This window comes from Lingula anatina, chromosome 2, assembly GCF_051362555.1.
Source record: "Lingula anatina isolate TDL-2025a chromosome 2, LinAna3.0, whole genome shotgun sequence".
Classification (NCBI taxonomy): domain Eukaryota; kingdom Metazoa; phylum Brachiopoda; class Lingulata; order Lingulida; family Lingulidae; genus Lingula; species Lingula anatina.
In genome coordinates this window covers 4,849,103-5,917,569 of record NC_141768.1, presented here as the reverse complement: position 1 = coordinate 5,917,569, position 1,068,467 = coordinate 4,849,103, and the positions used below count along the sequence as shown (strand labels likewise).

The 1,068,467-nt window shown below is 35.1% G+C and overlaps 91 protein-coding genes, 9 long non-coding RNA genes and 1 other non-coding gene across 195 annotated transcripts; 49 read left to right on the top strand and 52 right to left on the bottom strand.

The window, feature by feature from the left end:
* Positions 1-12,233: 12,233 nt before the first annotated feature.
* Positions 12,234-15,327, top strand: LOC106168312 (uncharacterized). Its single transcript, XM_013547335.2, has 2 exons — positions 12,234-13,336; positions 13,527-15,327. The coding sequence occupies exons 1-2, from the start codon at positions 13,009-13,011 to the stop codon at positions 13,727-13,729; spliced, it is 531 nt and encodes a 176-aa protein (XP_013402789.2). The 5' UTR covers positions 12,234-13,008; the 3' UTR covers positions 13,730-15,327.
* Positions 15,328-17,960: 2,633 nt separating this feature from the next.
* LOC106168111 (uncharacterized) lies at positions 17,961-27,736 on the top strand. Of its 3 annotated transcripts, none has more exons than XM_087004908.1 (5): positions 17,961-18,148; positions 20,686-21,032; positions 21,672-24,434; positions 25,917-26,266; positions 26,772-27,736. In XM_087004908.1, exons 4-5 carry the CDS (start codon positions 25,951-25,953, stop codon positions 26,972-26,974), a joined length of 519 nt encoding a protein of 172 aa, XP_086861034.1. In that variant the 5' UTR covers positions 17,961-18,148; positions 20,686-21,032; positions 21,672-24,434; positions 25,917-25,950; the 3' UTR covers positions 26,975-27,736. The 3 variants fall into 3 exon arrangements, with proteins under 3 accessions (XP_086861034.1, XP_013402506.1, XP_086861035.1); XM_087004909.1 differs by lacking the exon at positions 17,961-18,148 and adding an exon at positions 20,411-20,565; XM_013547052.2 differs by lacking the exons at positions 25,917-26,266; positions 26,772-27,736 and having other exon boundaries at positions 17,990-18,148; positions 21,672-22,877.
* Positions 27,737-28,713: 977 nt separating this feature from the next.
* LOC106176914 (bolA-like protein DDB_G0274169) lies at positions 28,714-33,001 on the bottom strand. The gene is made up of 7 exons (XM_013559501.2): positions 32,856-33,001; positions 31,642-31,745; positions 30,747-30,797; positions 30,491-30,542; positions 30,188-30,252; positions 29,815-29,883; positions 28,714-29,587 (listed from the first exon to the last, which is right to left on the bottom strand). Exons 1-7 carry the CDS (start codon positions 32,863-32,865, stop codon positions 29,507-29,509), a joined length of 432 nt encoding a protein of 143 aa, XP_013414955.1. The 5' UTR covers positions 32,866-33,001; the 3' UTR covers positions 28,714-29,506.
* Positions 33,002-33,056: 55 nt separating this feature from the next.
* Positions 33,057-39,230, top strand: LOC106176827 (dynactin subunit 4). Of its 2 annotated transcripts, none has more exons than XM_013559364.2 (14): positions 33,057-33,224; positions 33,528-33,598; positions 33,923-34,101; positions 34,556-34,599; positions 34,806-34,907; positions 35,098-35,162; positions 35,411-35,523; positions 35,803-35,912; positions 36,243-36,316; positions 36,499-36,553; positions 36,700-36,801; positions 37,494-37,591; positions 38,161-38,239; positions 38,406-39,230. In XM_013559364.2, exons 1-14 carry the CDS (start codon positions 33,096-33,098, stop codon positions 38,529-38,531), a joined length of 1,347 nt encoding a protein of 448 aa, XP_013414818.2. In that variant the 5' UTR covers positions 33,057-33,095; the 3' UTR covers positions 38,532-39,230. The 2 variants fall into 2 exon arrangements, with proteins under 2 accessions (XP_013414818.2, XP_013414819.2); XM_013559365.2 differs by lacking the exon at positions 33,057-33,224 and adding an exon at positions 33,312-33,434.
* Positions 39,231-39,991: 761 nt separating this feature from the next.
* LOC106176893 (uncharacterized) lies at positions 39,992-48,535 on the top strand. 3 transcript variants are annotated; one of them, XM_087004899.1, is made up of 15 exons: positions 39,992-40,178; positions 40,709-40,881; positions 41,213-41,301; positions 41,785-42,273; positions 43,542-43,727; positions 44,106-44,188; positions 44,506-44,644; positions 44,976-45,038; positions 45,613-45,810; positions 46,022-46,168; positions 46,477-46,548; positions 46,700-46,825; positions 46,980-47,220; positions 47,405-47,451; positions 47,640-48,535. In XM_087004899.1, exons 2-15 carry the CDS (start codon positions 40,737-40,739, stop codon positions 47,712-47,714), a joined length of 2,100 nt encoding a protein of 699 aa, XP_086861025.1. In that variant the 5' UTR covers positions 39,992-40,178; positions 40,709-40,736; the 3' UTR covers positions 47,715-48,535. The 3 variants fall into 3 exon arrangements, with proteins under 3 accessions (XP_086861025.1, XP_013414924.2, XP_013414925.2); XM_013559470.2 differs by having other exon boundaries at positions 44,973-45,038; XM_013559471.2 differs by lacking the exon at positions 39,992-40,178 and adding an exon at positions 40,321-40,535 and having other exon boundaries at positions 44,973-45,038.
* A 32-nt stretch (positions 48,536-48,567) lies between these two features.
* Positions 48,568-51,705, bottom strand: LOC106176894 (uncharacterized). Its single transcript, XM_013559472.2, has 7 exons — positions 51,566-51,705; positions 51,222-51,416; positions 50,544-50,591; positions 50,137-50,209; positions 49,521-49,546; positions 49,241-49,267; positions 48,568-49,052 (listed from the first exon to the last, which is right to left on the bottom strand). The coding sequence occupies exons 2-7, from the start codon at positions 51,306-51,308 to the stop codon at positions 48,846-48,848; spliced, it is 468 nt and encodes a 155-aa protein (XP_013414926.2). The 5' UTR covers positions 51,309-51,416; positions 51,566-51,705; the 3' UTR covers positions 48,568-48,845.
* On the top strand, positions 51,568-54,027 carry LOC106176852 (uncharacterized). The gene is made up of 4 exons (XM_013559397.2): positions 51,568-51,736; positions 52,168-52,215; positions 52,483-52,593; positions 52,897-54,027. The coding sequence occupies exons 1-4, from the start codon at positions 51,641-51,643 to the stop codon at positions 53,017-53,019; spliced, it is 378 nt and encodes a 125-aa protein (XP_013414851.1). The 5' UTR covers positions 51,568-51,640; the 3' UTR covers positions 53,020-54,027.
* Positions 54,028-56,053: 2,026 nt separating this feature from the next.
* On the top strand, positions 56,054-59,675 carry LOC106176863 (nodal). The gene is made up of 2 exons (XM_013559416.2): positions 56,054-56,458; positions 58,457-59,675. Exons 1-2 carry the CDS (start codon positions 56,188-56,190, stop codon positions 59,305-59,307), a joined length of 1,122 nt encoding a protein of 373 aa, XP_013414870.2. The 5' UTR covers positions 56,054-56,187; the 3' UTR covers positions 59,308-59,675.
* A 3,684-nt stretch (positions 59,676-63,359) lies between these two features.
* On the bottom strand, positions 63,360-66,270 carry LOC106161378 (uncharacterized). The gene is made up of 3 exons (XR_001238225.2): positions 66,016-66,270; positions 64,509-64,601; positions 63,360-64,102 (listed from the first exon to the last, which is right to left on the bottom strand). It is a non-coding gene; the product is annotated as an uncharacterized LOC106161378 (long non-coding RNA).
* Positions 66,271-67,031: 761 nt separating this feature from the next.
* On the bottom strand, positions 67,032-78,242 carry LOC106176910 (ras-related protein Rab-15). Its single transcript, XM_087005095.1, has 7 exons — positions 77,992-78,242; positions 74,386-74,446; positions 73,778-73,838; positions 73,478-73,555; positions 72,702-72,791; positions 72,436-72,501; positions 67,032-69,226 (listed from the first exon to the last, which is right to left on the bottom strand). The coding sequence occupies exons 1-7, from the start codon at positions 78,113-78,115 to the stop codon at positions 69,071-69,073; spliced, it is 636 nt and encodes a 211-aa protein (XP_086861221.1). The 5' UTR covers positions 78,116-78,242; the 3' UTR covers positions 67,032-69,070.
* On the bottom strand, positions 69,346-70,062 carry LOC147763349 (uncharacterized). The gene is made up of 2 exons (XR_015333121.1): positions 69,942-70,062; positions 69,346-69,787 (listed from the first exon to the last, which is right to left on the bottom strand). It is a non-coding gene; the product is annotated as an uncharacterized LOC147763349 (long non-coding RNA).
* Positions 78,243-78,847: 605 nt separating the features above from the next.
* LOC106176838 (sulfotransferase 1C4) lies at positions 78,848-82,776 on the top strand. Its single transcript, XM_013559383.3, has 6 exons — positions 78,848-78,992; positions 79,993-80,233; positions 80,425-80,745; positions 81,513-81,610; positions 81,732-81,903; positions 82,121-82,776. The coding sequence occupies exons 2-6, from the start codon at positions 80,062-80,064 to the stop codon at positions 82,228-82,230; spliced, it is 873 nt and encodes a 290-aa protein (XP_013414837.2). The 5' UTR covers positions 78,848-78,992; positions 79,993-80,061; the 3' UTR covers positions 82,231-82,776.
* Positions 82,777-82,945: 169 nt separating this feature from the next.
* Positions 82,946-87,429, top strand: LOC106176832 (sulfotransferase 1C4). The gene is made up of 6 exons (XM_013559377.2): positions 82,946-83,716; positions 85,358-85,573; positions 85,822-86,142; positions 86,355-86,452; positions 86,922-87,093; positions 87,271-87,429. The coding sequence occupies exons 2-6, from the start codon at positions 85,399-85,401 to the stop codon at positions 87,378-87,380; spliced, it is 876 nt and encodes a 291-aa protein (XP_013414831.1). The 5' UTR covers positions 82,946-83,716; positions 85,358-85,398; the 3' UTR covers positions 87,381-87,429.
* Positions 87,314-90,230, bottom strand: LOC106176831 (protein SHQ1 homolog). Its single transcript, XM_013559376.2, has 2 exons — positions 90,050-90,230; positions 87,314-89,701 (listed from the first exon to the last, which is right to left on the bottom strand). Exon 2 carries the CDS (start codon positions 89,690-89,692, stop codon positions 87,950-87,952), a length of 1,743 nt encoding a protein of 580 aa, XP_013414830.2. The 5' UTR covers positions 89,693-89,701; positions 90,050-90,230; the 3' UTR covers positions 87,314-87,949.
* Positions 90,231-90,317: 87 nt separating this feature from the next.
* LOC106176905 (DNA repair protein RAD51 homolog 1) lies at positions 90,318-94,559 on the top strand. The gene is made up of 10 exons (XM_013559493.2): positions 90,318-90,469; positions 91,134-91,213; positions 91,465-91,602; positions 91,756-91,873; positions 92,080-92,171; positions 92,378-92,472; positions 92,693-92,806; positions 93,040-93,169; positions 93,511-93,632; positions 93,838-94,559. Exons 2-10 carry the CDS (start codon positions 91,136-91,138, stop codon positions 93,959-93,961), a joined length of 1,011 nt encoding a protein of 336 aa, XP_013414947.1. The 5' UTR covers positions 90,318-90,469; positions 91,134-91,135; the 3' UTR covers positions 93,962-94,559.
* Positions 94,388-104,281, bottom strand: LOC106176906 (uncharacterized). 3 transcript variants are annotated; one of them, XM_087004850.1, is made up of 10 exons: positions 103,903-104,281; positions 102,560-102,810; positions 101,035-101,122; positions 99,267-99,460; positions 98,563-98,690; positions 97,728-97,909; positions 97,193-97,291; positions 96,741-96,889; positions 95,432-96,492; positions 94,388-95,212 (listed from the first exon to the last, which is right to left on the bottom strand). In XM_087004850.1, the coding sequence occupies exons 2-10, from the start codon at positions 102,693-102,695 to the stop codon at positions 94,886-94,888; spliced, it is 2,364 nt and encodes a 787-aa protein (XP_086860976.1). In that variant the 5' UTR covers positions 102,696-102,810; positions 103,903-104,281; the 3' UTR covers positions 94,388-94,885. The 3 variants fall into 3 exon arrangements, with proteins under 3 accessions (XP_086860976.1, XP_086860979.1, XP_086860978.1); XM_087004853.1 differs by lacking the exon at positions 103,903-104,281 and adding an exon at positions 103,130-103,252; XM_087004852.1 differs by lacking the exon at positions 103,903-104,281 and adding an exon at positions 102,954-103,085.
* A 12,768-nt stretch (positions 104,282-117,049) lies between these two features.
* Positions 117,050-142,458, bottom strand: LOC106176896 (caspase-7). 3 transcript variants are annotated; one of them, XM_013559475.3, is made up of 6 exons: positions 142,301-142,458; positions 140,740-140,788; positions 125,121-125,389; positions 119,501-119,676; positions 118,984-119,113; positions 117,050-118,648 (listed from the first exon to the last, which is right to left on the bottom strand). In XM_013559475.3, exons 1-6 carry the CDS (start codon positions 142,314-142,316, stop codon positions 118,401-118,403), a joined length of 888 nt encoding a protein of 295 aa, XP_013414929.2. In that variant the 5' UTR covers positions 142,317-142,458; the 3' UTR covers positions 117,050-118,400. The 3 variants fall into 3 exon arrangements, with proteins under 3 accessions (XP_013414929.2, XP_013414930.2, XP_013414931.2); XM_013559476.3 differs by lacking the exon at positions 142,301-142,458 and having other exon boundaries at positions 140,729-140,749; XM_013559477.3 differs by lacking the exons at positions 140,740-140,788; positions 142,301-142,458 and adding an exon at positions 136,997-137,215.
* Positions 132,834-140,253, top strand: LOC106176897 (fatty acid-binding protein homolog 9). 2 transcript variants are annotated; one of them, XM_087004240.1, is made up of 5 exons: positions 132,834-133,175; positions 137,212-137,384; positions 137,663-137,764; positions 138,733-138,803; positions 139,700-140,253. In XM_087004240.1, the coding sequence occupies exons 1-4, from the start codon at positions 133,106-133,108 to the stop codon at positions 138,778-138,780; spliced, it is 393 nt and encodes a 130-aa protein (XP_086860366.1). In that variant the 5' UTR covers positions 132,834-133,105; the 3' UTR covers positions 138,781-138,803; positions 139,700-140,253. The 2 variants fall into 2 exon arrangements, with proteins under 2 accessions (XP_086860366.1, XP_013414932.1); XM_013559478.2 differs by lacking the exon at positions 138,733-138,803 and having other exon boundaries at positions 132,855-133,175.
* Positions 142,459-142,541: 83 nt separating the features above from the next.
* Positions 142,542-146,813, top strand: LOC106176895 (cytochrome c oxidase assembly protein COX18, mitochondrial). The gene is made up of 5 exons (XM_013559474.3): positions 142,542-143,154; positions 143,754-143,904; positions 144,205-144,326; positions 144,672-144,797; positions 146,390-146,813. Exons 1-5 carry the CDS (start codon positions 142,597-142,599, stop codon positions 146,597-146,599), a joined length of 1,167 nt encoding a protein of 388 aa, XP_013414928.2. The 5' UTR covers positions 142,542-142,596; the 3' UTR covers positions 146,600-146,813.
* A 5,690-nt stretch (positions 146,814-152,503) lies between these two features.
* On the top strand, positions 152,504-157,012 carry LOC106176828 (plasminogen). The gene is made up of 10 exons (XM_087004239.1): positions 152,504-152,648; positions 152,828-153,030; positions 153,237-153,368; positions 153,605-153,783; positions 154,177-154,347; positions 154,548-154,658; positions 155,017-155,172; positions 155,463-155,581; positions 155,907-156,036; positions 156,281-157,012. The coding sequence occupies exons 4-9, from the start codon at positions 153,663-153,665 to the stop codon at positions 156,027-156,029; spliced, it is 801 nt and encodes a 266-aa protein (XP_086860365.1). The 5' UTR covers positions 152,504-152,648; positions 152,828-153,030; positions 153,237-153,368; positions 153,605-153,662; the 3' UTR covers positions 156,030-156,036; positions 156,281-157,012.
* Positions 157,013-157,160: 148 nt separating this feature from the next.
* On the top strand, positions 157,161-163,417 carry LOC106176845 (blastula protease 10). Its single transcript, XM_024075582.2, has 12 exons — positions 157,161-157,733; positions 157,840-157,893; positions 158,122-158,392; positions 158,647-158,785; positions 159,100-159,172; positions 159,455-159,655; positions 160,203-160,344; positions 160,657-160,776; positions 161,413-161,510; positions 162,422-162,555; positions 162,821-162,954; positions 163,203-163,417. Exons 1-12 carry the CDS (start codon positions 157,647-157,649, stop codon positions 163,361-163,363), a joined length of 1,614 nt encoding a protein of 537 aa, XP_023931350.2. The 5' UTR covers positions 157,161-157,646; the 3' UTR covers positions 163,364-163,417.
* Positions 163,418-170,103: 6,686 nt separating this feature from the next.
* Positions 170,104-179,017, top strand: LOC106176846 (protein SpAN). Its single transcript, XM_024075571.2, has 12 exons — positions 170,104-170,285; positions 170,830-170,883; positions 172,020-172,281; positions 172,479-172,617; positions 172,986-173,055; positions 173,545-173,748; positions 174,045-174,171; positions 175,814-175,933; positions 176,504-176,601; positions 176,905-177,041; positions 177,659-177,792; positions 178,022-179,017. Exons 1-12 carry the CDS (start codon positions 170,208-170,210, stop codon positions 178,180-178,182), a joined length of 1,584 nt encoding a protein of 527 aa, XP_023931339.2. The 5' UTR covers positions 170,104-170,207; the 3' UTR covers positions 178,183-179,017.
* Positions 179,018-180,920: 1,903 nt separating this feature from the next.
* LOC106176899 (protein SpAN) lies at positions 180,921-187,612 on the top strand. The gene is made up of 12 exons (XM_013559485.3): positions 180,921-181,122; positions 181,741-181,794; positions 182,871-183,132; positions 183,325-183,463; positions 183,745-183,814; positions 184,311-184,514; positions 184,742-184,868; positions 185,083-185,202; positions 185,662-185,759; positions 186,070-186,206; positions 186,607-186,740; positions 187,189-187,612. Exons 1-12 carry the CDS (start codon positions 181,045-181,047, stop codon positions 187,347-187,349), a joined length of 1,584 nt encoding a protein of 527 aa, XP_013414939.2. The 5' UTR covers positions 180,921-181,044; the 3' UTR covers positions 187,350-187,612.
* An 82-nt stretch (positions 187,613-187,694) lies between these two features.
* Positions 187,695-205,579, bottom strand: LOC106180454 (HHIP-like protein 1). Of its 10 annotated transcripts, none has more exons than XM_087005042.1 (11): positions 204,535-205,579; positions 201,821-201,906; positions 199,850-200,025; positions 196,426-196,569; positions 195,496-195,625; positions 194,389-194,531; positions 194,023-194,104; positions 193,516-193,613; positions 192,030-192,158; positions 191,391-191,509; positions 187,695-188,300 (listed from the first exon to the last, which is right to left on the bottom strand). In XM_087005042.1, exons 1-10 carry the CDS (start codon positions 205,510-205,512, stop codon positions 191,424-191,426), a joined length of 2,052 nt encoding a protein of 683 aa, XP_086861168.1. In that variant the 5' UTR covers positions 205,513-205,579; the 3' UTR covers positions 187,695-188,300; positions 191,391-191,423. The 10 variants fall into 10 exon arrangements, with proteins under 10 accessions (XP_086861168.1, XP_086861169.1, XP_086861171.1 ...); XM_087005043.1 differs by having other exon boundaries at positions 191,405-191,509; XM_087005045.1 differs by lacking the exon at positions 191,391-191,509 and adding an exon at positions 190,780-190,866.
* A 2,948-nt stretch (positions 205,580-208,527) lies between these two features.
* On the top strand, positions 208,528-210,121 carry LOC106176847 (melatonin receptor type 1A-like). The gene has a single exon (XM_013559392.3). The coding sequence runs from the start codon at positions 208,978-208,980 to the stop codon at positions 209,950-209,952; it is 975 nt and encodes a 324-aa protein (XP_013414846.3). The 5' UTR covers positions 208,528-208,977; the 3' UTR covers positions 209,953-210,121.
* A 4,792-nt stretch (positions 210,122-214,913) lies between these two features.
* LOC106176837 (uncharacterized) lies at positions 214,914-220,203 on the bottom strand. Its single transcript, XM_013559382.3, has 4 exons — positions 220,094-220,203; positions 218,922-219,186; positions 218,068-218,617; positions 214,914-217,772 (listed from the first exon to the last, which is right to left on the bottom strand). Exons 2-4 carry the CDS (start codon positions 219,180-219,182, stop codon positions 217,222-217,224), a joined length of 1,362 nt encoding a protein of 453 aa, XP_013414836.2. The 5' UTR covers positions 219,183-219,186; positions 220,094-220,203; the 3' UTR covers positions 214,914-217,221.
* Positions 220,196-226,689, top strand: LOC106176915 (serine/threonine-protein phosphatase 2A regulatory subunit B'' subunit gamma). Of its 2 annotated transcripts, none has more exons than XM_013559502.2 (12): positions 220,196-220,364; positions 220,631-220,758; positions 221,174-221,278; positions 221,800-221,912; positions 222,270-222,438; positions 222,970-223,014; positions 223,286-223,429; positions 223,910-224,046; positions 224,555-224,630; positions 224,836-224,973; positions 225,495-225,622; positions 225,946-226,689. In XM_013559502.2, exons 1-12 carry the CDS (start codon positions 220,316-220,318, stop codon positions 226,052-226,054), a joined length of 1,341 nt encoding a protein of 446 aa, XP_013414956.2. In that variant the 5' UTR covers positions 220,196-220,315; the 3' UTR covers positions 226,055-226,689. The 2 variants fall into 2 exon arrangements, with proteins under 2 accessions (XP_013414956.2, XP_086862397.1); XM_087006271.1 differs by lacking the exon at positions 220,196-220,364 and adding an exon at positions 220,371-220,518.
* A 15,515-nt stretch (positions 226,690-242,204) lies between these two features.
* LOC106176907 (glutathione peroxidase 2-like) lies at positions 242,205-244,864 on the bottom strand. Its single transcript, XM_013559495.3, has 2 exons — positions 244,489-244,864; positions 242,205-243,511 (listed from the first exon to the last, which is right to left on the bottom strand). Exons 1-2 carry the CDS (start codon positions 244,717-244,719, stop codon positions 243,158-243,160), a joined length of 585 nt encoding a protein of 194 aa, XP_013414949.1. The 5' UTR covers positions 244,720-244,864; the 3' UTR covers positions 242,205-243,157.
* A 412-nt stretch (positions 244,865-245,276) lies between these two features.
* Positions 245,277-258,720, bottom strand: LOC106176885 (phospholipase B1, membrane-associated). 3 transcript variants are annotated; one of them, XM_013559453.3, is made up of 14 exons: positions 258,549-258,720; positions 257,883-257,952; positions 255,077-257,527; positions 254,010-254,107; positions 252,529-252,592; positions 252,148-252,206; positions 251,714-251,781; positions 251,451-251,494; positions 250,256-250,376; positions 248,849-248,981; positions 247,788-247,948; positions 247,057-247,243; positions 246,411-246,503; positions 245,277-246,140 (listed from the first exon to the last, which is right to left on the bottom strand). In XM_013559453.3, exons 3-14 carry the CDS (start codon positions 255,141-255,143, stop codon positions 245,778-245,780), a joined length of 1,458 nt encoding a protein of 485 aa, XP_013414907.2. In that variant the 5' UTR covers positions 255,144-257,527; positions 257,883-257,952; positions 258,549-258,720; the 3' UTR covers positions 245,277-245,777. The 3 variants fall into 3 exon arrangements, with proteins under 3 accessions (XP_013414907.2, XP_013414908.2, XP_086862396.1); XM_013559454.3 differs by lacking the exons at positions 250,256-250,376; positions 258,549-258,720 and adding an exon at positions 250,070-250,187 and having other exon boundaries at positions 255,077-258,005; XM_087006270.1 differs by lacking the exons at positions 254,010-254,107; positions 255,077-257,527; positions 257,883-257,952; positions 258,549-258,720 and adding an exon at positions 252,864-253,175.
* A 147-nt stretch (positions 258,721-258,867) lies between these two features.
* Positions 258,868-260,228, bottom strand: LOC106176886 (uncharacterized). Its single transcript, XM_013559457.2, has 2 exons — positions 260,102-260,228; positions 258,868-260,005 (listed from the first exon to the last, which is right to left on the bottom strand). The coding sequence occupies exon 2, from the start codon at positions 260,002-260,004 to the stop codon at positions 258,991-258,993; it is 1,014 nt and encodes a 337-aa protein (XP_013414911.2). The 5' UTR covers position 260,005; positions 260,102-260,228; the 3' UTR covers positions 258,868-258,990.
* Positions 260,229-261,555: 1,327 nt separating this feature from the next.
* On the bottom strand, positions 261,556-262,997 carry LOC147763348 (uncharacterized). The gene is made up of 2 exons (XR_015333144.1): positions 262,696-262,997; positions 261,556-262,065 (listed from the first exon to the last, which is right to left on the bottom strand). It is a non-coding gene; the product is annotated as an uncharacterized LOC147763348 (long non-coding RNA).
* Positions 262,987-269,139, top strand: LOC106176830 (steryl-sulfatase). 4 transcript variants are annotated; one of them, XM_013559371.2, is made up of 6 exons: positions 262,987-263,100; positions 263,822-264,085; positions 264,755-264,877; positions 265,439-266,137; positions 267,245-267,529; positions 267,854-269,139. In XM_013559371.2, the coding sequence occupies exons 2-6, from the start codon at positions 263,824-263,826 to the stop codon at positions 268,195-268,197; spliced, it is 1,713 nt and encodes a 570-aa protein (XP_013414825.2). In that variant the 5' UTR covers positions 262,987-263,100; positions 263,822-263,823; the 3' UTR covers positions 268,198-269,139. The 4 variants fall into 4 exon arrangements, with proteins under 4 accessions (XP_013414825.2, XP_013414823.2, XP_013414824.2 ...); XM_013559369.2 differs by having other exon boundaries at positions 263,015-263,159; XM_013559370.2 differs by having other exon boundaries at positions 263,015-263,227.
* Positions 269,140-270,277: 1,138 nt separating this feature from the next.
* Positions 270,278-272,566, bottom strand: LOC106176857 (uncharacterized). Its single transcript, XR_001239790.2, has 2 exons — positions 271,921-272,566; positions 270,278-271,069 (listed from the first exon to the last, which is right to left on the bottom strand). It is a non-coding gene; the product is annotated as an uncharacterized LOC106176857 (long non-coding RNA).
* A 6,186-nt stretch (positions 272,567-278,752) lies between these two features.
* On the bottom strand, positions 278,753-279,118 carry LOC147763347 (ubiquinol-cytochrome-c reductase complex assembly factor 2-like). Its single transcript, XM_087007236.1, has one exon. It carries the CDS (start codon positions 279,116-279,118, stop codon positions 278,753-278,755), a length of 366 nt encoding a protein of 121 aa, XP_086863362.1.
* Positions 279,119-279,388: 270 nt separating this feature from the next.
* LOC106176854 (KATNB1-like protein 1) lies at positions 279,389-284,705 on the top strand. Its single transcript, XM_013559399.2, has 10 exons — positions 279,389-279,515; positions 280,119-280,280; positions 280,729-280,790; positions 281,125-281,212; positions 281,538-281,681; positions 281,989-282,158; positions 282,599-282,688; positions 283,292-283,393; positions 283,646-283,739; positions 283,996-284,705. The coding sequence occupies exons 2-10, from the start codon at positions 280,125-280,127 to the stop codon at positions 284,023-284,025; spliced, it is 936 nt and encodes a 311-aa protein (XP_013414853.1). The 5' UTR covers positions 279,389-279,515; positions 280,119-280,124; the 3' UTR covers positions 284,026-284,705.
* A 914-nt stretch (positions 284,706-285,619) lies between these two features.
* On the top strand, positions 285,620-318,149 carry LOC106176900 (uncharacterized). 3 transcript variants are annotated; one of them, XM_087004659.1, is made up of 47 exons: positions 285,620-285,721; positions 286,336-286,619; positions 287,068-287,286; positions 287,880-288,075; positions 288,612-288,853; positions 289,101-289,223; positions 289,528-289,697; positions 290,073-290,181; positions 290,553-290,645; positions 293,209-293,259; positions 293,798-293,872; positions 294,252-294,356; positions 294,573-294,644; positions 294,915-295,040; positions 295,632-295,856; positions 296,201-296,401; positions 296,759-296,935; positions 297,906-298,122; positions 298,514-298,668; positions 299,216-299,366; positions 299,806-300,008; positions 300,156-300,262; positions 300,634-300,759; positions 300,917-301,019; positions 301,272-301,421; positions 301,716-301,923; positions 302,272-302,369; positions 302,541-302,649; positions 306,361-306,531; positions 306,748-306,890; positions 307,145-307,231; positions 307,505-307,627; positions 308,071-308,538; positions 308,807-308,914; positions 309,171-309,291; positions 309,615-309,809; positions 310,132-310,297; positions 310,547-310,865; positions 311,065-311,316; positions 311,654-311,827; positions 312,218-312,382; positions 312,737-314,080; positions 314,374-314,664; positions 315,014-315,310; positions 315,819-315,922; positions 316,352-316,542; positions 316,841-318,149. In XM_087004659.1, exons 2-47 carry the CDS (start codon positions 286,428-286,430, stop codon positions 317,239-317,241), a joined length of 9,123 nt encoding a protein of 3,040 aa, XP_086860785.1. In that variant the 5' UTR covers positions 285,620-285,721; positions 286,336-286,427; the 3' UTR covers positions 317,242-318,149. The 3 variants fall into 3 exon arrangements, with proteins under 3 accessions (XP_086860785.1, XP_086860784.1, XP_086860786.1); XM_087004658.1 differs by having other exon boundaries at positions 285,634-285,841; XM_087004660.1 differs by having other exon boundaries at positions 285,634-285,899.
* Positions 291,166-292,916, bottom strand: LOC147763346 (uncharacterized). Its single transcript, XR_015332854.1, has 2 exons — positions 292,050-292,916; positions 291,166-291,552 (listed from the first exon to the last, which is right to left on the bottom strand). It is a non-coding gene; the product is annotated as an uncharacterized LOC147763346 (long non-coding RNA).
* Positions 318,150-323,411: 5,262 nt separating the features above from the next.
* Positions 323,412-327,430, bottom strand: LOC106176835 (peroxisomal 2,4-dienoyl-CoA reductase [(3E)-enoyl-CoA-producing]). The gene is made up of 8 exons (XM_013559381.2): positions 327,287-327,430; positions 326,537-326,605; positions 326,288-326,405; positions 326,060-326,129; positions 325,767-325,891; positions 325,265-325,358; positions 324,498-324,602; positions 323,412-324,125 (listed from the first exon to the last, which is right to left on the bottom strand). Exons 1-8 carry the CDS (start codon positions 327,361-327,363, stop codon positions 323,905-323,907), a joined length of 879 nt encoding a protein of 292 aa, XP_013414835.2. The 5' UTR covers positions 327,364-327,430; the 3' UTR covers positions 323,412-323,904.
* A 155-nt stretch (positions 327,431-327,585) lies between these two features.
* LOC106176872 (intraflagellar transport protein 140 homolog) lies at positions 327,586-350,785 on the top strand. Of its 2 annotated transcripts, none has more exons than XM_087005326.1 (30): positions 327,586-327,775; positions 328,288-328,438; positions 328,851-329,072; positions 329,624-329,754; positions 330,348-330,496; positions 330,893-331,068; positions 333,256-333,451; positions 333,769-333,917; positions 334,116-334,208; positions 334,422-334,532; positions 334,837-334,915; positions 335,206-335,425; positions 335,683-335,800; positions 336,058-336,206; positions 336,578-336,767; positions 337,052-337,183; positions 337,516-337,730; positions 338,112-338,289; positions 338,574-338,657; positions 344,446-344,552; positions 344,929-345,024; positions 345,271-345,403; positions 345,728-345,871; positions 346,085-346,213; positions 346,636-346,818; positions 347,081-347,287; positions 347,573-347,785; positions 348,055-348,221; positions 348,733-348,874; positions 349,383-350,785. In XM_087005326.1, exons 2-30 carry the CDS (start codon positions 328,295-328,297, stop codon positions 349,599-349,601), a joined length of 4,476 nt encoding a protein of 1,491 aa, XP_086861452.1. In that variant the 5' UTR covers positions 327,586-327,775; positions 328,288-328,294; the 3' UTR covers positions 349,602-350,785. The 2 variants fall into 2 exon arrangements, with proteins under 2 accessions (XP_086861452.1, XP_086861453.1); XM_087005327.1 differs by having other exon boundaries at positions 327,589-327,775; positions 328,269-328,438.
* On the bottom strand, positions 350,653-363,339 carry LOC106176873 (putative ATP-dependent RNA helicase DDX46). Of its 2 annotated transcripts, XM_087005336.1 has the most exons (22): positions 363,181-363,339; positions 362,617-362,907; positions 362,385-362,417; positions 362,107-362,206; positions 361,694-361,921; positions 361,065-361,136; positions 360,632-360,748; positions 359,953-360,018; positions 359,578-359,674; positions 359,001-359,121; positions 358,618-358,793; positions 358,136-358,336; positions 357,935-358,017; positions 357,620-357,784; positions 357,212-357,443; positions 356,851-356,950; positions 356,399-356,561; positions 355,820-355,969; positions 352,921-353,160; positions 352,474-352,650; positions 351,975-352,166; positions 350,653-351,458 (listed from the first exon to the last, which is right to left on the bottom strand). In XM_087005336.1, exons 1-22 carry the CDS (start codon positions 363,195-363,197, stop codon positions 351,411-351,413), a joined length of 3,069 nt encoding a protein of 1,022 aa, XP_086861462.1. In that variant the 5' UTR covers positions 363,198-363,339; the 3' UTR covers positions 350,653-351,410. The 2 variants fall into 2 exon arrangements, with proteins under 2 accessions (XP_086861462.1, XP_086861463.1); XM_087005337.1 differs by lacking the exon at positions 362,385-362,417.
* A 134-nt stretch (positions 363,340-363,473) lies between these two features.
* LOC106176877 (H/ACA ribonucleoprotein complex subunit 1) lies at positions 363,474-365,871 on the top strand. The gene is made up of 7 exons (XM_013559441.2): positions 363,474-363,555; positions 363,863-363,910; positions 364,175-364,264; positions 364,497-364,645; positions 364,772-364,831; positions 364,984-365,104; positions 365,270-365,871. Exons 2-7 carry the CDS (start codon positions 363,877-363,879, stop codon positions 365,425-365,427), a joined length of 612 nt encoding a protein of 203 aa, XP_013414895.1. The 5' UTR covers positions 363,474-363,555; positions 363,863-363,876; the 3' UTR covers positions 365,428-365,871.
* A 145-nt stretch (positions 365,872-366,016) lies between these two features.
* LOC106176874 (rho GTPase-activating protein 24) lies at positions 366,017-372,190 on the bottom strand. Its single transcript, XM_013559439.2, has 5 exons — positions 372,052-372,190; positions 370,498-370,854; positions 369,309-369,431; positions 368,658-368,781; positions 366,017-368,433 (listed from the first exon to the last, which is right to left on the bottom strand). The coding sequence occupies exons 2-5, from the start codon at positions 370,847-370,849 to the stop codon at positions 367,200-367,202; spliced, it is 1,833 nt and encodes a 610-aa protein (XP_013414893.2). The 5' UTR covers positions 370,850-370,854; positions 372,052-372,190; the 3' UTR covers positions 366,017-367,199.
* A 149-nt stretch (positions 372,191-372,339) lies between these two features.
* Positions 372,340-387,535, top strand: LOC106176904 (stress-activated protein kinase JNK). Its single transcript, XM_013559492.2, has 11 exons — positions 372,340-372,476; positions 374,893-375,208; positions 376,826-376,955; positions 378,558-378,616; positions 381,795-381,933; positions 382,262-382,427; positions 382,746-382,817; positions 383,079-383,389; positions 385,097-385,160; positions 385,691-385,765; positions 386,142-387,535. The coding sequence occupies exons 2-11, from the start codon at positions 375,090-375,092 to the stop codon at positions 386,216-386,218; spliced, it is 1,212 nt and encodes a 403-aa protein (XP_013414946.2). The 5' UTR covers positions 372,340-372,476; positions 374,893-375,089; the 3' UTR covers positions 386,219-387,535.
* An 885-nt stretch (positions 387,536-388,420) lies between these two features.
* On the top strand, positions 388,421-408,351 carry LOC106176902 (uncharacterized). Of its 6 annotated transcripts, none has more exons than XM_087005328.1 (19): positions 388,421-389,200; positions 392,823-392,906; positions 393,364-393,414; positions 393,732-393,899; positions 399,785-399,925; positions 400,203-400,248; positions 400,440-400,460; positions 400,926-401,002; positions 401,339-402,037; positions 402,369-402,491; positions 402,763-402,837; positions 403,128-403,238; positions 403,454-403,650; positions 404,012-404,074; positions 404,393-404,494; positions 405,634-405,783; positions 406,193-406,351; positions 406,671-406,776; positions 406,914-408,351. In XM_087005328.1, exons 1-19 carry the CDS (start codon positions 388,724-388,726, stop codon positions 407,331-407,333), a joined length of 3,270 nt encoding a protein of 1,089 aa, XP_086861454.1. In that variant the 5' UTR covers positions 388,421-388,723; the 3' UTR covers positions 407,334-408,351. The 6 variants fall into 6 exon arrangements, with proteins under 6 accessions (XP_086861454.1, XP_086861455.1, XP_086861456.1 ...); XM_087005330.1 differs by lacking the exon at positions 405,634-405,783 and adding an exon at positions 405,054-405,086 and having other exon boundaries at positions 388,428-389,200; XM_087005329.1 differs by lacking the exon at positions 400,440-400,460 and having other exon boundaries at positions 388,424-389,200.
* Positions 408,352-408,577: 226 nt separating this feature from the next.
* Positions 408,578-423,967, bottom strand: LOC106176849 (ubiquitin carboxyl-terminal hydrolase 31). Its single transcript, XM_087005335.1, has 10 exons — positions 423,039-423,967; positions 418,129-418,461; positions 416,158-416,363; positions 415,543-415,654; positions 414,497-414,681; positions 414,018-414,147; positions 413,624-413,746; positions 413,045-413,258; positions 412,431-412,679; positions 408,578-411,978 (listed from the first exon to the last, which is right to left on the bottom strand). The coding sequence occupies exons 1-10, from the start codon at positions 423,840-423,842 to the stop codon at positions 411,149-411,151; spliced, it is 3,186 nt and encodes a 1,061-aa protein (XP_086861461.1). The 5' UTR covers positions 423,843-423,967; the 3' UTR covers positions 408,578-411,148.
* Positions 423,968-423,980: 13 nt separating this feature from the next.
* Positions 423,981-428,953, top strand: LOC106176884 (methylated-DNA--protein-cysteine methyltransferase). Its single transcript, XM_013559452.2, has 4 exons — positions 423,981-424,156; positions 424,801-424,973; positions 425,322-425,479; positions 425,801-428,953. The coding sequence occupies exons 1-4, from the start codon at positions 424,121-424,123 to the stop codon at positions 426,073-426,075; spliced, it is 642 nt and encodes a 213-aa protein (XP_013414906.2). The 5' UTR covers positions 423,981-424,120; the 3' UTR covers positions 426,076-428,953.
* On the bottom strand, positions 428,503-443,747 carry LOC106176882 (polyprenol dehydrogenase). 2 transcript variants are annotated; one of them, XM_087005338.1, is made up of 7 exons: positions 443,567-443,747; positions 431,115-431,225; positions 430,656-430,724; positions 430,062-430,163; positions 429,712-429,925; positions 429,180-429,396; positions 428,503-428,849 (listed from the first exon to the last, which is right to left on the bottom strand). In XM_087005338.1, exons 1-7 carry the CDS (start codon positions 443,622-443,624, stop codon positions 428,649-428,651), a joined length of 972 nt encoding a protein of 323 aa, XP_086861464.1. In that variant the 5' UTR covers positions 443,625-443,747; the 3' UTR covers positions 428,503-428,648. The 2 variants fall into 2 exon arrangements, with proteins under 2 accessions (XP_086861464.1, XP_013414905.1); XM_013559451.2 differs by lacking the exon at positions 443,567-443,747 and adding an exon at positions 431,524-431,679.
* LOC106176865 (beta-1,3-galactosyltransferase 5) lies at positions 432,623-434,490 on the bottom strand. Its single transcript, XM_013559422.2, has one exon. The coding sequence runs from the start codon at positions 434,205-434,207 to the stop codon at positions 433,053-433,055; it is 1,155 nt and encodes a 384-aa protein (XP_013414876.2). The 5' UTR covers positions 434,208-434,490; the 3' UTR covers positions 432,623-433,052.
* On the bottom strand, positions 434,529-436,456 carry LOC106176859 (beta-1,3-galactosyltransferase 5). Its single transcript, XM_013559411.2, has one exon. It carries the CDS (start codon positions 435,942-435,944, stop codon positions 434,766-434,768), a length of 1,179 nt encoding a protein of 392 aa, XP_013414865.1. The 5' UTR covers positions 435,945-436,456; the 3' UTR covers positions 434,529-434,765.
* Positions 436,486-438,669, bottom strand: LOC106176860 (beta-1,3-galactosyltransferase 1). Its single transcript, XM_013559412.2, has one exon. The coding sequence runs from the start codon at positions 437,745-437,747 to the stop codon at positions 436,614-436,616; it is 1,134 nt and encodes a 377-aa protein (XP_013414866.1). The 5' UTR covers positions 437,748-438,669; the 3' UTR covers positions 436,486-436,613.
* Positions 443,748-448,328: 4,581 nt separating the features above from the next.
* LOC106176888 (uncharacterized) lies at positions 448,329-469,013 on the top strand. 6 transcript variants are annotated; one of them, XR_015332904.1, is made up of 4 exons: positions 448,329-448,498; positions 457,525-459,800; positions 468,003-468,116; positions 468,326-469,013. XR_015332904.1 is itself a non-coding variant. In XM_013559460.2 (2 exons), the coding sequence occupies exon 2, from the start codon at positions 457,530-457,532 to the stop codon at positions 458,922-458,924; it is 1,395 nt and encodes a 464-aa protein (XP_013414914.2). In that variant the 5' UTR covers positions 448,329-448,498; positions 457,525-457,529; the 3' UTR covers positions 458,925-462,211. The 6 variants fall into 6 exon arrangements, 4 of the variants coding, with proteins under 4 accessions (XP_013414914.2, XP_013414915.2, XP_013414916.2 ...); XR_015332903.1 differs by lacking the exon at positions 468,003-468,116; XM_013559460.2 differs by lacking the exons at positions 468,003-468,116; positions 468,326-469,013 and having other exon boundaries at positions 457,525-462,211.
* A 2,129-nt stretch (positions 469,014-471,142) lies between these two features.
* Positions 471,143-506,765, bottom strand: LOC106176891 (DNA ligase 1). Its single transcript, XM_013559466.2, has 24 exons — positions 506,548-506,765; positions 506,366-506,470; positions 502,638-502,863; positions 502,257-502,374; positions 501,094-501,311; positions 500,628-500,760; positions 498,497-498,559; positions 498,200-498,299; positions 482,345-482,452; positions 481,807-482,036; positions 481,507-481,571; positions 481,103-481,204; positions 480,353-480,521; positions 479,891-479,990; positions 479,636-479,721; positions 479,369-479,484; positions 478,467-478,673; positions 477,644-477,860; positions 477,352-477,434; positions 476,939-477,091; positions 476,413-476,610; positions 475,992-476,084; positions 474,985-475,079; positions 471,143-472,703 (listed from the first exon to the last, which is right to left on the bottom strand). The coding sequence occupies exons 1-23, from the start codon at positions 506,562-506,564 to the stop codon at positions 474,993-474,995; spliced, it is 2,994 nt and encodes a 997-aa protein (XP_013414920.2). The 5' UTR covers positions 506,565-506,765; the 3' UTR covers positions 471,143-472,703; positions 474,985-474,992.
* LOC106176892 (caprin-2) lies at positions 484,259-493,943 on the top strand. 3 transcript variants are annotated; one of them, XM_013559468.2, is made up of 4 exons: positions 484,259-484,493; positions 485,508-485,574; positions 490,838-491,072; positions 492,252-493,943. In XM_013559468.2, exons 2-4 carry the CDS (start codon positions 485,551-485,553, stop codon positions 492,791-492,793), a joined length of 801 nt encoding a protein of 266 aa, XP_013414922.2. In that variant the 5' UTR covers positions 484,259-484,493; positions 485,508-485,550; the 3' UTR covers positions 492,794-493,943. The 3 variants fall into 3 exon arrangements, with proteins under 3 accessions (XP_013414922.2, XP_013414923.2, XP_013414921.2); XM_013559469.2 differs by lacking the exons at positions 484,259-484,493; positions 485,508-485,574 and adding an exon at positions 487,388-487,649; XM_013559467.2 differs by lacking the exons at positions 484,259-484,493; positions 485,508-485,574 and adding an exon at positions 489,121-489,504.
* Positions 506,766-507,287: 522 nt separating the features above from the next.
* On the bottom strand, positions 507,288-510,794 carry LOC106176870 (MAPK regulated corepressor interacting protein 2). Its single transcript, XM_013559432.2, has 6 exons — positions 510,670-510,794; positions 510,480-510,555; positions 508,702-508,817; positions 508,355-508,408; positions 508,048-508,092; positions 507,288-507,856 (listed from the first exon to the last, which is right to left on the bottom strand). Exons 1-6 carry the CDS (start codon positions 510,719-510,721, stop codon positions 507,786-507,788), a joined length of 414 nt encoding a protein of 137 aa, XP_013414886.2. The 5' UTR covers positions 510,722-510,794; the 3' UTR covers positions 507,288-507,785.
* Positions 510,670-516,291, top strand: LOC106176867 (methyltransferase-like 26). Of its 6 annotated transcripts, none has more exons than XM_013559425.2 (9): positions 510,770-510,795; positions 511,713-511,839; positions 512,579-512,715; positions 512,973-513,060; positions 513,419-513,587; positions 513,854-513,913; positions 515,132-515,199; positions 515,535-515,613; positions 515,827-516,291. In XM_013559425.2, the coding sequence occupies exons 3-9, from the start codon at positions 512,586-512,588 to the stop codon at positions 515,878-515,880; spliced, it is 648 nt and encodes a 215-aa protein (XP_013414879.2). In that variant the 5' UTR covers positions 510,770-510,795; positions 511,713-511,839; positions 512,579-512,585; the 3' UTR covers positions 515,881-516,291. The 6 variants fall into 6 exon arrangements, with proteins under 6 accessions (XP_013414882.1, XP_013414879.2, XP_086862168.1 ...); XM_087006041.1 differs by lacking the exon at positions 510,770-510,795 and adding an exon at positions 511,007-511,195; XM_013559428.2 differs by lacking the exon at positions 512,579-512,715 and having other exon boundaries at positions 510,670-510,795.
* Trnag-ccc (transfer RNA glycine (anticodon CCC)) lies at positions 510,991-511,061 on the top strand. The gene has a single exon. It is a non-coding gene; the product is annotated as a tRNA-Gly (tRNA).
* Positions 516,292-516,635: 344 nt separating the features above from the next.
* LOC106176866 (hepatocyte growth factor-regulated tyrosine kinase substrate) lies at positions 516,636-529,711 on the bottom strand. 2 transcript variants are annotated; one of them, XM_087006036.1, is made up of 18 exons: positions 529,571-529,711; positions 527,932-528,016; positions 527,649-527,724; positions 527,267-527,359; positions 526,954-527,074; positions 526,577-526,698; positions 526,277-526,401; positions 525,681-525,762; positions 522,221-522,319; positions 521,899-521,919; positions 521,226-521,312; positions 520,493-520,705; positions 519,998-520,205; positions 519,465-519,637; positions 519,043-519,183; positions 518,494-518,749; positions 517,948-518,298; positions 516,636-517,722 (listed from the first exon to the last, which is right to left on the bottom strand). In XM_087006036.1, the coding sequence occupies exons 1-18, from the start codon at positions 529,605-529,607 to the stop codon at positions 517,544-517,546; spliced, it is 2,469 nt and encodes an 822-aa protein (XP_086862162.1). In that variant the 5' UTR covers positions 529,608-529,711; the 3' UTR covers positions 516,636-517,543. The 2 variants fall into 2 exon arrangements, with proteins under 2 accessions (XP_086862162.1, XP_013414877.2); XM_013559423.3 differs by lacking the exon at positions 521,899-521,919.
* Positions 529,712-529,838: 127 nt separating this feature from the next.
* LOC106176869 (ADP-ribosylation factor-like protein 16) lies at positions 529,839-532,285 on the top strand. The gene is made up of 5 exons (XM_013559430.3): positions 529,839-529,988; positions 530,231-530,289; positions 530,585-530,704; positions 531,026-531,141; positions 531,740-532,285. The coding sequence occupies exons 1-5, from the start codon at positions 529,859-529,861 to the stop codon at positions 531,912-531,914; spliced, it is 600 nt and encodes a 199-aa protein (XP_013414884.2). The 5' UTR covers positions 529,839-529,858; the 3' UTR covers positions 531,915-532,285.
* A 506-nt stretch (positions 532,286-532,791) lies between these two features.
* LOC106176871 (sodium-independent sulfate anion transporter-like) lies at positions 532,792-561,597 on the bottom strand. Of its 4 annotated transcripts, none has more exons than XM_013559433.2 (22): positions 561,449-561,597; positions 555,367-555,807; positions 550,116-550,218; positions 549,585-549,792; positions 548,362-548,447; positions 547,602-547,681; positions 547,374-547,428; positions 547,034-547,127; positions 546,092-546,270; positions 545,704-545,776; positions 545,251-545,362; positions 543,836-543,891; positions 543,191-543,331; positions 542,957-543,015; positions 542,424-542,495; positions 542,031-542,130; positions 541,756-541,823; positions 541,474-541,539; positions 540,967-541,054; positions 539,794-539,844; positions 538,448-538,480; positions 532,792-535,236 (listed from the first exon to the last, which is right to left on the bottom strand). In XM_013559433.2, the coding sequence occupies exons 2-22, from the start codon at positions 555,456-555,458 to the stop codon at positions 535,136-535,138; spliced, it is 1,917 nt and encodes a 638-aa protein (XP_013414887.2). In that variant the 5' UTR covers positions 555,459-555,807; positions 561,449-561,597; the 3' UTR covers positions 532,792-535,135. The 4 variants fall into 4 exon arrangements, with proteins under 4 accessions (XP_013414887.2, XP_086862164.1, XP_086862165.1 ...); XM_087006038.1 differs by lacking the exon at positions 561,449-561,597 and adding an exon at positions 561,219-561,395; XM_087006039.1 differs by lacking the exon at positions 538,448-538,480.
* A 4,823-nt stretch (positions 561,598-566,420) lies between these two features.
* Positions 566,421-578,089, bottom strand: LOC106176908 (sodium-independent sulfate anion transporter). The gene is made up of 19 exons (XM_013559496.2): positions 577,868-578,089; positions 577,557-577,684; positions 575,018-575,120; positions 574,488-574,698; positions 573,901-573,986; positions 573,530-573,609; positions 573,237-573,291; positions 572,878-572,971; positions 572,480-572,661; positions 572,164-572,236; positions 571,795-571,845; positions 571,509-571,625; positions 569,441-569,581; positions 569,261-569,319; positions 568,827-568,898; positions 568,439-568,519; positions 568,157-568,253; positions 567,536-567,672; positions 566,421-567,211 (listed from the first exon to the last, which is right to left on the bottom strand). Exons 2-19 carry the CDS (start codon positions 577,655-577,657, stop codon positions 566,873-566,875), a joined length of 2,079 nt encoding a protein of 692 aa, XP_013414950.2. The 5' UTR covers positions 577,658-577,684; positions 577,868-578,089; the 3' UTR covers positions 566,421-566,872.
* A 6,323-nt stretch (positions 578,090-584,412) lies between these two features.
* Positions 584,413-588,389, top strand: LOC106176909 (leucine-rich melanocyte differentiation-associated protein). The gene is made up of 7 exons (XM_087004246.1): positions 584,413-584,523; positions 585,864-585,964; positions 586,202-586,333; positions 586,543-586,677; positions 586,990-587,116; positions 587,457-587,541; positions 587,812-588,389. Exons 1-7 carry the CDS (start codon positions 584,428-584,430, stop codon positions 587,889-587,891), a joined length of 756 nt encoding a protein of 251 aa, XP_086860372.1. The 5' UTR covers positions 584,413-584,427; the 3' UTR covers positions 587,892-588,389.
* Positions 588,390-589,397: 1,008 nt separating this feature from the next.
* LOC106176834 (methionyl-tRNA formyltransferase, mitochondrial) lies at positions 589,398-594,890 on the top strand. The gene is made up of 11 exons (XM_013559379.2): positions 589,398-589,532; positions 590,217-590,745; positions 591,157-591,220; positions 591,730-591,872; positions 592,013-592,135; positions 592,541-592,643; positions 592,805-592,880; positions 593,221-593,309; positions 593,619-593,691; positions 594,045-594,145; positions 594,454-594,890. Exons 2-11 carry the CDS (start codon positions 590,357-590,359, stop codon positions 594,595-594,597), a joined length of 1,305 nt encoding a protein of 434 aa, XP_013414833.2. The 5' UTR covers positions 589,398-589,532; positions 590,217-590,356; the 3' UTR covers positions 594,598-594,890.
* Positions 594,843-596,840, bottom strand: LOC106176858 (protein NATD1). Its single transcript, XM_013559410.3, has 3 exons — positions 596,627-596,840; positions 596,187-596,314; positions 594,843-596,028 (listed from the first exon to the last, which is right to left on the bottom strand). The coding sequence occupies exons 1-3, from the start codon at positions 596,808-596,810 to the stop codon at positions 595,903-595,905; spliced, it is 438 nt and encodes a 145-aa protein (XP_013414864.3). The 5' UTR covers positions 596,811-596,840; the 3' UTR covers positions 594,843-595,902.
* Positions 596,841-597,006: 166 nt separating this feature from the next.
* Positions 597,007-608,480, top strand: LOC106159819 (synaptic vesicle glycoprotein 2C). Of its 3 annotated transcripts, none has more exons than XM_013536220.3 (12): positions 597,007-597,166; positions 598,829-598,882; positions 599,029-599,190; positions 600,730-600,892; positions 601,477-601,598; positions 602,050-602,207; positions 602,485-602,568; positions 602,822-602,926; positions 603,289-603,377; positions 603,598-603,830; positions 604,055-604,214; positions 606,604-608,480. In XM_013536220.3, the coding sequence occupies exons 1-12, from the start codon at positions 597,103-597,105 to the stop codon at positions 606,785-606,787; spliced, it is 1,578 nt and encodes a 525-aa protein (XP_013391674.2). In that variant the 5' UTR covers positions 597,007-597,102; the 3' UTR covers positions 606,788-608,480. The 3 variants fall into 3 exon arrangements, with proteins under 3 accessions (XP_013391674.2, XP_086860369.1, XP_086860368.1); XM_087004242.1 differs by lacking the exon at positions 597,007-597,166 and adding an exon at positions 598,011-598,575; XM_087004243.1 differs by lacking the exon at positions 599,029-599,190.
* A 1,323-nt stretch (positions 608,481-609,803) lies between these two features.
* LOC106161755 (uncharacterized) lies at positions 609,804-614,772 on the top strand. Of its 3 annotated transcripts, XM_087004244.1 has the most exons (5): positions 609,804-609,964; positions 610,612-610,674; positions 612,716-612,892; positions 613,169-613,352; positions 614,011-614,772. In XM_087004244.1, exons 3-5 carry the CDS (start codon positions 612,817-612,819, stop codon positions 614,558-614,560), a joined length of 810 nt encoding a protein of 269 aa, XP_086860370.1. In that variant the 5' UTR covers positions 609,804-609,964; positions 610,612-610,674; positions 612,716-612,816; the 3' UTR covers positions 614,561-614,772. The 3 variants fall into 3 exon arrangements, with proteins under 3 accessions (XP_086860370.1, XP_086860371.1, XP_013394232.2); XM_087004245.1 differs by lacking the exon at positions 610,612-610,674 and having other exon boundaries at positions 609,887-609,964; XM_013538778.2 differs by lacking the exons at positions 609,804-609,964; positions 610,612-610,674 and adding an exon at positions 612,385-612,503.
* Positions 614,773-615,778: 1,006 nt separating this feature from the next.
* LOC106161753 (ankyrin-repeat and fibronectin type III domain-containing 1) lies at positions 615,779-624,801 on the bottom strand. The gene is made up of 11 exons (XM_024075378.2): positions 624,651-624,801; positions 623,829-623,921; positions 623,571-623,654; positions 622,844-622,949; positions 622,388-622,523; positions 620,164-620,277; positions 619,661-619,876; positions 619,075-619,241; positions 618,065-618,366; positions 617,701-617,801; positions 615,779-617,381 (listed from the first exon to the last, which is right to left on the bottom strand). The coding sequence occupies exons 1-11, from the start codon at positions 624,709-624,711 to the stop codon at positions 617,205-617,207; spliced, it is 1,557 nt and encodes a 518-aa protein (XP_023931146.2). The 5' UTR covers positions 624,712-624,801; the 3' UTR covers positions 615,779-617,204.
* Positions 624,802-626,351: 1,550 nt separating this feature from the next.
* Positions 626,352-663,683, bottom strand: LOC106159831 (uncharacterized). 8 transcript variants are annotated; one of them, XM_087003298.1, is made up of 24 exons: positions 663,437-663,683; positions 659,067-659,143; positions 657,536-657,646; positions 656,547-656,703; positions 652,032-652,168; positions 650,694-650,765; positions 646,418-646,577; positions 640,769-640,977; positions 640,398-640,505; positions 639,777-639,975; positions 639,397-639,478; positions 638,594-638,909; positions 637,044-637,244; positions 636,397-636,478; positions 632,476-636,116; positions 632,201-632,272; positions 631,891-632,012; positions 631,430-631,593; positions 630,995-631,086; positions 630,660-630,759; positions 628,295-628,376; positions 627,936-628,050; positions 627,480-627,620; positions 626,352-627,222 (listed from the first exon to the last, which is right to left on the bottom strand). In XM_087003298.1, exons 1-24 carry the CDS (start codon positions 663,528-663,530, stop codon positions 626,875-626,877), a joined length of 6,882 nt encoding a protein of 2,293 aa, XP_086859424.1. In that variant the 5' UTR covers positions 663,531-663,683; the 3' UTR covers positions 626,352-626,874. The 8 variants fall into 8 exon arrangements, with proteins under 8 accessions (XP_086859424.1, XP_086859426.1, XP_086859427.1 ...); XM_087003300.1 differs by having other exon boundaries at positions 638,600-638,909; XM_087003301.1 differs by having other exon boundaries at positions 639,840-639,975.
* Positions 663,684-663,696: 13 nt separating this feature from the next.
* LOC106159830 (ral GTPase-activating protein subunit beta) lies at positions 663,697-686,337 on the top strand. 7 transcript variants are annotated; one of them, XM_087003306.1, is made up of 30 exons: positions 663,697-663,865; positions 664,327-664,586; positions 664,968-665,169; positions 665,606-665,770; positions 666,021-666,254; positions 666,559-666,819; positions 667,076-667,228; positions 667,424-667,627; positions 667,901-668,130; positions 668,523-668,665; positions 669,126-669,229; positions 669,540-669,665; positions 670,132-670,338; positions 670,554-670,921; positions 671,413-671,460; positions 672,589-672,621; positions 675,604-675,714; positions 676,016-676,193; positions 676,373-676,464; positions 676,751-676,875; positions 680,617-680,799; positions 681,001-681,073; positions 681,484-681,657; positions 681,816-682,131; positions 682,381-682,404; positions 683,700-683,786; positions 684,222-684,341; positions 684,793-684,931; positions 685,339-685,452; positions 685,777-686,337. In XM_087003306.1, exons 2-30 carry the CDS (start codon positions 664,383-664,385, stop codon positions 685,898-685,900), a joined length of 4,542 nt encoding a protein of 1,513 aa, XP_086859432.1. In that variant the 5' UTR covers positions 663,697-663,865; positions 664,327-664,382; the 3' UTR covers positions 685,901-686,337. The 7 variants fall into 7 exon arrangements, with proteins under 7 accessions (XP_086859432.1, XP_013391685.2, XP_086859434.1 ...); XM_087003307.1 differs by having other exon boundaries at positions 663,698-663,789; XM_013536231.2 differs by lacking the exon at positions 672,589-672,621.
* Positions 686,338-687,354: 1,017 nt separating this feature from the next.
* LOC106159836 (E3 ubiquitin-protein ligase pellino homolog 2) lies at positions 687,355-712,498 on the top strand. 2 transcript variants are annotated; one of them, XM_013536258.3, is made up of 10 exons: positions 687,355-687,544; positions 688,270-688,506; positions 695,563-695,692; positions 706,199-706,300; positions 707,411-707,608; positions 707,917-708,102; positions 708,378-708,476; positions 709,086-709,307; positions 709,644-709,759; positions 710,011-712,498. In XM_013536258.3, the coding sequence occupies exons 1-10, from the start codon at positions 687,525-687,527 to the stop codon at positions 710,135-710,137; spliced, it is 1,437 nt and encodes a 478-aa protein (XP_013391712.2). In that variant the 5' UTR covers positions 687,355-687,524; the 3' UTR covers positions 710,138-712,498. The 2 variants fall into 2 exon arrangements, with proteins under 2 accessions (XP_013391712.2, XP_086861723.1); XM_087005597.1 differs by lacking the exons at positions 687,355-687,544; positions 688,270-688,506; positions 695,563-695,692 and adding an exon at positions 704,823-704,975.
* Positions 697,919-702,010, bottom strand: LOC106159838 (uncharacterized). 2 transcript variants are annotated; one of them, XM_013536259.2, is made up of 5 exons: positions 701,722-702,000; positions 700,916-701,068; positions 700,412-700,536; positions 699,546-699,672; positions 697,919-699,209 (listed from the first exon to the last, which is right to left on the bottom strand). In XM_013536259.2, the coding sequence occupies exons 1-5, from the start codon at positions 701,819-701,821 to the stop codon at positions 699,145-699,147; spliced, it is 570 nt and encodes a 189-aa protein (XP_013391713.1). In that variant the 5' UTR covers positions 701,822-702,000; the 3' UTR covers positions 697,919-699,144. The 2 variants fall into 2 exon arrangements, with proteins under 2 accessions (XP_013391713.1, XP_013391715.1); XM_013536261.2 differs by lacking the exon at positions 699,546-699,672 and having other exon boundaries at positions 701,722-702,010.
* LOC106159835 (zinc finger FYVE domain-containing protein 1) lies at positions 712,239-720,174 on the bottom strand. The gene is made up of 11 exons (XM_013536257.3): positions 719,139-720,174; positions 718,374-718,884; positions 717,765-717,973; positions 717,450-717,547; positions 716,923-717,025; positions 716,483-716,583; positions 716,119-716,239; positions 715,674-715,844; positions 715,160-715,340; positions 714,845-714,952; positions 712,239-714,549 (listed from the first exon to the last, which is right to left on the bottom strand). The coding sequence occupies exons 1-11, from the start codon at positions 720,048-720,050 to the stop codon at positions 714,320-714,322; spliced, it is 2,745 nt and encodes a 914-aa protein (XP_013391711.2). The 5' UTR covers positions 720,051-720,174; the 3' UTR covers positions 712,239-714,319.
* Positions 720,175-720,317: 143 nt separating this feature from the next.
* Positions 720,318-728,136, top strand: LOC106159840 (RNA polymerase-associated protein RTF1 homolog). 2 transcript variants are annotated; one of them, XM_013536265.2, is made up of 17 exons: positions 720,318-720,496; positions 720,907-721,026; positions 721,329-721,458; positions 722,029-722,206; positions 722,513-722,718; positions 723,002-723,212; positions 723,394-723,492; positions 723,664-723,754; positions 724,003-724,085; positions 724,263-724,458; positions 724,627-724,704; positions 724,957-725,078; positions 725,353-725,488; positions 725,778-725,864; positions 726,246-726,284; positions 726,710-726,833; positions 727,373-728,136. In XM_013536265.2, exons 1-17 carry the CDS (start codon positions 720,416-720,418, stop codon positions 727,474-727,476), a joined length of 2,085 nt encoding a protein of 694 aa, XP_013391719.2. In that variant the 5' UTR covers positions 720,318-720,415; the 3' UTR covers positions 727,477-728,136. The 2 variants fall into 2 exon arrangements, with proteins under 2 accessions (XP_013391719.2, XP_013391720.2); XM_013536266.2 differs by lacking the exon at positions 726,246-726,284.
* Positions 727,592-740,361, bottom strand: LOC106159841 (BBSome complex member BBS1). Its single transcript, XM_013536267.2, has 15 exons — positions 740,182-740,361; positions 739,616-739,779; positions 733,959-734,048; positions 733,487-733,611; positions 733,152-733,198; positions 732,806-732,914; positions 732,491-732,622; positions 732,054-732,160; positions 731,685-731,805; positions 730,953-731,181; positions 730,518-730,676; positions 729,843-729,976; positions 729,340-729,474; positions 729,046-729,132; positions 727,592-728,861 (listed from the first exon to the last, which is right to left on the bottom strand). The coding sequence occupies exons 1-15, from the start codon at positions 740,226-740,228 to the stop codon at positions 728,775-728,777; spliced, it is 1,773 nt and encodes a 590-aa protein (XP_013391721.2). The 5' UTR covers positions 740,229-740,361; the 3' UTR covers positions 727,592-728,774.
* LOC147763345 (uncharacterized) lies at positions 734,370-736,657 on the top strand. The gene is made up of 3 exons (XR_015333027.1): positions 734,370-734,521; positions 735,550-735,619; positions 736,193-736,657. It is a non-coding gene; the product is annotated as an uncharacterized LOC147763345 (long non-coding RNA).
* A 21-nt stretch (positions 740,362-740,382) lies between the features above and the next one.
* LOC106159842 (glycine N-acyltransferase) lies at positions 740,383-744,611 on the top strand. 4 transcript variants are annotated; one of them, XM_013536271.2, is made up of 6 exons: positions 740,383-740,467; positions 740,989-741,127; positions 741,409-741,525; positions 742,054-742,162; positions 742,693-742,819; positions 743,451-744,611. In XM_013536271.2, exons 2-6 carry the CDS (start codon positions 740,996-740,998, stop codon positions 743,872-743,874), a joined length of 909 nt encoding a protein of 302 aa, XP_013391725.2. In that variant the 5' UTR covers positions 740,383-740,467; positions 740,989-740,995; the 3' UTR covers positions 743,875-744,611. The 4 variants fall into 4 exon arrangements, with proteins under 4 accessions (XP_013391725.2, XP_013391723.2, XP_013391724.2 ...); XM_013536269.2 differs by having other exon boundaries at positions 740,422-740,713; XM_013536270.2 differs by having other exon boundaries at positions 740,453-740,639.
* Positions 744,612-746,214: 1,603 nt separating this feature from the next.
* On the top strand, positions 746,215-749,734 carry LOC106159839 (glycine N-acyltransferase-like protein 3). Of its 2 annotated transcripts, none has more exons than XM_013536264.2 (5): positions 746,215-746,464; positions 746,898-747,017; positions 747,393-747,504; positions 747,963-748,089; positions 749,063-749,734. In XM_013536264.2, the coding sequence occupies exons 2-5, from the start codon at positions 746,898-746,900 to the stop codon at positions 749,478-749,480; spliced, it is 777 nt and encodes a 258-aa protein (XP_013391718.2). In that variant the 5' UTR covers positions 746,215-746,464; the 3' UTR covers positions 749,481-749,734. The 2 variants fall into 2 exon arrangements, with proteins under 2 accessions (XP_013391718.2, XP_013391716.2); XM_013536262.2 differs by having other exon boundaries at positions 746,215-746,468.
* Positions 749,735-749,952: 218 nt separating this feature from the next.
* On the bottom strand, positions 749,953-751,759 carry LOC147763344 (protein SPATA45 homolog). The gene is made up of 2 exons (XM_087005596.1): positions 750,746-751,759; positions 749,953-750,452 (listed from the first exon to the last, which is right to left on the bottom strand). The coding sequence occupies exons 1-2, from the start codon at positions 751,005-751,007 to the stop codon at positions 750,430-750,432; spliced, it is 285 nt and encodes a 94-aa protein (XP_086861722.1). The 5' UTR covers positions 751,008-751,759; the 3' UTR covers positions 749,953-750,429.
* A 361-nt stretch (positions 751,760-752,120) lies between these two features.
* LOC106159849 (uncharacterized) lies at positions 752,121-758,314 on the bottom strand. 2 transcript variants are annotated; one of them, XM_087005593.1, is made up of 2 exons: positions 758,169-758,314; positions 752,121-757,057 (listed from the first exon to the last, which is right to left on the bottom strand). In XM_087005593.1, exon 2 carries the CDS (start codon positions 755,496-755,498, stop codon positions 753,279-753,281), a length of 2,220 nt encoding a protein of 739 aa, XP_086861719.1. In that variant the 5' UTR covers positions 755,499-757,057; positions 758,169-758,314; the 3' UTR covers positions 752,121-753,278. The 2 variants fall into 2 exon arrangements, with proteins under 2 accessions (XP_086861719.1, XP_086861720.1); XM_087005594.1 differs by having other exon boundaries at positions 752,121-755,496.
* A 1,579-nt stretch (positions 758,315-759,893) lies between these two features.
* LOC112041497 (serine palmitoyltransferase small subunit A-like) lies at positions 759,894-761,670 on the bottom strand. Its single transcript, XM_087005595.1, has 2 exons — positions 761,496-761,670; positions 759,894-760,936 (listed from the first exon to the last, which is right to left on the bottom strand). The coding sequence occupies exons 1-2, from the start codon at positions 761,611-761,613 to the stop codon at positions 760,767-760,769; spliced, it is 288 nt and encodes a 95-aa protein (XP_086861721.1). The 5' UTR covers positions 761,614-761,670; the 3' UTR covers positions 759,894-760,766.
* Positions 761,671-762,935: 1,265 nt separating this feature from the next.
* Positions 762,936-783,288, top strand: LOC106164187 (broad substrate specificity ATP-binding cassette transporter ABCG2). 3 transcript variants are annotated; one of them, XM_087004767.1, is made up of 20 exons: positions 762,936-763,174; positions 764,002-764,207; positions 764,609-764,668; positions 764,954-765,068; positions 765,536-765,688; positions 766,203-766,360; positions 766,710-766,861; positions 767,429-767,518; positions 767,907-767,963; positions 768,930-768,962; positions 769,278-769,341; positions 769,565-769,670; positions 770,168-770,233; positions 770,559-770,644; positions 770,967-771,056; positions 775,079-775,200; positions 775,688-775,842; positions 781,709-781,798; positions 781,994-782,058; positions 782,201-783,288. In XM_087004767.1, exons 1-20 carry the CDS (start codon positions 763,157-763,159, stop codon positions 782,349-782,351), a joined length of 2,037 nt encoding a protein of 678 aa, XP_086860893.1. In that variant the 5' UTR covers positions 762,936-763,156; the 3' UTR covers positions 782,352-783,288. The 3 variants fall into 3 exon arrangements, with proteins under 3 accessions (XP_086860893.1, XP_086860892.1, XP_086860894.1); XM_087004766.1 differs by lacking the exon at positions 762,936-763,174 and having other exon boundaries at positions 763,851-764,207; XM_087004768.1 differs by lacking the exons at positions 762,936-763,174; positions 767,907-767,963 and having other exon boundaries at positions 763,851-764,207.
* Positions 771,404-773,708, top strand: LOC147763343 (uncharacterized). Its single transcript, XR_015332867.1, has 3 exons — positions 771,404-771,703; positions 772,266-772,331; positions 772,685-773,708. It is a non-coding gene; the product is annotated as an uncharacterized LOC147763343 (long non-coding RNA).
* LOC147763342 (uncharacterized) lies at positions 773,068-775,056 on the bottom strand. 2 transcript variants are annotated; one of them, XR_015332869.1, is made up of 4 exons: positions 774,345-775,056; positions 774,177-774,234; positions 773,712-773,886; positions 773,068-773,463 (listed from the first exon to the last, which is right to left on the bottom strand). It is a non-coding gene; the product is annotated as an uncharacterized LOC147763342 (long non-coding RNA). The 2 variants fall into 2 exon arrangements; XR_015332868.1 differs by having other exon boundaries at positions 774,177-775,056.
* Positions 776,580-779,833, bottom strand: LOC106159855 (uncharacterized). Its single transcript, XM_013536283.3, has 5 exons — positions 779,642-779,833; positions 778,474-778,624; positions 778,222-778,260; positions 777,867-777,999; positions 776,580-777,325 (listed from the first exon to the last, which is right to left on the bottom strand). The coding sequence occupies exons 1-5, from the start codon at positions 779,642-779,644 to the stop codon at positions 777,160-777,162; spliced, it is 492 nt and encodes a 163-aa protein (XP_013391737.1). The 5' UTR covers positions 779,645-779,833; the 3' UTR covers positions 776,580-777,159.
* A 3,472-nt stretch (positions 783,289-786,760) lies between the features above and the next one.
* On the bottom strand, positions 786,761-801,410 carry LOC106159817 (DNA mismatch repair protein Mlh3-like). The gene is made up of 17 exons (XM_087004588.1): positions 801,012-801,410; positions 800,429-800,653; positions 799,784-800,010; positions 797,389-797,529; positions 793,326-797,207; positions 793,008-793,100; positions 792,480-792,683; positions 790,318-790,394; positions 789,979-790,065; positions 789,630-789,693; positions 789,353-789,424; positions 788,728-788,853; positions 788,274-788,404; positions 787,986-788,009; positions 787,769-787,847; positions 787,365-787,522; positions 786,761-787,136 (listed from the first exon to the last, which is right to left on the bottom strand). Exons 2-17 carry the CDS (start codon positions 800,641-800,643, stop codon positions 787,029-787,031), a joined length of 5,688 nt encoding a protein of 1,895 aa, XP_086860714.1. The 5' UTR covers positions 800,644-800,653; positions 801,012-801,410; the 3' UTR covers positions 786,761-787,028.
* A 133-nt stretch (positions 801,411-801,543) lies between these two features.
* On the top strand, positions 801,544-810,898 carry LOC106159850 (uncharacterized). Its single transcript, XM_087004589.1, has 4 exons — positions 801,544-801,685; positions 803,939-805,024; positions 806,343-806,942; positions 809,442-810,898. The coding sequence occupies exons 2-4, from the start codon at positions 803,957-803,959 to the stop codon at positions 809,688-809,690; spliced, it is 1,917 nt and encodes a 638-aa protein (XP_086860715.1). The 5' UTR covers positions 801,544-801,685; positions 803,939-803,956; the 3' UTR covers positions 809,691-810,898.
* A 2,536-nt stretch (positions 810,899-813,434) lies between these two features.
* Positions 813,435-847,531, bottom strand: LOC106159833 (uncharacterized). 2 transcript variants are annotated; one of them, XM_013536246.2, is made up of 6 exons: positions 847,384-847,531; positions 847,093-847,267; positions 846,315-846,384; positions 845,161-845,720; positions 830,486-830,548; positions 813,435-815,429 (listed from the first exon to the last, which is right to left on the bottom strand). In XM_013536246.2, exons 2-6 carry the CDS (start codon positions 847,165-847,167, stop codon positions 815,304-815,306), a joined length of 894 nt encoding a protein of 297 aa, XP_013391700.1. In that variant the 5' UTR covers positions 847,168-847,267; positions 847,384-847,531; the 3' UTR covers positions 813,435-815,303. The 2 variants fall into 2 exon arrangements, with proteins under 2 accessions (XP_013391700.1, XP_086859904.1); XM_087003778.1 differs by lacking the exon at positions 830,486-830,548.
* Positions 847,532-850,699: 3,168 nt separating this feature from the next.
* On the bottom strand, positions 850,700-886,271 carry LOC106159851 (serine/threonine-protein kinase Nek9). Of its 2 annotated transcripts, none has more exons than XM_087004935.1 (24): positions 886,087-886,271; positions 885,640-885,817; positions 885,211-885,263; positions 884,905-884,975; positions 884,330-884,435; positions 883,962-884,011; positions 883,384-883,465; positions 882,915-883,084; positions 882,493-882,604; positions 882,156-882,230; positions 881,797-881,859; positions 881,184-881,328; positions 880,387-880,587; positions 880,007-880,053; positions 877,707-877,862; positions 877,056-877,164; positions 876,111-876,278; positions 875,750-875,923; positions 875,230-875,289; positions 868,009-868,163; positions 867,090-867,218; positions 864,195-864,275; positions 862,880-862,933; positions 850,700-853,586 (listed from the first exon to the last, which is right to left on the bottom strand). In XM_087004935.1, exons 1-24 carry the CDS (start codon positions 886,234-886,236, stop codon positions 853,428-853,430), a joined length of 2,748 nt encoding a protein of 915 aa, XP_086861061.1. In that variant the 5' UTR covers positions 886,237-886,271; the 3' UTR covers positions 850,700-853,427. The 2 variants fall into 2 exon arrangements, 1 of the variants encoding a protein (XP_086861061.1); XR_015332910.1 differs by having other exon boundaries at positions 853,425-853,586; positions 862,747-862,933.
* Positions 872,648-874,318, top strand: LOC106159852 (hyaluronan and proteoglycan link protein 3-like). The gene is made up of 3 exons (XM_087004936.1): positions 872,648-872,805; positions 873,242-873,314; positions 873,957-874,318. Exons 1-3 carry the CDS (start codon positions 872,722-872,724, stop codon positions 874,235-874,237), a joined length of 438 nt encoding a protein of 145 aa, XP_086861062.1. The 5' UTR covers positions 872,648-872,721; the 3' UTR covers positions 874,238-874,318.
* A 558-nt stretch (positions 886,272-886,829) lies between the features above and the next one.
* LOC106159825 (selenoprotein N-like) lies at positions 886,830-893,118 on the bottom strand. The gene is made up of 8 exons (XM_013536227.3): positions 892,433-893,118; positions 891,710-891,820; positions 890,663-891,021; positions 890,238-890,386; positions 889,504-889,745; positions 888,983-889,192; positions 888,651-888,820; positions 886,830-888,266 (listed from the first exon to the last, which is right to left on the bottom strand). The coding sequence occupies exons 1-8, from the start codon at positions 892,838-892,840 to the stop codon at positions 888,152-888,154; spliced, it is 1,764 nt and encodes a 587-aa protein (XP_013391681.2). The 5' UTR covers positions 892,841-893,118; the 3' UTR covers positions 886,830-888,151.
* Positions 893,119-893,193: 75 nt separating this feature from the next.
* LOC106159823 (echinoderm microtubule-associated protein-like 6) lies at positions 893,194-911,185 on the top strand. Its single transcript, XM_013536224.3, has 36 exons — positions 893,194-893,509; positions 893,887-894,046; positions 894,526-894,624; positions 894,989-895,243; positions 895,687-895,822; positions 896,213-896,414; positions 896,644-896,781; positions 897,038-897,294; positions 897,681-897,893; positions 898,133-898,309; positions 898,645-898,861; positions 899,131-899,317; positions 899,759-899,864; positions 900,080-900,173; positions 900,552-900,652; positions 900,999-901,201; positions 901,532-901,771; positions 901,971-902,172; positions 902,446-902,538; positions 902,839-902,970; positions 903,305-903,573; positions 903,875-904,076; positions 904,354-904,477; positions 904,678-904,780; positions 904,941-905,070; positions 905,382-905,651; positions 905,892-906,112; positions 906,384-906,541; positions 906,900-907,014; positions 907,650-907,838; positions 908,521-908,690; positions 908,919-909,081; positions 909,380-909,483; positions 909,726-909,879; positions 910,201-910,301; positions 910,576-911,185. The coding sequence occupies exons 1-36, from the start codon at positions 893,310-893,312 to the stop codon at positions 910,598-910,600; spliced, it is 5,910 nt and encodes a 1,969-aa protein (XP_013391678.2). The 5' UTR covers positions 893,194-893,309; the 3' UTR covers positions 910,601-911,185.
* Positions 910,684-912,641, bottom strand: LOC106159829 (uncharacterized). Its single transcript, XM_013536230.2, has 2 exons — positions 912,189-912,641; positions 910,684-911,845 (listed from the first exon to the last, which is right to left on the bottom strand). Exons 1-2 carry the CDS (start codon positions 912,528-912,530, stop codon positions 911,684-911,686), a joined length of 504 nt encoding a protein of 167 aa, XP_013391684.2. The 5' UTR covers positions 912,531-912,641; the 3' UTR covers positions 910,684-911,683.
* Positions 912,642-912,684: 43 nt separating this feature from the next.
* Positions 912,685-919,800, top strand: LOC106159824 (putative transcription factor p65 homolog). 2 transcript variants are annotated; one of them, XM_013536226.3, is made up of 12 exons: positions 912,685-912,802; positions 913,983-914,087; positions 914,390-914,622; positions 914,805-914,953; positions 915,197-915,288; positions 915,471-915,608; positions 916,481-916,579; positions 916,857-916,951; positions 917,086-917,224; positions 917,473-917,562; positions 917,915-918,022; positions 918,665-919,800. In XM_013536226.3, the coding sequence occupies exons 2-12, from the start codon at positions 913,994-913,996 to the stop codon at positions 919,198-919,200; spliced, it is 1,773 nt and encodes a 590-aa protein (XP_013391680.2). In that variant the 5' UTR covers positions 912,685-912,802; positions 913,983-913,993; the 3' UTR covers positions 919,201-919,800. The 2 variants fall into 2 exon arrangements, with proteins under 2 accessions (XP_013391680.2, XP_013391679.2); XM_013536225.2 differs by having other exon boundaries at positions 912,709-912,926.
* Positions 919,759-930,867, bottom strand: LOC106159826 (tRNA pseudouridine synthase Pus10). The gene is made up of 18 exons (XM_013536228.2): positions 930,779-930,867; positions 928,485-928,634; positions 928,119-928,286; positions 927,797-927,918; positions 927,339-927,450; positions 927,002-927,063; positions 926,793-926,838; positions 926,551-926,624; positions 926,210-926,295; positions 923,429-923,554; positions 923,167-923,223; positions 922,965-923,041; positions 922,715-922,770; positions 922,378-922,495; positions 921,006-921,049; positions 920,743-920,841; positions 920,330-920,429; positions 919,759-920,160 (listed from the first exon to the last, which is right to left on the bottom strand). Exons 1-18 carry the CDS (start codon positions 930,815-930,817, stop codon positions 920,116-920,118), a joined length of 1,581 nt encoding a protein of 526 aa, XP_013391682.2. The 5' UTR covers positions 930,818-930,867; the 3' UTR covers positions 919,759-920,115.
* A 246-nt stretch (positions 930,868-931,113) lies between these two features.
* Positions 931,114-934,668, top strand: LOC106159827 (uncharacterized). Its single transcript, XM_013536229.2, has 4 exons — positions 931,114-931,392; positions 931,693-931,743; positions 931,954-933,033; positions 933,279-934,668. Exons 1-4 carry the CDS (start codon positions 931,114-931,116, stop codon positions 933,327-933,329), a joined length of 1,461 nt encoding a protein of 486 aa, XP_013391683.2. The 3' UTR covers positions 933,330-934,668.
* Positions 934,435-936,403, bottom strand: LOC106159820 (uncharacterized). The gene is made up of 2 exons (XR_015332663.1): positions 935,340-936,403; positions 934,435-935,162 (listed from the first exon to the last, which is right to left on the bottom strand). It is a non-coding gene; the product is annotated as an uncharacterized LOC106159820 (long non-coding RNA).
* A 1,608-nt stretch (positions 936,404-938,011) lies between these two features.
* On the bottom strand, positions 938,012-963,853 carry LOC106160722 (uncharacterized). Of its 4 annotated transcripts, XR_015332897.1 has the most exons (9): positions 963,697-963,853; positions 962,796-963,097; positions 962,312-962,447; positions 961,986-962,150; positions 960,558-960,687; positions 960,110-960,315; positions 959,552-959,783; positions 956,152-959,014; positions 954,308-954,456 (listed from the first exon to the last, which is right to left on the bottom strand). XR_015332897.1 is itself a non-coding variant. In XM_087004846.1 (7 exons), exons 2-7 carry the CDS (start codon positions 941,798-941,800, stop codon positions 938,673-938,675), a joined length of 1,551 nt encoding a protein of 516 aa, XP_086860972.1. In that variant the 5' UTR covers positions 941,801-941,802; positions 956,152-956,167; the 3' UTR covers positions 938,012-938,672. The 4 variants fall into 4 exon arrangements, 3 of the variants coding, with proteins under 3 accessions (XP_086860972.1, XP_086860970.1, XP_086860973.1); XM_087004846.1 differs by lacking the exons at positions 954,308-954,456; positions 959,552-959,783; positions 960,110-960,315; ... (3 more) ...; positions 962,796-963,097; positions 963,697-963,853 and adding exons at positions 938,012-938,922; positions 939,219-939,375; positions 939,601-940,180; ... (1 more) ...; positions 940,975-941,187; positions 941,534-941,802 and having other exon boundaries at positions 956,152-956,167; XM_087004844.1 differs by lacking the exons at positions 954,308-954,456; positions 956,152-959,014; positions 959,552-959,783; ... (4 more) ...; positions 962,796-963,097; positions 963,697-963,853 and adding exons at positions 938,012-938,922; positions 939,219-939,375; positions 939,601-940,180; ... (2 more) ...; positions 941,534-941,802; positions 942,456-942,556.
* Positions 942,804-954,456, bottom strand: LOC106159846 (epoxide hydrolase 1). The gene is made up of 8 exons (XM_087004848.1): positions 954,308-954,456; positions 952,313-952,611; positions 951,862-951,997; positions 951,342-951,506; positions 947,336-947,465; positions 946,918-947,123; positions 946,342-946,573; positions 942,804-944,755 (listed from the first exon to the last, which is right to left on the bottom strand). Exons 2-8 carry the CDS (start codon positions 952,604-952,606, stop codon positions 944,521-944,523), a joined length of 1,398 nt encoding a protein of 465 aa, XP_086860974.1. The 5' UTR covers positions 952,607-952,611; positions 954,308-954,456; the 3' UTR covers positions 942,804-944,520.
* LOC106159847 (lysocardiolipin acyltransferase 1-like) lies at positions 963,736-968,859 on the top strand. The gene is made up of 5 exons (XM_013536276.2): positions 963,736-963,981; positions 965,124-965,325; positions 967,302-967,414; positions 967,637-967,787; positions 968,224-968,859. The coding sequence occupies exons 1-5, from the start codon at positions 963,736-963,738 to the stop codon at positions 968,709-968,711; spliced, it is 1,200 nt and encodes a 399-aa protein (XP_013391730.2). The 3' UTR covers positions 968,712-968,859.
* A 411-nt stretch (positions 968,860-969,270) lies between these two features.
* Positions 969,271-975,805, bottom strand: LOC106159848 (CAAX prenyl protease 2). The gene is made up of 9 exons (XM_013536277.2): positions 975,682-975,805; positions 974,267-974,369; positions 972,959-973,039; positions 972,107-972,167; positions 971,898-971,956; positions 971,522-971,630; positions 971,199-971,270; positions 970,921-970,983; positions 969,271-970,719 (listed from the first exon to the last, which is right to left on the bottom strand). Exons 1-9 carry the CDS (start codon positions 975,789-975,791, stop codon positions 970,514-970,516), a joined length of 864 nt encoding a protein of 287 aa, XP_013391731.1. The 5' UTR covers positions 975,792-975,805; the 3' UTR covers positions 969,271-970,513.
* On the top strand, positions 975,805-978,932 carry LOC106159844 (uncharacterized). The gene is made up of 2 exons (XM_013536272.2): positions 975,805-975,925; positions 976,090-978,932. The coding sequence occupies exon 2, from the start codon at positions 976,258-976,260 to the stop codon at positions 978,655-978,657; it is 2,400 nt and encodes a 799-aa protein (XP_013391726.2). The 5' UTR covers positions 975,805-975,925; positions 976,090-976,257; the 3' UTR covers positions 978,658-978,932.
* A 1,352-nt stretch (positions 978,933-980,284) lies between these two features.
* LOC106159834 (ankyrin-repeat and fibronectin type III domain-containing 1) lies at positions 980,285-1,068,144 on the bottom strand. Of its 10 annotated transcripts, none has more exons than XM_087004842.1 (27): positions 1,067,707-1,068,144; positions 1,063,099-1,063,143; positions 1,062,547-1,062,644; positions 1,051,212-1,051,352; positions 1,043,153-1,043,371; positions 1,019,816-1,019,976; positions 1,014,266-1,014,412; positions 1,005,729-1,005,850; positions 1,004,370-1,004,398; positions 1,003,228-1,003,341; positions 1,002,892-1,003,034; positions 1,001,318-1,001,428; positions 996,885-996,963; positions 994,729-994,832; positions 994,375-994,490; positions 989,804-989,882; positions 988,356-988,469; positions 987,416-987,604; positions 985,409-985,522; positions 985,082-985,187; positions 984,664-984,799; positions 984,273-984,386; positions 983,718-983,933; positions 983,179-983,345; positions 982,557-982,864; positions 982,142-982,242; positions 980,285-981,854 (listed from the first exon to the last, which is right to left on the bottom strand). In XM_087004842.1, exons 4-27 carry the CDS (start codon positions 1,051,316-1,051,318, stop codon positions 981,126-981,128), a joined length of 3,825 nt encoding a protein of 1,274 aa, XP_086860968.1. In that variant the 5' UTR covers positions 1,051,319-1,051,352; positions 1,062,547-1,062,644; positions 1,063,099-1,063,143; positions 1,067,707-1,068,144; the 3' UTR covers positions 980,285-981,125. The 10 variants fall into 10 exon arrangements, with proteins under 10 accessions (XP_086860968.1, XP_086860969.1, XP_013391701.2 ...); XM_087004843.1 differs by lacking the exon at positions 1,067,707-1,068,144 and adding an exon at positions 1,063,315-1,064,100; XM_013536247.3 differs by lacking the exons at positions 1,062,547-1,062,644; positions 1,063,099-1,063,143; positions 1,067,707-1,068,144 and adding an exon at positions 1,053,517-1,053,667.
* Between the last annotated feature and the right edge of the window lie 323 nt (positions 1,068,145-1,068,467).

Here is a 1,068,467-nt window from a genome sequence, read left to right as displayed (position 1 = left end):
AGTTGGGCAAGTGCAATTTAAAAGGAAATCTAAGGAAACTTTCAGTCATAGTTTCACGTCTCCAGACCGATAGAAATAAGTTCGACAAGCTCCGAATCAAACTAACCTAGCACATCTAGGGTCCCTGTTTTATTACTTTTTAATTACTGTTGATTTCTTTCTTTATTGGATGGTACTTAAGTATAAAAAGTGAAAGTAATGAGGCAAGTCAAAATAATGCAAATATTACACAATACGTGTGAGTCACAGACGTAGTTCAAATGTTCAGTTTTGTGGAATGGCCCTAAATGCAATAAGCCTCTTCGCTTTAAATGTTTTTGAAATTGTGCAACATTTAGGTGTTTAATAACGATTAAACGCCTCAAAGACATCAATCAAAAGAAGAAAAAACTTATTCTAGTATTAGATATCATAATCTATCAATTCTGTCACATTCACTCTTATGCGAGAATGGTTTCGGTCACAACTCCTCAACTAAAATAAGCCTTACCTGTTATTATTTACATATTTAGTCGCTCATCGCGGTGCGACCTGTCTTCCAGAATAGTCAGTTATTAGTCGGGCGACAAAAAGTAAACACTGGAGGAAGTGTGAAGCTTTAAAGGGTGAAAAAAAGGTACACCAAGTTTGTAATGCTTTTCTTCTTTATCACAAAAAACTGACCAATTTAGATGATGTAGCATGTTATGATTTTAAACTTTTGTTCCAAGGACAAGTTTTTAAGTGTAAGGGCATAAGTTTACATGTTGATTACACAGTCAATTTTTGTGTTAGATGAGACTTTGGCGTGGCGTGCCGCACAAGAGGGTTTTTTTCAAGGCCAACCAAGGGTTTTAAATGATTAGTATACTTTTCATGTAACAACACACGCATACGTACGCACGCACATTGCAATGAGTATCTAAATTTACAATGATTATTAGACACTGATATATATAACAAATATTGCGTATATGCTCTCTACTTTCCCCAGTGTGCCGTTTGTTTATACGTTATACCACAACTACATAAAACCTATATTTTTTTACATTTAAATTATAAAGCAGTTGATTTATGAACGATATATTTGCTATAGAAAGAGAAATAGCAAACGTGATATTGCGGGAGTCATTTGAACTCACCTGCTCTGCTGTGAAAGATATGCATCAGAAAACATCTGCAATAAAACTTCCAAACTCTTAATAGAGTAAATAGATCCAAGTGAATGGGAAGAGCATAACGACTGTGGTAACTTTATAGTATATTTATTTCGTAATATCACGACTTTGTTGTAAGGCAAAGCTCAACCCCGATACAAGCTGAGCCAGAACTTCGGACAAGCCAACAAAGACGTGCTTACAAGTGATTTAAACTAAACCTTTTCTTCTGTAATGTGTAATACATCAATTGCATTTTAAGAGCTTGTCAGTTCTCAGAATTAAGCTAAAATTCTCGAACAATTTTCAGATTTCAGAACCTCCACCCTGTCCGTGTTGCTGTCCAGCATGCAATTTGAAGTTTGTTTGCAGAAACCCGACGCCCAGTCACGCCATTCTTCTCCTGAAAATTGAATAAGTGCGTTTCCGTGGTTTATCGCTGGGACATGAAATAATGATGAAAATAAGGGAAAGAATAAATACTGCTATTAAAAATTTGTAATCAGGTTCCCGATGCCCAGTGACGCACATTGTCTTCTGACAATTGAACAAATGCATTTCCTGTGGTATATCGTTTTGACATGAAATAATGATGGTGATGATAAAGGTAAAGGAGGAAAGTGAAAATTAATAATACATGTAACTGTTCGAGCATTTTTAAAATTCTGCTCATTGTATGATGTTTAGATTCTGCCTACGGATCTGACGTTCATTTACGGTAAATGGACCATAATTTTAAAAATTGAAATGGTTTCTGGGCTGCGTTCACATGAAAAATCTATTTTCTAAAAATCTATTTGCGGTATCTTGTGATCACGGTCTGTGCCCTGAATACCCCGCGGCGTAATTACTGGCAGCGCCGAGAATTTATTACAGCTTTGCAAGTAACTGGCTCGCGCTGCCCGTAATTACGCCGTGGGGTATTCAGATCACAAGATACCGCAAATAGATTTTTAGAAAATAGATTTTTCATGTGAACGGAGCCTTTGTCTTTGTAAACATTCGTATTTACTTCCGTTACTTTAAAGAGTGGTAATTGAGCATTTTGGAATTTTAAACCTGTTAAAAAAGATTTAAAGCATTTTTCACGATCCACATTTATAAATTGCATTTTCAATCAAGCTTTTTCTGTTTTTGAATGGATCACAAAATTCTCTCTTGTAGGCGAGTTTTTAATATCTCTTGGAATAAATTTAGGTGAATCGTCTTCTATATGATACCAATGCCGTCTTTCACTTTCCACAATTTTCGCGATATAATATAAAAATTATAATCATTTTTGACAATTTTTGTTTTACACTCCCGCAAATTGATTCATATCTTACGACCTAAATATTTTGTATAAGGTAAAATTTTGGGTAAAAAGAACCACGTAATCCGAAGATTATCAAATTGTGAAACAGCCAATTCTCAAATGTATTATTCAATTAAGTGCTTCTCCATCTTTAAAATGTTGATATCGCCTACTCTATAAAACCCTCTAAGCAAATAGGTTTAGAATGAATTAAAATTAATACGTAACCCTGACGGCCAAGTTTCTTAATATATTTACTGTATGATGGTTCTCTTGCATTCGTTTGTTTGTTTATTTTGTCTTGCCGTTCAAATTTATATTAAACAAGACCGCTTAATCATGATTCTGATAATTTCGAATGAAAAAAAAAACAAACAAACAAACAAAAAACAATAGTACTAATATGACCTGAAATGACACTTTCTAATATTCTGACTACCCCTAAATGCACCAAAATGTCTCTGTATTGTACTGAATTGAGACACCGATGGCAATTCCATAATGGTAATCGTTCACTTAAAAAATAATGCACTCTTCTTAGGCTGAATAAAATGATTCGAGTTTTTTGTTTTTTTCACCGACTATAAAGGGGCATTGATGGACAGTTTTCTATACGATTTTGTGATTTTAGTGATGAAATAAACCCCCTTTCTGTATCTACATATGCGATGACATTGTACGCATGCACATTTTATTTATTTATTTATTTGTTTGTTTTTTTAAAGTATTTTATAAATTTCACACCGCAATAGTGAAATTTGGCCGCATTTAGAACAATGGACTAACTAATCCGTGGGGCAGATATGGCGACCCACTAAAAAGCTTGTCGCCTTATTCGCTAATGATACTGAATGGATTCCCCGTGGGGCAGTAATCAAGTGGGTCGGCCATATTTGACCCTCAGACTAGTTAGTCCTCTGTTCTGAATGCGGCCTTACTTAACATCTTTATATGGTGTGTTTTTAGATTTAAAAATGAAATTGATAGTACATACACTTTTTTTTTTAGAAATCCTACACCCACCAACAATTTACCACCTATCTCCTCTTCAACTGAATCCACCTGTACCACGTCACCCCAAAATTGAACAGATTCGCCCCACCTGTCACCCCTATAATAAGTAGTCTCATCACTCCTGGAACTGAATGGAATGGTCTTACCTGTCACCCCTCAAAATAAATAGACTCGCCCCACATTTCACCCCTCGCACTGAATGCTCTCACCCCACCGGTCACCCCTCGAAATGAATGACCTCGCCCCACCTGTCACCTCTTGAAATAAATAGACTTTCCCCACGAAATTAATATTATAATTAGTATATGTATTATTATTTAAGGCAAAAATGACTGCATCAAATAGGTAGACTCGTGTTTTTGGACATAAATCGACTTAGGTAGATCAAACTCGGTGCTGAGGGTAATCATGTTCTCTCCAGTAGCGGACTAAAGAACGCGTTTCGATTTATTGTCCACTGAGAGAGTATACTAATTTGTAGCTGTCGTCTCATGTGGCGATGAGAGTATTGATCCACTGGTCATCAGCAACATTCTACTCTATATTGAACTGATCTCAAAGTGATATTCTTAGGGATTTTTTTTCTCCCTTGAGATGTATGCTTTAATGCGTGCATTATCAACAAACAATAATAAAAAAAAATGGTGCTGACTTCTTCCCAAGTTTGGTTTATCAAGGCCCGTTGTGTTCTATCTCAGGTATTGGAATATTGTTCAATAATGTATTGAACTAAGATCCGCTTTGCGTATGATCTGTTGCCGATGAGTGCTCGTGGGTATAAGGCGTTAGTGTCGGTACTCCTAATAGAGTTAAGCACTTTGACGTTCTTCTGACTGCTCAGTTCAATTATTAAAGACCTATGCCGTTTGACTGGCAACTAAAACACAAAGGATAGAGCTCAGTGAAGAATGCTTTATGATGAAAAAGAAAGGGAAGATTGCCGGTTGGATGAGTGAAGGTACACAGTTATTTTTTTCTTCTGTGAGGGGCGTGTCCTTATTAGTTATATCATCACTAAATATCACGATGAAATTTATTCAATAGAAAAACCATGTTTACCTATTGTTTCTTTTGTTTGTCACTTTACAGTAGTTTTCTTTAATGTAACTTCCATATACAGCTGGAAAATGTTTCTATTTTACTTTTTCAATTTAAAAAACGCTTCAATGATTTCAGAAATTTGAATGAGATATAAATCTGTAACCCGGAGGCCGTCAGTTTTTCAGTGAACAACATATGATAGTTTTCCTTGGTTTTTTACCCCCGAGTGTAGAGAAGGTACTCGGTATTTTACCACTCTTGAACGAAATCATTGTGTCAGCCGCTGAAGAAAAAACTGCCAACGTTAGAAACGTTAGAAACAGAGTTAAAACGTGCTCCGCGGCGCAACAGAAGACAACGCAATGCTTACAGAAGCAGAAACAAGATTATTCACTGCATTGCTTCAAGTTGCAAAGGTCTGCCTGCAAATGTTAATGTATTTTATTATTTTATAGTGATTTTACCCATCAAATAGCACTGGCGCATAAAATTCGTTTTGAAAACCTCTTTCTTTCGTGGACTGGCTTAGGCCTAGTAACCGGTTGTATTCATTCCTTAATTTATAACAAAAATGCACTTTTTGGGTACTTTCATTCTTTGAAAAGGTGCGTCTGGAAGATATAAGCGCAGTTGACTTTTTCAAAAAAGGTAGTTTAACAGAGGTTCCCTTAACGATCTTGTATGCTGAGTCTTATTTGCAGTGAAAAGTCATCACAGTGAATTAACTTAAATGTCCAATTTAAGTACAATATACATACACTAACCCGCATTGACACTGGTCAATAAAGCACCAGCGTAACAAATTAGGAAAACAAACCAACATGACTTCTGGCCAGCGTGGTGGCGTCAAGTAGTTTTTTACCAATTTGTTACGCTGGCGCTTTATTGACCAGTGTCACGTTAATTCTGAAAAACGATCATTATGGTGTTATAGATAACTGCCAAATATTTTTTTAATCTGATATTAACGAACTGACCACTGTCCCTGCACTATGAAAATATACGTTGAAAAGGTATAGGAATGAAGACCCCTTTCCACAAACTTATGCCCGCGCGTCGCACTTTATACTTTCAAGTCTTTAAACTTTAAGCAGTTTCAGCCAAAAAATCTTAAAATCCTCAAAAAGTTGTTAATCAAATTCCACTTTATATCTATATAGAACATCAGTGACACCCTCGAGAACATTTAAACTTCTTAGCAAAATCTGTGGTTTATGGCAGAGAAACTAATTCTCAAAAGTTTGAAAAAAGAACAACATATCACAATATCATTACTAGGAACGTTTTAATCAGATTTGTTGTATTTCATAAAGTACGACTTAAGATACTGGGTAACAAAATATCTTTATACATGTTTGAGCTCAGGGAGATTTTTCTCTTTTCTGGCTCTGATTGCTGGCGATTGCAATAAGGCGTGAAGTAACGAAAATCAATTTAACATTTGTAATAAGACGCAAAATCCTGTGTTGGTCTCCAGCAGTGCTTGATACTTATTGGTCAATTCAGTGGTATATTGGTTCCTATCTAGCCCTTTTACTTTGAGTACAATTATGTAACTTATATCTTTCCAATAGTCGAGTTAACTATGCTGTCGGTCCATAACAGCGATTGATGTTAGGGTCATTCCACAAATTCTCATGTCCGTAACGCACATATTTTGTGCAAAATTTGCAAAACTGTTTTATGACAGTTTTTAATTACTGTTCATTTTTTTTCATAATGGAGGGTACTATAGTAGAAAGCAGAAAAGATAATGGAGAGCGCAAGGATCATGTAAATATTACACCAAATGTGCATCAATAATGGGATTCAAAGGTTCATTTTTAGAAAAAATGATCCATCAGTGTTTTAATAATATATTCATTATTATTTATTTATTTATTTATTTATTGTGAGAAATATACAATAATGTCTTTACTTTTGGTAACACAGCCAGATTCGAACTCTATCACTGAACTTCCCTTACTATACTTAACTTATATTGCAAAAATGCTTTTATCTTCTCATATTCTAACGCGATAAGAAACGTATGGCTAATACAAATTTAATATCCGAGACCTCACAATCTGGGCCTCGCACCGCCCTTGTCTTGGAACCGATCGATTCAATTACAGTCCACGGAGGTAATACGTTATGTCCCCTTGGAATAAAATACAAAAACCAAGAACATATTTGATAGAGACCAAGTATATTCTACGTAACTTAGAGTACCCTAGGGGCGTGCAGTAGAACAATAAGACATGGACTATATGACATTGGGTTCGATGCACTGACGCACTGTCCAGATGATTTTGGATATTGTGCTTGATCTAGGCCTTTAGGTCAAAAGTTCACATAAGTGCGGCACGTTTTGAATTTTGTTTTAATTCCCATCACTTCATAGTCATTTACGTAATATTTTTCTGTAAGTTAGACTAAGTAACCAAAACAAGAAACTGACAACAAGACGCACTTGCGGTGCATATAGTGTGACCCAGAACTTGTATACAGGGATAAAAATAACGATATACAAAAGGAAAGAAAATAAATGCTAAATATGTAAATTGAACTATTTGAAAATAACATACATGCCATGAATATTACAACTATAAAATTTTGTTGAAATCTGGTGCCATCTTTATGTTTTTTCCATTGCTATTCCTATCAAATTGTATATTTTTAGAACAAGCATGCCACTGCGCCAAACTGTTAAAACCTACACAGCATTATAGCACAATTACAAACGTAGCATATGCTGATAGTTTTTGACTTGCAATTTATTGTCAATATTGGTCGCAAAACCTAATGCTAATTGCCTTCGGCTATAAGAGATAACACTAAATTCGTCTGAGATCGTACTCATGTTGACTATTACTCAGCCTTGATTACCTATGATGTCCATGTGCATGTTTTTGTAAGACATATATATTATGGAAACATGACAATAACGTAAAACCTTATCCTAGGTCTTGACAGCAATTACTTGGAAAAGGGAAAGAACATGTGGGATTACGTTAACGTTAAAAGATTTGCTACAATAATTGCGACTATTACTTTCGATAAGACCTGTTTGTGAAATCAAATAAAAATGCTGATTATAAAGAAATTGTATTGCTGAGGAATTCAGATTATGAATGCCATGTCTTATCAATTTTCAAAACTTACAGTCTTACACGTAAGAGAGCAGTTCATATAGCAACATGTCATGTCTTAGCAAGTGCATTCGATCTCCTGAACCCTGCATCGATTCTGAGTAGGAGTATTGCAGTATGTACACAGCAGTAGGAGAAACAAGCGGAACCAATTTATGAGGTTATCGGGCGGGTGGAAAAATATATCCTACCGAACTTTAGAGTTCAGGCAATGCACCATAATGCAAAGCAGGGGCGGATCCAGGATTATTTGAAGGGGGGTCCGCGGATGCGAAGCCGACGATAAGACCTTGGCGTGTGGTTCGGGGCACGCTGAAGGGCCCCGGAATTTTTTGGTATTTTAGAGGGCAAACGGTGCCATTTGGTACAGTTCATGACTATGATTCAGCTAGTCAAAATTCTAATTTCAAGAGGGGACCATTCGTGTGATTTTTTTTCAGAAATCGAAGGGAGGGTCAGGACCCCCCTGACCCTCGCCCAAATCCGCCACTGCAAACAGACCAGAATGCAGAAAACCAATATATCACAATTTCTAAGAGATAATAGGTGGGACTGACTCGCTTGATTCCTGCAGTGCGTTCTTGAACTGTGACTTTGAACCGGTGTACTCTTAGTGTGCCCTGTCAGTAGCCATCGGGGAATTTTTTTCTAAATAACGTGAGAATATATAACTGATTGATAATGTTCCCAAGACATTTGACCCACGTCCAAGCTGAGACTGAGAGAGTTTTTAAAGATGCCCTGGGCGCTCATCGTTAGCTTAAAGTAAAGCAAATCCGGTAGAAGTTGTACCCCAGCGTTCGAAAATAATGTTCAGTTTGAAGTAAAATCCAATAATTTAAAAAAAAGCCCAAAGATCTCATACATTTCGAATTATTTCTTATTTCTTATATGATTTTTTAATCATATTAAAATATGAATATATACATATATAGAATGAATTTGCCATATTATTAGATACTAATAACCAGGTCTATAAAACAATATGTGAGTATATCGATCAAAATTAAAACCAGAGCGATTGCGTCAGATGTTCTGATACATGTAGGGCAAGTTTAGAAAACGGGCGCAATATGAAGAATTTTATATGATTTGTAGAAATAACATTTACGAATTAAATTACTTAAGAAATAAAGAAGAAAAAACAAGATTAAATCAACAAAATCTTTTTGGGCAGAGATTGGTATGGGCAGTCATGATGGGGTTTGATATTCATGTAATTGATCTGGCTATTTACATCGAAAATCATCGAATACAGTGTGTTTAAAATGTATACATTTATTAGCCTTGTTGTAAAGGAAAATATAAAAAAAAAGGTAATATAACGTAGCGAGGCAGAAATGTGAAAAGTTCACATAGCTTATCTCTTTCTTAACATCATCTGACAGATACATTAAGATCTCGTTGCGGTTTTGGGTTTGATGCTTAGTTGCATACCAATGAGTCGATAATAGCGTCTCTATGACATCGAATCACATTAGGATATTTAGCCAATTTTTCTGTCTGGAAAAAGAAATCCTTGAACTACCTGTAATCTATCAATTGCAAGGTTTTATACTAACCTACTGAAACGGTACACAGAAATGTTTTTGGGTGGAAATCCCAATTTCTGATTACGTAAATTCAGCTGTGGAACAATGCGCTGTGAAAAGATTGATGAATGCGGTTGTAGAGAGGTGGCTCAAAACGTTTTTCTCATAAAACATGGTTCTATACAAGAGGCAATAGTCTCTTATTGTCTGCTTGTGTTTTGATTTTTTTGTGCCATGTAAATATTCTATATAATAAATGTGTGTTTGTGTGTGTGTGTGTGTGTGTGTGTGTGTGTGTGAGAGAGAGAGAGAGAGAGAGAGAGAGAGACAGAGTTTGATAACTGCAATAATGACGCTAATTTCACACAGTATTTTACTTGCCAAATTTCGTTTTGTGTTAGCAACTGTCATTGCTGTCAGAATTAAAACCAAATGCAACTTATTAGTCTTAATGGATAAAAATTGTAAATTGCGATAAGGGTGTTACGAATCTAATATCCTGGGAATAGAACACGTGCTCTTTATTTAGAAGTCCAAGCAAGTCCCTTTGCAAATTCAACTGACTGGCATATCTAGTGCCGGGAAGAGACTAAATCAGTCAGCTGTCTGATCGGTCTGATAGATGTGCATCTTCTGTGATTCCTTTGGTTTTATACACAGCGAAATTACAATCGTATTTCCCATGTATTTATCCAGGAATTTACACATGGGATGAAAGAAGACTTTAGAGAGAGTAAAAGCTTAGCCTAGATCTTAGCAATTATCCATTGTACTACGTATTAGGGGAGTGATCCTGAAATATGGTCTTCCCAAGGTATTACTACACGTAACAAGGGAAGTTTACTGTCGAATGAAAACTGCATGTAAACTTTCTAGTCACAATGTGACTGTTTATACGAATGGTAGATGGTAGTGTTGAGTCCTTATTTTCAGCCATTCCTTAGTTAAAATAACAAATAATAAAATTTCATTTACCGTTAAAAAGTATTTTTACGTATGTCGCCCTTGAAAATCAAGAATACTTTCAGAGTGTATGAACTCATTATTTATTTCAAAACGAAATTGACAGTGGCTGCAGTATGCAGTATCATAACTCTGAACAGATCTCACAGTCAATTTCACCGTACAAGTTTATTCAAGAAAACCATAGATAAACTTAAATAGTGATACTGGAAATCCATGCACCTTCAATGCCAAATATAAGGGTTTTCGATTTTTCGCGTATCTCGCAACAATTTTGTCAGGGATGTGGGTGGATTAAAAACCCTTGATGATATTTTTGCCTTAAGAGTCGGCTGGAGTATCTGTCTTTAACTATCTCCTTTCCTTTCTCAGCAAACTAAAGCAACATATCCGACAGCAGACGCAGAGACAAGAAAATGCCAGTCAGTCTCTCCGTGTCCTTATGCGTTCTCGTGTCCACATGCCTAATAGCGACCCTTGTCTGAGATGGAAGACTAAAATTCCATCAACTGACGCCCTAGCAGACGCTGCTGTCGTTATCACCCTATATTGGCCGCTGCATTTATAGATCAATCATTGTTTGAGTCACAGCAACCAATCTAGAAGGCAATTAGGGTCGTGATATTTCTGAATGCGTTGTGACTTTCTATTGCATCGATGTTAACATGGGCATGCATAGAGACAGGCAATGTTTGCCAAAATTCACCGATATCGCGTCGCCATATTACATGATATTAGAATCGCACTGCTGAATGCTGCAAAAATACCGTGTTACATATACCGGAAATATTCATAGTCGCCTTGAAGCGAGACAGTTTCTCTTCTCTGGGGAGTTTTTTTCGTTTAGAAACCATTTCCAAGCTTCTGAGTCAGAACGCACATTAGTAACATAACACAATTAATATTTTTTTCTCGGAAAATTTTTTTCGCTCAGACAACTTAAGGTGAACTAATCTGTCAGTTGTTCCCTGTGTTACTTCTTTGTCAGTGATGAATGATAGATAATGCCTTAAAATATAGGCGCACAAAATAAGCATTATCGATTATTACACAACCAAGGTATCCTTAATTTGCAAGCTAGTTAATTATACAACAATAATATTCGAATGTAATCGATCTCACTTTTAATTTAGCGAGAAAAAAATCATGCTACTGATTTTCGGACTTCATAGGAATGACAGTCGTGATAAAAAGGCTTGACTATCAGACCGGCAATTTTTGTAATTTACACTTATGAGTGTCTGTCTGTGTATGCACTGGTCAACTTAACCGCGTAACCAATTTTGCATCTCCGGATTCTTAAATGTGCACTTTGTAAACAGCCGTAATGTTGCTCATTTTATCATTGGCAAAGTAATGACCGTGAAGCCTTTTATTCCATTTCACTTCCTCTTCTCTTGATAACGTGTCTAACATATACGGATCTGATGGTTTAATAAACAAAAATTTTGAAATATCACTCGCTCTGAAGCGTACTGGCCTATGGCCTCAACCTAGACGACTTCGTGAAAGGCAATAAATTTTTATCTTACACAGTACATCGAAAAGAACACGTTGATTTTTGATCAGTAATTCCAGCAAGGTCCCCGTCAGAATAGATGACATAAATCTAGATAATTCCAGTACATAATCAAACAAAAGTATTAGAAATGGTCGCACATTGTCACTTTATGACAGACAAAAATGCACAAATCACTCTTAATTCCGTAAAGACTGTTCTCTCTTCCTGTCTCTAATATCGAATGTTTGACATATACAGGATAATTTAAAATGCAATCATTTTGATAATTCCCTCATGTCGACGCGTTCTGGTTCACGGCCTGGTCCGAAGTGATATTGGTGATGTGTCAGCCTGTCAACCCTTGTATGGTCGAGAGGATATCAGCTATAACATGTTTATTCTTAATCAATAATTCCAGCAAGGTCCGGAGAAAAGGAAACGATAGAAATCCAGATTGTTCTTTCTTTTGAAGACATGACGAAATTAGGAGATACATTTATTTAATTTGGGTATATCTGTACATCGCGTGTGTGTGTGCGTGTGTGTGTGTGTGTGTGTGTGCATGCGTGTGTGTGTGAGGGGGAGTTTTAATGTTAATATTACTATTTTTGAAGTTGGTTGTCGAAATACGTGACATGACATCAAATGTTCCATGACAAATTAACGTCAACGTGACCGCGCGCGCTTAATTCCAACCTGGCGTCACGCTTTGAGCCTTGGCGTGAAAAGTGTAAATCAAATAGCATCCCTTTAACGAAATCCTGCCACTGGTTATTTATCGTTTTCAAATCCACACAAATTGCCATCCCGATGAATTGAGTCTTTATTTGAACGTCAATATTTCTTATCCCACTTCGTAAGGACGACTGTTAATCATCGGAGTGGAGGACTGAAGGAAGTAGGATGAAAGTACCTTTCATCAGTGATTCTCTGTGTGCGATTACGAGTTAACCAGGAGGCCTCTGACGTGTGATTGTACAACTTGATTCGGTCTCGTAACTGATTAAAGGAGGGCGTGGAACGTGGAAAGAATTGGAATAGGCCGCTTTACAGGGAAATCAGATGTGTCTCTCCCGAGTTAATATGACGTGTGGGATTTAGATTAAAATATTCAGTTCTTTTCTTAGAATTGGGTTTTCGCTACGTTGATTTGAGTGGAACATCCATGAAACCAGATAGCTATGTAGACAGTTGGGATAGAAAGAAGGGCGGATTAATTTATTTTCATTTTACAAGCCTAATAGTTTCATTTGCAGATACTAACCCGCACTCAATTTCACCTCCGAGCTGAACATTCTCCCGCTATTTTCATAGGCGGCTCCGTGAGTGGCAATGAACAAGGTACACCTCGTGGTTCCTGCACACCTCGTAATCGTACCGTCAGTTTCATTTTCATATGGCTGTGTTTGGATGGTTTTCAGGGCAATCCGAAGTACGTCGAGAAACAGAACAACTGTGCAACGATCTTGAAGCAACACAACAAGACTACAAGAAATTCCGTTTGCTGGTGGAGCAGCTACATAGGGAATACGTGGAATCCAAAGAGCTAGATTTCTTTAGACGCTATAGGCAACTAAAAAGCATGATTAAAAGGACAGTGACCCATCTTAGGTTGTCAAATGGAGGGGACGCGTTATCAAGCGGATTAAAACAGATGTGCAGAGACTTTGTGCGGCAGAAGGATACGAGTGCCGCCGCTCAAAGAATTGAGGAACGCTATAAAGGTTTTTCTTTCTTTTGTTTTTTTATTTAAACTATTCAGATGACATTTTATGTACCTTTAGTTTAATAATGGCGTAAGGTGAGCATCGCATTAACTTTAATGAAAATTTAAGATACTAGTTTTTATTATTGCATGCAAAATATTTGAATACAAATATTAGTTTTTAATTTAAATCAATGTTTCCACTTCAGATCTTTCTGACGATGCCCTTTTAGAGCAAAACGTTGAGATACAAGAACAAATAACGGACACCAAGCGAAAAACGGATATAATAAAAGACCTTATTCACGAAATGGAGGTCCAATATGAAGAATCTAAGCGGTACATGGCTATACAAAGATACCGCCTAATGAAGGGAATGATAAAAGAAGTCATCAACAGTCGATTCCTTTAGCTGCTTTTCAGAAGGCGTTAATAATTCTGAATATGGAAAGAAATACAGAAAAAAGACAGGATGTTACAGAATGTGAGCTGTCTGCAGGTTCGTTTACTCAAACCTGAAACTGGCATAATGGTGGAAAAACGAAGAATTGGTGGAAAGGAAATTCCAGGGGAAAGATTGCAGTAAGCGCTATCTGTTCGCGTGTTTTGATAGGCAGTGATTTCTCATAATGAAAGCCGATTTTTCTTATTTTCAATTCAACAAGGACCGGGGCGCTTACATTATCGTGCTAGGATGCAAACAGCTTATAGCAACATTCAGAACTGCAAAATGAAATTGGTTTAACCTCTTGACGGGGAAATCAATACATCGTATATTGGCTCCAAATAGGGAAGACTATGGACGTCTAAGGACCCGAGGACCGTTTTCTCCATAAAAGTCCTGCCCAGCGACATGGAGATGAATTCAACCTGAAACTGTTAAAGACGAGCCGCCTACTTTTTGGAATTCAAACAGTAGTCATATTGATTTTTTTATGCATGCGAGGCCAGGGCCCAGCTGACTGTACGGATTAGAGAGTGAAAAGTTGCTCGTTTTCGAATCTCCCCTGTGTATGTGCTTTATGAGAGCCCCTCGGCGTTTACACCTTACCACACCATCCGATCAATCCATATATTATTAATATACTACCGGTTTGCTAGATCTCAAAGCACATGTTGATAGTTGTGATCATTAATTTGCCCATTCTCTCTTCCAGAAATTGTTACTGGAGACCAGTGGCGCATAGGTAATTTCCCCCTTTCTATTTGCAAAACAAGAACTTGTGCAATGGGATTTCAGATATATCTATAGGTTATGTTACGTAAGGGGGAGCAATGTTTGATGTTAAACGTTGTACATTATCTCGGTAACATGGGACAGAAATCTTGCAGAACATCATATAATTGGAAAGGTCTTGCGGATTAAGTTCAATACCGAGTTCGCAAACTGATCGTAGATATCAAGGCGGCATATCTTGCTGAAGATGCTGTGTAATTATTGGTTTCTGTTTCTAGATGCGTACCAATTAGCAATAATGAAATCTGTGCTTTATATGAATGTCCGTTGCCATACTGAATTTGCACGAAATCCTGCAATTAACTCACATCTCAATGATGATGGTAGGATTTTGTTTTAATGTGATGCCACTAATGTGCATTCTTGGGGCGTATCAGACGAAACCCGGTACCCTTTTTAAATGATAAAAGAAAAAAAAGGGCATCGATTCCTCTCATACGTTTTGTCAAAAAAGCTCCAAGTAAAACCGTTTTTGGTTCTAGATTAATTTGTTTCTTTTCCGAAACTAAACAAAGATGGTTGACTGGAAAGCTGGCAAAGTAGAGCCGTCTCTCTGATATATTACCGATTTTTAAACTTTATTTTTTAATAACACCCCCCGCACACACACACACACACACACACACACACACACACACACACGTCTACTGGCTTAAGTGCAAAAAATGTGAAATCGTCAGCCCACCTATCAGTCTCATAAACAAGTCATGTCATACAGTTAAGATGGCAAGCATATGCTGAAATAAACGGGTATTCTACCTCTGGCTTTGAAACTGAGTGCCACTGGGGTATTTTCTCCTTGGGACTTAGGTTTAGTGCAGAGCATCACTATTCCTCGACGGTCAAGCCTGCTAAAAACCAAGATTTTAGACCTACCTTTATTCTATCGGTGTAATAACGCTTCAAGAAAAAGGATTACATTTTAATTTTTCCAAACAAATCTTGAAAATTGATAACTATTAATATTATATAATATGTAGCGTATTTTTAAGAAGACTAATTCATGAAAAAAAGGCGATCGAAATTTGAGATCTCATATGTAAGGATCTTATTAGTGAATCATCTGGCAAAACACAGCTAGATAGACTGTATATGAATGGATAACGTTAACTTGACGTTTGGGCAGTGGGGGGGGGGGGGGGGGTATCGCGATTAAAATCCGTTTTCAGAGAATTTCACGATGATAGTTCTGCACTCTTATGTCTGTCAGTACTATTAGATCGATCTTGTTATCCTTTGAACAGCCTTGCCAAGTGTAGTAAAAAGTTGAACCAGTATAACAATATTTTGACAACATAACCTTAATAATAATAATGACCGGAAAATAAAGAAAATGCATCGATCAGTCCTGTTTTCTTTATCAAAAATGTGACATATAGTTCAAATGAATTTCTTTTATGATCCTAGTATTAAAATTGTTTGCAAGGATTGACGAGTCTTAACAGTCATGACAAAAATGTATAATTTGTCACTATGCGTTTAAAATCTTAATATTCTGTCGTAAAAAGATCGAAATTCGTGTCGTAAGGCTAATAATAAGCATTTCAGCCCTATTACCTCAAGAAAATTGTTAAGAATGCTCATAGATCAATACGTCTGCCAAATCACCTCCAGAAAAAGATCAAGGTTAAATAAGAAAATCAAGAGTCTAATCTTGAAGCAACGGGCTTCGATCTAGACAACGCTCCCACAAAAGACAATTTGTGGTAGTTTAAATGCCTTAAATGACTGCATCATGCTGCGGGGTATATTTTTCTCCGTCTCAAGGGCAAATAACAATATTTGTAAGTACCTAAATTACTACCGCTGCTCAAAAATTGCATTTCTATTGCGTCGTGAAAATACTACTAGGAATATATGCTACCGTACTAACTAGGGCAATTAAAAAAAAAATAACGTCAAACGCGTGTTTTATACACCATGTTGGAGGTTCAAAAGGATAATGGTCAGAATGATCTTGAAATTGATGAGAATCTCAAGAAATCAGATTTTTTCTCGACTTGCAACCATAACTGTCAAAAGTAAATAAGCAGATGGACGATAATAGATCGCCCTCACCTTTCGCGCTTGTCATTTACTTCCACGACGTTCAGTTTCATTTGTAGGAGCTCGGCCTACACACATTTCTATCTGTCATTTAAAACCATTTCTTGTGCATTTCTATTTCTTTTGGTTTACAAATATAGCTACAGTCCCAACAGAAGGACACCTTCTCCTTATATCTCTGGTTAATGACTTCTGTGCTCTATTTCTTTGGCCTAAATCACGTAATGGGTATTTGTAATCGATACATCTCTCTCGATCACAAAGTGATAGCGTTCGAAGTGATAACGGGTGTTTTAATGCCCGAGATCTTTCATATTCCACTATTGTATGTAGTCAACCTAAATCAAACTAAAAACAAGACGTACCAGGAGATATTTTCAATCACGCATATGTGTTATGTAATGAAGAGAAAATTGGGAGTGTGCGACAAATCAGATTAAGTTTTGGCAACTTACGATATTGAAATAAATAAATAAATAAGTTACAACAACAACAATAATAATAATAAATAGACTTACGGCACTGAACATGAAAAAGGGAGCAAATAAGAAAAAAAATGAAAACGATTTCTTTAAATGAGGACATGATCGAAAACTTTGTAGTGTTACCGTTTTAAGTTTCTCAGAACTGACACCGACCAGCACATGCTTTGCTGAAATGACACAGTGACTTCACTGTCACCCAGGGTACAGGGGCGGAGCCTGGATTTTTTGAAGGGGGTGACGGTATGGAATGCCAGGATCGGATTGCGAGGTCGGAGAAGCCCCCCCCCCCCCCCAAAAAAAAAAAAAAAAAAAAAAAAAAAACTTGGTGGGGGGTTCGGGGCCCACTCAAAGCCCCCCTCCCCCACAAAACATGCTTTGGAGGGCAAACGGTGCCAATTGGTACAGTTTAGAACTATTATTCAGGTAGACGCTTTTTGGTTTGAGCTTTATTTTTCAAAAACCAAAGTGTGGGCAGTCTTAATTCTGATCCCCCTAAATCCGGCGCTTGGGTAGACTGCCAAACAAAGCTATGTGTGGAATCTCTCCTCGAACCGTGGTGTGTTATATTCTACCTGTGGCGGCTGGTAGCCTCTCGTCAATCTAGACGACCTGATACGTCCACTCTATGTGTAGTTTCACTGAAGCGTGACCACTGCTACTATGCTAGGATTACTGTTGAGTGATTAATATTCTCAAGAGTCAAAATACCTGTAGCATTGCCTCGCAAGATGAAAATTACTGTTTTTCGGTCTAAAAAAGTAATAAACTAATAAAAAACTTGAAACATCTCTCTACTACTAAATAGTTTTATCTATTTTCTATTCTACAATATATATTACTTTAACCCAAAGATACTTAAAATCACTAATCTAAACAACTGAAACAATGGCAAGTATACACACAACCCCCCGTTATTTACCAACAAACGGAGTGCTAATGATAATAATATGATGATGGGCTGGATTCCTCAGGTAACACCAAGGGGGCAGCACTTGAAAAATGACCTGGTTTTCACTTGATAGAGGATAAAGGAACATTTTCAGTTACACCCAAGCTGGCTATGGTAAGTACATTACATTAGTCTCTGAATGCTCATATGGTTTATGAATTAAAGTACAGTAAGAAATACACTAGGTTGATTTCAGTAGCACTCTATATAAATCAGTATGAATAAGGCAGAAAATATATTTATAGCTCTGTAAAAAAGTGTGAATGAGATAACTTGCATGGGAAAGATATGTACGGTCTTCTTTAAAAGTAGAAGCATAAAACCTAGGTATTTTGATCCCTTTTCTGTGTACATTTAGAATAGATGAATTTGCTGAAGTTCAGATAGAAGGAATAAATACATCTGGCTTAACAGTTGTCCATTTTAAGACAGACAGACAACGCAATGAACTCATAAAAAACACATTCTATTTGGACATTCCTGAACACAGGGTATTATTAATGGTATTCTCACTGACCTGACACACTTGTAAACAGCTGACATCTTTATTTACTGTCGCTGCATACTATCTTACACTGACTATAAACAGAACAACCTCCCATAGAGTATTCCTGTCCAGTAGCTTTACATGTACATGTATACTGAATACAAATGATGAATATTGTGGTGGACCCTGCTAGGCAGGTTTAACATATCACACATTAGTTGCCCTTTAAAGCTGGGTGAAAAAACAAAAATAAACCCAAACTGGTTTAGGTCCAAGACATGTGCCACCAGAGGATGGTATCCATTTATTGTATTGGGCAGGTGCTACTGCTGCATATATCACAGTGATATGCATCTAAAATGTTCAAACCACGAAAAGATATAAATTTGTATTATGTTTTTCTAAAGAAAGAAGGCACTTGGTTGACTAACCCAATAATACAAATATGTATAAATTGGTCAAATAGCTTTAAATCTAATAGCCTGTTTGTTTTTAGTTCATGGCATCTTTCCCTGTACCAAAGTTATAAAATGTCTTCAATGTGGAAAGATTTAGAGATGAAATCATGTCAAACTATGACAGAAAGGGAATGTGTAACAAGACAGTGCAAGGTGTTGTCATATTGCCATATATCATCCTATTTTCTATTTAGATTGGCCATGTCCAAAGGCATGTTGTCCCCTTTTGTAAGTAATGAAAATATACTCCCTGTTCACAGGCATATAACATTAATAGTCATAGATTACATTGTTACATATAGCTGTTCACTTAGCTTAAGCCAAGATTTCAAACTAAATAGTTGACTGAATGTTTATAATGAGTTTAAATATGGATAATATAGTCTGTAAGTGGTAGAAACTTGTCCACCACATGAAAAATGGTTCACTGTGATTTCATTATACTGTAATCCCATACTGTATGTTGTCCCTTTCACATGAAAAAATGTAAATTTTATACAGGAAATATTTTGACAGCTGAAGTTTTTGATTACTCAAGAGCTGCTTTAACCTTTCAACAACCCCAGACCTTAATTCATTGAATATGACAGAAAAATGTTATGAAATTAATTTTGATAGTGAAAAAGGGTCAGAATAAGTTCCTAAATTAATTAGCTTCATTTAGTAATATAAAAGTAACAGCAAGCAATATCTCTCAGCTTTACCACTGCCATAATTGTTAATTTGTTAATTTAATTGGCACAACAGTTAGAACATATATGGAAAATATTGATATGAGATAATAAGATACAACCACTATAAATCTTCATGTTTTTGCATCATACCCTGGTTGACTTTAATGTCACTAAGTAATGTTTTGAGGGAGATACAAATGGCTATTATTGACTTCAGCTTTGGCATCTAATTTGTGTCATTTGTGCAGTCCAGATTTGCTTGGATTACTCGCTTTTATCTCTGGGTTATAAAGTAACAAGATTTCACACACACACACACACACACACACATTCACAAAATTTAGAGAGAGCAAAGGTTTTTCTGAACGTAAAATAAATGGAAAAAATTATGACTTGCTCAACAACTACCAGATTGTACAAACACTTATGGAACTATGGATGATCATATAATACCATTAGAAGAACTTTCAAATGTCAAATAGTCTGGATCAATCTCATAGCAAAATTAATGCTTGGAACAACACTGCATGGATTATTCATGAAAATGCAGTTTGTTAAAGATGTATGACCATCATTTCTGCCTATTGCCACCCTGAGTTTCAAAGCCTCTGTTATTACCACTAGCTCAGTGCTGCACAGCACCTTATTGCCTATCACAAAGGCTGATTTCCAATGTACAGTGAGCCTCGGGGTGCCAGCTTTGGCCTCCTTACCAATGCTACAGTATGATTCAAAATCAGTCATTCTGCAACAGCTTGCATATACACAATGCAATTTAATGCAGGAAGATATTGGTTTCAAGTGAATGAAGTATTCTGCTGATGAGATTTGCATGTTGTGGATATTTCTCTCCATTATGTGGTATTTAAAGTAAGATCTGTTCATTTTATGGAGATATAGAACAGCACTGAGGTAAGATGAAGTTCATTTGAAACAGAAGCTTTTCCATGTCTCAAATATTATTTTATCTATCTTGTGCCATTATGACTGTTATAATTATACATGATACATTTCCATTTTCATTTTTTCTAGATGGTTGCTTTGGTTTAGGAAGCAGAAGCTCATCATGGGAAAGACAGAAGAAGCAGCTGCAAGAGTCCATGTGGAAAGAGATAAGCTTGAAGCACAGTACAAACAATATAAAACATTGATAAATGAATTGTCACAGCATTACCAGACAGCAAAATGTGGTGCCTTTCTGGACAGATACGAAAAACTAAAGGACATGATTAAAGCCTGCTATGAAGGTTTTGAAAAGGTGAAACAAGAAAATATCCGAGCTGCCACCAGGAGTGGGGGATTAATGGGAGCAGCCATGGCACTAGCTGAAACAGAACGCCAAGTGGAAGAGAGAGAAATACTGATTTTAAAATACAAAGGTACAACAAAGTCATGTTCACAGTTTTACAAAATTTGGCAGGAAATAGTCTTTATGACATATCATGGAACAACCAAACTTTTTTTTTTTTGAGAGACTGAGGTCTTCAACTCTTGAGGCATTCTGGTTGTATGGTTAAATCAATTAGTTCAATTAAAGATATGGTTTAATAGTCCACCACAATACAGTAGCTATTGGACACCCATTGCTTACTTTTTGTAATACAGGACTAGCATTTCCATTTAGGTAAACACCTACTGTCCTGTCTTGTCAGAGTGATTATCTATTTATTACATAGCTGTCTGGAAGCTAAGACCAACTTCGATTTAAAGTTCTTTTGTGAGACCAATCCCTGCTGTCAGCAATTAAGATGTCACATACATTTCCTTGGTCTAAGTTAGAACATTTGTGAACATGACTTATATTGAGAATGGCTTTTCTCCTAACTGGTTGGTTGGTGAAAACAGATGATACGTGTACTGCTACTGCATAAACTTCTGCTAGCACATAAAAAAAATTTACTGCTTCATGATTTTTTTGTACTTTTTTAACATCAAGCTCCTCATAGGCATATTTAAGTAAAACCCATCTGTCAAATGCAATGACATTTTATCAAGTACATTAATGTTTTATTTTACAGAAAACTCCAAAGAAGAGGTACGAGCACTCACTGAAAAAATGGAATCTCAAGTTAAGGATTATCGAAAGAAAGTATTGCATATTAAGAAGCTGATTGAAACCATGCATGAGAACTATGAGGCATCCAAGAGCCAGTTTCCTAAACAGAGATACGAGACCATGAAAAACATAGCTAAAAGTGTGTTCAGTGATCCAAATATTTGACAGAAGTACTAAATTTGCATTTCTTTGTCAGAAGGGATCTGTTTTATATAATATATCAACACAAAAACAAGCAAAAAATGTCAGTGTATAAATATGTGTATATATATTTATGTATAACAACCTTTCTTTCAGCAGAATGTTGTCCAGAAGCTTTCTATTCAACTCTTGATCAAATAACATTTATACAAAGAAACATTTTGAGGGGATATCAATTATTAAGACAGGTCGACCATCTCTCAAGATCACCAGGTGATAATGTTTAATGTTGTCACTTTTATAAGGAGGTCTGTCACAAGTTGTTTTTCACTTATTTGTGATGGAGGCTTCACTCAGACTGAACATTAGATGTACGTTTTTTATTCAAGCTGACATGTGTGAATTAAAGCACTGGTATATTATGAAGAACAATTTGAGGATATGTGATAAAAAAGGTCAAGTTTGAAGTGGCAACTTTAAATTTTCCAGTTGATATAAAAGGAAATAATGAAAAAAAAAAGTTGGCAAATAACAATCCTATGGCACTGAGTAACAACAAAACAGGAGCAAACAAGAAGAGATTTGAATACAATTTATTCAGATACATGTAATATGATTGACAGAAACTTCAGGACCCTGGAGTCTTATTGTCCAGAGTTTCATGGAACACTGTTAGAGAGTACATACTGTATATAAGTATTTCAATTAAATGACATAGTGACTTTCCTGTCAGACTGCCTCTCTCCAAAAACAAAAACAAAAGTTATTTATGGAATCTCTCTTTGAAAGTTCATTAAGTGGTGTTTTTGTAGTATACTACCTGTAGGTACATATAGCTACATGTAACATCCTATGAGATCTGATATACCTACCCATTCATGGAAGCATGGGAACTGACTTTTATTCTAAAAAGTATAAATGTCTGTAACTCGCAAGATGAGGATACTGTTTTAAATATCATTTTCACTTTTTCAACTTTTTAAAACTTTCTAACCCAAATAAAAAAGATTTTGAGCAAAAGCATAAAGACTTTTTTGTTAACAGAGACCCCAGATAGCATGCCGCTAGACTTGCTAGAGCCCTGACATTAGGGCCCCTGCCACTAAGTAGTTATCCTTTGTGCTACAGTTATAGTTGGTCTGCTAGTGACAGTGGCAGTAGACCAATGTCAGACCAACTGGTCAGCTGCACATTTCTGCTTCGAACCCAATGCTGGACTAATCACAATGAACAGTTGTCCCAACTGCACACTGCTATCCATTGCCAGCAAGCTGTTAGGTAGCCCGGCCACTCTACTCTTCATACTATCTGGGCTGTATATATTTACTGTTTATAGATTAACAGATAGTTAAGTGACATATGTACAGTTACAAACACAAAATTGTTCCTAAACTTTTCATGGTAGTTTACTAAGTTATCAAAAAGTGAAACAGTACTGATTCCCTTGTATAATTATAACAATTACAGACAAAACAATGTTTACAAAATGGGCCATTGAAAACAAATACATGTGCTCAACTAGAGACAACAGTATTAAATAAAATCCTGATTACACTGACCTAATTAAGCATTACTTTTTAGACAACCAAGCATTATTTTTAAAGAGAATGTTTACACTAGATAGCAAAGCTGGCACACAGCAAACAAGGCAGCAAAGCTGTCACGTGTACAGACATTAAACAGATAATAATGATAGTGCACAATATACATGTTGGGTTGTCAATTTTGATGCAATACAAGATGTATAAAATTTAAACTGTGTACTACTAATAACATGGACATTCAGAAAAAGTAACTATAGCTCGGGGCTTCAGGTCTATGGCAGTTCAAAGACTTGCAATGGAAATGACAATATTGTAAAATGACAATTGTATAACTTAAACAAAAATAATCCAATAGGGCAGGTTTTGTAACTAGAGCTGCAATTAAGTCTTACAATTATTACAGAAAGTTTGAGGATAATAAGTAGCAGGATTATCCATTATTCTGTCAATTGTGTTTATGGTGAAAAGTGCAAAGCAATGATGACAACGGCAACAATAACAGACACTGGTGATAGCTACTAGTATGTAAAAACATTGTAACAATATCTAAAAATAAAAAAAAAACGAAAATGCATATGGGCCATATTGGCAATGTGCATGCAAAAAAAGAAAAAAAAAACTTTTATAAAAATATTCTGATCATGCTGATTTTTGAAAGGAACCCTTAAGCAAACAACTCTACTTATTAAATGTGAAGTTAAACAAGAAATGGTTTGGTAGTTATTATGAGTGATATTTTGGATGGCATCAGTAACAACGCAGAAAAACAGTGATCAGAATATATATATTAAAATGGAAGCAACACTGTAATCAACCCTGAACTGGCTTGACAGAGACTTTGCAGCAAAAGTGTACAGTAGTCCCAACTCGTAGACATAGTACTATCTGTTATTTCCCAAAGTAGTAGGTGCCAGTGGTATGATGATGATGATGGCCTGGATTTTGCAAAAAACACCAAGGGGGCAGCACTTCAGAAAATGACCTGGTTTTCACTTGATAGAGGGTCAAGGGACATTTCCAGTTACACCCAAACTCTTATGGTAAGTATTGGTATATAATATTAGTCTCTAAATACTCTTTTTGTGTATGTATTTAACTACAGAATGAAATACACTGTCTGATTTAATGTTTGGATCAGTATGGATAAGCCAGAAGACGTCAAAGTCTGCAAGAAGTTGTTGGACTTACAGCAACTTTTTGCTCTGAAGTTAAAACATTGTGCTACATGCATCTAGGATGTAAACTAGTAGCTCTACAGAAAGTGTAGATAAGATAACTGCAAAAGATGCACATTAGTTTAGCAGGGCCCAGTTTCATCAATGCTGGATAACTCTGTATCATAGTTATCCCTGTCTGTTGGATAAATTGGCTACCCTCTGGATCCTTTGTATTAAGTAGTGTTTCACAAAAGCTGGATAACACCACAATAAGTATCCAGTGAAGAAGAAATTTGTTTATTACCACATTCAAAGAATTGTTCCCATAATGCAACATAGTTACTATAAACATCATAAAAGCCATGATAGTTGCTAACAAAACATTTATCCATTCCATATTTGGAAAAAAAGTATACCCATAATACCCTTGTTTTGCTGTTGATGTCTCTAACATTCTGCAAGATGGCCAACTACAAAAGACAGAGAAATTACTTCTGTTTAATTTGATTATCCTTATTTATGTGCGTGTTGCATTGAAATCCTTTAATCTCAAATGTTTATGAAATATTTATAAATGTAATGCCAAGGAAATTTGCCATTTTCACCAGCAAGTTTGCAGATTTATCCTATCTCCTTGAACTGTACAACTTAACTATCTGTTCATAAAGTGTCGTTTTAGCAATATCTTACATGTGCCTGTAGCTAACATCCTATGTCAAACGTGGAAAAGCACTACAAAACAGGCCAAAGAAATGCATGTATTAAACTAGAGACACCAATATTAAATCTGGATTGGCTGATTTATCCTATGAAAAGCACCATCCATGATGATCCAATGATGAAACACAGATATCCTCTGGATAGGTTGTTTGGATTTAAGGGGCCAAACCAACCAAAAACACAAATTTAGCTTTTCTAGTAGTAGAACTTGTGCAGCACTTATATTTGTTTAACTGTTTATGTAATATGTCCTTATTTACTTATTACTATAATTGTGTCAAACATTTGCAACATTTACATTTTGTGATTTTTTAATATAATTATTCAGTTTTTTTAATCAACAATAAACTAATGTTTAAGCCCGACAGTGATCTTGGTTTTTATAGTACATGTGTACATAAATGCACATTTTAAGAAGGTGTCCAGTGGATGAAAAATGGCATGATGAAATCAGTACAAAGTGTAAATTTATCACCATCATGTAGTATTTTAAAGCAGCATCTGTTTATTTTTCTGGTGATGAACAGCATATGTTGAGGTAAGATGAAACTAATTTCGTGACAAAATAATTTTGATATTGAAAATATTTTCTCTCATTCATGTAATTCCTATTGTATAATATCATAATATATTTTTATTTTTCAGCTGGTTGTTGTGATCTAAGGAACAGGAGCTCATCATGGGAAGGACAGAGAACACAGCTGCAAGAGTCCATGCAGAAAGAGATCAACTTGAAGCAAAGTACAATCAATATAAAGCACTGGTGGATGAATTGTCACAGCATTTCCAGAGAGCAAAACATGGTCTTCCCATATGCAGATATAGACAACTAAAAGACATGATAAAAACCTGCTATGATCACTTTCAGAGGATGGAACAAGAAAGTAGCGGAGCTGCCACTGAAAGTGTGGGGATGCTGGCAGGATCCAGGGACCTAGCAGAAAAAGTACAGCAACTGAGAGACAGGTCAATGCTGGCTGCAAGATACAAACTAGGTACAATATTGCCATCTTCACGATCTGCCCAACTTTGGCTGGAACAAAAAATTAATTTTGATTGGCACCAGGCCCATAGCCAGCAATTTCAAAAGGCGCGGGGGGGGGGGGGGGGGTATTTTCTGAAAAAGTGGACTTTTAACCGTGAAACCTTCTTGTACCTGAATCCTCTCCTGGCTACGGACCTGGGTACATGTACATACATGTATCAGCATGTGAGCTTTTGAGTATTAAAAAGAGCACACTCCAGTTAGAAATTCTGCCCAATCATAGAAAGTGAACTTGTGAAGGGAATTCAATGTCTTGTAGTGTAATTATTGTAAGACTTTTCAAAACATACTGCTACAGATGGAACTTTTGAAATATAATACTTGATATAAAAAGGCCTTACATGGTTTCATGATCTTCTAAAACATTTCACTGAGCTCAACACAGGCAGACACAATAAAAAAAAAAAACATTATTCAAATGATGACATTATTGCATCATCAAACTTATTTTGCAGAAAACTCCAAAAAAGAAGTACAGGCACTCACTGTTAACATGGAAATGGAAGCAAGTGATTATCAAGAGAAAATATTGCATATCAAGCAGCTGATTGAAGCCATGTATGAGAACTACGAGGCGTCCAAGAGCCAGTCTCCTAGGCAGAGATATAGCACCATGAAAAACATAGCTAAAAGTGTGTTCAATGATCCAAATATTTGACAGAAGTACCTTTAAGTAAGAGTTTTGCCCTTGCTTGTCAGAAGGAATGATTATCTATGTGTACTATAATACTGGTATGCAAATGCAAAGACTTGGATCCATGTATGTGTATAGAAAGGTTTTTATTTTCAACAGACCTAGCTATGTGAATTATGTCCAAGAACCTGCCATTCAACTCTTGACCAAATAATATATAGAGTAACATTCCAGGACGATCTTGTCCTATGACAAAGCAACAGAAACCTCATCAATCAATCATATATTTTTAAAATTAGTTACATTCCAAGTGCTTTTCTAGTTTATAATAATTTTCCACTGCAGTTGCTTTTTTGGGGTTATTATTTTTCATCATTTAAAGTGACATTGATGCCAGCATTGTTTTCACCATTCAGTAAGAAAATTGGACGCTTTCTCTTTTTGGAAATTTGTGCAAATCATAACGAGCATAGAGGAGACAGAAAAGAAATTAAAAATTCTTATTAGCAAAAACCGTGTTTATTATAAGTAATGGTATCGATGCCTTAAATATTTTGTACCTTTCTCCTAAATCATAAATTAACAATGAGTGAATAATGTTAAGGTCTAATTTAAGTTTTTCATAGTGATATGCATTATACATTTACACAGATGCTATCAAGTTGAAATTAATTCACAAGTAATCATAAATATTCTTTGTTGAAAATGGCTTTTATGAGTTTTTTCTGGGTGAGGCAAAGCTTCACTATCGCACGTCACGTCCAATAAACTATGCTATCAAAATAATTTGGATCTCATGTCCTATTTAAGTAGTCATAATTATAGTAACCCACTGCAGGACATTTGGCTTCATGAGTCATTTCAAAATTTGTCAAAAAGCAATTTGGGATAAAGATATAGCTGAACATCACTCTCAGCTGAACAATTTCAAGAAACATGTCTTTCTCTGCACTCTTTCATTAGATTTCCATTCATTTTCTCCCTTGGGCAATATCTTTTACATTTGCAAAGGGGAAACATATTTAGACAAATGATGTTTTTTATCACAACAATCACTTTTATCACGCTGTGTGTCGCAGGCATGTTCCTGGAATAATCAAGTTCTCAGATTAGCAGTGGGTGCAAAGTCTAGCCATACTGTTCAGAGCCATAATGAAACTACTAATTTAAGAGTACTTGGAGTGAGTTTTATCTACAGATTATACTGCATGACACCCAAGGGCTCTGAAATGCCTTCTGAGCAACCTAAAGCTGTTGTGTGGCCAGCATTACATGTATCTTGTAAGCGTTTATAGAAAACAAGAACTAGCACAATTGCTTTCTCTCTCAGCGAAAACCCAGGACTTAACAGTCGATGAATTTAATGAGTACAATTAGAAATGAATGTACAAATGCAAGGTATAATATAATATAACACAAATCAACAAGAATCTATTTCTATACCTTGACTTAAATAACCATCTTGCATTTACTTCATCTGAAAAAAAGTTCAAAACAAAACAAAATATGCTGCTTATGCATCAAATCACAATAAGGAGAGGAATGACAGCACCATCTGGGCAAAGTCAAACCAACTTGAACCAATCAGACTGCTAAATAAAATTTTGTTGCCAGCTTTGATGTAATCTACACCTTTTTCTTTGCACATCAAGTGTTACAGTTATCAACCATTTTAATTGAAATTTACATTAAATTATTTCCCTTCACAATGAGTGCTTTATTAAGGCCATTGCTTACAGTACAAAATAATGACAAACACAATGTTTGCTCTATTCTATAACCCATTTTTTTCTTTATTGTGAGTCTTCTTTTTTTCCTTAGACAACAAATGAACAAAAATCATCAAATAATAAACATTTATTATTCATTCATTCAATCAATTCAATATGTGTTCACCGGAGATATTTATCCTTGGTTAAAAAGCATAGTAATAAAAGATAGTATGAAGGGTTTGTCATTACTTTAAAAAAATCCTTCTACCAGAGGTAAAGGCATGCACTATGTACTACCAACTGATTTCATAAGAAAACATCCTTTTTTTAAAAAACAAAAATCGGTGTCACCAATAACATATCAAGATACTTTATTCCTCTTTTTTTCTATATTTTAGCCAAGAATGTATATTTCAGAACATTACATTTCTCATTTTCTTTATTGACATATTATACATAAAATGGCCACAGACTGAAGACAGATCAGACTTCATTAATAAACATCATCATCATCATTTTCACTGATCAGTCTTCATTCCTGATTACACTAGAACCAATAAAGTTGAGCTGATAGCCAGATATGCTGCTGAACCAGTGACATCCAAGACAAGTGGTACTCTCTACCAGGGTATCAGATATTATAGGGAAATCTTGAAAAAGAGAATGAAATGACTGTCTATTTATCTAAAGACATTTGTGAATATCTTGTGAAAAATCAATCTGTTGCCCTGGTAGAGGGTACACAAGTGGCACCTTCGCCGTGTGGATCTTTTACATCCATATTTCAGTATCAGCCAGTGGTGGATATGTAGTTGACACTGTGAAAATCGTTTACTGTACAGGGTCAAATCCCGAAACCTCCCAGGCAGGTGGGAGATTTACCTATGTCAACATCCTGATTCTTCCACTGTGATGGAGCTTTTGCCTGTATATAAGCAAATGGATACACTGACTTAAATAAGTAGATGTATATAATTGTAAAATTTCTTTATACATTAAATGAGAAGCATGTATTTTCTAGTCCTTTTCATAAATAAATTTTATGGCTTTTATGCTGAGGCCTGACCATACAGAGTACATATGTGCTTTTTTCTTTGTTTTTTAGAATACATGGTTAAACCATTTTATTTCCTTCAGTATCAGAACACTCACAACTATAGCCAGTGCATGAATGTGTGTGCTGAGTTCTTCTTTGAGGGCATCATTTATCAGCCGGTGTCTCTACAGGATAAAAAAACATAATTATGTATCATTGTCAAAGAACTTTTCCATTCTTCCCACAAACACTTCGCTTCATTCATTCAGTAATGTTGACTATAACAATAAGCGTTACCAAGCTCCCATAATCATGTATGAAAACCAAGCTTATTGCGCCCTTGTAAGTATAATTGAACTTCAGAGAAGTCTTATATATTGCATTTGTAAACTGTTATCTGACAGAGATATAATTAAGAATTTCTGGTTCCTTGGGTATGTTAGCATGCTTTGTAATAATTAAGAGGCTATAAAATAAATAAATGCTGACCTTGATCATGGGTACATTTTCAAATTTTTCTGACACTACCAAAATCCTGAAGTGCAGTTCTGATCCTAAAAGACAAAACATCTATATTAAAAAAAAAAAAAAAAAGAAAGAAAGAAAGAAAATGGAAATTGCATTCAGTTTTGTTTATCAAAGAAGCAGGTGTGCAACACTTAAAATACATGAACAATTTAAACTAATAAAATTTATAAAACACATTCTCATATTAAATAAATAAAAAATAAGGACATCTTTTTCTTTAAATACTGACAAGCACATGGATATTCCACACACTCTTAGTCTTACCTTTTGGTACCTTGTGCATATAGCTCTCATTTATTATCTCAAAATGGACTGGCTGTAATGAAAAAAGAGGCACTTTGTAACAGAAACAAGATACCATGAATATCAATGGCTTTAATGGGATTAGTTACACAGTATATTTTACATTCAGCAATTTATCAAATTCTTTTTATGCATACTTTAACTCTCTTGTGGACTTTCAAATCAGTATTACTCTGTGCAACAATTTTGTGTAACAATAACTAAAATATATATTAACCTCAAAAGCTTCAGCCAACTTCTTCCTGATTAATGACTCCACTGGCTTTTCCTGAAATAAAGTCAATATTTTAAGTAACAATACATTTGTAATGCAGTGTATGAAATAAGCAGTGGCTCATTGGCCCAAAGCCACACATTTTAAAGAGGGGGGAAATCTGCATCTTTCTAGCCTTAGGAGTCAGTGCCATTATGCACTTATAAGCAATTGAAGATAACCAGAACTTGAGTCAAATTAAGCATGCAGTTATTACTAGTACAAGTTACACTTTGCTTTTTTAAAATCTCTTTTTTTTTTTTTGGGGGGGGGGGGGGGGGGAATAAGGTGTAAAGATTTCTGTGCAAAATAAACTAAGACAAAATATTGAGTTTATCTCCAAAAAAATGCAATATTGAAGCTTTGAAAATTTGAGCTGATATATTCCAAGCTGGGTTATTAATTCTTTGGTCTACTGCCTAGGTGACAAGAGAAGAAATAAAGGCATTTCTAACACTTTAATACATTTTCATTTATTGCTAATTTCAAGAGTAAATTGCTAAGTGCCAGTGGTAACATATTCTTGATATCTTATAAACGGATTAGGCATTTACTAACACTGCCCGCATTTCTTTTAGCACTAACACCCATATTAACCACATAATCCACAAATTAGCCAGCACTACCAGAGCAGATGGATGTTTGTGCTAGGTATCACTTTGTTGGTGCTAAATAATTGTACAGTACGTTGGTTAATTTGTGGGTTTTGTTGGTAATACAGGCATTTGTGCCAAAAGATCTGTGGGCAGTGTTAGTTAATGCCTAATTTGTTATAAGGCCTGTCTCACATGTTTTACATAAATACATGTACACCCCCTCCTACACCAAAACACAAAGACACACTGTTGATTCCACTTACATGCTCCATTGAGCTCTGTGAGATTCCAGCTGAGCATAATCTTCTAATCACCTGCAGATTGCACACACAAGGCACTCGCCCTAAGGTAACAAGTTGTTTTAAACCTGCAAAAAAAAAAAAAATAATAATAATAATAAAATAAAATAAAATAAAATAAAATAAAATAAAATAAATAATAATAATAATAATAATAATAATAATAATAATAATTGATATGTAGTACTACGTAGAAATTTGAATGGAATGTGGCACAAGCATGACAGTCAGTCGTCACCTGACAGATAGAGGTAGAAAAAGCACATAGCCTGTATTTAACCATTATAAATAGAGTGATGATACAAGAGCCAAAACTGAAATGCTGCAGATAAGGTAGTACTGTCATCATTACAGACTGAGAGTGCATTAATCAGATTCAAGACCCAGAAAGCAAGAAGGCAGTGGTTGGGCAAACAATGTTGGCTCAGTGTTTTGAAGGCGGTGGTTGGAATTCAAACCAATGAGCCAACGTTGGTCATCCAACCCACCCAATCTTGGGCCAATATCATGCCAATTGCATCCTGCTGTCTAGTGACTGGCGTGTAAGTCAATTTGAGATTACCATGTACATGATGTGCTGTATACAATACAGAGGCAGTATAAAAAGACGCATATACAGTAATAAAGGCTATACTGACAGTATATGAAATTCAGCTAAAAATAACAAACCAGAGTGTTTTGTTTTCTTTTTTTAATTAATTTTGGCAATATGGTAGTCTAGCATGGTTATTTAAAACACTGCTTTATGTGGTTTTCATGTTCACATGGGTTCAAGTTGTAAAAACTAAAAATCCCCCCAAAATAGCTTGCAATTTCTCATTGCATTTAGACCACTTGAAAAAAAAAAAAGAAAATAAATAAAATGATAAAAATCAACATTGAAAATCCTGCAATCAGGCATAATCCTGAAAATTTCATACCATGTACTACATGTATTCATGGTGACAGGAGAGCGTACTAATAGGCTGTAATAGGAATAATAGGAATTGCCAGTGCAATATATATAGGCATAAATAGTAAAATGAAATCAAGGAAAAACAATGGTTTTCGTCGTTTTATGATCAATTCTGTGTTGCCGTGAATTATTACAAAAAAGTCAATATGCATCTAACCTGCTTTCTGTGGTGTGTGCATTTGTATGAGAGAGAGAGAGAGAGAGAGAGAGAGAGACTATTTACCCAAACTCATTAAAACAGATGAAGTAGAGACTAGTCACAAATAGTTTTAATCCTAGTGCACAACCATGTCAACAATCCATGCTGAATCTGACATATATTGGTGAAAATAGCTATCTCAAGGTCAGCTTAAGGTCAGATATTCATTTTCCATCAAAACATTTGATTGGCTCTGTTTCATGTACTGGCCAATCACCATATACTTTACAGACTCGGGTGCGGTTTTTTTTCCGCAGAGAAAAGATGGCTTCCTTCATCGATGTGGAACGAGTGAAGCTTCGGTGTTTTTGTGGGTCGAAAGCCCCTCTCTGTAAACTTTATTTTTGCAGACATTGTCTGAAGTTGCGATGTGGAGATTGTGTTTTGCACGAGGTAAGTTCATACGCAATGAACATTTGATAACCGTCGAGACTAGCGTAGATTCACACATTCTCTCTTTTTGAAGTCTTCTAAAATGTCCTCTCTATAATTAAAACGATGAGATTAAATGCCATTGATTAGACATAGCAACTTATATATCAAGAGCATGCCAGTGTACAGAAACAAGTGGGCCATGCAGTAATTTAATCACGTATTTTAAAAGTGAGAATTTTCATTCAGATATTGCTGATTTTTATTCTTTTTTCAAAAACATGACTCTTGTAATTATCATATTTTGTAACTTTTCTATTTCAGGTTGATTCTCATTACTGCCCCAATTGCCTAGAAAATATGCCATCAGCTGAAGCAAAGTTAAAGAAAAATCGGTAAGAGCCACTGGATGGAACTGTATTACAGAAGTATAAATTTAAAACTAATGTTCACATTTTCCCCAAACTAAACCTCATATTGATTCTATGTATGCATGCAGCATTTCATGCCAGAAAGCATGGTGAAACTGTTTTTTTAACCGTGAAGACTCAAAAACTTATTATTTGAGAATTAACATGAATGTTCAATCATAATTTCACATTTCTTTATGCTGTTCATCCCATGTAGTTAAACATAGAACTCACTCTGACTCACAGTCAGATGTTTTTAATGTATGGCTGAAGTGTGTACTAATGAATGAAAATTTTCATTTTTTTTAGCTGTGCCAATTGTTTTGACTGCCCCAGCTGTATGCATACACTGTCAACTAGAGCCAGTAGCCAGGCTGTCCCTGACCCTGATGACCCTTCCAAAGTCACAGCCAGGAAAGTGTACTACTTGGCCTGTGGTTTCTGTCGCTGGACTTCCAGGGATGTAGGCATGGCAGATCAGTTGGTTGGTAGGTAGAAGAATTGGCTGTTAACTTGGAACACTCTTTGATTATGTTGACACATATAGTATTGCAGTATGCATTTTGCTTTGACAAGTGGATCAGTGGAATAAGTGGCAGTAGCCTGACATTGTGGACAATGTGCTTACTTTGAACATTATTATGATGGATTTGAACAACAGTCAGAGACAGAGTGCCTTTTTTGACAAACAATTACATTCACCTAGACTTACTTTAGGATTATTTTTTTCAGTACACAAGCGAATTTAAATCAAATTAAAATGTTGAAATGAATTGAGGGTGAATCTGGCATAATATTATACAGATGTTTATATTTTCCTTTTTCAAATAGGAATGTTTACCTTTTAGTCAATTTTCTAATGCAAGAGACAACCTACGGCTTGGTTTTATATGTTGATGATTTTATGAAAAACAACATTTCAAGTTAAATTTGTACTTTCAGCCTCTGGTGGATGGCAAGACCAAGAAAATCCTAATGCTCAAAGGGTGTGTATGAGTTCCATTGAAAATAAATCAATTTGCTCATTAGTGTCACCTACTTCTGAAACCTTCCAGCATGTGTTTTATATGTATTGCTGTTGTAAATTTTTAATTTACATTTGTTTGTCTTTCATGAGTTCAATTGCATATGATCAGAATTAAATCTTTTGTTGAAATTCTTGCTAAAAGTAAATTATTTGGATATCTTATAGATTGCAACTCTGCAAGATTATTATCGTCAACTTGCCCAGAGGGAAAAACAGGAGAGGGAAAAGAAGAAATACACTAGGAGGAGGGGTTACTTCCATTTCTCTGTATGTCACTATTCATCACATACTCATATAACAAATGTGTAAAGTGTATATCAAATGATTGTATCAAACATGTGGATTGTAAAGTGACGGAAATATAAGTCCAGAAGTGAGAAGGAAAAGATGATGCCACATATAGGATATAAATATTTGCTCCATGCTAAAAATTTTTATTCTTTTTTATTAATTGCAGGATAAATATGGACTGACTTCAGTGGCTGCCAAAAGAAGAGGCCTTATGTCAATGGCCAGTCTTAAGTGAGTGAACTTTGCCATCTGAATATATTTGCAAAACCATAGGCCTTATGTCAATGGCCAGTCTTAAGTGAGTGAACTTTGCCATCTGAATATATTTGCAAAACCATATTAGTGTTGGTTCAGATTCATATATATGCTGACTCAGTTGCATGTTATATTTAAAAAATGACTGTTGTGTGTGATATACAGTTTGTGTCTTTGCCCAAAACTGATATAAAATATTCACTGCATTTTTATTCAATTTTAAGTCTGAAAGAAGGAGAGGAAAACCAAACCTTAACAGTCCCTGCTGCTGAACCTTTGACTGATGTTGAAGCTCTTCCAGATAGTATTTATACAGAGCCGTTGGTGCTAGAAAAAGGTACCTGTTATAAACTTATAAACAGATGTGTATTTAATAAATGTGAATATAATAAAGGAGTCTCTCATTCATTCATTGCTCAAGAGTTGAGCTCAAGTTGGAGAGTGTTATATTGAATATTAATCATATTGCACTCGATCCCTATCTGTCATGGCATAATTTTCTTTGAAAATAATGGGAGCATCAATTTTAAAGGAGATAATTCTTCATAAGAGGTAATGTCATTTGAATTGAGTTATTACTATGAAATGAAATGGAGACATTGTTCTTTCTTTTTAGTGAGTACTCTTAGTCAGTCTCTGGCCAACCCTGAATATCAACCGATGGCTCGTGGTGATCTGTACCCACGACATAAGCATTTACTAGTCAGGAGATCACAGAGGTGCAGGGTAAGTGCCCTTGTTGTAGTAAGTCAACAGATGTGCTAGGTTGTTGACTGTAAAATAGGTAATAAGTCCATAATTTCAGCTATGGAATTGGAAAATAGTTGGTTTTATTCAGCAATATGTAACTATTATGTCAAAAAAATATCAGGCAGTATTTTAGCTTGAGAACTTTTGATCAAAAAAGCAAAAAAGTTTGTATGAACACTCATCTGAGTTGCTCACAAATTTTATTTTTTGAATTAGAATGTTGTTAATTATTCAAATTAAGAATTTTTTTGTTTTATTGACTGTCAACTTGATAACAATGATTAATTATCCTGCATTATTTTTCAGGAGTGTGAACACAATCTAAGCAAGCCAGAATTCAATCCTTCTTCCATTAAGTTCAAGATACAGTTAGTTGCATTGTGAGTATTGTCATTTTTAATTGAATTTTTTTCTAAAAGTTAGTAGAATAAGGTCAGATATTAAGAGCAGTGCATATTAAGGATTGGTTCCCTGACCGTCACTGTAAGAAGATAATTCCCAGTTTGGGTATTTTTTGACAAAAACAAAGTCTAAGTACATGAAAATTTTTTTGTATTTTTAGGCAACATGTTCCAGATATAAGGATGATGCCCCTACCAAAGTTGGTGTATCAAAAGGTGAGTATGGCAATCAGCAATGTGTATGTCCTAGGATGTTTTCATGCTAGTTGGTTATTAAGGCAGTTATATTATGCACTCCTTAACCTTTACCTCTATGCCTAATAATTTTAGTTGATTGTATATATCCAATGATGTTCTTGCAGGAATGTCAAATAATATTGACACTAATAAACCCAGTGGAAAACCCTACCAAAGTCACACTTCTACCCATGGAGAAAACTGAAGAATCTGAAGACACTGCAACAGTATGTATGGCCTTGAAAATGGAAGTAAAAAGTTCATTTTGAAATGTTAAATGCACTCTGCTTGCATATGAAAATTTCCAACAGTCATCTTCTTATCCTGAAGAGCTTATTATATTTACTAATTCAGACCTTACAGATGATAAAAGCCCTTAAATAAATGTTTATGTGAAGTGTTCAATAAATGTTTATCTGAAGTGTACCTAGCGTAGTTATTATCTACCTAGCCTTATCAGGTGGCCATGACAGTTTGTAACGTTTGTGTAATACACCACACAGGGCCCTTGGCCACAGGCCCCATTTTCTTGTTTGTTTTATGTAGTAAAAAATAATCTATGCCCAGTGAAGGTCAGGGAAGGGAATCATTTAAAAGTTGAATAAATGAATTAAATAGATAAAATCATTGAATCCAAGTGCATGGGACAGCTTGAGTAATGATTTGTGAGTGGAAGAAAATGGCTTCTCTCCAGGGAAAATTCATTTTGGCTGGTAAATCCCGTGCTGAGTGCCTTTAAGTGAAAGTGTTACCTCACTTAGTACAGAAGGATACTTTATACATTATTTTAATGATTTTACTATGACTTGCAGTTTATCTACTAATTATTAATGAAGTTAAAAAAATATATAAGAACCTGGATTTACGAGAAGTTAGTAAACAAAGTAACACTTCTAAGAACTTCATTTTTTTTTTTTAGATTGTCCTCCCTGAAGCTGAACTAGCTCTAGCAGCTAGGGATGATGCTGCTGAATATGGTGAAGGAACTGATCAGCAAGACTTCCAGGATGACCCTAAGTAAGCTTTTGAAAATATTTTTTACTGAGAAAATGAAAAAGGATTCATAATAGAAGAAAGATTGAACAAGTAACATAAAATCTTAAAGGAATCAAGTCTGGATTTTAATTGCACAGACATTTTTGAATTTGATAAATGAAAATAAGACTTTGTTCCCATTAACCAATCATAGATGCTGGATCGTTCTAATTACTATCGTTAATTATGACTATTGTTAATTACCCCCTAGCAGCTTGAGTAGCAGCCAGACATTCAAGACGCTTACACTGAATGCAATTTAGTGCGAATCCCTGCAGAGTTAGATCAATCCAGTTAGTTCATTGGGCTTATGGGAACACTCCATAAGATTATCATTGTTCTTGCCCTTGAGACATTTGGGATTAAATATTAACAATTTGTCTTATGTCAGGCACATGTTATATATATATATATATATATATATATATATATATATATATATATATATATATATATATATATATATATATATGTATGGAGAGCACTAGATTATACCCACACTGTATTGTAAAAATTTAAAAAATTAACTGACTACTTTGATGTCTTTTCAGTGTGGTTGTATGGCGGAAGGCTAACAAGATCAGGTTCACTGTGAAGGTGATACCACAAAAAGCTGTTGGAGATGTCAAAGTGAGTTGTTTTTTTTTAAGAATATTTTAGAGGCAATTATTGTATGAGAGAATATTATTGTTTATTGTATCTTATTGATATTAAGGGTATTACGGCAAAAGTTTTCACAGATGTTTATGAGGTGTAAATATTTCCCAATTATGGCAAACTTCTTTTGTTTTTGCAGGTTTCTCTTCTAATGAAGTACGACTACAAGAACATGACTGGAGCTCTCCAGGCAGAAAAGAAAGAACCACAAATAGCATCCTTAGAACACCAAGTTTTTCTCAATTTTGGACCAGTTAGTGCTTAGTTGAGCATTCTTGGTTTATTCACAAACAGCTTTGCTTTAAGTTGTCTTTACTGCATTGCATTTGATGCATTTATGAATTAATTTATTTAACTAAATATCATGGATATGATTACTGAGGGAATTTCCTGGTTTCAGGGAATTTTACCATGATTCAGCCACATCTCTGAATATTTAAATAGGTGTTATGGTCTCTGTGTCTTTCCTATCATGTTCCAAAGTTAGTATCTGTTTCTATATGAAAATGTATGTAGAACTTTTATTGGTTGAAAGAAAGACAGTTACAAAACATTTGTGTGTCTTTATATGAAAATTGTGTTGGGGAGTTTAATGAAAAATATTGCAGGTGATTTTCATAAAAACAACTTATTTGTTGGAAGAACCATGCTACATAAATTGTTGCAAGTCCTGTTAAGTGTTATGCACAACATTCTTCATTAAAATATAGACTTGTCCTTATTACGTGCTTTTAGGATGGAATATTTGATAATTTTAGTATACATATATAAGATGTGTTACCTCAGCATGGTACGGCAATTGTTTCTGGTGGTTTTTATAGAAAGCTCAAGTGGTATTACTATAAAGTGCATATTTCAGTCGTCACTGACTTAGTAAAATTTAAATGATTGTGACTTGTCAGTCTTTATAGGACAGCCAGCTTTTCATATAAATGTAATAAAGAAAAACATATTTGTCAAAAAATTACCTTTTGTTGTTGTTTGTACAGGGTCTCTTTGGCATTTATACAGTCTATATATATATATATATATATATATATATATATATATATATATATATATATATATATATATATATATATATATATATAGACTGGTCCATTTTGACATGCTGTTTTGCAGAAAGGTGATATTGATTGATGTGTTTAAAATTCAAAAATTGAAATTTTGGCAATGATGCCATCTTGTGTGTGGATTATTTCAACTGTCAATATCATGTATTATCAGATCTCAAGTTCGCGGATATACAAATGTAGAATGCTCTACGCTCATTGTATGGGCATATTTAAAGGGATAATAACTCTTTGTATGAGATCTATATTTCACAATAAAAACATTGTGAACAATTCAAAGAAATATTATATATTCTGTTTTATCACAAAAACAGCAGTTATAGCTATTTATTCTGATATCTGAGCTTGTCTTCAGACCACGTGACCTCCATTGATGGCTATATATACTCTGCTATAATCTCTTAAGAGATTTTAACAAAAAAAAAACTTTTTAGAAAAAAGCTAGGGACTAACTTTGAATGTAAAAATTTATTCATTAACCATTGGTAAGTATGGGAAAATTGTTGTTTACTCCAGGAAAATTCATTTTTTGGCCAAAACGAAGAGTTATTATCCCTTTAAATGTTGTTACCAGTCTGATGAAATATAAAAATTTGAAACCACTATTTTTAATATATTAGAACAGGCTCAAGGTAGAAATAAGAATAAAGAGGCTATTGCGATGTGCAATTAAGCGAGGTGGGAGGTGTGTTGGAAATTAAAGAGGGAAATTCCCTTGCCTCGTTTTCGCTAATTTGAAAGAGAAAATGGCTGGTTCATATCCCGATCTGTTCAGTCGTGACGCACGAGGAAATATCGCTGATGTCCTTTAAACGGGGTCTCCAAGAAACTTAAATGGGGTAGGTGAATATATAAAGATTGATTGCATGTAACGCATAAATAAAGAACTGCATTTAGATCGGACGTTTTAGATACTGACAATCTTTCAATTTGACCCGACCAAACGACGCACTTTGTTTACGGTTACGAGAGTTGGGGAATTACCGATTACTAACAAATAGTTTTCAGTGACTAGTATTCTTTTTATGGTGCTCAGTAATGGAAACATGTATATGTAACTTATCACGTTTCAAGGAATTGGCCACAAATTTTCGACGCAAATACAAATAGACAAATTAGAAAATACACATGTATGTGCCGTGGGGAATCCTGGTTTTTATCTTTACAAATGGCAAATGACAGTATCATAAATAAAGGTACGTTAATGTATCCATTTGAATACGTCGGATAATTCAATATTCCGGCATATGGCTGACGGGTCTTTCATATAGATAAAATGTTTCTATAGAAGACACGAAATTTTCAACGGAAATGAAAATGCTATCTGTTTTATAAGCATATTTGAGATTTGCTTTATCAAAATTTCCAGGAACGTCTAAGGCTACAACAGCGGCATTATGGCATCAAAACCCAGAGAAAACATATTAGGCAAAGAAGTGGAGACCGACATGAACAATTATGAAAAGTTGAAAAACAGATACGACAAACAAGTTGCAGAAAATCAGGTTTTGAGAGCAAAACTGAAAGGTTATGAGACTCTAGGTATGGATATTTTCTCTTGTCACTTTTATTACATTTCTGTTTATTTATTTTATATCAAGTATTGTCAACAACTTATTGTATTCAATAATGCCTGTACACAAAGAGAAATGTGGCATGGTCATTTAATACTCATGTGTACAGTTGAATATACGGTATAATAGTGAAATGTATTTTGCTTGAACATTTTAACATCTGTTTTATGTGTCTCATAATTATGAGAAGCGGACATTGTTTTAGATTAAGTCTAAATTTTTGTACTTTTCCCTGTAATTGAAATATTTACACAATAAATTGTAATACTTTTGTCCATTTAAAAATAAAACTTAATCAGGTCAACTGCATCAAGATGCCAAGAATGAATTAAAAGCATACAAAAAGAAGTATGGACCTATCACAGAAGTTGATAAAGCTTATCAGAAGGTACTAGTAATGTTCTAGATGAAATAAAATGCACATACTCACTCTGTTCTCTAAAGTTAAGTTAAATCAAAATGTACATATACATGTATGTATTTTTTCTATCAAAATAATGTTTTTTATTATGATTGATATTAAATTTATCCACATAAATATAATGATATTTAAACTCTTGCACCGTAGTTTTTAAATAATGGGATCTATAGGTAGCATACAGTACTGTAGATGCTTTAATGGCATAAGGTGGGTAAGAATATGTATGACAGGACAAAAAAAAAAAAATTGATCTGGAAAGAGCATTTGGATACAATGTTTTGAGTGAGCAAATGAATTAAAATGTACCTAGGATATGGAGCGAAAATATCAAATTTTTTATCTAAATATTTTTATTTCAGTAGTTTGTAACTGCATTTCAAGATTTACTTATTCAACAGTGATTGTCACACATCAGTAAGGTGATGATAAATGTTAATAAATGTTTTATAGGCTAGATCCCAGAGTTCATCAGCAGATGCTCAGTGTGGCAGTGATCCTTCAGGTTCAGGCCACAGTGGTCATACAGTACAACAGGAGAAAGAGCCAGCAGGTACAGCCACTGCCTCCTCCTCAGCAAGTGGTTCTGTCATTTCCCAGCCATCTGGTACCAGTCAGCCTAACGGCCATCCAGCCAAACTGAAGCCTAGAAGTCAGCTTAAGAAACTCTCTGAAGAAGTTGAAGAGGACTCTGACTCTCTCACAGAAGCTGAACTAGAAAATGAAAAAAAGAAAAGTTCGGGTGACCATTCTGCAGAACATCTTGGATTTATCCTTCCCTCCATGTCCAGTGGTCTGAGTATCTCCAGTGGTGAACTACACACACCTAGCCAGCCTGGCAGTAGTGGACAGTCAAGTGACCAGCTAGCAGCTCAAGGCGGGGCTGAAATTCAAGGAAATGACCAAATGCCAGGGTCATTTGATCGATTGCAGCTGGCACAGGTATGGTTTGCAACATACTCTTGCACACAAAAAAAAGTGACTGTATGATAATGATAATCAAAGCCTCGTACCATCTATGTTTATGCCTTTGTCATGCCAATCTATCCACTTTAATATTCTTTCCAGTGCTGCTGTGAACAGTTAAGGAGATATTGTTATTTGTATCTCCTTGATGAACACCCTTTGATCTTGATTTCCTTTGACAGTGTGTGTAGTTTCACTGTTACAGAGCTACCAGTATATATATATACATATCTTTGAGAATCTCAATGTATCCATCCTCAGTCCCTTGGTTTTTTAGTGATTCTAATAAGAACTGCGCCTCAACCACCTCAGGTTTGCAGATGATATCATAGTGGTAGCAGATGGTCCAAACAATCTTCAGACAACACTACAGGCCCTAGCAGATGAAAGCCTCAGATGTGGTTTAAAAATGAACACAAGTATGACAAAAATAATATTTGGACCACTAACCATCCCTTGTACAATAAAGGTCAACAACAAGGAGATAGAAGCAGTAGAAGAGTATGTTTATCTTAGGCAAAGATTCAGCCTCGGCAACAGAACACTGGAGAAAGAAGTCCAAAGAAGAATAAATGCAAGATGGGAAGCATTTACAAAGCACCAGACATGTTCAAGAGCAACCTCCCTACCTGCCTGAAAAGGATAGTGTTCAATGCATGTGTTTTGCCAGATGTCATCTATGGTTGAGAGACGTGGACAATGAATGCATCCATGGAACAAAAGCTACAAGTAGCACAGAGAAACATCAGGGTAAGAGAGAGGATGACCATAAACTAAATAAGAGAACAGACCAAAGTGAAGGATGTGCTACTTGCAATGAAAGAAATGAAATAGAGATGGGCAGGACATCAAAGATGACAGATGGACAATAAAGCTGACAGAATGTACACCAAGATATGGACATAGGAAACAAGAGAAGCCTCGTAAGAGATGGACAAATTCTATGATTACTGGAAAAAAAAAAAAACTGGAAGTGTGAAGCCCAAGACAGAATACACTGGAAGAAGCATGCTGAGGTCTTTGTCCAACAGTGGAACACTTTATGCTGTGAATGATAATAATAATGATGAATACTTCTTTGAAAATTGTCATTACTCATTTGTTACTTAATGTTATTTGTAGTCTCTTTTCTTTTGTTTGCAGCAAAAGTTTATCCAAATTGTAACTTTGATTGACTTGCATATATGTATCTGATACTTTGTTATGTTATTAATCTTTATAGTGAAAATCATTTTATATTTCAGTCTCTGCACCAGTCTGGAAGGACATTGTCCTTACCAGAAAGCATTGAGGTATCAATGCATGTGCCTCAAGTTGCCACAGTTCTCCACAAATTTACTGGAAATGGAGATGAAACAAGTGTTGCCATGGACCTTGCCAGGATCTCCCTTCACATGGTTAAAGTAGAAAAAGAGAACAAACAGTACAAGGTGAGAAAATGATTGCCTAAGTTAAATTGCAAAATACATATGTTTGAGAAGTCGGTTTAAATGTGACGTGTTATATTAATATGTGGAATTTGAAATTTTCAGATTTTCTCAACCAAGTTTTATTTTTCTTGAGGAGGTTATACACACAAGAGTAAGAATGCCTTGTATTCGGTTATAATGTATAATTAGGTAATATAAATCTAGTCCAAAAAAAAAAAGATTATCCAATTCCTTTGCAGACCAAGTTTTATCTAATCAGTTTTAAACAAATCAGAATTATCAGTGTGAATACATTTGCTTGCTATACCAACATACGCTAATGATTAACATTTAGTTGCATTTCAGTTAGTGAACAATACTTCTTTGTCTTTATCTCAGAGCCTTGTATCGGCACTATCTGCTGAAAACAGTGACTTGAAAAATAGGATACCTGAAAGGGATAGGACCATAAACGAATTGAGGTTAGTGATATAAACTATGGTTGATGCAGGTTGTGATAGAATTTATGAACTGATAATTGAGTGAGATGAGTTTTTTAAGCTTGATCAAAATTTTGTTTGATTCAAGATAGAAAAAATTTTTGAGTTTCAGCTGCTACAAAAGGAAGACAAAAAAAACAGTTCCACAAGATTTATTCAAGATAAATGATAATTAATGTGTTACACATATACTGCATAAATCTGAAAATAGATGTAGAGTCCACTAATTTAAATGCAAATAACTTTGTCTTTAGAAATATTTGACTGAACAACTGCTCATTTCTGACTCTGTCTTAAAGGCAAGAGAATGGTAAACTGAAGCAGACAGTTATCAAACTTCAGCAAGAACGGCATGCACGGTCTACAAGTTCACTGGCATCTGATGATTGGGTTACGGTTACCAAGCAAGGAGAATCTGAAGAGGAACAAGCTCAAAGGGTAAGATTAAGTTAAGTTAAAACCATATGTGAAGCTAAGTCAAGTGGTCTTCATGAACTGGATTTTGGCATTTCTTCTCACTGTACGAGAGTTTGACTGGTAGAATATCATGATGCTGCATCACTCAAACAGCAATGCTTCCTTTAGATTGCTCAGTTTAAGTATTAGCACATTGAGCTGTCAGTGGGAGTACAGATAGTTTTCATGGAATTGTTATGTTAAAACATTTTCAAATATGTCCTCATTGATAAGCTAAAAACAATGAACCAAGACTGTGTTATCTATTTTAACATTAATTTATTATCATCATCTTTATCATTTTTTGTAGCAGTCTCATACAGAGGTGCAAGCATTGGAGCGACGACTTGCAAAAATTGTCAGCCAGAGAAATGAGGTAAACTTACAAATCAAATTCTGTTGTTCTTTTCATGGGGTAGAAGAGGGGAAAATAATTAAGAGCTGATTAATTTTGGCAGTTAAGCATGGCAATAGTAATAGTGGGTAACAACATTCCGCTTGCAGGGGGAAAATCAGAACTGAAAACTTGCTGGAAAAATAAGAATATGCATATTCATACAATACTTATAAATGTGACGAAATTTTATTAATTAAGTCAACAACTTTTAGTTGATAACTAAAACCTTATACTGGGCAGTATCCTTTCTGCATCCCTTTTTGTGTGACCATGAAACTGGCATTGCTGTGGTCGAAGAAAGGAGGCACAAGCACCCCTTTGATTGCAGAATGAATGCTCAATGATTCGCCAGTAATCTGCACGTAAAGTATTATTTTTTTAACTCTCAAATGGGGCCATACTATAGAATTCAGAAAGGACACCATCCAGTGTAAAGGGGGCTTAAGCAGGTCATTCACCAGTCAGTATTTCATTTCTTGTTAGGGATATTATTACTCATGTAATACAGTTACAACAGCATGTTTAAGGGATTTCCCTTATTCCTTTTCTGCAGTTGCTTGAAGTAAACCACAAATGGTCAGCAGACTATGGAAAACTACAGCAAGAATACCAACAAGAGGTGCTGCAGCTAGGACAACAGTTGAATGAAGCCCAACAACAACTGGCTGCACATGTCAGCATGGAGGGCAAGAGGCAGAGAGACATTGATTCTTTACTTTTGTCTGCAAAAAAGAGAACAGAAATTGAGGAGGTGAGGGTAGATTTTGAAGAGCTTGAATCGTTTGAATTTTTTGTTTTATATAACACATATAAGGTGGAATTAAAGTTGACAATAGGAAAGTGAACCCAGGCTTTACACATTTGTATTGTAATCATCAACTAAAATATGGACTGAATAGTTTTTGCATTAGCTGTAATTTGATTGTATGTCTTTAAACATGCATTTTTTATTCTTCATCAAGACTGCAAAGGAGGAAGCGTTGCAGTTATTGCACTTAGAAAGACAGAAGAGACAAACTCTTGAAGAACAACTGCGTGTCATTGGTAGTGGTGTTCAGCAAACTGGGAGAGAGGGTAAACCTTGGGATGGACTCGCAAGGAGGAACAAGGTTAGATATCTCTGTCTATTTGTCTTTTTATTTTTTTCTCAAAATTTTCAAGACTTGTGTTGACTATCACTCTAAGAGACTGGTTCTGTTAAAGAAATAGTTGTATTTTGAACTTTGTACATGAAAATACTATGTTGTAGGATGGTTCACTTTTGGGTGATCATTATCTGAATTTGGTTAAAGAGATATATTTGTTAAGACCCATGGAGGAGATTGTACTCATACAAACCTCAAATAGATGATTGAAAAAAATAGCTAGATTGACATTATCTGCACATACCTAGTGTTTCATAATCAACTTCCCACAGATTCAAACTGGGTCTGCCAGCAGCTCTGATGTTGAGTCTATGAGAAATGAAATCACAGCACTTCTACAGCAGGTTAGTGTGCATGTTTTTTTTAAAGAAATGACATAATGGCATTCTTAAAAATGTTATACTCATTATTAAAAAGGGAAAATTAAGACCATGCTCATATTGATAGGAACAATTGGGAAGTATGACTGATAATAGATTCATTTTTTCCTTACAGGTTGCCATGTTCAGGGAAGACTTTGAGCAAGAGAGACGAGACAGAGAAAGGATTCAAGCCGAGAAAATTTCTTTAGAAGAAGCAAGTGATCGCTTGAAAGAGCAATTGACAAATAGAGATCAGAAGGTAAGTCAAATGATATTAGAAAATCATGACATCATAAGGGGAATTTAGTTGAACATCAAGAGAAGTGTTCAACTTTTAGTGTAGCACAACATATTTATGACCAATACTTCTTAATTTAATAATATTCAATAAAATGTAACACATGTTCTCTCAGGTTGAAGACTTGGAAGAGGAAGTTACTTTGAAAAGAGATCAGGTCCGATTACTGGAGCGCCAGATTCGTGACATGCAGAATATCCAGCAGTCTGGGCCCTTAATGGCTGGTGGACGCAGTGTCAGCACAGGGTCAGCAGCATCACAGAATAAGTGGCCTTGCCAGAGCTGCACATATCTCAACGCCTCCTCACGCACTGTGTGTGAAGTTTGTGGCTCCACTAGAAGCTATCATGGTTCAGGTACAATGTCTAATTTGGCTTAGTAAAATACATACAAGATTACATTAAGCGCAGATTAGGAAGCAGCTGCATACAATTTCCTACCATTTATTGATGTTTGAAATTAACAATATGTTTTTCAGTTAAATCAAAAGTTATCCAAGCCTCAGCCCATGGTTGTACATATGTTTAATCTTTTTTCTAGGTTACAGAAGCAGCAGTTGCAGTCAAATCCCAGCATCAATTCCTCAGGTACAGTAGTCCTAAAGTTAATTCAGGACTTGTAATCGTTACTTATTTGTAATTTGATAGGGATCTTAACTTTGAGGATCTATCATTAAACACTGACTGGTGTAATCAAATGCGCCCCATTTTTTGTTGCTGCTTTCAACAAAATTCATGATAACACAGTAATGTCACATTTTATTTCCCTATTTTAGCGTCGTCTACAGCCACGAGGAGAGGATGTGATGGATGAGGTATTTGAAGATAGTTCTCCATTCATTGAGGAATAACCTGGATTGAAGGTGGATTTCTTCAGAGTGAAGATAATTCCTTGTATATGGGATGTACTTTATATAGACTAGCTGTGTCTTTTCAACTAGAATTGTGTATAGGACCATCACAAATATTGAAATCATTAATGTTACATTTATGTTACCCATTGTATTTATTTAGGAATACTTTTTAAACTGTGAATATTACAGTAAGGCTCTTTTTTTTTAAGGAAACCTTTGAAAATCTGCTAGCTTTAAATTTGTAAAATGGTTTTTGATATAAACAATCTGTTGGAAAATTCAAGGATCATATTAACATTTTCTTATCAAAGGTGCACTCACAATTTCAGTGATAAAGGTATGTCTTATTATTTTAGGAAGACGGACATATATAGTAATCTTTCAAACCTTGCTTTGAGGAAGTTAAGAAAACTATACTTAAAAGAAATGGAAATTTGTAATATGAATTTGTTGTAATGTAAAGTTTTCACAGAAGGATTTTGAAACAATTTTAATGAAGTTCATTAGTCTAAAAGAATTCATAGAACATATGTTTGCTGTCCAGTTGATTAGTCCAACTTTTAATGCCATGGTACAAACAAAGTGGCAGGTGAGTACATGTGCCAACTTTTTATTCAAGATATAACATCAGTGAAATTGCCTTCAAAAAGATTTGTCATAGAGTTGCGATTAAATTGTATGGGATATAATTAGGTGAAAACAAAGTTTAATTCAATTGGCACACTAAGTTATTTTAAGTTTCACTTTTTAAATAAGCACACATTTTGGTTTATCTTTGGTACTCAACATTATGAAGATGTAATAAAACTATCCATTTAGCTATTTGTAATTTACTAAAAGAGTCAAGATATTTGACTACACATTTATTGTAAGCTTTTTAACATAAACATTTATAATTATATTTACAATTAAATACTAAATCACAAGTGTATGACAGTAAGTTTCAACTTGTATAGAAAAGAATAAAATGAAATCTTTCTCTGTGCACAGAAAAACGTGCAGAATGAACTACAAAAGCATCTCGTGCTGTATCATAAAATGGAAAAAAGTTAATGATCTTCAGCAGTTGGTTTTAATAGTGCATACAAGCTTGAGCCAATTGATTTCTTAGACATCAAAAGTGATTTTTCAAAAACTAGGAACAGTTGTGACATCTTGCTGCATCATATGTCTTGTTGTCATGTTATGGTGAGCAGTTGTATTGATCCTAGGGGGCGCTGGGGTGGGAATGTCATTGTGTACATACTGAACATTGAAAACGTAGATTTCTGTGGTGATGCACTGGAAGACTATCACTGCACACACCAAAATAATGAACCAGATTTTATCTGAAGCCTGAAAAAAAATGAGGAAAAAAACAGATGAAACTATTTTTTCAAGTTTAGAGGAGAACAAGATTATCTGCTATTTTTGAGATAAAACATCTATATGGTACCTACTTGAAGAAAAAATGTCTAAAAATTGATCTTAAATAAATTCTTTATAATGTGACATGGAAACACAAGTTCACGTAAAGTACCTACCAGGTCACCTTTCCTATACCACCATGTCTTCAAATGAAGGAAAGAAAATGTCAATACAATTTAAATTTTAAAAAATAATAGTTCATAAATACAACACCATTACAACTAAAAAAATAATGCAAAACACAAAATGTAATCATGCATAAAGGTTTGCTCATACAGATTTTGTAATAATGAAATAGCATGTATAACATAATAAGAGAAACTGTTACAAATTTTTTCAAAATTAAAGGAACAAAATTATGAGATCAATTTCCTATTATGTATTCAAGAAACTTACCACAACAGCTCCAACAAAAGTACTTACTGAAAGTTAAAAAAAGAGTTAATGTACCTAAAATTGCTATTCACTAAATTAAAAATAAAATAAATTTTCATCAGTAACAATTGTAACAGATATCTGAAATATTTTATAAATGGTGTTTATGTAATAAAGTGTATTTTTGTAATTTAAAATCATTAATCTTGATAAAATACAAGATTGCAATAGGCAAGGAACTTCAATTTGTACAAGTTTACTGCATTTCAAAACACCTAACGATTATCATACAAAGAAGGTAGATTTTGATGATTTTTTTCCCTTTTTTTTAACTTTGCAAGTTTTTTAAAATATCAATTTCTAATGTATACATGGATGATATTTTTCTGACTACCGGCAGATTTTTTATTTTTTGGGAGTCAAAATTATCATTGGCCTAGGTGGACCCTTATTTTCCAACTTTTTCACTAAATGGCAGTATCATCCCATATTAATTGAAATGTATAATTGTAAATAAAAATGCACATTTATATAACTTCACTTTTAATTTATACTTTACTGTATCTTTGAACTATGTAAAATTTGTTTGCAGCTAGATAATAATAATAATAACTCAAATACTAACTACAGTACTTACTTAATAAATTTGTAGCCATCAGGTAAAATGTATTGTTTTTAGCACCAGTCACCAGACAGATAATGAAAGCAATCTGAAAGATAATAATGTGGATTTTGTACCGACTACCAAGCTTAACACTAAATTATTTTAAAGCTCCAAAATTAAAATTAATTAATAATGATTCATATTACTCTTGGAAAAACATCTATGATAGCACCATAGAAAAAGTTAATATGATAATAGTACATTTTAGAAATATCATTATATGGCAACATGTTAACTTTAAAAAATTCATCACTCTATAAATTAAAAAAAAATCAGGTATAAACAAGCTGAAATTTTACCATCACATTCAAACAGCAAGAGACAATGCTATAATTTTAACATGTTACAAAAACACATTGAAAGTGAATAATAATACTTACTATAACCATAAGGCATGTCACGACACCAAACACTTTTGAGCCATAAATCTACAAATAAATTTCAGATTTTACTCGTACATCTGTCAGTTGAATATAGTCATTAAACTTACATCTTACTGTCATATAGCACAAATAATTGTCTTAGATATTCTTCCCTCTGACTTCATGCTTTATGTCAAATACCTACAGTATATACAAAAGCATTTACAAAATCACTGCTCTGTTTTCATTAAGGGTGGATGAATCCATTAATTACCTCTTTTTACTATTATACAGTATATATATAATTTTATGTCTTCAACACTGAAATTTTGTCTCATGATGTCAATTAATAGTGTTACTCCCCTTGACTCGATACAAAATAATTCGCCCCTCTAAACCGAGTTAATTTTTTGGTTTATGCTTACTTTGGGCAACTTCCTGATTCAGATTTCAACTTTAATTTAAAAACTTTAAATTTCTTTTAATATTTTTCAAAAAGATTGTGATATACAGCATATATATGAACCACCCCCGGCTTATATGTCATGCAGCATTTTCCCATTAGTTAGATATCTAAACAAACAATCTAAATCTATTGATAAACGCAAATATAAGTCTTCCAAAAATTTTGTCAAAATTTCCTGTATTTAAAATCAAATGATGAAAATTACTCTCTAGCAACGGGGTTGTACTCACAAGTGTTGGTGAAACGTCGTGGTAAATGGCATTTACATCTGTTGATGTTGCTTTGGCTGTAGATTTTGGGACAGCAGTTTCATCCATTTTTAGTAACTTTTATAACGACCGCTTCAACTCTGAACATCACACCTTGATACCTTGATCAAGTTGATGTTTATATCACATGACACTCCAGTTCATCGCTAGATGTCACTACAGTCAAACAGCAGATTGTATCAAAACACTGTATCTTATACCGTTTTTATTTAATAATAGACATTATTTTATTACTAAGCATAATAAACAATATTTATTTGCAGCTTTAACTGATCAACATTAACTAAATTTAATTGATTAGTTACTGGATTGGCTTGGTTGACAGCTACATCTTCCGGTGGACTAGGGATGTCAAGGAGTTGTTCCGCTGTCAGCTGAAAATGGACGCGGATACAGAGAAAACTCAGATCGTCGGCGCGGGTAAAGCTACATCTGCAGGCCCGCTATATCATGACAGTACGCAGACTCCTCTAATGGTAATACACGCTATATCAAACCCCATGCAAGACAAAATGCTTTTAAAAGTTCTTATATATGCGGAAGTTCATAATGACATGTGACCCGGTTGAGAAGAACAAACATTCATGTGTTAACACTCTTACTTACTATCTCAGATTTGTACTGTTTGTGATAACACGTGAATTTTCATGCCACACTTTCTTTGAGTTTCTACTCTTTTTAATCATCTACATGTCACCAATATTTACTTGGTAACTTAAACTACATATGTACTGTACATGTAGCACAGTGACCGTTCACCGTCAAATGACGTTCAAAGTCGGGTGAAAATGAACAAGTATGACGGTATATGAGACACTAGCAGTGCAGTTTTGAGACTTCTTAAGCCATGATTAAGATATTTGCTAGTAAGTTTTACATTTTTGAAGTGTACTTCTTTTGCTTTCAGAGGGGTTTGCAACTTACATTTGTGTCTCTTGTGGTGCTGATGGTTTTGGTAAGATTAATATTATATTATATATATGTCTTCTCAGATTTAAATTATGTGATACATACAATATCATTTTTGCTCTCAGAAGTTTGTGACCAGTTTCATAACTTTGGTGTGAAGCTGGTAAATCATAATTGTTAAAAAAATAATATATGAAGTTACCTCCTCTGGAAAAATCAGCCTTAATTCTGTCTTTAATGAATTAATTTAAAGAATATCTTCAAAAATTATGTTCAGAACCAAAAGTATGAATGCTTCCTATTCATATTTCAGATAAGCATTATTTTGAGTATTGCTCAGAGCGTCCAAGTCCCCATGAACACTGGTGTGTACTTGCTGCTAGGAATAAGCCTGCTGGGGTTTGCTGTTATTGAAGTGATTTTGGTGAGGATGAAGTATTTCCTTGTTATAAATAGTATGCATTTTGACCCTAGCTGAAGTATGTTACAATTTGCAGTTATATTTATCCATCAGCAATATTATATTATATTATATTATATTATATTATATTATATTATATTATATTATATTATAATATATTATATTATATTATATTATATTATATTGTAGTGAATTTATTACCATTATAAAATGACTGGAATACATTACAGTACATATTCTATAGCAAAAATCAAGTTTCAATACTTTTTTTCATGTGTGATTTTAAATTGTATTTTTGTATTTCAGATTGTATTCATTCGCCAAGGTGAGCTTCCCAAAGAAAGAATGTGGTTTTTGTATGTTGTTGGATTCTGCATTCTATTAGAGGCTATTTTTACGGATATACTTCTTTATCAGCAAGGAAAATAAGAGAGTGGGAGGCAGCTATTCTGATAGTGTCACCATATTAGTTGGAAGGACTTGGATTTGCAGGAATGGACTGATTTACACCCTTTGTATCAGCTGTTGACTATTTAGCTGCTTTTATAAAGGGTGTATGATTTTCAAAAATCTTCCAAACATTTACTGTGATTTGCAATATGCAGGGCATATTGCATCTTTTAAAGATATTTAAAAGTGGTTTTGTAAAATAGTTAAAAAGATGAATGAGAAAACAGTACTTATTGTGAAATACAAAGTATAAGTTGCCTGCACTGTGTCTCCTTTTGATTATTAGTTGAGATATTCCAGTGGTAGGAACTTGTTGGAAAGGAAATCATTGAGTTGAACAAGCATCAGTATGAGTTGTGGAGTATAATATTGTAAGTGCACCCCTGGGCCCAGTTTCATCAATACAGGATAGCGCTATATGCTGTGGATAACACTATCCATCAGATTAAATTGTTATCCTCTGGGCAATTATGCTGTGGGTAAAGTAATGTTTAGTTAACAGCAAATTCTTATTTTTGTCTCAGATATTGCTTTCCAGTGGTTAAAAAAGGCTGCTGTCCTCAAGATAACTGTCCAGTGGATAATAATTTTATCCAAAGGATAGTGTTATCCATAGGATAACCACTATCCAGGGTTGATGAAATGGGGCCCAGTAGAGCAATCTTTCACACTGAAGTGACATTTGCATTGGAACTGATGACATGTTCCCATTGCCAAATTTGCTTAAATTTTCATTCCACACAGAGGAATTCTTTATTATGAAACATGAGTCTCGTAAATGATCAACTATTACCATGATTTGGTATTTGATTTCACTTTTGGATTATACTGTTAAGTCAAATTATTTTTATAACTGTTTCGTATGCATAATTGACTGATTTGCAAAGAGATTCATTGTCTACTACATGTACAGTAGGTTCTACTTGCTGTTCATCTTTACAAAATTTGTATTTTGGTTGAATGTGAATAAAATATATATTTCTGTAACATTGTGATTGATTAAATGTTTCAATACACTGCATTGTCTTTATAATCAAATTATACAGCAATCGTTTATCAGTTATTTTACTAGTAGATAAGATATTGTGATTAAATTTGTATGGATAAATATTTGAATGTTATCTTTGCCCTCCAAGTGCAAATTTACAACAAATATTTGGGAATTGATGACAGTGGATTATTAAATAAAATGATGAATAAACAAATGACCAGAAAAAAATGAAAAATTTGCAAACCTTTCTAACTGGACAGAGATTACCTTTTGTCGAGGACGACTGGGGGATACACATTTACCGGGGTATGACATTGGAGCGTCTCCTGCCGTAGTTTCTGCATCATGTCACCGTGACCCAGACGAATAGATCTGTGCTAAAGGTACGAAACCATTGATGAAAATATGGGCATGGATCAACGTAACTAGGTAAACAATTCGTGAGGTGTATTTCACGTGATCGTTGCTTAATACAGCTGTACTGGTACGGCGAAGGACGCAACACGACATCACATACTACATTATAATGAAAAAACATCTGATTGGATTTATTTCAGAGAAAGGGAGTTTTAATAATTAATTACGTACATGTGACATGCCAAAATAGGTACGTCTATTAAAAAAGTACGCTGGTTGATTTAAATCATTTTTGTTAAAAATGAAAAGCATTATTTTTTTAGTTTGTTAAGCAAAGTTTAATTCAAAACGTCTACATTATATGAATTAATTAGGGAATACCCGGAATGAAGTAGTAAAAAAACGAAGGGATCACAAGAGAATGATTTTAATGACGCACGTCAAATACGCGGTAATGCAAATAGCTTGGTCTCACTGAAAATTTTAGTTTCTCAAATTTGTGTTTTGAGTCTCATATGATTATTTTGGTGTTCCCTTTGAAAGTGGTTTTAAACGGAGTTTCATTTTATTAAGCAGATTTCAATAGAATACACATCCGAGACGTACAATGTACCTTTTTTTGCAGGACACATCTGCATATGTGCAACTATTTTGTGCTATTTTATAGATTTATAACAATTTTAAGTCTTAAAAGACTTGTACTTGATGGCAGTAGCCCGGTTCTTTTACACAAAGCAAAACATAAAAAGCTATTTTCTTTCAAGAAAAAAATCAGTTTCATAGCAGTTCTTTATCAGTTTGAGTTGGCACTTCATCTGCTTTAGTGTGATAAAGAGAGTCCCATATGGGATTGACACAATATCTTCACACGTTATTTGCACATATTTCTCGCCATGTTGTACTTCTTTTATCTGATTGTTGATCCTGTGCATTATCCCAACGTTGGGAGGTCTCTACGGAGTTGGCCCCCCTTGCTTAATAGGCTCTAAGTTCTTATGTTGTCACAGTAATTAATTTATTTGTAGAACCATGGAATTATGACAGTTAATGCACTCTTAAGTACACTTCTGACCACCGGGCTTGAGAGCTTGAAGTGTGTCCTTTATTTAGTTTCGGGTGAAACAAACTTGCCCTTGATGAGAACGCTTGACATCACTTTGCCATACAGTCCCGCCTTGTGGAATTGTGCATGAGCTAAAAAAAGGTATACAGCAAAATGCGCTTTTGTTTTTCAGTGGACGCGTAATTGAAAAAAAGCACAATGGTTGAGTGGGAAGTGCTGTGCAGCTGTTTTCAGTAAACAGTGCGACAAAGCGTTCGCTGATCTAGGAAATGGAGAGGGCGGGACCCCTGTTTTCCCAGGTGGGGTGCCTTGAATCAGGTGGAAACTATGGCTGCTTTGATTGCGGGATGCCTGTTAGGCTAATGAGGATAGGGTTTCATCAGTCTATTTAAATTTCACGCTTCTTAAGTTTCCCCTTTTCTCTGTCAGTGGTTTAAAGAAAATAAAAACTTTTCTTCCCGTCCGTCCGTGTCTCACATAGTGCGCTGAATCACAACAATAAAGTAGATTAATCGATAAACAATCGAGTAGATACGGGTATCAAAATTTGCATAATCAAGGGGTAATACGGCTTATGATCCGCACTATAAGTAGGAGCATTTTGGCCATTGTCAAAACAATTTAGGTTCCGTAAGCAAATGATGCGGAAGGATCGGGGATAAATGTTTTCGCAATATTCCCAGACAGTCTAATTGCAATCCTGAGCTCGTTCCAGACGTCACTCGCGGAAGTGAAAATGTCGTACATCTCTGCAAAGGCAATTCTCGTGATTTTGACCCTTTTATGCGCGACCAGATACAAGACAACAGGCGCATCTAATCCAGATGATGTACTTCTTAATTCCAATGACGTTTTGGTCATGAGCTATACACGCGCTAATGCAAAATTTTTAATAGATGTGTTTAAAAATCTACAGGAGGGACAAAGCTTACCACAAGCATCGGGTCATAAGGATGTCGAAAAGGGCATAGCTTTTGCGGACACCATCAGAAGCTTTTCTGCATCAGGTAACAATTTTTAATTTTCATTGAAAATCTCCCTCTGACGTTTGTTTATGTTTCAAGTGTTTTCTTAACGTACACGTGATTTTACACACATGACGAATACAATAGCATCAACTATAAGGCAACAGGCAGTGGCCGTAGAAATGTCTATTACCGTGATATGATATAGAAATCAAAACTCTGCAATCGTTTATGGATTCCACTCAAAGTCACTTTTACTTCAATTTTGGTTGAATCCTTACTACATTGAAATTAAAATCCATTTCAAACATCATTTGCAGACACAAAATAGCTTGACGATGAGTTTTTCATGAGTGTAGATCACTGTATTAATATTCGGATAATTAGCACGTGTTTTTTATTCAATTGACCTGACTTAATTGTTAAGTTAATTATGAATTGACTTCCTTTTAGTCAACAAATACTGTAATTTGCAATAATTGGTTTTATTGATGTCGTTCCTATTCGTCAAATGTCGGGACTAATACAGAAACTCAACTTACCATGTAAACATAGTAATTATAACGAATCAGTTTGTTAAATTTAAATTGTTAATTCGGGAAGAATGCATCCGATAAATCCATAAATGGAATTATTTTCAAAACGTTTTGTAATTACACACTTTGATAGTTATTTACTTGACAAATTAAACTACTTACTTTTTGTAGAGTAAAGAAGCAGAAGTTTTAAAAAATCACAGAAAGCCAACAATGTTAACATGTAACATTAAAGCTAAATAGGTTATTATTATTATTATTATTATTATTATTATTATCAGGCACATAGTCGGGGGGGGGGGGGGGGGAGTTCTGGGGGTTCGACCGAGTCTTCCTTTTTGCCGGGGAAAAGGTCTGCTCTGGGTAAAAACTGATCTTGTAACACGAAGGTTTCGTGGTAAAAGGTCCACTTTTTTTTTTAAAAAAAGCCCCCCCCCCCTTTGAAATTCTTGGCTACAGACCTGGTTATTAAGGTAGCTCGAGGTGCATACCGACAAATGTACATCACAAACACTATGTATGTGGAGGGAAGTCTTATTCAGGAAAGATTTTCTCATCAGGTGTATTGTGAAGTTAATTAAAAATCGACCCTTACTTTTGATGTAATTAGTATTTAACTGAAAATTGATTTTTGCATGATATATGTGCCCTATTTGATTTTGTTAATAAGATAATTTTTCTAATTAACGGTCGAATATTCGAATGAAATATCGACCTTTTATTTAGTGTAAATTGCCATCTTCTGAATATTGATATAATTAATCACATACAACCTACGTTAAGCAATGCGATTGTAGGAGTTAACTATATGAACGTGGGAGAACTTAATTTTCAAATCGACCCCTCTCATTCACTGTTAATTATGATCTCACGAAAATTGATTTGCCTATTGGCCTACGAGCCCTACCGTGCATATCGCGTTGAACAGTTTCACATCTAAACGAGCAGACGAACTTTTGAATAAAAAGTCCAAAACATGCGTACAATTGATTATTAACCGCGATGAGATCAGACCTCAAAATTTTCGATTTTCAATAATTTAATTATCCTATTCGACCACCAAAGATGACATTTACGGAAGTTCAAAGCATAAGAGAAGAATAAATTTGCTTTAAAATCTAAAAGTTTAAAATCTAGTTTGTGATGAAGATTAGAACGTGTTATCGATAATACCACCTGTTTCACACCTAGGCTAGTCAACAATCCTATGCATACAGTGTGCTGGTGGTCTTGAAGACTGGATACATCTCACTTGGTTGATGAAGTGGGAAAAGCCTCTCCTCATTAGCATGATATAGAGAATGACAACGATATTCACCTTTTCACAGTCCTTCATCAACCATCCTAGGACCCATAAAACTAGTGTGATGGGTCCTTGGCCCACGTAAAAAAATCGTCGCGTAGTTTTGATAAAAGACGAAACCCCAAGTTTATAAAAAGCGAAAAAATTGAACACAAATATCAAATGAATATATTTGTAATTTCTATTCTTCTCAATATTTAGGAAACCAGACAGATGACGATGCCGGTGAGGTGACATTCGTCCTCAGCAAATTCCACATTCCACAAGAAGAGCACATAAGACTGGTCGAGTTGCGTATTCCATCACACGAGATCGCCAATGATTCTCTGCCCAAGTACAAAACTGACATAGAAGTCTCTGCGGGCGAAAAGTTGGATTTCATCAAAAGAAAGCGATCTCCGGGCAGAAGAACAGTCAATGGAGATGTGGTTTTTACGATAACTCCTCTGATAAAGAAGTGCCTTTCCAGCATCAAAAATATCACTGCAACAGACGTGTATCTCAAACTCCGTGCCTTAGGGGAATCTGCAAGCATTCTTCCCCTTAGCAAAGCGAGGGAAGCTGTCATAGTGGTGTATTCAGAAGACCACGCATTTTTCAAAAACTTCCAGAGAGCCGCTAATTCCAGGCCAGCTCGCTCTGCGCCGGAGTCAAAATTCACCGGGCGAAAGGGGAGGCGTGGAAGAAAGCGCAAAGACAGAAGGAAGAACAGGACTGAATACAAACACCCCACAGAGATAAGTCCCTGCACAAAGCATGATTTTTATGTAGATTTCAGTGACATTGGGTGGGATCAGTGGATCGTGTTTCCGAAGCGTTTTAACGCTCATTTTTGTTATGGACAGTGTCGCCCGCACCAATCGCATACCACCCCACCCAGCAACCACGCCATTATGCAGGGTTTGGTCAGCTGGGTCCATCCTGATGATGTCCCCATGCCGTGTTGTGTGCCCACGAAACTGAAACCTCTCAGCATGCTGTATTACGAGCACGATGAGATAGTTGTACGGCATCATTCAGATATGGTTGTTGACGAATGTGGCTGTCGATAGATTATTTATTTACCTGTGATATTTTGTCTTGTGGTTTGAATTTCAACGCTCGTTTCCCTATTCTTACAGCCCTATTACCAAGGTTACTATTATGAACAAATCCACTGGGTCATTTCATGAATTGAATTTCAAGAATTCATTGATAAAGGAAGTGTTAAGCTACAAAATATTCATATCTAAGTCATATTTTATTTTCTAATGCCTTAGACGTGCTACGCGTGAAATATATCAATAATTCAAACTGAGTGCCTTTTCCTTGGCGTTGAATAAATAATGACTGCTGGGACATGGGAACATGTGAGGATTGTTATTGACTATTTAATCAAATGTTATTTAAAACGTTATTAAAATATTTATTTGATGGAAAATGGTTTTGTGTTTTTCTTTCGTTTAAAAAGATTTTTGCAACACTGAACACATTTTAAATGACGAAACAACCTTTGGTATATTCCTATCGATTTCAATTGAAGACGGCTTGTTGTCACAAAGATTAAATAAACTAAGATGATATTGAAATAAAATAAAGTAATAATGTTCACTTGGATCCGATTTGAGCATTAAATATTACATTTTACTTACATTAGCCGAAAACATTCCCTACGAAAACATAAGCAGCAGTTGGGGACTATTAGGATTTTCGTTGCGATGCAAATGGCTTTCAGTTTCAAGGACCCAGAATGATTAGAAAGCTTTCGCATTTTTCAGTACTTTAAGTTATAAAATTTGTAACAGCAGAAAATGGAAATAAAAGGTTAATCTCACCCCACGCATTCACAACTATCGACACTGTTACGAGCTTTGGGGATCTTTGGGCGCAATTAAGTCTGTAATATTGCTTTAGTTGATCTTTGTTGAACGCAATCGGTCGATTTAATGAACGACAGATCTAGATACACTGGTTCCACTTCACAACGGTATCAGATACATCTCCAAAGCCCGCATTGAAATTAATATGTTTACGAGCGAGACACTGAATATATCTTTGCAACAGCTGTGTAATGATTCATGCATTATAAACCCATTATGATATTTACAACGGCAGATTTAACCCACACTAGACATTAAAGGACAATGTTCATGTAAAAATCCATTTCTTGAATTTTGAAGATACAGCACTCAATCTATACACTAGAGGTATGTTTTAATCGATTCCCGCCATTTAAAAATTATAAAAACAATCTATTAGTAGAAAAAAAAGCGTTTTAGTAAACCTCACCTCAATATGCAAAAATGAAGCAACAGATCTGGGTCACGTGGTACTGTGACGACAATCACGATAAAGGTCTATCACCCCATTCTCATAGATTAGATCGACCTACATTGGATCGACCTAACTCCCTGGGGGTTCACGCTAAATAGCTGTCAGCCGGGCGAACACGAAAGTTAATTACCCCTTAAAGCTTGTAGTAGGCGGGGACGGACACTTAAGGGGGATTATCTGACAGTAATCTAGTGAGACTCCCCGCGGTGATAGATCGATCTAAAAGTTGTGAGAACAGAGCCTATGAGACCCAACTGAGCTGCATAGTGCTTACAGACGGAGAAGTTAAGGAAAGTTGTGTTGAACGGAGTTGAGGAATTTGCGTTATGCCTCGGTGTGTTGCCGTGGGATTCACCAAAATTGCAGCTCTCGTTGACAATCTTTCTTTGTCTGTGACGGTCTTCTGTGACTTACTTATTAACTTTGGTGACAATAGTTGCGATGCTCTAGATCATGGTCACCTCAGGTGGTTTAGATCATATCAAGAGCTGGTAGTCTTTCAGATTAACTGTCATCAGTTGGCAAACTTACTGATTGCTGATGCATTTTAAATGCATTGTAGTTGACCAAAAGCTCGTTTACAACAAACCTGTTAATTATGCACCGCTGCAATTCCCAAGCCAGGTAATAACAGGTATGAAACTCGTCTTGGTGGGCTTTCATATTTTTCAATATATCTCATTTATTTCATGGGGTTATTTTATTGGTATTTGTAAATGACGTTAAATATCAATACTTAAACAATTAAGTTCAAACACGGTCGCGAACATTAATAAAAGAAATTGCTCTCAGGGTATCTTGAAGCTTCCGTGGAAGAAAACGTGTTGAGGAAAAACAGGAAAAAGAGCGTTATATTAAAGAAAAAATGGGAACTGCTATAATAAAATGGTTCGTTATCCTAATTCGTTTATGCTTTGAAGATTTGTTTCTGAAGATTATTTCATCTGAAATATTAAATAATTTAAAAGATTGATTATTTTATAACTTGAAACGCAAATTCTGCGTCAGTACGCAATTTTTTTTTGCAAATTTGTAAGCTTATAACACCGTGCTATAAAGATCTACTCAAGAAAAAAATTTGCTTGGGTAAAACTGAGTACGGAATGAACTGGAGACACTTGGCTTGTCATTAAGTTTACACGAAAATATGTCAGGTAACTTTATACCGTCTTTGAAAGAGTAAAGATTGAAAGATAATTTTAGACAAATTTTGACGGGGGAAATACCTACAAAGAGTAATGGGCTATTTCGCCAACATCTTGTTGAAAATTTAACACTGCAATTCTATTCAAATAAGCTAAGGAACTAATTGCTAAATTAATACTCTCATCACATAACAGGGGGGTAACCAGACCTGCAAAAATTGTACGCACATATTTAAAAAGATTACAAGCACATACAGCAAAATGTAGACTTACGCAAAACATGAAGGACAGCGTAATCACAGCAAATGTACCTCATATAGTAGCTTAATTTCCATTAATAATAAAATCATCATTTAAGTCAAAAATATTCTTGCGATTTAATAACTATTTTAATTTACCCAGAACGGTATATTTATTTTAAAGGCGGTTAACTGAAATATAGTTTTATGATTTGTTTGTGAAAATTGCCCATGTCACCCTGTTAGTTTGGAGGTCTAAGCTGGATCAAGTCCGTGTTAAAATTCCTATGAAGTTGTGCAGGAAAAATTCTTCCTTTCTTTCTCTAGCTCCTCGATAAACCTGGTGTTCTCCCAGGCTACGGGAGCTGCGCTTTGTAACTAACTAACTAAGGTAGATTTTTACCTGAGATAACTGAAGTAAAGCTTAGATAGAGAGTGCGTTCGATACAAGCAAGGAGTTATAACAGAAGGAGATTACACGCAAGCCTCTCTATTGTCCGATGTCTGTTACGGTGGGCGGAGCTAGCTACGGGGGGCCTCCGGTCTCAAGGTTTTGTCTGCGTCGCTCTCCTCCGCTTGGAGATAAATTTCATATGCGTTATTTCGCGTTAGAATTCGAGATCAGTAATGTTAAAGCGCAGCTGTATGCTGACGATTTTTTTCACAGGTAATTATTTGGACGATGTGCTGGAAGGGAACGATATCATAGAAAGCGATTATAAGGTGGTGACTGAGGATGGTCGCCATGAGCTTTTTTTAGTCGGTGATAGATGGCTTTTTTATGGCACAGCCCGGTGAAAAATCACCAAGGAGAAGTCAAGAAAACGTCCCAACTGTGGTTTGTGAAAATGACGTTCAAGTGAACGTCTGTCCTCACTGCCAAAGGACATAATATTAATACATTAACGTTTGGACCCTCCTGCCCTTGGGTCCCATAAACATATACATTGTGACAGTGCCTACGCTTTGTGTCTGGTTTTAAATTTCTTAAAGTATTTTTTCTCTCACTCGGTATAATTTTAATATTATAATGCATTTAATTAAAATTTTAATCCAAGGTTGAGGCAATGCCACGACAAGTCAGTTTACTGAATACTCGTTATAAATTTCTTTATCTTGGAAATTTCCCTTTTTTTCAGGATTATTTGACACGTACTAACACTGTTCATATTTGTCGGTAAACAAGTGCACAGTGCTTTACATTAAGAATAATTTTTATTCATTCATAAATATATTTATGTACAAAATATATCAGAAATTTTAGTATTCACTGAGCTCTTTAAAGTGAAACAAATAAAGATGAGAATATTGAATTTCAAACTATTATCTACTATATTAACTTAAAATATCTTTTAAGTCAACTCTATACTCAAGCACTCTATACTCTATACTCATGAAAGTAGCATCTGTGAGTAAAACCATTTTATTATATCAATAGAAGAACAAAAACAAAAATTTTACACATAAGCAGTAATAAATGAAGTCATAAGAATGATTAAGTTGCTACAGTTTTCCAGTTTTATGCAGTCTATGATGGCATTTTTTTCAACCGTGCAAATAGAAATAATTATATTCTTTTTTATCTGACTTGCTGATACCAGTCTGTGCCAGATACTATTCCACTTACAGGCCAGCAAGGTCTGAGAATCTAATGGGCCGAATGAAAAAAAAAATCCTAGAAGATAAAGTGGTTAATTCTTACAAATAGGATGAAAAACATGGGATTTTCAAAAGGTTATTTTAGATCAAGACAAAACTTAGTAAGAACATTTATAAAATGTAACAGCTGAAAAAATTAACTGGTAAGTAAGCAGTAAGTGACTGCTTTAAAGAAATTTCACTGAAACAGAAATTTCACTGGCAATCAGGTAGACTGTTATACCATGGCACTCAACAATTTATATATAGGTTTTGAATTTTTTTCCGCGTAACAGTAACATAAAATTTATGTCCACTTTTGCAATGTATAGAGTCAGTTAGGTGACTGAAAATATTTTAAAATGTCATAAAGGAGCACTATTAATTTAATGCAATCTCTGTTGGCCAGTCTTATCCAGTTTCTTCTCCAAAAAGGACAACTCAAGTGAGAATTTCTTCAGGGCCTTTTCTTCTGCCTTGCTAATGCCATGCCACTCAGAAAAGAGAGAAACCTGTAGGTTAGAAAAAAAAACATAATAATAGCATTATGAACTACTAGTATCCATGTAGACATTATGGAATTATGCAGTGAAGTTTAATGTGTCTTGTTATGACTTGACTGAAATAATGTTCACCACATAAATGAACAATTTACAACTAAATTTATATAGAACATCAAGATTCATGATCACAAGCTAATAACCCCAAGAAATTGAAAGAAATTGTACTTATTACAAGAAATTATTTAAATCCGCCCTGGTCCCTACTCTTCTGACAGGACAAAAAGGGGATTTCAGAGAGGCTGGTTGCTAAAAGGAAAATGCCCAAGGTTGTTGTATTTTGAAAAAAAAATTAAAAAGGGTACTGTTGTTAGTGAATGTTTAATGCATCTTAGGCATTATGACAAAAGTAACTTACCCCAGACACACTGACCTCCTTTTTTCATTGACATATTTTAATTTTTTCCAGCCTGACCATAATTCATATATTCAATGCAGCCTTCTCCCATATCTATAATAGAAAAAAAAACTTGAGTAGTGTTAAGATATGCATGTCAAATTCATTATCAATTTTGAGAGAATTTGTTTCAACACTACAAGATGAAATATTTAATTTCAAGTAATGAATAAACCTTAATAGAGTTCTATTCTTTTGTAACCACCAAGGCAAAGCTTCTTTCTTAAAATGAACTGAAACATCCAAGCTTGCCACCTAACATGCCAAAGTAGTGAAGTATAATTTAAGTAGAGAAGCAAGTACCCCTTAATTATAGAGGTGTCTTACACAATAAGGTGCGTCTTACACACCTCGACTCAAAGAGAGATGTGTAGTGAGATAACAGGTACAGTAAAGTAATTGGTGGAGCCTAGGTGAACTTAAAACCTTAAGACTTTAAATTAAGAAGCACCAGGATTCATGTGTTCTTTTTTCAAAGGTTTAATATGAATTAAAACATATATATGTAAAAAGAAGACTAAATAAGTTAAAAAAAACTATACCATAGACACTGTGAAGTCAAACTTCCTGTTAGAGCGCCATGATGGAAAATGCTGGGTGGAGGCAAAATTTTCCAGTCAAAAAAACTGAGCACTTTACTTTAACAACAAAGTTACCACTCCAAAGCCACCCACCATGGTGAGAAGAAAAATGATGACCAACTGTCATGATAAGTCTTTTTAGATTTAGACATGAAAAAGGTAAAGGCCAAAATGGTACATTTACCCATAACACTAGAGTAAAAAATTGGTATTCTGAACAAATCGGGTTATTTTTTTCAAGAAATATTGGAGCAGTATCCATGCAATATATACCACGCCACGACCAAGATGTTCAAGAATCTAAACACACCAAATTTTTATATAATCTTGCATTTGAAAAGTACAAAAAGCGGTAAGGCTTTTGGCCGTAACAAGCGTAACACTTTTTGATCGGAACTCATGAAAATTGTCAATTGTCGTATCCAAGCTAGACCACATGTAAAATCACAAAAAAAAACAATACTGCTCAAGCAAGTGTGTTGCACACATAACAATTAGTTAAATTTTATGACTGTCATGTGACACAAGTTTCAAAAAGTAGGAGGAAAATGTCTTTTGGAGTAATTTTTTTTCGAAATATTAACAAGATGGCGGCTTAAGCATCTGCTTGTTATTCGGCTACTGAAAGTGCACCTAAGTTTTATTCTTTGCTATTGCCACAAATTACTTAACAATTGCAACTGTATAAAGACCAAACTTTCTTCATCTGATACTATATTTATAGGCACTTGTTATGAGTGGGAAATATTTTTCGTGCAATATTTATTCTCCACACACCACCTCGCGAGATCAACGTGTAGCTGGACACTTACACAGTGAGACCCTACGACATAAAAGTTGCAATTTATCTTCATATTTCGTGTAGTTATGCATTTAAAAGCACTTACCTGTTTTTTGAAAACCTTGTCCAACGTAATATCATATAAATTCTGTATTTCTCTCATTTTTTAGAAACTTGGGACTCCGTTTCTGTTTCTGTCCTCAAAAATCAACAGACGAAGGCACAGATACTAACAAACGAGATTTAAACGAGAGTAGCAATTAAGCGTAACAGAGATAGGCATCCATTGTTCTCTGGGTTCTATTCATTCCGACCAATGAGAGACCGTAATACGGGCTCCGCCCCCACGCGTGTAATCTCCTTCTGTTATAACTCCTTGATACAAGCAAGACAAACTGAATGCCATTTAACCCTCTAATTAAGAGGTAAAGGAAGTTCCAGTTAGATGGATGATTAAGATAGGACTTGTAAAGGTAACGGGCATTGTTTACCTCAGTTTAATAAAAGTATGCAAGACGGAGTGTCAGCGGTTTAATAAAATAAATTGAATTTCACAAATAACATGGACCTCATATGCAATAATCAACATTTCCCTTAACTCATTCAAATGCAGTGTTTTATACAACTTGGGATAACCATAATGAATTGCTTGTTAAAGAAATGACCAGACGGGAAATGGTTTTACACAGCTTCACGAGGATTTAGACCCCTCGGGTAAGAGATTGAATGAGTATAAACTTTTATCAGAAGCCAGAGAAGTCATCTTACAGGTAGACAATGCAGCTCAGTTTGACAGCTAAGCACGCTCTGTTCTCCAGTGGCTCGATTGTCGTCATTGGACCACGTGACCACGTAGCTCATTAACTCCCAGGCCGAGCAAATAGGACGTTTTTTAAAGCCAAAAATTTACAAAATGAGCTTTTAATTTGTGTATTTGGATAAAGATATCGTTAGTTGGGCATGTTTTCTGAAGAATATATTCCGTTCAGGCCATTCTGACGGCATGAAGCAAACCCTTTAAACTATTATTTCAGATAACTTTAAATTTAAAAAAAAAAGGAAAATATAAGAACGTGTGCTAAGGTACTTCATAGTGTAATTCTTCATCATGAAAAAAAAAAGTTTCCTCTTTTATGCCTTTATTAGACGTAAAACCAAAGCAGGAACTAGTAATTGCACTTCATATTTAAATTGTAATCTAAAAGTTAGAGATCCATTAATCAGCTGTATGCTTTAGCTTTTAAGCATATGTCAAATAAGAGTATATGTGCTACATTAAGAATGAACACCGTTACAATAGAGAAGTTCTACCCGAGTTTTAGAGTTAACTGGGAATAAACCTCTAGTATCAGTGTGCCCCTGCCACTTCCATTAATGGCATACTGATGGTAGATCTACATTGTAATTTATACTAAAGGCCAAATGAGTGATGACATCAATTCTAAACTCTCGATGGAGTAGAATTTTTTTCATGAATTAGCAAGAGACATATCTGTGAGTTTCTAGTGAAAAACCAATCTGTGGTAGAGGGTATTGTAAAGTATCCAGTTAACTCTGAAAGTCAGACTGAGAATTTTGGTTACACAATACAGAAAAAAATATATGTAATTTAATATATTGCCTGTACTAGTAATGTGTATACCAACAAGTTAATAAAAAACTTTATACAAGCTTATTTCTTAATTATATGGAATGTGAAACATTCAGCAATTAAATCAGTTTTGCGGTCATTTCAACTAATGTTGGCACTTGTTATTAAAAGCTGAAACTCTCACCAACGCACAACTTTGTTAAGAATGTCTTTTGAGGAATGAAACTCTCAGATTTTATCAAGAGTGATAACAATTTAACAAAAAGAAAACAATAACAATAATATGCATAGAGAAAAAAGCAACCTCACTTTCTGAACTTGATCTTGCTAGAGAGAGTAATAAATACATCTTTAAGATGGTATGATTCTTTTAAAAATAAAATATCAATTCTCACAACTATCTATTCATATTATTATGTATATAAAGCACCAGCTAAAATCACAGTATTTACAAATACCTACATTCCAAAGCTTTGCATAAATACTAATAAATTTTGATTAAGCAGTTGTTTAATAAAGCTGAAAGCAATCAACATTTTTTCAAAACCATTTTTAACTAAAAATGTTCCACTCTCACAAATAGTTTTTATTCATGACCAACCCTTGACAATAAAATGTCTGGGGAGTCAACATAAGTCCTATATATAATCTACCCAGTGATAATTCATTCTGATAAAAATTATTGTTCTGACCCACCCTAACAAATTCCTTCACCAATGTCTAATTGCACAATTGGTAATATGGAAGCAGACAACTGTCTCCAATGCCTAAACCTACACCAAATGCCAATAATTACAGCATAGTGATCATAATATATAATCAACTCACCTGGTTAATATAAAAAAATAAATATCACATTTGATTCAGATCCTTTAGATACAAAACCCCCACAGCCATATTTTAAAATAGTTTTTAAAAGTAACACCTTCTATATATATATTTCTACATTTATGACTTTCTCAAAACATTAAAATGTTTTTGAGATTCTATCAACTATTTAACAACCTTCACAAAAAGAGTATTTAAAAATAGTGAAGAGAATAACATCTGAAACATGTTTTTTAAACTTTAACTGAAAATCGTCATGTTTTTGAGATTTTGGCAACTTTTGAAGAGAACTTTCACGGAGAGATAAAATCAGTTTAGAGTCAGCTGAGGTTTATTCAATACCATCACAAGACAGCAATTTCAGAGATAAAAAGCCCTCATGCTGGCAAAAAGAAAAGACTTTTAGGCTTATCTACTTGCTTGAACCATACATGTCTTACTATAAAGTCTTGCTTATTTTTACATTTGAAATGACTGTTATCTCAGCTTTAATATTTCTTATTGAAATGTTTTAAAATTATTCAACTTTACTACTTTCTTATTAAGTACAGCCAACATAATTGATATATCATAAAAAAAAAAAAAAAGATTCTGAAACAGATTTACCCCAAATTTTCATAGCCAACTCTGTCAGGAATGCTGTTAAAAATGCAACTTCTTTTCAACCTCTCTTGTCAAAGGTGTCCTTTTGCCACATTGAATACAACTGTCCTACATCATAAAATAAATATTATCCTCTATATCACAATATAACACAGCACCAATTATTCTTCCCTTCAGATTCATTCTGTATCAGCTGACTAGTGTCGTTTGTAATCGTGTACATGTCCAGATCTACACAAACAGTCTCACGAGCCTTTTGACACTTGGTAATTTGTTGTGCGAGACTTGCAAAGGCCTACAGTAAGATAAAATTTAATATGAAAGAAATTAACAAAGAATACATTTCAATTTAGGAGTTGGAACAAGGTGTAACATTAAACATTATAATTAAAATATATATAATATATTTATTCCAACTAGAGGATCAGAGAGGCGATACCGCCTCCGAATATTGTACCACCAGCTGGAGCAAGCGCATTCGTATAGACCCCCACATATACAAAATAAGGAACACAGCCACCAGTCTTGTGCTTGCCAAGCTGTAAAAATGCAATCAACAAGAATTTTCAAAATATGCAAAAAATATATATATAACTAAAAATGGTACAATCAAAGTTAAGTTCATCGTAACGTAGGTCAAAGGTCAATTCCAAGGTCACAGTAAATTGCCAGTATATGACTTCCTATTCAACTTCAATAGTAACTATGGGCCTATCTCTGCCAGGTTTGGAGTTAAAAGAGAAAGAAATTAGCAGAGTTCAGTTCATGATAATAAGTAGGTCAAAGGTCAATTTCAAGGTCACACTTAGATTGCCAGTATATGACTTCCTATTCACGTTCAATAGTAACTATGGACCTATGGACCTATCTCTGCCAGTTTTGGAGATAAAGGGGAAGCAAAATATGCAAAGTTCAGTTCATGGTGAAAAGTAGGTCAAAGGTCAATTTTAAGGTCACTTTTAGATTGCCAGTATATGACTTCCTATTCAACTTCAATAGAGACTATGGACCTATCTCTGCCAGTTTTGGAGATAAAAGGGAAGCAAAATTTGCAAAGTTCAGTTCATGGTGAAAAGTAGGTCAAAGGTCAATTTTAAGGTCACATTTAGATTGCCAGTATATGTCTTCCTATTCAACTTCAATAGTAACTATGGACCTATCTCTGCCAGTTTTGGAGATAAAAGGGAAGCAAAATTTGCAAAGTTCAATTCATGGTGAAAAGTAGGTCAAAGGTCAATTTTAAGGTCACATGTAGATTGCCAGTATATAACTTCCTATTCAAGTTCAATAGAGACTATGGACCTATCTCTGCCAGTTTTGGAGATAAAAGGGAAGCAAAATTTGCAAAGTTCAGTTCATGGTGAAAAGTAGGTCAAAGGTCAATTTTAAGGTCACATTTAGATTGCCAGTATATGACTTCCTATTCAACTTCAATAGTAACTATGGACCTATCTCTGCCAGTTTTGGAGATAAAAGGGAAGCAAAATTTGCAAAGTTCAGTTCATGGTGAAAAGTAGGTCAAAGGTCAATTTTAAGGTCACATTTAGATTGCCAGTATATGACTTCCTATTCAACTTCAATAGTAACTATGGACCTATCTCTGCCAGTTTTGGAGATAAAAGGGAAGCAAAATTTGCAAAGTTCAATTCATGGTGAAAAGTAGGTCAAAGGTCAATTTTAAGGTCACATGTAGATTGCCAGTATATAACTTCCTATTCAAGTTCAATAGAGACTATGGACCTATCTCTGCCAGTTTTGGAGATAAAAGGGAAGCAAAATTTGCAAAGTTCAGTTCATGGTGAAAAGTAGGTCAAAGGTCAATTTTAAGGTCACATTTAGATTGCCAGTATATGACTTCCTATTCAAGTTCAATAGAAACTATGGACCTATCTCTGCCAGGTTTGGAGAAAAAAGGGAAGCAAAATTTGCAATGTTCAGTTCATGGTGAAAAGTAGGTCAAAGGTCAATTTTAAGGTCACATTTAGATTGCCAGTATATGACTTCCTATTCAACTTCAATAGTAACTATGGACCTATCTCTGCCAGTTTTGGAGATAAAAGGGAAGCAAAGTTTGCAAAGTTCAGTTCATGGTGAAAAGTAGGTCAAAGGTCAATTTTAAGGTCACATTTAGATTACCAGTATATGACTTCCTATTCAAGTTCAATAGAAACTATGGACCTATCTCTGCCAGTTTTGGAGATATAAGGGACTAAATGTTATAATTTTGGAGTTACCATAATGTGCCATAAATTTCCTACAGAAAAAATTAATTAAAATAAAGAAAAGGTCATTTTGGTCAAAATTCTTAAAATGGGAGGTGCTCTGAAGTTCCAGATGTTCAAATTTGATGAAATAATGTCATTTTTGACCACTAGTTGTCTGCTTTGCCAAGCCTTATGTTTTATTTTTCTGGAGTTCAAAATTTATTATCCATTACCGTACTGCACATTTTGCTTTCACCACCAGTATGTACTTTTTGATACAGCGTAACTCGAAAACGGTATGGAATACAAAAAAACGGAGACCACCCCCAGTGTTGGGCTTTACATGCTCTACAAAATGCAAAAAAGAATGGGTGTCTAGCATTAACGGTTCCCAAATTAGAGACAGTTTTAAGTTTTGATATCTTATGGACGCTACTCCCGTGAAAATGCACCGATTGACCCCAAATTCACGGAGATGAAAGATGACCCGAAGGGTAACACTTTCCATTAATATTATTAGTTAAGTCTGTGTGGTATCTGAATAAGGCCGCAAATAATTTTTTTTTCGGCAAAAATTTTGTTTTTTTGAAAATTTTGGCCTGTTTGACCTTGAAATAAAGGTCAAAGGTCAAATCCAAGGGCATATATGAAATCTACACATATGACTTTTGGAAAGCTATCTGTAGAAATTTTTCCCATAATTCCTTCCGTAGGGGAGATAATTAGCATTTAATTTTGCCATTTTTGGACAAGGGTGCATTGCAATGAGTGCCACACCTAGACCCCAATACCGACAAAGCCCAAATTTTACGTGGAACGAGTTGAGATTATAGGTGACCTAAATCCAAGAGATGGGTATGGAGGCCCTTACCGTCTAGGAGGAGAAGCGGTAACGGTGACTTGGCGGCGGAGCCGCAGGAGCCGGCGGAGCGGCAGGAGCCGCAGGAGCCGGCGGAACATACGGGTCGGGACTAAAACCATGTGTACCGCCAGCGCCTACGCTGGTGGTACAATAAACCACTCATTTCTCAAAGCCTATCAAAGACACACTCATTCATGGCAAAACTATATTAAAAAATACAAAATATATCAATCAGGAAAACTTCTTGGTTAAGATCTTAAAATCATATCGTAAAAATGCCATGATGATTCTAAGCAAATTTTAAAACATTATATATGATTCAATCATTACAAAAATTATACATGTGAGAGCATACAAAATTACGGCATACCACACAATAAGGAAAATTTATGTGGGTTACATTGTGTACAACCCAAGCATAGTAAAGAAAACTCTTACCAGATCAATATTCTCCCTTGATTTGGCACTTGTTTCACAGAATTCTATATTCAGGTCCCTGGCAAGCTGTGAAAAGATCAATGATATCACTTACTGAGCATCTCTAATAAACATCTGTAACTATTAAATAGCAATCAACAAAAGCCACCAAATATATTTGCTATGCTGGGGGACAGTACCTTCCTGTCTAAGTTGTTTATATAAATTTATTGAAATGATCAAGATTCTTTCCTTCTTCTTCACAACTTTTTAATATGATTACTAACCCTAATTCCCTGCTCTCTGGTCACTTTTCTTCTCTTTGCTTTATCACTTTTATTGCCGAGTAGCATTACACTAACATTGCTGTCAGCAAACTGGAAAGAGATACGAGATCAAATGATTTTCACTCAGAGGTTTAAATATCAGTGACTCTGAAAAATAAATAATTAAGACTGTGAAGATATCTTTATGATCTCCTTTACATATATTCTCAAAAAGGTTGGCTATGATAAGGATTTGCTATTCTGAAATATGCGTAAAGGTACAGAGAGAACCAAAGATAGCCAACAAAGTACAGTACACAATTTGCCAGTGGGTAATGATTTTGTAAAAACTGCATTGTTCTTCACTAAAATACTCAATATGCATAAAAATGTTTTAATAGGAGGGTGAGTTTCACATTATGTTGCGCTAAGTTTAATTCTTAGTTGTTATCTTAAAGAATTACTCATGTGTGAAATCTGCACGGATCGCGAAAAATGCAAATAAAAGAGAGCCTCCTTCAATACGTTTCTTTGGCAAGGATGTCAGTACACTCCCCGATTACACAACTAAAGCATGCTTTGCCTAAATATCCTTTTTAAGAATATTGAACCATTGTCCTAGTGAACCCTTCATAATAGCAAACCCTTCATTGTAGCAGCAGATCTTAGAGCAATTTTCTGCATTTTTCAGAATAGCATACATCACAAACAGCTAACATCCTCTAAAGTCATATTTCCAGGAATGTGTTGGGTTGGGCTGACTTATCATTTTACCATTCTATTTGATTTCCACTCACCTCCCGTGTGAAGTTTAACCATTTGGTAATGTTATAAAATGAAGTAGGATTGGTAATGTCATACACCAAGAAAACGCCCTGGAAAAGTTAATATACTTATTCAGTGCTCATTTACACATACATTTCAACCCAATACCAGATATGTGTTAAATGTACTTAAAAATTTAACTCAGTCACTTAAATTATTCAATTTCAAAGTAAGATGATGCACTTTTAATAAGAATTTAACAGATGCAATTTTCTTATAAATGTAACAGATGTTTAAAAAACAGTCTTTTAAGTGGTGCTTATACCCTGTACCTGTGCTCGCCTATAATACTGTTTTGTAATAGTCTCATAGCGTTCTTGTCCAGCTGTATCCCTGAAAAAATAAGACAAATAATTATTATAATGCTGGGGTAGCGCTAACACTCGCCAATTTAGCCAAATGCTAAAACTGACTGAAATTGGCTAAAGAAAAAGGGCTATATTTGACATGTTTTAGCCAAATTATAACCATTTTGATAACAAATTGACAAAAGTGTGGTGATATGGCTAAGCGAAAAAAATTGCTAGCGCTACCCCAGATAATGCCTGTGTATTTTATGGAAAACTTGGAATATGAATGTACAGGCTTATAGTATGACACTGGTGCTGTAAATAACATCATTTTTATGGTGGTACTTAATAAATGAAAGGGTCCAAGCATCATAAAGTTTAACAAAACAGAAGAAAAGAGAAGCTACAGCTAATAGTCTCTAAGATAACTTTGTCCACTGTACTCATTGATAAATCTGTGCACCCTTAATGGGGAAGAAAGCAGACATTCAATGCAAAATGTTGCGACATACTGACATTTCTTTGCCTCATACGAGTGCAGAAAATCATGTAATCTAAGTAGACCGACATAAAATGGACCTTTAACTCACCAAACTTGAATTCTGACTTTGAGGTCATCAGACAGAATGGTCCGGAGCTTGAAATCAATCCCTGAGAGAATAAAAGAATAAAGTTTAGTGCATGAACTTGCTGAAATGTTAACGTACATTGAAAAGCTGAAGGATCACATACCTGTGGTTCATCAAAGTGGCAAAAAGCTAGCTTTAAGATCAAGATTCATTTGCAACAAGACTGAATAAATAGTGACTAGGAGATGTATGGAACAGCTATAAGGAGTCCAAAACGCAGAGTTAATAGGTGGTTTTGTAGTATTATTGTTACTCAGATTGGTACAACATCCTACCCGAAAAAAGTCACCATTGTAGATCAATTTTTGCAAAAAATTTAAATAAGTTGCATATCCAGACAAACACATAACCTAAGTTAAACTAAAAGTAACTGCAAGATTGGATCCGTGTCTATTGTACTTTTTGGCTATAAATAAACAGTGCCATATAAGGTTGACTTCTCACTTGGTAAACACTAGATTTTGACAGTCAACAATGTACATATTGACAGACCAGTCAAAGCAAATTGTAAAAACAACTTTTAGCTTGACTCCAACATTCAAATAAAGACAAGAAACAGCCTCTTTAATGTGACCTCCGACTTAAATCAACAACAATTAAGGCAAATACTTCTGTAGTTTTGGTATCAATAATTGAAGGTCAATAACATATCTTGCCAATACTTGTGCAGTATTTGTATTTGCAGTATAAAATAAAAGCCATACACACAATTTTCAACCTTCAGATCCTATTCTGTATTTGTGACATTTCAAGCAGTAAATCATTGTTTTCTAGTGTCACATTTATTATTGTTCACCAGCTGTGGAGATAACTTGGTGCAACGGGTACCTGTTGCTATATTAAAGGGATAATAACTCTTCGTATGAGATCTATATTTTACAATAAAAACATTGTGAATAACTCATAGAAATATAATATATTCTGTTTTACCACAAAAACGGCAGTTATAGCTATTATTCTGATATCTGAGCTTGTCTTTAGACCACGTGACCTCCATTGATGGCTATACTCTGTTAAAATCTCTTAAGAGATTTTAACAAAAAAACAAACTTTTTAGAAAAAAACCAGGGACTAAATTTGAATGTAAAAATGGATTCATTAACCATTGGTAAGTATGGGAAAATTGTTGTTTACTCCAGGAAAATTCATTTTTTGGCCAAAACGAAGAGTTATTATCCCTTTAATTTAGTGTGTGCCAGCCTTGTATTCAAATAAAACAGGCTCTTTTTTTTTTAAAATATGCATCTTACCACACAAACTATGTGGCATGATACCATCTGGTCATGTTTTAAAATGCAATTATACATCACTAATTTAAACAACAGATGGTGCCCATTTTATGACACAAGCTCTGTTTACAGTTCATGGAGGTGACTTTCTAACCTACGACACAGCAAATCAATTACATTGCATGCAGGAATGTTACAAATGCAATAGATTTCTTCTGGACTAGGATGACACCTGTGCCAAACTAGAATTAAAAGTGGAAATTCCTCTATCTTGAAATTAGACACTTGGCACCAACAGATAGATCATCCCATTTAAGTGTCAGGCTACTCTTTTTTTTTCTTTTTAAATGCCAAAACCACAAAAACTGGCCTTTTAAAGGCCAACAACTATGAAAACCACAGTCAATACAATATTTCAGATGACCTGTGTTTATTGTTTAGATATAAGAAATTTTATTTCACTTTTTTCCTTTCAGTTGTAACTGATTTTTGTTATTATTTTTATTTATTTTTTTTTAGGGGGGGGGGGATCAAACTTATCTAAAGAGAAAAATAAAGTTATAATGGGAACATCTGCTGTGGTCTGATTTTCATTGTGTCACTGTTTTGGTGACCCCAATTTACATGTCACCATCCTTAGGGCAAAGTAAGCCTGCTGAACCTGTCTACAGAGTGCTTCTTGATTATAATTTAGGCAACATGGAACATGGAACTATCTGTGGACTACTTCCCTGGCACTGTCATGGGGTCAAACATGGCTTTACACTGAATGCAGAGTACTTATAATTCCGAACAAATGAACAATTCTTTCAATCATTGTCATTGGCATGATTATAGAAATACATGCATAATTTAACTTGCTGATTACCCTTGCTATTAAGGATCATAAAATATAACACAGTGCACAGATGACTTAAAGGATTTATATGCAAAGTACAGTTGTATATCCTAATATATGATTTTTTTCTTAGTTTCATCAAATCATTTAATATACCTTAAGGCAACCACAATAGAAAACCATACCTTAAAATGCTATTACCCAGACTTCCTTCATATAATTTATCAATAATGAAAATGATGTGCATAGTCAACACGTCAATTCAAGACAGGTTACAATGATTAGATTGTGTAATCATTATGGTGTCATGAATTGCTTTTCACCTCTGAGAATATATAGACAGGTACCATTTACCAGTTTACTGATACCTTACCCTCCCTCCCCCTTCTCATTTTAAGTTGGTAAAAGTTGTTGTTGTTGTCATTTTACAAATAATTGCTATATGCTGTAACTTGACTTGGAAATCTGAATCAACTTAGTCATATCCAGTAAGCAATGCATCAAATGGAATGGAACTATAGACATAACAGTCTAGAATGGATAGTTTTTTTTATCAAAACCACAGGCACAATATCATTAAGATGAACAACCCAGACTAAGTGCCATATTAATGGGGGATTATTTTTCCTCGTGAATGATATCTAACCACTCAAATATTAAATGCACAGCTCTTTTTAAGTCAGTATGTGTTTGTGTTCAAGACTCGGGCCATATTTATGTACAGACGGCAGGTAATCAGAATAGAGAAAGAAAACCATAAGGTAGACAAGGTTTACTTAAAAAGCATACATCGAAGCTGGGTTTTGTGATGTATGAAAAGAAAAACAACCACATAAAACTAGCTCTCCAGATTTAAGGAAAGTCTATTAAATATTTACATGACCTGTTTATCTGATTATAATGGCATTTGCTTTTTAAAGAGGCTCCCATATAGAGTGTTTTTTCAGTGATGTACACATAAAGCACAATCTGTTTTTCCAAGTTTCTTGCAATGTTTCTCCCCCTCCACTTCCAAGTCCCCAAACATCTAAATTTGCATTTACCAGTACACTCATGAAGTTAGATAACAATATACCATAGAAGCAACTGCGATTCTGCAAAATATTAAACCAATCAAATTAACAGGTTGCCCATTGTCATCGATTGTATTTTTTAATTGTCAGTTCACCAGAAAATAGGGGAATATAAATTTAACTGTTATATGAACAGTCACATGTTATATGTATCCGGCACCAAAAATGAATGGAACTTACCTGTATATGAACATGGAAATGATTTACCGGTAACGGTACAGTACATGTACATCAAAATTTATGTGTTTCTTTAAGTTCTTATTTGACCCACATACTGTAAAGGTACTGTATATGTGTAAGTCCAATGTGCTTAGTCAAAACGAAAAACACTGTAGCTGCACTATTTCTGTGAAACCGAAACCAGAAAATCAGCAAAGCAAAAGTGGAGTGCAAGTGTGTTTTACTTAAAGTACATATGTATACTCACCGATTGTAGAGAGATGGTCATTATGAAATTCATCCTCAGCGAACCTACATATCAAGCACGTTTTCCCAACACCTGAATCTCCGACAAGAAGTACTTTGTACAGTACATCGTACTGTTTCGCCATTGTTCACTGTTTCTTTCATCTCATTGTTATGGGTTAAGTTACAAAGGTGTTAATCCTACACCTTGACGAGAAGCTAGGTAAGTGTGCTTAGGTTACCGGAAGCACTAGCGCAAACCACGCAGAGCACATGTATAAAGATTCTGATTGGCTTAAAGTTTTAACAGCAGACGAATTATGACAGCTAGGTAGCAGGTCGTCAAGTGTATTATCTACGGGAGTAGGCCTAGATGTCAGACTATTGGATAATGCAAATTAACATAATTGCTTCTCCCTTTTTGAATAAGAAAATACCTTATTATTAGCCCTTTCTTGTTCTTGACAAGCATTTTGTCAGTGTAATGAACATGAAAAGCACATGTTAGAGTCGAGCTTTGCGAAGCGTGGAAAATCTCTGTCAAAAAGTGAAAGAATGTTAAGCGATGATAAGGAGAACAAGAAATTATTGCAATGGCTTTTTTTGACACAACGGACACAATTATAATTTATGGACCCAAAATATTGTTGATCTAATTTCCAGATTTACATTGTTCAGCTCAAGCTTAAAGCATTTTCAAGAACGTTAATTCAATGATGTAGGCCTAATAATATAATGGTCTTTTGACACATGCAGTTTGCCTTTTACGCTAAGCCTTGGCCTCACATTTATGTCCTGTTCATGAGTATCGTAAACATATTTATGAGTATCGTAACAACGTCAGCTTTAGAAATTTACCAAAGTAAATAAAATGTTTAGATTACCAGCTGCAAATTCGGGTCACCTACATTATCGTACATGTAGTAGGTTTCCTGTCCCTGAACTGTGAGTAGGCCTACTTTGCATAGGCAAATTGGGTTCCAAGCTTGCCCTAGAAATGTCTGCATGAAAACAGTAAACAAGGTGAGCATTACATGTGTAGGGACCAATATCTGTTAAAAGAGTGGTTTTAACTTCAGTCTTATTTGCCTGTGTCCGTATGAAGCATGTCAGTTTTACAGTTAGGCCTACGCCAACCCCCATCCTTGTTCGTCTAGTATGCGTATTTCAGACATGGAGCATTTTAACCGTCGTTTTACCAGCCCGTAATACTTCAGCGTGATGGCAAATACTCGTAGACCCACACTAGATACATGTATTCATGTAATCAGCAAGTTATCCCGGTTTCCATTAACCGTTACAGAAACGGGAAGCGTATGATGGAAATTAGATGAAAGTCACTGTCAGCCATCCTTAGTATGGAATGTCAGTTAACGGCAATAGGGCCTACACTCCTGGCTGGATACGACAGAGGCATGCTGATATTAAAGAGGTGCAGTGACCTCTTTTACTCAGGATGCTGTGTGTACTTAATTTTGAAACTGGTAGCCAAAGCCAAGACGTTCAGAGTGTGGTGCCTTGGATACTTCACCGCCATGGCAATCGCCCCCTCCCGCCTCAATAGACGTGAACAATTATGAATTCTTGGTCCATGTATAGAGTACAATTTAGTTACATTATGCAACATTCGACAGTATCGCCTACTACAGGTGATACATGTACGATTCACTGGACGCATTCCTTAGTATTCTAAATGTACATTTATTTAGTCAGTTGCAACAAATTATTTTGAGTAAGTTAGACTAGGCAGGTCTATATGCGTAAATAGGGCCTACAGTCAATGCCCTTGAAGTCAAAAAAGTACGAAAGTACGAAACAATTATAATGGCATCATGCAAATCACTTTGCCGATGCTCTGAGTCAATAGATTTGGGATCTGTAGCGGAAATCTAATTGTGTTTCTTGAATAACTATGGGATTGTATGGAGTATTGGGTACATGTAGCGGTCGACACACAACTACACATGATCTAACAGACTCCAGCTACGCACGTACTACTACCACAACTGTGTGTTCATTTTAGGTCAAGTTGGTATCAATTGCACACCACGCAGTTACACCTGGGACGCCAGTACTGTGATAAAAGTTGGATATGGCTGGTGAAATGATAAACGGCATGTTGCTGTGCAGGTGTCGCGGCCACCTGTGGCCCACCATGGAACTATGGCCCAAGGGGTATGACTGGAACAAATGGTTTGAGGAGTTGGACAATAACTTTACTGCCAGACCTGACGACCTTTATATTGCATCTTTCCCCAAATCTGGTAAGTCAGTTATTCAGGATTTTTTAAAGGCAGAAGTGACGTGGTAAGATGGGTCTCGAAATCAATAATATCCTACAAAAATTAAACCTTCACTTTGGTATGTACCGTATAATAGCTATTACAATATGGATTATTTGTTTGTATACCCCTCTCTCTTTCTCTTTTTCTTTTTTCTCTTCTTCGTTATACAGGTCATCACTGGTCTTTCGAGTTCATCAACATGATATACAATGGCAATGCAGACAGCGTGAACAAATCAAAACTAGAAAACTTCTTTGAAATGCATGAGATAAGAGAAATCGAAGAAATGTCCTCCCCGAGAATACTCATGACCCATTTACCCTATGATACCATGCCACAGGATGTATTCAACAAGAAATGCAAGATTATCTGCATCATGCGGAATCCAAAGGACGTGTGTGCGTCTCACTTCAACCACGTTCGCGGGATAGCAGAGTATAAATATGATGGGGACTGGAACCATTTCTTTGAGCTTTTTCTGAAAGGAGAAGGTAGCTTAATAGTAATACAACTGGAGATAAATGCTAATTATAAATATGATTAGGCCTATAAGACTTTCACATGATATCTTGTAATTTTCTCCTTTATCCTTTAACAACGGCTGCATGATATGTTCACTTTTTACATGAGTGAAAGCTTGCAGAGCTAAGCTTTTCTTATCAGTTTAACGAAAAAAGTATCCATATGAATTGCAGCAGTAGTGCGATTTATTCATGGAATCTTCGCTATTTTGATTCAATTCGCGTTGCCAATGCGTCGTTGGGCTTGGTCTTTTGAAAGCGGTATAAAATGTTGCTTAACATTTATGCAGTTCAGTGCCATGATCTGAACAATTTGCGTTGTCGTCTTTATATTCCTTCACCTGGGTTTCTATTATCTAAGGCCCCATTCCCATAAAGACACCATCGGTCTACGTGGATCGACCCAACTCTCGCTAAGTGCAATCAGCTTATTTGAATGACATGCCGCCTTTTGTTTCCAAAGTACTCGTATAATCACCAGTTTTATTGTATTCTTCTTAACGCCAGGAGGAGGCGTGTTAATCTGTTAGCCGATTGCACTCAGCGAGAATCCCCATCGAGTTGGGTCGATCCACGTAGACCCATGGCGTTAATGGGAATGCACCCCTAGGAATAAGGGTGACTCCACTCTGTTCAGCTTGGGTTCTACATCATCTTTACAGGTATGCTTGGAGTCACCAGGAAAGCGTCAAACTCAGGGTGAATGTTATGCAAAATATTATTTTTCTATCTTTTAGTTGAAAACGGCCCTTGGCTCAGTCATGTAAAAGATTGGTGGACACACTGCAAAGATAACCCAAACGTTCTTTTCCTGAAATACGAGGACATGAAGCATGTATGTATCAATAATTATACAAAATTTGTTGCAACAATTAGATATAAGTTCCAAAATCACAATAGGAAAGTCAAAATTCAGTCTGCTTATCATGATGTAGATCTATGATGATATATTTCAGGATCTATTTGCTAATATCAAACGGGTGGGAGAATTCCTAGGAAAAACGTACGACGACGATCTTTATCGTAAAATGGCGGAGAACTCTAACTTTGATGTAATGAAGAAAAACGCAAAAGCTAAGGAGCTTCCAGGGATATTCAAAACAACAGATGGCACTTTCTTTCGCAAGGGTTTGTAATGGCGTTCTTAAATTTTATGCTGTCCGTTTTAGACGGATGGAAGATGGGTTAGCGTATTTAAATTTACTATAAAAGGTGTTAAAATCTCTGTTCCATCTTTGCCCGCCAAACTAAACCATTTTATTATTTCTTTCCTTGGCGAATGTTGAGGCTAAGATTGTTTTTCATCTGACACATCATATGGTTATATATTTGCATTTATTTGCAGGGAAAATTGGCGACTGGAAGAACTACTTTACTGTTGCACAAAATGAAAGATTCGACGCTGTTATAGAAAAAGAACTGAAAGATACTGGACTGAAATTCCAATATGAGTGACGATACAGTCACCCGTATGAGAGCATGAAGGCGGGTGATCTTTGTGTGCACTCACCAGATACAAGTCTGGAAGGATATCGTGCGTTCTGCAGAAAATAACAACTTACAATCATACTAGCGGGGAAGCAGTTTTAAAAAAGGTGCTTTATATGTTCTTAAGTTGCAATTTTTCAGTATTTTTGTTGCAGGAGTAGCTTCCTTCGCTCGCGAAGGCAAATTCTTTAAGAAGGAAAATATTAAGAATGTATTGCATTGAAATGAACAGCGGGCCTGTTGATATTAATGGCAGTTCAGTCAGAAAGTTAAATGTGAAATAGACATTTGATATAGAAAAAAAAATACTGAACAGAATATCGTGATAGTAAAAGAACTAATCCGGTTTGTTATTTGGGTAGTAGGCCTATATTGATGAGGCTAGATTTTTTGGACAAGCAGCACACATCAGTTAGCACATTCTGATTTCTCAACAACTGCAATATTGTCAATACCACAAACACATCGTTCATCGCCTATTTCTTGAAATAAATTGAAATCTTAATCATTCAATCACTTATTGCATTCTTGGTAAATGAAGCATTCGACGTTTAACGTTATTTTCCTTTCAGCACAAACGGTGTATTAACTTCAAACTTATTTCCCGTATTAAAAAAATTGATAATTGTTGCGTGGATTAATGGATCTAAGTACGCCAGCTTAACAAATTGAGACTTCTTATATTTAACCTGCAGTGAGACATTCAACTTCTTAGTTTTGTATGACCCCTCTCCACACAAACACGCACAATCGCCAGATATAGGCGGACCTATCACCTAGCATATATATGTGTGAATGGGGCAGTGTGGCTTACTAAAATCACTGCAGATGGCGAGACAAAATACGAGAGAACACCGAGGGATGTCTTTCAACTTACCTCTCCCAGCTGGCATCAACTAAATGTGTAGCATTGATGAATAGGCATTTTACAATTCGGAAACAAGAACACTTTTCCGTGGTCCTATATGATGTAAGCGGTCGCAATAAAATTCAAAGCTAAACGTTTGCTAGGTCAAAAATATCAATGTGAAAAAAAACCCACCGTCTTTTAAATTTGAAAATTGGACGGTAATTTCCTGTATGATATTGGTTTTCTGCAGATATGATTATCTGGACTGAAAAGTAAATATATGAGCGCATGCACTGCGCAAGCTAGGTTTCCAGGATAGAATTCAAAGACCATCGATCGATATTTCTCTTTGTCTCAAGTCGATTACTCTCCTTGATACCCGGAATCATTCCGGGCAGATAGCTTCGAACTGAGATTTATACTTGCATAAGATTTGTATTCAAGACGACTTGATGAAATTGCGCAGTGTGCATAAGCCTTTAATGAAATCGGGCCATCTCTCAGAGAAGAGAGAGAACATGTCAGTGTTGCGGTGACGCACAGGCTACAAGCTGCTGTGTCCAAACCCTTATTGCGACAGTACAAGTGGCTTTACTTCATCAGGTAAGTGATGACATGTAATCTGTTATTTTACTGAATATAAAATATTAAGGAGCACGTGGATCTACGGTTTGGCTCCTGTAGTATGTTACCAAATTCACACCAAGGGGAATCGTATTGTTGTGTTTTAAAGGTTGTGGCATGCTGCAATATAAGCATTGTCAGAGTTAAGATGTTCTTATCATATGAGGTGTATGCCCTTTAATAATATAAATTTTAATATTTTGAAGACAAATGAGTTACATTCATTATGATGAAAAAATCTATACGCTATTCTGCAGTATGGAGGGTTTCATAATAAAACGTAAAAACGAACCGACGAGCATGTGAATGGCCTCATTAAGAACAGTGGACTAACCAGTCCGAGGGTCAAATATGGCCGACCCACTTGAATACTCCCCCACGGGGTGTCTATTCAGTGTCTATTAGCGGATTAGACGGCAAGCTTTGTAGTGGGTCGCCATATTTGACCCTCAGACTAGTTAGTTCACTGTTCTAAATGCGGCCTATATCGGCCTCCCTAGATAACAACCTAGTGAAAATCTGTATCTGGTTGCAATTTGCAATTCACTGGTTGCAATCTGCCAAGGTATCAGTGTTACTGGTTGCAATCTGCCAATATATCAGCGTTATTGGTTGCATGCAGTCTAACTGGTTGCAATCTGCCGTGGTATCAGTCTAACTGGTTGCAGCGAGAGTTATTGAGATATGTTGTTGTATACATCAGTAGTAGGCGTACTTTCGTTTATGTCTTCTCTATATTTGTATGCATCTTTTACTGACGTGATAAAATGAACATGACCTTGACTTGTAAAAATGGCTTTTTTGCACCGGCTTTTGTCTGCATAAATCAAAACAGATTTGCTTGTTTTGTTTCACTTAGTACTCTACACCCAGTTTGGTGCAACGTTCAAAACAAATCGAAATGTTTGAATAGAACACTTATGCCGCTCATACAATAACACGCGTGCATATCCACACAAGCGGACGCCCAAGTGCACATAAAATTACGTACGGTAACTAACATGTGTTATCTCTTTCCAATAACCGACCTTTAATAGCTCCGACCTTATGTTCTGTCCGTCATCTCGATCATCGGTGCAAAATAATTTCTTTTCAATCAATAAAACCAGGGTCTGGATGAGTTCGACTTTAATTAGAAACGCTGCAAAACGTTTTGACGTGCTTACGAATAAAGGACAGAAATTATCTTTCATATTATTCCCTCGTCGTATAACTGGAAAGAAAATGTGAATGAAGGTTTTGCATCCTGTTCGTGATATAATGTATTTACTTTCTAAGCTCAAGTACTCTTCTCTGCCGTTAAAACGCAACCCTGGAGCTTCAGTAATGATGCTTAATTTCAATAACGATCTGGGTGTCTGTCAAATCAATTCACCTGAATTGAAATTGAATGTAAGGATGAACAAAGTTGACGTGCAAATTAAACCCTTGCTTATAGTAGTAGATTCAATAACATAAAAGTACAAATGCAATGTTGTTAATCAAAACGTGTTGATAATCGGAGAGTCAGCCCGAGGCACACACGCTCGCGCCCACAAATAATAAATAAATAAATAAAATAAAAGGGTCTTATTAGTAATCAACATTACCAGGAAATTTAAATATACCTTTACCTTTCAGCACTTGTTTTTCGTAGCAGCGGCTGGTCGAAGTGTTTGAGCATGGCGGAAGGGGAACATATAAATGGCATATGGCTAGTGCGCTATCGTAACCATATTTTACCTACCATGGAAGTATGGCCCGAAGGGTATGGTTGGAAGAAATGGTTTGACGAAGCCGAAACAAAATTCAAAGCTCGCCCTGATGACCTGTACATCGCTTCTTTTCCGAAATCGGGTGGGTAAATAGAAAACCCCTATTTTACTTTCTTGTGCTTTACATTGAAAAAAAAAAGAAAGAAATCGTGAAAGTCTCATACTATTGAATACATCTGATTTTGTATTTATCCAGAAACATATGATTTTCTTCTATTTATTCTATTTCTTGCACTGTATAAATTTATTGATAAATAACAATAAAATAGTAAAAACATAACTCAAAGGTTAAAGATCATATTCAATTTCATACATTTTTCATGTTTTCAGGCCACCACTGGTCCTTTGAATTTGTCAACATGCTTTACCAGGGAAACGCACACAGTGTTAACAAGTCCAAGCTCAATAATTTCTTTGAATTAAGAACCATTAAAGAAATTGAAGACATGCCCTCCCCGAGAATCCTTCTAACGCACCTGCCATACGATCTTATGCCACGTGACATATTTGAGAAGAACTGTAAAATCATATATATCATGCGAAACCCTAAGGACGTGTGCGTCTCTCAGTTTCACCACGTTTCTGGAATAGCGGAATACAAGTATGACGGCGATTGGGATCATTTCTTCAAAGTTTTTCTGAAAGGAGAGGGTACGTTGGCTATACTAATAAAATGTTCTTAACTTCTCACCTTGGAGAACTATGCTTCTTAATACAAACCGAAATCAATCGTAAAATATATTTCTTGAATTAAAAAAAAGTTAATAAAGCAGTAGTATAAAATCAAATAGAAAGATTACAACGAAGCAAAGCATACATTATCACTTTATATATAATTGTACTTATAACTATGAAATTTTCAGTGGATTATGGTCCATGGTTTAAGCATGTGAAGGATTGGTGGAAACTGAGACAAGAATATGACCATATGATGTATGTACACTACGAAGAACTCAAAAAGGTAAAGCATATGTATATATGTAAGAAAAAATTGTCCTAGCGGGCCTTCAGAGGTTTCAGGCGCGGAGCAAACTCTCTCTCTCCCTTCCCACAACATGCACACTCCCTTTATAATAAAATGTCATACTTTACTCGCCCTTTCCCAAGAGGGAAGAAAAAGTGAAGAGAGGAGTGCTTTATATTGCTGCAAATGCCCATAAGCACATTAAACAGTGGGAAAATGTTTTCCTTAATAATAGGTGTCGTTGGGGATGGGCAACACCCATCAGAGACATCTCCATCTTGATATTCTGGGCCTGCAAGTGACATCGAACCCTTCCCTCTCCTCTCAGTCTGTTATCCTTGACCTGCCAGGTATTTTGACCCCCCCCCCCCAACCCCTACCCCTATTCCCTCGGTTATCCTGGATCTGCAGTGATATCGTTTGTTAATTTTTAGTTTTGTTTAACTTTTTCATTAATTCATTTCAGTGTCTACCAGCGCAGATCAAGAGGATAGCAGAATTCATCAATAAAACACACGACGAACAAATGTACCTTAACATCGCTAACGCATGTACTTTCGAAGCTATGAAGAAAAATGCTCAATTCAAAGAACTACCAGGAATCTTCAAAACAAAGGAGGGAAGCTTTTTCAGAAAAGGTAATTTTATCACATTGAATACCATGCCTAAAACACGTTGGAATTAAGAAGCAGTACAATAGAATTTTTATTTATTTAGTTATTTATGAACATGTATAAATGGCGATATGTTAACCCAACCAATATTGTAAAAGCTTGTGCATGAAAATGATACATGATGTTAATTGCACTTTTTAGGTCAAGTTGGCGACTGGAAAAACACTTTCACTGTGGCACAGAATGAAGAGTTTGATAAAGCATTTAAAAGAGAAATGGAAGACTGCGACATACAATTTACATTTGACTGACAGTAACAAATAGCAGAAAAGCACAAATAGGATGGTTTCATTATGACATTTTTCAACAATAGACACACATCTTACATGTCAAACACGTTATACATATTAGGTATCACTGAGAAATTATATTCTTTCACAATATTACCCGCCTAAGTGCATAACACATTTTGTCCAGAAGTCCTTCAATTTTAGCTCATATTTGCATGTAAACATCATCCTCATTTTAATATGAAATTAACTATTTGTAACAAAATTAACATGCTTCAGCAAGATACACAGCAGGTGTCCCTCAAAACATCCATGTAAACAGCTATGTTATGGATTTGAATGAATTGTTTTCACATAGAAACGAATGTAATTTTAAAATAACTTTTTGTATATGGCACATAATTTACACCATATTTGTATACATGTGCTATTTATGTATTGTTTGCAAACAATGCACTGTTCATGTTTTAATAACATTTTACATGATAGACCAAAATGCCACTTGTAAGCACATGATTCTACTATCATTTAAATGGATTAGCTAGATGAATAGAGTTCAGCACTATGAGGCATAAATATATTATTGCTAATTAAATCTCTTCAATAAGTGGTGTTCTCTTTGGTTCACTTTCCTGAACAACACCAACATAAACTTCATCTTCACTACTTGATCCAGCTGGACAGATGCTGGTTAAAACCTCAAGTACAGACTTTGAACTGTGTCCTGTACCAGACACCTCAGATTGGTCTTGCTTGCTGCAAGGATTGGTTCCAATACTCATTGGAGTGAAAACTGCCATATTTTCAGGAAGTTTTACAGAAAGCATGGCTTTTTTAGAGGCATGTGAGTTAATATTTACAGAGTCTGATTCATCATTGCTTACTACTGCACTGCTGACACTTTCACTTTCACTTTCATCACTGCCTATCTCAGTGGTATCCGACTCCTCTAAACTAGAGCTTTCTTGGTCATTCTCAGGACTGGATAACCTGCCAGATGAACTGGCATTTAAAGACACCTGTGCCAGCCCCTGGGCCAAACCATCACTTTCCTCCTCCTCTTCTTCTTCTTGGACCATTTTGGCAGCCTGCTCAAGCTCTACCAAATCCAAGTCAACGTCACTCTTGTTCACCTTGATTTCCTTTAAAGAATGAAATACAGAAGCTATTTGTTTTTCACTTACAGATTGTACCCAAACACAATAGTCAGTGATGTACAAATCATTTAAAATGTAACACAAGTCACTATTAGCAAAAATTTTGTGAATTTCCAGAAGGCATTTTAGTATCCTATTTCTGCCACTCTTGAATATCATCAGTGTGTCCTTTAGGACTTTACGGCTTAGATCCCAGTTTCTAAACAGTGGAAAACACAAACTTCTTCTAAAACTTGTCAACACAGTGTTTTGAATACTTTGGTGCACTCCCAACCAAGACAAGGTACTACTGATTTTTCTGATGGTCCAGGCTGACTCCACTGTGCTTTCTCCTTCTGTTGTTCTATGATTATAAGCAAATGCATAGATAATATCTATTAGGGCCAAAAGAACTTGCACAAGTTCAGTTTTGTCTAACAAATATTGCTTCCTTGGAAGCTGCTTCATTCTCTCTTTTTCTTCTTCAGTGAACTCCACAGGGAGCTCTGATTCATCTTTGTACCAGACAGGCCGGTATGATAAAATGGGTGTCAGCTGATCATCATTTTGAAATAAATCAAAAAGATAGTGATTCTCATCAAAATGTGCTTTCTCTGAAGAAGTCATCAATTTTGATCTTTCATTCACTGGGACAGAATCAGGATCTCTCAGATCAACAATAACCAGCATTTCCTCCTGAAGTCTCTTGAATATACCTTGTCTCCTATTTGCAAATCCATATGTTGGCCCATTTAGGCAAACACCTCCTTCAACAAAAGGTTTTTGGGGATACTGCCAGTCAAAATCTTCAAACATGGTCGCATCATCCAATGTATCATCACCAGAAGCTGATATGTCTTCTCCCAAAACTTCCATGGCTGGGAGACTAGCACTGCTTTCTCCCTTTGGTGCAAGAAGCTTGGTTAACATATCCAGACCCTCAAACCACTGGCCTGGGACTTCTTTTGGAATCCTGATGGTGAAGGAGCTAGATTCAGCCTCATACTGAGCAGTTTCCCGACCATCCTCTACAACATTGCCAGGTAAGGTGAGACGCAGATAATAAGGTTGAGAATAAAATTTAACTTCATTTTCTTCGATGAAAATTTCAGTTTCTGAGACTTTGGCAAATGGGACTCTCACAATAAGTATGAGGAAAGTTTCATCCTGTGACAGCTCAAAAGCAGGAGTCAGCATGTTGACAGACTAAAAATCAGAAAGATAAATAAATTCATCGCCATAAGAACAGTTTAATACACTATTTAAGTCTTGTAAATCTTCTAAGTTACAAATTATTCAATCTTAAATGCATCTTTTGACATTAAATAATATCCTAGCTGTGTCCATAAGGATGGTTTTTAACCAGCTAGTCTACTCTAATTTTTGTTGTTGCACATCTCTAAAATTTTCACAATCTTGTAAGACTATCATTATTTGTGTAGTCTATGGAACATATACATGTAAGTACTACCAACCAAATGCTACAATACATAAACAATGTCGTTGGTTGTAACGTGTTGGTGTGATTTACACTCCAGGGTTACTTAAATATACCTGCAAGTGACATTAAATAAACCAAACGCCGTGGTGTGTACTCTCAATGGGTTTCTGGCTGTAATCGTTATCACTTCTTATGGCAAACATATAAATTGTAAGTTAATGCAGACCAGCGCATTCACCCAGATTCACTCAGGGGTAATGATTCACTTCCAGGGCGCTGCCATCTTTATTTCATCCCGCACTGAAGGCATTTTATGTGAAAATTAAAACATTAATTTAGTTTTAAAAATCCATATAGGAATAGGAATAATTGCCTTAAAATACACCTTAAAATTTGACGTGTTTTGTGCAGAAAAACAAAAGAACAATATTTCAAAAACTTTTAAATGAGGAGAAACAGATACGAGGTTTCATGACGTCACTCTATTGGCGGGTTAACTCGGTTTAGTACGGATCTGACAAACACCAAGTTAGGTTGGTTTTCACAAATGTTTTTGTTTATTTTACAAACTTAAGCTCAAGGAAATAATCATACCTGTTATTTAACTATTTTCCACCGTTAATGGTTATTATGGTGCTTTAGATAGCACCACAGGCTTAGGTTGTTTTTTTTTTTTTTTTCAAAATTCTGCATGCATCAGCTTGCATGTCGACATTTGTTGTATAACTTCAGTATATCGCAGTATATGGTTGCAAAATAGGGATGTCTGAAGTGAGACTCACATCATTCTGTCGTCCTTAGTATAAAATACTGACAAAGATATGGATCGTTTTGGTGGATTACTGCTCTTTTTTATGGAAATGCAAGAGTTTAGATTTTGCGTGAACTGATTAAGTGAGGAATTCCAGATAAGTTATTGGGTAAGGTGTTCCTCGTGTGCTACCTCCCCCGTGTTTCTGGATTGCCAAAATTTGAGTTGCGTAAAACACAATTCAAACACTGGTACATAATTGGTGAATGCCTTTTGAACAAATACAATATAAACATGCAGATTCTGCCCTGGTTTGGTATCTCAAATTCTTCATAGGGGCAGACGGAGGTCATTTTCTGGGTCTAAGGGTTTATGCATAGACACATATGGCAACTTACCTGTTTGACTAAAATTTATTAAAACCGCTTTTTAACTTTTTTCACTAGCAATGGCGATGCAAGTAGAACGACAAGAGGAAAGTATTGAGGAAGATATTTTGGGACCACTTCCACTTAGTAGGCTTGAGGTTAGTGTGCTATTTATGATATGAATTTCTTAAAAAATGCAAAATGAGGATTCTCGTATATAGATAACCATTGTGTTGTTCTTTTTATTGTATCATTATATGTAAGATTTTTGTTATCTGTTACACTCAAACAAAAAAACAAAAAAGAAATCTTAAGTTTTATGTGCTCCATTCAGAAATATAATTCATTCTTCCTAATATACTCATGTCCAACTTTGCCATGTCTTCTAATTGATTCTTTTTTTTCACAGACAGTTGGTATAAGTGCAAATGACATAAAGAAGTTAGAAGAAGCAGGCTACTACACTGTGGAAGCTGTGGCCTTTGCTCCAAAGAAGAGTATTATTACCATAAAGGGCATCAGTGAGGCTAAGGCAGACAAGATTCTGGTAAGTTTGTTCATGATTTTTGCATAATGTGTATTCCTTTTTATCCTTGTAATGGTCCAAATATAATTTGAGTAAAATTCGAACTGTAACAAGCTTCTAATGCATCTTTCTGTCCTTAATTATTACATTAATCCCACTTTGGTATTAATATAGGGTGAAGCTGCTAAAATGGTTCCAATGGGATTCACCACTGCAACAGAATTCCACCAGAAGCGCTCAGAGATTATACAAATAACAAGTGGATCAAAAGAATTGGACAAATTATTACAAGGTCTGTGAATAACAAACTTTACCTTTCATTTTTGAAATGTGCATTGCTTATATATTTAAAAAAAGTTCTTTTGTTCATAATGATTCCATTCAGCATTTCTTTGTAATTAGCCCATTTGGTAACAAATAAGAAGGTCACAATTTTTCCTTCTTTTTTCTCATTGCTTTTATTGTGATCCAGAATTGATTGTGATGATTGCATTTTAGGTGGCATAGAAACTGGTTCAATTACAGAAATATTTGGAGAGTTCAGAACAGGAAAGACTCAGCTCTGCCACCAGTTAGCTGTTACTTGTCAGGTAATAAAAAAAGAAAATTACATGGCAATCATCCATCAGACATTTGAATAATATGGGTTGATGGAACTGACCATTGTTTACATGTGTGCTGGCTTGAAATCCAAGTAAAGCAGTAGTTTCCCTTAGATTTTCCTTTTATGGATGCAGTAATATATTATGTCCACTTGTCTATTTTACACTATTTAATTTCTATTAATTTATTACAGCTTCCAATAGACATGGGTGGTGGAGAGGGGAAATGTTTGTATATTGACTCTGAGGGAACATTTAGACCTGAAAGGTTATTAGCAGTAGCAGAAAAGTAAGCTAAATGGGAAGTTTTAACTTCAGAATTATCTTTTGTTAGTCTCAAAAAGAAACCAGCTGCCAGGTCATAATTTAATGATTAAATCAATCAGAAATTTTTGGACATCGACAATCTTACGAAGTCACTGAAATTATGGTGTATGCTAGTTGTGTGCTGAGTTCAATCTTGAAATTGTATACAGTAAAATGTTTATAACTTGATTATTTTCTCCTAGGTATGGGCTGTCAGGCAGTGATGTGTTAGACAATGTTGCCTATGCCAGAGCTTACAATACTGACCACCAGACACAGTTACTTATTCAAGCAGCAGCCATGATGGCAGAGTCCAGGTAGGTTTATCTTAGCCCGCCCCTCTCACCTCACCTCCCCTCCCCCAAGGCATAGACCTTGTGAGGTTCTTAAGTTCAGCAAGAAATATAAACATTAAGTATGCTTCTGGTGAACTTATTTAAGGGGGATTATCATTTTGAGATATGGCCAGATTTAGGGAAGGATAAGAAGTCTTACTAGATAAATATGGCTTTGAGACATTTTCAAGCATGATTTTCTTTTCCTTTTCCAGATATTCCCTCCTTATTGTAGACAGTGCCACAGCCCTGTACAGAACAGACTACTCCGGCCGAGGAGAGTTGTCAGCCAGACAGATGCATTTAGCACGGTTCTTGAGGACACTTCTCAGACTGTCAGATGAAGTAAGTTGAAATATCTGCAAATTGTGGTTTTGTTACAAAGTTCTGAGATAGGTCTTGTAAAAGGTTATTAAAAAGAACATGCTATCCTTAAAAGATATGTAGGTTCTTATATTTGATTCTTTCTATCAACGTAACTTGCTAAATGTTAAAGATTATATACCTTGGATAAAGAAAATAAAAGATCTTTTCACCAAATATTTTGCCAATTTATCACTGCTTTGACTCAGCAGTTTGAAGTGGCTTAAAATTTCCTTAAACTTAATGCTGAATTGAGATGTTTTATCACAGTTATTTAATCACTGAATAAAAATAATTTGCATTATAATGGTTCCTATTTCCAGTTTGGGGTAGCAGTGGTGATAACAAATCAAGTTGTAGCCCAGGTGGATGGGGCAGCCATGTTTTCTGCAGATCCAAAAAAGCCCATTGGTGGCAATATCATTGCACACGCTTCTACTACCAGGTCTGTGTCAACCAAAGATAGATAAATACTGTTAATTTCTTACCAAAGTTATACCTGCAAACAATCTTTGTTTCCTGTGTTAGAACTATATTTGAACTGTAAAAGTGTTGACATACACAAATGCTGTAAAAATTTCAATTAGTTCAATTTGGTAGATGTTTGTCATGTTTATGAAAGTACATATTATTGATATTCTCTTCTTCAGATTATACCTTCGCAAAGGCCGTGGAGAGACCAGGATCTGTAAAATTTATGACTCCCCCTGCTTGCCAGAAGCTGAGGCCATGTTTGCCATTTATGCTGATGGGATTGGAGATTCAAAAGACTAAATAGGACTCCAAAGACATTAAACTTTCTAAGATGTCAATGGAAAGCGATTTCAAATTGGAAGTCATGCAGTTTTAATCTACACCTTTGAAAAGGAATCATGGGGATGGGTCCTGAATGGAGAAAATGTTAATAACTGCAAATGGATTGACATATTTACTTTGGTGTTGTGTCATATATTAGATTGACAGACAAAAGAAACATCTGGCAGAGTTGGAACTAGAACAGATCTTGAAATTCTTTTTGATATCATTGCAGCAGAAGGTTGCTGCTTTTTTCCTGACAGTTTGAATGAGAAAATCTTTCTTTATGGAAGATGAAAATGTGCAATTATTCTATGTAAGAGTATATCACTTTTTGTTAATATTTAGCCAATAGTATTAAAATATAGAATTGATTTTCCAGGTATATGTAGTGTGAGAATACCATTGAAAGCTTTGGTCTATTTTAAGGAAACAGTTATGCAAATTTTTATTGAAATATAAAAAAATGATTGGTGCAAAAATACAGTGCCCATTGTATATATAACTATCAGTGTTTCACAAACCTGTAAATTTTATGTTGCCTATAGAGTCTAAAATAAACTTTCTTTTTCATTAAGTGACTTGTATATCTGTAGCAGAAAATGACAGTTGTTAAAACACATAGCATCTAAATTTTCATTGTAAATGATCTAGGTGGAAGATGGTGTCAAAAAAAATTGTAATTAGAAAGCTTAGAAAAGGCACCATAATTTGACACATTGCTATTATCACATTATTTCAGGGATCAGAAGGCCCTCAAACAGTAAACTTTATAAAATCCTTAATTGTTAAGTTAAAAATGAGCCATATATGGAGAGGTAGAGTATTTTTATATCCTGATAAGTTCTGTATTGGTATACATTTATAGGCTTCTGTATAGTTCTGGACAACGATGGAAGTTCTCTAATGAACTCTGGCTAATGCAGTATGTGGTCTAGGCTTGTAACCTCCGCTAGGTGGAGCTAAGGAATGGTCACGCCCACCAAGACTTGATGCCGGTCGGTTGTCATGAGAAACTCCCAGTGCCGTAGCGGTGCGGGAAGGGGGCGCTGCAGTGCCTGGCGGTAGCGGAAGCATTGGCGGAGCCCCAGCAGTGACCGGTCTCTTTGCTATGATGTGGCGTCGCACGTGCTGGTGATGCTGTGGATCCACGTGAACGCCTCTGGGATACTTGCACGGCTTTGTACGTACGTACACCGTACCACCAGGGATGGGGATTGTTTTAGCCTCCTTAAATGTACCAAAACAAATACCAATGGTTTTTGTTGAAATGCATTTTTAAGTTTTTAATTTATCACATTACCATTATTCTAATCAAATGGATTAATAATATCTGAAATCACCTATATTATGATCGCAATAAAAGAAATGTAATTAATTGCTGGGGACCAACAATGAGGAACAAACCATCGCATAATTTTAACGTTTTTAACATCTTAAAAAATATACCTTAATCTCAAATCTTCGCAGCTCCGTAACGCGGGCAACATTTCTCTTGTGTTCCTCCTGCTTGTTGTAGAAATTCTTCAGTCTCTCCTCGAGAGAACTTAAAATATGCCCACTAGTTTCATAGTCAAAATAATCATCTTCCCCTTCGCTGCTGGCGTTACCATTTAATTGTGTAGCCTTGAGCAGCGCCACAGAACTAGTGTTTTCCTTGCTCCGATCAGGGCTTGAGCAAACCATCTTTAGAGAGGATCGTCTGCGCTGGTAATTGTCTATTTCGCGCCATGCGTTCTCCATGGATCCAGATGCTACAGAGTCATTGTCGTCATTATTTGGGGTAGTCAAGAAAAACCCTTTTCCTGATTTTGGTCCATTATCAGATTTCGTGCCCTCACCCCATGCAACAGTCTTTTGTTGATTGCCGACATTGCTGATAGCAGTAGCAGCCGGTGTGGTACCCGACCCAAGCGCTCGCATTCTCTCGTTAGCTTCTCGAACTTGACTCACTATACTCGGTGGCTCTATTTTCATTTGCTCCAACTCTCGTCTGCTCCTCACGCGACGACGGGGCATCCGTGCACGCGATAAACGAGTATCAGCGTCATTGAACCTGGAAGATTGCTTATTAGCTCTTTTTACTGCTTGGTCTCTTTCACGCTCTTTGAGTTTCACTTTCGATTTATGCCTGTAGTACACAGAGTCTGGTACACTAGGCTCTATTAATGGAACTTTTCCTTCAATGAACAAACCGACCAACTGCTTCATGAATAATTTTCTTTTCTTTTCTTCCTCCGACTCATCTCCGACCAGGGTAATCTTTGGTTTATCTTCTTCGATTTTCGCTTCAATGAATTTTAGAAGAGGAAGCTGGCTGCCCTGGGATGACGATAGTCGACATTTCACCTTGTGCTCTACGATTTTTTTGAGCACTTCGTGAGTAAATGGATTTTTCTTGCCGACTAATCTGTCATAGTTTTTCAGATCTAGTATAAATGCATGAACGTCCGAATTGCACTTAGCTGTCCCAAAGAAGGTGCTCATGTTCATTACGAGTTCAATGTCACCTGAAAAAAAGTGGAGACATGAATGAGAATTGCTGCAATAAATGCACTTTAAACATATAGTCATAACCAATTTCTTATCTTTTGTGACTATGAGGACTTTATTTTGGTTCATCCACATTTATTGAGAAGAATTTTAAAGCAAGGCGTCAATGCCTGTCAATGGCACATAAATAAGAGACCTTCCTAAAAGAAACTATGTGATACAACCATGTCGAAAATTAAATATATTGTGTTAATTAACCTCCTACCTATCATTTCCCCTTGTCCAAGAAAACACAGATCTACAGTTTTGGTGTTTATTCTTCTCTCTGCGGCAGCATAGCCTTCTTTCCTGCGCACGCGTATTTGGTCCTGAGTGACATTTTCTATAACCTTTGGTTCATCTTTGTCTGTGTCACTAAAACAAATTATGGTACCAGGATGATAAAAGTTGTTTAAGGTTTGTAGACAAGTATTCTGATTTTTTAAATAGAGGATTTTGTATAAGGCTCAATTTGCACTATTTGCCCCAAGATTCTGCTTTCTAAAAAGCAGAAATTGCTAATGTAATTGATTCTTATATACTGTGCAATGTATGAGTGATATGAATAAAGAAAATGGTAAAAAAACATACTGACTATCCTGGAAGAGAAAAATGTGACGACAGAAAGAATATGACTGGCTAAATTAAAATAATTCTAATAATTAACATTACACTTACGGTATAATTCCTGCTTCAATCAAATGGTTCTTTTTCCGAAACAATTTGTAGTAGCTTGCTTCATGGAGGCCCGGCTTTGTGATTAATGTTACCTGCCCCCTAAAATCATCACAAAAATATATTTTTCTATCAGCAAATTACATCTAATCGCAGTCAAAAAGGAATGTGTGAAACAGACTTCATAAGTTTGTGGAGACTAGAGAGGTAAATATTCTCTTTTGATAGAGACTTTTCAGTTGCTATATTTAGGAGGCTTAACGAGGATGCTTTAGCACTTATCTATAATGGTGCTGTCAGGTAAAGAGGAAAGTCGATTTACTGGATAAAGAAATTAAAATTGTAACCAACGTGTCGTCTGTGTTTACAGCAACAGGGTTTATTTCATTTGATTTGCCAATTGTTTACGCTTAAAGAAAAAATGCTGATCAGTGTATTTCCTAGCAAGTGTACGGATATATTAAACATGCACCCGTTTAAGTTGCGTCTGTTTTAACCTGGTTTTAAACAATTTTGGCATTTATGTCAACGCATATACCTTATTATGAAAATAATGCCAAACATGGTTTCACCCTGGTTGGTGATAACGGAGTCGTACGCGTATTTCTCCTTCCGTAAACTCATCTCCAAGAGACGTTTAAATTTTGGGCTCCATGATTTGAACAACACACTGTTGTCAATAAATTCTCGGATTTCTCTGTATTCTTCTTCTTTTTTCGCCTGAAATAAAAGGAAATGACCAGGCCGTGTGAATAACCTGCTGGAACCAAAGAAAAGCTATGAATGAAGGACAGCGGTATATTTCATAAAACTATTTGCATAAACATCAGACACTCCCTACATGAAACTTAAAATACCCATTAACATTATTCGTCATTGATTGGTGATGATATTGGTATGACTGTTACAAAACAGTGCGATCAATATTGAGAATAGAGTTCAGTCAAGATGACCCAGGATCGATTTCATTAATTAAGGGGAATGTAGATTGATTGTCTCTTTGACCTCCCCTTAGAAAGAACAAACTTGATGCTGGAATAAAGATACGGGTATGAAATTCAACGCTCTTGCGTGCGTGTCAATACTTTTCAGTTTTGCCTTGAAATAATGAAGTGCTTTTCGATTTTTCTTGTCAGAAACGAAACTTTGTCACATTATTCCGCGAACGAAAACGTGTCAACTTATTTTCACCAATGGTAAATTTTAAAAGATAATTTTATTTTGGAACTGATAAAAGCAAAACCTCACTTCTCTAGACAGTAGCACATATCATCTCCATTTTTTGTTATCAAATTTCAAGATTGATTAATGTATCACAGGCGTTTTAGAAGTTAATTCAGGTGTTTTTATTTGCTCAACACCTCCAGTCTTACCTTGAGCGTGCTGTCAAACAGCTCCTTAGATATCACAAGAAGGTCCGTGTTTTCGTCTGCTATGATGGTAGCATTTCTGACCGAATCTTCCGTCATCAGGGCAACTTCGCCAAAGCTTTTCCCCGCCGCTTCATAAAGAAAAGAAAGCTAATTAGTGGAGGACAAAGTGGACGGTGTTCTTGTATATCAAACACGTTCCAAGACGGGGAATGGGAACGTTGTTGAACGCGGTATAAACATGGGTATTATCTGCATAAGCCTCCAGTGTTAAGAATACCGCAAGGTTTACAAGCACCATGGCGACGAGATAGGGGAATCTTCTTCGGTGTCTTGGTATCTGATACCAGTTTAAATTGAATAAAGACCTGCAGACGACTCCTGCACAATGGAGTATAACAATAGGTTATGTATCGTAGTAAGGATGATTTTTGGAGTATTTTTAAACACTTTTTTAATTTATGTAGCAAATTATGTAGTTCAGGGTTGGGCAAATATTTGCTGACTCTACTTTCACCAGGGCCCGATCACGTAAGTGTCACTTGGCACTCCTTCATTAAAATAACTAATAGCTGATAATATTGATTTATTGAATGCATTTCCATGTATACTTATCACTTTTTAAACCAAAAAGGCATATTACTAAAATAAAAAGATTGATAACACAAAGTTAAAAAAACTACCATCTTTCAAAAAAGGCGACTTACGGAAATTAATAATGAAACGCCCAAATTTTGACCTATCAAGTTTCTTCTTTTTCTTCTCTTTGTTTTTGCCCAGAAGATCGTCCATCTGTTCCAGGAGACTCTTGGATTCTTCAACCTTCGCCGGTGGAGGGTCGTCATCTGACTTTGTAGTATCGATGTACACTGCTGTAGAACCAGTAAGAGTGATGTAAAACCTTTAAAAAATACACAGAAAAATAAGTCTCGTCGGCCATGATGTAAGAATGTATAGAGTTTTTTGAATAACTCGAGTAGGCCTACATTCAATAAAACCGATGCAGCGTAAAGCTGTATTGATGTTAAAAAATGGAGATTGTATTCATTGTCTGTTGGCTTCTTTTCCGTTCGTGATAGAAGGATAAAATGATACTTAAAGTAGGCCTACATTATTGTCAAGTTCGGGAACAGGTTTGGAAACACATCGATAATTCCCTGTATCATCCTAAGTAATCAGCTGATCCTACTGGCATATATATCCAATTTTAAAATTTTTAAAATGCCCCGAAGTCACATTTTCTAAGCTACATGTACTTAACTTTCTCAATTCAGATCTTTTAAACGATTTAACCCCTCAAATAAAAGTACCTGGTGTCAATATATATATATATATATATATATATATATATATATATATATATATATATATATATATATATATGCACAGGAAGACATGGCAGTCTAAAAGGCAGGTTTAAAAGGTTTAAAACTAAATTATTAAACTACAAATGGCATAAAACATTGAATCCAAGTTCAGAGACGAGTCGAGCTATGATTTGTGAGTATGAGAAAATTACTTTTTCTCGATAGTGATTCGATTCATACTGTAGATAGGTTAGGATAGGATAGTATACATTAAGGAGATATCTTTTATTCGGTCTGTGGATTTTTTATGTACATACATAGTCTTTTCTTCGTACGTCATTGTTAAAATAATCGCCAAAATCAGCATTAGCACGATTCTGTGCACGGTGATATCCACCAACCACTGTTATTAAAATCGGCTTAAGATATGACACTCCGTAAACAAATCTTATTGGTAATATAAATATCAAACTTAATGCTGTCATACAACTGATAGCAGGGTAAATATAAAATTGAGACATCGAAAAAATACGGCACCATGGTTTAATTCAGGTGAATTGTGTAATGTACACTTAATTGAGCCCCCTTTGATCATGATTGATCGGTTCTCCACCTTCATCAAACACTAATAGCGATCGCTTGATGTTATGCAATTATGACCTTGCATTGAGCATCATATACCTTGACATAATCTCATCTCGTCTTTTAATTAGATAAACAGATTGTTAACGGGACGTGAGGAATTAAAAAATGTAAAAAAAAAACACTTCAACCATTTTCCAGTAATGATATTTACCATCCACAGACCAATTACCCCCCAATTTTTTTGTTTAAGATTCGTTTATGGGATTTCTTTCTGTCACTTTAAAAGAAAGTCTGCATACAGTATTTCTAGTTAATGGGTCTTATGAACAAGATGAGTGTCACGTCTTTCAGTAACTTCGTTTCTTTCATACTATTAACTAAATTATAAATTTCTAACTGGACTGAAATTTGCATTCCATGTGTTACCTACCAACTTTGCAGATTCCGTTCGATTTTTATTATTCGTTGATGCACTAATTAGTTAAGTTTTGTTTATCTTTTAAAATGTGCCTAATGGAGTTTTCTTAATTAGCACACTGAATGACCGCAAGTCTTTCATAACACAAGAACGCCATAAATATACCTGTCTCCGATTTCTCCTTGAGTAATGATGACATCATCCCGGACACAGAATTGGTGTTCACAGCGTCTTACAATCTCCATCAGTACCCCTGAAAAGAAATGATAACAATTATTTAAATCTATCTAAGTGGCATGGGTCAGGTTAATTGTCTTGTCATGTCTCTATCATTAAGATATTGAATGTTATATTGAACTCGAGAATTCAAGAAAAGAAGGAGAATTCCCATTAGATGAATGATAAGTATTCTTTTGGCTATCATATGAAAAGAGAAAGAGAAAAGAGCCTGTTGTGTGAATGAAAATGTCCTGGCAGAGGGAAATGTTTTCTTAAGCCAAAACAATAGCAATATTTTGTCGCAAAAATTCAATATTTTAATATTAAAATAACATGTGTTGCACTTATGCTAGGATAGAATGAGATTTATGTGTCCTAGAACTGGAATATATAAAACCGTTGCTCTGCCTTATAGCAATTCTAGCAGTTAGTTGACGGCCCTTGAACCGATTCTGTGACACAGTGACTGTGGTAGAGAAAAAAGGAACATGCTAATTACAAAATTATTATCAATGACTTCACTGTAAAATCTCTGGCCTGATAAAATTAAATGCATACATTTTAAAAGCCATACGATGTTGATGTGTTTGCTCCTCACATTATGGCGGAAACGTTTTTGTATTTCTTATTTACTCTCCTTATTAAATATCACCGACTGTTTGAGCTTTACAAAGTTACCTAGGCATTAACGCCAGGAGCAGCCCGAGGGTGCGTTGTTTTGAAGGGATAAGGTGTGGCCTATTCTCTCTTTTAAACCATGAGAGTTTACACGTCAGCAAAAGTTACCGTATGATGTCGAGACAACACCCGGGCACACATTGCACGATGAGTGGAGGAAGATTAAGTCGACATTCTAATATTTGTTTTTACGGTCTATTATCCAATTTTGGTTTGATCAAACACTGTTAACAACCCGAGTATAAGGGTATTTTCAACTTCTTCTTTTTCTTCCTATGTTTTCGTCCTTAGCTACAACACGATTCTGGTGAAAAAAGTACTTCTTATCTCCTTTAATAATATACGTCCTAAAAGACATATTGTTTACTCTCATGTTCTTTTATGTAATCAGTTCAACTTGAACCAAGACTGATGATAAACGATTTCGTTTCTTTAATGCAGCCATGAAAGATTTTTCTTTTGGGCAATATAGGTATGGAATAGTGAAGATTTTATTAACCACATACCTAGGAGATGTTGTTTCATGCGTTTAATATAAAAAATATAGGATACAATAATATTCATCAATTATTTGACAGACAGTACTATCAGGTTCCATAAACTATCGATAAAACAGGAATGTTATTTGACGATTTGGCAAGCATTAGGTAATATTTGTAAACCGTGTGTTGACGTTTTACAAAACACTTAACGTGCGCAAGGAATTGTTTACCTATACCTGAAGTTAAATACTTGACAGGTGAGATAAATATAAGGAAAAATATACCTCCCGGCTGATTATACTAAACCTTACCTTTCTCCACATCCTCAAAGAGAGGACTCTTCTTCCGAAGCCACGGCAGGACGATTTCTATTTCCGTGTCTCTCCTATCTTTCGGTTCTTGTTTAATAACACTAATGACACGGTCCACCATGTGTACTCCGGCCATGGTGGGCGGTTGTTGGAATCCCTATTATCTTGATGAATCCTTTTTTTACGTCTTCTACATGAGAACTGTCTCTTCTTGTCCCTCCGGCTTTCGTTGTTTTTTCGTAATTTCTAATCTACAAATAGAGATAGTGCTTTCACACGTTTTGATATACACCGTGTAGCTAAGATTAAAGTGTACCAGATAAGAAATTAAAGAGACATGTTTGGATTAAAACGCAAACTTCAGAACAACCTGTCACCCCTAGTATGGATCTACCTTGTCACTTGTTAAAACAGTCCCATTTTTTCCTCATAATACTACATGACAATAGCCGAGTTACCAACGGTGCCAACGCTCCCAAGCCAAGTGCACTTATAGTAAATGTCACAGTGTATCGCATTAAAGTTCTCGGACTGACAATTGAAACACACAATGAAGTAATGGATTTTTACCCCGATGAAGAACAAAAACTGTCGATACATCAAGACTTGTACTACATTGTTTTGACTATTGAATCAGTATCCAAATACGCACGGTGATCAATGCGGTCTCCTGGTACCAAAGTCGCTACATCGACGAGTACTTACAGCCCCTCCCGTGCCAGTTGATTGGGCACTTACGGATGAATTGCTTAACAAATATACAAAGACGTAAGGCAGTCTGTCCGATTCTCACTTTATGATCACAAAATTCATATAATGATGTTCCGAACAAATACGATGTCTCCGTATGTTAATCGCTTATAAACTTTAATGAAATCGACACATAATTTTGTTAATGACAGAGAATCAAAATCTTACAATCAATTTTCTTTTCTTTACCCATACCTTATTGTTTCACATGTTCACAGTACACGCTTGCTGCTGTGAAATTTATTTTATTTTATTAAATTTTCTTTATTTTTAAATTACGTTTAACTTATCACTATATTGACCGACTCTCTTGGTGGATCTCTCCCTCTGTCGCTCTCTCTCCAAAATTATTATTTTTTATTTTCTTATTATCGTTACCAAGCAACGATGTCAGTAGCCACCCTTTCAGTCTACAAAACACAACTGAAGTTCTGATTTTACCAAGAATCATATCAATGGATTATCTAAAAGTAAATACTGGTAATATAGTTGATCAATTCTCACTTCGATTTGTACTCCTGATTAAGAACACTGATTCAAATAAAAAAATATGCTCCAGGATAATTAGAAATGTCAGCATGATCGGTACGTACCTCACATTACTATTATAACTCCGAGGTACATGAAGTTCCATGCATTTTCGCCTGCTCTCCTCAGTAAGGCGGGGTGAACTGTGAAATGGGACGGCGACTTTGTCGCGATGAGAAAAGAAATGCCACTTAATTCGTCTTTTCAAAAACCGGCATTAAGCAAAAGCCCTTTTTAACTATTTCACCATGTCACCGGGGTCTGTCAAAGCTTTACTTGATTGCTTACTTTGGGTCCGTGCCTCCCCTGTTTGCATGATTTCATATTAGGCCGCTCAAATAAACCTAAGTGTGTACACTGTGTCGATCATTGCTTCAACACAAACATATGATCATAATGGGCCATTTCATCCTCCATTTGTGTAATCCATCGAAGAATGGAAGTGTATATTTGTTTAATTGCCGGAGTTTCTACTAATGGATCGTGGACCACCATTGCATGGGTTCATAATGGCAGGGCACTTGATAGAATACAATGTTCCGCGAGGTAGACACGTTTGGCGGCCTGAGGGAGAAATAAAATTGTTAAGAATTATGAAAGCCATTAAATATTTTCATACCCTAAATTAGCCATAGCATTATTTTTCTAAAGGTGTACTGGTTATTAACAGTTGATCTTTCCCACTTGGGCACACCAACGGCATGTTTCACAACTATAATTGGCTTGAAATGAATGCCCCTTTTGTCCTGCCACCCGCTTTCTCTTCTTTGGTATTGACTAATTGAAAGTCTGTTTAAATAATTGTTATATAATTCCAACCGAAGTTGAATATTTCGTCTTTGACTTCGTGTAGGCCTATAATAGTTTCAGGAACTTTTTAATTGCCATTTATATTTTACTCCGGTGGCAAAAATAAAATAATGCTTTGGCTCCGTTCACATGGAAAAGCTATTTTCTAAAAATCTAAAAATCTATTTTCGGTATCTTGTGATCACGGTCTGTGCCCTGAATACCCCGCGGCGTAACGCTGGCCGCCCCTCCAGCTTATGTATTTTTTTCCTGATGATTCTTTTTCTTTTTCTTCCGCTATGGTTATTCCAATTCTTTCACCTTGTCTCCGGTCGTCGGGTGACCAGATTTTTTCCTTAATATTGAATTGGTGTAGCCCTTTTCTGGGCCAGTATTTTCTCCGGCCGTCGGGAGACCGAAGCCGCAAAGTTTTTCGTGCACGATCTGTATCATTATTTATATAAGTCAAGGGTAGTATTTTTGCCTGGTTTGCTTAGTATTATGTTTTTCAGCTTAAGTTCTTTAAATAGGAGGTTATTTTCAAACCTGCTGATTGTTTTTATGCCCAGAAAGAATAGTCTGCTTGATATATATTCAATGTTGACCAGCTCGTGCAGAGTTGTAATTCGGGGTCCATTGGAAGTTTGAGTGCCATGCGTAGCGCTCTATTTTGAATTTTTTGTAGATCGTTCAGCCTAATTAGGAAAGGAGGGGCATAAAAAGACAAAGCTTGTGCCTGATAAAAGGAGTAGAGGCAACGCAACTTTTGTAAAAAATCAAAAGTTTTCTCTCTGATAATCCCACAAAAAATGCAGTACATACGGAGTTAGCTTTAGCTCAGTTTAAGTTCAAGATCGTGGCACCAATATAAGGACTTTCAACTGAAGAGAAAGGAGATATAATTGTCGAAGCAGATGTAAACTTTCTGAAGTATACCGTATTTTTATGCAAAAGGTAATTTGCTAAGTCCCACGAGAGCCCTCACTCGTTCTCGTCTCGTGGCATCCCGATTCAGGGTCCAGGTCGTTGTTGTGACGTGCCTCATCCGGGACTCGAACCCGTGACTTTGCGTTACCAAGGTTGATGACGCTTTGGCTGTCTCATTTGCATCCATGCACGCTACCGACTGCTCCGTGACTGACCAGCCCAACCTCCGTACGTGCGAGTTTCCTCTTATAGTAATCAATCGCAATTTTGAAAAATTAATTCTGGCAAAAAATGACACAGTAGATACCGGGACTCGAACCAGAGTCCGAATTCCTGCCTGTCTGCAAGACAGCAGAGTTACCACGCAGCCACGACAGCTTCGTCGACAAGAGACGATCAGATGGAAACTTTCAACCTTGTCACGGAGAGCGCCAGATTGGATGTACATGTGTAGATCTGCTATCCCAATCGATAATCCGGGTGCCGCATTTCATCCCACGAAACCCCAGTCCCAGACATGAACGGTATTTTTTAGTGCATGATGCACAGGAAGTCGTGTTTGAGAACCCGACACGGAGCTCGGAGTTTGTTTTATACTAAGATTTAGTTTGGATTTACCCATGATATTAAAGAGTCCACAGGGATCAGATGCGGTTCACAACAGGCGTGTTTTACTTTTAGCAAGAACCTAAGAGGAGAGAATAAAAAAAAAATTCAAGTGTTTAATTACTGGTGCGATTGCAGTGATGGTAATTTTGAGTAAAACATATTTGGCACATAATTCTGCCGAGGAGATATCGTTTTTCTACCGAACACGGTTAACAGGTCAGGCCCGTAGCCGGAGGGGGGGGGGGGGGGGGATCGAAAGGACTGCCCCTTTTGCTGGGAAAAGGTCCACTCTGGGTAAAATTTGAGCTAGGTACATGAAGTTTTTTATGGGAAAAGGTCCACTTTTTCAGAAAAAGAACCCCCCTTTTGAAATTTCTGGCTACGGGCTTGCAGGTGGTATGACCTGCTGTTATACGGGAAAAGCTTTAGCTCAGTTTAAGTTCAAGATCGTGGCACCAATATAAGGACTTTCAACTGAAGAGAAAGGAAATATAATTGTCGAAGCAGATGTAAACTTTCTGAAGTATACCGTATTTTTATGCAAAAGGTAATTTGCTAAGTCCCACGAGAGCCCTCACTCGTTCTCGTCTCGTGGCATCCCGATTCAGAGTCCAGGTCGTTGTTGTGACGTGCCTCATCCGGGACTCGAACCCGTGACTTTGCGTTACCAAGGTTGATGACGCTTTGGCTGTCTCATTTGCATCCATGCACGCTACCGACTGCACCGTGACTGACCCGCCCACCCTCCGTACGTGCGAGTTTCCTCTTATAGTAATCAATCGCAATTTTGAAAAATTAATTCTGGCAAAAAATGACACAGTAGATACCGGGACTCGAACCAGAGTCCGAATTCCTGCCTGTCTGCAAGACAGCAGAGTTACCACGCAGCCACGACAGCTTCGTCGACAAGAGACGATCAGATGGAAACTTTCAACCTTGTCACGGAGAGCGCCAGATTGGATGTACATGTGTAGATCTGCTATCCCAATCGATAATCCGGGTGCCGCATTTCATCCCACGAAACCCCAGTCCCAGACATGAACGGTATTTTTTAGTGCATGATGCACAGGAAGTCGTGTTTGAGAACCCGACACGGAGCTCGGAGTTTGTTTTATACTAAGATTTAGTTTGGATTTACCCATGATATTAAAGAGTCCACAGGGATCAGATGCGGTTCACAACAGGCGTGTTTTACTTTTAGCGAGAACCTAAGAGGAGAGAATAAAAAAAAAATTCAAGTGTTTAATTACTGGTGCGATTGCAGTGATGGTAATTTTGAGTAAAACATATTTGGCACATAATTCTGCCGAGGAGATATCGTTTTTCTACCGAACACGGTTAACAGGTCAGGCCCGTAGCCGGAGGGGGGGGGGGATCGAAAGGACTGCCCCTTTTGCTGGGAAAAGGTCCACTCTGGGTAAAATTTGAGCTAGGTACATGAAGTTTTTTATGGGAAAAGGTCCACTTTTTCAGAAAAAGAACCCCCCTTTTGAAATTTCTGGCTACGGGCTTGCAGGTGGTATGACCTGCTGTTATACGGGAAAAGCTTTAGCTCAGTTTAAGTTCAAGATCGTGGCACCAATATAAGGACTTTCAACTGAAGAGAAAGGAAATATAATTGTCGAAGCAGATGTAAACTTTCTGAAGTATACCGTATTTTTATGCAAAAGGTAATTTGCTAAGTCCCACGAGAGCCCTCACTCGTTCTCGTCTCGTGGCATCCCGATTCAGGGTCCAGGTCGTTGTTGTGACGTGCCTCATCCGGGACTCGAACCCGTGACTTTGCGTTACCAAGGTTGATGACGCTTTGGCTGTCTCATTTGCATCCATGCACGCTACCGACTGCTCCGTGACTGACCCGCCCACCCTCCGTACGTGCGAGTTTCCTCTTATAGTAATCAATCGCAATTTTGAAAAATTAATTCTGGCAAAAAATGACACAGTAGATACCGGGACTCGAACCAGCGTCCGAATTCCTGCCTGTCTGCAAGACAGCAGAGTTACCACGCAGCCACGACAGCTTCGTCGACAAGAGACGATCAGATGGAAACTTTCAACCTTGTCACGGAGAGCGCCAGATTGGATGTACATGTGTAGATCTGCTATCCCAATCGATAATCCGGGTGCCGCATTTCATCCCACGAAACCCCAGTCCCAGACATGAACGGTATTTTTTAGTGCATGATGCACAGGAAGTCGTGTTTGAGAACCCGACACGGAGCTCGGAGTTTGTTTTATACTAAGATTTAGTTTGGATTAACCCATGATATTAAAGAGTCCACAGGGATCAGATGCGGTTCACAACAGGCGTGTTTTACTTTTAGCGAGAACCTAAGAGGAGAGAATAAAAAAAATTCAAGTGTTTAATTACTGGTGCGATTGCAGTGATGGTAATTTTGAGTAAAACATATTTGGCACATAATTCTGCCGAGGAGATATCGTTTTTCTACCGAACACAGTTAACAGGTCAGGCCCGTAGCCAAGGGGGGGGGGGGGGGGGGGATCGAAAGGACTGCCTCTTTTGCTGGGAAAAGGTCCACTCTGGGTAAAATTTGAGCTAGGTACATGAAGTTTTTTATGGGAAAAGGTCCACTTTTTCAGAAAAAGAACCCCCCTTTTGAAATTTCTGGCTACGGGCCTCCATGTGGTATGACCTGCTGTTATACGGGAAAAGCTACTGAATCAAAACAAGTTGGATCGCTTTCCTTGATAGGCCTGTTCTGAACGTTCCTAGTTAGATGACTTCAGATGCTTTAATTTTCATTTTGTTTTGCACTGAGATAACGTTTGGTTTCACCTTTGACGTTACAGAGCACGGTGAGATGCACAGCTGTTCAAACCTCGGCGGTTTTAGTATTGAGTAGTCTTTACTCTTTCAAATGTCGACTGCGGACTTGCCCCGGGTACTGCATGAACATATGAACAGTCTTGAGAAGCAAAGGCCCAAGATAGGAAAGGAGGGGCATAAAAAGACAAAGCTTGTGCCTGATAAAAGGAGTAGAGGCGACGCAACTTTTGTAAAATGTCAAAAGTTTTCTCTCTGATAATTCCACCAAAAAGATAGCACATTTTGATGAAATGCAGAACATACGGAGTTAGCTTTAGCTCAGTTTAACTTCAAGATCGTGGCACCAATATAAGGACTTTCAACTGAAAAGAAAGGAGATATAATTGTCGAAGCAGATGTAAACTTTCTGAAGTATACCGTATTTTTATGCAAAAGGTAATTTGCTAAGTCCCACGAGAGCCCTCACTCGTTCTCGTCTCGTGGCATCCCGATTCAGGGTCCAGGTCGTTGTTGTGACGTGCCTCATCCGGGACTCGAACCCGTGACTTTGCGTTACCAAGGTTGATGACGCTTTGGCTGTCTCATTTGCATCCATGCACGCTACCGACTGCACCGTGACTGACCCGCCCACCCTCCGTACGTGCGAGTTTCCTCTTATAGTAATCAATCGCAATTTTGAAAAATTAATTCTGGCAGAAAATGACACAGTAGATACCGGGACTCGAACCAGCGTCCGAATTCCTGCCTGTCTGCAAGACAGCAGAGTTACCACGCAGCCACGACAGCTTCGTCGACAAGAGACGATCAGATGGAAACTTTCAACCTTGTCACGGAGAGCGCCAGATTGGATGTACATGTGTAGATCTGCTATCCCAATCGATAATCCGGGTGCCGCATTTCATCCCACGAAACCCCAGTCCCAGACATGAACGGTATTTTAGTGCATGATGCACAGGAAGTCGTGTTTGAGAACCCGACACGGAGCTCGGAGTTTGTTTTATACTAAGATTTAGTTTGGATTTACCCATGATATTATATGGTGGTATAGTTTGTTATATCCATCAGTCTATACCATTTGAAAGGCTTAGCTGGGCACACCATGATCAATTTGAGACCCTGTGGATCAGACTCAACCCACAGAGAATGCCTAGACAGTTCAACCCACTAGTGGTTGGATGTATTTACCATCCACCAGATAGCAACCATAATGACATGGTCCAACATCTGCTTGAAACACTTGATACAATAAAAACAAAGTATGTGAATGCTGGAATAATTTTGACCGGAGACTTTAACCATCTGCCTGACAAATTGCTCATTAAAAGCCAAAGATTAAAACAACTGGTAAAATGTCCTACACATATGAACTCCACCTTAGATCTTGTTTATACCAACATGCAAGATTACTATCAGAGCCCAGTCCATTTGTCTCCTATTGGCTTGTCTAAACATGAAACCATCTTAGTGAAACCTGTCGCATCACAAATGTTACAATCAGCCAGGAAATGTAAGGTGACTGTCCGAAAATACCCACTTTCAAAACGAATTAGTTTCGCAGATGCCATTCAAAACATCCACTGGGATGAACTATACCACAGTGACTGTGTCCATCAGCAATGTGATATGTTTTATCAGACCTTGCATAACTTAATAGAAACCCACTTCCCCACCAAGGTTGTGACAAGGAGTACACATGACAAGCCTTGGGTGACAGATGAGTTTCGTGACCTAATCATCCAACGCCAGCGTGCCTTTCAACTGAAGGACCCTGAATTTAGAAACCTTAGAAACAAAGTAAACCAAGAACGCAAACGGTTACAAACGGTCTACTACAGAACTCAGATTGAAGAGGCAAAATCGTCAGACCCAGGGAAATGGTGGAAAGGTATCAATAACATCATGGGTAAATCTCAAAACAGTGCCTCTCTGACCACCATGGCCAACCATCTCCATGAGGGGGATATGGAAGCACTTGCACAAAACATCAACAACTTCTTCCAGTCCATTACTTCTCACCTAGACCCCTTAGATGAGACGGACTTCCATGATGTTAACATTCCCTCACAGTACCAGCTCACAGTAGAACAAGTGGAAAGATCTCTCATTAATATTAACACAAACAAGGCATCCGGTCCTGATAATATACCGAACTGGATTCTCAAAGACTTTGCTGGAGTTCTCGGTGCACCAGTATGTGCAATCTGGAACAATACCATACGTCAAGGAAAGCTACCAACAATCTGGAAATGTGCCAATGTAGTGCCACTGCCTAAAATTAAACCAGCACTGAGCGTGGAAAATGATTTAAGACCTGTTTCCCTAACACCTATCCTCAGCAAGGAATTGGAAGCATTCATTTTTACATGGCTGTGGGAGATACTAGGACCACATATTAAGAAAGATCAGTTTGGCAATGTTAAAGGTTCCTCCACCACAATGGCCTTAATCGAGCTATTTGACACCTGGGCCAAGGCCAGTGACACTCATGGGGCACAGTCTCGGGTTTTATTACTTGATTTTAGAAAAGCGTTTGATTTAATAGACCACAATATTTTGCTAGGCAAGCTTTGCAGCTATGGAGTACCTCCAGTATTACTCAGATGGGTCCATGCCTTTTTACTAAATAGACAGCAACGGATCAAGTGTGGATCAGTAATGTCACAATGGTGCCATATTCATGGGGGCGTGCCCCAGGGTACAAAATTAGGACCTCTCCTTTTCATTACAATGATAAATGACATGGAATGTTTTTTACCAGCAGTAAAATATGTGGATGACACTACAGTTTATGAGACAGTTCACCAACCATCTCCAAGGGAAATAGAACAAGGTGCCAAACCTACACAATCTAAACTTCCCATAGCAGCCTCAAACCTATATGAATGGACAAAACAAAATAACATGCTAATCAATCCTAAAAAAACTGTTGAACTGTTTATCTGTTTCAGTAAAAACCCTACTGTACCTGATAACCTAATAATTGATGGTATAAAAATCGAACAAGTTTCACATGCCAAACTGCTGGGAGTTCATATCAGTTCTAATTTGAAATGGGACTTACATATAGAAAAAACTCTCTCAAAAGCTGCATCCAGACTGTATTTCTTATGCATGGTCAAACACGCTGGGGTGCCGAGACATGACCTCTTACAAATTTATAAAAGCAATCTCAGACCAACACTTGAGTACGCTTGTCAGCTATGGCATGCTGGAATTACCGCACAGCAATCTAAAGCCTTAGAGAACATCCAAAAAAGGGCTCTTCATATTATATACCCTGAACTCACTTACAACGAAGCAATGGACATCACTGAATTACCTACCTTGAAATCTCGGCGTACTGACTTATGCAAAAAATTATTAAATGAGATAAAACTGTGTACACATAGATTGAACCATCTTTTACCTAACACTCGTGTCATAGAAAAGGACCTAAGGAATGTTTATAGATATGTTTTACCAAAATGTCGGACAAAAAGATATAGAAACACTTTTATCCCATACTGTTTATATACGTGTCAATGATCTAGGTCTATCCATTAACTTTTAGCTTTTGAAAATAACAACGAATCACCATTTTTAACCTCATTATTGGTTTTATAACTTAGAATTTATCTTAAAGCTCTATTTTAGTACTACATCTTTATACTTTTATACATATACATTCAATATATGTCTTATATATTGCAAAGAACACAATAAACCTTTATTATTATTATTATATTAAAGAGTCCACAGGGATCAGATGCGGTTCACAACAGGCGTGTTTTACTTTTAGCGAGAACCTAAGAGGAGAGAATAAAAAAAAAATTCAAGTGTTTAATTACTGGTGCGATTGCAGTGATGGTAATTTTGAGTAAAACATATTTGGCACATAATTCTGCCGAGGAGATATCGTTTTTCTACCGAACACGGTTAACAGGTCAGGCCCGTAACCAAGGGGGGGGGGGGGGGGGGGGGATCGAAAGGACTGCCCCTTTTGCTGGGAAAAGGTCCACTCTAGGTAAAATTTGAGCTAGGTACATGAAGTTTTTTATGGGAAAAGGTCCACTTTTTCAGAAAAAGAACCCCCCTTTTGAAATTTCTGGCTACGGGCCTCCATGTGGTATGACCTGCTGTTATACGGGAAAAGCTACTGAATCAAAACAAGTTGGATCGCTTTCCTTGATAGGCCTGTTCTGAACGTTCCTAGTTAGATGACTTCAGATGCTTTAATTTTCATTTTGTTTTGCACTGAGATAACGTTTGGTTTCACCTTTGACGTTACAGAGCACGGTGAGATGCACAGCTGTTCAAACCTCGGCGGTTTTAGTATTGAGTAGTCTTTACTCTTTCAAATGTCGACTGCGGACTTGCCCCGGGTACTGCATGAACATATGAACAGTCTTATGTAAAAAATCAAAAGTTTTCTCTCTGATAATGCATCCCGATTCAGGGGCCAGGTCGTTGTCGTGACGTTCCTCATCCGGGACTCGAACCCGTGACTTTAGTAATGTTGTCGATCGCGTTCTAGTGTGTCGCATCATTCACATCGACCGCCCCAATACGTTATATCATGATGGGGACATCAGAATACTTCCCTTCCTTAAGGCAGTCACATTGTTGGTTAAATTAATTTAAAAAAAAACATGGATGTCATGAATTGGGACTTAATTAACAGTAAGTGTTTAACGAAAATTCTTTTGATAAAGAGTTGTGTGAAAGACCGCACCATACCCATTTTGTATTTATTGTGATAATAGTGAGCCATTCTAACAATCAGACATGAAACAAATACTATATCAAATCAAACACACATTATTTCATTATCCAACACTGCATAACATACATTTTCTTGTGCCTCAATAGATTCCTTCAAGCCCCTTTGCACTGAATAGAAAGGTGACCATGAATCTGGCCAGGTGGCGGAGGCTCAAGGGATCGATAAGATCAAATCATTTATTTTATAATGAGCATTAGTAGTTTCAGTAATACAAGAACTAATTTAACAAGGCAGCAAAGCTGTCAAATGTACAGACAAAAAAACAGAAAAAAAAGATGCAATATAGGTCATTTTGTCAATTTTGATGCAATAATATATGCTTATAATAGCACAGTCAGTCAACACTGATTTTTAATCATGCACAACAGGTAACATGGTCAATAACAGGAGCAGATCCAGAGATATTTTCTGACAGTATTCCAAAGTATCTTTGTTGATCCATCCTCCATTTTGATGGTCTTCCAACAGAAACCCGTAAATATAAACTTTAAAATCTGACTGTCTTCCAGGAGACCCAGAAAATGGTCTCAATCAATCCCCTTCAATAAGATTACAGTTTCAGGACCATGAGAGTTAAAATTCACATGATGAAAGTCCCAATATATGAAAAATGATGACAGTGCATAAAATAATATTACAGCGTGTTTAAAGACATAAATACCAATACAACTGCTTATGTGGAAATACTGAAAATGTGCAGAGCCTCAGGTGGATGGGAGTTAAAAATCACATCTTAAAAATGCCAGTGTTGGAGAAAAAATTAAAAAGAAAACAACAAAAATATAATTCCAATGAAGCTGCTATTCACTGCTTCCTTATTATGGACACTATGTTATCTAGCAGAGAGCTTAACCTTTGGGAGTTTACAGGGAAATATCAACAAGTGTGCTTTATGAAATTTCATTTAATGGCCGCTTAATTAGGCAAATGAGTTTATAGCAATGAAATTAGCCTAGTGAATACCCAAGGGGAATTTACAGACTGACCACACAAATTTGTCTATCAAAGGTCTTCAGGTCCATAAGTCACACCTTAAGAAAAGCAGAAAACAATAATGCACAAAATAAAACAGGAGACTACCAATTCTGATGCAATAATACATTATGTTTAACTGCACAGTCAACATCAAATTTTAATTATGCACAACGTACAGGTAACACTGATGAAAGTAAAAGCATAAGGCTCCAGGCCCATCAGAGTTCAAGGCTTCGTTCACATGCAATGTCTATTTTCTAAATTCTATTTTCTATTTGCGGTATGTCTTATGATCATGGTCTGTGCCCTGAATATCCCGCGGCGTAATTACTGGCAGCGCGAGCCAGTTACTATAAGTTACTATAAGTAACTGGCTCGCGCTGCCAGTAATTACGCGGCGGGATATTCAGGGCACAGATCGTGATCATAAGATAGCGCGAATAGAAAATAGAATTTAGAAAATAGACATTGCATGTGAACGAAGCCCAAGTTTACAATTAGAAAGTGCCAGAATGAGAAAAATGAAAATTTCACAAAAAATTCATAAATTTAATAAAAATGATAATCCAATAGAGCTGGTTCTCTTATATGAGCTGAATGTCAATCCTAAGAATCATTTTTGTAAGAATAGTAAAAAAATAGAAAGTAACACTTTACTTTACATAATATTAATGGTAGCAGAGCACAAAGTTGGTTTTTTGTCAATTTTGATGCAACATTACATAATGATTAACTAATTAAATACCACCAATTTTAAAATATCTACTTTTAAAAACATGGACATTAAGAAAATTTGATTACCACTGGGCTTCATGCCCAAGGGAGCTCTAAGTCCCACACTGAAAATTGCAACATGTGAAAGATAAAAATTTTCACAAAAAAAACTGTATTACTTCCAAACAATTAATTAATGAGACAATTTTTCAACTGAAGCTGAATTTCAGTCCTATGTTTCTTTCCTGTAAGTGTGAGAAGAGCAAGTGACATGGTTTTCCTTTCACCACCACTACGGAGGCAGGGTTTTGTTCAATTTTGATGCAATATTACACAATGCTTAACAGCATAATAACCATAAATTTTTTAATAATAAAATAAAAGTATCATGGATATTCAGAAAATGTGACTAGCCTATAGAGTTCAGAGTCATACAGTGAAAATCCCAAAATGTAAACAAGAGAAAACTGTATTGAAAGAGTTTATTTCCATTTTCAACACCTTTTTTACATAAAGCAAAATAATCAATTTATTGTCATTTTTATATTATCAATCAAAAAATATGTTGTAAAATCAAAAATATCAATAGAACAATTATAAATGTCCAACTTGCTCCATTCTGAAATTCTGAACATAGTGAATGGTTGAATCTGACAAACTGTAAAGATATGTGTTTTTTTTCCATTTTGGTCACTTATTAAACAATACACAATATCAGGTTTACCATCATTTTTTTATAATCAACTAACAATGTTGTTAAGATGCAGAAAATGTCAAAAGAACAACTTAACATATCTAATTAGTTCAAAAATGAGACTGTTAGCATGCCTGAGAATTAAATTTGAGGAAAAAAAAACACTTATATACAAAAAAAGGTATAACTTCACCAAACCTTTACTGATCAAGCTTATTTTCAAAACTTAATCTGTATTTCAGTAATACTGATCACTACTGTGAATTTCAAGACAATTGGGCAATCGATTTTCCTTAAAATGTGTTATAGGTGTTGCATATATGCTGAAAAAAAGTGAAAAAACAGCAAAACTTTTATAAAAATGCTCTGATCATGCCAATTTTCAAACTTGACTTGCGTATTATAGATATTCATCAATTCTGTAAGTTTCATGCCAAAAGATAAAATGGTTTTTCAAATATTGTGTTATCGGTGTTGCATAAATGCTGAAAAAAGTGAAAAAACTGCATAACTTCAATATAAATGGCCTGATCATGCTGATTTTCGAACTTGACCTGTGTTTTAAGAATATTTATCAGTTCTGTAAGTTTCAAGCCAAAAGGTAAAACGGTTTTTCAAATATTGTGTTATCGGTATTGCATAAATGTTGAAAAAAGTGAAAAAACTGCATTACTTCCATATTAATAGCCCGATCATGCTGATTTTCGAACTTGACCTGCGTATTATGAATATTCATCAGTTCTGTAAGTTTCAAGCCAAAAGAAAAAATGGTTTTCCACTTATCGTGTTATCGGTAAAAGTGCACGGCGACGGCGACGACGGCAACGACAGCGACAACGGCGACGGCGACGACAGACGCAGGTGATGGCTATATGTACAGACACATCTGTGTCTGTACATAAAAATGCCTTTTACAGTGCAATACATCTGAAAGAAAGAAAAAAAAAACAATACTTGTATCTAATAACATTTTATTGAGATCTTTGGGTCAAATTTTTCATATCACAACACATTTTCAAGAACTCAAATACATACGATTTCATTTCTGTAAAAGAAAAGAGACAATAAAGAAAGATTTTCTTGCTTTGAGATTAAATATACATCTATCAGTGTTAAAACTCAGATTATATCATTCATGCAGTAACACAGTTCTTATAAACATAACTTATGAAGTATAGATCATTTTTAAATATTATGATTAAAATTGGTAGTGGTAATTGTCAAATAAACAAGGGAAACTGGTTGTTAAGGTATGTAAATATGGATAACTCCGTCCAAAGGATTCCTCTGAAAAGCAATAGACAAACTAAAAGCATGCTTTTAAATGCCCCAAATCATTAAAACAACAAAATGCACCAGACATTCTAAAACAATGTCAGTCCCTAACAAATTCTGTTTCAACAAATACATAAAGTGTATATGTCAGTAAGCACTGACTAGATTATGTAAGCATGATTTGAGTATAAATATTTAAAAGTCATGCAGTTTCACTGCTGCATTATATATAGAATATTATATAAATAAATCAATGGCATCATCATAGTTTAACCAACAATTGAAACTTCATAAAATCAACACATTGTTGTATCACGTAAAATTTGTACATTAAACAATGTCCCCACAATGCTTATAGCACATTCTGATTACACAGTGCTTACAAATTGCACAGCTTTAAAAAGGCCTATAAAGTTTTTCAACTTTTAGACAAATTTCACAGAAGTGGTCATTGACCATTTAACAATTTTCTTGAGCAGTTACTAAAATGCTTTTGGTATTGTGTCTAAAATGCATTTATCCCCAAAACAAGATCTCCTCTTTTGCATTGAGTCAAATCAATACAAAGCAAATATATATTTGTCCAAAATTGTACAAAATGTTTAAAAAAATTCTCAAAAGCTCTGAAACTTGGGTAAAAAAAAGGTGTGTATAAATGTCTTGAAAGGAAGCTGGTGAATTAATGACTGGACAGACTATCTGGAGCACATTTTGGTAAACAAGGAAGATACGTATCAATAAACCTTTTTTTATCATACTTGTATAATGCAATCATATGTGCTAAAAAAAATGCTAGGGATAACCAAGATTTTTTTCAGCCTGAATACAGCTGTTATACTCATACCCTGTGTCAGACACTAACTCCACTGCAACAGTTATTAAAATGTATAAAAAGGAACAAAACAGTTCTATAGCTAATGCATAAAAGATATGTGTATAAATTATTTGAAGGAAGCTGGTTACTTTGAATGACTTGACAATATAATTAACTCTGATCACATGTCGCCAAGGATGACAAAATGAGTAAAAGCTAAGAATAATCAAGATATTTTGGTCTGAAATAGACAAACTTAGTGAGCCTGGACACAATAGTGGGTATCTGCTTCATCCCGCTGTTGTACTCGTACCCTGTGTCGGAGGCAAACTCCTCAGCAACGACCTTGTTTACCAAGGTCATCATCTGCAGCAGCTCCATCTCTTGGTGGAACTCCTTCAACACTAGCACCAGACCCTGCACAAACCAGGAGCCATCTACAGAGTTCCTCCATGAGTAATAACCTGGAAAGATAAAAAAATTCTTGGAATATTTCTTTTATATATCAGACATCAGTTTGCCTCAATGAGCCACCACTCCCAGAGCATTACAAAGTTATCAGAATACTTGGCATCAGAATACTTAATTATTGAATAGCAAAATAAATAAATAAATAAATAAATAAGATTAATGGAAATTTGGGCAGCTGTTTAACACCAGTCTTCCACTATCTATAGATGTCACCTGATGTGTATAGCACAACTTAATTCAGACTAATAGACTAGTAACTCTCTGAGGTCCATTAATGCAAGAGACCAGTGGGCTAAACAGTCTGGGTATGTTCCTCTTCTGCTCTTACCAGGTGCCACAGAATATGCCACCATGTAGTCTGCCTCTGTAGGAATACGCCGGACTTTGGGCTCAGTGGCACTATCTGTCTCATCCAATGGGATATCAACACCCTCATCATTCTTCTTTCCACGACAGGCCTATAACAAGGTACAGAGAAATCAGTCCAAATAAAGGTTAATATAACATCAATTATTTGTAAGATATGGCGGAAATCAGTGCCTGTCAGTTTTGAGTCTATGAGCGCATTCTCAGAGATTTAGATCGATCCAACTAGATCGACCTAACTCCCTGAGGGTTCACACTAAATTGCTGTCATACGACCGCGCATGGAAGTTAATTACCCCCTTACAGCTTTTAGTAGGCGGGACAGACATTTAAGTCGGCTAAGCTGACAGTAATCTAGTGAGACTCCCCACGGGGATAGATCGATCTAAAATATGTGGGAATGGGGTCTATGTCATTGAAATGAGTGCCACCTGTTTTTGTGTAATTCTTTAAATAGGAAAAAATATGAAACTGCCCACCTGTATAAAGAACAGCTTAGGCTTCCCAGCCAGTGATAAACACTTGTCTCCCTTGAAAAAACTTAGCAGTAAATCTATGGATATGAGGCCATTGGTCCCATATATCCGTCCCTCTATACCATGGCTTAGGAACGCACAGGCAAAACAGTCAGCATCAGAGTGGTCCTCCTGGGCAGCTACAATGAAATTGACAAAATTAAAACAGTAATCATGTTGCCACAATACAAAACAATACAATACAATACAGTGTCTTATCTTAGACTGTATTGGATTAGGAAAGACACTGTATTGTGTTGTGTCAGTACAATTCAATGTCACACCTAACACAATGCCCCCATTACATCAAATGTAACAAGATATACTGCTCAAGAGCTCCATATACATCTCGCCCAGTCATTTCCTTGTCCATTTCACCCAGCCATTTCTTTGTCCATCTCGCCCAGCCATTTTTTTTGTCCATCTCACCCAGCCATTTCCCTGTCCATCTCACCCAGTCATTCCCCTGTCCATCTCACCCAGCCATTTCCCTGTCCATCTCACCCAGCCATTTCCCTGTCCATCTCACCCAGCCATTTCCCTGTCCATCTCACCCAGTCATTCCCCTGTCCATCTCACCCAGTCAATCTCTATATGGGTCCCAGCAATCCCTTAGTTTTGATTTCAGCCCTACAATACTATTCACTTAAAATTTAACTCAGCATCAGTAGTGAAGACAAATAAACACACATTCAATGCAATTCCAAGTCACACATAACACAATTCTTCCCTCCATTTCTCTTCTGCATAAAAGTATAAGCTGAAATAAAGTCAACCAATAGCAAGGACACTATATCCCTATGAAAGTCTACAAAGTCACCCAATGTGTAGTGCTATCATGGCATCAAGTGTATATTCCTTTATTTTAACAAGTGATCAATCCATGATGTGAAAGTGTTATTTGATTATTTTTTGAATATCATTTAACATTACTGCTCTTCATTTATTTTTTTGTTTGTTTTTGGGTGAGGGGTTTAATTCAAACATGCTGATGAATTAAATGCTGAATGAACAGTAAGCCTTTTCATTACACATAAATATGTATAATTAAGTTGGCAGCTGATTTTCCTCATGCTTGATCATTTATTATTTATTTCTAGATCATTAACCGCATCTCAAAATGATTTAATTTTCAATCCACTAAAAGATGAAATCAAACCTGAACGCTCAATGCATGTTTATCAGCTACAGCCCAGTAATACTGAGGCAATGTGCAGATAAACTGACACAGTATTTCATTTTTTTCAACAGGCAACAGTTCTATCTTATAGATAAACATTACTCTGATGTCAAACAGGATCACAGTTTATCTCAACAAATTTCCTGTGTGGTTGTTCACCCAATATGGTGGTCTTGGCAACCATTACCAAACCAACACAGGCATCTGGATTGTTGGTGTTATAAAAAACACATTTGAGTGCTTGGTAACAGAACTTATCGGGTGACTTATGGGCTATGTTACATAATTTTTGGAAGCAGACTATATATCACATTATGCTTAAAAGCCAGACTATGACTAATCTTTCAGGGATGTCTGACATAAATTAAACCCTTTGGAAAGAACTTTCAAAATCAAATCTGTGATAAATTAAATACCTTTTAAAAGAGCTTTCTTACTAAATCCTTACCTTTAGGTTGAAATATAAAAATATAAAAGATAATATCTCAAAGGCAGAGCCAATAAGTTTGATTTTTACTGGTTTTATTAGTTCTTATGAGTGGTTTTTGTTTTTGTTGTTGTTGTTAGTTCTATTTACACATTATCAATGAATTTCGGAAATAAATGTAATTGTACCCAAGAAACAATTAGTGCCTTATCTAAAGGATAAACAACTTCCATGGCAATACTTTCAATTAGACAAAAAAAAAAAAAAGAAAAAAAAAAGAAAGATGAAAAACTTAATTTACTGCACTACATGGTGATCAAAATCAAAATCATCAAAATCTCTCCTGCAATGGACAGACCCCCCCCCCCCCCAGTCAGCACTAAAAACCTTCATGCACTGCAAAAAACTTTGCATTTGTGTCTTCTGTGCATACCTTAGGTGAACACCCAGACAGACTACAGTAATTTACTCAGTCTTATCAAGTTAGTGCATGCACCAACAGATTAAATCAGAATTGATTTTGGCCTTAATTTCCTCGCAGTATATGTCTTATCCAAAATCCAGACATATTATGTATCAATGGGAGCCAAGGGGCCATTTTGCATCCTGTCATGCACATATTTTCCAGGGTCTGCTAACAATTTTCATCCAATGACATAAGAAGTAAATTATTGTAAAATTCAATGAACTTAGTATTGATTGATATTTTTTATAAAAAGCAGGCAGGAGATTTATAGGAAATTAAACAGGGGTAAGAGTATTAATGAGTGAGATGCTAAAATTCATCACTAGAGTTCATAGACAATTCATAAATGCACATTTAACTGACCTTGCTTTGGTGGAAAATTCCAGGAAATTAGCTCCTGCTTATACCTGTTAAAAATACCCCCCCCCCCCAAAAAAAAAAAAAAAAAAAAAAAAAGACCACTTTAGACTGACCTAGCTTACGTGAAAAATTTAAGGAAATTATTTCCTGCTTATACCTGTGAAAAACATCCCCCCCCCCCCACACACACACACACACACACAAAAACTCTTCCAGTTTGCACAGATTTACAAGTAGCACTGTGCACAGTAATATAAGTGTCAGTGCATTTGCACTTCCTAGGAAAATCTAGTTCAACTGCATAACTCCTACAAGACTTACACCTCAAATATATTCTCAAAACCTGGTCTGAGGTCCAGGGGGCTTCTCACTGACCCTGCCCTATAGATACTAGTAGAAAAAGTTTGTCATATGGGACCTGTTCTACATAATAACTGTTATAAGCAGAAAATTGATCTTAGAAAAAATGTTGTTGGATATTAGCTAGGCTGCATTTCAAGAAAGATATAGAAGGTTATTAACCTCATTTTTTGGTCTCAGGACTAAGCCCCAAGAGCAAACTGTGAATGTGAGTGATACTTAAAGTTGAGACATTAGTATATTTAGGTATGTAAAAACATTCACTGTAGACCAATCATTTGAAAAAATAATTTTTAATATCACAAAGTCAACTTCACATATAATCAGTTATGTGATCTAAGCCCAAAAACTTGAGACTTTTTATGGGGACACATTTAAATTTTCAGCCATTCTCAGTACATGCAGCTCTATGCCATGTGTCCAGACAAATACATGGTCATGACTCTTTTCTTTTAGACAGAAGCTGTTGAATTATGATATGTCCACCATTGACATGCACTAAATCTAATCTTCCTGTTGCCTACTCACTTGAGCTGGGTCTTTAAGCTGAGCTGGTTTGAACCAATTGGAAACCCGCCTAATGGCATGAGCCAAGTGAGGTGAATTGCCTTTTTACCCCAGACACTAATGCCATATGATAATGCATAGTACAATGGACAGGCTGAGCACCTTAATTGGATGTGATTTAAACCAACTTTGAGTCTGCTAGCACAATAATCATTGTGGATTTAATGGAGTGTGACTGGTTAATGAAGATAAGCAAAATATCAATAAAACATGCTTAATGAAAAGAGGCGATGTACTTCAGAGAGTCTGGATGGTGTAAAGCATATGCACAGTGGTCATCAATTCATATATACAGACATTGTGAGGACAACTTACTGTGTCTTTATTTTCTGGTCATGAGCACATTGCTGCTACTATCTGTCAACCCCATACTTGCCTGTCCCCAGAACTGTCAAACAGGTGGTTGTTTTTGTTAAAAGTTCCTGGAAAGCTTAATTTGTTTGGTATAAATGCCAGTCCTAATGTGAACCCAGAATACTTGTAATAGTTTTTTATAACAAATAATGTAATTTATTGTGCACATTTCTGTAATGTTTGCTTGTTATGGCAAAATCATATTTCTATTTAACTTTCATCTCACTGGAAGATTTTGTATGGTTCAAATGCTGATTAAGTTCCAAATTAAGTATTAACAGACTTTCAAGTTTGCATTGTTTCACTAAGATTTGTCTTTAAATTTCAAAGCGCTTGCAGACATGTAATACTTGTAATGCTTGCACCATAATAGACAACCCATGTATCTGTTTTAGTTCTAATTTGCAGGAAAGAAGATACAGGCAAAATGCACACAGAAAAAAAGTATAAAAAAAGTATGACTACCAAGTACCACCAGGTTTTGATTCACTCTTGATTCCAAGTGAATCACTGAAAAAAATGTAGATGGTAAATGTTCTGGAACTGATGCAGTAATACATCATACAAACCACAGTCTCATTACACAATAATTAATATTGAGTAATTGGCAATCGATACTTTTTTCATTTCAGTAAGTCCATTGTTATGTTGAAAAAGTGAGTCAAGAAAAAATATCCATCCCTTATCAATCATTTCTGATACAAATTACTTTTATTAAAACTTACAAAAAAAGTAGACTGAAGAACCCTTTCCTGTTGTAAAACAAGTATAAAATAATTGCCTGAAACTGACTAAAAGATGATTCTTATTTAAAGAACCATTACATGAAACTGGAAAGAATGTCAGAACTTGAAACCAGGATCCTTTGCCTAAAACCAGATGGGACTTAGTCTCTCAATTATCAAGCCTTTATCACACTAATTTATCTACTTCAACTTTCACCTCCTTTCAATCCACAATTCCACAAATTCTATTCTAGCATTTTGAGGCCAAGATTTCATGTAAGGGGTACATATGACAAAGTTAGCAGGTACTAAAAACTGCATTAACTTTAAGTCATTGAGTTGCAGAGCTTATCTAAATATGATCTTTTTCATGTTAACTTTTTGTATAAAATACCTACTAAAATTATGAAATTTATTATTTCAAAATATAATTTGGCAAACTTTGAAAGCACTGACTGGGTAGTTAAAAATGAAACAGCTCAAATATTTCATTCCATGCTCACTGAAAATTTCATCAATTTATCAATATAGATAGATCACCAATACTTTGTGTTTGCCTATAAAGATGTCACCCTCACACCCACTGAAAAGTCTTGTGGCTATGGAGGCAAGCAGTTGATAATGGGCAATACCTACTAAAACTGGACAAAGAACAGCATACTGGTGATACTGGAGCACAATAGTTGGCAAAATCTGAGGCTTAACATATGGATCGATGACCAGCCACTTGCAAGCATAACTTCAAGCTCTTTCAGGCTGTTATCTCCCCCCCCCCTCCCCCCCCCAAAAAAAAAAAAAAAATCCCCCCTCTGGTGGTGTGATTGACAACTTTCCCTAGAGCAAGTTTCACAAAAGATCTAAGGGCTCATTCCCATGAAACTATCAAGTCTGTACATATAAAGCATGACTACTAAGTACCACTCTTTGATTCACTCTTGATTCCAAGTGAACCACTGAAAAAAATGTGGAAAACTAAACCTGAATCTGTAAACCTCCTACTACCATTACCCCCAACTACTCAGAGTATTCCCTTTCTTCCAATTTTTCCCATGATTTTTTCCCATGATATCTTTCTTTCTCCCTCTGTTTTCAACCTTATTCCCAAAATGAATCCCTTTTCCCCAATGATGTCAGCATACATGTACCTTGCCTCATTACGGACATCATCTCCATAGTGCTTAGATTGTCATAACGGGTGACTTCAAATCCCAGATCCATGAAAAGGTTTGCCAGTGCTCCTGCATCTACATCAGTCCCTATCCTTTCACCTTGTTCCGTTTTCTCCTCAAAGTTACAGTTGTTGACGATGATGGCCATTCCTCTTCTCGCATGTTTGAAGTTGTACTCCAAGTTGCCTTCTAGAGCCCTTCTAGTTGGTTCTGAAACTTCTACTTTGGGCTCTCCTGCAGGTACTCTGTAGTAAAAATTACGCATTTTAAGGAAACACATAAAAATGGAGTACAATAATATGTATAACAAAAAGATTCTGTACAAAAAAAAAAGGAAAAAGGAAAGAAGGTGACAGGAAGAAATAAAAAACTTGGGATCAAGGAGATTCAGGTTGTTTTTTTTTTTTTAATCTTAGTTCAAACACATAAAATCTTTATTGGGACAGCTATAAAAACAGGTTAAAAACAAGGCAGCAAAGCTGTCAAATGTACAGACAAAAAACAGAAAATAAAGATGCAAAAAAAAGGTCATTTTGTCAATTTTGATGCAATAATAAATAATGCTTATAATAGCACTGTCAGTCAACACTGAATTTTAATTATGCACAACAGGTAACATGGTCAATAACAGGAGCAGATCCAGAGATATTTTCTGACAGTATTCCAAAGTATCTATGTTGATCCATCCTCCATTTTGATGGTCTTCCAACAGAAAAAAAAATAGATAGCAGTCAATATAAACTTAATAACCTGTCTTCTGGAAGACCCAGAAGATGGTCTCAATCCACCCCTTCAATAAAATTACAGTTTCAGGACCATGAGAGACCAAAGTCATATGATGAAAGTCTCAATATTTGAAAAATGATGACAGTGAATAAAATAATATTATATGATGTTTAAAGACATAAAAAACAATACAATTGCTTATGTGGAAATACAGAAAATGTGCAGAGCCTAGAGTAGATGAGAGATAAAAGTCACAAATGCAAGTGTTTGAGAAAAAATTGTAAAGGAAAACATAACAAAACTAGAAAACCACGGAGAGTGCAGACCTCTGCCAAGGCAGCAATTGTTGATTATTATTGATTATTGATTGATTACTGAGCCAGACCACCACTACAAACCAATCATTGTCCTCTTTGGCCCAATTCTGACAGTTCCTGAAAATTTCAGCAAAATTGGTCCATAACTTTTTGAGTTATGTTCATGACAGATAAACAGGGGTGAAAATATAACCTCCTCCTAGGTAAATATAATTTCAATGAAGCTGCTATTCAAACTTTTAATCTTTGATTATATATATTATCAATTAATGCAGGTTAATATATATAATAACCTGCATAATTATCACTGCTTCCTTATTATTAATCTAGCAGAGAGCTTAACTTTTGGGAGTTTACAAGGAAATATCAACAAGTGTGCTTTATGTAATCTCCTTTAATGGCCTATCAATTAGGCAAATGGCTTTATAACTCAGAAATTAGCTAAGTGATACCTAAGGGATATTAACAGACTGACCCTCTCAAAGGTCTTTCAGGCCCATAAGTCACATCTTAAGAAAAGCACAAAACAATTATGCACAAAATAGGAGACTACCAATTCTGATGCAATAATACATTACGTTTTACTGCACAGTCAACATCAAATTTTAATTATGCACAACAGGTAACAACGACGAAAGTAAAAGCATAAGGCTTCGGGCCCATCAGAGTGCAAGTTTATACTTAAAAAGTGACAGAATGAGAAAAATGAAAATTTCACACAAAATTGCATAAATTCAATAATAAATGATAACCCAATTGACCTGGCTTTCTAATTTGAACTGCATGCCAATCCTAAAAATCATACTTGTAAGTTAAAAATAATAATAAGTAACACTAATGTTTGCAGTAGCAATGCAAAAACATTGTTGTAAATTTTGATATAACATTACATAATAAATTATACAATAATTATCACCAATTTTTGATTTAATATTGACAATAAATAGCATGGACATGTAGAAAAATTTGATTACCATTCGGCTTCATGTCCATGGGAGCTCTGAGTCCCACAATGAATATGCCAAAAAGATAATGAATATTTCACTCAAATGTATAACTTCCAGAAAAAGAAACCAATTAGACTGCTTTTCCAACTCATTCTGCATTTTAGTCCTGTGTTTGTTTTTTTAAAGGTTTGACAGTCATAACACGGTTTTCCCATAATGGTCATCATGGCAAAGGTCTGCAGGCTTGAACATGCCAATATGTGAAAAATTAAATTTTCACAAAAAAATGTTTAACTGCCAGAAAAAATTACCAAACAGACTGCATTGCCCACTGAAGCTGTATTTCAGCCCTATGTTTCTTTCCTGTAAGTTTGAAAACAGCAAGTGACATGGTTTTTCTTAAATGGTCATCATGGGAGCAGTGCCCAAAATAGGGGTTTCTTCAAATTTTGATGCAATATTACATAATGTTTAACAGCATTATGACCATCAATTTTTAATCATAAAATATTAATATAATGGATATTCAGAAAATGTGACTAGCAAAGGTCTGCAGGCTCATGGAACTTCAAAGTCACATCCTAAAAATGCCAAAATGTAAACAAGACAGCACTGTCCTGAAATGGGTTTATTTCCATTTTTAACACTTTTTTAACATAAAACAAAATAAACAGTTTGTTGCCATTTTTATATGACCAACTAAGAAAATTGATGAGATGGGAAAAATATCAATAGAACAGTGTTAAATGTCCAATTTCCTCCATTCTGAAATTCTGAACATAGTGGATGATTGAATCTGACAAACTGCAATGATATGAGTTTATTTCCATTTTTGACGCTTTATTACACAATACACGATAACAAGTTTACCATCATTTTTACATAATCAATTAACAATGTTGTTAAGATGCAGGAAATATCAAACAAACACTTTTACTTATCTTATTATTTAAATAATGAGACTGTTAACATGCCTAAGAATTGAATCTGAGGAAATGTGAAAAAACAGCATAACTTCTAAAATAAAGGCCCAATTATGCTGATTTTCGAACTCAACCATCGTTTTAGTTAGTTTGACTACTCCTGTGAGTATAATGACAATTGGCCTATCTGTTTTTCTTATATTGTGTTATCAGTGTTGCATATATGCTGAAAAAAGTGAAAAAACAGCATAAATTCCCTTTAAATGACCCAATCATGCTGATTTTCGAACTTCACCTGCGTATTATGAATATTCATCAGTTCTGTAAGTTTCAAGCCAAAAGGTAAAATGGTTTTCCACTTATTGTGTTATCGGTGCTGTATATATGCTGAAAAAAGTGAAAAAACAGCATAAATTCCCTAAAAATGACCCAATCATGCTGATTTTCGAACTTGACCTGCGTATTATGAATATTCATCAGTTCTGTTAGTTTCAAGCCAAAAGGTAAAACCGTTTTCCACTTATCGTGTTATCGGTAAAAGTGCACGGCAACGGCGACGACAGACGCAGGTGACGGCTATATGTACAGACACATCTGTGTCTGTACATAAAAACTAACAGATTGATAAAATTAAAATAGACAAAGCACCAAAACATACAGTAGTAACAGAGAGAGAGAGAGAGAAAGAGAGTCAAGCAAATAAATGGCCAAACAAAAAGACAGACCCAAAAAAGAGGAGCAGCAATATTTTGATGTATTACACGATAGCTGATTACTGAACAACATTTCGACATCTCAAGGGGCTCATAAAGCTATGCCATAATCACATTTATTACAGACTCAGCACAAGCGAACAAACAAGTGTTGTTTGATGAAGAAGACTACAGTCCCACAGAGACCGCACTGTAAACCAATAGTCAATGTGTATGCCAGAGACATTTCTGCTTAGTTTACTTCTGGATTGCTCCTTCTAAGGCTGAAACAATACAATTCTCAGAGACACAAAACATTTTTGAGTGTTTTTCTTCTGTCTCTTTTTTTCTTTTGAATGCAGTACCTCCAGCATACATAGTTTTATCTATATTACCATTTTCATTTCTTTCTTCATACATTTATGTGCATTTTCCTTTAAGATGTGAGTCAAGCAATCCTTGGAATTTGAGATGACATATTCCACATTTTTTAGTTAAAATGTGCACAAAATAAAGGAACTTATAATGATATGCATATTATCATCGTTAAGGCATATATACTAGTAAATTGATTGGTTCAGTTAACCAAATAATTCACTGAGTAGTTGACTAGCTGAGCCCTAAGACCCCAGGTGTCCCCACAGTCTGGTGAGCAGCAGACAAACACAGCTCTGTAAACACAATTTATTGCCTGGTTTACAACTCACTTCAACTGTCTTCTTCATGTGTACTAGGAGCTTTAAGGTTCAGCAAATAAGGGTCTTAGAATCACAGAAATGTCAAAGTGACCTGATATAGTACTTAATTTTAAAGTAATTAAATTATGACTCAGATGATTAACCATAAAATCAAATGACCAGTGGTATAGTATTATTTTATTCTTCTCTCGCCTGAATGTTCTTAGTGTAATTTTCAGTTCACGCACGCACACATGAACACACTAAATAAATAAATAAATAAATAAATAAATAAATAAATAAATAAATAAATAAACCATTTACATCCCCGACAATTCAGTCCCCTCTGGTGTTAAACAGTAATCATATATAACCCATACATTGGCCTTGCACACTGATCAGGTCTTGATACTGCTCTTCTAATAAGAAGGTTGCCCGTGCCATGTCTAGGACAAATGAGATATTAAGACAACTAGAATCAGGATTGCTTCCGACATCTCTAATTCTTGGAAAGTCACCGGATAATTACAAGGAATCAATCATCGTTAACTGTCCCTTCTGGGAATTCTTGTGAAGCAGAAAAAGTTTCTCTAGTAGTGCTATATTGGGAATAACACATAAGATGTGCAATTAGGTTTGATTTATTTTCCAATGCTAGATCAATTACATGTGATCATCACAAATGTGTGGCTGCTTTTGTCTACTCACTAATTGATATGGTTCAACTATTATACAGCTATTATAACTTTTATATCAAATCCAGTACCTCTTTGATCTTAGAGGAAAAAAATTCTTGAAATCATTTTTTTTACCCTTGTATCCATCCCCCAAAGAGCTTAAACTGCAGATAAGAGTAATCTTCTAATATTAGAAACATATTTAAAGAACTTCTGTTAACATTTGTCTAGGTGAATTATTAACAAAGTTATATATCACAGATATTAAGAGCACCTTGAAAATAGATATTTGAGAAAAAAATGAGTAGTAATTAACTTTTTATAAAAGCATTTAAGCTTATATAAACTGTTTTCTTAGCCAGCAAATTTAAGGAAGGCAATCCTTCTCACATAGCAAAGACCTTAAATTGGTATTGATAAAAATATGGAATTTCAGTCTAGATTGGATTTAGTATACAACTTAACTAATTAACCTGTAACCTTAATAATAACAAACCTATGAAGTGCATCAGATTTGAAAATTTCAGAAAAAGTGGTAGTTTTTTGCATTACCTAAACAGATAGAGAGAGACAGGAGATTAATGTGAAGACCATGCTGTTTGACCATGTAATCAATTACATCATACTTAAAAGAGTGACTAAATGTCAGATAACAAGAGAACATATGGTGAAATTGGGCTTCCATTTATACTCATATGTTTAAATTAATAAATACCAAAAATGCCAAAATCTTATCTTTTTAGTATGAGGTAACAGAGTGCTTCATCATTAATCACTGCCATCTTTGACAATTGATTTTTCTAATCTTTGTTATTTCTCAAAGCTAAAACAATATCATGCTCATGACAAGCTTAGAACTTGAGCTTTTACCTATCATATCATGCAGCCACTTGTGCGTAGTGCATGTGCGCGTGCACACACACACACACACACACACAATGAAACTAGAAGATCAGGGCCCTGTAACTCGAAAGCAGCGCTTATTGCGAATAGTGATATGACATAGAGGCTACAATGTATTATATAGGGCTAGTATGGGCAAGTTATGGAATCGAGATGCTTGCACTTGGTTGTAATGCACGGTGCTTTCGAGTTATGGGCCCAGAGCGATGATATAGATGCCAGGTATTGTACCACCAGTGAAATGAGCTCATTCATGTGGATGTACCTGTGCAGATCAGTAGGTTAAATGTCACATTCAAGGTGATATTAAGACTGCCAATGTATGATTTCCTATTCAAGTTCAATAGTTACTATGGGTATGTCTCTGTCAGTTTTAGAGATATAAAGGCCTGAAAATTTGCAAAGTTCAGTTCATGGGGAAAAGTATAGTAGGTTAAGGGTCAAATTCAAGGTCATATTAAGATTATATATGTGACCTCCAATTCGAGTTCAATGGTCACATGTATGTATCTCTGGTAGGTTTGTAGTATTTCACATTTTATTTTGTGCATTGTGACAACCATCACACCTAAAGGCAAATCACTGACAGAACCCAATATCTAGGAGGTTCAAGTTGAGGTTATTTGTGATCTAATTTAAAGGGATGGGACAGAGTAGAGGCCTTTGTAGTCTAGGAGGAAAAGGCAGTAACAGTGACTTGTATCTGCCAACATGACACGTAGCCAGAGAAGCCACACTGGTGGTATTAATTAAATCATGCCAAGGTAAATTTTTTTACAGAATCTATTCAAAGAATTAGGAGCATGAAAAGTTTATAATTTCAATTACATTTTGAAAACATTTTGTTCAATGTCAATTTTACCTCATCCATGTGAAAAAATTAACAAATTTATTATCTGAACTATTTCTAATACTTTCTTTTATTCCAAGTGACATTTTTTCCAGTACATCTCTCCACTATGAGCCTCTATACATGGATGGTTTCTTCTCAATTACTCAGTAATATAATTCTGTTGTTTTAAACAGAAAAGGATACATAACTGTCATCAATCACAAAAACAACTTCAACTTTATTTTGGAAATAAAAATTCAATCCCAATGCCTGTGAGGTAGTACTTTTGTATTAAGTAAGTTAGACTTGCGTTGTAGTCAGAACACATATGGAATAGCATGTACATATAGTGCACATAATTGTCTGATAACCGTTTTCTTCACCTGGAATCAACACTACATTATGTGAGAGGAAAGGTTCAAAACAATTCCTCAACATCTGACATACTGTTAATAGAAAGCGATCCAGATCACTGGCATTCCATCTGGTATGAGAGATAAAGGATGAGGAACAAAAATGAATACATTTTTCTTCATCAAGTAACACAGATAAATGTCAAAAGCCTGCCAAATGCAGTTTTCCACTATCCTTCAGTGTGAAGGAGAGAGAGAGAGAGAGAGTGATAGAGAAAGAAAGAGAAAGAGAAAACATTATCTAGAATGCTGCCTGATAACTGCACATCATACTCTAATTCACCTGTGAAATTATTGGTATTACATAAGTCATGACTGACTCATAAAACATCTGTGGTATTGTCACTTGATTTTTCTCTTTCATTACTTGGAACTATAAGAAAAATACTCCCTTTATTCATTAAGTTGCAGAAAGTGAAAGACTTCCAGTACACAAATAAAAAAATCCCTGCCCTTCCCTCCAGGTGCAATCCTCTGAATCACCTTAGACAACGAAAGTACTTGTTCACCAGATTGTCAGTAAATCAATGGGTTGTGGCAATATTACATCCTTTCTTCTCAACACATGAATGCAGACTTGGAAAACCAACCCGATAATTGCATGTATCCCAAGCATAATAGTGATGATGTCAGGCAAAAAATCAGCGGCCTGGCCTATCACAGCAGTTGAATTTGGCGTACTACACTGCTAGGCATTTATAAAGCTCCTAGAAAACTCTAGGAAACCAGTCGATCAGTAGAAGCACCTGCACTGGGTTGTGTGTATTGATTCTTGGAGCTTACGCCACAGTGATCTCTCTCAGCACTGCCTGTGATAACTTAAAACCACACAATTATAGCCGACAACACTCAACATGACTCAATTCCTGGGAAAATGGAACTTTGTTTCTGTGGAAAATTTGGATGTATTTATGGATTCTCTAGGTAAGGGGCTGATTTCTACAATGTTTTGTATAGTAGTGTAAAATTTAATGAAAACATAAGCGTGAGGTTATGATCCAATAAATAATTTAAAATTATGATTGTTTGTTCAGACTTATAATTACAAAGTAAACATTCCTCTTAATATTTCAACAATTTCTTTAAAAATGTATCAAATGATGAGGCAGTAACTGCATGAGCTCACGCCCACATCTCCAAACTTGTCTTGATAAAAAATTGTTACGTAACTAAGATGTATATAGCAACTTGGTTGTCTTCAATTTTTCTTCTAAATGCTTTCTAAAAAATAGACAATATAAGCAACATATTACATTAAATTAAAAATGACAATAACAATGTACAATAATATAAGTAAAAGCAAGTCAGTGAATCAAGCAGTAGCTTCACTGGGCAGAGAAAAAAGGCACAGTGGAATAGAGTTAATTGTTATCTCTTTCATAGTACATTTCCCGTGTCTCTGAATACACCACTTTCGCTTTTCTATACAATGCTTTCAGAATTATAAAATCTTTGTTCTGCTTCTGGCACTTACAATGCATAACTGTCAAAATCCCAGACATGGAATGGATGAGCTGTCAACTTTGTCTGATCATGATTCAGAGGGGAGTAAAAATCTTGTTTGATTCTGCTTCTCTTTCTGTAATGTCTCATTAGACAATATGTTTTCCTTCACTAGTCATGCAAATCTCAATTCAAATTGTCAATAAACATAAGCTACATTAGCGTATTAAAGACCTCATTAGGATTAGCCAGGATTCCAAATCTTATTTTGTAGCAGCATGGCATGCAGCATGTTCACAACCATGCTAACCCAAGTCGCATTTTCAGGTAATTTATGTCAGCCTTACTCAGTACAACCACTCTCAGCAGGCTGCCTGATCGTGACTAACTGACCACTGGTAGCAAAATCAAGTCTCTGTATCTGCATGTCCACTGTGACATACACTGAGGTTTGTCACATAATCTGGCTTCAGATAACCTGCTAGGACGGGACATGTGTTCTTTGGTAGGTTCAAGAGAGTGGACATACGATTTGAGATCCAAAACATTTATTGATGTTTAAAGGAATCCCATGTGATCAATCACCATGGGGGTTCTACATTCAAACAACTCATTAATTACAATTTTTTTCATCTTTTTAATTACTTGCAGAATTATGTTTTCAGAGTGAACTCACTTTCAAGAACTTCTGAATCTTCCTCATTACTAAAACATCATTATTGGAAACATATCAAATAACTTTTGTTTTAATTGAATGAGTAATTATCATAACTCTGGTGATTTCAGCTGGTTTATTTCAAGTTTGACTTGGTCTAAATGTGAACACAACTTTATACTGTTTATGCTGTTCAGCAATTGCATATCTAAAATACAAGCACACTATTTCATATGCAATATCACCTTAGTCAAAATTGTTTCTCATTTTTCAAAATTTCTTTTTATTCCTGAAATTGTAATAATGCTAATTAACGTAAGAATCAGAAAGGATCTAGAGCTGTCTGATGTAAAACTAACTGGGGAAAGCTTTTCCTCAGTTCTGACTGCTCATCAGTTTCTCCAGTATAAATGATCTTTTCCCATATAAGATAACCTTCTGCAGGAGGTGGCAACCAAAACCCCATCATATCTGGCAAACAACTCATAGTAATACTAGAGATATACTTAGGGTTACACTCAATATACGCACAAGCCTCGCTTCTTGACCCGCTTTTTACACAAATGCCTTGTTTGATGCAAGGCGCGTTACTCACATCATATATCTTTTGTAATGCATTTAGATAGTGGTGAAATATGGAGCATAAAATCAGCGTAACAGCATTAGGCTTTTCCCACATCACATGTATTATACAGGAGATGAAAGATTTCCAAAAATGTCTACAAATGATCAGCTAGTCTAAGAATAGTTTTAATTTTTTATACAAATAACTTTTTGATTTTGGGTTTGTGTTCATTATATAACACAAACTTACACACCCACTAGACAGCACATCTACAATTAATGCAGTCTGACGATCTCCCTCTGACATTCTGACAAAAATAAATATCACGAGGCAATTACACACCAAAGAACAGCATATTTTCATGTCAAATCCTGATCTCACAACCAACTTATAAAACAATCACGGCAAAGACAGCAGTCTTAACAGAACTGTTGATAAGCAGGGGCTCAGCTATATATGTGGCATATCAAATCACTCAATCATCAACATTTTTATGTATTCTTTACAGGCAGTTTCAGATGGATTCCCATCATCACTTAAACTGAATAGTATTCATCATGTGCATCATACAGATGTCTGTTAAGACTAATGCTATTTGTACATGTTATCGTTTCTTTGCCCCCCAGTCATAATCGCTCAGGCCACTTGGGGTCAAGTTTACTTAACCGATACTAACAATTTGTAGGAGCTATTTCAGGTTTTCTGACCAATACTCGCCAATACTGGCCACGGAAATCAATACAACTAGTTGGCATGTTTGTAGCTCAGCTGCTTGGAAAAATACAAAGTGTTTAGTACCTGATAGATATTCATTAATGTAGACAGTAAATGTAATCAATGTGAACAAAATCAGGCCCATAGCCAGCAATTTAAAAGGGGAGGGGCCACTCTGTCTTAAAAAGTGGGCCTTTTACCATGAAGCCTGCATGTACCTAAAACAATTTATAACCAGATCAGACCTTTTCCTGGCAAAAAGGGTGGTAACTTTGAGTCCCCCACCCCTTGAATCCAATTGGCTATGGGTCTGTATATAAAAAGTGCTCTGTATATCATGAGGTAGAAAAAAACTGATGAAAAATGATTTCAAAATATGCAAATGAGTTCACAATTTAACTGTTTTGACAATAACTGAAAATTACACTAAGTATTTTTATTTCTTTTTTTCACTAAAATAGTGTAGAATATATATATAATTTTTTTTTAAAGTCACTCCATTAAATAATGCTCTGAACACTTTCAAGAACTAAAGCAAAATCATATGCTGCAATATTTCTTTAGCAAGTTCACGTAAATGTAGAAAGAGCAGTTAACATGATCAAAAGTGACATACAGAAGCATTTAACAGGTAGAGAGCTTACTCTTTTAAAACTGAACATAGCTCAGGTTAATAAACATGACTAGGTGGAGCAGTATATTTATGTCTGAGATAATCAGCCACAAATGTTCTATAACCTGCAGCGTACATTGAAGAAAAGGTTGTATAACACTGTGTTCAGCTTTTGAACATGAAAATACAGCCTCAGTAGTTCTGGAGCATTCTTTCTACAGCTTGAGATAAAACATGATGCATCATTAGCAAAATGTTTTAAGCATAAAAATGAGTAACATGGTTCAAATTCTTCTTCTTTCACCTGTCTCCTGACTATTCCATTGTGAATACACATTTAGCCAAAGGCTGGATACTTATAAGGCAAATCCTCTCCAGCTAGGGAGGGTCCATACCTTCTACTGGGGACAGGCTTAGCAAAATAATAATCTGGGGGGAATTAAAGATGAGACATGATTCATGCCTCAAACTTGCTACCACCATTTAAGAGCAAGAGTCCCCAGCTCCACCTCTGAACACTTTTTATATATCCACCTGGGGTTATCATAATAGATTGTCTTTGTTCCCATGTATTGCTCATAAAAAACAATTGATCAATCCATTTTGATAATTGAAATAATGGAAACAGTTGTGATGTGTACATAAAAGACATGTATAGGCCTAGCTCCGGTGAAGATGAGATAGCATAACTACATGTAATAATTATATATAAGTACAACACACCTCATCAAGCTGTTTGATTGCAATTAACTCACCACAGGGAGCAAACTTATTCCTCCATTGCTATGCCAATTTCTACCATAATTGAGATACAAGTAAGTCATATGCTGTTAGATTGGTTTCTGATGGTTCACTTAGAATAATAAGGTAATAGGCTATTTGCTGAAGTGGGCCATGCTACTTAAGTAAGGCTGACCCATCTTCACTGGGAACACATCTTCACTGGCAATAAAACCATACAATATTTTAGGTACAAAACCTGAGGTCCGCGAGTTCATGCAGAACACCAACCCAGACATGGAGTATTCACAAGAGGGAGATGAGTGGGTGATGACTATACACATTCCTGGCTCTACTAAGGTCACAAAGTTCAAGCTAGGGGAACCCTTTGATAACACAACACTAGATGGCATGCCAGTCAAAGTGAGTGTTTTCTATCAGGTTTTTACTGATAAAAAAAAACAAAGCAAATCACTTTATCATGTCACTTAATAAGTGTGAACTTAAAAATAGTAATGAAATTATAATAATAATTACACAAAAGGAAAGGTTTTATCAACATACAAATGGTAAAAAACAGTAATTTTGTTAATTAAATGACACTTTTAATTGTAGATTTTTAAATCTTATACTTGTGAAACCATAAGCTTTCAACTTTTATGGGTTACAAGATTTTCAAAACAAAATTGTTTTTATTTCAGAGTACAGTTACATTAAAAGACAACAAGCTTAGTGAAACCTATTCTGCTGATAATGGCAAGGTAGATCTCACAAGAGAAGTCAATGGTAACCAGCTTATTTCAGTAAGTAAAAAAATTCAAATCGGAAATGTTTTCAAACAAAAGAATTATAGTTTTTCTCCAGATAGACTAGTCAAGAAGTTCAGAAGAAAGTAATGTTTTTGAGTCACCACCCGATGCAGCATGTACCCCCCTCCAACCCCCCCACCCATAACCTCATTTCTCATTGGGTCATACTGGTGGTGTCCAATGTTTCAATCTATATATAGACAGTTAATCCCCTATACAGCATGCACTCTTCAATGCAGTATAAAATATTAGAAACAGAATCAGGAACAGGTTAGGAGGGGCATTTCCATTAGACTCCCTCGTTACAGATTTGTATAAAAATAAATGAAAATTTCACAAAACTTTTATTAAGTAAAAGAAAATTATCAAAGTGTTGTTTCTTTCATATATCAATTCAGTATAATTAAAAGTATTCTATCTACCTTTGAAAATACCCCACCCCAAGTCGTAATTTTTTACCAATTTCCCAGTAACAATTTTGTTTAAGAATTCCAATCAATTTCATGATGGATGACCAAAGACATTCAAATCACTTATATGTCCATTTTCATTTTCAGTCAGTCCTTATGTCCTTTCTTTACCATCTTAGGAATACATTTTTGTTCTCTAGATGACCTTATCTGAACAATTACAAAGTGCTATACATCAGCTTACAGATCAGTCTGATGGTTAGACAAAACTGACAGCCATGAAGGGCATAAGTATGGTTATAACCTTATCAACTGCACATTTATAAAACAAAAAGGACTTGATGAAAAAAATTCAGTCAAGATAACTACATATACAATGTCTATTCATGATGGAAAATAACACTGGACTATTTATTTGCACTCAGTGGACACAATATAATTGAAAAAACAACAACAACAACAAAAAAAAAAAAAAAACAGAATCTGTATTCAGCTGTTATAAAGAAATCATTTGTATGAAAATTATTGTCTCTGCTGACCTGCTTATTTCAGAATTTCCTGGCTAAAAAGAAAAAAAAAAAAATGCCAGCACTGCCATGAGGGTTAGGTTGATCTATCATTAGGTAATAAAGATTCAATACGGAAAACTGTCAGAAACGATAAGCTGTTCTCCCTCTCATTTCCAAGGCTAGTCATGAACACATTTCACAGTGATGGTATTGTAATGGCACTAAACATTGTGCTTAGCATTTAGAAGCCAGCATCTTGGGAGGGAGGGGGGGGGGGACAGGATGGATGGGAATTGTGTCCTTATATCACAAACCATTCTTTTTTTGCTCTGATTACATTTATTATATGTTCTTTTGGTATTTATGTATCTCTCTTGGTCTTTCTCTTTAAAAGTGAAATAAAAACTGTAACATTTATCATGCTTCTGGTTTGTTTTTCTATACACAAAAGCAGAATAAATTTGCTGAGCCAGACAATAGCCTAAATACAATTTGTGGCAATAAGAGTACATCTCTTTTTTTATTTTCTAATGGGAATTTTTCCATGTTCAGAGTACTTACAAAACAGTTCAACACAGAAAAATATTCAGATCTACATGAATGACAGGGCATCACTGCAGACAGGTTTTCAGCAGGCTGCAGTTATGTTTCTAAATATAGTTACATGTATATCAATGCATATATGTTTCATGGATAACCTTAGAGAGAAAGACTATTGATACTCAAGTGAAAAGAAGATAAAAACAGTCTGGCTGTAAAACTCTAGATATTGGCCACAGCGCTATGTTTTGACTTAGGAATAACAGTACAGGAACTTATTACCATAGTTGACTTTTGAGGAAGAGGGCAGGGGGCATATAGAAATCACTCCGCATTTTTTAAAAACATGTAATATGCAATTCACCAAGGTAGTTTGCTTTTGAGAAATAACACTATTATAGAGTACCATTAGATGTATAACCAGCTCTTAAGCTGCAGTTTCTCATATTGATGTTTCATTTGTCTTACAGATTGCCTGGCACAATGATGTCAAGTGCACATGGATACACAACAAGGCATGAGCAATGGATAACTTTGGATATTATTTTTCTGGACAAATGACAGATATTGCTTATTTTTTGTATCTTAAAGAAAGAGGCAACTGGAAATAATAGAGGGGTTATTCTCAGAGGAGATAACAAATGAAAATTGTGATGATGATTGGACTGCAAAACATGAATAACATTTTAATGTGGCGCTATTCAATAGTGACTGTTTTAAACTTTATGTGTGTAGTAATGTGATAGATCAAGGCTTAAAGTCATTCTAGGTAAAATAACTGTATGATTGTAACTGTGTATTCAAACTGTAGAGCAAAATATTAAATGCTATTATTTAATTTGTTCTCTTCTCATCATTGTGTCTGTGGAGAAATGATTTCATTTTATCTCTCCTAGTGCAATTATTGTTAAGCAGATTTACAATAAACTAAATCAGCTCCTCTAATACAATGCTATATTGTCACAGGCAGTTCTGTATGGAATGTGTGCATTTTTATTAAAAAAGAAAATATGCTTCAAGATAAGCTTCTTCTTTTTTCTTTTTATTTCACAGTTACATCTGAGGGAAAAATTATTGCCAAGACAATCACGAAAAAGCTCTATTGGCTTCAATATACTTAAAAAACTAAATGGCATTTTAGACCTTTTGGTATTTTCATGAAATATAATTAAGTCCACTAAGATCTATGAAAGCCACTGTTGAGACCAATTTTAGTGAATTTTTTAACATCAGCAGTACTTATATATTTATTATTGTCTTAATTTCAAAAACAGCTTATTAAACAAATTTTCTCTACAGACATTTGTACAAAATACATGTATAAAATTAATTCATTATCACAGCACTTTAAATAACAATTGTTACAACACATACATTGACAGTTTATCAAAATTGAAAACACAAAAGCCTATCAATTCTTATAGTAACTCCCAATTCAGTATTTAAAAAAAACGATATAAACAACTATATCAATAAGCCAGAGATGCATAAATTAATACCATTTGCATACCCAAAAGGCCCTCCTGATGTATCCACTGTGTTCACGGCAGTAGCTGGCTCTGAAACAGAAGTAACATTGTGAAAATTTATTAACACTAGCAATACATGTACAACCAATGAGCTGTATAGTAGCAATCATTTAACTAAAAACTGTAGCTCTGCATATAAATGAAATCACACCTCCTTTGTCATTAATTATTTAGTAAAAATCATTTCGTGTAAGGTCTCAATGCCTTAATATGCATTAAAATGAATACTGGCACATTTAGGTTTGAATTCAATGCTCTAAGTTACCCAGTGTGAATAAAAGCGCTCAGTGATTTCAAATACAACTTGTGACAGTTTTTGAGACCTACCAGTAGTTTTCATGTTTGACAGTAAACGTATAATACCCAAACTAATCTTAGCTTTAACAATTATATCAAGTTTTTATTTATTTATTTATTTAATGGTGAAGGTTGACCAGGGCATTAAACTGCATCTAGATGCTATTAATGGATCAGCAATTCATGCAGAGGCACTTTGACCACTGCTACAATGCACAGCGCAACATAATATATTCTGACAAAACTTCTTTTTGGTTCCACTGCAAGGTGTTTTTAGAAAAAAAGTATTGGTAACTGATATACATTTCCTTTAACTTATAAATATAAAGTTATGTAATGTAAATAGCTGAATAGACAGAATGACATGCCTCTGGCACTTGATCCTACTTATGACTTTAAATTTACTCAGGTCATTAAAAATCTAAATAGGAAGCAGGAGTGGAGCCTGAGGGGTCTACCTAAATTGCGCAATACACCGCAATACAGCGCAACACAGCGCAATACTCTTGAAAAAAACAAGTCCAGTCACAAGTTAACATGGGAAACGGTCATTCCAAACAAAATAGGCTGATATAAGAGCAAAATATGTTACTAAATAATTAAACGCCTTGATAAAACTTAAGAAATTGGCACCCTTTGTTTATCGTCGGGTCAATCACCATGTTGACTAGTGTCTCTTCTTGGCCAGTAATACTGTCAAAAAGAGCCACAAGCCAACATGGCTGCCAACCCAACGATATTGAAGTAGCGCCGATGTGTTAGTTATATCAATGATATCAATAATCTAGTCAATTATTTTGCTTTTATATCACCTTATTTTGTTGAGAATGATCGTTTTCTGTGTTTACTTGCAACTGGACCTGTTTCTTTTTTTTTTTTTTTTTTTTTTTTTTTCTTTTTTTTTTTTTTTCCAAGTGTATCATGCTGTGTAGCGCTGTATTGAGGTGTATTGAGCAATTTAAGCAGACCGGAGCCCGAGTTATGTAGCACTAGCAGATCAGGTAAAGAGCGAGTCAAGGACCAGAACTACAACATCAGGTAGTGACATTGCCGCTGTTGGTAGATTAAGTTTTAGAAGGAGTGGATTAGTTTCTATGATTCCGACCTAATACTCCGATGTACATGCAGCTATGCAGCGGTCTGTAATAAACATACAGATTACAGTAGTTATACTTGTGCTACGGCGCAGGTAATAAGAAAAAATGTATCGAGTATAACGAAAAATAAATAAATACAAGCTCATACTTTCTGCACTCTCCATCAGCGTGCTGTTCTTTTCTGGTGCTCCGTGGCAATCTTTGGTGTTCTGCTTGCTAAAAAGGGACCCTATTTTGATTAAATTGAAGTGAAACCTTCGTTTGTTTCTCTTTCAGGAAGTATATTTGCTTCCCGTCTCCAAAATCCAAAGAGTGCCAAGAAGAGCCTGACAAGAAGACTAAAGGAGAGGGAAATGCAAGTGGGCACATTTATCAGATGAATAATGTGCAGCTAAGACATGTGTCTTTTCTATTACTAATTTAAACTTTAATAACATTACATGTATGATACATATTATGTACAAATCGACTACAATAACCATGGGTATCGTAGTAAATGCCCACCGGCATTTTTCTGCAAGAGGAAAGTTGACATTAACGAAACATACAAAATTACTCAAGAATAGCCGTATTAGTGCTGGTTTTTCACACCAAAGGGATCTTAGTAACTGCCATGTATTAGGTGTTTCTGTACAGCCGGTTCTGCATTCCTACCAACAAAAAAGGACTTTAACAAACGGTTCATCTGGACATCCTCTCAGTGGTCTGTCGAAATTGTTCAACCCAGAGACGAATCCATGCGTTGATTTTGGTATCAGGTATTTGGAATGGGTACACGATGTAACAGGATTGCCATGGTGGGGCACCATTATATCAGCTGCAATAATTGCTAAACTGTCCATATTCCCTCTCTTCTGGTATTCTGTATACAAGAGGGCCATATATCAAAGTGTACACCAAAAACTTGCTGTCAAAAGGCAACTGGTGGATCAGAACCTTTATCATATGCAGCGGGTCATGGGGTTTTCTGATAAAGAAAGAAAACAGGAGCTAGAAGATAGTGTAAGTTAATTGTAGGTAAAACGACCTACATGAGTGAATTATCCCTTTGATTTCAAGTTCACAGTAACAGCATTGCTTGATCAGGTTCACAACATTTATCTTCTGAAATACTAAGTTACAGTTCTGTTGTACTGAGATATCCCTACATGGTGGCCTCAACATATTTAAAGGTATACTGTAAGTGTTTGATTTTTTCCCCAGAATCACAATTTCTATGTCTACATACCCTGCAAAGCTTCTTATCATGACTGTAATCTTTCCCAATGTAAAATACTTCAATACTACAGTATATAACACCTCAAACATAAGTGCCTGATGCTAGTTCCATCTGAAATGTACAGGAAGACGTGGGGTCTTAAATGACTGGCCAGTCACTTAGAAATAAATCTTTGACAAGAAAAAGGGATAAAGCATGATTTAAAGTACATGGACAGGTCGAACTATGATTCTTGAGTAGAAGAAAACTGTTTTTTTTTCCTCACAAAAAGATTCATTTTGATAGGTAAATCCCATATTTAACAATAGCACAATCTTATATTTACAGTGTTTCTTAATTGACAGTTAAATGGAGCTCTGTTATTGTAATATTATTTATTTAGTTTAAGACATTAAGAAAAGACCACTACGAGAAATACATGGTCCACCCCCTACAACCAACCCTTGCTATGCTGATCCAAGCCTCACTGTGGTTCTCTATGAGTGCAGCACTGAGGAATATGAGTGGATTACCCCTTCCATTCACAGGAGAAAGTAAGGAGTTATTGGTGCATAATATATTAAGTTGGAATGAAAAATTACTAGTTTCACTTAGAATTTGTACAATGTGGTGTGTGTGTGTACGTGTTCATGCATGTGCAGGTGTGCCTATGTTTCTGTATATGTTGCAATGGCACAAAATTCTAAAGATTTGGGTCATTTTTTGCTCAGACTGTGAAGCAGAAAAAAATAGAGTCATGTCCATGACTGTGAATCACTGTGATCAAGCAAATGAGAGTTATTTTTCAGTGTGTCAGGGTGAAAAATCACTACCTCATGTGTTATCTATTTTAGGGGGGTTGTTTGAGCCAGGGTTTGCTGAAGGAGGAGTGGCATGGTTCCCAAACTTACTCCTCCCAGATACATCTATGGCTCTAGGTCTGATCACCTTTTCCATCCTTATCATCACTAGTCAGGTATGCTGCCATTGTTTTCCACCTTAGATTAAGACCAGACAAAAACATGGTCTGTAACAGTTTTATCTTTTATGGCTGAAGATTTATATCAGAGTGCAAGAGCTTTTGGAGCAAATGTAAAAGGATCCAGTTGTATCACTTGGTAATTGTTTTTGTATATAGACAAAGCAAAAAGGACTCGGCTGTTTTAAAACAGAACTTGTTTGTACATATGCAATACACATTAAGTTTTCAGAATATTTTAGAAGATAAATTTAGCTTTCCACAATGTAGATTTAAATTTGATTGTGGTACAGATATGTTATTTTGAAAATGTAGATTTATGATGCTGTGATAATTTTTCAGATGTCCATTTTAACAACAAGACAGAGACTACAGGGACGTCCAATGCCATTAGTGGTGAAGACAGTATCTGTTTTTGGTCATCTTGGAGCAACTTGGCTACTGTATCTTTCTTCAATATTACCTTGTGTAAGTGTAAAATAGTTTTGCTATGTGTTGTGGTCAGCAGGGCAGAAAAAATGCATTAAATTATTCACTTTGCAGTTTAGTAAGAAATAGACTGTTGTTTTATTTAATGTCTCATATTCACTTTCATAAAAGAACTTCGTATCAAAAGTTGTTCTAACCTTTAGACCTAAAATTTTAGACTGTTTACTTTCACTCAAGATAAAATAGCACTGTGAAAATTTTTTGTCATTATAGAGATATTCCTTCAAATTCCAGACTCAAAAACCCCCATAAGTGTAGTTTTAAGTCACTTTTTTTTTCCTTCACTTGGCTTCAGCAGAGCAAATAGTTGCATCCATGTTTTCTGTTGTCTCTAAACAACTCTGCTTAAGGAGGGGAGGAGTCTGCTTTCAGAACAGTGGACTAACTAGTCCAAGATTCAAAGATGGTCAACTCACTTGAATACTTCCCCACGGGGAATCTGTTCAGTGTCTATTAGCAGATTAGATGGCAAGCTTTTTAGTGGGTTGCCACGGACTAGTTAGTCCACTGTTCTGAGTGTGGCCTTAAGGCCACACTTTTTTATTTTTATGGATGACATCCTCTGGGTACCCCAAAATCGGTGCGAGAGGGCGAAAAAAAAAAAAAAAAACAGTCCAAAAAAAAAAAAAAATGCTTAAGTAAAGGAATGCTGTCAGTACACAGCTGGAAACACAAATTTAACCACAGAAACACGTATCAAACTAACAATATGTCTTTATCCATGCTCTCAAAATATTAAAGCATTGTGAATACTTCGTAGAAATGTAAAAAAAAGTCATGAATTGATATACTTCATATTACCAAATCTATTTAAGGTTATTTCATGCATTCATTTGGTATAGCAATCAATAAAACAAATATCAATCAAACAGTGTGTCTTTATTTGTATTCTCAGAATATTAAAACATTTTGAACACTTCACAGAAATGTTTAAAAAATGATGCAAAGATATGCTTAATACTACCAAATCTATTAAAGGTCATTTCAGACGATGCCATTTTGTCAACTTCAACTCACACAAAGCAGCTAAACTGTCAGGTGGCCTGTCCGACCTTCAGCCCACCAAATACCTCGACGCCCTTGTCGACCCTTTTTTCGCTACAGAAAACCTGGTATTAATGTGCTGCTTTATACAGAATGTCACAGAAATGTTTCGGCCGCCGCCAGCCTTTCGCACAATTGTAAAAAGGTGATATCTCCATGCCCAATATCAATGGCATACCAATCCAAAACGATGGCTCCCATTCTCTTTATGACTTTTATTGTTGTGTAATTTGAAAGTAATCCTAGAGATGAATTTGACAGCAAAGTGGCCGCATTTCCACGTGGCGAAAATACGCATGCGCAGAAAGCTCATTTCCTTGCAAATTCAATAACAACGTTTGCGACAACCGACTTCGTTGGGGGCTGGGGGGGGGGGGCTTTTTTTTTTTTTTTTTTGGAGAACGGGCGAAAATCCATGCGCGCGCAGGATGTCATCCATAAAATTAAAAAAGTGTGTCCTAATCATGTTTAGTGTTAGTTAAAATTATTCAAGTTAAAATTCAGATGTATTTTTTTTTTCTTTTCAGAGCATGACTTTATACTGGGGTGTATCTGGAGGATGCTCACTTATTCAGAACCTGGTCTTTCTCTCCCCCAGGGCACTCAATATCCTGAAAATTCCAGTGATGTTTCCTAATCCTACACCATATAAATCTTTGATGACAGAAGCCAAGCACCTTTATCTGAAACCATTTCTACCACAATCTAAAACACCTAAGAAAAATGAGAGAAGTTGAAGGCAGTCAGTCATTTGTTTCATACATATTTATAACAACACTTATACATATTAGTCTAGTGGGATTTCCACAAAAGATGAATAGTAGGGGCATTTTGGGGTAAAAGTTGGGAACCAGGCTTATAAGCATAATTTTGGGATGCTGAATCCGATTTACCCGGTTCCCAAGCGAAATTTTGTGTTTTTAACGGTCTAATTTGCAAAAAAAAACAAAATGGCCGCCAGATTTCCTATTTTCTGCAATATCTCTGGAACTAGACAGGCAAATATGACAAATGAACTGTCTTTACCTATATTTTCAGGGTCGAGGAACATTATTAAGATGTTTCTGTTAGAATTAGATTTACGCAATTTTCCTAAATATGCAAATTAGGTTCGCCATTACTGAAAAACCGTTTTACTTCTGTATCTCTGTAACTAGGCAAGCAAACATTACAATTGAAGTGTCTACACCTATGTTCTCAGGGTCAGGGAATGTGATAAATCAGATTTCTTGTCTGATGGGTAGCACTGACTTTGCGAATCGTGTCCGAGTAGCACTTTTTATTGTTTCTTCCCTGTATTTGTCAAACACAAGTCAATCTGCTGATAGTTAGAACCTACCTTCAGAACTGCTTTTACGTTAACTAGGCAAGCAAACATGACATATGAAGTGCCCATACCCATGTTTTCAGCGTAAGTTAAAGTGATTAAGACATTTTCACTATAATCAAATCAGCAATGAGTGCTTCACTGTTACACTGTAGCAATTATTCGAATCTGAATTGAATTTTGCAATTAAATACTGCGCTTCCATTGGGATGTAAACATATTGGATCACACAACTACCCCTTTTACCTAGATTTAAAAAAGATCACCTTATTAATGCAATGGAGCGATTTGCTGAATCAAGTAATTCATGTGACGCACTGTACAGACTTGACATTTAAAATGGATTTTTTTTCAAACATATTTTCTTTGATTTTTTCCCATATATTAGTAATGGATGAAAAAAACACTTGTTATCATGTTCGATATGGCTTTAATAAATCAACCCGTGTGAATACATCATCAAAAATTTCATTTAAATGCGTATTCAAATCAGCGTTATAAACAGCGCATGGATAATTTTATAGCTGATAACAACGAGGTATTAAATTCTTATGAACTCGATATTATCAAGAATATCAATTGGTAAGGATTTTCTCTCACACAAAAGAATCATCAAGACAAATGTGAAAAATGGAAACTGATAACAACGCGTGCAGCCTCTTGTAGCTGCAACCAGAGCCCTCACTCGGCAAGGGATCCATGCAGAGAGGTTTCTGAGAGTATGATCCAGTATTGTGTTACACGCATAAGTCAGAGCTTGCCTAAGCTTGTGCCGATTTGTAGGCTGGACGGGTAAGATCTTGATTCTGCTAGCCATTTATGCCCACAGGTTTTCTATAGAATCCATGTCAGGGGAATTTCGTCGGCCAAGGCAACTGGTTTACCTCTTGGTTTTGCAGAAAAGCAGTTACTGCATGGGCACGGTGTGGTCGGGCATTGTCATCTTGCAGGATGAAGTTGTCCTGGAAGTACCTTCTTGCAAACTGCAAGCAACTATTCTCTAAAATGTCCCTGCATTTTATCTGGTTGAGGTTTCCGTCAATTGCCACCAATAGTGTTTTGGCTCCAGCGTGGAAACTGGCCCATACACAGATACTGCCACGGCCACAAGTCACTGTAGTGTGACACAATCCTCGTGCAGTAACTCGTCTGGAAACCTACTGACTCTGATTCAGCCATCGCGTGGTGACACTCAAACCCTGCCTCATCTGTAAAAATCTACATGAACCCAGTGCTGTGCCTGGAACTGCAAATGGCGTCTAGCCCACCATGCTGCTCTGTTCATAGAGTTAACCAGCTAAAAGTAGCCTTACATTCACTAGATTTCTTGAAACATGCTTTTGAATGGTAATTTGCCACTCATTTTGTACAGCAAGAGTTGTCTTTGTCCGGTTGTTGCGACATAACCGCAGAAGCAAGCGGTCTTCCCTTCTGGTGGTGACTTTAGGACGTCCTGGCCGTGGTCTCTGTGTTAATGCACCAGTCTGGGCGTGTTTCTGTAAGACGTTAGAAACTGCTCCCTGGGACACATTCAGCTGTCTGGCAATAGCAGTTTGCTTCTGTCCATTCTGGCATAATGCAACAATAGCGTGGCAAGTTGCTGCCGTTAGTTCACATACCGTAAGGTCAGCTAAGAGTCTGCAAAATATCAAACTCTTCTGACTGGACGTTGCCGAAATATAGAGACTTATTCTGCAGAACTGCTTCCCTTTTATACGCATTCTGTAACCAGCCAAAGAGGACTGCTCAGAGAAACTGCCACATATTACGTAATATAACCGCGCTTCAGAGAAAGCAGCTTAATGAACAATAACCAGCACACCTGGCTACACATATACCTGATCACAATTGTCGTTTGTGATCAATTTTTTTAAAAAGTTAATTTATTATCAACGCTTTGCTTTTGAATTAAAATATTCCATATTAAATGTCAATATGTATGTGTATACTTCATGTACACGATGACATCTCACCTCATTCATTTCAGCGATTTTTCCATTAGTTTATTACTGGTTATCCATTGGTATCGTTTCATTTTAATTAACAAAATTTCTTGAATTTTAGCTTTAATCTTCTGATATTCTATTGAATCCAATTAAATGATTGACGATACGGAAAACATTTCTGTGTTAATAGCAAGTCTGAGCAGTTTCTCAAGCTTCTAAACGATTTCGTTGAGACCAAATCTGTAACAGAAAGGTAAACAGAAGACATATTCTGCCCTGATGAAATTAAACTGGGGGGGGTGTCAAGGGGGCCCTGACCCCCCCCCCCCCCCCCCCACCTTCGAATTCTGCCCCCCCCCCCCTTGAAATTATAATTTTGACTAGCTGAATCATAGTTGTAAACCATACCAAATGGCACCGTTCGCCCTCTTAAATACCAAAATTTTTCGTGGCCCTTCAACAGGCCCCTTCAACAGGCCACCCGTTGCCAAGTAGGGGGGGGTCGGCTTTGCATCCGCGGACTCCTCCTTCAAATAATCCTGGATCCGCCTCTGCTCACCTTGCCTTGTAATTGATGGGAAAGCACTGGCAATTTCACTGGGAAAGGCTGACAATGCAGTGACCTTTGGTAGATTGGCTGACACGTACGTAAGAGCACTTCTGAAGGCAGGTTCTAACTTTCAGCAGATTGACTAGTGTTTGACAGATACAGGGAAGAAACAATAAAAGGTGCTACTCGGACACGATTCACAAAGTCAGTGCTACCCATCAGACAAGAAATCTGATTTATCACATTCCCTGACCCTGAGAACATAGGTGTAGACACTTCAATTGTAATGTTTGCTTGCCTAGTTACAGAGATACAGAAGTAAAACGGTTTTTCAGTAATGGCGATCCTAATTTGCATATTTAGGAAAATTGCGTAAATCTAATTCTAACAGAAACATCTTAATAATGTTCCTCGACCCTGAAAATATAGGTAAAGACAGTTCATTTGTCATATTTGCCTGTCTAGTTCCAGAGATATTGCAGAAAATAGGAAAGCTGGCGGCCATTTTGTTTTTTTGCAAATTAGACCGTTAAAAACGCAAATTTTCGCTTGGGAACCGGGTAAATCAGATTCAGCATCCCAAAATTATGCTTATAAGCCTGGTTCCCAACTTTTACCCCAAAATGCCCCTTACCTCTTATGCAGAGCCTTTTTTCGAAAATCTCACTAGACTATATTTATAAATGTATAAAAAAGGAATTTGTGAAAAAAAAATTTTCCTTTTCAATAAAAAAGCTACAATAAAAAAGAGCAGGATGCCTAAACTTTGACACACTTTTAACCTATTTGGGTCTTGTTGTCGTGTTAAAATATGATTAACACGTTCATTATGAAGACTTTTAAACAGCAAAATGTTTTTAACTGGTGAAATATTCACATTCTGGTATGCTGTCAAAGACGGTAGCGATGTAATGGCCAAATCGCAACATCACTAACTTATCTTTCTTCGAATTATGTCTAAAATTTATTATGTCCAAGGTTGTACGGTTAGCTGAATGAGCGAGCTGTCTTAAGATTCTCCAGATCTTGGCCAGTGACATAGATGTAGGGATCAGTTATAGTCTGTTAATAGATATGCTGATCTCTTGAAAGCCCAAAAAAAAAACGTTTTATTGAAATACATTTGAAGGGATAACAACTCTTCATATCAGATTCAAAAAACCCACATTGTAAACAGCACAGAAATATTATAATAGTAAATTCTATTTTTAATTACCACCAAAACGGCGGCAATTACAATTATTCTGAAACCTGTGCTTGCTGTTGGACCACTTGGACCTTCATAGATGGCTTTAGAGATTATTACAGTAATCACACTATAAAAAAAATCAATGGGCTAAGTTTGATATTCATTAACTATTAGAAAGTATAGGGAAATTATCGTTCCCCCAGGAAAATACGTTTTATGGCACTTATCCTGCCAAAATGAAGAGTTGTCATCCCTTCAACACTCTTTTTTCTTTGTTAACTCATATTTTCACCAAATTAAGTTTAACACCTTTTTGTCTACTTTATACAGCCTGGTAAAAATACAAACAAAACGTGTAGCACTACAGTTTCATAAATTAAACGGTGACATCCAGTGTCCCAAAGTGTTGCCGCACAAGATCAAAACGTAACGTCCGCCGCGAAATAAACTTGGGTTGCCTGCGTGGCAAGGAAGATTCCACCACCGTTGCAATGCTTTGGAATTATGTTAAATGAGCACTTTGGGCTGTGGAAGATGTGAAAAAATAGTGAATATGATTATATTTTTATGTGTAATATTATACAATCCACACTGAGGGACATATAGTGATAAAATTATTGTGGTTGGCTTGAAAAAAGGAGCGTACAACACCTCCAATCTCCTTATAAGAGATGCACCGTCAGAATTTGGTTAAAAAAACAAAGCAATATGATGAAATCAACTTTTTGTCTCTAAATATGCCTGATGAGTGTTCCCTACATTGTATCACCCGGATACGTCTAGTGCGCCTCCGGGAACCGTAGAAGGAAATAGTACGACATCAGGTATTAGTGGTATTATTATTATTTTTTTTAAGATCCGGTTCATCTAGGCCTGTACTGTTTTATTTATTGAACGTTTATCAGCTCAAAGTCACCTTGGTCGTTTCATGTCACAGAGAACGAGTGTACATAATACTCCTCTGCCGCCTGAGTAAATCATTTACTGTTTTATTGTACGTTAGTTGACACGTAAACAGCGCGATGAGGATTTTATGCATTTTGGGACTTGCAACGACTGTTTTTGTAGTTACTGAGCCTGTTTCAAGCAAACTACTTGAAAATGTGAAGGTAATAGATTATGCTTTTGAATGCTGTTAATAAAAAAACTGAAACAAGCACGTTTTTGAATATCTTCAAACCTTCAGAATGTTTCTATTTTTTATTCTCTCAAATTTCACTCATTATTTTAGGCGATCTTGTAGTTAGTAACATAAAGCATATATTATGATGTAAGGTGTATAAAGCTTGTGGAAATTACTTCCAGATCCCAGAGCTCAGACAGCCAGGAACCGGAGGTGAAGTAATGGTTATCACCTTGGCGGCCCAATGTTTTAAGCTGGGTCTATTTAGCAGGGGTGTGGAGGGGAGGCCGCCAAAGTTCTGTGATGCTTACAGTTATGGGAGCTGTAGTTTAATTTTTAGATGATAGCAAAATATACTTTCCTCTGCAATAATGTGAACATGTCTAAATTATTGCGATTTTTGAGACCTCTATAAATGTTTTTTTCAATAAAGCTGGCTATTTCTTTAAAAAAAAGACTTACAGTGAACGAGAAAATAAGATTAAATAGATATGAGACCATTTAAAACATGAAACTATTGATGTAAAATGTTTGGGGCGATAACCATGCCCATGATATTGTTCAGAAAATATTTTTAAAAGGTGTTTATCAAACTGATGGACGATATGGTATTTTTCAGAAAATATTCAGTCCGCCGGTCAGACCAAGAATGTAAGTGTAACTACAAGCAAAATAAATGCTCGAAACAAAATTAAAATAGATAGGCATATGTATCCCACTGTCAAAAAGATGAACATATATCAGCACTGCCTAAGATTCATGGGGTGTATATTTTTGTTAAAAAATATCAGCAAAGCGCCATATAACGTGTTTGAAAAAATAACTTGCAGGTAAAAAGATCGTCAAAATCGTTAGTGGATGGAATTGAATTCGACGGCGATCAAGAGGGGAGGATAGTGAAGCGAGGAACAAGGGACGGAGAGACGGGGAGAGGGCGAACACGACGAACACGGCCAACAAGGCCAACAAGGCCAAGTCGCCCCACACCGTCTACACCCTCCTATGAAACAATCGAGAGCGGCCAGATAATCAGGTAAACCGGGATGTCAAGACGGTCTGTTTCTTATTACATGTACCAGTATAAATTAAATCGTTTGTGATCGTTTTTTAGGTGCAGTCTTGGGGCACATCAATAACAAAGTTATTAATTTGTTAGAAAAGAGAAACATGTACATCACATAGAATAATTTCAAGGTATTTTGCCTCTTTTTAAACGGTTTGTAATTAACTGTACTGCAGACTTCGAGGAGGGACCACGTCACTGGCGGGTCGCGTGGAGGTATTTCTAGGAAGCAGATGGGGTACTGTATGTGACGATGCCTGGAACGTGGAGGATGCTCATGTTGTATGTAGGCAACTGGGCTATGACAGGTAGCCTACGTGTGTTATATTTCTATTGTTGGACACGTTATCATCTGTAAAATCTTATGAGAATTGACATTTGAATGTCATAGTGAATGTTTTAAAACTTATTTGTAAATCTTATTGGTTGATATGACGTTGTTGTGACTTCAAGTAAAATGTTTACTTAAAAATGAATAAATTAAACCCCTTGATAAATATTTTTGAAAAAAAACATTTTATATTAACCTTTATTTTGCCCTTAGAGGTGCAGAAGAAGCAACAGTTGGTGGAGTGTTTGGACAAGGACAGGGTGAAATATTGATGGACAATGTCCAGTGTTTCGGCTTTGAGTCCAGTCTTCAGAGCTGTTCGCATATCCCGGCAGCGGGACATGACTGTAGCGTCACTGAGACTGCAGGGGTCACATGTCTGCCCAATGAAGGCAAGTTGCAACCGCTATGTTGGTATTGTTTTAAATCAGATAATTGTCTTTTTATTTCTTCGAAAGGATTGCATGGTTTGATACATGTATACTGGCTATATTAACGTGAGACTCGACTCGGTCAGAATCCTGTGAAAATGACATATTATTAAAGATTTGACTTATCAAAATGTGTAGTTAATGTTACCAACGTGAGTTCCAGGAACTTCATGACACCGATTTTGATGAAGCGATATTTTGAATGAAAAATGGCAAACAGCGGGATACATTATGGATATCATATACCGAGTACATTCTCATTTGGTAGCGTAATTGCACCTAATATACTGAGAACTTAATTAGGAAATAAGTTTTTTTTTTTTTTTTGTTTTCACCATGAACAGTATTTTCCAGGCTGTGAAGATGGCTGGTTCGGGGCAAATGGCGTGTGTTACAAATTTGTTGAAAATCCTGCAAACTTCAGACAGGCCACGAAAATGTGTATTAGCTTACAGGCGCGCCTTGCAATCATAGAATCACAAAAGGAAAACGACTTTTTATCAGAGTGGTTGAAAACAAATACAGGTGGATGAATTTTATTGAAGTCCAGTGATCTCTAAACTCTGCCATAATTTAAACTGGTTTTAGTCGATTTAATTCGATGTTGTCACAAGGCCATTTCTTTTAAAAACGTTGAAATAAAGTTGAGAACCAACATCTGTCAAACTTTAACAATGCGTAATTTTTTCTGCTGGTTCTAACCCTTATTTTGGAAAATATAATAGTTATGGGACCATGGTTTATTGGCGGGAGGAGGAAAGGAGGAATAAGAAATGCAAAATGGAACTGGGTCGGAGCGTATCGCCCTGACATGAAGTTCAGCAAATGGTTGCCAGGTAATCGAATATTTTGTGGGTAACCCTTCAATTAGTAAAAAACGGCTTATATAATGCATTGTAACAGATAATGATTAAGTTGGAGAAACTTAAAATTCATTGGTTGAGGTTGAGAATTCATGATACATGGTTGAACAGAACCAAGTTTTATCTAAATTGTAAAGTTCGGCCTCGGAGCAGTCTAGCGGCCAATATTGTGAATCCTCACTGAGGCAGGAGATGAACGTGTGTAAAACTACAATATTTCATTATAAACTGTTAAAACTTAAGTTGCAAAACAAGTCCTGGCATATCAATAGAGTAACAGCAGTTAGTTGGGGTAATGACATATCTGGATTTTTTTTTTTTTTCATCTCAGGAGCTGGCCTTGCAAGGAATAAAAAATGTCTGGTGATGCAAGACAGGGTCGCTGGCGAGAACGGGGTGGAATATGAACTGGACTATTTCTACTGGGATTCAGCAAGCTGTAACAAGCCTCTGCCGTTTATCTGCCAAAAGGTGGCAGTGTCATCAGGTAGGGCTGTGATCTCGGGTGGCCGTGCATTGTTTGGAACTTTTCATGGAAAAATGGTGTGGTAAGATTTATAAGCTGATTGATTAAGTTCTGTGCCAATAATCAAAGTATTCTTCTTGTTATTGACGATAAAACGATTAAAAAGTCAGACTTGACGACCAACCGTCACCATATGAATATACTAGACTTCAAAGTTTACATACTTGATCTAAATGAGAGGCAAATACTAATAACGCAAAGTGCCGAAATAAAACTTTGTATGACAGACTGCGTTCTCTAATAAACTTCAGACTGCTATGAAGGCAATGGTGAAAATTACCGTGGACGCGTCTCTCGAACAGAAGATGGGACGCTTTGTGAAAACTGGAGCAACGCTACAGATATCAATCCTACAACACACCCTTTTGCGGTTTGTATCATTCATTTCTGACGATGTAGTCTTTTGAGTTAATAAAAGCCCTCTTTAGCTGTGGTAACACTGTTTTAAAGAAATAATATTTTGTCTCGAAAAGTTGTTTTATAACAAATCGACTGAAATATCTTTAAAATGTATCGAAACGTGGTTTTGTTCCTTATCCCTTGTGAAAAGTTCTTTTAAAATTGACAGATACAATTTATCTGTGTTTTTTATGTCTATCACTCTTAAAAATGCCCTGTGCAAATTTACGTGTATGTATGTATGCATGTATGTATGTATGTACTATTCAATGAAGAGCTGTTCTGATATTCGGTAGGGTCTTGGTGATCACAACTTTTGCCGTAATCCTGACTCTGACCAGCGTCCGTGGTGTTACGTCAATGTGGAGAAACATAAATATCTGTATTGTGCGGTGCAGCCGTGTTCTTCCTCTGCCTAGATACCAGGTGAAATTAATTTTTTTTTTTTTTTGTTATACAAAACTACCTTATGTTCATGCTAGACTATAATGTATGTTAGCTTTTGCTTTGTTACTTTCAAAATCTTAAAATGTAGGCTTTTAGATTAGGTAGTTAAAATGCAACAGAGAGCAACCAATTCTGGTTCACATGCATTTTTTTTTTCATAATTTGAATATAGGAGTTCTGTTCAGACTCAGATTTTGTTTGAATTGCTATATATTTTTTTCAGGTGCATAGCGGAAACGAGGGTATTTGCAAGATGGGCGATACCATTAAGAATATGTCGCTATTTAGGGAAAAGACAACTTTGTATTGATGCCAGTTTTAGAAGAGATTTTGCTACGACGCAAGAAATCTTTTCATTATGTAAATTGTGTCTCTTGTACGCCTAGTAAACTCTGTGTGTTGGAAATGCAAGCGTCGAGTTATTTTTACGCTCATACTCTACATTTTGACAATACCACGTTATCAGAGAAGTACATCTCAGCGAACAGCGGTCAACTGGGTAAATTGACTGAACACGCCTTGCACTCGCTGATAAAGGATTTTGCTAAAGAAATCTGGGGCAAGCCTAAAATTCATCTGTTAAATAGTATACAAGGACAATTTACTATACTATAATATGTGGGGCACAAGAACTAAAAAATTGCTTAAATTTGACTCGTTTTTTTTTTTTTTTTTTTTTTGGGGGGGGGGGGGGGGGGAGGGAGGAGGGAATAGGGGAAATGTGTGCCTATATAACCGTCTCCGTTGCGCAGCGGTATAGTGTCTGGGTTCTAAATAATTCTTTTGCACTTTTGTATATTATCGTTAAAATGACAAGTTGAGCAGATCATTACATTGTTTGCAGAGTGAAATAATCAAAGTGTATTATAGCTTATTATAACTAAGTTCTGCTGATAATTCAAGCATGATAATTTGTGAACCATATGTTTTAATGATATTAAAATTTGGTCCATGGTATAGTCTCTGGATTCTTAATTATTCCGATTATATGGTTGTCACAAAAAAGCGAAAGGGGGTGGGGGGCGCATTAGCTAAATATTGTACCCAGGTCCTCTGAGAGTTTAACATATGATGCCCAGCTGAATTCAATGAAGAGATAGCAGTAAATAATGACACACGGAACGATTTTCTGCTATACATAGATTTGACTAGTGTTTCATAAATCTAGTGTTTCATAAATCGTCTATTTTGGTTGGGCAAATCACCCCAACATCTGCCGTTCATGAAATGTACTCGAAATGAGAGCTTTTTCCGTTTTTGTTAGACATAAGTACAAGAATGCCATGTCTCTTTCTCCGTGCTTGACGAGAAAATGAAGGAGACAAATCTTTTTCTCATCATATCCAAGATCAATTTAGAGTGCTAATTTCCCATGTCTTTGTTTGAAATGCGATTTATTGCTTAACACTTATTGTAATGTTATGTCACTTTATAATACGTTAATCATTCACACAATACGCATACCTTTTCCTTCTTTTTGCACGTCTATAAAAACCTCATGAGGAAGCTATGTAAATCGCGCAACAGAGTTCCTTTGATAGTGCGCGTTTGAAGGGCACGTTGGCTGACCGTTCGTGAGAAAAGAATTTATGGCAGGAATGGGTCGCCTCCGCGGGAAATTATCTGAACTCACTTCAGCACTGGTATTGTTTTCGTTTGTCGCAATTGTTAATTCGGTAAGAAACATTCATTTTCTATTCCTGATTCGTTTACATAATTTGCAATTTAAGTGACTATTTATGTTTAATAAAGCCATATTATAGAAGACATTATCTCATTTAGGCTCCTTTGACCGCCACGCAGAAGGAGGAGAGAATTCTGGAGGATTTATTCAGGGTATCTTCATCTTCTAAATACACTGATAAACTTTAAAATGAGATAAGCTTCGACAATTGTGGTTTTAAGTATTGCAAGTAACAAAAATTATCAAGCCTATCTCACAACTGCAGTAATTGAAAGAAATTTTTATAATATCATGACTCCCAGAACTCTCAGTTTCTTTTATGTAATATCAATTTATTGTGTGAGTGGTTTGTATGATTGTTATCAGTTAAATGTTTGTAGAAAAATAGAAACATAGCCGGGAAGTCGAAGCCAAGAGCTTACGCTACTCAATCCATCGTGGAGACAATCCCGGGTCAGTTTGAAGGGGACTTACTGTTAACAACAGAACAAGCAAAACACATCGAAACGGAGACCGGCAGAAATGCCCCAACATTTATTAGAAGGAGAAGGAGAAGTTTACGTTCAGTTAAATCCAAGAGAAAAGCAATCCAAGACATCACCAGCCTTTGGCCCCAAGGGGAAGTGCCTTACGTGTTCAGTAAAAGTATAAGTGAGTTTCTAATATATTATGCAACACTATTGTATATACTGCAGATTATACAACTCTTTTCAAATGTTATGCAGGCCAATTAACAGGGTCACTCCGAATCGGTTTTCATCGTTTTTGCGATTCCAACCAATGGATCAACACGTATATAAAAAGATAACTTGGTTCTACAGCATTAAATATTGCAACGTTTTAAGATAATTTTCAGTTTATGTTTACTTACAAAAATAATACAAGTTTGCATGTGTTGTACACAGCTCCGCAGGTCCAAGAGAACGTCAAGAAAGCAATGGGGCATTGGGAAAAACATACGTGCGTTCGCTTCAGTCCATACAGCGAAAAACTGGCGGGTGTCCTTGGACATGATGATTTTATCGACTTCTTTAAAGGCAACGGGTAAGCAATTGTTTGGCATTCCATGAAGAATGTTAATGTCAGTAGTTGTTCATTGCTTATGTTTGTGTTTCAGAGGAAGCAGGGGACAGATTCAAAAATCATAAAAAAGGAGGAGGGGTCTATTTTACAAGTGTTTTGACAATGCTTTCAGTTATGTGAGGTTTACTTTATGCTAACATTTGCATCATTATTTACCTTGTTTATTTATTTATTTATTTATTTTTGTGTGAGAATGTGTGTGTGAAAATGCTTTATACTTGATTTAAATGTGCCACTTAAATGAAAAACTCTTTTTGATTAAATACTCTTTGCAGGTGTTATTCCTTCGTAGGACGGGTGCGCAATGGTAAACAAGAAATTTCAGTGGGGACATACTGTGATGATTTGGTATGTTATTTTTCCGAAATATGCCCATATATGTATAATCAGTTCTTTGCTTTATCTATTTTTTATCCCAAAGAAACTCTGCTTATTTTTTATCAGTTCACCTACACTACCTTCAAGAATAACCGGTTCTGACCACGAAAGTATAAGTTCTACTGCCATGCTCTGACACACTTTAAAACCCATAAATGTCCCCGCGGTGGTTAACTTTGAGAATCTTATCGATGTATCACTTTCAACTTGAGCGCTTTTCATTCTAATCCCTCACTATTTTTCCGCTGGTAGGGTACAATGGTCCACGAACTAGGGCACGCACTGGGGTTCTACCACGAGCAGTCACGCCCTGATAGGGACTTTTACGTCGAAGTTAAGGCAGAGAACATAAAGCCAGGCAAAGAAGGAAACTTTGAGATGTACAGCCGATCAAAAGTTTCAGATGAAAATATCCCGTATGACTTGGGCTCAATTATGCACTACGGCGACACCGTACGTATCTAGAAATTGTAATGGTCAAAGAGTTGCTTGTGTGTGAGAAGTGTGATCTTGTCATATTCTTATAATTAGATCTTAAAAGGAGTCGTAGCACGAATGCGTCGAGGCAGAGGGTAAAATAAGTAAAAATTTACTTAGCTGTGCTTTACCCCCTGCCAGTATCCTTAGTTCTTGATTTTTTCTCAATATTTCTAGACCTGCATCTCTACTAACAAATTGGTGAAACGCAGGTCCGTGCGGGCTTTATATGTATTGTGTGCTACCACGGAGAATACCAAGGTCTTTGGGGCAGGAGCACCTTCTGGCATTAGACTACTGAAATTGAGTAAACTTTACGGAAAAGGGGAGTCGTATTGCCCGCCTTGTACAACGCCTCTCTTGATATAAGGGAGGTTACTCACCAAAGTTACACGATTTTGATCATATCTAAGGTTTCAACTGATTCAACAATTCAGTCTGATGGTTGACCTTTCCGTCACGTACATGTATCACATAAAATTACGAGGAGCTAAATTCAATGCAATGTTTAACTGTTTTGTAGGAATTCGCGACTAACAAAAGTATCATTGAAGGCAAAGCCACGTTGGTGACCAAGGACAAGGAGATGCAAAATGTCATAGGACAGAGACTAGGGCTTAGTTTCTATGACATTAAAACGGCTAACGAATTGTACAAATGTAACGGTGGGTAAAACAAAAGTGTTCTTGTATTTGTAAAATTTTACTTACATAACATCAAGCAAGTGAATTTTTACGTAACGATCTTCTGTCTTATTTTCATTATAACATTTTCTTCAATTTTTTTCAGATGAGTATAGTAAACTTTTTGCTAGTTGCCACCTTTCTGTTTTTTTTAAACACTAATTATTTTTGCCAAACAAGGTTTATACGATTAGCAATATCAAACATTACGAATTTCCTTGCGTTTTATACTTCAGTATACTGAGATTTGTACTACATTTGTGATTTGTAAGATATTATACATCTTATCTCCAGAGCACTGTGAGTCTCACATTCAGTGTGAGAACGGTGGGTTTATTGGTCCTGATTGTAACTGTAAGTGTCCAGAAGGACTGGGAGGACCTTATTGTACAGATGTGGCTAAACCCAGTGGCAGTAAGTTCTAAGTTTCTTCCACAGACCAATTACAGACTATTACAATCAAATCATAGACTTATTCCGAACAGTAATAAATAAATGACAATAAAATAAATGATAAAATTACTAAATAAACAAAGTAAGTAAATAAATAAGATAATGAATAAATAAATGACTAACAATATTTTCAGAGGAATGTGGGGAAAAACACTAAACGGGATAACGCAGTCATGCGAATTTTTCATTTATTTACTTAACAAAAAGTAATTAAATAAATAAAATGATAAGTAAATCAATAAAATAGGTAATAATAATAAAATGAAGAAGAAAGGATGTAAATTGTCAACGTCACACACGTTGAGTTTCGTTTTTATACAAACCTCGTTTCCAGTCCACGGTAGTCATTGTCAGTACTCTAAAAGTCAGGCTGGCATGACTCTTTTCATGCCCGGTAGACTGTGAGCATTTCATATTTTAATTTTTAAATCAGGAAAACTTTGACTTGCAATTAAAAAACACGAAAAGAGATAACACATTCATAAGGATAAGTTTTTTTCCAAACAATATGAAATCATCTCAGCTGTGAAAGGCAAATTTGAAATGTTTACTATTTTTTCTGTAGTTCCATCTGTAATCCAATGACCTTTATTTCAGTGTGTGGAGGGGTGTATGAGACATGCCAAGGGACGATTCAGACACCCAACTGGCCTGATAACTATTTGAACGAAACTACCTGTTATTGGTTTATCAAAGTAAGTGGTTTTAGCAGTGTAAAAACTTCTTACTAAGGAGTGTCTGGAAAGAAAATGATAGGTGAAGTGTAACAAATACAATCCGCTTCAGAACCCGAGAGTTGACTACATTGTCACTGTCGAAAGCATAAATTAAACATGGCATAGGCGCATTGGTTGCTTCTTTTAAAGATTAAAAACTTTAACTCTAACTGCAGCTTTTATAAAACTTCATGAAAATCTTACTGCTTTAGTTGCAAGAAATAATTATCATCATCTTTACTATTGAAAAAAGTGTAGGCAGTTTAAACTGTGAATGCTAAAGTGAAAAGCTACAGGTAATTCAGCGGATGTCTTTTGGTCAAATAAACGTTTACGACAGTGAAACGTGTACGACATGCTTCTCAAATAGGATGATATCGATGTCTTTGTGACCCCCAGTGTCCTTAAATTTCCTTTGATACTCCACCATTTAACCAGGTTTAAAACCCGTTAAATCTTACCTGCTTGGTGAATATTTCGATTTACCTAAGAAAACTGTCATAAAATGAAAATTCATGCGCATTTGTAAACAGATATTGTTGTTCACAGTCATGTCTGTGAAGTGTTCCATCAATTATTTGGCTTGAAAGTTTAGTGGCGTGGAGTGGAGTTTTCGGTTTTCTCTAAGATGTATTTCGTATATTAACCTCAGTTTTTCATAGGGTTGCATTCCTTAAATGTATCCTTTGAGTATGTCATCCTTCATGTGTATGATATTTAAATACCATTCATGAACATCAATGAACACATAAAGGCAAGGGAAAAGTCGTATTGAACTTACTTTCCATAAAATAAACGCGTAGTGATAATAAAACTAAGAGCTGTAGAAATTAATAGTATCAGTGACATGGTTTAATCATAATGCTACCTAATACACTGGTAAAATCCAGGCTCCACGTGGCTCTAGTATTGAGGTGACCTTCAGCTATTTCAACCTTGAAGACGATATCCTGCACGGACGCCAAAAGTGTGGATATGACTGGGTCGAAATTAGGAAATTTGGACCGGAGAAAGTGGGACCAAGGTATGCGTTGATGCTTCTGTTAAAAATATATTGTTGACCAACTGGTTTTATAATCATTATTATTTTGGTTATTAAAAAACCAAGAGGAGTCGACTTTTTAAGAGAAAAGAGAAAAGTCTCTTTAAATGCCGGTGTCTAGCATAAAGATATTACACGTTTTGTACATGGTATTCGTAACATCGTATAATAGAAGGCATATTTACAAAGGACTTTTCTTCATCAATTACGAGTTCACTGTCACGTTACTGAACTGCATTAATTTCAGGTACTGTGGCAATCAACTGCACGAAACAACTGCCACCTACAATGTCAGCAGTCTGCTGATAAAGTTCTCGTCAGATGATTCCTATACTTACAAGGGGTTTCAAGCCACATATAGAGTTATACAGAAGAGAACAGGTACTGCAGAGGACCTGTTTTTTTCCATAATGTTTTCTCTCGTGGTCCTGTGGTTGGAAAAAATTTCGATTGACTTTTTTCATGATTTATGTAATTTCTGTACCAACACAAATTTTATTCCTGTTTGAATATATGTGTTTCATCATTTTTCAACTTTGTTTCCGGTAGCATACGTGTGATAATACATATTTACAGTCAAATGAATTATTGAAAATACGAAGCACATTAGTTTTCCATTCTTTTATCAGGGAGTTGGGGTCCTTACAGCGCCTGGACTCAGTGCCCTGTCAGTTGTGGCGGAGGAATACAAGTACGCATGCGCTCTTGCCTCCCAAGCGGAACCATCTGCTCTGGCAAAGATTTGGATTTCAGGAAATGCAATGAACACCCTTGTCATGAAGAAATTTAGGACTGAAATGATGGAATTATATAAATCTAGAAAACTAAGGACCTAAAGACATTACATTCAGGGTGCAGTATGCATGGGATCCCCAGTGATCTCAAACGGAACCACTATTGTCAAAATGGAACTTTTTATCAATTCAGTTATACAGTAGGCCTACTTAAAAGATATAATTAATATCTAAAACATGATGATTGTATAAAGAGTGTTGAGACGTGTTGAAACGTTAAGCATTGGCAATTTAATTAAAGCAGTTTTGCAAATGAAAACGGTAGGCCTACACATTTTCACTTGCCTGTAAGATATGGGCCTTCATGTTGGATCAGATTATTTTGACGATAAATCGATTTCAACCACCCCAGGTTTCACTTGCTTCTCAGTCAGCATAAAAATAGTGTGAAAAACAAGAATCATTCATAAATATTGTAATTAAATAGAGTTTTTGTGGTGGGGGGGGGGGGGGGGGATAATGGACACTTCAAGAGTCCTGATAAGATTTTAAAACGTCATAGAGAAGTCATAGATTTTTACCTCTTATTTCTTGCATGAGAATGGCTAATATTTCATTATATCGAACATTTTCATGTCATTGAAATGAACGGCCTATGTTTCAGCCTGAGGAGAGGGGTATTTTTTACCTCCATGACCTCTGAATATAGTAGGCCTAGCATTAATAAATAGGTGAACTCCACAAAGCAGCATTACCTGTGTTGGTTAGTTTCTCTTTACAAGCAAAAACTAACTTGCCACCGACTTCTGCTTCTTTTAATGTTCTGAAACGCGTGGTGTTTTAGAGTACAAACAACCATCCTGCTCTTTTTTTTCTTTCACCAATTGTGCACTAGAACGGGCGTCGTTTCAGATGCATTTTGATACGGGCCTTTCGCCGAATAGTGCGTTGATTTGGTATGGACAGATGTTATACAGTTTTTTGTGCCATACAACGTGAACAGACATGAAATTGCCCCTGGGAATGACTTAATAGTGACTTGGTGTAGCAAGAAATACAAATATAAGAACCATTTGGTAGAGCTGTATGCACTTGACCCATCATTCTTAACCGTCTCAGCTGGCACGAATAACCTTGCTCTACGTGTAACCCTTTTATCAATGTTTAAAATATTAAAGTACATATAGAGCCTATTAATTATTTGTGATAAAAGGTGTATGCATATAGATGCTCATGTTATCTTCGCAGAAAGACATAAAAATTTCAAAACTGTTCGCGATTAAAACACCACCTAAATACAATTTTTACTGAAAAATTATGTTAAAACCTTGTTCTTTCACCATCCACGTCGTGGTGGCTCTTTTTTTACCTTTCTTAACACCAATATGGCGTAGATTAAGTAACACTGGAAAAACTTGATCCATGATTGCCAATGTAGAGAGGGAGGTTGACTTTGCTTGTTTGCTAGCATAACTTTTAGATTTTCTTCACTAGCAATATACAGACTTGACATTTAATATGGAATATTTCAGTTTCGAAGGTATGTCTAGGTAAAAATGCATTCTTTTTTCAAAAAACTCCGATCTCATATAAGAAATGTGAATGGAGAAGTGTGTAGTCAGGTGTGTCGCTTCCAATTAACTGAACACCAGGTTTGTTGCGCTGCTGCATTACTTAATATGCAGTGATTTAATTGGGTAGTGCTCCTTTGGGCAGGTCAAAGCTTGGCTTTGGCAAAGCATGGTTCTGTCAAATAAGTATCCATATGTCGGCAACTACTGCATAGAAGAATTCGAAATTTTGCATGCGAGTGGTCGGTTTTGCAAGGTGTAAAATGAGCTATGCAGTGCTCTGCATATTTGTTAATCTGTGGCAGAATGTCGCGAAAAATACAGACATTGCCGGACAGATAATTGTGCCAAACGAAACGGTCTGCACAGTTTTAAAGAGTAATGCCCAGACTGATGTACCTACACAGAGGCTACAACCAATGTATTGAAATTTTACCACCAGGGTACAGGACCCACTGTCTGTCGGGATATGCTATTGCAACTAAACAAAAACCACCCAGTCCGTTCAGAATTAGGGGTAAATTGCCACCAAAACGCATTTTTCAAGGCCCTTAGCGAACACCAAACTGGTTTTAGCTGGTTAGAATACCAGACGACCTCAGGGGAACCCACTGTAAACAGCAAAACATCGTTGTATGTTTCTCTAATGAATTGGGGACCCTGATCGTTTCTGAGTTGAACACTGAAACCTCTTGACTTTCGTTACTGAGGTCAGCTTTTACTTGTACCGCTCATCCAGTCAAAACAGAGTTTAAAGACATCCAGAAGAGGCCAACGACGAAGCGTGTGCCGCGTCTAAAGTGACTAAGGTCATTAACAGCGTCAGTAATTGGAGTGGATACCACATTGGTGCCAAAACACCAATGATGGTCATCCACGAAAACCTGAACCAGATCGAATAAAGGAATAATCTGAGAACCACTTGACTATCATTTGATAGGGGGCACCTTAGGAACAATTTTAGGTTGCACGGTGAAATTCCCGGTACACACATAGCACTTTTAATAGCAGATTACTTACAGAACCAAGGGAATGAGCAGCTACCTTGGTAATCAAAATCGCCATATTTGAACCACATAGACAATATGTGGGTAGGCCATTACTCGCCGAATCAATGGCCTACATTTCCTACAACAAAACTGGACAAATTGGACAGATTTTGACCGATGCCTGGAATGTTATTCCAGATTGAACTCTAAAAACCTAACCCAAGGAATGCCTTGCCACTTGAGAGCGCTGGCAGCAAACAGAAGAGGTCAAGCGTAACAGCGACCGTTACTGTGACTAGACACTGACATGGAGGTTCTTTGTGAGGCGTGTAACTCTTTAACAGAAAATAATTTGGAAAATATGGAGATCCAAAATATCTCTTTTAATTGTTGTTGTATGACATAGAATAGGCAATGTGTTTTTGTTTGCTTCTCTGGCGAATTCCATGAATGAACTGATGTCACAATGACATCAAAGAGTTAATTATAAGTTATTAAAACACGATTTCAATCCGTATTTTCATTTATCAGTCAGCAAAATAGAAAAAAACTGATGAAAAATGATTTGGAAAAAAATATTCCATATTAAATGTCAAGTCTGTATTTTTCGCAAGTAAAATGTTCATGTTGTCTTCTCTAGCACAATCTATCCACCTATCAAGGTATCGACCACAGATTTGTTAGACCTACCCTTCTTCGCTGCCAGTAGATTATTTGACAATGCTTATTGTTATTGTAGGAAACGTTATGCATAAATTTTATATTGACGATTAAGCTGTTATGTGTCCATATATAACACAATTTGTTTCTATTTCGTTAAATTTCGTTGATACTGTTTTTACCGTTGGCTTTCTTTCTTTGTTTCTTTATTTGTAAAACCTAAAATTAAATAAATAAAAAGTGACATCAATAAATAACTAGAGAAGCACTCCGAGAGCGCAGACCTCCGCCAAGGCGGAAAGTCTATAATGATTTAGTTTTTTTATTTTATTTTTTTTTTTTTATTATTGATTGATTATTGATCCGGATGACCACCAAAAATTAATCATCTGTTCCTTGGCCAACTTCTGACAGTTTCCGAAAATTTCATCAAAATCGATCCATAACTTAGTTTTTTCTATTTTTGATTATTGATTATTGATTATTGATTGATTATTGATCCAGATCACCACCAAAAAATAATCACTTCTAAGTTAACCCATTTCTGACCTACCCTGAAAATTCCATCGCAATTCATCCATAACATTTTGAGTTATGTTGATGACAAACAGACAAACAGACAGACAAACAAACAGGGTTGAAAACATAACCTCCTTGGCGGAGGTAATAAACTACTGAAATACTAGAAAACACGAACAATTAAATACTTTACTTCATTACTTACATTTTGATGCTATCTGCCATGTCCGTACATATTTTGTCTACTGCTATCTACTGCCCCTCCTTTGATGTAGCTACTCTTTATACTCTAAATCACGTGTTTCAACATATAAACGTTAACTCTGACCACATGGTCATGTGACTTGGTGCACTTACAATTATTTTACTTGTTTCCACCAAAGACAACATTATCAGCAGATATTTTTATTTCAATTTAATCACGATACAATGTTATTTCCAATCACCTGGTGATGTGAAAATAAAAGGAATTGATTAAAAAATAAATAATAAAAAAATTGTGTGGATTCTTTATTTGCTCTGTTTACTTGTTGCCGGCTTTACAGGCATTTAATCTTGCAAGTGTTTTATGGTTTTTGTACTTCTCAAAAATCAAAGTCCTGTTGTTAATGTGTCAGATGTATACCATCTTAACGAATATCATTATAAGGCGAAGTAACTTAATCCTATTGAAGACATGAACACATTTCTGCAACATAAATTGGGGTTTAGAACATGACGGCGCTTCCCTTCTACCCGCCTTAAGGGGTCTAGGATATTAAAAATACGTCTAAAACTCGATTTTTAGTTTTTTATACGTTAGAAATAATCAATTTTGTATCTAATACTCAATTAAGTTATATTTGTGAAACACGGACTAAAAATATACATTTGGACGAGTTTTTCTACCTGTCCTGACTGGTACGGGTGGCAGGCTTTAGGCTCCGCCTCCGTTGTCAAGCACCGTTACTATGGGGGCGGAGCAAGAATGGTTGTCTTACTTCTTAAGCTGTTACGCGTGCCCTGGCAGCTCATAAGTCTTACGTCAGCTAAGCAGACCACAGTTATATACACAGTCATGGGAAGAAAGAAAGTCGTGAGAAAACGGATGAGCGAGGAAAGCAAGAGAATTTTGAAAGAGAGTGCTTCTGGTGGATGGAGAAACCCCGCGGTAAAGACTCGAGATCACACTTGAACTGCTGAGTATTCGTACAACGTCTAGGGTTGTCAGAAAAAAATCGTTAGGCAATCATTTTATGCACAATAAAGATTGTAATAGCAAGCAAGTTTTAAAGTAATATTGCCACCCAAAACATTTTCAAATTCGCATATTACGGTCTTGGCACTCTGTGGCATCATGGCATATACGTACCCACATTTGGCCATTTCTCGGAGTAAATCTTGCTTTACTTTCTCAATTTTCGCGTCTTGGTGTGTAGAGCGGCGCCCACGCACGACGGGTGGCATTGTCCTCTGCTGGCACACCAAGTAATCCTCTTTTTGTTTGTAAGCGCTTCCTTAGACACTTCCTAGACAGTGCACAGACTCCTACTGCGTCAGGCACAATTATGATTAATTACGTCAGTGAAACGAGAGTAGGCAGACCTACTCAGCTGTCAATCATTTCCCAGGGAAGAGCGACTTTCGTGGTACGAATAAGTTTGCGTACAAAAGTAAGATTTTCTGGCATCTAGATAGAAACAAACAACCCAATTTTAACACGTAATGGTGTATAGACCTTCCCGATCAACAAGATGATAACAGGTAAGGTGGAGGTGCAATTATTTTGCTTAAATAGCCCAATTACCTGAGCAAAATGGTTTAGGAGCGATTTCTCAGCTTTGAAGATTGATAACATAGTCTAAACTTCAATCCCCATATCTCATTCTGTAACTGTCAGATTGACATAAAATTTGATGTGTCTCTGTTTCAGTATAATATCTAGTCGTCTGAGTCTTGGTTTTTGGATTGACCTTTTATTTTTGAAGTTATTAATACTGAAATTGGAAGGTCCATATATATTTCGTAAAATTCACGTTTTATCAAAATAAAATCAAAAGTAAAAATAAAAAGAGAAAATCCTGACAGAGTTTAATGGAGTTTGTGCTAACCTTTAGATAGCTATTTCAATCGTATTAATAGGGCTTTTTGTTTAAGAGAAATTCTTGATTAAAAAAAAGACAATTTTAGCCTCAAAACGCTGATATTACGTCACTCGTGTTACACTGTGACTACAAACTTTGAAAAATTGTTTGGCTTGCTAGACCTTTTCTTTAAGTTAATAGGAAATTTCATTAGCTGCATTAGTTTTGGACTTTTTCGTTAATATCCAAGATCCCTTAATATCCTTGTCACTGCTTCAGTGACGACGGCCACCACATACTGACATGGCAGAAAGTCAACTTTCGGACTTTGTTATAATGGCTTCGTAAGAAAAGTGACCAAGCCGGTTGTTGTGAGAGGGTTGGTCCATTGGCCCATTCCTAGTTCTTAAAGTGATAAGTGTGAGTTAATTTAAACTTCCCGGCGGAACTTACAAAATATATGACGCTACAGAAGAGATGTGCAATTATTTCTGTCGTATTTCGCTCTAAAGCGGGAAAGAAAAGGACATATTTTCAGCAACATCATGACAAATTTCCTGTCAGAAAACAATAAATTCCAAGCTCAATGAATCCAATTTGTTGACTTTGGCATTTTTTGTGCAATTGACACTTGTATCTTATTTGAAAATCACCGTTAATTTTTTTCTTGAGAGGTCCAAATTTTATGAAAATCTTTGGATTCCTGTCAACTAAACAATTTCAATATCGGTCCTCCTTCAGCTGTAACTAGGCATATGAAGAGGCGGATTGTGGCTACATTTTGTTAACCTGAAGAGTTACAGGCACCACGTAGTTGTTTGAGCGTTTGATGAGAATAAATGAATAGCATATCACTGCTTCTCTTACGCAAAAGAGAAATTGATGGGTCTGATTTGGTGCTTTCAAAACTGAAATACGTATTAGTCGTATGATGCAATTAAACTCTTGCTATTTGCACAAGAGAAATCATATTGTTCCCTATTTAAACATTCAGGAGAGTATGGTCTATAAAAACAAACGTTAGGAGGTATTTTGAATTAGATTTGAGTAGAAAGAAAGCCGACAGGTTGCGTTCAAGATATTCCACAATTCAGAAGTATGGGAAAGCCAGAAAACGGGTTTCGCGTCTTGGTCATGGCATCTCTTCTGTTGGCACTGATTGCAGTTTGTAATACGGTAAGTTGACAAATTTACCTCCTTTCTCTAATAACATATTTTTCAGGAACAACAATTATGCTGTAAAAGATGTTTTTTCGATCTTCATTATTTCTTAATGGAGATGCTTTAACAGTTGTTAACGATATGAGAAACAAGTTGGTAGAAGTATTAAGATATGTATGTAAATCTTATATAACGTAAAAAAAATAATTAAAAGAAAGGTTATACTATATGGAGTTTTTGCCCAATTTAATTTTTTTCTCAAAACAATCTTTCTACTTACGTTCCTTCACTTGGATTCGATGTTCTGTAACATCTATAATTTAAACTTTTTTGGAAACGATTAATTTAGAACGCTTTGTCTTCTTGACATTTTAAAAGGAAATATCGACTTTAGGTCATTTTCTTTTAAGGGCTCATCGTTCAAAGGTCTGAATTGATAAAGTTTATTACTTTTGCAGGATATTTAGACAAAATATGACTTTGCGAATTTCAAAACGTGTATAGTTTAGATTTATCAACAAGCCATATCAATGTTTTATTGTGTGACATTGCATTCCAGCTATCGTTGGCCGAAGCACAAGATGAAGAGAAGAAACTGGAGGAACTTATGAGGGTAATCTTTTTTGTTTTATTATTATTATTATTATTACAGAACACATTTTTCCAATATAAAATAGTTGAATAACAGAAAATTGACAATACTGATGATGCCAATTCGTTTCTTGTTCCTTTGCGCTTAAAAACACGCTTATTGAAAATGGAGCATAGGTATGTTTAGTCTGACCATATAACGCAGGGAATTATATCGGATATAATTCCCTGGTCTGACTTTGAATAATTGTTTTCCGAGAGGTTTTCAAATTTGATACCGATATTTGGTTAAAGGATCTTGTGAGTGCTTCTTTTCACAAACTTCACATACTTTATAAACTACTTCTCACCTATCACTTGATGAATCTGTAACAGAGAACTAGTCTTACTGGTGATTTTCCGTTGTTTCATTACCTGAATCTGAACAATAAATATACGCATCCTAGTGTTATCAACAGTGACGAACATAGAGCGTAAGAAAAACTACAGATTTTTATTTTACAATCATAATATAAATCATAGACATTACGTGCCTGAATAATAAAATGCACATGTCTTAGTATTATCATACGGTGACGGACATAAAACATTCCTTGTAAGAATGACTACGACGACCAAAGAAACGCAGATTTTGTACACGTAAAAGCAATAGAAAACAACGATGACAATGACCGGTGGTCAAATAGGAATACATTACGTAACACAGAGTTTAATGATAACAGAAAGAAAGAGGGTGGATCAAGGATTTAACTGTTACAAATCATACTCTTCACTGAGAGCCAATAATAATAATTATTATTATTTATTGCAAATAAAAATTGGAAAAGAGAAAGAAAAGTAACTATAATACGTTATGACATTTAAAACATAAAAGAATACCTACTATACTATATTTTCCTCTAGCGCTATCACCATGCTTGGTTCTGTAGGTGTGTATGTTCCGGTTACAATATGAGTCGATATATTATTTGCTCTTGTATGTCGCATACAGTGGATGCCCAGCAGTTGTAACTGACTTATTCCACGACTGGCGCTATAGAATGAACTCACCGAAGTGTATGAAAAGTGAAACAATGAACCTCTAAATAACAATTTCCTAATTGATTGAATAAAAATACAACTCGGTAAATTTGTATGTCAGAATGCGTGTTATTTCAGGTGAAAGAAAACAAGACCGGGAAGACCAAACCTCGATTATATGCTACACAGCACCAGGTAGAGACCCTCCCCGGTCAGTTCGAAGGCGACTTGTTGATAACACCAGAACAAGCTGATCACATTGAAAAGGAAACCGGCAAAAATGTCCCCGCTTTTTTTCGCAAGAAAAGGTCATACGTCGCACAAAAGAGAAAAGCAATGAGTGACACCAACAGCCATTGGAAAATGGGGATTGTGCCTTATGTGTTCAGCTCTTCTATAAGTATGTCAAATTTAAACATTAATTGAAAATCGTGGTTTATCTGAATATCTTACTAATGAAGCTTTCCATCGAAATCATTTGACGCCCTGGTGAACAAATTTTTAGCAAATCTTCCTAAAATTTTATATTCACAATTTGCAACAGTGAAGTGAACCTTTTTCTGTGGAAAAATTCTTTTTCTATTTCTAAATATTCAGCTCCCCAGGTCGAGGAAAAGATCAAGAAAGCTATGAATCACTGGGAAGAACACACTTGCATTCGTTTTAGGCCTTATACAAGTGCTCTGATGCAGTGGCTGCAACATGATGATTATGTGGATTTCTACAGTGGCCACGGGTACGTACGATTTCGTCCTTCTTAATGACAGATCAGGTAAACCAATCCTTACTTTGTGATTGATTATAAACCTACGATCATGCTGATGGGCACCTTTTTTCTAAAGTACACTAGATGCTCCGTAGAAAACTGAAGCTCATGAAAAAAATAAACCACATAGAATATAATAAAAAGAAATGCATGGAAGATCGTTTGATACGATGAATAAGGTCGTAAGTAAAACCAAGCCCTGGTGTGTCCTAAGTTTAATACATATAATATGATACCATTTTAGGCAGTGGTACTACCAGAAATCTTGAAACAGACCAAAATATTAAGTTTGCAAATGCTGCACCATTTGATACACACACAATTTATTCATATTTTAGGTGTCACTCTCACGTCGGTCGAATCGGTGGAAAACAGGAAGTTTCGATCGGCCTAGGGTGTGATACCATGGTAAGTGTATTGAATTTGTTGAGGTCGACGGTAATTTTAAATAGTATATAGTTTCAGCACATTCGGTGCATATTCTTTGTATATAAACCTAATTATTTACCATACACACAACGACATGTCTTGAACTGTCACTTATCTCGACATTTTATGATGATATTGTTGATTCAGATATTTCTATTTCAAGTCATGTAGCTTTAAGATGCCTGTTATGGCATTTAATTTATAACATTACTACTACATGTAGTGCTACTTATGTGAAGATACATGTTAAATTAGGTTAAAATGTTGAAAGTTTTGTATTGTAAATTGACCAATGTAAAAAAATATTAATTATGTGATGTTTTTCTATTTCAAGATTTGTCTCTTTACATATGTTACTTAACACATCTTACAAATAACTAGCAGTTTTTTTTTTTTTTTTTCATATTTCAGTTTAGTTTTAATGTCTTATGGATAAATTGTGTGTGTATCGAATTTTCATATTTTCAGTTGGGTACTATAGTTCATGAGATTGGACATGCTTTGGGCTTCTATCATGAACAATCCAGACCTGACCGTGATAGTTTTGTCAACGTCAAGTTAGAAAACGTGTTACCTGGCCACGCAAGTAACTTTGAGAAATATGACCACAATGAAATCAACGATGCAAATATCCCCTATGATCTTGGCTCGGTGATGCACTACGGCGGCAGCGTAAGTATGAGAAAATATTCTCTCTCTCTCTCTCTCTCTCTCTCTCTCTCGTGTGTGTGTGTGTGTGTGTGTGTGTGTGTGTGTGTGTGTGTGTGTAAAAAGAGACAAACAGACAGAGAAGGAGGGGGATGAGGAAAGGCATGTATTTCGAATTGCACTATACCTATACTTACAATGCAAGTACTAAAAATACTGCTATATGACACTCGTCATAGCTGTTGGTTACAGATGATAATAGGTTAATACGAATTCAACTTTTTATAATAATATGTTTTAACTTTTATGATTAATGAAAGGAATTTGCCAACGGTGACAAGCTGACTGTGGAGACACGTGACAAGGAGATGCAGAACGTGATCGGACAAAGAATAGGACTTAGTTTTTACGACATCAAGCTGGCTAACCAAATGTACAAATGCGATGGTGAGTTCACAAACCATATTCGTATTTTTAGACTTTTTTTGTGTCGCCGTACAGTAAATAACGATCAATTTCTAATACAGAGGGGTGACTAAAGTGTTCCACCATCTGAATGAATGGTGCGTTATGTGACATAGGGGGGGGGGCTTTCTTAAAAAGTTTTTTGTGGTTTACTGCACTTGTAACAAGTGATGAATATTCATCCATTTGCACTAAAAAAGGGTGCCATCGAAGGTGTAACGCCCTTCTGACTGTCAAGTTGCTACTATGGTGAAGGTACGTAAGGGCAGATCCAGGATTATTTGAAGAGGGATCCGCGGTGCGAAGCCGACCCCCCTAAATCCGCCTCTGGGTACGGAAGCTCACAAATGAAGGATGAAAAATTGTTTTTCTGAGGGAGGAGGGTATAGATGTCCTCCAGATAGCCTTCAGATATGGTGTGCCTGGTCAGACTGCACACATATATAGGGTTTTTGCAGAAGGATGGCGGACACTGGTGATGCCCATATGTCACCACGGAGCGACCGTCCGAAGTTGACCAGTGCCAGAGACGACAGGCGTTTTTTATGCTCTCAAGACGTAGGAGATGTGGTCTGTGCAGCAAAATCACTTTGCAACGGTCGCGCAAAATTTACAGGTTGAGGTTAGCGAAGAAGGTTCCATGCTACGGAAATTCATACCAGGGTTGCTTAGAGGAAACCACACCTGACCTTGGTTAACAGACGAAGAAGAGTGGCATGGGATGCAAGAACCATTGCATGTACCGTAGGTCGGAACTGGCGCCATTTTTAATTTCTGCTGAGACCGTGGGTGCCAGAGAATATGCACTTCTTCGCTAGGTAGTCCACTTCAATAATGATTTGGGGTGCATTGGTTTCTAAAGAATTTGTGAACTGTGGTTGATGCATGGAAACCTGAACCACGAGCGTTTCACTGAAATTCTGGAGCAGCGCCTTTTATCATCGTTAGAAAACATCTTTGGGAACAGGAATCATCCTTTCATATTCTAAGATGATATCGCTACACAGGGCCAGGTCTAAACAAGTATGACATAACCAGCATGGCATCACACGGTATATTGGGCTTCCTAATCACCAGACGCAAAACCCATGTGGAATGAGCAAATCAAGTGGCAAAGGATCGCCCCTTTACTGAAAACGCTCTAAACCCAAAGCGTCTTCAGAGCCTGCGCCAACATAGCCCCCAGAAGATAACTGAACCATTACCATTCTATGCCCAAAAGAGTGGTGGCCATATTGAGATCGCGTGGCTATCCTGCAAAACATTAATAATGACATATTTTTTACATGTTACTTGCGTAATGTAAGGATACACACTGGTCTGTTAGGGACTATTCCCAGACTCTATCGTACTAACTTTGAATCGATCTATCTCTACGAAAATAGCTAAATTGCAATCAACTTGAGTGACTTTGATGTCTGTCATACCCACTGAAGCTGCTAGGGGGTAATTAATTGTCGTTTAGCAGCTTCAGTAAGCGTGCCAGACCTCTAAGCATTTAAGCTGAAAGCAATTTAGCGAGAAACCCCTTGATGCAATTTGGTGCATAAAATCAAGGAATGTGGATAGAAAAACCGTTCTGTCTATTGGTATGAGAAATTAATTTTTTTTAAATCCTTTTCAGCAAACTGTAATTCCAACATCAAGTGTGAGAACGGTGGGTTTATTGGTCCTGATTGTAACTGCAAGTGTCCACACGGACTGGGCGGGCCATTTTGTAACGACATCAGTAGAGCGGACGTCCGTAAGTAAATTTCCACAACTGAATAAAGACAATGACATTATTATTATTATTATTATTATTATTATTATTATTATTTATTTTGAGTCTAAAATCCAAATTTTTTCAGCAGACTTTACAATACAACGTGAAAAAATAATAGAAAGGCTAGTAAAAGGGGTGACAGGTTATAATACCTATCACAGCCCTCATTTCCCTGATGAAGTCTGACTGTCATCAGATAAAATATTGGCTGGTAAATAAAAGTGAATTTTTATAGCTATTGGTAAAAGAAACTCTGTTGGTTGCTAGTAAAAATAATCGATTAAAACAGAAAAAATGATTAAAACAAATAATGTAGAAATTAAAATGTTGCCTGATCACTCACTTTAAAAAGTGATCATGATTTATAAGAACTTATTCATTTTTAAATAGATAAGTCTTGAGATCCCTTTTAAAAGTAGCCGGAGAGTCTATCCTACGAAGTCAAATAGGCAATAAATTCTATTCCCTTAGTGCAGCTCCTTTGAAAGAATTGTCACCATATGGATAATTAAGAAAGAAATAAAACGACTTACTAAATTTACTTTGCAGCATGTGGTGGTGTGTATGCTGCCAGTGAAGGCACAATTCAAACTCCTAACTTCCCTGGCAATTACATGGATTCAACAGCATGTCACTGGCTTATTAAGGTGCGGTTTGAAGTATTTTTCAATTATTATTAGTAAAACTTTATTGAGTCATATTACTGATATATTTACACTGCATTTGTAAATATGGTCTGTCTGATTAATGCCAGCTCTACAGATATCAAGGGTCATATACAGATATGCATCAGCTGAAATATTGTTTGTCTAAAAGTAAAAAATTTTAATATTTTTCATATTCGGTAATAAGAGATCACATACTTGTTAATCAAAATTTTGGTTCGACAGAGCGTATTAACAATGTGCTTCGACAAACATTTATCGAATTGAAAAACATCCTTTTTACAGGCCCCCATCGGATCTAAAATTCAACTGACGTTCCAACATTTCGACATTGAACTAGACCAGCTTGCCAACGGACGCTATGAATGCGGTTTTGACTGGGTGGAAATTCGAAAATATGGACCTGAAAAAGCAGGACCAAGGTATGCAATGGTCAATATGCTAAGGGTGCTTTCCCAGAGATTTAGATCGATCTAAAGATTAAGTTTTAGATCGACCTAACTCCCTGGGGGTTCAAGCTAAATTGCAGTCAGCCGAGCGGGCACCATAGTTAATTACCCCCTTACAGCTTTTAGTAGGCGGGACAGACGCTTAAGCCGGCCAAGCTGACAGTAATCTAGTGAGACTCCCCACAGGGATAGATCGATCTAAAAATCTATGGAAATGGGGTGTAAGTCTGCATATACAATACAAAATACTAGTAAAGTGTTTTTAAAAAATTAATGTAAAAGGAAAAATAATTGAATCAACGAACTGAATCAAATTATTCAGTGTCACGACCATAAGCTGTTGTCAAGATATTTGTCAACAACTTTTCAGCATTATGTGCAAATACAATAAATTTATCAATCAAAAAATGTGTCAATAAGTAAACAAAACATTTAAACTATTAGGTATTGTCAAGATAATACGCCGCACATAAGAATTACAAATCTAACAGTATTTTCTAATTATGAAAGTATGAAGCTTGCAGAACAACAGGAAACTCTGGAGAGTGTATGATGCTGGCTGTGTCTTCAGTTCTATTTTGTTTTCTCAGGTACTGTGGTAAGCAAAAGGAAGGACAGACAGATACATACAATGTTAACAACCTGCTGATTAAATTTGTCTCAGATTCTTCTTCAAACAACCAGGGTTTCCAGGCAAAATATAAAGTCATACCGGGTACACAAGGTAGGAAATATGTCTGCAGTGAGAAATGTTAGGCTTTGAGTATTATGGTCCTTTCAATTTTTTCTTTTAGACGTAAAAATATTTTAAATATATAATTTGCAAAATGTTAATTTTGATTATGACAACAACATTTGTTTATTCATTCTTTTTTTTTCTAATAGCTGCAAAAAAAACCATCTTTTCATGTACAATTATGATTATGTTTCTCTTTTTATTTACCCGTTTTCAGCTGATAGTGCTGGAGGTTGGACAGCATTCAGTGCCTGGACGCAGTGTCCTGTCACCTGTGGTGGTGGAATACAGGTACGCATGCGCACCTGCCTCCCCCCTGGCAACACCTGTCCCGGCAAAGATTTGGAATTTCTGAGATGCAACGTTAACCCTTGTTAAGGTATTCATTTCTGCCAAGGAACCGCGTGAATTCTGCATATTCTCAAAAGGACATCGTTGAACTTTTCCAATGGTCCCCAAACTTTCTTCCTAAATGTTTCTTCAGTTACCATGCAATGTTAACATTGGCAAAAGATTGCATTTGCCGACGACCACCAGTAAATTTTCATTTCTGACAAAAGGATTTGATGAAGGTCTTGGGAAGAAAGCTTAAGAGCGACTAATAAGTCTAATAATTTCAAAATTTCATGTGTGGTACAGATATGTTCCCAATACTCTCAAACAGAACCACTATTGTAAAAATGGAACTTCGTTCAATTCAGTTATTAGCAGTAGACCTCCTTAAAATATATTAGTAAAATCTAAAACATGACGGCAAACAGGGAGTGGTGAGACTTCTGCTTACATTTAGAATTGACAGTTTTATGTAGGCAGTTTTGCAAACGAAAACAGCCCACATTCTCACATGCCTATTAGAGATGGGCCTTAATGACGGATCAGATTATTTTGACGAAAAATCCATTTCACCTCAGGTTTCACTAACTTTGAAATGAGCCAAAAAATGCGAAAAAGAATTCTGTAATCAACAGATTTTTTGTTGGGGGATAGGGGAAATGGGTACTCTATGATTCCTGATAACAATCTAAAGCATGATCACAGATATTGTTTTTTCTCTCTTACTTCCAACAAGAAAATGGTTTATATTTATTATATCAAGCATTTTCTTGTTATGGAAATGAGCTGCATACATTTCAGGCTGAGAATCGGAGTGTCTTTACTTCCATTACCTCTTTGAATATAGTAGTATTAATAAATAGATGAGCATCACGTAGCAGCTTTGCCTGTGTTGTTTAATTTCTCTTTGCTAACATAAGTTTGCCTGCCACAGCTCTCTGCTTTTACAAGTATGTATGTGATAAAAGATGCACGCCTGTAGATGATCATGTTCTCTTCGCAGAACGAGGAATAAAACTACTAAAATTCCTCCTACAAACATTTTTACTGAAACATCGTGTACTAAACAACCTTGTCCTTTCACCATTTAGCTCGTGGTGGCCCTTTTACAATACTTAACATCAATATTGCGTAGACTATGTTACACCGACAAAACTTGAGCACGTGCCATTCATGACTTTAAACGTAACTACACGTACCGTACAATGTTGATAGTAAGGACTGCCTTTGCTGGCACAATGTTTAGAATGTCTTCACTAACAAACTCTTATTTTTCTCATGTACAATGTTAATATTGTCTTCTCTAGCACAGTCTTACTGTTGACTTCATGGGTTACTCTTCACATATTTGCTAGAACCACACTCCTTTGCTGCCAGTGGATTATCTGACAATGCACTTGTTTCCACCAAAGTCAACATTATACGCAGATATCTCAATTTCAGTCTAATTACGATACAGCGTAATTTTCAATAGAAAACGCCTGAGAATGCTGACAATAAAAGGTATTGATTTTTATTGAAAGACAAAAAAAAAAAAAAAAAAAAAAAAATGCGTGGGTGTCAAAGTATGCACCACCCGTGGATTGGTTATTTACTTTGTTTACTCATTATCGGTATTACGTAAATTTTATCTTGCAGGTGTTTTATGGTTGGTGTATTTCTCTAAAATCTAATCCTTGTTGTAAAAGTGTCAGACGTATATCACGTTACCCAAAATATTAATAAACACCACTACATGGCGTACACTGTAGTAAAGTAATCCTTGAGGACATGAATCACATTTACATGTAGTATCATAAGGCACCGAGGCGTCTTAAGTCCATTTCATTGATCACGGTATAAGGAAAGTTGTGAATTTAATATCAGATTATTCACTAAAACTACAACCAAACACTTAAGTATCTGTAAAAAAACTGTTGTGCCTCTAACAATCAAAATTTATATGATCTTTAAAAAAACACACATTTCTGCAACATAAATTGGGGTTTAGAACATTGACGACGGCGTTTCCCTTCTACCCGCATTAATATCCTTGTCGCTGCTTCAGTGATGACGGCCACCATGTACTGACATGACAGAAAGTGAACGTTCGGACTTTGTTATAATGGCGTCGTAAGAAAAGTGACCAAGCCGGTTATTGTAAATAGGTTGATCCATTGGCCTAGTCCAAGTTTTTACAGTAATTAGGGTGTGTTAATTTAAACTTTCCGGCGGAACTTGCAGAATGCATTACGCTACAGAAGGGATATGCAATTATTCCTGTCGTATTTAGCTCAAAAAGCGGGAAAGGAAAAACCATATTTTCAGCAACATCATGACAAATTACCTGTCAGAAAAACAATGAATTCCAAGCTCAATCAATCCAACTTGTTGACTTTGGAATTTTTGCACAAATTGACACTTGTACCTTATTTGAAAATCAGCGTTAATTTTGTTTCTTGAGAAGTCCAAATTTTATCAAAATCTGCGGATTCTTGTCAACTAAATCATTTCAATATCGGTCCTCCTTCAGCTGTAACTAGGCATATGAAGAGGCGGATTGTGGCTACTTTTTGTTAACCTTAAGAGTTACGGGCACCACCCAGTTGTTCGTGCGTTTGATGAGAATAAATGAATAGCATATCACTGCTTCTCTCATACCAAGGATCAATTGATGGGTCTGATTTACCGCGTCCATAACTGAAATACGTATTTGACGTATGATGCAATTAAACTCTTGCTATTTGCACAAGGGAAGTCATATTGTACCCTATTTAAACATTCAGGAGAGCGTGTGTCTATAAAAACTTACGTTAGAAGGATTTTTGTATTAAAGTTTGTTCGTAGAAAGAAAGCTACGGCTGACCAGTTGCGCTCAGGATATTCGACGATTTCGGACACGTTGAAGCGGGCGTGAGATTTTCAACTATGGGAAAGCCAACAAACGGATTTCGCGTCTTGGTCACGACATTTCTTCTGCTAGCACTGATTGCAATTTGTAATGCGGTAAGGTGACGACTTTCCCTCCTTTTATTTATAATATATTTTTCAGGAATAAGATAAAGCTGTTAAAGATTTATTTTTCGATCTTGATTATTTCTCAATCAACATGTTCAACAGTTGCTAACGATCTAGACAACAAAATACGAGCGGTATTACGGTATGTATGTAAATCTTATACGTGAAAAAATGAAAAAAAAAAATTAATCAAAAGAGAAGTTTAAGTATTCTATACGTTTTTTTTCAAACTTTATTTTTCCGGAAAAGCAAATTTCCCTTCTCACGAACCTTTAGCCGTCCCGTTACAGCACTTGGATTCAATTTTTTGTGACATTTTTAAACAAAACAACTTAGTTCTTTCTTAACAGCTTAGTTTTAAATGTACCCCGATTTATTAAAACTGATATGACATTTCAAAGGGAAGAGAAATATCGACTTCAAGTGCTTTTCTTTTAAGAATTTTATCGTTCTTGAGATCTTAATTGAGAAAGAGTATCATCTTTGCATGACATTGAGACAAAGAAATATGACTTTGAGACATTTGAAAACGTGTACAGTATTTATTAATTTATTTATTTATGAGCATGACATATTATTGTTTTATTGTGTGACATTGCATTCCAGCTATCGTTGGCCGAAGCACAAGAGGAAGAGAAGAAACTGGAGGAATTAATGAGGGTATTTTTTGTTTTTCTATACCTTAAATTATTATTTTATTTTCATTTTCTTGCTTGGAAAATTAGTATTACTGGAAAACATTTTTTATGATTGATAATTGAAAAGAAAAGCATACCGATACGTTGATGTTTCTGAATCATTTCTACGCATTTCTACGCTTAGAAAAAACCTTATGAAAAATTGTAGCATTATATTATCTTATATGTACTTAAAATAATTATTTTTTGCGGCACTCTTTTCAAATCTGATATCGATGTTGGCTATAGGAATTTGCGAGTGCTTCTTTTCACAAACGGCACATACTTAATAAATTACTAATCGGTTCAATTTCTCACCTATCACTTGATGAATGGTCTTATTAAATCAAATGAATTAGTCGACACTCAAAATCAGGGACACCGTTTGACTGAATACAAACAGTATCAGTGTAATAAAGTCATAAACTGAAATTGATCTACTTTTATCAACTTAGCCGTATTTACAGTAGACCCCGTGTAATGATAAAGGCGCGAATTGGGCTTAATAGTTTCCAAGGCGGCTCCTTCTTACTTATACCATGAAGAATAGGAAAATAATCATGTTGTCCTGATGAAGGTAACCTCAGTTCACCCGTTGTTGTGGGTAAGCAAAGTCGGATCATCAAAAAATTTCGAGTTTCCATTTTCATATATACCAATTTATCAAATCAAAACGAAACTCCTCCTCACCCCCCCTACCCGTTAGACCCCATTTCCATAGATTTTAGATCGATCTATCCCTGTGGGGAGTCTCACTAGATTACTGTCAGCTTAGCCGGCTTTTAAACGTCTGGCCCGCCTACTAAAAGCTGTAAAAGGGTAATTAACTATGGTGCGCGCTCGGCTGACTGCAATTTAGCGTTAACCCCCAGGGAGTTAGGTCGATCTAAATCTTAATCACTGGATCGATCTAAATCTCTGGGAATGCACCCTAAGGACTGAATCACGATGTATGAAAGAGTTGACTCTGGCATGGGTTGGCTGGGAAAACAGGGGAAGGAGGGAGGGGGGAAGTGGGCAATCGGTACGGTTTGTCTTTTAAAATTCGGGCCATTTCAGGTGAAGAAAAACAAGCCTGGAAAGAACAAACCTCGATTATATGCTACACAGCACCAGGTAGAGACCCTCCCCGGTCAGTTCGAAGGCGACTTGTTGATAACACCAGAACAAGCTGAACGCATTAAACAAGAAACAGGCAAAAATGTCCCCGCTTTTTTTCGCAAGAAGAGGTCATACGTCGCACAAAAGAGAAAAGCAATGAGAGACACCAACAGCCATTGGAAAATGGGGATTGTGCCTTATGTGTTCAGTTCTTCTATAGGTTTGTCCGAATTTAACATTTATTGAAACTTGTGTTTGTCTGAATATTTACATGTGAATCTTTCAGTCAAAATGATTTGACACCCTGGTGAACATACTTTAACATATCTAGCTAATACCTTATTTTCACTATTTGTAACAATAAATTAAACCTATTACAACGAAAACAATTTTTCTATTTTCTATTATTTAGCTCCCCAGGGCCAAGAAAATATCAAGAAAGCCATGAAGCACTGGGAAGAACACACGTGCATTCGTTTCAGGCCTTATACAAGTGCCCTGATGCAGTGGCTGCAACATGATGATTATGTAGACTTCTATAACGGGACCGGGTATGTATGATTTCATCTTCCTAAAAGACAGAACAGGTAAGTCAATCCTTACTAAATATGGGTTGCTGTAAACCTACGATCATGATGAGCGGTCCCCTATTCTTAACTACACTTCATGGTATATAAAAAAAGGATGTGAATAGCGAAACTGCGTGTATTTGGAAATACAAAGTGCAGGTACGAAAACAAAGATGCGTGTCATAAGTGAAAAATAAAAGAACTATTTACTGACTTAATAAAGGTGAAAGAAAAATAAAACTGGAATTTTTAAAATATTTTAGGTGTCACTCTCACGTTGGTCGAATTGGTGGAAAACAAGAAATTTCGATCGGCCTATATTGCGATTCCATGGTAAGTGTATTAAATTTGTTGAGGTCGACAATAATTTTAAGTAGTATCGTTTAAGCGCATTCAGGACATGTTCTAAGCATATAAACCTAATTATTTACCATACACGCAACGACACGCCTTGGACTGTTACTTATCTCGACGTTTCGTGGGAATTTTGTTGACTTAGGTATTTCTATTTTCTACTCATCCATCTCGCCTTTACGTTCCAAGGGTCTGTTAATTTTAACGGAATTACTACTAATGTTAGGTTATAGAATCAAAAGGAATGAAAATAGAATCAAAATAGAATCAAAAGGTTGAGTTTTGCATTGGAAATTGTTGAAGCAAAAAAAATTCAGTTATGTTTTTCTGGCTCCTAGCCCAAGATATGCCTCTTTAGATATGTTTCTTGTAGGAAAAGTTTCTCATGACAAAAAAAAAATTTGGGGGGCTTTTTTACGATTTTACGAGTCTTATTTTAATTATATCGATCTCAGTGCATCTTTTCATATTTCAGTTGGGTACTATAGTTCATGAGATTGGACATGCTTTGGGCTTCTATCATGAACAATCCAGACCTGACCGAGATAGTTTTGTCAACGTCAAGTTAGAAAACGTGTTACCTAACAGAGTCGGAAACTTTGAAAAATATGGCCGCGATGAAATCGACGATGGAAATGTTCCCTATGATCTTGGCTCGGTGATGCACTACGGCAGCAGCGTAAGTATTGAGAAAATATTTGCACTGAGAGAGAGAGAGAGAGAGAGAGAGAGAAAGAGCAAAAAGGAGCAGAAATGTATTTGGAATTAGCACAATCAAACTGCAATCCATCCTTTGACCTGAAATATGTTTCCTCGTCTTAACTCTTGCTGACAGAATGAAACAAGCTTTATATGGATTTTACGTTTTCTAATGATACATTTATTTAAACTTATGATTAATAAAAGGAATTTGCCAACGGTGACAAGTTGACTGTGGAGACACGTGACGAGGAGATGCAGAATGTGGTCGGACAAAGAATAGGACTGAGTTTTTACGACATCAAGCTGGCTAACCAAATGTACAAATGCGATGGTGAGTTCACAAGACATATTCGTTTTTATCTTTTAGATTTTTTTCTTGAGGCGCCGTACAATGAATAACAGTTAATTTCTCATAAATTGCGTTGTTTCTCATTATTAACTTCTTAATCTAATTTGATGTATAGAATCAAGGCATGTGAATAGAAAAACTGCGCAGTCTGTTGGTATGAGAAATGACTCTGAACTATGAATAAAATCATTTTCAGCACACTGTAATTCCAACATCAAGTGTGAGAACGGTGGATTTATTGGTCCTGATTGTAATTGCAAGTGTCCACACGGACTTGGCGGGCCATTCTGTAATGACATCAACAGAGCGGACGTCCGTAAGTAAATCCGAATTCCGAATTACTGAATAAGGCAAACTGTAACGAAATACAGTTATCCAGCGGACGATATACAGTGCAGCTCGACGATGTGTGTGTGTGTGTATGAGTGTGAGAGAGAGAGAGAGGGAGAGGGGGAAAGAGAAGAAAATTATTGCACACTATAGGCTAAACAAAAATTTACGCAGCAGAACTGAAAGAACGTAGTCATGAAGCGGTATTTTTTCTTCTTTCGCTTCTATCTAACATCATTATCGTCATATCATTTGGAAAAGCTAAACTGTTCTACTTCTGAAATGAACAAGGTAGATTTGACCATATTTGTTTGGTTTGGTCTATTTATTATTATTATCTGTAATGGATGCCGATATCTGTTATTTCCGTTTTGTTAGTTAATAAAATTTGTAATTTATGGATAATAAAGAAAGAAATTAAACTAATCCTACATTTACTTTGCAGCATGTGGTGGTGTGTATGCTGCCAGTGAAGGCACAATTCAAACTCCTAACTTCCCTAGCAATTACATGGATTCAACAACCTGTTACTGGCTTATTAAGGTGCGGTTTTAAGTATTCTTCAATTATTTTAATTAAAACTAAATCGAGTCACAATACTGATATATTTATGTTGTATTCGCATATATGATCTGTCTGATTAATGCCAGCTCTACAGATATCAAACGTCATGTACAGATATGCATCAGCTGAAACATAGTTTGTAAAAAAAATAAAGCTTGATTTTAATATTTTTTGACATTCTTTAATAAAAGATAACATATTTGTCAGTCAAAATTTGGTGCAAGAATGTGCCTTAACAGTGTGCTGCGACAAACGTTTTGTTCAGCTGAATATTTTATCCTTTTCATAGGCCCCCATCGGATCTAAAATTCAACTGACGTTCCAACATTTCGACATTGAACTAGACCAGCTTGACAACGGACGCTATGAATGTGGTTATGACTGGGTGGAAATTCGAAAATATGGACCTGAAAAAGCAGGACCAAGGTATAAAATGCTCAATATGTCTGCAATTACGAAATTGAAATGAAATGATGGGAAACACTGGATGAAGGAAAAATAATTAAATCACCGAATTGAACAATATAATGCCAAACACATTAGCTTTTGTCAAGATACAGTACTTGTCAACTTAGGGACTTCTGTATAATCTGCAATTACAATAAATTAATAAATAAGTAAAATTAAGTTAGACAATTAATAAACAACATTATACATGTAAGATATTGTCAAGATATTTGTATATCCAAGAATTACACAACACATTAGAATTACAAGTTTAGTAGTATTTTTTTCATGAAGAAAGAAAAAGCTTGCAGAACAACAGGGAACTCTCTGGGGAGTGTATGTTGCTGGCTGTATCTTCAGTTCTATTATGTTTTCTCAGGTTCTGTGGTAGGCAAAAGGAAGGACAGACGGAAATCTACAATGTCAACAACCTGCTGATTAAGTTTGCCTCAGATTCTGATTACAACAACCAGGGTTTTCAGGCAAAATATAAAATCATACCTGGTACACAAGGTAGGAAATATGTCTGCAGTGAGAAATATCAGGATGTAAGAAATTGATGAACCTAATTTTTTTCCCCTTAAATTTATCAAACATAAATCACCTTTTTTATAATCTGGGGGGGGGGGTGTAGGTGGAAAGAACAAAGTAACCTCCCCCCACCTCCACCATTATCTTCATTTTCTCAACAAACATTTTACATGTAAGTAGCCAGTTGGCATTGTATTTTAATTGTTAAAACAATTTTACTTATATGGCTTTTGTAAGTTTAATTATGAACTTATAATTTGAAAAATGTTATTTCTGATAACAACAAGGACATTAGTTGTTTATATGTTCATTTGCTTATCCATTATAAAGGGAAATATTATAATATAAAGGGAAAATAAATTATATTTTTAAAACGTACATTTCGAGTATGTATCTCTTTATTTATTTATTTTTATTTATTTGTTTTTAGGAGCAAGTGCTGGAGGTTGGACAGCATTCAGTGCCTGGACACAGTGTCCTGTCACCTGTGGTGGTGGAATACAGGTACGCATGCGTACCTGCCTCCCCCCTGGCAACACCTGTCCCGGCAAAGACTTGGAATTTCTGAGATGCAATGTTAACCCTTGTTAAGGTATTCATTTCTCCCAAGGGATAGTGACAAGGAACTACATGAATTCTGCACTTTCTCAAAACAATATGTCACTTAACTACAAGATTTTGTTGTAGAAATCGTTTTTTATCTAGATTTTAAGTGTACAAATCAAAAATCTCATTATTTCAAGTGAAAAGTGACTATTAGGAAGGCATGAAGACTGATACTGTTCGGGTGTGGCACTAGTGGTACCTTACCATGTTTTTATGAACCTCCAAAAGTTGAAGATGAAATCAAAGCTTCTGATTTTTTCCATATTAAATGATACCTGTCATATGGTGCATTTAGTAGTGAAGAATAAAATTAGTTCTGCAAGAAAAAAATTATCCTATTTGACTCTCATTTATTTAGTCCCAGTTACCATTAATACATACATATTTGTATCACAAATTTAGAACATCCATATAATATTAATAATAGAAGAAACTTTAAATATCAGATGCCAGATATTTAATTAAAAGATAAGATTGTGAGATTCTAAAAAAAATATTTTTTCAGATTGATACATCTTATTTGTTACAAAAAACAATAGTTACAAACTACTCTCCATTAAAATAAACTCCATTTTGTTGCATTTCAAAATTGCATAAAATATGTATATATTTTAAATTGTTATTTCTTTAATGATATGTATTCAATATGTACTTTACATGTAGCACCAAGGTTGTTTGTACAGCTTATGCACAAATATTACACAAAAAAATTGAGATTACCATTTTTGTAGCTCTCTGGATACATAAAAATGCACAAACTTATATTCAGCTTGTATATAGTCCCACCGAAATTCCAATCAAATTACTATAACAGCTATTAAAAATATACAACTTTAGCAGCTTGCTTTCATATACAGATAAAGATCATTCTGGATATTTGGACCATCAGCACCAATAAGGATATTTTGACCCCAGGACTAGATGCTGAATTAGCAGCTGAAAAAAAGGGAGAATTAAGACTTTACAACCAACTTCTATCCACAAAATCATTTGAAGATATCAAAAAAATAAATGAACATAGTATTATAAAGCTTGAAATTCATCATTAAAAATCACATTACCTTTAGCTGACAGAGTTCACATAAAATCAAGTCTTATATCTCATAATGTCATAGAGTCATCTAATATTCAATATACATATTTTACACATACACTGGTATGCAATATACATTGAGTTGAAATCAAGTTTTCATTAAAATTTTGCATATGAGTTAAAAAAAAAACTCTAAATCAAAGAATTATGACTCAATAATTTGTATTCTTAAGGAATTTAAAATAAATAATGTTCCCTGATAAGTTTTTGTACCTAGTGAATTAATCTAAAAAAACTATCAACTACAATCAAATATATATGCTACGCAATTGTTGTTAGTTCAAGGCTCCCCGAGTTTCAGAGTACTGTACATCACCAGGATTTTCAGACCAATCAAAGAACTTTCCAGTAGCTGTGTTTTCTTTCAATATCTCAGTAATACGTATAGCTGGTGCATACCGGCTATAGAAGAATTCCCAGTAAGTTGTGAACTTTAGGAAAAATGGCAGTGATCTTATCCCTTTTCTACCCAGCTTATGTTTCCTTTTATTGTTTCAGGTAGGGCAAGTGTTTTTGCTTAATTAAGGCTGCATTAAAAACAACAGACTGACTAGTCCGTGGATCAAAAATGGCCAACCCACTTGAATGCTTGCTGTGTAATCCCTGCGAGGAATCTATTCAGCATCTATTAGGGAATTAGATGGCAAGCTTTTAAGTGGGCCACCATATTTGATCTGGGGACTAGTTAGTCTGCTGTTGTGAATGTGGCCTAAGACTGCATTCACATCGAGTTGAGCGATGGATCTACAAAGTCATGAACTAAATATGGCGGATGTACATGAAAGACAAAACCGCCTAATCTTTTAATAGTCTCTCCACCTCTCATACGTCTCCCCACGTGTCGTCCCTGCGGGGGTACAGTCATTAAATCTCGGCTCCATTGGGACGACACATGGGGAGGCGTATGAGAGGCGGGGAGACTATTAAAAGATTAGGCGGTTTTCCTTTCATATATGTCCGCCATATCTAGTTCGTGACTTTGTAGATCCATGGCTCAACTCGATGTGAATGCAGTCTAAGAGAACTTGGAAACTCAGGGGGTACCAAATTAGTGAGCCTCGACACTTCATCTTATGAATGTGCAATTAGCAGTATTAAAATATGTTACACTACACTTTGGCACAATATGATAAAAGAACATATGTTATGCATATGTAAGATACACTAAGTAGACAGTCTGTGCATTGAAGGTTGGGATGAAAAAGAAGAATAATAAGACTGTTAGTTGTTTCAGCAAAATGTTAATATCCACACTTCATTTCAACCTATCCATCAAGCTCCAAGTCACAAAATCATTGTACTTTTATTTTTGTTTATTTATTCATTATCATTTTTTTACAACAAACGGTGCCATGAGGTTCCTGGGTTTTATGATATTTGTTTTTTAAGCCAGCATTAAATGCAGCCACACTTAAATGATATGGTCTGGCATTTAAAAAAACTACTTCAATATCTGAAGCTTCTAATCATGCTCTACTTAACAGTATCAAATGCACTATCAAACATTTACTCCACATAAGCAAAACAGTTTTTGCATCCAGAATTGTTCAAATCTCAAAATAAAAACTGACAAGCATTCAAAAAAAAAAAAAAAAAAAAAAAAGCATACAATCATAAAGAGTGACTTGGAGCTTTTACCTTAGTTACAGCTACAGTCCCAGTTGTCAGTAAATCTTAACATATATCCTTACTCCCCACACTGAAAAATTAGGCAGGATGTGGATTAACTGCACAGGATGTGGATGTGCAGTCAAGGATGTGAATTAACTGCAGGGAAGTTTCCATTAAATAAGGTTTTGGCTGCCAAAGGGTATATTAAGTACTGAATTTTATAGACAATATCATTTAGTGGATTGCAAAAAGTTATGATAATCATAGTCATAGAACAAAACTTAGTGTATTTGAAAGCATTCTGTATCCAATGCCATGCAGTTATCACATAGGTTACAGGCCAGCAGTAAATTATTGGATCAAGGCACCCGAGACATTTCTACTATTAGCATAGGAATATATCTTCTCCAGTACAATAATGTAGGTTTACTGGCTGAAGGAAAGTTGCCATCAAAGCTCTGTAACTCAGTTATGACTTTATTGCTCAAATATCTTTGTAACAATTAGTAAATTTACAGCAAATACAGAAATGAATGATCCCATCCTTTTTTTCTTAGAAATATTTAAGCCCCTTACAATGCTTTGGCATAAGTAATAATCCTTGACCCTTTTATATCATAAGCATCAAAAACATAAAAAAGAGCCTGACAAAAATAAAGCCTTGGTGAGATTTGCACAAAATCCAATAACGGATTAAAAACTTGTATGTACTCAAAATCAAAACCAATCTCAGAAATCATCTTTGGTTCTTTCTTTTGGGCCACCTCATAAAATGAGGGAACCAATACCAGTTAGGAACTGAAACATAACAAGAGCAGTGCTGCACATAAAGAGGCACCAATGTCATTGTAAGGAGGAATACAGCTTCCCTGCCCCCCCCCCCCCCCCCCACATACCCCCAACCCACCATCCTGGATACACCTCTATATTAGGAAAAAGAGTATTCATGGCTGCAGTGGAAATACAACGTATTTATATCTAATGAAGTATTATTTCCCTAATTTGCATTGTGCTCTTTAATCCCACTATGAAAATAAAAATGCAATTTATTTTTTTATGTTCATAAGGCCCAGCTTTTGCAGATGTTCAGGAAAAAAATTAAGCACCTCTATAAAATTCTTATCCCATTCTAAATTACGTACAAGGCTACAGCTAATCCACAGCTGAATAAAACTATTGTTTCTCCATATACGCCTTCATTATCACACAATCTTTATTCACTGTGTGTGCTATTTACCCCATTCTACAGTATCTACAAGACTAGACCTTGTCTACACTATCCTACACAAGTACTATAATATATAATTATTCTTTGGTTTCACCTTAATTCACCTACATGTCAATGCCACAGTAGATTAAACATAAAATATGTACGTGTCCATGTAACATCTGATCATGCCATACAAACGTGAGTATGGTACATAGTAACATTTCCTTAAACCTGAAAATATGACAACAGTTATTTACTTTGGTCCTCCTCTATTTCCCAATCTTCTCCCTCTGTTCTACACATTATCAAGAAATAATTAGTTTCCCAACTAAACCCTTTATTCTGCAGGTATATTCCCAAGATATATATATATATATATATATATATATATATATATATATATATTCTCGGGTAGATCTAACTACTGTCCTTTCCACTACAGCCACCAGAAATCTCTATAAATGGAGGATTCTTACAGGTGAGAAATTACAGGTGAGCAATAAATTAACATTTATATGCATGCTGTCATTCAAACAAAGGTTAGTATACTATATGTTGCATGCAAGTTTAAATCAATCATTAAAAAATAAAAAATCAAAATTTACAACCATGCATATACCAATTAAGAAATATATCAATGTGTTGTGATTATAACAGAGGTGGGTATGTAGACACAAATAATGTGTTCATTTTAATGTTTTAACAGTGATTAAAATCATTATAAAATGGACTCTAATAATTGCGTTTGTACCTGGCTTTTTCTTTTTAACTGTTGTGCTAGTAACTTTTGGAGTTGTTCCCTCTTTTGACAGCAAAGTGGAAGTTATTGTTGTTGGTTCAGTTGTTTCTTCCTGAGGAGGAACTGTTATGTTCCCTTCTTCTGTACAATACATTACAGATTCTTATCATTACCAATTATGCAATGCCAGTTCCAAATGGTTAGAAATAGCACACAATTCAATCCTGTATCCAATGTAAACTGACATGCATAAAAAAAGCCAAAAAAGCATCAAATTTTGAATCTCAATAATTTTCCTAGTTCCCTGTTACTCTTGCATGTTAAGTCAGCTTTAAGAATGCATCCAAATTATTGCAGACTGTCTTCCCAAACCAGGCCATAATTATAGTGCATGATATTTCAAATCTCAAACAATTATATTTAAAATGATTTGACCATGTTCCCCATGTTCTTATCTATATGTTATCAAAATTTCCATTTCTAAATAAATGGAAAATCGATCACCAACAGCACATCTTTTTCCCAAAATTATCCAAGTACATACAGTAGGTCAGAGCACCCTTCTCCCCCCCCCTAAAAAAAACTTATTTTAAAGCAAAAGTTATCATGTACTTGTTAATCCATTAGATCTGTTAGATATATAATTCAACACTTTAACAGTTAGTCAGTAGATATGAGTAGCCCTAAAATTAATACCATACCCTTAGTAACTTGAAATGACTTCGCCTTCCAGAGCAAATTCTACCAGAATGACATAAGCATCATAAATAACTAGTTTTAGCATATATAATTAGTGGTACGTAGTAGTTATGAAGTCACTTACTGGAGGTGGGGGAACAAAATATTATGGGGTCTATGAATATAGTTTGTATTTGTTTCTTATCCAATACACATTTTTTCATAGACCCCTTAACACTCCATACCCACTCCCCCCAGTAACTGAATGTATAACAGATTCATCATGTCACTGAGCATTAATTTGAATAATAATAACAATAATAATAATAATAATAAGGAACACTTTGCTGACTATCAGTCTTACAAGTACAGCATATACATGTAGTACCTGCTGTGAGCCTCAGTTTAATAAATGGCAGTATTCAATGCAACAGGAAGCAGAAAAACCAAGGTGAAAAAACTAGACAAATCTGCTCAGTGACAAGATAAATATAATATTATGTGGTTAAAATAGATATCTATATGTTATTAAAGATGTTAATAAAAATATCCAGGTACTATAACTAGACTTAAACATGTCTACTGATCAACATGAATACAAATATCAAAAAAGTACCATTGAAAATATACACAAACATTTTACCGAAAGTTCAAAATATATAAAATATTAATTTTTCATTTAAAATGACACTATTGTAAGTCAGCCAAAGGTGTTTATTGCAAAACATATTTTAGTTGTAGTTACAAATAGAAAAATCTATAAAAACTATATTGAAAAAAGACATGACTGAGGCTGTGATCATATTGAATCCATACTTACGTCTTGGTACATTAGAAGCAAAGGTGACATCTGGTGTCAGTTTGACAGATCCTGCTGTATACTCTCTGGAAGACTCGCATTTTTCTGGATTTCCTCGCCTGGATTAATTAAAAGACTAGCTTTTATATTTCTAACAATAATCAAAGATTGAATTCGTAATTCATGAAAACACTTAAGTCAAATAAGAAAAAATATTTCAACACAATTAAATATGTGGAATAAAGAAAAAAGGTACTTTAGGTAACTAAGAAAATATCTGGCTGCTTGTAACAACTAACTTTATGAACAAACACACAAACACACTGATGAATACACTGACACATTTGCATATATATACACACATACACACATACAGAAAGACCCACAGGTTCATACACACATTCACAAACATGCACATTACCACCCACCCACCCATCCACACACATGCATGCACTCACACAATCCCAAACATGCACATAAACATAAACATAAACACACACACACACACACACACACACACACACACACCTGCCAGGGTCTACTATCCTAAACAGCTTCCCATTTTGTACAGTAGTGCTGGCAAAGTTGGTGGACAACATGTACATCTCACCTGCAGAGGAAATAGGGATGAACATATTATGGGAACATCTCATACAAAATGTAACTCTTTTTCAAAATAAATCTGTCAAACATCTTAACAGGACATCTCACCTGTAGAAGACATAAGGATGAACATATGGTCGAGAACCTCTTAGGCAAAATTTAATTTTTTTCAAAATAAATCTGTCAAACATCGTAACACTGTGTACAAAACAGCTGAATAAATACTCATAAAATGTTAAAAGAAAGTTGTGTACATTAATATTAAAACTGCTGTTACAGTTGAGTTTTTACCAATTTCATCTTCACCAAAGGAGATGATATACTTGGGGTAAGTGCTGACAAGGCCATTCAGACATTTGTCAGGGCCACACATAAAAATTTGCTTGTTCCTCCATTGATTTGTTCCACGGTCTTCTTCTAATTTGAATATTTTCCTGGAAGAATCCATGAAGCATAAATTCACTTGAAGATTTTGTTCTAAGTAGCTACAGACTATAGACATGTAATGACTCTTATAAATCCTTTTAGTAATCCAAAGGTTGAAGATAAAAGTTAAAAAAAAAATTATAATATTTTTTATGTGAAAGAGTATAAAGCAATGTACGTAGCATAGTCACAGATGACAAATCATCATTAATGCTATTTTTGTCTAAATGAAAATGTGCCATAATTCAATACACATATTTCAATAACTTATGGCCCTATTTCACACAGACCACGAATCCCACGAATGGCCATGAATTGACAAATTTCACTATTCGTGGTTGAATCGTAATCAGTACGTGAAGTTCTTAACAGATTCTTATATATTCGTAGTCAGTTATTGCACTTCTTGACCAACAGGAATTGGTGGCAAAAACTTTGATGCCCCTATTTCACACAGACCACCAATCCCACGAATCGCCAGGAATTGAAAATTTCAGGAATCGTGGTTGAATTGTAATCAGTTCGTGAAGTTCTTAACAGATTCATATATAATCGTAGTCAGTTCTTGCAATTCTTGATCAAGCGGGAATTCGTGGCAAAAACTTTGAGCTGTTCAAAGTTTTGGCCACGAACTCCCGATTCCAAAAAGTCGTAGTGAATTTCTGGACAATATTCGTGCGATTCCAGCCGAATCCCACGAATATTCGTTACACTATCGCACCTGTATCGTAACTGAAGCGTAGAGCGTGTCGAATTAGACCAGAAAATTGGCAAAATCTCACGAATCCTCACGAATCCTGAAATTTGTTAATTCCTGGCGATTCGTGGGATTCGTGGTCGGTGTGAAATAGGGGCCTTATACAGACTTATATGTACCAAAATTAAAGTGCATCTTCACAAGAGGATGGTCAGGAAGACTGCGAAGTAGAATCTAAAACTACTAAAATATTTTAAGAAATCACTTCACCGCACCCGTTCATAAAATCCCCATACACGTAAGCCCCCTGTAGGTTGGGATTCATGCATCCTCGGTAAACATGGCCACCAGTGACAGATTTGCCAACACTGTGGCTGTATGCATGGATGGGAAGAACTTCTGGTCCTGGAAGAAAAAAAAAATCAATTACATGACCAATTCCATGTCACTCTCTTGCAAAATTGCCAAACCTCTCAAATTGGAAGTACCATTTGTATACTGCTTGATGTGAAAAGGACGAATGTTTCACATAAACAAATTTGAAAAATATACACATATAATACTGATGATTGGCACCTATATACAGTAAGCACTAAAACTTCTTTCAAGCAAGATAAAGACTTCAGGATCCCTTATTGGGTACCAGCAATGCATAAAATGTTGTTGCCACTCAAGTTAGGTCAACAGAACTTGATCCACCATCTCTGGCAGCAGTCCCATTGCCATTAGTTCACCAAAGTAAAGAAATCTAATCCATCTGTTGTCCAACTAACTGCCAGAGAAAATACAGCAAGTTGTGTGCTGTGATGAGTTAATCATTATCAAATTTAACTGCAGAGATGGTTTTGTTAAATTACTTTTTCTCATTTGGCTTGAAAACAGCCTTAAGGCATTAATTTATTTTAAAAAGTAAAACAAATCCTCTCTATTTTATGTGAAAGATATAGGTAATTACATGTGATATGTGTTATAAGATTTCTCACACTAATGCTCAGTAAGAGGTGGATGTTCATCCGTCTCTAAAAAGGGTCAATAACCTCAGTAATCGGCAAAAAACTAAGAGATGCATTTGACTCAAGGTCAGTTACCTCAGTAATCATGAATATGAAGAAAACAACTTACTTGTGACTTTCACCTCAACTAGTCATACTTTTAATGAAATGTAAATAACCTACCAAAATGTTTAACGCATCGCTTATGCTTACCCATTTTTCCACATTTGTCTTGTTTATAACATTCAAAGCCCTCTCTTCCATTCCAGCCGTAATTGCCTCCTTTTTCAATAAGGTCAATCTCTTCGTACGCAGATTGCCCAACATCACCACAGATGATTCGGCCTTTGCCATAACCTGAAGATATCAAGAAGACAAAATGTTATATTTCAAGCACATCTTGATACAATACACGGAAATTACATGAATCACAGTTCTTATTGCTGACAATTTTCATTTAATATGTATATAACAATCTGACCAATTATTCACTTGCCAACAAGAAGTATTATAAGTGGTTTGAGCAGTAATATGCTTTATGAAGAAACTTATTCAATCTGTCATGTTAACCTTCGTTATCATTGTCCTTACAGAAAAAAAAAGGTTCCTGGCTTGTCAACTGTAGGAAGTTGTTGAATGATATCATTATTGCCTTCCTGCACTTTACTGTTTCCTCAAAGTGACATTTAATGTGCGACTTAGTTCACATCAGGGCTAAATTAGACTTAACATTGACTAACTGACAGATCTGTTAATGTGGGAAGTATAAGATGGATTCCTTCAAATAGTCTATAGTACAGCCTAGCTTGTGATTATAGCAGTGTTGTTTTTATACACAGCAATAAAACTCCTGAAGTTAGAACAACCTCTTTGTTTATATGTTTGCCAATGGCAATACACGCAAATATTCAGGAAAAGAAGAAAAATTTAAGTCACAGGGAGTAAATAATGGGCATTAATAACTCAACAAAATGAGTTTTGATCTTGCTTTCCATACATTTTTCTAAGTGCCTAATGCCAAAGTCACCTTATTCATCAATTTAAAACACTGTAACCAAACACATGTTACTAGATTACTTTTTAAATTTCTGTAACTCCTAATGAAGCGTAAGTATTGGTACTTCTCACCATAATAATACATGTATATGATCTTGAGCTTCAATTTTTTGCAAATAATGAAGTTAAAATGTCTTAAACATGGCGTACTAAAGTCATGTGATGGTTATCATACACAAAATGCATTTTATCAGTGTTTTATCTTAATAAAAAAAGTCACCCTTTCTACTTAAACCTAAATTTTTACTTCTTCACACCTCTTAAACTCCTCAAGGGAACAAAGGCAGGTGATTTGAATATTTTTTTTATTTAAATAGGGTGCTTAGGGCCACCTTTATGCAACTTATCAAACATAAAGTATATTCAATTGGGTGGCATACTGTTGTTTGATATATTTTTCAAAGTCTTAATGGCCAACAAAGTTTTAATCTTTTTTTCCAAGAGATGTCATTATTTTATTGCAACTATAAATTTGGTAGGTCAACAAGCAAAGCTGGATGGTGAATCACATCTAAATCATTTTTTTAAGTGTTTATGATAAGGTGTACTTTTTCCATTAACAACCTACACATATAATAAAATCTATCATATTTGAAAAACAAAGGATAAGTGCAGTCTTCTTTGAGAATCAAATGACTTCTATCATTGAAGGGATCTTCTGCATTTAAAGTATAATATTACTACTGACAAGTCTATAAATCAACAAACAATCTCTTTTAGGGCAACAAAATATTTTTGGAAGCAAGACTATCAACCAGTGCTTTAAGTTCGAGAACTTAATAACAAAGCCTCCTTAAATCTGGGCGGTGACATTTGAAGTCACCTGCAATTGAATTCAAAAGTACCAATACAGCAGAAAATTGCTAGGCTGTCTTCACTTTTTGGCAAAATCTCAGTGCCCTTGACACTATTACACTGCAAGGGGTAAGAACATTTATAACAGCAAATGAAATGAAAAAAACATATATTGTGACCTGGGAACTAGCCACCAAAGTAACATACAAAAGAAATATTTACAATCAGCCAAAATGTGACTGATTTGTGGAACACACTTGGTGAAGGGAAATAAATCATTGCTAATATTATATGTATAGACACATATATAATGCCCTTGTGCATGCAACTTAAATGACTTGGTCACAGAATCCATAATGTTGTTCTGGTCAGTAAATTTAAGGTATTCAAAATCTAAGATGTTGTGCTTAATTTATAGCTTGATATTTTTTATTTATTTTTTGTAACTAATAAATAGGATAAAAACAATGAAATACTCCACTTTTGAAACAAAGTAAATAAACAAAAATGTTTCTGTTAATTTGCAGGAAGTACAGATAAGAGGTATACATGTACCAGTTTAAAATTTTTCCACCGTGTCATTTTAAACTGTTTTTTTTTTATCACAATTAGTGACTACTATGTGTTCTAATGTAAAGTAACTTCAATTAAATGGGTAATCTTCACATTAGGCAGAACTCACGATTTACATATAAATTTATGACAATGCAACTTGTTCCAAATGATCGACCAATGCCCTCCCCAAATTATACCAGTAGTTACTACATGAAAATACAGGTAAATTGGCATCTTGCTGTTTGATAAGAATTACACGTTTCCTGTCTCTCTCTCTAAGATTAAAACTTGTTTTTGACTGAACAAGTGCAACGTCCTGTTTCTACTGCTTTCATAAGCAAGCTGATAACATCAGGTGAGGCCGTCACTTTCATAACCCAAGTGCTGCACACTCAAGTGCACATCAGCAAGCTCTGGGCAGCCCTTTATGTCTGGGGCAATCAACTTGCATAAATGGTCTGACTACACAAATAAACCTAGAATAATCTAGCCGACTTGCCAGGAAAAATCCATAAACCCATGAAATATTCATTCCAGATTGGAGCAGTTGTCCCAGCCTTCAGCTATTGGTATTCCTCAACTGAAATCTTTTTAACTTTAATAATTTTTATGGTGTATATTGTGGATTATTCCTACATTTTGTATAAAAAAAGGTAAAGGGATTATATTTTTATTATATTCCCCACCAAATCTAATTTTTCTTGACAAAAAGCAATTTTCTGCCACTCAAGCATCTGTGCACTTTGATTCAAAGTTTTATACCATATCTAATTAGATAATTTAGTTCTAAATGGCTAGCCAATCAATTATACTGCAATTATACTCCTGTACATTTCAGAACGATATATCAACATAAGTTACCTTAATTTCAAGGAGTTTATCATTTTTAAAGCCTAAAGTGGAGAAGGCAAATCTCTGTGCAAGATAGGTAGACAAAGAAAATGTGACTTGGGTACATAACATATGCAAATAGTATACCTTTAAGTTCAGTTGGTGTCAGATGAAAAAGGTTAAACAGTCAGTGTAATTTTGCAGATGAATTGAAAAAAAAACAATAATATCAAGTCATCAGAGTGATATCTTCAGTTTAATGCTGCAAAACATGACAATAATGACCACCCTGAAATCAAAAAATATCTCACCATCACAATAACATGAGCCTCTGGCACTCCTATCTCCACTAACAGATGCAATCACTTTGTAAAAATACACCTTTTAAAACAAGTTATACCTTTGTCATCCCCTCTGTCTTTGCCACATCTCCAGATATTACGTATGCCATAGGCATATATTTCTGGTCGAGCTCCCGCCTCACTCACAAAGGGGTTGTCTATTGGAATACCATATGGAAGGCCCCCAGTGGTGGAATCCACATCAATTCGAAGCACCTTGCCCAAAAGGGTGTCTCTAAAAAGATTACATATCCACTTTCAAGATATGACTATAGTTAAACATTATAGCAAAGGCTCTATTTTCCTGTAATATAAATCTTGATCATAAAAAATAGATCCTTTGTCATATTTTAGTTAAAACTAACTGCAACTGATTTTTAATTTATAAATTATAATTGCCTTAAGTTATTTGAACACAAATTTTATACATACTTGAAGATGAATAGGACTGCATTGTTTAAAAAATAAATAAAAAGTCCTAGTCTATTTGACTTTTGACTTCTGTAAACAAATTATTGTAGCAGAGACCATGTTATAGCAAATTTTTTCTACAATAAAAAGTTATATCAAACACCACACTAACAACAAAACGTTTATACTTTAGAGACTTTTAACATTTTATTACTATTAAAACATCTCAGACTGAAATCAATTTACAAATTTTTGAGTAATTATTTTAGGCTTTCATACTTAAAGATTGTGTTGGGAAATCAAAAACAAATGGATTTTGTTGAATTATAATGAAAGTTAATCTTACACATACAGACTCTCACATTTCATCAGATAACACAGCAGTGCACAGTTCCATACAAACATGACACATAATTGAAATATTTTTTATGAACTTCACTGCTAATTATAAAATTAATGTAACCAACCCACACCATTTTTTGCATTCATCACAAAATCTTTTTCTGAAATACTTGGAAAAAGACAATACTGCTTTTAGAAATACAAGTAATAATGACACATTTAAATAATCAAAACTTGCAAAAAAAAAAAAAAAAAAAAAAATACAAGGAAAAAAAGAAAGAAAAACTTGTCATTTCTTTCTTGCTTACCCTTAGTAGTCACAGTGATAAAAAATAGTCAACCCTATTATGTGAGTTAAGACTAATTTCCTGTGCCTAATATTATGCCCGAAGCCTCCAATTGTCATATCTATTGATAATGAGCATAAAATGATAATATAAACTTATACCATCAATAGATTAGCTTCGGGATTTTTTTACATCTAAGTAATTCAAATAATAAACAGAGAAGCAGAAAAAAAATCCAGCAGTCATAAAACTAATTTATTGCAAAAGTCTGTGAATTAGCTTCACCGTAAAATAATATAATGGCTAAGGGCATATTGAATTCATTAGTATTGTGAATACTGGTCTACAATCAACCTGAATTGCAGAGCTCTTAATCTGACTCTCCTCCCAATCTTATCTGAAGGAGAACCACCAAACAGCTAATTAACAACCAAACAGTTGTAGTTTTGATTTAAAAACTGATACTTCAGTATGCATATTTTAGATGATTCACAAACACATACAATGTGTGATATGACTTTTAAATGACCCAGCACACCCTTACCGTCACTTATCAAATAATTGAAAAAATGAGTAGCAATTGTTTGCCAGTTTACAGAATTTCTTATATACCCTAAAACCCAGATTGTCTACAATATGTTATTAAACAATGTTCCTGCAGTATCATATGTCAATGTCACGTCATCTCTACTGAATTATAAAAAAATTATCATTGACTAAGCAAGTGATTTGAACTACATCTGTATACCTTAATATTATCATTTTTTGCGATTAAATCTTGCACCTTTAAGTTATATATATAATAGGATATATAATATATATATAGGACACAGAACGTATATACTTGTATACTAGGTCACAGGTTATATCTCACGAATATCTATCATTGCATGTAGCCCTTTAGCTGGTACATGTAATTGTCATTTTAATGTTCCTTCTTATCTTAACTTTCAATTTTTGAAAATATTTTTTGATGAAATGTTCACATACTTGCGTTGTCCATTGTTCTGTGGATCTCCTTGTGACCCTCCATCACCAACAAAGAGATACAGATAACCATCATCTCCAAACAACATCTGAAACCAAAAGAAAACAACTGATAAATATTTCTAATTCAAAGAAAATAACTGACAAGTTTATCTTGAAATATTAAATGACATTCCTTAAAGGGTATATAGTTTTACTGGAACTGTCTTTGCTAGTTTAAGTAAGGATTTTGAAATCATCATTCCAATTTAAATGTAATGCAGCCATTTGCATTATATTGAGAAAAGTTGAAAATTGGAGAGTTCGGCATGTATCATATTAAAAAAAAAGGAAAATGTGGTCTTTTAATGTTTTAACTTTTAGGATGTTCTGTGTACAGTACATTTTTTTTTACAAAATAATATATTTGAAAATCATAAATAAAAAGCTGTAGTTCTAAATAATATAATTAGTTTGCTAAAAATACATTTCATGACATATGGCTCAAAGAATAAGATAAATGTCCTTATTTGCAAAAAAAAAAAAAAAAAAAAAAGGGAATTTGTTTAATCAAACTCATTGATAATAAACATTTTTTCAGCTTTTACAGTCAAACCACTCATATTGACCATCAAGGAAAGTAACTTTTCACCTTCATGAAAATAATAACCTTTTACGACACTTGAATTCAATCAAAAATCCATTAATCTATGGGAAGTGCATATAAATGGCAATTTGGAACCAGAACCTGCAGTAAATGTTGACAGAGTGACAAAGCAATTTTTTGTCTCTTTGCTGATATATAAAGTTTTTCAGAACTGTGTGCGTCCACAAACCATTAGTTGCCCTGCCCATGCTGGAACAGTGCACCTGAGAATCCATGGTCAAGTGCTTGCCATATTTGATCTGCGGACTAGTTAGTACACAGGTCAACTGGTTGTGAACACAGCTTTAAAGCATTGTTATGTTTTGAAGAAGATAATGATCATTGAAAACCAATTAAACGAATGTCATGAAACACGAGTTACCTATTAGCAACACGTTAAGTATCATTATAGACAAGTTTCTTGGTTGGAAATTTTTTTTTCACTTTCAGGTCAAGGATATGCACAGCAAAAATCTTTGACAGATGGAATTTTGAGAAAAAGACATGAAAAAGAGAAAAAAGCCATTGTGACCTGCTTTCAAATAAATGAATCAATCAGTGAGCTATTACATAATCAATAAACCACTAAATACCAGCATTGGTTTCACTTGTATCAACTTCCTACATGTTTAAACTTTTCACTTTCTGCACAAAATTGAAACTATTCCTCACATATAAAGTGATGAACAGTCTTCCATCTGAAAACAAGTCAACATCCAACAATAACAGAGAAAAGGGAATAAGCCCAATGGCAATAAAGTAATTCCATACATGAAGGGGGAAACCTAATTATGTGAAATATACCTTTGCCAAACACTGAGTAAATGTTTGTTTTCAACCACACAGAACTCTTAAACAGGTCCTGTATCACCCTAAAGACAAGAGGGGTAAAAAAGATATCAAAACTGTAGTCTACTATATCAAATGCCAGGGGAACAAGAAGGACTGTTACTTTGATAATGAACACATCAGGCAGGCAGAAAGAACACCGAAATCTAGGGTCACGGAAAACAAAAGACTGAGCTCCATCACTGCAGACCTTGTCTCTAAACACATTCACTCAGAGAAACAAGGGCATCAGATCCTGCGGGAGACGGTAAAAAATTGGACAAGAACCCATTATGATGATAAGAGAGCCAGCCTGAGGGTAGTTATGGAGGAAATTTACATCCATGCGTTCAAACCAAGCCTGAACTCATTCCAGGGGTCTTTCGGAAGATCAGAATTTTTACGTTTATATTGACAGGCATCTAATTTTTTTTTTCAGAAGACGGTCAAAAAATGGAGGATAGATCAACAAAGATAATTTGGCAGACTGTCAGAAAATATCTCTGAATCTGCCCCTAGATGCAGGGGGAGACACCAAGTGTTACATATATGGGACTGCACTATAATTACTTATTCTCTGACCACAGGGTGTGCTAGTAGTCTGTTACAAAAATATTGTACTGCACCCTGTGCAATTTCACATAATTAACAGGAATGTGTTCCTTGCCAGACCAGACATACCCTTTGTATATGTCAGTGGAAGTGATTTCACATTAAGTGCTGTAGTGCACATCCCTGTCTATATTGCGTAATACAAGTCTAGCATGGCCCTAGACTTATTCCATATGCTAGCCGAGTGATTACATCCAACCTCACAATTATCCTCTTCTGCTGCTGAGCCACCATTCAGATTGGGGGTGTTTTCAAACACCCCATTTCCATAGATTAGATCGACCTACTTTAGATCAACCTAACTCCCTGGGGGTTCACGCTAAATAGCTGTCAGCCGGGCAGACACGAAAGTTAATTACCCCCTTACAGCTTGTAGTAGGCGGGACGGACATTTAAGTCGGATTATCTGAAAGTAATCTAGTGAGACTCCCCGCGGGGATAGATCGATCTAAAATCTATGGGAATAGAGCCTAACAGGGGTGTATACTAGTAATTTAATTTTGCATACTATTTCAGAGGCACCTGATATCAGATAATTATAACCAATGCACTGGCGAATAAAGCTCAGTCTCATAATCAGGCATAGTTACACACATTGAGGAAGGTAACTGTGTGACTGCAAACTTTATTTAGTCTAGTAAATATACTCTACCTCGCCCCCATTATGATTACTATAAGGTTCCTGTATTTCCAAAAGTATTCTTTCAGTTTCTCTATCCGCCTTGTTCATGTCAGAAAGAGAGGCTTGCATTTCACTTATTCGAACATACTGGTTGCGACTTTTCAGAACAGAGTAATATATGTAAAATTTTCGATTGACACTGAAACTTGGATGGAAGGCCAAACCAAGGAATCCCCTTTCATCCCCAAGCCGTGAAGAAGTCAAAACTTTGTCCTTTATATCCAGAAAAGGTTCAGCCAATCTTGATTTGTTGGTGAAGTATATATGGACAAGCCCCTTTTGTTCTGCTACAAAGAGTCTTTTTGTTCCGTCCATGGGTGATCGTGCCAATAGGGGGTTGCCTAGTCCTCCAGCGATCTCTTCCAGACACAAGCAGTCTTCTTCATTTCTGAAAGCACTCACAATATCTGAATTAAGTACAGAGTTTGTGAGAAGGTCCGGATAGCAGTAGTCTACATCAAAAAGACTCATTTTATTGCAAAAGTTATTGGCACTGTCTAGCGTGGCTAAAACTTCCTTGTCGCTCGTTAAATACTTGACCGAGTCTCGGCATTTCGAGTAAAACTGCTGGCAATAACTGGTGCACATGCCGGGCATAGAACGAGGTATTAGTTTAGTTTCTGCATCATACAAATGAGCTGCATAGGGTGAGCACTTTTGACAGAGAATCTGCTTTGCAAAGTCAACACACGCGCCCAAACCATTGTTGTTTAATTTTTGAACAACCTGTTTATAAAAATCCCCCAGTTCTTTGTCCTGAGCCGGTGTACAACATCCAAAATCGGTGTACTCTGGACAAAACCCTAGCCTGCTGCCGGGTTCGAATGGAGGCCTTGAGTCGAGGCACTGCGGGTGACACGAACACATTGATATCCAGGATAAAATAAGTAAAAGTAATATGGTTGAATTACCGCCACGACCGGGAGGACATCCTGTCGTCTTCGCCATTGTGGCAAATAGTGCCGACTACATGTGCGACTCTCCCCATTTATGTTTACTTCCGTGATTTATTTACTTGACGCCAGGTAGCGGTAGGCATCAAGATAATGAAGTGCCATTCGCGCACTTCTTGTGCGATAAATCGAAGTTCACAGCAGGGCACTTATATCACTGCACAAATTGTTTTAGTTTTTAGCTTTAGTATTTATCAACTTACAGAACCGGAGAGCGTCATTTTATTTTAACTTTATTTTAAAAGTTGTAAGTGAGGATCGAGCTCTCTGTAAATGAAGATTGTGTTAGATATAATACCCATACTCCGTTTCTTCTCTACCACACTGTAAATAGAACCGATATGTTTGTCTTCTCCATTTCCGTTAAATCTACTATTTTAGTGGCGGATTTAGAGGACTCCCCCCCTTCAGTTTCTGAAACATATATCGCACCAATATTCCCCTCTCGAAATTAGAATTTTGACTAACTAAATTATAGTTCTAAACCGTACAAAAGGGCACAGTTTGCTTTCCAAAACACCAAAAATTTTTCGGGGTCCTTAAAGCAGGCCCCGAACCCCACACCAAGGGGGCGATGGTCAACTTCGCATCAGAATCCTGTCGTTCCAGATCCCCCTTCAAATAAACCTGGATAAGCCGGGGCCGTAGCGATAGTCCGAAGGTTCAATAGTCCGAAGGTTCATTGGTCCGAATGTTCACTATAGAACATTCGGACCAATGAACCCTTGATTAAAAAATCGATAAAAATGTTACCGCTTTTCGGACCAATGAACCTTCGGACCAATGAACCTTCGGACTATCGAGACGCCCCCGATAAGCCTCTGATAAGATATGTCTCATATGTATCATTTGAATAATTTTCACAAATCTTTTGAAGACAACTTCCCTCTTTTGTTCCATAGGGCCTATCTATTTTATTGTAACCTAATGTATGCAGTTAAAAATAGGCGTTGGCTCACCAGAAGTTGGAGGCAACTAACAGTTATTAAAAACACAGTTGACGCATGTATCGATGGATAACAAACTCGGTATGACAATATTAATGTTACAAAGAGGAATGTGCATTGTAGAAACATACGTGCGCGCATGTAGGCCTATGACGTCGCACGCACTTTGCGCCAACGGACAGCAAACAACGTTAACAACAACATGAATAGCAACAATCTGCATGCAATTTGGTAACGTATGTATCGGTGACGTATAAGTATTATTACTGATGCATCTCTGAAGAGTTCTTAATCCCCGAAGAAGGCCCAGGCGCCGAAAATTTGGATTATGGAACTGTAAAGTAGATATTCAGAGATGCATCAGTAATAATACTTATATTTTCCTTAAGATCTATACGGTGAATTAACATGTATCGGTAACGTATGTATCGATACATACGTTACCAAATTGCGTGTAGATTGTTGTTGTTGTTTACCGGGTACGTTGTTTAATTGTTGTCTGTCGGTGCAACTATACGTCAGTGCGTGCGACGTCATACATGTAGGCCTACGCACGTTTGTTTTTACGTCGGACATTCCTCTTTGTTAGATTGCCCTACAGAGTTTAATATCCATCGATGCATACATTGCCTATGTTTTTAATAACTGTTAGCTGCTTCCAACTTCTAGTGAGCCAACATCTGTTGTATGTATTTTACTGTATTTTACTAAGAGTGCAGTGTTAGTCGAAAATATATTGAAATTGCTTTGCTGCGCATTTAAGAATACAATATTTGTTTTGGAGAAGCTGTAGGGCACAACCGCCGGCTTTACTTAGGTCCTCGTCGAAAAAAGATCAAATTTTGTACTTTTCACATGCATGCATGTATTCCTCCTTCCCTCCTGCTACAAGAACTTTGACACGGTGTCAAAAGCTGTCTTAGCGATAGGCCTATCGCTTGCTTTCAGTTCTATTTCACACTTATCCACAGAAGCAATACGAAGATCTTATTAGAAAAAAACTTGAACATGTACGTTACTAACAACACATCAGGGAAAGATTACATTAAAAGGATAACTCTTCGTTTTGGCCAAAAAATGAATTTTCCTTGAGTAAACAACAATTTCCCCATACTTACCAATGGTTAATGAATCCATTTTTACATTCAGTTAGTCCCTGTTTTTTTTCTAAAAAGTTTGGTTTTTTGTTAAAATCTCTTAAGAGATTTTAACAGAGTATAGCCATCAATGGAGGTCACGTGGTCTAAAGACAAACTCAGATATCAGAATAATAGCTATAACTGCCGTTTTTGTGGTAAAACAGAATACATTATATTTCTATGAGTTATTCACAATGTTTTTATTGTGAAATATAGATCTCGTGCGAAGAGTTATTATCCCTTTAAATATGCACTAAAGAGAACTTAAAAGATTACATGGAATATTCACGAAAAAGAACTTAAAAGATTACATGGAATATTCACGAAAGAGAACTTAAAAGATTACATGGAATATTCACGAAAGAGAACTTATACAGAGCCTAAAACTAGCAAAAGTAATACTAAAAAAAACTGCTAGATACTTAAGCTAAATGTGGTTACAAAAGTTTTCTTATTTAACAAATTAAAATATTAATGGGATATCAGAACCTACTTGGTGCTACATTGAACAAAATACCCGACCTTGGGTTGACCTTTCAGGGCCGTAGCCTGAGCAAAATGCCAGGGGGGGCAGTAAGCGGACACGAGGGGGCGAAGCTACCGAGGGGGGGAGGGTGTGGTGTGTAAAATTCCAAATTCCAGGGGGGGCAGCTGCCCCCCCCTGCCCCCCCCGGAGGCTACGGCCCTGCCTTTCAACAAGATCTATGTAAAAACAGGTCGGGGACTATCACAGGACAGCGTATGATTTGTTGTCCAGTAAATTAATCTATCAACCTCCGGTTCAAAACGTTATTGCGATGATATTTCTCGTCAATGTCGTCATATAACCGAAAACAAAACATTATTTCTCATGATTGATTATAGAGATGAAATGAATCGCACGTGCTTCGGGATAAACATCCAATTCATTATTTCATGCTCGTTGATTTTTCAAAAAAGAAGTTGATAAAGTAGTCAGCTTAAATATTGAAACACCTGCGTCAATGCATTGATCGGTGTCCAGTGTTCATCACGAAATGAAAACTTCCCCAGAATTACTTGAGGCATCTTTAAAAACATCTTTAAAAGGAAGTTGCGCTTTTCGTTTTTGGCATTTTTCTGAAGTTCAGCAACACTGTCTACTGGCGTCGTCACTGTGAAAAGACCGGCATATTCTTACTACTTTCCAGCTCGGTTCTAATTTCCGTATAACTGATCCTTTTCTAATGCGAAAGGTTATATGTAACAAACTAGCGAACAGCTTAGAAGCGCCGGACTCAGCGTTGTTTTATCGATTGTATGACACGTTGTATGATCATGAGTGACAGTAATTTGGACTCGAAACAAGTGAGAAAGTAACAGTGAAATATTCAACTGAGCATCCTACTTGCTGAAATGGATTTTAATTCAACAATGAATTCCACAGGAATGAGACAGACGGTTGAAAACCGCTATCCTCAAATTGCCATGTTCTGTTTGCTAACAGTTATCGGAACGATTGGAAACGTTTTAATTATTGGTGCCGTTTTAGTAGAAAAGCAACTTTGGCGTCGACATAATGTATTTATTGTTAATTTGGCAGTGGCAGACCTCCTTGTGAGCGGAATTCATATGCCCTCTGCCATTCTGACATTTGCATTTGGGGAAACTGTTTTTTCAAAGCCTGGGTGTATTTTCTTGGCTTTCTTGGAATCTGTGGCTTGTGGAGTTTCGCTGATGTCACTTATGCTGATTGCAATTAACCGCTATTTGTTTATCTGTGAGTACCACAGGTACGCTAAAATCTGCACCGGGAGACTTATTACTGCTGCGGTCGTAGCGTCCTGGGTAACCGTTGCTGTGCTCATAGCGTTTCCACCTCTTGTAGGGTGGGGCAATTATGGCTATGACGCGAAGACTGAGGACTGCATCGTCGATCGAACGGCCGATTTGATATACAACATTTACGGAACAGGTGTCTTCATAATGGTTCCTCTTTTATTCACATTTTTCTGCTATTTCAAAATTTTTCAAACTGTCTACACACAGCGAAAGGCAATGAGGAATCACGTCGGATTTTCAGGGAGACAGATAAGTAAGAAGGACATAAAACTGATAGTGACTTTACTGGTTGTACTATTAATGTTCGTATTATGTTGGGTTCCCTTCGTAGGGGCGGTGCTGTTCGATGGTGTAAGGGACATGGCCCCCTCGGACGTGTACCTATCTGCCGCCTGGCTGGCTATGACAAACTCTTGTATAAACAGTTTTATTTACGGAGTAGCAGACCCAAATTTCAGACAAGGATATAAAAAGATTTTACTTTGTTGTCAGACGAAATCTAGTCGTGTAGGCACCACTGACACCACTCCGCCAGCTCCAACTGCCTGACTGAAATGAATCTCTCTTTCCAAAAGGAAAGTGTATAATTTAGATTTAAAGAAGAAAAAGAAAAAATCGAATGAACGTTTTGTGACCTTTTGTGGTGGCTCTGTTTGAAATGTTATGTTCAAACGTTAAAAGCTGTTTAGATATGTGAGCATTCAAGTTGAGTTTTGAAAATAGGGATGAGATTTTTAATGAGAAAAAATCAAGTGTATGTTGACCTAGGCGAAAAGTCTCCTTTTCCTTGGTAGGAAAGGCAACTTTACAGGTAGATTGTTAATCGCTGTCTCAGCCTGTCTGTATTCTATAACTCTATAACTTAAATCTGATGCATATGGCCAGTTTCGTCATTTTCGAGCCATCAAAAAATTAAGCACTCGAATATCTGGGAAAAAGTGTCTCCGAGATTTGAAAACAAAGAAGCCGACTCCATTCAGATCTGAAACACAAGCCTGTGACAACCTTCCCCTTATAACGGGGGTTGCGTGTGGCTGGCATCTTGTGCAGCAATTTGACTGCCTGCGTTGATGAGACTGAACCAAGATGACACGAGATATATATGTGCCATGCAACCCTATGGGGAATGGGGAGTTAGAATACCGCCATTAGGCGTCAACTCATTAAATTGTGACAGAGAAAAGCATTTATCCATTTACTCCCAACATATCTGTGAGGTAAATTTTATGACATTTGAAAGGGAAATATTATCAACAACACACTTTTTTCTCCTCTGCTTTGCGGTAATATGCACAAACTACGCATCTTGTTGGCTGTCTCGTCATCTCCGAGTCCGAGCAATCTAAGATCTATTCGCAGATAATGTCTCTGGCTATTTCGTGACACAATTCTCTACTCGTAGCAGAGAAAATTGTCATAAATTTATTATTAGGCAGCGCCCTGTCCGTGAATACCTACCGAAAAAAATCTGTGGCCCTGGTAGAGAGTCCCCCGGGTCTGCGAGTGACGCTTGAGCGCAACCCTTAATAATTATGTTGCTGTGTTCTGCAGAAGATCGCCTGGTGGGAATATGTAGGCTTTAAAATGTACAATGTAATTCCGACCAACCACGCTGGTAAATCACTCTTGTATAATGTTTGTGTAGTATGTTGAAACGAACACAGGGATTATCTCTGATAAATCATTTGCTATCTATAGGATAGTATTTATTATTAATGATAATATTATCAACCTGTCTTTCTGTATTTCAGCCTGTATTTCTCTATTCACAGCAGAGAAAACTGTTAGACCCCATTTCCAGAGATTAGATCGATCTACTTTAGATCGACCTAACTCCCTGGGGGTTCACGCTAAATAGCTGTCAGCCGAGCGGACACGAAAGTTAATTACCCCCTTATAGCTTGTAGTAGGCGGAACGGACATTTAAGCCGGATTATCTGACAGTAATCTAGTGAGACTCCCCGCGGGGATAGATCGATCTAAAAGCTCTGGGAATACAGCCTTAAAATTTTATAATAGGTAGCGCCCTGTCCGTGAATACCTACTGAAAAAAATCTGTGTCCCTGGTAGAGAGTCCCCTGGGTCTCTAAACTGCGAGTGAAGCTTGAGCGCAACCCTTAGGCTTCGTTCACATGCAATGTCTATTTTCTAAATTCTATTTTCTATTTGCGGCATGTCTTATGATCACGGTCTGTGCACTGAATATCCCGCCGCGTAATTACTGGCAGCGCGAGCCAGTTACTTATAGTAACTTATAGTAACTGGCTCGCGTTGCCAGTAATTACGCGGCGGGATATTCAGTGCACAGACCGTGATCATAAGATAGCGCGAATAGAAAATAGAATTTAGAAAATAGACATTGCATGTGAACGAAGCCTTAATCAGGGGCGGATTGAGGCCGTCTTCTGGGTCTTCCAGAAGACGGTTACATATTCAAGTTCACATTGTCGGGTATCTATTTTTTCTGTCGGAAGACAGTCAAAAATGGAGGATGGATCAACAAAGATTATTTGTAAGACTGTCAGAAAATAGCTCTGGATCCGCCCCTGTTAATAATTATGTTGCTGTGTTCTACAGAAGATCGCCTGGTGGGAATATGTACGCTTTAAAATGTAATTCCGTCCAATCGCGCTGGTAAATCACTCTTGCATAATGTTTGTGTAGTATGTTGAAACGAACACAGGGCTTGTCTCTAATATTGCTATCTATAGGATAGTATTTATTATTAATGATAATTACCAACCTGTCTGTCTGCCTTCATAAATCCATCCTCAACTTTTGACATCGCCGTGCACTTTCCTCTCGTTACCACAATAAAAGTAAACTATTTATTGTTCTCCGACTTACAGGAATGTTTCATAGGACCAAGGAGTTATAACAGTTATAACTGTTATAACTCCTTGATAGGACTAATGCAGGGGCGTAACCAGACCATTTAAAATTGTACGCACAGATTTTGAAAATTCCCAGGTACGATTATATTCCGTGAAAAATACACTGAATTTATGGAGAATAATATCATGGTTGGCTCAAAAAATTGTACGCACAGTGCATCCGTGCGTATGCCTGGTTACGCCCCTGTAATATACAACTAGAGTTTGAAAAACCAAGCTTATGTATAATGACGTATTTTAAAATATTTGATTTTTCACAAAACATTGGTATTTTCTAGGTATGACTTTGAAATTCCTCGGTCTAGTGTCCTGTGCTAGTTACACTTTTTGAATGACCACCATATCAGGAGTAGTAGCGCGTAATTAGCGCATACACTGTGCGCATACAAAATTTTCTCAAAGTCATATTTTCTGTCTAAATGTCCTGCAAATCTTCTGATCTTTCCCAATTCAGACCTAAAAAAACTATAAAACCCTTCAGATAAAAATACCTAATGTCAATAGTTCCTGCTGGAAAGTGCAGGGAGACATGGCGACCTAAAAGGTGTCCCAGTCATTTAAAATTAAATCATTAATTAAAACAAGGCAGCAAAGCTGTCAAATGTACAGACAAAAAGCAGGAAATAACAAAATAGGCTACTGTCAATTCTGATGCAAAAGTACATTATGTTAAACTGCAAATTCAACATCAAATTTTAATTATGCTCAACAGGTAATACCAATGTAAGTAAAATGTGAAACAAGCATAAGGCTTCAAGCCCATGGGAGTTCAAGTTCACACTTTGAAAATGTAAAACTTCCAGAAAAAGAAGTCGATTAGACTGCTTTTCCAACTCAGGCTGCATTTTAGTCCTGTATTTCTTTTTTGAAAGTTTGGCAATCATAAGTAACATGGTTTTCCCATAATGGTCATCATGGCAGCAGCACCCAAAATTGTGTTTTCTCCTATTCTGATGCAATTTTACATAATGGTTAACTGCATAATGACAATCAATTTTTAATAACAAAATATATGTATCATGGATTTTCAGAAAATGTGACTAGCCTGGGTCTTCAAGCATGTGAAACTTCAAAGTCACACCTTGAAAATGCCAATATGTGAAAAATTAAATTTTCACAAAAAACTGTTTAACTGGCAGATTGCATTGCCTACTGAAGCTGTATTTTAGTTCCATGTTTCTTTCCTGTAAGTTTGAAAACAGTAAGTGACATGGTTTTTCTTAAAAGGTAATCATGGGAGCAGTGCCCAAAATAGTTTTTTTTTCAAATTTTGATGCAATATTACATAATGTTTAACAGCATAATGACCATCAATTTTTAATAATAAAATATTAGTATCATGGATATTCAGAAAATGTGACTAGCAAAGGTCTTCAGGCCCATGGAACTTCAAAGTCACAACTTGAAAATGCCAAAATGTAAACAAGACAGCACTGTTCTGAAATGTTTTTTTCCCCATTTATAACAATTTTTAACATAAAACAAAATTAACAGTTTACTGCCATTTTTATATGATCAACTAAGAAAATTGATGAGAAAAATATCAATAGAGCAGTGTTAAATGTCCAATTTCTTCCATTCAGAGATTCTGAACATAGTGAATGATTGAATCTGACAAACTGCAATGATATGAGTTTATTTCCATTTTTGAAACTTTATTACACAATACACGATAACATGTTTACCATCATTTTTACAAAATCAACTAACAATGTTGTAAAGATGCAGGAAATGTCAAACAAACACTTTCAAGTATCTTATTAGTTTAATAATGAGACTGTTAACATGCCTAAAAATTGAATCTGAGGAAATGTGAAAAAACAGCATACCTTCTAAAAGAATGGCACGATTATGCTGATTTACAAACTCAACCTGCATTTTAGTAAAATTGACCACTCCTGTGACTTTCATGACAATTGGCCCATCTGTTTTTCTTATATCGTGTTTACAGTGTTGCATATATGCTGAAAAGTGTAAAAAACAGCATAACTAGCATAAATAACTAGCATAAATAACTAGCATGAATAGTGGCCCGATCATGCCGATTTTCGAACTTGACCTGCGTTTTAGTAAGATTGATTACTCCTGTGAGTTTCATGACAACAGGCCTATCGGTTTTCCTTGAAATGTGTTAACAGTGTTGCATTTATGCTAAAAAGTGAAAAAACAGCATAAATTCTACAATAATGGCCCAATCATGCCGATTTTCGAACTTGATCTGCGTTTTAGTAAGACTGATTACTCCTGTGAGTTTCATGACAACAGGCCTATCGGTTTTCCTTGAAATGTGTTAACAGTGTTGCATATATGCTAAAAAGTGAAAAAACAGCATAAATTCTACAATAATGGCTGTGTCTGTACATAAAAAATGCATTAAAGTGCAGGGACAAGTCAAGCAACGATTCGTAAATAGGACCCCCCCCTCCTCGGGAATTTTTTAATATTGCATTACAGTTGAAAAAAAAAACTTTTGTGCACTTTGATTGTTACATTGGTTGTCTATTATAATGTCATTGCTTCTATCAGTTTTGACATTTATAATATATATCTTGCTCCTTTGTGTTTATTTATTTTTTTTATATTATTTTGGGGTTGCTGGTTATTCACTATTGAAACTGATCTTTTACATTTTTTTAATACCAGGTTAAACTACATACTAGAAATACCAAACAACTATCAGACAACCCGACGTAAAAAAAAATTAATAATAAATAAATAAATTAATTAATTAAGAGGATTATTTTAATTTGGTGAAGTACTCCAGCAAGTATTTTCATTACTTTTCAGTGACAGCAATTATTTTCCTACACTGTGTAGTTCCATGACTACACTGAGTTCTAATAAAGGATAGAAACATCTCCCTTTGTTTAATTTCACAAATGGTGCTAACTTAACTATGATAACAAAAATGACACTGCCACATTACTTTGAGTACCACAAATGTTCATATTAACCTTATTTTTATGCTAATTTTGATAATGTAAATGCTTAAATCTTAATGCAGCAACTCACAATAAAAATTGCATGTGACACAAACTGTTTTGTCATAAAATACTAGGAACAATCCTACATCAATCAAGTATTAAAGTAATTTCCAAAAATGTTTATCAAAATGACATAGATTAACAATTCTTTCCATTTTACAACAAATTGAAAAAAATTGTACAACAAAAATGATTCCATCGTTGTTCCAATGGATTTGCTTTTGGAGTTTATTGCACACATTTTGAAAATGTTTGAGATATCCAGACCTCCTTTAACATACACATGGGCAGAGCAGTAAGGACCTTGTGCTGATCAATCCATTTTCACAGAAATTGATTAAGCTATGATTGCACCTGCAACAAAAAGGCCAATCCATCACCATCATTATCCCCCAATCTCTTACAGCTGAACAGAAACAAAGCTGTCAAAAAGGTAAAACATTAATGAACATGTCACCAAGTTCAATGTACTTTGTATATAGAAAGATAATTTCTTGAAGTGCATTGCAATTTCCTCACAGGTCGAGATTGATTTCCTGGACCCTTCTAGGCATAGGCATTGAGAAATGCCTCTCAGGTTCACAAGTAAACAAAAGTTGTGTCAAATCAATTAATCATCTGCAGTCAAATTCTCTATAATAATAATAAGAATGTTTATTGAGCACAAATTTGTTAACTTTGCACAATTGTTTACCCTCAACACTATAAATGACTTAAATAATAATTTTAATAAAATAAATAATTATACAGTGAAAACTCTAACAATCACAGTGACTATAACATAAAGGAAACTGCAATCATCCATAACTCAATAACAAGGTACATAACATGCCATAGGGACTGTTTTTGCCTCTGGTTGACATAAGGACAAATCATCCTAAAATATGTTGTATAGCTGATTTCATTTGTATGGGTATCTTAATGTCCTTCAAGTCAGCATAAATTGTATAAAGCAAAGCGAAAGTATTTTTGAAGAGATGGAGGGTGGGAGGGTGTCATTTTAAAGGCAGAAAACATCTGATATAGTTCAGGGGTGGATGGATACTGTCTTCTTGGTCTTCTGATGTCACTTAAAATGTGGAACGCGTCTGATATAGTCCAGGGGTGAATGGATACTGTCTTCTTGGTCTTCTGATGTCACTTAAAATGTGGAACGCGTCTGATATAGTCCAGGGGTGGATGGATACCGTCTTCTTGGTCTTCCGGAAGATGGTTGGAATTTTTCAAGTTTAAGTTGAAGGAAACCTATTTTTTTCACGAAGACGTTCAAAAATGGAGGATGGATTTACAAAGATATTTTGGAAGACTGTCAAAAAATATATCTAGATATGCCCCTGTATATCACAAATATTTCTAACATTTACTGAAAGCATGGGACTCTAAGTCTGTTATGAGGGGTTTCCAAAGAAAAATGTAGGACACTCTGACATAACCTAGGACCTCCTGAATTGAGACTTATAATTCGTTAAGATGGCTATTTGACTTAGAAACAATGGAGCCTTTAGTAACAAAATACCTGGTGGTTCTAATAAAAATAATTTTCAGTCTTATATAGTCTAAATGCAAACAAAGACAAACTTTTAGTCAAAGGCCATCTTAGCTAAACAGAATGTCTTAGTCACAAGATATCTAACATCAGTTCTTCAGTTTTGAAACTAAGCAAGGAGTTCAGAAACCTTATTTGCTTGGATGCCGATTTCACCATGGTGGCTCTGTGGTATTTTGATAAGTCAAATAGATACGATTTGGCTAATTCTGCCTGAAATTCATTAGACTGCCCTCTGAAACTTTCAGGGCTTAGCAAAGATTTTCAACAGAACAAGCAAGAAAAAATTAAGTTACTGAAAAAAAAAAATAATAAAAAGACAAACACTCTCTTAGTGACAATTTTCTCTAATGAATACAAAACTCCAACATCCCTGTATAGAGGAAAGTGTTATTTACATGGCATTAAATGTTCGTTTCCTATATCTGCTCTTTTTTCTTTTTTTGGTGCAATGTTTTGTGTCGACAACTTTTTGACAATTTTTTGTCATATGCCCACCTTTCAAATCCTTTGAGTTGAAGCAAACATTAGGCTTCTCTTTTAATTCTTGCTCATGCAATGAAGGCAGAAGTTTCAATGTCTTTGTATTTTCTGGATGCAAAATATGTTTGACAATCATTTCTTGGTAATCATTTTCTACATGAGCACTACTGTTAGATCTTAAACCAAACTGACACACCCTTATATGTTTATAACAGCTATCAAAAACTTGCGTGCTCCTGTTACAGTATGGACACAAAAAGAGCCTAAGGACAGGTTTCTCTGAAGGAGGAAATGGGTGATGTCCCTTCTGTTTCCAATGTTGTCGTAACTTTTTTCGGTTCTTAAAAATCTTATCATTATCACACTTGGTGCACTGTAAATGCTTCAGTCCTAAGGTCTGGACATTCAGGATACGACAAATGGCATAACACCCTTGAGGTGCATTGTTGGCTTCTACTTCCCCTACAAAAAGAAATGAAACTGATCTTAAATGTAACACAAAACAAAGTTAAGCAGTGAATGCTGCAAAAGAAATATACATCAATATGGAAACTATATTGTAATGAACAGGTAGGAAGCATCTTTGCTATGCTGCAAGGATTTTTTCGTTGCATTCATTGCTCTAGAAAATAATATCATTGACAACACTTATATATCGTTTCATTATCAAACACTTATTTTTACATGCATTGCCTGGACTTAAAACATACATTACAAATTGAAAAAGAAAAGTTCAAATATGAAAACAACAATTTACTTTGATGTCTCTCTTGGTAATGGATACTGCACGTAAAGATGTCCTCAAAAATACTAGAACACTCTGGACAGACAGCCACTAATGCTTGACATCTGGCACTTTGGTTGGTTACAGCCATCTTTTTGACTACAAACATCAGGACTGGCTCCTCGAGATCTTGGCGTTCTGACTGAATAACTTGCCCATCATGACTTAGTGAACGGGCTTTATACAAACTGGCTGAGAAATGAGCATTCTCTTTCAAATGTGTTTCTGCCTGACGATAGTGACGTGTAGAAAATGGGCAGAAATCACATTTGAAGCAAAAGAATATATGACCATTTTCTGTGCTATTTATACTGCTTGAACCAGTGACTGGGCCATTGACAACTCTTGGTTCGTTTCCATCTGGTAATTTGTTACGGATAGTCCTCTGTAAGGGAACATGTGTGTCAGTTTTATGTCTTTTGGCACTGGGTTCAACATCTGATCTACCACGATCACTGTCATCAATGTGTTTTCTTTTCCCTTTCATTGACTCGCTCAAAGTTGTTTCCATCTTCCCTGGTTTCTGAAGAATTATAAAGTTTAAAATCTATTTACAAAAAACATGGTCATTTCCCGTTGGGCCTTTCAATTTGTTTCCACAGTACATTATTTTCCTCAACTTTAAACCTTTTTTGTCTTTTACCCCCCCCCCCCCAAAAAAAAAAAAAAAAAAAAAAAATACTGTGTCTTGGTCAACTACCAAATTCAATAGTGAATCATCTTCTTTGGAACTTTACTTAATAAATTATTTTTAGAAAAATATATGAAGGTTGCATGAAATAAGTAAATAATTACCGTGATCACTTATACATTGTATACATACTTACCTTCTCACTATTTGTGTTACTCCCAGGTTTTGAATCCATGGTGTTGCTCTCTTCTCTAGAGAGATTCCAGTGTGTAGTCGGATCCTTGTTCCTATATTTCTCATAATACGGAACTCCAAATCCTAATTTGTTTTTTATTTTCTGGAACCTACTACTGCAGCTTCTTTCCATGTGAAAAATCAATTTTTCCCTGGCTCGGAGGAGTTGGTTGATGGGATAGGGGCCATTGTACTCTAAAGGTGGGTACTTGTTGTTCATCATGATTCTGAAATAAAAAACTTTTGAGTCAACATAAGGTAACGTGCCATGAACTTCATACTGAGGAAATTAAAATAAGGAAAATATTATTTTGTTCAAGTTTCACGACATGGGAGGTGCTTAGAACTTATAGACATTGAAATTCAATGAAATTCTGTTATTCTGGACTGAAGTTCATCACTAGGCCTTTTGTTACGTTTTTCCAATGATCTCTGTGTCAGTTACTATATGGTATAACATGAGACTTGGTAATTGAGACCTGAGAAATATAGGTTTCTTACCCCGAGCATTATTGTTTTAGCCCAATGTTTCAAGATAACAATCGGTATACATTTGGCTTGGGATGCAACAATACTGAACATTTGGTTCTGATTTATTGTACAGGTACGGGACCGAACCACCAAACTTTTGTGATAAAACAGATTTCAATTTTTACGTATTTGCATCAGTAAAATGCGGCATACTACACTAAGTACATGTGCTGCGTCTATGCGTCTCGACATTAAAATGCTACAGTACGTACAATGTACTTAGCAAGAGCCCTCACAGAATTGGACCAAACCAACTAGTAACAAGTGTCTACATGAATGGGGTCTTAACTTCAATATAGAACTTGTTTTGTATGGCCGGTTAAGTCTGGAATTAATTAAGATTAACTAAGTAGTTAAGATAGTCTGGGACAAGCCCTTGCGACTGAATTGGGCCTCCGGGACCTAACCAGAGGGTTTGGGGATGGGAGTTCATTCCAGGCTCCAGGAAAGAAACAGTGGACAGACCACCGTTTTCGTCTTTCTCTCAAAGTGATAATAAATTTCTTTATTACACACGCCCCGATATCTTTCTCGGTATCAGTATTCTAATGAGATTGTAGATGCAGGATACTGCTAAAATGAAATTGCCCAGATACTACATACCGCTGTTTTCTTTTCCCTTTCCACTGAGTCTATAAAACCGGAAGGACACGAATCCAGAAACTTTTGTTACGAGCGATCTTATTGGATAGCAGTGCCTGATTAGTTCTTGCCGCTGTTGCAGAAAGAACGGTGATGATTGAAGCTGCTTCGGTTTAAACATTTATATTTGTACTATTGTTCATTTGAATTCACGATGTTGGTCTGATTGCAGAAGGTCCTAACATGAGCTCTACTCTCACGAATACATTGAAGGCATACGTGGAGAGAAAACGTGAGTATTACATTTGCAGTTCGTTTCTCACAAAGTTGGGACAGATTACGTGTCCCACTTTTCCACTCTTGATGTTCGAATGCATAATTTAGCTCATGAAATGGGGTCTACTTCTACAAATAAGTTAAAGGCACATTAAACCTGGAGAGGAAAAGTAAGTGAACAATTGTGAACTATGTGTCATTCATATAGAACCATGAATAAAATGATAAGAAATGACTGTTTGAAATTTAAATTTTATAAGTTGTACCTGGCGTGACTTTCAGAAAAGAAGTCCAGTGCAGAATCCAAAGAAGAAGAGAAAGAGCATTTTAAGAAACTTTACACAGAATGGAAAGGCCCATCAAAATACAAACAAGACAGTTATCAAAAGATCCCCAAGTTCTATTATAAGGTTTGTTAGCAGCAGTATTTTTTATGAAGACATGTAGATAAAAGAAAATAATTTTATCAGTCAAATTCTGTATTTTGTTTATTTAAAATTCTCAAATTCTGTATGGTTATATTAGGCTTGATGCCTGCATATTCTTAATAACTCATCTTTTTGTTTATAATTTTTATTAGTATTTGATACTTATTTTCATTCTTTAAGGCATTATATTGGATTACAAAAAAATAAACACACTGTAATGCAATGTGTTGCATAATTTGTTGCTTGAATATCCTAGAAATAAGATTTTATGAACAATATTTTAGGCATTGCAGTTGGGTAAATTTGATACACTGATATGTGGACATGAAGAGAAAACACTGAATTGTTTCAACAAAATTGACATCATTATTAAAGGTTAACATTTTTGTATTCATAGTTACCATCAGAAGACGAAATTTTACTCCAGAAGCTCAGGGAAGAATCTCGTGCTGTATTTCTTCAAAGGAGAAGCAGGGAGCTTCTTGACAATGATGAATTACAGGTAGGTCTGATTAACTTTCTTCCTTAAGACAGGATGAGCACAGTGAGACTAAAAACAATACTAAGTCAAACCTGTGAAGTAAGTGCCCAGTAAACCATGACTGATTGGCCTTTGTTCCTTTTTTGCAGTTATAGGTTCTATTGTTAAAATGGTTTAAACCAGTTTTCAATATAGAAATTCAAAAGTGAATAGTCAAACTACTTTTTTTTACCTTGTTTCATTTGCGAAGTTTAAAATTGTCAGTTTGCTGTTTTGATATTTGCAACACATAGGAGTATAACTGGGGAGGGGGGGGCACTTTGCAGTACCTCACCTTATTGTGTCATCTGCTTTCAGTCTGCATTATGTTAACAGATACATTTGCTAAAGGGTGAAGCTATCTCTGATTCAATTTCTTCCTTTTGTCTATGTAACACCTGCTGATGGAACAGCCCGAGTGTTGCCCACAGATGACAGATCATCTGAGCACTTATTACTTGACTTAAAATAACTGTTCTAAATCTAGACTATCTATCCTGCAGGGTCTGTGGTTCTTGCTGGACAAGCACCATACACCCCCTATGGTGGGAGAGGAGCAGATGATCAACTTTGAAGATTACCTGAAGGTTGGAGAGCAGGCAGGACCCAAGTGCAAGTTGGTATTTCTGAGATAATGCTGGGTTTTCTCAATGGGTTGCAATGTATAGACTCACTCATGGACAAATAAATAAAATTATTATTGTTATCATTTTTAGTTAGACTTTTTATGTTGTTGTGAGCAACCTAAAATTATACTTTGGTGCAAAGTTTCCAAGTGTCACAATTTGGCTGTCCATGTGTAGCAAATCACAACTGCAGTTACTAGTAATTTCCTTTCCTTCTGAAATAATCTGTATTGTTATCTGTATTGTTTAAAATCTGCTGTGCCCCAAGTCACTGTGAACCTAACTTTGCAGTTTGTGAAAAAACATTTTAAGGGGGTCTAATGGTGACATTTATTTTTGCATTTCAGGCCATTTTTCACAGCCATTGTGTTTGCCAAATTGTTGCAGACAGATCCTTATGGCAGAATCTCAATAATGCAGTTCTTCAACTATGTGATGCGGAAAGTTTGGCTGCACCAGACCAGGATAGGTCTGTCTCTGTATGATGTTGCTGGACAGGGATATCTAAAGGAATCTGTATGTATTACTGTACAGTATTTAGTGGTATTTTCCTCTCTGAATAATGTTTTTTCCCATTGAAATATTTTTACATGTCTTCATACCAGAGATTGAAAAAGATTAAAAAATAAAAGGAAAAAAAAAGCACAGTGTCTTAACTGCATTGAAGTGAATTTTAAAGTAGGATTTTTTGTGGGTGTAGCATTGGTGGGTGAATTATGTGACGGATATATAGTGATAACAATCTTATGACAAGGAGACCAGTGTATTTGGGACTGTGTGGAGAAAATCAGTATTTGACCAAAATTGAAACATACGGGCATCTTAAGACCACCAGATGACAGAAAATCCCAAAGTTGTGTCTCAGACATGTTAACCTCTGTTTAGTTTCTGTTGTTGTCTGGCATTGTTTTGTCTTATCCAGAAAAAGCGTATGTTTCACACTTAATGGTTATGGTGTGAATTGAAATGATTAAACGTAAAATGTTTGCAGTACTTATTTTGACTTCATTTATCCATGAATTGATTTTGAAATTTATCTATTTTTAGGACCTTGAGAATTACATTTTAGAACTAATACCCACATTACCACAGGTAGGTTTTTTTTAAACTAACCATAATCAGTATTTTCACTATTAAGCCCCACCTCCAAAAAACAGTATAATGCAATCTCCCCCTCTCAAATCCCTAAGATAATAATGAGTTATGTTAAAACTGATTCAATATCTGCTCAATAGTCAAATAATTCGAATTCAGATTACTTCCTGATGAATAAGTATTCATTATAATGGCTGTTTGTAAAAATAGATATACTACAAATGTTTTGTTCATTTTTCATAAGCGCTGTTTGGTATATTATTTGCAGCTTGATGGACTTGAGAAATCCTTCTACTCATTTTATGTGTGCACTGCTGTGCGGAAATTCTTTTTCTTCCTGGATCCACTGCGGACAGGAAGAGTGAAGATTCAAGACATTCTTGCCTGTAGCTTTTTAGATGATCTGTTAGAGGTAATTAAAAAATTGAAAGCTTTTGAAAAAATAATTATTTGCATTTAACTTGAAAGTCAGGTGAATTGTTAACAAAAAGTGAACCCCGCAGTAATATTGTGTCATGATTAAAATTGTGAATTTTTTACTTTTAGGCATATTTGTTAATATTTTAATTGAAAAAAAGTCAACATTTTATGTAAGGTGACAGATACTAGATGTCCAGTTTTAATGGATTCAATGACGAAGCAGTGTCCACAGGGGGTGATTGACTTTCATGTGCACCTGGCTTCTGGAAGTTTTTTCACTTCATTTTGAGTGTAACTGTATGCACAGGAAAGTTAATCATGCTATGGAGGCCTGTCATTCACTGAATCTGATTTCATTAAGTGAAAGATCACACAGAGTTAGATTAGTCTACCTAATTACATTGTGAATGCGCCCCTAGTTTCAGTACAGGTTGACCAGTGTTATGGAGTCATTCCTCCTCTCATTTTGTAGTTGCGAGATGAAGAGCTGTCCAAAGAGATGCAGGAGTCAAACTGGTTCTCTGCACCATCTGCTCTCAGGGTGTATGGCCAGTATTTGAATTTAGACAAGGATCACAACGGAATGCTCAGTAAGGAGGAACTGGCAAGGTAAGACTGGGCAGGTCACACCTATCTAAAAAGTGATTTCACATATCTGTTTAAGGGCGTATTCCCAGAGCTTTTAGATCGATCTGTCCCCACGGGGAGTCTCACTAGATTACTGTCAGATAATCCGGCTTAAATGTCCGTCCTGCCTACTACAAGCTGTAAGGGGGTAATTAACTTTCGTGTCCGCTCGGCTGACAGCTATTTAGCGTGAACCCCCAGGGAGTAAGGTCGATCTAAAGTAGATCGATCTAATCACTGGAAATGGGGTCTAAGGCTCGACTCTATTTAAACTAGCTTGAAATTAGACTTCAATTAGTCTGTTATATTTACCATAAAGCACTTTATCGAAATAGGTTTAAATTCAGGCACACACATCATGGAAATGTAGAGATTGTTACTATGCCAATGATGACAGTAATAGTTTTACTTACCAACAAAATAAGGTTCAACTTTTTTCAGTGTCATCCTCACCAATCTCAATCTTACCTGCTGGTTTCTTTTCTGATAGGTATGGCACAGGGACTTTGACCGATGTATTTTTAGACCGGGTCTTCCAAGAGTGCCTTACATATGATGGAGAAATGGTAAGTCATTCAAAGGTCTATATAAAAATAAGTCATTCAAAGGTCTATATATGGTATTAAATGATATAAACTACCTACTTTACCATTTGCTAAAAATTGTCTGTTACCACTTTTTGAAAAGTGATGGTGTTTATAATGAAATTTTGTCAGTGCTCACTGTTTTCTATACGTCTTAGTAGTTTTAGCTCTAATTTTTTCAATTCAGGACTACAAAACATACTTAGACTTTGTACTTGCCCTGGAAAATAGAAAAGAGCCACAAGCATTGCAGTACCTGTTTAGGATCTTAGATGTCCAGGGAAAAGGAGAACTGATTGTGTTTTCATTAAATTACTTCTTTAGGGTGAGTGTAGTATAAAAAAATGTTTTTGTCAGTGTATCCTTTTTCTTTACCCTGAAATGATTGACTTTTCTATGCAACATTATATATGTTTCCAGTCAAGTTAGGTAGAATCTAAATCAGCACAATCCATTTCAGCAAATTTATTGGCTTTGATGAACACAGGCATTCTAGTTGAGATTGAATGCCATTGGATGGGTCTTTTTAAATGTGATCTTATTGTGATGAGATGACCTGTCGAGATGGGTAGCATGGATAAAGATCTACCCTACTTGCCTGGAAGCATGCTAAGTGTTGAACAAATGGAGTGGACTTAATACGTAATATCCCGTTGTAATTTTTTGGTCTGTGATGCTAGATAGTGGAATTTATTGTTAATTTTTAAAAAAACTTTGCATGCTGTAACATTTTATAAAAGGCATGTGAAGTACGTGTACTTACCAGAGTAGATGGTTGAAGTTGTTCTAATAACTTATAAATACTCAGATTTGATGAAGCAGAATCAAGACACCTGCTATTTTTAGGCTATTCAAGAACAAATGAAGTTGCATGGACAAGAGCCAGTGTCTTTTCATGATGTTAAGGATGAGATCTTTGACATGGTGAAACCTGCCGATCCCCTCAAAATAACTCTGCAGGATCTTATAAACAGGTAATGGTTGTCTTTGTGTGATGTAAAATTAAAGTCATATGAGTTTGGTCAGACTTGGACAACTTTCAGGTTTCTTCAGGATTACATTTTTGGTTGTTCCACCAAACAATGTTGTATGTTTAATATAAACATCAAATTGTATTTAAATGTTAGAGTTTTTAAATGAAATTCATAGTTGGTTGCTTGAAAACCTCGTATGTAATAAGACGCTTGTATTATTCTAGCTGATGCAATTAATGACTACCACAGCATACATATCCCATGTAATGTCTTCCTTTACAGCTCACTTTTAACTTATTCAAAAATTCATATTTTGTCTTCAGCGGACAAGGAGATACAGTGGTCAGCATACTGATAGATTTGAATGGATTCTGGACATATGAAAATCGGGAGGTACTTGTAGCAGATACAACAGAGGAGGCTGAAATTTAAGCTCCAAGCCCTTTAATGGGAAGTAAATATTAAAAGAATGAAGATTGAGGGAGGCTCCCCTTTGTCCAGCCATTGTCCCAGTGTTTGCTGCTCAAAGAATGAGGTTTTCTGACCAAAGAAGAGAAATTCTCAGCTCAAAGGTTGCATGCCCTACATATTTCAGGTCTTGTATTGCATGCTTAAACTGTATTTTTCAGGGTTGCCAATATTGTTTTTATTGTGTTGTTCACAACATGATAACACTTGTAATGCTAGTGAATTAATAACAAAGAACATGTGAAATATGCATTATTGTGTATAGTTGGCAGCCCTTATTACACAAGCAGTATACAGAGATTGTCACTGCTTCATCTGCATGCAGTATTTAGTGTGTGATGTCCATGTGAATGAATTAAACATCATAGAGTCCTTGGTACTGTAATACAAAGCTGACTTGGAACTGTTAATATTGAAAATTTCTGACAAATTGTGAATGGTTAATTAGAGTTATGTTGGAGATGTTTAAAGAATTCCATGTTGAATGATTTTCTGATAGCAGACAGTTAATTTATTAATTATTTAATTAATTTATTGATGGTTATTTCACATGCTTTTATTTGAGTGTTTAAATTTGATAAAAATTGCATGGAACTGGCTTTCATCCTGTTTTTTTTCTTGGATTGTTGACCTTGCCTGGCATGGCTTGTTTTCCTTTGGCCTTCTCTATATTTTTTAATGCAGAGGTTTATATCTTTACAAATGACAAAGGAAGATGTACCCTCTGACTATGGCTTTACGAGATGTGTTATGTGTAGTATTTTCATGCTGGCCTCCATGTACTATGCCTGTATTATGTTTTCTAACTGGGGCCTCTTGTCACCCAGAATCACATTGTATTCCCTTTTGCAGAGAGGCATTGACCAATTCCTTGCTGTACCTTTGCTTGAATATAACAAAGCCGCCATTGTCGTAATGAAGTTTCACTGTAGCTTTGGATATGAGGAAGGGATCAGAAGTGCCCCTATCTTAATTACCAGTCCCCGCAGGCTCTTTTGTTCCCCTGGTGTCAAACAGCTGGCCTAGTTTCCTGAAGTCTAAGTCTCTAGTTGCTCCACCAGCAGCAATTGCTTCATTACTGAGCCCTCCCAAGTTGCTTTTATTATTTCATAAAGTAGCTGAAGATGGGGATGCTGAAGTGAAGTACCTTGCTATGGGTTTCTTGGGGTATTTGAAAACCCTACATCTCATCCCTACAACTCATCTTTGGTCTCCTTTGTTAGACTGATAGTTCTGTGCTTCCTTTATCTTTGACATTAAATCATTGCATAATGGCTATGAAAAAATGTCCTCTCTCTCTCTTCTCTTCTCTCCTCCAAGGCCTTGTCTCTCGGCCTCCAATTATCGTTCTTCTGTGAGACGCTAATATCCTGATTAACTCTTAAAATTGTTCCTGAGACATGTTAACTGTTCTGTTGCTTCTGTTTGTGCGTTTACTAAGTCAAGGTCCTGGTGAGCTCACCACTTAAGTTTTTTGCCATTACAGGTCTTTACAGGGAACTTGTTTTATATCTTTCACTGAGAAACTGGAAGAATAGTGCCGTAAGGGATGGATTATTAGGAAAAGCTGAATTGCCTGTCAGTTCATAAAAGTCTTGTAAAAAAGATTCAATTTTATCATAAGTGTGGTGTGTGCTTGGAGCAGGTGCTGCCTCGACATACTTGTTTAGGTCAGCCATGAGGCGATTGGCAGCTTGATTCTTTGGATGTATGTTGAGTGTGATGCTCTTGTAAAGCTGACTCGACGTAGATTGGGCCCCTTGTACCCAAATGCCTAGTCTTTCAATAGGCTGCTGAGTTGCCAGTTTGGCGGTATTGATTGAAACAGGATGAACACCTGTGGGAGTAGTTGCAGATGCGAAAGTTGCAGTAGTTGTCGGCATTCCATGTATTGCAAGTGGGTTTGGTTTGGAGGAGAAAAGTGTTTTGGGGAGCCATGGTCACAAATGCAATTTCTGTAAGAATTACACTGTCACAGACTTCCCACTTGCATTTAAGGGCAGCCCTTTTCATCCAGAACCATTCGTCATAGAGACGCCAATTTGTGATTTTATTGGTATACATTTTCTAGTATACAGTTTTGGTAAGCAATGAGGTTAACTGTTTCAGATGGAAATTTCTGTGCATACACAGCCTTAAATACTCCAAAACCAACTAGCCACTGGAAGATTGAGGGTGTTCTTGGGAGCATTTGTGGGGTTGCTGGGGACTGTATACTTCCTGGCAACAGTTGTGAAACCGTTGTCTTGAAAACATTTTTAACATTCAGTTTCTTCTGTAGTGCTGATAGTTATGATGACGGCAATCAAAAAACAAGTTTTGTTCAGGCTGTGGTTATTATATTCTATGAAGAACAATATAACTGACAGCATAAAAAAGAATAAGAATTAGAAAGTAAAAAATCATTTAATTTGCAAGTTAACATTAACTTATCCTTATAATATTAAAACAGAGGTGTTGCACATGCTCTGTTGCTTCTGTATCCAAAAGTCTTCTTTATTTGGTAATTATCTTTGGAAGGAGTTGCTGGGATTTTTTTTCCTGTGAGCCTATTTCTCTAATCTTTCTGAACTTTGAATCTGTGGTTATGAAATCTTAATCTTCTCTCTTGGTGGTCACGTTTCTAATGGCTGTGCTACAATTCAAACATAAAAAACAGTAAGATCTGTTGAGTACAAACTCTGTAATGCCTGAGCAGCAGTAGGTCCTTTCTTGAAATTTACATTAAGCCCTACTCTTCTGTAACCCTTTTCCCTAAACTCAAAACTGTATGCAGCAAAGACAGACCTCACTTTGGTTTGTTTGAACTGACATCTTTATGATCTGAGTGAAAGTAATTTTGAGTTTTTTTACTTTGAAATTCTGTTTCAGTGACCTTATTTTCATCAATTCAGTTAATTGGCAAATGTGTGAGTTGCCTCACAATCCTGGTGCCATGATAAAACCAGCCAAGTCCAGACACCCAAGCACACTCGGCTTGCTTTAGAAATTATGTGGACCACAGCTTCAGTATCGGAGTATTTCTTTTTGTAAATCAAAACGCTGGTTTTGACTGACCTGTTCATCATGCCCCGCAAAAAAATTTTCTCTCGGACCAGAAGACATTGTGTCAGAGCTGTGATATAATTGGGCATCTTACCCGCATAATCTTGATTTTCAGGGGTGTTAAAGAAGTAAGGGAAATAACCCATTGTAAGGGATTCATCTAGTCCAAATGTGGCTGGGAGTTTGTTGAGCGCCATGGGGAGAAAGCTGTAGGAATCTAAAACGGTAATTTTCCCCATCTTAATAGGAAGCACTTTGGCGCCTCTTAGTATCACCTCAAGGGTGATACACTGGTCCTTGAGCCATTTCAGAAGGAAAAACCTGCTGTAACCAGACATATTGTGTACCAGCAACACCGCTCCATAATGTATGATCATTTCCCCATCATTATCCTCCACGTGGTAATCATCACCTTCCTGAAATGATGGACCCCCACATTCGTAATTCATATAAAGACTGATGGCTTCGTCCGACAGGGCCTTTCCTTCGACCATCGTGGCCCACACCCACCGTAGAGTGAGTCCTATGGTGCTCTTTATGTCCTCGTCGGTCCTCAGGGCACCATGCTGGTGGATTGGTAGCTTCCTATCATCGCCTAGTGCCGGGTCAATACCAACTGCCACACCTGCTTCCCAGGTGCCATTGAACACAGGAAGGTCAACGTTCCAAGGCATGATTCTAAAAGCAGGACATAATTTAATTACCGATAATTACTAAAGTTTGGAATCAAATCCACACAGTTTGTCAACGGATTTGGACATTCAGGCATTCTTCTGGACCCCCACATTTCACCGTTTATCACAAGCGACCTTTGTCATTCTTTTCCTTTTACCCTGTTTCTAACCAAAAAAACTGGTCTTCAAATATCCACTGAAAGAAATCATCAGCACAATTTGGAGCCTTAAACACATTTCCATTTTAGCCACATAGTTCACATGTACTGGTAGGGGTTACGTCTAAATTCAGACAGTGGGCGACCACAAGGTTATGAGTATGGACATGCAATGGTTGCGCCTCAAAATAAAGAAAAAATATGAAAGGACGTTTTGAGCCAGGTTCGATCTTCCCAATGAAATTGGCAGAAGCATTCTCATTGATGTAATGAAGCAAATTGTCTTCATCATTATCACTGATATCTTTCTCAATTTGCATGTAACATGAGTGACCATCCTCAACAAACTTATGACAAGCACTGCACTGGTAAGTGTTACACTTGTTTTTCTTCTCATCAATGATCGACAAATTAGGTGCACTTTTTACTGAGAAAAAAACCTTTAACAGGCAGACCATTTACCAGTTTCTTGGGTCCATCCCTGTTCGTATCTTTCGCAAAAAGGTTACGCTTTTTATTAAATCTTGTCGTATTTCCAACTTTTAATTGTACCACCAGCGTTAGCGCTGGCGGTACACATGGTTTCGGTCCCGTCCGGATCGTTCCGCCGGCTCCGCCGGACGGCTACCGTTACCGCTTCTCCTCCTAGACGGTAAGGGCCCCCGTACCCATCTCATGGATTTAGGTCACCTATAATCTCAACTCATTCCACGTAAAATTTGGGCTTAGTCGGTATTGGGGTCTGGGTGTGGCACTCATTGCAATGCACCCTTGTCTAAAAATGGCAAAATTAAATGCTAATTATCTACCCTACGGAAGGAGTTATGGGAAAAATTTCTATAGACGGCTTTCCAAAAGTCATATGTGTAGATTTCAAATATACCCTTGGATTTGACCTTTGACCTTTACTCCAAGGTCAAATGGGCCAAAATTTTCAAAAAAATGAAATTTTTTACGAAAAAAATTTTTTTTGCCCCGTTATTCAAACACCACACAGACTTAACCAATAATATTATTGGAAGGTGTTACCCTTCAGGTCATCTTTCATCTCCATGAATTTGGGGTCAATCGGTGCATTTTCACGGGAGTAGCGGCCATAAGATACCGAAACTGAAAACTGTCTCTAATTCGGGAACCGTTAATGCTAGAGACCCATTCTTTTTTGCATTTTGTAGAGCATGTAAAGCCCAACACTGGAGGTGGTCTCGGTTTTTTTGTATTCCATACGGTTTTCGAGTTACGCTGTATCAAAAAGTACATATTGGTGGTAAAAGCAAAATGTGCAGTATGGTAATGGATAATAAATTTTGAACTCTGGAAAAATAAAACATAAGGCTTGGCAAAGCAGACAACTTGTGTTCAAAAATGACATTATTTCATCAAATTTGAACTTCTGAAACTTCAGAGCACCTCCTATTTCAAGAATTTTGACCAAAATGACATTTTCTTTATTTTAATTAATTTTTTCTGTACGAAATTTAAGGCACATTATGGTAACTCCAAAATTATAACATTTAGTCCCTTATATCTCCAAAACTGGCAGAGATAGGACCATAGTTACTATTGAAGTTGAATAGGAAGTCATATACTGGCAATCTTACTATGACCTTGAAAGTGACCTTTGACCTACTTTTCACCATGAACTGAACTTTGCAAATTTTTCTTCCCTTTTATCTCCAAAACTGGCAGAGATAGGTCCATAGTTACTATTGAACTTGAATAGGAAGTCATATACTGGCAATCTAAATGTGACCTTAAAATTGACCTTTGACCTACTTTTCACCATAAACTGAATTTTGCAAATTTTGCTTTCCTTTTATCTCCAAAACTGGCTGAGATAGGTCCGTAGTTACTATTGAACTTGAATAGGAAGTCATATACTGGCAATCTAAATGTGACCTCAAAATTGACCTTTGACCTACTTTACACCATGAACTGAATTTTGGAAATTTTGCTTTCCTTTTATCTCCAAAACTGGCTGAGATAGGTCCGTAGTGAATATTGAACTTGAATAGGAAGTCATATACTGGCAATCTAAATGTGACCTCAAAATTGACCTTTGACCTACTTTTCACCATAAACTGAACTTTGCAAATTTTGCTTCCCTTTTATCTCCAAAACTGGCAGAGATAGGTCCATAGTTACTATTGAACTTGAATAGGAAGTCATATACTGGCAATCTAAATGTGACCTTGAAATTGACCTTTGACCTACTTTTCACCATGAACTGAATTTTGCAAATTTTGCTTCCCTTTTATCTCCAAAACTGGCTGAGATAGGTCCATAGTTACTATTGAAGTTGAATAGGAAGTCATATACTGGCAATCTAAATGTGACCTTGAAATTGACCTTTGACCTACTTTTCACCATGAACTGAACTTTGCAAATTTTGCTTTCCTTTTATCTCCAAAACTGGCAGAGATAGGTCCATAGTTACTATTGAACTTGAAAAGGAAGTCATATACTGGCAATCTAAATGTGACCTTAAAATTGACCTTTGACCTACTTTACACCATAAACTGAATTTTGCAAATTTTGCTTTCCTTTTATCTCCAAAACTGGCTGAGATAGGTCCGTAGTTACTATTGAACTTGAAAAGGAAGTCATATACTCAGAGATGCTAGTGGGGTCCGGAAAGAAAACCTGAACTTTTTTTTGGCAAAGACGGGGGGGGGGGGGGGGGGGGGTACAAATTGATTATGAAACAATTACTATATTTCAAATTTTATTTAATAAATATATTGCAATATATGTCATCACAACTTCATGGTAATTTTCAACAGTTGTTTCCAAGGATAATCTTGACATTGACAAGATGGAAGTGCCATCAGTACATGAACACCTACCACCCATAGTAGACAGTAGGCCTAATGATCCCTCACGTAAGCTTGATAATCACCAGCATGATAATGATAGTCACTAAATATTAATCCCTTTCATTTATCATTTTCAAAGATTGGTAATGGCTTTCGTGGTAATGCCCAAGCAACAAAAATGTGTAAAGACAACTACGTGCTTTGGCATGCTTAGTTGTTTTAGCATGGTTTTTCAGAGCTTTTTTACCACTGCTTCCGTACCGGATCACGTCGTTGCACCATACACACCAAGCTTCTCCGGGGGACTTTCGCTTCCGAACATAGGTAGAAAAAAAATCGTCATTATTGTCCTTTTCCTCCAGCCAACTCCAACTAAATCTATTTTTGACAGTAATGTCGATGTTTCTAATATCGTCTGTTCCCCTCTCCGCGAAATCCATTTAGTTTGGTTTAGTTCAAAATTCCGCGCACGCGGTGTCAAAACTTTCCACATGGGTGCCGACATTAAAGCCTACATTTCCAACCAATCAAGCGCCATAAATAAATCACGTGCTACGGTTGTGACTAGATATTGTGTTGAAACGCAGCTCTGTCGCAATGGTTGAAATGCGACGTTCCTCTGACGCATCGTTCGTCCAGTCCGCGACCACGTTAAAAACGAGAATTCCGGAACAAAATATAGTACCAGAAAATTTTATAACTGGACGCAAAAAAACCGGAATTCCGGTAAAAACCGGAAGACTAGCATCCCTGTATACTGGCAATCTAAATGTGACCTTAAAATTGACCTTTGACCTACTTTACACCATAAACTGAATTTTGCAAATTTTGCTTTCCTTTTATCTCCAAAACTGGCTGAGATAGGTCCGTAGTTACTATTGAACTTGAATAGCAAGTCATATACTGGCAATCTAAATGTGACCTTGAAATTGACCTTTGACCTACTTTTTATCATGAACTGAACTCTGCTAATTTCTTTCTCTTTTAACTTCAAACTTGACAGAGATAGGTCCATAGTTACTCTTGAACTTGAATAGGAAGTCATATACTGGCAATTTACTGTGACCTTGAAATTGACCCTTGACCTACCTTACGAAGAACTTAAATTTGATTGTACCATATATATTTTTTGCAATAGTTTAAAAATTCTTGTTGATTGCATTTTTACAGCTTGTCAAGCACAAAACTAGTGGCTGTGTCCCTTATTTTGTGTATGTGGGGGTCTATACGAATGCGCTTGCTCCAGCTGGTGGTACAATATTCGGAGGCGGTATCGCCTCTCTGATCCTCTAGTTAAAAACCTGTCTTCATTCTTGGTTACTTTTGCCACAAACAGTCCTACATACATCGTAGACCATTCTAGTGAGGAAGGTGTCAGGGACTAACGCATGGTTCTGTTCATCCACGTCTTTGCGAAAATCTTCCAGCGACGATGATGATTGAAAGAATGTATGGATTCTCTTGCTGCTTCAGTTTTTGTGTCAGTAACTTGTATGCCTTCAGTATTGCCTCATGACTAACAGCAGCTTTTGCCCTGGTGAAGTAAATATGTACCGAAACTGCCCAGTCGTCCATACACATATCCATATATGAGGCACTGTTTTGTGGAATCCTGCTCGTCACTTCAAGAGTGTATGCCAACTGTCGCACCCTGTAAAAGTAATAAAAAGAGAAAATTCCTGTTACAACAGATATTGTTATTATAACAGTTGGTAGGGAAATGAAAATTGAAGGGTATGACAACATAGCGAAATCTTCATCCACTGCTTGATCTAGCCTGGAAGAATAAACTATTTTATTATTTTTCAGCAATGTAGCAGTTTTATTCGAAGTCAACGCTAAAATCATTTTCTTTACTCACAATCTTAACAAAGTTTTGGGTACCCCATGCCTACATATTATTTCATCAAAAAGCAATCTTGCAATGGTAGGTGCTGTAATGCTGGGTACCGGGAACACTTCCGGCCATCCAGTTAAACTGTCCATGAATGTTACCAAATTCTTAATCCCTCGACTTGTAACTGGCAGAGATGTTATCCAGTCAAAAGACAATCTATCAAAGCTGCCTTCCAAGGGCAAAGGTAACAATGGAACCCTAAAATCTTTTGGAAGGTTTTTCTTTTTCAAGCATTCAACACAAGAACACACATAATCAACAACATCTGCAAACTGACCTCTCCAAATATACTTCATTCTTAATGCCAAATATGTTTTTAACACCACCCTGACCAATTGTGGTATCATTGTGTAAACTAGACAAAACTTTGTACTTCAGCTTGTCTGGAATTACAAGTTGTAAATGACCTGATTTGGTCGATTTCCTTCGTTTGGAGACATAAATATGACGTAAAAAACGTCTATCATCACGTAATCTCCGATTTCTAACAACAAGCCTCGAGCTTCTTTGCTACTAAGTGGTAGTTCATCTGATGTCAAGTACGCAATAATTGACGCAAGGTTATATCTTCACGCTGGAGTTTTAACAATTCTTCTTTTGAAACAAATGACTGGAAATCTTGACATTTCAACAAGCAACCTGTTTTCTTTGTCTTTTCTTTAATTGCTAAAAGTATTCCACACTTATCTGATCTTTTGTCACTCTTTTTAGAGTTGAGATGGCATCTGACGTCCGTGTTTTGTTCAAACATGTGTCATTTGGAATCGAACTCTGCGCTGGGTCAAAAAGATTGTATAAGTCTAATTCTTCATCGTTTTCCATGTCATAAGGGCGGCGGCTAAGCGTGTTTGCATTTGCATGTATTTTCCTTTTCTGTATTCAATAGGGAGGACAAAGTCATCCATCAACACAGTCTTCCACGCAGTTGTTTTTGTGACAATAATCATTTATGGCTATCATGGTCTGTGATGACTTTGAATTTTGAATGCCTAAGGTAAATATCGAAATATTTTATACTTTGTACATCTGCTAATCCTTTTATGTGATGGGATAATTTTTCTTGTGTCTTTTTAAACCTCTCCCGGCATAAGCAATGACTTTTTTTACCGTCTTGTATTCGTGATAAAACCTTTTATGCAAAGTGTTGTTTTCCTATTCCTCTGATATCCCGCCAAGTGTCAGCAATTAGTTTTTCTTGCTATTCCACCCTTCGCTGTAGATTTTTCTCAGTTTCAGAGATAGACGTTACAATCTCTGGCTTATCTTTCTCAACCAGTATAGTTGCAATCATTGAGCCTAGTCTCGCATGATTCTCTGCTTCTTCTAAAGAGAAAGGGTTCTGTGTAATGACAAAACGTTTAATTTTGTTCCCTAACCCTCTCACGAAATACAGGAGTCTGTCATCAGCGCTTTTATTAAGCAGAGAAAGAGGGTGTCACATATCCACAATATAAACCTCAATAGATTCATTCTCTTTGTTTTCTTTCCCAGAGTTTGTGTTCTCTAGTCCATTTTGAAATTTGCCTGTCGAAATTGTTTTGAAATTCAGTTCTAAGGATATCATAACTCGTTTTTCTTTTGTCAGGCAATTTGGATAACCATATTTCAGCAGGACCTTTCATGTATAGCATAAAAGCGTTCAATTCCTTATCTGGGGAATACTTATTTAAATTGCAGTAATTTTTTAGCTTCGTGAGCCATAATCGTGCATTTTCCGTGGAAAAGCCAAAGAATGTATCGATGTTTGGGCCAGCAGAAACTGAAGTTGGTTTATTGTTTAATTCTGTTAGTTGTCTCTGAACTGCATGTAATATCTAATTTCATGTGGATATCTTCTAACTGGTCTCGAATATCTTAAAAATCGAAAGGTTCTTCCTTACCTTTCATTTCTTTGTTTGTCCCATTGTCATCTTTTCGGATAGAATGTGTTTGCATCTGGGTGTCTGTCTGGTGACTGGTCTTTCTCTATCTGACATTCATGTCAAAAGTCTCTTTCTCTTTTTGCATCCTCCACCATATGTGATGAAGGTATTGACTTTGTCTTACTTGTTACATGAGGTAAGAACTAAATGACTTTCATGTTCCTTCACATCCTTTATTATCACTTTCTAACTATGCTATCTACAATTTATTTCTCTCCATTCAACCTCTTACATCGTTCTCTCTCGTTTACATTAAATTCTGTGCTTAAGTACAACGAGGTCATGTCAATCAAGTTACTCTACAAAACACTCCCTTCTCTTTATTCATTTGTGGCTGTCAATTACTAACATTACAATAAATATATCTCTGTGGGGATTCTCAATAAGCTGCAGACAAAGTAATCTGCTTAATACACCGATCCAGCAGAGTGATTGACACCATTGTTTTAGCCAATGAACAGTATAATTAATGTCACGTGATAAATTTGTGAAACAGTCGCCATCTTGCCGGACAAACACTCATCAGTCCGGTGCATCAGATTTCTGGATTTTTTTCACAGTAAACACAACAAAATCACAGAAAGGTGCAGATGTCACAAGCAACTGCCCTTGTACTTGATAGTAATAGTCATGAGTATGTGAAAGATGGATATTCCCATTATTTTCAACTAAACAAAAGTGAAGTAATGCTAAGCAATCAGAAATAGATTTATCTCTACCAGTATATGGACACTTTATCTCAATAATACCAGTAATACTTTTATCACAAAGTTTTCCATCAGGTGAAGCCCCTAAAAATGAAAAGGCAGGGTTTACTACCAGACCACAATCATGTATGTGTACAGATGCATATTCTGAGGTGTATGCAACTTTGGCTAGAGGCTCATGGGTTTTGCCATAAGTAGTAGCAGTTGATGTAAAAAAAACACTCATCAAAAATTGATGAAACAAATTTATCTGTAAAATCTTTTTTCCTCTTAAGGATTTTATTGAACTGAGAAGCAGTTATTCTATTTTTTCTAGCACTAAACCATGAATCACATGCTGCTTGTCTGGTGGTATTACTTTCAAGCTTGTAGCAATCATCAAGGGTCATTGGCACTACAGCATTACACTAACAAACAGAATTAAGAATTTCAAATTAGTTGCAAGAAAAATTCCTATAAGTTTATTTCGTTCAATAAATGAAATATGGTTTGTTTGTGCCATTTTTCACAAATTTCCAAAATGTTTTAGTAAAGAAATAATCCACATTTTGTGCATTGCGTGTTGGATTGCTGTATCTCTGTAAAATAAAAGTACTAAACATCACAGGTAGTTTATCTTGTTATATTTTTCTTACATGTCACACATACTTAATGTAAAGTCCAAAATAATAAGGTACCTCAGTAGTTATTTGCTTGGTTCAATAATTGGTTGGTGTTGGTGGCGAGAGCGGGAGTCACCCTGTGTTGCTCGAGCAGTAACACCTTGACAACCGAGCGGTACGACAAATTGTTAAAATACTGAGATGAATACTTGAGCAAGGTTGGCAATTATTGAAGGTGGGGCCAATAAAGACGCCAAAGGGGAATGGGATGTTTAGCAGAGTGGAAGATGTAGTAGGTAGGTAATAAGGATGTTGAAGTGCAGGGAGGGTTGGTGGGTTAAAATCTCAACTATCCTGTTGTTGTATTGCAGTAGGTTGAGAGATTGATAGAGGAATTTTTGGAGGTAAATAACTAAAAAAAATATTGAAAGCAACTTGCCACCGAGGAAAGGTAAGGGGGGAGCTCTTTTTGGTGACAGGGGCCAAAATAATGGTGAGGCTGCCGTCCGCGTCTGTTTTCTTTTGTTGGACAAATTGCTCGTCTTCAATAGTGTCAAAAGGTGTGAGTGTGTTAGATGTGTGGGGTAGTAGGTCTCTTAGTGACACGTACTCATTGTCCCATATCTTTTGACGCAGGTTCTTGGGTATGTGGTGGTCCAAAGGGGTGGAGTGTAATGGTTGCCTACCTTCATTGTACTGCCCTATGGACCCGAGTGACCATCCTGGAGTGGTTGTGCATACGACCACTTGTTCCCCTGCGGGGCGGAATCTATCTGATGGGTGAAATTGTCCTGTATGAATGGGAGGGCCCGTGTACCCCCAATTTTGTGGTGTTGGTATGGGGCCTTGGCTGTTTGGTTGGGAAGCTGTGGCATTGCTCTGCAGGAAGGTGGATGTGCTCCCTGTGGCTGGCATCTCTGCTCTCTAAGCCCGAAGAGATCAGAGATGTGATCAAATTGCAATATCCTCTGGTACTGGTGTTCCAGTGCCCTCTACTTCCAACTCCTGACTTAAGTCTTTAAAAATCCCATCTGCTGCTGTGCAAGTAGTAAGTTGATTTTCCCCCCTAGTAGATGGCTGTGTGAATTCTGCCAGTAACTGGGAGCAGTCCACCTGGCCCTCGTCATCGGGCACATGATCCATTTGAGAAACCTAACAACACTTCAGTTGGTTTTCTTCTTTTATTTTCTAAGAACACTTTAAAAAGTCACATGTATCTGTATCTGGAACCAGCTACTTTTCTATTACTATACATTGTCTGCTGCACTCTATGCTGCTTACTCTACAATGTCTCTGGCTATCTTGCTGTATTCTAAGCTGCTGTACTTCTAACTTAAAGCTTGAAACTTAAACTCTAGACAAAAACTGACAGACACTGCATAGGGCAGCTCTGTTTCTACATTTTCCAGAGTGGACGACCATGATTGGTTGTCTGTTGATTCTTGTCTATTATGAAACCCACAGCTAAGGTGAAGGCTAGCATTGTTCGCTTCTGTGATAGATTTAACCACCATCGGTAAATTATCCCCAAAGAGATACTCTGTAACTGGTGTCGCGGCCGACCACAGATGTCGATACCCCTGCACTATGGCAAATTTTAGATTCTCCCTTCTCTTCTGGTTAAGGGAATTGTTGGTTTGTGACTATAATCTAAGGCTGTCGCCAACGAGTTGCACCAAATCCTTGGGTTCAACAGCCTCACGTTGAGTGTCCAGCTTGTGTAACAACTGAATGAGGGGAGTCATTCCTCTCAGTACACAATCTTGTACATTGGCCAAAATGAGGTAAAGGCTATGTAAAATCGTTACACTACCAGTGGCACCCCATATTCATGAAAGCTTATTCTTAGTATAGTACATGACGGTATATTTGATATTGCCAATTTGTCACAGATTGTGTTTCATTGTAAAACAACATATTCTTATCAATTTTTGCTGTAGTTCATGTATTCCAAAATTCTGCAGTATAGTGTGAAGTGTATGGAAGAAATGATAAGACATTCCAGTTTTTTATAATAAATTATTAAGTCAACACACTATCAGAAGAGACAAATTTGAAATTCACTATGTATGGGGTTTAATATTTTATTCATTTGTGTATTTGTATATTGTACATATGTGTTTTGTTGTTAAATTTTATTTATTGCAATAAAACTTTTATGTTAAAAGAAGCATTCTCAGTTTTACATCATAAATGATCTTAGATTCTTCAATTTATCCACAGGTCCTAGAATCAGTGAATCATTTTTTCTTTTTTTTTTAATAATTGAACAAATGTGCTATAGAATAGAAGTTAATTCACATAAGAATGTTGATTACTGACATTTGAGTAGTCTGACCCACATTCATTGGTCTAAAAGAAAATTTTAGAGGTAATCTGTTGTAGCACTATTGCTGGTGAAAATTAATTGCTATTGTTCTGCAATTCAGACGATTAGAGACCCTTAAAAACACCTTAGCTCTGCCATGGCTGCTGTTACATCCTGTATTTTCAATTTCACTTGATATTTGAATGCAAATTTGAGAACTTTGATAATTTCATTTCTTACTAACTTAAAGGTTGTTTTCCTTGCTGAAAATCAATGTACAAAAAAATCATCAGATTGTACCCATTTTGGAACATATGGCCTGTGTTTTAGTACAGCAGATTTTCATGTTAAGTTTGAAACATTGACTTTGTGCAAACTGACCTGGTACTATTGTAATATGGTGATTTGAGTGCAGAAAGGTTAATGACCCTGTTAACTCAAAAAAAATTGTTTACCTGCTGCTCAGCGAATTGTGCTTATAGTCTTTATTTTACTTATTGTTGGGAAAGATGTACCGTGTAATCTTTGAAAGCAGTTAATATTTTTAGATAACATTTTATGCAGAAAGGTAACAATATTTTAGGTCTACTTTGAAACTTTGTAAAGCAATAAACATAACTCTGCTTTCAGACAACACACTTTGATGATGGATCAATGTACAAACCCTACACAACTACATGCCTGCCCTAATGAGATTAACAAATTTCATAACCACTAATCCATGATATGTAACAAGTTAAACAAGATGCCCTTATTTTAGCCGAATTGAAAGTTTTTTTTTTTTTTTTTTTTTTTTTTTTTTTTTTTTTTTTAGAAGATGGCATCTAATGGACAATTCTATTTACATGATCTTTGAGGAGTTAAGGGGAAAATTTCACATTTGAATGGTGTTGTTTAAGTTACTTTTATTTATTAATTGACAATTTGTTCTTTGAATGATAAACTTTCCATCTGGATGTCTTATAGGTTATTTCAGTAATTTCCTGTTTGAATTATTGATTTAAACACATTGCATGTCAGAGTGACTGGTATACACACTGACATTCTATAAAATTAATGGTCTACAACAAACTGCTCAGCTGTTCATGTAAGACTACTATATATGTTTAATTTGAAATAGAAAAAAGTGCATGAGAATAACAGATGGCAATCATTCTATATGGGCAAGCTAGCTAGCTGTGAATGCATTAAGACAAGCATATTATTCACAGTCACACTGCATACATTACACACCAGGCTGTTTTTTCATTACCCAGGGAATCATTACTGACTTTGACCTCTTAAAAGCAAACCTGCACTTATACTACCACTTGAAGATTGTTTGGGCATCAGAAAAAATTCTTTATTTTCATTTTGTACTATTTAATTTCAGCTAAAATAAAGTGCACTTGGACTGTCCAACTCAACATGCACGGTCATTGCAATTTATTGATTTCATTACATAATCACATAATCTACATCGAAGGTGATAATCATATATTAAGCTCTACAGGAATGATGATCAGCAAAATGCACTAATAATCAGTGACTCAGCAATAAGTTATAAAATCAGATTTCTGCAATCCTGTGGTTTCATAAGTAAAGACATTAATGGTTGCCAACCAGCCATCAAAATGTCACCGAAGCCCTAGAGAACAACAGTGATTCAGCAATATTACTTTTTTTTCCAAGTCACCTGACTTATGTTTGATGTTTCATTTCCTTCACTTTATGTCATGTTAAAGATTAGATCACAAGAAAAGGGAAATAAGGATTAGACTCATTGTGACCAAATGTTATCTCACGAACCAGATTTCAGAATGTTATAATTTCAAATATCTTGGTTATGAAAGATAATTAATGGGCAGAAAGGACAAAAACCTGGCAGCTAGGTATTTCATGAAATATTGCAGCAATTATGTAACTTGTCCATTTTCTAAAAATGCATAACTTGAGTTAATGTAAAAGCAGGCATCAAAAACATTCAAGCAATAAGTCAGTGATGGTAAAATCAATTACAATTTATTGGTCAAAAACCTACAAGCAATAAGTCAGTGATCATAATATCAATTACAATTTTATTGGTCCACCATCATTGCAGCATGAGGTTGTACCATGGCGTGTCATAACCCAGTGTGGTCAGTTTGTGACACCGTCCAGTGTCCCCTGACCTGTATGGCTTTGGGTGGACACCTTCATACACACAATACTTCCACACTGGGCACACACTAATATTGTACAACAGGATGCTGTCAACTGTGTACAGCCATTGAGGCACATGAATGAGAATTTAACCAGATGACACAAATATGTGGATAATACACACAATGATTCAATCACATAAACAATTTAGTGGCATTATCAAAAGCTCAGTGACATTGCAGTTGAAGAAATCCAGCTTCATATTTCAGCACATCACAAATCTCACAATGCCTCTTAAATAAATAGTTATATCTTTTGTATAAATTGATACATTGTAAAAACTTAACTTCAAGCACTTAATTATCTTGGGAGCAGAATTGAGTAGAAACTGAGAACCATTGTAAATACCGCCTGTAAAAATCTCTTATTTATAATAGTGTAATGTAAACTATGGACTTAAAAACTAAAACAGTTCACTATAAAAATCCTAGATAATATCATTGCGTAGAAGTGTATCAAATACTGTAGCCTTGAGAAAATTCTTGGAAATAAACACCCGGTATATAAAAATCACTTTAAAGCAGTATGTGAGATAACAGGATGTAGCAGCTGTTCATTAACAAGAAACTCGAGGGCAAAAGTCTAAAACACAAAATGTGGATTTTTGAAATCATGCACATCACTTCATCTCGTGACTATATTTACCAATAAAACAAAGCTATGACACTTTTTTTCATTCATCAAATACAAATTTTAAGATATCATCAACTAAGATATAAGCATTCAATTTTTTTATCTGTCTTTACGCAAGTTCGAATTACAAGTTGTGCAGTTTTATAAGCTCAGCAATGTCATAACCAATGTTACAGGTTTGGAACTTTCGACTGTAACGTTTGTATGGTTTTCCATCCGGACCAATCAAAAATTTTTCAAAATTCCATGCAATGTCTGATCGTGTGACAGGCTCCCAAATGATAAGTTTAGCGTTGCTTATAAATTCTGTTGGTTCGTCGGAAGGATATGTCAGTGATTCTCGAAGGAACTGAAAGATGGGATGGGCATCCTGTCCATTCACAAGAACTTTGTCAAAGATTGGAAAGTTTGGTTCAAATCCATTTCCAGGGCGCACATGCTTCAAGGAATTTAGGATTTCCTGGCCTGAGGCGTTCTCCTAAATAAAAAGGAATTATTCAGTGTCTATGATTTTTTTTTAATTTGAAATAAATGTTTCTGAAACTGAGCATTACGTATGCAATTAGATCTCTAAAAACATGTCATTCTAAAAGCCTTAAAATTCTATTTGCATGTGACTCATTTAGTGTATGCAGGTAAAAACAGTCATAAGCAAATAAAGTTTGCCCAATGAGGACAATTGGGATATTTTCTATCATTTTACATTATGAGTAAAGTACTAGAATATTATGATTTTGAAAACCACATCAGTCCTGTTAGGTGGAGATCCACAGTTTCCATTTATGATCAAGACAGTCAAGAATTACATTTATACATGTGATCATTGTCTTTTACATACATCTGAATACATACATATATGAGCAACTCTAGGGTCATTTAGTAGCAAAATACATTCATTAAATTTGAGGGTAAACTGGACCAAATAATGCTCACTCTTTCAGAATACACATTCACATAGTGATATACATACACTTTAAGCTTTTGCAGATTTATATAAATTTACATAATAAATCTAAAAAAGCAAAAGGTACTTGTACTTGGCAAACATGTATGCTTAAGTGTTTGCCTCGAGCTGAACTTGTTGAAACCACTTTACTTTATCTTGTGCAAACAAAGTTCTGTAAGGATTGGTCTATCGTGCATGCTTTCCTAATGGTTTTGCTCAGACTGATAAGGTATTTTTTGCAGGCTGAATATGCCTGCTTCTCTGACCTCCGGAACTATATGTGGTATTAGATTTTAAAGAAAACAATATATTCAAATATCTCATTAATTCTAAACGTTTGTTCGTTTTTGGTATAAGCGTTTTATAATAAAAGAGGGGGCAACGTCCTACTATTGATTATTTAGCAGTGATCACGCCAGCTGTTCATGTTACAAAACTTGATAAGATTTTCTAAAGAATCTAGAAGTCAAGGTGAAATCGATTTAACATTTTAACGGAAATAACTTTACCTGGTGACCAAACTGATTGCACGGGAATCCCAAGACAACGAGCTGACCTTTGAATTTGGAGTTCAACTCGTTCATCTGGGTAAAATCCCGTACAGTCGTGCCTCACAAGGAGGCGACGTTTTCCACCAGAATCACTTTGCCCTTGTAGCGGCTCATGTTGATATCTTCACCAGACAACAGCTTTGCTGAGAAGTCGAAAAAGTTTCGAATTTTCACTGGACTTCTTGCCATGATTGTGTCCCTTTCTCCCTCGCGAAGTTTTCGCTGACGGCTTTCGGCAGACTGAGAGAGATACCGATTGACTCTTCCTCTTATACAAATTTTCACTTTCGTTAACAACACAACAACGGCGAGATGGCAGCACTTGCTGATGTACCTGTAGTTACGACAAGACGCGCCAAATTCGAGCTTTCACCTGTGCTGCCGTCTTTCTCGCCCCGTTGCTTTGGGTCAAGAAATGTCTAGGGGTGGTGGGATCGATTAGAAAGAAGCAGTAGCAAGCTAAAGAAAAGAAGTTATTCATGTGATTTTTGGGAAAGCTTTCATTTAAAACTTTCATTAGAAACAACTTATAATCTTGTGGTAATTATATGCTCAATTTTTTTTCATTACAAATTTGTCGCGTAAGAAAGTTGCCCAACACAATAATTTATCATTATCAACCATTGCTTTCGACTTTAAAGTGTAATGTCAACTATTTTTTAAAAATAAATACCATTTTTGAGTGCAATTTTATTAATGATTTCTATGCACTTGGAAGCAGCTGAAATTAATAAAAACAATAATAATACCATTCTTGAATACAATTTTATTTCATGTGATTTCTTATTTGAAAGCTGAAGTAATTGATAATAATACAATAATTATACTGTTCTAACACTTTATTATTAATTCTCTGGGTTTTACAATCCTGGTAATAGTTCAGTATATCTTAACTTAGCCAGTACAGTCATTATTTTTCTTGTTATTAATGCATCAAATAAGACACTAACACAATCAATGAGCAGACCTTCTAATGTTGGTTATCACAGAAAAATGTGATTCAAAATATTATCATACTATGGTAAAAAGCATAGACAAATGTTATGCCCAATAAGGACACTAAGAAGTAAACAATTTGGTTCAAATGTCTTTCAAGTACATGAAAATAATATCACTGGTACCTGATTTCATTTAGATCACAGTGGGTGAGTATTTAATCCTTTGAATGATGCAATAAGTCCAGTTCCAAACTTTAAATCCATTTGAATGCTTCATCATCAATGAAAACTTCAACACTAATATCTCAATCAAGCAGCTGGATTGGGTTGAAGAAGGGCCCGCCTCTCACCACCAGTTCTAAGCTGATACTTGCGATAAAGAACACCTGCCACCAACAGAGCACCGAGCAGTATGCCGGCTCCTACGGCGCCGATGATGATCCCAGTTCCATGAACTCCCTGAGAAGTATTAGTATCTGCAGCCGTCAACTGATCGTAACTCTTTCCAGCTCCGTTGCCAGCCATGCTCCCCACCATGGCATTGCTCTGAACACTCTGCAGGAAAGATGGGTTGCTGTTCTTCTTAGTGTAGAAGTATGGGTTAGCATTTGTAGGGCACTCCAGTGCTTCCCCAACCCTCCATTCTGTACGTTTCCCACCTACTGGCTCCACCTGATATATGAAAATGAAAAAGAGGTATTATATATATATATATATATATATATATATATATATATATATATATATATATATATATATTAATTTAGATATCTAAAAACTCAGTTTGATAAATATGAAACTGTAATATGATGTATTGTACAAAAAAGTCATTAAAGATCTTAATTTTTTACTGAATTTCTTTTCAAAATAAGATGGCATTTATCTCTTTCCACATTTTTCTCAAATTGACCCCAATTCGGGATTATCAGAAATAAATCTGACCATGTTGTTCCACAGGGCTTCTGCCATGGCTGCCTGACCCTTGCCACTGAGATGAAAGCAGTCGGCTGCTACAAAGCTGGAGTCAGTAGAACCCTGTAAGTTTAAATGAAACTTAATTCAGACTATAATTGACAGGTGTAACTTTTACTTGCATTAACATACAGATGATCAATTTAGCTAATATGTATACCTTGAATGTTAACATACAACTTTTTTCAAACTTTTACTCCTGTTGTCACAGTTTGCACTAAATGGCTGTGTATATATCTGGTTAATTCAACTGAAGTTCAGGCCTGCAGGCCAAGAGTACATCTGTTACAATAATAATAATGATCTGGCCAACTGTCTATATCCAACATGTAAAAAATGTTTCCATTTGAAGTATACAATAAAACATGGTAGTCTATGTGACTGACCTGTCATTTTCAAGGAAATTATTTAATTAAAATGGTATAAAACATTCAATCTAGAACAGGCTGAGCAATGATTCAAGAGTAGGAGAAAATTGCTTTTATTTTGGGAAAATAAGAATTGGCTGGAATATTCTTATAGGATACTTTTTAGCATGATTTATTAAAATTTATATTGAAATTTTTTTTTTCTTGGAAAGATCTATTAAAATACCACATCAACATATCCAACTAACATCTGCATGTGTAGGGAACATTGTATTTCTGAAGAAAGGTTGGACCACCACTGTGAAGTCATCTCTGGTATCATATCTACCACTGTCGGCTAATGCATTCAGGTTTTCACCATATTTTTTATTTGCCCTTTTCAATGCCTCAAGTGCAGCTTCACTTTTTGGAAAAGCTGCACAATCACATGTAATGCTATGAAAGAAAATAATAAAGATTATTTTACTTTTTTCTCTTTATAGAAAATATAGTTTGTACATACAAAGATGTTAAAAGTATTAAAATGAAATAAGATTTAATCTATTAAAATATTAGACATTTAAAGTGAACATCTTTAATAAACACTTATAATAATATAAGACAGTTATAATGTACATATTAGTACTTAGTATTTGGATACAGAAAAATTTTATTTCTATAACTCCAGTGCTATTATAATTTATATTCTCATAAATTCAGTCACTAATGTGTCAAAATAAGTATGATTCCTTATCTTCAAATACCCATGTGTTTTTGCAGTGTATGTGGTTTTTTATCATCTCTTATCTTTTTTTTAACAAACCCTATCCTTGTTTCAAGGAAACCAAAGATTTCTTTCAAGTATAATGTTTTTTTTTTCAACAAAAAGACTATTTTGTCATTTTCTGGCATTATTATACCTGTGTGAAGAGAGAGTTGCACTTTAATACATGTAGTACATACATAATAATATCATGCTACACAAAATTATGTTAATTACCTATGGACTATATTACACAGCAGGTTTAGGTTCAGTTGCTCAATAAGTTCAACTTGGAAAACTTCCACAAGATTGACAAAGGCTCTGGGAACTTCCTGATGTAGAATGTCCAGGGCATTCCGTATGTCTGTAATGTACTGTTCTGGACTTTGGGCTCCATCCTGAAAGATACCATAACAACCTATACCAAAATGTCAGTTCACACAATGACTGCATGCCCTGCACCAAAATTGGCCTAACTTCTGTAATCACACATATTGATGCAGTTGAGAAACCTTGTTAATTTTAATCATTAAAATAAAGTTTTGTTTTACCAATTACTGATGAATAATTTCATATAAAGTAAACCATGGAGGACTAATGACCAAAATATTTAAGATATCTGAAAATCTGCTGAATGTGGACAAGTTGTCCTCCTGGCTGACTCCAGTGCCAGTGCTGCTATTAAGTAATAATACATCTTCTAGATTTATACTGTCCATAGGCCTTGTGACCGATTTGGACCCAGGTTATTAGAAAAAACTTCAGATGAATTAATACTAGTAAGTAGACCTAGATATATACACTTGTAAAAGGAGCTTTCTACATCCCAGTTAATAAATTAAAGAACCATAATTTAGTAGTATTTACGTCTAAACAAAGGTTAGAATGACTTTTCACATTTATGAATTTAGTATGATGAATAATAGTGTTTAAGGTAATAGTGGCTCTGGCATATATTAATTTTTTTTTTTTTTGGGGTGGGGGTGGGGGGAGGCCTCCTTTAAAATGGAGACTTCTGCTTACATTTTAAGGATGTGTGTGCACAAGCAGAAGTGTCTATATGTGCAGGGGCCACTATGAAATACAGCATGAATAAGTAATGTATTCCTCCATGGTCTTTTCATCATTATTGTGCATCATGTGCACGGTATATAATCTTTCAATTTTCTTTGTAAAAAGTTAAGTGAAAAAACAAATTTAAAGTGAAACTTTAATAATCACTTCCTTAAACACCATGGGATGTACATGTACCTGTATCATTCTGAAGGAAATACCACTATTTATAAAGTGTTACTCACTGGGTCTTCACAGTAACTACACAGGTTGTTGCCTCCGATGAACAAAGTAATAACTTTCCAGTCAGTGGCGTAACTACTTCCCAGCATGCTCTTCATTCTAGACACCAACTTCCTCGCTTGATCTGGCATATGACTGGATAGAGAAGACTTTGTTTTCATTTTATTTTTAAATGCTAAGAAAAATGTTGACACAAATTAATATCTAGTCATGCTTTTTTAACAAAGATTATTAATTTTGTGAATTTTTTTAGAAATTGATCAATATTTTGGAATATATATATACCTAAATAGCAAAAGAATTCACATTATGGAAATTAAATTGTTGGAGTCATTCACTTCTGCTCTCTATCTAACAAATAATAAAACCCTAAAAGTTAAAGGGATAACAACTATTCGTATGATGTCCATGCTTCACAATAAATACATTGTAAACAACTTATAGAAATATAATAAAGTCTGTTTTACCACCAAATGGTGATTAACACAATATTTTGGAATTTGTACTTGCCATCACACTTGACCTCCATAGATGGCTACACTGTAATAATCTCTTAAGAGAATATTACAAAAAACCAAACTTTTTAGAAAAAAAACAGGGATCAAAATGGATTCATTAAATATTGTTAAGTATGGGGAAATTGTCCTTTACCCCAGGAAAATCCATATTTTGGCCAAAATGAACAATTGTTATCACTTTAAATTTATGATTAAAAGGACAACTACCCCAGGAAAATCCATATTTTGGCCAAAATGAACAGTTGTTATCACTTTAAATTTATGATTAAAAGGACAACAGTAGTTAATTATAATTATTAATTTCACAAGGTGACATTCCCCTCATACAGGTAATAAACTAGAAACCAAAAGCAAAACGAGTATGTTAAAAAAAAAAGAGACCAAAAATAAAACCACATCCCTATAGCTGCATACAACTGCTCCCTCCAATCCATACAAAAGTTAAGAAAAACGTTGGATAAATTAATGTATTAATCATAATCATATGTGCCTCATGATAAATAAATAAATAAAAGGGAAATATCCTTCACAGAATTGTTCCAGGTCCTGCCTGAGTAACTTAATTGCACCCATCTCCAGTTGCATGCTTAGGAAAGGCAGCTTACTTGAATTGGCATTAGGGCTAAGTGTTGCACAAATGTGCTAGGAAGAGAGGTGCAGAAACTACATACCTTGCCATGGGGGGAGAGCAGGCAAAGAATTTACCTTGTTTTATCTCCACCTTTTGCCACATTTAATCGAGCATAAGGACTATCATTGTCTCTTGACAAGGTCTTCTTTATACTAAAACCCTTTATATTGGGGTTATACTGCTTAAGTATATCTGAAATGAACAGAAAACTTGGATTATTAAAAGAACAGTCTCTTTATCAGACACAGAAAACTGTTTACCTTGATTCATCTCCAGCACGTGCTGCATTTAAACGGGACCTGGGGTTGTCCACACCTATTATACTTATTGTCTTTTTAATGCTGAAGCCTTTGATATGAGGGTTATACTGTTTAAGCAAGTCTGAAAAAGTGAAAATTGTTATTTAAAAAATATCAACAAAGCAGAATGCAGGTGTGGGTGGGTGTGTTCAAACCTCGTTCAAACCATCAAGAAACATTTTCTTCAGACACAGAGTAAACGCTGTCAACAGTCATAATCTGTTTAGCCAGTGTTAATGTGCATTAAGAATTGCAATAGTAAAGTTCCAAGAAAAATTTAGTTGCTAAAATTTTCAGTGATAAAGATGCACACAAGTATGATGTTGAAATGACTAAATGCCACATCATATACCCAACCTTTACACATAACAACTCAGTTGTCACTTTCTAATAATGAGGATCAGACTTTTAACTGCAGATAAGATAAGTGGTAGTAAAGGTTAAAACATCATCAACAATGGGTCAAAAATCAAAAATGGTACACAAAAAGCAAAATCAGAAGAAATTTTTATAAAGGTACTTTATACTGTATTTACCCACCTAAATGAACTTTTTATGGAGTAATTTTCTGTTACCCACGAATCATTGCCTAATATGGACCTGCACTTGAAATTTATGTTTTATTCCATTTTTAATGAAATACTGTTAGTTCATAATAACTGGCCAGTCATTTAGAATGCCATGTCTTCCTATACATTTCAAAAGGAAGTATATTGACGATAGGTACTTTTATTTGAGTGGTTTCATAGTTTTTCAGCTCTGCTGAATTAGGAAAGATTTGTAGCTTTGCAGGACATGACTCAGAATATTTTATGAAGCATAAAGTATATCTTTAATCATCATCTAAGCAGTAATAATTTATCTACGTGCACCATGATGTATCAGTCCAATCATGATAATAATCATAATGATAAATCAGATGACAAGCAGATTAACATTATCTTCCCTGATCTATGTACCAACATGCGTCTAGACAGGTGACTCTAGTCACATGAGTGCTAAGTTCCCTTTTCATATGTTTCTGTTTATTATTACTACTTGTAGAGCTTAAAGCTCATGGATTATATTTATCATTATTAATTCTTATTATCTCAGGCACAAACACACACAGAGAGAGAGAGAGAGAGAGAGAGAGAGAGAGAGAAACAATACGTACTTGGAAGAGTGATCACTGAGTGGATATCTTCATCTCCACCAATGCTGAAGTAAGAAAAGATCTATTAACAAATTGGCAACCAAATCCCATTGTTCTTAAATAATGAATCCCCAGTCTGCCATATCTACAGCAAATTGAATGGAATAAGTAAAATATGTTTAGGATACCATAAAACATAATTTACTGAAAAGGTAACTTCACATTAGACTAAAAAATTGGTGGTTAAGATGGGACAAAGTTATGGTGTAATTTAAGACTTCTACCTCCACGACACGCCTCTCCAACCAAAAAGGTCCCCAACTACAGTCAGAGCATGGATCCCTGTACCAGCCTGAAAATTGCATCAATATTTCATTATTGATAAAGGACACAATAAAAAACTTTGAATGAAATAGTCTGACATCAGGCAGATGGCATAGGGACCCTTCCTTTGCTTTAGATTTTAGATCCCCTGTATTAAGCTATTTGGTTTCAGTGTGACAGTGAAAGTTATAAAATTTTGTAGTGGGCAAAGTCATACAACGTAATCTTAACAAAGCGAGCCAAGTGTCAGGAAAAAGTATATCATTGTCTTGTATACTGTTGTTTTACTTTCAGCTTTTTCTAGTATTTGTCTAAAACCTTTGATGAGAAGTAGGGTTCAGTTGTTTTCGCTATTATTCAATTATTTAATCAAGATCAATGTTGATCAACTTACAGTCAAGGAATCCCCCATGGCTGCCACAACCTGGATGTCTGATGGCCTTAACTGGTGTACTGAAATAAAGAGGAAAAAATGTTTTGAAGAAGTACATATTTTTAATAAACTTACACAATATATGTCCTTGACAAAAAAATATTACCCATAAAAAACAACAATTAGGAACATATAGTGACTCATTTTTTCATCTTAAAGTAGCTTGAAAATTCATAACTATAAAATTATCTATGCACTTTTGAAAAGATTAATTTTTAAAGTGACTGAAAGAGTACTACATGTATTTTTTTCTTCACATTAAAATTGCAGCACAAATTTCTCATGTGACAAAACATAAATCAAGTTATCATTTAAATCAAGCCTTTAAAATAAAAGCCTAACCTGAGGTTGGCACTGAAGGAGATGGATCAATAGCAGCACAAGGGAAATGACTCATACCACCACTCTGAAAAGTCAGTCAATGAGAAAATTAGTTCATTTTAAATATCTTGATTCATCTTCCAACACACATGAGACCTAATGTATTTAATTTATAGGAGTACGTAGTACATTGGAATTTGTTCTATATATGCATTATAGTGAAAACAGGCTGAAATGACCAATGGCCTATTGTAAACTAAAATGTAAAAAATACAATTCATTTTTTAAACGATACCATCATATTTCCATGATTAAAGGTCTCCGACCAATAAAAATTTAACTATACATATATATACCTGTATGTACTGAAAGAGACAAATAAAGATGTTTTAAAACCAAGTGGACAGTGAGTGTATAACAGTCATCACAAGTCAAGATAAGTCTCTTCCCTCAAGGCAAAAGCAGCGGTCAAAAACCCAACTTATTATGCAATTTTCTGACTTATGCAATTTTCCCATCAATATTTACTCCTCTTTTCATTTTCTTTTATTTTGTTTGTTTGTTTCATTCAAGTTGCTAGAAATAATATACTTCTCCTGCAAATCATGGTATAATGGACACACAATAAGGATCTATTCTGATGGAAATTCATCTGTGTAGTCAGGATATGATTCAAGTATTAAACTTTTCAATTTCTACACTAAAAATAGACATTTTTATGACATCACACTGAAGAAGATCACGGATGTGATCGAAAGCTCTGTCAGGTATAGTATTTTTAGTGTAGAAATTGAAAAGTTTAATACTTGAATCACACAATATCTAATGTATCTTTTTATATTCTTTATTTATTTTATTTATTTATTTTTTTTTGTAATGGTTAGGTTTCATAGTTAAAATATGATAAATAAATGCAAACCAAATTGACCTCCTGTGAACAATTTCATTTCCATTATTTTATGTTATGAAATCAAAACAGATGAGTCGTGATCACACCTCTGCAGTGACAGTTTATATTTCAGTTTCCCTTATTTTGTCATCATATCACAAGTTATCATGCCTGTGGTCCAAATGCAGGAGATCATATGACATATCTCATAAAAAATGAAAGTCACTTAAATAATATCAGGATGGTAGAACCCCCCCCCCCCCCCCCCCCTTTGACCTATCTTGAGTTTTTAAACATTTCAAGACACGCAATGAGTGTTAGACCTTTATATAGAAAAAGTGAAATTTTCCTGGAATTTGGAAATTTTAACTTTCCCTTGATCATCAGGTACACCATATCCCAAATCATTGACAAGTTTGTTCTTTTAGTTGCTCTTCTAATGAAGATTGAGCCTAACTTATTATACTCATAGGAAAGTACATTTATAGATATTTTTTTTCAATGAATACCACTCATCTACTAAGTACATCTGCGCAGCTTTAATAATATTCAACTGCATTTCCCTAAAATGAAGTCATCCAGTTTCATTGAGATATTTTAAATTTGTACCTACCAGCTTGTCCTTCTGCTGTGCAGCAGATAAAAACTGACTTGTCAAGGTTGCATTGCTGGCAATTAGATCTACCACCTGGTACCACTTCTCTGTAAAATCTGCAAGTTGATGTATTGTCAAATACTTTACGACAAGTTATTACAGCAAATGTGAATGATATAGGGGTAAATGAGTGATCACTTGAAAACAGGTATTCTGAATGAATACCTATATGTCAAATCCATGTACAATCACAGGATTTGCAAAGGAAAAGGATCAAACACAAGAAAAGGGCAATATTTTCAAGAATAAAATTCTTTCATTATGTTATTCATCATAAGCTTAATTAATTAAAAAAAAATAATAATAAAAAAAATTTAAAAAAAAAATCAAGTTTGTCCATTAAACTAGGGTATTACCAAATAGCTGTGACCTATCAAATTAACCCAGTCCTATTGATCTAGTTTATTTATCAACTAGTCCAAAAATGAAACAAGATGATAGTGTTATCTTATATAAGCACAAGATAGTAATGTACTAAGAGCTGCTCATGACACGTGTGGTATCACGAGAGTAATAAACTGATAAAGAGTGAACGTTGCTATTTTTATTATACAGTTCATTATGCATTTCTTCTTCTTCTAGACAATTTTTCCCTATCTACACAGGATTTTACCAAATAATTTTTGTGATGCAAAGCCAACAATACGGATTATCCTACATTTCTTCAAAATAAAGAAACTATAAGACTAGTAAAAAAAACTCCTTCTATCCCTAATTCCAACATTTCAATTTCATTAGGCATGTGGTTTTTTACAATTATTTTCAAGTCTTGTTTTGTGATTTTAATAAAAATGTTTATTGCATTAAGGTATTCTCCAAGGTACAGTGGGTTAATTAATCATTTAAAAACTAAATTTCAAATTTAAATTTAAAAAATACAAATTCATAATACAGGTACCATGCAGTAGTTGCATTACTACACACTGTTATCAATAACTGATCAAAAAATAAATAAATAAATAAATAAAAAATTGTTTTTTAAAATTGAACTTTTTATTTGAAAAATAACCTGAAAACATTCTTACCTTTACCAGATGTGCAGGCTACAAACAGAAATCCCAGCAAAAGGGTCTGCACAGTTATGCCCATCATATTTCACACCTCTACACAGTATGGTGGGCTTTTTCCTTTGGTTTCTCTGATATATACTACATTGTGCACATCACTGGGTAATATTTAACTTCCTCATTGGACCTCTGTGACAAAGCTTACATGTTATCTCGCCATCAGCTGGCCAGGACGTTATTTATGTTTAATCCGTTACTGCTCATGAAGGTGCAAATGGTCACTTGCCAGTGTTGACAAACATGTGACTTAATTCCAGTATTAACTGGGTCAGTGTAGATATGCAGGTAAATGTAGTTCAAGAATGTGTTCACATTAGTCATAAAAGGGAAACCATACGTATATTGTAAATAGTTGTAAACATTTTTATGATAACCATTATTTTTCAAACTTTATATGCTTTATTGTGAAATTGTTAATTTTGTTGCTGCAACTTGTTATGTTATATCACTTCATATTCAAAAGACCATTCAAAGGACATTGGACAAATAATAGCCTATTGACTAGGTCAGTCTACCCTGTTACATCACCTACACTTGGACAATGGTGTCACATCACATGCCTGGATGGGGGGTTCTCATTGGCCAAAGGTTGCATAATGATGGAAGTGTCAATGTCAAGGCACAATGTCTAGAGGCAGCCAGTTAACAAAACGGATATTTTTTGTAGTCATTACTTAGTGTGTATAGACAAGCTTTTTAATATTTAAACAAGGAAACATCAACAATGACAAGTTTTTTTTCTGTGGAGTTTATTGGGCTAGCCTTGGAATTCCATAACATTAATTGAAAATAATCTATTTAGACAGAACTTATGTAGAATACTTATGCATTTGTAATTTAAGGTATATCATCCACATTTCAAAACATCCCAAACTCAATATTTTTTTGTTTACATAAATTGCAAAGCTACTTTTCATTCCCAATTTAGACCTAAAAAAATAAAATACACAGTTAAAGTACTGTCAATATTTCATCAAAATGTTTTAGAATGTATGGTTACTCAAGTAACATGACAGTCATTTAGAATTATTTTATCAGAAATTGCATAAAACCTCAAATCCAAATGCAGGGAAAGTTCAAGCAATCATTTGTCAGAGAAAAAAAATTTGGGATAATTGAGTGGGAAAGAAAATCCTAGATGGGATACCTTAAATGTGGAGATAAATGTACATAGAGGCCGTTTTTTTTTTTTTTTTTTTAGATTTCTGAGGAAGGTCAGATAAGGCAGACTCATATAAGCACTGTTAAATTATGCAAGATCCAGTTTTCCAATTTGACTGAAAATTTGATAAAACACACTGCCTACATCTAAGTGTGGTCCCCTTTTTCTCATAAAAATTACTGCATCTCCAACCAATACTCAGTCCACCTTAACTGACCCAATTACAGAACTTCAAAAGATAAAAAATTTCATTAGGAAGACTGTGCATCTCCTTTAACTGAAGTTTTTCAATTAAAAATTCACAAAAGACATTATTCAGTTCATAGTTTATTCATGAATATTAAACAAAATGTTATGTACATTTATTGACAATTAAACTGTTCTTATCAACTGAATATCTGAATTATTGGCAATTCACTTTGATCACAATAGAAAGATATCTCACAAGCAAGTGCTTCATTTTCCTTTACCCCACTGATCCAGTAGTCCTTCTATGGTGATCAGTTATGCATCTTCATAATTCAAGCATATATAATTTATCTCTGTATCATAGTAAGGATATTTATCTTTCAAGAAATACTATGGAAAAAATCTCATGAGAAAAACTACAAGAAACCACTGTACCATTTCATAAGTACATGCTCTTTACAATGCTCAAGCCTGCTCCACATTTACGTAATACAAATTCAAATGCAAAAAGCCAAGTTGATATCAGTTCAACATTTAAGAACAACTTCTAAATCAACTCCACTTTTACACCCATGCAAAGAAGTTCAGCATTGAAACTGATATACGGTATACCTATCCTTGATAATGAGCAAAGTTTTTCTTTTTTTTTTTATCAAAAATGCAATGCACACAAGTGTAAATATATTCTATTATAATACCCCAGACATCCACTTCTCACTAGAACCTCTGCATCTCAAATACATGTTATCATAACTTGTTATTCTTTCACAAGGTTCCAAATGTTCCTTCTTGCTTTCCACGTGTAGAATGTCTAACATTTCTTTGATAACGTTGCTCAGGCTAAACCGTCAGCTAACCAACTAATAGCTGGCAAATTATTATTTGTCAGACAATCTGAGATTACTTCATTCCCATTAACACTCAAAATATGTGAAAATAGCGTCTTCAACACTTAATTGCACGAATGCTCCTTGCAGTACTTACTTGCAATACTTACAACCACTCTGCCAAGAATGGTGAAATCCAAAAAATACTGGTTCTCAGTTCTGCATGAAAGACTGCAGCCATGAAAAGGAACAATGGCAAGCCCATTACATGGTCCCACTGTTAATTCCATTCACAAAACACCCCCTCCCTAAAGTTTACTTTCATATATATCTTTAACTGTATTTCACTTCTGGGAGTTCTTAACATAATCCTATTATTATTAGCACATTTAAGTTTATCTTCATATGGCATGATAATGAATAACAAAACATTAGGCAGTTCTGATACATACAATTACAAATTTGATCAGTTTTTGTGCAAATGTCATATTTGACAGGTACTTCTTAATGCTTTAGATGTGTTGTGTGTTTAATAAATAGAAAATATGCATCAACAGAGGGATGATAATTGAATCAGACACCTTACCATCATAGAATGTATGTGGTAAAATATTAAATCTTAATCGCTTCCCAGAAACTTTTTATGGCCTCTTCACCTGAAAAAGAAAAGAAAAAACAAATGAATCACAATAAATTTTACAAGTTGAATCCAGAAGTGAGCTCAGAGATGATCCAAATGTTTGCTGCCAATTATGCAACAAGATTTTTTTTTTGTTAAGTCAGAGCTCACTACTGGCAACTCCCAGCAGCCAATGATGTTGAATTGTTTAAATATCAATTCAAACTTAACAGAGGCCACAAAGGAGTCCTGAAGTTGATATTCTTTTGTATGAGATTTGTGTGAATTGTGAAATAAAATTTGAGATGTGGTCATGTCAGTGTTATGTGGTGAATTGCAAAGTGTTTTTTTTAACTATCTGCCTGTCAAAAATGTTCCACAATTAAAATCTACAACCATATCATCTTTGGTGTCATAAACGCTTTCATTATTTCAATATTTTAAAACAATTGTGCCACTTTGCTTTCTTTAAGGGCTTATAATTTTCTATTGTGACTAGGTGTATACCACAGCCATCAATACTTGTCAATTTAAAGCCATTCAGAGTCGAAATAGACCAAGACTGTAAACCCTTAAACCAAAGAAAAATGACCTCACAAAATAAATCAATATAAACACAGAAATGATACGGACCATTGACCATGGTTATACTACACCATAATGTGTTCCTCCTTACATCATTTGAAGTTCTTAGCAGACATTTTCCAGCTGTAAAGTAAACATGAAATTGTTCAGTTCTGGTTCTGTTTCTCCCCAAACCAGGGTGAATGTACAAAAATAGAAAAAGCCTGTGAAAGTAATATACCAAATCTCACATTAATCATCAATATCATCTTTGAAGGTCACCCCTCCCCCATTCCACACCAGCCTATTAATTCCTAACTAGGGCGGGCAATGTGAGAAATGATACACACTACACAAGGCAAGGGTACTTATAACTTCAGTATAACCGTTTCTTTTTTTTTTTTCTTTTTTTTTTCTTTTTTTTTTTTGAGTCTGTCAATCATTTTAGAAACATATAAACAATACTGACATTTTAGTCGCCATACTTAGCCTTCTACTCTGACTAAATCAGTCAAGAATCCACCACTATGATGTCGTCTTTGTCACATTTTCTCTTCCTCGCTCCTACAGAATTTTCACTACATGTTGCACAGAATTCCAAAGACACGTGACCCTTAGATACATGTAAACAAACTCCTGCTGGATCCTGCTCATTGTTGTTATTGTTGCTGATGCTGGAACTGGGAATGGTTTCTTCCCTCCCCTGACTCTCTGAATTGTTATCCATCTTCTGTCTCTTATTGGCTCTTGTTGCGCGGGTCAACTGTTGTGGAGATGCGGTTTTGTTGTTCTCCTTACTCTCCTTTCGGGCCGGAGCTGGCACTGGACTTTCTTCATTAGGCAGTTGTTCCAAGGATGTTCCAAATCGTACCCCAGGGGTGTTGTGGATGTTTTTCAGCAAACCTGACAGAGCACTTTGATTGGCGATGACACTTTGTAGATACTGTACTTCAGAACTCAATGTCTTTACAGTGGACATTAAACTTTCCACTTGATTCATCAATGTTTCATTCTGGCTTTTTAGTTGCTGATTTTCATCTTGTAGTCCCTCCACATACTTCTTTCTCTTTTGTCTATTTTCTCTGGCAGCAATAGCATTCTTTGATGCACAGAGCCTCTGCGGGGGTAGTGGGTTTTGGTTGACAGGGACTTTAATTAAGCTACCCTGGTTAGAATTAGCATTGCCAGGCATAATGCTATTAACTGTGTGATACTGGACTGGGCTGGTAGAAGAATCAGGTTGTCTCTCCTTGTCACTTATAACAAGTTTGAGTAAAGAAGCCTGGCCATTTTCATCTGTTTGTTCGCCGCTTAGGTACTTCAAAAATTCTCTCTCTTCACTAGCGCTCATTTTGACTTGAATAACCTTGGTCTTCTGGTCAGTCATTGAATGCACATTCTGAAGGGTGTTTTCACCACCAACTTGCTTGGCGACACCGGTTATTTCTGGGAAAAGGTCGCCGACATCAGAGGCAAGGTAAACGTCATCATGTGATGAGCAAGAACCGTCAAAGGAGTTCTCCATGCTATCAAAAAGAGAAACGGAAGTTTGTGAAAATAACATGCTCTTGTTAATCTTCAGTTCTTTGAGAGCTTTCAAGCTGTAATAATTAAGAATTTACCTCTTACGACGTCTTTCTCTGTCAAAAACACTATCTGCTTCTTCCTTTGTTCCGCAGCCTTTAGGTAACAATGGCGGTAAAACGCTCGAGCAACGTTCTCGTATTGTGATTGGATACTTCACCGGATGTATTTATTAGCCCAATGTAGGATCTGTACAAAAACAAGCACTTTTATTTCATAAATAATTTTTAAAAAAACTTTTATTAATTTCATTATTTTTTGATACCAGACTGTATTTTCTTTACCAAAAATACCAAATAATACCAAAAATAAAGAAATATTCTCATTTACCCATTATTAACCGATTACAGTGACGTCATATTTGCTCCGTAACACTAGTCCCGCGGCCATGCTGGAGGGAATGAACGACGGGGAATAGTAGCGTAAATATAGGTAAACCAAATAAAATAAAGTAAACTTCATATCACGATCAAGGACACCAAAGGGAAAAGGATATATACAAGCTGAGGCTTCAGCTGATCAGCGGGATCGACCGATATGAACTCAAGACAGTCTAAAAACGTGAAATCCTACTAAATGCTACTTACCCAACATCGTGTTGTCAGAAGATAGTTCAGTTATCTTGTACTTCATTTTTCTTGTTCATTGGGTAATAACAGTTATAGTTTGAGAGAGTTTAATGTATAATCATAAGTTTAACCATAAATAGAAGCAACTGTTTTCATAAAGGATAGATATAAAAAATTTGAGCTGATCATTAGGATAAACCCTTGTGGATTCAAGGAAGAATGTGATTGTCTTATGACATGAAATATTGCTGTTAGTTATGACTTATCTTTACATCGTGAAGCTGTCAGAAATTATTTCAGCATTCTTGTACTTCATATTGGTTCATTAGAAAGTACATGTAACAAGACTGTTGTTCATTCATATAAGCAGCATTGTTAGCATTTTATTATTAGTTCAGTCATTCACAGAAGCATTTGTTAGGCACTATAAATATCCTCAAACCTCAGTTTAAGTGGGACTTAGAGAATGGGAATTTGCCATGGGACTATACACTTGATATCAATGGAGCAATAGAAACTATGTCAATGATGAAAAAGACGTGTCCTTTGTATCAAAATAAAGCTGGTGAGTTGTGTTGTAAATAAGTTTTCAAAATACATCTACTGTCATAAAAAGTATTGTATCAAACTGATTTTATAAAATTTTATATACCATTTGCATTGAGAATATTTTGCTAGGTATTCAGTGAACAAAATTCATGTATTTTAAATTTACTTTAAAACTGCAATATCAGGTATTTGTTGTTCTCTTTTTTAATGTAAAGCCTAACTACATGTATATTGGGGATTTTCAGATGCTTTTGTTTATACAGTACAGAAGTAAAGTATGCAGAACATTTGCTCTATACCATCATCAACTTTTTAAATTATTTCAGCATTCTTGTACTTCATTTTGGTTCATTAGAAAGTACATGTAACGAGACTGTTGTTTGAGAGAGTTTAATATTCACCATGAATGCAACCATTCATATAAGCAACATTGTTAGGATTTTATTATTATTCAGTCATTCACAGAAGCAAGGCATTTTTCACAATCATGTATTTATGATGTCCAATGTAAAATAATAATTCAGTTCATGAATTGATTTCTGCAACCATTTGCTTAAACAAATAGGAAAAGTGCACATTTTGTATGAATAAAAGTGAACATGAAATGCTGAGTTCTGAGTGTCGCTTCAATTAAATAACTCCTGTCATGCACTGGATTTCACTCTCCTGATGTTCAGATCCTGTCTCCTCAGCTGGTCACAGAGATCTAGGAATATTTTTTGCTGCTTCTACCTTGTGTGTCATCTAGCTGCCTTTTGTACCTGTCATCAAAAGCTTCCGTTTTTTTTTTTTTTTTTTTTTTTTTTTTTTTTTTTTTTTTTTTTTAATAATAATTTACTTGCACCCAATCAGTGTGGCTTGGTGGGAAATGCCTGATCAATTTCCTACATGTAGATCTAAATTAATAGAAAGATAACAATAGTGATTTGTATTCATATTATAACTTACAACATTACAGTTGAAAGGAGCAGAATTTAACATTTTTACAGAGGAAAGTGCAAAATTATTTCATGAGGTTATTAAAGTTATATGTCAATTACACCTGAGGTAGAATTTACTTGCAAAATAAAATTACTCTTATCACTACACCAAATCGAAAATTAAGCCACTAACTTCCAAATACACTTCATACAGGTAATTGATTTAATTGGCCCAGCTCAGCTGTGTACAGTACAAATATAGCCTTGACACTAATTGGGAATAATGCTAACCAGGTATAAAAGAGGTAGGTGACAGCCGATAAAATCTAGAGAGCACCGTAACTGATAACAAATTACACCCAAGGCAATAGGTGAGTCTTCATTAAAGTCGAAACCCTGCCTGGGTATTTCCACACGTTTTAACAAATTAACACACTCTCCATCCACACTTTTTGGGCACTACTTTAAATATATACGTGCGCCCCAAACGTACACACCTAGGTCTTTGGTGTTCTACTGTTTTTTCTTTTATGGTAAATCTGCACAGTTGGCTCTTCATTCTTTGCTATAAAATAAATTAGTTTTATCCTTTACTTTTCCGAAGAGTCTTGATTCAAAGCCACCTCGCCGTCTCTCCTCCGTTTATGGTTTTAGTTCCTTCACCATGGATTTTTACCACTGCAGGCAGTCTGTGAACGCTTGTAAAGTAAGTTACCTTCTCTCGATCAAATACCCTGCAGTAATTCATCATTTTGCTCGGTTAAATATGAAAAAAAATACAGAAAACGAAAACTGAACTACAGACATGGCTTGTTCATGCGCAGCAGACGATTCCGGTCTCCCTCCAGTATGGCTGCCGTTTGTTTTGATGACGCAGGCTCTAATGGGTCAATATTCCAATGGGCAGGTATCAAATCGAAGGACTGATGATTATCAACACTGACATGTAGGACTTTGGTCATTCAGAAGGGCTATCAACAAGAAAGAAAGGGGAGGGAGGTGGGCAGTTAATGCACGTTGTCGCGAACCCCTTGGATCCCATTAAGCAAAACCCGAAGGTGTATATACTGTACAGGGGTGTACATAAATGAACATTGTACACGTACATCTACTAACATGTACTAACGTTAGTTTTACTAGCACTGAATCTGTAAATATTACATTAATCGTACATGTTTTATGTTTCAATTTGATACATTAGAATGAGCAATTTTACAATCTACATTAAGCAAACTGTTACAGCCAATAGAGGCCGTGAAGCTGAGAGTGAGGGGGTGGGGTAGGGAAAGGGCATCCTCAATCAGAATAACTAGTATCTAAGGCATGACGCTGGATTATTTATCAAAATTGAGGTACCGTACCTGGTGTATACATCAATTTCAATATCTTATAATCTAAATCATTTTTATGACTATACTTCTATTGCTGAGATAATGCACTTGAAAAGTATCCAGTGTCTTATGCCAAATTAATTACCTCGTGAAAAATCAATTGTTCCCATTCAGGTATTATGCAGCATGTTTTTTCTTCGTGTTTTGACATTTTGGATAAATATGTGAAAAAATGTGTTTCTACATTGTATGTCAAAATATTGTTGAATATTTGACATTTAGGATAATGAGAGACACATATGTAGTTATAGACAAGTTACTAATATTTTAAAAGCCGAGCATTTTAATACAAATACCAGTATGCTGAAATTTTTTTTTTCATATTTCAGGAATGGATGTCCTACAGTTACTTTCCATCTTTGTCAGCATCTGTATTGCAAAAGGCAAAGAGAAACTACCAAACATAGTGATATTTCTGGCTGATGATCTTGGAATGGGAGATGTTGGCTGCTTTGGTAACACCACCCTGAGCACTCCTCATATTGACAGTATAGCTAGACAAGGGGTAAGGCTAACCCAGCACCTCACTGCAGCACCCACTTGTTCCCCCAGTAGAGCAGCTCTACTGACAGGAAGGCTGCCAAAAAGATATGGTTGGTAAACCAGGCGTCTACATGTAGATGTTTCACAAAACATTGACAAAATGACTATTTAGGGTGCATTCCCATAGATTTTAGATCAATCTATCCCCATAGGGAGTCTCACTAGATTACTGTCAGATAATCAGGCTTAAATGTCCGTCCTGCCTACTACAAGCTGTAAAGGGGTAATTAACTTTCGTGCACGCTCGGCTGACAGCTATTTAGCGTGAACCCCCAGGGAGTTAGGTCGATCTAGTTGAATTCATCTAATCTCTGGGAATGGGGTCTTAGTCAAAAGCGGTCTTAAGGACCTTAAGGTCTTAAGTTGAGAACTTGTGAAACACAGTTGAGTGGAGATTATTTTCAACATTGCCAGGGGCGGATTCAGAGATATTTTCTGACAGTCTTCCAAATTATCTTTGTTGATCCATCTTTCATTTTTGACCGTCTTCCGACAGAAAACATTAGATGGCTGACAATGTAAACTTGAAAATCTGACCGTCTTCCAGAAGACCCAGAAGACAGCCTAAATCCGCCCCTGATTGCCTTCACCTATACAGAGTATTTTTCAGGTATCATGGACAATTAATGCCATGATAAATGTAAAAACTGTAAATATTATAGGTTGATTGATCAGACTAGTTTATTATTTACTCTATTTGCTTTTTCTTAATCTTTCAGGTTTTGATTCTCCATTGAGAATGACTATCATTCCATTTGTGGCCTGCACCTCTGGGTTGCCTAGTGATGAAGTGACATTTGCAGAAATTGCCAAACAAGCAGGATACAAGACTGCTTTTATTGGTGAGTATTTTGCAAATGTTATAAGCCTGCAAGAAAAAAAAACAGTTAAAACTTCTGTGCATATTTTGACAAATGTTGCTGTATAGTGTACTGTGTGTTATTGTCAATAAGATAAAGGTTAATTGTATCAAAAGTAGTCTCTTTAGTTAAATGGACAAGAAGATGTTGGATTTTGTGTAAAACTTCCATCCTGTTTTATCACTCTCTTTTCCCAACCCTGGTAACTTTTTTGTGCTAGTATCTACATGTACTGTGTGGCTATTATCTATAGGTCCTAATTCACTATGGTATGTAAAAATAATAAGTACAGTATGAGTTAGCAAGGTATAGCATATGATGATGTGATGTATGTAAGTATGATGTATGAGTGGATGCCAGGCGCACCTTGCTGACAAGTGTTTAATCTAACTTAATTTTACCAAGACAGTCCAAGAGGCATTAAATAATTTGTGGAGTGCATGTATGTGGGATACACCATTTCTGTGATTTAAAAGTTCTTGACATCAGCTGAGATATGAATGAGAAATGTTTTTATTTGTACGTGATCTTTGTGTATTACAGGCAAGTGGCATGTTGGTACCTACTGTGACAATACAGGGGATCCTTGCCACCATCCACTACGACAAGGATTTGATTACTTCTACGGACTACCACTCACCAACCTCAAGGATTTTGGTGATGATGGAAACTCTGTCATTACCACTTTTAGACCAACAGTCAATTATGAGATTGCATTTTATTTCTTCATCGCAGTTGCAACAATTGTAATCTTCAAAAGAAAAAATCTGTTGGGTTTTTACACTAGCACAGTTTCAATTATAATTTTAACTGTATTTATGCTGTATGTTGTGTTTTTTGTAAACAATATCAAAATGCTCAACAGCATATTGATGAGAAATTATGAAGTCATAGAACAACCTGTGCACCTGGAGACAATCACCAAAAAATTGGTTCAAGATGGACGCCAGTTCCTCCAGGAACAAGCTAAAGGTGACCAGCCATTCTTGCTCTTCATGTCATGGACTCAAGTCCACACTGCACTGCGTACATCTGAGGAGTTCTATGGTAGCAGTCAGCATGGACTATATGGGGATGCTGTACAGGAGTTAGACTGGGGAGTTGGGCAGGTGCTTGAGACATTAAACACACTTGGGCTCCAGGATAATACTTTCATTTATTTCTCCTCTGACAATGGGGGTCATGTTGAGGAAAAAGGTCTTGATGGGAGCAGGCAAGGAGGATTTAATGGAATCTACAGAGGTATGTATATTTATGTCAGTTATTGGAGATTTTATAATTGAGAGAATATATTTCAGATTATATAATGAGAAATTCGCTTTACATGAGCAGGGGAAATTGTATTTATGTCTACGGGCATCCATCATGATCATGGCCTTCCTGTGCCTTGATGTGCATTGAAGATTATAGTACTGAACTTGTTATCATCATTAATCAATATAGGATTTCATTTTAAACCAACTCCTGAAATTATCCAGATTTCCAATTCAATAAAGTCACTGAACATGAAAAAAGGGGGAGTACTATGAAAATAATTATTATTGATATTTATGAACCCATGTTCTGAATGACCCATGCATTAGATGCTTTAGTGTTGTCATTTAGGATCAATATGGCTTTTATCTACTGCAAACAGTTGTACCAAAAACATAATACAGTATAATCATTGCAGGATCTGATAATGCCATCTACAGAAATATGAAATAATCTATGCCTCTTTGCAAGTAACCTGTCACTTCCTCGCCCAGCTTGTAATTTTAATGTAATAAAATAATAGATTTATACAATGTATGTACAGTACTATTTCACATTGGATTTTGTAATTCAACAGGCTTCTTAGCAGTATAGTGTTTGTGCAGTCTCATAAAAATACTTAAAACAGATTAAATGTGAGAGATATAATACTGATGTCCCACACTACTTTAATAGTAGCAAACTACAGCATGGATGACTGTACATTGCATCCTAATGGAAGAATGTAAGGTGGGGTGGGTAGGGGAGGGATTCAGTGTCCTTTCCTCTTTTTGAAAAATTTCAGATTCAGACCCTACCATTAAAGCCTACAAAAGTCATATTGTCTCACATTTTCTGAAATCTTCACGGACACCTTTTGGATACCATGGACCTGGATTCAGCTCATTAGTGATCCAGAAAAAAAGGCCTATTAAAAATGATGGATACAGTAGCATGGGTCAATATACAGCCATATGTAGGCATCTTGTCTTCTCACAGTCAAATCAAAACAGAATTGACCTTGGAGCTATTTTGTGAACAAAATTCTAAGCAATCTCAGAAATGCCCACATGGTTGCTTATAACGTACTTATCTAAAATGTTTTACAAAATTCAGGTGGCAAGCTTCAGGGCAGCATGGATGGTGGCATTAGAGTACCCTCAGCTGTCATGTGGCCTGGTCAGTTACCAGCAGGAGTGTCCATAGAAGAAATGACCAGTCAGATGGACCTCCTCCCAACACTGGCTCACATGATGAGGCAGTCTCTTCCTGGATCTACTGAGCTGGATGGAAAGAACCTGTTGCCATTGTTGAAGGGGGAGAAGAGAGTGAGTCCACACCAATTTCTCTTCCATTACTGTGCCCAGGACCTTCATGCTGTCAGATATCAGCCAAGAGATGGTAAGGGTGCTAGTACTGGTCAGGTTGTTTCAGCAATGTGTACATGTACATGTATTTAATCTTTTCCAATTGTGGATTGAAGAATGAAACATTTTTGTAATAAAGATTTTAATGGAGGATGAATTAATGCAAGTGTGTCTGAGAAAATTATAATTGTTTTGTTAACTGTCTGGTTCAAGACAGTTAAAAATATCCAAGCTTATTTTTGCTGAATTGCATTTCATATGTTGCACCAGCATTATATGATTGTAAGATTGAATATCTGTGTTGCTGATTCATGCATTCTGAATGTGAAATCATATTTATGTACATCTTTTCTTGTAGGCTCTGCCACCTGGAAGTTGATATATGCTAGTTACAACTGGTTACCAGGAACAGAAGGCTGTGGATACACATGTAGTTGTTATGTTGATGCAGTATGGCACAGCCCACCATTATTATATGACGTCAAGAGTGATCCATCTGAGAAAACAGCTGTGTCGCCATCTACAGCCCAATACCAGAATCTGTTGGCCATTATTACCAAGGCTGTTGCAGAGCATTCAAAGACATTTGCATATGTAGAGAGTCAGTTCAGTACACCAAAGCTTTTGTGGAGGCCTTGGCTACAGGATTGTTGTAATTTTCCTTATTGCAACTGTGCTGATAGTATGCATCAAATTAATTGATATGTTACAGTAATGAGCATACCAAGATGTACTAGTCCTGTAACATGCTCTGACCAGAGTGATACATTGTGCTTCCATTCCAGTAATCCTACATGCAGACCAGTATCAATTTAAAACAAAGGTGTCTGGAATGTATGACCATTCCTGTTTAAAGCTACACTACCTGAAATTTAAGCTTTGCAAAGATGGCTGGTATTTTCTATGTCTACGTATCCATATCCTTCCAGTTATAAAGGGATGAAACTGCTCAAATCAACTGAAATGTACAGGAACACATAGTGGTCTAAACAGGGGAAACATTTCATTGCTAGTTCATAAAAAAAAACAATGGCTAGATCAATGATTTGTGAGTAGGAGAAAATTCCTTTTTTTTTCAAGAAAAATCAATTTTTCAAAATAGCATATCATTAGCATGGTGTACACTGAATTTAAAACAATATTTGTTATAAATTAAGATTTTGTCATAATTAACTGTGCGTTAACAAATATTTTTTGTTTCAAAGTAATCCCCAAGTATTAAGTTCACTTAAAGTTATATATACGGAACATATCTCTTTATGAAATTTAAATTAAAAGAAGATATATTTATTTAGCCATATGCTCACAAACGCACAGGAACTCTTTTTTTTTTTTAAGGAAATGTGGCTGAAGTCTGATCGACAAGAATTTTGTCATTTATTGTAAAATGACAAAATCAATATAAATCCACACATATGATGATTTTCATTCTAAACTTTTAGAATAATTTCCATTTGTGTTATAAAACCAGTCGTTATTGATTGAAATGATCATTGAAATAAATAAGAGCTACATGTAATAATGCAACTTATCTATTTACTATTGTAACTTCTGCATTCATGTACTTATATATTGTACATGTCAGTGTCGTGAAAGCCATGTGACAAACTGAATTAAATACAGATTATTTTTGCAAATCGTTTTTCATCAGGAGTGATGTAGTTCCAAACAAACTATTATTTTTTATGCAGTCAGCTCAATTATCGGTGTTTCGGTCGCGCATTTTTGACTTTCAGCTAATTAAGGTACACTAAACGCTTTTAAAATGTCCCGATGTCCAATGTCTACATATTCTGCAGAGCTTCTTATCTTTGCCAATTCTGATTTTAAAAAGATACAATCCCTCAAACAAATAACCTGTTGTGGATACTGTGTTTTCTTCTGAAATGTACAGGAAGACCTGGTGGTCTAAATGTCTGGTCAGTAATTTTAAAAAATTAAACTATTTGATGAGAAATGGTTTAAAACATCAAATCCAAGAGCGGGGACGGGTGGAGCAATAATTTGAGAGTAGTAGATTTTTTTCCAAAATAAATTCTATTTGGAACGAAACTTCCGGGTAGGATACCTAAATTAAAAGGGAATGTTGACAAACGGAGTAGATTAGAACCGAAATAGACAAATTGACGTCACGGGGCGAATTTCAAGAGGTCTTCTTTAGGTAACGACTTGTCCTTACGAGATTAATTCATAAAATCTTGGTTAGCTACATTCAAATAAAGATGGTTTTATTAAGCTTCCTAAAGTTGATTTACATGGTCCAAGGGGCGATAAAGGTCACTGTGCAATCTGGTCGCTTGGTGATGGCGATCAGTCTTTTCATAGAAGATAGTTGAAGTTAGACCGGTCGTGCCTTAAATCTCTCACAGACCTTGACAAACTAATATCAATGCCGCTCAAAATGAATGTAAATCTTTCAGAAGTGAAAAGCGTAGGGATTGTATGAATTCCCCTTAATTTCCTTTTAACGAGATCACAAACTTACGAATATAATTAATGTGAAAGAAAAATGCGACGCTTTACTGACTAGAAAGAGCTTAACAACCGTTTCATGATAAGTTCTTTGTCGTGTTCATAATGGATAGATCGCGTGATCTAAATTTCGGCTAAAACACTGTGCGCCCGGCTTGCGCAGTTACTTAAAAGTGATTTAAGTTTTGGTCGATAAATTTATCCGATGTGATTAGATTTAAGTTTCCACAATCATTTAGAATATCAAACGGAGTATCTCACGTAGGCGCGTCACCAAAATGACGCATATCAGCTAAACAAAACGTGTAACTTAGATTATCGCCCATTTTATTATCTGACAAACAAAGTGGACTTAAAGCTGAAGTCCTTTATGACTTTATCATGGCGAGAAAAGTTCGTATGTCGGGAAAGACACAACCATTGTTCCGGTATAATGCTTCATTGTGATTGATAATCCACCATATGTTCACTTGACAATGTGGAAACTGGTTGCATACCACTTGCTGCGTGAAAGATCGATGTTAATATTTTGCTAACTGGATCATATTCTAGGACGTCTCATTAATTATTTTATATTTGTATTTCTGTGTCAGGTCCCCGATTTAGTCTTTGCTTTTTCGTGTTCTCTACAATATGTTGGCATTTGATCTTTTTTCCTTTCAGGTAAAGGCGGTGTCTTTTTCTTTATTTTTCTAAGTTCTCTTCGTACTTCACTAGTTTCTTTTCGTAAGAGCACTTCGCTCATTTTTTTCTTTTTATTGAGCATTTTCTCGTCGTGTTCGAGCTTTTTCTCTAGAATGTTGTTAGCGTGTCTCGTTCTTTGGGTCGCTGCAGCGTCCATAGCTGTGAAGATGTCTAATTCCAGGTTTGGGTTGTCGGGTGAAGGCATTGGTGCGTTATAATTCATTTTCAAACCTCAAACTCCAAATCGATTCATCTAAAATCAGAATATACCTGTCTTCTCTAAAAAACAAAATTCCGGTAATATTCCTAGAAACGTCAATTGCGTATGCGAGGAGTAGGGATTATTTGTTCTGTCGTCTGCCAGCCATAACAGTCGTATGCTTAAAAACGTCATCTCAGTTAAATCGTCATTTCTTTCCTGAAAATATAAAATTAATCATGAAGTAAAATTTTAAAATTGCAAAAACATATATAAAAACACAAAATTGAATAAGTCGGTGGTCATGACATGCGATTTTACCTAGCGAAGAAGATTCCACAGTTTCTGACCAACGTTTATGCTAAACACGTTTCTCACACGATGTGGCTGAAATTAAGTACAATCGAAACAGTGTACGACATTTTATGGATATATTTTTCAAAATGGCAAACACACTGAATAAGAAACGTCCTAAATATTTAAAATAAAAAGTATGCTCACTCGCGCCTGAATTCCACCCCCTCTAAATCATTTGTGGGGGAAGGAACAGGGAAAGGGGGGCGGGGTTGGTCCTCTTGTGGTGCACATTAACACTCATTTGTTTTGTCAGGATGTAGGCTAGATATGTGATCATGTTACAGAGAAATGGGTCAAAGTTACGCATTCTGCACATGTTTATGGCAGAATCGTTTTGGCCTCCTCGAAGATCTGTTTTTGGCGAAAAGAATTTTGATGTACATTTGAAGGTCAGCTATGCTGTTCCGCTTGCACTCGATCGTTATTTGTTCCACAATATCCCGAATCAGTTTCCTCAAATTCTTTGACTTCACCAATGCCTATGTTTAGAGCCTATAAAATTTCCCAGTGAAAGTGTAGTATATCTTTCTTTGGTTCATTTCAGTATAGTCTGCACAGACTAATATCTCGTAACAAGTACAACACAGGCCCGATAGGCTAAGTGATCTTATCCAATGTGATAACACACTCGGGTACAACAGAAGGCCTGCAATGCCCGCAATATGTAGAACACTCAAACGAACATATAGTTACTCATACTTAGAAAATCTTACCTCTCTGGCTCCAAGTAATGTAAGACCAGTCTGTCAATCGAGTGTGACTGCCCTTGTTCTAGCAAGCAAGATCTGTTCAGATTCTCTTCACGTGACGTACGTAGGCCCACTTGTCTGATTTTAATCTATTGCCATGACGCCAAGGATTGAAAAAAGTGGTAGCACTTCTGCGGGAATTGTTCTTCTTGTAAGTCTACTGTAAATACGGTGACTGGGACCATTACCAGTAAAGTGTGGATTCTCCACAGCTAATCAATACAACCCTACGGGAAGATCTTCAAGTTACACACAGCGTGTTATTATTAGCATTATTATAGTCCGCTGCAGTCTGCATCTAGTCTGTTGCTACGGGATTGGATACATAAGAAAACTTTGCGCTATTCAGGCCATTGAAAACACTGTGGAGAAAAATAATTCACTGTCATTTACTCAGGGGTAGGAGATTAACGAGGGATTTTGCGAAGTGCAATCAACCGGGATTTAGTGCTCCTTATAGTTTTTATATGGAAATACGATCCCCAATCTCTTATCATTTAAGTTATAATAATGCACTTGAAAAATATAAATCTGCCTTTCATTCCCTTAAGTAGCCCTTTTTAGAAGAGGGTTAATCGTTGCTACATTTTTCTAGTGGATTATGATTATTTAAAAGATTTATTTCCTTGGCAAATCTGATATACCTGGTGTCGTTGCTACACGACATTGATATTGTGTTTATGTGTTATTATTAACTTTAGGGATATGCCTTATCTAAGGATTTCCCTAACACACTTTCCTTTACGACTCAGACAAATAGTAGCGCAGTATAGGAAACATTAATTTTAACAAGGTGCTCACCACGTTGCACCTTTGCACCTGTAACAAGTATTTGCGACCCATTTCCCCATCTTTTATTCATACACGGGCTTCGTGTATTTGTTAAACACAAACTTTTTTTAAAAAGAACTTAAGTATCATAAAATGGCGGTCAAGTGTTAAGGTTACAATCGTTCTCGTGTACAAATTAAAGTATGAAACTTCCGAACTCGTACGTATTTTGTAAACCTTTTTTCTTTTGAAAATCGAATAAAAATCTCAATTTTGATGACCGCAACACCACACATACTCAATCAGTGCTCAGTAGGTCTAGGGCTTCTACTTGTCCGACTGGATTACGTGGATTGCTGGCGCTCTGCAATTCGAATTGGTGTATGTATCACTTTAAGTTTTGGAGAGTCTGCTCCCCTGTACTTGTCCCAAACCGTTGAAGGTTCTTAATAGACGACATACCGATTGTAATACTGCTAGAAATTTAATTAAACCGATTATCTAGCTGTTAAGGGAGATTTCACAGGCGCGCATACACACCAAACGTTTCTTGCTTTTTTACTGACGATAACGAAACAATAACAAGCATCTTGACGACATTTTACAATCGTTTGGTGAAATATTCAGCGAATATTTCCAACGAGTCTTTTTTATTTCTCGAGTAATTGCATCGTCGTTCACTAAATGCAGTAGTGATTATTCTACACCATAGCTAACGCAATTTGGTCAATGGCAGTTTCCACCTGACTGTGAGAGGAGCAGAATTTGTCGCACCCGTCACAATTTCGGAACGTATCCTTATCGCTTCTTATCCTTTCTCTAATCGGTCAGAACTGATATGGAGCGTATATTCAGTTGTGCTGATTTACACCCCAGACCAAGGAGACTTACACAAAACTAATACAACAATCGTAGAGTTTTCGTGGTGAAAGAAGTAAATTTTAAAACACTTAGATGTAAGTGTGCAGAATGCATTTCTTGTACGTAGCGTATTTTTATAAGATCTCTCTCTCTCTCTCTCTCTCTCTCTCCCTCTCTCTCTCTCAAGTGGTCTGTTAAGTCCCCTGATCACCCGAAAACCTATTTCCGAATGCCATCTTGATCAATGGGCACTACAAACACTGGGTATAGATGTTTTGGCTGCAAACCAAGTCAAACAAGCATTACTGATTTTCTTTCTTTCTTCTCAAAGAACTTGTAAAAATATGCGAATGGGAATACAAACGATCGCTGTACAAAACGTTACTTTAGGTCACCCGTGAAGAAAAGAAAGCCATGACTTATTGAACACTTTTTCAGTTTGTTTGGACAAGCTCAATAGACTCTTAGTGAATTATTTACACTGTTTGTGATTGTAGCCACAAAATTGCTAATCATTAAGTGTCACAAAGGCAGGTACATTAGTCAGTGGCATGTAACCAAGAGGTTGATACATGTTGCAGGGTGCGGGTGGACCAGGGGGATGAAAAACCAGTTCCTTAAAAATTAAGGTAGGTAGACGAGATATTATCTCTATCTTTGGCAATACATTTCATTTCTGTCAAAGAGCTCGTCATTTTGGTATACAATGTTCACTTTCTTCGATTTTACTTATTCTTGGTGATTTAATGTGTTACAAAAACCTTTTTGTTAACTGTTAGAATACAATTCATCTTTGTTTCACCCCAAGGTAAGTTTATCTGTGCTACATGTAGGCCCCTACATGTGATATTTTTTAAATTAAATATAATCATTATAACTACATGACAAAGGTTTTATTTCAATTTTATAAAACTTCGCAGTGTGTTAACGACGTGGTTTTAACGTTAACATTTATCCGGGGTACTTGTTGCAATTTCTATATAAATTAAAACTATGTATATATATATCCCACATGTGCGCCTAGAATTTTTACAAGTGTTGATCTTTGTGCAAAACACCTTCTAGTTTACAGTCAGAAAAGGCGTTAATACATTAGCAGGAAATAGAGGGTATTATACAAACCGTGTGAGGCCACATTACCCGACAACTAACTTCTTATGATTTATAGAAACTGATATGTGAGTTTACCGATACGTATTCAGTGTCACGCTGACAGTTTAATGAAATTTCTCCATAGTGACAGCAAACAATGGGACTGATCCTTTGTGTGCTCCAGAACGATTTCTTGAAAGAACTTATCACCGGGTGATTTTTGCCTTTAACATTTAAAGCGATAAAGACTGAGCTGGAAAATGAGATCGATCTTGTTGAGATCAACTGAACGTAAATTAACATATTACGTGTTTGTCTACATAAGTCCGGGGTTCAGAACGAGCATGGTTTAGTCTTGATATCGCCTGTTGGTATTTTACTCAGGGGTGGGTTAATATTTACTGTGTCTCTGTAAGTGTAGTGTATATTCAACTGTGAGTGTTTATCTAGCAGAAGATCCGATCTGGGGGCTTGATACGGAAGAGTTTATGAAAGAAAGAGAAGGAGGTGTATTTCCGAGCAAATAATGAAATCTGGTATGGCCGCAAGTAAATACCTTTGACAGGTTCGGCGTGCCATGGTTATGTTAATAATCTACCTCGCAAAGTTACACCTGTCTTACAAGGCTAATAAGCCACGTATGCGTCTTGCCGACTTAACCAAAGGACGTGCATAAAGCAGTAGGTATTAGTTTTCTTCGTGAAAAAGTGACGACTATCTGAAGAACTACAGTTGCTATGTATTCTGGACCAGTAGGGTGACGCCGTATATATAACTTATGTTTTCAGACAGAATTCAAAGCTGTTTAAAAGATTGAAAAAATGAGCAAAATACACATTCACGACTTACTGTTATCGTGGGTAGACTTTAAAAGCACTTTTGCAAAAGGGCAAGCAAACACATTGGGGGGTTGTGGGTATTCTTTTGACAACAAATTATGGTCGCTTATGACTTTTTGGACATTTTTATTACACATCTATGAGTCGTTGCTGGTAAAGTCAGCATTAAGTCAAAACTTAGATTTGATCACATGAAAATTGCAAACCTGAGAAAGAAGTTACACATTTACACCGTGGCTAATGTGGATAATGTAAAAGCTGTTCTGTTACATATATTTGATGGGAATTCTTTTTTTTTTTTTTTTTTTTTCAGCTCAATATCTCCGAAGTGGTGGACGTTCAAACAATGCCCGGACCAAGTGTAAAAACATCCAGAGATTTCGAATCTGTATTGGTGAAGAAAAGTCTCCGAAATTCCGTCCGAACTCGAGCCATGAACTCTCGAGAGAAGAATCTTTTAGAAGAAAAACTATTGAATTTGGAGAGAGCTACAAATCGCACTAATGGCCTTATTCGCAAAGAGATCAATAACCTTATGCACGAACTCAGTAACGCCGAACATTACAAAGTCAAAGAAGAAAATGCTGAGTCGCCTGTAAACACGGAAAGTAATCGGGATAGTGACTCGGAGGAGGATGAAACAACAAGTAGTGTCCAAGATGCTTCAGAAAGTGGGTCCGAAAATAGAATATCTTGTATCGAGAGCTTTCTAGAACCCGACAAACTGATTTCAAACCGCATCTTGCCCGCTTGCAAATTGAATTCTACAAAGCTTTTACCTTACGTGACTTCTGCTACAATTTCGGGAAAGTCCAGGGATCGGGAAGAACGTCGGGACACGGGGCACAGGTGTAAATACGGTTTGACCAAAGGAGAATGCGTTCATTTCCCGTGTATTTTGCCTAAAACTTATACAACGTTAGGGTACAGGTTAACTGGGGAACCAGTGTCTCCTTGGGAAACGACGCCACGTGTGTTTTCCCCACCAAGAATTTCATATCTCGGAAAATCGGGAGAGGTCGACTTTCCCAAGAAAGAAAAGGCAGTGCAAGGCGTGTTTAGAGACCTGAGGGAGAAAAACAAAGCAAATAAACCTCAAGACAGAGCGGTCAGGTATGGGGAGTCGATATCCCGCCATAAACTGTTGAATCCTGTTAGACCTGTGCCGGCAGAAAAGATACAATTATCGTTAACTTGAGAAGAGAGAGAGGGAGACTACATATTAATTAGCCAGGAAAAATGGCCAATTTTAACGCCAAATTTCCCGAGAAAGAATTAAGAAGAGATATCTAAAGCACTCATTTTTCAACATTTTCTGTTTGAAAATGAAACTTATAAAACTTATCCTGGGCAGTATGACTGGGATGGCCAATTTAGACGGTGTAATAATAATAATAATAATAATAATAATAATAATAATAATATTATTATTATTATTAACAATCAATTGGATTGTACAGTGAAATTGTTACAGAAATTAATTAAATTAATTAAGGGCAGTTTGACAATGACAGAATTCTAAAGGGTTACAGATCGATTTACATTTAAGTTTATCCCGACATATCTTCAATGCGAGAAAAACAGTCAATGGGATCTGAAGTTATTTTTCACTCCAAACAAAATGGTTTCAGGGAGAACAAATGGTGCAAATTATTCAATAAAACGTATTAAAAACCCTTTATCCTCGTCAGTGGCCCGAAATACTTGTCTCATACGGTTTTCTAAATCACTTAACAAAGCTCCGTTCGTCTTCCCTTCATTATCAGTTGTAGTGCGCTACCCTCATTTTTCTGCCAGAACATTAAAATGTTTTAAATGTGGTATACCTATGTGGGGTTATGCATATCAAATTTAAACGTCGTTTTCTTTTCTCTTTTACAGCCCTTATGGTATACCAAAGCAAAAACTGTTCAGAGAATAATGATCCATATATCCTTTTGAAGTTTCAGATATTTAGGACTCGAAAACGAGATTTTTCACCAATTTTTTATAAAGGGAATATCTTGATGAACTAGAGTAAAATTGCTAAATTTCTCGGAAATTTTCTTTTCTTTACGACCTAAAGCGTATTGCGTGTCTTTAAAGTGATCTTATGAGCTACTGTCGATATCTTTTTTATACATAACCGATTATGGAAAAGTTAAATTTTGGATGACGGGACGTTTCGTCAAAACCGTCCACGCACTTCAATCTTTGTGCGTTTCCGTTTTATTCAGTATTAAACCATATCTCTTGTGTGCATGTAGCTTATAAAGTCGTATTAAAAAAAGAGTGGCTATTTATCTTGAAATCAACTTTTCTACCCTATTAACATTAATTTAAATGTCTTTAGAACTGACAAGCACAGCACCCTAAATAACACCTAAACGATACAAGACGGTCATGCCACCTAAGGAATTTTAACTTTGCTTTAATATAACACTTAGCTCAATCTCAGTCTTATATGCATTTTCCAACCATAAATCGCAACGCCCTAAGGAGTTTGTATTGTTACCTAATTAGTCCATTTGTGCAAACACAGGTTATGTATGAGGTATGCGACACTCGTTAGTGTTATGGTATTGTCATTTCTAAATTAAGAGAAAAGATGCATCAAACATGGTGATTGAATTGCATTTCAATTCAGAAAAATAATGACATATGGAAAATAAAAGCAGTCAGTTTTACCAATAATTTAATAACTTTGCAGTGATAGGCACCCAATTTCCAGTAAAAGTAATAGATTTGCAGTTAACATTATATTTACACTCCTTTCAAAAAAAGAAAAAAAACTTGTTATCTGCAAGGTGTGTTCATAGCAATCACATCTTTTCTGGCAAAATGAATTCATTACTTCCATTGCAGAAAGCTTTTTGTCAGAATTGTCTGATCACTGAAAACCATGTGCTGAGAGTGTCCATGCTCTGGTAGGAAACATCTAATAGATGATGATGGCACTGGTTGTGTGGTACAAGTCAGAGTTACATTGTCCTACTATTATGCTTTCTTCAAAGTTAACTCTTAAGATGTTATTCCCAGCAACTTGACTACCCATCATGGAGTTCCACTTTCATTTTATGTGTACATGTAGAATCTTTCCAATAATCCTCATCATGTGCAACTGGTCTTCAATAATGGCAAGCAATGTTATCTCATATGGCATAAGGCAATAGGTCTGTTTTTATTTTTTGCCTGAATAGAAATCGTGTTTTTAAGTGTTAAAACATTCCCACTCATAATTCACTCTCTGTCTATTATTTTTCGTTAACAGTCTCTTCTTTTTGTACTTTTATCAATTTATCTATCGTGTCCTTATCACCATAATTGCCTAAAATAAACTCGTTTGATGTGCCTTGTTTCAGAAGCTCAAGTTCCTGTCCAACTGAACCGGTTTTTGCAGCATAAGGATATCGCTTTCTAAATACGTCTTTATCAATCATCAGTAGAGCATCTAACTTTCTTTGGCAAGCTTCTTCGTCATGGATGCGTGTAGCTTCCCCTTCTCTGAAAGCCGCCGCTACTCTTTGTCGTATGTGTATGGCTAAGTCTCTTCCAAGCTTCTTTTCATCTTTTGGGAAATTTCTACATACTTGAAGAAATGCTCTGTACTTCGACCCCATTGTATTTACGTTGAAATTTCAGTGCACTTCTTCGAATATTATGTATTTCTCTCTAAGTTTCATAACCACGATTTCGAATCATTTCAGTTTCGAGTCTTCAAATAAATAAGAGTAACGAAGAGCTGCACTTCATATTTTTTATTCACTGTAGATATTGTCAGCTAATCACTGACTCAACAAACTTACATATGCAATGGTTCAATCAATAAAGTCAGTACGTTACTCTACACATATAATGCCTTTAATTTAACACCAACCACCAATTAGCGATTGAGACTATCTTGAAATGATTGACCAATGAAAACCGAGGCAATTTTTTAAACCCAAAACACGCAACAAATCAATCATTGAAAGAGTCCGATAAATTGGAAGTCATAAGCTTTCAGTCTTCAAAATTGTAAGTATAAAAAAGTTGGTGTATAGCTCGCAGCAAGCTAAAAGCAAATTGTGTTTCTATTAAGTATTTGTTCGAATTTTCTTGCCAGTTTTAATATATTTTGTAAACAAACAAAAACATGCAGGTATATGAAATAAAATGTTACTTACAATTAAGATTGGTGTACATTTGCATTAGCACCTACAGGGAAAACATTAAACTGCAAAGGGAATCCCAAAACTGTGCCCAGTGCATGAATGTAAAACAGTTTTATGGGAATAATTGTTTACTTTTGTTAATTGTTATATTGACTCATTGAGATCTCTTTATTTATGCCCATTTTCATTGTAACATATAATCTACAGCTCAAAATTGGAGGATAATATCAAAAAAAAAAAAAAAAAAAAAGACTGTAGTCAGTCCAAAAATTGATTGATCAATAACAAATAAGTAACAATTTGTAAAATGTGAAATGTTCTTAATTTTGCTAAACAATTCCAATATGTGTTTAACACAATTTTTAGTAATTTGTATTATGAATATGATGCCTCTTTCTCGTCCATTTATCATCCAGTGTTTGACCTATATGTACGTTAATTTAACATTTAAAATTATTCTTATAAGGATGAAATGGCTGCTCATCCACCACAAAACCCTGGTCTTATTAATGCTGGAGCAGGCTACCTGAAATGGGATGTTTTTAAGAACAAATATGTTTGGTTGAGTAAGGAAGAGGTGGAATTTGCACGTATCAAAAAAGAGGTGGCAGCTAAAAGAGCAAGCAAGGTTGGTATATCTTTGGGCCCATGTATCCAGTCAGTTCACAGTGCCTTTATTAGCACAGTTAAATTATCTCATTGTCCATGTATATATACATGTAGCTCGGTAGTTCATGAACATTACATGTTATTAGCACAGTTAAATTATCTCATTGTCCATGTATATATACATGTAGCTCGGTAGTTCATGAACATTACATGTTAAGATTAGCTCACCAAATCAAATCTAATCCCTCCCTTAATTGTCCTCCCTACAATGAAGCCAACTGCTGGGAATGGCATGAAGCTAACTTCAGCTCTTTAGAATGTTGAACCAAGGAGTTTCTCCTTGGTTGAACATTCTTGTTAGAAGAAAAACTTACTATGTATTTCAATACACTTATCATGGAATTTATAATTATAAAAAGGCCACAGCTTACAGAGTTTTTTTTTTTTTGTTGTTGTTGTTGTTGTAGAGGAAATCTGGAGAACCAAATCCCTATGAGGCAAACCTTGTTAATGAAATGAAGAAAATAAAGTAAGTGATAACGAATAATTTTATTTATGTGATGAAATGCATGCATATTAGAGGGCCATGTAATGAATTTGGATAGAAGTCACTGTTTATGTGATACATCCAACCTGAAAGGCACATGTGGGACAAAAACTAATGGTACAAAATGCTTCATAGAATAAATTTTGGTCACATTTTTTATATTTTTCTTGGAATGTCAAATGTGTAGCATTTACATATATTATACAAACAAGAGACAAGCATGTACACCATCACATCTAGTCATATAACATTGTGCTTAAACTCTTAATCCTGAGTGTACTACATATACTTTACATTGTTATATGTCATTCCAAAGGTTGAATCAGGGAAAGCCTTTATCTTACAAGGTCCAGGGAAAGAAGGGTATCCGTCCACTTGCTGCACACAATGCAAGAGGCAGTAAGGTAAAAATGGAGCAGAAAGATAGCATTGTAATTTGATATTTAAATGGTAACTTTTCAGTGTGTGTGCGTGTGTGTGTGTGTCGTTGAGACTATTAAGAATATGGAATAATGTTAAAGTACATTTCATTTACAAAACAATTGTTTCTTACATATATATATATCAGAAACAATTGTTTTATATATATATATATATATATATCAGAAACAATTGTTTTGTAAATGAAATATATATATATTCATTAAATGGTTATCATTATATAATTTATTAAAAATGATTGTCCTATAACTAAGCATTTGCCTTATGTTTAAACTGCATATCTTAAAGGAGAAAGCCCCATGTCATCCAGCTCAGTGGCCAGTCAGTGAGAACCATCAGCAGTATGACATAGCATACGCCAAGGAAAATATGCCCATTGGATTGCAAGGAGAAAAGGGGGATGGTACTTTTGGCAGGGAAGATGTGGATGAGGTAGGACCCAAGAAAAAAATGCAATTTTAGATATGGTGTGAGTGTTTTTGTTTCTATTATGTGTATTTTCCCCCAAATTAAAAAAAAAATGAAAAATTAAAAAACTGAAATGTTTAACAGAATCTTTGTCTGTATAACATATATATATATATTTTAGACACAATTCCTACTTCTGGTTATATTCTTTTTCCAAATATTTTATGAAACGGTTTAGAAGCAGTGCATAGTCAAGACAAACATTTTAAGATACTAAGAATTTCTCCCATCTTAAACATAGCTTTAATCAGCTTCTCTCATTATTTCATAGTTATTAGCGGGCCACACTCAGATGCTGAATGTATTGAATGTAAGGCTACTCCGCCTAAGAGCTGCCCAGACAATATGGCATCAGCAGGGTGCGTCAGATGTAGTCTCCTATCTGCAGAAGATCAATAATGATTCTGTGACTGTGGATATCCTGCCTTATTTAACCAAGTGGTATGAAAGATAAATTGATGCATATAAATTTAGTCAACATGTGATAAAACTTTTAGTACAGTTAAAATTGAAAAGTACCCCTTTTCCTTGTTATTAAGCAAGACAGTGTAATAGGTCCATGGGCATATGGGGGAGGGGGGGTTGAAAAAGCCATCATTTGGCCTGGACAGGTCAGTCCACTTTTTCAGAAAAAAAGATGACCACTTTGAAATTGTTGGCTCCAGACCTGGGACTTGTGGTGATTTAATATGTAGAAATATGTACTCTTATATTTTGTATATTATATTATCAAATTTTTTCTCAGATGATTCTCCAAAAAGTGATTTTAAAACCCGTTTTTCTAGCAATGTCCAAGTATATTTGATGTGTCCTGAAATATAAATTTATTTATGTGGACAGTTATATTTGTACACCTTTATACCATTGTAACACGGTTTCAGTATAAGAGATGACTGGAGGCCCCTGTCTATGGGAGCTTGCATGGACCTGTTACCTTCATTGAAGAAGCTGCTGACAAGCAAGTTTGAGGAGTAAGTAGCATACCCACACCCCTGTATATTTGATGAATACATTTTGCAGTATTGTAGAGAGAGAAGGGTAGGGACTGTCTGTTGATAAGCAGTATTTAGAACAAAGGTAACTTATACTTAAAGCATTGTACTGGATGTCATAAGAAGTCATCATCATCATTGGGTGCCATCCACTCTCAGCAGGTTGCCCATCTTGTTCTTGGTCTACCTTGTCATTAGAAGTACAAATTGTTTAATATGAAATTCAGAAATTACCACAGTAAAGTGGTCAGTGGTCTAATCTAGCCCACCCGATATGTTTTTAATTTCTAATGTAAAGTGCCTAATCTTATTCAGTATTGCAAAATGTACTTGTATTAAATAATTTTGATAACTTTTTTTGAGTACCTTGACCTCTTTGCCCTTGTCTTTATGGTACCACTGTGAAATAAGAAAGTTAAAGGAAGGGGCATCCATAATTGATCCACATGTATGATGCTATCAATTAAATTATTTCTCTCTCATTAGACAAGTTATGAATATGCTGAAAATACTGTGATTGTCAATAAACAGGCCTGTGCATTGTAACTGCTATTAATAATAATAATGCTTTTTCATCTACAGCTACATCATAAGCAGCTTAGATTTCATTAGAGCAGTTCTTAAGAAGTGGTGGAAGGAGATCTCCAGTGATCATAATCAGAGCGGAATGATGCTTAGAAGCAGGTGGATGCCTTTTATTTATATGAGTCAAATCAGTGGTAGATTATTGTCTAAGAAAATTAACTAAATGTACAAAAACATCATAATGTCGAACAACTTGAACTTGAATTGAACTTGGTAAGAGTGATATTGTTTTCCTGTAGTTTATTGTTCACCAGTTAAACTGGTAACACTTACTTGTTTGATTTCTTACAGGATTTTTATTTGGTTATTAATACTTATTAGTTGAATAAAATTATCCGCTTATTTACCAAGGAGTGTGATTGGTGTGTATACATCCCTGAAGGCTATGACTGATATTGTTGATAAACTATCTGAGAGAACAGATAGAACTGGAGAGAGAGCCAGGGTAAGTCTGGACAAAAAGGGGACATTGAATTTATAGTTAGAATAGGCATTTTTATATCTTGCAAGCAATTAGGTTGATAGAACATGTAGAAAAACTAGAATTGCCAGTAATGATGTAGATTAGTTCATTGATTTGCATCATGAATTTTATTTGTAAAAATATCGTAGATTGATGAAATGGCTAAAAATGATACAGGTGTGGAATATGTTGACACATCTTTGCATGTAAAATTTTTATCATAACCTTGTATTTTCAGCTTGTTCAAGTCTTCCTGAAACAGTTGTGAAGTCCAGTTTGTTAGATGTAAAAGTAAGCATCAGGAGAGATTTGATAAGCTTTGCCATAGTCACTGAAAACTTGAAGGCTGGATCACCCATTTGGGAAAAAACAGCTCATGTCCGTCCTTTATACAGATTTTCCATAAACCATAACCTGCTTGGTTGTTTAGGACAAAACGACTAGATGTGTATAGTGTGTGAATGTGTGCATTATGTCAGTTTATGTGATCTCATAAATTATCTTGGTACCTTTGGTACTCCATAGTGGTGGATTTATACCTTTTTTTGGTGTAAATATCTTTGAGAAATCTTTACATAGTAAGATTTAGACACTATTATCAACACATGAATGTTATAGCATTAGAAAAATTCACATTTGTTATATTCAAAATCATGGTGGGGAGGAGTATTTTGTGAATATTACATAAATATTATTTGAATTTTCTTAAAGAAAAAAACAAGCCACATACATATAACTTGTTACAGAGTATGCAATCAATTTATTGCCAAGACGTACAGAAAGTGTGGATGCTTTTTAATACTTGTCTGTGAAAATATGCTTAAACATGTTATAAAAAGAAGAAATGCAGAACTTCTTCATGCTGTTCAGTGATAGTCTGCATATTTATTCATAAATTAGTTTCAAATATGCAAAAAAAAAAAAAAATAATAATAATAATAACATGTATGGTCAGTTATATATATATATATATATATATATATATATATATATATATATATATATATATATATATATATATATTTTTTTTTTTTTTTTGATAAATCACACAAACCTGCTCAAGATTTTGTATGCACATATATTCTAATTTTTACATCTTTATATCCTATTTTGTCCCTTATCCATATTTGTCCAATAAACTGATTTATTTGAATGAATTGATTTATTGTTGATATGAAAAAAAAATCTTCAAATACTACTGAAGTGATTTATTTTTCATCACTTAAAGTAACATCAAAGGTGAATATATTTTGACTTCCCTGCCAACTTGAAACGAAAAAAAAAATTATAACTATTGTACAACATATCAAGTGATTCAGAAATTGAAAGGGAAAAAAAATTGCAAACACAGATGGATGACAATGAAGTGTTTTTAAAATAATATTTTTTCTGAGAATACCATTTATATATACCAGTGCCATTCGTCAGAATTAAAAACAAAGACAAATAAAGAATGTCTGGTTATAAGTCTTAATCTCAAATTAATAATATAAATGATTATAATACTTATATATTGAGATGTGCGTTAAAAGACTACCGTAAAGCCGAATTTCATTATGAGAGCTACAATTAAAATCAATCAATATATGTATACATTTTTGTTTTGTCTTGTACGCTGGTGGAGAGCAAGCCTCCACCTGTTGCAGTTAATGACACTCTGCTTCGCGGAGGCCAAGATAAGCAATTCCTTGTTAAAATGTCTATTTTAATCATATAAACATGGTACTTTAAAACCTTTTCTTTATAAAATCGTAAAATAAATATTTGATTTAGAAAATTATCCACAAGTTAGGTCAAGCATAAAATACTGTAATACTGAATTGAGATTTAGCATGTCTTGAATCTAGCTCTTCGAAAAAGGGCAAATACTTGCCATTCATTTGTTTGGTTGATTTCACTGTGCGTGCTGGTCGCGAAGGAAAATTGAGCTTATTTTATATTGAAATTGCAGCATGGAAACAGTGGTACTTTATTTTATTTAAAGTGGTTGAAATAAGCCGTAGATAATATGCAATGTATTCCTTTAAACATAATTGATTTTGCATCACTCGGACACACTTTGGGACTGGAAAATTGGGTTTCAAGTAAGGGAATGTTCATATTGATTTCAGCTTCGACAAAGTAATCCGTTCTAAGATACATGTATGTTTGAGATAAACAGTGAGCTTCGTGGAGTATAATTCATTTTATGTAGGGTTTATGATTACCTCATTGTAAGGCCTTATTTTGCCTCAGTGGATTTAGGAAATAATGTTTTTGGATTTAGTTACCAGTACAGATTAAACATGTTGTTAGTGGTATTACATAACTTAATTGACTCAACTGTATGTGACTCTGCGGCATATATGATTGCGAAGACATATGACTGTTGCTTTGAAAACTTTGATATGATAATGTTAATGGATTTAATGCATTCTATTTATTGTGTACTTAGTGAGCACTAGGAAAATATGACTACAAATTAATCAAAATTAATATTAGTGTGAAAATTTTTTCCAGTTTCAGTTGTAGAGTGAAGTATAAATGATATTTCAAAACTTCTAACACTCATTCGATAAAAAAGAACATTACTTTTCAGAATGGTTGGGCATCCATCAGAATGAAATCTCTACCGAATAAAAATTGTTTGAATTGCTGAGTTGATGCCAGTGTGAAAGAGTGGAGTTCATAATGGAGGAAAGGCAAGAAGAAGCTAACACAGAGGTACATATACCTGCAAATGGAGGTGAAGAGGGAGCAGTTGAGCAGACAACATACACAGAAAGTGGATACACTCAAGATGGTGACCAAGTCTTGCTTAGCTGGAAAGCTTTGTATGAAAATCTGGAGGTCAAAGAATATTATCCACTGAAGAAATTTGCTGTAAGTACATGTACATTGTACTGTATTTGGATTCCTACAGTGTAATAGGTTGCTGACATTTTGCAAGTGGCTTAAGATGTTTTTCTGTTGCAATCAAAGAAGTGAATAAACATCTTAGATTTATGTTTGCAAGGTGCAAATAGAATAAAATAGGATCTGACATATGATTTTACAGGATTCACTGCAGATAATATATACAGTATAAGCGCCCACCTCCACCCCATTCAATTGGGTCATATTTAAGATTATAAAATGATAGATTGAATTTTAGGTTTCTTCCTCCATAGAATTCTGAATGCTATCCTGCTGATTAGTGATTTAATTAGCCAAAAATGTGGTGCCCCATGTTCCAAGGTAAAAGTTTTTAATACCAGAAATAGAAAACAACTTTTAAAAACTGGCCTTGCAATTTAAAATGCTGCTTTATTTTTGTATGTTTTTCTTACAGGCATTGTTGAAAAAGCTTTCTTCTTCATTATCCCAAGCTGCCCAGCTAACATTTGACTTCAGTGGCATAGAGCAATTAACGGACCTGGTGTTCTGTGTTATGGACGAGGAGTTGAACACCCTCAGGAAAGGAGTCAAGGCTGTGCACTTCAATGGATGCATCCATCTTACAGACGTGGGAGTGTTCTTTCTGGCCAAGGCTTTTCAGGATTTAGAACATGTGAGTTTCAGTAGGTTGCACACGTACACATGCACACACACTGGAATCAAAGAGATAATAAAAACTACAAATTCCATGCTTGTTTAATTGTTACTTTGCAGCCTTGAGTAGAACTGACTTTGATTTAAACTTATAATAAGATATGTGGAACTTTTTTTTGTGAGTTTTGTGTGTACTGCAAAAGTTGACAAAACCTGTCAGTTGAAATAAAAAATCAGTTTTGGTTACTAAACATCAGATTGTCATTTGAGGTGTTACTTAATATCTGACCTCATTACTCACACACATAAATGAATCGATGTCCTAACATAAACACATGTATGCACACACTCAGTGGTGGATTTTCACCTGATACATGCACATGGAGACATGCTGAAACTGTCTGTCCAATCTTTCATGACTGGCAAAATTTCTCTGGACTGGTAAAAAATTGTACTTAGTCTATTAGGTCCGGCATATTTTTCATCACTGCCGGTCCAAATGTCTGGCAGTTCTGAAAAGTTTGCAGCATGTCTGAATGTCTGACATGTACAAAAAAAAAAAAAACATGTTGATTTCAATTTTGGTTCTTAAACACTGTTATATCTTTCAAGGTTTCCTTTGATGGCTGTCCCCACCTGACAGATGAGTCCCTGAAGTACCTGCAGTTGTTCTGCACAGGGTTACAGCATGTCAGTGTGTCAGGGACCAGTGTGGGCTATATACCTACCAGCATAGGAAACACCTGCAAGATTACTGTTGATGGGTGCCCACTGTATGATCCTGCACAGTATGATAACAGCACATTCAGTAAGCTGTTCATTTATATAGCATCTCTCCTATAGACTGAGATTGGTCTGCAGGACCCTGAGTGTCAGAGTTTACTGGAAGCCTGTTTCTGTATGTACAGTATGTCTTTGCAGTGTCTATTGATGGTCTCCAGTAAACTGTGGGACTCAGGGTGGTCTTCAGCTACTGATCCAGAATTCTCTATGTACAGTAATGCTATGAACTCAGAGAAGGAATAAAGAATTTAAAGAATTTTACCTATGAGTATGGAGCAGTGGAATTTATTTGACATCATTATTTTGTAATCTTTTTCTATTGTCTTAAATGCATCAGTATGTGGTTTAAGGTTTGAAAGTAACAAATTGGAAGTTTTTTGCTATTGCTTTAGAATATAACAAACCTACACAATAATAATTATTTTTTGGAATACTAAATTGTTAAAACAATAAAAAGTAATTCAATTTGTCAATACACATATCAATAATAGATGTCCAGTAATTTACCTCAATGTATCACAGTCAGTGTCAATTTGATGAATTAAATACCCAATATTTCAGATGAATGTCAACGTGAGAGTCAAGGACATGAGAGAAAACTAGTGGTGTTCAGGAGGCAAGACTGTGATTATAAGTTCACGGAATTTTTGAGGACAGGAAAATTTGAGCGCTGTGATAATGAACAAGAATTAACACAGTTTGGTAATGATTATCTATCAAATTTTTCCCTGTCAAATTCCAATTCCGTTTCTGAAAATGATGTGGAGTTCCTCTTGAATGTGATTGAAACTAAGGGATATAGTGTAAGTGAAACATGTTTTGTTGTGATACCTTTATAGTATGTGCATCTTTGTAATGTATTGTAAAAATTTCTAATGTACTGTGATCTAAAAATTCTTGTAAAATATTTTCATGGGTATGAATATAATTGATTACATCATCTCTTAGAATATATCTTTCTGTCAGTCAATTTGAATGAAACCTGTTTTAATGATATGCCCCAAATATCAATTTTTATGAAAATAATGAGTAATTCTTTTTTTTCTCTAGATGTCCTCAGACAGTGTTCCATTTACAACTGAGAGTGCTGCTTTTGTTCTTCTCATAGACTTCAATTCAGCTGATGATTTACAGTTGAAAATTATGAACAAGATTGATGTTATCAGAGGACATGTAAAATATACATAATTTTTCTATTTATTCCATTTTTAACAGAGTGAAGCTTGTTTAAGTCTAAGTTAAGGCCCGACCACATTGTTTTTGCATGCCTTTGGTTATTTTACAGTGTTTACCAAAATGTCTTTCTCCTAATTTTTAGAATTAAGCATTGACAGCCAGATATAGACCAGTTGGCCTCAATAAGCAAATTTCTTTGTGAGAAAACTTAAACATTTTAGAAATAAAAGAGAAAAATATATAAATGAATAAAACATGGCTTGTCGAATTCAGACTATGAGTAGGGTTATTTCATTTCTAGGTCAACCATGCTCCCATAATGATTGTGATCCTCTATGAGGACTCCCCTGGGCAAACAACTGCTGGTTCCATTGAAGAACAAATATCCCGTCTTAACCTGGATCTGGATGCACAACTGAAGCAGACGGCAGAGAGCCTAAAGCAGCATTTAGCAGCAGAGCATTGGAGCAAGTGAGCTACACATTGACTTATATATAAAATGAATATCATTGTCCCTCATCATTTCCAGTTTATGAAGATATTTATTGCTTATAATTTGTTAAATGTATTCAGTGTCTAATATTGATATAAACATTAGATATGAGGCCATATATTTTTTGTAACAACGGCTTTGCAGTGGTTATAAGATATTTTAATGATAAAATAACTTGGCAAAACATGCCAGTTTTTTTTATAGATATATCAAAATAGGAGACAAAGTAAACTATAATGATTATATAATTAAATTACAAGTTAGTGACATATCTATTATGATTATCATTGCTTACATGTTTATAAGCTTGTGATATTTCTAAACTATTATGATATGGTGGTGTTTTTTTTCAGAGTTAATGAAGAGGACTTTGAATATCAGGAAAGATACAAACGTTCCCTTTATACTGCTGAGAGTAGAACTGTATACACGATGGTTTCTGTGGATGTAAAAACATTAAAGGTTAGGATTGTTAGAATCAATTGCAACTCACATTATTTTAATTTAATGTAGAAAAGAAGTTTGCACATTTTGTTAAAATGGTTTTTCCAAGTTTAATCCCAGATGGATAAAAAACTTAGTATGCATTTTAATGTCTCAAGAATTAACCAGAAAAGTTCCATGGAATTTAACTCAACACTGCAAATTTTAAAACTTAATATTTGTAACATCCCTATATAGGTACAACAGTACAACAATCAAAGTGCAATGCTGGAATTATGCATTTCATTGTTTCTCTTGTAATCTCTCAGAAAAAACAATTAATTACACTGCCTTTGCCAACATTTTGCCTTGGATTTTAATAAATGTAATTTTCACCTCTTTATTTGTAGATGCAAGTATATGGTCTACAAAGCAATGTGATTGAGGAAGGCCAGGCTACAAGCAAGGAAAAAGAACTAAATGAGTTTCTTACAAATCACTGGGTGGGTATTCCTGTTGGGATAAAGATAAATAAGTTTGGTTTAATCCAACAAATCTAAATTGAAAGTCAATTTCTAGTTGATTTCCCTCTGATGCCTTTATTATTAGAAAATTTCAGAAAGTGGAGGCAATGTTTAATCTGTCATTCTTTGCTAGTGGTTACAAAATGTTGAATTTGACCGAAAATTTCAAACTTTCTCTGGGAAACTGTAATTTTGCGATGTGATAGCTACACCATCACAGTTTATCATTTCATAAAAAGGGAAACAGCAGCTGCCCTTTTTAGGGCACACAGGAGAGTTGAACAGCTATACCCACCAAATCCAAGACGCGTTACCCTGGGTAATATATTTTGCACAAACTAATGAAAGTCTAATGGAATGTTTTCAGTTTTAGTTTAAATCATAAGGGGGTGTTGTCTCAATGCTTCAAAACTGGTTTTGAAGAATTTAATCCACATTTCATAATTAATAAAAATGGTGAATATGTGGGTCACGGTTACGTTATTGACGCGGGTACAAAAACTTTTTATAATCATGTAAATAATAACAATATTTTTGCTATTATCCATACACACTTCATTCATGAGGGGCACACCACTTTCACATGCTTTTAAAATGGAATTGACAAACACAGAGGAATAATGCACATATTTTATTTACTGTAACTCTGTCATATGGGACACACACTGAACAAAGTTCATCTAAAGAATGTTCCAGATTGTAGTTTTTTATCAGAACTATTATTTTTTTATTATTATTTTAACACAATAAAGTTCAGTTAAATACAAAATTTAACAAAATGAAGTTCAGTGTAACACAAAGTTCATAATTATAACATTCTTCCTGACATATGTAGACCAATGGTGATATCTGTTCTGTGCTCACTAAGGCATCCACCCTTGGGATTCTGAAAAAAAATCACACAAAGAATCTGTTAACTCTGATAACGAACAATGGATAACCTAAGATCACAAATAGTTTATTGCTTATTCAAGCAAAGTACAGTGCATTATGAGTGGCAAACACGCATTACTGAGACACATTTTCTTCACCCATTTTCGGTGCTTCATTGCGTAACGCCTAAGTGTTGCTAGTAATCCATTATTGCTGTTTTTACAGACGGTTAAATTTTAAACGCACGGAATACAGTGTAGCAGCTTAATTTAAGACAAAACTAAAAAAAAGTAATTCAATTTCGATGATTGAGTTTTCGAGAACAAGAGAACATGAATACGGTATCACCGCGTCACCATGTTCAATATGACCTTTAGTCCCCCATGTGAAACAGACGCAAAACGAAAGTTCAGACGAAGTCACCCTACTTATAGAATGGTAAAAATCAATCGGTACACAAATATGTTGAAACAATTGAAGAAAAATGAAACGAAACTCATTATTTCTCACCTTCATACAAAGAAGATCCCAATAAACAATCCTGTGACGGTTAAATCGAGGGAATTACACCTGTGCCCTGCATCCTATCTCGACAGCGTCATTGCGTGACGTTATCAGAATGGACCACCCGCCAGTTTGAGCTGGATTTTTTAGTGTGTAAAAGAAGCCATTCGTGTGTAGACGTCATCAGTTAGTGAGTATGGAAGAAGATCGCTATCGATGTATAATTTTCACGCGGCATTTTAAAGTCGTCTGATAAGAATCGATCTCTGAAGTTTCAGCTTTGCGAACGTAATATTGGGACGCGGTGAAGAAATATCGACCTTGCTGAGCAATAAATGTGAAATTCTTAAGAAAACTGATATTATCATGGATTTCGTGACACAAACTAACCGAAATACTACTTTGGACGATTGAACAGTTTTAATACGGAAAGATAGGATTAGATGAAATTTTCATCGGGGTGGGACACCGCATGTATCGTAAGTTAAGCTAATTTTGTGATCATTTTTCAGTGACTTCAAATAAATTTTTATTTAAATAACCATTTGCACATTCTGTTTATTATATCTTCTTGCAGTAGGTGTATTCCCTGCTTCAGTAATTCATTCAAACCCTAAACAAACTGTTCCTAAATAGAGGTAGGGTCGAAATTCCACAAAAAAAGACGCCATTTTGAGGGTAATTTCGATATATTTTCTGCTTTTTCTCTTCTTTTGCTTTTATAACAATATCCTCCTTGCTCATGCAGCTTCTTTGATTTGTTATTGAAACATACACAACGATGTCATGAGAATTTGGTCGGCTATCTAAATTTAAATAACATTCTTGTTATGGTCCCCCCGCAGTGCACCACTAGCAAAGAATGACTGTAATATACTTTATTGATTAAAAGAAACTAAAGTGTAAGGTTGCTGACTGTACAGTATAATTTTATGCTTAATCTACATATTCTTCATATTCTTTATATATTTATGACATGCATTTGGAGAACTAAAACATCATTTATTCTGTGTGCCTATTACACATATCCAGATAGCTAACATGTGCATATTCTTGCTATTCTGAATGTTGTTACTTCACTTATATCAGGACCAGCTAGTAAGGAGCAGTAAACATAAACCCAATAAATAATAACTATTTATTTTTTTAATTGTATCTGTTACAGAATAGAGCAATGGATAAGCTTCAGAGTTTAGCCAAGTCTGATATATCTGAGGTAAAGTACAATTGCATTCACACCAGGTTGCACTTTAAAGATACTTGTCAAAATGTTATTGATTCTGTTGTTTGAGGGTGCGTTAAAGTTGCAGTCAGATTTTCATAAGGATTCTCATTTAAGTTATTTACAGTCGTTGTATAGAAGTGACATGCATTTTTCATGGTATAACATTTATTTTATTTTCATTGTATTGTATTACCCAGGCTGCATTCAGAAGAGATGATCCTCAAACTAACTGGTTGCGGAACAAATATTTTCAACCCCTTTGAAAGTGATGCTGCTAATCTCCTTGAGGCCTCCCCACTTACCACATGGCCTGCAGGAGCCTATGAATTAGATGATTTAAATTTCGGCTCTGAGGTTTAATTGCTAGGATGGCACATGTTGAAGTGGGGAGCCCATTAAGGCATTGTTTTTAAGTGGGTCGGCCATATTTAATCCATGGATCAGTTAGTAAGTGGATCAACTTGTTCTAAAAGCATTATAAGAGTTTATTCTTAATGAAATGATTTATAGATACTTTTCTATCTTTTAGCTAAAGTCTTATTCTAAACCACCAGTTGCCGTACTTGAATGCACAAGGGCATTGTGTATTCTTTTAAATCAGAGAGTAAGTAGGTTCTTTTGCATAAATGCATGTCTGTCATGTTGGTTGTAAGTGATGAAGACTAGAGTAAAAAAGGGGAGAAATTTAGATTTTTTTTCCCCTTATCGATGACACATTTGATGATATTCTTTAATGGATAGATATTTTTTCACTTTTAAGTACTAAATTTTCAAATATGAATTTTTTATTATATATTTATTATAAGATTAGTATTAACAGCAAGCAAGAGAGAATTGACTCTCTCTCTCTCTCTCTCTCTCTCTCTCTCTCTCTCTCTCTCTCTCTCTCTCTCTCTCTCTCTCTCTCTCTCTCTCTCTCTCTCTCTCTCTCTCTCTCTCTCTCTCTCTCTCTCATATTAACACATTTTCATTGCTTTTGGTAGCCCAAGACAGTAGAAGATAGCAGTGATGCTAGTAAATGGTGGCCAACAGCAAAGAAACTTATCTCAAGTTTTTCCTTCCTGAGGGATATGCATTCTTATGAACTGGTAAGGTTTTAGATGTTGACGTACATTTTTTTCTCAAAACTTTGGCAACTTTGTTTATGATAATACCAGGTTGGATAATTTAAATATCCACATTATAAGAAAGCAGTTGTGATGCATTTCAATATAATTTAATGTATGTATTCCCAAGACTCCAGTGTTTTTAAAAAATATATATTTGAATAATGCACCTCATTTTGTGAAAATATTTTATTTTAGGACACTGTTACAGAAGAGCAAATGGCAGAAATTGAGGCGTATATCAATGATGAAAGATTCACTGAATCAAAGGTAGGAGTTTGGTTAATTTATCAAAAATTTTCTTGATATTGTGAAATCCAAATATTATTTTTATTAGACAGCATTTGGTTCTCCTTGGAAATTTTAGTTGAATAAAAGAGAACACTAAAATGCAAATTGTTTGAATAAAAACCACTGAGATGCTTTCTCATTATTTGAATCATTTACTCTTATCTAAAAGAATAAAGGAAATAGAAAATAAAAGTTATTGGTTCTTTTAGTAGTTTGTGTAAAAAATATTTGATTGCTTTTGTTTTCCAGATTGCTGTAGTATCAAATGCAGGTGTAGCTTTTCATGTGTGGGTGCATGCTGTATATGCCTATGGGAAGATAAAATACGCAACATCTAAAGAATCCAATGTGTCGAACATCATAGAATATGGACAGGTATTGCACTTTAAACTCATTTTAACACCTGTTATGGATGTGCTCATTACCATACTACAGCACACACAATTACGTGTACAAACACCTGAAAATTAAATAAGACAGGAGGTGTACTGTAGCATAGAGGAATGTGTGCATTCGTTCACACACACACACGCACACACACACACACACACACACATGCATGCATGCACCCACACATGCACGCACACACACACACACACACACACACACACACACACAGATATCTATTGTGTTAACTATCCTTTTCTTTCTGTAATTAATTTAATAGACTTTGATTTAGGCTTGGGACCATCTGATAGTACCTTATTTATCCTTCATATCTTCTTTTGTAATAAACTATATAGCCATGTGTCAAACTAAACTTTATTTTTTTATTTAAATTGTGTAGTAATCATGGGGTCAAAAATGGAAAACTTGATAAAATTTGATAAAAGAAGTTTAAGATGATCTCTTTATTCTGTTCGATTTTAAAACTTTTATACATAAAATTAATGGTTGCTGACACCACCCCTTACATGCATATGGTTATGTCATTTTAAAGTATTTGTTAATGTCACTCTGTTTCAGGGTGCAGCATTTTTGCTGTCAAGACTATCAGCATTATGCTCAAATGCTGTTGGAATGAATTTTGAGCAAAGTTTAGAGTTCTCTGGACCATTTATGGATATTTCAAAGGCCCTCCCAAACCACAGAATATGCTCACTGGACAAACTGGTGTCAGAGTTGAAGGAGAAACCATTTGGTGCTAATCCGGCAGCTTATGCTCAGGCACTCAGCAGGCTTGACAGAATGGTAAGTAACCATTTAAATGAGAAAACTTAACTGATATTTTGGCAAATGAGATCCAGTGCAAATAAACTCTTGTCAAGTAGTGAATTGAAGTGTATTTTATTAGAATACTACCAGGTATGATATCTGTTTATACTGAGTAAATGGTAGCAATCAGTAGATGGATGGATGGATGTACATGTATATGGTTAACAGAAAAATCACTCTCATTACAAACTAGTTTAAAATAAGTTTATGTCAGATTTTTGAATTTGTTTTTTCTGTAATACACTCTTAAATTATAGTATTACACTCTTAAATTGTAGTTATAAATATATTTTGTTTCCCCTTCTTTTTTATTTTTTTAGGGCAAAGTAGTTTTTCTGAAAGACACACCTGAACAATATGTTGTGACTGACATCCAGTGGTTTCTGAACCTTAGTGCACAATTGTACAAAATTGAGGGCTTTAAGAATTTAGGACGCATCAAATCTTTGTCAGCAGAACAAAGCCTTTTGAGAATGGCTGATCTGCGAAATGTAATTGGAGAACTTGCAACTGATGAAGAGGTTGGTTATTTTTATTTGATACATTGAAGTAATATTCAGTAATTGGAATGGAAATAGAAGAAACATGGAAATACATAGAGATGCATGAATTCTAGAAAAGAAAGGGATTTTACATTATAAGAAAAGAGGGGGAGGACTGAAAGTAAAAACAAGGTGTATGACTTAAAATTCTGAATGGTTAATAAAAGTTCTTATTTACATTTGTTCAAATTATCATATCAGTAAGAAGTATTTTTGCCTGATAGAATATGTTCTAAAGGAGATTAGAATGTCACATTTCTATCTGATAAAGACATTGCACTTGGTACATTTTCTAGTAAACATAATTTACAGTACAATTCATATTTTTTTCCATAGTTCTCTCATTGGATGAGCATTATGTTCCATGATGGAGGCATGTTTAAAATTCCATATTGTCGTCTGCATCCAGAAGACCCTCCATTCCTCCTGGCGTCATTTGTGCAACTGCAGCCAAAACCATACTTGTACCTTGATGGTGCATCTAAAGATAGACTTTCAGAAAAATATTTTCATGTAAATATGTGTGCATTGTAACAGCAAACACAACTAGCATAACTTAAAGTAATATCCTTATGATATATCTGTCTGATAATTTTTTTAATTTCTTACATGCATAGTTGACAATATTGCATCCATATTAAGATTTAAAAATTAACACACCTTTTGTTTCCTACGTGCTTTCCTATAATCACCACCCTGAGCTTCAGAGCTAACTTGACACTAACCTTTTCACTGTAGCCTATCTCCATCGTGTCAAGTAACCTCTGACCAGATTCGAGTGCCCCCGCCGCCCGCCAATCAAATTTAAAGCCCGCACTCAATGACTCATTGAACGATCTAGCCAATGAACGCGAACGAGTCAAAGCGCGCTTTGTTCAAATCCGGACCAATCAAAGATAAGGCTGAATATCAGGGACTTGCCGTAACCTGTGGGCAGCACGCAAAATACATCATCCCTCAGTAGATAATGATGCAGGGCATCATACTGCTCTGGTTTCAATTCCGATATACTCCATGCTTTCTTTGTGTACGGTTATGCACTCGGAACCACTCGGAACTACTCGGATGTCTCCGCACTCGACAATAACTATGTTGTTAGTATGGAGCTTGCGGAATCAGCCGAGGATTGCCGATTGACGATCAACCAATCAGCGTTTTCACCAAACTTTGGTGAAAATTTTTGAAACATGGATTCGATTGGCTTATATAAAATAGGTCAAACTATTTTCGTCAGAGGTTACTTGACACGATGGAGATAGGCTACAGTGAAAAGGTTAGTGTCAAGTTAGCTCTGAAGCTCAGGGTGATAATCACCAGCTTTTCTGTATTTTACTCAACAGCAGGAGGCATTTAAATATGTTAATCTTATTGCATTCAGCAAGAGTCCCCATGGAGTTAGCGCAAAACTAGCAAGATTAGTATGAACAATTAATTGTGAATGCACTTTAAAAGTATGTTACATGAAAAATTCCTTTTTTTTCAGGAAAACTATTTTCCTCACTTGAATTCCAAGGATTACAATCCAGAAGACCTGAGAGTGAGCTTGAGTTACAGGTTTACAAATGGCTACTCGGGTTCCTTGCTTGGCAGAATTATCTCTGACTGCTTGTTGCTAGGTGATGTGATGTATATCTGGTCCGCTGGTGTCTTGTGCAGAAAAGGAGCAATGGAAATCCTCATAAAGAGGAATGTGCATGCTGGTAAGAAGATGAGATGAATCATACTGAAAAAATCTTCATTTTGTATTGAGACCTGTAGAATATACCTTTGTGTAATATGGCTGTTTTGAACAGCATCTCTGCCATCTTGATCACGAAATGAAATTTTCTTTTTGTATTAGTACATAAGACCTAATGAGGTAATTAGGTCTTTTTAGGATTCATTTGAAAAAATTATCTCTTATTGTGAAATTAAAATTTGGCAGCTATCCTGCTGATACTGACAATTTATGAATACTTAGTACATGGTTTCTTAATTGTATCCTAAATAAACCATACAACATTGGTACTCCTTGGGAGTTATAGTATAAGTTTGGTAGCATGCACATCAGTATTGATTTTTGACAAAAAATTTGCTATGGATATCTTGTAGTCATGGTAACCAATCAATTTGACATCGAGGCCAGATGCACGTGTCCACCTGGTGGGCAGAAGAACATAGTGTTAGACTACATCTGGGCTACTCTCAGCACATACTTACTGATTGTGGATTATCATATTAGCAGGCACCCAAGTCTACATGTTAAGGTAATGAAAATGAAAATGCAACTGTTTTTTTTATAACATATTTTATTCCAATTTAAAAAAGATATAGTTAGGTATATGATTTTTTCCAGTGGGATCTAAAATTGAAATATAACTTTCCCTTGTCTTTTAATTAAATTTGAATTAAAAAAAAATAATCAAAGCAACTTGCTAAACAAACTTAATTTCCAAAATAAATTTATTCATAAAAAATTGTGACAAATTGCCAATGGTTTTGTCATTTGATAGCAATAAATTATCTAGGACTAATTTGGTGTTAAAGGTGTAAATAAGGTGTTAAAGAGGTGTATTAAGTTTGGTTTTCTATGTTAATATAAGAGACATAAAGTTCTCAACCTAATTTTCATTTCCCCTTTACCATCCATGATCAGTGTAGAGTGCAATTTGGTAAACACTTTTGGTATTTGTTTTATTTCTCACTTGAGATGGATTTTTAACAGAGTTTTGTATGTTTTAGTTTTCAATTGTGCTTAATTTCTCTCTTTTGGTGAAAATTTGACTAAGCTCCATGTGTGTTTGTGTTTTTCAGATCACCATTCCCTGCCAGGGTAAATGTGCCTCGGAGGCAACACCACACTTATTCTCTCCAACAGAGTTTCCCAAAAGTCTGCAGACATCACACTTTCCAGTCTGTCCTAATCAGATCTGTGGAACCACATGTGAACTGAAACTCATGCACAGTACGTACTGTTTATGATTAAAAATTAACCAAGACTTTCTAGTACCTGTCAGTTGGAGTTTGAGATAGTTAAATCCCCATTCACAGGAAACACAAGAGTTGGGGTTGGACTGATGAATACTTTATTTTATTACAGTGTGAGAATTATTGAAACTTTGTCATAGAAGGCCTACATTCCCAACTTTCCATTGTGGGCTAGATACTGAAAAAAAAAACAGTCTACTTAAGTTGATATGTTGTTTGATATGGAATCAGAAAGAGAATAAAACAAGATAACATAATAATTTTATGTTTGAAATGTAGGGAACCTGGACATAAAACGACGACAGTAGTGTTTTAACCCCCTAAAACCTGATACTTTTATTCATCATTTCCATATTATCAGCCTTTTCTTCCCATGTGATTCCAGATTACCAACCCTTCCTTCTATATCATTCCAGATTACCAACCCTTCCTCCCATACCATGACTGGTGTGAGAGTTACGACCCCCCTCACAGCTGCTGCTGGTGTGACCACTGCCTCAGCAAGGGTGGCCAGTGTCCACAAAATCACATAGGGAGCACCTGGAGGTGCAACTGTGCTGCTATTGGCTGGAAATGTGCCAACTGTGGAATTTGTAGAAGATGTGTGGCCAAATTGTGGGTATGTCAGTTAGACACTCCACACATCCATGAATACTAGTATATATGTCACAGTATTTTTGTTCCTACGGTTAGATTAACTGGATTAATGTATAATTATATAGAAGAGATTAAATAGCACTATATGTATGAAATTTGTTATTTTCAGAAAATGCAGAGTAGTCTAAGCCCATCGTTCATGGCTCAGCACCAAGATGAGCAAGGCCAAAATTTTCAGGGGACATTGATAGATTTCAACCTACTGAGAAAGAAGAGGTATTTGAAATATAAAATGACACTAGTAAGAAATTGAGTGTCCCTGAAAAAGATAAAGACCCATGTCCTGTATTTAAAGGGATTGTTTTGTTATTGTCAGACGTGCATTTGATGAACATGTGATGAACAGAAAAAAATTCAAACTTTGATGAAGATGATAAGATGTGTTATTAAATGTAGTCTGTCATTGCTGCTGGAGTGAAGTATATGTTCTTGTTGTGACATTTTTTCTGCAGTAACTATAAAATTGAAAGATTTCAATTTTATTTGAATCTCAGCCACATAATCAATTTACATTTATACTTACATGAAACACTTCTAGAAGATAAGAGGACACACTATTTTATTTCAATGTTTGGGGTTTTTTTCAGCATGGCTTCTGAAGAACACTTTTCTATAAAACATCCAGGTGTTTTATCTCATGATTACCAGACATCCATTTATCTCACTGTGTTCAAACCAGGGTCAATGGTGTTGCAAGTGGTAGAGAAACAAAGGTACATAATGAATTTGATTTGTTTGGTGAAAATAAGAACATGCATTTATTTGTTGAACTGAAATGAATAGTTCCTCACTGAAATGTTTTTAAGAATTAAAAAATGGTAAAAACAAATGTATAAAATACAGATTCTCATATTTTCTTTGGTCCTGTAGCACTGATGTCATTGCAAGTGTCAGCCTTGAAGCTGGAGAAGTTTCCACAGGTGACAAGATAAAGCTACAGGTGACAGGTGAGCAGCTGGATGAAGACCAACAGGTAAGCAAAGTTTAAAAAACTATAAAGAGAAAACCTAGAGCTACAAACAGATAATGCTGTTCAGTAAGAGGTTGTTTTTATGTTGGTCTTTCAATAATGTCCAACAAAAACAGTTGTTGCCTATATTACAGACAAATAAAAAAATGTTTATACTTGAATCAATAGAAAGAGTCAGTTTGAACAACTGTTTTTCCTCAATCAGAATGAGAATTTTATCAGCCATTGACAGTTTTTGTATTCATATACTTTAAGAGTTTCCAGCCTTATCTTGAAGTACTTGTGAATGATAGGAAGACATTCTCTGGTCTTATACCAAGTGGTTGTGGATTGAAATTTCAAGCCACAGAATCATCTTCCACAACAGATCTACCTGTAGTGACCTTGCACTGGCCAACTGTACCTGTAAGTTTGCCCTTGGCTCATATTTTTGAAATTTTACAACTCAGATTTTTTTTGCTTATTGCTGGGAGGTAGTGTCTTTTTATGTTAATCAATTTTTTTATGTATCATAATGCAAGTGGCATTTGCTTGTTCCCACTTTCTAGCAAATAATCCACTCCTGTTGGACTGTTAAAAGCCTTAGATGGTGATGATGGAGATTTTTATGCCTTCCTTGGGAAGCAGAATGATTGAAAATGAACTTTAATTCCATTTAAAATGTCTAGTAAGATATTAAAATACTTTTTTTTTTTTCAGGTGGTGACTAGTCGCCACTTCTCTCCTGGTCAGCTGGTTATGTTCAAAACATCCATTGGTAGCCAATGGGCAGTGTCTGAGGTCCAGCAGGTGTCCGATGACCAGCTGGTAGCTGCAGATGGACTCACAGGAGAGATCAGTGCTGGACAAGTGAGTCCAGTTTTGACTCCAACTGGAGATGCAAATATCATTATATCAGAAACCAGAGGTAAGTGAAAAATTTTATTTCAATATTTTAAAGTGAAAGATAGAAAATGAACCTCATCACTTTAGAGATAAGTGATAGGTGCGTTTCCTGTCTTTGTACTCCTATAATATTGTATGGAATGCATAAAATTAAGGATGCTACTCTTCATATTTGATTGTTGAATTTTTTATTGGATAATATTAAAATTATTTAAGATTTTTATTGATCGAATTCATACAGCATATTGTTTTGAAACCTCTCGAATATTTCCATCATTCTTAATTTTTGTTTCTGGTGAGGTCATGCCATACCTAAAAAATCTTTGATTTTATGCACATGTATAATTTATTTTCAACCATTGTGTTACAGACATGGTACGAGATAGCAGGCAGCTGTACAAATATCTGGATAAACAAAAAGGCTTGCCAGCACCATTTGGCTTGTTCCCTAGAGTACAACAACAAGAGGTCTGTACAACAATTTTATACTTCTTTTTTTCAAGTATGTTTTTTTTTTTTTTTTTTTTTGAGTAATTTTCTTTCAAATTATTTCAGATTGATTAAACCAGAGACCTTTTTTTCTGAAGTTGACAATTAGACTAAGTTATATTACATATGTTTTTATCTCTACACATTTAGCCACAGGTGTCAGCACTGTCCATTCACAAGCGATGGCTGCAGCTTGACATCCAGTCCTGGACTGAAGAGGGCGCCAGGTATTGCACAGTGAATCATTACCATCCAGCAGGTATAAGCATTGTGGTGTATTATTCATATTTAACAAATATTGGATTCTTTTGATTTCATTTATGTAACATTATTTTGTTATGATTGTCTGAATATTAATTTTCAAAGGTAAAAAAAATGCATTATTGGGAAGAGTTTTTGACCTTAGAAATTAAGGAATACATGAAGGAAATGCATACTGGGTGCAAGAATGCACAATGAGATATAGACTGACTAACAGACAAAACAATGATAAAAACAATGATAAACTTGTGAATACTAAAAAATTATATTTATCCATTTTTATGTACAGACACAGATGTGTCTGTACATATAGCCATCATCTGCGTCTGTCGTCGCCGTCGTGCACTTTTACCGATAACACGATAAGTGGAACACCGTTTTTGCTTTTGGCTTGAAACTTACAGAACTGGTGAATATTCCTAATACGCAGGTCAAGTTCGAAAATCAGCATGATCGGGCCATTTTTAGGGAAGTTATGCTGTTTTTTCACTTTTTTCAGCATATATGCAGCACCGATAACACGATAAGTGGAAAACCATTTTACCTTTTGACTTGAAACTTGCAGAACTGATGAATATTCATAATACGCAGGTCAAGTTCGAAAATCAGCATGATCGGGTCACTTTTAGGTAATTTATGCTGTTTTTTCACTTTTTTCAGCATATATGCAGCACCGATAACACGATAAGTGGAAAACCATTTTACCTTTTGACTTGAAACTTACAGAACTGATGAATATCCATAATACGCAGGTCAAGATCGAAAATCAGCATGATTGGGCTATTTTGAGGGAATTTATGCTGTTTTTTCACTATTTTCAATATAAATGCAACACTGATAACACAATATAAGAAAAACGGATTGGCCAATTGTAATTATACTCACAGGAGTGGTCAATCTTACTAAAACGCAGGTTGAGTTCGAAAATCAGCATAATCGGGCCATTATTTTAGAAGTTATACTGTTTTTTTCACATTTCCTCAGATTCAATTCTTAAGCATGTTAACAGTCTCATTATTGAACTAATAAGATACGTAAAAGTGTTTGTTTGACATTTCCTGCATCTTTACAACATTGTTAGTTGATTTTGTAAAAATGATGGTAAACTTGTTATCATGTATTGTGTAATAAAGTGTCAAAAATGGAAATAAACTCATATCATTGCAGTTTTTCAGATGCATTCATCCACTATGTTCAGAATCTCAGAATGGAGTAGTTGGACATTTAACACTGTTCTATTGATACTTTTTCCATCTCATCAATTTTCTTCATTGGTCATATAAAAATGGCAGTAAACTGTTTATTTTGTTTTATGTTAAAAAAGTGTTAAAAATGGAAATAAACCCATTTCAGAACAGTGCTGTCTTGTTTACATTTTGGCATTTTCAAGGTGTGACTTTGAAGTTCCATGGGCCTGAAGACTTTTGCTAGTTACATTTTCTGAATAACCATGATACTAATATTTTATAATTAAAAATTGATGGTCATTATGCTGTAAAACATTATGTAATATTGCATCAAAATTTGAAGAAACCCCTATTTTGGGCAGTGCTCCCATGATGACCATTTAAGGAAAATCATGTCACTTACTGTTCTCAAACTTACAGGAAAGAAACATGGGACTAAAATACAGCTTCAGTAGGCAATGCAGTCTGTTTGGTAAATTTTTCTGGCAATTAAACAGTTTTTTGTGAAAATTTAATTTTTCACATATTGGCATTTCCAAGGTGTGACTTAGAACCTCCACGGGCTTGAAGACCCATGCTAGTCACATTTTGTGAAAATCCATGACACTTATATTTTATTATTAAAAATCGATGGTCAGTATGCTGTTAAGCATTATGTAATGTTGCATCAAAATAGAAGAAAACACAATTTTTGGTGCTGCTGCCTTGATGACCATTATGGGAAAACCGTGTTACTTATGACTGTCAAACTTTCAAAAAAGAAACACAGGACTAAAATGCAGCCTGAGTTAGAAAAGCAGTCTAATTGGCTTTTTTTTCTGGAAGTTATACATTTTAGTGTAATATTCATTATCTTTTTGGCATATTCATTGTGGGACTCGGAGCTCCCATGGACATGAAGCCAAATGGTAATCATATTTTCTACATGTCCATCCTATTTATAGTCAATAAACAAAAATTGGTGATAATAATTCTCTAATTTATTATGTAATGTTACATCAAAATTGACAACAATCTTTTTGCACTGCTACTGCAAACATTATGAAAAGAAAACTGTGCTACTTATTATAATTTTAAACTTACAAGTACGATTTTTAGGATTGGCCTTCAGCTCATGAGAAAACCAGCTCTATTGGATTATCATGTTTATTGTATTTATGCATTTTTTTGTGAAATTTTCATTTTTCTCATTCTGGCACTTTCTAAGTATAAACTTGAACTCTGATGGGACTGGAGCCTTATGCTTTTACTTTCGTCTGTGTTACCTGTTGTGCATAAGTTGATGTTGACTGTGCAGTTAAACATGATGTATTATTGCATCAGGATTGGTAGTCTCCTATTTTGGGCATTATGGTTTTGTGCTTTTCTTAAGGTGTGACTTATGGGCCTGAAGACCTTTGAGTGGGTCAGTCTGTAAATTACCCTTGGGTATCACTAGATTAATTTCAGAGTTATAAAGTCATTTGCTTTAATAGGCCATTAAATGAGATTAGGCAAAGCAGACTTGTTGATATTTCCCTGTAAACTCCCAAAGGTAAAGCTCTCTGCTAGATTAATAATAAGGAAGCAGTGATAATTATGCAGGTAAATTTTGTTTAATATTGCAAATAAGTTATATATATATATATATATATATATATATATATATATATATATATCAAACTGGAAGATTAAATGTTTGAATAGCATCTTCATTGGAATTATATTTACCTCAAGCTCTGCCAAGGGGGTTATATTTTCACCCCTGTTTGTCTGTCATCCACATAACACAAAAAGTTATGGACCAATTTTGCAGAAATTTTCAGGAACTGTCGGAAGTGGGCCAAAGAGGACAATGATTAATTTTTGGTGGTGGTCCGGATCAATAATCAATCAATTATCAATAATAATCAACAATTGCTGCTTTGGCAGAGGTCTGCACTCTCAAAGTGCTTTTCTAGTTTTGTTGTTTTCCTTTATAATTTTTTCTCAAACACTTGCATTTGTGACTTTTAACTCTCATCTGCCTGGGGCTCGTCAGATTTTCTGTATTTCTACATAAGCAGTTGTATTGTTTTTTATGTCTTTAAACATTATGTAATATTATTTTATGCACTGTCATCATTTTTCAAATATTGAGACTTTCATAATGTGAATTTGAACTCTCATGGTCCTGAAACTGTAATCTTATTGAAGGGGTGGATTGAGACCATCTTCTGGGTCTTCCGGAAGACAGTCAGGTTATTAAGTTTATATTGACTGGTATCTATTTTTTTCTGTTGGAAGACCATCAAAATGGAGGATGGATCAACATAGATACTTTGTAATACTGTCAGAAAATACCTCTGGGTCTGCTCCTGTTATTGACCATGTTACCCGTTGTGCAAGATTAAAATTCAGTGTTGACTGACAGTGCTATTATAAGCATTATTTATTATTGCATCAAAATTGAATGACCTTTTTTGCATCTTTATTTTCTGTTTTTTGTCTGTACATTTGACAGCTTTGCTGCCTTGTTTATTGTTTCATTTATTAATCCTCAGTATTGGAGCAGTGTTTAAACTACAGACTTCAACACCCCAATGTTCTGGACACTGGCTACAGTATTGTCCTGCTCCCTGCTTATCAAAATGGCCTGATGAAGTGGACACAGCCAGCCAGACATGACATCCACAAAAATGACCACTATGCAGTGGACATCAGGTTTGGATACAGTAAGTAGTAATTTTTTATAATGGTTAATTAAAGTTTTTTTTTGTTCTGTAAATTTGTTTAGTTAATTGATAACAACACAAAAGAAATAGATAACTTGATTTAATTTTTATTTATGCTGTGTGTTTGTTTAATTTTTTCTTGAATAACTTTATGACTATAAATTAATGTAATATGTGATTCTCTTATTACTGCCATGGATTTTTTATGTCTTTCAGATAAAATCCTTGAGATCCATGAAAACCTGTTTCTTATACGTGCATTGAAGCACCAGAAACTGGACAGAAAGGAGTTTTTGCTGTTGTTTGAAAGTCACTTGTCTCAGTTGCTCTTCAATTATGATAAACTGTATAGATCGAGGGTAAGCTAGTTTTTAAGATGCATTCAAAGTTGAGTTACAAGTGAAAACAGTTTTAATTTGAAAAAGGGACAATGGAAAAATAAATTGTGTCTCCAAAATTAATCCCTTCTCTCTCTTTCTCTCTCTCTCTCTCTCTCACCACCACGACGACCACCACCAATGCCCAATCATTAAAATCTGGTGACTTACCTGTTAGAATACATGAACTTGCCTGTATACATATAATATATCATCTAATATTGATTCTGTTCCAGCCTGTTATACAAAACAAACAGTGGTTGTTTCCAGAAGATGTACTTAAAGAAGAAAGCTTTAAGCCCTATGATTTACCTGACCCTGTGGTAAGTCATGTGACTGCATAACTTCTTTCAAATTTGTCCCAATAGCTGGATTCAAACTGCTATCTCTACATGTTAGAAAAATGCTTGAAAACAATATTTTTAATGTATCTCTTGTCACAGGGTTCATACAAGCTTGAAAAGTACTTGAATTTAGCTCTGCGATTTAAAGCCAGTTTGTGGTCTTGAAAAGTACTTGAATTAATTGGCACAATCCGTGTATCAATGAATTTAAGTTTTTGAAATCTAACTGTCAGTGGTCTTTTTCTTGTATAGTTCAGAGAAGGGTTGGATAGTATTGTCAGTGTGTATAGGGCAACAGGGCTTCTGTTAGCTGCAATAAATGCCAAAACTGCAGATCTCTTTGAGAGCCGAAAGCTTGACAATGGCAAACCTGTGGTAAGTTGCAGCCATTTTTACACAAGGAAAAATATACTCACATAGTTTGAAATAAAACTTAGACCCCATTCCCACAGATTTTAGATCGATCTATCCCTGTGGGGAGTCTCACTAGATTACTGTCAGCTTAGCCGGCTTAAGCGTCTGTCCCACCTACTAAAAGCTGAAAGCTGAAAGGGGGTAATTAACTCTAGTGCGTGCTCGGCTGACAGCTATTTAACGTGAACCCCCAGGGAGTTATGTCGATCTAGTTGGATCGATCTAAATCTCTGGGAATGCGCTCTTAGTTAAGGTTGGATCTCTATATTTGTTTAAAACAATGTCCTTTTTTTGCATTCACTATCATGTCATTGTGCAGTTTTCAAATCAGTTCATATCAAATACAGTTCAACACTGACTGACCAAATTAATTATCTAGTGGACACCTTTTTTTATCATTTTAGGTCAACCCAGATGTCATCCAGTTAGACAACTCTCTCCAGAATGCCTTGACCAAAATACCTGATTACAGGACTCTGGACATTGACTTTGAGTCTGACAGTGTGGCAGTAACTGATCTCCAACATCTACAAGTATCTAGCAGTGGGCTGAAGATACCAGATGAACAACTGCCCTTTAAGTGTGGTTCTCTGATCACACTCACCTTGAAAATGACAACGTCTGATGGTCATGCCCTTCCTGAAAGTTTTGTACAATTGAAGGACTCATTGCGGACCTTGAAGTTGACAGACAATCCACTGGAGAAGTTTCCAAGGTTCCTTACTGAGTTTACCAGTCTCTCTGTGCTGGTCCTGGCAAATACCCTGATACAAGAGGTTCCAGATGATATTGGAAATCTTTTGAATCTCACAAAACTTGACCTAACCCATACATTGGTTAGCAACCTTCCTCCAAGTTTTGCTAAACTGAAGGTGGGTGTGAATTATAAAGTATTTTAATGTATTATAATAACTGATTCATTCTTTTAACTCTTTGATGGAGAACAAACAGATAAAGCTACGTTCAGATGAACAACATAAACACTTATCCTACATGTTGTGTGTTTTAGCATGTCTTCATGATCTAACCTCAGTTAATTATTTTCTCCCAAATATGTTGAAAATATGTATACATTCATTTAACATGCACACTTTTACTGGGTGTCAATACAAGTACATGTGTATCAATAAAATATTTCAGAATCTGCGTCAGTTGCATATCAAGGGAATAAAACTTCCCTTCAAAGACCCGCTCCATTGCACTGCTTTCCTGGAGCATGATGTGCAGGCATACAGTATCAAAGATAAGGTAAGTTAACATGAGAGTTGGTAATTGGTTGAATATAATGTGTTTGAGACAATTATTAATCATTCAGCTTACAAACATACACACACATACATACACACAAAGATTTTTCGCTTCCATTTTTGGACTGACAAATAATATCTGTCAGTAGATGCAATTACTATGGCAATGTTTCAAACTCTTTGTGGCTGTTCATTGACTTAAATTGCGAGTTAAATTCATAAGTGGGTATTCAGTGATATTTATCTTCTTATTCTAGTTTGATCAGCTGTCCAGACTGGTGAAGCAGTATGATGCTGACAACAAGGGGGTTCTCACAGGTCAAACTTTGGCTGATTTCAGAAAAGAAGCATTCAGTGTGTTCCCAAGATTTAAACCAGGTAAACTAGCTGGCATTACACATGTAAATCTTGCAAAGTCCAGAAATTATTGTTTACTACGTTACCTTATGAATATATTTCAATCTGTCATAGTATCATGGGGTTCAAAATAACCTCCCTTTTTGCGGGGAAAAGGTCCTCTCTGGGTAATATATTGTCTAGGTAAACAAAGGTTTCATGGCAAAAAGTCCACTTTCTCAGAAAAATAACCCCCTTTTAATATTGCTGGCTATGGACCTGATGCTTGAGCGGTTTGAAATTTCAATTAGTAGATACATAGAGCTATATCTCACTAAACATAACCTGTTTGTATTCATAACCAGGGCCTGGGTGTGAGGGGGGCTTCCCAGAGGTTCTGTTCCACTGTACCAAGCTTCGTTCCCTGAGTTTCTGTCGCACAGCCATCCAGTTTCTACCTGATGGTATTGAGAGGTTATCTCACTTGGAAGAGCTGAACTTGGACCACAACCCTTACCTGGAGTCTCTGAGCCCCAAAGTGGGAAAACTACCCTTGCAGAGTAAGTGCATGCTATTGATTATAAATGTTTTAGAGTAGTATACAGTGTTCATATTGGTGAACTTGGCATTAAGTTGTTTTGGCTTGGTCAGCAAGGTCTGTATATGTGTTTTTGTGTGTGTGTGTTTTATAGAGTACCATTTTGTAAAATTGTTTTTTAGAAAACATGCAATTGGATGGTTTTTGCTTTTGATGTTTAAAAATATAATTAAACAGTTTTCAAAATAATTTTGCAGTTAATTGCATGTTAAGCTCTTGGTATTACTTATTATTGATTTATAATTCAAACTTACATTTTCTAATGGTGAAATATTTGTTGTTAGAATTGATGCTGGAAAGCTGCCCGCGTCTCTCCACACCACCACCAGAAATAATCCATCGTGGAGCAGCACAGACCATTGCCTACATGAAAAGACTTCAGATGGGTTCCATGAAATACAACAAAACCAAGTTGATGTTTGTGGGGCTGGGTGGGGCTGGAAAAACAAGGTAATAGTGGACGGAGAACCCATTGTACTTTAGGCTTTAACAATATCTTGGTAATTACATTAGATACTGGGAATCTTCTGTGTCATACAGAATACCGCCAGTTTTTAAAAAGACATCTTAAATTTGTTAATAATGAAGGTGTGCTTGTACTGCATGTTTGAACTTTCTTTAATTTATACCTCAATCACTTAGAACAATATCATTTTTATTTAATAGTTAAAATAGTAAACATCTTGTCACATTTTCCAGCCTGATGCGTTCATTGATGAGCAATGACTTCAAATCTAGCCAAATCGAAGGTGAAGCCATTACTGACGGCATAGACATCAACATGTGGACAGTCAAGCATGGAGACCAGGAACCCATCACATACAGTGTGTGGGACTTTGCTGGCCAGACACTTTACTACAACACCCATCAGTTCTTCTTGTCAAAGAGAGCCATCTATGTTCTGGTGTGGAACACTAGGCTAGGTTATGAGCATGCAGGATTGGACTTTTGGCTCCATTCCATAGCCTGCCATGCACCCAAAGCTCCAGTGTTTATTGTTGGCACTCATGCTGATAAGGTATTTTAGCCATATAATTTAAAGTGAAATGATTTATAGAAGTTAAAGCTTACTCTTTCCACATAATCTGCTAGCATTTCTTAGCTCCTAAATTTTTATTAGAAAGTTGACAGTGACTTGTTATTTGTTGACTAGTTTTTCTTCTCATATCAAGCTTTTCAGAAAACTAATTTTGATATTATAAATTTCCATCACTTAGATTGCTAAGGCAGATATTCCATCAGAGAGCATCGAAAAGAAGTTTCCATCCATTGCTGGGTTTTACACTGTGAGTTCATTGACTGGCCAGGGCATCGATTCTCTCCTAGATGAAATCATTAATGTCACAATGAAGCAGTCTTACATTGGGAAGCAGTTTCCAATCCCTTGGATCAAATTCGAAACAGCCATAATGAAGCAAAGAGGCACCAAGAGTGTTCTTTTGTGGCAAGAGGTTCAAAACTTGGCAGAGGTAAATGGGATTAAATTATATATAAAGCGATAAAGAAGGAGCCTTGGGATAAAATACCATGAAAAAATTGTGTCTGAATACTTGACTTTTTGAGAAAATATTAAAACAAAGCAAAAAAAAATTGTCATTCTAGACCTACATTTATGGTACTTACTGACTGAAAAAATTGTAAGTTTCGCAAAAAAAAAAAAAAGAATAAATAAATAAATAAAAATAAAAATAAAATAAAAAATAGCCCCCTCACATCTGAAATTGCCAACTTCAAGCCTTGTTTATAGCAGCCTGTCCTGTATAGGACAGAAGACATATGACAGAGTGGCTATACATGTATTTCCAGATGCAAGGCATTCATGAGGCAGAAGAAGTCACACAGGCTGTTGGATTTCTGCATGACCTGGGCACACTGCATCACTTTGAGAATGAATTCTTAAGTGACAAAGTGGTGATTAACCCACAGTGGATTGTGGATGTCATGGCATGTATTGTGTCTGTACACAACTCGGTGATTAAGGTAAGACAGGCATGACCGATTGTGCACCCAACACTGTTTTTCATTTAGACTGTCTTTAGGCTGTGGTGATAACTCACTAAATTGGAATCAAGTTGATTTAAGATAATTTCCTAAAACAATATTTTATTAAGCATTACTATTGATATATGAAGAAGATGATTCAGGGGATCTATAAGAGTATATCATATGAAAAGCATGCTTTTCAGCACAAAGTATAAAAAAAGATAGTGTGAGATCATGTTATATATTAAAATGAAAAATGATTTTTCTGTTCATTTACTGCAACTTCAATAAGGTAATGGTTTTGTTGCACTCAGAAGTACTCTCTGAACCTCTACTGATATACTACTATGACATAATTGAATAATTGAATAATACATTTTTTCTAAGGATGGTCGTCTGCAACACTCTGATATTGGAGTCATATGGAAGGACTATCCAGAAGACCTTCACCAGTGGCTACTGAAACTGACTGAAGTCTTCAACCTGACATTCCCATTGTCAGAAGAAGAGACCAGCATTGTTCCCTGTTTACTGCCTCAGAAACAACCCCAGGTAAAGATATGATACACAAAGTTTGCACAGATAAAATCCAAGCCATGTCATTTTTGTAAGACAGGCCAGTTTAAATAACAACAAAAATAATCCAACACTAGACCTAAATGTCATACTGAAGAAGACATAAGATTTTAGTATTTTACTGAACTCACTTAGAATTTGATTTAAAGGGAAAATTATCAACAGCCCTTTCCTTAATGGCAATATTGTACCACCTTTGTGAGCACTGGCAGTAGTCATGGTTTTACCCCCAACCCGTCTTGTCTGCCAGCTCCCATATATTCTCTTAAATTAGTATTTGAGAACCATGATGTGGAAATTTGTCAATGGCACTCTGTTACTTCTCTTCAGATTGACTGGCCAGAGAAGATGGATAAAGATGAACGAGAGTTGAAGATAATTTATCAGTTTGATTACCTGCCCGCTGGACTGTTCAACAGAGTTCAAGTTCGTCTCTCAGAGTTCTCTGATACCTCTGCCATGTGGAAGACAGGCTCCATCCTCCAGAAGAATGGCCACCTTGCACTTCTCTCCCAGCAGGACAACAACCAGGTTTTGGTGAAGGCTCAGGGAGTGCGGCCTGAGAACTTCCTGCTTTTAGTGCATGAAATATTTGAGGGCCTCATTGAAGAATCATTCCAGGGTGTTTCATATGAATACCTGCTGCCCTGTATGGATTGTCTGCGAAGCGATGCTAAGGACCCTACCCTGTTTTCATCCAATGTTCTTCATAGAGCTATTGACAAAAAAGCCCTGTTCCTGCAGTGCCACAATTTTTTCCACACCCTGTCCATAGCAGAAGTCCAAGCCAACATGCCGCCCGACTCCGATGACACCTTCGATCTCAACTTTCAAGACACTGTGAGAGACCTTAATAGTCTGCAGGACAAGCTTGGTTATGATGCCTGTTTCTTGTTCTGTAAGCAAGACCTGGAGAAGACAGATGGCTGTGATGCTGCACCAATTTGCGATATTGAGGCAAGATTAGTGAAAGCAGGATTCAAGTGTTGGCTGCCAGAAGCGACGCAGACTCCAGATGCAGAGCTTGTTGCTACTGAGATCCAAACATCCAAGGTGGCCTTGATATTTATTTCCTGTCAGTTTGTGAAAGATTCCGAGTGTCAGAGGTTATTTCAGTATGTAAATGACAGCCTGAAGAAACCCTTTATCTTGCTGATGGTTGATCCTAACAGAGATTGGCTGAAGTCTGATATTGGTATGCAGGTGGCAGAGAAGGTCTACCTTAACTTCAGTCGCCCTTCCTTGTTTGAGGAAAGCATGAAAGAACTTTTCAGTAAATTACGCTTGAAAACAAAGAAGAAGAAGGGGGTTAGTGTGGCATCTGATTGCTTTATCAGTTATTGCTGGACCAATTCAGCATCAGCACTGAAAATGGGTCAGGTCTTTAGACCAAAAGAGGGTGCCATTGGGAATGGAGATCCACGTGAAATCAAGGAATTTCTGGAGAAGAATGGGATCAACTGTTGGCTGGATGTGGAGAGAGTTGGAGAAAATGGACTGTTTGAGGATATCGCTGAAGGTCTGAAGAACACCAAGGTTGTGGTTGCCTGCGTGTCTGATGAGTATGCCCTATCTGCCAACTGCCAAATGGAGTTCCGTTTTGCCCATGTAGCTTTAAGAAAACCCATCATCCTAGCTGTAGTTGGGACTGGTTTCCAGTGGGCTGCTACTGAAGTAAGCTTGATAGAAGTTTATATAGATAGATATGACAAGAACAAAAAAGGACAGATACAAGTTCATAAAAAATGTTCAAATGATATTTTTAAGAATATTTATATTGAGCATTGTACATGTAGTACAAGTGTCTTTGAATGTTTTTTGGGAAATTTTTGTACACACTGGATTTTTCAAAGTGTAATTTTGAATCAGCAGGTTTGACAGAAATATCACCATATGATAGGATCAGAAAACAAAAAAATCTAAACAACATCTGTTGCAATATCTATTCTCATCATCTCTCATTTAAGGTTGGCATGCTGTCCCTGGGATATCACAAGTTCAACTTCCAGGCACCCAGCGAGACATCACATGATCAGTTGTTGTCTGCCGTTAGAGAACAGATCCAGGCAACGAAGGCAGAGGAAGCAGTGAGCCACGTACCTACTTCATCCAAAACTTCCGCCAACCCAAGCTCTGCCTTCCAGGAATTGTATGAGCTGGCCCAGAGGAAGATACTGAGGCAGATCTCTGGTTATGTGGATGATGCATACCCAAGGCTGTTCCTCATTGACTTATGTGACAACCAAAGTGAAGGGCAGGTGAGGATGGGTATCTGTAGAATGACCATGCATTTAAGGGACCATTCACAATGAATTTTGTTTACCCAGCTAATGTGCACTAACTCCACAGGGACCTTTGCTGAATGCAAGTATTTTAATAAAACAGACTAACACGCCTCCTCTTGTTTCCAGTGTGCACAATGGTAGATCTCTAAAAACACAAACAGAATATTTTAAAATTTCTTTGTGGGTAAATACATACTTAAGTTTGATTTTATCATTTACTATAAGTAAGGTAGCAGCTAAGTGTTTGTGGCAATTTTTTTTTTCATAAAAAATAATTTGTCTAATTACATCCATATATCCATCCATTTTCTCTAAACTCTAGAACCGACCAGAGTCTGACACAGAGGTGGCTGGCACTGATGAGTCTCCTAAAGAGGTGTTGAAACCTACTTCAGATAAAGTCCAGTACTGCCTGCGGCTCCTGTGTGAATACGAGGGCGGCTGGCACTGTGAAGGAAAACCAGTGGCAATTCCATTAGTGGGAGAATACCTAGACATGTTCTTCCCACTGACCTCGCCTTACTTGGCCAGGATTATGACAGTGATAAAACACAGCAGTATTGACCTGAATTGTTTCCATGGTGTCCAAGGAGAACACCTGTTGGACATGCTGGAAAAGGTAAGAAGCATAGGGGCAAGTTTTTAAAGGTCTAGAAGCATAAAGATATTTTATTTTTTGGTGTTATTTCAAACACCTCAAGAAATAACTTAAAATTCAACTACAAAGAGTTGTATCAGGCCATTTTGTGGTCAATTATGATGCCTAATTTGTTTGTACTCTGGCAATGTTGAGGATATAGAAGAATCCTAAATATAACTGTTAGTTAGAGTATGATTGATGTTTGAGACTAACACAAGAAGGGCAACCAATCACCATACCAAACTTTTAAACATTTATACAAAATCTGTTAATTTTCTTTTTTTGTTTCAATTTGAGACACTTGTAGTAAAGATTTGTACAAGTAAAGGGGATTAAATTAATAAGATTTATTGACTTTAAATTCAAGATTTAAATACTTGTAGATAAGCAGTACAATGCCTCAAAAAAGATAAAAGAATACAAAGGGGTAAATACACTAGCTGGGAGTATTAACAACAAATTATTTCATGTCCTATATCATTTGTAGAATGCTGGAGTTGTGGACGTGGAGAGTATGAAGCCAGTGTATACATACTTGAGACAATTCCTTATCAACAGCGATTTGGACAAAACTGCTGGAGGACTAAGAAGGTATGGCCACTACAGTTTTTGTCAACATTATTATTACTGTGCAGTGGTTGAAAGAGTAGGAAAATGTGGCTTGTAAGTGCCATTATTGTTTCTGTCATAATTAAATGGGTTCTCTCCAGCTCCTCTCCCATCATTCTCCCACAAGAGGATGTGAGCATATTTTTGAATGAATAAAATAATTATATAATGCTAACTGGAATATATCTCTGTATGTCATCTGAAATATTAATTTTACAATTTATTAAGTGCATTATTTGGGAAATAGTATTAGATTATGAATGAATGGTTTAGGAACACATTGTTTATTTTTATGACAATTGGATAACTACTTCTGCTGCATATTTTGCCATTAGTATGGAATTAGATGAAGTGCAGGAATTACTCACTTTAAATAAATACCGTCAACTTGTTTTTTTTTCTCTATTACAGATGTCAGCTGGCCAGTGGAAAGATAGTATGGCTGTGCCCAGAGCACCAGGAACTGCCCCGTGTGAGTGTTCTCCATTACGACACGTCTGACTTCCCACTGCAGACCCCCCACTCCTTGCTTCATTACCTCAAGCTGCTCTCCACCCAACACATGCTGAAAACTAGTAGTGAAGAAGCAGGCTTAAAACCAGGTAAGTGAAATTATTTTTCACAGATTTTTTTCTGTGCATAACCATCAAAAGTAAGTTAATTCTTAAGATGGTTTGGCATCGACATCAATCTTTAAATATAGATTCAGAACTGTTGACTGGGAAAAAAAAAGTGGATTTTTCTTCTTTCCCAACTGCTCTGTAACAATGTATCAGTACTTTTTACCCTGCTTTCAACGTGCCTTTCGTTCATTTATTTGTCTTTTATATTTGTTCTTACCATTCTGCACAGAAACACAGCTTGTCCACTTGACTCATCACATTCAATTCACTATTTCAGATAAAACAAATGCTCCAAGAAGCAAGACCCAAATAAGCCAGAGTGGAACCTCAGTTGTTGGTCACAACTCCCAGCATCAGCCACTGTCTGTGGCAGAGCCAACTCAACGGGATCCTGTACCCAATCATGTACCAAGCCCTGTACCTAATGATGTATCCCATCCTGCAGCTGAGACGGAAGAACCAGCGAACATCTCCCAGATCGGAAACAATCCTCCAGATGTCCATACCTCTGCCCAAGGTGATACACTTCCTAATGGTGATGCAGAGATCACAGAGCCCAGGAACACCCTAAACATGTACAGGAACGCCAAGGCTGCCAAAGACTTTGAGAAACTGCGTAAAGAAGTGGCTGCAGTTAGCCAGTTTTCCAAAGGAAGTCAAGCTTGTACTATCATTTAAAATCACAGCACAGAAAAGTTTCCTTAAAATGTTCATCAGTGTTTCATGTAACCATTCATAGAAAAAAATACTCTGTGAAAGTGAAATTTATTGCATCAGTTTTAATGTGAGTGTGATGGTCATATAAAAGCCATACAATTTAAGCTGTGTCTTCACAGGATCAGGTATAGCAAACAAGATTTGGTTTATTTTTACAGCATCAGTTCTAAAAAATTGTGCATGGCAACTCATCTAAGTTTTGAGTGTGAATACACTGTACCTGTATTGATAGAAAAAATATCTCAACTGGATTTTTAAAATATTTATCCTTAACTCTTGATGTTATCAGAAATGTGATAGTATACTATGCAAAGATTATTTTAGTTTTTACAAGTTTTGTTGAGTTTTATATCTGTCCATACAATAAGCAGAGGTGCAATGATTATCTAAGTCAGCCTTATGTCTATTGTTAGCAATAATATGTCCATAGTATATGTATTTAAGTGATATTAGTTTTTCTAATTCCCTATTTCTATCCTACTTTTCTTTATGTATATAAATATATATTTCTTGTGATACACTACTGTTATTTGTATTGCAGCACATGAGGTTGCATCTATACACTTTTTGGAAAGATGTTTGAATTAAGTGCACATAATCTAGATTTGTTATCTTTATATATTATTACACATATACTGTTGTGGTGAATCTGTGGAAAATATATACATCTGAGTCACAGTTTTAGACATTTATTCTACAAAGGTATTCATGGAATTATTTTCTTGAAAGTAACAGTCAAAATCGACGTTTACTGTGACTGCTGTCCGTCCAAGATATTATTTTTTTTAGACTATTCACATTATATATTTGAATATCTGTGATGTTGCGCATATATTTTGTAGTGAATAAAATTTTATCAGAGACTAAAAGGAATTTCTCTTGTTGCTTTCAGGACAGTCTAAATTGTAAAGATTTTTCTGACTAACCCATTATCAGAATGGCTATTATTAACCTGAGTCTAGTAATAAAAATAATTGAAAGAAAATGTTAACACTTATAACAGCAGTCTTGCATAACAACAGTGATATAAAACAATGAATGAATGCTCGTTAGGATTAGAAGTCCCCATTTAGTTTTCATTTTAAACATGTCAACAAATTAAATCCCACCACATATTAAGTATACCATATTTTTCTCAACTTTTAAATGGTATTTTAGATATGTTTCCACTAAGTTGACATAATATCTCATGAAAATATCGCATCTTTCATATAACCATCTGCTCCTATTATATCTTGTACCACTTTAACCAAAGGGTAATTGATTTTTCTTTTCGGCCCCATGAAAACTTTAACAAGGCAGCAAAGCTGTCAAATGTACAGACAAAAAACAGAAAATAAAGATGCAAAAAAGGTCATTTTGTCAATTTTGATGCAATAATAAATAATGCTTATAATAGCACTGTCAGTCAACACTGAATTTTAATCTTGCACAACAGGTAACATGGTCAATAACAGGAGCGGACCCAGAGATATTTTCTGACAGTATTACAAAGTATCTATGTTGATCCATCCTCCATTTTGATGGTGTTCCAACAGAAAAAAATAGATACCAGTCAATATAAACTAATAACCTGACTGTCTTCCGGAAGACCCAGAAGATGGTCTCAATCCACCCCTTCAATAAGATTACAGTTTCAGGACCATGAGAGTTCAAATTCACATTATGAAAGTCTCAATATTTGAAAAATGATGACAGTGCATAAAATAATATTACATAATGTTTAAAGACATAAAAAACAATATAACTGCTTATGTAGAAATACAGAAAATGTGCAGAGCCCCAGGCAGATGACAGCCTGCCTGGGGCTAAAAGTCACAAATGCAAGTGTTTGAGAAAAAATTATAAAGGAAAACAACAAAACTAGAAAAGCACTTTGAGAGTGCAGACCTCTGCCAAGGCAGCAATTGTTGATTATTAGTGATAATTGATTGATTATTGATCCGGACCACCACCAAAAATTAATCATTGTCCTCTTTGGTCCACTTCCGACAGTTCCTGAAAATTTCTGCAAAATCAGTCCATAACTTTTTGTGTTATGTGGATGACAGACAAACAGGGGTGAAAATATAACCTCCTTGGCAGAGCTTGAGGTAAATATAATTCCAATGAAGCTGCTATTCAAACTTTTAATCTTCCAGTTTGATATATATATATATATATATATATATTTAAAACTTATTTGCAATATTAAACAAAATTTACCTGCATAATTATCACTGCTTCCTTATTATTAATCTAGCAGAGAGCTTTACCTTTGGGAGTTTACAGGGAAATATCAACAAGTGTGCTTTACATAATCTCATTTAATGGCCTATTAAAGCAAATGACTTTATAACTCTGAAATTAATCTAGTGATACCCAAGGGTAATTTACAGACTGACCCACTCAAAGGTCTTCAGGCCCATAAGTCACACCTTAAGAAAAGCACAAAACCATAATGCCCAAAATAGGAGACTACCAATCCTGATGCAATAATACATTATGTTTAACTGCACAGTCAACATCAACTTATGCACAACAGGTAACACAGACGAAAGTAAAAGCATAAGGCTTCAGGCCCATCAGAGTTCAAGTTTATACTTAGAAAGTGCCAGAATGAGAAAAATGAAAATTTCACAAAAAATGCATAAATACAATAAACATGATAATCCAATAGAGCTGGTTTTCTCATGAGCTGAAGGCCAATCCTAAAAATCGTACTTGTAAGTTTAAAATTATAATAAGTAGCACAGTTTTCTTTTCATAATGTTTGCAGTAACAGTGCAAAAAGATTGTCAATTTTGATGTAACAATACATAATAAATTACAGAATAATTATTACCAATTTTTGTTTATTGACTATAAATAGGATGGACATGTAGAAAATATGATTACCATTTGGCTTCATGTCCATGGGAGCTCCGAGTCCCACAATGAATATGCCAAAAAAGATAATGAATATAACACTAAAATGTATAACTTCCAGAAAAAGAAGCCAATTAGACTGCTTTTCTAACTCAGGCTGCATTTTAGTCCTGTGTTTCTTTTTTGAAAATTTGACAGTCATAAGTAACACGGTTTTTCCATAATGGTCATCAAGGCAGCAGCACCAAAAATTGTGTTTTCTTCTATTTTGATGCAACATTACATAATGCTTAACAGCATAATGACCATCGATTTTTAATAATAAAATATAAGTGTCATGGATTTTCACAAAATGTGACTAGCACGGGTCTTCAAGCCCGTGGAGGTTCTAAGTCGCACCTTGGAAATGCCAATATGTGAAAAATTAAATTTTCACAAAAAAATGTTTAATTGCCAGAAAAATTTACCAAACAGACTGCATTGCATACTGAAGCTGTATTTTAGACCCATGTTTCTTTCCTGTAAGTTTGAGAACAGTAATTGACATGATTTTTGTTAAATGGTCATCATGGGAGCAGTGCCCAAAATAGGGGTTTCTTCAAATTTTGATGCAACATTACATAATGTTTAACAGCATAATGACCATCAATTTTTAATTATAAAATATTAGTATCACGGATATTCAGGAAATGTGACAAGCAAAGGTCTTCAGGATCATGGAACTTCAAAGTCACACCTTGAAAATGCCAATAAGTGAAAAATTAAATTTTCACAAAAAACTGTTTAATTGCCAGAAAAATTTACCAAACAGACTGCATTGCCTACTGGAGCTGTATTTTAGTCCCATGTTTCTTTCCTGTAAGTTTGAGAACAGTAAGTGACATGATTTTCCTTAAATGGTCATCATGGGAGCAGTGCCCAAAATAGGGGTTTCTTCAAATTTTTATGCAATATTACATAATGTTTTACAGCATAATGACCATCAATTTTTAATTATAAAATATTAGTATCATGGTTATTCAGAAAATGTGACTAGCAAAAGCCTTCAGGCCCATGGAACTTCAAAGTCACATATTGAAAATGCCAAAATGTAAACAATACAGCACTGTTCTGAAATGGGTTTATTTCCATTTTTAACACTTTTTAAACATAAAACAAAATAAACAGTTTACTGCCATTTTTATATGACCAATGAAGAAAATTGATGAGATGGGAAAAGTATCAATAGAACAGTGTTAAATGCCCAACTTCCTCCATTCTGAGATTCTGAACATAGTGGATGAATGCATCTGACAAACTGCAATGATATGAGTTTATTTCCATTTTTGACACTTTATTACACAATACATGATAACAAGTTTACCATCATTTTTACAAAATCAACTAACAATGTTGTAAAGATGCAGGAAATGCCAAACAAACACATTTACGTATCTTATTAGTTCAATAATGAGACTGTTAACATGCCTAAGAATTGAATGTGAGGAAATGTGAAAAAACAGCATTACCTTTTAAAATAATGGACTGATTATGCTGATTTTCAAACTCAACCTGCGTTTTAGTAAGATTGGCCCCTCCTGTGAGTATAATGACAATTGGCCAATCTGTTTTTCTTATATTGTGTTATCAGTGTTGCATATATACTGAAAAAAGTGAAAAAAAACAGCATAAATTCCCTATAAGTGACCCGATCGTGCTGATTTTCGAACTTGACCTGCGTATTATGAATATTTATCAGTTCTGTAAGTTTCAAGCCAAAGGGTAAAACAGCTCTTCATTTATTGTGTTATCAGTGTTGCAAAAATGCTGAAAAAAAGTGAAAAAATAGCCTAAATTCACTAAAAATGACCCAATCATGCTGATTTTCGAACTTGACCTGCGTATTATGAATATTCATCAGTTCTATAGGTTTCAAGCCAAAAGGTCAAATGGTTTTCCATTTATGGTGTTATCGGTGCTGCATATATGCTGAAAAAAGAGAAAAAATAGCCTAAATTCACTAAAAATGACCCAATCACGCTGATTTTCGAACTTGACCTGCATATTATGTATATTCATCAGTTCTGTAAGTTTCAAGCCAAAAGGTAAAATGGTTTTCCACTTATCGTGTTATCGGTGCTGCATATATGCTGAAAAAAGTGAAAAAACAGCATAAATTCCCTATAAGTGACCCGATCATGCTGATTTTCGAACTCGACCAGCGTTTTATGAATATTCATCAGTACTGTAGGTTTCAAGCCAAAAGGTACAATGGTTTTCCACTTATCGTGTTATCGGTGCTGCATATATGTTGAAAAAAGTGAAAAAACAGCATAAATTCCCTAAGAGTGACCCGATCATGCTGATTTTCGAACTTGACCTGCGTATTATGTATATTCATCAGTTCTGTAAGTTTCAAGCCAAAAGGTAAAATGGTTTTCCACTTATCGTGTTATCGGTGCTGCATATATGCTGAAAAAAGTGAAAAAACAGCATAAATTCCCTATAAGTGACCCGATCATGCTGATTTTCGAACTCGACCAGCGTTTTATGAATATTCATCAGTACTGTAGGTTTCAAGCCAAAAGGTACAATGGTTTTCCACTTATCGTGTTATCGGTGCTGCATATATGTTGAAAAAAGTGAAAAAACAGCATAAATTCCCTAAGAGTGACCCGATCATGCTGATTTTCGAACTTGACCTGCGTATTATGAATATTAATCAGTTCTGCTAGTTTCAAATCAAAAGGCAAAATGGTTTTCCACTTATCGTGTTATCGGTAAAAGTGCACGGCGACGGCGACGACGGCGACGGCGACGACGGCGACGGCGACGACAGACGCAGATGATGGCTATATGTACAGACACATCTGTGTCTGTACATAAAAAGCCCTCCTCCCACCATGACTGCATGTAAACTCTACACAGCCTACATTGTGCTAGTTGCAGGTGGTTGTGCTCTTCATAAACTGGCAGGGAATCTTATCTTTTTATTTTATCATTTAATTGCTTTAAATATTTTTTCCTGAAGTTAAAACCTTTAAATGACAAACCTAAACAAAATTTCAGTAAAAAATCACATTCCAGGCAAACGAGCGAAATCACAGACAGGAGCTGAAATGGCTCTAATTTGCATGATTGTGTTTGTGGGCTTTCTGATTTGGCTATGTATTTGGTTGAAATTCTAAGTTATGCATTCAATAAGACTTGCCTTTATTGGGGTAAATCGTCAGAGTTGATGCAGAATTAACACCGATGAATACAAGTTGCCATATATTCTTCAAGATATCACACAAACCAATATCTATTTGTAAAAGCTATTATAAACACTTTATTTATAATTAATCATTATAAAATATTCATCTGTAACATATTACAGATACAAAAGTAAATTCAAGGATATATTCTAACAAAGGTGAGTTGAATCTTAAATCAAGTTATTGAAATTGAAATCTTTTCAAACACTTTTAGCAATCCATATTTTTCTTACCTAATATCACAATAATAATCACTTGCCTATGTTTATTCATATGGACCCTCTGATTATTGCACATTTGTTATTTTAAAACTACTCAAAAGAAACAATTACAGTGGTGCACTTTATTTAGAATTTTTAAACATTTTCAAATCTTTAAGATTTGTGAAGTGTTGCACCAAAGAGGAAGATTTAGTCTTCCAGTCAATTCAGAAATTACATAAGTCACTCAATTTTTCTTGCATATTTGTATTTTAAGAAAATTTTGATGGCTTTTAAATTTATTTATCTCAAAATGTTCCTAAAATGGCCAATTTCATCACCTATAATTTACTCTGCTGGGCCTTCATAGCTTGCATGGCATAGTTGAAACTATTTGCTGAGCTAAGCCAGGCTCCTCCATCTACGACCAGGCAGATCCCAGTGATCCAGGATGCAGCATCACTGACCAGGTATACTACAGCATTTGCTATCTCCACTTTTTCTCCTACTCGTTGTAGAGGGATGTCCATGAACCTGGCTGCTGCCCCAGGTGCGTTACCACCTTTGATAAAGCATAATAAAGTTATTTGTACCTATGAGGAAGCATATATTTTTCTAAATGTTTGGGAAGTTTTTATTGATCTTTGCCTGCTTTACTTTTTAATCACCTGTACATTTTTTTTTGTTTAATAAGGTGGGGGGGGGGGGGGGGGGGGGGGTTGGGGGGAATCAACAAAACAAAATCTGAATAGCAAAGATAAAGATAATGCCTCACATTGTTCTCAAAAATTACTACAAACTGAAAATTATATCTGATTCAATCCTAACAACATTTGGACATTTGAAATAAAAAATAAAATATTTTATGGAATGCAAACAGCCTGGCTGAATACAGAGTAAGGAATTGATAATATTGCACCATCTCCATTCTTACCAAGTTTATTAAAGCCTAAAGTATCAGCAATAGGACCTGGTGCCACAGATACCACCCGTACCTTGTCTCTACCCCACTCACATGCCAGATGTTTGGTCATAGCATCTGGAAGAAATTTACTTCAAATATGCATAAAACTTCTGTTGGTTTACTAAAAATGACTAAATTATGATCATAAGTTTTTCTTAAAAATACATTTGAACTCAAATTTTTGCAATAAAACCCAACCAAATGCCACCATATAATTTCAAACAGTATGACCTAAAAATAATGAAGTGTATCATTTCATATTTCCCAAAAAATGATACCTGAATGGGTATTTTCTGCATTCTTACTGTACTATTCATTACATTGATCATTTCAGCAACTCATTTAACTGCACATCCAAAAGTAATGCGCCATACTTTACTACATCATTTGGTTTTTTTTTACGAAATGGCCAGGCTGATAAGTATATAGGTCAATTTATGACCAGAAAATTGAAGAAGGGGCAGTTTAAAAAGTATTTTATGGGTGATCAGGTGATTAATTTGGTTATGCCATAAAAGAAACAAGTACCTGTATATGTGGTTCATTTGTTTTGAAGGGAATCTCTTCAAATGTAACTTTATGGGTAGGAGACACTACAGCAGGAACAACATTTCTCAACAGATTTAAACTCAATTTTTGGTAAATGTGGTTTTGTTACAAATAATATGTGAAAATCGTTCCTATTACTAGTGAAAAGAAAACAATCCAATTTCATAAAACATGCAGTGTCGACCAACCTATTGCGGCCTTGGCTGAGCCTGCATGTGTCTGGAACACCTGGCCCTTGTAGTGAAGAGTGGCAGTAATGTTTACAATAACACCTCCATGGTTCTGAAAAAAAAAATGTTATGAACAGTTTTTGGACTTCAAAATATCAAGAATATTTTCTCAAAATTTCAACTCAACCACTACTAGATTCTTGTCACTCAGATTAAAAAAAATCATCTTATTAACTAAGTTAAACTGAAAAAAAAAATTAAGTAAATAAAAGATAGTAAAAACATAAAAATACATGAAAATATGTATTTTCTGAAACAAATTTTTACTAACAAAACTCAATTTAATGTTCACTTTTTCAAACTGTGACCTACAAGCATATTTTACATTTTAACCAAAACTACCCAAAAAATTTATTTTTCACCAATTTACACCAAAAAGTCCATAATTTCTAAATGAGACTAAACTGTGTGCAGCATTCATAAAATGATTAAACAGTATTTTAAACCCATGTTGGCATACCTTCATACACTTGTCATAAACTGCTTTTGAAGCGTAGAAAGTACCATTAGCATCAATGTCCATGACAGTTTTAAATCCATTGAATGAAAGGCTACTGGCTGGACAGAGGAAATTACCAGCAGCACCTGTATATTGCAATCTTAATTATAAACATGTCATTAATATCATAGCAGGGAGTTTTCATGCAAATGGAAAAAAATTTGAATTTTAAAATTAATGCAGTTAACTTAGAGATAAAACTTTTAATTGATAAGTTATTATATGTCTACCCTTATTATAATGGTATAACTTACTATTAACCAAAATATCGATCTTCTTGAAAGTCTGCATGGTCAGGTCCACAGCTTCAACAATTTCTTGTGGCTTGGAAAAAAATAAGCAGATATTATCTCCCAGTTTCTGATATTTGGCCTCTATAGACTACCTGGCATCTAAAGATAATCTACCACTACTTTCCATATTACAAATGATTTTTTTCTTAACTAAACAAAAAGTGAAACAACTGTTCAGTATGTTCTCACCTTTCTAACATCCATCTTTATTGGAAGACATTTCCGTCCGGTTGCATCTTCCAATTTCTTGGCAGCTCTCTGAAGTCTGTTTAAATCCCTACTGGCTATGACAGCATTGCAACCATGCCTACAGTGCATCATGATGTAGTATCTTAGTTTTCATGACAAAAGGGGCATATGCTGCTTAAAAGGAAATCATCCATAAATTAGTTAGAGTGCACAGATATTTATAAGGTCACATTCTGTAGCTATTCTTACCTCATTAATATCTCCGTTATGGTAAAACCTATACCGCTACCTCCACCAGTCACAAATGCAACCTTATCCCTACAAAACATTTTAAACTTCTTTTCATTGTACAAAAAATATGCATACATGAATTAAGAGAATTTTTATCATTAGCAAGATGCTAAACAATGTTCCATATACATAAAGCATATGGGTAAGGTATTTTATAGGCATGTGAAGCAGCACTTCTTCCCATAGCAGAAAGATGGTATCAGGCATTTATCATTAGAAGAACGATAATACAATTAAGGTTCATTACCAACTTTTAAAGTGAACATAAGAAATTTAATAGATGGTTGAATTGAATACATATTAGTTATTTTAACAAAGACTAAAATATTTTCTTTTTCCATTCATCTGTGATGTCAGTGTAGGAAAAGTATGGGCAAACATCCGACTGGGGGGGGGGGGGGGGGCGGGTCCACCTTCAGGGCTCTGCCTTTAAAAATTGACAGGTCGGAATAAGGGTTCTCTGTTGTTTTTCTCCCGTTTATCTTCATAGTTTTTTTTCTTGAGCTACTTTTTTCACTTCACTAATATTTTGATTCTGATTTATTTAATATAATCAGGATATGACCGATATAAATTTTGATCCAATTCTTGAATTTGAACTTTGTATTAAGAATCAGTCCATGAACGTAGCGTAGACTTCATGAAGATCCATTTGAATCATTTTGAAAGGCTCGTATCTAACAGTATAAATAACAACACATAAGTAACCTTAGCAAGTCTCTCTGAAAAACATATGCATAATTTTGTTCCACGGAGGATTCGAGGTTGCCTCCTTCTGCTGACATCTTTCCGTGCTGACAGAGGTCAAAGGTTGGTCTGGTCAGGTGCTTTCGTTTTAAGAAAAATATTTACTAAAAACGAAAGACTATAACGCCTATCAAGTGAGAAATCAGCTGCACACACACATAAATTTAGTCTACGAAACAGAAAAAATATGGAAAATAGGAAGGTTATTGATAAATATTTTTTACGGAAAAGCACGAAGGCAATGACCTACATCCGGGCTTGTCAAATATTTTCAAAATGGTGGTAGTCAAATGCCGAGAAGTCTAAATGGAGCGGTACATTACCTTGTTATTTGGATGTTTAGGAGTCTGATCGTCAAAGGAGTAATACATTTAGTTAGTTGATGTACCCAGAAGAATTCTGCTTGTGTTTGTATTTTGAATTTTTCTAAAATATCGGATAAAACAGTAGGTAAGTGAGCGTTGCTATAGTACACATTCCCGCTGATCGAGTGATGATGGCACTAATGCGAAGTGACACTGACAGTGACATATTATCATTTCATAACTTCCATAGGCATGGCACAACTGTTTATAACAATATATCATACACTTTAATCAATCAGATTGATTGTTTCTTACGTGCTTTAAAGTAAATTTTGGTTTCTATTTGTCATTATTTTCTGAAATTTATTTCTGCAGATTCTGGTTAAATTATGGTCGAATGAAAATTTCAGTGAAACATGTATGGATTTTGGAAACAGTTAAATTTTTATTGTGGCCTAAAGAAACTCTTAAATGTTTGTGATATATTTGTAGATAAAATCTCAATTGTCCTTCATATGAAACTGGTGTGGCAACAGTTCTGTTTCTCATTGTTAAATAATCTTTATAACATTGAAAAAAATAATTAAAAAGTTGAAGAAAAACTGAACAAATAGATTCGTTCATCTTTCATGGTACAGAGAAAACACTGGGTTTCAGGTAGAAGATGCCTGTGTACTTTGATCTCAAAGTGCACTCCACACCTGGTGGTGCCAATGCTGATATTCAGTGGCATAAGACAAATCCACTGTTAGCTGTTGCTTCATACAACCAAACAAAAGGAGGATTTGTCAATCTCTATCACGATGAAGTAAGTCATTGAAAGATGGTCCTTATAGGATAAAACAAAGTTAGAAGAGTGCAATGTTGCATGTTTCAATTTATTTGATGCAGGATATAGATTTATTTTTCTTACATCTTTGAATGAAGTAGTGCTTTATAGGTTTTAGTACTAACAAGGGAACAATTTATAATATTTGTTATCATTGATAATTATATAAATATGGAGAGTGAGGTTATTATGAAAAAAAAATGATTGCTGTAAATGAAATCTTTCAGTTTACCAAACCTTTAACCTGAATGTTGTAGAAACTTGAAATGAATGAAAATAGCTCAACATTAAAATAACAGAATTCCAACAAACTGCTCTGTGATCAGCATAAATAATAAATTGGCATAATAGTTTAAAGTGTCTTTAATATTTATGTAAATCATATTCCCAGGGAGAACACATCCCAGAGGCAGTGCTTCAAAGGTCCCTGCCTCCTACTGTACTGGCTTGGCATCCCAGTAAAAAAGTAGTGGCAGTGGGTTGGGAGAGTGGAGAGATTCTCCTATGGAGTGAGCATGACAAGGAATTAAATGAAGCGATCCGCCTCCATAAGTCTGCAATTACTGTGTTAGACTGGAGCTCGAATGGATCAAGACTAGTATCAGGAGATGCAGTAAGTGTTAAACTTAATATTCCGTTTCTATATTGTTTTTCAATGGCTGGATTGTTTGCTACCTAAGAGCGTTATGAGATTTATGGTCTTTTTATAAGGTCTGTTCATTAGTGCCAGAATGCACCCTATTATTTTTATAATGATTTTTAAAAATATTTTGAAAGGATTCATTTTTGATTTTTAACAGGCTTTGCAACTGATTGGTTTAAGCATTTATGTTACAAAATGTCTTTCTTCTTACTGAAGATAGTCACTGACAAAACATATTAGAGGAGATATGAAATGGTTATCAATAAAAGATACTGTCAGTAAACAAGATTACCACCCCATGGTTGTTCTGTCTATCTCATGTTGTATAGGAGATTGTGTTATTAGGTGGACTCAATGAGTTTATTGTTGCTACCAATTTTCTAAACTTGATGTTTTTAATTTTGAATTTAATTTTTGCCCATGTCAATCAGGTAAAATTAATTTTTAAACTAACAAATGTTTGGAATTAACTTTGGAAATGTTGCTCATATAGATCAAAGAAATATTCTAATTCCTTTCAGAGTGGTTTTGTGATAGTGTGGAAAGTTGATCATAGAGGTCGCCTGCAGTCTACACCTCTGTGTCAACATAACCTGGAGGAAAGTCTCACAGCCTTGATCTTTAAACCACCACCTCCCACTGATCCAGCAATGTATGTTGTTTTCAGTACTGCATATCATTATTTTTTCTAACAAAATCCTTCTGCATTTCCACTGGGAAAAGTTTTAATTATAGTTAAAATTAATAGAAATTCTTTATTAGTAGATCTACTCGTCATAATTACACTATAAAAAATGTTTCTGTGGTGTTATAATTTAAAAGTATTTCTAATATAGATGGGATAAATATAATATGGCTGTGGTAACAAGGTCACATGGGCTTGTCTCAGAAAAATAATTTGACTGAATCAATACTTGCATGAGCAGTGCAATATTGACACAAAAATATAGTATTTCTCAGTTTTCTAAGCAAAAGTGAAGGATTTTTCAGCAGTTTGTTAGTAGTTTATTGTGCTATAGTGGGCTTAGCTTACTGCAGATGCCATAACCTCTTTAAATGTAGGTCTAAAACATGTGGAACAATTATATTCCCAGAACATGAGGTACAACCTTAGAGGTATAAATCCTCATTCTGGGGGCCTCAAATTAACTTTGGATAAATGGTGTATATAGCTCAATGTTTAGATCAATGGATAGGAGAGATATATTTAGTTGGTTGATGTACATCCCTTTTGCTTTCTGTCAGGGATATTAATGTCTTAGCAAGAGCTGCAGTCAATGGAGATGAAAATGCATTAGACATGTTTCAGTGGAGAAAGGGAGGAAAAAACAAAATAGTTAATCCTTACCTTGGTGGAACAGAAGCACTGGGGTTCTTTGTTGCAGGGGATAAGGGTATGTATGTCAGTTGATTTGGGGGTTAAATGTTTTAAAATATTGGTGCTTGGTGTGACACATTGGTTCCATTTATAATCTGATTAAATTAGCACTGATTCAAATAGAAGTACTTACTCCCATGACCAGATTGCCTAGGTAGAATGGGTGCCTCTTTGAATCTGCATGGTTGTCCCGAGTTATCTTCTAAAATACTCCTGGTCTAGTTATGAATGCAGCTACAAAAACCATTGTGGAAAAACAGTTTATGTATAAATTGGTATTTGGTTAAATATTAGTTGCTATAACAAGTAATAGAGGTTGATTTGTAAGAACAATTATTTAAACAGAAAAGGACCTTTGTTGTAGTTACTTTGGTTGACATTAAGCTTATGAGTTTTCCTCACCATATTCCAGGCGGTGTTTATTATGTCAATGAAAATGGAAAGTCTGCTCAAGCTTTTCAAGCTGACGATCCAATCAGAAAGCTGATATATTATGAAGAAAAGAATATTTTGGTGACTGTGACAGATACACTTATGTTATATCAGCATTCAGTCAATCAAGAAGGAGAGACTAAAGAAACCATGAAGGTGATTATTTAATTTTTTTTTCACTAGCTTATATATTTATAAATAAAAAGTTTTTAGTATTATGTTTTTATGTACAGACACAGATGTGTCTGTACATATTGCTGTCACCTGCGTCTGTCGTCGCCGTCGCCGTCGGCGCCGTGCACTTTCCTTGTAAACACGATAAGTGGAGGGCAGTTTTACTTTTTGGCTTTATATTTACAGAGCTGATGAATATTCATAAAATGCAGGTCAAGTTCGAAAATCAGTATGATCGGGCAGTTATTGTAGAAGTTATGCTGTTTTTTCACTTTTCAGCATATATGCAACCCTGTAAACACATTTTAAGGAAAACCGTTAGGCCTGTTGTCATGAAACTCACAGGAGTAATTAATCTTACTAAAACGCAGGTCAAGTTCGAAAATCGGCATGATCGGGCCACTATTTTAGTAGTTATGCTGTTTCTTCATTTTTCAGCATATATGCAACACTGTAAACACAATATAAGAAAAATAGATTGGCCAATTGTCATTAAACTCACAGGAGTGGTCAATCTTACTAAAACGCTGGTTGAGTTCGAAAATCAGCATAATCGGGGCATTATTTTAGAAGTTATGCTGTTTTTTCACATTTCCTCAGATTCAATTCTTAGGCATGTTAACAGTCTCATTATTGAACTAATAAGATACGTAAAAGTGTTTGTTTGACATTTCCTGCATCTTTACAACATTGTGAGTTGATTATGTAAAAATGATGGTAAACTTGTTATCATGTATTGTGTAATAAAGTGTCAAAAATGGAAATAAACTCATATCATTACAGTTGGTCAGATGCATTCATCCACTATGTTCAGAATCTCAGAATGGAGGAAGTTGGACATTTAACACTGTTCTATTGATACTTTTCCCATCTCATCAATTTTCTTCATTGGTCATATAAAAATGGCAGTAAACTGTTTATTTTGTTTTATGTTAAAAAAATTGTGAAAAAATGAAAAAAAAAAAAAAAAAAAAAAAACATTTCAGAACAGTGCTGTCTTGTTTACATTCTGGCATTTTCAAGTTGTGACTTGGAAGTTCCATGGGCCTGAAAACCTTTGCTAGTCACATTTTCTGAATATCCATGATACCTTTATTTTATTATTAAAAAAATTGATGGTCATTATGCTGTTAAACATTATGTAATATTGCATCAAAATTTGAAAAAAACCTATTTTGGGCACTGCTCCCATGATGACCATTTAAGAAAAACCATGTCACTGTTCTCAAACAGTACAGTAAATATATATATAGATGTGTCTGTACATATTGCCATCACCTGCGTCTGTCGCTGTCACTGTCACTGTCGCCAGCACCGGCACCGTGCACTTTCATTGTAAACATGATAAGTGGAAGGTAGTTTTACTTTATGGCTGTATATTTACAGAGCTGATGAATATTCATAAAACGCAGGTCAGGTTCAAAAATAAGCATGATCGGGCCATTATTTTATAAGTTATGCTGTTTTTTCACTTTTCAGCATATATGCAACACTGTAAACACATTTTAAGGAAAACCGATAGGCCTGTTGTCATGAAACTCACAGGAGTAATTGATCTTACTATAACACTATGCTGTTAAACATTATGTAATGTTGCATCAGAATAGAAGAAAACATAATTTAGGGTGCTGCTGCCATGATGACCATTATGGGAAAACCATGTTACTTATGATTGCCAAACTTTCAAAAAAGCAGCCTGAGTTGGAAAAGCAGTCTAATTGACTTCTTTTTCTGGAAGTTATACATTTTCAAAGTGTGAACTTCAACTCACATGGGCCTGAAGCCTTAAACTTGTTACACATTTTACTTACATTGGTATTACCTGTTGAGCATAATTAAAATTTGATGTTGAATTTGCAGTTTAACATAATGTACTTTTGCATCAGAATTGACAGTAGCCTTTTTTATTTCCTGCTTTTTGTCTGTACATTTGACAGCTTTGCTGCCTTGTTAAATACATTAGCAATTTTAGCTTGCTATCAAAGTAATAAGAAAAGAAAGGCATTTAGTAATACATTAAAATGACATATTTATATACGTAAAGTGTGTTACATGCCAATAACATGTGCACGATGAGCTTATGTTGAAAAACTGTCAAGTTGCATGGTTGGTGTGCAAATATACAATACAACTTTTAATATTGTTATATTTTCCAATTATTTCTACCAGGCAAAATTGAGTGGTAAAACAGAGGAACCAGTCATAATTTTAGCTGGAAACGGGGTATTGGCAATGGCTACTGGGGAAACAGTTCTAAGAATGTGGGATCTAGAACGAGATGAGAACTTTGTCCTGTCTCTGGAAGGCCACAATGGATATGACCCCACAGAGGTCATCAACTGTGTAGCTTACTGTGCTGAGAAGGGTTAGTGTGTGTTTGCTTTGGTATGAAGTGGGAGGAGATTCACTGTTGTGGATACCTTTGATAATAAAGTAACTTCACAATTGTTACACCATGAGAACAAAGCGTGCTATGTTCTGTGTTAAAAGGAAAAAGTACCCTAGTTGAATTGGTTTTTAGTTCATAAGCTAGATCATATTCATTATAGTTGCAGATAATGGACAGTAAGAAGCTCTGTTTAAGACATCTTGTTGTGCATCAGATGCTATTTAAAACAAATTCATTGCAGTGCTACAATGGTTTTAGAATAACATTGATGGTGTGTGCGTCATTTGTTATAGGTATCCTTGCTGGTGGCACTAGCAATGGTAACATTGCCATGTGGAAGTATTCCACTGAAACAGACACTGGAGCGAGCGCACAGGAAGCTGAAGCAACATGGAAGCTTCAGGCCCCTTCAAACCTTGATGGAGTCATAACACAGCTTAGAGTAAGCATTCCTCTTCCACTAGCAACAATGATGTTTTTCAAACAAATTAAATTCTTTTTTTGATAGATTTTTGAAAAATTCATGTCGCTGTTGTTTAAAAGAAGGAAACATTTTATTAGCAATTTCCCTGCTCATATTTATCATGATTGTGACTTGTGAGGTGAAACTTAAAGAGGCATATTTAACATATGTTTACAGTGGGGTACCTCTAAGAACCTTCTAGCTGTGAATGCTGTGGAGAATGTGTATGTTCTCAGTGAACAGGTGATGAGTGCACATTTCCAGGACCAGGTAAGATTAACACTATTGAAATATTACAGCAGCCACACTTGTGATTTATGTTGGCTTCTGTATATATTCATTGTAATTAACATAACATGCAACATTCTTTATAGATAATGAAATTATAGGCCCTGTTCAAATTTTGTGTTCACCACTTAGCCTAGCCCAGATGAATATACATTCATATATTTATGTGGCACATATAAATTTTTACCTCTTCAGACATCTGTAGTTCAGACAGGTCCATGTCAACTGACGTTTGATTTCTTTGGATCAAACACTTATCAAGATCTCAAAACTGATATTCAAGTCAAGGGAGTTTTTACAAACAAGGTAATAATTATATCTGTATTTTTGACTTAACTTTTAATGACATTTCTGGAAAAAGTGATTGTTTTTGTATCATTTAACAGTCGATGTTATTTTGTTGTCTTATTCACATTGGCGAGCATAGTTGCTCATGTCATATTTTTGTAATGCCAAACAGATTTCTGAAAATTTGTACACAGAAAGTGAAAGTTTAATTTTAATGAAAAACAGTGATTTTAGTTAAAACTATATAAACATTACTTACTTTTCAACAACATGCTGATGCACACCATTCCTCTTCTTTTAATGTTTAATGTTCTACTTCTAGGACCATGTAGCAGCTTGGAATGGAAAGAAATTAGTGGTATATGAGTTTTCATCAGACAAATCATTGATAAAGGCATCAGGTAAGTTTACATCTAGAAGGAAAACTAAACTATACTAATATATCAGGAAAAGTGGCACTAATGTAAAAAAAAAGTAATATGAGAATAAAGTGAAAGTAACCTTTACACCTTTTATCCTTACAAATGACTTTAAATTAAATTCTTATGCTTTGTAACTATTTTTAAACTTTTGATGTTGCTGTTTTTTATATTGTTGAAAGAAATCAAAGTGTGTTGATAATTTCATTGAAAGCACTTTATGAAGATCATGCAAATGTGAGAGGAAATCGAATTATCTTTTCATCTCCCAGGTACGTTCAACACAGAGTCTACCCTGGTGTGTTTATATGAACAAAATGTCTACACTGTGGAGCCTGGCAAGGTTCAAGTACGCACATTCCAGGGCACAGTGAAACAGCTGCTGAACTTCACAGAGGTGGAAGGGGACCCTGTCTGCATGGATATCTGCACTAACTTTCTTGTGGTTGGCACAGACAAGGGGACAGTGAAGGTGTTTGACTTGTCACGAAGGTGAGTTTGATATCAGCAGTAATGTTAAAAAGGTAAATTGTCTCTTAAGAAACTAAACATGATTTTCTACGTATGAGGTCTGATGATTATATGAGAAACAGTAAAAATCCATTTCACCATATCAGCTATAATGTTTCATTTTGCTCTAACAGATACAGGCATTGTAAAGAAAAATGTATGAAAAGAGTAACATGATGATGGGTAATTACTTTGTTCTTAGACTATGTAAAGTAATCAGATTTTTTATTATTCAACAGAGAAGCAAAGCAGCATGGTAACCCTAAATCTCTACCAGATGTTATTCAAGGTTTTGGTTCTTTAGTCTCCGCAAAGTGCAACTGCAATGGCTCAAAAGTCAGCTTTATCTGTACCAAGGTAAAAGAAACATGCTAATATAAAATAAGCCTTCTAAGGCTGCGGAAGAGATCACTTATTGAAGTTTTACTCTTTTAAAAAGTAATCAATGTCTGTGACTTTGGTGTTAAAATGCACCGTGTACCATGTGTACCATAGTAGTTTTATTTAGATACAGTCTGGTATGTACATACCTTACATTCTGTGCTGTACTTCATATACATGAAACTGCAATGAACAAATAAGAGAACAGATAAATACTTTATTTGTGATCCCAGGCTGATGGTTTACCAGACCCCAAACTGTACGTGTGGGATATAGAAATGGACACAATCCAGTATTTCAACTTTGAGACAGGGAGGGGAGAACAAGATGAATTATTTGCACAGTCCACAGCTGATGGAGAGGAGGCATCAGAGGTTGACAGGTAAATGTGAAGCAGGAATAGTTCAAGCTGTTCCAAACTAAGTGAATCACACCAAGACCGAATCAAAGTTTTTTTATATATTGTATGCAGTTTATTAATTATTTTCATTGTTTATTTGTGAACAGTGACAGGTCTAGAGGAAGATAGATACTTGTCTTTAAAACAATTACATGTAGAAAATCTGCCCCTCCACACACATATGGATTTGTGTATTGAACTGTAACACATAATTTCCCAGTATCATGATTAACTGGGTTTACATTTAGATTCAGAACAAATCATTTACATATGATATATTTCCCAAATTTTTAAACACATGTAAGGATAGTTAGGGTTATAAAAGTAATATTATTGATCCATCTTACTTGTAGAGGTAAAGCTCAAGCTGCACATGACATAGCTCTTCATTACCCCGTCTCTCAGTACTGGGATCCTCAGGAAACAAAGCTTGTAGTCTGTGAAACCAAGTCACTGCAGCAACCACAGAAAGACACGGAAAACAAAGAAAAGGAGGACGGATACAGGAAAAGATTTGAAGCCAAGCAGGCAGCTATTAACTTGGTAAGTTACAGTTGCTATTTGGCCACTGTGAAAAAAGCTGCATTGTATTGTACGGCATTTATTTATATTAAGTGGTGTCCCGCAATGGTAGTGAAGTATATGTACTCATTTCTTCAAGCTAAATTCATCTGTGTTTAAGATCACTGTGCACTTGCCATCCACACCACTCCATTCATATATAGAATTACAGATATTAATCTTTTCATCCACTTTGACATGACAAGAGTGCCTTCAAATTCTTTCTATTATGCTGTGTAGAAATTGATTTCTTATTTTACCTGCAGACCAAGAGCATGGCAGTGTCTTTGTTTGTGACACCTGAGAATGGAATTCTGATGCAGGACAGTTTTGTCATCAGCTCAGCCTTCAGTGCTCTGGTGGGAGTGGAAGTGCCATATTATTTCTTTTCAAAGAAGGTAACGGAGAAACACATATTTATCAGTTACAGAAAAATCACAAGCACATTTGTGTGTGCAAATTAGCTTGTTGAGGAAGGCTTTAATATAAGCATACCCACGTGGATTTGAAAAAGTCACATAATTTCAGATTATTAGTGTTGACTTGCAAAGTTATAAACCCGTCTTAGATGTAGTTCATGTAAGAGTTGTCTGAATATATATTTGAAGAAACATCTTTTGTATTTAAGTAAATTCCTCAGTCACTCCTGCCATGTTGTAGTACAAACACATGTGCAAACTTACTGTAATATTTAAGAATTTGCTAACAAAGCACAACACCTGTTTTCCAGTCAGAGGACTCTGTTGAAGAGACCACATTTACACCCCGTCCACAAGTGGCAGCTTCAGCTAATCATCTCAAAATGTTAGCCGGGCGCACGATGAGGGATTTCATAGGGCTGGAACACAGTGATAAGAATGCACGGGATGCCATGCTGAACTTCAGCTATTATCTCACTATTGGGAACATGGATGAAGCCTTTAAAGCTATCAAGTTAATCAAAAGGTACACATTTTCATGCAGTTTTAATCAAAAGAAAACTTATGTTTATTTGACTTAGATAACAACTTAGGTTTTTGATAGGGTTTTGACAAAAGTAATTTGCAAGTAACACTGTACTTCAAATTTCTTGTGATAGATAAGCATCAGCATTAGTTTTTATCTGTTTTGCATGGTCAATTCAATATTAATATGAAAAACTTCCACAGAAAAGAATATATTGTAGTTTAAAATATGCTGTCATTGCCATAGTTGATTTTAATTGGAATAATCAAGAAACAAATTTTATACAGAATTTTAAACAAATGGCAAGAGATTGGAATGAAAAAAAATAGAGTAGGATATAACCAGAAGCCATTACAGCCTTTCTCATAAACCAAATTTTAGTGAGTCAGTCTGGGAGAACATGGCCAAGATGTGTGTAAAAACAAGAAGGCTTGATGTAGCTCAGGTGTGCCTAGGAAATATGGGTCATGCAAGAGGAGCCAAAGCTTTAAGAGAGTCCATGAAGGAGCCTGAGATAGATGCTAGAGTGGCAGCTTTAGCTCTGCAGTTAGGACTTTTGGTATGTTAAAATACATTTCTATACCTTGCTGCTCCAATATTTTCTTTTGTCTACCTATTTTAGGTATTGAAAGGGCAATTCTTGTGAACATAATACTTATATTCTAAAAAATATTTCATAACTTTTCTTATTTTTTTCTCTGTCTATAACTAGTAATTATCTGTCATGGCAGCAGTGTGTAATGTGCTGTATTTACAGAATTTTTGCATTTGTACATGAATATCATGTTTTGTAAAACCCTTTGAATTCCTGTTTTGAAATCATGCCAAATGTCTTTTCTTTAGGATGATGCAGAAAGATTGTTAAAGAATTGCAAGCGATATGATCTTTTAAATCAGCTGTATCAGGCCTCGGGACAGTGGAACAGAGTAAGTGTAATAATTTAATTATTGGTATGCATCAGGCATATATGACATTGTAAAAGTTTATTATATGACATATCTCACCAATTAATCATTAAATTTATATTTAGAGTGTTTTTGTACCACCAGCGTTAGCGCTGGCGGTACACATGGTTTTAGTCCCGTCCGGTCCGTTCCGCCGGCTCCTGCGGCTCCGCCGGCTCCGCCGCCATGTTACCGTTACCGCTTCTCCTCCTAGACGGTAAGGGCCCCCATACCCATCTCTTGGATTTAGGTCACCTATAATCTCAACTCGTTCCACGTAAAATTTGGGCTTTGTCGGTATTGGGGTCTAGGTGTGGCACTCATTGCAATGCACCCTTGTCCAAAAATGGCAAAATTAAATGCTAATTATCTACCCTACGGAAGGAATTATGGGAAAAATTTCTACAGACTGCTTTCCAAAAGTCATATGTGTAGATTTCAAATATGCCCTTGGATTTGACCTTTGACCTTTATTTCAAGGTCAAACAGGCAAAAATTTTCAAAAAAATGAATTTTTTTACGAAAAAAAATTTATGTGCGCTGTTATTCAGACACCACACAGACTTAACCAATAATATTATTGGAAAATGTTACCCTTCAGGTCATCTTTCATCTGTGTGAATTTGGGGTCAATCGGTGCATTTTCACGGGTGTAGCGGCCATAAGATACCGAAACTGAAAACTGTCTCTAATTCGGGAACCGTTAATGCTAGAGACCCATTCTTTTTTGCATTTTGTAGAGCATGTAAAGCCCAACACTGGAGGTGGTCTCCGTTTTTTTGTATTCCATACGGTTTTTGAGTTACGCTGTACCAAAAAGTACATATTGGTGGTGAAAGCAAAATGTGCAGTACGGTAATGGATAATAAATTTTGAACTCTGGAAAAATAAAACATAAGGCTTGGCAAAGCAGACAACTTGTGGTCAAAAATGACATTATTTCATCAAATTTGAACTTCTGGAACTTCAGAGCACCTCCCATTTCAAGAATTTTGACCAAAATGACCTTTTCTTTATTTTAATTAATTTTTTCTGTAGGAAATTTATGGCACATTAAGGTAACTCCGAAATTATAACATTTAGTCCCTTATATCTCCAAAACTGGCAGAGATAGGTCCATAGTTACTATTGAAGTTGAATAGGAAGTCATATACTGGCAATCTTACAGTGACCTTGAAATTGACCTTTGACCTACTTTTCACCATAAATTGAACTTTGCAAATTTTGCTTCCCTTTTATCTCCAAAACTGGCAGAGATAGGTCCATAGTTACTATTGAAGTTGAATAGGAAGTCATATACTGGCAATCTAAATGTGACCTTAAAATTGACCTTTGACCTACTTTTCACCATGAACTGAACTTTGCAAATTTTGCCTCCCTTTTATCTCCAAAACTGGCAGAGATAGGTCCATAGTTTCTATTGAACTTGAATATGAAGTCATATACTGGCAATCTAAATGTGACCTTGAAATTGACCTTTGACCTACTTTTCACCATGAACTGAACTTTGCAAATTTTGCTTCCCTTTTATCTCCAAAACTAGCAGAGATAGGTCCATAGTTACTATTGAAGTTGAATAGGAAGTCATATACTGGCAATCTAAATGTGACCTTAAAATTGACCTTTGACCTACTTTTCACCATGAACTGAACTCTGCTAATTTCTTTCTCTTTTAACTCCAAACCTGGCAGAGATAGGTCCATAGTTACTGTTGAAGTTGAATAGGAAGTCATATACTGGCAATCTAAATGTGACCTTGAAATTGACCTTTGACCTACTTTTTATCATGAATTGAACTTTGCAAATTTTGGTTCCCTTTTATCTCCAAAACTGGCAGAGATAAATCCATAGTTACTATTGAACTTGAATAGGAAGTCATATACTGGCAATCTTACTGTGACCTTGAAATTGACCTTTGACCTACTTTTCATCATGAACTGAACTTTGCAAATTTTGCTTCCCTACACTCCAAAGTTACGCTGTATCAAAAAGTACATTTTGGTGGTTAAAGCAAAATGTGCAGTACGGTAATGGATAATAAATTTTGAACTCCGGAAAAATAAAACATAAGGCTTGGCAAAGCAGGCAACTTGTGGTCGAAAATGACATTATTTCATCAAATTTGAACATCTGGAACTTCAGAGCACCTCCCATTTCAAGAATTTTTACCAAAATGACCTTTTCTTTATTTTAATTAATTTTTTCCGTAGGAAATTTATGGCACATTATGGTAACTCCAAAATTATCACATTTAGTCCCTTATATCTCCAAAACTGGCAGAGATAGGTCCATACTTTCTATTGAACTTGAATAGGAAGTCATATACTGGCAATCTTACTGTGACCTTGAAATTGACCTTTGACCTACTTTTCACCATAAACTGAACTTTGCAAATTTTGCTTCCCTTTTATCTCCAAAACTGGCAGAGATAGGTCCATAGTTACTATTGAAGTTGAATAGGAAGTCATATACTGGCAATCTAAATGTGACCTTAAAATTGACCTTTGACCTACTTTTCACCATGAACTGAACTTTGCAAATTTTGCCTCCCTTTTATCTCCAAAACTGGCAGAGATAGGTCCATAGTTTCTATTGAACTTGAATATGAAGTCATATACTGGCAATCTAAATGTGACCTTGAAATTGACCTTTGACCTACTTTTCACCATGAACTGAACTTTGCAAATTTTGCTTCCCTTTTATCTCCAAAACTAGCAGAGATAGGTCCATAGTTACTATTGAAGTTGAATAGGAAGTCATATACTGGCAATCTAAATGTGACCTTAAAATTGACCTTTGACCTACTTTTCACCATGAACTGAACTCTGCTAATTTCTTTCTCTTTTAACTCCAAACCTGGCAGAGATAGGTCCATAGTTACTGTTGAAGTTGAATAGGAAGTCATATACTGGCAATCTAAATGTGACCTTGAAATTGACCTTTGACCTACTTTTTATCATGAATTGAACTTTGCAAATTTTGGTTCCCTTTTATCTCCAAAACTGGCAGAGATAAATCCATAGTTACTATTGAACTTGAATAGGAAGTCATATACTGGCAATCTTACTGTGACCTTGAAATTGACCTTTGACCTACTTTTCATCATGAACTGAACTTTGCAAATTTTGCTTCCCTACACTCCAAAGTTACGCTGTATCAAAAAGTACATTTTGGTGGTTAAAGCAAAATGTGCAGTACGGTAATGGATAATAAATTTTGAACTCCGGAAAAATAAAACATAAGGCTTGGCAAAGCAGGCAACTTGTGGTCGAAAATGACATTATTTCATCAAATTTGAACATCTGGAACTTCAGAGCACCTCCCATTTCAAGAATTTTTACCAAAATGACCTTTTCTTTATTTTAATTAATTTTTTCCGTAGGAAATTTATGGCACATTATGGTAACTCCAAAATTATCACATTTAGTCCCTTATATCTCCAAAACTGGCAGAGATAGGTCCATACTTTCTATTGAACTTGAATAGGAAGTCATATACTGGCAATCTTACTGTGACCTTGAAATTGACCTTTGACCTACTTTTCACCATAAACTGAACTTTGCAAATTTTGCTTCCCTTTTATCTCCAAAACTGGCAGAGATAGGTCCATAGTTACTATTGAAGTTGAATAGGAAGTCATATACTGGCAATCTAAATGTGACCTTAAAATTGACCTTTGACCTACTTTTCACCATGAACTGAACTTTGCAAATTTTGCCTCCCTTTTATCTCCAAAACTGGCAGAGATAGGTCCATAGTTTCTATTGAACTTGAATATGAAGTCATATACTGGCAATCTAAATGTGACCTTGAAATTGACCTTTGACCTACTTTTCACCATGAACTGAACTTTGCAAATTTTGCTTCCCTTTTATCTCCAAAACTGGCAGAGATAGGTCCATAGTTACTGTTGAAGTTGAATAGGAAGTCATATACTGGCAATCTAAATGTCTTATCATGAATTGAACTTTGCAAATTTTGGTTCCCTTTTATCTCCAAAACTGGCAGAGATAGGTCCATAGTTACTCTTGAACTTGAATAGGAAATCATATACTCACTCGGAACTACTCGGATGTCTCCGCACTCGACAATAACCTCGGACGTAATACGGAGGCAGCCATATTTGATTGTTGATTGTTGGGAAGGAACTACTTTCAACCTCGCGCTAATTTAAACCTAATTCTTTCAACGCCTGTATCTATTTATCCTTTAAATCAAAGTCAATCTTAGTGCATTGTTTGGCAAACTGTAAAGCATCATAAAAATCAGGGATATTGACAGCCATCTTTATGAGCGTAATGATCGATTGAGTGAGAAGGCATTTCCGGCGGACAAAATGCATGGATTTGGTGCATATTTCTCCGCCTATCACATCAGAGGTTAGTATGGAGCTTGCGGAATTGGCCGAGGATTGCCGATTGTCATATACTGGCAATCTTTCTGTGACCTTGAAATTGACCTTTGACCTACTTTTCATCATGAACTGAACTTTGCAAATTTTGCTTCCCTTTTATCTCCAAAGTTATGCTGTATCAAAAAGTACATTTTGGTGGTTAAAGCAAAATGTGCAGTACGGTAATGGATAATAAATTTTGAACTCCGGAAAAATAAAACATAAGGCTTGGCAAAGCAGGCAACTTGTGGTCGAAAATGACATTATTTCATCAATTTTGAACATCTGGAACTTCAGAGCACCTCCCATTTCAAGAATTTTTACCAAAATGACCTTTTCTTAATTTTAATTAATTTTTTCCGTAGGAAATTTATGGCACATTATGGTAACTCCAAATTTATAACATTTAGTCCCTTATATCTCCAAAACTGGCAGAGATAAGTCCATAGTTACTATTGAAGTTGAATAGGAAGTCATGTACTGGCAATCTTACTGTGACCTTGAAATTGACCTTTGACCTACTTTTCACCATGAACTGAACTTTGCAAAATTTGCCTCCCTTTTATCTCCAAAACTGGCAGAGATAGGTCCATAGTTTCTATTGAACTTGAATATGAAGTCATATACTGGCAAATTAAATGTGACCTTGAAATTGACCTTTGACTTACCTTTCACCATGAACTGAACTTTGGAAATTTTGCTTCCCTTTTATCTCCAAAACTGGCAGAGATAGGTCCATAGTTACTTTTGAACTTGAATAGGAAGTCATATACTGGCAATCTAAATGTGACCTTGAAATTGACCTTTGACCTACTTTTTATCATGAATTGAACTTTGCAAATTTTGGTTCCCTTTTATTTCCAAAACTAGCGAGATATGTCCATAGTTACTATTGAACTTGAATAGGAAGTCATATACTGGCAATCTAAGTGTGACCTTGAAATTGACCTTTGACCTACTTATAATCATGAACTGAACTCTGCTAATTTCTTTCTCTTTTAACTCCAAACCTGGCAGAGATAGGTCCATAGTTACTATTGAAGTTGAATAGGAAGTCATATACTGGCAATTTACTGTGACCTTGAAATTGACCTTTGACCTACCTTACGATGAACTTAACTTTGATTGTACCATTTTAAGTTATATATATTTTTTGCGTATTTTGAAAATTCTTGTTGATTGCATTTTTATAGCTTGTCAAGCATAAGACTGGTGGCTGTGTCCCTTATTTTGTGTATGTGGGGGTCTATGCGAATGCGCTTGCTCCAGCTGGTGGTACAATATTCGGAGGCGGTATCGCCTCTCTGATCCTCTAGTTTAATTCTTGTGTTTGGGTTTACATTTAATCTCACAATTCGGACAATGCTTATCCCACAGGCTTTAGAAACTGCAGAAATGTATGACAGAATTCACTTGAGGACAACTTATTACAACTATGCGAAGTATTTGGAGGCCAAAGGAGACATCAAAGCTGCCATTCCAAAGTAAGCCCCCTTCTTTAAAGGTGTCTGCAATCTTTATCAGTCATTGTATACAACAAGTATTTTTGAGAAAAGATTTATGTTGTAACTTGTAAGGCCTAGAATCTTGTTCAATTTATTCAAAGGTGGGATGCTCTTGAAATATAGTCATCATTACCTGTCAAGTCTTCTATTTGGTAAATGTATATGCTTGTCACCTCTGCCAAATGTACATAGGAATTTATTGCCTTTGAAGATATTTAAATTATTGCTAGTAATACAACTAATGTCTGTATAGTCTTGCCAAGTGGATCTTATAATGATGATGATGGTAATGATGATGATATTATGGTATAACTCCGCCATTATGTTCTTAATATCCAACCCATTTTTTTTCCAGCTTTGAAAAGTCAGATACACACAGGTTTGAAGTGCCAAGGATGCTGTTTGAAGAAACTTCTGAATTGGAAGCATACATAATGAGGACCAAAGACAAGTAAGTGCTTTTGTTTTTGAATTGTTTAATAGAATAAACGCTCAAAGAGAAATCATAAGCAGTTGATTCTTGTTACTAGGAAGAAGTGGAATGACCTTTCAAAAATGTCTTATGAAATTATTTCTTTTCATCTGAAAAAAAACTTGAAGCACATTTAAAATGAGTTGTCCAAATGCATGTTATTAATTTAGATCATTTTCCACTTTACTGATAAATGGAAATAATGGTGTAATCTTTTCATTTCAGAGCACTGCGTAAGTGGTGGGCCCAATACATGGAGAGTACAGGGGAAATGGAAACTGCTCTTCAGTTTTATGAAGCAGCTCAGGACTTCTTATCACTAGTCAGGGTTTACTGCTACTGTGGTAACCTGGACAAGGTGGGGAATGTTTTGATTTTAATGTACTTGTATGTTACTGACAACTCACTGAATTAAAGAGAGTAATAAGAATATTAAAGGAACCATATTCCAGGCTGTAAACTTATGTTAGAAAAAAAATACAAAGGATACATTTTTCTTAGGCCCTCCATCACACATATCTGTCCTTAAATCTCCATTTTCTGCTATATATTTTCATAAAATGTACAAATTAAATCTTGTCTAAATATGAATAAGTTACTTTCACAATGAAAAGAAATTGACATCACTAAGTATAAAATGAACTTCCATGTTTTTATCTTGATATAATTACTTGACATCCAGGCAGCAGAAATCTGCAATGAAACTGGTGACAGAGCGGCATGTTATCACTTGGCAAGGCAGTATGAAAACCAGGAGAACATCAGGGAATCCATCCACTTCTTCACCAGAGCACAGGCATATGGAAATGCCATCAGACTCTGCAAGGTATGGCAGTCATAATCTGCTAGGTATTTTAAATTGAAATGTTTAGATAAAGTTTGACAATGAAATGTTTCCTTTTATTCCTTTTCCATATCCCTGACTAAAAACTAATTAATGAATGCCAAATAATGATTCATGGAACATTAAAAATTAATGTCCACCTTATCATTAAAGACCATTTGTAATTAACACAAATATTTCTTTGCAAAATTTAAGGAAAATGGCCTAGAAGATCAGCTGATGAACTTGGCCTTATTAAGTAACCCACATGACATGATGGAGGCAGCCAGGTATTATGAGGACAAGCCAGGGTGCCAGGACAAGGCTGTCATGCTGTACCATAAGGTAAGTAGTAAACTGTGAATGAAATGGTGAAGGGAGATGGGATAGTGGAAGGTGGGGGGGAGGGGGGGGTGGAGAGTGAGTGATTGAGAGTGGGGGGTGTGAGTCTGGTGAGGCACAAAACAGTCTAAGCTCACTCTATCATTAATTTAAACTTTGCTACATAATAGAAATGCTTCAGTCCAATTAGTAAGACATCTATTTTCTTTGGTGGAAATATCAAAAATGATATTCACTTTTCACTGACAGATTAATTTAGAATTTATAAAGTTCTAATGGGAATGATATTTGAGTAGAATAGCATGGGTAATTTTTTGGCAATTTTTCTCATTTGTTGGTTATTTTGTTTTATAATTATAACCAACTTTACTATATTTTTTGCACATCATTCAACAACACAACTGACAGATTTCTTTTTACTTCAGTCTGGCAACTTCTCCAAAGCACTAGAGTTGGCCTTCACTACCAGGCAGTTTGGTGCTCTGCAGCTCATTGCTGGGGACCTGGATGAGAAGACAGACCCTGAACTGTTACAGCGCTGTGCTGATTTCTTCATGGAAAATGGACAGAATGATAGAGCTGTGGATTTACTGGCAATTGGAAAGAGGGTGAAGCCAATTTTATCTATCTCATTTTATTGTTTTTTTTTTACTTATGTGACTCTCACATGCTTTCATTTCTTTAGAAGTTCTGGTATTTTTTTTTTTTTTTTTTTTGCATAATGTAAAGAAAAAAATCTGATACAGCCTCTTTTCTTTACATATCTGTTACTTATGTAAGTGAATGGTAAATAATCAGACGAATAATATTGTAGCTCTGGAAAATCATTCATTCAATTTTAACCCTGTTTAACCTTTATAACTGTTGTAGTACTGGGAAGCATTAAAACTGTGTGCCCAGCATAATGTGCCCATGACGGAGGAACTGGGAGAGAAACTGACCCCACCCAAAGCCATGGCTGAAAATGAACAAGAGGAGAGAACCAAAGTACTGGAGGGAATTGCAGAGATCTGCCTGCAACAAAGACAGTATCACATAGCTACAAAGAAATACACACAGGCTGGAAATAAGATTAAGGTAAGAGCTATGAAACCTCTTTCCACAGTGACAATTAAAAGTAAACTTAGTAAATGTTAAGTGAGCATTTACTTTTGTAGTATTTAACAAAAAGCATAATTTTCTCTATTTTTTGAAAGTTTTTTTTTAAACACAGAGTGAGCTCTTTATCTTATCCTTATTCAATTCACGGGATTGTTTGTATTTATCTATTCTGAAAACACTAATTATATCATCTTTTTACTTGGAATCAATATCTAAAGCCTGCTTCCCATAAGTTAATATTGTCCTTCCCTTGTTGTACAGGCCATGAAAGCACTCCTTAAATCTGGTGACACAGAAAGGATAGTGTTCTTTGCTGGAGTGTCCAGACAGAAGGAGATCTACGTGATGGCAGCCAACTATTTGCAGTCCCTAGACTGGAGGAAAGACCCAGAAATCATGAAGAATATCATCGGGTTCTACACCAAAGGCAGGGCACTAGATCTACTGGCAGGCTTTTATGATGCTTGTGCACAGGTAAAAACTGGTTGTATTGATATAGATATGATAAAATATTTACATGATTGCATTTTACTTTTATTTATAATACAGAAGAACTGTTTGTCATGAAAGTATAATAAATTAGTTTCACAGTATTCCTCTACAAAATTGGAAAGGAGTTGACTGCAGTGGAAAGGGTCATTTCCTAAACATCAATAACTTATTTTCCATTCTGTTATGAACTGAATTTTAGAAATGCATGTCAAAATGTGTGCAAAGACTGAGAGGTATGTTTTCTCCATAAGGTTGAAATTGATGAATACCAGAACTATGACAAAGCTCTGGGTGCCTTAAACGAAGCCTACAAGTGCATGGCCAAGGCAAAGATGAAGAACCAGTCTCTGCAAGAGGAAAAGCTGGCTGCTTTTAAACAGAGGATAAATCTCATTAAGAAATTTGTGCAAGCTAGAAGGTATGTGGATATTATTGTACAAATACTGTTTTTAAAATATTACACCCCATTTCCATAGATTTTTAGATCAATCTATCCCTGTGGGGAGTCTCACTAGATTACTGTCAGCTTGGCCGGCTTAAGCGTCTGTCCCACCTACTAAAAGCTGTAAGGGGGTAATTTACTATGGTGCCCGCTCGGCTGACTGCAATTTAGCTTGAACCCCCAGGGAGTTAGGTCAATCTAAAACTTAATCTTTAGATCGATCTAAATCTCTGGGAAAGCACCCTTACTCAACATTTATGGTATTTTAATACCATACTTAAAAGTATATTTTACTTATCTTTTTGTATTAAGTTCAACCATTTAAATAATTTTATATTAATATCACCTTTTAGAAAAATTCTTTTGGAAATATCACTTGTGCACAGGGTTCCTTCATGACCTATGCTTCATGAATGGAATAGGTGAAAGTGATACATGGGTGGATGATTTTAGAATATTTGATAAATAAAAGTATCACCAATTCCAGAGTGTATGATGAAGATCCAGATGAGGCAGTGAAGCAGTGTCAGGTATTGCTAGAGGACCCAGACCTGGACAGTGCTGTCAGAATGGGAGATGTCTATGGTTTTACTATTGAACACTATGCCAGGAAGGAGAAATGGAAAGCTGTAAGAATAGCCATAACATTGACATAGTAGTTTTAGCATTACCACTGGTGTTAATTTTTATTTAATTTTTTGAGCAAAATCATTTTCACTGAAACATTAGTTTGATAAATAAGTTTTTAATCTTTATTTACTGTTTAAAAACCATAAAGTTGTTCTCGTTAACAAAGACATTGTATTAATTTACAAGACCGCTTTATGTTGTAGAGCAAAGCCTTTCAAAATGTATTTTTGAGAAAAAAATATTAAATATTAACTGTTGATATGGGGAGGTTTGAAACAAATGATTTGGTGTCAATATAACAAAAGAAGTGTTACATCAGATAACTGGTTTTAAGATTATTTATACGATATGTGCATTTATTACTTATGACAAAGTCATAATTTGAATAATTTGTGATTTCATTTTTCTCCACAGGTATTTCCCCTTGTCATTTGCAATTTTTTTTTTATGAATTAAAGAGCTAAATAATAAGTGATATTTCTTATAAGATATAAATATTTACCACAGGCTTACTCAACTATGGAGGAGATGCGCAACAAGATTCCCACAGTCAATATGGCATACTATGTAAACATGAGGACAATAGAGGCCATCCATCAGGCACTGGACATTCCACTAGGACGTGGTATCGGAGCTGAGAGGACAAATGGAGTTCGTAGCGCATCACCAGAGGAGGATGGAGAAGAGTTTGTGGAGGAAGAGGTCGCTGATTTCACTGAGGATTAGTTGTCTTTATTATGAGATGAAGAGGACATGAAGTTTGTGGAAGAATAAATATCTGCCTTTACGAGGTTAAGAGTTTTTCATTATTGGAGTAGGATGATCAACTTTGTGGAAGAAGAGGCTGATTTTCTGCTGATGTGTTTATTTCTTAAAGTAATATTTATTGTAGTTTAATTTAACTGGAATTTAGCTGAAACCATCCACCCAGGTATGTAAATAAAAACAAATTGAATTTTCATGCCAGGACCATTTTGATAAAAGTTTTCAATCCATGTCCATAATGCACTTTGTGCACGTGATGTTCTTCTATACACCGTCCATAAATACGTCCTTTTTGAAAAGGGTGGCATTTCACCATTTTCAGTGGTATTCATGATAGCACATAAGTGGACTTTTATAAGAACAACAATTTGAATCCTGAAGTCTGTGACTTCTTGTTTAAAGCTTATCTCTCATTCTTTACCTCTAATGAACTGCAATGTGTATATTTTTAAAAACAATAATGATTTTAAGTTGAATGAGCCAGTTATTGATTGGCTGCTTTTTTCTACTATGAAAACAATATATTTTGTTAAATGGAAATCCTTGAAAGGTTCAAAATTTTCCACCACGAGTTAGAAGGGTGCAGGTGGACTTTTTTGGGATTATAAGAATTAAAGTACACTACAGTATAATGCTGAACAAAGGAAGGAACAAAAATTGAAATATATGAGGAGTGAAAGGAAAGCAAAAGTTGTAGCTGCAGACTAAGGCTTGTAGGTCTTGTTTTTATGAAAACATTTATAGATGTTTAAATTATCCTGATCTCATGTCAGTCATATTGTATACACATTTTATGTGGATTTTCAACACAAGTGCTCTTCATTATTAAATGTTTTATGTCCTTTTAAATGTACTTTAAAATCAGTTATATGGCAATCCATTTTCTTGATTTTTTTCCTTGAAATTGGAGATAATGTTTGATCAAGTTTCTGATAATTTGTTTAGAAGTAGTAGTTCATTTGTGAAATATGTCACAACTACTCATGAATAGCCGTAAGGATGAAATGAAGAATCAATATTACTACCATTTATATAAATCTACAAATTCTACAAATACTATTCAAGACGTGTGTAAATATAAAATTGTAAATTTTGTTGTAAATACAAATGTTTACAAGTGTGGTGAAATAAAATCTTAATTTTTAGACAGCCTTTTTCATGATGTGCACATGGAATAAAAACAGCTTTAGAGATTAAAGAATCATTCCTCTTCTTAGAAGTCTCAAATGCTATTATTAAATTAGGGCTTATATGATATATCCTAGAATATTATTTGATGAGACCCACATATCCAATGAATATATATAATGCTTAGATTTATATATGTACATTTTATTACATATTTTCCTGTGCACTGGTTATCTACATGACACAATAAAATCAAATGTTTACAAAGCCCAAATCATCTTCAAACAATGATAAGTCTTCATCTGGACGCCAAGTAAGATTTATGAGATATTTTTAGTCTTGTGGATCTTATCCAATAAAATTATACCGGGACATCCTTACCCCTAAATGATCATAAAAAGACACAAATAAAATCAATTCTGAAGTTCATTTCTGCAGCTATTTTTGAAGAACACAGTTTGGATTTCGCCTATTGTAGGAAACTGAGATCAGTCAAACTTGGGCAGTATGCACACATCATTAATCTACAAAATATTAATTCTGAAATATGTGAAGTATATATTTCTATAAAAATGTTATGGAGAATTTTAAAATAAAATTCCTGTAGATTTGCTGGAGAATCTTCTGCACTGTCCAACCTTATCATAGAACCTTGTATCTGCCTCTGTTGATTGGTTGATAAGAATTTTGCTGAAAAAATAAGAAGAATACACTGATAATATAACTGATATGAGCAATTGTTTACAACATCCTATTTGGCTTAATTTTAAAATTTTGTTCTAAATTGACATACTGTTCTTGAAGTATCACGTATTTAAATTTCTCATACATCTTACAATATTTTTGGAGATTGAAAATGATAAATAAACCAGCTGCAACAACATGTGAGAATTTCAATAATCTTTGTCTCCATTAAATAACACAATACGGGGGGCTAGGGTGCAGATAGAGCCATTTTCAATTTATCTTTTACACTACTCAGATTGCCAAAATAATAATAATAATAATAATAATAATAATAATAATAATAATATAAAACTATGAATATTTCTGTGCTCTATTACACATTAATAAAATGATTGTGTGAGATCCCTTTAAGAGCAAAAACAGGTACAGGTAACTCTCATGTTCTTGTTTCTAAAGGGATCAAACAACCATTATAAGAATAAGATGTTGACCACTGGGACAAAATGTCCATTCACTCACCAGTCTAACCAGCTCCTCCTTGATCAGCCTGGTGATCTCTGTCTTAGCCTTCTGTATGGACAGCTCACTGGTGGCCTCTATAGCCAGGTATAGCTTGCGCTCCTCTTCCTTAGGTAGTTTACCTGGAGGGAAGTATGTCCCACGCACTGTGATACCTGCCTCTGAGTACTCACAGATCTGAGCCAGGGCTTCCTAATATCAACAAGACCAAGAAAGAGTTATCATAACATCAAGTGGAACAGGTTGCCAGCATATATTTTGTCATAAATGTTATGACACTTGTAATAACTAAACAAATTTCCATATAAACTGATGGCAAAGCACTTGCAGAAGCAGGGTTATAGCAAGTGAATGTAAGAACTGGGAAATGTATAATTGTTTTTCCTATTTCTATTTTCTTAACTTGGAATATCTGCGTAAAGAACTAGTAGGGGAATCCTAAGAACAATGTAACCCCTCCCCTCTTCTCTTGGGTTCTTATATTATAATTTCCTTTTACCTTAGAGGTGACTTTCCACCTGGCAGTCTGTGGGAAGTCATTGATCTCCAGCTCCAGTTCATATCTCTTAAATGTTTCTCCCTGCTGCTCCTGTCCCTCTTTCTCTTCCTCTGCAGGAGGACGGTACCCTATCTTAGCATTGATCTTCTCTGCCATCTGCTCTGCTATAGTCTTGGCCTGAATAAAGATAAAACTACTGTATATATTCTACTACAATGTATTTTTAGTACCTCAAAGTGCTGAAGGTAATATTACTAAATCTAACTTTACAACATGATGGTCTAAGTGACACCCAAATTCATTCAAATTTGTGTAGAATAAAATTTTATAACCTTTAAAACATTTGTTAAATTTCTTCATTATTTTTCTAAAATAAGACACATAGGAAAAATCATTTATAAATAAATATGCCTAAAATTAAATAAATTTCACAATAATTCTTCTTACAGAGACTTGAGGTGCCTGAGATGGTAGTCCCTGTAAGATGGATGCAGCAGCCTGCTGTGTAATATCTTGTGCCTCCGCTCCCAGGTTTTTCTGCCTGTTGATCATGGAGGCCAGTCTCTTGGCCAGCTCCAGTTTCTGTTGGTTGGACGCAGTGGGCTGGGCCTGCTGGTTAATCATGGGCTGGTGGACATCGGTCACTCGGGTCTTACTGGCAAACATGTCTTCAATCTGCTGGTCAATCTGAAGACAGAAACAGAATGGGGTTTGTAGAATGTGGGTAAATGTGCTTGAATTCATGAACAGGAATTACTTTATAGTTATAAAAAGTCTTGAAAAAAATTTAAACATCTGCATTTTGTTATGAATGGGGTTCGGTACCTGACAACATACTCTGTCCAAAAAGAACTAGAGGATCAGAGAGGCGATACCGCCTCCGAATATTGTACCACCAGCTGGAGCAAGCGCATTCGTATAGACCCCTACATACACAAAATAAGGGACACAGCCACCAGTCTTGTGCTTGACAAGCTGTAAACTTGCAATCAACAAGAATTTTCAATATATGCAAAAAATATATGAAACTAAAAATGGTACAATCAAATTTAAGTTCATCGTAAGGTAGGTGAAAGGTCATTTTCAAGGTCACAGTAAATTGCCAGTATATGACTTCCTATTCAAGTTCAATAGTAATGATGGACCTATCTCTGCCAGGTTTGGAGTTAAAAGAGAAAGAAATTAGCAGAGTTCAGTTCATGATAATAAGTAGATCAAAGGTCAATTTCAAGGTCACACATAGATTGCCAGTATATGACTTCCTATTCAATTTCAATAGTAACTATGGACCTATCTCGCTAGTTTTGGAGATAAAAGAGAACCAAAATTTGCAAAGTTCAATTCGTGATAAAAAGTGGGTCAAAGGTCAATTTCAAGGTCACACTTAGATTGCCAGTATATGACTTCCTATTCAAGTTCAATAGTAACTATGGACCTATCTCTGCCAGTTTTACAGATAAAAGGGAAGCAAAATTTGCAAAATTCAGTTCATGGTGAAAAGTAGGTCAAAGGTCAATTTCAAGGTCACACTTAGATTGCCAGTATTTGACTTCCTATTCAAGTTCAATAGTAACTATGGACCTATCTCTGCCAGTTTTGGAGATAAAAGGGAAGCAAAATTTGCAAAGTTCAGTTCATGGTGAAAAGTAGGTCAAAGGTCAATTTCAAGGTCAGAGTAAGATTGCCACTATATGACTTCCTATCCAAGTTCAATAGTAACTATGGACCTATCTCTGCCAGTTTTGGAGATAAAAGGGAAGCAAAATTTGCAAAGTTCAGTTCATGGTGAAAAGTAGGTCAAAGGTCAATTTTAAGGTCACATTTAGATTGCCAGTATATGACTTCCTATTCAAGTTCAACAGTAACCATGGACCAATCTGTGCCAGTTTTGGAGATAAAAGGGAAGCAAAATTTGCAAAGTTCAGTTCATGGTGAAAAGTAGGTCAAAGGTCAATTTTAAGGTCACATTAAGATTGCCAGTTTATGACTTCCCATTCAACTTCAATAGTTACTATAGACCTATCTCTGCCAGTTTTGGAGATAAAAGGGAAGCAAAATTTGCAAAGTTCAGTTCATGGTGAAAAGTAGGTCAAAGGTCAATTTCAAGGTCAGAGTAAGATTGCCACTATATGACTTCCTATTCAACTTCAATAGTAACTATGGACCTATCTCTGCCAGTTTTGGAGATATAAGGGACTAAATGTTATAATTTTGGAGTTACCATAATGTGCCATAAATTTCCTACAGAAAAGATTAATTAAAATAAAGAAAACATCATTTTGGTCAAAATTCTTAAAATAGGAGATGCTCTGAAGTTCCAGATGTTCAAATTTTATGAAATAATGTCATTTTTGACCACAAGTTGTCTGCTTTGCCAAGCCTTATGTATTATTTTTCCAGAGTTCAAAATTTATTATCCATTACCGTACTGCACATTTTGCTTTCACCACCAATATGTACTTTTTGATACAGCGTAACTTGAAAACCGTATGGAATACAAAAAAACGGAGATCACCCCAAGTGTTGGGCTTTACATGCTCTACAAAATGCAAAAAAGAATGGGTCTCTAGCATTAACGGTTCCCGAATTAGAGACAGTTTTCAGTTTCGGTACTTTATGGCCGCTACTCCCGTGAAAATGCACCGATTGACCCCAAATTCACGGAGATGAAAGATGACCCGAAGGGTAACACTTTCCAATAATATTATTGGTTAAGTCAGTGTGGTGTCTGAATAACAGGGCAAAAAAAATTTTTTTTGTAAAAAATCTCATTTTTTTGAAAATTTTGGCCCGTTTGACCTTGAAATAAAGGTCAAAGGTCAAATCCAAGGGCATATTTGAAATCTACACATATGACTTTTGGAAAGCTGTCTGTAGAAATTTTTCCCATAACTCCTTCCGTAGGGTAGATAATTAGCATTTAATTTTGCCATTTTTAGACAAGGGTGCATTGCAATGAGTGCCACACCTATACCCCAATACCGACAAAGCCCAAATTTTACGTGGAACGAGTTGAGATTATAGGTGACCTAAATCCAAGAGATGGGTTAAGGGGCCCTTACCGTCTAGGAGGAGAAGCGGTAACGGTGACTTGGCGGCGGAGCCGCAGGAGCCGGCGGAGCCGCAAGAGCCGCAGGAGCCGGCGGAGCCGCAGGAGCCGGCGGAACATACGGGTCGGGACTAAAACCATGGGTACCTCCAGCGCCTACGCTGGTGGTACAATAAATAACCAATGACTTTTACAACTTAAAGAAACAAAATGGAACATTTTTTTTTTTTTGCTTTCTTCAGCCATGCTATATCATTTCAGTTATTGGTGCAAATTTTCAAAACCCAAAAAACTTACATCAATACCAGCATCTTCTTCATCTGAGTCTTGCAATCCTAGAGCAGCTTTCTGTAACTTCTTTCTCTCGTCCGCCAGGTGGGCCTCCGTCTCGTCAAACTTGAAACCTTTCCCCCTGAAGCCACTGCTGCTCTTGATCTTTTTGCCTTCCTGATATATGACAAAAATATTACTTTTGAAAGAAAATGTTGAGTAAAGAAAGGTTATTTGGAAATTGAACACAATGGGTCTGTTAAGTGTGATCTAAATATTCAAACAACTTATTTCAGGTTAGTACATAAAATTTCCAAAAAGAGACACTAAAAATAATTAAGAGATGAATATAATTCCCTATTTCTGAAAAAATGCAGGGCTGTTATTAAAACATATGTGTCAATAGTAGAGAAAGTATTCCACACCTCATCCAAGATGTTCAACTCATTAATAACATTTCTATTTTACAACATAAAGAGGTTTTAAAAAATCTTACGTCATTTGCCTCATTGGAAAAAAACCTTAACATCTTTACAATGAGATTGTCCTAGAAATAACATCAATACACAGATACCTCAATTTTGTGGGTAAATTTCTGACACTTACTGCTTCTGCTCTAGCCTTGTAATCGTCCCATAACTTCTGCAGGTCTGCAGGCACCACAGCTCCAGACTGTTCAAGTGCCTTGATGATGTCATTGGCATACCTCTCCTGTTCAGGGGTGATAAAGGTATACGCAAAACCTTTGTTTCCTGCTCGGCCAGTTCGCCTGTGGTGGTAAAATAAAATGTATAGAAAATTTCAATGAGATATTTTAAAAGAAAGAGAAATATGTACATCAAATAATTTCATTAACAATTAATCAATATTTAAAAATATGAAACCAGATATTAAACAGTTGAATAGATTAATAGGGAAAGTTAACAATGTAAAAAAATAATAATTCATAACAAAAGCTAACAATTAAATATTCTGGTGGATAAATTCCATTTCTCTTTCCATGGCTTCGCAAGAAATTAAAATAAGTATTTTAAATATCTCATACTGTAAGCACTCACCCGCATCTATGTACATAGTCTTCATAATGATTGGGACAGTCATAATTAACCACTAATATAAGATGCTTCACATCCAAGCCACGAGCTGCCACTGAAGTTGCTACCTGTAAAAGATAGAAAAATTAAATGAGTCAATTCTAATTTCTTCAATTTCAGAGTTGGAATCAGTTGGATAACAAAAAAATCACCTTGTGATTATACTCAAATAATTCTATAACCAGTACATAACATACCATGGCATAACTTTTCAAGTCTTTTATGTTCCACGGTAATCTTTGTGAACAAAGCAGAAAATAATGGCACCAAAATTATCCTTTAGAGCAAGTTGTGTTCATACAAAGTAATACAATCAGAATAATACTTGCCAGCAATTTAACATTCCCCTGCTTGAAGTCCGTGATGGTGCTGTCCCTGTCATACTGGTCAATACCTCCATGGAGACTCATACAGGGATAGGAGTGTTTCATCAGGTTCTTCATTAGCTCATCAGCATGTTCCTGCTTGTCCACAAACACCAGGACACTGCCCTGTTCCTGATAGACCCCCAGCAGTTCTAGCAGTTTGAAGAACTTGCTGTCATCATCTATGACCACCTAGATATAAATCAGACTATCATGAGTATTTGAAGACTTTAAAATCAAGCTGATTCATTACTTAAATAAAATTTGTGAAAAATATTTTATAATGTCAAATTAAACCTGTCAAACTAATGAGCAATGTACATTATTTAAGGGAAAAAATTTTGCCATTAAACATTGTTCCTACTCACAACATGCTGTTCTACATCCTTGCACACAACACTTCTTCCTCCAACCTGGACTTCAATGGGCTTGGTAAGGATCTTCCTGGCAAGGGCCTCCATCTGGCGAGGAAACGTGGCTGAAAACATCACAGTTTGGCGATCTGGTCTAATGTTGTCCACTATGCGCATCACCTTATCAGAGAAATGGAAAAACAATGGTGAAACATAATATTGATACAAGTAAGCTTCCCCATCTACTTACAGACTAAAGTCAAAAACCAACACATGTAATGAGAGCAATGTATCAAATTGTTAGTTCTGTTCTTCATTTAGATATCTTACCTGTGGTTCAAAGCCCATATCAAACATTCTGTCTGCTTCATCCAGTACAACAAATGTGCAACGCCGGCAGTTGGTAACTCTGCCTGAAAAGAGCAATAAATTGATGTCTTCACTAGAATATAGACAGAATAAAATTCTATTAATCACACATTAATCCAGAAATAGTTTTTTCATGGTCCTTGTCATATTATCTATTCTCACCATTGTTAGCTGCCAGCATGTCAATCATTCTTCCTGGAGTGCATACAATGATCTCGGCACCTCTTTTCAGCTCTGCTATCTGCTCTGAGATACCTGTTCCTCCATATACACACACTGCCTGCAGGCCAAGGTTTTTGGTGAATTTTTTACACTCTTTGGTAATCTGCATGGCTAGTTCTCTAGTTGGAGTCAAAATTATAGCTGAAAAAAAAGATGACAAAAATGAAAATATTCATAAACTTACATCTGAGTCAAGAAATAACTTCAATCTAAAGTGACAATTCTTCAGGTCTCATTTGCTCAGACTAAATTACAGGTAATACCTGTTATTTATTTTTTCCTAATTTATAAAAAAATGTTTCATTAAGAACCTAAAAACATATTGTCAAAAGGCACACCAAAAAAAGGAGTCACTTTGATAAACAGAAAAAAAGGACCTAAAAACCATCACACAGACTGTTCATCCTTTTCCAGTGTCTTACCTATAGATCCATCTCCTTCCTCCAAAGGTGGCTGATCCAGCACATGCCTCAACATGGGCAGTAGAAAGGCCAGAGTTTTCCCACTACCAGTCTTGGCGATCCCTATCACATCTCTTCCTGACATAATGGCAGGGATGGCTTGAGCCTGGATTGGGGTGGGCTTTTCATAGTCATACCTGCAGATTTGTAAAACATCTTGAAATATCAACCAATGGAACTGGTAAGAATAAACTGTATTTCTATGGAGTGCAAGAAAACTGATACTTTTTGTATTTAGTATAATGAGGAAGATGAGTGTGTTTGTCTGTAAGTACAGTGTGCATGCGTGCAAGAAAGTGTGCGTGTGTTAGAAAAACAAAACACTGCGTAAGTAAATTGCATACCTCTTTAAACATTCCATGATCTTTTTGCTCACACCACACTGAGCCCAGTTCCTAATAGGTTTAGGACAACCTTTGCCCCTGACTTTAATTCCCTCTAACTCATCTCTTAGCTGATCTACCTCTGAAAGGAAAAGAATGTGAATATAAAATTCAAGAACTGGTACTAACTGCAGTAAATAATACAAATACAAAAATGTACATTAACTAGTAAAATACACAAAAACAGTCACAGTCAGGGAAAGACATCAGACAAACATGGAAAGCTACCTTTAAGAGACCATTCCCACAGATATCTAGATCCAACTATCCCCCTGGGGAGTCTCACTAGATTGCTGTCTGCTTACCAGCTTAAATGTCTGTCCTGCCTACTAAAAGCTGTAAGGGGGAAATTAACTTTCGTGCGCGCTCGGCTGCCGGAAGCTGACAGCAATTTAGCATGAAACCCCAGGGGGAAATTAACTTTCTTGCGCGCTCGGCTGCTGGAAGCTGACAGCAATTTAGCATGAAACCCCAGATGGATCGATCTAAATCTGTGGGAACCCAGTCTAAGATATAGTGATCACCCATCATGCCCTACCTTCCTGGCTCATTTTTGTCAGTTCTGGCACTTCAACATAAAAGTCTTTCTTGAAAGGTCCATAGTATATTTTGGAATGATCTATGGCCAAAAATTCCTTTAAAAGATAAACAACAGAGATATATGATATTATATGATATAAACAGTCATGTAAAAAGCTCATCTCAGTATCATATCAATTTGAAAATATCTCTATTTTAATTTTGCTTAATTCTTTCATACACATTTTGAAAGAGTGATGTATTGCCCATTGCTGCATTTTGTTCAACATTTTACACTAAGGATCAGCTGGATTAGGCACATAATAGAAACTGTAATAATACATATAAAATAACTAAAGAGGTGTGGTACAGTTACACAGATAAACAATCTCACCTTTTTCTTTTTCTGCATTCCTGCAAACATTTCTTCCACACCCTCCTCTTCCTCCTCTGATGAGTACTAAAACAATGAATCATGTTCCATAACTAACTGCATCCAAACAAACAAATGAGCAAATATTTAACACTTTTGCTAATGTAGAGGCAGTTGACAGTTCAATCATTGCCACTACTAAACCCAACCAAATGCATATAGCATAACTTAAAAAATACCAAAGGCTACTGTCTTATACTTCCAAATAAATGATATTTGAACAGATATATTCTGCTTCCTTTCTTTCTTTGCTTTATGTATTAACTTGGTCATTTTCTCCAACCCTGAATTGAATACTTTTGTTTTTGCATACCCAGCAGTTATGCTATGTACACAACTGCCTCATTTGGCAGACTTTCATGAACTGGAGGGATGGATAAATAGGTTATGACCAGAAAATTGAAAACGTGCATTTCTGACTGACAAAGCGATAAATTTGGTTTTTCCTTTGGCATGTTGACTTTATTCGCGTCATATAAGAAACTAATAGAAGTGAATTATATGCATTTCAGGGAATCTACACTCATTTCATATGTAACTTTTAACAATTTCAATAAACAGAATAAATATATCAGGAAAACTTCAACACAACTTGAATACATATATTGGTTATGAATCATGTTTCACTGAAAAAAATCACCTCCATGGCATCTATGTTGCTTTCCATCAACTCTCCTTTCTTCTTGGCTGGGTCATCTTTGGACTTGGCCACTGCTGTCACAAAAGTCACTTTACTCACAGGTTCACTTACACTGGCCTACAAATACAACACATCATCAGAGTTGCATCTAATATGTATATGATGCACAAACAAATTCAGAAGAAAATGAATGAAAATTAAATAAATAAAATTTGTATTTTATAGCAAAGACTCAATGCACTAGGTAATGTACCAAGTAACCTTTGTATTATGATTCCTTGATCACACATCTTTGTGATCTATTTATTTTTCATCAATTTTTCTGTATCAATTATTCAAAATTTCCCATCAGTTTAAAATGCTGAAATGCTCTTCCAAAATGTGACCTAAACTGAAGTACTAAAGATATCATAAAGCAAATCAGAACATTTACCCCTTTAGTTCCTGCTTGATTGCCAGCTCCTGTCAGGTTTGATTTCACATGTTTGACTTCATCATTTACTTGCTGAAAACATGAATAAATATACTAAATGGAAAAGCAGTTCATTTTCATATATTGACAACAAAATCAATAGTGATTTGACTCATTATAAATTGTTGCAATTGTTTGTAACTAGACTATGTGAATGAGGAGGGGCAGTTCAAAGTCAAAACTAAGAATGTTGTACATATAAATTAAATCAACTGCAAGTTTTAATGGAATGTCTTCAAAAACACACTTATGAAGGAGTTGCAGGGAGTATGGTAGCTATAATATTTTTCACATGTTCATTCTATATCTATTATTTGTCACAGTCTAGCAACTGTCAGAAAAGAATATAATTTATACAATGTATCACCATAATAAGTATTTAAGAAGAGCCAAAGAATATAAATTTTATCACACTTCTGACTTCCAATATAAAAAAGTAAATCACTATTGTTCTAAATGTTTTTTTTTACTCTTAGAGCTGTATCTTTAAATTGTCTAATAATAATAATAATCTTTTGTCACATTTGTACTTCTAGAAATTGAAAATACATCCTGATACATCGATCTTCAAGTAAGAACTTTAAATTTACCTGCATGTAAGCATCAAGAGGGTCTATTTCATCCTCATCATCAGCACCATTTTCTTGCTTAACTTCCTCTTCTTCATCATCTGCATCATCCTCCAAGCTCCAGGTTTTGCTAGGAGGGGCAATATTTATTTGTGGCAACACAATGGTTTTCTTTCTATCCTCTCGCCATTTTTCTATCCTCTCTCTTCGTTTTTGCATTTCGTCTTCCAATCTTTTTTGCTCAGCTTCCTAAAAAAATATTACAGACTGACTGACTACAAACAGCGAGTTATATAAAAAAAACTGTTGAAGTAATTTATAAAATTGAGTATTAAAAGATACTGTAACAGTAAGTAGACAAAGGCACAGACATTTCACTGTGGCACAGTGTTATTTGATCATGTTTTTAAAAAATTCTGTAGATCATTCTATACCTTATCCATGGGCTCATCTTTCACTTTTATGGCTCCTTCAATAACTTTCTCTGGAGTTTTGCTACGAGACTTTTTATTCCTTTCCCTGCTTGTCGATCTCCTGAAATATTGGATATCTTTACAATTTTCCCCTTTTTCTTTTAACGCTAAACAGTCGAAGCAAGATACCTTCTTATCAATATCTTCTCAAAGAGGTAAAATATACATCAAGCGCAACCCAAAAAAGCACCAGAAAGATACCCATAATTGTCATGAAAATTTACATTCAGTGATCCTACCTGTTTTTGGTAAGCAAACTTGGTTCTGGTGGTCTAAAATGAATTAAGAGTGTGTTTTTTTCCAGCATAAAAAGTTTAACTGCATATATTTAGGATATGAAAAAGTTACATTTTTAAACAGCACTGAATCTACTTTTTATTCTTCAAGTTGCATACTTAAGGAAAAAATGAGTAGGTTAACTTTTTAAAAACTGGTATTTAAACAGTGACTGTAATTTGAAGAAAGACTTACTTTCTGTCTCTGTCTTTGTCTTTTTCTCTGTCTCTGTTTTTATCTCTATCCCGATCACGATCTCTGTCTCTTTCTCGATCTCTTGACCTGGACCTTCTTGACCTCTGAGTTCTTTCTCTTGAGCGTGATCTTCTGGATCTGTCTCTGTCCCTGCTTCGCGAGCGCCTAACTCTCTCACGACTTCGAGATCTTCTTGTACGTGATTTAGGGGATCTTGATCTACTTTTTCTCTTTTTACTTCTGTCTGGAGACCGCGACGTACTGCGAGACCTAGACCTCTTTCTGTATGATCTGAAGTACATGTAGATCATGCAGCAGGAAAGATTATAAAACACGTAGACTAAAATATTTAATCACCAAGTCGTTTTCACAATTACCGAAATTTAATCCCAAATACAGCAGCTTGTATACTTTTCAAAGTACACTGTTCCATCGACCAATAATTCAAACTAGTCTAGACAAAGCAATTCTTTTCCAATGTCATGAAGATGTAGTCAAATCTGAGAACACAGGTTTTTATTGTGGACAGGTTGAGGCATCTTAATATAAATTATGACAACTCACCTGCCTTCACGTGGCATCCTTAATGAATCTAAGTTACAGTCTAGATAGAAATGTTAAATACACCTAATTAAAGAGGCATAAACCAGTATTCTTAAATTATTTCATTTCCCCGGCACCGAATACGTTGTTGTGTGAATGCCAAAAATTGGTACGATATAGATAACGACATAGCATTTGAAAATAGTTTGATAATAAAAATGCCATAAAAATATTTCTTGACAAAACACCCTTATTTAAGCAAATAATATAGCTCGTCTGATATTTTGTTTAACTATGTTAAATATACTTTACATAGTTAATTATCGGGGAAATGCTCGTTTACTCAAGTACCCACCACCCGCAATATAGAGCACAACGTGGTTTTTCAGAAATAAGGTAACAAATATTATATATGTTGATGTAGTTAATCGTTGATTGTAAGATAGATGGGACAGAAAAGTTATATAGTAAATATAAAGTAAAACAGAATAAAGAAGGTACACCTTAGTAGAGCAGCTGATCACTGCTTGAAAACATTTACCCAACATAAATAGTACAAAGTGAAGCTTCAGACTCGCCGCTCGGGCCAAAAAAAACAAAAAAAAAAAAACAACTAAATTTTAGGCTAAAATACAACGATCTGATCTACCATTTATGTTGTTAGCATATGTTTATTGCAAATTAAAAAAATTTGAAATTTTAGGGAAAAGGTCAACTATGAGTTTTAGAGGCCGAGGAGGTGGTGGCAGAGGTAAGTTAACCATATATTTGATCATTCATACCATTATAGACATAACATAGTGAATTGCGGTCATGCACTTATTTATCAGAAATCTCGAAAATGCACAGGGTGAATAAAAGCATATTTTAGCTATATCGACAGAATAACCAAATAAAATTGTTTTAAGTGTTCATATTTTTAATTGTAATTTCTGTTTACATTTTACAAATTTTCACAAGCCAATTTTAGTGAGCTATCTTTTCAAACATCATGACACATATTCTATTTTTCTAGGTGGATTCAGAGGGGGAAGAGGTGGTGGTAGCAGAGGAGGTGGTAGAGGTGGTTATCAACAAGACTATGGACCACCAGAACATGTTGTAGGTAGGTTAAGTGAAACTGTCAAAATTTCAGGTTCCCAAAATCTTCCTCAAAGCCAGTTATTCATCGGCTAAATAATCTGGATGCTGTTGATCTAAGTGTTTTTTAAAACCTTGTTAAGTTTGTTTTATATACAAGACATAAATGCTTGCATTTTCTAGGGAATACTTTTAAAAAGGGTATTTACAGAGAAATAATTTCAACAACCTATAATATTTCTACAAATTTATTTCAGAACTTGGCCAGTATATGCAGCCATGTGAAGATGATATAGTTTGCAAGTGTACCAATGAAAAAATTCCATATTTCAATGCACCAGTATATTTAGAAAATAAACAGCAAATCGGAAAAGTGGATGAAATATTTGGACCAATCCGTGACTTTGTATCCTTTTTTGCTATAAAATCTAAGTTTATGTAACTGTCATTATTGGCTTTTGCATGCATTTACTGAAATATTTTGCTTATTATGTGAAATTGACAATTTGTTATTCCTTGACAGAAATTTCAGTTTTTCTCCGTGAAACTGTCTGATGACATGAAGGCAAAGTCATTTAACACAGATCAGAAAGTGAGCTTTTTTGTTGATGCATATGTAGTGATTATTATATACATAGTGAACTTAATAACAAAAATGTTCTTTTCTTTCATGTATATAGAAAATTGAATATTGTGTCTGCTTAATAGTGTTCAGTTTGAAGATATTATGTTTGTTATTTTCAGTTTTACATAGACCCATACAAATTACTCCCACTAGAAAGGTTCCTACCCCAACCTAAAGGTGCTGGAGGAAGAGGCAGGGGTAGAGGTGGGAGAGGAGGAGGAAGAGGGGGTGGAAGAGGAGGCAAGTATTGTTTGCAACATTATGTTTAAAAGAAATGCTTACAATAACAGAACTGCCATCAGGAGAATAAACATGTAAATGCTTCAAAGCAGAGAAGACTGCCAGTTTACCATTGTTGGAATAGATGTCAGAATGCTTAATTATATCTTGTGGCATTTATTTTAGGTGGCAGAGGAGGGAGAGGTGGCTTTGATCGAGGTGGGCGAGGAGGTGGATTTCGTGGAGGCAGGGGAGGAGCACGAGGAGGATTTGGTAGAGGAGGAGGAGGGGGTGGATTTAGAGGAAGGGGAGGAGGTGGATTCAGAGGAAGGGGTGGATATTGAAAGGACAAGGTGCCCCATTTTAAAGATGTGGACCTTTTTTAGGTATCAACAGCAAGAGATACATTTCCATACTGCCATGGATAATCCTCTCGACTTATTTTATGAAATGACAACAAACCTCTGAAGTAGTTGATGAAGTACACCATTCTGTGCAGATAGTGGTGTGCAAATGGAAGTGTAAGATATGAAAGTGATACAAATGGTCTTACTTTAGGAAACAATTGCTGCTGTTAGATGGAAAGAGTGAATATGCAAGGAATAGAGAAAAATAATGAAGGGAATCATAGAGAATAACCTGTGGTCTCTTTAACATTGCTCCTCAGTTTTAATAATAGTAATGTTGTAATATCAGATTTCCAGCAATAGATGGAAGAATCTTGTATTTTTGTATGAAATATCATTTTACTGTAACTTGTACAAATGAAAGTAAAAAGTATCAATGAATTTTTTTTGTCTTTTTTGGAATGGCATAACCCTCCCCACCCCACCCAACTTCCTTAATACTCTTGCCTCAAAACAATCCAGTAACGTGTATATTTTTTCCTGAAAATTTGTGAAGTTACACATGAAGTATACTTATAAACAATAGTTTAAAATGGCATAAATGTTTATTTTTCTTCATAAAATATTACCTTATAGAACTGTTTATGGACTACAGATCTGATATCATTAAGCATTGTAATAACAATGTATTAATGTACATATTCTGGAAACAGTTTATCATTTAAAAAACATGTTACTTGAATTAACTAAGTCTCAAATTGATTATCTCAAAAGAAAAAAGTTGCCATCGTCTTTCTATTGAAAGTATAACAGACCTATGCTGATTCCTTAACTATGGATTTGTCTCTCAAAATAAATGTGGGATAAACATGGCACTGTTAAACTCAATACATAAATGGTTAAGATTATTTTTTTAGTGTTTTTGTTATCGCATTAGTCATTCAATCAAATAAGCAGAATGGTAAAAAAAAAACGACTAGGAAATGTATCCTTCCTTGCAACAAATAAAACTGGTAACCCTAATTACATATACTCTTAACATTAGACTTCATAAATTTTGACTCTAAATAAGACTAAATATCAGGACTATTGGTAGATGAAAACAACATAAAACCAATAAGAGACTACAAAATTCTTATATAAAATAGCTCATTTATTAACTGATATTTCAAAAGCAAGTCCTAAATTGTCCAGTTTATTTACATGTGAAAAAATTGTATCAAAATTCTCTCTTATCTTAATGTTTCAATTTGATCTCATATGGCTCTCTCTCTATAAGTGGTAGCTTTCAAAATATTGTGGAAATGGGAAGCAATATTAGTACAATGATAGTCAAACATCTTCAAACCAGCACCCTTCAGTAATGCACATAACATTTAAATGATATTCAAAATATCTAACTACACAAGTATGATCTAGTACGTAAAGTCCATTATATATGAATGTTCTTTGTTTTAACTTCAGATATACAACACTGAAATAGAATAATTTTCAATCAAAATTTATAGACCAGTTGTGATGGTCTTTAAATATTTTATCATAGGAAGACAATTATGTAATGGTCAACACTGAAAAAATTGCTAATTTATAGCAGTGCCTAAATATATGTTTGAAAAATATAATCCAATTTCTCAATTGTTATATATGAGTTTAATAATGAGTTTACAAATCTAAACTTTTACACATTTTAAAAATACGTTAGCAAATGCAATAGAATTAATATCTCCTGAGTGTACAAATGTTTGGTGTTACAAATACTGGCTGGCTAACTACTGCAACTCGTACTTCATCTGGTATTCTTGCAGTTGTGTCTGCAACTGCACCACTCTTTCCACAGTGTCTGCTCTTGCCACTCGTTCCAAGTCAATTTGAGCTTGCATATCTTGTATACGGAGGTCATGTTTGGATTTCATGTCTAGCAATTGTGCCTTAAGAGCTTGTATTTGTTCTTCATAGTCTGTTCGCTGTTTCACCAATTCATCTTTTAATGCCTTGACTTGAATCTGTAGTACCTCCTGTGAGGGTGTCACTTTCTCTGACATGAGACTGGCATGTCCGCGTGAAGTCCTGGGCTTTGGTTGAGGTGGTAATGTTGGCTTTTCATTTACCTCTGCCCCATTTTGATTATTCAACTTTGCACTATCATTTCCTTTGTCTCCTCTATTATCTAGACATAGTATAGCTTCATCATCAACATAAAATGTGGAGGACTGGTGATGCTTAGAAGACTGGTTGACCTCTTTGACTGGAGAAGGTGCTTGAACATCGCCTCCATCCTCATCAACGTCCAATTCTTCAGATGCCTCCCAACTCAGCACTTCATTGCTGTGACTGACTGGACGTTCACTGGACATGACTGCCAAAGGCTGCTGCAGTTCAGAATTACCAGAGAAATCAAGATCCAGCAAATCCATTGTGTGGGATGGTAAAGTGCTGATAGCCGATTGATGCTGACCAGTGGTCAACTGTTCGTTTATATTAAGCAGGTCCTCTGTTGGGACCAAGTCACCAGAGTCATTGTAGTCAAGGATGAAAATGTTATCAGCACGCTCAATCAAAATGTGAGCTATTTGTTGTGTTAAAGTAGCATTCCCCATAAACCCAAAAGCAGTTGTGTCTTCACTCCTGGCAATATTGGGTCCAAGAACAGTGGCAAGATTGCTGATCCCCATCTTGTTGACTTCTGAGTATCTGCTGACCTCTTGGAAGAAAGTACAGACATATTTGAGAAGATTGTAGTTAAATGGTGGAATTTCTTTCAGCAACTCTGCTGCTTTTTCTGTAGCCTCGTCTTCAAGTCCACACTGGAATTTAGAAGCTAAGCTAGCAAGCATCAGGAATTGGTCCCCTGGTATGAGTGGTTCTGGGAGCTCACGCAGGTACATCTTGAGCAACGAAGCAATGGAATGAACATCGACATTTTCTAGATCAAACTTGTCAGGTGCTTCACAAGTGTCAAACTTCTCCTTTAGTTCTTTCAAAACAGAAGATCTTCCTGGGAGTCTAAAAAGAAGGATAATTTTTACAAAAATTGATACTAATATCACAAAATGGTAGTAGATTCCAGATTCAAAGAAACATATCTAATTTACGACTAGTTCTGCACATTTTTGTTGACATGTTATGTGAAAAAGACAAGAGACATCCCATTAAATTTGGATATCAAACAGATCATTTTGCAGTGCCTGTGCATGTATGTTTGTGCTCATGCATGGATGGAAAAATACCTAAATATTCCCTCTGTATCCAACCCATGCTCCCTAAGAAAATCCACACATTTTCTCACTACATCAGGGACATGTCTGTTTGGAGGATGCTTCATGGTTTCTGGTAAACTCTGCCCAAATATACCTAAAACAAACAAGCACATGTCTGTTTTAATGTTTTAAACTACCACTATTTATCACAGTATGACTCAATCTTTTCAATGGGGAAAATTATCAATTTTGCAGATACATAATTTCTGAATTATTGAAAATATATTTCTGCGTAGCATCTGTGGTGCTTTTTCTGCATATAATAGAACTATAAGGTAGCCTGCTTTCAGTTTTGTTGTTACCACTCAATAGGAATGTTCTAATTTTTAGAATTTATGACTTGAAAAATACAGTATCTATAAAATTCACAATTGCTCCCACTGAAAAGATCGAGTTATTACTGTATATAACACTGTAAAAAATATAACAAGAGAAACATTAGCTTAATGTGTCAAATAGACATGAAATCAGCACAAACAGATTTATTTTCTATAATAGCAATGGACTTTTTCCATTTATATACAAATATTAACCCTTTACAATTGCATAACAATAAATATGAGATTGTATTTATAGCCTCAGATGGCAAACAAAAAACTACAATAACTATAATACACTTACCACCTCCCTTGTAGCCATATATTACTCTTCTTACTACACTAATCCAAGATTGTCTATCTTCATCACTATCTGCCCAGAGTGGATAGGTTTCATGTGTTGTTGTCATGCGTGTCTGACCTGGGCCTAGGAAACCAGATAATATATGTTATAAGAGAACTGTAATATTGACCTAGTGTTGGGATAAAGTCACTTGCTGGCAAGTTCTTTTTAAACTATATGAATAATTAAAAATATTCTTATGTACAGGGTGTTGTGGTACTGCATCCTTTTAAGAGAGCATTTCCAGAGATTTAGATCGATCTTACAAGATCGACCTAACTCCCTGGGAGTTCACGTTAAATTGCAGTCAGCCAACCGCGCACGGAAGTAAATTACCCCCTAACAGCTTGCAGTAGGCGGGACAGACCTTTAAGCCGGATTATCTGACAGTAATCTTGTGAGACTCCCCACGGGGATAGATCGATCTAAAATCAATGGGAATGCACCCTTAGTCTGCAAGTACAGATTGTGAGTTATCACATGTATGTCTGAGACATCATGACTGTCACAGATATAGGGAAACTGCCTGTCCAACAGTTTATGACTTCTCAAAATGCCAGAGGACCTGGAAGATTTTTGATATCACAGGTCCTCTAGACTGACAAGGTTCATGTGTGGGAGAACCTGCAGATTTTTCGTAGTGCAGGTCCTCCAGACCTTCAGTATCTGCAAATTTTATCCCATGTCTGAAGACTTTCTATATATAGTTAAAAAACTGAAAGTTTAAGTATTGACATCACCTGTCGTGTGCCCCTGTGGCAACTAGTCACCAAAGTATGAACAAGCACTGCAAACTTTCAATTTTATATTCAGGGTAAAAGTATAACATTTGATTGCTCAATATATATGAATACAATAAATCAAGTAAACTGACATGTTAAGTTATGCTGGTTATTATAAACAAAACTATATTTCCATGTAAGTATGTTGTTTCATCTAGAAAATGTTAGGTTTAACAAAATATGAAGACTCCAATGTTAAAATATTCATGCTTTCGATCCAGCAATTACATCTTCCACCACACAGTGGCTATATTGACTCTTTGTACCACAAATATTTCCATGGCTTTCACATATGGATTACAAAACTGATTTAAAATATTCAATCATTCAAGCTTTGACTTGAATGACAAGAATACTAAATATCTTACCAGGGATCACCTCCAAAAGATACTTCCCAGGATCATCAAAGTTGTAAGGAATTTCCTTGATTCTGTTTCCAGGAAGAAAGATCTGTCCCATGAGCTTACTCTGATCTTCCTTAGTGTAGTAATACAAGAAATGACCCCTGAGAACAAACCATCTCTTCTGCCAGTTTTTCACCAAACCACCTTGTTTCCTTAGCCAACCTGACTTGAGGATGTTCTGTGAGGAGTTGGGGCTGAGTGGGGGTACAGGGGGAGCAGGTGCCTGTCTGGAAGGCTTCAGCCCAGCAGAAGCTCTATCTCCAAGAGTTTTAAGAAATGAGCGCTGCCTCTGAGGAGTTGCTGCAGCTCCTGACATCTTACCTGGAATGGAAAAGTGCCATATGACTTAATTTTTTACAAGACATATTGCTGCTAAACTTTAAGGGATAGTAAATAGATAACTTAAGCTTTTTTCTTCTGACTTTTCCAACAAAGGCATTGGATTTACTGCATAAATATGACCTAATTTTACAAAGGCTGACACCTGATACACCATGCAGGTTATCTGAATTAATAATGCTGAAACCTGGATATCTAGTGATTATAAATATTTTATCTTGGTTACAAAATGGAATTATTATATGGATTGCTTTCACTATGTTTGAAAACATCAATTGAGCTCTAAAAACTATACTGAAACTGATCTTTTTTCTTAAGGGTATATATTTTATTATGCATATATGTGAAGTTTTGCTTCTATTATTTAATAGCAACTATGGCATATATGTAATATACATAAGTCCTAAATTTAAAAACAATTACAAATTCACTTTATTTTGACAAAAAATACCTCCGATCACTTTTTCAGAGAGTAATAATAGTAGTAGTAGTGGCAGTAGTACTTATTTATTTCAGAAGAGATATACAATTTTATAACACTAAATATGCTATCAGAGAAAAAAATCTTCTCCAAAATAAAAAAAGACACCCTAGACCACTGTAACAAACTGTAATAAACATTTAAAAGATGCAAAAAACTACAATAAACATTTAAAAATTGTAAAGTGTAATAATCATTTAGAAAATATTTAACTTAAAGACAGAAAATGGCAATTTCTAACTAATTCAAAGTCCATTATGGGAAGAGTCAGTACATTTAGCATATACATTGTGGCAGATCTCCTGTTCCCAAAAAGCTGATATAGATACAAATTTCATTTTTGGATAGGTACAATGGCACAGGATTATGATATCAGGCACTGTCTGAATCATTTGACTTAAAATGTAATATTTTGTATAATATTCACAGTCTCAGAACAACTATACAAAGGAAGCCATAAATGCAAATGTTACTTTATCAGCTTGTCGACTCTTAAGCAGTACTTATCACATTCACAGTCCAAGATCCAATACAATGACAATGTTAATTGTCAATGTGGTTAAACTTAAATGAATGAACATTAAATTTTTATTCTAATTCTACAGTCTAAACGAAACGCATACTAAGAGTTGGACATTCAATATCAATTTTGTTCTAAATATAAAATCATTGTCAGGATGCAATCAGACAAAACTAACCTGCTCAGTGGTGAATCTCCAATCAATTTTGTAAACAACATTTAATCACTGCAGTTCGATGTATTCAGTCATCTCTGTTGACTCACATCTTCCGTATTTCCTACACATGAATTGATGACGTCATCCGTGAAGGTCAAAAAGCCGGTCTATTTTTTAATATTTCTTAATAATATGAGCGTCAATAAGATATCTGATTGTTGCAAATAGCATATTTGTCCAAATAAAGCCATCTTCTTTAATGCGTATTCAATATATTTCCAATAAATATTTCTCCAACAGCACAAAAAGTGATGACGTAGACACATACTATGATAAATTTACCCAGAAATGGTTTTGCGAATTCCCAGTAAATATTTTAGGAGAGAAATGGTTATCACACAGATGCCTATATAACTTGCAGGTTATTCCAGAATATTAACAAAAAGGTAAGCTTAAGATTAAGATATAGCTAGGGCTCTTCTTTTAATATCTAATATATATCCAGGATGGGAATCGCAACACCGAGTGAAACTAGTTAAACGCGAAAGTAGTGGCAGCAGCGGCACCGTCGACAGGACTATCATCAGTATAACTATAGTAGTAGCAGTATATGTAGATGATTATATTAGTTATAAGTGCAGGGGTTTACAAACACAGATAACCCAGCAGTATCGTAGTGGATACATTCTTGGCGATCGACCGAACTTGACAGCCTGTCGGTGTCAAAGGCAAACTGACAGTGGTCGGGTTGGCAAGAAGAAATTGTTGTGCCAACTTTGACTGAAGACGATATTGTACTTTTTTAAAATTCTTAATACATATGAAAAAATCTTCATATGCGTCTTTTTTATTTTTAAAAATGACATCCCCTTTTCTGAAGCGTTTTTTTCTTCTCCGTACATATCAACCGAGGTGGGACTTTTCAAAGTTGTGGACTTGGCTCTGTATCTTCATAGGGATCCACCAAGAGTAGATTAAACATTTCTATTATACTTTCAAGAATATGTCAGTGAGGAAGTAGTTAGATAAATTAATACCTAAGTCCTTTGTCCTTTGATAGTTAATCTAAAGTTGGTTGTGTTTAACAGGTATAACATCTCTCTCAGATTGCAGCTGAACAAATTTTGCCTCAATACAATGTACAGTTGGAATGACTGTCATTTTATTGTATTTAAGCAGTAAGTTGATAATGAATTAAAATATTTATAAAATATTCATAAAAGGGCACAGATCAAATACTTGCCAGTAAACCGGTAGTGCATTCTTGGGGTGGTGATTGCTTGAACAGAGTATCTTACCAGGTATTCTTTGTTCTTTTTTATCATCACCCAGTTTATCCAACCCCAATTTGATCAATACAAAATATAAAGTTACAAGCCCAACATGGTCAATAAAAAAAAATAAAATTTAAAAGTAATGACAATGGTTCCGTACATTTAGAATAACAACCTAAGAAAGTTTCACATTAAAAGTGAGGTATCAAATCTTTTTTATGGCAAGGTTTTTATTGATGGCTGCTTGTTTATATGAAAACAAAATATATTAATTTGCACTTGTAATGTGATTTTACTTTAAGGTTTGTACAGAGTACTTTGCACTTTTGTTATCACAATCAAGTACATGGAGAAGGGAACCTCTTGGCTTTACTTAACAATGATGTGCACTCAAGGATGCTGTTTTAAAGTTTTATAAAAAACATTTTACACTGAAGTGGATTGATAGTTGATCATTTATCATATCACACAAAGATAAATTAAAGATACTGTATATTTTACTGTTTCTTATGCTTATTAATGCTAATGTTGATTAAACTGAAATAGTTTGTGAACAGTAAAATTCTGTGTATATTATCCTATTATAATACACTTAAGATATAGACCCAACCATTCATAGTCAATTGTTTCTCATGATCGGCATTCAAACATTGCAGCAACCTTTTATGTATTTTTAGTTAAAGTGCTTCAGTGAGATAGAGGAAGTGTAAACCATATGAACATTGCATCAGTAAATGCAGGTAGAAAAAGAAACTATTCAGCTGTTGAAGTTAGCTGAGAGTATCACTTGATAGGACCAGTTATTTGTGAAGGCTGGACTTGAAATTGCTGCATCATGATACACCTGTTTCGATACATAATTTTTTTCATTTGGCCTATTTTAGTGTTCATGACTTTTGAGTTGGTTTTTGTTGAATCAGTTAACCTTTATACCATATTTGCCATATGGTTGAAAGGCATTACATGAAAAATGGGTAATTTACTTCTTTATAAACATTCTAAAACATTGTGCACACTAAAGACTTTATAGGTAAAATAAAACAATATATCAATGAATCATAAAAATATTTCAATCCAATTATTGATATTGTTGTTGTTGTTTTGGAGTATTGCAAATTTTTTATTATAAAAACTGTTACTTTTCATTTATCCGTCTTTGATGAGATACAGGTAGAAAACATTGACGTTTTATGTGGGCTGACCTGTTTCAGACACTGCTTTTAATCCCATTGTAAAACTGACATTGGAAAAGATAATTGAGCCAATTTCCCTCTACTTGCTTAAAATGTGAATGCAATGAAAAGATTAGCTGAGATTGTTTATAGAAGTAAAGAAGTATGCACTGCATGAGCTATTATATTTCATACCCAAACTTGCAAAGCTTTTACCTTACCTGGCTATTCAGATTAAGTGTTTACATGATACAATATCTAATAATCTTCACTTTTCTCTTTTTGGGAAACTATTAATTTATTAAGCATGATCATGTTATTGTGCATAATTTGACCTTGTAAGCCATGACAATTTTTACACATTTATTATTAGCAACACAATGCATTGTATTAATGACTCTCACTTTTTTTTTCAGATAAACGCACCTAAATGGCAGCATTAGTCTCTGCAAGTTGTGAAAAGCAATACATCGTAGTGTTACAGTAGAAGAGCTAAGAATATTGACCAAGATTGCAATAAGAAATAAATATATATATATACACATATATATATTCCATCACCATTGAATCACTGTATATAGCTGTGCTCTTTGACTTGATCCGAGCCATTAGAATGAGTGGCAAGAATCCCAATCAGTATACTACTGTTGAAGTAGGAGACTCTACTTTTACAATCTTGAAACGCTACCAGAATCTCAAGCCCATTGGCTCAGGTGCACAAGGGATTGTGTGGTAAGTTACCTAGGTTACAAGTGGTTACCTTAAGCATCTTTATGGTATAAGGCCATGTCAAATGAGTAGGCCTTAAATGCTTGAAAATATAAGGTGTATTTTTGTAGACCATGAAAATGACTTAACAAGTTCTTTGGATGTCTTGAACTTTAATATGCTGGTATATACACTTTAAAAATGCAGTGAAAATGCCATGTTTCTCTATACCTGAAGTAAAGTTCCTCTGTTTGTCTTTTTTAAAGTTACTTAAAATGAAGAATATTGATATAGTCTCTAAAAATGGTAATTCATTTTATTGGCATATTTAGAAGCTGTGAAATAGTGATATTATTTTGGGTGTAAAAAAATCAACATATTGAGTCTTGTTAGAGGAAATCTACAAGTCTAAAGTCGGCAAGAATTTCTTTACATTCTGACTCCCTATGGCATACATGTATATATATATATATAATTTTGACCTGAACAATCATAGATTTCCAAGAATAATCCATGTTGTAACTACTAGTTCGCCAGGATGAGCTCTCACAAAACCATTTCTTTATGGGATTAATATAGTTATTTTGACCTACTCCATTAGAATTTCTTTTAGAATGACCATCTCTAATATCTTTCTCATTTCAAGCTCCTTGTTATTGATCTTCTCTCCTGTTCACACCTACATTTTTGTCTGTGGATACAAAGTAAATTGTACAAAATTTCCTGGCATTTCCTGCCATGATAACAATTATATGTGCCTTAAATGTATCATTTTACATAGATATTTAGTTCTGCAAGGTATGCAGTGTGTTTTTTTTTTTAATTCAAATTGAGAATTCCATAATTTGAATACAGTTGTATGCAACTTACTTCAGAGTTCAGCTGCTACAGTGTGTTGTGCAAGCCTGAAAACACATAAATATACACCATATATTACCTTTGCCACTGTCATATAATCTTTGACATGTAAAACATAATTAGGACTGGTGTCAGCAACTAGTCACCATATTACTGACGTAATTCAAAACAAGGATTACCATAAAATTTATGGGAGAAGTGATCATGAAATGTAGACCTTGAAACCCTGTATGTATAAAATTGATAATGATTAATTAACTGGTATATGGCATTACCTTTGAGATGGACATACAATTTTGTCAGAAATGTCAGACAAGGATGTTTTGGTATAAACTGCAGAAATTAAGATGGGAATGATAAATAAACTTTAATTGAACAAAATACTCCTAAGATTTAGCTATAACAAAGTATGCTTACATATTGCATTTAGTGCTGTGACCCAGTTTGTTCAGAAGCAAGCTCTATTTTCCAACAAATCCTTTTCTGATGTAGTATTATATGTAAATTGAATCATGAAAATTTTTGTTCCCTGTTTTCACACTGATCGTGTTTGTTCAGTGTTTTGCCTAGCAGTTTGTCTCTCCTTTCTGTTTGCGTGTTCTGATTGAGCAAGACCTTTCTTGACAGAGTTCTTTTCTTTTGTTCCTCAGACTGTCGTTTAATTTCTGAATCCATGTAGACATGCATCCAATTACTTTCAGTACTGTCTGTTCCCTGTATATCTGCCATTCCCTAATGTTAAACAGTCTTATCATGTATTGTGATTTTTCTTATCTTTATCAGTGCTGCCAATGATTCCGTCACAGGACAAAATGTGGCAATTAAGAAGTTGAGTAGACCCTTCCAGAATGTTACCCACGCCAAGAGAGCCTATAGAGAATTTGTTCTCATGAAGCTAGTGAATCACAAGAATGTAAGTATGGGTTTTTTAATTGTGTGTTGTTCAAAGTAGAAAATTGCTTGCTAGAGTTTGAAAAAAAAAAGAGTACAACTTTGGAGAAAAATTCCACACCTGCAATCCTTGATGGGATATCTATATCATGTGTTATGTAAGAAAGAATATATTACTAAGAATTTGAAGCCTCAATCATTTTCATAGAAAAGGACATGATCAGTTCATTACCTGAAATTTAAGGATCCTTGCAATTAGCACCGAATTATAGAACACTCTTATTCAAGTATGTTAAAATGACTGGTCTAGTTTAATGCAGTAATCTAGCTATTTTAACCACAGAAATTCACCTTATTGATGGGACCAGGGCCATATGTTAGCCTAACATTTGTTATTGCAAATTTTTGTCTGGAATGACATTTTTTTCATGCTTATAATCTCCCTGTCAATACAAAACTTCATTCATCTGTAGAAAGACAACACACTGACCTTTCCAAGTCAAGATTGGCCAATAGCATGTTGTTTGCTGCAGTGAAGCTTTTTCCCATCAGTAATGAAGTCTATTGATTAGAAGAAAGCAGCCAGGCTTGAATAGTGATAATAGCACTGTAAAAACTCTTTCGCACCCTTGAGGGGTCAGTTTTAAGATTAATTGCTTTCAAATATACGTAGCAATATCCAAAAAGAAGGATTCCCTGGTGTTGTTTTTTAATCATGACTTGAAATATTAGCTTATTAAGGACCCTATACATTTTATACCCTATTTAAAATACATTCTTTGTTGAACTGTCAAAAGGATTACCAAGCAGATACAGATGATGAGGATGTTAAACACTTAAATGTTTTATGCAAATAAGATACACGAACAACATTTCAATCTGTGTAAAAAATTATTCAGGGACAGAAAGTGCTATGATTAAATTACAACTAAAATTATTTTAAGTGATATAATTTATATGTGAAGCTGTTCCAGATGCCAGAAAAATAGACACTTTGATTAGATCTGTCATGGTGCTCTTAAATCTGTCATGATAATATGAACCTAGTGTGAACTTTTTGGGATGAAACTCATCAGAAAAGGCGACAGTCATGTATATGCTGTTCAACATCTTTTTTCCACAGTATAACACTCATTGCATGATTTTTTAATTAACTTTCTGTTCTCTCCCCTTCTCTTGGGATACTGTTCATATTGGATTATAGTAGTCAGCCAGCAAGTGACATTGATTTCTTGGAAAAAAAAAGTTAAATATAGATTGATTTCCTGTGCTATGATACCCAGTGTGGCATGTCTTTTGGTGAATTGTTAGCGTGATACTGTGTCAGTGTGAGACGACGGTTGTTTCCAGGTAATATCAACATGCTTAATGCTCATAGGAATGAGGTGTGTGTGTTTTCTCCAATATTCAAACACTGAATTTCACGTTAATTGAAGGATCGAGAAAAGTGGTCATTGATCAAGACACATCTTTCGCGATTGCATGTGCTGAATACATTTTATTTAAGCTAATGAACATCGCGTGCAGCCTAATTAGAGGGGCTGGTGAGAGTGATTGTTCTGGATTACCATAATTGGTTCACAACTTGTGTTTATGCTTAATTAAATGCATATTGCTTTTTCAGATCATTGGTCTCCTGAATGCATTTACACCACAAAAGACCCTAGAAGAATTCCAAGATGTGTAAGTGTGTCTAGTCCCAGTCATATTGAATGTTTTTTGTTTTGTTTTTTTTAATTTACTTTATGATAGTTTAGGCTAGGCTAGTTTGTGGAATTTTAATCAAATCCCAAATATAATTTACAGAAACCAGAAAATGAATTTTTTTTTTTTTTTTGAAATCATTGATTTGTCAATAAATTTGAAGTGTAGCTTAAACAAAATTCAGGCCAATGTCTCTCCAAAAAGGTGACAGTTTGCCCTTTGGAAAAAGAATGAGTCCTGTTATTTTTTTCAGCAACATTTTAAGCCAATCTTGTATAATCATAAAAGCTTTTTTAAATCCAGGCTCTCAGTGAAAAAAAGACAAGGGGTGTTATTTCAGTTTTTTTAAGTCCTTTTGTGACTGATATAAACACTTAATGGGCTTTAAGTACAAGATTCTTTCATCTGTCTTTTCAATTTTAATTCAGTTAGCAAAGTGGTTTATCCAATGGGTGGTTTTCAATGTTAAATAAGAAGAAATCCAATTTTGTGAAAATTATTTGGAATAATTTCCATGAGACCCATTCTGAAGAAACGTATTGAAAGATGAGCTGGGATAACCCCTAGGATACATAGTTTATCCTCTTGTGATGAGTTTTTAATCATATTTGACAAAGCACAGACAACACTACAGAATGGAAAATCCCATATAAATGCACCGGCTGAGCAATTAATGTGGAGATAGTGTTCAAATTAGTCTTGTTTTGTGCACCTTGTTACTTGGAAAGAAACACCAAATTCACTACAATAACAGCCATTCCATTTCACATCAATTGCAATAACTCACAAAGTGGACGCAAGATACAATTATTGCCTAGAAAAATAGCATATTGCATATGGCCTGCAGAGGGGAATTGTTTGTCTTTTGCTGTAGTACGTGCCAAATGTATTGGGTGTGGAATTTCAGAAAGAATGGTTGTCAATAATGATAGACTGAGCTCATATACAGACATATTTTGGTTTCCGTCTTCTTTTTGATTTTTCATCTATGTATCTGTTAGGTGTAATGTTACAAAGAACTGATGGAAACACCTTTTATACCCAACCACTATCCAAAAAGTAGAGACAAAAATATTTTACTCAAAAGATAAAAACCAAGTGTCATCAAGTGCACTTATATATATTTACATGGAGAAAATTAGAAAGTGAAGACCTTTTTTGAATCACACACGTGCTTGAATCATGTCAGAAGCATCGGCATCATTGCGAAACCCTTCATGACAGCAGAGAAATGATGGACATGCCCTACAGTCATGAGTCAGGCACATCAAAATGTCAAGAAATGTGGCTTACTCTAGGAGTCATTTACTCTTCTGAGCAGCAAACCAATTGCACATTGGCCATATACAATCTAATCTGTGCTGAATCACTCTCAAAATGCATTTATATAGATAATTGATTTGTTTTCTCTCTTGTACGTGCCTCTGCAATACCATTGCTTGATGGAAAAGTTTTGTATTGTATCACTACATTTAAATGGTTTAGTGTGCTTGGGACATTAGAATTTCTTTATGCTTATGTAGTGCTGGTATAAATCATATGGCCAAACGTTGTTAACAGAAGCACCAAAATTGAATCAATGATATGATTTCTATCTCACATTTACTGCTTGGCACAGGGAAGGTTATTGTAAATTCCTAATGAGAGTATGATCTATTGCATTAATCTCTGTCAGTTTTGTCTGCAGAGGCTTGTCACAAAAGAAGGTCTAACAAGGTATGGGAAAGTTCAGTTTGGCCATACACTGTTAATGCAATGTAATTTTTGTTTCAATGGTAGGATACCAACAGAGACTTCATGTATGTCTATGGACAATACTAAGCTTTTAATGTCCATTCCATTTTCATACTGGCCAAGCATATCCTGAATGAGGTTGATCCAATTATTGTGAAATTATATTATTTATACATGATCCTGGTTTAGGTATTGTTATATGATGTGGCCCCTTTTAGGATTGTGGAAATAATTATTGAAAGCATTTTCAGTGTATCATGAGGAGTAGTGTGCCAATCGATGGTGACCTCAGAAAATGTTATTGATTGTCTTAGGATTCTCCACGTGAGTGACTAGACAAGTGCTCTTGGTGCTTATATACATTAAGAAGTACTTTTTACATCAACTTCTAAAATAATAAACACTGTTTTTTATTGGGAAGATGATGGTGAGTCCCCATTGTCATTTGATATACATGTTTTTTATATGTCTGTAATGACAGGTCTCAGACAGTTTAGCAATGGTTGTGGCAGGTGAACTATTAGGTAAAGGTATCAGGAGAATATCCTAGTAAATAATTCAAAGATAATGTCATAATCAAAAGAACAATTGTTTAACAAGTGAGCATATCCAATTTTGACACATGCCAAAAAAAGACAAAAAAGTACTATTTTTCATCATTCATCAATTTGGTAAAAATGTTTTATTTAGCAGGACTTCTAGATCTACCGGATGAATATCTGTATTATTAATATTTATGAAGGTTAAAAAATCACAGTAGCACAAAAGAAAGGGAGTCTAATTGAAAAGTTCAAGGTCAGAGATTGATCTCTCCCTTCACTACCAGGTATCATGGTTTTCATGTCTTGGCTATTAAGTGGAAATCAATATTCAGTCTGTGGATTCTTGTTCTTAGGAAAGCCCACTGGACACTGCCCAAGTGGAGCTCAGTGGCACAGCACATATGTGGGTGCATTGTGTATGGGACGGTTCTCTGGCGTTCTATATATATCACATTAACCACAATGGATCAATAGTTGACCCTTTAAAAGTTCCTGAGTTCTGAAGTCCAGAATATATTTAATATCTTTTTTATTGTTATTATTAAAAAGTGGTCTGTTAGTTATAAAAAGCAAATGATTGACTTAAAGTTTTTTTAAATTATTTTTTTTGGATTTGTAAATTGATTGGATATAATATTTTGATTATTTTCAAATAAATAGCCAATTTTAAGTTGATATAACAAGTATATTCATTGGCAGTAAGTTGAAATTAAGAAATAAAAAGATTTATCTTTAAGGAATACTGCAGAGATACAAATATGTGCCAGCAGATAAAAAGTGTTATTTCAATGAAAAAAAAAATGAAAAAGAAAAATTTTGAATACCTTGTATATGATGTTTGAAATTAATGGAGCTATTAATGAGTATCTTTTCTGTTGCAGTTACCTAGTGATGGAGCTGATGGATGCCAACTTGTGTCAAGTTATTCAGATGGACCTAGACCACGAGCGCATGTCCTACCTTCTCTACCAGATGCTGTGTGGAATAAAGCATCTACACTCTGCAGGAATTATACACAGGGTAGGTCTGCTCACTGGAGAAGATGGAGAAATTTGGTGTGTTTATTAATTGAGAGAAATATCAATATCAACTTGAACTGGATATTTTTGTTGAATAGTAGATAGGAGAAGTGAGATGCACTGTTTTTTTAACAATATATCGACTATAAAGATGAATAATAATGTGTCATAGCTTTAACTCTTATTATTATGATAAAATGTGAATTAGGGTTTAAGTACCTTCCCCAGAAGTCATATATATTACTAAAAGATATTGTCCATTTAATGGGATCTATCCACAGTTTTTATCTTGAGGGGGAAATAAAATTCTTTATCTACATCTATTTCAGGACCTAAAGCCAAGTAATATAGTAGTCAAATCAGACTGTACATTGAAGATTTTAGACTTTGGTCTAGCCCGTACTGCAGGGACAAGTTTTATGATGACCCCCTATGTGGTCACCAGGTATTACAGAGCTCCAGAAGTCATTCTAGGAATGGGGTATAAAGACAATGGTAAGGCATCAAAGAGATATTGTTTATTTTTCCTTTATGTTTTATTGAATATATTTGCCAATTGCTGAAATAATTTTTTTGTCATCAAAATGTTCAGAATTATTTTTATTTCTTTAATTGAAATTGGCTCATATTAAATTAATTGGCTCATGAACAATTATGCTTCTACTTTTGGCCAGTAGATTCTTGGACCTATTCTTGGACTGAAGTTTTAGGCACAGAGTGTACATGTATTATAATTTTTAAACTAATAAATGTTATATGATTATAATAGATAATTATAATGATATTCCTTATCTTGTCTTTTTAATTCTTCAGTCGACATCTGGTCAGTGGGATGTATTATGGGAGAGATGATACGAGGAGGTGTGTTGTTTCCAGGAAGTGACCGTATCCTTGTAATAGATTATGATTTCTAACATTACCAGTGTATGAAATATGTACACATTTTACATGTTATTTATACATTCAAAACATTACAGTTATCTCAGTATGGTGCCACATATTGATGTTTAACACATTGACAAAAAATGAGATGTTGTTTCATGCTTGAGGTTTTAGTTTTGACTTTCGCATCGTACATCTTGTTAGTGGATGTACCAACACTTTATTTGAACCTGGTTGAATTATTGAACTTAACCATCTACTCAGACATAGACCAATGGAATAAAATCATTGAACAGTTAGGAACACCTTCACAAGAATTTATGAAAAGGTTACAGCCAACAGTTAGGAATTATGTTGAAAATAGACCAAAATACCCAGGATACTCTGTTGAAAAACTCTTCCCTGATGTGTTATTTCCGCCAAATAGTACTGAACATTCTGGACTGACAGCTTCAATGTCTCGGGATTTGTTATCCAAAATGATAGTGATAGACCCAGAGAAAAGGATATCTGTTGATCAAGCATTAATGCACCCGTATATCAATGTCTGGTATGATGAGAATGAAGTCAATGGGGTAAGTGGGGCTGCTTGTGAGGATTAATAAAAAAAGTCACAAAAATTAAATTGTTAAAAAAGTAAAGCATTTCAAAAAAATCTAAACGTGTTTTTACCTGTGAGGGATAATGTTTCAACCCTTCATTAAAGGACCCTGATCACATGGTTGAATCATCATTGAGAGAAGATGTCGTGTTTCATAGGTAAAAACACATTTAGTCTTCTTAGAAGCAGTTTACTTTTTTGTCATCACTAGTCAAGAAACGATGAAAATCCTATTTCGCCATAAGAATTAAGTTGTCCAGTTGTGTATGCCAGATAGGTAAGTCCTCAGTCACAGTTCTATTTCAGCACAAATATGGTTTTAATAATTTTCTGATGATAAGGAGAAACATTATTTTATGAGCAAATGTGAATGCACAAAATATTCCGCTGTTAATTTGCAATACACACAGGTGTAAAGAGATGGATAACCTCTATTACCAGGTATATTGATATTCATAGTTTCCTTAATAACTTCTTTTGTCCAATAATGTGCATGTTGATCAAATCAGGATTTCTTCATTCTTTGGCTCCATTTTATAGGTAGACTAAGATGAATGATACAGGTTATGATTAGGTTGATAACCCCATGACCACCCCTCATAAGGTTTAGCTTTAAATAATCTCCTGAGGTCATGCATTAACTGATGTGAAATAATGTTGCCATTTTGTAAAAAGTGCTGATCTTGTCTTGGTTCCACTAGGGCTGTGCATAGTTTTAATGAAGTAAGGTGAATTTATTAAACATTGTGACACCAGCTTACCAGGTTTTATAATCCCCAAAACTACTTATATGGTGTGCATTAAAAATATGTATACCAAAGACTTGCATGGGAAATGTGACATTTAAAAGTAAATCTGTGTAAAGAGATAAAGCAGGCTATTGGAGTAAAAATGAATGTTTTTGTTTAGCCTGATTGACCCTCCACCGTTTCCTGTATACAGATAAACAAAATTCTAAGTTTAAATTAAGAATGAAATATACATTCTGGAAAACTTATATTCCATAAATAGAAAACTGGTAGAAAGTTTATACCAGTTATGGTGATGAAAGATAGGTATTATATTTTTGAAATATAAGGAAGCTTCATGAAAATTTTCCATCAGAAATATTCAAGAATTTGTTGAAGCACAGTATGGGAAGTAAGCAACTGTGGACACTTAGAGGCTCAAGCATGTGAATGATCAATATATTGAATAAAAGTACTTGTGATTTAGCATTGGTTTATGGGATAAAGATGTAATAATAGATGCCTGTTTGTTGCCTCAGTGGACTAAGACATATTTTATAGATGTTATCATCCTTTCTTAGAGTACCTTTTTCTTGGATGATCAGTTTTATGTACAGCTGGCACATTTTCTTCTTCCCATTTATACACAGCAGTTGCCAATATTATCACTTTTCACAGTAACTGTGGAAATAGTTGTGAAGAATCATCACTTGGCAGATTTTATGAATCATATATCTGAATTTAAAAGATATGTTTACCCATATAAATGAAACATTAAAATGGTTAATGCAATCAACGTAATATAAACATAATTTGTACATTTTCCATTATTGTAGTAGACAGCAATTTCCTAAATCTGTTTTTTCATTATAATGTATGTAGGAGCCTTTAAAGTGTTAAGGCAAAACCTAAACAGTCAATATATGTTCAGTATTATTATCTTTCTGTTTTAGCCATCTCCAATGCCATATGACCACACTGTTGATGAAAGAGAGCATTCAGTGGATGAGTGGAAGGGTAAATAGAACTTTTGATAATGATTTTTCACCGTAAGCTATTACCTGGTTTAACTTTCCTTTCAGCCATACTGCTATGTGTTGGGCTATATCAAGAATAAGAGTAAAATATATTAAATTTTCTGTAACCAAATTAGAAAAGCTGGAATTTTTATGCTGTAGTGGTCCTGTATTATATAAACATTTTATTTGCTGGTATTTGAATACCCTGCCATATAATAGATCATTTCTTGATTAAAATTACAGACTTGACAAGCTTGTTAAGATTATTTGAAAAAAAAATACTAAACATTAGTGAATAATTATCTGTATAGATTAGCTGTCATGATTTCATAGATCTAAATGGTATGGCCACTATTTTTTGTTATGAAATAAGAGTGTATAAGACATTTGCAAAAGCCTTTGTTCCCAACCATGGACACTGTTCAAAACCATGATTATTACTGAATATCTCCCAGGAGTCCCAATTAATTCTTATAAATTTAAATTAATGAGATTGATGAAATTTTGAATGTCTCATTTTTCTTTCAGAGTTGATCTATAAGGAGGTTGTAGCCTTTGAAAACAGGAATAACCGTGTAGGCTCTATGCACAATCATACGCAAGGTAGTGACACTGTTAATGAATACAATCTGTTGATTGATCTTAAAACACTATTTGGAATACAGGCCAATAAATTGCATTGACATAAAAATCCTAAGTGTTAGTAATGAAGACATTTTTTTACAACATTATGCATGTGTCTATATAGTACTTCTGCCTCAGACCAGGCACCTAACTGCTTGTAAAGATTTACTACAATGTAAAGATTAAGAGGTAAAAATCTCTCATATTTTTTAATGTTTTCCATGTGGCATAAGTAGCCTTATCAGAGTTTAGGCTGATGGACTTCAATGAAAGAAAGATATTTAAAGAGAAAATGTCCCTGTGTGTTATACCTAGGTTCCTTGATTATACTAAAATTTTCTTTCATTTTTACCAGATGGCGGTGCCACAAATTGTTCAGGTGCTTCGGGAGGATCATCTTCAGCCTCTCCTAGTCAAAACAGGAGGCGATGATCCTAGATTTGAGGGCCTATACAGATAATGAATGTGCTGTACAGGCTTGCAAGCTCATAAGGATACAGATAAAAGGGATAGTGTGGGTACAAGCAGGCAGGCAACCTGCTGTGAGTACAGGCCTGGGGACTAGGGTGGTTTTTAAAAGCAAGATAGGAATGGTATACATCAAGGAAATGACAATTTCTATCATGCTGTGAGTGATTTGTACCCTTCAATTGACCAGCTCTATTGAAGTTCTCTGTGATGAACTTTTCACAGTATGGATATGTTTAAAAATGATTCACTAAGTTGTTGTTGACTTGCTAAGATTCAGGCATTTATGAATATATTTAAAAGATGGCAGCATCTTACAGTTTCAAGTGCGTTGAGGTTTTCTAATGCTTTGCTTCATGACTTGAGTGCATAGAACTTCAGAGGGATATGATCCTAAATGATGATGATGAACAAAAAAATGTAAACTTAAAAAACATAATTTGCAGAGAAAAAAAAATGAAGTCTGTAAACAAAAATGGTTTGTGTAAGTGGGATATAATTGTGTTTTTTGTTGTATTAAAGTCAAGATTGTGAAACAACAGAATAATTTGAAAGTCCAGTTTGGTTATGAAATTTACATTTTGAAAGGGTTTTGTTGTTTGTTGTCTACCCACAAAAATATTCAATTTTGTTGTCTACCCACAAAAATATTCCATAGGTTAATAGTGCCAAGTTGCTCCACTGACATTTCAGCTGCATACAGTGCAAACCTCAGTTCTTAGAAGTCTTCCTGCATATTATTTATTCATTTAAAGAAGGAAAATGCACTGAAAGGTGCAAAAATTATTTTAGTTTTGCATGTCTCTTTTTTGTCTGTTCCATGTCCTAGCACACAGCAAGTTTGCCCTCCTGAAATGGAATGTAATTTTTGCATTAAATTTTCTAATTTTTGAACTGGTTTGCAGGCAGCATGTAGAAGAAAACTGTGTTGGTTCTTTATAATTTGTGACTAAAATTTCTCATTACAAATTAAAGCAGTTGCATATGTTTTGTGTTACTTTTTTGTCTGGAATTTGATTACACACCAAATTTTTAGAAAGTTCAGGAATACTGGAGCATTTTCAAATTTTTAGAAAAAAATGTTAATGCACTCCAATCTAGCTCTGATGTTGTGGTGGACAGGGATTAAATGGAATATTAATGTTTCAGATAAATTTTGTAAAAGAACACACTTCTTTGTCCATCTTCTTTTTCACTGCCTTACAATATTGATCACACATATGATGTCTGCTTTCTTTGCAGGCCACCACTGAAATTCAATAAATTGAGTCTGCATTTTCAGGGGACTTGGTATTTTTGTTTGGTTTTTCACCATGCTTGTTAAGTCTCAGTATGTTACAAAATGACACAATGTACATCATAGTGAAAAATGTAGTTAAAATAATCCAAACATTTGAATAGCTCTTCAAATGAGAATTTCAAAGACCTGCAGTTTTCATGTTCTTGTTATAGTAGTGCAGGATTTGGATTGTAAACATAGACAAGATGAAAGTAAAAAGGTATTATCCGTTAGAAGATATATTAAAATAGCATTCTCTTGAATAATGAATTATTGACCAATAATTTAATTGTTGATTAAAGCTTAAATCTCAACTAATAACAGCATCGAATTTTAAAACCTGTAGGAATTAGTGTTGTAAATTATGTAGATCTAGCAATTTGCATTCTGGACCTGCTTTATTTCAACTCTGTTGCAATCATGATTGTGTTTGAGGAGCCCTTTTGTATGCATGTGAAGAAGTAGAGGGGAAGGGTAAACCCAGCAGGATCCAACAAAAATATTTAAGATTTTAACGCGAAAAATGGCCCAGCTCCACCCTGTCTTAGTTAATTTTATTATTTATGAAAAGTCTAGGCTTGGTTTTCAGTTAAAATTAAGAAAAATATGCACCACTTTCTCATTTTGAGCTGAATTTTGGACATTCATATTTGTAAAAAAAGCTTTTAAGATTTATCGAAACAGTTGTCAATTTAATTTTTATTAAAATAACACGTGTTTAATAGCACTCGTCTTTTTACCTGATGGTGAGCTTTAATTTGATGACCGCTCCGCCTGTGTTCATAGAGTGGTAATTCTTTTCTCCCTGGAGGTAAGAATATTTTCGCGGGATGTGACGTCATCCGCTTCATGTTGTCAAGAACAACCCGTCTGTGTTTGTATTTCTCCGACGAAATAGTTCACTAAGATTATCATTATTACCAAAGTTAGAATTAAAGTTAAACTTAGTTATGAAGGAAACAGTTTATTTATGGTTATAAGATTATGTTTCATCATATATCTTAACGTATATTGGATAATCTGAATTTTAAAAACAACTTGGCAACTGCGGAGGACCATCTAAACAGGCGTGACAAGGCCGACACCACTGCACATCATGTGGGTTTGATAATTTCGCGTTATACAGGCCTACACAGATCACATTGACAGCTTTGATACAGCCACCAATACTGCCGGAGTGAAGGAGCAAAATGACGACCACTCTGAGTTTACCTCAGATGGTAGATCTGGCTCTGGGAACACCAGAGGTAGGGTCGGTTAACTTCAACGTACTTCACACCCTTCTACATGCGATGCTCAAGAGATTGGACATCACGGATGTCAAAGCCGACATAAACAAAATCGACAAAGAATTTCTCTCGACCAGTTTAGAGAGAGATGTTGTTGACAACAAAGAAACGGAATCGGAGTCTGAAGGTGCAAAAGACTTTGGGAGTGAGAAGGACTCCGCCATATCTATCCCTCCCCAACGTTCACACTATCATCAGCTAGAAGCTAAACTAGCGAGGTTGGAACATCAAATAGATCAACTGAATTCTTTACCAACTAACTCGGATTTATTTGACCGAGCTAGAGGGAGTGGGGACAAACCAAGACCCGTGGCTGACATGTGGCAATATATGCAGTTGAACAGAAGAGTAGATGCAAATGAAGAAGGGATCGGAAAGGTGAGTTTGAAATAGAATTGGAAAGCTAGATTTCAGGTGGTTTTTTTTTATTTTAATTTTTATTTTTGGGAGGATATATATATGCCATCTGTCATAACATGATGATAATTAAGGCACAGGATACCATTCGAGACTGGCTGAGTAAAGTCCAGTACTAGTTGTATGTATTACATGTCGTTGTTTTATGCCATCTTTAATTAAGGTAGTGTCACACTTGGATGATAGGTCTAACGTATGAGAAATAATCACCCACATGCAGAGAAATGCAAGGGATTTGTAAGACTTACAATGTATTGGTCTGGATTTTGCAAGCAAGCGATGTATGTTTGCATCCATGCTTTTGGTGGGAGATGAAAGGTTTGAGCATGTTCAAAAACAATTTTATACACTAATTTTTGTGTTTGTTTTCATAAAGTGAAAAAAGGGATGATTTCATACACCCCAAAGTTGTGCGTATATTCAATTTTACATATGATACTCATATGTACCTCTTTATGCTTTGGTGTGGCAGAGCCTTTACATCTTAATATAGAGTCTATCAGCTAGCAACATTTATGTACAGAGTTTGAAATATTGTATTCATCTGTAATTTACAGGTCCATATTCTTTTCATAATATGCAAAGTTGGCCACCAGTTAAATACTGTAGTCTGTGATTTAGTCTCTTAATTCCACAGGTGAAATTAGACATAAAAGCATGTGATGATTATTAGCAATAATTACTTAATGTAAATGGAAAAAGTAAAAAAAAGTAGAAGAATGTGTTAAACGCAAACTACCACATTCCCTCACCTATAAACCCTACATTAATTTTAACAGTTAAAATGATATACTTTAATATAGTTAAAGGTGCTCTTCTGAAAAGGCATATTTATTCATTTTTATATTTTTTTATATACATTTTATATTTTACTTAGTTTATATTAATTTTTTTTACACTTACTGATCTTCATTATTTGCTATTGTAAAAAAGTTACAAAAGTTGAAGTTGCAGTCTGTAAAAATTGCTGCAGCATTTCTTAATCAATGTAAGCTGTCCTGGAGAGCTCAATTATTAATCTTTGAATGATCGGGTGAGTAGTTTTACTCAAGAAAGCAAGTTAAGCCAGGGTTTTACATTCAAAATAACAATGGCAGACCTTAAGAATAAACTTTTGATGTTTTCTCTCAACAACTCAGAACTAAAGCAGCATATTCATAACAAAAGTGCCAAATGTTTGTGGTCGCAGGGATTATTGTTCCACTGTGAAAATGCCAAACTTTCAGAATTGTGAAGATAATTGTTAAAACATTATGGTGATATTTGCCTTTTAAAACTGCAATTTTAAATTTTTTCAAAAGTTCCATTTTTCTTTTTAATAGGGGTGTTTTAATTTGATTTAAAATTGATGACATAATTAGTTTGATAATTAAGAGCAACAATTGATGTTTTTGATTAAAATCATATTTATTTTATACTTTTTCTAAAAGTCTGTTTTATATATGATATTGCTAGCCCTTTCTTTGGAATGGCATTTGTGTATATTTCAATTGGAAGTGGAAAAGTCAAACATTCCATATAACTAAATTTCACCAATATGATATTATTAATTTCAACAGGTGATTGTGTATATTATTAGTTTTTATATTTTCCCTGAAATGTTTGGAAATGATCATTTATAAAATCAGAATGAATGAATATTTGCTTTGTAAAAAAAGAGCAATATTGATGTAGTAAGCATTTTAAAGTCTAGCATGGTTACCTGAAAATGCTCATGAATAATTTGTAAAGAAACACACCTTTACTTTACACAGAGCACAAATGACTAATTGATCCTTGAAGCTGCTTGGTGGTGTTTGGGTTGTCTGTTTTTGCAAAAAAAAAAAAAAAAAGCCTTTACATTCTTTATTAACCCACTCATCGAAAGAAAAGTTTTCAATTTGTGACTGTTTGTTTTGCCTGTAGCATTTGTTAGGCATGTTTGACACTGACTAATATTAGACTGGAGAATCAAAAAAGAAATGAAGCAAAAGATTAACATTTTTTATTTCCCTTTTGCATCTGCTTTAGATGCAATTTAATCAAGAGTCACTTTGTCAAGATTTTCATTTGAAACTATATTTCTATTTGGTCCTAAGGTTTGGCAAATTTAATGGTAATAAGGGTGTCCTGGGAAGAAATCCCTCCCTTGTTTGCAAAAAGTTGAATGATCAGGTGATGTGGAATTTGACATATTAGGTGTATGTAAATATTTTAGACAAGTTCTTCAAGGGGGGTTGCTGAATAAGAATTCTCCAAAGTGGCTTACCTTTAGTGGATTATCAGTGGATTATGACGTCTGAGTCAGATAAGCAGACTAGTCGTAATAACCCTTTCACTGAAGCCACTTTATTACAAATCCTCCATTGACATAAGCATTCTTTACAATAGGTTTATTGCTTCTCTTAAAAAATGAAACTTTAATGCATCTACTTGACTGTAGCTATTTGGACATTTTGGCAGTTCTATTCAAATAATTTGCAAGGCAAGGGACCAGAATTACAAAAGAAACCAGACAAATTCATTTTAAGAATTACTTTCTGTGATGGAGTGAATGGTTGTCTGATATGTAGAACCAATTTAGCTGCTTTCACAAGGCTGAGTTGTCTTGCTCTTGCTAGTTTTTGTAGAAAAAAATTTGGTATTATTATATATATATGAATGGTGTATTAAGACTATTTTTCCCACGCGCATTTTTCAAAGAATTTTCAATTTTTTAAAACTGTTTACTGCTCATTGTTGAGTAAATTGATATACTTTCGAAAACCAGGTATAAGGAGGATTTTTTTTTAATTTCAAACAAAAATGTTTGATTTTTATTAATTCATTTTTGAAACAAGTGAAGTGATATATCATCATATAGTCTACTCTTAGTCTCTTACTAGAGCTCAACTGACACGATTTGTTTACTTGATCAAGAACAAATAAGAACTGTTTAGACAAGCTTTGGACTCATCTGTAGATTAAACAAAATACAGAGTGACTTTTGTTATATGTGTTTGATGGATGTTAAATATAAGAAATTATCAGACGTTCTTCTCTCTGAGAAATGGAACTTTTCACATCCACTCTGCATGACCTCCGACAAGCAATAAGCTATAGATCCATGTTGTACTGGTGATTGTTATTAGTTAATGCAGTGCAAATGTATTGATAAACAAACAGTTACAACTTAAATAATGTATTTAATAACAGAAACACAGCTGCAGTGCATTGACCATGAAATATTTAAGAACATTGTCAAAACATGGTTGCGAAAGTTTGTGGGATACAAACTGGGATTATGTTTTTATATATATGATATTATTAAAATAATAACTGATTTCAGTTAAATACATTAAAAGAAAATTAAATGGCACATGAGAACTTTTGTCACCCTATAAATGGAGATATTAAATAGGAAGTGTTTATAGGTCCACTTTTTGAGTTTATCTAAACCATCATGATTGTATTAAATTAAAAATGGCAAGGCATAATTCTTTAATTCACAATTTTCTATCTACAATCTTCATTTCATTTTATTTTGTTGTCAAATTCTTGCAATCAGAGAAAAGTTTGTACTGATGCTAATCTTTAATTACAAGTATATATTTCATCTTTTCAGCTTATGACCATTGTTGAAGACTTGATGAGAGAACTGCAGGAAATTCGAGATTTCCAGGCCAAGCTAAAGGAACAGCTAGATAATGTAAGCCATATTATTTCATTTAATCACCCCCCCCCCCCAAAAAAAAGGAGGAAAGAATGAACAATTTTTTTTCTGAGCTTGCCATTTGATTTATTTTGCTCAATTACTTTTATGACTTATTTTATTATATATCATAAAAGAAAAAGATAAGAACAATCTGCTTACAGCTTTAAAGAATGGTCCCCTAAAAAAGAAACCATAGGCTAACACTGGTACACCTAAACTTGTCTTTTGTTGGTAAAATTGTTGATGCTGTCTTTTAAATATGAAAGGAATATGGCAGACATGACATACTGGGGGATTTTTTTTCTTTGGAGCAGATAATTCACACATGCTTCTACTTTTTTGTCATAAATATGCTACCCTAGAAGATAAGATGGAAACTAATTAAGAAAATGAATGCATGAATGCCAGTGTAGATGAAGTGTGTAATTGTTAATTTATTTTTCCCTTGTAGTTGAACTTAGAAGATCTATTAAAAAGACTGAAAGACCTTGAAACTCTAACAGTAAGTATAATTGAAAACATGTCTGTGGGTAAAATATATAAAGATTGTATCCTTAAGAAAAAAGACAAATAGGTACATACATTTACTTTATCCTTTTTATTAATAAGTCAGTTGCAACTGTAAAAAAAGTTACGCAACCAAGCACTGAGATATAAAAATTAATAATTGCTTTTTATAATTTTTTTATAACCTAAACCTGCTGGAAAGTAATTAAAGTAAACTAAGAACTAATACTAATCTAAATTGACTTGCCAAACCTAATCTTATATACATATGTATGTAGCTTATTCTAACAAAATGTCCTTTTTGTTTATTAGAATGAACTTAATGACAAGTTCCTAATGCTGCCTCTGCCTGAAGAATTTGTAACTTGGGCGGGACTTGAAGATGCCTTGAATGGAGTCCGTAGGGACTTTGCCAACGCACAGCAACCTCAAGAGAGGATTGTCATAGAAATGTCTAGTCAAACAGAAGTGCCACAGACAGTAAGTAGAGACAATGGCTGATTTCAGTAGTTCAGTAGTGTAGTATCAGAAGAGAAACCTCACAAATTGGCAAAGTAATAGTGGATCAGGGGCTTCTCTCATGAAGCCCTTTAGGATATTAACATCTTGTTAGGGGATTTATTCACCAGGGCTTCATTTTATATGCACAGTAAGTTTAGCAAATGACAGTTTTATAACAAATGTTGCTGACAATGATTTAATGAAAATGACCCTTATATCATCATTGTCAGATTTTCAGATTATGATGTAGTCTTCTTTATCAAAACGTACCATATGCATATTATTAAGCTGAAAGTATGACAGAAAGAATAAGCTTAGCCTGTTTTAATGCGAGAGTTATTGCCCATTTAAGCATGAAACTTGGGTGTTTGCTGTATTTTACAAACAATATGTGAGATTCCTTAGAAGTTGTGTTGATGTTATTGTCCTTTATTACCTGTACGACTTGATGATGTCTACTTTATGCAAACACATGACCTATCACAATGAAAAATCATTGATTTTTAGCTGATATTGATTAGAGATAATGAAGCACACCAAAACAAGACTGAAAAGTTGTATACAACAAAAAAGTACAATAGACTGATTATCATAGTGGATTTGATTGTACTTGTATCCACCCAACGTGTGTTGCTATAGCTCCTTTTTCACTCCCCTTCATTTATTACCTGCAATCCTGCATTCAATTTTAGCCTGTACAATCAAGACCAACATCAGCAGCGAAATCTTTATCTCGACCAAACTCATCACGGCCTGCTTCAGCAGTAAGTCATTGGGAGAATCTGTTTTATTTTTTTTTTCTTTTCAGAGAGTCTTTTATATTCGAGCTGCATGTTTTATTTGTTTTTCAGATTTTGTTTCAGTTTGGGTAATTTTTGTATAGCATGATTATTTAGATGACTTACTGATTGGTTTAGCATTTGATCTAGTTTTATTGTACCACCAGCGTAGGCGCTGGCGGTACACATGGTTTTAGTCCCGACCCGTATGTTCCGCCGGCTCCTGCGGCTCCGCCGCCAAGTCACCGTTACCGCTTCTCCTCCTAGACGGTACGGGCCTCCATACCCATCTCTTGGATTTAGGTCACCTATAATCTCAACTCGTTCCACGTAAAATTTGGGCTTTGTCAGTATTGGGGTCTAGGTGTGGCACTCATTGCAATGCACCCTTGTCCAAAAATGGCAAAATTAAATGCTAATTATCTCCCCTACGGAAGGAATTATGGGAAAAATTTCTACAGACAGCTTTCCAAAAGTCATATGTGTAGATTTCAAATATGCCCTTGGATTTGACCTTTGACCTTTATTTCAAGGTCAAACGGGCCAAAATTTTCAAAAAAACAAAATTTTTGCCGAAAAAAAAATTATTTGCGGTCTTATTCAGCCACCACACAGACTTAACTAATAATATTAATGGAAAGTGTTACCCTTCGGGTCATCTTTCATCTCCGTGAATTTGGGGTCAATCGGTGCATTTTCACGGGAGTAGCAGCCATAAGATATCGAAACTGAAAACTGTCTCTAATTCGGGAACCGTTAATGCTAGACACCCATTCTTATTTGCATTTCGTAGAGCATGTAAAGCCCAACACTGGAGGTGGTCTCCGTTTTTTTGTATTCCATACGGTTTTCGAGTTACGCTGTATCAAAAAGTACATATTGGTGGTGAAAGCAAAATGTGCAGTACGGTAATGGATAATAAATTTTGAACTCCGGAAAAATAAAACATAAGGCTTGGCAAAGCAGACAACTTGTGGTCAAAAATGACATTATTTCATCAAATTTGAACATCTGGAACTTCAGAGCACCTCCCATTTCAAGAATTTTGACCAAAATGACCTTTTCTTTATTTTAATTAATTTTTTCTGTACAAAATTTATGGCACATTATGGTAACTCCAAAATTATAACATTTAGTCCCTTATATCTCCAAAACTGGCAGAGATAGGTCCATAGTTACTATTGAAGTTGAATAGGAAGTCATATACTGGCAATCTAAATGTGACCTTAAAATTGACCTTTGACCTACTTTTCACCATGAACTGAACTTTGCAAATTTTGCTTCCCTTTTATCTCCAAAACTGGCAGAGATAGGTCCATAGTTACTATTGAAGTTGAATAGGAAGTCATATACTGGCAATCTAAATGTGACCTTAAAATTGACCTTTGACCTACTTTTCACCATGAACTGAACTTTGCAAATTTTGCTTCCCTTTTATCTCCAAAACTGGCAGAGATAGGTCCATAGTCTCTGTTGAACTTGAATAGGAAGTCATATACTGGCAATCTACATGTGACCTTAAAATTGACCTTTGACCTATTTTTCACCATGAACTGAATTTTGCAAATTTTGATTCCCTTTTATCTCCAAAGTTACGGTGTATCAAAAAGTACATATTGGTGGTGAAAGCAAAATGTGCAGTACGGCAATGGATAATAAATTATGAAATCCGGAAAAATAAAACATAAGGCTTGGCAAAGCAGACAACTTGTGGTCAAAAATGACATTATTTCATCACATTTGAACATCTGGAACTTCAGAGCACCTCCCATTTCAAGAATTTTTACCAATATGACCTTTTCTTTATTTTTATTAATTTTCTGTGTAGGAAATTTATGGCACATTATGGTAACTCCAAAATTATACCATTTAGTCCCTTTTATCTCCAAAACTGGCAGAGATAGGTCCATAGTTACTATTGAAGTTGAATAGGAAGTCATATACTGGCAATCTAAATGTGACCTTAAAATTGACCTTTGACCTACTTTTCACCATGAACTGAACTTTGCAAATTTTGCTTCCCTTTTATCTCCAAAACTGGCAGAGATAGGTCCATAGTCTCTATTGAACTTGAATAGGAAGTCATATACTGGCAATCTACATGTGACCTTAAAATTGACTTTTGACCTACATTTCACCATGAACTGAACTTTGCAAATTTTGATTCCCTTTTATCTCCAAAACTGGCAGAGATAGGTCCATAGTCTCTATTGAAGTTGAATAGGAAGTCATATACTGGCAATCTTAAAGTGACCTTAAAATTGACCTTTGACCTACTTTTCACCATGAACTGAACTTTGCATATTTTGCTTCCCCTTTATCTCCAAAACTGGCAGAGATAGGTCCATAGTTACTATTGAACGTGAATAGGAAGTCATATACTGGCAATCTAAGTGTGACCTTGAAATTGACCTTTGACCTACTTATTATCATGAACTGAACTCTGCTAATTTCTTTCTCTTTTAACTCCAAACCTGGCAGAGATAGGCCCATAGTTACTATTGAAGTTGAATAGGAAGTCATATACTGGCAATTAACTGTGACCTTGGAATTGACCTTTGACCTACCTTACAATGAACTTAACTTTGATTGTACCATTTTTAGTTATATATATATTTTTTGCATATTTTGAAAATTCTTGTTGATTGCATTTTTACAGCTTGTCAAGCACAAGACTGGTGGCTGTGTTCCTTATTTTGTATATGTGGGGGGTCTATACGAATGCGCTTGCTCCAGCTGGTGGTACAATATTCGGAGGCGGTATCGCCTCTCTGATCCTCTAGTTTCATATATATTGATTCACTTCAGGGTGCATTTTGGCCTCTTTCTTAAATAACTGTATATTAAATGAGACAGCGTGACTGTACAATTTTCTACTTTTTTAAATGAATTTATAGTGTTAAAAAGTATTTGTGGTGCTCAGTTTCTGTTTTAAAATGAAACCCTATCATTAATCTCTTTAACATAAGGGCCATTTTAGAGCACTTTTCTTTTGTAATGTCTTTTTTCTCCAAGCCTGCTTTTACCCCTTTTAAAGTTTTTCCTCTTCAAGCTAATAAGTTCAAAAGAGTAACTTCACTGTTTAATTGGAATTGGAGAGTTAAAGATGCATACAAAGTCAATTTTTTGTCACAAAAACCAACCAAATGCCAGCATATAGTTTCAAGTAGTATAACTAAGAGAATTACCAAAAGGCATTGTTTAATTTTACTCGAAAATGATGTTTGAACAGATTTTTCTGCTGGCATTCTAAGCTGTATGTCACTGAAGTAGGTTAAATTTACAACCATAAATTTAAAGAAAGGAGCAGTCTAAAGGTCTTTTATGGCTGATCGAGTGATCTATTCAGTTTATCCCTTGGCATGTCGAATTTATTTGAGCCATATAAGAATCTAGTAGAAGTGGTTTACATGTGTTACTGGGAATCCACACTCCACCGATGCTCGGTTCGTATGTACCTTTAAAAAAGATATGGAATGAATAAGATATAATACTGAAGGCAAAATATGCAAAATGGCTTTTCTGTTTTAAGAACTGAATGATATAAACCTTCATTTATTTATTTATTTTTACAAATTATCAGAAATCAGCAAGGAGCATTAGTTCACCACATGTATCCAGACCTACATCAGCTAAAGTTGTAAGTGGTGTGATATTGTGTGTTTCTCAGGATTAAGATTTCACTTTTATTTTCATGACATTCTATTATATTTTTGTTTATTTTAGATGTTTTTTTTTTTTTTTCATGCAACATCTATCAGTATTAAGTGGCTTGCTGAAGACAATTTGAACATCTCTGTCTTTCTCTCTCTCTTTCTCTCTCTCTCTGATATGTATCTTTTTAAAAGCCATCAGTAATTTTTCTCATTTTGTTTATTTTCATCTAATATTGGAGAATGCAAGCGGAGTTTCGTTTACACAGTTTAATTTATAAAGAAGGCGATACAAATTTGACAAATATATTTGTTGCTCAGGCTAAACCAAGACCCAAAACGGCAATCCCAGCCCAGTCCAGACCTAGTTCTGCAGGCTCCAGTGCCTCGGAGTTTGATATGGTACCAATACTACTGGAGATGCATATATGATTCTTTTATTTCTCTGCATGAACTGCATGAGATTCTTATATTATCAATTTCATTTATTTATTATCCATATATTTTTAAGAAGCATTATAATATGAAAAATGTTATTCGAATCATTTATTTCAGGGTTTGATTTTGTGGTATTTTTTTAAGACATTATTTGTCAATTTTTACTTTTTACTTTTTTTTCTAAGTTTTGGAAGAGAATTTTTGCAGAAAATGTTCTGCTGAATTTTTTTTGTTTTGATACATAAATTTAGTTGTAAAAAGCATGATTCAGATTGGTTTGCATTTTGAAAAAAAGACAAAATCTACCTCCCTAGTGAGTATTGGCTGTTTAATTCTGAATCTGATACTTTGTTTTGGTCTTACTTTGAAGTTCAAATTATTTGCAGAAAAACAGTTAATTGACCTTGGCTGTTGAGATATTATTCATTAGATTAATCTGAATTAAAGGCTATGCCTAAATGCCTATTCTGTTGGCAGGAATTTGTACCAATACATACATTAGGGAAAAGATGTGTTTTCATACTGGCTAGACCATGTTTTTCTCACATTCTTCCATTTTTGTGTGGGAGTTTTCTTGTGGGAGTTTTCATTGAAGAGAAAGCTATAAATTGTTGTTACAGGATGAGCTGTTATCACTTTTATTTGTTTAACTAAATGAATAGTTTCTTTTTCTGAAATAATGCTGTGTGTTTATAGAGAAAGCAATGAATGCATTCTCATGTAAAATAAAACTCAGAGGGGGCCTCTCAGACTTCTTGTTACCATTGATTATCCATGCTTTTAGCAGTCATGGAATAAGTGTCCATGTTGACAGTCAATGTGTAAACATTTCATTTTTTATTCCAGGTAGCACTCTGCATAGAAATATATACTGAAAGTTAAGCAGTGTGTTTTAAGGTTTTTAAAATGGCTAATTTTAGTGTGTCAATGGAAATATCCAAGCCAAGGTAAATGTGAAACATAAAAATCAAGATGATTTGTCTCATCGTTCCAGGTTTCTCGCCCAGTGTCTGCCAGACCTATGTCTGCAGTTAGTTCAACAGGTCCGTCCCAAGATCTGGCAGATATCCTGGAGAAGTTGGGAACACTTGGAGAAAGACATGATAAGCTGGAAGACAGGGTAGACATTATTGAGGTAAGAACAGAGATAAATGTATTAAATATTGGTGATTAATACATGTGTAAGTCATGTGTTGACAATGAAATTTAAATCCTGTTCAGTGTCACATTTGATGTTACATCCTCACAGCAGAATTGGTTTTAATAACCCCATCGGTATAAAGCTGCAATCAGAATGGTATTATGAAAACATCATTTGTGTGTGTAAATATATTTGACTTAAATAACAATAACATTTATGACTGGCTGACAAGTTTTTCAAACTTTTTTTTTTTTTTTTTTTGCAATTTCAGGAAGAATTAAAAAAGAAAGCAGACAAAGATGCTTTAGCAGGTCTAAGTAAGTATCTTTTGAAGTACTTAAACTGTTTGCACTATTACACGTTATCCAATATGATCTTTCCTTTTATGAGATATTGTACATCAATTGTATCCAGTTTTGATAAGAATCAGGGCAAATGTCTGTGTTAATTGTATTGCTTGTAGGTGTAGAATGATATTTAAACTTACTTTTTATTATTACTTTTAAAGTGAAAACTGCTAAAGGAATAAGTAAGTTGAAACTGTGGTGTTCAAATCTTCTCACATGATATGCATTATTTTATTTTAAGGAATATTTGAGGTTTGGAATTAGAGTTCTTTAAATGATTATTTTTAACACTGACACTTGACTATTTTTTGTGTATTTAATTTTAGATTCGTGAATAAAATCTTTAACCTTAATTTTTTATTTCATGCATTAAAGTTTATTCTTTTCATTTTATTCCCACTGGGATAGTATGTCTTGTTTGATATTATAAGTGGAAACTATTTTAAAAAAACGAGCCTTATATGATCTTGTATGTGAGTACAAATTATGTGTAAATTTAATCACATTAAGATCATTTTTTGTTGCAAATATCATCATGTATCTGATTTAAGTAACACAGGAACACCATAACTTATGTGAGTGCTTTCATAAAATTGTGCCCTAAATATCAGAAACATGAAAAATAATGAATGTGTTGATTTATGCAGGTATTCCAGATGATCTCTTAGAAAAAATCCAAAACCTCAAGGATGAGCTGGATGCATTATACAAACTGAGAGAAAAGGTAATTTTTCATTCACTATCAAAATGGATATTTGCATTTGTTAAATTCCAGGTGGGAGTAAAAACCTGGGCTCTCTTGAAAAATGATAGAAATAGATTTTTTTAAAGCTATCGCTTGACACTTTGCATCTTGCTTTTATTTCTAAGCTTTCCTGTAATTCATCATCTTATATTTTCCAATTAATAAGATTTTAAATCTGTACATCGGTATATTTCCATCTTGTGCTTATTTTCAACTTTCTGTTAAATCTCAATACTAAATCTACCTGAATAGGTATGTGTGTCTTTCCTATCTGCTTGATATACTGTCTTCCTTCTCTTTTATTTCTTCTGCTAGCTTTTTGCAGCTGAATACAGATTAACAACATTAGAAAACTGTATACCTAAAGACACTATGCGTGAGAGCAAATTACATTTAGCACGTAGTGTAGAACATCTTGAGGAGAAGAGTATAAAAGACAGTAAGGATGTTGTGGATGCAGGGGAAAAAGAAGAAGATAAAAGTGTGAGGTCTGGAGCTTCTCTTCAAGCAATCAGATCCAGAAAACAGCTGATCAAAAAAGAACAGTTGGATGAGCTTTTGATGAAGATTGATAATCTTGAGGAAGAAGTCCACTTGCTGCAAAGTCTCATGGAGAAAGAAGAAAGTGAAGATCTTACATCTGATTTGGCACCCTCCTCTCCCTCACGACCTCTCTCAGCTCCAACCAGATCAGACCATTCACTAGATTTTACAGCCACTCCTGACAGCGGTTTCACATCACAATCAACTTTTGAATTACTGTCTCAGAACTTTACAAAGAAACTTGAAGAGCATGCAAGGCATCAGGACTCCTTAAAGCAAGGTCTTGCCCAGCAGTCCTCTGACATTAAAAATCTTGGGAAAAAATTGAACCACCTTGGAGGAGAAATTAATAAACAGTTGGCACATTTAAGACAGAAAGTAGAAAATGTTGAAAAAGAACTAAAGGATTTATTTAGCTATGTTGATGAGAGTTTACAGGCGCGTGGAGGAAGTAGTGACTCTGGAAATTTGGTCAGTTGTATACATGTCACATGTATAATCATATATGAAATGTTTGATTACTGAATCAGATGTTTGAGTACTGTCCCCACCCCCCTGCAGTTATACTAAGACAAAATATATAGAGAGTGTAACTGATTTCCTAAATAGAGTGATTGTTGTTTTTTTTTTAATTAATTTTCTGTATTTAAAAATGTACTTAACTTTCCTTTTATGAGTAAATTGCAAATTTAAAAGGTTTTGTCAACATTGTGCTATCAACTGTAGCTTTAATTCAGTTTTGAATAAAATTGTATTGGGAATGCTTTTGTAAATATCATTAAAACTTTTTGTTTGATTTTAGGACAGTGAAGCCATCACTAGAGCACAGAAAGCCATTTTAGATTTACAGGCTGAGGTGGAGAAGCTCAATGGCACAACAAATTTCCTCATGGATGAAAACACCAACAGACAGAAACAAATAGAGGTAATTTCCACAAGAACCATATTTTTAATGAGTATTGTTTTATTCTGTTATGGACACTCAGAAATAATATTAAAAACGCCAAGTTGAATTATAATTATTTTTCAAGATATTAAAACAGAACTGTAGAAAGAGTGCTTTGTGTTTGCTTCATATTTAGAAAAATTCTGACAAGCACTATTATAGAATTTAATCATGTGTAGCAACCTTGCATGACAGAAATGCCTGATAAACTTTTCAACACTTGATCAGCAACATCTTCTTTATATTGTAGAACATTTACTTGGTTACTAATCGCCTTGAGGAGACCAAGGCCGACAAAGAATATGTAGACACTGAAGTGGATGTGGTAAGTTAATCCAAGTGATATTGTATTTATTTATTTATTTATTTATTTATTTATTTATTTATTTATTTATTTATTTATTTATTTATTTATTTATGAAAAACCTTAATGAGTATTAGTTCAAATTAAGAGATCTTCAAACATATATATGTCTATCAATTATTGTGACCAATTCCAAGTCTTTTTTTTTTTTTTTTTGTTCAGTTGATGTAAAATGAAGACATTTATGGTAATAACTAATGCTCAGTTTGTTATAGAATGACTTTACAGCTATATGTTTTTCACATTTTTAGAAAGCAGACAAGAAATCAGTTGAAGGAAAAGTGAACAGGAGTCTGTTTGACAGCACATGTGCCGAGTTGAACAAGATGATCAATGATCTCTTAGAGAAACTGGCAGCTTATGTAAGTACTGTGGTAATTTTATTTGAAGCCTTTTCAATGATGTATTACATATTTAGTTTTGGTTTTGGTATTTAACCATGCTAGCCATTCTGTTTTGTATGTTTTATATAGCAATTGATTAACTTGTACAAGTTACCTTCTTTATGAAGATAAATGATGCTCCTGGCTTTCCATAACTGATTTGAATTTGACATTTATGAATCATGTGACTTCAGGAGGAAGCTTGGAAGAAGGCCCATGGTACCCTCAGTGATGATGTGGAGGGCAAGCTGGACCGCATGGAGCTGGATGCCCTCAAAGATTACATAGATGCCAAGCTCAAGGCACTGAATAAGAAGATGAATGCCACACAGGCACATGACATGGTCTCTCAGTTTGGAATATCTGACGATGATGCTGCTGGAATAAGAAAGTGAGTAGCAGTCTTTGTTCAGGGGGAGAGAATCTTGTATTTCAACTTTCAGGTTTTTATGGAAGTATCAAGAATTTTGGTTCATGTATTATATCAAAATAGACTTTTAAAGACTTTTAAAATGTTTACTTACTGTACATGAATCAAAAATGTAAGGACTGTCAGTTGTAAACTAATCATTTAGTAAAAACCTCAGGTGGGGGTGAAAACATGGGCTTTCTTAATGTAGCTTTTTCAAACTGTGGCAGTGTATATAAGTTTTAAAGCAAAATGCACCCTTACTATTAAATGATATTTTATACTTCTCACATGAACATTTGACAATATACAAATATTTGACACAATACAAAATATATTCCAGACAACTTGTTACCAGATTCCACTGCATAAGCTGTGATAGACCAGTGGACATGAACCCTGCACAGTATGTTTTTTGTTTAAGTCATCTTGTAAACATAGTAGCTTACTTTTTTAATAGTTTAAAAAGGAAAACAAATACTGAAATTTAATGAGTAACCCATTATACATGTACATGTATATAATTTGAGCATTAAACCTTGGTTTTTATTTTTCATTCTTTTCTTTTTGTACAAAAAGTAAATAATGATCAATTTGACAAGTGTAACCAGGAGATAAATGAATTCCAATATGATCATTTTCCTTTTTTTTTTTTTTTCAATTTAAAAGCATTCCATTTTATTTTCAGAATAAAAATCAATACGTAAATTCCATCTTGTTTCAGGCCTATACCATCCCTGCCAGCACCAGGTGCTCTACCTCCTACACGGTCCCCAAGACCCTATACAACATTTGAACTGGAGCAAATAAGGCAACATGCTAAAAGGTACATATATCCTGTGTGATTTTGTCAATTATGCAGCGTCTCTATAACTAGGGTGTACCCTTATATTGATGTTGATATTTTATGTTGAATACAACTGTTTATAGAATTGTATGCAAGCTTATTATTAATTATTTCAGGCTTTACCTCTGCTTTGGTATTTTACATATAATATGTCATTTTATTGTACAGCTTGTAGATATTATGCAATTTAGTTTAATGAGATACATGTACTGTGGTCATTACTCACAAGATCCTTGTCTCTTTTATTTCATTATTACTTTTTTTCTTCAAAATAATTAAATTTTAATTTCTAATGAAAACAAATTTTTTGCTGCAAACCCTTTCTCAGGAATTAGTAACTAAAAACTGTTATAAAAATATTATAAATTAATTTTGCTCAACTTATGTGAGTGATTACCATATGTGCATTTGACTTAAAATAGATGAAGTTAGAACTGTTCTGCTGGCTTATTTTTGACTGTGTTTTACCATTACTAGCCCTAGAATTTTTAGACGCAATTTTTTTATCAGATTCTTTGTACTTATCCACATATTTCAGCTTGGGAAATGGGAAGGTCTATTATAACAACAGGTAACTGCATGCCACGTGTCTGGTAGATGGTGGTTGGGATCAGTTTGGTTATTTGCCCTTTGTTTTTGTTTTTATTTGAATCATCCTGGCATGTTTTTTTCCTTTTAAAATAATCTTTGAAAATGTTATGTCTAACTTTGTGTTAAGAGACCTATTGTGCATGGTGGTGAAAAAAAGTGTTAATTGTGATCATCTTTTCCAAATATTTGTGAAAATCTAAATTGCATGATTCCAATGTGACAAACCACATTTCCCTTCTTATAATGAACAACCATGATTACAATAATAATTACAACCTGCAGCCAGCTTCTGTCGTTAATTGCATGTTACCTGAGATACTATCTCAACTCCAGCCATATACAGAAACTGTTTCTTCCTCAAAATAACTTGTTTACCACAAACGTGTATAATTCCCAAGAACCTGACTACCTATTGCACTTGTTGAAACATTCAGCTAACAGAACATTCTTTGATTCTTTTTCTTTTATTCTTATTATTTTCATTGTTCTCTTTCCTTTGCATTTTGCTTCATCTGCCTGCTTTCCAGACCTTACTTTTCTGGTAGAAATACTACCAACTTTGAACGTGCCTTGGCTCAGCGACATCTTGCACAATTGCGAAAGCATGATCTGCGTTCTTTTAAAGTTCACTTTGGAAAACCCCTCCTTCCTGAGACTACTAGAATTTACTATTCTTAGTAAGCCTACTTTCTTTTTTTTTTTTACCTTAACTAAGCAATATGATAAGAAATGGACTCAGAGCAGAAGCATACTATAATGAACAAAGTTACATATTTCTTTTCTTTTGACTATAGTGCATTGTACTGAACTAAATTATTCTTCAATACAAGAGTTGGACTAATGTTGATGTGTATTTTGGAGAGGCTTCTTGTTTGTTTATTTTATTTTGTTGCCATGCACCCTGAGTTACAAGTGTCTACTGGAAACTCTGCTCTACAGCCACTACCACGTAGCTGGTTACAGAACTCAGCTTTCAATAGTCTGATACTCAGGGTGAATTGACGGTTTTGGATGCATTTCCAGCCGTATTGGAACACTTTAAACCTATTGTGCTATTTAAAGTAAAACCCATTCTGTCTCCTCCAGTATGATGGGACCTGATGGGGTGGACTACTACGCCACGACGCGTTCCTGCGGTGGCAACCATACTACCACATTCCCACACAGGCGTATGACCAGGATCACCAACACTAAGGACATCTACAGGGAGGAGGAGATACCAGCAGCGTATCTCGCACTTTCAAGGTAAACACAATGAGTCAGTTTTCTCAAAGGATGGATTTAACAGAGATTAAATTTTAGTTGCCTGTGCACAGACTCCCAAAACATCCATTATAATAAGATATTGAAAAATGCTAAACTCCCTCTTTGTCTGTTTCATATGTGCTTTTATTTGTAGAAATTTCAGTTATCATTTTCATGTACCATATTACCATCTGTTCTGTCTTGACAGTCAGTAGAACAACAATAAGTAAATTATTGGGAATCTTAGTAAAATTTTTTCTACTCTGATTCACATGGAAACGTTTTCAATATTATGTGTATGCATCACTTCATTTTCTAGAGAGGAGAGAGATATCAAGGGGTCAGATGGACATGTTTACAGAGGCAGGCTGGACCCCAGGAGCCAAATAGAGGCCAGGCTACCAACACATTTACAGGCACAAGAGGTGAGAATCATACAGATTCAGTTGTGGCACATCCTCAAATGTTTTAATACTACTAGCACTGCAACTGTTATTGTCATATTGTAACAGTATTTGTTAAAATGGTCCTCGCACATTTATATTTTCTCCCTTCTTTCTAGACTGCCCCTGCTGCCCCCGCTGCACCATCACGTAAGATGCAAACCAGCCCACCCGGTCGTAACCCACGCACGGTGCGTCCTCCCCCAAGCTCTGCGGCATCTAGTCGCAGGCCGCAGTCCTCTGGTTCTGGAGGTGGTGAACGTCCAACAACCGCACGTCCTTCTTCGCGCCCAACCTCGGCACATCCAGGGTCTTCTCGCCCTCAGTCCGCGCACACACCACAACCTCACCCAACACCCCAACCCCCAGAGGAAGCACCACACCAGCCATCACCACCTCCCCCTCAGATACCAACTGAAGCCTTTGCAGAAGCCCCAGCAGAGCAGCCAGCTGAGGCACAGCAACCACAGTCCACTGAACAAAATGTTCCAGTTCCTGAGCAGCCTGCAGAAGAGGCAGAGGAAATTCCCAAGGAATAAAAGGACATTGGTTTTGTTTTTTAATGTTGGAAAATGACATGTTACATTGTTCTAAAGCCTGCTTGGTCAGGAGTGTCCTTTTATGAATACAATTATGTCATGCTCATGAATTTTTTGGATATATATTAAAGTTCAGTCTTACATTTTCTCTAAATGTTGCTGTAAATTGACAAATGTGGCTGCTGTGCAGTGGATTTGGAAACTTGGAAACATTTACTATTTAAAATGTTTTAATGGGATTGGTTTGTCAAGTCACTTAACTGTTAGACAATCGACTGAACTTCTGCTCAAGTCAAAAATGAGCTTTGAACCAAAAAATGTAAATGTTAACTGCACTGTACATAAAGCACTCAAAACACAGATCATCCTTTTGGTTGATTTGTAATTCTATTGTCTACTTGATTTCCTTGCATATGTTCCTTTTTTCACTTTTTTTAATGCAAGATGATGGCCATGTGTAAATTTGAGTTTATAAATATGATAGGAACTGTCAATTTGATGCTTTTGTAGTAAAACATTAGTATTGAAAATTAGGTGTTCCAGTTTGAAACACAGGGCATAATATATTAGATATGCACAAGTGCAATGTTCCAGTTACAAACAGCATTACTTTCATTGGACTGAGAAAACTACATTTTTTGATTTCAGATTTTAAGACATGATTTTGTATTGAACAGAAAAGCATAAATGTAGCGATGAAGTGAATTTTTTGCAAATGCTTGAAGAAATTGTGATTCTGATATCTTATTTAAATTGTTCACTCGTGTTGTGATCACAGCTCACAAGTTAAAACAAATACAAATTGATCCAATCCATCCAACAGTTCTGCATTCTACAGTGAGAATCAAAGTAGTATAATTTGTGCCACAGTATTCTACGCATTTGTTTCTTCCTTTATTATTAAAGTTGCACTGTGATATGAAACTTAATGGGCCTAGGTGTAGGTTTGTGATCTTTATACCTAGTGAATTTGAAATGACTGATGATCAAAATAAATATCTTTCTTACTCAACAAAAATACATGTTCAATTTTCTTGTATATGTATACTAATGCTCCTTTGTTAATGTGACAGGCTGAAATAACAGCAGCCGATGCATGTTCTTAAGATTTCACCCAATCCAATTACCCCACCCACTTAAAAACACAGCAACACAACTTGCATCATACAAATGGCTAACACACCCTTTAATCTAACAAACCTCACATACTACAAAAAGAAAAAATAAAACAAAAAACACGGCAGTTCAACTAAAATTAAAAACTTTTATTAGCTCATCAGCTAAGCATAGATTATTTACAAGAAATATACAAACATTGAAATCCACTTCTCACTGGAGCTTACACAACCAATTATCAACTTGCACAACCACTAACGATCTGAACCTTTGACATTCTATCTTCTAATAATGAATAAATCAACATCCACCATGGATGTGACACTGCATACCAGATGTGGTTACACAGGAGACATTTCTAAAACAAGACACAGGCATTGGATACCTGCCATTATAATTTGGTGTGCAATGACATTCAGTGGATTTAATTACAGCTCAGGCAATATAACACAATGTTCAGTGCTCTTAAACTGTCTGGGAGATCACCTGTGAGAATATTTCTGGGGTAATTCCAACTCTTATAGTAACCATTCATCCAGTTTTACAGGGAGATATATTTTTCCAAAATTTTTACATCCATCTTGGTAACAAAATAGTAATTCTACTTATAATTTAACAGTGAATATGGTATCCATTCATGTATTTTAATTGCAGAGGAATTCATACCTAAATTAGTCAACTTTCACTTCACAATTGTTGCAACTAAATAATAGAGATGTTTACAGAGATATATACAATCTAAGTGCATATCTTACAAAATAAAATACATTCATACAGTTATGCCTTTGGTTCTCTGGGTAACAGACTTGAAATATCTGGGTGCTTCTCAAGCCTTGACCCTATAAATGACAAACCCAGGTAAACAGTGGAAAACATAGGGTGAAAGATTGCTAACATATACTCAATCCCAAAAGACATAAAGACAGAGCCCATTCTGATAGAGCCCATTCAGTGTGAGGAACAGAGAAGGTCAAAACTTTTAGGTACATGAAATAATGTCAGCAAAAATATTGTGTAAAAATGAAAATAAATGAAATGAAAACTGTACTACAGAAAAATAATGATCCTCACAAATAGTTAAAAATCATCTTTAAAAAGCAAAGGCCACATAAATACAAGCTTGTCAATGCCAAATAAGAACCAACTCCAGACAAGGTTTCAAAATATTTACACGTTTTTAAAAATAACATGAATTTCTCTACTCTTACAGAGATTTTTTTAGGCATGTCTGTTTCATTTTTGCAAATAATAATTTACAGTACATTCAAATATAAGAGATAATCTTCGTTCAGGGACTGTAATTCTTATCCATTGGACATCCCTTTGTAGCAATGTAAGAACTCAGTGCTCAATTAGACCATTCCACCTTTGGTCTGATTTTAGGCAAACCTCCAATATTAAATTACAATAATTCAAACATGCAACATCTTTCAAGATGCCATTTTCTTTGACACCTTTTTTCTTAAGTTATGTGAACAGCCAGGGCCCAACAATGCCACTGCTCTGCTGTAACAAGCACCTAATTTATTTTTAACAACAATTTTTCCATAGCTGTCACACGAAAAACAATCAAAACCATTAAATGGTTTAACTTTAAAGAACAAGAACACTGAAAATACATCAGTTTCAATGCTAATATTTTATCTGTTTTGGTCGGTCTCCCAGTTGGCAAACATCCCGGCCTCCAAACAGTAATGAAATGTTAATAACAGTTGGAAACTTAACATTAATAAACAGTTTATCTGTTTATAATCAGGGATTTGTGTCTACACAGTAAAATACAGCACCTATGACTTAAGTCATAAAAAAATTGATGTGGATCTTCTCAGTTAGAGGCAAAAGACAGATGAACCTGTGATATTCATTACAGATAACATTTCTGACACAATCTGAAATAGCAATAACGGAATATTCACACCTTCAAACTTCCTGCAAAAGGAGTCAGGAAATGAATTCAGATCAAAATGACTTGGGAGAAGTGAAAAATCATGAATTTTAGCACCATCCTGAAAACTAACTCAAAGAACCAGCAATCTATCATTTAATTACATCTTGGATTTCTCAGCTTCTAATCCTTGTGGGTAATAATATTTCATGTTTTTTCTGAATTGAATTTTGCATTTCATACCCATGTCAATATAGGAACAACTAGCAAATCTTTGTTATCATACAATGCAAAAATACATCAAATCAATTTGTACTTGTGGAATATTCTAAAGTAAATATTGAGAGAGAGCACAACACAAAATATTGAGAAAGAGCTTCATCAATGGCTAGACCATTCTTTGTGTCCAATCATTTAAATTTCAACTTTCTTTTTTAACCAACCCAACTGTTTTATTCTTAAATTTTATATAACAGAATTAAAACAGTTTGTGTCACATCATATTATAAACCATACAACTATTTCATTAAACACAAATATTCAAATATGTACAATTCCATAATATAACATAATATGTTAAGGTCATATGACACTGTAATGTACTCAAAAGACCATTGTTGCTCTTCCTGTAACAAGGGCAAACAGAATTAAAATGCTCCTAAATCAATAATGCTATCCATTCTAGTCTTCTTTGTATCAAATGAGCTGCCCTTACTAAAAATATATACATAATTCATATTGGCAAGTATAATGAAACCAAGTAATGGTTGAAACAACGCACACACTTCACAAAATAAATGAATCCTGTCCTCACTTACACACACGATTCATGAAATAAGGCATAGTTCACTTTCTTTGGTCTTTGGTTCCCTTTCTGTAACTGATCTCCTTCACGGCTATCACTGGAGGCATCTAGGCTATCTCCTGTAGATTTGAACCTCCTCAGTGTGGCATCTACAGGACCATTCCTGTCTGTATAGACACCACCAGACATTGCACTCGACTTGCTACGCGGCAGCTGGGGGGACCTGAATTGAGTGCTGTGGTTTCTAGATCCCATGTGCTGGATGCCATTTTGAAGAGGCCTCGCTTGAGAGCTGCCTGCATTTTTCACCAGATCCTGAGGAGGTTCTTGTTTGGGTCCACTGTTATTTTGGTTAATGGGTGGCCTTGCTTTGAAGGAGGAGAACGTAGTTTGCTTTTCAGGCAGAGGTTGTCTTCCAGGCAGGGCTGCTTGCTTCTGACCCACCTCCTCCTCACTATGTCCATTCACCACAACATATGGCTGCTGCTGAGACGACGCAGAGCTGAAATTTTTGTTTATATTTGAGGACTTGCTCCCAACACTGTTGGTGGCAGCTGCTGTCCCTTTCACTTTGGATGGAGACTGTGGCTCTACTGACAAAGACTTCTGTGATTTTGTAGGCGATCTCTTCTGTGAGCTGGAGTCGGATGTTCGATGTTCCTTTGGGGATTTGGCTGGGGATTGTGATCTGCTAGAAGGTGGCGTCATACCATCTTGCTGGGCAAGCGGAGCTGAGAGGTCAAGTGGAGACACCGTACCGCTCTTAGACTTTGGCCTCCTCATAGTTGCATAAGCAGCAATGTTTCTGCGCTCCTCAGAGGTAAGACCTGCATTGTCGTCTGAAAAATAAATTATCAGTAGAAAATAAGTCAAGGAAATCACAACAGTTAAAAGAGAAAAAGAGTCAAGGCAATTGGAAGAGTTGAATGATTTTGCAATTTAACTCTGAAGAGGTTGAGACATAAACTTCATAAAGTAAACGGATCATAAATTCAATAATGTTACTTTCAATATTTTTCTTTGGCAAATCAATTCTTTCTAAGCACTGTAACTTTTTCACGTTACAAATTACTACTTGGTTAAACAAAAGGAAATCTGGCAGCAAATATAACATTTCTGACTCAAATTCGTACTACACCCACTTCTCTCTCTCTCTCTCTCTCTTACGCACGCACACACGCACGCACACGCGCACGCGCGCGCACACACACACACACACACACACACACACACACACACACCACTACCTTTGCAAATAATATACACACAGCATTACACAATTGTCACTCACTGTCAAGTAAGTTCTCTTCAGATTGGCTGGCACTTCTTGGCTTGAACTGGAATGGCTGCATCCTGTAGACCCAGTGCTCTCCACCAGAGGAGCTACTGGAAGACCCACAGGAGTGGTGGTTGCTGAATGTACGTCTTTGGTAGAACAGTAAGTAGGCAGCTGAAGTCACTGTTTGGTCCTCACGGATCTGACTGACATGAGTGTCATCAAAGGAATACCACAGGTCATCTGCCGGATTCTTACAGAATGCTGATGAAATGGAAAGAACATAAATTATATTGTAACAGATTTAGGATCCAGAAATAAGAGATTAACAGTTACAGTAACTCTTATAAACACATCTGGTTTATGCAAGTTTTAAAGAAACACATTACAAGCCAGAACTTAACCAAGCATATTGATATATTATATTCAAATTCAATGTTGACCAATGTTTAAACAGTTCAAACATTACATCAAATTTCAATAATAAACTGCAGTCCTATCCTGTAGTTGTTTTCAAAAACAAAAATTAAAAAATATGCCAAAACTTAACACAGTTTATCATTAAACATATGTCATTAATATGGCATTTAACAATATAAATTAGTATTTTTCTATCTTTAAACAGTTACCTGTGTAATGGCCTCCTGCCATGTTGCCATAGTGATTACAGACAGCATACAGATCATAAACATAATCCTCAGGACAGGGACAGTGTTTCCTGTGGCGTCTCCATGGAGACCACTGTGACTGATTGGTTGTCTTCCGTACCACATGTGTGCTCATGTCCAATCCAGTCACTGGAAACTCCACCAATGTCGTCATCTTCACACGCTTCATGCCAACCTACAAATATGATGTACTGATAATTTACTGATACTTCTTAAGAGACCTTTGGCCATAGATGAAAAAAAAAAAAGCAATACCAAATTTACTTGGGTCCAACCTGCTGACGGAAAATACACCAAAATTTTCTTAGTCAAATAACACTCAACATGGCCACATAAACAAATCTTCTTAATCAAAAATCTAGTAAGGTTTATTCATCACCCTTATGCAACAACATGCTTTGATTTTTCTACCTTTAAATATCATCCTTAAATCCATGCTTAGGTTACATTAGTTTTGTATACATGTTTAACATACAGTAATGCTATAAGTAGGTTCAATATAAAAATGGGATCAAGTAGACAAAACTCCAAACACCATACCTGCTTGAACCTCTTCAGATGTATCACCAGGATATCAGGCAGAGACCAGAGGCTCAGTTTCTTAATGGTGCCTTGCTGGAGTTTCTTACAGGTAGGGCAGTTCCAGGCATCCTCTGCTCCAAGCTGTCGACAATTTCATATGGATAATTACAATTTGCTCTCAAGAAATGCATCTCTTTCAAATGATTTACAAATCTCTATAAACAATGTTTATAACAATTAATGAATTATTTCTTAATTGTGGATTTGTGGATTCTAAAATATTTTTAAAAAAACATTCACAGCAAAAAGGTGCAATATTATCCCATAGCATATTTAATGAAATGTAATCAACTGCACTGAAAAATGATACAAAGAATGATCTAATTGTCATAAGAGATAAAAAACACATTACCTTTTCTTCCTTAGTGTATAAAGAAAAGCACTGCTCCAAGTTGGCCACAACAGCTTTGTTCTGTGCCTGCTTGGCCTGCTGTACACTAGCATGCTCCTGTATGCTATCTCCAGGGCTGCTGGTGATCAGACTGAAGCACAAGACAGAGACACACAAATACATACATGTGATACAGTAAAAAAGAAAAAAATAATGATGGATATTAAATATGAATTGATATCTTGATCTAAGATGCTCCAAGTTTCCTGAAAACAAATCTAACAGTATCTCTTAATTGGAATAACGAGGGAAATATATACTATCAAAACCAAATACAAAGCCATGTTCAATAAATTTTACCAAAACTGAAACAAAAAAATAACCAAATAACCAAATAATAATAATAATAATAATAATACGTCACTCTGTGTCAAAATTTAATAGAGACTGGTATGTTTACCTTGTTCCTTGACAAAAATTTCCCTTGCTGATGAACTCACCTGGCTTTGGTCTCTGGTTCCCATTCAGCCACCAGTTTCAGATGCTGGGGTCCAGCACTGGGCAGATGGTGGGTCAGGGCCCTGTCCACAGTTGGCATGTAGAGGGGGTGGTCTACATCATGGGGTAAGTAACACTTGCCGGCAATGCCATCTACAACACGCAGTCGGAATAAAGGGCTGTCCTTCTAAAATAAAGAAAACCCAGCACATGTTATTTATACAAATTATTTCTAATGAACTTAATCTAACAAGTCACATCTATCAAAATTTAAAAATTTTTACAATATATATTATACCCTGTCAAATTGATACAAAAATACACGGGTCAAATTCTGCATAAATCAAGTACAATTATTCTCAAAAAGCAATTTTTCTATGAAAATAATGTGGTTTCATGACAACACCAGACAGCTCATTTTATTCTCAAGTCAGCAGGCAGTAAGGAAATCACAGCAACGGATCTCAGTTTCCTCAGTACATGTGCATCAAACACTTAATTACAGATTGTTAGCATGTCTAGATTTCAGGTTAATCCTTACCACTGTGGCTTCCTTTTCCTTATACAAAATGTAATATTCTAGGATTCGGCATTAATGTTATACAGCGGGATTTTAATATTCATAACTTAGACCATAATACCAGGATAAGAAAATAGCTTTTTCTAGGTGCTTTCCCTTTTCCCCTGGATAGAATCTTTTTATCTTTTCTATCTGTTGCAGATGTTTTAAAGTTTGGCTTCAATGTGTACTTAACACTGACGAGGGTATCTAGTCTTCTTTTTTTACAAATGCAAGTATCTTCATGTAATCCATTATTATCAATTAACCATTTCATGATAGTAGTGTTTTAGCTGCCAAGATTTAATACTGAATATGAGTAAGGATTCTGATATAAAAAATCATTTATTGAAGGTAAAAACATGGTAAATATGAAATTTACCTTTCCAATGACCCTCAACCCCCATCATTTTTTTACCTGGGTCCATATCACCAGAAACCATTAAGGATTGAAACTGAAACCGCACACTGGTCAGGTATCTCACTCACCTGGATCTGGACTCCTTCCTTAATGCTGTCAGCTAACAGATTCAAGATCTCCTCCTGGAGTTCTTCAAATGTTGACTCCCTGTCCACCATGAGCACCTGAGGGCTGCCAAACCTAGGAATTTGAATGATTCAAGAGTGAATCAATGTTTTAATGATCAATATGGGTATATACGTGGTTTGGCAGAGTTGGGAAGAGGCTTCTTCCTGGTGGACTCTGCTATTATTAAGTGGGCCAGATTGTTGAATGGCAACAGCGAGTAGTTTAAGGAATGCAGAGGCTGTCACCGAGAGTCATATAGATTGAACAACCTTGACAATTCTAAGAAATACGGATACTTGAACCGCGGTTGTCTGTAACTAATACATTCAAGTAATATATTTTCAAAACTTCAAAAATCAGTACAAACCATTCAATTTTCAAAATATTAACACACTCTCATGAGATAACCCATTTTTCATTCGTACTGGTATTACATAACGAGATACAATTTATTAATATACATACACAGCTGACACAGTTGCTAAAAAAAAATAAGGTAACAGACATTCTAAATCATTTGGTGTGTGTATATATATATATATATATATATATATATATATATAAGATGTCCTCACCTCCTCCCTGTAGACACAGGACCCTGTCTGTTCACAAGGAGAACCATAAGATGTTGGGCCGTCAGCTGTGCCTGTCTGGACTTGTCCACTGGTGCTGAGGGGCACTCTATGGCGTATAGATTGACAGACTCATGGATATCAGACAGGGGTTGATCATCATTAAATGTCCGATGAAAACCATCAAAGTAGATTTCTGTCAGCACAATCTAGAAAAGGAAAATGAGAAATATATTAAAATGAAAATGTGTCATTTTACAGTGTGGAAGCCAGTTACCACATTTTGCAGTATGACCAAATATCTATTTCCTATTACATAAACAAAAACAAGGTGTACTGTAAACAGTGATCAATTTATATATCATTCATTAATAATATTTTTTCACACTACTGGAAGCTCATCCATTATGAGATAAAAAGCATACATTGTTTGTTTAATTGCATGTTTTAAAAAGCCATGTTACTTTAATTACATGTAGATTAAGCCAGGGGCTTAAAACAATTCAACTTAAATCACAGGAAATTAATAAGCTAAACTTTTTAGAAATGTAAAACTGTTCAAAAAATCTTTAATACTGTACACAATATAAACACCATGACATCAAATATACCATATCACTACTGACAATTAGTACCTGGTTACTAGAGAACTAATACTACCTACTTAGGTGGATTAAATCAAATAGTCTATAAGGTAAAGTTTCTTTAATAATTAAAGATATATCAGTCATTTAAATGGGTGTTTTCTTTGATTTATGATCATTTATTTCAGTATCTAAAGTGTATTCAGCTACAAATTATGCCCAATCATAAAATCATAAAAATCTGTTATCAGTCAAATCCAGAATGAAGGATAATGTCTTATTATAATGCCAAACCACGCAACTGACTAGTGACAATAGATTCTGATTGCAGTTTTCCAATCTTGCCAACTTCACTTTTTTCTATTATCTAAAACATTCAGCATGACTGTATTAAAGGAATTAGTAGAATATTTTCATTCTTTGCAGTTCATCACTGTATTTTGCCATCAAGAACCACTGAAAACATTTTAACTTTTTTTTTTCTTTTTAGCCATGAACATAATTTGAAACTTTTTCTTAGATATGGCATAATTCCATCATAGGACAAAAACAAATTGAATCCTAAATTACCCTTAATTTTCATCCTATTCCTCCTCACTTTGAAGTGAACAAGTGCTCACTCAATATACATAAAATTGATTTATTGCATTGAATGCTGTCATACAATAATAAATTCTTGTTAAACACTTGAAAAACAAATAAAACCAAGTTCTTATTGAATCCATAGTCAAGAGGTGTATAGTGTTGACATTTGCTTAAATAACAGGGTGACACAGCCCAGCATTTATTGAAAACATTCTTTTATGGTTTGTAAAGTAAACACTATGTCATTGCTTGTTTGTTATAGCTTGTTAGTTATCACAGCAAATAATGTGGTGTGAATCATCAATAGGACGTATCTAAGGTCAACTTTTTACATACTTATACCAGTGAGGTGCTGACGTAAACAGTTCAATACAGGTCTTTTTTTTTTTTTTTTTTTTGTAAACTGAGGGATACTGTCAAAGCTTAAATGATTTTTTGACTAAGCTGTTGAAGTTAGAGGATTTTTACTAACAGCATTATGATGACCATATGTATATGCATCTGCCCTAACAATTACAGGAATTTTCAAAAGAAGTAAAAAGAAATTCTCCCCTGCACCCCTACACCACCCCTTTCATGGCTGATATCTGCATTTTAATGAAATAAAATCTCAAAAGTGATTTAAAAGAACCTAAATATAAAAAATAATTTAAAATAATTTTTTTAAGTCCTTCAAACAATTGTAAGACTTATTGACTATCTTGTGGGTTAAAATAGTACGTCTCTCCTCATCAAAAAATATTTCTCAATTTATCAGTTATTCTGCTAAGAATATAACATTAAATTACTTTTCAGGTGTACCTACCTGTTGTGGCTCAATGCCTGTCTCAGTTGAAAGAGTTTCCCGCAAGTCTTGTACAGTACTGCCCACTTCCATGGTAAGCCCAATCCGTACCTGCTTGGGACGTGCATCTAAATAGACTATGGTGACATAGACGGGTCTCGTTGTCTTCTGTGGAATTGGCAGGGATACACACAGGAATGGATCAAAAGTGTTGCTCTGCTGTGAGCATCGTGGACAGCGTAACGAGGAGCGATAGAGAGCTTGAAATAGTTCATACACAAAACTGTTGTTACAGCGATTGTGACTGGCCAGGGCTGCCTCTGCAGCTTGCTCTTCTGTCTTGTAGTGACTGCTCTGAAAATTCATATAAAAACTGTTGGTTAATTTTATCATTTAATTTCTCGTTGATCTTGATCCATTTATATTAACACATCTTTTAAAAGTTCCAAATGCTGTAGGAAAAAAATATTTGTTTGGCATCATAAACTACATTAATTCATAAATCTCAGCCTTTTTTCTGGTTCTTTTATGTAGTATTTGTGTGCAGGTTGTGATCTTAATTAATCCCTCTTTAAAAAGTGATTGTGTAATGTTTGTTTTGGCAATGTGCCCACATGAACCAAGAAATAATGCTTTTTCACTTCATACAAGAGTCATTCAACAGTGTTTTTCTCATATTTTAATATGTTTAGAAATATCTTTTCATTTCTGACATTTCTATTCCCACAAATTTATTTCAAGAAATTTCAAGTGAGCTGAAAAAAAAAAACCCTTTCCCTTTCTTTTTTTAATAAGTACAATGAAAAAATGAGAATATCTTTCATCAAAAGCTATATGCCAAAGACAGAATATATCTGTTGAGGAAATGGGCTAACAGACGGCACTCAACTTCAAGCAATAAACCCCTTTAAACCCCCTTTACACTGGCCGGCGTCCTTTCTGCGTCCTTTGTGCGACCATGAAACTGGCCAGGACGCCGTCGGACGCTCAAAGAACGCACAGTGATCGCCAAGGTCGCACAAAGAACGTTCAAGCATCGCCGAGGACGCCATGGACGCCGCGAAGTTTTGAGCATGTTCAAAACAATCGCAGAGAGAACGTGATGGAGGATGGTCGCTCAATGGACGCAGAAAGGACGCACAAGCATCGCCGTGGTCGCAGAGAGAACGCACAAGCACCGCCGCGGTCGCAGAGAGGACGCACAAGCATCGCCGCGGTCGTAGAAAGGAGGCACAAGCATCGCTTTGGTTGCAATATGAAAACTTAAAGATCGTCCAGTGTTCGACACATAGAACGTTATTTTTTTTCACTCTCAAACGGGGCCGTGCTGAGGTATTTTTCACCAGACAGGAATTCTAAGGGCAACAGTGGTCTCATATCAGTCTTCGATTGTTTTCCCCCCTAAAATTCATGAAACGATCCATTTTTTTTTTTTGAGGTAATTATAAAACGAATATTTTGCCTTTTTTACAAGATGCATTAATTGTCAGAACTTTTTGCTGAATGCTTCATTTGAAAACGGATTCAAACATTCTATGTCGTGTCAGTCATACTTTCTCGTTTTCGGCGCCTGTCCATCCTTCTTATAAGGAAAACAATGAGCATCTGGCTGATTATCAGTCCATGCAGACCTTGCATCACTATAGTTTAAAGCGTTTTTTTTCCCATTTATTTGTTTTGTGTGCTGGAAATGTTCTTTATTCAGGGCCGTAGCCTGAGCAAAATGCCAGGGGGGGCAGTAAGCGGACACGAGGGGGCGAAGCTACCGAGGGGGGAGGGTGTGGTGTGTAAAATTCCAAATTCCAGGGGGGGCAGTTGCTCCCCCTGCCCCCCCGGAGGCTACGGCCCTGTTATTGGATGACCTGGTTAGAACCGATGAAAAAATATAAGTTAGAATATAGAGAAGGACGCCCAAACAACGCTCATCGGTCAAGCAGGATGCAGAATGATCGTAGAATAGACGCCACTGATCGCCGATGAAGGTACAGAGAACGCAGCAAGAATGCTCAACGGTCGCTCAAACATCGCAATGGATGTCTTGGGTTGCACAGGGGACGTACAGTGGAGGCAGACAGGTTGCTCGCAGTTTTACAGGTAAAAATAAGATTCGGTCGTTCAAAGGACGCACAAGGGACGCAGACGCCTTTACACTGAGACACGATTTAATTGCTTTGGCGACCGTTGAGCGTCCTGACCACATTTTTGAACGCAGAAGGGACGCAGAAAGGACGCCGTCCAGTGTAAAGGGGCCCTTAACAAAAAGGCTATGTGCAATATGAGAAAATGAAATGCTCCATCACTCAGCTATGTTATCACTAGCCTGACCTGTGATGTTGATTGTGTAATACCTGTCAAACTGAATAGACAGCTGGACCCTAATCTGGACCAAGGCCAAGCCAAGGTTCACATATATAGGAATATTGTGCCTTCAAAGGTGGGCTACTCAGACCCGCCTATTCCCTCACAAAATAAAATGCATTCTTTTACAAATAAGATATGTAAGAAAAATGAGTTCAGATTTTTTTTTTACTTTATTGTGCAACTGACTCATGTTAAAAAAATGTTTTGATGTAAAAAATCTTCATCATTTAAGAACAGCAAAAGTATTGCTCACAAAGACCCACACAGTCCTCCTCTTACATGTTGTAGTACTTCATATAACATTTGATAGCTGATAAAGAAGATAGTGATACTGACAGTGAGTTGATTAATCCTATTATCTACCTGTACCAAATCAATAACATTACCTCCAAAGTTAATGAGTTGTTAAGACATGATTTGTAAGATACCAAACAAGAGACTGACTGATGACTAATATGTCAATTATACACCTGAAGTAATAAAGTACTCAGTGTTAAGGTAAGCAATTTTCTAGGGCATATTCTGGCAAAGTACTTGAAAGAAAATAATGCAGTGCCCTATGTACTTTACTCTTATAAGAGTCAAAAGTATGCCTTGAGCTCCAATTGCACCTGACATTTAGATGTTAGGACTTTATCCTTTCCTTAGTCTGCCAGGATAGCACTAACACAAAAATGCTAGTAAAATTAGAGCCTGCCAGTAAAATAGTAATGTCGTGTGGTAGCTAAAGACTGTTCCTGCTATGGACTTGTGTCTTACATCCTGGTGTCATGAACTTAAATGCCAGACAAGAGGAAGTTTTTAGAACAAACTGTTTAATTACATAAAACCTGATATTAAAAAAATGTATTTCCTTGTGTAATACAAAAGCGATGATATCCTCAGAAAATTAGTAGCTTGTCAGTTTTTTTTTCAAGAAAATCCCACAAACCATGTACCCATCCAACATAGACCCCAAAAAAGTAAAAATATATGTAAGCCCTTGCTTTTCATAATATCATCAACAATGTCAGAACATATGGCTACTTGTTTGAATAATTTTGATAGGTACCCTATCTTTATGAGACTCTTAGATCCTTGTTAAAGTAGAGATGGTATTTTTTTCAATGTTTTTACATTCTTAGAAGTTGACTCTGTTATTTTTTTCCTAGTAAGTTTATATTTTATCAGAGACCAGTGGCTTAAGTAGTCTTATCAACATCACCAACACTGTTATCATTCAGGTCATCACTTTCTCATTCACTAAAATGAAGGTCACTTGAATAATTAGCACTGTGCCTTCATGTGACTATTACCATTACACCACGACCCCAGCTAATATGTCTTTTACATTAATTTGTCTTTAATGAGATGCTTCAAATTCCTGTATTACAGACAGTGCCATCACAGGCAACAAATGTCAAGGTTTAAACTATATCCAGTAGTTTCCCACACTAAGATGACTTTTATAAATAGCTACAGCACATGTTTTAAAACATGTGCCATTCCCAACATTAAAGACTTGACAGGGAATTAACTATTCCTTTTTGGGCATACCAGAAAAAAAATATGTTCTAAAACTAAAGCAAAAAGATACTACAACTGTAAACATATCACTTGTATATATCTTAACAGTAACAGGGAAAGGGAACTTTGTAAATGTCAAAGTCACATAACACTATAATATCAATTTCTGTAGACCATCATGCAATCAGTCAAAATATAACAACATCTAGGATGGCATACATAACCCCTTGGGATAGGATTGCATTTACTGCATCTGTTACTAACACACACACACACACACACACACACACACACACACATACACACACAAACACACACACACACACCAATAAAATAAGTAAGAAAATATAATTACTTATTTACATTTTAATGTTATACAGTATTTGTCACATAATTAATGTTGTTTCTTATTTATATTTTGTAAGGGCAAATTTTTATTTGAAAAATTTACTTCAACTGAGAAAGAAAAAAAATATGAAAAATTTTTTTTTCTCATTTTACCCCATCTGCTGCACTATCTATTTCATTTTGCTTTTTCAACCTCTATTGTTTACAGGGTGCCATTTACGTGACTGACACGTTACTCCATCATAGAAAATCAATAACTAACAAGAACATTCTCTCACTCTTTATCCCCAAGTGTAAGGTTTGTGTGGTATACATGCAATATTTTCCAGAACCTAATCTGGAAATTTTTGTTGTATGATGCAGACAGTGTTATCTAATAAACAGACAAGGCAAATATCCCTGGGCCACCAATAATGTAGATTGTATACTGTTACTAGTATGTATGTCTGCAGCATCACATATTCTGCATCTACCATACTGTAATTTAATGTGGAATTGCAACTTAGTTATTATGTAAAGACGTCCAAACATTGGATATTTTTTATTTACATCCTACATACTGATGTATTTAATATATTCACTTTATTATCAAAGCTGTTGCCAATAATGAATACCTGCATTATTATATAATTTAGCTTGTTGCAAGAATAAAATGTTTATAACACATCGTTTAACACAGTTAAAGCAAGTCAGTTTTATACTAAAAGTAAATTTACCTTTAACTGTTTATACTTCTTCTTGGGAGCAATGTTCAAGTCCTCATGAAGCTTGTCAAGTAACCACATAAGAAACTCCTGTGCATCATGCTGCGCATATCCTCTGTACTGAGTCCCATATTTCCCTATCACAGATTTGAATTCACTGGACACTTCTGGAGTATACTGGCAAGTCCAAATGCTTTTCAACAACACAGCTAACTGATCTGTTACTTCGCCTTTGGTTCCAAACCTCTTTGAGCTGTATTTGTTATGCCTTCCTATGTCTTCTTTATACTGGTCTGTCACAAAGTACTCAGCAAGAATATCGGTGTTGCTCAGACACTGAAGTACAGCGTTCATGAAACAAGTGTTGCCGTGATTCTTTAAGCCTGATACCCCTGGGGTGAAGCCATTCTTTTGGTTAATATAAGGTGAGTGGCCATTTGGACGGGATGGATGTAAAGTACTGTCAACAGTATCGGAACTTCTTCTTCCGCCTGCACCAGTCACAATGTCACTGGTGGCACTGCTAGTGTTTTTCTTTTTAGCGTACACTGGCAGCATACGCTTCATAAATTTTACGAAATTACCAAATGATTTTGATGGCTTGAAACCCTTCCTCTTGTTCTGTACGTAATTGTGTACCTCAACAGAGTTCTGCCGGTCAAGACTCTGTGTCTTTCCAACACCAGAAACACTTTGGCTCACCTGGGGATGACCTTCTTGGAGGGGGGCGCCGGCAAACCCTCCCTCGTCCTCGTCATCCTCTAAAACGTCACCATCAGAAGCAGCACGTTGTCGACTGGGAACTTTTGTACTCATATCTTTTTGTTGAAACCAAATTACATCGAATGGAATGGATAAATGAGACGAAACGCACAAACAAACATCGTTTCCCTCACCTTTATTCAACCATGTTTGCGGTGCACTATGGGGTATGTTGAAAACGAGGTTGTTTACACGAGAGAATAACGCGGGAAGTAGGCACAGGTTTCCCTTTTCAAGGCACAAAAGTGCTGTAGTTTTAAAAACTGAAGTGGCAACTCTAGGTAAAGTGTTTGGGCTTCAGGATGAAAGCCTAAAACATCTTAAATGCCCTTATGATAAAAAGATCCTGTTCAAAAGCCTTAAAAAAAGTAAGTATACTTAATTATCTCGCATATCAGTTATATTTTGCAGTCTGCAGAGCAGGGTTCCACTTTCCGTTATTAGTTAACTGCAGTACTAGTACAAGCAAACAAGCCCACCTACACTGGACCCTTCATGTCTACTCAAACTGTCCCCGAATCGTATGGTTTAGCAAAGAAGAGTTAAGTGGATAAATGAATATACTTCACCTCTTGTCCTGTCAACTTGATTGCCCCGGCTAAAGAGCAAAGTGAATATTAAGAAAGGAGTCCCTGATTTCGGTGTAGTTTGAGACACCTAGAGGTTGAAAAGACACATAATGACTAATGTGTTTTTGTTTCACCCCTTTAGAGTTGCTATTTAGGAACAATAGTCCTAACATGCCTCTTGGTTTCTCTTCTGAGGCACAGCTGAAACAAAACGTACTAATAGGACTTGGGTTGTGCCATTCCAGTTTTTCCCTTCTGTAACATACTAGTATCCTTCCAGACCTATACAGTAGCACACTCGCTGCAAAGTTTTTCCTTTCTTTTATAATATAGAAGATTAAGAAAATGAAGTATGAAAATAAAATTATGCTTCAACCTGACTTTCTTGAACTACATGTAGGTAAATATTTAGTAGTTTTAATTTAAATGTTTCTTTGTTACAGAGACCTATTATGCCACTAGGTGCTATAAAGAGCAAGTGCCAGTATGGTCCTACAAACACATATATCCTTAGCAGCCCCATTGGGAACTTTGAAGTCATCTGCTGTCAAAATGGAATCCATTCTATGGGCCAGATCAAAGAAATCACTGATGAAACATTCAGAGTTGAGAAGGGGTAAGGTAACCTGCGTATTTGATCTGAGGACTAGTTAGTCCACTGGTCAACAGATTTTAAAAGCAGCATTATTCTAACTGTGGGGCAATTTAAATCTTAAGTACTAAGATTTTTTTTTAATTTTACAATAACTTTAACTTCCAGGGAGAATAAGCACAAACTGACTCCTATCATTGAGATATTTTAGGCATTTTATTCCATAGATCATCTAATACCTGAATTTGTGTACATAATTAATAGGAAATAGGATTGATTTTGCCTCTTATGTATGTTAAGTACTTTCCCATCAAAGAGAAAGGTTTTCAGGAGTTTTATTTTAGACTTAGACCACTGTTGCCTTACTTTCAGGAAAGAAGTCAAGATTCTGTCTCAGTTGTACAAGGATAATGGGTACATTTATACACCACTGATCAAGCTGTGCCAATGGCTACAAATCTACTTTACGGGTGGTTCTGAAGTGAAATCTCTTCCTCTCCCTTCCATTTGCTTTGCGTCATTTAAGGAAGGTAATATAAGTATTCATTCTATTTATTTCTCAAAATGTATAAACTGTTGGATACTGTTATTCGTTATAAAATTGTGCTGTTTAGTTTCATGTTTTAAAAATTTTTGCGACTTAAAAAAAATTTGCCAGTTTAATCTCACAAAATCATAGCTTTCATGGATAATGCTTGTATGTAAACATGGTTTTTTAAACTAAAAAAAAGCCTTAATAATCTAACTGAACTGTTTTTTGTATGGGATTTGTTTTGAATAGATTATTATGATAAAGATGGGTGTCAGTGCAAAATGTCGATACTTCTTGAAAATTATTTGTCATGATTCAGGCACATTCACAGGAAAAGTATGGAAAACCTTGGCTGAGAAAGTTGGCTTTGGAGAAACGGTGTCATATGGGAAATTGGCGAATCTCTGTGGGAGTCCCCATGGGTCTAGAGCTGCTGGACAGGCAATGAGAAACAACCCTATTCAGATCATTGTGCCGTGTCATAGGGTGATATTAAGTAGTGGACAGATTGGAAACTACACTGGTGGCTGCAGAAATAAAGTGAAAGCATGGTTACTGGAACATGAAGGATCATTTCCACCAGAAGTGAAATAAAGGAAAAACATGATACCATAGCTCAGTGATTTGGTTAAACATGTATGTGAAGGCATTTTGTATTATTTTTAGTTGATAAATAATCTTGAGGCAAATAAGATGGCATAATAAACAGATATTTTGACATTTTGTTAACATGGGTGTACAAATTTGTAACACTTTATTTAAATGTAATTTTTCATATTTGGTATAATTTATCATAACCGCTGTGGTTTTCTTTCAAAAGATAAGGAATGGTGAACTGAGGTATATGCACCATCATCTATGGTCTAAAAGTCAATTCAGCAATTCTGTTTATTACCACAAATGAAATATTATATCAACTTCATAAACATCAAGAAAAATATGTTTGAAATAAAAAAAGAAAACAATAACTGGGACCATTTTAAATCATTGATAAGTTTATCACAGCTGTAGCTTTTTTCCTTCAAGATATGGAATGGAAAATTAGGAAGATTTTTCTTTTTATTTTTCATTAGTACTTCATTGATTGTTTCACAATGAGTCATACATACTGTCACGGTGCTTTTTTTTTCTTATTATGTATAATTAGTACCACCAGCGTGTACGCTGGCGGTACTCATGGTTTTAGTCCCGACCCGTCTCGTCCGGCTCCGTTGGCTCCGCCGGCTCCGTAAGCTCCGCCGGCTCCGCGTACTGGCGCCGGATACAAGTCACCGTTACCGCTTCTCCTCCTAGACCGCAAGGACCCCTGTCCCCATCTCTTGGATTTAGGTCACATATAACCTCAACTTGAACCCCCAGGTTTTTTTGTCTCAGTCGGTGCATTAACCTGGGCATGACGCTCGTTGAAATGCACCCTTGTCAAAATTTTTGAAAATTCAATGCCAATTATCTACCCAACGGAAGGAATTATGGGAAAAATTTCTACAGACGGCTTTCCAAAAGTCATATGTGTAGATTTCAAATATGCCCTTGGATTTGACCTTTGACCTTTATTTCAAGGTCAAACAGGCCAAAATTTTCAAAAAAATGAAATTTTTTACAAAAAAAAAAATTATTTGCGCTGTTATTCAGACACTACACAGACTTAACCAATAATATTATTGGAAAGTGTTACCCTTTGGGTCATTTTTCATCTCCGTGAATTTGGGGTCAATCGGTGCATTTTCACGGGAGAAGCGGCCATAAGATACCGAAACTGAAAACTGTCTCTAATTCAGGAACCGTTAATGCTAGCGACCCTTTCTTTTTTGCATTTTGTAGAGCATGTAAAACCCAAAATTGCACGTGGTCTCCGTTTTTTTGTATTTCATACGGTTTTCGTGTTATGCTGTATTAAAAAGTACATTGTGGTGGCACATTATTGTAACTCAGAATTGTAACATTATATCTCCAAAACTGGCAGAGATAGGTCAATAGTTACTATTAAAGTTGAATAGGAAGTCACATACTGGCAATTTAACAGTGACCATAAAATTGACCTTTGACCTACTTTTCACCATGAATTGAACTTTGCAAATTTTCGTTCCCTTTTATCTCCAAAACTGGCAGAGATAGGTTCATAGTTACTATTGAACTTGAATAGGAAGTCATATACTGGCTATTTACTGTGACCTTAAATTTGACCTTTGACCTACTTTTCACCATGAACTGAACTTTGCAAATTTTCATTCCCTTTTATCTCCAAAACTGGTAGAGATAGGTCCATAGTTACTATTGAACTTAAGTAGTAAGTCATATACTGGCAATTTACTGTGACCTTAAAATTGACCTTTGACCATCTTTTTACTATGAACTGAACTTTGCAAATTTTCTTTCTCCTTTATCTCTAAAACTGACAGAGATAGGTCCATAGTTACTATTGAACTTGAATAGGAAGTAATACACTAGCAATCTGTGACCTTGAAATTGACCTTTGACCTACTTTTTATGATGAACTGCTTTTTGCATGTTTTCAGGCCTTTAAATCTGCAAAATTGGCAAAGAAATGCCCATGGTTGCTATTGAACTTGAATAGAAATTCATATACTGTACTATGATATTGAAATTGACCTTTGACCTACTTTTTCACCATGAACTGAGCTTTGCATATTTTCTTGCCTCTCATATCTTTAAAACTAGCAGAGATGTGCCCCTTGTTGCCCCTAGGTTTTCTCTTTTGTCAGCATATATGCACCATTGGCAACACTTTTCAAGGAAAACCAATAGGCCTTTTGTCTAGAGAATACAGGAGTGATCAAGGGTAGGAAAATGCAAGTCAATTCGAAAATCTGCTTGATTGTACCATTGTTTGTTATATTTTTTTGCATATTTTGAGAACTCTTATTGATTGCATCTTATAGAGCTTGTCAAGCACAAGACTGGTGATGGTGTCCCTTTTTGGAGGGGGGGGGGGTCCATACGAATGCGCTTACTCCAGCTGGTGGTACAATATCCGGAGGCGGTATCGCCTCTCTGATCCTCTAGTTATATTAGGGTGCTCTTATCAACTGTGCTCATCCTATGAAAACACTGTATTAATAACAGATGATTTATTTATTACTGGGGTACTTTTTTTTACTTAAGTGAGTTACAACACAATTATCACATAATTCAAGTTCTACATTCTGTTAAGTGCATGTACTAGGCCAATTCACATCTAAATGAAGCACGTCACATGTCTTGTGCCACAGTTCTTCTTGTAGATAGACATTTTGAGATAAGTGACTTGATTTTGCATTTGTACAATTAAAGAAGTATCTTCCTCCTTGACCTTCAACTTCACTCGACAGCGCAAGGTGAACTGAGGTATATGCACCATCTTCCATGGTCTGAAAGTCAATTTAACAAGTATTTTTATTCCCACAAATGAAATGTTATATCAACTTCATAAACATGAAGTAACATAAATTTGAAATAAAAAAAGATAAAAATACTGGTTCTGTTTCCTTTAAATTAAAAGAAAGCTATCTTGTGGCAACACAAATAATCATTTATGCCTCAGTTGATCCACATCTTTTGCATCTGTTAGAGTGACTCAAAATTGCTGTATAGGATATATCAAATATACACAATGCTATTATCATTTTCATTCAATTATTTTGATTCAAATAGAATAATTTGAATAAAAAGTAACTGTTTCCAGAAGAAAAAAATCTTACCCATAAAATGCCTAATGCTGCTGCCGGTCTGACAAGAAAACACTTTACAAAGCCAGAGACATACTTGAAAAGTCCAGAACTGACCACCCCAGGATCAGCAACATTGACTGTGATGTAGTGGCCATCCCTGTTCAGCTGGCGTTGGAGGTAGTATGTTGCCATGACAACAGCCAGTTTGGAATGCATGTATGCAGCATGAGCAGAAAAATTTTGTTGTCTGCAATACAATTTGAGAATAATTGTCTTGGGGTTATGTACTAGTGCATCTTTTTTTTTTAAGCAGAAATTTAGCTGCTGCTCAACCCCACCAAATTTTAACACTGGGTCTGCACAAATGTCAGGGCCTTCTGGCCTCTGTCAGTGTCTTGACCTGTTGTGCAGAGAATTCCCATGACCACTACCAACAAAAAAACTTGCAATATTGTAATTAATTTTATCTAAAGCACATGTTGTATAATATTCATAAAATTACTTTTTTGTTTATTTAATATCCCCCCTTCCAAAAATGTTTCAAAGAATAAAAAATACTCACTCCTGGTTCAAGTTATCTAAATCAGCAGGCATGTCTGACACATAGTGTACTGAGGATGCCACATTGATCACTCTGCTATAGGAATGTAGCTGTCCAGTGGTCTTCAGTTTCTCCCACAATAGACTGGTCAAGAGGACATGGCCTAAATAATTGACCTGCAACTGCAGTTCAAACCCATCTACTGTTTTTGTATATGGAGGGAACATCAACCCAGCTGAAAATAAAAGCTCTAAGTTGATTTTAAAAATTTAAATAATACACCCTTTGCATATAATAAATATCCATCAAGCATTAGGAGACAAATGTCTGTTAAAAAATATTTAAATAAAGCAAAGTTCTACAACACCTACCATTGTTGATTAAGATGTGAAGAGGGCACTTCTTCTGTAAAAATGCATCCACAAAATTTCTGATAGACTCAAGGGATGATAGATCTAAATGTAAAAACTCAACTGCAAGAAAAAAGAATGAAAAGTGCTTATAATTGACTTCCACAGTTAGTTTTATTATACGAAGTTTTAATGTGTAAAAAAAAACAAATGGATCACAAGGACAAAGAATCTAGGTGTAGTAAAGGATTTCTTAGCATGCCAATCATTTTCATCACCCATTAAGAGCAGGGTAACAAACAAATTAAAACCCGTAATACTAAGAACTAGAAATATATTAAAATTTTGTAATCCACAACTTTGCACATAGGAATCAGCTTAAAAAATATCCTTCCGAGATTTAAAGACCACCAGAAATCCACCATTACAAACAACATGGTAAGCTTTAAAAAGAAAGATGCAGGGTTGTGTTGATTTCGGAATGTTTCAAATCCACTATGTTACAATGTTTGATAAATGCACAAGGCCAACATAATGTGAATTCTACAAAGGTAATGTACTCGGTATAATGCCTCAATATCCATGTGTTCCAATTATGTTATTTTTGTACCTTACCTTTAGCCTCTGGCATTTCATGTTTTATTTTCCTTATTGCCTCTTCAGATTCAGAAAGTTTTGGAGAAGCTGCAATAAGACCTGGCATTGTTGAGTATTTATGTAAAACTTACAATATCATATTTACTTTACTTTTAATGCAATGCTAAGGCTCCAGTAGCAAAAAGTTCTCGCATTAGCACTCCTCCAGTGCATGTCAGAAACTGTAAAAGGAGCTAGTGCTAAGGCATGGATTTCGTGCTACAGCTCCAAGAACAATCATTCGTAAATGAAATAACAGAAATGTAATTGCCATTCCCAAATAATACCAGTGAATCATGTACAGGCTAAAACATCCCATTTTTCTGTATGATAGTTATCCATAATTTTGCAACAAATCATCAACATGAAATATGTTTACTAAGGATAATTTTAAGCACTTCCTAAGTAAATTAGAGCTAAGAAGTGATCACTCCTCACCAATGATAACTTGAACACCATGTTTTGCTAGCTGTTTACTAATATGATATCCAATGCCTGATCCCCCACCTGTCACGATCGCCACTTTACCTCTGTTGCTGCCTTCAATGCCTAGGAAAAACAATTGATCATATTACAAGAATTTTACATGGTTTAATCGGGCACGTTCGCACTGCCACGATGCCAATGTTAAAGTAGCACAAAACCCATGCCCTAACGCTATCAGCACATCCGCTACATCTCATTAACCGTAAATAAGAGCGTTAATGCATGAACTTCGTGCTAGTTTTGTATTAGTGTGCTAGTTTTGTATTAGTGTTGCACGGTGAAGTAAAATGAAAGAAAAGCCGGTTAACTTATACGCGCACATCTCGATTAATTCATTGATTTTGTGATTTCACAGTGTTACCTGTAGGCTTCCTTATTTTAGATGTATACTGCTTTAACAAATATGCGGCTGCTAAAACGTAAACCTTGAAAATACTGCACAAAATGTAAGCGTAACATGCGAGCCTTTTGAGGAAGCCCATGATTTTCTTGATTCAAAACGAGGCTGGGAATTCCCTCCCCTTTCAAGACAAGACTGCACGGTATATCAATCTACTATTATACACGATGGAAACGTAACGCGTATGATTTCGTTTGACACACACAAAGTAATTTTATAAAAAAAAAAAAACAAAAAATAACTGAAATTACCATATTCACAAACCTAACATCAACTTCTATATAAGGCCAAGATGCTGCAGTACTGTCGCTGTTCCAGCATCACTGTATTTTGTGCTATGCTATTAACCCATTGTAGCCCTCGTCATCAAAACAAACGGCAGCCATACTGGAGGGAGACCAGAATCGTCTGCTGCGCATGATCATGTCTACATGTACAATTTAGTATTTTATTTCTGTGTTTTCTTTGATATTAAACCGAGTAAAATGATGAATTACTGCAGGGTATATGATAGAGAGAAAATAACTAATTTAACAAGCGTTCACAGACTGGTATGTTTCACCGCTCAGCCGTAAATCAATTCAAGCGGGTTTACGGATTATCATCATGAGGAAAAACATCCAACGATTATGTATCCGTTGCATTGCTACTTCGCGTGCTAAATTTATGTTAAGTTAATTCATTACCTAACAAAGTAGTTGGTGAATATCGTGCATTCACCTGTCTATACTAAATGGACCTTTAACTTAAGTTGATGTGTTTGGACGTAAATGCATAATAAATGAAAACGAAAAAGAAAGATTCTCTCTATCTAAAAATCAAACGTAAAGATATAAGACAATAAAAAACCCGTATACTGTTTATATTTATTCTATAGATAATCAGTACAATAAAACTCATTTTAATTCACATTTTGTGTACTCTATTTTTTTTAGAATTATATATATAGGGCCTATATATATATAATTCTAAAAAAAAAAGTTGGGGTAACTCCCCGTTATAACATCGGTCACTGTTTTTATCTCTTTTAGACAAATTGAGAAATTAAGAGGGAGAATATGCTAGTATATATCTACTATTATACACGATGGAAAATTAAGAGAGAGAATATATATAGGCCTATATATATTCTCTCTCTTAATTTCTCAATTTGTCTAAAAGAGATAAAAACAGTGACCGATGTTATAACAGGGAGTTACCCCGACTTTTCAGAAAAGGATGTGTGATAATTATCATAAAAGAGTGACAATCTTATGAATATTGCTTTGAAAACAGTCAACTGCTCTTATTATATGCGCTTACATAGAGCGCTAACTTAGAAGTATTTTTATCTTTGGCATTTGCTGACGATATAAGTCCTCCATTTTATTGCAAGTAATCATCGTAGCTGATCAATAGGACGTGGTACAAAGTACTGACTGTAGAAACACAAAACAGGTTGCAAACGTAAATAGCATATAGTCCATAAACTAATTCAGCACTTATTAACTTTATAGAGGTTTTGGTATAATTCTGGATTGAACAACTCCACTATTCGTTGTGCTGCAGTTTGACAGTTGCTTGTACGTAAGTAGCATCAGGTCAGATAATAGACGTTCGTTTGGCGCATCCAAATGTAACGCTATCGTTTTCATTGGCACTCGTTTGCATGCGTTTTCATTGAGCTTAACAGAAAACTTTCTTGAGAAGACGAAATAAAATTCGCTTATATGGCGGATATAATTGATATTTGCGAGGATTCCTGTGATGAATACGTCTTCAATGGGGATCAAGGATACATGTTTTGCAGAGGCCAACAAAGTTCTAGATACGTCGGAGGACATGACATATGCGCCGCCCATTAAGTACGGAGGAAAGGTCGAAAAGGGGAAATCTGTCCTAGAAACTCCCCATCTCCCTCCCCTTATGACGACCGAGTGTGGGTTGTAATACCCTAAAAGAACCCCTTCTGGTTTCAACTGACTTAACCTGGCGTAAAGGCGTGAGGTCATCATTAAGATGTCGTCGTCTACCTTCAAAATAAACAGATCGCGTTCACAATGGTCATTAGCCCACCGTAAGATTGACAGAGATTTCAAAACCAGATTTTCGTATGTGTCTAGAAAGTCATATTGTATTATGTCATGGTGTTCCTGACTCTCCAATATCAGGTCTTCATCCCAAGCTGTGGTATTTTGACGACCAAATATGAAACAAAGTCTTACGTCTGATTTCTTGGGTGCTCCCCAAGTTTTGCGAATGACACTCCTAAGATGTATGTTTTTATACTGAGACAGAACCACCATTAAAAGTGTCACGTTTCCTTGACATTTGTTCCTCGGGGAAATAAGTAGTTTGTGGTCCAAATTATTAACTATATATGGTTGTCTTCTGAAGACTGCTTTAATATCATCTTTCCTGTACGCACGCAGCTCCTTCAGTTGTTTTCCCGTATATTTTCGCGGACTTGATCCTTCCAATGCGCTGGTTCTAGCAGACTCGTCAAGCGGTGAACCGACTGTGTCAACCAAGAGCCATTTGTCGGGAAGCCGTTCCCAAGAATTCTGTTTGTAGGAACTGGATATATTTGGGGTCAGCAAAATGAATAAGGAAAAACAGAATGACAGAAATACAATGACAAAAAACGTAGACTTAATCCAACGCATAGCCCTAGATGATGATGCTCACTAATGGTGCCCTGTGTCCCAGTTTTCACCGCTTAATGTTTCATTTTATGTGCTTAATACGAGCTTCTTCAGACGATGACGTTGTCTACATTTTATGCACAAGCACCAGCAATATGCTTAATTCCTAGGGAACTATAAGACAAATTGTGGTTTTCATATTCGTTTGCGTTATATTTTCTTCTTTTACGACTGCATGCACAGTGTGAGCTATATGGGTTTATGTCGCATGCACACATTTTGAATTACTACTTCATGTTTACGTTGAAAAAAAAAAATAAAAGAAAAAACACTTTCACACTATATGTCGTTTATTTTTAGGTTAGTTTATTTAGTTAAAATTTACATAAACAATACATTTTCAGAGAGCATGCATATATTTATTTCGTATAAAATATCCATAAATACCCAAGTGTTGCCTGTTTTGTCTCAGTGATCTAATTGTGTGTAACATGTACTGTACAAATTCAAATATATGTTGAGTGTGTATGGAATTGTTTGATATTTTCTTAATTTACATTCAAAATCTGAAGAGATAGTTCATAATTTCGGATTGGATTCATTTAAGGCATGTGGTTTAACCCAAGACTGAACAACTTTTTTCTTGCAAGTTGATAATTCCGTGTAAGTCATCATCATAAAATCGGCGAGAGAAAGATTTCCTGGTTCTTCCAAATGTAAAGTGATTGTTTTCTGGGGTAATCTCTGACAAGCAGTTTTGTAAGCTTTCAAATAGTATTTTCTCGCAAAAAGGAAATATGGATCCTTTATATGATGCACGTTGGTGATATTAGCCAGGATGCCGGTTATATAAGCGTCTTCCACCTGGATTAAGGGGACGCGTCTGGCAGCGTTCAGCAAGGTTTCTACAACATCTTGTGACATGACGTATGCCATGCCAGACAAATACTTCGGGAATTTAGAAAATGGAAATTCATCAAAAGGAACTTTCCATTTGCCTCCCCTGAGTACCATGGACTTTGGGTTCGTATAACCTAGAAGGACGCCCTCAGGTTTGAGTGAGGAAAGTCTGGAGTACAGGTTCGGTGTCATCAGCAAGACATCATCGTCGACTTTTAATACAAAATCTGCATTTTTGCAGTGTTCATTGGACCATCGCAGCATTGACAGAGACTTGTAAATTAGATTTTCGTAAGTATCTTTAAAGTCGTACTGTATGATGTCCTGATACTTTTCGCTCTCTAGCCTAAGGTCTTCATCCCAAAGAGCGGTCTTTTGCCGACCGAATATAAAATATGTCCTCACGTCTAAACCATCGTATTTGCCTCCCCAACTTTTTCGTATTACGTTTCTTCGATCAGTGTTTGAATATTGGGAAAGAACCATCACTAACAGAACAACTTTCCCTTTACAGTTCTCTCTCGGGGAAATCAGAAGCGCGTGGTCTAAAGGATTCACGATGTAAGACCGAGTTCTTAGGAAAGCATCATTATCATACTTCTTTAAAGTCGATCCGTCTATCTTCTCTTCTCGCAAGAATGAATTCTCTTTCGTTGCTTCAAAATGAAGATATTCAGACGCGACAGAAGAACGATGGCTTACTTTCATGTCAGCAGGTAATTCGTGTTCATTTCTCACACGTGACAGGGAATCACCAGATTCCCTAAGAGTTGTTGAAAATATAAAGAAAGCGAATAACCAAATGCCGACACCGCAAAATGCACATTTCAGACGCCGTATTCTCCATTTGCTTTTCATCTTGTTGAGTAGTGGCCCGTACCTGCTAAATGTGTTTTTAGGTCCATATAAAGGAATGTGCCTCAGTGTGGCAGTACATGTAGCACGCCTGAGCTGGAATGGCGTGCATTCTTTTTTCTTAATTTGAGGTTTCTCTCAATGTCTATATTAAAAGTACGATTGTTTGCAGTTCATGCTTATAACTAGTTTATATTGATACACCATGTTTCTTCCCGTTCATCTTTCTTTCTATTATGTGAAAGTTATCAACAACTGAAAATATAAGGATATTAGTTTAATCCTTCAATACTTACTTTAAATTGCTTTATCAAAGTGTAGAGGAAATAAATCAACGTCACTTACTTTTATGGTCACATAAAATTAACACCTTTCATGAAGAGCAGACACTGGAAACAATTTACTGACAAAGTGAACGAAGATTACCCTTTTTTAGTTTTGGTACTAGTAATCACACAAGTTCAATTTTAAGTGCGAAGCATTTTCAACAAAATTGTCACAGCATCATTGCTATTGTAGGGCTAGTCCCTTAAGCATATGGCTATTGTAAAAATAATTCTATTTAAAGAGATTTTGTGGGTCATAAAGACACGTTTTACTTTATGTATTTATTATTTAGCATATGGAAGATAGGAAAAAGGTGGCATTCATTTGTAAAAAAATTACAGTAAATTAGTGTTGTCTCCATGGCGGTTTGGGTCCGTAAAGTGCTTGTAAACGCTGTACTTCTCTATAACACTTGTTGACTAATAACATAAGTTTAGATATGGAATGTTCGTCTGGAGCACCTAAAAGTATAGCTAATACACTCCCATATGATTTTGAACATATGGTACTTTGGATTTCTAGGTTTTCATGTGCGAATTGAGTCAGGAATTGGCCATCTGAAAAAATAGTGATGCCAGTGATCTTTGCTAAAATGCCTGTGATGAATGCGTCCTCAATTGGAAGTAGAGGGACGCGTTTTGCTGCCTCAAATAAAGTTTCCGCCACATCTAGGGACATGATGTACGCGCCTCCTGCTATATACGGAGGAAATTCTGAAAAAGGGTATTGGTCACGTGTCACAAGCCATTTCCCATCGCGTAAAACAGTGTAGTGTGCATTATAGTGTCCTCTCAGGATTCTCTTGGGGTACAGTCTTTCGAAATAGCTATGGAGTCTGGAAGTCATGATAAATACATCATCGTCGACTTTCATCACAAAATTGACGTTTTTACAGTGGTCAGTTGCCCACCGGAGAATAGACAGGGATTTCAAAATCAAATTAGAATAAATATCTGGAAAATCGTATTTTATAATGTCCTGATATTTTTGACTCTCTTCCTCTAGACGGTCGTTCCATTTCTTAGCACTCTGTTGACCAAATATGAAAGCAATTCGAACACCTTCTGGTTTTTCTAATGTGGAAGCCCAAGTGTTCCTTATTGTTTTTCTCCTAACTAGGTTTGTGAATTCTGATAGGACTACTATTAAAATAGTCACGTCGTTCCCACAAAAGTCTCTTGGCGAAATCAAAAGAGAGTGATTCAATGGGTTAATTATTGAAGATCTCGTTGTAAAGAAGTTCTTCTCTGTTTCGAAGTCGAGGATTCGATCTTGTTGTCGGTTCTCTCGTTTTTCGTTGTCATACAGTGTACCTTGAAGTGCCGTTTGTATAGAGCTTTTACCACGATGCCCATCAGTGTTTGTGAGTCCATGTTTATCAAAAGGTTTGTGATAAAGAATCCAAGAAATCAAGAAATATGAAACTAGGATTGATAAAAACGACAACACTAACTTTTGTGTTAATTTCAGCCGTCTCATCCCTCTATGTTATATGAACCTGATTGCCAGAAATACAACATGGAGGATAACAAAAATGGCCTCCCCTTACGTCAAGGCAGTCACGTTAACATTTACCAACTGTAGGGTTGATAATGTTTAACTTTTATGTGTGAGCATAGAATTAATTTTGGATTTAAGGTAGTATCGCTAACCACTGATTTTATTGATATGTAAATTATAGTACATTACAAGGTTGTAAGAAAGTCTTTAAAATTTGAAAAATTCAAATAGTCCTCTTCGATTCTCAAAACAGAAAAAAAATAATACCGAAAAAAGAAATTATTTGTAGTTTAATTGGTCGTGTATTTCATATAGTGGTCCAGATTAAACAAAGATGATAGAGAATATATGCACACGAAAACGGTAAAACGAGCCGCTGCAAAACATTGGGTGAACTCCAAGATACTTTTAGCTGAGGTAAAAACGCATATGGGCATATACATGTATATGTGTTGTGGCCTAGTCCGGCCTCACCTCTCGTAATCTATGTGTGCAATATTACAAAATTAGACATATATTGAAGTCGTAGTTGAAATGACTTCATACTTTGATACTTAATTTTCCCCACCTGACACCCCTCAGCTAACTGTTGTTTTGGGCGTAACTGGGAACGCATCATGTTATACAAGTTGTCTGAATAATAAATATTGCAATTACTTTGCTATCCTTCGTTTTTGTCACTTTCATATTGTTTAATTTAGTCATATTTCCGGGTGATTCCTATGTAATTATATGATTATAGTAGTCATATTCTATGTTGTCACGTTAGACACTTGAGGAGAGTTTGTTAGTTCAGCACTTCTCCACCCTGAGTAAGTTTCTTCTCATGTATGTGTGTGATTTGTCATGGGGATTACTTGAAAGAAAGAAACAATCACGTACATAGCTTGGATAATCAGAGCACATTTTACACAACCAGTGTAGAATGTTGCTGCGTTGTGCAGCCTTCTAGATCCAAGAAAGTTCTGTTCATCTGGTATACCAAGGAACGTTCCTCAAAAGTGACCACCATAATGGCCACCGTATCATGAGATACCCTATCACATGTTCGCTGTTTATACTTCGGAAAATAGTCACGTAGTAAGAAATTAGAATCTTGAGTGAGAGGAATCGATTTAATGTGTGCTAGGATGCCTGTAATGAAGACGTCTTCCACCGGCAGCAGTGGTACGTGTCTGGCAGCGTTCAGCAGCGTCTCAGCTACATCAGACGATAAAACATAAGCACCGCCTGCCACATACGCAGGGAAAAAACTGAACGGATAATCTGAATAGGATATGTTCCATTTTCCCTTTCTTACGACTAAAAATGCGTTATTGTACGTCCCGTATATTATACCCTTTGGTTCCAATTTTCGCAGTATGGCATAAAGCCTTGAAGTAATTATGGTGATATCGTCATCAACTTTTAAAATAAATTGGGCATTGGGGCAGTTTTCTCGAGCCCATCTCAAAATTGAAAGGGATTTTAAAGTCAAATTTCTGTAAGAATCCTTAAAATCATATTGTATAATATCTCCGAATGTAATGCTTTCCTCCATTAAGTTGTTATTAAATGACTCTGTGGTTTGTTGACCGAAGATGAAGACAAGGCGGACGTCTGGTCGTTTGGCCAAGTTTCCCCACGATTGCCTTATAGCACGCCTTCTGTTGACGTTACCGTACACCGACAGAACCGTTATCAAAAGTTTCACTTGCCCGCGACACTTTCCGGATGGTGATATCAGCAGTTCATGATCGAACCTGTTTACAACATGGGGTCTCATTTTGAAATATGTGTAGATGGTGTTCTTTCCAATTGTAGTCAACATTTCCCCAGCAATTGATCCACTTTTGATTAAATAACGTCCTTTGAAAGCGCCATTAATATATGACGACTCGAATGGAATCTCCCGGAAAATTGAAACAGACTCATTGTTAAATGGCGTCACAGTTAATATTATGAAAAAACACATCCAGCAAACAAATCCAACCAGAATACACTTCAGATAACGCATGGTGTCCCTGGTATCTGATAGTATTATAGGGTTTGGTATTCAATCCCTGGCATTCTTTTATACTGTGCGTAGCATTTCACATTACCTGGCTATCATTTCGTAATGTGACCATCAAGACTTGGTAACGGGTGGCCTTAACTAGTTTTCAAAGACAGTGAATCCAAACTATGAACTGCTGTGAGGTATGCCTGGATAAAGTGAGCTCGACAAAGAAAAATAGCATGTGGGAATGTTGCGATTACAACAAAAACGCTGACAGCAACTTATTTTATCCGCGCCGTTGAGGTCAACACAGGCCTTATTTTTTTTAATGTAAACAAATTAAAATTCTACGAAATCGCATTCACAATATAGAGACTTTTTCAGGTTTGCAAACAGATTAATGCAAAAGTGAAGCTTACTTTTTCAAATGGAATTTGATGCAATTGCAGGTTTTAAAAAGTGCATATATGACATGCAATGAATCTTGCAATTTCTCAATAATATTTGCTTTAGTAAAACCTATGAAAGCATTGCTTATTTCTTATGAAAGAATTGCCCACGTTGTCCGCATGATATCACTTAAATAGACAGTATTTTTTACCATGTAACCACTAACAAAAAAAAAATTGAGAGCAGGTGGGTGGAATGCATGTAAATGAACAGAGATGCCGAATCGTGAAGCACAAACATGTATTTAACCTAAGATCTAATAAACATCTGTTAAATAAACATCTTTTATTTAAGCGAGACAAAAAGAGAGTCAAAACCTTTGGGCTGTTATCTTTACATATTACAAAGCACTCCTTCATTTATAAGCACTATCCTTAAGTCAACCTGGACTGTACGAAAGGTGACGAGTACATTAGAACTGGAATGCTGGGTCAAAGTTTCCAATATCTTATTAGCTAGGTGCTTCTTTCAGTGGAGCACAGCCAAGCACACACACACCATATATTTGATTGAATATGACCCACTATGTCAGAAAAAAGTGAATGTGCTGGAACAAACATGTAGATTATCATACATTTGAATATACTGGTAAATACTTTTATCAGCTCCACAGATGGAAGAGCCTAATTTTCAAGTGTCAGGGGGTAATTAAGCCAAGCGCACGCGAAAGTTAATAACCCCTAGTTACTCAAGGAGGCGTATCAGACATTTCAGCTGATTACACTGAATGCAATTTAGCGACAATCCCCGGCAGAGTTGGATCGATAGAGCTGGTACGATGTTTGAATGTGAACGCGGTCTTAGATTTCATGTTGACTCCACTGAGTACCATTTAGGATGTATGGGCCCGGAGGTGGACTATTTGAGCAGGCAGGTTGGCAGCACTTGGGCTGACCTTCCTGGTTTGGTGCTTTTGTTTTGTTCGTTTTTTGGAGGGTTAACTCTACCAGAATTGCACTGAATTTTGATCAGTAACTAAAACTACAGATGAGCCAATGAATGCTGTGCTGTTTAATCAGAGAAATGTACCATATCTGATATCACATGAAAAAAAAAAAAAAAAACGAATGAAAAAATAATAAATTGCTCGCGAACTATTTAAGGTAAAAATTCTCTTTATTCAACAAAACATTTTAATTAAATTTCCCTTCGACGTATGAGAAACTTTTGTGACACAGAAATCTTGTTTTCATCAAAATAAGACAAGGAATACTTATGCCCATTCCTCTGACTCTTAAGTGCAGTTCTTTTTATACAGGTTATACGAAATAAATGAAACAAATATATATTGGATATATGCCTCAGATTATATCAAGTGTAAACATATGTTGTAACTAAAGCAATTACAACATATGTTTACACCATTAATACTCTGCTCTTTCGCTGATCGAGCCTCCAACATGACTGGTATTAATCAAACAGCAATGATACTTCACGTATATATTGAACAGGGAAGGGGGTGGCGTGGGTGAAAGACAATCAACTTTTTTTCCGACTGACAATTCCGGTGAACACAATCGATCAAATAAAACGTTAACAGCCTTGTCAAAAGGGCAGCAGCAATATTAAAAACTCTGTAAGTCTGTAAACTTTATCGTTCTTCATAGTAGGCCCTATTTCAAGGGATTTAAAATATTTTTGGTGATTTATTTAAAGTAAATTAACGGTGCACATTATTTAAATCCGGAGCAGACATAAGAAAACAACATTTAACGTATGACTGTTATCTCATAAAGTATGTATATACATATGTACACGCAGAGGACAAATTGACTTCGACAGCATACATAAGCATGTTATATGGCGACAATAATATAGTGACCCACACACGTAGATAAGTGGAGCTATGATTTGTGAGTGGGAGAAAAGTACATTTTTTCTCTCTAGGAAAATCAGATTTGTCGCAGAAACACAGTTTCCAGTTTCCAGTGGATATAGGTCGACACCACTTAGTACAACCTAACTTTTTACGACCAATCACCTATTTAAGCCTACAAAAGGTAGCTAAAGTTATCACTCTGTTGTCCATTCCATTGCTATTATAAATTAAGGAAAGTCGCGTGCCGTTAGTTTGGATTCTTATTTTGAGCTAATCAAGTGCAATCAAGCGGCCTGTTGAAATGGTTCGTAAAAACTGGACCTGCCTACACATGATTTCCACTTATTGGGTTTTAGAGAGGTTCTCTGCCACAAATTACATTGGCAGTAATCATTTTACAAAGGACCGCACCTCCTGCTAACCAGGACTTCCATAGTTTCAGTAATTGTATGGCGGAGGGAAGTGGAGCGATAGATGATACATTGTTATTGCATACTCTCTTATTTAAAGGTTGCTGTTCTTGATACTACACTACCTAACATTTTCTGTTATTTTTTAAATATTTCTTATCATCATCATAATAATGTTTTGTTGTTGTTGTTGTTGTTTTTTTTTACTTTTAATATATTGAGTTTTATTTCTTTTTGTTTGTTGCCAGTATTGTGCTATCTGCCCCGTCTTACCTACTCGGCTATTGATTCAACCGGCGCTCTGTAGAAGGCAGAATCAATTGCGCGTTTTTCCCTTGAGGTATTAAGTCACCGGGAATTCCTGGGAAAATCACTAGAACGACAGAATTTATTGACGAATTGGATAATTATTCTTCGCTTGTTCATGATTTCTCTTAACAAATGCATTTTAGAGAAAGTCACGGATTTCATTTTAGATTAAAGGGAAGAGGATTGCAGCTCATAATTTAATATATCATCCGTTGTTCTGTCACGCAGAAGTTGTTTGTCACTAATGTAGTTAGGTAACGCCCCCTTACACACGTGACTAAGAGATTGGTATTAATGGATACAGTGAGATAAACGTAGACAAAGCCAAACTTATTTTTGGAAATGCGTACCCTGGGATCGATTTGAACCTCAAAATTCATCATTACCCAGTGAGATAACATATCTATGAATACATCACAGTATATACATAGAAAAGATAAATACAACAGCAAGCATGATTTGACTCCCCAACCATGCTGGTGTCTTATAAAATGAATAAGGCGCGGGTAAAGAAGTATAAATCTCAAACGTAATAGAGACCTGGCCTGAACCCGCCACACCAAACCACATGTATTTTAATAGCACACGCTACAGGTTGGCTTTTCTTAATTCCAATACAGGTCAATGCCACTCCATATAAAGTGCTCTGTACTTTTATCCGCGGGACCAGTTTCATTACAGTCATTAGCCCATTATAGAAGTCAATCGATTCGACTCTCCGGTAATTTTTTTTATGCTGATCATTTTTGTTGTCATATTTCATTTTTTCAAAGGGGTAATTGAGTCAGCGTGGCGAACCTTATTCATATGACTTCTTTAGTGATCAACTGACCTCCCTTCGGATTCAAAACAGCTATCGCACGTGTGATCAGTGGATCCATTTCGTCCATAAACCATTCTGCTGTTCTCCAATGGATATATTTGCACTAGCGGAAAGAACGCAGCTTAAACGATTGAAACCGCTGGTGCAGAAGTCGAAGATAGGGCAGTTGCTATTTTCAGCTCTAGCTCATTGTGTTGTTATTTTGTGCATAAAACTCCCAATTTGCGTCAGCAAATGACGAGATAATTTGTGAAAAGGTATCCAACTGATAGGGGGGCTCCGCAAAAGTTCACACATCACTCGCCCGAAACACCTTTCGCATTTTCTGTTATCATAAACAAACGGGATTGAAATTGGCACTAATTTTCAACGAAAACCACCACTGCCTTTCAACGTACAATACACATGAAACAGACATAGATTTTCCTTCAACTATATGTGCCATTTTGCCATTTTTATGTTACTTAAGCTATAATTTTCTGTTCCGAAACACTTAGCTACATTGCAATTAATTTAGATTAAAACTATTGCAGTAGGTTTGTCGGCATTTGCTATTATAAGCAGTAGTTTCCTGGGAAGCCAGGGGTGAAATAAGGTCGTACAATTTCCAGAAACAGTGCCTGCCAAGGTTATTGTCTACGACAATAACTGATAATAAAATCGTAAAAGTGAGAGACAGGCAGGCAAACAATTAAGTACCCTGAGACACTGGCCGTTCCATTCTTCTACCAACCCTCTACCAGGGACACAGATTGACTTTTCACAGGATATTCACAGATATGTCTTTAGATAAATAGGCGGTCATTTTACTATCTCTGGATTTTCCCATTTTCCCCAATATGATCTGCCACCCTAGTGAAGGGTATCCTCTACCTAGCATGCGCTTTTCGTCACTGTTTTAATAGGGAACGATGTGAATGAAGATTTCGAGTCGTTTTGACACCCCAACCCCCCTGCGTGTTGTATTATACGCTATATACCGTGTATTGGGAGAGAGGGAAAAATAGGCGGGTAGGTTTGCCAAAGCTCCAAAACCTTCCTTTTGATGAAAATTGTTTTTATTGGTGAAGGTAATGAAGACATCAATATGACGTCAAACATTCAACAAATAAAACACGGACGCATTTTTTACATTCTAATATCAGGATAGGTAAATACGCACTTTGGTATTGATCATGCACGTAAAATGTATATCTGTCACCAAAGAAACACTGCTTTCAGTCTTTATCACTGGATCACTTGTTGGTTTTCTGAGAAAATGGTTATTATGTTGTATGGATTGATGGCGTGATTGCAATAAAGAGACTGGATCTAATATCTTGTTTGAATCGTTCCTTTTTTTATGTACCGAGACACAGGAATGTCAGTACATATTGTAATGTTTTGCACCGGATCAGGAGTCGAAGTCGAAGTCAAAGCCAGAGCAAGAGCCAGAGCGGAAGTCGGGACCGTTTACATTGATGCATTTTGTTATCGTTTTAGTTCAAACTTACGGTGCTTATGCTAACTTGCTGCCTTAGACGTAAGCGAAGTTCGAGATTTGGGTCTTTTCTGTACCACCCAAATGCCTGAATTTATTTCCTAAAATACCGATCAGGCTCAATAATGCGTATGATAAGATTATTGTTCTTAACGTTTTAATGATGATTTTTGATCGATAATTTTGATCTTATTAGTGATATTTTTGACTGCGTGGACACCTTATCATCCAAATTATCTCTTCATTTGTGACAACCTTCTTCGATACTTGTGGGTCTATTATGTCGGCCAAGTTTCAGACAGAATATAAGCATTTCATTCTTTAATTTTTTTCGATAATTATTTTACTATAAATTTGGTCTTGTGTTCGATAATTTTGCAAGACTTAAGGTTGGATAGCTCTCTTCTTTATAATTTTTGGTGTCATATGCAAGGCTATGGTCCATTCCACAGTTTTTTTACTTAATATGGAATGGAGACAGGTTGTCTGTGCATTTACCAGCTTTGGCTGACTTTTCATTAAGTTACCATTTCGTCTCTTAGTTCGTGTGGGTTATGTAAATGATAGGCCATCAAGGCAGCCTCGGGAAGAAGTAGTTGACGTAAGTTGTAACTTAAGTAGAGGACACGTTATATAAAGTAGTAATTTTTTCTCAAATCACACGCGCTCTGAACTATTTCGAGTAACGAGATGTAAACAATAAAATCTTCGAGTTCAGGTGATGGCACAAATATGACAGGGAACCGAATATTAAAAACAGGCAAATTACGTTAAAGTGGGACTCCTGGTTCCAAAGCGAAGATCAGTTCTTTGGCAACTCACTGGGATGTCATCTATTTTAATAGAATATAATTAAAGAACCAAGGTTCCGTTTTTTGAAGTACATCTTACATTAGTTATTAGTAAGAGAATATTTGTAGGAATAACACACATTTTCCTCTCACAGACATCGTCTTGTTATACTCTCAAAAACATTGAACTTACTTCGGAAATACGGTGAAAAATCTCAGATAGTGAGTGGTTTACGACAAATTGCTAGTCTAATGATAATGACCAAAAGACTGTGCTCTAAGAATCAATGAATGAAATGAATGTACGTTTACATTGTTAGAAGATCGAAGGCACTAGTTGTGTCTATGTGATTCCGTGCATACTGGTTCCTTAATCACATAAACCAAGAACGAGAATTGATCAATCTGACATTTCGCTTTAAACTTTCTACCCGCTTGTGCGCAGTGTAAAAGCCACTGAATCAAGATATCTGCTTAAGGAATAGGTAGAAATTACCATACACGTTTATGAGAAAAACGCGAATACATAAATATTTTAAATCGAAATCAAGTGATAGCTATGTTTTTCTTATCAAGTAGAAATATCATATTAATTCGTATTTGTAAGTAAAGATGTTACAAAACCGAGTACTAAGTACCCAAGGTAAAACATGCACTTCACCAGCGATATGATGATTTATGTACATACTCGGTACGGACTTCTCCGAACTTGTATACTCGAGTTGGGATTACGCCATTGATTAATTCTAAATAGCAAGAGCTATATAGTTTAAAAATTCATGTAATGTGCATTTAATTAATTCATTTGATGCGGTCAATTAAAACAGCTGATTCTTCCCTTATTATCTGACAGCTGATTAACTAGCACCGTTACTTTACGTGGATTTTTAGCCGATTACCATGCAGTTGATAACCAAATATATCGCAGAAGGCCTGAGAATAGGCTTATAGTATTTCAGCAGATCCCATATCCCATTTTAGACAGCTGGAAACTGGCAATAACAGGACCTGCTCCTCTGACCCAAAAATATCAAATATATATATGTGACGTCATAATGTCCCGGTTTAAAAACCTTGACTTACTTTCTTTCGAGACCACAATCATTTTCAAAAAAAAAAAAAAAAAAAAAAAAAAAAAAGTTTTAAAAGAAAGATCAAATTTTAATTAGACTCTAGTAATATACAACGAACAGATGTACATGCGAACGTGCGTGCGTTTGAGCGAGCTCAGGCGAAAAACTCATAAAACTGGATAATATTTCCAGTTAAGTAACATTTGTGTGGACTTTTGTATCTAAATAAAAAGTAATGAGACATCCATTGATTGATTGGTCGTTATGCAAATAAAATGATTTCTCAGTAGCCTTCATTCAATGCACTTTTAGGACAATAACATTGAATCCAGTACAAATAATTGTATAGTTCAATTACTTGCAATGTAGCCTATGTAGCCCTGTGTGTTTAATCGTTATGAGAAATAAATGGATTGATTCAAACCTATAGTATATACCTACAGACTCTATGTGCGTTGTTAGCTCTGTGTGTGGGATGACCCTTATACACTGACAATGTTGCCCTCATCATTTTTACATACACACGTGCGACACAATGCCTTATTAAACAGCAACATCCAATACGAACTCACGTCAAACTGCCAAGCCTGTACAAAGTCTCCTTCCAAGACATTAGCATTAAATTGACTTGGCAGCTTTTGCCAGTAATTCAAGGTCAAAACGACGGAGCTTTTCTTTCCACTGTTATCGTGGATGGTAAGCAAAACCGAGTATTGAACCTGTAAGCCTTCAAACTGTTCAGTAACGATCTGGCTACATACGTAGGCCTACATGTAGAGTATGATTAAAATAAGCTTACTAGTGCAGCTGTATAAACTCAATTTATGTTCGCTGAGAAGCGAAACTACGTGATGAAGATTGATACGAAATCAATCTCCCATCTTCTAAGATAACTTACACGTGCATTAAGGATCAAAATGGATCAACAGGATGGATGCCAGTTACCCAACCTACACAGGCCTATAGAGGCTGTGAGAGGTCTAGAAATAGGCCACCATCATAAATGAAAGTATTAAAATTGCCTAAAATTAGACAACCATCCTATTCATTCCAAGTAAAGTATTGACATATACGGCCAGGATGCTGGTAAACAATCGTCCAACGCGCTAAATGATCGATAAGCACTACCAAACAACTAAAATGATTATTACCTAAAACGTCAGACCTACTAAACAGCTGATCATAGTCACTGCAGTAACTGGCTACATGACCGCGTGGTCGCAACCGGATGTGTTTCCACAAAAACAAAGTAATCCTCTCATTGCCATATTTAACTTATAGACAACGGTTGGTTTTTGGTAATCTATCAACAACGCATATTTCCAATTATTTAGATAGAATATGTATTTATTAGTCCGACCAGATGTCAATGATACTCAACAGAACATTTGAAAACCTTGCAACTGTGTAAAAGCGGATGAATCTTGTGGTTGCGTGCTGCGGCCTCATAAACATCTGATCAGCTGCAGCTGCTGGCGTTTTGTACTGTGACCGATCTGCCGTCTACATATACAGCAGAGAGCTTTTATACTTTTGTACAGCATTTAAGACTTAACGTAACCAGACCATTTCATCAACAGTGATCTACATGGGCAATGTAAGTAGTTGACAGTCATAAACAGAGATCTTTATATATTGATCGTACAATGAGATGTTAGACGTACGGCTGTCTAATGGTTGGATGCCGGCGGAGTTACGTACATATGGAATCCATATGTTACCATAATTCAATGGGACTTTTTGGTGACACGCGTAAAAAAGATCAAGCCAACTTCCCGGTGGTGTGTTCAGCTGATATGGCACATAAATTCTACTGATATTACAGTTCAGCATATTTTCATTTTCTATTTAAATCCATGTTTTAATATAGCTCCGGTAGATAAAAAACAGCAATATTTACATTTTTATCGTCAGTAATGGGTAAATCCATCTACCTGGTAAGCTAACAAGGAAACAGGCATAAGTAAAATACCGCAGACGTTGTAATTTGCTTGAGTGCGCGACCTTAATGTGGTTATTTAAGCTGGATACCTTCGAAATGTTTTTCTTCTAGTTTGGGTTTGGTTCGATTTAATATCAGCTAAGTAGTGTTATGACGCAGGCTGGTATTAAAGCTAGAGGGTTATCGACAAGACTATTTCGGTCTCCGCCGTGTGCCGCATTCTATGCTGTATTAAATGCGTTATCGGTTGGCTATTTATCATACGGTGGGTATCACCTGTGCTACAGTATACACATTGTTTGTCTCATATTTTTTAATGGTTCACTGTTGATGAAATCCATCCCTTCGAGTTGGTTCAGTCGCTTTTATAAGCAACAATACTAGGCAACCCCAACAATGCACTATCGTTGCATCCACTCTTATTTACATTTTGGAACAAAGTCCACGGTAAAGTGCATACTGCATTTCTGATTAAATTTCATGTGATTTCGATTAGAGTGATTTTAACTACTGCTTTTGTATAAATTTAGTTTAGGACGAATATGTAATTATCATGTGAAAGTGAGCTACCCGACATCGTCTGATGAACACACGCAGTCATTTTAGAAGAGAGGTTGCCGATATCTACTGAATGAGACGGCGGGTAAGAAACTAGAAGTGGCCAGGCTCGGTTTGGCCTCTTGACTTATCGAGTAAGTCACATGTTTCTTACTTTTGCTGACCCTATTTACTGCAATCAGCAACGGTATATATTATAGCTGGATGCTACAACAGTATGAGCTATTTTCACAACAGTATCGAACCGGTGTCCTACCAGTCGATATATCTTCGACCATAACGGCACGGTTTGTGGATAGTAGGTTGTGCGTAATTTGGAGACATGATGTATCGAAATATCACAATACTTGAATAGTTTTTGTTCTGTATAATGAACAAGTGGAAAGAAAATTTTCTGTACCTATAGTAACAGGCGGTGTTTGCTATGGTATCGGTTTCACCTTTTAAGCAAAGAAAAAAACCTTGCTTGTTAGAAAAAACGAACAATTTGTAATGTCAAATGAATAATTCTGCCACTCTTCGGATACATTTTTATTCAAGCTAAATTCAAGCTATTTTCACCGTTGATTACTCATATTTAAGCAAAATCGTTTTCCATTTTCTACCAGTCTGATTATCTCATATAGTTTGCCTGTTGGGAATGAAATCACTGACATCAATGCCAGCAAGTAATTTTGGATTACATGTGGCGTGCAGTGCTATTATTATTCCACAATTGAACAACTAAATGAAAGTTAAAGCGGTGAACTTTGCCGACCTTGGGGGAAGGTAGATAAGACCAAGACAATGCTGTCACTTATTAAGCGCACCGGTTTAGGTACCATGAAGGTATTGGACCCGTTAGACGAGCAATCTACAGTTGTGTTTCAGATATAGAAGAGATATGCCCATTGGACGTTCTGGCTGTTGAAATTGAATTTGGATACTTGAACCATTTCCCGTTCTTTCAAATTGATCGCCACTTCCAGCTTCTAGTGACGTCATTAGTGACGAATTTTAATGCGACTGTATTGACCCCTCAGTTCAAAATCATTGGCATTTTATGAAGGTTTTATGATGAAATGGGGGAATGCTTCCATACGAATAATTTACACTTTACCTTAACGAAACGCTTCTTACTCGTGCAGAAACCCAGGTAAGACAAATGTTCAATTACTTTTAAGAAACCCGCAATGTTTCTAATGACAAAAATATATTACTTCACCGAATGCCATGTTTATGCTAATAGATTTAAGGCCTTGGCAATGAGAATCAGACATAATTCCTTTATGAGGAAATGCATTGATATCTTGTCTGTAGTTAACGTCACTTACGCGAGGCGTTTTAGTTCTTAATTGCGGAGAATGAAACAAACTCATAAATAGTCACTTTAACGTGCAACAGCGGAAAGCAGGACTCGTCAGCTGAAAAACGTTTAACTGTAGCGATGGAAAAACAAAAATTCCTCGGCAGCAGACGGGAAAAGACATTCAGTAGTCGTTAGTTTTACTAGCGGCCAAAGGAATCGACACTTATTAGGCAATCCTGCTCTGAACACCGCATGACAACATTACAATCGGTTGACCTTTAAAACGCTACCTTTGCATGTTGCACAACCGTTCACAAAGCTGTTGCGTTCACCATCCCTTAACACGACCGTTAGACAACCTGATAAGACGGGGATGAGGATGACATCTGATTAAGGCCCTATTAGGCTTCAATTAAGACATTTCTTAAACGTTTTATCTAATGCGGCAATTACCCTAGGATTAACATATCACTCGACTTGTTGCCTGACATGGTTAAGGCGTGACGATATATCTTTGAGGCTGGTCCGTTGATAAACGCTGTCCATGGCATTCGCATTTTGAATGCTGATAATTCTGATTCTAAGAATTAAAAGTCTTAGGACGTGATCATGAAGGTGAATGTTTTCGGCTGGTCTATTATATTTCAGATGTTTATCTCTTTTTTTTTAACTGAACTACCTCACATATACGTTCAGTCAAGGCCATTGTAAATGAAGATAAAGTGAATCTGGAGTGTATGAAGTAGGCGATTTATGTTGAAAGCTAACGACTCCACCTTCGAGTAAAAATAAAAAACTGAATGCCTTTGGCGACCAGAACTCGCTATTAAAGGAATCAGAATATCGGATTTTTGTGTTTATCCTCTCGACTTGCTAAGGAAATGAAACGAATAAACCCGACGCTGTACTCACATGTGGTTAGATTTGTTTAGAGTGCTGTCAGCTTTCTGTTTTAATTCCATTCGCTTGCTTTGGTAATTTTTAACCTGGATTATATATTGGACGCGTGTTTTCTATCCCGATATCTCTGATCAACGAAAAACCACGCACCGATATTACAGGTAATGTGTAAAAGCCGCTCTCCCTCTCTCTTCTCCTAAACAACTGCTCACCTTTACCTGTACAACGCAGGATATCTGGAATGCGTGCGTAGTTTGTGATTGGAAGCATACTTAACACACTGATGGTAAATGCAGGTATCTGATGACTCCTCATGTGGCCCTTTTTTGGGGGGCAATGCAGCAAGCGAAGCGAAGTGTTTCATTTCTATACATAAACTTTATCATTGTTCTTGTTAAGTGACACATGTACAAGAAAACGTCGATTCCAAATGCACAATTTCTCATATGATGATTCTCACAACGCTGCTTTTCTTCTTCTGTCTGTCTGAGAATTAGCAAATCCATGTCGCATATATGCATCTTTTTTACTGATCAAAACACTGGATGAGAAGGCAATGATCGATCAGTAACATTGCTGATATTGCATCGTCGAATTCAATACAGCGTTAGGTGGTAGAAAGTACGGGTTGCCGATAAATAAATGTTTTATCACATGTAGCTAAGTATGCGGTAGAGGGTCTTGTGGAATATCTATGGCATGCCAAATACCATTATTAAAAAGCTCTTTGCACGTTTTTTTAATTAAAATAATGGAGCCAGAAGAAAGTGGGGAATTATTGGATTTTGAAGTAAGAGATAAGCAATTGTCCTTGGCAAATTGAAATCAGATTTGTTTCGATTTTATGGTACAACAAGACTTACACACTCTAATGGCAGAGCTTGGGACGCCTCCTCTCATCTTACCCCGCCTTCGTCACAGACTTGGCGTATGTTAAAAAATTTTACCCAGACATTTTTATCATCATCTTTCATCAGGTCACTTCCCCTTGCACTCGGTGACTATGCCATTTAAACACACACTACTGCATCTATTACATACATTACTTTCGAAGAGACGTTTTTTAAATGGGAAGGCATAATCATTTTTTATTCCTGTCTGCACGCATGACCATTGAATTCACCAGCATGACGACATAGGCAGAACTAAAGCATGACGAACAGATCAGACGTTTCCCTAATTCTACCCTGCTCCTTGGGGTTGTCAGTTAGTTGAAACGTGATGAGCATTTTTGGAATTAAAGAAGCACTGACTTGAATATACTCCTTAGGTTTTTATTCAAAACTCCATCGAAAAGTTTCAATAAATGTACTTGAAAAAAGTGACCAGATAGCTACCGATATAGTCAAGTTTCATAGAATCAATAGCTGTTGTTAAAAGAAAAAGGATCATTGGTATACCTAAGAGAATAACTCAGCGTTCATGGTTCCGTGAGAGACTGAACCATCTTGCCGCGAGGGGTGCCCAAGCTCGGAGTTCCGTCCCTCCAATGTGGGTCCAAAGCGTCGGTGTGAAATAAATAATCATTAAAAAAAAAAGCTGATGATCGAGGCCAGCTTTCAGTGGACTCTGAAACTCGGTGTGGATGGCTGTAATTAAACCCCTATCTTATCTGCACTACACATACCGTGTAATTTCAACACCGTAATATCTTGTAGACATCAGCATAGGGAAATCAGGACGTTAACAATTGAAATTAAAGAGAATCAGCCGAGAGGCCGTGGGGACGGTAAAACTTATCGCTTCAAAGGCTTTAATGGCTGGGATTAAGATAAAACCAAGGCATCTAATTGGAACCCAGATGGTATCTGAAGGAACCTATGTTACCTGATGTTAACTCGCTGCTTCGTGGTTACATGTATCCGTGTTAGTTACCAAACAATTAGTGAAAAACTGCGACCAAAGCTATGACGCTAATTGGAGTATAAGAGGAAAAAACAAGGAAATATAGACGTCTGAAATTACATATTTGGTATTCTCGAATCTTATAGGTTGGGATTCATTATCCAAGGGGAAATGGGTTTATTATTGGCCTAAAACGCTCTGCCCATGTCCACAGTTACTCTCAATGAAACACTGAACGTGCTTATCAGTCAGAAACGAATTACCAAATAAAAAGCCTGGATTTCAGTCGCAGTTTGGGCTAAGTATCTCCTGTAAGGTGTAAGAGAACACGATTATTAAGTAGTCTATCAAAATATATTCAATGTAGGTCTCCGTGACTGCTAATGTGAGGATAAGCAATGAATTTGCACAAAACCTGAAAGTTTAAACCCGCATTTTATGTCACTTAATATACGATCCAAAGCCAATATATGTCCCCAAAGGAAAAAAAGGAAAGCGAAAAGAAAAAGTACACGCAACTTAAAAGTTCATAGCCAAGTTTCAACTGTTGAGGACTATTTAGATTTTGTGACGCCTGTGTTCGTGCGTCTTACAACTGTGCCTGACATGCTCACTCACGTAATAAAGATAAAATGATTAATCAATTTGTTGTTGAATAATGATTATTTCTCCAATTAGAATTAAGCAGGATGTATTGATAGATCTGTTTTTATCGGCAAGTCGCATACATGGAGAAGGAAGTTCGAGACCTCGATACGGTGTGTGTGTGATTTTTAGATTTAAAAAAGATGTTAACCATTTTATAAAATGAGAGCTACATATACCCTACCCTTTCCCTGTTCAATAGATACAGATATTGCACCCACTTCACTTTAGGAACACGCCGAGTCTGTTAGCATGCATTAACTGATTTACACTGTGGAGCCCAAGTTGTTTGTTCCCTCTCCCATCTGTTGTTCAAGTGGGAGATCATGATCAGCGAGTGTACTTGGTCACACTTACTATCAGCTGGTACATCTTGCATTTATGTACTTATTCCCAGCATCATTTTTTAAAACATCTACACCTCTGTAAATGTAGGTAAAGGGTACCTATCAATCTTAACGAAAGGCCACGTCGTTTTGACTAACATTAGTATGATTTAAGAAAGTTTATGTACTGGTTTTATATGCTATTTTATTCAAATAATCGTACCTTTATGTACATTATCTATAGACACAAGTGTCGTTTGACGACAGAATTGCTAAGCAGGGCATTATGAATATTCAGAGTCGCATTCATTCGAGCATACATTGATCTTATGCTTGGCGCACGATAGGCTCATTTCTGCGGCAATGTTTCTGCCCACTGCTTCGGTTAAGTAACCTTTTTTCTATGAAGATGTCGGGTACTGATATAATTTAACAATTTGACTCGTAAATATACGCCGCTCAAAAAATACTGTTAATATTTGCATATGCAATCGTTTTTACGACTCCCTGACATAATTGTGTAATTAGATCAAAAGCACAACTCGCACGAAAGGATACAGATTGTGTAAGCACAACAGAACGAGAAAAACAAGCTGCATGAGTATATATATAGTTGGTTAGTTGATGGGGTTTCTTAATCGGAATTAACTTCTGTGATTCAGTTAATAAGTCAAGGAATGGTTAGTTTGCTCTGCATGGATTTTCGTGCTCAGGATGCGTCATCATATAGTTTAGATGGAATACGATTCACTCTACGAGACGGATGGTAATTTCCACATCTTTCTATGTAAAAAAGCAATCAGTAATGCTGCATTGCAGCCTTACGCAGCGTTTTTCACATCAACACGCAACTGACTCAGGGTACAGCAATTTGAAAATGACAGGACGAATAGATTGCTACATTGTTTCCCGTCTCTCTACTAGCTTCTGTTTCTTCGTATGACAAAACGAATGGATTGCCTCATTGTTTTCTGTGCCTCAACTTTAGCAACCGTTGTACTTCGTGTCGTTCCTCTCGTATGACAAAATGAACAGATTCTCTCATTGTTTTCTATTCTGTGTTGGCCTAATACAGCTATTGTGCCCCCGCCCCCTCCATGCATCTTGACATATAGCTTGTCACCTTGTTTTGCGTCACAACTGTCAGCTACTGTGTCCCTTCCGTGAGAGATGAGAAAACGTTTGTCAAGTTCTTCTCTTGCATGACATTGCGACCAGTTTGTCACAATGTCTTTGACTGTTCTTCTACAAAAGCAAAGGGTGTTCCACCACCCTGTATAACATAATGTAAGAAGGATTAGATTGTGATAATGTCTTCTTCTGCCACTAGCAGTTATTGAAACTCCCCCCTCCCCCCTACCACCCACCAATCTCACCATCTATTATAAATCAAACGTGTGTCGCATCATCATATTTTCTTTCGCATAAAAATCGGACGGACAAGTTGATCGCTGCCCGGTCTTGCACAGCTGTTGTCACCCCATCCTACACCACAACCTAAAAAGACATGCGTAACAGGCAGAAAAAGGCCGTCACATTGTGCCTGTTTTTTATTTTTTAATTTTTTCACTGTAAACCCCCCAAAACCCCCTCCCACTCGATATATCAGGAAGAACATATAGTCTATGGCCCGCTACTTAAACCACTGTATATTTCCATCCACGTCAGACAACATCGCGATGATGCTTGCCTCGCATGTTATGCACCCGGTCTGCGTACGAGATAAGCCACCGAGATACGTCATACTAGAAGGCCTTAGGCTACGGGCTTTGCCCTTAGAGCAAAGGGGCATAGCCACGACTTGATCGCGCTATCTTCAGTCGGGTCGGACAGGGGGCGTTGTTTAGTCCCGTAGGGAATAGCAAGGAATAAAAACGAGCTGTAGGAGAGTTGAAGATTTATCGCAATTTGTGTTTATTTGAATTTATTCGGTGAAACGGAGTCTTTTCTCAGCGGTTTTACTTTCCACCAAATGATGCAGTAGATATACCTTTGTATCGGAACCATATTTTTCTTGTAAGTGAACATTACGATGTAGATTTTAGTCGGACAAACGCCACGATTCTCTAAAATTGAATTTTGTGACGGGTTACACAGGCGTAAGTCGGCAATATAGATTTTGAATTAGTAATGGCATTTTGCATACGTCATAACTTATGCGTTATTGAAGAGACGTATGTTTGTTCATTCATAATTACAGTTATGACGGCAAAGAAAATGATTTATAGTTTATATTGTGTGTTTGTCCACATCAGCGATAGGAAATGACAAAATGCGTAAAACTTAGTGTAGCACATAAGGCATCCGGGATATACCAGGTTACGGACAGAGGCGAATTTAGTTGAGCAGAATACCGGGATATGCCCCTGAAAAGAACGACGTCAGTAGTTCATCCGATAACATAATGTGTCGATATCTTTTTAATTTCTGTTCTTTTCATAGCTTGGGAATTTTCACTATAATAACTCAAGTTACGATGAATGCTTTGACTCCAAATTATGATATCATCTCCCGACGTCGCTCTCTGAAATAACATACGAATTGTATAGTGTGCAAAAACTTACAAAAAGCCGTATTCATCATCATCCACAAAGCCTTCAAAATAATCGGCTTTCACCAGCATACACGGTACATGTTGGTGAGCATTTTACATTATCATACACTGTAGCAATTTATGTGAGAAAATCATGCTTATTACCCACGGCCACCATACTTCGGTATACCGATAACAAGGCCTTATAATGAAGGTGGGAGTATAACGGGTTTTCGTCATCGGATTGGTGGAGTCTCTGCTGTATTCAGCTATTTCTCACCAAGTTACTGAAGATCGTCTTTAGTTTAAAGGCAACACGTCGGTATCACATTAGGTCCATTACAAGTAGACGGTTTGTGTTCACACCGTTGGTTTAGTGTGGTTATTTCTAGTTTATCCTGGTCGGTGTCTATATATTGCGCGTGTAGAATTCCTATTCAACCGAGTTGTACTGCGAATAGCTTGCTCGGCTGCCTATTACATTATGTAGAATTATGACTTTTTTTACCTTTTTGAATGTATTCAGGTAAAGGTTATCACGGTCATCTCAAGTGTAGGAAATAATTTCTGTTTTATTTCATTTCAGAGATAATGTCTCTTTCAAGCAGACAACAGTGTTTTCATTCTTCCCAGCCGTCTGCAGCTTCGGCGAGGGGGCTGATTCAAGGTCTGCAGCTTTCGCTGCCTCTTCACTCATATCAGGATGATCTTCAGCAGCAACAACAACAATTACAGCAGCAACAACAACAAGAACAGTACCAACAACACAATCAGCAAACCTCCCACTATCACCACCAGCAGCAGCAACAGCAGCAGCAGCAGCAACAGCAACAGAAGTCTCCCCAGTCGTCCCCTGTAACAGTTATGGACCCTCACGACGTATTTGCCAGCATGCAAGTGGAGGTCTCAGTGGCTCTCAACTTCATACTGTCGTACCTGTACAACAAACTCCCACGGCGCCGAGTTAACTGTTTCGGCGAAGAACTTGCCAAAGGGTTCCACAAAAAGTTCGAAGGGCACTGGTACCCTGACCAGCCGTTTAAAGGATCGGCGTTTCGTTGTATCCCTGTGAATGGAGAAAAGGTGGACCCGACCATCATTCAAGCTGTATACAACAGTGGTCTAACGACGGAAGAGGTGTTCACCTATCTGCCAGAAGATCTGACCATCTGGATCGACCCAGCCGAGGTGTCGTACAGAGTGGGAGAAAAGGGCGTCGTCAAGATTTTATATTCAAACAAGCGCGACACGGACCTGTTGGAAGGGCCAGACAAGGAACTTCAGACGTCCCTCTTCAGTTCAGACACACAGACTTTCAAGACGATCGACTCCCTGTCCGCGTCTGTAGGCAACATCAGCATCTCGCCCACCACCCCAACAGCGTCTGGTGGATGGCCAAACACAGCGTCCCCTGCCGCTTCTCCAACGTGGCCCGTGAGTCCAGTGAGCCCTCCCAGTAGCACGACCATCTTTAACCCTTTCATTCCTCGAGTTCAAGGTCCCACGTTTACAACGGCTGCTTTCGCACAGACCAAATTTGGATCGACAAAACTGAAGAGCATTACCAAGCGTCCGACGCGACTGTCCCCAACCGAATTTCAACAAAAACAACACACCTCCGCAGTGCCACCGCCGGCATGCACTGCCCCAGGGTTCCCGCGATCTCGCTCTCTCTCGCCACGAGAGGCCCGTGATCCGCGCCAAGATTTTTTTCTTCGCGACCAACAAAAACGGCTTCAGATGCTTCAACAGCAACAGCAGCTCTTGCAAGGTTTGGCGTCTGCAGGAGCGGGGACCACGGACAACTTCAATACCATGAATCCAGCAATGATGGGCTTGGGGTTGCCATTTGGAGACCCGCTCCTGTTGCAGGGCAACGGTATGGTGCCAAACCTTGCATCTCCGGATGCTTCCAAGACCCTTCTGGATCTTGCCGCCGCTGCTAACTACCCAGGCCAGTTGAGTCATCTTCTCTTGGCTAACTAGACATGTTCTTCTTGGCAACTATGACGACAGACCGAAAAAAAGGATGGTCGTGTTAATATAGCGTTTCTTAATTTTTTCATAACAATCATTTTGAGACTAGTCATTTTGTTTTGTTTTTTATATATACATATATATATATGAAATCTGCTGTTTACTGTGATATAGAGATAGCCACATACCCTCTATTTGTAGAACATATATAAAAACAAAAAAATGCGTCCTAGTTTAAGGGATTTTCATTATAGAAGGTGCTATAGAACTTGACTGAGACGAATGCCTTTATTCATATCCTCTGCTGAATATAAGAAAGCGTCGGATTGGTAAGATTTACAGCACTGCATCATGTGTAGACTTCAATCGCAGAGTTTCGGGAGAAACCAATCAGCGAAAATAAACCTCTTAAATTTCTACGAAAGCTAACAAGCTAGCAATTCCCGGAAAACTACAGTAAATAGATATTGCCTCTGGATGACTGATATTAACGAAAGCATTTTTGCAAAGGTCACTGTATCCAGACATTGCGCTGCATGTTACTGTCGGGATATCACTGAAGTAGAGAGTCTACGATTGCCATTTTACTGCGCTACAGTTTATGCTAATGTCGAGATTCAAAATGGCGGTCTTTCGTTTGGGAAGATGCAGAAGAATTAGTACCGACATCCGTCAACAGACTATGAACGGTAGCATTTCCTGTCATAATTGACTTGTGCCGCTACTAAATTTTCATTATTTGCTGTTACCTCCAGTTTTACTAGATAACCGAAAACTGCAAAGAAATTACCCTGTAAGCCAAAACCGGATAGGGGGCTAGGAGGGGCATATAACACGAAGCCAAAATATACAAAATGTTGCAATTTGCGACTTCAGTACATGCTGGTAGGTGTTACGTGATTTCGTTATGAACATATGTTGTCGTGTGGGTTCACTTCTTTTTTGTTCAAGTTAGTTGAGGGTGTACATACAATGTTGTAAAAGTGGCAATTAAGGCAAGATTGGAAAAGATAATCCCTTTACCTCCACCCTTCACTTGTGTCGTGATTGATAACGTTTTTATTAGGTGCACTTATGCGATATTTATTGGACGTTACGTTTGTTAAAAAATCTTCATTTTTCTAAAGAAATTGGTTTTATATATTTATTGCTGCTTTTAAAGGGACCTTTGCCACAGCACTTAGGAATGATCATGTAATGTTTTAAGAGCTATAGATATATGCAAATATAGTCACTTACAAAATAGTATTATTATAATTTTAATATCATTGTTAATGTATTATGACTACAGTGTTCAGCTGTATACTAATAAGGAAAAGGTACAATATTTTTTCATGATAGTGAGTATTTAATATAGATAATTTATGTTTGTGTACATAAGATGTCACTTTAAAGTAACTGTTGATCATGTTATTATCGTTTCTACGGCGTTTTTCGGGGACAAAGACGTATATCTTTTTTACTTCGTTGATCGATAAGGGCGGAGTTTCAGCTTTATATGTGTACTCCTGCACAAACATTTATATACATATACATACATATATTATAGAAATTGACTGAGATAAAAGGTGTGAATTTCAAATATTAAGAGCTAGATAATATATGTGGATTGCTAGACTTTTCCACTCGTTGTTGTGTAACGACTGTGCAATAAGTGATGATTACCCTGGTTTGACTATACATTTATATACATATATTCAAGCGGTCGCCAAGCTTATCTGTATCATATATAGATGTCCCAGGCACAGGACTATTTTATATTCTTTATAACGGGGAAACATTTTCATTGGGGCAAGGTGCTAATTTTTGAGTAATGCATTTGTTAAAACACGACTACTGCATGTATTAGCATACGTTAGAGTAATGTTTATGTTGACGAAAATTGGGAGGAACAACAAAAGTAAGAAAGAACTGAAAAGCTGTCAGTAAGTCATCTGTTTGGTAGCGACATTCTCCCGTAGTGATAGGGCACGAGTCGGGGATCTGTGGTACGTGTGGTTGTATTTATCTCCACCAATTGATTTTTACTGTCGGCCTTTGATTACAAAGCTATAATTAATTAATCAAAACTCAATAGTTCAACATTCCAAAGGCGGATGGATAGTCTGCGTGATAGAATATAAATACTACATTAAAACCGTTAATGCAGCAACAATATGTAGCAAAAGCGGGGGATGGTTCCTTTATGTATGTTAATGTCAAATAATATGGTAAGGAGGATGCACACCTCTGTAGTAACCTACGTATATCAATAATCAGCTGCCACAATATTTCACATACTGTATATGTATTGCATTATTAAGTCAAGAGCTGGTCTGATCAATGCACACTTTGGGGACTATTCACACAAGACATAATACAGATCGTTTCTAGTTAGTTGAATACGTTTATGCTGTGTAGGTTATGTTGATCGTAATCTATCCCCTAGGGTTCATCATATGAGCCTTGGTTTAGAAAGTTGCAAAAAATCAGTTAGAACAGCCTGCTTGGACAAACCACGAACCATAAGGGCTGGATGCTTTTTTACGGACGCTTATGATTGTGAACGAATGTAAGTGGTTCATAAATTAATTAGGACCGATCTGAATTAAGCCTGGTGTAAACGAGCTTCCAGTCAGTTTGGTTGTGTGTAACTCGCTATAACTATTTTCAGTTTACAACTGATCGTGAAAGTCCATCAAAGGAAGACAATATAACGACATGCGACGTAAACAGGCTGTAGTGGTAGTGGTAGTGGGCAGACAACAGAGAAATTGGATTTGTTGTCTAAAGGCGAGTTATTCAGACGGCTCGTTAGAATAGGTAGCGCTGAGATAGGCAACCCAATGTACCTGGAAACGCGGCAGTAAGATATGCTGTAAACCTTGTTAAGTTTTTTAAAACAAACCTCAGGCTGGCACTGTTCCTACCAATTAAGTACGTTGGAATTGTAAGCAATGTTCTTTATGTTCGTGTTTTTTTAAGTATAAAGTACATAATTACGTGAAAAGAAATAAAAAAATTCTAGTTTTCTATATTCATTGTAAACTTAAAAAATCAATGGGTTCTCTTTTTTTAAATATTGACTGACAACAGTTCCTGGCACTAATCTTTCCAAGGTTACTCGGGCACTTTTCCGTGGATATAAGCTTTTCATAGTGTCGGAAAAAGCTTCTACGTAATAGTTCCTTCTGTTTAGCCTATGGCATCGTTCTTCTGCATAACTGTCTTTATCTTATACCCGTTTGTCACCATTAAGATGATGTTTATATTGCTACCTATTTTTAAGTTTGTAATAAAACAAATTTGTGCAATCATGGGCAGTTTGTGGTTAGTAAATGTCGTGGCGGTAACCAGACAACTCGTAAGAAAAGAGCTGGAATAGTCGACTCATGCTTTTGAATTAGAGTTTATGTGTATTCGCTTATACGGAAAAAAACAGTTTAAAGCATCACCTAAACAGATGAAAATATGAATGCGACCGACTCCGGTAAAAGGAGAATACCACAAAAATCAAATCGAAGGACCAGACATCCAAATAAAAATTCCTTCAAAGACATCTCTACTTATGCCAATAATGCACGCGCACCAATTGTCTCTTCTCTGTCAAAAACAACAACATCGTCAACAATGAACAATACATTAACAAGGCTGCACAGTCGAGCAAATTACTCCTGAACACGATACTACAAGACGGACTTGAAGGAAAATTTCATGTTGTGCTGTTGAGGTGAAACATGTCCTTGTTAATTTTTTAATTGTCTGTTTAAAATATGTCTGAAATGATGGTTCATTTTACACAGGATATAACCTGGTTACGTGTTAAGAGATAAAGAGACCCCAGACACTCACCAAAGACCTCGCTTTGAATTTTGTTTGCGATACATGCATTTTTTTTTTTTTTTTTTTTTTTTTTTTTTTTTTTTTTTTTTTTGAGTGCGTGTTGTTTTATCAAAAGTTTCGAAGATCAAGGTGATTTCTTTAACACTGACATGTTTTGGTGTTGTATTTCATCTCTGTAAACTGTGGTTATTGATTTTGTCTTATTCGGCAAAATAACACACTTGGGTACATTTTTGAAGACACCCACATGTACTATGTTTCCATAAACAATGCTTTCTTCTCCCGAACAAATGACAGTAACAATAGAGGCGAGTGTAGCCTGTCACTTTAATCGATTTGATGTTGTTCTAGCAATATATCATTTGGCTGTTCTAGGTTTTGAACCCTTTACAGCTTAACAACACGCGCAAACGGCGCTATTAAGATATCTTAACTGTGGCTTATCCCACTAGACTGCACAAAGACCTATATTTATATCTAATACGTGACGAAAGCGAGTTGGTCACGGGCACTGCCTCGCGCACAATGCCTAAAAGAGGCGTATCTTTCACGGGTTTGAATCACACACACATGTATTGGAGAAGGACGTTTCCACTCAAAAGTCATTCAGACCGACGCTGAGTCGATCTAGAATCTGTTTAACATGTTGACTGCAAAGAGAGTTACTGGTAAAGAGAGTTGACTGCAAAAAAGTTGTTCACTTGATCATGCTGCGCCAATAATCTGAAAAGCTCCACTATTTAAACCCATCTGTACTTCGCTTTAGAAATGTCGAAAAATAGAGATGATGTGAACGCGCTCTGCTCAAATATATCAAAGTTTTCACTTGTCAAATGGACAGTGCGTGTAGTTCAAATTGTTAGCTGGATCTGATAGCTATTCAAAAGATAACAGCGCCAATTTGTCATACTGTGTTCTACTGTAACAAAACTTTGACTCGGTTCTTTTGCTCAATTTTCAAAACTGCCTAATGTGTAGTTGATAGATCCATCCGCTCACGTACAAAAATGACAAAAGTAACACTTGTACCTGAGAAGGAGCCATCCAAATCTTACACACCATAACACTCTGATGACATCTTAATAAATCTACTTGACAATTTGACTAAAATAATAAATAACGAAAGTATTAGACATACTTTCTCTTAAAAGTTTGAAATGGGGTAGTTAGTTGATTCAACACAGCGTGCGCGCACACACCAACTTTTCGGTCACGTACAGTTGAAAATTTTAGCGGCTTAGGCAAACATGCAATAAATTATAAAATGAATAATTTAAACACCCTGTACTAAAGATGTTTGCACTCATCTTCGAGTATGTGTGTCAGAGATGCACTGATATGACTCTCTGTGTCGACCACGTTCACACGTGATTCAAACGAACTGGTTTGGTCTAAAATACGCAAATAGGGCTTCCACTAACAATGCAACAATCTTTTGGATGAATACAAATGATAAAATGCTGCGCATGGAGATATGTTACGTTGATATCCGCTTAGTTGAAAATACCAAGAAGTTGTCTCTACAACTTCTTGAAAACGCGCTTACTGATGTCATTTGCATCTGCCTCTCTACCGGAGGCGAGTGTGAATGCGGATTCTGCGAAATTTGATGGACGAGGGGCATTGGGTATAGTGCTCGCTGTTACGGCATATTAGATGCGCTGTCATTTAGGGAAGAGTCCAGTGATGTATTAGGTTTGTTTAATTACTACTTGGTCTTAGGAAAATTATTAGCTCTTCGATTAATCATGGATAGGCGTGGTGAATCATTCTGTTAATCATGCCTTCGTAAAGAATTGACTCTCTGTTACATGAAACATAAATCATGAAGAGGAAAAAGGAGGCGGCAGGGAGCAAAAAGTGTTCTTTCATTCAAGTCATTGATAGATCCGTTGCTTTCGTTAAACTTACATAAAATACAATATATGATCTAGAAATGTGTTTTTAAAGGTGTACATTACAGAAGTTTAACACGACTTTCTCCTATTATACAATTTTGAAAACTTACACCATCTCGCAAAACGTTTTAAGTTCATTCTGTTTATATGATCCTTGAAAGAGAATGTCAATTACTCGAGATTAGAATGCCAGCTTAAATGACGCACTGTCAAGTGTCGATTTCATTCACGTTCAAAATCAGTCATACGAAGAAAATCGAAAACCATCGAATTTATGAGCCATAATTTCTACCCCAGTGGGAGTGATTTCCCAAGAAGCTCTTGGCAAAGACAAGGAGTGTAGGTGAAGCGGTCGTTCTCCCTTGGAGATCAACTCGTTATTGATTGTAAACGACCTTGACATAACGGTGATTGGATTTATATAGCTTATGTATTTGTGTGTCCTAATTTTTATTATGAATAAGAAAAGCAAATTGTGATCACCAAGCGTTTTTATTTTCATATATGCCAAGTTTTGCTGTTATCGAAGCAATGCAGCATTTTTGATATTTGCATGTTTTTCTAGTAAGAATGATTAATTTTCTTATATCGTGCTGCATTTATGTAGGTTTCTTACTGTAAGGATTATAATGCCTGATCAGTATTTGCTGTGGTAGTGTTTTGTTGCCATCGTGGATGTCTATGTAAGTAACATATATATAATTATATTATCGTGCACTAGAGCTGCAATACGTAAATCCTCCGTGCGATAAAAATCCCAATACCATGATCATCGGATTTATTAGATTCCAATAGGCCAAGATTCAAAGATAATTAACAGCCCCCACAAAAAATGTCACAGTCACGGTATTTTTGTCTGTGCAGTTCACTAATTGGAGGGAAATGCGCACTAACGGAATCGAGAACATGAACAAAACGGTCAATGACGACATGGCGATCCCTGCATTTCTTACACAATATTACTGTTGGGAATAAGTGTGAATTTACACAGCTGCACTATCACCAATTTCCAACCACGACCACGAAGGAAGCGCCCCCATAGACAGCAATGATAGACAGATGTAAAATGACTTCCGATTCATTTTATTTGACGTGTTTGTAATCATATTGTCGCCTGCCGAGCAGCACCCCACCTTTGCATAAGGGCACCACTTGTACTCCGGTGCCCCGCTGCTGTACTTATGGGCGAATGATCATTATGCCGTCATATAAAACTGAACAGGCTTAATTTCCCCTGTCTGAATGTACTGTAGGTATTTTTCAAGGTGCACGCAGGAAAACGGGGGCGTGCCATACCTGCAGCAATTGCAACAATAATACACTAGCTTCATGTGTTCAACCCACCCACATCCAAGCTGTATAAATCCACAATTTGATCAAGTTGTTTGCATCTTTTTCATCGCGGTCGATGAATACTAGTTACAGAAAAAGGAGTTCATGAGCTAGTCGTAAAATAATCTAAAGTAAATGTACCCACTGCTTTAGCAGCTGAATAGCTAATGTAGCATCCTTTCACAAGGCAAACCTTATTTACGTTTTATCAGTTATCCACCGAGCATCATCAGTGTTAAAAAATTCCACGTAATTCGCCCTCATTCCATTCCATTACATTTAATAACGTATGTGTGAAAATGGCGTAAATAATAAAATGTGGCTCATGCTAGAGATTGTTTTCAGAGCAGAGCAGAGCCTGCACAAATTTGGAGAAATGGCGGTATAAACAGGGATAAACACAAGGGATATGATATAAAAAAAGCAATTTCGAAATTAGCAGTAGGCGTTCTCGTTGCAAACGGAAGCTTCCATTTAATGCTGCCTGCTAAATAAGTCGTTTCCTGAGATGAGCAGGTTTCCCTACATCCTGGAGTTCACAAATTAGAAAATTTTAGAAATTACGGGTGTGGGGGTGTTGCACCAAGCGGCCACCTATGAAAGGGATAAATGGCTTTTGTTACAATCTTGTAAGATTACGGCTTCTCATTGTCACAGCATGTTCATGTGCATTGTGCTAAGATGTAACTTAGTCCGTCAACAATGTCTAGGGTTGATATATTTTTTTTCCATGGAACTAATAAATCAGATTTTTTTCAAACTTGGATATAGATGCCCAACCTAGAATTCTCTTGGGATTTTATTTCAGTTTTAGACGTTTGATATAGCGTTTTGTGCAACAATCGAAAATTCTATAATTCGTAGAATTGTTTGGATTCGCTTTTAGGACAGGAAAAAAGTTAACTGGATATATTGTTTTTGGAGGAAATAAACTGCTTACAAATCGAACAATGTTTTCCATAATGCCCCCGCATGTGCAGATAATGGAATCAGAATTCTGTATGGTTTGTTCGTCTGGTGAGCACCAGGACCTCTGAAAATCGAGTCTTCACACCAATCTGCTGTCAGATCAACAAATGTTACAGTTGACAAGACAGATAGTACGTTTATCATTATAGAAAACATGTGCGACACATTTTAAATAACAAATAGCAAATATTTTGAAAAAGAAACACGATCTATGGTAGCAATCAATTTACAGTGCAAAGATAACGCGTTTATCAAAACGGACACAATGGTGCAAATCGAAACTCCGGAGCTGTGTAGAAAAGGGGCATTTAAGATGACTTCAAACGAAAAAAAAGCAATGTTTTTCTTGAAACTCCAAGCGTGCCAAGATCGATCAACTTACAAATTACTTGAACTTTAAAATCCTTCCCTGACGTCATGATCTCGGAAATACTCCAAACTCGATCGCTTCGTCGGGAGCATCATTATCACCGAAACGAATGGATAGTCTCTCAGAATTGATTAAATTTTTTCTCAGCTTTCGAATGTACGATTGAGGGGACAATGAAAGTGGCAGTGACAACTCGACGGTATACCAGTGCAGCAAGCCGATTTAACTCCTGCTCAGATTAAACTCAGGTGTAGTTTGGTCTAGGCAAAAATTTACTCCTGGGGACAAACTCTACCCGGGGATGTAAAAGGACAGTTTCTGTGCCAGCATGTTTGTTGGTGCATGTGGACACAATGTAAATTCACAATGTAAAGGACGTAATCGTCCGAGGTTATGCTTCCCACGATCCAACCAGCCGAAACTTTTTCAGTTTTATTGACACCATTGAATTACAGCTTCAAACGCAAATTGTCAGGGGTAAAACGCTGCTGTGAGGTTTATCGTTTCAACTTGAAAGTGACCTCTTGAAAAACGTTTAATTCAAGTATGTGACAAGCTTGGCAAGCTTTCGTAGATCGTCTGGTGGAATAGTTCCATTTTGTCCAATTTCAAAGCACGACCAAAACAATAACCACTAAATAACTGAAATTTGATAAGAGACTCTAAAAGCCAGGGAAAATGTTTTTTTTTCACTAGATGGCGCACGTGGTCCAGAAATGGCGTGGGTTTAATGGACCTACGTTACAGAACTTACATCTACACTTCATTCGGTACCCAGGAAGTTGGAGGAAAAATACAATCAAGCACGAGGTTTTCTCCCCCACCCAACACTTACAAAAATTCAGAGGAAAAAACGTCTGAGTAAAGCAAATATGGATTATCGGATAACGGGCCGCCCATCCGGGGGGTGGAGGGATCAAAGAGAAAATGACGTGGGGCTACATAATTATTGGTCAACTTGTTCGATATCTTAAAGCAATTAGTTTTTCTTCATTTTTTATATATATTTTTTATTTTAGATCCGATATAGATGTCATGGCATGGCGTCCAATGTCCAATACATGAGTTCGCCAAGAAATATGGAGTTTCTTAAGCGGTGGACTTAAATATTTGAGTGGTAACAGTAGGTTCAAGACGAGAATAATGATGTGACTCCAGGTGACTGCGGCAGTCTGACGGTTTCATGTTAAACCTTATTAATGCCTGTAGTTCATTTGTTCAAAACCAAGGCTCATTTAATATCTTTCACCACTTCATTTCCACGTGTTACTTTACTGCTTGTGCTCTGTGCTTAGAGAAAAAAGGGAATGAAGATAATTATTGCGTAGGAAAACGTGGGTCTCTTTGGCAAGGATAATAAAAAAGCGTAGGATTAAGAGCACCGTCAATTCTTTACTTCACCTGTACTTGGCAGCATATTATTCTGACGATATTATTATCCTCAAGTCTTGTCTGAAAGCTGTTAATAAAGATGTTAGTAAAAAAGCTTTCTCGAATGCATTTGGCCGTGTGACACATAAGACTATGCTTGTACGACAGTTTTTGTTGCTCCCAGGAAATAAAAAAATAATTTTTTGTTGTTTGATAACCATGTTGCTTTTAGTAGCGATGGAGAGGGTCACCTTGGCAACCTATGAACAAATTAGCCTTCTCGAGTAATGCTTAGTTATGCATGTAGCAAAATAATAAAGCAATAATGTAATTGTTTTTTCTCTATTTTTAGATAGGCTTTCTTTCGGTTTTCTTTTGTAACCATCTGTTTGAAAGACACGCTTGGCCTTTTTTCAAATCAATTCTTAGAAAAAATAAAATCGATGTATTAGTGAAAGCACTTGCTTTTGCTATTTGAAGAAGGAAACTTACAATATTCTTTAAGTAGTCATCTATAATACATGTACCAACGACCAGAATTCATTTTACAAAACCAATCTTACGAAACACTTAATTCGTAAAATAATCATAGACCAATATCTTGTAACTTCAGGCTCAAGTCACGATTCCCGTCATAATACTTAATTATGAAATTAACAAAATACTCTTTGGGGCTCTTTGCTAGTGTATCATCACCGTGGGAATAATAAATCACCTAAAATTTTATATGACATGATAACATGAAGGAACAATGGTATTTTCTAATTTCATGTCGATACTGTCAAAATATTTTGTATTTATTCAGTTGTTCCTTTCTTAAACAAATATTAGTAGGCCTTTGGGCACGATAACGGGCAGCCGTAATCAAAATACTTTGAATAAAAACTAAAACAGTTCGTTTAAAAGCGTTTAGAGGACAGTCGCCCGTGTACGAACATATATTTTATCAACGGAGAGCCCTTCCGCAGGCACATAGGGCACTTTAAGAACAACTTGATCCGCAGACTACGGCGTATCAACTATGGATCAAATATGACCGACCCATTTAAAAGCAATGCCGCCAAATCCCCTAATGGACTCCCTGCCTCACTTTTCAATGCAAAACGCAGTGAGGGAATCTCAAGTCACCATCAGTTTACCATCTCTCCAACCTATTTTTTTATCACCTGTTTATGCAATGGACCTACCGCAAGTACCGACAAATTTTTATGAAAATAAGCATATCCATTAGACTCTGAGTGTCAAAATATAACTCCAGTAACTTACGTTAATTTACCATACTAGTAAACACCTTAACAATTATGGTCTTATGCCTAGCAACGTGCTTTATACACCTCTTCCCGGACAGCTGCGTTCTAGATATTTTTTGCAAGGTTCATTTGTCTGCTTACGCATTTTGGCTCACTGCTGGTTTTGGTATTTTTTTTTCTCACGTGATCATGCTTTTTTGTGGGGGTTATTTGAATTTTGAGGGTCTCCATGTATCAAAATGTCAAGACAAACGTCTTCCTTAACCGCAATCTGCAAACGTGGAAATATCTCCATAGGTAGCACATCAATAAAAAGTTGATGCGTGCCTCAAGACCGACGTCTATTTTTTCCTCACCCTGGACCATCATTTCTCTTTTGATGTTTCATGGGCAGATTTTTTTCCAGGTTGCAGTCTCGGAATGAATATACATGCATTTTTAACAACCGTCACCGAAATAAAAAATTCAACTTCTTCTGTCCTTAGAAATACGCACATGTAGTGTCAAGCAAATAGTCAACGCTTCAACACTACCATGTACAGAAACTGATGTTGGTTGTCGGTCTTTTTCGTCGATTTCCCTTCCCTTTCTATTTTCGACCCAAACTCAAAACTGTGCATAGCAGGCTTTGCTGACTTGCCATTCAAACCAGCCAGTATCACACCGTCTGCAATAAGAAGAGTGCACCTCAGGAGATTTTTCTTGGGCTAATGAGTGTATAAAACCCCCGAGCAATCAAGGGATAAGTGCAAGAGATTTAGAGCCCAAATCACATTGGTATTCTATTGTTTCCAAGACCATGGGATTTTAGCCTATACATGCACTGAGTAAATCCCACTAAAACGTGCTTCTCTGAAGCTTTAACTTGGTTGCGTCTTTTAAGTTAATCAATCAAGCCTTTATTTGAAATTTGAAAAACGTGACTTAAAACTAAGCAAACCTCAGTTGTACCTAGGTATTCAGAAATGATTTCAGAAAAAACAAATGTATGAACTAGGTTTTAAAGTAAATCCCCAGTTTAAAATTGGTTTTTAGAAAAAAAAAAAAAAACATATTGAGTGGAATTACACACATCAATGGACACTCCTATTCTTTATCCAAAGAAATATTCTTCATCACAACCTCCAGTGAAATAATTTTTCAAGTTTTCCCACTTACAGCAGGCAATAACTTCTTTCCTTCACGAAAAAAAAAAAAAAAAAATTAACATCAATCTTCTTTTGTTAAAATTTTAATAGCATTGCTTGGTAAATTTAATGTACATTTACATAGTAACAAATATTTGTAAAACCACACTTTCAACAAAAATTGCATTTCTGTTACATAAATGGTGCAATAAGTAATATAATCTCCATAAATCTGTTTTAAATGTGTATACAAAATCAGACTTCAAAACCCGACATTAACTTGCATTGAAAAATTTACAAGATAAACTCATATCAAGTCTGGATTCCTAAACACAACTATGACAATGTCAATTGAAAACCTTTATATATGCCTGGCACATGTTCAAGTTCATTTTAAAGTTCCATTAAAAATGGTCAAGATAAACTTCAAAACTGTAGAGATCTTTCTACTGCTAAATTTCCATCTTCCTCTCCAACTGGCCTACATGACTTCTCAGTGATCCAGGTGCTTTTATCATGTAACCCCCCCCCCCCCCTTGCATAACACTCTTCATGCTGTTAACTATTATCACCAAACCATAATAAGTTGGATGGCCTTTTCTTTTATACAGGCATGTGTACTGCTGCAAAGCTATCATCCAAAACCTAACCAGCTTCAATCTAAGCTTGTCTTGGAATGCATGCAGCCTCTTGTGTAGAGTCAAATTCTTGTATTGCTCACACTATACAACTGAATAAAGATTATAACACTAGAGCTCCCAAAACATGTTTCTATCTATCATTGTCCTTACAGCATACAGGGAAATCATATACATAGCTTTCAAATGTACAATTTCTAGACTTGAAAAATATAATTTACTTAGTTATCTATTCCTGCTGAGGTCTAAAATATTTTCAAATAATGACACATCAAAAATGCCCGCCTTTAAAATTAACATGCATCTGTGACAAAGAAGAGAATATAATTCATGGATATATTCAACAACTGGTATATTCTGCAAACAGTATTCCATAAATTAATGCTAACAGTAATGGTAAACTTTCAATATGGGATTTCCAGACCTCACACAACAGCAAGTGGTATTTGACATGCTAATCTTTATTTCCTCTAACTTAATCCAACTTAACAAATTATCACTTTTTGAATTTTTTTCACAAACACATCACATCACAATCAAATGTGCATCTTGCTCTGTTCCCCATCTCACAAAAGAACTTAGGTTGAATTTCTATTGCAGCCAAGCACAGCCAAGTTGTGTTTAACAAGAACATAAATGAAAGCCTACCTTTTTAAACCTTATATCAATATTGCATTGTATTGACAGTTGACAATGATGGTGACAAAAGCCTTCTCAGGTACATCCATTGCTTGTGAAAACACTTAGATTAATATTGCATATCTGACTCAGCAGAGTCCAAATAAGCAATAAATTGACTGCATTATCTCATGTATGACCGGCTTAACTAAGAAAATGTAATCACTTTTATCGGGACCTCCTACTTATGTTGCTATAATAGTCTGTGCATATACCTTCATCATAGTTTTTCTCTCAAACCCACGTAAAAAGAAATCAATGATGTCCATCACTGTTGTTGAGTTTTAATGTGATCTTGCTTGTTTGTCCGATTCTCTGATCTCCATTCAATTTCTGTAAAAAACAAAAATGAAATGCTACTTGAATGCACCTACTGACAACAACATCAGACTGGTCACAAATGCTTGAAATGCCAGTGGACCTGCAAGATTTTTGATACTGCAGGTCCTATGGACTGGCAAGGTTTATTTGAAAATACAATACATAATAATACATTGCAAGTAAACACAGACTTAGAAAAACAGAATACTAAGTTTGGACCAGCACAGAATTGGGAGAACCTGCAGACTTCTTGTATAACAGGTCCTTGTTATATATATATATATATATATATATATATATATATATATATATATATATATATATATATATATATATATAGTTATATTTATGTTATATATATAAATATATATATATATTTATATATATAACATAAATATAACAATATTTATGTTATATATATAAATATATATATATATATATTGGACCCTCAGTATCTCCACAGACTTCCCCATGCCTGCAACATGGACTGTTTAGTAATAAGTGGAAGAGTTCTATTTAATATTAGCTTTCAGTACACATAAAGAAGATTTAAAGCTGTGTGTGATGACTGACAACGTATAATTATGTAACCAGTTACTACTGTAACGTAATGACTTTTCTAGTCTGGAAGATGCTATTAGCAACATAATACAAATCTTTCTCTCTCCCTCTTTTTATTTCAAGGTAGAGAAGGTAGAGGTACAGACAAATTAAAAAAAAGGTCTAAAACCCCTTTAGGGAATGAACCATATTAAAAAGGATTTCACATTGAAAAACTACCCTTTGCTTTGGGAACTTCAAACCTTTGGCATCTTTAAAACGAACATCTCTATAATCAAACAACTTACAAATGTCACTGAATTTTATCATCCATATCACATCAGCATATATCTATATGTATCCCCTTGCTTCATTACACATACATGCACAGGTGCTGGCACATATTCACACCTAACCAAACAGCTTTCAATATAATTATCAATAAACCCGTTCTTAACAGATGACACACCTGTCGGTAAAAAATGGAAAAAATACCCTTTTGTGTTGATGAAAACCTGGAAACTAGGTGCTAATACCTCTTGCACAGGTTGTTTCAAATTGAAAGAAATTCTACTGTAAAATGTATAAAGGGATGAATTCCTAGTTCTGTTTTATGGTTATGAAAGTTTGCATGTCATAACACATAAAACACATCTGAGGTTGTAGAAAACCTCACAAAGGTGTCAACTGCGTGAGATGAACATTAGATAACCTCAAAACGCAATAGCTGTAATAAATTGGGTGAAAAAAACTACCAAATTATACAAGAGGATATGTAACCTGGCAATAGTTGCCTCAATGAAAAAAAAAACTGTTACCCATTATGACAAAACAGTTGTGAAATTACACCTTGAACAGATGCTTTTTGATATATCTAAATTTGCTCTTGCAAAGGTTATAAGCAGTCAGTCTGTTGGCAACAGTGCCATGTATCTTTATAAAGAGAAGAAATAATAGTTGATCTTTTCCCTAGGTTGTCATTCCAAGGCCCTTTGACAATGACAACTTGTATTACTTATTATGATTTATGGTGCTTAGGGTGCAATGTATAATTTAGGAGTATATTGTGAATTCATATCACAACTGAATTAACCAAATTCATTGCTTTGTTAATGCATCATAAAATATAATGAAGAATATTTCATGTCTGCAGGAAAAAGCTCCTAAATTGACGATATTGTTAATGTTATGTGTCATGCAAACATTCTGCATTGTATGCTTATACATTTCCTCAATTCTGTCCATTTCATTTAACACCAAAGCTGTACTAAAAAAACAGCTCAAATATACCCACATTCACTTATCAGATTTTCCAATTAAACTAAAAAATAGGAATTCCTTTAAAAAAAATCCTCCATCCATCATTTAAAAACAGACAACATAAAAAAAATTAAGGTCATATATATATATATATATATATATATATATATATATATATATATATATATATATATATATATATATATATATATATATATATATATATATATATATATATGGTGGATCTCTCATATAATTATATGCACAAAGTAACCATTAGAAATGAAAAAAACTTGGCTTCATTTGTTTTGACAAGAACCTTTCCAAATTATATCAGATATACAAGAAACATGAGTGGAATTTGATTCATGCAGAAGATCTTACTTGGGATAAGTGGTAGAAAGTATACTCCAGAATATGTTCTACTAAATATAACACAAAATATTAAGTAAAAATACAAGGTAATTGATAGCTGATCTATTAATTAACATACCAATTTACTTAGTAAAAATCTTCTTCTCCTTCTTCTGTTTTTCCTTCTGTGTTCTGATTTTTTATTTGCTGCTGGTTTCTATACAGTTCAGAAACCTAAATAAAAAATAAGAAAAAAAAATTGACGATTCCAATGGAGATGGCTTTGGGCATTCAAACATTAATAACCTTAAGCTTGTAACATATTGTGGATACATGCTTATTTGCTTGAAGTAATAATCCACAGTTGCAGCTTGCAAAAATCTACTGAACAGCTCTTGAATTAATGAAAAATACATGGCTTTAATATGTGGTCCAAAGAAGAATCAAACTACTAAATAGCCAATGTAACAAAGATATCTCACACAGGATTTATAACATCTGTTATTTATACAGTATATTTTGCAAACCAGCTTCATCCTGCCAAACAAACAGTCTTAAAAATTCAGCTATATGCCATTATATTTGTGCATATCTTTTATGTGGGACACATTAGACAAAATGTTGCACATTATAATTTACCAGTATTCAGCATTGTAAATATAAAAATAAAAGCCAGTGCCATGTGGGGCACCCTACCTAAATGTAGTCTGAATACCATTTTATATGCTGTAAATTATCATTTCAACCTTTCAAAGAATGCAGTGCCTTTGAATTAACTATCAATGTTGAAAACATTCTTGTGTGTTATAATATATTTGTGTTCAAAATGATATAAATGTGATTCTCTTCAGCTGCTGTAAATTTTTACATCAGGATGCAGAGCTTGGTTTCTTGTACTTCACATTCTAGTGCAGAACAATTTATATACAAATCAAAATGCCATGCCAAGTAACATGTATAAAATAATGAAATATTTTAATTTTTTTTTTTACTTTTTTTTTTTGGGGGGGGGGAGGTTGGGGGCTTAACTATATATTTGGAGATTGATAAGAATTCCATTGTACACATAACTGGCAAAACAGGAGTATATATTCTTTAGGTCAAATTTTTCAACAAACTGATGGATTAAAAAAAAATATTATGTACCTGGTTACTAGATGTGGCCTCCTCTGGCTTTTTGTCATCCCGAATTCTCAAGAATCGAGGAAAGCGAAGAGAGATTCCCTTCTCTGGGTCAACCTTTGGTTAAATGTATAAAACAATGTAACACATTTCGGTTAATTTGTCTTCTTCATTATTCACATTTATGAATGGGACTTGCACTTTAAAACTCACATAAAAAGTCATGCCATAAGAATATTACAGTAGTAGTAATTAACTGATATTGAACTGAAACACACATGTCCCAAAATATCAAAACTATCTACTTTTCCTTTCACCTTCCATATTCATGCCACTGACAGAACAGTGAAATGTCTGATAATATTCAAACCTAGCCTCAGAAGTTCAGATTTTCAGACAGTTTCTTGAATTTTATAAATGCCCCATTACAAAAAAAGTTCCGTACCAAGCCTGCAGCAGCAGAGTGGACAGGTGAGATGGACAGGTCAGCGGCCTTGACCTCCCAGACTTGGACAGCATCAAACCAGTGGTCAGGGTCAAGGCTACTGTCACAGCGGTAATATGACCGGGGCTTGTCTATTACATGCTGCTTTAAAGAAGCATTGTGTTGGTCCAGGTCATCATCTTTAAACCCAGTACCAATCTGCAAAATATGAGGATAATGTCATTTTCAAGGAAACCTACTGCTCAAGAAAACATTTGTATTGTATTATTGGATTCAATTTGAGTTCAATAGGGTTCCAAAATTCATAGGCTCAATATTACCACAAGAAGCAGAATACATATTGCCTTAAAACAATTTAAAGATGTTGATTTAAAGTAGTCTAGGAAAAATTGATAGATATATGAAAAAAAAAAATCTTTAAAATTTTAGCAATTTCACATCAACACTAGTTGTTTACTTGACATGCGGATTTATAAATGCAGTTCTTTGCTTTTAAAAGATCTCTGAGACATAAATGCTAACTCACTTTACAAATAGTTTGATATTCTTCATTTTCCTCATCATAGCAAGCCAACAAGAATCCACCATATTTTCCTGCTCTTTTCCCAGTGCCATGGTAGCCTCCTATAACTACCAGATCCAGAGTGTCACCAACTCCCTCTAAATAATCCTTCTTTAACTGAAATAACAAAAATCATCATTTTAAAATCAACCAAAAATATTCAATTAAGATTTAATGATCATCAAATATGTACTGTTTAAGATCTTGTTTCATTATAGTTGTCCACACACGTTATAAGAATCCCAATGCAAAAGCCACTTTTCTATCAGTAGTAAAGCTCAATTTACATAAATTTCTAATTTTGAAACACATTTAATAGACAGCAAATCTGTCTCCACCATAAATAACAAATTGTAATTCTCTGACCAGATAAATACCTTCAGCCAATTATGGGAGCGCTTGGCAATTTCATAAGTAGCGTCTACATCTAGTGTTTTTACCATAAGTCCTTCACAGTTTCCTGGGTAAAAAGGACGTAATTATAGACAGCAAATGAAGCACAACACCTCTGTGATTAAAGTAGAAGACTAATGGAAAAAGGCTTCAGAAAGAACATCAGTGCATTCATGTGGGGCTAAGATGCCACGTACGAAATATGAAATGATTAAAAATTATTGACAATCTTGAAGATGCTTTTTTCTCTCTCCCTTAATGAACAAAATCCTATACCTTTTATAGACTCTTCCAGAAATTCTCCTATTTGGTCAGTATCTTTGGAATCTAAATGAGTGGCAAACATGAATTCTCCTTCGACTTCTTTGAATGATTGGTGCAACAGCTCTCTCCGTCTGCTAAATGGTTCCTTCACCAAGGACTCTCCATTGAGGTAGAGAAGGTCAAATGCATAGACACACACTTGGACTTTGATTTCTGAGGCATCTGCATCCTAAAGGAACATTTTAGATTTTATGATCGGTTTCTTTTTTTGAATATGTCTGAATATGTCGCATTATGAAAAAACATTAAATTGTCAGTGATTCTTTAACATTTAAAGGTACATACGAACCGAGCATCGACAGAGCGTGGATTCCCAGTAACACATGTAAACCACTTCTACTAGATTTTTATACGACTCAAATAAATTTGACATGCCAAGGGATAAACTGAATAGATCACTCAATCAGTCATAAAAGAGCTTCAGACTGCTCCTTTCTTTAAATTTTTGGTCGGAAACTTAACCTACTTTCGTGACCTACGTATCTGCCCCATTGACATACAGCAGAAAAATCCGTTCAAACATCATTTTCGTGTAAAATTAAGCAATGCCTTTTGGTAATTCTTTTAGTTATACTACTTGAAACTATATGCTGGCATTTGGTCGTTTTTTTGTGGCAAATAATTGACTTTGAATGCATCTTTAACTGCTCATTCTTGATAAAAATGTTTCCATCAATTTATATAAATCAGTATAGATTAAGTCTTCTTAGCATGAATATCTGAAGTAAGATCAAACAAAAGACCATTGGCGGATAAACCATGTCTGACACATTACCTTTCTCTTTCTGGTACTGAGAACTTGGAATGGTAAAATACTTTTTTTCTCCTGGTCCCATGCCACTGCCTCACTGTCCAGTATACATGTCTGGACACTGGGCAGCATACAGGACTTCATGCGGCCTATTATATCTGGATACTTGGATGTATTGTCCTCAGAATTCCTGCTGTAAATGTTTATTTCACCTCCCTCTCGGACATGAATCTGGTAAAAAAAATGATAATAGTGTGCAAAACAGCTTGGCAAATAATATGTAAATTCATTTGAGAAATAGAATGATAAAAAAATTGACATTTATTGAAACATAATAATCTAACCAGACAAAAAATGCTAATTTCATATCTATCAATTTACTTTCAGTTTCAATCTGGTTTTTACCTTGGTTTGAAAAGTGAGTTACATATGATAGGAGTAAGTTAAATCAAGGTTTTAGGAGATAAAAAAAGACTAAAACCACAAATTAATTTAACCTAGGCTACGTTCACAACCAAGTTGATTTGCTGACTAACTGATCCTTGGATCAAATATGGTGCAACCCAATTGAAAGCATGCTACATATTCTCCTAATGATTTAAAGATTAAATTGCTCTGCCCCTGCAGAGATGGTGCATGTGGGAGAGGGGGCATCCATTACAAAATTATGTGGCATGCTTTCAAGTCTGTGTCATATTTGATCCACGGATCAGTTAGTCAGCAGTTCAACTTCATTGTAGATGCAGCCTTTGATGTTCTTGTCAATGTTTAATGTGTGAACCAGAATCTTAAATGAGAGATAGAGAGAACAATTTGTCCTACTTCGTCCTATTGTTTTTCAAAACATTCAACTCAAAATAGAACTCCAGAGAAAAAAATAAAAAATCATAAAAATGGTTAAAAAAAAACACACACAACAAACACACCTGAGCTCTTTCTCCATCATATTTATATTCACAAGTGAAGGCAGCTTCTTCAAACCTTCTGAACACTTCACTCACTCCCTTAGTTGGATGAGCCAACATAGGTTTTAATGGTATACCTAAAATGAAAAATATGGATGATTTAATTACGTGATGAGGCAAGCCTTTTCTTAAATACAAAATGCACAGCTATGCAAAATTTGAAATTGAAGCTTCTACGTGCTATACCTACTTTTCTTTAAACTTCTAAATCAATCATAGTCTAAATACCTGGTGTAAGTTTACAGTGTTTAGGCAGTTCTTCCAGTCCTTCTTTCAGTAGTACTGGGATGATTTTATCATATGTTGGACATTCACTGAAATTTGTCAATAAAGCGTTCAAGTAAGTAACACAGACTTTCTTTTGAAAATGTTTGTACATGCACAAGTAAATTGTAGGAACCAAAGCCTGGGTTTAATCACAATTTCAGATTTTGGAAAAAAAAGATGAATAAAAAGTTACAGAGTGAAGGAAAAAAAGAGTACCAGTATGTTGTTTTGATAATCAATGCAGCATCATCCATCTTTTTCTTAAATTTTTCTGCTGAAATGCCATTACTTGCATCTAAGATTTCTGGGGGATATTCTGAAAAGGTAAAGAATGGAATTTTATAAAAAATGTTTTTTTTGGGGGAAAACCTGATTTGCAAGCACATTTCAGAAAATAAACTCAGTCTATTCAATATCAATTTTCTAACATATGTAGTGTATTTACAAAATAATATGTTAAACAGAGCTACTTTAAAAACAATCATCACAATAAGACCACAAACATGAATTTAACTCTGGATTGGCAACATAACATACCTGACATAAAGATCTATGATTAGCGTATTACCAGTAATAGAAAAATAACATCTTACATCTGAAAAAAAAAAAAAAATGGACAGAATATATCTAAAAGCACAGAGCTAGCAACCCTGCTTATCTTGGCTGTCCTCAAGTTACCTTGCCCTGGTGGTGTCAGCACTACAGCATGAGCCAGCGCCACCAGCACAGACTGCTCCGCCAAACCAATTCGTAATTTGCCTCCGAGTGACCTGATCAAATACCGGGCCTCGGAGAAACGGCAGGCAACAAACATCCCCTTGATTTTGTCTATCTTTTTGGACATGACCTAAAATTTTGGTGAGAAGATGTGGGTAAAAAACAATATGCACCAACAAAGCTTTGATTTTTTTTCATTTTTCTAGACTTAATAAGTTTGTCTTTTTTAACCAGATTTAAGTAATTTAGAATCATGGCAGTAGCTCCCCAATTCATACTACATATTTTTATCCTGAACTAAAAGCTAATAATTGTAATATTTATTGGCTGAGACACAAAGTTCAGCTTGCCAACCACAAAATCTTTCAAATGCTATATTATTAATAAACCATATGCATTATCCTTACGTGCCAAAGGTTTCATATGATACACAAATATCAATTATATATAACACACTGATAAAAAATAAGGAGCCCACTCAGTTTTATCTGAGTACTGTACCCTGGGAATCATATCCTGCTATGATCACATTTAACACGAGTCTCAGACCAGATTATACAAATACAAATGTTGTGAAAAATGACTAACTTAGACAAAAAGAAAATGAGAAGCAAACACTTCTTTATTACCACTTTATCTCTGATTCTGAGAAAAATAAGTCATGCCTAAATGAAATGTGACAAAGCAACACAACTGCCTCCCAACACTTACTGAGTTACCAGACATGGTGGCAATTTCTTTTAGTCTAGTAAACACAGTAGATGCCATCAACTTTGCTGGAGCAAACATTGTCCTCTGGTTACTGCGACTTGCCTTAAAAATGAAACCAAGTGCTACTGGTACTATCAAATACTTCACACAATCAATAGTGCTATTTGAGTAAAAGGGCAAATCTTACACTCTTTTGGTTCTTGCCAAATAAAGAAGACCTCTTACTTCTTCAAGCTAGAGAATATTTTAAAAATTCTTTTTAACAAGATGAGAAAACAACTATGGGTACCTAAGGTCCTTACATAAATAAATAGGTAGGAAAATTAATCTATTGACTTGTTGTCAAAATGCTCCATATAAGAGAGCACATTTCTGAATCTCACCTATCACATTTTAAAACCTACCTCAGCAACAATTCCCAAGTCTCCCTTTTCTTGTGCATCAGCTTTAACTTTGTCTACACCTCTGCCTAAAACACAGAAAATTATTGATTAATAAATATATCTCTGAAACATGATTTAGTATGTGATAATATGTCTCATCATAGCATAAACTTAGATACCTTTTTTAAATTTAAATTTATTATCTTTTTTTTTAAATAAAAAAAATTAAGTCTGTTTTTCAGTATGCAAGGCGAGTTGTGGTCTTCATTGGGGGGAAGTGATGTAATAAATCAACATATTATCAAATTAAACCCTTCTCACCTGTGGCTTGGGCAATAGCTTTCATGAGGACAGTTTCTCCAATTCCCAACTCCACCCCTTCATAAGCAGGGGCTAACTTATTCAGGCACAGATATAAACATGGAAGAAGATCGTCAGGGGACAGGACTATGACAGAACGGAAGAAGTTTGCAAGAATCTCGACAATTTTCAATCTGGCTGTAATACTTTCAATTGCTTGGAATGTCTTGGCACAAGCCAAATATGGAACCCTGAAACCACATAGTGATATTCATATAAACATACAAACATAAAATACTGTGGAGTCTCAAAAGTTAAAACAGATTTTAACCTTGAATTCTCCACTTTTAAAAAAAATATCTTGAAGAATCTTAAGGAAAGGGTTTTTTTTTCAATCCCATATCTAGATAAAGAGGAAGCATTGTGAATGCTAATATCTTCTATCAATTTTAATTTCTAATTTATTCAAAATACAACTTGTGTTGAACATTCAGTCTTTTATCTTTTACTTATATTTTATTTTGCAAAAGAGTTAACGAGGTTCTATCTTTTTCCATACTTTTCTCCTTTCTTCCAGAAGGCATCATTGATGGGATGATAATTGGGCTTGCTGGGGTCATAGTTACTGCCATCCCCTGCACTCTTGTCTCCAAACCCAGCAAAGCCACTGAAGTGGAAACAGTGCAACTGGTTAAAGGTATATGTACTATACAGAGTTTCCCCACGAATAAAAATTTTCTTTAGAAATTACCACAAATCAAAATTTTCTTTAGAAATTACTAGAAGATTATCTCATAATAATAATAATAATAATAATAATAATAATAATAATAATAATAATAATAATAATAATAATAATAATAATAATAATAATAATAATTTAGTTCTAAATGACTAAGACTGCCTTGTCTTCCTGTACATTTCACAGGAAAAGATCTAGATCAGGTTATTTAATTAGGGGCATATTATCCATGATCGAAAATGTCCTAAGTAATATTTGCTATCACTACACAGAAACTAAGCTTTTCAAATTCATACCTTAAAAATGAAAAAAAAAAACTGCTTTTTTTTTTTTAGAAATATTCAATTTGGCAGAAAAATCTGGATACCTTTAAATAATTCCAAATATAATGTGTCTCCTTTTATTTGCTGTAAGTACAGTACTGTTTTTCAACCCCTAATTAAATGAATCACTAAAATGCTCATCAGAACTTGTTTATGTCAACACGTTCATTTGTTTGTTATTTAGCACAAATATTTTTTCTCTTTTTAAAAAAGAAAAAAAAAGGTTTCAAATCATTGTCATGTGATATCATGATAATATAATAATAACACTTAAATAAAGCAAAACATTTGGATGTTGCTGTGTAAGTTAAAAAGGGCAATTATGAATCATCAATAATCAATCAAACGTAATCTGACATTTTAGCTACCTGAGCAAACATATATTAACATGTCTTCTCATATATTTAAGAAAGCAAATTTGCAAAACTTTCATCCAAATTGACAAGAACAAAATTTAACAAAACCAATAATCTAAATAAATTGACTTGCTTTATACATGGTGGCATGTTAGTTAAAAGTTGAATGCTAACATTTCAGGTATCAAGTGAAAAAATATTTTTTCTCAGCTACAAATATTTTTTCAACCTGCTGCAGCAAGCAAGCCAAATTCTGATCTGTAAATCCATCATAAATAGCCTGCCACAGAAAGTCTACCAGTAACAAATAGGCATAACCTCAAAATTCTTCCCTGTAAGGCTGCTGCCTTATAATTTCCTGTCTACTCTTTATTCTGTACAATGCACCCCTGTGTCAGGACCAAGACCATTCTTCACACACACTTATTGTTGAAGGAGATGTACAGTGACATTCAATTTTCCATTTTCTGATCAACACAAAAAGAGCTAGCAACAAATCTGAAGGCGTGGATAGCTCACTCTAATGAAAAAATTGTCTCCCCCCAGTGTACCCATTTAGTAAATTTGAGCCTTTCGTGAAAAGCCCTCTTATCAAGTTGATTAACCTTACACCACCATTCATATCAAAAGTAAAGAAAATCCACTTAGCACTTTAATGACTACTTCATTTACTCTCTGTCACTTATGTCAACAAAGCAAACTGTCCTTACAGCATGTAAAATGTGTTTACTGTTCAGAAGTGTTTGTTAATATTTATGGAGGCAATTGATCAACACCTTTCTCCACCAAGTTTTCGTTTTTCAGGTGACTAGCTGTCTGACCTTGGTGTGTTCGGCAGTGAGCGCCTTCTGTTCAACTCTTAGCACGTTCCAAGTGCATTTTATTTGTATTGTTGCCTTCACTTAGTGCCTAGTTCTTCACTGAGCAGCCAAACTTCAGAAATCACCAGTAAATAACCTTTAACGTTTTAAATATTCAATGAAAACATAAAAAATATTTTTAAAATATATCAAAATTTCACCAACATTCTACGATCTATTTTTTTTCAAACCTGATTCGTAGTTTTTAATCTTTCACTTGAATAGTTTTAAAAGAAATAACTGAAATGCTAGGTATAGGGTTGAAAATACACAGGGTGCAACCACTTTCACTGTGATTTACAATACCTGAAAAAGAAAAATGTCAAAGGAATAAGATAAAGCTTTTGAACTGGAGTTTACTTTTCCATCATTCTAGATTCTAGACGATTTCAAGTTGTATCAAATGAAGATTTTACCTGACTTTACAGTAAGTACATCTAGCATTTAACTTGGGTCAATTTTTGGGCATGCTATAAACTGGAAGTTTTGATTGACAAGATCTGTCCCTTAAGTATGGGAGGTTCCGATTCAAGTCACTGCTGACAGGCACAAAATATCTCAATTTTCATCTCAACAGTTTTCATCAAAGCCAATGTGTGACATGTCACTATCCCAGTAAGCGATATTATTTCAGACAATTTGACCTTCCATCACAAAAACCACCTTTTCAAAAAGTTCAATCTTCTAAGAGGATAAAACTTCATTCAGAAGGGTTGAAATGTCAATCATGAAATGCATGAAGTGAATTGTTTGAGGCAGTAAACTATTTAGCATAACTAAAGACTTCATGGTGTATAAGCATTACTGAATCTATTCTCATTCTCCGATATTAAGTAATAAAGCCATCTCAGTTTCACCACCACAAGTTCATTACATTACATAGGGGATTAACTATAGAAATTAGAAGAATATATCTCACTAAAATGAAAATACTGTGATAGCCCTATTAAAGACCTGTACATTTTGCCTTTTGGGCAAATTACACAAGAATCATTGTGGGCATTAAATTAATACTGAATTGTATCCAAAAACAGTTTAGTAGCAGGGAGAACAAAATTTAATGCAGATGGGTAATTTCAAGAGTTGGCTAAGAAATTAGATTCTGTTCATCACTTATTAGGAAAATGAAGTACATCCATTAACAGCTTATAGTGTCTTCATAAGGATAACAGTACTTAAAATTTTCTTCAATCTATCCATTTTTTTTTTTTGGGGGGGGGGGGGGGGGCAAGGGAGGGGGAGGGGCACAAAAGGCAGACATAAGCAACTTTAAGCTCTCTGGCTGCCAATGTTTGGTTACCTAAGTGAGCAAGTCCACCGTCTCTAGTCTTGTAAGATATGTACACATCCAGTATATTACACATGTTGTTTTCTCAATTTGCACCGTACTAACTTCAGGAGTAATGGAATATAATTCATGCAGTACATCTTGTTAATACAGGATTAGGGACCACTTGAGAGGCAAGGAACACAAAGTGCACACGATGGATGCAGCAGGATCTAGGAAGGTAAAAAAACTTCATATTTTGATTTTCTTTCTTTTTCATATCGGTGATGGTGCCTCTTTTAGGTAACTTGTATCTATGCTTGTAATTGTGTTATTCAAGCAAAACCTATTTTAGTTGATAATTTTTTTAATGCTTTTTAAATTAAAATTGAGATTATACCAAGCATACTAAAATTATATGAAGTTTTTATTTCAGTACTGCAATTAAAACATCTGCTTTAGACTGAAATAATACCATTTTGAGAAGTTTCTTGTACTTAATTTATAATCATACAGACCAAATTCTATATTAAGGCAATCACTATAGAAAATAATTAACACTAGTTAACTGAGTATCTTTCTTTAAAAAGGTGTGGTGCAAAAGAAGACCAAAAACTCTAACATTTCCTTTTTCTTTCTAAAAACATAAAGTAAACAATTATCACTAAAAGTCATTTCAAAATCCACCTGAATTATTAAGTAGACTTACTTATGGATTATCTACTTCTTCAAGGGCTTAATTATATTTTTCTCAAAGACTGATTTATCATTGTAACTGTCAGTCCAAGTTCTGTACCGTGTGTTTAACACTGCTTCTAACAGCAGGGGCAGCACTGAGTCAGCACACTGACTTCATACAGCATTCAAGTACATGGATAGAATGGGAAGAGCAAAGTGCCTGGTCTAATTTTTACTCAAATTCATTTTTGGATGAGGAAAGAATAGGATGAATGTGATATGAAGAACTTCAAAAAGTTTATTTTACACATACTGGGTTTATGCTAACTTCATTTGGCCATTTTGCATGATCACATTTAAGACCAAATTAAAATTTTGAATTAAGGCAATAATAAACTGATACAATAAATAAATGAAAAATATATAAAACGTCTTTCCTTTAAAAAGCCCTTTCTGATAGATATATGACTGTACTTTACACAGCATTCTGTCTTGTGTACACCAAATATATATAAATCTTGAACCAGATTCTAATGCTACATTCTAACAACAATGAAATAAATTTCATAAATACCTAAGTCAACAAAAAATCACAAAGGTTTTTCAATATTTTAAAGAATAATATTTCCAAGATATGAATCTCACAAAAATGTTTAATTAATTCTGACAAAAAGAGCAAATTTGAATTTGTGAAACAAAATAGTTTCTTTTCAACCAATTGATACCTTTACAGGGATGAGACCAGTCCTCACTGAAAAAGTAGGAAAATTGGCCAGGGGTCCAGGGTACACATCTCACAAGAATGACCCAAATGACCCTGAAAAAGTCGGAATTCCGACAAAAGTCAGAAAAGTCTCATCAGTGCTTTAAGAAGACAATCTTGGACCGCCCGATGAGGTTCAAGTATCCCAATACCTCATTATCAACGGACTGTCTGTAATGAGTGACAGTTGCTCACCTTGATACTGATGACAGGGAGGTTCAAAATTTAGTACACATTTTTCCTGTACAAAATCTGGTTTAATTATTTTGTTACTTATCAACTTGCTTGGGATGAGCAATAAATAAATTAAATAAATAAATAAATATTTCTATCAGTGAGGTGAAAATTTGTCATTTAATAGCACTTGATATTAAAATGTCAATCATTTTTAAAATTCAAATTTTAAATGACTACGAGAGAAAATCTGGCTAATATATCCCCTAAGTCACACGGCTGTAGTACAAAGCCAATTTCATTCAACACCCAAAACAAAATAGTAAACTTCACAAGTGCAATGATGTGAACTGTATTTTGACAACTCACTCCATAATGTCCGCTCTCTATCCATCCCACAGAGCAAAACAATCACAACAAAGACCCTAGATCTAGCCGTTGACTCAAAGCCAGCAGATTTTCTCCCAAATTAAGCACGTAATATGCGTTGTAAGCCAAGGCTACTACTACTGAATGAATGAAGGAAAAGCCATTCAATATAAACCCCCTTTGGGCTGCTAATGATAAGTATCCCCTTTGATAAAAGAAGAATGCCTTTTCGAACTTTTCTCATTTTACTACGTGCAGTGTACGCTGTTGGGATAGATTTTCTTTTCTGCAGGAGTCTGGAAATCAGATGAGACTTTTACAGCAGTCATATGGTAAGCCGTGCCTATTTTACCTACTTCCTCGATTTTTTTTTCTAAAAATTAATCATTTCATATAACATAATCAGATCACAGGTAGCAGGAAATCATCTGCTTTAGTCTATATTTGGTGTTTTTAAATGAAGCTTCTACACTACGTGTTCTGTTTAGACTGATGTGATCAACTATGATTGAAAACATGACAAATTCTTTATAAATAAGCTATAACAAAAATAGTTAAGGGTTTACACTACAATTGTTAAAATTTTCTATTTAAAAAATTAGTTTACTAATACATAATAATATACTGTAATTAAACCCATTCCAGTAAGTTAGCATGAAATAATAGACAAAATATAAATGATGGTTATAATTTCTAAAACTCAAAATTTTTTTGCATAAATTTTTTACCATTAAATTCTGCATGTATGGATCATCCAATTTTGCATGTGCTGATGAAAGATTGAAATTTCTCAAAATGTCAGATTTATTTCCAAACTTTGACATATCTATTGATAAAGTGCACTTTTCTTTAGTAAATTTTTTTGCAGGCAACAAAGAAATAATTTTAAAGTTCGTGAAAAAAAGGAAACTTACATCCTGGATTGCTTCTCTAGTGTAGTGTCAAAATAAGAATATCATATATTTGCTCTTCAATCAAACTAAATTCATGAATAACTTTTTGCCATTTATGAGAATTTCATAAATGTTAGCATAAGCCAAGTATCTGACATTTCAGAAGTATGAACAAATCAACACACTGTAAAGCATTTACTTCTTCTCTTTCAACTAAGACCACATCTAACACCAGGCATTTAAGAATTCCACAGAACAGATGGGAACAGGCTTGGTAATGTGCCTGCTATTAGCATCAACTAAACCAAAAGATACTTCTAATTAGCAATAAGAAGGTAAAAAGCAACCTAAAAATATGCTACAAACGTCTAATCTCATAGAAAAAATAAGTTCAAGCTACTTTCAACAAACCCCACACATTTATTCTTTGATAGGCTCTGACACAAACTAATAGATGTGACCTCAGCCATTTTAGATGTCTTAATACCCTTTGATCAATAGACTGACTGTTCATTATCTATATTCAAAACTTGTCAAAAGATAAACAGTGGTTGAGCGCAATTTTTTTAAAGGATCACGCACATGTCCTTGAGGCAAAAAACCAAGACAAACCCTTCTCTTATTTCTTGACAGTTAAGAAATTTCCAGAAATGAGCAGCACGTCTCATCACTATAAGATTCTCCTGAGAGCTTTAAACTGTTATTAAATTTTAAAGTCAAATTTAATTAACATTCTTGCCTTGGTCAAATCCTTTAAGCCCTCAGGGCTGGGATACAAATGATAATTTCCTATGCAATGAAGATTTTGTAATGGCAGCACTGGAAAATACTAGTCTTGTTAATGCTAAAGTTACTGAAAAGTTTTGCACATCACTACTCATATTTGCAAATCTGTATTAGCACAATAACCTTTTCTTAATAGTGTTATAGATCTCAATTTAAGTTAATTGCCATAACATTCCTAAACAAAGATCAAAAGGTTATGCCCTTTTTATAAGGAAAAAAGATGCTCTACATATACTCTTTTTCTTGGAGTCGATGCAAATTACCATAATAACTTCTGGGCTACTGCAAAAATCCATTTTGATTTCCCAAGAGAGGAGTTTACCTCCAGCTTTCAAGACAGTTGCACACACTACTTGTTACTTGGATGCTTGGTAAGAGGTACGAAAAGCACCTAGTTTTTTTTGGTAAGGACTTTGATGTACATATTACATGTAAGACACATGTAGACTCCTCCAAGACATCTACTTCAAGCGGGGATGAAATTCTAACTGCTATGGCAGAGCCAATGGTAAGATAAAATGGTATGGTGATGAATTTTACATTCTTAAAAATATTTATTCTTGGGACTACTTTGTCTCTGAAACGTTCTTGGACTGAAATACATGAAATGATATATTTTCATTTTATTATATGTAATGCCAGACAGGTAACGTGATGTCAGAGACATCTATTAATTCACAGGCAATTTCGGTAACTTCACGTAATAACTTTTTACTGTAGTCTGTAACTCCTCATAATACGTTGGGTAAAGTCTAAAGAGGCAGAGTAGGCTTGTTTACTATTCTGATTTAGAACCCATTGATTAGGAAGTTCATGAAGCCATTGTCTTGGTTAGATACTAAAGGGTGTAATATTCAACATATCGTCAGAATATACCTGAGCAAGTGACGAGTGAACATCAAATGATTGAAACTGGTTATTGTTGTCAGCATTGGATTTCCTCATAGCGATTTACATGTAACTATTTTGACCACGAACTTGGAAGGTAATATTTTCGTGTTATCCAAACTAAGGCTTCGTTCACATGCAATGTCTATTTTCTAATTCCTATTTGCGGTATGTCTTATGATCACAGTCTGTGGCCTGAATATCCCGCGGCGTAATTACTGGCAGCGCGAGCCAGTTACTATAAGTTACTATAAGTAACTGGCTCGCGCTGCCAGTAATTACGTGGCGGGATATTCAGGGCACAGACCGTGATCATAAGATAGCGCAAATAGAAAATAGAAATTAGAAAATAGACATTGCATGTGAACGAAGCCTAAAATTCTTCAACTGTGTCCGTATTTCGAGCCTATTTCTAAATTTGATTCATAGCTAAATTTTGCGCGGTTCCAGACAGTGAAGTGCAACTTTTACAGAATAGATACAAAGAAGAATTAGTAAAATAGCTCCTTGGCAGTTTAATATCATATGGAATGCTGTGAAAAAGATGTAATCAGATGAAAGAACACAAATTGAGTTTGGGTGCAAGCATGATGAATAAATGGCATAAAATTCAGCAATTGCATCTTACTGATCTGGATCCTTGCAATGCTTTTTCAAAGTTTCTCCTCTCACTTTGATCAAATCTACCCGTGGATAGGTCAAAATCGGTGACTTTAATTTCAAAAATACCACATTTTCAACAACAGGAAAAGTGGGTCTTAGTCAATGACTTTATCAAAAAGACTTATCTTCAGATAACAAAGGCTTTCTCTAGTTATCAAAAGACTTTCTGTAGTCATTAAAAGCACATCTCTTTTTTTTTACCAATAAACTGACCATTTCCTAATTCCAAGCCAGTGGTACACCTGTCAGAGATAAAAAGGCATTTTTCTTGTATTCATTTTTCTTTTCAGGTTCTGTCATACATTTTCAATGTGTCCCTGGTGCTCCTCTGCGCCAACTGCTACACAATCACGGATGCATACAACAGCAAGAATGAAATAACAAAAGATGTGTGTGGTTGCCTTCAGGGTCCCCCTGGGATTCCTGGAACACCTGGAGTGCCAGGGATGTATGGGCATAGAGGCGAGGCGGGGAGTAAGGGAGAGAAGGGGGAAAAAGGAGAGGAAGGACCATATGGATTGAAAGGTATAAAATTAATCTGATCTGTTAAAGAATCTATTGTTCATTATGCATCATTTATCATTATATTTTAATACCACCATAACTCTTCTGTCTTTTAAAAAAAATGTGGCCTGATCAATCCTTTATCAAAATCTCAAAAGGATATACAGAGTTTCAGTAAAAATTTTGCCATTAATAGGAACATATTGCATAATGCTTATTCATGCTGTATCTGGAAGTACTTGAACGATATTCATGTAGTTGCCTTGGTTTGAAAGTTATGAGTCAAGTCATTCATTGAAAAAAAATTCTAGCAGACTGATGTAAGGGGAAAAAACATATTTCCTGCACACCCTCTGCATTAATAAAAAAGGATCCGTTATATTCCTGGAGGGGAGAAGGAGGTTTTGATTATGTTTATAGGAATAAACTTTTCAAAAGTGAAAGTTGAGGAATAAAGTTGTTATATACATCTGGAAATACAAATTTCCCTTCCGGAACCAAATGTAGTAAACATGAATCATTTCTCAATAAAAGATTAATTACAGCATGCCCATGCTATCTTTGCAGTAAATTACACACTCCTCTTGAGTATTCTGACATTTTTCCAGGTAAACTATTTAATTACCGAATACATATCACCAAAAGGAGTTTTAAGTCACACATGAAGTCAAAGTTTTGCAACTAAACCCCACCAAATGCCACCATTTATTTTCAAACAGCATACCTTAAAGAAATACCAAAGGATATTGTCTTATATTTCCCCCAAAAATGATAATGATTTCATTGGCCACATATATAATTATACTTAAATGAATTCATTAATTCATTCACCACCACTCCTCTTTTGTTATAAATAAATAAATAAATAAATAAATAAATAAATAAATAATAGTAATAGTAATAAATATATGGTGTGAACAATCTGTTATCAAAATCTCAAAAGGATGACTTCATTCCACGGTAAATTTCGTGTAACTAAAACTCTGAATACAGATTTAAGCACTCTTTAGGTTTTTTGTGCTCAAAATCATTTGCAATCTTGATGATAATCATAGAAAACAATTATATATACATTATTGTAATCCAATAGATGGTAAAAATAATACACAAACACCGCAAATTAAAATCAGGTGATTTCACCCATTGTAAACGGTGTGTTTTGTGTCCCCATGAAACTACCATTTAATGTTCTAATTTTAGGTGAAATAGGTTTTGATGGACCTATGGGGCCACCAGGTCCAGAAGGCAAGCGTGGCCGACGTGGAAGTAAGGGAGATCAAGGACCACTGGGAGAGCCTGGAAAAATTGGACAAAAGGGTGAAAAGGGAGACACCATCATCCATAACCCACGAGTTAAAAAAATTGCATTTTCAGTGTCCAGAAGTCAGAAGCTGGGACCTGTGTTGCAAGACACTCCTGTGACTTATGATAAAATTTTCACCAACGTTGGCAACAGTTTTGAAGAAAGCTCCTCCCACTTCATATGCAAAGTCAATGGGACCTATCTCTTCCATGTTCACGTCCTGGGCCAGCCCAAAAAAGATGCTTTTGCGTGGATAATGAAGAATAAAATCCACCAGGTGGCTATGCATGGTGATGGGAGAGCTGGTCATGGCACAGGTAGTAATACCATCATACTCTCCCTTCGACAGGATGACCATGTTTGGGTCAAACTGGTCAAGGAATCGGCGGTCATGAATGACTACACCACTTTCTCAGGTCATTTAATTTTTGATGACTGAGATGTTCTGAACAGTAATGAAATATTTTTCAGGTCACTCTTCAGCTGACCAGGAGATTTTTGGGGTTTAATGTAAAATTATAAGGTAAATTCTTTACCATAAATATTCAGTTTTAGATTGCACAAACTTTTAGGAATTCAAGGATGAGTGAATGTTTTAATAAACAAATATCTAGTCTTTAAGCTGAAGGTGGCTGGTATTTTTTGCTTCTTTATTTCAATCTATCTTCTGAACATCACCAAGGTATTGAACTATGTATCCGCAGCAATAAACTGTTCTGTCAGTATATTTTTAAAATATCCTTATTATTTTTTGAAAACAAGTATTTTCTTTACATTTACCCAGATTGTGGCTGGGTAGATCAGTAGTTTTGTAGATGAATTTACTGTTTCAACACTATATTATAACCAACATTTCGACTCTTTTCCGTGGAAGGAAAATAAAGGCAATACCAACATATGAAGTTTTTATTATTTATTACTGTGTAAGAACCTTTTAGATGTCTAGTATTGATGTGCATTTCAGCAAGTAACATCGTTTCCTACCTGACCAATGACTATGAATCAATGCTCATATACAGTGGTCGGAATAATTTTGTTTCCGTTGTACACCGGTGTAACCACGTTCGAAATGTTTTAATCCCTATCTTGTGAATAGAAGGGGGCGGACAAACAATGGAGGGCCGTATAAATCCCTTCAAAATTCGAACGCACAAACACAATAGCTTAGGTGGAATAACACAATACTTAATACGAGTGAACCCCATGACGCCGGTTTCTGTGGCCCAGCGCGAGCGTGACAATCCGCTGTAACTAGGTGTAATTAACAGCAGGATACATCAGCCAGAAGGTCCCTATTGTTTGTTGCGGCGATAGGATTATAGCTTGAAGAGGCTAAACCCATGCTAAGGCGTGCCACGCGAAGCGAACTGTCCTTTTGTTCACTAGTTTGGCACGCGCAGCTGGTTTTTAGTGTTGCTAACAAACTGCTAGTTAAATTTGTTATCAGTTATTTCATCCTATATGAAATTTCCGCAGTCAAAAATTGAACTAATTATTGTTTGTTTGGTTGAAATGCATGAGCGTCAGCATCAATCTGTCTCAAAAAATTCCTATTGCATTAATTTATAAATGTATAATTTATTTATGTACTTACGCTTTAATTTGAAATATCTGCATTCAAGCGTTCAAGTATTTATAAAACATGAATGATAATGAAAGAGGAATAAGGAAATAACATATTACTTATATTATGCTTATATTATAATATTGAAATTAAATGAGGTGCATTGACATAGGCGCAATGACAATCCAACTACAACGTGCCACAGGGGGAAGTCTGGCTGTATGATCATACAATATACGAAAGTACGGTCAATTAAAAGTGTAAATCATCAGTTAAATAGGAGGGGGTCTTACTATGGTCGCTATCTATTGTTAAACCCGACTGTTATTGTCTCTCGAACAAGCTTAAAGCATGCCTATACAATTACTGTGTCTCCGGCTGCCGTTCAGAAACACCATGTCGAACGTATTTTGCTACAGTGAGAAACATGGTACACTAGCGACTTGTTTTAGATCACTCAAGAAAGGATGCATACGTGCGACACCAGAGGAAAAACAATCAAGTATGCGTCTGATCCATTAATAGTAATTGCACAGTGCATGTTACTAGACCTTTTTTCTAACTCAGTAGTTAGGAATAGGATGTTTGGATAAAAAGCTTCTATTCAACTCGCTTAGACCTAGGGCGTGATGCTATCATCCGATGAAACACGTAACTGAACCCTCTACCTGAACCTGAAGTCCCTTTATCTGAAACAAAAACTGCCCCTTGAACATGTCCATTTTTTAATCGTCAAATGATTTGTGATTTCATTGAACGTCTTTGATCGAAAGCTTTCAAGTGACAATAACCGAACCATGTGTTGATTATTTATTAAAGCGTAATTAAGTTTATTCAACATGATCTATTTTGTAAACGATACTTGCCAAGATTGAGCTTGGATTGATCACCGTCACTATTTAGCTACTCGCCTATAATGCGTGCTGAACGACAGACAACTTAAAAATATTATCTGTGTAACTGTGCAAATGAACGCATTTAGTTAAAATATAACAAAGCCGGCATTTAATCCATCGAACATATTTATATTTGTTCTTTTTAAACCAGTGTAAGGTTAACGCCAAATCAAAGCAAGCCTTGCAGACTGGTTTTGTTTAAACTGTCGTGCATCAAGTAAAGCTAAGTAAAGCCTGTTTCTACTTCGCAGTGTTCATCCCAGCCATAAAACTGCATGAAGGATAACAAGACTCCGTAGACCTGTGCTTCAGGTTTCCAGGAGTCCCGTGTAACACAATAATATCGAAGGCCTGAGAGTAATACATATATGAGGCCGTGTATGAAAGATTTAACAAATTAGAAATTCAAGAATTTAAACATGCTAGGTACATGCACATCACTTAATAAGTCATTTCACAAAAATCGCATCTAATTGTTTAGATTAACCTTCACTTTTATTGATCTCATCCCATTGACTCAACCACCTAAAAAAAATATAGAGAACATGAGGAAAAGTAACACGTTTACATGCAGGCGAAGGAGTTATACTTCAATATTAATCGCGAACAATATCAACAGCGACTAAAGACCGTTGCCTGTCTTTCACACTTTTACACAAACACACGAAGGTTTAATAAAGGGAGTCGCGGCGCGATATCTATCTCTTTCATTCGAACAAGCAAAGGGCTGACCCGAAGTAAGCTTTCTATACTAATGTCCTTTTTATTGTGTATTGTAATTACTCTACTTGCTCGCCTCCATTGTCTTGTAAAAGTGACAAAGAATGTGTTGTATTCACACACGAGATGAAAGAACTCCTTTACCTTAAGTTGCATAATGTCTTTCTCAAGGTTATAATCAGTGTGAAGAGGGTGTCTTGCCTCATTTAAAACGGGTGTTGTTCTTCATACTGGTTGTTGCTTAACTTATGCTAATCTTAAACTTTTATGTACCAATATGGTTTTAATAAATCGCTAAAATTATTAATTTAATGAACATTGTGTATCAAACGTTTTGATACGATTTAAATAAATGGACGAGGAGGATTACGGTATTAGGTTCTATTTACCTCTGGCTTTAACTTCGCCCTGCTATATAAATGAACAAATGTTGCAGATCGTAACAAAAAACTTTCTTATAGTGTTTTATGACATATATGATTTACACATTTGATAGTGAAACACTCCTCGACTTTAACGAATCACCTAACGTAAACTGTCTACCCGCGCTCCCCGAAAAAAACTGTTTCTTTTAATTTTGAAATGAATTGCTTTTAAGGCAAAGAAGTCCATTAAACCCTTTAGTCTCAATATCATTGTACAGCATGTTGTAATCGATATTTAAAAAAGTTAATTTTTGTACTCCGCTTTCATCGAGGATACCTCAAGTTGAGGTTACAATTACGTCGCTCGCCTATGCTACTGGAATATATATTTAAGGACAAATTAAGCTTTGTAAAGTCCCTATTGTCACACACCATAGATACTTTATTTTGTCTTGAATGAAAAAATAGCCTCAGATTATCGTTTTGTGCTTAAACCTTTCATTACTTGAACCAAGATCTGTACTATAGCTACCAAGACGTACATGCATCAAGTTGGGTCTGCTGGGGGAGGGGAGCATTTAAATGATAAACGAGGAAGTCTACCTGCAAAAGCAGCAGCAGTGGTTTAAATAATCGCTATCTAGACTCCTTTTTCTTTGACAGCAACATAAAAAGTGTTTAGGGAGAAAGTCACACAAAGACCCGACGTTGTTTTGTCTTCAGCATTTCCTCTTCCTTGTTATCTGCAATTACTATCGTCAATTAATGAAATCGAGAAAGCAATTAAGTGACGGCACATTGAATATAGTCACTAGGTGCATTTCGCTGAGTGTTTACAAGATCTAGCGACACATTTTATCGCCACGCGTTCTAGTTTGATTAGTTTAGAAAATTAAACAGTTACTCTGTCGGCTCTCCGTCATTGCTATGAATCTGACATCGAATTTAGTCCAAAATATTAGTAAATTCAGAATTATTAGCTAAAACGTAAATTGCCCTAATTTGTCAGATAATCAAAAATGCCGGTGATCCACGCGGAGGGTACGCTTTCCTGAAGGTAGCGGCGACGAACGGCGACGATATTTTTCTGAATAGTGAACCTTTATTAGTTACGAAAAGCCCCCTTTTCAACAGGCGCGTTTTATTAATTACTTCATGTCACAAAGTTAATTTATACAGGCAAAACTTTATTTTAAGGAAATAGTTTCACGAAATGAACGAGAGTAAAATATTAGTCGGCACAAATATAAGGCATACAACAATGAGTCATGTTATGGATCATGTTATGGGCCATGTCGGATTATAATGGCATACCTTTATGCAAAACAGTCTATCGTTTCTTCCACCGCGAGTCCCTTTATTTAATGTAATGTATTACTCATTACCCGTTTCATTTGACACTCTCTCTTTTTATCTCCCTTCCCCTTTCTCTTGTTAGAAGGAGGGTACATAATTAAGCACTCAAAATCTGCACCACCAATCCTCAGAAAAACAGAAGTCAACGAACGAGTGGGCTGATCCACAACATCTGACACAGCAGAATGAATCAAATAACAGCTAGCACAAATTTATATGCAGTTAGCTATAGTGTCACTACATACATAATCAGCTGCACGCGCGAAGCTGTTGAACAAAAGGATAGTTCGCTACGGGAGACCGTTTGTTTACATAAGTACTCTAAGGGGGCGTGGCTACCCAGGCGACCAAGCGATTAGGCTAGTTACTATATGCCGTCAACAATCGTTTAGCGACCCTATCATTATACACTCTCTCTATTGTATTTTCCACCGCATTAATCGCAGTGTAATCTTCAAATGGTCCACGGGGTAAATGTACACATTCTTAATCCGAGTACGGTAAGGCTGTGTTCACATCAGAGGCAACTCATACCAGAAATCAGACTAACTGACATCATCAGATGACCAAATTTTGACCCCCCCCTCCCACACACACACACAAACACATGCATGAGCACACACCATATTTTAAAATCAAATCCTGGTGCTGTGATGTGGTCAGTTAGGTTATTCTCTCTTGAGTCATAATAGTTAGGAAACCTGGAGTCCTTCATTGTGTAACATTGCTTTAAATGAAATATTACAGATTAATAGTGAACAGGAGTGCAGGCCAATTTCATTTTATAGTTTGTCCTACTTTTAACCTGCTTCAAATCTGATAAAGTGATAAAATATAAGAGAGGTTTGACCTTCCAAACAGCTAGTGGTTTAACCAAGATAAAGTCTAGTTATAGGTAACCACCCTTGAAACTAGCATGTGGAAAAAAACTCTTAGTAACTCACCTCTTCGCTGCAGGCTTATCAGGCGTTTTATCTGTACTCTTTGTGTTCTCTTCAATTTTCTTTTCTTGCGTTGGTTCTTTTTTTGAATTGGTTTTTGGTGCTAGTATGAAATAAGGTAAATTATGTTATCTGGTGGTTTAAGTAGTATAGGCTTGGTTCTTACTCATTATTAAACTGAATTTCTCTATCAAAATGTTTTTCAAACAGAAACTAAAATCGATGATATCTGCAGAATAAAAATAGTAACATCCCCTTTTTCAAATTATTTTGGGATTTAAGAAATAAAATATTTCTTACCAAAGAAACTGTGTAACTCTTGCTTTACTACCTTCTTTTCTACTTCTTTTTCCTCTGATACAACTGAAAAATCAAATATTAATCTTAAAATAACTGAAAATGGATACCAAACAGGTAGCATTTAAATGGTTATACATAACTTGTATCTTATCAAAAAAATTAAATGTAAATAAACAACAAGGCAGCAAAGCTGTCAAATGTACAGACAAAAAGCAGGAAATAACAAAATAGGCTACTGTCAATTCTGATGCAAAAGTACATTATGTTAAACTGCAAATTCAACATCAAATTTTAATTATGCTCAACAGGTAATACCAATTTAAGTAAAATGTGAAACAAGCATAAGGCTTCAGGCCCATGGGAGTTCAAGTTCACACTTTGAAAATGTAAAACTTCCAGAAAAAGAAGTCAATTAGACTGCTTTTCCAACTCAGGCTGCATTTTAGTCCTGTATTTCTTTTTTGAAAGTTTGGCAATCATAAGTAACATGGTTTTCCCATAATGGTCATCATGGTAGCAGCACCCAAAATTGTGTTTTCTTCTATTCTGATGCAATATTACATAATGGTTAACAGCAAAATGACAATCAATTTTTAATAACAAAATATATGTATCATGGATTTTCAGAAAATGTGACTAGCCTGGGTCTTCAAGCCTGTGGAACTTCAAAGTCACACCTTGAAAATGCCAATATGTGAAAAATTAAATTTTCACAAAAAAACTGTTTATCTGGCAGATTGCATTGCCTACTGAAGCTGTATTTTAGTCCCATGTTTCTTTCCTGTAAGTTTGAGAACAGTAAGTGACATGGTTTTTCTTAAAAGGTAATCATGGGAGCAGTGCCCAAAATGATTTTTTTTTCAAATTTTGCTGCAATATTACATAATGTTTAACAGCATAATGACCATCAATTTTTAATAATAAAATATTAGTATCATGGATATTCAGAAAATGTGACTAGCAAAGGTCTTCAGGCCCATGGAACTTCAAAGTCACAACTTGAAAATGCCGAAATGTAAACAAGACAGCACTGTTCTGAAATGTTTTTTCCCCCATTTTTAACAATTTTTAACATAAAACAAAATTAACAGTTTACTGCCATTTTTATATGATCAACTAAGAAAATTGATGTGATGAGAAAAATATCAATAGAGCAGTGTTAAATGTCCAATTTCTTCCATTCTGAGATTCTGAACATAGTGAATGATTGAATCTGACAAATTGCAATGATATGAGTTTATTTCCATTTTTGAAACTTTATTACACAATACACGATAACATGTTTACCATCATTTTTACAAAATCAACTAACAATGTTGTAAAGATGCAGGAAATGTCAAACAAACACTTTCACGTATCTTATTAGTTTAATAATGAGACTGTTAACATGCCTAAAAATTGAATCTGAGGAAATGTGAAAAAACAGCATACCTTCTAAAATAATGGCACGATTATGCTGATTTACGAACTCAACCTGCATTTTAGTAAAATTGACCACTCCTGTGACTTTCATGACTATTGGCCCATCTGTTTTTCTTATATTGTGTTTACAGTGTTGCATATATGCTGAAAAGTGTAAAAAACAGCATAACTAGTAAAACAGTGGCCCGATCATGCCGATTTTCGAACTTGACCTGCGTTTTAGTAAGATTGATTACTCCTGTGAGTTTCATGACAACAGGTCTATCGGTTTTCCTTGAAATGTGTTAACAGTGTTGCATATATGCTAAAAAGTGAAAAAACAGCATAAATCCTACAATAATGGCCCGATCATGCTGATTTTCGAACTTGACCTGCATTTTATGAATATTAGTCAGCTCTGTAAATATAAAGCCAAAAAGTAAAACTGTCTTCCACTTATGGTGTTAACGCTGAAAGTGCACGGCGACGGCGACAGCGACGGCGACATGATCGGCGACGGCGACGACAGACACAGGTGATGGCAATATGTACAGACACATCTGTGTCTGTACATAAAAAGGAAACTTGTCATTCAAATGTTTGATTAATTTTTAATGAAAAATGTTTTAATCCATATGGAGATCATGTTCTTATATTTAAATTAAATCACAACAACACAATAAATGGAATGTTTATGCTATGAGAATTAAAACCTATTCAATTCAGTTACCATTTCTCTCCTTGTCATTTCCTGAATCTTCTTTCTTTTCTTCCTTTACTTTCTTTCCTTTATCTTTCTTCTCTTGAGGTGATTTTTTAGATTTTGGCCCTTTCTTTTTATTAGGTGGAGACTTCTCTTTCACCTAAAACACTTAATCAGTTAGGTCCACCCAAAAATTTTTTTGAGTTTGATTTAAAAAACATCTCCGAATTTCAGGATTTAAGAGATTCCTGTACATCCCCAAACTTAAAATTTAATTGAACAAGTAGGAAAAATATCAGGGATAAAAATGTAGAATACTTATTTGTAAACAATCTTAATTTTTCTCCAAACAGGAAGTAATTCCCTGGAATTGTTACTATTTACTTTCAACTGGAGATTTAAAGTAAACAAGTTTCACTTCATGATAAAATTTTGCAGAAAAAAAAACAACCACACCATTTTCATAACCTGTACCAATTGTAAACTGACATACTTGCTCCTCCATTTCCACATCCTGGTCTTCATCAGGGGGTTTCTTAGAGACTTTGGCTTTTCCTTCTGGGGTGGCAGATTTACTCTCAGCTTTGTCATTTTTCTCCACATTATTAGTGTCATTTGCTGTTTCTTGGTCCAGTTTAGACTTTTTGTTGCCAGAGTCAGATTCTAGTGGTTTGTCTTCTTCAAGTTTACGCTTCTTCATATGTTTTCTTGCTAAATTAAACAGAAATTACAATGTTAAAGGGATAATAACTCTTCTTATGAGATCTATATTTCACAATAAAAACATTGTGAATAACTCATAGAAATAAAATATATTCTGTTTTATCAGGGAAAAAACGGCAGTTATAGCTATTATTCTGATATCTGAACTTGTCTTTAGACCACATGACCTCCACTGATGGCTATACTCTGTTAAAATCTCTTACTAACTTTGAATGTGAAAATGGATTCATTAACCATTGGCAAGTATGGGAAAATTGTTGTTTACTCCAGGAAAATTCATTTTTTGGCCGAAACGAAGAGTTATTATCCATTTAAGTTTTTTTGAAGTGCCCAGTAAAAATTTTACTTTAGAACAGCTTTTAATAATTACTTCTTTCTCTAAACTCTCTGATTTCACATTTTCAGCTTTAAGAGAAAGTGCTTGTGCACAAAGGCATGCAGTGTTTGTCACTTAGGAAAATTAATTGATAAGTAGCTGGACTGAGTGTCTGACTGGTGGAAAAACTTCTGAAAGTTGTCGACCCCGGGCAGACAGTCCAGCATTAATTTCGAACACTGCAAGCATGCATGTAAATGCTTAACAAGCCTGGTAATGGCTCAATCGTTTCAAGCAGGAAAGTTGTGAATTTTACAGATACTGTATTTTTCTAAATATTGAATTATAAAATGAGAACATTCCTATCCAGTGGTAGCAACACAGTTGAAAAGCAGACTATCTAACCGTTCTTAAAAAAAAACGTTCTTAGTAAAAGCACCAAAATGATACACAGCAATGTATTTTTTAAAGATTCAAAAATTATGTATCTGAAAAATTGATAATTTTTCCCTGTTGAAATGATTGAGCCATTACTGTATTTGCCATCTTATGGACCTATTGCCCCTAAAACACCTTGTCACATTAAGACCTATGTTGCACTATGTTCGACTAGTCACCTGTTTTCCTCATTGGTATACCATGTGGAGATGCCACAGCAGGACTGGAAGAGCTGCAAGACGCTTGGCTCAGAGGTTTGGGTGGGGATCCTACCACCTCCACTTTGTCATATTTGTCCTAAAATCAGTCAAAAATGGTAAAATTGTTCACAAATAAACTATTGAAATTAAAAACCAATTTACAAAGATTTTTCCATCAGGATCTTTAAAGATCATCAAATGTACTTTTTAGCCTGTATTACATCAGCTTTAAGTCAATTATCTTTCTACGAAATCGATCCATTTTTGTTGAAATTTTAGGAAAAAAAGAATGTGTATGCACATAGTGATATCTTGCAAAAACATGATACACCTCTGAAGAGAAGACTGATGAATAAATACCTCTACATCATTTTTTATCTCTTCCTTCTTTTCTTTTTCTTCCTTGGGATTTTCTTCATCTTTTTTTTCTGGAACTTCCATTGGAATATCCTTCTCTTCCTCTTCCTCATCATCACTCTCAATAATTCTTCTTCCTTTCTTGTTCTTGGCCCGACTTTTCAGGGGCGAATCCTGGTCTTTGGAAGGGCTATGATTTTTTTGTTTTAGGGGTGATTGTGGTTTTTGACTGGAGTAGAAAAAATGTTGGTACTACATATAAAAATGTAAATAGCTATGCAGGCAAGGCATCATAACACCCTGTGTTACAAACTATTTGGGCTATAAATGACCAGATCTTGGGAAAGGGTGTGTCCTCCATCACACTTTAAAAGTATCCCAGACAGCCTCAGTAATCTGGCCCACGTCTGGCTCAGATCTGGCAACGTCTGGCAATATCTGGGCCAGATTTTGCCAGACACTTGCCAGATCTGGGCCAAGTCTGGCAAAGTCTGGCATTTATGCCACATTTTGCCAGACACTTGCCAGATCTGGGCCAAGTCTGGCAAAGTCTGGCATTTATGCCACATTTTGCCAGATGCTGCCCAGACTTGGGCCAGATATGGTACTTTCATTTTCAATTTTTATTTTCTATTTATTAATTTTTTATTGACCAGTGAGCTGAATGCATTGAACTGACGTCATTTGATAAATTTTGATTTAATTTATCTCTGTCTCTTTTCTTCAAAGTCCCCTCATAAGTGTGCTATTTGTTTAATTTGACTTGACATTTGAATGAATTCACTGTTCTAAAACTTTTTTGAACTACTCGTTCCGCTGTTGTAAGATTCCGCTTTTTATGCTAAGCCGGTCAAGGACCCGGTTGTAGCGTTTCTTAGAGTTATGGATATGAAAAAAGCACAAGCGTATCAAACTGATACAATTCGTTGAGTGATTTGATTCGTGATGCGATTTATTTCGAAGGCATCAACACTGGCGACGAGGATTAACACTAGTGCAAAACTGTGAGCCAACTTTCTTTGAAAAAATGGAGGAAAAATGTGAAATTACGGAATTCGAACCGTACAGAAGTCCGGAGACATTAGGCCCTTTAGGGTCACGCTCGACGCGATGGCTAGACAGTTTTAACCTCTTCGCTGACGGAAAAGATTGATCTTTTCAAAACCAACGGACGGCATGAATAATGAACAAAGATAGAAAATTAAAAATACATGACAGAGGAGACGCGCGCTTATGTTGTATTCAGCAGGGACAGGTGTACAAGATATTTTCAGGACTCTCCCAAACACAGGTTAGAAACATGAATATACATAAGACAGTTAACGCTTTGAATGAAATTGGAACACCAGAAACTGTGAGTATGATGAAACCGAAGTTATTTGACAAACTAAGCCAGTCTAAACATTACGAGTTTAGACATGAAAAACGAAGTAGAAACTCCCTGACTGAGAAAACATGGAACGTTGGATCACTTTGCAAAAGTCTGCAAAACTGAAACTATTATTCATGTAAATGACAGCTTTGAACATGATAATCCAGGAGTGCATATACATTTGGTGTGGGAACCAATGCAATATACACAGAAGACATGGAGGAAATAGAGGAGGTGTTAATCTCAGTGTATTACCAGATTCAGGTGCATATTGTAATATCATTGATGAAAATACATGGAGAATGCTGAAATCCAAGAAAAATAAATGTGGCTCTTGTGGAGGACCAGAAAACAAACAGTATTATTCATACACGTCTGAGAAACCTTTAAAAGTGAAGGGAACATTTAAATGGGGCGTAAAGGCAAGCAAAGAAAGAGACCAGTAGTAGTGAAAGGACATGGGATTTGATATGAGTTGATTAGTTTTGAGAATTTTCAGTGTGGTTTAAGGAATAAAAGTTGGAGTTCATATGCTATTCTGCAAATGTTTGAAAAGACATTTTAAAGACCGAACTGTCAATTAACATGTTTTGAAAGAAAGGAAGGGATGTTGTGTTTTGACTTGACATTTGAATGAACTTTTGTTAACTTTGTAGAGTTACTTGTTCCATTGTTGATTCCTTTAATAATTATAAGCTTGTCAAGGAGCCGGATGTATCATTTCTTAGTGTTATGGATTTGAAAAAAGCGCAAGCATTGCAAACTTGTTCAATTCATTGAGTGATTTGATTCGTGATGTGATTTAATTCAAAAGCATTGATACTGGGGATTGTTTTTGTGCACATGTAATTCTCTTTAAATTGTACATCTATATCTGTGCTGGAGTATACATATTTTTTTTTCAGAATTTACATGTATGTACAGTACTGTAGCCAGCATGCAAGTTGAATTGAAACAGTTACTGCATGGTTATTTATAATTTTGTTATAACTCTCCATCATGTAAAAAACAATGTTTTTTCATTCATTATTAAGGATTTATTCATTACAAAACTATATTCATTAGTGATTATTATTATTAATGATATGTTTGAATTAGTTTAAAAATGACAATGTATAATATTATTTAGGTTGAGGTGTGCAAAAATATTTCCCCCTCAAACCCCTCCCCCCCCCCCATGTACATGCATAATTAATTACAATTTTTGTAATTTGTGTTAATTCAGATTCGATGAGCAGCTTTGTGTTGAAAAAAAAAATTGTTGTTATAACTGTGTTCTTTGCATGTATGTAAGTGACATTTCCTCCTGTTAAGTGTCTGTATATTTGCCTTTTTGCAGTGTAGTTTTTTTTTTCAAACATACATTGTTTTGTACAAAAAGACAAGGAGTGACCCTTAATTTGTTACATGTTAGTTGCCAGCAAGGTTATATAATGTGTAATAATTTTGTTTAGGGTTTTAGTACAGAATAAATACTTGAATCTTGAATCTTGTATGTCTTTTTTTATAGTAATCTTATTGAATAATTAAAAATAATTAAAAAAAAAAAAAAAAAAAAAAACAATCTGGGCCATATGTGGTCCATATCCGGCCCTAATCTGGCCCACATCCGGCATGCCATACCTTTGCCAGATATTGCCAGATCTGGGCCAGATCTGGCCACATGAGCAAATGTGAAATAATAAAAAAAAAACAATCTGGGCCATATGTGGTCCATGTCTGGCCCTAATCTGGCCCATTTAAATATGATCTGGCCCACATCTGGTCCACATCTGGCATGCCATACCTTTGCCAGATATTGCCAGATCTGGGCCGACATCTGGCCACATGAGCAAATGTGGACTGGGCCAGATGTGGCAATGTCTGGGCCAGATCTGGCCCAAACATTGCCACATCTGGCCCACATCTGGCAAGCCATACGTGGGCCATACCTTTTGCCAGACGTTGCCAGATCTGGGCCAGACGTGGGCCAGATCACTGAGGCTGTCTGGGATATCATTTGCAAATATCATTTTGTATTGTTTCACAAACCAGTTTGATAACGACTTATGCTTTTTATTCCAACTATGCAGTAGTGTTAGCAATTATAAGCAGCATTTGTCATTGATGCTACAGGTAGTCATGAGAGTTTGTAACACAGTGTGTTATGAGACCTTACCTGGGCACCTTGTAGTAAAGCCCAAAACTGAGACAAGACAAGGTCAGGTGCAATCAAGCTCTTTCTTCTTTTACTTGCACATGAGGATGTTAAGCAAATATAAGTTTTTTTTTCGAAGGGATGAGATATTAAAGAGAGAAGTATGCTATGTAACGGTAAATTCTAAATACATCGTTCACATTAACTACTGTCACAGTGTACCTCTTAGTAGTGCTGTTAACATTCCCTTCCTTAGGCTTTGGCTTCTGAGAAGGAACACCCGCATTTTCATCCTTCGCTTTTGGCCTCCCAGGTGAGAAGAACGATCTGAAAAAAATTGGCAACATTACACATATGTTCTCTTAGATAACAGCAAAATGGAACGTCATTGTAATTGTACTTACGTGATGGATTTTTGCATTTTGATGCTGTATATTATTGCTTGGTTTCGCGCCACTTCACAAGGTCAAGGACGTAGCAAAGCAAATCTCCTCTAGCAAAAGAGTTTTCTGCAAGGAGGCAGCACCGCACGGCTTCGATCATAACAGGAAAGATTCAAAAACGTTAGACCACGGTGGAAGTGAAGAACAAAAGACTCGGACGTGGTGTAACTCGGATAACTGCACGTCTCGAATGAATGCGTTATAACCCGCTAATGGGCCCGTGGTCTAAATAAGATAGACCCCTCGTCAGCGAGGGTTATGTGACATCCACTCGTGCTACGCACTCGTGTATGCCACATAACCCCCGCTGACTCTGGGTGTATCTATTACATACACGCCTTTAAAAAACTCACACGAAAATAGACTAAAAGCGAGATCAAAGGGGAAACATTACTTATATATATTTTCCATTCAATTTGTTAAGAACCGTTCACTTTACGTAACATGAATGTCTTTAATCCTGAGAGACGACGCTCGTAAGGTACGTGCTGCCACCTTTCACTGTCCTAAGCAGCAGACGCGGTGCAACAACTTGTACCAATCAATTTTCATATTCGGTGAGATTGACGGTCCTCCCCCCAAATTTGTTTTTATTAATAAAATTTACAAATCAAAGTTTTACGAAGCACACGCGTGTGGAGTCAAATCAATAACAGGGAAAAACGCAAAACCGATTGCCTTGCGGCACCAATAACAACAACTTTTCTCAATTGCATATTTATGTACAAATGTTATGTTACATCAATTTGCCACATTGATCTGTGCATAGCACACACTGGCAGTGATCCTAGTGGTAAATGCTATAATAAAACATTACTCCTTCTCCAACAAGGAACAATTCAGTATATATGTAAAAAATAACAATGTAGAATTTGTAAATAACCGTCTTCATAGTGGTGAAATAAGAAATGGGCAAATCCTTTTCAGTGTCCAGTTGGACACGTCCCTCTAGTACCATTTAAAACCCTAAACCGAGTTTTTTTCTCTTTTTTTGGAAATGTGCAAATACCAAAAAACTGACACTCCTGGATTCACAAATTCGTATTGCCAACATGGATTTGATGAACTTGTCTTACAGTCTGCTGTACTAAGTAACGTTGTCTTTAAGAGAGAGTCATCTTGGAACTTGGATAGTCTATATACAACTTCTTGTACAAATTTCATTTATTATGTAAAATTGATCTAAGTCTCAGCCTTCCTCAGGACGACTGGTGTATTTTTTCTAGTGTTCTCTTGCCCCACCAAGATTCCAAATCAAAAGGCTCAAAATCTGAAAGTATAAAGAAATTGTCATTTACACTTGAAACTTACATCTCATAACAAAAGCAAGCACACTTACTATTGAAAAACAAAACAAGGAACGATTCCTGGCATTGGACTAGCAAAATGTTATCATTTCTTGTGTTTACAAAGGACAATTTAACATAAATTTAAGTGAAACATTTATGTGCACTTTCTCACCTGATAATTTAGGATTTGGAGTTTTCTCCTGATAAAAAATAGGCCCTGAAATAAGACAATAAAATAATTACATGTTCTCAATAAGGAACCAATAATAGAGCACATTACTATATTTAACAATTTTCTTTTTGTATTATTATTATTTTTTTTTTTTGGGGGGGGGGTCATCTTTTTTTTTCTATCATATGACATAAATACTACTTCAAGTTAAACAGGCACAATTATTGCCTTTGTATATTTTTATAGGATCTTAAATCTTTAACACCTACTTTTTCATGATAGTGAGAAAAAAGCAACACACACTTACCGTCTTTTCCCGACTTCTGACTCATTTCAATTTCTCTCTGCACTTGCTGCCATGCTAGGGAAAGAAAACAATTGCAAAAATAAAATCACATGTGAGATATCGAGTTGAATGTAAAAAAATAATAGTGACAGATTTATTTCCAACAGTTTTTCATGTAACATTATCTTAATAGCAAAAGATAAACATTGTAAGTTCTTTGATTCAAATTTGGAAATGAAGTTACATACATTGCACTCACTTTATAGCTACTTCATGCGAATGCCAGTAGATGCCCAGAATATACAATACAGACATTTGCTTGGCTTGCTCCCATTTCCTTTTGTGTCTTTACTCCATCTAAAACTCACCTTGCAGTAAGAATTTGACATTATCTTCATGGTGGGGAGTCACCGGCTCTGGAGCCGTTCTTGTTACGGGTCTCACAACCGCAGTCTTTTTGTCATTAAACAGGGGCCTTGGAGACCTACAAATTACAATTCAAAATATAATTACCTATCTTCTTAATAACCACAATAATTATATATATATATATATATATATATATATATATATATATATATATATAATTATAATTATATATAAATGAAGTGACTAATGAATAGCAGGTGAAAAAAGACAGGAGGAGAACTTTTCTTTCAGGGGACCTGCACTACAAGAAATCTGCAGGTCCTTCTTATTCTGTGCTGGTCCAAATGAAGTATTTTATTTCCATTTGTTTACATGTAATTTATTTTTATTTATTTCTTTTCACATATATGTTTCCGACCCAGAGGGTCTGGTTTATCAAAAATCTTGTCATTCTCAAGTGTCCGTGACCCATGCCTGGATGAAAAAGGCAGGTGAGAGAAAAATTTTAATTGGATATAAATGTAAATTCAAAGAACACAAACTACTGTCATGTACTCACATGACCCTTGGAACTGTCATTTTCAATTATTTCAGGCCAGAAAAGGCACAAAGCCAATATTATTGTAACGGACATTTCAATTCAGCACAATGCTGCACGAATCAAGTGGCAACACAGTGCACATAACTTTATTGTTCTCTTCTATTCAACCAAATCAAACATGCCAATACTGGGCGTACTGCCATTTTAGTGCTGAATCATATGTCCACTTTCAAGCAATTTATACTTTGAATTTCACAATTGTTCGGGTATTTAACTGAAAATATACAAAACCTTAAGGGTTTCATTGCTTTTTGCTCATTACAAATTGAAACATTCAATAGATGAGAACCAATTTAACAAATAAAGGCACAAACTCAAACACCTCAGTCAAGATTGAAGAAACCATTTAAAGGTTATCATGCTATCTTAAATTCTGTTGAAATTGGCAAGTGAAGGGTTTGTAGAAGATAGCCTCTATTTCCTGCTACCAAAACAAATTCTGACATTTGCCTTTGGACCAACAAGGTCCAGTAAAACTTAATGTTATCTACATGTGCTGGAAACATTTCAAGGGTGTCAAAATATTTAAAAGCTTTCTTGGAATGGTGATCTGCAAAGTAGCGTGAAGGGCAAGGAGGTTCTATGGTATTTACCTTTAACTAACCTGTTATTATCAGTGGTATTTACTGAATTGAAGTGCAACAGAAAAAGCTTTAAGGTGAGACTGATAGTAATAGATAAATACATAACATAGTCAACTTCTGTTTTTGAAGCCAACAGTTTGGTTCACGGGTAAAAATTGCCAAATAGCAAATGGACTGGAAAGTGAAATCACTTGCACCGGTTCTACAAATGGAGGTGTTATGAAACAATTTTGCACTTACATAAAGCAGGCAATTAAGCGTGAAATACAACAAAAAGGTAGAAAGCTGCACATAGCAATGTTGGAGTTTAACATTCTCGTATAAAGGTCTTATCCTGCTAACCTGAGATTGCACAATTTCGCTGCCCTATCTGACATTTATATGCACATTCCCTGCTTGTTTACCTTTACAGAAACAGCTGATATGATTCCTACACGTGGAGGATTGCATCAGGTGTGTGGCGATAAGCGAAGTGCTCAAGATTTTTCTACCAAATATAAGTTGTCTTTTGCAACTAACTCATTCAAGGTTATGATACTTCGACCAATTTATTCAGTCTGTGTGTTTGTTCACTTTGAGAAGGCATACTTACGTCATTGGAGCGGGGCCCGAAGGCTCACGCTTTGCTAGGTCTCGACTTTCAACCCTGTCGATCAGCTGCGTCGGCCCTAGAAATCGAAAGAAAATGGCTTAAAAACGGTCTACGAACTTCAATTTTTCACTATGCCAATTTTTATGACTTGACGAGCCCTATGAAACGTGCAATTTGTAATTTCACATACCTCTTCTTGGGTGAGTTGAAATTTTAGTGGAGCCTCTTGTCAAAGCATACATATCCTCGTGCCAGTAACATTAATCTGCGCAGTGATTTGCGCATCCACATCCGGGTACCTGCTTAGCAACTGGAGGTGAGAGTGCGCTTAGCTGGAGAATAATAGCGACATTTGTGGTTGATCGTTTGTTTTATTGTTTGATGAATAATGATTATTTGCTATGAATGTGTTTCGGTCATATTTAATGGATAGTAAACGGTAGAGTCATATACAAAAATAAGGATATATAGCATTATTATATACTTTTAAAAATCTCGCAATGACCTAAAGGCGCCGCTGGTGTAGTGGTATCATGCAAGATTCCCATTCTTGCGACCCGGGTTCGATTCCCGGGCGGCGCACGTACGATTTTTTTTATTTTTCGTAAAAATGTTAACAAACATTTTTAATGCGTTAAGTCATGCACATGTAAATGCAAAAGTCGATGGTCACATCGCCTGACGTAGCAAATCAAGACGGAGAGTCGGCAAAGAATGTGAGCATTATTATTAATTAATATGTAGGCCTTTGCACAATGAAGACGCGCAGAACCTACCCACGTACTGTACAAACAGCTACGGAAAAACAATAGTATGACTTATCATTGAAAGATTTATTGCAAATTGTTAAAAACTTATCAGCAATGTATGTATTTAAGCTAAAATATAAAATTAACTGAAAAATAAAATAAAGAACAAATGCCCCCATATATATTGGTATATATATATATATATATATAGGCCTACCACTGTTGGCCTGTGCATGTGTGTGTGTGTGTGTGTTAGTGTGTGTGTGATTAGTATAATGTCATAGCCCTTTTATTTTGTAAAAAAAAAAAAACATTGTTATTTTTATTATTATTCTAATTACAGAATGTTTGTCCTGTCGAAGCAAGGACCTGCATCCACAGCTATCATCCCCCCAGAAATGCATACAATGTACATAGATTTTTTTAAAAAGTTGCTATTCTCTCTTCCTCACTGAAAGCATATTTCACCTATTTTATTAATCAGTGTAACATGCCTGTGGTCAACACTGACTGGACAACAGCAGGAGAGAAAAATAAAGGACCAATTTTACAAGTGCTGAAAGAGCACAGTGACCAGGAGAGAAGGTTGTTTGCTCTGGAAATTGCTTCAGGTAAATCACCAATGATATAATTCCATGAGCAGGTATACAAACACTTGAGTTAAAGTTTTTATTAAAGAAATATTCATTAGAGGTAATTTTCTGAGTATAAGCCACAGCAGATTTGATATTTAATTTTTTTTAAATTTGAACTTTATTTCATTTTTACTTAATTAAACTTTTGTGATATAGTTATTGCCTCTCATTCTTTCCATGATAACGCAAATGTTTGGTGGGTACTAGTGTAGAGACATATAGATATAGTACAATATGTGGCTTGAGGGACGCTTCCAAGTATTATTTTTTCCCTATGTACATGTGTATACACTTTTTTACATACAGACAATGTAAATATTTCTAATCATTTCATGCATGTATGTATGTTTTTCTTTTATATTATTAATTCTTTGGCATTTATATTTGCAACATTTGTCCCTTTATTGCTAAACCATTAGTTTCTTTTACTTAATATTTATGAGTTAGAAAATTAGGATGGTTGGTTAATTTTTACAGAAGATTTTTGATATTTGCAATCCTGTGGTCCAGTGTATTCTTTAATGCAATCAATCCAGTTCTAATTCCCTTCCATCTTGCATCCACATCATAAAATCTTTTTGTCTAAATTACTTTATGTAATATCTCTATGTATACCTACCTTGACATCCAGTTTTGTTCTAGTGCCCACCCCCTCCCCCCTTTTTCATTAGTGAAATCCTGTATCCTCCTGTGAAAGTTTCAGTGATATTTTCAGCTTAATCATGTCTTCTCGTGCTGCTGTGAATGTGATGAGGTCAGCTGCAGCAGAGAGAAACAAAGACCACATTCTTCAAGTACTCAAGGAACATTTAGTTTCAGACAGTAGGCTTTTTGCTCTAGAGGTTGCTTCAGGTACTAAAATTGTGCCTTCTTTTTCAGGAACAAAATTTTTGAATTAAAGAGAGAAGAAAGTTGATAATGGTGCTTTAAATAACATGCTTTAATTACTTAATGACAGTGCACTATATTGCATTGTGTTTAAACAATAACATTTGAGTGGAGGATTGCATAGCCACAAAGATTGTTTTTTTTAGCATTGCCAATTTCTATATTTTGATAATCATCATCAGTCTTCATATGTTTTTAATGAAGTTCTTTTTTTTCCCTAGGACCAGGACAACATGTAGTGCATTTTGCAGAACACATGCCAAATGTCACATGGCAGCCATCAGAATGTGACAAAGACTCATTACAAAGGTAAATGCATGGATCTCTTTCAGTGATCAACTTGGGAGTTGTCCTAAACGCTCCAAAACTCCTAGATTGTATGGAAGTACTAGTATAATATCTATGAAAATGAACATTTTATGGTTAGATCATGCAGAATGCATAAGATTTTGTCAAAGAGCTTGAGTGACTTATTTAAGTATGGTCAGTTCCCCTACAAAAAGAATACTTGCATAAGTTTCACAGTATTACTAGAATTAGAACATTTTTTGATATTTTATACTTTGCTTTTACAAGTTGGCCAGAGAAGCTCAAACACACAAACCTGAGCATACTCAGAGCTAACTTAGTATAAATAACTTTTTTTTAATGATTTTTCCCTTCACAGTATAGCAGGATACATAGCAGCTAAAGAATCAAAGAATGTGCTGCAGCCAGTGTTCATTGATGCCTCGCAGCCTCTGTCCAAGTGGGCAGGAGGGAGCTTGATACCACAGTCTTGTGATCTGATAGTCAATATCAACATGATTCACATATCTCCCTGGAGTGCCACAGAGGTAACGAATAACTGTTTATATCTTACCTGAAATTACAACATAATATGTAGTTTTGCAAATTGAAATGATATTGTTTACTCATCAGTGTCCACATTAAGTTAACCAGTAAAACACACATACACATGCACATGCATGCACACATACACATACCCTGATGTACCCATGAAATGTCATGAAGATGTAATCAGAAATTAAACCTACACAAGTGAAATTTTTATGCTGAGATTTTTTAAAGGAAAGGATAAGTTAATTTTTTTATTATCTAGGGTTTGTTTAAAGCTGCAGGAGTTTTGCTTAAACCAGGTGCAATAATGGCAACCTATGGGGTAAGCTTTTATTAATATCTTATGTTTTGTTGAAAAATACTAATTACAAAAATTGGATTATCAAATAGCTTATTATACCACAAAGGATTGGGGCTTGGGGGGGGGGGTACAGGGGGCAGTGACTTTACCTTTCTCCCCATCATTAGCTTAATAATATCTAAAAATATTTTTCTTTACAGATAGTATTTTAGAAAATTTTGGTCTTGTTTTGCAACCATAACCCTTTTACTGAACATGTACATATAACTACAGGGTCTTCTTGCAGAAGCAGTTGTCCACCACACCTGGAGACTTAAATTATTAAGTCTCATTTAATACGGTGCACAAGAAGATTTGTGCATGTGACCATAGGTTGCAACTCTGGTTGGTCAATTTATAGCACACTTTTTTCTCACTTGTTGCTTGCACTGGCTTTTTTGTTCTTTTAATTCTTTGACTGGCCAATACACTAATATTGACAAATAGTCGAGAATATTAAAATTTCACAGCTTACCCACCCTGCCCCTCACATTCTTTATTGTTAAAGGTAAAGTTGGATTAGCCTGCAAAAAGGTTACTAGGGTAAGCCATACATGTAGTTGTTACTGTAAGTTATGTATGTATTTTCTTTTTCATTTTGTGGCTGGATTACTTAAAATATGCATTTTCCTCATGAAACAATGTTCTTTGGCTCTTGCTATGCCCCTTTACATTGGCTTCCAATTTAGCTTGAGGATGCATTCTTGGCCTTATGCTTTTTTAAAAATGTGATTAAGTAAGAATATATTGGGTATATCACAGGTGAAATTATGCAGCACTGTACATAGTTTATTGGAATAGTTTCGCAGTTGCACAGCAATATTTTTTTATAAAGATAATTTTTTTTTTCAAATTTATAGTAGAATACAATGCAAAAGTTGCTTTGTAGTCAGTAATTATTAACAGTTTAATTGTAAGCAGTAATAAGAACTGTTAACCCATTTGTCTGTTGTTTTAAAGGATTCTTTTCTTTTAAGAAAAGAATTAAAATTTTTCAACTGAGGCAGGTTATTTGTACATTGGTACTTAACCTTTAGCTGGATTTTTTTCACATGCAATTATATGGTATCAAAGAAAACCAAACACTTTTATCCCTCATGTTCCACTTTTCTCCCCCTCAACATAATCATAGATCTGCTTGTGATAATATATTGCTTATATCTATGTGAGAACATTTTAGAAAAGAATCTTTCTTTTCAGCCTTACATGATCAATGGAATGTTGACACCAGAAAGCAATGTGAGATTTGATCAAAGCCTTAAAGAAAGGTAGTTGGGAAGAATAATTCCTTTTTGCTATTGATAGAAATTTTTCAGAGGTAAAATAGATAAATGTGACATAGAGAATTTTTTATTTCAGATCAATTTTTGTTGTAAAGGGTCCTTACATGGGAATGAATATGAAAAAAAACTTGCACATCTAGTAAAATCTCAATTCTGTGTCTAAAATCTCTAATATAAATGTGACTGTCATAAATGTTACAAATGTTCTGACCAGCATGGAATTTCATAGGTGAGTACTAAGTAATTTTAAATGATAAAAATCAAGTAAAACTGTCAGATCTTGTAAATTCTTCAATTTAGCTGATTGATTTTCATTTCAGGTGTCCTGAATGGGGTATAAGAGATACTGCTGATCTGGAGAAATTAGCCAAAGAGAATGCATTGACTTTAGAAAAAATGGTAATGCTAACAAATCCTTGAAAATTTCAATTTTGTTTTAGATGCATAAATGTGGTCATATTAAGTGACACCATGCCAACAACTGTTTATTAGGATCGGATGAAGTATAAACAAAAATTACCAATTTTTCCCTCAATTGCTCAAAATGTAACTTTGTTGTGCACTCAGTATTTTTTGTGAGGTTTGCAAATTTTGAGATCTTTATATTTCCAGGTGGACATGCCAGCTAATAACAAAGTATTGCTGTTCAAGAAAACCAGTCAATAAGAAAATCTATACATTCCAGCATTAATTTAGAGAGACAGCATTAATTTAGAAAGACAGCATTAATCCAGAGGATGAAGACATGATCATGATGATTGATGTTCATTTTAAGACAAAAAATTATATGCAAAATACTTGTGATATTATTCAATATAAACAGACACAAGAGGCAGGATGTAATACCAACAGTTTTGTAAGAACATTGATCAGCTAAACCTAGAATGTCTATTAATTTTACATTTATTTATATACAAGCACATTAATTTTTCTTTTGACTCAAAATCAACTTTAAACATTTGTTATTGCATTTTGAACTCTGTATTATTTATAGTTCTACATTCAATTTGCAAATATAGCCGTTTCTAATTTCTTTTATCTAAACAATAAAATTTGCAAATATTTTGGATGAAAGCAGAGATGAAAATGGACTTAATCTTGCTAATGCCAGCACCAAGGGTGCCTAGATCTAATTAGGGGGTTCAGGAGGCAGAAATATATCTCCCAAATATTTGGAAGACTAATATCTGTGAAACACACTTTTCGAGATGTGAAATAGTTGTTTAACATAAGTTTTTTTCATTTGTCAAATTTTCTTTTTAGATCTGTAATGTTCTAAGCCCAGGTGTTTGACATTTAAATATTTGTAGTAACCCAAAATTTACACCAATCTATCATTATGATGGAGCGTGTTGTGGAGCGGAGTGTGTTGTTGCGTGCACAAATAAGCCACTGATATGACCAACACTAAAACATAAAAGTTACTTTTGTAATGTTTATTCATAGGCATTTTGTATGGTGTACATTTTGCAACTTGTACAACAAAATCAGTTGAGCAGGGTCCTGTTTGTCCATGATTCTGCTGCATATTAGTATTGCCTAATAACCATAACATTTTATAACATCTAAAATTAAGCTTATCTCATCTTTTTCAGTGTTAAAGAGTGGTTTAGAGATTAAATTTTAATAATGCTGACACTCATTTTACTCACACTGGTCACAGTAGTATTATGATGTGCCAACTTGAATTATTAGTGGGCTATCATTTGTGAAAAGCTGATGTACCAATATTTGGAATTTGACTAAACAAAGTAGTAACAAATTTAAATATTAACTGAATCAAAACACTGGAGTGATTATGTTAAACAGAGCCCAGCTTGATGAATACATTCATACATACAAAAATCTGCCACATTAAAATACAGACCCAAAACTTTCACTTCATTTTAATCAAATATTAAAATTTTGTCTGACCAAGAAAAAAAGCAAAATCCAAAACCACATTTTCACAAATCATAGAAATCTGACAGGTAAGTTTCTTTTAAAGCACAAGAATAAAGATTCCATTAAACAATTCCCACCAGCCATCCTTTTTTCACAATGCTGTGCTCAATCTGGCATATAAAGTGCAATATAAATCTTACTTCTCAGAAAGAATACACCCAACATATATAATATTACCTTGCTAATGTTAATTCATAATCTTCATTTTACTTTTTATTGGAGTGTGCCAATTATAATCTATAAACATACATTATTTTCCATAATAACAGTGTTCCACATACTATTATATAAACCAGTTAACTTGCACATACGATGTGGACCATCAAAAGCAACCCTTCACTAAAGTCTCACAACATCAAGTATATTATATTATATTTATCTATGTCTAATCAAATGAAATCAGTTCTGCCTCTCTTGGTTGTGGCTGTTGTTGTGGTGGTTGTTGCTGAGGAGGAGGTCCACCTTGTTGGTAATGTTGTTGTGGAGGTTGCTGATACTGTCCCATGGCTGGCATGTAACCCTGGGGCTGGCCCTGGTTGTTGCCTGGCAAAGCATTGGCCATACCTGAGCAGGAAAGGATTAATTAATAAAACAATAAATCAATCAATAAATTAATTAAACAATTAATTAATTAATACCTATTTCTTTTAAATGTCAATTTTCTACTTTGACTATCACTATTAGTGCACCTTTATAACTTCATTCCTTTTATTATAAATAATAAGATTGTATATATTCTAGTGCATGTTACTGTTTCATACTTCAGCTCATAGTGTCAAGTGGCCTTACTTTGCATGTTATAAGAGTTGTACTCTGGCCCTCCAGGATGCCCATATCCCTGGGGAACTGGACTGGGGGCACCATGCCCCCCACTCACAGCCCCTCCACCCACAGACTGTGGAGGCTGGCCAGTATACATAGGCTGCTGCTGGCCCACAGTGGGTGGTGGCTGGTAAGATCCTGATGGGGGCCCCTGTGGGGGTGGACCCTGCTGGTAGGGTGCTGGTGCAGTCTGAGCAGGTGGCATTCCAGCCTGGGCCTGGTAACCTTGTAGTCCCTGGCCCTGGGGTGTGTACATCTGCTGGGAACTGACTGGGTTGTAGGGTTGGTTAGCCATGGGGGGCTGGCCTGGAGGAGCAGCTGTATTGGTTAAACCAAAATCATTAAGTAAAATACCTCTACAAATGACAATATAATGCTCTTTTCAAAGCAACTATTATTGCTTTCTATTTATGTGGAACTTAGCTTTCAGAAAATTAAACTGTTTTCAAGTGTGGTTAGAACCTAAAACTCGTCTGAGACAGGTAGAGTTAGTCAGAATACCAAAATCTGTACCTTGTGATCCCATAGGTCCTTGAGGTCCCATGGGAGGTTGGGGTCCTTGTCCTCCAGGTCCCCCAGGACCCCCGGGAGGCCCCATGTGTGGTGGTTGTCCCACCATGCCAGGTGCTGGCCCAGGACCCATGTGTTGTGGGGGTGGGGGCTGACCATAGGCACCAGGCTGCTGCTGCTGGTGGTGCATCATGTGGACTGGGGAGCCCTCTGCTGAACCACTGCTAGGATAGCCCTGGGGAACTTGTTGTGCATAGGGCTGGAAATTAACAAAACATATAATACATATGTATATAACATAACAGTAGTTGAAAACACAAGTGTTAAAGACAATATGTTGTAGTCATACATTTTAAACATGATAGTGATTGGAAGGAGTTCATAAACAGCAATTTATGGATGCCAATGCTTCTACTCTTGCAGACTCGTATTAAGCAGTGCCATTTTTTAAACTAATGTTCATGCATGTATCTGTGTGTGTTATACAACTTGCCCATAACACTCATATATACACATATGTAGGTGCGCCTGTATAAAAGTGATGTGACTTACCTGATTATACTGTCCAAACTGCCCATATTGCATTTCCCTCATCTGTACCATCTGTTTCTGCTGAGCAAGTCTCATGTTCATCAGTCTATCCTGTTCCTGCATACGCTGCAGTGCCAGCTGGCGCTGATACTCGAGATATTCCTGAAAGATATGATTGCAAAACTGTGACAGACTCAAAAACAAAAGAATCCATGAGGAGAAAATAAAACAAATATGCTGGTAATAAATTTGACATAATGAATTTCTGCTCTGACATGTAATGGTTTCTTTGAACCTTTGTAAAAAATATCCTTTCTTTTTTTACTTAATTGTGCTTTGAGTCACCACTGCAAAAATAGTTATTTGATAAATCTTAAATAATAAATAGACATTTAAATTGTAACATTTAGTAACGTGTATGTATAAAGATTACAAATACTCACATGTTTCTTTTGTCTCATAATCTCTAATTTCTGTTGCATCTGGATCTGTCTTTGTCTTTCCCTCTCTTCTGCCTCTCTTCTCATCTTCTCCTTGTGGTCCTCACGCAGAGCATCCAGTGCATCTCTTGCTTCTTTCAACTGAGTCAGCTTGTCTTGAAGAGCCTCATAATGGGCTATTCAAGGGGTTAAAAAAAAAATCAAAAAACTATGTTCACCTGCTTAATATGTAACTAATTAAACTTTTTTATAATCTTACTCAAATGATATTGTTAGACAAAAATACCTTAAAAACTATATACAGCAAGATCCAATGAAGAACTCATTTCAGGAATGATAATACATATTTTTCACATAAACAAAATACATAAAACAGACATGAACCCAAGTTATGTAAAACTTTATCTTAACATATCACAAGACCAATTTTTACTGCATTAAAAATCTCAAAATTCCTTGAAAGGAAAAAGCTTATATTCTGATAAATAACAGACAATTGGGACAGCCTAGGGCCAGTCCTCAGCTGATCTACTCACCTCTCAGATCCTCTTGTTGACTCATGTGCTTCATCAGCTCAGGGTGCATGGCATTGATGGTCATGAACAGTGTCTGGACAGCAGAGTCATTGGCTATGTTACGGCCACGCATGGAGTCACTCTTCATACGATTCACAAAGATCTCAATACTGCTTCTCAGGGCATTCAGGAACTGGTCCTCGTCATTTGTCTCTCCATTCTGGTATTGCTTCAGATAATAAATGAAAATTTAGGTTAATTTTGACAAAACATATAATATATACATTATTTTTAACAGATATTAACTTTAAATTTAACCTATAGGAAACTTAATATTCATACTCATTTCTCCATTTTTTAAAAAAAACCATTCTGTGCTGTAATGCAGCTTACAAAAATCAAAATTTCTGTATAACTGATTTTCCTTCTTTCTTCAATTTTTGATCTACTTGCAAGAAGCAGACCTTAATACCTAATATTCTACACTACTGAACACTGAAAAGGAGAACTTCTCACCTCCTGCACCTTGGCTATGTTGGACACCTTGGGTTCAGCGGCTGGGGCAGGAGCACTGGGCTGGGCTGTGGAAGCACCTGTCCCACTGGCCGCTGAGGAAGCACCACCCTGCTGACTACTGCTTTCCTGTCTCTTTTCCCAGTAGTTTCTGTTCAGATACCTGGCCAGTTCAGGGTCCATCTCACCAGCATCAAACACTGGAGCCGACACAGTCTGGAACAGAAAATTAATCCAGGTGTTATTGACCCAACAGCTTTGATCAGAAATGGACCAACCACAACTGACCACACTGCACAGAAACCTCTTTGGTTTACATGTTGAGCAATTTCAGATGCTTGTCTAGTTGTGACTGCTCCAAAACAACTTCAAGTATGCTGGACTGTTAACTGTAACTTGCCAGTATCAGACATAGTCCTAGCAAGGATTGTATGGTGATCAACCAGCAAAAGCTATTTGAAAATGTGTAGCAAAAACAAAACAATGAGTCAGTGTGCAAGTGACTGATTGATTAATACTGTGTATACAAAGCAACTTGGTTAATGTATGTATCTGATTTGATATAGATAGCAACAGTGGGACCGATAAATATTCATAAAGGGAGATAACATTTTATAAAACATCAATCATAAACTTCAGCAAAATTATAATGTAGTTTTGGAAAAATGTTTTGCATTATTTTTTTAAAGCTACAGAAGATAATGTTAAGGGTTTGTGAAGAAAATTGTTTACTTACAACAGGCTGTTGGTAAGAGGCGTTTGAAGCACCAGTGCCTGAGGAAGAACTGTCGGAATAGCCATAAGATTTTCTCAGTTGGTCTCGCTGAAAGATAGCATCATTGTTGTCAAATCATTGTTCTGATATTATTTTACAAAAATCAACAACAATTAAGAGTACTGTTATTTAAATTAATTATAATCAAATTTGAAATATTTGTTCATTCATCTGGATAGAAAAAATTATCTTATCTGTCAAGTTCAGTAGCTAAGATATATTTTAACAGCTCACTGTTGTTATTACACTGTGTGATATTGCACATAAATATCCTGTTTTATTGTTAATTTATTGTAGTAAGACAATTAGATAATGTGCTTGTCTAACAATGTCTCTGACTTACATTTGTTGTGTTAGAAACTTAATTGACATTTAAATCTCCACTATATGGGAGCTAACTGTACAGTAAAAGCCAAAGAATGAACAGAAAATAATTAAACTGTGTCATCTTTATCAAATAAAAAAGTAGCTGCACAGTCAAACCTGATGTGAAGAAATATTATATTCATGACAAGGTGTTTTTCTGGCAAAATAGAAATCAAAAATAGAGGCCACAACAATTTTGGAAGTGTCATGCCATACCACAGATGTGAAAAAAATATGCAGATTCTAACAAAAGTGTATCTAGACTTACAGTTCCCGATTTCTTTTGCTTCTGCAATTCAGTGTAATAGTAGAAAAATATCCATATTTAATTAGTGTTGTTAATAAAATAGTTACAATGATAAGGTCAATAGAAAAACTTGTCAAGGGAAAAATATGCTGGAGGCTTAAAAATAAAGATTTCATTTTCTGATTTACTATGAAGTTTTCAAAATAGGCTTGGATGTTCAAAAACCATGTTCCCCTTACTCAGTCAACTAGTTGATTTTCTTCCCAGTAAACTATAATAGTCAACCTTTTCAAGTTGAAATCAATCTTGAGAGACTAATTAATTGAATGCGATGCCTACATACCTGTCTCTCCTTATTCTCTGCTTCACTCTTGGACAAGGCAATGGCAAGCTGCAATTCCTCCTCTTCCTGCAACTCCTGCTCTGACTTGGCTGGTGGTGCCTTGAACAAAATAAGTGTACTCTTACAAATGACAAACACATTAATCTGGCATGATGTATGTGTGGGAGGGGGATTGCAACCAATTTATAATTATTGACTGTTTGTTTTCTCTTTCATTCATCAATAGAAAATTATTATTTCAAAGTCAATCGATAAGCCACTCCCCACAAAAAAGTAAAGATACTGATATCTATAACTGGTGTGCAAGAAGCATATGGATCCATGAACATAAGTTTTCAAAGTTTGATTAGTCCCCAACATGTAATTAAGCTATGAGAGGGGGGATGGGTTACCACCTTTTACAAGTTTGCTTCCAACAGTTTGGAAGCCTCAATGTTAAATGGTCGTCAGTGGCAGGGCCATCTCTTATTTAACAGATATGCTTTTTGTAACTGTACTGTTTGGTGTAAAAAGAAACACATACTAAAAAAAAAGCGGAACAATGTTAAACTTTTGAAATACTACATAGTGCAACTGAGCCATCTTACCATTTACTCATTGTGCATTGCATACCTAAAAATCAATTAGCTTAAAACATTAAGCACTAAAATCACCACTTTCTTCTGTCTAGACTTTTTTTTATTAAATGGATATTCACAATGACACATCCAAAAGCATAAACAATTGAAAGAAGAAACTGAATGGAGCTGTTATCATGAAATCTATACCTCTAACCAAGGAGTTATAACAGTCTGTTATAACTCCTTGCTCTAACTGAAGATAAAATCACCCTGGGTCAGCCAGTTTCTGGATTACACAAAGGGACAATGGAGGGACATTGATCAGGGAAGCTAACAAATGAGGGGACATACTGCTTTAGCATGACTGCACAGACCCTAAATGTATTTGCCAACATGATAAAACAAGTTTAAGTCCTTTATTTTGAAGTTGTAAATGCGTATGAAATATAAGTACACCATAAAGTCAAATGTAATGACATCTTTATTTCTGTTGAAAATCTTTAACAATTCCTGGAACAGAAATATCCTTAATGTTTTAACATATTTGCTGATTTATGAAGTAGTAATTACTTTGGCATCTATGTAAGCGACAGAACACAGTGCGTTTCCTTGGTCTATGATAATGCAAAAGACTTCCCACCTTTACGCTTGTATTGATTTACACAGGCCAAACATATATGCCGTTTTCAAGCAATTCCTTATCGTTAAGCAGTTGTTCTAATTTAGCATAGGATCCACATTAGTTATAGATAGGTAACCCTTCAGAAAGAATTCTTTTCTCATGCATCACCTTACATTTTGACATAATTATAACATATACCTACCCTGTACCAAAGCTACAGAATGATTTTCCACTAGATATACACAGATATGTCTCTGGTTAATTCTATACAATTATTTTTGTACTGTTCAGCAGGGATTCATGTATGGCTTCCAGTTTTAGTATGGAGTAACATTTACATAAACTTTGTTTTTACTAAAATCAATTTACCTTGTTGCTAAATCATGTACAGTCTGCCACTAATTAGTAATGAGAGATTAATGAAGAATGATATATTTCAGCTCTCCAGTACAGTGTTTAAGTCTTTTTAGTTCATGTGCAGTACAATGCTGACTTTCTTAAATAGAAAAATTGTTGAATTTCTTTTGTTTACAGAAAGAGCTGAGTACGCTGACACAGACAGGTCTAAAAGTATGTACTGAAAACCAACCTTCATCAAGTAAATCAAGTTTATTACAAAATTATGTTACCCAAACAGCCAATATACATAAATTCTACACCTTCTACCTGTCTTTTATTAAGGTTACCACGTCCTGCTTTGTCAAGTCCACAAACTAATCTATCACTTAGTCCATTAATAATCACTAACTTTGTCCATTAAACCTACCGTTTTCTTCCACATGTTCACTTCTACTATGTCCAGCTAGTTTACAACCAGTACAGCTATTGACCTAGTTATGTTATCAAACAATCTCCAATGTATTGAAAATCAAAGGCAGCCCTGGTGCTGTACAGTGAATAATACATATGCCTTATGTTCAACAGATCTATAAATAGCAAAATGGGAAACTGACTCACTCACCTGCTTTGTCATGTGACCTGCTATGTCATGCTATGTTGACTTTGCAAGCCGGCCATTGACTATAAATTAAGCTTTTAGGACTTTCTACTTCTTGGCACAATCAAGCCATTCAGACAATCAATTTAAATTCAAAAGAATTCAGCAAAAGCCTCTTAATGGGAATTTTATAGCACCATAATGCTATAGATTTTACATTATAAAATGTTTTAAAACCAGAGTTAACATGTGAATATCTAATTCCATATTGATCAATCAAGATGTTATTATTATACACTATTTCTTGTCAATTCCAGATGTATAAGAAAGACATTTTCTAAAAGAAAAATATCTTTGTAAAAAAAGAATAAGATAAAAAAAAGCTAAATGTTGTACAACCCAAAAAATGGGGAATATGCAAAATCTCAAAAATCTTTCTCTTTCTCTCTGTGTGTGTGTGTGTGTGTGTGTGCGTGTGTGCATGCGTTCTTAAATGCATAAGGGCAAATTCTATGCAAAAAATTATCAAACGACACCTACTTTAATCAAATTATATATATTTTTTCTATTAATGGCTATTGGCGACTCCACCTCATTATGCAAATATATTTTTCAGATGCCACTGAAAGCCTCCAATCATGATTTTTATTTCCATATTTCCATTATGTTGTTATAAACATGGTACACTTAAGTTATATAATGATCAATAAGAAAGCATCTTTATTTGATATAAATAATGTGCCCCTATGGTTATAAAAATTGAAATCTTTAGTTACATTAAAGACAGACAATATATGAAATGTTATTCACAAAAAGTTTATGGCAAAGAAAATAGTCAAGTCCTACACTAATAATAACAATAATAATACCACTCATATCCCACCAGGAAAATTATTTTCTTAAATTACAACATTTAACCTTTTATAATAATTTAGTAAAAACTGAAACATTGGTTGATTTTACTTTTATTTCAGAATCAATCCCTAGTCTAAAGGTTGTTGTTGTATTGTTACAAACAAGTTACCCAAATTAGGTATTCTAAGTAATATTTAGCAAGATTATCAATCTAAGAATTACTGTGAGCAATAAAGAAATAAAAACATTTCACCACCTTGTTCAATTCAGCAAAATAAACCATTGGCAGTAAAAATACTTCAAAGAAGAGAGGCTCAGAATGGGGCAAAATACTACATACCAAATTGAAAAAACATCAAAGTCAACAGCCTAAATACTTAAACTCTCCTTACTGAAACTAATATGCACAAGGCAGGGGTAACCTAAACAAGTGTAGTAAATTTTGGTTTAAACAGCCCCTGTCTCCCCACACCATAGTATTCTTACCTGAGATTGTTTGGATAGAGGACTGGAGAGGTACTCCGATGGGAGAGAACCTTCATCATCACTCTTCTTAACAGATGAAGGCCTGAAGTTTTAGAAATGTGAAAACAGATTTATGTCTAATCATAGATCAAGTCTTTGTTAAACCATTTAAAATTCAGCCACTACATCAAATACAGTATTATCAAAAATTTGCAGCTGACAAATGCTTTCTCAATTTGAGATTGCAATTTTTTGCTTTTGGTAGGCTGTTTTTTTTTTTTTTTTTTTTTTTTTTTGACAAATTCCACATGTTCCACCAAAATAATATTGACTTGGAAAAATTTATGTTTCTTATATTTTCTATCTATCAAGAAAAATCATTATCCACATTTGTTGAAACATTTTATGTGCTACAGTGTTGCCAGCAAATGTTTCATGAATCAGACCTCTTACATAAGGGGTCACGAAATGTTTACAGATACTAGAGTTCAGGGTCTCAGGTACAAAGCTAAGGCTACTGAATTCTCAAGTAGTACATAATGCACAACTGTATAAAAACATTCAAGCTTCTAGGAAAATATATCAAAATTGACATAAGTATCCTATATATTACTTACTTGCCCAGCTGCTCATGGCATGTATCACACACACGAACTTCTTTTTCAATCCCAAATTTGGGAATTATGGAATTTTTAGATGAACATTTGCCACAGAACACTTGACCACAGTTTCTACAATGATGCTGAAAAAATGATTTTGACTATTAGAACTATATCTTTACCAACTGTTATAATTTTTAAGATGCGAATTATTTCCTTGAATAGCACAGTGCAATGAAACTTCAACTCGAGTCATACAAACTGAAGAGATAAACACATTATGTATAAGAATGCTTTTTATCTAGATCCATGAATTACCTTTCTATTAAAAGTGTTAAATGTGACTCTGCACTTGAAGCAAACTTCTCCATCCTTCCACTCAGGAGCCTTCTCTGATACAAACATGGCATCAGATTCCTTTAAAGTAGGGAACTTGTAGCCTAGCAAAAAATACAGATGAAAATATTGGCACCTTAAAAAACAACAGTTCCATGAATTTCAAAGTTGAAGTTTATAAATCAACCTGAACAAGAAGTGAACAGTGCTTAAATCCATGTTTTTTTAAACCTATAGAGATTTATAGTAATTAATAAAAAAAGTTGTATATAGTAAATTCTGAATACCCCAGCACACAACACAGCTGATGAAATTCATTTCCAAGTTCTATATAGTACATAACTTGAAAATAAACTTACCTTCCATTTTCATCAAGTGGTAAGTATCCTGCACTGCTTTTAGAGTTGGATCATTGCGGAATGCATGGGACCAGACTTGAACCAACTCTAACACTTTGCCCTTGACTGGATCTGGTCTCTTCTACAAAAGAAAGCAGTTTAAAATAATTCCATTTTAGTTATAACTGAATAAATCATTTGATCTTAGTGCTGTTTTAACCCAATAGCATTCCTCTACTAAGAGATCAAATGCACTTGCACCATTATATTCTCAGTTTAATTGATATGTCAAGTACAAGTTCATGCATAAGGATAACTTATTAAGTTTTTATACCTTAGCTTCATCCTTCATGAATTCCATGAACTCCTTTGTGGCTACTTCCTTATGTATTGTATCTCCACAGTTCTTCACCACTGATTCCAAGGTCTGAATAGAAATATTATCCATATAATATTAAGTACAACATGTTGTAATGTCTGTCCATCCCCTTCCTCCACTCCCCCATCTTTTTCTCACTCAGAGTTTTTTCTTTCTATCTTTTCTATCTTTTTTTTTATCTAAAAATTTCTCTCGTGAACCTCTTTATCCAAATAGCACAGTTATCAGTTTGATATAAATTCACTTTAGCTAAGCAATCTATAAAAACACAACTGAGGGCCTTTTAAATTACTGACAGCTAAATATTGTCAATTAATTTATTTAACAAAAAAATCACCTGAAGTGCAAACATGGCCACATGAGGGTTTTCTGCTTGAACTTTTTTCTTCATTCGCAGTATTGCTTCCTTTGGTCTACAAGAAAAAAATTCAAAACTGAAATTGTTTTTTAACTCCTATTATTCTAAAATATCTAATTGATATGAAACTGAGTGTCAAATGAATGGGCTACTGGGGTCATCAAAAACATCACAGTTTTTAAATTTAAATGTTCAATGTCCACCATTCTATATTATATTATATTATATTAAAAAAGTAACAAATGCTGCAAAGACTACTTACTGTATGTCATTTTGACGAATTAAATCACAAATTTGCAGGATGGCATCCCAGTCTGGTTCCAGCAGTAGCTGACTTGTGGCCTTGTCTGAAATATTCATTTGGACAGTTGAAAAAATGCATGTTAACCTAACCACACATATGCTTTGTAAAAACTTTCTTTCATCAGCTTTTCTTTTTTCTTTACTTGTAGATATATTGCAGCAGTATAGACACAATTCCTTGAATCTATATCCTGCCCGGCACAGGTAATATCCATCTGCACTCATACCAGTTAAGCCGTCGTGAAATCATACACATGATTTCTCTGATGACAAACAGACTTCTTAGGAGAGAAATTAGACAAAAAATTTTTCCCCACCCTGAAACCAACTATTGTATGCTGCTCATGGGACCTATATTGAACTCGATTCTTTACACAATGTTGCTTGTTGGAGGGAAAAATACTGCACCATCCTTCCGGGTGTTGACAAGCAGTACATGTACTGTAGATATTACCTTACTCACAGTTCTAGATGGAAAAGCTGGTTGGCTTTACAGGAGTGTGCATGTTGAGGACAGGAGAGGTAGAAGAGGTATAATTTTAGTGTGTAAACTAGTGTTGTCGCTTATGACAACAATTTGCGTTTACAATCGTATCACTAGTCAGCTTTGTATTATTATGCAAATCATTTACTCTGTATATATACTGTATGCAGCAGTTCTGGGCGCGGCCACGTTGTATTTGACGAGCGAAGGCTCAGGTCGTCGAGACTGAAGTTTTAGTAGGCAAAATTTGTGGATCAACATTTGGACGGGAAAGCCACATTTCTCTGTACGTATTGTATTCAATTCTATTGTTAATCATTTGCACAACATTTCCATTTCTTATGATTAATTTATTATTTCTTTTTATATTTGTATTCAATTTGTTATATTTGTGTATTTTGTATAATTAGTTTGGTATTTATCTTTCATTATTTTGTTATTTTTAGTTTCACCATATCCATGTCAGTGTGCGTGAAATAAAGTGTGAACATTTCCCGTTGTTTGTTTGTTTGGTGTGGGATCCGCAACAACTAGTCTTTACTTTTAATTTTCTGAGGCCTTTGCTTTCATGCATAAGCACAATGTAGATAATATATCAAAATCCTTACTGCAGGTATTTCGTGCTAGCAGATTTCAGACCTTATTGCCTGACAGGGCAAGTGCTTGAGAATAGTTTACATCAAAAATATTAGAGAAATCCTCCATTGGGTGGACGTCCTAGCTGAAAACAACTTCTACACATTTTTTATTCATAACTTAGCACATTCAGTACTTATTAATAATAAATAAGAATGCTACTGCATGGATGTTCCTAGCAATTATAAAACAAATATTCACTTACAGCTAAACAACTTAAATCTAAACAAATTGCAATTAGAACGAAAGAGTGGAAGTGACCTCATTCTGTAATTCTGCACCATAATGGTGTCTTTAAATAACTTCATGCATCGACAACATTAATATTCGATCAGATAGACTTTGACACTGACCTGATTATGAATATGTCAAAGAATCCGATTCTTGTGAAAAAACCGGCTCCTTAATTTATGAAAATAATTCATGTCTGGCCCCTAAAACGACTTGCTTGGGAAACAAAATAACGCAAATAACTTACCTAAGGCTTTGTCAAACGGCGCTGTTGATCGAAACATATCTTACTCTTGGCTAAGCTAAAATGACTCAAGGATGAAAGACAGTGATAAGATGGCGATTCCCGAAGTGATGTCATTCATTGGGCCGCAAATGTCATAACAAAAATATTACTTATAATAATTTCTCCCTGTGTGCTTTAAAGGCAAATGTCACTGAAAATTCAACTGTGATATGGACCGAAAACTTTTCTAAATATACTGAAAGATAATAACAGTAAATTTGTTAAATACATAAGCGGTTGACCTTTTGTATGACCTTGCAGCTGGTGTCAATCACAGTAATCATTCCTGTTCCTGTGTTGTTCTTATGTTTTGTGAGGATGACTCTAGTCCTAGGTGCCTCGGGTGTAGGAAAAACGTTACTGCTAAAAAGGCTAAGTAATATCCTTTTTAATGTTATGTTCATTACCTCTGTGGTGAGAGTCATAAAGGCTTTTAGGGCGTAAGACTGTATGAAAGTTTAATAACAATGAAAGTGAAATTTCTTTCACCGATTTCGACGTGTGACTATATCTACATGTAAGTTAGATGTTGTGTTTGGGGGAAAGGGTATATTTTTACGTAACAGTATTTAGAAATTCAGTGCCCAGGCAAATATGCCAATATTTTCTTAACTAACCTAAGTTGTTCAAGCAAGGGGACATACACGGATCTTGAAGAACCACCATCTACAATTCCCACAGTAAGTACTGGTATATAGTAAATACATTTTAAAATGATCTCTGAAGTTGAGAGGATATTTTATATAAAGGATGACCTTGCTACATAACAAGTGTAAGCAGAGATCAAAATTGATAATACTTAATAAATTATAACCCACAGAAATCCCATTAAAGGTACAGTAAATTGGAGAAAGTACCAGTAGAAGACTAAATCTTCCTTACATGTACATACTACATACATGTATTTATAGCAATTCTCTTATGATAATCTATCACTGTCACAAACTGCCAATGTGTACTTTTCTTTTGTTTCAGGTAGGCACAAATCTAGTTAACATAAGTATAGGAAGAAAACATGACATCACACTAAGAGAAATGGGGGGTTGTATGGGACCAATCTGGAAGAATTATTTCAAGGAGTGCAGTGCTCTTATAGTAAGAATCCCACCATACTTGTATGGTATCAGTTTAGTGACTTTTTAAAATGAATTACCTGCAAGTGGTTTTCTCTTGGACCTTCATTCTGTATGGCAAATTGTGTTTTATCCATTACTTATTAGCTTCCTTTTGACAAAATTTAGTAATTATATATGCACTAGCATTTTTAGCCAAATAATTATTTTTGTCATGTCAGTGACAATTTTATGAAATTATGTCTAATCTTCCTTTGTTTGAAATATCTTTAATATTTAGAGTAAACGTAAGTATGAACCTGTAGATATTTAACACATTAAAATATATTTTATTATTTCACAGTTTGTAGTTGATGTGTCAAACAGAATGCAGGTGTCTGCCTCTTGTATACAGCTGCTAGAAGCTTTAACTAACGGAGATGTGCAATTTGTTCCCGTCCTTCTCATACTCAACAAAATGTAAGTTATCTTTAACCACTCACACTTCAGCTCTGTGACAACAGAGTATGACATTTGCAAATTTTTAAAAGGATAACATCTGTTCATTTTGACCAAAAAATGAATTTTCCTGGGGTAGACAACAATTTTTCCATATTTACCAATACTAGTTAATGAATCCATTTCTACATTTGAAGTTAGTCCCTGTTTTTGTTTTTTTTTAATAATCTCTTAAGAGTATAGCCAGCTATGGAGGTCACGTGGTCCAATGACAAGCACAGATACCCGAATAATTACTATAACTGCCGTTTTGTAGTAAAATAAAATATATTTCTATGAGTTGTTTACAATGTATTTAAAGTGAAATATAGATTTCATACGAAGAGTTATCCCTTTAATATCAGATGACCAATGTTAGCAGCAGTCTCATGTTTCTCATTTAAAGAAGAGATAGGTACAGCAGATAAGTGTATTCAGAGTTTATATCTACAAAAAAACTAAAAATTAAACTTTGTAATCTTTTGCTGGTTGAGGCATTTACTGTATATATTCATGTCTGCATGCCTGGGAAGTTAGGAAATTTCTATAAATCAAATTATGTAAATGAATTCACTTTCAGAGACATGCCAAATCCTATGACCAGGACAGAACTTGACACAACGTTTCAGCTGAAGAGTATCCTTGGTGCTGCTAAGCAGGATATTAGCATAATAGAAGCTAGTGCAAAAGACGGGCAGGGGCTGGAAGAGATAGTCAAGTGGCTTCAACAACACTGTAAAGAGATAGTTGGCTGATGGGGATTCAGGCGTTTAGTCTCCAGGTGCCAGCAGTAAAGAAGAAGAAAGAAAAAGAGGGAGAGAAAGGACTGCATAGCTGTTCCCTGCTAGACCTGTTCAGTTCATTTTCTCCTTCCTTGGATAAAAAAACAAAATTTTTGCATATTGTTGAAGTCTCGTGCCCTTGGCTTACAATTTGATATTGTTTGTAAGTTTATAATCCTGAAGAAGTCAAAGTTTTGTAAATTATCCTCAGACTGGTTTTTACACAAATTTAACTTTGGCTTTTATCTCCATTTTTTAGTCGATATTCTTCAAAGAAAAAAAAAAAGCATTTCTTATACTTGATATTTTGTATTAGAAAATAAATACAAAACCATATATCTTTTTTTTTGTGTGTGACTAAAAATGAACTTACCTTGTGGTAATTATAGGTTGTATAAAAGGGTAAATGACAGATTATTTTTTCCATAGAAAGCAAAGCACAGGTTCCATTATGAGTTATAAATTTCATTATTTAGGAAACATTTCATCCAAACTAGGCTCCTTGTTTAAGCAGATTCAGCAGTCATGGTCACGCCTTAACATGAAATGTTAATTTATCAATGTTTGAAGTTATTTACATACATAGTATGGCAAAGCATAGGAAATCTCATTAGTGACTGAGAAAACCAATTGGGCTATTATCAGGATAAAATTTTTATGTACCATTCAATTAAAGGAAACTAATACTTAAGGCAATCTGAAAGTTGCCAACCCTTTACATATGTATTCCCAACATTTTTCCTTTGCAAAGTATCTCTTTGTTATTGCATTTATGGGCATATTCTGTTTATTATATATTGTTGTGTTGCAACCAAGTGGCCCCTTTATTTAACAACATGGACAATACAAAAATGTTGCAGCAATTTTAATGTATCACAGATTTTTAACTTTGATTTGGCATTATACTATAAGAAAATCAACCTTACAATGTTAATGAGTTATTATCATTTCATGTGACAAGACCCCTGTGACTTTGGCATTCATAAATGCAACTCTATCACATAGATACAATATAAGGTGTAAGTAATCACTTTAAAACATCACTGAAATAAATTTAAAATTGGGATTGATATCAGTTAAAACTACTGGACAGTTTTCATAAAATGCTTAATACAGAATAAATAATACGATAAATTTAAGTAAAATATTAGTTTTTATTGTGATGGTATTTGAAACACTAAGACTGGGTTCCCACAGATTTAGATAGATCCATCTGGATTGAGCTAACTCCCTGGGGGTTTATGCTAAATTGCTGTCAGCCAATCGCGCAGGAAAGTTAATTACCCCCTTACAGCTTTTAGTAGGCGGGACAGACATTTAAGCTGGCTAAGCTGACAGCAATCTAGTGAGACTCCTCACAAGGATGGATCAATCTAAAAATCTGTGGGAATGCAGTCTAAGATAAAACCATGAGGGTAGAAACAGCAATAACACAGTTCCCCCCTTTCCTCACTGTGCAGAACAGAGTAAATAAAAATCATTTGACAATAATCAAAACCAGTTATAAAATGTGTTTGAGTAGTTGTTTTTTAGCAACACTTATAATAATATCTTAGAATATTTCCCTGTAAGTTTAATAAAAATGTCCTTAAACCAAAATTTAACCCACCTACTGTCATCTATGTTCCCTTACATCTAAACCTAACCTACTTTAAACTAAGAGCAATGTTAGGACTTTCCCAGTGTGGCAAGTATTTGCACATACATATATATATATATCTAGAAGCAAAATGTTTCTTAATAGGTGATTGTTTGTACTGCCTACCTGCTAGAAGGATTATCACCTTGTATTACGGCAATTACTCGGATCTTTTCAATTGGCGAATTATCAAACTTTCAGATACATTATTTTATAATCACAAAAATTATATGATTTTATTGCATCTGTGGCTCTTTTACTGCATAGAAAAGTAGCCTGCTTTTTAATTTTGTTGCTACCACTCAATAGGAATATTCTGATTTTAAGAAATTATGACTTAAAAAATACAGTATCTGTAGAATTTACAATTTTTCCTGTTGAAAAGACTGGGTAATTAGCGTACTCAAAAGATATGCGAAAAATGATAAAAACATTCTACAGAAAATTAAAAAATAGAATTTTTCTTTTTAATTATTTTTAAAAAATGTGAGTTCATATTCCTGTTAATTATCAATTCTGAATGTTCCATTCCATAGCTTGGCTAATGTGACTGCATTCTTATAGATGTTAATGTACAACCTTGTTTACATCGACAGCAGCTATCAAAATGGCTTAAAACTGTTTTAAAATGTTTATCTGGAACCCTAACTGTTTTCAAAAAAACTTATCGATTTCCTATCCCCATTGACCCTAGACTGATGTTACAATTATCAATATCATAATGATAAGTTATTTTTGCTTAAGAGAAATAATGAATAAATACTTCTTTCACAATCATCCAGAAGTATTTAAATAAATATATATTAAAAACTTACTAAATAATTTATTTAAATTATGACATAAGTATACAATGGAATAGTGGTTAACTAAAGTGTAATTCTGCTTTAAAATACTTGTTTGGAAATCTACCTGTTTTTGTAATTGCTGGTCATTTTAAATAGATTTATGACATTTTATTTGACTGAAAGAGCAATGCCAATAATTAATGACCAACTGTCATTCTGTTCACAGCAAAGATGCAAACTTGAAGTGTCAGAAAATGTAATCTGAAACTGTTGTTCCCCAGGATTGCCACTTCAGTGAGTTATAAACCAATATAATCCACACTTTTGCCTGTCAAACACATTACAGCACATGCCTCTCACATGGAGAACTGCACACTAGCAAATGGTCCTGAAGCGATTGCATATTTTGATATCAGAGTCTTTGATAACTGGTGTACACTGCCTTTCATTAAAATAATAATAATAATAATAAAATGTTTATTGGAGCCTTTATTTGGCCCTCTTACAACTGTCATAGCTCAGAGAGTGCATGTGCTCACTTTGTACACAGAGTACACTAGTTTTTAGAACTTGTCTCCATAATCTATTTTCAGTAATGATAAAATATTTTTTCATCAGTGATTTTATGGATCCCCTCAGTGGTTCTCCAAGTGTGCATCAACATCTATAGCCCAAGCACCAGTCATTTGAAAATTGTCTTACAGTGTATGCATACTGCTGAACATAAAAAAAGCACAGTTTTGACCCGGTTTCTTTTATGTTTCTTCTTCCTACACAAGAGGGGAGATGGAGGTAGCAGACTTGTCAATGCCATTAATTTGTTCAGGAATCTCAATCACATGAGGTCCAACCGATCCAACGTCTCTATTTACTGAAAAATTCAAATAAAACAAATTTGTAGCAAATTTTTACAATAAGAGGATGAACATTCTCCATCCAAAGAATATCTACTGAAAATAGTTTTAGGTTTCTTTCTGTATATAGCATTTGATCATACAAGTTTGCAGCATACACTTTCCATTTAGAAAGAGCACAGAAATGAAAGTAATAGGGACGAGTTTACAGCTAACAAAATGAGGAAACCATCAGGTGAAAAAAAAAATTTTTTTTGAATAGTCAAGTGGTGAGATTCACATTTTTTCTACAATGACCTAGTGTCTCAAGTATGGCAATGTGCAATACCAACATTTAAATATCACCAAAGCAAACTGTGTATCTGTTGTTAGTCACAATACTATCTATTTTATCAATTTACATGAACATTGTCCTAATAAAATGGACTTGTGCCATTAAATCAAGCAGAATAAATAAATGCAATAAATCAAGAAGAAAGTGTTACAAATTTTTAGATGCCAATACCACAAAAAGAGAACATGCAAGGAGAAAAACAGACATTAATACAATAGGATCAATAGTAGAAACCAACATATTGACCATGCATTTACAGGTTTATAGTAAAGTGAAAAGCTAGAGCCATGTGTACACCTACCAGTACCATGCATGCATGTACGTAGTTTTGCCAATTTAAAAGGCAATGGTATACAAACCCATGCATTGCTGTACATATGACTAACATAAACACATCACTCTAGTTTAACAGCACCAGTTAAAACTATCTACCAATGAGTGTTAGATAATACTAAAATAGATGTTATAGCAGACTTGTGTTAGAGGCGACCACACAATAGATAGTGTGTTAGAGGAGACAGCAAACACCAGTTGTCAGTCAATAAGTGTGCTAGCTGACACTCAAACACATTCTCATACCTTACCATGCATAAAATAGTTCATCAAAGCAAGGGTAAAACTGCACAGTATATATCTAAGCCTATAATATGTATTTTTCAAAAATTATATAAAAGTGAAAACATAAACATGTTTAGTAATAAATAATAATAAGCATGCATGCAGACCCTCCTTTTTACTACATTGTAACATTACAGTAGTTTTCAAAAATATGTAGGTAATAAGTAAATTGGTCTACTTTGGACATCTGAAAATCGTGTTTCACTTTCTGAAGAGTGTAAGTCTCCAGGGCTACCCACATCCTTTTTCTTAGCATTCCAAGCTTTATGTAAAAGACCTTAAGATGGTCTTCTAATTTGAATATTTATCAGTTATATGTGAGAGTGGATTACATTGCTAGTAAGTGCAAACAAACTTTTTTTTAAAACCCTGCTTAAAGTTAATTTGATAAAGAAAATATAATGCATCAACTACCACAAGACACACATATATAAAATTATATTAACCAGGTTGTTAACAAAATAGATAATTGACAGCACAATGAAAATTATAACTAATAACAAGGTAGAGAAAACAGATGAAATGTGAACCAAAGCGTTTAACAATTATAATCGCACACAAGACAAAAGTAGATGTTATGTAAAGAGTAAATGCTAGTGCAAAAAAAAAAAAAAAAAAAAAAAAAAAAAAAAATACAGAATACCATAATGCATTTTACAGCAGAGTAGTACAAATTATAATACAGAGAATAAATAAATAAATAGAGAGATATTAAGCAGAATATAAATATATATAATAAAAGAAAGTTAGCTAGTATAAAATCCAAACAAACCAGAAAGACAGTAAAAACTTAAGCAAACAGGAAACATAACATACAGAGTACCTGATCCAAAGAAACACAATATATTAAAAAACAAGACAATACAAATTTGTTAAGTGTTATATTTCCAACACAAATAAAAATTTAAAAATAACAAAACATTTTCAGAATACAGTTATTTATTCTAAAAAAATCTTCTGCATATACACAGGTATCTGGCATTAGTAAAGCAATTTAACCTTGTAGAGTAAAAAAAATTAAATACCCCCATAAAAATGGTATACTTTTTCTCTAAATCCACACTCACTACAATCACAACCAAATAATGTGCCACACATTTGGACATCTTCATTCCCTCTAAAAAGTTTGTAAAATAATAAATGCTGATATCCACTTGAAAATATCCAGTCTTGATAGGAATATCCACTGTTATCTGTGTAAATCTATATAATTCTGGTTCTTGGTTCAAGTGTTCCTCGACAGGCATCCAGTAAATATGGGTCTTATTAAGAGTTCAATCTGTAACGTTTGAGTCATACCCCTGCAAGTTTGCATAATACTATGGTGACGCTTTAGTAAGCTGACTTCAGTAATTCACAGATGACCCCAAGAAATGTAAAACATACATTAGCATAATACTTTGGATTCTAGATGCTAAGTAATTTTTTCTTTCACAATGTCAAAAATTAAAGCATCAGCTATCATAACAAGATTAGATATGTAAAGCTATTTTTCAAACCACTATAAACAAAACCAATGTTATACATAATGCATAATAAAATAAAATCTTAGTTTAATTTTCACAAAGAGGGAGATAATTAAGGTTTGAATTCTTTAAAATTGCAATAAATACTACAATTTTATCAATTTGATTTAGCATTCATAAAAATACACCACTGTGAAGCATTAACAGCAATTTCAGAACAGAAATAGTAATATGAGTAGTTTTCAGATCTTAAAGCAAACAATATAGAGCATATTATAGAGTAGAGCATATTATATAGAAATCCAGGAACCTCTTCTTTTTAAACATAACTTTCATACAATGTTGTTCAGAAAAATTTACATCACAAAAAAGTCCAGCAATTAATCACTCAGGTATCATTAAGTGCACTGTAGAGGGTGCAAAACTTATTGGACTAATAATGATTGGCATGTAATCTAAACTAAAGTTGCTTTAAAGTTGCTTTAAATATGGATTCAATTTTAGATAATATTAAATGCACCTTGACTAATCACTATGAAGGTATACATTTCTATTCACACAATGCCTACTTTGTATCTGACAGGATTCTACATTCTTTAAACAAAATATATGATAAACATCATATGATAACAACTTGTACATAACTGTGGCAGTTCACAACCTGAGGTTCATAACCAATCAATATCATTTCTACTGAAGTGAAACAACATGAATTAAATAGACAGTTGCAAATGTGAGAATTCTAGGCATTAGAAGTGTTAAAATAGCACATAAATCATTCTAAAGTTCATCAAAAATATTGCAACTTACTTGACATATATCTAGACGGTGTTGCACTCCTTTCTGAAATTTAAGATTTCAACCTCATAACAACAGCTGTGTTCTCAGAAAACAGGTTATAGAATGTTTATGAATATACAGAAACAATGAAGTCTGCTTATTTGGCATAATTTTCAACAAAAAAAGATAATACCCTGTATCACATTTTATAGAATCTCCTTTTTCTGAAAAGTTAAGCATCTACCAACTATTCAATACTATTCTTTTCCTTTGAAAAACTTGGGAATAACATAAAATCACATTATTTTAGAGTATTACAACAGAACAAAGAATCATGCTCTGTCATGCATATTATATATAATAAAGAAACATGTTGAAAGGACCACTCACAGGAAAACAAAAACAAAAAAATCTGTTTTAGTGCACAGAAGGGTAAACCAGAACTATGTATGAGAAAAACAAAAATCTGTCAAAAGCAACATCATCTAGGAAACTATTACTAAACAAGACTAGCAGTTAATAGGTCAGAACATTACCTGCTCCTGTTTATATATAGTGAGCAACATGCAAATATTATATAAAGTGATCTCAAAACAGGGTATTTTAAACAAAAAATATCAATTTTTGCTAAATTTTGATATAAGTTTTTATCACTGCTTTCTATATGAGACATAAATCTCAATGACATAATCACAAGGGTTTCTGAACAAAAAACTAATTTCTGAATTACTAATAGTCACCCATAACTTATCACATATCTGTTTTATACAGATGTATATATATAATTAGGTTGCACCTGCAAGGAAAGTCATAGGAGCTCAACCATGAAAGCTATCATTCTGAGATTCTTTTTGAGAGAATTAGACAAAATTTGGTTTGATTAAAGCAATGCACAAAATAGTGGCCATTTTAAGTGGTGCAAGTATAATTCAATGCCAGATTTCCAATCTTATGCTTTAATCATGGAATATTTCATAAACATAAAATTTTTTAATGCAAATGAGGGAAAATTTAACACAGATGTGAACCAGGAGCTTGCAATGGTTATAGGCACTCAATTCATGTGGCATCTTGACTTTGCTTATGCACATGCGAATTGGCATCGTGGAGGTGAAGATTCTTGCTATACATTAGTATGGTATGGCCATTAGCCAACTTTCAGGCAGTGCATGCTTATAATGCAGATTTGTAAAGCTAATCTCAACAGAATGTTTCTCAATATCTCTACAGCCAATGATTTTGATTCATGGTTGACAGTGTTATTGCTATAAATTATATCCAGATAACTTTTAACAATTTATAAAAAAAGACTGGCTGCAAGACAATAAAGAAACACACTGGAATTACAAGAAAAAAAAGCTGAAACTATATAATACCATCTGTAACATTAGAACTATGTGCTCGAGCCAACAGAGGCTTTTTTTCTTCTGAAAGTAGAAATGAAATAAATATAGATTATACAAGGCATATAGGGAAAAGGCACTACTGTGAAAATAATATCTATACATAATTAATATGTGGCACCTGATGTAAGCATACACAATGCTTGTTTCCATTAAATTAACTTTAAATAAAAGTGACAGCTGTACTGTTCTTAAATTAAATATCCCCACTGGTAAAGACAATGAGCATAAAAACTCCAAACTATACCAATAACATGTTAAATATATAATTATATGTGTATATATATATACATAAAGATAAATATATAAACAACTTTAAAATGTGCCACTATAAAATAATTTTATACCCCTTTATATAACTAACCACAAAGTTGGGAAGCCCTTAAATATTTTCCATCAATACCTAGCAGTGCTGTAAAATCATTTAGCAGATATTGGCAATTAGCTAACATTATGTCTTTGATATACCATCATATGCATATCCACAATATCAATTAATCAGTGTGAAACTGTATAACTAATATTGAAAACTCTGTGGTTAAAAACCACTTCTCTAACTTGTGAGTTCTACTGTATATGGCACAGGTAACTGTTGCAATACACAACTACACATAAAACTTTGTGCTTTTCAAACAGGTATCACTAAATTTGTTCATATGTAGAGGCCATTAAATATTTTATACAGATAAATTTTGTCACATGGGTATTTGATTATAAGTACTCCCTTATGAAGCCCATGTTTATAAACAACAATGTATTCCATAGAGAAATGAAATGGACAAACAGATAATCTTTTAATTTGATCAAATCAGTCCATTTCCCAGATTTTCATCCCACACAAAACCCCCAATGTTAAAACTAAGTATGTAAATATAAATCAACTGCTAAGTAACATTCTAGTTCTTAAGTATTGCAAATTCTGTGCGTTGTTCTAAACATTAGAGAGACCACCAGACCCCACCATTCCTACCACCTAACTAGCCTCGTTAACAGCCTGAACTGCATAGTCATCATTCAATGCAGCTTTGTCTTTTGCTAAGTTATCATCATCCACAACAATGACAGTGGGATTGTTCTCCATTTCTTGTAACAATGGCATGCCTACATGTTGATCACCATTAGATTTGTCACTCATTTCATACTGACCACTCAGAGCCTGCTCAGCCTCCTCTATGGTGTGGAAATGTGCAAATTCAGGGATTTTTGCACTTTCTACAATTTCAAGTATCTCCGGCTGGAATAGAAAATAACATATCTACTTAGTATGATAGTGAGCATTTTAAAACATGAGAATGAGCTATGTGACAAAAATTGCAGCAATGAAAGACTTTGACCACGTTTTCAAATCATTTAAAATGCATAATACACTTGAGGTAGACATAAACAACTTGATTTAGTTTCAGTTATAATATCCAAAAAAGAAAAAAAAATGAAAATTCATCATTCTGGAACAGACTGCTGAACATGTCCACAGCAGAAAAAATATATTTCTATGTGCAATGCAAACTAGCCATACTTCAGTTATCTTAGTAATAAACCTTTTGCTCAGAATATTTGCAAATTTTCAAATAAAAAATAAGTAGTATTGCATACCTCATACTATCCTCTTATTCAGTGATTATGCCTAAAATGATGTAGAGTTAATTTACTCACCCTCATGCCTGCAAATGCTATCTGCACCTTGTGCTTTTTACAGTCTTCATATAATCTTTCCACCAACTGAAATAAAAATCAAATAAGATCATCAATGCTTTTGTGCATTTTTGAGAAAAATGTTAATGAAGATCTGTTTTTAAGATACTGGTTTTGCAAATAGTTATTCTTAAAAAGTCCATTTAACTTAACTGATATCACACTGCCAAGGTAAATTTTTTTTCTACATAGTCCAATACAAGAATCTGTTCTACCTTTGATAATGTTCATTCACAATCTTACCTGCACTGTTGTATAATCTACTCCAGATACATGAGCGAAATCAAATACAACACTTCTTGGGGTTTCACCTGAAATTCATTTTTTTATCAATTATTATACCAATACAATGATAAAGATGACTTTTACTCTACATATCTGAAAATGTGGGTTTTTATTCCTTTCCCTTCCCTTTTAAATCAAGCCCCTATAACTAGCATTAGTTGTTCTTTTTTTTCAACTATTTCATTCATGTTCTAGTCAAGAGACAGGTATTATAAGCACTCCTTTTGTCTTACCTATAAGTGCTCTGGTATATATCTTATCTCTTACATATTCTACACCAGGGAACTTCAAGCCTTGGTCTGGCTGCACCAACATGATGTCTTTACTACCCATCTAGGGTTCAAATGCATAAAACACACTGAAGATTAAATTCTTAAAAGAAACTAAAAAAGTGAATTCAACATAAATCATAAATGCTACATTAGAATGATGAGAGATAAAAGTTAAATGTTCAATAACAATGAGAAGAAATAAACACCAAAAAGAGCAGCATGGCTAAATTAATGATCATTTTTTGCATGTCTCATCACAATGGAGACTTTGAATACTAAAAAAGACACATTATCAAGCAATGTATTGATAAAAAAGACGGCATGATTTCAACAAAGGGCTACAGATTTACCCACCTTGACGTGTGGCCTTGCCATGGGGTACAGGACAATCATCAAGGACAGACCAATGCCAATTAGGATACCATACTACAACATAAAAGTTTGATGTTTTTTCCAAGTGAAAAGTGATGGTATTCTTTATGATAAGGTCTGCTAATCAAGCATGGCTTTATTAACCCCTTCTTTAAAAAGAAAGTGATTCTTGTACAGCCAATCAAAAAAATCTGCATTTTACCATTCATGAAACCAAAACACTGTTATACCTGCAACGATTTACTATTCAACACAAGTATTTTGTAAAGTACATCACAAACTGTGCTCCACAAAGAGAACAAGACCAGCTTTCTTCTGATTCATCAATTGTGCTTTTCTTTCACTCATCACATGCCATGTGTTCTGCATATAAAACAACCTGTTTTACATACAACAGAATGCTTTTGTTTGAGTGACTCATTAAGGAATGCATGACACAAAGTTGTAAAGAGAGAAAAGTAAAACCATTTAGTATGCATAACCTTAAGTCTCATGATAAACTGCATTTCACCTACCTCTATTCCCAGGATAAAGGACATGATAAAAGTGGAAAACAGGGGAATGATGTCTAGCTCTGGAATATATAAAGAACACTGTTACTGCTCAAAATATTTTCTACTAATGAAAAAAAATAATTTTTTTAAATTAACCACTGTGACTTTGAAGAACTTTCTATATTTTTCATTTTGAAACATATTCAACCACAATTTAAAGTGAATTCCATACACGACAAGAACACCAAGACTCACTTTTAACTCTCCATAAAGTCAAGTAGATCTTCCAATCAAACATGTCTAAGACAGCAGTGATGATGACTGCAGCAAGGGCAGCATCAGGAATGTAGTAAAACAACGGGGTAAGGAGGGCGAGGGCAAGCACCACCAAAAGACCTAAAATATGCATATAATTTTATCAGTTAGAATATAATTGCATCAAAATACTGGGGAATAATAGTGAAGGGAAGCAAGCTCATTCTGTACAGCAAAACAAGAACAAATGTATTGTATACTTAACATTGTATTTCATAAATCCAATATTCCTATGTCAACTCATAAATTGAAGATTACTCACCTTTATGATCACTTCACTAACATTTATTTCTCTTTTACAGTATAATAAAAACATTCTGTCAAATACAATTTTCAAGAAAAGTGGCACAGCCTTACAATCAAATATCATTTAAGAACTTCTTATCCAAGATAAAATTGACTCCTTATCATAAAAAGAGAAGTATTCATCAACTATGTACAAATAAAACAAGATTCAATGTTAATACCAATATATTTTTCAAGTGCTTAGAGCTAAAAAAAAAATTTAATTCCCACAGGCAGGTATTACACAGTTTAAATCAGCAGGGTGAAGTAGAAGTATACCCAAAAGTTCAGTGAACTTACCTGTAAAGATACCACCAGCAGGTGTTCGTACCCCACTAGCAGAGTTCACGGCAGTTCTACAAAGCAACATAAAACACGTTTCAAGCAATTGTTTCAAACCCATACTCAATTAAATAAAGCAGCAGAATGCTCTATACTTTTAAGATCTGCAATTTTTTAGATACAGCTTTCATAAATGAAAAAAAATTGATGTAAAAGATAATCTTAACCTGTTTTGAAACACTATTTTAATCAGCAAAACTTGCTCTTTACTTTAATTGAAAATCTTAATGATGCATTGAAAGTCACATTTTTGCCACATTTTTGCGACTAAATGCCACCATATAGTTTCAAACAGTAAAACTTAGAGAAGTACCAAAGGAGGTTGTTACATATTTCCCAAAAAATGATATGTGAACAATTTTTTTTTTTTGCTTTCTTTCTGTGCTATCAATATCGTCAGAAGTCTTGTTTGAATAAGTACGCAATTGGGCATGCAGCTATACATCCATACATGGCGATGGGAGTAAGTGATGATTATGCAATTCGTGTTCAGTACTAGGTCTATAACTGACCTCTATGAACTGGAGGGTCAGAAATTAAATAGGTCAATTTACGACCAAAAATTGGAAGGTGCAGTTTTAAAGTTATTTTTGGGCAGAATGTCATGTCGACTTTTTTTTACTCATATATGAAACTAGTAGAAGTGATTTATAAGCGGTACTGGAAATCTAAGCTTGCTTTATATGTACACTGTTTGGTAAATGATTTGGAACACTGGTAATAACTCTGACCCATAAATAATAGTCAACATCATTTATCATGACACTGATATCTATGAGGGAGCAAGGACAGATAACCTTAATCTATGCAGAACAACTACTTATAAAAGGCTGCTTTAAACTTTTCACTGCTCAAATTGTTGCTTTAACTAGGACCCTGCTTTGCCATATATTATCTATGCTTGGTACTTTTTGATGTATTTTTTTTTTAATTCAGAAAAGTGTTCTTAATGCAATTACAGGATTTTATCCAAGACCAATAGTTTGCCAGGAACAAATCCACTCAACAAGAAAATTAAGAATCTACAAATAAATGTAACATATATATAGCTGCCCTAACACTTGTTGGAAAAAACCTGCCAAGCACCTGGTGGTACAGTGCACAAAGGGGAAATTTTTGTTTGCAAATAAAAGTGTTTGCCTTTTATATGGCTGTACTTAAAACAAATGCAGCATAATAAACAATTTCATTTATTGAGCTACATTATTATTATTATTGATTGTTTGTTTGGACCAAGTAGACAAAATTTTTAATAATTCAGTGACAAACTGAAATAGATTTTATTGATTTTAATTACCAACACCAAAATAAATATTATGGCACCAAAATAAATATTATCCACCTGCCAATAAGCTAAATGGCCCAAACAATACCTTGAAAAACTCCCAGTTATTGGATAGGAGCTAACAAAAGAGCTCAAAAAGTTGGCGGCACCCATGGCAATCAATTCTTGATTTGGCTCAATAGAGTAGTCATTTTTTCTTGCTACAAAATAGAAACAAAGTCCTTATCTTGGTGTTAATTTCATCACTGCAGTTATCATCAGAGTAATTTCAGCTTAAATCTATATATACCAACATAAACCAAAACTCAATTTTTTTAATTCAAGTTATCAAATATATGAACCTCAATAAATTTACAAAGGAGATATTTATCAGCGGAAATCCAATGAATGCAAACTGAGTTTATGACTAAAATGTAATAATGTTTTATCTACAGCAAACAACAGCAGAGTTGCATACTTATCTACAAGCCAGGCTGATTTGATGGAATCAATAAAAGAGTGTGCTCATAAAAAGTAGAGAAAGTCTGAAAGCTGCCATTACCAAAGGCTTTTCCTATTGCTATGGTCTCCAATAGCCCAATCAGAGGAATAATTGCAAATCCTGCTCCAATATTCTAAAGAAAAAGATATTAAAAATAACACTGAAATAGCTTTGAACATACCATTTCTTTAGCACCATATGTCTAAAATTATTCAACAATAAAAATGAAATAAGAAAAATATCATATTGGATAACGTCACAGTAACACGGTTAACCAGCTATAAATCAATTAATCTTTCAACATCATCATCAGTGCTCATCGTCCCGTGTGGGACATAAGGCCACAATCTTTCAACATACAAACATGTTATTCTCCTTGGTACAATTAATTAAATTGAATTTGATCTTTTACCATCATTTACAGATCATAACCAAGCAACACCCTTACCTGAAATAACTGACCAGTTCCTATAGTTTCATTGGGACTAATTTGCAGGGTAAAATTGGGCAATTTAAATGGGGGAAGGCCCTCCTGGATATTTCCAGTCAGACTTAGGACATCTATGTCTTTAGCTAGGAGAGCTGCAGCTATGCCAGCCGCAGCCACCACCACAACTGCATTGCGGGCTAAATACAAACAGGAAAGAAGTGTTCAGTATGTCATGTTGAGAAATTTGTCTACTTTTCATATCCTACATCATCTTTCATCTCTCAAAAGTTTGTGTAGGAAGTGAAAAGTTAAAATTTTTCTCAACATGGTTGACAATACCATACAGATTCACTTTCATCAGAGTGCTCAGTATAGTTATAAGAAGACAAACATTCGGTTTCCAAACCAATCACTAGTGTGTCTGAAATGGTCTTATTCTGCAGTTTCAGATCACAAATGATCTTATGTGGTCTTAATCAATGAGTAAGACTGACTAGAGGATACCTCTCCTCACAATGGGGGAATGTGTGACTGGAGACAATAGCATATTAACAACTGGAAGTCAGTCCAATCATAGTCTACCTCATCCAGGTTAAGTTCACTTTTGATCTTAAATGCAGAGTCAGTCCATGGTAAGACCATTTCTTTAATTATTAAGACCATGTAAGATTGTTTGTGATCTCAAATTGCAGATTTATACCATTTCAGGTGCACTAGTGAATGCTATTATTTTTGCTGCAGGAATTTCTCAGAAAGAAAAAGGTATGAGAAATCTTTTTAAACATGGAAACCCAATTTGCTTAAAACACTTTTTAAGTTTATAATTTCGGTGGCAACTACAAATTGAGTGAAATTATCAGAATTTTTACCAGTAATACCTACCAAAACAAAATATTATTACCTGATGTTGAGGGTAAAATGATTATAAAATATAAAGATGACAAAGTTTTAATATTCTACCTGTGCCAACCAGCCATAAAATCTTCCTGGACACTTTGGTGCTCATTGGGAGTACGACCCCTTCTTCATCATCATATTTAAGGTCTTTTATAAACTGAAACAAAAAGAGGCTTATTACATCAAACTTAACCATGGCATGAGGAACTGCCGTTAGTAATGATGGTGGCGACAACTGTCTCCTTTAATACATCATGCTGCATGCAATGTGTTATTAAGATTTAGTAACAAGGCAACCAAGCTAAAAGAATGCAACACACATCTTCACTGACATATCTACTGTAAAAAGCAACAATAGTGTATAAACTGAGATTACTTAATATATTTGCTGAGGTGAACAAACCTTAAGGATCACAAGTATCACCATACTGCAGAGGCCCATTACAAGGTCCCATATACTGAAATATTAAATAATGACTTCATTAATGAAACATGTCAATAAAACATACATTCAATTACAACACATTACCCTGTTTTCTTCTAAAATATACAAATATCCATTAAAATAATTCATTGAAGACTTCAAAGAAATTTTTTTTAATTGCCATTATCTTCACTAAATGCACCTTACTTGGTCTCTGGAATTTTCCGGAATGTTTCATAAACCATATGTAAAAAATCTCGAGGAATGCCTTTGAGGCCTAGTAAGTTCTGAAACATCAATGCAACACAATTCACAAACATTTCTACAATTCTAATTAAAGTAGCAATATCATTTTCAAGTCAGAATAACCTCTACATGAGCAGATAATTGACAAGCAGTTGACACCTGTAGGCATGATTTATGACCAATGAGAAGCAATCCATCAAACATACGAATGGAGTCCAAGTATGTTACACCTAAAATGATTACTGTTCTTTTTTCTTATTTTCATATCACTGGACCCAGTGCCAATGGTAGCAAAATAAATTTGAACTGGTCAATGACCACTTCAGATGAAGACAGACAATACTTTGTAGCATAAGGCTTTGTTCACATGCAATGTCTATTTTCTAAATTCTATTTTCTATTCGCGGCATGTCTTATGATCACGGTCTGTGCCCTGAATATCCCGCGGCGTAATTACTGGCAGCGCGAGCCAGTTACTATAAGTTACTATAAGTAACTGGCTCGCGCTGCCAGTAATTACGCGGCGGGATATTCAGGGCACAGACCGTGATCATAAGATATCGCGAATAGAAAATAGAATTTAGAAAATAGACATTGCATGTGAACGAAGCCTAATTGAGGCATATTATTCCTACTGTTTTATTGTAACATAATGTATTATTATGAATAAAACACCCAATGATTAATTAAACTGATTATATTCAAGGGTTTCAATTGATACCTTGAGCTGACCAAATGCAATGGTAATGGATGCCGCTGACGTGAATCCATTGATTACTGGGAAGGATATAAACTGGACGATAAAACCTGAAATACCAGATAATATCAGCATCAGCTACTGAGTATTACAAATATGCCATCTTTTGTTACACATTAAAGCTTATTTTTAATCATAAAACTGAAATATCAGATAAAACCAGTATGAACAATTTTGTGGCGGAAATATCCACACTTTCCTTGCAGGCAAAGTCATTTTTACATAATCGATAAGCACTATGTTCCACTGTGTTGCTGGCAGTGGATCTATCTAATACCAGTGTGGTGAGCTTACTAAGAAATTCCATGAGTTAGCATCTGATAACAATTATGTAATTAATTTTATCACTTACAGGCAGTTACTGAGCATTACAAAAAGCAAATCAAACTGAAACACATCAACTTTTGTGTCACATCCTTCATGTCTTTTCTGTCTTTCAATTTGAAAAAAATCACTTCATGCCATCCTCCATCCCCCAATTACAAAATGCATGAACTCCACAGAATAAATCAAGAATTGTAAAAATACAAACTACTTAGAGGGAAACCGTAAAAATATTAGAATATGTTTGTATTCAATATTCTTTTACTAGGATTCATGACAAACAAATAACACTCTGAAGCTAAGTCAAAGGCCTTATTCAAATTCTACTTCTTGTCTAAAATATTAAAAATATAATTTATTGTATTGTAAGTAAATTCGTGTGATATTCAAATAAGGGAAGTTTCAGGGAACTGATCATGTAGACTCCAAAAATACCTATTTCTTAAGAGCAGGTCTATCAGCATTGCAAAGTCTACTGAATGAACACATACTACAGACAAATTCTATGTAAAGTTTCAGCTTTGATAAAACTAAGTATGGGAGAGAATTTTGCCATCACCCTGTACTAGGTACCCTGGATACACTGAGCACAGCGTTAACAGTCACTAACTAACACAGACATAAAAACATAAGAAGGCAATTAAATTATGACACATGTTAATGTAAATTAAAATATTTGGTATAATATGATTGATAATACAATACCTTTAGGCTGTAATGTTCAGAATTACTACAGTATTATTATTCATATGATATAACCAAAGAGAGCAATTTGAATTTTAATGAAAAAAACATTCCACAGGCCCCAAAGCAAACTGCAAAACTGAATAAAATCATTGTTTCTGTTTATTAAAATGCATTACCTAAATGTAAGAATCCCATAATCATCTGGATTATCCCAGCAAAGAATGTTAATATGATGGCATTGGTTGCATTGTGTGGAAGCCATTCAGTCTGTCCAAAATCTGCTGTCATAAGAGACATGATGGCGGTTGGTCCCATAGTAATGTCTTTCGATGTTCCCAGAAACGTGTACACAAAACAACCCATGAAGGCAGAGTATAACCCATACTGAAAAGAAATAATTGATTTTTTTAATGAAAATGTCATAAATCACATAATCATTCACAAAATGAAACATGTTATATTCAAAATTCAAATTGCTCATTTATTGTGCTAGCTGTTTAATTTCTTCAACTACTCTTAATCATATGGAGTTCAAGTAAAGAGTGGAAAAAAAGCTTTTTAAAAACCATTGATGTCTTATAGCTTGTGCCACTGTATTTTTTATACTTATTTTATCTGATATAGTTGCCAACTAGTGTTTTCATGCAAAATATGATCACCAGACAAAGAAAATCTATGAAATTAAATTAACAATATGGATGGCTTACCTGTGGTGGAAGCTCAGCAATTTGTGCATAGGCTAGTCCCTGTGGTAGAACTGTCAAACCCACTGTGAGACCTGCAATGACATCTCCTTGCAAATGTTTCAGCCTAGAAAATATAGTTAAACAAAAAAGAAGTAAACAGAAGTATTTCCTTTTTTTTTTTTTTTTTTTGCTGATTTGAAAACTTTTGGGAAGAAAATTTTAATCGGACATGTGCTAGCTTATTGGAGCCTGCTTTGGACTTTCGGCCAAAATGTCATCATTTTACTCCATCAATTACTTCTGTGCAGTATAACTGGGTTTCATATGGGCACACACACACGCACACACACACTACATCAGACACACCTACATCTTATGGTGATCAAGTATATGAAGATTCTACTTTTTCCATGTGAGTGACAGAAATTAACAGAAGGAAATGGCCAGACAAGATCATCATAGTGTCCAAAAACATCTTTTAAACAGTTGTTGTTTGACTCTGTATAGAATTGGAGCACCTTAAATATCAGGCATTCAAGTACAAAACAAGATTGGGCTTAAAGATAAAGTGAAAAGTATAAGATACAGACAAATAAGATCTCACACTTTACAAATATAAACTTTGTGATTTTGACACTCTTATTACAAAATGTATATACTAGGTATTGGGAAGAATTTAATCAATTTACCAGTTAGGACTGTCATTTTACACTGAAAGGTAAAAATTCCAAAGAAATTGTATGATTCATTCCAGTCCTTATTAGAAACACTTTCCTTAATGGTTAAAGTGTCCTAAGACAACATTTCATGTGTTAATATATACATCACCTACATATCACTCAATAAAAAAGCACTGCCCTCATCAAATCACAGAAACCCACAATTTCCAAACTGTTCTTTAAATTTATATTATAAATGTCCATCAATGTTATCAACTACTGTGACAATTTTCACTTGTCAATGACTAGTTTATAACAGCTATGTAGCAAAACAATCAATCCCCTACACCTGAAACATTGATGACATGCCAGCTGATTCAACATATATACACATATATATATATTCACCTGTTACTGCTAGCTACAATGTTTATACAGAGTAACATACTATTAATTTATTTATCTTAACACCTGGCACTCAATTTGCCATTCATCTTAGCATTTTTGCTATTGTAACAGACGGACTCTCTGGTTGTGTAAAATTTTATTGCTACAACTAAAATTTTCACCCCTGATCTTATTCAAGGGCGTTTATAAAGAGTGCTGGATATACGTCTTGGTCTGAAAACACATAGAAACAGACAGATGAACAGCAACTTCAGCACTATTAGAAAATACCGCGTCAATGCCTTTTATAATGTGAAGTCACGTGGCAAAGACGCGGGAAGACAGAACAAAGGGACATAGACAAAAGAACAGACAAAGATCTAATTGTTTCAGAGGATAAACCTGCTCTATTCTCTTGTATGCATTTTCACAAATTGTTGATACATTGGCACCAGTGTCTAATAAGGCTGAAAAAGAACATTTGTCAATAGCAATTATACATTCATTAGAATCGCCCACTAAATTTGGAGTATTTTTAACAACCTTTGGAGATTTTGAGTCTGTTGCACTGGCTAAACAGACTCTTTGGAGTTTAAATGAGCACTAATGTCTGCTCTACACCCAACAGCAACATGACCAGGTTGTCCACATCTGAAACAAATAATTTCTTTTGATGCATTGTTTATCTGGCTATTCCTGTTGGTTACTGAAAAAGAACGTTGACCTGAAAAGGAAGAATAAGTACGACCTCTTCCTCTTCTATAGCCACGGCCTTGGCCTCTACCAATACCTCTGGTACGTGGAATTCTATCTGAAACGTGAACTGATTCTTGACCAGAAGACATTGCAGCATTATTTTCCAATGCATTAAAGCGTTTCTCTATTCTATCAAATCTACTATTGATCTGATTAATCATGCCTCTTAGTTCACAATCATTGGACTTAGTCTCTGCAGTAGTCTGCTTCACATGAACAGATTTTATGTTTTTATTCTCCGATGGTAAAAGTCCTAACTCACTTTCTATTTTCCGGGACTCGACTCTCAATTGATCAAAAGTCAGCTCTGCATCCAGTTTATGTCTCAACGCCTCTTTAAGTGGCTTATGCAGTCCACTCCAGAACTTTATACGTAGCATGTCATTCCTGGAGTCTGTAGACATAATGTGATCATCTAGCGCACGGTATAAAATATCTTCAAGTCTGCAACCCCATTCAGCCACGCTCTCACCTTCCTTTTGATTCGCGCTGTAAAACTTCGAAAGAAGATTTTCTCGATCTTCTACTGCACCGTATATGCCCTTGAATTTAGCAAGAATTTCATCTAAAGTGCAATTTATTCCCAATCTTTGCACGATCTTTGCAGCCTCTCCTCTTAAAGATTTTTTAACCGCGGTGGAGACCACATGCTCGGGAAAAACACGTCCACTACGAAGAGAATTGACCTCAAAGCACCAAGCTTCATATGTGGCATCTTTATTAAAATCACCAGAGAAAATTGTGAGTTTGGGCGCGGTATAATATGGAGGAGGCATATATTCTCGCGACTGCGAATATGTACTACGTTCACCACGTTCTTCGCGTTCATGACCTCTTACGTACTCTTCCATCCACTGCTCAAGGTGGTCAGAATCTGGGTTCGCATCAAGTGCTTCAAACGCGGCAACAAGTTTATCTTTCTCTTTATCAGACATTCGCGTACCCCCAGTAGCCATGTCTTACAGAATTGTAAATACCAGATAGCCAAGCAAAAGTATAAATTCAAATTGAAATTTCAGCAGTCTTAAGAGTAAAACCACTCTGGGCAAAGCTAATACGGATGAACCGAAATGGGTTTGAAACATAAAATAATAAAAAGTATGAATGCAAAGAAATGAAGTAAACCAATGAAATGATGTGAAATCAATGAAAGGAAATCAAAGAACTCAAAATGAATGTAACAATAAAAGTTGAATAGAACTCAACTGGAAAATCATATACTAAAATAAGCAGATTTTTTTAACTAAAGAAATCAATAGCTTGGGAAGAAACTGTAAAGAAAATTGGAACTAAATTTTGAGGAAATAAGAGAAAAGCAAATCAAGATATTCTACAAGGAATAAAAATTAGGGTTAGCCGTTTAGTATATTGTAATGAAAAATAAATTTGAACCTAAACTGATAAATTAAACCAAAGAGGTATACTCACAATAAACTAATTGAAATAATAAACAAATTGAAAATAATTTGGTGTAATGGAACTAAATACTAATGGAACTAAATTAACTGAATAACCACAAAATAATCAACTAAATAAAAAAACAACATCTCAACTAAAGAATAATCCAATTAAATAATGATAAATAAAAGCAATGGGGTAATTAGTAAGCAACTAAAATGTTTTAAATGTAAATTACCCTAGACAGTTTTTCTTTTAATTTAATGTATATAATCTTATTTGAACAGAAACAACTTTCCTTTAATCAAATTGCAGCACAGACATTAAAAAACACAAGTAATCTGGCCGATTAATCTATCAACAAATAGACTTAAATTTTAGAAATTTAAATGGAGGAATAAACACACCTGACAATAGCTGAATAAATGATGGTTATCTTCGAGCCAAAAAAATCTTTTAAACAAATCTGAGGTTTATTTGAATCAATGCCTGTGTATAGTACGAAAAAAATATATATCAAACTATCAATGAAAATAAATGCGTTTAATGAAATGAATGTCTAAAACATGTAGAGTCACACTCAGTTACGTCAAAATAACTTACAGTCTTCACAATAATGTGACGATCCTGAGATATTCGTGACGAACGAAATTCGTAGTCTCCAAGCTACCAAACCATGTATAAATGTCACAGAAAATGTTCCTAGTAGAATGGCTCACAACACAGTCTAAAAAGAATCGTCCTGAATGATCATCTAAGGTAAGTAACTCGGCATTCACAACCGAGGGGAAGTATGCAGGCACAGTCCTCCGTGAACGATGTCCTGAGACAATCCAGATAGGCCAGTGACAGTTTATATGCACAGTCCAGGTATAGGTCATACAAACACAACGGTGTCGGTCAATATGGTCCGAAGACGGTTTACACGATCCACCACTTAGTGTTCACAATTACACACATAGAGATGTCCGATGTCCACTACTCACACCGAGTCAGTGACGTTGATAATGAGACCCCGATTCATCGGCCAAACCGCCTAGCCTTGTTATAACAGGTAGACGTACAGTGGACTAATCGTAGTCGTTTGCAGTCGATTGACATGTAGGGGTCCCGGCTCGCGGCACCATTTGTAACAGACGGACTCTCTGGTTGTGTAAAATTTTAGTTGTAGCAATAAAATTTTACACAACCAGAGAGTCCGTCTGTTACACTATGAAACTTGAAAGCCTTCATATCACATTTTTTTATACTTTTAGACAAAATCAGCATGTAGTTGTATACACGCCTTCACATCACCAAAAATCAAACTATGACACGTTGTTCATAGACAAAATAAAAAATGACTTTTTAATTATGTCTAACTGACCGATGAAAACATAAATTCTTTCAAAATTGTCCCATGAATATCTTAAATAACTGGGTCAGTACTTATATCCCTACTTTCCAGCTGTATTATCTTCAAGTACAATGTTGCCCTATCAAACATGAACGATAAGATATTGTGACACATTTTGATGAGCAAAGTTTGACCTGCCTTTGAAGATGCTGTTATCTACATTCTACATTCCCAACTTAAAACTAAACATATTTACAGAAAGCAGTTTTTCTTATATACATTTCCACAGCTCAACTGATATTTTCAATACATATATTTATTTAGACCCCTGATGACAAATGAGGTATTGACAAGGACCACATACTAGTCACTGTATCAGCTGGCACTTGGATAAAAGAGATAGATCGACTCTATACACATTTTGCAAACAAGGAGGATCAAACGATTTATCTTATCTTAATATATATGCACTGAAATGTGGAGAATGTTCACTGAACCCCCTCCCCTGCAAATTCTATAATCCCCTTATCATATATGCTATCTGATACTCTTACGGAATATTCTTCTTACATAATTCAACAGTGACTTTTGGCATAAAAAATTATGCAGGCATTATAAAAAAGAACAATCTTAATGTGAATTGAATGTTAAATTAAATTCTACTGTAAAATAATGATTTGTATTAGTGAGGAGTTTTTATTTTGATAATTATTAAATGATGACTCCAAAGACTTACCTATATTTTGGTAACCATGTTATGATTGGAAATCTTCTCTTTAAAGTCTTCACAGAAAAAGCTTCCTTGCAGTATTTCTTAGTAGCATCCATTTCATTCCAGTCTGCTCAACCACTGTGTAAAAGTTAATAAGTGAACCAGTTTCAAAACTGATTACACTAATAACTAATTGGGTGAAAGACAGTAATTAATGTCTCCCAAGAAAAACAAAATTCCCAAAAGAAACACGCCAGAATGCAAGTGGTATGTTGCCTCGTCAATATAAATGGTCAAACGTGTTTCTGGCCCCTGGTGACGACTTGTCCCTCAGGCTGGACCCCTGCTACTGATAACTTGTGAATTCTTTGTACAACCTTCCCACTGGGAGCTCCCTCCGTCACCACCTGCCAGGAACAAGTAGGCCTGTACCAGGTCACCAATGTAGCATGATGCAAGTCATCTCTGGAAAGATAAAGTTGTTTATCCAGATTAGGGGGCTTTTGGTCTAGGAGTACTACCCTGTGTACATTATTTTCAACATAGAGCACTACCCGCCACTGCTACTGTGGCATGATGTGATGGAATAGCTGTTTCCTTTTTTGGAGAGGTAATAAAAAATAAGACACTGAAACTCTTACCAATTTTTAAAAAGCAACCAATTGTTAAAAGTAGCAGACTCTGTAGGGGAATGTAACTCCATATATACAGATTTAGGAGGCCTTTGTAAAGAGCGGAAGAAAGCTGTTTCCTTTTGGAGGTCTGCTCCAGCCTATGAAAACTTTTTTTAAAAAATAATTTATGAACATGACATGGGCCATAGGCAGAGAAACATGTTTGCAGGGGATGGGGGTGCAGCTGCTGGGGGAACTAGGACTACAGTGACTGTGATCCACACCCCCCATGAAGCCACACACACACACACACACACACACACACATGCATGTACAAGCATGCACGCACACACACACAGAATATCTCAAGCATATCAGCATCTTATAGTTACCAAATATCTGAAGCTTAGACTATTCTTTCTTATGCTATTGAAAGTGACTGACCCCCCCCCCCCCCCCCACACACACACACCAACAGAATAGAGCCATGTTGACATAAACTTTTGCTGCAATCTTAATCACTGCAAAAAGCATGTCAAAAACTGAGATTAAATTTTTTTAATGCCATGACTATTAAACCTAATTTTTGACCTCAAATTCACTCACAAACACAATGCCGATGACGTGATGAAATTATGATTCATACATCTTACAAAATACTTATGACAAATCTTCATTTATTCTTAGGTGTTAAAAAAAAATTAGAACGTTTTCTTAATAAGCCCACTTAAAATCTGTCTATGGCATGACTTGTTTAAGAAACGATCTACATAGCTTTATGCCCACGTGTTTATAAAAATCCAATCATAAAAATAATACATTTGTGTAAGATAGGATTTTTATATATTACACATTAGATACATGCTACATATAATTATAAATGGTTTATTGACTGAATAAGCATTGAAAAAAAAACTGAAATAAGTCTATGCCAAAAACTATTTAGCCTGCTGGCCCTGCAAGAATCCAATGGCCTACAGTGGAATAAATTGGCCATGTAAAAATTTTATATTACGTACTTTTACTGGACCATCTTTTATTTTATGGACTATAATATGTTACATGAACACTAATATTTTATTTTTTCTAGTCAAATTCCGTATCCAAAAGCAAAAAAAAATCACTCATATAGAATATATTTAGTGCAGGTAGGTGTAAAAGTTAATGACTGTGAACATAAATTATGAGAAAAGTACAGTCACACCTGTGCAGGTAGGTACATCTGTTCAAATTAAGAATACTAGGACAATATAAAACAGCTAAATCAACATTTCCAACTGTAAGAAGGCATATTTTGTCATCAAACTTTTCAATTGCTTGTTCTTCTTCAGATAAGACAACCAAATGAATAATATATTGATTAGAAAACAGACATTATGTCACTATATTACAAGGTTTCAAAAACAAGATCGCCTTGTTAAACCATCTGCTACTAATCAAATACAGGCAAGAAAGTTAAAGTCCATTGCATCAAGAGCTTTTGATTGTTCAAAAAGCTAATAGCCATTATCCTGGGTTTTAGTTTCATTGATCTTTGAACAAATCAATGGAGACTCTAATGAAAAGCCATTTGTTCCAAGAGATGAGCATAAGAACTATGACTTTAGGAGTAAAACTGAATTATGTACTCCATGTAACAGAGAATTGTAAAAAAAATAATACCCTGCTATAACATAATCTATAATATATAATAATATAATGGAAACAAATCTGAGTCAAACTGCATTATCTGATCAAAATGAACTTTTCAGAGATGCCAAATTATTTGAAAAAATTAGCATGCTTGTATATGACACTCATATCTATATTTGTCCAAATCATAACTAAATACTTCAAGCCTTGTCAAAGGGAGTATAGAATAAATAAGAAAATCTTCCCAGAAGCAACCATCCATCACATAAGGGTTCTAAATGCTAGAAAATATTCCAATTTGGACAGCCTTCAGCTGTAGGCAGTTATCAGAGCCACCACATGTATTAAAATCAATATGAAGTCCACAAGTAGGCAGGATGACAGTAATCGATGGAAGATTAATGATGCTCACGTCAATGAATTCTTTGGGCTTGTTGAAATTAGAACACTTATTATGACATCAGAAAGAGGTGCATCTAGCAAAATGTGAGTTCATTAAAAATTAGGTGTTTTTCAGCACCGAAACAGCCAGAGATAAAATATTTTAATTTCCTGTTGTTAATAAGCAAGCATCATTGAGGACTGGCTACAGAAGAAAAGATCTCCACTATTTAAAAAAAAAGCATAGCAAAACACAAATGGGTAACAAAATAGGTATTTTTTTTTCAGTCTGAACATAATTTTGGATATGCAAGTAATATATTTCACACACTAAAAATTATCTAAAGATTTTTTTTGTAACAAATTTGATCCTTATTTTGTCATTTAAAACTAAAAACTAAATAGTGCAAATCATGTTTGACATCAATTGTCTCTTCCCCTATGGAAAGAAAAATACAATGGGCAAAAAAATGAGCTTCAAAGTTGTTTTCTTTCATCTTATGTAACAATACACTGATAAGCAGACAACAAGATAACTACTGTTAACTACTAGAAAATCTAAAGAAAAATATCATTATTTTTAGTTTTATGACTGCTTCGAATCGTATGTAATGATGGATATATCTCAAGGACCAAATCATCATAAAGACAGAATGTTCTAATCAAGGTGAATATATAGCTTACTCATTACATAAGTCATGAAATTGGACTGGTTTCACAAAAGAACAATTTTCACTGGTATTTGTCAGTGCAGTTCTTTGCATCTTCTGCCATGTTGAAAGTATTCAAGTTTAAGTCATTATATTGGCATTGGTGGACACAAAACTCAACTCCAGATCACAAATGGCAATTATTGATTACGAGGCCTTCACAGTTTTGGTCTTTCAGTGAAGATCAACTTTGGACTGCTATCTATCACTATCTGTATCATGATGTGCATGTGACAATCAGCCGATTCAAGATACAAGGTTAAGTTTACATTTAACCATGTACTGGGTGACCAATGATAGGTATTCAAACAAAAACTATTTTAACAGTTTAAAATAATTTAAAAATACTAAGAGGATTGATGTAGACTTTCTATATAGTTTTATAATGGGAACATCACTTACTGGGGCATAAAAATGAATAAAATGATGTTTTGTAATTATTTCCAGTTATTTCTGAGCATTTTGGGATATTTCAACAAAGTGTTAACATTACTGGTACAAATGTAGATCTCTGTCCTTTATTATGTGTACTACAACAGAAACATGTTGAACACATTTTGCTTTGGGTGGAGATCTACACCAGTGATGCCACCTGCCTCTTACATTAACCCCTGAAGTGATCAAAATGTGCAAAAAATGACTTCAAATGAAAAGGGATGATTACTTTTAAATATATAATTGTATACGTCTCACACTGGATAATGTATTCAGGTGTTATATGGTTTGTCTATCAAAACTGATTCACACCTGGACCACACAAGGGCTGCATCACATGTCATGTGTAAACATTCCTTATAATTTTGGTCAACTGTTAAGCTTAGAAAAGCATTCATAAATGTATACTATGTGACAACACAGGGATAAGATATATGCCAAGCCTTGGGTGATGGGGGGACTGTTTATTTTAGGGACAAGGGTTCAATGTCACCCTAAGCCCCCTACTGCGACTGTGGTATTACTCTCAAAATATGTAAAGAATTAAGATTATCAGTGCAGATTTGCACCTGTAAAGATTTATAGATGGAAATATTTGGTCAGTAAACTGTTTTCAGTATCTCTTAAATTTATATATTCCAAATAAATGCAAGTGACTTAAATCACCAATAGTGCAACCTTGACACAGAAGGAGGGGAGATATTGGCTTTAGAGTTAAACATTTACAAATGAGAGATAAAGTTTGATGAAAATGGAATCCTCTTATATAATCACCTGCTAAATTTATTCACTTTACACCAGGTTTAATAGAACAGAATGACTAGAAATTAATTTTTCATTTTGTTTCTTTTTGAAATATGTACCAGTACGATCTTAAATTAGCCATAAACAAGATATGAATTTCGCTAACACAAAAAAGTAAACATATAAAACTGATTTTTTTCTTTTTATCTTTCATAAAAAATATAAAAGTGTTTTTTTTCTTCTTTTTCTTTCATTAAGTTCTTGAATTAAAGTTATACAAAGATAAAACTATGATTTTTGATCATGTAATTTTTCAAGTTAGATATTCAGAGCAAGGATATCATTCTACAGGATGAGACATATGTTTAAAGGCCCAACTACTGCATTTCCCTTCCCTTAAAGATCCATATCTTGAAGGGTCTGATTTTAACAAATTAAAAATCCTTGCACTTAAGTAAGCAGCATTATTATATAAAATTTGAACTCAAAATAAATTTGGCTTAAGTTTTTGCATCAATTGGCCATAACAATTACCACAACAATAACCAGCAATAACAGCAATTAAGCTACAGTGGCAATAGCAGCAAAGTCTGCAAGATGATTGACCTGACATTGAATCTGTCCGAAGTTCTATAATTCTTTTCAGAAGAAAAAAGGATTTATATATAGCAAATGTTTCCCTTTCAATTTGTTTCATACTAGATACACACTAGCAAAATTTCTTGCCAAATACCAAGAATCTGACTTGAGAAATCAGAAAAAATTTTGATTTTTTATGGAAGCAAAAAAAGAAAAAAAAAGGAAAAGAGTTGGCATGACTTTGTCAAATATCCTGCAAACTTAGAAAAAAACCATATGATAATTATCACATTTTTAGTTTTCTTCTTCACGATTTTTACATGGAACTTTATGCCAGCTAAATGTTATGAGAGCCACGGCCACTGCTAGAGTGAAAATTTGCTGTGATCTTATTTGTCAAAGAGCTTGAAAATTACTTAATAAATAAATAAAATAAAAAAATTAGTACATTTTCAGTCACCACAGTCCACATAAGTTAATTTTGATTGACATTAATTAAAATGGGAGGATTAATGGGTGGGGGAATACTGCAAAAGTACCCTTTTTCAGTAACTCAGTGCTATTCTAGTTAGAACTTACGAGTATACATTAGGTTGTTGGCAAATCAGATTTCACAATGAAGACATATGCCCACAGCATATTGCCATTTTAAACTGCTGATTGCTGTGGTTAAAGTGGACAATATATTTAACGCCATAAACGATTTCCTAATTATTAAAGATTTGAAGGGGTAAACAAACTGCAGTTGTGCCTATGAAAACATTCTTGCAAAGCTACTCACAACCGATCTAGCTGCAGATTGGAACGTAGTATACAGCATGGAAAGGCACAGTTTGTAGTAGCGCTGACTGCGGTATCAACATCAACGTCGACGTAGCACAACGTAAACACTAGTAACACCAACAGGACAAGTCACGGTGCAGGTCTTGTGATATCAACAAATCTAACCAGAGTGTTAATGCACAATTTTCACATTGCCCAAAATGTAATCTCATTCGCTATTTTACTCACCGGAGCACTAATAAGAACTGGGTCCACACAAAACACCGGTGTCTGACAGCCTCCTACTCCACAACGTCAACAGGCTACAGCACCTGCTCGACCCAGTGCGCATGCGTCTTTACGCAAGACAGCCTACAGGTTCCACACCAAGACGGCGACTCGTAATGTGCTCGTTTTTGCTAATATGAACGACCGGCATCTCTTCAAACCGTTTACAGACAAGGGTGATGTGTTTTGATTACCTCAGCGTATACATTTGGAATGACTTTCAATTTCGTCATGTGGCTTGCCCTGTCGCTGCCATCAGTGGTGACATCTCGATTGCACTTGCACTTTCAAGTTTCAAAATCAGAACACTCATAACAAACCAGGGGTCATTTACATTACCAAAGACGAGCATAATCACCATTGAAAAATAAAACACTATCTTTATTTTAATAAAAATGCTGTCATTCAACTCCCATTCTCTAGGCCTTTCTGAATATAATGGAAGTAAGTTTTTTTTACATTTATCAGCATACATGTGTACAGTACCCCATACTACCAGTAGTACTATGTACGAGTATGTACAGTGTATATTTTTTCAACTCATTTATTGTACGTAAAGATAACTCATTAAACCATAAAAATTCACTGTAATTTTTGTTTGAATAATTTTTTATTCCCACGAGTGACCTACTCGGCTAAATATAGTGGGGCATAATCTCTAAATGCAGAACTTGTAAAATCTAGATGAAAAAAGTTGTAGTTTATACTGAACTGAAACATATACGTATTTGCACAAAGCTTGCAGACAAAAAACAGATACCATAATTACATTTGTACAACTGTCCTGAATTTCTTTTTTTAAATGTATTTTTCTCTTGGGGGGCGGGCATGACCTTGTGATTATTTCACTTATTCCCCAAAAAATAATCACATCTGCATTATGAATATGGGATCATGAGAAATAACATGCAGTTGACCTACAGTATAACTTGATATGGGAAATGGAATAATCCACTGGTGTTAAAAAAGGCCTTTGCCTTGTCACCTTAAAATGATCACTGACCACCTACATGTACCAGTGTCTTCAGGGTCGCAGGTAATGGATCAAAACCATATCTTGTTACATGTATGTGCAAAGAGCATATCCTCTCACACATGTACATCTTTTAAAAGTACTTTCTTGTGACACTTAACCTATTGCTATCAGAGGTTACTGCCACAGATGCTTAAAATTTGCAAATTTATTTCTGTAGCTTATGCAATATGGCATGTGCCTCTGATAATGTACAGCACAGCCATATAAAAACGTGAAATATAAACTGAAAACCTTGAATTAAAAAAAAATTAACAAGTAAAATGGTATTCATAACATACATATATAAATAAAATTAGATATTAAGAAAAATAAACCATAACATTTAATACAGGCAACAATTTGCTACATTGTTATTATTGTTAAAACGATTAGGATAGAGGGGTTATATAATAAAAGCGGCCTTGTTTGGCCAAATCACAAACAATCAGTACTCCTTGTTGCCTTCTTTCTTGCTATGAATGAGACCATAAAAGTTCGTGGTACACTGAGATGGAGGAGACATAAATAAATATTCTTGAAATGATATGTCAGTGATGGGTGCAGCACAGTCCCTTTTCTGAAAGGCTAACCACAAATACTTAATGAAAGACCATTCCCAGAAGCTATCGTACTAACTTTGGATCAAACTATCTCCAAGGGGATCCTCACTTAATTTGCAATTAACTTAAGCGGCTCAGACTGCATTCCCACAGATTTTAGATCGATCTATCCCTGTGGGGAGTCTCACTAGATTGTTGTCAGCTTAGCCGGCTTAAATGTCTGTCCCGCTTCTAAAAGCTGTAAGGGGGTAATTAACTTTCGTGCTCTCCCGGCTGACAGCAATTTAGTGTGAACCCCCAGGGAGTTAGGTGGATCCAAATAGATCGATCCAAATCTGTGGGAACCCAGTCTTAGATGTCTGTCACGGGTAATTAACTATTGTTTAGCAGCTTTAGCAGTTGTGCCAGACATCTTAGCTACTTAAGCTTAAAGCAATTTAGCGAGAAACCCCGTGGAGATGGACCGATCCTGTTAGATCAATCTAGGGATGGGAACACTTAGTAAGTGCTATCATATTATCATTGATGCATTATTACTGTAAATCAGGCTGACAAATTTAACTTTGTTGCTGAAATGCTCAAAGATTTTGCAACTTCTTTTAGCATTCTGAGTAGAGACTGCTACCCTGGTTGGTATAAAAAAACCAAGCTACAAGGAAGTATATTTAATTACAACATTTTTTTTATAAATTCTGCTTTTTTGTGCCTACCTTTTTTAATACTTAGCCAGTGTGTTCTTATGTGACATCTAGCTGATGTGGAACATTTTTCTGTCTCCATTTGATTGTTATAGGATATGTGAGTTCTCTGAGCCAGCCCAGAAAAATAATGAAATGCTTGACATTTCATCTCTTGCCAGCATCCAATTTGAATAAAATGTCATGATGTATACTTACGTTAAAGGTGTTATATTGCAAGGGGAATGTGAGACAATGGAAGGTACAAATCATGTTTTTTTTTCTAAATTTAATTTCTTGCATGGTAGACTAGTGTCAATAACACATATCACATAGACAGACACTGTGTGCCTATTCCAGACAGGCCTCAAGGACACCCAGTTTTCACACTTGCATGTAAAAAACATATGTTATAAACTCAGAGTGGCAAGATATCCATCTCAGCAACCTGATCAAGTTTCTAAAAAAACTCACCAAACATTTACAGGGCAAGCTCGCACTTATTTGTGAGTTTGACTGAAAACTATAAAACTGATGTCATAGACTGCCAAAGTATAAAGGCAAGCTGGATTGTCTGATATACATGAAAAAAAAAACCCAATAACCACTCCACCTTATGCAGCTTTTCACTGAAAAAGAATTTTTAGCTGACTTCCCTCCTAGATCAAATACAGAAGATTCAAATGATCTTCTTGATCAATGTGGCATATAACACAATGGTTGATCGCTGTCTAACTGAAAGTGAACTACATGTAAGACTTGTTGATGTTGAATGTCATTGATATTTCAGAGTTACAAGACATGCTCCACCACCACTACCACCACTGGTCAAATTGGCAAGTATCATGTCAAATAGTATGACTTTCAGTAAATTGAAAGAATGTGATGGGTCAACTAATTTTGATCATTTTATAGTTAAATTTAGTTTAGTTACCCAAAAGTTAACTTACTTATCCCTTTCTCTTTGCGGTCTTTCGCTACCTTACACGCCTTGCATCATATCAAACCTATCTCCTGGAACTTGGCCTGCAGGGGCAGACAGAATTAAGCATTCCTCTGGGTCTTCTGGAAGAAGGTCAGAATTTTTTTGTTTACATTGACAGGCATTCAACTTTTTCTGTTGAAAGATGGTCAAAATTGGGGGATGGTTTAACAGATATAATTTGGAAGACTCAGAAAATATCTCTGGATCTGCCCCTGCCTGGTCTTCGCCAAGTTGCTATGTTACCAGTAACCAAGCATTAACTCCTTTAGGTGACCATAATGTGCAGAAAATGATTTCAATTGAATAGGGATGATCATTTTTTAGAAATATAATTGTAAACTTTTCACATTAGATATTCAGGTGTATTCAGGTGTAGTTATAAGGTTTGTCTATGAAAGTGATTTACACCTGGACCACACGAGGGCTACATCACATGCCGAGTGTAAACATATTCCTATAATTTTGGTTGGCTGTTTGCTGTGGTCATGCATGTACATTATGTGACAACATAGGGATAAGATATATACCAAACCTTGGGTGATGGGGGGGGGGGCTGTTTATTTTAGGGACAAGGGTTCAATGTCAACATAAGCCCCCTACTGCGACTGTGGCATTACTCTCAAAATATGTTTAGACTTAAGATTATCAGTGCAAATTTGCACCAGTAAAGATTTATAAATGAAAATATTTGGTCACTAAACTGTTTTAAGTATGTCCTAAATTATAAATTGACTTCAGTCATTTGAAAGTGCAATCTTAAAACAGCAGGAGGGGAAATGTTGCTTTAAGAATTAAACTATTACAAACTAGAGATAAAGTCTCATAAAATATAATATAATCAGCTGCTAAATTTATTCCCTGAATGCCAGGTTTAAATGAACAGAATGGCTAGCAATTAATCTTTCACTTCATTTGTTTATGTACTAGTACACTCTTACAACCCATTTCCATACTTTGATAGATCTAACAGGATCGATACATCTCTGAGGGGTTTCTCACTAAATTGCTTTTAGCTTAAGCAGCTCTGATGTCTGGTATGCCTACTGAAGCTGTAAGGGAATAAAAAAACTATCATTTAGCAGCTTCAGTAGGCGTGCCAGACATCTTAGCCACTTAAACTGAAAGCAATTTAGCGAGAAACCCCTAAGAGATGGATCGATCCTGTTACATCGATCTAGGTATGCGAATGGGGTCTTAAATTAGTCATAAACAAGATACAAATTTTGCAAACACACAAACTTTAATATTTATTTGACTTTTTTCTTTTATTTTGACAAATATTTATTAATATTTTAAAATTAAGCATAAAAGATTTACAAAGATATATACTATGATGCAAAATTTTGTTATCATGTTTCAAATTAGATATATAGGATGAGACATAAATGTTTAAAAAGGCCCAACTACTGCATTTTCCTTCTCTTAAAGATCCTTATCTTGAAGGATCTGACTTTCATTAATGAAAATCCTTACCCTAAAGCAAGTAGCATCATTATATCAAATTTGAATCCAAAATAAATTTGGCTTAAGCTTTTTGCAGCGATTGGCCATAGCAATTACCATGGCAATGACAGTAGCAATAGCAGTAAAGTCTGCAAGTTGATGGACCCCACATTGAACCTGCATCCTAAGTTCTGTATTCTTTTTTTCAATGTCACTTTTCTGAGGTCAGCAAAACAGAATATTGACTGAAATCTAAAGTTGATAATTGTTTTATTATATAATTCAATACGATGTATTTATTCCAAGGATATATTTTCCATAAACTTGCAGAACTTAATTTTTCTGCTTAAAAAATTATAATTTTACATACAATTGATATACAATATTTATAAAACATATACATTGCTAAGCATAACAATTTTATTAATAAGCAAGTTTATTAGGCATTTATGAAATAATTGTCTTATATACCCAATATAACTTTAAATTATTTATCTCTTACAACACATTAATGGAGGAATACAGAAATTGCAAAATTGCAGCAAATGTAAAACATAATATGTATAGTCTAGTACCATTGTATGCTTCAAGTTTAATTGAAGCTTGTCAGAAATCATAGCCAACTGTAATCCAAATAAAAGATATTCCACAAAAATATCACCAAATAGCCAGAATAGAATCAATTTTACAAAGTCAAGAAAAATTTCAAATATAATTCGATTGTCTGTTCTCTGTGTCTTTGTCTTCATTGCAAGTCACATCTTCAATTGAACCATCAAAGGCTTTGTTGTCATATTCTTCTTCCCCGACTTCAGAGGGGTCTTGTGTGGAAACATCACTCGCTGAACTGCTGAAACGGCTTTGTTCTTCCAGCTGTATTATACTGGAAACTCTGTTCAGCTGTTCCAAGACACCTTTGCTGTCATCATTTTTAAGTTCTTCCATGCGTATTGTTTTGAAGATGTCATCCATTGCATCTTGAGTATTAATAAAATGTTTAAAACCCTCAATTTCTGCTGCCTTCACCATTTTCAAGACATTGTCCTGAAATGTAACATAGAAATTTCTTATTGTATATAAACACCTGAATATATTTCAGAAATGCAACATACCAGGAAATCTACATGTATTTGTTTCATTTTCAACTTGTTAAAATGCTATATGAAGAGGACCCTTAACAGAAAAGAAATCAGCAACAAACTATGCAATATAATAATTTTGTTGTATTTGTGTCACTCTAAATTCTTTTTCAATTCTAAAGCATGATCACACAGTCATGTTTAAAAGTTACAGAGTTGATCTTTCTGATTATGAACTTTCGAGCTATATCAGATATAATTAACTTATGAACTAATAATTAAGTCTTACCTGCATTCCAACAAAAGCCAAATGTAAGCACTTATGGTTTCCAAAATCTTGGTAAATGCTTTTCACAAAGTTAACAGCACTAAAATCAACATCCCAAACTTGAGAAAAATCTATGATTACAGATTTAGGATGAGCAGCTGAAAAAAGAAGACAAAACAAAATATAAGCATGCTTTCTAAAAAAATCATTTCAAAGAGATGCAACATTGAAAACTCTTTTTAAGCACATTAATTTTGTAGCATTTGAGTCTGTGGAATGTATATGTGACAAGTATAAGATGGTGTCATTTATGAATGAAACCTGTTATTTATTTGTTTGTTTGTTTGTTTGTTTGTTTGTTTGTTGACAGTCATGTTATCTTTTGCAAAATAGCGGTGTGACTTTTTACAGCTGTCTATATAAACTAGAGTATTACTTCAAATATTGCTGTGAAACATAATGACATTTTGTCTGCTAAAGAGCCCATTAAATTGCAAGAAGTTAGGCTATGGTTATGATGAAGCTTAATATCAACTATCAAATTAGTTTAATATCAATAAAGTACATGTAATAGTATGGTTAACATTTTAAAATTATGTTCAATATAACAAGAGTTGTGGAATTATAACATGATCAACTTACATAATAAAGCATGATTGTTTATCTTATCTCTTAGGTATTCCACACCAGGAAACATAAGACCTGCCTTCGGTGCCAGGATTAGAATCATTTCTTGTTGCTAGTCACAAAAAGAAAATTTAATCAAATGCATCATAAGTTTCTCCTTTTTAGTTTATACTATTTCTGATAAAAAATAATGATGACCCAAAGTTTTTTTTTTTTTTTTGACATTGAAAATTGCAACCATCCTTTAGTAAAATGTTGTCAACCAAAAGTAAATGATTTATTAAAATAAAATCTTACCAGATTTGTTATTATAGACTTAATAGGTCCTCTTTTCTGTGGAAGGTCAGCCACATTGTGAATTTCAGTGACAATGTTGTGCTTGAAAAATTATAAAACAAACATTGTTAGTGCCATAAGGTATACCGATATTCAACTACTGACCCTTAAAAAACAAAATAATTTTTGAATGACTTTCCAGTGTTGCTGATATTAATAAATTGATGCTAGAAAGCTCATATAAAATCAATCTGTAAATATTTCCCTCCATGATCTTATGAATCTTCTACACATAATAATTTATCATGTAAATTAGTTCTACAGTTCAATGATAAATTAATAATACAGTTAATCAAATAAACTGAGGTTTAGATTATAGAATTTCACAACAAATATCATGATCACTTACTGTCAACCTTGGCCTTATCATTGGATACATGAGAAGACACAATGAAATGGCAGAGCCAATAAGCAGTCCATACTGAAATAAATTATACATAATCATTGTTTTTTTTTCTTTTTTAAAAGATTTTATGTATTTATCTTATTATTCTTTTTTTTATAAAACCCAGGTTCTTTTTGAAAAAAAAAACTTATGATAATCACAAATGTTATTAAAATCTTTTGTAAATATTGTCACAATGATTTTTCCTGTCTGTATATTAGTCATCCTTACTGTGTACTAATTTTTAAAACTCATTAAACCTAAATTGTAAGCAAAAGAATGAAGTAAGCTCTTGTCTTGGAAATTTCAACATATAGCTTAATTTTTGATGTTAATATATACATAATCCATAAAATTACATTTCCCAAAGTAAGTAAATGAAAAAAAAAATAGATTACCTCAACGCCTATTGCCAATGCAAACACAAATGTTGCCACAAGTGGTAACAGGTCAATCTCTGAAAACAAAAAAGGATTTGATTTAGATAAGATTTAAATCTGGCCTAACTGAATAATTTTGGAAGTTTATAAATTCAGACATACAATGTGAGTGATGATGAGCATTTTCTGAAGGCTTACTTTTGACTCTCCAAAGTTCAATAAGAATGTGGACTTCAATCATGTCAACCACTGCACAAATGATCACAGTTGCAAGGGCAGCATCAGGAATGTAGTAGAAGTATGGAGTCAAAAATGCCAAAGCCAGCACCACAATGGTAGCTGAAAAGAGAAGTGAAAGTATATTTATTCTTTCCTTATAGTAGCCTTAAAGGGTTCTCTAGTATCTCCTTGGTATATCCTGATACATATATTGTATATTGATTGTTGCCACTGATATAAATTATATATATAAAGCTGCCTTGAGACAAGTGCGCCAAAAAACTGTTGATGAAGTCCATACTAGAGGAAATTATTCATACAGTACTTAGTCCAGTTAGGGTATTCAAAGCTCTGACTTTTGATTTTTTGTTTTTCATGCTTTTTGTACAATACTACACATTTAAAAAATATTACACTTTTTGGATGGTTACAATTACTGATATATAAAACAGCTAGTGCTTAACCTAGTGGGACATAATCACTAAATGTTGAGCTTGTGAAATCTGGATGAAAAAAAAGTTTATACTGAACTGAAAGATATTTGCACAAAGCCTGCAGACAAAAAAATACCATAATAATTATTACATCTGTACAACTGTCCTGATTTGTATATGTTTACATGTATTTTTTGAGAGGTCCATGACCTTGTGATTATTTTATTTACTTGAAAAATATAATCAAAAAGGAACATAGTCCACTGGTGCTTAAAAGGCCTTTGCCTTGTCACCTTAAAATGATCACTGACCATCTACAATCTCTACATGTACCAGTGTCTTCACGGTCGCAGGTAATGGATCAAAACCATATTTTGTTACATGTTCATGCATAGAGCATATCCACTCACATGTACATCTTTTAAAAGTACTTCCTTGTGACACTTAACCTATTGCTATCAGAAGTTACTGGATCAGCTGCTTCAAGTTTGCAAATTTGTGTTTTTATTTCTGTATCTTATGCAATATGGCATGTGTCTCTGATAATGTACAAGACATTGATTTATATAAATAAACATGAAATAAGCTGTATATTCTGAGATACTTGAATTTAAAAAATGTAAAAAGCAAAATGGTATTCATAAAATACATACATAAATAATATTAGATTTTGAAAAAAATAAATATTCTTCAAATGACATGTCAGTGATGGGAGCAGCACAGTCCCTCTTCTTAAAGGCTAACCATAAAATCTTAGCAATTGCTATCATATATGATCATCACTGTTACTGTACATCATTGTCAAATTTAACTTTGTTGCTGAATTGCTTTAAGTTCTTGCAACTTCTTTTAGTATTCTGAGTAGAGACTGCTACCCTGGTTAATATAAAAAGGTCACGCTATAAGTAAATAAGGAAGTGGATTTAATTACATTTTTTACAAATTCTATCTGCTTTTTTTGAAATTACCTATTTTAATACTTAGCCAGTGTTGTCTTATGTGACATCTAGCTGATGTGAAAACATATTATGTTTGTCTCTGTTTGATTGTTATAGGATATGTGAGATCTTTGAGCCAGGCCAGAAAAATAATGAAAATACATGACATTACGTCTCTTGCCAGCATCCAATTTGTATAAATTATCATGATGAATACTTAGGTTAAAGGTGTAATGTTGCAAGGGGAATATGAGTTGATGGAAGGTACAAATCATTGTTTCCTTTTTTTAATTTTATATCAAGCATGGTGGACTAATGTCAATAACACATATCACATAGACAGACATGGGGTACATATTCCAGTCAGGCCTCAAGGACACCCAGTTTTTACAAATCTCACCTTCACATAAAAAGAAATTTATTATAAACTAAAAGTGGCAAAATATCCGGGCATATCCCACCACAACAACCTGATCAAATTTCTTATAATAAAACATTTTCACCATTAACAAACACATTTATACATAGCAGCCAAGCTGAAATCTATTTACAAGCTTGACTGAAACATTTAAATTACATGTTTTAAAGTGTCACATAAGGCAAACAGGGTTTTCAAATATAAATGAATAAATGCAAAAAGAAAGAAAGAAAAAAAACTAGCATAGAAAAAAATACCTGTAACCACTCCACCTAGCGGTGTCCTGACCCCACTCTGTGAATTGACTGCACTTCTGGAGAAACTAGCAGTGATGGGATAGGCAGACACAAAACTACCAAGAATATTGGCAGCACCTTCAACAGAAAAATGAAGACATTAAAACTATTTCAATCTTTGGGTGTGTAGTTTTCACTTGATGTTTTACAAGGAAACGGTAAACCTCATTTCAACGAGATAGACTTAGATTAACTCAAAGCTTTCAATGCATTAACTTACTATCGGTTGATGAGTTCTTTCATTTACCTGTAGCTATGAATTCTTGACTGGGATCAATCCTGTAATTGTTCTGCCTGGCTGTAAAATAAAATGTTACTTATTATTTATTGTTTATAATACCAATATTTCTTTTGCATATGGATGCACCTATTGTTTATGAATCTCAACTTATGATTTCTTAATCAACCTAGATTAAAATAATGAGCAGTATTTCAACTTTTAAATAGTGTTCAGTTGTATATATATACAGCTAAAAAAATTCAAAGACATGATGCTTAGAATCTAAATCATATTTTGAAAAAACTTTACTATTTTATGCAAGATGGTGTTTTAGGAGAAATATAAAAGAAAAATTTGCATTTTCAAATATCAAAGACAATTTTCAAAAGAACTTACAGAAGGCTTTTCCAATTGCAATAATCTCAAGTACAGCAACCAAAGGAACAACAATGAAACCAGCACCTATGTCCTGTTAAAATTAAAAATTATTACCACAATAATCTTACAGAAGACAATAATAATCAAGATTTGATAATATTGATGCTATATAATCTTCATAATCTAGATTAGAACAAAGTGACAAAAATACATCCAATTTTACCAACAGATTTTTTTTTGTCTTAAAATACTAGTACATTTATCAACCAAATCTTTAAACAATCAGAAATATTTGACTAAAGGCAAATGACAAAGAAATAAAACAGATACTCACTGCACATATTGCTCCAAATGAAACAGTGCGATTCTGACTGGGAATTTCCAAAGTGGTATTAGGGAACTTAAAGGGTGGTAGTCCAGATTTCAACTCTCCAGTGATGGTTATCACATTAATCCCATGTGCCATCAGTCCATAGGCCATCCCAGAACAAGTGATCACAACAATGGCATTACGAGCTGGAAAGTTGGGGGAAATGTAATGTTTTATTTATAATTACAATGGGCTTATTTACTGTTAGTAATACTATTCAAATTAAGTTGGATCACAAAATTCAAATACATATCTTTTGTCAAAATGTAAATCAAAAATCATGAAAAGCATATTTTGGAGAATAACTTTTATATTTTGGCAGGTGGGTTTTTTATAAATATTAGGAAATAGTGTTCATTTACATGTTCCAATAAACCATAATGCTTTCTTCAATGCCGATTTCTTCTTAGTAATTGTGCCATCGTCTTCTCCTTTGAATTTCAGAACCTTCAATTGCTGCAAATGTATGATCAATGCAATTCAAATGATACCATATCTTAAAAAGTGGCAAAAACATTATGTTATTCAGTCATTTAAAAATGGGCAGTAAAATATTCAAAAAATGATTTTCTAAAACTCTCAAACATTTATCTATATATATTCAAATGGGCTTTTAAGCATAAAGAACATTATGTACACAAAAACTAAAGTGAAACATTCATCAAATTTTAATCTTTGTTGCTCTCGCTGCTTCCAAAACTTTTTTATCCCAAAATCTCACCTTCAGAAGAGTCAATATGACGATGCAGGATATACCAAGAATCAAATCATAAATACTGAAAACACAAAAATGATGAGCTTGGAGAGATAAATCATTTTAGTTGGATACTACACCTGACAATTGCTGTGTAGCTAAGCACAGGTATATAAAATGTTGTTTTTGTTCATTGTTCAAATAGAAGGAGATTGATCTTAGATAAGTAGTAGTGTAGTTTAAATTTGTCTCTATTCATAACTTTTTCTATTAGTATAAAATGCAAAGTATTATGACAAATTAATTTTTTTAGATCTTACTTAGTAGAATGTATATCTTCAAAGATATCAATCAGCCCTGGGAAGAATTCACGGTCCACATTTTTCAACCCAAACAATTTCTGAAAAAATAATACATATTAGTAATCAGTAATATTTAATTAAAGTAATATTTAATTTAATGTATCAGAAGCATATAGTATTAATGAAATTACTTAAAATATAAATATTTTGTTGCCTGGGTATAATACTGAATGATTTTACATTTAAAAAATAATTTCCTTCTTACCTTATATCTACATACTACTACATATTTACATGCAAATTTACACAGACGAATATTAACACACAAATTTACAAATATTAACATACAATTTTACACAGAGAATTATTTGATCTTCAATTTTATTTACCTTCAACTGTGACTGTGCAATAGTGACAGCTGCTGCTGAGGTGAAGCCACTTATCACTGGCAATGACACAAAGTTCACAACAAAACCTGAAAAACCACAGACAGTGCATGAATAATTTATTTTTAACTACAACTAGACAGGAAAGATTGTAAATGTAAAGATATCAAATAGGAAAAAAAATTGCAACAATTAATTTAAAAAAATTAATTAAAAACTTTTATAAAAAAGTTTGCCCTTCATTAAACAAAACCAATCAGCAAATTTAAAGTAAATGAAAAAAAAACAGTTTGGTACTTATTGGGTAAACATCATCAAAACATAAGAAAACACCAAAAAAAAACTATAACTTTTGTACTTGCACTAGATATCATATCATGCTGATTTTTAAAAAATAACCTGCCTTTTTACAAAAAAATATATATATATTATCTGACAGGTATGATGTGAACAAAAGGTGTGTTAAACAGCGACAGTGGTGATGTCATGGATAAATAGTGACTGTTTTGAATGCAGTAATCTGTAAACAGACAGCATCATAGAGCCAGGTTGACCCAGCCTGATTGGAAACACAACTTGATATGACTAACCCATGTTAAGTATGCCCAACAGTAGCTGCACTATTCCAGCAAAGAAAGTTAGGATAATGGCATAAGTTGCATCATGTTTAACAGGTGCTCTGGTCGTGGCAAAAGAAGCTGTTAACAACGACACCACTGCTGCTGGACCTAAAGCTGCATCTTTGGAAGTCCCCAGAATACAGTAGACAAAACCTCCAATCATTGCAGTGTACAGACCAAACTACAACAAAATATGATAGATGTTTATTTTAAAGGTATGATAAAAACATAAACCACGTTTGCATGTCAAATAAGAGTGCTTGTAATCACAGACTTTTTTCATCTTGAATCACCCATTAATCAATTCAAAAAAAAAAAAAACTTGCCTTGCCTGCTTATACAGAATGTACTGATGAGGTGACAGTTCAATTTTGTGAGACAAGTGAAATTGTTTTCAAGAATTCCAAGAACATGAAATAAATGACTGAATAAATTAAGTATGGATAAAAGAAAGTAATAAACAAAGTGAAAGACCAGGAAATAATGAGAAATAAAGTTACCTCCACAGGAAGTTCCGCCAGTTGGGCATATGCCAAAGCTTGGGGCAATACTGTCAGACCAACTGTAAAGCCTGCAATCAAGTCACCCTGGAGATGTGGAAGCCTAAAAATATATTTAATAATGATAATAATAATATTTTATTAAGATTGCATCCCAGTGAGTTAAAAGTTGTAAATAAAACGATAAGAACATTGCAATAATAATAAAATGCTACATGTTTCAATGAAACTAAGTTAAAAGACTGCTACTTGAGCTTCATATTTTAACAGTATGTTTTTTTTTCTGCACAAAGTGAGCAGTTTATAAAGAAACACAATTACTGAGTCTTTTAGATATGTCTCACATTCCATTTTAATTACTTAATGAGAATATTTCTATTTACCAAAATATAGTTTGCATTTTAATAGCAAAGTCCCTTAATCAGATAGATTGCATTTTAGGAAAGGAATGCTTTCAGACATAGAGATCAGAAAAACTATTTCATAATAAGTCAACCTACAGACTAGTCAAATTCTTGAGATTTTGTCTTCCTCTGCAACTTAAGTTTTAAATGATTCACGTATATAGTTACATGTTTATTTGCTGTGAGTTTGGTTCAAATGGCAGGTGATACATTCCAAGCTGACACCTTCTTTGTCAAAATCACTATACCAAGGTTACCTGGCAAAGGCTTTCTGATTTCAGTCTCCCATTTATAATGAATTATTGCATACTTTCAAGTTTATCTCAGAAATCTTGTACTAAGTGTGCTATCTTGATAATATCAAAAATCTCAACTATTCCATTGGTTATGGTCCTTAAAATATTCTAATAATTTGGTTTCCAAGTTAAAACACAAAATGACATTGGAATATGTTGCTATGCAATTTTTATCCAATAATTTGTTTTGTCCCACAAAGCATATTATGAAAAGGATTACATTATTAATTTGATCATGCAAAAATACAATAAAATTATCACCAATCACTGGAAAAATATCATCATCTTTGATGAAATGGCATGAAATAGCTAATTTTTTATCAATTCATAAAAAAGACTTCAAAACAAAGCAATTGCTATTGAAGTCTTTCAAAGTTTTTTTCTGTGCAGTTGCTGAATGGAAGCAAAAAAAAGGGTACTTAAGAGACAAACAATTCTATGCACATAGAGCTAAGAGCTTAGAATGTTAACCATGCACAAAGTAATAAAGTGTTACGTGTATATAAGCATTACAAATACAAATCCGGCCCAGAATATAAGAAGTTCATTGTGTCACTGACTAATTCTGCTTTGTGGTTAGCTTCAGTGTTTCATGCAAACAAATTGGCTGGCAATATTCAATGCATCAAATGCTTTGGCCTGAAGATATTCCTGGTTGAGATTTTTATTGCAGTCTTTTTGTATGACTTAATCACAATAAATGCCAATACAACAATGTTTAAGTCAACATCTGAATAATGCCTGAAAGGAAATTCAAGGCACTTAAATTTCAGGAGTTATAACCAACTTTATGCAATGACAATCATTCTAACCATTATAAACATTGATTTCAGGTTTGATAATATCATTGATAATATAAAAAGCATGACTTCTGCTTATTTGAAAAACTAGAATGTAGGCAAATCTAGAATTTAACTTTGGCATCTGATATAAAAATGTACTGCCGAAACAAGAAAGATGATACAACTTAATGGGTAGCCAACTGGGGCCTTCAATTTCAATCTTATTTGTTATTAGCAATATCACAGTGGCGGATTTAGGGGGGTGTCAGGGGGGTCCAGACCCCCCCTCCAATTTCTGAAAACACACCAATGGTCCTCTCTTGAAATTAGAGTTTTTACTTGCTGAATCTTAGTATTAAAACGTACCAAACGGCTCCCTTCACCCTCTAAAATGCCAAAATTTTTCGTGGCCCTTCATTGGGCCTGAACCCCACGCCAAGGGGGTTGGCTTTGCATCTGCAGACCCCCCTTCAAATAATCCTGGATCCACCCCTGTTTTCATACAATTTCCCTCAATATTATACTTGATAAGCAGCATTTAAAAAAGACATTGCTGAGTCTTGTTTGTTTGTGATTTTAAAATTTCTAAATTAAAATAACAGAGATTATCATTTTAATACCAAATATCTAAAATCTACCATTTAGATTGATCACAACACACATACAGGGGTATACTGATACAAGTGTGGGTTGCCAAGCAATGAGAAAAAAACAAATTACATAACAATTGTTGATTTTGTTCACTGTGAAACCTATGTGAGGCCTTCCATGATGACAATAAAAAGAAGAAAAGTTTATTGCACTTTAATTTATACACCAGAGAGAGCGGGTGGCAATGTACCTTTAGATAGAAATACTGTTCATAACATAGAAATACAGAAAATAAAATAAAAACAATGATGAATACTAACTCTAAAATATTCCATTGCAAATCACTGATAGTAAATTTTGGTTTGTGCTGAATACTGTAACAGCAATGTTTCTTATTTCCATAGATCAGATACTTTGGATGAGTGAATGATGATGAATGAATGTAAAAAACGCTGCCCATACTTACCTGTACTTGGGTATCCATGTTATAATGGGAAGTTTCTTCTTCCAGTTCTTCACGGTCCAACAATTTTTGCAGCATTTTGTGACTGGGTTTGGTACAGACATAATTCTCCAAGCTCTGTCTTCAACAATCTAAGTAAAATAGATTACCAATGATGTAAATAGGATTCTTCATCCTATGTTTTTGTAGCACTTAAAATTATATGACAGTGGTTATGAAAACTGATGTTTTGTATAATGAAAAGTGCATATGCAATTTTATAAATAAACGATGAAAAATAAATGAATTGCATAGAAAGAAAACACTATACTTACACTAAATCTCTAAAAAGCACCTTTTTCTTTCACCCCTTTGAGAATTAAATGATGACGAAATCTATATCCTTCCACTAAAAAATTAAATAGATGCTCATTTAACTTATGCTGATTTTTACACAAGGAATCTCATTTAGAAGCTCTGATGCATGACTGTGAGTTCTTGTTGCAGAATAAGGTTGCCCAGGGCATCCAACCCTTATATACCCAACCCAGGCCGATTCAACTGCAACTGAGATAAGCTGTACGAAAATGCTCTCCTTTTTTTTTTTTTTTTTTTACCATGTGACATTCCCTAGCATGATGTCATGTTTTAAAGGTATGGTAAAGTACATTAACTACGTCACCACAACTGGGTCTATCAAAGAAAAATGCCGACATTCATGGTTTTTTAAACAGTAAATGTTAAGGAAATTGCAATAAACAATATGTTTTTTTCAAAGATTTACAATTTTTTTCAGAGAAGAATGTGATGAAGTATTATTAACCTTCAGGACAACAATTTCAAAACAATACATGGAGTGAAAAAAGGTACATGTGATTAATGACTGAAACTTAACTGATTCTAATGCAGTTAAATGGTATCAAAAGAATGAACATTCTGTTAAACCATTCATACCTTTTGTTTTTATGGAAATTTTTATGGAAATTGTTTTCAGTTTTGGCACAGTCATCTTGAACCCTCGATCCTGTCTCACCACACACAAATGTGGGGTGCGCATGGACCTCATCCAAATTACAACATGTAAACTTGTATCAATTACGTATACATCTAGCACAAACTAACTTAGACTTAATTAAACTGTTTTTTTGTTGAATCACAGGCACAGTGGTTAACCCATGGGTACATTACAGAAATTGTGGGGTTTGAAGACAACTATGGGATTTTATGTACTTTCAGACACTTTTTAAAACTTTTTTCTTCAATAGCATCTCAGTTTGTATGGGCCTATTAGACTCTTACGCCAGTGACAATTTAACATACTATTTACCCAAGTCTGATTACAAAAACCAGTGTTTCACAATTTGTCTAGATTTTTATTTTTCATTTGTTTTCTGAAATGTACACAATCATCATCCACATACCAAAAAATGTGTTTTCTTAAAAATAAAGCACACAGATTTAGAAGTCTATCATTAAAAAAATTAAAAAAAAAACATTATTAAATATTAGCTATGGTTTTTAATAAGTCCTTGAAATCACCTGTTTATCCTGAAATTTAGGTCCCATTCTTCTTACAACAAACTATACCTGTGTAATGTTAGATAGACATGATGGCAGTTACCTTCAAGTAAACAACAACAAAACTGTTTTTCTTTTTTGCTCAATGACCTGGCTGTTTATTTATGGTGTCTTTACTAGTAATAAAACATCAAGAAAGGGTTTCTGCATACTTGCAAGTTGATAAAATTACTTTTATATATTTGCTTAAGCAATGCACACAATTTCTGGTTGAACATTATACTCACTAATCTATCAGAATTTCTTTGAAACATACATATTGTTTCATTTTTGTTTTTTTTATTTTAATGGAAAAAAGTGGCATCTTCTTTTATCATGACAAAGGTGCCTGGAATCTGGAAACTGGGCCAGCCTTTATGCCCATTTGCTGAATAATTTGGACCAAGCTAACTACAAGTAAACAACCACAAAACTGTTTTCTTTTCTTTTTGCTAAGTGGCCTGGTTAATTGTTTATTAATGGTGTCTTAACAAGTAAGCCAACAAATATAAAAAAAAGAGTACAAGGAGAAAGTTATAGGCATTTGCGCACTTTTGTACAACGAGCTTGAGAGCTGGTGGTACACATGGTTTAAGTCATGACCCATCTAGTCTGCTGGCTGCAGCCGGCTCCATGTCATGTCAGCCAATACAAAGAAAGATTAAGCTCATTCAAGTTAAATGGTAGCCATGGATGTATCTGTTTTAGTTGTGAATACTCTAGTTATAATTACTTTTATTCAATGGCATAAGCAATGAACACAGGATCTGGTAGGGAATATTCACAAATTTTTTCAGAATTTCTTTGAAATCTGGGTATATTTATTTTATTTAGCAAAGTGGCACCTTCTTTTACAAAGAACAATGCATGTGAAATTTGAAAATCTGGACCAACATAGGTCATACAGGTCTTACTACTCCATACAAATCCAATCTAACTGCTCAACAGACACAAAGATTAAGCATTTATACACCTAATTCTGTTTATGAAGATAAGCATGTTGCCAAAAAATTGATGCATTTTCTGCTTTACTTGGGTTTACAAATAGAGACAGTGGACTGTGTTAGTCATGCATATACTACCTAGACATAAACTGCAGAAACCCCCAGAATATTTCAAATTTCTTGATCCATTATTTAGCCTTATATGTACATTGTACTATAAACAGTATAAATCCCCATAAATCACATGTCAAATCACCCAGGTAAGTGTAATTCCAGGTATGTTTCACAATTCAAAACATTACCAGATAACCAAGTATAGGCATGCAAAATGGGCGAATACTAAATTCAGAGATAATACAATGTTTCATTACAATCACACTGCAAGATAACCAAGTTTGGGCATGTGATTCAATAAAAACAAATTCCAGTGATACTCAGAATGGTTTTGTTACTCACAGCTATTTAGGAATTCTGTTATGTTGGTTTTTGCATGCAGATCATCATTTATCCTCTTTCTGACTTGAAAAATTGTTTCAAGGGGGAATTTTTTCCTTTTCTTTACTTTTCTTTGTTTATTTATTTATTTAACATTTTGAAAAAGTAAACATCCATATATATAAATACAATTAAGCATTTGTTGCTTTGCATTAAATGTCATTTTTCTCTAAATGAATCATAACATGCAAGAATTTTTCTGGTCATGTCCATTATGAAAAATGATATTATGACTCAAATGAAAGCAAAAAACTTTGCATGTTTCACAATCTATGACTACACTCTTTATTGAATGTATTCATTTATCATATATACCTGGTTCTGGGTGCTTGAAGGCCTACAATACACATGCAAGCAGGTTATTTGTACTGCCTGCGGTATTCATCTGGCCTTGCAGGGTGATTGAAGGAAAAGGATAAACTAATAATGGACCCTCAGAATGGAAAAAGCAATAACTTTGTAATACTGCTATCCCCAAAAGATTTATCTTTCAAAAATAACTAGGGAGTTAGGGTTGGCCAACTGTTTTGAATCACTTTACGAGGTTCTTGGTATATTTTTGTAAAACATTACAGCTAGATGACTTGGAATGACCTCCATTTTTTTTCTTTTCAGCTATGGTTCAAAATGACTTTCAAGTTCAAAATGGGGTGGTAACCCTATAAAATAGGTAAATGTGGTAAATTTTTCCCCCTTCTTTCACCAAATAGTAGCTAGGTTAACTGAAATCTGTGTTCATCAAAATGATATGTGCATATACTGCCATAGTTAAAACACAAAGTACATGTAGATCTTAATTATACCACTCTAGACAAGCTAGCAGTCCACCTATCAAACATCTGGAGTTTTGCAAAGGTGCTCAAAACGATGGTAGACTGAAAAAAACATGCATGCTTAAGTGTGGGTAAAGTGTTTTTAATTTTCCCAGGTTGTTGCTGTGTTATGGGGAGTGTCTGGATATAGTTTACCTCAGGAAAATTATATTAGTTACATATGAGTTTTTGCAGTTTTGGGCATCTTTAATCCTTTTCACTTTTTTCAGTTGAGACTGTATATATATATATATTTTTTTTTCAAAACGGGCCCTCTCGAGGAAATCAAAATACTGTTGATTCTTTCCTTATTGCTTTAAGCTAGGGCCCTATTGGTGGGTCCTAGTGTAATGAAAGGCAAAATACACGCCCGTGTTCGTAGAATCATTGCTACTGGTTGTGCCACATAAATTTGTGATGTCACATCTGTAGCATCGGGGCCGTAGCGATAGTCCGAAGGTTCAATAGTCCGAAGGTTCAATGGTCCGAATGTGCATTGAAGGTTCATTGGTCCGAAGGTTCGATAGTCCGAAGGTTCATTGGTCCGAAGGTTCATTAGTCCGAAGGTTCGATAGTCCGAAGGTTCGATAGTCCGAATGTAGGCCCGCTGTATAAGTGTATAGTGAATTACATGTACAGGGGCGGATCCAAGATTATTTGAAGGGGGGTCCGCGGTTGCAAAGCCCCCACCCCCCTTGGCGTAGGATCTGGGGCCCGCTAAAGGGCCCCGAAAATTGTTGGTGTCTCAAAATGACCACCTATTTATCTAGAGACACATCTGTGAATATCTGTAAAAAATCTATCAGTCGCCCTGGTAGAGGTTTTAAAAGTTAGGTCTGCACGGGCAAAAATAACGTCAATACTAGCATATTACATTAGTTACAAAAAAAAAAAAAAAAAGAAAAGAAAAAACAGATCTTGATGTTTTTCATGGGATTGGAAGTTGACGATATTTAACTGCAAAGGTTTATTTTGTAAAATCAAATGGAAATTTTCTCACGAGTCACAAGTGTATCTACTTTTTGCAGAGTACGTTTTTCTTCGTTTAAATGAATTTGTTACAAAGACAGCATTTTTGATGTTGTTCATCAGATTAGAAGTTTAACTGTTTTAGAATATTTCAACATGTTCAAACTGCCTTCTCACTTGTATTTTACGTTTAATAAATAAATAAATAAATAAATAAATAAATAAATAAATAAATAAATAGGCCCACCGGGTTGATATGGCGTTGCCACATTTCTATTCAGATTATAAACGTTTCAGCACCTTCAGTATTGCTGGGGAAGAGGGGGTGGAATTAAATATGTATTACTATTTGTGGATATTTGAGCATTGTATTCTGATACAATTTTTATGTTTAAAGGCCTAGTAAGGGAAAAGCTTGTTTTCGTAAATGCTCGTAATTTTTGTTTATATGCCAAGTTTACACTCCAGTTAATTCATCCTCATCCCTATGAGTAATAGGCCTACAATACTGCTGGCGGAACGGCTGTTTTTTTTTTTTTTTTTTTTTTTTTTTTTTTTTTGGGGGGGGGGGGGGGGAGGGGAGGGGAGTGGGCTGTGCGAACAACAACATAGTTTGTTTGGAAATGCAATTATTCTATAACTTTTACATAATTTAAGAAATGTGTAGGTTAGAAGAATTTGAATTCTAATCATAGTATCTTAAGACATCGTAAGAAAATGTCATTATAGGCGTCCTCTCATTTTATGCGTTCCAATCTTTATTCAATATTTCATGTGAAACATGTATGGTGTTCATGAGTTGGAAAGGGTAGCCATTGCATATCCCCAAACTTCCCCACATTGTAAAGAGTAGTTCACGGAAACAATACGACCTATATGGATAATTTTCACGTGCGTTTCGGTCGCACTCAAAACGAAATGATAAAGATTCTAGAAGCTGAGTTCACACGAAAGTTAATCACCCCCTAGCAGCTCCAGGATTGCTAACAGGGGCGGATCCAGAGATATTTTCTGACAGTCTTCCAAATTATCTTTGTGGATCCATCCATTTTTGACCGTCTTCCGACAGAAAAAGATAGATACCCGTCAATATTAACTTGAAAATCTGACCGTCTTCTGGAAGACCCAGAAGACGGCCTAAATCCGCCCCTGGCTAATCTGATTGCAGGCTACAGTGAGAATCCTGGTGGAGTTGGATCAATCTACGTAGAATGATAGTTTCGTTGGGAACGCACCCTTAGATTCCGTTTGTAATTATAATTCTTAAAATCGAAGAACATCTTAAAATGTTTCGGACTATCGAACCTTCGGACTAATGAACCTTCGGACTATCGAACCTTCGGACTAATGAACCTTCGGACCAATGGACCTTTAATTTTCGGACTAATGAACCTTCGGACCAATGAACCTTTTTGATGAAAATCTGATGAAAAATTTACGAATTTTCGGACCAATGAACCTTCGGACCAATGAACCTTCGGACTATCGAGACGCCCCCGTAGCGTCACTGTAAACTGGTAGATTTGTTCCCTTGACAGATCTTGACTCTGAGATAATATCAGATATATTCTGTCTGGAGTTATTTCCATAGCAATATCTAGCACTTTATAGCAGTGTGAACAGTCGAACTTGTTTTTAAAAATAAAAGTAATGATAATCATAAGTATAGCACAAATGCACACCGGCCAACGCACACAATTAACACGCACGTCACATACACGAGACAGCTGGGATCAACGAGGTCTCAAAGAAGAAAGTGGCTTACCCTAATGCTACATAGTCGAATTACTCATTTTACGTTTACCATCATAGAGTACGCAAGTGGTTCTAATGAACCGTGTTTGTGAGCGTAGAGCAAACCGAAGTTAGGAACGTAACGTTCATATTTGCTGTAATTTAGATTTTATATTCAGTTTGATATTTTGCTGAGGTCATGGTGGTCTTTACTCTATTTTATTCCTGCGCAACCAAAATACGTTTTACCTCTCCTAATGTGAGGTTATATTTTGAATGGTGCTTCAGAAATAATCATCTGGCCTCTTGAGTACAGGCTGTTATTAGGAACCAAGCACAGGTTTACACGTGCTCTCATTTCCGAAATAGGTCATCAGTCATGTGATGTCAACAAGCGGAATGGCCGAGAAGGAAGAGGAGCAGAATAGAGAAAGTAAAAATGCCGAAGAAACCGTGGCAGTAACAGTTCAAAATGGTCAGGTAAGTACCTCATTTAAACCAAAAATATATGTTAGATATCATGAAACATTATGAACTATGTCTCTGACATGTGAGCTGACTGTATTCCAAAAACAATTTTAAAAATTACATTCGTTAAAAAATTTCCTACAAGGGACCTTTGACCGGCTTAATTATAACTATTTTCGGCCTTACATGCTCTGCTTCAGTTAGCACGAAATTTCATGCGTTTGCACTCTTTTTTTATTGTCTCTTATATGTGCTCTTTGTATAAATAATTAAAATTTGACTATTTGAACGACTTTGATTGATACGCCTTGCAAGCAGCTAAACTTATCTTTCTTGGTGAAGGATTTGCCTAAGGACTTGCTCTGCTACTGACTTACTTGCAGTAACTTATTAGCAGACCAACACCTTACAATGAAGAAACAAAGGATTTGAATAACAAACATTGTTTTGACCTGACAGACTTTTACGTGATACAGAGACACAAAAACATCAGCTCACAATAATTCTCAGCATCTTACTACTGTATGAATATAAGGATCGATGTCACGTACTGCAAGAGCCAGTAGAGGTCAATAATTGGATGAATATGCAAAGCAAACAGCATTGTTTCAACTGATACTCCCCAGATTGTTCTGGTATTTGTGCACATGCAGTTACATCCATACATTGGAGTGATTATGCCATGCGCACACAGCACTAGAAAGGCTTAGTGGCTTTAGTGGGCTTTTACGAACTTGGGTGATGGATAACTTTAAGTGATTAAAGCATGGACCATACTAGTAGAATATGTTCAAGGCACAAGAGGGTTGGTATCTGATGCACTGAGCACACAGGCAGTCATGCACAAGCTGATATGAGCCAGATATATATATCTGCTTTATACTTACGTAAGAGTTTATTTTTTAGTGTAAGCTGAATCATTATCAAGGTGAACTCTTCACTCACTTATGTAAGGGAGTGCTTAGGGATCATATCCACTTCCTAAAGTCAATTGTATATGTAGTCATTACAATATTGCTGTAGGCTGTTGACTTGTTAATCAATGTACAACCTCAAGTACATATTTTTTGTCATTATCTAAATCCACCGCACCCCACATCACCATTTTTCTTTTTAATGATTATTTTTCTCATCCCTCCTCCCCCCTACCACTTAAATTTGTATCTTGGACTCCCTTCAAGATCCAATTCGCACAGTGGGCATTGCTACTTTCCTAAAATATTTTTGGCTTGTATTCACTTTACTAGATTATTTCAATAATAATTTTAATAATTAAGATTTGATAATAGTGATGTTTTCTGTCTTTTTACTCATGCATTTTATTTCAGCTTGTATATTGTTTCTACTTCCAGCTTTCCTTCATGGGTTATGACTGTGACAGAATTCCTGACCATCTGGCCAAATCATATGGTGCTGTGACAAGGACATTAGACTTAAGCTTTAATAGAATCAGGTGATTTAAACATATTGTATCACCATTCAGAAATAAACTATTTAGGTACCTTAGGATATGAATGAACATTAAATAAAGTCATTTTATTTAATTTCACGTTAGAATTTCAATGGGCAGAGTAAAATTGCATGGATTTTGATCGATTAGAAAAAAGTTTGAGAATTATAATTACGAACAATTTCAAAAACTTATGATGTAATGTGAATTTTTAAATATTTGCCATTTACTTAATTTTAGTACTCTGGATGGACTAGAAAATTTTCCAAATTTAGAAGAACTTATCTTGGACAACAATGAAGTTGATGACAGCATTAATATCCCACAGATGACAAAACTTCATACAATCAGCCTAAATAAGAACAGAATATCCTTTGATCAAAATGCAATATGATTGGATGTTTGAATGTGTTAAATAAGATTATAAGTACTATATGAAATCACCATTTATTTCATTATGGAACTTTCATCTAGATTTGACTACTTATATTAATTTGGATCTTTAATTCTTTTCTTTAAAACAAGAAAAATAGGTTTAAATTCCTTATTTGGCCATCTTTCTTTAACTTATATAACATATCAGATTTAGAAAGCCTTCTGGAACAAATCAACAAGAATTGCCCCTCACTAACATTCCTCAGTTTACTAGGAAATGTGGCATGCCCAAATCAGCTGTCAAGTTTAGACAAGGATGATGACGATTACAGGAGATACAGGTGAGTTGTTTATGTAGATGGCATTGAAATATTGTTTGTCATTGTAAGGATGTTTCAATAAATAATCAAAACATTTTTTTTTCATTTTTGTATTAGAACAGAAAAATAACTTGAATATTCGTTATCTGTAAAGTTTTCAACTATTTTTTTGACAAATTAAAGCAACTTGAGAGCAAATCATAGATATTACAAATTACATCATATGTTAAATCACTTTTTGCCATGAAGTTAAAAGTTGACTGTGTTCCAGAATGTAGATTTTGCATCATCAGTGAACACTTCTGTTGGATACATTTTCTTACCATTTTGTAGAATGTATGTATTGTATCGTGTACCTCGTCTAAAGTTTCTGGACTCATCACCAGTCAAAGAAGCAGAACGGGCTGAAGCAAAGAGGCAAGGTGCCTTCTTGAGTGTTGTTCGTCCAGCAGATACAGAGGTTGGTGAATTTTTTATATTGCCATATATAATAATAATCACAACTTCGCCTAATAAATTGTTTTTTTTCTGTTAAAGGCCCCAAAAGAAGACATTATCTTCTTTGAAATTTGCACATTTTTAAATTTTGGGTTTTGTTCTAATTTTGACCAGTTACATTGCTATTAGCTCTTGTTCACTGTGTCAAATGAGAAAGTATTGTAAGAGGCCTACTGACAAACCTAATGAATGAATTCAAAAGTAAAAGTATGACAAATGCCTGGAATATTTGTATTAAATGTTAGTACACTATTTTTGTAGCCCATAATATGTATATTAAATGTTAGCATGCTACTTTGTAGGATGATAACCCAGATATGGAAAGTCCTACAGCATCACAGTACACACCCCTCTCTACATCCCTGAGAGAGGGAGGGGGGAAAGGAGGTAAAATTAAGATATGGTTATCTTATTACAAATATCTTTTTACTTGAAAAGGAAAAGAAACCACTTGTTATTTGAAGAAAGTATAAATTTCACTATTTTTTATTAATTGTTATACACTTTTTGCATATTTTGTAAGAGTTTGCATTCATCCAAATATGTCAGCAAACTTGTAGACTCTTATGTCTAAATGTGGTTTATGTTCAACATTTGACCTCTAAAATGAAAAGCACCATTGACTAATAGATCTTTCTGTTTTATTATTGTTTACAGGTGTCCTTGGAGTTAGCAAGTATGTGTACTATGGGAGGCATTCAGAGGGTAACAGATTTATCAAAAACAACGACTTATGAAGACTTGTGCAATTAAGTTGAAAGATGAACAGTTTTGAAAATGTATAATCTGACCAACAGATTGATTCATTCTGAAGAGGGTCAAGTTGAAATGCTGATAAACTTGTTTTGCGTTGAGTGTACTTAAAACATGAATCAAATTAGTGCCTAATGAATCATTGTCAGTTTCCATCTTATAGGAAGAAATAGTTTTTTTTTTACATTATTAAAACTTTGTCTTTTTTTAGTGCAACCAAATAAACAGTTGCTTTGCTTTAAGATAAAAAGTTTTGTACAACTAAAAAACTCAAAAGTTTTAAGTAAGGTAATACTTAAGATACTTTGTGCTTTGAAACAATAACATGCACTGTACATATGCACATTTTTGTACTTTGTACTGTAAAATTTTTTTCATTTGCTTGGTATCAGTGGGTGCGGTATGTGCTGATGGTGTCTTCACATCATTATGTAACCAAGGAGAGCTTTGCAATCTAAATAAACTTAGGTCAAATGAGTTTATTTTGATTTTTAGTTTTATAGCTATATTATGATAATTTATATGCCTAACTTATGAGTGTTAATTAACTTATGAGTGTTTATGAAATGTCTTGGCAACAGTGCATTTCCCACTTATTCTTTGACCAGTGCTTACATTTGAATGTTCTTAATGACATAAAACAAATGATGAAACATATTTGAACTTTGTTTAATAAACATTGAATATAATTGACATTAAATCTCCCTAGTTTATACATACATCATATGTTATATAAGTGCACATTTTCTTTGGAAACTTTTTTATGCCCAAAGGTAAATTTTATTTTAAATTGTGAAATCGCAACCATTAAGTTGCAATTTTTAATGTAGTGGAAACACAAGAGAGGCATACTGCTTTGAGACTGCCCATAAGCTATTAAGGTCATTTCCATGCATGTGCTATATCAATCTTCCACAAGGGGATGAGGCATTAAAGGGATGAGTGCTATAAATGAACGATATGCCTGAAGTAATCTTATAAAACTTAATCATCATCTCCTGACGAACTTTGCAACCTCTCCACCATCAGACTTTTTTGACAGGGCTGCAGACATAAGTCGATGCCGAAAACTGAGGAAAAACATGCGGCAACTATTCCGAGAGTTAGGGTGAATTAAAGGGATGAGTGCTATAAATGAAAGATATGCCTGAAGTAATCTTATAAAATTTAATCATCATCTCCTGACAAACTTTGCAACCTCTCCACCATCAGACTTTTGAATCATGTGCAGTTCAAAGCAGGAATGGTTTAAGGAATTTCTCATTTTCCCTGATTGAGGATGGGGAATCCCCTCCCCCCCCCTCCCCTTAATATATGGTATCACCTATCACCAATATTAAAACTCCTTGATCAATCACCAGGATTAAAACAAGTCAATTACCAATAAATGAAAGCAATCAGCCTTTGGCAAGAATCACTGTAACGCTATTGAACTCTATTGCTATGTTTTCACGAATCATGCAGGTTTTTGGGAAGGTAAATTATTAGAAGTACGTGTTATCGGTGACTAGTTATTTCCCATCTGCAACCATCTGCACGTTTCGTAAGTTGGAAAGGACACTACTGTTACGGCTTCTTTTTCACATCCAATCGACATTTTGTAATTTAGAAATTCGTTTTGCAAGGTATGTGTGCATATTAACTTGTGTATTATACAGTTGTCTATGTCATATACATGGTTTAGAAATAATAATAATACACAAAAGCGGATACCAAAAACTAGATTTTTACCTCGTTCACCCTAACTCTCGGAATAGTTGCCGCATGTTTTTCCTCAGTTTTCGGCATCGACTTATGTCTGCAGCCCTGTCAAAAAAGGCGCGCCTCATGGATATTTTGCTGATAACTGACAAATAGAGTAAAATTTCATACACAATAATTTCTAAAGGGGCACCGAAACAAATATTTGATATTTTAAACAGATTTCAGTTATGATACCTTGAAATTTAGGTATCATAATGATATTTTTCACTGTGGAACCATACTACATTGCAGAACTGCATACATATTTGACATAAAAATCATTCTCATGCCACCCTTGGGTTATTTCAAGATTGAATTAAATAACTCGAATAATTATTTTGGGGAAAAATTCTGTGCAGCTTTTCATTCTTGTTATAATGACCAGACGTACCTTTTTGGTCAAACATACATATACCTTTATTGACGTGACACATATGTATATGTAAAAAGTTTTCAATTAAATTAGGTAATGCTGCTTAACTTGTTAAAAATGTTAATAGAATGAAGAGTTAATTGTTGTGACAGTTGTTTATTTGAAAATTTGTGGATACATCTTGTTTTACCAGATAGCTGCTGAATGTGTGCCTGCCATATGAGCTGGGATCTGCTTATAACCCTGCACAGTCAAGTCCTCTATTCGTTGAATTACAAGAAAACAGCCAGTTGATTACATTGATGTCAACAAGCCAACAGAAAAAAACACAATATGTTCCACTTGCGGATGTCTGTTAAAACTTCCTTACCATGCTGTATGCAGATAAGGACATTACCAAAAAACAATCAAACTGAAGTGTATCTGCTTCAATATGGTTCCAGAAATATTGTTCAAAAACTCGCCTACTCTGGGTTTCAACTCCAAGAAGGTGTAAGAAAATCAACTGGACTTTTCCCAAGAACATTTGGTTTTTTAACACCTAGAAGAGGCAATAAAGGATTAGTTCCTATTGAATTATGTGGCAAGAGGTTTTGCAGTTCATGCACATTTGTCAACAAGAAAGTACCAGTCTCTTTTCGTGTAGAACCTCCTTGGAGAATTTTATTTATTGGAACTGATGAATTTTCTTTGGAAACTTTAAAAGCATTGAATGATGCAAGGTGAGTTTTTGATCTCGAAAATGTATGACCATCAAGTTTTCAATCAAATCTATGAGAATTAATCTGATTTTTTTTTTTTTTTTACGCAACTGATAGCTTACTAAATGACTGTTAAAGGTATTCTATTTAGGACTTTGATACTTAATCAAATTTTCCTCAAGAAAAAATAAACAGTTTTCTTTTACACACAAACCATTGCACGATCCAGAAATATGCAGGATATTGAAACAAATATATGACTTTGGGCCCATTTGGGGCATTGTAAAACATTTAAAGACATTATGTAGGCCTATGCCTTTAAACACTGATCTTATTTCTCATCAGAAGCAGATTCATAGGGTTGTCGTATCTATTTTAAGTGCAGTCATCATCTTTTTTATGAACTATTATAACTTTTTATATTTTTTTCAGATTAAGGGATAATCATACCCTAATAGAACATTTAGATGTAGTTGCTCTAAAGTTGAAGAAACCTGTAAGTATCATTCAATTGAAGAATAAATCAGTACTTTGTTTCTAAGTGACCATTTCCACAGATATTTGGATTGATGTATCTCCCTGGGGAGTCTCACAAAATTGCTAAAAACTCAACCGGCTTAAAATCTGTCACGCCTAGTAAAGCTGATTCGGTAGGCGTGACATACATTTAAGCTGATTAGTTGATAGCAATTTAGTGAGACTCCCCAGGGAGTTAGACAGATCTGGATGGATTGATCTAGGTATAGGAACCCAGTCTTACAGTGTTCTCTTGCAAACTGTTAAAGAGGCTGTTCAGTATAGTTTAGGTAGCAGTAGCTACTGGGGACTCTATAGGGACTCACTGAGTGATTTACAAACCTCTTGTTTCCAGTGTACTTGTATAGTCACCTGCTTCTATGTGTTCTACTCAAAGCTAGAAGGAATATTAGAATATTAATGAGATTTGTATTTGGTGTATATTCGATGACCGTAATGAGGGTCAGTATTGAAAAATTTCTTTTACAGTGCCCTGTGAGAAAATATGCAGATGAAAATGGATTAAATGTCTCAGACTGGCCAATTGGAGACAAACACAACACATATGATGTAGGTGTTGTCAGCTCTTTTGGAAGGCTGATTCCAGAGAGGGTTATACACATGTTTCCTTAGTAAGTAAAACTAATAAAGGATTCTTAGATTTCATGAATAAGCAGTTGTGATATTTGAGTGTATTGTAAATGAAAGGTGTTTCCATTTTAATTTTACATTTAAAGAAAATGCAATTTAAACTTGTAATAATTTTTTCCAGTGGTATTCTGAATGTCCACCCCAGTATACTACCGAGGTGGCGAGGTGCTTCACCTATAGCACATTGTCTGCTTCATAATGATGCAGTGACTGGGGTCACTATTACAGAAATAAGACCAAAGCAGTAAGTGTTGTGGAATCACTGAATAATGTGAGGTAATGGGGATCACCCCAAATAGCTTTAAACAAGGGTGTCAGTCTGTGTTGCATCATATGAGACTAAAAAACACAATGATCTGATATCCAGTCCTCTTTGCTTTCCAAATTGTTTTGATTTCATGTTGTGAACATGATTAAGTGTGATGCAACTCAGAAAAGTTCATTGATATTTTTTACCTATATTCCCTTGCACTATCTCATCAGTGCGGTTGTTTTCTGAGTATTAAGTACATAGAATTTGTTATCAGTCTTATTATGGATTGTAAGCTTATTGAAGTCAACATGTTATAATCTGTAAATGAGAAGAAAAAGTACTTTTCTAGATATTGTGATATTAACTTTTCATTATATCTATTTTTTTCCATTCTAGCTTTGATATTGGGCCTATACTTATATCTGAGAAGATTTCAGTTCCACCAAAGATCACTCGAGCCCAATTAGAAAAAACCTTGGCCATCAGAGGAGGACATTTGGTAATTCATCTTGCTACAAGTACTGAAGAACTGTATTTTGATTCATAAAATAATGACAAAATAAATTAATAAATGGTTACATATTAATCTGAAGTATACTACTTAGTTTCAAGTTTACTATATATACTGTATATATAACATTGCTAATTGTTTATTTTCAGCTTGTGGAGGCTTTGTCTGATTTGCATTGGTTGGAGAGATTTGAGAGTGAGCAAGACCCATCAAGAATAACTTATGGTACTTTTTTATAAAATATATAAAGCACTCCATAACACTGAAACTTACAGCTGAGAAAAAGTGCTTTGATTTGCACCACAGTGTATTTTGATTTCACTTTTGGTCAACTCTTGTCTTCTAAGGGTCATTTTAAGCAAATAAATCATTGTTTGACTTTTGAAATATTGGAATGTAAATTGTTTTTAGTCATTCATGTTTACATTTTGTAAACACGCACACAAACATACACATGGGGTAATTTAATTTTTCTTGTGCACATGGGGTAATTTTATTTTTCTTGTTTTATTATTTTCTATATATATGTGAATAACTATGACTCTGAAATGCTTTTAAATTACAGCCCACAAGTTACATTCAGATTTGGCTAAAGTAAACTGGGAATGGAGTATGGCAGAAATCTTTAGGAAATACAGGGCTCTGCATGATCTGGTATATATTATTAGTAATTACAGTGGGATTTTCTCCCCAAATGACCTGTGCCTATATCCTAAAGGCATGTTGTCTCTTTAACATAACCAAATCCTTTTTCACACTGCTTGAAAATGGAATAAATATATCTACTTATTCATTCTAGAAGAATTTCATTGTTAATTATCCTCAAACATGCTAATGCATGTATTACTTGGATTATGACTAGAAAAAGCTCACCATCCTTTGCCAGATGGAGGAGTTAGACGATGTTGTTTTTATCACACCAATATTTGGTCTATGAAATAAACTTCAGTTGTTCATTTTCAGATGGATTTAAAAAGTCAATATCGAGGTCGAACTATTAAATTCAGAAACATGGTGGACATAGATGAAATAGCTGGTATGCATCATATGACAGTTTTTGAAAATATTAACAACAGTTTGGATTAGGCTAGCACAATTGCCAATCTGCATCAAAAACCTGCTTATTAGTTAGTCAGAAAGTTTTCATTTATGATAGATCCTGAAATTTGATTTACCTGTTGACTGTTTCGACTCTTCACTCTGACAGACTTGGACAAAAGAAAGAAATATTAAGATAGTCTTTGTATTTTGGCTTCTTTATGAAGGTAGACAGTTACAGATAATGCAATACTTCTCATGCTGCAACACTAACACAAACGTTCTTGACCTCTTGTATGTGCCGCTGTATTATTGAATAAGAAGTATAGTTACATAAACTTAAAATTACAGGTCAGATTTCACGGATAGAAGAACATGATGGCCACAGGTCTCGCCCCCCTGGGTATGCCCTTTTCATCCCCTGGGCAAAAACAGTGTGTGTGAAATGTGGAGTAAGTTGTGTATTTTTACAATTGTCACCACCAATTGAAGCTTTATTTGTGGCTTCGACTCCTTTGTGAACTGTATTTTGTTAGTTTGTGCTTTGACCTAAAGCAGTTTTAGTTTAAAAGCAATTTTGGCATCCAGAGAAATGGTGCAACTTTTTTTATTAATTAAAATTCTTAAATAAGATCATTGAAATTCTTGTTTTAGCTGCTTTTACCTTTGAGTTTTTTTTTTTTTTTTTTTTTTTTTTTTTTCAATTTGTGAGTGGTATTTGATTTTCACTCTACTTAAATGTTACTTTTCTGTATTTCAGGACGGATGGGTAGGATTCAAGACTGTTATTTACAGGAAAACTTTGCCAGCATCCGAGTTTTACAATGGCTACTTGCAATCTGAAAAATCTGAACCTTTGTTTTATGGCGAACCTGAAAAACTTAAAATGGTTCATGCCATTTGACATTTGCTTAAGATTGCCTTTGCTGGATTTTCAGTCCTCTCAGTAGTTGTATATAGATTACTTTTACAGTGGAGGATTCATAGTTTTACATTACCCAAGTCTTTTTGGGATGTTTTTTGTTAATGTGTCATCTAAAGGATATAACATGAATTGTTTGCCGTAATTGGTTGGGATTATCAACATAAAGAAATGTTCAGAGTGAAACTGTCAAGACTCAAAATTAGTTTGAAATTGAAAAGACTGCATCCGATATCTGTTAGTATTTATTTCAGATAAATTATTTCAAATATAAATCAGTGTTTCATTCTTATTTTATAAGGAATAAAATTATAAGAAATGTCAAGTATCAACTGAACAAACACATGCAACATGTACTATTTAGACAGTTTCAGTGCACGCATGGAAGACATACAATTATATTCTTGTTGCTACTGCACAAATGTGTTAAGCACCATATCTACATTAGGACAACAGTTAGTATTGCTCCATGCTAAAAGACTAAATTTATGTGTGTCTTCATAAATAGTTTCTTAACATGTAATTATCCATTAAAATACTTGTAATGAATTAGTTCTAACTGATAGACTGACTAATAACCACAATAAAAATCAGTATTGCAACAAAAATTGCTATCACTAAGGTATGCCACAACTTATTAAATGTACTGCATCTTCTTCACTTTACAAGAGCACTAAAAACTATTGGAAGGGTGGCAAAATTAAGATATTTCAGTCATAAAACAGTTCCTTATAATGCCCTCTGCAGTAAAAATATTTTTAATTTTTGTCTTACAAAAATAATCTTTGATATATACACAATATAAAATGTAAATATATAATGCTCCTAGTATGCCCTTTTCTTACAAACTGTTCAGTGAGAGCTAATAGGGCACAAAAGTGAGATTAGAAGTGGACAGGATTTTGCAAGATTTCATCACTTCCTGGGACATGTAAGATATTGCGCAACGTTCTGATGGTCAAACAAACAGCTGTCAATATGGTTTTCTGCTTTTTTTTAGGGGGGGGGGGGGTAGTCACCAAAGTAGCAGGAAAAGCTGTTCAATCTTTTTTTTTTCGGTTCCCTGTAGATAATCTCAAACAGGGCAAATGGGAAAGACTGAGTGGGCAGGTTTTGACAATCACTTGAGCGAACTGATGCCGTGCATAACTGTGCTGTCCCTGGAGGTGGGTGCATTCCACAATAACTTCCAACATTAGTGGTATTATTGCCCACATGCAAACAAGACTTCGATGCCCTATGCAAATAAATTATTGTCAGTTTGCGGGCCACGTCTTTCTGAAAATGCTATTTCCCAACTGGAACATTTCTTGAGTAATACTGTGGAAGTTTGTTGTCTTCAAGATATTTCTGTAAGTAAGTACAGCTCAGTCTCATTTTTGCATCTTGTTCCACTACAAAATCAAAGGCAGCCTGAAACAAATATTCAAACAATTACTTTTTTGTTTTTTTCAGAGATTTTGTGGTAAAAATTTTGCCACCATATTCAGTGACAAGTGATACCCTTATATAATCTCACAATATTTGATTTCATATTATTCACAAAATGAAAAGAAAAAAGTGGAAAATACCTTTGCTAAAAGTTTAGCTATTCCTTTTCCTCTAAAGACCGGTGGAACTTCTGTGTGATATAAATCATAGAATCCATCTCTTATGATGTCATACTGCAATAATGCTTTATTCTCACTGTTTGCACCATCTGCAAGAAGGATAAACTAATGAATCTTAAGTAACATTACATTTTAATTCATAGTTTATTCCACAATTAATTTATACATGTAAAACCAAAAAAAGTCAATGAAAGAGTTTAAATGTGTTTAAAAAAGCAAAAACTGGTTTTATGGTTTAATATTGAGATTAGGGACAATGAAAGCAAAGCTGATATTACTCTCCCATTACGTTGGTCAAACCGAGCCAAAAATTACCCTTGAAACTCAAAATGTAGATCTACAGTGTACTAGCCAGTGCCCAGCGCCAGTGGTCAACTTCAAGTTCAAAGTGCACATTTTACCTTCCGAACGTATTTTGATGTAGAATTCTTTCTTTGCCTTGTCATGACCGACGACATAAGGCATCGTCGCTGCATTAGCTTCAGCCTGAGATATCGAATTACTCATAGCAACTCGCTGAATGTTGTTTGCCTGTATCAAAAGACGGGCATTTTTTGCTAAGAAAAGCGGCCGTATGCTATTCATCGCATTTGGTTAATAGGTCAAGGTCAAGCTGATATGCGTAATAATCTCATCTAATCATTTTGAAAGAAAGGTTATTGTACGAAATTACGAAATTGATATAAGCAGGATATATTTAGCAGTGATTCGAAATCTCCTGCTGAATAAAATCTTTGGAATCAGCCATTCAATTTCATATGCTATGAATGAGATTTTAATGTTTAGGTTTGGAGAGTAACAAAGGCCATTTCACTCAGAAGAGGGTGATATAAGGGTTCATCTTTGATATGTGTTTGAAAACAAAATATGTATAAAGATGGACTTGCGGAAAGACGAAAGCGATGGCCTCCTGGAAAATGATTGGTATCAAGAAACAAATGGTATATAATTTACTTCCGGTTTTAGAATAATATAACGTTATCTTCACCAGATTTTAATCGAACTCATTTATTTACATGTGGGCCCCTCGCATGACCTTATTATATTGATGCCAATAAAGTCACTTGTTGATATGCATGCTCCCTGTGACTGATATGTATATAGTCCCAATATATCTAGATAGTATTTCCCTGATTTTGGTTGACCAGCGATTACATTCTCATTTTTGAAAGGCATATATGTTTTATAAACAACATCTTAAAATTAATAAATGAATTGCCATACAGATTTATTTGAGTAGCCAAGACATTTTTCAAAGTCACAAATTAGTTTAGAAAAGATGTTGAATATCAAAGAGTTAAATGGCGGTGGTGGGGGGGGGGGGGGGGTACTGCAAAAGTGCCAGATTTTTATCTTCACATATTTATTGATATGCATACTAAAATGTATATGTAACTTCCCTGTACACTGTTTATAGGGACCGCACACTTTTTCTAATTAAGCAGACACACAGAGATATCTACATATGAGTATGAATAAACCATTACTAGTAATTTTTAAAAGCTATCTCTTTCAGGTCAAAAGTTACTGATTTTTTTGTTTTACAATATATGCCACTATTTCAGCCACCAGTTTAAAAAATGGGTCAAAAGTTGAGCCACTCAATTTTCATCTTCTTTATAATGCCATAGAAACCTGAAATTTGTAACATAATAAGTACGAAGTAGGGCATTATTAACACATAGTTAAATTTTTGATACAAAGATTTCCCCAATCAGAGTAATGTCACTGAGATGTGTATGTAAAGTAGGCAATGTGATAGAATTTTGGCTCACAGATGTGTGCAATATGACAAACACAAATTGATACAATTCATCTTCCAAAGCATATACTAATGTAGAACTGGGACAGTTGTGTGTAAACGAACAACTAGCGCCTATTATCCTCTGTGATCCATACTGGTTAGCACAAAAACCATGTAATATACCAGTATCCCTTATATTCCTGCATATTTTACAAGGAAAATTGCAGTGCACTTTCTCTGCCGAACAATATATAAAACAGTCATACCAGCAGTATATACTGATGCCATGGCTGCTTTGTACATATTTATTTAATATATATGGCTTCCATTATAGGGCACCAGTTTTAAATTACATGTATTTGGAATTACATCACATTTAGTGCATGGACATCTATTAATTAGAGTTCACATTCATGGTCTGTGGAAATTTGTGAACTTTCAACATTGGTTTTTAGTCTGTGGACCCTCATTCACTTTCATTGGTTACCTTCGGTTTAATATGTTTACCCTTGATCAACAGTTCCATTTTGTATGGGAATATTTTCACTGCACATGTAATGAAGCAAAGATTACAGCAGCAGCAGATGTATGAAACATTTAGCAATTGTAAGTAATTTAATTAGGAACACAGCAAATTTAATAGAAATATATGCATGTTGCTATGCTGAGTCAGGTGCAAATTTTCTAATTAGAGTACTTTTACACTGATAGATAACACCCTGAGCTTCTGGATATTGGAGACATTGCTGCTATGGTCCTCAGCATAACAAAGTTAGTGGGATTGCTTGAAATGTATATTACTATGCTGTTATGATCTGCTATTCATGGTGACTGATAAATCTTTCAACTGAAATTTCAGGTGATCAACCAGCAGATTTATCTTACACTTTTGAAGAAGCACTCCATGAGACAGGTAAGAATTATATATATTTGATTTTATGTTGATTGGTTGGACGTCAGGCTATCTGCCCATCTATAGTATAACAAAATTGGCATTTTATGCATCTTTTATTCATGTAAACGACAATTACCAAAGTATATATCATATTTGATTGATAGGTTATGGATGCTTCCACATCTACTTACTACTACTGTGTGGCTGGGCTGTCTCCAGTGATGCCATTGAAGTTCTGTGTATCTCTTTTGTCCTCCCATCTGCTGAGATAGACCTCAATCTGTCAACAAATGACAAAGGATGGCTAACAGCTATTATATTTGTTGGTAAGCTTTTTAAAGTTTTGATTATTTTTATCATAATAGAATGATTTTCAGTTATCAGTGAATTAAAAATCAAAGTTCACTCATACAAATAGTTTCATTAGATTTAATTAGAAGATGTAATCCTCAGACTTTGATAAAACCTTGCATCAGAGCCATTTTCACAAGAAATATGATATATGTTTTTTTGGTAAAGACCGTATGAATCCAAACATTAGCTAAATGTCATATAGACACTTTAAAAAAATGCTTTTTATAGTAATTTTAGTAATTTGGTGCCCTTGAAATATGATGTTGACTTGGCATTAGTTTTATTTTCCTGAAAACTAAATTATTTTTACAATCCATTACTTTACTTTTCAACAGATTCAAAGCTATTGTCCCAGCATCATACTCTAATCACAACGTTTTGTGTGAGTAAACATAGATATAGAACTTATGTGTGTTTGTTGACTTATGAATTGACCCAACTCAGACAACACTTCTTAAGCATGACTTTGCAGTATTCTACAGCATATTGTTCTGTGCTGAACTTTCGCATTATGAGCATTATTATTAAGTATCAGTTAAACTTTAGTCTGTGGATGGTATAGATAAACCTTCCATCAGATATTACTGCATTTGGCCTTCCTTGGACATAGGTGATAAACCAGTTTGAAAAATTATTCTTTAAAATGGAATCGGGTTGCATTTGTTATCAGTGCTTGAAATAATGTATTGAATTGTCACCTCCACCCTTTCCATTTATTCAGGGAAGTTGTGCATCTGAAATAAATTTCTAAAGAAATTTCTTAGTTTTTCTCAAGACAAGTGAAATTCAATTTCATCTTTCACCACTATGAGCTTCTTTGAATGAACTTAGATTTCTACACTGTAATGACTACACATCTAGCAACTTTAAAGCATATAAATTGTTGCCAGTCACATAAATAACTAGTAAGCTTTGTTTATGCCACCATGAATTGTTGTTAGTATCATATCTTTTGTTAACATCACCCGCAGGAAAGTATTGAACACTTAAGGCCTGCCATTTGCAGAAACTAAAACAGAAAAAAGACCCAGTGACTGCATTTGTCAGCATTTGTTATAGCTTTTAGGACTCTGGATCACCATGAGAATTGTATACTTATTATCTTATGTTTATTTATTTATTTATTTTCATTTATTTATTTATTTATTTTTTGTCCGCCTTTTTTTTAGAAATGCAATGGTGAAAGTGATTTTGAAACATTATTTCTAGCTCAAAATTGGGATTTATGTCAAGTCTATTTTCATGAATATAAAGTCTGTGATATTAAAACTACTTGTGCTGAATGGCCTTAGTCGGTGTATAATCATAAATAAGTAGCTAGATATGGACATTGATATCCTTGTCTTACATGAAAATTTCACGTGCAAGAAGTAAAAAAGTTCAAAGAATCTGTTGTTTTGCATGATCAAATGATGTTTCTTAGTATTATCTTTATGTGTTTATGTAAAGTAAACAACATTTCAATTCTAAATTAATTTGATGATTTATACATCAATGTTCTTATCACCAAGGTATGCTGTTGGGAGGCTACTTCTGGGGCTCTTTAGCTGATAGTTATGGAAGAAGGTCTATCCTGCTGTGGTCTCTTACTGTCAATGGACTGGGTGGCCTCTTATCAAGTTTTGCACAACGATTTGGAGTTTTTCTTCTGTTCAGGTTCATCAGTGGTATTGGGTAAGTTACATTTTGGATCTATCTTGGATCCTAGGTTATGTTCATTGAAAATCATATTAAAATATTTTCATTAAACTGGTTTTACAAATTGTAAAATGAGTTTCTTAAGAGAATCTAGAGCAAAGCACAAAAGAAAAACCTTGTGAGGACTGGAATGAGCAAAAATTGTCAAAACACATTGATTGATTAAACTTGATAAACCTATGATATCCCACACAGTTAATGTGGTTGACATGCTTTAACGGGCTGTACAAATATAGAAGACTGTAAAAGATTCTTAGTGAAATGCAAGTTAATAAACAAAGATCTATAGCAGGCTTTGTTAAGCTGTACAAATTTATAATAATGAGAAAGATTCTTTATTAAATACAACTTAGTAAACCAAGTTCCATAGCAGTCTTTGCTAAGATCAACATTTTTTAATCAACAGGCCCCTGGGCTCAGACTTTATAGTATCACTAACATACAAATTCTATCTGCATGTTTTGTTCAAGACCAAGGCAATATGCTGAGCGTGCAAGATACTTATATTATAGTTAAATACTTAATCTGAAAATAATAACATACAAGTTGTTACTTTTTAGGGTTGGTGGCAGTATAGCTGTGATATTTTCCTATTTTGTGGAGTTTCAACCAAAGGATAAGCGTGGCACAATGATTAGTGTGCTGGCCACTTTCTGGATGGCTGGCAATATTTTTGCTGCAGGTAGGCTAAGGCAGTTAAAATCTAAGCTTAATATGTAAGTAAAGGCTAGACAACAAATATACGTACACTATACAAAAAGCCAACCTATCTTTTTACCAAACAACCATACTCAGTAAATTTAAACTTTAACAAAGGTAATGTTTGGCAGTTAAAGAATGAACAAGATATGTGTAACATGACAACAGTGTTCAGAATGTATGTATGTATACAAACCCATGCTGTGTCTGTAAACGAAAAAAAAAAATTATTATTCTCAAGTAAGCCATGTTTCCTATTGTCTAGCAGACCCCCCTCCCAGGTCTCATCTCGTATTAAATGTATTCAGAAAGTTAAGCATTAAGTTATATTAAATTAAACAGCGTACCACACCTCTGTGGATGAAATTCTTTCTTCTAAATTAATAAAATCTGTTTGTCTCTTGCTTCACTTGATCTGATGTTTGTCTCTGTAGGTTTAGCCTGGGCTGTGATACCGCACAAGTTTGGGTACTTCTCACCCAGTTTTATCTTTGACAGCTGGAGAGTGTTTGTGGTGTTATGTACACTACCTAGTTTTTCATCTGCCTTGATGTACATTCTCATGCCAGAGAGCCCCAAGTTTCTTATGCAGGTATATCTTACAAGTCATGCTTTCATTAAAAGTAACTTAATTTCCAAAGTAAGTATTTCTCAGGATGCACATGAATATATATGTGCATGTGTATGTTACTGTATATTCTTGTGTGTGAGTTATATGTAGTGTTAGATTCTGTTATTTGATATTCAAACACTTAAAAGTGAAACGGTGTTTTGTGTCAGATGGTATAACATTTGATAGATAAAAATAACGGAGATGTGCCTTGAAGTACATCATGGTTGCACGTATATTATCAGTATTCTTATATCAGGTGGGAAAGGAGCGGGAGGCTTTACTGGTTTTTCAAAGGATGTACTGTTCAAATAATAGAAAAACAATCCCTACAGACTTCAGGGTAAGTGTGAATTCCACTTTTCCAGCCTTTTTGTTGGATTCATCATATCAACTTTGGATGGAAAGGATTTTGTGGGTACCAACTGTCTAAGTGTTGAAATGAAAGCTGTAAATAATACTGGGCTGTAACAAAAGAAATAAGGAATATCAAAAGGAATAAAAGGAACATCATCTCGTTCACTGTAAAAGGGGCCACCAAGACCTTTTTAAGATTTTAGTGTGTGTTTGTCTACAAAGCTGCTTTTATTTTTCAGATAAGAAAATTAAGAGACGTTTCAAGACATCAATCAGATTCAGATGTACAAATAATAGATGTCAGAAATAAACCATGTGGTAAATTTAGAGCTAGTGCTGTTAAGGTAAAATATATTTTTGGAATGAAAGACAGTCATATTTTTATCTCAGAGTAATTGCCAAACTTACCATTGTGGTGCTTATCATAGATAATTCTTGGCATATGATAACTAGTAATTGCCACATATATTGAAATGAATTGAACAGTGAATATGTAATGAAATGTAGTGATTGCCATTGATACATTCTTGTCCATAAATTCATTTAGAAATTTCTTTTCATTTTTAATGTTTTTAATTTTTTTTAGAAAGTGAGCTGATTACTGATTTTAAAAAGGATTACAACTTATTTTTTCAATCTGTGTTATGCATCTATCTTTTTGAAAAATATCAACATCAATTTTTGTTAAAAATCAAACATGTTGCAGGTGTTAGAACACACAGCACAGTTGTTCCAACCTGGACAAAAGAGAATCACTTTAATTGTGGCAATGATCAGTTTCACGTTAGCCTTTGGGTGAGTCTGGTATTGTTCTTTGTAATTTCACGTCCTTTTGTAAGCACTTCAACATTTCAAAATGATCGAAATTATCGAGTAAAACCTGCTAGAATATATTTCTAAAAACTGATGAACAGGATTAAATAATCGTTTTTAATTAAATATTTTATGAGCAGGCGAGTCCGTGTAGTCACAAATGATTGTATGACTTATGGTTTTAATTGTTTTATGTTTTCAGCTACTATGGTCTCTGGATGTGGTTTCCAGAATTGTTTAAAAGAATAGAACTTCATGGAGGGTCAGCATGTGAAAATATAGGAGTACAGCCAAATGGTACAAACCACTCCACCCACGAGAAAGGTTCAAGCACTGGGATCTTCTTTGATGGGTTCATGACGGCTTTGTCAAATCTTCCTGGGAATTTGCTTAGTATTCTTTTAATGGACAGAGTTGGAAGAAAATTCTTGTTGTGTAAGTAATACCTAAATTGTGTAACATAACAAGTTTTTTGTATTTGGTTTTGGAATGACATCTAAGGGAAATGGCACATAATAACTTTATTTGTTTATGCTGTTGGAATATATCTATTCTTTTTATTTTACTTTTAACAAATTACTTTATAAAATCATTATTATCTTATATTTTATTTTGAATGTCAACTGCATCCTGTTGAAAAGTATTTTTGTGTATTTCAGCTTCTAGCATGGTTATATCAGGCATCAGTGTTTTCTTCATCTGGTTTGTAAAGAACAAGACGGAGAGTTTGATCATGTCCTGTATCTTTGGTGGAATATCTACTATAGGATGGAATGCACTAGATGTATTGAGTGTAGAACTCTTTCCAACACATTTGAGGTAAATATTAAGCAAAATTAGGCATTTTATAGTATTCTGTTGTTTGAATAAATCAGTATTTCAAGGTTGTGAGCAGATATTGTCAGTTTAAAATAGATAAAATGTGATGTATTATTTCAATTATTAGTACCACCAGCGTATACGCTGGCGGTACTCATGGTTTTAGTCCCGACCCGTCTCTAAAGCTCCGCCGGCTCCTGCGACTCCGCAGTCGGGCTCCGGAAACAAGTCACCGTTACCGCTTCTCCTCCTAGACCGCCAGGACCTGTGTCCCCATCTCTTGGATTTAGGTCACATATAATCTCAACTTGAACACCCTGGTTTTTTTGTCTCTGTCGGTGCATTGGCCTGGGCTTGACACTTGTTGAAACGCACCCTTGTCAAAATTTTTGAAAATTCAAGGCTAAATATCTCCCAATCCAAAGGAATTATGGGAAAAATTACTACAGAAGTCTGACCGAAAGGCATATGTGGAGATTCCAAATATGCCATTGAATTTGACTTTTGACCTTTTTTTCAAGGTCAAACAAGCCAAAATTTTCTAAAAATGGGAATTTTCTGCCAAAAAATATTTGTTTGTGCTATTTTTTGGAAACTACACAGATCTAAGCTCTCCTGTTATAGTGAGAGGTTACAATTGGGGACTCCTTTCATCTTTGGGAGTTATGGGTCAATCAGTGCAATTTCACGGGAGAAGCAGCCATTAGATACCGAAACTGAAAACTTGCTTTTATTCTGGAATGGTAAATGCCAGAGACCTTTTGTTCATCACATTTTGTAGAACTTGTCAAGTGCAATACTGGGGGTGATGTCCATTTTTTTGTTTTCGATATGGTTTAGGCATTGCGCTATATCAAAAATTACAACATTGCAATATTCAGTGGGGAAAATGTTAAATATTCCAAAATTAGCAGAGATATGCCCATAGTTACTATTGAACTTCAATAGGAAGTCATATACTGGTAATCTAACTGTGACCTTGAAATTGACCTTTGACCTACTTTTCATGATGAACTGCACTTTGAAGTTTTCTGATCTTTATATCTCCAAAACTGGCAAAGATACGCCCATAGTTACTATTGAACTTGAATAGGAAGTTATATACAAGTAATCTAACTGTGACCTTTAAATTGACCTTTGACTTACTTTTCACCATGAACTGAACTTTGCAAATTTCCCAGCCCTTATATCTCCAAAACTGGCAGAGATACACCCATAGTTACTGTTAAACTTGAATAGGAAGTCATATACTGGCATTCTTATTGTGATCTTGAAATTGACCTTTGACCTACTTTTCAACACGAACTGAACTTTGCTAATTTTCTATCCCTTATATCTCGAAAACTGGCAGAGATAGGTCCAAAGTTACTATTGAACTTGAATAGGAAGTCATATACTGGCAATCTTACTGTGACCTTGAAATTGACCTTTGACCTACTATTTATGATGAACTGCACTTTGCATGTTACCTGGCCGTCATATCTCCAACATTGGCAAAGAAATGCCCATAGCTACTATTGAACTTATACAGGAAGTCATATGCTGTGACCTTGAAATTGACCTTTGACCTACTTTTCTACCACAAACTGAACTCTGCATATTTTCTTGCCCTTCATATCTTTAAAACTAGCAGAGATCTGCCCAGTGTTGTCCCTAGGTTTTCTCTTTTGTCAGCATACCAGTATATGCAATACTGATAATGCATTTCAAGGAAAACCAATAGGCCTATTGTCTTGAAAATCACAGGAGTGATCAGTGTTAGGAAAATACAGGTCAATTTGAACATCTCCTTGATTGGACCATTTTAACTGTTATGTTTTTTCGATTTTTTTTTTCTTGTTGCATATTTTGAGAACTCTTGTTTATTGCATTTTATAGAGCTTGTCAAACACAAGACTGGTGGTGGTGTCCATTTTTTTTTTTTTTTTTTTTTTTTTTTTTTTTTTGGGGGGGGGGGGGGGGTCCATACGAATGCGCTTACTCCAGCTGGTGGTACAATATCCAGAGGCGGTATCGCCTCTCTGATCCTCTAGTTTCACTAGTAATATGCCCTGGTCTCCTCCCAAACTATATAACTAAAAGTAATTTTGATCAAAAAGCTTTGTAAACATTTTGTATTTAAACAAGAAAAGTTTTCTTAAATCCATCTCTGATATTTTCTTCATGCTTATGAATGCCTGAAATATTCAAGGTCGATGGTTAAATTTGTTTTGGTTATGGTTTTGGATATTTCTGTAAATAGGTTCTTCGCACCATAAACACAAATTGATTGATGGACAGGTATTTGATAAGTAACATTAAATAAATTTGAAAAACATCAAATGAATGTGAAAAAATGTTTAGAAAGTGTGCTAGCGAGAAATCAGATGTTTGCCATTTCTGACTCCAGGTCCACAGCCATGGGTGTGATGACGGGGCTAATGAGAGTAGCCGCCATATTGGGGAATTTGGCTTTTGGTTTAATGGTGGACGTCCACTGTGCTGTGCCAATGTTACTTGTAGCTGGATTTCTGGCCTTTGGAGGACTGTCTTCTATACTTCTACCAAACACTGTTCATATGGACCTACAGTAGTGTCCAGGATGTTGATTTGTTTGTCACAGATTGTTTGTGTCAGTTATATAAATGATTTCAATGGATTAGCTGTATAAATTAGCTATGGTTTAAAACTAAATAGTTTTATTTTCTTTACTTAAATTCAAATTTTTCTCATTGGGTGAAATTCACAATTCGCACAGTGGTGTTGGGTATTATTAGAAAAAAAAAAGAAACAAGTATATCATCAGAGCATTTCTTTCAATAATTTTACGAAGGTGGATAAAGGTATTAAGTATAACTTTTTAGTTTTCAACACATACTGCCAGGTCATATTTTTAGTGTCATATTAAAAATAGTGTAAATTATTGAAAACCATAAATGTTCATTTATTTTTAATTTTTGGAGAGTTGGAGGTGTACAAAACTGTACATGGGTATGCCTGTGTTATCTGTATTTATTTTTAAACCTAGAGTGCAAAATGACTTGGTCCTTTATTAGTTTGAAGTAATATAGAGTCAAAAGCACAATGGGCTTATGCTGGCATTATTGTTTGTTTCAGTCAATTGTACATATGCTTTCAGTAGACTAGAATGGCAAGTAGCTACAAGAATCATTTTCTGTATATAATATTTTTATCATTGTTTTATTTACTTACTTTAAATTATTACTTTTATTATTTATTTATTTTTTCTTAATTTCTCATTTGGAGATTTTTTTCGTTGTGGCACGGGTAGAGATACTTGCAAGTTATGTTTGGCTATTATAAGTGAAAAAAAATATGTAACATCAGGACATTATTCTCAGTGATATAAAATGGATGGAAGAAGAGATATTTGTAGGTTTCATTACATTTCTTTATAACAATTTTTATAGTATTTTTCAAGAATATCATACCTCTAAACCCTACCTTAACTGAAATAAGGGTTGTCAAGTAGTTCTCTTTTTGGAATATAAAACTATGCACTAGAATGCAAGGATTTTAATCCTATGTGACTCACACATATCAACTTAATATATTGATAATAGAAATCATGATTCTTTGGTGCATTCATTATGTACTTTGCATTTTTGTTGAAATACGAGATAACTTCTAAAAAAAAAAACTTTACCTTTATTAAGGTCTACTTATCTGATTGAATTAGTCTGAGGAATGTTAGATTGAATATTATGACTTATTTTGAATGTATTATCCAAGAAAAATTTTGTCTGATAGACCCTTTTTCAGCCGTGGTTCAATTTTGCCACCAGTTATTACATGTTTTGGAGGGAGGGAGGGGAGAGAATCTATTGTTGTACTTGTATCAATACTATTCTTTGTGTGCATACTTAATTGACAGTTAATGGTAACTTTTGAAAAGTTCTTTATTTTTAGAATCCAATTATTTGAGTTTTTTTTTTTTTTTTTTTTTTTTTTTTTTTTTTTTTTTTTTTTTTTTTTTAGAATCATGTAATTCCTAAGTTTCAAGAATTTGTAGATTTCTTCTTCAAGTCATTCCAAGAAATGAAGCAAATCCTACTAGAATTACTGCCAAATGTATTTTATGCACTGTACATTGCTATTGTTGTACGTGGAATTTCTGAAGGTTATTTGTAAACTCACTGTTGTCATTTAACATTTATAACAGATCTGGTTTGTACTACATCATCATTACTATCTTAATATCTATCCATCTCAAGAAGCTATGCCTTATTCATGTTAAAAAGTAAATATTTATTTTCACCATGTAAATGTATATATATATATTTTACTTAAATATATTTATTCAAAACTGTCAAACAAATTTTAATCTTTTACAAAGGAAGTATCAAAATTTCAAGTACAGGCTTGAATACCTTTGCTGGTCACAGTTTCTGAATGTTCAACAAATTTATATTATATTGAAAACTTGTGTTGGTTATGCTGCTCTAAAATCATTATGAAATATTCCGTCAAAACTGAAGAAAGCCCTATTTTCGGCACTGCCGCTTCAGTGACTATTTAAAGGCTGGGTTACACTGCGCTTGCAACCTTTTAGTAACCTCAAAATCTGGCGGTCGCTTGCGATCACCTAGCGAGCTGGATAAGCTTAAGCATATTTTGATCTGCAACCTGTCGCACAACAGTTGCAACAAGACTGCAGTGTGGTATCTGCAACGTCTGAAGACCACCTTCAAGCTGTAGGTTACCGTTGCACGATTGTAGCGATCGATAGCTGACTGGTAACCACAAGGTCGCACAGATCATACGAACTTAGGCGGTAGCTGCTTTCACGTTAATTCCTCTCTCAGAATAAAAATAATAAAAAAGAAAAAGACAAAAAATCGCCCCAATGCAGGGGACGTGTTGGCTGCTGTAATACTTCAAAGTCGAGTTAAAAATTGGTAGAGGGCGAGCGGTGCTATTTGGTACGGTTCAGAACTTTATGATTCAGCTAGTCAAATTCAAATCTCAAGAGGGGACCATTGGTGTGATTTTTTTTTCAGAAATCGAAGTGAGGGGTTCAGGACCCCCCTGACCCCCCCTTCCCTCCTAAATCCGCCACTGATTGCAGGCTTTCGTACTTAAAAAACAGAAAAAGAACATTTTTCAATATATCGTTTTCGGGAAAGGGTGTTGAAATGGCCATGTAATCGTTGTTGTTTCCTCTGGAAATCATACAAAACTGAAACTCCATCTACTAATTTAAAATACTTCTTTTTACGACTTTCTGTCTTTTAAAGCCTACTAATATTTAGGAAGATGGTATCAAAGTAAAAAATTCATGTGTGACCAATACAACTTCGCTCGGGATGAATATGTTAGCGACCACTTATATAGAAAGGACCCGTTTGTCCTGTCCATATTAAGCTATTTCTACTGATTGACTTCATTATATAAAATACTGTGGGTCTTGGCTTTTAAGTTACAGACAGAATCATAAAAACGTTTTATTCGATTATGATTTTTAAAAGTAGTTTTTGTATTTGGGTAGTATATTTTAACAACAAGTGGACTTCAGTTGTATCAAAAGTGTACTGATAATATTTTGGCAGTGAACATTTGTGAGCAGTTTTAACCAAAACTTCTCACCCAAAATGGGCCAAATCTGTTGTAATTTGCATAACAATAAGTTGCCCGACGTAGTGCAAGCTGAATACTCACTCTGCAGTTGGGCACAGTTGAGTGAAGACGCAACATTATGTGTGGTGAATTCACAAGTTTCAGCTTTTATAAGACGTAGAAGCAAGTATATGGTAAGTAGCACTACTTCTTCAATAACCTCTCTCAATAAAACACAAGTGCAACCGAATGAGAGAAAATTAATTGTAGATATTAGTAGCGCGATTTGTTGTAATATTTTGCCCATCGTTACTTGTAATGTCACAATGTTACAACGCTTTGTAGGACTACAAACGTACAGGAGAAATGCAATGGTGCTATCAGCTGACCATTGATGAAACAATAAGTTTGCTTGAAATCTTTCGTACTAGCTATATTTAGTTCTGCGCGTGTAATTTTTTTTTGTATGATCCCTGGCAATTAAAAGCTTATTTGTGACCATTTAAAATGTTTGAATCGTGTAAGTATAAACATAACTGCACAAAAAAGATTGATGCATTTAGATAATATTACTTGTCATAGTTCTGAGTTTTGGATACAAGGAGAAGTCTGTACATCAATTTTAAGTTAAATTTAATTAACATTTCAAACGTCGCTTTTGAAGACAATTACGATGGTTTTCAGCGATTTCTTTTGGGTTATATTTATGTACTGTAATGGATCGATCATTTCACCTGGGAAAAATTAGCAATTTTTAAAATACATCATTTTATCATTATTTTTATTTGTACTACAAGAATGAGGGTCCACATAACTATTAAAGGTCTCTTACTTGTTTCAGATTACACTTGGGCAATCCATTTATGCTTAAAGATTGACATGCTGTCAAAGATCTTTTTTTAAGGTAAATGTTTTTTTTAAATATAATACAACACACGTTCACGCACATGTCAATTGCTCAGGCAATGGTTTACAGGTTTTTTCTCTCACTCATATCAATGCAGTCATACGAGTAGCATTCATTTCAATCTACAAGCAAAGACCAAATTTTAAAAGTATTGTTTAGTATATGACATCTTTAATGACAGAAAACCACGAAAAAACTATTAAAATATTCACTGGAGGACTCAAATTATAAAAGATAATGAGGAAATGGAACAGTCTTTGAACAGGACTGGATTCAATGGAGAAAGAATAGGCCGCCAGGCGATATTATTGACCGAAATGATAAATCTGAAAATTGGCACCTACAGGATTTACTCATATTAATAATTCGTGACATTATAATGAAACTGCTTTGTGTTAATTTCAAATTTTTCATTTACAAAATTTAAAAGCACTTTCAGATTTTATCTGGAAAACAAAAAATGCATTCCAAATAGAGTATAGTATAGGTTCTAAAAATCCAGTAGGCCTACATATCAATTTTATTTTAATTTTGTGTATTTTAGATTGAATCAAAAACTACCTCCCAAAACCGCATTTATTATCATAAATTGTTTGTGATTCACAAGTGTAAATATTAACAATAAAATTGACTTACACAATGTAAATTTAATAATATGATAAGGAGTTGATTGGCTTAATACAGGGGCGGATTTAGGCCGTCTTCTGGGTCTTCCAGAAGACGGTCAGATTTTCAAGTTTACATTGACGGGTATCCAATTTTTAATGTTGGAAGACGGTCAAAATTGGAGGATGAATCAACAAAGATAATTTGGAAGACTGTCAGTATATAGCTCTGGATCCGCCCCTGTAATAAACTATCTTACCCGAGCTTCAACATCGTGAAAATTGCGTTTTTACTCTCAACTTTGACATTTGTGATTTAATTGCAAACACAATTGCACTATTGCATAATGAGATGAATTTAAAAAGAAGCTGGATTGGTTCCAAATAAAATGATGTACATGACATGCCCTACGGTATAATTTTAAAAATATCATGATCAGTCCCTAGGGTATAATATATATGTAAATAAAACAAAAAGGATCGATTTCTAAGTATAATTTCTAAAGGGAACACGATAGATCTTAGTGCACCGTTTCAATATGTTAAAATATGTTTAAAAATAGACAGAGAGAGAGAGAGACCATGTATAATTTTCAACATATAGCATAGCGTCTGCTGTTCGAATGGATCTGGATCTGTGGCAGATTTTAAAATACGTCTCGAAGGCCAGGGAAGCTTTAGTCAGGCGAAGGTGCACTCTGCAGGATCTCGGCAAAGGCGTTTGCAGTTCTGAAATAACAAAATAACATTTAAATGGCGATATTTCAATCTTCGGAAGCAGAGAATCCGAATAAATATTAGATTAACTGAAAATGGAAAAACCTCTGCTCATGCCGAAAAAAAAAAAACACATTGAGGCTAACTTAACAGCAAAATTTGAAAAGTCGACTAAACGGGGTTTGTATGCACGATTTAAAAAAATTGATATTTCACGATGAGAAGAATCACAAGAAATAATGCCGCCAATACTTTACAAGGTAAAGGGGCCATTTCCAGACGTACCCTATCGTACTAACTGGCAATATATCTGCGTGCAAACTAAAAAAATTTGCAAGAAGGAATTGCAGTTTACGGTAGTGATGAGCTAACTGTGTTAGAGAAGAAGCGTTTGATAGAAAGTGCGTCACAATCAGTGTCAGATTGTGATTTTTAGTTCTCAAATATCGCGCATGCGCAATTAATATACTTGTTTTCTGAGGCGCTACCATCTGAAGCCCATCGGTAAGCAGTGAAGTTGAAAATACCAAGCTAAAAGCCACAGGCAAGAGATGGTTGTGTATAACTTACGTTTTGGTCTGCATTTTAAAACCGTTAAAGACCGCCACATAGTCGGGTTGGACATGAAACAGTTTGAGTATGAAATATGACAACAGGTGCGACGTGACTTCTCACCCCGCTGTGATCTAAATTCTAATGATTCTTTCTCTTTTCAGAATCTTGTCGAACGTTGCTAGGTTTCTGATTCTGACAGAGTAGCGATTGGATTTCATATCAATTGCATAATTCTAAACCAAGGACACTGAGATTTTAAAGCATGGGATCTCCCGCCAAAGCTTCAGACGTTTGCCTTGATATGGCTGCATTTCCAAACGCCACTGAAACGGGCAAAGGTAAAAATATATTGAACTTTCGTCAAATAGAAGTCATCATAACGGAAACTGTACAACATGCCTTATACAACATTGTTTGCTTTTGAATTTTAATTTTTTTTATAAGCGTAAACAGGCACCACAGGATTTAAAATTTTCAGTAGGATACCTGGTACAGTTAAGTTCTTTTAAGTATACATATATGGTCAGTGGTTTTCAGATATGTTTTGCATGTTGCATTGATATGTGGAGCATACACTGAATTAGCTGATCAATATATTTCTTATTTTGATTCAGACACAACAACCAAAGTTCCTATACCTCCAGCAAAAATTGCCAAAAAGAGAAAAAGAAGTTCAGCAAGCTCTACTCATGACTCCGAGGAAGTAGATTATACATCAATGAGCATAAAAGAATTGAAAAACATCTTAAAAAGCAGAGGCTTAAAAGTTGGAGGTTCCAAGATGGACCTTGTGGAAAGGTAAAGTTAGGATATTAAATTATTGTATAAACTGATGTTATACTGAGGTGTTTAATTTCTTTGTTTTTTGCCTTAAAGAAATACCACATATATAGGGCCCAAAATTACTTCAGCTTTGCAATACAATGTATACTTCAAAACTAAATTTTTATAATTCTGATTAGTAAATATATTTTGGCTCTCATAACCACGTTATTCCATAAACACTTTTTCTCTTGAGCATATAGCCCTTCTTCCTTGCAGAGTTCACAAATCGTATAAGTTGGATGGTTTTAGGGTCAGCTATTCTGAAAGTACACTATTCCAAAAAGTTTACTGATGCAAAATCTATGTTTGAACAAATGATATTATTTGCATAATTGTGACACTTACCTCTGTGTCAAGGAATTGCATTTGCCATCTTTGTGCTGTTTGTGCTCTTTATGCACATTTGGAATAGCATACCCTTGGAATTGCAGACTTTAGGAATGGCAGACGTACGGAATAGTGGACCCTCGGAGCTCCCAGCTGAGTTAGTAAATAAGGGAGACCTTTTACACCCCAAAAGAGAAACAAGCCTACACTGAAGCTTTCTTCACATCAGTATTAAAACACATGGATTGTTGTTGGCTTTTGCAAGGAAAGTACAAAGTAATCCATTTTGAAACTCTCATTCCAGATTGACTAAGCCCATTTCAGTGATAGATGCTCTGAACCAGAAAAAATATTTATCAGTGGCAGATGTACACCAGCTCCTTTCATGCTGCGGAGTGAAAAACCCAGAGAAGGTAAACAAGTGCCTGAAACGAGGAATTCTACTAGGATATGTCAAGCTTACAGGGAAAAAGTCACTGAAAACTGTGATTGCTGAGGGAAACTGCGCCTCCTGTGAGGAAGAGATGGCGGCAACAGTGAAAGATATCCTGTACCAGAAAGAATATGGAGGAAGTGATTATGAAAATGGGGGACAGGAGGCCAGTGTGAAGTGTGAGACTGAGGACTGTGGGCAGGGAATGTATGTGACAGGAGTGTGTTATGGCAAGGCATGTTTTGATAGTGGGAAGTTTCACAATCACTGCACAGAGTGTCCTGACTTTGGAGAATGCTTGGGTGATTATCGTGAGGCACATTGTGAAGAGTGTGATGGGCACTACTACGCTGGTGGGTCAGGTTCCTGTCCTTGTGGGGAGAGTGATTCGGATGGGGACTGGGGCTTTGCCATCATTTAGTGATATTGTGGTATGAATTTCATGGTGCATTAGCCAATAACCACTTCTACAAGGGGGTTGAACTCCCAAGACATTTTGTATTTTAGATTGTATTTTTTAGCTGTAATCTTAAAAGAAAACTTTAAAAAGTCATTGCCTTTTTTTCTCAGCTTTCATTGCAAAATCCTTCATACAGATATCTGTGTAAGTTTTAAGCACAATTCTCAATTTAGGACAGGGTTTCAATTAAAACTTGTATTCAGAGTTTCAATTAAAATTTGATTGTTGGTCTTCCCTGTTGTTTTAACTCATATAGGTTAAGGTTGATTTTAATTTTGAGCAATAAAAGTATTATCATAATATCTATCTTGTTTGTGATATTGTGTAATCTCTTTAATCTCTTCCCTTTGAGATGTTGGTCAGGAGACTGTTGTAAGTTTACGTAAAGGTTTGTCCCATTTTCACAGTACTTTTGTTTGATTAAAAATGTTTGCACTTAAGTGCTTGGGTCATATTTCTTGACCAAGAAATGCAGATTTATTTCCCTGTAAACCTGTTCACTGGTGAATTCATTGGTGCAAGTACCCCACCACCACCACCATCACCTCTCTCCCCCCCCCCTCCCAAGCTGCTTGCCACATATACACGTGCATATTAAAGAGTATAATCTTAAAATCCCATTTTGATGTTTTTGTTTAGGTGGTGTTTTGGATTTCTGTACAAGTCATGAATTCTTTAAAGGTCATAATATCAGTCATTTGTATTCTCAATGTTCTATCTACATGCACAACGTGTTACTGAAGATAGTTGTTGTTTTGTTTTTTTTTTTTGTGACTCATTGTTTTTCACAAATTGGCATTTTCTATGTGTGACCTTGGAACTCCCAGGGGCCTGTGCTGATAACATGTTTTGAGGGTCCAGAGTAACAGTAGTTCATAATTGAAAATTAGTGGTGATTACGCTGTTTAGCATTACATGATATTGCATGGAATCGACAAAAGCCTAGGCTCCCCCCACCAGTGCCCTGTCATTGTTAACATCACTGATTTGTGATATTAAAACACATTTCAATTTTGAATAATAGCTTGTTTGACCTATTTTTGCAAGTTCATTATTTTTTCAGCATTGAATCCTTCAAATTGCAATTAATGTAAAAACTGAGTAAACTATTTTCCTCAAACCTACTGACTTGATCCAAAATAAGTGTCAACCTGGGCTATCATATCTAAACAATTCACAAAAAGAAGATACAGTTTAATAAATAATTCTCGTTTACATTTATTTTATACAGAATACAATTCCCTTAAATTCACAGGATATTTGCTACTATTTAACCTGATAATCCCTGCTATTTAAACAGTTCTATTACTGTTATTGGTATGTACATTTGAAAGTCTTGCTGCCTTATTTAATCATACAGTGTCGTTCCATAATATGATTAAGTAAGTGAGGATATCGTTGTATCATTTAAATTACAATGATGTTACAATCATACCGGTTAATGAAACATCATGTTCATTGTGAAATAAAAAATTCTCCATTATCTAACCAATTGAGACCTGGAATATAATTACACAATATATACATAATGGTCATGTATCCTATTGATTGATAACAGTAGAGACAATATGTACCATACAAGGTTTCTTCACGTTGCACTAACACTTTGCTTTGCGCTGCGCTTATTCCTTTTCACGTGGTAATCACAATTATGAAAATAAATATGACAAGTTTTTGTTACACTGGTCATGTTTGTAAAATAAACTTTTTTCAATGATGAATATCATCAAAACAAAAGCATGGCTCCGACATTATATGTCAAGAATATTATGTAAACACTTATGTCTGTAACACAGTTCATTTTATCCAAAGATAAACAAAAACAGATAAGCTGTGATTTAATGATGATTATGGTTAAGAAAAGTATTTCAGCTGAATTGAGGACTATTGTAAGTAAGAAAGTAGTGCGGTTGTAATGTTCTGTCGCTCTTTGAAAAAATATAATCACCTTTTGCCTATTTTAAAATCTTTAAAAAGATTTGAAGATTCCTCGTCATTAATGGCTATGAAAATATATATCAAATTGAATAAATTAATTTACATAATCCATAATTCAGCATAAAAAATATCTTAAGATGAAAATATCTATATTAATGAGAACGATTTAGATGTACATATAATTAAATTTCTGTGCATAAAATCAATTTTCCTTGTCATAAGAAATTGAATAATTTAAAAGTTATATCGGTTTATAGTTCTTTTTATCAAGTTTCCTGCTTGCTAAATTTTCCTTAGATATGTAAGCTGTTCTCTTCGGTAAGTGCTGCTATTTTCAAAGATACATGTATATCACCATTTGCTGTCAGTGTTGCGTGACAAATTTTAAGAAGAAGGTGATCCCGTAATCAGGTAGTTCATATCAGGTAGTTCATATGAGGGTGCAATGCACCAATACCACATATGTTAACACTAAAACTTTGAATAAAATACGGGAACACACAGAAAGAGAGCGCAACCTTTTTAAACAGTTTACACTTAATTACACTGAGTGGAATGGCTCTTTCGACGCACGTGTCAAAATATGGAAAGATGTGTTCTGCATCACAGGTAAATGTTACATATCACAGTTCACAGTATTTACATAACACCTCGGGAGATTCTTGTCTCAGTTGCATAAAAGTTTATCCAGCGAGATATCTCGTGTTTGGGTCTTGTCTAAGGCAATCTTTACCACCTTCTTTGTCCAGCGTTTGCTTTCCCACGCGTCCTCCAAGGCCTGCTGATATTTGGATAATTTTCCCGAAATTTCATTGGCACTTACTACTTCTTCTGTAGAAAAAGCCTAAATAGACGAAAAAAGAGAAATGATGAACGAAATACAAAAAATGCTTAAATTATAGTAAAAATCTTCAATGTGTAATACCCCGATTCCCAAGTAAAGCTGAATTATTCTACCACGATATATAAACAATTTTCAGTGATTTATCTATTTACTGCAAACTGTCATAATTTCTTTCATTTATATTATGATCTGGAAATAATTTCCTATGACCAGGTTTAGATCTCTGTCACAAATGATATTATCACCCTGCTATTCAAGTAGATTCTACATATAAAGTCAAATATGCAAACTTATATCTTCATAACCATTTGTAATATACCTCTCTTTTCGCAAGTTTTGACCGATGTAAGTCGACCTCTAGCGCAGATGATGTGGTGTTTAAAAGGCCCATGTATTCGTGCTGGTATGTGCCTAAGTTTGCTGGAAGGCAAAGATTTATACTTTATAATTTTATCAGTATAAAAATAACTAGGTAATATGACTGCATGATTAATATGGGGTTTTTCGCTGTAAAAAGATGGGTTGGAAAGAATTCACTGTAATAAAAATGTAGTTCTAAATTATGACAGTCAAATACTGTTCGTTTAAATTGCGTTCCAGGTTTTATAATAGAGTTGCCCAGAAGAAGAAAAAGAGCAAGCAATCGTTTTTTAATACTAATGTTATATGTGAATAGCACTTACTGATTTCAAAAGCCTGTATTGGCATATATTTGCTCTTGGCCAAAGGCGTTTCTTGCTGAGCGGGACCAGTGCATACACAGTCCACTGGAGGCAGCAATGGAATGAAACCCACGTCTTGGTTGAGGCGAATAACTTCACTGTCGTAGAGTCTGTGGGATCTGGTGTAGTGTTTGCTGACATTTAATGAGTTTAACAATTTCACTGACGCAAGATTCAGATCTTCTCTGAAATGTTGCTGAGATGGCTTTGGTTTTATTTGGGGCACATCGTTTCCAAGGTTTCGAATAAATTCCCATTCCTCTCTACAAAAATAAATAATAATCATGTAAATTAATCAAGTAGATTTTTTTTAGACTGTAACTGAATCTGACTGCTAGATTTTTCCATCTTATAAATGGATTATTAGTTCCATATATTACATTTGAAAATAAATTGGGAACAATGATATGCAATTTGAAGTAGCAGTAAAGCACTTCCCGTGTATAGATTCGCAAAGTGAAAAAATGTTCCTCTTTTTGCTGTTCGTTCATTCTCGGTATATACGCCCATTTAACATTTTTTTTATTATTTCATTAAAAGTAAGTTAGCGGAAGAATTGTTTATCCACTTGGAACTTAATTTAAAACACGAGTCTAGCAACTTACAAAATAAAATAACAATTACTAGCTTTATCTGTTTTCACACAAACAACATAAATGTCATTATTTTTAGTTGTTTGACTTTTATTGTAATATTTTAGCCATTAATAAAATCTTCAATTTAGTTTTATCCTTTATAGACACAGTCAACTGTTTTAGACGAAACACGGCAAAACTGCATTTTCATAGAAAGTAATTTGCAAAACCGTCGTTACTAGGCATTGATTCATCACTTTCTGTCATCAGAGATTTAATAAAAGTAGAATTCGCGACTATATCTTTAACTTCATTTTTCACCTTTCTGTTTTCTTCAAAGGGGCCTATATACTAAGGCTGATTGAATATATATATATATATATAGCGCATACTAACCTGGTTACATCCGGCGATTCTCTGATCTTGACATAGGGTAAGACATTAACAAAAGAGTTAGAAACCAGGATATTCATCTGATTCATGCTGCTCTTCAGTTTAAGGTATCCCATATACAAGCCCCTGGGTAAAACGACATTGCTCCTCTGATGAGATAAGATCATCTCCTATATAAAAATGTATTGAATTCTTATTTTCACATTTAATTTTACCTTTTTTCCAACTGATTTAGATAACATAGCTTTTTTCAAACTTTCTATAAATGTTTAATGAAAAAATGTTATTAAAGGGCTCGTTCCCAATGAAACAACGCAGATCGATCTAACTCTCCGTGGACTCTCTTGAATGCAGTCAGGTTAACAGATGAACACGCCTCCTCTTGTTTCCAAAGTACGCGTATAATCAGTAGCTTTTGCGTTTTTTACTCAACACCAGGAGGAGGAGTGTTAATCTTTTAATCTGATTGCTTTCAGCCAGAGTCCCCGCAGAGCCTAAAGACACTAGAGGTAAAAACCTATCTTCTTAGGTATATTTTTTGGCTTAACAAAAACTAGCACAAAACATATCTCAGTAGCTGCATACTCACATTAACCTTACTCAGAACAACTTCCGATGGTCCAAGCTCCTCACCATCTAAAGCAGAAACTTTTTTCACGATATTGTTTAATGATGTCCATTCTAAATTACTGTTGCCTTGTTCGTATTTGGCAAGTTCGCTGACTGTCACCAAGACTGTGCAATCCTCACTGCATTTGATAGGCTTGTAGAAGAATTGACCAAGGTCCTTAATGCCCAGCGAAGCCTAAGTATGGCATTTGAAATAAAAACAGAGAATTTAGAAATCAGAAAGAGAGAGTAACAGCAATGTGTAATTTTTTATATATAACAAAGCATAGAATCATCGTTTGGGTGTGTGTGTGTGTGTGTGCATGTACGCGCGTGCGTGTTCGGGTGTGTCAACGTGGGCTCGATTACCTGACTTGAGGTATATTTGTGGAAGTGGAGTAAATCAAATCTGACAAAACAGTTTCATATCTACTCATGCCTGGTCTCTCCCTCATTTTTCGTCTTATTTTCAGCATTCCATACCTGCAAGTCTACAGCGGCCAGAAGCATCTTTCTGCGAAATTCCATGGCGGGTGAATTTGCAGTGCTTTCTATGTCCTGTAGTAAAGTTTTCGAATCTTTCCATGAAAACGCAACCTTCAAAAGACAATAATTTCCATATATTGGGCACCAGTGGGAAGATATTTCAAACAAACTGAAAAATACATAATTTTTGTTCCAAACTTGTGCACGCATTATATTTATAAAATTATGACAAAAATTAATAAAATTATGACAAAAATTCGAGATTAAAGACAATAGAATTAAGTAGAGTAACTGATATTACCAGAATATTATTCAAGTAAAAGACGTATAAGCTTTTTTCTCGTATATCCTCCTGGGAAAAGTAACTGGGGTTCGCTTACCACAATCCAACAGTCTTGGTGATTATTCTGTGCTATAGTACTGGTAGAGGTTGGTTTGAGAAATCTGGTGCAAGTGTACTAGACAACCCTTAACATATCCCATCATAAACTTGCTACGTAACGGCAATTGCTTTCAGGACAACACATCTTGGGTGATCACTGCTGATTTAGTACATGTACCAACCAGCATTTAGGAAATAATTCACCCTCTCTTCTGAAGAAATGACTCTTTTAAATCTTATCGATCAGATTATGTAATAAATAATGTTTTTGTCATTCTAAACTTCTTAATTCATATTATTTAGGTTTCGGACACGTTATATTATAATTCAAAACAGTGCTTTGTTTTTATAATATCCGCTAACTTAGCAGTCTATGATATTATACAATATTACATAATATCTACCTCTCAAATATCATCTTACTAGCCTTTGGTTGTCCATATTGTAACACTAATTGGCTTTAGTTGCATAAGTATGTTTTATTTAGAATTAAAGGTACCTGTAGTAAATACTGCAGCACTATGCTGTAAAGTATTTCGCAATGCATAAGTTGAGAAACATTCGAGAATCTTTTTCTTCGTAAAACCAGCGTGACAGTATATTTTAAACCCTCATTTGATTGCAAGGCAGTTTTTATATAATATCACATTTAAATGAACACCAATAAGCATCGATATATACAGACACCATTACGCCTTACCTCATGGCGGCTATTTCTTGATTCATTTACTTGATTTTATTATATTTTAAAACGAAACTTTTCTGAAAACCTAAAATTTGCCTCTTGTCAGTGTTGTTATTTCATATGCTGAGGTACATACAGTTGTACAACCTTGTCATACAGTAGTTTGTATAGTCAACGTTTCCATGCAAATGAATATGGAATGAAGCACTAAATTATGTTAATCATCTCATATCAACATCATGTGACATTCATGCAGAGGATTGCAGGAAGTGATAACATAACTGCTTTTACAAGGCAAAAGATTCCCGATATTATATATTATATATTATATATTTTGTGTATTTTATTGGTTTAATAAATTATCATCTTATTAGTATATCATGCGACAAGGCCATGCCTCCTAGGTAGCCTAGAAAAAACACATTTAGTTCTTTAGAAAAGATTTCCTTTACAATTATGTATATATAGGAAATGCTGAAAGGTTGGTTATGTATAAGGGCTGCGCTTTGATAAAAAATTATTCTAGTGGTTTTCATCGAGCAATCTGATTGAGTTTATCGAGCAAATCTGAAAAGCGACGATGTTGTATCGCCCTCATCAGAGTAGATGAACCAGGGAGATCGAAGGGCTCGTACTTCGAAGCTTCCAATTCCAATTATGGAAGAGGAAATCGGTGACTATCTAAGGGGGTGGTTGGCGTGGAAGTGGTACTGGTCGGGATCCCTCATACAGTATATGCAAGATAATTTTTTAAATGGGAGTTAACTGTATAGAGAAGAAATAAAACACTCAATCTACCTTCAGTTGCCAAATATTTAATTGAAAGATTCCACAAGTCTCCTACTCCATTTTCTTTAACTAGCTTTTTGGGACCTGTGCTTATTTTGATCTTTAAGTAAATCTTTTCTCTTTAATTTTTATTTGCACCTTCACATTTGTATAACTTCAACCTTTTTGATTGCTATGTTTAATTATGTATTATTATTATTATTATTAAACCCAGTTGAATTTGGTGACTTTGACTTATACATTTCAACATAATTCAACACCTGAAAGACGAAAATAACAATAATAAACATCATAACAACAATGAGACACTTCAAAACACATTTTGTCTGCATCATTAGAAAAAATATGGAGAGAATCTTAAATACCTTCATCATCCAATGGAAATCAGCATTAAAACTTGCACTTGGGTAGTCGTCATCAATTTTGAAGGTCGGCAACGTCCCCCTTTTAGTGACCAGGATTTTGTCGTTATGGTAGAGGAGGGTGGCAATGTATACGCCCCTAGATTACATCAAAATACAAATGATAAAAATACAATAACAAACGTAGAAGACATAAAATCATACTATAGGTTGTTTTGAATACAAAAAGATTGCTTGTCAAAAAATTTTACAATCAACAGTAAGAGTCATGAGAATTTGACCAACCTCATGTTACTCCGGAACGTTATCATAACGTTTTTTTTTTATTAATAAGATGCCTTATATTACTGGTATGAATAATTCAGGTTCGTGTATATTGCACTGAAACTTTAACTTACATATGCAGAAAAGTCTGCATTGAAAGTCCATAATTAATAGACAAAAAAAAAGCAATTTTACCTTTTTAAACACGACTGAAATTTTGGTCCTGTTCGGAACATCGCTTTAACTGATTTCCTGAGGGCACTCTTCCGGTTAAATGTTGGAGACTTGCATCCAAGTTTTTCTGAATAGAAAGTTAACCAATATGAAATACGAAAAACTAAAAGTAAGGATGAACATACCAAAATAAGAAATAACAATTTCATTGAGCCTTAATGAAAAAAATTTTAAATTATTCACTCCGCCTCCATCACTCAACCAAGAAAAAGTGTGTGAATGTGACTTAACCGTCGGTTCTCTTGAAATTGGCGTTGCAAGTTTTCCGAGATATCATTTCAGCACAAACGTACATGTATCTACTGTGGCGAAACTAAACCAGATAGGTTCTATTTCTAATCTTTGCACGTGCGTGTTTGCCTCGTGCGTGTTAATATTGCCCTGTAAAGGTATACTTGCTGGCCAGAAATTCGTCTTTTTATACATTTCCGTAAAACATCATTCAAGTTTTACAATTCAGATACAAATGAAACGCATATCCGCATTAAAATTCACATCAATTTTGCATGGCCCCCATCTCTTTCTTTCGCAAACCTGGGAATAATTTGTATTCTGTGGTCTTTCTCAGCTAATCCCGCTAAATAATTAAAATAATTAGTATATTCATTGATATAATACAGGCGTAATACTGATCAATTACAAATGTCGCTTAATTCTGAAAAAAAAATCTCTTCATTTTTAGTCTTACCTCTCATTTCTGTGCGAAAGCTCTTAATTTCTTCACAAAGTTTATTTAGGTTTTCGAGGCTCAGGCGTCGTGGACACTTCGAATCTGTGGGTAAAATTAGCACTAACTACGTAGCCAAACTAAATATTCAATAGCAAGGTCATTCACACATTCATAAGTTGTGCGAATGCAAAAAAATTCACAAATGTTTAAACAAGGAGAAAACGTTTCAAGTTGTTTTAGTCTACATTCAATCTTCCTTAAAAAGAGCCCACCTACCATTTTTATTATTTTTGCGTCTTGTTGTTTTCTTGCATTTTACTTTTCTCTTTAGGATCGGGGATAGGTCCTTCACTTTGAACGAAGAAAATCCTGCAATTAAAGTAAGAGGAAAAGGTTTGTATCAAAGTTGTTTTATAGAACCATTTTCATAATTTTCCAAGTACTTGTGAAAGAAGATGCAAATGGATCATGAAAATGTCAAGATGAAGGAATGATGAACATCTCCAAAAAAGTATGAGATATGATCAAAACGTGCATTTGCTACACGGCATTGCTAACTTTTTAAAGGGAAACATTCTATAGTGTACTCACCTTATCATGTAAATTTAAAATCATATGCAGAATGGTATACATTCGTCTATTTCAAAGTTACGATACAAGGTGTTAAATGTTATACATAATGATAATAATTTATTCAGCTGGTGCATATAGAATATATTTCACAATTGGTTTCTGTCGAAGATCTTAAAAGTGAATTATAAACCATTAAAGTTTAAGATGTGCAAATAAAATGATTCATTAATTTGTATATCAAAAAGACAATTAATTAAATCAAAAAGACAATTGGTTTGTCTTTAAATTTTTTATTTGCACTTACACATTTGTACAACTTTAACCTAGCTTTTTGGTTGCTATGTTTAATTAACTGATTATTATTATTTATTTATCATTAAATGCAGCTGAATTTGGTGACTTTGACTTATACAGTTCTACATAATTGAACACCTGAAAGACGAAAATGTTAATAATAACCATGAAAATTAAAGCTATACCGAGAAACAGCTGAAAGTCAAAAGCTTTTTTAAACCCAATACTCACCATTCCCTAGGAGTTCAGATTTGATCAGTTTCAATGCAACCTGGACTGTTTTTGAAATCATTTCGATGGGCAGCTTCACTATTCAGACAGAGGAAAAACCGGGACCTGAGTTAACGAATTCGAATCAAAATTGCCTTTGGTGAAATGTTGTTTGAGTCTGCCTTTTATATATTATCTTGGCATTTTGAACGACGTATCCTGTGATGAAATATGTGTAGGGTGTTTATATTCAATAACTGTGGAGGAATTTGTTATGTTAACATTTTAGGACTGAAATTTATATGTTTACTCAACATACACGTTGAGATGATAGACTTGGATGCCCGAACACGAAAAAAAATATAAAAGCAGGTTCTTTTATTGTAAAAAGCAAAGGCGGCGATAACGTGTGTTTAGACAAAGTGATCTTTGTGATTGATATATTTAAATTTGCTATATTTAAATTAAATAAACTGCATTAGACGTAAATGATAATAACAAAGATGATGACAATAAAGTTAATGAAAGTTGACAACGAAATAAAAATTATTTTCATTATTACATTCCAATGTTTATAGTAATATATTATTTCATGCAGACCGAACAAAAAATCTAATAATTATCCTAGAAGACCCGTTTCGGGTGCTTTGTTTTGATTAAAAGAAATGGTTAAATTAAAAGTTAAAATTGGGTTCTAAGGGCAACATATCTGAATACGCTAAAATCCGTTTCGAGGTAGGTTTCATTAACGAGCGTAATTCGCTGCCTTTAGCTTTATTTCGGGGATCATGATTTTTTAAATTTTAGGCTCTTTTCACACCCGTTAGGCTTGCTTTCAATTTCTTTGCGATGCCTTGTACATTGTTTCTTTTGATAAATCATATTAACTGGTTCATAAAATAGAGAACAATTAGAGCGATGCTAGCAAATATTTCATGGGGAAGTGTTTCGTCTTCCAAAACAGGTGTCCTGTTTGCAGGGATGATAACCATAAATTCTTTTGAACCTTATATTCTTTTTTTTGGACTATTTCATCATTCACTTCATAAGCAGCCATAACGTAATATTTCCACTTTTTTGCTTTAACTTTATGCAATGGAACGAAGCATTTCAAACATAACGTCCAAAGCCCCCAGCATGACGTCAAAATGTTCACTCTAGAAGGAATCATGACTGTATTTTATAAGTACGTAAGCCCTAAGGTACAGGGTACGTCACGCTGAGCACTGGATTACATGGCTGTGTACTTTGACCTCACCCTCAGTATTTTTCACTTTCCAAAGATACTATGAAGCTCATACATAAAAACCCTGTTCAACTTGCAAATCGGTAAAGTCTTGGTTTAGCCTAGATAACATTTGCCATGGGGGGCGTGCGATGAAATCTTGTTCAACTTTGCGTGCGATTCTTACACGGAACCCTTTCAGTCTCAGTGTCGTAAAGCAGACGTACACCCTGCGTGCAGATATTCGCGAATATGCCTCCCGTTAAATGATAGACTTTCCTACACTGTGAGAGAAAAGTTCACATCTGCAGCCCTGGTAGAGGACAAAGGAGACCGTGAATCAGTGCGGTTTCAATACGACCAACGACTGCATCCGCACAGATACAGCATAAAATGGGACATACTGAGCTGACGTGCTGCCAGTATACAGGTACCGTATGGACATCATATATGGCCCATGATATGTCTCAACATAATAAACGGGAATAAACCAATAATTATAATTTTAACGATGGTTTATTTTCATTAGTTAAAATGCAACTGGTCAGTAGATACAGAATTTCACGTTCATTTCTTGGTACGTTTTAAATGCGCATACATCACATAAATATTCTCCTTAGATTATATACCGTGTATGTAGGTAACAGGAATTCCCCCGAACACAAATAAGTTAGTTGTAACGTTAAAACATATACACACAGACTATACGCACAGAATCAACAAGTTACCTTTTCCCATGATATGAAATAAGAGTGTTTGTTTGAAAAGAAAGATTTGAAATTGTGTTTATTGAATCGTCTCATTTTGTAGCAGACCATAACAACATGATCAGTCTGATAATGCATTCTGACTAAAATATTGAAGAGCTTTATCCCAAATATTTAGAGTGATGCTACTAAAGAAATACTGTTTACATAATACATCTTCAAATTGAAAAAGAAATAAGAGATACATGATCTTCATCAATGCAAGGGGAATCTACAATATTAAACTACTATGTCTAGGAATCACATGACTATGTTACGTATGCTGTGTTTTATCTTGTCGACTAGATGGACGACTTGTGTTTGGTGTATTGTTCAATGAGCTAGTATTAGATGAGTCCGCTAACAATGTCGGTAAAGGGGACAGTTTCAAGTCCGCCAGGCCACCAAAATGAGGCTGTAGAAGTTCTGATGAAGGCTCTGAAGAAGCCATTTGTAGTGGAAAGGCGACATGGCGTGGAGCAGCAAACGGATTGAAACTGGCTTTTTGTTGCTGCTGCTGTTTTTCCTGTTCCTCCCTGACCATTTGATCCACTGGGAGTTTGAGCTGTGGCTGAGGGCTTGACTCTCGCTCCAGGAACTTGACAAACAACTCAGAAAACGACTGAAATAAACGAAACAAATTATGCCAAACCAGGTAAAATTTTAAAGCAGTAAATTTGTTGAAAAATTCACTTTCCTTCCAATAATGCTATACTTCAATACTAAAGACAGCAAACCAAATAATGTTTAACTAAATTGATTTGACTAAAAATAGCAAAACATGTCTGACAAAAAAGTATGATAAAAGCTGAGCATAATAAAGAACTTTTATCAATTTACTAGTCTTCTAAAAAAAGACTTGCATTTCAACATCCATACCTGATCAAAACTTTTCTGCGCTTGCTGTGGCTGCTTTGTGGGAGTCTTTGGCGGGTCAGTGGAAGGAGACCGTCCCATGCCCCAGATGCTGGGAATTGGAATCCATCGTCTGCCACCTCCACCACTGCTCTCTTCCATGACCTGAATGAGTTTATGTCATTTTTGGCTAAAACATTCTGGATAGGATACTATTTGCAATATTTTAGTCATCCACAAAGCTTATTTTGTAAAAACATTTTGTTCAAATACTTTAAATGTGCACAAAAGAAAACATGGGAACACTGTTGTAATCTCCATGTCGATACTCACTGTGTAAAAGATTAAAAATCGAACAAAAAATAAAGATGATAACAATCCACTTGCATACAATTTTGGTTTTCTAGCCAATACACATCAATAAAACCAAAAAAAAGCTGTGACATATAAAAATGTGTAAAAGTTGACAACATAACAAACCTTTTTCATTTCCTCTGAGGTGAAGTCCAGGACCCGCGAGATCAGCAGTACCACATCCTGGCGTTTGGCTGGTGGGGTGTGGAAGTAGCCCATGAACAGGTTCTTCATTATAAGTCTAAAATACAACAAAAAGGAGTGATATATTTGTATATCTTCAACGTATTATGAAAAGCTGACATCCCAAAGGGTTAGAAATTTTCATCATGATAATGTGCATTATTTTTGTTCACCACTGCATGTAATGTAAAAAAGTGAGTAAAGGTATATTTCTTAAGTCCTGTGCTGTAGTGAAGTAATACAGAGTTTGATCAATGAAATTGTTCCAAGATAAGACATAACAATATTCTCCCCCTACTTACTTGTCCACTTGACCTTCCGTTACACTGGTCAGCTGGCGGATTTTTTCACCTGCTTCTCTTAACAGCTCATCACGCTGGTGTACTGGAAGGGAAAACAAGTCTCTTGATGACATGGTGTGCTGTATTCAAGTCTATTAAACCATTCATCAACTCCTTCACATAAGATTAATATGCTAATAAGCCTCACCCTTCTGTGCAATATGTATTTCAATTGAATAAAACACGGCAAAAGAGGCAGTTGCTAGGAATGAAAATGTGCTCTGTTTGGGATAACATCTGACTAGGATTTTAAAAACCCATCCTTCTTTAACAAATCAAAAGTTGTAATTCTCTGCCCATCTCCAAATTGGTCTTGATGTTGGAAATTAATCAGTTCTTTGGCACCCAATACTCAGTTTGGTGGCAACCTTCAGTCCAAGCTCATTCCTGTTGCCAAATACAATGTATTTCACTTCCCTGGGATTTGTTCATCTACAACCAGCTAGTGTTGAAATGAGCAGCAACCCAAGAATATCACACAAGGCACTGAGTTGAGAATCACCATCAGTACCTGATGTAATACTCATGGATGACATTCTCATACTTTTTATACTGGTAATTTCACAGGATGAGCCACCCTTACTTCCGTAAACATTATATAACATTTGTATCCTAACTGTCAGTTTTCCTTTTTTTTCATCTCTGTACACAGGAGAGATCAGGAGGCTTTCATTGTTAACTTTTCAAATTGCTTAGTACAGAAACACAGAAGTTCAATTCATACAAACTTTGAACAGACAGAAACTACCAGTTAAATTGGTTAAATCAGTTAGTATTGTGAATCAGGGTCAACAGCTGTGTATATTTTTCATTAATGTACAGTAAGTTGGTTAGTAGAACATAGCTTAAATCTCACCTGGTAACTTGAGGCTTTTGGATAAATACTCATAATTACCAGCTGAGATTAATGCTACATTTACATGATGTTAGCCAAGGATTAAAACAGCAAAATAAAAAAACCTATACTCTAGAAGTTGCCTAGTCTATGAATAAAACTTGTTTAAAATCAAATAAAGAAATGTGAGGTGCATCTTAAGTTGGGTAACAAAAATGTGTAGGTGAAAATGTTTCATAAGATGACATAAATACAGGTGCTGCATTGTTTTCCTGCTGTACCTTAGTTGTTTTTTTAAAAATACCAATAAGATCTAAGATAAGGTTTCATAAAGTAACATATGAACAGACACTAAACACAGACTCTAAAATGATAAAACAAGACAGACAAGATTTTTTCTTTACTGAAGCCAAAGCCAAAATAAATCACACAGAAAATATGAATTAAAAATGAGGATTAGATAATACAGAAAATTACATAAACCCATTCAACAATTTCACAACAATATCATAATGGTGATTTACATGTGTGCCAGGAACACTATCATAAGGATTATATGTTAGATTCTGCAATACCCTTCACCATCAACACCTTGATTCCACCAATGCTCCATTGCCCATCCATGCCACAGGGTTATAGACACAGTGAGAGGTGCAAGGATTCCCCAATACCAGATAGAATTCTGAGCAAATTAAGAGCCCAGAATTACCAGCTGATATTTGGAAACCGCGCACAACACGACAACACCAACAACATCCAACATAACTTGGACAACATGCAAAGGAAACAAAATAAAAGAGCAAATGTGGCCACATGCAAAAGAATATCAAAATAAGATACAGTTATTGTATAATTAACAACACACCAATATTAGTCCAGACAAAAACATGCAGTGAAAATACATGCAAATATTATATATGTACCACTGATACACTCAGGCTACAGATATAAGACATATATTTCATCAGTAAAAATAATAAATTTAAAATAAGTCTTTTTTCATCTTCATAAAAATCATTTCAACATTTATGCTCTCACATCCACCAATCTTCTTTGTCATGAGTACGGATCACTTCAACAATGCCCCCATCTTCCACTTATTTCTGTCCTCAGCCATTTTTATAAGATAAAATTGCATGCTACAACTGTATTTTCCTCCACACTGGCTGGACCTGTGCCTGCTGCAATGAGAACCAGCCCTCCAGTCTCTGCTGACAACTGTAAGCTTCAGCTCATCTCTGAATTACCAGTGGAGATTAGAGGACTGCTCTCACAACTGATCCAGTTTACTGCACACTGTCCCCTCAACACCTCACATATTGTAGTCCAATGTCTTAGTCCCGTATTCATCAGTTATTACTAACATAGTTTCAATCATTCAAATTGACTATGCTTCTAATGCAATTCTCAAGAATCCAATCAAACAAATACTTTCAATCATGGTTCAAGTCATGTGACCTTTTTTTCACCAATCAGAATGTCTGTAATTACCTTCTTCCTTGAGAGCCTGCACCACGTCTTCCTTCTTGTCTATCTGTTCACTGAGACGCTGAGCTGCATCCAAGGCATCAGAGGCTTCTACCATCTGGTTCTGAAATATATATGAAAATACTTATATAATCATTTGTTTTATATACAAATCTTATAATTTTCAAGGAAAAAGAAAAAAATGGCATGCAAGATTTACCAAAAACAAAAATGAAAAAATCCAGGTCTACCATCATAAGATATACAGAAGGTAGTATACCCCTAACAGTAAGGAAAGTTAATATCAATCGGCATGCTAAGGTACAATGTGTTTATGCATGTACAAAAAGTCAACCTACCTGTAAATCTGCTATTTGGGCCTTCAGTTGCATGGATTCTTCCTGAGCTTTCCTGATCTGTTCCTGGTGCATTTCTTCCTCAGCAATTTTATCTGGTAATTACAAATAGTATCACCTTAAATCATATGCAATAACCACTTACTATCCTTGAAGCTTTTCAAATAAACCACGATTAGGGGAATTAAACCAGATTATTATGTTACAGAACCATACAGTCAAAAAAGTTGTTTCAACTTGTCCAATATAAATATCAGGGTTCTTTGCAAACACTATAGGCTCCAGCATGTTAATTTTAACAAAGTACTGTTTGTGCATGCACACAAGCACTTGCATGAGTATGCATTATCAGGTGCACATGCATGCTCATGTAAACACACCCACGTTTACATAACCAGAACAAACTCAAATTGATGGGGTGAACACCCAAATATTTACCAGCTTGGAATTTCTCGAGCACCATCTGTAGATTAGTAACAGAGGCAGCATACTGCTGAAGTATACTTTGTGTCTGTATAAGCTGTGCAGTTACTTCATCCTTCTTCTGCGACATCACATACAACTGTTCCTTCAGACTTTCTATGTGTTGGTCCTTTAGTTGACTGTGGACAGAGAGGGTAAACAATTAATCTTTATTTCTTCAAGGACCATGCATTCATAAAATTAGCAGTATGAATGCATCTGGGTACTTCTTTCTTTACACAAATATATCAAAATAACTTAAAAGCTGGAATAAATATCTTGAATTGATGCAGATTCTCATTTCTGACAGTAAAATATCATGTCTTTTTGATCTGAATGTAACTGGCACACCATCCAAGTACCAGAGTGCATGTAAAGCACACAGGTGCTAGTAATTCTTTAATACATCTTCAAGCTAGGCCAGTCTGTGAACTTACTCTGACTCCTGGATGGCTGTGTCTGAAGCTAATGCTTTTTCTTCTGCTGAGTGAAGACGATTGAGCAACTGCTTTTCTCGCTCTTCAGACTGGAGGGCTTCCTGAACATAACTCTCTTCTGTCTGGAAAAGTAAAACATTCACACTATGATATCTTATTCTTGTACCAATGAATGCAAGAAAGATATCTTTTACAAGTTAAGTGGTCCATATGTGGTAAAGCTAAGATCAAAATATATAATTCCAGAAGCACGTTATGCACAAATCTATGTTATAATTTATTTACTATAGATAAATTAAAAAAATCATACTTGGAGCAGGTGGTTTCTAAGTCGTTCCAGTTCCTTCTGAGCTTTCTGGTTCTGGTCTCTTAGTGCCTGCAACTAAACAAGAGAACTAAAATTAGATTTCAGGAAAGAAATGTAAGACACTTTAAGAGAAAAGAAGCTTTTATAATAGTATATAGAATTTGTTAGAAAAGGGTAAACCTGAGAATTCAGTGCAAAACATTACATGTCACCTAATGACATTAAATCATTACTTGCATTCAAAATAAAAATTTGGTCTTGGAAGAATGATCACCTACCTCATTTATAAGATTCTTATTTTCTGCATGCACCTGCTGCATGTTCAGTACGGCCTGATCCCTCTCCTGACGGAATGTCTGCGCCTGAGCCTGCCATGCTTCACAATCCTTAAGCATTTGCTGCAACTGAGGGCTGTTCTCATCCCCCTTCTCCTCATACATCTTAGTCAATGTTTTACACTTCTCTTGAAGAGTGTTAATCTCAAAGTCTTTTTCTTGGACACCAAGAGACATCCTGTTCAAGGATTCCTTCAACATTTCATTTTCAGACTGCTGCTCTGTTGTCCTTTGCTTCCATATAGCTCTGTCCTTCTCTACATCTTTAAGTTCTGCATGCACACCATCTAGCTGGAATGTCAAACTTTCAAGTCTCTTTTTTGTAGCATTTAACTCACTTTCCCTTGATGACAAAAGTTCGTCGTTCTTACTGACCTGATTTATCAATTCCCCAATCCTGGAGTCCTTTTCTAAATTACTATCACTCTGCTTCTTTAGTCTATCATTTAGAAGGCTAAGCTCCTCACACTTTGAATTGTATAAACTAAGATCTACAGTGTCTACCTGGCCAAACTGGTGCTGTGAGAGTTCTTGGTACCTCTCATCTAATTCTTGATATTTTTGTTTGTAGTTGGCCAAATCGTTTTGTGCTTTGACAAGTGACTGCTGTCTGTCTTCAAACTGCTGGCTAAGTTTGTCATAGTCCGTTTGCACCTTGTCCATTTTCTGTGTCTCTGTAGAGAGGCAAGCTGTTAACCTTTGTATCTCAGTGTGATAGGCAACACTCTCTTGGTGTTTTTGTGTAAGAGCAGCAATGATTTGCTCCCTGTCTTGCTGATATGCAGCCAGTTGTTTTGATAAGTTCTCCCTCTCTTGCATCAGGAGTCCAACTTGTACACTGTTTGTATTAGCACCCCCACCTTCCGTCACGGTGGCACCCTTTTGTGGTGCCGGTGAGTTAGGCGAGCTTTCCTGTAGCACCATGAGTAATGTTTCATTTTTCTGCTTCAAGGCCTCAATCTCCATCTCCTTGTTACGCACCATGTGAGAGAGGTTCTGAATGGCCTCCCTTGTCATATCCTCATTTGGCGCCTCACGCATCGGAGAGTTTGTCACCAGTTTTTGGTTGTCTTCTTGAAGTTTAGAGATGGCTGCCTTTTCAGCAGATATCACATTCATTAGACGGTGGACTTCGCTTTTAAGGGAGCTACCCTCACGTGTTTTTTCGTTGAGCACTGAAAGAATCTGTTCCCTTTCAACCTGCAGGGATTTGACTTGGTTCTGAGCCTTGTGGAGGTCTACTAAAGTTCTATCCTTGTATATACTGAAAGAGCGGTCTTCTAACATTTTAAGTAATGAGTCATTGTTTTCTTGCATAGATGCAATCACTTCATCTTTGTCATGTAATACCTTTCTCAAGTCAGAGACTTGCTGTTCCAGTTCATCTTTAGAGGGACCATCTTCCATGTCCTTTTCCTTAATTTCCTTTACAGAGGCTGTTCCATTTTCCTCCCTTCTACTCTTCTCATCTTCAATGCCATTAGTAACTGGTTCTGAATTAGCTTTGTACTCTATTGCGGGAAGGTTAAAGTTTGGCTTAGAAGGTTCTTCTTCTTCAGTTTCAACATAGTGCTGCTGCTTTTCATCTAGCATAGATTTAGCTCGTTCAAGTTTCTTCTCAAGATCACCAATTTCCTGCTCTTTTTGAAGCATACTCTGACTGAGAACAACCATCTTGGTTTCAACAAGCTCATGCTTCTCCTCTGATTCTTGTAGCTTTGCTACTTGTTCTGCACTTTTTTCATTTAAATCTGTGATCCCTGTTTCAAGTTCAGCCATCATTTCCTTAAGATCTTCAATTTCTTTATCTTTTCCCCTTATTTTACCATGTAAAGAGGTGATTTCTGATTCAAGATCTGTGATAATGTCTAAGGTTTTAGTGTCAATCTTGTTCTTGTCCTCTTTCTCTTTTAGAACTGTCACTTCTGTTTTTAACCGAATGTTTTCTTCCCTGACTGTGGAGACCTGTTTCTTAGACTCGGTGAGTTCATGGTTTAAGGCCTCTTGATCAACCAATTTCTGGGCCTGCTCTTCTACCTGTGACAACAAAGTGGCATTCTCTGCTTTCAACTCGGACAGCTCATTTTCTCTCTCTTGCAGCAAATCAGTCAAAGGTTTTTGTCCTTCAAAAGTGGATTCCAGCATCTCTTTAGACTCTTTCAACTCCTCTGTCAATTCTTCGCATCTAGATTTTAGCTCTCTTATTTCTCTATCTTTTGCATGAGTTAATTTCATTAGCTTCTCATGCTCTGCTTGCAAGGAGTTGGCATCAAGTTCTCTCGAGTCTGCCAATTCTTTTATGTATTTTTCATAATGTTTAGTCTGGTCATACAGCTTCCCCTCAGCCAAGTCAAGGTCTTTTTCCAATGACTCTTTTTGATCTTTCAAAGAGTCGATCTGTGTCTCTAAATCTTCATTAAATTTGGTGTATTTAGTTTCCAATGCTTCCATTTGGGCTTTGTGTTTTTCTTTCATTGAACTCAGGGTCTCTTGCAAAGCTTCATTATCTTCAGCTAGGTGGGTAAGTTTCTCCTCCAGATCTCTTAATCTATTTTCAGAATCTGCCAGTTTAGTCCTGTATTCTGTACTGACTTGTCTGGTCTGATCTAGCTCTTGCTGCAGAGAATGTAAATCTTGGTGAAGCAATTCTTGACTGGCCACACTTTCACTTTCTGTCCTAGAACTGTCTTCAAGGCTGTGAATCTGGGTTTCTGCTGAATGAAGCTTTGACTCTAACTCAACACAAGTCTTTGAAAGATCGGCTTTTTCAGCTTTTAAAGCCTCATGTGTTGCCCTTAGGTCCTCTAGGCTATGCTGTAAAGAGGAGACAGTATGTGTTAGTTTACCCTTTTCAGCTTGGAGTCTACTTAGACTTCTACCTCCCTCATCAAGTTGGTCTTGAAGCATCTCTATCTCTCTGATCAGCTGGGCTTTCTCCTGAGTCAGCTGCTGTGCTTCATTGGCAGACAAGTTCACCTTGGAATGTTCCTGGGTAAGATCTAGCTCTTTCTGCTTTAACATCTCTTCCTCTACTTGTAACTGCTGCATCAGTTTGGTCTTTTCAATGCTGAGCTCTTGGACTTGACTTCTGCTGGTGTTCAGTTCCATCTCGAAGTGTTCTACCTTGTGCGAAGCAGCTTCCTGCTCTTCCATAAGCTGTTGGCGTAACTCTGTCAGCTGCTCCGTTAAATTGTTCCGCGTGTTCACCAGCTGGTCTTTCTCTTCTGTGGAATGTAGCAGTTGATTCCTGAGCCTGTTGATCTCATCTTCCACCATGCTGTTGCTGACACTGGCAGTCTGGAGGCTGCTGAGCTCTAAAGACAACTGCTGCTTCTCAGTCCCCAGACTCTTAACCTGTTCTTGGAGCTGACCAACATGTTCCACTGAAGCACTGAGTTGATTCTTGAGATCATCACGAGTTTTAAGAACTTGCATCAGCACCTCCTGGTGTTGGGAATCCAATTCATCCAGACTAGCCACTAATGCATCTTTCTCTTCAGTAACTTCTCTAAGTTCATTTGTTTTTTCAAGTAGAGCAGACTGGAGCTCTTCTAGCTTTGCATTGGTTTTCTCCTGGCTTAAGGCTAAAAGACAAAATGCAGAATTTTATTCTACATGAAAATTATCCAGAAATTTGTATGTAACATACCCCTTTTTGCCATATATCTAAACAGTCTAAGGTATGAGTTTTGGGCTGGATGGAACATTTCAAAATGTGACATAAAAAAATCACAATGAAAACAGATGATAATGATAAAATTACAAAAAGATAATTCAAACAAAATTTGAGTTCATTTGATTACAGGCCTCATTCGTAAGGAAAAAAATACAATTAGAGGTCAATTCATGAAAGGGTTGTCTTACCTTCCACACTGGCATCATGTTGGGCTTTGTCCATTTGCTGAAGCTGACCCCTCAGTTGCTGAACTTCCTGCTCTAGCTGGTTCTGTAAAAAAAAACATTCACTTTTTAACATTCTGTCATTTTACCTTGAAATTTGTGACAACAGGTGCTGACATATGCCATTGATTTATTTAAAATACCCAATACATCGTGTTTCCCAATCAAAATGTTAGGTTCCAAAGAGAAGCATTTATTCCTGTTATTTTCAAAATAAAATGCATGTACACTTTATGATTTCTTAATTAGTTAGGAAAAAGACATGCATGGGTGCTGCTAACATCACGAGACTAATAGAAACACAGGCTTTTTGACTACTACCATGCCAAAATGCTAATGCTAGGGAAACATATATCACTGCTCTAAACCAATACATACATTACAAAAAAGAGATGCAGAAAATGTAATAAATACCAAAAAACACAAACAGTAAAATTGAAATTAAAACACAACGAGACTAGATTGTGATAACCCCTCAATGACATTAAAAGTAAGTGATCAATCTGGTGAAAGTTGCACATTTGAGGAAGTGATTGATTTTTCACAGAAAGAAGGGCTCACAAACTCTATACACTACAGTGAACGGTGAGTATGATATAATTCATGCCAACCTTCTGTAAGAGGAGAACATCTCGCTCATGCTCAAGTCTATCTGTGTCTGGAACTGGTGATTCTGACTGAATCTCTCCAGTCTCAACTATTGCCGGGGAGGCACAAGAGGCTGCCGGTTCTGATATCATTTCAACCGGAGGGGAACCCAATTGCCCCGCCCTCTGTAATTTTCTTTCATGCTTGCCAACCTCAATAAGGCCCTACACAGACAAGGAGATGGATTGGTCAATGGCAAGATCTGGACACACATACAGACTGAATGAAAATGACTAGTGGTAAAGCCAGCACTAAAAGCTATGTACAAAGCACAGAGCAAATAATAAACCAAAGAGAAACCTATGTTAGTAAGAAACTGAAGGAAGCAATAGGAGTTTCAATGAGGGGTTATCTAAAGCAAATGATTTCACATTGCAGCCAGCCTAATACTGATGTCATTAAGAGAGTATAGATGATATATGTTGCTTAGTAATTGACTGTAAAGCTAACATTCACTATAAACCAGAAAGAACACCTGTTAAATATGGCAAAAAGTAAAATATTGCAGAATAAGGTTTTCATACCTAAACAGTAGAATAACCAATCTATTATTTTTTCTTGGGACAAATATAAAAAAATAGGACATATATAAAAGAATACAAATCCCCTTGAAAAGGTCAATATATTGGAGAGCACCCATGCATGTCACACTTACTATGCAAAACTCAAGAAAAATATCTTTGAAGCACACAATTTTTTGACCTGCCACAGCACAGCTGAATGTTATTTGCACATATCCATAACAATTCCAAATACATGGCACGTGAACTTCTCCCAAACTGATATCAAATACAATTTACCTTTTTTTTCTCAAAGACTTATTTTGCGTGAGTACAAGCATGAACTCTCAATGTACTAAATGACTTTCATAACAGGGCAGTATATAGTATTGATAAAACATTAAAAGATGGCAGTGCAGCTCTGCTCTAGCAGGCAAACCCAACACACATGTAGAACTACGTGACCCCACTGCCACCAAACTAACCTTTGAATAAACCTACACCAAAGGAAATTAGCAAAGGAAACAAGAGCAGTATTCAGTAAATTTTCAATAAAATATAATTAAAACCCCTACTGTTATTAAGAAGAAGACTCTTATAACTTGATCATATGGCAATATTTTTAGGTGATCTTGCTTGTATTAGTCTTTCATGTGCTAGTCTGTTCATATGTGATTCATACACATAAACAATGAAACCCCCTCCACTTTCAATAAGTAAACATTTTTTATTTATAAATAAGTATAATTAACAAAGAAAATTTCATCTTCTATTTTAAAAAAAAAACAAGAAAAGTTTACATTTATTATTATTCATAAATGCAAATGAAACTCACTCCCTTTCCAATTTCTAAAGATTTCATACTTAGGTCACAAAACTAAGAAAACCTTATCTCACATTTAAGAAAAGAGAGAAAAGTAATTACTTATTATAATCTCTTCTTACAGAAGAAAATTCAAAGGCATACGAAGCACCCAATTTAATCAAGAAAGAAATAAAAAGTATCAAATGACCTTCACCTTGGCAGCCTGCACCACATTTAAGGACTCCTCCTTCTGTCGTAACTGCCCACGTAACTTGTTTAGGACGTCTTCCAAGGCCTGTTTTTCCACCTGCCAATCAGACTGCACCATTTCAAACTGCTCAATTTCTTCTTCATACTTGTCTATCTGGCTTTGTAAGGTGTGGACTTGCTCATCAAGTTGTCGGTTTTTCCAAGAGATATCAGAAGCTGTTGACATGATGGACCCAGTGTCACTGTCCACATTTTTACTGGCCTGGTTCATGTAACCTCTGCCTCTAGGATGAAGTGGGGTGCTGCTGGTAATACTAAAAAAAAAAAGCAAAATAAATAGAAAAAATGTTTTTTAAGGAAAGTACATTTCAAAGTAATTTTTAAGGACTGATCCAGTGTCTATATCCTAATAAACTCAGTGGTTACATTTTCTCTGCTAATTGAAAACAAAACAAAAAATCCTTAGTCAAAACTTGAGTGGATATATAACAGATTTATTACATTTTGGAGGAAAAAATTTTGAGCCCTGAATTAGAACCACTCCTGTAGTTGACTGCACATTGTGGTGGCTAAGTTTTTTTACGTCACATCCAGTCACAATCAAGGAAATGGCAACATTTAGCCAGTATACATTTCACAGAATCTTCCTGTTATAAAGCATCCTCTTATCCTATAATGGATCATTACCTCTAATATTTCAACTGAATTGTACACAAAGTACTTTTTGATATTTAAAGAAAGGAAATTGATTTTAGTTACCAAATATGCCATCACAGACATAATACTTATTATTCAACTTACTCTACACCAAATGATCCAGTAATATTGGCTGAATTATCTGTTGTTTGCTCCAATGTCTCCTCGGAGTCTGTTCTTCTAAGAGCTGTGACAGAAAAGACAAAGTATCTTCATAAGCTACAAGTCTGGCAAAGACATTAAATGACATACATGTTATAAATAAAATAAATTACAAAAAGAAAGAAAAATATGATGAAAAACAGCCTGATGCTTGAAAGATACATTTGATATATATATATATATAATGGATAACCAAAATTTTAATAATTTCTTTGTGAATTGTAATTTATAGTTTCTCAGAAATACAGGTAAGATGAAAACTTTCCATTCCTCTTTAATCTTTTCTGTGAGAAAGAAAATGTTTAATTAGTCAGTATTCTTACAGTTCTTCTCTAGCAGTTCTAAGCGCAGATCTTCCATTGCGGTTTGATAACGCTCCTGCTCACCACGGACAGTTTCCAGCTCTTTCTGCAGCTGTTGGACTTGAGCCTTTAGTTCACCATTTTCCTCCTGCAACCTCTGGTCATCCTGATTTGCTTGAACATGACCCTCATCAACTTCAGGACTGGACCCAAATGTCTGCTGAATGAGAAAGCATTTGATTGTAATGATGGATAATAACAATGTTTATTCTTGCAACTATAAGTTAGATTGTACATGCACTATAAAAGAGTGATAAAAGTGGGAATGGTAACAAAGTTTAGAAAGTGGTCATTTCAGATAGTGCCTTTCTTAGAAAGTGCCCAAAATAATATTCCACACCATAATTTCTAGTTATCCCTCAGTCATGCAGATTACGTGCCCAACCTACAAACTCCTGTCAGTCATTCAAAATCATAGCCTCAAGAAAAAAGACTCACAAAAAGCCTTTAATGTTTTATCTGCAGGCATCTGCAAGTGCAAACTGAGAACCTGAGTTATTGGTGCAAAATTTAATTAGTGCATTTCTTTTTTCAATTCATTAAATGGAGATAATTTGAGAAAGAGAAGAGAGAAACACCTACCTGTTGTGCTAGGTCATTCTTGAGCCGTTTGTTCTCTTCTGTAGCTGTAGATAATTCCTGTTGTAGTTGCTTCTCTGCTTTGCTTAAACTTTCAATGTGCTCTGTCAGCTATGAAAAAGAGATAAAAATGTTATATATATATCAATCAAGAACATTGGAAATAAAAATAATGATTGAACAACCTAATTTAAGTTGGGAAAGGACTGTTTTCCTTTTACAAATGATAAGCATAGTTAAAATGCAACTGAATGATTAAATCCCCATTTCATAAACACAGACAAGTCATGGGACTTTAAGATATCAATGAATCAATGAACATAAGTTCAATAAATAATTTCACTGAAAAAAGTAGACTTCTTTTTCAGTGTTACCTCTTGTTTTTGTTTCTGTAATCCCTCCATTTGCTTTGTGAGTGCCTGCAGTTTTCTGGTCTTTTCCTTCTCTCCAGTTCTCGACTTCTCAAGTTCCTGTTCTGCCATTTCCTTCTCCTGTAGTGCAGCAGACAACTGACTCTTGTACTCAGACAACTTGCCTTGGACTTCATTTTGGTAGTCTTCTCCAGAATTGCTAAAACTTTGATCTGAAAAACCAACATTGATAATATTATATAAAAATACCCAGTCACGAGGAACAAGTGCTGCCTCTCATGCAGGTTAATGTCGTTATCATGTATTTGGATATAGATTTCTAATATCATATAAAACATTATCTGTCCTGGCCTGTCATCAGGATCATCACATACATAATCGCGGTGTCAAAATATAAAACTACAGACACTGGAGCTATAAACAACAAGTCTCTGCTCATATACTGTTCATCTCACATGTACAATAAAAAAATATGAATGTCACCCACAACAAAATACCCAGCTTGTATAAATCTATTGATACCAGTATACTATAGACTCTATCCTTCCTCACAGAACACAGATGTAAAGCATAATGAATGAATGAATGGATGGATGAAATGGAGTTTAACCAAAAACTTCTTCCTTATTGAACATAGATGCTGTCTTATTCCTTCATAAGGAGTGTACTAATATGTTAATTACTAGAGCTTTATGTAGAGAGGTCGTGACTGATAAAATCTACAACTAGGAGTGTGTAGGTGCCATGTAATTGATAATATCTATATGTAAGTATAAGTAAGGACCAATCTGTTGCATGAATGTCACTATCTTAAGATACTACACTCAATATGTCCTCATACTGGTATCTCATATGGATTTGCGATGAGTTATAAATCACCGGGTAACAAATCTTAACTCTGAAGTAGATTAAACAGTGATGCAACCAAGTTGATTTTAGAACTTTCAATCAATAGTGTTTACGTGCAAACACACACTAGAATGTGCGATAATCCTTCCACAGGGGTTGCGAAATGTTAGGTTGGCGTATTCAGCACTCAAACATCCAGACAGTACTCTCCATTATCCCTTGTTTATTCTGACATGGGTGGATTGTAATACAAATACTTGTGTTACCTAGTATGGAATTTTACAATGGTTGTTGAATGGCGCAATGTTTTTTTATTCAAACAATTCCATTCTATTTCTCCTCTGAAAATTGTAAGGACATTAACAGTTAGAATAAATTTTCATGATGTCTGCAACCATATTATTTGCTTGATGTGAATAATAAATTTTAATTCCTGCCCTCTGCTTTATTATTATTCACTTGTCTTCTTTTTCTCTACTGAAAAAGGGATGACAAAAAATAAAATAAAAAATCAAGCTTCATTCAAACATTTGGAGTGAAAAAACCAACAAGCATAATTCTATACAGGTCAAACATCTCAATATAACCCTTATCTATGCTGTCATAACACTCAGAGTGGAAAAGATGAAACCTGCCACTGCTTACATTACTACAGGAATAAGAAGAAAGTGTCCTCCTTACAGCACTGATAAGACCACTTCCTGTCTAGGAGAGGCATACTGATATCAAGTATATTAAAACTATTGGAAGAAATCTATGGCGTGACAGAAAAAAACTGAATATATAATAGATAAACAGTAATAAAATATTGAATCAGAAGTGGATCCACCTGGCGAAATCAGCCATAACAGCAGATTTTTAAGTCTCCAAAAACATTATAATGTAAACATTATCTTTGTGTGCAGGTTTTAAGTAAACACAGCTAAACACACAGGTGCTAAAATCTAAACTTAATTTACATATACAATTATACAGAAAATATGGCATCATTGTATGTAGATATTGAGATTTTTCCATATATTCTTTAGAAAAATTGTTTTCATTAACATCACCTTGGCTTTCTTTACTTAAATTATTGTGGGTTCTTATCTAATAAAAAACTGATAAAAATAAATTGCAGTACATCAATGTTTTCAAAAGTAACCTCATAAGGTACATGAAGTTTTATAAGTAGACTCCCAGTACATTGTCCAATCAATAAGGATCTATCATTCTTAACTTAAATGTGCTGCTATTGATTAACACACTTGTGTAAAAACTATTTTTATTGAATTTCTCTTTTTTTTTTACTTGGGAAAGTAATGACCTTAAAGAAATGACTACACAAAGATATTTGGGGAAGTTTTTAACATATGCCATTTGCTTCTATTATTCTTTGCATTTACGTCCACAATCTTAATGACATACAAACTCTAGCCCAAAGTGATCAACATACTGTACACATTTTTTTAATAACTTGAAATTACTCATATCAATACTGAATGAAGTTAAGCAAAGATGGCCATTTTCAAAAAATGCCCCAGCTTATAAAATTATAAGGAAAAGTCATCACCAAAGATCCAAAATCTTACCATCTGTGACTCCATCCTACATCTCAACAACTCTTAAATGATCATTCCATCCCTTATCAACTGGAAAATTTGACATTCAACTCAGATGGCCATTTGCCCTGATCACAGTGGTCAACCTCTGATTAATGGTCAAGGCTGTGGACCAACCAAAGATAATCCTCCAGTCATCTCTGACTGACCTGTTCAAGTGGCAGCATGCTTTTCAAACGTGTCCCCAGTCCTGGCTGTGTCTCCAACTGTGGACTGTGGTGACGCGGAGAGAGCCGTTGAGAGAGTGACTGACGTGGCAATGTGTGTGTACAATGTCTAGACCAATCAAGGCGTGATATCATATCCAGTCTCTTAGAGATTAGTCCTTATCTAGCGGACATGTTATTGAGCAAACACTGATATCTAAGCACAAGCACACACTTTTAAGCTTCCCAAATGGGCTTAATTCTTTCATCGCCCTAGCCAAGCCTAAAGTTTAAATAAGGCAAACAGAACCTAACAATATTTCACTGGTTTAATACAGGAGATTGAAGCAGCTTGGTGGAGTTATTGTGCAACTATATATAGTGGGATGTGTTTACATTTGATAGCAACATTGTTTGCCAATTGCCATTAAACTATACATCTAATAGTGAGGTGTTCTGGCCAAACAAAGACATTTTCTTCAGAGAAAGCCTCATATCAAATGCATTGTTAATACAAATTCTCAAAAGTGACTTAAAATTCTTCCCATTTTGCCCCATTGATTGCTTAAACCATGAGAAGAGCCCCAAAGTCACATGTCACCATTTCAAACAGTGCTCCCATGATTAACTGTTTTACCTTTTAATGCTTGATAAACTGCCTTGGCCACAGCCCCATTTCTATAAACTACATGCACACTGTTTGTCTTTTTTGTTGACTCTGTCGCTCCTTTAGGCCTCCCAGAGGTTTTTAAGTGTACACAGGTAGACAAAATGACAGAGAAGTTTTAGCACCTCCTTCCCATAAGAAAGCAATCCCAAACACAGCAGTAGTGCTAAATGAGGACTCCTAAGAAAACCTAACTGCATCATCATCCATAATGCTTTCACATACAGGTTCATTTTATTTTAACAACCCAAAGTACATAACAGGCATGAACTAAGAGTCCTACTTTCCATTTAGGGTTTATCTTTCTGTTTGAATTACGACATAAGATACTCATGTTCTCTTGCCAATCCACACTGCTTTTCACATGCTAAGTTTGTCCCATTGATTATGAAATAAAAATCAATGGGACTTTAGGTTATACCAATTTACATTGATTTTCTTTTATACATACAACTATAAAGACTTCGAGTATCAACAAAAAAATTCAAGTTGATAATCTCCTTTCAATTTACAGTTAGTCTTGTATTCATGAACAATTTGTTAATGCTTACTTCTTAGATATCAACACATATGTCAGTGTCCAATAAAGCCACTTTCGCTTGATTTCTGAGAGCCAGGAAATGAAACTATGATCATACTATAAAATGACATAAAATGTACACACCCAATTTTACACCCATCCCTTTCCTTCCAATCCTGATATATGTGCAGTGTTTTACATATGACCTATATAATTGCCATCTAATTTAGTGAGAAGTACATTTTTTCCAATTTGATTCCATAATGTTTATAATTTCACACTGGCAAACATCTAACATAGCTTGAAATGAAGAAGCAATGGTATATGAGATTAGAAAATGTGCAAGAACTTGCATGAGTTGGGGTAAATTTTTCAAAAATAAGGGTGAAACTCTATGCACCAGGAATGCTGTCTTAGAAAGCAATACATAAGTGACAAACAAAAGATTGTGAATTCGTACTGCTGAGCAACAGTTGGTAATTCAACAGGACCTTAGAAAAAACAGCCACAAAAATATCTGTTGATAGTTGTATCAGCTTTTTTGAATCATGGCTGCTCTGCACTTACTACTCTGCCATTATTTCTGACCACACTCTGCTCCCAATTCCATAAAATCTCCTTCAATTTTATGCTTAGCTGAAATTCTTTGGGCTTCCTCAGAGAATTTAACTTGTGACCCCAAATTTAAAACATTGGGGTTGGCATTTCCTGACCATGGGTTCCAAGATAGCCAAGTCCATAGTCAGCAATTTAAAATTTTTTTTGAAAAAGAGGCCCTTACCATGAAGCCTACATGTATGTAGTTCAAACTTTACCCAGAAGGAACTTTTTCCCTGCAAAAAGCACCGTTGGTTATCTCCTCCCTGGCTACAGGTCTAATAGTACTGCATCCCTTCAACACTTCCAGGTTTTTTTCTTGCCTATAACCCTGCCTCCACAATACAAGCTAACATTGTGACCCACGGGTCAATAATGAAGTTTACTTTATTTTGTTGCCTGATCACTCCAACCTCCACCAGTGTGTGTACTTAGGATAACTTGTGTGTTTGGGTGGGAATGAATTGAGTGCTTGTGTCCAGACAGTTTATAAAAGGGTTTTCACTTTACTGGTTGAATTAATCAATATGCAACATATTTTAAGCATCTGTATATTATTATTTAAAGATGACAAACTGGAACTCATGTTTTATTTGGTAAGTTTCTTGGAAGCTGACATAAATATTTTAAAAAGAAGTTATTCCGTTAAAGGATTTAAGACCCAAGGGTTTTGTGAATTGATGTTTCAATGACCCCAGAATTTCATGCGAAAAACTCCTTTCATAAAGTATACATCTTAAAAATATTTGTCTTTCAAAACTATCAGTTGAACCCATTTTATTCAAACAATCCATTAGAAGACAAATTCCTTGGTGCTTAGGTAAACTGCTGGCAGAAAAACAGAGTTATTGCAGAAAAACAGAGTTATTACTTCAAGTTGATGCCAATTTGTATCATAAACACTTTCAATTTATCATGTTTCTTCTAGTACAATAAAAAATATAATAAGAATGTATTCATTCAATTTTGGAGATAAAAGAAAAGATGCCAAAATGTCTGAGATATTTATCAACACACACACCTTTTTTAAAATGATGAATCTAGAGGGGTTTGTTTTCCAAAGTAAACCCATATAGATAATTGAAACACAGAGATAAAGATGATAAAATTCTTATGATGATATTACTTATCAATGTCCCTTAAATTAATACTAATCTTACTAAGAAAAAAAAATCAGAAAGCTGTTTTGGTAAAAACTAAAATGTATGAATGAGGACAAACATAAATAAATTGAATCAGCTTTTTAAAAAACCACAAAATACTGATTCTCACCTAACTGTTGCTGCAGGTCTGCAATCTCTTCCTGCAACTGTTTAGTTTCTTGTCGTTGCTGACGTTTCAGCGCGGTCAGTTTCTCAGAGTGGACATCTTGCAGTGTGGTCAGTTCATGCTGGTGATCATCTATGGCCTGATGCAACTGATGGCGAAGCTCCTTAAGAAAGCACAAATGAGTTTTTCAATATATTTATGGATTAAATAAAAAGTAATAAGTATGACGAAGATTGTTTCCTTATTTGACTTAGAAGCATGAGTAAGCTTCATTCAAATTATTGATCCAAGGTCTTGATTCGAGGAAAAAGTTATATTCTAAGTGTTATCTTTTTTCGAAGAAAAGGAATTCAAAGAAAAGAATACAACAAATAGAAACTTTCAATATAATCTAATAATTTGAATGTGTACCCTTTAATTTAAACATCTTCATATGTCTTTTTAAATTAATTTTTAAAAGACATAAAAAGACATTTACATCATCTTAAAGCAGATTAACATTATGTTGTCAAGTACAATAAAATTTAATTTTTAGATACCCATTACATTTCAACTTGTAAAACATAAGCCAAGAATCTTAAAAGCCTTAATCTATAAATTACGAATGACCTGCAAATTTTGTCTTCATCTTGTCTGAAATATATTTTAGACATATTTCACCAAGCCTACAATAACAGAAGAAAGGTAGGCTAAGCCTAAAGAGGACAAACTGTGGAGGACAAAGAAATGACACCAAATGGGGCTGTATTGTATATCACTGTGCCAACACGGCACAGATGTCACAGTTGCTCTGGCTCTCAGGCATGTTTTGTACCAAGTTTGCCTACGTGTTCAAAGTCCATATATCACAGGGCTGACAAACTGTAGCTGGGCGCTACTACAACAATGTGATATATACATAGCTTATCTGAGAAACTGTTTCTGTAAACTTCCTTTCTGTGACTCCACTGAATATGAAGTGGAGATTAGCAGAGCCATGGAAGTGGACTCCTTATCAAATTTTTAACTGCAAACAGGGTTTTGCGCCCTACAGCAAACTAATAAATATGCAATTTACATAAGATGTAAATCATGTCAACTGTGTTTGAGTAATGAAAAACATTACTTTCCTTATCTTTTTCGGATTTGGTGTTTGACAAAGAACTTCAGTTTATTCCATTAGATTTCCAAGGTACCAACTGTACATACAGATAACATAAATTGCAGCAAATTTCTGAGTTAACAAGTTTTAAAGATGTTTAATCACCACATGACATTTCAGTACTTCATTAATAAAAGATAAAGGTTTTTCAGAACTTTAATTTTTTTTATGTATAAATACAATTTTTTAGTAAGATTGACAATTACATATCCCCTTTGAATGTGAACAGGAATGCATTTGCAGTAACACACAGATTTTTTTCCATAAATTTCATCTGGTGTTTTGAAAATTTGATTCATAAGCAGAACCTGATGTATACATTTCTTTCAGTCGAAAAAAATATGTATCACTTCTGTGATTTCTACATATAAAATATTGCAAAGCAACATAGAAATTCATCAACAAGACAAAAAGTGGTTCAAGATGGCATGCATGACACAGCTAGGCCTGTAGCCAGCAATTTCAAATTGAGGGAAGAGTGTATTTTCATTTCTTTTTTTCTTTCCTTTTTTTAATGTGGACCTTTATATCCCCTTAGCTGACCCAAAATGAAAAAGGCCATGTGACCTAGATCAAATTCAAATTCAGAGTGGACATTTTCAAAAGGGAGATTCTTGGACCCCCCCCCCCTCCCAGCCTATAGGCCAGAGAAGGAATTCTTCATGTTATCAACTGTAACTTTTCCAACCTGAACTCTTTCAAGTCTTATCCATGTTAATAAAGTTGACATATGATATGAGTGCCACGTATATCTTAGCATAGCTGGCATTTGACAACCCTTATACATATGCTACTGTTTAACTTGATAATTTCATTTCAAATTTATGAATACATATATATATCAAACTGCTCTCTCAATTTTTGATGTTGAGTATATATGATGCAAAGAACTATTAAATGCTGGTGATAATAATATAAACTAAACTAGAGGATCAGAGAGGCGATACCGCCTCCGGATATTGTACCACCAGCTGGAGTAAGCGCATTCGAATGGACCCCCCCCCCCAAAAAAAAAAAAGGGACACCACAACCAGTCTTGTCCTTGACAAGCTCTATGCAATAAACAAGAATTCTCAAAGTATGAAAAAAAATATATATATAACATAAAAATGGTCCAATCAAGCGGATTTTCCAAGTGGCCTGTATTTTCCTAACATTGATCACTCCTGTGATTTTCTGGACAATAGGCCTATTGGTTTTCCTTGAAATGAGTTATCAGTGTTGCATATATGCTGACAAAAGAGAAAACCTAGGGGCAACACTGGGCATATCTCTGCTAGTTTTGAAGATGTCAGGGGCAAGAAAATATGCAAAGTTCAGTTCATGATGAAAAAGTAGGTCAATTTCAAGGTCACAGTATATGACTTTCTATTCAAGCTCAATAGTAACTATGGGCATTTCCTTGCCAGTTTTGGAAATGTAAAGGCCAGAAAACATGTAAAGTACAGTTCATCATAATTAGTAGGTCAAAGGTCAATTTCAAGGTCACAGTTAGATTGCCAGTATATGACTTCCTATTTAGGTTCAATAGTAACTATGGGCTTATCTCTGCCAGTTTTGGAGATATAAAGATCAGAAAACTTGCAAAGTGCAGTTCATCATGAAAAGTAGGTCAAAGGTCAATTTCAAGGTCACAGATTACCAGTATATGACTTCCTATTCAAGTTCAAAAGTAACTATGGGCACATCTCTGCTAATTTTTGAGTATTTCACATTTTATTTTCACCACTGAATTCAGGATGTTGAACTTTTTATATAGTGCAATGCCTAAGCCGTATTGAAAACAAAAAAATAGACACCACCCCGAGTGTTGCCCTTGACAAGTTCTACAAAATGCATAAAACAAGAGGTCTCTAGCATTAACGGTACCAGAATTAGAGAGAGTTTTCAGTTTCGGCATCTATGGCCGCTGCTACCATGAAAATGCACCGATTGACCCCAAACTCACGAAAATGAAAGATGACCCTAAGGGTATCACCTGCCCATAATATTATAGGTAAGATCTGTTTAGTTTCTGAAAATCGGCTGAAATAAAAATTTTCTTGCAAAAAAATTCCTATTTTTAGAAAATTTTGGCCCGTTTGACCTTGAAATAAAGGTCAAAGGTCAAATCCAAGGGCATATTTGAAATCCTCACATATGACTTTCGGTCAGCCATCTGTAGAAATTTTTCCCATAATTCCATCGGTTTGGGAGATATTTAGCATTGAATTTTCAAAAATTTTGACAAGGGTGCGTTTCAATGAGCGTCACGCCCAGGTCAATGCACCAACTGAGACAAAAAAACCTGGGTGTTCAAGTTGAGATTATATGTGACCTAAATCCAAGAGATGGGGACACAGGTCCTTGCGGTCTAAGAGGAGAAGCGGTAACGGTGACTTGTATCCCACGTCATCCTGCGGAGCCGCAGGAGCCGGCGGAGCTGTACGAGACGGGTCGGGACTAAAACCATGAGTACCGCCAGCGTACACGCTGGTGGTACTAATAATAGCAATAACAGAACAGATACACAAAAGACAGAAAAGCCCCAATTCTAAAATTTTTTGGTGAAGAAAAAAATTGACAGGAAGGATAAAAACCACAATGCTTTAAGTTAAAAATAAACTAACAGCTGGTTATTTATTATGCATTCAACAAATCTTATCACATTTCATAAAGTATTCTACTAAGTGATGCTTCTTTATTTTCACAACCTGGAAAAGATGTCTGTGTAAATGTTAAAGGTACATGACAATAGTTTTTATGTTTTTTTTCCACAGACAAATGTAGAACAATGTGAAAAATAAAAAGAATGCCAATGGTAGACAGATCTGATAAAAGGATTAATATAAAGGGCAAAGATATGACAGGTTATGCTCAGGCTGTCTAAAAACCAGGCTAAACTAAATGAGCCAGTTTCTGTACATGTTAAATCAAATAGATAAAATGTGCAATAATTATTTTAAAAAACTAGCAAGATCTAGAAAAAGCTGTTTGAGATCTAAACAAAATACTGTGAACCAAGTCTTAGCCATATAAAAGTTAGTTTAACAAATACATGCTTTAATGTTTGCTAATACTTCATATTTTTTGATCAACTGGTTTATCAACCCTTGAAGATATTTCGCACACTTGACATTTTCTTAGTTTTTTTAATACCTGGACTTCCTGCTTGAGTTTGTGAATTTCGCCTTGGTTCTGTCCACCTTCCTGTTCGCCGTGCAAGCCTCCCTGAAAATTTCAATTAAAAAGTCCTGCAACACCAAGCCTTCTTATCAGTTTTCATTTGTCAGTTTACAACAGTAAAACAAACAGAGCAGCCATGGAAATACCTGGGTGAAAATTTGCTTCCATCTGATTAGCAGACTCAACTACACGTTTTGCAGCTTAAACATTGATTTATTCAAATCATTCGGTTTGATTAATGTGCGGCACGTTTGCCGGTGACTTAATGTGCAGTTACGATATGTTGCAGTCTGTATGATATCACATACATCCACATTATCTTTCAAATGCTATGAAATCTATGATGTTATCTATGAAGAAAATCAACATTAACTACATAATAACTGATGTTCAATTTCTCCTTGATTTACTCTGGTACAAAATAATGACAATAAAATCTATTTACATTTCTTTATTTTCAAATTGGTCCTTTTCTGGTGCAAATCAACAGAATATGGCAAAAACAGGCAGGATTTTTACGTACTATTTATTTTTCAATCTCCCATTAGAAAAAAAACTTTACATAGTTTATTTTTACATCAATTTGCACTAAGTTACTAAATAACATGATTTAATGGATACTACATAACTGATCCATCTCCTCCCCAATATCAGCACAGAACTAAGAGCTTTATTAGATCATCTTGTTTCAGGTATGTCTTCTTTCTAACTGACTACCTTCACTTTGTTCTTGCTCAAAATGCTACTAGCTAAGCTAGCCTTGATACAAAAGAAACCATCCCTGATAACAAATCAACTAGGGGTTGGTATATGCCCCCCTCCTGTCCTTCACTTACTTTGCTTTTTTCCTTGATAACTAATTATTTCTCTGCAACTTGTTTTATATGTGGTTACAGGGCTTTATTTTTGTTTTAACAAAAAAGAATGAAGGAAAAAATAAAGAATTTACTCAGCTCAATCAAAATTTTTAAGAAACATACGAACAGGTTAACCCAACATTTTAAATTAAAACTAAGTAAGCTTTAACCTTGGCCTGGCTGTTGTATTTTTCTAAAACAATGTTACCTTTTTACCAACATCCTTTCATTTCCATTTCCAATTCCCTTAGCTACATATCCCTAAAAAAAAATGTTTCCTGCTTTCAACTGCTTAGATCCGTCTGCTGTGGCAGTGTTTTACTCAATGCCTTCTCCCTTCTAATTGCCTATCAAACAGTGCATTTTGTGTGACCAAGCTCACCCCCATGTATTGCCCACCCTTTCCCTTCAGTGTACCTGATGTACCTGGCCACTACAATACTATTGTACTAACCAAAGAGGCAGCCACCTGCCTCCAGTGATCCACCTCAGCCTGGAGACTGTGTACTTGCTGGGACAACTGGTTGATCTCATGCTGTGAAGAGATCACATCACCAAAGTCCATACCATCATGGTGATCAAGATCAAGACCTGCAAAAAACCATACATGAAAATATAAAAAATAAATACATAAAAATATATAACATCAAAATACTGTTAGTAGTTATAAACAAACCCACTGATGGTCAACATATCATCCATGAACTAACATTGCAAAAGAAGGGTTTAAATTTAATAAGGAAACCTGCAAAACCAACTGGAAGTGCTGCTTCAATTCATTACCAAACCCCTGAGGCTTCTTCCCCCTCTGAGATTCCTATCCAAAAGATTGAACCATCCAGAATAACATTCATCACAATCTTTTGTCATTATCCCAAAAGTTTGTGAGACCAAATTTTAACTGGAGTTTGTTACATCATGAACAAAGAGCTGGTAAAGCTTAAAACAACTAATCCTGCATGATCTTACTGGTATATGGGTGGTTTAAGGGCTTTCATTTACAGAAAAAAGTCAACTTTTGAGATTGGGTGCTTACATACTTAGTTTTCCTTTTGCTAAATAGTGCTGAAAAGTTAATTTCAATAGAAATGTGAAAGTTCTTTGGTCAATAGCTTGAGAAATAAAGTGATAACAAATATTCTGTCGGCTTACAGTGGGATTTCCATCACTTCTTAAATATCTCATCCATATCTCCATATGAAGCATGAGTCTAAGCAGACCAAATATTAGCTGGTAAAATATAATTTATTCCTCAAGCTTTTGACAAAAGAACTAATTTTTTACTGCTTAATGGTAATTTTCAAAGGGCAATTTTCCTGTGGACAAGAACCTGCCACTAAAGATAATGTAGTTATCCATCTATTACCAATGCGCAAAAACATTTCAAATACATTTGAAAAATCATCCACATTCTATGACACAGACACCAGGTGATTTCACCTCACAATGTATCAAAACTGACCGTTAATTATAATAATTTTTTTAAAATTCTTCTCCCATTCCACATATCTTTGTAAACTACCCACTCAGCCACTTAGACACTAAGGTATATAGTGTTGTCAGGGAGAGAGCGGGAAATCTGGGCTTAGGTGACGTGCACTGCCTGTCACTGCAAACTCACGTCTGTAAAAAATGTCAATTAGATTTGGAGTGCTTAAAGCTAAGGCCTCTGTTACCAGATTACCATTCTAGCAGCAAATATTTGTTTAATATTTATCATGCTGTGTCAATACAAAGCTGACATTTCCAGAACAAGCACCAATGGGTCTGCAGCACTCATTTTTTTGATACCTTGCATCAGAAAAAGACTGGACTAAAAATTAATCTAATTTTTGTGGAAACACCCTTTTGGTCTACAGAAATCAGTAGAGATAGCACGAACCGTAACATGAACTGGAAGTGCTGCCTTGCCTCGTGACCAAACCCTAAAAACTCTCAGCTTCTGCCGATTCAAATCTCCATGACTCATGCAATGAGATCACATGACCATGAACAGTTGAATTAAGGTCACCGCCTGATTTCAACTTCTTGAATTCTAGCATCGAAAAGATATAATGGATCACTCATGGTCAAACAAGAAAAAGAATTTAATGTTCATTATACATTAAATGTGTATAAATTCCAATATGTGTATAAATTCCAAGAATCTAATTAAGACATCGGAGAATGAAGTCTACATCTTTATTAATAATCGTGCACCAAAACAAGTAATAAATGTGTATCCTCTTTTGGAATCCACAGAAATATAAGTCAAGGCATATGATTTCAAGGAACTGTGCTGGAGGACAGAGAACAAGTATTTTGGAGACGAGAATCAGCCATTGACTATATAATGCAAAATGTCATGACAGCATATATTCATGGAATATAATTGAGGAATTTAATACGACCAGATAAAAAAAATTATTTTTTACATCTAATTTAAAGACTATTACGTGCTACAGGATATGTAACTGAAACCCACACAAAACTAAAAGGAAATACGGACCAATATTCAAAGGATGCATCTTATCCTCAGCAGTCAAAAGTCAAAAGCCAACATATCATCCATGAACATTGCAAAAGAAGGGTTTAAATCACAGTCAGTGCTAAATGACAGCTTTCTACTGAATGCTACTGACCAGTATACAATACAAAATAACTAAACAGCAAAGCAAGCAAACAGACAAGAGACTAAACAAAAAAGTAATTTAAGACTCAATGTCAAGGGTCACATGTACCTGAATGTGTGTCAAAATAAATAAACTGGTTTAAAAAAAAAGAAAAATAAATAAATACTGCAACAAAATACTTATGTGAGTTTACACCTAATAGAACCTGCAGCACGAATATCAAGAAGTCAAGAGAAGAAAAAGAGGAATAAATCTATGCCCTGCTTGACTGCACAGCATGTAATTCAGTATATCTATGTTAAATGTCAATATTAAAATATATTTGCCAAATTCTAGTTGGAATATTTCAATGTCCACTGTAAATGTCCATTAATAAAAAGAAAAATATGAAAATTGTGACAGAAAAGAGAAAGGGAAATGTTCAGTATCATGTCAATAGTAGTAGTACAGTCAGTCCTTCATTTACATTTATATAGTTTCATGGAATTCTGATTATGAATTTGCAACAACTATGAAATGGAAAAAATCAAACTTACACATAATTCGACATGGTGCGAAAGCTGCCTAAAAAGGATATTGCTTAGCAGTACAGTGCCTTTTGTACCTCTGAAATACTAGGTCACACTACATTTTTTCCAAAATAGCCAATTTAAATTGTAGCAACACAACAATACCAATTGTTGGTGGAAAATAGGGAAAAAATATGCACTTGTCAATGCAAGATAGGATAAAAGCAATCTTAATTGAACCCTAGGATGTATCTGTATGGAAAAGAATACATTTGTCAAACACCCCATGAGGCCAGGTAAAAGCCAAAGGTGAAATCTTCCTGATAGCATATCTCTAGTGAAATTCCACTTCCAGAAGATCTAGTCCAGGTTATCAACTTGATATAGTTTTCAATATGGTGAATATAAGAATCTGTTTGCTAGTTCTTAAAGGGTTTTACATGTGCAGTAAGATATACATTCAAAAATTTAGTTTAAAACAATTTTTAGTATAAGTGTCAAAAGAAGATTTGACATCACAACATACGGATCTAAAGTTTACATTCTAAGATACTAAATTCAATAATAAAAGACCTCCACACAAATATTTCCAGATCCTATCATTTTCAATCATAAAATGTTTGCCAGGTTAAATCTGTATTCTAAACAATGGAAATTTTTATCAATGTGAACTACACATTGATTAGGAATGCATGTATTTGAACTGGGAATTTCATTTTGCTGATCTCACTTCTTTCTGTTTCTGCACGGGTATGTTTCAATAATATATAAAGTTACCATATTTCAATATTTGTGAACTGGTTCGTCTTACGGTTCCTTATGATAGTATGATACTGGCACTATCACCAAAAAGAGTGTAACATTTGTTGAACGTCTTTTATAAATATAACATCTCACTAACAATTTAGTGACACTTAATTGTGCTGAAAGCCGAGATAGCCAGATTGCTGCAGAGAAGACTCAAACACAATCATTTTTGCAACTGTACATGTGGACGTACATTTGGTCACTTATACAGCTTTAGAATTATTATGATTGCCATATTATCCAAATGACTGTACAAACCAATGTGTGTGTGTGTGTGTGAGTGCGTGCGTGTGTGTGTGCATGCGTGTGTGTGTCATTTTATTTTTCTTGAATACCTTATCTCATTTTATTTTTTAGCAGTAATCATACCTGCAGAGGTTCCGTTCAGTTCATATCAACTCTTGCTAATTCTTAATAAACATTGATATTTGAAACTGATATTTGTTGCAAATCAAAGAGCAAAATTAGCAGGAGCATTCCCAATAAAATGTTTTCAGTTAAGGATTAATTTAATGTCCTTGACCAATACCAAAGACAAATGCCAGGCATCAAATGAAGAGATCAAAATAAACTTAAACTGCAGTTGGGAGAGCAAAAATGTTCATTTACATTTCCTGCATATTTCAATGCCTTTATCAAACAAACATTTAGGAATGGCAAATGATATATGCTGAGAACCATGTGTTTAGCTGACATATAAATTATGCATCTTTGTAAGCTATAGAAAGAGTTTACAAAAAGAGAAAATTTACAAACTTAACTATTAAAAAATAATATTAAAAATACATAAAAAGCTCAGTAAAGAATCAACAAAGAACAATTCCTTAACTGAAACCATTGATCAGAAAGATTCTTAAAACACTAATTCAATTTTCAGGACGTGTACATGAATAAATACTTATCAACACACATACATGTAATCTACCACTATTTATATAATTTGAAATTTGTTCCAACTCGAATAATATTTCATTCACTTTTCCTCTTCCCAATAATTGAATCAATGTATTTTTACCTTATTAGCAGGTGCCCACTACTTACCCGTCTGCTGTGACTGCTGCACGTAGGGAGATGTCAACTGAGAGGTGGAAGTGCTGTGACTAAAAGCTGTAGAGCCCCAGGCAGCAGCCGATGCAGCCATTTTTTTCTGGATTTCGAGCAACTCATTTTGCTTCTGCTTGAGAGCTTTAACTTCACCCTTGTTTGGAAAAAGATATTATGCACATTTTAAAAAATATTTTCCCATTCTAGTGTTATCTTCAATTTGCTCAAATTTGTAAAAATAAAACCTTTGTGCAATAAGGTATAAATTTTCTTATCTCTTACTAATGCTGGTGGGTGAAAAACAACCTTATATAGTTCTATGATATACACTGTCATTAAATATGTAAGAAATCATTCCCACACAGCTGCAATAGACAAGTGGGTATGAAGAAAGATAATATGCATGATATACACACATACATTTATATATACATACATACATACATTTAATATGGAAAACTAACTTTTTATTGGATTGCTGTGTGTGCATGAGTGGGTTTGTGTGTGTATCATTCTTTTCCATGCTTAATGGACAGATTTTTTGATTTCAATTTATAGGAGGGGAGTGGTGCATGCATGTGTATGTGTGTGCAATCACTTAATGATTATAATTTTTCATATTTGGCAGTGACTAAATAAGTTCTAATATTTTTGGTATATGAGAAGTCATACAAGTGATTAAAAATGGTTGACTTGAAACCAAAATTTCACAACTAAAGATGTGGGAAGAAACCTACGACATAGCATCATGATACATTCAGTAGAAAAATTGGGTCAATATCTGCATTGAACACTCATAACTTTACAGATTAATGTACATGTTTTTACTTAACAGAATTCTTGATCACTTCAAATAAGACCCATTGGTAATCCAGAACAACAGCAGTTACTGCTTCAGCTTTTCTCTCTCCCTTCTTCACTAGCAATCTCTTCTCAACTATCATCTTTCTCTCAGTCTACATGCACACACAAACACACAGTCCTACTTCTTTTTCCTCCAACAGATTTCTGTATTCCTTGGATATAGTATTGATCTGCAGTTCAGATGACTCTGCCTTTTCTTCAAGCTCATGGTTCAGTTGCTTCAAACGCTCAATCTAAAAAAAAAAAAAGTTCAGAAGTGAAGATATAGCTTGTATCTATAACCATTTTGTAAGCTAACTTAAGATCAGACGGCAAGGGACCCAAAGTATTGCCAGTAATGAGTTTAATCTATGATGGTTTTATAACTAAAACCTGTGACTATTAATTACCTGAGTAACTACTGAGGCAACATAACACCCCTATGGTATGAACATGCAACAAGTTGTTTCTGTAGCTCTGCTGGAGAGTCAACAAAGCTTTTCATGTCAATACCATACATAATTCATGGCAGTATGACCAGACACATTGTCTCAAGTTATATGGATGATTTTAAATAATGATGACTAAACGCACTTCCTCATGTTAGATGGACGATTTAAAATAATGCTCATTTCAGTATGAGGTAGAGGCCAAGAGATTTCCTTCAAGCAAAAAGAGATATGTCATTCAAGAAGTTTTATCAGAATAAATTTTTTTGTCATGTTTTGTGAATTCAAAGGTGCAATGTCCATATCTGAGGCGATCCCTGATTAGAATGTTGGTTTTGTGTGCTGTCAAGCTGTTTCACTTGCACAGATGTGACAGGGAAAAAATATATTTTTTGTTTGGTTCTCATTCAAATATTTTGAAAGTGAGTGGGAATATTACAGATTTAAATGATCTGTAAAATCTGTCATGCTTATTCTGTTCTAAGCAACATCTTTTCAAAACAAAATGCCATATATTAATATCCAATCACTTTTCTATATTGTCTACAGATGAATTGGATCTGAACAGCTGTGGTTACTTCGGTTTTGCCAGCACTCAGTGAATTGACGTCACAGGTATGGTACTAAAATCTCAAGTTTAATCTTTGTTCTGAATATTTCATTACAGATGACATGGCACACTGCAAAGTTCAAATTCACATATATGTCCTGAAATCAAGTAAATATAGCTACAGATAGCTACAGATGGCAACCAGTCATTTGAATGTTTCTCTTTCAATATATACCTAGTATTTAATTTAACAGCATTTAACAAAATTCAGAATTTTTGATTTAGGATTCAGAGAAATTGCTAAGACAAAAATCATATAGATATATATTTACACACATGAAATATTAATATAACCTAGTATTGAAATGGATCGAATTAGCATTTATGGCCCTTTATGCTACCTGTCATAATAAGCATTTACATTACAAAGTATATACACAATATAAAGAAGAACACTTGAATCTGTATTTTATCTATCAATTAATTTTTTTCTTTCAATTTATTTTACCTGATCGTTTCCAACTGAAAGGTGTTGGACGACAGATAGTATGTCAAAAATTTAAAAAAAAGATAAGAAAAACATGGAGGTTTATGTTAATATCTTTCCGATAAAAACCAAGTATTGTTTAAAAATTCACAAAATGAAGTATTAATTTTTAGAAGCATGTAACCAACCTCTGATTTCTGAGAGGAGACCACCAAATCCAACTCCTGGATCTTATCCTTGGTCACTTTCAATTCTGATACATGATCTGAAATGACAAATTACACAAGGATTCTTACTACTAGCAACATCTAGAGTTGAACTGCACATGTGGCATGACGAGGCCTTAGGAGACGAACGAAACTGATGCAGGCATGTGCCATGCACACGTGTCTTGTGGAAGGCACTTAATAAGGATGACTACAGCCCCTATTCCCTTAAGGCAGCAGAAGTGTCCACTAATTATGCAGGCCTGTGCATAGTCAACAACATCCAGATTGAACCCGCATACATAAGCCAATCTTCCCATTGGTACATGGTGATTATATATATACTAGTATAGCAATACCAAGTTGAATTCTGTATATGTTGTTCAGAAAATAATATAAACATGTTCGAAAGATAGGACATACAAGTAACAACTGGTTAATGCAGAAGTGATACAATGAGATTGAAAACGCTTTCTATGTTGAAAAATAAATATTTGAAAAGCTTGCCAGCTGCTTATGCATTATTTGGGCGTAGAGAATGCTACAGCCTGTGTAAATTTTACTCACTGTTAATACAAACAAATATGCCTGTTTTAGAATGTGACAGTCCTCGTGTGAAAAGATGGCTTCTACGCAGAAGTGCTTCACTACTAAATTTCAGAGAAAGTAATTACTAAACTAAGCAGGATGCCCACTAGTAAAAATAATTTTTAGTAATTAATCTAAATACCATTATACCTTTTCTAGATAATATATCATGTTTATTTAAAACAGGTATAATTCAGACCACAAAATTGCTATTTGTGATCTCAAGTCACAGGATTGTGATTACCAATGCCAAAGGAACAACTTCAACTGCTATTTCATGGCACAAATGTGAAAATACATGGGTGAAAGTTGTAAAAACTGAAAATCCTGAAAACGTAGCTTGCAAATTCTCATTGTATTTTAAACCATATAAAAAAAAGTCAAAATGAAGACTGAAAATTATCTTATAATTTAAAAGAATAAATTCCTGTACACATCTTATATTTTATATAATCCCTAAAAAATCAAGAAAGTCAAAAGACAGTTTTACTTTCTTACATCAGATGCATGAAAAAAGTTAAGAGGCATATTCCGTTAAGTTTTTCAATGATGTCTGAATGACACAAGTAACAAGCTACCCATACCAATCATTTGTCATCAACTCAGGTCACTGAGAGTTTATGTAAATTTTGTACACCTCATTGATGGTGGTATAGCGTAATTTCTCAGTAGGTTTCTGAAGTAAAGCAAATCACTTTTCCTTATGTTCAGTGAAGTAGAAAGATGGAAGGTTGGCCTAATATAGTAAAATTACTTTGCTTTGATGCCCAAGAATGCCACCAGGTGTCACTACAATCAACAACTTATCACCATTGTGTTAGCTGTTCTTTTAGTCAATGATACTCAGTTATTTAAAAATAAAATAAAATAAAATAATAATAAATTTAAAAAAAATATTTAAAAAAGTTTGCTTCAACAAACATGCATGAGGATAAAGAAATCTCAAATTGAAATCAAGACAAGTAATAACAAAATTCAGAAAACACTACCTTCATCATTGCTTTCAAATGTTATATTACAATGGACAAAGGGCATATTGGCTGTTAACATTTTCTGATGTTAATTTTGTTTTTTGATATCAGAAAATGTTAGTGTCTTTCCATAGTGAATTCTATGACCTACCAACATGTACCATTAAGCTCAGATATTTAAATAAATTTTTCTATTTTTCTAACATACAGGAAATACAAGTAATACTAATGAAACAAAGATAAATCTGAAGATGAATTTTTATAAGATTGTGCTTGTTGACCTTTTGTCTTGATATATACATGTAGAACACGTGGGTACCGACATAATCCATCATACACAAAACATACATTCTGCATACAAAAATCAGGATATTGAGCAAAAAAACAAAACAAAACAAAAAAACAAAAAAAAAAAAAAACACTTCTGCTAAAGTTCTAAATGCCAAAGCCCAGAGCATATGTACTTTTGCAACATAAAGCAAAGTGGGTTCAATATATTTCAGAGACCATGATTTTAAGAATGGGTATGTTGGAAGGGATTTCTTCTGTGGTCTTGGGTATACTTACCATCTTTTCCTGTTTCTCTCTAAATGCACTCAGATTGAATGACATCCCTCCTTGGGTGAGTAACTTTGGTGTGCGGGCTCAGCTTTTAAAGATTTTTTACTTCGTTTTGAGTGCAACTGAACTCGACTCGAAAGTTACTCACCCCTTGGCTATTACTTATGTTGTATTTTTCTTATGGAATTTTTTTTTTTTTGAGAGAATCTAATATTTTGAACAGCATAACAATCATTGCTACTAGTACTTCAACCATATTGTTTATGTCATCAGTTTTCACTAAGAACAATAGAGAGGCAAATGTCGCCCTAAGCAGTGCTGTTAATGCAAAAATTAAAAAAATTTAAAAAAGGGGTTCTATTGGGGTTTCATGGACAGTGGTTTACTTGCTTGCGTGAAGGCCCTAATGTGAAAAGAACCCAAGTCAATTTCATAATGAATTAAATCTCCTTGCATTAGGCATGTTGGGATGTCAAAATGAAACTTGAAGTCTGTTGAACTATTTAAAAAGAAGACATTTACAATGAGCTAAAGATCAGTTAAATTAGGAAAATTTTATTAAATTATTCATTAACTAATATTTGCTTTTTTCAAAAATAACTTTAAATAGCTTGCAGTTTGCTGCCATCTTGACTGACATGTTATATGCAAGCCTTACTAGCACTGATGGTAATGAGGCTTATATCATGAAAATTCATGAGTTAGCATGTTTTAGTTTTTATGTATGATATGTGTAAATACATGAAAGATAAAGGTGTAAATAAAGGTAGTGTCAGCGAGAGTTCACCCAACCTTCCTACTTTTTCTGCACTCTCCCAAAAAGGAGCAGTCGTAAACTCCAGCACATATATAAGCTGGGCAATGTCTAATGCCCTGTCTACATATTTCACAGTAGCATCGACTGCTCTGTGTTTTAGCGGCTCAGCAACTCCTGACTGCAACGGCACTGATTTACCGGCCCTTGGCTCAGCGACTCCTGACAGCAGCGGCAATGATTTACAGGCCCTCGGCTCAGCGTCTCCTGACAGCAGCGGCACTGATTTACAGGCCGTCGGCTCAGCGACTCCTGACAGTAGCAGCACTGACTTACAGGCCCTCGGCTCAGCGACTCCTGACAACAATCTCACCAGAAGCATTTTTCAATTTGTTTCTATTTTAAACAGTTTTTGAACTATTTTTTTCCGTTAAATTTATTATTTATTTATTTTCTTCTTGTTGTCTTTTAATCTTCTTTTCACCCTCAACAACAGGTAGAATGACAGCCAGCTACAGCATCCAATGTCAACCCCTTGTTCAGTAGGTGTGCACTTCTTTACCTTCCTCACAGTACTGGCAATGGCAAGACTGGTTGGTTTTTAAGCAGTGTCCGCATTTAGGAGGTGAGAGGTAACATTAAAGTTGAGAATTCCTGCATTGCACTGGATGTGCAAGCTGGTTGTAATTTAACAGTTACATGTATGTGCACCTATATCTTTCATGCTTTAGCACATAAAGTACATATCAAAGACTGTAAATAGGGATGGTAATGCACCAAATTTTGTGCTAATGAGCAGTAGTGAATTTGTGTTCTTAACGGGATGACAACTCTTCAGTGACATAAATGGATTTTTTAGGGGTAAATGCCAGCTTTCTACAACTAACCAATGATTACTGAATCTGTTCTGACATTCAAAGTTTAACTGACTGTTTTTTAAGAGTATGTTTTAGTATTAAATACTAGTAATTAATCTATAAAGAGATTACTATGGAGGGTAGCAATCAATGATAGTGCACTATCTCACGATATCCGGATATTAAGATTAACTGGTGTTGTGGTGGTAAATACAATTTATTGTATTTTTTATATGTTGTTAACAATGTTATTACTGTGGAATGTTCAATCTCATATAAAGAGATCCCTTCACGGGGCTTTCCTCAAAACAACTTACTTCAAAACTTACTACTTGATTCATAAGCAGAGATCATACACCAAGAGGAAAGACTGAACTATTATCAAATACTATAACAGAGTGGCAGTAGGGCGAATACAAGACTCAAGAGGGCCAGGATTTATTCAGATTGTTATCATATCATACAGTATATCCCAAATCCAAGAGACGGTTACAATACTTGACTGAAGCAATGTGGATGGAGTTTAACACCTCAGTTCTCAAGAAGAAGAAATTTTCTTTTGTCAACTCTTTTTGACTTTATGCATGTAATTAGGGTTTTACTTTTGCATATTAAACTTACCGCTAACTTCTTCAGTACCCTCACTCAACACTTCTCGTGTGAAGTTAGAAATCTGTCCAGTAAGTTGGGAGATACCGCCGCCAAGCCACGACATTTTGACGATTCCTTTTAATTACCTGAAAACAATTACACTGCTCTTGGCTTTCATTTCGTTTGAAATTATCTTGATTATCTTTTCAGTAAGAAATTCAATAAAATTGTAATATTCTCGGAAAGTGCCAACTAGGCGGTCGCCATGTTTAGTGGCCCACAATACCTTGCTTTTATTTACTTCCGGGAGGACGATCATTTTTCAACATCTTCATATTTTAATAGGTTGCAGTAAAAAGCGTGGCAAGTGTACTTAATTTTAGGTAATGTAGCTTTTGCAATCACCAGGAAACAGGAGAACCAACTGTATCCCGGAGTTCTGATTAACGAATATGGCATGTGAGTAAGAGTGAGCTCTCTAGACTCTACCGTCTTCTATCAATGCCTCAGTAATTTCAATGTGCAAAATAAACGTTATTTACTAAGTTTAATACCTTTTCTTTGAAAATTAGTTATAGTCGAATAATAGTAAAATTGAATACAAAGGTGTATTAAGGTTGATAAAGTTCACGGTGCTTTATTTGTGGTTTGGAAATAATACACAAGTGTGGAGAAATACACAAGCTTGTGCATGCATGTGATCATACAAGTGTAGTGGGTGTGGATGTCCTTTTTTATAGCTTATGGTACAAACAATATGCATTCTTTACAAAACCAAGTCATTTTGGATAAGAGAATGTTGTTTTTTATCACCCTTTTCATCTAAATGGCTTAGCACATTGTAAATTATCAATTCTTTGATAAGGTAAGTTAACTTTTAATGATTTGATATTTTTAAGAGTCATTTAACTTCATTCCAGAGAATTGCAGTATGCTGTCTATCCATTAAATCCCCACAGGCATAAGCACAAGCAAGATGTATTCTGAGTGGGCATCTCTTCAAACCAGTATCCAGATTGATACTGGGAATACCAGTGTTCTGCAGCACTTCCCTGCTGTTGTTGGTAAAGATGTGGCAGGAGCAGTGGTCAAACATCTGGCAAGCAGTCTTAGTCTAGGAGTGACCCAAGGGGAACAAAGCTCTCTGAATTCAGACAAGGAAGTGAAGTGGACGATGGAGGTATAATTCACATGTGATGTGAATTAATAATTTCTTGTTGATAGAAATGGCGTTTTAATTTGAGAGATAAGTAATAGAATACATGTACATGAGTAATGTAAGAATTATGGTTAAAAGTAGAGATAAATATTTTATAAATGAAGCATATGCACCCTCTTTGTATGATATTGAGTGGTATAGTATATTGACCTAACTATTTATTTACTAAATGGATTCTAGCAGTATGTTACAAGATGTCTCTATTGCAGTGATTATGATGTCTTTCTTGTAATATATTGGATATAAGAACCATATTGCATCATATAGAGATTATCTGATATGATTATAATATATTACATAGATTTGCATTTAACAAAGAAAAACTGCTGTCAACTATTGTAGGTGATCTGCTTTGGCATGACCCTAAACTTCAGTGACAACCATGAAACCATCCGTGACTGTGTGAATGTCTATTGTGAGTGGCTATCAGCATTAACCACTCCTAAGAACTGTGTACCAGTCCCAGTCAGGGAACAGCCAAACCATTACTGCCAGATCATGTTCAAACACCTGTATAACTTGTTTGTTCCAAGACCTGCAGCAGGTAAAAAAAATATATTCATTTCAGCTCATTGTTTTAAACCTGGTTTGGAACTAGTACTGTTATTAATTAGGTTAACTTTGCGGATGCAGCAAATCATGATGGTTATTGTAATGTTTAATGTAATTGGAATATTGAAACATACCAGTTCAAATGAAAGCTATGACAGATGTTTTTCAAAAAGCTATTTAAGATTAAAATCCATAGATTAGATCGACCTGCTTTAGATCGACCTAACTCCCTGGGGGTTCACGCTTCCAGCTTGTAGTAGGCGGGACGGACATTTAAGTTGGATTATCTGAAAATAATCTAGTGAGACTCCCCGCGGGAATAGATCGATCTAAAATCTATGGGAATAGAGCCTTATTCATGCTATGTATTTATTTTCAACTTCACTACAGGCACATTATAGCTATATTTGTGTTTTTCAATGTTCTAGTATTTGACTCAGTGAAGAGACAGACTGTTCTTTGCCACCGTATATTACGTCACCTACAGATGATTGTCCAAGAATCCACCATCTTGACAAGAGAAACTTGGGAGGCAATATTAAGACTCCTCCTGGCGATCAATGATACTCTTCTAGCACCACCTATCAGGAAGGGTAAATAGAATCGTAATTCATATCTCACTTGCAAAAGCTAGAACTTCATATTTTATTTGCTAATGAAGACACAATTTTGCAACTTGAAATGTTTAGTCTGTATTTTATATTTTTGGGATAAAATGACTGTGTTGGCATAAGGCAATTTTTTTTTACAAATGATTGAATAAATTAAATAAATCAAAAAGTTGATTTTTATATGTGAACTTGCCCATAAATGTATATATACAAGTCTATTCAAATGATTCAGATGATATAGGAGACCAGTTATGTGAAAGAGTATTGAGCGTACTGTTTGAAATCTGGCTACAGTCTTGCCTCAAGTGTTTTCCCTCCCCATCACTGTGGAAGACATTTAGAGATATGTGTCTAAACTGGCGCCACCATGAGGTGCTGGTGGTGCAGTGGCACCGCATCAATTCACTGCTGACTTCACATCTGATACCTGGAATGTTTGGACCAGATTTCCCAGAATTTCATATATGTATGTTGAAATAATAAATATTAAAAACTTAAGGTCTTTTAATGGTCAGGACATTGTTGGCTATATGTTAGACTGCTGTTTATGAGTATAAAAGCCTGTGTAGGTGGTAAAATTGAATGTTGATCACTTTTAAGAATTTATCTAAAACAAGTAAGCTCAACTTAATTATAAATTCATCAACCATAATCAAACCATACAGGAGTACTTTACAGGGGTGAATATTTAAAAATAAAATTGTCATTCTGCAGGAGGTGCACCATGATAAAAAATCAAGTCATCTTTTCCCCGATTGCTTTATATTCAGCTGAAGAAGACAGGCAACTCATACCACCCACAACAAGTCCAGACACCATTACCCAGGCTTGGTTCAGATTCCTCCATATTTTATCCAACCCTGTGGAACTCAGTAACATCCAGGTGATCAGCCAGACCCCCAAATTTCTGCACATGGCCCTGGCAAGTGAGGATGTGATTGACCCCTCCCACCATGACTGCCTCAAAGTTTTGCCCCAAATCTTCTTCAGGGCCATGAAGGGTATTGCTGTCTTGGTGGATGCCTTTATGGGTGAGTATTAGCAGGATCCATCCCTGATGTCCATTTAGTGGAAGCAAGTTGTAAGATAGTTGATTAAATGAAATGGAGGATATCATGCCGTAATAGAGTAGAACAACGTGCATTATTGAACTGTCATTTATATTTCACCAAAGCCAGTTTAATGCTAGTTATTATATTTTATTCACTTTATCCAGAACAAAATTGAATGAAGATTATCTTTAATGACAAACACTATATTGTAATGATTATTTTTTTTCAAATCTAGGAATTGCACCTCCCTGGAGTCAAGATGAGACCAATATAATGCTTGCAGGAATACGCCAAACTTATGTGACACCTGTTCCTGGCTCTTCTACACCACCTAGTCAGAGGAAAAACAGAGGGTTTTCTATGAGCAGTGGGCAATATAGTGTCAAAGGTACTTCTGGAAATAATGCAAAAGTGTAAATTGATATTATTGGGCATTGATTTAAAGACAGAAATTTCATTTGTTAAGAATGTACCAAGTAATTTATGAAAAAAAATTTATTTATGGAAATTAAAAAACTTTCACATATATCGCCAGAATCAAAAGAATAATTTTTTTCTTTTCTTTTTTCCCCCCTTTCCTCAGGTGCAATACAAAAAGCCATGGGGAGCAAGACTCAGCCCCCAGCAACTTTCATTCCATCTGACCAAGCAGTTCCTTTCCAGCTGAGCTTAGATTCCAGGTCACCGTACGCTCCGGCTAGACCTAAATGCAACAGTCTGCTGCATTTATTTGGGGCGTGGTTGTTTGATGGAGCTTTGGTGGGAGTAAAGTCATTGGGAAAGAGTGGTAAATGAAACATGTGTTTGAAATGCTTTATGAAAAGGATTATTGAATTGACGCAATTTATAAAATGGTAGATATGAGTAGGTAGATATGGTAGATATGAGTTTTTGTTTTTTTGCAGTGATATTTGAAAAGGTGCAAAAAATGACTTTACATTTTGAAAGTATTGCATGTGTTGCAAATGCCACAGTTCTTGGTAAGGTGCTTTAGCAAAAGAAATGTAGCTACATAGAAATTCTAATTTATGCATGGATATATTTGTTTTACATATTTAAGGGCCTCCATCTCGGCGAACCAGTTTCTTAGAAGCAGAGAACCAGCACACGAGTCCCACACCTGAACACGAGTCCCCACAGGAGTTCACTGTTACAAATGAAATAGGCCGTGCAGAGGCCTGTGGTGCTCTGTGCAAAATCTTCTGTGCTAAGAAGACTGGTGAGGATATTCAGCAGGTGTATTTGGCAAGGTTTTACACAGTATTACACTATGGATTGGCCACAGATAAGGTACTTACATATGGTTTTGGTGTCCTTTTGCATGTTTGAGGCCATTTCGCTGTATTTTTTCACTATATCATAGTTTCCTCTTTCTTATCCAAGATAAAGCAGTCAGAGGATCAGTTGAACCTTCTCTCTTCTCTTCATAATTAGAAGGAATAAAAGCACAGGAAATTTTATGGGGGAAGATTGATTTTTTTAGGGAAAAGAACTGTGGAAAAACCCTAACAATACACTGTCTGCATTTTACAACAAATCCTTTTTTTTTAGTTGAACAGCATTTTCAGTGAGAAATGTTTTTAATGTTGACCTGTGTTTTTATGTAAAAATTGTGGAGGACATACTTACCATGATTTGAACACTTGCAGGGATATTCGAGACTGCCTTTACTTTTATTTCAGAACATGAGTGGTCAAGTTCTGTCCAATATTCTGTTTAATTCCACGGATGTGTTACGTCTGGATCTGGTTGGTGTGTTGGTACTGGTGCCCAGAATACTGCAGGCAGTTGTGTTAGTGCTAAGAGATCTTATCATGCCCTTCAGGTATGAAGAAAAGAAAAGGGTGGGGGTCATACTAGCATGAATTAATTCTTAGCCAAATAGCCTGAAAAAATTGAAGTTTATAAAATTTTTAAGTCAAATGGGCATACTTCATAAAGATTGGTTTCATTTTTCTCACTCCATAAATGAGGATGTTGTTTATTTTGTCAGAGACAATAATGATGCATTTTTTTAAACTGATATATAAAGGGTTCCATATTTTATCTCCCTGGGGATCCTGTTTTTGATTAAGCCTTGTAGACCCAATTTAATTGTAGTTAATTCAGTGAAAAGTTTGGAGAGAAATACTCAAATATTTCCCCTGTCAATAAGATTATCAGAACAGTTTTAACTGTTAAATTTAAAATTCATTTGTTGGAATGGATCTGTTCTTCATAGTTGTAATATTATTCACATGTACTATAACTTGGATTTAGATTTCTTTTTGAAATTTTGCCATCAGGTGCCATGATCAGATATCCAGTGTAGAGCTAAGAAAGGCCTCCATCCACCTGTTGCTGTCAATGTTGTGTTTACCACTCCATTTTAGGAAACTGGAGATCAAAGGTGAATGGAAGTGGAAATGTAAAATTTATTTAAAAAGCAAAACTTTCAGATTAGCTAACTGAGCAATGTATGATAAACTGCAATAAATGTTAATTGTTATTAAACAAGTTAGTGTTTGTGGGAATTCTTTTTTTGAATCAGTAGGAGATTTTTGTTAACAAATTTAGGAATGATATGTTACTATGGTGTGTAACTAACAATATATTTAGTGATTGCAAGCAAATAAAATGTTAATAGTTAGGACCCACAACATTAAAATGATGTTATTGATAACTTATTTTTTCATCAAATCTAATTATTCTGAATTCAGCACTGCATGACCTCCCTATGTCAGACAGTAAAACTACATTCTGGTCACTGAGAGTAAAGCTCATAGAGACTTTACTGAGGGCTTTGACCATTGAGACTGACCCATCAAACACCTTGATGTTGCTAGGTGAGTACAAGGGGGTACAGGAACTTCAAGCAGGTTTTAAATGAAAATTTGTAATTTAAGGTATGCTATGCATGTTTGAAAATGTCCCACAAGTCATATTTTCATGTCTAATTATCCTTCAAAGCTGCTTTTTTTTCCAATTCAGACCTTAGAAATGATAAACCTTCAAATAAAAGTAACTGTTTTCAAGATTTTCCTTTTGAAATGTTAGAAAAACCTTGATGGTCTACATGTCTAGCCAGGCATTGACGTATAGCACTAAATTATTTAGAAATGGTATAAAATGTGGGATCTGGGATGGGTCAAGCGATATTTCTAATAATTCTTGAGTAGGAGAAAGTTACATATAGGCTGATACAAGTGATTTGCCACAAATTGTGATAATATCATTCAAATGGCATTGTTTTTCATGTAATCAGGTATGTGCATAAAGTATTCAAAGCTTTTACACTTTTGTCTTTTTCAGGGGGTCTTATGTTGTCAGTACAGGACTTGTCTATGTATGAGGAGGCAGAGCAGGTGACAGTACAGAAGACCCAGGATTTGCTGGGCACACTGTATGGAACAATAGGAGAGAGTGGAGAAGATGCACCCCCCTCTGAGGAACCTGCTAGTGGTGCTGGAGAAGAGGGAGAGACAGTTAAAGCTGCTCAACAACCACCGAAAGATTATGGTAAAAAAGTGGATAAATATTAGAAGTTAACTTTGTAGAGTGGCAAAAGAGTGGCTTGCCTCCTCATTTTGATTAGATGATTGTAGGAAATGACACTTTAATAATTCTTGCTAAATTGCTTAATGAAGTATTTTAATCAAATTTTTCAGCTTGTTTAGATGTTCTGAATAATACTCCTTGCCATACTATGATTTGATATCTTTTTCATAATCCAGATACTGCATATGACCTGTTTGGACATGCAGCCTCCCTTGTGTGCAATCGACTTATGGCATCATGGAAGATGGACCTCAACATTGCCCTAGCTGCCATGGAAGTTTTGGCTGGTCTTGCCAAAATTCGCCTGCACACCCCTAACATATTGATGTGTAAACGCACTGTCAAGTGGATCTGTGACTTCATCGTGTACCAGTGCAGCAGGCCTGCACCGGCGCACTCTAGGGACCTGCATTCAATGATTGTGGCCGCCTTCCAGTGTTTATCCCTATGGCTGATAGAACACCATTACTTGATGTTGGATAAAGAGTGTTTACATTATGTGCTTGAAGTAGTGGAATTGGGCCTGTCAGGGAGCAAGTCACAGGTAGGGGCATCCTAGATGAATATAAACTAGTCTAATGTCTTCATAAATGGTATTCTTAATTGGGGGATGTTCAGCTGTTGATACAAATAAAAATTTTGTAGAAGTGCATTGAGATAACCTGCCTCAATAGGTATGAAATGAAATGTGAGAAATCTATTAAATTTTGGAGAATAGTTTGAATCGAAGTCCATGTGTTTGGAATAATAAACATATTTATCTTCAATTACCTCAGTAGTTTAGCTGATAAAGTAGATAGAGTGGAACTCTCAGTGCTTACTCCTATCTTCAGTTGATATGATGTATACACCTTTTAGTATTTGAATAGATTAGAACTTATTTTTCAGAAAAGTGATGAATCTAGTGTCTTGTTGACAGGAATTTAGCTGAACTTTTTTGAATATATTTTTTTTCTGAATATGCCTCTCATAACAGTGCTCCAACAGTTGAATAATTTTCATTTTGATACATTAATACTTATTCTCCACTTGTAGCCTAGAGCTGATGAACCAACAAAAGGTGTACATTTTGGTACTCCTCAGGTAACTGTAACATGTCATCTTTTGGAGACTGCTTCCTTTGCCTTTCTGGTTAATAAATAGAAGACTATGGCATCAGCAAAGGTGGATCCAGTTACCCAGTGCCCCTTTTTAGTGTCTCTAAAGACATGCATAGATATGGCAAAATGAATACTCTATTCTTACTTAATTGGTCCTCCTATATTCAGATTCTGGGTCCGCCTCTGCAACAGCTACTAACTTCCACGTAAGGAAGTCTACAGCTTTTATTGAAGCATTTAGTACATTAGATAGATATTCCTAGTGACTGCACCAAGGCTCATTGAAGTCTTTGAAGGATGCACCATTTCCCCCTTCAGAAAGATAAAAAGAAATCCCTTCATTTTTGCCAGACTCATACTCTACTGGTATCTTTGGGTTCTTGTGGTATTAAGCTTACCTTTTTACTAATTTATGATGACTATATTTTCACTTACCTACTAGCCAGATGAAGGTGCGTTAATTTTGTAAAACATCGTAACTACCAAAGTTTTTAGTTAAGAAAGAAGTGGTTTTTTTTCGAATATCTTGTTACAGTTTACATAGTTTGCTTTTGAAAAGGGGTTATTGATATTTATATATTCTTCAAAGACTTAATTATTAACTGACCAAGTGGTCCAGATTGTCATTGTACAATATTTGGTTTAAAGTTTATCAGACATGATACAGATAGATAGTTCTTTCAAATTAGAGGGACATAGTTACTACTAACATTTTCTACAGGGAAATTGAAATACAGTTTGTTATGTAGTTTATAGATTTAGTTGATGGGAATGATGAATCAGACTGTTACTAAAATAGGGTATCAGGGCTAGGATTTTGGTATTTGAACTGAATTGAAAGTTTTGGCAACTTGTAAGCTTAAAACATTTTAAGAATTATGATTGTTTGATAATTTCATTTGAGCTTTATCAAGTAGACATATTGCTTTTGTAGCATAAGCAGTTCTGTGAGAGTTTATAGTTTTTTCAGTATGAGCAATTTGATGATAGTGACCCATAGCTATCTTGCACATGTCTTTGTTTCATCATTGATACCCCTTATATTGCTCAGCTCATGTTTATGCTTTGCTTATTATTGTTTTTTTTTTCTGCTGACATGTCTATTTCTTAGGAAGTTATCTCAATCCTTGTAAAAAAAATACATGTAAGTGTCTTGCAGTTCCTCAATCTTATGATAAGGACAAGGCAAACAATTTTAAAATTAGGTAGAATGTTTAGCATTGTGGAGAAGGCATAGTTTATTTATTCTAACCAAAGATTTATCCCTTCTTAAACAAGGCTGTCATGTAGTGGTATATCAGTTTTTAAAATTATTTCGTGTGTGCATAAAGTCAATATCTATTTAAAAGGATGTTTTTTATCAGGGATTTTGCATTTTTTATGGACAAGCACACATTTCATTTTTTTTCTAGAACATTTGCCAATAACATTTTATTATTATTAGTACCACCAGCGTATACGCTGGCGGTACTCATGGTTTTAGTCCCGACCCGTCTCGTACAGCTCCGCCGGCTCCTGCGGCTCCGCCGGCTCCGCCGGCTCCGCAGTCGGGCGCCGGAAACAAGTCACCGTTACCGCTTCTCCTCCTATACCGCCAGGACCTGTGTCCCCATCTCTTGGATTTAGGTCACATATAATCTCAACTTGAACACCCTGTTTTTTTTGTCTCTGTCGGTGCATTGGCCTGGGCGTGGCACTTGTTGAAACGCACCCTTGTCAAAATTTTTGAAACTTCAAGGCTAAATATCTCCAAAACCAAAGGAATTATGGGAAAAATTACTATAGAAGTCTGACCGAAAGTCATATGTGGAGATTCCAAATATGCCCTTTGATTTGACTTTTGACCTTTTTTTCAAGGTCAAACAAGCCAAAATTTTCTAAAAATGGGAATTTTCTGCAAAAAAATATTTGTTTGTGCTATTTTTTGGAAACTACACAGATCTAAGCTCTCCTGTTATAGTGAGGCGTTACAATTGGGGACTCCTTTCATCTTTGGGAGTTTGGGGTCAATCGGTGCATTTTCACGGGAGAAGCAGCCATTAGATACTGAAACTGAAAACTTGCTTTTATTCTGGAATGGTAAATGCCAGAGACCTTTTGTTCATCGCATTTTGTAGAACTTGTCAAATGCAATACTGTAGGTGGTGTCCATTTTTTTGTTTTCGATATGGTTTAGGCATTGCGCTATATCAAAAATTACAACATCGCAATATTCAGTGGGAAAAATGTTAAATATTCCAAAACTGGCAGAGATACGCCCATAGTTACTATTGAACTGAAATAGGAAGTTATATACAAGAAATCTAACTGTGACCTTTAAATTGACCTTTGACCTACTTTTAACCATGAACTGAACTTTGCAAATTTTCTAGCCCTTATATCTCCAAAACTGGCAGAGATACACCCAAAGTTACTTTTGAACTTTAATAGGAAGTTATATACTGGTAATCTGTGACCTTTTAATTGACCTTTAACCTACTTTTCACCATGAACTGAACTTTGCAAATTTTCCAGCCCTTATATCTCCAAAACTGGCAGAGATACACCCATAGTTACTGTTGAACTTGAATAGGAAGTCATATACTGGCATTCTTATTTTGACCTTAATATTGACCTTTGACCTACTTTTCACCATGAACCGAACTTTGCAAATTTTCTATCCCTTATATCTCGAAAACTGGCAGAGATAGGTCCAAAGTTACTATTGAACTTGAATAGGAAGTCATATATTGGCAATCTTACTGTGACCTTGAAATTGACCTTTGACCTACTATTTATGATGAACTGCACTTTGCATGTTTCCTGGCCTTCATATCTCCAACATTGGCAAAGAAATGCCCATAGCAACTATTGAACTTATATAGGAAGTCATATACTGTGACCTTGAAATTGACCTTTGACCTACTTTTTTTACCTCAAACTGAACTCTGCATATATTTTCTTGCCCTTCATATCTTCAAAACTAGCAGAGATCTGCCCAGTGTTGTCCCTAGGTTTTCTCTTTTGTCAGCATTCCGGTATATGCATTACTGATAATGCATTTCAAGGAAAACCAATAGGCCTATTGTCTAGAAAAGTGGTCAGTGTTAGGAAAATACAGGTTAATTTGGACATCTCCTTGATTGGACCATTTTAACTATTATGTTTTTTCGATTTTTTTTCTTTTTTTTTCATATTTTGAGAACTCTTGTTTATTGCATTTTATAGAGCTTCTCAAGTACAAGACTGGTGGTGGTGTCCATTTTTTTTTTTTTTTTTTTTTTTTTGGGGGGGGGTCCATACGAATGCGCTTACTCCAGCTGGTGGTACAATATCCAGAGGCGGTATCGCCTCTCTGATCCTCTAGTTTTTTTTTCAATTTACTTCACTGAAAATGGGATTGCCGTAAATGGCATTTTGGTGAACATACTTCTCTTTTTTTACATCAACTGTTTTTTTAATTGCATGCATGTTTCAAATTGATGAATAGCCTTAACATTGTACTGTGTTTTTCAGAGGTTGATAAAAACAAAATAGATGTAGCTGCAGATCAGAAAAACAAATGTAACACCCATGGTGTGAGAAAAAGTGCTTTTAACCACCTTTTTAAAATGTTTATTTGATAGTTAGCACAATCCCATGTCAACAGGTGTGAAACCTGCTTAGTGTGGAGCTGGGAGAAACCTACTGTGCCTATTGGGACATTTTTTCATTAACTTTTAACTCAACTAAAATTTATAAATAAAGATTTTAATCATTTGACTGTGAATTACTGCATGATAAATGTATTTGGTCTTGCAGTTCAGCGTCTAACCAATATTTGTAACATATACCACTGTTCATTTTTTTTAAATACTAAATGTTCCCCTAGATTGTAAATGGTGATGTCATATTCTGCCAAAAGTCATTTTCTGAAAGTAGAAAAATATCTTGGCCACATGTAGCTTAATTGCATTTGATATATTTTCTTATCTAAGGACATTGTGTAATTTTTGGTCCAAAAGGAAATGTTTGCATATAATTGTATTCATTTACTTCAACAAGCCTAATTACTGTTGGGATTAGTTTTACTTATATAATACCATTTCTTTTTTTAATTTTAAATGTGTTGAGAAAATTTTGCGTTATTTTGTGTTATTTTTTACAGAACCGTGCCAGTGACCCTCCAAAATTAAAACACGAGAAGACCCCCATGCCTGCCTCGGCTAGGGTGCAAACAGCAGCAGAGTCCGTACTTAATACAATCATTGGACTTGTGGTAAATATCTTTTTAGTACTGATAAATTATAGGCATAGTTCTGCGATAATCTGATGATTGATTTTAGTTATAGTTATTTGAATTTTGTAAGTACAATATTTCATAAAAAAGGTATAATAACAGCCATGACTCTCCTCTCCTCAGTTCAAAAATATGGCTTTCATTGCCATAGTTTTACTCATAAAATGTTAATAGAGCATGCAGGATATAGAGTCTGTCACTAAAGGGAGTGCAAGGGAGTATTGGACTGTGACTTTAAGTGTCATGTTGACTACTGGGAGATATCTACATCTATCTTCAGGGTGCCTACCCTCTCCCCTGTGGCCCAGAGGCCTTGTGTTCTCTGCTGGATGAAGATGCCTTGCTCAAGTATTGCAGAGGTGGTGGGCTGCCAGAAGACACCACAACCTTTAAATATTTTGTACTTGAAAATTCCATCATTGTTGGATTACTAGAGCAGCCATTGGGGAATGAGCAAGGTATGTGTGTGTTTATCAGAGCCTTTTTCATGTGTTCCTGGAGAATCTGTGCTGTAATTTACTATCAGATTACTGGTATTTGTTATGTATTTGATTCAGTGCACATACCGTTATTCATAATCATGAAAAGCATGTGATTTATGCCATCATGGATGATATTCTGTTTTTGTGTTCACCAGATCCTCTGCCTACAGTGACAGCCCTGATCAGGGGACCATTTGGTCGCCATGCGTGGGCCATGCAGTTGCGCCATGCACCACGATCTCAGAAGGTAATATACAGCAACAGTGATGGTGAAACAGTTGACACTAAATGTTCTATGCTTTGATTTAGAATGCCACTAGCCACAAATGCATTATGTCTATTTTTGAGTGTAATTGCAAATGATAAGTGCATTGAAAGATGAATTTTGTTAAATAAAGCATCAAAGACATACAATACCTTTATGTAAGAAAAATCTATATAAGTCTAATGCTCATTGTGTACCTTTAATATCATAAAATATATATGAAATTCCATTTTACATGCATTAATATTGACTATATGGATATTTTCAGTTTACATCCAGATCTTTACTGTCAGACCCCAAGTATCCTCAGCCTGTTGAGCAGACATGTCCCCACCCCACTGTCACTCCTCGGTACTTCCCAGAGAGTGTGGATGACATACCTGGATGCTTAGTGTTAGTATGAAATAATTATTATTTTTAATGACAAATTCGAAAAACATAATAATAATAATAATTGCAACTATTCTGTTTGCAAAGTGTTAAGGCAAAATAGAAAAAAAAAAAGACAAGTAAATTTAATGTATTTACATGTTTATCAAAAAATCAAAATTACGTCTTGACTTTGGTCAAAATTTAATGCCTTGTTCTAAGCTTTCCTTGTTATTGTAGTTAAATGTGTTAATAGATTTAACAGTTGTGTGCCCTTTCCTCCGGTAGGGATTTTTTGTGAAAAAACAACAAATAACAGCTGACTGGAGACCTGTTGCAGTGTAAATTTTTTAACAAATATGCTGAACATTTCTAGGATAACCTTAACCCAGATTGTATGCATATATGTGGCAAAGGTTCACAAAAGATGTAACAAGCAAATGTCACAATATTAATCACATGGTTGTTTTGTTTTGCTTAACATGATATACCAGTAGTTTGCAGCAGATGCAAAAAATTATTTAGAATCAGTCTGGTTCATGCAGTCAGTTGATGCAAATTTTTTAATTCTCAGTTATCCTGTAAGTCACTCAGAATTTTTGTTTTTAGATCACCTATATCTTAGCAATCATTAGTAAACACTATCTTATGATGTACTTTAAGAGAGCTTCTAAGGTTCGCATTGAAGAACTCAAAAAATGTTAGTTAATGTGTGGAATATTATTGCCCAGAAAGAATGTTGATACATGAATACACCTGTTGTATATCTGCTCCCATGTATATGTCTAAGACAGTTTGCATGCTTTTCTCTGTGTATTTTCAATTACTTGATACCAGTGGGTGTATACTGCTTATTAAATATATTATGATACCATTTGGAAAAACACTCCATACAATGGATATTAACACATAGCATTAATTTTTTCAATATTGTCAAATTTTTTCTGCCAGTTCTATTAGAACTTTTTTCTTGTGTCAAAAAACTAAGCTGCATGGTACATATATACTTGCCATTTCATACTAGATAACATTAAAGTTTTAAAGAAAATACATCTGAGTTTTTGAAGGTTAAGGGTTGAAATTCTGACTTGGATCGCTATGAATTAATAAGCTCAGTTAAACAAGTTTGTGAGTGTCAGAAGGATGTCTGTTCATCAACTTCATTGTGGTAGAGAGCAATTTCTTCCTCCTGTGGGTCTGTACTGGTTGCCTGGTTACAAGTGGGGTTCTCCATAGTGATAACAGAGATTTTATTCACATTTGGCTCTTTGCTCTGCAGGCGTTTTATAGTGTCCACTCCCAGAGTGGCTTTCTCAAGGAACAGCAAAGTGGAAGAAAACTGAATGGGAAGATTTTCACTCATTTCTTGACTCCCCTTGGAAAATATTGTTGCATTTGTAAAATAAGAGTCTTGGTCAGATGTTGGGTCAGTCATTCTTTGCTTCATCTGGTCCATTCTGTCCTGTTTGCGCCTCTTATAGAATTTGTAGACCAGTACTCCTTGGATGACCAGGACCACTGCGGCCACTAACAGGCCCACAATTAAGCCTATATTTTCAGGATTAGCAAACCAGGATACAACGCCTTCATCAGTCTTTGTTTCTGCCCTTGCAGCGAGTGACTTGGGATCTTCATCCAATGCTTTGTTTGTTTTCTGTGCAGTTATCACAATATTTCCATTTTCATGTCCCTGAACTGGATAGAATCCAGGCTCCATTGTGCATCACAGTCACATGCAGTGTGTTCTAAGAATAACTATGATTTTCAAATTATGATCACCAGCAACAGAACAAAACTGCTACCTTTTGTTCCCATTAACTGCATGAGATAGTCAGTTCCAGCATGATGTTATACAGAATGATATTTTCTCTCTTAGAAAATACTGTGTAAAAAAATTCTGTTTAATATAGTCAAAAGTTGATGTAGCCAGGCTACTATGTTCTAACAAACTGTGGCATATACAACTTTATGGATAGGAGTGGCTTGATACAGTGAGCAATCTGTTACATATGAACTTCTGACATCTGGTGGAGAGTTGCATTGATTTTTTATGTATAGAGTCTTTTAGCTGCAAGGACAACACAACCAACTTCTAACAATTAAAGCCACATACAAAGTGGTAATTACCCCTGTGTTAATGCATAGGAATCTGTATAATTTTTTAATTGGTTTATGTACAACCTTCAGTGAAAAGGTCAAATTTTGAAAGATAGAATGAGATAGGGTATTATTAAGTTGAAAAGTATTGCATGTCAAATATAAATTAAAATTATGAATTGCTCAGTTTTGTTTGAAGTAGAACGTTTTGAATATAAGCAGGTATGAACTTTTTCCGCAAAATAGCAGAATTCCATGGTGAATTTTTAATTCACTTCTTCAAGTGTTTCTGACTCTTGGTCAGTAAGTCTTGGAGCCATAGAAAACATTCAGATTTTCTTTCTTTTTTTTGAAAATCCAGACTCATGTCTGATAATAATAATAATACAAAATAATATTGCATTGTGAGGTATCTTTAAATCTCTTATAAAAATTTTATCAGTTATTGAAATAAATATTTCAGTTATGATGCTAACATTATATTGTTCTAGTTAAATTGATCTTAGTGCCTGAAAAAGAAATACTTCTACATTTTGTACAGATTAGTACATTAAAAAGAACTGAATATATTGAGTTTTTGAGAAGATCTTGGAAATTATGTAGAAGATTAATTAAGGTATTTTAAGTGGGTCAGTCAGGATTGCTCTGCTTGACTGAAACACAATAAAAAAGACATGACTTTCATCAGCGTTATTGTCAACAGATGGGTTGAGTTATAAACACAGCCAAGCTATAATTAATTGTATATTCATTATTGATAAGCTAAGCCAGTTTTGCATTAATATGTAATTATAAGCCATAGCCTTGGTAAAACATGGTAGTTCTAATCAGATTTGATTGATTATGAAATGTTACTTATAGAAGTGAATCACTGTTTGGTAGTTAAAACCTGATCTGTGTATTAAAAGTATAAGTAACATATCATTCATTATGACAGCTGGTCAATAAGCATATTGAGCAATTACACAAGGGTGACTCGATATCATGTTTCTTTCTGTTTACGATTAATTCATTCGTTTGTAATATATAAAAAACTATACAACTTTTCTATTCCATTAATTATGATAAGCCTGACCATGAAAATGGTTAAAGGTTAAATCAGGATAGATATATCAGTTGTGTGACTGTCTATACCATATTGGTCTGATATGGTCACACCCTGTGACATTACGTATGTGGCAGATTGTAGTCTTTGTATGGCTATGCTATGCAGTAGATACTTGTACATGAAAAAATAATGCCAGGACAGACATTGATTCGTTGTTTTTCCCTTACTTTTATGTTACATTTTCCACATGTTGCTGGTATTTTACTGATATATTTGTGAAAATATTTCTGATATGCAATACAGTTTTACATCGCAATTTGTTAAAGCTTGTTGGAATATTTTCCTTGTGACAGGCATTCAAGGCCCTCCTGTTACCTCTTCTTGGTGATCAAAATTGCACATAGTTCAAAGAAATGCTGTAATCAAATGCCTACTACCTCAGCAATCCTGTTCATATTCTTATTGGGTGATTTTAAATTTCATTTAATATTTGAACACATTTGTTGAACAACAAGAATTTTAAATACAGTAGATGCATTATCACTTTTTAAAAGACATTCTAGATCAACATGGCACATTTTAATGTTAATTAATGATTAATTATCAGTGTAATTTTCCAGTGACCAGAGTATCCCCAGCATGGAGTCTATTGTAAAGGACCCTAAACATGATGCTGACCACCTGAAAATGCTGGATTTTATATCCAGCCAGAGGGCCCTAGAAAATAATGTAGGGTTTGTAGCAGAACATAAAAAGAAGAACCAGCCTTTTCCAAATACTGAGACCATATGTAAACCACCAAGGTACTCTTATGAATATGGGAAATGTATTTCAAAACATGTCAATAATTTTTTTGAAGAAATATGTTTAATACAAACCCCTTCTTAACGAGTTGGTTGCTCACTTTGATACATTTTAAAGAAATGTTACTCAAATATATGTGTTAAGCTTTAAGTTTTTCCATCAATGTTTATACTTAATACATTTCCCCCCTTTTATTCTAGCATATGTCAGGATTTCCAAACAGCTCGAATGTTCTTGTCTCATTATGGCTTCCTATCTCTTGAGGCTCTAAAGGTAGGGGTGTCATTTTGAAATTTTTGAAGTTTCTTAATGTGTTGAGGAATTCTGCATCATTTTTTTTTTTTTTTTTTTGAAAACGACTGTTACATATGGAAAAAAAAACATTATTTAAAATTTAAATGATGGTTTTATGGTGATACACAGCAAACAAAGTTAGATATAACACTTTGTTTTAAATAAGTACAATTAGAAGGCATTCTAAGTGTAACAAAAGTGTTTTTTTTTTTTTTTTTTTTTTTTTTAAATTTCATGCCAGTAGATTGCCTCATTTGTCTCTGGTTGTTACCTATGGGGATAAATGATTTGAGTTGAAAATTTGAAATAAATGATTTCTTAACATCTAGGAACCAGGTACCCCTACTTTTGAGTCAAAATTTTGAAATGAATAATTTCTTAATATCCAGGAACCAGGTACCCCTACTTTGGCTCCTCCTCTGGTCATGCTGGACTCCAGTGATCCTGGGCTGAGTGTCAGCTTGGGGGCTCTGGATGATATCTCCACACGGACTTGGGACACAGCATATCTCTTCTATGTCAAAGCTGGACAGAAACGGATGCAGGACATTGTATCTAATGTAGTAAGAAAACTTAATGACTTGGTTGTTCAGTTTGAAGTGTTCACTTAAAGAACTTAATGCAGTGAATCATTGTAACTATGATTTGTCTTTTTAGGCAATATATTTAAAATTTCATAAAAAGGAATATGTTTGTAAGCATTTTTTTTTTTGTGCTGCAGAGCTATCGTTCACTGGTGCAGCCTCATTTCATAGAATTCTTGGAATCTCTGGGCTGGCCGGTGAATGTGAGAAAACATACAGGCTGGACTGGTCATGTGTCCAGCAGCTGGAAGATAACGGACAATGGTCAAGACCACAGCAGTGATACTCTGTCTGGTGAAGTATTTACCCCTGCCTCTGACACTGGTGGTAGTGTGTATGATGGCCACCAGAAAGTGCTGTACTGGGCAGATGCTGCTGCTGAGATTGCATTTGTTGTGCCGTCTCATCAAACACAATCAGTAAGGAGAGGCATCAGCACAGATTGTGAAACAGGTGAACTACTGTAGCTCTTATGGATGTCTTTTTGGTTTCTTTGGCTTTGCAGTTGACTTGATCTAGCATAGATGATTGTAGATTTGCCATTTAATGACTTACTTTCATGTGGCTATCTGAAACTTAATAAGAAGTTGCTTATTGGTTGAATTGTAAAACTCATTTTAAAACTTATTTTGGAACTCTAACATTCTTTTTACCATTACAAATAATTGATATAATGATTTATTGATTTATTCTCTTCTACAGCTGACAATGTGCTTTTGGCTGGAGGTATAAAGATTAAATTTCTTTTGGAAAAGAAGAAAAAAATACAATCTCCACAAGTTTTTTGCATGTTTTAACTATTTGATTGTGAATAATTCTCTTTTTATGGTTTGTATTTACACTAAAAAAAGCATTGATCTTGATAATCTTAAAGTTTGACCAATATACTTGACCTGGAAAATTGATTTAATAAGCATTTTGCAATTATGGCTTGAGCAAGTTTGACTAAATTTTTAAAAGGTGAATATATTTAATCAATAGCAAGTGTGAGTACAAGCCAGTTTTCAGTACTTTTATTGTCAATTTTGCTTTTCACTTCTTTGGTGTTTTAGTCAATAGAAATAAACCATTTATAAAATATAAATTTAAGTGAGTAGGGCAATCTCCGCATTTTGACTAAAATTTTCATCTTGCTCTTTAAATTTTTTTTATCTTTTTTTCTGTAATCATGGGAACCCTGAGTTTCAGAGATATTAAATTATAGCTTTGATTTTTTTGTTGGCAATATACATTGTCTTATATAAACATATTGAATCTTCATGGCAAGTTCTGTAATAGTCTGAAAGAAAACCAACTTATTTGCATCTTTTACCAGTGCCTATTTCAAGCACAAATCTTATGAAAGTCAACTTTTAACACATATTACTAAACTGCACTCTTTTGTGCCTCATTCTTTTGCACTTACTTAAACGCACCCTTTGTAATTTGATTGTGACAAGGATAAGGATTTTCTGTGGACTTCTGCTTTTCATTACTGTGCACGGTGTACAGTGTCTATGATGTTTATATCACAGCAAGAGCTCTAAACCTCAGGTGCCCCCAGGTAAATTTTAGCCCCTACACTAGATCAGTAAATGATTTTTTTATTTTTACGTTTTTAAATCAGAGGATTGAAAAAATTGCAAAGAATTAGATATATGTTATTAAAGCATTAAATTGGGAAGGGAAACAATTCTCTCAGCTTGTAGAAGGTACCATCCACAATGTGACTTTTTTAGACTGGACCAAGTGATGTTAACAGACCAAAACATTATATAGGGATACCCATTGTGACTTAGATTTCCATCTTTAGCAGTCTGGTAACATCAGTTAGGTTTTTTCCAGTCAAACAGTCGGGTGGCCATCTAAATCCTTTGATTTTTCCCTTGAAATAATGAAAAATACATGATTTAGTGAAACATATAGAAGAGAAATAAACATGTAGAGTTGGCCACCCTTCCCAGTCAGATTGTGGACACAGCTCTGCAGTAGCTCCTGTGTGGAGGAATCTCAGAGGTGTACAGGTGTATGTTGTGTTGTAGGGGTCAGTGCCCAGGGTAGACATGCACCAAGACTGACAGTGGACCAAAAATCCAGCAGTATGGCCTCCGAATATCCAAGCTTGTCAGGTGCATGGTTATACTAGATATTTCAATCTCATGTGATTTGGGCTTAGTTGAATTTTTTAATCGCTTGATTTTAACCTTCTTTCACGTGTGCTGGTCTTAGGATTTGTCATCACCCTCTCTCTTATTTCTTGACATATGCATACAGTATTTTTACTTTTGTTGTGTTACTAGTGATCATGTTGTGATTGAAATTGGAGTAAATCAGTAATAAAATTATGAAGAATAATTGTATAATCAACTGTGTAACGTTAAAATTTACACTATATTAAAGCTTTTCCAATTATAATTTTCAATGAAATGTGCATTTTAAATGTCAAAAAGAAAAAAATCCTTAAAAAATTTTGTTGAAGTGTAATATTACCATATTTATCAATTTCTGTTGGAAAAGTTTACTTTGTCGGCAATGTTGTTATATGTAGAATTCCTTAATTTCAGAGGACTTGTTAGGTTTTGGCAGGGCTCACAGGAGGGGAGGAATGACAGTGTGGGGACCAGATGTGAGAATTCTAGTGGTGTGGCTGGAGAGATATGAAGACCATGCAGATTTTCCAACAGGTTTGTCTTTGTATGATATTTGTATTGCTGTGATTTAATTTTTATATTCTGCAGGCCAACAGCAAGAGTGCAGCAGGCATCTGAAATTAGGCAACATTTATTTTGCCCGTTATATTTTAATGCAGATGTAGATTAACTATGTTTGGTTGTGGTTTTGGTAATCTGGAAAATGTAAGACAAATATCAGTCATATTACAAGTTTACACAGAAGTGAATAATGCATAATTTTCTCTTTAGTATATGTATGCTACAGGGGTGGATCCAGGGATATTTTGTGACAGGCTTCCGAATTATCTTTATTGTTCCACCCTCCACTTTTGACCATCTTCCGACAGAAAAAATTAGATAGCTGTCAATGTAAACTTGAAAATCTGACCGTCTTCCGGAAGACCCAGAAGACGGCCTAAATCTGCCCCTGTGCTACTTATAATTGTTCTGGTTCCTATTTCAGTTGAAGCCTGTTCCATGGTCAGCACTGGAATGGAAACCTTGCAACCAAACAAGCAGAGTGACCTCAAAGATCAACATGTCATCTTCATCCACGCACTCAAAAGTGGCCTCTTTAGGATACATGTCAAAGGATTGTTAAAGTAATTATAACTGGATTTTTGATATGTTTGCTGTCTTTTGAGCATGATACTCTTTTTATAAACAACCACTTCTTTTCACTTTCATTTTGTCAACCCATAGGATGGAAGGTTTTTAGTGCAAGATCATTTTTCCTGTTTGTTGCATCATACCCCATGCAAAAAAACTTTGTCCACATAATTGAATGTTAATTCATAATTGGTGAGGTTGAATGAAAGTTGGGATCCATATAAAAAGCAGAAAAATGGCGCAAATTGACAATGCATCAGACTCTTAAGCTCACCATTATCATGTGCCGCTGAATTTCATATAAGTATAATAACTGTTGAATGCTCTAACAGTAGGAGTCTTATCAGGGAGTGCTGTAACAGTAGGAGTCTAATTAGAAAGCCTTTGTCATTTATTTTAGACACAGAGCTGGTCCTCTGGTGGATGGAATGGTGGTCAGTCGGCGGTCACTAGGAACTCTGGTCAGGCAGACAGCTATCAACATTGGAAAGAGGAAAAGACTGGACAGTGAAATGTTAGTATGAAAAACAAATTCAATATCAAAACATTTTCATTTATCAAATTTTTTCTGTTTCTCTTTTTGTCATGTAAGACTTTATGTGTATATGTATAAAAGGCATTAGTGGGTCAATTTTTACTGTATATTATTATTATATTATAATATAGTTTGATTAAGTGGTTAATTTTTTAAAAATTATTAAATTATTAAAATATATTAAAATATCTTAGTATATCTGATATTTAAAAATGTCACAGAATAAAAGTTAACACCCAGTCTTGCTTTTTACAGTATGTATCACTTGGATGAAATCTGTCATTAATCACTTCATATTTCCAGGTATCAGCCTCCTCATGTGAGAAGACATATGAAAGTTCGGGAAATAGTCAACAAGTATCGCACCAAACTTCCAGAACCAGAATTTTATACTGCATTGTTTCAAGATGGTATTAATAGTAAATAATTGGAAGTCAGCAGAAGTGAACGCTGTACTTTAATTGAATGATACTGTACAATGGACTTTATCGATCCTGACTGATCATGTATACTATTTAAACTATTTAAGATGATCATGAAACTAATTTCAAATGTGAGATTATGTGATGAAGAAAATGCAGAATACAATGTATGTACCAAATGTGCAGTCACATTGTGACTGGAAATGGCTTAGAGCATTGTAAAAGTGTTATTTGTAAATGTGTAACTGTTCTAATAAATAATATAGTACATATGTATACTACATAAAATATTGTATAGTGCATATGTATAGTGCACAAGAAGGGAACATATATAGTAAATGTGTTCTTCTAGTTGCACATCTGTATCTCCATTGAAACTTGGGTCTAATTGTTGTAAAGTTTCATCCAATGATCCAATAAATTGGATTTAGAACAAGTCTTATTTTCAGTTTAAAGAGTTATTGGTAGTTTTGATTTATGCGAAACATTTCTGAAAAATCATATCTGTATTTTAAAACAAGTGCAGTTCATTTTACAAAACCATTACTTGCACCATTAGATAACAAAAATTTATTTAGTGACAGGTTAAATGCCTGAACTTAAGATGATTTAAGCATGGCATATTTAATTATTAGAATATTACAATTGATTAATATTTTAATAATATTTAATTATTAAAATATTAATCAATTGTAAACCATGCTTCATTTTGATACAAAAACTTTGTACCCAGCTTGAATGTAATATTTATAAGAAATGCAAATGGAATAGCATTTTAAATAATTAAAAAGGAAACACATTTCAATTAAAAGTGGGAATATATAATGAGATTTTGAAAAAGGTTAGATACAAAGGTGGGAAAAATCACTGCGCTGATATTACTACAATGTGTTAGAGAGCGCTGCTCTGGTGGTTGCGGTGTCTATCTCAACATGATTGTGCTAATATTCCATGAACAAGACAAAACATACTAATCATGTTAGTAACTAAATTTAATGGGGTATTTACCACCAACTGCGTTCGACTGAAATAAGCACAGGAACATTTGGTCCACCCGAAAACCCCATTTTCTTCGTTCTAAAAATTTGCATTTGGTGAGGACGTTCTTCCATTTCTTGTGAAAGGGGCGGGGGGGGGGGCATATTTTTAGGAATGCGGACCTAGAACTTCAAATAATTTGGTCCTTGCTGCGTGTACAATCGGTCAGGACGGATGGTTCATGCAGAACGGACCGTACACGTGACAGGTCCTGTGAGTCTGCATTTTGGCCTCTCTTTTTCATTCCTGCTTTTGCCATTATTTTTAAACAAAATCACAAGTTCATTTTTTCGGCCCCTTTTTTTAATTTTGGGTCTGCTCCACACAATTTTTTATTCCTATTCAAACTGCGTACTCAAATTTTATTTATTTATTTATTTATTTACTAATACACAAACTATAAAAACGCAATCGCACTTTTTATATGGGAAACCACATCCGGTGCAAACGATACTCAAGTACGAGGAGTGACTCTGCATGTTAGGAACTAGGTCATTTGTTGCTCGTTTGTTTTCACTCGAGATTTTTCTCACAATGTTGCCTTTTTGAGACTTGTAGGATGAGATATAGTTACATTATTGGGTAGTTGTGATGCCAGATACACAACAGATGTGAGTATTTACTGTTTGTAAGCTTTTTGCTATGTGTAAACAGTAATCAAATTGTGGGTCGTGATCTTAGTCGTTCGTCTTTGTCCGATCCTTGTTGTCATATCTTTGTTTTCATGGTCCTCTTTGTGTCTTGTCTTAGTCGTCTGGACATTTTGAAACAAATCTTTCAGTGTAGTTTGTTAGTATTTACTAATGTGCTGAACTGTGAATATAATGGAATTAATTGCCACTCACCATGAGACCACGTGTAACTTTCCAACGTAGTAGTCACAGTGTTGTTTTATTATGTCTATATGTGTTAAGTACTCCTTAACATGTAACATCTGAAAGTGATTGGTGTGAAATTGTCACACTATCATTGCACATTCTTGTCACATACGTCTCATGTTTTAAATAAGTTTTATGTTTTATTGTTTTTATTAATTTTATACATCAGATAATATTACACAATAGAAAGCAAAAGGAAAATACAGGCAGGGTGTACTCTTTGGCTCACCCCTGTTCCACCAACACACACACACACACACACACACACACACACACACACACACACACACACACACACACACACATGGAGTTTTTGATTCAAAAGACAAATCACATCTTGCTTTAGAGATGACCTTATAATTGTGCATTAAAAACTTACATATTTATATACCTTTTAAGTGTTAAGTTCATTCAACTACAATAAAATAAGTTATTATTTTTTGTTTTATTTAATCCAGAGCCCTAGAAGATCCAAACAAGCAGAAGTTACAACAAGTCCCTCAGGAGCCAGCTAATAATGGGGACACAAAGCAGACAGATCTAGTCCAGACAGTGAAGGAGCAATTACCAGAGGTTGTTCCTCTGGAAACCAAATCATCACTCAAGGCAAAACTCAGCCTTGGGGATGACGATAAAAAACATGGAAGTCCCAAAAAGGTGACCCCACTGAAGTATGGGGAGATAGTGGTGCTAGGGTAAGTAAAATTGATAATGAACATTGAGAGGATCTAAAAGGAATGGAACAGACCTCAGGTGACAAATTATATATGACAAAAGACATAACCATTTCAGAAAATCCAAAAGTTATTGAACTGACATTTGGCCACAAATGATGATCCATGCTATATATGTGCTGAATTTTGAATTCACTGAGCTGATGGAGATAACCTTTTTTTCTCTGTTAGTTATTAGATGGTGCCTTTGTGAATGACTCTGTTTCTGTGAGGAAAGGAGTTGCTGTTATAGAAAAAAGTTTTAAGAGCACTTTTCTTATTTTGGGGCATGTTTGGCATAGCCTGAGATTTTGAACCAGGATTATCAGATCCAGTGTGTCGTCATAGGCTGCATTCAGAACAGATGATCTGCGGACTAACTGATCCGTGAACTAAATATGGCCGACCCCACTCAAAAGGGATGCCACCTAATCCTTTTATGGTCTTCTTGCCTCCATACAGATTAGATCTTGGCTTCGGGGTTTAATTGCTAGACCCCTGTAGGGATGGCAGGGAGACTATGAGAAGATTAGCAGCATCTCTAAATTAGTGGGGATAGCCATATTTAATCTGTGGACAAGTTAGTGTGCTGATCATCTGTTCCGAAAGCGCCCATAGTGATATCAGGGCCAAAACTCCCTGACCTGTCAAATGCCCTATATCCATCCCTGGATAGAGACACATTTTGGCTGATATATATATATATATATATATATATATAGTCCGTTAAAGAGGATTGCCCTTGGCATGTATAAATGGCTCTGTCTCTATAGGTAAACAAAGGGACTGATAATTATGGTGGTGATTAATGACAGTGGTAGGTTGGAAAGAACCAGAAATTACTCCTTTGGAAGAGGATGGTCATTTAGTTTTTAGAAATTGCTTTGCAGTATGTTTAGTAAGCTTTGAAATATATGACTGAAGGGAGATATATAGAAATTGTTCTGATGAATTGATGTTATTATTTTATCTACTGGTACCATCATACCTTCCCTGGTTGATTCTATACCCTGCATCAAACCTTTCAATGAAAAAAGTTAATGATATAAGTATATCATATAATTATCTTCAGCCACCTGCATTTCATATATTATAAAAATAATGTTATATCCAGTATACCTTCACACAGTAAAGTTGAAGAATAGGAAGGGGTTCGTGACTCAACATGATATAGCCAATAAGTTTTATAGCTGAAATATGCTGGATTGCAACTGGGTAACTCATATTGCTGTGGTATAAATACACACTTGACCAAAAAAGTTTTGAAACCTGAAATTGTTTTTTAATAACTAAAATGTTCAGTGTATATAAAAAGAAATGTATGGTGGGTGCATAATCCATCAATGTTTGGTTAAAATATATATACCTTAGCTCATGTGTTTATTTTATTATTATTCAAAATAATAATGTTTCCAAACTTTTTGGGTGAGTGTATGAACCAAAATTATAATGCAAATGTGTAATATGGAGAGCAATATTTAACACATCTTTTGTCTGAATGCTCTAAATCATCAGTCTATGAAAATGCTGTGAGTGCAACGGTTAATAGAGTTCAAATGGAATGTTAAGCATAGATATTATCCTTTTAAGAGAATGAAACCAATAACTGTAGTTCTAACTAAATTGAGTTTACATTAAGGCCTTATTGCCTGTGGTATTTAAGTTAGTATGGACATGTACATTGATTGCCATGAAATTAGCAGGTGGTTGAAACTCCTGTAACTTTCTTATCTGAAATTGGACATTTTTTTAGCTCAGTGTTTTTTTCAATTAAAAACAAATTAATAAGAAAAGTTGTGTTGTGTCATCTGGGAATAGATTACATCCATTTGATGAGGTTTACCATCAAATTCTTTAAGAAACCGTATAATAGTAAGAACCTGGATACAATCAATTTTTTTTCACTTGGTTTAGTTGAGGACAGTATATGAACCAGCTGATATCCTGTTAAATACTGGCCTTTTCAAGATCAACCTGTCAAGGCACTCCAAGCCAGACTACTTTACATTGATCTGATTGCTATCTCAGATGATTAAAACTGAAACAGAGTACTTGCTTCTAGAAAAATTCTGGCAGAAAACTGCTGGTTTAGATGTTTTATCCATTCCCCTGTTTTTTTAGCACTGATGCAAATCTATCTGAAACCTTTTTAGCTGCAAAGATAAACATGTCATAAAAATACCCTCTGTTAGTGTCTGTTGCATTGTTTATAAAAAGGAGCTGAGTATATATTGTTTTGTTTGTTTAAATTGATCAGATTAACCAAATCACTGAACTTCCCACTAAATACTCGCTTGTTTTAATGCCTTCTAATCTAGAAAGGAAAGAATATAATTAATAAATATGCATTCTTGCCCACCAAATTTTACTTGATTAAATGATGAAGCTTTTATCTCCAGAAAATATATAATTCATCCACTCAATACTATTTTCCAAGTCCATATTATGAGTATGAAATGGGTTTAGAAAATATCCTCTTATATTGTTCCAGGCAATGAGCTTGCTGCCAGTGCTGCATAGTATTAACTTGGTGCCAGGCTCAAACACTCACAGCTAGGAAAAGGATAATTACTAGCTACATACTATTCCCATGCATTTTTTTTTTTTACCTCAGGCACTAATATAAACATATAACGGCATATTGCTGCACGTATCTTGTAATATAGGAATAAAATTACAAATCTGTGACAAGTGCTTTATATGGCAGGTGAATAGAAAAGTGCTCTTTTGGTATATTCATTGGAACAAAAAACTTGAATCTGAATCATCCATATACCATAACAACAGACCAAGGTCCTCAGTCATGCAATTGTATTCCTTGAAATGGAAGTAAAAGTATTGACTTATTTTGTGGCCAAGTACTAGAAGATTTAAAAAGTAATTTTTTTGCAGTAAGGGCAGTAATAAGCCAGGTAAACCAACATGGCACTAATGTACTTAGCGTCAGTAATATAGGTGAAAATAGTGAAAAAAGAGATCCTCAAGCTGCTTAAAGAATCATGCTCATGTTTATCATGTTCTTTTATATACAAAGGTGGAAAGTATAACCTGGGGATCTTATATACAAGAAGTATGTCAGTCTGTTGTGTAATGCTCACCCCTAGATATGCAATATATTTTTAGTTGTTCAAATTAGCTGGTTGATGGAAATAAATAGTGCTAGAGAAAGGAGTTTGTCTGAGGATACAGAAACACATTTGCAGCCTGTAGAATTGCATAACACTAATAACATTACCTAGAAAGTGGTGTGAAGGGGGAGGGTGGACATTAATGCAGCAATTCACTACAGACTTGCTGTTAGTGGAAAATATACAGTGGAAAATATGCTCAAGTGGGGAAATGGTGGCTAGTTATACCACATTTAGTCACTGTTCAGTAATTCTCAAGATTATTATATATTATTAAAGATACTCAAAATTAACAATAACATAATTGATCTCATGATAATTATATGTCATTGAAGGTACTCAGTATTAACATTGGCATGTAGTTTGATGATATTTTAACATATGAAAGAAATAGTGCCTAAAAGAGAAATACAGTGACATTAATGTAAATTTTTTTTACAAAATTATATAGGAATATTTAAAAAGATAAATAAAATAACTGAAAGGGCACATTTTAGTGGCAATACATTAAGTGTTATTTCCAGTCAAGATAGATATACTTATCTCTATTGAACCCATTTCAGCAAACTTTCTGATTATGATTAGATCTCCATAGGTGGCCAGTCTGATGGCTCACTACTTCACCCAGTTACAATGGCAATGGTTGGGACAGAGGTGGGATTAGATATACTGGCCTGGTGAGCTAATCATAATCACTGTGAGATGGGTCATACTGAGATTATGTTGACCCAGCTTGATTTGGAAATGAGACTATAGGCTTCATCAGGGCTGCGTGTCTGCTTAGGTAAAAGCCGAGGTATGTTAACAGTACTTTTCACAACAAGATTACTGTTGGACATTTAACTGAACACAGCAGGAGACTAGATATCTAGGTCTGGTGGTCGAGGTGAGCTGTTATAACAGGTGTTTTCTCTGGAGAACTGAAAACAGAAACAGATGCAAGGGGGAGAGGGGGGGGGATGAGAAAAGAAAATGTGTCTCAAAATGTGCTTACAATGCTATATTCACTTCTATTCATTTATGAAGTAAGGAGAATATTTCTTTTTCAAGAAGGGGTGTTTTTTATATGCATTAACTGCATTGAAAAAAATTTATGTCCCAATTATAGTTACAACTGGTTTCTATAGAATTTACTCCTCTGATATATTGAACATGGCTATAGAATGTGCTCCTTTTGGGATCTTTGCTTTTAATAATAAATTGGTTCCTGAACTATGCATCTGGGTAGATGTTTCTTAATCAATACCGATTTCTTAAAAGAGGGAGAATATACGATAGATCTACTTTTACTAGTAATGAAGTGCCACTGAAAATCTGTTAAAAATATACTTTCATAAGTTTTGCTTTCAGAGTGCATATTTTTTATATATATTTTACATAATTTAACAGTGTCTTAGGAATGGAACAAGCAAAGAGACTTCCTCATAATGGCCCTTAAGATGAAATTCTTACTTTGTGACTAGATCAGATCTCTTTAATTTGATGGCTTAGAAGATTTTGTTCTGAAAGTGAGGCCAATACTGTCAGTCTATATCTCGTGCTTTAATTCTGCCAAAAAGAAAAAAAAAATGCACTAGCTTGTTATCTGCTGGTGAAAAAAGTCTGATCCAATATTTCCCTTGACAAATGCAGTGTGTTAAATTGCATGGTGGTGTTTTTTTTAAAAAGAACAAATCTCAGCTTATAGGATTAGGTTCAGTTGACCCTAGGAAGTACTGCTTGGTGTGGAAGTGCCTTGCAAATGAGTGATGCAATAGAAGAAATCACATGTATAACCAATATCATGGAAAAGGGAAAAATGTTTAAAAAACAATACTAGTATGTAGACCTTGGCTTGTCAAAATTGTTTTGATGTTGATATGTAATACTTTGTTAATCGCAAACTTTGTAAATATGTATTTATAAACCAAACTTTTATGGAGGGATGGATGGAAGAAAGATCACTTCAACTACTGCAACTGATTTTTGTACTCAGATTTGTGAAACTCAAAAGATAATAGAGCATATATATTGAAATACCATTCAATTTTCATCAAATTGATGATGAATAATTTTTAATTTAATTTTTTTAATTTTTAATAATTAATCTAATTCATGCTTCGTCTTTGTATTTAATCTCTGCTTTTATCCAGGAAAGATGGTATATGTGGGAAAAAATGGGAATGATTAAAAGAAAATTTTATTGTTTCTCCGAATTTTTGTTTTAACTGTCTTATTATCAGAAGTCGGACTAAAAAGATATTTATATTCACATAGCTGTCAGTAATAGCTTTATTAAGGATAGTTAATATTTAAATCCCTATCTATTCAAATTTTATTGTCATTTACCTTGTTAATGAGACTGGTAATCACTGCTTTCATCTTTATTTACTAGTCCTTGATGAAAACAACCTCATAGAAGTAAATGGTATGTGCAACAGCAGACCTAAAGTATAGATGGGGGAGAGTTGGTATCAAATTTTCATGACAACAGGATGAGAGTTGGACTAAATAATATGATTTTTGACATTTAACCCCCTCTCCCCCTTATCCTTATTTGCCCTTCATTCTCCTTTGGAGATTACTGGTTCAGATTTGCAAATTAGGCTTCAAGGTACTAGTAATGTTTTTAGTTTCAGGCCTACCCAACTGCCAGACTCTTTACCAAATGATCCTGAAGTCACCGGTCGATTGGACCACACTACCCATTTTCAAGGTGTGCGTCAGTAGGCGCCTCGAAAATTCAGTCATGACACAGCTATTGCCTAGTATGTGATGTGATAGCGATAATTCTGAGCCGAGTTGAACAGTAATGCATCTCATCTCAAAATTTGTTCTGAGGTATGATACCGTAAAATGCCTACTGATGCACACTTTGGAAACGGGTAGTGTGATCCAATCTACCAGTGAATTTGGGATCATTCGGTGCCGAGTCTGGTAGTTGGGTAGGCCTGAGTTTGGTTTTAGAGGGAGACACATTGTATTTAAGGTATCCAGCTAATAGTATTGCATACCATAGTAATATTTTTAATAGGTCATATTGTATGTACTGGAGCATATCTTTTATGTTCATCAGAACTCTTTGGGCTTGATTATGGTTATAACGAAACCCCACAGATACCAGTGGTATTCTTTGTCTCTCTTTAGTTAAATGTGTGACCACAATGTGCAATTTACCAAAATTTCATCAGATGTATGAAAGTGTAATGCCCAACGGCATGATAGGACATTGGTTACCTGAAACTCTGATTGTGTGGGACAGCCTTCATTTTTTGTGTGTTTATTTGCCATGACTCAAAAAACTAGAGATTAACTGACAAGAACTGCTCTTGTTGTGTTTCTGTACTCTGGACCTGTTCAAAGTGAATGTTTTGCTGGGTCTTTTACCATATCCATCATCTGATCACAACTTTATTGATTGATCTCGTGGGAGGAAGAGTTTTGGAATGTTTCTGTTCACATGAAGATGTGTTTTTTTATTATTGATTTTACACATTACAGTATTGCCTGATATCAAAGCAAATATGACATGCCGGTTGAACACAGAATTTTATGGGATCATTGGTTATGTTTTGGTATCCACTGCATTATGAATGATTTAAAACAAAATGTTGATAATGTGAATCATGAATAGTTAAATGAAAGTTATGAACTCAGTAATGATATTGACCAACTACACAGTGTATTTGTTTTTAATTCCTCACGATACCATATGAGAGAGGAAATGCAAATAATAGTAGTGCATACTTTGTTTGATTCTGTTAATCTGAAATAACAATATTTTCATCGACTGTTTATGCTTTCCTTACTGAATAAATAATGCAATTGTATTGCATCCTGAGACAATGGTATTGACAACCTGCTAATGCATGAATAGTTCACTTGTATCTTACAAGTTTTACTATGAATTATTGCTGTATTTCCATTACAGATACAATGGGGTTCTTACCCAAGGGGACAAGGGGCGAAGAAGGAGCAAGTTTACTTTGTGGAAGCGCCAAGAGGCAAATGGTGTCAAGCCCTCTAGAAAACACATTGTAAAAAACCCACAGGCATCACACGTAAGCTTCTCTTAGGATTTTATATAAGCAGTGCATAATATCTTGAAAAAAAAAATTTTTTTTTTGGTGGGGGGGAGGTACACATAATTACTAATTAATTGTTTTAAAATATTTAAAATAAGCCACTCACAAGCATATTTTTTGTATTATTTTGAATATTTATGTTTTAAATTATTAATTTATTTTGACTATTTTTTCGCTGTGCGCTGTGTTATGCAACGGCTAAATGACAGTGATAGCTTTTAAATAACTCTTTTTCAGCTCATCAGATAACCAATCCAATAAGAAAACTGTTTGCTTTCATGCGTAACACATTTAAGTCTTATTGGCTAAAGTGCACACTTTTATATTCATCATTATCTGATGCCCCATTGAACTATCCTTGCCCTCACTTGCTGATATTATTAGTCGGACAAAGAAATGTCACTTCTCTCTGGGGTAATTATCATAGTGAACTCTCTATCTAGTACTTCTGGGAATGGCATCATTTCATTGTTCTTAGGTGTCCATAATTATATAGAATCCATTTCTATGCTTCACTTGGGAGAGAAAAAAACTAGAGAACCTGTTCCGAGATTAGATTATGTGTTGAGATACAATCCCTTTGAAGTGGAGTGTACCTATGTGAACCCCTTTTCACCTGTAAATCTAGAAGAGATTAAGGCGGGCTCTGGGAGTGTGGTATGCTGGACATATTTTTGATCTTGGAAATAACCCTGTGGGATTGGGTACAATTTCCTGGAAAAATGGAGATCGCCTTAAAATTAAGTTCTTTGTTATATGACCAAGTCTGTATCCAGGTGTCCTCTCATGGTATCTCACCTTCTTACCAACTATCAACAAAACTACCCAAGTAGAGATGAGATATGATTTTATTGAAATCATTTTGTCTAATATTTTCATTTAAAATATCTCTTGGCTTAGATGTTATATTATCTAATAAGTTTCGGTTAATGTATAGAATACTTCCTAATTTTAATGTATGAAATGGGACAATTTTCCTCAAGGATGTACTGATAGATATGTCCACACACAACAGATTATTTTTTATTAATGTCCTTGCAGTCAGAAAGGCATCAGCACACCTGGCTGAAAACAAAAATCCATGGCATTATTTGGTCAGTACTGTAGTACAATCTCTATTCTGATCATGACTGGTTGACTGGTATCCCCTCACTTTTAAAACTGATATGAATTAAAGTGATTTTTTCCTGTTCAGAAGATAATTAAGATTGGAATGTATGAAGATATCTAGACAGAGAGCTATATGCTTGTTCTTAGTCCTGACTTTTTTGTCCTGACTATACTGGTAGAGTAGCTGCAATGACCGGACAAAAGGAAAGAACTCAGTTGATAAGGTTACAATATATAGGAAGGTCTGAAATCTCCTCCCTGTGCAGAAAACATATTTCATGAGAGTTGAGCCAGTGGAAGTAAGACCCCATTTCCATACCTAGATCAATCTAACAGGATCGACTCATCTCCGAGGAGGTTTCTCACTAAATTGCATTCAGCTTAAGCAGCTCTTATGTCTGACACGCTTACTGAAGCTGTTAGGGGGTAATCAACTATCATTTAGCAGCTTCAGTAAACGTGCCAGACATCTAAACTGCTTAATCTGAATGCAATTTAGCGAGAATCCCCTTGGAGATGGATCGATCCTGCTAGATTGATCTAGGTATTGGAACGGGTCTTAAGTGATGTCTGGTAGTGGTCAAGCATGAATCTTGGCCAGGAAGTGGTCTGCTCTAATAACACAGGAAGTACAAGTGACTAATAATGAGTGGATTTTATCTTTGGTTTGTCAAACCTGAATGGCTTCCCTTTACATGTAAATGCATCAGGATGTAATGTTAAATGAATAGTCTCCTGGGAAGCTTTCTGATGACAACATTGAGACATTATACGGAGGCTAAGTACCTCTGCACAAAGCATATAGCACTGCAATGGACTGTGATAAATACTTTAATAATATGTACTTAATTGAGGTGTGAGTCCTTTTTTGGTGGGTGGGGGGTTGTTTTAATAGGACTGCAGTCACATGAGTTATATGAAGGCATATGTCAGTGTCACAACCCATTTAAGAAAAGTTAATACTTTTTTGAATTGTTGGTTGGCAGGGGGAATGAATTAAGGGGGGATTGGCTGGAGTAAGGCCAACTTAAGGGTGCAATATTTCGACATTTAATTGACTGTTAGTTTATAGATTAAAAAAAACAGAAATAATTGTCTGTTGGATTCATTTATTTACATGAAGCTTAAAGCTTTTATTTCAGATTTTTGATGGTTCATTTACACCAGCATGAAGGTGTCAAATGACATTTATACTAATGAGCACATTCAAAATGCTGTTAAACAAAATGTTAATCATCAGTTTCTGTTGGTCACTTATACAAATGAAAAATACTCTAAATTAATACAGAACCAAAAAAATGATAAATAAATAAATAAAGTGTGAGAGCTGTTTTTTCTACTTAAAGTTTGCTGTTCTTGTTTTTAGTATTTGTATCTTCTGTGTTGTTGATATCACAATGCACAAGATTTTTCAACCAGGGTTTTTAGGGGCTGCATATATAAATATCAGTAACAATTTCGAAATTTATATTAATTAACTATTAATTAATTTGTTAATTAATAATTTGTCTAATAATAAATAATAATGGGAAATAAGCTACTTAATTGTTTAACTACTTAATAGATAATAAAGAGACTTGAGCTGCCTTGACGGAATTGGCACTCTCTGAGTGCTTTTCTAGTTGTGTAATGCTAATCAATTTATATAACTTAAATTTTGACAATAACAATTCTCGTCTTTAAGATATAACTGTAAGTTCAGTTCTCTGTCACTGTTACTCAGGTTGATCTTGATTTAGTCCAATGCACTGTCAGCCCACTAGGACATTTACTTACAGCCTAAACCCAACTATTACTTATAGATGGAATAAAGTTATAACAAATTGGAAAAAAAGACGGAGGGTGACAAAAATTGTCAAATTGTCTGAGAAAATTAGCTATATTTTAAAATGTATACCACACAAATTCTCTTGAATGAGTTTTGCGCATGTCCTCCACTTTGCACAAACACCTTTTCTGACAGTGAGTTTAACTCATCTGAGTTTATATTTGCATTTACAATGAAACTATCATACTGGATAGATCAGTCAAACTTGTGTATTTGGTCGCACTCAAAACCAAGTGAAAAAACATTCAGAATCAGAGCACACATGAAAGTTAATCACCCCCTAGCTGCTCAAGGAGGCATGTTTTTCAGTTAATCTGAGTGCGTTCAGCGAGAGTCCCCAAAGAGGTGGATTGATCTACTTAGTATGATAGTTTTATTCTGAGTGCACCCTATGTCACAATGCACTATACTTTAAGGCCACTATACCGTCTTAGAAGAAAGAACACAGGATTTGAAGAAAGAAGTCTCAGATATCAAGGCTGTTGTATGACTATATGCTTAAGACAATCTGATTGTCAAATAGGAAAAATAGGATGGAGGCTATAAATTTGGCATCTGAAATAAAAGAAAAAAATCATAAGTCAAACATAGTTAATATATTTACAGGGTTGTCGCACCTATGATTTAAGAACAATTTGGTAAGGTATTTATGTATACAGTATATGTATAATAATTATTTGAAAAAAAGAAAACATTGCAATGTATAACATGATATGAGGAAACTGCTTTTACGAGGTAAACCTTCAAACCATTTAGACCAAACTTAATCAGATCTTTAGTTGTGTGGGTGGGTGGGTGGGGGGCGGGGGGGGGGGGGGGGGGTCCACACATCCTGTCATGTTCAGGATCTGAGGGTTTAAACCATTCTTCCCCTAATAAAACAAATATTACCTGCTGCTGGTGGCGTGACACAGAGCCTATTGCTACACTGGTATAAGAGATAATTGGAAAGAAATTGACTCTGGTTCATTTCTATGAACTGGGGTTTAGTGACCTGGGGGCACAGTAAAGCAGAAACCTGCAAAAGATGGCACTAAAATCCTAAGCATTTATAAATCTGATACCATTTGCCATTCTATAAATTTATTGGTAGAATAGATAATAAATTATTGTGACTATTTGTTCTCTCTTCAGTCTGACTGGACCTAGATGACCATAAGCATTGGTTTCTATGTAACAAGTACATAGGACTAACTTACATTTACAGCACATTTAAGACAGCATTATATTTTTGAAGATTTCTCTTAAATAAGGAAGAGTCAAAGCATAGGGTTGAATGTCTTTGTTAAGTGTTATATTGCTATTGAATCTTCATATTGATTGATTTATTATGATTTTAACCCCAAGTTATGAAAGCATTAATTTTATATGAAACTAAGAAAAGGGTAAGGCTTCATTCACATGCAATGTCTATTTTCTAAATTCTATTTTCTATTTGCGGTACGTCTTATGATCACTATCTGTGCCCTGAATATCCCGCGGCGTAATTACTGGCAGCGCGAGCCAGTTACTATAAGGGATATTCAGGGCACAGACCGTGATCATAAGATAGCGCGAATAGAAAATAGAATTTAGAAAATAGACATTGCATGTGAATTAAGCCTAAAAGTGTGGTCAAATTAAATACTAGTCTATTATCATGTTGTGACTTCTTCAATTAAATTTAACCAAAAAAAATGTTTATTATGAAAGGTCCCACATTTTCTATTGGTGTAGCACATGAATTTGAGAGGATGCATGAGTTCTAGGTAGCTTACCTTTGCGATTAGTGAAACAATGCCCCTGTCAACATTGCCCTGGCTTAGGAGAAGGTTGATCACTCCTGTGCAGTCCACTGATCTAACTAGGCAGTCTGTGTTGTCTAGACACGGAGCTCCTCCAACTTTGTCAAAAATATTTAATAAAAGATTAATAACAGATGTAGAAGAGCACAGTAGATGTGTTGCATCAGATGAACTTATTTTTTATAGATATAGAGAAATCGAAGGGAGGGTACTAATATTTTAGTGTTTCCCTTTTGTAGTGTGCATCAACATTTAAGTAGCAAGATGACAAAATTATTTTAAAATGGTGCCTAAAAGCAGTGATCTCTGAAAAAGTTACTATTCATACTCGTGGAATTACTTAGACATATCAGCATTCAAAAGCTATTATATGGTATATTTTTGCATAATTCGAAAAAGAGGAATACAGCTGACCCATAGTGAAGGCAAGACACATGTACTTTGATATTTCACAGATAATTTGACCACCATACTTACTTGGTGCACAAGTACCCATGGATGAGGGATATGTCCCTGGCGCGCAGAAACATCGACGAGAAATGTTATCTATAAATATAGCCCATGGGACATTCACACATTGAGCACCAGCAACACACCCATCTGGATCAGCAGAACAGTCAAATAAAGCAGCTGAAATATGAATAGTGTTGAATATTTTTATCAAGAATATGTTGTATAAGTAACAATTGAAGTATCAGAGTTGGACCAAAGTCTCACATCTAAAGGTGAAGTCATGGAATTTGGAGGAGAGTGGGTCAGAAATAATGACAGTCTTGCAAGAGTGATGTCACAATAAATGAGAGCTTATAGAAGTTATCCATATATTTTCTGATTGTTGAATGTTTTAACTTCTGCAGAATAACAGGCCTTTGCACAACAGAATTCATATTCACCATATTTTGCATGGTACTTTTGTATTTCTTTCAAAGAGGATATTCCTGAAGCATAAGTTTCACCCTTGTTGTTCAAAGGGGAGCCCCACTGTGCATCAATTTCTCTCAAGTTTTTTTAGTCTCGTATGGCATCATGCAGTACAGACATCCTTATTATTTGACCATTTCAGATAATTTCCACTGTTATAAAGACTGTATTGTCTAGTCATATGTGAAGTATCCCATTGATATAATACTGACCATACTTTGAGGCCCCATGCATATCAATGGTCACCTTGCTGTTAGAATAGGTGTTTTCAAAAATATTTTAAAGGCAGATAAGATTTAATTTAAAATGAAGGAAAAGCTTAAGAGGCAGCATATTGTAAGAGAATGTTTCATAATACTCACGGATTGTGCCTTGACTGCTGACTGTGTCAAAGATAATTGTCATTATCATTACACATGCTATGACATCCTTATGGCAAAAATAGAAAGAGTTCCTCCTCATATCTGCTGGACAATAGTTTGCATGTGATATATATTAGTCCACAATTTTTGTTTTTGTCCAGCTTTGAAATCAGTCTTTGTCTTTGTTGGAAGCATAAAGAAATAACTGTACTTCATGAATCTATGGACACTGGCTCCCCTACAACAAGGAAATTAGATATTCTATGTAAATTATACTGTTTAGACATGCATGGTTTTCAGTGCATTGTGATGGAGACTGTTATATCTAGGCATAATAAAAATCTGTGATTATAGTATTTATCAAGATGACCTGGTCATGCTATACATTTTGTACTACTGGAGTCAGGATAACTTGGTAGAGGAGTCTCATATGCTTAGCTCTGCTCTTATGCTTAGAGCGCATTCTCAACGAATTAAGCCAGGCTTTACAAAGCCGGTGACCTAAAAATGGCGGACGTACATGAAAGAAAAACCGCCTAATCTTTTAATAGTCTCTCCGCCTCCCCACACGTCGTCCCTGCGGGGTACAGTAATTAAATCTCGGCTCCGTTCGCCATGCGGAAGCTACCTGAGAAATATTAAGTGCGCATGCTCATCAGTTAAACTCGTGGTGAAGAAAGCATGGCGGCTGAAGGCGATCGAAGGAAAAAAGCTCTTCTGTTCTATTATCTTTGAAAACAGAGACGAAAAAGGAATAATTTGGCCCGTAGAGCAGCAATGAATCGACTATCTACGGAGATAATATCACCAGAGATATTCACGGAAATATTAATGTTCGGAGCCGAGATTTAATTACTGTACCCCGCAGGGACGACGTGTGGGGAGGCGTGTGAGAGGCGGAGAGACTATTAAAAGATTAGGCGGTTTTTCTTTCATGTACGTCTGCCATTTTTAGGTCACCGGCTTTGTAAAGCCTGGCTTAATTCGTTGAGAATGCGCTCTTATTCAATCAAATTGACCTAATTTCAATTAGGAAGTATGTCGACAGAATTATTAGTCTAAATTATAATCATTAAAATCCATTTTCTTCATAGTTTGACATTGTGTTTACCCAGTTATATATGTCACTGTTTGTGTCTGCAGTGTGTGACTTTTTAAATTTTGGATCATTATTTCAGGGATTACCCCTAAGGGTATGTGATGTGTTTTGTATTCAGGGGGTTAGCTTGCTGCAGCATAACTAGGCTTTGGATATTATTACATGTTTTGGGATTTACATGTGACATCTTTCTAGATGAATGAGTACCTTTAACACTCATTTGCTTGGATAATCCATCAGTTTGCTATATTTATAAAAGTCACAGTTTAATGGGGGGGGGGGGGGGGGGGGGAGGGGAGGGGGAGAAAGAAAAAGTCTGGGATGGGTACCCAGTTAATGAATATATTTACAGTGAAGCAGTAGTTTCTAGTTCTTTCTCACCCACCCAAAAACAAAATCACTGGGTATTCATTTCTTTATTTATTTGTATGTAAATATTTAAAAGGAATATAAATTTCATAATGTCATCTGCTCTTTCATTAGATACGCACTAGTGCACTTTATTAATGATGAAAACTACTAATAGGAATAAATTAAAGGAGTATCAATAAGCCATTAGAAGATAGTGACCAGTAACAACTTATATACTGTTAGGAAATTATGCTAATTAACCACATAGAGGAGGATTATCCTGTAGAAGGAATGTAAATGTGATGCTTGGATGAGATTTTGGGGGCAATTAACATTAATTAGTGTTGTGTTTAGTTCTTGATACATAACTGAGCAGGTTTAAGGCATGCTGTTTGCTGATATCAGTGGTGATTGATTGGCTAGAAGTCTTCATGCTATTAGCTTTAAGCAAATTAGTTTACCTGTTTGTCAGCCATTGTATGGTCTTTTGCAAGGGTCTATAGTTGCCTATTATTTGGGTTATAGGTCCTGCACAGTGTGCTGATGTGGAACAGAAACAATTTCTCAGATACATAAGGGAACACCATATTTTGGAATATTGTCCCCAGATCAATGATCCAAAACATAAAATTTGCAAATTATGTACCATGCATTATTCATTCATTTATTTATTTTTGATGCATGCTTTTTAAAGTGAATATACTGACTTAGACCCCATTCCCATAGATTTTAGATTGATCTATCCCTGTGGGGAGTCTCACTAGATTACTGTCAGCTTAGCCGGCTTAAGCGTCTGTCCCGCCTACCAAAAGCTGTAAGGGGGTAATTAACTATGGTGCGCTTGGCTGACTGCAATTTAGCGTGAACCCCCAGGGAGTTAGGTCGATCTAAATCTAAATCTCTGGATCGATCTAAATCTGTGGGAATGCACCCTTAAAGACATGAAGGTGCTTTTCTACCAAATATTCCTGTACTGGTGATGTGCTGCCCAGTATGCACAGTTGTAGCATTGTACACTGTATCCATGATATAAGAATATTTGATTCTCTAGATTTGAAATTTATTTCACTTGTCAGGACAGAAGCAGAATAGGGTTCTAGTAGAGAACTAAATAAAGCCATGTTCAGATACCATGACTAAAACTGGAAATAGACCAACTGCTGTCATCAGATGAGTAGATTACAGTGAGCCTATTACAGAGAACCCATTATCTCATTTCAGAGAAAACCCATCATTTCATTTCAGAGATAGGATTCACCTTTCATTTCATTTCAAGGAGAACCCATCACTTTATTGCATAGAGAACCCGTCATGAAACCCATCAATTTATTACACATTACAGAGAAAACCCATCAATTTATTACAAATAGAGCCCATCATCTCATTACAGATAGAACCCATCATCTCCTTACAGATAGAACCCATCATTGTATTACAGAGAGAACCTATTTGTTTTTCTCTACTAAGGTCCGCTCATACCACATGCAGTAAGGCCCCTTTTCAGTCTGAATAGTTGTTGTCAGAGAAAATCCAGCTTCAGTAGCTTCCCATGTGTTTGACAGTGAGTGTGTGTGTGAATGACCCCATTGGGTATGTTCCCTCCAGGGTCAGGCAGTCAAAACATAAACAATAGCCATCTATCATCCCAACCTCTCATTACACTAGGCATGAAGATCCAGGTGATTTCCCTCCAGATGATGAATCTATGCAGTGTCAGCATTTTATATGGGAGACTTGCACTTCTGGTGATATCCATCCAGTGAAATAAATGTGATAAGGAATGCACAGTAATATGATTTGTGGTGTATGTTGAGCTTTGTCATAAAAGATACATGTAAATGTTTTAAGTCTGTGAGTTAAATAAATTAAAGCTATGTCCAAAAAGTTAGAAGAGAATAAGTATCTTTTGTAACATTGGTAGAAATGTTTTTTCCATAACTAAAACAAGATGGATTTTTATACGCACTGCTACTGCTTTGATTTCATGGCTTTATGTGAGAGAATTTGGTTTGCAAATACTTTCTGTTCCATCCTTGCAATCAATGAACAGAAACAAGCAGTTATTTTATTGACTGCTTCAGGCAGCGATGTACTGAATTACACAAAGAAATATCTGTGTTAATGTTACATGTTTCATTGCTAATTTTTTCATGGGAGATATACTATACCCATTAGTCATGTCTCCAAGCAACAAATGTGATGTGCACTCAACCAGATTCATGCTGTTGCTTACAAATACATGCTATACTCTGTCCACCTTTAATGATTACACCATTTCATTAGGTATATTATTTATGTCCAAACATTAATCGTTTTGGACAGCCTGACCACAGATTTTTCTGGATCGCTCCCATTCGCCTCAAGAAATAGTGTAATTTTCAAACAGAGCAAAAAAAAAAAAAAAAAAAAATTAATCTTCCTGTATCATATTTTGAAGGGTTATAAATAGTTTGTTGAGCTCCATTAATACAGGTGTTTCTGGGAAAATGTCCCATTTGCGTGGGGATGTGGGGATTTTATGATGTTTGACTGGTATTTTTACCAGGGAAACTGAGAATTTAAGATAGCACTTGGAATGTTAACCTATGTAGCATTCTCACTGCAGAAAAATTGATTTGTGCAAGTTTTATGGGGCATAAAGAATCTCGAAAAGATGTTTGAATTATCTGAGAAGAAAATAATAAAACTGATAGTTTTATTATCAGGCCTCAGTGATTTTTTATAATGGGTTTTTTATCAGCCAAAGAAGCCATATGGGGATATATATTGTTTTTAACTGTTTTACAGGTGTAGCGAATTAAAAAAAAATTTACATTTTGCTGACTAAAGTATTTATTCATTACAAAAAGATTATTTTTATCTGTATAAAAGTTTCTTATTTTTCACATTTGTTAAGAAATTAGCACATGGTGGTATTTTGAAATGAAATGTTCTATTTAATTGAAGGCATATAAGGATTCAAAAATGGCCTCACAAGCTTTACACATGTGTTCAATTATAGACATTGAATGTTATTTTCTTTTCCAGGTTGTTCAAGATTCCAAGCAGCATTCTGTGTCTTTCACCCTGTCCAGAAATCAGGCCATAGTAATAGAGTATGTACACAATGAAGATACTGACATGTTTCAGGTAAGATGCTTGCATATGATGTGTGTGTGTGTGTGTGTGTGTGTGTGTGTGTGTGTGTGTGTGTGTGTGTGTGTGTGTGTGTGTGTGTGTGTGTGTGTGCATGCATGCATGCATTCATATGTATTGTGTGTTTGTGTGTGTTTCTTTTTGCATAAATTTTTTTAATACAAAAATTTAGCCAAAGAATTTAAACCAGAATGATGTGAAACTGGGTAATAAGTAATAGGTTGTTTTGTCCTTTATATTTCTTATGGCCAAAGTAGATAACTTCTAGTCTGTTGAAAAAATTAAAAGACCATAGGTCCACTGTGTCAATAAATTCATACCTTTGCTGTGATTAGCTGCCATCTCCAGGGCCCTGTTTCAGAACTAACAGGTAATTGGGGAGAAAGTTCCAATAATAATACCCAGTGGGTCAGTTCAAATGCATTATCTTCATCACCACATTTAAGAATATATGTTGTTTGAAAAGCAAATTGTTCCAAATGTGTTAGAAGTGATATTGTTGATAATGCATAATGTACCATCTTATTGAGGAAAGTGCTTCAAATTTCATTTTTCTTTTTGTGAAAAGTATACTTATTACAAAATAGTTAATTTCCTTAAGTTTGTTCTCTAGGGGAAATTAGTGAAAGCTCTAGAAGCTTACTTTTTTTTCGTATTTCACTTGGGAAATTTAGTTAATCTTATTTCAAGTACATGTTATATGTACCACAGTTAGTAAGTATATATTACTTCCTGACTTTCCTCAAGACAAGGAATATTTGAAAATTGTACCAGAACACCTTCCAAGAAATTCTTTAAGATTCCAACAAATTAACAAATAACCAATTAACATCAAACAATTGTTAAGATACAGTTTAAGATAACTTCTCAGTTAATGCGAAATGTAGTTCATTGTTTAAAGGTGATCTTAGTTGTCTTTATGTCCTACATATGGCAGTTTGGGTGTCTGAGTTGACTATGACTCTTTTACTATAGCCCCCTATGCTTGACCTAAAGATGACCACCATGCAAGTGTAATAGTGAGACCCATATTTCCTAGATAAACATGATGTCATACAGATTGGTGTTTTGAAATATGATAATAGCTGAAATGTCATTTTGCAGATTGGCAGGTCTTCTGAAGGCCCCATTGACTTTGTTGTCATGGATACTGTACCTGGAGATCAGAGGGTTGATAATTACACTGTGTCTCAAAGCACCATATCAAGGTTTGCGTGTAGGATTCTTGTGGAGAGGAACCCTCCTTATACTGCAAGAATATTTGCTGCTGGGTTTGATTCTCATAGAAATATATTCCTTGGGGTAAGTATTGAAGTAGAAGTGGGCAGTCATATAAACATATCAGATACTGTCAGTCAAGAGAGAATTTGAAAAAAAGTCGTTAATATGTTAAGACAAAATATATTTGTTGTGAAATTAATCACAAACACAGACTTTAAGTCAGAAATATTTTCAAGGTTAATAAACACCATCACACTTCAGCATTTTGAAGTTTGTTAGCTAAATCAACAGATTTATTTGCCCATGAGGAAAATCAGTTAGCCTTTATCACAACAAGGTACAAGTTCATTTTCATTTCTAATCCCCCTCCCCACCCCTTTACTTTCCAGGAAAAAGCTACCAAATGGCACACAGATGGAGAGATAGACGGGCTGACCACCAATGGGATCCTCATCATGCACCCAGTGGGTGGGTTCACAGTGGATGCCAAGCCAGGGGTGTGGAGAGAGGTGTCTGTAGGGGGTGGCATCTATGCACTCAGGGAGTCCAGGTCTACACCTGGGAAGAGTTGTGTGGTAGGTCTGAGGGCTAAACGATTCAATTAAACCAATGGAAGATTAGTGTTAGGTACTAGATGAACTATCTGTCATTTTCCAAATTTGCATTTGTGACTTATTTAATGCAAGTTTGAGAAAGGCAAAGAAAATGACAATCTTTGTACAAAAATTGAGTTGGATTACAAAGCAGTGTTGTAGATGCAAGCATATATTTCCTTACATGTCAAATGAAGGTTTCTTAAAAGAGTTCAAATCTGAATTGTATTGTATTTTCATATGAATTGTATTTTCAGATTGAAGAAGAAGACAATGTTCTTAGGGATGGAACCCTGATAGATCTGTGTGGTGCCACTCTGCTGTGGAGGTCTGCACTGGGCTTACTAGCCTCACCTGTGAGTTATACTAAGGGCTCATTTTCAATGAAACTAGCTCTAACATAGATTGATTCCACTCAGTGGGGACTCCTGCTGAATACAATCTGATTAGTATTTTAACAAGCCTCCTCTTGTTTCTAATGTACACGTATAATCACTAGCTTTGCTGTATTCAACTCAATGCTAGGAAGAGGGCTGTTAATTCAGTGTTAATCTGATTTCATTCAGCAAGAGTCCCAGAGGAGTTGGATCAATCTATGTAGAACAACAGTTTCATTGGGAATGAACCCTTAGAGCAGTGTGAATATGTTAAAGGGTTTCCCTTTCTTTCAGAGAAGTAATAGTACAAAATCCCCAATTTTGTAGGCAGAATCAATAATATAATTGCATCTGGCCTGGTTAGTCATAGTGTTTCTGGTTAGTCATAGTGATGATTTCTCATGAAAAAAGAAAAAATTGAGGTCTTTTGTCTTAAGCTGTGCTATTTCACTCATGCTGTGTTCTGGAATGAAAAGTAAATCAAATACATGTTACCAGTTTAAAAAAAAGCTGATGAAAACGATAAGAAACTTAAAGTCATCAGTTAAAACCCATGATCCATTTAAAGTCATTTATTTCTCATTACAGAGCCCAAAAGAACTTGAAGAAGAAATAAAAAAGATCAATGCAGGTCGGCCCCAGTGTCCTGTTGGTCTGAACACTCTAGTCTTGCCCCATAGGCAGAGTAAGGGCACACTGATGGCCACAGAGAAACAGCCTCATGTCTATCTCTACTGTGGGCATGTGCACGGAATGCATGAATGGGGACAGAAGGAAGATGACAATCGTCAGTGTCCTATGTGTTTGAAGGTACAGTGGGAATGAATGTGTACTTATTTTTGTGTTCAGAACTGTTACTATATCAAGTATAAAGTTATTGACAATTTGTAACTGATTTTTGGAATGATTGTTTTTGTATGTTTCGTGATAGATAACTTGTTCTTTGTTTAGATATTTCTGAAGAGGGCACTTCAATTGAAGGAAACTCTAATGTCATGTTGTTTACAGTATATTCTGAATTTTTTAAAATTTTTATTTTTTTAAATTTATTTATTTATTTATTTATTTATTTATTTATTTATTTATTTTGTGATACCATTACAGTAAAAAGAATACTGAATGGATTTTTGAAACCCTTTTTTCCAGGTTGGTCCATTTGTGCGCCTGCTTCCAGGCAGTGAGACTAGCCTGTATGTGGAGTCTGCTCCTCCTACACACTGCTTCAGCCCCTGTGGGCACATGGCGTCTGAAGAGAGTGTTAAGTACGTCACAGCAATTAGAAGATAAAAAGAAAAGTGTATTAATTTCTTTTTTTTAGAATTTGACACTTGTTGTACATTATTTTGAATACATGGGGCTTAACTTGCTGGGACAAATTGTTGTTGGGATTTTTTATTAATTTATTTATCTCTTTATTTATTTATTTGCTTTTTGTAAATATGTCTTGAAAATTCCTTTTTTTACCCCTATAGCCTCTCCACATAGTTACAATGCTTCTTTTCTTCCTTCCCAGGTACTGGTCCAGTATTCCTATTCCACATGGTTGTCATGGCTTTCGTGCAGCATGTCCTTTCTGTGCTATGCCTCTCTCAGGTGACCCTGGCTTTATGCGCCTCATTTTCCAGGATAATGTGGATTGATGTCAGGATTTAGATATTATCAAAGATGACTTGGATTGTTATTAGCTTCGTATCACTTTCATGACAGTGTAGCTTGGTTTCAGGATTAGATCTCTTCAAGGATATTGTGGATTGTTATAACATTCAAAGTAATTTTTTGGAAAAGTGTACATTATAAACAGGACTTCAATGATATTCCAAGATAATGTTGATTTTTCTTTGCTTGAACAATATTCAAGATAATGTAGAATGATTTCTTGATTTATTTCACTCTCCAGTATAATGTGGTTTTTTGGATGTAGTCAATGTTTAGGGTGGAATTGAAACAATTTCAGAAGATAATATGGATTGGTATCAGGATTTTAATTATTTTCAAACCCATAATGTTCACAAGAGGATAAAACATTTGGCTGGCAAGCTTTGTCTATTGACAGAGTGTTTTTTATGTGTCACATGCGTATTTTCTGATCTTTCTGTTGAATGATGTTGCTGGTTTGTAAAATTGAATGAACTCTAGGGATGTGTGTTGGATGCTGTTTGCACATTTCACTTTGCTCTTAGATTGTTGTCATTTTGCTGTGTCAGCAAATATGCTACAGCACAAGAAGGAAAAATAATGCCTACACAGTAGAGTGACTGTTTGCATCTTAAAGTACAGTGTGATGTCATAACATTATTGGAATGTCAGACATCACAAATGTTTAAGGCAATTAATTATTTGACAATTGCTACTTGCTCTTCAACCATTTTATATAAATACATCTCTGATGAACTGAATGTGTAGATATGGGGGATTTAGCTATCTGTGTCAAAGCAGAATGGCCTTTGAATTATAGCATTATTCATGTATATATTAACTTTGATAATTGTAGCTTTCATAGAAACACAATTCTTAGTTGAAGTGTAAAGATACTGTATTAGAATATTTCATTGATACAATGGAAAGATTTACCATGGAGCTACTGATTTTTATTCAAATGCAGCAATCAGAGTTCAGTGGTGTAATGGACTATAAGGTTGAGCTACATAAAGTTATTTATTTGTGTTAATGAAATGTCACAGCTGAATGCAAACCTCTAAGACTACAGTGGATGTTGTTTTATTTATTTTTTATTTGTCATTATCGTTATCTTTTTTTTTTCTTTTTGATACCATTATTATTAGGACATTTTATGAAGTTGCTGCTGTGCTTAAAAATTTATTATTTGATAAAAATTCAAACAAAACAACAAGGAGTGATACCAAAGGGGGGCTGATAAACATTGGTTTCACTTTTTGATTAATATTGATGCTTTTGCATTTGATAAGCTAATGCTGACTGCTATTATTTTAAGATTTAAAAAAGACTGTGTATTTGATAAATGTTTATATTTGCAAGAACACTGACTTGTCTTAAAGTGGTTTGGACCATTTACCTTTCAGTATTATAGCAAGGTTGTGTAACCAGCCACCTTTTTTTCTCATCTATTCGAATACCAATGTCTAAATTAAGCATAAGAAAAAGCTGATCATTTCAGTTTCAATTTTTTTTCTTTTCATTTGCTGAGCTTGCATTTATGAATTTATGATAGAAACTGTTGATTTCTTGTAATATGAAAGTCCCTACTTCCAAGGGAATATATGAAGGGTCTTTATTTCTAAATAATATATATTGTTGACTGGATGTTTTTTTACACACATTGGCTGAGTAAGTGGCTATACATTTTAAAGCTTTTTGCTTAGTTTGCTGTATTTGAAAAGCTTGATCCTTGGATATTGACTTTTTTTGACTGGACCAGTGGATTAGTTGACTGAATTGTGCAGAACATGCTGAACCAATGTAACGGTAATATTGACAGTAACATTTCCTGAATGCCACGCCAATGAATATTGCACAGCATGGATCTAGTTTAAAGTACAAGAGGTTATTTTTCACAGTTTTATTGGTACTATTTTTTCTGATAACATTTATCCTATAAGTCTAATTAAAAAACATTTACAGCCCCTCATACTTTATTGTCAAAATGATACTACTATTACACTACAATTTCAGCGCAGATAACATTGCTGCATATGTGACAATACCTTCAGTAGTAGGTCTGTTAGATCTTTAAATTGTGAACAAATTTAAAGACAAACCATGCAGTGTTTTGATCAGTTTTTTATTGACAAAAGCTAGGAATTGATCCTTTGTCTGATAGTTGTAATTTGTTGGATTACAGACACATTAAGACAAAGCATTTTGGCAGCCCACTTTGATCTATCAATCTTCTAGTAGCAGCTAGCTATTATTAGGCTGTGCAAGAAGCAAGTAAATGTTCAGCACAAAGATCATTTCATACTGTAACTCTCTTTGTAGCATCACATAGGGTAAGGAATAAACGTCCTGTTGTGTTTAAATAATTTGAGTTTTTTCTTCTTATGGTGACTCTACTAATGATTCCTCAACATATACTATGTAACAGGAAGTTCAATGCTTACAATTTATTGTGCACACCCATATAGCCACGTGTGGAAATAAATTATTCAAACCACCACTTAACCTCATTAAAATGATCAAATCAACACAGAGCCCCTCAATGTTCATCTGTAGCTGTTTTTGTACTTTAAATATGTTAACAACCATTGGATGAATATTGCAGATTACACTTTAACTTACATCTCTGATCCACAGATATTTTGAGGAAAGGTTATAGCTGTTCACAGGCAATTTGTAGGCATTTGAATCCATCTATTAAAATCTATTTCCATCTGCCAAAGTCAGAAAAATTCATTAAAGCAACTTGGCAACAACAGATATGTACAATTTTCTACTACACACCTAACAAGAAGTGGTACTAAATGTTATAAATATCTCAGGAAATTAATTTTCAACTTAGAGTGTACAGATTTAGAGCTACAGATTTTTCTTTTTACAAATGGAAGTGTCATCTTATCAGTAAAAACTTCTAGCACCTGCTGAATTTGATGTATGCATCTTACAATCTAACTTTTAACAGAATCTTTAAGACACTTGTTATAAGATTTCTTAATTTGACCACAAACGTGTCAAAATTATGAATTTTAACAATAAATTAAATATATTGAAATGGCCATTTCAAATCAATGCCTACTGTTAAATTTACTTTTAGCATATATATTAATTTGTTGCTAAACATACTAAATACCCGCAAATATTTTTCAATCAAAATAGTTTTCAAATTGACCCAACAGGAGCAAGGACAAGGTAGTACTAAGAACTTAGTACTACAGCTATTTCAAAGGGTCCTCCACTTTATATAGCACAAGGTGATCAAAACAAGAGAGAGGTCAGGACCTTGCAACCAACAGCTGGTTGTATTGACCTCAGTTTGTTAAGATTAAGAAGACTAATTCAACAGCCTAAAGGCCTGCTTGGCTACTCGGCAGAAAACAAGAAGTAGCAAATACTGGCTGTACATCTAAAATGGACCTACATACCAGACTTCTGTAAATTGAGCAAGCATAAGGCCCACCATATATCATTTAACAAATATGGTCCTATGGTCAACACAGGTAACAAAGACCACGGTAAACATGCATGTAAACCTATTTAAATATTTTGCCCATTAGTACAGGTTTAAAAAATTTATTTAATGGTGACTGCTTTTATGTGTGGGAATTTAAAGTCCCAACACTTTGGTGTACCTACAACATTACAATACTTCATGCAGTAGCACAAGCATGATGTTGATTTCCACACAAAGAAGTACATAGTGAGGAAAAAATAAGCATGGGACAATCAACTGAGTATCTAGGATGTGCATAGTCATGTCAAAATGGGTCAACAGTCATCAAACCTTGAAATAAGGACAATATGCACTCTGGCAATAAAGGGATATACCTAAAGAACTTGTTTTACTTAAGGACTAAATAAAAGGACTTGAAAATACTTCTCAGAGTCTTGCCTTTATACATAATAATAATAATAATAATTAAGTAAATAAAATACATGTTCCTGTAATAAATGCCTAATCATTTGATTCCTTTCATTTCATCAAATCTGTCATGCAGATGATATTTTATTTAAATCACACTATCATAATCTAAATTCCAGAAACTCTGTAGTCTGCGTTAAAAGATAGCACTTTAAATAGCCACTTTATATCAAGAAAACCCAATGAATAAGAAATCAAGCAACTAATGAACCAACAATAAGAAACTTCCTTTCTTTCATCATAAAGACACAAGCACATAGAAAACCTATTAGGACTTGAGCTTCTTTTCACATTTTTTGCACACTCGAACTGGGTAATCCCAGCCTCTTGACGGCACTGGTTTCCTATTAGGAGAGCAATCATCACAGACTCCATGCCCACAGCATCTACAATGATGAAGCTTCAGTTTCAAGGAGAAGGCTTTCTTGCACTGGATACAGTTCTTTATTTCATGGTCTGGAAGCCAGTAAGCTGGACGAGCAGAATCCTTCAATACTCCTGCAATGGGGAAATGCCAAATCAAACTGTTTGAAAAAAATTGCATTATCTTTTACTATAAGATTTGGGTTCTTGTAAAACCAAATGATGTGACAGATCATTATGATACTAGGTTTATAACATTTGGTCATAAGCTATGTCAAGCAACTCTCACTCTTACTTAATTTCTCACTTCACTTGAAAAAACTTGATTCAATAAAACTACTTCCAATAGTGTATCATCTAAGAGATAATCCTGGTAGCCATGTCAACATAATCAAAATTCTGATGAAAATGAAACTATTTAAATTCCCACCTATTGGATAATCCATCACGTTTACCACAGCTCCAAAAGTACTGGTGACCCCTTCCATTACTTTCCTGGCTGTCACCTGGGTGTCACTTGTATCACTGCCCGAGTCATCTGTATGGAAAATTACTAGGTATTAAAATGGCAACTTACAGTGTTCATATTTGAATCACTAAATACTTAAATTCAACACAAGCTTAAGAAGGGGAGCTTCCTTCTCTGTAAACTAAAACAAACTACTCTTCTTCCTACATGTTGTTTCTTCAAAAAGTTTAAAGTTAAAATATGTGTTCACTGTCATAATCCCCATGATTTACTCACCATCCTTGCCTGGTTTCTTCTCTAGACAAGCTATACAGACCCGGACTGGCACCTCTCCCCAGCCTTTCTCAGGTACAGGACGCTTGTTACTGGTACACTCATCACAGAACCCCTTGCCACAGGCACGGCAGTGGTGCTTGCTTTCCTCCGTCTCCAAGTTCTTCCCACAGTTATGACAGTCCTTAAGAAGTAAAAAACAGATGTGTTTTGATAAAATTTCAAAAAAATGTCTGTAAATTAACTTACTTGAAAGAAAATTGTTTCATCTTTGAAAGCTTTGGTTTGAATTGAATCAGCATTATTTCAAGCATTATTGATCTTCATGACCACATCATCCACTTATCATCTATTAAACTTACTTTCTCTTGTAACAATTAATATCATATCATTTTAAGTGATTTGTGTGTAAAAGAGATAAAAATCCTTAGGAGTTCAACCTCATTGAGATAGGTCAGACCAGACCACTGTTGGCCTTGAATCCACAAGTCTTGGGTAATTTACAAACAATACTTACTATTATCTCAGCATTAGGTGTCCAGTAGGCAGGAGCCAGTTTATCATTGACCCAGTCAGCCATCATCTTGGTGGGTTTGGCACTAATGGTGCTAATGGTATCAGTGACATAATGGACTCCCTCCAAGATCCGCCTGGCTGCATTGTGGGTGCCCATCAGTACTGTGCTGCCCTAAAATGGACATTGCATTTCTGTCATAAAGAATCATTTCTTCTCCTCTTTTTTTAAGTTGTACTACATTTTTTCAGATTCTTCCATGAAGTAAAATTTCCCAGTGGATGTGGATGCATTTTGCAGATGTTTACCAAAATATACAATGCTTTAACTCTAACGATCCACCACTTAAAAAATGTACTGAAAACATTTAAAATGTTTTTAATACTGTTTTTAATTCCAAAAATATATTTGAACCCCCCCAATCACCACACACACCATTACAAATTACCTCATCTCCCCATACATGGCGCACTTCTGTCTGCACAGCTTCTGCCTCTGGGTCTTTGTTACCATACCAGTGCTGTCTACTCCTGAAGATTACACCATGGCGGGGACATTCAAGTACATAACTGAAATGTAACAAACCCCTGTAATTACTACATCAAAGTTTTTTTTCTTGTTATTCATCATGATAAAACAGTGCCTTTACAAATACTTATTCATGCCCAAAATTGTTGACATAATCATTCAAATTAAAATATCTGGATCTCCACTAATTATTGGAGTGTTCTCTTTTTTTCTTCCATTCTTCAATAGAACTTTGTAATATTCAAATATTTAGGAAAACAACCGTGTAACATAAGACATCTTACCCTGCCCAGGCATACTTGGCAAAGCTAAACCATGCACTGTCATTCTGCTCCGACATTTTGGGAACAACAACACAGTCTGCCTTTCCTTCTCTCCAGCATTTCTTAAATGAAGTTTTAAAAAATCATTAAATGGAAATAAAAATAATCCTTTGCTACTGGTTGTTTGAAGCCTTTAGTTATAATGTCTGTAATTTCTATATTCTGGTAATGGGAAAATTTTTGCCAACTTTCAGTTTGTGACATTTTTCACTTATTATTCCAATTCTTATTCATTCAAAGTAGAGTAGAACATAACATGTTATACATATTAAACACATTTCTCACATTCTCAAAAAAACTCGTGTTTAATTGGATTTAAAATCTAAATCTAAAAGGAACAAATTCAAATCTAGATATTTATGATTATATTATAACCCTCCCAATATTGCAATGAGCCTTACCTTACACAAATACACCTTGTTCTCATACTGGTGTTGATATATGCAGTGTGCCTTACTACAGTGGGCCACATTAGTATGGTTCATACTCAATTCACAGCGAGAACTGGAATTGTGATCAATTTATGGAATTTCTATAGTCTAAATACATATAAGAATTACTTCTATTAATCTTATTCTTAATTAATATTAATCCAACACTTTGTATTTGTTGTAACAGTCTAAATGGCTACATATACTTGCTTAAATCAGTAGAAAACTTTCAAAATCAATATCATTTTTTTAGTCAAAGCCCTTTTATTCATTAGCGAGTAAATTGAGGCTGATGTTAGGTGATTGTTAATAAATCAAATGATTAAAGGGATAACAACTGTTCATTTTTGATCAATTGATTTATCATAAATTTAACAAATCAGTTTGTTCTCTGTAAATGAAAGTTTTTTCTTGTTAGCATCAGTGGATTGGTAAAAATGGGTAAATAAAAATCCAAAATGTTTTCTACCATTCAATAAAAATCTCAAACTACTTACTTGCAAGAAACACACATCACCCCACATGTAAAATATTGATCTGGAAATGTGCTTGGAACTACCTTATCTAAATCACCACTGAATTTCTCATTTAAGGCCTGAAATTATGAAAAGAATGGAAGGAGACTAAGCATGTAATACATCCCTGAAAATCTGTTTCCATTTCGAACACACATTGCTGTTGAAGAAAATACCAAAATATTTCACACTCTTATCTACAATTTCAATGGCATGCTGTCATCTCAAAATAAAGTCAGGTTAATTTCAAGTTAATTTCATCTTCTATACTTCTATCTTAACAGTAAATAACTGTACCTTCAGTGAAGACAAGATGACTCCTGGCAACCTTGGAGTCCTGACTGTGGTGTCCTCCAGGCATTTCTTGACCACTCCAAACAAGGGCTTGAAGTCTGTGTTTTGTCCCTGTTTTGTCTTAGTCCCTACATATTTCAAAGGAATTTTTCTCTCATACCCCAGCTCTGTAAACTTTTCTTGTAGAAGATCCTCTGGACTGGAGCTCATCACTAAAACAATGTTCACAATTAGAAAATCACTGCCTAACTAAAAAATTTGGTGTCATTTACTAAGAGCCTGGTTCTGCCCTTGTTCTTTAGATAATATGGTCAAACTAAGGAGGGATGTTAATTACATCATCATATCATGATAAGTTCTTAGCATGTGATCAAGTAGTAAACATTCAACATATCATTTTTAAAATAATTGCAAATATTTAGATATAAAAGTGCAGGTTATCACAGTGTATTCACAAAACAACATAACTGAAAGGGTGCATTTCAACCACAAGAAAGGATATAATTCAAACAATAAAATTTACTGTTACAGGAAACAAGTGCACCACTGAAGTACTATCAATAATGATTATCAACTAAACAATATAAAACACAAAAGCTATCATAAACAAACCTTCATCTAAGGTCTTGGTCTTTTGCGTCTCATGAAAGATGATCATTGTGGGTCCCATATTTTCCACTGGTGTCTTGTTCTGTTGAGCACACCGTTCAAGTTCTGGCAAAAAGTGCTTCCAGTAGGCTTTAAAGGCATCTCCTATAAAACCATACATGTCACTATGAAGTCTCTCTGCCCTTGTCCTATAGATGACTACATCTGACACAGCTAAAATCTTCAACATTAACCTCGTCCTTTGGTGCTGGTTTGATGTGACACCCAGTAGTCCTTCAGTGTCCACTATAATTCCTTCAGTGCCTGGATCATAGGCAGCCCATACTCCCACAGTGCAAGACTCTACATCATTTGATGTTTTAAAGACTGGTGCTCCGCCAAAGAAAGTTTCATTGAGGGTGTGTGATTTTCCATCTCCTGTATTTCCAAATATTGACACCACTTTTACTTTGCCAATCTCTTCTGGGCCAGTTGGATCATGTAACTTCTTCTCAAAGTCAGCTACATCATGTACCTACATTGGGAGAAAATAAACAAAAAATTATATAATTTACAGCTTGGGCATTAAATAAGAGAAACATTAATAAAAGATTTTGTTTTCTATTGCAAGCAAATTTTGCTGACATAAATATTCCTTCTTTATCAAGCACATCTATCTATAGATCTAGATCTATCCATCTATCTATATCAAAATATTTGGATTTTTGCAAATAAAAATTAGCAAATAAGATAAATGTATTAGTTTTGAGGACTATTTCATATACTAACCAGTAATTCCTCATGTTCATCCACTAATTTAAATCCCTGGTATCCTGCATACTGCCCTGAAGCAGGCCCTGTAAGGGGCACCTCTTGAAGTCCATCTTGTAGGTCTAGTTGACAGTCACTCATTGCTGGAATACTACCTAAAGCATCAGATATTTCATCAGACAGACTATTGTTATCTGGCCTAACCTTTTCTAAACGTGGGGGCTCATGGTTTTTATCAGTCAGTTTGAAATTGTTTTTATCCATTAATTTTTCACCAAAATAATTGTCCTGGGGCACCATGAATTTTAAGGAGTCCTCGTCATCACAAAATGGTTCTAAAACTGGGGTACTGCCAATCTGGTTAGCAGGCTTTGTCATATCACATTCTACAGCACTGCCAGGAGCTATTTGTGGCTGAACTGAGAAAAAGTCTCCAGAATCCAATGGCTCCTCGGTATGGTTTAAAGAAGCATTCAAACTTTCATAGTTAAGACTGTCACTGTTATCAGAAAAACCACTAACTGCACACTGGTCACTTTCTGGTGTCGTAGGTGGAGGATTGTTTTTTGCATCTAAATAGTCACGGAAAGCCAACTTTTGGTGTTTTCTCTTGCTTGGCGTTTTATGAGTTCCCTCAAAACAGTCATAACAGTATGACTTTGAGCAATCTTTGCACCTGATGTCAGCAAAATTATTCTCAGAACACCGATCTATCTCACAAAGTAGTTCGGATTTAGGTGCTTCTAGTATCTGTCTAGTGTGGAACTCCTTGCGAGGTGTTTTGTGTATATATTTTTCACATTCACTACATTGGACGGAGTTGCAGTCCTCGCATTTGTAAGTCGCCTTACTGTCTTCTTTGTTGCAAGCTGTCTTTTCCGCACAATATTTAATCGATGTTTTAGTTCGTCGCGGTTTCCTTGTCGTCATAACTCGGTGCAGATATATTTTACGGTGATGAAACTGGGTTAAAGGTTATAAATTTCACATATCGTATCAGGATGACGATGACAAGTTTCTCTAAATATTAGCGTCGGGCTGAGACGGAAATATGTTCATATTTTTATGTAAAATGTAATTAAAAAAATCAAAATCAATATTTGAATAAATAAAAAATAAATAAATAAAGTTATTAAAGTACATTGAGTGATTTGTAACAGGTGTAATATTTGAAAATCTAAAGTTTATTGCACTGTCAAGCATTGACTTCATAATACCGGAAGTGGCGACACACAGACAGAAAAGAGAGCACGAAAATAACGCACGGTGAACAACAAGATTTGGGGTAATTTGAAATGGTCAAAAGAAAGGCCCAGAGTCGGGCCTTGATCGACTCTGACAGTGACGCCAGCGATAGTCCGGCTGATTCGGAAGAGGTTGGTTAATTTCATATCTGGCAGTATTTAATTGCCCTATCTAAGACTGACTGACTGGTTCTCTCCTGGGCCACGGCTCAAGTTTGTTACAAGATCCAATTTTTCCCACAGTCCTAAATGGACGAAATACGTACACCAGATTGTCATATATCGAAACTAGTAGTATTTATTCATATGTTTTAAGACTTTTTATTATATAATTACTTATGATGCTTATATAGGGATTGTTATGGAGCAGGTTAATGTCAAACATTAGATAAACTAAAAAGCAAACGCTAGTAAGAAATGTGTTCAACATTTGATAACAGATATTTTAAGCAGAATGTTGCTTTTAACGTCATATTCATTAAAAATAGAATATACATACTATAGTTTATTACTTAGTACATTGTTTTACATTATTTACATAGGACTGGAAGGCACTATCAAAGAGAAAGAAGAATGACAATGAAACTGTCACATCTGCAGAGACATCAGCAAAGAAAACAGTCACTGATTCTGATTCAGAAACATCTGATGATGATGATGAAGTATGTAGAACTTCCATGAAACTTTACTGATGTGATAGACACTCTTTCTATTTATTATTTTGTTGTATTGGGCAAAATACTCTTAATTAATTAATGTATTACCTATCAGAATAGAATGTGAACTTTTTGAAAACAAGATGTAAGTGGGGATTGATTATTGTATAACAAGTGTAATAAAAAGAAGCTAATAAGTGTTATAAAAAGAAGCTTGTGTACTGAAAAATTATAATAAGATAAATTGCAACATCTCAGATAAATTCCCTGCTTATAAGGTTATCTCACTAATTCATTGTTATCTTCAGTGGACATCTGGTACCAAAAACAAGAAGAGGAAGAAATCCAAAACACTTAAGAAGAATAGGAAAAAGTCTGCAGTGTCATCAGACAGTGAAGATGATGCTGGTCCCAAACAAAACTCAGAACCTGAAGAGGGTGAGTAAAAAAGGGAGACCTAGGACAAACCCCATAGAGGTGCTCTTCTCAGCAAGATTTTTATTCCATATTGCTTTTAGTCAACAAAATTTGCACTCAAAAGTAAGTATAAGTCACATGAGAAGCAGTGCCAGAAACTGATTGATTGCAGATAAAAACTTGCTGATTTTTTTCTTGTATATTAACAGTTCAGTGGCACTCACTGACGATAGCATTCAGGCTTATACTGAAAAATTTCCGTATAAATGTGCCTTTTTAATACTTTAATGGTTACATTCCATGTATTTTCTATTCAGATAAAAATAGAACTTTTGAACACGGGTATCAAATATTTACTTTAAAAGGGATATGTCTCAGACTCTAGCCATCAACAAAGAAAATTAAAAGTTATAAGGCAATGAAGCGTCCATTATTAGCTTTATTCAAATATGTTAGTTTAGCTATTTAATTGCTGTGAAGATGGGTACACTACAGTCCTGCCTCAGCACAAATATATGAATACATACTTTGAAATGCAAAATAGCCAGTCTACAGCAAGAATGCCAAATATGAAAAGGATTTATATTCCAGGAGAAGTGTCAGATTCAGACAGTGGGTCCAGTAGTGGCTCAGAGCAGTTTGATGATGGCTTGGATGAAAACTTAATGGGAGATGAAGAGGACAGAAAAAGACTGGAACAGATGACAGAAATAGAAAGAGAACAAGAACTGTTTCACAGGATAGAAAAGCGAGAAGTGATGAAGACCAGGTAAGATTTCATTTTGTCCTTAGTCAATATTTTTTGAGACAACAATAAATAAGAAGATATAAATATACTGCAGAATTACTTTTAGTGGTGGATTATTGTACATTTTCAATATGTCCATAGCAGCAATGCATTGGATATCGTATATTTTCAAAAATTATTTATTTACCTCACATTTTAAAGTATTATTGTTGCATTCTACCCAGGAAGAAATGACCATGAATGAATGTTAAATATAATGTTAGTCAAATGCTGAATTTTTTTTTTAAACTTTTGTTTTACATTGTCTTATCTTCACTGTTTTTATAGGTGGGAAATTGAAAAGAAATTAAGGAAAAAAGAGAAAGAAGAACGTAAAAAAGAGAAAAAAGCATCTTCAGATGCAGTTCTGGGCAAGTCTACTACTCAGAAGAGCTTGGAAAGAAAGAAGGCAATAGAAGATAAAAAGGACAGTAAGAAAATGTCAGCGTTAAATGACCTCAAGGCAAGAAGAGAAGAAAAGGAAAAGAAAAGAGGTGTGTTCTATAACTTCACGACTGATGTTACATATATTTGATTGTTTGTTTTCTAGTGCAGTCAGTAAGAAAGATAATGCAAAAAGAGAGCAAACAATTTGCTCTTTGAGTAAGAATTAATTGATAAATCAAGATAGTTGTATTGAAGCATGGAAACTGATTCTAAGTATTTCACGTCCTGAAAGCCTGGATGATTTTAAATGTGAAAATGATAATCTTAATACTAAACTTGTTTATGATAGTGGATCTTTTTCATTGCCAATTTTCCTCATTTGCCACTTAGCTGAACTTCAGCAACAGCAGGCCAAAAAACAGCGGGTCAATGTGGATGATATTTACTCTGATGATGATGATGATGACGACGATGAAGACAGAGACAAGGACAAAGAAGAGACTGAACACAAGAGAAAATCATCATCCTCCTCCTCATCTTCCCTGACAGATTCAGATGCCAGTTCCAGATCTTCATTTAAATCAGACTCAGAGGGAGAGGAGTAAGTTTTTCTTTAAAATCTTTAATTTTTGAGTATGGCATGATTATTTTTGGTTTTGAAAGCAAATTTAGATAATTCAAAGGTTACAGTTCTGGTTTTCTGCAGTAATTATATCTCCATCAGTATTCTGTACTTTTACTATTATTTACAAATAGCAAACATTGTTCTTTTTATTTTGTAGATCAGACAGTGAAGCAACAAAAAAATCTAAGAAACCACAGTTCATTGCTAACAAGGAAGATTTGATAAAAATAAAACTATCCAGGTTTAAAATGGAGAAGTAAGTGGGATCATTTAATTCTGCTCATAAAAATACATTAATGAACTTCTTAAAGTATTAAGATTATATATATGAACACTTTTCTTAGAAAATGTTTAATAACAAATCCAGATAAGATGATGACTGTATCAGTTTATCACTTTTAATGTAAACCCACTATTTATCTATTAGATGGTGCCACATGCCTTTCTTCAACAAAGTGGTCAAAGGGTGTTATGTACGTGTTGGAATTGGCAACCATGATGGCAGAGCAGTGTATAGGGTAAGTCCTGAAGCAAAGAGAAAAAGAGAAGTCTAATAATTACAAAAATTCCATGTTGGGTTAGGTAGAGTGGCAGTGAGTTGATGGGTTGGCGTGAGAGGTAAAAGGCTATCTGCACAAGGGCGTAGTCCCAGATGTGAGATTGATTCAGTCCTCAAAAGAAGACACCATTCATTTTTTTTCTTTTGAAAAAGATTGTTGAGCAAGCTGCACTGCAGTTTCTAAATAGGAGCTTTACCGTATTGCAGGTTGCTGAGATTATAGAAGCTGTGGAAACTGCCAAAATATATGCCTTAGGTACCACAAGAACAAACAAAGGACTGAAACTTAGGTATTTGCTTTGTTGATCCTGTTTTTTATGTATCTAGCTTTTGTCTTCTTCCTTTTTTAAGTTAATATCTTTCTCAGGATATTTCTTCAGTTATATGACACTTTAAAAAAAAAAGTTAATGCCTTTCTCAAGATTTTTCATTTCTTCACTAATATGACACTTTGCTTTGTCCCTAAGGCATGGCGAGGCAGAGAGAGTTTACAGGCTAGAGTTTATTTCCAATCAAGAGTGGACAGACACAGAGTTCTTCAAATGGAAAGAGACCATGATGCTGGCTGGTTTACAATTACCTACAGTGGATGAAGTGAATCGTAAATCAAAAGAAATAAGGGAAGCATTAAATTACAACCTCAAGGAGGATGACATTGAAGAGGTGACATACATTACCCCTTAAACCATGGATATATTGTGCCCTTTTCTATTTACTTTTTTTTAAATAATGATTATAATTATTATATGTTTTGAAATGGTTCAGTACAATATTAGATACTTAAGTTAACAGAATAATATTAAGTGATATTTATTGTTTTTTTTTCTTAAGATTGTCCAAGAAAAACAGAGATTTAGAAAAAACCCTCACAATTATGCAATGAAGAAAACTCAGCTTATAAAAATGAAGGTAAAGTTACTCAAAATACATGTCGCTTTAAAGAAAAAAGAAATTTCTTCTCAGTACAATAAAGAGTTTTTCATTTATAGATTTGTCATATGTATCACCTTGCTTGCATCAAAGTGAAATGTCAGAATACTTTGCTTTTAAAATGTGATGTTTTGATGAAAATTAATTAATTTTTGAAGCTTTTATATTTCGATAGTCATGATGAATAAACAATTAGGATAATAAGTAATTAACATACATGTGTATCACCAGGACACTGCCGAACTAGATGGTGATCAAGAGACCATGAGGCAGGTCAAACAGCAGTTAGAAGAACTAGAGGAGAGGGCCACGGAGCTGGATAGGAGGAGAACTAGCAATATCAGTTCTGTCAGGTAAAACAGCTGAATAGGGTAAATATGCTTGTGCCAAATAAATGTTCATGAAAAAAGATCTGCTTGAAGAAGGGTTTTGTTGGCAATTTTTCAGCTTGATTGTTATTCTGAGTATTGGAATATGAAAAGCTAAATTTGTTTGTATGAGATACACATCACGAAATTGCAAATGAAAAGAATGTTTTGCTTTACGTGCAAGCTGTTTGACAATGTTGGATTAGAGAGTAGAAATATTTTGCAATATAAAAATACATTCTTGCCTTCTTCTATATAGCTGGATTAACCAGAGGAATAGGCAGCAGAACATAGTGGCATCTGAAGAGGCTTGTAAACGTGAGGTAGCGGAGATGAAAAATGCCAAGGCAGACCCCTTCACCAGGAGGCAGTGTCGACCCACACTTGTCACAAAGGTATTTAGACTGGTTTTGAAAGAGAAAAAGTCATAGATTATGTTCCTTAAAAATTAGAGAAAACATCTTGAGGTTTCTACTTATATAAATGAAACTGAGATATCAACTAGAAAGTAAAAATATATGATATTTTCCACTACCACAATAGAGTGATCAAGCTTATTTAATTTATAACTCTTGTTACTTATTATGAATATCTTACTATTAAAAGCAAAGTGTTTTATGTTTTATGCATTGCACAACTTAATGCTAACATTAAAATATTTATCTGGAATTTTATAAACTTCAGACTAGAGATCAAGAAATTGATGAAGAGACGAGAAAAAAACTAGAAGCTGCAGTTAAGAAGATGACAGAAGTAAAGAAAGATGCAGAGGTAGGATTTGGCAGTGGTACAGTGAGCTGACATCTGGATATGTAATTTGATTGGTTGGATTTGGTATTGACAGTTCTCATTCAATTGCCTAACTTACCTTTTTGTTGATCTGACAAGTGGGAGCTGTTGAATTAAAAGCTGCTTTGTTATGGTTTGGCATTTTATTAAATGATTTGTGTATTATGTTTTGAATTGAGGAATAAGAGGTTTAAAATCCAGATACACTTTGAATTTGAAAGCACAAGAGTTGGTTTTTCTTTTAAGTATTAACATATTTTTGTGCACACTAACACTATTTTCACTGACAAGAATGGTGTTCTTTTTCAATTTTGTTGTGATACAGGCTATTTTTATTTACACATTTTTCTAACACTACAACAGGAAGAACCTGGGGCAGAGTCCATTGACATGGAAACACAGGTGGGTGAAAGGCAATCCTTTTGATTTACTTGAACATTATTATTTTCCTTACCACTTAACCATGTAAGCCTGCATATGAGCTTAAAAGCAACAGTTCTTTTCTTCATGGTGCAGCTCAGTATTTGCCTTGGAAGCATGTAAGATAAAACTGATTTAATACTTGCATACCAGTGTAAGTGAATTGTTGTTGTTGTTGTGTTCGCTTGCACTTTATTTACAATAAGTGTATTCAAAGCCAATTTTAAGCACTTGACCAAAAATTCAATTTTAATCAGACATTTATACCTAGTTAAGACTTTCATTTTTCAGGGATTAAAACCTACCTATATTTACAACTACATGTCCACATTAGTGAACACTGTTAGTAAACCTTATATCTGGATCATTTAGAATAACTTATATTCAAGTGTGCTGTATATTTTCAGGATGTCGTGGACTCTGGCACAAAGAGCACCCCCATGGCACCCCCTCCAGACAGGAGACAGTCCAATGATTTGTTTGCTGTGCATGATTTTAACATCGAAATTGATCTCGATGTACCCACAGTTTGTAAGTACACCCATTGCAGCACACTCACACTGGTTTGGATACTTGAGAGCTGCTGATTTTTCTCTCACATGGAAATAACATCTAATTAAACAGGATTATCTGTGAAATTGTTGTTCTGTGAAACACTCAGTGAAAAATTCTCCTTTTCTTTCCTAGTTTTTTTTTTTTTTTTTTTTTCCTTTTTATTTAGATCTTCTGATCTTCTGTGACTGTTTGAAATGTTTCTCTGTCACAGTCTGACACATTTGTTTTGTTTTACCAGTAAGGTTAAGTGTCAAACAATATTTTGAGTTTTCTTCAGTTTAACCAGGCAGTTTTGTGTGGTAATATGTATGTTAAGTACAGAAACAGCTTTATTGAATTTTTTTTTTCAGATAATTTAAACGTCCATGTATTATTTTGATAACTTGATCCTGTCCATGTTTTCACTATCACAGTTGCTGTTTCTGGATAATGTCTGCATTCATTCAGTGTATATCATTTTGTTTGTGATAATTTGAAAGAATTAAATGTGATCACAACTTCATTTGACATTTCAGCTCCCGTCATTGTTACACCACGTCAGTCACAAGGTGGTACTGATGGCGGGCCAAGAAGATCCCTTAATTTACAGGACTATAAAAAGAGAAGAGGACTGATATAAATGTTGAGAAATGGGAAGACTATTGTTACATTTTTTCTATTGAACAAAAGTTGAATCATTTGGATACCAGTTTGTATTGAACATGAATCAGGAAGGTGATGAAAATAATTGTACATAGAAGCAAGTTTTTTTTATTTTTCACCATAACTGAAAATATCCCTTGTCATCAGCCTGCATAAAAATCACATCTCAGCAACAATCCTATTGTTTCAAAATCATTATCATCAGGAGTATGACAGATTGCCTTGAACTTCCATCTACCTGTTGCATTATCCATACATTTGGAGGACAAGCAACTGGGGAAACTAGGATGAAAAGTCTCGCTCTTAAACCCGCCATCCATTTAGAGTATAGTGGTATTTAGAAAAGTTTTATACTGTTTTACAAAATTTTGTCCATTCCACCTTGCTTACAGAACCATTGGCTTAGAAAATTGAGTCTAGCATTGTTTCTCTTCACATGTTGTAGTGGATATGTAAAATTTAACTTTTCTTATGCTTAAAAATTTAACATAATCCAATTGTGTCATTTAATTTTGTTCATTTGAGGACTAAATTGTACATAAATACCATAGGTTGAAGCGTGGCAGTATATCCTGTCCTTGTGCTCAGGTGATATAGTGTATAGAATAGAAATATTAAACAATCATTTTCATAGATATGTTTAGTGTCTGCCTTCTTGTTCTGAAGTGTCACATCACATCTTAGCTGTGGGTAACATTTAAGAGAGTATGTTATACAACTTTTTTTCTGAAATGAAAAGTAGAGATTTTTATTTCTCATTATCCTGTTTATTGTACTTGAGTAAATTTACAGTATCATTATTTTTTTGTCGTCTAAGAGAATGATTTTGAATTATGATATTTACCACATGACAATAAATACGACATGAAAATCAAACCGGTAAAAAAAATATGTACATAACTTGATAAGTGTGGCAGACTCGATCCAACACAAATAAGCAAAACTTTAAAAAAAAGTCCTTATAAGTATTGCCAAATTGGTTCAGAAGTATCTTTGGGGTCTACACAACACATTGTGTCTACAAAACACATGGATGTGATTTCTTGTGGCCTTATTTGAACACAATCAACAACAACAACTACATCTTTAGGGGTTTTTGGAGACCAACCAGAAACTTCCTTACTCAACTCTAACAAGAGGAGTATCAGAAAAATACCAAAAATACTTGAAAGAGTAAATGGGCTGAGATTGACTGTTGTCTCTATCTGACCCTTTATGCTTATTGAATTGGGATAGAGTACAGTTGTAAATATCCATCCCTCCATCAAGCCTTGCTCACACCACCACCATGGTCTCACTGACTGGCATACTGATCATTGCTGTGATGATGGGAACACTGCGCCCCTGCCTCAGCACAAATACCTGCATAAAAAATACTACTGATTTATTACCTGAAAAAGTTTACTCATACACTGCATCAAAACTGGATAAAACTTTGATTGACAAAATTGCCACATAAGTGACCATTAGTAACTGTTAAGTATTTCTGTAATAAGTCATAAAATTGATTGATTGAATATTGATGATCCTTGTACAGTGATCCTACCTTGATGGTGTCAGAAATTCCTTTATCACTGAGACAGTCCACAAAGGTTTCAAAAGCATAGCTCAACCCAGGAACAAGCATTGGCACCTGAAGAAAAAAAACACAATTTTGTGTCAGGCTTTTAAGACTGTACAGTCGGTGATTACACCAAAGGTTTAAAATCAATTTGTGTCTTTTAGATGTGATTAAATATTCACAAGACGGGATATACTCAAAAGGAAAAAATAATACACTGAACAGTGTTCAACATATCAACTGAAGCAAAAAAAAAATAAATAAGTTAGCCATACTTACTGGAATATATGTCTTGTGAATATTATAGAGCCTGTCATCAAACTGGAATGTTATGAGGAGATTAAAGGAGGCTGTACTTATGGACGTGTTCTGTAAGTTTACAGTCAGTTTAAAGGTGGGACCTATTCCCTGCACCTGGAAAAAAGGAAGTGTACTATTTTGGAAATCAAAACCTTTGCAATTGTTTTTATTCTATTATTAATTTTAACTAAAATAACCAGGATAAGACCAGCATGGCCTATAACATTTACCAAATAGCATTTTGTCCCCACACAAGATGCAACTACAAACTGCCTAAGCATGCATCATTCCTAAAATATAACGTGGTGTGTTCATTTGTTGTATACACATTCTGTACATCAAACTTGACTGATGTCACTTTAATTCTGTAACATATACATCTCTTCAGCAACCAATTTTGATATCATTAAAATAAGTAATGACCAGAAAGGTTATTTTAACCACAGTACAAGGCAACCAGAGAATCATCACTGACAACCCACCTGTGCAGACAACTTTAGGGGTTCTGTGGTGTTTGTTGATACAGGATTCATACTTGTTTCCAGAGCCTTGACATAACTGCGGGCAGCATCCAGGCGCAGTCTGTACAAGTCATGCTGGAACATTCTGTGCATGCCTGGAAACAGTATTACACCTTAATTATTTTATCAAAATAATATACACAAAAACACAAAACACATTAACTACTAAACTGGACCTTCAGTGATATTTTGACTCCCTGATGAACAGTACTTTAATTCAGATAAGTGGGATTTCAGAATAGAATAATTATTTTAAAATCATCAATCAGATCACCATTACTTAGCCAATGGATCTAGGATATCAACAGAAAGAGGATTGAACTCCCAAGGCAGATGTATGTTGAGTACATTGATAATTCTGGTGTTTTATCCCTTTACCTAGATTACACTTAAAATAAATAATATGTAAACCCAGTAACTATTTTCTGTATCTAGGCTTTCTTCCTCCAAAATATGCCCAAGTAATATTGCACAGGTGCTGGGCTTACTTATGCCCTGATTTTAGTGTGCATCAAAAGGCTCACCAAGATATGTAATTCCTCTTTTCACATAATATTTCAAGTGCACTGTGTGACAGTACCTCTTTCCTGGGAGTTCAACCTCCTTGAACTAGGAACATGAGCATGTGATACTTACTAACACAATTCTCCCTTTCCCTCATCGTCTGGTCCACAAACAGCTTTGTCTTCTTGGGCACATTAAGTTTAATATTCTGTGACACAGGTGGCCCAGCTGTTGCATCTTTTTCCTCAAATACAGCTGTTCTTTTCAAAATTTTCACTATCAATCCACCTCCTGGAATGAGAAAAGTACTTTGAAAGTCTGCATGCAATAGTACCAAAAAATGGTATAATTCAATCATAATACAAAATTATTAAGTCCACAAACAATTTTCAGCTATATCTAATTCCTCATTAAATGTTTAACAAAATATTAGTTACAAAATCTCTCTCTTCAAACAAGTACAGGTTTGCTGCTTTTCTTGTAAAAAAAAATAAAACAAATAAATAAATAAATAAATAAAAACAGGACAATGTCATGAAACAATCAAACCTCATATGGTCAAATCACCTTTAGTTGTCATGATCAGAGATGCATCCTCTCGGCCAAATCTTCCAAACTTCATCCCAGTCACTATGTCTTCAGTCTTGATGATGTTCACTAAGTACTTGTCCTTGTAGATGTGCACTTCACAATTACTCAGGGCCACCATGACTGCTTTAAATCCCTTAGATTTGTGGTCAACATTCTCCATGCTAGTGATGCTAGCTGGAAGTTTGATTGTCCATAGCTTTTTGCCCTATAGAAAAAAAAAGGGAAAAATATCAGTATGTCAGTGTCCTAAAGTCAATTGGTGTTCCTACATGAAAGAACAGTATTGATTTTAAACCAACAATAAGCAGTCCTAAAACATTCTGATAGGTTCTAAGTACTGGTACTAAGAAATAAAATCCTACATATTGATATTACTGTTAATGTCTATTGTCTATTTAATTAATTTTCAATAGATAATATTTCCTTTGCACTTGTGGATTAAAATGCAACCTAGAGAGTATATGTGTACATTCACTGAACAAAAATATAAATGCTCCATGTGGATAATTTATGTATCATGTAATGGTACATAAATTACAGATGCTGTCTTTTAATTTTAATCTGCAGCACACCAAACAACAAAATTCACTTTGCATGATTTATTCTGAACATAACCCACAGTGCTGATAAAAATGTCAACGTACTACACGGGGCATTGATGGTTTTGGTCAGTGTATATATTTATTAGAGACATTATAGCATGCTTACTTTGGTTGTATAGCACTGTAATGTTTCATCCATGCACCCAACCACTATGTTCTTTCCCATACGTTCTAATCCCACAGGCTGGGAGTTTAGCTCTATACAACTCCGTGCATTTTTTGTTCCCCTACAAAAAGAACAACATCAATGACTGTCAGTCAAAAGACCAAGCTTTGCTGCTGTTGTGAAAGATAAGCTCTGATCACTTAATATACAGGGACAGCTGTTAGCACATGCAGATGAAGATACAGTAAAAAACAAATCTATTTCATAATCAATTTTCTCTTAAATATCATTCAATCACTAAAATAAGACATTACCAAAAATTATTCATCAGTCATAAAAACTTCTAAAATTTAGGTATAACAAGCTCACCTTTTAAGCATGTAGATATTTCCATTGCGGCAGGCAACTATAATTCTAAACTCCACATCGTACAACCCAGAAACATTCAGGAACACTGGTACTGAAGGGAGATTCATCTGAAAATGAGAAATTCCTTGAATTTGATCCATCAGCTTGTGGATTATACACAAAAAGCAAGTAGCCATGGGAACTAAATTGTGACATTTCTGCCAAATAATCTTTATCTTTAAAAACAATTCATTTGTTGGGAGATTTACATATTTTGTTTTTATCATAATTAATATGAGTGGTATAATGCGTTATCATTGACCACTAACCTATATAATGCCTTTTGGCAAATGCAGGGTTTTGTAAATACAGTAGATTCAAATACAGTGCAGTACAATACAGAAGTCATGGATGATGCATTACCCTGTACAGCACATGGCAGTAACATGGATACTCACTGTAGAGAGCACAGTGAAGGCCTCAGGGTCCAGTATATACACCTGTTTACTCTCTGTTCCCAGCACTAGACAACTGATGGCATCCTCCTCTGCCAGAGACTTCTTCATAGTGCCTAGAGAGGTTATCACAGTCTGAAGAGAAACAGAAAAGCCATTAACCCATATATATCAGCATATGGTCATTGTTTTATTAAGCCAATATAATTGTTTTATATCTATATGTGTTATGAAGAGCCGTTTGAAAAACTGGAAGATTTTTGTATTTCTCTTTGGTTTTATCAATAGTTATACACTATTTTTTTTTACAAAATGTACCTGTTTTTTCAGAGGTGTGTGTTTATACTGGTTGGCAAAGGCTTCCAAATCTTCTGCCTGCAGCTGGATAAATCTAAGAGAACGTACTGTCAGGCTTGTGCCCTCTGCCCTAAAGTTGAAAATCATATGAATAATATTTATTGATTCCTTACTGTTTCACCAAATAGATTTAATATTGTGAAGGACAATTTTTTATGAAATTAAACTATAGAAGCATTGACCCTAAATAAAAAATATCCAATGTGTTACTACTTTTTCATACTACGAATCAAATTTCCATTTTAAATGACTGAGAAATATTTTCAAGATCTAAGAAAAACATTCAAAGATGAATCACTCTCCTCACCTCATTCCTTCCAACATTTCTCTTAATACTCCTACATCAATCCTTTCCTAGATACAATAAAAAATCAAAGAAAATTATTCCTAAAGCAACACAGTTTATATCACTGCCAGGCAACAAATGTGTGTACAATAGTCAAAGATGTGAAAGACTGTTCAGAAGGGTGGACCCCCCCCCCCCCCCTAATCCTTAGTCAACAATCAAGTTTTTCTTTTCCAGATGTATCCTGTGCTGAAATATGACAAGACTGAGATAAGTATTGCATTGATTCATTACTTCTTGTAATATTTTTGATATATGAACATAATGTTTAAAGCTGATAATACTTTGTCACTTACATCTCTCACTTGGTTCCAAACATCTTGCTCCAGTGGGTTGATTTCAAGAGATGGTAGAGTGAACTTGAAGTATGGCCTAAGGTTTTTGTACACATACATATAGGGGCCAGAGGCAACAGCAACAGCTATGGAATATAACATGAAGATTTTAAATATCCAATTTATAGTAAGATCTACAGTAATTTAAGATGACCTAGAAAATGTAATGACTTATAAATAAAATGGAAATAAAAACTTTTTAAACATTTCTTACTTCAAAAAAATATCAAAGGGAATAAAAATGATAAAAAATTAACTAATTCAGTAAACATTTTTAACCCACTTGTCTCACTTCTGAATTTGCCCTGTACCCTATAAAAACTGTCTGAGGCATTCAGAGAAGTAAATACAGTTCTGCATTATAGCAACTGTTGAACTATTTAGCATCTTTTCATTTATATTTTGATACTGTTTACAACATGACCTAACTTACCAGGTGTTCTGGGTTCATTCTGATCCATGTAAAATGTTGCCACACCTGTTGGGAGATCAATCAATGTATTCTCTGATACAAGGTTGGTACCTTAAATGGAATCATGTGTTAAAATGCTATTTCATCAAATTTTCATTTTTAAAGTACATGACACACTGGTATTACTAAAATACTAAACACAAACTAGAGGATCAGAGAGGCGATACCGCCTCTGGATATTGTACCACCAGCTGGAGTAAGCACATTCGTAAGGACACCCCCCAAAAAAAATAATTAAAAAAAATTGGACACCACCACCAGTCTTGTGCTTGACAAGCTCTATAAAATGCAATAAACAAGAGTTCTCAAAATATGCACAAAAAAAAAAAAAAAAAAAAAAAAATCAAAAAAACATAACAGTTAAAATGGTCCAATCTAAGATCTAATATACCAAAGATTGGACACTCGGCAATTCTTCAAAGGGTAATCCGATTAACTGTGGAAAGACGTTCGTACGGCGGAAGTAGTCAGTCGCGTTGTGATCGTGCGCAGGTAGAGCTCTGTTGCATGTGGGCGATTTCAAGGTAGGTAAATTACCTCTTTTAGTCTTGTAGTTTCTCTGAGAATGTATGTGCAGAAGGGAAAACTAACAGGGTTCACTTGTGTGTAAAATATGCAATATTTTGGAGCAGATATTATCGTGAAAATTTGCCTTCAATCCGTTGTTGCATTCAAATTAGCAATATGGCGACAGACAAGCGAGTTTGAATGCTTTGTTACCTAAGGTCTAACACGGGGAGTTTAACTTTATGTACGTTGGTTTTTATATTACTGATGACTGAATAACACTGTCGTTTTATTGGTTGATAATTTAATTTATAGTAGCTTAGTTTTCTATGAAAATTTAAACAATACTTCGGGCAATAAAGCAAAATGGCGGTGCTGATCATAATCGCCGGGGTTAAAATGCACAGCCGAACACGAAAGTGGATCTATACAATGCGTTGGCAGTTTAACTATGTCCATCTAAAAAAGTAGTGGAAGGTCGTAGGTTCAAACTTAGCTAAAATTTAGCTTTTTTTCTTAGGAATATTTAACGGTAAAAATGACAATAACACAAGATGGCGGCGACTTTTGTTATCGATGGGCTTCAAATGCACAGCCGAACACGAAATTAGATCTGTACTATGCATTGGCAGTTAAACTGTGTTCATCTAAAAAAGTAGTAGAAGGTCGTAGGGTCAAACTTAGCTAAACTTAAGCTTTTTTTCTTAGGAATATTTAACGGTAAAAATGACAATAAAACAAGATGGCGGCGACTTTTGTTATCGATGGGCTTCAAATGCACTACCGAACACGAAATTAGATCTGTACTATGCATTGGCAGTTAACCTGTGTTCATCTAAAAAAGTAGTGGAAGGTCGTAGGGTCAAACTTAGCTCAAATTTAGTTTTTTTTCTTAGAAATATTTATCGGTAAAGATGACAATAAAACAAGATGGCGGGGACTACAACTGGTGATATTTTTATCCAGGATTTATACCTAAGTAATGAGAAGATTGCGTGAAAATGTGCCTCACATCCTTATTTTTATTTTTATTTTTTGTTTTCAGATGCCATTAAAATGGGTCAAGGCCCGCAGGAGAAAAAATAAAGAGCAAAATCTGGCAGCAAAATCAAAAGGTAAGCTTTCTGGTCTATAACTAGAACTTTTTAGTTTATGGAGTTGAAAGTAAAATGTCTTACATACATGGGCACTATCAATCTGTCCCTTGTGTGTCATGCTCAGTAAGATATTTCCACTGTACCGACAACATTATTACAAGTATCTGATTTCCACTGTACCAACAACATTAGTACCAGTATCGGATACAAAAAGGCAGGTGCAATCACCACAGTGGATTGAGTGGAATTATACAAATGACAAATAATAAGAGACTAGCACATGTCAGAACCTTTTTGACAGTAAAATATTATTTTATTATTTCGGGTGAATGTCATAATGCAAGTGTTGCAGATGATTTAGATGCACCACTGTCAAGTTTGCAAAGTGATTGTAAACAATCAAAAAGACACACAGATGTATTAAATAAGCAAAATGGTAAGCTGCCCGAAATTAAATATTTAATTTTTGCTCGATAGTTTTACAAGTGCAGGAAAAGCTAGGTCAGTGTTGTCCGTACAGTGGACTTTAACATAACATGAGCAATTAACACGTCAGCATCTTTTTAACTGTGTGATAATATTTTTTTTCAGATATATGTTGCAATGGAAGTGATTCTGATGACGACGTATCTCTGTCAAGTTAACTCAGTGCTACTCAAGAACCTGACAGGCACATTGATATTTCAGCAAATGAACCACCATGAAACTAGCCATATGTTGTTCTTCATGAAAAACAAATATATCACTATAAATTGTCTCCCTTCTGTAAACTCTGAAGTCAAGTCTAGGTTGGAATTAGTCAGTAGTGCTCTTAACAATAGATAAATATTATCATCACGTGCATAATTTTTATTGAATGAGATATTAATGTTGAAACAAGTCAAAATAGGGGGAAAATGCTATAATTCTTTGTCATGTGAAACTAGTACTCCTAAATAAATTACCTATCTGTTGTGATTGTGTAACAGTCAGTGGTATCTAAAGGTGTTAACATTTTTATTTGCATTTCAATATCTGTGCCTTATTAAATCTATAATAAAATGCTTATGAACAGAATATGACTTGTATTATGTTACTTTATCAGCCGGAAATGAATGGTCAGTTTTAAATGCTAAATCTGATGAAATATTGATAATTTTTAGCAATCATCTTTTATTTAGTCATTTTTAGTGAGATGGAAAACAAAATTGTTACACGTATTATTCTTCCAATACATTCTGTGGGAGATGTTCAAAAGGCATATGTTTCAAAACAGATTTTGCAGAGTTTAAAAATATGTGCATGATTATGAAGTCGCAAGGAAACTATATTGCATGTGTTCTAAAAATATGAAAAAACGAGTTTACTTTTATTTGATTGTCAGTATAAAGATATGTCTTACCTTTCACTATCATTATGAAGTAGGTACCCAAATTAGTGTTTGTGAAAGTGAAATTAAAAACTACTTTTTCTTAAAGGATTTTTTTCAGTCCTTTTTGTTTCACCGATTTACTACGAATATTCTGGTGAATTTGAATTGATTATGCTCTAAAAGAATGACCGCTAATAGTGACGAAGTTTTACAAACAGGCATAATAGATCAAGTTTCTGTTTTGGTGTAGCTTCACCATTCAGTTTCTCCCAGTGATTAGCATGACCTTATTGTCCAAAACGGCATCGAATATCACTATCTGTTACGTTGATGATCTCGTCACGTTTCCGGCTATATCTCCAAGTTGAGTCAATTTCTATAAAATGGCAGCTGTTGTTACAGGTAGTGCGCTATTGGGTATTGCCTCCTCTGAATATAAAGTATTAAGACAACTACGAAATGTAAACAAACTGTACATCTTTAGAACTTTTTAATAAAAAAACTCCACGTGTGCCATTGCTTATCCAATATGGCGGATCTACTTGACGACGATGTGGCGTCCGCGAGAATGCACGAGAAATCACGCTATTCGCTAAACACGGGTTAGGTACAATGGGGATTAAAATTAAGCCCGGCTATCAAAACAACTTAAGGGGAACAATAGAGCAATGTTTACCCGTACGAACGTCTGGTCAAAGGGAAAATGCCGCTGTCTAATCTTTCTGTTTATTAGATCTTAGGTCCAATCAAGGAGATGTTCAAATTGACCTATATTTTCCTAACACTGATCACTCCTGTGATTTTCTAGACAATAAGCCTATTGGTTTTCCTTGAAATGCATTATCAGTATTGCATATACCGGTATGCTGACAAAAGAGAAAACCTAGGGACAACACTGAGCAGATCTCTGCTAGTTTTGGAGATATGAAGGGCACGAAAATATGCAGAGTTCAGTTTGTGGTAAAAAGGTAGGTCAAAGGTCAATTTCAAGGCCACAGTATATGACTTCCTATAAAGGTTCAATAGTAGCTATGGGCATTTCTTTACCAATGTTGGAGATATGAAGGCCAGGAAACATGCAAAGTGCAGTTCAACATAAATAGTAGGTCAAAGGTCAATTTCAAGGTCACAGTAAGATTGCCAGTTTATGACTTTCTATTCAAGTTCAATAGTAACTTTGGACCTATCTCTGCCAGTTTTCGAGATATAAGGGATAGAAAATTTGCAAAGTTCAGTTCATGTTGAAAAGTAGGTCAAAGGTCAATTTCAAGGTCACAATAAGAATGCCAGTATATGACTTCCTATTCATGTTTAACAGTAACTATGGGTGTATCTCTGCCAGTTTTGGAGATATAAGGGCTGGAAAATTTGCAAAGTTCAGTTCATGGTGAAAAGTAGGTCAAATGTCAATTTAAAGGTCACAGTTAGATTAACAGTATATAACTTCCTATTCAAGTTCAATAGTAACTATGGGCGTATCTTTGCCAGTTTTGGAGATATAAAGATCAGAAAACTTCAAAGTGCAGTTCATCATGAAATGTAGGTCAAAGGTCAATTTCAAGGTCACAGTTAGATTACCAGTATATGACTTCTTACTCAAGTTCAATAGTAACTATGGGCATATCTCTGCTAATTTTGGAATATTTATCATTTTCCCCACTGAATATTGCAATGTTGTAATTTTTGATATAGCGCAATGCCTAAACCATATCGAAAACAAAAAAATGGACACCACCTCCAGTATTGCACTTGACAAGTTCTACAAAATGCGATGAACAAAAGGTTTCTGGCATTTACCATTCCAGAATAAAAACAAGTTTTCAGTTTCGGGATCTAATGGCTGCTTCTCCCGTGAAAATGCACCGATTGACCCCAAACTCCCAAAGATGAAAGGAGTCCCCAATTGTAACCCCTCACTGTAACAGGAGAGCTTAGATCTGTGTAGTTTCCAAAAAATAGCACAAACAAATATTTTTTTGCAGAAAATTCCCATTTTTTAGAAAATTTTGGCTTGTTTGACCTTGAAAAAAAGGTCAAAAGTCAAATCCAAGGGCATATTTGGAATCTCCACATATGAGTTTCGGTCAGACTTCTGTAGTAATTTTTCCCATAATTCCTTTGGTTTGGGAGATATTTAGCCTTGAATTTTCAAAAATTTTGACAAGGGTGCGTTTCAACAAGTGTCACGCACAGGCCAATGCACCGACAGAGATAAAAAAAACAGGGTGTTCAAGTTGAGATTATATGTGACCTAAATCCAAGAGATGGGGACACAGGTCCTGGCGGTCTAGGAGGAGAAGCGGTAACGGTGACTTGTTTCCGGCGCCCGACTGCGGAGCCGCAGGAGCCGGCGGAGCCGCAGGAGCCGGCGGAGCTGTACGAGACGGGTCGGGACTAAAACCATGAGTACCGCCAGCGTATACGCTGGTGGTACTAATAACTAAAATGTTGAAATAATTCAGTTTTAGGCCATTGCATTTTTTGCCCTCCATAAGTTAAAACATCTTTTACATTCTGTAAAATTTAAACTGCTATTATTCAACATACTTTTAAGAAATTAAAATAAAGTACAATTACCTTTTGTGTTATTTTTCTTCAAGTTTAGAAAGAGTATTATAAAGAAAAAATATCATGGACTAGCTTTTATTATAGCACACATTTACCTTTGTAGACTTTCAATTTCATCTGATAGGAACCTGTCCCCAGGTCTGCAATAATAAGCTTGTTGTCTCCATCAGCATTAATATCTGACAGTGTGATGCATTGGGAAAACGTATACAGAGATGCCACTGGGTCATAGAATGCACTCAGCCATTTACCATCATCCCTAAACATTAAGGAGACAAACATCATAAAATTGAAGACAATAATATAAATATATAAAAAAAAGAAACAAAAGAAACAGACCAACGCATTTTCAGTTTTCAGGTACATGTACAGTTTACAGTATATACAGTACTAGCACATGGTATACAATGTAGCTTTGCAGAAATCTTATGCAAATTTCTCAGTGATTTTATTTTGCAATTCTACAAATGAAACTTATTTTCGCTTACTATCAGGTAGATAATAACAGCATCTTGTTTACACATGCACTGCAGTTGTAGTAGCCGTATCTCGGATTCAGACCAAGATCATTGAAGCAATGAAGGTGGCAAGAAACAAGATGTGGCGTTTTTACTTTCTAATTTAACTATTCCAAGTTTATCAACAAGTTGAAAATTCTTACCTGGTTGCATCTATGCTGTCTTTAGATGTTGTGGACTGAGATGTCATCTTCTAAGGTCTATTTTTCAATCGATGTCCAGAATTTTGATTTGATCAATTCATTTCAAAACATTTTGTGCGCTGGTATCCAAAGAGCGGAAGTACACAAACAAGGTCCGCACTTGAAATTTTTGCCCAATGAAAGGCCCACAATTTCGGATTTCCGTCACCGTAGCATAATAACAAATCAGGAGGAGGGGGCGGGGTAACGTTACCGCAAATACATTTGCGATTCTGAATGATGCTAGGTAAATCATTGGAAACTAGAACACGTCGTGGGTGTCAGGGAAAATTTTCCAATGGAAGACCTTTATTTTAGCTGCTGATAAGTTCCCCAAGTTTGAGATTGGTTTCTTACAGGAGATTGGTTTCTTACATTTAGGAAACTGGGATTCTTTATATATATTCTTCACATATAAGGTACAAGGTGTTCCAACTGCGGCACCTCAAAGATGAAGAGAGCATCTGTCGCTGATGTGTTACATGTATGATGTGTACGTGTAGCGTCAGGGCTCTGATACGTTTTCTGTGTGTATTGTGCTTGTTATTAATTTTAATTTTATTAAAATACGCCAAAAATTATTCAATCCCTCTTTACACACTGGGATTCGACTTTTGATAAAATTTATAAAGTTTGATTTTAACTTAAAATGACTGGCCATATTACACACCCCTCTAACAAATAAAAACATAAATATTGCTAATATTTCTTGCCCTTTGTATTTTCTGAATATCAGCATTTTTGAACATTATGTATCTCACTGTTTAGAATTTATATGAGCATGTCAGTGTCCAAGAGCAGCGTGGATAAATCTTTACATCAAGTAGGGACAGCAAACCCACTTAAGCAACTTGAACTTACGCAGCTGTTAGAACATCTAGAGAAAGACATGCCACGTTCTTTATACGTAAGTGTTCTAGCTATTTTTTGTTGATGTTTTTCCTCAGCAATTTGGCAAGTAGTTTTGATTAATTAATGTGTGTGTATGTAAATCTTATTGTAAGTTGGTAAGTAATGAGTGACTAAATGTCTGTGCAAAATTTCCATATTTTTATTTTTTCTGAACTCAATTCTTTAAACATTGGAATTTTGCAAAATGTGGATCTGCTTACTACTCCTGTATGATATATGATAATGGCAATATAAAAAATACTAATTTTAATTTACAATCTGCATATTCTGGAATAGATGATTGCTTCAATACAGAGTTCTCAGAAGAACAGCAAGTTTTCTAGTCTATTCTATACTGATAACTGGCCATCATATTCTGTAGTGATCAGCAAACCAGAGGAAACCAAAAGTGAGGTAATAGCAGTGATAACTTAACTTTTTCTTCTTCTGAATGGACCATGTATATCACATTATAGCAAAAAAAGTATTTCTAGTGATCTTATTACTCTGTTAATGGCATTAAGTTTTAGGTAATTCTTGTCTACATACTTTAATAATTTGTGATTATAGGTCCTTAATTTTAGGGGAAAGTTATCTAATTTTGACAGGTTTCATGGGGAGTTTTTTTAATAGCCAAATACACCTACTGTTATTTGTGATTTGTGTGTATGTTCATGTGTCTATATATATTTCAGGGAATAATTAATGACTTCAGATGGTGCTAAATACTTTAATTATTTAAAGATAATGAGACAATACTAGCAGTACATTTGATGTAATTATTGTTTATTATTTATTGGAAACATAAATGTAAATATCTTTTTAAAATACATTTTACAATATGTTTCCTGTGAATATAACAAAATGGCATTAATTCTTTCACTCTCCTTTCTGAAGAGTTAAAGGAATTGTTAAACTTTTGTTTTTTTATTATTATTATAGGTTCACATAAATTACTACCTGGTGTATTTTCAATCTGGTGAGGAAGCAAAAGGTCTAGAATTTTTAAGGAAGAATTATTTTATTGACTGGAGTCAGAACTTCTTATTAGGTAATTGAGCAAAATAGCATGGAGTGAAGACCTCTTGGAGGACCTCTTTGAAGATTTTAGCATTATAACACATTCAGAATCAGAATATTATAAGCACAGTAATGTATAGTTCATGCAGTTCAACTTGTTCCTGGCTGATAATACATGTATCTCTTATCATTATGTCATAGTCAAATAAGTAAATCAGGGGCTATTTCACAAAAGACCTACTACGTAGTACCATATAGCCTCACAACTGGTCTAAAATTTTATACCAAACTTTATTTCCAGTTTTACACAAGATATATTGTGAGAACAGTAATGACTTACTGTATATCTATTCTTTACATGTGTGATGACTCCTAGCTGTATTTAAATGTACTGCTGCAGTGCATGGATTTTGTTTGGAGTAGTTTGAAGTACAAAGACCAATTTTGGCCAAATTGTTTGACCAATTTATTGTTGGCCATTTTGTGAAACTGGCCCAAGATATAGATATAATCAGCATTAGTCGACAATAACTGAACTTTTGCATATCATTTGTTGTCTAGTTTGTCCAAGTCCTTTGTATCAATATATTGGTGAAGTGGCAAGTGAGCATGGAGGAAAGTTGGATGAGGACAATGAAGCACAATGCCACATTCTCTATGTCAAAGATGAAGGTTCCATCCCTAAAATGTAAGTACATCTTCCTAATTGTTTTTCCCTGGGCATTTATACTGGTCTTATGCATTGAAAATGTTATACATATGGACAAACACCATGTGTCTGGACATTTAGCCATCACCTGGATCTGTCGTCCCCAAAGCAAAGTCATCAATATGCACTATCCCCAATAACACCATAATGGGTAAATCATGATACTTCTTTTTCTCAAATTTACAAGAAAGTTAAATCTCATATTAGAAAGTTTTTTTCACACATTGTTTTAACATAAAATAAATTTTCAAGGTTTGACTTTGAACCCCCATGGGTCTAAAGCCCTGTGCTAGTTTCCTGCAATGACCACAGTGCCAGTAGCACAATAATTAAAAATCAATAGTAATTATGCTGTTAATCATTATGTATTGCACCTAAAATGAAAAATAAAGAATTTCAACTTTAAATTATGTGTTTATCTCTTCAGATCATTTCAATGTTATTGATTCTATCAGTTCTATGATTAATGTTTGTCCATAAAAGTGGAAACCTGAACAGTATCTACTGTACATTTTTACACATAACCTCATTCTGCCCAAGTGTAAATTGCTATTTGTTGATATTTCATTTTTTAAAAACTTACTTATCACAAAAATTACCTTTCTTGCAGGGCAATCCCAGATAGTTTTAAGGAAGGTGTCCTATCAGCAGAACACTCACATCAGGTGAACAGTGAATGGAAGTATGGTGGTACAGAAAGAAAGAGGACATATATTCAAAGTTTGATAGAAAATTTACCAACTGTTGCACTATTTACAGCACAGGGACAATGCATAGCCTACATGATAACAAATGAACATGGTGGAATGGGGATGTTGCATGTGACACCAGAACACAGGGGGAAAGGATGTGCAAAGTATGTCATCACCACATTGGCCAAAAAACATGTACAGGTTGGACATTACCCATATCTGTACATTGAGACAGACAATGAAGCATCACTTCTACTGCATTTAAAATGTGGCTTCCACTTGGTAGAAAATTTTCAAATAAAATTTGTACCTTACATAGGACATAGATCACTGCACCCTTAGATTTCTGTGGTGTTATAACCAGATGCTATAGGTACATACAGGTTTGATTAAACAATAAGATATGATTCTTTTTTATATACACACACTGCATGTTCAATGTTTAATTGCCATACCATATTTTTGTTTTACTTAAAATTTACAGAGTGGCTTTGTTGGTATTCCTTTGGCAAATCAGCATAATCCATTTATTTTTGCAAAAGCTATTGAATTTCATTTTTTTCACATATTTTGGTGATGTACACCCCATAAGTAACATACGTAGCATATTTTTGTATTACTACAAATTTGCCAAATGGCTTTGTTTGGTAAAAAGGCAGGTTCTTTATAAAAACCAGCACAATCTTATAATTTTAACAAAAGTTATTAATTTTTTCCTGTTTTGTGTATATTAGCTATTTTTAGTATAAATGCAGTTTTCTAGATTTATCTATATCTACAAAGTTCTCAGCATACAACACAGTTTCTTTGCTTAAATTTAAGTTTCAAATAAATAAATGAAAGATTGAGGGTCTGGGAGAAGTTGAATTTGCTGAACCTTTTAAATATAAAATATATTATATGGGGGAGATTTTATAATTATTTCTATAATTTATATGTAAGGCATAATAGTTTTACATTGGTAAGTTTCAAAATAAAAAAGAAAGGTGGTATATTTTCAGTATTGTAAACTATAATTTAGACATATTCCATCTTGAAGATAAGAATTTTTTGATAAATAAAAATGATATAATAACTTTGATGAGTCTAATTTAAATAACGAAGCCAACATTATGGTGGCCTAAAATAAATAAATCACAGCGAGAATCCCCGCTGAGATAGATTGATCCTGCTAGTACGATAACTTCTATTTTGAGAGTATCGGCTTCCTGTGGGCGTCTGCGAGGAAACTACGCAAATCACAAAATATTTAGAAAAGCACCGTCAACAGCGTTCAATATACTAACCAATACGAAGTTTTAGCTCGCTCCGGACACGCCTTATTACGTGAACTATGAACGGGGGCGTCTCGATAGTCCGAAGGTTCATTGGTCCGAAGGTTCATTGGTCCGAAAAGTGGTAACATTTTCATCGATTTTTTAATCAAGGGTTCATTGGTCCGAAGGTTCTATAGTGAACTTTCGGACCAATGAACCTTCGGACTATTGAACCTTCGGACTATCGCTACGGCCCCCGCACATCGATAGATCTCGAAGTTTCGTTGAACCAAAACATTTTGCTATCCAAAGTTTTTTTTTATTTAACAAATGCCCCTAGAAAACTATAGAGAAATGAACCGTTTTCCCTCTCCTTTTCGTTATATCTGTATCTTTAGAATAAATATTTGTAGCAATAATAAATCTTCGAACCAAATTGCTTTGCCTTAAAAATTCAGTCCGCCTTCCATTCCTTTTATGCCAGCAAGCTATAATCCAAAGGCTTTCTGGTCCCAATTTTGCCTTTTCACTCTTTCTTTCTTTTTGTTTACTTTTTTGTCAAATTAAATCAGCTAATGTAAAATAACTGATAAATTATGGGTCACATCGATTATAATTGGAAATTGTTAACAGCAAAAGTAGAATGTGTTTTGAAGCTGTCACTGTCAGTAGTTTCATAGAAGAAGAAATTTCGGATTTCTGTTTCCTGTCAATCTTTAATGATTTTACACGTTTATCACATATTTTTTCAATTCAATTGCAACATGATTTGTTTGCTTTATAAATCAATATGCATCTTTGTAGCAATTACCACAAAAATGATCATTAATAAAATCATACCGATGTCGATACGGCAATTCACGCGTAGATTGCATTGTTTAGACATTCATGTGTACTCCTGATCTAAGATCTAATATACTCTGTTTATTAGATCTTAGTCCTGATGTACATGTGTACTAACATGAAGTTTGTGCAAGTATTGTTCATAGGGCCGTAGCGATAGTCCGAAGGTTCAATAGTCCTAAGATCTAATAAACAGATATTAGATCTTAGAATAGTCCGAAGGTTCATTGGTCCGAAAGTTCACTATAGAACCTTCGGACCAATGAACCCTTGATTAAAAAATCGATGAAAATGTTACCACTTTTCGGACCAATGAACCTTCGGACCAATGAACCTTCGGACTATCGAGACGCCCCCGATGTCCCGATGTGGGACCTTAACCCAGTTTTCGGCCTTACCAGTACATCCTGTAGGTTCTTACCGCATATAACGGTGTCTGATAAATTTTGGTAGTAGGTCAGAGGAATAATTTTGACCTATATAAAACCGACAAATTTCGTATTCACCTCAACACAACATAAAAACACTTGAAACGTCGGGGTCGGCATTGCCAACAAATTGGTACGGAAATGCATGCATTATCGTTTTCTGACATATAAATAGTTTCCCACAAAAAGTAAAAAGGGGGTGTTACTGCATGGATTTTCCTGCTACGAACAAAAGGGGTGGGTAACGTTGTAAACAAGAGGCGGATAGAGAAAGATTTTTGTCTACCAGGAACCGTAATTCAGAATGGACAAAGATAAGGCTGAAAAGAAGTTGGTAAATCCCCTTAACAGCCGTGAACTTACGCAGCTTTTAGAATATATGGAAAACGATTTGCCACGATCATTGTATGTACGTAGGCCCTACTAGTATTATTTCTGCAGTATTTGAGTATTTGGTTCTTTCCTCGACGAAAAGGGTACTTCATTGTAATGAGTGTTACATGTATAAAGGCCAAGGGGGATTTTGAATTAAACAGAGATTAGCGATCTATTTAACCAGAGACATACATGTATCTGATAATATCTACTGAAAAATCAATCTGTGGCCCTGCATGATAGAGAGTGTATCTTTGAACATCTATGTACTCTTAGTAGCTTATAATTATATGTCAGAAGTTATATACCTTATTTTCATTCCTCTAGAAGTGTGCTATTTTTCTTGTTATTTTTCTGTTTTATGTTGATAAGTTATGGATTTGGTAAAAATTTGTTTTGTTGAGCTTATAATCTGAAACAAAATTGATTTACATGTATTGTATCTGACTATATTCTGTGACAGATGATGACTGCAATACAGAACTCTCAGAACAAGAGCAGCAAGTTTCCTAATCTTATCTATACTGATAGCTGGCCATCATTTTCTGTAGTGATCAGCAAACCAGACAAAACGAAAAATGAGGTAATTGAATATAAATCAAATCCCTTATTTTTCAAATTAAAATAATACCATCAAATAAAATTAAAATGTATACAAAATGTACAATATTTTCACATTAAAGATCATTAAACACTTTGTAATTTGTAGCTAAATATACATGTAAAGTATATGTGTATATGTTTAAGTACCTTTACCTATTTGTTTGACCCATCATTTCAACATTATACGTTGCCAATTTTGATCTAAATAGCAATAGACAGTGTATTTAACCATGTTTTGATTGAAGTTGTAAAGTGATTAAATACAGTTCTTTGGATACATGTAATTATAATTACAAAAATTATACAAAATATTGACAGAATGTAAGATGCATTAAAACAATGTTTTGAAACTCAGACTGGCTATCATTATCTCCTGATGTTGTATGTTGTACCTGATAAAGAGGAAAAAGTCCTGGATTTTTTGCAAAACAGTGCTATCATTGACTGGAGTGAGTCAGTGGTATTGGGTAAGTAAACAATTCATATGGCATTGAGGACAGACAAATAAGAGTAACTAGTGCAGTTTGAAGTAAACATGTGCAGTCACACCTTGGTATATGCAGAATCCAAATTAGCTGCTTATTATTATTTGTTATTATTTGTTTGTATAAGTCTGTGTAAGTGTTACCTATAAAATCCACCAACAGGTTAAAGTCTTTTCTCTGAAAGTAAGGCTCCTATAAATTTTTTAAGCAGAAGAGGCAATTGTTACACTTTATTAACATTACTCCTTTTAATTAAAAGTAAGATGCAGGGTTGGGATGGGGCTGTCTAATCCTGTTTTAGAAAACTTTGATTTTCAGATTTTTAAATGGTCCCTAATGTAATGTGCAAACACCCAAATCTTTTTACTCTCTGTTAAAAATGGTCCTTTCATAATTTACATGACCCAATGGACAGTATTGAAATATAATTTTGGTTTCAGTTTGTCCCAGTCCTTTGTGCCATGTCCTTGCTGAGGTGGCAAAAGTAAATGGGGTAAACTTGGTGTTGAATGCAGAGGAAGACTGTCACATTTTTTACACCAGTAATGAAGACTCTTTACTCAAAACGTAGGTCTTTTACATAAACAAATTTTACAGTTAATTAAATGTTAGCATTTACAAATCAGAAGAAAATAAATGTCTGTTGTCTAAGAGAGCATTCAGAAAAAAATTATACCGGTAGTAGCCTAGTAAAACTTATAGTGCGGGAATTCTCGAAAGAGGCTAGGGAGCAATTAACTTTTTTGTGCTCTTGTTTTAATTATCCCCTTAGCTGGTTGAGAAGGCATGTCAGACACTTAGGGGCCGTTCACATGAAAAATCTATTTTCTAAAAATCTATTGGCAGTATCTTGTGATCACGGTCTGTGCCCTGAATACCCCACGGCTTAAATACTGGCAGTGCGAGCGAGTTGCTTCCAAAGCTGTTATTAATTCTCGGTTGTGCTCGGAGGAGATTCTCATACCTTGACGCATGCACAGTAGGAAGGTAGAAAGTAAATGGCGGTCGCAGTTGCTTTGAAAAATGTGTTTGTCGATTTTGTGCAACAACAAGCACTACCACTAGCCATATTACGTGTCTGTATGCTCGAGTCATCACAACTAACATGATGAACTCCACAGCTTAGAGATACTACTGTGCATGTGTCAAGGTGTCAGAATCTCCTCCAAGCGCAGCCGAGAATTAATTACAGGTTTGGAAGTAACTGGCTGGCGCTGCCAGTAATTTAGCCGTGGGGTATTCAGGGTACAGACCGTGATCACAAGATATGGCCAATAGATTTTTAGATTTTTAGAAAATAGATTTTTCATGTGAACAGTCCCCTAAGCTGATTACATTGACTGCACTTTAGCAAGAATCCCCACAGAGGTAGATCGATCTTGCTGGTAGAATAAGTTTATGCTGACACTCTCTAACATGTCACTAGGCTAGGGCTTCCTTATTACTATGGTAAAATTAACATGTAGATGCAGAATTGTATGTTATTAGGAATATACTTATTACCTTAAAAATACAACACATTTCTGCATCATTCTTGCAGGGCAATCCCAGATAGTCTGACGGAAGGTGTCCTATCAGCAGAACACTCACATCAGGTGAACAGTGAATGGAAGTTTGGTGGTACAGAAAGAAAGAGGAAACATATTCAAAGTTTAATAGAAAATTTTCCAACTGTTGCTCTGTTTACAGCACAGGGACAGTGCATAGCCTATATGATAACAAATGAACACGGTGGAATGGGGATGTTGTATGTGGCTCCAGAACACAGGGGGAAAGGGTGTGCAAAGTATGTCATCACCACATTGGCCAAAAAACATTTACAGGTTGGACATTACCCATATCTGTACATTGAGACAGACAATGAAGCATCACTTCTACTGCATTTAAAATGTGGCTTCCAGATGATAGAGAACTTTAGGGTTAGATTTGTGCCTCACAGATTTCACCAAGATATTTAAACATTCTAAGCTGTATAGCCAAACTTATAAACAATCTAGCTATTAAAAAAAGTCCATGTGAAAATAGTCATGTAAGAAAATTAAATCTTAAATCATTAAGTTAATGGCATTTTCAGTTGTTTTTTTTTTCAATGCACAACACTGATTGTGTGCACATAAACACACTATTTCATATTTTATATTTGTATGATTTTATCAGGAGGTTTTATATTGTTACACTTCATTAGTATATTAAGACGGATGCTAAAAAAAAACTTAAAAGTGAAACCAATCTGATTAAGCACATTCGATGGTGCTTGTGATAACTGTTTATAATCTTTAAATATTTCATATTAGTTTGTTAGTTGGAGTAGCATCAATTAAAACTCAAGCTATTGTATGCTTTTGATAGTATTTATTAAAGTAAACAAGATGATCTCATTTTCTAAGAAACAACTAGATGAAAATGTGTGAATATATAAATTTTTGAATAAGATGTCAATAAGATGTCAATACAAATCTTCAGCAAGGGCATTGTTATATTTTAATGATATGACACATTGTGAAATTGAGCAAACATATAAAACAAAGAATAAATGATTGATCAGCATTCAACCAAAACTGTTGAATCTTTGTCCATGATTAATAAAAAAACACTTCATGAGCAATTCTTTGTCTTTTTTTCTTTTGAGGGACTAGTTCTCAAATTCAATCAGATTTTGTTATCTGATTATGTGCCCTACAAAGTGGTGTTTTTTCCAGAAATTTCCCTTCTATTAATCCACAAGATAAATGTTCCCATAAAGGAAACAGTTGAGCAAGTTCCATGCACATGTTCCTCCATAACCTTGTATTCCTTGGCATTTTTATTTTGATATTGATTGCAGTTGCCCATGTTAAATTCATTGTCATCTCTGTGATGAAACAATTGTTCTGTTTGAAAAAGTTTTTAATATTTTTCTCCCATGTTTTATATCTTCAGGTGTGATAAGTCTGAAAAAAAAGGTATGACATTCACAATAAATGTATAAAATCCCACACTTCTTTTACATGTTTATCTTTGGGTACTTTTCTTTTACATGTTTATCTTTGGATACATTGAGCATCATGTAAATACATGTACGTATACAGTCATGAAATTTGCTGAGTTATATACTATACTCATGAAATAACATGTACAGGTAAATGGGTTATTTTCATCCACGACTTTTACAAGTAGAAAGAACATGCGGCTTTGTACAGTATATTTAATTAAATTAATTACCATTCAATGTCCTGGTACTTACTGGTACATGTAGGGAAGTGTCTTCTTTCTTTGTGTGTTGGTTTATCAACTTTCCACGCACACCGGGGCTCTGATTCTGGTGCCCTCATGTCAAAAGCAGTACTCTTCAAATGTATTTCATAATGCTGCCTGTTAGCTCTGCACCAACTCTGCTCCTTTTGCAATTCAACCGCACACCAGGATTCACGTGATTCCCCGAGTTTGCTGGCTGTTTGTGGATCCAACAACTGCCCTGTTTTATACTGTTGTCCTGATGCAGACATGTCGTTTTCTGCTCAAATCTAAACTAGTTAAGATTATAAAATGTATAACCCCGTGAAACTACAACAACCTATTCTATGCATATGATCCAACACCCTGAAATGTGAGTGGACTTTATAACAGCTACGTTGTTTATGTTACATCCGCGTTGGTAGCATGGCAACCGGACTAATTTCATTGTTTCTGTAAATTTTCCGTACCATACAGACATGAAGTACGACTATGTTCTTGAATAAAACTTAGGTCTAGATTATAATTAGATTACATAAACAGATTACTTCTATTAGCTGTTCTCATGGTCCGTACTAAGATGGATAAAGAGCGTAGGAATATTATTGACTTCCGGTTTCATTGTAGCGCAGTAGGCCTACCTCCCTCTTCCCCTCTATCTCCCTCTCTCTCCATCTCTCTCATTCCGTCTCTCTTGAGCATAAACCTTTAACCTCTCCTGTCAGTGTTAATCGCGGTTTTTGAAGGTGTTACCGATAAAGTATATCAACAGCAATTGAGAGGAGGCAAAAGTGTGACAAAGTTGGATAGGGCCTATATTAGGCCTACACGTACGAATGTTTTACATTAATAATTTTTAAATGTAATTAAAATTTAGCCCGGCTTCGACCTCAAAGCAACGCATCAAAATTTTAAATAAAATAAGTTTGGCCTGATGAAATAATAAACGAAAAAATTAATTTCAGAAAATAAGGATGAAAAAGGGATAAAAGAAGTATATCTCCTCTGCTCTTAGGCTAATTGAACTTTAAAATGGCTTAACCCTCCCCCGGGCCCCCCAAACACACACACACACACACACACACACACACACTAGAGTTATACATGTATTAGGCCTACTAGCCTATTTATGCACTTTATGCCGTTTTTATTAGTAAATAAAAGGAGCCATTTCAAAAAATGCCTTGTATCTACGGTTTAAATAAAAGTTAACTCAAAATATTAATAAAAATTCCAGATTTGACAAACACTAGGCCTATAGGCCTATATAAGAGGCAGGCCTAGCCCTGGTCAAGGAGTTTTACCTTGGTTTGTCTTGCAAAATTGTTTACCCCCTTAAGATCTCTTAAGTAATAAGTCTCGTCACTTGTAATAGAAAACCAAAGTGAATTGGACAAAACATTTTATTGGTTAGCTTGTGAGGAACTGATGCAATCAAATATCTTCAAACAAATGCAAAGTTAAGATATATACCAGTGATGTAACATGCACAGTAGAAATACATGCATGCTCATGTTTTGCTTTCAATTTGAGGCACGTAAAACTTTGCCCCACCTCCCACGCCACCCATCTCTCCGGTTCCGCAATTGTCATACATGTAGGCTATAATGGGACCTAAACCGTGCCAAATCAAAAAGTTGTCTCCAGATAGCCTACTCCTTGTCTTTTCGATGAATGTTCGAAATTAATATGCTACCATTTGATACACTGTTATATCATGAAGAATGAATTACCTTTAGATTAACTAAATGAGCAAAATAAAGACAGTAAAACCTACAAAGAAAATTACGCAGCTTGGGAAACATATTTGTACAACTTTTCTAATGAAAAATAGCTGAAGATATCCAATACGTTTGTACTGTCGTAACTTTATAATAAAAACTATGTCGTAACTATATAATAATTATATAATAATTCGTTAATTTTAAGTCTGTTAACCATATAATGTCTAATAGAGGTAACTACAATTTTAATATAAAAATATTATAAACATGGTCAAGTAAAAGAAAAAGAAAATAATTGATCAGAAAAATTGATTTAAATTATGTAGAATAGAAAGTCCGTATTTCCATTAAAAAGCCAGCAACAATTCCAGTGACATGATTTATCAGAAAAAAATTTTTTCAGTTACAAAACACATACGACACTTTAAATATCATACTTTATAATATTATGCTTATTAACTATCTTTAAAAAAAATATAAAACGGCGAGTACCATACAGTTAACAAAAAGTTTCAGGTGGAATATAGTAATTGTGTTCATTTTTTTGCTGAATTAGACAGCAATCCGATATCAAAAAGAATTTGTGCTGAGATTCATTTGTACTGTGTACCCAGCATGATAGGGCCTACATGATATAACGTGGCGTAAAAAGCCTGTACACCTGGTATTTACCTATTATATTGATCTATAATGCATTTCAATCGCCATTCGTCAATACCAAAATTCCCTCTCCTTCCCAGTTTTAATCCAGTGCCATATAAATTGAACTTTTATACTAGTGTCTTCTTGCGTTAAATTTACTTTTTTTATATCAATTCCCTATGAATCTTCTTGGTTCACTACAGCCTCCACCATAGCTCGCAACGCTGGGGCTTCTATTTCTACTGGACCAAGCTGTGGCTCAGTAGTAGAACTTGAGCTTGAGCTTGAACTTGGACTACTTGAGTGTGGCCTTTGTGGGGTTGTTTCTCCAGAGTCGGCTGGTTCGTTATTTCCAGGATCAGTCGTAAGGGGAGCCGAGGTAGGAGGAGTGGGTGGAGTCGCAGTAGGAGCAGGGCCTTCACCTTCAGGTGCAGTCTCTGCCACCCTAGTGTAAGGTCGCCTCCGCCGTCTTCTGCGCAGAGCCAACAGAAGAATCAAAATAATAAAGATAAGTAAAAGCAAAATAATTCCACCTAGGATGAACCAGTACATGTTGTCTGCCCAAAAATTTGGAAGAGGAGGAGGAACTGCACATACAACACCGGTTCCCTCCTTAGGGCAGCATTCCTCAAACTCAGAAGTGTCGTTAGGGCGGAGATACATACACGGTTCTGTCAGAGGATTGTCTGCACAACACGGGGTACTGTCAACCACCAACACATCTGTTGGTTTACGCATTAAACAGCCGCTGGGAGACCGAGTGCAATTGTTAAAACCGGTCCTCGGTGAGGCACATAGGTCGGCATCCTCGTCGGAATTGTCTCCACACTGATTATGTCCATCACACACCGCTGAGGAGTCGACGTAGAGAGAGTTGCCGCACTTGAACACCGTCTCGTGTCTTGTTATGCTGGCATTACCAGTGTGAAATAGATTCATCGTCAAACGAAAACCTTTGCCATTATGCTTCACACTTCTTGTTCGCAGGTACAAAGCCAACGAGTCGGAAGGCAGGTCAAGGAAGACCGACGTGTTCGACTTAGTACTTTCAGTGTCAAATTTGCGAATGAAAAAGCCACCACGGTTGTCCGAACGATAAGCCGTAAGTGTCATGAAACTATCTTTCCCCCACTCGTCGTATACTGGATTCGAAAACAAATCATTTAATGTGTCACTAGATGTATTGCCAATATCAAACTCCTCAAAGTAAATGTGCAGATTTCTTCCTTTGACGGGTATGGTCCATACGCAGTCGTATACTTCATCCTCGGATATATCAACTTTTTCAATCACTATAGAATGCTCAAAGTCCAATATCTGCAATGATTTTCCACAGTCGGTTATAGTTGGGAAAACGTAAGAGCTCGCTTTTTGGGCATTTGGCAAAAATAGATATGAAAGTGTCATATAATTTTGCATCCCGTCAAAAGTATCCTTGTGGTAGTTTTCGGTGAAAATAATCTCTAGTGTATCACTCCCCGAGACGATGACGGGGGAATATTTATTCACTGTTCCATTGTCTATAATATCTATGTACTTTGCGTAGTTTGCTATCAACAAAGCAACTCGGCCATTGTTTCTATTCCTTATTATTAATTGACATGATATATTTACTGAGTTGTTCATGGAGGGATTGTACCATGATAACCGACCCATAGGAATGTGATCATTTTCAGATCCTAAAATGAGTTGATTCTCAGCAATGTCACGACTTCCAAAGCGGTCCCATTTTGGGATGCAAGTGCCAATGTAATTTTCCTCGTGTCCTGCATAAGCATTGCAGTCCTTATTTTGGTCAAAAGAGAGCTTCATGTAAGGAAATGCAGGGACGTAAAAATAGTCATCACCACTCCCTTTTCTCACCCTCCACTCACATAAATCATTTGACCAGTGGGAATTTTGTTTCGATTTTTCTTCAATAATTATGTTTCTGCACTCATAGTTTACAAAGAAGCACGTAAACCCCTCCTTTACGATTTTCTTAATGGCAACCCATCCAAATAAATAGCTTTTTGCCATCATGTCTGGGTTAGTTGCAAAGAACTTGTATTTGCATCCACTGACCAGTGTTTGATTTTCTGAGGGATTTTTGTGGTGACCGCATTTTGAATTGACGTCCATAATGTCATCATCTTCGATTGTCGTCTCAATCAGCTTCGCTGGCGTGCCTAATAACTCGCGAGAATCGTGTTTTGTGTTTCTTTCGTGCTGCCCTGTGAGACTGGAGACGGGCTTCGCAGAAGAAATGACAACCCTGACATCCTTGTCGATGCCGGCATCCACGGTCAAACTGCATGAACCGATAGAAATGCAGCACATCAAGATCGCAAGTTTGAGGCAGCGGATCGCAGTCATCTTGACATTCAGGAGTGGCGCCGAGGCCCAGTCGCAAACCATGAAATGAAATTTTAAAAAAGTCTTATGTTTGTACTACATGAAAAATGGTTTGTTAAAATGCTGTACAAGATGCCCTCAATTAGGCCCTCCTCTACACCATGCATATGTGCAAAAAGCAGTTAAGTTTTATACTGACACATGTATATCGCATTCTTTTATCACACTTCATTTACCGATTCAACCCTAGGTTTCATAACTTGCGTAAAAGGTCACGTTCAAACCAATGCCTAAACAGAGTTATACATAGCAGCCTCAATTAAATTTGGATGACACACACACACACAGGGTGTATTTCTCTATCTGTTGACCGGTTAATTAGGAACTTTTTCTCGCGTGTAACTCTGAAAAACGTGCACATTGCTATATAGAGTGGCCCAGTGCAGTTAAATTCTTAGCACAAAAAAAGTATATTATAAAATGTTACTTTGACCCTCCAAGTACATGTATTTGCCCTAGTTTTCGTAATCCAGTCAACAGTGTCAATAATGAAAGGTAAACCGACGTCACTTGCGCAGAACTTGTTCAAACCACCGGGAGAAAATATAGTACAAAATCAACATTTTCTAATGTTATTCGTATGATATAGTGATAATCAATCAAATCAACATAAAATACATTACATTCAAGAGTTGAGTGTACCATAAATTATAGTGTTTGCTTAGTTATAACTTTCAACCTTAATCATAGTTTTTTCTGTTTTGTTATGTTTTGTTTTGTTTCTGATATAGGTACAAAGTTTGGTGACTTGTAGGCCCATGAGGCCGGGTGATTTGTATATGTATATCACATGTCACGTTAATAAGTAAATACTGCTACTAAATACTATTGTAGGAAAGTTGCATTTTCGACGCTAGAATACTTTTTGCCTATGACATTCTTGTACAACTGTGTCTTTGTCACTTTCACCTTTAATATAAACCGTTCTTCCTGTGCATCTATGTTTTACATAAAAATGTTTAAAAAAACAGTAACACAACTTAATTCAATATTACGAGAGATTGTGTAAGACGGTCTGACCACAGAAACGCCCAGATAGACACGTCACACCGTAGAAAAGCGCCTTATTCATATAGGTAAAGCAATGCACTCCACGTGCTGGAGAGTGAAGTGTAACTGTATGTGTGGGGGCGGAAGATATGGATGGATGAGACATGCAATGATAATCTTGAACTTACCTGTTCAGTATACTGCCAGTTCAGAAATAAATACCAAACATAGCAGCTTTCGGTTTTAAACCGAAGTTACAATAATAAAAATGTCAAAGTGACCGACGTGTTTTTATTGAACGGGCTAAAAGTACAACGTAAGACTAGGCAGCCACTGTTGGCGGTGTCATATTAGATTTAGCTCGTCTTTTGTCTCTTGATAAAATCTTCTCTCTTCATGTAAAACGAAAATCACCAAAGCACAAAAACTGGAGGTAGTACCACTCAGGTACAAAGGCAACATCCCTGTGGTCTTGATATCCTAGGTCGTCTGTTAGGTAAGCAGTCAGCCGAGCATTGTAACCAGTGGGTTCTTTACATAAGCACACACCAAGGTTCATGGTCGGGCATAACCTTTTGTGAAACAAGAACTTGCATTGTGCACTTACGGCTTATTTCCAGTGAAATCATCGTTCTCCGTATATCGATCCAACTCCGTGGGATTCTTCGCCGAATGCTATCAGATAAGAGCTCGAGGTTACCACGACTCGATCCTCTTGGCGTTGAGTAGAGTACAGAAAAGCTGCTGATTATAAACATGCGTTGGAAACAAGAGGCGTGTTTATCTATTAATCTGACTGCATTCAGCAAGAGTCCCCACGGAGTTGGGTCGATCTACGTAGAACATTGTGAATGAGCAACGTTATTGCCGAGGGGACGGTGAACATTGGGGAAGGGTGACATAAAGTAATTAAAAATTAACTAAACGAGACTTGCATGTGCCCTGTAAGTTGAAGTTTGATTTAGTTTCTACCTATCATCAGTCAGGTTAAAATGCCCCTCTTATTTCTTTGTTCCTGTAGGCCCAAACAATTTCCTTCATGAATTATTGATCTTTATCAGTCAGTCAATCAATTAATCAATCAATCAAAGCGAAATGCGCAAGTACGTGTAATAACGCTTCTATAAAAAGACATGGTTATAACCTAGGATTCAAAATTTTGGACCCTGGTTATGAGGAAGGGAAGTCAACGAGTAGACTGGGCTAATGTAGGCCAAGCAACATGTAAATGTGACAAAGGCTTATTGACAGTTACTACTCAGTTATGCAGGATGCAGTCAGTCAGGTGAACAGTGTATTATAAGCAGAATAATGACGATAGCGTTATAGTCATGTATAGTAGCGGTCACTTCATGCCTGAGATAAAGTACATAATGTTACTGTCCTCTTCCAAAACAAATAGGGAATACCCACCACCACCACAAACACACAAACACTTCTTAAATAGGTTAAATATGACACAGTCGGGCCGATTTCTCCCCCAACCAACTATGATATTTACATGATATTAACAAGTAGTCCAAAATAGTAAATTAAATATTGCGAGGAGAATTATCAGTATAGTGATTCGAGGTAGTTAAGATTTATCTTTTCAAACAAAAATTCATTGTAATGACACGCATAATGCAGCTGCGAATGTTGCATATTTCATCATTAACTACACATCACAGCAGAAGCACTTACCCCGGAGATTTGCTGTGGCCTAAGTTACAAGCATGGAATACAGGCAACTGAGCCCAGTTCCAACACCGTTTCCTCTATGATATGAGTCGGTGAACTCATTTACATATATTTTAAAGTCACCTACGCAAAATGAGTTGTTTTCATGTGACTTCTTTTGGAAGCTTTCCAATGACATTTTCAAAAGGGAATCACTCGAGCGAACACAAGGTCATTTATAGCAGTTTTATTTTAAAAAATGGCCCGATACTGAGAAAGCATCTTCCAAACCAAACAGAGGACCCTCCGCCCCCTAGACAAGACGTTCTCTCCGTCTCGCCAGAACATTTCTTAGAAGTGCAAAAAACGGTTTCATGTGATACTTATGTAGGAACTCAGATCTGTGCAAGTGGTTACTTGAAAACACGAATTAAGGAATCTAAAAAATGAAACGGTAAACCGCACCATCTTGTGATCTGTGCATTACCTCGTGACTCGTGCCAACCTGGGTTAATTTAAATGTCACATGTGACTTATCGTGACACCCTCTGAGGTAATAATTGGTAAAATACCGGTTTTATAATAAATACCTTTTTTACCCTTTTATGTAGGTCTACCATGGGTTGTTTTTCCGGACTTCACTAGATTAGCCTTCTACATAAAGTAGTAAGATGCAAATAAGAGGATATTAACGCCATGAACGCAATACTGATATTATAATGGTCTGGAGCACCTCAAAATACGTAAAAATAAAGCAGTCCATTAAAGATAAAAGTAAAATACTTAATAGAATAGTTCCTATACTTGTTCTGTACGATTAGCTTTATAATGACGTTGACGGTTAGGTATGCAGGACCGTAGCCGGGGGAGGGGGGGGCTCGACAGAAACCCCCCTTTTTGCTGGGAAAAGGTCCCCCCTGGGTAAATATTTATATAGTGACGCGAAGGTTTTATGGTAAAAGGCCCATTTTTTTTTTCAATAAAAGAATCCCCCTTTTGAAATTGCTGTTTACGGGCCTGGCACCGGTATGTATATAATGACGATGTCCCAAGGGTAATATGCATGTAGACGGATGTTAGGTGCGAGGTATTCATTGAGAATAATAGGGGGGGAAAACAAGTTGCCGAAAACAGTAATTTGTAATATTTTGAATAAACTAGTAGTTACAGTCTCATGCTCCACCTTCCAGTATTATTCTATATTTGTGTTGACACTTATTGTGTTAGTTGAGCTAGAGCTGTCTGACAATGTGGGAAATTTGCTCTTAAAGAAAGGGATCAAAACATCGGTTTTGAAATGAAATGGAAACGACTGTTCCTTGAAATTAAAACATTTAAAGCCACGCTCCAATTTGATTGTTCTTGCCCATTCAAAGACAAAATATTTAATAAAAATGTCTTTATCAATTCCATCTTCAGAAATTACCCCCATTACTGTGAGACAAATCGGGGATCATGATGGTTGGTTGATTTAACATTTTACATGAAAATTACCATAAATGCAAAATGTTTACCTTGTTCTAAAGTAGGGGACAACAGTAACAGCACACGATCCCTGGGTGAGGCTGTACCTAGGGGTGGATGTGGCGAAATTTGTGGATGTGATAGCTACCCGATTATAACATTCAGTTTCAAAGACAGAAAATGCAAAAATGCACGCCATGAAAATAATGTAATAAAAACATGTGTAAAAATCTCTCACAAGTGTAACTAGGTTTTCCTTAAAATAAACAAAATACAACAAAAATGTGCTGGTACATATGTTTGTATTATACAATTTTACTTTGCATTGTCACACCAATGTAAATCATGTCCCCCCCCCCCTTTTTTTTGACAATGAGATGACAATGAGATGTCAACTCTTCTTGGGTGTAAATACCATTATCCATTGTCAAAAGCAAAATGCTGAAACATGTCCATTTATAGCAGGACCAAAACAGGTATAGCCATTTACATACATATTGACTATTCAGTTCATAGACAATTACTAGTAATCAAATCCTCCATAATCGTTACACAGTGATATATAGTCCTTGCTTATTTTTCAAAGAAAAATATATCTACTGATTACAGCAGGAGTACTTTCATGGTTTGAGTTTAACCAAGCATAAAAGAGTTCCACTTTACCTATATCAAATCCTATATATATGACATCAAAATGAAAACCTCAGAGCCTGAAGCAGTTGAAAGTATATCTAAGTAACTATGTTAGTAACCACTGTAGAGCATTTTTTTTCAATGCGCCTCTTCCTGAACTATCAGTGTAGTTACATTCAAGTCTGTCCCTGGCTGGTCTTGAATATATACTGGGAATACTGATACCTCTATATCTCAATGGCCACGCTGACAAAGCAACAGGTTTCCCTCAGGCAATGTGAGGCAATGTGATACCACATTCTATATGTATGGCCCTCATTCAACAGGCATACTCCCTGCTCATTATCACACCTGGACCAAATACTTCTTCTTTGCCCACTTGAACAGAGATATTTTGGAATTTTTTTGCTGTACTTTCATCCATCCTGTTCTGAAACCTTTTATTGTGCTTTGTATCCATGTATCCATACTATTTTCATCACCAGTTTTAATAAATTTTTTCTTAATCCAGACAGAAACCTTTTGCTATGATGTCACTGGGGTATCATTTAATGTTTCCATGCCACCAAGAGTTGTTTCTTGTGATTCCAGTCCTACGAGATAGAGAATATATTTCCACAGCATCAGAAAATGTCCTGGTAGGAAGCAAGATGTAGTGTACAAGGACATGGCAATTACAACCATCAAACCAGAATCTGGGAGACAAATTAAGGAAAAATTGCACAGCCTCAGCAAGAATAATCCCACTGCTGTCAATTTCAAACATGGGATACACACAATGAAAATGATTAAATCATCTACATAAATGCAATATAAAGTACAAAGGGTTATTTAGAATTTGACAATGGTACGGAATGTCTGTCTCATGGCTAGATCAAATATTCAGATTCAAGCACTCTTTTGTGTTTTTTATATTCATTATAGATCTATAACTATTGTAAATGTAAATATAATGAAGAAGAATGCTAGAGACTGATAATGTGAACTCTTTTAGACATTGTTCTGTAGTGCTATGACACACTTATTACTAAGTTACTACCCGATCTGAAAACGTGAGATTACATACAAGCCCCAGTCCCATCTACTTATGGGATTCGGACGATTTCACGCAGAGATTAGGCAAAGAATTACTTTTATACCTAGCAACTAATGGACCCTCATCGTTGTCACTGCTGGTGACAATAAAAGATGAGTCCAGCCCAACACTATCACTAGAGTTTAACATTGATACCTGGTATTAAATTAAAAGGATACTGAACAGCTTCCTCTCCCAAGGCTCCAGCATATACAGGGCAGTGTTCATGATATACTGCAGATACCAATAGGCCATGAATTCTTTAGTTTTCTGCCACATTCCCATTCTTTGTAGCATCCGATTTTAGTTACTTCTTAAAATTGACACTAGGGGGCAGTAGTTTTGCTTACCACATTGTTAAATTTTCAGTAAACATATTTGGCCTTTTGAGAGGTTGATAACTGCTAAAGATTATACACATTATCTATGCAATGTTAATTGTATAATTACCAGCCCTGCAACTTAACATTCTGGCCGCCGTATTTCACTACCATTTTTTATGATCTAAGCAACGGTAAAGCTATTGAATAAGCTGATCGCACACTACACGAAATATATAATCTTTATTGAGCACTAAAATGTGTAGACGTTACATTTTACAGGCTTTCTACACTAGTCATAACAACTTAACAAAAATTATACAAATCTATACAAATACTTATGGAATGATTACTGGGATGCCACAAATACAAACCAGACAAACTCGCTGTGGTTTATCACAAGTTTAGATAATTTAAGTTTTTAAAATATAGGCCTATTGAATGTTGCTTGTTTTAGAAAAAAAAAGCTTACAAAACTTTGCGTGTACTTTTTTTTTCTAAAAATTGCATATATATATATATATATATATATATATATATATATATATATATATATATATATATATATATATATATATATATATATATATATATATATATATATATATATATATTAGTTAAAATGTACTCGATCCGCGTGACAGACCGGTTTGTATAGTGTTTGCCAAATATGATTTGGGATTGTACAGGCTTAAACATGGATCGGGTGTATTAAAATCTGTAAAATTGCCACGCGTTACAAATAAAGATAAATAAATAAATAAACCCTCATTTCATCTTTTAGGAATATGAGTCAACGCTTGGTGAGCTTGAATAAAAATTACCTGAAGGATCAACTTCAACCATGTTTTAAATGACTTTTAATGAAAGAACAGATGACGGAAAAGAGTACCACCTACATGTACATGCATGTAGGCCTACTTATCCACCTACCACAATATATAAATGAAAAAAATACACCAGAATTTTCAAACGCAGAGATTTAGAATGAATCTCTCAATATAGAAATATATTGTACGTACAACTTAAAACCTTATTCTTATTGATTGATTGGTTGATTTAGTTATCCTATGACATGCAAATGTATCTTAATTAACGCTACAAGGAACAGTATAGAGATCTATTTATTCGTTTTGTACGATAACAAAAATAACATGTCACGTTTTTAGACCAGATGGCGATAAGAATGAGTATTTAAACCTCCTATAGGTACATATATACCGTACAATGCGTTGTTCAGGGCGTTATCTTATAGGCCTACTTACACAACTGACTGATATCTAGCCCAACCTTGGCAGGCCAAAGGCCTTAACGGTATAAAGATCGCCCATTACAATTGAAAATGCCTTATTCATATTTACGTAACAATAACTGTTTTGTAAATTAGACAAGTAATATACCCTAATATATACAAGGACACGCGAGGGTTGCTTCTTACATCATCTGGAGGTGTACCATACAGTACGTCTGACAACAGTTATAGAAGACCACCGAAAGGCATTTACAGAAGTGAAAACAAAATGACACACGGGGAAAAGGTATGTTTGGGACCATATGACGTACGCTTTCTAAAATGATCCTTCATAGGGCCTTTTTTGTAATTACACATATGAAAATAAATAAAAAATAATAATTAATTAATATTTAGGAGCACTGATATAGAAGTTTAAAATAAAAAAAATTAACGAATTTAAAATAGAAGTTTGAGCATAAAACAAATTATGTGAATTGTCCCGATTGTTATACTGATTTTATGACTGACTGAATGGATAAATCATTAAATTGATAAAATTACAGCAAAAATGATATAGACCATTGGTCTGCTTGGTATGTTGCTCGAATACCTCTCGTGACCACAGGCTATGAATTTACTTATAACCCCCGAAAAGTAATTTTTTTAATGAATGAAATATATGGTTCACAGGGTTGATGGGCCAATTGTGGGAGGTGTGGTATTGGACGAAGTAGAACAAATTGAATGCGCTACGCTACCCTGGGTTTCAGAGATAGCACCCCCCACCCCCACCCCCAGCCGATGCCTTAAATTTCCAATCAATGAAATAGTGACAATTAAAACGCGTACATTTACATGCTGGGCCTAGTTAACGTTATAACCATGCAAGCGGTAACCAAGGTCCACCCCCTTTTTCCACTATACTAAGGTTAGGCTTGTCTTCAAAAAGTTGTCAACATAGCCCCACCTATTGGTACAAATATAAACTAATTACGTAACTAGCCTGTGATAGCTACAACACATGCTCAATTTATTATTTATAATGTCCTTTGCAAAACAGTTCATACTGTAGCACTCAAAATGGATGCAAATGATGCCGTTGAAATGACAGCTGTTTCTTTTAACAAACAGGAACCGATTCTGCAAAAGCCAACAGATCTTGCCAGCGAACCTCATCAGGCCAACGGCGGATACGGCAGCACTAGTGTTGTGATGCCAGAGGAGGGTCTGGCTGTCCAAGGCTCGGTGGTTTCTTTCCATCGTATTGGCTACACAGTACAGGTGTCAAAGGGTTGTTGTGGTGGCAACGCGGACAAACACATACTCAAAGATGTCAGGTATTAAATGACAGTTGCAATCTCGGTCGGTTGCCACAGAGGAAAAGCTCACACATGTGATACATGTCATATGACATGCTTACTTCGGCGCGCTCGGCTGTCATCTTGATTGGCCAATGAATCTAAAAACCACTTACATTATTAACATCTTTGTAAAGCGACTTAAGAGTACCACACTTGCCTACTCGAAAGCAAATTCCCCGATCAAAATCGATTATGTATATATTTAAATAAAATTAATAAAATTGTCATATATATATACTGATATGCCCAATTAGAGTCTATAGTAGATAATATTTTTAAATAAAATGATTAACATTAGTTTTCTACATACAATTTTATACCAGTATTTTATGACAGTGAAGACTGACTGTTATACACTTTCAACATTAACTTTTCAGTGGTATTTTTAAACCTGGAATGAATGCCATCCTGGGACCAACTGGAAGTGGAAAATCAAGGTATGGTCAATTAAGACAAAAAAAAAAAAAAAAAAAAAAAAAGCATTCATCGGTGAAGCAAACTGCTGCATTGTATTTTACTCTTTTGTCTGAAAGTCTCTTTATATACATAATTTCTGTGCAGTGTACTGTTTATACTGTACCTATTTGTATGGCGTATCCCAGAGGTGCATCAGCTAACATAGTATTTGTAGTTCTATATAAGCACGATAAGTGGGCGTGTACATTATTATTTATTCATGTCATTTAAATCATAATCATTTATATTTTCCTCTGTTATTCCAGCTTATTAGACGTGCTTGCTGGCAGGAAAGAGAAAAAAGGCCTGAGTGGGTTACTACTAGTGGATGGGCATCCTCAGCCAGAGAATTTCAAGTGCATGTCTGGATATGTTGTGCAGGTTTATAAGAATAGAGTGTCTTAATTATAAGTTGGTCACACCAGCATGAAAAGCTTTTTAATAAATCCGAAAACTAAAGGGATAACGACATGTGAGATCTATATTTCAAAAAAAAAAAAAAAAAAAAAACCTTTTAGAAAAAAAAGGGGACTAACTTTGAATGTAGAAATGGATTCATTAACCATTGGTAAGTATGGGAAAATTGCTGTTTACCCCAGGAAAATTTATTTTTTGGCCAAAATGAACAGTTTTTATCCCTTTAAACTTACATGTGTTTACTTTGTCTGAAGAAAATAAATGAAAGATGTCTTTTATTAGTTTACCAATTTATTATGGTATTAATTGGCTAATTGTTTTTACTTTTTAAAATAGCTATGACTAATACTTGGTTAATGGTAGAGTGATTCTTATTTCTTTCCCACACCTAATACAAACTGACTAAACTACTTGTATATATATGTTTATAGGATGATGTTGTTATGGGAACTCTCACAGTTAAGGAGAACTTCCAGTTCTCTGCAGCACTACGCCTCCCAAAGACAGTGACCAAGGAAGAGAGAAAAGCACGTGTTGAGAGAGTAATACATGATCTAGGATTGACACATTGTGCGGACACTAAGGTTGGCAGTGTCTGATGTCTCATGAACTTGTTAGTGTTGGCATTTTTAATGATTGCTATGGAACATTTGAGGAACAAGAGCATCTCAGTTTTTTAAATTTTCTTTTGCACCAAATTGATAACCCCCTGTAGGGAAAATAGGTTGAAAATATTTTTAGCGGATGGAATGGAGCCCCACCTTTCTACAAATAACTCTGATACTGTTTTGAAGACCATTTTCACACAGTAGCTACAAAATCACCAAGGAAATGAACTGACACAATGCTCTTGTAATGAGAAACTCTTGAAACAAAATTGATATTTTTTTACAAAAAAAAAAAAAAAAAAATGCTGCCATTTTAAAATGTCTAATAGCATCCTGGTGATCATGCAAACTACATCATCTTAGAGATGGATTTCTGGGTAAAATTTCAATCTATAGATTTTGCATAATCTCTGTTTTAATCCTTATTGTAATAAGGTGTTTTCAGTTTGGGTGCAACTACTTTTTTAAAACTCTTTTCTATTTATTGCAGATTGGCAATGAATTCATCCGCGGTGTGTCTGGAGGTGAGAGGAAACGTACCAATATTGGCATGGAGCTGATCATCCAGCCAACTGTACTGTTCCTGGACGAGCCGACAACAGGGCTTGATGCCAGCACAGCTAACTCTGTTATGTTACTGCTGAAGAGGTACATATCATTATAGGTGTTAATTGTCATTGATATTGTCATTGATGTTGTCATTGATAACTAGGGGGAGGCAATCCAGTGCTTACATTAGATTTATGAACATGTCAATAGGTCTTCTTTAATTGTTTATTATATCACCATTGTACTGGTATATGTACCCTTTAAGTGCTTTAAGTATTTTGGACTAGAAGTGTTGCATCCTTGCACATCTTATGAATATAAATCTCCATAAATGCTTCTCCAAAACCAAGACTAAGACTTTTTCTAATTAAATTTGGTCACTTTAAAGTTATACTTGATTTGCCTGTTCTCGTGTATTTTAATGTAAAATTATTCTGTTATTCTTCAGACTTGCTCACATGGGAAACACCATCATATTCTCAGTTCACCAGCCCAGGTACTCCATATTCAGGTTGTTTGACAGTATTATGTTGTTGTCTCAGGGAGAGAGTGTGTTCCATGGACCATGCAAGGAGGCCCTACAGTACTTCTCCTCTATTGGTAGGAAGTATAAGCTAACCCCACGACTTAATTACGGGCAGCGCGAGCCAGTTTCTTCCATAGCTGTAATTAATTCTCGGTGATGCCAGTAATTACGCCGCTGGCATTCAGGGCACAGACCGTGATCACAAGATACCGCAAATAGATTTTTAGATTTTTAGAAAATAGATTTTGCATGTGAACGGTCCCTAAAACTTTTCTGTAAACCTGACAATGTATTTTGATTAATCAGACTGAGGATTGCCACAAATTGTTTAATTCTGTGAAATTTCAAGGATTATATATATTGTTTTTAAAGATTGATCTAGTATCTTCACATGGGTATTGAAATGATAAAATATCTTTATACCTATATATTAGCAGCTATAGAAGAGGGGTTGGATGAAAACCCTCACCATGTTAATTCATTGTACTGGGAAATGAAGTCTATTGAGTCAGAGACCAGTTGACATTACATACATTTAAAAAAATTGTACTTTTTTGTATTACTTTAAATGAGAAATGCTTGCATGATGTTTACCTGGTATATCATGAATTTGATTGAGAAATTGCATTTAAATTTTGCAGGATATGAGTGTGAAGAACACAATAATCCGCCCGATTTCTTTTTGGATGTGATCAATGGGGACTCTACAGCAGTGACCTCTATAGACCAGCGTAAGTTACAATTTTTGTTCTTTTTATCTTGTTCTGGCCCTAGTATCTAATTCAATCTGAGAGACTTTAAGCATTAAATTTATTTTGGGCTTATTTGGTTTTTAAGTTAGTTTAAATGATAATGTTGATTCATATAGCTTTTTGTGTGTGTACATAAAAGATGCTATTGTGATGAATTTCTTAATTCTCCTCAAGTCAAAACAAATTAAGAAAAGAATGAAAGAGTATATTAAGGTCACCCAACCTAATTATCATTGGGATGTTTTATTTTCAGTCTCCTTGTGCCTATTTGAATAAAGGACTTTTTGTTTAAAATTTAACATACGTTTAAGCAAAAATAATCCCATCTTTAACTTCAAGTTAGCATGAGTTCCTGTTGTTTTCTAAGTTTCTAAGCACTTGATGGATGAGGAAACCATGGAGCTCCTTGATAGTAACAGAGAAGGTGAAATGCTTGATGTTAATAACAGCAGCTAGTGTAGCCTTTATACAATGTGTATGTGCACTTACTGAACAGCTTGTATTGTGAAATAATACTGGGGTTTATATTTAGCTGACTGATATTAAGATATCTTCTAGCGTTTGCTAACCTAGTGACTAGTTTACAGATAACATGCAGATGAACCATAGATATATTTGCTTGTTAGATGCCTGGGATGTGATGCAAGTGTATTTTAACTGTTTGGCATTTTAGTGGTTTTGGCAGTTGGCAATAGAGGTGTATGAAGTTTGGAACTAATGAATTTCAATTGATGTTTATATTTTCTTTACTAACAAAAACATAATCTGAAATATTGAGATGCACAATCAATGCAATTTATGCCCCCTTTATTCACCGCTATTAGTTAACTAAGGCAACACAATTTCATTCTTTCTTTATACATGCATATCTTTATTCATATTGGTGACTTATACCATACTTAGGGGTTGCATGGTGTGGAGTTTTTCTAAGTTAAAAAAGTAGTTAAGATTGCCTGCCAATTGAGATATCACCAAGTATATGTGTCAGAGAATTTCACAGTCTGGCTTTTTGGAATGAAAGTTCTTAGTACATATGGATAGATTCTATCCCATAGCCACTATGCTTTCCTTTGGTATTTTTTCTTTTGTTTGGAACCTCAGCACCTGTAGTATAAATTCCAATGTTTGCCATACATATATAAGTACTATATTAGTACTAGTACTAGTATATAATAAATGTGTATGTAGTATACCTATAAATATACTATATGTATATACACATATCCATTTGTTAGATGGATTTCTGTATTGATGTGGGAAATAACTTATTTATGTAATTAATTCCAACAGAATATCAGCAGAATACTGTTTTATTGATTGAAGAAGTCAGTTTTCATAGTGAAAATGCACTCAATTCAACTAATAAACGTTCATGTATTGAAACTTTCAGATCATAGCCATGCAAAGATTCACCCCAGTGATGGTTAGTACAACGTATACCCAGTATTTGTTGATTGTGCTGGCCACATGATATTTGCATGCTGTTTGAATCAGCATTGTAAACAATTAATTATCTTCTACTACAAATAGAGCACTAGTTATTTACCGAATATGTCTTCATTTGAGAAAGATACTTTTACAGATACAAAAATATCTTAATGTACCTGCCCATTCACTCATACCAGACAAATGTTTAGTGTATATGTATATTAAATAAAATAAAAAAAAGACTACTACATGTATTAAAGAAAACCTTTCAGCTTGTGGTTGTTAAAATGATGTTTTATCTGTGTTGCAGGAGAGAGCAGAGATGTGAGTGAGGTTTTAGCTGCAAAGTTCAGAGAGTCTGACTGGCACAAAAAGTGAGTTTAATTGATCAAAGGATTAAAAAATATTTTAACATGCCAACATATTTCTATTGTTCAATCTTTCACTATAATCTAAGTTTTGACCAATTGACAATAACCCTTAAATCAAATGCTAAGCAACTACATGTGATTTTAGTCAAGTCTAATGAACAATTTATTAAAGTTGACATAGAAGCAAACATAAGCTCATATCAGGGAGTTCTTGTGATTTATTTAGCTTATTCCAAGAGTTGACACCCATTGAGCAAACGTACATGTCCAATGTGGCAGCTGGCCAAGTGATCTACAGGGAGGTCGGATATGCTACTTCTTTTCCAACACAGGTAAGTATGTTGATGACTTGCTGTAGTGTGGAATAACTTTTTTCTCTATGCACAGGATTTTTGCATAGGATTAATTTTCATACTAGTAAAAGAAGTAAATGTAGCATATCTGCTGCAATATATTAAAAAAGAGTGTGTCAAGTTGCTAATTAAATGGTTATGATTCTGGGTACTGCTACTTCCTTGCCTTGTGCCTTGGTCACTCTACTAAATGACTCCTCAGTAGACGGAGCAGTGTATTTAGTTTTGAAGTATATGTTTTAGCAAACAAATATTTTGATGGATGCTATACCCAGGATGAGGTCCAAATGTGAATATTGAACTTAAACAATTTAAAAGAAAAAGGCACTGTCCGAGCAAAAGCATGTTTATTTATTTTCTTTGCATTTCATCTTTTCCATTTTTTGTGCATAAAAGCAGGCATCAAACTCATCTACTCTTGAAAGTTAAGAAAAGTTTTTCCTTTTAACCTGAACTGATGCTTTTAATTGTCTTAGCTTTGGAATGTGTCAAAGAGAACAGTGAAGAATATTATTGGGAATCCTCAGGCTAACTTACTCCAGGTAAGTACCATACATTGTAGAAAAATGAAAGAGATGGAACAAGACAATCTCGTTACAGGTCAGTTAGAAAACTGTAACCATATACAGGTACTTGAATGACATTTTATATAAAGGCACATGCTGAAGTTCATAATTGAAAACCAAGTAAATGAGTGAGTAATTGAAACATCTTTACTTTTTTAATGTTTTTATGAAGTCTTCTTGCATTTTGTCCCTTGTTTTCAAGTTGCATTTATACACGAATGATAGATGACAGCATTTAAAGCAATGTCTTTTTCCTTAGCATTTTTTTAAATAATTCTCTATGTTGCTCTTTGATTTTCAGTTTGTTGTTAATATCTTCTTGGGGGTTATAGTTGGTGCCATCTATTGGCAGATTGACACATCACTCAAATCTGGAATACAAAACAGGTAATTTCTGTATAGTATCTATTAATGGGCTTGTGCAAGGTTATTTCAATTCATACTAGTATGTAGTATATTTATAATGCCATTTTACTATTATGTGTGGTCAGAAGAAACATTTGGTTCCAGTCAACAACATATAATACTTGGTTGATGTAGACTGCTGTAATCATATTATTAAGGAGTGGCAAGGGAAGTGGTGGATGATTTTGGAAAGAAAAAATAATACATAAGCTTAATGAAACAATTAAGGAGAGGAAAATGAGTGATATACAGTCTTTAAGCACCACTTTGAGATTTCTGTATTTTTGATTTCTGATTATTTCAGAGTTGGTGCCTTCTTCTTTATCGTGATGAATATGGTATTTTCAAATTTATCAGCTATTGAACTTTTTTTAAAGGAGAGAAGCATATTCATGTAAGTTTTATGCTATGATAACACTCATTAATACTTTGTTAGCAGGATTTAATTCAGTGTCACAGATATTTGTTTTAGAATTGCACTGGTGACGCAAGTTTGAAAATTGTGTTTTGTAATGAAAATTATTTAAAAACATTCTAAGAAGTAATTAAAAACTTAAAGGATGTCTTTCCGCTGTAGACGCTTAAATAGGCCTTTCTCTGAAACTTTGCCTATTTGATCCTGAACCCCAAAGCATGTCTCACACAAAACCGTTGAGAAAATAAAGGTCGAGGTATAGGTTTTTAAGATCACTTAAAGAAAAAAAAGCGCAGCATTTTTTTTTTTCGTCTAAACTTCTCGCCATTACTCCCCCTACGCATGGAATTCTGGGACTTGCCTCAATTTGCATATGACTGAATACTACTGTTTACTACGCTCTGGAGAAGACCCGGATGTCACTGCAAACCAAGATGGAGGGTAGTCCGAGTACACGTGAGTTGAAAGAGAGAAGAATAACTCTACGGGACAATGAAAAAGGAAATAAAACGGGAAATGCAGAAGCAGAGGATGTTATTTTCATTGGCAGGCCGGTGAGGTAGACAAAGCAGAAGTAGGAAATAAAACTGACAAGCGAGAAACTGACAAAATTCTGCCGGATACGGGTAGGTTATTTCGATCTCTTATCACGTCCGACTCTTTCATTGAGAACATATTCAGGAGGCGGATTTAGGGCGTCTTCTGGTTCTTCCGGAAGACGGTTAGATTTTCAAGTTTTCATTGGCGGGTATATGTAATATTTCTGTCGAAAGGCGGTCAAAAATGGAGGATGGATCAACATTACTCGGAAGACTGTCAGAAAATATTAAATATCTCTGGATCCGCCCCTGTTATCCCTGCTGTACGCAGAAAAGTTTATTATTCTTTAGAGCAGTCAGTACAAACAAGGATTGAGCTAAATAGTCTTCTATTAAAGACTGGTTTTTGTCGGCTTACTTAACGTCGTGATATCCTCAAGTCCAAAAAAAAAAAAAGAGAAAAAACAACCTTTCACTAATTACCTTATTCGAATTTAATTTAAATTAAAAGATTTAAAGCGAGCACATTAATTGCAGCATCTGATGGTAGTAAATGTTTATTCTCTGTTTACGTTTTTAAAGTTGACTTCATGGGGATTCTCTGGAGAATGAGGATAATACACTGGTATATATATATATTTTTATCCAGGTAATATGCATGTGGTAACATCTACCCCTACATCAGGTTCAAGGCCAACATAGAGCCAGAGCCAAAGTAAGTACCTGACACCCAGAATCCAAACACACAATAGCTGTTTAGTTTACCATTTTCAGTACACCTTGCCATCAATATCAATCTAATGCATGTTGTTACTTGGAACAATGCCATTTTATTATAAAGTTTAACACTGCCATGGCAGCTAGTCCTAGAATTGTGTCAAGCACAGGATATCAGTACTTATTGTGGGGAACATTATGTAATAAATTGGATTTTGAAACAAATAATTTTGATAACCATGCTCTATTCAGTGCTCTTATGTCTGGCGTAGACATTACAGATAGTGGGTGCTATTAATTTCACAAAAAAATGCATTGAAGTCTTTCCAATAGTCAATGTTTTGTTTTTAGGTATACTAAGCAGCAAAGCAAGCACTCAAAATCATGGATGACAGTAAGACCTCAAGCTGTTACATAAACAATTAGCACAAATAAAGGTACATTCCAATCTTACAAACCAGGAATTTGACATGGGAATTACAAGTACACATTTCTAAGCAGCCATGGTGCAGATGGAACCAAGAGACTCAAGGCACCGTGGTCCTTATATGTATATAAGAATTTTTTTTATCAAAATGATGATTACCTCACATAAACTTTTCTTTTATAAATCCATCCAGACATACATTATTTCCTTGTATGACATTAACTTTTAAAATGATTGATTTTATGAACAGATTGTGTACAGAGTTGCATTTTACTTTTGAAATGAGAAAGGGATAAATGAAAGCACCTTGTTTTTCTATGCCTTTATTTTTCATGTTCACTGAATGGTTGCACAAATTACAGTAGAATGAAAAGAATCCTTCTACTCAGTGACTTGCATATTACAGGTCTTATGAATGTTTGGTCAGTAAACTGATACTTGTGGTAATAGTTATTCTGTGATTTTCTTCAAAGTGAAGTAATCCAGCAAATTCAATGGCAGTCAAAATGTAGGGGACATTACAGTGAGTGGGAGATGGGCCAGTCCCATCTCCACTTATGCTGAGTCATTGCTTGGTAAATTCTCTAGCAAAAGCATCTTTATATCCAGTGCAAGGCCAGGATTTCCATCACACTTGTCACAATGTATTCAGCACTTTCCTTGGCAACACCATCATTTTCTTGGCAACACCATCATGTATGCTCTGATAATGAAAAAAATATATTCACTTTTATATCTGTCATTTCTGTTTTGATATGTACAATAGCTTACTTCAAAAATAAAATATTTGAAAATGTATGAACACTAAAACAACCATAAGGACTGGATTTCACACCACCAAATTTTATCGAACAAATTTACTTTGAAAATAAGAAGGAATATGAATGGTGTTTGTGTATTGTGAGAAACTTAGAATTTATCTTTTCAATAAAGATTTAATGAGTTTTATACCTCTTCTGTGAGTTACTGAATTCTCCTTTCATGTTCTTGAGTCAATCCTCCTAATCTCACACCTCTTCCAAGCCTTGTACTACTGGACCTAGAAGTGCTATGTATCACTGCCAACTCTACTAAACCTTTATACAGGGCTTTTTTTCTAATGAGGCAGACATCACAAGATAGTATGCTGTAAAATAATAATAAAACTAATAATAATAATAATTGGCACTGATTTAATTGCATGCTAGTAATAATGTTGTGAACTGTTCAAAATGGGTTTCACTTCAATTAATCATTGTCCTGCACTCAAGCGTATCAATTGTTATCCCTAAACTATAAGTTTTTTGTATGTGTGGATTATTACATGTGAATATAGGTGAGGGTAAGGTGGGTCCTACACATTACTATCAAAACTAAGGAATATGCCAGATTAACTAAAAGGCCTGTATTATTTAAAAATAACAGAAAACTCTTTACCCTCTAGTTCTGGACTGCTCTGACTGCTTGCCTCATCAACAATAGGCCTACTCTCGATCTGAAAAGTATAAAAACAGATCGACTAGAAAAGCAAGATAAGATACGTGTGTGCGTAGCACAAAATTCAGGCACTCCTATTGACGATTTTGACATCTGCACGATGCTCACCACTACTGCCAGTAAGTATCAAAATCGTCTGGAACGCATTTGTAGTCCGTGCTACGCTGTGCGTGCAAATCGCGATGTCAAAATTGCGGCTCAGAAAGCATAGCAAACAACAAAAAAAGTAACAGTCGTTCATAAATATCCAACCGAAAAGGGCTGGTTCAGTTGACCCGAAAAATACCACTGTCTCTAATCATGTCACCGGTATATTTCCTGGTACAAGTTACTCATTCGGTGAATCGGCATTGAGAATTACGGCATCAAGCACTGTTGACATAATAGGCTACACTCCGTCGTAAATATTTCCAAGCCATTCGTTGATTTTTGGACTATTTTAACCGACGAGAAGTTAAATGAATTCTTTAAATGTTTAAGTGCACAAACCTGTTCACGAACAATGAAGGGAGAGAGTTTTAACTAACGTGCATCTGTAAACGACTTACTTCGAACTCCACCGCGCCATATTTGTTTCTCCTAGTGTACGAGTGCTATTTTAGGCAACGCACTCTGATTGGCTAAAACCTTGCGGTAGTCGTCTTCTCTTTTTTGGGGAGAGGACGTTCTCCAATACAGACTCGAATGTGAAATAATTAATTATTTTGATTGCCGTCTACCTCAAAGGCGAATTTTGGTTTAGATCGTGACCTTCATATATAAGAAAAAGTTTGGGATATGTTTTATTTTCCCTCATATCGGAAAGAGCCCCTTTAACTATCAAAATATTTCTTTCATCTTAGGCATGAGAATGCAAGTGGGTTCTACAGAGTGTCTGCATATTTTCTTGCCAAAGTTTTTTGTGATCTGATTCCTAGGACCACGCCAGTTTTGCTGTTCTCTGCCATCAGTTACTGGATGATTGGTATGAAACATTTTATCTGTAATTGTATAGACAGTCAGTGAATGGATTTGCCAGTGACTTCAGTTGTTACTCAATCTTTTCAATTGGAAAAATTGTGAATTTTACAGATGCTGTACATTCTTAAAATTAGAACTGTTACATTGCTGTTGAGTGTTAGCATCAAAATGGGAAGGCAGGCTACCATATAGGATTCTTTTTCTATTGTGTACAGTAAAAACACCACAAATGCTTTATAGAAATATAATTTTTAATGATTCCAAAATCATGAATATTAAAAATTGTAAATCTTCTCCATATATAGAAAAGATCAAGTCATTACCATTATTGTCTATATTGGAGTTGAATGGTTAAATAAGGAACTGTCATTTGATTTCTTAATCTTCTGGTTTATTAAAAATTTTAATGATTTCAGATCCCACTTTAAATATTAAAAAATGTTTTAATCAAAGGGTACAGACTTTAAACTTAAATGCATTATTCATTCTAGGCCTTCAAGCAGATGCAGGGAAATTCTTTTTCTTCACACTCAACCTGGTCCTCACTACATTGACAGCCTCAGCTTATGCTTTCTTTGTCAGTGCGTCAGTCAGAATTATAGCCATTGCCAACCTTCTCATTGCCATGACATATGTTTTTATGATGGTGAGTAAAATGTATAAACATATTAATACCTGCTTCAAGACTGAGTAATATATAACAATCTCTATCAGAAATAAAGAGATTATTCAGGTAAGCATGCCGATTATACAATGAGAAGTTCTATAGACATACGTGTATTACATGTTGACAAGTTTTTAAGGTAATTAAAAATAAGACACATTGAGAACTTGGTGAGGTATTTAGCTAATGTAGATCTAAAACAGATATTCAAGGTGGCAGGGTGAGTTGACTAGGAGGTCAACTCACTAAAAATAATTGACCTCTTGTCACTGCACTGTGGAATGGTAAACATTAAATTGATCATGTAACAAAGATATTATACATTTGCCAAACAGTGTGGTACTTATATTAGTGTGAAAACATTGCCTGTCAGAGTTACTTTGACTTTTATCAATTAAACTGAAGCAAGAATTGATGAGGAAGGAATAGGCAATGCTACAATATATGTGTAAGTCAGTTATGCTTCTTTATCTAGATGGCTCCATGCAATGATTTCAGTCTTTCCCTCAGAAAATATTACTTAAGCAGAAATGCAGTGATTACCATTAGCTAACCGCAGTGGTAAAGAGGAAGGATACAGTAACATTAAATGTGTAGTGCTTGGAGGAAAACGGAAAGTCCCTCTTCACCCTATCCTGACAAAACAGTGCAAAATGGCATACTGGCAAACACATGCTTGAAGCCCCGCCCCACCACACACATTTAGAACGAACAAATCATTTTGATCTATAAATGGCATTTATTTGCATTTTATTTTATTTTTTTATTTCTTCAGATCATTAATGTATGTCGCAAAACTGATTATGTCATTTTTTAAATATTGCTGACACATTATTTAAATGTGCTAAAAATATTTTAAAAGCTTCTGAAAAACACCCTGGTCAGTTATATAAAGATATATATCATCCTTCTTCAAATATCTTAACTATAAAAAACTTCATTTAATTCATATTTTTTAAAAATTTCTTTAATATTTTAAAATTTAATTTAAAACTTTCAAACTGGGTTGGATAGGGCAAGGTGTATGGATTGCAAAAGGGAATAGTCCTTAAAGCAGTTGATCTTCACCTGTTGTACTGGCGTCATAGAGATTTTCAGTTATTTGGATTTCTACGTATTATTTAAATTTAGGTCCAAACCATCATTCGTTCCTGTTTTAATAAAAAATTGTTTATTGTTCTTGCTATTTTTCTATCTCCTTCAATGCAAAAAATAATTTACATCAGTATTTAACACATGCTAAGGCAATAGTCCTTGTGTGGTACAGGTCCCAAATTACAAAGCTCTCACTGTTCTGGTTTATGAATAAAGCTTTCTCACAAGTTCTTTCTCAACTACATCTTTGTCAATTTCATCATAATCTGTGGCCTGTATGATTACTTTCACACCATCAAATTTCTTCTGAAGTGCATCTCTGCTGCTGGCATACACCATTTTTTCTTTGGTCTTGGCATTTTCTGGTGACCTAGAAAAAAAGGGTCTTAAAATGTTTCATTTTGGAAGATAAAACTAACATTGTACTGATTTATTTTTCTTATGCAGTTGTACTTGCATTCCCTTTGAGGACTAATTCCCAATGAAACTATCAATCTACAAAGATCAATCCAACTCCACGGGGACTCTTGCTGAATGCAATCATTTTTACAGATTAACATGCCTTCTCTTGTTTTCAGGACTTATTTTTATCTTCTAATTTGATTGCAAATCTACAGAGTTGGATCGATCTACGTAGAATGGTAGTTTCACTGTGAATGAACCCTCAGCTGTGGGTGCTATGCATGTTTAATTGAAGGGGGAGATTGTGTGTGCATGCTTCAGTAAATCAGATGGGTGCACCTCAACAGTTCAAAGGTTCACTGCTCTGAAAATACTATAACATTTTCATGATTTTTTTTTAATAAAAATGTTCATTGGTGTGAAGTATCTATGATGAACATTTGAACTTTCAGACTATTAATCCTTTGGACTTCTGTCATGCACCCAGTCAGATCACCACCTCTACTCACCAGGCAATAAACACAATACCCTGTCTGGGATGACCAGCACTGTCTCTACAGCAGAAATCAAAGAGACCATAGCGGCATTCATTTGCCTTTTCTGCCTCTCTCAAATGCTCTGTAAACTCCTCAAACAAAGTTTCTACAAAAAAAATGAAAAGACAGATTTTAAAGCTAGATTTTAAAGGGACACTGGTGTAGTCACAACATAAAAGCAATAGCATCCCCTAAAAGAGACCTCTTGCCACGTTCAGGTTTTCCTGTTTTTTGCCATTTAAACAAAGAAAGACATCAAAGTTGGTTTAAGATGTTTAGCAACTTACTCTCTGAATATTGTTAGAGGCACTGAGGACCAATTTATTACCTTGTTCACTTATATCTTCCTCTTTACTACGCTTCTTCTCTGAAGAAAAGTTAAAAAACATTTCCGCATTTTTAATGATTTATAATTAAGGAAGAGCATGGTACATTTGTAGCTTTTAACAGACATCCATAACCTCAAAAACTCAGAGCCCTCTCTGTAACACTAATTATGCCTAATATAACATATGCAGTTACAAAGAATGCAATTTTACCCTTATAATCCACTCCCCCCCCCCCCCCCCCCCTCAATTACCTTCTGATTTACAGTGAACATCAATAGCACTGTAGTCTTTTCCATTGTGTGCTTTAATGCTGAAGATGATGTATTTGAGTGTCTGGTCTTTCTGCAATTTCTGATAGTCTTCGATAACTGTGTCTAATATTTTTACTCCTGAAGCTGACGACTGAAAATGTGCAGTACAAGATTTGATCAATACAATCCAGATGAAAGTTGACATGCACTGGTTGGCATCCTCAGCTCTCCAACATTTATTTTACATAATTACTATTTTACAAGGTTATTCAAGAATTTTAAAATCAATGACTACCATACTCAGATACTAATTTTGAGTTCTTGTCATGCTTTAATAGGTACATCTGGTGATTAACAACGGCAAATTTTGAGTTTGTACAGAATATTTTAAACTGGAAAATATATACGACTGAAATAAATGGATTCAGAAATAACCAGACTGGGGTAATAAAATGAGAGGTGGGAATGCTTTGCTTGCCAATTCGGCAGTGTTGTGCAAACAGGTTCTGCATTGAAAAATATTGTCATCAATAATCTGAATCATAATAGCTCTCAATTTTACATATTTGGCAACATTTATTTGGGAAGGACACATGCAAAAAAAATGTATTAACTATACGTACTAGTATATGGTGATATTTAATTGTTCATTTCCTTATTTTACAGGTATATACTGTACACTGTAGTTCTGTAAAACTTCCCATTTTTTTTAAAACACACATACTGATATATATATATATATATATATATATATATATATATATATATATATATATATATATAAAGCTGATAGTAAATAGTGGAAATAAAGGCCCAAGTTCTAGGCAAAAGTTACTTCAGGTAAACACGGAAGTGAAAACAAAACATGCTGATCACCTTGTTAATAGAACCTTCGCCGGCAGTAGTCTGAAGTATCAGGCTCAAGCGGCCCAATTTTATTGTACTGGTATATTTTCTTTTAATTAATTGATAAAAATGATTTCATTCACTATCTAACACGTAAAACCGAAAACATGAAAAGTACCGGTAATGTCTTCTAAGACAGAACACACGGGGTACCACCTCTACTGGATGTGGACTTTGATCTCGATCTCTCTTGTTAATTAACAGTAACTGACGTTTAAATAACATTCAGAGCAGTCGAAAACAACTCAAAACCAACACCTACCATTTTGATTACTCTATCACCACACCCTACGCCTGGGAAACGTTTAATTAGTTCAACTTCCTGACTGTGACAAGAGACGCCTACTATGCCCTCACTTGGTTTTATACGACCTTGTCACCGTCAGGTATTCATACACGAAGGTGATAGGAAAACAAAGGGACCGTCTCCCAGTGAATCATCAGACGACACGATCGATTCAATTATTGGCTCAGTTATGATATCCTTATCAAACTGGACCTGTGCGTAATTGCCCATATTTGAATATTGTAAATATAAATGTAGTTTATTATCAAATTGGGTCTTTGTTGATTCATGAAGCAAAGTACGTGATAAGATTTACATTACCTTTTATGGTTATGTTGGATAATGCCCAGATATGAATGAAGGTCATGTTTGGACTGAGACTATGCATATCTAATATGGCAAGGAAGGATTGGAGATTAATAACTTTGCATCAATAGACGCAACACAGCAACTGAAACCGCATTCATACTGTTTAAATGAATAAAAGAAATTAACACGATTTGAATTGATTTATGGATTTCTGAATCCCCAGTTGTCCGTGAATTGTGCGAAGGCAAAGGGCAACTCGGGTCATTTTCATGAATATTGAAATATTCATTAGTCATACAAATGCCCAATTATCGACACACTGCATATGACACAAGCTACACGGCTGCGGGGACCGTTTTTATGCGAGTCCTCTTGTGCTACATAAATGTAACAGAGACCGAAAAGGATCAGTTGAATTGTTGTTGGTTGCTCTTTCATAACAAGTTAAACGCTAATGACAAAGTATAAAGTGACGTATTTTTATCTGTTTAACAAATCCAGGGTATGTTCGGCCATCGTGTTGTAAACGCTTTTTCGGCGCTTTTATTTTAGGCTGTCACAAATTTGCCTGGAAAGAAAAAGTTTACGATACTTAAAACTAGGACGGTGTAATTACCAATACTGCATCAATTTATTTTTATTTCTTTGAACTCGCTGTAACTTTGGTAAGTACGGAAAACCAGTTGGCCAGGAAATGAAGTTAAAAAGTTCCGCAAGTTCCGAATGAAACAAATTCTTCCAAGGCCTAGGTTGCCATGCAACTTGGACATAATAATTATGTCCAAGCATGCAATCACCGTGCAATGTCCGTACGGTACACATACTGCCCGTAATATCCCTTTCGTGGCCGTGGAAAATCGTACGAATTCATGGCCCAGATAGCCTCTACGATTTGTCAAGCAATTTATGACAAATTTTGAAGATCGTTAGCGCATAGGCCGTAGCAATATTGTAGATGACAATGCACAGTTCCTTTATGGGCATTGTTCGGTGGACTTGCGGTGATCGTGATAATGGTTGAACCTGTTGTTGAACCCTTTCCCTTCCACCACGTCTGTTTGCTGGTTTTAGGAGTTTTAATAACAGTGAAGATGTTTAAAAACTAAGTTTTATTATTCACCACATGTTACTAAAAATCGTAGGGGGCTGTATACCGACAAAGTATCGATCTACCGCCCGAAGCTCTACCGCAACTGCACTGAGAATGAAAGCTGTTCGCAGGAGCCACTTGCGATGTAAAAAAAAAACGGGATATCGTTTACGGCTTCATCGTATGGCTTCCTCGGCAGATGTAATCTAGACTGTAAAAAGGTTATACTTAAAGCTTTGCCAAGTGGCACACATTCTTTGGTAATTTGTATAGATATTACAGCTGATAATAACTACATGTAGTTCGTTTTGAATTTACGAATGTAAACAGATGTACACAGTTACCAAAAAAAAAAAAAAAAAAAAAAAAACGTGGGCCGTCTTTTCTTTCTTAAACGCATGGCTGGCTATATGAATTGATCGATTTCTTTACTTAATAAAGTGCCCAGCTTTCACTTGCATTTAGGAAGAGGTTTTGGTCAATTATGTAATGTTTTACATTGGTTATGATATAGCTTATTTCATTTCGTTTTGTTGGCTCTTCTTTCTCTACAAGCAAGAAATTTTGGTTTATAATTATTTCCTTCTAAACTTCATACGTAACAAAACAACTATCAGAGAAAATCTGTCTGAATATCATTACAGATATTCAGTGGTCTTTTGGTCAATCTGGACTCCATTGGTGACTGGTTGAAGTGGATTAAATGGCTCAGTCTCTTTAGATACAGTATAGATGTGAGTATGTCCTGTAACTCTTGCCTACTCTGTATGTCTTTTATGTATAGTGATTTGAATACCTGTAGAAAATCGTGAACTTTCTGACAGTTCTGTTTGTAAACTCTTGTAACGTCTTTCCTTCGGGCTGTAGTATTAAGATAAACTGCTGCACTTCATTTTCATGTCATTTTATGACCTGTTTTTCAACTTCAGGCCTTGACGGTGAATGAAATGAAAGACCTGAATTTTTGTGATACAAATAATGGAACCCAGACTTGGTAAGTCTCATTGGACTGATTTGCATTTTGAACGAAAAGTGTCACCATTTTTTAATTTTTTTTCTCGTCCCCGAAGGCTATTATGTATTTCGTGCTTTCTTTGTAGTAAATTAATGTTTTTATCTTTTTTTTTTCATATCAGCCAAGCAGGGACAGTTTACCTAGATAGTCAAGGTATAACCTATGCAACTGCCTGGGACCTGTGGTACAATGAAATGGCCCTAGGAATTATGACAGTAGTATTCATGTTCCTGGCCTATATACAGCTCAGACGAGTGCCAAAACTCAAGTGAAAAGAAAACTCCCAAAACATGATCTGGATGTCTGTCACTTTCAAGCTGTTGTCTGAATAGGAAAAAAATGTTTGTGCTTCAAATGAATTATTTGTGTGTTTGAGTTTTCAGTTTTGGTGCTGTATACAAAAGACATTTTTTCATTGTTTCTTTTAAAGACAAAATATTTTGTGTATAAAAAATCATTGTTTTGGCTATTTTATTTATTTATTTATTATTGTTATAAATTCATTTTGTGCATTAATAACAAACTCACTCACAATGAATTTTAAAAACAGACACTTAGCTGTAGAAAAAAATCACCTTTTAAGATTATTTATGAAAAAAAACTACGGGTAATGTATCAATCAGTCAGTCAGAGAATAATTTCATGTTTGGTCTTCGTAAACTGAAGCATACATGTAGCTACAAAAAAGGCTCAAGTTTCTAATAACAATTTAGAAATTAAAGGTTTTAATGGCGCAAATGGAAAATGGATATTTGGCGGTTCCAGTGTGCCAAGATCTAATGACTTCTTTGATGGGAAGGTTTTGTTACATGACACTGTTAGGGTTACATGTACCTTCAGCATGTCTATATATATATATACGTTTTCCCTTCGTATTTAGATGTTAAATTAAAATTAAAATCTGTAGATTCTGTGTAGTTAGTTGCATTAATGTATTGTTTCATATTTTTTACATATTTATTGCTGTAGTTGTGTAACTGATACTGTGATATTGAAATTTGATACATTGATCGATCAATAATAATTGGTTAGGCTACAACATTCCAGTAGAAAATATTTGTTCTTATATCTCTTACAATTTTTCAGTAGTTGTTAATGACAGTATTAAAATATATATACTGGTAAGTAAATACATGTACCATTATGTTTATATACAGTAATTTTTGCAGTAGGTATTAGTTTTAAACCTCATTATAACAACATAAGAAATTTGTCTTTGTGCATGTTTTTAGAATATCGATGAAATCTTATTTCTCTTTCGGGCCTGCCCTGTATCAGGGGTCGCCACAGCGGATTGTGTAAAAACTTATCAAATGAAAAATCGCACGCAACGAGGATATATTTTTTTCCCATTAAAGGTCAGTCAAGAACTGGCCTTTATCATAATTTAAATTCCGAAAAATGCTAATCGAAACCATATTAATTTCTTTAGCTATCGCAAGGCGTAAGTTTTTCCTGGGGGGGGTGGGGGGGGGGGGGGTGAGCATTCCTAAATAGTTCAAGTTTTTTTAGACCAACTCTTCTCAATGTGAAATGTGACGCAATTTAACTGGAAATCGCCAGAAAAGATTGAGAGGAGTAGCCATTCATTATTATATTTGAGTATTGTTTAATTCTAAATATGCCAAAGAAAATTGCCTATTTCATAGTATTTTGTTTCTCTCAACAAATAATGAAATATCAATATCCTGTCAAAATATAAACCATAACACTTTGGTTTGATATTTCCGAGTCAATAATTTGACCAAAGGCTTGCAGGTCAGCGTTCAATTAAGAATTGTTCTTGCATCTTGGTATTTTCCAAGTTCTATATTTCTTGGCTGGGATGCCAGTCCTACTTGTCCTGCTGTGTTACTTTGCTGGGTGTCTTTTGATCACCAGTGACCAGAGTTGACTTTATTAAAATTTTCTGATTTTTAATTTGTTATGTTATTGAAAGGGTTCATGTACTTTTTTTGGGTAACCGTTTTATTTTTGTACAAATATTGCCCTTTGAAATGCTTAAAATGATAAACTAGTAAATCCCATGTCTTTATGCCTTTCCTAATTAGCACGTTGTGCAGATTTGTTTTCGCTCCGTATATACGCGAAGAAAACAAAACGATTTTAGGCATAAGCTGAATTTATTAAATCTTACAAAAACAAAATTAATCATATTTTGCTACTATTTGGTTTTGTGTGCATGTATCAGCATATAAAGACTGAGGACGACGTTTGCGTGCTGGGGGTAACGCTCACACGATATTTTATGCATTCTTAATTTTCAATATCATTGACACAACCAAGATTGGACAAAAATAATCATCGAAGAAAATAGCAATCTATTATAAGACAAATACACCAATGTCAACTTTAAATAAAGGTTTCAAAGAATACTATGATCAAGTATCAATGATGAGTATTAGGCTTCGTTCATATGCAATGTCTATTTTCTAAATTCTATTTTCTATTTGCGGTATGTCTTATGATCACGGTCTGTGCACTGAATATCCCGCCGCGTAATTACTGGCAGCGCGAGCCAGTTACTATAAGTTACTATAAGTAACTGGCTCGCGCTGCCAGTAATTACGCGGCGGGATATTCAGTGCACAGACCGTGATCATAAGATAGCGCGAATAGAAAATAGAATTTAGAAAATAGACATTGCATGTGAACGAAGCCTTAATTTTCAGAATGCATAGTCTTTCTTAAAATCTTAATAATTCGGAATGTTCTGTGTTCTTATGGAGATTTTAATTAATGGTAAAAACGAAGAGCTAAATAATAAGTTTTAAAAACATTTTGTGAATATCTTGGCAATAATTGCTTTTTTTTTTCATTTAATAGTAACGTTTGAAAAAGTAGGCTACTTGTTTCAAAACAACGTAAACAGCAACAACAACCTACACGCAATTTGGTACATGTAACGTATGCATCGATACATAGGCCTACGTTACCGATACATACGTTACCAAATTGCGTTTAGATTGTTGTTGTTGTTGTTGTTAACGTTGTTTGTTTTTTGATTTCATTGTTTGTTGTCCTTTGTCACAACTGTGGGTTCGTGCGACGTTGTATATGTGCGCACGCATGTTCTGACGGCGCTCATTCTTATTTGTTACGTAAGTATGTACATACGTTACCAAATAATATGACGGTATTGTTTTCTGATTCCATTGTTTGTTCTCTGTTGTCGCAACTATGTGGGTGCGTGAGACGTTGTATATGTGCGCACGCTTGTTTTAACGTCGCTCATTCTTCTTTGTTACGTAAAAATGATACAAACATTACCAAAGAATGTGAACATTGTTTTTTGATTTCATTGTTTGTTGTCCTTTGGCACGACTGTGGGTGCTTGCGACGTTGTATACATGTATGTCCGCACGCATGTTTTTACGTCGCTCATTCTTCTTTGTTACGTAAATATGATACATACGTTACCAAATAATGTGAAGGTGTTTTTCTGATTCCATTGTTTGTTCTCTGTTGTCACAACTGTGTGGGTGTGTGAGACGTCGCACATGTGCTGTCGCATGTTTTAACGTCGCTTTTCTTATATATTTCATTCATATGATTCATATGTTACCGATACATACATGAAGATAATTTTTTATTTCATTGTTTTTTGTCTGTTGTCACGACTTTGTGAGTACGTGCGACGTTGTATATGTGCGCACGCATGTTTTTACGGCGCTCATTCCTCTTTGTTACGTAAATATGATACATACGTTACCATGAAGCGTGTAAATATTTATTTATTCTATTTTCATTGGTTGTCTTTCGTTTTGTGGGCAAACACTTATGTCTTAATGTTGTGTTGGGGGTGGTCGGCTCATGCCCTAGTTAGATTCCACTGAAATTAAATTATTCGTATACTTCGTCCCTACACCGCCTCGCCACTCTCTGACCGCTCAGAACTGAGGAAGAAATGACATCTCGTTCCAACGTGTAGGCTTGTTAAGATTAGGAAGCATTAGTCTTTAACAACGTACATGTACATGTATATTTCAAAAGATACCAGCAGAAAACAAACGCCAGCCCCCAACCCACCGAAAAATGAAATGACATTATGTAGGTCAGCGACTATCCTAACTTGGTCAACCGCATGCTTTTACCTGAGCAGTGTTTGACATGTCTGACAAACCAGGTCATCCTTTAGCCCCTTTTAGGGAAAACAAGACAGTAAAGCTGTCGAACAGACAGACATAAAGCAGAAAATAACAATGACGATGAACAAAACGTTTTTTGTCAATTTGAAGCAATATTACCAGTACACAACGGTTAACAGCATAATCAACACCAATTTTCAGTAGTTAATTTCAACATTCAGAAACTATAACTATTAGGATTTCACACCTTACAAACGTCAACGTGAAAAAAAGCTTAACTTGAAGTAAAACTACAAACGGGCTGTTTTTTTTTTAACTCAGACCCTGTTGTAATCCTAAGAGTCCTTCTTGTACTAACAAGGTTGTCCGTTTATTGCATTTTAATGTTAAAACAGTGAAAAAAGCATGGCGACACTTTTATGTTCAGACACATTGAACAATGTGATCATTCATTGTGTCTGTACATAAAAATGATCAGTTCTGTTCCAATCTCTAGCTAAACAGAGCGTTTAAGATTTATAATATCAGGGACGTTACATAGCCAGAGAAACTTTGAAGTTGGCACTTTTCATAAAGCACTCTTAACCATAAAGTTGCAATAAAAATTTTATTATTCTTATATGTGTAAACTAAAAAACAGACAATTTCACTTTGAATTAGTGAAATGGGTAATTACTCTTTATTCATCAATGTCATATGGAAAATTACATGAGAGTTACATTTTTTTTCATTCACCAATGTGCATGACAGAGATCTGGATGACTACTATGTTTGGACACTCGAAGGCCAAACTGTACTTCACAAACAATAACAAATGCAACATGGAGATAAATAACACCTTAAATGGGTATCAGTTAATATTCATGAATGTTTAATTCCATTGTTTTCACGTTCTATTTCCTCACTGCTTATATTTTCTTGAAGCATTCTCTGCCACAGGCGGTGTAGGCATGGTTTTCTGGACTTAATCTGCAAATAAAAAAATAAAAACCATTACATGACAAAATATTGTAGTTATTTTGCACTATTACACAATTATCAGAAAAAAAAATTAAGAAAAATTTATCAATAATTTCCAGTACAATGAAGATTTTTTAAAAATTGTATTTTTTAAAAATTCATTTCTCAAACACTGTCTGTTATAATTCATTCATCATTTTACCTACTCAACCCATATAATTGATGCTTAAATATTACCTGACAGGCCAGCTTCCTGTCTAGTAGGTCCATGTCCAGTAAAGGCATGATAGATGGCCGTCCATGGGCACACTGGAAGGGAAGATCGCATTTGGACAGCTGTTGGACAACCTGGTTACACTCCTCAAGGGTCAGGGGATCGCCAAACTTAATAGCACCTAAATAGCAAGTAAGATTGCTTCAAATAAATATCATAATTAACTTCACATTAGAAAAACGCTCCTTTTCATGAATTGTGCATAAGTTTGAAAAAATATCTTCAAGAGGTCTATGGCATCTACGTAATTATCACACAAGCAGATGTTGGACAGAACATGGACATCAAATTATTTAACATTACTTCATATAATAATTATCAAATATACATTACATTAAACACCTGAGGTAAAATGAAGAGTCCATACCATGGCAAGCCTGTGAACACAGTACTTGATGAATCACTCTTGGCAATCTTCTGGAACCACCAGATGTGGACTGGAGAAGCTGCAATTAAATAATTAAAATAGCACCATTTAATATTGTGAAATGCACTAGTTACCAAATCATATCTATAAGAACTGCAATAAATCTATTTGAAAGAAGAAAAAAGTTGCATACCAAGAAGTTAACCACTAGACTTACCTGCAATTGCTCTGTGACCAAACTCTGAAAAATACAACAAACTCATTAGAAATATTAAATGTAGTAAGTGTTAGAGTCTGAAGCTTTACCTTTGTAACAATATAAAGCATACTGTCAGACACCTCATCAGAAATAAAATAAATGAATCACAATTTTGTAAGAGTTTTGTACTTTTCCATAACTACTCGTGTAAAGCTTTTTCAGAACAAATCCCTGCAGCTAAACAATGTTACACTCTTAATATCTGATGTACAGGCATGTAGACTTCACAACCTTCATATTACATACCTCTAAAAGATCTACTAATACTGATGTCCTCTTCCTCTTTAACTCAGACACTTCTTTGCTAACAAAACATGCTGGAACTTTACTAAACTGGACTTTGTCCTTAGTACTTTCTATGCACTGGAAGTGTATACCTGGAGAAGAAAAAAAATTGTATGACTTGATGTGTTTAATTTAGGACTTACTTATATCTAAAACAGACATGAGTGGCAGCATAACATGACCAGGTTGAAAATTAAAGGTCTAAAAACAAATACACATTAAAAAAAAATTAAAAATCCTATTTTAATATATATATTTGCCATATCTGCAACAAAGAATGAAACACAAAGAGTATGTTTCTGACATAAAATATAACAATTGTATAGATACAATTCATAAAAACACCGAGTCAAACATACACGAGTACATTAAGGCAATCTTATCAAAAAGGCATTCATTTTAACATGGTGTTCACCTATGTTTTCAAGCTGTGTCCTGTAAGCCTGCATGAGCCTGACCTGATCTGGGAGGAGGGTCAACACTTCTGGTGGATCTATGCATGACGTCAAGATTCTCTGTTGATCACTGTCCACGTAGTTTTCTAAAGTTTGACAAAATGTAAATGTTATTCCTATAATGTTCTCAAAAATAAAATGTCAGTTCACAATTTTTTTACTGAAAAAACACATTTCAAATTCACCTGAATGATTTATCAAAATGACACATCACACCAAGGACATAAAAAGCAGCAAGATGGAAGGGTTAGATCTATGGCAGAAATACTGAAAGTCTGACACGTATTTTTAGGTTCGTATATGAAATGCCTTCTTCTCAATCTCAAGCAGATAGAATTCCTTTTATTCACTACATAAATGACTGTGATACAGTATGATAAACCATACTCTTATGAATCATCCAGATTGTCATTATTTTATTACCTGGTGGTCAATTAGTTAAAGGAATTTGGCTAAATCTCATATGAAATTGATAAAAATAAAAGTGATCTTTACTTTCCAAGCATCAAGCACTTAACATATTGTGCCTGTTACTGATGTCTTTAATGAAATTCGCGCCACTGGAGATGGAGGGGATATAAATACCTTTAACCAAGTCTTCCAAACGCACACGCTCATGGGCAGCATGTTGGTCAATCACCACCAAGAGATTAGGTACTGTAATTAGTAATTTCCAGATAAGTCAGAATACCTTAATATACATTTCTTATCTCATATCCCAATAAGCAATATATATGATAAAACAAAATGTTATTACATATAGGCCTAAACAGCACTTGGCCAATCATCCCATTCCCAATTAAAGAAAAGAAACGTTATGACGACAGCATCTTCTCAGCAAACACTCTCTGCATATATCTACCTGAACATTCTTGATTCAAGGATACCATACAGGCAATAAATTTATTATCAATCTGCTGAACCACCTAAAATCACAGAAAAAACATTCTGATCAAGTTAAAAGGCAGATTCAATCATACCAAGTTGAAAGTTATGGATTATTAGAATCTAGATAATGAATGCTGATGGCAAAAATAACCCATGAAGTCTATGCAAATTTCCTCTAATGTGTTCATAATAAAATAAATAAATGAAAAATTACCGTTAATGATTCTTCTATGATGGTTCCTGCTTTTCCAAAAATTAAAATCAATCAAATCAATCAAGGTTAGAAATCACAAAAGATAATAATACTTATTCAAGAGACAAACCTCTATCCTGTTAAACATATCCTTGGTAAATTTGAATGGGTAAATGCCAGCACTCTGGGTGCCAAACACATTCAGATTTGGGATGGACTGCAAAGAACATAACCAAACATTTTTTCATGTTTCAATTTCTTAACTTGTAACTACATAAATTATGACAGATATATAAAGACATTATGTGGACAGATGATGCCTTCTAGTATAAAAATTGTAATTAAAAAATAAACCAATGAAAAATAAAAATACATACGTTCATACATACATACATATATATGTTTAAAAAAAGATTATATTGCAGAGATAATTTCTCTATCAATTTTCAAGTCATCAAGTGCAACACACCTGATCAGAAGATTTGAGGACTGGATTCTCCCATTTATCCAACAGTGACTGCACCTCCCCACTGAGACTGTCACAATCTGAAAATAAGAGTTTTACACTGTAAATATTCTAGTTTGAAAAACAAGGCAGCAAAGCTGTCAAATGTACAGACAAAGAACATAAAATAAAGATGCAAATAAGTGAAAAATTAAATTTTCACAAAAAACTGTTAAATTGCCAGAAAAATTTACCAAACAGACTGCGTTGCCTATTGAAGCTGTATGTTAGACCCATGTTTCTTTCCTGTAAGTTTGAGAACAGTAAGTGACATGATTTCCCTTAAATGGTCATCATAGGAGCAGTGCCCAAAATAGGGGTTTCTTCAAATTTTGATGCAACATTACATAATGTTTAACAGCATAATGACAATCAAATGTTATTAATAAAATATTAGTAACATGGACATTCAGAAAATGTGACAAGCAAAAGTCTTCAAGATCATGGAACTTTAAAGTCACACCTTGAAAATGCCAATATGTGAAAAATTAAATTTTCACAAAAAACTGTTTAACTGCCAAAAAAAAAAAAAAAAACCAAACAGACTGCATTGCCTACTTAAGCTGTATTTTAGTCCCATGTTTCTATCCTGTAAGTTTGAAAACAGTAAGTGACATGATTTTCCTTAAATGGTCAACATGGAAGCAGTGCCCAAAATGGGTTTTTTTTCAAATTTTGATGCAATATTACATAATGTTTAACAGCTTAATGACCATCAATTTTTAATTATAAAATATTTGTATCACAGATATTCAGAAAATGTGACTAGCAAAGGTCTTCAGGCCCATGGAACTTCAAAGTCACGCCTTGATAATGCCAAAATGTAAACAAGACAGCACTGTTCTGAAATGGGTTTATTTCCATTTTTAACACTTTTTTAACATAAAACAAAATAAACATTTTACTGCCATTTTTATATGTCCAACTAAGAAAATTGATGAGATGGGAAAAGTATCAATAGAACAGTGTTAAATGTCCAATTTCCTCCATTCTGAGATTCTGAACATAGTGGATGATTGAATCTGACAAACTGCAATGATATGAGTTTATTTCCATTTTTGACACTTTATTACACAATACATGATAACAAGTTTACCATGTTTTTTACATAATCAACTAACAATGTTGTAAAGATGCAGGAAATATCAAACAAACACTTTTAGGCATCTTATTAGTTAAATAATGAGACTGTTAACATGCCTAATAATTGCATCTGAGGAAATGTGAAAAAACAGTTTAACTTCTTAAGTAATGGCCCGATTATGCTTATTTTCGAACTCAACCTGCGTTTTAGTAAGATTGACCACTCCTGTGAGTATAACTACAATTGGCCAATCCGTTTTTCTTATATTGTGTTATCAGTGTTGCATTTATATTGAAAATAGTGAAAAAACAGCATAAATTACCTAAAAGTGACCCGATCATGCTGATTTTCGAACTTGACCTGCGTATTATGAATATTCATCAGTTCTGTAAGTTTCAAGTCAAAAGGTAAAATGGTTTTCCACTTATCGTGTTATTGGTGCTGCATATATGCTGAAAAAAGTGAAAAAACAACATAAATTCCCTAAAAGTGACCCGATCATGCTGATTTTCGAACTTGACCTGCATATTATGAATATTCATCAGTTCTGTAAGTTTCAAGTCAAAAGGTAAAATGGTTTTCCACTTATCGTGTTATCGGTGCTGCATACATGCTGAAAAAAGTGAAAAAACAGCATAAATTCCCTAAAAGTAACCCGATCATGCTGATTTTCGAACTTGACCTGCGTATTATGAATATTCATCAGTTCTGCAAGTTTCAAGTCAAAAGGTAGAATGGTTTTCCACTTATCGTGTTATCGGTAAAAGTGCACGGCGACGGCGACGACGGCGACGACAGACGCAGATGATGGCTATATGTACAGACACATCTGTGTCTGTACATAATAAAAACCATTTGCAAAAATGTCATTTTTTGAAATCTTAACAATGGTACAAGACAAACTGCAATCAGTTCTTGGTACAACCATACAACGAATATGCATGATCCACTTATATAAACTTAATAATACAACGGATAAAAAAAATATATTGTGTAATTTCTTCCCTCAGTTATACAGATATTAAGACTTGCCAAAACTCACTTCTTTTACAGTCAGCATCCCTCCATTTTACAGTGCTCTCCTCTTCCTGCAGGTCCTGGTGCTGGATCCACAGAGCTGACAAACTCGCCTGTGAGACTGGAGACAGTGAAGGAGCTGTGGTGGTCTTCTCTCTTCTTTGGACTGCAGGCAAGAAAGCATCTGCATTGTCTGTGAGAAGTCTGTGGTGTTTTACAAGGGTAAAGGCTGAAAGGAGAACTTGGCTGTTGTAATGTAAGAGAAAATGGGCTGAATTAGTCACACTGAAACTCATAATAGAAAATCTAAAGACTATAGTCTAATATCTACGTAATATATGTACTATAGACGTAAGTTTTAAAATATAATCAAATGATTACAATGAATTTGTTTTATGATAATATAAAACACTTCTCATTTGCAATTATAGAAACACACAAACAGACACAAAAAAGTTGTGACAAATCATATCTTCATGTAATCAATTGTTACTTCTCTACCATGATGCAATGACCCTGCATTCAATAAAACCACACTGATGACACCACCTACCAGTTTTATCCCCATTTTGTTCTTGTGGCAAATCTGTCATTGGTTTGTCAAAGGTGGTATTTCCATTTACACTGTTGACATACATTGTTCTTCCTAAAACAAAGTTTATTACTTTCAAAATTGATAAAAAAAAATTTGCAAAACATTTTGCATAACAAAAACATAAAATTCTAGGTATGTAGGTTTAAACAAGTACAAATTAATTGTTCCAATTTTTTGTAAGAGATGTTACAGATATGAAATGCCACAGTTTTATCAATTAAATGTTACTTATTGTGGGTGTTATCAATAATGAGATATAGATATGGTGTTATGTACCTGATTTGGGGTCAATCCTACATATCCACTGCTGACTAAGAAGACCAAACCCACAATGCACTGTATTGGTCTGTGGCACGGAACTGGCTTTTTGTGTCTCTGCTTTGCCAACCTTTGAGTCGGATTCAGATCTGCCAGCAGAAGCATCATCTTTGTCACACTGGTCTCTGTCCACTATGCCTTCTTGGCCAGCATAGATCTCACCTCTTTTTCTTTCATCACACTGACCAATTGTCATCTGACCACCATGGTTAACTGAAACTTGACCAGACTGCTGTCTTGACTTTTTATCCCCTGGGCATCCATCCCCTGTAATCCAACTATCTGTAGGCTCCACCTGAGTAGTAAGTGATTCACAATCTTGATGGCTCCAATTCTCTGGATCAGAAGTGTCCATTACATCAATAAGGCCAACACTGCTCTGGTAATTCATCTTCGAATTTTTGTCAGCATTTCCTCTTTGATAATCCAGCTCAGTAAGTCTAGCAATCTTAGGAGGCAACGAAAACATGTGAAGGTTTTCTGCACTGTGCCTTCTTCCTTTCCCCTCACACAACCTTGTTATTTCACATGTAATGTTTGTCTTATCTTCATCTACTTTATGCATGTCCTGGTCGCAATGTTTTCTGTCTGATCTTGGAATTGCAAACTGCTGAAATCTGGCAATTGTGGGTGGAGGTAAAAAATCATCCAGGCTCCTAGATAAACTCTCTGCTTTGTAGTCATGTGAAAATGAAGTTGATATAAAACCACTATCACCAACACTACCACTTGAAATATCTGACAGTTTAAAGGGTTGGGTTGAACTTTCTGTAGTGGCAAGATCCACATCCATTCCCGTTCCCAAATAATCAGTCACTGCCTGTCCTGTCAGTGAGAACCCCTGTGACTCAAAGATCTCTGAGAGACCCTCAAAGGCAGCCAAGGCAGTGGGTATAGTATAAGTATTTTCACCAGATGACCTATATCTGGATTTAAGTTTGGTGGATAAGTTACTGTGTGTCAAATTGTCAGTTTTGTCAGAAGAACTTGTCTCTGCTATTGCAAAGCTACATGTGTCAGTGCTAGGCCATTTTGTGGCAATGCTTAGCAATGTACTGTTGTTCTCATTGTTGTCCATTCCTCTTGTGGTGTTATGCAGGTTACAGTTTTTCATTGTGTCCATCTGTGATGTGGAGAGAGGGTACAAAGATTCATCTTTGCAATAGGACTTAAAGGGAAGATTATCAGATGGCAGGGTCACATGCTGTGGATCAATTTGTTGAGAATGATTTTTTATACCACTATGCTCATTCCCATATGGTAAAATATCATTCTGGTTTCCTAGTGAATGCAGTAAGTCATCTGAGGACATAATTTTCACTGCTTGTTGCACAGAAGATTCCAGACAGAGTGGGGCAAACCTGTCTCTGTGGAAACTTTGACAGTATGAGGCTAAATCACAGGCAGGATAAGACTTTGTACATGTAGGCACAGAAGTGAGATCATTTTCTGGTTTGTAATTTTCCTTGGAAGGAAAGGCATAGTTTTGAAATGTGTCCACAAATGGCTCTTTAACCAAGCTGACATTTTTGAGACAACTTCTGTCAACTGTAGCATCTGCAGTCATTAAGTTCAGGCTATTGACCAAGGAAACACCTTGTTTGCCTCTTACATCGATAATTGAAGAATGATGAAGGTAAGAATAATTACAATTTCTGATGTCAGACTGACAACCATCATAATGTTCTTGCATATCATTTTTCTTATTTTCATCACATTCTTGAGGAATAATTGAGATTGAAGGAATTCCAAAGGAGTCTTTTTCTGTTGCAATGGTAAGTGGTGTGGAATGTCTCAACGGATGACAAGTTTCATTTTCTCTTTTGCTAGCACTGCAATCATGGGAAGAACTCCAATGATGTAAATTTGAAGCGCACCCAAGTTTTGGGGTACAAGGAGGAGGAATACTACTGTCTTTCCTAATCAATTCTTGTGGAGTTGAATACATGTCTTCTGCTTTAGTCTTTTGAACTCCTTCAGTCCTCTTGAAACTTGACAGTTTTTCTCTGATTTTCTTCAGTGGTTTCAGTTCAACAAGCTTGTCTGGTCTGCTGTACTGGTTTGAATTTTTCATTTTGTTGAGAGTGCGCAAGTCTGTCAGTGTCATTATCTTTTTAGGCAAATCATGATTTGTATTCTCTGCACAGCTTTCCTTAGAATTATCAATACTCTTTCTCTTCTGAAAGTGATCTGAGCTGTTGAAACTATTGGCATTTTGATTGCTTGCAGAAGCAGTAACATCCTTCTCCTGGGAAAATGGTTCAGTCCCAGGAACACAACTTCTGTAGAATATGCTAGATTTTGTGGAATTCTTATCTCTAGCTGATATCTTTTGACGTAGTTTCTTCAACGGTGTCAATCCAGATGGTTGTTCACATCCAATTGTCAAATTCTTTATGTCTCCATGCTTTTTGTCTTTATCACAGAAAGGCTGCCCTGAGATGCATACACATGGATCTCTCCTGCACTTATCACACTCTGATTTTCTTTCTGAGATAGGTTCTCTACTACCTGTTGAGTTTGGACCAGAACATTCAGCAGGTTTCACTACTGGGGTTAAACATTTGAGTTTAGAATCTGTTACCCTTGGTGTACCTTGTCCAGGTGTGATTTCTTCAGAAGACACAGAGAGACCAGAACTTGTATCAACATCATTTTGCCCTAGGCTTTCTGTCCCTATATCATCTTTCATTTTTCCTTCACCATGATTGTTACTCATCGAATATGGGGTAAGAAACTGATTCAATGAATCTTCTTGCATTTGGGACAAACAGCACTCTGTGTCAGATGAATGTTTCTGTGTTTTTTTTCTAGGTCTTCTTATTGTTGGTAATTCTTCTGAATCTTCAAATGTTTTGCCTTCACTGCCCAACTCTGGTGAAAGGCCACAAAATGTAGGATTTTCAAGACCATGCTGAGAGGAGGTTCCAGACTTTTCAGGTGTAATTTGAAGAGGACTAGTCTTTTCCAAGCTGTGAATATTTCTGCCCTGACTTGATCCACATGAATGCAAGCTTTCTGCCTCATTTATTTCTTTAGGTGATCCTTCTACTTTTTCATTAAGAGACACTGTGAGTGGAAGTTTTCTTTTCACTGTTTTAGACACCAAATTATTGGTTGTGTTGAAAGCACATATACTGCTGCTGCATTTTTTTGCTCCAGCTTCTCCTGAAGTGGCATCTAGATCAAGACCCTTGGCATTGGCTTCTTCTCCATCCTGCTTCTCTGATTTTTCTTTATCTTTGGCACTGGCTGGTGGAACTTGGACAATTTCGCCATCAGCAGACAAACCATCTAACTTCAATTTCCCTGACTCATTCTCTGATTTTGGCTTTTCCAACCCCATAAGTAGATTTTCCCTTTCCAAAAATCCCTGCACTCCCTGTTGAATACATGCTAAGATTCCATCCCAGTTCTTGAATTCCACTAATGTTTTAGCAGGGTCAAGGGTGATATCATACTCTCTGAGGGAGCAAGTAACATTTAATACAAAAATCCCATACCTATCCACCTGTCTTGATGGGCTTGATGTTGCGACGGTATAATCAGGGGTCCCCTTTTGTCTTTCATCTAGTCTGCTTCTCTTCCTAACAATCATGGATTTCGAAAGTAGATAATTCACAAATTTATGTAGTTTAGTTTTAAGCAACAGCCGCTCATTGATGTAAATGAATTGCAAATTGCGATTTGAATGTCCTTCTTTGCTGATATAGCCTTGTAACTGAAATTGACCGTTTCTGCTCTCTACCTTCTTCAGGTGTCTTGCCTTTGAGGATCCAAACAGATGAGTAAATGCTCCAATGACTGTGCTACTCTTATGGGTCTGCAGAAGTTTGGTCCCTAAAATAGTAGTAAACACCACTTTAGGCAACAATTCAATACATTGCATAGTATGATATAAAGTCTTTTGAACATCTGAGAAAAATTTTAAAGATAAGTAAACTTGACAACAAAGTTGGCAAAAATACAGACATGTAACAGAAAATAAAAACCATTCCAATAAAAAAGGTGTTTAACCTACCTGATGTGTCATCTCTTAGTGAAAGAGAGGCGTTTGGGTGTATCAGGGCAATGCATTCAATTCTGTTGCGGATTTTTTCCATCTCTAGTGATGCATTCATACCTTTTCTTCTGACTGGTAAATTGTAGAACATGTCAAGAGCTAAAAAATGCACAAAATGCATTGCCCATAAAAAAAGATTGAATAAACATGATTTTCACAAGTCTACAACAAGAAAGCTTTTCCCAGACTCCTGACTCCCTTCAGAGAGTACAAGGTGAAAAGCTAAAAATATTGAGCTTTCCTAAAGCACACAGTGGACATTAATCAACTCTCCCTCCCTGCATATGGTCTGTAGACTTGTGAAAATGATGATAACAATGGATGACCCCTTAGCACTGTTACCTGAATTACAATTAAAAGACATTTTGCATTCTTTGTGCATAAGACACATTAAAAAAATAAAAACCTAAGGAAATTAAATCAATCAAACACATCTAAAATAAACTGAGTACATAAGCTAAAAATAAAAAAAAAGTTTGATCAGTCTGAAAATACAAGTGGATATTACATTCACTCATTGCTGAGCAAACTTCAATGGGAGTTATTTCTCCTTTCCAATTTGTGTACAATAATAATGGCAGTGTATGAAATGGCCGCCAGCCCGCCAGCCCGAGGCTGGTAACTTTCAGGCCGGGCGGGTAAGATTTACAAATTACCCGCCCGACGGGCTGGCTATTTTTACAGCCTATATTCACCTTTTATTTTGTCTATGTTCACAAGCGATTTCAGCAAAATATCAAATCAACTCACTGTTTTCACCCACTTTCATAGAAGCAATTAAAGAACTAACCATAGCTTGCAATCGAACGCTCGTATCGAAATGTAACCAACAGTCTCCCTCTCAGTGGCCTCGTTTTCAAAGTTCTGTCTGTGTGATATGAAGTTGAAAGACAATTTGAAACGAGGCACATTGATCTTAACCAGCTTGCACAGCAGATAACGTTACGTCATTGTTTTGTGTAGAGATACCGCGAGTAGCAATTTGTAGGTTGAGAGTAATAAAAATGTGAAAGTATAAAAAGTTATGATATTGATTAAATAGACTTACAGGTACATGAAGTGCTTATAATCAACAGTAATAAAGGCAACGGAGGCAAATTAAAGGAGAATTTTACAAAAAATTTGAATCCCAAAATTATGAGTGAACTACCGAGTTTACGCTGTGCATCAGATGTAGTTCTTTTCCCACGTGCTTTCATCTTGGGCTGTCAAAAATGAAAAAAAAAAATTCTATCAAGTCAGATAGAGAAGTTCACAAAAGAAAAATAATTGAGGGAAGAAATAAAAATAAGAAAGATTACGACAGATCCAAACGAAAGAGAACAAATTGGGACCCATGGAAAGGTGACTTCGATTTGCAATGAGTCGAGCGGCAACATTTTTTGTAAAACCGTAACTCAAAAGTGTCACGCATTGCGACCGAGCGCAAGCATCTCGATCCAATAACTCGCCCATACTCGCCCCATATAATATATTGTAGCCTCTGTGTGATATAGCTATTCTCAATAAGCGATGCTTTCGAGATACGAGGCCCTGCAGGACTGTCTATGGGTCATTAGCGTGCAGGACCGTTCCCGACCGCTTTAAGGGATATTCAAAGGGACCCTACGTGCTGAATTCTTTCTTCTTTATTGTCAGCACAGAGATCGATTTATTTGACAAGAATATACACAGTATAAGTATTTGGTCATACTTGTTGCTATACAGAAAAGCAAAAATTATGATCAAATGATATCACGAAATCGGAATAAAAGTTATGAATAAATTATTGAAGGAGAAATGAGACAGCCTGCAAGGTGAACATAAACTGAATTGACTACCCCCCTCCCCCGCCCGCTAAAGGGCCCTGAAAATTTTTGGTATTTTAGATGGTGAATGGTGCCATTTGGTATGGTTTAGAACTATGATTCAACTAGTGAAAAGTCTTATTTCAAGAGGGGAGTTTTTTTTTTTTTTTTTTTTTTTTTTGCAGAAATTGAAAGGGGGGGGGGGGCGTCAGGACCCCCCTGACCCCCCTCTAAATCCAACACTGACAAGGTATCATTCAGTAGAAATTCCAACCAATTTCTAAATTTCCACGCATAAGGCATGATATTGCCCTTTCATTTCCAAATTACTCTCCCAAGAATGCATTCTAGACCCCCTCAGCATACCTCCTTTAACTCTAGGGGTTATCATAACTAGGGCAGGTAACTACATGGCTGGGCTGGTAACTTTTCACAGTTACCTGCCCGGCGGTCTGGCTAGTAATTTCCTTGAATTTCATACACTGATAATGGGTACATAAAATTTAATCTTTATGCATTTTATATTATCACAGTTTATATTTCATTTCAATGAGTTGAAAAAATACCTGTAACTGTTGTTCCTACACTTGGACGACGTTGCTTTGATTTTCCACTCTCCAGTAGGTTACCATTACGAAAGATCTTGTAATACATATTACCAGTCTGTTTAGTCTTTGACTGGATTTCCAAGATTGCAGCTATATCTCGAATACTTGCCAAAGCCTCACCACGATATCCATAATACCTGAGGTTGTCTAGATCAGTTATCTCATGGCATTTGCTGGTGGAGTACCTGAAAAGAGAACAATACAATTTTAACTTGTTTTTGGCCTTTTAAAGTCCTTTGCAATAGTAGCATCTTTGAACACACATATTATTAATGAAAAATTAAAGTTTAATACCACAAGACTAAAGCTGTTATGAAATAAAACACAGAAATGAAACATACAAAAATTCAAAAAGAGATTGCTAGAGAATGAAAAGTAGCTCTATGTAATATAAGACTCATTCCAGTATCTTTATCTCTGAAACATCATTTTCCTTCACAGAACTTTTCTAACTGTTCATATTTATTAAAAAACTTAAATTGAACTTCGAAATTTACATGTATCTTATTCTAAATTGGTAATAAAATAGGTGGCGTAAAGTTTCTCAGAATGAATAGAAAAGAGGAATAATCTATATTATGAAATTAACTATAAGCTAATCACCTCTCTCCAACAAGGTGCATCTCATTTGGATCAATTCCATTCCCATTATCTACCACTTGAATCTTATTATACATCAAGTCAACTCTTACTGCAACACAGGTTGAACCTGCGTCCAGTGAGTTAAGTACCAGCTCCTCCACACATTGAGCATATGTAGCCACTGCAACACCAGACCGCAGCTTAGACACAATGTCACTGTCAAGGGGACGTATCATTATGTCAACTCTAAAAAAAAGGGAAAAATATACAGAAAAAAGTCAGTATTTAAGTCAATAACATGGATGAAGAATTACACGAGGTTAGCTTTTGATGAAAAAAAATGGGATTTTATAAAGGCGCACAGAGATTTCTGGCCTACAAGTTAAATTTTTTCTTCTTTTTAACAACATTTGAATTTCATTTTTATAAAACCAGGTAGTTGTATGCGGTGTGGCTGAACCTTGATAAAACAGTACAGTAGTTTCAAAACTTTCATTCTGACATTCTGACGGCCAAAACTCAACATTTATTTCAGCTAAACTAAATCATAATCTTAAAATTCAAATCAATTTATGGTTTTCAGCTTAGACTTTTATATGCTTACCTGCTGTTTCATTTTTATTCTCATCCTTATTCATTTTTTGAGAATGCACATATGTACAACGTACAATGAACCCGACTTTTTCAGGCTGCACGGAGACGCTAGCATTCTCTATGCTATTTTAAAAGGATTCCACATCACTAAAGTAATGCCAATTCATTCTGTAAATAGAGACTGATATAACCATGAAAGTGGTTCATGGTATCTTGGTCTTTTCTCACCAATAAGCACTCGCGTAAACTTTCTTCGTTGCAAATCTACACTACGATACTTGACCTTGACCGCCATGCCGGCCAATGTTTTCTTCTCGCGTGACCGAAGCGAGAAACAACGTGATGAAAATTTATTTATCCGTATCTAAGCAACCAATGCCAAGAAATTTATCCGCGTCTATATTTGATCAATACATGGCCTTTGATTCACAGTAAATTTACAAAAGATAAACATAAACCTTCTATGAACTAATATTTCACCAATAACTACCTATTATAAAGTCAAAAAGCTCCGAATTCCTGAACTATTTCTTGATTTGTCAACTTCCGGTTTAAATCTGACCTAGGCTGAGACAGACAAACAAGCACTTGCTGTTCTGATGACCCCTAAAGTTTACGACATTCCTCAACACAGCTGCTGCAACACTGTCACATTATTTGAATGTGTCCACGCTTGGCTGAAAGGTAAGTTGTCTTTTATTTGGAAAGATTTGATTGGTATATTTGTCCCTGCGCTTTTATGTCATTAATACTGATCATTTTATAAAATACAATGTAGTTCAAAACTTTTGCTACTTGTTTTGAGATAGGCATTCCCTTACATTCCAAGTTTGACAGGTGGAAAAGACGTCTTAACTTTTTAGTTACCTGAATACGAAGTAATTTTTCTTGAATTAGATAAATAATATTAAAATAAGGATAATTTCTGGAAATACCAGTAGTCAAAGAAAGCTCAGCTAATTTAATAATTATTCAGCACATAAAAAACTTTTACCTACTGTTGGTAATGACTTAAGGGTAGAGTTTATGATATAAAATGCAGTTTTTGAAAAAGACATGGTATAAATCCTTTTTATGTAATTTGTGGGAGATTTTGGATATCCATGTGCACCAGTATTTTTAAATAAAAATATTTTTTTTAAAACAATGAAAAGTGTAAGGAAGTACATACATTATTATCATTATTTAAAAGTAAAGAAAAAAAAACAATAATAAAAGGCCATTACATTGGAAGAATTTATATGGCATACCATTTTCTATTCAAATTGATGGTAAAACAAAAATATTATTATTATTAATGTTAAAGATAATGGGGTAGTCACAAAGTAAATTAAAGTTTCATTGCGCATTGCCAAATTTATTTATGTGTAATATTTTTGCCACCAGAAGCATTATATCTTACCAGTCTGAGGCATGGCTTGACATGTTATCAGTCTATACATGGTAATTGTGTAGCTACAAAAGAAGTTTGAATGGATGTATTAAGTCATCACATTTTTGAGGTATTCTGGTATAGGGAGGCTTTGCGTCAGTAAGGTAAAGGGTATGCTGTTATTGTCTCAAAAGCGTGGTTAATGGATATACCAGTATATTACAATAATCTGTCAGTGTCTGTTCTACTAATTAGCTATAAAATAGGTTTTTCTTGATGCTGATAACAAATGGAAATTGCATAATAACACCTTTCATAGGAAATGCTTGCCATATGCTTATGTAATATTCATTGATTGTGAGCATTGAATTCCAATTAGTCAAGTGGGGGATTCACTTCTTTAAGCAAATACTGTATGCCAATTTGTAGCATATATCATTATATGTATGGTAAAACATTTATCTAAGGTCCCCAAATATTACAAATACAGTGCGTTAGTGGATCAAATATCTTAACTTCACATGGGTGTGGCCTTGCCTGTTAACGAAGCTTTTATCATTTGTTAATGGTTTTCAGCACATTAAACACGTCACCTTGAATGATGATGAAAGAGCATACTGACTCTTGTAAATTGATTGTTATGAAAAGTTGTTATGGAACTTGTTATTTGCAATGTGTTTATTGCTATGTAAAAGATAAATGATTTACTAGCTGACAAGTTGTCTAAAACATTATTGCCCAGGTACTTCAAAATGCACTTGGATATTGATGTTGAATTGAGGTACATCAATATCATCCAGTCCAAAAGGCTTTCCGCTAAGGGGAGGATGTACAACAATGTATGCCCAGTCATGATTGATTCTTCACGGTAGATGGTCTTGTCAGGTTTCTGCAATTCTGCAACCCAGTTATGTACTTTCTGATTGAAAACATGCATTTGCTGATTTTTCTAAATTAAAGGGGGTGGAGAACACACTGCATTACTGTAGAAAGCATTGCCCTTTATCGAGCATTTCACCTCACACAGCTAATTTGTCTCAAATAGAATGTTTCACAATATGCACATGACAGTTAAAAGAGTCTGATTTTAATTAGTTGTCACACACACATATAGATATGTTGAATTACTGGCTAAAAACTAGCCACAATAGGTGATCAAATGAGTAGCCAAACAGATTGCTTACATGCATTTGTCCAGTTTCTGGCACCTCTACGAAATATCAATTTTGTTTCTGATTATCTATGGTCACAGAAGCTGAACTCCAATCAGGGTGTGATAGCGAATGGGTAATTGATACTGATTGGTTTCTAGAGGTGAAAATCTTGTTCCCATGGCATGCAAGTTGGCTATCATAATTCAATTTACTTATAAAATGTGTGCAGCATGCAACTCTTGAAGGATATATCAAAGAAAAGATTACAGTAACTTGGAAAACTTTGAAAACCCATAATGAACTACATTGTAATTTAGGCATTATGTGCTCAATATGTTTGATTTATGCAAAAATGTCATTGTATATATTATTATTTTAGTCTTTTTTACATACATAATTCTTTACTTGCAGTAAGCCTACCTTTGGTTAATGGCTTATCACGGCCCCACTGCGATCGATCATCCATCTAGTACAAGAAACATGGCGTCTGGTTTCCAAGGTCAGGGCCAGGGGCAAAAACCACTGTCTAGACTGCAGCAGCTTCAGATTGATTACCAAGCAAAATTGATGAGAGAGAAGGAACAGAAGCTTGCAAAATTGTATGAGGAAAATCAAAAACGTGCAATGGAGCGTGTTGCTCAGAACAGTGGAAGAGGGATGGTCAGAGACTTCTTCAATGAAAGAAGAAACATTGCCAGTCAACAGTCAGTTGTACCAAACATTCATCAACATTATAAAGCAAAAAAGAAATATGAATATGGTGGTCCATCAGGCTTCCAGCCGTCAAAACCCCCTGTACCCCCTGGACATCAACCCCAACAAAAAAACAGTGCAGGGAGGGATAGAGCACACCCCCTTGCTCCAATTGAGCGGACAAAAACTTATGAAAGTGGCAGCCTCAGTGATGGTGCAGTAATCAACTCACCCAAACCCCCAAAGAAGCAAAGTGCTCGGCAATCTAGTAACCTAAAAAATAAAGAAAATTCTGGAAATAATTTACATTATGGTAGTGAAGGCAATATTAACTCTCCAGAAAGCAATGCTGAAAAACAGAATATACTGTCTGGTAGTTCAAAGGCTAGGGTTGCTAAATATAAGCAACGAAAAGCACAGGTTTTTAAACATGACATTGAGTCGAGTGATGAAGAACCTGTGAGAAATCAGTCAAAGCCAAAAGCAAAACCAAAAATAACAGACTTTCAAAAGTGGCAGATGGAACAAGATGCAGCTAGGGAGAAAAGGCTGGCAGCTCACCAACAACAACATGCTCAGAATGATGTATATGATGGTACTTTTGACAGAGATGATGGTGAGGAGGGTGGTGATAGCAATGATGAGGACAGGGAAGAAGCTGCCAGAGAAGAAGAAGAGCAGGAAGAAAGACGCCAGGAACAATTAAAGAAACAACAAGAAGAAAAAGAGCTTTTGAGACTTTTAGCAAAACGGCAAGAGGAGTTGAAGCAATTACAGCAGGAGAGGCTAAGAGCAGAAGAAGAGGTAATTTTGTTGATTTTTCTTTTCGTTACAGAAAATTAAAAAAAAAAACGTGGATTTCTTTTTTTTTTGAACAATATAAGAATTGTCTTTTTTTGAAATTCATAGAAACTGAATATAAATGCATTTGACCAAAAGAGATGCATATCTATTGTGATTAATGAAATGAGGGGTAAGTTAAGTTTCTGAAATGTTGATAGCAGAGAGTGAGAAAAAATGTGGACTGAACATGTGAAAAGAATTTATCATTATATCTGCAAAAAGAAAATATGCATGAACTTATTTCTGCAGATATACTAGTACATATTTTGTACTGTAATTGACAAGACAAATTCAGGTTATTGCGGTAGGTGTGCATGATTGTGTTGTAAATTGAAATTTACTTGGTTCCAGTGATATTCTGACATTTATTAGAATGGCACTTTTTTATGATTACGCCTTGGAAAGGCTAATCTGATAAGACAACAAAGTGGAAGTCTGGGTTGCACTGATACTGCATTATAAAGAAGTGCTAATGAACTTTTCCATACAAGTTTAATTGCATCTATTAGTGACTCAACTCTGAGCACTTGTCATGCATGAGGTATTGCCAAACTGATAGAATTTCCAGTCACTTGAATTTTGTTTCCCTTCACAACCTCTAATTTCATGAGCCAGCATCTTATTATTGCAGATAAAAATGTAGTAACCAATAACATGATACAGTGTTAGCCTTGTTGATATTACTACACTTTTGTCTATTGGATGCTTAATTCATAAGAAAAGTGACAGTATTTGATTTATTTCAATTCCATTTGTCTTTGAAATATAATCGCGAAAGTACAGATCCTATTATCAAAGAAACATTGCATTAAATATTAATTGATACATAGTATTTTGATCCTTTTCTGGATGTATGAGTCAGCAAAATGTAAGATAATATGTTGTTGGTTAGAAAAAGGATGAATTAACTCCAGAATTAAGAAACTGACCAATTAAGATAAAAATGAGTCACTTTTTTCTTTTCATTTTTGTCAGTTTTTTTTTTTTTACATATTTGCAAGACATGCTTATTTTCAAATGATTTAAGGCTCATTCCCAATGAAATTATTGTTCTATGTAGATCCATCCAGCTCTGTGGGGACTTTTACTGAATGCAATCAGATCAGTAGATTAACATGCCTCTTCCTTGAGTAGAATACAAGTACGTTGGAAACAAGAGGAGGCATGTTAATCTGTTAACCTGATTGCATTCAGTGAGAGTCCCTGTGGAGTTGGACTTTTATTTGTAAATTGATAGTTTTATTGGGAATGAGCCCTAAGATAAAGGTTTTATTTACAGGAGAAGAAACAAGCTAAAAAGGAAGCAGCAGAAAGGGAGCGAAAAAGACGTCTTCAACAAGCAGCCGATGAGCAGAGGAAAAGAGAAGAGGAACAGAGAGCACTGAAAGAAGAACAAAGAGGCAGAGAAGAAGGAGAAGAAGAAGGAGAAAGTTATGGTGCTTCTACTAGTAATGTTTCTCATTTTAATGGTCATTCGGGTCCAGTCCATGAAAAACCCATCACACCAAAAGATGTCTTCCCAAAGAAGCCAAGCAGAGTCAAACCTCATCCACCAAGCCGGCCCCCAGCTCAGCGAACTAGACACCAGCCTACACCAGACCCCGAACCTGAGCCTGAGATGGATCGCCAGAGGTCGCCACCAGCTGCTTTTTATGAAGAAGCTGCAGCCAGTGCTGTTACAGCTGATGATGTTGATATAGAATTTGCAGAATGCTCAATATGTGGCAGAAAATTTGCCTCTGATCGTCTTGACAAACACATGAAAGTTTGTGCTAAAAATGCAAGTAAAAAACGCAAAGTATTTGATCCAACTACAATGCGAACTAAGGGAACAGAACAAGAAAAATATGTCAAAGCCATTGCAAAAAAACCTGAACCGGTGAGTTGAAAGCATATAGGTCACACTTTATTTTCTTTTACCAAAACAAATTTGTCTTACTATACTTCTCCCCACCTCCTGCATCTAAGTGCATGCACACTCACACGGATGCATGCATGCACACGTGAATGAGCGCAAACATACACACTGTGTCTTCTAATCATATTGTTTCATTAGGTTCACACTTTCTTCTAGATTTGTGGTTCAGACTATAACCTGTTTGCCCTTAATTTGCTGGAAAAGATTATACTTCCTTATGAATAAAACTTCTTAAGTGGCCATGTGCTGAAAACAACTGATTATTTCAAGGTAACAATGACATACTGACAGACATGGTGACAGGTGGGGTGGAAATGGGGCCTATTATTAATTAATTAAAATTAGTAAGACGTGGGTCTGTGAAAAAGCTTTTAAAAAAAACTCTCTTGGTAAGAATCAAATGGTAATTGTGTTGAAGTACGGTTTATTTAAGTATTGAATCCTGTACCACCTCAAGACGAACACACTAGCTGTAATAGCAAAACCTTTTACGTCAACACTATGGTCAAAATCCTATGATAAGCAACATATATTAGATAACAGAATACATAAGATCAGGATTAAAGCTCACACAAATCAACCCTATTCCATGTAGAGGTTATGGTGAATCACTAGCACTGAGAGTGTAATATATATTTCCTCGTGGTAACGTCTTCTACACTTGTTTGGCTTATAAATCCAAATGTTTCGATCTTCATGTTACTTCCACTTTACTAACTTCATCACTTGAGAGCATGTTGGATAATTCATGGTGACAAGTCACATGACAGCTCTCAGGTTTCATACAATAGCTGAAAACCCCCTTGACAATTGAAGCAAGACTTTTAGGATGTGGATTGATGCCCCATGCAAGCATAGCACGGATGTTGCTGGAGCCAGCTTATTGATTTCTGTCCTGCAGTAATCAAATCATAGGTCATTGCATGTCCATTTTGGATCTGCACAAGCCTAAAATTACTTCCCTATCAATTTGATAAAATGAAAATTAATATGCTGAGTACACTGCCCTATATATCCTCTTTTATTTTCTTGACTCATTTTCACCCTCCCTTCCTTCTTCCTCTCTCTTTCTCATTATTACATGTACATGTATCTCCCCTCACTTTTTTTTTTCTTTTCCTCTCTGTGCTCTAAAAGTATCTTCCATTTCATTTAACTTTTCCATGTCCAGTTTTTCAAATTACTTATTATATTTGCTCTCCTCATCAAATCTAGCAGATGGATGGATTATAACAAATGAAGCAATACAATCAATTATAGAAGAGAAGAGGAGACTTGCTTTTTGCCTTCCAGATAACCTGGCTCAGAAATTGACTGCTTAATGTTTTAGAATTTTTTTTATAGAGCATAACACCTGCAGGCATTTTTCCATTTCATCCCCAATAATGTCTGTATTTTTCTCAGCTTTGTCGATCAAATTCTAGCTAGACTACCAAAAAAATCCTGATGTGATATATGTAGGAAATGCTGCCAGAGAGAAGCGGCTGCCTTTTCTGGAGACAAGTAATTACAACTCTGTTCAGGTTTACTGAGAGGTTATTGAAGATGCGGCTGCCAGAAGCCCATTTTTTAAGTGTAATTGGCTCTGACAACATCTTACACTTCGTTATAGCATGACTCACATCTAGTTGTAGTCAATACTAATTTTTTCCTCCCTGCACAAATTTGTTTGGAGATTTTTTGGCCTTTGGAAGTTCTTATGAAAAATAATCATGAATTCCCAATGGCTCATCACTTTTCAAAATGAAGATGAGAACCTTTTAGCAACTTGCATGGGGAGAATGTAAATCTGTCAAGTGATCCGAAATATTTAATTTCAATTCTTGTTTATCAGGTGAGAAGAAGAAAACCTTTGCAACGTTATGTCATGAAAATAGACAAATGAATAAATCCAGGTTCTCATAATTTCCCTCATACTGTCTCTCCATTACAAGATCGGGGAATGGGATTATCTTACCTTTCAGAGAAGTCTCATCTCCTCTAACCAGTGGAGATGGTTGCCATGCGTGATCAAAGTTTTGCTAAAGGAAACAAAACTTCCTTAAGCAATAAAAGGTCCTCATTCCCTTCTTCATCTTAGGGATAGCATGGATGGGAATTAAGAGAATCTAATTTAATTAAGATTAATCATTTTTCTTTCTTATATAGTAAAACTCTGTTCTTTAATGCCAGTTTTTCACTGGTCAAAATCCTTCTTAACACACATTTCTTGTAAAGTCGAGGGTCAAAATACAGTGATTAAAGCTGATGTTCTGTCAAAAATAATTTCCACTCCTATCTTTGGATGGATCATTCCAGGACCAAACTCCCTTGGGGCTCTTCAGATCCTCTGAAATAATGCAACATTTAACATTTTAAAAGGAAAGTACATTTTCCCTCTTGGTTAACAGTAGATGAAATTTTCATCAGCATTTGATATATGAGCAGCATAATTATAAATGTCTTTGTTTCATTATGCAGGCAAAGAAAGCAAGCAACTGGCGTGCACAACATGAGGAGTTCATCAGGAATTTGCAATATGCTAAGAAGATAAAAGCTGTTGAAGATGCAGGTGGAAATTTAGCAGATCTTCCCCCTCCCCCACCTACAGAAAACCCTGATTATGTCCAGTGCCCACACTGCCAGAGAAAATTTAACGAAACGGCTGCAGAGAGACACATCCCCAGGTGCAAAGAACTTAAAACAAAACCAGCCAAGAAAAGGCGATAAACAAGTGTTACCTAGGTGACATCCTTTTAATGATGGGAGGTCATTCTCATAGGCACAAACAGCAAGCTGAGAGATTATGCATCCAGGCTTATCGCATATATATGTATGTTTTTTTCATCAGTTATGGATCGTGACCATTTGCATGTTACATTGGTAACTACAACATAATCAGTTTGGTTTCCCGGAAAATGATAGATTTTTTATTCAAGGGGATCTACACTGCTTACAGCATGATTTTTTTATCCTTCAGAAATTTGATTGTGCTCATGAGTCCTGCCTATTACAATAGTTATGTCTTTGATGTAACCATACCTGATTTCTCACTATGAATTATTAATGAATTACACAATATTTATTTCCATTAATGATGAAAGCTGTTATTTCATTGCTGCAGTAAACTGTCTATCTACACAGAATACATGCATTTGATTGATTATAGTTAGAGTGGAGTTAGAAACTATTTCGTGGTGCTTTTTTTTCACAGGCATTATTTTTATTGTTCAATATCCTCAATGCATAATAAAAAGAAAAAAATAAGCATATTAAAAAAAAGAAGAATGAAAGTTAAGCAGATTTTAGATTTTTAAAATTTTGTTGTTTTGTGACATTAAACTTAAAGATTCTCACTACAGTTTTCAGGACCAACTTGGGACCATTGTTGTTAATGTTTTAATGGAAAAGTTAAGTTTACTTTTAATTTCACTAAAGCACTTTGCCAGTGGTATATTTTTGACCATATCCAAGTTATGTCTGGACTAGCATTACAAAGTAAATTGTTCTTCAATTTGATGGTATTACATATTTTAAATATTGTTGTTTCTGGCAACTTTTGCATTTCAGATAAATTAAGATTTATCCTTTATCTTACATTTAAACATATATTCATTTTTTTAATGATCAACTATGGATGGGGTACTTGTTATAAGTTATTTCTTAGTGATAATATTAGTAGATATAAAGTCAAAGTTTGGGTAATAACAGAATAAGCCTTGAACTTGCTTGGTTATCATATTTGTCACTCAGTTGTAGAAAATACGCAAGGTACATGTACTTCTCATTGAGTACTGTATTAGTAAACACCTCATATTTGAATTTCTTTATGACTGTTGATAGTAAAAAAAAGTTTTCAGTTGTTGGTATATTTTAATTGTTTGCTCATAGAACTATATATATTTGTAGATTTTGAAATAAAAAAGTTATTTTGATCATTTGAAATTTCTAATTGATACCTTTCCATTTAACAGTTTTAAAGAGATTTTTGCAACTGATTCAGAACCAATTTCTGATACTAAAGACATATTTGATATTGAACGCAATTGCATTCTTCAGGGGAAAAAAGGTCTAAATGCCACCCACAATGACTTTTAATTCAAAATGTAAGACAAAAATATGATTTACAACCCTGTTCAAAAAGATGTCTGTGAATGTCATTTTAAGGGTCCTTGGAACAGCAGGAATGCCCCTCCTTCATCCCATTAAAGATGCTGTTTTGCAGTGTTTTTACATGAGTCTCCTCGGTCTTCTAAATTTATTTAATCTGTGAATGTTGAAAAAAAGGAGGTGAATTTATCTATATTTGGCCGTGGCTCTTTTGGAGATGGCAGCGTACTCTGATGCACTGTTAACTCTGTTCTCTTTACCCGTACTGTCTATATATGTTAAGTAACCAAAACTTATAGTAGAAAACAATGAAAGAAGGGTTAGTTCACTTATTGACAGTTAAAATGTGTCATTTTTGTAAGGAAGAAATGACTATTAAAATAATTACCTTGTAATAAAGCAAAACAACAAATAAATTAATAAATGATGTCTGTTTTTATTATGAACTGCTGAATAAAGTAAGTGAAAAAATATTAAACATGAAAAAGTGAAATATCGCTTTATTCAAAGTCCAAAATTGGGTGAAAAATAAAACTGTGTTCGCATCAGTTTTAATGAAAATATTTTAAGGTCTAATATTGGAAGTCGGACCTTAACCCCCTCCCTTTACCAAATGTTTTATCTGTGTTAGGTAGATTTAAGTCGATCATCTGTTAGCTTCATAATGCTTTTCCTAAAATTGATAATTATGTGGTTCAAATTCAATGACAAAATAATTGCATTCTTATAGAATATATTTAAAACAATTTTGAAATGCAAATGTATACCTCAAAAGGCAAATCAGAAGTGTGCTGAGGATACAAAGATGACATGCCCCAGTCTTAAAAAACAAAATAAAGTCTTTTGGCTACAATATGCTTATGATTTAGCAGACTCTGCTCTAGGACCCCGTATATGAAATAAAAGTAACAGCTCTATTGGAACATAAAATTATTTACTTGGAATGAAGATATTAAAAGGAATTAATTTTGCAGTTCTACACGCAGGTAAAGTTATGTGTGCAGGCATTGCATCAATATTTTATATCACTTTTTGTGGGTTTTTTTCTATAACAGACAGGTGAGTCATTGTTTTAAGGCAGAAAAATGTTTACATCTCCTCCATCCATAACACTAGCTTTCAGTTAAGATTTATATTTTGACACCCATTTTTTTAGCATCTTCCTTTATTCATCTATTAATTGATTTTTCATTTTCATGAGTGAGGGAAAGAGGGTACCTTTGATTAATCAAATAAAAGGAAAACAACGTAAACCATGATAACCAATTTTTCTTTCACGTTGAAAACCAAAGGCATTATTCTGACATAATAGGTATATCAAGGAGCAGGGGAAAATAATTTTTGATCAAGGGACTACATCCAAAAGAAGAAAATATATGTGTCTTTCAAAGAAAGCATACACCATACCTGATGTTGCCAATTACACACATTCAGCGCATTTTTGACTGTTGACTCCATTTGTTTTCAGGTGCCATTCTACTATTTATAACATCATAAACAATAGGAGATAGACACATTCTGAAAGCTCCAGGTATTATGATGGCAAGCCCTACATTAAATTACTTCTTCTTATTTTTCACATGGCATATTCAGTACATTGACATTGCTGGCAGTCCAAGTCAAGCTCTTGTGCTTTGGTTTGCATTGAGATGCATGGTTGATAACCTTAATCACAGACCATAACTCCAGGCTGTTTTCTGGTGGCCTGTTAGGGCTGCTCCGAGAGCGCCTGTACAAACACAGGTCAGATCCTTGTTGCAGACCTAGAACCTGGCTACATTTCCTTTTTCATGTTGTTTTTGTGCTATTTACTTCCCTTTTGATGCTATTTAAGCAGTGTGCTCGGTTGTATGCTAAAGGTTTTGAATTCTTTAAAAACATGAACAAACATGTTCATTTTATTTTTGTTACCAGTGTGTATTCAAGATACTAGTATACTTCCATCTCTTTTTCACTACTCAAGTTCAATATTTTGTAATAATTCGCCCTTATTCAGTTGACTAATTTGATGACTATCTGCTATGCTAACTTGAAATTTCAAATTTGACTGATGTCACAATTAAGAAAATATTACAATAACCATTATCACCAAGTAATTAGTAATAAAAAATGTACAATATTCCCATTCAGTAAGTGACAAGAACAATGACCAAATGCTGTAAGAAATTATGAATTTGCCATGAAATTGTCAACATAATGTAAAACATAATAAGTTGAAATTATTGGAATAAGATTTTAATTCCTCGAAATTTTAAAAGTATAAAAACAAAAATCCCCAATTAAGTGTGATTTTGGGTCTTTTAGTGTAGATGAATGAAATAATGACTTGCAAAAGGAAGATTGAGTAAAAAAACAATCAAACCGTTTAGTTTCTTTCATTTATTTTTACCTTCATAATAATAAATTTCAGTGAAATGCAGGAATGACATAACAGAAATAGATCCATGTGGCAATGTGAAATCCATGTGGCATACTTTAATTGGATAGCATTATACTAATAACATATGAGCTCCAGAGCTCCATTAACTAAAATAAGGAAAGATATGAAATCTGTTTTTCTAGCAGTGAAAACTCCAATTACCCAGTTTCATCAGAACTTTGACATGACAGTTTTTTTGGAGCTCAATGTTTGTAATAAATAAATCTAAATCCATGTTCTCTAAATAATAATAATAATAATAACAATAATAATACTTGTCACATCCTTAACTATTCATGATGCCACTTCTACCCTTCTCGAAAATATATTGCATTCTGGGAATCTGCAAATATCTTCGGGGTGCATAAAGGTCAATTAATGATTGTCTACTGAGTCACACACTTTTACATGCAAGCACTGATATGATGCATTGAGAAAATCACAAATAGGACTGATAAAAGAACTTAACTGCTGGATACATCAGTGCATCTCTTATCAACAGAAGTGAAGAACCGGTCTTCTTAATTATGTGCATTGTAAGGTGCTTCAGGTATATAATAAAAGCAATATCTTTCTTTAGATGAAAAGTTTGAAATGTTATGTTTTTGGAAGAGGTAGGGGTTGAAAGCATCTTCTTGGCAATTTACATTTTCAGGTCAGAATCAAACCATATATATATATGCTGGTAGACATATTCATTCCTTCCAGCACTAAAATATTACTTACGTAAGAAACAAAATTGTTTATGAAGTGCAATAGATGGTACATGTGCAAATATTAAAACTGTCTTGTTACTTTACCATCAGCTAACACAATATGTGTTGTATTGAACAATCAGTTTTTAGTATAAAATGGTGTTTTATTACTGTCATACACTTTAAACAGAGATCACTAGAAATTCCTACATCCATTAAGTTTGAATACTTTAACGGATTAAAAAAATTAATAAAATAAATAAAAATACAATTTTATGGCCATTTCTTGCAAATGTTTATCCTCTACCCATGGAAAATACAACTGTGGGTAGTTTATGTTTCTCTGTCAGACACAATATCATTTGACACTCTTAAATTAAAAAAAATTACATGATAATAGTCTTCATCAATGGTTAATATATCAAAGATAATGCAAAACATTCATATATGTTGCTAATGTCTCCTGAGATTTCACTGTTTTCTAAGCATATGCACTGGCCTATGCTTTCCCCTTACACACATAAAAAACTCTTCTGTTGACTGATGAAAAAACAAACAAAAACATTCTTCAGAAATTTGTTGCCATCCATACAACTCCTTATCTTTCAAACTATCACCCATTCACTAACATACTCATCCTGTATTATTTTGCTCTCTCTCTCTCTCTCTTTTTTTTTTTGAAATCTGAGGAATATTTACATTTACACTTGTCCTCTAAACTACTGCATGTACCACACATACAAATCCTGTATATCTTTTTCATGGCTAAGGCAGTCAAAAGAACCTTTGGTTTGGAAATGTTAGTAATGCACCAGATATAATAGATTAAACCTCTCCACAGCCACCAAAGGTATCTTTGCATTTTCAAGAAACTATATAATAGCAGTTTCCTGGAAATCAATCTTGCTCACTCAAAGTTTTCCTTTTTTTGTCTTTGGACTTTTTAGTCTTTTACAACCCTGCACATGCAAGCATTTGCCAGCTTGACTCATCAGTCATTGTTCCTTTGTTCATCCACTGTTGAAACATGTTAAAATAATGATGATGGCAGTTTTGCTGTTACTGGTTGTTTATTGTTAATGAAATGGCTGCCTAAGTGCAGCCTCGTGGTGACCCAAGTTAAAACGCGCACGCCGATGGTTCCTCTACTGGAGTCAAAGGATTGTACACAGTGCTGATCGAGCGAAAGTCGAATATGGCTGGATCATACAAGTTGAACTTTGGAGATCTATTTCCACTGATGGTCTGTAAAGAACAATGGAATATATCATTATCTCTCTAATCAAATAATAAAAATTATATGATTAATCATGATAGTCTTGTCATGCAGTTAGAACAAAGCCAACTGGAAAAATGTGTGCAACTAGCTGTGACACAACAATGGAATATGATGTATTTACCATTTCTAAAAGAGTGGAAAAAATTCTAAAATAGTTTTTCACACATTTATGCTTTTCTTTGAAAAAACAATAACAGTAAAAAAAAAAGTTCCATCTCTTCTTCTTATTGAAATTTCTGGAAACATTACCAAACAATCACCAGCCCTTTGAGAAACATGGATAAGGTGGTCACTGACCTTCTCTCTCAAATTCTAGGATAATGGAGCTGACCACTAATTCTTCAGGTGTTCTAGGTCAGAAGATGCTATTTAGATATAAACTCTAGGAATACAGGTCTCCCTAGACTTAAATAGTTTTATCTACACTAAGCCCCTTGATTTGCACCCTATCAGTAAACTTCTAGGCAACTTCACGCTGCTTGGTTATCTCTTTCCTGTAATTTCATCAGCTCGAAGCTATCTTGGCCGATTTTTTCCTTCAATACCTGAGAAGCGTGAGAACCAAGGTCCCATTAAGAGGAAGTTTGTATGGAGGATATTGGTTTCTTGATATACCTGAGTGAAGCTATCAGCTATTTTATTTGAAATATATTCACTGATGTTGTTATCAATAAGCAGGGCCAGGGAAAAAGAAAAGGACAACAATGCCCACCAGACCTTTTTAACTGCACTTGAAATATTTTCAAGCACCAGCCACTTGAGGCATTATAAACCAACCCCCATCACTTGCTCAATTTTTACCCCGGCAGCCCATTTTTACCTATTTCGATAACATGGAACAGCAAACATGGAGCAGAAAAGATGCATGACATGTGCCTGGGAAGCTTACGTCATACTCTGAATACAAATATATTTTTGACAAAAAGCTTGAAGAAGAGGCTACTTTAGAGCTATAATATGAGCTTCAAAATTGGATGGACTAATTTGCTTTAATAACTGATGATGTAACAATTGTGGAAGTTAATGGTCAACCCAATCATTGCTGTGGTACTCACATTGTGATTTGGGACTTGGAAAGATAAGGACTGAGTACATGTAATATGCAGAGCGTAATTATATGATAACAAAAAGGATGTTGTATTGATTTTCTTGAAGAATACTTAAATTCAGAGCAAGCAATTTCTTGACCTGAGAGATATACTTATATTTCAGATGAAAGACCAAATCCAAGTATTACAGTAAACAGTAGTAAAAAATATGTATTCTTGTGTCTTTTATTATCTAAAACATAACACACAAAAATAAGAAAACATAAAACCCCTAATATATATATATACTAAAATAATTTACTCATCTGAGACCCCTGCCATTATTATCCACTCAAACAAGCTTAATTTGTGATCTCATTCTTGAAAACCTAAATCAAACATAGCCGATATGCTCAAATTTACCGAACAAAGCCTGTTTATCACATTTGCCTCATTTCATATTCCCCAGTAATTGGCAGATCTACAATTTCAAAGACCCATTTCTCCAGTTTACAAATTGAAATCCCTTCTTAAATAGGCAGATGGAAGAGAGGAGTTGAATGTTCAAGAAGACAGCATCTGCTCGGTCACACGACCAACATGGTGTCCAACACATTACTCTTTTCTCTTTATGCCTACCACCTGTACATAATTTCCATCTCTAATTGTTGGGGTCCACAGGTAAAGTAATTACTTGCAACTTGATGTACATTTAATCAAATGTGTGTGGCTGTTTGGGGGCTGTTTGCAATTTTTCTTTTTCGAACTTGTCCATAATTAACTTTAACATTGCAACCTTAAAGCCATTAGCCAAGTTTCACTTCACAAACATCATCAATCAAACAAAATGTGTAACAGCTACTTTTTCACCTAAAAATCTACTGATTATTGTTTATTTTTACAGCATTAAATCAGACAAAATAATTCTTTCATGAAATTATTTATAAAAAAAGCTCTCTTACTTTTGATTTTATTAATTCATGAAAACTCAACTGGATTTTCATCTTAATTTTTATACTGCACTTTAACAAGTCTACTTACTAAGCAAATGAGTCTAAAAACCAATATTCTTATCATGCATCAGGTTAAATGGATTTTGAATTCAGATAATTAATCAGTCCATGATTGGCAATGTAAATGCTAATTGAAAGAGTTAGAAAGTACAAATATGTGACCAGAATTTGGAATCCCAGTAATCTGTAAGCAGTTTGCTCATAATCCCCCATGTACATTTACATTTTCATTTAATGGAGAAAATGTGTTGAATAAAAAAAATTGCTAAAAAATGTACAAATGTAAAAAAAGCATCCCTATATCTCTAAGCATTCATGTGTGTGTGTTCTATATTTAAAACAGATGTCTGAAAATAACAGAACATCCCTGAAATGCTGGCATGGCACATGTAAGGAAAAGATTAATGCTGCTCTGTGCTCCCTTAACCCCTAGATTTTACATTTAAGTGATTTTGTGAGACCATATGTCTGAATTACAGAAATTTGAACAATTACACTGACCAGCAGCAGAATATTCTTTATCAAATTCCGATCCATTAATGATATCTGCAAAACCTGTCCACTGAAACCTCCATTAACTCCAGATAAGGACTGGGTTATTACAAGGAGACAAATATACGGATGTGGAGCTGTTCCATATAATACTGACCATTTGAAGTAGCAGGAAGCGAATTAAAAATGAATAAATTCCATTTGCAGATGATGATCAGTAGTTATTTTCATAAAAGAATGACCACCATGTGACTGGCTATTTTGAAACTAATTGAGCAGTGACCAACAGGTGTCAAGACAGGAAGGAAACTCAGAAATTACGCAACTCAGCAGATGACACTTGGTCTCCCATCAAACAGCCAATCACTGCTGTGCACACTTATGAACACTGACATATATAATACCCACTGCTAGCACTCTGCAGCAGAAAATACAACTGACATTTGCACCATCTTTTCTTCCAGAATTATAATAATCTTTATTGAGATATGGTAACCCAGAGGGTTGAAGTTATATATATATATATTCTATTAAACTCAGAATTCAAAGGAAGCCTGGTCATTTTGGCCTTGTTGCATACTATAAGCTGTCACTCTACACCTCCCTGGGGAGAATATTTGGTGAATGCAACTAAAACAGAAGAAGAGACAGTTTCTGTATGACGTAAGTTTGTGGGTGATAGTTCAGTGATAGGTAACAGAGGTGCTGGAGCACTTCTGAATGCCTCAGTTCCACTTTAAAACATCTTATGAATCACAATAACACACATTTCTATTCAGTTTCTCTGAGCTGAAAAAATAGTTATGCCCCCATTCAACTGTTACCACATAGTCAGAAGAATGCTTTGTCAAAGCAGAATCATCTCCTACCAGACCAAGGCAAATAAACCATCAGCTGCTACAAAATTCTTGCTACTGAGAAGACTATATTCTTTCCTTTTCCTTTTTTCGTTTCTGAAAGTTTAATTTCCATTCCCCCACATTTCACTTGAAACAAACAACTGGGCTATAGTTGGCAAATGGCAGGTGGTTTGTGCATCCTAGTGAGTTGGGAATGTGGCTGCTATTTTCACTAAACTGTTCCTAGCAAGCTTACTTTAACAGGACTACACAACAAGTCAGCATTTTATGGCAGACCGTCTTCCTGTGTGCCAATATTTAATTTTTTTTTCTATATATTTTCAGAACACAAAAGAACATCAAACTTCAGTGTCACATGCCCCAAAACACCCACCATGTTGAGTAATAATCAGTGAAATATTTTGGTGACGACATATAATTTTATTAGTAACAAGTAAAATCCATAGGAAACCAGCACCCGTGAGTTTACAATCTCCTCTTCTAATCCATAACACTTAATTTTTGGTTCAATTTTATGCAACATTCCTCCCTGGGTATCAATTTAAATGTTTTTGACACTAAAAACGCCTTGGTGTTGCTTGCATCTAACTGAAAAAGGGGGCCTTTTGTATTTCAGATTATATCAGAATATGTAAATGGATTTTGCAGCCAAGTAAGACATCTCTTCCAGCAGACTGGTATGTTTTGTAAATAAAATAATGGTTTCAAGTCACCTTATCCTATACCATAGAATCATGATTGTATGGCTTTTTGAAGATTTAGATTAAATGCTGACAATGAAAAGAAGGAGCATTTTTTAAATTTCAAATGGATCTGATTACACAATGAAAAAAATCATTACCCAAAAAAAAAAAAAAAAAAAAAAAAAAAAAAAAAAAAAAAAAATCAATCAATATTTCTCCTGGTAACTTTTTTTTTAAATTTCATGTTATTGTCTGTAAACCAAATAAAGCTGCATAACAATGTAAGCAAAACACCAATTACTACAGAACAAAGTATCTCTAGGCAAGTAGAGTGCCATGCTTCATTGCTCTGAAAAAAATGCACAGTGTGAAGATTCTTTCAAAACTGTACAGAAAATTGGACATTAATAGAATACAGTCCATTGCAGTTCTGTGTGTTGCAGTATCTGTAGTGGCTTATTGATCTGATCCATTATCCATTATGTTGTTTGTTTTTCTACCTGCTACAATTGTTACACAAAGCTTCTATGTCTGCTGAAGTCACTTGTGCCAGCTGCCACAATACAATGCACTATCCAAACAGCGGGATAGATGGGATACTGGTGGCAATTATTTTTGTAAAAGAGAAAAACACCCAGTGGATTGCATCACTCCACAGATTATTTCTGCTGTAGTTGCCTTCAGACTTTGCACAGTCAGCACAATGTGAAAGAGCATGGCAGGTGTATAAACCCTTGCATGTGAAAAAAAGACCAATGGAGTCAGAAAATGGCAATTTTCTCAATAACCCATGCATTACTTTAGGAGCAAACCATTTGGTGAACAGCTCCACCCTGATCTAACATTGTTGCCATTAATATCTTTGTGTGTTCCACTGATATTTGAAATCTACCTCCTTTTAACAAAGCATCCATATATTAAGAATGATTTCATACATGCAGTAATAAGTACCTATTGATCACTATATATCATATAGCAGATTTTTACCCATTCAATAATGGATTCATTTCCATGTTTGCATCCATTTCATAAAATACCCAACTTTCCCACTTAAAAAGATCAGCATGTGGACTATGAGAAAGTAGGAAAAAATCTAAATCTATTCATTTCTTGACATCGGACTAAAATATGACACTATACCTGCCCAAGCAGCAGGAGAGAAAGGCATGAATTCACTATTCACTTAAATAACTGTCCACAGACCCCAGACAATATCATAAAACACATGCTGGGCAGAAACTCTGTCCATTAAATCAATATTTTTGGAGACTTTCAGGCCTTGTGCCTCATCATATGTGCACTGCTAAGGGAAATGGCAACCACTGTGAGGCTGCGGTTATTCATGGAGTTCTACCCATCATAAATATTTGGGTTTCTGGTAAGGCAGGCAACTGATATACTACAATAGTTCCTGAGAAAACACAGGCTGTTGGTTGTTCCATGTCTGCCTTCTGACCTGAACCACAAAGAAATTAGGGTGGAACCATAAACCTCCGTGTCTGATCATTTTTTCAAAAGTAACCTTTTTATGAAAATCATTGGAGATAGCCTACGGTAGAATGAAGTAGTCTGCTCTGCATGACGATATACAAGACTACAAAAACATGCTAGAATCCACGTGAGGTGGTGTCAGCAATAAGGGTGAACTTCTATGCACCAGGAATGTCATTTTAATAAGGAATGAAAAAAGTGACATGCAAAACTTAACATGGTGAAATAATTTTGTTGTATATATATAGCCCTTGTGCAATAAACTGTAATTCAACACAACTTAAGATCTGTGGATAGATTTTATCAGCTTTTCATTTCATTTTCACACTGCACTCACTAGTTTGCCATTATATCTGATTCCACTTTCCCCCCAAAGGTGCACTTCTGTATGACGAAGGTTTGGTATGCCGAAAGTTAGCTATGAGGAAGGTTCACTCTGCCGAAATACATGTAAAGTACAGACAGAGCACAAAGATGGCAAACAAACTATAGTAAACATATCGCAAGTGAGTACTTATGTCATAAAAGTCGAAGCATTTTTGCGAAATGCAATGTGCAGCAGATATTAACATTGCGCTTCAAGCATAATTATAACAAAGCTGGTCCCCATTATGCAACTATTGCACCAATATACTTTGAAATACCAAATCTTCATCATAGCAAACCCTTCAGAATACAGAACCCTGTCCATTTGGGATAGCAGACCTTCATCACAGCAGCTAGTTTTAGAGCAATTTTCTACATTTTTTTTTTATAGCAGATCTGTGGAATATCATTCATTATATAGACCTGACTCCTCTCCATATCTTGCAGCATATCACTTGATTTTATTTTATGCTTAGTTGCATATCTCAGCCCTGAATTGTGTTATTTTTGAAGAGCCGACCACATTTACATGCCATTATTAAAGAAATTCCATCATATCCAGCCTTTTCCACTAATAAAAATCTGGACTGTCATAATTTTGGTCCCACTCCCTACCAAATCCTGAAAAATTTTTGTTTGATTTTATGACAGTTTCAGCTATCTTGGGTAGTACCTTATGCACCATAATAGTAAAATCCCAAAACACTGGATGTTAAATGAGTGCATGTTAGTGCAGGAAAGTACATATATGGAGAATTAGGATATGAGTGAGTGAAAACTGATGTCGGAAATCAGTACTGACCATCATGGAATTGTAAAGACAACATCAAGGCTATTATTTTCAGAAAATACAGCAAACAACATTTGTATATTTGTATATTATGCTTTGAGAATAAGTGATGGAGCTTGATACTTTTGCTCGCACACTGTCATATATACATTTTTCTTGCTTCAAATAGAAATTATTTCTCTGCGTTTGTTCTGCTCACTATTCCAAAATGAATACACACAGTAATCAAAAAATCTACCACTACTGTACAATGACCAGAAATGCAAAGGTTTTCAAAATGAAAATACCTGGCAAACATCAAATAATCAGGCTGATCAAATCTTCCACTTATGTATCTACATGCACGTATGCATATACCTAATATATAATAGATACATTTGCCAACATGTCTTTAAACTTTACAACATTGAAGGTCTTGACAAAAGCTGCAAGTCATTTTTAGACAATGGTAGCTTATATCACAGGAAGCATTTATCAGTTAACTTCTGTTTGAACTGACAGGATACATCAAGTAGGAATCCTGCCATTATTGACCATTACTTCAGACCTTTCTTTTAGATCACACACTTCTATGTTATCCCTTAAAAAGAAAACATTCTTTGATACCTAGATACATTTCCAATATTCATCAAAACACATTTGTTGAGAGTCATAAAAAGATTTTGCCTCACTGAAGTTATTTGAGTTTCGGTTTTGTATGTATCATAGTTTAAAATTAATTGAGTATGATGGATAAATAGCTGGAGTGTAAATGTGGAATTGGTATTCCCCAGTGTGACTGGACAGTGTTTTAGATGGCAAAACGCCTGTATGAAAACAGTGGGTCCTTGTGAAAGCAATTTTGGCTGTGCCTATTTTACACCCATTATCAGAACCATATATCACTCACCATAACGAAGGGAGGGTTCTGTCTAATACTGCATCTATTTCTACCTCAATATCCATATTTTTAGCTTTATTACTTATTTTTTGCGCACATAGCTAAGAATAGATTATTAAATATTGAGAACAAAAAGGCCTTAAAAGATTCAGTATAACGTTTGTACCTGTTGATATCTTCAATACTTTTTTTTTCTAAAAAATAAGGATAACACTTGACAGAAAAAAAATATAATATGCATCAAATAAAGTTGTCTACCTACAGCTATTCTTTTCCAAGTAACAATCAACATCAGGCATAGGTAAGGTTAAATTGTACAATCCTTTGCCAAGTTGTGATGCCAAGTTTTCATGATTAGCATGGGGAAAGGGGAAGTCCTACCTAGGGCTATAATAATAGGTCACACAGCACCTGCTAGTAATTTCTACCACCAAGTGTTCTGTTGCACCTTATTGCATGCAACACCTTAGAAAATGATGGTGGAGATGGTATTTCAATCTTCTGTTTTTTTTTATTATTATTTTTTTTGCATTGATCTAAGCTTCACTTTAATAAAGTGCAACCAGCATATGCAAATCTTCTTTCTCAATTAGCCCGTACTGTATTGCTAAGACATGCTAATCTTAGTCTCCTCAATATCACGTTTGTGCAAATGTCTGTGCATATTTTGTACTACAAAATACATTTTGTATCATCATTACTTGGAGCTGATATTAACGATAATACAAACCATAACTCAACGAGGAGAATCCAATACTTCACTGAGCATTATTTAAGTGTAAGCAGGTGCAGTAGCATCATTTTCCACCAATCCATCCTATGTAACAGACATCCATAGTACAACGCAATCAGTATTTCTACATTTTTGATGAGTGTGCTGCACTAAATGACTGCAAGATAATGGCTAGGGATTTAAGAAAACAGATAGCGTTCCAGAAGATTTAACACTGTTGTATCAAAATAAGCTCATCCAGGATATCTCCTTATTACTCTTCAATGGCTCTAAATCAAATCTTGTTCTTGTAATCTGTAGAAATTAAGTGAGATTAGTAATGGTAAGCTTCATTGCAGTGCCAGCGAAGATGTGGGTGCACAAACATCAGAATAATGTGTGCAGTAACTCGTGGCTATCATAATTTGTGATACTGATATTTCTGCCAGTAGAGAGTGCATTTTATCAAACACAACACCATGATGATGTGTATCCTGCTGCAGCCTTAAAAACACTTGCCTCTATTTCATTTCCTTTAATAAATAAAACTAGAAAAACAGGCTTTGCAGGAATTTCAACAAGCTTATATCCTGGCTCTGAACTAACTCATGAAAACAACTATCCTAAACCACATTCAACTTTTGGTACCACATTCAAAAGGTGCAATCATAATATAGGGGGAAATCATCTGAAGAAGTTCAAAGTTACTTATATGGCTATCTACCTAGAAAGCAAGCAGAAATTCCCCATACAAACACTTCAACATCAAATATCTGTATTCTAATGTAAAGAACACATTTTCTCAACTACATCAGTTCTCTCGTATAGCTTTATACAATGCTTCAAATAAAAAAACATCAATTTTCAGCATAACCAACTTATCTATCCAGCAGCTACTGAATATGATTTTATTTTTGGCTAATAAACTAATAAACATTACACAAATAAACAGTGTTCATACAAAATAAAAATGAATGTTCAAAACAGTGTCATATATAGTTGGTGATACAATACATGAGCAAAACATCCTTAAAGAAATGAAGAAGTTCACAGGGAGCTTCAGCAAATCAAGCTTTTGATATAATCAAATTCTGCCATGCATGCTTAATGGGATATGCTAAATAACAAAATTAAAGATGCCGATAAGAATCCCATCACAGGGAAGTTATAAATATAGGATAAAAGAAATGCTGGACATTTCCTTTTACGTTTTTCATAATATTCCAATTACTGAATGAATCCAGGCTTGTAGTGAACCTGTAAAAATCTTCAGGCTAAATCAGTATAATAAAAATGACATAAAAGTGAAATCTACACACAATGGGACTTTTTGGGCAAACTTCCATTATACTGGGTTCAACTGTGTCCGATTAAGTGTCATATTTCCTTCAACACATCCCTGAAGGTTATCAGAGATGTGGTCATATCCAAACAACAAATTGATGTCAAAAGACCAACACAAACAAAGAACAAGAGTTCAGGTCACCTCACGCTACATAACTTAGGGCATATAGTTTTAGGTCGAGTCACACAAAGAAGACATAATCTGTCATAGTCCATTGTAGCCACCTGCCTACAGCTGATGCGGATCACTGAGCTCTCCACACACAGGACCCCAAATTATGGCCAAAAAAGACATGGTGCCCGACTTTGCTAACAGCAGACAATAATTATTTTAATCTTAACCTTTAGGTTGAGTGATGAGCATGGACATAATTTCCTCCTCTCTATCCCTCTGAGGGATACCGTGTCTTGATAATATTTATGCCGGGAGAGATGAATACACGAAATCCCCACTTATCAATGCAGAGCGAGCCTGCTCGTTCCCTGTTACTTATGGGTTCCCAGGCCTCAGAGACTCACAGTTGCACCAACTAGGCACCATTACAGCATTGAAATAGGAAAATCTCCTGCAGGTAGCCCCAAAGAAGTTGTTCTGTATGCCAATCATGATGCCAGGACAAGTAGCAGGCAAAATTGCTAACTTGTTCTTTGTGACACTGCTGCTTACACAAGCACACCCTCAATAATGATGTAAATATCAGAAGTCTTTTAAATAATTAGAAAGTATAAATCAGGAAGTGTTGGCCAGCATGCTTAATCTTAGGATGCAAGTAACAAATTGTTATTTTCTTAATGTGCTATTAATTTTCTTTGTCACAGTGTAAACATTCAGATAGAATTCAAATGGCAACTTTCAAGTAAATGCATTTAGACAATGTGCATCTTCTACAAGTTGTATTAAGTTAATTTTGCTGTCTAATGTTGAAAAACAAGTATAAGGTGTCCAGGAAATGTGACTTGTGCCCAACCTCTCCTTATTTGGCAAAAAGTGTGGCTTAATGTGCAGTTAAAACAATACTGTATATTAAAACTGACAAAGCACATGCCAAGTTGATAAAAAACACATTAACCAGATTCGAGAGGCTCATAAAACAGCTGGCAACATCAAGACTGAAGTGTGTTCAAAACCAAACAAAACAGGAAGGAAAGTTGTTTCAGATTTTTTTCGTCTCTTTTCTAGAGTTTTCAATTAGAGCACAGAAATATAGACTGACCTTCTGGTTCTTAGAAGGTTTTTGGGTAAAAAAGATGGCTCACTGCCCCAATGTGCCAACAAAAATGTTGTGCCAAGCCAAGCATTTGTTCTGGGGAAAATAAATGAGGACCTTCTCCCCTTGAACAAATACTGCGGCCACTTTACTAGCCCTGAGCTTGACAAACTTCATTACTGATTTGATGGCAGACTAGCTCCTAACACTCGGCAGGCAGCCACTTTCACTTGCTAACACCCCTGGTCCCACTTCATGCTGACCAAGTGCTGATTAAACTTTGCGCCATTTCCAAGTCAATTAAATATCGCTCCAAGGACTTTTCATTTTGTATTCTTGGCCTTTGCTTGGGGTATAAGTACTAACATCCACACAGACCCAGGGCTTCTCATTAGTCACCTTATCTGAAGCGTACTTGAGCATGCTCAGCTTGCATGACTTCCCAGGCAAGGCCTTATGGCTCACAAGATATACAGATGTATTAATTTAAATATACATGTATAACCATTTACAATGAAATTGCCTGAAAGCTAAGCATGGAAGGGATAATTAAGAAATGAGAAAAAATAGTTTTGGCAATTCGAGATAACTAATTTCATACGTAAACTTCAGATCAGGAGGTCTCTTGCTTGGAAAAGTGTTTCTTAACCCTAAGATGAATAAAATCTTGGCCAATGAAATGGTATGGTAACCAAACAAAACTGATAGCTTAACAATATTGCTGCCTTCTAGTCAATTGGCATTTACATTTTATCACTTTTACCACTAAATTCATTCCTTAATGTGAATGGCACTTACTTTATTTCACTAAGGCAAGCCACTCATCACCGAAAGGTGTTTATACTGGAAGAAAATTGCTAATAGCTTGGGTTTAGGTTAAATCTTCTTTAGTTCCTGAAAACAATTTCTGAGCCAATTTCTTTTATTTTCTGGGGAAATGTCAAGTGAGTTTCAAACACTCCCTTCCCGATCTTAACAAAGGTCAAATAGCTTGGAATACAATGTTCCAAGAATACACTTTACCAAATAGATTCACAAAATTATTTTCTGGAAGGATGACAAATGATTCCATTCAACATTACCAGTGAAGTGAATTAGTTCAGGTTAATGTTGAAAGAGAACACAACTTTTAAAGGAAAATAAAAAGGAAAGCTATACTATTAAAAACAAAATCCTTTTTTCTTCAACATTCTTAACTTTTGTAATAGATTACATACAGACATTTTACGACAAATTTGAATATACAAGATTGAAATTTTCAGTCCCTGCAAACTAGGATCCTAGCTGCAAACAGGTGCCGTGTTGGTAAAATTTTGAGGAAGTGATTGAATGCATAGATCTCATGAAATGTAGAAAAAAACATGGGCACACCCAATCCTATTAAACAAAACATTTAGATCAGTCAACCTGTCATTCAATTCAGAAATCAGGAAGTTCCAAGGTAGATGCATGCAATTTCAGCATCAATTTCCCCGTCTGTCTTGCTCCCTATAGGCAACCAGATCGTAGATTTGTCAAACCCTGCGTGTGGAAAGCAGGTAAAACAAGGCATGTTAAATTATACTGCCATGTCCAGTTGCACTTCAAAAAACAGCATTGATCAAATACATGCAACATCCTCTTTAGAAATGCATTACTGGTATGACATTCAATCACCTGAGAACAAACATTGGAGTCCAAAGGGATAGCTAAAGAACCACTCAAATTCTAACTAACTTCTGGGTGGAATCACCACTCAACTGGTTTTTCATAGAAAAGGTCCCAAAGCATTACTTCAATCCCTATTTTTCGTTTACATGTCCTTAGGGTAAACACTCATTTGTTTCTTCATTAAAACAAGGACTAGTGAATCTGTGATTAAAATAATTCAGTAAGTATCAAAAGCAATAACCAATAATGCTATACAAGGATTATGGATATGTATATTTAGTCCCAAGCTATAAGCAAAAAATAAAAGTTTTTGCTATAATCTATTCTCTATCTTTATGAAATCTATTTTATCAATCTTTACATCAGAGGTGAAAAGGAATTCATAAAATGCACAATTCTTTTTGTGTGCATCAAATCATTTTCAGAACATTTCTACAAGAATGGTAGGATAATAGGCCCTCTTCACATTTTCTTTTACATAACATATGAGTTATGGCACAAAACCTCAGCAGGACTTAGACTCAACGGCACAGGTAAGCTGAAGCCATTTCCTTCAAAACCATTAACCAGCTTTAGCTTCCACCTTCCCTTGTTTAGTATAACATGGACACTATTTTGCTGTTCCTTCATGCATGCATAATTGCTTTTATTATATCCTAGCCATATCATGTATTGAAGGTATAAAACATATGACAACTGTTTACAAGTGGACCATGATTAACTTAAACCACCTTTTTGCGTCCTTTGTGCGACCATGATACTGGCACCGCTGTGTTGGTAGAAAGGAGGTACAAGCATCGCTTTGGTTGCAGAATGAATGCTTCACGATTGGCCAGTTGTCAGCATATTAAGAATTATTATTTATTTTACTCTCAAACGGGGCCAGGGCCGTACTATGGGATGTGGAAAGGATGTCATCTAGTGTAAAGGGGGCTTTAAGTATCATCAATGCTTTTTTTTTTTTTCAAATACTTGTGTGTTTCCTTTACTTATGACTAAGCTTGTTGAGTTCCACATGTTCAAATGCTTATTGATTCAAAACTGATCACACCTTCAAAGCTTCCGAACACAAAAAATTCCATTAAAACACATTCTGACAACATTTTCAATGCCTTTTCGTTAATGCCCATCATGTATTTTGCATTTTCCATTTGTTGAAAACACTGCATGTAAAGTTGCTTTCTGAATCAAGTTTAAATTTTTTTTGTTAGTACTATGACAGAAATTGATTGCCATCTATCTCCACCAAGTTATGCAGTAAAAATATTTTCAATATAGCAGCTTGGAGTCATAATTTCTATGGGATCAACTCAATGTTCTGAAGGTTCACTATTCAGAAAACTTAAGGAGCCTTGATCTAAAATTGACCGCTATTCTGAAGAAAAAAAAAGTTTTTTATTCCAAAGGTTCGATAGGTTTGCTTCAGGAATTGAATTAGTTGCGTAACTGGGGTGAGCATGACCTCCATGTCAAAGAAGCCATTTTGTTTTCTGTACATGTCCACGGAGGTCAGTGTTCACTCCTGCGAAATTTTGTTATCTTTGTACTATCTTTACATTCTATCTGTACCTTTGGAATAGCAAACCTTTGGAACTCCGGACCTTCAAAATATCGAACCTTCGGGATAGAAGTTCACCCGTTTCTTTGAGGATCAATCACAAAACTATAGCATAACTTTAGTACAAAATAGTACTTCCTTTTCCTTTAAAAGTTAAGCAGGTCTTGGTAGCCCATAGGCATTAAGGGATCTTATGAGCCATAATAACAAACCCTTAACCATCTCCTGAAAACACTCACTGCTTTAACAATTGCCAAAGGTACAACAAAGCCATGGAATTTGAAAACATTTTCTAAATCCCCAGAAGAAGAGAATAAAAACAGAGTAAAGCTTAGAGTTAAATTATCACAGGAGGAAGGAGCTTTGCCTCGCTTTATAAATGGCGATCTACAGCTCCCTTAACAAGCAATTCACTTTTAATGGCTGTTGGGGATTGTGCAAACTTAAGCCTGTGGAAATGTGAAGAATGACTAAAGCGAAAATTATTGGTCCTATCAGGATAAAAATGCATATCTAATGTCCCCATCACAGGTAGAGAATAATTTCTAAGCAGTCCTTCTGTATGATGTGTGTGTTCTGGAGCACAGGGCATGCATATCCAACAAAAGATAACGGGAGACGTCTTGTCATTTCTATTTAAAAGGTTTCAATAAGTGCTGCTGTGCCGTTATGATTACAGCACAGATTGCCACGAGCCCAACGTGATGTTTCGGATATGAGGCTCGAACCAAATAGCGACCCCTTTGAGTTGCTGTGCCCATGCATGTAATGGGCAAACCCAGAAGAGCTTTCTCAGTCAATAATCATGCCAGCCTTCAAGAATATTATTAAGAAATGAGTTTGAAGTGAATGCTCTAGGGTTTCAACATCTTCCATATTCTTTGTACCTTAGAGAAGCTTCTGTCAGTCTGTCAATTATAACACAGTAAGAGCAGTGATTATCTTACCCGTATTTTGACAATCCTTGCCCTTCCTAGGCCATGTGCACAGTGCTTTCGCATCAGGGGTTTCTGAAAAAAGGAATATACAAGTCTTATTATGATGATGGTTACATTATTTGCAGAACTCACAGGGTTAGGCAACTAAAAAAAAAAAAAGATTCATTTTATAAATCAAGATTTCTATTATTTTCTTTCACAGCACATACATGGACATAGATATTAAGTCTCTAAAATACCATAACCTATCACAACAAACAGGAAATATATTTTCTCTCCATAATTCATTGCTTTCATACCCTGGACAGTTCTTTAAGGAGGCTATCACAGTTGCAAATGTCCAAGTACAACAATACCTATTAAGATATGCACCTGAGAGAACCATTTGTTAAATTGACCAGTCTCTCACCATATCTCAAAATTATATCATAGATGTAATTTTCTTTTCAGTTCACATAAAAAAACGCAAAAATATTGGAAACAAAAGTACTTCATATATTTCCTCATTATGTATTATCAAGAGTGGTTGCATCATAAGTGTGACCAAAGAAGAAATGGAGAATCCAATTTACTTTGCCACTTTCTCAAAATACTTGCCATTAGTGGTCTCATTATAAGGCTATTACAGGTGGTGGGGGAAAAGACCACGAATGACACACCTAAACATACCAGGGCAGTGTTTTATTCACTTTGGACATATGTATGGCAGAGTTACATCATGCTACAAGCTACAGCTTGCCTAGATAGACCCATGTGACTGCACCAAACAAGTGGAAACTGACCAGTGGTAACCCCCCCTCCCCCAGATCCCCTTTTCACTGCGAAATCTCAATAGCAGGAAATAAAATGACTCACACACAATATGTACAGCTGTGCATGATGTACAAATACACAGAACATGGTTCTGCAAATGTAAACACAGTCTGAATGAGGCTTGTGTGAAATATTTTTTAAAAATATAATATACCCACAGGGTTTTTTTTTATGTCTAGTGGCTAGTTAGCCAAACTGTTCTTTGAATTGTCTGACTGATATTGAAAAGTATGAATGAAGGCTTTTATGTAGAAACAGACAAGCAAATGGCAAACACAATCAGCCAAAGATATCTTAGGAGAAAGCGAGAATGACAATAGCCACTTTATATTTCATTTTCTCCTCAAGTAATTTCCCTTGCCTTTCTCTTCCTAACTGCTTGGGCCCCAAGTTGTCGTTCATCTCAAGACTGCCATCAATCTGCTGTGAAAAACAATTAGAAACCAATACTCCCAGAGCAGTCTCAAAATCAATTCACTGAAAATACCAATGATGATGCAGAGGCCACTTGGTGTGGGTCAGTTAAACAGAGGCAGGAAAAGAGGTTCCTATGATTTTGAAACAGATGGATTCTTAAAAAAATACACTTGCACCAGGCAGTAGAGCATGCACACATAATCAAGAAAACAATTGTTTTCCAAAAATGGCACATCCCAGACCTGATATTGCCTCATACTTATAGGAACAAAAATGCCACCGAAATTCTTTCCAATTTTGCAATCAAATATCTTCAAGCACACATATATGCTCGAAACTTTATAATCCTTGTGAATTTTTAGAACGCTGATTATTAACAAGTCATTAAACCTTCAATAAAAACTTGTTTTTTTTTCAATTAGATTATCATCTGTCTAAAATCAAAGCCTGGCATTTAATTCTGTCATATAACTAACAAGGACACAGAGCACTGCAGCTGGCTCAGAAGGCTCATTTTTTTTCCTTTTGTCCCTAGTAGACATATTGTGGAAGTTAGGAGCTGTATATGATCTAAAATTTGATTTTCCTGATCAATAACAATGTATTACATAACAAAGATTTGCACATAGCAACTGAGAGCAGAGTAAATCTTGATTATCATTCCCATATCCTACTTACTTCATTTGCAGGACTTGATAGTACTAAATAAAGTGGTTGGCATACGGTAAATCTATTCCCATTTTCTCTGCAAATGGTATTGGTTTTACACAGACACACTCTGCTAGAAACCAATTACATCAATCCATACTACACCATTCTTTGTTATGGCCGTCTACAGGGAGTTTTACTTGAATAATGCCAAGTAAATTATAAAATCCAGGCACTATGTCAAGTGGGAATGTTTTTGGTAAAAACCAAGCATCAGAGACAAGTGTAAACAGACTTTATTTCTTAAATAACCAATCTCACTTTAAATGCAGCATAAAGAAGAAAAGGCATAAAAAAGACTTATTGAAAATTATACCTTCTTTTTTTTCAAAAACATTTTCTTTTGTTGTGAGTGTCATCTGCTGTTCAAAATGCAGCATTTCCATTTCCTCTTGTTTTCAATTCTCTGGTGTGTGAGGAAAAAAAGGTCAAAAAAGACTGTCTTGAGAAAGCAGACAGATGACATGTATGCTTAGCTGCTCCTATTATTAACAAAACTTGCGTCACATTAAGTGATTTACACTTAGATTTGTGCATCATGCCAGAGATTTGGGATGTATTTGCATACAATTTAGTTATCACTTCTACACAAAGGAGCAGGAACTACATATAAATGATTGGGTGCCATGTGTGTCATAACAGTAACTTACAGTAAGGAAAGTTAATCAAGAATGCACATGGCTGACAACCACTTATAACAGTAGACCATCTGCATGCAAAGCAGAATTTTATCAGTACTAATGAGAAAGCAATCATGTGTGTGTCATGTCAAAGAGTATGTCAACATTCCTTTGCTCACGGTGACAGTAGAGGATCAGACAGAGTAAACAAAATGTTCATTTATATTGAGCTATGTGAGTGTACAACACTGCCAAGTATAACTACATGCACCCTTATAGCTTATGGATTTTATTGCCTGTCATGCCTTTAACAAATAAACATATATCTGGTGACATGTAGGGCAGGATTGCCACCAGTTATGTAATATTCTTTCACATATATTTCTCTGGTGTTTAGTGATTAAATCAACCAGCACACACATTCAAAATGATGTGCAAATTATTTCTTCCATATATTTTAATTTTATCACTCATCAAACTTATTTCATTTAGCTCATAGCTACCTGATGTTTTTTTTTTTGTGTCAGCTTATAATGATTCTTTGCACATAGATAAAATGCATTTGATAGATGGTTTCTTACGGGTCTATAAACCTATCATCCCCCACCCCTATCTAGCTCATAACTAGTTGGCTCCAGTGTTTTCTTAACCATCTCTCATCAATAATGGGACAAATGCCATTTTGCCTTAGGTTTTTTTTATGAGGGGCTATCAAAAAGTGCCTTAAGCAGTTGACAATTGGCACACCTACAAAACAAGCAGCTGTCAAGCCTGGAAGTTTGATCAAATGATAACTTGTAAACTGACTGGGCTGGGTTTGCACACACAATCAAGCTCTCTTCGAAAAATATTTTCGTAAATACCAAAAACGTGTTATCAGCCTTTGTGTTCACAGTCTAATCTCAATCCCCAATACTTTCCACATTTTTCATAATTCTCCATGTAACAAATGATTGCCAAAAATTATGGGCAGTATTGATTCTATTATCTGAGTGTGGATAAATTTCTCCAGAGGGAACACAGTTTACTATGTAAATTCCTGTGCTTAGCAACTGGTAATGTAGTCTGATATAGTCAAGGTAGAACACAAGGCAAATGAACCTAGGACCATTACAAAGTCCCCAGTAAACAGTACACCAAAGCAAGACTCCTAGCAACAGGCTGTGTGGTTAATGTGGGGCCCTCTATTCCAATACGCTGTTCATACAATTTAAAAGAGAAGCTATTTATCCAAATCCCATTAAGCAATTGCCAGAAATTATTGGGTTTTGAAACCACTAAGGCCGTTAAAGACATAACATTTTAACACATTTCAACTGCGCGGCCTATGTTTGTATATATTTTCATTTACAGCAATGCTATTATCATGATAACAATGTTTTTCAGCAGTCCATCCATCTGTTATTCAATATTTCTTTTCTGTCTTTCCATTCAACATCTAGACTCGAGGCGCCTAAATGGGAAAGTAATAATAAAGTCAACTAAGAAAAACATCCCAAATATAGGAAATCAAAAAATGGCATAACCTTTTTATACACCAGCTATTATGCATCTTTGTGCATCTGTCAAGTTTGGTCGACATTTGCTCAATAATGAGTCCACCGAATCCCTGCTTTCAAACAGTAATGAATGAAGTTATAACCCATGCCATTTGCCAATGTAAGGCTGCTTTTTTCTTGAATGATAATCAATGAAGAGGGCAAACAAAATGTAATCAGGCATTATTTTTGGCCTCAAGAATTAACTAACATGATATAATTTTCTATTGACCATCCACTGACAGCATGAGTCAGTACAAATAACACTTGGCCCAGGCTGCCCTTGGATGACCATATTTTTAACCCCTTTGTACTTAATAATGAAGACATTATGCAATTCCTCTCTCAAAACAGGTGTGTTTTATGCTTGTTAGCAGAGAGTTCATGGAATTTGCTTACGAGATGTAGATTTAGATTCTATACAAGACTCAACTAAAACAAGTAGTATCCTTTTCTTTTATTTGGGGGGGGGGGGGGGGGAGGGATCACTGGGAGAGGAGATGGGCAGTTTTCATGTATCAGCTTACAGCTTTGAAATTCAAAAAGAGCTACAAAATATAATCATATTTTTGTTATTTCATTTATAAACGACCATAGTTTTCAAAACCATTGTAAAAACACTGTATGTCCATGCACAACAATTCCGTGCCTTCCACACAGAACTGTAATCCATCATGTTTTTTTTCTCATTAAATCCCTGACAAATGCTGGCCATTGCACTGTGGACTTCAATTTGGACTTAATCAAAGAAGGCTAAAATGCTGCCCAAGTGTCCATTGTCACTGGTGCAAAAACCAGTTCTAATAAACAACTTTCCCATAAATGTAATCCAAAGCCCCAGCAGGATCTGAGGCTGATGGCCTTTGAGAAGAGAAAATGTTTCATAAGGTAATGCTGATCAGGAGTCTATAGGGCTGCTGCACGAACAGGAGAACTTCATAGAGGACATGAAACCAGTCAATGTTCATGACACATGAGATCTTTACATCGAAACTTGACAACGAATGAAATTATCTGCTTGACTTTGCTAGCTATTTCAAAATGAAACTTTAAACATTTCTCACACCCCCCCCCCCCGACTATTCTTTCTTTTCTAATCTAAGTAATTACCAATTTCCAGTGTTATAAGATTGAAAAAAATTGAAAGAGGATAACTTGCTGGAAAATTACACTTCTTGCAAATTCGCCAATACAATTAAAGACAGTCTCAGCGCGTTAAACCCTTAAAATAGCACGAAAATGAATTTTCCTGAAAATCTCACCAATTTCCCCATCAAGGTATATCGTATCCAAAACCGTTCAGAAAATGAAGCTACCTAATACCGTTTTTAAGTTCCATTAAATAATAAAAGACGACTCGTCTTAAATACTCAGCTACCACCTCACAGTACGGCTTCAGAACGCGCAATTTCTCGCTAAGTCTCGCGGTTTACTATGAATGAAGTACTACGGCTGAGACCCGGATGTTACTATTTGGCGCCAAAACAGCAAACATGGAGACACGCGTCAAGTCTGAAGAGGAGAGCGACAAAAGGGGACGAAAGAAAATAGCCACTCCAGTTCGAAAGATACGAAAGAAAATTAGAGACAGACGAAGAAGCACTCAGACTGTTGTATGTTGGGAGGGAGGTGGGGCGGTGGAGGACACTTAAAGCTGAGTTAGGAGGCAATGGCGAAACTACTCCTCGACACGTGAGTATGCGCTTCACAGGTCTCAAGTGTGTCTCATTATCATATTATCCTGTTCACAATAAATGACACTATTTGTGCTCATACAAAGTTGGTTACGTGTATCAGAGCGTTTTGGGCTTTACGTTTTCTGTTTTTGATCGGTACATGTACCGAAAAGGTGGACAGGCGGCATTTACACGTCTGACAAGTTTCGCTCTGTAGTACTATAAAATGCAGCGTTTGACCCCTTAACAAGCCTACTATGACGTCTATCTCATTCTGACTGAAGCCTGCTGTGATTGGTCGTAAGCGTGGGAAAATCGAGGTCGTGACCTTGAGCCGGAGGTACTTCCGGCTGTGCTCTGAAATCATGATAAATAGTTTTCGTTTTCTAATTTTTTATTCTAGTTGTCTAAACAGAACTTTTGTGACCCAGACTTATTAATATAATAATAAACAATCTCACAAAACACAAATCTGACCAAAGTTTTACATAGAACCTGCTTCTATACATTAATCTAACCCACTGAGACTGTCTTTAATGATGATATGCTAGGAACATTTATGAAATCCATACTTATTAATTGTACCCTATTCGTGACAAGCGAAAGAGGAAAGGATGGGAGAAAAAAAGTTCAACCCATAATTAATAGGTCATCAGACCCAGTTACAAGACAATATTCCAGACTTTATCTAGTCTTCTTAGAATACCAATGAGTTTAAGGAGTATTACGATATCAAACTTTATTATGAGGCAGATAATATTCCCACCGTAATCTCAAAGTTTTTTCAATTATAGAGAATACCTCATACAAACAAAATACATTTTATTGTTACTCTTGACATCCAAATGATTTACGCATGACAAAATTCAATTTAAAGGTTAATTGCTTAATATATCTTTATTTATATCCAAAACAGGGGACATAATCCAAATACATTTATCCAAACAATTTACACCTTCTCAATTCTCTGAAATATTTTTAGCAGTCTATAAATCAACTCAGCTCAGCTAACAGGTTATGCTAAGCTATATATCTTAACTGTCACTTACAAAAAGATGCCTGCCAATATACTTTAGGCATTAATCCATTGCCATTCCTTCTTTGGAAAAAATATATGCAGGGCACAGACAGAGCTAGCCTATGTCAATTTTGCCAAGTATGTTAAACAGGGGCAAAATAAGTCAGACGGTCGACCTCTACCTGTCTAAAACGATGACACCTATAGCTCAGACTTAAATCTATGAGGAACAACTGGCCATGAGAGACCTTGGAAATCACTGGAGTAATTGAAAGGGGAATGGAGCAATGGAGAGTTCACAGTGTCAATCGCCTAAATGGCTTTTGCAGGTTTAGATGGAAGATTGGAAAAACTAACCACTGTGCTGGTTTAGTTTCCCCAGAAGGGTTAAAAGTTAAGTAACCCTTAGCTTTAAGATTCTTCAATTATCACCTTCTTTCCTCCAAAGGCCCCGACCTCTTCAGCTCACTGACATAACTATTGATCCCAGTTGTTGATAGACTCTTTCTCAGGAAATTAGAAGATTTTTATTCATTAAACTTTGCAAGAAAATCTTACCAAGAAGCTTAAAGCCATGCCACAGTATACTGCTGATCATCCCTTTCTGTGACACCGACCATCTGGGTGCAGTTTGTCATATATAAATGATGCAGAAGAAAAAATATCTGATTTCAGTTCATTAAGACAATTGGCCAGACCTTCTGCTGCAAGTGAGCTTTCCATCTCAGTCCTCAAGGGACGATGATTAAGTTAAAACTGCCAATGAACCTGGCCTAAGTTTTTTAAAAAGAATATCTCGTCAAGTTCTCTTTGTCATTTCATTTGGTATGCAGCTTCACATTGTCATTATCACCTCTCCCATCTCAAGCTCTAATGTTACTTAAATCAACACCAAGAATACATAATAATTTCCAACCTACACAAGTTCACCTATGCCAAGTGCACCGGCTTTTCTATCACCCTTTTCCTTTCCATATTTTCTTCTCTTCATAATGACTACCCTTCCTTAGGGAACCTTGCAATCTGAAATCTGGACTGAAGCCAAATGTGTGCCTTACAAAATACACTGGTGTATGATAGGGATTGATTTTCAAAATAGGATTTACTGTGAGTGTCTCTGTAATCAGATCTATGCATCTCCTGTGCTGTACTGTTAGTCCTCTGGAGAGGTCCAGGGGGGATGGGAAGTGGAGGAAGAACCAAGTACAAGACACCAGCTCCATGGCATCACCTCACTAGACAAATATGTACTTTTCAAAGGTGTTCTTTGGAAGGAAATTGCACTGCACTTTTAATTTAGGGGTAAGCAGCACCAAACCGATGGGCAATTATGGGTACTCAGGATAAGTGACTATAATCATGTACTCCATTCTTATACCTGCTACCAGCTTGTGCATGTCATAGTTCCCGATTACCTGATGGTGCAAGTAACACAAACACCTGATGGGGGTCAAAGAGGGGGGAACAGGGGTGAGGTGAGAACAGACCTCTGAAAGATGATATTTCTTCTCTTTCTAAACCATCTTTGCACAGAGCAGAGTGCATGATACTAATGAATAAGAAAAAAGTTCTAGGGTAGTGAGCAACATCCATTGCATGTTTAGAAACTTGATATTTATCACTGCACAAAAGGGTGCCTCTTGAATAATGGAGGCCTGGAGGTCCCCAATGACACCTGACAAGGAAAACCAGGATCTGGACCCATGCCAAGGAGATTAAGCTGGCATTTTTACCTGAGGATATAACTGTGGCAATATATTTAACACTGTAGAAATTCAAACCACTGATTGAAATCCAGTCACTAATCTAAAAGCTTATTGGTAGGATTAACAATTCTGACCTTTCAATTACCACAAAATTATACCTTCATGACTAATAATTTTTTTATGTTGGTGCAATGTTTTTCAAAAATTGACAACGGCCATGGTGGTCACATATAAATAAAAAAACAAATAATGATTACAAAATACCTTCATGATTAATGATTCTTTTTGGTGCTTTCAAACTTGGATAATGGGCATGGAGGTCACTATAAAAATAAACATTCTCCCTTTACATTTTGTAGCCTATTCTAATCCAATGCTGCATGTCTTATATGACAAAAAATTATATCTAAACATTCACATAAACCAACTCTTTAGTGTGAAGCTTTCTTTAACATCCTAGAATAAATGAAGGAATTTCCTAACATGATGACCAAAATTAAGCCTCGTCAGTTTCTACCCTCAGTCAAATATACCAAAGCATTCCCTGTCACCCTTTAGCCATCCTGCCCCTGATCATGTATGTATGACCCAAAACATGTGAAATGGGAAATCAATACAATTACTGGTATCCAAATATTTTCATCACCACACCTACAGGGTGTCACTTGAAACATATCCACGAATCATTCCAAAAGCTAGCGAATAGTTTTTTCACCTTGTGGCTATCTAGGAGCCCATAACAGGGCACTGGCACCTCTCTACTAATTCAGATATTGATTGTCTATAATGATTATTGTCAATGTGCATCAAACCCAATTTGTTTACAAACCAACCCACCCCTATGACCGGATGCCTGCAATTGATTTCCCTTATGACCACATTACATGGGACTCTCCATGGAACTTCTGACAACGACAGTCAGATGAATTATCGGAATCATTTGATAGATTTTTCCAGCAGTGCTGATAAGGGTGGGCTATTCCCCTGGGAGGGGCAAACGTGACACTGACGCCATTACTTTGCTAAGTTTGCTGATAGATTTTCTTTCTTTGATTGAAAGAATTTTTGTGCCCTTTAAGTGTAACCGAGAACCTGGAAATAACATCCAAAGACAAACAATACGTATATGCAAATCTTTCTTGAAATTGAAGGATGGATATCCTTAGAATAATACAATAATTGACCGACTGAGGGGACATTTTATGAATTCTAAAGCCAAAGGTGCTGTTTATGACTCCAATTGTGTAGTGTACAATGGAGCAAATGTGTGTAGATCAAGCAGAACAAATTTTGAAAATTGGCTTTCCATCCAAGTGTGAGGAACTCTAAACTTCACTCACAGGTCTGTGAACAAAAATGAAATGGTTGAGTAGAAATTAAACTGAACGAGAGTGGTATTGGTAACAGGCTGTTTGATTCAATCTCTATATCTTGCTGGAATGGCTGAGATAAAAATAGAGGCTCAATATCCCCAGCATTATCATATCAGTGACATACTAACCTCCTGTTTTCTTTGGTGAAAGAATTGTTATTGCTATAGGAAGCATGATTGGTGATGCCTTTTTTCAAAGATAAAAAGCTGTAGGACATCAATCACTAGCTAGGAACTGACCACCCAAACCAAAAACCACCAGAGACGACAATATTTTTTATCTGACTTCCACTCACACATATCTAATATTAGACCACTTCCAACAAACCCACATAAACAGGAAAGCACTTGATTATGTTACTTAATCTTGGAGTTGTTTAAGTTAACCAATTCTGAATTTTGTGTGGAGAGGTTTATTTTCCTGTTGTTACACCTTTCTGGAGAGCTTGCCCAAGAAAAAGTAGGAATGCTATACTTACTAATTTGAATAATCATCATTATGCATTAAACAACATGTTAATTATAATTTAATTTCTAAAATGATCATCAGAAAATTACACTAGGCTTGTGTTAGAAAGCATTTTTAGCAACTAAAAATAATGTATAAATAATTTTACAATAACTATTATCACAATTATTTTATCATAAAAAATAAAATACTGCAATGAATGAGGTATTTGAAATTTATAATTAAAGCAGTTAAAATGTGAGAACATGCTGTTAAAAGGGCAAATAACAAAATATCAAAAAAGTTCAAGATTATACTAATTTTTGATTCCAATAGACTTGGCAAAAACTTGATATAGTAAAGAATGTGAATAGTTTTGTTCTGGGTAACATTATTGCTCACCATGGCATAAGGCTTTGCTATTCAGCATTAAATATTCAGTTTGAATTTGAAATCAGAATAGTAAACATACTCTTTAAGTTAATGCTAACATTAACATTGTAAACAGTCATTTATAAGGTACACAAATGGGGAACAATTTTCAACAGTTAACAGAATAAACACCCACTATCAATGAGATCCTGTATCTCTATTATGTTATGTCAGAATCAACAACTAAACTTTGTTTTTCTAATATTGCCATTGTCACTGCTGAAGTTTTATATATCAAAACTCATTGTAACACAAATCTTCAAAATGAGTCAACTTAAAAATGATTACTCATAATTTCCCATTCCTACATAAAGCACATTTCTCTCTAGATCTCCACCAATAACCTTGAAATCTATCTGTACTTGTGAAAATTTATGAAAGTACAGAAGAAAGATGACAAGGGAGTCTGACAGAAAGTAGGTCTATCCTATCTTCTAAGTTGCTCTTTCAACAACTACATATGAAAATCGACATCTTTGACAAGTAAAGAATTCCTCTAGTCTGTGTGCAACCAGAAGTGAAAAGATGGATTTAGGATCAGGGCCAAATGTCCATTTTGTCCTTAATTTGGACCTGCAGCACTCCTTTCTAATTTGCACACCAGCAGGCAGAGAAAATGGCTTCCTTGTAACATAAACAGCTCCTGGCCTGGCCTAGGTGCTATGGGACACAGGCCCTACCTATTTTCGTGAACTTTTACATTTCATTTGGCAACAGCCCAACAAGATTATTTTTTCTCTTTCTCCCCTTTAACCTCTCATGCTTCAGTCTCTTGACATGCTTTTCGGAAGGAAATGAGTGCACTTTGTCCAAGACGTGCTATTTCTAATAAAAAAATTCTATTATCAAGGAGGTTATCCTAGATCCCTGGGGATGCATTTTCAAATCACTGGCAGCTTAGTTTCGCAGTTAGACTACAGAGCATGCAGAGATTATTAATACCCATTCCTTCCAATCAAACAACATTATCATTCCCTCCTTTCTGAAAGGTCTCATCTAATATTGAAGGTTGGTTTGGAGGAGAAAATAATGAAATGGATGGGAAGCACATCTGCTCAAATACTCTCTTGCCTTTTACCGCTGCTTTAATCTTCTCTCTGAAATAAACATTACTTTCTCTGGAAGTCATCAGCTAAGATCCACTTTTGCAGGGGTGTTTTGACAAAAAAATCTAATCTGATAATGATTTTTTTTTTATAAAATGAAGGAAACTGACATTTTTATGTTAAATGCTTGGTGATAAAACGAAGCCCAATTTAACTTGGCCCCAATCCAGATCTACAAGTCACACTTAATATGTAACCTGTTTACAAATCCCTTTTTGAGACAACTGTCACCAAGTTTATTTACCTCAATATCAATTTTATATCAGCGGGGATATAGGGTTCTTCAATAAGTTCTTGGTAGATATGCAGAATATGTAGGCTTTGAGAGATTGAAAATCTATACCCAGGGTGAATTATTCATTCGGTTACTCGAATTTGACAATCTTCTTTCCTGTTATTGATGGGCAAGCTAAGGCTAAAAGCTTTGAAAATAAAACAGACTTAGCATGTGTTCCCAAAAAACGATACTTCTTCAGCCATAAGGACTACAACCAAAGATACTAAAGAAATGTTTTTCAATGGGAGATGTGCCAAACTGTGACATGGCTACTATTGTTTCTTTTGATCAATCTTTAATCAAATTAAGGGTGGCACACAGCCTCTGTGGGCAACTTGGCATGTCTGACTAAAACTAAATGGGATGAACTTGAATTGGCTTGTCTCAAAGTGCAATGGGATTTTTTGAATGTACACCACACCACCAAAGAGGTAACAGCTGGGTTTGTTTTTTATGAAATTATTTTTTGGCAGTGAGACCTCTTTCACTGCCAATAACAGCAGAAGCAGTCTACTGTACAAGCAAATCATGTCTGGCCTGCTGCTGGGCTCTTTTAATTCCATTTCAATCTCAAGTTCCAAAATTTTATATAGTGTTTCAGACATAGTGGGTGCTAAAGGTTCTCAAAACATCATAATAAATTCAAATATAATGAAGGGGGCAATTTCAACCAAGCTTGCCTTGCTCTCTGTTTTCACATCCATAATTCAAACACTCAAAGCCTGAGCAACCCACACTCTGGACTCAAATGGCAAGATTTCTAAGGATCTGCATCGCCTGAATGTGGCATTGTTTAGAATAGAGTTCCCTAGCTCAATACCCTTTCACTGTCCCTACACTAGGCAAACAGCCACCTGATATGGGTGAAACAGAGTTATAAATCACCTGGATGCACCCTGATGATCACAGTTTTCACATACAGTCAAGTACCCTTTAATTTGTTCGTGTAACCGTTTAGATTCAGGGTGTCTCCCTATATCAAGAATCCAGTCTAGCTTACCCTGGACTTTAAATAACCACTTCTGTGCATTACATTGAACTTTAACGACACTGCTTATCATCTTCCATTTACTTATCTGATAGTGTGCTGAAGTTGAAACAACAGCAAACCATTTGTATTCAAATCTATACTCCATCCATTACAACCATGAAACATTGTTTTTCCTTTCGATTGAGTACATATATACAGGTTTGATATAAAAAGTCGCCTTGGTGCTAGAATACTAAAATCATTACTAAATCAAAAACTTGCAGGCTTTATTATAGTAGGAAGAAACACCTGCAACTTGTAAAAATTATTGACAAACGTACAGCACATTTATTTGCTAGTACTTACCAAAACAGAATACTAAAACTATTAAAAAAATTAAGCAAATTACATAATCTTTAAAATGTCAATGTGGCAGAGGGATTCTTACAGAAAATTGTTCAATGCATTTTGTACATTGTTTATTGCTGCATTTTGTATGTTTTTTATTGCTATATCTTTAAGTACTTTAAATTTAAATGATGTTCTTGTATGTTTTGCCTGCACAACAACCTCCATTGCCAAGTTGCAGTAGTAAAACAGCTTTTCCATTAGATGGATTCCACAACTATTGGGGACTGATCAATGCTTTATACCCTTCCAAATTAAATATGCATGAAATGACAAAAGTACATAAGAGCTTTCATTCTTGTGGACGTTTGTGCTTCTTAGACACACAAAATGTCGTCATTAATCCAAAGGCCATTAATCCATGAAACATTAACTCGCCACCCCCCCCTCAACAATTTTCTTGACCTAATTATAACCCCTCTATTCAAGCAACAAAACATACTTGATCCAAAGTAATCAAAAAACATTATGGAGATAAGTATCGTATAAATGCAAATTTTTGACAGAACATAAAGCAGTATGGCTCAGTATTTTGAAAGAAAACACCTGAGATTATAGCATATTCTCAAACACACAAAACAATAAAAGACCTCTAGGCATCGATAATATATGTAGCATAGCTTTAAAGGCACTTATGAATATGATATGAACTCCTAAATGGGACTTTTACGTACATGTTTTATGGGGTAAGACCACTATGGATTAAACTTAAAACTTAATGTTATAGCAATGTGTTCTGTATGATATGCTATATTTCAAAGAAAATGTCTTTTAGTGCTGTGCTCCTTTTGTTATGGATAAAATATACCATTTAGGTATTCTTACATACAATTTTGAACATATCAAAGACAAAACATTTCAAAATAAGAAAAAAAATGCAAGCAAAATATGTAATATTTGGCTTCGTTCACATGGAAAGTCTATTTTCTATATAATTACGCCGTGGGATATTCAGGGCACAGACCGTGATCACAAGATATACCGTGAATAGAAAATAGATTTTTAGAAAATAGACTTTCCATGTGAATGAAGCCTTTGTCTCAAGCTGTTGTCTTTTCTCAAAATAATTCAAAATATAAATACTTTAACCAAAACTAAATCACCTGTTAGATGATGCCCAAAAAATGTCAAGCTAATGTGAACCTGGGGTCAGCAGAAAAAAATAAAACCGTTACCTGCTGCATTTTTTCAAAGTCTAAACTTGGCCGCCTTTGTATCACAGACTCTTTGGAATCACAGTACTCGGAGGTGTTAGAAGAGGTGTAGCGGTGGCGCTTCCTTGGAGAGGTATACAGCTGTACTGGTGTCATGTTGGCTAAGAAGAGTTTTGGAGGCGGCGAGCGAGTCAATCGCGTCACACCCTTCGGAGGGGAAGAGCTGAAGATCAGGGGCTGTGGCTTGGAGAAAAGATCCTTCACTTCATCATCTGAAGACCCTGAGCTGTCGCCAAAGCTGTGCCTGCGCACTTGGGACCATTTCCTTTTAGAATGCGACTCCCGATTGTTTATTACAGACAGTTCTTCTTCCGAGCTATTGTGCTCAAATTCTGATGAACTAGACAGGCTATGTGGAGTGTGATTGGTCATCCTTCGTTCACAGTTACTGGATAGAGGGGATTGAGTGAGCTCCCTGGCTGGGAGATGTGAAGAAGTGAAGCTGAACTGGAACGGATGAGGCCCTACCCTTCCATTGCCAAAGATAGAGCTGCTGCTTGAAAGAAGGCTGTTTTCCATATCTGAAAGACATTTACCATTGTCTTAGATCACTTTTTATTCTGTCAACTTTATTTAAATATTTTTTCTTGTCAACATGCCACCTGCCGATTTTACTGATAATCAGAAATGCACAAGACTGAAATATTTTCTTGCATGCACACTGTTGAAAGCCTAAACCTAACCCACACAATTTCCCTCATGAATACGTCAGCCTGACCATTAGTGAACCAATATGCCTCATTATTCTATACTGAAAATTGGATGTGTGCTGGTTCAAAAAAAAGCACGGGGATATCTTAAGCATGAAATACAAAAGTTCTAATAATAATAATAGTATAATAACAACAACAAGATCCTTCAAGACATATCTTCCACCTGAAGGGATAGCATGTTAACAAGGAGGAATACCAACAAACCACACAGTGGTAGTTACGTGCCACATGATGATATAGCAAAACAAAGGCCAGCAAACAATGACAAACTGGTCTCTCAATCTACTAAGTCAATTCCTCACACACTTTGACCTATTAAATCACCTGCACATGCATGTGCTATTGTAGAAAGCATATGGTAACAATGAGAAGGCATAGATGCACAAGAAGTGCTTTACTTACTTTGTGCTATTTCTTCCAGCTCGTTAATTTCTGTATCTGATTCAGTCCCAGAATCATGATCATCTTCGTCCTGCAATATGTACTTTAAATTAACCCTTATCTTTATTTCCATCAAATTAAGTCAACTAACCCTTGTAGTTCAAACTTACTCATAAACCAAACTTAATCCAATCTACATGTATATCTCTTTTTCTGCGTACATAATTTAATATTTTCACACCAAATTCATCCTTTTTGATTGACTCAATTCTAATTATAAATTTCCCTACTACTGTATTGATAGCCAAATGCATGGTAGCAATCATGACATTGATTTCAACATTTCCGTAGTGCAATATGGTAGATCCATAGTTGATGACATACCGTATCACACAAAAGGCACATGCACAAGGGCAAACCAATCTCTAAAGCAATCAAAACTGCTCCCAAATTTCTTACCCTTTAGTTTAATGAAATGGCAGTCAGACCCGTTTTATATCATACTAACGTTAAGTATATCAGCACACGTAACTACCGCAAAACGAAGAAAAAAATTTGCAACATTACTCGATCGTTAGTATACATTGACATCTTATATAATGTTTGCCTTGTACTTTAATATAACGTATTCAGCGCTGACGATTTAAGTACACCAGTGGAAACATAACAACACAACACTTATCAGTACTAACATGTACGATATGGGCAATGTTCCAAGTATATCAGTAAAACGCATACCGGCCGGTCGCTGACGCTTAGTTAAACAAAAATTCATGAAAAACACGTCAACTTGTCTTACCTGAGGCTGGAATGGCTGGACTTCGTTTAGAGATTGAGATCTTAGTTTTTGAGTTAGTAACCTGAGCATTTCCATCCCTGTTTTCCCGACTTTGGATGGGAGAAAACCTCACACACTTCAGTTTCGAAGCGGTGTCTGCCGGCTCGACAAGCAGCCAGCGCTCAGCCGTAATAACCTGAGAAAATGAAAAGCAATATTCTTGCAATGTGATCCAAAGATTCACTATACATGATACTAATGTCTAGCCAATTATTTTAAAAATCGAAAGTGTTTAAAGAGACAAAGAAGCACCTTAGGTTAGTACATAGCACACACGTCCTTTTTCAGTTGCATCGAATGCCGGAGTGAAGGTGTGTGTAGAGTTGACCTAGTTACAGAAATGGACTCTTCCAATAGGGAAACTAGGTCAACTTTACGAAACATTTCTTTTTTAATCTGATAGTCTAACTTGAATATGTGGGTTTATGACAACTTGACGCATGTAATAAGTTATTGCTTCACTAAAAAGCAAATTATTTACATTAACTTGTGATTTTACAATTCCATATCATTACTCCGTTTCCCTAAGCATATTTTCTCCCAAGATGTAAACCGCAAAAGTGGCATGTGGTCTCCGATTGGTCGGAGAGATTGACCTCAATGGAAGTGCAGTTGGCAGGTATCCAAAGTTTACTCGTATATATATCGTGATACATCATAATAAGCCGGGAGCAAAATGAAAGATGTTTATAAATCGACAGATGAATAAACATCGGATTGAAAGAGGAAAACAAAGGGAATATCGTTTAAATGACGTTTCGCTTCATAAATGTTATATGGTAGATCTTACAAGTTCCTTGCTTGTAATGGGAAAAAATGTGTTAAAGACCTCTATCGCAATTAGTATTTCTTCGCTGCAATCAGTATTTTTTTGGTCAGTACATTCCATCAACTTCACGGTTTGCGGTTAACCCATGGTTTGACATATAATTACATAGATTGGACCATTCTCTCTGGCTGTACGAATAAAGTACTAGTAAGAAATTTCTGACGAGACAGTGGTTTAGGATGAATATTTTAATCCCCTCCCCTTCACTCCCTTTTTGATGAGTACCAAGCTGGGAATAGGGAAATTAAAATTAAAGAACTTGTGGGTACTTCGGACGGGCTACAAACCAACATTCTCTCAGTTTGGAGGTGGGCACTAACCGCAAAGCCATTCAGTTTTATAATTATTTGTCAGTAAGATCAATATAATGAATATTTTACAGCTATTCATTTGTATCCAGAGCATCTAAATTGTTCACTCGCTCCATAAATCCATATCCAAACTGTGTCGCATGTGCATGACACAATTATTGAGGTTAACAGATTTGATTTCATATATAATTATATAATGGTCAATATAAATTTAGCTTAAATCATATTTTAAGTGCATCCTCTCTAGCTTTTAGTGTATAAAAATTATGTGATTTACACATTTTCTTGATGTCTCTAATACCAATAATTTCTCTTCTAAGTCACCAACTAAAAAACACCCTATGATTATATGATTTTCAACCGCAAATTTCAATGAAATGTTACAAGCCTATATACATGCCTTTTCAATTGGCGTGAGTATGCAACTTTTGTTGGGTTATAGCCTATAAATACTATTCTTGCAGGGTATACATCATGGGGCCAAAGAAAAAAGTTCTTAAAAAAAAGAGTTTAAAACAAAGACATCCCTACAAATGGTATATTAAATACCATTGATGGAGGGGGGGGGGGGGAGGTATACGAAATGATACCCAGACACCCAAACTTTCCTCAGAGTGTAGCAACAGTGGTTTAATTAGGACTTTGGGTGGGCTGAATGGATTTAAAAAGCCAACTCAGAAATGTGTTTGCATAGTCCTTTGAGTGATTGATAGTGAGAAAATGAAGTTTTCCCTTTCAGGGAAAAATAAAATAGAGCAGAAAATAATGATGCCACTACACTATTTTTTGACAGTTTTGATGCAATACTACATAATGCTTAAAAGCATAATCACCATCAAATTTTAATTACATACTACAGGTAATATAGACATTGAAGATATGTAACTATAGTTCAGGCCACAGGATTTCAAAGTAACACATTGAAAATGCCAATTTGTGAAAAAAAAGAAAAACTCACAAATAACAGTATAACTTAATTCGAGAAAATGGTCCAATAAAGCTGCTATTGAAACTTGAACTATATTTTTCTGCCATAAATTACTCCAGTAAGTTCGAGGATAATAAGTCACATATGGTTTTCCACCATGCCTGTACACAATAAGCTGTGATTAAAATCTGTTTTAACGATATTTTACATATTTCAATCAGCAGACTATATGTGCCTTCATAGGGACTGGTTTAAAAATCTTAAAATCATGACAACAATATATGGCATAAAAAAAGAAAATGTGTTTCATAATAAGTGCCTGATTTTATGCAATGTTCAACTAAGACATTTAAAAAACTTTTTAAAAAAAATAATAAGTTTCAGAATAAGTGCCTGATTTTATGCAATGTTCAACTAAGACTTTTAAAAAACTTGCCAGAATTATGACAAATAGTATTAGGAAATGCTGCCGTCGGCAAAAGGGTGACAAGAAATGTAGCCACGATGAAAGTGGTTACATTTTCCTCCTGCCAAAAACCCACAGCTGGTAAAGCAACTTAGACAGTAATCACTTGATCTTTTCAATGGGCATAAAATAAGCAAACTTTCAGATACATAATTTTATAATCACAAATTAAATTTATATACAGCATTTGTGGTGCTTTTGCTGCAAAGAATAGAATTACAGAGTAGCCTGTTTTTAAATTAATTGATGCTATCACTCAATAAAAATGTTCTAATTCAAAGAAATTACTTAAAAATACAATATCTGTAAAATTCACAATTTCCCCCATTGAAAAGATCTAGTAATTAACGTATTCTTCTTCTAACAAAATGCCCATGTAGTCATATCTCATAATAATAATAATAATAAGAAGAAGAAGAGTGAAAAAATTAAAGAAATTGGCATGAGTCTAAGCATTGGTAACTTAGTGGGCACTGGATAATCAGATTAATTTTTGTTTAGGATTTTAAACAGATATGAACATGCTTAAGCAGAGGATCAATTTATTTTCCATTGAAGACTGCCTTAATATATGTATTCATCCTTTCTTTGCTGGATCAGGGGACTCCAGTCAGCAAACCCCTTAACCCCCCCCCCCCCCTCCATGCTATGGGCCTGAAGTATTATTAACTTAAATTGAATTAAATTTAATAGAAAATGTGAACAAACAAACCAAGAGATATCAATCTCTTTTTACCTGTATTTGCAAAAGCACATACATGTACATCAGGAGCAACTGAAACAAAGGCCAAGTACAACAGAACAAACCAATTACAGATAATGTATTTTTTGTGTGAAAAATGAAAACTAAGCTTAATAACATCAGCATTAGCCTAAATATATAGTGACACCAATGATGAAAATCAATAACAGATTCATTTGACAACTCACATCAAAGTGCAATCCTATTCTAAAACATAAATCATTACAGCCAGGTTCACTCCGTAAGTTCAGTTGTAAGAATTTCTCGTAAGTTCAGTTGTAAGGATTCCTGAATTTTGTGTAAAATTTTGGTTATTCCTGATGTGTGTGTGTGTGTGTGTGTGTGTGTGTGTGTGTGTCAGGATACAAATATAAAAAAAGTATATTTGCATAAGTACTGGTATATGATTGTTTACATGAAACTCAGTGAATCCTGCATGTCCAGAATTGGTTATTGTGTCAATGCAGTCAGTAGCTGTTCTGTGCCAAATGGCATATTGCCAGCATTCACTCCTAATATATCATTTATTATAACAAGAATTGGTTGACGTCTGTGTCTGTAAATCCATATATATATATACAGCTGCATCAGCATACATTATTGAATGCTTCACTGCATAAAATGCTTTGGATAAAGTGAACTTTCCACTCCCAGGGCCTCACAGGACTTGTGATGATTGTCAAGGGCATGAGATATCTGGGCTTTTTACTCCTTTTTTTTTTATTAAAGGGAATAAAATGTGGAATAATCACTTCTGTCAAAAGTATTCATTTTAGACCATGTTTATAAGTCATAAGGGTGCCTTTAGAAAAAAAAAAATTTTTTTTCAAATTTAAATATATGTAATTAAATTGAATGGAAACCTGGCAAGGTGCACAAAGCACAAAAATTATGTTTATTTACTAGAATCCATAGCATGTTGCCTCCTGTAGTTGGAAGAAGAAAAAGGCACAACCACATTACAATTCAGGATATTAAATAATTAATTCGGTGAATAGATAAAACCCTGCAAGGAACAGAGCAAATTAAAAAACATACACAGACCTCCCCTTCAAATAATCCTGGAAATGCCCCTGCCTATTGCCCTGACATTGCAAAGGACCTGATGTACTTGGCCTGAAAAGAACGAATGATGGCCCTTCTAGAACAACATTGAGGGCAACAGGAATAACAACTCTGCCCTTTCAATTTCCTGTTTCAGGACTAAGCATTTCCCTGCATTTTATGCCACATTTGCATTTTACTGGTATAAATAGGTATGAATGACAATCTTATCATCACCAAAAATGTTTGGTCACATACCAGAAACCTCCTTAGAAAAAAAATGCAAGTGATATAATCAAATTTGCCACCTGTTCAGTGTTAACAGAAATACTTACACACAAATAGACAGACAGATACTTTCAAAAATGATAGATTTTCAAAAGTAACTACCATATTAAATAATGATTTATTAAATAATCTAAAAATATCTATTCAAACTCTTACAACATCTCAAGATCATGCCTATGTGAAATGCCAAGTTGTTTTTCAAAAATGAATATCAATCTTTGACTATTGACATTTCTATCATACACATATCCTTCTTATTAGTTAGAGACATTAAGCAAGCAATGCACAGGACGGAAGACATTATTCATCAATAATTCAGTTCACATATGAGATTACTAGAAAGTACCCATCCAAAGGACACATAGGGCTCTGAGATAGTTTGGGAAATTAATTGGTAGAACACACCATTTCAAAGGGTAAAGCACACATGTTGTAGAAAAATGCAATGGTTTTTACAGTATTTAAAGAAACAGTGCCTTGAATTTTACATATACAACGCTTCCTTGTACACAACATTATATAATATACAAAAGTAAAAAGCAATATGTAATAATCGAATTAGATCTAATTAATTTTTAATCAATCAAATCGAAAAATAAATTTAAATAATGCCATAACAAAACTTGGATTCATATGTTGTTATTAACAGTGCTAGTCGCATTACATGTATAATGCAAAGAGCAAGAGAGAGAGCTAGAGAGAAAGAGATGCCCGCAAAAATTTCTAATAAATTGGCTTGCATTTTTGGCCATACAAAAAATTTTAAATAAGACATAATTATGTTTTTGCAGTAATGGTGGGAGTTACACAAAGACAAAATATCACAGTGCAAAATGTTTTGAAAAAATATTTTGAATACAAAGTATTTATAAAGTTAACATGATGAATTTCATATAAAACATATGCATGCTCTTCCTTTTGCTCAAGAAGATTTTCTTTGCAATCTACATTTTAAAGTTTCCTTTTATTCTAATTAGAGTTCTTTTATAATAAAAAAGTTATCTTAAGTACTTATCTTAAATATTAAACTACCAAAAATTTGACATTAAAAGAAAACCAAATCAAAAGGGTGTTCAATAATAATATTAACTAAAATAATATCAGTATCTAAAATAATTTATATTTGTTTGCATATAATTTTAAAAAAATATTGATGAGAAATTTTGATTTTAAAACAAATGAGAAAACAGCAGATATGTAGCTGGTACCTTATCTTTGGTAGGGATGAAGATTGCCAGTTTTGAAAAAGCTCACCCAATAAAATACCAGTAAGACAAATAAATTAAATTTGATATTGCTTGCCTTAAATTCATCATACGCTGAAAGTGTTAATTAACTGCTCCAATACAATATAATATATCACAACAAAAATAAATGTCATGGTATACAAAGTAAAAAATTCATGTACAAATATGTGTAAAATTTCAAAGTAAATACAAAATTTAAATGATTATATACTATAAACTGATTTCACTTCCTGGTTTTTTGCTGTAATTGTTAAACAAAGCTTAAAAGCTGCTCTCCCAGTTTATTTCTAGAATAAAATGACAAATAGTTTCCAAAAAAATACCTTGTTAGCACGCTACTACTCATGCTCACTGGTTTAAAATGGCAAAGAAACAGCTTCTGCCATTTTCATGCCTAGCTGACACTGGATATCAGGCAGAAGCAAGAAAAATGACTCTGCATTAGACCAAATCTGGTCCATCTCTATATTTTCCAACGTCACTTTTGCCATTATTGTTATTATTGCTATCATTATCTGCCATCACCTCAGGTTTCACTTCTGACTGCCACCTGCTGATGAGGGACCATATTTCTTCTTGCATTTCTAGCTGTGAAGATTCCTGGAGATTGAGAAAGTGCAATAGAGATAACGAGTTTAAATAAATAAAATCATTATTAAAGAGCTCACAGTCTGAATGAAATTAAAACACTTGTTAAAAATAAAACAGAAAAGTCTAAAGTTATCTGTTAACAAAAAAGAAAGACAGAAAAAATTATTTGAAGCTAAGGTCACACAGTGCAAAAAAAAAAAAGACACCAAAACAGTTTGATAGAAATGTATAAAAAAGTAAAGAGTAAAGACTAACTCAGTGAAGAGGAAGATAATCAAAATGTGCATTATGACAATCTGAAAAAAAAACACTTATAGACAGTGATATTATTCTGTTAAAACCACTTGTTTCACTACACCAGGCATACAAACAAATGACACAAGGCCACCCAAAGGTAACCTACTGCACCTTGAAATTTGAAATCCCACAATGACTTGGGTAGTTTCAATTAGTTTTTTTAAATTTAAGTCAGCTATTTTAATGCACCCTCATTAATAAGTCAATAGTCCTCCTCTCTGTGTGATAGCCTTAGATCCCATTCCCAGAGATTAGATCGATCCAACTTAGATCGACCTAACTCCCTGGGGGTTCACGCTAAATAGCTGTTAGTCGAGCGGGCACGAGAGTTAATTACCCCCTTACAGCTTGTATTAGGTGGGACGGACATTTAAGCCAGATTATCTGACAGTATTCTAGTGAGACTCCCCACGGGGATAGATCAATCTAAAATCTGTGGGAATGCGCCCTTAGAGAAGTCTGATGACAAGTTAAAGGTTGTAATTCTACTAGTATATTATAAAATGATACTTATTAATGGTATTTAATACAAAGCATTTGCATAGCAAAAATAAATAAATAAATAAATAAATAAATAAATAAATACAGATTTGAAAAAATCACTAGATTTCCCTTTAATCACAAAGATATATCCAAATACCTGTCCAAAAATGACATAAAATTCATGGTCTATAAACTTGTTTTTGAGTTTTAAAATGACTCTTTTACCATGATGAGTGTACATCTCTATTACGAGAGAGACTCTAAAAACTCAGAAACAGACTGACACATCATAAATCACATGCTGCAAATATACAAATGGCATCTATGTTGGGGCTTTCAGATGTTACACAATAAGTGATTTTTGTTTAGGTCAGTATGTGGTTTACAGACCTCAGAAAAGCAACATCGACCTTGGCACAATCTCAACCTTAGTGTCCTCCAAGATAACATAATAAGTTGCAACTTGGCTGTCACTGACATTGTTCACAGGCCCACAGCCAGGGGAATTTGGAGGGTTCGAAAAAACAGCAATTTTTTCATGGGAAAAGGTCTGCTCTGGGTAAAATCTGATCAAAGTTCATGAAGGTTTCATGGTTAAAGGTCCACATTTTCCCAAAAAGAACACCCTTTTTGAAATTGTTGGCCTTGTTTATCACCTGATTGATGATATGTTTCTTTTACTCTGATTGGTCAGTCAACTAATTGATGGTATGTATCTTTAACTCTAGTTGGTCGAAAACCATGAATTTCATGGACAAACAGTGGTGGGTTTGGGGGGAGGGGGAGGGGGGTCAGTGGGGTCCAGACCCACCCTTGATTTCTGAAAAAAATCACACCAATGGTCCCCTCTTGAAATCAGAATTTTGACTAGCTGAAGCACAGTTCTAAACCATACCAAATGGCACTGTTCGTCCTCTAAAATACCAAAATTTCAAGAACACACCATGCCAAGGGGAAGGGGGGGGGAGAGGGTCTGCTTCGCATGCAAATAATCCTGGAACTGCCCTTGCTAGCCATGGATAACATCATCAGTCAAATATCATGTCAAGTGATCATGAGCATTTCAATGGTGATAGGAAAATGTTGCTTTCATTTCCATTACATACCCTCCTTTGCCATTTCAACCCTCCGTGCACATGAACTTGAACTTCAGTGTTTTTTGTTTAAAACATGGTATACCAGCAGCTTAAAGTGGCCATTTATAAGAATTAAGAAACATTCAGTAAAATTCGCAAAAATTGCTGTCCTTAAAACAGGATAATTACCAGCATGTGTAAGAATACAGAGTTGACATTTAATATGGAATATTATTTCATAACATTTTCATTTATTTTTATCCTATTTGTCTGAATAATAATCAGTACTGACACAGCTGACTACACATTCTTCTATTCACATTTCTTGTATGTGATGTAAGTTAAAAAAAACTTTTACCTAGACAGTACTTTTAAACTGACATATTCCATATTACATTACAACTCTGTATTTTGAATTGGCTACTGGTACATGAGGGGTAATTACATCAAAAATGCTTGCCTGCTGATTGTTGAAAATTGCACAATTAAACCCTGAACCACAGGAAACTTTTTTCAGAAATGAAGCTAGAGTAAAAAAAACTTACACACTGTTTACAGAGTTTTGGTATAGTCATCCCAGTTTTCCTCAAATATAAACATTAATTGTTACATAAAAATTTATAAGAATTAAGAAACATTCAGTAATATACGCAAAAATTGCTGTCCTTGAAACAAGATAATTACCAGCATGTGTAAGAATACAGAGTTGGCATTTAATATGGAATATTATTTCATAACATTTTCATTTATTTTTATCCTATTTGTCTGAATAATAATCAGTACTGACACAGCTGACTACACATTCTTCTATTCACATTTCTTGTATGTGATGTAGGTTAAAAAAAACTTTTACCTAGACAGTACTTTTAAACTGACATATTCCATATTACATTACAACTCTGTATTTTGAAATGGCTACTGGTACATGAGGGGTAATTACATCAAAAATGCTTGCCTGCTGATTGTTGAAAATTGCACAATTATACCCTGAACCACAGGAAACTTTTTTCAGAAATGAAGCTATAGTTAATTTTTTTTTTTTTTTTTTTGGGGGGGGGGGGGGGGGGGGGGGGTTGAAGTTTTGGTTTAGTCATCCCAGTTTTCCTCAAACTGTTTACCAGATTTTTATTTTTACATGTATCTATATCTTAGGATCATACATAAACTATTTAATTTCTAGTGCATGGGACGAGGCAAGCTTCATCTGATAAAGATATCCAAAATGTTTATTAGTGTCTTTTTAAGCATTTAATATTTTTCATTGTCAGATATATATATATGCACCTGAAAAAAAAATCATCCACCTTTTAAATCTTTCAAGGCAAATTCTAAAAATACCAATCACACAGTTATGGTTCAGGCAGCATTTTGACTTTAATCCGAAACTCAGATCTACTGCTTGCTAGCTTCCTACCAACTTCAAATCTCCACATGTGCACACTTACAGGACATTGAATACCAGCAGCATATTGGCAGTAATTGCTTGAGGTTTATTGCATCAGTCACAACCATACATCTACCTAGCCAGTATCCAAATGTGGTCTCTCATTAAAAGGGCACATGAAGCAATGAAGCAATGAAGCAATAACTTAGTTATAAATTATACTGCCATTGAGAAATAACAGCTAGTATGGCAGCAAAATTATTTTTCTTTCTATGTTATTAACTTTTAGTTTCCCTGTCAATCAAGAGGAGCTGGAAATTCAGTCATGGTAACATAACTGTGACTGTGTGCCCCAAAAATAGCAATTAATGCTATAGCATATACTAAAAAAACATTCCTTAGGGGCAGTATCTTTTCTAGTTTCAAAGGAATTATCAAATGTAGCAAATGATAGTTTACTCAAAACAACCTTTAATAATTCAACATATTCCTTTTTTCACAATGGCAGTTTACTATGTGGAAAGCCCTATAGGGACGTCTGCTGACCATCTTTTGCAATCCAGACTGAGAGTGCATAACCCAGGACAGAAAATCCAAAAACATGAATCCACTCCTCATAACTTGCAATTGGTATTAGTTGATATGCCATCTGGTGGATCTAAATTTCAATGGAATTTATTATTTTGAAACTCGAGTTTTTACTTCATAGAAACATTGAGTTTAATATACAATATGAATGCAATTTTTTGATGTTTTGCGATTTTGGTATAGATTTTTAAGTAAATACATTAAGCATGGTGAAAAAAGTGAGCAAATTCCACTTAACTTTTTTTTTAGATTGTATTAGTCATTTCTATGTAGCTGATGTTACATTTGGTACAGCATGCTCTTACAACAGAAACTGTTTCCAGGATAAGCTGTCACACACGCTGCAATAAACAAACTGTTAAGAGACAGGAATATGAGATTAGTGAGGCAGGCCTATACCCTGGATGACAGCTCAATGAAGCCTACTAAATACAATTATTAGATCATTTCGATTCTGGTACATGTGCACGTGATAAGCTGAATAAAGTGAGTGAACTCTCCACATGTTCAGGTGTCAGAAGAAGGGGTGAAGGGAGGTGGGGGGGGGGGGGTAGGAGAAGCAATGCTGCATTTGCTCATGCTACTCTCATTTGAATTTCATTTTAAAAAATTCATCGAGTAAAATAATACATTTGCAGATATTTCTTTAGGAAAGGAGGATTTGCAAAATTTTGATGTATTGTGCTATAAAAACTTGTTCTAAATTGCTTTAAAAAACTTTTTCATTAAAACAAAGAAATGATGGAATTACTTTTAATTTAATTATTTTTAGGCAACATTCAATACTGTATTCCATTTTTTCATGGTGAAAAGAAGTTGGGAGTTAGTTTTCTCAACTATGAATTGACACTGAGGTGTTGGCCTCAGCATATACTAGATCTGATGATCTTTATTACAAACATTATTCTGGTGACATTTTATCAACAGGTCACTGTGAGTTAGTCATGCATTAGTTGCATGTGTATCCATTTAACCTTAAAGCTAAGATAATAGCTGCTGGCAATAACATTTTCCCAGAAAATCCCCTATGTTTGTTTCAAACAACCATTATTCCCTATTATTCTCTACAGAACTTAGAGAGTAATAAGATATTTTTCCATGAATATCTATTAACTTGGTTCAATGTAATCTAACTGGAAATTGCACTAGAATTCCAATTACATGAAAATGTGCACGTGCACATACACGTACACAAACAACTGATCTATTCATACTGGATTTCAAACATGGAAATTACCTTCCAATTACCTTCCTAAAAATTAAATTATGCACTTGTATTCATTTGCAGAAAAAAGGGAAAATTAACATATGATTATATGTCCAAGAAAAGAGCTAGTAAATATGTAAAACATCTTCTGTGTGTGGTTCTATGTGTGTGTGTGTGTGTGTGTGTGTGTGTGCGTGCGTGCATATTTAAGGGGACATTTTCTAATGGTAATTAAGAGGCAAACTATGTTGACTCAACAAATTCTACTTGAAATTCTGTGGTAAAGCATGCATAGTGGATGTTTTATTTGTTATATGTGTGAAATGAAATTATAACTCATGGGTTTTAATTTTAGCCCTCAGTCCTTTATCAGTCAAAATTATTCAAGATTTTTACACTTTAGAATCAACAATGATAAATCTATGCTGAATATGTTTTGAACAGAGCATATTTGGAGATTAAAGACTGTAGAACACCCAAGGCTCCATTTAGGCGACTCTCAAACTTAATGGCAGTGCTATTAGGTGGTCAATCTCACAAACCATTTTGATACAGACAAGCGTAATGCACAATGTGAAAAGGGACATAAAAACAACAAGAATGTACTTTTGTAGAGAAATCAAACTTGATTTCTTCTTTCATTGTAATTAAAAAGCTGTCGGTTGTCCATTGTCTTCTATTTTATTTCTAAAGCCAACAAAGTTAAATGAGTGCATTTATGTTATTCTTAGTGAGCTACTTTACAAATACTGTTATTTTTATTGATGTCATAAAAAATGCATGCAACCAGTCTTTTTATCAGTGAAGAGTGCAACCCAGTTGTCCTTGTTCTTAATTCTTATCAATCAAAATTTATGTCAACAATCAAATGCAAGACTTCTATTTGTATCTTGATTTCTTAGAAAGAAATGCTTTCATTATGATCTCCAGACTCCATGACAAAACACATCAAATCAGAGTTTTCAAAGCCATGTTTAGCGAACTCGAATGCTACACTTTTTTAGTGAAAAGATAATGGAGATAGATTAAGCCATAGTGTACTATTTAAATAGCTTTAATCCAAATATAATAACTATTAATCACCCAGGGTACAATGCGGGTGCCATTGAATACAACATGGTGCAACTCTTTACTTTATTTTTTCAGTGTTTTTTTTTACTCAATGACGTGTTATATGTCAACCTGACCGACCATTTTTTAGAGTGATTTTATGCATGTTTGTGATATTATCTTTTTTTACTACTTTCATCCTTAAGGTGGAAGATAAATAAATAAATAAATAAATAAATAAATAAATAAATAAATAATCAACAAAATAACAGCTTCTATTTCATTTGTGTAAAGATCTAAAATGTGTTATTCAATATATTTGTTTTCGTATTAGTTGAAAACGACAAAGCAGGCCCTGGAAAAGCAGTGCAGATGCCAAAAATAACCATAGGTCCTTTTTACATTGTGTTACAACTATCTTTATTGAAACACATAGACTATTTCTAACATCTTATTGTGCTAGGTGGAGTTTCAGAAGTTTGCTTCCATCTGTTACGGCCAAGAAAACAAATCTGGTTAGGGTGACGGTTTCAGTGTAGGGGATCCATTTAGGCGACTCTCAAACTTAATGGCAGTGCAATTAAGTGGTCAATCTCTCAAACCATTTTGATACAGACAAGCGTAATGTACATTGTGGAAAGGGACATAAAAACAACAAGAATGTACTTTCGTACAGAAATCAAACAAAGGCTAAACAGAGTTCAAATCAATACATAGGCACTTAAATTACAACTTGGGAAAACCACTTGAACCTTTGTTCTATAGAAATTATTCCTGTCATTTGTGGCAGCACAATTACTACTAATACAGTTCTTGAAATAATATCTATGTTTCAGTGGATTGTTCCAGTGTTTATCTGAGGCAATGAGTACAAACCTACTGCGTTTTATATAATAGTTATATTTATATCCTATTTAGGTGTATCAATCAAAAATAATATGCTACATCCTCTTCAAAGACATCCTCATGATTGCCTCTTTGTTAAGCCAATAAAGAGCTCTAAGTTTACTGACAATGGTGCACTTGGATTCATTGGTGCTTTTTCAATAAAATGGGCATAATAAACATACCTGTGAATCACAACTAAAAGGGAGAAACTGCTGTCAAACTGTCAAATAAAAATCTTTTCACACCACTTGCTGATAACCACTGTGGTAAGGCTATATCTTAGACCAGTATTCAAAGGGGGGTAATGTAAGGACAGAATGACAGAGGGAACAAAACATTTGGTGCCAATCTGCAGCACCACTACCTCATTTAAATACATCAATAAATTATACTGTTTCCACTCCCCAATAAATAAATAAATAAATAAATATTAATGTAAAAAATACATGGTTTGGTAGTTATGCCGTGAATGTTTTTCAAATAAATGCCAGTAATAAATGTTTTTGAGAGGCTTCTGCATTTTAGAGTTGATGATTCTGTATCACTTTTTGATGCTAACAAACATTAAAAGAGGTGACCTTTGATTTTGAAGAGTGGATCAAGGTGATATAGTTTGAGGAAGCCATAACAAAACTCTCAATTCTAAGTTTGGTTTTCCAAACAAGTAGATCCCCTTATCAAGTAATCCCACAAACAAACACTTTATAACATATATCAAACAGATGCTTGGGGTCACCTCCAACTGGTCTTTTTCATTGTAACAGACGAATAAATTTCAAAGAAACTCTACTATTGATCTTTTTATTTAAATTTTGGAAATTATCATTATTTTGAAGGCAGCACACCAGTTCACACTACATCAAAATATTGCTTCATGTGAACAGGCTCCTAACACAATTTTTGTGTGTCAAAACATAATTACATTGTCCTGACCTCACCTCGTACAGGACTTTCACCCCATCTTATCCTGAAGCTATGCTATCGCAAGGTTAATCATGCCTGTACTGTATAGCAATTAGACATTACTTTGAGGTATGGAGTGTCCTCCTGTAATCATTCATAATTACGCTCAGATCTCAATTTGGTGTGGCACACTTGTCCTTCAGTTCACCTCATGCTGGTGCAATTATATATACATATAATAACAGTCATGCAGGGGAAAAGTAGGAAAATGGAAATGACTGATTCCAAGAATTGCTTTGTATTTTCATGGAGTCAGCCAGCTTTATGCAGTATAAAACTATGTATATGTCGTTGTGCTTATGTGAAGTGCAAATATGGTTCACAAACACATTCACTAAACTTTTATCTAATACAAATAAATTTTTAACAAATGTTTACAAATGTCAAAATAGTTTATTTAATAAATAACACAATACTTTGCATTAAGACCACACTTCTTTAATCTATTTTTTTAATGGATTGACAGCAGAATAATTCACGAAAAAAAATATCTCATAAATTTGAAATTCTATTCCACATTACTGAAATCTGAAAAAAAAAATTTCATTCCTTTTCCACAACACTGGAATCAAAAAATTTTAATGATGTCATTTTTATGCCATGACTATGCAATCCTTAAATATAATATTTTTTTAAAAAAAATCTTGTCTTTATACCGAACACATGTTAAAAGACAAAACAAAACAAATATATAGATTGACTTTACCTTTTCCTGATTTTTAAAAGATTTTGACAATATGTGCAGAGCAGAATTTAGATAAATTCAAATAACTAGTAAAACACAGATCTTAAAAATGACTAAACTTGAAGCCATTGCCATGTAATAAATTGATTGTATATGCAGGTAGCTCTTTAAAAATTTAAATCATTAACACTGAATTTTGTCATGAACTAATCTTGCTGAAATTATCATATACATAATATATGTTTTGTTTGCCAACATCAGTAACTTATTTTCAGTTAGCAGGTTGCAAATAAGCAAAGATCATAAAAAAAAGAAATGGCAAACAATTAGTTGCAAAAGCATGTGCGTGCAGATACAGTTTGCAGGGAAGAATATGACATGCTGCATTTCATATCCCTGGCACAGGGCTGTTAGTACATTGCAGATTAAAAAAAGCCTCCTAATGCAGGTTTAATTATTAGGGACATTGACCCTCTACCTTTTAGTTCATTACTAGGGACATTGACCCTTTACCCTTTAGTTCATTTCAGCCACTAAGCTCTCCTTGCCTGTTGTTAGTCACTAGGGACACAGAGCCTCTGCCCTGGACTTCACTGTAGTTGCCAAGGCCTTTGTGCCTATATTTTTCTGCTTGACACTAAACCCTTAATGCACTGCAGGGGTTATGGCCTCCTTACCCACCTTCTCTTCTAGAATCTGGATTTTTTCTTGTTGCTTCTGTACCATTTCTTTCAACTGCAACGAGAAGGAATTAGCATAATATAGTTCTAATTTGTTTCTCAAGGCACTTCATCAGCTAACCCAGGTACTCACACTGTATCTATAGCTGAAAAGCAACAGTTATCAAACCAATTGAAAAGAAGCCATGCATTAGACTAATTAATTATCATTACAAGACACAATTTCCCCATCAACATTGAAAGAGAATTCAATTCCCTTAGGAACCATTTCCATTTATATACCATATTTTTTCAACTAATCACTTGAGTAAAAGCTGACCAATTTGCAAACATATTCCTACATTTCACACCACTTGACAAGATAAAGACTTCACTCAATATGTGTAAAGTATTTCCCATCTAATTCATTAGTATAATTACAAACACAAATGGGGGTGATAAGGTAAAATCAAAACTTTTCTTCCAACAGTAACAACATTTTCCTTTGACAAAATACTTCATATGCTCAAAGTTCTCAAATGGCTTATATTATCATTTTCTGGAAAAGCCTACAAACTGCTAATTTATAGATACAGATGCATGTGAATTTATATCTATGAAAATACACATATTCCTTAGAAACTAAATGACAATATTAATAGCACTAGCCCAGCTTATTATCCCAAAGAAAAGCTGCAATTAAGATCCAGGCCCCTAAAAGTCATCATAAGGGATGTGACACATAATCAAATAATGTAGCATGAATAAAATATACCAGTAATGGCTATATTAGACCACACTTACTAGCAGTTTTTGAAGCGCAGCTTTTTTTTCCACTGATTATGGTAATGACTCGATCGTTTCGATGGGGAAAATTTGCCAGTCTCAGATATTAATTTTTTTTAATCATTAAAATGATATTTCTATGTGGCAATAGTGGTGCCTTTACTGTATGGAATAGAACTATAATGGTTGACTGCTTTTCAGTTTTGTCTCTTTCACTCAGGAGGAATGTTGCAATTTTAAGAATTTATGACTTGAAAAAATATGGTATCTGTAAAATTCCCAATTTTCCCCACTGAAAAGATTGAATATTTACCTTATTCAATTTATTTCTTTAAAACAAACAGACCCACATAAAATCTACAAATGATATGTTGCACAATAGTCAATTAAAAGTTTTTAAATACTACTTACAGTACTTACCAATGTCACTTTTAGGATCAAACAAGTAAAGGCCCTTTACTAAAAACCAAATCACATTTTAATCCCATTAAAAAGAAGTTGGAATCCCAACTGGAATGAAAATGTCATTAACTAATGACAAAAATCATTACCATTTTATTTTCTTCTTCCAATGCTTCTATTCTTTGGTGCAGTTCAGCAAAGGAGTCTGTACTATGGCGGCTGTTATTGCCCTGTAAAAATGCAAAGGTATATAGTTTGGAGATATAAAAAATAGAAATGAATATGTACTAGTCTAAGGGATCATTCATAATGGCACTAAAATACTAGGTAGTACAGCATATTAAATATGTTTGAAAAAATGCATTTTAAAAATACTAATCAGTTTTAATGTGCTATTGATATTTTAACAAATACATTAATTATTAAGAGCTGAAAAATATATGTTAACATCTTAGAAACTTGAAGTTTAAATTTTAAGTTTCAACATTGAAAAGAATTAAGGGATATTATTTCTATTTGTCTTAGAGTGAAATATCATAATCTGACCGAAACATTCAACCTTCAAGGAGGACCCATACAAAAAAATTAAGTCCTTTTAGGAACTGACTACCACTCTACACACTTATGACCATCATTTCTATTTGTTTCAGGCATTATCCTATTGCTAACAATACAATAATCAACTTATTGACTCATTTTGAATACTAAAATGCTGGCAACTTGGCAGGTGCTGCAGCCCTCAGAAAAGACAATTAGTACAATTGTTCTTCATCCTTTTTATACACATAAATGCATTCTCATTTGTGTTTTTCTAAATCGAAATCTTTAAAGAGACACAATTTCCAGGACCTATAGATGAATGTCAAGGCTGTAGAGGTTGATGCAGCACTCACACCCTTTCTGTATGTTCACAGTGTTGTTGAAAGCTGACCCAGTAATGAGACATTATCATGAGTGTCCTGTTAAATAAGCACTTAAATAAGACAACCAGTAGATGCAGTATATATGATCATATTACATTAATCATGTGCACAGGACAAACTGTGGTTTTCAATTCTGTTTCAACAATGGATTAGCCATACAAAGGTTAGAATTCTGTCAGAATATATCAAGTATAATTTTTCCTAAATGATAAACACTACATTCAGATTACATGTGACCTTTTCAAATAATAAAGACGGTTTTGCCTGCCTTATGAAATGTTGTTTTGGTTTAAATCTATATCCATAATATTTTAATCACACTGGCACTGCTATCTCAGGGTAAATATTTCTGACAATGATTGGAAACAAGGAAAATGTTCTGTTTTGTGGATTCACTACATACGTCTCACTCTTTTAATCTTATTAAAACTGAAAAAAAAAACCTTCACAAGTCTCTGGACAATTTTCCGAAAAAAAAAAAAAAATGAAGACTACCATTTCTCTTTCTGTGATGCTTGATCTAAAGCTGTCATGACTTGGTACATTCTATCAGCAGAAGAGCTGAATTCGTCCTCAAAATGCTGTCAGATGATTCAACATCATATCTGTATCTAAAAACATTATCAGAGAGCAGTAACCAGATATGATTTTTCCATACATTAAAGAGATGTTAGTCAATTTAAAAAAAAAGAATTTTCTACAACTATAAGGATTTGAAACTATGTAGATATTGTATATAACAAGGGACCAAAGGATGGCAAACCCTTCTAAACAAGCCTAACAAATTTTACACCAAACATGACAAAACTGATAATGCTAACTAGACTGCTTAAGTTCATCATCTTCATGCAAAAACAAGGCACCTGTGATGGTTCCTGTTCTTTGTTCTTCTTGAAAAACTGGATTTACCTTATGTTATAAACATTGTATCAAAAAACACTGTTTTAATTTGCATACCAAAATAACAAGAGTGTTGACGATGCCCTCAGTATGTGCACACAAATCATTAAAAAACTTTTGGACATACTTATATGAAAGAGTTTTATTCATAGACTGTAGTTTTGCTTTAAACGCAATTCTACACAGATTTCAAAATCTTAACTAACCAGAAATTCTTCGCAAGTTTATGTAATTTTAATTTTTAGTCTCTGGTAGATGAAGGTAGTCTGTGAGAGTTGATTCAAGTCTTTCTGAACAATGTGGTTCTTTTTATAATTTTTGTTGTTGTTGTTGTTGTTGTTGTTGTTGTTCTGATTGTCATCATCATCATTATTATCAGGACAAGCGTCCTCAGCTTGAACCCAGAACTGAGATTGTTTACACTTTCACCACAAATGAAAGCTATGTAGCACCCACATCACATTGATTTTAGCTAGGTGTTTGAAAGTCATGGAAATCACCATTATCAAACGATACAGCAGTAATAATGCTAGGGGGATTTTTTTATGTTATTTGTTCCTAGACAGTCGCAAATGAATGGAAAACTACCAGCAAGTTTGAAATTTGAAAAGTCCTTGGCATTTGTGACAAAAGGTCTGAGAAGCCAAGAACAGCTATGATACTTTATACGCACATCTAACATCTATATTGATTGATGAAGTGTACTCTTTGTATTTGTAGCATGCTGCTACATATACCGCTACTAGTTAACTAATTTTCATACTGCATCAGCCATTTTATTGTTCAATCCCCCAACACCCAAAAATAAATAAATAAATAAATAAATAAATAAATAAATAAATAAATAAATAAATAAATAAATAATTGCTAATATGACTGATACCTGAACTCTGGCAGATGGGATGGTTTGCATAAATCTATGTCATGTGAAATACTATACCTGGGAATGTGCTATGCACAGGGAAAACTAAATAGAAGATAGGGCCTATACAAGGGTCCCAAAGATAATGACAGACCTGTGATTTCTTTTTACTGTACACTTTCCTTTTCATGTCAAAATAAAAAAAAAATTATGTGAAATTTTGTAATGGTTGCTCCATACAATACAAAAAACAAGTTAGGGCTTTCTAATAGAATTCTTAGTTTCAAGTTTAACTTGGTGAATGCCTAATGTATATACTATTGAGGAACCATGCAAGGAGCATGGACATTAAAACTCACCATGTTGGACTCCGTTATTTCTTTTTCTGCTCCTGTTTCACTTTTTATGACAGACTGAGACAAGTTTAACTTTGGAACCACAGGAGGACTTTTACCATCCACAGGTATAAACTCTGCATCTTCTAGTTCCTGAAACAATCACAGTACTATCAATATCAATTAATTTTAGCCTGACATTTATTCAGATCAATAATATAAGATTTAAATTTTAATTTAGCTCTCTTCACCTTACCAAAATGTTTGGCCTGAAAAAAAGGGTTCATTTTGCTAATATTCTAGTAGTAGTGGTATTCAGAAAACTTAAAACAGAAATTGCAACAACCATGATTTTCCAGCAGTTGCCATGACAACATAAAGAGAAAATTTAGTGTTAACATATTACAATAATGGTAGTCACACGTAAAAGCACCCACTGACCCCAAACTCAAGGATAATATTAACTGTTACAGTGATGCACTGGCCCATGAAATTTATGATAAGCACTAGAAACAACATTATTAACACACACACACAAAAAAAATTACCTCAACATCCCTATTTGACCTTGAAAAGAGGTCAAAGGCCAACACAGATTTAAGGTTTGAATTGATTTCATATGACATATCCCTTTTTACGTCAATATGACTATACCCATGATTTTTTAAATTTGATAATTATAATTTATTGAGATATAATACATATATGTTTTAAACAAAAGGGTTTGGCAATGGTGCCTCCATACGATGACTGACCCCAATGTCATGTCATACAAAACCAAATAACTTAATATTTCAGTATTTCAGAATAGTCTATGAGTAGTGGTAGCAATGTTTTATATGTGGAGGACATGTGCAGATACGTGTGGGCACAGCCGCTGCAGGCCAGATCCAAGGTACCTCACTACCTATGCTGGAGGTACAATTATTGGGAAAAGACTTACTGCTTTGAGCCAATCTGGCACTGAGTCCTCTACTCTCTTTGACTGTGCCACACCAGAGTCGTAACTTTTGTGGCGTGGGGATTCATCTTCCTCTGACTCACCAAAACTGCTGTTAAAAACACTATCACATTGGCTGGCTTCTGTTTGAGCTTGCACTGAAAACAGGGAAATAAAAATCAACTTTTAACATCCTACCTCTCATTAATTTCATCCATGTTTACAAATAATAAATGTATGTTTTCCATGAATGCTATAAATATTTAATAAATAAATGTTATAAATATTTAATAATTTGTATAAAAATATTTTAATTCCTGAATATCTTTGCTTCCCTGTATTTATGTCGGTAACGATATTCATGGTAAGATCAATTTCAGAATAAATAAAGCATCTCATTTTTTTATGTTTATAAATTAGATATATTATAAATTAAAAAGTATGAAGCACAAGCATGACAACAGTTGGTAAATAAAGGGCCTATATTCATGTCAAATTCTCTAGCTGTCTTAACATAAAAGAAAAAATTGCAAAAATATACTAGGTACATATGGCCCCCAACATTTTTCCAGGCTATGTAAGATTTAGTCCTTAGTCTGTTCCCATTATCATCTTTAATCTTGGCCTTTTCAAGTTCTACATAGTTAAATTTGAGAATAACCTTGATGAAATGATACTGCCATGACTTGTTTTTACATTGGCTGATGAAACTTTATGCCAAATGATGCAATAAAAAGGTGCATTTATTTGCAACTGTAATAAATCACAGATAGTTTGATCTAAATGCTATCTGAAGCTGCTTGCAATCAAGCAGGTGCGTACACTCCTCGAATGAAATTACAATTTTCATAATAATATTCATGTTTGAATTACGTCTCTTAGGATGATCATTTAATTAATATAATTACTTCTGACATCATTTAGGGTTCAAACCCAATGAAAGTATCATTTTACATAGATCAATCCAACTCCACAAGAACTTTCGCTGAATGCAATCAGATTAATAGATGAACATGCCTCCTCTTGTTTCCAATGTACTCGTATAATCACTAGCTTTCTGTGTTCTACCTAACAGCCAGGAGAAGGCATGTTAATCTGTTAATCTGATTGCATTCAGCAAGAGACTCTGTGACATTGGATTGATTTAAGTAGAACGATAGTTTCATTGGGAATGAGCTCTTAGATCTAATTGCTTTCAATCTGTCAGTGTCTAGTATAACTACCATCCCAATGCAAATGAAGGAATTAACCATATCATATATAAATAAGTTTTAATCCAATGCAACTTGTTATTGCACAATAAGCAGACAAACCTAAGACAAGATGTTGTGGACATTCTGCTTTTGCGCTACTGTTACCGTCTTCCTAACAAGTGTGAATTTCTGTTTCACTTGCGATGATGGCCAGGTAAGTCAGCACGTTTCGAATTTACTGATGTAACGAAAGACCTTTGTTCATATGAGAGTTTGGGTTTATGGGTAAGTATGGGAAAGTTGTCCTTTACCCCAGGAAAATCCATTTTTTTTGGCCAAAATGAACAGTTGTTATCCCTTTAACTGTTGTTTAGCAGCTTCAGTAGGCGTGCCAGACATCTTAGCCACTTAAGCTGGAACTTTCAAATCAAGTTCATAACAAGCTGCTGTTCATATAATTATACAGTAAGTATTTAATGCTTATTCCCTCATAAAAAGAAAAGTAAATAATCTTTAACATCTTAAACATAATCTGTGCATTTTTGACCTGACAGGGCATTACAAACCTCCAGACACAACTACAAGCTGTGAAGACACTGGTGGAAAAACTTGTAAGAAGACAACATAGTAGGTATTTCTTCAACAGTGGACTCAATATTTTCATAAAGGTGAAACAAAGGGAGGATTTACCAAATATTCAGATACATTGCTTGAAATGGAAACTATACGTTGGTATTAGGCATCAAGGAAAAAGGGCAGAATTTCTGATTAAATTTCATTTTAAAAGATTACTTCATGTGAAGAATTTGCCTCTTGTGAAAACATGATCATGTCATGAAAATTATTGATGCAAAATACTTGTATCAATAGCAGATTTTCAGAATTGGTAAATGTAGAAATATCCCAATCAAATTATAATCCTAGAGTAAATGTGGACATTAAGAGCTGTGGTCATATATGTACTTTAATACCTTAAGAGTCTATTTACTTATCTTTCTTCCTTGAATTTTTTAAGTCCTACATAAGAACTATTATCTTAAGTTCCAGTTTTCCATGTTCATTCATCTGAGGGCAATTACAAACTTTCCTTCGACCAAGCCAAACAGATGTGCATTGAACATGGTGCCAAAATCGCAACACCAAACCAAATATGTGCTGCATGGGAAGATGGGCTAGATGTCTGCGCATGGGGCTGGGTGTCTGATCAGAAAGTGTACCTTCCCATCCGTTACCCTAGACCTGGCTGTGGGAGTCGCAGAAAACTGTTATCTTCACAGAAAAATGCTGACTTCAAGTCAGACGTTTATTGTTTCAAGTAGTAACTTGAATATGAACGCACTACATAATATTATGTAACACTATTCTTTTTAAGCAGCCAAAATATTGCTAAATAAATAGTAGATTTTATGGTCAATTTTGACGCATTGAATAGCATAGTCGCCCCCAATTTTTTAATATTATGTACTGGCACTACTGTTACTGTAGATATTAAAAAATGTAACAAGCACAGGATTTAAGACCCACGGGAATACTAAGTCACACACTGATGATGCCAATTTGGAAAAAAAAAATAAATAAATAAAAATAAAAAAACTTCTTAACGCGAAAAGTAAACCAATCCAGGGGATATTTGAATACGTTTACAAATAATAACTGTATGTTATCCATGGTTATTATAAATATCAAAATGAAACACAGACAAAATGAAAAAACTGATAGAAACAATGGAGTCAATACATTTTACAACTAATATAATGATGAAAGTGTATTAAATTATTTTTTTTATCAATTGTGATGCAAGATAACATAATGTTCAATTACATAATAAATACCAATTTTAATAATGTACTACTATTACAACTGCACCCTATATACAGTAGTTTTATCCTACACTCCCTTCTTCTTCCTACTTGCTCTTGACCCTCATATCGAATGATTGATGTGCAGCCATCCAATCAAATCAAATTAGTAGACATGTCTACTAACCAATCAGATGACAATAGAAGACATGGTTGAGGGTAAAATACAGGTCATGCTGTCTTGATTGTGGTAGTTGTCAGATTGCAGTGGGTGGAGGCAATATATCCTGATAGATCTATATTGTGCATGCTGTATCAGAAAAGTTAGGTGAATTACAGTAAATCTCACAATGTTTTCAGAAAATTTGGAAAATGTTACTAGCACAGGATTTATGCCCATGGGGATTGAAACTCATACATATCATGGAAAATACTTCACAAAAAATAATCTGACCAGTATCTGTTTTTTAGTATAATGGAACTAATATGGTGAAGAATATTTTTTGCTGAATGGAGCGTACTATGGTCCGAAGGTTGTATGTTATCACAACTGGAATCGAATCCTCTTTTGTATCATCTTATTTCAGTGTTTTTCTTAGTTCGGATATCAGAATGTTTTTAGCTTGTTGAAAGCTCACATATATGAGGTTTACTAGATCTATACATAATTTTGTTTCCTAAAATCGCATTTTTGATTCCTGAAATCTTTGCTTCATTGTGTTTTTCTGAGTAAAAATATTTTAATATCTGAAATCTTTGCTTCCCTGTATTTTTGTAAGTAACAACATTTATGGTTATATCAATTTCAGAATAAATAAATCATCATGTTTATAAATTAAAAAATATAAAGCACATGCATGACAACAGTTGGTAAACAAAGGGCCTGTATTCATGTCAAATTATCTCACTGTCCTAACATTAAAGAAAAAATTGGAAAAATATACTAGGTACATAAGGCCCCTAGCATTTATGTAAGATTTAGTCCTTAGTCTGTTCCCATTATCATCTTTAATCTTGGCCTTTTAAAGTTCTACATTGTTTAATATGAGAATAACCTTGATGAAATAATACTGCCATGACTTGTTTTTACAATGGCTGATGAAACTTAACGCCACATGATGCAATAAAAAGGTGCTTTTATATCCAACTGCAATAGATCACAGATAGTGTGGTCTAAATGCTATCTGAAGCAGTTTGCAATCAAGTAGGTATGTACACTCCACGAATCAAATCACAATTTCCGTAATGTTATTCAAATGATTGAATTACTACTGTGAGGATGCTTGTTTAATTAAAATAATTACTTCCTTCATCATTTAGGGCTCATACCCAATGAAACTATCATTTTAGGTAAACAATCCTACTCCACAGGGACTCTCGCTGAATGTAATCAGATTATTAGATGTACATGCCTCCTCTTGTTTCCAACATACTCAAGATAATCACCAGCTTTTCTGTATTCTACTTAAGGGCCAGGAGGAGGCATTTTAATCTGTCAATCTGATTGCATTCAGCGAGAGTCCCTGTTTAAACAGATCGATTTGTGTAGAACAATAGTTTCATTGGGAATGAGCTCTTAGATCTAATTGCTTTCAGCCTGTCAGTGTCTAGTATAACTACCATCCCATGATATGTAAATGAAGGCATTTGCCATATCATTTATAAATAAGTTTTGATCCAATAAAACTTGTTATTGCACAATAAGCAGACAAACCTAAGACAAGATGTTGTGGAAATTCTGCTTTTGCACTATTGTTACTGCCTTCTTGACAAGTGTGAATTTCTGTTTCACTTGTGATGCCAGCCAGGTAAGTCAACATGTATAGAATTTACTGATATAAAAAAAGACCTATGTTCATATGAGAGTTTGGGTTTATGGGTTTCCTTCAGTCAATGCCAAGTTTGAAAATATAAATCTAATACCTAGCGAAACATGTCTAAGACCCTGTTCCCATGCCTGGATCAATCTAGCAGGACCGACCCATCTCCGAGGGATTTCTCACTAAATTGCTTTCAGCTTGAGCAGCTCTGATATCTGACATGCCTACTGAAACTCTAAGGGGGCAATTAACTATTGTTTAGCAGCTTTAGTAGATGTGCCAGACAGAATTTTCAAAACAAGTTCATAACAGGCTGCTGTTCATATAATTATACAGTAAATATTTAATTCTTATTCCCACATATAAATAAAAGTAAATAATCTTTAAAATCTTTAAAACAATCTGTGCATTTTTGACCTGACAGGACATTACAAACCTCCAGAAACAACTACAGGCTGTGAAGACACTGGTGGAACAACTTGTAAGAAGACAACACAGTAGGTATTTCTTCAACAGTGGACTCAATATTTTCATAGGGGTGAAACAAAGGGAGGATTTACCAAATATTCAGATACATTGTTTGAAATGGAAACGTGAAGTTGATATTAGGCATCAAGGAAAAAGGACTGAATTTCTGATTAAATATTATTTTAAAAGAACACTTCATGTGAGAAATTTGCAATAGCATGATCACAGCTAAAAATTATGGATGCAAAATAATTATATCAAAAACGTGTTTTCAGACTTGATTGAGTTTCTGACATGCCTTTATTCCAATCACCCATGTGCTGGTATTCTAAAAATGTATCAAAAGGCATTTCACAGCTCATTTTTTGTTAAAAAAAAAAATCCCCTCATGCTTAGGAAACTCTATCCCTGTTTTTCCTTGTCATTTTTTTTCTTTTTAATACATTTACTTATGATAAACTTCAATCATTGACTGAAAATTCAATTTATTTTAACTTTTAAACAATTTAACCCATTTGATAGTGCAAGCAAAGCAACCTGCTGAATGTGGAAATATCCCAGCTTAAATTATATTCCTGCAGTAACTGTAGACATTAAGAGTTGTTGTCATATATTTCCTTTCATGCTCTTCACTAAATTTCAGAGTTCTACATAAGAACTATTATCTTAAGTTCCAGTTTTCCATGTTAGTTCATCTGAGGGCCACTACAGACTTTCCTTTAACCAAGCCGAACAGATGTGCATTGAACATGGTGCCAAAATTGCAACACCAAACCAAATGCGAGCTGCATGGGAAGATGGGCTAGACGTGTGTGCATGGGGTTGGGTGTCCGATCAGAAAGTGTACCTTCCCATCCGTTACCCTAGACCTGGCTGTGGGGGTCACAGAGCCCTGTCATCTAGGCAGAAAAATGCTGACTTCAAGTCAGACGTTTATTGTTTCAAGTATTAACTTGAATATGAATGTACTACATGTGTAATACTATTCTTTTGGCAGCCATAATATTGCTAAATAAATAGATTCTGAAGCAAATTTTATTTTCACTGATTTTGCACTGCAGTTTATACATGTATTGTACTGCCAGCTAGATAAAGCTCATTCAAGTTAACTATGAATGTATGTTAATTTTAATTGTGTACAAAAAGGGACAGATAAATATGAATAGTGCGCTTCATGGTGAAAAACAGGTCAAAGGTCAAATTCAAGGTCACAGTAAGATTTCCAATATGTGACTTCCTAAGTGTAATATGTGTTCAATAGTAACTATGGAAGTACCTCGGCTAGTTTTGAAGTACTTAGTAATTCATATTTTATTTTAACCTTTGAGCATTGCAACACTGTACTTTTTGAAATAGCATAATATTCAAATAATAGAATAATATACAAACTGTTTTTGCTACCAAAAAATGTTGAATAAACCAAATCAACTGCACTCACTTCTAATCACAAGTTTTCCCTAATATAACAAGCATCCATAATGAATGTCCACTTTTGCCTTTAATATGTATTGGCAATAGATGGCAGTGTACAAGATGTGTTTATTTATTTATCTATCTATTATTTTTTTTTTTTGGTCAATTTTGATGCACTGAACAGCGTAAACACCATCAATTTTTTAATATTATGCACTGCCAGTACTGTTACTGTAGATATTTAAAAAATGTAACTAGCACAGGATTTAAGACCCACAGGAATACTAAGTGCCAATTTGGGAAAACAAAAAAAAAAATTTAACTTCATAATGAGAAAAGTAAACCAATCCAGGGGATATTTGAATATGAGACGTAAGTGTGAAAATGTTAAGTAACACACTTTTCTTTTCACTGGGTTAATGAGAAAAGAGTGCATGCCAATGGATATTGTGTGGCATAACAATCTATTAAGGCTGATAAAAAGTAGTCTGCACTATTACTTTATCTCATGATATGTGTAAATATACATACAGTTTCCTCCAGATCCACTGCTGTTTGGAGACTTGATGGTCTTCTGGTGTAATACTTTCTCTAAAATTCAGGGGGAAAAGATGTATAAATCAATAAAAATGGGTGTAAATATGTTCTCTGAGTGTGTGCAAATGTTGCTTCAACTTGATAACTATTTAACTTTTACTGAAAAGATTCACTGGAAAGATACTGACACAATATGATGGACTTTCTGTTTTTTCAAGCACATGAACATATGCAACAGTCCCATTCACATGACCAAGTAAATCACATTAAGGAAATAAGAGCATTCACCATAAAAAAGTTCACTGTTACAGAACTGCAGTTATGGCCACTTAACCACAAATGTAACTACTGGCAAGACATGGGTTGGTGGCAAGTTTAAAGAACAACTGAAAAATGGTTTTTTCTTAAGTGTAGGTTGATATATTAGTGAATGGTCACTTGTCATGACCTGCTTCTTCCCTATGTGAACCTATTCATGAAGAGTACCAAGAACATGTAAGTTAGTATAACTGACCTGCTATTATTATAGTATGCCATTTCCTACAGGACATGTCTGGCACCACATGGAGAGCACCAAATACTGGCCTGGGAATGGCCACACACTGACCATTGGGTCCACCTTTGGCTGTATCACTCACGGACCCCAGACGGCCATTCTCTCCATTACCCCAGGAGTAAATCTGATTGTCTGAAATGATAATACTATCATATAGCATTTCATATTCATAACATCACATTAAAGAATCTATCCTAATGAATTTTTTAATATCTCCAGGAAACATACACTCCTTTCATATTATTATTTTGATTTAAAAAATATTTTGATCTCGCAATTCAAAAAGTTCTGTCTTTCAAATATACATTAACCCACAAACCTGAACTCGTCGCTACCACAGTAAATCCATCTCCGCAGGCCACCCTCTCAACTCTCTTCCCTGCCAGCACATTAGAGATCACACTGACACCATTAGGCCTGGGTTTATAGTCCCCTAGGCCTAACTGGCCATACTTGTTGGCACCAAAGGTGATAAGGTGACCATATACTGTAAAGAAAAGGAAGGAAACTGAACTGTAAGACGTAGCCATGATATTACTTTCTACTTCTGAACAACTGCAAAAAGCACAGGCATTGATGGATAAGCTCTAATTATTTAATATGCCCAATACTTGGAGTACTAAATGGTATTATTAAATTGGCATTAAAAGGGTGTTCATGGGTGCTCAGGTAAAAGAAAAATTTGAGAACTGATTTCTCAATATTAACCCCAAAATCGCAATTATGACATCACCCGCAAGATGACATGTGCGTAAATGCTAAAGGATTTATCTGTTATCCAAACAAATGTATGTAAGGCAGTAAATAAGGAGTTTTTGGCAAAGGCTAACAATATCCTCAAAAAAGGAATAGGGTATATACTTAGCAAGTCTGCTAAGTATCCGCCAGAGTAAAAACTAACACTGCACTAACATTGGCACTGATAGTTGGGGAATGCTTCATCTACATGCTGTGTTGCACTATAAATATGGTAATGACTTAATCTTTTCAATGGGAAAAACTGTGAATTTTAAAGATACTGTAAGTCATAAATTCTTGAAATTAGGACACTCCTATTGAGCGGTAGAACAAAACTGAAGAGCAAGTTACCTCATAGTTTTATTTTATTCAGAAAAAGCACCACAGATGCTACACAAAAATATATCTTTAATGATTCTAAAATAACATATCCTTAAAATTGATAATTTTTCATCATTTAAAAGATCCAGTCATTACCATAACCAAAAAGAAAAAAATATGGAGTGAACTCATTTCTTTTACTCACAGTCTATCACAGCTGAATGTGTCCGTCCTGCAGACAAACTGACCACATGGAACCTGACTAATGGCTTCACTGTGGTGAACTTATATTTACAGGGGATATCATAGGAGATCTGGAAGAAACAGGTGTACAGTAGCATATAACAATCATCAAAAGCTAGACACCAAAACAAACATTAAACGCAAACAGACATTACACAAAAATATCACTGGTGTCCATTAAAGCCATTTTAATTAATTTATATATCTATACATGAAAATGCTGAAATATATATATATATATATATATATATATATATATATATATATATATATATATATATATATATAGAAGCATGGCCATAGTTTTCTGTTAAGAGATCTATAGTAGGATATGCTTGTATGTGTATGAATATGTGTGTATGTAAGTAGTGATGAAGAATTTGTATTGGATTAAGATGATGCTCAATAAAAAAAATCAAATATACTGATTTATTACTATATCAATATGGCAATGTTAATGATCATATCAATGACATAATAATAATGATGGTAATAAACATATTGCTTAATTATTAACATCAATAAATTAAAGGAACACTTCCACTACTTAACATAAAATGGGACATTTTTAGTCAACAAAACTCCTGTAAACTGCCCATTAAGTGAACTCTACCTGTTTCTTCCTAAGGCCTGCAGCTGAACTATTAAAGCCCAGTTTGTTTTCTTCATTACTCCCAGCAGCCAGGACCCTGCCATCATGGGTGAGCAAAAAAGTGCCATCTGATCCAGCTAGAACACTGCGAACCGAGTGCTTGCCTCGAGTGATGACCTGGCGAGAAAACATTTCCCTGCTGAAGACTACATTATATTTCAAAAATAATTCCATTCTTTCCATAAGATACATGGCTTCATCACAGATGTGCTGCAGTTATTTTATTGTATATATATTCATTTTCAGCTTCCATCCTTTCCATAAGATGCACGGGTTTATCACAAATGTGCTGAAGTTATTTTAATGTATTTATTCATTTTCAACTGTACAAATCAGTTTTTGAATGCACCCGTAACTTTTTCAGGATCAAAGATTTGTGTTATTACACACACACAAAAAAAAAAAAAAGGAAAAAAAATATAAAATAAAATTGGCCTTCAAGTGAAATGTGTCAAATCAAAGAAACATAATTAATAATTATGATAATGTTTGGTTTTTTTCAGACAAAATTGCATTCCCCTTATATTTTTAGTATCAGTAGGGAAAAAGACAAAAATGCTGTTATGAAAATCTAATTGGATGTATGATCTGGCATCTGGAACTGGCATGTACTTGTAAGGATGAGAGAACATACACCTGTATAGTGGCCCTGTTACTGTACGTTCATCAAAATGTTTTTATGCCTGCTTGATTTGCATTAAGTTACTTAAACTTAATTTTGCAGACAAATAATATGTGAAATAAAAATAAAAAGCCAAGGAGGTGATGTTTTTGCCTTTGCTGACTAGTTACTTTTAAGCTATTTAAAAAACCTCACTAAAACATCTCGGGCAGATTTTGATAAAATTTTCAGGACAGGTCACAAACGCCCAACTAAGAATCCATTAACTTCAACTGCTGGTCCATTAATTAAAAAAGTATTCATGAGAACTGATATGCCTTGGACGAGGTGTGCACTTTCTGAGTGCTCTTTTAGTTCAATATGAAAAAGAGATGCAGGTACTCGTAAATATTTCAAATTATTCATAAAAACACCAGGTCAGAGTGACACTGAAATGTTCATTCCCAAAGAGCGAAATGACTTGTTGAACTCTTGACTTCATTATTATTGATAGCCAGCTCATAAAAATTAGAAATTTAGGTGAGAAGCATTAATAAATATGAAATAGAAATGAAGCTTGTAATAAATATTTCATGTAAACATCAGGGTGACATTGGAATATAAGGTTAAAAAAAAACAAACAAACAAAAAAGGTGACAAGCTGTCAAATAAACAGACATAAAAGCAAACAATGGTACACAAGAATGTTAATACCATAAGTCTAAGAAAACTTAAAAACCTCTTTCACAACTGTAATTCATAATGAAAAAAATAACAAAAAATTAAAGACATTCAAAATGGTATTTCTTCACCTTGTACAATTTAAGTGATAATACATAACGTGCAATAAATATTCATTACGATCATTTTTGAAATTGCTTAAAACAAGTTGCAATACGTACATACCATTATCACTATTGTTATCATTTAATTTTGTTTTACATGTATGAGTTGCAATAAATGCATCTTTTTTGCTATTATTTTAATCTTTTAACCTCATATATCAGGGACTGGGATGAGATGGGGAGCACACAAATATCCAGGTGTTACATCCTTCAGTTGCCTTCTTGTACTATTTTTGACAAAAGGATAAGAAATAACCCACATTATTTCACACCTCATTATCTCTTGAGCAGCTGTGATGCATGCATGTTCAAGTATTTCAGGAGCTGCATACAGTTTAGGAAGGAAACAACTCGGGTGTTAAGTGGACAAGGATGTCTAGCATTACCATCTTAAGTATCACTTTGCGTGTCATACAAAGTGCATAAGGAGATATACTTCATCATCAACTGTTCTCCAGAAACATGTAGGGATATACGTAACAGTTTCTAAAGTCACTCGCCATCAGCAGGACCTCTACCTGGCTAAGAATGCCAAAATTAAAACAATAAAACATGTCAGATATCAAATACAGCAAGAGCCCCTATTTGTGATTCTAAGAAGTATGCAATGGCTTTAGACATGCCAGTAAACACAAAAATGCAGGTACACAGCTAAAAGTATTTGCATAATACATGAGTTTCAAAATCCTTTCCTAGCTTGCATGACATTTCAATTAATTACTTGACTTGATAAGAACAGGAAAATTAAAAAATCTCATGTAATATAGACATACATGTGTACCATTGGAGTATATCTGCATGTGCACTATTCTTACCTTTTGCGGTAAATTGTGATCATCTTCTGATCCAAGACCAAGTCTTCCTGTGGAAAAAAAATTGGGTTAATGAGCAGGTGTTTTATACATTCATAAATAATAGATCAGTTTTATTGTAATAGCATTTCATGGTATTGTATCTATAGTCTTTTTATTGGATAAACAGAGGGTGGATTCAATAAAGATCAGAAAAATGCTTAATTTCTCAAGTCTTAAATGCCCACCTGTATAAAAATATGTTGTATTTATATTATGTACACATATGTGTGGAGATGGTAATATAAAAGTTGGTGGGATCCCAATTTATATAGAAAGGAAAACTATCAATTCAAAAGAAAGGTGAACATATAATTGGTAAAATTCTACAACAACACACTTACCATATTCCCCACAGCCCCATGTGTAAACTTCTCCCTCTTTTGTCAATGCCACAACATGTGCATCTCCGCATGAGATTTGCTCCACAGGTTTGGAGTGAAAGAAATCAATGGTAATCGGGAAGTGTGCTTCATCTCCTTCTTGTCCCTCACATCCTAGGCAGCCATAGTAGTCTGAACCAAAGGCATAGACAACACCCTCATCTGCCAAAATTATAGTAACATAGTGACAAATTATAAAGATAAACTACTGAAACAATTTACTTAATTCATATTATCACAGACAAAATAACATAACTGGACTGTCATAGGCTAGAAACATAATTTATCTTACTTGTTTAATTTTCAATATCTACTTTTTCTTCAGTCTTTTTGCATCACTGTGTATAAGGTAAAAAAGAAGTTAAAACTTAATATTTTTTTTAAAGTTGTGAGTTCAGATTTAGTAAGAAAAACCATATTTAAGTAACATTTTAAAAAATCCAAGTTGCAAGTTCAGAATAAATAAGAAAATACAACTTGCATATTGGGTTTATACAGGTAAAAACCAGTGAATCCTTCCATGTATTATCATCATCATCAGTCAATTACCATAACAGAATAGTCACCAACCCAGCAAAAGGTCACTTCTGCACAGCTATACCCTTTTCCTGCACCCTAATCAGTGGGTCCATGGTTCAAGCAGACAGAATGGTACAAAACCATGACTAGTGGAGAGTTTTTGTTGGGGGTGGGGGGGGGGGGGGGGGGGATGCACAGAAAATTGAACTTTTCACACCTGTTTTTGGCCTGACACTGACCTGTCACACATGCAGTAAACTCTTCCCCACATGACACTTGTTTTACACTGATGCCTTCCATGGCGTCCACTTTCTTTGGTGCCTTATAGGCTGCTGTATCCCCATGGCCCAGCTGACCCACCATGCCACTGCCTCCCTGGGCATTCTGGATAGATAAACATCTAAGCATCAAAGACAGCACAGTGTCTCAGAGACCAGATAATAAACAATGACTCATATTTGGGACTGAAAATGTAATTCTTCAGCAAATTCTAAAGGGTGGTTTGTATTTTTTTTTAGACAAATATAGCCCCTGTATGTTATGAAAATGTTACTTATTAGGAAATGGCTTACAAACTGACTTTAAAATACTGTAAGTCTGGATGACAGACGAGCAGTTTCAAATTTAATCACAAAATCTGCCCCTGGCCTATGTTTTATTAAAGTTGCTATACATATTTCAGTAAATAATTTTACATCATATATTGTCAGTATCAGAGTTTATCATTGTGAAATTAAAATTAAATATGACTCATGACTCTCCAACAGAAGTAAAAATCTAAAACTGATAAAAAAAAAAACTTCTATCTGAATTTGCTGTAGCAAGTACAAATTAAGCAGCCTGTGCACCTACTCCCCAAGTAAAGAGTTCCTTTTCCACTGTGACCACAGCAAAGTGTGCATGCCCTGCAGCAACCTAAAATATACCAGAGATGGGTCAAACATCAGCTATGTCGGCTTACTAGAGAATGTGTCAGATGTGATTCAACATCTCAACTGTGATAATCCTGGAAAAATATAATTACTAACAACTTGCCACACAAGATATCAGATGCAGACTGAATGATATAAAGGCGATGTAATTAAATATAAAACACACATTTAGCATGTATTAAAAATACTTATATCTGATACAAACTTAAATTAATTAACAACAAAGGATACATAAAAACATCAAACACTTAAATTTTTAAAACTAAAGCCTACCCTCACCTGTATTGCACTTTTACCCTCTTTGAAAACCTCCAGTCTTTGTGGTGTAACTTTTCCCCCTCCCCAGAAATAGACCTGAAAAATGTGTAAACAGTGTGGCAACATCATAATGAAAAATGCCATTTGAAACTATCGTGACATTCAGGTCCAAGTAAAAATGTCTTAGCAAAAAAAAATTCTAAGTAAATGAAATAAAAAACAATTAAGTTAAACATCAGTGCAATTCCAGATTACAACTTTAAATATTTACTGAAGGTTACTTGAAAGATTTGTTTTATAATTATTTTCTAACTCAATTATTCATTTTGACATTGTCACGAGCAATATGCTGAATTACCTCACTAGATTTTGAAGTGATGGTTGGAATGGTGTATTCTGAAAGTGAATGTGCAAACTCCCGAGCCCTTCTGGTTGCTGAGTTCAATTTGTGGACATGCTGTTCTATTTCACTGGAATGTTTGCAATATTGTACTAAGCAATAATTCCTGAATATATTCATTCTGGGAAAAAAGGATCCTTAAAATAGCATATGGATCCTTTTAAAAAAATGCTTCATGATTCAATACTACAAATCTTAACAAATTAGACAGCAGCTCTGCACAAATAAATAAATAAATAATAAACTTTTTCAATTTCTTTGGTCAAATCAAATCATAATTAAAATACAAGTCAAACTGTTCAAGTCACTGGGAGCCCAACATATTATAGACAGAAAGATGTTCAATGTTTGCATTTGTTAAACAGTCTTTAAGACAGTACCTCCCCCTTACTGCCATAGCAGGGTATTTCAAGATGTCTTCAGCCCATGGTCTTTGCACTGGATCTTTGTTTAGTAAGTCATGCATCAGTGTCCTGATTTCCTCTGAATACATAGGATCAATATCTGCAAACCCGCCCCTCACTATCTGGGAAGCTAATTTTAAAGGGTTCTGCAAAATAAAATACAGCATGAAATTCAAGACTGGTACAAATGTATATTGAACCTCTTTTAAAATGATCATTAAATATGATTATCAAATAACAAATACTGACATTTATACACATACATGGACTGATTACATTGACAGACTTCCAAACTGAACAAAGTGGTGAAAGCTCTTTATTATTATTATTATTATTATTAATTTTTATCATCATCATTATCATTAGCTATATTTCTTATGGTAAAATCAATCCAGTAATCTAGTAGACAATAAATTAAATTATTATCAAAATCTCTGTCCCTTACAGTAGCATCAAATGTCTTAGTGAGAGTAAGCAGCTCATACAGCACACAACCCACAGCCCAGATGTCACTCTTCATGTTATACCTGGAGCAGATACAGACAGATTATAGAATTTCTTCAAGTAACTAGGGAGTTGAACTCCTAGGGAGGAGGTGTGTTGAGTTCATTGATTATTCTGGTATGATGTCTCCATTACACACTGTACACTTGAAATAATATGTGAACAGAGTTACTACATATCTTGACTTTCTTCAAGAGTTAACTTATGCAAGAAACAAAATGTCAGGGTTATCAATGAACTCAACATATTTCTGTCTCGGGGAGTACAACCCCCCAGTACAATTCAGTCACTAATTTTTTCTTCTGTGTTAAGATGTTTTCTGATTCTCCTTAATTGCCTTTATTCACCACTTCTCCTGCATAAAATACTAACTCCTGCATAAAATAATAACTACTTTCTTCAAAGATTGATGAATATGACATCAAACTAATTTATTGTTGACAGCGATTAAAATAGTTACAATTTATGTATCAAATATTATTTCAATCTTCCTTTGTGATAAATCATATGAACACTTACTGATCTCCTTGGATCAATTCTGGGGACATGTAATATGGTGTACCAACATACTATAAGAAGAAATGTAAACAAGGCTGTGAAATAAATTTTTTCCATCTATTAACCATAATTAGCTATTTATGACAGGATATGTTTCTATGGAAATACCACACATCAGAATGATAAAAATCATAGTTGTTGTATAGTCATCCTAGAATAACTTCAGCAAATGTTGAATTCAAGCAGTTTATCAAATAGTGTTTCAGGTTTCTGTGAAGAAATTAAAGTAGGTTGACTAATTTGACTACTTCAGTATGACAATTATTCATATCCAGGTAATTAGTCAGATAACAATGTGCATGTTCTGTTGGGTCTACTGGATTACATACTGAATCTGCCATTTCTGTTTTGCTATCCATGACTTTTGAGATTCCAAAATCACCCAATTTGACTAGTCCCGACTTTGTAAGAAAAATATTCAAGGTCTTGATATCCCTACAAATGAAGAGACAATATACAGTATATATTCAATGATGTGGTATTCAGAAAGAGAACCTTGTATCTTAATTCAGTTAATACCATAGTGAAGAAAAACTTTCATGTTGTCACTTTTTTTTAAAATTAAAATGTGATCTTGAGCATGGAGTTTCATTTTGTATATGTATAATAATATTTTATATACATTTGTACACTTGATTGACCACAAAAAAAAAAAGACTCGGAAACATGCAATTGTTTTTCAATAATTACAAAACCATGTAATGTAGTGGGAAAATCTTCAGTATATGTTAAAAAAGAAACTAACGGTGGGTGCATTATCCACCAATATTTACCTTAGCTCATATGGTTATTCTATAGTTATTCATAATAGCAATGTTTACTAACTTTTTTGAGCAAGTGTAAAAAATGACATATATTTCTGTAAATAATGACATATATTTAGAATGGCATATCATGCATTTACCTATGTAAAATACCGTATTCATGTGTGTGCACCACAGCAGAAACCAACTGGTAAAAGTACCAAATCACAGACTAAAAAAAAGAAGATAATTATAAACTAAATAGAATATAATTATTGTTAATTGCAATAAGATAAAGCACACTGAAATTTTACAATTATGCAGCAATCCCCTACTGTGAAAACCCATACAAGAATCATACAGTGAGTATTTATCACTGAACTGCTTCGGTAGCCTTCCAAATATAATAATTAAGTAGTAACAATCTATAATAAAATGATTTTAAGTGTGGGTATCAAAACATTTACTTCTTCTGGAAACAGATCCTTCTGTTGCAATATCTTCTCATATAAATTTCCACCTGCAATGAAATATTTAAATAATCAAATGCAAACAAAGCCTAACAGGAAGTAAGTAAGTTAAAGTAACAAAAATTTTGTTATTGTTACTTACACAAGAGAGTTACAAAGAGATGTTTTACAAACTGAAAACTTATATCATTTTTTTCTTTGGTACATTTCTCTTATTTTTATCTTACCTTAAAGTAATGGAAACAATCTAACCTACACATACAGGGTATGTTCAAACAAGATTAATCCCACTGTCATCCTAAGATTTATATTGACAAATTTTACACAACACTATGGAAACGTACATCCTTAAACAACATAACTATTTTTTGCTTTTATAAAAAATCTAAGGTTAAACAAATCCATTTTGGCTATACAAAATCTTACCATTAGCATATTCCATTTCAATAAGTAGAGTCTCTCCATCCAAAAAGTGGTTGTAATATGTGACAATATTAGCATGATTGAGGAGGGAAAGAATGTCAATTTCATTCTGAGAGTCTCTCCTCTCCTTCTCTGATAGCCTGGTTAAATCTACTTCTTTCCATACAACTAAGGTGTTGTCCTGAAAAAAAGATGCTAGTAGTAAAATGAAGTATTTTTATTTTTATTTCCCAGTTCCATGCCGCAATAGAAATACAAATTTGAGGAACATCTATGTCATTCATCGTGTTTTCAGTCTACAAACTGCATGCGTTTTTTTTTATTAAAGGCTGACCTGGTTTTAAATGCTCGCGGCATTGATTTATTAAGCCAGCTGCAAATATTGCCCTGTAGACTAGTTTCACACATTTGCAGGGGCAACTTATACAAGTTTATTAACTTTATTCCTACCTCTGTTTTTCTGTAAAGCACGGCTTGCCCAAATGCACCTCGTCCTAGCACCCTTACTGGGATATAAGACACGTCTTGTGAACCCTCTGACAACACAGGAGACTCGAATTTATCATCTGAGATGTCAGATTCAAAACTCACGTCGTCCATATTTGATGTCAACAAACAAGGCTCACATCGAATAAATCTAGGCATCTGATTGGTCAATTTCTTAAGAGACTTGATAAATGCATAGAAGCAGAAAGAGTTGTTAATGAACCCAAAGTAACTGCAAAAAATGCACTGCTTAAACACATGAATAATGATATTAAACATGCAGAATTGTAATTGAATATGGAAAAATCCAAAAATTTAAAACAGTTTAACATTGATGAAGAAATGTTTGTGTTAAATTTAATGAGATAGATCTAAGAGTTCTACAAAATATTTTGAAAGTTACGAAATTCCTACATTTAAACAACTTTCAAAAGCTTTGATCAAATATTTTGTGAAATACTTAACATATTTTGTCATATTTAGACAGCAAATCTGTCAAATTTAGGGGAGACAGGGGTATATCAGGCCATGATTAATATTTTTCAAAATCCCTTTTACCCTGTCAAGTTAAATATGTTAACTGCTCACTATATGGAAATATGGCAGCTGAGTTGCCTGCTGTTCACAAGGCATGGATTTGTTTGTCACTAACCAGTATATGCAAGTATACATACATACAAAGATACAGTAACTGGATAACTTCAAAATAAGTATCACAGAGAAATGTTTTATTTGCAAACAATAATGAAGGACTACACATTCTATATCTATGGTTTAACATACAGCATAAAAAAATACAAACTATGGAGAAAAACTGATGGCAGGCCATCACAAAACAAACATATTTACCATTACAAAACTGTGGCATGAGATCATCTACACAAGAGGTGTAACAGAACAGTCAATGTTTCCTTATTCACTTATCGTACTGAACATATAATACAATGGCACGCTTCTTGCACAACTCATATATGTGCTTAACAAGATGCACCTGCAGTTAAGGCAAAAAAACACCAATCTTGAAATACTTGTTGGTCAGATTCTGAACATTGTGGGTTCACTTAAACCATGTTAGGGTATCCAACTGAATGTGCAAAATGCTTTACCATTCAATTTTCATAGGCACACAGTTACAGTTAAGCAAAACATCAGAAACTGAAAGAAAAAGATATTTCAAAAATGGTAATCCACCAGTTAAATTCCAACTATAAAACATACATTTTTTAAAAAATTCATGAAAAAGATTCCACATTAAAAATTCCTTTCCAGGAATCCTTCATCTAACCTTAAAGTCACTACTTAAAAAAAGTGTAATTACACAATCACTGATACAATTATACCATGGACAAACTCCATGTTTTGGTATCATCATCACAAATTTAGTTATTCATTGCATAATATATTTTTGCCATAAAAAAACTTTACCTGCATAAAAGACTTGTAATATAATTAAAAAATAACTGTAGCATTAAGCAGTCAAGAACATGATATAAGAAAACAAATAGAGATAAAAAAATAATGGTATTTACACAAAATGATCAATTTGTCAAGCAATCTTTGTAAACAAACAATTGAAGTGCTTAACCTTTGAAGTTCTTTGTATTAAAGTCTCAAAGCAATGCAGAACAGCAAAGTTTAACTAATGTACCTCCTAACATGAAGACAATTAACATTTTGTTAAATTCTTACCATGAAAATTTGAAAAAAAAATCAATAATGATGTTTAAGTACTTCATCACAAAAAATGAGGTAACTTGTAACAACCTAATACTTTTCATTGGTGAAGATCATGATCAAAATAATCAAGTTAGTGCAATTTCTTCCCATAATTTTCTAATACTTATTTTGAATTTTCAAATTCTAAAACAACATATTATGCACAAGAACATTATTCAGACACTTATATATGGTACACATATCAGGTGTAACTCAAAATTATGACTCCTATCTAAAAGTTCTCTGGTTAATATATCGTGGTTGTTACAGATATTACTATTCAATGTCATGAGATGCAGCTTACAGCAAAGACCTACAGTTCCTGCCTGTCTATGGTCTGCTGTGTAGCTAATGTTCTATCAGGTTCAGCTAACCTCAAGCCTTCTTTTAAAAACTTCAGATAAGCCACAGCTGATGGATCACTAAATCTGAAATAAATAAAAGATTTTATTTAGCATTTTCTGTGCATCTCAGTATGTGTTCTCACTTATGTCCTCATTTTACTGACACCAAGTGTAAAGTAATATGGCATGATTTAGATACATGATGACACTAATGCAAGTTGAATCTCATGTAATTACTCTTAGTTACTGCACAGTGAAAGAAAAATAAAGAAGTTAAAATAAAAACTGTTCTCATCTTACTCTTTTAAATCTCTTCAACTTATTACACTATTTTAGGAAATGTACATATCAACACACTTTTTAAAAATCTCCAAATTTTCTTGTTCTAGTAATGAAATGGATATCATACACTCATCAGTCATGGTGCTCATAAACAAAATGTGAAAAAGCAAAACCTGAGGAAATTACCCTGATTCTAGTATGCCTGGAGTCTCATCTAAGAAGGTATTAGCATTAACTTTGCTAACTACTGTTCCATTGGGAAATGCTATCATCATGGTGACTGGGAAAGTATAGGCCTCCATGGCCAATTTTGCATGGTGTGCAATTTCTGGTCGGTTCTCATCCTTTTCCAAGGCCTTGAACAGAAGAAAGATATGTTTAGCTCAAAAACCACAATTACTAGGTAGTGTAAGCATGCTGTAAAATGTTCATAATGCTTTCAATTTCAATTTTAATGGACATCTTAATTTTTTGGCATTGATGGTCCTAGTTTTAATCATAAATACCTAGTTACATACCTTGAGATCAACAACCAATGACCATGTGCTGATAAACTCTTCTGTCAGCAGAGAGACAACGGGCGAACTCTCCAGGGCAGTTTCCCTGAGAGTCCGCCCTGAACCTCAGCAACTCTGGTCATCTAGTGCACCCCAAAGTAATATGGAATGTACTAGTTTGTTCTCCTTGGAGGCAAGACTGTATGCTTCTGTAAAATTTATGTATGGGACCTGAAAAGAGATTAAGGATATTTAAGAAATGAATTACTTCAAGTAAAAAAAACTTAAGCTACATACATGAGTGTAACCCAATGCATGCTATAAAAGTTTCCTTGTTTTACTCTGCTTCAATGAAAATGCAAAACTAAAGGTTCAATTACATTAAAAAAACACATTCGATTTTTATTCACTGCAGCTTTTTGTATCTTTTTGCATTTGAAAGCCATTGCCACTTCATCTTTCTTGAACTGTGAAATGAACAAAATCTAAATGTATGACATGTGAAATAAAACTTGAATGCATGACATAAATCATTTACACACCTGCTTAAATGGATACATTACTGTCTCCATTCTTTTCTGAGCTTCCTCCAATGTTATTTCTTGAGTCCATGTTATGTCTGGTTTGGGCTGAGAGATAAAATCAAGGACAAGTTCTCTTATGTCTTCCCCTTGGTAAATAGCTGGGACGGAGGGTCCTGTTATGTTGAGGGCCATCAAGGGCATGTAACCAATGTCCACTTCCATGTTTTCAACATCTGTTCCACTATTTATCCATTCCATATCTGTAAATAAAGTCGAACCACGTATACAAATGCAAGAAGCTTCAATATGGCTGAGATGTGATGTCAACTTCATAAAATTAATGGCATGGAACAAAATAAACTTCACAATGGTAGACTGCAATGAGTAGCCTTTTAATGTGACAAAAATGCCCAGGATCTATTCTCTTCTTAACTGGGTAAAAATACATAAATGTTTCGCCCCTTAGGCTTCGCTACTCCCTATACAAGCTATGTATTTCACATGCTACATAGGACAATCGGAAATTCATTTCCCAAAATATGTGGGTTTTGTGATTTAATTTTTGCCACATAAGTTCATCTACCAGGTTATAGAAATGCTTTATCTGGAATAATGTCTATAAACAAAACAACCCGCAACAACTTCCCATATAATACTTATCGCAGGTTCACTTCAATTTTTTTATGTACCTGGTCTACAAAGAAAACTACGTACGATGAAAAATATGTGTTGACATTCAAGTGACAACTCACCCACGTTGAGGTTCTTTTCTGCTGGCACATACATTTCAAAGGAAATCACTTTTTGCATATTTTGAATGATAACATGACCTGTGAACTGTGCAGGGGTGAACCAAAATGGGCTAAATGGTGGTTCATTCAGCTGAAATTCTGCATGGATTCTGAAATAAGTATGTTATTAACATCAAACACAATCAATTTTTCTGTAAAAGATAGTGATAGTTTTTCTTTGTAATGGTTAAAAAAATAACAAAAAATGTCAAATGTTTGGAGAAAGTTTTTCCTTTCCCATGCACAATAAAATGACATGAAAATATGCAATCTAAAAAAGAATAGCGAAATAGATATGTTATGTATTCATTCTGATGTTGTTTAAAACAAAGTGAAAATTGAGCCAAAAAGCTTATTATAATAAATTACTTAATATACTGACTCACCTGAAAACTACTTCAACAAAGTCATCATTGTAGGCTCTAATACAACCCACTGATCCTCTGGGCTGAAATCTCATGTGAACAAATGGTCTTGGATGAAATAATGTCAATAGTTTGTGGATAAATATCTCACTTTCATCAACCAATCGTGGTGGGTGGTAGCGGTTACTAGACCTTGGTGCAGCCATAGATATGTCTCCTCCTGGGTTTGCAATAATATTATAAACTTCTCCAAATTTGGACTGAATAGAACGGTCTTTTGGTAACAAATTGAAGAAGTCTTTTGCTGCAAAGTTCTGACCTGGTTTGTTGGGGGTTTTCCAATGCTGTAGGCCTGTTAGAGAATGCAGATTGCCTGAAAACTAAAAAAAAAAAAATGTATACTTTTTTTGACTTGGTGAAAAATGCTGTTATACATCCATGCATACATCCATAATATGGTAATAAATGCTATCAAACAATAGGTAGATCAAAATCATGAAAAAGTAAAGCAAAAGCAGTCTTGACTATGTTATCCAACAACTGAATCATATAAGGACTCCTATTACACCTTAAAATCAAAATCTAGTTCCCTGGTAGTATCAATTAAGACTTTTTCCTGTTAAGGTTTGTTTGGTTTTTAATTTTCTTATTATTAAAACAATAATAAAACTATCCAAGTGTCAGCGTTTGTGACTTGGCCACTTCTGCTTTTATTTCTTATATCACTAATAGCAACAGTTATTGATTTACTAAGTACTTTAAGACTTGGCCCATCATTGTTTAGTTACATTGAGTGATAGTTACTTCATTATACATTGATCTGAAAACTAGGATATATTGATAACTGCAGTCTTAGGTTTTCGAATCAATCTTTAATAGGCATATTTTCATAACAGATAACAATACCAGGTATTGTATGCAAAAAAAAAAAAAAAAAAAAAAAAAAAATACCAAAATAAATTAACGTTTGCTTTAAATTCCATAAAACTATTTCACTGCATGGTGAATTAAATATATTAGAAAATCAAATGGCATTATGGTCATTTTATCACAGAAAAAAATATTTACCATTCCATTTAAGTCTTTGGTCATAGTTTCTAACCGAAGAGGTTCAAAATAAGTCTGCACAGTGACCACCTCATCTTGCTCATCTATTGTGGAATTGTATTCATAGGTTTCCTGAAACATAAGTAATGAAACAATAATTATAAAAATTTTTTTTTTGATGATTATAATAAATAGATATATATAGATAAGTAAATAGATATCTCAATAACAGGAAATGAAATTAATTTAAGACTACTAGTACTGAAAATAACAATAAGATTATTTAGTACATTTCACTTATTTCTGTAGCAATGATATTCCAACCATGTTATTGCAAAGCCAGTTTTGAGCAACTAGTTTTTTTCTGTATGTGCAACAGAAGATCCAGTATTTTCATAAAACTATATATTTGATAAGGGGGCATCTTGTGGGATATGTATCAATTGAGGGATATGAATGGTGATCGAGATAGGGGGATTTATTTAGGACACATTTACAAAAAACAATTTGAAGTTAAATAACAACTCAAGTTCACATGGCTGGTGAAGTAGATACACTCTGGTGATGGCCATATTATAAATTACATAAGGAGAGCTACAGTACATTTGTGTGTGTGTGGGGGGGGGGGGGGGCAACAACAAGGGTGAGACTCAAAATGGGAAGAATATGTGATCGCTTGTGTGTACATGTAATTGTGTATGTATCACATATATTATGCATATCCATAAGTAACTATCCACCCACATTTGTTTCCATCAGCCTGTGGGCCAGTGGCTCAAACTCCTCCAAACTGAGCACCCCATCGTCATTTCTATCATACTGTCTAAACATCATCACGCCGTCCACCCCCATGTTCTCCATAATTCCTGGAGGGACGCTGAAGTGCGGCAGGGTCCAAGAAATAACCAACCATACCGTGCACCATACGGCAACAGTTCCACACAATATTATACCAGACCAAAAAAGCCATCGTGGAAATACTAAGGCCACACAGTCGGCTCGTACGGGCACCAGTGTGACGGGAACCATTGGTTTCCCTGCTGTCTTTTGTTCCTCGGGTGTTTCAGATTGCCTCCTCTGTTGTAAATTATCTTGCTGCATAGTTTCATTTCGTGCTGGGTCTCCGCTGTCCCCAGCGCTGGCTTCTGCCATCGCGAACACGACACTACACACGTATCTCCGAATCCGGATATTTGCTCAAGGACCTCAGCCTCGATTCGACTACTGTTTTTATACGGTGGTGTAAAAGTGCCGTAAATAATGGTAGCCGAATCAGTAACAATGAATGTTTAAAATGGGAGTAAGATACAAATCAAAAGCTTACATCGACGGCTTAATGGAGTTGGAACGCAAAACACATATCGTTAGATTATGATTTTTGAGTCTAAAACTGCAAAATTTCTCTTTTTTTGAGAAAATTGTAAGATTACTTTTAAGCCACCATACTTTTGCGTGATACCAAGGACGCTTCCATTTATAAAATACCCGGATGAGTAGTCGGAAATCTATTCGTCACACCTGCCACATTCGCCAAGCATTCCAGCTTTGGCGGTCAACTAAAATGGCCAGCGTAAACGAACGAATGTATAAACAGTGACCATACACACCACAGACAGTAAAAATGGAACTTGATAAAACAGCACCGAAGTCACATCTTCGGCTTGACTGGGTATATGGTTACAGAGGGCACCAATGTCGCAGTAACCTGCAGTACACGGCCACAAGGGAGGTGGCTTATTTTGTGGCCGGTGTCGGTATTGTTTACAATGTGAGGGATCACAAGCAGAGGTTTTACTTTGGTCATGACGATGATATCATCAGGTTAGTGGTTAGGTTTAGTAAATGCCTTGTTAGGATATTTGATTTTGGGTTCAGATTAAGGGGTACAGCTGCTATAATACCAATTATAAGATTAGTTAGTCGCTGGTCTACCCCCCCCCCCCATCAAATTTAAGAATACTTATATTTTATCATATTTACCTTTAGAATTTAATGTATTTCAAACCTTGATGTAAACTGACATGAAAAACGTTGATGATCCTATGTCATGACTTAACTGTATTGTGCAACCCTACAAGTACATTAATTAGTCTGATTTGAGTGTTTGAATCAGTTCTCTGAATTAAAAGATGGGGTCAAGTTATTCTCACGGTCATGTTGTTATCATAAGCAGCTATTATTGTATTATTATATTTTAGTCTTGCCATGCATCCCGAGCAAATCCTGATTGCAACAGGTCAGGTTGGAAAGGCCCCGTTCATCTGTGTTTGGGACAGTTACACCATGAAAACAGTCTCCATATTGAAGGATGGTCACACACATGGGATTGGAAGTATAGCTTTTGCCAGGGATGGGCAGGTTTGTGTATAAATGGAGTGATTTTTGAAAGATTTTGCTTTAAAATGACAGGTGATTTAGCTTTTTAATGAAACTGTTACCCATGTTTAGTTTGGGATATATATATATACAGGCCCGTAGCCAGCAATTTCAAAAGGGGGGTTCTTTTTTCTGAAAAAGTGGACCTTTTCCCATAAAAAAGTTCTTGTACCTAGATCAAATTTTACCCAGAGTGGACCTTTTTCAGCAAAAGGGGCGGTTCTTTCGAACCCCCCGAACCCCCCCTGGCTACGGGCCTGATATATTTTAATGATATTAGATTCTACTTTTGTATTATCAATGACATTTGCTGTTTGTATTCTAATCAACTGGACTTTCATACCTACTGTTGTAGAATGAATTAGAGGTCTATTTTTTGCATTATTTATTTATTTATTTATCTGTTTATTTATTTATTTATTTATTTTATTGATAATTTTTTTTACACTTGTTGTTTTCAGAGGCTTGCATCAGTTGGTACAGACCCTCAAGCAACAGTCTGTATCTGGGACTGGAAAAAAGGCAAAATCATTGCAACCACGAGGGGGCATACTGATAGGGTAAGAACAGAAAACTATCGAGTTATGGTGAATTATAATGAAATTAGGTCCTGTCCTTAAAAGATAAAACTTAAAACCATAAAGGCAGATTTGGACTGTTTATAGGCTCTCTGAGAGAGAACATTCTCTAATATATCAGATCTTAATACGCTGTTCTATGTGATACAATGAATTAATTGACTTTTAAATATGAGGTTAGATACCAAGGCTTGTAGGTCAAAATGGCAGACTAATTAATTAGTTTGTGCTTGCCCCACTGAAAGAATAAGAAAGGCATAATGCTATCAATAAATGGCAAACAGATAGTGGTAGAAATATTAAATAACTTGGTATTGAATTACATTGTATTCAATTTTCTTTCTAGGTCTTGGATATTCAGTTTAATCCTAACAAGGAGAATGAACTGGTCACATGTGGAGTAAAACATATCAAGTTTTGGACCCTGAGTGGCAATTCACTGACCTCAAAGAAAGGGGTGTTTGGAAAAGTTGGAGAAATCCAGACAATGCTATGTCTGGCCTTCGGACCTGAAGATATAACTTACTCAGGCTCCATGTCTGGAGATATCTATGTTTGGAAGGGGAATAATCTGGCAAGGGTGGTACAGAATGCACACAAGGTGAGAAAAAGAGTCAAAAGTGGAAAGGGTTGGACATTTTTAATTTACAATTGAATATATTTGGCGTAAAAGTTTAAAACATTTCACCAGATATATGGAATTTATTTGCAAGGGGTAAATGTGTGAGGTGCAAAGGGGTCTTTCAGTACACTCATCCTATAGATCCAGCTGTTATTGTATATCACAAATAAACAATTACTTACGATTTGTTTGGACTTTAGCTTTCAGTTAACTCCATATCAAAGTTAAAACAAACAAAGCTGTTAAAAGGCTGATTTTATCCTTATAATGCAGGGAGTTTATGTAATGTTCTGTAATTTTTTACACTGATTTTTCATCAATTCTTTGGTGCAATTTTCACACTCTTGTTGAGTTGTTTACTAACAGGTTTATTGTTTTATGTATAATAACACATTAATTGCAAGCATTTCTCTTTATTACAGGGTGCGGTATACTCCATGGATACTGCCGATGAGGGATATGCCAGTGCAGGCAAAGATGGCTGTGTGTGTCTCTGGGACTCTGATTTCAAACCAATAACATCCATTGATTTAGCAGACACGCCCGCTGGCTACCAAGGTAATACTTTATTTGCTTGGGATGATATTTCTCTGTATATTGGCTGAACTATGCCATTCTTCACTCTCCAGAGATCAATTTTTTTTTTTTTTTTTTTTTTTTTTATTTGCACTGGACCCTTTTTTCAGACCTTTTACCCAAAACAAATCTGACTCATACAATTCACAATAAGAAGAGAAGCCAATGTCATATTTTTATTTTTAGATTAAATACTTTTTAGAAAATTAGAAAACTAGATAAAAATGCAGTTTAGTAGTTTGGTAATATTTTCAACAACTATAATTTTTTTGGCAGAAAAGAAAAACATAAATGCAAATGATTACATAGCTGTATACATTATCATAATAACTTGTCCTAATAATATATTTGAAATACCTTCACCCACTCTAGGTCTGTGCATACGTAGTGTGTGCTGGCGTGGAGAGAAGATACTGATAGGTACCCAGGACAGTGAAGTCATAGAGGTGTCTGTACGGGAGAGAGACAAGCCCAGGTGTCTGATACAAGGTCATGCAGAGGGGGAGCTGTGGGCCCTGGCAGTACATCCCAAGAAACCCATCTTTGCCACTGCAAGTGATGACCACACTTTGAGGTAAAAGGGGTTACATGAATGACTGTGCTTCAATTGTGTTTTTAAGGCAAGGAGGATTAGATTGCACCCAGTGCAGAGTTTAAAAAATATTTAAATATTAAAGATTAAATAGTAGAGAAAAATGAAAGGAATAGAAGAGCTAATGAATTTTTATACTATTCATTAATGAAATAGCAATGCCTTTACAACTGGTATTAGAAAACAAATCTTACCAATTGGTGTATTCTAGGTTGTGGAACATGGTGGACAATGAGCTGCTATCTCGGACCTCACTAGATCACCCAATTCGCTCCTGTGCCCTCAATGAAGATGGTACCCAGATTGCAGCAGGCATGAATGATGGCTCCTTTATTGTCCTCAAGACAAAGTATGAAATTTACTAGATATATAGTACAAGATGAACAAAGAATTTTTTTTCTGACACAGGCATGATTATAGTATATATCATGTTATGTTGTGATATTTTTGGAATTCTTTTGGGTTTATCTTCTCTTAAAAGTTACTCTTTTTAAGTCGTTGTTAACTCGTCTTTTATGTTTATTGGTGCAGCACTAAGAGGCAATAACTTTATTTTATATCTATAGGATTTTGTAATAACGAAAGGAAAAAAAATATATTTTCAGAGATCTTTCTGAAGTTATCCAAATCAAAGATCGCAAGGAAGTAATTCATGAAATGAAATATTCCCCAGATGGACATTTCTTGGCAGTAGCCTCAAACGATAATTTTGTCGACATTTATGCCGTGGCGCAGCGCTACAAGAAAGTAGGAGTTTGCTCTGGTAGTTCTAGCTTTATTACGCACATAGATTGGTCTGAAGACAGCAAGTATTTACAGACCAACAGTGGAGCTGCAGAGAGACTGTTCTATAAAATGCCAGGTGAATACATGCAGAAATGAACGTGATAAGCAGATACGCCTGTAAATTTGTTGAAACTAAATTTCCTCTTTTTTCCACCAATATGGTACCTGGTGTTAATTCACTTCCTAGTGCTATCCTTAGAGGCGTGCAAATATGTCTATTATAAATTGCTGTGGATGAAAACTTCGACTTCAAAAACAAAAAAACAAAAAAAAAGTTTTTTTTTTTGGTGGGGGGGGGGGGGGGGGGGCAGTTGTTATTCACATGGCAAAAGATTAGTTAAACGAAAAAAATTATATATGCTTGTAATTATAACTAGTTTACCTTTAATAGGTACTTAGTGTTGTAAAACAATTTCCAATCCAGTTGCTCACCTTAAAATCTTTGCTCTTCCCCTGTTCTAGCTGGCAAACGTATTACCAGCCGTGATGAGATAGAGGCAATCCACTGGTACTCGTGGACAGGTGTCCTGGGACAGGAAGTCAATGGTATCTGGGAGAAGTACACTGACACCAATGACATCAATGCCACAGATGCTTACTTTGGAGGAGAGGTCATTGTCACTGGTGATGACTTTGGGTGTGTGAAAATGTTCAAGTTTCCATCATTGAAGAGAGGTAAGTGTTTTGATTTGTTTACCAGTTTGTTAATTGTAAAGTGTTTTTGGGTGTTTTAGATTTTTGCTTATTTCTGGTTCATTTCACTCTAGTAATTGATATTTATATTATAACCACCAGGTGAACTGTTTTGTTGTTTGAAACAACTGAACTAATAATGATGAACATAATTTTAAAACATTATTCTGTATTTTCTAAATTTCTTGATTATATTATGTATTTACCTTGTCTCCTTATAGGTGCAAAGTTCCGAAAGTATCTGGGTCATTCAGCCCATGTCACCAATGTCCGTTTCTCTTACAACAAGCAGCATGTCATCAGTGTGGGTGGTGCTGACCATGCTATCTTCCAGTGGAAGTTTATTCCTGAAGGGGCACCTTTAGAGGGAGATGACCAGCAGGAAGCTGAAAGTGGAGGTATTCCATTCTACCCTTGGGCCATGGCAACATATGTAGTTTGATGAATGATAAATGATTGGTGGAAAAAGTCAATTAAAAAAAATTTAAGCCAAATAATTTTCTGAAACCCAATTAAATAATCTGAAATGTTTGACTGTTTGATTTTTTAATGCAAGTGTGTCAGTTACTTATTTTTTTACAACAGGACAAAAAGCTCTGAGGAATAATAAGAGGAGAGCTGAAAGAAATTTCGCTTCATGTGAACATTAAAGTAAATTTAATCAAATACACTTACTTAAAACTAAGGTCTGTCTTAACTATCATATTTAAACATGTATGAAATATTTTAACAGAACATGTGGACTCTAATAGTGAGGAGAGTGACTCAGACGTGTCAGATGTTGGAGAACTTGACTCTGATGTTGAGAATGAGAAACAGGTGCAATATGACAGAGCTGTGTATAAGGAGGATGCATCAAAACTAAAGACAGCTATCAAGGAAGAGATGGAACCTGGGGAAAAGAGAAATAAAGCACCAGATGAAGGCCTAAAACTGGAGTTTGTTCATGGGTTAGTTTAAAAAACAGTAATGAACTGCTTCTACATATTGCTTATCTTTAGCTTGGTTTTACCAGCTTAAAACCTTCTGACCATATGGCATATATCTGATTTTTTAACATGGTTTAAATAATGAATCAGCTCTGTCTGTTGTAAACTTGATTTAAGGACTAGAGGCCAATTATTTGAATCAACATTTAAAGAAAATTTTCAGCAATTTTTGTTGCCAGCTTCCACCTATCTTATAAATTTTGATATATACTGATGTAAATACTTTACAGATATCGCGGGTATGACTGCCGCAACAACTTATTCTATACCCAGTCTGGAGAGATAGTATACCATGTGGCAGCTGTAGGAATCGTGTACAGTAGAGATCACCACAGACAAAGATTTTATCTGGACCACACAGATGATATATTGTGCCTGGCAATCCATCCAATAAAAGACATCATTGCTACTGGACAGGTATGAAGGTTAATTGTTGCTCCACCCCCACTTTTAGAATTGAGAATGTAAGAATATTTTATATTATTAGTTGGATATCACAACAGACATTTTCACCAGGGTTACAAAGATGGTGTACTGTGCATAGCAATTAGCCCAGTGAAAGATTTCATTGGAACTGAGTAGGTGCAAATGCTGTTTTTTTTTTTTTTTTTTTTTTTTTTTTTTTTTTTTTTTTTTTTTTTTTTTGAATTATTATTATTATTATTTGTTGATGAATGATACAGAAATATATTGTTATTTTTTATTAAGACAATGTGGATTAGTGTATATATCTTGATAAAAATTGAAATAGATGTAAAAAAATGATGTATAGTTAAACAATTGGACTTTGAATATGACATTTAACCTACCTTAAGGTGAATCCAGCATATTACAGTTGATATGTTATTTCTGTACTAGGTTGGAAGAGATCCACCTGTCCATGTGTGGGATGCAGAAACACTGAAGTGTTTATCTGTTCTCAAAGGGCAGCACCAGAGAGGTATATGTGCAGTAGACTTCTCAGGTCAGTACCCACCAAAGCTTTTTTTTTTTTACAGATTTGTTTTTCACTTTTGAATTCGATATGTATAGGCATGCTGTAAAAGGTTTTTATTGCTTTTGGTGTTCTTTTATTATCTCAAGTTTCTCACATTCTTGTTTCCCAGTTTGAGTATGGCTTGACTGCATGGTATTTGGAATTGAATTAAAACAATATGTGACTTTGAAATTTTGTTTTAGGAGATGGTAAGAAGCTGGCCTCTGTTGGGCTAGATGACAACCATACCATAGTGGTTTGGGACTGGAGAAAGGGGGAGAAGTTAGCAACAACAAGGTAAAGGCTAGAGCACACTGTTAGTTTTTAGCTTGGCTGCCTGTCTTTCGAGGCTAGCTTTTCCAGGTGTATTACTCTTATTTTATTTTATTTTTTATGATTAATCATGATCTGTACTTCTGGCATGGTCTGAAGTTCATATTGTGAGCTAAATTAAGGTTTAGTATTTTATCTATACACATGATTAAAATTCAAGTTATTACTCTCTACTCAAGTATGTAGTTCAATGCATGCTGCTTTTAAACATGGCATTTGACCTTTCCACAGTTTATTAGAACTATTCTCATAACTTTCTGCTCCTTCTCCTACTCATGAATGGTAAACATTGCTTAAATAACACTAAGTTATGCATTAAATATCTGTTACTGTACACTTCAGAGGTCACAAGGACAAGATATTTGTGATCAAGTGGAATCCTTACGATCTGAATAAACTGGTGTCTGTAGGAGTGAAGCATATTAAATTCTGGACACAAGCAGGTGAGCACTAATGTGTTTTATTTAATTAGAAGATTTCATGCCTGGTGAGGGATTGCTGATCTCTCCTTTATGTCAGGAATGGTGAACAGCAGTTTTAACATTTTGATTAAAGGTTTTCTTTTTGTTTGGTGCAGGGAATTAGCAGTTTTTTTTTAAATTGGTTAACTTGACAACAGTGTTTTGTAGAGATTTTTAGTCATCAGTTCAATGAACAATAATGTCTAAAAGCTCTGAATAGTAATTTAAGAAATTAATATATTAACATCCAGCACAGGCATCTATGACAAAGTACTCATACTCAGACATGAACTAGTGGTGGTTTTATCTTTGTATGTGCATTTTAAAGGTGGTGGTTTCACAGCTAACAGAGGCACATTTGGCACAGTGGGTAAGCTGGACAGCATGATGTGCATTACATTTGGTAAGACTGAGGATGTGTGTTACACTGGAGGGGCTAATGGAGAGGTCTACATATGGCAGGGGGTCACTCTGGTCAAAACAGTCAAGGCCCATGAAGGACCCTGCTTTGCCATGCATGCTTTAGACAAGGTACGGTAATGTTTGGGGTTATAGCATGCGATAAGTACTTTGAAAATAACATTTAACTCAAGTTGTGCTATTTTGGTTTTTTCATTTGGTTATAATTATCTAAGATAGGGTACATATAGCATGTTCTTATTTGAATTAAATCAGTGGGAAATGTTTTACTTTAAATGCACTATAATAGAGTTATGTATGCTTAATTAAGTAGGATGCATTACAGCTTGGTAGGTTTTTGCAACAGGAGGAAATAACAGGTTTTTGTTATGAACACTTTTTTTTCAAAAACGAATGTCAAAAGAATTAATTATATAAAAAAAGACACGCTTGACATTTCAGGGTTTTGTAACAGGAGGTAAAGATGGTATCATTGGTCTCTGGGATGAACAGTTTGAGCGGTGCCTAAAAACCTATGCTGTGAAGAGAGCCACCCTGGCACCAGGGACACGAGGTCTCTTGGTGGAGGACAGTCCAGCCATCAGGGCAGTGGTCCTTGGACATGGACACATACTAGTGGGAACTAGGAATGGAGAGATTTTAGAAGTGGACAAATCTGGGCCCATGAATATTTTAGTCCAGGTATGTGATTTTCTACTGAGTGTTTATAAAACCAGAGAAGACATAGATGTTTAAAGGAATAGGTTCCTAAGTGTGAAAAGTCATTTTTAAACATCTTTTATATTGTTATTTTTACCAGACAATATAAAATTGAAAAAAAAATTAAGGGCTGCTACAACTGCTTTCCACTCTATTGGTTTTAACTTGTGTTAACTCCCAGGGTCACAAGGAAGGAGAGCTGTGGGGTTTGGCCACCCATCCAATCAAGAACTACTGTGCCACAGTGAGTGATGACAAGACCCTGAGGGTGTGGGACATTACCAGGGAGCACCGCATGGTGAACTGTAAACTGATGAAGAAACCAGGGAGATGCTGCTGCTTCTCACCAGATGGGAAAGTCATTGCTGTAGGACTTAATGATGGTGAAGTGAATTTTATACTTGTTAATTTAAAGTGGGACTTACTGAAATGTGCAGAAATAAAACATGAAAAACATGTTGTTATTGTATGGAGGACGTGATCTAAAGACACTATCTGTCTGGAAACAAACTATAATAGACTTGTATTATCCAGTATTATCCAGTAAAAAAATCTCAGTTGTCTCAACCAACATAAGCTTGATAAAGTGTGTTTGGATAAATAATTTTTGACTCTAAAAAATTAACATATTTGAAGTTACAGATTTACTTTTGCAGGAAGCTTTGTTGTAGTCAATTCTGACACGTTGGAGGATATTGTTGCCTTTCACCACAGAAAAGAGGAAATCTCAGATATAAGGTTTGCACCTGGTAAGTTGAATGTTATCTTTTGTCTTGATCAGAAATTCACCAGGCAAAAATCTTTTAAGATATCATCAAAATATGAATATGAAGGTTTAAATCCCAAATTTTATTATTTAAAAATTGAGATGTTGCTGACATATCAGTTTTGTTTTATTTACTTGAAAAGATGAAGTCTTCATCTTTTACCAATACCTGTTTTGAGCTTGGTTATTAACACTTTTTTTCACAACAGCTACAGGTTATTCTATGTAAAATCATGATGATGTCAGTTAGTATAAGATTTAAACTAAACTGATTTTTTTACAGATCCAGGAAAATACCTTGCAGTGGCTTCCCATGATAACTTTGTAGATATTTACAATGTGCTGAGCAGTAAAAGGGTGGGTGTGTGTAAGGGAGCTTCCAGTTATATCACACACATTGATTGGGACTCAAGAGGTAGGTCACCCAAACTGGTGGTATCTAAATAGAAATAATTTATCTGCCTGTTAGGTTTTTATGGGACTAATGAATTTCTGAGACTCCTCTAAGAAATAAAATCCATCACTAGTGTTTTCAGTTTATTCTACATCCCAGCATCTGTAATTCATTGTGTTACAAATAAAAAATCTGGCCCATGTTATAGGTAATATGCTAGCTAAAATAACACCCTTTTATGCAGACTGTGCCATCTTTATGAAGATATAATTCTGAACAACATAAAATGTCAGAGCAAGATTCAAATATTTAGTTTCAGAAAAATGCTACTATATATAACATTTTCGTGTTTCAGGAAAGCTCTTGGTGGTGAACAGTGGTGCAAAAAACGAGCAGTTATTCTTCGAAGCTCCGCGGGGTAAAAGACAGGCACTTCGTTCAGCAGAGATGGAGAAGATCAACTGGGCCAGCTGGACTGGTGTGTTTGGGCACACAGTAACAGGGATATGGCCGCCAAAGAGTGATGTCACTGATGTGAACGCCACCTCCCTGTCATATGATAGGAGGTTGTTGGCAACTGGGGATGACTTTGGATTTGTCAAGGTTTTTGAATATCCAGTGAAGGTAAAGTAATTTTTTTGACCAGTACAGAGAGAAATATTTTTCAGGTCATCATTTGTGACTATGAAATGCCTTTACCTTAATAGTAAAGTCGGTAGTTGTTTTAGGGTATGCTCTATATTGTATGCAGAAAATACTTTGGAGTTATTGAAAACCTTTGTATATTTTTTTTAGTGCCAGCATTGAAAATGTATAATTTCATACTAAGTGCTGTGCTTCTTTTTTTCTTTACAAAAAAAAAAAAAAAAAAAATTAAGACAATTCATGATGATCATAACAACTTTCACATTATGGTTCTTCCTAGGGCAAATTTGCCAAGTTCAAGAAGTATGTAGGTCACAGTGCCCATGTGACCAATGTCCGCTGGAGTGCCCAGGACAAGTGCCTGGTGTCCACTGGTGGTGCTGACACAGCTGTCATGGTGTGGGCACACCCTGCAGCAGGAGACAGAATGGTGACCAGAGGAGAGAGTGATGACTCTGATACTGACTCTGAAGAAGATGGAGGTGAGGAAATGAGCGGAAATTAATTATCAGTGATGATGGTGGTATGAAGGTTTTTTTTTAAATTATGAAGCAGAAGCATGTTGAAGAATGAAATGTGCGATTGACATGTTTTTTTTTCACTCTAAATCTAAGTGTTGTAATGGAAACAGTGCTTGTGAAAAAGGCACAATGCAAACATTTGCATAATTCTAGATTTTGATTATAAATAAACTTTTGTGTTAAATTTGAAAATATACCAAATCTTACTATTTTTGAATATATTTTCCAATGTTTTCAGGCTATGACAGTGATGTTACAAGAGAGAAAGACATGGATTATGATGCCAAGACTTATGCTAATCCAATCAGAGAAACAACTGGAGTAAAACCACACTTACAGGAACAGAAAGAAGAAATCGACAAGTATGTATTAACACTTGGATGCCACTGTAACATCTATTACACTGCTAGTTAAAATACAGTTTTTACCAGAGAAATGTAGATTAGGTGTAGACAAGATCATAAGGGATATTGGTGATAATGAAAGTTCAAAGCTAATGTATCCCTATATATTTGCTTTCTATATTATTGTAAAATGAATTTAAAAACTTTTTGTATTTAAGGCCTACTGTGAGCAGAAATGCACCAGAGACTGTGAAAGTCCAGAGGTCAGATCTCAGTCAGATGTCCACCAACAGTAAAAGGAAGAAAATCTCAGAGATATCAGTATGTATAGTGTTTACTTCTCAAAGCGAGAACCTTTTGTTCTTTGACTTATATATTTATAATTTTTTAACGTATTTTTAAACATCTGGATTTTACCCAAACATTTTCTTGTCACTTGAACATTAAATAATATACCTGGCTATTACATTTTGTCCTGTAGGATTTGTCCCTGGAATTTATCTATGGCTACCGTGGCTTTGACTGCAGGAATAACTTACATTATCTCAATGATGGAGCAGACATAGTCTACCATGCTGCCGGGGCAGGGGTGGTCATGAATCTTGCTACAGGTAAGCCAAAGGAGGCATTGGGTCTTTTAAACTTTACTGTTCTCTGAAAAAGAAAAATGAGCAATTTCAGCTTATCTGACCTGTATTTTACAATTTTGGATGTCTCTGTGTAGTGGCTTTGTAAGATTTTGTGTGAAGGTACAAGTAAAGGTCTGGCACCCATGGGGGTGCATTAGTCCCTTACCTGTTTAATAAAAATTTTAATGATGTTAATGAAAAATATTTTTTTTTTAAATTAGAGGCAATCAGTCTCTCAGTGAAACTCACAGATTTCACCTGCCACTGAAATTTATCCAATTCCTATTATCCAGGCAATCAGTCTTTCTACCTTGAACACACAGACGACATCATTTGCCTCACTGTCAACCAGCATCCCAAATACAAGAACTTCATAGCCTCTGGGCAGATAGGAGCCTCCCCAGCCGTCCATATCTGGGATGCTGTCAGCAAGCAGACAGTGACAGTACTACAGGGGCACACCAAGGGAGTGTGCTCTGTGGACTTCTCTTGTACAGGGAAACATTTGGTCAGTGTGGGGATAGATGCTGAACACACTATTTGTGTGTGGCGGTGGCAGGAGGGTAAGTTCCTGTTGACCTGTGTTTCTCACTGGCAAATTATCACTTTGTATATTTTTATAGAATGAGGGATTTTTTCTCACTCTTGAAGATAACTGAAAGTGGATATTCAGCACTCTTTTCCACTTCATGTGCCAAGACAAAATTATACTGTCAAATAAATGGGGGAGAACTTTTTTATAGGTATGTTAATGTTACAAGTTCAGGTCTTTCAAAAATTAAAAGAAAAATTGTCACCTTCAGCCACCAAAGTTGCCAGCTGTCCAGGTCACACAGAGAGAATCTTCAGAGCAGAGTTCCGTCCAGATTCTGATGGTCATTTTGTGACCGTTGGTGTGAAACATGTCAAATTCTGGTCAGTTGCTGGTGGAGAGCTCATTGGGAAGAAAGGAATCCTAACAAATGCTGGTTCTGGAGCAGATGTACAGCGGATGCAGACTATGTTGTCCATAGCTTTTGGAGCAGTAAGTGGTTAACCTTGCATACACGTACACTAACACACACACAAAACTGACTGATTTATTCAGAACAACTCTCTTACATTTTATCAATTTATATACTTATAATTACAAAATTGGATAATTGCTATACTCAAACACAATATGTTATTTGATGGAAAGCCTCACAGGTGATAGGCAAATAGTGAAAATGGCTATAAAATGTGGCCTTTACATGTGCCCTCTGCCTTCTTTTGAATGGATACCTCCATACCATGTCATAATTTTTGCCTTTCAGAATAATTTAACCTACACTGGAGCCATGAGTGGTGATGTTTATGTGTGGAAGGACAACACTTTACTTCGTCTAGTGAACAAAGCACACAATGGGCCAGTATTTACCATGTTTACCACTCTCAGAGATGGACTAATTGTGACTGGAGGAAAGGAGAAAGTGTTAGTTAAATTAAAAAATAAGTTATATATATATCACTCCAATATGCAGGAGGAAATCAGGAAAAATTTATTGAAAAACACTGGCAATTATACTGATATGCATCTTTTAGAGCACCAAAATGTTTTAGCTAAACTGTATAGTTTTACATTTATAAAGAACAAAGCTAATGTTACTGGCACCTTGAGCATTGTATTTGCATTCTTGAACATTTTAAGGCGGTTCCAAAATGGTATATTTAGTAAGCATTTGTTTTGCTCTACATGTGGTTCTAAATTTCAATTTCTTGCTGATTTTTTTACAAATGTGAGTTGTACATTAACCATACATAAGTACAAATGTTGGAATTGGGGATTTCAGAGGAAAAGAAAGTGGGGCAGTAAAACTTTGGGACCAGGAAATGAAGAGGTGCAGATCTTTCCAGTTGGACTCTGGGTCACAAGTGGATGTTGTGAAATCTGTGTGCAGAACCAAAGTATGTCAGAAGAATATTTGGGGAGGGGGGGGGGGGGGGAAGGGGGGGGGGGCTTCATATCACAATTATTAGCTTTGATAAATTTTGTATTTTTGTTGCATTTGCATAAGCAGTTAACTACGGGAGAGCTGGTTTAAAACATTGTTAAAATGCTGTAGTCATAAAACTTTATGTTATTAAGTACAGGCATTTGATTATTATCCTATTATGAGCCTGAGAAAAAAGTACAATATATTACAAGTAACTTGAAAATGATATTCATTGATGGAGAGAATATTTATCACTTACTCTGATACTGCATTATATAAACAGTTATATTATTATAATTTTACTAGCTACAGCATTACTCGTCCACTGTATACCACATACAAGAGAATACACATACATTCAATTAAGCCAAGAAATTATTATCTCTTGTATGTGGCATACAGTGGACAGCCAGATGATGTAACTAACTTATCCCACGGCTTGCACTTTGAACAATAGGATTGTTGCACTTGTATTTTGCTCAAAATGCAGTGAAGCATATTATAAAAGAGTCAAGTGTGTAAGCTAAATATAAGTTCAATTATCTTATTGTTTGAAGCACCAGTTGTGGAATAAATGCATATAAAATATATATTGCCTACTTACAGGGTAAGATTCTAGTGGGCACCAGAGACAGTGAGATCTATGAACATGCAGAGAAGACAGGAGCTGTACAGGTGCTGGTCAGAGGTCACAGTGAGGGAGAACTCTGGGGACTGGCCACTCATCCCACCATGGCCAGGTTTGCCACAGCCAGCTATGATGGTACTGTTAGAATATGGGACATTGTTAATAAGGTAGGCAGTATTAATGTTGTAATTATTGGGAAAAATTAATGGAAAAAGAGTAAAACCATTGAGAGCTGGCATTAAAGAGTTAGTTTCCATTACATGTTTGTGTGATTTTTTTTTTAATTATTTGAGCCACACTACACATTTGTCAGTCCTTAGGCCGTCAATATATTTAGTAGTAGTTAAAAACACTGGAAGTCCAAAAGAAAAAATCGGTTTCATCCAAATGTGTGTGTTTCTTCAATCATCATATTTTCTGTAATTTTGAAATGTTGTTCCCTCTATAAAAGAACCATTCATTTTGATCCTACATTCCAAAGACAAAAAGAAAGTTTTGTGACCAATCTTTTGGACACATATCATTAATGCATGTACTATGCATTCTATTTCTAGTATTGATTTTCTTCTTATTTCTTCCTTATGCAGAAATAATTTGCAGTTTTTTCCTAATACTTTTAAAAATATAAATATTTTGTTTAATTTTCATCCGTGATAAACATTTCACATAAGTCCAATACACTGTTACTTACACCTATGACCACTGAACCCTTAATTACTACTAGACAATCTAACAAAAAGAATGTTTCACACTTCACTACTGCCCAGATTATCTGACCTCAGCCTTGCCATTATGTTCCCCTTTTTAAATTTCAAGTTGATGACTTGAACATCTAACATTTGTTTGTAGATGATGGTTCAGAAGCTGGCCATAGGTGCCGCCCACTGTGTTGACTTCAGTTCTGACGGAGAGATGGTGGCTGTTGGACTGAAGACAGGAGAGTTCATGCTCCTTACAGTCACAGGCTTAACACTGTGGGGAAAGAAGAGGGATAGAAATAAAACAATTACTGACATCAGGTATGAAACCAGAGAGAATATAGCATATCTCATGGGGTTGACATTCAGAGGTATGGCTTATTATTAATTTGCAATCATCTTTGGCAAGTAAACTCCGTGTTTTTGGAAATAGAATACAACAAGTCTGTTCGAAGCATTTAAAACACACATGAAACTTTTATTGGTTAAATGAAGAATATGGTTGAAATCATTAAAGAGTTTCTTAACAAAATTTATTTTGTTTTCCAGATTCAGCCCGGACTCTAAATACATAGCAGTAGGTTCTGAGGATAACTGTGTAGATCTGTATGATCTCTCTCAGGGCCCCAGCCTTAACAGAGCTGGTTACTGCAAGGGAATTCCTAGCTTTGTCATACAGATGGACTTCTCTGCAGATGGGAAACATCTGAGGGTAAGTTTACAGATAAGGATGGGTAAGAACTGGGTAAAAGGATGATAGAAACTACGTAATCACCTGACTTTAAAATCTTATTTCTATATTAATTTTACATGGCTAAAGCCATTTTACTACTTAGAGGTAAAACACATGAAAAGGGTGTCATGAATACATTTACAATTTGCGTCATCTGCAGTGCATATTTAAATACATTTTAATTAAAATACCAATACTAATATCAATAATAACAGGTGTGGACTGTAATACTTGTTCATTAAGGAAACAATATTCCAATATTGGCAATTCCCTCTAGGTGAGTTCTGGAAGCTATGTTCACCAAGTATTTGAAGTGCCCAGTGGAAATCCAGTCAGTGATGAAGCTAAAATTTCAAAAATAACTTGGGCAACGTGGACTAGGTAGAGTACTATTTTACTCTTCACTATAATAATTTTGTGTCCTGTTATGTAGTGGATAATTCACCAAACCTATTTTTTTTAGTTTGTTGGTGCTTATGTCTTAAAGCTTCACTTTTAGAACCATTTTTGAAAATGATTTTTGAAGCCACTTTAGAATTAATGAGTTAAACTTAAGGGGAATTATAAAATATTAGTTGAAGTATTTATTTTTATGAAAAATTAACATTTATTTTTTTTTTCAGTGTCCTTGGTAATGAAGTGCTTGGTATTTGGCCACGCAATGCAGACAATGCAGATGTTAACTGTGCTCATCTGGCTCACACTGGCAATGCACTAGTGACGGGAGATGACTTTGGCTTGGTTAAACTGTTCCAGTTCCCATGCACAGAAAAATTTGTAAGTTCAACCAGTCAATTTTTTATTCTTACACTTCTACTTACCAGCATAAATGGTGACTTTAAGAAAGTGCTTGTAAAAGTTTGCCTCTAAAATATGTCTAGTGAGCTGTTGTCATTTAGTCAAGCCCAAGCTTTGTACCTGATGCTCGCAAGCTTCTTTATGCATAAATATCCATGTATGCCTGCTTGTAATAAACCTGCAAAAATTGAGTTCTTAATTAAATAGCTAATATGCATTGGACCTATAGCTAATTGTAAGGCTAACATAAAGGCAGTGGAATCTAATGAATAAATTGAACCATATGCATCTTCATTGTAGGCTGCACATAAGAAATACTATGGACATTCTGCCCATGTCACCAATGTGAGGTTTACTTTTGATGACAGATATCTCCTCAGCACTGGTGGGGATGATTGCTGGTAAGACTGACCTGCGTTTTCAAGTTTTGCTCAAAAGATGAATTGTGACTGTCATGTATTTTATATAATTTGCATGTATTTGTCAATTTATCAGACAATTGTTTAATTTAGCCTAAATAAACCCTCTTTAGTTTTTTGCAATGTTTTGTATCCTGATGAGCTACTTTTTTCTATTAATTTAATATGTGTAAAGCAATGTTTTATTCCTTTGCTTGACAATCATGTCACCGAAATTTTTAAACCAAATTAATTTTTTGTTCTTTTATTCTTAAAGCATCTTTGTTTGGAAGTGTCAGTGAAGTCAGGAAGAAAGAAAGGTGGAGACAGCACCAGAAGACCATCCTCAGGGCATTTTGTTTTAAAACCTAATTGAAAAAATAACAAGCGACTGTCAAAAATGGGTGTTGCCATTTTTAAATGTGATACCAAGCTGTACTTGTAAGAAATATAAATTTAAGATATTTGTGTTCTGTGCATCTGTCCTATTCTGTACTTGACTGTACATGAAGGTGTCAAAATTTCATTTTAATGATAAAAAGCATGATTTAACTTAAATTTTAGCATTCCAGTCTTCCCTATGACGTGGAAGCACAGCACAATATCACCTGCAGAAAAACTTTTATGAAAGTAGATACATGTTAATGTCAATTAAATGTTTTAAGTATTTTTTATTTATATGTGTTGTTAACAAATTTATTGGTGTATTACATTCACAATTCGTAAATATGATGTAGTTGACCTTGGCTGTTATTTGTATACATGTTATACATAAGAAATCTGTTTAGGAAAAATCTTTCATATATCATTGTATCAGATCTTTATTTTCTATACTGTTATGTAATATGTACATGCTTTAGATTAATAAAAAAATAAATAAAACCAAATGTACAACGGTGTGTATCAGCTATGTGTACACTAGTGATGTATAAAACAGTCCCTTAAAAACCAGCCTGGCAAAATAAGTCATTATACCATGCATCTGGTTTAAAATTAAATAAACTTATAACTGGTATATAGGTAAGCTTGAATAATACCAGTTACATTTTCCAAACCAGAAGAGATGTTTTGTACACAAAATTTGAAAAACCATAAACATATGACATTAATAATTTCATTTCTAAGAATTCACATGGTAAAGAGTTATATTGTTGAATTCAATCACAGATTATTTGTGGAAAAGAAATCCTTATCTTCTGATGGGTTACCAAACACCTTTTGAGTAATGTGTGGTTTATCTGATTCTTCATTGCTTGCATTCTCTCTGATTTTCAAGTTTTTCTAACATTTTCCATAGGTTTTCATGGGTTGTGTGGTTGTAGATCGTTATTGTATCGGTAATCTAAATGCTATTTCCTAATAATGCAAAGCATCATAAAAAATCATCAGCTACTTTTTTGTGCAATGTCTTGTCCATCTTGTACATCTGATTGATCATTGTTAGTTTCCTGAATTACTTTTTCAGCTTCCTGCAGTTTTCCTATTTCATCTGCCATATATTTTATGGGATCTCCTGGGCGTTGATATATTATTCCAGATGTTATTCCCTAAAATGGGTATGAAGTGGTATTTTTAAACTGTAAATGAATTTACTATAAATGAAGCAATGTTTTATCCCTTTGCTTGATAAACTTTGAATCTGACTGCCTTAATTTAATGATAATTTCAACATTTTTTACTCTAAAAAGGTAATCTTAGAAGTAAAATATATTAACTTCACACAACCATTAATGTTTTGCTCATTCGCTCAGAATAATTCATGCATGTATAAAAAGAAACGCCTCTTTTCAAATCAAGTAACATGATGTAAATTTTGTCTTTTCATGGGGAAATTAAACAGTTGCTATGCTATGGCTTGGCTTCCATAGCAACCACAACTAATGACTTTACCTGAAACAACTGCAGGATATTATGCTCTTCTAAATATCGAACGGCTTTCCGAAATGGATCTTGGAGTGGTGGCACATATGCAACCTTTTCCTCTTTTTGTGCACCTCCTTGTGCAGTAACCTCATGAATTATGTCCCCTGACGTTGGATGATCACTTCTGTCTTCTGCTACAGCACCAAGATCTGATTTAACTTCGTCGTGTGAGTCATTCGTGTCTTGAAGAGCCGCAACCAGTTCACGCTTCACGATCTCAAGTTTTTCTCTTTCTGTCAGTTCACGAGTTTGTTTAATCTCTGATTCAAAACTGGCGCTTACTTCTGTGTTTGTATCCATTATTATCATTTAATCATTATTATTATTATTCGTGGAAAAGGGAAGTGGACCTCATTTCTGTTGTTAGCAGGTACTCACACGGTTTCGATGACCTCACCAAACTTGTGCACAGGTTTCGCTTCCGTATTGCCCATGTGACTTATTTTATCCAATGAGAACGAGTAAATTAGTTTCACCTTGGGCTTTTCCCATGCTTATTTTTAGAAGAGTGATATCAGGGAATTTTTCGATCTCTTGAAATATACTACAAATTTCCACCGTAAACCATTCATATATACACAGTGAGTGGATGAACCTATCGCTTTTTGCATGCTGGTTTAAAGTTATAATTTCATATCCAAGATACATAGTTGACATTGACAACCATCGTGCGTAGTACTAGCTGACTTGTGGTATTTGGAAAACGTAAGTAGGAAGTGCCTCAAAAGCTGCGAAGTTTTTTGTTCTGCCATGTGACAAGCGTCAGCATTTTTTGCAGAATCGTACGAAATCTTTTTAAAACCATATCTTACGTTAGTTATGATAATACTGTTGAGGGTTATACTTGGCGCCACGAAACCAAGTTTTGAAATGTGGCGCAAAACTTGATTATGTCGGTTTCATTTTTGTATACACACATTTCCTCAGTTTTTTGCTGAACAAGTTACATGCTATATGTGTACTTACGACATATTGTTAGTGCCTTGCATGTAGGGGCATGCAGTGATACTGACAGAGATACACGCATCATCCGTGCTTAAGTTACTTTATTTTAGTTAAACGTTTTGCTCACTGTTTTTTTTTATATATACTTAAACTCTTAACCCGAGATTATTTGAATGATTTATGTTTTATGTGATGTTGGCTAGGTGTCGCATATGTCCATATGAAATTAATACAGTTTGAATATAGTTTGATTAGCGTAGCTAAAAGTGTTCATTCTAGATCATTTTTCGCTCAAAATGATTAATTAGTACCTGTGCATTTTGCCCCATAAACTTTCAAGTTTAGGTGGCAAAATTTTCGTTTTTCAAAATTTAGTAAAGTGGCAAGTTTGATCACCATCTTTGCCTTTTGTATAAACTAGGTTGATATTTTATTTCACAAATGACCATTTACTTTGTCAAGTATAATGAGAACTGAGGTCATTTCACAGAACATTTAAAAACCAGTTAAAAAGCAGAAACACCAGCCTTCTGCATAAGCATCCAAGTTTTAGCTGTCAATATAAAGCTAGTTATTCATGGTATAGATCTAATATTTATGTTCCATAGTGAGATCATACTGTAGAAAACATTTCTGTGTTTGTGTACTAGTAAATACAGCAAGGGGAATGACACAATGCTGAAATAAGTTTAACGGCCACAATCTCTGCAGCATTTCTTCCAGTTCTAAATAATTATGTATAACATTTGTTTTAGAACACTGTCAATATGTTGCTCATTGAATTTAAATAATCTAATAACTAATTTTTACTTACAGAACATTGAAAGATGAACAGTGCAGACTTTACTGACCTGATGCAGCAAGCAAATGTTGACATGATGACAGCACAAAATGAACCCACTTTTACCATGTCAGATGTTGGTAAGTAAAACAATTGTGGCAAAATGTAAAAGAAAATGTCTGGCTAAATTGTGAAATTTGCTGGTCATATTGTAGGTCCTGTCATTTTATTTCTCTTTTTGACTTGATACACTCGTAGGAAAAGTGAAAATAGTTCTCAAGTTAGTTTAGTTTATAAATTACATTAGTATTTTTGTTTGAAATACTTCTAAGAAATACATTTTTTATGATGCTTTTGTAGATCATTATTAGTATTCTAATTGGTTATTGAAACTCTTATAATTTATTAGTTTAAAGTTTAAATGACTGGATTACATTTTTAGATGCCATATTGAGAAACGAAGATGACAGCTCCCAGCAGTCACTGTATAGACCCCAACCAACAACTGATGCTGCTGCTAACATGCCAAAAGAAGTGAGAGATGTCTGGGTTCAAATTGTTGAGCAGCCTCGACAGAGAGGAATGAGATTCCGCTATGAATGTGAAGGAAGATCTGCTGGTAGCATCCCAGGAGAAAACAGCACAAACGAACAAAGGACCTTCCCAGCAATTAAGGTAAATATCTGCTTGTGACTTTCATGGCTGGTTAAGTAACAAGTAAGCAGAGTGGACTGAGCTCATGAATGCCTTGTACATTTCATTCAGTGGCGTAACTTCTTTGCCACATCTCTCTAGAAAATGTTGATTTCCAAAATTAGCATTGAATTGAAAATTATATTTTATTTTGTGTCTTCCAGATAAACAATTATAAAGGTCCAGCAGTGATTGTGGTCAGTGTTGTGGACAAATGTAGCCCTCCAAAACCTCATCCCCATGCCTTGGTGGGCAAAGACTGCACAAAGGGAGTGTGCACTGTTAAGATCCGATCCACAGGACAACCTATACAGTAAGTTTATTACTTATGGGAATTTTTTCCTTGTCCTTTTTATTTTTGATTTCTGTTTCTTTCTCATTTATTTATTTGTTTTTTTTTTAACCTTTTTTTTTTTACATATATAGGAAATTGAAAAAAAAAAAAAAAAGATATGGCATGCATCATTACCTTGGTGGTGCTATTTCATGTTGCGTGATCATTCACAAACTGATTTCATGAAGTCTCTCACCTTCGTTTCTGTTAATTTCACTTCAGATTTCCAAACCTTGGAATTCAGTGTGCCAAGAAGAAAGATGTCTCAGAAGCTTTAAAGCAGAGGGAACAGATCCGAGTTGACCCATTCCAAAGTAAGCAGAGCATGTAATCATTTCTTTAGGTTTTCCTTGTTATAAGGTACCCAAATAGAATAACTGATTTATAGATTCCTTGGGAAAACATTTGGGACTTATAGTTGGTATACAGCAAAAATTTGACATTGTTTTATAGTAAAATCCATACCTCATGATGTTATTTCATATATACATTTCAGCGGGGTTTAAGCACATGAAATCCAGCAGCATTGACCTGACCGTTGTAAAACTTTGTTTCCAAGTGTTTCTACCTGATGAAAATGGAAAGTTTACCAAAATTGTCCCACCAGTTGTGTCCCAGCCCATCTTTGACAAAAGTAAGTTTTGTGAATTATGTTTATTATTTGTATGTTTTTGTTTATATACACTGTATAGTGATATCCAAATAAAGATTTTATAATAGAGAGTTTCTGTTGCCAGTGAGATACGCCGGCTAGATTAATACGTCATTGGTTTGTGCGCACTTGTGACGTTTACCGCGTTCATATACCGTCGTTCTATCTAGTCTGCAGAATACAAGCGCTCCTACCTAGCCAGTGCGGAAGATTATTGGAAATAGTTATTAAAGGTTATGTTTGCTAATTTATATGCCTTATCTACTTCTTTACAATAGTTCAAGTGTACGTTCATGCAAATTTCGACTTTTTAAGAGAGAGGAGTCGCTTGTTTTGGTTTATCAGGCACGTAGTCGGGGGTTGATCGTGGGGTTCTTACTAACCGCCATTTTTGTCGGGGAAAAATTGCACTTTTGGGTAATATTTGTCTCCTTTTTCATAAAAAAAAAAAATCCCCCCCCTTGGAAATAGATGGCTATGGGGCCGTATATTGTTATTATATTGGAATAAGCGCCACCTATGGCGGGAAGCGCCAGCATTCCGGGACTTTACCGGAACGTGAAGAGAGTAGGGCGTTACTAGATACATTTGCATATACGTAACAATCTAGCCGTCGTATCCCAACTGCACCGGAAACTCTCTAATATTGTAAGCCTTCCATGATATTTGCTTCTCTTTACCCTTGTAAATTAACTAGATAAACCAAGCTATATAATTCATAAGTCTAAATGCACTGTCTAAACTGTTGAATTTATGGCCTAAGTTTGAAAAGTGCTAGTTTGTAACTAGAAGTCTTAATGCAAATTTATATCAGTGTTATTGTCAATTTTCAAGTTATTATTTCTCTATTACAGAAGCCTTGAATGACCTGGTTATCTGTCGTCTTAGCAGGCATGCTGGCAATGTCCGAGGAAATGATGAGGTGTTTTTGCTCTGTGATAAGGTTCAAAAGGGTGAGGTTTTTTAAATACCTATTACGTATCTTTAATGTTCAGTGGGATAAATGGTAAGCCACTAGAAAGAACAGTTGCTCAGATTTACATGTATACTTGTGAAAACATTTTGCATAGACTGTTTTCCATACACAGACATTTTTTGTGGATACTAGTGAATATATTTCTCAATTTCATAATAGCATAAATTGAAATCATCTACTGATATTGGCATTTGATACAAACTTAGAAATTTACGCCTTACCATATATCACTAAAGAAATTGTTTCTTTTATAGAGGACATCCAAGTGCGCTTTTATAAGGAGTCGGATAATGGGGATCTGGAGTGGGAAGGATTTGGGGACTTTGGGCAGAGTGATGTGCATAGACAGGTAACATCTCAGTTGATTTACCTTTTAGCTTGAAAGTACATGCATTCATTGTGTATTGTTCCAACGTTATAGTTAAGTTACATTGTCTTTGCCAGTGTGGTATTATACCTATACCTAATGTTTTCGCACTCTAGGTGGCCATCGTCTTCAAGACTCCTGCTTTTCGTGACACACAAATTGGGACACCTGTGAGTTGCTTTCTTCAACTAAGGAGACCCTCGGACGGAGAAGTCAGTGACCCAAAACCATTCCAGTTCATGCCAGATGACACTGGTAGGATAGGGGTTTGCTTGAAAGAGATCTATTTAATGTATAATTGTTTCAAATGTACAGTTCGGAAAACTTTAGATACCTACTCATTAGTATTATCTATTCATGAGAAGAGTAATATATGTTGGTGAATTTATGAAATGAAGAACATCAGAAAGCAGTATGATATCTTTCTCTTGGGATCATTTTAATTGTATATTTTCCGATTGAAGTCATCTTTTTATTTACTTCTTTACTTATTCATTTTGCAGACCTTGCATTTATTGACCGTAAGCGCAAGAGGAAGGTACTTAACATGACTGGGATGGATATCAGTGGGCAAGCACCAGTTGTGTACTCAGGTAGGTCTTAGAAATTGACACAACTGTCTACTGTATATAGACTAAGAATTTTCTCTTTTAAGAATTTGCTAAATGTACCTGTTTATTCAAAAATAAGTATTTACCATAATTTTTATTCATTTAAATTATACTAGCACATTAATGGGGATTTCTGAATGTTGTGTATTAATGTTTAAGGTAATGACTTTTTTTTTCTTTTTGACATGTGGTACTCGATTACCTTAGATTGATCTTGCTTACTGTAACATTAGAACTATATTAATCTTTTTAAATAATGCACACATTTTGGAGGGTTATATCCCTGACATTGACTTGAATTGCCAATGAAACTGATAAAAATAAATATCTTCAGGCCCACCAGATCCTGCACAGAACCCACTTACTCAGAGGCAGATTATCAACGACAGGCTGAGAAAGAAAGCCACCAGAAATCAGCCACAGCAGCAGTTCAAGAGTGAAGGTATGTTTTTATTTGAAAAAAGTAAAACATGCTGTTATGAATATGAGAATTTGGTTAAATTTGCGAATGGTTAAATGGTCATTTGACATTAGAAGGTGAGATTTTTACTGTGTTCGTAGAATTATTTGTTTGAACAAAAAGTTATGTAATACTAAATGCCCTTCTTTTCTTTTCTGTTTGATTCAAACACATTAAAGGGATAATAACTCTTCGTTTCGGCCAAAAAATGAATTTTCCTGGAGTAAACAACAATTTTCCCATACTTACCAATGGTTAATGAATCCATTTTTACATTCAAAGTTAGTCCCTGGTTTTTTTTCTAAAAACTTTGGGTTTTTTTTTGTTAAAATCTCTTAAGAGTATAGCCATCAATGGAGGTCACGTGGTCTAAAGACAAGCTCAGATATCATAATAATAGATATAACTGCCGTTTTTGTGGTAAAACAGAATATATTATATTTCTATAAGTTATTCGCAATGTTTTTATTGTGAAATATAGATCTCTTACGAAGAGTTATTATCCCTTTAACAAATGAGTAATAACTCAGGAGCAGAAACAGCACTCTTTTTCATTTAAAAAACATTGATCGGTACAGATTTGTAGCTATATTTGACACAGAGCTTTGTTCATTGGCATTTCAGCTCCCCCACCTCAGTCCTGCATGTACCAGCAGCCTGGTCTACCAGCACAGGCCAACACTGCCACCTTCAACTACAGCAACACTGCGATGGGCAGTGTCACTGTGGCCCAAAATACAGTCCAAGACCTCAATGCCATCCATTACCCACCTGCCCACATGTCCACTGCCGCAGCAGGTGCCCCTGTGGACCTTATGTCCACTGGAGGGGGGCAGCAAAGTGGGGGTCAGATGAAAACGGGGTTTGAACCAATGCAGCTGAGCAGCAGTGACTTCAAGTTGAACAGCTCTGAGATGAGATTGGATTCAGATTTCAAGTTAGATTCGGGGAATCTCAGAAGCCTGATGCAGATGAATAGTGGAGAGCTGGCCCAGTATCTTGCAGAGCCTAATTTGTCTACCACACAAGCACAAGGTGTTGCAACAGAAGCACAACCGTATTATGACCCAAGTGTAGCTGCTAATGAGCAGGTTGTGAGTGATGACTCTCAGCTAATAATAGATGCTGCTGATGCAATCAGAGGATTGAATGCATCCTAAATACTGAAAAGCCTCTGTATGTTTAAATTGTACAAATTGTAATGTACTCTGGAAGAAATTCTATCTAACTATTCAGTAGTCTACATGTAATAAACTCTTTTTATGAGTTTTGAAATGTAAATAGTATGAATGTAAATAGGGATATCATCCTGATGTTGATCATGCTGTACATAATGTGCTCACTAAACTTTGTCTAGTTGTCAACCATTAGTTGAAAAGTTGTCATCAAAATTTAGTCACATCAGCTTTTATACAGGTGCTTCTTTGTTGCTAATTAGGTCAGGCTGCTGTAGAATTTATCTTGCAACTAACTGTACAGTTAAAATAATCTTATTCTAGATGTGAAAAGCAGATTAACAATTTAAAAGATCGTGATGGTAAAATGTGAAGTCTTTGTATAATATAATTGTAATTTGTTATTTTCTTGAAACAAAGAAAATGATCATCACATTTTGAGAATGGGATGCAAAATGTTTTACAAACAAATACTATATCAGTAACTTTGAATGTGGTAATGGGATCTTTGCAGAAACTTGTATAATTGTAAATAAAAACAAATCTGGGATATGTTTTATTAATAAATGAAGCTTAGATAATCTCCTTACTGTGTGTGGCTTATAAAAGCTGAGTGACAAACACAATTTGGTAGAGATTATCAAACTGATAAGTGTAGGTTACAATCATTGAAAAAGTCCAAAGAAGTGATTTTCACTCTTCTTAGCTGCAAAATGTCAACTAATGTGAATATAGAAAGAATAAAGTATTTCTTGTGAATACATAATTTGTTTTGAAATAGAGTCAAACGAAATGGCTTGTTTTGGCATGTGGTGTCTCGTCCAAATTGCAAAGACAAAATGGTTACATCAGGAAGATCACAGAAATCGGTTGAAATGGAATACTTCTACATATTGATGCCTACGTAAGGTCTCCCAGATTTGGTGGCCAGTCTAACTCTACAGCCTGAAAAAAAGGGGCTTTGTGTTACATACACCATGAAAAAGAATTTCTTTCAACTGACTGCAAAATATTTTAGCTCTGTGAATTCATTTATCATTTTGAATGTATCAGCTATGTTTCCAACTTACTTCAAAGTATTTTCACAGTATGAAAAGTATGAAAAGGCACTGACCTCTACATCCAGTTCTAAGATATCACATTCCATTTCGAGAAGTGTGGTTAAGTTTGGTGTTGTTCGTCCAAAATCACCATGGACAAATTCTTTTATATAACTGGGTAGCAGTTATGGCACAAATATTATTAAATACAACTTATTGCTTTTCTTATCTGACAGTTCAAAGGCAATAAAAAATTTGGTTAATATTTCCATTTCACCACAATGTTGATTCAAGCTGAAAAAAAGCTGTTCCAGAGTTTCCATCTTCTACACTTATTCACTGTAAGGTGTTCTTCCATTACAAATAACATAATGTAAAATATTTATCTATTTGAACACTAAAATGTTGACAACTCTGCATTAATAAATGATAAATCTAAAAAAACACCTATAATTAAGTTCTATATGAAATATGAGAGAAAGGATACGTTCCAGCCTGAGTGGATAAATACAACTTAAAATGACAATCATCTACTTTTTCTGAAGACATTGAATGTATCACCCTCTCTCTTACTGCTAGGGCTCTCCTGCAAAATAATTTAGTTTATGTTTCAAGCTTCCTAACAATATTTATCTAGATATTTTTGCTTACTATGTTCTAAAAACACTGCACTACTATTTTAAATATATAACAGTATGAAAGACACTAATTTGAATTACTAGTTTTCAGAAAAAAATGAAATATAATTACCTATGTAATACTCTAATGGGAGTTTTCTGGAACAATTTCAAATCCTAAAAGTAAAATCATATTTTTGAAATTCCATAGTTTTGAAATTCCATTCTTGTAAAAATAGAATTGTTACCTTTGTGTAATTTAAGGTAGTAATTAACAGTAAATTGTCAAAATTTGGGTGTTTTTCTGAATTTGTCAGTATTAGATAGATGAAATATCAACTACATATCAGCCTATCTTAAAATAATGGAAGTTTACAAATAAACCCGTAATTTTAGCCTAATTGCTGATTTACCCCTGTGGTAGCATGTCTGAGTTTTAAAGTAGGTCACACTTGTCCATATATGTGTTTGATTGGCAGCTCCACTGTGCAGCTGTATATTTCCCGTACTAGATTGCTGCGAAGCCTTTCACATTCTGTGAGTAACGTCGCGCTTTCACTTGCCAAACAATACTTTTCATTTATCAGTGAACTTAATTCTGATGATCTATTAAAGCTTTAAAAAGCAGACATATAGATGAGACGTATATGGGCAAAGGCACTCCCCCTAGGTGTCACGTGGTGAAGAAAGCTGACGTCACGACTAACATGGTGGCTGCTGTCAATGCATGGAGGGGGCCTCCGGTTGAAAATGTTCAATAATAATGTTGAAAATGGATGAAAGAAATAGTGACAGTTACATAGGCAGTGAGTAGAGGGCTGAACCAGTATAAATAACTAAATTTCTCAGCTTGCCAATGCAGCTCACTGATTATATAACGTTGGAATCTCCGGGGAGCACTAAAAGGCTGATTTCTCCGCTTCAGTTTATGGCTTCAAGAGAACGATTTAGACCAGTGTCAAAATTAATTAGAAATCTCAACCGATGAAAGCTGGTATTCATTCGTTAGATCTAAGGTTTGTCTGAAAGTATGTGTCTGGGATTTCATAACATCAGCTCCGTTTTCAACTTAGGCATGCTTTAGTTAGGCTAGGGGGTCTCGTTGAACTGGAAACCAAGTTTATTTTGATATCTCTGCTAATTTAACACATATCGCTAATTTGAGGCGCGTTCTTGTTGATCCCTATGAGGGCTCACGAGTCAAGCTGTCTACACATGTCCATTTGTAGTGGACTTTTAGTTTTTAAGGTGTAAAGATCATGTTGAGCACACCTGTTAAGCATTATATCTCATTACTTAAGGATTACATAATAAAATAAGTATATGAAATGAAGAGCTGTTGAAATAAGCTTTCTATTGATATGTAACATGTTGGTATATCTTGGCCGGTTTAGAAGATAGCTACCCCTGTTATCTACATCCTTAAATTCAAACAGAAAATCATCAAACGGCATTCCTCACTTTACTAAAAAACAAACATTAAAAAAAATTAAGTAAACCATTACCTTGACAGCCGCTATTTTTTCCTGATGTTTGGTTGTGAAAGGTTGATGGCTCCAGCAAAGAGCACAATAACTTTTAACTTTCTCCATTTCTCCTTCCTTTAGCTTGTTTGTTTCTTCTCTAAAAGAGTTTCAAGAATAAATCAAAAAGTTAACAACTAATCATGTTTGTATCTATTATTTCTACAAGAAAATAAAATAAAAAATATATAAATTAAAAAAAATAATAATAAAGTCAAGAAATTGCTTTTATGAAAATCATGATTTGATGCCATTTTTCCATTGCCATTACATTATCATCAAATCTACTCATTACTATGTAATCCAAATGCTCTCCTACCTAGACACAAGTTGAAGGTCACGTATTGCAATATCTTTGGTCTTTTTATTTATATCCTGGAAACAAAACCTAATGTGTAAATTTCAAACCTGTTACTCTATTATCTGTTACTTTCTATTTCCACTTTTCTACCAAATACTCTGAGTAATGAAAATAAAAAAGAACAACTTTAAAATGCATAATTACACAAAATATCTTTACAGTATCTTTACAAAAATATACTTTCTCACCCTGAAATGTTTATAAATACCTTTTGCCAAGCAGCAAGATCATCCTGAGTGAATGCCCTGGCATGTGGATTAACAACTTCTAATACAAACGGCCTACCTGTAAAGATAAACAAATGCAACAAAAAATATGAATGCAGCCTCATTGATATATAACATTTTTACCATTTATTTTTCACAGGTCTGAAGGAGAATGAAACTGTCATTCTGATACTTTATACTCACCCCTTCCAAGCATTCTAACATCAACATCTTCTCTCCCAGAAGCTGAGAAAATTACATCTGAAAAAAAGGGCAAGTTGTACTTCTTTATTTCAATTGTTACAATATGGAAAAGTCATACTGCTTTATATAATTTGATTTACTTTTAAAATTGAAAATTTCCTTTTTAATCAGTAACTGTTTTTTAAACTTTAAATTAACATCACAAACATTTGCCTTAAACATTTTAAACAAAATCACTTTGTAACTTTTCATCAACATTTACCATCAGCCTTTATTTTCTCCTGAATCAAAGTCCCAATTAGTTCTTGCACAGAGCTTTCCATTTTTCTCTCTCCTTCTATTACCCATGGAGTCTGACTTAAATGTCTGCTAAATTTGTTGTAACGTCCTAGAATAATAACAAGACAAGACAATTGTCTATGTTTTTGAATAATATCATAATATAAATGATCACAAACAAAACTAGAGGATCAGAGAGGCGATACCGCCTCCAAATATTGTACCACCAGCTGGGGTAAGCGCGATCGTATAGACCCCCACACACACAAAAAGGGACACCACCACCACCAGTCTTGTGCTTGACAAGCTGTAAAAAATGCAATCAACAAGAATTCTCAAAATATGCAAAAAAAATATATATAACTAAAAATGGTACAATCAAAGTTCAGTTCATAGTAAGGTAGGTCAAAGGTCAATTTCAAGGTCACAGTAAATTTCCAGTATTTGAGTATTCCAGTATTCCTATTCAAGTTCAATAGCAACTGTGGACCTATCTCTGCCAGTTTTGGAGATAAAAGGGAACCAAAATTTGTAAACTTCAATTCATGATAAAAAGTAGGTCAAACGTAAATTTCAAGGTCACACTTAGATTGCCAGTATATGACTTCCTATTCAAATTCAACAGTAACTATGGGCGTATCTTGTCAGTTTTGGAAATAAAAGGGAACCAAAATTTGCAAAGTTAAGTTCATGGTTGAAAGTAGGTCAAAGGTCAATTTTAAGGTGACAGTAAATTGCCTCTAATGACTTCATATTCAAGTTCAATAGTAACTGTGGACCTATCTCTGCCAGTTTTGGAGATAAAAGGGAACGGAAATTTGCAAAGTTCAATTCCTGATGAAAAGTAGGTCAAAGGTCAATTTTTAAGGTCACATTTATATTGCCAGTATATGACTTCCTATTCAAGTTCAATAGTAACTATTGACCTATCTCTGCTAGTTTTGGAGATAAAAGGGAACAAAATTTGCAAAGTTCAGTTCATGGTTAAAAGTAGGTCAAAGGTCAATTTAAAGGTCACAGTAAATTGCCTCGTATGACATTCTATTCAAATTCAATAGTTACTATGGGCGTATCTCTGCCAGTTTTGAAAATGAAAGCATTAAAAAGTTGCAAAGTTCAGTTTATGGTGTAAAGTAGGTCAAAGGTCAATTTCAAGGTCACATTTAGATTGCCAGTATATGACTTCCTATTCAAGTTCAATGGTAACTATGGACCTATCTCTGCCAGTTTTGGAGATAAAAGGGAACCAAAGTTTGTAAACTTCATATCATGATGAAAAGTAGGTCAAAGGTCAATTTCATGGTCACACTTAGATTGCCTCGTATGACTTTCTATTCAAATTCAATAGTAACTATGGGCGTATCTCTGCCAGTTTTGAAAATAAAAGCATTAAAAAGTTGAAAAGTTCAGTTTATGGTGTAAAGTAGGTCAAAGGTCAATTTCAGGGTCACATTTAGATTGCCAGTATATGACTTCCTATTCAAGTTCAATAGTAACCATAGACCTATCTCTGCCAGTTTTGGAGATAAAAGGGAACCAAAATTTGCAAAGTTTAATTCATGATGAAAAGTAGGTCAAAGGTCAATTTCAAGGTCACATTTAGATTGCCAGTATATGATTTCCTATTCAACTTCAATAGTAACTATGGACCTATCTATGCCAGTTTTGGAGATATAAGGGACTAAATGTTATAATTTTGGAGTTACAATAATGTGCCATAAATTTCGTACAGAAAAAATTAATTAAAATAAAGAAAAGGTCATTTTGGTCAAAATTCTTGAAATGGGAGGTGCTCTGAAGTTCCAGATGTTCAAATTTGATGAAATAATGTCATTTTTGACCACAGGTTGTCTGCCTCGCCAAGCCTTATGTTTTGTTCAAAATTTATTATCCATTACCGTACTGCACATTTTGCTTTCACCACCAATATGTACTTTTTGATACAGCGTAACTTGAAAACCGTATGGAATACAATTTCAGTATCTTATGGCCGCTACTCCCATGAAAATGCACCGATTGACCCCAAATTCTCGGTCAAAGAATTTCGCGCAAAATGATGACCTGAAGGGTAACACTTTCCAATAATATTATTGGTTAAGTCTGTGTGGTGTCTGAATAACAGCGCAAATAATTTTTTTTTCGTAAAAAAATTGTTTTTTTTGAAAATTTTGGCCCGTTTGACCTTGAAATAAAGGTCAAAGGTCAAATCCAAGGGCATATTTGAAATCTACACATATGACTTTTGGAAAGCCGTCTGTAGAAATTTTTCCCATAATTCCTTCCGTAGGGTAGATAATTAGCATTTAATTTTGCCATTTTTAGACAAGGGTGCATTTCAATGAGTGCCACACCTAGACCCCAATACCGACAAAGCCCAAATTTTACGTGGAACGAGTTGAGATTATAGTTGACCTAAATCCAACAGATGGGTACGCAGGCCCTAGTAGTCTAGGAGGAGAAGCAGTAACGGTGACTTGGCGGCGGAGCCGCAGGAGCCGGCGGAACATACGGGTCGGGACTAAACCATGTGTACCGCCAGCGCCTACGCTGGTGGTACAATTACAATTCAAATCTGCAGAGCTGATTACCTTCAATCTCAAAGCTATTATACTAGTATCATCTTTGACTGTGAATGTTCTGTAATAATTTGCATTTAAACATTATAAAATTTATAAAAACAAAAAATCACCCTGTTAACTTGTAATAAAACAAATGAATAAAATGAAATAAAACTTGAAAATGCCTAATTTTGTCTTAAACCAACCTGCTAAAAATATTGCAGTGTGGGTCCCTCTGACTGCCTCACATGTACAAGGCACAGATACAGGTTTTGGGGGACATTGGCTATTCCTGAAATCAATTGGAAGTTTAAATTAGCACTTTCAGTATGACCATTCAAACTATTAAATGTAATAAACACCTAAGCAAATTGACAACCTATGGCATTTTTAGTCTAAAATGCCACTTAAATTTAACTTTAACTTCAGTACTTGATTATGAAAGGCGTTCCTATATGTGTTGAATGTAAACTTGTTCTTTTTTTCTCTAAGTAATTTAAAGCACAAAATCACTTTCATGCAAAATATATGTCCAATACGTACTTACTTTTTAAAAGTGACATCTCTTAAAGAATTTAATGATTTGGCAACACTCATTCTTGTGAACAACTCCCAACCATGCTAAAATTAGAGTATAGGTATTTATATGAAGTACGGTGTTTTTTAATACAAATCATCATTATTTGTCCTATGCATGTCTGTCAATTTCAAATCAGTAATTGACTGAGTAAATTTTCTTGCTTGTTATAAAATGTGTCAGGAATAATGACATGTGGTTTGACTACTTACCTTGTTAGTTTTCCGCTTTCTGTACACTTCAGGAAACAAGTCCAATCTAAAATGTTATTATCAAACAGATATAACACAGGAATGTTCTTTAAGCAGTTAAATGTTCAATGTTCAATGTTTGCAAAAAGCTTGAGGACATCTTTTAAGTCAATAAATTAAAGAAATTTTATTTGTTAGGGTTTTTTAATCTCTTTAAGAGTAGAACTTACAGAAAATTACATTCTTTTTCTACCTCAGGATGGGTAAAGAAAATTGCAATTTCAAAAGGACTCTGAAATGATAAATTTTCTCATTTTACATTATGAAATAATGAACGTCTAAAAACCAGAAACATCAATACTTTCCTTCATCATGAATTGTTATTTCACAAAATCATAACCATCACGAAATTGAAATAAAGATGAAAAACAAGCTGGCATGAAAAAAATTTGCACACCCTGCACAAGAAAAGGATATTCTATCTTTAAAATTACACAACTACAAACAATCAATTTAATTGTGGCAATTATGAAGTAAAACAACTCTGAATCATCTTCCAATCTCTACTTTTTGTTCAAAGCTTTTCCCTAGCATCTCTGCAAGCCTGTGACCACTTATCCACTTCCACACATCTTTCAGTGGCGTGATATGTTCAGGCAACACTGGCAAGTACACTAAACTATAATAATAATAATAATTATTATTATAATTATAATACTATTTCTTTCATAACATAAAGTTAATCCATGTTTTATGACCATAAAGAAGCATAAACAAGTCACATATTTATGTACTGACAAGTGGTTTTTAAAAATGTATCTTTAAATTAAAATTTTAATTTCCTCAAATCTTTTTTTAACAATATAAAAAAAAAAACTTTATAATACTTGTAAAACACAAAACATTACCTTGGGATTATGGTTGGAATTATGAAAATAATTGTCTATACATGTTAAGGAAAAGTATCAAAATCAACTACTCGTTAATCATTACAAAAAATGTTTGCATAAATAATTAACACTTACGGTAATGTTTCTCTCAACAGCACCATGATGGAATGCTCTCGAACAAGAAATGGCACAGGAAGGCTGATCGCAGAACAGAAATTTTCAAACTGAAAGTCTTGGCTTTCAATCTTTTGTTTAACCTGCAAGTAAAATAAATTTGTATTCATGTCAGAAAGACATCCATCACATATCAACCTTGCACATATTAAATTCATAAATGCAAAATGTAAAATAATATTATGTGATTTTTATCTATGGTATCTAATGTGATTAGTGATTCATGTAACTGGTTGTGGTATATTTTAGGAAAAACAATATTATATATTTTTACACATAATACCTGCAGAAGGAAATCATCTTCACAGTACTCAGCTAAAACTCCTAGACATGCTGTGCATGGTGTGGAAATCTGAGCTTCTGGTAGTTTTAATGTTTCATCATCATCATGTCCATTTTGTTTGTCAATTTCACTTGCATTTAATAAGTTTTGAACAAGAAGTAAGGTTTCCTGTAAAATATGAAAAAAAAAGATTCAATTAACTGGTAAGTATAAAAAATTATCAAATTCAGATTTTTCATATTCACTTCTATTTCCACACTATATTATACAGATAAAAGGGCTACAATTAATATTCTAATTGGTAATATGTTAATGGTAAAATGTTGCTTTAACTACAGTTTGTATTCACAAGTAAAATTTTAATACCTGCGGAGATCTCCTATAAGTACTTGGCTCCTTTTCACCCAAAAACCGAAGTACACACCTCGAACAACAACCGCCCTTTATCAGACATGTAACAGCAGTTGATATGTCTTTTGGGGATTTTGGTAATAAAATGAGATTATCTAAGGTGGCCTGCCAATAAATAATAGAAAACACTGATAATCATTCATTCATTTACCGTTAACCCATCTTACCTAAGTGGAGCTTATCAAAAAATAAAACAGCCCAATTAGAAATGACTAAGAGTTTTGGTGTTGTAAAATGATAAATTTCTATTATTTAATTTATTACTTTCATTTCAAAGGCTTTATTTACAAACCAATTCAAGGGTAATCAGCGAAGTAAAGCATACAATAATTAATATAATAATCGGATGTAATCGGCGGCTTTTAAATACACTGTGGTCGGGGGCGTATAACCATCATTGCCATTTGGTGTCAGCTGAAAATGACGTGACTGTCTGTCTGTACTATGGGTGCGTACGGATAAAATTTAGTCCCAAAATATTACACGTCCCTATACTCCCGTTACCGATAGATACATAAAGGAAAAACTGAAAAAAGGTCTTTTTAAATTTAAATACCGATAGATCCGATTTTTTACCACCGTCCCATATATTTGCGTTCCTATAGATACGACGTCCTCATAAACCCACGTCCTTTAAATCCGCATACCTATAGATCCACGTATTTTTAGATCCAAATACCGATAGATCCATTACAGGTACATATACACTATTGCTCAGTATATTACTCAGTACATAAAATGCACTTTTTTAAAACGACAGTACACTTATTAAATCTTTCAGCAATTTATTATTCTACTAGATCGTTTTTACGCAATACTCGGGTAATTATTAGGCCTCCTTATACATTATCTGACAGAAATTTATGATTTCACTAGATGTTTTGTTATTTTCATGTTACATTCATTTAGTTTTGATTACGAAGGCTTCTGACAGGAACCTAAGATTATACATTTATTTTGTAGCGATTAATCCCAGAAAACCCACACACACACACCAACCCGTCAATTAAGAACTCGGCAAAAGTTGATGAAATAATGTTAAAGAGTTTTACAAGTAAACCCTTCTTATTTTATACTGTGTATGATTTATTTGGGCATTTCATGAATGATTCTGCCTGATAACTGTCTTGTATACTTGATAGAAACCATTACTGTATGGTTGACAAACATTACCCAAAGTTTGCAGGCAAAAATCGGCGTTATTTATGCCTGCATTTATATAGAAGTTATTTACATCTTGGACAAAATAACAAAGTTATGTCGTTATTGTGTCCAAGTAGTTTACATTGATGAAGTTACGTGCGTAGCCTACATTGCAGAATGAAGTAAATGACAGTAAACGATAGTAAATGTAGACATGTAGACGCGAACGCCCTACATGTACATGTATGTCTTGTTTGAAAACCTAATAAATAAATAAATAAATATCAGGTTGTAATCAAGTCACATCACTAAGTGGGTCAGTACTCACAGCGAGACTACAGTATCACTCGAAAGCCTCATACCCGTATCTCAAGTAGATATCGGCATTTTAGCCGATTACGATGTCAGATAGATGGATCTAGCGGTACCTGGATCTAAAGATATGTGGGTTTATAGGAATCTGTTGGTGGATCTATCGGAACGTAAATTTAACGAGACGTAAATCTATTGAGACGTCTATGTATAGAGACGTATCTATCGAGACGAATATTTTATTGGGACGTTTATCTATATGGCGGACCCCTGTACTATTAGTTACGTCAGGGGTAATCCTAGAGAGGGGTGAGAAACGTCCATTGTTCTCGTCAGCGAGGCTGGCTTTTTTCAGGGTATGTACGCACAGACAGAAAACTAAGTATTGTGGGAACGTTACTAATGAAGCCACTGGTAGTACTAGTAGATATCAGCCTGTAGTCTTGCACAAGCGCCTCGATGACGAGTGAACAGTTGTCAAAAACAAAAGACCCAGGTGTGGTAGTTCGACTACTGTTCATGCGTGCCGCAAAGACCAAACTTGCTCCTCAAGGTCATAAAACAATATCCGGTACTGACGGCTAGGCTCGTCTTAATCATATAAGTAGCGCGTTTCCACCGCCTGGTTACGTCTTAACGCTGAACAGAACAGAACGGAGTGGAATACAAACAGGAAACTTGTGATTGTGTCAAGACAATTTTTTACTGCTGGTGTTGATGTCCAATGGCTAGGACCTCATACAGAATGAGAACAATATAAATTGTCGCATCTAAAAACTGTGAAAAACACGAACCTTTAAATCGGAGCACTTTTCCCCCATGGCCGCTGACATTTTGTTTTCCTACGAATAGATGGCGCTTTTTTTTTAAGACTAAACTTTATTTCATAACATAGAGTACTAACCGGACATAGACAAATAATCCTATTCAAAACAAATGTAATCGGTCTTTATAAAGGAATCAGGGTAGAGCATGTGTGCATACTGCAGAAAATTAGGAAAACTTCTATCAATGTCCATCTTTTTCTCATCGCCACCTATCGTCTTATTTAGGATGGCCAGGACAGGGGGATGCCAGATGTTGTGACAGATAACAGTGTAGTGATTTTCTCCACAAATCGGACAGAAAGATGGGGTCTTTGGAGGAAAAGATTGATAGCTACTTTTCCTCCATAAACCCTTTAGCAAGAAAGATCATGCTAGAACGGAGCCAGGTGAAAAATACGTACGGAAAGGCTTGGGACAACTTTTCGTTTGAGGACCAGGAAAAGTTGATAGACCAACATTTCATCGGCCCCGAAGTGGAAGAAAAGTATCAGGACTACCCAAGCCCGTCTCCAGTACCTCAGTGGTTTCCTAAATTGAAAATAGATTGTGGAGAAAAAATCATAATAGATTTTGACAATGAAGTAAGTGTGTGAAAGAAGAGTGAGTGAAGGAGATGTTTATTTAGTTATCAAATTGTATTTTTCTTTTGGAGATATGCAATAAAAAATAATGAAAAAAAAAGACTTGGCAAGACTAAAAGATAGAAATGTTACAATAAAAAATTTAAGTTATAAATAAATAAAGTAAAAAAAAAAGACTGTAATACGGACAATGATAAAAACTTGTTGTTTTTACAGTATAAGGGCAGCACCCAGATGGCTATTCATTAGATATATGAATGTCACATTGTGTTAAAAAAATGGATATTTTCTCCTCTTTAGGGTTGGACATGGCAGGATGAGCACTCGGGTCCATTCAGTTGGGAAACAAAGGTAATCTTACTTTGAAATACAGTGGACAAGTAAAATTTCCATGTTTAGTTTTTTCATAATTTGTTTCAATAATAGGTGATGATGCATATAATTCATGAAGTAGATTTCGAATATCAGTTTTTAAGTGAAAAATTAAGTAGACAGACTTATTTAAATTAGATGCCTCGACCCACCCATTCAGTTTGATATTATTACTATAATTTTTTATAGAGCATACAGAATTTGTCCCTTCTTGACATTGGTGCCGAAGAGGAAGGAAAGAAATCAAAAAGGTCTTCAGGTGCAATATCCCAATCAAGAGAAAACTCCACAGAAAGAGATGGCAACAAAGATGTTCCTTGGAAACGAGAGAAAAGCATCTGGCAGTCTCCATTTCTTCTGTCTGACAGAGGTCTATCAGTGCCTATGGACTCTGGCTACCCCAGCAGCCAAAGCAGTGAACACCATGAAGAATTAGATGATGTATTTCAAAGATTTGGAATTACTTTCCAGAAAGGAGTTCAAGGAAACAAGTATACAAGTCCTGTGGAAGAGCTGACATCTGGTGAAATGTTGCCAAGAGATGCTGGCATTATAGACAGACCTTATGAAGATTATTCTAGTCCAGGCCAGAGCATGGGTCCAGGATCTAGACATTCCTCTTTTAGAGGGAAGTCTCCATCGCGTCAGGCATCTGTTAGATCACAACAGTCATCTTTTACCGACAAACCCCCTTCTCGACAGTCTTCTGTTAGATCAAGGTCATCCAATTCAGATACAAGAGGTCCCTACCATCCAACAGACATGTACACCAACACACAGCAAGGATCCCTCAGATCAACACCAGAAAGAAGTTTCAGCAGGACTTCATCCCAGCGGTCTTCCAGGAGAACATCTCCTGAGCCATCATTTACCAGAGATTCCTCTACTCAAGGATCCATGAGAAATGCAATAGAAAACATCTTCGTAAGAAGTGCCACTAACAGAGTTTCTGCCAGAAGCTTCCAGGATTCCACTGCTGTGCTGGTCAGAAGCCCTTCCAGACATTCTTCCATTAGACGCACACCAGAACGAGACATGTCAGGTCTGCGTGGCTCCTTCCACAGTCCGCCACAGTCACTGAGTCGCTCTTCTTCTCGTCAAGGGTCCCTAAGAGGACGTTCACCTTCTTTGAGCCCCTCTGGAAGGTCTTCCTTCAGACAGGTCCCCAGTAGAACCCCTTCACGCCAGTCCTCCATCAGGAGCCGCAGTCGCAGTAGTAGCATGGAAAATGATGCCTACATGGAGACGGAATCCAGTGGTAGAACTGAGGTGATTATTTGACTGGAAGGAAAAGTTTTTATATTTTCAAATTATGTAATTATTTGATTATTTTAAACACAGATAAGTATTTTTTAAGATTTATAAAAACAAATTAGATGTACATGAAAAATAATTCACAATACTGTCAGTAAATGTTAACATTATGTAGAAAGGGGCATGTTAACCAGGTGGAGACAAACTTAGTTGGTAGATGTATTTTTGCCTATTGATATTCTATGTTTGTGTCATTTCAGGATACTGCTGGTGTTGCAAGAACTGGGTTTGACTTTCTGGATAACTGGTAATGTGAACAAGTCAGATACCAATTTACAGCATGGCCTTGTTGAAAGATTGGACGTGCCAGGGCTGCCTTGTTAACTGACAACTAATCCTACTCATTCAAGAATATAAAACAGCATTAACAGTCTTCCCATTCAAAAAGCACATGAAAGCTTTTATAGTCAGCATTAATAATATGGAGATTACAAATTATTACAAGATATTTAACTCTGTACTTAAAAATCGAACAAATGCAATGTGATTATTTTGTGGCATATTATGAAATGACTTTTGCAATTTGATTTGTTTTCTTTAATTTGTGCAAATATTTTTAGTTTCTATATATATTTTTGTTTTGTGTAAAATGAGATTAATGTATGATATTTATTTAAAGTGATCATAATACAATAAGGTCCTTTATCAGTGTTTGACAGCATGTATAGAAAATCAAAAAGTTTTTTCTTTCAGGACACATTTTTTCATTGTTTTGATGCAGTATTGCGTTTTTCAGTAGCTGATTTATATATATAATTAATGAAACTATAACTTGCAATCAGTGACATTTGCATTTTTTTTTTCAATTTATTAAGTACTATTATATTTATATGGGTAATCTATCAAAAGTCATCAGATTAAATTTGCACAACAAAATTTTTGTCAGAAAATTGATTTTTTCTGGTAGATTAGGCAGTATTTAATGCACAAAAACGGATAACTCTTTCACATTTTATATTATTAGTTCCATTTTATGATGTATTTTCATTTGCAAGCCCTTTATATTTCATTGTTGTCAACTTTGTAGTCCAAACCGTTATCTACATGTATATATGACCTAGTAATATTTGACTTGTGCAAACATTTCTATGCAAGCTGTTTACTTTTCTATTGAACTTGTCATACAGGCTGCCTTTATCAATGCCTGTCAGCATTATATATATATACATTTACTAATATGTTTTTTGATGTTATGTACAACTAGTTGATATTTCAAATATTTTGAGACATTAATACACGAGCTACGTGACTGTATGTATTCTAGTCGTTTCAACTTCGAGCTTTTGTCTAAGTCGATACATTATTTCATTAGTCTACATTGTATTTTCTGTAAATGGTTTTGGGGTACAACTAATGCTCAGTTTTGTGAAACACTTTATTTTAACTCAAATAAAATGTGTTATGCATTCTTTAGAAACGGTGGTTCTATCATTATTCTAAGTGTTTTTATCTCTTTACATAGCATGAACGTAAACTGACGCAACAAAAACAACTTGATATCAGATCTTGTCCTTTGTTTTTCAAACTGATAAATTGAGTTTCGTTAAACTTGGCTCTCTTGGATAACAATAAAGTTATTGGTAAACTGGATCAGCGTCCACTGTTTCAGGCTTGCAATCTCTCTCTTTTTCTCTCGTGTAAAGTGTTAGCCTTCTTCCAGTCCTTCAGAACTCACTACCCCCCCCCCCCCCCACACACACACACACACACAAAAAAAGCATTTTCTTATCCCATAGTCGTGTGTGTGTACATATACGTTTATGTATATCTACTTTTTTGTGAAGAGATTTACTTGAGATCAAATGTCAAATAGTTCAGTTTCGCAAGCAGAGCGAGACACACGGAATATAAATGGCTCATCAATGTAAAGTACGCATTATTCAAAGTAAGCTCCTTTTGAATAAACAAAATATATGCACGCATTTTTTTTTTTTAGATCTTTTCACGGAGAATTATTTTCTGAAGGCACTTGTCGTGTAGGATGTATTATTTGGGAAAAAAGCAGTGAACGATGGCATGGTAGAAAACGACGTGACCAAACCCTTCCAGGACAACACGGCTACCCGCTTCATACGCTTGCCAAGCTGAAAAAAAGAATAGTCAAATATACTAAGGATTATTTATCAGTGAGTTCATTCTAATACAAAAAATGTTAAAGTACATAATACAAAAAATAGTATTTGTAATACGTAGCTTCTGCATTTTAATATATTTAAGTCCCATAAAGTATATTTATAAATTATCAAAAACAAATCATTCACCTTTTTCACTCTCTTTTTGGATTTCCTTTTCCACCCCTTTTTGTTTTTAATTGGAATTGAACCATCTTTTGCATTGCCCTCCTCTAGTTTTCCATATTTTCTCTTCCCAGTGAGAGAAAGAGAGAACAGTTTTTCAACCATACTTGTATCACCCTCTTTATCCAAATCTGATTCCAGCGACGTTTCCAATGTAGTTATGTGAGCATGGCCCGCGTCAGTGGAACTTTTCTTATCTCCTACTATCTCGTCACTGTTTGCTGGTGTATATTCACAATCTATTTCTATATCCTCAGATATATCTAGTGCGCCGCCAGTTGCATCGTGTGACTCGTCTAGTCGTGAATGGTTAAATGTAGCTTTTAAATTTCGCAATGGTTTCGTCGCAGCGACTCTTCTCAAAAATGACGATTTCGTCCAGTTTAGTGTCTGTTGGGTGTGGATCCACTCCTTTTCCCATTGTGTCAAAATTCCTTTAGTATTTTACAACAAAAATTTAACTGTTTAAGCAGTTTTTGAGCAGCCTGGAGACCACTTGCATCGTCCGACTTGCGACCGTAAACTTGATGCACAGCTACAAGGATATCTAGCGAGGCCCTGTATATACGAGCACAGTAGCAACAAGTTAGGTCCTATCCTTCGCTATTTCACTTAGCCTCTTCCTTTCTGTCAAATTTCTAAAAGTTACATATGTTAAAATGTTAAATTGTTTAAGTCGTCTGCCCAACTTTGGAGCTTCATCAGTGCCACGGTATGATACGTATAACATACAAAAACGTAATCAAACCTGGTGCGACCCACTGTAATAAGCCTAATACAGGTACAACATGGCGCTTGACGGACGAGGCATTCATCGAGTCCCACTGTGTCAATCTACGCGTCAGGTGACCCGCATTATATTTGTTCAATAGGCTCAACCAAGCCTTCTCACCCACTTCATCAAAACATTGAGTTTTGCTAACGCGTCTTTTATGTGTAGAATGTGCCCCATATATAATTTATGTTTAAACTCTTGCGATGCAAATAAAAAATGTCGCACTTGGGCTGGAAGTAAGGTTAAGTACTAAAACTTGTGTTCCTTATAAAATGGTCCCTTAACGAACAGCGCAGGTACTACTGCAGGTAGACCTATATCGATAAGATAAAGCGATCTTTATTTTGGATGCTGCAAAACACAGATTTACCGTATGAAAAATACAATATTAATGGACGGCGACCAAAAATATTTAAATACCCATATTTAACAACCTTGCAAATTTAAAATGCGTCAAGTATTTGAAATAGTTAAATTCATTTTCCAGATCTGCTACATGCACATGAAAAGCACGATACCCCAGTCAGCATATTTTTTTTTCTCTATAAGAGAATTTGAAATGTGGAATACGATCATGCCATGAAGCGCTGGACTAAAATAATTCGTTTGAGGTGCGTGAAACGCACCAATATAGGTTTACAACATTGGTCAAACGTTGATGCTACCAAGGAGTTATAACTCCTTGATGCTACTAAGTCCATTGGCTTTCCTATGACACCCCGTTGTTAGTTCAATTGGACACCAAGTGATTGGTAAAGTGGGTTATATTATAAACAAAATTGAAACTGAAAAATTGAAGTAAAGAAATGTGACAAGCGCAATATCTATTGTAATATATTAGGGCCTACATTAGATTAGATTAGATTAGCGTTGATGTCCTTCAAATAGAGAAATAATACATATGACCATATCAGTTGAAGGCTGATTCACGCGCATTAGTGATCGTTTTGTCTACTAGACCAGGGTTGCTGTAGCTAATTTTATAACCAGGTCGTACACAAAGTATTGGAAAGGGCAGTAGGCAGAGCTTTGACTTACAGATAAAATCCATCTAGTAGCAGATGGCCTGTGCTTATACCAAATGCTTGTTGCTTTCTTGTAAATATAATGAAATCAGTCGTTTTAAATGGCATAGCTTATTTTTGAATTTGGCACTCGAGTGATGGAGGGTCGGCTTTAAGTTGATAATTTTCATCGTTGTTTTATCATACCCTCTACCAGGGCGACACATTGATTTTTCACGGGTATTCACAGATATGTCTCTAGATAAATAGAGTTATTTGGCTCTGTGTCAATTTTTCCGTTTTTCCCTATATAATCTGCCACCCTGGTAGAGGGTAGTTCTATCGAGTGTGTACAGTGTACTGGCCCCCATGTATCAAACCCGTTCTTTTGCAGCTAGCGTACAGTGTGCACCTACGGAAATTCCCGCCATCTCTCATTGTGATTTTACACATGGAACGTATTTTAACGAGTTCCAAGTATGAACATATGTTTGTAATGAGTTTTCATGACTTTTTTGTCATTTGACTTAGGCGATTGCCAGTTCAGTTTATAAAATCGCCCCAAAAAAGGAACTTTGGTTTTACAATCACACACCGCCAGGTTTGCACTGACACGTTTACCTCGTCCACATACAGGTACGTATACCAAAGCAGGATTGAACATGTAAAATTATGATGAAGCTATTTTTCGTAATTCAGAAAAAAACTTGCTGTTGAAATAACATCCAAATTTAAACTTTTGCTTCAGGCATAGGTAAAAATATATTACTAGTAAATAATTTTAATAATTCCTCACTAGTGTAGTAGGCCTAGTCCTTTCAGATGACCTGTGAAATACTGCAAATGTGAAATGATAATAATATTAACAATAATTTATTTTACATCCATCACATGGAATGACAATCTTCTCTGGCTTCTGTCAGCCAATCACACATAATAAACAAACAAAAATGCAATCACGTATACCTCAGGAACATTTCCTGCTCACAACATAATCATCTAAAACACATGGTAGGCATTAGCAACTTAGATGTTTTTTTAATTATCCAAAAAATTATCCAACATTTCACTTTCAAAGCCCATCTGGAATTTAACAAGATATTTAAACTACCTTACGTTAGACCAGTTCACATACCATTTTTCATAATTTATCATTTAAGTATAAAAAACACTAGGTACTAAGCATAACAGCAACATCAAAACCTTTGATCCTTGTTATTGAACTTGCAAATGGATATGAGTACAAGTTCTTTTGACTTGGAATCTGAAATTATTGGAGTGATCCTAAAAAAAGGTGCATGTGAAAATGAACAACAACAACAACAAGAAAAAAAGACTCCTCTCTCACCAACAGACCAGGAGTGGTTTGGTCTCTATTACACCAGCAGTCTAAATTGTAATCAAACAGCAGCTGTCCCCATTAACAGGACCTTCTTGTGAACACAGCCAAATACTAAATCTACCTGTCAATAGTTGAATATGTTTCTGTGTGTTTTTAGTTTCATCTAGTCTAGCTAATTATTGGCTAACAGCCCTCGTCTGAAATGCTTGTTCTGCAGTCTCCACAATAATGGTCATGATGGTGTTGTAATATTTTCTGTCAGGCACCATCAGATCCAAGACTACATCTGTATGGTTGCATTTAGGAATTACATGGACAGTCACATCACTTCCAGAGAGCTGTGACATGGCATCGGCAAATTTTGTTGAAGACGATACTGGAACAATGGTGTCAGCATCCCCATGCACCAACACTGCCATTGGTAAACTGGAAATGCACAGACACATATATAAAAAGATGCCAAAACCAACCTTTCGCTAAGATTTTTAACAAGCAATATACTTGCAAATTTTCTTTGCAAGTATCAAATGACTGATATATATATATATATATATATACACAGTATAATGCTTGTTACATACAAGTTAACTCAAAAGTGAACAAACTGGCCAACGTTGGATCTAAAACTCAGGGTACTTGGATGATGCCCTGGTTCCAAACTGGCAGCGTCAGTATCCCAAGTGTCTCAGCACTGTTAATCTAAGAGATATATTAACACATACCTTGCACCATGTTTAAATTGGCTCACAGTTAGTGTAGGAGATAGTCTGTCAAAGTGGTTAGGTCCATACATGGCTCTTGCCATAGCAGATATGTCCTCCACACCTCTATAGTACTCATGATCAAAGTGATCACTGATAGAGTAAACTCCTGCTAATCCTGGGAAAAAATGTGTTCATTGAAACTGCCAGCTTTGGATTAAATTTTGAATTTCAATTTTGTTTTGAATCAATTTCTTTTGGAATACTAGTACACCATTGAGTCTTCAAAGCATAATTACTATGAGGTATGAATATCATTCTCAAAATTTCTTTACAATTATACCTAAATGTTTTAAAATTGTTCTATACCATCATTATATTAAACTAACAAAAATCAAATTACCAATGATTGCCTTGACTGAACCAAGAAAAGATGCAGCAACTGATGAGCTTCTTTCCATTTTGCTTTCTGATAAAAACATTTGTTCCTCCACAGGTATGCCACCAGCCTCTTCCTTCAAATGCACTCTTCTAGATAATACAGGCTCATCTTGCAAGTCCTCTTCCTTTACAAAATATATTGAGCCTGTAGATTTACTTTCAGGTTGTTCACTATCTTCTTTCTCTCCAGATGCTGTGGCATTATCCGTAACCACACTTTCAACTAAGGATCTCAAGTTTTGGGATTCATCCATGCTCTGTTCATTTTTCTGTTCTCCTTCAACTAACAAAAAGGAGCCAGAGTTGTCTGCACATTGTTCACTGTCATCAGGTTTGTTATTGTCACTGCTGTCACCATTACTCCCGTCAAAATATTTCTCTTCAAACCTGATTCCATTTCCTGATGATGAAGACAGTTGTCGCATGGCAGCACTGGGAGATATGGGTGGCGACTCTTCACTTTGGCAGCGTAACAAGAGTTCAAATATGGACATAAAACATAGATGTGCACCTGCTGAATGGCCTATTAACAAAACTTGATCCTGAAGTAAAGAATTTACCTCAACATAAGGAACTGAAACAATGAAATGTCTGAAAGAAATGTAATTCAGGAGTTTCTAAATAGGTAGTAAATCATAAGAAAATTGATTGCCGAAACCACATTCACATGTTGCTGAAATCTTCCCATTTTCTTTTTGGGTAGCATGTAAAGGCACCACATATCCTTTTAAAATAATGAATTGTGCATGTAAGCATTCTCTTTGCTAAAAGCCAGTGGTGAAAAAATGTGGAAATAAAAGGTATTAAAATAGTGTTTTTTTTTCGCCTGAAAATGATCAAACTTGTTATTTGTGAGTACTTTAAACTAATTAATTCCGCCAGCCAAATTTGTTGATACTTTTATTCAGGCTCTACCCTGTATATGATATATTTTATAGTGATTTTGACTAAAAATCAAATTCACACTGCAAACAAATACATCTGATGCGCTAAAGTGGAAGCACTTGAAATAAAGTTATACCTTGTTTCCTTTGTAATTTTCTATATTTTCTTGTATCCAAGCTAAACAGTCAACTATATCTTGCATCATATCATCTGCATAACCCTAGAATGAATGAATTCATGTAATCAGTGTCTAATAACAAGTTAATATCAAAACTGTTGAGATAACAAAGATATTAATCTGAACAAAAACATCAGGATTCATATGAAACAATAGAATATAAGCACTCAAAAGAGTGGTTTATGAAGAAATTAGAAAGTCAAGAATTTCTGAGCAATCACATTAACTTCTTTGTGTTTATAAATAACTCCTATTAAAAATATACTCATTCACCTTGGGATACTTGGAATAATCTGGTGCCAGTACTAAAGCATTCAACTTGTCTGCTATTTGTGAACACAGAAGCCCATACATGTTCTTGCTCCCAGAGCTCCAGGCCCCTCCATATACAAACACTACCACAGGGCACGGGCTATCTATGGCTGCCTTTCCTTTGCTTGGATAATAAAGGTCAAGCTTGGTGTCGCTACTTCCAAAGTGAATTTCCTGGGGAGTGAAAACAGTAATATAGTGATAAGGATATGAGCCAGAACTTAATGTGGAGAGCTCTTATCGACTTGTTCATTTTCATATACATGCAGTATTAACGAAATATGTTTATGAATACAGAAAGGTTACATGCATATATGCAGTTCCTATAAAAGTTTACCATTTGCAGAAAATCTACCAAAGGTTGTAGTAGTAAACATTATTATTATATCAAACAAATAGTTTGAAATGAAACTATGACTGGTATCATTTTTGCTGTTGAGAAAGAATTCTGAGAAAACACAAGAAAAATTGCAAACAACATTTTACACTTTAGGAAAATAAGAACAGTCTGATTAAATACCTTCACCAATTGGTCTGGTGTTGCAGTCCAGTAAAACCAGTTCCACTGTAAATACAACTTAGCATGGCGGACATCAGACAGGGATTGCAATACAGCATAATTCATTGCATACACTTTCTTTGGGTCAAGTGCCCGCCTGTACTTGTTCTTCCCCTGGGGCCAGCCATACATCAAGTTACACAGTATGGCTACAGCATAGGGCACTGCACCAAACAGAGAGACTGCCAGCAAGGCACCTTTCAGAACAGTTTGTGATGACAGGGACATGTCTGTAAGTACAGTATCCAAGACATGAAAGATTTAGTAAATAAAACAAATTACCACTGTATGAAACGGCTTTTAGCATGATTTACTTGACCATAATAAATGAAGTGTTCATGTAGACACCAGACTGCATGAGTGTGCAAAAAAGTGCACAATTTCATCATCTGAGTATTCATATTTAATTATCAGGTAAACAGAGGCCAAGGACAACAATTAAATATACGCATTTCACATGATTTTGCAATTCAAATGGAAAACTATTTCTAATTTATCCGTAATTGAGATACTATGTTGCAATGTAAATAATACATCTCGAACACCGGTCCCCTCGAACACATTAACCGCAACATAAAGAACCGAAACAACTGCGTGGGTTTAGACAGAAATGTGAAACAAGCGAACCTGAAAATGATAAATAAATACTCAAACACGGTAATTTGTCAAACTTAAGAAACACTATTTATTATATGAAATTTTACATGCAACACTTACGCAAGTTATGGTAAACGTTTAACGCACAAAATACGACCCCCCTATATTCCACAATAATCACAGATGCACTTCCACATAAAATAAGTTAATTACATAACTTTCATAAAAATGACACCAAATTATCAACCAATTACGTAGAATGCGTAATTTGAGAACTTATACAAACCTGTCACCCTGCTGAAATGTTATCATGCAAGCAAGGTGAAGTACGACGTGAAGTAGTACAGGAAAACACGTGTGCGCATGCGTCATACAATCAGATCATTTCTTTTCTTTTTTGGGGGGGGGGGGGGGGGGGTTGAACGGTGTCAGTTATTAGGTCAGGAAACAAATCCCACAGGGGATGACAAAGAGAATGTTTATAAAGTGTGCATGGCTGTCTCTCATACTGGCTACAAATGCATTTTATATACCTCTTGTGAAATTCTAAGTTACAATTAATGCCCTCTGCAAACATTCTTCTTCAACAGAAATATACCGAAAAAAAAAAAAAAAAAAAAAAAACACACCAAAATTATCTTTCTGTAAATAAATTTATTTAGCCATATATTTGAAAAAATCGTTTCAATTGTTTAAGTTTATTAATTTGTCAATTTATTTTATTTGTTTATATTTTTGTATGTTTCTCATTTTCTAACTCTTGAAATGCACATACAGTACTGTACATTACCAATCATACAGAGTACTCAGTATGTACTGTACTGTACTAAAACTGTATGTATGTACTACTATACTGTAAGTACTTATCAGCAAATCAAAAGTTCTTGCTTAAATGCCTGGATAGATAATTGGATAAAATAAAACAAAGAGAACATATATATATATACTGCAGTATATAGTCCCTCATGAAGTACTAAAAATAGGGTCCAGTGAAAGGAAATAAGACCCTTAATTGGCTTTGCTTGGGCATACAGTACAAATCTATACATGTAGCTACCTGTATATGTTTGTTTTATAATGCACATATGATAAAACTTACAACTGCAAAATTTTGAAGACATTTATAAAGGTCAAAATGACCACTCCTTGAAATCTTAAATCTTTTAAGATGAATTAGATTAATAAATGCAACCAAGATATGGGGGAAAAAACAATGCACAAATACATATTTCTTGAAATACATGTAAATTTGAGACATTTGAAATATGAAACTCAAAAAGATACAAAGAGGCATAATTATGTCATTCAACCACATGTATAAAATCTGCAAAATAGAGCTTAATGTATGATGTTGAGCTTTCAATATCCATTAATATCTACAGTATCACATACTGAAGTAAACAGTATGTACACTGTTTTAGAGATGAGTTTGTTTGAATGCTTCATATATACCTCATGCAAAAATATTATCAATGTTAAAAACTGTCACTGTCAATCTGTACCAAAAGTGGATCATATATATGTGCGGATGCTTTTGAGACTAAACTTGATGAGGATATATAACTGCCTGTGCTATTTACAATGTGTAAGTTAATGTATATCAATTTAAAAGTAAAATATACTTGATTAGTTGATAATATCAATTATAATGACTTTAATAATTTATATACTAGCTAATTTCTCACTAATTAATTATGAATGTTAAAATGATTTGTTTAAACACAAATTATTACAAAAACATTGATAATGATAATGCATCCTCTTCTTTATGATAACACAGATGTTGTATGGATAAGTATTCATATATATGTCTGATACATATATCAGATATGATACATATATTTTATGGAATTCTTATGTTGTTTGGATGCATCAGTAATTTGCATGTAATTATGTCACAGTAACCACACAGGGCTCTTAATTAGTCTTAGAGGTAATCTTCTCTAGCTGCCAAATCAGTGATACAAATAAAATAAGTAAAAGGTATATTTGTGTATGTATGAATATAAGTATGCATGTATGTAGGGGCTGATCCAGAGATATTTTATGACAGTCTTCCAAATTATCTTTGTTAATCCATTCTTTATAAGTGACCGTCTTCTGACAGAAAAAAATTAGTTACTCGTTCATATAAACTTGGAAGAACCAGAAGAAAGCCTGAATCCACTCCTGGTATGTACGTATGCTTAAGTGAAATTAAAAAAACAAAAACAAAAGAATATTGATAATAAAATGTCTAACACATAACTTTCTAAAAAAAGAGAAAATAAATAAATAAAAATCAATGAGGAAATAAATTTAAAAAAAATATATTGCCATAAAGCTTAAACTGCCCCAAAATATCACAAATGTTAAGTATTAGAATCTGCATTGTGTTTTTTATGAAACTCTTCTGCTTTCTTAACAAATTTCCAGATATCTGCTGCTAACAACTGCGGTTCCTCAAAAGCTGCAAAATGGCCGCCAGTGGGCATATTTGTGTACTGGAGGAGGTGCTTGGCATTTGTGGTGAACAGGAGAGGCGCACAACCAAAGGGGATTTCATGCGGAAAATATGCTATGCCTGTTGGTACCCGGACTTTGTACCTGGTTATAAAAAGAAAATTGTTAAAGGAAGATACACAAATAAAACTGAAACACAGCAGGTTAATTTACCAAAGCAATACACTTTCAATGTGCATTGGGAATCTTACTTGGCAACACAAATAATCATTTTCCCATTCTAATCTATAACAAAATACAATTTTAAAGGTAGAAATATGGGGAAATTGTCTTCCATTATATTCCACAATAACTGAACAGCAGCTGCAGAAACCTTTGGAAAATAGTACAAATTTCAGGCATTTTGCAGTATTTCATTGGCCCTCATCTTGTGAGGGGCAGGGGCTGAAGCATTCACTTTGTTTTGTAAAGAGAGCCTACTGCACCAGCCTTTGAAACCATTACAAAAGGTTTCAGTTAGAAAAAAATCAATTCTGCATTCAAGATAAAAGGAGTTCAACCCATTCGAGTAGGAAAAAGGAAGAATAGATGAACATATATTAAAAAATGAAAAGTAGGTCAAAGGTCAATTTGAAGGTCACAGTTATATTGCCAGTGTATGACTTCCTATTTAACTTCAATAGTAACTATGGACCTATCTCTGCCAGTTTTGCAGATATAAGGGACTAAATGTTTCAATTTTGGAATTACAGTAATGTGCCATAAAGAAGAAATTAATTGAAAGAAAGAAAAGGTGATTTTGGTTGAAATTCTTGAAATGGGAGGCACTCAGAAGTTCCAGATGTTCAAATTTCATGAAATAATGTCATTTTTGACCAGAGGTTATCTGCTGCGCCAATTCTTATGTTATCTTTTCCAGACATTCAAAATTTTATGCATATTACCGTATTGCACAATTTACTTTCACCAGCACAATGTACTTTTTGATACAGCATAACTCGTAAACCGTATGGAAAAAAAAAATTTAAAAAAAGGAGACCACCTCCAGTGTTAGGCTTGACATGCTCTATCAAATGCAAAAAATCAAGGGGTCTCTAGCATTAATGGTTCCAGAATTTGAGAGAGTTTTCTGTTTTGGCATCTAATCGCTGCTGCTCCCGTGAAAATGCACCAATTGACCCCAAACTTATGGAGATGAAAGATGACCTGATGGGTAACACCTGCCAATAATATTATATATATATATAATATTAGGTCTGTGTAGTGTCTGAATTATAGTGCAAGTAAATTTTTTTTGTAAAAAATTCCCTTTTTTTGAAAATTTTGGCCCGTTTCACCTTGAAATAAAGGTCAAAGGTCAAATCCAAGGGCATATTTGAAATCTCCACATATGCCTTTCAGTCAGCCATCTATAGAAATTTTTCCCATAATTCCTTTGGTTTGTTAGATAATCAGTATTTAATTTTGCCAATTTTGGACAAGGGTGCATTACAATGACCCCAGCACCGACGAAGCCCAAATTTTACGTGGAAACAGTTGAGATTATACATGACCTAAATCCAAGAGATGGGCACACAGGCCCTTGTAGTCTACGAGAAGAAGCGCTAATGGTGACGTGCCGGCAGAGCCAGCAGAACATACAGGTCGGCACTAAAACCATGTGTACCGCCAGCCTGGTGCTACAATAAATACATGTACCAACCAACAAAGATTTAAACATACAAACACACCTGCCCATATCACTAGTCTGGTCACTCCAAACCCTTTCCTTGTAGAGCCTCATTGATGACGTGACAGACTTGGTGGTCCAGTAGATCATCACATTGGTCAACAGCTCATCCAGGGTAAACTTCTTTGTCAGACCACCATCAGGCAAGTCTCTATGCCCAGGGTTGGTACAAGTGGAGAACTTCTCTAAGATATATGCTGCAAGACCTACTGGTGAATCCGAAAGAGCCATTCCTAAAATGTAGAGGACACAATGATTTTTTCTGTATTATATATATATATATATGTTTAAAAATATATGTTTAAAAAATTGTAATTGAAAGTAAGGCAAATCTATTGAAACCATACATAGATGTTTAATCTTTTAGGCTGTAATCATAACTATATACATTCTTATAAATATTAATTTCAGTCTAATTTGCTTGGAGTTATATTTCACTTTTAACAAAAAGTAAAGCTATGAAGTTCTGCTCTGGTCTGCTGCTGTTGGTGCTGCTATTGCTCCCCCAACTCTCTCAGCCAAAAATAATGAAGTTTGATACTTAACAAATAATAAGTAAGTAAGTAAATAAACTTACCTATAGTATCAGGCTTGGTGAATTGAAGAAATGCATAGCCCACTTCATTCAGAATGAACGCCAGCTTGTCCCATATTGGATGGATTTTCGGTATATCCTGCTCTTCTAAAATTGCAGATGGCAGCATTGCAGCAATGAAAAATTTCAAGAGAGCTTTTCCACCCATTTCCATTTGGAACATATTCGAATGCAGTCCTAGCACTGACCTAAAGTGACAAAATCCAATATATACTTTGAAATTAATTGTTTTGAATAGATTTTATACATTCCTACTCTTCAACCACATTATAGCATTGAAATAAAATTATGTCATAACAATATGTTTGCATTTAATTACAACCCATTTGCTTTGACAAAAAACTTTAATAACTGGGAACAACAACAATGACATATGTATTAACAATTATACACAACTTACTGTGGATATAAGATTGACATATACTGAGTAATGGCTGCTCCCCAGTCCCCGCCCTGCACATAATAGGACTGATGTCCCAAGCGAGTCATCAGTTTGTGAAATATTCTGGCTGTGTCAACTTGATCAAAACCTAGAGGAGAAATAAAATAAGTTATATGGTTGATTAAAGTTGTTTTAAGTCTTAATTTCATTTGGAAATGAAAATGGCATTCGTTACAGTATGGCAGAGTATGACAGGCATGAAAGAGTAGGTGTTGCTGTAAAACCCAAGTACCTGCCTTAACATTATCAAATTTTATGTGGTCAATTTTATTATATGAATGCTCATCAGAAAACAAGGCAGCAAAGCTGTCAAATGTACAGACAAAAAACAGGAAATAACTATGCACAAAATAGGCTACTGTCAATTCTGATGCAAAAGAACATTATGTTAAACTGCAAATTCAACATCAAATTTTAATTATCCTCAACAGGTAATACCAATGTAATTAATATACGTGACAAGTTTACACTTTGAAAATGTATAACTTGCAGAAAAAGAAGTCACTTAGACTGCTTTTCCAACTCAGACTGCATTTTAGTCCTGTATTTCTTTTTTGAAAGTTTGGCAATCATAAGTAACATGGTTTTCCCATAATGGTCATCATGGCAGCAGCACCCAAAATTGTGTTTTCTTCTATTCTGATGCCATATTACATAATGGTTAACAGCATAATGACCGTCAATTTTTAATAATAAAATATACGTATCATGGATTTTCAGAAAATGTGACTAGCATGGGTCTTCAAGCCCGTGGAACTTCAAAGTCACACCTTGAAAATGCCAATATGTGAAAAATTTAATTTTCACAAAATAACTGTTTAACTGGCAGTAAGAATTACCAAACAGACTGTATTTCCTACTGAAGCTGTATTTTAGTCCCATGTTTCTTTCCTGTAAGTTTAAGAACAGTAAATGACATGGTTTTTCTTAAATGGTCATCATGGGAGCAGTGCCCAAAATAGTTTTTTTTTTCAAATTTTGATGCAATATTACATAATGTTTAACAGCATAATGACCATCAACTTTAATAATAAAATATTAGTATTATGGATATTCAGTAAATGTGACTAGCAAAGGTCTTCAGGCCCATGGAACTTCAAAGTCACAACTTGAAAATGCCAAAATGTGAAACAAGACAGCACTGTTCTGAAATGGGTTTTTTTTTCCATTTTTAACAATTTAAAAAAAAAAACAAAATTAACAGTTTACTGCCGTTTTTATATGATCAACTAAGAAAATTGATGAGATGGGAAAAATATGAATAGAGCAGTGTTAAATGTCCAATTTCTTCCATTCTGAGATTCTGAACATAGTGAATGATTGAATCTGACAAACTGCAATGATATGAGTTTATTTCCGTTTTTGACACTTTATTACACAATACACGTTAACAAGTTTACCATCATTTTTACATAATCAACTAATAATGTTGCAAAGATGCAGGAAATGCCAAACAAACACTTTTACGTATCTTATTAGTTCAATAATGAAACTGTTAACATGCCTAAGAACTGAATCTGAGGAAATGTGAAAAAACAGCATAACTTCTAAAATAATGGCCCGATTATGCTGATTTTCAAACTCAACCTGCCTTTTAGTAAGATTGACCACTCCTGTGAGTTTAATGACAATTGGCCTAACGGTTTTCCTTAAAATGTGTTTACAGGGTTGTATATATGCTGAAAAGTGAAAAAACAGCATAACATCTACTATAATGGCCCGATCATGCTGATTTTCGAACTTGACCTGCGTTTTATGAATATTCATCAGCTCTGTAAATATAAAAGCAAAAAATAAAACTGTGTTCCACTTATCGTGTTTACAAGGAAAGTGCACGGCATCGGCATCGGCATCGGCATCGTCATCGGCATCGCCATCGGCGACGACGGCGACGACAGACGCAGGTGATGGCAATATGTACAGACACATCTGTGTCTGTACATAAAAAATGTCTTGCAAAAACAAACACTTTCCAAAAAAAAAAAAAAAACAAGGCAGCAAAGCTGTCAAATGTACAGACTAAAAAAACAGAAAATAAAGATGCAAAATAGGTCATTTTGTCAATTTTGATGCAATAATGAATAATGCTTATAATAGCACAGTCAGTCAACACTGAATTTTAATCATGCATAACAGTTAACATGGTCAATAACAGGAGCGGACCCAGTGATATTTTCTGACAGTATTCCAAAGTATCTTTGTTGATCCATCCTCCACTTTGATGGTCTTCCAACAGAAAAAAATAGATACCAATCAATATAAACTTAAAAACCTGACCATCTTCCGGAAGATCCACTCCTTCAATAAGATTACAGTTTCAGGACCATGAGAGTTCAAATTCACATGATGAAAGTCCCAATATTTGAACAAGCCAAAAAGTAAAACTGTTTTCCACTTATTGTGTTATCAGTGTTGCATATATGCTGAAAAAGTGAAAAAACAGCATAATTTTTATAAAAATGGCCTGATCATGCTGATTTTAGAACTTGACCTACGCATATTGAATATTCATCAGTTCTGTAAGTTTCAAGCCAAAAGGTAGAAGGGTTTCCCACTTATCGTGTTATCGGTGTTGCACAAATGCTAAAAAAAAGTGAAAAAACAGTGTAACTTCCATAAAAATGGCCCGATCATGCCAATTTTCAAACTTGACCTGCAGATATTGAATATTCATCAGTTCTGTAAGTTTCAAGCCAAAAGGTAAAATGGTTTTCCACTTATAGTGTTATCGGTGCCGCATATATGCTGAAAAAATTGAAAAAACAGCATAAATTCCCTAAAAATGACCCAATCTTGCTGATTTTCGAACTTGACCTGCGTATTATGAATATTCATCAGTTCTGTAAGTTTCAAGCCAAAAGGTAAAATGGTTTTCCACTTATCGAGTTATCGGTGCAGCATATATGCTGAAAAAAGTGAAAAAACAGCATAAACTCCCTAAAAGTGACCCGATCATGCTGACTTTCGAACTTGACCTGCGTATTATGAATATTCATCAGTTCTGTAAGTTTCAAGCCAAAAGAAAAAACAGTTTTCCACTTATCGTGTTATCGGTAAAAGTGCACGGCGACGACGATGGCAACGACAGACGCAGATGACGGCTATATGTACAGACACATCTGTGTTTGTACATAAAAAAAATTCAAGGCAATTTTAGGCTTTTGAACCTGGCATCACTTACTAGTACTGGTAATTGCGACTTAAAATGGCTGAACCAAGCAATGGTGTTTTTTAACTGATAATTTCACAGTTAAGTTGGAATTCAGCCAATGACTCATGTTACAGTGAGAAACAACTCCAAACAAAGGCCACAGAAATGATCCTCTAGGTACAGATCCTAAAATATCTGCTTCAAGATGGCATTTAAGAGCTAAGTCACAGCTTAAAAAGCCAGAGGGTCACTACATTGCAATCTTTGTATTTAATTGATTTCTACTGCATCCAGCTATATGAACAAAAGTGATGCACATACAAACATCTTTATCTGAGTTCTGAGCATATAAGAAGCCTGTTTTGTCTGCAAGTATTCAGGGTTGGGTCAGTTTTATAGAAAAATCTCATCACAGAAACACCTTACTTTTATGTGACTATAAATCTACATAATAATAGATCTATAGTCTTACATGTTTTTCTCTGCTAAGCACCCTCTAATTCAGGAAGTACCACTTTATAATTTAATAATAATGATGAAACAGTCAGTCAGTATTTGGAATCATAGGTTGTGGTGTCATTGCTATTTATTTTGGGTCTAATTGCAAATAAATTGATCAGTACTCAAATCTGATGGTACTCGGATTTATCCATTCCCACTACATATCAACTGGTAACAGCAGTACAAGTATCAATCTTTATGTGGATTAATCTGGACAAAAAATTTATCAGCATGCAGCGATCATCAGGGGTTCAGTGCAGGAGTGATTTTATTGGCAATTTCTGCCTCTGGTAACATATTTGACATGCTCACCCTGCTTATGAGATGCTTCAGAAAAACCATATCCTGGAATAGATGGCAACACCAGTTCGAAGACAAGCCCATTCTGAGGTTTGGTCAGAAGTGGAATCATCTTGTAAAACTCATAAAATGATCCTGGCCATCCATGAACAAGCAACAGTGGGCAGACAACAATATCTGAAAAAAAAATTAAAAAAGGTAAGGATTATTACACAAGACTCTATCATGAAAATTCGTACATTCTCTTTATGTTTTTCATTACGCATGTGTGCGCTAATGCATGAAATATATACCTGAAGTTTCAGATAACTGTGAAATGGATTTTAGTTATCAAATCAACTCCTTTTCTGGGCTCTCAAATTTACTGATAATTTAGCTCTCATCTTCTTAAGTAATAGTTACAAAAGTGTCAGTGGTGTAATAAAATATGTTTTGAAAATACTTAACAAGTCCCAAATTTTAAAGCATACACAATTTTTTTTAAAAAAATGTATCGCAAACTTATCAGGCTTTCATAGTTAATTTCTATTACCTTGCTCTTTGACATCAGGTTTGATATGTACAAAGTGAATAAATATTCCTTCAATCTGAGTTTTATAGTGTTTATATTCATTCAGTTCAAGTTCTGCTTTTCTCCAGTCATATTTCTCACTCCAGTATTTTACAACCTAAAAGACAATCAATCCATAAGTGCTTTCAGATAAACACTAGTAACAGACTAAATGAATCAATAAATAAATTGAGAAATGCAGTCAGAAATATATTTCAATCAGAAATATATTCCAAATATATCTCAACGTCATTAATTCTACCGCATCCATCTTTTGTTTTCATAGAAAGTCTTAAAAGAACATAGTTCCTTACAACTTAAAAAAAAATTAAAATCTGACAGATAATTTTCAAAGTATTTATAAAGCAAAATTAACTTTTGACTGATAACGAATGTCAGTCAACATCTGTGGGTAATACTGATATAATCACACCTCTTTCATATAGTCCACACTAAAGCCATAATTGAAGTTGGCATCTTCCAAGCTGTCAAAGTATCTCGTCTTGCTCAATCTCTCCTTTAAGTCATCAATTATGCTATCTGTCACCATTATTTTGATACCCTTCAAGGACAGGTCATCTTCTGTCTTTTCACCTTTTCCCCACCAACCATCTTGAATCTCTGGGGGATTGGGGTCATCGTCAAGGAAACCCGTCAAGACAAGCGCGATTACTATGGAAACAGCAATGGGGATCACAAGACAACAGCAACATAATCCACACTTCATTATTTCTGAAATGAAAATTTGGCATAAATTAAGTAAATAAATAATAAATAAGTGGAATTTTGAAACATTAATTGCTATTATGAAGTGTAATAGGGTCAGATCTTACTTGTCTGGTTGCCTCCTTTTTTAGCCTTATATGTTTTGCTAGGTACTTATCACAGGTTATAAGGCCTCTTAACTTCCTATCTAACAGTTTTAAAGTTATAAATATCCTGGGGAAACTGTGCTGACTATTACAGGCCCATATCCTAGGGGTGTCAAGGTGGGGATTTTGAATCAGTAACCCTTTTTGCTGGGAAAAGGTCTGCTCTGAGGAAAATTTGATCTACAGGTACACAAGTTTCATAGTAAAAATTCCACTTTCTCAGAAAAAACAAAAACACCTCTTTGGAACTACTGTCCAGGGTTGTGATGTAGAATATTTCTCAATTGAAGCCATTTAATTTCACATCCAAATCTAAATGTTTTAGTTAATTCCTTTATTCCTGCTATGCAACAGTACTAACAATTTTAGATGTGCCCATGCTATTTTTTAATGACTTCACATACAGCCTTGCATAGGTCCAACAACATATAAATAAACTTAAATCATAGAGATCGAGATGCTACATATGTTATAGATTTAAATCTGTATGCTGAAACCCTCACCCCCACCCACTGGCTGACCCATTGAAGTGCCCGCTCTGTGTACCAAACTTCAATATTGTCTTGTTTTCGAGAAATCAGACTTATGATCAATACCCAGAAACAATTTTTAAATGTACTTTTGGAGATTTTTCATACTTTTTGTGACTCTTATATGGACATTTTCTGCAACAAATGCTATATTAATCTGTCAACAGACTTTTAAATTTAAATTATTTTGCAATTTATACTGGTTCCCATACCTAGATCGATCTAACAGGATTGATCCATCTCCAGGGGGATTTCTCGCTAAATTGCTTTCATCTTAAGCAGTTAAGATGTCTGTCACGCCCACTGAAGCTGCTAAACGACAATTAATTACCCCTAGCAGCAGCAGTGGGCCTGACAGATATCTAAGCTGCTTATATTGATTGCAATTAAGCAAGAATCCCTTTGGAGATAGATCGATCCACAGTTTGTACGATAGGGTCTAGCTGGGAACGGTCAGTATTTGTACCGATTGCCCCAGACACTCAATGCAAGCCATCCATGGAAAAGACACAAATTCTATGTCCCTTTCAGTTGATCAAAAGCTACTTATGTACTTCTAACCTTCCCTGTTGAAAATACAATTACATATAATAGGTTGTCATTTGTCACAAGATCTCATCAGTACCATGCACATTGCAGTTCCAAACAGTCGATAATACCAGTTTAGATGCTGCTGTTGCACATGCGCAGACAATGGACACAGGTGCTTGCGACAACAGTGCTACCGGACAACAATGGTGAATGTTGCATTGCAAAGGGCGAAAGGCATTTTGTGTGTTATTTCCATGTTTTTGAGCAGTTCTTTGGGTGCTCATGATGGGCCCTGTTCTGCCGTTCATGTTGTTACAGCCTGACATATGTCACCGGAAGATGGATGAATTGATGTTTGTGGGAGACACTGTCTGTGGTGAGATTCTATCACAGTTGATTTTATTTGTCTTTGATGCATCTGTTGGAAATGGAAAGCACCCAAAACCCCAAACTAACCTAGAACAAGTTTCAGAGATAGCTGGAGTTGAGACTCACCTCTATCATTAGTATCCTACTGCCGCTTTAATATTTTTTGTAATACTAATATTTACTCTTTGCACGTGACGTCAAACGCAACCACTCGTCCCATTTATAGACATGTAGAAGGTGTCACGGTCTTGGAGTGTCGTCGTGCTCTGGTCCCACTAAATACCAAAAAGCCACAACATAACACTGCAAAATAGAAATGTAGTCTAAAGTCATCTTAATGGCATATCAATTGTCTGTTTTTATCGTAAGATAGGGTCTCATACTGTATCAAACTTACAGCTCTGAAGATCACCAAATCTACATGTTTAAAAAAAATCCTTAACAGTCATGTTCATGTCCTGTAAAGCTTCTTACATTCCCAATTCAGACAATAAAACCCTGAAGATGAAAATTGAACTGAAGCGTACTGTACCTTGTGTATAGTCATCATCTTCTCAGCCCCATTGGCTAGCCATTGCCAGTTTGCAACATCTGTATTATACACAGCACAAGGCTGCAAATGCAATACAAAAAATCCCTGCCATTTTCTTGTGTGAAAACAAGGCAATGCGTGTGATGACAGGTGTTGTTAATTTGACTGGCCGTAAACAGTTAGATACACAATATCATGTCTAAACTAATGCAGGGAAAGGAAAGAGAGGTGAAGAAAAAAAAAAAACAAACCCTAATTCAACTAGAATAGGCTACACTAAACCTCATATTAAACTTACTATTGAGATATGCATCGTCAGTTTATCTAGGTTTTATTCAGCATAGATGAAATTTTCATATCACTAGCTTTAAAACAATCACCAAAAAAGTCAGTTGTGCATTTTGCGATATCAAAATCATTACATTACAGTATGGTAAGAAATAGTTCACTGATGGACTCAGGGGCTGCACTGCCCAGTATATCTCTAACCTGGTTAAAATATAAGCTAGGCTCTCACTGGAGCATAACGGGGGCATATCTTCAGAAAATGGAACTCTTCTTCAACTGAGCACATGTTGCCCATGTTGTGCATAGCCTTTTCTCTATCGGTATTTTAGGGTTCATGTATCTCCCCTTTTCTATTGCCAGATTGTGTGCACTCTGAATTTGCATAGGTATATATGTACATGTAGCTATGGGTTTATGGATTAATTGCATATGTATATTTCTCTTTTAAAATCTTTCTTAAAGGTGCTGTAGGAGCGTAGTTTTTTACCCTCTGTGTTCAGGGATGGTTAAATGCTAGGTGGGCTTTAAAGGCCGAAATATAGGAGCTTTGGATGAGAGGTTTTATTGTGGAAGAGAGTGAGGTCTTAGATATTTTAAGAGGGTCCTCCCAGATGTCGGGGCGTCCAATGAGCGCCAGTGTATTTTTGATGCCGGTTGACCAGGTTGAGGTGTCTGGGGTAGCGCTAACACTCGCCAATTTAGCCAAATGCTAAAACTTTCTTAAATTGGCTAAAGAAAAAGGGCTAGATTTGACTTCTTTTAGTCAAATTATAACCATTTTGATAACAAATTTACAAAAAAGTGATTTAATTGGCTAAGCGATAAAAATTGCTAGCGCTACCCCAGGGTGTTAATTATTCTGTTTAATTTTTCATTTTCGTAAAGTGCATGAGTTACAAAGGAGGTGGTGTCATGGTACTTCTTATGTTAAATGCTGCGCCAGTATTTAAGGGCCAGTGTGGAGGCAGTGGTCAATATCGGGTACCAGCCCAGTTCTCCGCTAAGGTATTAAATTCAAAATGGAATCAAAGTGCAGGGACTGGTCAAGCAATAATTGCTCTTTACCCCATGAAAGTACATTTTGGCTGGATATAATTTAATTAATCAATTATAAGAAAGTAGAATGCGTAATTTGAGAACTTATACAAACCTGTCACCCTACTGAAGTGTTATCGTGCAAGCAAGGTGACGTACGACGTGAAGTAGTACAGGAAAACACGTGTGCGCATGCGTCATACAATTAGATCACTTTCGGGAGGTGGGGGGGGGGGGTGGCGTCAGTTATTTCAAACATTTGGTCAGGAAACGAATCCCAAAAGATGATGACAAAGAGAATGTACTGTACACGGATGTCTCTCATAAAGGCTACAAATGCATTTTATATACCTCTTGTGGAATTCTAAGCCTCTGATTGGTTAATAGGACAATGCCCTCTGCAAACATTTTTTTCTGACAAAATTGCAATTAACAGGCATATACTGAAAAAATCAAAATCATTTTTCTGTAAATAAATTTATTTAGCCATACATTTGATAAAATCGTTTAATTTTATTAATTTTTCAATTTTATTTTATTTATTTATATTTTTTTGTATGTTTCTCATTTTCTAATGTTGAAATGAACATACAGGTACATGTACATGTGTATGTACCAATCATACAGTGTATGTACCAGTACTTTACTGGTAGTACTTATCAGCTAATCAAAAATTCTTTCTTTCATGCCTTGGTGGATAATCGGATGAAATAAAAGAAACAGAGCACATATACCGGTAGTCCCTCATGAAGTACTAAAAATAGGGTCCAGTGAAAAGAAATAAGACCCTTAAGGGGCCCTTATTAATTCATTCATTATTGGCTTAATTTGCTATGGGTTCACTTGGGACAGTACAAATCTTCCGGGGTACATGTAGCTATGTTTGTTTGTTAATACACACATGATAAAACTTACAACTGCAAAATTATGAAGACATTCATAAAGGACAAAATTACCACTCCTTGAAATCCTACATCTTAATGAATTAGCTTAAAGCAATGATAATTCTTCCTTTGAGATTCAAAATTCCGCAAGAAATACATTGTTAACAACGCATGGAAATATATTCTATTGCATTTTACCACTAAAACGGCTGTTATTGTAGTAAAACTAAAATCTGTGCTTGTCAATAGGCTTTCGATACGTTTCTTCACGGTCGTCAAGGCATCTGTTGATAATGACGTTAGGGTGTCACACAGATTCTCGCGTTCAATCGAGACCAAAATAACATTTGGCGCCAAACGCACTGATGCAATCCGCAGACGTAAGTTGTGAGTTTTTGTACAGTGCGTCGGATAACGAAAAAGAAAGATAAAGAATTGCACACATTGTAGATATAAATGCATTTTGAGCAATAAGACGTATATATATATATCTTATGAATCTTATATTATTGTTATATAGTGTTGTTGTTATCTGCTTTTCCCGCGGTTTTAAGTAGGTCACCAGAAAATATCGCTCGATATCGCATGACTATGCAAAGTCAGAGAGAGCTCCGTCAGTTAAAATCTCTTAAGATATTTTAACAAAATCCAAACGTTTAGGAAAAAAACCCTGGAATAACTTTGAATGCAGGAATGGGGTCGCTGACCATTGGTAAGTACAGAAAAATTGCCGTTTACTCCAGGAAAATCCAATTTTTGGCCAAAAGAGTTATTATGACTTTTTTAAATGCAACCAAGATTAAAAAAAATGCACAAATACATATTTCTTGAAATACATGTAAATCTAAGACATTTTGAAATATAAAACTCAAAAAGATACAAAGAGGCATAATTATGTCATTCATGCAACCACATGTATAAAATCTGCAAAATAGAGCTTAATGTATGACGTTGAGCTTTCAATATCCATTAATATCTACAGTATCACATACTGAAGTAAACAGCATGTACACTGTAGTAGAGATGAATGCTTCATATATACCTCATGCAAAAATATTATCAATGTTAAAAATTGTCACTGTCACGGACTGTACCAAAAGTGGATCATATCAGGGAATTATATCGATATAATTCCCTGATCATATGATGTGCATGATGCTTTTGAGACTAATTTCAACTTGCCTAGGATGTATAACTGCCTGTGCTATTTACAATTTGTAAGTTAATGTATATCAATTTAAAAGTAAAATATTCTTGATTAGTTGATAATATCAATTATAATGACTAACAATTTACTGAGTACTAGCTAATTTCTCATTAATTAATTATGAATGTTAAAATGGTTTGTTTAAACAAAAATTATTACAAAACATTGATAATGATAATGCATTATCTTCTTTGTGGTAAACACTGATGTTGTATGGATATATATAAGTACTCATATATGTCTGATACATATGGAATTCTTATGTTGTACGGATGCATCAGTAATTTGCATGTAATTATGTCACAGTAACCACACAGGGCTCTTAATTAGTCTTAGAGGTAATCTACTCTAGCTGCCAAATCAGTGATACAAATAAAATAAGTAAAAGGTATATTTGTGTATGTATATAATATATGTATGTATGTATGTATGTATGTATGTATGTATGTATGTACATGTATGTATGCAAGGGCGGATCCAGAGATATTTTCTGACTGTCTTCCAAATTATCTTTGTTGATCCATTCTCTATAAGTGACCGTATTCCGACAGAAAAAAATCAGTTACACGTTCATGTAACCCTGAGGACATACATTTTAAAAATATATTGCCATAAACCTTAAAGCTTAAACTGCCCCAAAATATCACAAATGTTAAGTATTAGAATCTGCATTCTGTTTTTTATGAAACTCTTCTGCTTTCTTAACAAATTTATAGATATCTGCTGCTAACAACTGCGGTTCCTCAAAAGCTGCAAAATGGCCGCCAGTGGGCATATTTGTGTACTGGAGGAGGTGCTTGGCATTTGTGGTGAACAGGAGAGGGGCACAACCAAAGGGGATTTCATGCGGAAAATATGCTATGCCTGTTGGTACCCGGACTTTGTACCTGGTTATAAAAAGAAAATTGTTAAAGGAAGATACACAAATAAAACTGAAACACAGCAGGTTAATTTACCAAAGCAATATATTTTCAATGTCCATTGGGAATCTTATCTGGCAACACAAATAATCATTTTCCCATTCTTATCTGTAACAAAATACAATTATCTGTAAAAAATACAATTTTGTAGGTAGAAATATGGGGAAATTGTCCTCCATTATATTCCACAATAACGTAACAAAAGTTGCAGAGCAACCTTTGGAAAATAGTGTACAATTTCAGGCATTTTGCAGTGCTTCATTGGCCCTCACCTTGTGAGGGGCAGGGGCTGTAGCATTATTCTGTTTTGGTAAGAGAGGAGCCTACAGTATCAGCCTTTGAAACCATTACAAAAGGGTTTGAGTTTTAAAAAAAAAGCAATCTGCATTCAAGAAAAAGAATTTCAATCAATCTGAGCAAAAAAGGAAGAATAGACAACTAAATATAAAAAATAAATAAATAAATACATTACCAACCAACAAAGATTTAAACATACAAACACACCTGCCCATATCACTAGTCTGGTCACTCCAAACCATCTCCTTGTAGAACCTCATTGATGACGTGACAGACTTGGTGGTCCAGTAGATCATCACATTGGTCAATAGCTCGTCCAGGGTAAACTTCTTTGTCAGACCACCATCAGGCAAGTCCCTATGCCCAGGGTTGGTCCAGGTGGAGAACTTCTCTAAGATATATGCTGCAAGACCTACTGGTGAATCCGAGAGAGGCATTCCTAAAATGTAGAGGGCACAATGATGATTTTTTTTCTATTTTAATATGTTTAAAAATTTGTAATTGTCAGTATGGCAAATCTATTGAAACCATACTTTTTCCCATAGGTGTTTAATCTTTTAGGCTAGCTGTAATCATAACAAAAAACATTCTTATAAATTTTAATTGCTCAGTCTAATTTGCTTGGAGTTACATTTCACTTTTAACAAAAAGTAAAGCTATGAAGTTCTGCTCTGGTCTGCTGCGGTTGATTGCTCCCCCAACTCTCTCAGTCAAAAATAATGAAGTTTGATATTTAACAAATAATAAGTAAGTAAGTAAACTTACCTATAGTATCAGGCTTGGTGGATTGAAGAAATGCATAGCCCATTTCATTCAGAATGAACGCCAGCTTGTCCCATATTGGATGGATTTTCGGTATATCCTGCTCTTCTAAAATTGCAGATGGCAGCATTGCAGCAATAAAAAATTTCAAGAGAGCCTTTCCACCCATTTCCATTTGGAACATATTTGAATGCAGTCCTAGCACTGACCTAAAGTGACAAAATCCAATATATATTTTGAAATTGTTTTGAATAGATTTCAGACATTCCTACTCTTCAACCACATTATAGCACTGAAATAAAATTATGTCATAACAATATGTTTGCATTTAATTACAACCCATTTGCTTTGACAAAAAACTTAAATAACTGGGAACAATAACAATGACATATGTTAGAGCAATATTCTTGGATATAGTAGCTACAGGTATTATCAATTATACACAACTTACTGTGGATATAAGATTGACATATACTGAGTAATGGCTGCTCCCCAGTCCCCGCCCTGCACATAATAGGACTGATGTCCCAAACGAGTCATCAGTTTGTGAAATATTCTGGCTGTGTCAACTTGATCAAAACCTAGAGGAGCAATAAAACAAGTTACATGGTTGATTATAGTTTTTTAAATTCTAAATTTTATTTGGAAATGAAATTGGCAATCGTTACGGTATGGCAGAGTATGGCAGGCATGGTAGATTGGGTGTTGTTATAAAACCCAAGTACCTACCTTAACGTTATCAAAGTTCATTTGGTCAATTTTATTACATAAATGCTCATCAGAAAAAATATTCTTGAAAAAAAATAACACTTTCCAAAAAATTTAAGGCAATTTTAGGCTTTTGGACCTGGCATCACTTACTACATTGTAGTACCGGTAACTGCAATGGAGTTTTTTACTGATAACTTCTGAATCACTGTTAAGTTGGAATTCAGCCAATGTTTTGTGTTACAGTGAGAAACAACTCCAAACAAAGGCCACTGAAATGATCCTTTAGGTACAGATTCTAAAATATCTGCGTCAAGATGGCATTTAAGAGTTAAATCACTGCTGAAAAAGCCAAAAGCCAATCTGTGCATCTAGTTGATTTCTAATGCGTTCAGCTAATTTGAACAAAAGTGATGCACACACAAACATCTTTGGCCCCATTCAAAATGGATGATCCGAGAACTTACTGATCTGCCGACTAAATACAGCCAACCACAGTTCAAAAGCGATGCTGCTGATTCCTGATGGTCTCCCCAACTCCACATGCACCTTTAAACTGATTTAATCTCTGCTCTGTGGTTTAATTGCTCGACCCTGCAGTGGAGACGTGTGGAGGCAGGGAGACCAATCGGGGAATCAGCAGCATCACTTTTGGACTGTGTTCGGCCATATTTAGTTGGCCAATCAGTAAGTACTCGGATCATCCATTCTGAATGGGGTCTTTATCTGAGTTCTGGACATATAAGAAGCCCGTTTTGTCTGGAAGTGGTCAGGGTTGAGGTCAATTTTATAGAAAAATATCATTATAGAAACACATTGCTTTTATGTGTCTATAAATCTACATAATAATAGATATGTAGACTTATTTACACATTTTTTTCTGCTGAGCATGCTCTTATTCAAGAACCACTTTATAATAAAACTATCAGTCAGTATTTGGAATCATAGGTTGCGGTCTCATTGGTATTTATTTTGGGATTAGTTGCACATGGATCCATCAGTACTCAAATCTGATGGTACTCGGATTTATCCGTTCCCACTACATATCAACTGGTAACAGCAGATTAATCTGGACAAAAAATTATCAACATGCAGCGATCATTAGGGGTTCATTGGAGGAGTGATTTTATTAGGCAATTTCTGCCTCTGGTAACAGATTTGACATGCTCACCCTGCTTATGAGATGCTTCAGAAAAACCATATCCTGGAATAGATGGCAACACCAGTTCGAAGACAAGCCCATTCTGAGGTTTGGTCAGAAGTGGAACCATTTTGTAAAACTCATAAAATGATCCTGGCCATCCATGAACAAGCAACAGTGGGCGGACAACAATATCTGAAAAAAAATTAAAAAAAGGTAAGGATTAGAACACTGTCAGTGGTGTAATAAAATGTGTTTTGAAAATACTTAACAAGTCCCAAATTTTAAAGCATACACAAATTTTTTTTAAAAATATATCGCAAACTTATCTGACTTTCATAGTTAATTTCTATTACCTTGTTCTTTGACATCAGGTTTGATATGTACAAAGTGAATAAATATTCCTTCAATCTGAGTTTTATAGTGTTTATATTCATTCAGTTCAAGTTCTGCTTTTCTCCAGTCATATTTCTCTCTCCAGTATTTTACAACCTAAAAGACAATCAATCCATAAGTGCTTTCAGAAAAAAATAACCAATTAAATAAATCAATAAATAAATTGAGAAATGCATTCAGAAATATATTTCAAATATATCTCAACGTCATTAATTTTACCATATCTTTTGTTTTCATAGAAAACCTTAAAAGAACAGCTTTCCTGACAATAAAATAAATAAATAAATAAATAAAATAAATAAATATATAGATAATAATAATAATAATAAATACACAAAATTAAAATCTGACTGATAATTTTCAAAATATTTATAAAGCAAAATAAACTTTTGACTGATAAAGAATGTCAGTCAACATCTGTGGGTAATACTAGTATAATCACACCTCTTTCATATAGTCCACACTAAAGCCATAATTGAAGTTGGCATCTTCCAAGCTGTCAAAGTATTTTGTCTTGCTCAATCTCTCCTTTAAGTCATCAATTATGCTATCTGTCACCATTATTTTGATACCCTTCAAGGACAGGTCATCTTCTGTCTTTTCACCTAATTTTCCCCACCAACCATCTTGAATCTCTGGGGGATTGGGGTCATCATCAAGCAAACCTGTCAACACAAGTGCGATTGCTATGGAAACAGCAATGGGGATCACAAGACAACAGCAACATAATCCACGCTTCATTATTTCTGAAATGAAAATTTGGCATAAATTAAGTAAATAAGTAATAAATAAGTGGTATTTTGAAACATTAATTGCTATTATGAAGTGTAATAGGGCCAGATCTTACTTGTCTGGTTGCCATTTTTAATGACTTCACATACAACCTTGCATAGCAACAACATCCATTATAAATAAACTTAAATCATAAAGAGATGCTACATATGTAATAGATTTAAAACTGTATGCTGAACCCCCCCCCCCCCCCTCCATGTCTGGCACGCCCACTGAAGCTGCTAAACGATAATTAATTACCCCTAGCAGCAGCAGTGGGCGTGACAGATATCTAATCCACTTATATTGATTGCAATTTAGCGAAAATCCCTTCGGAGATAGATCGATCCACAGTTTGTACTATAGGGTCTGGGAACGGTCACTAAGAGCAGTTTATTTGTACTGATTGCCCCAGACACTCCATGCAAGCCCTTCATGGAATTCCGAGGCAAAGACACAAATTCTTTGTCTCTTTCAGTTTGATCAACAGCTACTTGTGCACCTCTAACCTTCCCTGCTGAAAATACAATCACATATAATAGGTTGTCATTTGTCACAAGATCTCAATTAGTACCATGTACAGTTCCACAGTCGATCGATAATACTGGTTTAGATGCTGCTGCTGCACATGCGCAGACAATGGAGGCAGGTGCTTGCCACAACAGTACAACCTGACAACATGGTGAATGTTGCGGTGCAAAGGGCGAAAGGCATTTTGTGTGCTATTTTCATGTTTTTGAGCAGTTCTTTGGGTGCTGTCCTCATGATGGGCCCTGTTCTGCCGTTCATGTTATTAAAACCTGACGTATGTCGCCGGAAGATGGATGAATTGATCGGTTTGTGGGAGACATTGCCTGTGGTGAGATTATATCCCAGTTGATTGTATTTGTGTCTTTGATGCATCTGTTGGAAATAGAAAGCACCCCAAACCCCAAACTAACCCATAACAAGTTTCAGAGATTCTTGGAGTTGAGACTCACCTCTATCATTAGCATCCCACTGCCGCTTTAATATTTTTTGTAGTACTAATATTTACTCTTTGCACGTGACGTTAAACGCAGCCACTCGTCCCAGTTATAGACATGTAGGTGTCACGGTCTTGGAGTGTCGTCGTGCTCTGGTCTCACTAAACACCAAAAAGCCACAACATAACGCTGCAAAATAGAAATGTAGTCTAAAGTCATCTTAAAGGCATATCAATTGTCTATTTTTTATCGTAAGATATGGTCTCATACTGTATCAAACTTACAGCTCTGAAGATCACCAAATCTACATGTTAAAAAAAAATACTGCTCTGACAGGGCCGTAGCCTGAGCAAAATGCCAGGGGGGGCAGTAAGCGGACACGAGGGGGCAAAGCCCCCGAGAGGGGAGGGTGTGGGAGGGGGTGTCCCCCTCCCATGGTGTGGAAAATTTTTAAAAACTGTATGTTTAATACTGCATTCTGGTGCATTTTAACTGTTATTTATTGGTCAATCAGAAGTCAGAAATTGTGGGTTCATTTTGCCATAAGTACAGTCACTTTTTCAACACAACACGCCAATTGGCCTGGGGGATAGCTCCCTCAGGGAGGGTGAGCTTTTTGGCATTATCCACAGCACAGGGCTGCAAATGCAATACAAAAAATCCCTGCCATTTTCTTGTGGGAAATCAAGGCAATGTGTGTGATGACAGGTGTTGTTTATTTGACTGGCCACACAGTTAAATTTAAACTAAAGTATTGAATTTAAAATGGAATCAAACATCGAATTCAAGTGCAGGGGCTGGTCAAGCAATAATTTGTCAGTTGGAGAAAATTGCTCTTTACCCCATGGAAGTTCATTAATTTTGGCAGGAAATTATTAAAGCTAAAAAATTATCAGAATAATAAAAAGTCAGATTTAAGAAAAAGTTCAAATTACACTCTGACATGCTTTTTATTGCTTTGATGTGTCAGATAAGGTCATGAATGAAAATAACTTCATTAGATATTTTAATGTACATGTACATGTTTACTTTACAGGCTGTGCTGGAAATAGTAATGGGGATGAAGATCAGGATTTATGGAGACCGGTTTATCCCTGGAGAAAGATGTATAATAGTTATGAACCACAGAACAAGACTGGACTGGATGTTCTTTTGGTCTTGCCTATTTCGTTATGAAGGTGGAACACGGCATGAAAAAATATCTTTGAAAAAGGCATTGAAACATGTTCCAGGAACAGGTGAGAACTAGAGGATCAGAGAGGCGATATCGCCTCTGGATATTGTACCACCAGCTGGAGTAAGCGCATTCGTATGGACCCCCCCCCCAAAAAAAAAAAAAAAAAAAAAAAAAAAATTGGACATCACCACCAGTCTTGTGCTTGACAAGCTCTATAAAATGCAATAAACAAGAGTTCTCAAAATATGAAAAAAAAAATCAAAAGAAACATAACAGTTAAAATGGTCCAATCAAGGAGATGTCCTGATTAACCTGTATTTTCCTAACACTGACCACTCCTGTGATTTTCTAGACAATAGGCCTATTTGTTTTCCTTGAAATGCATTATCAGTAATGCATATACTGGAATGCTGACAAAAGAGAAAACCTAGGGACAACACTGGGCAGATCTCTGCTAGTTTTGAAGATATGAAGGGCAAGAAAATATGCAGAGTTCAGTTTGAGGTAAAAAAGTAGGTCAAAGGTCAATTTTAAGGTCACAGTATATGACTTCCTATATAAGTTTAATAGTAGCTATGGGCATTTCTTTGCCAATGTTGGAGATATGAAGGCCAGGAAACATGCAAAGTGCAGTTCATCATAAATAGTAGGTCAAAGGTCAATTTCAAGGTCACAGTAAGATTGCCAGTATATGACTTCCTATTCAAGTTCAATAGTAACTTTGGACCTATCTCTGCCAGTTTTCGAGATATAAGGGATAGAAAATTTGCAAAGTTCAGTTCATGTTGAAAAGTAGGTCAAAGGTCAATTTCAAGGTCACAATAAGAATGCCAGTATATGACTTCCTATTCAAGTTCAACAGTAACAATGGGTGTATCTCTGCCAGTTTTGGAGATATAAGGGCTGGAAAATTTGCAAAGTTCAGTTCATGGCGAAAAGTAGGTCAAAGGTCAATTTAAAGGTCACAGTTAGATTACTTGTATATAACTTCCTATTCAAGTTCAATAGTAACTATGGGCGTATCTCTGCCAGTTTTGGAATATTTAACATTTTCCCCACTGAATATTGTGATGTTGTAATTTTTGATATAGCGCAATGCCTAAACCATATCGAAAACAAAAAAATGGACACCACCTCCAGTATTGCACTTGACAAGTTCTACGAAGTGCGATGAACAAAAAGTCTCTGGCATTTACCATTCCAGAATAAAGGCAAGTTTTCAGTTTCGGTATCTAATGGCTGCTTCTCCCGTGAAAATGCACCGATTGACCCCAAACTCCCAAAGATGAAAGGAGTCCCCAATTGTAACCCCTCACTGTAACAGGAGAGCTTAGATCTGTGTAGTTTCCAAAAAATAGCACAAACAAATATTTTTTTTTGCAGAAAATTCCCATTTTTAGAAAATTTTGGCTTGTTTGACCTTGAAAAAAAGGTCAAAAGTCAAATAAAAGGGCATATTTGGAATCTCCACATATGACTTTCGGTCAGACGTCTGTAGTAATTTTTCCCATAATTCCTTTGGTTTGGGAGATATTTAGCCTTGAATTTTCAAAAATTTTGACAAGGGTGCGTTTCAACAAGTGTCACGCCCAGGCCAATGCACCGACAGAGACAAAAAAAACAGGGTGTTCAAGTTGAGATTATATGTGACCTAAATCCAAGAGATGGGGACACAGGTCCTGGCGGTCTAGGAGGAGAAGCGGTAACGGTGACTTGTTTCCGGCGCCCGACTGCGGAGCCGGCGGAGCCGGCAGAGCCGGCGGAGCTGTACGAGACGGGTCGGGACTAAAACCATGAGTACCGCCAGCGTATACGCTGGTGGTACTAATAATGAATATATGATGTGTTTAGGTGTAACCGAGCCATTGCTATTATATTTTGTGTAGAGAACCTTGTACGTAGTTACTTCTTGGCAGATGCTAATTAAAGTAAATTGAGAATTTGTTATTAGTTGATATTTTTGTCAGATTTTGTAAAGAAATATTTTGGTGAATTTTTGTAGCTGTATGAGTTACATTTTGATTATTCTGTTTTCAGGTTGGGCAATGCAAAATGCAGCATACATATTTCTGGAAAGGAAATGGGAAACAGACAAAATATTACTTCAAAAAATGATAGGTTATTTTGCAGATTTAAAGCACAAAACACAGGTATGAATCAAAACAGAAGAAACCAAGCAGAAAAAAGACAACATCAGCTTTAAGATTTAGGTGCTGAAATTTAATTTGGCAGCTAGTACAGTTTGTAATGAATATGTTTTTACATATATCCAGATATTAGTGATAAAAATGATAAGAGATCTCAAGTAAAAATAAAACCAATAAAATGGGATTGACCTAAGCTCAATTACATTATTCACGCATTTTTTCCAGTTACTGATTTTTCCTGAAGGAACAGATCTAACTGCAAATACCAAAAACAAAAGTGATGTTTTTGCCCAGAAAAACAACAAGAAGAGTTATGACTATGTTTTACATCCTAAAACAACGGGGTTCTCTTTTATAGCACAGGAAATGAGAAAAAGTGGGTAAAGTGGTATCTTGCTTACTTCGAGAAAAACTAATATTACCAAAAAGCTTTATTCTTAACATATGAAAAATACAATTGAATCATCAGTTGTGTATAGCCAGGATTTAGTAACATCTTTTTTTTTTTGAGTGAACATTTAAAAGCCTTGGAGTGATGAAACAATATGTCAGATTTATTCAAGTAATTTTAAGTGTAAAATTTTGTAACTAGTCTGTTTATTTCTAAGTATGAGAATTATGTTACTGATAACCACACCATGTTTATTTCTAAGTATGAGAATTATGTTACTGATAACCACACCAGGGCATTGTGTCTAAAGAAAGGCAGAAAGAATTACTTTTTACTAGACTAAGTCTTTACTTTGGAACATATGAATATTCACCTAGATGACAAATGAAAAGGGATTAGATAATAACTTTTTTTTTTCCAGACAACGCATTGGATGCTATATATGATGTGACTGTGGGCTATCCTGACTCGATACCACAAACAGAACAAGCACTTCTTCATGGTAACCTTCCTAAAGAAGTCCATTTTTATTGCAAAAGGCACCCAGTAGTAACAATACCAATCACTGAAGAGGGTTTAGGTACATGGCTACAGAATCAATGGGAAAAGAAAGAAGAATGCCTAAAGAAATTTTATGAAGAGAAACAGTTTACAGGTGTTGAAGAGCTAAAATTCCATGACAATGAAATTAGATATTCATTATATTTTTATCTAACTTTCTGGGTGACAGCAACAATGACATTTGTTTTTCTAATTTTGTTTTCTCACATAGCCAGAATTTATGCCCTTGCAGTTGGTATATTTTATTTCTCAGTGGATAAGCTCTTTGGAGGAACTGGTATGCTTCAAATAGAGATTCACAGGTGGTTACAAAAGGCATTGTGGAAAATGTCTAAAAAAGAAAGCTGAAATATGTGTACGATTTGTATTACCCTTTTTATCTTAGAGAGTATGAATAATGTATTTTCCTTGTTGAAAAAGGATTTGTAACGAGGCAGCAGTTTTATTTACTTTCATGGTGAACATGTGAATTAATAAAAATTTAATAAGATCAGAACCCAGTGATCACTTAAAATTATGGGGATTTTGGTGTCCTGCATTTATATTGCTGGAAAAAATTGATGCAGTTACTCATTTTAAATTGGTGAAAGCAAAAGCGAGGTCTGGATTAGTAGATCTGCTACAAAGACCTCATGTAATTAGTTTTCTGTGTTTGCATCTAACGAAAGAATGCTGTATTTCTCCACATTTCATAAACTGCAAGCCACACTCACAATTTTTATTACATTCATGTTCATTGCTGTGCACCAAATGTTGTGACACATTCCTTGGGTCAACCACTTTCAATAGTAAGACAGATATTGGATATCAGGCCCCCATTTCACAAAAAGAGAAAGAGATGATGACATGATCTATAGTCCAAAACTTTCGTCTTTCATTTTATATCACAGAGCAAATTGGCCATACAGACATTTTTATAAAAACTTTATTGAGATTAACCAGTAAATATGTAAATGAATACATGGTCTCTCAATCTGCATATAAGTGCTCTCTTGTCTTGTGCATTTAAGTGGCAATTAAATGTCAGTCTTTCATCATAGGGTGCATTCACAATGAATATTTTGTACTAGCAAGTTCTTACTAACTCCAAAGGGACTCCTGCTGAATGCAATCAGATAAAAAAATTCTTGTTTCCAACGTACTTGTATAATCACCAGCTTTCTGTATTCTACTCAACTTCAGGATAATTGCATTCTGCAGGAGTCCTCATCGAGTTAGTATGCACTTGCTAGTACCACTAGTCACTGTGAACCAACCCATAGTGCTTCACTTTAAAAAATATGAATATCACCTACTGTGAAAAGTATACAAGTACAATAAATAAACTAAAACACATACACCATTTTTTACTTTAAAACATATAAAAAAGCACATCAAATGAGAAAAGCAAAGATGTATCCCACAAGTAATAATGGACTAAACACTAGCTACAACTGTAATACTTGATATAAAAATCTGAACATATCAAACTAATTTGGTAAAATGAACCAATTATGGCTATTGCAAAATGAAGGATAGCACCAAATAAAATGACATTAAATTGTAATTTCCAAATATTTGCATTTTTTAACAAAACTTTGATATTTAGGTCTAACTGCACGGAATTTATCACTACCAATAGATATACACTGGGCTACCATTGATGTCATGTGTTGAAATAACTACAAAGTATATTTTAACTACTTTGTTATATCAACATTTCTGTCACATCAAGTTTCAAACCTCGCACCATTCTGAAAAACATACTGATTTCATGTATGCTAGAACTGTTAAATAACTTGACAGTCACTTGTCATAACATAGCAAAAATATACATTATTCATTTTAACTAACATAATAACAGCAACTGCTCTTTTTTATACAGATTTTGTGTAAATCTCATCTATGAAACATAAATACAAGTATGCTTCATCCATGCAAAAGGAATACTGAATGCACAGAATTTTGTTGCAATAGTAACAATACTAATAATTATGCAGAAAATACATTTTTCCATTAAAAACAACTTCATATATATATCTTCAAAGATTTCTTTTGAAGTAAAACTTATATCAGTTAATACAAATTGAAACTTTTACTTCTAGCATATGGAATGAACAGGAGATCTTTAATACTATAAAGCTGTATTTGCAGATACATGATCATAGCTTTCAAAGAAGTAAATTGTATGCTGTATTGGAAAATAACGGGGGATGTGTCAGTGGATAGAGTAGAAAACACCACAACACCAGTCCAATCACAAAGTTTGCCATGATCTTGTACCTTTGTGGAGGAGGGTACTGAAACACCATCCCAATGTCTGGAAATCCCATGTGATTACAGAAGGCATGTGCAACCACTGGAGCAACTAAACTACCTGGAAGGAAAAGCCAGAAGATTGATAAACACAAATTAAAGCAGGCTAGATTATTATTTTTTTAATGTTGTGCATTATTTTTTTAAATTTATTTTTGGGCAGATGCCACTTGTATTGCTTAATTTCTCTTTCATGCATTTTTCATACATTTTTCAGAATTAATGATCCAATTTTCCAGGATTCTCAAATGAAGATACTAACCTGTGCGAATAAACAAGAAAGCTGAGTAAGCACCAAATACTGTTGTGTAAGAAAACTGAAACACTGCAATACAGAACAAATGTAGATCTTCAAATAAAGTGTACTTTTGATTTTCATAAACGTATTCAAAAGGCTGCATACAAATTTTAATTTGTACTTTAAAAAGTTCAAAGATGAAGTAAATATTTGTAAGAATAGGGTTAATAATTTGCAATGGACATTTAATACAACTTTCTTATCTCTTTATAAAAGTTAAATCACATCTTTTCCATACTTACATGACTGGAGAAAAGCTGTTTTAAGGTCAGCATGCTTGTTTCTAACTCTCTCCACCATGTGGTGAAAATGTGCTATAGAAATAAATATAACAAAAAATATAATATTCACTTCATCAGTCTAACATGTATATCAACATCCTAATAAACAAAAGATTTGGTACAAATGATGACAACACTTTTATCAACAAGCAATTAAATAAACACACACACACACACGCACACGACCCTACATACATTCTTTTATTCAAAGTCAATAAAAGTATTTACTACAGAATACTTATCATATAAAAATACATACACATTGACCCCTCAGTTTTACTTACCAACCCCAAAAAATAGAGGAGCCAGAAACACTGCAGTGCCAGCACCGACAGAAGGGATGAGTAAAGGGATCATACAGGCTCTGAATATGAACTCTTCTGAAAATGGGGCCTAGGTAACAAAACTTCACATCAGTTATGGCATAGGAAAGGCTCTCATTACAAAAATATACAAACTAAGGCAATATTCTTAATATACTATACCTATTACTCTTAATCAATTTTATTCAATTATACATTGCAAGGTGAGCACCAATAATTGTATTGTTTGTTTTGGTAGGACAGAAAGAGTTAAAACTTACAATAGGGACTTTTTACTCAAGTAACACAGTCACTATCCATTCCTACTGCTACAGAAAATACATCAATATAAACCTACCACAACATGATTTCTTAACCATATTAAGTTCTTCATATTAGCTTGCCAGTACTTGGGTTCTGGAAAAATAATTTGTTTTCAAACACAAATCAAATTGCACAAAAAAATAATCAGTATATCAATCTCTTTGATCCTACAATCTTCATATGTCAAAATGACTTGAACTGTACTAAAATACCACAAAATCTTTTTCTTTCCAAAAAACATACCTAAATACAATTTAAGCACCCCATCCAAATAGAACAGTGTTAGTGGACCTAGAAACAAAACCTGAAAAACAAAAAGAAACCAATGGAAAGATATTTAAGATTTTATTTCTTTTCTACATCATTCACTGAATTAAAATGCTCCATATTTGTGACAAAAAAATTACAATAATTTTAATAATAAATGGCAAAGCAAAGGATTTACCTACAAGGGCTATAAAATTTATTTACATTATCATATTTCAAGTTTCCCTTGTTTCAAAATAAGGTACTGCTTTCAAAAAGAACTGTTCAATAGTATCAATAGTCAATAGTTATATTTTATGTAAAAGCTCAGCAAACTTCTGTGTTGTAAATTTAGTGTTTGCCCATCCAAAGTATGAATAGATCACAAAACATATTTTTAAGCTTGCCCCTTTAAGCACAAACGCTGCCAGTAAGTCAGCTGCAGAACTAATGTTCCAGATGTGTATGTGATAGAAAACCAGACTCCCCAACACTGTACGTAGCTTAACTTCAATATCCCATCCACACCATCCAGAAATAAACCAAATGAGTCACCAGACCAATAGATCATATGCTGGTCTTAATAAGCTATTTTAAACCGAAAGTAGACAATTAGGATCTCTGACTGGTACCAAAAATAGGAATAAATCTTGACCTTGGGTGAATGAGCCTTTAATGCTTATCTTCCCAATACATTACTGAACAAAGCAGATAGCATAGACTTAGTAAAAGAAAAGTAATTCCAAATGGAATTTTGTACTGCATTATTTATCAATAATCTAAGGGAAAATAGTAATAATTTATGGAAGCAAATAAAGGCCCTTTATCTATAATCATGTTTCAACTTACAATAGTCAGAAACAGTGGTAAAACAGCTGCCATGATGGTTCCTGAAAATCTTACTCCTAGCCACGTCATGAGGCTGTGACCCTGATATAAAAAAATTTAATTACATTTAAAAAATTTAAGCGTGATTAATTCAATGCAATATAACCTTTAACAGGTCATACACTATGCCAAATTGTTTATAACAGATATCAAAAAATAAATCACCTTTCACTCACAAATACGAGTTCAAAATCACATTAATCTTTTGAATTCTTCTCTTCAGACACCTTACCACTACAATAAAGAATTAAAACTAGAGGATCAGAGAGGCGATACCGCCTCCGAATATTGTACCACCAGCTGGAGTAAGCACGATCGTATAGACCCCCCACACACAAAAAAGGGACACCACCACCAGTCTTGTGCTTGACATTACCGTACTGCACATTTTGCTTTCACCACCAATATGTACTTTTTGATACAGCGTAACTCGAAAACCGTATGGAATACAAAAAACGGAGACCACATCCAGTGTTGGGCTTTACATGCTCTACAAAATGCAAAAAAGAATGGGTCTCTAGCATTAACGGTTCCCGAATTGGAGACAGTTTTCAGTTTCGGTATCTTATGGCCGCTACTCCCGTGAAAATGCACCGATTGACCCCAAATTCACGGAGATGAAAGATGACCCGAAGGGTAACACTTTCCAATAATATTATTGGTTAAGTCTGTGTGGTGTCTGAATAATTTTTGTAAAAAAATTCGTTTTTTTGAAAATTTTGGCCCGTTTGGCCTTGAAATAAATGTCAAAGGTCAAATCCAAGGGCATATTTGAAATCTACACATATGACTTTTGGAAAGCTGTCTGTAGAAATTTTTCCCATAATTCCTTCAATAGGGTAGATAATTAGCATTTAATTTTGCCATTTTTGGACAAGGGTGCATTGCAATGAGTGCCACAACTAGACCCCAATACCGACAAAGCCCAAATTTTACATGGAACGAGTTGAGATTATAGGTGACCTAAATCCAAGAGATGGGTATGGAGGCCCTTACCGTCTAGGAGGAGAAGCGGTAAAGGTAACTTGTAGGTGGAGCCTGCGGAGCCGCAGGAGCCGGCGGAACGATCTGGACGGGACTAAAACCATGTGTACCGCCAGCGCTAACGCTGGTGGTACAATTAAACTTGGATTGTTTATATCTTAGTTAAGAAATATTATATGGCAAAGGCTGTTACAATTACAAACATATCTGCTGAGACCAAAATTTTTAAATATTAAGTGAACAGTTAAGGACTTATTAATTTTTTAAAACCTGATATAAACATACCAGTGTTTCAGTTGGAGTGCTGAAATACCACACAAATCCAGGAGCTAAAGAGGAGAACAGCAACACACTGATACATCTTCTTTTTATTGTTGCAGGGTGATCTCTAACATAAAGTAATTAAAATAGATTAAGTCAGTTTTAAATCCACATAATTTTCCAAACATTTATACCAAAAACAAGCACTGTTTATCAGCCAAATTTTAAATTTTATTCAGGAAAAGTTAAGTGAATGCCATGTTATCACTTTCTAATGTACTTCCTGTTTGTGCCACACTCATTTCCTATCTTATACAAAAACCAGCAAATTAAGCAAACTAAGTCTAAGGTAAAAAGAATTAGTAAGGTACTGTACTTTTCTCCTAACAGCAAAATCATAATAACAAAATTATTTTAATCATCAACAGGCTACAGGTAAATTAAATCATTGCAACTTTTAATACACCCCTTTCTTATTTTTATTTATAACATGAATCATATTACTGGAGGACTGTGAAATAGATCAGCACATATTGATATAATCCTAAATAAACTTTGCAAATGCCTCTTTAATCAAATCTGAATCAACCAGATGCTGTGCACTGGTATGATAATGGTACACAGCTGATGCAAACAAATGACCTATATACAGTATTGCTAAAAGGGTTTCTAAATGAAACTTATGAGATTTGAATGTCTTTGAAAGAATGTTTTTGTCATTGTATTCAGAAAATACATGAAGGGTAGGCATGATATTTTCGTATGAAATATAATAAAAACAAATAAAACAGACATACTCTTTTAATTGGCATAAATACATGTATATCATCTCAGTTATCAAAATATTTTCCATGTAAATAGTGCACAGAATGAAAAACAAGTAAAAGTGTGAAGAAATGTTATTTTTTCCATACATTGCTTTAAGAGTAATTAAAACCACAACATATGTTCAACTATATTGTTAATTAAATAAAGATATAAAATTAAAGAGGTTAAGAATTGACTCAGTAAAGAACTGAGAAAAATACAACAGTTATTTCACTAAAAACGCAGCTTTTTTTCATCAAACGACTATCTGCTAATGTAAATATTCTCAAAATAAAGCCAAAAATTCCATTTTCGGGGGGGGGGGGGGGGGGGGGGGAGCTCAGTATTGTGTAAAATGTCGTTGAAGACTGCCAAAGATGAACAATATCCAGTTTGTGATAATTCATCACCAATTACAAAAATAAACCAACTGAAATCAAGCCTGTAATTAAAAATAAGGAATGACAAGCAGGCAGTTGACGTGTAAGCATCACTGGTAAAAGAAAGACAGTCTAACCATTTCAAACAGGAAATGTTCGACACCGAGACAGTGATTCATCTGAATCATGCACTGCATTTTTGAAAACTTGAACAGCATCATCAGTTATTTTAAAATATAAATGTAGACCTACCTGTGTAATTTGTTATTCCATATATAGAGACTAGCAACGTAGCCTACAGCAAGTATAAAACACACCGATAATGCTTGCAATGTGTTCAACTCAAAAACAATGCCCGCCATGTTTGTGCTTTTTAGATCTCCAAAAACAAAAGAGTCGAGAGATAATCACTGAAAGTAGTTTTACGGAAAGTTGAATTGATTTGAGACAAGTTTTCTAGGATGATCAAGCTTTCATGGGATCACTTACTCTTAAGGTAACAAAAACATAACAATTTTAATGTATTTTTGATATTATTCATAATAGTTTATATGCTTTGTGCACAAACAATAATAAAAGCCTTTCATTACCAGTGCTATCGTTTTATCGAGTGACAGTTCCATTGCTAATAATCAACTCTCTTTTATTTTCATGTTCTAGATGTTGCTGGGTTGTTACAGTAGGCTTTCATCACATGTTCGTTTTTAAATGCCAGCAATAACAATAGCCAGAAAATGCATGAGTACTAAAATAAAGGAGAGGGACACATTACAGAAAGCAAAGAGAACCTGCATGTAAATGTACATGTACGAGCATTGAAGCAAAACCATGTCTACTACTTCTGGGTCTTCTGTGATGACTAGAAGTAGAACTCGAAAGGCAGTCAATACAGAATTTGCTCAAGAGCCTAAAAGGCTTAAAGAACTTAAGAAACGAAATGATGACACTGGAATAAAAACTCAATCAAGAAAGGGGCGCAGTACATTGAATGCTCTTTCTGACAAGAAGAAGGAATCAAATAACATGCACAAGGTGAAATCTGGAACCAGAAAAAAATGTCCATTAAAAATTAGATCTAACAAGAAGAACAGTGTATTGGACACCTCATCTAATAAGAAAACCATGGCGAAAGATCAACAAAGGGTTATTAAATCCAAGGAATCCATACAGCCTTCAACAATTAAAGTTGGGGAGAAAAATACACGTGTGTGCATTTTATGTGGTTATGCCTCATCTCATAAACGTCACATGAAAGACCACATTGTCAGTGTTCATTGCAAAGCAAGGCCATTTGAATGTAGCCACTGTGTGTATGCATGCAAAGTGAAGTCCAATATTAAATCTCATTATCATAACATGCATAAATTACTGCCTACTTCGAAAGAGGCAGAGAAATGGGAAAAAATTGAAACAACATTTTATGGGGATCTTGTTGATAGATTATCAGAAGTGCAGCCTAAGGATTCAATCCGTGCTACTCCTGAGCCAGAGGATGCCAACACAGTTGATTCTGGTGAGAAAAGTGCATTAAATGAAGGCAGAGAGGATTTTGAATGTATCAAGTGTGACCACAAAGCAAAACATGAAGATGAGGTCATCATACATTACATATCAGAACACATGGAGAAGCACTTGTCTTGCCAAGAGTGCAGTGAATCATTCAGCATCATGCTGGATCTGTTGAAGCACTACAGTGAGTTGCATCCTGATGTTGTAATCCCACAGGTACAACAAGATACCTGGAGAAGTATCGATTCTAAAAATATAGACACTGCAAAAAATCTACCATGCTTTAAGAGTCCATCTTTGATAAGTAAAAAGAAATTAAAACGTACCAGATTCATGAAGCATAAACCAAGGAAAATATATGCGTGTATTCATTGTGAATATATATCCTCCCACAAGAGCCATTATTTTGACCATGTGGAACAACACAATAAGACCTGTGATTTTTCTTGTGAAGAGTGTTCAAAACAGTTCAAAACAAACCATAACCTGCGACAGCATAGGCGTCTTGTGCATAACAAAGACAAAAAACAATGTCCTAAGTGCCTTGACCTTTTTTCCACTGTAGAGTTGGAAAACCACAGACAGAGTTGTATGGCTGAATCCAAAGGATGGGTTTGCTCAGTATGTAAGATGACTTTGCATAGTTGGTCTGCTCTCCGAAAACATAAACAGTCTCACAGCAAAGATGAGAAAAATGCAGCCTTGTCATGCAAGGAATGCCAGCAGGTATTTGCCAATGTTCGCAACCTTCGCATGCATGTTGAAAACATACATCAGAAACTCAAGAGATTCAAATGTGAGTCTTGTGACAAGCAATTTTACTTGCAGAAAGATTATAAAATGCATATGAAACGACACCAAGGTGAGAAGAATCACACATGCTCAGACTGTAGCAAGCAGTTTTACACTTTTCAAGAACTAAAACAACATAGACTTGTACACACTGGTGACAAACCTTACCCATGTTCATTTTGCGGAGAAAAATTTCGAGATCGTTCTACGAGGATGCGACATCAGCAACTTCATCAACCAGTAAAAACAATGCACACCTGTGTCACGTGCCAGCGCAGCTTTGCTCGCAAAGATAATTTAGCAGCTCACATGCGCAATGGAATATGTTCCAAAGGGTTGGCAAAAGGAAAACTGCTGTTAGAAGACGACAAGCAAAAGGAGACCACAGCAACTGCAGGCACAGAGGAAGGAACTCCAATGGAATCATTTTCTCTGACAATTCAGGGTCAAACAAGTGGAGAAAATGAAGAGCTGATAGGACAGGTGCTGCAGTTGTTGGCCAACTCCAATGTAGGAAATGGAGGAAATGTTCAAATACAGATAATTCCTCAAGAGGACGGTGCCCAGGAGAGATATGTGATCAGTGTTTGTACAGACAGTGTGCCTGGTGCAGAAGAACAGTTGCCACAAAATCCAGTTGTCATTGAGGAGCCTGTCCAGGCTGCAGTTGAGGACTCCACAGGGGATGGGCAGCTACAGGAGGTGGATGCTAACTTTGCTCCTCCATGTAATCCCAATACAGGGCTGAACATTCTCCTGAATGGAAATGAAGTTCAGAGCTTAATAGTGCTGCCACAGAATGAACCACCAGCAGCAATAGGGGATGTGGAATCAAGCATGCAGCAAACATATGATGTTGATAGTTCTGTAATTTCGTTGAACTCATTGGAAGTGGGTAATGCACATGTGGTTGATGAAATGTCCTAGGACACGAATTAATTTTTCACAGACTGTCATATAAAATTAATGTATTAATAAGTGGGGAAAAGATAATTTAAAAACAATGAACAGTATTTTCATTGTTTGTAAAAATATTACAGACTTACAGAGATGACTATTGTTTTTAAAAGCACTAGATATTACTGCTAAGCTCTTGTCTGCTAATTATATAATATTCTGTAGTTTAAACCAACAATTGTTTATAATTTATCATTTTTATTGACATACCCAGTATGTAAATCAAAATAAATTGTTGAATCTCACTTTACTGAATCTCACTTTATTTTACATAAATGTAACATTTCAATAATTTCACACAACTACTCTGCTGGGGGCACTCGTTTAGTGCAATCTGCTTAACTGAATGCAGCAAGTTGAAAATTAACAACCCCCTTGCTGCCCGAGGCAGCGTGTCAGACAATAAAGCCGAATGCTATGAAGAATTTAAGGACACATTAGATAGTCAACACAAGGATGCATACACCAATGCTAGGAAAAATAAACCTTGGGTAAGCATACTGAATCAACACAAGGCAAGGTTTCCTAATGTGTATATTTCTCATCCTGTAGAACCCATCCTTGATGTTGGCCATATTTTGTGCATTTGGAAATTTCACATAATCCCCAATCCTTGCTGCAAGAGCATTTGATACATGATGAATCGCATTCCAGGCAGTTTGCTGGGACACTGCAAAGGGTCCCCAACAACATATTGGAAAGTGCCCGTGCATAGTATTGCAGGGCTATCATTACCTGCTGACAATGTCCAATGGCATTGCTCAGCAGAGTTCCACAATTTCTAAAATTCTCCTGGTCATCCTTACACCTCGGAGGTATGAGTAGAAATGAGCTAAAATGATACTAGTGTTTTAGAAGATACTCGGACCTACTCTAACTTAAGCATGAAACTAAGAACAACTATACTAGGCTTAGAATGGTTTTATGGAATAGAGTTAGTATGCAACTAGAGATAGAATGAAGTTTAGCAACCAACTAGGGCTTAGAATGTTTGTATGTAATTGGCCCCAAGTTTGCAGTGTATCAGGTGAGATTCTAATTTAACACACAAGTGGCAAATGTGTTTGTTGTCCCAGCCATTTCAGATGGTTTCCTTTTCTGATAAAGCGCATCTTTTGACTTCCCAGCTTGACTCAGCTTGAGAAATGGCATAGGACTTGGATCAAATTTAGATTCAGGGGAGATATTTTCTGAGCAAAAAGGTTCTCGCAGGCCCTCCTTCCTATGTGTACGTGTACCAACACGAGTATCAAAAATCTCATTCTTTTTCGAGTGAAAACATTGTTCCAACAGTACTGTTTGCACCATTTGGTAAAATGCAAATTTTAAATTACATTAATTAACACGTCAACATCAATCACATTGAATTTCTTAAGATTTATGCCAGATGCTTCAGAACCACGTAGAAGTCTTTGCTACACAGTTTTGCTACAAGTAATTATAGTTCTTAGCTATTCAGAAATCTCTCACGTTTAGGACTACTTTTAAGTGTGCACTTGAAAAACGATATATACGAACAATTAGCTGAATTTTGTCTGTGGTTTTAATTCTTGACAGTAAACTATTCAGTATGGGAATGAAAACAAGGAGAAAAAAATGTCTTTTAAATTTTATTCCATTCGTACAACTATTTCTACATCACAACAACTATTTACACATTCAGATCTGGCTCTTCCAAATAGTTTAAAATAGCTATTTACATCTATTATGGATGGTACAAGTGGTGCCTGCAATGCTGACAACATATACTCAACATATACTGTCATAGGATTACTAAACTGAACAGATTCCAGAGATTCTTGTTTTTCAAAAACATTATTTGTATAATGACACAACCTTTATATGTAGTTTGCTCCAAGGCAACCGAATCTCTTAGTCTGACCATACATTTATTTAACTTTTTCAAAAGAAGTATTTGTCTAGTATGATTTTATTTAAAAATAATAAATACATGCTATGAAATTTGGCATGGCAAAACCTACTGCCTGCAGTATGAAAAGCCAAAATAAGCTGTCGTAATTTTTCTAACAAATGCACCTTTCTATAGGAAAAATGATACCTTAAATATAGTCAAGTTCCCCAAATGTGCATTAATAGTTTTTTTAAAAACATAACCATAGTAAGCAGTTTTATAAACAATATCTAAACCTAGGGTGATTAAGCTCAGTACCTTACTATAAAGATAACACAATTCAACAAAAACAGAAAAAAGATTGTCATCACAATATGCTTCTAAACAATACCATTTTCATTTCAAACTAATTTAGGAGTAAAAATTACAGAACTGAGTGCAAGGAAATAATTTTATTGACACTTAGACACACCCAAATCATTGAAAAACCAATTACTGTGCACCTTGAATGAGAATGGTTTGAGGTCCTGACATGTTACTTTTGCGCATTATATCCTTTTTTATATCCTACTAATAAATTAAAGGTTTAAACTGCAGTTGCAGTGCCTTGTTCTAAGGCAGCCAAGAGATTGCTCTTTAACCTTACAAACAGCCTGCCTTTTGTCCAAGGATTTTGGAGCTGTAATGGTTGATAATCGTCCCTAAGAATGCGCTCTCGAGCACCAATCACTGCAACAAGGCAAAACTCTTCCAACTGGTCTTCTGCATAATATGGCCCTTGCAGGCCCTTAGTTTTTACTGCCTTATTCAGTTGTTGAACCACCAAATTAATAACTTCCCTAGATGAAGTTTTAGGTGTTACATGCAACTTGACACTTGTGCCATCTGCAAGTCCTGTGTCATAGGCTGCGTAGACACGTAATATTCCTGGTTTGTTATTGTTCTGTGTGTTAATAAGTAGCTGTAAGTCATCACACCCCATGTCTACATCTCCCTGCTGCTGGCCAGTAGAGGGCACTGTTGCTGTCTCACTGCTGTGCAGGTCTGTACTGGACCCCTTATCACTATGGTAACCAGCATCACTACTAGTAGATTCGACATCTTTTCTGTTTGGCAATGGGGAGTCATTTGGGGAGGGTGGGGGTGCGTATAACACCCCTAGAGGTACCCCTCCTCGCACCCCTCTGTCCCTGGCATACGTTATCACTTCCATGGTCCATCTCATACTTTTCCATGCTTCATCAAGGATTTGCTGGAATTTTGTCAACTGCTCAATTCTTTCTTTGGCAACAGCTAGCTCTTCAGAGGAAAACGCCTGATTAAAAAAAGAAAAGATTTGTGGTATGAATACAATAATGCATTTGGAAATTTATTTTTAAATTTAGTACTAAGACCCACTAAATGTTGTGAATCTAAGGCTAAACTGCCAGGCCTACTTAGGTTTGCATGGAAAAATTACTAGTATCTCAAATGCAAAAGATAATTCACTTTGGCTAAATTAAAATGACCAATGATTTTTTCAAAAACTTATCACCGATTCGGCTGCTAGACAAACTCCATAAAAAGTGGCTATTTCAAATACACAGTGCTACTGTGGCTCACCTCTCTCTGAGCTTGTTGTGCCAAGCATGTGTCCATTTCTAGTATGGAAGACAGCCTGGAGTATCGGCTTATAAACTCATACTGGTAGCTACACATGTGTACTGGAAAGAAAAAATCAACATCTTGTTGTTGTGTCTTTACATGAAAACATTTCACAAATTCTTTGTTTGCAGTTTTAATTTTTAATTCCTGGGTTACACTTATTGAATTTACACAAGGGCCATAAATTGGGCCTTCTTATTCTTGCAAGCTTGATTCATTTTGAAACTTCTTTCCCTAAATGAATGTCTTGCACTTGATGCTGATCCAGCAAAAGAAAAAAAAATGCCAGCAATAAATGTCAGGAAAAATTAATGTTGTCAGAAACATACAGATTGAGATGGGAGTCTAGTCAAAAGAAGAAAGTACGACTTACTCATTTCAAATACTTGCACTGGTAGAGCCAGGAAATCGGTCTTATCTGTCATTTCATCGTTGTGCCCTGGTACACTGCACACTGCCTCCACTGGGGGTAACAGCAGGATGAAACACACGTCAGGACTAAACTCAATCACCTCCATCTCAAACAGTCTGTGTGTCACCGCTTCATCATCACTGACACCTAGTGTTTCTAAAAGTCTTTTCGTTGATTCTACCAGCTGTCCACAGAAGTCTTGCTGGGCTTGGGTGGGGTCAGACTTGGCCTCATTTACTCCCAAGCTCTGAAGCCACTCCCATTCTTCTCTGCAGTAAGAAGGAGAATGGGATTAAAGAATATGATTAACAACAAAACTGCACACCTGTTTTACAGTTCATCAACTCCTTATTCAATTTAATTAACTTTTAAAAAATCACATTTATAGAGATCCCCCCGAAATAAAAACATACTAAAATAAATATATCTTCTTACCAAACGGTTGAAAACAATTATATGCCCAATCCTGTAAAACAATTCAAAAACTCTCCATATAAACTCTAAAAATATTATTTCAAAGTCTGTCTTTTTTCCAGTAAAATAATATTTTCTCTCAAGTAAATTTTTTATTTTTTTCACTCACTTGGACACATTTGGACAGTTCCTGATCTTGGTGTAAGGCAGGACATTGGGAGACTTCTCTGCCACCAGCATTCTGATGAGATCAACTGTGCTTTTTAACTTGAGGTAGCCCAGATAGAGACCCTTGGGAAGAACCATGGTGCTCAGCTGGTGATACAGGATCATTTCCTGAGATAAAGAACATCATCTTATGAGAGACACAGGAATTTGTATGGTTAGTTTCTTTTTTGTTTTTATAATAAAAGTTGACAAAAATAATAAAATACAAAATCAGCTAGGTAGTTTCGTGAAAGAAATATAGATATAAGTATGCAATTAATACCCAAGTTAATTGAAATATTTTTGATATGGAAACTTTTTAAGTGATAAAAAATAACAATAAATAAATAAATAAATAAATAAATAAATAAATAAATAAGGGAAAAAATGACCTGAAACATTTTGATAATTACATGATTTTTGAAATTTATGTTGAAAAAACTAATGAAAACCACCAAGAATTTTTAACAGAAATGCATGTATTAAAATAAAAGTACTCACATTGACCATGGTCATCAGAAGTTCTGGACACACCAGGCCTGCATCACTGACCGACATCCTCTTGTGCACCTTACTGAACGGCATCCACTTCATGGCGGCACTGTTCACTTGTTTTGGTTCTCGAATATTATTCACAGTCATCAGGACTATACTGCCATTGCTGTCCTTGATAGGCTTATAGAAAAACTGGCCCAGGTCCTGGATTCCTAAAGCAGTCTGAGAGAATGAAAAAAAAAAAGATGATTGAAAAGATGTGTCTGAGGCAATGTTAAGTGAAAAGTTCCCTACCTTGAAAAGGTAATTACTCTCACCTTGACGCTTGAGATGTTTGGCAGGTCCAAGTAATTTTTCTTTTCTGTAAGTCTAATAAATCTCCTCGTTGGTAAAAGAACTTATCTTCATTTGCCAACTAGGAGCGGGTCTTCCTGCTTGAAATGATTGGTTATGACACCGTTTTGGTGGCCCTCCAACTTTTGATTGATAGCAGCAGCTATATGTTAACAGTGATACAATCTTAATGGGTGTAGGGACATTTATCTAATTATTTCCACCTACCTGCAACTGTGCCGCAGCCTGCAACAACTTGCTACGGAAATGGACCAAAGACGAACTGGAGATTTTTTCTATGTCTTGACGAAGAGACTTCACATCTTCCCATGTGCATGCAATCTGAAAGTGACACATATTTATTTAATTTTCAAATTACTTTAGGTAGGTGGTCTCATGTCCACCTCAATTTTCTCTTCCTAATTCAATTTCCTCTGGATTAAATACTGAGAAAGACATATCTGTGTCTGTCTTTACGTCTGTTAAAATTCTTCGAATTGTTTTAAGGAGAAAAAAAACAGATAAATCACTAAAATGTACTAAACTGACTCCCATCTCTGATAACAAAATAGGAGAAAAAACTTTTGAAAAAAAAAAAAAAAACTAGCGATTCATGTACCTTCATCATCCAGTGAAAGTCAGAGTGAAGGCTGGCACTGGAGAAGTTCTCGTCCACCTCCACAATTGGTAAATGATCTTCATTTGTGACTAAAATTTTGTCTTCATTATAAACTAAACTTGCTAGATAAACTCCCCTGAAAAGATAGTAAAACAGCTCAAGGTCCGGAACTGATAGAACCTGATGCAGAAATGACCTAAAGACCTGCTTAACTACCCTGCAGGTAAAACGAGAACTGCAGCAATGAATTTTCCTGAAGTGTGCTGTAAAAATCAACCATTACGAACAGTGCTTCTCAGATTTTTCCTGCTGGTTTTCATTTTAACATCTAATTGATTTAACAGACTTATTGACGTGAATCTCAAGAGTTTGTTAAATGTCAACTTTAATTCCGTATACAAAGCTGAACCATACATACCTTTTTAAATTTTTCTGGAATTTAGGTGCTGAGGTAAACAAGTTTTTAATGCTTTTTCTCACTGTATTTTTTCTTTGATAACTTGGTGAGCCTGTTGGCTGATTGTCTGAAAGCATAAAAGCAATCAATCCATCAATCAATCAATCAAGCAATTTTAAAATTCACCAAACAAATATCACTAAAAACAATCTTAAGAGCATCAACAAATTCCAAGACTATTGACAAATATACACTAATAACTTTTGCAGTTATATAAATTAACTAATATTAAGACACTTAATACCGTTACATATTTCAAAGATTAATCAGCAGGTCTTGAAACCTCACCTTTTATTTCCGAGGCATCAGCTGGTCGGGATGCACGGACTTGAGAGAACAGATCATCCAGCAGTTGAAGTTTGCCCTCATTTCTGGGTTTCACTCCGCTCACCTCGCGCCAGCCTAAAGAAGAATGATTTCTACTTTATTGATAACTCCGATTTTAAAGTAAACAAATAAATAAATAAACAAATAAACAGAGAGAGGTGAATACCTGTAAAAAAACTGCAATATCAATTTCTTTTAAGTTGGGGTGGTAAAAAAGTATCTGTAGTGATGACCCTTAGAAAATGTTCTGAGTTTAGATGGATGACCAGATAGGTGTTTTAATTTGATTAAATTCTGTGAAAAAAGGAGGCAGCAGATAGCACTGTGTGTGTGTGTGTGTGTGTGTGTGTGTGTGTATGTGTGTGTGATTTGTGGTGCATGCTAAAGTGTAACCTGATATATTTTCCACACACAGGTGTAAGTGTCTTTCTGATTAACAAAAGAGAAATACTATTCATTTATGTTTTCCTCCAATGATTCCCATTAATACTTTAATTCCCTGAAGGTGCTTTTTCCAAAGATGACCTTCAAGCTAGTGACCAGCCCACCCTCAATTATAGCACCAATGACCCGCGATTCTTGGAAATGTCCATAAGGCACCCAGACAGACAGATAATTTACTACATCAAACCCAGAACCCTCTTCTAATTCAAACCTCACTGTCATGAAGGGACATCTGTTAAGTGGGAGATTTACTGGAAAAATCAATTATTTGGGGTTGCTCTTCCTCGTGGTGACTATTTACTATCAATTTCAATTTTCTACTAGGAGAGATCAGTGCCATTACTGCTCTAAGCTTGTCAGTTTATCTGGAACTGCATTTCAACAGAAAGGGGAAGCCATAAGAAACAATAGCTACTTCAACTGCGCTGTCTCTCTCACTTTATCTTATCCACACTGGAAAATAGATGTCATGTTTATTTTAATTTCTGCCTATTTATTTGATGTCTTTTTGATGTGCATATTTTTTTATTACGAGTGCCCATCCATCACACTCTCAATAATTTTTACCAAAACACGAAGCAACTTTTCAAGATACTTTTATGCCTTTCTGAGACAAGTATGATGGTGTGCACTACTTAAACATTAATCAAATACATACATAATATTTATGATTAGTGTTATATCAGTCAGTCTACGGGTTCATTCCCAAAGAAACTATTGTTTTATGTAGATCAATCCAACTCCGAGGGGAATCTTGCTAAATGCAATCAGATCCCAAATGAAACGCGTCATTAAATACCAGGTTAGTTCACAATTAAGGGATTTATAAGTCTGAGGTGCAGTCAGGTGTCTCTGCCCCCCACAGTTACAGACCTCAAAGTGATTTCAGCTCATAACCAGTCTGGGAGAAGACATAGAAATGATGATGCCAGGTGTATACTACTTGAAATCTGAGGGTTCCTTAAATACATGTTTTTAGTCATATATCATGTCATGAATATTTTAGACCACTTAGCTGGGCTATTTCTGATATCATATCAAAAGCATGTGGAGTGACGTATTGGTATGTTTAAGTCAGGAAAGCTGATGTTGTATCTGATTCATTACATTAAGTGGATGAGTAAATAAATGTTAATGATACACTACAGGTGTAACAAGGTGTGTCACATTTCTCAGTTATCATATACCACATATATTAGACGATTTTTACAGCTTTTATGAAATCAAGTGGAAGTCTAATTTTGATACCTGCTAGCTAGATGATGATACCAAAACACTATGGTATGTAAAAGAGAAAATGAGAGATAAAATCACCCATCAAATACTAATGGTTTGATAGAAAATAGCAAAAACAAATAATATTAAAAAAAAAAAAAACCAAAAACTCAGTTCTTTTAAGATTTTTTGTTTCAGAACTGTAGTCAATAGACCTCAATATGCCTGTAACAATCCATCTCTTATGACAAAGCTTAGGGACATTTTAAAACGGTCAGATTCCAAAACTGATAAGAATGTATAACTTACTAGAAGGTATAGCATATGGAGGGCTGGTGGGTGTAGGAGGGCCCCATCCCTTGATATTCCATGCTGTAACCTGGACATAATACACATTGCCTTGCGTCAGGCCCGGGATGTCATACTCAAGATGGCGGACATCTTCTAAAATTGCTTCTCCCGCCAAGGGGCTGAATGTCTCAAAACAGCTCCACTCAACTGAAAACGAATTGGATAAAGTTTGATACTATATTTGTTTGTTGTGATGGATAGAGGATATAAAATATGTGATGGACCTATGACAGATGTTGTATGTTCCACTTCTTTGGCCACCATGCCCTGTTCAAACCCACTATATCAAAGTTGTCAGGGACATCCGTACTCTCCCATCTGTCTCCTTGGTACTCAATAAGTTCTCGAGTATGTTTACCTGATTTATTACTTGTATTTGGCACTTTTCCTCCAAAAGAATGGAAAAAGTTAAAACAATGCTCACTACTGACTATAATTTAATGTTTACATATAAAAAAAATTTACTTTACATGAACAAAAATACATATTTCTGTAGAAAAAAAATTTAAATTGTAAACTTGTTGCTGACCAAAGTTTAACAGTGATAAGTGAAAACAAAAGAACACAAAATCAATGTTCTTTTGGAAAAGATATTTAAGCTGTGGATCTCTCTTCCAAAGTAATGTTTCAAAAATTCTGTCTCTAGATTTTTCTTTTGAAAATTAAAAAAAAACAACTTTTTATGCATTGACCCTTCAGATAAAATGCAAATATAATAGTATTCAGCCTAGACCAACGGTATTTAATAAGATGCATCTGCTTTGATGCTACATCAATAAAAATCAGGAATTTTGTTACAAACAATTTAATTCTAATAACTCTGATTCCAAACATAAATCTGTAACTTAAAGCAAAAAGTAACAAATACAAAAATTTTTAACTTAATAAGCAGCCTTACCTTTATATCTGGTGACCACAGCGCCATTGTGCTGGTCAGGCTCATCAAACCTAACGGTCAAGGATTCTGCACTGGCCACACTGAGTCTGGCACTGGCTGGAGCATCGGGCACCCCTGGAGAAGGAGGTGGACAGTTGATACCATCATCATCATCATATATCGATACCTCATCTGAGGCAGAAATGTTCATCAAAATCTTGGTAGAAAGTTTACAGAGCTCACACAGCGATTCCTGTAGTAACATATTTGTTTGAACATCTAATCCTGGTACTGATAAAGTTGAAGTGGCTTCCTTCTAGACTAGATAATCGAGATAAAACTGTTCTACCAAAGTCTTTCAGTCTTATAAAGCTGTTGTTCTTCAGCTCTCATAGTAATCAAGACTATCCAATTTCCCTCTTTCATGAAGCTATTTTTATATGCCTGTCAGTTAACTACTGGCTTGACACATCCCAACTGAACTTCCAGGAAGCCGTTGTAAACTGGTGAGTGACTAAGCTTGCATTAATACTTATAACGGCTGTTAGAGCTGAACCAATAGTAAATCAATGGATATGACAAAAACTGCACCAGCAAAACTGATTGATTAAAACTGAGAAAAAATGTTCTCTAAAGACGAAGGAAAAAAAAAACATCAATCAATACTAAGTCTCTAAAGATTTTTGTAAACAACTTTTCAATTTGAGTCTTGGTCAATCTATTTTTGGATTCTAATGTTTTTCAGTTTTTCAAAACATTTAAAAACTAAAAATAGGTATACATTGCAGTTTTTTCTTCTGGATTTGTTTACTCAGACAAGCTCTAGCCATATATTAAAACCTACTTGAAGAAACCACTGCACCAAATGACTCATGGCTATAAATTTTTCTATAGCCAAAGGTTCGGCTGATCACTTTTTATCTAAACAAGCAAGCCATTCACTTTCTAACCATTCTGGTTTATGCCAGGGATAGTGAGTAGTTTTGATTCTTGGACAAATATAACCTAAAAACATGTTACATCATTTCTTTGAGTTCCAGTTGGTTTCTCAAGTTTTCAACAATCTTTTCAGAGTAAATCCTCTGTTTGTATTCAGAGCTGTGCAAACTTGATGGAATGGAAGAAGAAAACCACTTCAAGATGTATTTCTGATCTAATATTTAGCATGTCTTGTGTTACTCATTTTTATACATTATCAAATTCCAAACATACAAAGGTTAATATAACCATTGTGCATTTCAGAAGCCTCAATTTATATAATCCATGGAGACAAGAACCTTACTAGCTAGCCATGGGCTATATGAAAGTAAAAATATCAGTAAAAATATTGCATACGTGAATGATTTATTTTTATTCAAGCTTCAAAAAAGGCAGACACAGCTTTTAGAGCTGTTAAAGGCCACTTTGGACAATGTCCATATATGGTTTTTGTTTTATTTGTGCAAAGTGTAGATGGAAACAATACTTACTTGCATGCTCATAGCCAGCTTTCATTCTTTTCAAGAGCCTATGGCGGAACTCCCAGTGGCTTAATTCCCGATCATAATCCTGTGAGGAAATAAGAAATTCAATAAAGTTTAATCACATGCTACAAAATATTCATATTTTTCCACTTTCTTTTGTAAAATCCCAAACACTGAGAATCAAGGGATGCTGCTTAATTTGAGGAAATAAAAAATTGATTGAAAGTTTTTAAAATGAAGTAAACAAGTTTCAACAGCCACGTTTTAGTAAATGGTGGAAATCAATAAAATCCGTTTTAATAACATAAAAAAGGTGTTTGTCAGAAGATTTTAATATAAAATCCACTAGCAGTGCCAAATCTTAATCATGTTGTCAATGCTAAAGAAAGCACATGTGGGACAGAACTACTCAAAAGTTACCAGAAGGAAATAGCGAGTTTCATCTGCAGCGCTAGCACTTTCTAGGAAAGACCAAAATTATATTATACCCCAGATTTTGAGGTCCAAGCCAGAACAGCAAAAAATTCCAAGAAATCTGAAGTAATTTTAAATCCCCAATTCAATGAATAATTAGACAAAAGCAAGAGTAATTAGAAATCAATATGTCTACTAATTTTTGCGATTGGTCTGGCTGTTTTATACATGTAATGGATGAGAAACAAGGGAGTTCAGTTTCACAGTATTTTAAATCAATCATCATCTTTAATGAAAATTAAGAAATGGCAATTCTGGCTTCTCCTGTTTTGAATTGTTTTTTCATTTGAAAGCAAGCAACTAGTGAAGCACACCAGAGAGTGCAACTGAGAACACCAATGAAAAATGACCACATCTTTTTGACCAGCACTGGTGCCTGACCATTCAATCTTCATCTCTCTGCCCTAACACACCAGCTGGTACACATGTTACATTCTAGGAAAAGTAAATTTTGTGTCAAGCCTCATTTTTCACTATAGAAAGCCTAATTGTACCAGTTGAATGACAATAAAATTGTTTTATCTATGGGAATATTACTTATTATCAAATATTCATTTCCTGATAATTTTTTTCTATAATTTATTGAGTGATAATGCTATACAGTACAATCACTGCACCATGGAATTTTAAAAACTATGTCAACCATTGTTTGCTTTATAACAATTAGAGAGTTGTTTCTCACACCCTGTTTTTTTAATGCGTGTGTGTGTGCATGAATCATTACATAACTATTTATGCCGATGGGAATGATAATTTTATCAGGGTATCTATAATATCTTCCAAGAAAAAGAAAACATGTTGGATATACAAACGTCAATTGCCTCTTCCTGTGATTTCATAAACACAAATGCATCATACTAGTACAAAAACATGAGGACGCAATACTTTACCCAATTATTGGGCTGATGCTTTTGTTATTTGTATCTAATAAATCATCAGTAATTTCATCTTCTGAATCATAAGCATGTGAAATGGTTTGTAACACATCCCCGTATTGGAATTAGTAGATTATTGACATAAAAATCGCTATTGCTTAATTTCCATTGTACTTGCAAACTCATAATATCTCATCATCTGGTTAACATAATGGTTATACAAGAGTAAATACTGAAAATTAAAAATAATTTCTAATATGCTACTTAAAAGTGTATTTCCAGCCAATGCTTGGACTTAAAAAGTTTGTCTTTTGGTAGAGCTCCCTCTAAGCAGTCCAGCATTCCCAATGCAGGGAAGTGGGCATGGGCGCCTTAATGATCTATTGGATGACGTTAAATCCCACATAACCAGTGAACTAAAACAGCTCCTTAACACATAAAAACAAGACCCATTTCCGCAATTTTTCATTTCCCCCGGCCCCTATACAATCACATCTTCCAGGACTCACACTCTGTAGACCTACACCTGTGCCATTTATAAACAGGAAGCTTTACAGGTACCTCGTTCTTCAAACTCCAGTCATCATTCTTACCAATGAATGTGTCCTCTCCTCTCTACCTAGATATTTTGGAGACTGTTTAAGGTTTTTCCAAGTGATCTTTTTACTGGACATAGTCTTACAGTTGATCTCAGTCTTGATCACTGTATCAAAATTTTTCCCAGTGCCTCAATATTCTCATGGTTTCCATATTTCAATCAAAACAAAGTTTACAACAAATGGCCTTTTCTCTAAATTTGGTCTCCCTCTCTCTCCATGTGTGTATACTCTGTTTCCCTGACCCTGACTGAAAAATATTTATCTTTACTCGCAACCTATTTATATACTCACTATTTTCCACACCTTTGTCAGTAGTCATTTTATTAAAGCAGTGAGGCACACACTGTGTACATGTCTCCCTCTGAATCCCATGTCTCCTACTCTTCTACCCAGAACTTGCCAACAGGTAAAATTACGGTCAAAGCTGAGTAAGACTAATTGTGTGTGTAGGTATTCTTTTGATAGTTACCTCGCGTCATTTGAGTCAACACTGAAGGTAGAACACAAAGGGTGTGTTGCCCCATTCCACTGAACCAATACCACATCAAACTTGGACTAAGGGATCAATGTGGGCTTCATTGGGTCTTTTCAAACAAACTCCTTACATATCATTAGTCTTTATCCAACTAGGATTTGCCTGTCGTTCATACTCAGATTCAGGCAACAAGAGCATTCAGACATCATTCATATTTGCCATCCTGTGTTTAAAGTGAGATTACGCACAGCAATGTACAACAAAAGGAAATCTAATGAAAATTTGATCACAAATTTATCACCTGCTTTTTTTAATTGGTAGTTCCTGGTGTCAAAACAAAATGCACTGAATATTTTAATTATTATTTTCCTACGTTTCCTTCATTCCCACTTTTATTTGCGTCAAAATTCAACAACTTACATAAACTACACAATTTGCATAATCATGTGATTAATATTTTGAATCAGCTAAATTCTTGAAAATCAAAACAAAAACTTTGGCAGTTTTCTTACCTGAATATTAGTCAATTCCTTGGATTTTTGAACAATATCTGGTCACAAACCTTGCACCAAGTTATTACCTTTTCAAAATGGGTCTTTTTGTACATTGTTTTTGCCACTTGAAAAAATAAAAGAGACAGAAGGGAGCTGATCTCATTCTTGTTCAATATCATTAGTGTCTGTACACCAGCAGTCAACATGAGTCACTTTTCATTCTATCACTGCATTGTTAATGTCATTGTCGCTGGCTATTGAACTGCACAAATGTCAGAATTGTTCACCTACACGTTTTAAACATTTTTCGCTAGAATTTCAACAGTCCTACACTCCAGTAGGATGAAGGCGGCTATCATCCACTTATACACAGGATATCAATTAATTCTTACATCTTTCTTAATCTGTCCTTTCACACGTGTAAAGAACTGGACTTTCTACTACTAAGTTAATGGCCCTAATGTCATTTGTCATTTAACATTTGTCTCTTAACACCTGGACACAAAAGATTAAACTTCCTGTGTGGAATTTCCCCCAGGTGAGAGACAATTTTGTAATTGATGTCTTCTGACCATTAAGGCAGCTCCACCCAAAGCTGCCACTTTTAACTTTTATAATTTATATACATAATTAGTTGTAAGGCTTTATGTCATTGAATGCTTATGTATAGTTAGAGTAACTGAAACCAAAGAATAGAAATGTTCTTCTGATGGCCAGACTACATAAGGGTTGGATTGAAATGGACCTCTAGGGACACCAATAAAACGTGGGGGTGGGGGGGTCCCCTCTGGATAAAATCTTATCTAGGTACACAAAAGTGTCATGGTAAAGGGTCCACTTTTTCAGAAAAAAAGAACCCCCCTTTTGAAATTGCTGGCTACAGGCCTAATATTAATTTTACATGATATTATTATTATTGCTAAATGTTTCTAATTTGACCACAAAATTCACCAATGAAGAAAGAGCTTCACAGTAAAGATCTTTTGTGTTTGACAGAACATCCAATAAACCATCCATGGTGGTAGTGATATGTGGAAGATTTCATCCTCTGCTTGCCCTTTAAGCTTGTTTGCTACAGAGAAGACTAAGTGCCTCTAAACACCTCACCAAAAGATTCAACCGGATACTTAAAAACACATAGGCTAATACAATTTAGAGAACTTGTTTGTTCAAAATAAACTACCAATTATAAGGATATAACTTGTAAGGTGTCTTAGCTCATTGCCTCAACTTTACAGAATCCTTTAGTATTAATATGGTATTTTGATTTGAAAAAAATATTTTTGAACTAGATGAGATTAAAATATGAGATCTAAATACTGTTTGGAAGACAGCCATATTGTATTGTATTGTATTGTACTGTACTGTACTCCATTACAATGCATTGTACTATATTGCATTTTGTTTTGTATTCTTTTGTTTTTAAAGGGGGATATATTTTAGAAATTTTCTGTAGAATCTCAGAATTTCATACCTAGTACATCTCATTACAAAATCATAAATTTCTTTTTCCAAACATTTATCTGTGGTATCAGGGGATAACGGTCTGAAGTATCAAAAAAGAAATCTTAATCTTCATCAAATAAAGTTTTAGTTATTGTGCAAAGTGGGTCGTGTTTTAAGCATGATTATCAAAAACTACCACTACTTTTTTTTTTACCTTCCCAGACCCAATGTTCCCCCCACTGTTCACCACCATACTGGTCAGATCCACCACCTTCTTGTAAGTGTCATTCATCAACGTGTTTAGCTGGAGGGAACGGTTTTCTTGTAAAACTACAAAAAAAGATGAGAAAAAATATAGCTTAGCATTATTTTATTTTCACCTATATCAAACACAAAGAAAAAGAATAAGAAATCTTTTAATTTGGAATAAATCAAGTGCTTTCATTAACATTAAGGAAAATAAAACTGTTACCAATAAGTATAAATAAATTGGATAAAATGTTTAAAAAATACATACACCAATCTAAAAAGTAACAAAAAATCTTATATAATGATAAAACACACTTACATTTTGGGTTTTCTTTGGCACCAAGAGTTAGTAGCATCTTGGCCATTGGCACATGATTGGTCATCACAGCGACATCTAGTGGTGTCAATTCTTCTTCATTCATACTAAAATATAGTGTGTAAGAAAAACATTAGCTGGCTTCAGTGGTGATTAAGCATATTTTTTCATACTATAAATATAGATCCAATATAGAATGTTCTGAAATGGAAGGGATCACTTTTTTAACCAAGCCTTTGGAACAGTGGGATCTGACATTTTCCCTGCATGCTCTTTTAAATTTTTCATTTCTCATCCTCTTTTTGTTAAAATGAGGTGTATGTGTTTTTATAGAGTTAAAATTATAAAAACAAAAGATAAGATGCAATGTGTCACTTGATCTTTTTGTCATCAAAATATCTATTTAGAAAAAAAACTGAATGTACCTATCTTAGTTTGCATTTGGAGCGAAGTGTAATAGCTTAACTTAAATTGTACCAGACCAAGTGATGAAATTTCTAACCAAAAGAAGCCAATCTGATCTTCCTCCTGTCCTACCCATTGCCATCTTAAACAATGTGAGTTAGGTGCTGTTAAAAAGACCCCCAATATATTGTTAATAAAGTTCATAAAGGTTCTGCTCAGATAATATGTCCCATGTTACGCCATCACAACTGGACCAGAAATGGACCTCCACAGAAACCATTCAGGTACATCATGTATTTCATACATCTTCATAAAAGTGGAAAGGACTTAATCAGTGCAATAGCCCATTGCTAAGAGACTCTGCTCCATTAGTTAAGTTCAAGCAAACACTGGTCAGGAGTATTCAAATAAACATGTCTGTACAACTTGTTTCCTCCCATTTGCCCCATGTTTTTCAGAAAGAAATCAAAATTAATGCATCTGGTGGTTTTGGTGCCCTTGAATCACCTCAATATCTTTTCTCCTTCTATAAAGCAGACACGATGAGTGAGTGTGCATGGTGTAAGCCATTTCTTAATGCTTACCCCAGATAGTTCTTTGGATTCAACTAGTTCAAATTACACTTCTCATGCAAATTCTAAATACGATTTTATCAAAAGTTATTTATACTGAAGAAATGCACATATTCTTAACCCTATGAAGCAAAAAAAAAAAAAAAAAAAAATCCTTGAAAAGAAGGGATAATACTATGGCTTTATTTTTAAAAGAAAAACAATATAAAATCTATGAAAAGTGTAAAGATATACCGTGAAGGAAATGAGAGTGGAAATGAGCAAGGCAGTTCATTTCAAGAAGTAAATGGTAAAAGTATCATCATCCAAGCAGGTAGATTAAATTCCAAGAATTCTGGAAAAATCAATTTAGCATTCTTCATTCTTCAGCTCCCCCCCCCCTCGAAAAAATGGCCCATAAATGAGCCATACCTAATTAGAAAGATATCCCATACTTCTGAATTGTAAACCTGCTTTATTTTTGACACTGCAGGAATAGTAATGTATGAGTTTAAGGTCGTGTGGATTTGAACGATTTGCATCATCTGGAATTAACACTAGTTTGATCAATGACAGGTGCATATCAACCAGGCCTTGTTGATTCTGAGCATCCTTGACAGAAAGTTTCAACTGGAAGGTGTCTTAAAGTGTAGTTTTACCATGTTTCACAAACCAAAGCATTCCACTGAGGTTAAAAAACAGATAAAAGATAGGATAACCATTACACTAATTTTTTTGTTAGTTTTTTTTTTTTTTTCAGTGGCACTTGTTAAACAAATGCCTTTACCTGAAAATCTCAGATGAAAGTTACCTTTTAAAAATATACCTAAATTTGTGCCCATTTTTATTGAAAAAAAAAAACAAAAAAACTGCTGAATCTATTTTGTAAGACTATCAATCAAATCCTTTTTTCATTCAAATTTCATGCCCTTCAGACCATCAGCACATATCACTAACATTCCTAATCCAGGGAAGCAAAACTTCAACGTCCAAAAGGTTTTCTTAAGTACTTCAGTTAATTTTTTTCTTATCACGCACTCAATCATTTTTAGAACATTAAAAAATTCATAATTGTACTCTTACATAATTAGAATTATAGAAAATCCATTAAAATAAACCTTTTCTAGATTTTTACATAATAATTAATTTCAGAGAGAGAGAGAGAGAGATGCAAAACAAATAAAGCAGAGAAACAAAACTCACCTATTAACGTCTAAATCTTCTGCCTCTAATATCAATTTAGCAAGGTCCATGTCTTGGTGCTCCACAGCATCAAAGAGATCTGTAATGTTAAAACGTTTATTATTTTCTTGCAAGATAGGCCAAGTTTTACGAGTGTTTCTTGGTTTTCCTTCCAGAGAAAGCTGATGCAAAAGCCGGCGCCCTAAAGCAGGCTTGTCGCTGGAAGACCTCCGGTACTTCTTCTTGCCTTCAGTCAGTCTCTCATCAGTTGTTTTCAAATTTTCAACTCTTGGCACAGGCTTCAAATTATCGCTTGAAGATTTCCTGTATCTTTTGGTATGTTTGAGAGATTCTTTAGATTCTATTTCAAGATTGGGTAAAGATTCAAATGATGCCGATAAGTTTGGAGTGTCTGAACATAGCAGAAACACTTCCGATGTTTCGCTCTCTGTATCACTATAGCCCAATGCCCAAACAGGTTCTTCAAAACTTCCCTCAGAACTGTCCAAAGAGCTAGTTGTGGACATAACTGAACGTATATCTGATGCAGAAACAGAGCACCTATGAAGTGAAGTAGAAGCTAAGTCAACATCTAGTCTGAAAGAAATTGCACTGTCAGTCTCTGACCCCAATTCGTCTTTGTGTTTTCTAAAAACTGGAGTGTCACTCACAGACTTTTTATAATATCTCTTTTGTTTTTTAACTTCTTTGATTTTCTCACCAGAGTCTGGCTGCACATGTTCGACCATGGCTTTGCATAATTTCATGGTAGAAGCAGCCATTTGTGACAAACCACTTAAACTAAAAAGAGGAGAGTCACTCTTAGATTTCTGATATTTTTTTCTTGTTTTTGGCTTGGGTTGCAGTGTATTCTTCGTGTCATTTGCTTCTTCATTTGAAGTTTGTTTTTCTTCGTCTGTATTCGACCTGTCTGTCAAAGTCACTTTCGAAGTTCTTTGATATCGTTTTGGTTTCCTGGTCTTCTTAACACCCTCGTTACCACCTGAAGCATGCTCTTGGTCATCTTTGTTATCAGTTGCTTCACTAGAAATGATAATTTCTGGCAGCACCACAGTTCTTGCTGTTGATGCAGAGGACAATGAAGAGAAATCATTAAAACTGTGAGAATTATGCTTTAACTCTGTCCTACTCTCCTCTGTCAGTCTGCCAAACTCATACCCTGGCAGAGATTTTTTCTCTTCTGTCTTTTTCTGGTAATATCTCGACCTGGTAGCCATTTCAGTTGTAAATGATAAAAGAAAAAGCACAGCTATGTCCCCTTGCCAAGTTTACATAAAGATAAATAAATATTAGCTAAAATAAAAAAAAAATGAATCTATCTACGTGCAACCATGCTTGTCACATTATTTGTGGCTATCCTTATCTGTCTCCTGCAACATTTAAACAAAACACCTTCCTTGTGTGACTCAGTCTATTCTAGCCTGACCACAGGCCAGCCCTGTTTCTATATAAAGAGTCCAATCTCTCCAAACTATCTCCAGTCTCCACGTGAAATCACTAGCAAAGTCTTTGGGCAACTGGCAATCTTTTTGTACATCATGCGTCCCAGGCAGAGTTGGCAGACTTTATAAATGCACACCTACAAATGATGCTTTCCATGCCATCCTTGCAACAGTGTGCAGTTCCTTAATGTTTCTTTAACATGAATGGTTAAGGAGTTTGGTGGAGCCTAGGTGAGAGTGCCTGTCAGTCATTTTAACCCACCAATGCCATTTCCTTAATGTCTTCATATACGCTCTGGGTTATCTTCTTGAAATGATGCATCAAATTTGTTTTGGACTATTAAATTTAAAAATTATTCTCCTGTTAGACTACTTTTGAAATATCAAATACAAACTGGGCATCTTTATTTTGGATTTGCCATCTTCGCTATAATATTTAAAAAAAAAAAAACAGTAATCATTTAATTAACTTGGGTTATCTTCTTGAAATGATGCATCAAATTTGTTTTGGACTATTAAATTAAAAAACTATTCTCCTGTTAGACTACTTTTGAAATAACAAATACAAACTGGGCATCTTTATTTTGGATTTGCCATCTTCGTTATAACATAAAAAAAACAGTAATCATTTTTTAATTAACTTATGAAAAAATCCTTTGCATAAAATATAATTGATCTCAATACACCAAGAAAAAAGACAACAACCTAAACAATTCAAATTTGCTCTTTATCTCCAGCATGGTAGCAGTTTTATATATTGTATTTTAAACTGCATAAAATTATCCTGTAGCTCACACCTGGGAAAAACTGTTCAATTAAATGCTTGTGGAGATCTGTATGGCAGAGACAAACAGTTTGGACAAGGCCCATCCTACTCAGCATACATCATCCTGAATACACAACTAAGACCCAGACATTACCAGTTAACAGCCTGGGTGCAGACTACTGCTTATACCTACGTCAGAAGAACAAGACGTGCAGGCTAGCTGTCGGGCCCTTACCTACAGGTAGAAAGCGGGTTTTGTTTGATCATACAAGTTTTAAATGGCAAACAAGTAACTCCAACCTAAAACTCATCCACTCAGTGGGCAATTAACTGTTAAAGCCACTAAAAGTATGACAGAAATAGATGTTACAATGAAAAACTGTTATGGTTTTCTGGCTCTGAACTGTTTGGGATTTACTATATCACGGCAGCCTAATGAGCAGGCAAAGTGATGTATGGATGGTATAATTTAGAAAAAAGGATACTACATGAAGTAAATGAGTGAGAAACTTTGGCACAGAGGCCAAGACCCTAAAACACCAGCACAATATTTCACTATGCCCTCAATGTTGTAAGCACTATTGCTGCCAATTCAAATTTTCTAAATCTTGTGAACCTGTGGTTTATCACGTCATAAGAGATAAATAACACTTGAAAATTAAAAAAAAAAATGAAAATTCAGTGTTGGATTATCTTCCCTAGTCAAATAACTGAAATCTTCATTTTTGTTTTTTTTCTAATGATGGCCAGATGAGTAAATATAAAATTGAAAACAGACTGCAGATTTACGTTAATTCAAAACATTGTTTCACATTTAAACTTATATATTAATAGGCTAAAAACTAGTGCTTTGACTGTTAACTATTAACAGGAACTGCAATTTTGCTGTTTTCAACAGAAACATATGTTGCTTTAAATACTTCCTGTTAATTAAAACTCACTTTCCAAGGAGCATATCAGATGAACTATCATCCAGCCCATGTTATTAGTACATTTCCTCTTCAACCCACTCTACAAGTCTGAGCACCTGTTTATGTAAGTCCTACATTATATCATTGGGTCATATTTACATAATGGTAATAAAAATTAAGAAAAGTCACATAATATTAAACTAAATCTAGCTGCTGTATTTGAATTAAATATTTTCTGCCATGAAGATTCTTCAGAAAGCTTTTTAAAAATATTGGCAAATCACCAAAGAGATAATTGTTGAACTATATGCCCACTGGTTCCAGGACAATTAAAAGGTGTATTATGGCTGGGGAAATAGTGAAGAACCAGCATGGGGAGAAAGGTGTTCAGAGTTTCTACCCTCACCTCTTCATTGGGTGTGAAATAATAAGGCAAGGAAAGGCAAGCAATCCATCACTGGCTGTCTGTGCCAATGACAGGAAAGAGAGAAGTGGATTCAAAGTATCCACTGCAAATCTAGAAAATGTTGCTGGGTGGTTTTAACACATTCTCCGTCCCTCTCATTTGCTTGCATGTTTTCATACTTAACATGTGTATGTGTGCACGTGTCAGGATAAATCTCTAAACAAACAATGATAAAACAACTGCATCTCTTTAGATTTTTGAATAATGAAAAATGCTCTTTTTTGCGTAAATATCTATACTTGCAGCAATACATGATTAATGCACTATTTGGAGATGCATGTATCAGTCAAAACTGCCAATTTAACATATGTTAAAATGTCATATCTTTCTGTAAAGTAGTTTTTACATTCTCTCCAGCAAAGAGAACATGTCTCCGTCAAAGGCTACTGTCAATAAATATATTAGTTACTATGTACAGATTGAGTAAGAAGTCCCAGCATAGACTGGCATCTAAATTTAGAAATATCTAGCTAAATATACGCTTCATGCTAAGTACCAGGTTTGGTCTGTCTCAGAAAATGCTTAACGGTTTGAAAAAACTTTGGATTTACCAACAAATCAGCTTTTCTGACTCCTGCAACATGCATCAAATCAATTAAGCATGAAATACCACTTTTCTTTACCTGCAATACCCCATTTTTTATTTACAAATCTGAGGCAGAGATAAGATAACGAAGCTGAAAATTAACCAGCAGCAGATTCAAGTTGCACAAGAGATGTTGCTTTAACACAAGCACTTTAACTATAGATCTGTATCATTACTTACAGAGAAGTCATAATTTCACATTCCATTTAAATGGTCACACTTTATAAAACTCATTATAAATGGTATAATTAAAAATATTTACCATTGATATCATATCGAACATTGTTATTCTTCTTATCACTTTTCTTCCTCTCTGGCTTGTTGGCAACTTCATTTTCTGTGGAATCAACACTCCCTTTCCGTTTAGATGTACCTGAAGATATTAAATGTACTGTAAAGTATTCATGTGCAAGGATCAGAGAAATGAACAAATTAACAAATATACAGGAATACTGTCATTGTATATGCATGCATACCTGTGCATCAGCACATGACATACCAGCTACTTTCAAATTCATCCTAGGGAAAATAAAAGATCAAAGAAATGATACTATCAAAGCCACTATTGAATTTAAATATCAAAACACAAATATTGAGCACTAGTTGAGTTTCAGAATTGGGCACACTATGTTTAAGTTATGGCAGCTAAAGAAAACAGCATCCAGTGATTGTGACAGGAGAGACAGATAAGATTCTCTCAGCACAACCAAATGCTGAATGTGAACCGACAAGAACACAACAGGTATCAGACAAGTGCATGTTCAAATGTTTCTCAGAAGAACGTTAAAATTTTATTTCTGTACTGTGCCAGGAGTTGTTACGTACAGCTAGACAAAAAACATTCACAGCTTTTCTCTCCTTGTTAAAAAAGGCATATACCTTTAAAAAAAAAAAACAGACTTGTATATCATGAATACCAAATTGCTTTAGAATATAATCCTTTGTAACATGACGACAAGTCATGAGTCACTGAACAAATCAAGAGTGGAACAATGAAGTCTTTGTGTAATGCCTTTATCACATTGGTAGAACCATTTTAACCAAGCAGTGGGAGAGGGGCTTACAGATATAAACAGTCACTATTTTAGAAATAAGGGACAGAATTAGAGGATTTCTTTTTTTTCAATTTTATAACCAAACGCCTATTTTGTGAATGCCAACGTCAATGAAGCCAATTTCCATTCCACGGATAATCTTACTCCTGCTATCATTAGGCAGATATATGTCGGATATAAATCATTTTTCAATTTTGTCTCACAATAACCCTCAAGAGAATTTCATGAACGAATGTATTAAGTTACATGAGTCTTGATAACAATATAGCACAGATGTAAAGATGTGCCATTTATTTTTCTTAAATTATTTCCTGGTGACCATCTTTCAACTTCACAAATTAAAGCCACTAGGGGGGTCAAATTTCCTCTTGATGTAAATTTAATTTAAAAACTGCTACAGTGAAATAATGGAAAGATTTTGTCAATATTACATTACACCTTTTTCAAAAAGACATTTTTGTGCTCACAGCCAGGTTAGCCTTGTAGGGTTGCAGTGTTTATGTCCTATTGGCCTTATTCTAGAGACACTTAACACCATGTAATATGGTCAGTACACAAGCTAAGTAGCCCAACAATGAAACTTGAGACCAGTGCCATTAACCTAGTTCTATTTTTGGTAGGAATTTGGTTGCAATAAAGCATACAAGACACAAAAAATATTCAAGTGTCAAGCGTACTCTTACTGCAAAACAAAGAAAAAAATTGATGTCATTCCACCTGTGTTACGAATTTTACTGTCATTCTTTTTATCTGACATTAAATCTCATTGATCTTGGCTTACCTGAGAGAGAGCGTACCAATCTACCAGATGGAGAGATGGAGCCACTAACAGCCATCTTGCTTAGTTTCCCAGGAGCACTTGGAGATGCATGGAGAACACGGTCCACAAACACAGGCTGGGGCTCAGGCAGCTGTCCATCTGAACTTTAAAAAAATAATATTTATCCAATTAAATTATTCTTAAAAAAAGATAAGAAATAAATAATTGATCTCTTGCAAATGCCAAAGAATAAATATACTAAAATGTTTAAACTTTCTTCATTCAGCAACTCGCTTAAACTCCAATACTTGAATTAATTAGGCCATTGAAAAAATTTTATGACAAAAATTTGCTTACTAATCCACACTATGGGATCTTTGGTGCATTTTCCCCTTTTTGGAATCTTTTCTCTTCTCCCTCTCACTCAGCTTTCTACCAAGTCGACTTGTGCTGCTTTGCCGATCTCCACAACTAGGAAAATGAGGCAAAAAATTAACCATTTATCTTAGTCAAAATCAACAAGGTTTAAAGACTGCTGAAGTTTGCTACTATTCAGCATTTTAAAGAGTCAAAACCAACAATTAACTTGCAGCAAAATGCGATGCACATGTTTTTGGGTGTGTCAGCACAATTAAGAGGTATTACAAGTTACCATTTTTTTTTCAGTTTAACACAACACTTTGGCACCAATAATGAATAACAGACATTAACGTCTGCCCTTATGTCATTAGATGTAAGTACAAGAGATATATTACTGTATGTGTACATTTACCAAAGGATCAAATTTTCTGTTTAGCAATGTGATGCAGGAAGAAAAAGGAGAAGTAACTGCCTAGGGGAGTGTTCGGAAAAAAACCATCATACAAGCTGGATCAACCCAACTCTGTGGGAGATTCTCCCTAAGTGTAATTTTTTTTACTGTAGTTGGCTTAAACGTCTAACACCCTTCTCAACTGCTACCAAAGTTAATTACCCACTGGCTATTTAAGAAGGCACGTCAGATAATTAAGCTGATCACACTGGATGCAATTAAGCAAGAGTCCCCTGCAGAGTAGAATTATAAAAAATATCCAGCTGATATGATGTCTGGATGGTATCAGTTAAATTCCCTATCCGCTAAACGTCACTTCTATCAAGGTCACAGGATTTAAACATTGCATTTAACCTTTTGATAATGTCCATGCACAACTAGAGCTCAAGTAAAACTAAAATTGTTAGAATAAAACACATATTTATAAAAGTTCATAACAGCAATTCTAGGTTATAAATCTCAACTCAAGGATTTGGATCTCAAAGATTTCACAAGACACGGAAATCAATTTCCCGTCGAGTCCCTGCCATGTGGGGTGTCCCTCCAAACCTCCCTTCACAGAGCCATATTTTACAAGAATTACTATTAATAATTAGAGATAATTAGTTGGTAGCATTTCCACCCACAGCTGGGCCATTAATTAGCATTAGTTTAAACTGAAATGAAATAAAATTGAAAAGAAACTCACCTATGATCTCCTACCATAGCTGCCATTTGCTGAAATACACATATTTAAATACTTAAAAAACACTTTCAGAATTTTTTTATAAATCAATTGAGTGCTTATCAATTACAATCAAAACATCCAAAACAATCCTATTCACTCATGTCATAAGTAACTTCTAAATAAATCATATAATTGCCAATTCTGAAGCAAATGCAGTAATTTATGAGCTAGTGCAATTTGGACAGTCAAGATAATGAAAATAGTTACAATCACTCTGATTTGCTTCTCTGTTTGGAATCTCACCAAATCAATCAATCTACTTCAAATTTTTATCCATCCACTCACAACCCTTTTGAACTGAACATTTGAGGCAACTTGTGTTTACTTGTGCCAGAGCCATGCTGCTTAACAATGCTTTTGCCAGGCTAGGGAAGCCACAGGAAAAAAAGTTTCATTTGATGATATGTGATGACATTTAACTTTTCTCCCTTACAGTCATTTCCAGGAGCAAAAACAGCTTGTGAACAGCGGAGGAAATGATCCTCTCCTAAATAAATCATGAAGGGAGATAGCAGCAAGTCTCCCAAGTTTTACACTAAATGTAGTGTCTGTCTACCCTGTTTTTATCATCACAACCACAAGAAAATGAAACTGAAAAGCTTTTATAAGGAGAGGCAGTTATAGCTGGAAACAAATTTCCCACTGACTTTTAAATTTAAAAGCATATTTCTTACGTGTACTATTAATAATTTTTTTATGTTGGTAAATTTTGTAAATAAAGATGAAAAAATCCAAAACTTAATATTCCGCATAGTTCAGAATATTGAAATTTTAAGGTCACAAAATAAGTTTATACATGTGAAAAAAAACATAAACAAAACTGGCAAAGCATGAAATAGACATAAATGCCCGTAGTTGGATGGAAACATCATTTTATCATAATGATGAAAATCTCTACATATGGTGACCATCATATCCATCATAAGCTATGATGTATTGCATTAGAAGCCACATGCCTCCAATCTAACAAGCAGAAAATGCCTTAATAACCGCACATTAGAAATGAGACAGACAGAAAACAGATCATGAAAAATATCAACCTCTTTCACAAATTGAACAATCTCAGCTTGACTTCTTTACTCTAGTCTGCTGTATGGATTATGCAACGTAATTGCAATTCTATCATTTGATAGTCTGTAAGTTCATTTTAATAGAAGGCTATTACAACATAAGCACACTGAAACCCAATGCGTAGTCAAGTTAAAGTGTATCATATTAATGTCTTGATACCAGCTTACTTGGATATATATTATATCAACTCTGGAATTTGTGGTGACAAAAAAATGTAAAATATGTATAGTGTATTTTCAATGAACTTACTGTCTTAGGTGGTGTTGTGTAGAAAAGTTGTGAGGGTGCCCGTGAGAAATTCCCCGTGTCTTCAGTGCTGGTCGCTACAGAGTCGGAAGAATCCCCATCTTCATCTAACTTCCATGCTGAGCCTGTGGAATACAAAAGACCCGGAATGGAAATCTTTCATAAGACAAGAAAAATGGTCTTAAAAAAACCATGCTGTTAGTGACTTTTTAAATCATACCATGTAAAAAATATGTAAATTTACTTAATAAGAAAGGCAAAATTACTTTGGCAAGATGTCACCATGTAGCTCTAAATCTCTTGGCAAACTGAACTGTTACACCATAAAATACACTTAACTACTCTTTGGGAATGTTGCTCCAATAAGTATTTCACAACTTTCAAACATGCAATTTTTTTCTCTAAAACTGTAGATCTAACAATATTCCAGATTGCTAATTTTACAACGTTCATTATAAACTGTCAAAAGCTTTAGCCTAATGAAGTGCTGAAAAACACAGGCATGCAAAGTTACAGTTAACTAATGAGTATAATCAAATAGTCATCAATCAATACAATCCAGCGAGCCACACGCACTTATATATGGCTGAGTGCTGGATAGGCGATTATCATGAAAGTACTGTGTACTGAAATTGCAATGAATGCTCTTGGGGATATATGTATATACATATACATCTACCTTTTATAATTATGTAATGTTACATCTAGCATTAAGTTAAAAATCTAGAGATGACTTTCCGTTACAATATCAATAAAACCCCTGCCTGGTGGTTGGGGGCAATTCCCATTTACTCTAAATTTGATAATCACATATCAGAACAAAAGCATAATTGATTCCCTAAATTTTCTTTATTAAAAAATCCATGAATACTGATGTTCCAATACTTTACAAGGTGTCACGGCACCTAAACATGATTACTGCACTCAAGGATCAGTCAATCTTCTTTTATGAAAACCCTTCCATTCAAACATCTCTGACTACTGACAGAATTGTTTTCTTCAAGGTCAAAACACTGTGAGCATTTATTATGTATCACAAACAAAAACGGTTGCTATTGCATGATAAGTGTTGTCTCGACATACATGTATCATTACACAGACTGGTAACATTTATGAAAGCATAGAAAAAAAATTCAGAACTGAAATAATTTCGACATATAAAGAGGGGAAGGACTCATTGTTTGAATCTTTCATAAACTCACAAATTTATTTAAGAACTTCTCGCTTAATCATGTCAGTGCAGTTACAACTAAAACTTCCTAATAATACATATTTTCCCCCCAACTCCAAGAGAAGCCATTCTGAGTCACTGAGTAACTTTTACGATGGATTTTTAATGATGGAGTTATCTTTTACGAGCTGTTTATCTTTTACCAGATGCAAACGTCCCATAGTCCAATAGTATAAAACTTGCCAACTGAAAAATTAATTTCCTTTAAGACTCTGGGTATAAGCACCTTATAATGCTCTGCGTCAACAATGGCTTTTCTGAGATACTTTATACCTTTTTTTAAAAGAAAAGATAAATGCGGAACCTAATCTGAAAGAACATGCTACTGAAATCTCTTTTTTTGTTCAGTGGAGATTGATTTTGTGGTAAATTTATCTTTCACAGTTGTATTATGCTTAATCTTCTTACACAGGTCTTACGGGAACTGTGTTCAATTCAATATAACAGATCAAAGTACAAAAAAGTGAAAAATTATTGTGGTTGAGAAAAATGATTTTTGCTGAATATTGTAAAAGGTTATTTAGACTCTCTAGAGTAACATAACAAGCAATGTTGGATACCATTTACATAATCTAACAATCAGGCTATTTTTCCCCCCAATTCATGGGCAGAAATGGGGAAATTTAACCCTCTACAAGTTACTTCAGTATGAAAAGAAACACTTTAAGGTAAGTGGCCCCAGGTGCAAAAATTACAACTAAATATACTCCACCTATTGACCTCAAATAAAATAAATATAAAGCAAAATATTTATCATTAATTTTCAGAAGTTATGACATATTTCAGTTTTTATGAGTCTGTTACAAAATCAGAATAACTTGATTTAAAAATGACTCATTGTTTATCATAATTTTAAAGAAATAATGACCTTCAATAAAGATAAACAAGTTTGTCAAATATAGAAGCAGCTCTTAGAATTATGTTGTTAGGTGTTATACTGAAATGATTAAAAATTGTGCAATGTCACTCATAATGCTTAACAATATCAAATGAAATAGTTCACCATTTAACTTGCTGTTATTCATAACTCCTTTCCCAACTCTGAACTTCAGACGCCAGCAATCCTGTTGAAAACGATCAATACACTTCACAGAAAACTCAATTCATTATAAGTGCAAAATTCCCATTAAAGTACTAGCAAGCACATACAGTAGCAATAATTTGGATAACTAGTCCTGTAAAATTAATGAAATGTTCATATACACTCCTTGTTGCGATGACAGATACACATGTGTTTTACCACAAAAACTAACCGCGGCTACATGGGGACAAACATTAGTTGAAATAACTGCCTATTCGGAGTGTGCCTTTGGCTATATATTTGGAAGTTCTAAACCCCTATAACATAAGTGCTACAGTAAAAATGCTTTAATAGTTAAAGACTTAATTGTGGTCATGAAAGAGATGTGGATTTGCACGAAAAAATTTTATGTTCAATTCTATACGCCAAGCCATCAATCATTCCATATCATTGTGCCCTGACATCTAAACTTGCTTCTGTTCAGTCTTCAATTACGTGAAGTCACATGATGTATCGTTGTTACAGTGAAAAAAAAACAAACAAATAAAATATGTTTCATAAACTGAGTGCAATATCACTAAAATTTTTGGTTAAAAATTTGACAACTGGAGTCATTTCTTTTAAGAACACAAATGAAAACTTTTTTCCTCCCGAAACAACAAAAGCTGAACAAACAATTGAAACAATGACTGAAAAAAATGCATTTTGTTATGTTGCAAAACTAGACATGTAAGATTCCCTGAGGATCTTCATTAGACATGCAATCCTCCTAAATTTGATACCATGTATTACGTAAACCGTATTCTTTGAATACACTTTAACATCCATTTGAGTATATTAAATAACTACCAATTTCAATTTAATACATTTAAAAATCCATTTAACTATATTAGATAACATCTTCATACGTGGATATGTGTGTAATAGAGCCACTAAATCCCCTACTCCACCTGCCGTATCAGTGTACAGCCAACAGGAAAATGCAGACAGCAATACCATGTATACTCATGAACTTTCTTAATCTCATCTGTAAAAAAAATTGTGTTTTCCACAAAAAAAGGCAGGTTTCCTTTGGGGCAGTATTACAGCAGAGACTGGATTTTGGAGTGACAGTCAATATGTATTCACTAAACCAATAACTCACCTAACATCCCTGAAACTTAGTACTGTAAAAAGACAAAAACTACCTGATATTTTTCTATGGTCCCCATGACATACAATAAACTGTGTAATGTCTCAAAGAACACCAAACCTAGCTTTAAAAAAGAGGTGTGGACAAAATAGCTGCTATCCATACAGCATTACTGTCAGAGCAGGACACGAGTGTCAATATAATGGGATAGCCGGATCAAACAAAAAAAGGGAGGGGATTATTTATGGCAAAAGCTGATTCAACTATTAACAAAGGGTCAATCATTTCAAATTTAAGTGTATTTGATGCCCAATTAAGTCCAGAAATGAAAAGAAAATATTCATTATACAAACAATAAACTTACTTCTTATTAGAGGCACTTAGTTCACATTAAATCCCCGTCAAAATGAACACAAACCAGAAATGTGGCAGTATGTAGCACGCTGACATTTTGACCTTAAAGTGGTATCTAGGCAACCAAATAAACTTTCCTACTGTAAAATGGAGACACACAGGTTTAAAAGATCTTTCCTACATTCAGGATAATAAGCAGCATCCCCCCTCAGTTATTACAGACTCTTACACTTAATGGCTTTTTGCATCCTACTCCTCCCCATCTTTCCTGAGAGCACCGAAACGGTGACACTTAATATACATGTAGCACCTCCCTCCCCACCTCACCCCACCATATCAATATAAGCACCAAAACTCTGGCCTGAAACCACAAAACTTTTCTCCAGTTTTCTTTCTTTCTAAGTTTTACTTACGGGGGACTACAGGTGGAACTTTCCCTGTAGCTAAGCCATTACCACTGGGTTCGTCATCCTGGGAGCCTTCTGCCACTGTGTTCAGGGGGATGACAGGGTCAGGGAAGAGTTTTTTGGTCCAGTGAAGTGCTGTCCTCTTGATGCTCTCCACCTTGCTTTTGATATTTTCCGTATAAACAATCTCTGTTCTGTGCTGTTTCACTGTTAGCATATCTATTAAGCGCAACCAATCATTTCATCAACATCCTCCTTGTAGTAATACTGACATAATAACGATTGTCCCCAAATCACCGCGGGATGTCTCTTTACAACCACCCTGAGTGGTGAGTAACACAATAAACTGCCCTGTGTCTCTATGGAGAATGACCGTCTTACATACGATATGCCTCTCCTGTTCAGTGTTCTGCTTTGATGATTCTGATATCAAGCAATGCTTACTCCACCAGATCTGGTTGACATTTGAAATATTTGCTAAACCAAAACAACGGAGTATCAAAGTCCACAAACAGTTAATCCCATAAGCCTATGGAAAATGCATTTGTTCCTAGCATCTAAGAAGCAGTAATCCTGATTCCAGTCATGTGCAGACTTGTAGTTATTACCTGATATGCCGTAATGTTATTAAAAATGCAGCGCATGAAAAGTCCTTGCACTACCTTGTCGAGATTGGCCGGGTGCTTTGAACTTTACATGGCACAAATTCCTTTTACTGAGTTGATAGCCAAAATTTAAGTGACATTTAAAATGATATAGTCTGCACAAGTGGTCGGCCACCCTTGCGTAAACTATTAATGTTCCTTCATAAAAATACGTGCTACGTCATGGTTCATGGAGCGGCAATAATACAACTTTGCCTCTTTGCGTCTGGTTACTGTGCCTGATATTAAAGTCACATAGAGAAAATGGATATTACATTACTCAATCAGCTCACAGTGAGAGGGATCAATAGACAAAGTAATTCAGTTGTCTGCAAAATGAGCCCTTTGATTCCACCACTCCGAGTACTGTTCACTGTTTTTATCTCAGATAGATCACTCAGCATTGTGCTTTCACCTGGAAGATGTATATAGTCTGTAAGCAGGATGACAGAGCACAGGCCTGGGAGATCCCTAAATGTCTCCTATCTGTCCCCGGGTCAGATGACTTAGCATAGCTTCAAACAACTCAGCTGTCTCTTCTCCTCTAAACCAGGTGTACTTCTCAACAGAACTGCTGTTCTCTCCAACCACCGTGACAGTAACAATTATAATGGATGTCCCCCCCTCTCTCCCCAGTATTTTATTTGTGACAGGTGAGTAGATGATTGCCCTCTATACACCTGTAAGGTGTAATTATACCTTTCTGACAGTCAAGTTGTTCTCCGCCACTGGACAAGAGTCATGCAGGAGTGGATTAGATTAGTTTTCCATCAAACAGCATGGTTTCACAGTAATTATGTGGCACACCTCCTTTGTTGTCTGCTCTCTTTCATTTCCCAGAGCCCTGACATGACAGGAAGGCCAGACAAGATGAAATAAACACAGTCTGATGCAAGAAAGGGTGAATTCAGTACATAAATGTCTCCTGTAGAACTCTTTTCTTAAAGCTAGTTTTACTGAAAATTTTCCTGAACAATGCAGCTGTGGTAATCAAACACAAAAAATGACTTATTTATTTACCTGCTGTGTTTGTATTCATATACATATTCTCACCAAAGTTCTTCGTGAAAATAATTTTCCCTACTTCCTCTCCTTTGTTGTAGAACTTGTGACCTCTTGTACTTAGAAATGCGCTTCCCAGACACTGCTGTCATAGAAGCCCTTCAACAAAAAGAGATAATTTCCAAATGTATTTGATCTTTTTACCCAGTTGTCTCCTGCTGTACTTTCAAATTTCCCAACAATCTATCACTGCTGCTGCACTAGTCCTTCATAAAAACAACTCTGTCCACTTTCTAATGTTTTCTATCCACTTGAATCCTCCTAAACAATAAACATCAACACCAATCCCAGACAATCTATTGCAGCAGTCCCTCAGAAAAACAACTCTGTTACATGTGTACTCATTGCTTGCTTCCGTTCTTGCTGCCTCTGTGGAGTGTGCCTCATAAAAAAGAATTCTATGCTATTGTTCTGTCCTTGTATTAATTTCTATTTCCAAGTTTTTGGGGGCAAATTCCTCTGCTCTCAATATCAATCTTCAAGTAGAAAAGCTGACGAACATCAGACAAGTACAGTGTAGCACCATTTACTGACCACCCTTACGTCAAGAACAGCAAATACTGCCAGACCCTTGGTTGTTTTCATTAAAGAAAAATGCACCCATTATGTTTTTCCTTATCCCAATGTTATCTCAACACATGAATCTGTTTTGAAATCAGCCTTGAATACCAAATTTTATGCTAGATTTAAAAATACAACAACACTCCTGATAGGCTCAAAGCCCTGGCTTTCAATCCAGGTAGGTATCACATTCAATAGCCTGAACCTCTAGTCAATGCCTCGTATTGTTGGGGCTGGATCGCAGGTGAGACATACACCGTATGGAACGTGGTTTTAAACATGACCATTTAGCCAGAGCTTTATCCAGCATTCACCATTCACAATTTTTCTCACTCATTCAAAAAGCATGCCATTATCCATCTAGACATGATGTAGTTTGGTTCAGACATCTATGATTCTTTGATTTTGGTCTAATTCTAACCAGACCAAAACATTTCTTAATTGACTGAATACATTTTGCTAAACATTCAAAATATTTTTCATTAGAGAAAAGGGTAAGTGACAATGTTTTTGACTTGGTATATCATATATCACAAGTACAATTCAGCTGGGATTTATACTAGCATAGTTCTTATCCATAAAAATATTTTTCAAAGGTTCTCAATAAAGCTCTTGTGATGGACTGTTCATAAATATTGATGAAAAAAGTAATCCTGTGTTACTTCACTTAGATCTTGGATGATTTATATCCATTGGCAAGAAAAATATCTTATTCAAGACTTCTCTTCGCCTTCAATATGCTCTAAACAATTGGCAAGTCTCCTTTAGTCATTTATACGACTGGTATGGAAAGAAAAAGTATCACTTTTTTCCTAAAGAATTTTGTCTCGGGCCTTCCTTTCTTACTACTACATGAACAGACCAGTAAATCTCTAAGTCATGTTAGGATATCACTTGAAATAATAAATAATTAACCTTGCTTAAAATATCTTCAACAAAGTGAAATTCCTGAAAATGCATGACACCATTCATTTTGCTGGAGTCAAGTTAAAAATTATAGGCACATAAATGCATATTAACATATGGATCAGTATTAAATTGGTACTAGATAATTAAAGATGATATCAGGGAAATGTGTAAGTATAATCTTATAGTCCCATTTATCTCCTGATTATCTAAAATACTGAAGTTTAATTTTTATTTCACAAATGTCACCCAAAAATGTAATATTTTAATATGTTCATAAATATTGCAGCTGTTATTAAAAGTATCTAAGAAGACCTTTGTATTGCCTATAACCACAAACCAAGCATAAACAGACTGATTGCAGTAGTTGAGAATATAAACACAATTAACATCCCATCACATTGCTCAACACAGCTGCTTCATTCAAATTTCATCATTATGATAAAAATTGTAGAAATCGTTAGTCAACTACAGTGTACAAAAATACAGAGAGAGAGAGAGAGAGAGAGAGAGAGAGAGAGAGAGAGAGAGAGAGAGAGAGAGAGAGAGAGAGAGAGAGAGAGAGAGAGAAAATGCTTCAAAACACGTTGAATCTCATACACTATCAGCATGAAATTGGTTTCAATTCTTCCATAGGTAACTATATAAGATGAAGTCCTCTTGAAAGGGTGTGCATGTAGCTATATGAATTAGATCAACCACGGATTTAAGGGAAATCCAAAAATAATATCAGACGGGCAAAATCTGCATATGCATGTCTATCTTGAGGTAGCAGCACTGCATGATGATTAATAATGACAAAATGATTCAATACCAAAGATTCTTTTATATTAAAAAAGTGACAGATGGCACATTAAACACATACAAACACAACAACAACAACAACATCCCACATGCATGAAAAATGGGACAACTTAATAAACTTGGCAGATCACTCCAGAGTAACATTACTGGTAAGCATAGGTGCAAGTTCTCATTTTCTGAACAGAAAAATTGTAAGTACCTAAATTAAAGTATCTCAAGAAAAGACTGCCATAAATAAGCTCTTAAGCTCTCCATGCCAAATAGTATTCTTTCACCAAATCATTGCAATTTATATGGCAGTGGACACAACTTTCATTTTCTGTGTAAATTCAATACAGTATAGCATTTGCCGGAGGATCAAAAACAACCATGGACCAAGAAATTCTCTATGAAGCTACAGTTGCATGCAGTAACATACTTGGTGGTACATCCACAGTTGGCGCTTTTGGCAGCACCCTGCGTCTCCTGTCCGTGCTACCAGTCCTCATCCAGCGAGTAATGGTAGGAGAAGGATGGCTGGGCAGTGGCGACCTCTGTCCAGGTTTGTTATCACAGAACCCTACTGCTGAAAGTAACAACCAAATACATGAAATATACAGAACACATGAGTTAAAAGTAATCATTAAAATTTTCTAGCTTAATTCTTGGTTAAAAAGTTGACCATGTTACCAGATGCAAGTAAGAGGCCATGAGACCTTTTATTGTTAAATTTTATATGTGCAGCAGACAAAACAAATCTACCATGAAGATAAATACAACCATGTACAAATAACAAGTAGTCACGATATGACCAGGAATCAATAACTACAAACCAGCATTTGTTACATATGCTGCTGTTGCTTTAGAAAAAGGGGGTCAGTGTCTTCCAGAAAGGGTTGAACAACATATAGCAATCATAAAATTAACTGAGTAAGATCAATCTAAAGTTAAAATGGAGAATAAGACATGTTTTGATAAAATAAAAAAATCTCAACATATTTGGAATATCAGCAATATTTGTAGTACTGGAGGAAGAGGATGCCAGGTTTTTAAAGTTCAACAAGTACTACTGAGGCATCAATAAAAAAATCCCTGAAGATTAATATAATCTTATTATTTAAAGAAACTCCACCCAAAGCCATTACCATTAATGAAATCAATGAAAAAAAATGACATTATAATCTTCCTTTACTACCTATCACTTTTCTAAATTTTCTTCATTACGATACACGCTTTCCCGACTGATGGAAAATCGATCTTAACTTATTGTAATCTTTCATCACACTTGATTAAAACTTCAGGAGTTAAGACAAAATGATAAAAGTGGTCTGATCTGTAAGTGTGTAAGCAGTGGTGGGGTGGTGGTGGATGGATGGGGGGGGGGGGTTAATGGAAAAGGAAATCAAATAAGCTGAGAAGATAAATCAAAGTAATTCAGTAACTTAATTTGTCATTCTTGGTTCCTTCAGCTTCAGATGAGAAAGTTCAGATTACAGCAAAATAATCAATATCTTTATTAGCAGTAACAATCAACAATGCCAGTTATGAAAAGTAACCCCGAGTTTCGTCTGAAAACGTGTTTATTTTTCTTGACATTCTAAATTATTTAAATACAAAAAGAAAAAAAAACTAGAGGATCAGAGAGGCGATACCGCCTCCGAATATTGTACCACCAGCTGGAGCAAGCGCATTCGTATAGACCCCCACATATACAAAATAAGGAACACAGCCACCAGTCTTGTGCTTGCCAAGCTGTAAAAATGCAATCAACAAGAATTTTCAAAATATGCAAAAAATATATATATAACTAAAAATGGTACAATCAAAGTTAAGTTCATTGTAAGGTAGGTCAAAGGTCAATTCCAAGGTCACAGTAAATTGCCAGTATATGACTTCCTATTCAACTTCAATAGTAACTATGGACCTATCTCTGCCAGGTTTGGAGTTAAAAGAAAAAGAAATTAGCAGAGTTCAGTTCATGATAATAAGTAGGTCAAAGGTCAATTTCAAGGTCACACTTAGATTGCCAGTATATGACTTCCTATTCACGTTCAATAGTAACTATGGACCTATCTCTGCCAGTTTTGGAGATAAAGGAGAAGCAAAATATGCAAAGTTCAGTTCATGGTGAAAAGTAGGTCAAAGGTCAATTTTAAGGTCACTTTTAGATTGCCAGTATATGACTTCCTATTCAACTTCAATAGAGACTATGGACCTATCTCTGCCAGTTTTGGAGATAAAAGGGAAGCAAAATTTGCAAAGTTCAGTTCATGGTGAAAAGTAGGTCAAAGGTCAATTTTAAGGTCACATTTAGATTGCCAGTATATGACTTCCTATTCAACTTCAATAGTAACTATGGACCTATCTCTGCCAGTTTTGGAGATAAAAGGGAAGCAAAATTTGCAAAGTTCAATTCATGGTGAAAAGTAGGTCAAAGGTCAATTTTAAGGTCACATATAGATTGCCAGTATATGACTTCCTATTCAAATTCAATAGAGACTATGGACCTATCTCTGCCAGTTTTGGAGATAAAAGGGAAGCAAAATTTGCAAAGTTCAGTTCATGGTGAAAAGTAGGTCAAAGGTCAATTTCAAGGTCACATTTAGATTGCCAGTATATGACTTCCTATTCAACTTCAATAGTAACTATGGACCTATCTCTGCCAGTTTTGGAGATAAAAGGGAAGCAAAATTTGCAAAGTTCAGTTCATGGTGAAAAGTAGGTCAAAGGTCAATTTTAAGGTCACATTTAGATTGCCAGTATATGACTTCCTATTCAAGTTCAATAGAAACTATGGGCCTATCTCTGCCAGTTTTGGAGATAAAAGGGAAGCAAAATTTGCAAAGTTCAGTTCATGGTGAAAAGTAGGTCAAAGGTCAATTTCAAGGTCACATTTAGATTGCCAGTATATGACTTCCTATTCATGTTCAATAGTAACTATGGACCTATCTCTGCCAGTTTTGGAGATATAAGGGACTAAATGTTATAATTTTGGAGTTACCATAATGTGCCATAAATTTCCTACTGAAAAAAATTAATTAAAATAAAGAAAAGGTCATTTTGGTCAAAATTCTTGAAATGGGAGGTGATCTGAAGTTCCAGATGTTCAAATTTGATGAAATAATGTCATTTTTGACCACAAGTTGTCTGCTTTGCCAAGCCTTATGTTTTATTTTTCCGGAGTTCAAAATTTATTATCCATTACCGTACTGCACATTTTGCTTTCACCACCAATATGTACTTTTTGATACAGCGTAACTCGAAAACGGTATGGAATACAAAAAAACAGAGACCACCTCCAGTGTTGGGCTTTACATGCTCTACAAAATGCAAAAAAGAATGGGTGTCTAGCATTAACGGTTCCCAAATTAGAGACAGTTTTAAGTTTCGATATCTTATGGCCGCTACTCCCGTGAAAATGCACCGATTGACCCCAAATTCACGGAGATGAAAGATGACCTGAAGGGTAACACTTTCCATTAATATTATTAGTTAAGTTTGTGTGGTATCTGAATAAGGCCGCAAATAATTTTTTTTCGGCAAAAATTTTGTTTTTTTGAAAATTTTGGCCTGTTTGACCTTGAAATAAAGGTCAAAGGTCAAATCCAAGGGCATATATGAAATCTACACATATGACTTTTGGAAAGCTGTCTGTAGAAATTTTTCCCATATTTCCTTCCGTAGGGGAGATAATTAGCATTTAATTTTGCCATTTTTGGACAAGGGTGCATTGCAATGAGTGCCACACCTAGACCCCAATACCGACAAAGCCCAAATTTTACGTGGAACGAGTTGAGATTATAGGTGACCTAAATCCAAGAGATGGGTATGGAGGCCCTTACCGTCTAGGAGGAGAAGCGGTAACGGTGACTTGGCGGCGGAGCCGCAGGAGCCGGCGGAGCCGCAGGAGCCGCAGGAGCCGCAGGAGCCGGCGGAGCTGCAGGAGCCGGCGGAACATACGGGTCGGGACTAAAACCATGTGTACCGCCAGCGCCTACGCTGGTGGTACAATTAATTAATTCCACAGGCTACAATGCTTCAACGATCTGGTTTAACTTTTGGGCCTGATTAGTTGTCCATCTGGCTTTCCAATGTCCCCAGCAACACAATGCAATGAATGTAAGAAACATGGAGACAGCTAGTCTACAATCCCTTGTAATTAACATCATAGGATACGATGGTGTGCATGCAGGCATGTGTGCGTGTGTGTGTGTGTGCATGTGTGTGTATGCTGCATCCTAAATCTCACAACCTTTGTACTGAATGTGAACTAATCAACAGACTTGCAAATAAATTTTAATGGAGTCGCCTACAAGTGCGTACGGCTCATAACAGTACATTTTGTGATTGCCCTATCTTTAATTGCCTATATCTCTTTATGAAGTTTAACCTCCTATCTTGCTAATTCTGTCACGACCACAAGTATAAAAATAGTCAAGGACCTGTGAATAAATTGAGTTTTAGATTTTGTTAATGAAGCTGCTGTGTTGCCTTGCTTTTTTCTCTTGGGATAACTTAATTGGGATCTATGAGCTGGACCTAGATCTTCCCGTGTCAAAGTAGAGCTTCTAGAGTAATTTATATTATTACATAAAAGACAATCTCATGTAGCTAAGATCTCAGTACAAGTTTCCACCAGAAGTATATCATGCATGCTTCCTTTAGTTTCACTTTAAGATGAGAACAATCCCCCTGTCTAATGTAAATCCCCATTATGGAATGTGTCCACCATTATTCCTGATCTCAGAAACCACGACTGCGCAATTTATCTGAAAAGTACCTAAGAATAGCTTAGGATTTAACTGATAGAATATAAAGTGACTGGAGATTGATTCCACCCTATCATTTAGGCATACATATCTGCCTCCCAGAATTGAACCTCATCAACAGCAACCAGATGAAAAGTAATCACTTTCATTAGATCCGCGCGTGGAGATCATTTCCTGAAACAGTTACAGATAGAGAAGGTCTGAATGTAAGACGTCATGGCTTACAGTGACTTAAATTAGATTTTTGTGACCAGCAAATGAAATCTTATCCCTTGACTGTAGTTATGAAGCAAGTTTGAATGTAGGCTTCAGGGCTTATATTGGCTTGTATTGAATTTTTTGCGACCAGTAAATAATTTTTTGCACTTGGTTGTAGTTATTTGACAACTTGGGGGGAAAGCTGTTGCGTGGGAGGGAAAGAACACTTCCAAACTTCTTGGATGATTGTAAAACAAGACCTCTGTCCACCCTTGCATACGGAACTGTTTTTGAAAGCTACTAAATGTACAAGAAGAGAGACTTGCATTCCGAAGCAAACAGACTAACATATCCTTTTCCATCAAAACTTAACAAATGCCCTATACCATGTATCAAAAAAAATTCCAATTTCACATTTGATTCATCACAAAAAAAGCAGAAAAAAAGCAAATATCATAGTATTTCCAATTGTTGCAAAACAAGTCAGGTAGCAATTACTTAAGTGGGATTGCTTTTCCTTCATCTAGTTTCTAGCCCTGTCAAGTTAAGAAACAACTTTAATCCGTGATAATGTTTCCAATCAGCAATACTGACTGAAACATTTCTTGTAACCGAGAAGTCATTTACATATAAAAAGGCATTTCTCGGTATTTTCACACTTTTCTTGTATCCGGTGTAATATGACATTTGCTTTTGTTCAAACAAACGGCATGATCAATGCATTAAATTTGTTCACACTCAAAGAAATATGTATAATTGCAATGGAGCTTAAAATCGATAAATGTGAAAAGAAAATGAGAAATGAGATAATGATTTAAATACATAAGGAATGCCATTTAAATTGACTCTGCACACATTTTAATTTTGAACTGCTTGCCTGAAATCGGTCACATATGCCATTTAATACACACTACTTTAAAAAATTGCTGAATAACAGTGAACTACACATAAAAATCGGCCTGCCCAAATAGCAGATCCATAGCAATGACAATTTCAAATACTGTTCAATCTCGTATACTCACTTTTGTTGCCACACCGTTCCAGCAGTGGGTCCACATGCAGGGAATGAAGGGCCAACCTACATGGCTCTGGGTCGGGTTTGGTCACATATTGCTCCGTCTTCTTGGGGATGGGGATGCTTGGAAGTGTCCGAGATCGCACAATCTGTTTACCAGCAGGACCACTAGAAAACATTCATTACAGAAACCATGAGATTTGCACAGAAAGTAATGTCACACAAGGAGGACACAGACGTGCTGAAATGAGGCAACTTTCTCAGGTTGTTTACAATGAGGTCCATTTTTTAAGGGGACACATGCTGGTACAAACTAATGTGACATTTTTCACAAGAATCAGATACCATTTTCAATTAAATGTACTTTATGATTCAAGAGGGAAATATTTAAGACATGAAGAGAGTTCACACAATGTAAACATCAATCAATATATTATTTTTTAATGGAATCATGTGGTAAAATTATCTCCTGCTGTTCTCAGTTTTAAAGACCCTTGTTGAAAAGGAACACCATTTTGCAAATATGTATTATTGGACTGTGAAAGGCGGGTCTAATCACTGTTGATCATAAACATGTTCAAGTTGATATTAGCTTTGAATCAATAACCATAAGGTGAAAAGTCCACACTCTTTATTTAAACTGAACATGGCCTGAACAAATTAGTTTAATTGTCTAGCGTTTGGTTAATTCTTAAATAAAATGTGCACGTCTTTTGGCCTAATAGCACATGGTTATGTATGCTTGAATGTACATTTTGGATATCAAAAGAACATAAATTAAATGTTGAATCTTTTCTCAACTCTGCTTTAAACCAAAATGGCAACATCCATAGAAAACAATATTTAACTAGATGATACAGACTGTAGGCATACCAAGAATGGAAGAGAAAGGAGAGGTGGGCTAGGGAGAAAATTTTGATTACGTACCACTTAAAACCATTTCAAACATGACTTACTGAAAGTTTCAATCAAAACTTGCATTGAATAACTTGACTTGTAACAACGTACTTTGAGCACATATCTACTCCAGACAGTAATTGTTTTTATTTAGTGCAGTGTTACCTCTCAAAACTGTAATGAACCCAGTATTGCCACATTTAGATCAGTTTTCAAATATTTCAGTCCTATTTGAAGAATCAGAGACTTTATTGCAGCACACACACACACACACACACACACACACACACACACACACCCTGATATGACCGGTTAAGATCCTAGCTGACAGATGGGATTGCAGGGTGGAATTGCAATCAAGTGTCTGCAACCTGATGTTTTATTTGAACCAATCTGAACAGCACTTCTTGAATATTTGTTTCATATATTACCTATCTTGAGCAAAGGACCAAATAATGAGATCGATGCAGTGGATTCTTTTGAATAATAATAATAATAATTAAACAATATATAAAAAACAATGAACAATGATAACATCACATTTTCAAAACAAGATTTGTTAAAGACAATTATAAGATATCACAAGTAAGATCACTTTCAACCTCAAATATGGTTCACAAAAAAAAAAAAAAAAAAAAAAAAAAAAGTCACAATTTCAAAGCAAGGTTTAGAAGGCAGAGGTTTCCCCAATTTTCTAAAGATATATAATTACAAGATACCACAAAGATCACTTTCAATCTCAAATATGGTTCATTCACCTATTAAGCTCATAAACCTTTTGTATAACTAGCAAAAACACAATATATATACCTATCATGTACCACAAAGATACATTAAGCTATCATCTTCATACCAGAACAGACTTATTTTTTCCATGTAAAGCAGCTTACAAGGAAGACCTTGGCAACAGGTGGTTAATTCTTTATGCACATGAGCACTCATTGGAGACCAGCCAATGCTTGGTTGACCAAGGGGACAGTATATTTGACAAGGGTAAAAAAATATATATGCACTAAAATTTGAACCCCAATGAAACAGTAAGCCTACAAATGCTACCTCAGGAGACTCATATTCTTCATGCCAAATTTAACACGCGAGATGTGCAGTTGGTGTACAGTTAGCATTTGAAGCCATATATGGGGGGCAAAAAAGTTTCGATCAAGCCTCCTGCCCACTTCCAATGCAATCTTATAGCTGATATATAACTTTTATTACTTGGACACAATGCAATTGTGGGCATTTAGCAGTATGGGAGTACATGTCACATCCCATTCTTGTGGGTCTTCTCTCTCCTTTTGGAAAACTAAATCTAGAAATTTCCTAATAAAAGAGGCACCTGCTCCAGAACTCCCTTTGTACTCTACATTTCTTCATTCTTTAAAAATATCAATGAACCTTTTCTTAAATTAAAGTGTGATTCTAAAAGTGAATAAATATTTGAAGTACTGAAGGAACACATGGTTTGATGTCAAGCACAGATTACAGAATATTCTATGTGTTGAGAAATATGTAAAACTTTGATACTGGAACTTACATTTACCCACTGGCCAATGTTGCGGTCTCAATCTGAGACCTTTTACTAAGGTTGAGACCATAACATCGGTCAGTTGCTAGATGTATTTTCAGTTGGATCAAAGTTGAAATAATCTAACAATGTTCTTGGTAGTGGGAACAATTTTCCTTGGCACTGCAAAAAGACAACAAGATTAAGTTGATTTTCGACTTCTCTTTCTCATTACAAAAAATTTGCGTTCTTCATCCCCAGGACCTTTTTCATCTTAAATGACTGGATTATTCACTAGTAATGTTGTTATGCATGGGAGATAGGAAGCAAAGATTAGTTTATGCATATCAGGTTTTATTGTGTGTTGAATCGCTATAGAAAGGTTAGTTCCCAACTCCATTGACTCAGGGGAGGAGGGGGGGGGGTGTTGGACGGGTTGGACAGGTTCCTTCTGTATCAAAATTTGATCTGGGTTCTATGCCATATCTCTCAAACTGGGTGTTCTAACAACTCCCCCCCCCTTGAAATTGGTAGCTACTTTTGATGTGAATTTCCACCTGATAAATGTAAACAAATGGAATTAAAACAGGGGCAGATAAGCCTGAGACCAACATCTATAGTCCTGATGTTCCTGACAGAAGGCTTGAAATTAGTTTGCCATTCAATCATTCAGACAATATCACCAAGTCAACTAGATAGCAGAGTGGATTCTGGAGGCACATGATCGTGCACGTTCCAATTTCCGAGAAGTTAAGTACCCTGTACATATTACATGACTTCATGATTACTGCAACAAAATGAGTTCAGGAGACAAATACTATTTACAGTCATTATTTCTGAAAAGGTTAGATTGCATCTACTTAGTGCCATGAAATAAAACTAGACAGCAAAGCTTGCTAATACAGACTTATCAAAATAGAAGTCTCTCCCTTTGCTCCTTTGTAACATAACATCAAAAATATTTTCCAACTTTTCAATGTTTAGTGACCAGCTTTGTGAACAGTATACCTGTACCGGCTTTCTAAAACATATCTTTTTCATTAAACTTACTATTTTAACATTTTCTCAATTTTCAAGTAAAACCTAGCTAAGGTTTGGCACTATATGCCAAAATATATACTTAAAACATGCTAATAATAATAATAATAATGATAATAATATAACTTTTGTAAAAATAATCTTATCATGTAAAATCTTAAAAGAAACATGCACATTTTTATCAAACAAAGCCACACAAAATGGATGTGATATAAAATTACAGTAACGCCATTATGGGACAAAAGTCGCAAAAAAAAAAAAAAAAAAAAAATATATATATATATATATATATATATATATATATATATATATATATATATATATATATTCAATAACTATGGAAGAATAATTTGATCATGCTGTTTTTTTTACAGGAACATAGCTTTTTACCAAACGGATATACTGTATGTTTGTAGTAAACAAAAACAAGGTTTGGTTCTTATGGAGCAAATGTTGCTAAAAGACATGCAAATTATTTCTGAATGATGTGATTTTTCTTCAGTCAACAGCTAATATTGAGATCATTTTTACCTCCAATATTTCGATGTCTAGCAGAACATCTTCATAAGGGAATGAGGCTATACAGGTGAAAATATAATATATATTCTCTGACAAATTATTGGCACTATATATATTTAAATATCAAAATAATCTGAACAAGCCCATTTTCAAAAAGAATCTGCATTTTCACTAAACAAAGTAAGTTAATTTAAATTGGCAATTAGCAGTTGAACAAAAGAAGTGTCGGATGGCAACAATGACAACTCGGACAAATGCAGTGATCAGAATACTTATACAGACACATAATGTCTGTATAATGAAACAGATTACATATAATACCTATAAGTTGGCATGCAAATTGAGAAATCAATTTGTGTTCAATCCCATGATTTACAAATCACCAAAAACAATTATCACTCACGTGATTTCGAAACTGTACATAACTGCATATTAGTAAAATACAAAACTAACCAAAGTTGACATAAAATAGTTTGATGAAATACAGACATCCCTGCAGTTTCTTTCAAGTACAGACAATGGAGACCAAGGTTACATAACTCCTTAATGTCTCATCTCTATCTCATCTTTCAATATGGAAAACTTAAATGACAAATTTTATTCCGTGACAGAAAATACAATGAATTCCTTGACATTGTAGAATATGTAAAATTGAATGACTGCTGTTAGTTGATGAATTCAATTATTGATTTGAAACTGTGTATCTTTTTTTCTCCGTAGAACATACCCTTCATGAATTCAATTTTTGAGAAAGGTGGAATAGATACATTATAAGTCATAATGACAAATTTGATATTACATACTGAGTATTTATAAATGATGAAAACTAATTGTCAACAGATATTTGAAATTATGTTGTTTCCCCATAATGGCCTGTAACTCACGATATAGGAGAAATTACCCTTTTAGCATGTTCCTGAACTGGTTCCTGTAATTATCATAGACCTGAAATGACACCGTTTCAGTTGTTCTCCATGCCAAACAATTTGTCACTTGTATCATGACTACTTCAACATATTTTATAAAATTTTCACCTTTACATTTGACCTTATGTCTTTCATATAAAGATGTAAGGAAAATTCTTAATTTTGTTCCAAAAGGCAGTACTGTATGTTCTCCCCATCTCAAGCTTTACCACTGAAAGAAGTGCTGAAGAATTTCTGCTAAACAAAATCAATAAATGACTGAAATAGATAAATGCAAAACATAATTCTATTATGTAAATTCCCATTATTCCCCTAGTATCATCTCAATCAAAGTTCCCAAGACTACAGAGCAATCAAAGATGCAAACCCCATAAAGTTTGTGGAATGATATAACACTGGCAAATCAGAGGAGCTTTGCCCACCATGTTTACATATAAATTTTTTTAAGGAGCACAAGCAGCGCAGGGGCATCAAATGTGTCCATCAAGGGGGACCAAGAGACGTGGGTAGCAACAAGTGTCCCCTCTGCCTTTCTCAATCCACCTCTGTTATCAGTTTTTTCCAAACAAAATATCTATTATATTTATCTAGCCAGCCAGTTATTTTGACACTCAACACTGCCTGCACCTCAGGTCAGAAATGATGAGCCAGCAACTGGAAATTGATAAAACATAATATAAAGGCTGCTAAATCAGCCAAATGTGTAGGACCTAAGGTCAACTTGGGGATGAAGTTGAAATTGCCAGCTATTATTAGTGTGTTAGAAATTGACTTGGGTAATAATGCTTTTATTTATGGCACTCAATCTTGGGTCTCTCAAGCATAAGATCAAATCTCTTAGAGACGGCTAAGACGGAATCGATTTTTTTATTATTGATAATTGTGTTGCAGACTTTTCAAAAGCTTTTATACAATCAGTTACATGACAGCTTGTTCCCCTTCAAGGTATCAATTACATATAGCCAATAAATAATAAATTTTGGTTAATATATGACAATGACTTTCACAAGTTCAGTAACAATTTGTTTCTAATAATGCTTCACTGTGAACCTGATGAATCTTCATAATCAATGCTAGGTGGTCATTTTTATACAAAATTTAAAAAAAAATTCAAAACTTACCATTCCTAACAAATTACAATAAATAATATATGAATTAATATGCTAATGATTCAGAGAATTTTTCTCATAGTTTTTCTTTTTTTACTCAAATTAAGTATACTGATTGTCTTCACTTCCAGAATAGGCAAAATATAACTGTCCCTTCTAGCCAGTAACCTTTACTTTTACTGACAGACTAGACCCCAGGGACAGTAGACTAGTGCTTGTATGTGGAAACACTGACGTGGAGCTACACATACATTTGTATAATATAAATAGAGTTTGTAAGCAAAAATTATTGAAAAAAATGCTCCATCAAAATCATCCAACAATAGATATCAAACTGACATTGGATTTCCTATTTAAAAAGTACACATGCTGGTACCAGGATTCATCTTGAAACAAAGCTAATTGAATAATACACTGTCCTCAATTAAGGTGAATCAAAGGTGAACTCAGTTGTTCTCTGGTGATGGCTAAAAGTGCTGTAAAAATATGCACTTTTCTATACAGTGTGCAAAATACTATTTTTGATTTTTTTTTTAGAACATTATATATATCACATGAGAATTCTCAATCTCAAATCCATATGACAAAAGCATCAACACCAAAACACTGGGATCCCATGTTCCTCTGAATATCTTAATTATTCTATTCCAAGTATTAATGAAACTAACAAGGGAATCTGATAATTGCAACCATCCATCTTCATCAAAAACAACCTGTTGAACTTTTTACTCCCTGCTAATTATCCTTTAAGAGAGAGAAGTATGGCTTGTTTAAGTTGTAGATCTAAAGCAATAAACTCTGCATATCAGACCTATCATTCCGTTACAAGCACATGTTCGAGTCCCACACTGTTTTCAATTTATAATGAATCCAGCTTATGATAAATATTATATGACCTATTAGATAAATGCTCGCATTCAAGACACTATTGGCATCTTATCTTTCTTATTAGCAAGTTTCCATCCATCCACATGAAATATGACACAACACTTAGTCTTTTAATAATAGAGTCTGAAAAAAGAAGTCTAGAATGTTAGAAATCAAACATAAAATGCATATGGCCCAGTGAGGTCAGTTTTACTGATTGGCAGTGACACAACAGATAAATAGGTTTCAATAAATCATTAATTTCTGGTTGTAACTACTTAAACTAGACAGTAAAGCTGGCAAATATACAGACACCATACAGGAAACAAGGCAGCAAAGCTGTCAAATGTTCAGACATTATACAGAAAAAAGTGCACTGTTACGTAATGCTTTAAAATGACATATTCACTCTTACCCTTTTACATTATGTACTACAGGTAACATGGATACTGAAAAACTAGCAAGTGATCCAGTTCCATGGGATATAAAAGCCACTGAAAATGCTAATGTGTGAAAAATGAAAATTTCACAAATAAATTAAAAAAAAAAATTAATTACCATAAATGTAAACCTATAATGCTAATTTTTGAAAGCAACCTGTCTCTTTACCAAACAAAGTCACTAAGGTAATTTAAAATAAAACAAAAATAGGGTTTGACAGTTATGGGGCGAACGTCACCAAAATGGTGCAAAAAAAAAAAAAAAAAAAAGAAAAAGAAAAAAAAACCAGAATTATTACCGTAAATGTAAACTAATCATGCCAATTTCAAAGGCAACCTGCCTCTTGTCAAACAAAGCCACTCAGTAAATTTAAAGTAAAAAAAAGGGTTTGGAAGTTATGGGGCAAGTGTCAAAATTGTTAAAAAAAAAAAAAAAAAACAGAATAATTACTGTAAATATATACTGATCATGCCAATTTTTGAAAGCAACCTGACTCTTTACCAAACAAAGCCACCTAGTAAATTTAAAGTAAAACAAAAATATGATTTGGCAGTTATTGGGCGAACGTCATCTATCTCACAGCAACAGCGACAATGCGGACAGGCAGACCAATCAGTATAAATACAGCCACTTACATCGTCTGTATATAAAAATCTATGATATAGTTTAGGGGAGTCTAAATTTATTTTAACCCCCCCCCCCCCCATATTTAATTATCATTATCATAATCTTGTAAGAACGCTGAGGTCTATGAGTTAATGTCAAAAAAGGTCTCGATCCTATGTGTGAAAAACATGACCCTCCTCATCACTGATCCTAATATACCCACAAGGACCAATCTGCTTTAATGGTTAAATCCCACCATTTTCTTTAAAAAATTGAACTAACAAGAAATTTGCATATTTTTGGAAAATTGATTCAGTGGTGGGGTGATCTCAGAAAAGAACAGCTCCATTCTTGGTAATGGAGTACCAAATAGAGGAAAATAATAGTTGCTCAGATGCAATTAACCTATATGTATTAACATATCTGTGCTGCTTAGTGTATCAAAGAGGTACTGTGATAAACAAGGTTCAAGGTCTCTTTCAGGTATGTGAGATAGTTGCATCTTTGTGATAGGAATAATATGACGGCTACCGTATATAGCAAATCCATATAAGGTTGTCTGCTTTTTTAAAAGTTTCTTTACTGAAAATAACAATTTTAGAATGACAATACAGACCTGGTTTCACAAAAGATTTGAGCATGAAAACTGGTCTAAAATTTGGTTTATTTTCAGTAGATAAATCCATAGTAGCTGGTCCATTTAGGTAAAAATTTTTTTTTTTCTGAAATATTAGCCATATCTTTCCTTTCATAAAATGGGCACAGTGTTTTATCTGATTAGACTACTCTCATTTCTTGAAGGTGAAAGTTGGCTATAATTTTTCTCTCCTAAAACAAGCCCCAGTCTAGTTTAGGCTAGCACTATTGCAATTTTCTTTCATAGATTAAATCCAGCAGTCTTAACACCACTTAATTACACAATGCCTTGCCTAACATTGCAAGTTATTTTAAGTACGTACCCAATGACTGTCAGTGTGAAGTCGGCACACCAAGACGTGTAGACACTCATTATGTTTTCATTTGGAGAAATGTACCTGTTTATAACCAAGGTAACATGCACCAATATTCCAGAGTTAATCAACATGTTACTTCTCTTACTTAAAGTTAACAATAAAAGCTGTTATATTATAATTCGCTTAAACGTATATAAATTATTTATCATCTAATAACTCTCAACGAATAAAACCACTTCATCTTCAAACATCAAATCCTTTATTTATAAATAGGAATGAGTCGATGTGCCTCTGCCTGTGTACAGACGATACAATATTACATACAAACGTTTGCTCCGTCACCAGTTAGATTTCTCGCATAGCCTAATTCCAATTCCGGTACAGTTCGTACTTATATGAATTTGATAATTGTATAACGCATAATCAAACCCTGTCTTTATACAAATGTTTTTATACAAAAACTTTTACTTGGAATAAACTGGAATATCCGTACAGTAGCGTAGCTCGACTTTGAATGATCGTTTCCCTTCCTCACGTGATCTGTTCACCTTTTGAATACAGCGCCCCCTGTACCTCCTAATGACCTTCCTCCCAAGACACGTCATCGTTGACCCGTTAAACGACAATAAATACATCAATTCTCTCAAGTTGTTCCCTGGGCCCTAAGACTGGCTTATTAATATACACTTTAGGTGATTAATTTACTTTCACTACACAAGTGTGAAAAAATCACAATGTGTCTGAATATCATAAGACGTAATGCACTGCTTATTGCTTTGTTGATTTTCCATTTCATATGGACTAGTGCATTGATATAGGCAATGGAAATTGAACTTAGTTAAGTTCATGGTGATTTGAATATGGACTCAACTGTCACTTCGGGTTATTCTCACAATTTTTATTTTGCATTTTTATTTCTTAAAACAAAAATTGTGTGAATCTGTCCTGCTAAAGTAAGAAAACTAAGAAACTTAATTTAACAAAGCAGTTTTTTTACTTCATTAGCTACATATGTCTTTGAAAGAACATGGCTGCATACTTCTCAATTAAAATTACTTACTATCATTTGAATTAATTGCTGTCATTAAATTATTACTGTAAAAGTACACTATATTTATTATTTTCCAAACATTTTAATCCAAATCATATATTACTTCCCCAGCTGCTGACAGGATGGAGGCAATGGTAATATAGACAGTAATAATGGTGAAACAAGCACATCATAACAAGGTTTTTCTCATTAATATTAAGTGTTTGAGGCTTGGCATGATTAAGCTAAAGGATTATTCCATTATAAGCTAAAGCAACAGGTGCAAAACAATTGCCAGAGTTACAAGGTACACTAGCTAACCCAAAATTCACATAGATTTTTTTAAAAGGAAAGAAGGATTCTGAAAGTAATGGTAGCAAAAACACCGTTTTAAACCACGGCACCATGACAAAAAGATGTGCTCATGTGAAAGTAAATCACCCCTAGCTGTTCGAAGAGGCGTGTCAATCGGTTCTGTTAATCTGATTGCATTCAGCAAGAGTCCTTGTGGAGCTGGATCAATTGGATCGATCTATGTAGAACGATAGTTTCATTGGGAATACGTCCTATAACAAATGATTTGGGATAATGATATCTAACAGGCCCTTAAAATACAATACCATGGCATGGGTCTCTTCATTCTTACTGGTCACCTCTTTTTTTAAAGAGCACACCAATGCGCTTAAGTGAATATGTATGGCTCCCCTCCCTAATGACAACACACCCATATACATATGTACAGGCACTGGTGCACACATTTCTATACAAACAATATGGAAAAGTGATACACTGTAAAATGCCACATAAAGCTAAAATAGGGAATATGCAAACTACATTATGTAAGCACAAGAAACAAGAGAACTTATTCATCAAATTTTCCTTGTCATGCTAATATTCTGTCATTCTGTCAGCAGGAATGGACACATTTTAGCATACAAATAAACTAGATTAAGGAATCCATGGTTACTATGAAGTGACGGATTGAGTAATTAAAATGCCATAAATTTAAGATATCCTTTGAGATGATGGATCAGTGGTTACTTCATGACAAGAATACAGGCACAGGGTGAGCAGGCTGTTACAGTTACCTTTCAGTCGTGCTTGTGAAACACTGTCATTAGTTCAACACAGACTTTTATCTTTTCATTTTTACCTTTTTTTCTTTCGCTTGAAAGAATTCCTCAGTCGACCCAAGAATGTCTTGTTTTGGGTTTTTTTTTCTTCGTCTTCTTTCTCCATTAGGACTTTATACCCTATTTCTGGAATCCACCCTAGTATGGGAAATGTCCCTGCAGCAAGCCATCCTGGGTGCCATGCCAAGGACAAGGATGACCCTTCAGTAGTGTTTTAATTCTTCTACATCTAAAGCAGTGTTATCCTAGCTTTCCTTTAACCTCTTAAGGTATACCTTTAGCCAAGCGTATCATCACACCGCTGTCAAATTACTAGCCTTTGGATATACAATAATTATCAGAAATAACAACCCACGGTTTTTAGCCTGCGTGTAATTTACATCCAAAATGCCATAGTTTATCTTCGGAAGAGAGTCTCCGTCCCTTGACGGTTAATTATCTCTACAGAGACAACAGAAGCAGAAATATTCAGTCAGCAGTAAAATCCAAAACCTATAGCACTCTTAATGGAATAGTACATTCTTAAGTTGTCAAGTCCACATTACATTAGAGTTAATCATCAATTGTCCTCAATGAGTGCTCAATGTATGGATCTCAAATGGTTACAATTTCCTGAAAACTGAACCAGCAATTGTGATGCATTGTTGCTCTTCGCTATCTGCAGTGGCACAGTCTGGTAGCACTGTTCACAACAAAGGCAAACAGTGATGCGGTTTTAAATATATAATTCCAGATTATGTGAAACTATCAGGTGATCAGTATGTTGACAATTATAATACAGGCAACAGCATGGCCCTCTTTCATATCTCTCTTATCAAATTGGTTCAATTATCCCTCTCTCCTTATCCCATTTGCATTGCATAGCATAGGCAGCCCTTCTGCACCCTTGGCGACAGGCAGAGTTAAAAGATCACAAGTGGTTAGCAAAGCTGCTGGATACTGGGCTGAAAGCAGTCTGCAGCTCGTGTCATCTGTCTCTGTTCAACTGCACTGGATGAGTCAGGTGAAATGACAATGAACACATATTTGATGCAAAAATGTCATTTTCTCTTCCAATCAATTACCTCTAGTATATGTCACAGGACTAAGCTTTTTTTGCTGTTCAAAGGAATAGAATGTTGGCGATAACATCTTAATATTCTCACTGATGGTCTGATCTAGGGGCTTTTTTCCCATTGTCTTATTTATTAATGGAAGCAATCACATGATCTTTGTCTTCTTTTTCCCTATAGCTAGCTCTCTTTTGCTCTTATTCTATCTCAGTGCAACATGCAACTATTTTCATAGCTGTGATAATACACTAGTGACAAGGCTTCCTCAAAGTGTCCCCAACGCGTTATAAAACAGGATCAGACATTTGATATATGCACAGTACAAAATGCCGCTATCTATCGACCAGAACACCATCGTGCCCCAAGCTAATAACAATTTCCACGATATGAACTGATCAAATCACTGTGGACTGATTAAATCATTCTGTTTTTTAAAGGATGCATGAACTGGTAATGAAATAGCTGAAAAGAGGCAGGTCAGTTTATTTCTGTGAATATAATCATGAATGCTTCTGAGGCTGATCAATGTCATTCAATGAAGATGCTTCAGAGATGTCTCAATGCACAAATAACACTGATTGCCAAATTAGTTCCCATTCATAAGTGACAAATTTTAATATCACTGTAAATGGCCCTTAATAATGGTGCCTGCAAAGCCAAAAAACAGGGCATGTGGTAGACTTGTGTATCTGCATACCACAATTTGAAACGATAGTAAAAAGCAACATTAATACGTACTCTGAATAAAACAAACTACTAAGTTTTTTAATATGGTACCTTTTAGTGGTTGTCATGAAAAATGTGACTTCCTTGTTGCAATATACAATCAGCAAATCATGCACAATGCACGTGTAACTACCCAATAATGTAGAGCAAATCTTAAAATTGGGCATGGCTTTCCAGTAATGCACATGAACCACTTCTACTAGTTTTTCATGCAACTAAAATAAAGTAGCCATGTCAAGCCATAAGCAAAGTCAATCTCTCTTTCAGCCAAAAAATAACTTAAAAACTGTACCTTCTTCAAATTCTGGTCATAAAATAACCTATAAATCTGTTCCTCTGACATAGTACTGCACACACATTACATAATCATCACCCTCACTCCCATGTATGGATGCAGCTGCATGCGCAATTGCATACTTATTCAAATGGGACTGCTGAGGGATATTTATAACACAGCAAAAAGCAGAAAATATCCTTTCAAATATCATTTTTTGGGGGAATATGAAATGATGTCCTTTGTAATTTCTATAAGTTATACTAATTGAAATTATATAGCAGCATTTGATCAGGTTTTGTGGCAAAAATCTGACTTTAAATGCATCTTTAAGAAGCAGAAACTTTTAACTCACCCACCCCAACCCCCAACTCCATTTTCACTAACACATCAGGGTAGGGAAGTTTAAGGTCACTTTAACTAATAAAAACCCCAGTTACATTTCTTTTCGGTCTCTGGTATAATCACATCCCATGCCTTTGACAAACAGAGACTTTTTTCCAATTACAGGTCAAATAAATCATTTGCTGCCTGGGAACTGTCATAAGCTGGACCCATGTGTTTCCTAAGAAAAAAAATCTAATTAACAAGCCAAATGAAAAGCAGTGCGTGTCCTGGTGATCACTGAAGGATTCCAAAGGCAATAAAAACAGAAAGACCAATAACTTGCGTGATAACTTCATGCCCACACTGGTTCAAGCTGGCCTGCCCACTCACACAACTGGCTAGTTATAAAGATTAAATCATTTAAAAGATAACTCCAATACCTTAATTTCAATTTTTTTCACATAAGTTTGGGTTCTTGTTGGTCTTTGTGGGAAAAAAAATTCAAGTTATTCTGCTATCAAATGTATAGTTCAAAAAGCATGTGGTCTCTGTTCAAGCTCTCTACTAAGTGAAGCAAGATATACTACCTTTAATATAAAATGACCTTTCTTGGCAATCCATTTAACTTTGAGAAAATTGTCCCTGACAACATATATAATTCTATTCACTTGCTACTTGTATGATTGAAAAAATGTCACAGAGGAAGCAAATGTCCTCAAAATGTCCTCAAAAAAATTTTATTGGGTAAAATGAAAAACATTTTTGAATGCAGCAAAATTAATGGTCAAGACCCACTACTACACTGTCTCTCAAAGGCCCTTTACATATCCAATGATATGCTTAAATGATACAGTCTGTGTCCATTCATTTTGAGAGAGTGACAACTAATTGCCTCAGTATATTACATAGGAAAGTCACCTAAATTGAGCCTCCCTGTTCAGTGTAGCCAATTAATCAAGCTAAAAGCAGGAATTGAACTTGTTTAGAACTTGTGAAAGAGGGTAAAACTATCTGTAGTTTGATCACATGTATGTATATTTGGTAGTTACTTGGATACTTGTCTAAAACATTTATTACTTTATGTCAATGAATCAGAACTATATTTATACATACATATATATATATCTAAGTAACTTAAATTATCACTTATTGTCCTTCAATCTGGATTGTGACAGATATTCAAAATTTTCACACTCCAAAATGTTACAATCACCTGCATCAGAAAAATAACAGTAATTCACATACCCCCCCCCCCCCCCCCCCCCCCGAAAAAAAAAAGAAAATGAAAATCTAGTTATACGTATTCAGGCAATCCATGGACAAAACCCCCTCTCATTTGCAAACTTCTTATCACAAAAGAAAAAAAAGGTGAAGAACAATGAATTAAATAGAAACAGAAACTTTTTTTAAATGGTTTATAGGTTCAAGCCTTGCTAATCCAGACAGAGTATTTGGAAAGGTAACTTAAAAATAAAACTTTGGTTAAAAGTCACTGGGTTTAGGAATGATTGATGAAAACGAGAACCAAGTTAAATTAACACTTCACTAAATAACCCCTTCACATATATTTCAGAGGTGCCGGGTTCTGTTTAAAAATCAATACTGACAGGTTCCCGTCAATTTCTATCATCCAATTTACTACTTTGTTGTTTCAAATGACTCACCAAAAGAGAAAAAAAATACTCATCTAAGATACTTCCTCCAATTACATCAAAAAATAAAATTAGTCCACAACTGCAAGTAAAAATATACTACCGGGTACAGAGGTGAAACACCCTTGATACAAACACACCCTAACATTGTTAATTAAAGCAAAGAATTAATCAGAAAAAAATGTGTTTGTAATTCAGAGAACCACCAAACAAACAGGATGTCCACAGGAATGATCTTGTCAATGTTGGAACTCCCTTGTGTAGATTGCCTGTAGTACGCAATTAAGTCATTTTATGTACATCCTTATTACTGGGGCTCGACTCACTCGGTACGAACAACTTATAATGAATTATTATAGTCCCAACAACATGTCCTTGTTATTTTGCAATAATACAGTGGGTCAAGTTGTTGACGGCAGTGTTATCAACAAGCTTTCTCTTGGGTTTAAAAATTTGAATTATTACAGCTCTCATCTTTTAGTGACCTTTTAAAAAGCTGTGTCTACTGTATCCAATTCTGTTAGGGTGATCAAAGGGTGATAAATTCAACTATTTGTGTTCCCTGTTTATACGATTTTCTGTTTGTAAAATAAATCATTTCTGTGGAAGGTCCTTAATTCAAATTTAATGTAATGAAACTTTGATTCTCTAAAATATCTTGGTTTTAATATGCATTTTCAAAGCATATTAAAAACCAAGATATGTCACAAAATCCATATTCTGTATTTTTAATTTTTCTCATTACTCTCTGTTTTCATGTATTCAAAATTACCAGTTCTGGAAAACAAAACAATCCTTCCGAATTGATTTCAATTAAAAATATAGCAAAACCTTTCTAAGTTAACTACCCCCTCCAAAATTTTGAGAGACTTAGTTTTTTTATATTAAAAAAAATGCACTTAATCACAAGTTCATTTCTCAAATTCCTCATATTGTTCTTTTCAGTGCATGTCCCCAACTCTGCGGAGACAGTGAAGGTTTATGATGGGTGGATCACCAGGCATACATCTTACTGCATGGCACCCATATGTTATCTCTCTCTGTCTTGCATGATCTTTCTATACATATGTTACTGACTCCACAAGCATCCAAGACAGTAGAATGCATGGCAGTGAGCAGAATCTGAGCAACTTTCAAGCTGTTACTTGTGTACTGGACATGTCCACTCAGTGACCACACATCAGTAAGGTTACATTAGAGTGCATCTTGGCAAATAATCTAAAATAACTGATGGCAGCAAGGCGTCTCCATTTACCCCACCTTCAATAATTGCTAACCTTGCTCAAGCATCTATCTCAGTATTTTCTCAATGTATCGTGACACTAAATCGTCAAGGTGTTCCTGCTTGAGCAACTCATGGTCAGGACGACTCCAGCTCCCGCCACCAACAACAATCAATTATTGAACTGAGCAAAAAATATCTTCCTTTTCTTCCATACCAGCAACTATAAAAACCATTAGTCTCACTTACACATTTCTAAATCATGCATAATAGTAAAAGTCAAAATAATTAATAACAATTTGAAAAATGATACATTACCATATTTTGTGTTTTTTCTTTTGGATGTTTTTCTTATTCCCTGTGTAGTAGGTATCTTTCCATTTGTCAAACAGCTGTCTCCATAGGACGCTCATCTTCATTCAGACAACTCCTGGCAAATTAATTATAAACACTTTTTTTCCTACAGAATTTTGCTGGACTGTGAACTGTATCCAAGGTCCTACTGCTGGGCTGGCCTCACAGCAGACAGTTTAAAAGACACTCAGTCCAATGCGCATCAGCCTGTGAGTTCTGTTCGTAGCTATGATACTAAATGCAGATTAGTGACTTACACTGAAAATGTTTCTCTCTCTCTCCAAATTGAATTACACAAACCAAGCCTGATATCACCTGACTGAACAGAACGCCTGTCCCAGCTTTGTGTTTGCGTTTCCTAGGAGAAAATCACATCAAACCTTTATCTAGCATGCGATAATTTGCAAGGCACTTATGACTTCATCACAGTTATGTTGTTCTTGGTCCAACAAGTCTGGTGTTTTCCAACAATTTTTTTCTGTCACAGTTTTATCCACTTAAATGTGCTCATATGCCCTGATGTTTTTCTCTCTCTGGAAGTGTATTTCTAGTAATCAGTCAGTTTATATCTGTCAGCTCCAGCCAATCAGTTATTAATAGGTGCACTACCTGGGGCCCCTCCAGGAAAGCCTATGCTTGGGACAACTAAAAGCACCAAGATTAATTTCCTGTTAACTAGTTATGGAAAAAAATTCACTAAGGAAGAAAAAACTACACAACTGTATGAAGAACACTGGCGCAGCATGCACACCGGCATGAGTAAATGATTTTTGGAGGAAACTGCTGTTGCTAAGTAATTTTGAACTTTTCCAATAAGAAAGGCAGTAAATAAATCACAATCCCAAGAATAAAAGTTTATGCTGTTCAGATAAATTTTCATCATTTTTTCCACTGATGCCTGTTGAATGCCAATGCATCATAGCATGTTGTTGTGCCAGGACAGCACAGATTGAACTGACCACACAGCGCGGACATGCTACTTGTGTTGATGGATAATCTCACAGCAAAAAATGGTAGATTAACAATCTCACTGGGATGATTAGGCATTAAATCGCCAGCATACATGTGTACCATTAAGAGCAATGCAAACATTGTGCCTAATGCAGCAATGTTACTAATTTGACCATAAAATATAGCGAAAATATATGTCAGATCATTTGTTTGAGCTTGATTGTAAAACCTGTGGTTTCTACGAAATAATTTGAATTACATGTACATTATGAAATATTGAACTATTCATTGACCCTACTGTCTTAAAAATGCAAGCGATATACCTACACTTAACCAAACTTGTGTGTTCCTAGGAAGCTTACTGAAGAGAATCAAGTCTCCTAACTGTATTATATATCTAACCAGCAGGAGGAAGTTTAAAACCCCTGAAAGATATTTATCTTTAAAAGAAACAAAATTTACAAATTTATTTTTTCAAGTCTAAAGCAATGTAGATAGAAAAGTGTATGTCTGATAAACAAGGGCTTCCCTGCTTCGGATTGAAAGCTGTTGGTGTGCGTGAGTCCGTACGTAAGACATCCTGCGTTTCCACTCATTAAGTAGCTGTTAGACAGCTTCACCCTCCTTTTACCTGTGCTGCCTTGAAACACTTCCAGACAGGGATGAGGTCATAGCCTACCTATGTCTATTTATTGTTTAGTTTATGAAATCTTCCTAGCTAATTACTCATTCAATAAATGTAGCAGAGGGGTCCATCCGCTACACTGATCTCATGTAGCTGCAGCAAAAATAGCCGTTATTTTGATTTTAAACACTGAAATTTGGTTGGTGGGGGTGTAGAGGCACTAAGTGGTATACAGGTAAACAAAGAAAAGCAGACTTAAAGTGTATACTACCAAGTGGGAAAAAGTAAAGTGTGCAACAGCTGTAAAACTAAAGGTTGACTTTGAAAATCCCACCGCGCGTGCTTGCTTTCAATACCAACTCTTATATTATATATAGCCTGACAGACTTAATATAATTGACCTGAATATGTCATCAATCATAACACAATTTTCTCCTTTTTTTCTCTATTTGAGCAGGAACCAAAAAGTCACAATTCGTTTCTCTTTCTGTCAAATCTGATGTGTGACAATGTTCCTCTGCTATCCACTCTGCCTTAAAAAATCAATATGTGTAACTGACTAGCAAACTTGCCTTCCCTGGACTATACTATAGGGAAATATGTGATCACTGTATAATCGCTGATCCAACAACACATGGACAAAATTTTAAAAGCTGCCTCTCCAGTGTCTTATAAACTGGCTGAAAATAGATGAAATATTTTGTACCAATTTTCAAGCAGACTTTTATGTTACTTGAATTCCATAACCTCTTTCACTCAGGAGCAATACTAAATGGTTTTTTGGTGCCCTGAGGAAAATAAGAATAACTGATTGTCTTGATTAAACATTCCCAGAAGACATCAGCTAACTATTGTATAAGATGTAATTACTTACAAATTCCAGGCACTTTAATTTGCTAGAGGTCATTTTTTGAAGACTTAGCAGATATATGACTTAATACAAAAATACACTATCAGACAAGAAAGCAAAATGCATCTCAAAAGCAGTTGTTGAAATTTCCTCAGCTCTCCATATACCAACATATGTCACTATTCAGAGGAAGAATAAAAATCATCATATGTAGTCAAAACAATATATTACATATAACAGTGGAAATCATCCGAGATAGCCTAATTAACTTTAAAACGAGGCTGAGTGCACTGCATGATCTCATACAAGCTAAGACTAGAAAATGTGCACGAATCTACATGCAATATGGTCAACTTTTCAGTAAGAAGAGTGAAACTCTCTGTATGCCAGGAATGTTGTCATGGAAAGCAATACGTAAGTGACACGCAGGCTGTAATACTACAAAACTCAAGATAAAACACTAGCTAGTCTGCCATTATTTCTGATCCCATGCTCCTCAAAATCCTGCAAAATTTTACTTGATTTTACACTAACTTGTGAGACTTAAGTTCATCTCAGATTATTCCTATTGCCAATGTGTATACATGAAAAACCAGTGCATTTACTTCCAATATTTATATTGACCGTGCTGCTATTACAATTTTGTGCTTATCTTACTAGGTGTGGATCAAACACAAGGTGAGAAGATAAGCAGACGCTACAGTTTCTGCACAATAAGACATCTGCTTTAACATAATCTTCTACTGTAATTAACTCATCTCCTCCTTGCATGGTTTGCAAAAATCTATACATTGGTCTAGTATCACATGTATGTAATGCAATGTATCTAAGACTTATTTTGTCTAGGGGAGAAAACAAAATGTATCATCTTTTATAATATCAGGAGTTGGGGCATTAACCATCTGTAAGTTGTATCATTCAAAGATGCATTGGGCTCATTCCCAATAGGAGTACATTAGAAACAAGGTCTTGTTAAAACTGACTGCATTCAGCAGGAGTCCCCACAGGGTTGGATCAATGTCAGTAAAATGATAGTTTCTTTAGGAATGAGTCCCTAACACAAGCCCCTCTCTGCATCTACAGCAATATATGTCAAGAACCAATACTTTCACGCATTTATCTAAGAATATTTTGTGCCAAAAAGGCACTCATCCTGAGTTTCAACACAAACATCAGGATATTTTAGCACTAAAAAGGAAGTATCTAATAACATCAATGATCTTTTTTAGACTTCTTGATGTTAAGCTAGTAACCCTATTATATGTATACCAGGAAATTTGTGATGACTCATAGGAAGTAATTACACATCGATTTTGGACTAACTGTCATATCAAATAATGCAAATGATAAGACTTCTTATTGCACAAGTTCTTCCATTTGTTTAATGTAAAAATGATCAAATAGTATTTAATAACCAAATTTTGCAAGCATGCATCTGAATTCCATAAGTGATATTTCATAGCATGAAGATTTTAGCAAATCATCCTGTGGAAATACTCAATATCAAAGAAAGAAAGAACATTACATAATAATAATAATATAATAATATTGGGAAAATATAACAATTTCAAAAAATTTAGGCCAATACCAAAAGGTGTAAATTTGTACCCCACAGCCATTTCAAATTAGCATTACTGTATATTAAATTATGTGAGAGGATTATTACTGAGAACAAGGTTTTATGCTTCCCTGTTATATTTCAACAAGACATACAGGGGTTAACAACTAATATGTGATAGTCACCTTCAACTATCAAAGCTTTGTATTTTCAATGCCAATTATCTATTTTAATATGCTCAAACAAACCAGCTTAAGCTAACATATGTACAGACAAGGTATGATCAGTTTAAACATGAAGACTGACAAAATACTAGTAATGCTGAAATTTATGATACAATAATTAAATGAGCTTCTTACAGTCCAGTCCCAGAATTCTACTGTAAATACAGGGTCGAAATTATTGAAAAAAATATTAAAAAATAAACTAACTTGATATGAATGAGCGTGCATGATTCCTGCTCCTGTTCCAGCGCTCCACACACACACACACACACACACACACACACACACACACACACACACACACACACACACACACACACACACACACACACACACACACACACACACACACGGACACAGGTGATGGCAATATGTACAGTACAGTGTGTCTGTACATAAAAATGAAAGAAACGACTTCCCGACTTAATTTGTTAGCTTTTTTATAGACAAAATGAACAAATTATTTATTACAAATACAGGAACTTGGGCAAAAAGCAACAAGCCCTGTTTAATAGTGAACAGTTCAGAAATAAGGCCTGCCCTGTCAGTTGCATTTCAACGAACATATTACCTTTCCCCCTTTCTGACTGATGAGGAAATCAAGTTAGACGCAGGAGTAAACCTAGTGCCAGGTGAAAGTAAAATAGTCTGACCTATCCTGATGACACAGAACTGGTTACATGAAGGGTTAAGTGACTGACATTTCCAGAGCTGAACATTCAGAAAAAAATATGTTCAGGAAAAAAAATTGGATTCATGATCTACTGTACTACTGTGTACTGTGCATTACCTGGACCACTGAACATTTCCATGTGGCAATTCCAGAATTACAAAAAAAAAAAAAAAAAAAAAAAAAAATTCTTTCATCAGATGAATAAAAAAGTTTTCAATATATTTATACTTAAAAAACAAAAAATATGGTAAGCTGCAGTAAAAATCTTCAGTAGGTCTGTTGTTCAAGCTCATTAAATTTCTACAGTGATGTTCAGAATGTCGATTACTTTCATAACATGCACTGGCTAGGAGATGAAACTCATCATTCACTTGTCTACAAATGACATTAGGATATCAACAGACATGCATATTACCATAATTTCTAGCGCTCTTTTCCAATGCAGAAACTCACCATTTCTATTCAAAGCAGTTGTAAGGAAATATCGCTATTTATCTGAACTTTATGACAAAAATTATTTATCTGGAGTTTTAATGTCTGATGAACATTGGGATACCTGTGCAGTTCGGTTTTAAAGAGAATCATGTGTACTTTACAAACATCCTTGTGAATTAATATGCTTGTCTGCTGACATGTTTCAGAGTGAAAATTATGGTTTCAGCTGAAAAGAAGTCTAAATATTATTGTCCCAAATTGATACTTAATAAGAGGGTATAGGGCAGGGCAATTGGTTAATCAAAACCCTTCATTTTCAGAAAGGTAAACTGCACAATTTAAATGATTATGCAATAAATCACTTAAAATGGGGTTTGTAAATGATTTACACTGTAATAAATCTGATTCTTTTTTTTTTTTTTTCAAAGCAACTCTGTGATCAGTAATCAAGCAATTTTTCTCCTTGTCCATACTGAGATCAAACGCATGGTTTGACACATGTCATTTATACAAACACTTTCATGACTTCAAAATCAAAGTAAGCACATAACCTGTTGACATATCATTCAACTTCTGAAACAAGTAAGTCAGAAATGTGATATTATCAATCAATATCTTTCTCGTGCCGAATACTTCATCTTCAAAGTGACACCACTAAAACATTTAAGAGATATGTCAAAGTAGCAGACTATGACAAATCCATCTGTAAATTACCAATATGACAGAAACTTGACAGAAAAGATGCTTACAGCAATGATACAGGCCATGTGAACTGAAATTTAAATTTACCATCTGCCAAGCTTAAAACATAAAGTGCAAAATCAAAGGATCAATATATCAATAGATAAGACACAGCAAATTTTAAATGTGGTTCACTCATTCTTCAAATAGTTGATTCCACTACATAATATGTCAGATTATAATTATATTAATAATAATAATAATAATAATAATACTTAAGTCATTTACTTTCTGATAGAGTAATTAGATTAATCAACCTGGCTCACTCCAGAATACGTACTGTATCCATATAGCTTTTTGAGCAGAACTAAACAAGTAATTCACGATCAAAATTCTTCTAAACAAGGGAATTTTTATCAGTTTGGGCAGTTTTATATACAAGCCTGCATAAGTCTAGATCAATTGGACGGGGAATAAAATGACAAGCATTGCTTTGGAAGCAGCACATTGCATTAGCTGTGCCAGAGACAACTAGTACAGCCAGCTAGTACTACTCTCTTTGTAATCCAGCATGTACCAGCAGTATGCAAATGCCTCTAAAATGAATGTGAAATCTAGAACCTGATGATCAAGAGGACAACCAAATCATCCTCAATCTTTCAAAGTTTTACATGTATGGGAGTGGAGCTATTACTAAAAAGGGGTTTGTATACTCACTAGTATGGGATTGTTAGGCACTCATCTACAGTCGTGTTGCTTCTGCAGAAATGGCCAATTACAGGCATCATGGGCGATAGCATGGGCTCTGGTTCATAATCTTCAAAATTATAGAATTCTGCCTCTTCTTCTTCTTCCCCATCCTCATCCCCCTCACTGTTCTTCCTGGGCATGTTACTGTTATTACCAAGGTCAATGTGGCAGTGGTTTATATAGCACCTAATAGAGAAATTAAAAATATGGTAAGTAAATATCCATATATGTAAATATGGTGAGGCCTAGAATCAATCAGCAGTGCATGACTGGGAATGTTTAAGAAATTTAGAAAGGATAAACTGTAGAAAATGCTGCAAATTGCCATGCAAAATAGTGAGGGCACTGAGGCCCTACGTGACGTGAAATGGCAAGATATTTGGTCATCATCCCCACAATTAAGGGACCATTCCTAGACCCTATCATACTAACTATGGATCGATCTATCTCCTAGGGGATTCTCACTTAATTGCAATCAACTTAAGCGGCTCTGATGTCTATCACTCCTACTGAAGCTGCTGGGGGGTAATTATTGTTTAGCAGTTTAAGTAGGCTTGCCAGACATCTAAGCCACTTAAGCCAAAAGCAATTTAGCGAGAAACCCCCTGGAGATGGATCGATCCTGTTAAATCAATCTATGTTTGGGAACCCAGTCTAACTCAAACACTGATCTTAAGTTAATGTTGTCTTTATAAGAAAATTATCAAAAATGTTTTCAAAAATCTGTCTTATGGCATCTGTTTTCTGCCAACAATTCACCTACTTTGCTCTTAATCTTCACGAAATGCAATACTTTCCTTTAAAAACACATTAGTGAATGCCTACAGATAACCATATATATAACAGCTATAATTTGTCTAATAAAAAAAAAAGATATCCATGAATACTCTATTGCAATGTATTTTAAAGGGGTACCAGCATCAAAATGTTGGAACTTCTTTCAATATAAATCTGTCAATGGTGAAGGAGACATCATACTCTTATCTTTCATCTTACCCAAACAAGGTTTAACACTGGTCCTTAAGCTTCCTAAATAAGCTGAAGACGTATGCAAAGATGATATTTCAAGTACTATTTTGTTTGAAAGCCAATAGCTCCTAAATGTTTTTCAAATGATTACCGAGTCATAAATCATCCTATTAATGATAAGTGTTCTGTTTCCTAAGCGATTTCATTTGCATAAAGCATTATATGTCAAGCGTCTTAACATTCGGCTATAATATACACGTTGACATTCAAAACGACTATCATCAAGAAGCCCTGTGGGACGTCCAACTGTAAAGCACACTAATTTGAATCATTTTACATATACCGCATCTCTATTATATTTCACACATATTATTTTAAAGTCTTTATTTAGACAATAACTCCATTACTCAGATACCTATCTACATGTCACTTACAAAATGCTCCAAAAACCTGATAAAATCTCCCCAAAATAAGTGTCTGCTGTCACAGTTTCTGGACAGTAAACACCTGCTCCCCCCCTCTCTCCCCCAATTTTACTAACAGAGCACCATCAAAAGTCACATGGGTGACTCAAATTCATTTTGTCACTTTGATTAAATCAAATCTAAAACACTGATACAGATGCTGATAGGACAAAAATACATGTATGTAAATTATTCCAATTATGTACTTTTCCAATTTTTATTTTCTCTGAGTCATAAGTTTGTATGAAGCTGTACAAGCCAGGCAACATTGAAACATTCTACCCAAACAAAGTCTAATTCTATGACGTCACTTAAATTTTGCAATATTATCAAGTATTGATATACAGAATATATGTATTTAAATGTATAAAGATTGCTGCAGTTGTATTTATACTGTATCTACCCTAAAGTATGTTTTCTGATAGATTTTTCGAAGATAGAGTTGATATAACAAATCTTCTGTCTTAAACTAACATGATGGCTATGTAATTCTATAATGACCTCAATAAAAAATCAAGGGCATTGCTGAGGACAAGGGTTATTCATACCATCAGGTCAAACACGTAAAATCATATCCCCAAGAGGCGAGGATAAATACACACCTTCTTCATTGAATGTCTGAACAGAATCCATTACAAAAGAAACTTTAAAAAAAGAACAGAATTGGTCCTGGGTTGGGTAGAAAGGCTTTGATTAAAAAAAAAAACATCATGACCTGACAATCGGCTATCATTAAAAGGCCATAAAAACCAAGGTTTTTACACATATGTATCTTATCTCAAGTCTAAGCCTATCTGGGATGCAGGCAGAACTACAGTAATTCAGTCAACCAAGAACAAGAAAGTGTAGCAATAAAATAACAGGGGTGGATCCAGAGATATTTTCTGACAGTCTTCCAAATTATCTTTGTTGATCCATCCTCCTTTTTTGACTGTCTTCTGACAAAAAAAAAGAGATACCAGTCAATGTAAAGTTGAAAATCTGACCATCAACTGGAAGACCCTGAAGAGGGCCTCAATCTGCCACTGAATAATATGTACCGCAGAATGCTGTCACACAAATTCGGCACGTATACTAGGACTGTTCACCTTTGGGTTGATGATAATTGCGATGGTGATAGTAGCACATGATTTTATGTAAACTATTGTAGAACAGATGCGAAAAATTATGCTGCATGTTTCTAAGAAATTCAAAAATGTAGATTTGTAACAAAAATAAAGGCATTTGACAACAAATACATACCTCTCATTCTCCCTCAAGCTCTTGAGGTACACATCAACCCTGCCCTTCATCGTGTTCATGTGATATTCATAATTGATTGGACCACAGGGGTAAACTACAATCATACAGATACTGGACACCACAAAACTTTTACAGAAGGTCTTTTTATGCTCATATTTCGCATTGATTGATGTCCACTATGATGACCACATGCATGGAGGAGGGAGGGGATGTTTACTGCATTGCATCACAGTCCATAGTATTGGGTCAAGGACTCAGATGAGCCTGATCACATGATTGCAAACAATTGCAAAAGAAAACTTTGACTTAGATTATCTGCCCATTATGGTAAATAAAGAACAGAATAGAGTTTGATTATGTTCTTATCGAAGGACTGGAAAAATAGACAAAGCTGATTCATCAGATTTGGGTCACTTTATTATCACTCTTTTATCCGACCTCCATCACAGCCTAAACCACCCTAACTGCCAACTGACTAATGTCAAAGGACACACTTCACCATTACTCTTGTCTAATCTATCAATATGTCCTCAGTCTGTATCACAGGCAGTGTGAACTGAGCCCCCATGTGTCATTTTATTCTTTAATATTTTTTTTTCTGGAAGCTCCTCTATTATCTATCAGTGCCAGCCAGTGCTTAGTGTTCTGATATAATGACTACTTCTACCTGTGTGTAGCTCACTCTGTGGCTAGAAAGTGGTCTGCAGTGACATCTGCCTTCATTACACTAACCACAGGGCCTGCTAGTAGCCTGTTACAAAATTATTGTATCAATTGTGGGATTTGACATGATCAACAGGAATGCGCTCCTTGCCAGACATGTATACAGGCGATTTCATACACAGGTGATGAGTAGCGTACATCCCTGTCTGTGTTACGTAATGCAAGTCAAGCATGGCTTCATACTTAGACTGGGTTCCCATGCCTAGATCAATCAAACTGAATCGACCTATATCAAAGGGGTTTCTCGCTAAATTGCTTTTAGCGTAAATGGCTTATATGTCTGGCACCCCTACTGAAGCCACTAAACGATAGTTAATTACCCTCTAACAGCTTCAGCTTCAGATGATAGCAATTTAGTGAGAACCCCCTTGGAGATAGATCAATCCAAAGCTAGTACCATAGTTTACTGGGAATGGTCTCTCATTCCATATGCCATCGGATTGGTTGCACCAACCCCACAATTATCCTCCTCGGCCACTGATGATAGGGCTGGGTAGGGCTGGGTAGTTGTATGTACATACATAACAGCAGACGAGCTGTTGAGTGTTTTCCCAAAGGGGCCTATACTTTAATTTTTATACCATTTTAGAAACCCCTACTATCAAATTGGAATGCCTCGTGCACAAGCTTACTGCCATTCATATCAGGCGAGATGGGATTTTCTTAGCACATTTTCACACACGCACGCACACACACACACACACACACACAAAGACAAAAAAAATTAGGCAAAGTGACATACAGTATCTCCAAAATGACCCCTACTACCTTTGTTTGGACTTTTAATACCAAAATAACCTCCAACTTCAAAACCTATAGGATGTGGTAATTTAAATACAAACCAATTTCACCCCTGGTTTGAGCTGCTTTTTCCACAAGAATGATCTTCATTTCGTTTTTGAGTAGATATAAAACATTTCCTGGCAGAAAACCTTAAAGTGTTTTCCAGACTTTTAGATTTTTCATTACTTGTATGAAGTAGTATTACCAGGCAAATGATCTAATCCAGAATACAAGTTTCTGACAATGCTTTTTACTGCCGATTATCGAAGAACTGAAATTCTCAGAAGGTAAATACATATAAAAACTACAAGCCATCCTATGTCTTACTCATTTGGAACAATGCCCTGGTATTTCCTTGTGTCTAATACGTGCTTCTAGCCTCAAGGTTTTACCCTTCATTATATAATATGTCATAGTCCTAATATGCCACAGTCCTTTGCTTAAGGCATAGTTTATCAACAAAGCTGTTATATATTCAAGTAAACTTTAAAAGATATATTTTCAAATGAGACAGCAAAGCTGCTAAATGTACAGACAAAAAGCAGAAAATAATGCTTGTGCACAATGTAGTTTTTTAAAATCAATTTTGATGCAATAATACATAATGTTTAACAGTATAATTATCTCCTATTTTAAAAATGTACGTTAGGTTACATGGGCATTAAGATAATGTAACTAGCATAGGGCTTCAGTTCCAAGAAATTTTAAAGTCACATACTGGAAATGCCAATATGTGAAAAATGAAAATTTTACAAAAACTCCAAACAAAACAACCCATTAAAGCTGCTGTTTGACCTATATTGACCTGCCAAAAAGCACTCCAGAAATTTTGAGGATAAGACGTCATATTGTTTTTCATTAATTGCGTAAACAGTAAAAAGAGCATGGCTACGAGGATCCAGCACAGACAACAACTGACGCAGGTGAGGGCCATATGTACTGACACACTGTGTCTGTACATAAAAATGAATTAAAAAAAAAAAACATACTGAATCAGGGTTTAAGGTTATCTAAAAATAATACACAAACTAATATCTGATAGTCGTTTGGTTCAATTCTCCCTAAAAAAGACAAAATTGTCAAATTGCATGTGGGAAAAACAGAAGAAAATCCTGCATTCCCACTACACATCGCATTATCTTGCGTGTGAATAAGAGTCAACACAGATACAGTTTCTCAACTGTAATGCTACAACAAAGAGCACTATGAACCTACTGTGACATTTAGGATTCTATATCATAAATTGTGTACATGATTAATGATTTTAAGGACTGTGTTTCAACAGGACCTCATGCTGTGATGTTATATTTACAGATAAAATACACCATGGACAAATAATGGACGTCATTACAACAGTTACTGTCTTGGATAAAAATGGTTCCAGTAATAAAATATTTACATCTTTCCTCTGACAACAAAATGTCTATAATCAGGTATCTTTTGGATTAAGTTTGTATGATCAATAAGTTTTTTATGAATTTTTCTCTTTCACTGACAGATATATGATCTTTAGCCCATTCAACTTTTGTCAGTCAAAATTCACTGAATTCACCAAATTTTCCACTCTTAAAATATTGCACTGATCTGGTAGATCTTTAATGACTTGGTCAACCAAAAATAATCTTTTCAATGAATCAAAACAAAACATATCTAACACCACCAAATCCCCCCCCCCCCACCTCCGTTTTTTTTTTGTTTTTTTTTTTTAATGTAACATTAAAAAATTGTTCTTTTGCCGTGTGAATTCCCACAAAGGGAAGCTACTAAGGTAGCAATGATATGTAAAGGTTAACATTTATGACTTCTATAGACATTGCTTAGCATTCTTGATCTCGTGGTAAGACACGGCACTCACCAAGGGCTACCTGTCCTGACCTCCAATAGCACTTAACTTGCAAGTCATGGTTATTCCATGTTACAGTTATATTATCACTTGCCACACATTTTTAAAAGTATATACAACCCCTGGGGAAGATGCTGCCATAAAAAATGAGAATACTTATTTATCCATAAAAACAACTTGTTTATGCATATTTTCTTTTCATGTTACGACCTGCAGCGAAATCTATATTCTAGATGTGATACACATGTAATGTAATGTAACTAACTCAAGATCAATTCTTTCTTCACAAATGACAAACATGCATCCTTGAATACCATCCAGTACTTTTCAATTATGGCATTATATTGTTATCTTTACGAATATCCACCTCTTCCTTGTAACTTAATACATTATTTCAGTTTTGTTCAACGATTGGAACAAAATGAACGTGTCAACAAGACAACAGAGGTGACTGATCAGACAACCAACTTATAATAGTTGGCCTGAATTTGTACGAGTAAACATGTTGAAAAATATATAGGTAACTAAGGTGCAAGAGGACTAGAAACCATAGCCAGAGGCCCAAACAATTCCACCAGTGTGTCCAAAATAAGGTCTTCAATAAGTAATAAAAATCAAACTAGAAAGAGTACAGAAATTGAAAAATAAGCACTATTATACATAAAAGCAACCCTGTGCTCCTCCGATAGCTGCAGTGTTTCTTTTATTTAGACAGTAACATCTGATCTTCATATTAAGACCAAGGTCAGTAAGATCATATCAGGTAAAACCTGTATCAGTGACCAACAGAAAATAGATATTTACATGCATTCTGTCAATTTTGTATAGCTGTCAGAAAATTAGATTGCCCCTGGCACAATAGACTCTGTTTAACCTCCCTCATGAACGCCAACAGGTTTTTGAAGTATAAGGATCCAGAGTTCATTCATGTCATGGTACCATTCCACCTATTCTAGTAAAGATAACTGGTCTTCCTTTTTCAGCACAGGCATTTTACAAATCTTAAAAGGTATACTGTCCACGTTTGAAAATGCCCTCAAGTCATATTTGTATATCTACATATCCAAAGCTTCTCATTTTTTACCAATTCAGACCTCACAAAGGATAAAACCAGAGACCTTATAAATGACAAAACCCCTTTAATAAAAGCGCCTGATATCAATATTTCCTCAGATCTGTAGGCAGGAGGTTCAGGGGATTAGAAAAAAATCTGCTCTTTTGGCCAGAAAAGATCTACTCTGAATCAAAATATGATCCAGGTTCTATGCAATTTAATAATTTGGGTAAGCTTAGGAGGAGGCCCACCTTTTCAGAAAAAGAAAAACCCTTTTTGAAATTTCTGGCTCCACCTGAAATATAGGGGAAGGCATATAGCACGGTAAATGACTGGTCAGTCACTTAGATTTAAATTATATAATTTTTAATTATTAAAAATATTAAATCCAAGTGCGAGGACAGGTTGAACAACAATTCATTATTAGTAGGAGAACATTTTTGTTCTAAGGAAAATTTGATTTGGCAGGAAAATCTCAGACAGGATGCAGCTAACTTAAGCACATTAATGACAAATTGGCAAAAGATATTAACTTTGTTATCTTGACTTGGTTATTATTAGCGACTGGCAATTTCTTATACTTGCAGCACGACCCTTGAATAATACTGTTTCTTCTTAATATGACAGAAAGAGAGTATCAGTGGAGATGAGCATTTATAAATAATCTGAAGATTAGTTTTTTTTTCTTCTCTGCACAGAACTGAATGATATGCAACTCAAAATTTCATTAATTTATTAAAATAATCTCTTTCAGCCAAATGAGAAAAAAGCATGCTGAAATATCTGTATACCACTTCCATATTAATCATACAATATCTTACATAAGCATAAATATTTCACCTGATTAATGTTCAATTGCTACACATGCAGATATAAGACAGATACAAGAGGGAGCCCAGTTACTCACACTGTACACGAGGCCAGTATTGCATCAAGGTAGTGGCTTACCTTTGTTTAGTACATGGCATATCTTCTAAGGTATCTTCCACACCATCTTCTAGAGAGGACAAGTCTAGGTATTCTAGCTCCTCATCCAAATCATCATCAGCAGACATGTCTGACAACCACAAATCCTGGGAACTGTCAATCCTGAAACATTGATATATATACATTGTATATAGTTTATAAATAATGGGCGGATCCAGAGGTATTTTCTGACAGTCTTCTAAATTATCTTAGTTGATCCATCCTCCATTTTTGACTGTATTCAGACAGAAAAAATTAAATACCCATCATGTAACACTAAAAATCTGACCGTCTTCCGGAAGCCCCAGAAGATGGCCTCTATCCGCCCCTGAATAATGTTACCCAGACATTTTCATTTTGTAACATATGATCCAATTATGCACTGTGCAGACCAATAAGTGTTATTTTGACACTTAATTTGTAATACCTAGAAAAAAATCTGAAATGTCAGCATATTTTCTTCCCTTTTGTAATACTTGCCAATATAATGATATACACCCAACTGTTGCTTTCTACTCATTGACAACTATAATGCATGGTAGCCAAGGGCGTTTCCACAGGTCCTTCTCCCTGATATATGCACTGATTACCAGACATTTTTTTGGAAGAAGATGCATATTAAAAATCTAATATCAAGACTTACAGACCTGGAATGATTTGCAATACCAGTCACCTTATATATATTTAGGAATACTGAAAACATTATAGGTTCAAAAGAGTATCATTACAGTATTTAACTAGAACATATTTCCACATTTAATTATCGTTCTTGGGTTGCCTAGGAATATAACAGAACAACAAATCCTTGATCAATTACATCTTATTATAATAATTATATTGTTGTTATAGTGACTGCAACTAGTCAAAACTAATTTTCTTCAAGATACATGTTCTGAATGCTGTAAAATCCAGATGTAGTTACACACTTTTCACATTTTATTTACAAAACAGACACATTTGTGGCATAAAGAATTCCCCAGGTCATCATACAATAGAAAGACATCTGTCAAAAACTAGGGTATCTCTTCTTGAAAAAGACATCAAAATATCTCCTAAATCTCATTTTCCTCTCATTTTAGTAAAAACCTATGATCTTATCACTCGATTCACAAAAATAACTTGCTATATATTAGTACTGTTATACAACCTAGTTCCTTAGATAGATTTTTTTTTTTCAGCTTACAAATATTGTATCTAATCATTAAGTACTAAACTCTATAGAGAGCAAGGTATGTAAATCCCAATCTTACACAGACAACTACAATTGTAAGTGCAACATAATGCACAGAACAACTTAATTTTTAAAAAATGAATTAATGTAGTTTGAATGCTATAGGATTGTTTTAATAATATGTGAAAAACGTGAAAGTCCTATTGTGATATTTGTAACTTAAACTAAATCTTGAAAATAAAATGCTGGAATGCTTATAGATGAAGTTTGTTAATTATTTCTACACAATATCACATGTTTACAACCATAATAATCTCAGTTCAAGAGAAGTCTCAATTTGAAACTGAAGAGCAACATAACTCTTATTTCTTAAACCAAATAACACTTTGCAAAAGAAAAAAATATCATCATTATAAAGGTTCTATGATGAACAATACCTACCTTGGTGAAAGCATTAGCATTTGGACCTATAATCAGTGGGTGGACTAAATTGCACTCCTACATTCTGCTTAAAAATGCCATAGTGCAGACTTCACATAAAAGATTGGCACTAGCATATAACAGTTGTCCTTATTAGCCTTTATACATAGTGAATTCTTCAAATCATATGTCAATAAGAACTGCACAGCAAAATATACAGAATGTATTAATGATGTGAATTTATCTGCAGTGGATGAATAGCCTGATTGTCTGATGGGAAATCCCATTAGCATAGTTTCAGGGGCACATGACAAATTAAGTCGACCAAAATGAGTAGTAGTACACTGTACAGTGAGAAGAACACCTACGGAGACTGAACAAGAATTGGTTTAAACAAATCCACAAGTCTCCAAAAACAATGTCAACTTACTTGTCAAGATATATGTCCAGAATCTTAAAAACAATTTAGCACCCCCGGCTGGTTCAGATGCACATTACAGTAGCTGTAACAAATTAAGACTCCTTGCAAGCCAGGTCCCTACTTCAAGCTGTAATTAATAATCAGTGACAGGGGGGGAATATTTAATCAGGGTAATTACCCAAGGTTGGTTTCTCTTACTATACCTGGGACTACTGTGTATGTGATAATTATGAGAAAGAGGTCATAAGATACCAGCCCCTCTCATCCTGTCTTACCTGTACAGAGACACATCCATCCTGAATGTCTTGTGACAGTCTAACCATATATTACATCCACGGAGAATGACATAAGCACGGTAATATCCTAAACTCGTCCACTTCGAGTCAATATATTTTCCTTTTATAGAACTGGTGACATCAGTCTATAATCCAGTTAAAGGCAATTTTGTCACTTACGACACACGAATGTCCAGTTGTTATTACGCTGATCGCAATAAGAGAGAGAAAGTTCTAATTAATGCTTGGTGCTTTGGTAATCAGAATATCAGCCATGCAGTCAGCAGAGTTAATGGAGTGGCCTGGATACTTAACACCTCTGATGGCATTTTGTACATACTTATGCTGAACTACTAGAATCAACGTTCTACATAACCGGACAAGCAGTGCTACATGTACACTATTGCTGCTCTTGGTTATATATGTATGGTTCAGTAGTAAATTGTCCCATAAATATCCATCTATTGTCTAGACAAAAAAAGCAAGACCATTTCGACATGCTCCAAACTCCTCTTTTTTCCTCTTAGTGATAAATAGGTCCGTTCCACTCAAAATAATAAATCTTTGCTGTGCTACCAAATTTAGCTGTCAAATAAATAAACTTAAATCAGTTGTACATGTGTACTGCCATGTATGTTAACCCACATCAAATACAACCTCTATCCGAACATGTAGTTCAACAAGATGCCAAAGTACAGAAAGATTTTCCAACTCTTAGAAATGCATTTTCCATTACACTTTAACTCTTTGTAGAATACACAGTCATACTCATATAGATATATAGCGACAGATCTAAATATTCACCAAGTCACTTCTAAAGGGATCCAATAGACTAGTCCAGATACCACGGAAAAGTCAGAATGTGACATGCTCCCCAAAACCCCCAAAATGTTCCTAATTTTTAAATTATGTGCAAAAATTGTAAATAATATCTTTATGACAGGAATTTACCTATTATAAATGTTTGACTAATATGTATTTGAAATACTGCCTAAATAATACTCTGCTCAAATTTTCAAAATGATAGCATGCAGCTCCCCCTTTAACAGCCCCACTGCCTTCAACAAGCAGCACACATGCCCTAGCGTGACATCTTCTCATTGACTTCTCCAGCAGGTAGACTAAAAGATTCCTTAATGTAAGCAGATGACACCATGTAATAAAACTCTAGGGCTGATGAACTGATACCCTTAAAGCATTAAGGAAAGGGCAACAGTACACCTAAGCAAAAACAACAGGAGATAAAAATTATATGTAGTAAGGGGCAGGTTTTACACTGGTTTCCTGGGCCTAAATGTCTTGAGGAAGTACGAGAAAGTATGTAAATAAAGTCGGTCCTCAGGTAAGATTATCACCTCTCCCATTAGAATGTCTGTATAATACAGGTATGCCAGAAAAAAAAAACATTCTTGAAAAGCTGCAGTTTTAAGTATTGGTACCTCAGGTTAAGACCACTAGAATCTCAGAGTAGGACCTGAAATATGCGTAAGATGTTCAGCTGTAATTATATGGAATTTGAGGAGAGCTACCTGTAAATTAATCCTTGATATCTCAAGTATGGAAAAAATAGACATCCTATCAATCCATCAAATTTGGAAAAAAACTAGGTTGTGAAATGGGATTAGATCTGGCAAGTTGACCCCTCTTTTCAGTGCAGAGAGAAAAGGGCAAGGAGAATAACCACCTTCACCTCCTTTTCCTTAAAAGGAAATAGAAATAGAGGGTGAAAAAAGAAAAGAGAAAAAATGGAATGCAATTTACCACACAAAAGTAAGCCCCCCTACATGGCAGTAGTCAAATCAAGTGTTTTCTTACTTCACTGTGTAATCCTTTGAAAAAATTTCCACAGTGACATTGTAAAAAAAATGGATTTTTTGAAAAACATCTTACTTATAATGGCTGGAAACAAATATTTTGGGGCAAAATAAATGAAAAGGAGACATATTGACTCAACTTAAACAGATCTGACTAAATTAATAATTAAGAAATAAATCTGGCATCATTTAAATGTGTTTAAATTTAACTTGACATGAATAACTAATAAAAAAAAATAAAATAAATAAATAAAAAACTTAAAACAGCCTGAAAAAGATTTAATGATATTATAGGTAGTTTCAGCTATTAATTCACTATTACACTGTCAAAAAAAAAAACACAGAGGAACACCAGAAAGATGAAGATATGCCAACTCTTGTAATGTTAGCAACCAAACACCTGATAAAGCACACACTCCTCACCTCTCAGCAGGTGTTAACATTCTGCTCTGCTGGATGACTGGAAAAAATGTCATCATTACCTTGACTTCTCTTCAGAAGTGGTCCTGGCGTCACAACCAAATAGAATTACATAGCAATGACATTACTCCAGTCTGTTTGAAAAAAAAAAATGCGGAACCACTTCAAAGGGACACCTTAGTTCATCAACCATATTTTTTCCTTTTCAAACACTATACCCATGGGGTCAATGCCACCAACATTCCCACCATGTTGATGTTCTTCACAACCCTTGAGGTATTCCTGAATGCAAAATAATGCCTAATGGTCTTCTTTTTTTTTTTTTTTTTTTTTTTTGAGAAGTATTCCCATTACATTGCAATATTTTAGAAAGCACGGCTCTTTTTAAAAGATAATATGCCTGCATGCAATGCAACCACCTGTTTCTCTTATATTGATTATTGTGAGAGAGTTCTCACAGACAAGGAAAGGCAGATAAGCAGGGAAGAGACTGCCATTTAGTGAAAAATATGGCATGGGGTCCAGGGGGGTGCCTAGACCGATGATATTTTTGGCTTTCAAAAAGTCAGAAATCTGCCATTGGACAGAAAAATCGCATCTCTGGATAATACTTCAGTGCACTTAAATACATGTATTTAAAAAAGGACACAATGATTTTTAAATAATATTGAGTTTGCTGGCATTATTACAGAAAAAATCCTTTCAGAGGGTAACTTTCAAATAATTATGGTTAACACATTTCATTCCTTATTTAGCCCACCCAGTCAAAACTCTTGAATTTTGCTTTCCCCAATGGGGAGTGGTTACTGTAATTCTGTAAATGAATTCGACAGGAAAAAAAGTACAGTAGCCCTTTTTTTACATCTATAGTCTGATACCTTACAAACTGAAACTGCATGCTTTTAAAGCCATTTGTCAGGCTGATGTCTCCACACATAATGTTACAGCTGCACCATTTATCTTCCCCCTGTCAACAGGAATACCCAGGTATAAAAAGGAAATCGGTTCGCCTAACTTCTACAACAAGTAAGAAACACAAAGAAAAACTGTGGCAAATGTATGCCATCTTTCAACTGTCTGATCATCAGTGGAAATTTAGTCATGCAAAAAAATACATTTCAACCAAACCTATAAAACTTATTTAGTGATTTTTTTCTTTTCTCTTATTTAACATTTTGGTAATGAGCCCTCATTAAAGGCAGTGCCTGAACCATCTCATGTAGAACAACCATAATTCACAGACTGACAATTTTGTTTCAATGGGTTTTTTGAAAGAAATATTTCAAGAGCATGTCCAGGAAAAAGTTCCCAACTTCACCCTTGACGAGTACATTCAAGGATATATTTAGGGTCTTATTACACTTTAATGCACTACAGTAACAAACAAAAAATGCATGTATCTTGTAACACTAACGAACATTTCATATAATTAAGTAACTACTGTAACACAATGAGTCCTACAACTTGTAGACAGCATGCATGAATTGAAAGCTCAACAGAACCTCCAACTATATAAACATTGTGTATGTGATGTAGAATTAAAGGCATTTAGTATAGTTAGTAAGGCAAAAGCATGTCAGGCCTGTAAGGGGGGGGGGGGAGTTCAGGGGGTTCAAAAGAACTGCCCTAAGGCTGGAAAAAAGTACAAGTTCTATGCCAATTAAAATTTCTATTAATTGCATGAAAAAAATCCAATGAACCAACAAGTCTGAAAATTGGTATAATAAATACAGACAGAAAATAGCAACAATTCCAAGAAACAACACCCACAATGCCTTACTAGAAGCAGGGATGAGACCAGTCCTCACTGAAAAAGTAGGAAAATTGACCGGGGGTCCAGGGTACACGATTCACAAGAATGGCCCAAATAAAAAGTTGGAATTCCGACAAAAGTCGGAAAAGTCTCATCAGTGTAGAAGGGATGCTGGTTCTCAGACCTGAATGCCTGGCCATGCACTTGCTGTCATATACTTACTGTACGATAGGAGATGAAAAAAATCTTGATTCTTTATTACCACTTTTATCACCTTCACTCTTTCACCAATATAAATACTTAATGTCCCAAGGAAGTGCTTTTTATGTGGTTTGGGACTGGAAATGAGTGAGTAAACTTCTGTTCTTATACTTTCCCTACAGCTATTTGTGATACACATTCTTTTTATACTTCATAAAATATAACACTGCAGCCAGAACAAGTGCACCTAGCTCTGCACAACAGCCAATCTGATTTAATCTTATTTTTGCAAAAAGGAAAAAAACTTACATGAAAACTTGGAAAAACCCAAAAGAAACATTTAAAGGAGTAGGGAACTGGTTTTCAACATAAGAACCCACAAACATTATATTTATAAATTTGATTAATGAATAAAACAGACCAAAATATTTTTTTAACAAAACATGCAAAGAAACATCAAGGCAATACAAGTTAAACAGGCAGCCACATGGTAAATATACCTCAAATACTAGCCGCATTACATGTGTTAAATTGCAGTTGAAATCCTCCCGCAGATGCAGTTGTTGTCCTAGCAACACATCTCAACACAATCACCTCCACACATAAGCTCGTCCATTTCTACAAAATATGCTGATAAAAACTGACTCTAATTTTTACAATAATGATGCAAATGTCACCTTCGTAATTACGTAGATATTATATTCTATTACTGTATTATGGTAATACTGACCTGGATACAGAGACTAACCAGCTGGACACTACTCAGGAGACTAGACTAACTATTTCCTTCTTGCCTTGACAGCTAGTTATTCAACATTTTAAAGAATTATCAATCTATAATCATCACAGAACTTCAAGAAGGCCATCTCCAACTTTTTTTTTCAATCTCCCAGGCTTTTCTTAGTATAATGGCATATTTAAGGGCCTACTTATCCTTTTTCTTTGATTTTCAACAAATCCATGCACTGAATATACCGTACTTTTTCAATGACAGCAAAGGGAAAACTAGAGGTATACATTCATGCAATTCTCAACACAAACAGCACCTTTCTCCAACTAATGACATCTAAGTCAAGATAATTTCCTTGGGAAAGACTTGATCTGTCTCTATATATATATACTTGTGTGTATATATTCAGTCTACAAAGTAGTTAAGGTCTGCCAAACAAGATACTTATCAAAACATTAACTATCTAACTTAATCCTTCTATTATATCATGTAGCAGATACTTGGACATTACAGAGCTACGAGGTATCAAATGAAGCAAAACAATCATGGCATGGAGCACAAAACAATGCAGATAAATGTATTAAAAGAAACAATCTCCCAGGCCTCCTTTACAGACAGATATCCAGCTAAATGTTGACTGTTGTGATTAGTAGTCAAAACAAACCAATCATTATCCCTGAATTTCTTTGCCAAAATTCGCCATTTTTTTTTCAGGAAAAAAATGTATTAAGATAATAACTTGTCTCAGTATAAGGAGTAGCTGCTAGTCTGACTGTGGGCTGACCCAATGTCATTAGGACCAGAAAAGTAAACCACCTCAAGCCTAAAGTGTGACAAATTGACCCAACATATTTTCATATGACATGCCACACAGGGAAATTGATAAAATATTGATGGGCTGAATACACCACACTATCAAAATACCACCACCAAACAAAGCTATCAATACAGCTAGCACAACACATGGATTTGGTAGGTAAATAGGAGACGGTTACAATACTGAGTGTTTGTACACTAAACTTAGGTGGAACAGACAGTGTGGATACCATATACATGTAAAGGCTGTTCCCACATAATTATTACTTTCCACATATCATCTTTCCTAAAATAGACTGAAACAGGCTTTATAAATCATTTCACTGGTGAACTTTTGACAGAGATTTAGCCATTTATACTAAAATTATTCTGGATTCGGACTGTGTGGGCAGAGGCCGAGATGGGGGGTGGGGGGGAGGGAGGGGAATGGCGGCTGACAAAGGTGAGGGCACATACCACTGAATGGGGTCATAAACCTACAATACCATTTAAAGAAACAAACACAGGAAGCACAAAATAACAGTCTCAGGTGTGCCATAATAAGAAGCAAGACAAAGTGAGAAATATTCATTTAACCCAATGCAAATGTTTACTAACCATTAGGTTCAAATAAACTGCTGCCAATACAAGGGGAAGTGAGTCAAGAATAATACCACCACATTGATTTCTTTCGAGTATGGGTGACACATATCTTTGAAAAAAGTTAATTTATCTAATTTTTTACCACTATTACTGATATACATTAAGAGTATAATAAAGATAATTCATTAAGGCTAAAATTTTTGATCATTTTCTGCCCATATAAATTTTATTCAAACCTTGAACAATTCATAATTTTGATTCAAGAAATGCTAGTCTAGGGGCATATTCCGACAGCTTTTAGATCGATCTATCCCCGAGGGGAGTCTCACTAGATTACTGTCAGATAATCCGGCTTAAATGTCCATCCCACCTACTACAAGCTGTAAGGGGGTAATTAAGTTTCGTGCCCGCTCAGCTGACAGCTATTTAGCGTGAACCCCAAGGGAGTTAGGTCGATCTAAAGTAGATCGATCTAATCTCTGGGAATGGGGTCTTGGTCTACTCTAGAACTAAGCTGTTGGCACACTTAATACCAAAGCAGTCCAAGAGTAAAGTAATTCAAATGAGTTCACTAGGGACTAGCTCCTTCCTGATTGCAGACTACACTACCAGGGGTAGAAGATCTGGGGCCTTCAGACTGGGGACCTGCTGGTATCAATGGTTACCCTGCAGTACTGGCAGTGTTTATTAATTATTGTGGTTGAGAGAGGTGTGCCAGCATGACTAGGAATCTCTCACCATCTGCATCCTCATCATCCACATCTGCATCTGTTGACATTGCATTTCTGCCTCCATTTGCCATTTCATCCTAAAATCCTGAGCCTCTGCTTCAACGCATATCCTCAGATCTTCTGTATTTCAAACTTCATGCACCTTTTTTCCAAAGCCAAAAATTTGTTCTCTGATTCTGCTTGGATTTTGTCATCATTTTGTCTAGAGTATTTCACTTGCATTGATTCCTTATTAGCATCACAATATGAAGATTAAAAGGATAGGACAAATCAACATTTATTTGGGCAAATTACTCCCTTCAAATGGATTCAAATGGATTCCACTTATTAAAAACAAAGCATGCACACGCATTTTCCAGATCAATATTTGCTTTATGACAGGTCCATAAGAAATTTACTACTGTCTATTTACATCAGAAAGTGCTCTTATCTCAAATTTCAATGTTTTTCAAAATGTGTTCTATTTATGGCATCTTAGAATTAAATAAAACAAATCAATCACAAAAATTACCCTTATTTTACACAAATGACTTCTTTTTTCATTAAATTGTATAAGCAAAAAAAAAAAAAATGTGTTTATAAATTTTATAATGTAACATTCATATCTCTTTTAATTAATTACTATGTACTTATAGCTGGAAGAACTGTCGCTGTGACTCAATGTTCGTAACGTCAATAAAGATAGGCAAAAAACAACTATATACCTACAAAGTGCTTAAAAATATGACCTCAATAAAATGACTTTTTCTATCTTGTTGTTGTGAACTGCACCTACCATTTGAACCAAACTTACCTGGTTAATATAAAATATTATTCAATTTGTATATTTTCAGCGTGTCCTGACTGGTTGGTCTCATTAAGTAAAATACAAGAAAACAAACCACTAATGTACATAAAAACTCTCATTAGGGAATCAGATTGCACAATAATAAATAATGCCTGGGAGCTTTACTCATTCAGATGAAAAGCAAGCTCTGATTTTTAATTACTTTTCTGAATAATGTATTTTTAATTTGTCTGTCCCATTATCACTTAAGCTACCATAAGACATAAAATTTCAAGTCTGCCTGAAAACAAAACCCTTCAAGTCATAATGTGGAGTTACACTGTTGAGGAACAATGGAATTTGGGATAAGAAGGCAAGTTAACAGGTAAAGAGGTATAGTTCTTCAGAAAGAAAAGACCAATTATTTTGACACTAATTAACTACATTTCCTCTACATGTCACAAAAGAACATTATGTCGAGACTGCAAGGTAGAGGACCTGATCAATATTGTTGCTGGAAAAATACTACTATTGTTGTCCAGTTTATAAGCCATGTACTTCAATACCTTGCTATAAGTACATCTACTTTGTGACATAAGGAACAGGGGACATGGCCTAAACCTCTTTCTCTCCACCTGAAAACTATACCCCATTATATCCTACCAACTTTTTTAAATTGTAAACCTCAAAGAACTGAAAACCTAGAACTATGAACTTGTTTTCCATTAACAGTAAGTTTTTTATACTGTCAATGTGATTACTGACGCTGCAGGGGAGAGTAAAGAATCAAAATGTTACTGAATTTGTATTTCAAACTCTTGCTATGTTTTTTTTAAGTAATGTTCAATCTAATGTTTATAATTCTATATTGTAGATCTTAGTGTCTACTATTCTTTTGTCATTAATTACTGTAATTTACTAATATTGAGTTTAATTTGTGCCTGGTGTTGGCAACATTGCAAAATGTCACATTATACAGCTGCAATCAACAGTTAAATATAAACATCTAGTTCTTTTCTCTTTTTTTCCATCTGTATTTTCACAACACAGAAAAAACTCCCAAGTCAATTTGGAAAAAAAAGGAGCTGCAGGCTGAACAGTTAAATGTCACAGACTGGCAACTTGTTTCCCCACTGTCACCCACATCAATAAAGAAGTAGTGTTATCAAATCTGACAAGGAGTACTTAACACTCCACATCTTTATCATATCACTTACCTTGTTCCCAAGCTGTAGAAACATCATGCAGTCAACTTCTTTTTCACATTGACACTTCCTGAATGAACCAGGACCTCTCCCTAGGGGTGGACCTGAAACTGGAATATGTGCAGAAAATTAAAACAAGCCAAGCACAAAAATGGAAAGCTTAAATACAACCGCAAGGAATCTTGGAATCATTCATAAAAATGTGGTCTCCACATAAAGCTCCTTTCTCTCCAAGTAGCTCTCATTTTTCCTTTGTTAAATCCATTTACTGGAAATTTCTCACAGCTAATAAATCTAATTAAAGAGTGCAAGGTACACCTCCCATCTTTATATAGCAGAAGTTACACATCAGCAATTCTCAGATCTTCACATTAACAGTAACCTATGGACCTTAATTCAAAATACCAAAAATGAATTAAAAGTTACGTCTAGACTCCATAGGAATGCCAAATCCTTTCACTGAGAGTACTTATTAGAAGTGCAAAAGTTTAAACCCAAACTACTAAGTTGTAATTAGGGCAAATTAATTAAGTTTTTAAAAAAGTACTCCAGTGTTACAGTTACCAGTATGCAATCCACTTCTATCTTCACTGTTTGTTGTCAGATAAACTGAAAAAAACAACATAAATTTGTTACAGTGACAATAAGTTGATCACAACTTGAAAAATAAATCATCTTTATCTAATAGATCTAAAAGCGGACATGTGCACAGCCTTGCCCTGAAGAAAAACATTAATAAACAGGTAATACAAGCAAGCTCTACATAAATCTTAAACTTACAAACCATAGCCTTAAAAGTCAACCCATCTTTCACGTAGAAACCTTGGTTGAATTTCTTTTACTCTCCATCCCTGATAATCTTGAGTTCTCTCGTTCCTTTCTCTATAACAATAATCCCCTTCAGGTCAAGCGTGTGTCCACCTCAATCAGCGGCTAGTCTTCAGTAAAGTGCCACCTCTAAATAAACTAACAGCTGTTGTTTCCATAATACTTCCAACACAAGCAGCTCAGGCAGTCCCTCTATTTCTCCATGTTGGTATTTTTAATTAAATGGCAGTTCTCAGTGTCACTGGGCTGGAACTGGGCCCAGGAATATTTACAACATCTCATCATGGATTTCACCATGAGGTGTGCCTAACAGTCATTAGCATCCAATCAAATGGGATAGTTATTCCCTATAATTGTAAAAAGCATTGATCCACCATCAAAGAATGGTGTTCTGATCAATAAAAATGCATTATTCATTTCATTGCACAGGGTCAAATGTGTGAAGTAACCACCAGCTGAATCTGGGTGACTTAAAAGTGAGGAGAGAGTGAAATTAATGTCCCCATCAAAGGCTTGGACAATTTAATTAGAGAAAGTCAACTTCACTAAAAATCCTAATGTAATTAGTTTGGGCCCTCCCCAAGGTCATGGTGATTTCCAATGCATTTCTGTCTAGGCCAAGCTTCAATAACTATGGCATGACTTACTTGGACATGTAAATAATCTGGCTATATTTATTGACTGCATTAGACAGCAGACTGTTAGTACAGATTTATTATACATATCCAGTATAATTTCTGTAAGATTAATAAATAAGGTGGGGGTGGAGAGGGGCATGCAGTGGCATGCTTGATACTGTATTTCAGAAGTTCCCTTTCACTCCATTCAGGATAAAAGTTTTTTTTTTTTTTTAAAGATCTATAAACTTCATTTAATAAAAAACATGTCAGTGTTTAAATTATATAAAGATGCTGTAGAAATAAAGTTGAAAAAAGCATGCAATACGTGCTACAATACCACATCATGCCATTTAGCATGCAGCTTTAAACGCTACCTGTTAGGTCACCTAATCCTTGACTGGTCTACTTATTTGACATTTCAATCAGCCAAAGTTTGCTTTTGGCAAAAATATGTAAACTCTGCTCTTCCAATATTTAAAATTTAGGTCACATGTACCAAAATGCTCAATGAATATTAGGGAGAGGACAAGAAAATGCAATATAGAATTTGCTCCAGTGTAAACATGAGAATTATTTTCAAGGATGCATATTCTTAATATTTGATATACCATACTAAATATACAACAAAAATAAACTCTTTATTTGCTCTTAAGTCAAACCACACACATATCTTCTCAAAACACTTAATATCAAAGACTACACACAAATAATTTCCGATCCATTCTAATAAAATGTCAACATCACAAAGTCATTATTTTCATCTTAGAAGTATCCCGTCCAGGAATTTCCTGTCAAATTGAATTTTCCAAGAAAAAAGCAACTTTCTCCAACTTACAAATCACTGGTTATAACCTGTCCCTGCATTTGGATTTAATGTTTTATACCATTTGCCATTAAATGATCTAGTTCTAAATGTGTGGCCAGCACTAAGACCACCATGTTTCTTGTACATTTCAGAAGGAAATAGCAACAGTAAGTGCTTTTATTTGAGGGGTCTTTTTAAGATCTGAATAAGGAAAGATAAGCAGTTTTGAAAAAATTTCCAGGCAATATGAAATTTTTACTTGGGTGGTTTTTCAAATGTGGATAGATAAAGTATAGTTATATAACTCTACGTGATTATAAAAAACTGGAATAAATAATAAATAAATAAATAAATAAATAAAGGGTTATTTGAGAACTCTGAAAATGTTGAATCAATAGTTCTTTGCACATTTACCAGTACATAGATATGTGAGTGCAAGAGTGAAAGGGTTGCCTACATGTGTTTTCTGGGGTTGAAAGACTGGATAAGCTGCTGGTCATGTTCCTTACTATAAAAAGCCTATCTATAAACCCTCATTACAATAATTTTTGATTTTTAATTATCATTCAAACCAGAACTTTTTATAAATTCCTTCAAATTTTTTCTTTCAAAGCTTGTTTATGTTACATAATGAAAATTACAAATGTCATGAGTTAAAGTTATTGATTAATGTTGATGTTAAAGCTAGGAGCACTTAAAGCAATCTAACACATTGCCATGAGCAAAATCACAGAAAATAGCATGATCTCATATCACCATTTCCTTTCATTCGGGATATGGTAAGGATCAGTTTCTTTTAAATGAACAGCAGCGTCTACATCTTATTGTCATGCTCTCCTGCTTTCATATCCAACCAAAAGAGTAAAATGCTATAGGCAAAAAAACAACCACTTCTTATTCAAGGATGTGAATTTTTAACTGCTGATTAACTATATTCATGCCTTTCTATCGACAATAGGATTCTCATTTATTTTAAAAAACTGTAGAATGACATTTTTTTAAATCACACAGCCTAGATGTTCATTTCACTATAAAAAAAGCACCCCTTAGCACTCCATTGTATTACTCCCTGTTTCAGCAACCCATCCCTAATCCCTTATACCAGTACTGAGTTGTTGAGGCATTCTATAGGATTTTTGATATGAAATGCAAGCATGTAGATTAGTGAAATATCATGAATGGATTACATACCAAGATCTCCTGCCATACCATGCCTCAAAGGGAAGCATGTGATCTGGACAAACAATAACGGTGACTGCAGGGCTGAACACGCGACGTCTACTTTCACAAGCTAATCAGAGATGATAAGCCAACAAAAGCATCAACCGACAAATTGAAGGTTTGCTCATCGACTTACTTACTGATAAATGTAGTTTGTTCTATACGGGAAAAACTTACTGCTAGGCAAAATTGCTAGGCTGAACATACAGGTATCACAAAATTTATATTAGCTTCTGCCTATACAGTTTGGAATGCTTGTCTATCATTTACCATGTGTGCCTGAGAAATGTTGGTACGGGTCTATATTATATGCAGAAGCACTTCAAATGCACTCACTATAATAGGGTGACCAAAGATAATCAGCTAAATTATTAAGCAAATATGCAGCTTAGAATACAGAAAAAAAATCAATAATTTAGATATAGGTATGTTTTATATACTGGTACATATTTATTACAATAATCATGTGGGCACTTTTGATATCTCTTTTAGCTCAATTATCATCAGGATTATGTTAATGGCCATTTATTTATCACATAGAATTTAATTAACACAAAAAATCAAATTTTGAAGTTGACATGCACTATAGCTCTTCGTATGTTTTAATTTGATGAGAATAAAAAACAGATACCGACTCTTATGGAAAGACAACCACCAACATGATCAAATTGTATTTTAATAAAGAACTAATAATGGTTGTAAAATACAAAGGTTTTCCTCCTGAAATTTGGGTCTTAATTACAAACCACTGCCCAATTATGACTTGCATTATGCTTTCTTATTCTCTGTCATCCTTCACACAGAATTATTATATGTTCATAATGAGATTCTTGCTACTTCTACAGTTACCCCTTTACCTGCCATTCATAGACAAACTAAGAGAATCAGTGCACTGTTAGGATCTCAACTTGATAACAAAGAAACTGCAAAGGTAGACTAAATGATGCCATGTAGCAAAGACCCCCTTCTCTTTTCAAGAAAAAAATCTGTTCTTCCAACTTGCTTATCTTTCCAAAGAGGTCAAAAATATTTTTTGAGGTCCACAGAACAATATTTCATAATATTTCAATTATGAGTGGTGGGGGTTGAACTCCTATCTTAGTGTATATAATTTTACCAGTGAGCAATGCTTTCTGGCACATTTTCTTTTAGAGTTGTTGATGTATTTTGGACACTGTAACCAAATTAGCTTTCAAAGGTTTTCAAACATTTATTTTCATTAAGTCAATTTATGTTATTTTCTTCCAGGACATACATAGGTGTCCATTTAAGTATTTTAATAATGTTATAGATTTTGATTTTATGTGGGAGTTAGAGTTAATGTGTTAACTTTCAATAAAATTTACTGACAGTTTGAAGGAGACTGACAGCTTTATTTATTCATCAGGTAACTACCAACAGCAAAATCAATATCATGTAAATAATTTAGGATAACACTCATTAATTAAAAACAAAAGAACATGAAAAATTGCTGGTGTAAAGAGCCTACTCCACCATACACATTAGGTACAGAGTACTACTACTACTACTACAGTAGCTGTCATAGTCATAAGAAGTCACCAGGACGCCAGCACTAAATTGTCTTTAACTGGATGAAGTACTGACTTACCCACGTTGCTGATGGTGTCAGTTTCTTTATCATGACCCTGAAAAGGGAAAGCCCAGATAATGTGATATGTGTCTACATGCCATACTCACTTGTGGCTTTATCTGTTCAGCACATGCGTTGCTGTAGGTCGTCACTACGGTATCACTATCCGGTAACCTCTTCTTCTGTAGTTAATAAGCTGCTAATGCCACCAGACGCAGCACTAAACTTGAAGGGCTACTTGTAGTACGTATGAATCTCAATATATATCTTCCCCAGCAAAGAACACGGTACCAAATCTGTTGTGAGGCCTGGATATTGCTGTCATAAGTTACTGGCATTCAACCGGTATTCAACCATATTACATTTAAATGTCCCATCATTAAGTCAACCAGAAAATAGACTGTAAATGAACTGGTAGCGTTTACGGCAATTTGCTTTCAAACGTTGCAACGATAGGAAAACAAACAAACCAACAAAGGCGAGCTTTACTTACGACCCTGTTTGAATAGCCGCCATGAGAGCAAGTGCCCGTATACCTTCGTGCACCGATTTTTACGGGGAGGGGAACGGAAAACCCGCATTAACAAAATGTGAAGATAAACAATCGCTTTCATTTATTCATAGCAAATGACTTTTACTCCTTATTTTATGCAATATCAAGACGTGTTCATGAAAACCGAAGCAAACAATTTAATTTAATTGTCTTTTTACCAGCTTATTGTGTCCGTTTGTTTTTCTTACTCCAAACGCCCCAGGGCATAGGTACAAAAAACTAAGTAAATTATTTTATTAAGAAGAATGATGCTGTTTAGAAATTTTGCTTATGTCACATTTTAAATTCTGAGAATGAAATCTGATCAGATTAGAA

Bases quoted from the DNA above. Each gene is read 5' to 3' on its own strand.
- LOC106168312 (XM_013547335.2), top strand. From the start codon at position 13,009: ATGGCTGTGTTTGGATGGTTTTCAGGGCAATCCGAAGTACGTCGAGAA. The intron at 13,337-13,526 runs GTTTTTCTTTCT...TTTCCACTTCAG, and splicing joins AATTGAGGAACGCTATAAAG to ATCTTTCTGACGATGCCCTT.
- LOC106168111 (XM_087004908.1), top strand. From the start codon at position 25,951: ATGGGAAGGACAGAGAACACAGCTGCAAGAGTCCATGCAGAAAGAGAT. The intron at 26,267-26,771 runs GTACAATATTGC...CTTATTTTGCAG, and splicing joins GGCTGCAAGATACAAACTAG to AAAACTCCAAAAAAGAAGTA.
- LOC106176914 (XM_013559501.2), bottom strand. The intron at 30,798-31,641 runs GTAAGTGGAATC...ACTTTATTTCAG, and splicing joins CACAGAGCTCAATGGAGCAT to GAAAAGCCAGTGGAGTCATT. The intron at 29,588-29,814 runs GTGAGTGTTCTG...GCTTATATACAG, and splicing joins TTCATGCACTGGCTATAGTT to GCAAAAGCTCCATCACAGTG.
- LOC106176827 (XM_013559364.2), top strand. From the start codon at position 33,096: ATGGCTTCCTTCATCGATGTGGAACGAGTGAAGCTTCGGTGTTTTTGT. The intron at 33,599-33,922 runs GTAAGAGCCACT...CATTTTTTTTAG, and splicing joins GCAAAGTTAAAGAAAAATCG to CTGTGCCAATTGTTTTGACT. The intron at 36,554-36,699 runs GTGAGTATGGCA...ATGTTCTTGCAG, and splicing joins CAAAGTTGGTGTATCAAAAG to GAATGTCAAATAATATTGAC.
- LOC106176893 (XM_013559470.2), top strand. From the start codon at position 40,737: ATGGCATCAAAACCCAGAGAAAACATATTAGGCAAAGAAGTGGAGACC. The intron at 43,728-44,105 runs GTGAGAAAATGA...TCTTTATCTCAG, and splicing joins AAGAGAACAAACAGTACAAG to AGCCTTGTATCGGCACTATC. The intron at 46,826-46,979 runs GTAAGTCAAATG...ATGTTCTCTCAG, and splicing joins TGACAAATAGAGATCAGAAG to GTTGAAGACTTGGAAGAGGA.
- LOC106176894 (XM_013559472.2), bottom strand. From the start codon at position 51,308: ATGGATGAAACTGCTGTCCCAAAATCTACAGCCAAAGCAACATCAACA. The intron at 50,592-51,221 runs GTGAGTACAACC...ATTTATTTGTAG, and splicing joins ACGACGTTTCACCAACACTT to ATTTATGGCTCAAAAGTGTT. The intron at 50,210-50,543 runs GTAAGTATTATT...ATTATCTTTCAG, and splicing joins TGACATGCCTTATGGTTATA to ATTGCTTTCATTATCTGTCT.
- LOC106176852 (XM_013559397.2), top strand. From the start codon at position 51,641: ATGGACGCGGATACAGAGAAAACTCAGATCGTCGGCGCGGGTAAAGCT. The intron at 51,737-52,167 runs GTAATACACGCT...TTTTGCTTTCAG, and splicing joins GTACGCAGACTCCTCTAATG to AGGGGTTTGCAACTTACATT. The intron at 52,216-52,482 runs GTAAGATTAATA...TTCATATTTCAG, and splicing joins TTGTGGTGCTGATGGTTTTG to ATAAGCATTATTTTGAGTAT.
- LOC106176863 (XM_013559416.2), top strand. From the start codon at position 56,188: ATGTCGTACATCTCTGCAAAGGCAATTCTCGTGATTTTGACCCTTTTA. The intron at 56,459-58,456 runs GTAACAATTTTT...CTCAATATTTAG, and splicing joins CAGAAGCTTTTCTGCATCAG to GAAACCAGACAGATGACGAT.
- LOC106176910 (XM_087005095.1), bottom strand. From the start codon at position 78,115: ATGGCGAAACAGTACGATGTACTGTACAAAGTACTTCTTGTCGGAGAT. The intron at 72,502-72,701 runs GTTAGTAATCAT...ATCTTTTCACAG, and splicing joins CCAGAGAGCAGGGAATTAGG to CTTGCCAGGGACCTGAATAT. The intron at 69,227-72,435 runs GTAAGAGTTTTC...ATCTTACTGTAG, and splicing joins CAAGGGAGAATATTGATCTG to GCCTTTGCAAGTCTCGCACA.
- LOC106176838 (XM_013559383.3), top strand. From the start codon at position 80,062: ATGGCTGGTGAAATGATAAACGGCATGTTGCTGTGCAGGTGTCGCGGC. The intron at 80,234-80,424 runs GTAAGTCAGTTA...TTCGTTATACAG, and splicing joins TGCATCTTTCCCCAAATCTG to GTCATCACTGGTCTTTCGAG. The intron at 80,746-81,512 runs GTAGCTTAATAG...TCTATCTTTTAG, and splicing joins GCTTTTTCTGAAAGGAGAAG to TTGAAAACGGCCCTTGGCTC.
- LOC106176832 (XM_013559377.2), top strand. From the start codon at position 85,399: ATGGCGGAAGGGGAACATATAAATGGCATATGGCTAGTGCGCTATCGT. The intron at 85,574-85,821 runs GTGGGTAAATAG...TCATGTTTTCAG, and splicing joins CGCTTCTTTTCCGAAATCGG to GCCACCACTGGTCCTTTGAA. The intron at 86,143-86,354 runs GTACGTTGGCTA...TGAAATTTTCAG, and splicing joins AGTTTTTCTGAAAGGAGAGG to TGGATTATGGTCCATGGTTT.
- LOC106176831 (XM_013559376.2), bottom strand. From the start codon at position 89,692: ATGCTGACTCCTGCTTTTGAGCTGTCACAGGATGAAACTTTCCTCATA.
- LOC106176905 (XM_013559493.2), top strand. From the start codon at position 91,136: ATGGCGATGCAAGTAGAACGACAAGAGGAAAGTATTGAGGAAGATATT. The intron at 92,172-92,377 runs GTAATAAAAAAA...AATTTATTACAG, and splicing joins AGTTAGCTGTTACTTGTCAG to CTTCCAATAGACATGGGTGG. The intron at 92,473-92,692 runs GTAAGCTAAATG...ATTTTCTCCTAG, and splicing joins TTATTAGCAGTAGCAGAAAA to GTATGGGCTGTCAGGCAGTG.
- LOC106176906 (XM_087004850.1), bottom strand. From the start codon at position 102,695: ATGGCCGGAGTACACATGGTGGACCGTGTCATTAGTGTTATTAAACAA. The intron at 98,691-99,266 runs GTAAGTCGCCTT...TTCTTTATGAAG, and splicing joins GCGTTTCATTATTAATTTCC to CGGCGGGGAAAAGCTTTGGC. The intron at 96,493-96,740 runs GTAGGAGGTTAA...ACTTTTTTTCAG, and splicing joins TGGACAAGGGGAAATGATAG to GTGACATTGAACTCGTAATG.
- LOC106176897 (XM_013559478.2), top strand. From the start codon at position 133,106: ATGACTCAATTCCTGGGAAAATGGAACTTTGTTTCTGTGGAAAATTTG. The intron at 137,385-137,662 runs GTGAGTGTTTTC...TTTTTATTTCAG, and splicing joins TAGATGGCATGCCAGTCAAA to AGTACAGTTACATTAAAAGA. The intron at 137,765-139,699 runs GTAAGTAAAAAA...TTTGTCTTACAG, and splicing joins ATGGTAACCAGCTTATTTCA to ATTGCCTGGCACAATGATGT.
- LOC106176896 (XM_013559475.3), bottom strand. The intron at 125,390-140,739 runs GTATGCAAATGG...TTTTTACTACAG, and splicing joins ACATCAGGAGGGCCTTTTGG to AGTACCTGCAGGAGAGCCCA. The intron at 118,649-118,983 runs GTAAGAGCAGAA...TTATCTTTCCAG, and splicing joins GGCATATTCTGTGGCACCTG to GTTATTACTCATGGAGGAAC.
- LOC106176895 (XM_013559474.3), top strand. From the start codon at position 142,597: ATGATACATATTATGTACAAATCGACTACAATAACCATGGGTATCGTA. The intron at 143,155-143,753 runs GTAAGTTAATTG...TTATTTATTTAG, and splicing joins AACAGGAGCTAGAAGATAGT to TTTAAGACATTAAGAAAAGA. The intron at 144,327-144,671 runs GTATGCTGCCAT...ATAATTTTTCAG, and splicing joins TCCTTATCATCACTAGTCAG to ATGTCCATTTTAACAACAAG.
- LOC106176828 (XM_087004239.1), top strand. From the start codon at position 153,663: ATGGACAATGTCCAGTGTTTCGGCTTTGAGTCCAGTCTTCAGAGCTGT. The intron at 153,784-154,176 runs GCAAGTTGCAAC...AGTATTTTCCAG, and splicing joins CACATGTCTGCCCAATGAAG to GCTGTGAAGATGGCTGGTTC. The intron at 154,348-154,547 runs GTGGATGAATTT...AAAATATAATAG, and splicing joins GTGGTTGAAAACAAATACAG to TTATGGGACCATGGTTTATT.
- LOC106176845 (XM_024075582.2), top strand. From the start codon at position 157,647: ATGGCAGGAATGGGTCGCCTCCGCGGGAAATTATCTGAACTCACTTCA. The intron at 157,734-157,839 runs GTAAGAAACATT...TATCTCATTTAG, and splicing joins TTGTCGCAATTGTTAATTCG to GCTCCTTTGACCGCCACGCA. The intron at 158,786-159,099 runs GTAAGCAATTGT...TACTCTTTGCAG, and splicing joins GACTTCTTTAAAGGCAACGG to GTGTTATTCCTTCGTAGGAC.
- LOC106176846 (XM_024075571.2), top strand. From the start codon at position 170,208: ATGGGAAAGCCAGAAAACGGGTTTCGCGTCTTGGTCATGGCATCTCTT. The intron at 172,618-172,985 runs GTACGTACGATT...TTCATATTTTAG, and splicing joins GATTTCTACAGTGGCCACGG to GTGTCACTCTCACGTCGGTC. The intron at 174,172-175,813 runs GTGAGTTCACAA...AATCCTTTTCAG, and splicing joins CCAAATGTACAAATGCGATG to CAAACTGTAATTCCAACATC.
- LOC106176899 (XM_013559485.3), top strand. From the start codon at position 181,045: ATGGGAAAGCCAACAAACGGATTTCGCGTCTTGGTCACGACATTTCTT. The intron at 181,123-181,740 runs GTAAGGTGACGA...ATTGCATTCCAG, and splicing joins TGATTGCAATTTGTAATGCG to CTATCGTTGGCCGAAGCACA. The intron at 186,207-186,606 runs GTATAAAATGCT...ATGTTTTCTCAG, and splicing joins CCTGAAAAAGCAGGACCAAG to GTTCTGTGGTAGGCAAAAGG.
- LOC106180454 (XM_087005041.1), bottom strand. From the start codon at position 205,512: ATGGCGAAGACGACAGGATGTCCTCCCGGTCGTGGCGGTAATTCAACC. The intron at 200,026-201,820 runs GTATGTGAACAT...TAATCTTTTTAG, and splicing joins CAGAACAATGGACAACGCAA to AGACACCCTTTTGGGCAAGG. The intron at 195,626-196,425 runs GTAAGCATAAGC...TTTTTCTTCCAG, and splicing joins AGACAAATGTGGAAAAATGG to GACCAGAAGTTCTTCCCATC.
- LOC106176847 (XM_013559392.3), top strand. From the start codon at position 208,978: ATGGATTTTAATTCAACAATGAATTCCACAGGAATGAGACAGACGGTT.
- LOC106176837 (XM_013559382.3), bottom strand. From the start codon at position 219,182: ATGATGAACAACAAGTACCCACCTTTAGAGTACAATGGCCCCTATCCC. The intron at 218,618-218,921 runs GTAAGTATGTAT...ATAATTCTTCAG, and splicing joins GTAACACAAATAGTGAGAAG to AAACCAGGGAAGATGGAAAC. The intron at 217,773-218,067 runs GTAAATTGTTGT...TTCTTTTTGTAG, and splicing joins TTACCAAGAGAGACATCAAA to GGGAAGTAGAAGCCAACAAT.
- LOC106176915 (XM_013559502.2), top strand. From the start codon at position 220,316: ATGAGCTCTACTCTCACGAATACATTGAAGGCATACGTGGAGAGAAAA. The intron at 221,279-221,799 runs GTAGGTCTGATT...TCTATCCTGCAG, and splicing joins TTGACAATGATGAATTACAG to GGTCTGTGGTTCTTGCTGGA. The intron at 222,439-222,969 runs GTATGTATTACT...ATCTATTTTTAG, and splicing joins AGGGATATCTAAAGGAATCT to GACCTTGAGAATTACATTTT.
- LOC106176885 (XM_013559453.3), bottom strand. From the start codon at position 255,143: ATGATGGGCATAACTGTGCAGACCCTTTTGCTGGGATTTCTGTTTGTA. The intron at 247,949-248,848 runs GTGAGTAACACT...GGTATCTTTCAG, and splicing joins GTAGTTACTGTGAAGACCCA to GATGGAGCCCAAAGTCCAGA. The intron at 246,504-247,056 runs GTTAGTTGGATA...TTAAACTTACAG, and splicing joins TGTTCCCTACACATGCAGAT to GGTTCTACTGACTCCAGCTT.
- LOC106176886 (XM_013559457.2), bottom strand. From the start codon at position 260,004: ATGGAGAACTCCTTTGACGGTTCTTGCTCATCACATGATGACGTTTAC.
- LOC106176830 (XM_013559371.2), top strand. From the start codon at position 263,824: ATGGATGTCCTACAGTTACTTTCCATCTTTGTCAGCATCTGTATTGCA. The intron at 264,878-265,438 runs GTGAGTATTTTG...TGTGTATTACAG, and splicing joins ATACAAGACTGCTTTTATTG to GCAAGTGGCATGTTGGTACC. The intron at 267,530-267,853 runs GTAAGGGTGCTA...CTTTTCTTGTAG, and splicing joins CAGATATCAGCCAAGAGATG to GCTCTGCCACCTGGAAGTTG.
- LOC147763347 (XM_087007236.1), bottom strand. From the start codon at position 279,118: ATGGGGTCGAAGTACAGAGCATTTCTTCAAGTATGTAGAAATTTCCCA.
- LOC106176854 (XM_013559399.2), top strand. From the start codon at position 280,125: ATGGCTGCTCATCCACCACAAAACCCTGGTCTTATTAATGCTGGAGCA. The intron at 281,213-281,537 runs GTAAAAATGGAG...CATATCTTAAAG, and splicing joins ACAATGCAAGAGGCAGTAAG to GAGAAAGCCCCATGTCATCC. The intron at 281,682-281,988 runs GTAGGACCCAAG...ATTATTTCATAG, and splicing joins GCAGGGAAGATGTGGATGAG to TTATTAGCGGGCCACACTCA.
- LOC106176900 (XM_087004659.1), top strand. From the start codon at position 286,428: ATGGAGGAAAGGCAAGAAGAAGCTAACACAGAGGTACATATACCTGCA. The intron at 296,936-297,905 runs GTAAATATGTGT...CTTTTTTTTCAG, and splicing joins TTTCAGAAAAATATTTTCAT to GAAAACTATTTTCCTCACTT. The intron at 309,810-310,131 runs GTAAGTGCATGC...ATTTGTTGTTAG, and splicing joins GGGAAAACTACCCTTGCAGA to AATTGATGCTGGAAAGCTGC.
- LOC106176835 (XM_013559381.2), bottom strand. From the start codon at position 327,363: ATGTCAGCAGAAGGAGGCAACCTCGAATCCTCCGTGGAACAAAATTAT. The intron at 326,606-327,286 runs GTTACTTATGTG...AATGTTTTGTAG, and splicing joins TTTCAGAGAGACTTGCTAAG to GGATAAGGTTGCATTTGTGA. The intron at 324,126-324,497 runs GTAAGAATGGAG...GCTTTATCAAAG, and splicing joins TTTAGGCTTTAATAAACTTG to GTGGTAACGCACCTGGGGCA.
- LOC106176872 (XM_087005326.1), top strand. From the start codon at position 328,295: ATGCCTGTGTACTTTGATCTCAAAGTGCACTCCACACCTGGTGGTGCC. The intron at 334,916-335,205 runs GTAAGTTTACAT...TTCATCTCCCAG, and splicing joins ATCATTGATAAAGGCATCAG to GTACGTTCAACACAGAGTCT. The intron at 345,025-345,270 runs GTAAGTGCTTTT...TTTTCATTTCAG, and splicing joins ATAATGAGGACCAAAGACAA to AGCACTGCGTAAGTGGTGGG.
- LOC106176873 (XM_087005336.1), bottom strand. The intron at 353,161-355,819 runs GTAAGTTTTTTG...TTCTGTCTTCAG, and splicing joins AAGAAGATGCTGGTATTGAT to ATTGACCAGCAGATTGAAGA. The intron at 352,651-352,920 runs GTAAGAAGAATT...ATCTTTATTCAG, and splicing joins CTCAGGCACCTCAAGTCTCT to GCCAAGACTATAGCAGAGCA.
- LOC106176877 (XM_013559441.2), top strand. From the start codon at position 363,877: ATGAGTTTTAGAGGCCGAGGAGGTGGTGGCAGAG. The intron at 364,265-364,496 runs GTAGGTTAAGTG...AATTTATTTCAG, and splicing joins ACCACCAGAACATGTTGTAG to AACTTGGCCAGTATATGCAG. The intron at 364,832-364,983 runs GTGAGCTTTTTT...TGTTATTTTCAG, and splicing joins CATTTAACACAGATCAGAAA to TTTTACATAGACCCATACAA.
- LOC106176874 (XM_013559439.2), bottom strand. From the start codon at position 370,849: ATGTCAGGAGCTGCAGCAACTCCTCAGAGGCAGCGCTCATTTCTTAAA. The intron at 369,432-370,497 runs GTAAGATATTTA...CTGGTTTCCTAG, and splicing joins TCTTTTGGAGGTGATCCCTG to GCCCAGGTCAGACACGCATG. The intron at 368,434-368,657 runs GTATTTTTCCAT...CCTTCTTTTTAG, and splicing joins GATACAGAGGGAATATTTAG to ACTCCCAGGAAGATCTTCTG.
- LOC106176904 (XM_013559492.2), top strand. From the start codon at position 375,090: ATGAGTGGCAAGAATCCCAATCAGTATACTACTGTTGAAGTAGGAGAC. The intron at 381,934-382,261 runs GTAGGTCTGCTC...CATCTATTTCAG, and splicing joins CTGCAGGAATTATACACAGG to GACCTAAAGCCAAGTAATAT. The intron at 382,428-382,745 runs GTAAGGCATCAA...TTAATTCTTCAG, and splicing joins AATGGGGTATAAAGACAATG to TCGACATCTGGTCAGTGGGA.
- LOC106176902 (XM_087005328.1), top strand. From the start codon at position 388,724: ATGACGACCACTCTGAGTTTACCTCAGATGGTAGATCTGGCTCTGGGA. The intron at 393,900-399,784 runs GTAAGTAGAGAC...TCATCGTTCCAG, and splicing joins AAACAGAAGTGCCACAGACA to GTTTCTCGCCCAGTGTCTGC. The intron at 402,838-403,127 runs GTAAGTTAATCC...TCACATTTTTAG, and splicing joins TAGACACTGAAGTGGATGTG to AAAGCAGACAAGAAATCAGT.
- LOC106176849 (XM_087005335.1), bottom strand. From the start codon at position 423,842: ATGAGTACAAAAGTTCCCAGTCGACAACGTGCTGCTTCTGATGGTGAC. The intron at 418,462-423,038 runs GTAAATTTACTT...ATGAATTTTCAG, and splicing joins AGAAGTATAAACAGTTAAAG to AGCAGTCACTACAAGACAGA. The intron at 415,655-416,157 runs GTGAGGACATCT...TCAAATTCCTAG, and splicing joins CCTGTGTCTACAGGGAGGAG to GTTTGGCAGCCCTCAGGTGC.
- LOC106176884 (XM_013559452.2), top strand. From the start codon at position 424,121: ATGATAAAAAGATCCTGTTCAAAAGCCTTAAAAAAA. The intron at 424,157-424,800 runs GTAAGTATACTT...TCTTTGTTACAG, and splicing joins GTTCAAAAGCCTTAAAAAAA to AGACCTATTATGCCACTAGG. The intron at 425,480-425,800 runs GTAATATAAGTA...GTCATGATTCAG, and splicing joins CTTTGCGTCATTTAAGGAAG to GCACATTCACAGGAAAAGTA.
- LOC106176882 (XM_013559451.2), bottom strand. From the start codon at position 431,644: ATGGGCTTCCTCAAAAGGCTCGCATGTTACGCTTACATTTTGTGCAGT. The intron at 431,226-431,523 runs GTAACACTGTGA...TGTTTTTCCTAG, and splicing joins TAAAATAAGGAAGCCTACAG to GCATTGAAGGCAGCAACAGA. The intron at 429,397-429,711 runs GTGAGTATTTTT...ATTGTATTGCAG, and splicing joins TTAGATAACTTGAACCAGGA to ACAACAAAATTTTTCTGCTC.
- LOC106176865 (XM_013559422.2), bottom strand. From the start codon at position 434,207: ATGCGTTGGATTAAGTCTACGTTTTTTGTCATTGTATTTCTGTCATTC.
- LOC106176859 (XM_013559411.2), bottom strand. From the start codon at position 435,944: ATGAAAAGCAAATGGAGAATACGGCGTCTGAAATGTGCATTTTGCGGT.
- LOC106176860 (XM_013559412.2), bottom strand. From the start codon at position 437,747: ATGAGACGGCTGAAATTAACACAAAAGTTAGTGTTGTCGTTTTTATCA.
- LOC106176888 (XM_013559460.2), top strand. From the start codon at position 457,530: ATGTCTCTTTCAAGCAGACAACAGTGTTTTCATTCTTCCCAGCCGTCT.
- LOC106176892 (XM_013559467.2), top strand. From the start codon at position 489,361: ATGCTTGGTAAGAGGTACGAAAAGCACCTAGTTTTTTTTGGTAAGGAC. The intron at 489,505-490,837 runs GTAAGATAAAAT...TTTTCTTTTCAG, and splicing joins CTGCTATGGCAGAGCCAATG to GTTCTGTCATACATTTTCAA. The intron at 491,073-492,251 runs GTATAAAATTAA...TTCTAATTTTAG, and splicing joins AGGACCATATGGATTGAAAG to GTGAAATAGGTTTTGATGGA.
- LOC106176891 (XM_013559466.2), bottom strand. The intron at 502,375-502,637 runs GTATTTATTCAT...GACTGATTTTAG, and splicing joins AGATAAAAAATGATGTAGAG to GACAAATATGACAAAGTGGA. The intron at 479,722-479,890 runs GTACTCTTTTTT...GACAAATTTCAG, and splicing joins ATTATCAAAACAACATACTG to TGAATGTCCAACATATGATA.
- LOC106176870 (XM_013559432.2), bottom strand. From the start codon at position 510,721: ATGTATGCTTTGACAAGAGGCTCCACTAAAATTTCAACTCACCCAAGA. The intron at 510,556-510,669 runs GTATGTGAAATT...TTCGATTTCTAG, and splicing joins TTCAACTCACCCAAGAAGAG to GGCCGACGCAGCTGATCGAC. The intron at 508,818-510,479 runs GTAAGTATGCCT...TGTAATTTGTAG, and splicing joins TCGGGCCCCGCTCCAATGAC to GTCTCCAAGGCCCCTGTTTA.
- LOC106176867 (XM_013559424.2), top strand. From the start codon at position 511,133: ATGCAAAAGTCGATGGTCACATCGCCTGACGTAGCAAATCAAGACGGA. The intron at 513,588-513,853 runs GTAACGAATAAC...TTTATTATCTAG, and splicing joins CTCCCTGGAGTGCCACAGAG to GGTTTGTTTAAAGCTGCAGG. The intron at 513,914-515,131 runs GTAAGCTTTTAT...CTTTCTTTTCAG, and splicing joins CAATAATGGCAACCTATGGG to CCTTACATGATCAATGGAAT.
- LOC106176866 (XM_087006036.1), bottom strand. From the start codon at position 529,607: ATGTTTCGATCAACAGCGCCGTTTGACAAAGCCTTAG. The intron at 527,075-527,266 runs GTATAAAAACTT...TTTCTTTTGTAG, and splicing joins TCATGAAGGATGAAGCTAAG to AAGAGACCAGATCCAGTCAA. The intron at 526,402-526,576 runs GTAATTCATGGA...TCATTTTTTCAG, and splicing joins TTAACACTTTTAATAGAAAG to CATCATTGTAGAAACTGTGG.
- LOC106176869 (XM_013559430.3), top strand. From the start codon at position 529,859: ATGACCTTGCAGCTGGTGTCAATCACAGTAATCATTCCTGTTCCTGTG. The intron at 530,290-530,584 runs GTAAGTACTGGT...CTTTTGTTTCAG, and splicing joins CACCATCTACAATTCCCACA to GTAGGCACAAATCTAGTTAA. The intron at 531,142-531,739 runs GTAAGTTATCTT...ATTCACTTTCAG, and splicing joins CTTCTCATACTCAACAAAAT to AGACATGCCAAATCCTATGA.
- LOC106176871 (XM_013559433.2), bottom strand. From the start codon at position 555,458: ATGGATGCTACTAAGAAATACTGCAAGGAAGCTTTTTCTGTGAAGACT. The intron at 543,892-545,250 runs GTATTGTTTGGG...GTTGCTTTGTAG, and splicing joins ATAACTGGGAGTTTTTCAAG to AACTGCCGTGAACTCTGCTA. The intron at 542,131-542,423 runs GTGGGTAAATCT...TTTGAACCCTAG, and splicing joins TGGCAAGGCCACACGTCAAG to ATGGGTAGTAAAGACATCAT.
- LOC106176908 (XM_013559496.2), bottom strand. From the start codon at position 577,657: ATGTCTGTACCAAACCCAGTCACAAAATGCTGCAAAAATTGTTGGACC. The intron at 573,987-574,487 runs GTTAGTCATATC...GTGGTTTTTCAG, and splicing joins GTTGGGCATACTTAACATGG to GTTTTGTTGTGAACTTTGTG. The intron at 572,662-572,877 runs GTAAATGAACAC...CCAACTTTCCAG, and splicing joins ATTATGGTTTATTGGAACAT to CTCGTAATGCCATTGTTGTG.
- LOC106176909 (XM_087004246.1), top strand. From the start codon at position 584,428: ATGTCAACAAGCGGAATGGCCGAGAAGGAAGAGGAGCAGAATAGAGAA. The intron at 585,965-586,201 runs GTGATTTAAACA...ACTTAATTTTAG, and splicing joins TTAAGCTTTAATAGAATCAG to TACTCTGGATGGACTAGAAA. The intron at 586,678-586,989 runs GTGAGTTGTTTA...ACCATTTTGTAG, and splicing joins GACGATTACAGGAGATACAG to AATGTATGTATTGTATCGTG.
- LOC106176834 (XM_013559379.2), top strand. From the start codon at position 590,357: ATGTTCCACTTGCGGATGTCTGTTAAAACTTCCTTACCATGCTGTATG. The intron at 592,644-592,804 runs GTAATTCATCTT...GTTTATTTTCAG, and splicing joins CCATCAGAGGAGGACATTTG to CTTGTGGAGGCTTTGTCTGA. The intron at 592,881-593,220 runs GTACTTTTTTAT...TTTAAATTACAG, and splicing joins CCCATCAAGAATAACTTATG to CCCACAAGTTACATTCAGAT.
- LOC106176858 (XM_013559410.3), bottom strand. From the start codon at position 596,810: ATGAATAGCATACGGCCGCTTTTCTTAGCAAAAAATGCCCGTCTTTTG. The intron at 596,315-596,626 runs GTAAAATGTGCA...TCCTTCTTGCAG, and splicing joins CATCAAAATACGTTCGGAAG to ATGGTGCAAACAGTGAGAAT. The intron at 596,029-596,186 runs GTATTTTCCACT...TATTTGTTTCAG, and splicing joins TAGCTAAACTTTTAGCAAAG to GCTGCCTTTGATTTTGTAGT.
- LOC106159819 (XM_013536220.3), top strand. From the start codon at position 597,103: ATGGACTTGCGGAAAGACGAAAGCGATGGCCTCCTGGAAAATGATTGG. The intron at 597,167-598,828 runs GTATATAATTTA...CTGAAATTTCAG, and splicing joins TTGGTATCAAGAAACAAATG to GTGATCAACCAGCAGATTTA. The intron at 601,599-602,049 runs GTAGGCTAAGGC...TTGTCTCTGTAG, and splicing joins TGGCAATATTTTTGCTGCAG to GTTTAGCCTGGGCTGTGATA.
- LOC106161755 (XM_087004244.1), top strand. From the start codon at position 612,817: ATGGGATCTCCCGCCAAAGCTTCAGACGTTTGCCTTGATATGGCTGCA. The intron at 612,893-613,168 runs GTAAAAATATAT...ATTTTGATTCAG, and splicing joins CGCCACTGAAACGGGCAAAG to ACACAACAACCAAAGTTCCT. The intron at 613,353-614,010 runs GTAAAGTTAGGA...CTCTCATTCCAG, and splicing joins AAGATGGACCTTGTGGAAAG to ATTGACTAAGCCCATTTCAG.
- LOC106161753 (XM_024075378.2), bottom strand. From the start codon at position 624,711: ATGATTTCAAAAACAGTCCAGGTTGCATTGAAACTGATCAAATCTGAA. The intron at 622,524-622,843 runs GTAAAATTGCTT...GATGTAATCTAG, and splicing joins TTTCAGTCGTGTTTAAAAAG to GGGCGTATACATTGCCACCC. The intron at 618,367-619,074 runs GTTAGTATGCGC...TTATTTTTGTAG, and splicing joins GAATCGCCGGATGTAACCAG to AGAGGAATGGGAATTTATTC.
- LOC106159831 (XM_087003298.1), bottom strand. From the start codon at position 663,530: ATGTCGTGGCTTGGCGGCGGTATCTCCCAACTTACTGGACAGATTTCT. The intron at 646,578-650,693 runs GTATTAAAAAAA...TGCTTTCTTAAG, and splicing joins AACTCAAGCAGGAAGTCCAG to GAGCTTCGCCATCAGTTGCA. The intron at 632,013-632,200 runs GTATGATTTTTT...TTACTTTTCCAG, and splicing joins TTAGAAACCACCTGCTCCAA to ACAGAAGAGAGTTATGTTCA.
- LOC106159830 (XM_087003306.1), top strand. From the start codon at position 664,383: ATGTATTCTGAGTGGGCATCTCTTCAAACCAGTATCCAGATTGATACT. The intron at 670,339-670,553 runs GTAAAAAAGTGG...TTCATAATCCAG, and splicing joins ACAACCACCGAAAGATTATG to ATACTGCATATGACCTGTTT. The intron at 683,787-684,221 runs GTGCATGGTTAT...CCTTAATTTCAG, and splicing joins CGAATATCCAAGCTTGTCAG to AGGACTTGTTAGGTTTTGGC.
- LOC106159836 (XM_013536258.3), top strand. From the start codon at position 687,525: ATGCCAGATACACAACAGAT. The intron at 687,545-688,269 runs GTGAGTATTTAC...TATTTAATCCAG, and splicing joins ATGCCAGATACACAACAGAT to AGCCCTAGAAGATCCAAACA. The intron at 708,477-709,085 runs GTGAGTTATACT...TTCTCATTACAG, and splicing joins TGGGCTTACTAGCCTCACCT to AGCCCAAAAGAACTTGAAGA.
- LOC106159838 (XM_013536259.2), bottom strand. From the start codon at position 701,821: ATGAGGAGGAACTCTTTCTATTTTTGCCATAAGGATGTCATAGCATGT. The intron at 701,069-701,721 runs GTGAGTATTATG...TTCATATTTCAG, and splicing joins CAGCAGTCAAGGCACAATCC to CTGCTTTATTTGACTGTTCT. The intron at 699,673-700,411 runs GTAAGCTACCTA...CATCTTTTGCAG, and splicing joins TTGTTTCACTAATCGCAAAG to GTTTCTGCTTTACTGTGCCC.
- LOC106159835 (XM_013536257.3), bottom strand. From the start codon at position 720,050: ATGACGACAAGGAAACCGCGACGAACTAAAACATCGATTAAATATTGT. The intron at 717,548-717,764 runs GTACAGTTATTT...TCATAATTTCAG, and splicing joins TCATCTTGTCTTCACTGAAG to GCCTTAAATGAGAAATTCAG. The intron at 717,026-717,449 runs GTAAGTAGTTTG...TCACAATTCCAG, and splicing joins GTGATGTGTGTTTCTTGCAA to TTCTCGCTGTGAATTGAGTA.
- LOC106159840 (XM_013536265.2), top strand. From the start codon at position 720,416: ATGGTCAAAAGAAAGGCCCAGAGTCGGGCCTTGATCGACTCTGACAGT. The intron at 721,459-722,028 runs GTGAGTAAAAAA...TTTATATTCCAG, and splicing joins AAACTCAGAACCTGAAGAGG to GAGAAGTGTCAGATTCAGAC. The intron at 725,489-725,777 runs GTATTTAGACTG...TATAAACTTCAG, and splicing joins GACCCACACTTGTCACAAAG to ACTAGAGATCAAGAAATTGA.
- LOC106159841 (XM_013536267.2), bottom strand. From the start codon at position 740,228: ATGACATCTCAGTCCACAACATCTAAAGACAGCATAGATGCAACCAG. The intron at 734,049-739,615 runs GTAAATGTGTGC...ATTCCATTTAAG, and splicing joins GAAATTGAAAGTCTACAAAG to GTACCAACCTTGTATCAGAG. The intron at 731,806-732,053 runs GTGAGCTTGTTA...TTCTTTTTGTAG, and splicing joins AATATCTACATGCTTAAAAG to GGGAACAAAAAATGCACGGA.
- LOC106159842 (XM_013536268.2), top strand. From the start codon at position 740,707: ATGATGTGTACGTGTAGCGTCAGGGCTCTGATACGTTTTCT. The intron at 740,748-740,988 runs GTGTGTATTGTG...CTCACTGTTTAG, and splicing joins AGGGCTCTGATACGTTTTCT to AATTTATATGAGCATGTCAG. The intron at 741,526-742,053 runs GTAATAGCAGTG...TTATTATTATAG, and splicing joins CAGAGGAAACCAAAAGTGAG to GTTCACATAAATTACTACCT.
- LOC106159839 (XM_013536262.2), top strand. From the start codon at position 746,364: ATGGACAAAGATAAGGCTGAAAAGAAGTTGGTAAATCCCCTTAACAGC. The intron at 746,469-746,897 runs GTACGTAGGCCC...ATTCTGTGACAG, and splicing joins ATTTGCCACGATCATTGTAT to ATGATGACTGCAATACAGAA. The intron at 747,505-747,962 runs GTAAGTAAACAA...TTTTGGTTTCAG, and splicing joins GAGTGAGTCAGTGGTATTGG to TTTGTCCCAGTCCTTTGTGC.
- LOC147763344 (XM_087005596.1), bottom strand. From the start codon at position 751,007: ATGTCTGCATCAGGACAACAGTATAAAACAGGGCAGTTGTTGGATCCA. The intron at 750,453-750,745 runs GTAAGTACCAGG...CTTTTTTTTCAG, and splicing joins ACACTTCCCTACATGTACCA to ACTTATCACACCTGAAGATA.
- LOC106159849 (XM_087005593.1), bottom strand. From the start codon at position 755,498: ATGGTTTGCGACTGGGCCTCGGCGCCACTCCTGAATGTCAAGATGACT.
- LOC112041497 (XM_087005595.1), bottom strand. From the start codon at position 761,613: ATGCTACAAAGAATGGGAATGTGGCAGAAAACTAAAGAATTCATGGCC. The intron at 760,937-761,495 runs GTATCCTTTTAA...TTTGTCTCCCAG, and splicing joins TTGGGAGAGGAAGCTGTTCA to ATTCTGGTTTGATGGTTGTA.
- LOC106164187 (XM_087004766.1), top strand. From the start codon at position 763,951: ATGGATGCAAATGATGCCGTTGAAATGACAGCTGTTTCTTTTAACAAA. The intron at 764,669-764,953 runs GTATGGTCAATT...CTGTTATTCCAG, and splicing joins ACTGGAAGTGGAAAATCAAG to CTTATTAGACGTGCTTGCTG. The intron at 775,843-781,708 runs GTGAGTAAAATG...ATATCATTACAG, and splicing joins TGACATATGTTTTTATGATG to ATATTCAGTGGTCTTTTGGT.
- LOC106159855 (XM_013536283.3), bottom strand. The intron at 778,261-778,473 runs GTAATTGAGGGG...ACTTTTCTTCAG, and splicing joins TGTTCACTGTAAATCAGAAG to AGAAGAAGCGTAGTAAAGAG. The intron at 778,000-778,221 runs GTAATAAATTGG...TTTTTTTTGTAG, and splicing joins GGAAGATATAAGTGAACAAG to AAACTTTGTTTGAGGAGTTT.
- LOC106159817 (XM_087004588.1), bottom strand. From the start codon at position 800,643: ATGATACGTCCCCTTGACAGTGACATTGTGTCTAAGCTGCGGTCTGGT. The intron at 792,684-793,007 runs GTAGGTGGTGTC...TTCTCCTTTCAG, and splicing joins ACAAAATGGGGATAAAACTG to CCTTTACCCTTGTAAAACAC. The intron at 787,848-787,985 runs GTAAGTCTAGTG...ATTTAATTGCAG, and splicing joins TGGTCACAGAGCAATTGCAG to CTTCTCCAGTCCACATCTGG.
- LOC106159850 (XM_087004589.1), top strand. From the start codon at position 803,957: ATGGCTTATCACGGCCCCACTGCGATCGATCATCCATCTAGTACAAGA. The intron at 805,025-806,342 runs GTAATTTTGTTG...TTTTATTTACAG, and splicing joins GGCTAAGAGCAGAAGAAGAG to GAGAAGAAACAAGCTAAAAA. The intron at 806,943-809,441 runs GTGAGTTGAAAG...TTCATTATGCAG, and splicing joins TTGCAAAAAAACCTGAACCG to GCAAAGAAAGCAAGCAACTG.
- LOC106159833 (XM_013536246.2), bottom strand. From the start codon at position 847,167: ATGGAAATGCTCAGGTTACTAACTCAAAAACTAAGATCTCAATCTCTA. The intron at 846,385-847,092 runs GTAAGACAAGTT...TACATATTGCAG, and splicing joins TCCAGCCATTCCAGCCTCAG to GACGAAGATGATCATGATTC. The intron at 845,721-846,314 runs GTAAGTAAAGCA...AATGTCTTTCAG, and splicing joins GCTGGAAGAAATAGCACAAA to ATATGGAAAACAGCCTTCTT.
- LOC106159852 (XM_087004936.1), top strand. From the start codon at position 872,722: ATGTTGTGGAAATTCTGCTTTTGCACTATTGTTACTGCCTTCTTGACA. The intron at 872,806-873,241 runs GTAAGTCAACAT...TTGACCTGACAG, and splicing joins TCACTTGTGATGCCAGCCAG to GACATTACAAACCTCCAGAA. The intron at 873,315-873,956 runs GTAGGTATTTCT...TATTATCTTAAG, and splicing joins ACTTGTAAGAAGACAACACA to TTCCAGTTTTCCATGTTAGT.
- LOC106159851 (XM_087004935.1), bottom strand. From the start codon at position 886,236: ATGGACGACGTGAGTTTTGAATCTGACATCTCAGATGATAAATTCGAG. The intron at 883,085-883,383 runs GTAAGGGACAGA...TTTATTTTGCAG, and splicing joins CTAAGACATTTGATGCTACT to AACCCTTTAAAATTAGCTTC. The intron at 881,329-881,796 runs GTAGGTGCACAG...TTATCTATCCAG, and splicing joins AGGAACTCTTTACTTGGGGA to AATGCCCAGGGAGGCAGTGG.
- LOC106159823 (XM_013536224.3), top strand. From the start codon at position 893,310: ATGGAACTTGATAAAACAGCACCGAAGTCACATCTTCGGCTTGACTGG. The intron at 900,174-900,551 runs GTAAAGGCTAGA...TGTACACTTCAG, and splicing joins GAGAAGTTAGCAACAACAAG to AGGTCACAAGGACAAGATAT. The intron at 901,202-901,531 runs GTACGGTAATGT...TTGACATTTCAG, and splicing joins CCATGCATGCTTTAGACAAG to GGTTTTGTAACAGGAGGTAA.
- LOC106159829 (XM_013536230.2), bottom strand. From the start codon at position 912,530: ATGATAATAATGGATACAAACACAGAAGTAAGCGCCAGTTTTGAATCA. The intron at 911,846-912,188 runs GTAAAGTCATTA...TACCCATTTTAG, and splicing joins ATATCCTGCAGTTGTTTCAG to GGAATAACATCTGGAATAAT.
- LOC106159824 (XM_013536226.3), top strand. From the start codon at position 913,994: ATGAACAGTGCAGACTTTACTGACCTGATGCAGCAAGCAAATGTTGAC. The intron at 914,088-914,389 runs GTAAGTAAAACA...TTACATTTTTAG, and splicing joins TTTTACCATGTCAGATGTTG to ATGCCATATTGAGAAACGAA. The intron at 916,580-916,856 runs GTGAGGTTTTTT...TTTCTTTTATAG, and splicing joins CTGTGATAAGGTTCAAAAGG to AGGACATCCAAGTGCGCTTT.
- LOC106159826 (XM_013536228.2), bottom strand. From the start codon at position 930,817: ATGTCAGCGGCCATGGGGGAAAAGTGCTCCGATTTAAAG. The intron at 927,064-927,338 runs GTAGAGATTGGA...TTATCATTTCAG, and splicing joins GGAAAAGCTTTGAACAAAAA to AGTCCTTTTGAAATTGCAAT. The intron at 921,050-922,377 runs GTAATGGTTTAC...TTTTACTTTTAG, and splicing joins AAAAAATAGCGGCTGTCAAG to GATTTGAAATTGTTCCAGAA.
- LOC106159827 (XM_013536229.2), top strand. From the start codon at position 931,114: ATGGGGTCTTTGGAGGAAAAGATTGATAGCTACTTTTCCTCCATAAAC. The intron at 931,744-931,953 runs GTAATCTTACTT...AATTTTTTATAG, and splicing joins CATTCAGTTGGGAAACAAAG to AGCATACAGAATTTGTCCCT. The intron at 933,034-933,278 runs GTGATTATTTGA...GTGTCATTTCAG, and splicing joins AATCCAGTGGTAGAACTGAG to GATACTGCTGGTGTTGCAAG.
- LOC106160722 (XM_087004846.1), bottom strand. From the start codon at position 941,800: ATGTCCCTGTCATCACAAACTGTTCTGAAAGGTGCCTTGCTGGCAGTC. The intron at 940,744-940,974 runs GTGAATGAGTAT...CATTCATTCTAG, and splicing joins ATTATTCCAAGTATCCCAAG to GGTTATGCAGATGATATGAT. The intron at 938,923-939,218 runs GTATGTGTTAAT...GTGCATTTCCAG, and splicing joins CAATTTAAACATGGTGCAAG to TTTACCAATGGCAGTGTTGG.
- LOC106159846 (XM_087004848.1), bottom strand. From the start codon at position 952,606: ATGAAGTGTGGATTATGTTGCTGTTGTCTTGTGATCCCCATTGCTGTT. The intron at 947,466-951,341 runs GTGAGCATGTCA...TTTCTCCTCTAG, and splicing joins TGAAGCATCTCATAAGCAGG to GTTTTGATCAAGTTGACACA. The intron at 944,756-946,341 runs GTGTGTTTGTAT...TTTTATAACCAG, and splicing joins CAGACTAGTGATATGGGCAG to GTACAAAGTCCGGGTACCAA.
- LOC106159847 (XM_013536276.2), top strand. From the start codon at position 963,736: ATGCTGCTGCTGCACATGCGCAGACAATGGAGGCAGGTGCTTGCCACA. The intron at 963,982-965,123 runs GTGAGATTATAT...TTTACTTTACAG, and splicing joins TGTGGGAGACATTGCCTGTG to GCTGTGCTGGAAATAGTAAT. The intron at 967,788-968,223 runs GTGGGTAAAGTG...TTTTTTTTCCAG, and splicing joins AGCACAGGAAATGAGAAAAA to ACAACGCATTGGATGCTATA.
- LOC106159848 (XM_013536277.2), bottom strand. From the start codon at position 975,791: ATGGCGGGCATTGTTTTTGAGTTGAACACATTGCAAGCATTATCGGTG. The intron at 974,370-975,681 runs GTAGGTCTACAT...ACTTTATGTTAG, and splicing joins TGGAATAACAAATTACACAG to AGATCACCCTGCAACAATAA. The intron at 971,271-971,521 runs GTAAGTAAAACT...TTATTTCTATAG, and splicing joins TCCTCTATTTTTTGGGGTTG to CACATTTTCACCACATGGTG.
- LOC106159844 (XM_013536272.2), top strand. From the start codon at position 976,258: ATGTCTACTACTTCTGGGTCTTCTGTGATGACTAGAAGTAGAACTCGA.
- LOC106159834 (XM_013536247.3), bottom strand. From the start codon at position 1,053,536: ATGGATGTGTCTCTGTACAG. The intron at 1,003,035-1,003,227 runs GTAAGCAAATTT...ATTTTTTTAAAG, and splicing joins AGATCCCATAGTGTGGATTA to TTCAGATGGACAGCTGCCTG. The intron at 987,605-988,355 runs GTAAGGCTGCTT...ATTCGTTTTCAG, and splicing joins TGTGGTCACCAGATATAAAG to TTGAGTGGAGCTGTTTTGAG.